The sequence below is a fragment of the Podarcis cretensis genome (genome assembly GCF_951804945.1).
Source record: "Podarcis cretensis genome assembly, chromosome: 16".
Classification (NCBI taxonomy): Eukaryota; Metazoa; Chordata; class Lepidosauria; order Squamata; family Lacertidae; genus Podarcis; species Podarcis cretensis.
The window spans coordinates 13,074,431-14,217,387 of NC_137186.1; the positions used below are offsets into that span (position 1 = coordinate 13,074,431).

At 46.9% G+C, this 1,142,957-nt stretch overlaps 28 protein-coding genes and 7 long non-coding RNA genes across 87 annotated transcripts; 16 read left to right on the forward strand and 19 right to left on the reverse strand.

Annotated features, from left to right (window-relative positions):
• Positions 1–5,708: 5,708 nt before the first annotated feature.
• On the forward strand, positions 5,709–38,075 carry LOC307205521 (sodium/calcium exchanger 1-like). Of its 4 annotated transcripts, none has more exons than XM_079957974.1 (7): positions 5,709–6,467; positions 16,983–18,753; positions 23,977–24,083; positions 25,905–26,026; positions 27,448–27,547; positions 29,204–29,476; positions 33,537–38,075. In XM_079957974.1, exons 2-7 carry the CDS (start codon positions 17,000–17,002, stop codon positions 33,911–33,913), a joined length of 2,733 nt encoding a protein of 910 aa, XP_079814100.1. In that variant the 5' UTR covers positions 5,709–6,467; positions 16,983–16,999; the 3' UTR covers positions 33,914–38,075. The 4 variants fall into 4 exon arrangements, with proteins under 4 accessions (XP_079814100.1, XP_079814099.1, XP_079814101.1 ...); XM_079957973.1 differs by lacking the exon at positions 5,709–6,467 and adding an exon at positions 15,568–15,622; XM_079957975.1 differs by lacking the exon at positions 5,709–6,467 and adding an exon at positions 15,634–16,417.
• PLCB3 (phospholipase C beta 3) lies at positions 36,920–105,669 on the reverse strand. 2 transcript variants are annotated; one of them, XM_079957931.1, is made up of 33 exons: positions 105,536–105,669; positions 91,122–91,199; positions 85,406–85,474; positions 83,448–83,591; positions 80,376–80,455; positions 79,668–79,721; positions 78,031–78,106; positions 77,675–77,775; positions 76,179–76,345; positions 74,733–74,879; positions 74,099–74,256; positions 72,684–72,766; positions 72,464–72,548; positions 71,355–71,538; positions 66,213–66,320; positions 64,922–64,986; positions 64,097–64,193; positions 62,402–62,486; positions 60,852–60,976; positions 59,894–60,048; positions 59,244–59,405; positions 58,080–58,179; positions 54,877–54,981; positions 53,531–53,622; positions 52,123–52,258; positions 50,509–50,544; positions 49,125–49,308; positions 47,617–47,728; positions 45,875–45,951; positions 45,144–45,236; positions 43,159–43,216; positions 41,381–41,467; positions 36,920–38,449 (listed from the first exon to the last, which is right to left on the reverse strand). In XM_079957931.1, the coding sequence occupies exons 1-33, from the start codon at positions 105,632–105,634 to the stop codon at positions 38,285–38,287; spliced, it is 3,567 nt and encodes a 1,188-aa protein (XP_079814057.1). In that variant the 5' UTR covers positions 105,635–105,669; the 3' UTR covers positions 36,920–38,284. The 2 variants fall into 2 exon arrangements, with proteins under 2 accessions (XP_079814057.1, XP_079814056.1); XM_079957930.1 differs by having other exon boundaries at positions 52,123–52,261.
• Positions 105,670–121,927: 16,258 nt separating this feature from the next.
• PPP1R14B (protein phosphatase 1 regulatory inhibitor subunit 14B) lies at positions 121,928–131,915 on the forward strand. Its single transcript, XM_079957503.1, has 4 exons — positions 121,928–122,829; positions 128,108–128,191; positions 128,967–128,999; positions 131,426–131,915. The coding sequence occupies exons 1-4, from the start codon at positions 122,602–122,604 to the stop codon at positions 131,492–131,494; spliced, it is 414 nt and encodes a 137-aa protein (XP_079813629.1). The 5' UTR covers positions 121,928–122,601; the 3' UTR covers positions 131,495–131,915.
• A 2,790-nt stretch (positions 131,916–134,705) lies between these two features.
• Positions 134,706–142,861, reverse strand: LOC307205693 (peptidyl-prolyl cis-trans isomerase FKBP2-like). 4 transcript variants are annotated; one of them, XM_079958431.1, is made up of 6 exons: positions 142,715–142,861; positions 140,335–140,513; positions 137,668–137,780; positions 136,942–136,988; positions 136,671–136,706; positions 134,706–136,339 (listed from the first exon to the last, which is right to left on the reverse strand). In XM_079958431.1, the coding sequence occupies exons 2-6, from the start codon at positions 140,500–140,502 to the stop codon at positions 136,278–136,280; spliced, it is 426 nt and encodes a 141-aa protein (XP_079814557.1). In that variant the 5' UTR covers positions 140,503–140,513; positions 142,715–142,861; the 3' UTR covers positions 134,706–136,277. The 4 variants fall into 4 exon arrangements, with proteins under 4 accessions (XP_079814557.1, XP_079814556.1, XP_079814554.1 ...); XM_079958430.1 differs by lacking the exon at positions 142,715–142,861 and adding an exon at positions 142,134–142,637; XM_079958428.1 differs by lacking the exon at positions 142,715–142,861 and adding an exon at positions 141,569–142,046.
• A 7,687-nt stretch (positions 142,862–150,548) lies between these two features.
• On the reverse strand, positions 150,549–168,816 carry VEGFB (vascular endothelial growth factor B). The gene is made up of 7 exons (XM_079958485.1): positions 168,211–168,816; positions 164,231–164,285; positions 161,658–161,857; positions 159,995–160,071; positions 158,503–158,535; positions 152,829–152,954; positions 150,549–151,151 (listed from the first exon to the last, which is right to left on the reverse strand). The coding sequence occupies exons 1-7, from the start codon at positions 168,283–168,285 to the stop codon at positions 151,106–151,108; spliced, it is 612 nt and encodes a 203-aa protein (XP_079814611.1). The 5' UTR covers positions 168,286–168,816; the 3' UTR covers positions 150,549–151,105.
• A 5,676-nt stretch (positions 168,817–174,492) lies between these two features.
• DNAJC4 (DnaJ heat shock protein family (Hsp40) member C4) lies at positions 174,493–215,892 on the reverse strand. Its single transcript, XM_079958365.1, is given in 8 exon segments — positions 174,493–174,792; positions 176,773–176,859; positions 184,182–184,355; positions 186,053–186,267; positions 201,294–201,393; positions 204,262–204,403; positions 215,755–215,784; positions 215,787–215,892. Coding segments are annotated over 8 exon segments (987 nt in total). The 5' UTR covers positions 215,878–215,892; the 3' UTR covers positions 174,493–174,644.
• Positions 215,893–218,576: 2,684 nt separating this feature from the next.
• On the forward strand, positions 218,577–227,963 carry NUDT22 (nudix hydrolase 22). 2 transcript variants are annotated; one of them, XM_079957848.1, is made up of 7 exons: positions 218,577–218,684; positions 222,398–222,551; positions 225,165–225,662; positions 226,011–226,121; positions 226,232–226,329; positions 226,983–227,076; positions 227,587–227,963. In XM_079957848.1, exons 1-7 carry the CDS (start codon positions 218,581–218,583, stop codon positions 227,689–227,691), a joined length of 1,164 nt encoding a protein of 387 aa, XP_079813974.1. In that variant the 5' UTR covers positions 218,577–218,580; the 3' UTR covers positions 227,692–227,963. The 2 variants fall into 2 exon arrangements, with proteins under 2 accessions (XP_079813974.1, XP_079813975.1); XM_079957849.1 differs by having other exon boundaries at positions 226,983–227,004.
• Positions 227,964–229,978: 2,015 nt separating this feature from the next.
• Positions 229,979–238,279, reverse strand: LOC307205619 (rho guanine nucleotide exchange factor 11-like). 6 transcript variants are annotated; one of them, XM_079958248.1, is made up of 12 exons: positions 237,764–238,279; positions 236,886–237,091; positions 236,023–236,198; positions 234,858–235,004; positions 234,028–234,107; positions 233,583–233,708; positions 232,734–232,851; positions 232,069–232,247; positions 231,895–231,970; positions 231,007–231,174; positions 230,814–230,901; positions 229,979–230,101 (listed from the first exon to the last, which is right to left on the reverse strand). In XM_079958248.1, the coding sequence occupies exons 2-12, from the start codon at positions 236,915–236,917 to the stop codon at positions 230,026–230,028; spliced, it is 1,266 nt and encodes a 421-aa protein (XP_079814374.1). In that variant the 5' UTR covers positions 236,918–237,091; positions 237,764–238,279; the 3' UTR covers positions 229,979–230,025. The 6 variants fall into 6 exon arrangements, with proteins under 6 accessions (XP_079814374.1, XP_079814376.1, XP_079814371.1 ...); XM_079958250.1 differs by having other exon boundaries at positions 234,858–234,939; positions 237,731–238,279; XM_079958245.1 differs by having other exon boundaries at positions 237,731–238,279.
• A 793-nt stretch (positions 238,280–239,072) lies between these two features.
• LOC307205908 lies at positions 239,073–252,918 on the reverse strand. The gene is made up of 2 exons (XR_013834181.1): positions 252,634–252,918; positions 239,073–239,566 (listed from the first exon to the last, which is right to left on the reverse strand). It is a non-coding gene; the product is annotated as an uncharacterized lncRNA (long non-coding RNA).
• Positions 242,535–256,001, forward strand: LRRC71 (leucine rich repeat containing 71). Of its 7 annotated transcripts, none has more exons than XM_079958143.1 (16): positions 242,535–243,329; positions 247,398–247,516; positions 247,784–247,903; positions 249,096–249,236; positions 249,367–249,442; positions 249,574–249,648; positions 250,319–250,387; positions 250,788–250,947; positions 251,962–252,045; positions 252,258–252,347; positions 252,925–253,053; positions 254,181–254,286; positions 254,395–254,483; positions 254,994–255,102; positions 255,405–255,520; positions 255,709–256,001. In XM_079958143.1, the coding sequence occupies exons 2-16, from the start codon at positions 247,423–247,425 to the stop codon at positions 255,832–255,834; spliced, it is 1,584 nt and encodes a 527-aa protein (XP_079814269.1). In that variant the 5' UTR covers positions 242,535–243,329; positions 247,398–247,422; the 3' UTR covers positions 255,835–256,001. The 7 variants fall into 7 exon arrangements, with proteins under 7 accessions (XP_079814269.1, XP_079814266.1, XP_079814264.1 ...); XM_079958138.1 differs by lacking the exon at positions 242,535–243,329 and adding an exon at positions 246,424–246,607; XM_079958139.1 differs by lacking the exon at positions 242,535–243,329 and adding an exon at positions 246,424–246,607 and having other exon boundaries at positions 250,788–250,923.
• Positions 256,002–256,287: 286 nt separating this feature from the next.
• TRPT1 (tRNA phosphotransferase 1) lies at positions 256,288–265,023 on the forward strand. Of its 2 annotated transcripts, XM_079958421.1 has the most exons (7): positions 257,768–259,039; positions 259,542–259,623; positions 260,601–260,770; positions 261,277–261,451; positions 262,539–262,595; positions 263,412–263,522; positions 264,516–265,023. In XM_079958421.1, the coding sequence occupies exons 1-7, from the start codon at positions 258,947–258,949 to the stop codon at positions 264,575–264,577; spliced, it is 750 nt and encodes a 249-aa protein (XP_079814547.1). In that variant the 5' UTR covers positions 257,768–258,946; the 3' UTR covers positions 264,578–265,023. The 2 variants fall into 2 exon arrangements, with proteins under 2 accessions (XP_079814546.1, XP_079814547.1); XM_079958420.1 differs by lacking the exon at positions 264,516–265,023 and having other exon boundaries at positions 256,288–259,039; positions 263,412–264,507.
• Positions 265,024–265,101: 78 nt separating this feature from the next.
• On the reverse strand, positions 265,102–284,800 carry FERMT3 (FERM domain containing kindlin 3). Of its 2 annotated transcripts, XM_079958069.1 has the most exons (15): positions 284,653–284,800; positions 278,649–278,818; positions 277,681–277,914; positions 276,041–276,166; positions 275,242–275,410; positions 274,819–274,921; positions 273,662–273,769; positions 272,248–272,382; positions 271,393–271,442; positions 270,964–271,088; positions 270,227–270,333; positions 269,341–269,550; positions 268,464–268,588; positions 266,288–266,429; positions 265,102–265,827 (listed from the first exon to the last, which is right to left on the reverse strand). In XM_079958069.1, the coding sequence occupies exons 2-15, from the start codon at positions 278,806–278,808 to the stop codon at positions 265,648–265,650; spliced, it is 1,974 nt and encodes a 657-aa protein (XP_079814195.1). In that variant the 5' UTR covers positions 278,809–278,818; positions 284,653–284,800; the 3' UTR covers positions 265,102–265,647. The 2 variants fall into 2 exon arrangements, with proteins under 2 accessions (XP_079814195.1, XP_079814196.1); XM_079958070.1 differs by lacking the exons at positions 277,681–277,914; positions 278,649–278,818; positions 284,653–284,800 and adding an exon at positions 276,968–277,087.
• A 7,930-nt stretch (positions 284,801–292,730) lies between these two features.
• STIP1 (stress induced phosphoprotein 1) lies at positions 292,731–313,719 on the reverse strand. The gene is made up of 14 exons (XM_079958152.1): positions 313,568–313,719; positions 308,327–308,536; positions 307,215–307,356; positions 304,998–305,139; positions 303,939–304,107; positions 302,663–302,789; positions 302,048–302,150; positions 300,676–300,796; positions 299,013–299,109; positions 297,790–297,914; positions 296,562–296,598; positions 296,090–296,193; positions 294,696–294,868; positions 292,731–293,237 (listed from the first exon to the last, which is right to left on the reverse strand). Exons 1-14 carry the CDS (start codon positions 313,574–313,576, stop codon positions 293,165–293,167), a joined length of 1,632 nt encoding a protein of 543 aa, XP_079814278.1. The 5' UTR covers positions 313,577–313,719; the 3' UTR covers positions 292,731–293,164.
• A 6,891-nt stretch (positions 313,720–320,610) lies between these two features.
• Positions 320,611–642,088, forward strand: MACROD1 (mono-ADP ribosylhydrolase 1). Of its 3 annotated transcripts, XM_079958371.1 has the most exons (11): positions 320,616–320,963; positions 325,884–325,985; positions 327,156–327,275; positions 553,085–553,114; positions 612,698–612,814; positions 637,177–637,298; positions 638,647–638,677; positions 638,791–638,864; positions 640,279–640,360; positions 640,519–640,550; positions 641,907–642,088. In XM_079958371.1, exons 1-10 carry the CDS (start codon positions 320,702–320,704, stop codon positions 640,521–640,523), a joined length of 945 nt encoding a protein of 314 aa, XP_079814497.1. In that variant the 5' UTR covers positions 320,616–320,701; the 3' UTR covers positions 640,524–640,550; positions 641,907–642,088. The 3 variants fall into 3 exon arrangements, with proteins under 3 accessions (XP_079814498.1, XP_079814496.1, XP_079814497.1); XM_079958370.1 differs by lacking the exon at positions 640,519–640,550 and having other exon boundaries at positions 320,615–320,963; XM_079958372.1 differs by lacking the exons at positions 553,085–553,114; positions 640,519–640,550 and having other exon boundaries at positions 320,611–320,963.
• On the forward strand, positions 357,578–362,899 carry LOC307205845. The gene is made up of 2 exons (XR_013834109.1): positions 357,578–360,809; positions 360,860–362,899. It is a non-coding gene; the product is annotated as an uncharacterized lncRNA (long non-coding RNA).
• Positions 368,164–527,624, reverse strand: FLRT1 (fibronectin leucine rich transmembrane protein 1). Of its 3 annotated transcripts, XM_079958067.1 has the most exons (4): positions 527,319–527,624; positions 411,442–412,260; positions 371,661–372,018; positions 368,164–370,416 (listed from the first exon to the last, which is right to left on the reverse strand). In XM_079958067.1, the coding sequence occupies exons 3-4, from the start codon at positions 371,964–371,966 to the stop codon at positions 368,731–368,733; spliced, it is 1,992 nt and encodes a 663-aa protein (XP_079814193.1). In that variant the 5' UTR covers positions 371,967–372,018; positions 411,442–412,260; positions 527,319–527,624; the 3' UTR covers positions 368,164–368,730. The 3 variants fall into 3 exon arrangements, with proteins under 3 accessions (XP_079814193.1, XP_079814194.1, XP_079814192.1); XM_079958068.1 differs by lacking the exon at positions 411,442–412,260; XM_079958066.1 differs by lacking the exons at positions 411,442–412,260; positions 527,319–527,624 and adding an exon at positions 393,271–393,732.
• A 2,508-nt stretch (positions 642,089–644,596) lies between the features above and the next one.
• On the reverse strand, positions 644,597–657,901 carry OTUB1 (OTU deubiquitinase, ubiquitin aldehyde binding 1). Its single transcript, XM_079958437.1, has 7 exons — positions 657,746–657,901; positions 651,689–651,750; positions 649,514–649,612; positions 648,982–649,100; positions 647,861–647,945; positions 646,115–646,309; positions 644,597–645,041 (listed from the first exon to the last, which is right to left on the reverse strand). The coding sequence occupies exons 1-7, from the start codon at positions 657,798–657,800 to the stop codon at positions 644,844–644,846; spliced, it is 813 nt and encodes a 270-aa protein (XP_079814563.1). The 5' UTR covers positions 657,801–657,901; the 3' UTR covers positions 644,597–644,843.
• A 1,610-nt stretch (positions 657,902–659,511) lies between these two features.
• LOC307205244 lies at positions 659,512–668,563 on the reverse strand. The gene is made up of 3 exons (XR_013833947.1): positions 668,480–668,563; positions 665,912–666,183; positions 659,512–659,833 (listed from the first exon to the last, which is right to left on the reverse strand). It is a non-coding gene; the product is annotated as an uncharacterized lncRNA (long non-coding RNA).
• Positions 668,564–672,241: 3,678 nt separating this feature from the next.
• LOC307205299 lies at positions 672,242–673,882 on the reverse strand. Its single transcript, XR_013833974.1, has 2 exons — positions 673,503–673,882; positions 672,242–672,572 (listed from the first exon to the last, which is right to left on the reverse strand). It is a non-coding gene; the product is annotated as an uncharacterized lncRNA (long non-coding RNA).
• A 2,780-nt stretch (positions 673,883–676,662) lies between these two features.
• LOC307205647 (actin, alpha cardiac muscle 1-like) lies at positions 676,663–694,636 on the forward strand. 3 transcript variants are annotated; one of them, XM_079958305.1, is made up of 7 exons: positions 676,663–676,678; positions 679,961–680,101; positions 683,656–683,980; positions 685,337–685,498; positions 686,887–687,078; positions 689,171–689,352; positions 690,071–694,636. In XM_079958305.1, the coding sequence occupies exons 2-7, from the start codon at positions 679,973–679,975 to the stop codon at positions 690,212–690,214; spliced, it is 1,134 nt and encodes a 377-aa protein (XP_079814431.1). In that variant the 5' UTR covers positions 676,663–676,678; positions 679,961–679,972; the 3' UTR covers positions 690,215–694,636. The 3 variants fall into 3 exon arrangements, with proteins under 3 accessions (XP_079814431.1, XP_079814430.1, XP_079814432.1); XM_079958304.1 differs by lacking the exon at positions 676,663–676,678 and adding an exon at positions 677,765–677,868; XM_079958306.1 differs by lacking the exons at positions 676,663–676,678; positions 679,961–680,101 and adding an exon at positions 683,539–683,560.
• NAA40 (N-alpha-acetyltransferase 40, NatD catalytic subunit) lies at positions 691,878–710,227 on the reverse strand. The gene is made up of 8 exons (XM_079958470.1): positions 710,075–710,227; positions 706,242–706,337; positions 705,186–705,238; positions 704,846–704,941; positions 704,032–704,190; positions 698,722–698,805; positions 697,110–697,187; positions 691,878–695,789 (listed from the first exon to the last, which is right to left on the reverse strand). Exons 1-8 carry the CDS (start codon positions 710,078–710,080, stop codon positions 695,648–695,650), a joined length of 714 nt encoding a protein of 237 aa, XP_079814596.1. The 5' UTR covers positions 710,081–710,227; the 3' UTR covers positions 691,878–695,647.
• Positions 710,228–720,247: 10,020 nt separating this feature from the next.
• Positions 720,248–744,662, forward strand: RCOR2 (REST corepressor 2). Of its 8 annotated transcripts, none has more exons than XM_079957565.1 (14): positions 720,248–720,833; positions 721,637–721,703; positions 733,017–734,459; positions 735,040–735,136; positions 737,062–737,118; positions 737,890–737,970; positions 739,224–739,276; positions 739,898–740,059; positions 740,745–740,869; positions 741,581–741,650; positions 742,228–742,443; positions 742,635–742,712; positions 742,837–742,894; positions 743,213–744,662. In XM_079957565.1, exons 3-14 carry the CDS (start codon positions 734,430–734,432, stop codon positions 743,890–743,892), a joined length of 1,707 nt encoding a protein of 568 aa, XP_079813691.1. In that variant the 5' UTR covers positions 720,248–720,833; positions 721,637–721,703; positions 733,017–734,429; the 3' UTR covers positions 743,893–744,662. The 8 variants fall into 8 exon arrangements, with proteins under 8 accessions (XP_079813691.1, XP_079813692.1, XP_079813693.1 ...); XM_079957566.1 differs by having other exon boundaries at positions 733,231–734,459; XM_079957567.1 differs by having other exon boundaries at positions 733,851–734,459.
• Positions 744,663–744,855: 193 nt separating this feature from the next.
• MARK2 (microtubule affinity regulating kinase 2) lies at positions 744,856–864,809 on the reverse strand. 11 transcript variants are annotated; one of them, XM_079957531.1, is made up of 19 exons: positions 864,216–864,809; positions 781,365–781,544; positions 776,486–776,539; positions 769,247–769,295; positions 768,795–768,860; positions 766,338–766,408; positions 765,973–766,029; positions 765,595–765,831; positions 765,041–765,160; positions 762,470–762,569; positions 762,137–762,249; positions 760,469–760,601; positions 759,405–759,583; positions 758,365–758,462; positions 754,737–754,895; positions 753,122–753,373; positions 751,431–751,457; positions 748,289–748,333; positions 744,856–747,969 (listed from the first exon to the last, which is right to left on the reverse strand). In XM_079957531.1, exons 1-19 carry the CDS (start codon positions 864,270–864,272, stop codon positions 747,612–747,614), a joined length of 2,355 nt encoding a protein of 784 aa, XP_079813657.1. In that variant the 5' UTR covers positions 864,273–864,809; the 3' UTR covers positions 744,856–747,611. The 11 variants fall into 11 exon arrangements, with proteins under 11 accessions (XP_079813657.1, XP_079813661.1, XP_079813662.1 ...); XM_079957535.1 differs by lacking the exon at positions 864,216–864,809 and adding an exon at positions 856,874–857,027; XM_079957536.1 differs by lacking the exon at positions 864,216–864,809 and adding an exon at positions 824,979–825,122.
• Positions 864,810–892,352: 27,543 nt separating this feature from the next.
• On the forward strand, positions 892,353–912,281 carry LOC307205321 (dual specificity protein phosphatase 10-like). 2 transcript variants are annotated; one of them, XM_079957559.1, is made up of 4 exons: positions 892,353–892,677; positions 904,538–905,769; positions 908,505–908,804; positions 909,223–912,281. In XM_079957559.1, exons 2-4 carry the CDS (start codon positions 904,551–904,553, stop codon positions 909,486–909,488), a joined length of 1,785 nt encoding a protein of 594 aa, XP_079813685.1. In that variant the 5' UTR covers positions 892,353–892,677; positions 904,538–904,550; the 3' UTR covers positions 909,489–912,281. The 2 variants fall into 2 exon arrangements, with proteins under 2 accessions (XP_079813685.1, XP_079813686.1); XM_079957560.1 differs by lacking the exon at positions 892,353–892,677 and adding an exon at positions 896,417–896,545.
• A 1,782-nt stretch (positions 912,282–914,063) lies between these two features.
• SPINDOC (spindlin interactor and repressor of chromatin binding) lies at positions 914,064–926,623 on the reverse strand. Of its 3 annotated transcripts, none has more exons than XM_079957456.1 (9): positions 926,419–926,623; positions 923,904–924,000; positions 922,184–922,376; positions 921,133–921,417; positions 919,492–919,596; positions 918,613–918,699; positions 917,503–917,622; positions 916,681–916,731; positions 914,064–915,305 (listed from the first exon to the last, which is right to left on the reverse strand). In XM_079957456.1, the coding sequence occupies exons 3-9, from the start codon at positions 922,338–922,340 to the stop codon at positions 914,881–914,883; spliced, it is 1,230 nt and encodes a 409-aa protein (XP_079813582.1). In that variant the 5' UTR covers positions 922,341–922,376; positions 923,904–924,000; positions 926,419–926,623; the 3' UTR covers positions 914,064–914,880. The 3 variants fall into 3 exon arrangements, with proteins under 3 accessions (XP_079813582.1, XP_079813581.1, XP_079813583.1); XM_079957455.1 differs by having other exon boundaries at positions 926,398–926,623; XM_079957457.1 differs by lacking the exon at positions 919,492–919,596 and having other exon boundaries at positions 926,398–926,623.
• Positions 926,624–931,838: 5,215 nt separating this feature from the next.
• On the forward strand, positions 931,839–944,275 carry ZFTA (zinc finger translocation associated). Its single transcript, XM_079957553.1, has 5 exons — positions 931,839–932,341; positions 933,635–934,126; positions 935,864–936,253; positions 938,365–938,790; positions 939,937–944,275. The coding sequence occupies exons 1-5, from the start codon at positions 932,293–932,295 to the stop codon at positions 940,461–940,463; spliced, it is 1,884 nt and encodes a 627-aa protein (XP_079813679.1). The 5' UTR covers positions 931,839–932,292; the 3' UTR covers positions 940,464–944,275.
• Positions 944,276–945,719: 1,444 nt separating this feature from the next.
• Positions 945,720–986,821, reverse strand: RTN3 (reticulon 3). Its single transcript, XM_079957528.1, has 9 exons — positions 986,283–986,821; positions 972,980–973,030; positions 961,685–963,688; positions 954,042–954,249; positions 952,232–952,370; positions 950,900–950,969; positions 950,029–950,075; positions 949,339–949,397; positions 945,720–948,252 (listed from the first exon to the last, which is right to left on the reverse strand). The coding sequence occupies exons 1-9, from the start codon at positions 986,392–986,394 to the stop codon at positions 948,207–948,209; spliced, it is 2,736 nt and encodes a 911-aa protein (XP_079813654.1). The 5' UTR covers positions 986,395–986,821; the 3' UTR covers positions 945,720–948,206.
• LOC307205373 lies at positions 954,258–961,674 on the reverse strand. Its single transcript, XR_013833985.1, has 3 exons — positions 957,310–961,674; positions 955,411–956,928; positions 954,258–954,861 (listed from the first exon to the last, which is right to left on the reverse strand). It is a non-coding gene; the product is annotated as an uncharacterized lncRNA (long non-coding RNA).
• Positions 986,822–990,967: 4,146 nt separating the features above from the next.
• On the forward strand, positions 990,968–1,019,038 carry ATL3 (atlastin GTPase 3). 2 transcript variants are annotated; one of them, XM_079957555.1, is made up of 13 exons: positions 990,968–991,063; positions 998,368–998,585; positions 999,414–999,557; positions 1,000,493–1,000,597; positions 1,001,669–1,001,719; positions 1,002,422–1,002,478; positions 1,007,657–1,007,749; positions 1,008,062–1,008,200; positions 1,010,153–1,010,280; positions 1,011,907–1,011,963; positions 1,013,489–1,013,560; positions 1,014,199–1,014,630; positions 1,015,860–1,019,038. In XM_079957555.1, exons 2-13 carry the CDS (start codon positions 998,379–998,381, stop codon positions 1,015,968–1,015,970), a joined length of 1,596 nt encoding a protein of 531 aa, XP_079813681.1. In that variant the 5' UTR covers positions 990,968–991,063; positions 998,368–998,378; the 3' UTR covers positions 1,015,971–1,019,038. The 2 variants fall into 2 exon arrangements, with proteins under 2 accessions (XP_079813681.1, XP_079813680.1); XM_079957554.1 differs by lacking the exon at positions 990,968–991,063 and adding an exon at positions 996,075–996,402.
• Positions 1,019,039–1,021,858: 2,820 nt separating this feature from the next.
• On the forward strand, positions 1,021,859–1,040,095 carry LOC307205343 (phospholipase A and acyltransferase 3-like). Of its 3 annotated transcripts, none has more exons than XM_079957626.1 (5): positions 1,021,859–1,022,007; positions 1,028,849–1,028,934; positions 1,035,561–1,035,663; positions 1,036,932–1,037,200; positions 1,038,200–1,040,095. In XM_079957626.1, exons 2-5 carry the CDS (start codon positions 1,028,878–1,028,880, stop codon positions 1,038,302–1,038,304), a joined length of 534 nt encoding a protein of 177 aa, XP_079813752.1. In that variant the 5' UTR covers positions 1,021,859–1,022,007; positions 1,028,849–1,028,877; the 3' UTR covers positions 1,038,305–1,040,095. The 3 variants fall into 3 exon arrangements, with proteins under 3 accessions (XP_079813752.1, XP_079813751.1, XP_079813753.1); XM_079957625.1 differs by lacking the exon at positions 1,021,859–1,022,007 and adding an exon at positions 1,026,612–1,027,304; XM_079957627.1 differs by lacking the exons at positions 1,021,859–1,022,007; positions 1,028,849–1,028,934 and adding an exon at positions 1,029,424–1,029,797.
• Positions 1,040,096–1,043,042: 2,947 nt separating this feature from the next.
• On the forward strand, positions 1,043,043–1,069,186 carry LOC307205338 (uncharacterized protein). Its single transcript, XM_079957614.1, has 9 exons — positions 1,043,043–1,043,198; positions 1,045,780–1,045,882; positions 1,048,173–1,048,441; positions 1,058,109–1,058,222; positions 1,062,138–1,062,243; positions 1,064,369–1,064,637; positions 1,065,282–1,065,384; positions 1,066,728–1,066,996; positions 1,068,896–1,069,186. Exons 1-9 carry the CDS (start codon positions 1,043,187–1,043,189, stop codon positions 1,068,992–1,068,994), a joined length of 1,344 nt encoding a protein of 447 aa, XP_079813740.1. The 5' UTR covers positions 1,043,043–1,043,186; the 3' UTR covers positions 1,068,995–1,069,186.
• Positions 1,043,763–1,045,270, forward strand: LOC307205378. Its single transcript, XR_013833991.1, has 2 exons — positions 1,043,763–1,043,827; positions 1,044,193–1,045,270. It is a non-coding gene; the product is annotated as an uncharacterized lncRNA (long non-coding RNA).
• A 2,143-nt stretch (positions 1,069,187–1,071,329) lies between the features above and the next one.
• On the forward strand, positions 1,071,330–1,077,125 carry LOC307204626. Of its 3 annotated transcripts, none has more exons than XR_013833762.1 (2): positions 1,071,330–1,071,463; positions 1,076,419–1,077,125. It is a non-coding gene; the product is annotated as an uncharacterized lncRNA (long non-coding RNA). The 3 variants fall into 3 exon arrangements; XR_013833763.1 differs by lacking the exon at positions 1,071,330–1,071,463 and adding an exon at positions 1,073,746–1,074,067; XR_013833764.1 differs by lacking the exon at positions 1,071,330–1,071,463 and adding an exon at positions 1,074,531–1,074,591.
• Positions 1,077,126–1,080,472: 3,347 nt separating this feature from the next.
• Positions 1,080,473–1,081,426, reverse strand: LOC307205237 (olfactory receptor 6N1-like; the record flags this gene model as incomplete). Its single annotated transcript, XM_079957432.1, has 1 exon — positions 1,080,473–1,081,426. One exon carries the CDS (start codon positions 1,081,424–1,081,426, stop codon positions 1,080,473–1,080,475), a length of 954 nt encoding a protein of 317 aa, XP_079813558.1.
• A 5,056-nt stretch (positions 1,081,427–1,086,482) lies between these two features.
• Positions 1,086,483–1,087,697, reverse strand: LOC307205301 (olfactory receptor 6N2-like; the record flags this gene model as incomplete). The annotated part of the gene is made up of 1 exon (XM_079957504.1): positions 1,086,483–1,087,697. One exon carries the CDS (start codon positions 1,087,695–1,087,697, stop codon positions 1,086,717–1,086,719), a length of 981 nt encoding a protein of 326 aa, XP_079813630.1. The 3' UTR covers positions 1,086,483–1,086,716.
• Between the last annotated feature and the right edge of the window lie 55,260 nt (positions 1,087,698–1,142,957).

Consider the following 1,142,957-nt stretch of genomic DNA (forward strand, 5'->3'; position numbering starts at 1 on the left):
GAGGTGGTGCAATGGAAAGCAGAGCAATATGTTTGGCTCCAGCTTGGCTGCAGGAGTTGCTGGAAGGCATACATCATCATCATCATTATTACTATTATTATCCTTTCACATACTCAGGCATCTGGTTGGCCACTGTGAGAACAGGATTCTGGACTAGATAGGCCATTGGTCTAATCCACCCAGGAGCTCCTTATATTCTTAAGTTACCAAATGTTGGTGCATTGGGTGGGTGGGTGGAATCCCTGGGCTGAGCCCCAGTTCAACTCCCTGGCTTGATCATTCAAAGGCTAGGTTCAAATCTCTGCTGAGCCAAAATAACTTGCTGGCCTCTGGCCAATCCCCATCTCTCAGCTTAATGTTGCAGGAACAATTTATTCTCTATTGGCAATAGGCTGTAACACACACAAAAATATGTGTAATTATATAAGAAGTCCAAGAGTTATAAATAAATAACCTGGAGGAAAATTGTGGACTTCCCTATGTTGTTGGACTCCGAATCCCATAAGCCCCAACCAACCATGGCCAATGGTCAGGGATGATGAGAGTTGTAGTCCAACAACATTTGGAAGGCCACAGGTTGCCTAATATCCACAAAAACATTCACTACCCTTTTCCAGTCAGTGCACAGCTTCAATCTAAAACCAATTCCATGAGTGTCAACGTAAAGCCAGCTACTAATCTAGTGATGACCCTCTGGGAGCTAGCCAGCATAGAATTGATTTTTTGTACATCCAACCAATATCATCACCCCTCTTGTAACTCATTAAGAAACTTAAGACGAGCTTCCTCCAGAACTGTATACATCGCTATGTGTCACGAGGAATGCCTTCCACAATTATTTCCCATCATTCTCTGCCCACATAACCAAAAATGGAGCAGCCTTCTTAGCTGGGCATTGGGTGTCCTCCCTAAGTTCCAGAAAACAAGTCCATTATGGGCATGCACGTAGGAATTTGTTTATGGGCACCAGAGTTTAAGAAGCTAGAATGTGTGCAGAGGAAGGAGACCAAGGGTTTATCCACACTTCTGCTTGTCCCCTGCACAGGCCGAAGCAGTTTTCCCCTCCCCCCCAGGGAAAACCTGCTCTTTAGTGCTAAATCAGAGCAAACGTCAATCTGGAGAAACCCCGAATTGCCATTTGCTCTGATTGAGCATTAAAGAATGGTTTTCCCCAGGGAAAGCAATGGGCAAGAGGATGAGCCCCAAAACGAAGGACAGCCTGGAAACCAAGTTTAGGAATGGTTGAGGGAGTTGGGTTTGTTTAGCTCGGAGAGGAAAAGACAGGGCTTCTCATCTTGCTGCCTTGTCCTGCCCCTTTCCCCTGGGGACAACCTGCTCTTTGCTGCTGAATTGGAGCAAACAGTCGGGTTTTCCACTGATTGACATTTGCTCTGATTTTGTAAAAAGGAGCGGGTTTCCCCAGGGAAAGTGGCACTGCAAACAGGAAATCTCTCGGACCCATGTTTTCTAGGCGTGCAACAAGCAAAGGGTTGATGAAATCTAAAAGGGCTGAAAAGTGGAAGATGGCGCAAGCTTGTTTTTTGTGGCACCCGAGGATAGGACCCAAATTGATAAATTCAAATTACAAGAAAGAGGATTTCAATGAAGCAGTACAAAGAGCTTTCTGAGGGTAAGAGCTGTTTGACAGTGGAACAGACTGCCTCAGGCATGCAAGGGGAAATGGAAAGGGAGGGAAGAGGAAAAAATAAAACACAGCCAGCAGTTCTTAAATGGTTCTTCTTCATAAGGTACAGTGGTACCTCAGGTTAAGTACTTAATTTGTTCCGGAGGTCTGTTCTTAACCTGAAACTGTTCTTGACCTGAAGCACCACTTTAGCTAATGGGGCCTCCTGCTGCTGCCAGAGCACGATTTCTGTTCTCATCCTGAAGCAAAGTTCTTAACCTGAAGCACTATTTCTGGGTTAGCAAAGTTTGTAACCTGAAGCGTATGTAACCCGAGGTACCACTGTAATTGAAATCAACAGTAAGCAAAAAAAGTTTAAAACGAATGTCAGTATTTTTCATGCCTGGACAGGCTTCCCTTAACAAAAATGTTTTAAGCAGGTGCTGAAAGAGTCCACTGCAGGCACTTGGCTGATATCAATGGGCAAGGAGTTCCAAGGTGTAGTTGCTGCCACACTAAAAGTTCCATTTCTTACAATTACAGAACAAGTATTTTGTGGCACCCGAAGCAGTGCTACTTCTGCAGATTGAAGCAGCCAAGATCGATTCCTTACAAGTGCTGTAAGATTCTGTTGACAACTTTATTGAACTACCCCCAACAATATCACAAGGGGGTTTGTTGATAGTGTCTAACCCGTTATTTCCTTTGTACAGTCTAATATAATTCATACATTTTTTTAAAAAAAACAACTGACTTATAGCTCTGCCAGAAGGCCTTGGCAATGTTCACCAAAGTTGTCCTTCCAATAAAATATCATTGGACGCAAATTTGACGGATACTGGGAGATGTTGTGTAAATTTAATACTTTTGGCAAAACTTCAATTATATTTCCCCCCCTGCCAAAAAGTGTGGGGGGGGGGTGGAACACAAAAATTGGAGAGTTGGTAGCAGTAGCAGAAAATAGCCAGCAGAGAGCACCACACACCACATGGTACTTTGAGGGTGGGGAGAGAGAGAGAGAGAGAGAGAGAGAGAGAGAGAAATCACATACTGCACACCTTTCCTTATGGGGATGGAGAAGCTATAAGGAAATACTATCCCAGAGTCCTTTTTTAAAGAATTGCAACATCTCCTCTGTAGATCCAACACCTGAAACATCCAGATCCACCTCTTGCTGTGGGGTTTTTCCCGCATGCCTGACTCAAGCCACACCCCAGCAGCTTAAATATCCCTCCTGATGACTTCCCCAAAACCTTTCTCAACAGGCTGCAAATTGGGGTGATGGGTGGAGCTGTGGGTTAAACTACAGAGCCTAGGACTTGCCAATCAAAAGGTTGGCGGTTCGAATCCCTGCGACGGGGTGAGCTCCCGTTGCTCGGTCCCTGCTCCTGACAACCTAGCAGTTTGAAAGCACCTCAAAGTGCAAGTAGATAAATAGGTACTGCTCCGGTGGGAAGGTAAACGGTGTTTCTGTGTGCTGCTTTGGTTCGCCAGAAGCAGCTTAGTCATGCTGGCCACATGACCTGGAAGCTGTACATCGGCTCCCTCGGCCAATAAAGCGAGATGAGCGCCGCAACCCCAGAGTCAGCCACGACTGGACCTAACAGTCAGGGGTCCCTTTACCTTTACCTTTACTATAGGAATGCCGGAAATTGCCCGATACTGACTCAGGCTCTTGGCCTATCTAGATCAGTGTTGTCTACACTGACTGGCAGCAACTCTCCAGGGTTTCAGGCAGGGTTCTCTCACATCTCTACCCAGAGATGCCAGGGATTGAACCTGGGACTTTCTTCCGCATGCCACGCAGATGCTCTGCCACTGAGCTAACAACAACCTTCCTGCTAAGAAGAAAGGTTCTAGTCCTCATGATTCAGGATGCAGAGCTGCTTCAAAGAGAAACATAGGAAGCTGCCTGGTACTGAGTCAGACCACTGGTCCAGCTGGCTTGGTATTGTCCACACTGACTGGCAGCAGCTGTTCAGGGTTTCAGGCAGGGGTGTCTCCCAGCCCCTAACTGGAGATGCCAGGAATTGAACACAGGACCCTGTGCATGAAAAGCAGGTGATACATCCCTTCCCCAAATTTACCAGCTGACAGCTATTTCCCTTTCTCTACCTGACTGCTGAAGTGGGGGATCCTGGGGAAACCCGCCTCCCCTCCTTCTCTTCCTCCCCCAGATCAGACAGATAAGTGGCAGTCCCTGCTGCTTTGAGTAGGGGAATTCCTTCTTCCCACTCAAGTTGTTCCAGCAAAACACACACACACACACACACACACACACACACACACACACACACAAACTTGTGCTCTGTAATAACCTGCAGGTTTTTGAATAAAGATATCTACTGGAGGAGCGGAGACGTTTGCGGCTCTGCAAACTGGGCAGGGGTTAGGAGAAGGAAAGCTCCTGTAGGCGAAGGGACAGGGAGCAGTTCAGGACGCAGCTGGCACCAGCGCCACCCTTTCCCTTTCTTCCTTCCAGCCCCCACATCTTGGCCGAGGGAGCCAGCAGAAAGTAAGGGACCGCAGCCAGAGGAATAACACCGCGTGCCCAGAATACAGAGCCAGCCAGGCAGCCGAACGGGCGGAGGCAGAGAGAGATGGGAGGACCTGTCCTGCATAGCGCCTCCTGGCGGCAGACGCTGGAACTGCTCTGCTTATTGGGCTGGGTGTTTATTGAGTACCCCTTCCTCTCTGCTCTGCGACCCCACAGCCCCGCCCTTCTTCCAAAAAGCGGGAGGAAAAAAGCACCCCACATTCCCGTGCTTCAAAAAAGACACTCTCGCCCTGCAGCGCCTCCTGCTGGAAGCGGAGAGGATTGGCAGTGACAGGGAGTTCCGCTGGCGCCCCTGCTTTTACGACCACCACCACCACTTAGTTGCTGGGGTTTTCTGCTTTGTGGTGAAATCCCTTATCTTTGGGGTGGTGAATCTCGACCAGGCACGGATTAGCCTGCCTTCCTGCAGCTTTTATACATTGCTGTGCAATCTTGGGGCCGGGGCGGGGCGCGGGGGGGGATGGGAGAAGAAAGGGACTGCGTGATGGTAGGGAGGGAGGAGAGTGTATATCTGGCTTGGGGGTGTAAGAAATTGGGTTTTCCTATATGTCAGAAATGGGGAACCTGTGGTCCCCCAGATGCTGGCCGTGATGGGAGCAAAATCTGGAAAGAAGAACGGCAATTGGGGAGGAATTAGGATTTTCCTGGGAGTCCCCTGGGGAAATAAAGTCCTTTTTTAGCCAGGGGAGGGGATTTAGAGAATTTCTTATAGATGACTGGGAGGATAGTGGATTACAGTTCTCTCTTGGTCATTGGAGTTGAGGATGGTACACGGACTTCCTTGAACACTGGAAAGATCGCATCAGATTTGGGGCTGTGTGGGGAGAATTAGGTTCTCGTTCCTGGATAATTGGGAGGGATTAGGTTTTTTGGGGAGGGGATTAGGGTCTTTCCCACCGCCTCAGTTGACTGGACTTCAATAAGAGTGGGTGAGTTACTTCCCTGTAAATGTACCCCCCCCCCCGCAGGATCTCATCGTTGGTCCCGGTGGGGGAGCAGGTAGGGTCCTGTTGGTAAGCGATGGGAACATAGAAGCCACCTCGGAACACAGGAAGCTGCCTGATCCCGACGCATGTAGCTCAGTGTTGTCAACACTGGCTGGCAGCGGCTCCCGGGCGTTGGAGGCAGGATTCTCTTTCCTACCTGCAGATGCCGGGGGATCGAACCAGGGACCTTTCTGCATGCAGAGCAGATGCTCCACCGCTGAGCTACGGCCCTCTCCAGGATTTCAGACGGCAGACATCCCCATCCCTACCTGCAGGTGCCGGGGGAACCGAACCTGAGAGCCTTCTGCACGCCGAGCAGATGCTCCAGCACGGAGTTACAGCTCTGCCCCAAAGGGGAGGCAAAAACTGATGGAGTAGAAATGGGATCTTCTCATTAGGATGGGAGGAAACCTCTAGGACATCTTTCACTCCCCCTAGGAAGCCCCTTCTAGCCTCCTCGCACCCACACCAGCCAGATTTTCCTTGCTTATCTCCCCCCCCCCCCGCCCGCCTGGCTGTGATCTGCATCCCCAAACAACCGACCCTCCTCCCAGGACAAAATCGATCGGGCTGGCTGATGGATGCTGCCAATATGGTCCCTTCTGGTGTCTGTGGGTTTGATGGAGAGGATGTGGTACCCTGGTGGGATCCGTGGTGGGAAGCAGGAGGAGGAGAAAGGGGAAGAAGATGATCCGGGGAAGAATAAAAAAAAAGACAGCAGGTTTTTTTTTGGAGCAGCGACATCTCTCTCTCCCCCCCCCCACTGCTCCATTGCAGAAGCTGCGCGCGGTCCTCTCCGCTCCCCCCACCCCACCACTCCGCCCGCCCCACCAAGACTCTCTCCAGGGTGGAGCAAAGAGGAGGAGGAGGAGGATGCTGGTCGCATAAACTGAGCATCTTCTCCGTGCCAGGGACCGGGGGAATCTGCTGGGGAAGAAGGGGGGCGAAGAGAGAGCTGTTTTGCTGGCACCCCAAAGCCTCACATTGGCGGCGCCCTCCCCTCAGCCTGGTCTAATAGATCCGCTCTTGCTTTGTAAGCAAAAGGGGCAGAGCAGGCTGGGGGGGGGGCACAGAGGAGGAGAGGGGAGCGGGAGACACCCGCTCGCTTGCAACATGGACAAGTGATTGAAGGCGACAAGTCAGCTCTCCGTCCCAGCCTCTCCCCCAACATAGACACCTGCCCCCCCCCCCCGCCCGGCTGGTGGATCTGCACGGATCTGAAGGGAGGAGGGGGCAAGGAGTCGCCCCCTCCCATCCGATTGACTTCTGCCTTTGGCTGTAAAGACCTTCGGACAACCAGGTGAGGAGCTGTGTTGTGGGGGGGGGGAGTGGGGGAGAATATACCTGGGCTGGGGTATTAGAGCGGGAGGGAGGGGGACCTTTTGCGAGGTGGATGCAATTCAGGAAGTAAGGAATTGTGATTATTTTCTGCAACGAATTCTGCAGAGGTCTTGCCCAGTCCCATCTTTATATATAAAAAAGTTAAATGTGGCAATGGAATGGGTTTGTTTGTTTTTTGCGGAGGGTATTTAAAAAAATCTGTCTATATGTGCCCCCAAAATATGTCATGTTGCGTGCCCCCCCTGGGTAGAGGTGGGCTTTGTGGGGCAAACATGTATTCCTAAGATGTTTGCTCTGAGAAGGATGGGGTTCAGACACGGTGTGCTGGGGAGGGAGGCAGAGAACAAGGCAGGGAGATTGTAGCCAATTGAGCTCTACTTAGAGTAGACCCAGCGGAACCCATGGACCTAAGTTAGTGGTGTCCATTTGCTTGTATTATAGTGTCTGGGAAGGGAATGGGTGACTGGTCGTTTGGGGAAGTGAGGATGGGATCAGAGAAAACTGCGGGAGGACAAAATAATAATAATAATAATAATAATAATAATAATAATAATAATAATAATAGAAATCCGGGATGGTTAAAAGGAGGGAGGAGTATTTTCGGCTCAAGGACCAAGAGGTCTCTCCCATTATTTCCCAGCTCTGTACCTCCCCAGACTTGGGAAGAATACACCCCATGCATTTTAACTGTAACACACACATACATATGCAGAGAAGTTTTAAGGTTCAGTGATCCCAGTCAAATCCCCCCTCCACTTTTCCCCCAAACACAGACAGAGTGCAGATTTCTCGGCTCATCTCATTGCTGATTCTCTCCCATACCTCTTTTCCCCACCACCCACCGCTGTCCAGGAATCACTTTTAACACAAACACAACAAGAAACAGAGAGCCCCGGCTGAATCTTGGCTCCTGGCTGGGACTGCCAGTGCCAAGGATTTAACCAGGGGGATTCCCTCCCCCCCCCCTGCCCGCCTCCACACACTTCCTTTTCCTCCTCCCCATCCACTCCGTGTGAAAAGAGGTTGCAGGGGGAGGAGGGTGGCTCCTGCCTTCAAATCAATGGGAAACCAGCAACAGGAACTGCACCAAGGCAGAAATTGGGGGGGGGGGGGGTTTGAGGAGGGAAGCACGTGGGTGCCTAGCCTGGCACCAGCCTGGGCACATTTGCACCGCCTTGCACGAGGGCATCCGCTGAGTTTTGTGCTGAGCGGCAGCAGCATGCACACTCGAGGGGTCTCCCCCCCCCGCCCCCCCCATATGCATGAGGTCAAGCTGTGCAAAGACTTTTAAAACGCTTTATTTTTTTTGCTGGGAAGCCTCTTGCAGAGCAATCACAACAGGGTCTGATGCTCATGGAACTCTGATTTTCCTTGCATCTTAAATGTGGCACAATTCTGGAGAAAGGCTCCATGGTACAGCATGCCAGCATCTGCTTCGCACACAGAAGAAGGTTCCATGTTCAACCCCCAGTGTCATCTGCAGGGAGGGACCCTTGCCTGATAGCCTAGAAAGATGCTGCCAGTCAGTGTGGACAGTACTGGCCTAGATGGACCAACAGTCTGGCTTGGTGTATTGCAGTTTTGTAGGGACAGGCACGAACCTGTGCAGAAAGGGGATTCGGTTGGGTGTGAGTGTGCACAGTGGCGTAGCGTGGGGGGTGAAGGGGGGGCCGGCCGCACCGGGCACAACATCTGGGGGTTAGGGTTAGGGGGCGCAAATCCACGGGTTAGGGGGCGCAAATTGCTTGCCTTGCCCTGGGTTCTGACAACCCACGCTGCGCCACTGAGTGTGCAAACGTGCCAAGGTGGTTTTGGAGGGCCACGCATATAAGGGAGGGCCCGGCAGAGGCTGAATTGTTCAAGGCAGAAATAATTGCAAGCGGGAAAAGGCACATGAAATGGCGAGAGGTCAAAAGGGCTTGCAAACAGAGGACACCGCTGGTTACTCTGGTTGCCACAGGTGTCTTGGGGGCAGGCCCCACAGAGCCTGGTGTTGGACGGACACAACTTGACTGGCTGCATCCCAGCGGGTAGCTCCTCCTGCCAGAGTGCCCCTGTTCTGCCAAGGAGCCCTGGGCATATGTCGCTTTCCCCGCCTCCCCCAGGGGATTCTTGGGATGTCCTCCTGGAGCCAAGGCCTGGCACAGCATTGCCTGCTCATGCCCCCTTGGCAGTGCCAGTTGCTGCTGCCAGTGAACTCGGATGGGAGCTGGCACCTGCTTAGGGTTGGCCCCTTAACGCTGCGGAGGAGGTGATGGCAAACACATTACAACACACATACACACAGAGAGAGGACATTATAAGAGGAAGGAAATGGAAAAGCCTACTTGGATACGTGTAACCTCAAACCCAGAGCAAACGCCTCTGTCACATCCCGCCCAGGCTGCAAATTTCTATACGGGCAGGGCTTTTTTCCAGCCGGAACTCAGTTCCCGCACCTCTCAGGTGGGCACCATTGCCATTCTAAGAAAACGAGGGAGGTGCTCATGGCGAGATTCGGAAACCCTTTCCCTAGAAAAACAGCTCTGTATACAGGCATAGATAAAGTGTGGTTCAGCCCTTAGGGAAGGGGCAGAGCTCAGTGGCAGAACATCTGCTCTGCATGCAGAAGGTGGCGGGTGCAATCTCTGGCATCTCCAGGTGGGGCGAGGAATGTCCCTTACCTGAAACCCTGGAGAGCAGCAAGACTGAGCGAGGTGGACCAATGGTTTGACTTGGGATAAGGCAGCTACTCCACAGCTTGGCCTCTGGGCCCGATTCCAATGCTGGAACTATAAAAGGAGACCGTATCTGAGCATGTGTAAAGTACCTGCTCATCTTTGCCCCACAAGGCCTGACCCTTGTAAGATGAAGGATGTATGTAGGGGCCCATTCTGTCCAGCATCCTGTTCTCACAGTGGCAAACTGGAAACCCTAATGGGAAACTCCCCTGCTGCCATTCAGAAACATTACCAGTTCCTACAGTGGGGGCAGTGGGCTTCTGAAGCCCAGGGTACAATTTCCAGGCTGACATATCCATCAGTTTGGTTTTTCCTGATTTGTAGAAATACTGCCCTTTGCGCCCATGCATCAGCCGCGCAAAGAGGCGCATGTCAAGCTCCTTCACATAATCTGTGTGTCATCTTGCCCGCTTGCTTGCCTTTGCCTGGCAAATGTGCCCCTTCCATGCGCTCCTGGTTCGCCGTCTATTGAATATATTCTCATCCACAATGGACATTTTTCGCAGGCTGTGGGCTGCCCATTTCAGTAGCCTTTCACCTGCCTGTCTGCTCTTTTTTTGCTTCGGGACATTGCCTGGGATCATGCACTCCTCCCTCCGCACAAATGCATGTGCAATTAATGCCATTATCTTTTGCCTCGCATGACAGGGCCCTAGCTACCACTTTCCTCTCCTGATCTGACCAGTTCACACTTGGCTACTTCCCTACTATGAGCTGTGCAGGAAACTAAATGCTCACTGCACCACTGATAAAGAGACCACATGTGCGTTTTGCTGCGCATACAATGCCATGGGAAGCCCCGGCAAGCAGCTATCAGATGCATTTTCCCAAAACGGGTATGTGTTTGGAGAATCAGAGGCTAGAGGAGCAAGCAAGGCACCCTCCTCAGTGCTTTACCACCTTAAAACCAGAAGGTCGGTGTGGGGAAAGCACACTGTGTTTGCATCACGTATAGTATTTTCTACAGAGCCGTAACCTCTGCTGGGAGAAAGAGAGGAGGACAGGCTGGCCCTGGCCGACCCCTCCAGGGAGAGGGCAAGCAGAAGGGGAATAATGGGGGATCACCCGTCCTCGGTGCCCCCCCCCATGCACAACCCAGCACAGAAAGCAGCGGTGGATTAATGGCAGGGATTACAATGCCAGATTGCCCAGCCAAATGGGCACAGGGACCGATTTAGGACAGAGACGTATGGGAGGGAGGAGGGATGAGACACTGAGACAATGGGAAAGAAGGAAGGATGCCATGGCAGGGGGTGCAAGCTCCCCTGCTGCCTCCTGCTTTAAGGTCCCACACAGCTCCTTTGACTTGCACAGGAGCTGTGCAGAAGCTTCCTGAGCTGGGGGGGGGTGAGTTACATCTGCAGAAGGAAATTCCCTGCCTTTCCTCTTCTCCTGATCTAATCATAGGAACACGCAAAGTCGTTTTATACTGAATCAGAACAGTGTTGTCTACTCTGACTGGCAGTGGCTCTCCATGGTTTCAGACTGGGAGCCTTTACTACCTTTCCTGGAGATACCAGGGACTGAACCTTCTGCATGCAAAGTGAATGCTTTACCGCTGAGCTACAGCCCTTCCCTAATCAAAGATGCCCCTCCGCCCTTGGATTCAACAATCCCCCTCTGCAGTCTTCATCAGTGGGAGAGCAAGTGGCTAGGAGGGCAAGTGATGAAAGAAAACACCTGGTTTGAATCTCGCCACAAATTCACTAGGTGACCTTATTCTCTCAACTTCCAACACCTGCAGTGTGTCAGGAAGCAGGGGAAAAACAATAGTACAGTGGTACCTCGGTTTAAGAACAGCCCTGTTTATGAACGATTCGGTTTACGAACTCCACAAAACCGGAAGTAGGGTCCCGGTTTGTGAACTTTACCTCAGTCTATGAATGAAAGCCAAATGGTGGAAGGGCACCGGTGGTGGGAGGCTTCATTAGGGAAAGCACGCCTCGGTTTAAGAACGGTTTTGGTTTAAGAACGGACTTCCAGAACGGATTAAGTTCGTAAACCGAGGTACCACTGTACTGCCTACCTCTTTTCAGGGTTATTGTAACTCAGGGTGGAAGGCTCTGTCGATTTCAGTTCTCTCAATTTCTCATTTGTCAGATGAGAACAGTTAGATGTAAGTAAGAATGCAGGCAGGTGAGCTCAGACTGAGAAGTTTGTTTGTTTGTTTGTTTAATAAATTTGTATCCTACCTTCCCTACAAGGAGCTCATACGTGGTTCTCTCACTTCACATTTTATTCTCACAACAACCCTGTGAGGTAGGTTAGGCTGAGAGACAGTGAATATCCCAAAGTCACCGAGCGAGCTTCATGGCCAAGTCGGGATTTGAACCCTGGTCTCCGAGGTCTTAGTCCCACTCTTGCCACACCACACCACACTGGCTCTCTGTTTGATGGGGCAGTGCTCCATTTGCCTCAATGGGTCAGTCCCCCACTGAATTCCTGTCAGGTATTTCCTTCCTCCACCCCCATCCTCCATAGCTTTGGGGAAGGATTGCTCAAATCTCTCTCCTCTTCCTTAGCTGGGAATGGGTCCAGAAACTGGTTGATCTCCCAAGAGTCCATTTCCCACAACTAGAAATCAAATATAATCAGCCCAAAGGCTGGTTAATCGGAATAATAATAATAATATTTAGTATTCCTAAAGCATCCCGGCACCTGGCACCACACAGCCATCAAGTTAAAAAGTAACAAGCCTGCAGACTTACGACCCGGCGACGCTTGATTTTTACAATGCCGGTTTTGATTTCTCTTTTCCACTTTCCATACCTAATGAGCAGCGTTCAACAGTCGCAAAGTCCAAATGAAAAGGTGCTTATTGACACTGCAACAGCCTCTTATCTGGTGCCGGCTTCTGAAGCGGAATGCATTAGCAAACGGGCCCATCATAATTTCCTTTAAAACACACACACATAGTACACAGAATGGAACACATTAAGAATTTAAATGGAATACTTAATCTGGTTCTGGTCACACTTATTATGGAGCTGAAATGCATTCCGTGTCTCTGCTGTTATGGGGAGGGGAGAGGTGGAGGGAAGGAAAGATGTGTTGGCATTTTGCGTCAGTGTGAACGCATTTAAGAGCTTGTGCACCCAGAGGCAAACTGCCCCCACCGCTTAAGTTCTCAAGACTCAGGAAAGGAGTCTGAAATCCGAAAATCACATCTGCGGGGATGCACAAACAACATTAAAAAAAAAAAATCTCCAGCACGGTAGCTGTGTTAGGCTGTGTACATATTATTGGCTAAAAATAAAAATAAAAATTGCAGCTAACTCGTTCTTTTTCTCAATTTGGATCGAAGCTGGTTTGGGGTAGGGGAATACATCAAAGTGTACTCTTTCATAAGCAATGGCAGGAGGGATATGGATTTTGGGTAATGTCATGTATACGCCGCTTCCTAAACCAGTGGTGGAAGCCAATGGTCGCAAATGGGAGTGCGTACACACAGCCTTAGCGTCTTGCAGTAAAAACGACTGCGAGTCTTAGGGAACCGTAAAGCAAATGTTGTTCCCAACATGGTGCTGGAAAGGCAGGCCAGGGACTTCTAGGGATGCAAGAACAGCTCAGACCAACAGTTCATGTAGCCCATCATTTTGGTTCCCCTCAGGGGCCAGTCAGATGCCAGCGGGACCCACAACCGGAACAAAACGTAATGCGGAGTGCTCCTGCCCAGGGTTTCAGCCTGCTGTGCCTTCTCCCAGGATACTCCATTCCAATCAGACAGCCGTGCCCTCTCATGGATACTCCATTCCAACGCCCCCTTCTCCCCACACCCACCCAGTTTTCTGTTTATCCTCTCAATAGACATTCAGTGTTCTGTGGCCGTGGAATACTCAGTTCTCAGCCAGGACCTGAAGACGACAAACTTCCCCTCAGTGTTTTTACCTCAGTAACTGATATTCAGAGGTAGACTGCCTCTGGATGTGGAGGTGCCATTGCTAACTATCGTGGCTAATAAGGGAAGCTCTGCTGGATCAGGCCCAAGTTCTGTCTGTTTTCCTGCTGGGGCTACCTGGGAGCTTCAAAAAAAAAAAAAAGCTCACAAGCTGGGTGAGAAGGCAACTGCTCATTCCCATACTGTACTGTTTATTTCCCGTAGGCCGGAATTTGGGGCTTCTAGCCTCCAAACACAGCCATTCTAGGCAGCCATGCAGAAGCCATCAACAAACCTATGGTTTGTATGTAGAAATAGTAGCAGCAGTAATAATAATAGAATATATCAAATATTAGTCCTACTTAGAGCATACCTATTGAAAACAATAGACATGACTACATGAGTTCTATTCATTTCAATGGGTCTGCTCTAAATATGGTTTAGTTGGATACAGGCCAACAATTCTTTTTTAAAAAATATATATAGATAATTTATGAAATTATCTAAGCTGCCTATAAAGGGAAACAAACATAACACTTTTCTTTTTAAATGCAAAGCACAAAAATCAAATCAACACAAATCAAGAGGAATTAACAGCACAAAGCTTTCTAGCAAAGGCAGAAGAGTAGTTGTAGTAATTCTTTCTTAAATTTCTACAGCCAGCCGTCAGGAAGATTCCTTAAGGCTGTTCACGAAGTGAAATAAGCATAATTAAAGAAACACCGCCAACACCCTAATAATTAAAACAAAACTAGTATAAATAACAGCACAGAATTGAAACAATTTGTGGCTCAGCGTAAAACTGCAGTGGAAGAGCGAAACCATAAGGTTTGTTTAAAAACACATTAAAACGGCCGAGGCGGAGGCCCATCTAATCTGCTTTTAAAGCTTTCTAAGCCAGAGTGAGTGATGTAAGTCAATTACGCACCGTGTGAAAAAGTGCTTTCTTGTGTCTGCCCTGAATCTCTTGCCCAATCAATCAATTTCACTGGGATTATGATGCCCCCTGTTGCCCCAGCTTGGTCCAGTATGTTGAGAGAATAACAAAAACTCCCTAGCCAGTCTCCAAACCCAGCAGCTTCATTTTATAAACCTCTCATAGGTAAACAACAAGAAGTAGCAAGAGCCACATAATAACATAGTCCATCATCCTTTTCTCACAGTGGCCAACCAGATGCCTGTGGGAAGCCTCCAAGCAGGGTCCAAGCACCAGAAACTCTGACCTCCTGTGCCTTCCAGAAATTGGTACTCAGAAGCATTACTGCAGCAACCTTTTTCAGCCGTGGGCCAGTCCACCGTCCCTCAGACCATGTGGTGGGCCGGACTATATTTTGAAAAAAAAATATGAACAAATTCCTACACCCCACAAATAACCCAGAGATGCATTTTAAATAAAAGCACACATTCTACTCATGTAAAAACACCAGGCAGGCCCCACAAATTATCCAGAGATGCATTTTAAATAAGAGAACACATTCTACTCATATAAAAACACACTGATTCTTGGACCGTCTGCAGGCCGGATTGAGAAGGCCTTAGGTTGCCTACCCCTGCATAACTGCCTCCAGCTGAGCAGAGCATGACCATCAAGGTTAGTGGCCATTGAGAGATAGCTTTTTCCTCCACAAAGCTGCCCAATCCTCTTTTCAAGCCATCCATGTTGGTGGCCGATACTGCCTCTTGTGGGCGTGAGTTCCACATGCCGTGCAACTATCCTGTTTTAAGTGGGACATGCCGGAATTACAGAAGCCACCCCAGCTTCTGATTCCATCCCGGCATGTGCTGTTTTGGATCCCATACTTCCAGAAGCACTGTGGTGGCAGATGGGTGACCAGTGGCGGTTGCAAGCAAAGATGCGTATCACCAGGATTGTGCAGGGCAGGGAGTAATGGACCCCAAGGGAGAGAGCTGAGAGAGGGGGCCCCATCGAGGTTGTGTCCCGATTTGCCTCACTGGGATGTTGGAGGGTACGGTTCCATAATTTAACTCTGTGCTGTGTTGAAGAAGGACTTTCTTTGTCCTGATTCTTCCCACATTCAGCGTACCTGATTTTTAGCATCAAATGAGAGGGAGAACAACTTTTCTAGCCGCTTTCTCCACACAATGCATAATTTTATAAACCTCTGTCGTGTCACCTCTTAAGTGCCTCTTTCCTTGAAACTAAAAAATCCTAAACCTTTCTTTGTAGAAAAAGGATGGGAGAAATTCATGGAGGACAGGTCTATTCGTGACTACTAGCCACAATGGCTAAGTTCTCCCTCCGATTTTTGAGGCAGTGTGAATCTGGATACCAGCTGTTGTGAACAGGGCTGTCCCATGGGGCAGACTTGAGGCAGTAGCCTCAGGTGGTGAAATCTCACGGGGCAGTGCCCTCAAGGGCGTCTCGCTCACCAACCACCAGGCAAGCGAGGGGAAACAGTGCTGAGGGCTTCCAGTGAGATCTCACAAGATTTCACAGAGCTCACAAGAGTTCCAGAATGTCTTGCCAGAAGCTGTTGCTGCTGCTACGCAACCCTGGTAAGCGAGGCTTCAGCAGAGGGGCAGCAGCAACAGTGAGGCTGGTGGCATCTTCTGTTTCGCCTCAGGCAGCGAAATGCTAGCTGTGAATCACAAGTGGGCGGGGGGGGGGACGAAAGTGTTCTTCTGCTCAGTCCTCCTTTGGGGAACCCCATGAGGGCATCTGGCTGGGCATTGGGAGAATGGGGTGCTGGAGGATATGGGCCTTTGGCAGGCAGCCCTTTCTTACACCCATATGCCTTACATCAGAAAACTGGAATTGCGGAAGCTCATGAGAAGTAGGGTAGTGAAAGGCAGACCCTCCCTCCTTCCTTTCACCAAATGTTTATGGGGTTTAAATCCGTGTTAGCGACTGCACGTATTCCAACAGGGATTGGTAGTTATTCTGGATTGATGAATGAGGGAACAAAGGCGTGGTTGTGCTCTGTGTCATCGGTGCGGACGGGTGTCTAGAGGAAAAGGCATATAATAGCTCCCGCAATTCTATTCTTGGGGCTGGGGCTGGAATCTATTTTTCAGCATCAGTAGGCGGTGGTGTACATGGGAAGGGGGGAGGGAAAGGGATGTTGCTGTCTCCCCTCTTGCAGAAAAGGAGTGAACAAGGAAGTGATGGGGAGGACAGAGAGAGCTCCTTTTGGAAACATGTTAGCCCAGAATTCTGGAAGTGAGAAGCTTGGGACACAGAAGTGACAACGTTTCTGGAATATCCTAGTACCAAAACAGGGCCCTGTGCCTTTAGACTGACAGCAATGGACTCCAGATTCCCATAAACTCTGTGGACAAAATAAAAGCATGGTTAATCTAATTTATGTACATAATTTTTTATTTCCGTCTCTTCTTTGAGTTCCTGATACATGCACTCTGCTTCTGCCACCAAGTCCGAACCTTCATTATCTTGTCTAGTCAATGCCTTTAATACACTGGCTCTGAGCATAATTCATAGTGTTGGTGCTGACCTTTAAAACCCGAAACGGCCTTGGGTCAGCCCTGAATACCTGAACGAGTGTCTCCATCCCATATCATTAAGCCAGGACACTGAGGTCTAGGTCCGAGGACCTTCTGGCAGTTCCCTCACTGTGAGAAGTGAAGTTACAGGGAACCAGACAGAGGGCCTTCTCAGTAGTGGTGCCTGCCCTGTGGAACGCCCTCCCACCAGATGTCAAGGAGATAAACAACTATACAAGTTTTAGAATACATCTGAAGGCAGCCCTGTATTTGACGTTTTATTATGTTTTTCTTTGTGTTGGAAGCTGTCCAAAGTGCCTGAGGCAACCCAGCCAGATGGACGGAGTATTATTATTATTATTATTATTATTATTATTATTATTATTTCACTAACACTCTCTGCCCTACCTTACAGGTATCGTCTTCCTCGCCATGTCACTCCTGTCTCAACTGAAGGCTTCAGCCTTGCTGCTGGCCTTATTCCTCCCTTCACCACTGGCGACGGTGGGCGGCCATGGCGGCACGCACGGCGTTGAGACAGCGTCCCCGGACGGCGGCAACCACACCACCAAGTGCCAAGAGGCCACGGAGTGCCAGGAAGGTGTGATCTTGCCAGTGTGGTTCCCACAGAACCCCTCTGTGGGGGACAAGGTGGCAAGGGCCATTGTTTACTTTGTGGCTCTGATCTACATGTTCCTGGGCATGTCCATCATTGCCGACCGCTTCATGGCCTCCATAGAAGTCATCACCTCACAGGAGAAAGAGATCACCATCAAGAAGCCCAACGGGGAGACCACCACCACCACCATCCGCATCTGGAATGAGACCGTCTCCAACTTGACCCTGATGGCATTGGGTTCCTCAGCCCCTGAGATCCTGCTCTCCATCATTGAGATTGTGGGCCACGGCTTCACCGCAGGAGACATGGGGCCCAGCACCATTGTCGGCAGTGCAGCCTTCAATATGTTTGTCATTATCGCCGTCTGCATCCATGTGGTTCCTGAGGGCGAGGTACGGCGCATCAAACACTTGCGGGTCTTCTTTGTCACCGCCGCCTGGAGCATCTTCGCCTATATCTGGCTATACCTCATCCTGGCCTGGTTCTCTCCCGGCATAGTGGAATTGTGGGAAGGGCTCCTCACCTTCCTCTTCTTCCCACTCTGTGTGCTCCAGGCTTGGGTGGCTGACAGAAGGCTCCTCTTCTACAAATACGTCCACAAGAAATACCGAGCGGACAAGGCCCGAGGCCTGATCATTGAGACTGAGGGTGATACTGGCTATCCAAAGTTGGACATGGAGATGGACAACTCGCTAAAGGAAGGATCCGAAGGTCTTGTGGAAGCAGGGAAGGACCAGGATGATGAAGCTCGCAGGGATATGGCCCGCACCTTGAGGGACCTCAAGCAGAAACATCCAGAAAAGGACATGGAGCAGCTTATTGAGATGGCCAACTATCACGTGCTAGTCCAACAGCAGAAGAGCCGGGCTTTCTACCGCATCCAGGCCACACGCATGATGATCGGAGCAGGGAATATCCTCAAGAAACATGCGGCGGACCAGGCCCGCAAAGCCATTAGCATGCAGGAGGTGCGTGCGGAAGAAGATGAGTCCGTGACCAAAGTTGGCTTTGAGCCAGCACACTACCAGTGCTTTGAGAACTGCGGCTCGGTGGTGCTGACTGTGGCCCGGCGGGGAGGGGACCCAGCCTGCGTCACACTGCGGGTGGATTTCCGCACAGAGGACGGGACAGCCAACGCTGGCTCAGACTACGAGTTTGCGGAGGGCACCTTGCTTTTTAAGCCAGGGGAAACCCACAAGGAAGTGCGGGTCGGAATCATTGATGACGATATTTTCGAGGAAGATGAGTATTTCTATGTCCACCTCAGTAACGTGCGGGCAGCCTGGGCCGAACCGGGCCCTGAGCCTCCTCCCAAAGCATGCCTCGGGCCTTCTAAGATGGCCACTGTCACGATCTTCGACGACGACCATGCCGGCATCTTCACCTTCGACGGGGCCTCCATGCGTGTGAGCGAGAGCGTGGGGGCTGTGCGCATCAAGGTGCTGAGGACCTCGGGGGCACGCGGGAGAGTGGCCATCCCCTTCCGCACCATTGAGGGGACCGCTAAGGCCGGAGAGGATTATGAGGAGGTAGCTGGCAAAGTGGAGTTCCAGAATGATGAGACCATGTAAGAGACCAGGGAAGGTGGTTTGTTTTTGTCTTTGAAAATATTGGTGTGGGCACTGTGTACTGAAAACACGAGCAGGAATGCTGTGACCCACACAAGAGGGCCACCAAACTGGATGGCTTTTAAAGAGGATGTGGGAGGGAGGAATAATAGAGCATGAGTCTACCAATGGCTGGTTAACCATGATGGCTATGGGGAGGCTGCCAGGAATTACAAGTGGGAAGTGGGTAGGTGCCGCCACACTAAAAGCCCCATTCCACTGTGTGGAATGGTCCTCCTGATAGGATGCCATCTGTAGGACGCCCTCTCCCGCAAGACACAGCAACTGATTGGGTATATAATGTGTGAGACCAGGGCCGGTTCACCCATGAGGCAAGGTGAGGTGACCGCCTCAGGCCACAGGATCCACAGAGGCAGGAGAGAGGGCCTCCAAGGAATTCATCACCCATTGCCTCTGTAGCAGTGGCAGTGACGGCTGTGGCAAACTCCTTGGCGGCCAAATCTGCCTCCTCCTCTGCAGCCATGCTGCCTCTGCAGCGGCCTTTCAACAAAAAGGAGGTGCTGCTTGGCTTCCCCCCGTCCCTAAGGAAGAAATGGTGGGGGCTGCCCTCTGCACCCACCCGGCATGATTCAGCCCCCTCCCCAACTACGGCAGCCTTTGATTCCCACTTCAACCATAGGGGGAAGGTAGATTTATCCCCCCCCCACCCTTTTCCTGATGTGGATCTTCGTTCACCCTTTCTTCCCTAGCCGGGAAGCACCATTTTGCAGTTTGCCTCAGGTGGCAAAATATATTGGACTGGCCTTGGGCAAAACAATATTTTTGGTATCCTGGCCCCAGACTACATTCAGTAATTTGTGGCTGTTACTGTTGTTTTAATGGTGTAAGTTTTATTTCCTGTTCCACTGGGTTGTTATCAAGCAAAATTGAGCCTTGACTGGAGTCCAATGAATGTTAGTGATTTTTTAACATGTATAGCTAGGGCTCTGCAGCCCAATACCAGCACCTTGAACCTAGTCTAGTATAGGGTTGCCATATTTCAAAAATACTGTAAAGTTGTTGAGCTTTTTTTTTAGGAAGACCACAAAATTGTTGAGCTATGGCAGCCCTAGTAGCTAAGTGGCAGTCAGAGATTGCTTTCCCGTTCCTCCCATCACACCTCCTCTCTGGAAAATGTCAACACAGCTCATTTCCCTCTTCTCAACCCCCCAACCCATTCTCCTCTAGCTCCTGAGATACAGTGGTTTGACGCAAGCAGAAATTCAGCTGCGGAGCGTTGCTTGGCTAGAGCTAAGAAATGGGAAACAGATTTATTTATTTTTTTAAGGGTGCAGAGCCTGAGGACCCCCAGTTGTTGATAGATTACAACTCCCATTATCCGTGCCTGAGCATGCTGGCTGGTCCAACCACACCTGGAGGACAGCAGATTCCCCACCCTGATTTAAGAAATGGGAATAGTATGTTGAACGTTGCACATACCAGGTTTATGTTAAAAGGGATGATGCTGGGGCAGGAGTGGCAAAGCTTGATAAAGGTGCTCTGTACATGCTCAGTGGCACCATTCCTTCATGATGCAACATGAAAGAAAGACAAGAAAGAAAGGCACACACTGCCATAGGTCAGTGGTAGAGCATCTGAAATGCTCTTTTGAAAATGAAGTGCTGCCTTTATTAGAGTCTCTCTCTCTCTCTGCCTGTGATGCCTGCTTTAACTGGCAGCCAATCCCCGAGGTCTTGAGTAGACAAAAGTCTTTTCCCGTCACCTGCAATCTGAGCCTGTTAACCTGGATAACCCACCTTCCAAGTGTCCTGGGGTAAAAGGGACATTCCGTTTTTTTCATGCAAGATCTCAGCGGCCATTTTGAGTGCCACGATCTTGTGCACTCTCAACCCGAAAAAGTGCATTTTTTTCACAGCAAGAGCAAGGTGCGGGTCACGTGACTTTCCTGGGTGCGCCTCCTGGAAGGCGTACGTCCCGGTTTTGCATCAGAAAAAGTTTGATGGTGCGGAAGGGCTCCATGGTTTGATGCTAGAGCTTCTGCTTTGCACACAGAAGAAGGTCCCAGGGTTCAACCCCTGGCATCTCCAGCTAGTCCTGAGAGACACTTCCTGTCTGAAACCTTGGAGAGTCACTGCCAGTCAGTGCAGGCAGTTCTGAGCTAGATGAACCAGTGGTCCGACTCAGTAGAAGACTCTTTCTTAAGGACATTTGCTATGAGTGGCAGGAGGTCCCAGGCTCCATCCCTCAGGAGCAGGCAGCATCCTGTGCTCACACATCCATCTCAGAAAATTATCTCCTCATAATTGCTGCTTGGCTGCCTTGTCGCCAGCCTCCAACCAACACCAACACTCACCCCCAGCATCCCTCCGGCTCCGTCAGACACATGGAATTAATTTCTTGAAATCTTAATCTTTCACCCGTCAAGCTGTGCTGCAGCAACCTCCAGCTCCCAATTTGACAGGCTCTGACCTAATTGCACGAGAAGGGGGAAGTGGGGTGGCGGGGGGAAGGAGCGGGACGTTTGGCCGACGGCACACGCGGGAGAGAGCGTGAAAGCACCCGTGCGTGGGGGCGAGCGGCTGGCAGGCCGTAAGCCGACGTGCGACGGAAATGGTGCAAGTGCAAGCAGATAAAAATGGGTGCTGTGTGCCAATAGAGAGGAACATGCAGGAGTTTGTGTGTGTGAGGGGAGGGTGGTGGCAGACAAAAGTGAGTGTGAGTGAAAATTTATGGGATGCGCATTTATGTGCTCCTATGTGAACTAGCGGAGAACAACGTTTCTTCCAGAGGAAAGCGGGTAGAAATTACCTCACGGCAGTTGCTCTTCAAAATGGGGGTGTGGAACCACAAGCCCTTGAGGCCTCTCTCTGGCCCTTGAATCTGTCCCTAAAATACACCCTTCCCTGACCCCTTTGCACCCCACACCCTTGAGTGTTTTTGTCTGATTGGGATGTGTCCTTGAACTCTGCAATAATGTTTCTTACTTGTCTGGATGGAGAATAGAGAGAGGCATCTGTGAGTGTATGTGTGGAAACTAGCCTCCTATAAAAATATAATATTGACATTCGTTGCTCCGCCCACTTTTGCCCTTGGCTCCACCCACCACTAACATGTGGCCCTTGGAAAGTTGTCCAGAATGGAATACGGCCCCTGGGCTGAAAAAGCTACCCTGCTCTACAAACACTCTCCCTCGCTCCCTCCCTCTCCCTCTCTCTCTCTTTCTCAAAAGCACATGTCATTTGTCCTGTTAGTTTTAAAGGGTATGGCTTTTCCGTCTTTTCGTGACAGCCTCACTCACAGAAATGGAAGCAGGCAAAGTTTTTATTCCACATAAAGTTTGGGCCCTCCAGGTGTTACTGAACCACAACTCCCATCAGCCCCAGCAATGACAGGAGTTGTAGTTCAGCAACATCCGGAGCGCCAAGACTCTCCACATGCCTGTTTCATTAGAGTAAGAATTACTGGTAGACCTGCTTAGTTTACGTGTGCCAGGCAGCTTCTGTAAAAAGTGCAGGAGCCATCCCTGTAAAGGAGGTGGCAACTTTACCTCAGGTTTTTGAGGTATCAGTCAACTGGGCATTAAAGAAAATGCTATATCTATATCTATATCATCTATATCTATCTATATCTATATCTATATCTATATCTATATCTATATCTATATCTATATCTATATCTATATCTATATCTATATCTGTATACAAAGCCACAGCCTCAGAAGAATAAAGGTGACATGTGGAACTAACAAGCATAGCCGTTCCAGGGATATTACAACATTTTGCTATATTGCCACCTGTTCAAGTGATGGGTTTATGAGACCCCCTGAAGGAAGATTCTCAGAAGCGCCTCTAAGGATCGAGCCAGGAAACCAGCTCATAAGAGGATAAATTATGTGTTCTCTATCCCCTTAATAAAATCTACAGTAGAGAAACAGACACGAGGCTGTTTCAAGCTCAACATGATCACAAGGGCGACAGCACCTGTCACTGAAGGGAACTTCAGCAAATCTGTTACTGAGGATCTTGGGAAGGCAAGAGGTTAAGACAGCCCAGCAAAAAAACAAAACCGGTCTTCTGTACTTACGTACCGCTAGAAAATATAGCTGTGGCATGCATTTGATCAGATTTGTTGTTCTGACGCAAATGCGGCAGAGTTTGGGGATATGTCTCCGTGTCAGTGAGACCTGAATCTTAAGAGCCTAAAGGGTGGCAAGGGCTTCCACCCCCTTGGCAGCCCTATAGCGTTGACGTACCCACATATATTCCCATCCCATTAGTACCAAGCCGTCTCTTTGTGTTTGTAATTAGGGAACTAAAAACAGATGGCATCAAGCGAGGCTCCGGCTGCCAGACTCGGCTTAGCGTACCCGGAGTGTGTGCATGTGTGTGCGTTGTGCCACAGCTTGGCGAGAGCGAAGCCATGGGGTCATGCATAAGCAGAGATAAACTCGAAGGAGCAGGAGGTGGCTATGGGGAGGGTTGCTGGCTTCTCCCTGCTGGCCCCGCTTCTCTGTGCGGAGGGAGCCGGTTCTGGGGCAGAAGACAGGGGCCCCAATGGCAGGTGGAGCCCGAACGGATGACAGGCAGGGCCTGGGAGTGAGTTCTGCACACCCAGATCTGGAGCTAAGATTTGGGTGGGGGTGGTCCAAGCTTTCCTCCCTCTCTCTTAACATAATTGACCAGTGGTTGCTGGGGCCCATTAAGGCTGTTAGGGCAGAAGTGAGGGAGCCCACCAGTAGGTGGCACCAGAGCCAATGGCAGAAGTAGCCAAATAATTCTAAGTTTGTCCCCATCCTCCTCTTTCTCCCTGCTGATTTCTACAAGGGGCAACACTGAGACTACAGAAGACGAAGCTGCCAGGCAGGGCCATCCACTGGACTGGGTGCAAGGAAGAGGGCAGGCAGGCCAGGGCTGGCTGGCTGGCTGGCAGCAATATGAGGTTGGCGACGCAATGCCTCATTTGCCCTAAAGCACCGGTCTCTGCTGTGTGACTTTTCATGGCTGCCTGCTATGCCGATATTAAGCCAAGGAGTGCTTTCCCTGTTGCGTCACTTCCGTGCCAAAGAAGTATGGGCTTACTAAATTTCCATTTGCTGGGCTATGAGCAAGGCCAAGGCCAGGCCCAGGACGGGGGGGAGGGGAAAGCGGGGCAGTACCTTGGAAAGATGGTTTCCTGTATTGGTCTGCCTGCTCCAAAGAACCCATTATTTTCTTCGTCCCCAGGCGATACATCGAAATTAAAATTATTGACGATGAGGAGTACGAGAAAAACAAGAACTTCCACCTGGAGCTGGGGCCACCAGAACTGCTGGACACAGGTCCACGGCATGGTAAGGAAAAAGTGGATAAACCTGGGGGGGGGGTGTTGTTATTGTTGTTTTAGTTTGTATTATGTGATGTATTTTTGTGTTGTTATATTGTAAACCGCCCTGTGATCCTTGGATGAAGGGGGGCCTAGAAATTGAATAAATAATAATAATATGATTTGCAGGAGAGACTTCCTATGATACTTGAGGGGCAGAGTGGGATGTGGGGTGGGCTACAACAGGGATGAGGAACCTTGGACTTGGGGGGGGGGGGCGCAAATATGGTCCTCCAGGTCTTGTAAGCTTGCTGTACAAAGGTCAGGTTCACATTCATTGCTCCGCCCACTTTTGCCTGTGGCCCCACCCACCACTGGCTTGTGGCCCCTGGAAAGTTGCCCAGAAGGGAATGCGGCCCTCAGGCTGAAGGAGGTTCCCTTCCCCTGAGCTTATGGCAGAAAGACGTAAGGAAGACATGGTACTAGAGGAGCCCTTTATTGGTAGGGTTGTGTAATCTAAGGTAAGTTTAAAGATAAGGAACCCTCAGAAGAGAGAGAAGTTGTCCACCCGCAGGGAGTGAGCAGCAGACTAAGCAGGGACGCAGATCATCAGCTCACACTCTTCCCTAGAATCATAGAATTGTAGAGTTGGAAGGAACCCTGAGGATCATCCAGTCCAGCCCCCTGCAGAAATGAAAAGTGTTGTTGTTTTTTTCAAATTATAGTCACCCTGTCTAAATTCGCATTGTCCACATCATACATCTAGAACACACTGTCGTTGTCCCCTGAATAGTCCTGGGAACTGTAGTTTGCTCCCCACAGAGCTGCATTTCCCAGCACCAAGCTCCAGTTCCCAGGACTCTTAGCGGGAAGTCATGTCCTTTAAATGTATGGCGTGCACACAGTTGAAATTAACACAGTCCTAATTAACGCAAGATCAGGACGCAGGTGGCGCTGTGGGTTAAAGCCTCAGCGCCTAGGGCTTGCCGATCGAAAGGTCGGCGGTTCGAATCCCTGCGGCGGGGTGCGCTCCCGCTGCTCGGTCCCAGCGCCTGCCAACCTAGCAGTTCGAAAGCACCTCCGGGTGCAAGTAGATAAATAGGGACCGCTTACCAGCGGGAAGGTAAACGGCGTTTCCGTGTGCGACTCTGGCTCGCCAGAGCAGCGATGTCATGCTGGCCACGTGACCCGGAAGTGTCTCTGGACAGCGCTGGCCCCTGGCCTCTTAAGTGAGATGGGCGCACAACCCCAGAGTCTGTCAAGACTGGCCCGTACGGGCAGGGGTACCTTTACCTTTACCTTTAATTAACGCAAAGCTGTGTCCTCTTTTTTGGGGGGTCACTCAAACGATTGCAGGATGATGTCTCGGAGTTGTCTCGGTTGTTTCAAGTCCAAGAGCAACATTTAACCGACTTTCCGAATTGGTGGGGAAAAGGCTTTGCCTCCAGGGTTCTATGATCTTTGCTTTTTAAAAAAAGAAAGGAGGGGAGCACAAAGAGAGATGGCCAAGTCCTTTTCCTACCTCTGTTCCCCAGCTTTTAAACAGTAGGCTGGCAGGTAGAAGTTTAGCAGGTGATGGTTTTCATGAAAGGGAGATAAAGTGATAATAGAAGCTTCACTTTCTGCATGCTGGGCTGCTGTTTGAAAGGCAGAGGGGCCAAATTGTTAGGAAAGCAGGCAACCTTGGGCCATTAAGGAGATGGATTGAGGCAACTGGGAAGGGGACTGAGGACGGTGGGTGACGGAGGAGGTTAGAGAGTTGGAAAGAGGATTCTGGAGGCTGGCAGAGAGGGGATGTTGGGTTCCAGCCTCTCCCTATGTGCCCGTTTTCTCCCCAATCTCACCCCAGGTGACTCCAATGAAAACCGCCTGCCTAACGGAGAAGAGGAAGCAATTGCCAAGATGGGGTGTCCTAGCCTTGGAGAGAACGCCAAACTTGAAGTTGTTATTGAGGAATCCTACGAATTCAAGGTAAGAAGACACTCTCTCACCTGGCACTCCCTAGCAAGAAAGACTCTTCAGTCACAACCCCCCTCCTCACACCTCAGCATCCACCACCCCCTCCAAGTGGTGGCTGGTGCCCATTGGGACTGGTTGGGTGGAAGGCAGGGAGCCCACCAGTAGGTGGCACCAGAGCCAATGACAGGCAGAACCAAATAATTCTAGCTTTGCCCCCATCCTCCTCCTCCCTACTGAGTTCTACAAACACTGAGACTACGGAGGAGGAAGCTGCCAGCAAATGCCATCCCTTGGACTGATTGTAAGTAAAGAGAAAGACAAGTGTGGGTGGACTGAACTTGGTGGGGCAGTGACCCATTTGTCCTAGTGTGCCAACCTCCAATTTCCCCCATCCACTGATTTTTTTAAACAAACAAGACTATTTGCAGTTTGGAAAGTGACAGAGAAATGCGATGAAAAGTGTGGGATGAACGAATGACTAACAGGAAGATGTTTAAACATTCCGCAAGCAAATCAGAATATAGCAAGGTGGATGCCCATTGTCGTATAACTATCCAATTAACAAATCAGAACAAACGCTCAGCAAAGACCGGACATAGTCTGGCCACTGAGCAAGCAAACCAGGATGAACGCTTAATAAAAAGGCTGTCTTGAAAGAACCCGTGGGCTTTTGAATAAGGAACCAAATCAGGAACCAGCTCCTTGCCCATCAACCGAGGCTGAGAATCCCCCAGAATAAGGAGCTGAAGTTTAAACATTTCTGTTTCCTCACCCGCTCGACCCCTGCCATGGACTTTTGGGCCACCACAAAACATCCAACCCTGCCAAATGTGAATCTGCCGCCTACAAAGTGCCCTCGCATCTTGTTCAGCCTCCAAGCCTTATCTGTTTTTCACAATCTGTTACTGAGGTGTCCCTGTGTCAGTTATCATCTCATCCTTATGCACTCAATGGATCACTGTCCTCTGCAGGTGAGGGCTTCCTGCAGATATCACCTTGTCTGGACGTCCATTCCACACAATGTAGGAATTGTGCCTTTGGTATCGTGGCACTTTACTTGCCTTTTGGAATTCCCTCTCTTTGAATATATAAGTTAATAATAACAAATTTGTTTCTGAGATGGGCAAACGTCCATCCTGGTTCTTTATTAAAAACAGATTTGTTTCCTTTGAATCTGTCTCCCGGTTTCTCACGCCACCTTTTGCTCCAGTGCCCTTGTCATCATGGCTGGTTAGGCAGATGGCAGGGTGGCAGGGTGCCCAAAGATGCAATGACATTTCCCACGCCATCCCTGACCACGGGCACTGAAGAGCCAAGAGGAGGAGGATAGAAATACTGGCAGTGGTGGAAAGGGGCACGCAGGAGAAGTTTCATAGGGACTAGCCCCTTCTGCCCACTTAAAGTTCTCACCTCCCCACACCCCTCTTTTCCAGAGCACTGTGGACAAATTAATAAAAAAGACCAACTTGGCCCTTGTCGTCGGCAGCAGCAGCTGGAGGGAGCAGTTTGTTAGCGCCGTAACCGTCAGTGCTGGTAAGAAAGAATATGGACCTTTTTTGGAGGGGTATACCGTAGGTAGGAATGTTGGGACAGAGGGTGTAGCCAACTTCTGAATACCACAGACAGCTGCTTCCAGTCACCAGCCACAACACACTCAGACGTAGCCTCATCCCTGTGGGAGACACTTCAATGAGAAAAATAAGAAAAGGAAAAAAAGGCAGCAGGTCTCTGCCCCAAGGAACTTCTGGTTTAAATATTCCACAGTGGAAGAGAGAACCCACTAGAGGGGCCATGGGGTGAATGCAAGAAAATGCAGTTACATGACAGGGATGGGTGAAGCTGTCAATTTTGTTTTCTCCCAGTTACTCCTTTCTTTTTCATTCTTAAAATTCAGTTCTCCCCATCCCCATTCCACTTTGTGATTATTATTTTTTAAGGTCTTCCTAACAATTCTCAAGGGACGCGGGTGGCGCTGTGGGTTAAACCACATAGCCTGGGCCTTGCCGATCAGAAGGTCGGCGGTTCGAATCCCCGCGATGGGGTGAGCTCCCGTTGCTCAGTCCCTGCTCCTGCCAACGTAGCAGTTTGAAAGCACGTCAAAGTGCAAGTAGATAAATAGGTACCGCTCTGGCAGGAAGGTAAATGGCGTTTCCGTGCGCTGCTCTGGTTGGCCAGAAGCGGCTTAGTCGTGCTGGTCACATGACCCGGAAGCTGTACACCAGCTCCCTCGGCCAGTAAAGCGAGATGAGTGCCGCAACCCCAGAGTCAGCCACGGCTCGACCTAATGGTCAGGGGTCCCTTTACCTTTAACTTTAACAATTCTCAGGAAGCTTAACAAGCTACAGTTCCTGGGATTCTTTGGGAGAAGCCATGAACTTTAAATGTATGGGCTTGATGGGACCTTTGGGTAACTTAAAATGGCAGCGAGCCACTGGGGATGGGATCAGAGCTTGGCTCTCACGTGAAAGCGGCACAGCCACTTGCCACTGAAAAGCATCCATGGGCCTGGTAGGGAAGATGGTAAATGGCAGTGCAGCTGGGTCAGGCCCCCAAGGGCCCCCACACCTGGCCCCTGGGGCCCTCGGCAATTGTCTAACTTGGCTAGCCACTGTTGCTGGGCCTGCTCTCCCCACCACCATAAGAGATTTTGTTGCCCCATTGGAATTTACTTAATTGCCTCCCTGCTCCCTACGCTCACATGAGGTAAGCAAAAGAGAGGCTGGATGAAATATACTCAGAGTCGCAAAGTGATTTCATGCTCTTTATTCAGCTCATAGTGGTGAGGAGGAATGAATGCAAGTCCCCTCAAAGTATCTGCTTTATATACATTATTTACACAATGGGCTGCACATGATTGGCTAATTCCGGAATTCTACTGTAAGCCAATCAGGTTGTGGATTCACTTCTATCTGGAGCATGATTGGGTGGTTCCTGCCAACCAATCATACTGCTGCATTGTTCTAGGACCAATCAGACTGCTGCATTCTGAATCCTATTGTTCTAGGACCAATCAGACTGCTGCCTTTTGGATCCTATTGTTCTAGGACCAATCAGACTGCTGCAGTTTGGATCCTATTCAACTCAGTACATAACACTAGAAGAAAGACTAGGAGCTGTGGGGGGCTGGCTAAGGTTGACTGATGGTGTCCTTATTAATTTAAGGTGCCTCTCTGTGCTCCCTCCCTCCAGGTGATGACGAGGACGACGACTCTGGCGAGGAGCGCCTCCCCTCTTGCTTCGACTACATCATGCACTTCCTGACGGTTTTCTGGAAAGTTCTGTTTGCCTTTGTGCCACCAACCGAATACTGGTGCGGCTGGGCCTGCTTCTTTGTCTCCATCTGCCTCATCGGAGTGCTCACCGCCCTCACCGGAGACCTGGCCGCCCACTTTGGCTGCACCATCGGCCTCAAAGACTCTGTCACAGCCGTGGTGTTCGTGGCCCTGGGCACCTCCGTGCCTGGTCAGTGAGGGGCGGCAAGCGGGGCAGATCATATCAGGGTCAGGAGTGACCTCAGTGAGGGGAAGGGTGGAACCGCCACAGGGCAAATTGTATTTTATGGATTCTCTTGGCCCCGATCAGCTGGGAGGAATCCAGGTTTCTTGCTTCTGAAAAGCTTTGCCTCTTAAAAACTGCTGTAAAGGCACACTAGCCAGGCCAGTTATCAGCAAAACAAGCTTAATGTACATTGCTTAATGTAATTTGAGTATCTGAAAGGTTGGCTCACTCCCCACAGACCACCCCTGGGGAGAAATCGGCAGAGGGGCCTTCTTGGGAGCTCCCTTGCCCTCAGATGTTCGAGGAGGAAAGTAGGGGAAGGTCCCAGAGAAGGGCTTTCTCTGTGGTAGCCCCCAAACTGTGGCATTCCCTCCCCAGAGGTAAATCCCTCATTGTGCAGCTTCTGTCATGTGCTGAGGAAATACTTGAACACACAGTCTTGGCCTTTGGCATAGGACCAAATTATAGTAACAGTAATTATTATAATCATTATAGTAACAGTAGCGATAATTGCTGCTACCATGGGCTCATTCAGGAGGAGGGGCAGGATATAAATTGACTAAATAAAATGAAATAAAAGATTGATTTGGTGCTTGAAGAGACCTTTGGCCTATCCTAAGGCAACAGGGATATTATTATTATTATTATTATTATTATTATTATTATTATCCTTTGTTGTCTTGGGTTAGACCAAAGGTCTCTACAAACACACACACAACTTATATCTCTAACAAGTCCAGGGCAGGGCAGACAAAAGACTTCAATCATTTTAAAAATACAACATTAAAATCAGCTAAAAGAGATCCCAGTCAAGAAAGCAGTTTATCTGCCATCCAGTCTCTCCTTTAACAATTTTTTTTATTGATTTTCAAAAAAAATTTTTTTTTTAATAAAAAAAATGTATTAAAGAAGCCTTTTGGTGGTGGATAGACTTTTCCGCTTTCCTGACTGCAATCAAAGAAGCAGGGAGGTCTATTCGCCATCCATACACTTAACAGCATAAGCAGAGTGTGACAAGGCAATGACTTTCCAGGATGGTTTGTCTCACAGCACCTGGGATTTAGAGGCAAACTCCCTCTTTACATAGACTTTGCATTTTTAACTGTCAACAGCTAATAGCCATCGATAGCCTTAATTTGCCTAATTCTACAATAAATCACACACACACAAACAGACTGTGAGCCTCTCTTAGTTACCTGGGAATAAGCCCCATTGAACTCAGCAAGACATACATCAAGATAGACACGTATAGGATTGCACTGTAGGGCACGAATATGCTTTAATCATAAACTGGAGCAATCCTATAAATCATAGTGGGGTACCGTTTGCCAGCCCGAGGGCCGCATTCCCCTTTGGGCAGCCTTCTGAGGGCCACATACCAGTGGTGGGTGGAGCCAGAGGCAAAAGTGGGTGTTACCACCTTCACCCTCTCTGTCCCTGCCCAAAGTTAAGTATTTTATTTTCTCTTCTAGTTTATTAGGTAGTAGAAACCCATATAATTCCATCAACCCAGAATAAAAGGGCATAGAGGGGAGAGGGAAAAGGCACTTATGCCTCAAGGAAGAAAATCACTGTTTTTAGCTCTGCAGTCTTGCAGACAGATCAGAGCTCTTTCTCCAGATCTCCAGATCCAGCCCACCTTTTCTACTGCAGAGGTAGGGAACCCACAAACCTTATTTTAATTTGCCCCCAGAGGAGCTGCTTTTGCAAAGTGCTTCCCCTCTGTTGTAAACAAAATCTGCCCTTTTCCCTTATGGGATATCCAAGAGCCCATTATAGAGTCTTTACATAGGTTCCCTATTGATAGGAGTAAATTATTGGGAGGTAAGTCATAGAATAGGGACGCGGGTGGCGCTGTGGGTAAAAGCCTCAGTGCCTAGGGCTTGCCGATCGAAAGGTCAGCGGTTCGAATCCCCGTGGCGGGGTGCGCTCCCGCTGCTCGGTCCCAGCGCCTGCCAACCTAGCAGTTCGAAAGCACCCCCGGGTGCAAGTAGATAAATAGGGACCGCTTACTAGCGGGAAGGTAAACGGCGTTTCCGTGTGCGGCTCTGGCTCGCCAGAGCAGCGATGTCACGCTGGCCACGTGACCCGGAAGTGTCTCCGGACAGCGCTGGCCCCTGGCCTCTTAAGTGAGATGGGCGCACAACCCCAGAGTTTGTCAAGACTGGCCCGTACGGGCAGGGGTACCTTTACCTTTACCTTAAGTCATAGAATAAGGGACACGGGTGGCGCTGTGGCTTAAACCACAGAGCCTAGGACTTGCCGATCAGAAAGTCGGCGGTTCGAATCCCCGCGACGGGGTGAGCTCCCGTTGCTCGGTCCCTGCTCCTGCCAACCTAGCAGTTCGAAAGCACGTCAAAGTGCAAGTAGATAAATAGGTACTGCTCTGGCGGGAAGGTAAACGGCGTTTCCATGCGTTGCTCTGGTTCTCCAGAAGCGGCTTAGTCATGCTGACCATATGACCTGGAAGCTGTACGCCAGCTCCCTCGGCCAATAAAGCGAGATGAGCACCGCAACCCCAGAGTCGGTCACGACTGGACCTAATGGTCAGGGGCCCCTTTACCCTTTACCTTTAAGTCATAGAATCATAGAGCTGGAAGGGACCTTGAGGATTATCCAGTCCAACCCACTGCAGTGCAGGAATCTTTTGCCAAATGTGGGGCTTGAACCCATGGCTCTGAGATTAGGAGTCTTGTGAGCTACCCCATTGCTTTAATTTGTTAATATTGGCAGCTAGGAACCTCAATCAGTTGTCCCAAATGAAGGCCGTTAGGGCTGATGGGGAACTTTTGGCCCTCCACTTCCCATCACTGGATTTCTGACATGCACACACACCAGGGGCTCTAACAAATCCTAAGCCTGCTCTTGCTATTTAGGGTGAGCAGAGCGGGGGCGAGCCTTGGGTTCATATTAATGGCTCGGGATGAAAGAGCAGGAGACTCTCACGTCTCAGAACATGTGGCCGACAAAGCCAGAGGCGACGGCAAGAGGATTGTCGGGGAAGAGAGGCGGCTGTATTTAACAGGCAGTCTGGAGAACAGGATTAGAAAGGAGAAAACTTGCTGTCTTGATGAGCTGGTGGAGAAATGATGATAAGGCTAAATCTCATATTGAGAGAGGGAGAGTGGGAAGCTAACCCTGCAAAGTGCTTAAATGCCCAAATATATATTACGTCGCAAAGAATGAAGGGTTCTGGAGAGGATTGGAAGTACGATTGCACAGCAGTGTAATACAGATTTTTACTTTATTTTATTTTGCAGACTTTTTTTTTTAGGCTTAGCAAGGGGGAAAATGGAGACATTCGTTTGGGAGATTTGCCTCCTGCTCGAACAATTTATTCTGATTTCACAGTGTCCTGAGAAGGCGTAGGGTGCTGCACCCGTGGCAGTGCCGGATTTAGGATAGTGTGGGCGGTTAGCCGAGGGGGCGCAAAATGATGATGTTGATAATGATAAAACCTACAATAATATGGGAGGGGCACCAAATCTTGCCCTTGCTTGGGGCACTAGGGTGCCATGTTACAAAAGTCCGCCCTGCCCTTAGCTTCCCAAAATTCCGACAGACTTACTCACCCCTTAGATGAGAAATGGAGAATCCTAGTATCGAAACGTGGCCCTCCAAGCTCTGTTTGGCCCTCCAGTTGCCCCAGGTCGCACCCCACTCACCAGCCCTGATCTGCACTTTCCTTTAGGACTTTTGCCTGCCTTGAATGGGTCCTCGTATGGCAGGAACATAGGAAACTATCTTCTACCAAGTCGAAATATTGGTTTGCCTAGCTCTGGGTTTCCCAAACTTGAGTCTCCAGCTGTTTTTGGGCTACAATTCCCATCATCCCTGACCACTGGTCCTGCTAGCTAGGGATGATGGGAGTTGTAGTCCAAAAACAGCTGGAGACCCATGTTTGGGAAACCCTGGATTAGACGATACCCTGGGTGAGCCTCAATGTGGTTGGAAGGAAGCATGGCCGTAGCTCAGTGTGAGAGTATCTGTTTTGCAACCGCCTTCTGCCCTTTTGTCTCTGCAGATACCTTTGCCAGCAAAGTTGCCGCCATCCAAGACCAGCACGCCGACGCCTCCATTGGGAATGTGACAGGCAGCAACGCAGTCAACGTCTTCCTGGGCATTGGGGTGGCCTGGACTATCGCAGCCGGGTACTGGGCCAGCAAAGGCCAGCCCTTTCACGTGAAGCCCGGCAACCTGGCCTTCTCGGTCACCCTCTTCACCATCTTCGCCTTCTTCAGCATTGCGGTGTTGCTGTACCGGCGCCGTGCACCCATCGGCGGAGAACTGGGCGGTCCCCGAAGCCCCAAAATCCTGGCGACCCTCCTCTTCCTGAGCCTATGGCTGGTCTACATCCTCCTGGCTGCCCTGGAAGCCTACTGCCACATTCAGGGCTTCTGAGAGACAAGCGCAGACTGGGAGATTCGCTTTCGGGTTTGGCCTGGGGGAGGCCCCTGTCCAAACCTTGGGAAACTGATCCCTGGATGACTTGGGGGTGGAGGGGAGAAAGGAAAAGCCAAACCCTCCCTCCCCAAGCTGGGAGACCCCTTTTTTCTCAAGCACATGAGAACACCTTCACTTCCGCAACGGTTCAGTGAAGACTTTGGCCAACGCCAGCCACGCGGTCTAGTAATGACTAAGGTGGTAACAAAAACGGGACAAAGTTACAGGGTCGAATTCTGGCCAAGGCTTCTGCGATGGACTGATGGCAGAGTTGCCCGTCTCTGTTTGGAGAGAGAAAATGCCAAGCTATTAAGAACCCTGATTTTAGACACATCTTAGGGGTGCAACAGATTCAAGGGAAGCTGAGCCAGGGCATAGGCCACCCCCTTCCACACTGACCTGGGTGAATTAGTAGCCTCAGAAAACAGTGGGATGGGAGAGGGATACTGACCAGCCCTGCCAATTATTCTTATCCTTGCAAGTATTGGAGGGCCAGTTAGTTGGACACACTGTCCTTCCCCTTGCAAGCCTGGCCAGTTTCTTGCAGCGACAGAGATGGGGGCACTCTTTGCATCCCAGTGGATGGTAACGTAATGATGTCAGCAAAACTGGAATTTTAGATGCAAGTCGAGGTTTGTGCTATCTTCCTCCTGTTCCTGGCCAAATGATCCAAAGAAGGGTGGGGGCAGGGAGAGAGAGAGAGGAAGGGAGAGAAAGGTGGAAAAAGCAAGCGAGAATAGATAGGAGAAGGGAAGAAGGATCCTAATCAGCCAGTTTACCTTGTTCCAAGCACAGTCGATACCCTCCGGAAAACCTGCACTCTTTACAAACTCCCCAGAACAGCACAAAAATCTCAAAACAGCAAAAAACAGAAATATAGCTAGATCTAGGATAGCTGCTTCCCCCCCCTTCCTCTTCCACGGCACAGCACTCCCCCTTCCCAAATTAACAACTCCCCCCATATTAGTATTCGACTCCCCTTTTCTGTACAGAACTCAGATTTCTATTTAGTTGAGTTTATTTTACTTACAAGGTGGGGAAGCCCCCCACAGAAATTATTTTATTTTTATTTAAAAAGAAGAAAACCCACAAACCTCCGGCACCCATGCAATTGTCTGCCCCTTCCTTGTCCCTTAATGTGGACACTCCCCCCTCCTGTCCAGACGCCACGGCCGCTGCGCATGGTGCTTCCCTCCTCTCTGGGGCGGGGGGCCCCCGACATTGGTACATCCCATGCCTCAGTTTGCATGGTGGCCCCTGTGACCCCGACCCATACAATCTTGTGTCTCTGTAAGTCACTCTGGTGTCCATGCTTGCCCGTTCGTCTTTTGCCCCAGTGCCTGCCTGTTGCTCGTGCCTGCTGTCTGGTTTTCCCAAAAAAAACAAAAAATGTGCCCTTCCTCTTACGTCCTGTTGCCTGCGCTACCTTGGATTTGTGTTGTGTTGTGTGTGCGTGTGTTTTCTAAAAAACAAAACAAAAAACTATTTAAAACTTATTCAAGAAAGCTGTGCATTTTTTAATATATATATATATATATATATAGGTTTATCATCTTATTTAGAAAAAAAATAGCATTTCCCAAACTTGGGCCTAAGGTTCCCTGCAAGCCGGAAAAATGGTCTTATCCAAAGGATGGCAGGCTTCACAATCTTTATGGAGTTCCAACAGGCAAGAGGATGGTCACAGAGGAAACAGTGGACTAACCCAGCTGGACTTTGCTTATCCCACTTTTCTGCTGTGGGATTTACAGGATACCGAAAGCAAGTCATGTTTAAGGCACTCCTGTTGTTGTGACTCAAGGAGGTGTGGCTTGGTTTCTGACCAGGTGTTTTGGACAGGTGCATGTCCGTCACTTTCTCCCCTCCCCCAAAGTGTTCCAGGTGCAGTGCAAATTATACTAAGGCTACATGGCTTGAAACACAGCAAGGTTGCTCCCTGCTATGTTTCAAGTCACTTTCTTACTCAGCTGTACGACGAGAGAGTGGGGGATGTCTTTGCCCCACATCCATTGTCTGGTTTGTTTCCCTGCACCAAACTCCAATGTTCTCATCTGCATACGTGCAAAGGCTGCCTGAATGCTACACACCTCAGCTTAATGGTTTTCTAACTGGACATAAACCAGTTTGAGGAACGGGAGTATTTCTCAGGAAGCCACAGGATACAGGTGAATTGTGCTTAACATCATGAGTACTTGGCTTCAAACAGAGGGGTGGGGTCACCCTAGAACTGGAGCAAGCGGTCATGTGGACATAGCCTAAGATATTCCCAAACTTGGGTATCCGGCTGTTTTTGGACTACAATTCCCATCATCCCTGACCAACTAGAGATGATGAAAGTTGTAGTCCAAAAACAGCTGGAGACCCAAGTTTGGGAAACAAGCCTAGGCCATCACAGGCGCCTTCCCCTAAGCAACTCCACAGGACTTGCCCAGTCCAGGAAGTACACCTGAATGGAAACTAGAGAATTGAAGGCCTGTCTTCAGGCAGACAGCTGGCCCAAAGGGGTGGAGTGTGAGAGAAGTTGGCCTGAGGGGAGGGGCTTAAAAAGGCTCAGCCTGCTTTCCACCTTTGGCCACACCCACACCATACATTTAAAGGGCTATGATACCACTCTAAACAGTCACGGCTTCCCCCAAAGAATTCTGGGAACTGTGGTTTGTCAAGGATGCTGAGAGTTGTTAGGACACCCCTTATTCCCCTCACAGAGCTCCAATTGCCAGCATTCACTGTGGAGAGGGACTGCTTGTTAAATCACTCTGGGAATGGTAACTCTGCGAAGGGAAGTGAGCTGGGAAAAGTCTGGACTTTTACAAGGATGAGACGTCGGCCAAGCGTTCCTACGATAGTAATAAAGCCACAAAGCTGGCTTAATAAGGAAAAAGAAGAGCGGGGCAGGGGGGGCTATCTATTCCATCTATTCCACTACCACCCTATTCCTTCTCTGAGCCAAGGAAGAAACAGAAGGCAACTGAATTACACGTTTATTACATATGTTAAAAAAAAAGTTAAGGCAAGAAAGAAAATTACATCCACAGGAAGGAAATAAGAAATAAAAAGAGAGGGGCTCTAGGTTGTCTTCCTGCCACAACCTCACATGGGCAGAAAAAAAGGCCCCCTTCCCCTTTTGCTCTTTGCACCCATCTCCCAAAGCAGCGAAGGACCTGCCTCCCAGGATTTTTTTAATTAGCCCTTTTGTTGCATTGCCTTCCCAAATCTGTCCACCGCTTCCCTGTCCCCCAAGCTCCTCACCCCATAGAAAGGGGGGAAGGATGAGAGGGAGAAACATACACAGGCTGTGTACATACCGTAAGATCTAAACTGCACGACTTCCCCAAGAGAACCCTGGGAACTATAGTTTGTTAAGGGTGCCGGGAATTGGAGCTTAGAGAGGGGTAAACTACCATTCCCAGGATTCCCGGAGGCGAGGGAGTCATGCTCTAAATGTACAGTGTGTATGGAGGCCTGGCTCTCCTTTGGGGAGAAAAGCCCTGGTGGATCAGTCCCACGTATCCAAACGGTAAAGTGCACAACATCCACCAAAGAATCCTGGGAGCTATAGTTTGCCCTCTCACAGAGGAATAGTTCCCTGCACCTTCAGCAATCAACAGTACCCAGAATTCTTTGGGGAAGTCATGTGCTTTACATATGCAGGCAGCCGCGCTCCTCTGGGGGAGAGTGGAGGTGTTTTCCCACAGGTTTTTCCCTCACGTGTTCCATCGTTTTTATTTTTTTAAAGAGGAGGATCTTATATTTAAAATAGCCCTTTTTGCTTCCTTCGCCTTTGCGGGGAGAAAAGTATTGGCGAGCAGGGAGTATGGGAGATCCCACCCTCCCTAGATAGTGCATTAAAAGGAAAAAAAAAACACAAAAGAGGCCGCCATCAGCTGCCATCCTCCCCGTCTCGCCCCCACAAAGTGTGAGGTGCGCATGAATGCATGTTGGTGGTGCCAGGGTTGCCTGATACTTTAGCCCTCACCAGTCACTCCTCCTCCCGCAAGTCTTTTTCCCAGTTTCAAAAAGCACAGACCGAGAGGTTGGGAGAAGACAAGTTACACTTAGTTAATGAATTAAAAAAAATTAGTTTAAAAAAATAAAACATTTGCTCTTTTTGCTTCTTTTTTTTTTTTTTTTTAAGGAAAGGGGGTGGGGGAAGCCAAGTGCCTTTAGTGTGTGTTTTTCTTTCATAGGCTCTGCCCCGCGACACACTTTTTAACAAGCCCTGGGATGGCGGGAGATGCCCCAAAGATGCCTCCCGTTTCTCTCTCGCGCGCATGTGTGCGCATGTGCACATCAGCACTGCGGCCACTGCCGGGTGTCCTCCTCCAAGTCTCACAAGACGGTCAGGTCTTCTTCGGGAGGGGTGGGGCCGAGGGGAGACCCAGGGGGGTGCCCGTTGCTGACGCTGCCATCCAGCTCTTCCTGCAGGTAACGGCGGATCTCCTGAGGCAGGGTGAGGCCCTCCAGCTCGCACTCGCGTTCCAACTGGGCTGCCAACTGGGGAGGGATGGGGAAAGGGAGAAAGGAGAGAAGCAGGAGGGGAGAGAAATGAACATGCTCTGATCTCTGCTATGAGCTGTTTCTAATGTCTCACAAAACTCAAGGGGTGGTGCTACGCCCGCCCGCTCCACCGCTTCCATCAGTGGCAGAGAGGCTTTCTCACACATGGCACCGCTGCTCGCCTTCCCCGTCCCCAGAAGTCAAGTGAATGGCAAGACTTGAAAGAGCACGCTAGGTTCGCACTGGGATTTGTGAGAATCAGGGTGCAGTGGTGGTAGCGGAAGTGGGGCACGGTGGGCAGGCACAGGAGGCGGCAATTCCTATTTTGCCTCTGGTGGCAAAACGGGATGGGCCACCCTTCTCTCTCTCTCTCTCTCTCTCTCTCTCACACACACACACACACACACACACACACAGAGTGAGAACGAAGGCTGCTGAAAATTTGCATCTCAGGTCTCTACACGGGGTGATAATTAGGCTGCCATCCCTTTGGCAGGTGGGCAGCTCCTACAGCATGGAGAAGGGCCCTAAGCTCGGTGCTAGCACATCTGCTCTGTGTGCAGAAGGTCCCAGGTGCAATCCCTTGCCAACTCCAAGTAGGGCTGGGAAAGACTTCCTGTCTAAAACCCCAAAGAGCTGCTGCCAGTCAGTGTAGACAGTACAGAGCTAGATGGACCAATGGTTTGGCTCAATATAAGGCAGCTTCCTATGTTCCTATTGGCAAAGGGGCATTGCTCAGTGGTACAGCATCTGCCCTGCATGCAGAAAGCCTGAGATTTGATCCCTGGCATTTCCAGGTAAGGCTGGTAGAGACGTCGTTCCTGAAACCCTGGACAGCCACTGCTGATCAGTGTTGACTTGGCTAAAAGGACTCAGCTCCTGATATTTTTAAACTTCCTCTGGCAGCCCATTTCTGCTTGTGAACACATGCAAAAATGGGAACGCTCCCGAGGCCCGAGAACTTATAGCCAGAACGAACATACAACTCGAATTCATAGAAGAAAAGCAACGGTTAGCAAACACAACTACGTACACAACAGAAACCAATCCTAAACGCTCTGTAACACCATCCATTATTAAAACCCTAGAAACAGAAGATTTGGAGCCTAAAACACAACCAAAGAGAGAGAGAAGGATCCACACTCTCAAGAGCTGCTGGAGTCAGTGGGAAGGCTCTTCACGCTGTTCAGCAGATTGCAAACGCTTTACAGCTTGGGTAGGAAGCAAGGCCACTTGGAAGCGCTTCCTCGATGGCCTCAGCCCGCAGGCTGCCTGTGTGTTAACACTTTAAATTGGCTCAACAATGGGAGGTCTTTGGCGCTGGCAAACGCAGAAAGTGCTCTCCGGCTGGGTGGCTGCCAGGTGACGGGAAGACGCAGCCGCTTTATGACTTGGCAACCAGCCCTAGAAGGTGGAAGCAGCAGCCTTAAGCCTGCCTTTTTTGTTTTCCAGAGGCCACAGGGCAGTGGTGGCTGGGGCAAGAGGCAAAAGGAGGCACAGCAACTAACACAGATTTTCACCTTTGAGCAGGAGGTTCGTCTCCACACAAAAACACACATTCATACGCTGCCCTCTATCCTCCATCCACACAAACAAGAGGCATTATCAGAGGCCAAGAGCTCATTCCAGGCAGGAAAAGCCCTGAAGGAGGGTGTGAAGCCTGGGGAGACTTCTAAGGGACAGAAATAGAGGCTTGGAGGGGCGTATTTGGCCCCTGGGTTCCCCATTCCCTGCCCCTACGGCCATTCTTGCAAAAGAAAAGGTCTTCTCCCATGTTTGCCTGAGAAAACAACGCAATAAAAAGCTGCGCAGGATCAGGCGAATGGCCCATCCAGTCCAGCATCTTTTTCTCAGAGTGTCCAACCAGATGCTTACAGGAACCCAAGAGGAGGACCCGAGTTCAAGAGCAACTCTCCCTGCTTGCGATTCATAGCAGGAGATATTCAGGAGCACATTACCGCCCTCAACAGGGGAGGGGGAACATAGTCATCATGGCTAGTAGCCACTGATAGCATCACCATGAATTTTTCTAACCAGTCTTTCAAGCTGGTGACCGTTGCTGCATCTTCTGGAACAGTGAATTCCAGAGGTTACATATGTGCTGTATGGAGGACTTCTTTTTTGCCTGTCCTGGATCTTTTAGCTTCGTTGCATGACTCCCAAGTTCTCCATTCTGAGAGGAGGAGAAAAGTTTCTTCCAACCTACTCCCTTCACAGGGAACTACATTTCCCAGAGTTCCCTGGGAAGAGGGATTGATTGTTAAACCATCCTAGAGATTGTAGCACCGTGAAGGGGGAAGAGTGAGCCTCCTAACAATTCTCATCACCCTGAACAAACTACACTTCCCAGGATTCCTCTAACCAGGCAAGCAAGAGACATTATCACAGCTCAAGTAAGCATTCGACCCAGACAAAAGCATTTGTAGAGGTTATTGAGCAGAGCCAATGGATGAGGGGATTATGGCCTAGGGAGGAGGCGTAGGGAGTCGCACAGGCCCCAGTTGCCCCCAATAACCCCCTTCCCTGCCCAAATATATACAGTGGTACCTCGGGTTACATACGCCTCAGGTTACAGACTCTTCAGGTTACAGACTCCACTAACCCAGAAATAGTGCTTCAGGTTAAGAACTTTGCTTCAGGATCAGAACAGAAATCATGCTCCGGCGGCGCGGCGGCAGCAGGAGGCCCCATTAGCTAAAGTGGTGCTTCTGGTTAAGAACAGTTTCAGGTTAAGAACGGACCTCTGGAACAAATTAAGTACTTAACCCGAGGTACCACTGTGTTCTAGAATTTTTCCAATGGACAACTTGAAAAATAAAAATCCAGGCTCCGTGTTGGTTGAAAGATTCCTGCATTGGACTAGATGACGCTTGTGGTTCCTCCCAACTCTACAATTCTGTGACTCCCAGAAGCATTTGCCGCACTCACCCGTGGCTCTTCGTCCTCAATCAGCTGTAGTATCCCCTGGTGTCCTGCCAGTAGCTTCTCTTGGCGCCGTTTCTGGGCTTCCTCAAGCTTTGGGATGGAAGGAAGAGCAGAGTCAGTGAAGCAGGGATAACGTTAACATAGCTCTTTTTTCACCAGTTCGCTCAGACTTGCAAGCTACAGTGTTTCCTGAGGAATATAAGGCCTACCCCTCCTTGGTCATTCCTGCCTTTGATGCTTCCAGGTCGGACCCCTCTAATGCACCTACACTTGGAGATGGTCCAGAAACTTTAATGAGCTGAGGAAGCAGCGGCCAGAACTTGTGTGTCTAGGGCTGGCAGGACAAACCATTCTTAGGTCATAATTGGATTGCAATTTGTTTCTAGGCTCATTTTTATATATATAAATAATAAATGCCAGTTTTGAATGTTCTAAATTTACAACCTGGGAATCAGGGTTATCGCAGGAATTGTTTCTTTTTCTACATACACGTGTGGGATTTGTGCTCAATGTGAAGCTCTCCTTGCTTTTGCTTTGCCAAGAGTAACGCTGTTTATAGAGCTGAGCCTTTTTGGTGGTGATGCCTACTCTATGGAACAGCTTCCCAAGAAAGGCATGCTGGGGTCTCTCTTTTGCCTGCTTATAAATTGACCCTTAAGATTTTGTTACAACTGGTTTTAACTGGGGTGGGTTGTGTGGTTTTTATGTTGCTGAACAGATCACCCTCAGATTTTTTTTATGAGATAGCAGTTGTTGTTCTTGTTGTTTAGTCGTTTAGTCGTGTCCGACTCTTCGTGACCCCCTGGACCAGAGCATGCCAGGCACTCCTGTCTTCCACTGCCTCCCACAGCTTGGTCATGTTCGTAGCTTCGAGAACGCTGTCCAAAAGTGTTTATATACTGCTACCCACTGAGATAGTAGTATATAAACACTTTTATGAAAACACACACAATCAAAATAGCAATAAACACAATGTTTTTTAAAAAAATAAAACATCCGTTAAAAATGTTTTCAGGTTATGTACAATGTGTGTGTGTGTGTGTGTGTGTGTGTGTGTGTGTGTGTGTGTGTGTTAGCAATAACACTTTCTTATGTGAAAACAAATTAATGTGAAAAGTTCCCAAGCAATAAAAAAAAATTCTAACCAACACAACTGTTGTATGTTACTTGCTGTGCATGTTGAAGATGACAATAAAGGCTTACAAAAGAAACACAAACACACAAATTCACATGTAAAACAATTTCAAATCCAATATAGTACTGCACAGATAAAGAATGGGATAAAATTTTCTCCACTTAAAAGGGTCATTGAAAAATGAAGTTCTTCCCAAAGCGAGGGAGTTGCAAAGTGCAGGTGAGATTTCAAGAGTGCCATCTCGACTCAAAAGCCAGTGTGGTGTAGTGGTTAGAGTGTTGGTCTAGGACCTGGGAGATTATGGTTCAAATCCCCTACTAGACATAGCTTTGAAGTTTGGGGAAACCCAGCCAGATGGGCAGGGTATAAATAATACATTATTATTATTATTTCTATAACCAAGTGGTGTGTGTGTGTATATATAAAAATAAAATTCATTTTATTTTAATGTCCAATTTATAAAAGTAAACGGACACTGTATGCCCTTGGGCCAGTCACTGCCTCTCAGCCTAACTTACCTCACAGAGTTGTGGTAACTCCTGGTTTTACCCTCACAACATGTGGCGCCTTGAGCTCCTTGGAGGAAGGTGGGATAGAAATATAATAATAATTGAAAAATGAATAAAACTGGGAATGGGAAACTCACCCTGCGAATGGAGTTCACCGACTCGGTGATATGTCTCCTGTTTATCTCCGTCAGTTCCCTGAGGGAAGACAAAGAACCTTTTCAGGACGAGAAGATAAGGCCCTGTTTCCAAGTAAAAAAACCCCCGTCCTCTCCACACAAACAAGCACAAGACACTAGTCGTAAACCAAAGCAGAACCGGCAACCCCACCACCTCTCCAAGCAACCCAGACGGGCCTTCAAAAATGTGGCCCGACGCTTGAGGCCCAGCAGCTCCCATGCCCTTAAGGGTTTGCCCCTTAAAAATTGTGCGCTTCTGCAAACCGTAGCCAGGGGAGGCAGGTGTCCATTGGGGCTGCAATGGCAGAAGGCAGGAAGACCAATGATAAGTGGAGCCAGAGCCAATGATAGATACAGCCTAATCATCCTGGCTTTGCATCCTTTTTCCTCCCTTCTGAGGGGAGCAATGCCAAGACTAAGGAGGAGAACACAGAAAACCAATGTCACCCACTGGACTGGTCTGTAATGAAGAAGGCATGCAATGCATACAACATGGGTAGGCAAACTAAGGCCCGGGGGCCAGATCCGGCCCAATCACCTTCTAAATCTGGCCCATGGATGGTCTGGGAATCAGCGTGTTTTTACATGAGTAGAATGTGTCCTTTTATTTAAAACGCATCTCTGGGTTATTTGTGGGGCCTGCCTGGTGTTTTTACATGAGTAGAATGTGTGCTTTTATTTAAAATGCATCTCTGGGTTATTTGTGGGGATAGGAATTCGTTCATTTCCCCCCTCAAAATACAGTCCGGCCCCCCACAAGGTCTGAGGGACAGTGGACCGGCCCCCTGCTGAAAAAGTTTGCTGACCTCTGGCGTACAACATGGGGCTATCTTTGAAGGTGACTCAGAAACTACAACTAACCTAGAATGTGGCAGCTGGACTGGTGAGTGGGAGCGGCAGGGAAGATTCTTTGTTTTTTGTTTTATAATTTTTATTGGGTTTTTGATAATTTTATACATATAAAACATAACCATTTCAGACACTGAAATACAAGGTTCTTTTGAACCTTCAGACCTCCTTCCCTCCCTCCATGGCTTCCATGTTTAAGTTTAAATTTGCTGCATCTTTTACCATTATACATCTATTATATAACCATAATTGCCATAAATAATTCCACATTACAAGTGTCACTACATCCCTGCCAAAGATTTTAACTGTTTGCAGTGGTCTTTTAAATAAATTACAAATTTACTCCAGTCTTTAGAAAATTCTTTGAGATAAAGGTGCTTCGGACATATGGTTAAGATGGTGATCTAAGACAACACTAGCAGGGTTGTAAGAAGACTTGTAACGATAACTGATCTTACCTTTTTATATTTATTTAAAAACTGTGACATTTTGAATGAGTGAAACGTAAATTGGAAAATGTATAAATGCTATGATATAAAGATTAATTTTGAAAACCAAGGGGCGGGAGGGAGGGAAGTTGATAAGCTCTTAAGAGCAAAAGAAGTACAGTGGTACCTCAGGTTACATATGCTTCAGGTTACATACGCTTCAGGTTACAGACTCTACTAACCCAGAAATAGTGCTTCAGGTTAAGAACTTTGCTTCAGGATGAGAACAGAAATCGGGCTCTGGCAGCGCGGCGGCAGCAGGAGGCCCCATTAGCTAAAGTGGTGCTTCAGGTTAAGAACAGTTTCACGTTAAGAATGGACCTCTGGAATGAATTAAGTACTTAACTCGAGGTACCACTGTAAAGTGGATAATGAGGATGTGTTTAAATATTATAAAATGGAAACTGAATATTTTTTTTTTAAGATGTGATCTAAGACACCACTATGAACTTGAGGATACTGTTTCTCTCCATTTATCTCAGTTTAGGTTTAATTTTGGTTTAGATTTTTTCAAAAAAGAAGATCACGCCTGCTTTGATCTTACAGGAAAAGCAGCCCCTAGAAAGCAATCGACGGAAACCAACCCATCCCCGAGCCAATTCAACTCACACGTCCTTTTTGCTCTTCCTCTCCCGGGATTTGGCTTCTGTGATGCTGTTGTGTCGTTTCCGGTCCAGGATTTTCTGAAGCTCCTTCTTCTCTCTAACCAAAGGTTTGGGGGTGCAGGGAAGGAAAGAATGGGCCTGGGCTCAGTGGCAAAGCAGAAGGTCCCAGCTTTAATCACCGCTACTTCGAGGTAGGTCCAGAAGAGACTCCTGTCTAAAAGCCTGGAGAACCACTGCCAGTCTGTGTAGACAACACTGAGCAAGATAGACCGATGGCCTGACTTGATATAAGGCAGCTTCCTAAGTTACTGTTTGATTAGGTATTTCATTCAGAACAATGAGGACTAGAATCTTACTTTAGCAGAGCAGCAGTGAAGCACTTGCTTTGCAAGCAGAAAGCTGCAAACCCTCCGCTGGGAAAGACTCCAGTTTGAAACCCTGAACTGCTGCTGCCACTTAGCATAGACCAGAGATGGGGAGCCTTGACTCCAACTCCCATCAGCCTCAGCATGCATGTCCAGAGGTCAGGCATGATGGGAGCGGCAGTCCAACAACCTCAGGAGGATGAGAAGGTCCCCACAAGCACAGAGCTAGGTGGGACCTCAGTTTGACTCTGTCTTAAGGCAGCTTCTTATCAAAAAGGCAGGCAGCATCTGGTGGAGGCGGAACAGCCCCTGAGAGTCCCCAAGAGAGGCTGCTGCTTCCTCTCACATTTCGCCTCACGCCAGTACTCACTTTTCACTCATCTCCTTCAACTTCTTCAGCTGGGCAGCCTGGCAATCCCGGGCAATCTCTCTCAAGCGCTGCTGGGCCTGAGGCAAGGACGGGGGCAGCGGGGTGGGAGAGAAATGGGGGCAGGAATTAATATTCCTCTAAAATGGGCCCAGTGTGTGTCTGTTGTTATTATCTTCTAAAAATTGATCTACTGGTTGATTGTAAACAAAAAAACAAATCCCAGAGTGGTTGACAAAAGTAATAAAACAATGCAAGAATTAAAAACAACTGTTTTTGCTTGTTTACTTGCTTGCTTGACTTACTTACTTACATATTGCACTAGCCAAAGGCCATGGCAACATCCAAAGAAGGGTAAAAGGGGGGGGGGGGGACCAGCAGTCGCTTTATATGCAGTAAAACCATAGTCAAATCCATCCAAATTTCTTATTACACAGAATAAAAAGTAATTCTCAAAAAAAAAAAAATTTTTTTTAATGTGCAAATTAGACTCCCCATTTCAATTGGCTGCTAGCCCATCTAGTTCTTTCTTCCTAATCTTCCTAGCTGCCAGGGCATCAAGGGCCACCTTATAAGTCACAGTCATCAGTATCACTCAGCAGCCATTTCACCCTCTCTGCCCAGGTTAGATTTATTTCTTTCATGAAAAGAGATATTATTATTATTATTATTATTAGTATTAACATTTTTATACTCCCTTTATGGTACGCGGGTGGCGCTGTGGGTTAAACCACAGAGCCTAGGACTTGCTGATCAGAAGGTCGGTGGTTCAAATCCCCGCGACGGGGTGAGCTCCCGTTGCTCGGTCCCTACTCCTGCCAACCTAGCAGTACAAAAGCACATCAAAGTGCATGAAGATAAATAGGTACCGCTCCGGTGGGAAGGTAAACGGCGTTTCCATGCGCTGCTCTGGTTCGCCAGAAGCGGCTGTCATGCTGGCCACATGACCCGGAAGCTGTACGGCGGCTCCCTTGGCCAATAAAACAAGATGAGCACCGCAACCCCACAGTTGCCCACGACTGGACCTAATGGTCAGGGGTCCCTTTACCTTTACACTCCCTTCAGTGTAGGATCACAGAGCAGATTACAGCATAAAAACACAACCCTTAAAACAAAAACAATAGCTCTCACCTATGGTTTAAAAGGCCATAGACTGTTTAATTAGAAGACGAATGTTTTCACTGCCACCTAAGGATATACATATAATGAAAGGTACCAGAGGAGCATCCCTGGGGAGAGCAAACCACAAGTGGGGAGTCACAGCAGAAAAGGCCCCGTTCTCATGTTACCACTCTTCGAACCTCTTGTGGAGGAGGCACACAAAGAAGGGAGTTTTTAATGTATGACATTTATTGTGCTTTCAATATTCTGTTGGGTACGAGCAGAACCACAGGAGCACAGATTTTGACATGAGGACAAAACTTGGAATCGTTTCTTTCTTTCTTTTTTTAAAAAGGCCGAAACTAGAGCTCAGCACTACAAGACACAGAACCACCCGCTCAGACATCTCAAGGTCTTTGTGCAATTTACCTTTGTGCGCACACACAAACTTTCCCAGCAGGGACATGGTGGTTTGGGAACAGGGATGCTGAATCTCAGGGCCGCCAGGTGCTGTTGTGCTTCAGCTCCCATCATCCTCAGCCATGCTAGCTTGGGCTGAGAAGAGCCTAACAACAACACATGGACACCCACAGCACCTCCGGCTTAGAGCCCACTATTTGAAGCCCCGCCCTGCCTTTAAACACCTGGCGCAGGTGCTCTCGCTTGCAGTCCCTCTCCAGCTGGTGCTGAACCTCCCGCAGCTGCAGCAGACCTTGCATCTGGCTCTCCTGATCCAGCTCCAAAGAACTTTGAGACCTACAGGGGGAAGGAAAAGAGCCGCACGTCAGGAGGCGCAAGTTGGCAAGAAAGGGTAAAGACTGCCGAGCACAAGCTCAAGCAGAACGGGAAGCATACAGTAAAAGTCAACAGGGAATGAATAATAATAATAATAATAATAATAATAATAATAATAATAATAGATACCCCGCCCATCTCACTGAGTTTCCCCAGCCACTCTGGGCACCTCCCAATCGAGTGTTAAAAACAATACAGCATTAAATATTAAAAACTTCCCTAAACAGGGCTGCCTTCAGATGTCTTTTAAAAATAAGATAGCTGCTTATTTCCTTAACATCTGATGGGAGGGTGTTCCACAGGGTAGGCGCCACTACGGAGAAGGCCCTCTGTCTGGTTCCTTGTAACCTCGCTTCTCGCAATGGGGGAACCGCCAAAAGGCCCTTGGCGCTGGATCTCAGCGTCCAGGCTGAACAATGGGGGTGGAGATGCTCCTTCAGGTATACAGGACCGAGGCCATTTAGGGCTTTAAAGGTCAGCACCAACACTTTGAATTGTGCTTGGAAACGTACTGGGAGCCAATGCAGATCTCTCAAAACCGGTGTTATGTGGTCCCGGCGGCCACTCCCAGTCACCAGTCTAGCTGCCGCATTCTGGATTAATTGCAGTTTCCTGGTCACCTTCAAAGGTAGCCCCACGCATGCACCACTCTGCCAAGTAACCAAGCAGGTGGAAGAGAGTCGTGTGTGTGTGTGTGTGTGTGTGTGTGTGTGTGTGTGTGTGTGTGTCATATACCATCCCTCTTTTCCCTCCCAGTAAAATCCTGCCTCTTGGGTAAATTCAACAGCGGCTGCTACCTATCTAGGCAAGGGTGTGTGTGGGAGCCCTACAAGTAGGCAGAGCCAATCACAGACAGAGCAAACACATACTTCTGATTGTCCCAGGCCCAGAAAAGCACGGCTCTGAGCAGTTTTCTGCTTTTCTCATGCTTTCTAGGCAGGGGTCCAAGCAGTTTTGCCTCTGCCCTGCCGCTTTGTCCTACCCATCGACTTGTCCATTCCTCTTCTAAAGCCATCCCCAAACCAGCCTGCACTCTGCTTATTCCAATCCCCATCCCTGGACAGGGATCTGGCTGGCTCTAGCTGCACAGAGCGATAGGACTGTAGAATTGCAAGAGACCCCCGAGAAATGCCCTGCTGCTTTCCTCTGAGAAAAGTCATAGTTTATCACTGAATTGGACTAAACAGCAATTCTGCAGATTTCTGTTTTTTTTCTGTGGGGAAAGCTACAGAAAACCTCTCGGACAAGTGAAGTATGGCTGAGCCCTCTGTTAGTGTGCTGCAGCAAGACTTTCCCATAAAGGCAACTCTCCCGCTTCTAGCCACGGACGCATTAGCCCAAGCCAGTCCCTTCTCACCCTTCCTGGCTACGCAACCGGCTTTTTTCCCCCTGGGAGAACTGGGTGCTCTGCTTCTTGTTTTGGCTGCAGATCTTCTTCATGTGCTTCCGCCGGAGCTCCTTCAGCTCACGATACTGCTTCTTCAGCAGCTTCACAAAGGACTTGTGCTGGCGCAGCTCCTCCAGGGACTGGGGGGACACTTCTGGAAGATACCCCCCAAAACACCCACCCAGGCACAACAGGTTACAGAATATTGTAATCCCCGTCCAACAACAAGCTGATGAGAGAGAGCACGTGCAGCGCAAGGCAGTTCCCACCTGCCCCTGTCCACACGTTTTCAAGTTTCTCTCTGGAGTCAAAAGGACTAGGAACTTGATTCCAGAGAAAACTAAAAATGACTGTCTGTGGTTCCACCATAAGGCAGGTTTATTTTTGAAATCCACAGTAGCAGTTCAAGACTTTTCCTTCCCCCACTTGAAAATTGATGAGGGTCTTGGAAGATGGGTTAATTACCGTATTTTTCTGTGTATAAAACTAGGGGGTTTTTAAACTAAAAAATTAGGTTTGAAATTGGGGCTCATTTTATACATGGATAGTGCTGAGGGGTGTTTCCTTAATTTGGAGTCCTCAAAAATAGTCCTCTTATACATGGGGGCATCTTATACACGGAAAAATATGGCATTATACAAATAAAAAACATTCACAACTTATATTTTCACGACAATTTGTTTTCCAGCACTGGCATCAAAACCAGCATCACATTATGAGAATCTCAGATTCTAGGACAGGGTCTTGTTAGCCTGTGTGATAATTTATTTATTTGTATTTATAATTAGATTTATATTCTGCCTTTCCTCCAAGGAGCTCAAGACAGCACACACTGTTCTCCCCTTCCCTATTTTATCCTCACAATGACCCTGTGAAGTAGGTTAGGCTGAGAGAGCATGACTGGCCCAAGGTCACCCCATGAGCTTCATGGCCAAGTGGGGATTTGAAGCTGGGTCTCCCCAGTCCTAGTCCAACACTCTAACCATTATGCCACACTGGCCCTGCCTGGGCAAAATGGCCTCGGTCTCCATTAGCCGAAGAAGTAAGTCAAGCACAAGAGTCAAGGACAGAAAAAGTTCAACTGGGCTGCAACAGACAACCCTGAACGGGGCTTGTGGGCCCACAGTTTAAGAAATCAGTGATCTAGAGCAGCTGTTCCCAGTTATGGGTCCCTAGATGTTGCTGCACTACAATTCACAGTGGCCCCAACCAGCACAGAGGAATGATGGGAAATGTAGTCTAACAGATGGGAATGATGGGAAATGTAGTCTGGGGATTCAAGATTGGGAAAGGCTGGTCTAGAGGACCTTTGGATTCTATCTTCAAGGGTGTTGGCACAACAGTGTCTTCTTACCTGCAAGGATGCTGGCAATCAGATCGTCCCTTTGCACTACAGGGTTGAGAGAAGGCGAGAGAGAAAGAAATGAGAAACAGGAGTTAAAACAACGAAAGGGGCATGAGGGTATCCTTTTAGAAGTTTGTTCTTAAAACACGGGTCCAGGAAAGTATGGGGAGGTAGTGGGGCACATTCCCAGAAAATGTACCCACTGCAAGGACAGCAATTGTGGCGGCAGTAACCCCAACTGCATAAACCCCAATTGTGTTTTCCTAGAACTTATTTATTGCTAGAAGGCTGCTACTGGCAGTTTTTGGGAGCGGACAGATCAATAATATTAATATTAGTAAGAGTTTAATAATGAATATGCCGCTTACTTGCCAAAATGCCTTCTAAATGCTTTACAAGTATAAAATAGATTATAAAAGTATAGCCACACGTGATTCGTTGAACTGAGTTAATTGGCACCATGAAGAAAGCAATGGGAAGATAAGCATTATAAAGACCGTAAAAGTAAATAAATACAGAATAAATCACTTCCATCAAAACACTGAAGAGAAGCATCCACAATTAAATTGTACAACAACCCACCCAGCCTTAAAACAGTCAAAAGAGCAGGTTTAACTCAGGAGATCCAGAGAATGCTTTTCTAAGCAGGTGTGCCTTCAAGAGCCGGCGGCACGCCAATACTGATGGGACCTATTACAGCAAGGAGAGCATTTCGTGACACTGGTGCCACCGGTGGAAAAGCCCATCCCTGCATTATGACAAACCGGTGATCACCAGGCCACAGCAACACAGGGGATCTTCCCAGCATAGTTCAGGGGAATGTGTCTCCATTGTTTGTGGGGTGGGGAGGAAGCGGGGGGGGGGGAGAGAAATAAGATGCCCTGTTGCTATAAGGCTATAGGCAAAATAAAAAGAGGTAGGCAAAAAAGAAAGAAAAAAAACCCCCAGCCATTTGCAAGGAAAACCTGAAAAAATAGAGGAGGAAATATAGCTCAGTTGGTGGAGCATGAGATTTCAGAATTGTGGGCTCAAGCCCCACATTAGGCCAAAAAAAAAAATGCCTGCATGTAAACTTGTCTGTACACTAGACTAGCATATCCGAGTTCAAGGACATATTCAAGGCAAAAAGAGGGAGCACAGCAGGGCTGTTGAGGGGCGAGGCCTAGGGAGAGTTTTGCAGGACATACATAAAGGCCTAAAGGTAAAGGTAAAGGGACCCCTGACCATTAGGTCCAGTCGTGACTGACTCTGGGGTTGCGGCGCTCATCTCGCTTTATTGGCCGAGGGAGCCAGCGTACAGCTTCTGGATCATGTGGCCAGCATGACTAAGCCGCTTCTGGCGAACCAGAGCAGCGCACGGAAATGCCGTTTACCTTCCCGCCGGAGCGGTACCTATTTATCTATTTGCACTTTGACGTGCTCTCGAACTGCTAGGCTGGCAGGAGCAGGGACCAAGCAACAGGAGCTCACTCCGTAGCGTGGTTTCGAACCGTCAACCTTCTGATCAGCAAGTCCTAGGCTCTGTGATTTAATCCACAGCGCCACCCGCGTCCACATAGAGGCCTGGAGGGCTGCAATTGGCCCCTGGGGCCTGAAGTGCCCTGTGCTTGCTTTAGATCTTACCTTGACTGGGAACTACGCTGGGGCTCCGGGTTGGGGGGAGCAGGGGAGGTGGGGGCTTGTGTGCCTCTTCAGTGGGGCCAGTGGTCACGCCAGAGGAACTTCTTGACACCAACGTCCGTGGCTTCTCTGCATTCTCCTGCTGGCGAGGAGAAGTAGCACAGTGGCAAATTCAGAAGTGCGGGGTCCCTTCAGAACAGTCACACCCTCACCCTTCTAAGATTGTACAATAATCTTGCAATTACACAACTGTAATATGAAGAGTGTACGTTGCAGTTATTGGTGCCATTTGTTGCCTTTCAGCTAGATCTGCTATTTTCTGTGCATGTACAGTCATACCTCAGGTTGAATGTGCTTCGGGTTGAGCACGTTCGAGTTGCGCTCCGTGGCAACCCAGAAGTAACGGAGCGCGTTATTTCTGGGTTTTGCCGCTAGCGCAGACGCTCAAAATGACATCACATGCATGCACAGAAGCGGCGAAAAGCGGCGTGCACGTGCGCAGACGTGCTGTCCCTAGTTACGTTTGCTTCTGTATACAAACAGGGCTCCGGAACGGATCCCGTTCGTATGCAGAAGTACCACTGTACATGATTTGGAGTGCTCCAATATCTTCTCTCAGAGGGTCTTGTGTTTGGCCTGAAGCTTCGTTGTACGTAACAGAACTTGCACACCGTTCTCTTGACAACGAAGCGACCCTAAATGCTTAGCTTTGGCACATGCAGTGGCTTAAAAGATCCCCTTTCATGCTGATTGGGCGGCTGTAGGATGCTGGAGACAGAGACCCTGCTGCAGAAATAGTAAGGAGTCCTTGACCCTGGACCGTTCCATCACTGGCAAGGAGGAAATTGCCTGCACTTCCATAGGTTTCATCCCTTGGTCCCGCCTTCTTAGCGGCAGGTGAATCTGTCTCTTCCCAGTTTCACACAGGGTTCTTTCATAAATCCATTTTCTGTCTTAACCTGTAACTTTTTAAAATCCCCATTCTTCATTCAACTTTTAAACCCACCCTTCACCACAAAATGCCAGGGTGGATTACAGCCATTTAAAAAAAAAAAAAAAATAGTTTAAAAGAAACACTATTATTTCCTCTGAAAAATAAATATGTATTTTTAAAAAATACACTCGTAAACATGCCAGGCTGTATCCAAGTCAGTTTTATTCTGAGGAGACTCACTGACATTAATGAACCCAAGTTAGCAGTGTCCATTTTTTATTACACATTATGCCCTTCTAATACATATTTTTTTTAAAAAAAGTAGAGGATTCTATGGCAGAATTCAGAGAAGTATGAAACCTGGGAGGTAACTGCGATCCAACCCTCATGGGAAGGTGCAGATCAGGTCCAACGAAAACGAAAACCTTCCAGCCCCACATCCTCTTCCCTCCCTCTGTGTGCCATGGCTGCCCTCACCTCACTCTCTCCTATCAAAGCCACAAGCTGCTTGGCTCGCTGGTCCATTAAGCTGACGTGTTTAATGGGGTTGATCAGAGCCTCTGCATAATCTGAGGGGAAAAGAAGATCCATTAGTTTTAACACATGCGGAAGCCTGTTTGTCTGTGTGCGCATGCTTGCACCAACTGAAGTAGACCCAATGAAATTAATGGACCTTAGTTCATCACCGTGAGACACACACAAAAAATTAGAATATGCACATCCCAGTCTCCAAAGCTGGACTTTAGACACAGATTCCTTAAGACATACTAGCCCTGCTAAAAATATTTTTGTTTACACAAGCCTATCCAGACACGTGGACTGTTCACATGTGTTTTAAATCTTTTTTTTAGCTTATCATTGATTTTAATTATTTTTTTTCTGCACTTGCTTCAGCAGCACATATACTGATTTTAATTATTATTTTTTCAATCATTTTAGATAGCCAATTTAAACATTTTTTTAAACTGCTAATTTTATTATTGGTTATTCTCATTTGTAAGCCACTTTTAAAGTTTTATTACAATCCAGAGGTATATAACTCTTGTGAAATAAACAGTCCTACTCAGAGTAGATCTACTCAGAGTTAGCAAGTTAATGCACGTGGCCAACTAGGTCCCTTAATTTCAGCAGGGCTATTGAGAGCACAACTGTGCTTGATACAAGGAATGTAATAAATGAAAAAATGTAATAGAACACAACCCAAAATTGGGTAAGAGGCCCCCCCCCCAAAGAAAAACCATATGTAAAGTGCTACTAAAATGTATCCAAGAATAAAACACAACTATAATTTCAGAAATTTTTTTTGAAACATATAACAAAGAGGTGGATAAAATTACACAAAAATACAGCCGGCTGATACAGCGTTGTAGCAGCAGTCTGATGTGACTAAGAATGAACAGATCTATATACTGTAGACGAAACGTGTTTCAAACCCCAAGGGCTCTTCCTCAATAGTCAAGGTGAGCAGGGCTCAAAACACATGATCAAGCACAAGCAGAAAGGTAGCACCTTTTCACATCAGCTCATATATCTTCGTATTCTCCTGGTGTGCACAGTAGCCTTCTAGATACGATAGGTCAAGCTAATCTTATCATTGATACAGATCAGCCCTAGTGGCTAACTTTCAGCGACAAATCATGTGTCCCCATCTGCACTTTATAAAGCGATATCATATCACTTTAAACAAGCATGGCTTTTCCTTGGTTTGGCACGGAGAGTTGCTAAGAGAAGCTGTTCCCCTCACAGAGCTACTACAATTCCCCAGAGTTCCCTGGGAAGAGGGATTGATCGTGAAAGGCCTCCCACCACAAGCATTCAATTACTTTGGTGATCGTCTGGGATGTAGTCGTAGGCTTCAGTGTAGACCAGCAAGGCCGGGAGGCAGAGGGGCTGGTTGCTTTCGCTGCGCAGGCAAATGTAGTGGTAGCCTGTGGGACAAAGGGAAGGGAAAACACAGGGAAAAAACAATAAGAACCGAGAGGTGGACATTCAGGGGCAGCAAGCACAGGTATTAGGAAAGGCCAATTCTTGGAAATGGAGAGGGAACGGTCATTAGGGGAAAGGACCAGAGCTTATTGGTAAAGCATTGCTCTGCAGGCAGAAGGTGCCAGATTCTGACACGAGGATTCCAGATGTTGCCAGACTCCAATGCCACAACCACACCATGTAATTAAAACTGAGACTTTAGTGTCACCGGCCCAGTCCGGTGAAATAATCTGCCCTAGGACTTGCCGATCAGAAGGTCGGCGGTTTGAATCCCCGTGACGGGGTGAGCTCCCGTTGCTCGGTCCCTGCTCCTGCCAACCTAGCAGTTCGAAAGCACCCTTAAGTGCAGCAAGTAGATAAATAGGTACCACTCCAGTGGGAAGGTAAATGGTGTTTCCGTGTGCTGCTCTGGTTTGCCAGAAGCTGCTTCGTCATGCTGGCCACATGACCCGGAAGCTGTATGCCGGCTCCCTCGGCCAATAAAGCGAGATGAGCGCCGCAACCCCAGAGTCGGCCACGACTGGACCTAATGGTCAGCGGTCCCTTTACCCTTTAGAAATTCAGCAGGTTCTTCCTGCGCCCCCTTTTAAACACCTGCTGAAAACCTTTGTGTTTTGCCAAGCCTATGCAAGCACTATGCATCCTTCCTCAATGGTTAATTGGTGTCTGTTTTTAAGTTTTTTATATGGTTTTTCTTGTACGGTTTCATGTTTTATTGCAGTAAATCGCTTTGATCTTCTTTTTTAGACATGGGGGTATACACATTTGGTTTTTTAAAAATAAATCAGTAAATATAAATAAGCAAAATACTATAATACCACTTTATGCAGTCATGGCTTCCCCCAAAGTGTCCTGGAAACTGTAGCCCATTAAGGCTTCTGAGCAAGGGCGCCAGTTCCAAGGGGCTGAGCTCTTTTGTTCCCCCCTATATATCTAGGGCCAAGGGACGCAGGTGGCGCTGTGGGTTAAAGCCTCAGCGCCTAGGACTTGCCGATCGAAAGGTCGGCGGTTCGAATCCCCGCGGCGGGGTGCGCTCCCGCTGCTCGGTCCCAGCGCCTGCCAACCTAGCAGTTCGAAAGCACCTCCGGGTGCAAGTAGATAAATAGGGACCGCTTACCGGCGGGAAGGTAAACGGCGTTTCCGTGTGCGGCTCTGGCTCTGGCCAGAGCAGCGATGTCACGCTGGCCACGTGACCCGGAAGTGTCTCCGGACAGCGCTGGCCCCTGGCCTCTTAAGTGAGATGGGCGCACAACCCCAGAGTCTGTCAAGACTGGCCCGTACGGGCAGGGGTATCTTTACCTTTACCTTTATATATCTAGGGTAGGTTCTGCCCCTCCTATGCTCAAAAAGCCTGGAGGCAAAGCAGCTCCAATGACTGGCTTCTTCCCCTCCTGCCACAACACTGGCCTCCCCACTTGCCCTCACAAAATGGTGCCTGTCTCTGGTGCTGAGAACTCTTAGGAGATCCCTATTCACCTCACACAATTCTCAGAGTTCCCTGGGAAGAGTGGCTGTTAAACCACTCTGGGAGCTGTAGCTTTGTGAGGGGAACTCGGGTCTCTTAGCAATTCTTTAGCGCCCCTAACGGACTACAGTTCCCAGAATTCTTTGGGAGAAGCCATGATGCTAAAAACTGGTATATGCAGCTTTAAATGTTTGGTGCAGATGCGCCCTAACCTCCATGAGCCTCTGCCAAGGATAGCCGCTCAGCTAGTGACAGGGGTTGTAGCCCAACAACATCTCAAAGAGTCAAAGGTCCCCCATCCCTGACTTCAACAATCTCAAGCGTTGTGGGAAGACTTTGGAGTATCAGGCACCTTCACAGCTTCATGCACTAGCCAATCATCCCAGTGCCTTTTCATTCAATTGGTGTATTTTTGGGAGAAGGGCTGCAGTTCATTGGCAGAGCAGATGCTTTGCATGCAGAAGGTATCGGGTTCGATTCAGTTAAAAACGATCCAGTAGCAGATTGTGGCAAGAGCTCCCTCTCTGCCCCAGACCCTGGAGAGCAGCTGCCAGTCAGAGTGGACAATACTAAGCTAAACAAACAAATAAGCTGAGCTGATATAAAGCGGCTTCCTGTGTTTATGGTCCTTGTCTGGCAAATTACAGTGGTACCTCAGGTTACATACGCTTCAGGTTACAGACTCTGCTAACCAAGAAATAGTGCTTCAGGTTAAGAACTTTGCTTCAGGTTGAGAACAGAAATCGTGCTCCGGCGGCGCGGCAGCAGCAGGAGGCCCCATTAGCTAAAGTGGTGCTTCAGGTTAAGAACAGTTTCAGGTTAAGTATGGACCTCCAGAACGAATTAAGTACTTAACCGGAGGTACCACTGTATACTGTACACACATTGTGTGTGTGTGTGTGTGTGTGTGTGTGTGTATACACGTAGAGGTACAAAAAGGAAAATGATTTAGTAAACAGTGAGGCCAGAAGGCCATTAATGCAAAGCAGCGGGTTTCTGACATTTCTGTGCAAAGCACAAATGTATACAAGATAAGGACCACATTTCCGGTGATAAATGAGCCCAGCTAATCTAGTAATCTAGACGGCTGCCCTTATTTTGCACGCACTTGGCTCTCCACAGAAACACTGCGTATCCACTCTTTACACTTCAAGGCCTTTCGGCTCTGCTGTTTAAAATGCACGTGCATATATGTAATTAATAAAATCTGCTCCCTAAGGATAAACACTTCTAATTTCCGATAAAGCAGGTGATAGGCTGGGCATAGATAACCTTTGGCCTGTCGAGGGCTGCAATCTCTTGGAGGTGACCCCTGAGGCACTGCATGCTGGCTGCGGGTGGGGCAGCGGAGGGCAGCGCCTGAGCAAAAAGGCTGCTGTGGGGAGAGACACATAAGCTTACTGAGGGCCACAGGACTGTTCAGGATAATCACCGATGCTCTAATGCACAAAAGATGGCGCCAGATTAAGTATTTTACAGTGCTGTCATGTCTAACCTCAGAAATAAGCCCCGCTGAGTTGAACGGCAGTATCTCAGTAAACGGGTATGGGGAGGGGAAGGGGAAGGGGGTGTCACCTGAACGGATGGCAGAGACGGGCAGTATCCGATGCCCCACAAATTTGCCCCCCTCTTCAAAGACAGCTATACGCAGCGAGGCTAATGTAGGAAGCACCACCTGAGGGGACAGACAAGACCGGTGTATTATTAGGGGAAAGGCAGAAACACAAAGACACAACACCTTCCATTGTGATTTTTAGAATAGGAATTTGAAGGGTCTGTGGGTTAAACCACAGAGCCTAGGACTTGCCGATCAGAAGGTCAGCAGTTCGAATCCCCGTGACGGGGTGAGCTTCCGTGAATCAGTCCCTGCTCCTGCCAACCTAGCAGTTCGAAAGCACATCAAAGTGTAAGTAGATAAATAGGAACCGCTCCGGCGGGAAGGTAAATGGCATTTCCGTGCACTGCTCTGGTTCGCCAGTAGTGGCATAGTCATGCTGGCCACATGACCTGGAAGCTGTCTGCAGACAAACGCCGGCTCCCTCGGCCTATAGAGCAAGATGAGCGCCGCAACCCCAGAGTCGGCCACGACTGGAACTAATGGTCAGGGGTCCCTTTACCTTTATAGGTCAGCTAGTACAACCCACTGGCTGATGGAGAAAATTCAGAACACCACTGATGGATGGCTGCCCAAACCTCTACTTGGAGGGCTCCACGTTTAGCATGCCAAAAATCAAAACAGTTGGAACAGTCCCACTTGCTTAACTTACAGAATCTCCATCTACATTTCGTAAGACCCCCTCCACACTACAAGTATGCAGCTGTTTCATACTATTTTCAAAAGAAAGCTGGAAGTTGTAGTTTGATAGCCCCCACCCAGAGTGGCTGGGGAAACTCAGCCAGATGAGCGGGGTATAAATAAATTATTATTATTATTATTATTATTATTATTATTATTATTATTATTATTGACAGGGGTACGAAAAACTGTTTATGACAGGTCTAGCTCTCCCTTAAAGGACTACAATTCCCAAGGTTGTTTGGGTAAGGGAGGCAGCAAATATTCAACCACTTGATGGCATTGATCTGTCCCTACACAGGCAAGTACAATTAAGAAAATGCGCTCTGCATAAGCTCAGAAGCATTCTTATTTTAGGGAGCTCAGATACCAAATTCAAATTAGATGTTATTATGGCTTCTTCAAGAGCCAAGTCCTTGTGCTAGAACTGCATTCACCCATACCTTGTGGAACAAAAAAGGTTCCTCATCCCACACTGGGTTGAAAGAATTCCCCTGCGATGTCCGCGTCCGGAATTTGCGCTTGGTGTCCACCGGAAGCCCAAACATGTCCACCTCAACGTAGATGCCCACCCGCTTATCCGAAAGAAATTGTCCTGAGATTATCTGGGAGTGGGATGGGGGGGGGGGGAGAGAGAGAGAGAGAGAGAGAGAGAGAGAGAGAGAGAGAGAGAGAGAGAAAGAGAGATATGGGACCAAATGAGGTGGGACCAAATGTTTACTGTTTATAAAGTGAGAAGTGTTAACTCTTCTCTATATTTTTCGTTGGGAGGACAGCATTGTTCAAATCCTTGTTTTAAATCAGTGTGAGGAACCTGCCTCTAGCAGCTGCCCAATCAGGTACAAGCAGGGTGTGGAACAAAGAGCTCCCCCTCTTTATTTAAATCTCCCAGTAATACATTAAGCTAGCAACTTGTCATAGCAACAGCCCAAGGGTGAGGAACCTGTAGCCCTTCAGAAACTACTGAAAAACAGCTCCCATCACCGCTGACCACTGGCTATGCTGCTGGGAGCTGGAGTCTAGCAATATCTGGAGGGGAGGGCCACAAGTTCATCATCCCTGCAACAGCCCTGCAAACCACCACCCTTCGAACCTTCACTTTGACGGTATTAGCCACGATGCCATCAATGATATCTTCGGTGAAGGGGTCAAAGAGCTTGTCCTGGCGCCGCATGAACTCTGGCTTGAGCAGGTATCCACTCCGGCGATTGTACTCAAAGGTGCCCAGATTCAGCTGCATTGGCAAGTCTGGGCAAACAGAGATTCAAGCACAAGTGTTGATACATCATACAAGCGAGAACAACCAATATTCTATCCTTCCTCCTCCCCCGCCTCTTGAAACCTCCATCTCTGAACAGCACAGAGACTCTACAGCAGGGATGCAGGGAAGCTGTAACCCTCCAAATGTTGTTGGCCTACATCTCCCATCATCCTTCACCACTGGCCATGCTGGCTGGGGCAGATGGGAGTTGGAGTTCAGCAATGTATGGAGGACCACAGGCTCCCCATTACTGCCTTATGCATACATGAAAGTGAACTGTGTGTGTTTAAATCCCTCCCTCTTTAATTTGGTAGGAAAATAAGTCAAGAGAGTTGCCACGGGTCTTTCCTGCTTCTGGCTAGCTTAAACCAAAACACAGACCACCAGCTATGTCTGGCAACCCACCAGAGGCTTAAAAAGCTCCCCCTTCCTGCCTGGGACTGACCAAAAAAAAAATGCAACCCAGAGGATGGGAAGGCTGTTCCTTTCTTTCATATGAAGGCAGTCTCAGCGCTGTGGGCCCCAAAATGTGGAGTTTCCTTTGGGCTGAGCTTAGACATGCACCCTCCTTGTGGAGTGTAAGACACACGACAAGGATTTTCTTATTCCAGAAGCCATTTAGTTTGGTTTTACTGTCGTATTCTCTGAATTGTTTATTTTTCATGCACCCTCCTTAGAAATGCTAATGATTAAGCAGTATATAAATGCCGTAGATAAAATAAAACACATGAAATAAGTTTCTAGCCCTCATTGTTAGCAAGCATAGGGAGAAAAAGAGGATGGCACTTACCAAGCGACTGAAAATTGAGTGCCACCATCTGGCAGCCAGCATTCCAGAAGACTTGAGGCATGTAGTTGGAGGAATCCACTCGGGTCCCTTTGGGGTATATCCGGCTCAGCTGCTGCTTGTTGTATCTGGGCAAGGGGTGCTTGTCAAGGCAACAGCCAACGAGGGCACCTCAACTCTACCGTGGCCATCAATGATCATGGATCAGCTGGGAGCACTCAACGTGCCCTTGAAGGCATTCCGTTTTCTCAGGCTCTCCGTCCCTCTTTCTAACATTAGTCATCAATTACTTACACACACACACACACACACACACACACACACACACAAACACACATATCAAGACGTAACCGAAGGGTGGGAAACCTTGTCAGCTCAAGGGCCATGTTCTCTTCTGGGCCATGTCCCAGGGGCCACATGCCAGGGATGAAGGCAAAAGTGGACAGAGCAATTGATACAAATTTTACCTTTGCACGATAGGCTAGCTTCTACACACACTGCTGGAGAAATTCTGGAGCGCTGAAGAGTGTAGACACTGGCCAGGATTGGAGCCTATTGTACAAAATGCAAGAATCCTATACATTGCTCCACCCACTTCTGCATCTGGCTCCACCCACCATTGGTATGTCACACACACACACACACGCACGCACTTGCTCACAAGGGAACGAGGTCCTCCAAACTGAAACCGGATTCCTCATTCTTGGCCTAAGAGAGACCAATGGTCCAATCCAATAAAACTGATGTCATCCCTTTGCCCATGGAGAGGCTTAGACTACCTGATTTTACCACTGAGCATTTGCAGTTACTCCCCCAACTCCTACTAATGCCTGGGTCTACAGAATGAGCCCCACATACATAACCTCCTATCTTGGATTTTCTTTCCCACAGTTCCCATGAGCAGGACATGCAGGAGCCAGTGCCAACTGGTGCCCATTGGGACTAGTAGGGCAGAAGGCAAGGAGCCCAACAGAAGGTGGTGCCAGAGCCTATGATGGGCAGAGCCACTCCTGGACTGCTTATAAGAAAGAAGGCAGAATGAGCTTGGTGGCCCCATTTGCCCTAACGGATCAGTCTCTACTAACAGAAGTGGTTCCAAGCACTCAAAACAGTCGTACCATTCACTGTTGTAGGAAAAATGGTGCTGCCACAGGGATTCAACTAGGGCCTCATCTACACTAGACATTTAAAGCAGTACCATACCCCTTTCAACGGTCACCGCTTTCCCCAAAGGATCCTGGGAACTGTGGGTTGGTGCTTACAGGAGACCCCTATTTTCCTCACAGAGCTAAGGAGTTCTCTGGGAAGAGGGGCTGACTTGCTAAACCACTCTGGGAACAAAAGTTCTGTGAGGGGGAATAGCGTGTGTGTGTCTCCTAGCGAGACTCAGCACCCTTCTCGAACTACTGTTCCCATGATTCCAAGGGGGAAGCCATGACTGGTTGAAGCGGTAGGATAACTGCTTTAAAGGTACAGCACAGATGAGGCCTAGGGGCTGCTCAGCAGTGAGGCCAACTCTGCTTCAACCCACCCTACATCACCAAACAGGATACTCAACGAACTCCATGGGGCTGTTGGTCAGCTGCTCCAAACCTTTGGTCTCCACGAAGGAAGACATCTCGTAAGATTTGTTGCGTTCTTGGGAAGAGAGAAGTAAAAAAGGCACCGTGTTAATGCTCCACGTTACGCAGACAGCCTTGCGCACACACCTCTCCCAGTCTGCCTACTGCTGCTTCTTCCCTATCAGGGGAATATTTACACACTGGGGCGAATGTCAATAGGGAGAGGGTCATAGTTCAGTGGTAGAGAGCACGCACTTCAAACGCAGGTGGTCCCAGGTTCAAGTCCCTGGCGTCTCCAGTTATAAAGGAATCAGAAAAAGACCCTTTTCTGTCAGAGACCCTTGAAAGCTGATGTCAGAATAGAGAGTGCTAGTCAGACATCTTGTCCAACCATAGGCTGCATGTGCACCATTTAAAGCTGTGGATGCGACTGGAATCCAAGGCCACATCCACACTGCACGTTTAAAACAGTATCTTACCACTTTAAACAGCAATAGCTCCCCTGCCCAAAGAATCCTGGGAACTGCAGTTTGTTAAGGATGCTTAGAGTTGATAGGAGACGTTTTATTCCCCTCACAGTTACAATTCCCAGAATTCTCTGTGACAAGAGGTTGACTGTTAAACCACTCTAGGATAATGGAGGTAGAACATAGCCATGTTGGCTAGTAGCCACTGCTAGCATGAGCCTGTATAAATTTTTCTAATTGTATTCTGAAGCCATCCATTTGGGTGTCCCTCACCATGCCCACGTTCACACCATACATTTAAAGCAGTGTGATGCCACTTTGAACAGTCATTGCTTCCCCAAAAGAATTCTGGAAGCTGTAGTTTGTTAAGGGTGCTGTTAGGAGACCCCTGTTCCCCTCACAGAGATAGAATTTCCAGTGTGTTTTAACAATCAATCCCTCTTCACAGGGATCTCCGGGAATTGTCGCTTTGTGAGGGAAATAAGAGTCACCTAGCAATTCTAAAAAGTAGAGACATGACCTTGCTAACAAAGGTCCATATAGTTGTTAAAGCTATGGTTTTCCCAGTAGTGATGTATGGAAGTGAGGGCTGGACCATAAAGAAGGCTGATCGCCGAAGAATGGATGCTTTTGAATTATGGTGTTGGAGGAGACTCTTGAGAGTCCCATGGACTGCAAGAAGATCAAACCTATCCATTCTGAAGGAAATCAGCCCTGAGTGCTCACTGGAAGGACAGATCCTGAAGCTGAGACTCCAATATTTTGGCCACCTCATGAGAAGAGGAGACTCCCTGGAAAAGACCCTGATGTTGGGAAAGATGGAGGGCACAAGGAGAAGGGGATGACAGAGGACGAGGAGATGGTTGGACAGTGTTCTTGAAGCTACCAGCATGAGTTTGACCAAACTGTGGGAGGCAATGGAGGACAGAAGTGCCTGGCGTGCTCTGGTCCATGGGGTTACGAAGAGTCGGACACGACTAAACAACTGAACAACAACAACAATTCTCAGTACCCTTCACAAACTAAAGCTCCCAGAATTCTTTTGGGGAACCCATGACTGTTTAAACCGGTATCACACTGCTTTAAATGTATGCTGTGAATGTGGCCTACATCTGGATGGGGAGTCTGACAATGCCTGGAGGGCCACAGATTGCCTGCTCCTAAACTTACACCCAACACCTTACTGCCAGCGTCCATCCCCCTCCCCGCTCTCACTCACTCCTGGCCACCTCGAAGCATTTGAACTTGACAGGTTCGATGTAGTTCACCAGTGTAGACATCTCTTCTGTGGCATTGACTTCGCTGCTTGCGGTGCCCTGTCACAAGGGGGAGAGGGGAGGACAAGCGGAGATGGAAATAGTTTTTTTTAAAAATAGTTTAAGATCACATCCGCACCTTATGTTGAAAAGCACTCTTTAAACATGTGTGTACACACACACAAATATATACACACATTTGTGTATGCATGCAGCTTAATGCATGAAGTGATGCCATAATGTCATATTCCTGTTACTACAATTTATGGGGAGAAATGATGGCCAAATGTGATGAAGCATTTAAAGTTTTTTGGCATCGGCCCACCTGCCGTTTGTAGCATCAAATTCTATTATCACTATTACTACATTTCAATCCCACCTTTCTTCTGAAGAGTTTAAGGTGGCATCCGCCACTCTCCCCTTCACCCTTTTCTCCTCACAGCAACCCTATGAGTTAAATTAGGCCTAGAGTTGCCAAAGGACCCTCTAGGCCACCCAGTGATCTTCATGGCCAAGTAGGGATTTGAGTGATGGCCTCCCAGACCCTCCCAGTCTGACACACCCTTAACGGCTAAACCACATTCGCTCTCCACCCAGAAGTCTGCTTAAAATACAGTGTACACAACACTCAAAGCCGTCCCCTTGACACCGGTGATGGGGACCCCTCTGTTGTCAGCCTACAACATCTCCCATCATCATCCTGGACAACAATGGCTGAGGCTGATGGGAGTTGAAATCCATCAACATCTAGAGGGGCCACGGGTTTCAGATCCCTGCTTTGCATGCACCTCATCTGTCGTGGGCTTTTTGGGGTCCGGCTGCTCTTCCTCCTCTTCGCTCTCAGCTTCACGGTCTGGACATGGAAGGAAGGAAAGGGGTTAGAAGCTCAAGGCCAAAATGTAGTTAAGGTGGGGGGAGATGATTCCTGAACCCTGAAGGGCAATGAACTGAGGACACATTTACAATATACTACAAACTTAAAAATAATAATGGATTAATGTATTCCCACTCCCCATAGAATGGGTGTGCGTGAGAGAGAATCACTGATGCAAGATTGTGTTCTGACCTGCTGCTGCTCCTTCCTTCCTCAGAAGCAAAAGTAGCTAGCTTGCTCCAATGTAAAGTCTTGCTCAAACTTTTAACAGCCCCAAGTGGGCTATGAGCTGCTGAATCAGAGGATCACAAAATATGGTATTCTTTTATTGACTTTGTTAAGACAAACATATTGACTTATGGAACCTTATGGAGAGACACTTTCATTAGATTGTCTTTCCTGAAATGTCTAAAACTGCAACCATGAGCTGCTCTTTCACTTTTCTTTCTGTACAACTTATAAGCCCCATTTTCCTTGTATGTGTATGTTTTGTTACTTGAAATTAAAAATCAATTAAATTTTAAAAAAATCCAAAAAACAGCAGCAACAGTGAATACCAATCCCATTCCCTGAATTGACTTCTGTTCCAGACATGGCAAGAATAAGCGAACATTGGCCAGCCATTTCCTATACTGATTTTTTTTCTTTAAATTTTTAATACTTTACTGTTCAAACCAAACCATTAAAATCATTAAAATAAGGGATTCTAACAAGTAATATTCAACAAAATAAAGATGTCTGTATTCAAATAGTATCAGTGTTACAGCAAACTGAAAGCAGCATAATGTTGAACATTATCATTAAACTTGTTATTCCAAAGCATTGTAAAAAGTAGCCCTTTTACCATCAACATGTTAGGCTTTTTATATGTATTCTTGTATAATAAGTTAACTTAATCATTCTTACTGTAGACCAAATTTTGTCAAACTATCTACATACAGTCGGAGACATACCTTCCCTCAATTTTTAGGCTGCAGTTATACTATTTCTCAGTCTTTTCAGAGACAGCATCCTTCAAATAACCGAGTAGACATATTTTGGGTTCTAAGGAAACATGGTATCCTAACATGTCCGGAATACTAATCTGTATGGATTTCCAATTTCCCATCCAATTTTCATTTGAATTTTCTGGCAACTCAACTGACAACACAATTGGTACTTCAGGTACCTCAGACAGTCTCCTGTCTTCCCCGAAGGATACTCACCAATAGACTTGCGGGGTTCAACCAGCTTCGCTATTCTGTCAGAAGACTTCTCCTCACCGTTGGTCATGACTGGTGACAATATCTCAGCCTGCTCTGCAAAAGGAGAGCCTTTTTTTTGTGGGGGGGGGGGGAGGTCAGGAAACGAGGGAGGAAAACAATAAAAAAATTGTGAGCGGCAAGAAAACATAGAGCTTACGCAATACAAGGGATAATTGAGAAGGGGGATGCATATATGCCATGTATTTAAAGCCCTCAAAAGCACCCTCAGAACTGTGGCTTACTCATACAGCTACAATTTTCAGCACCTTTAACAAACTACAGTTCCCAGGATTCTTTGGGGTAAAACATGTGGATGGTGTGTACGCAGCCTATTTTCCAAAAGGGAAAAACAAACAGAGAAAGAAATCTTAATTCTTGCACCTTTGAACCAGTGAGACAAGATCAGGTGTGTTCTTCCACCTAACTGGACGAAGACCTGGAAAACCAGAGTCTTTCCCAATTTTTATCCTATAATTTATCTTAATATAATGTAACTTTACCTTTCCTCCTTTCATCCATTAACAATCTATTTTTACTTAATCCTTTATAATATTTCTGCTAAAGCCACATAACTTTATTCCAGCCTCCATCTAACATTCCTTAATTTTACAATGTTTCTGTAAATAAACTTTAAATTTCTTCCAATCTTCTTCCACCGACTCTTCTCCCTGGTCTAAGTTTCCTCCATCTTCTATGAGATAGGCCCTCAAATATGAGAGCAGTACATAGGAAGATCTGGCCTGGACCCCAAATAAAGGGAGGGGGATAAAGCTCCAAAGGCATTGAAATCCCAGCTTGGGAGGAAGGTGGGATATAAAGACATTAAATAATGATGATTAAAGACCTCTCCCCTCTCCTTGGAGGGAGCGGCCCTGGCTCTTTCTGACCAACGAGAGCCATAGCCATGGTTGTCAGGTAGGAGGAGAGCTGACGTCCTGTCTCCCAGGTAGGCATCTTAAGCTACCCTTCTGCATTTCAATAAAACTGGTGGGAGATATGCGACCCTTGGCTCGAGGGGAAATGGCGTGGAAAAGAGTCCAGGGCTTTTTCTCTACAGCCCTAATGAATCCGTGCCAAGTATTGTCAACGTACTCATCAATGCCAGGCTAAAAGAGCTGGAGAGCAGCTGTATTAAACATTGATGAATCATATTCTGAGGTTTCCTACGCTGTGCTCTTTCCTGTGCCTGCAGTAGCTATACATGTGTGGGGAGATACGTAGCGTATAACACTGAAAGATTGCATCTCCCTTTACCTGGCTGCAAAGATTCTCGGGCGAGCACCTCCTCTCGCTCCATTTAACATCAGAGGCACAGTTGGTGTCAAAAGGAGAGAGAGAGAGAGAGAGAGAGAGAGAGAGAGAGAGAGAGAGAGAGAGACTTTTCTGTGGCTGCTCCCAGACTGAGGAACTCCCTCCTAGGGGAAGTTTGATTGCCTCCCTCTTTGTTGCCCTTCCGCCAGAAGGCTAAGACCTTCCTGTTCAGACAGACCTTTGGAAACTAAGGTGCAGACAAAGCTGGCCGGTGGGACGCTGTGCTTGAATGGCTGGCTCTACGTGTGTTTTATTGTGTTTTAACTTTTGATTTCAAATCGTTTGTTTTTATTACTTCATATTTCATAACAATGTGTTTTCTTTTAAAAAAATGTTCTAAGCCACCTTAATTCCCAACTCAGGAGAAAGGCAGGATACAAAGACATTGAACAATAACAGCAATTCTGCCACTTTGATGCAGAGGTTTCCCATGTACCACCTCTAGTTAAACGGAGCAAGGTTCTCAACGATCGCTACTGCGTCAAGGCAGACAGCGCTGGGCTAGAGGGAGCGCCGCTCTGACTGTTGACAGCTAAGCTCAGATGTTTCAAGGAGGAAGCAAAAGCAGGGGGATTTGATTTGCACTTACTCTGCCCCTGCTTCTGGGTCTGATGCAAAGAAGGAAGGAAATGTGTGCTGTGCCTCGCATCAGCCTCCAGTATAGTTTTCTGGCTTCGTAAGAAGGCATAAGAAGTGCCTGCTGAACCAGGCCAAAGGCCCATCTGGTGCAGCATCCTGGCCAACCAAAAGCCTGTGGGGAACCAGCAAGCAGGATTCGAACACAAGAGCACTCTCCCCTGCTGTGGCTTCCACCAACTGGTATTCAGAAGCATTGCTGTGAAGGCAGAGCAGAGCTTTCATGGCCAGAAGCCATCAATAGCCCTCTCCTCCATGAATTTGCCTGATCCTCTTTTAAAACCATCCAAGCTGGTGGCCAGCACTGCCTCCTGCGGAAGCGAGTTCCATAGTTTTAACAGCACTGCATGAAGAAGTTCTTTAGGGTTGCCCTGTGTCCTCTTTTTCCAGGACACATCCTCTTTTTCAGGGGTAAAATTTCTGTCCGGGTGGATTTTCTAAATTTGCCAAAATGTCTCTGGCTATACTTTCTGGATGAGACATAGCCATAGCTGCATTTTTAATTGCATTTTAACCTGTATTTTAAATTGGGTTGTTGTTTTTTCCCCTCTCCCCCTCTCTTTCCCCCCCTACAGTGGTACCTCGGGTTAAGTACTTAATTTGTTCCAGAGGTCCGTTCTTAACCTGAAACTGTTCTTAACCTGAAGCACCACTTTAGCTAATGGGGCCTCCCGCTGCTGCCATGCCACCGGAGCCCGATTTCTGTTCTTATCCTGAAGCAAAGTTCTTAACCTGAAGCACTATTTCTGGGTTAGCGGAGTCTGTAACCTGAAGCGTATGTAACCCGAGGTACCACTGTATTATGTTTTTACTGTGATTTTATTGGTGTTAGCCGCCCTGAGCCCAGCTCTGGCCAGGGAGGGCGGGGTATAAATAAAATTTATTATTATTATTATTATTATTATATTATTATTATTAGTGGCTGAAGACTTGCTTTCCTCTTCTCTTCTCCTGCCCCCTTCAGCAATAGGTCACAGCTTCTATAGCCTACGTATAGTACAGGTATTTAAAATGAGAATCGCCACAGCGTCCCCTTTCTTTGCTCTTCAAAATATGCCAACCCTATCCGCCCTGAACACCCCAAGGCACAAAAAGAAAAGGAGTTGGGAGGGAGGAGGAAAAGAGAAAACCCTGGCGCTCTTTTTTAGTTGCTGAGTTTTCGCAATGACCAGCTGGAATTGAAAGATTTCAGGGAGGGGAGCCAAAAACCGCTGGTATTTCACATCAGAATGGATGGAGAGGCCCTGTAGCCCCTGCTCTCCCCCTTCCCTTTAAGCCTGACAGACCGACTGCTGCCAGATGCCAGCTGAGGGAAGAGTCTGATGGAGATGCTCTTTCAGGAGAACAGATGGGGATACCAGTGACTGAACCTGGTACATGAAGAACATACACTCCACTACTGAGCTATTCTGAGCCCCTCACCCCACCCGCCATCTCCGTGCTCAGTGGGGCAATAACGTTGCAGAACTCTTTTGTCTTTCCCTGGCTAGCCAAAAGCAGAGCAGTAACAATAATAAGAAAGATAAAACAGTCGCTTCGGCTTACACATCATAGATTCTAGTTGAAGAATGAGTTAGCTGCTCAGGCAAGCCTGGACTCATCTTTTGCCAGCTACAGATGAAAACAGATGCTCATCTGAAAAGGTGGGGACAGACTACAACCAGTACATCACCGCGGTGCTTAAACGTTGGGCACTGTGCCAAATTCAAGGTTCTGATATGAATTTACAAGGCCCTTAACAACTTGTGGCAGGGATACCTTAAGGGAGTTCCCAATTCTTCACACCCCTGCCCAATCACAGAGTTTTGCAGGGGGGTGGTCTTTGTTCGTGCCCCCCCCCAATGGCTCAGAAGCATGGCTTACTTCTTCCTGGAGCCATGCAATCCGTATTGTGGGCCCAATTCTGAGATCAGACAGGCCTCTCTCCCTGTTGAACTTCAGGTGCTCAACAAAGACCTTTCTATTCTAGCAGGCATTTAAATAAGTCGTATAAGAACAAGCACGAAGGAGGTTCCCAGCCTGCTCTTAGGTCCTTATAATATCAGTGGAAACAGTTGGTCTTGGAGAGTATTAACCGCTTCCGATTTTAACCTGAAGATTGCCAGCTGGGGAGGGTAGGATACAAATAAATATTATTATTATTATTATTATTATTATTATTATTATTATGCCTATTTATAGAACCTTAATCTCCCCCCCCCCACATCACAATCCTTTATAATAATAAAAATTTCAATACTTGGTACAGATATGACATCCAAAATAATAAATTCCCACAACTGAGACAGAATGTGCATTGTAAAATAAAGCAGGTATAAGTTATTTTGTTATCAAACCAGTGACCAGAAATGCTTAAGAACTGCATCTGACCAAAAGAGTCTTTTGCAAAATCAGAGGCAGTAATTTACCATTTTGTGTGTTAAAATATAAACAATGAAGTAATGGAGAAAAATTTCCACATTTTATCTCCTCTAACCTCTCTATTGCACTCTGTCGCTTTCTCCTCCACAGCTAATCACCAAATTCTACTCCCATCGAGTAAAATGCATGCAGCATCCCCTTTGTGAAGCAACTTCCATGCATGTAACTACAAGTAAGAACCTGCTTAGATCTGATGTTTGTTAGCCCGTGAGTTTTGTTCTAGATGGGACACAGGTGGCACTGTGGGTTAAATCACAGAGCCTAGGACTTGCTGATCAGAAGGTCAGCGGTTTGAATCCCTGTGACGGGGTGAGCTCCTGTTGCTCGGTCCCAGCTCCTGCCAACCTAGCAGTTCAAAAGCACATCAAAGTGCAAGTAGATAAATAGGTACCACTCCGGTGGGAAGGTAAACAGTGTTTCCGTGCGCTGCTCTGGTTCGCCAGAAGTGGCTTAGTCATGCTGGCCACATGACCCGGAAGCTGTATGCCGGCTCCCTTGGCCAACAAAGCGAGATGAGCACCGCAACCCCAGAGTCGGCCATGACTGGACCTAATGGTCAGGGCTCCCTTTACCTTTGTTCTAAATACCGTATCATTTTGGACCGACAGGTTCTTTTATTGACTGTGGTGAAAAACTGCCTTGTGACCATATGCGGTTAAAAAATGGTCTATAAATATTGGAAATAAATAAATGCACACAGCTATGTCCGGGTCTGCAAATAATTAAGACGCATACCTAGCGCAGGGGAGCCTGGCTCACCCACTCCGGATGAATCGCTGTAGGAGCTGGGTGTCTGCTCCAGGAGCCTTTTCCGAATGCTGCCTTCAGATCCCTTGCCATGCACACGGCGCTTCTTATTTTTCACCAGGATCCGGCCCAGCAACTCCTGGGGACTTGGCAAAGCTATGCCAGGCTGAAGCTGCGGGGGGTGGAGCGAAATGGGAAATGTTAAGATGTTAGCAAGAGCAGGAGATCTTCACAGACTAGGAGACAAGGCGGATGCTGATGCCCTCAAAAGATAAATCTATTCACAGAAGGGAAGGAGGTGTAGCTCAGTGTCAGAGCTGTTTTGCATGCAAAAGCCCACAGGTTCACTACCTGGCAGCTCCAAATAAGATCTTGGTCTGAAATCCTGGAGCGGTGCTGCTTATGAGTGTGGACAACAGTGAACTAGATCAGGGTGGCCCAACTGGCTGCACAATGCCTTGTCGAGCGGGGAGTGAGGCCAAAATTTGACACCCCAGCCCTCACGCTGCCTTCCCAAAGTCAGGTAAACAAGGTGCTGGGCTTTGGGAAGAAGGTGCGATGCTCTGGCCGGGGCCTGACGCTCTCCCACCTCCTTCCCAAAGCTGGGAAAACACTAATTAGGCTTTGGGAAGGAGGCAGGAGGACTCTAGGACCGTGTCAGAGCCTCACACCTCCTTCCCAAAGCCCAGCGTCTCTGAGTGCTGCATACAGCCCTTGGGACTACCCTGAGCTAGATAAACCAAGAGGATGCATTCACCAGATGCCCATTACTTGATTTGTTTCTCCAGGCTGAACTCTAATTCTCTGAAGCTGTCAACTGAGCATGTGCAATGGCTGCCCGAGCCGTACACACCTCAGCTTCACCACAACTTCCGTTTTCAAATTGGATGGAGGCTGGTTTGAGGCAAAGGACATCAAACAGAAGCTACAGGGTACCTGTGGATTGTGGCTAACATCAGGCGTACTCGGTTTCAGAAACCAGCAGTGCGAGCAAACTGGAGTGGTCATCTGAACACAACCTAAGTAAGGACCACAGCCGCTCCCAACCAACCCGCCCACATGTCATTCCCCTGGTTGATCTCGCTCCCAGAACACACCGGATATTTATCCAAAGGATCAATAAGGAGAGCATCCCCAAATATGCTGCGGCAATACTCTGCCATCTTCGCCTGCTGCTTTGCTCTGCGGAAGGAAAACAAGAAACACAGAGGAAAGGTTACCAGTCACACAGGCCTCTCTGATCATATAGCGCTGTAAGAAGGAGAGGGACGAGGATGACAGTCTCAGACAAGCCATTGCGGCACTACAACTACTCACGAGTCAACGTGGTTCTCAAATGAGAGGATAACAGGGAAAGGTGAAGTCTTGAAGGCACTTTCAGCAATGGCCTCTATGACTTCCTGTAACAGAGTGAGGCAGAGAAAGGGGTTAAGGCAGAAGTGGGGGGTGTTTTTCAGCCTGAGGGCCACACTCCCTTCTGGGCAACCTTCTGGGGACCACATGCCAGTGGTGGGAGGGGCCTGAGGCAAAAGTGAGCAGAGCAACCTTTGCAAATTTTACTTTTCCACAGTAGGCTGGTGTCTTTGCACACACAAGCCCTTCTAGCCTCCATTCTGACAATCAAGAGGCACATTCGAGTTCAAGAAAGTGCAGAAAAAGTGAGGTGCGAAGCAAGGCCAGTGAAGGATGTGGCCTGAGGAGAGGGGGTGTGGTATGTGGAGAGTACTGAGGGCCTGGGGAGGAGCACATTGAGCCCCCAGGCCTGAAGTTCCCCACCACTGGCTTAAGAGGTCAAGAGCACTTATTTGCTTACAGTGGGAGAGTTTGGGGTGGGTGGGGAGAGGTTGCTACAATGGACAATAAACATAAGAGAAAGTTTCCCATCAATGTTCCGACATGTTTCAGGAGGATTCTGCTCCCACACCCAGGCCTTGAACAAAAGGGTGAACACATGGATGGGGAGCCTCGCAGCCTCTAAACACATTGATGGACTACAACTCCCATCATTCCTCGCCATTGGGTCATGCTGGCTGCAGCTGATGGGAGCTGGAGTCCCACAGCAGCAACTGGGAGAGCCACAGATTCTGCTTCCATGACTAAAACGATATCAAGCAGTGACTGGACCTCTGAGTTCTCACCCTTGTTGGATAACTGGTGCTTCCATGATCAGAGGCAGTCCAGATCTCCACCTGACTATGCCAACCTCGGTCTCACTGGTTGCAAATAAGCCTTTTAAGGTAATATTCCAAGCTTACCTCAGGAACAGGTGTGGGGAACTGTTGGCCCTCCAGATGCTGCTGAACTACAACTCCCATCAGGCCCAGCATGCATGATCAGTGGCCATGCCTGAAGGGAGTTGTGGTTCAGCAACATCTGGAGGGCCAACGGTTTCCCCAGACTTGTTTAAAAAGGACCCTCCAGCTACAGATTTGGGATGTTTCCTCCTCCCAGTTTAAAGCGTGAGGAGAAAACACTCCCTTCCAAATAAGTTGTGGGCAAGGAAGGATATCATCACCTTCACTGCCAAGGAACAGTACTCATTTCAGGAGTCTCTCAGTGTCCCACCCTCAATGGGACCCCTGCTAACTTGGAAGGGGCGCAACAGGCCAAGTAGACTGCCACTGATCACATGCTGAAAAACTGGAAATGGCAAACACAGGTAGGAGGGTGGGCACCCCTCTGTTGGCCTTGGGGACTCTTGCAAACAGCCAACCGGGCTGGGTGCCAGTTACCTTGAAAGGGATTTCAGTCGTCATGGTGAATCCGTGTGTGATGAAGGGCTCCTCGTCTTGGGGGCGCCCCTTCCAGCAGTCCAGCTCAATGCAACGGCAGCCACTCAGCAACACCTGCCGGTACATCTCCACTGAGGAATTGCCTGTCAGCTGCCCAGCTTTTTTGAAGGGAGAGGGAGAAGATGTTGGGGAAATGTTAGATGCCTGGGGAGAGGAGAGACAACCAAGCAACGATACCAGACCTCAAATCCTTAGAAGAGGCAAAATAAAACATGAAATAAAGAAGGCCAGTAACTCTGAGCACAGAGGAAGACACTTGATCTCCAACAGGGATGCATTTTCTGCACAGCCGGCCTCTCACAAAACAATTTCACCTCAGGATATAATGAGGAAGAATTGCTCTGCCACAAAAAAAGGCAATCATCTTTCTCAACCCCTATTTTCCTACACCTCCCAGAGCTCCCTGGGACTGATTGTGAGACGCCTCTGAGAACTGCAGCGCTGGGGGGAGAACAGAGGGTCTCCTGAAAACTATTGGCTCCCTTAACAAACTACAGCTCCCAGAAGACTTTGGGGGTAGCGCAGGCGGCAGGCACCCACATTCAGGGCAAGTGTCTCTGTTCGGTGCACGTACCTGTGAGGTAGGTATTATGTGAAGAGTTAATAAAGTAGCTGCTTAACGGCTGGGTCATGTCGTCACTTAAATCCAGCTTTTCGGGGGGCACAATGGTGTTCTCTTCTCCCCCCAGGTAGCGGCCAAACCCTTCCATTGACATCTGGTCTGCGGAAGGACAGACAGGGAAAGAAAAGCAGGTTTATAGAGGTAGGCAAGAGAAGAGGCATACTGAAATAAGTGGGGGCAGGACTGTGTTTATCTGTGCCCCACTTTTATTTATTTAATACATCTACACACACACACACACACACACACACACACACACGACTAGGGGTTGCTCCCCCTACCCACCAAGCCCTTTGCCAACCCTCCTTTTCCAACACCTAACCAAACTGCCCCCCTCTTTGCACCTCATTCACCCCTTTGCCTAACCCCCAAGTCCATCCCCACTCCCCTCAGTTTGCTGCAGCCCCCTTTTTTTGGTCTTCTTTCTATGCATATTTTTTAAAAAAAATTTTTTATTGATTTTCCAAAATTTATAAACAAACAAACATAAATCCTAACTGTAATTATTCCACTCTTAATAACATTGTTACGTGACTTCCTCAAATCCCCCTGGCTGAATTTCAATATATATCATTGTAACAGTTTTCCAAAACAAATTTCTCATAAAATTTACCTAATCGATTAACGTCTTTCTTTCTTTTCATTTTAAATTTAAACATATTATTCTATAACATCACATATTTAAATCCTAAGCCTATCTGGTATTTGCAAGTATTTCTATTTATGCTGCAGCCCCTTTTAAAGGAGGGGGGGGAGGCTCTTCACAAAGCTGTTTGCCAAACCGCTCTAATAACAATAATATTATTATTTGCACCCCACCCATCTGACTGGGTCGCCCCAGCCACTCTGGGCGGCTTCCAACATATACAGAAACACAATAGAACATCAAACATTAAGCACCTTCTCCCTTCTCTTAAACAGCTTGCCTGGGCTGTCTGCCACCCACACTGCTTGCTTGCTCGCTTGCCTGCCATTATACTGGGATTTATTTCTTGCCATTATTATTTATTATCTTTATATCATCTCAGAGCGGTTCACGAGATAAAAATACAGGATAAAAGCACAAAATAAATAGTTAAAATGAAAACTAAACGAAAGAATAACCCCCCCCCCCCCCACATACACACCAAACCTCACAAAAACATTTAAAAGGCTGTAGAATATTAATCAGCCAAAGGCCCGGTTGAAGAGGAACGTTTAGTTTGGTGCCTAAAGGTATATAATGAGGGCTTCAGCTGAACCTCCCTGGGGAGAACATTCCAGAAATGGGGAGCCACTACAGAAAACACATTTTAAAAACATCCGCCACCACCTCCACCCGCTCTGTATTTCTCCATCATCACCACCACCACAACCTGCATCTCCCAGCCCAAATTCTGGAGAGGGGGGCAGGCTCACCACGCTGCTGGAACTGTTGGTTGGGCTCATACTTGTTGATTAGCTGGCGCACCTGCTCCCGAGTCAGTGGCGGGTAGAGGATCTCGTTGAGACGGGGGTCTCTTTGCTTCTGGTTGATAAAGTCCATCAGCTGGTCCAGACTGAGGTAAGGCTTCCCCTTGGCTCCGCTGTTTGCAAAGGAACAATCAGAGGGAAGGCAGAACAATGGCGCTTTGGCCGGTTCCAAAATTTGCAACTGATAAAGGAGGCACCCCCGCCCCTTAGAATTAACAGAACAGAACAATTCGTTATTGCCCAAGCCAATTCATGTAGTCACCTGAGAGACTTCAAAAACGCAAGCCAAACTGTTCGTGCAGAAAACAGGAAGTTTGCTTGTTACTGGAATAAAATGGTCGGACAGGACAACACCAGGTCGGGAATTTTGGCCGCACTGAAAGGGCACCAAGAACTAACAACCCAGAACTACCTAGAGCAGTGTTCTTCAACCTTGGGTCCGCAGGTGCTGTTGGACTACAACTCCCATCATCCAGAGCTACCTCAGCCAATGGTCAGAGACGATGGGATTTGCAGCCCCAAACCATCTGGGAACCCAAAGTTGAAGGAAAGTGGCCTAGAGGAGAAATGGGGATTTGTGGTCCAAAAACATCTCAAAGGCCACAGCTCCCATCAGTCATAGCCAGCACAACCAACAGTCATGAAAGATGGGCATTGCAGTAGCCCTACATGAGCAGGGGCTCATGTCTCCCCTCACCCCAATATACGGCACATTTAGACTGGTGCTTTTTTGTGAGTGTATTCTGCAGCATGTCATTGACGCAACAACAGTATGTTCGCGGTAGATTTATACTGGACTGTCCACACATCATTCCCTTTTATTAGTCCTTCTGTGATGCTTCCCATCTCGAACGACACTCTTGCATCATAGCGCAACAAAAGCAGGGTGAAACCTCCCCCCAGAATGTCTGCAGAGTGTATAAAGTTACAGGATCTCAGCAGGAAGTGAAGGGATTGGAAATGAAGCAGTGTGTCCCCCCTAAAATGGTACAAAAAGGCACAAACGGTACTGAAAGTGGGATTGCATATAACCACTCTGATCCCATCATCACGAATTATCATCGACGCACAATGAAAAGATGGTACAAAAAGGCACAAACGGTACTGAAAGTGGGATTGCATATAACCACTCTGATCCCATCATCACGAATTATCATCGACGCACAATGAAAAGGACACTTGGAGAGGCCCCACAGAACACAAACATGAGCATTGCTTATTCAGAATGGCATCTTGTTTAATCAGGATTATATTGGTTTTTGTGTAAATGTTTTTGCTAACATTTGCATAATCTGTTATCAAACAGAGGAAATACAAAGATACGCTGTACTCTTTTCCACAGTAATCCTCAAAACAAGAGACCAAGTCGGTTTCCTCGCTTCAGATATCCTGTCCTTCCACACCACTGTCCGTCCCCCGTCCCCGACTCTCCTTTTACTCACATTTCCAGCAAGATCTTGTCTATGTCTGGACGAAGGCAAAGCTTGTTCAGGAAGCGTTCAAAGATCTCCAGGGTGAACTCTTCAGGTTTGATAGATTCGCTCTAGGGAGCCAGAGAGGAATAAATAAATAAAAGACAGTGTACCCCACACTACAGTTCTGGGGAGGCCAGGTAAGGGTCAGGGAGGAGAAGGAAGAAGAGAAGGAAGAAATCAGAGATAAGAATAGAGTCAGGGAGTTAGGCTGGCTTTGTGGCAGCAAGACCAAGATCCAGGAGGGAGGGATGAGGAATGCGGGGAAGGGAGGAGAAGGTGAGCAGCAGGCAAGAAATCAATACATTTTTTAAAAAAAGACATACCCTGTTAAAATTAAGACCGCAGGACTCCAGGGCCGTCTCCACCCGCTTTTTGTCAGCTGAGAACATTTTCAGGATGCTACAAAAGGAGGGAAATGGGAAGCTCTTTATCAGACTTGCAGAGCTAATGAAGGTGGAAGCAACAAGCCAGACATGTCGGAAGGAGACCAGCAAAACAGAAATAGGCCAAAAAAGGGAGAAGAACGTACACGATACAAAAGGAAGGGTAGCCAAGGCAGTGCCTTCCAGATGTTGTTGGACTACATGTCCCATCATCCCCAGCCGCTGAACATGCTGGCTGGAGCTGCTGGGGCTTGGAGTCCAACCATTTGTGAAGTATACCATGTTGACTATCCTGGAGCTAAGCTTTTTTTAAAAGAGAGAGAGAAGCAAAAGGCATCCTGACTGCAGTATTCAAAGAGATACAGTGGTACCTCGGGTTAAGAACTTAATTTGTTCTGGAGGTCCGTTCTTAACCTGAAACTGTTCTTAACCTGAGGTACCACTTTAGCTAATGGGGCCTCCCACTGCCGCCGCAGCACGATTTCTGCTCTCATCCTGAAGCAAAGTTCTTAACCCGAGGTACTATTTCTGGGTTAGCGGAATCTGTAACCTGAAGCGTCTGTAACCTGAAGCGTCTGTAACCCGAGGTACCACTGTACAGGTCAAAGGCCACCTGGGGCCAAAGGGCAGGGGGAAGGAAATTAAGCTTCAATGGAGCTGATGGGCATGGGGTGGAGAATTTACTTATCAGGTTGTCGCCTACTGGTGTGCACTCTCCAGTTTCCCTCTGTGTATTTCGCAGACTGCACATGCAAAGAGCGAAAGCAGCTGCTATTCACAAGGAAGCAGGCCTTCCTGCTGGGGCACCCACTAGGGAGACAGACAGCTGCTTCAAGGAGCCATCTGGAGTGCCAGCCCCTCAGCAGGTCTCCAAAAGTAAACCCTGCCCAACCACGCACCCCTGGGCACTGTTTCAAACTGGTAAATCTTCAGGAGGGGCAGCTGCCCTTGCAATTAGGGATGTAAGAAGGCACCATTTTCAGTTCCATCCTGCATTTGTTGGATGTTTCCGTTCTGCTGCAGTTCACTTCCTCTACAAGCAACATTATTTGTCTTGCCGACTGCTATGGCAAAATTACGCACTTTACATAATTAATTATGTGATTATGTAATTACAAAATTAATTACATAATCAAATTATTGCTGTCATTACAGTATTCCACCTTATTCATTGCAACACAAAGGAAATGCAATGCAAATCAGGAGGGGGGCGGGGATGGCGAGAACGTAATCAATTACGTATCATTTACAGACTGAAAGCAGAAATGGCGAATACGGATCATAATTGCCAATTTGATTTCCATATCAGACATGGGACACATAAGGGGACACCTGCAGCTTCTGCTACCATTTCCATTGGAATTCTCTGACATCGCTGTTTGCAATGCCCACTTGGAGTTGAAGGGTGGCTATAAATAGAAATAATCTCTCTTTGGAGTGACACCTCTCTCTGAGCAACAGATCCTAGAAGCCGAAGCTTCATCAGGGGCACCACACAGAACATGGGCCTCAGGACAGAAGAGGGAGGTGGGGATAAAGCAAGCACAGCGGTTTTGTGGGTGAAAATATAACCTTACTTCTTGACAGGGATCCTTGCATCCTGATTGACCTGGATCTTGAGCCGAGTGTACCTGTGAGGTTATAATTGAGAGTCAGCTGTATGGCACAAATTTGCCTTCCCTCCTACTAACCTATGCAAGGCAGCATAGACAGGGCTGTCCAGCTCAGTCGAGAGAGCAAAGGATCACTGTGTCCCTCCCACAACTGCGATAAGATATTTTAATTCCTTATGACTGTCCCCTTTCAAGCAACGGAGCCCCACCAGCCCTTACAGCAGGCACGGAAGATATTTGGCCCTCCAGATGTTACCAAAATACAACCCCCCCATCCACCCCAGCAAGCATGGTCAACAGCCAGGGATGATAACACATATCTTACAGGTAAATAGGTAGAACATCCTATACTTCGGCCTGAGCCACCAACAAGAAGGCAGCAAAACAAACCACAAAGACCAACAGCCCCAGAGGACACAAATCCAGAGGGACATGGGAAGCTGCCTCATACGAAGTCAAATCACTGGTCCATCTGAGCTCAGTATTGTCCCCATTGCCTGGCAGTTGCTCTCTTGGGTTTCAGACAGGGGTCTCTCCCAGGCCTTCCTGGAGGGGATGATAGCAGGGACTGAACCCACAACCTTCTGCATGCAAGGCAGACGCTTTGTCACTGAGCTGTGGCCCTTTCCCAGGAGTCTCTACCCTGTTTAAAACGGAAGAAAGTCGACTCACGCTTTTTGCAGGAAGGTGTTCCGCGAGGCGTTCTGAGCCAGGATGTTTGTGGATAGTTTGAACAGCTCCTCGGTCCACAACTAGATAGGAGAGGAGAGGCAGAACAGGGTGAGGCCAGCCGCTCTCATCTGCCCTTCCCCATCCCATTGGCACCCTCGGGCCTAACGCTCCAGCCCATACCCTCGAATTCGGATCATTAAGCAGGACAGCCATACAACACATGCTGTCCAAGTTTGGCATGGTTAAAAAGGAAAAAGCTGAATCATTTGGAACTTTTTGAAGTTACAGAAGTTACAGAAGAACGGCTATATTTATATTCATTACAGTAGCGGCATTTTTTTACCCGTGCCTCTAAGCAACTTATAAAAAGAAAACAATGACAACATTAAAATAAGATAAAAGCAGCTATAAACAAAAACTGAAATACTCAACCAACAATATATTTAAAAGGAACAAGTCCTACCCACCCCACTTAAAAGAAGAGCACAGGAAAGGTCACAAACATAATTATCCTCCCAATTAGAAACCATTAAGTCTGGGTAAATAAGAATGCTTTTTGCCTGGTGCCTAAAAACAGAGAGTGATGGCACCAGGTGTGCCTCCCTGGAGAGAGCATTCCACAAACAGGGAGCCACCCTTGAAAAGACCCGGTCTTTCATCTCCCATGCCTCTCTTGGGAGGGACGCAGATGAAGAACACAGCGTCTGAACTGATACTCAGAGTAGACCCACTGAGTATTATGGACATGGCTAAGGTCATGTACACACTTCAGATTACTCTGCATCAAGTGCACCTCAAGGGCTACATTCAATCCATATATATCTTAGGAAACACAGTACTGGGTTTTGATGAGTCCCCCGCCCCATTAAAAAAAACAGCTTCAAATTGAGCAGGGGGGTGAAAACAACCTAGCTGCATTTTAAGCCAGTAATGTATACACAGCCCAACTTAGGCCCACCAATTTCAACAGGTTTTCTCGGAGTGAAATTTAGCTGGCTATGATTCAAGGAAAGATGCAAGAGAGAGGCTTATAAATTGTGCACAGTACTGTTATTTAAGTAGATATTCTCATCAGTCCTAGCAAGTGTGGCCAATAGCCTGGGATGATGTAAGTTTTAGATAAGCAACACCTGCAGCCTCCGAGCGGTTTACAAGGTCAGTTTGCTTCAAAACACACACTTAAATTACGCAACCATCTCTAAGGGAAGTGGCTACTACTGACATACACCCCCCCCCCCAAAAGTGCACTATTAATGTTATTATTGAATATTTCAGTTTTTTATTCTCTCTGCTCCTCCATAAATTGATTTTAGAAACCAGGACTGGGTTAGTGCGGGGAAAATACAGGTATTGACAAAGGAACAGGAACAGCAGCCAAAAACCAGAAAGAATACGGACACCTATCCTTACAGCATCAGTGACAAAGCTGTAAATTGTGACAAATTTACAAAGCTGTGACATCAGTGACAAAGCTGTAAATTAAAGCCAATTCTAAACCAAGATTGATTAAGCAATAGAACTGTAAGTGCATTAGAGGAACAAGGTCAAAGCCTCAAAACTGGGGATGGCCATTCATCACAAGACACTAGTGGAGGGAGGTTGCGATCATTTGTGACCTGTGAAAATATCTAGAAGGTTCAAACAACTGGATTCTGGGTTAGTTCTTCTCTGGGGGTGGAAAGTCTGGGTCTCTCCGGATGTTGCTGAACACCAGCTCCCATCACCCCTGACCATTGGCCAGGCTGGGTGGGGCTGATGGGGGTTGGAGTCCAATCCCACAGGTTCTTCCTGGGGCTGCTCTGTGCATACACTCCCAAGTGCACAGTTTGCAAGGAGTGTGAAAATGAAGTGTCAGGCAGCTGTCCTGCAGTACCCCACAAAATAAAAAAAAATGACAAGGCAGTTTCTGGAACCTGGAAGATCAGCATAATTTATCACAACATGGTCTTTATTTGCAGATTAATTCATACAGATTTATCATATACATTTACCTTATTTGTCCCACGCGCTGGTTGCCAGTCTGGGCCCAGTTCAAGTTGTTGATGCTAGCATACCAAGCCCTAAATGGCTTGGTATCCAAATACCAAGATGGACTCACACAGTATCAGCCATCTCAGATCCTGTGACTCACAGGTGAGGCCTTGGTGGTGGTACTGCCACCAACTGGCAGCTGCCCAGATAGCACACCCCTATGAAAGGGTCTTCTTGGTGGTGGCCCCCTGCTTGCGGAATGCCTACCTTGGTGTGCAGAGTCTGTCTCCTTCCATATCAACATTTGTGAGGCATTTAGAGACATTCCTGTTCACTCAGGCCAAAAGATACATTTCCTGGCAACCCTGAAATCATTGGCTGAGATTTTTTTTTTTTTTACTGCTTTTAATGATATTGTTTTAATGATGCATTTGCTGCCCTGGGCTCCTTTGGGAGGAAGGGGAGGTTATAAATTGAATAAATAGCGGTAAGCAACAATGGAGGCAGCCACAATGCTGGAACTGGGATGCTAAGGCACTTATATGAAGATGAATAATCCATCTCGAACAGAAGAACCGGCCTCATTATTTAATGGAAGGTTACTGTGTGGCGAAACCTTCCAGATACTAGCTCCATTTGCATTGTACATTGACAGCAGCCTCATGCCATTTTAAACAATCATGGCTTCCCCCCAAAGAATCCTGGGAATTGTAGTTTAAAACTGCTGAGAGGTGTTCGAAGACTCCTATTCCCCTCACAATTCCCAGAGTTCCCTGGGAAGAGGGGCCGATTGTTAAACCACCCTGGGAACTGTAGTTCTGTGAGGGGAATGGGGGAGGGTCTCCGAACTACAGCTCCCAGGATTCTTTGGGAGAAACCATGATTGCTTACAGTGTTATGCATAGTGCACATGGAGCCACTGTTGGGATTCCACCTCTCAGGTACTCTAACCACCAACCATGCTGGCTGGGACTGATGGGCACTGAAGTCCCAACATCATCATCTCGCAGGGCCATAGGTTCATCCTTGTATTAAAGAACTGTTGCTTTCTTTAAAAAAGAAAAAGAAAAAGAAGAGTTCAGTGTGACATTCCTGCCCTACCTTGGCCGTATCATCCGGAACAACTGCCATGAAGTTGAGGAAGCTGACGTTGACAAAGTCTGGACCGTGCACGACCGTCACCAGCATCTCCTCGGGCCGTTGCTCTGGCCCCCCAAAGCCAAGAATCTCCCGGATCTTCGGGTCCTACAGAAATCAGAGTGCAGAGGAGAGAAGTTAGCCTGACTGGCACCAATGGCATTCCCAACCCTAGATGCCTAGTGAATGCCGTTAAACATGCACTTTTTGTGTTATGCAAATAGCAGCCTGGGACCTGGCAAGTTAACTCTCTTCCCTCTGCCAGGGTGCCAACAAAAACTACCTCTCTGGAGCTGTTCTTTGCATTTCACGGAAAGCTCCCATTTCAAGCTTCCCTTGAAATGCAAATACAGTGGTGCCCCGCAAGACGAATGCCTCGCAAGACGGAAAACTCGCTAGACAAAAGAGTTTTCCGTTTTGGAGGTGCTTCGCAAAACGAATTTCCTATGGGCTTGCTTCGCAAGACGAAAATGTCTAGCGAGTTCCTGCGGGTTTTTTTTCCTTCCCCCCCCCTTTTTCTAAGCCGCTAAGCCGCTTATCTGCTTATCCGCTAAGCCGATAAGCCGCTAAAAGCCGCTAATAGCACTAATAGTGCTAATCCGCTAAGCCGTCAATGGGCTTGCTTCGCAAGACGAAAAAACCGCTAGACGAAGAGAGTCGCGGAACGGATTCTTTTCGTCTTGCGAGGCACCACTGTAGCAGTTTCAGAGGAGGAAGGGACAAGGAAAATCTTTCCATTTCGCTTTCTCTTGGTTTCTCATTTTTCCCATCTTAAGTGCAGTTCTGCACATCACTTACTTTTCCAAAAGCCCTCTTGAAAGTAATTCAGCATTTTAGTGCACGTTCCTCCTAATAAGACACATTTCTGTATGCAGTTCTGCCTAATATGCATATTTTTTACAAAGCAGTTTCCGCTAGTATTGTGCAATTTTGTATGTTACTTTCACTAATATTTGTACTTCAATGCACAATTTACCCCAGTTTAAGCAGTTTTTGTACTGCTTGGCTGGAAAGTGGTGCTGCAAAATCTGGAGATGTGCTAAGGTTAAAGGACAGCTGTGTTGTCAGTTTTCACATTGCTTCAGAAAGTGTGAATTGGGTGAAGTTTGCCGTTCAATGCAAACTGAACCAAATTGCTCCTTGATCCCTGTTCCACAGAGGAGTTTTTAAGGTTTCACTCAGTGGGGACACAGTGGTCACTGTGATTTGTGCCTAGATGGTCCCAGTAAAAAAGAATTTCAGAAAGTATCCTGCGGCACAATGGGGTTAGTGTGTGTCTGGCCATTAACCAGAAGGTTGGTGGTTTGAGCCCATCCAGGGATGGCTGTGGGCAGGATTCCTGCACAGCAGAGGGTTGGAGGAGTAAATGGCACTTGGGGTCTTTTCCAACCCTACAACTCTATGATTTTATGATTCTACCTATTAGAGATCCCAGAGAGTTACTGGCAGAAAAACAGGCAATACGGTGGCCCAGGGCCACATTCACACCATACATTTAAATCAGTATCATACTACTTTAGATTGTCACGGCTTCACCCCCAAAGAATTCTGGGAGCTGTTTGTTTGTTAAGGGTGCTGAGAGTTGTGAGGAGACCACAGTTCCCTTCACAGAGCTACAATTCCCTGTGAATACATTTTGATTGTTAAAGAACTCTGGTAATTTTAAGTACTGGGAGTGGAAAAGGGATCAGCCAGCAACTACAGCTTCCAGATTTTTTTTGGAAGAAGCCATGGCTGTTTAAAGTGGCATAACACAGCTCTGTGTGTGGCAGAAATCTGCAGCTCTTCAATGTTGCTTGAACTGCAGCTCTCATCATCCTTCACCGCTGACCATGCTGGCTAGGGCTGAGGGGATTTGGAGTCCAACTACCTCTGCAGGGCCACAGGCTTCCCCATCCCTGGTGGAAGGGAATCACCATTACCTTTGGTAGCTTGGCATAGCGCCCGGTCCGAGTGTCACGGATACAGCTGATGTCCAAAACGTCAACTTCCTGAGAGGGGAAAGAGATAGAGAAAGAGAGACAAAGAGAGAGCGAGAGAGAAAGAGAAAGAGAGAGTTCTTGTCACTTAGTGCTCTTTATTAGCAGAGACTACATATTTCCAACAGCCTTCTCCGCTAACGAGAACTGCGAAACATGTTAATTAGGTTAGATAATGAGGTCTCTTCCCTCCGCGGCAAGTAATGTATTAATTTTAGCTCCTTTTTTGCCAGTTGCCATATTTCATACAACAGACGCTTACTTTTGCATAATTAGTTTAAGGAGAATGTGGCCGGGGGAGGGGGGACAAGACGCCAAAACAACAACAACAACACACATTTGTATCCATTATATTTTGCTTGCAGATACCCATTAGAACAATTTGCCGCTTTGTGTTCAGGAGTCATAATGCAAAAACCTCCTTTCCTGCTCTCTCTGTAATGGAACCAGAAGGAAACAAATTTTAATTTTATTGTACTAGATTTCCATTAATTACCACTGTTAGTTTGTGGCTTTTTGTGAAGTCCTTAAAACTTTAAGAACATAAGAGGAGTCTGGCTGGATCGAGCCGGAGGCCAATCTCTCTCTCAGGGGCCCTCAAGATGCTCATGTGGAGCACACAAGCAAGACCTGAGTGAAACAGCTCTCTCCCCAACTTGGGATTCCCAGCAGCTGATACCCAGAGGCATATTTCCTCTGACAGTGGAGAGAGAACACAACCATCATGGCTAGTTCTGGGTAAAGGTAAAGGTAAAGGGACCCCTGACCATTAGATCCAGTCGTGGCTGACTCTGGGGTTGCGGCGCTCATCTCGCTTTACTGGCCGAGGGAGCCGGCGTACAGCTTCCGGGTCATGTGGCCAGCATGACTAAGCCGCTTTTGGCGAACCAGAGCAGCACACGGAAACGCCATTTTACCTTCCCGCCGGAGCAGTACCTATTTATCTACTTGCACTTTGACGTGCTTTCGAACTGCTAGGTTGGCAGGAGCAGGGACCAAGGAATGGGAGCTCACCCCATCACGGGGATTCAAACGGCCGACCTTCTGATCGGCAAATCCTAGGCTCTGTGGTTTAACCACAGCACCACCCACATCCCTGTTCTGGGTACCTTTCCTCAATTATGAGCTCTCTTTAAAAAAAACACAACACTAGCCTTTTGACTTGTAGATATAAGAGAGCAGATGCACACGAGTTATTCAACCCAATTCCTTAGCTTAATACTCAATAAACCATTCCTTTCTAAAAAGTTTTTTGTCCTGATTTCTTATATTCCATTAGTTTCTGTATCAATTCTTCTTTCGTCAGGACCTCTTCAACCTTCAGGGCAAATAACATTCTTTTGGGCAAATAACATTCTTGCAGCTTTAGTCACATAAATAAATTCCTATACTGTTTGGGTAGTTCTAATCCCATAATTCCCAAGAGAAAAGCTTCTGGGGTTTTCTTACGAATGTTATCTTAAACATCTTCTTCAATTCATTATGTATCATTTCCCATTAAGCTTTAACCTTATTACAAGACCACCACATGTGAAAAAAGCTGCATTCTTTCGCTTTACATTTCCAACGCAGATTCCATTTTTATTTATACATTTTTGCCAATCTACTAGGTGATAGGTACCATCTATATAGCATTTTATATATAGCTGCAGTTAAGTAAAGGAGGCTGCAGCAAGGTTGCTGGCAAGAGTGAGACTTTGTCATCATATGACACCTCAGCTCAGAGATCTGCACAGGTTGCCCATTTACTACCGGGCCAAGTTCAAGGTGTTGATGTTAGCACAAAGTCCTTAACATTTACTTGCAGGATCGTCTTACTCCATATATTATACCCATCCGACTGCTTCCTTCTGTGAAATTGGCACTGCTACAGGTGCCACGTAATACTCATTCTGCAGTTGTAAGAAATCAATCTTTTGCGTGTGGCAGCAGCACCTACACTTTGGAACTCCCTGCTTATTGACACCAGGCAGGTGTTTTCGCTACTGTCCTTTCAACACTTGCTTAAAACGTTTTTGTTTAGGCAAGCCTATTCTAACATGCAGGATACTGAAATGCATTTTAAACTCTTTTGCTTAAACAATATATAGAGGATTGTATTATATATACTGTCTTTTCTCTATTTTATTTCATTGTCTTTAATTTTAAGTCATAACTCAGAGGCTTTATTACAATCAAGTGATATAAATGTTGTGAAATATAAAAATAAAGTAAAGTAAAGTAAAATAAAATACACTGACTTTGCAAAAGCTCTCCAGGATTTCAGGCAGGGAGGTGGTACTCTCCTTCATTGGGGGTTACTAAACAGAGTGTGGGTGGGCATCTGCCAGGGATTCATTATCTGTGATTCCTGCATTGCAGGGGGGTTGGACTAGATGGCCCTTAAGGTCCCTTCCACCTCTACAGTTCTGTGATTCTGCCGTTCTATGACGCTCTCCCAGCCCTGCTTGGAGATGCAGGGGAATGAACCTGGAACCTTCTGCATGCAAAGCAGATTCTACAGTCCTTTTCCCATATACTGCAATCCTAACGCTGGGGGGGGGGTGTCAGGCGAGCTGGCATTTCCTGCACGCCCCCAACAGACAACAGAGTGCTTTGATTATCCTTCCTCGCCTTTCTCCAAGCCATTCTGCTAGGCACGGCCTCTCTCTTTTTCTCCCCCCTTCAGTTCCCTTTTTGCCATTCAAGCAGCTCGGGCTGTATATATAGCTACTTAAGCTAACTGTTTTGTCCTGGGCAGCTGCCAGATGCAAAAGAGCTTTAACCACAGGGAAATTGTGTGGTAGCAGTAAGAGGAGGAGAGGTGGGGGGCGGGGGTGGCAGGAAACAGGGCTTCCCTCCAACCAAAAGGAAATTGCTACTAGGCGTCGGAGTGGGTAGGAAGACCGGATCAAAAGAGCTCATCCAAAGAGGAAGGGCTTGGGGGTGCAGGAGGTGGGGGGGGGAGATAATTTCTCCTGGGGCTCAGGCGTCCCATGTGAGCCATAAACCCTTGAAAGACATTGCCATTGCTTCTCTTGTAGCAGGACGGAGAGGGAAATGCATCCATAGAGGGGCTTATCTTTTAAATCAGGAATTCAATGGCTACCAACTTAGATGGTTTCAAAACAGCACTAAACAAATTCACAGAGACAACTACAGTATAAATACTGCTTCCAGTGCGGTAGGCAGATAGAAGGCCTTGGGACGCCAGTTGCTGGGAATCACAAGTGCTGGGAGTGTCCTGTCCGTGGGCTTCCCAGAGCCATCTGCCACATCCCCACTATTATACCTCTTTGATAGCCATGGTTCCTCGCCTCCCCCCCAAAGAACCCTGGGGAATTTGTTATGGGTGCCGAGAGTTGCTAGGAAACTCTATAACTCCCCTCACAGCACTACAATTTGTAGAGTTCAATGAAAGAAGGGTTGGTTGTGTAACCCGCTCTGGGAATTATAACTCTATGGGCGGTTTCTGTGGCGGACACCCAGCTCTTTAAATGTGCTTGAAATGTATGGCATGTATGGAACCTTGAGAGCACAGAGACCCAGGTTCACATCTGGCCACAAAGATCATTGGATGGAGCAGAGGTCAGCTGTCAACTTTCAGATTTGGAAATAAGGGATCAGCAGCCTCACCTGTCCCAGGGACAGTCTATGGGATATCTAACAAACCAGGATAGCAGCAGGAAGCAGCAGGAAACAGGTCTGGAATAAGGGAATTTCCCTCAAAAAAAGGGAAGGTTGACAGCTATGGGTCAGCCACTTCCTGCACTACCGAGCAGGGATGTTAGGATGTTAGGAGGATTACAGGTAGCGTTAGAAATTGAGATGTGAATGCTAGGAGCTAAATGGGACCTTAAACTTAGGTTATGGGTGCAACAATGGAATGTCTAGATGCGCTTTTTTATAACAAGAACACACAAGCTTGCTGCTAAAATGTTATGTTCATTTTTCACATGGTTTAGTCCTTCCCCTGCCTGTCCCCTAATACTCTTTAAGAGGGTCTCTTCTCCAGTCTTCAGAGAGTAGCTCGAAGTGGGGAGGCAGAAAAAGGTCTTCTTTTCCTTCCACTCTGCAGTTTTAATCTGAAATCTTAGACACAGTACTGCATCCCCAGAGCTCAGGAACTTCTCGCGCTGATGAAATTCCCTGTCGCAAAATGGGCCTGGAACAATGGGAGTTTCGAACACTGATTACAGGGGAGGCGATTGTATACTCCACCATTAAACTGCTGGGAAGGTTTGGGAGTCTTTTTGAGAAAAATGTTAGGGCCACTTCAGAAAAAGCCACAGTCAAGTCACAACGTGCCTTACTGATGTCAATGCACACGATGAACTCTGGGCCTTTACTGTCTGTTACAAGTATTGAGGTACAACGGCCAAGTTTTGGGGTGCAGGTCTCCGGAGGATTCATTACGAAGCCGGAAAAACAAAGGAAGCAATTGGGACAGGAAAGAGAGCAGCAGCCACTGTTTCAATCAGTTTTTTTTACTTTTTTAAAAACCCGCTCCCTCCCTTTCCGCCTCTCTCCCTCTCTTTGGCTCCCACCCCAGAATTCTTGCCAAACCAGCTTAACGACTCAAAAGGCATTGACAAGAGAGTGGAATGAACAGCCTGGGCCTCTGCACAAATCACTCCTTCCCCTGGGGCCAGTGAACTGCACGCAACCCCAAAGGCAGGGCCCTGGACAAGCCGGGTGCCCTGTACTTTCAACACCTTCCAGCAAGGGGCGCTTGGAGAACTCCACTCTCCAGCCACCCAGCAGCATCCCCAAGTCACAGGCAAGCAACCACATGTAAGCCCATCGAAAGCACTTTGTTGTTGTTGTTGTTTAGTTGTGTCCAGCTCTTCATGACCCCATGGACCAGAGCACGCCAGGCACTCCTGTCTTCCACTGCCTCCCGCAGTTTGGTCAAACTCATGCTGGTAGCTTCAAGAACACTGTCCAACCATCTCGTCCTCTGTCGTCCCTTTCTCCTTGTGCCCTCCATCTTTCCCAGCATCAGGGTCTTTTCCAGGGAGTCTTCTCTTCTCATGAGGTGGCCAAAGTATTGGAGCCTCAGCTTCAGGATCTGTCCTTCCAGTGAGCACTCAGGGCTGATTTCCTTAAGAATGGAGAGGTTTAATCTTCTTGCAGTCCATGGGACTCTCAAGAGTCTCCTCCAGCACCAGAATTCAAAAGCATCAATTCTTTGGCGATCAGCCTTCTTTACGGTCCAGCTTTCACTTCCATACATCACTACTGGGAAAACCATAGCTTTTACTATATAGACCTGGCTTCCCCCAAAGAATCCTGGGAACTGTATTTTGTTGCGAGTGCTGGGAATGCTGCTGCTGCTGCTGCTGCTGCTGCTGCAAGTGACAGACTACAGTTCTCAAGATTTGGGGGCAGGGATGTGCTTCAGAGGTACAGAATGCACACAGATAGACACAGACATGCACACATCCTCGCAATGTCGCTGACCTCAAAAGATAAAGGACATGCTCGTAAGCGCCCAAGAGTTTCCGGGCTTGGTCACCCGTCACAAGTGATAAGAAGCTTTACTTTTAAAAAACGAAATGCATATAAATAAAAATGCAGTTTGAAGAGGCTGGGGAGAGAGGGAGAGAGAGAGAGAGAGAGAGAGAAAGAGAGAAGAGACAAACAGAAAGACTTCTAAAAGCAGAGTGCATATATCTACCATATTTGGGCCAGTCCAGTAGAGGAAAAATCCTTTAGGGTCAACCCGTAAGGTCACCAGAGCCCGGCTTGTTGGTTCCTAGGAATGGGGGGGGGGGGGAGAGAGAGAGAGAGAACAGTCAATACTCTTCCACCAAGCCATAGATGACAGCTTTCCCAAAACTGTTTATTATATGTTGATCTCCTCTGTTTTGTGCAACTCACAGGGGTCTCCCACTCAAGGGACAGGTCCAGTACACAACTGCCAGCTTCGGAGATTTGCCAGCTGTGTGCCAGGAGCCATCAGGCAGTAGTTTTAAACAACAGCAACCTATTGCTTGTGAAATTTATATAATCCACCTGGCCCCAGGATGGCAGACAATAAAGAAAAACCCTCCAACTTTAACATCTTGAAAATCATCTTTAAAACAATTCAGAAACGGTCGCAAACAGGGAAAGATCTTTACATAAAAGGCTTGTTGGATGAGGAAGGTCTTCAGGAGGCACCAGCAAAACCACCTGCCCAATATTTAGCAGGAGGGAATTCCAAAGGGTAGGTACCAAAACCCTAAAGGCCCAATTCCTACATTCTGTGGAATGGGCCTCCTAATGAGATGGCATTTGCAAGGCATAATGATCAACCAGGTTTGTAAGGGATGGAAGCTCAGCAACAGTGGTCCACAGTGGCGTAGCGTGGGTTATCAGCACCCGGGGCAAGGCAAGTAATTTGCGCCCCCTAAACCATGGATTTGCGCCCCCTAACCCGTGGATTTCCCTAACCCCCAGATGTTGCGCCCGGTGCGGCTGGCCCCCCCTGCACTCCCCACGCTACGCCACTGGTGGTCCATACACTGATAACCTTCAGGCCTGATTGCTGTAATGTGCTTTACCTGGGGCTGCCCTTGAATTCAGTCCGGAAGCCGCAGCCGGTGTCAAAGGGCCAACACACAGTTCATTTAATTTTATTGAACAGAATCTATATATTGCTTAATCAACAAAACGTCTAAGCAGCTTGCATACAATATGAATATACCATGAAAATCACTGATAAAAACCAAGTATTAAAAACAAGTTCACCTTAAACCACTTTTTGAAAAACAGACGGTTTAAAAATACGTATTATTAAATAATGATGATGATGTAGTGAAACAGATGTCTACATGTCTGGGGAGGCTTTCTTGAACAAAAAAGGCTTTTAGCAAGTGCCAACAAATTGTATAGGCAACGACTAATTTACATGCGTCCAATGGATGCTGACTGCGCACACATGCATTGCGCCAAACACAGAAGTGACATTTAAAATGGCAAAACTGGGACGAAAAAGGCACAAAACCAGCACTTAGCTATCCCACAAGCCTTTGCACCGACCGTTGAGGCCTGTGGAGAGTTGGGAGTTTGAGCAAGTAGGTTTGGAGGGAGTGCTGCTGTTTTTTAAAGGGCGTTTCAACAGTTTCCAGAGGTTTAGAAGGTGTCTGCAGGCTTTTCCAATGGCGTTTCAAATATAGGCGATTTCATGTAAATGAGCAATGCCTTGGAACGTAACCGCCACATAAACTGGTAGTTGCCTGCACAGCGAGGGCAGTTGCTTTTGGGGGTAACCCACAGATAATGCCTTTGCTGAAAGTGTTGCAGTGGCTGCCAATTTGCTTCTGAGCTGGATTCAGAATTTGACTACTGGTACCGATATGGATCTGAACCAAACTGCCTCACCCACTACACCCCACCCCAGTCTGGTAAAGATGTTCATTGTCGGAGGCACTAGGCCCCTGAATACCACATGAGGCGAGTATGCTGCACTTTGGGGCATCCCATAGGGGACATCTGGCTGGTCACTGTGAGGGAAGCCTTTGGTCTGATCCAGCAGCCGGGTTCCTCCTCCTCTTCTTCTTTGAATTTATATACCGCCCTATCCTGGGGGAGGGGGGGGAATCCTCAGGGCGGTTCACAGAATAAAATCAAGATACAAAACCACAAAACACATAATAAAAATTAAAACAACCCAATAGCCCCCCCCCCAAAAAAAACACATTTTAAAAGGGCATAGGATGTAAATCAGATCAACCAAAGGCCTGGTTAAAAAGGAATGTTTTTGCCTGGTGCCTAAGGGTGTATAATGAATGCACCAGGCGAACTTCCCTGGGGAGAGCATTCCACAGATGGGGGGCGACTGCAGAAAAGGCGTGTTATTGTGCTGCCACCCTACGGACCTCTCTAGGAGGCGGCACACGAAGAAGGGCCTCCGAAGATGATCTGGGTAGGTTCATATATAAAGAGGTGGTCCTTGAGGTATTGCGGTCCTGAGCCGTTTAAGGCTTTATAGGTCAAAACGAGCACTTTGAATTGGGCCAGCTAACTAATTGGTATCCAATGCAGTCGGACCAGGATCGGTGTAATATGCTCAAACCGTCTTGCTCTGGTGAGCAACCTGGCCGCTGAATTCTGCACCAGCTGAAGTTTCTGAACCATCTTCAGAGGAGTTCCTAATGTTCTTAAGATGTGCTGATGGCGCCATACACCCCTGCAAGAAAGCATGTTGCGACTCGAACATGTGCCTTGCACTCCCAGTTCTCTGGAATTCTCTTCCCTTAGAAGTCAGGCAAGCCCCAACACTGCACAGTTTTCAATGGTGGTTGAAAACTCTTCTCTCCAGCCTTCTCAATTTAGTCATTTTTAAATGATCATTGATTCATTAATTGCCTTCTAAACAATTGCCTTCTAAACAATTATTGCAAAGCGACGTACAATTTTTTAAAAAGCATGCAAACAGCAGATGCGGGTTTGGGGTTTTTTAAATAAAAACTAAAAACTAAAACCATATAAAATTGCCGTGTCTAAGATCCATTTATTCAGCTGGGAAAGCGAGCCGCAACAAAAATTACTTCAATTGTTTCCGGAAAGTGCAGAAAGTGCCTCAAGAGGAATGCTATTCCACAGAGCAGAGGCTGTCCCAATGAAAGCCTTATATAGAGTCATATAATTAAAGAACTGGAAGGGACACCAAGGGTCATCTAGTCCAACTCCCCAGCAATGCAGGAATCACAGCTGAGGAATCCCTGACAGATGGCCATCCAAGCTCTGTTCGGAAACCTCCAATGAAAGAGGGTCCACCACTTTCCAAGAGAGTCCTTTCCATCGTCAAACGGCTCTTACTGTCAGAAAGAGGCAGAAATTCAACATGTGTAGCTTTTCCTGGCACAGGGGTGCAGATGCTGAACACCTGCCCGTTGTTGCAACTGTTACAGGCACAGGATCTGTGTCAGGTGGGAGTAAGGCAAAAACCCTACCGATACAATCCCCACCAACTCTCCCCGCCATGGGTAACTCCATTCCAAAACAATCTGAGTTGGAATCATAAAGTATCTACCTGTAGAGCAGTTTTATACAAGCGTAAGATTTCATGCCCCAAGGAATCCTGGGAACGGTTGAGGCCTTAGCGGTTTTTGTATGAGAGGCCCAAGCCCTCTCACCTGAGACACGAAAAACTTCCGACGGAAACGTCACTCACATGGCGTTGAGATGTCGAGAGGAGCCAGTGGCAGAGCCAAACGCAGTGGCAGCACGGGTTCAATGGCCAGCAGCTCCATCTCCTGCTGCTGCTGCTGCTGCCGCCACTGACTGCGGTCTGCTTCCCCACTCCTTCCCCTCTGTGGCAGGAGGAAGAGAAGGAGCTGGCCACAGAATCTGGGCCATGTTTGGCTCCACTCTTGGCCTCCTTTGCTTCCTTTGAACATGGGGGGGGGGGTCCAGCCTTTCCCCCCAAATATTGGGGCCCCCAAAAGGGCTTGGTCCCTAGGAGTTGGAGGCCCTGCCTCTCACGGTAGTGCCCAGTGTGCAGCAGTAGCTGTGAAAAAGGCAAATTCCATGCTAAGAATCATTAGGAAAGGAGCTGAAAATATAAATTGCCAGTTTCATAATGCCATCATACAAATCTATGGCACAGCCACATTTGGGAGTACCATTCTAGTCACCTCAACTGAAAAAATGGATATGGCAGGTTCAGGAACAGGAAACTGAAACTGGTCTTTATACAACTTTATTTCTTTGGTTGTCCCAGAGAATCCTGGGAAATAAGAAAATGATCAGGGGGGTTGTAGCAACTCCCCTGTGAAGGAAAGGTTACAATATTGGGGGCTTTTCAATTTAGAAAAAAAAGGCAAGGAGACATGATTGAGGTGTATACAGTGTAATGCACAGTGTAGAGAAAGCGGACAAGGAAAAAATGTTCTCCCTCTCATGTAACACTCGAAGGAAGCTTTATTCACACAGTTAAAATTATGGAATTTGCTCCCACCTGAGGTAGTGATGGCCAACAACTCAAAAAGGCTTTAAAGGGGGATTTAAACAGTTTCCTCATTGAGAGGCTTGAAGCTACAAGAAACCAGGCAGAGGGCTTTCTTCGTATTGGTGCCCACCCTGTGGAATGTCTGTCTGTCAGATGTCAAAGAGATAAACAACTATACCTAGGACTTTCCAGAGACATCTGAAGGCAGTCCTGTATTGGGAAGGTTTTAATATTTGGTGTCTCATTATACAGTGGTACCTCGGTTTAAGAACAGTCCGGTTTAAGAATGTTCAGTTTACAACTCTGCAAAACTGGAAATAGTGTCCTGGTTTGAGAACTTTACCTTGGTCTAAGAACGGAACCCGAATGGTGAACGGGCACCGGTGGCGGGAGGCTTCATTAGGGAAGGCATGCCTCGGTTTAAGAACAGTTTTGGTTTAAGAATGGACTTCAGGAACGGATTAAGTTCATAAACCAAGGTACCACTGTATTTTTAAATTCTGTTGGAAGCCACCTAGAGTGACTGGGGCAACCCAGTCAGATTGGTGGGGTACAAATAAATAATTATTATTATTATTATTATTATTATTATTATTATTATTATTATATAAATTAATGAAGGCTAAGGGAATGCTCTGCCTTTGTTGCATTCATTGTCAAAGGCAGCATGTCTCTGAAAACAGACTTCTGGAAATCCCAAGTAAGAAAAGTGCTGTTGAACCCAGTGGCGAGGCTGGGAGGGAGTTTCATTTGTTGATGTTAATTCGTTAATTCTGTTTCTGTCTGAAAAACCAATAAAATGTGTGTGTTTTTGAAAAAGACAGAGGTCACCAGCAGGCTTGAGGAAACCCTGTGGTGTGCTAGAGTACAAAAAAACCCTTACAGAAAAACAAACAAACAAACCTAGAGATGGAAAGCCCCCAAACATCTTAGTGATGACTGACCATGTTCAGTGGCCACAGAATAGTGACTGACTTCAGGGGGTGAGAGAAGAGGAAACCAGACCTGGAGGCTGCCTATAACAAGAGAAACCCACAATAGGAACATCTGAAGCTGCCTTATACTAGGTCAGATGGCTGGTCTATCAAGCTCAGTCTTGTCTTCACACTGACTGGAAGCATCTCTCCAGGTTTTTCAGGCAAGGGGTCTTTGCCAGCCATACCCAGGACTGAACCTGGGACCTTGTGCATGGAATGCAGGTGCTCAACAGCCAAACTATGGTTGCTCCCCTAAAAATAGAGATTCTAGTCCTCATGGTTCTCAACGAACGGCCGTTTTAAATAGGAACATAGGCAGCTGCCTCATGCAGAGTCAGGCCACTGGGTCTGTCTAGCACAGACTGGCAACAGCTCTCCAAGATTTCAGACAGGGGACTCACCCAGCCCTACCTGAAGATGCCAAGGATTTCACCTGAGACCGTTGGCATGCAAGGAAAGTGCTCTACCACTGAGGTATGGCCTTTGCCAAACATTTAACTGTGACATGTTATCGTAGGCCCCACTTGTGACTATTAAATTCAGCCTGTAAATCTTTCAGTCTTTAACTTAGACCCACCCAGCTTGGGGGGAAAGCTTCTCTCACTACCATCATCCAAGCTCTTTAGGGACTCCATCCTCACCCCCACTTGCCCTCAGTCCTTTTAATACCTTTTCTCAACACACAGCTCACATCACCACTCAATACCTGAAATTAGCCTCGGAAGCGGAGGTGTGTACGGGACAGCTTAGGAAATGGAGGAGAAAGAGCTACCACTCATCTGCAAAAACGCTTAATAGGGTTCATTAGGATCTGCACAATAAGCTCAGGTCTCCAGCCAAACAGCAGGAAAGAGCCCACGCCCAGATCCGATGGCTTTCAAAGCAGGAACGCTCCAAAGGAGACCCCCTAAGTCTTGCACAGGAAAGTACGTGGCCTGGGAAAAGTGGAGAGAATCAGGCTTGGTGTCAGCACCAGGCATTTTCTGGCAGCTGCCAAGAGCCCCCAGGACCCCCTCTGCCCCCTCCTCCTCTAGTTTACAATTTGTCTTGGGCTGTATCCATGTTAGCCCTCCTCAGAGTAGAGCTATTGAAATCAATGACCATGACTAAGCTCAAGTCCATTCATTCCAATGGGTCTTCTCCAAGTAGGACTTAGTTGGATACCATGCACCACAGGGGTAGCGGATGTAGTGCCCTCCAATTTAGTTGTTGAACAACAACATTCTCCCCTAATTATAGGCCAAACTGAGTGGGGCTGATGGGAGTTTGAGTCCGACAACCTCTAGGAGAGCATTGTGCTGGCTTCCCCTGATCCACGTGAGGCAGGCAGCTGCCATTTTAGATGCGTAGCATGGCATTGTGGGAAACCTAAAGTAGCAGGTACCTCGCCATCAGGCTTTCCCTCCAACATCAATTTATTTAAGTTCCCGGGGTGGGGGATATGAATTCTATAAACAAACAACAAATAAATAAATCCCCCTTAGGTACTGGCCATCACAGTATCCTGCAGCAGCTAATTCCATAGGTTAACAATGCGCAACTCCTGTATCCACACCACCATATAGTGAAAGCCCAATTATACCACTTAAGGCTTAAGCAGTCATGTCTTCCCCCAGAGAACCCTGGGAACTGTAGGTTGCCCCTCAGAGAGCTAAAATTTCCACCCCCCCTTAACAAAGGACAGTTCCCAGGGTGCTTTAGGGGAAGCCATGTGCTTTACATGTATGGTGCGAATGTGACCTATGTGAAGAAACACTTCCTTGCGTCTTTGCTCATTCAGCTTCCTTACACAACCCACGGTTCTGAGGGAAAGTGAAGGGACCTCTCTCTCTCACTCACTCACTCACTCTCTTCACACCATGTATAACGTTATAAGTCTTAATTACGTTGATTATGTCTCCCTAGACTAGATTAGGAAACCTGTAGCCTTCCAGATGTTGATAAGACCCCTCTTATCATCCCTGGGCGTTAGCTACGCTGACTGGGGCTGACGGGAGTTGGGAGCCCATCTGGAAGCTTACAGCTGAAGTTCTAAGCAGTGGCGTAGCGTGGGTTGTCAGCACCCGAGGCAAGGCAAGTAATTTGCGCCCCCTAACCCATGGATTTTAGTAGGGGCAGAGAGCTGCGAGTGCGAGCGCCCCCCCCCAGATGTTGCGCCCGGTGCGGCCGGCCCCCCCTGCACTACGCCACTGGTTCTAAGCTAAAAAGTTCAAACATCTCTCAAACTTTCCTAATATAGAGGAGTTGCTTCAGCCCCCCTGATCATTTCAACTGCACTCTCTGCTACTTTCTGCAGCTCTGTGATATCCTTTTTTGAGACTGGTTAGTCAGAACCATACATAGTATTCAAACAGTCTTGCGCCATATATTTATTGCGAAGCTTTACGAAACTGGCAGGTCTGCTTTCAGATAGCTTGCCTAAGAATCTCCAGCAAGGAATCTCTCCTTGTTGGTGCTGACACACAAAGCAGGTTGATGTTTTCATAGAGTTATCCAGCACAACCCCAGGATCTCCCTTTTCTAGTTAGCCTCTACCAGTTCGGAACAAACCGGTTTATATGTTTATATATGAAACCCTTTACGCTTACTTACACTAAACCCCAATTGCCGTTTTTGTTGGCTGTTCGTCCAGTGGAGATATTTGTAGTCTGCTCAGATTGTCACCATCCTGAATAGTTTGCTGTCACTCACAAACTTGGCTAGCTCACTGCTCACCCCTGACTCAAGATCACTTATGAATGTTAAACAGCACCAGACCCAAACAATACAGATCCAGCTCCCTCCCCACGACCGTGAGAAATGTATACTTATCCTTACAATTTGTTCTTTAAGCAAATAACAATCCATTAAGGCAATGCACAAAAGTTTACTAAAAATTCTTTGGCCAGAGATTCTGTCAAAAGGTTTTTGGAAATCTAGGGAAGTTAGTACAGTACAAGGTTGCCAAGAATGGCTTTCTCTTTGCAAAAGCCGTGCTGATTCTTCCTCAGCAAGGCTTATCGTTCAACATTCTTTATCATTCTAGCTTTAATCATGCTTTCTACCAATTCTCATGGGACAGACATTAAGCTAAGAGGCATCATTTCTGCATCCCTTTTCAAAAAAATAGTGTCGTGCTCAGCTATGCCCTACTCATCCAGTAAAAAACATTATTTTTGTTAGACCAGCAATTTCACATTTGAGTTCTTAAATAAGTCTTGGGCAGACCACTGACTCATAAACCTCGAGCCCTGGATTCAAATCCCGCTACTCAGCCATGAAGTTCAGTGGGAGATTTGACTTAACCTACCTCACAGGGTTCTTGCAATAATAAAGTGGTAAAGGGAGAAAAACCCCAACCCTGTACTGTATATGCTCTGAGCTCTTTGCAGGGTAGAATGATAATCTAATAAAAACATATTGAATCAAGGTTCCACACACACACACCACCAAGCCTCCTCCATTTTTTAAAGACTGCTTACACACCATACATTTAAAGCCCACCCTCCCCCACCCCCAATAATCCTGGGAACTGTATTTCACCTCTCACAGAGCTATGGTTCTTAGCACCCTTAGCCAACTACAGTTCCCAATAATCCTGCAGGCCAAAAATGTGCGTTAAATGTACAGTAAGAATGCGGCCCAACTGTATAAATACAAACAGGGTAACCTGCATTTTGCTGTGCCAGCTTGCAAAGTTTTGATTAAAATTAGAATGCACACAAAATCCTATTTACCCTGTCAAAGATTTTATTTCACTGCATTGTGCTCCACACTACACAGCAGCAACTATGAAGTTCCTACCCACCACCCCACACTTTGCCTTTGTCATCTGAAAGGATTTGGCTGTTCTCAATGCACCCTCTCAAACTCACCCCCCCCCCATCCATGGCATCACAGGACTGTGGGAATCCCCCTTAGGCCCTGTATTAGTGGGGTGGGGGGGAGCTCACAAGACAGGAATTTTAATAGAGACCATATGCACTCCCATTGGTCAGCACGCTAAATACCCAGAGACCCTGAAACTCTGTCTGGAGATGAAAAGGAAATGGGGGTGGGCACTGGAGGCCGGGAGCTGGTTCCGGACACTGCAAAGGACTCCAGAGCGGGGGGCCATTTCCAAGCAGCTCTGTAACAGCATGCCCCCACCCCGCAAATCTTACATCACCCACCCACACAGAGAGCCCTTCCCTCATCAGCTGCCCTCTGGACTGTTATCGCTGTGGGAACATTGAACGGGAATCATTGTTCCAGGCTCTCCCACTTATGATAAGGAAACCGCTGTAAAAATGAGAACCTGGGCGGAGGCGAAGTCAGTCAGGGATCGTATCTAATGCTCACACATTGATATTTCTGGGGCAGGGTGAGGAGAGATAGAGGGTGGAAAGGCAAAACACAAGGCATCCCCCCCAAAATAACCCAAAACGTTTAAATGTCAATATCGCCATCACATGCCAGCGGCGATTTCAAGGGTACTTAAGAGAAGCAAAGGGCACCCTGATATCAGGATAATGCAGGAGGAAGAATGAGGGGTACCTCAAGATGAGCTCTTCATTTGCTGGAAAGTGGAAGCACACAAAACCCCGTTCAGATTGCCCTGTCTAATCCTACAAGCCCCAGTGAAGCCACCCATCTGTATGAATCTGTTGCACCCCTCAGGATATGTCAGTCAGGAGAGCAAGAAGCTCTTGAACTCAAGGTCATGGGTTCGAATCCCATGTTGGACAAAATAATCCTGCATTGCAGGAGTTGGACTAGATTACTCGCATGGTCCTTTCCAACTCTACAATTCTATGATTCTTTTAAACTACAGGTTGTCTCCAATACGTTACTCCTATTCAGAGTAGACCCACTAAATTCAATCCACATAATTAACTGGGAACCATTAATTTCAATGGCTCTACTCTTAAGTAGAATGACTTTCTTCCTCTTTCCTAGCAAACATGGAGATTCCCTCCACAACGTAGACACCTGCCCCCCCCCCCCATTTTATCCTCACAATAGCCCTATGAGGCAGGCTCAGCTGACAAAGATCAAAGAGAGATTGAGGCAATTGCTACCACTCTCCCCCCAGGGAAATTAACTGACCTGGGAAATTATCCGTTTTTGAGAACTGTTTTGAAAGGAAACGGATGGGAAGGGGGAAATTAGCCGCAATTTGCTGCTTGACATTCTGGCCCCGCAGATCTGGGCTGGGATGCTGGAGAATGAGGAGAATTAAGATCAGAACCAGACAGGGGAGGAAAGAAGGGAAAGTATTCCTTGTTTCCCCATGTTGTTTGCAGTGTTGGCTGGGCAGATGAGCTCTCCATCTTCGACTATTCCAGGCAAGAAACAGGATTCCCCCGAGAAAGGATTTGTCCTCACAGCTGTTTGAGAAGCATTTCTGAGGCGAAAGGAGGAGGGGAAGAGGGCCATTGGGGGTGTCATTTGGCAGACACCTCAGAAACATGTTTCCTCAGGCTGTGCAAATAGTCATTAGATTCACATCCTTGGGTAAAAAAAGGCGGGGAGAGAAAGTAGCAAACAATCAGAGTGAGGGGAAAAGAAGAAATATGGGCAGTTGAAGGTTGCAAAATCCCTTGCTTTCTCTCACCCCCAGACACATGTACACGCATGCACCTCTCTCAAACCAGGCCCACGTGACACCTGTCTTGCCTCCAAAACAGCCTGCCACCCTCCCAGCACCAATGTGGCCTGGCACAGGATGCCACAAATCACTAGGCCCACATACCCCACCCCCCCCACACTCCATGAATTCGCCACATTTTAGAAGAGATCTTCTGGGCGGGAGTGCAGAGAATCGGTGAGATTGTGGGTGTTTGCAGGAATTTTTCCAGCAAGGAAGAGTAAAACGCTGAAAGCGGGAAGCAGGCTGATTCCTCAGCCCAAAATGAAAATATTGTCTGTATATTTTGCCTCCTATCTCAGGTTCTACGAATGCTAAAAACCTGACTCTTTGGTAAAAAGAAAAGAAAACTGAGACTATGGTTCCTCCCCAGGAGGGAACTTCCCCCTTCCCCACCCCAGAGTGAACACCTACAGATAAGACACAAAACTGTGAGCGTGTTTACACACAAACCACAAACCAGTGTCAGAGATTTCTTGTTAACACCAAACTTTCGCCCAGTTTTCCTCTAACAGAAGGAGACAGACTTCCCTATCCATGCTCACCCTCCCCATAATATCCTGACACAGGAGTCTGGGTTGTGTATACAAAACACACACACATGTGCACAAAGAGAAAATATCCCTTTGTGTGTACTGGAGCTTCCCTTAGCATTTTTCCTTAACAGTTTCAATCAGGACAAGTCCTGAATTCCTTCCCTTAAGTCCTGAATCTTCTCTACTAAGGGGTGATTGCCTGCCCCCCACTATCTTCCCCCCCTCTCCCTGACACAAAAACCCCCTTTGATCAATGAGAGGGGCCCAGGCCCATTGATCTAGCTTGTATGTCTTTTTTTTCTTGCCTAAGGCTCTGGGCTTCCTTTTTTGGGGTTGGATAGAGCAAAAGGAAGGAAGGCCAAGAGGGCTGTTGTCATAGTGCTTAGATTGTGAAACCCCCAGCAGGGCCGAAGGAGGGAAAGTAAGGGGGGGCAGAAGTCAGAAGAAACTTGTTCCTGCCCCCCAGTAACCAAGGCCCCAAGGGAATGGAGGAAATAATCAAGGATTTCTTATTTCTGCCCCACAATCACTGGGCCCCACTGAAGTGATCCAGAGGGTCCCTTCGCTGTAAACACCCAAAGCCCCATTCAGGCTGATCTGCCAAATCCACCCCCACAATTCAAATGCCACCCATCTACTCATTCTAGGTCCCACATATAATATTTATTGGTTTTTAACCTCACTCTTCCACCAAGGGCCTCAGGCCTCTACCTCCCTTCCAGTTCTTCCTAAGCAACTACACTCTATTCTGAACTTAAAAATGGAAAGCGTAATGCTGGTGGTCAACAAAAGAGGTTCAAAGACTGTCTCAAGGCAAATCTTTTAAAATGTAGTATAAACACCAACAATTGGGAAACCCTTGCCTGCGAGCGCTCCAGTGGAAAACAGCCTTTACCAAAGGTGTCATGGGCTTTGAAGACACTCGAACTCAGGACGCAAGGGAGAAACATGCTAAGAGGAAGGTACGCTTGGCAAATCCACACCGTGATCAACTCCCACCTGGAAACCAATGTCCCCACTGTGGAAGGATGTGTGGATCCAGAATTGGCCTCCACAGTCACTTATGGACTCATTGTTAAAACCGTGTTTATGGAAGACAATCTTACTCGGCTACGAGTGATCGCCAAAGAAGAAGATGATAAACTCTCCCCACACCCGACACCATCCGCCCATCTCCAAGACAGACCCAAACTCATAGAGCTTCAGAGACTGCCTTTGCTTCAATTTTGGGTCTAAGTAGCTCAGTGGGGCAGGCCTGTATGCATCTGCCGCAAGAATGCACCCCACTGAGAGCACCCCATGAGCATACACACACTCCAAAGGCTTGGCCAGTCCCCTTGCAGGCAGATTCCCCTATAGAGAACACCCATGTCCCATAGAGAGCCCCTTTGAATTGCAGTACAGTACACAACCTCTTTTTATAATAAAAAACACTTCATGTTCATGTACACACACCAAAATCAACATTCGGGGCACATGGGAGTATAAATGCACCGGAAACTAAATGGAAGCGGGTGGGCTGGGGGAGAGACAGGGGTAGGGGGCTGGCAGTCAACAGAGGATTCAACAAAGCCTCCCTCTTTTTACAAACACTGAGAAAAAGTTGGAAATGTTGGAAGGGGGGGGGCGGAAATGCTTCTTGTCTCCCTAGATACCACCCAGCGCATTGCACATTTAAAGAAAAAAAATCCTTCCGGCGCAAGGAAGGCAAAAAGATAGCTTGATTTGAAGACTTCGGGAGGTTAAAGTTCCTGAAAAAGGAAAAAAAGGCAAGGAGGGGTCTGTCTCCAGAAAGAGTCAGGCTAACAGGAGAGAAAGAGAGAAAGCAGGAAGAGTGGGAGGGAGAAGGTATCAACTCCACCCAGTGCGTTGACAGCTCAGGGCAAGGGAGCCTTGGAGAGGTCACACTTGGGGGCAAGGGGAACAGGGAAGCGAGACAGGGGAGGGTCAGGCTGAAGTTTGCAAGTGGAAGTTGGAGGATTGTGTTGGAGATATGTTATAAGGGGGCTTAAAGGAGAGGAAAAGGCAGCTTTGGGGCCCGCTGAGAAGGTCTTTTCCAAGGAAAAGTGGCTCTACTAAAGGAAGAGATAGGGCGGGGTGAAACAAACAAGTCAGAGGGGACCCCCGTCTTTTCTCCAACCCCTTCCCAGGTTGTTGCTCTGCTGCGAATTGTGGGTATACGTGTGTCAAGAAATAGAAGCCAAAAAGAAATAAATAGCAGAATTAGGGACTGGGAAGGGGGCTTCCCAAGACTGATGGAGAAAAGAAATACTCTTTCAAGGAAGTGGGGGGGGGGGGCCACTTAATAAAGAGACCTTTTTTCTCTCCTTTGGGAAGGGGCGCCTATGCAAACCATGGGGGAGCTGCAGATAAGTGAAAGGGGGGATTTGTTTCTGCAACAGAGTTTGCACGAAGCCGCCAAAAAAATAAATGAATAAAATAAAACTCAAATGTAAAGAATTGGGGAGTTGCAAAGGAATGGAATTTAGGAGTGTCATAGGAGATAAGGGGGGAAGGAGGAGGAGAGTAATCTAGAGAGGGAGTCAAAAAGGAGGTCTAAAGTGTAGGAGGATAGAGGAATAATATATTTCTCTCTACAAGAAGGGAACCCCCAGTAAATAAAACAGCGGGGTGTAAAGATACAGATAGGGGACAAGATTGCTTCCCAGAAAGGATCCACCACCCCACAAAAAAACCCAGAGGCAGCAGCAGAATAAGAGAAGGGGGAAAGCAGGGGAAATGGGCAAACTACCAAATCTTTACTTTTGGAAGTCAGCGGGTTCCCCCAAAAGTAAACCAATGGGGTACGCGGGCATGGAAACACACTGTTGCGCAGGAAAGACCGACAATCTGAAGCGAGGGGACAAGTGAGGGAATGGGGGCTTCTGGGGCCCACGCACCCACCCCTCTGAAAAGGGGGGTCCTCTCTAAGATCAAAGCAAGCCTGCAGAAGGGAGGGTGGCTATTTTGCAAGAAAAGTTTGCAACGCGAGGAAGGGGGAGATGTGGGCTCGTCCCGCCCTCCGAGACTCACCTCGTCCCATTTGATGAACTTGCTGCCTTTCATCAGGGTCTCCGGGACCTTCAGGGGCTCCAGCTGGAGCGCGTGGACCTCCGGGCGCGCCCCGGCCATGGCTGCGGCGCTCCTGGCCCGGGACCCCCGCTGCCCGTGCCGAACCGCCGCCGCTGCCTCTCCCTGGGCGGGGACTGCGCGCAGGGGTGGGACCGGCCCGGGAGAAGGCGCTTAAAGAGACCGCCCGGCTCCTTCTTGGAGGGAAGCGGAGGAAGGAGGAGCTGCGTGGCGGGGCTGGGAGCGAGGACTCCGGCGCGCAGTGCTCCGAGCGCGCGTAAGCCCCGCGGGGATGGTGGCGAGGGTTTACTTCTGGAGAAACCTGCCCGGGATTGTAGACCGTGCGGTGCAGTGGTTAGAGAAGCTCCAGATGTTGTTAAGACTCCAACTCCCATCATCCCTGGCCAGTGTCCATGCTGGCAGTGGGCTGATGGGAGTTGGAGTCCCAACAACATTAACTTATGGTCTGTGTATGTGGTTTGGGAGCTGCAGGGTCAGGGGGAAAGCAATGCTGTCCAAGGGTGTAAAGACTGCGGAGAGAATAATTGGGTGCACTCTTCCCACCTTGGATCAAATCTATGCTTCCAGGCGCCATAAGAAAGTTGCAGAGATAGTGCAGGATAGTGCGCACCCCAGAAATGATCTCTTTCAGCTTCTGCCTTCTGGAAGAAGGTACAGGGTTATAAAGACTAGGACTAGCCGCCTGAGAAACAGTTTCTATTCAAATGCGATTTTGGTTTTAAACGCAGTGTAAGGTAGTCTCTAGGGCGCTGTGGGTTAAACCACAGAGCCTAGGACTTGCCAATCAGAAGGTCGGTGGTTCGAATCCCGGTGACGAGGTGAGCTCCCGTTGCTCGGTCCCTGCTCCTGCCAACCTAGCAGTTCAAAAGCACAGCAAAGTGCAAGTAGATAAATAGGTACCGCTACAGCAGGAAGGTAAACAGCGTTTCCATGCGCTGCTCTGGTTCGCCAGAAGCGGCTTCGTCATGCTGGCCACCCGGAAGCTGTACGCTGGATCCCTCGGCCAATAAAGCGAGATGAGCGCCGCAACCCCAGAGTCGGTCACGACTGGACCTAATGGTCAGGGGTCCCTTTACCTTTACCTTTAAGGTAGTCTCTATGTGAGTATATTGTATTCAGTTATGGGGTATCAAAGTTTTTAGGGGCTAACCAGGCTGGGATAGCTGGCTTGTTGGTTTTTGAATGTCTGATGTAGATTTTTCAGTTTCGCTGTTCTGTATGGGACATGACAATAAAGATTATCGTATCGTAAGGGAGCCCACCCGCTCCCCCACTTCTAGGTTTAGGGTGTCGGATTCAGATCGGGGGAGACCCGGGTTCAGTTTGTGCGTCCCACCAGCCACAAACAGTAGAGGAGAGTGTCCCCACAGGCACCTGGATGGCCACTGTGAATACAGGAAGCTGGACTAGATGAGCCATTGGCCTGATCTAGTAGGTTCATTTTCTCTTCTCATGTTCTTACGTTGAGGCCAAACAGCTTCTTCTGGAAAGCTCACATTTTTTCCCCACCTAGAAGCAAATTGGTCCTCTGAGGTAGACTGCCCCTATGGCTGGAGGCTCTACTTAGCTTCCACTGCTAATAGTAGACAGATTCTATCCATCCTATGATCAGTCCAATGTGGAGGTGTGGACCTGGAGGAGACCAGAGTTCAAATCCCCACTTGGCCATAAACCACACTGGATGGGCATGGGGACAGTCACTGCCTCTCGGCCCAGGGTTGTTGTGTGGGGATTGAATGAGGAGGGGGAGAAGCATGCAAGCCACCTTGAGCTCCTTGGAGAAAAGACGACAGGATATTAATTCAATCTATTATTATTATTATTATTATTATTATTATTATCTCTTTTGCTCTCAGCCAAGCCTACCTCATAGGGTTGTTGAGAGGATAAAATCCACACATGTGTTCTGAGAACATTTAAATTCCATCTAGGGCCATGCTGCCAAAACAGTAGATACTTAATCCATCAACCACTTTTCAGGATTTCTGAAATCCCAGACCTGTGATACGGGTCTCTCTTGAGGAACTGTATCTTTGTCCTGCAAAGATGGTTCCCTACTTCTGTTTTAAAGGTTGCAGAAAAGATTGGGGGAAGTCTTGCACCCATTTTATAGATTATGGGAGAGGGAGAGTCCTGGGATGGCAGTTATTATGCTGCCGGATGTTGGGTGGTGGTAGTCAAGGAACAGCAAATGCGGAAAGTGCTTTAAGGCACTGAGGCTGGCTGTATATACATTTAAAGCACACCCTCAGAAAAAAAGGATACGTTTGTTCAGAGAAACTTCCTCAGTGATACCCCTTTGTCCCCATCTGCACTATTTCAAGCCGTTTCATTGCACTTTAAGCAGCCATGGCTTCCCTCACCAAATCTGGGAACTGTAGTTTGTTACCGGGAGTTGTTAAGAGAGAGCCCCAGTCCCCTCACAGAGCTACAATTCCCAAAGTTCCCTGAGAAGAAGGATTGAGTATTAAACCACTCTGGGAATTGTAACCCATTCAGGGGAAATAGGGTTCTAATAATAATTCTCAGCACCCTTAATGAACTACAGTTCCCAGAATTCTCTGGGGGGAGCAATGACTGTTTAAAGTGCAATGAAACTGCTTGAAATAGTGCAGATGGGGCTATTGTTGCTGTTCAGAAGGGCTATAGTACCAACAAACAAACAAAAGTGGGAGAAAAATATGCCAGAACTTTTGTGGTGTAAAACATTCCTGAATTTCAGCAGGATATGCACTCCTTGGAAGGGAAGCGGTGTGGGGGACCCTCCCCACCCCAAAAAAAACCTTTGCAGGTACAAACGGTATTGAACGTGGGAACCTGTGTGACTGCTCTGATAGCACCAGGAACGCAAATCATCACGAGTATGAAATAAAAAAGAAGTCTGGAGGGGTCCTCAGTGTATGGTGTGTACATAGCTACAGATGTCAGTGAGGGGCTTGTTTGTTGAGAGGGCAGCATGCTATGCAAGCCTAGGCAAAATGAAATCTAACTGCAAGCTGCTTTTGAGATTTAAGGTTGTGGGCCCTTTAAGGAGGCAGAAGAGTGCTGTGGCACTGGGTCATAAACATCATTAAATGTTGCTCATCGCTGATCTTAGAGTGGGATGGGAATTTCCCCAGCTTACAGCTCCTAGCCTGAGTCACTCACAACAACTACGCCATCTCCAGGGAAGAAAGGCCTAACTAGGAAAGGGAGGTTATGGCCTTTGATATCTGGGTTGTGGTCCTGGCCTTTTCCTGCGAGTCTCCTTTTCCACAGATGTGATGTTCAAACTGCTGAACAAGGCTGCGTACACACCATAAAGCACATTATAAAGCACACCCCCCCCCCAAGAATCCTGGGAATTGTAGTTTGTTAACGGTTCTGGGAATTGTTACTTTGTGAGGAGCAAACTACCGTTCCCATGATTCTTCAGGGTTAAATCATAGAATTGTAGAGTTGGAAGGGGTCACAATGGTCATCTAGTCCAAGCCCCTGCAATACAGGAATCTTTCACCCAATGTGGCGCTCGAACCCACAACCCTGGGATTAAGAGTCTCAAGCTCTACCGACTAAGCTATCCAGCCATACTCTTTCAAGGTACAACCATCTCCCTAGTCCAAAATGCAGGCCACTACACCAGACAGTCTCCATGGCCTGTGGTTGCATACTCACCATACACTGAAAGCACATATTTCCCCGCAAAGAATACTAGCAACTATAGTTTACCCCTCACAGTGCTACAATTCCCAGCACCCTTAACAAACTGCGGTTCCCAGGATTCTTGTGGGGAAGGGGGGGAAGCCATGTGCTTTTAAAATTATGGTGTGTCCACAGCCCAAGGCATCAGATCTCAAGCTAAAACTGTCTTCGCAGGGCCGCCGTGGGAAAGGAGGACGTCACCAGCTGTAATTTAGTGGCCAGAAAGGTCAGATGTGCACCAGGAAAACCTAGAGAGAATAAAATGCTGTTGTTTTGTTCCAGGCTGGAGGGCTTCCCCTGTACAGAGAGCGATCTCAGCCGCACCCTGCTTTCAAGAAAGTTATTTAACAGGATCATAGCGCTAAGCCAACTTGGCCGTAGTCCACGGAGGAAAGCAACCTTCACTTTTGAACTTCCAGGGAGTTGGGAGAGAATGTAAACACAGAGAAAAGGAAGAAAACAGGTCCTGACCCCACAGACTCTCTTCCTCGTCTGCGGAAGGGAAAACTGAATCACAGCCACCAAGTCACAGCGCAGAGGCGATGCTTACATCTGAGCGAACTCTGAGCGTATGTGTTTGCATAATCAGGGTGGGAAGGTTGCAAGATAAATTTAAAAACAAGAATAAGTCATTATTATTTTGATGTTGCACTGGATAATGCTTATTCCACTTCCTCCCCCACTCCCCCCATTTTCCTGCCAGGGTTGTGGGCGGCCTGGAAACATACCTGAGAAAGAGAGCTTTGCATTTTTCTACAAACACAGACATGGATATATATATATATATACATATATATATATATATATATATATATATATATATATATGAGGGCCAGACAAAAGCCCATTGGCTTCCTTATATCACCTGACATCCGCTGAGTCTGGAAGCTGTAGTACCTCCTTCGAGCCAGCTGTATTGGTGGCGCCCAAGTGCAAGAAAGAGAGCAAGGAGCAAGCCAGTGGCTCCCTCTACTGGTGAACTGCCACGGCAGCACAAGCTTAGATCAGGCTTGGTCTCTGGTTCGAGACCCAAACCCTCTACATCGTCAAGGAATGCATGGCTGCTTACAACAGAGTAGCAAATACAGTGGTATCTTGGTTCTGGAACGTAATCCGTTCCAGAAGTCCGTTCGACTTCCGAAACGTTAAAAAAACCAAGGCACGGCTTCCGATTGGTGCAGGCGCCCCGGAAACAATAGCCGACAGCCACATTGGACGTTCAGCTTCCAAAAAACATTCGAAAACTGGAACACTTATGTCAGAGCTGCCTCTAGGTCCCAGCTCACAGAGGACCAACGCTAGGCTGTAGTAATGTACAAAAGTCTTTCTTGAAGTTCAGTTTCCATTTCAAAGCCACAGCGTGCAGCCCTACGTCTTAAACCCTAGATCGGCAAAGTCCCGTCTGAGTCTCCTCCCCTATGACACCAGCTTAAGATCCTAGCCCTGCTCCACCTTTTACGCTGCTCTCTCCTCCTCTGGGTCCTCCTGCCCGCTGGGGCATTGCCCTTTCTGGACTCTTCCGACACTGAGTCGCTTAGCTCCTCCCCCTCCCTCCGGCGGGCTTTAGGACCCGGTTCCCAATCCTCATTCTCTGCTGTCCCGCGCTCCTATACATTTGAACTTGCCTCTTGCGCCAGCCCAGTGACCTTTCTCCTAACCGTTACACTACTTCGGTCACTGCTTCCCTCTTCCGGGACCCTGGCCGGATCTGACCTCTCCTCCGTTGTCCGACTTTCTGATGGAGGCGTGGTCAGCCCTGCCTTATCTTCTCTCCCTGGTGGGGAATGCACTGGCCCCGATCCTTGGGACTCTTCCCCCCCACTCTGCTCTGGTGGGGAAGCTGGTCCTGATTTCCAGCTACTGCTCTGGGAGTCCCTGCTGCCCCCTTGCTCCTGGGGCGTTCCCCTTGGGAACCCCCTACCCCTGGCCACTGGCGCCCCCTTCTGTGAATCTTCCGATTCGCTGGAGAGGCTCATGGAATCCCTCGGTCCACTGTCCTCTTCTCCTACGCTCCCCTCGGATTCTTCCCCTTCGCTCTCCATCTCCTCTCTTCCCTGTGCCTCTGCTCCTGAGCCCCTGACAACTTACTTCTGGGTTTTCGGTGTTCAGGAGCCGAAATGTTCGAGTACCAAGGCATGCAAGAATCAAGGTTCCACTGTAATACAATAATTCATGTTTCCAAATTATCAAAAGAGTTCTCCTTGACTGTAACAGCCTTGGCACATGTACATAAATGCCTGCTAAATGCCTTTAGACATGTAATGAATATTTTATTTTAGCAGCCTAAAAGTGCATTACTGGGGCTGTCACATAAATGTGAAACTCACACCTGTCACCTGCAGGAGGTATAATAAAAATAAGAATAATATTATTTGTACTCCACCCATCTGACTGGGTTGCCCCAACCACTCTGGACGGCTCCCAACAGATATAAAAAAAATTAAGCATCAAACATTTAAAACTTCCACATATGATGGTTCTGAGTGCAACAAAGCCACTTTTTAAAAGAATTTTTGCAGTTAGGAAAGTGATGAGGAAATGCATAAAAAAATGTTGGATGAACAAATGATGAGTGGGAATCATATCAGGATCGATGTTCAGTAAAGATAATGCACGGTCCGACGTCCACATAGGCATCCTACAAGCAAATCAGGATGAAGGCTCAATAAACGGGTGCCCAGATGAGCCCTGCGACCCTCCAGACATTTCTGGACTACAAATCCCATCGTCCCTGACCATTGGCTGTGCTAGCTGGGGCTGGTGGGAGTCACAGCAACATCTGGAAGGCTATCGGTTCCCAATTCCAGGGCTAAATTGCACATTCTGGTTCAAATGATGTCTCTCTTCAGCTCTCGGTTGCCCATCAACAACACGCAGACCTTCCCACAAATAGCACAGGGGTCAAAAGGTGCTTTAGGGTCATGTAGGGCAGCAGGGAAGTTGTATATATAGACCCCAGGATGAGTTACACACAGACACACACCCCATTCCTTTTTTTTAATACAAACAATTTCTTTACTCCCACGATGGTTCCAGGGGCAATAATTTTAGCGTTCAGCTCCTTTTATGGCGAAAAGCTCTCTTCCAATCCCCAACCTCGTTTATTAACGGGGAGTTTATTTTAGTCTTGACAAGATGGCAACGTTTACTCCCGCAACGCCTAGTTCATCTTCCTCCGTTTGACACTTTCTGTGCAAGAGGGGCTGGGTGCCGAAACCAATTCCATCGACTAGACACACGCACCCCAGGGCCACAATCCACGGGAGACGGTCTTCAGGGGGAAAACCTCGAATAAATGAGCAGAGGATTCTGGTGGCGCAGTATCTGAAGAATTTCATCAGGGATCTTCAGCTGTCCAAGCCAAATGAATAGAGAAATAAAAATAATAATACCCCCGTCATTCAGTGAAGTTTGATTCATTCGCTTAAAACAATGAATCATGTCAGATTACGAGGCTGAATGTAAACATCTGACCAGAGGCAGCGCCCAAAGGAGACATTCGTTTGACTGTCTGCCAAGGTGCCACACCTAGGAACAGGAAGAGAAATTTGATTCGGTTCATATCTAAAGGCAAATGTACCTGATTTACACTTTATAAAACAATACAAGAACAGAAACACAGCCATCCCTCGAAATTTGCACTTCTCTGAATTTCACAACACAGATCCGGACAAGTAATGTGTACAAAATTCACATACTAAAGTGTGCATGTAAATGCATAAATTTGTGAAAATAACGTACAAACATTGTATTGCATTAGGCAAAATTGCATATAAAAAGTGTATATTAAGAGGAAATTGCCTTCAAATTTTGATGAATCTTCATGAGGACTTAAAAAAATATGTATCCCAAACCGAACTTTAGACTGGAAAAGGGAGAAACTGAGAAGAACCAAAATTGATATATTTGCCCATCCCTACTTACACCCAATTTAGAAACTTCCCTATACAGGGCTGCCTTCAGATGGCTCAGGGCTTAGAGAACTCCATAACCTTCAACATTTCCCAGACAAAAATAGGGACATCCTACCATACCCTCCAACATTTCACCAATGAAATTAGGGACGCCCTAAGGAAAAGTGGGGTGTTTTGAGATCAAATCAGAAACCAGGACAGCTTCTGTGAATCCAGGACTGTCTCTGGAAAACAGGGTCTGGCAGGGTCAGTGGTTGCTGGCCGAGTAGGGTAAATGAGGCCTTGCCCCACCAACCTCTGCCGGCCCCCACTGGGCTGCCTCCTTACTTACAATCAGTACAGGGGTAGAGTTGGCTGCCAGTTTCCTCCACCTGCATCTCAGTGTTGCCCCTTGTAGAACTCATCATGGAAGAGGAGGAGGATGGGGACAAAACTAGAGTGACCGTCTCTGCCTGCCATTGCCTCTGGCTCCATCTACTGGCGGCTCCCTGTCTTCTGCCCTCCGTGACCTAATGGGTACCAGCCACCCATGGTAAGGGGCATGGCTGGGGAAGGGGTCTGGCCTAAGGAGAGGGCCAAACAGAGAGCAGGTAGCCTCAGGTCATCCACCACCGATGTACTATAAAATCTAAATAATAAAACACAAGAGCAATAATTGCAAAAATCAAATGAAACGATCTGTTAGAAGGCGACATTACACTGGCTGTATTTCTGTTTATTTTCTATGCTTCAGATGCAAATCCTGGGCTGTATCTAACCTAACTTGCACTCTGAGTAGACCCAATGGAAATAATGAACCTAAGCCATGCCTATTAACTTCAGCAGGCCTACTCTGTGTAGGTCTAGCATTGGCTACAACCCCTTATATTTAACCTGATCAGATCGGAGAGAATAAATGTTTCACCTCCTGGCTCATAATCTGATATCCTAGAATCAGGCAGACCAGGCAAAAATCTAGTTTGGGTCTAATACCTAAGAAAGGTATACGATTTACAAATTATTATTGTAACTAGGAGTAGCATGGATATCACTACAAACATATTAATGCAATATACCCAACAATGATAGGGTCTGAATTTATTTTTTCTTGTACACCCCTTTTCATAGAATTGTAGAGTTGGAAGAGACACTGAGGCTCATATGGTCTAGTTCAACACCCTGCAATGGGGTGCAATGGGGTCTAGTCCAACACCCTGCAATCTGGAGCAGCAGAAAACAAGCTTCCTCTGCCTTCCGTGAGACAGATATTTGAAGATGGCTCTCATATAATAAATAATATAATAATAAATTTTTATTTGTACCCCGCCCTCCCCAGTCAGAGCCAGGCTCAGGGCGGCTAACACCAGTAAAATTACAATAAAAAAAAAATCAATTTAAAATACAGGTTAAAATATAATTTAAAATGCAGCCTCATTTTAATAGTAGATCAAAACCATAAGGGGAGGGAAACATAAGGGTCAGACAGTCCAAACCAAAGGCCAGGTAGAACAGCTCTGTCTTTCAAGCCCTGCGGAAAGATGTCAATTCCCGCAGGGCCCTGATCTCTTGTGACAGAGCATTCCACCAAGTCAGGGCCATTACTGAAAAGGCCCTGGCCCTAGTTGAGACCAATCTAACCACCTTGCGACTTGGGACCTCCAAAATGTTGTCATTTGTGGACCTTAAGGTCCTCCGCGGGGCATACCAGGAGAGGCGGTTCTGTAGGTCACCTCTAAGCCTCCTCTTCTCTAGGCTTAATGCACTTAATGGTGTGTTTTTTACTGTTTTATAACTTTAGTGAGTATATTATTAAAATTTTATTTAAAAGGGGGGGGATATAGCTTGAATAACTTTATACAGAGGGCAATGCAGCAAATATTGAACAAACTTCTATTTGTCCATAACACAAAAATGTGCTGACCCCAAAGGCACCTTAGCAAAACCTCCCAGTAGTTCCATGTCCAGACCTAGGACCTCTACACATCCTTTGCAAGGAAAGCTTTAAGAGGCGATCACAGAAATGCTTTAAAAGGAGACAATGAACTGCGCTTAGAATATGTGAATTTTTTAAATTACTGTTATTATTTTAGAACCGACATGGGCTGAGCTGCACAGGGGAAGAGATCACTGAACTTGGGCTCTGACATACCATGCATTACCATAGGGTTGTGGAAAGAAACCCTGGAGAAAGCAAGATAAAGGCCAAAGTGAATGTGCCGTTTTTGGAGTCTTGCTTCAACACCTGTGGATATCTGTTGTCCTGGGGAGACCTTGCCATCTAGTGGCAGGTGTGGAGAGCTGCAGGCAAAAAGCCCGTTGAAGCAATTTTCTCCTCTCCAAGCCAAATTACGAGAATGAAGGAAGGACGACTTGAGGGAAGAAAAAAGGAGAAGTGGGCGTTGCATTTTTAAATGGGCATTTCTGTGCAACTGTAGAAAAGCAAGGAATTTGATACCGGATGCAGAATTCAACACATACACATACCCAAATTCCACCTCTGGTTTTTTGTTTTAAGTTTCTAGACCTTATGTTTATCAAGATTTACCTGAACGAAACTGCCCTGGGAACATGACTGGAGAGTAGTGCAAAAAGACATAAGAAAATACTTGTGGACAATGTTAGGTAAAATTTCTGCTTGGGGTTGACGAACTCTACAATATGCTGAACTCATTCCCCCCCCCCAATATTTTTTCTTGTTTTTCATTGCTGAATGGATGTTTGCTGTGTAAGCCTGTATAGATCCATATAGGTCCATTTGCTGAATTTGCATAAGGGATGCAGGCCACAGACTAGGCCTAATGATTAGAGATAGATAGATATCGACAGATAGCGCAGAACACAACAGTGCCCACTAGAGGTTAACTATTGTATTGTTTTTCTGAGTCACATCATAGCTGTCTTGCCCCATCAATCATCATCATAGCCAGGGTTCTCTGCGTGAACTAATGATTAACAGGGAGATGTATAAATAAATCAGAAGATGTACGCTCAAGATTCAGGTCAAACAATACGAAGGACTTCTTCAAAGAGCACCTACAGTAGTTAAGCTGTGAAATTTGCTCCACCAAGAGGAATACGAGTATGGGTAGCTTTAAAAGGGGGGTTGACAAATTCATGGCTGATCAAGCTGACAGGGGCCACCGGCTGGGATGGCTCCATTCTGCATCCATTGCTTCTGAAGATCAGTTGCTAGGAATGACAAGCAAGGAAAGTTGCTGTCGCTCTCAGGTCCAAGGAGCTCAGAGTGGTGTATGTGGGTCTCCCCTTTCTTATTTATTCCCCACAACAACTCTGTGAGGTAGGTTAGGTTGATTTGGGGGGCATTTGACAACTTTTTAAAAATGTGCCGCCAGACCAAAATACAAGATGCTCCTCATTTAGAGCTGTGAATTTAAGTAAATAAGAGATCTGATAAAAGACAAGTGTGGCTTTGTTTGCTTTTAGTTAACTGATACAGATTTTCTCCTATTAGAGAGTTTTAGAGTGTTAACAAATATTTATCGAAATATATTGGTTCTGATGATGGCCCAAGATTAGGAGCGCCTCCTATCAGAACAGCTGATTATGTCACCAAACTACTCACGCTTTGGGGGCAGGGGCGGGGGGAGCTTTATTTTCTTTTTGAATGTCATCATCATCATCATCATCATGTTATTGCTAACATAGGGACCTCAAATGCCGGACTCTGGACTTCTCTGGACTCTAAACCCCTGGCTGTACAAAGGGTTAATTACGTAGTTCATAGTTAGGCCTCCTGGCAAGCAAATAAGGGATTTGTTCTTTTGTTCTGCCAGAAAGACTTTGCCCCCACCCTCCCATCCTACAGATGCGGAGTGCCTCTTTAAAGTCTCCCCACAAGGTGACTAATTCCAGAGTGTAAGTAGAGTGTTTGTTATGGGAGGGGGAATAAAGAAAAAGAAAGGAGTGCAAGCATCTCATAGCTCACTTGGTAGAGTGCGAGGCTCTTAATTTCAGAGCCATGGGTCCGAGTCCCATGGGCAAAAGATTCCTGCCTTGCAAAGGGTTGGACTAGATGACCCCCGTGGTCCCTTCCAACTCTACAATTCCATCAATCTATGATAGAACATTCAAGGCTTTACTGGTGGTACAAACTGCAGCCTAATAGGTAAGGTAAAGGGACCCCCTGACCGTTAGGTCCAGTCGCGGACGACTCTGGGGTTGCGGCACTCATCTCGCTTTACAGGCCGAGGGAGCCGGCGTACAGATTCCGGGTCATGTGGCCAGCATGACTAAGCCGCTTCTGGCAAACCAGAGCAGCGCACGGAAACGCCGTTTACCTTCCCTATTTATCTACTTGAGGTGCTTTCAAACTGCTAGGTTGGCAGGAGCAGGGACCGAGCAACGGGAGCTCACCCCTTCGCGGGGATTCAAACCGCCAACCTTCTGATCGGCAAGTCCCAGGCTCTGTGGTTTAACCCACAGTGCTACCCACGTCCCAGCCCAACAGGTGGGTGTGCCCAAATCAACCTCTTTGTCTTATCCTGTACCACACAGCGCATTTTCCCTTCCAAGCTGGGCAACCTAGAATGCTGCTTCAGACAATTCTGGGTGCCACATCAAATAATAATATATATATATATTTTAAATGATATTGTTGAGATGGAGAAGGTGCAGAAAATGGGCAATCAGGATGCTATTGAAGCATCTCCCATATTTGCGGGGGGGGGGGGTGGCGGCTTACAATTTGTGGGTCTCTGAGGGAGCAAGACGCGTAAGGGGAGACACTATTGAAGTGCCTATGTGATGGAGAAATTGGACTGAGTTTTTCCCTTTTCCTGTTGAATGGAGGCTGGTTCATTTGGCAAATGGGGCACTGCCCCACCAACCTCAGTCTGCCCTCAGCCAGCCCCACCTGCTTTCCGTCTTTCTTGCAACCAGTCCAGGAAAGTGGCCCTACCTGCTTCAGTCTCAGTGTTGTCCCTTGTAGAATTCAGCAGGAAGGAGGATGGGGACAAATGTAGCATCAGCTCTGCCTGCCATTGTCTCTGGCGCCACCTACTGTTGGGCTCCATGCTGTCTGCCCCATCAGACCCAATGGGCACCAGCCACCACTTTCCGTATTTCATCCAATGGAGCTGAAAGGAGCTGATTCACTGCGGACAAGAGGAAAGACTCCCTCCTGCACAGCACATTGTTAACCCTGCCAGCCATCAGTTTAGGGGGCTTTAAAAGGGGATTAGACAAATTCACAGAGGATAAGGAACAATGGCTACTAATCATGACGGCTATATTACCTCCAGGATTAGAGGGGGGCCGAGCCTTTGAATTACGAGTTGCTGGGGATCACAAGCGAGAGAGGGTTATGGCTCCCATGTTCTGCTTGCATGGAAACAGAACTGTGGAAGGGACCCTGAGGGTCATCTAGTCCAATCCCCTGCAATGGAGGGATCTCAGCTAAAGCATCCACAACAGATGACCACCCAACCTCTGCTTAAAGACCTTCAAGGAAGGCAGGCCACAGATGCTGATCTTTTCAAAATGCAACCTCTCATTCTGGAGAAGATTTAGGTTCCAAGGAAGGAAGCCACACGGGTCACACGGAGGATCAGCCTGCAGAGGAAATGGGGAGCAATTGTAAAATGTGCAGAAATGTAATTTGAATTTGCATCCAGGAGCACATAAAGGTAAAGGTAAAGGTACCCCTGCCCGTACGGGCCAGTCTTGACAGACTCTGGGGTTGTGCGCCCATCTCACTTAAGAGGCCAGGGGCCAGCGCTGTCCGGAGACACTTCCGGGTCGCGTGGCCAGCGTGACATCGCTGCTCTGGCCAGAGCCAGAGCCGCACACGGAAACGCCGTTTACCTTCCCGCTGGTAAGCGGTCCCTATTTATCTACTTGCACCCGGAGGTGCTTTCGAACTGCTAGGTTGGCAGGCGCTGGGACCGAGCAGCGGGAGCGCACCCCGCCGCAGGGATTCGGGTCGGCAAGCCCTAGGCGCTGAGGCTTTAACCCACAGCGCCACCTGCGTCCCTAGGAGCACATAATGCAGTATAAAAAATGGCCTCAGTTTCCCGGGGTCCTAGGTTCTTCAATTTAAAAGATCTCGAAAAACAAGTGGTGGGGGCAGGAATCTCTGTCCAAAATGCCAAAGAGCTGCTGCCAATCTAGCCTATACTAGCCAACGATCTGACTCAAACTTCCTATGTTCAGAAGTGTGCCTTGCAGCTGCTGCTGCTGCTTCCCCCAACTCTGGCAGGAAGTGGCTGAATTAAGCTTCTGTTGGGGCCCAAACCACGTGGTCCAACTCCCCCCCCCCCCCCGCCAAGAGTCTTGTATCTTAAAGCCACAGAGGTCTTTTTAAAACAAATTTGGCATTCGATCACACGGTATAAGCTTGTTTCCAGACTCCTGTTTACACAGTGCTGGGACCATGAGGATTAAAACTCAGATCCAGCACTGGCTGAGAGTCTGCCTTTCATTTGTGCATTTCACTGTGCAGAGAGGAGAAAGCCCTGTGGGGTGTTGGTAGCAGAGATTATGCCCTTCCAAATCCCAGTTTCTCCCAATCCACTGTGAGCAGGGTCTCTGATTTTTTATTTATTAAAAAAGCTACAAAGAAACCGATCAACCGTCTCTTATTCCAGGATAAGATGTGATGCAGTGAAAAGCATGCTGTATTTTTTGCAGTTTGTGTTTTTATGTTGTAACCGCCCTGAGACCTGCGGGGATAGGGCAGTACAAATACATAATTAATTAATTAATTGGATTATAGGTGCCCCTGCAGAACAAAAAAGGGGCATCTTTCTCAAGAATAAATGCAGATATAGTTGAGATAAGCAATTGTTGCTTTGGGGCATTGCTCTAATCTTCATTTTTAAACCACAATCTGCTTAGAGTTGAAATCCGAGTACCTTGTTAGCTGATAGTGAAGGGGATTAAGGGAAGTTTATCCGGAGTCAATAATCAGGATTAAAAACAATACCATGATGTGTATCCAAACCAAGGCAAAGGGTGACAACATCCCAAACACAACAAAGCCCCTCCCCAGAACCAGATGAATCACAGTACTGGAAGCGCCAGGGTTACATGCTGACCCTTCCCCCTTTAAAAAATAAGTATCTCACTTCCTCCTCACCACCCTGGAGTTTTGCCCTCTTCAGATCTGGAAATCATATTTAAATAGGACAAATATGCCTGTTGCAGAATGGCAGAAGCAGGAAGCAATGAGACTTTGCAATTGGATTGGGGTAGAAGTGGGGAGGGGTGTTTGTTTGTTTGCTTTGCAGAAATAGCCCCCCACCCCACTTAACTGGAAAGCTCCACGAGACTCCTCCTTTAACCAAAGTGGCTTCAGTTTTGTGTGTATACGTCACATATACACAGACAGACAAAATTTGTGTATACATTAGAAAGCATACGCTCTTCCAAAATGTCTATACACAGACAAAATGATTCAGCACATATCATTACCATCACCAACACACACACACAATTCATATATATACATGATGCAGTTGACGCAATGAAAAATGTATCCATCTGCCTGATATGACATCCATATTTGTGCCTATCTGGACTAGCATATTTGTATACATGCATATATTTTATCGAGTGAAATAAGCAAGCATGCGTCTGTGTACAGAGACTCACAGTGCATTTTTGGGCCGTAGTAAACTGAGTTTCATTCATGGTTATTGAAATTTCATACATACTTTTATCAATATATTACATCATAAATAATGGCTTGCACCAACTAAGTTCTACTTTGAGTAAACCCATGGAAATCAATGGACGCAAGTGAATCATGCCTCTTTATCTTAATGGGTTTACTCTGAGTAGGACTGACATGGGATACAAACATCGGATCACACGCACTTGCACTTCTTTATTCCATTTTTGTTCCAACAGGCTTTTCCAGCTGGCTAAATGAGCCTTTGCCCATGAGTGCCTGTTTTGTATCCTTATTTTGTTTTAATATTATTAACATCTATTTATATGGCTCTGTGCACAATAAAAAAGCAATTCCTCTCCAAATCTCGTATAATCTAACACTATTTAAACGCATCTGCTTTTCCCCTGCTGTTTCTGTTCTTTATTGCCTTGAGACAATTGTGTAGAAGGCTATGAATAGATTAATAATAATAATATTAAATCTTTTGATATGTAAGAAAAAATTATGTTTCTGTGTCTAAATCTCTTTCTCTCACACAAACACATACAATTTGTGGTTCAGAACTACCCCTGCTGCTATTGATGTCCTGACATTCACGTGGACGCCTTAACAGCATCCATACGATGCCAGTCAGGTCACAAGCATTAACCTAATAAACAAATGAAGCCATTAAACTAAGATTAACCTGATGGAAGCTAATCCACCCGCCCCTCCTCTCTTCCAACAAGGCGCGCGGAGAGATAGTGATCAAAGCGACTGACAAAGCGGAATTTTCAAACCATTGTGGCAAAGCAGACAGAAATTGGTGCGTGTGTGTGTGACAGCCGGGCACACCCTTTTGATAAGAGAATAGATTGAGGAGTGGGCGGAGGGGGGTGGGGGAGAAAACATGTCTCCAGACAGGAGATCTGAAAGGGGGGGTGCATTGGGGTGGGGTGGGGCAAGCTGGGGGGGGGATGGATGTGGTATCAAAGAGAGAGGCGGGCGCCCAGCCGGCCAGCCCTGGGGGTGGTCAGGCAGGGCAGCTGGGCAAGCGCTGGCTGGAGAGGGAGAGCGACGTGCTGGCCCTTTAAGGGGGCGGGGTGGGGTGCGGGGGGGGGAGCGGGGAGACGGAGCCAGCGCAGCAGCAGCAGCAGCCCCAGGAGCAGCAGCGGGACAAAGGGCCGAGGCGAAAGCGGATCGGAACCCGGACTGGACCTGCTTGACTTAAGGAACTCCTGAAGCGGAGTGAAGCAATCGCGCCCGGAGGGTGGATCGGGTGGGCGGAGGGAGGGGGAGAGTCGAAACCGGTTTCTAGTTTTGCAAACAAAGAGGAGGAGGAGAGAAAGAAAGGCGGAGTTCGGGATTCCGGTTCTGGTTCGGCGCCGAGTTACTGCCCTTGTGTGTGCAAGAAGAGGCCAGATCCAGACCCCATCGCACGTGGCGCAGGGAACAAGGAGCAGCGATCCATCATACCAAACCAAATAAAAGACCCCCCGGTTCCTTCCCTGGGTTCGGACTGCACGTGGCGCTAGTCCTCTTGAGGCTCGGTTCTGGGCAGGCTTCGCCTCGAGCTCTCTCTCTGCCTGCCTGCCCCTCTCTCTCGGTTTTTGGTTCAGCCGAGTGGGGTTTGGGTGGGGAAGCCCAGTCCGGTGCTGGGGCTACTTCTGCCCTCTGGATCCAACCCGGGGGTCCCCACCACGTGGCGTCGGGGAAGGAAAAGAAGACAAAAGGAAGGAAGCGGAGTCAGCGATTCCGTGTGTGTGTGTGCGGTTGATCCGCGCTCTTTTTCCTTCTCGCGCTCCGGTTCCGATCCGGTTCGGATGGCGGCGCCTTGCAGCCCAGAGAGCGGCCCCCCGGCGGCTGCGGGGACGGGGCCCCGGGTGTATTTCCAAAGCCCCCCGGCGGGAGAACCGGCCGCAGAGGAAGAGGAGGGCCCGGTCCGGCGCCAGGGGCGGGTGACGGTGAAATACGATCGCAAAGAGCTCCGAAAGAGGCTCCACTTGGAAGAATGGATCTTGGAACAGCTGACGGTCCTCTATGACTGCCAGGTAAAAACTCCGAAATCCTCTCCTCGCGCAGGTTTCCCTACAATCCCTTATAATTTAGGCTCCTTACATCATTCAGGTGCTAGATCGCGGCCCCTATAACCCAGACCCACTTTATGGCGTCCCCTTAATGTGTGTGGAGCCTGTACGTGCATTTCAACTGCTCACTCAATGAATCTTGTTCTTACAGTTGCAAGGCTTTGTGCTACTCCCACCCCACAAAAATTACTTGTAATAATTTCTTTTTTAAGGTCTCTGCCCCCAGGAGCTTGTTCAGTCTTGAGGAAGGAAGAGGTTTATGGACCCCAAAGTATACCCTATGCCCCAATGCCATCTTGATCTGGAGGGCAGGCCTCCTGGTCACATAAACATAACCTTTACAATAATATTATTTACCATCACAGCAGTACAAAGAAAGTGGTGGATAACAAAGAATGAATGAGACGCTGTCTAGAAATGCAGGCTTGACTTTCAACTTGATGCCCCTGCCACCTCCCAAAAAAGTCCCTGGAAATCCTGACCCTTTTATGTTGGTATCCCCCAAACTCACTCTTCCGGAGACTTTAATGTCTCCAGCTCCTCCACCCTGTTACATCCTCCGTAAAACCCAACTTAGATCCTAGATCAGCTCATGCAGCCCCCTCCCACCCCACCTTGTCTCCCCATATATGCTGCCCCATTACCCTCCAATGCAGCCCGGGTTCAGGGAGTGGCTACCCAGGCACTCCCACCCCCGTTACCTGGTTCTTTTGTCGTCAGGTATTGTGCAGGCTCTGAAAAGGGACATTGAGGACTAGTGACCCGCAGAGTGGGGGTCTCGCTCCTTGGCAAATTCCACCCACTGAATCTGGGGACTGTTTCTAACCCAACTTACACCCCATATGCAGCCCCTGCCCCGTCCCAAGCTTCAGGCCTTCCCCCTCTCTGCAGCCCCAAGAACAAACGCCCTTAGTTTCTGGAAGGCCCCCCATTTCCACTGAGTGGGTGTGATGCCACCCCTCCCATTTTTTATTCCTCCCCAAGCCCACACTTGGGTGCTTGTTCCCACCTTCAGAATCACAAATTTGTAGTTTCAAGGCCTGTGCCTCTCCAGAGAAAATGGTTTCCACAGACCAGAAAAAACTCTTGCCCCAGCCGCCCAAACCCAACTTTTATTCATTTATATTTTTAATTTAAAAGGGCATTATCTAGCGATTTTTGGCTCATCAGGGCATCTTGTGTTCACTCAACCACCCACCTCCCTTTATCTCCACTGGGCATTTGACCCCGTGCCAGTTTTCCTCTTTCTGCTTGCCAAATTTTGGAGCGTACGCTTCAGAAGTGACCACATGCCCAGCAAAATGCTTCACCCTCTCCCTCCCGCCCCAAGATTCTCCTGTTCTTCTTCCCTGCCCTGGAGGGGCACTATCCCTGGATAGATGGTGATGCCAGGATCCCTGCTTTTATTCCCCACCCCCTCCAACTAATGGTGAAGGTCACTTAAGGTCACAAGTGCTCAAAGGCCTTCATGGGGCCTGTGTTCGAATCCTCCTTTCCCCCAGCACCTCTTAAAAAAGAGCAAGGGGGGAGGGAATTATCCTCTCCTGATTTTGCAGCATTGTGGGTGGGTGGAGGGATTGTGCCGTGGGGAGTGGCGTTCCCCACCCTCTCTGCTGTGCATGCTATGCTGTTCTGGGTTTGGAAGTGTGGCCTTAGGCCGCAAATGCAGCTGTCTCTTGAGAGGAGCAGCTGTCATTTAAGATACGGTTTTTCTTTTTCTTTCTTTAACGCTGCAAGATGCTTGTTGCCAGAAACCTTAAGGGTAAAATGGGTGGGTGAGATTGAAACCAAGCAGGGGTGGGCAGTTGATGGCGCTAACCCTGCCGCCCCCCCCCCGAACTTGCAGCCAAGGTAGCATTCGAATACGAGACCAGTGTCTAATTTTTTTTACTGTCCAGGCCGCAGCAGCAGGATCAACTTTCTGTCTGCCCTCTCCTTGTGTGTGTGCGCCTGCACACACGCCCCCCGCCTGCCAAATGTCATCTGGCAGCTGGCCAGCCCGCATACTGGGGTGGGGGGGATTTAGCTGGCCATATGGGGCTTGCGTCTGAGTAGGCTAATGGGGCAGTAAGTAGCTAGTCAAGGGGGTCGGAAGATGAGCCGCTGGGTCTTTGCAAAACAAAACACACACTAGTTGATTCACAAATGCCAGGGGGAGTGTGTGCGTGACCCAGTTACCTTTGGCCTTGTTCTGCAGCTGAGAATGTACCTCAGCTGTTTGAATTCTCCTTTGCATCCCTCAATGACTCCCTTGTTACCAGGCTGCGCCTTTCGGCTGGAGGTACCAGTCAGGGCAAGTCCTGCGTGGATTTAGCAGGGAGCTTAAAGGAGCTTAGGATTGCAGCCAACGCAGCCCTGCTCAGAGTAGACTCGCTGAAATTACTATTTATTAGATTTATATACCGCCCTGCATCAGAAGGTCTCAGGGCGCTTCACAATATTAACATGAATGGACTTGCATTGCTCAGTGCCTTTTATCTGTTTCAATAGGTCTGTTCTATAGTAGGATTAAGGGACGCTGGTGGCACTGTGGGTTAAACCACAGAGCCTAGGGCTTGCCGATCAGAAGGTCAGTGGTTCGAATCCCCACGATGGGGTGAGCTCCTGTTGCTCGGTCCCTGCTCCTGCCCACCTAGCAGTTCAAAAGCACGTCAAAGTGCAAGTAGATAAATAGGTACCGCTCCGGCGGGAAGATAAACAGCATTTCCATGCGCTGCTCTGGTTCGCCAGAAGCGTCTTAGTCATGCTGGCCACATGACGCTGGTTCCCTCGGCCAATAAAGCGAGATGAGCGCCGCAACCCCAGAGTCGGTCACAACTGGACCTAATAATCAGGGGTCCCTTTACCTTTACTATAGTAGGATTATCCCCATTTACAACCCTTAATCTGCAACCCCTAGCCCCACTTACGTGGGAGAAAGCCCCACTGAATTATTAGTAGTAGTAGTACTATTATTATTAATCAATTAAATTCGTATACCACCCTGTACTCAGGTCTCAGGGCGGTTACAATGTAAAATTACAATATATAAACACAAAATAAATAATAAAAACAAACAAACCCCTTTATTGGGGTTGTTCCCCAACACATTTTAAAAGGGCATTGGATATCAATCAGCCAAAGGCCTGGTTAAAGTGGAACATTTTCGATGGCCGCCTAAAAGTGTAAAATGAAGGTGCCAGTGGGGCTTGCTTCTGAGTAGACTTGGTTAGGAGCTGGCTGCTGGGGTCTCCAGCTGTGTTTGGACTACAGTTCCCATCATCCCTGGCCACTGGTCCTGCTAGCTAAGGATAATGGGAGTTGTAGTCCAAAAACAGCTGGAGACCCCCATTTGGGAAACCCAGGACTAGATGATCCTCAGGGTCCCTTCCCACTCTCTGATGCTATGAGTAGCATGTACGGGAAACATTTCAAGCACAAGAATCCTGGGAACTGTAGTTTGTTACTGGTACTGGGAATTTCAGCTCTCTGGCAGGGGAAACTACATTTCCCAGGATTCTTTGGAGGAAACCATGACAGTTAAAGTGATACAAACATGCTTTAAAGGTGTGGTTGCGGATGCCAAACTCTTTTAAGACAGTACCTACCATCCATATTTTGTTTTCCTCCAAAAGTGACTTCTAAAACTTTCAAAACTGCTGTCCAATAAATAAATGCTTTACACAACAGGTTGTGGATTCCCCCCCCCCCCATTTACTCTAACTGATGAACTGACTAAACGTCCTCTCAGGAAGGCCTCTCTGCTACCCTAAAGCCTAGGGAATTAAGGTCTGCCTCCAGTTTCCCACAGATTGCCTATAACTCCCTCTAATAACAAACTCTGGCTAGTGAGGAAAAAACATGAGGCTTTTGGGGGAACCCCAAGGTTTCCAAAAGTACAAAGAAAAATTGTGGGGAACCTAAGACTGCACCCCACCCACCTCCTGTTGGCATGGGGTATCCTGAAAAGGGCATGCCTGGGTGGATGGCTGGCCATGTTTTGTTACCACTCTTGAGTACCTCTTGAGTACTAAAGCACTGTACACAGGACCAAAGCCTGGTATATAAGTGCAGCAGAATTAGGTGGTTTGAGAACATTTTCTGCCTTGATGACGTGCATTGAAAGGCATATGTGGAGGTGGGCACTGAAATGATCCACTCTTTCCCACCTCCTTTTTCAGTGCCAGTGTGGAATTAGGCCACAAACCGGCATCCTCCTGACCTAGAAGATTCAACTGTTCAGCTTTTAAAACAGTTGAATCCAGGAAAGGAGAGAATGACAATGATTAATCAGGTGCCCACCCACCCACCCCCAGCACAACCGTCACAGTTGGGGACTAGGGTTGGAAGCCTTAACATTGTAGCTGCTTGAGGGGGTGTGGGAATGCCTGCCCCCAAATGAGCTGAACACAGACAAAACTTGTAGCAGATGAGTGTGGCAGGATTCCAGTCCTGGGAAGTCTGGAAACAAAATCCTCGATGACATCCCTCTTTGAGAAGGCAAAAAGTAAACAACAACTTACACCCAACTGGTCTTTGAATTGCCTCCATCTATGGGGCAGGGAGATTCCCTTTTACTAACACCTTAAAAAGGTAAAGGGACACCGACCATTAGGTCCAGTCATGGCCGACTCTGGGGTTGTGGCCCTCATCTCGCTTTATTGGCCAAGGGAGCCAGCGTACAGCTTCCGGGTCATGTGGCCAGCATGACTAAGCAACTTCTGGCAAGCCAGAGCAGCACACGGAAATGCCGTTTACCTTCCCGCCGGAGCAGTACCTATTTATCTACTTGCACTTTGACGTGCTTTCAACCTGCTAGGTTGGCAGGAGCAGGGACCGAGCAACGGGCTCACCCCGTTGCAGGGATTTGAACCGCCGACCTTCTGATTGGCAAGTCCTAGGCTCTGTGGTTTAACCCACAGCACCACCCGCGTCCCTACTAGACACCTTACCACTGCTGAAATTATATGGAGAGGTAGGTAGAGGGTGAAGTACCCCCCCCCACAGCATCCTAAAAGGGGTTGTGTTGTTCCTGTAATCTGAACACTGCAACTCTGCCCTTTATTATACAATTTGAGTTCATTTGAAGAGTTCATTTGAATCTTGCACTCTCAGCCTCCCCCCCCCCCCCCGCCGCCAATCCACTGCCCTGGGTAAGGTTTTTACATGCAGAACTCCTTTCATGCTCCAGCTACACACACACACACACCTTCAAACAAAATGAGTGGATTCCTGGCAGGTTCTTCTCTTTGTCTTCTTATAGGAAGAGGAGATTCCGGAGTTAGAAATAGATGTTGACGAACTCCTGGACATGGAGAGTGATGAGTCTCGGAGCGCCCGAGTGAAGGTAGGAGCTGGGTTGGAAAGGGGGAGGGTGTCCCTTCCTTTTCCACAGCCCACCCCCCCTAAAAAAGGAGGGGTTGAGAGGAGGGGGGGCCCCCCATGCGCTGCCTGGGAAGACCAGATGCTGTTTTCGCACAATGGCAGCCAAGCAGTGGGTGGGCTGTTCTGGTCAGCAATCTGGAGACCATACTATCTGCCAATATTTCTTTATATATAAATAAAAAGAGTGGCCTTCTGTTGCTGCCATAAACACTCGGGATTTGGCTAGAGATTAAGGGCGAGTTTTAGACTGGGATTTCTATTTTCGGAATGTATCAGAAATGGGGAACCTACAGATGTCACCAGGCTCCCATTAGCCCTGCTTAGCGTCACCAGTGGGTTTGGGGGTGATGGCAGTACAGCGACTTATCTGGGGGGGGGCACGGGTCCTCCCATACCTGCTCCACCACCAAGCTGTGGGTCTTCCCCTAAAAATTTAAGATCCAAGTCCTCATGGTTCTCAAAATAGGAACACGGGAATCTGGTTCATGTGGAGTCAGACTTTTAGTCTATCTAGGTCAGTACAGCCAACACTGGCTGGCAGCTGCTCTTCAGGGTTTCAGATGGGGTTCTCTCCCAGCCCTGCCATTAGGGATTGAACCTGGGACCTTCCGCATGGAACAGAGATGCTCTGCCATGGAGCTGTGGCCTGTCCCTCAATGAGATCTGGGCGGACAGGGCTTCCCGCTTGTCCAAACCTTTGGCATCTAAATTTATCTTTTCTTTTTCCAAAAAAACAGGAGCTCCTGGTTGACTGTTACAAGCCCACAGAGGTGAGTGCTTGCCTGCCTACCCTGAGTCCACCCCATCCCGCTTTTCCCATGACCCCTTAAATGCTCCCACATCCTTCCCTTCGAGAAGCCCCCCATGTCCCGGCCCTCCTCCCTTCACAGCTGCATTCTTGGCAGATCAGGAGAGCAGCAGCAGCTGCCTCTGCCCAGCACCAGCTCCCAATCTTCTCCTGTTCCTTCCTTCTCTCACAGCAGGGAAGAGAGTCCCCTCCCATTCCGGCACCTGTTAGGGGAGGGGCTGCTCAGCTGTCTCCCCTCCTCACACTCCCTTTTCCCCTGGCAGAGAGATTTCAGGGAAGGATCTCAACTGCCACAGAAAGCTGCTGGTTTCATCACAGAACGGGAGGCGTTGCTTGCGTTTGTCATTTCTGCCCCCAGGGTAGAAGTAGGCAAGAACTGTCTTGCTGGATCAGGCAGCTCAAGGGTGGGCAACTGCAGGCCGTGCTGCCTGGCCCGCCGAGGCCTCTTTGTCTGGCCCTTGGGACGCTCCCCAGGCCCTGCATTGGCTTGGCTCCCCCTTCCAGCTCTTCCGCCTGGCTGAAACAGGGATCATGCCTCTTGCTTGCCTGGCCGCAGTGAGCTGTCCTGGTAGGAGGCTCTGAGTTTTGTGGGGCTGGGCTCTGCAAAGATAGAGAGTCTGTTGCCCCATCCACCCATGGGCATGTGGCCCTCAGAAGGCGGCTCCCTAGGAAATCGGCCTTAGGGCTGGGAAAGTTTTCCCCATCCCTGGCCTAGATTCCAGTGCAGTTCCTAGATTTCCAGCAAGTTAAGAAGCGGGCAAGCCAGGGCATGAAGGCAGTGCTCTCCCTGCCCATTTGTTGCCTGAGTTTGTAACACTCCAGTGTACTGCATCTGAAGCTGGAGGCTCTAGAGCCTTTAAAGCGAACAGCAATGAGCAAAGAATCACTTTGCTGTGAATTATAGTGGTGCAGCAATGAAACTGCCGGCACATTTGCAAAGCTAACCAGGGGCCAGTATGGTTTCAAATTGGATGGGGGAGCGTGTGTAGTGATTGCTGCATTGGAGGGGGTTGGACTGGATGACCCTCGGGGTCCCAACCCTACAACTCCCCTCCCTGCTAGTTTTTATCAGTCAAGGGAGGCACGGGTCCAGGGCGCAAGTGGTTGCCCTGACCGACCCAAACGCCTTGTCTACATCTGAGCCTTACTGACGGAAACTCCTCCGACACAACAGGACCAGGCAGCGCTCTGGGCACCCCATGAGATTTCATCTGCTTTAAGATCTCGTGGATGCCATTGATTTTATTTTCAAAATGCTTTGCCAACAAGTCTGGCCAGACTGTAAGAGTCCCCTGCACCACCTGGAAAAGTTCTGCCGGATGGCACAATGAGGATGCAATGGAAGCAGCCAAGTATGCCTTCTTTGTTGCCTCCACTGCCACTAAGCAGGCTCAAGTATGAGCCCTCACCAGTGTTTGATCTGAATCCTTCCATGCAGATACCCCTAGAAGTTCACCAGCAGGATGCAAAGATGCCTGCCAGACTTTGTTCATCCCCGGTGCCTGCATTTCAGGGGTAGACTGCCTCTGTTTGTGGAGGTTCTGCTTGGATGTAATAACACATTTAAAGCAGAGGAGAGGAACTTCTCTTTTTTAATCTGAGGGCCACATTGCAGGCTGTACCTCAGGTTAAGAACTTTGCTTTAGGATGAGAACAGAAATCACGCGGCGGCAGCTGGAGGCCTCAGATTAAGAACAGTTTCAGGTTAAGAACAGACCTCCAGAACAAATTAAGTTCTTAACCTGAAGCACCACTTTAGCTAGTGGGGCCTCCTGCTGCCACCGCGCTGCCGGAGCACGATTTCTGTTCTCATCCTGAAGCAGAGTTCTTAACCAGAGGTACTATTTCTGGGTTAGCGGAGTCTGTAACCTGAAGCATATGTAACCCAGGGTACCACTGTATAAGCAGAGCCAGAAGCAAAAATGGACAGGGCAACAGATGTGTACATTCCAGCCACATAAGACCAAGAAAGCAAGAAGCATTATCACAGTTCCAAGTTTCCTCACCCGCATTAAAACCTTCTGGGCTAATGGGTATCATGTGATGCAAGTTCCAAAAGTTAATGATGCACTGAACTATTGGGGGGCGGAGTTAAAATACGCAGCCAGCTCGAGTCTACAGTTGTGTACACACTGTATGTTTAAAGCACCCAATTCCTCCCCCCACCCAAAAAAAGGAACTCTGGGCACTGTAGTTTACCCCCCATTGAGCTACAATTCCCAGCACCCTAAACAAACTAGAGTTCCCAAAATTCTTTCTCCCCCCTGTATGTACGCAACCTAAAAGGGCAGATTAGAGATCCGGTGCCTATGCCTTCTACGTTGACTCTGGGTTCCTTGCTAACGCCCCACCCTTTCCTCCTCTCCCCGGCCTCCTGTCGCCCACCAGGTTTTCGTTGCCGACTTGTTAGACAAGATCCGTGGGATGCAGAAGCTCAGCACTCCACAGAAGAAGTGACTTGCCACTGGTGTGATGATCTCCCATCGCTGCCCTCCTTCCTCTTTGGAGAGTTTGTCATTGAGACTCTGGCTGCTGGCTGGGTTGGAGAGGGAGAAGGGAGCTTTTCAGGGGTCCAGTGGAGAACCAGCTACTGCCCTTATAAGAGAAGACCTTCCCTTTTCGGTGGGATTGCCTTGATAATCAAAACCATCTGGACACCTTTTTAGCAATACCAAGCTGTTCCTTCCTGTCCGTCACCCTCCTCCACCCGTGAGCATCAGAGGAGGGAAAGAGGAACGTCTGTTTTCCAGGGGAAGAGAAAGAGGGGTAGGATCCTGATAAATCTTTTTTTTTTTTTTTTTAGAACGTTTGGGTTGGTTTTTTTTTTTTTAATTATTTGCGTTTTTATATAAATTTAATAAAAATGCTTTGAGAACAAGGGTCTGGTTTCTGCTTTAGGGGACGGAAGTGTGCGCCAGGGCAGACAAGTGTTTGTGTACGTGTATTTTAACAAAACCTTTTCACTTTTAAAAAGAAGAGAAAGCAGTGTTATGCAAGCAAGTAGTGTGGCAGGCCTTGGGGGTGAGAACTTGGGTTCAGATACTTACTTGACCAGGAAAATTAACGTGCCACCGTGGGCAAATTATTTCACCTTAGCCTACAGCAGGTATATGCAAACTTGGCCCTCCAGATGTTTTGGGGCTACAACTCCCATCATCCCTAGCTAACAGGACCAGTGGTCAGGGATGATGGGAGATGTAGTCCCAAAATATCTGGAGGGCCGAGTTTGCTTATGCCTGGCCTACAGTCTACCTCGCAGGGTGGCTTTTATGATGAAATAGAAGGGTGAGGAGGGGAGAGAAAAGAGGGCCGCAGCCACTGTCTTTAGTAAAATAGGCTATAAAACTGAATACCTGCTTCTCGCTTATTACCAGTACTAGTAAAAACTGAAGAGTTTTGGAGATTTTTGGTTTGCTGGTGAATTGGGAGGACATTTGTGTCACTTCCTGGCCAAGTATGTAGGACTGGAGTGGGGAGAATCCAGGTTCAACTCCCTTCTTGGCCAGAAAACATAATAGGTGACCATGGGCAAGTCGCTTTCTCGGCTTATAACCTATCTTGCAAGGCAATTGTTGGGCGAGGGCAGGGTGGAGAGTGCTATGGATGCTGCCTTTTGCTCACTGAATGTGAATGAAATAATATGCACTTCTGGCTTATCATTGTCACCCATACTGAAAAACAGTAAAAAACAGAAGTGTTTTGGAGATTTTTGGACCAGCTAGGCTGGTGAATTGGAAGTGAAGAGGAAATTCTGCTCCCTGCTCCCCAGTGGACCATCTTCCCCTTCCTCACCGCCTGCAGCAAGTATTTTCAACCAAGTGCATCTGCAGGCCAGGCCAAGTGCAGAGTTACAGGTCCCCCAGTTAGCAACGCTGTCCCTGGTGGGGACGCAGGCAGAGCCTCCCCCTCCCCTTCACTTGTGGCGGGGCTGAACTCAGCAAGGAAAGAATGTCTTCTGGGGCCTGGAACTAATCGGGCTTCGTGTTTCCTGCCTGAAGTCACCAGGCAAGTTTTGTGTGTGTGTGTGTGTTTTGCGAAATGGCCTGCCCTGGCCTCTGGAGTTGGCCCCGGCCTGATTTTTCCACGTGGCTCTTCTTTCCAAACCAAGATGCCTAAGGGGGGTTGGCACTGGCCCCAGAGGGGAGGGAAAGGAACAGGGAAACCAGGCTCCAGAGCCACAGCCTTGCCACAAAACACTACGTGGTTCCCAGACTGGGCAGGGCAGGGCAGGGCGAGAGAGATGCTGTCTCGAGGGTGGAGCAGTCCTCCTGGCTGCTGCGCCCGCAAGCTGCATCTTGCAAGGCTCCCTTTGGCTCTCTGCCGCAAAGGGCGTGGCTGCCTTTAAAGCAGGTGCCTCATTTCCTGCAGCTGGAAGAAAGCCAGAGTTCGCTTTCTGCCAGCAAGCACAACCTCCCCAGTTTGAAGAAAGAGGCTAAGCCAGGGGTGGGGGGAGCTGTGGTCCCCCAGCTCTCCTTGGGCCCCAACAACCCCATGGCCAGGGATGATGGGAAAGATCCAAGAACATCTGGAGGATCCGGCAGGTTCCTCACCCACAAGCAAACCCAATTTCTCACTGTGGCCTTGGCAGAATTTGTTTTTATGAAGGAGGGGTGGTTTAGTTCTCTCCCGCACACATACTTTTTCCTGCTTTCCCTCCTTGGTTGATGCAAGGAAGTAGTTCGCTTGCAAAGCCGCTTCTGCTGCTCTGTGCCAAGAAACCATAAAGATTCACTCACGTGCCAAGGGATTCTGCTGCAGCAACTCACAGTGGGTATAAGCCACCAACCTAGATGGCTTTAAAAAGGATTTGACAAATTCAGAGGGTTAGGCTACCTGGCCATGTTCTCCACTGTTGGAGGCCATACGCCCATGAATGCCACCTGCAGGAAACCTCAAGAAGGAAGAGTTGCTGTTACACTCTGATGCTGCTTGTGGGTGTCCCATTGGGGCATTTGGTTCGCCACGGAGAACAGAATGCTGCGTGCTAGATAAGCCCCCGGCCTAATCAGACAGGTTCGTATGTTCCTAACATCCTAGGTTGATTTAATTTTATTTTGGGCATGGGGGCGGGAAGCAACTTTCTAACCCTTATGGCCAAAGGATGAGTCTTGAAAGTTATGTGGTGAGAATCACACTGAAATCAGGGTGTGGGAAATGGCAATGCTTTCTAAAGGTGGGGAGGGGGAGTTGTGCCTTGCTAAATAGGATTTTTTTGTTTGTTTCTCCACAGCCCTGACAGGAACAATTAATTATACCACACATGAAAATCACTTCACTGGCATTAATTCTTGGAGGTTGCAAAATTAGGCACAAATGCGATTTGTAGGGGTTGGTGTTTTTTTTTAAGTACAGTGTGCGCACACTGTCTCAACTGTTCTTCATACTGAACAAGGGAGGCTGGAGAATGGTCTCTTTGCAAAAGGCATTCTGGAGCTAGTCCCTCTCTGTCAGGGATGATAAGTGAGTTCCTCACAGCAACCCATCCTGCCCCTTCACTATAGCCTTCTGCAGCAATGCTCACAACTGTTCACTTTCACAGTAGACAATACTGGCAGGGTCCCAGCAGCTTTCACACTGGTGGTTTCACTGGGGGGGAACACCCCCGCGCAGTTTTCTGCTCTGCAGTGCAAACTTATCTGTTATATCATGTTCTCGCCCTGCTTCACTGTTCACAACTTTCACGGCTCGTTTATTCAGTACAGGTTGTCCTGAAACAAACCCAAATTGCACTACAAAGTCGGCACATGCTTCAATTAATTAATTACACAGGTTGTTGGGAACGTGGCTTCACAAATCCCCATATGCCTCTTGCGGAGGTCCAATGCCACAAGCACAGAAAAGGCCCCCAGAATCCCTTGAAGTCTATGGCAAGGGGATTCTGGGATGTGCCGCCTACAGCAAAGCACACGATATTCTCCAGAGCTTGCTTTCCCTTGGCAGGTGGGCAGGACCAGACTGTGGGCAGCACAAGGCCCCACGTTAAGCCAGACCAAAGACAGAAAGGTTGGCTTTGGACAGCCAGGCGAACATGACTGCCCAATCCTGCTGCCAGCCACACACAAAGCACAAGACTTGCCTGCTCTGCAAGTCTTTTATTGGGCTTCCAATTCCCCAATACTCTGGGAACGGAGAATCTGCAGCCTTCTAGATGTACGTAAACTAAAACCCATACCCTCTCAGGCCACTGCCCAGGCTGGTCGGAAGCGACATACCCTACAATCCAACGCCATCTGGATTCTGGAAAGACACAGGCTGCCGGTCCCTGGCAAGCTATCTGTGAAATTTCATGTATAGGGAGCTGCCTTGCTTAGGAGCCCAGCCCTTAGTCAATCTAGCTCAGTATTGTCTACACCTGTGTTCTTCAAGCTTGGGGCACAAAATACTGCTGGATAGGGCTGGGAATATCTGGTTTTCTACATCACAATAGATCACCAGCTAAACTTATTGATATACCGATATATCACAATGTCTGAAATAAGGATAGAGCATTGGCTGGCTTCACGGTTTTCCCCACATAGTGATTTTAGTATAGCAAACACACACACACACCCAAAATATTGCCAGGTCAAAAATTATGAAACTCGTATCACAATATGGACTTCAAACTGGTTTTGGATGATAGATTGCCCAGCCCTACTGCTGGATTACAACTCCCATCATCCATCTGCTTAGCAAATGGTCAGGGATGATGGGAGTTGTAGTCCAACAACATCTGATGAGGCCCAGACACCACTCAAAACCGACAGGCAGTGGCTCTCCCAGCCCCACCTGGAGGTGATGGGATCAGGCCAGAGACCAGACACCCACAAGGACTTGAACCCCTGAGGCTGCCTTACACAGTCAGGCCAGCAGGGCACCCAGCCTAGTAATGTCTGCTGCAACTGGCAGCCTCTCTCCAAGCCTCCAGGCAAAGGCCTTTCCTAGTCCTCATACCTTAAGTTTGAGGACTATTTGCTGAAGATGGCAGGGGTTGACCCTGGGGCTTTCTGCACCCAAATATTTGGGGCTTCCCCACCCCCACCCCCCGCCACAGAGGTCAGACTGGCCCAAATCTTGAGCCCAAAGAACCCTCCACCTCTTTGGACCAGCATTGCCCCTTCTCCTGCCACCAGGCCACCCGCTGCAGTCACAATACAACTCTGGTCTGTGCTTTTATTTGGCCCATCGGTATCAACAAATCCTGAGTCGTGTCTGGAGATTACCTCCCCTCCCCGCGTGCCCCTCCCCCGAAGAGATGTCGCTAAAATTCCTGCCTTCGCTCAATCTTCAGCAGCTCAACTTCAAAGATTAAGGTTGCGCCACCTGGGGGGGAAAAAGAAAGGGAAATCACAAGTGCAGGCTGGAGGGAGCGGTGCTGCGAAGAAGCACTACCCATCCCAGCCCCTAGAACAGGTGCCAGAGGGCCCCTGGAAGCTTTGAGGGCCCCACAGCTGACTGCCTGGAACTCGAGCGGGGCCACTAGGTTTTGATCCCTTCCATTCTCATCTCCTGGTTTTCAGAAGGCCAGTAGGGAGAAGGCAGCTTAAGAGCATGGTATCAACACTTCGCTTGGAGTGGGGAGGGAGCCCCCGCCCATCTGTTCAGAATCCATAGCAGGACTGATTCCAAGGGGGAAAGGGCATGCACGATTTACCTGGGATTTTGGGTGGTGCTCCCCGGTCCCCATAACCTGTGAGCAAAGGGAGAAAAATGGCAAAGTTACCCAAGAGATCAAAGAGTTCCCATAGTGCAGGGATGGAGCGATCTGTGGGATTGTTGTGGGATTTCAACTCCCACTGAGCCCTGCCCAAAAATGATGATGGCAACTCCTTAGAACATCCTGCCACTGCCACCTCCCTGGGGCAGGTTCTGAACCCAGGAGCCCGATTTCTTCCCCCTCCCCCTCCCACGTTCCAGCTCCTCACCCAGCTCAGAGGGGATGACCAGCTTTCTCTTCTCACCTTCACACATCCTAGAAAGACCAAAGGAACAGTATAAATTCAGTTACCAACCAAATACAGTACATGGCTTTGCTGCTGTATAAAAGCAACACGAAACAGGAGGGCTGGAATCTGACTCGAAAATAATTACTTCATTCATATCACTTAACCTTCCCTTCTAACGTTGCCTAGGGGCAGCTATCAATATAAAAATTACATACAAATGAAAAAGAAGCACACTAAATGTAGTTAACACTGGAGAGAAACACAGGATAGATGAACTGTCCTGATTAACAAGACACTTTAATAAATAAAATGAGCCGGGACAGATGGATTTTCAAAAGATGGCAAAAGGTCATTAGAAGATGCCAGCCAGATCTCCTGGGTGTAATTGCACAGAGTGCTCTCCCCCAACATTCCCGCCAAAGGTGCCTCAGATGCAGTTGGAATACAGCAGAGGCCCTTCCTTGAGGTCATGCCCAGATTATGGAATTCTCTGCTCTTTATAATAAAAAAAAAAGTTCCAGGAGACCCAAATAAATAAAGTTTTAGGAGCTTTCCAGCATCCTTTGAGAAGGGAGAGTCAAAATCTGTGCTTCTGACTTGCCACTGGAGAAATTGCTTCGTTTCCCCGTTCGGGTGCTTGAAAACCAGCAACCGCAACACAGCGGTCACTGCCACACCTGATCCCTGCTGGGAGGAAAAATTTACCCAAGCAAGCCCTGGTCCCAGCCTTTAATGACTTGTCCAGTCCCCAAGGAGAAGATAAACGGCTGATCACGAGTCAGGCTGCTGTCGAACTCTGTCCCATCCTCCAGCTTGCCCTATGAGAGAGTGCGGAAGTTAAAAGGGGTGTGAGCCAGCCAGGGTTTCTTCTTAAAACATCCAAGATGCCGTGCTTATTATCCCAAAAGAAGAAGAGCCCTGTGAAGTAAGCCCAAAGAGAGCCCATCTAGTCCAGCACCCTGTTCTCACAGTGACCAACTGGATGCCTCGACGGGAAGGCCGCAAGCAGGACCCAAGCGCAACTCTTGAGAGCCAGTGTGGTGCAGTGGTTAAGAGCGGTAGTCTCGTAATCTGGGGAACCGGGTTCGCGTCTCCGCTCCTCCACATGCAGCTGCTGGGTGACCTTGGGCTAGTCACACTTCTCTGAAGTCTCTCAGCCCCACTCACCTCACAGAGTGTTTGTTGCGGGGGAGGAAGGGAAAGGAGAATGTTAGCCGCTTTGAGACTCCTTAAAGGGAGTGAAAGGCGGGCTATCAAATCCAAACTCTTCTTCTCTCCCCACTTGTGATTCCCAGCAACAGACATTCAGAGACATACAGACAAGGGAGCCAGTGTGGCTAGCAGACACTGATAGCCTGGTTCCTCATGGATTTGTCCACTCTTTTAAAAGTCATCACTACATCTTAATAAAGTGAATTCCATAGCTTTAACTATGTGCAGTTTTAACTAAGCACATGTATACAAACACCCTCCACAGAAGGATGGCCCTCCTGTGGCCCTCCGGAGTCCAGTCATCGCTGGACTACAACTCCTATCATGCTGGCTGGGCTGATGGGAGTTCAACAACATCTGGAGGGCTGAAAGTTCCCCATCCCTGCTCCACCCTAGTAAAGAAACCCCAGGGTGTTTCAGCCTTGCTCTCTCACTGACTGACTAACTCAGGGCACATTCACACATGAGCGTCTATCACTCAGTGTGATTCACTGCTCCACTGCAGAAAGTGACTCATAAGAACCTGAGAGGCGGAAGCCCTGCTGGGTCAGAGCAAAGGTGAGTCAGGTCGAGGGCCCTGTTTCCTAACAAGGGTTAATGAAACGCCTGTTGAGAAGGCCACAAGCAGGACATGAAATTAATACACCCACCCTCTTTTCCCCTGCTGCTCAGATGACCAGGGGCCCTCAACTCTGGAATCCTGCCACCATACAGAGCAGGGATAACTGCCAAATTGAGATGGTTTTAAAAGGGGATTATTTATTTACTTGGTACATTTCTGACCCACCCTTCATGATTCAATCCCAGGTCCACTTACACATAAATTTTTAATTTATAAAACAAACACATCCCTTTAAAAAAAACAAATTTAAAAAGGGAGGACAAGACTATCAGTGGCTACCAGACACTAATCTCATGATGCAACCCCCAGGATTGTTTTTGAGTCCCATTAGCTGGGGGAAAATAGTCCCATTAGCTGGGGGAAAATAGTGCATAAAAGAGAGCTCTGCTGCATGAAGCCAGTGGCCCATCTAGTCTAGCACTCTGTTCTCAATGGGAAGCATGCGAGCAGAACCAGAGGGCAATGCTGCTCTCCCTAACTGTGATTCCCAGCAACACAGAATTCAGTAGCATACTGGCTGGCTGCTATGGGAAAGAGGAAACTGAACTAGGTAGCCTTTGGTTTGATCCAGAGGGGCTCTGCTTATGTTTTCTGGCCAAACAGAGGTCTGGAAATTGCAGAAAGGAACGAGGTAGAGTAACCTCATGTTCATATGGTTGGAATCAAAGGGGGGTAAAAGCTCCACCCCCTTCTCCTCCTCACACAGGTAACACAGTATTTTTCTCTGGTTGTCCATTTCCTGCATTCAAATTGCCACATAACACAGCAGTCATTGTGCGAGTCAGCAATGATGCATGGCTGAAAAAAGCAGCTGAGCCAAGCATATGCTGCAATGGCAGCATTTAGTAGTGGGTGCAGAATTCAGTTGCTTCAAGAATTCCTTTTTTAAAAAAGCTAAGCATCTAGTCCTTATGGTCACAAAAATTTCCATCAAAGCCTTGGAGATACTCCTAGTGAAATCTCAGAGGGGTTGCTGAATTCAGATGTCAAGGAGTAGACAGTTCCATGAGACACAAGACACGTGTGCCTAATTTACAGTAGGATTCTTTTTTTCTTTTATTTCTTTCTGTTGAAGCTCTGAACTTGGGTCACCCACAGATGTCTGCCTTCCTAAACAAACCCAACCCCACCAACTTAGCAACCACACACACACCAATTTTGGCAGGAGTTGCTGACTCTCACTGCTTCAGGTCAGGGATGGGGAACCTGCAGGCCCTCCCGGCTGTTGGGCTCCAGCGCCCATCAACCACAGTGAGCATGGCCAACAGTCAGGGATGATGGGAGCTGAAGTTTTGCAATACCTGGAGGCAGGCAGGCAGGTCCCCCAGCCCTTCCCAAAGAGCCACAACTCTGTGATGAGAGAGCAGGGGCTGGAGTCTAGAAATGCATGGAGGGCCCGACAGGTTCTCCACTGGATTACAATTCACCCTTTGACAATTATGTCTCTCCCCCGTGGCTTCTGGAAAAGACGCCGCAAAACCTTAAGGTGCTCAGCTAACCACTGACCTGCCCTTCCACATCACGCCTGCAGCACTCACCGTATAATGCATGTGGAGCACATCACCCTTGCGGGACTTGATGGGGCAGTTGTCCACCCGCTTCTTGACCCCAATCTGGAGCTTCCGTTTGCCTTCCGTGCCCAGACCTAGCGAGAAGACTGCACACAGCGCCAGAGCGAGTAATGTTGCTCCGTGCCTCACCTGCATCGCATAAGCTCCTGGAAGGGCAGAAACTGGTTAGCTGGGGAGAGCTCTCTGTGGCTAAAAGTCTACTGTCACCACTATCTCTTGCTTTGTTGATCACAATGTTACAGGAAGGCGGAAATGGAGCTGGCTTCCTGGCAGTGGTGTCGCTGCCTTTTATCAGGAGGCAGGGGGAAGTTGGAGCTGTCTATGTGCACCAATGGGAGTACTTGAATGGCTCCACCAGGGTGCCCACACAGCCCTGATTTCCCCAACACTTCACCCCTCCCTATAAGCAGCAGTGACATTGCTGCTGGCAAGCAGGCGCGGCAGGCCCGCCCCACACTGGGCAAGCCACTTCTGCGGAAAGGAATCCATTCAGCAGCTGCCAGACATAGGGTTCAGTTCACTGTCCTTGTACATACAGGAAAAGGAATAATGGGGAAGAGCTCCAGTCCTTCCATGCCGACACATACCAAGACATGAGTTCTATTTGGGAAGGTCCACAACACAGTCATAAACACCTGCCTTGCATGCAGAAGGTCCCAGGTTCAACTGTCAGGTAGGGCCCTGCCCCGTTTTTCACATGGTGCCCCAATGAACAGAACAGAAGCCTCCTCCCCATGAAGGCCCATCCTTGAATTACAGTAATTCATGCAAATTCAACACTCCCGCCCCAGTCGCCGGCACCCCCAGCTCCTACCCTGGCATGCAACAGCATGCGGTCCATTCAGGTCCCCCCGGGAGCCTCCGGACCCCGACTTACCCGTGCGGCCGGAGGCGCCTTGGACTCTGCTCCCTCCCCTGGTGGCAGCCGCCGCCACCCCACTCCAGATTCTCTCAAGGATACTGGGTTGTAGCCACCCCAGGAATAATCCAGCAAGGTCTCTCTGCTCCACCCTCCCTCCTCTACTCCCTAGTCCTCTAGACAGGATCTCCCCATATGAAATCATCCTTATTTCTAACCCTTTCCCTCAGGTATGAGCCTAGCATTTCCTCCCCCCTCCCTCCCAGGTGCAGTATCTCCCTCCCCCAACCCATGCCCCCCAAATAGCACCCCCGCCCTAAGATACCCCATATCCACCCTCACCTTGCCCCCCTTTCCTAGGGCCCTCCTTACGGAAGGTCCAAACCCTGGTCTCCTCTGCTTCATCTTCTTCATTACAATTTGTCACCTTGGCCCAGACCCACATGATCCCAGCCCCAGAGGGATCCCTCACCTTGTGAATCCAGACATCCCCAGGACCCCCACCCGCAGGAACTGGCTTCTCTCGGGGGATCCAGACCTGGCTACGTTCTGGGGAACAACCGACACCCCTAGATTCGGGCTTCCACTCTCTCTGCTTCCCCTGGGGACTGGCTTCCCGTTGCAGCCACGGCAGCCCCATCCTATCAGAGGCCCTGGCTGGCTTGCGGGGCACCCAGACCTGCCCAGAAGCCTCCGCAGGGTCCCGGTACCACTCCTTCTGGACCCACATCCCAGCTCCCCTTACAGGATCCCTCTGGGGACCCACATGCCCCAAGATCCCCCCGGAGTGGCTGCGGCTGACGCCCCGCGCCGGGAACTCTGGTTCCTCGCCGCCTCTTCCCCTGACCACCCCGGGGCCCCCCGCACCCAACTCCCAATCCTCCCTGTGGGAGAGCTGGGTCCCCACCTCTTTGGGGGCGCCCTTTCCTTTCACGGCCACAGCCACGCAGGACTCGCAGACCCCCACGCACCACGAGGCTCTCTTCTCCTGCCTCGCTGCTTGGCTGCTCCTCCCTGAGCCGGGCGGAGGGCGGCCCAGGCTCTCCAGGCTCCCGCTGCCTGGGGGGCCCCCAAACCCACGAGGCCCCCATCTGCTCATCGTGACTCTCCTCGGGCCACCCTGTCCCTGCGGGGCCTTCCCCACGGCTGGGGCCTGGATCCCCCCATTGTCAAGGACCCCCACGCCTGGACTCCAGGACACCTGGGTCCCTACGTCCCTCCGCTCCAGCTTCCGTGGCTCCTGCGTTGCCGCCGGCCCTGCGAGGCCCTCCTCGCTACCAGCCACCCCCCACTTGGGTGCGCCGGACGCCTGGGTCCCTTCGGGCCCGCTGGAGCCTCCCCGCTCCCTCCAGCCCGCCTCTTGGGGCTGCCCCATATCTAGGTCCCCAGGCTGCTGCTGCCGACCCTCGCTCGGTCCAAGGCTCCTGGGCGCCCCCCTTCCCTGTCCCCCCGTCTCCTCAGGACCCCCCATCCGCCCCCCCTCCTCACCTCTCCTTTCCTCAACGGATACCACCCCCCTCTGCGCATGCGCGCCTCGTAACGCTGATTTGCCTAACAACAAGGGAAGCAGCCGTGGGGTCCGCCATGTTCCTTCGCCCGCCCCGAGGCAGGTTGGCCGCCGTCACGTGATCAGCGCGGCGCCATGTGACAGGCGCTCGGCTAGCTATTCTATAAAAATCAATGACCGACATTACGATTCTGGTTCTCTTCACTCGGGACATGGGAGAACTAATCAGAGAAATAAAGGCATGCCCCCCCCCCTCAAAATACAAAAATTATAACGGCCCCGGCTTGCACGTGACAAGGGCAAGGCGTCACTTCCGTTCTGGGCTGAGGCATATGAGCTACAGTAGGCGCACTGACGTGTGAGAGCGCCCCCTGCTGTTGGAGTGGAGAAAGGGGGCTCCCCGGCCTCTCCGAAAGTGGCCTCGTATTCATCACGTGGCTCCGATGATGATGATGATTACCCCGCCCATCTGACTAGGAGGGCCCTAGGCACTCTGGGCGGCTTCCAACAAATAAGCCTGTTGTGAAATGAGCCTCTTGGTGAAATACAATTTTTTGGAACATATTTCCCCAATGCGATTTTATTAATTGTTTATTAAATTTATTTTTCTTTCTCCCCACGCATTGTAAAACCTACATTTCAGCCAGCTCCCAAGTGGTTAACAATAAAATTTGATTTTAATTTTTTTAAAAAATCATTGGGTAAAATCTTCCTTGGCACGCACTTTATTTTTAATGTATTTATTGATTTAATAGTTTTCATTTATTTCAGCAGTCCCAACGCACGCTGACGTTGGAGCACATCTCACTGATGGGAAATGGGGCTTACTCCCCAGTAGACATTCATAAGTTATTTACTACCCCGCCCCCGCCCCCGCAGTCAGGTGAATTTAGGAACACAAGAACCTGCATCAGATCTTGGATCTATCTAGCTCTCAGTCTACATTGACTGGTAGTGGCTGTCCAGGATTTCAGTCAGGGGTCTTTGCCAGGGATACGTGGAGATGCCAGGGATTGAACCTGGAACTTTGTGCATGCAAAGCAGATGCTCTACCGCTGAGCTATGGCCCTTCCCCAAATGTGCTGCACCCACTGCATTGCAGCCTCTCCTTGTATGATGCAAACCAAATGAGCAAGAGGAGAGGGTCATTCACCCCTGATGCTCTAGTATTTTTGTGCGCCAACACCCATCCTCCCTTCCTAGCTTTTAGTAGTGGCCTTGGGAAAAGTGGCTGCGGAGAGAGATTTCTCCCCCCAACTCAACATTCAGGCCTCCAACTGGACTCTGTAAATATTGACTCTTCCAAGGTTAGGGCCAAAGTCTGCTTGGAAACTCCACAGGGCAGCTTTTCCAAATGCCCATTCCTGGGAAAGACATGGCCATGTGTCCCAGGCTGCCCATAGGACATGAACCCAAGTTAGGAGGCCCCACAGGTCCCCGCCACTTCCAAGAATCTTGTTTCTGAATGTGGCCAAAGGTCACTCTCATCCGATGCCCTGTTTCCAAGGCCGGCCAGTCAGATGTTTTTCGAGAAGACCACAAGCAAAGGGATGGAGGAAACAGTCCTCCCCTGTAATTGGCTTCCCTGTTCTCTGGGTATTTTGCCTCTGAACATGGAAGTTCTATTTTAGCTGTGGCAGTAAGGTTGGTTCCAGAAGGTTGGCAGCGCTTGGTATTTACCAGGGCCCCAAGACCCATGGCACTGCAACGTCTTCTTCAGACAAAACACCCAGGAAGATCAGGAGTAGCCTGGGAGAAGTCTCAGTTTGCACATCATAGGTATTCCAAATTATGGGGGCCCAATGAGAGTTCAGTGCCTGAGCCCACTCCCAAATCCTGGAGCCATCGATTTTCCTCCATGGATGTGTCCTATCCCATTTCAAAGCCAGGGAAAGCAGTTGCTATCACCACCACCTCCTGAGGCAGCCAATTCAATAAATTAACAATGTACTATGTGATGAATTAAATTTATTTTGGCTGTCCTGGATGTCTTGCCAGTCAGTTTTGTTGGCTAGCCCCAAGTTCCATTACTACAAGAGAGGGTGGGTAAATCGCCTTCCTCCCCACTTTCTTCATGCAACACATGCTTTTATCATCCTCTGTCGTGCTTCTCTTGGGCGTCTTTGATTCTTAACCCAGGGATGGGGGACCTCAGCCCCAGAGGACACATATGGACCTCCACAGCCCTCCATCTGGCCCTTGGGACCCTCCCCAGGCCACACCCCCTCCAGGGACCAGCTCTGCAACCTCCTTGAAGGTTTTGCCTGGCTGGAATCTGTCCTTGAACTGTGATAATGCTCTTGCTTATCTGGATGGGGAATAGAATGTGCATATAGAAACCAACCAATTGCACAAAGGTAAGATTTACATTTGTTACCCCACCCACTTTTGCCTTTGGCCCCGCCCACCCCTGACATGTGGCCCCCAGGAACTTGTCAAGAATAGAATGTGGCTCTCAAGCTGAAAAAATGTTCCCCACTCCCGTTTTAACTGAAAAGTCTGAACTAGAGTTGTTAGGAGACTGCTATTCCCCTCCCACAGCTACAATTCCCTGGGAAAAGGGATTGGTGGCTAAATCACTCAGGGTATTCTTTTGGTACTGACATGTTTGCCACCCTGGAATCCTTTGGCGGAATTACAGGGCTGTACAGTAAGCCCACAACCTGCGTGCATGTATCTTGTGCACATTCAGCCTTATGGACTTGGGAAAGATTAAAAAATATACAGTATATATTAAGGGGGCAGATAGGGGAAAAAAGACTTCTGCAATCCCAACTGCCATTGCACCCAATGTGTTTTGACTATGTGCAATTTTGGCTTTAGGTGCAATCCCTGGAACATAACCCCTGTGTAAGTTGCTGGCTTAATTTATAAATTTAGCAAAATAATAATAATTAGGGTTGGCCCAGGTCAGGAGCACCCCAGACCCTGAGATTTCGGGGCCCAAACCTGAGACCTGGGGAGGCCACTGGTGACATCATCAAGGGCGGCCCATCCATTAGGCAAGATGAAGCCACTTGCTTCAGGCAGCAGATCTGCCTCCCTGCACCAGCAGGCTTTCACCCGTGGCTCACATAACCCCACTGCCCTTGCTACAGCATCAGGGCAAGATCGTTGGCAGGGTGTAGGCAAAACACCTCGGGCCAGCCCTGGGGGTCATAGGGAGACAAGCCCTGGTGTTGTGATGGGGGTGGGCCCTGGTGATTCTTCCTTTGTACTCCCTCCCACCACTGAGCCCTGGAGACGAGGTTAATTGGGAGAGGGGAGGGGAGGAGGGCAGATCCCTCAGAGAGTCAGTGCAATAATTTGGAGCTGGCTCCCGCTGGACTAAAGCTTGCAAGCTGCATGCGTAGTCTTCTTGATCAATTTTTTTCCAGGCACTCTCTCCCACGTGGAGATTTGAGCCCTCCCCCTGCCAGCTGGTAGGGGCCAAGCAAACCTGGAGGCTTCAGGGCAGCCCTGGAGGTCTGGCAGCCCTAGGAATAATAGATAGCGGAGTATGGTATGTGACCTGGTCAAGAGAGAGGGGGAGGCAGGAAGCTCCCGGGCACAAGTCAGCCAAAGAAGGGGAAGGGTGAAATATTGTGCAGAGGCCCAGGCGCCAGAGCCGAGGCTGTGAACACACTCAATGCAACCCCTTCCAAAGAGACCACCACAATATATTAGACATATATGGTCTGGAGACTAGCCGATAGTGAAATATGTAAATACTTGTAAGTGTGACAAAATGAGCAGAAAGGAGAGAAGACCACGGACACGTCATCTCAAGGCCAATCAGCCATTCTAAAGACAAGACCTTCAAAGGCAGCCGTGCTGCCAGCTCAATGTAGTTTTGCGATGCGATTTAGCCATATATGTCAAAGAGCAACTGTCTGTTTCCCAGCCTCTGTTTTGGTGGACGATTTTGGCCAGATGTTAGAACTGACATCCCGCCACCCCAGCACCCTTGGCTCTGTCCCTGGTCCAGGAACCAGACTCACAGAGATGTGAAAAGCAATGCTTTTCTTGCCATGCCACAAAGGGAAACCTAGTCAGGGGTTCAGGGGTCAACGGGCCAAATCTAATTCACAGGCCAAACATTAGACTACAAACATGTGTCCCTCCATGCCATTTTTCTGCACCCATGGCCAACTGCCCCACACCCTGATGTCATTTCATGGGGAACTGGCTGGTGTACCTGAACCCTGCGGTAAGTAGGATTGACACATCCTGTTCAGGAAGTCTGGTCCTGCTCAGGCCACTCCCAAGGGCCAACTTGGACAAATGGGTGGGAAAGCCCACCTGCCAATCACCTTACATCAGTGTAACATCAGATGATTGGCATGTGGGCAGTCCCACCTACCTGTTAAAAGTCAGCCTTCTGGGGAGGTGGGTGGAACATTCAGAGAGCTGTAGATCTTTGCGAAGTGCTGGGGAACCTGCCTCCTTCCAGATATTGCTGGACTACAATTCCCATCATTCCTGGCCACGCTGGCTGAGTCGTGAGTCCAGTAACTTTTGGAGTGCCCGCATGTAATTATCTGTATGGCAGGCTTTGCCCAGTGATATGCGTACAAAGGAAGAAATGACAAGCCTTCCCCTGAGCACATGAGGAGTGCATACGCACACACAGTTTCTAGGATTCAAAGGCTTCCAGGTTGAAGAACCTGTGGCTTCCGCAATTGGAAAGCCTTTAGAGTCCTCGCACGTCCCCATTTAGGATCAATCTGCTTGTTGTTATGGAGCCAGCTCCTTATTCTTCTAGTTATGTGAAACTCACACAGCCAGGATCCCCCGACACACACACACACACACTGACACACACAGCCGGCATGGCCTGGGGAATCCATGCAGAGAAGCACGTCTCCGCCTGGCACTGCCAACGCTGGGCATGGCTGGGCCCATTCAGCCAGCCTGGGAAAGAAAGGAGCGAGGGACTCAGTCATTCACGGGCCCTGAAAAGAGGAGTCGAGTTCCACGGGGCTGGGGAGGGCCAGAGGGAGGGCGCTGTGCTAACAACGGCAGCCCAACTGGAGCTGCAGGAAAAGCCTGGCACTGCTTCACCCTGGCCAAAATACCTTGCCAATTTATAAACTGCTACCCATTAGCCATAATAACTAAATGGGAGCGGTGGAGCAGCAAGTAGACATGGAGCCAAATAGAGCCTCCACAAGCAGAGGCAGTCTGCTCCATACCAGATGCTGGCAGTGGGAGATGGCTATTGTCTCCATGCCATGCTTTGTGGGCTTCCCAGGGGCGTCTGGCTGCTGACCACTGATGGAAGCAGGATGCTGGGGCAGGTAGAGGGTAGACTCTGGATTTTTACATCTCTGTGGCCTGGCAGAAGACTTGCTTGTCTCTTCCAGAAATGCAAAGAATGCCCTTCTCAGAATGAGGCAGCCTCCTCTAGGGTGTAACAGGGATCCCTTGTAGATACTTTCTCATCCATTCATAGCACCCGCTTTTTTCCCTTTTGCAAAACCTTTGGCAGAAAGTCTGCTTCCATGTATTCAGCAGCAGCTGGGGCTAAATATGTTTCACTGAAATATTCCACCAGCACTCCTTTACCCCGTCTGCATTTCCTTCCTCTGCCCTGAGGCAATTTCTAATGTGTAAGCTTGCCCCCTTTTACTCTGTCAAACACCACTGAGATCTATAAGGTGTGGGGGACCTTTGGCTCTGCAAATGTTGGTTAATTATAAATCCCCTGGCACCTGCCCATGCTTGATGGAGCTGATGGGAGTTGTAGTTCATCAACATCTGCAGGGCCAAAGGTTCTCCACATCTGCTGTAGATGAATAGAGATTAAGGTTTTAATGCCACAGTAAACATGCATGTGCCCAGGATGTTTTCCACTGTGGGCTAATAGCAACTTAGCGGAGTGTGGGAGGGGAAGTGGGAAGGGTTTTGATTCAGGAAATGGCACAGGAGAAAGTGTGAAATACACATTTCCTCTTTTCCTTGAGGTTTTCCAGATAAGCTGGCCTCTAGAAGTACCTGTAATTAAGAACGTGCACCTGAGTTTGATTATTTCCTCCTTCCTCCCCACCCATTTTCCTTTTGTGCTATGTCTTTTTAGAATGTAAGCCTGAGAGCAGCCATAAATGTCTCATTTACGGTTGCCCATATGCTGCTCTAGAAGTCTTTATTTGGCTGAAGAGCAAAATAAAAATTATTTAAATAAATACATAAAATAAAGCCTATCTTCCCTGAGCAGCATTGCCCTGGCCAAAATTAGAGTCCCTTCTGGCTGCCATTAGGTAAATTGGGGGGGGGGGGGGATATGGGAAGTCTGCTCACAAATCTCCTGCACAAATAGCATTGCATTTGCTCATGCTTATTCCTAGTGACGCGGGCTTGCCGATCAGGTGGTCGGCAGTTCAAATCCCCACGACGGGATGAGCTTGCGACGGGATGAGCTCCCGTTGCTCGGTCCCTGCTGCCCACCTAGCAGTTTGAAAGCACGTCAAAGTGCAAGTAGATAAATAGGTACCGCTCCAGCGGGAAGGTAAACGGCGCTTCCGTGCGCTGCTCTGGTTCGCCAGAAGCGGCTTAGTCATGCTGGCCACATGACCTGGAAGCTGTACGCCAGCTCCCTCGGCCAGTAAAGCGAGATGAGGGCCGCAACCCCAGAGTCGGTCACGTCTGGACCTAATGGTCAGGGGTCCCTTTACCCTTTACCTATTCCTTATTCCTCCAAATGCTTTCATTAACTCCAGATTCGACATTTGAATTGACCGCTCCTAGGGGCAGGCGTCTTACCTAACATCTGCTCTAACCTGTGAAGCATCATATATATTGCTAGCCTGTTAATTGTTAAGTTGGAGCTGCAACAAGATGCTGCAGCACAGCAAGATGTTGTTTGAGAATCCAGCTAGCTGTACCCTATTCCAGAACACTCCATTCTATATCCACCTAATAGTCAACCACCTTTCTGTGGCCATTGAGTATGCTCAGTCCTTATTGGAGTGTTTTGGGGTTTCCCCCAACTTAGGATTCTTTTCCTAAACCTTGTGTGTGTGTGCGTGCGCAAGGGGGAAATAGCTGCTCTGTCTGGTGTTTGTGTATGTCAGTACATGCATTCATTTGTTTGAGTGAGCAGGCTTATCAACGGTCACTCATTAGATGAAGTGCCCTGGGCTTCATAAACATTTAAGTAAAGCCCAATTTCCCCAGATGTTTAACCCAGGAAGCTATTATGAACGGTAACACTTTCACTGTAAAATCTAAAATACCTTTGAAAATACAGCTGAACTCACCCCACCCATTGCCTCCTTCTCCCCACCCTGTCCTAATCTAAATTTAGGAGCATGGGCATCTGCCTTCTACTGAGTCAGACCATTGGCCCATCCACCTCAGTATTGTTTACTCTGACTGGCAGCTGCCCTCTGAGGTTTCAGGCAGGCAGTCTCTTCTAGCTCTTCCTGGAGACGCCATGAGGGACTGAGCCTGGCACGTTCTGTTTGAAATTTAGATGCTCCATCACTGAGCTACCACGAGGCTTGCCCTTTGCCGCTATGACTCTGTCAAGCAGGGTTGCAAACATGGCACCCTTGGGTGCACAGGTAACCCACAGAAGCCTTTCCTGGTGCCCACAAGGTCCCCTGCTGAAATCAGGCTAGCTCATAAACTAGACGGCAGTCTGTGCTTGATCTGCAGTGTGTGTGTGTGTGTGTGTGTGTGTGTGTGTTTTGCCCACAACAACTTCTCTGGTTTGTAAATGTGCCCACTAAAATGGGCGAACCCCACGCAAACTACCCACGATGAAGAAGAACGGCATTGTGGGATGGCGTTCTGGAAGGCACGCAAGGCAGAGAGGTCGCGGCTCCCAGGAGCTGTGTCTTAGTGGCAGATCTTTATGTTAAGAGTAATATTCCCTCTCATAAAAGAGCGGCTCTTTGTGACTCTTCTCCTTCGGCCTGGAAGAGGGTGGGATGCCGGAAGCTTCCCCAACGCACCGCAAAAGGTGGGAAGAAAGCGAGTGAGGGGCGGGTGGGAAAAGAAAAGAAAGCTACCTCAGAGGAGAGACAGTTATAAATTAGAAGCAGCCCAGGGGAGGCCCAGGACAAACAGATGACCAGTTTAGCGGTTGTTGTTTTTAAATATGAGTGGGACTGATCTCAGTGTCCTGACACTGAGGAGATGCTCCTTCAGTCTGCCTTCCATGGGAGTGTGGTACGGCTCTTGCGTGTGGTACAGCCTCCTTCCGCTGTGAAGAGAGGTAATCCGGTATGGTGTTGCAATGGTAGATAAAGAAGACTGCTTTTCCTTCCCCAGCGACCATTGGACGTCTCCTTGGCAAGTCCCGTGCTTCATTCCCACCAGAGAAAAGTCATCCCCGACCGAGAAAGGTCCGAGATCCAAACTCCTCCAAGTCCTGGCTTCCCGTGCAGCTACGCTTTTGCTTTCCTGCCGGATCGCCTGCGGTGTTTCACACACCTGCAGTAAGAATAAACCCTCCTTTAAAAATGTCCTCGGGTTTCTTTATACCTGTGGGGACTGGCTCCCACTGGGGCTGGCAGGGCGGAAGTCAGAGAGCCCAGCAATAGGTGGGAGCCAAGGCAATGACAGTTGTAAGGAGAAAGCAGGCAGGCATAGACTGAATATTCAAACAAACCACTGTGTTGCAAAGAGAATGTCAACAGTCTAGGCAACACGATGACCTTATACATACGTAACAGACAATCTTGATAAAATTCCTTCAAACCATAAAATGTTAAAAATGAAACCGTTAGTCTCAAAGTCTCTGAAAATCTTTAAATGAAGCGAGGTACCAAACTTTGTACGATGAAAGACAAGCTGTGAAGCTTTGTGTATTCAACAAATATGATGTCCAACACTGAACAGTGATTCCGGATATTGACTACTGTTTCGTAGAATTCTTTGTCAGCGTGGTGGGAGGATAAAGAATGCTTCATAAACCCATCTTATTTTGAATGAATGCATGTAAATGAAAATATCAAATGCTGTGGAACAGTGCTCATGTAATAATGTAGTCACCATGCTGACAAAGAATTCTATGAAACAGTAGTCAATATCCGGAATCACTGTTCAGTGTTGGACATCATATTTGTTGAATACACAAAGCTTCACAGCTTGTCTTTCATCGTACAAAGTTTGGTACCTCGCTTCATTTAAAGATTTTCAGAGACTTTGAGACTAAAGATTTCATTTTGAACTTTTTATGGTTTGAAAGAATTCTATAAAGATTGTCTATTACGTATGTATATGGTCATCGTGTTGCCTACACATTGTTGGCATTGACTGAGGGTAGCCTGAGGGTGGTGGGGAAGGACCCCCTTTGCCCAAACAGAGTAACCATCTCTGCTTGCGTCCCTTCAAGGGGTCACAGGAGGTAGAAATATTTTCTGGGGTGCATTCAGAAAACTAGCCCCACCCCCTCCGTCTGGCACCTGCATTCCGAAAAGGGTGACTTTCATAACAGGGAACCAAAGTTTAAAAACTTGAAGCCGTTGGTTTGAGTTCTACCCCCATAGCAGGAGAAAACTTGCTTGTTCCACATGGAAGATGTAGCCAGCATGTTTTCTCCTGCTCTTGAGGGTAGGACTCAAACCAATGGCTTCAAGTTACAAGAAAGGAGATTCTGACTAAACACCAGGAAAAACTTTCTGATGGCAAGAGCTGTTTGACAAGTGGAATAGTCTCCCTCTGTGGGTTGTGGATTTTTTCCTTCATTGGAGGTTTTTAAGCAGAGGCTGTGTCATGGACACTTTAGTTGAGATGTCTGCATTGCAGGGTGTTGGACGAGATGATCATTGGGGTCCCTTCAAACTCTACGATTCTATGAAATGAAATAAGCCATGTTGTTGGCTTGGATCCAGGTACCTTAAGAGGTAACATTTCCCATAATGCCCTGGGAGTTGTGGGCAATTAAAATGGTGGCCCTAAGCCACAGATCTGACGTCGTTGCTACTGGCTGGAGCTGCTGCCCGTTAAAGCCTGCCAGGGCCCACCAAAAGATTGGGGGGGGTGCCACTAGCACGCACTTGGCCCGAGACTCCCTCAGGCCCAATAGTATCTGGAAGGTACTACACTGGCGGTCCCTGGCCTGAAAACCCACCATCAGAGTTGGGGGGGAAGGGAGGTGAACCCCACCTGCAAGTGGCCTTGTTGAATTCCCAGCCACGCTGCTGACAACGGACGGAATCACGCTTGCATACGCATTCACATGTCAGTGGGTTGACCCGCTTCTTCCTGTCCGGACAGGGCGCGCAGGACGGGCTGTTGGGAGAGGAGGATCCCAGATGAAGCAACATCTTGGAGGAGTGCCTTCCAAATGTGTGGGGTTACAAGCTCACCCCACATTTCCCCTCTTTTTAATTGTTTTCAGACAGCGTCCCTCCTGTGCCTTTTAGCATATGGAGGGTATGTGTCCCCTTTTTACAAAGGACATTCCTCGATTTGGAGCTTTGGGGCTACTTTTGGTTGCAACATTATTGGATTTTTTTAAAAAAACAAGTTTACCTATTGGTGAGCTTTGTGTTCATTTAAATTTGGATGTACGTTACATGAACCGTTGATTGTTCTTCCCCCCCCCCCACTATTGGTATTATTATGTATTCTCACTGTACTACCTTGTCAATTAAGCAGTGTTAAGAGGTATATATAGAAATTAATTGTATGTATTAAGCAGGATATAAATGAATTATTGTTATGGCTAATACAGTTTTGGATTGCTTTTATGTGAACTGCTTTGAACACAGATGTATTTGCAGAAAATGCGATTGATAAATAAACTGAATATGACTAGAGTGAGTCCTCTGTTTGAAAGGTTATCTGGTCCAAGTACTTATGGCTCTGGGTTGCATCCATTGTTTGTTAAGGGTGCTGAGAGTTGTCAGAAGACACCTATTCCTCTCACAGAACTACAATTCCCAGAGTTCCCACCACTTGCTCCACCACTGCTAATATTGGATGCAACCCAAAGAACCATAAGATGGCAAGGGGAAAAACTGATAATTATTGGAGTATATGCACCGAATGGAAATAAAACAGAGTTTTTTAAAGGTCTGGAAGAAAAATTGTTTGAATACATGGATCAAAAAATTATAATCATGGGGGACATGAATGGGGTGGTATCAATGGAAATGGATAGACTGCGAGTGAAAAGCAGAATGAAAGAGGGGAAACTACCAAAGACTTTTTTTGATATGGTAGAAAACTGTAACCTGATCGATATATGGAGGTTGAAACACCCATTAGAAAAACAATTTACTTTTCACTCGGAAGGAAATCAATCACTGTCGCGAATAGATCAGATATGGATATCTAATGAATTATCTTTGAGATTAACAAAAGTAGAGATTCAACCAAAAGTTTTATCAGACCACAATCCGATCAAAGGTATATTAAAATGTTATGAAGAGAAATCCTTCCAGTGGAGATTAAATGAGAATCTTTTTAATGATCAGAAAATTGTGGAAAAAGCACACCAATGTCTAACTGATTATTTTCTAAATAATGTAAATAAAGGAACTAAGATGAGTACGGTCTGGGATGCTAGTAAAGCAGTAATGAGAGGCTTCTTTATACAACAAAATGCTATTAAAAACAGAATTAGAGAAAAAGGGAAAAAAGAAGTCCTGAAACAAATTATGGAGAATGAATGAAAATTGATTACCAGACCTGGAGATGTAAAAGTGAAACAAAGCATAAAATTGCTCCAAACACAATTTGCAATGATGATCAACAAGGAAGTGGAATGGAATATAAAAAGAATGAAACAAAAGAACTTTGAATGGGCAAATAAATCAGGGAAATGGTTAGCATGGCAAATTAAAAAAAGGAAGGAACAAAATATGATATATAAGATAAAAATAGAAGATCAAGAGATTGTTAATCCAAAAGAAATAAGAAAAAGATTTGTGGACTTTTATAGAGATTTATATAAGAAAAAGGAGAGATGCAACAAAAAGAAAATAGAAGAGTATCTAAAGAAGAAAGAAGTGCAGAAAATAACTGATAGCGACAGACTTAAATTGAATGAACCGATTGAAATAGAGGAAATTAATATGGCTATAAAAGAATTGAAAAGTGGGAAGACACCAGGCCCAGATGGATTCAGCGCAAGATATTATAAAGAGATGAAACATATACTGCTTGCACCAATAAAAGAAGTGATGAATAATATACTAATAAGGGCTGAAATTCCGGAAACATGGAAAGAAGCTTATATAACTTTTATCCCAAAACAGGATTCGGATTTGACTCAAGTTAAGAATTATAGGCCGATTTCATTGTTGAATAATGACTATAAAATATTTGCAAGCATCCTAGCAAGTACTGTAGACTGAAAAAGATTTTAAATAAGATGATACACAAAGATCAGGCAGGTTTCCTTCCTGGTAGACAGATGAAAGATAACATAAGAAATATAATTAATATTATGGAGTATCTGAACAACAGGAAGGATAAACAGGCGATGTTGATATTTGTGGATGCAGAAAAGGCCTTTGATAATGTTTATTGGGAATTTATGTTAGAGAATTTTGAATTAATGGAAATGGGCCAATCTTTCCTAAATGGTGTAAAGTCAATCTATTCGGAACAAAGAGCAAGATTAATCGTTAATAATGTATTGACAGAGAAAATTGCTATAACTAAAGGTACAAGGCAGGGATGTCCATTGTCACCGCTGTTATTCATCTCAGTATTGGAGGTCTTCTTAAGATCAATAAGGAATAATGAGAATATCAAAGGAGTGTCAGTAGGGCAAAATCAATACAAAGTCAAAGCTTTTGCGGATGATTTAGTTATTACAATAGAAGATCCTACGAAGAGTGTAGATGAAGTGTTGGAAGAGGTAGAACAATTTGGAGAGGTGGCCGGCTTTAAGTTAAACAGAAAGAAAACCAAAATAATTACGAAAAACATTGAACAGGATGTAATTGAAAGATTGCAGCAACAATTAGGGATTGAAATGGTGAAAAAAGTTAAATATTTAGGGATTACACTAACCACTAGAGGTATTGATTTATTTCACGATAATTATGTACCAGTATGGAATAAGATAGGGACGCAGGTGGCGCTGTGGGTTAAAGCCTCAGCGCCTAGGGCTTGCCGATCGAAAGGTTGGCGGTTCGAATCCCTGCGGCGGGGTGTGCTCCCGCTGCTCGGTCCCAGCGCCTGCCAACCTAGCAGTTCGAAAGCACCTCCGGGTGCAAGTAGATAAATAGGGACCGCTTACCAGCGGGAAGGTAAACGGCGTTTCCGTGTGCGGCTCTGGCTCTGGCTCTGGCCAGAGCAGCGATGTCACGCTGGCCACGTGACCCGGAAGTGTCTCCGGACAGCGCTGGCCCCTGGCCTCTTAAGTGAGATGGGCGCACAACCCCAGAGTCTGTCAAGACTGGCCTGTACGGGCAGGGGTACCTTTACCTTTACCTATGGAATAAGATAAAAAGGACCTGGAGGTGTGGGGTAGAATGAAATTCTCATTTTGGGGAAGGATTGCAACGATAAAGATGAATGTGCTACCGAAAATGTTATTTTTATTTCAAACAATACCAATAATAAAAGGAGCGACAATATTTAAAGAATGGCAAATAATATTATCAAGATATATTTGGCAGGGCAAGAAACCAAGAATTAAATTTAAGATACTAACTGATGCAAGAGAAAGAGGAGGTTTCGCCCTGCCAGACTTGAGGTTATATTATGAAGCGTCATGTCTTTGTTGGTTGAAAGAATGGATGAAGTTAGAAAATAATGAACTATTGGATTTAGAAGGTTATGATAATAGATTCGGTTGGCACACGTATTTATGGTATGATAAAAAAAGAATACATAAAGGGTTTGAGAACCACATCTTTAGAGGATCTTTGCTTGGAGTTTGGAATAGGTATAAAAATGTATTAGAACCAAAGATTCCACATTGGTTAACACCATTAGAGGTTATGAGTATTAAAAAGATAAATATGAGCGGGAGATGCATAACATATGAGAAACTATTAAAAAAAGGAAGGAAATAAGTGGAAATTGAAACCATATGAAGAAGTAAAAGAATATGTTAAGGATTGACTGCATTATTTTCAGTTAAATGAAATGTTTACAAAAGAGGTTTTAGAGACGGGATATTCTGAAAAAGAATCTAGATTTCAACAAGAAATCTTAAACAATGAAGTGAAAATTTTATCTAAAATGTATAAAATATTGTTGGAATGGAATACTGTGGACGAAGAGGTTAAATCTGTTATGATTAGTTGGGCTAGAGATTTCGGATATAATATTGAATTTGAGAAATGGACTAAATTATGGAAGGATGGGTTAAAGTTTACAGCTTGTACAACAATTAAGGAAAATGTTATGAAGATGGTATATAGATGGTATATAACACCAGTAAAACTGGGTAAAATGTATAAAGTGTGTAATAAATGTTGGAAGTGTAAGGAGACATTTTACCATATGTGGTGGGAATGTAAGAAGGTAAAAAGCTTCTGGGAGATGATCTATAATGAGTTAAAGAAAATGTTGAAATATACTTTTGTTAAAAAACCAGAAGCTCTCTTGTTGGGAATACTGGATAATGAAATTAGTAAAAAAGATGTGAAATTAGTTTTGTATGCAGTAACAGCAGCCAGAATTTTGCTGGCACAGAAATGGAAACAGGAAGATATGCCCACGAAAGAAGAATGGAGGATGAAACTGATGGAATACGCAGAAATGGACAGATTGACGGGGAGAATAAGGAACCAACGTGACCAGAGATCCTCCGAGGACTGGAAGAAATTTACAGAGTATATCAAAAATTTCTGTGATGAGCAAATAACGTTCGTTGGCTTTCAAGAAGCTCTGTGAAATTACTGTTAGAAATATTGTTTAAAAAATATGATGTGATTAAGAGTATTTGAGTGCAATATAATATTGGGAAATGTGAGACAAGGATAAAAAATAAACGGAAAATTATCTGACAAGCTGAGGGAAGTTCTGGAAAAAAGGGTTTAAGTTAAAAATGGATGTATAATTTTGTAAAAATGTTTTTTTTATGGAAAATTTAATAAAAAATATTTATTTTAAAAAAAGAACCATAAGATGTGTTTTAATGCAGGGAGTTGGACTAGGTGACCCTAGATGACCTTTGTAACTCTAAAATTTTATGACTCTATTGATGCTCCCCCAACATCATCATCACCATCATTATTATTACAATATTATAATTATTAATTACCCACCTTTTACCCTAAATTCCAAGAGCAGGTAACAACAATTACAGCAATTAAACTATTAAAAACCAGTTTAAAACCTACAACCACAGAAATAAGGTGGGTCGTAAAAATATACAGTGGTACCTCGGGTTACATACGCTTCAGGTTACATACGCTTCAGGTTACAGACTCCGCTAACCCAGAAATAGTGCTTCAGGTTAAGAACTTTGCTTCAGGATGAGAACAGAAATCGTGCTCCGGCGGCACGGCGGCAGCAGCAGGAGGCCCCATTAGCTAAAGTGGTCTTCAGGTTAATAATAATAATTAATAATAATAATTTATTATTTGTACCCCGCCCATCTGGCTGGGTTGGATCCCGAGGTTTCCTGAACCTGAGGACTGCTTCTGCGCATGCACAGACCGTGCGGCGAAAGCCAGTAAAATACTTCCGATTTTGCCATGCACGCATCCCGAAGTTTACGTAACCAGAGGGTAACGTAAATGGAGGTTTTGACTGTAATGTTTGTATATTGGTACAGGGGGCTTGAGGGGAATTAAAACCTACACACACACACACACATACACACACACACACAATAGAGGCCTATAAGAGGGAGAAATTTTTTTACCTGTGCGTGGGCAATCTATAAACTTCCTTTGGTCTGAAAAGCAGAAGAATAAGGTTAGTATTTGGTGCTTGTTTGGCACTCATGGCTCCCAGCACTACCTAATCATTGCTCTTCCCCTGCAAGCCTGCGAGCAGAATTATAACTGGCTTAATAATATAATAAGAGTCTGGCTGCTGGATCAGACCAAAGGGCCATCTAGTCCAGCATCCTGTTCTCACAGAAACTTATGGGGAGCCCGCAAGCAGGACCTAAACACGAGCGATCTCCCCTCCTGAGGCTCTCTGGCACTGGCATTTGGGATCATACTGCTTCTGAAAGAGAAGGGTGAACCTAGTCATCCTGGCTCATAGCCACTGGCTAGTAACCTTCTCCTCCATGAATTTGTCTAATCCTCCTTTGAAGCCATCCAGGTTGGTGGCTATCACGGAATGGTCCCAATCACCTGGAGAAGAGTGACTAGTGGGTGCCACAGGGTTCTGTCTTGGGCCCGGTCTTATTCAACATCTTTATCAACGACTTGGATGATGGACTCAAGGGCATCCTGATCAAATTTGCAGATGATACCAAACTGGGAGGGGTGGCTAACACCCCAGAGGACAGGATCACACATCAAAATGACCTTGACAGATTAGAGAACTGGGCCAAAACAAACAAGATGAATTTTAACAGGGAAAAATGTAAAGTATTGCACTTGGGCAAAAAAAATGAGAGGCACAAATACAAGATGGGTGACACCTGGCTTGAGAGCAGTACATGTGAAAAGGATCTAGGAGTCTTGGTTGACCACAAACTTGACATGAGCCAACAGTGTGACGCGGCAGCTAAAAAAGCCAATGCAATTCTGGGCTGCATCAATAGGAGTATAGCATCTAGATCAAGGGAAGTAATAGTGCCACTGTATTCTGCTCTGGTCAGACCTCACCTGGAGTACTGTGTCCAGTTCTGGGCACCACAGTTCAAGAAGGACACTGACAATCTGGAACGTGTCCAGAGGAGGGCAACCAAAATGGTCAAAGGCCTGGAAACGATGCCTTATGAGGAACAGCTAAGGGAGCTGGCCATGTTTAGCCTGGAGAAGAGGAGGTTAAGGGGTGATATGATAGCCATATTCAAATATATAAAAGGATGTCACATAGAGGAGGGAGAAAGGTTGTTTTCTGCTGCTCCAGAGAAGCGGACACGGAGCAATGGTTCCAAACTACAAGAAAGAAGATTCCACCTAAACATTAGGAAGAACTTCCTGACAGTAAGAGCTGTTTGACAGTGGAATTTGCTGCCAAGGAGTGTGGTGGAGTCTCCTTCTTTGGAGGTCTTTAAGCAGAGGCTTGACAACCATATGTCAGGAGTGCTCTGATGGTGTTTCCTGCTTGGCAGGGGGTTGGACTCAATGACCCTTGTGGTCTCTTCCAACTCTATGATTCTATGATTCTATGATTCTATGATTCTATCACCTGTCTCTTCTTCAGCAGCCCCCCACCCTTCTGACTCTCACCTGCATTCACAGGTAGCGTGCTCCTCAAAAGTCAGCTGCTGCAAGTGGCTGCGTTGGAACTTGCTCAACAATAACACCTGGAGAATGGGAGAAAGGATTTGATATCCCACTTTATCACTACCCGAAGGAGTCTCAAAGCGGCTAACATTCTCCTTTCCCTTCCTCCCCCACAACAAACACTCTGTGAGGTGAGTGAGGCTGAGAGACTTCAGAGAAGCGTGACTAGCCCAAGGTCACCCAGTAGCTGCATGTAGAGGAGCAGGGAATCAAACCCGGTTCACCAGATTACGAGTCTACCGCTCTTAACCACTACACCACACTGAGCCTCTTGGGCTTGCCAATCAGAAGGTTGGCAGTTTGAATCTGCACGATGGAGTGAACTCCCATTGCTCTGTCCCAGCTTCAGCCAACCTAGCAGTTTGAAAGCATACCAGCCACGAGTAGATAAATAGGTACCGCTGTGACGGGAAGGTAAATGGCATTTCTGTGTGCTTTGGCATTTGTCACGGTGTCCCGTTCCACCAGAAGCGGTTTAGTCATGCTGGCTACATGACCCGGAAAGCTGTCTGAGGACAAACACCAGATCCCTTGGCCTGAAAGTGAGATAAGCGACGCAAACCCATAGCCAGCTTGCACTGGACTTAACCGTCCAGGGGTCCTTTACCTTACCTTACCCTTCAGATGTGGGGCAAGTGGGCATGGCTTAGGGAGAAGCAGCCTCACAGGCCAAATTTTGCCCATCATGGGGTCCAAATTTGGCCTGGGAGGCTGTTTCTCCCCAAACCAGAGGTTCCTCACTCTGCAAAATGCAGACTTTAGGGGCCTAAAAAAGGAGCTCCCACCTTATAAAATAAAAATAACCAAGTATCTGAATAACTAACTAATCAAAGGACAGTATATGTGTATGTAACTTGTTAAGATACTTTTACTCACCTTGTAGGGCTACATTTTCCAGAGCTCTCTGTGGAGAGGGATTGGTTGTTAAACCACTCTGGGAACTGTAACTCTGCAAGTGGAATTGGGGTTTTCTAGCAACCCTCGGCCCCCTTAACAAATAATTATTTGTCAGGAAGCCATGACTGTTTAAAGTGGTATCATAGTGCTTTCCGTTTGTGGTATGAATGTAGCCAATATGTCTAAAAATATTGTGAAGCTTTTTATTTTTATAATGATATTGAGAACAAACCAGAGCAAGTATTCTGGGGGAAAAAACAACCCCAGATTTTGTGGCTGTGGTTCACTTATTTACTTTTTCATTTTTGAGGGTGGGGGCAAGTTAACCTCACATGTAACCAAGAACTGGCCTATCAACTTTGCAGGATCCTTCCCTCTTCTTGAAGGGTGCTAGGTGTCCAGGAAATATCCTGAGCCATGAAGGCTAGCCCTTTAGGATGAAAGGGGCACTGCCCACCTGCCTCAGTCTGCCCCCACCCAGAATATAAAAAGAGCTTTGCTGGATCAGGCCTGTGGCCAACAGTGGCCAACCAGATGTCTCTGAGAAACCCACAACGGCTGTCTCTGAGGGCAACTCTCCCCACATGAATTTGCAGGCATCCTGCCTCCACAGGGAGAACATAGCTGTTGGCTGCCACCACCACCACCACTCTGGAGGGCAAAAGGTTCCCTGTCCTGGCCTTCCCCTATTCTTGCCCCAGTTCGTTACCTCCATGGTCACTGTATACGTCCGGGACGGCATACACTGTGCCGATTCATCAGCGCAGCAGCCGACACAGCGCTTTAGAGCCACGCAGGAGGGCACAATGAGGTGGCTGATGACTAAGTCCGGGTACTCCTTGTCCAGAGATACCATTGTCTCCTTGGCTTGGCAGGCGCTGCGGCTGAACACCTCCAGGAACCTCACCACTAGAAGAAGAAGAATCATTGTCAGAGGGCTATCTCTGAGGAGGTAGGAGGAGGTATCCATTTCAAACAGATTTAAACACTTAATTTGGTGGCTCTGACTAGGGGTGGGCAAATCCGCCAATCTCCGTTTCTCATTTTTCCTGGCTTAAATTCAGTTCTCATTTCCGCATTTGCAATTGGGTGTTGTTCTTTGTTTTTAAAGTGCTCATCAATTTTTGTCAGCGTTAGTGTGTATTTATCCCAATATATACATAAGAAGAGCCTGCTGGATCAGGCCAGTGGCTACTGTGAGAGCATCCTGTTCTCACAGTAGCCAACCAGATGCCCGTGGGGAACCCACCGCATGCAAGATTTGGACACAAGAACTCTCTCCCCTCTTGTGTTTTTCAGCAACAGGGAAATCAGGAGCTTTACTGCCTCCAGCTGTGAGGGCAGAGCATAATCATCATGGCTAGGAGGCACAGATAGCCCTCTCCCCCATGAATTTATCTAATCTTCTTTCAAAGCCATGTAGGTTGGTGGCTGTCACTGCCTGCAGTGGGAGGGAGTTCCACAACTTAACTGTGTGCTGAGTGAAGAAGTACTTTTTTATATATAGCTGTCCTGATTCCTCCAACATTCAGCTCCATTGGATAGCCATGAGTTCTAGTGTTATAAAGAGGGAGGAAAAAATTCTCTCCACATATATATATATTCTTTCTACACACCATGCATAATTCTATAAACTTCTGTCGTGTCAGCTCTTGTTGAGATTTTTACTAAGCCAAAAAAGTCCCAAGGCTGGAACCTTTTCTCACAGTGGTTGTCGCTTCATCCCATGGGTAGGCAGCTTAAGGCCCGGGGGCCGGATGCGGCCCAATCGCCTTCTAAATCCGGTCCGCGGACAGTCCAGGAATCAGAGTAGAATGTGTGCTTTTTTAAAAAATGCATCTCTGGGTTATTTGTGGGGCATAGGAATTCGGTCATTCCCCCCCCCCAAAAAAAATGGTCCAGCTCCCCACAAGGTCTGAGGGACAGTGGACCAGCCCACAGCTGAAAAAGTTTGCTGACCCCTGCTCCATCCCCTTGACAATTTTAGGTTGAGCTTTTCGGAAACTTTTCCAGCTATACGATATCCTTTTTGAGGTGAGGTGACATATTGGTACAGTGGTACATACACTTCAGGTTACAGACTCCACTAACCCAGAAATAGTACCTCGAGTTAAGAACTTTGCTTCAGGATGAGAACAGAAATTGTGTGGCGGCGGCAGCGGGAGGCCCTATTAGCTAAAGTGGTGCTTCAGGTTAAGAACAGTTTCAGGTTAAGAACGGACCTCCGGAACGAATTATGTACTTAACCTGAGGTACCACTGTACTCAACTTTGCCTTACATGCGCATCGTTTGGCAAAGCAATTTCCCCTGACGTAATCCATTTCTGTCCGTCATTTTCAGGAATATATGCATTTTTAGACACCCTTTCTAGTAGTATATACATTTCTAGACACATTGGCTAGAGAATGGCATTGCAAAATTAGGAATTTCGAAGGGCAGCTGTTTTGGTTTGTGTATCATTTCAGAAAGTTTCTGTTTGTTAGTTCAGGCTTTCAGTGCAAACTGAGCCAAATTTCTTCCCCACTCCCAGAGAGAGCCCCTTGGAGTGTGATACAAATAGAAGAAATAGCTAATAAAGCTCACACATAATTATCAATGGGCATGGTGCTGTAAACCATCAGTAGGAATAAAAATAAACCAGAGCCCTGGTTAAGAAGTCTAAAAATTTGAGAGTGAGCAAAGGGGGAGGTAGCAAGTTTATTGAGACTCGGGCAGGAAGGGAATGGCAATATTGTCCAACAATAGTTAGATCCTATCATCCTATCAACAATAGTTCAAGATCCTATCCTGCTAATTAGTTTCTTTCCCCATTCAGTGAGGGAAAATGTCTATATTAAGGAAAACTGCAAACAAACCTGGGCATGTTAGGAGAAATCCACCCTAAAATGCCAATAAACTTTTGTGGGGATATTTCTTTTTAATTGCAGACTGGTGTGGAAATTTAGAGAGCTGAACTTACAACTGGGGGGAAATGAGAAACTGAGAGAACCCAAAATGGGGAGATTTAACCTGCTCTTTCCTTTCATTTTATCATCACAACAGTTCTGTGAGGTAGGGCCAGGCTGTGAAGAGAGTCACCAACCCAAGATTAGGTCCCGCAGTGGGCTGCATTTGAACCCAGGTCGCCGCAGTCCTAGACAAACACATGTGAGCTCAATATCTGGGGCTGGAGGAAGATGTGTTTTGGGGTGTTTTTTCTAACAGTCCCTCTCTCTCTCCGTCCAGGAGTAATGCGCATCCCCACCCTCAAAACCACTGTCCTCAAACTCCGTCGCTCTTACCTTCTGTAACTGGCTCCACAACTGGTTCCATCTCATTAGTTGGATGCGGCAGAATCTGCAGATAGATCAGAAACAGCAGCGGATCAGAAATAGGGAGGGCACTTTGAGGAGTCTGCTTCAAGCTATCTGGGCCACAGGGATCCATGCACTGGGAACCTCTGGGCTTGATCACTGCCATGCGCCCTGCATGGAGCCTGGTCCAGAGACTCCAGATCCTGCAAAACACTCCCACTAGTCTGTTGGTGGGGACAGACCACAGCCAGCACACAACACCGGCGCTTAAAAACATGCGCTGTTGTGGGGGACATGTCTGCACCATTTTATGGTCCCATCTCTCCCCCCCCCCCCACAGCTCTGTTACGTGTAGCAGCTTTTTTGAGCTATGCCACACATACACACAAACACGGCAGCCATTTTGTGACTGGCGCTAATGGCACTTCCTGAGGATCCCAAATGTGCCTGCCCAAGAGGTAGATTGCCTCTGAACATGGAGGTTCTGTTTACATGTCATGGCTGAACAACCACCTCCACAAATTTGTCCAGTCCTCCCTTTTAAGGCCGTCTTTAAGGCAGCCACCACCGCATCCTGTGGCAGTGAGTTCCACAAGTGAATTACGTCATGTGGTGTGAAGGAGCAGCCCTCTCTGCCAACAAGAACATCATTAGAGCCCTGATGCAGGATGAGGCAAAAAGGCCGATGGAGACCAGCATCCTGTTCTCACGGTGGCCAACAACTGTCTATGAGAAGCCTGCAGGCAATGTTCCCCTTGTTCGTTCCCAGGATTTTCCTCAATTCCACTTGGTTCTCTAAGCCTTCCTTCCATGGCATCGTCATCAGTGCATCAGTGGTAGCAAATTCCAGAAGCAGGTCACACACACATAGTAATCTTCTTTCTTTCTTTCTTTCTTTCTTTCTTTCTTTCTTTCTTTCTTTCTCTCTCTCTCTCTCTCTCTCTTTCTACCACTGAAAGATCCCAAGGGGGGCAGAAGACATGAAGGCTGTAAATGTGCTATAGGAATTATAATCTGCAACTGTGTGTACTTACTATACATTGAAAGCACACCCAAAGCACACTCTTTCCCTCAAAGAATTCTGGGTGCTGTAGTTCACCCCTCACAGAGTTGCAATTCCCAGCAACCCTTAACAAACTACAGCACCCGTAATCCTTTGAGGGAAAGAATGAGTTTTAAAGGCATGCTGTGGTATACACAGCCTGGATCCCTGGAGCAAATGGATTTTTATATGATTTTATTTAGAATATTTATATTGTCTGCTCATAGAGATGCCTGTCACTGAGCCAATTCCCAGTGTGTGCATAGTGGTGTAATGGTTAGGCTGTTAGACTGGGACCTGAGAGGCCAGGGATTCAAATCCCCACTAGGCCATGAGTGGCCTTGAGCCAGTCACAGCCTCTCAGCCTCACCTACCTCACATGGTTGTTGTGAGAATTAAATGAGGAGGGGGAGAACCACATATGCCACCTTGAGCTCTTTGGAGGAAAAAACTTGGGATATAAACACAACAAATTATTATTATTATTATTATTATTATTATTATTATTATTATTTTGCATACCATCGTACACCCACAGATCTCAGGGAAATTTACAATACAAAACTACAAAATAAAAATATTTATAATAAAAATAAGAACAAACCAATCCAAAAATCCCGCTAGCAGCAGCACCACTGAGAAATGGCTGTATTCACACTGTATTTCCCCAAGAATTCTGGGAACTGTAGTGGCTTAAAGGTGCTTGGATTTGCAGCTCTATGAGGGGTAAACTACACTTCCCAGAATGGTGCTGGAGAGGGGCAGGCCCAGTGCCAGTGGGGCATTGTCTGAAGGCCCCAGGGGCCTGGAAAAGTCCCTCGGCAGCTTGAGCCGGCTGCCCCACCACCCACCACCCTCCCTGCCAGGCTCCTGGGTGCTTTTTGGGCGGCTGTGTTGCTTTTAAACAAGAGCAAAGCTCAGCTCTGCCACCACCAGTGGCTGCCCGCTGTCTTATGTAGCTCAAAGTTCACGTCCACACCATACATAAAAAGCACATGCTTTCCCTCAGACAACCCTGGGAACTATAGTTTGTTAAGGGTTCTGGGAACTGTAGCTCTGTGAGGGGTAAATCCCAGTTTCAAATGTTATTTGGGGGGAAGCCATGTGCTTTAAATGTGTGGTGCGCTTTTACAGAAGTTCCGCGTAGGATGACAGCCTGATCGGTGGCTGGACACATGCATCATTAAATTACCCATATGGTGGGCAGAAAATGGAAGTGCACATGGGGCCATGCCAGGAAGGAAGGGAGGGAGAGAGGGAGGGAATTTATTTGTCAGAAGCCATGTGGCAAGAACCCACAACTCTTGAATAGCCAACATCCAAGTAGCCAAATTTGCCTATCTTCTGATTGGTGCACGGTGACTCTGTTTCTAAGCTTTGACCCACAAAATGCCCTTCTCTGTAGCGTGAGGTGGGGGGGGGGAGCAGTGGTTTGTAATGTTGCTGTAAGGATCCTTCCATGTGCAATGCTTTGAACATTTGAAAACTCAATACAGGTGTTATCTAATTTGTAACCTTTATTATTATTTACTGTTATTTTGCAAATCCTGCCTTTAAAAGTGGCATGCAAATTATGAATAAGGTCCAAGGTGGGTTATTGCTGGTTTTTGCTTTTTTTAAAGAAAAAGCTAACAGTGCAATCCTAAAGAACTTTACTCAGAAGTGAGTCCCACTGAGCTTACTGTTACTCCAAGGTAAGCGTTGCATAGGACGGCAGCCGAAATCCTGATATTCTCTCTGGCTATCATTTAGACACAGCTGGGGATTTTTACCTCTGTGACTGGCTAATGTGAAAGGATTGTTTATGTGTCTCAAGGTTTAGCTCCGTGATCCCTTTTTGATTTTTAATAACTAAGGCTGAATCTTGGAAACCCCTGCGAAGCAAAGAGCCTCTGAGCATTTGCCCCTCTTTACCGCCTTCCCTCCCCAAACCAAAGTTAATACAAGATGTGTGGTAAAGGACACGAAGGGGCCCCTAATCTCTGGCAAGCAAAGTCCTTACATAGACCCACTTGCTCTCTCTTTTACAGCTGTGACCCTGGAGGGAATGCTCACTGACTGCATGCAAACCATGCATTTAAAGCATATTCTCCCCGCCTCCCGCAAATAATCTATCTATCTATCTATCTATCTATCTATCTATCTATCTATCTATCTATCTATCTATCTATCTATCTATCATCTGTTATTTAAGGGTACTGGGAACTGTAACTCTACGAGGACTAAACTACAATTCCCAGAGGGTTTTTTTTGGGGGGGGGGATGCACTTTGAATTTGTACACAGTTCGAGTGGGGCACCCAAAGCAAAGCATCAGGATTTGAGTGAAACGGCAAAAAGTGTGTGTGTGGGGGGGGGGAGAGATAGAAATGCCAAAAAACTTAACAGTCCAACCAGCACCACAGCTTTGACAATCAACGCATAATCGATCACATGACACAGTGCACACACACTATTTGAATGGCAATGCCCATCAACTGGGGGGCACCCCTCTAGTATTTTATTGGGGGAAGGCAAAGGGACCTCGGCCCCTAGTAGTTGTGGCTCCTATGTCCTATACCATCTGGGCACACCAGTTTGGGCTATGAACTTCTCCTCGCGCCCCTTCAAAAAAAAGCATCGCCCCTGCCTGCAGTCCTGACAGCACCCCATAACCTCACCCCCTTCTGACACACCTCTCTGTCTTCCTCCGCGTTGGATGCCCATCTGAAACCCACCCAGCCTTCTCTGCCAGCCCCCATTAGTGCCAGCTCGCTATCCCATGCCTCTGGGGAGTTATTTAAAAAACGAAACAAAACAAAAAACCCCAAACTTGCTTGCCATCTCTCTCTCCTCTCACCCCGCTTCTTGCTCAATGCCAGGGGCTTTTGGGTGCCCACTCCCAGCCACGCTCTCCGTGCGCCCCCCAACGTCCTGTGCCCACCTACCGTCGTGGCGGCGCAGTAGTGCAGCTGCAAGGTGGTAGCCAAGAGGAGCTGAAGGGCACCGCAGGGGGCGTTCATGGTGGTGCCAAGGCTGCCGCTGCCGCTGCTCCTGCCGGGCAAGGGGGCACACGCGCCCGCCTCGGGCTCCTCTTGGAGACTTTTCTCCAAAGTTTGCTGGCTCGGCGGCAGCTTCTGGGGCTGCTCTCCAGTCGATTGGGGAAGGAGGTCGTCCAGGATTCCCGCCCCCCCCCCGCGCCCCTCCTCCAGGATTTGCCACTCAGACAAAATGCCCAGCCGACGGGCAGCCGCCACTCAGGAACTGGGCATTGCCCCTGCACCTGGGCATGGCTCAGATCAGCCTGGTGCCCGGCGCAGCCGCTCGCTTCTCTCTCGGTGCCATCCTACTCCCAGCACCTGGGCGCAAGGAGAGCCAGGGGTGGGTACAGGTGCATCTCCGCAGCTGCCGCCGCCGCTGCTGCCCAGGGAGGAGGTGGCGACGGCGGTGTCGTCGTGCCAGGCGGCCGCAGAAGTAACTGGGCTCCAAGTCGAGGGGAGAGAGAGAGAGAGGGAGGGAGACAGAAGCTGCTGGCACAGCGAGGAGAGGGAAGGAGGCAAGCGAGCTCTCATGTGACTGTTCAATCCCACCCTAAGGGAGGGAGGGAGGCTGAGCCTGGCTGCTGGCGCAGGTCAGAGAAAGAGAGACCGGTGGGGGGATAGGCACCCCCTATCCCAAGAAAAACCTTGAACCATACAGGTCAAGGAGGGTCTGCTTCACCCAGCATCCTGCACCCCATCACACCTTAAAGCAGCCACAGCTGGATGCTTTGGAGAGGTTTCCTCTAGAATTGGTGAGGGCAGCACGCTTCAGGTCCCTTCAAACTCTACAATGTTGTGAGTCAGATGGTTAGACTATCCAGCTGTTTTCTGAAAACTGATGGGCAGCCGCTCTCCAGAGATTGAAGCAGGCAGTATTTCTTCTATACCTGAGTATCTCATTGAGGGATGAACCACTCTGCCACTATGGTCCTTCTCTAAAAAATGAAACATGATTCCAGTCCTCATTGTCTGCTCTATCGCTGAGTGATGTGTGTGGGTTTTGGGGAGGGCAGTTATCTTCTGCAACATGACATGGCGGGTTTATATTGGGCCATCCACACTGCCCTTTCGCTCTGTTGTTTTGCGAGGCTCCCCCAGGGTTAGCGCACTCTTGCTATTCAGAGGGGCGCTCTTGCGCAACGGAAGCAGGACAAAGCGACAGCAGCCCTGGAATATTTGCGGTATGAAAAGTTGCAGAATTTCAGCTGGAAGTTACAAGACTTGCACTGATTGGAAGTGACGCAGTCTGTCCCAAAACCTTTGCAGCCGGTGAACAAGAAGATTGAAAGCAGGATTGTGTATATTCGCCACCAAGCCATCATGAACACAAATCATCATGTAGGAGAGCCTTCTGGAAGCTCAGAACCAGGAATGGAGGTGACACTGCCATCTCTTGCTGTTTGTCCACACAGCACTTTGGCATTCAAAGGTAGACTACCTCTGGAGTTGGAGGTTCCATCAGACACTCTGCTGGGCTAAAAGTTGGCAGGGTAGATTTTTCATATGCTCCTCCTCCTCCTCCTTGGGAAGAGCCACAGAAGTCCAAGGGGCCATCGTACCTGGCCCATATTTTGTGGCCAATGTTAATCATGCAATTTTATAATATTGTTGCAACCCGCCCTGGGTCCTTACGGTGATAGGTGGGCGAGAGATCAGAATCTGATACGCCAGTGTGACGTAATGGTTAGAGCAGGCATAGGCAAACTCAGCCCTCCAGATGTTTTGGGACTACAATTCCCATCATCCCTGACCACTGGTCCTGTTAGCTAGGGATCATGGAAGTTGTAGTCCCAAAACATCTGGAGGGCCAAGTTTGCCTATGCCTGGGTTAGAGTGTCAGACTATAGGACCTGGCAGAGCAGGTTCGAATCCCCACACAGCCATTAATCTCACTGGGTTACCTTGGGCCAGTCACCATCTCTAACCTACCTCACAGGGTTGTTGTGGGGATGAAATGGGGATGAGATGAACCATGTACACCACCTTGGGATCTTTGGAAGATAACAGTGATATTATATATATAAATAAATGAATAAATAAATATTTTAGGTGGTCGATGCTGTGACTTGCAGTTTGTTCTACCCCAGAATGGGTAAAATAAATACACAGGGTTGGAGGGCACGCTCTGTCCAGTGTTGGCAAGGTCTCCTGCAGACTTTGCCAACCTGGTGCCCTCCAGGGTTTTGGATGGCAGCTCCCATCAGCCCCTCCAACTGGCAGGACCAATTGTGCCCCCTGTAATCTAACAACTGTTGTTACCCTCCCTAGCACTTATATTTTACAGCAAACTTTGCCAGCCTGGTCCATTTCCCCCCGTGTTTTGGACTGAGCTATATTAGAAAACATTGGGAGGGCACCAGGTTGGCAAACTTCCCCTCAAATGTGAACTAACAAACTAAACCACATCCTTTACCTAACTCTCCTAGAGAGTCCTTACAGAAGAGGGGACCCAGGAACACAGAAAGCTGCCTTCTGCTGAGTCATACCATTGGTCCATCTTTCTCAGCATTGTCTACACTGACTGGCAGCAGCTCTCCAGGGTTTCAGGCATAGAGTCTCTGTCGGCCCCACTTGGGGATTGAACCAGGGACCTTCTGCATGCCAAGCAGATGCTCTTGACCACTTGGCTACGGCTCGTCCTCCATGAAGCAGACTTGCTAAGCAGACTTAAAACCCTGGTACCTCTTAGTTCACCAATTAAGACACAGATTACGCTGCTTTGCTTGCTAAAGGAATCCAGCGACTGGGGAAATGCCTGGATTAGCCATGGGGTAGATGGGGAGGGGGAGATGTGCCGGGTCAGAATGGGAGGGGAGGGGCATGAATTCCACCCAGATTAGAGGGGGCCAATGCCTCTTCCTATCATTGCAAGGCTTTTCGTGCCTGAATTCCTTCAGTCCCGCTTTCCACGTTTTCCCTCCTCCAATATATGTTAGAAGTAGCTCTGGCATGGCACACAACAGGGATGTGCAAAGGCCATATCATCTCCTGGAATAAGTGAAGTTGGCTATATCCCTGTCCCCTGCTGCAAAAACCTGGGTCATTTATGGGCAATTTCTGTTGGAAAACTAGGTGCTTCCTGAACCAGCCAGCAGGGGGTGGTAGCTGTATAACACACACCCCTGCAGAGATACCGCATGTGAATCTATGTGCAAGGACACATGAACGCACATGCAAGAGGCACACTTCTATTTCATTATTTTGGTTACGGATGTTTATGTCCTAACGTCCTAAGTGTCACTAACTTAACACCCTGCCTGCGAGATTTGCAGCGGCTGCCAGTTTGCTGCCGGGTCAAGTTCAATGTGTTGGTACACATAAGACCATATACAGCTCAGGGTCAGGGTTAGCTGAGAGACCGCCTTATCCTTTATGCACTCAGTAGATCCCTGTGATCTGCGAGGGAGTTTCTCCTGCAAGTTCCAAAGATCTGGGAAGCCCACTTCACAGTAGCTCAGAGCAGGGCTTCTAGGATGGCTGCCTGTTGAGAAACAACAGGCACCCATCGGAAATAACGGAAGTAATTATTGTTCCAGCAGGTTTTCTCAGCTGGATAAATGGGTCTTGACCACAAGCATCTATTTTACTGTGTTTTGCTTTAAGCAGATGGGCAGGTTTAAATTTTTTAAAAACCTGCTCGCTGATTTCATTGTACATTGCCTGGTGATGATTGTGTGGAAGGCAATTAATAAAATACTGTAATGATAATAACGAATGCTTTGCCATTACCCAACTTCGTAAGCTCCCACATGCCGCATCCTTTGCGTGAACATGTGCACACACAGGCCCTCCCAGGTGCTGGGGACATACATGTACAAACCCTTGGGCATGCCCCAGCAGTTGAGGGCTGCTCCTTTATCCCCCTATCGCCTCCCTCCTGAGAGCAGGAAGCTTTGTAGTTCAGGCTCCTGCGCACAATGAGATTAAACCAGCATTTCACACATAGTTCCCCTTGCAAGCCGTGGTCTTGCTAATCCTCCCTGCACGTCACTCTGAGCTACCTCCAAAGGTTCATTTTCTCCTACGCTCCCCCACCCTCTATTTGCTGGAAATAACAGGCTCCAAAGGGGGCAAGGGGGCACAACCTTCCTTTCAATACTTGAGTTTCCCTCTACATAGTCCCTGGCTGAATACACACCATAGATTTTAAGCACATGGTTCCCCCCCCCCCAAAAAAAAAAAATCCCGGGAACTGTTGCTTACCCCTCACAGAACTACATTTCCCACCATCCTTAAGACACTATGGTTCCCAGAATTCTTTGAGGGAAGGCAAATGCTTTAAATGCATGGTGTCTGCGCAGCTCCTCTTTATTGTGCCCCGGCACAAAACATTTAAAGCCACTGAGGCATTAAGCCCAGAGAAGGCTGCCTGTGGTATCTCTGCATGAATCACTGATCTAGGCCTTTTGTCAATCAGCCACTGCCCAAGGCGGGGTAATATTGCCATGCCTTTGCACTGAGCACGACTGAATTGCTTCCACTGTGGAAATGCAGAATTACTAGCCTTCAGAAGAAGTTACCCATTTCATCTCTGAGTGAGTAACAGCCCTAAGCAATCTCCTTCCAATCACACTCAGAACAGTGAAAAAGAGGGTAGATGAGCTGTTCTGAGGTCCCATCTCGATTATGCGTTTAAGGCAATGCCATAGCACTTTGAACAATCACAGCTTTCCCCAAAAGCCTGTAGTTTTTCTCAAGGGTGCCAAGATCCATCTTCCACCTTCAAAGAGCTTTAATACAGTGGTGCCTCGCAAGACGAAAAGAATCCGTTCCGCGAGTCTCTTCGTCTAGCGGTTTTTTCGTCTTGCGAAGCAAGCCCATTGATGGCTTAGCGGCTTTTAGCGGCTTATCGGCTTAGAAAAAGGGGGGGAGGGGAAAAAACCCGCAGGAACTCGCAATACATTTTCGTCTTGCGAAGCAAGCCCATAGGAAATTCGTTTTGCGAAGCACCTCCAAAACGGAAAACTCTTTCATCTAGCGAGTTTTCCGTCTTGCAAGGCATTCGTCTTGCGGGGCACCACTGTATTTAGAGTGGATTTAACAGCCAATCCCTCTTCCCAAGGAGCTCTGGGAATTGTAGCTCTGTGAGGGGAATAGGACTCTCCTTACTTTGCCTTCGCAAACAACAATTTCTAGGATTTTTTGAGGAGAAAGCTCTGTTTAAAGTGGCATGATAGTGATTCAAACATATAGTGAAGATGGGACCTGGGTGTGGGTGGGTGTTTAATTCTTGCTCTTACAAACCTCTCATGTTTCGAAAATGCTGCTTCAGACAACACACAGCGGCAAAGCAAGAGGAATGAGTGGCGTGCTGTTTGGTTACCTGGAGGCTCTGCTCGTCTGTGCTGCCCACATCAAGACTGCAGGTTTCCACTTTCCAGGATGGGCTGCAACACTGAGTTGGAGGATGAGGGAAAAGCTGTGTGTCCCCCTTCCATATTTGAGGTGTCACAGGCCCAGCTGTGCTGGCTGATGGAGCCTGAAGCCCACAGGGCAGAGGAATAGACTGGGCCAGTTCCAACTGCTGAAATATTCAGCAGCCAGCTTGGGAGGACACCCTAGACCTGAGGTGGGAAATATTTTTCAAACTGAGGGCCACATTCCCTTCTGTGCCACACTCTGGGGGCCGCATGCCAGTGGTGGGTGGGCCCAGAGCCAAAAGTGGGTGGAGCGACCCATGCAAATTTTACCTTTGTACAGTAGACTAGTTTCTACACACACTCCCACAGCACTCTCTGTCTTCCCATCCAGGAAAGCAGTGTCAAAGTTCAGGGAAGCATCCCAGCCAGGCCGAAAGAAGGATGTGAAGCAGGACCAGTGAGGGGTGTGGCCTGAGGAAGTGAGGTGTGCTGTGGGGACAGTCCTGAGGGCCAGGCATTTGGCTCCCACACCTGAGCTGCCCCACCCCTGCCATAGACCAAGAGCTGGCTATGCAGGCCGTTGCCAATCCTGGCTCCTAGGCCCTGCTTCCAATTAAACTCCTGGGTGGAGAAACATGCTTTAAGCCAAGCCAGACCATCGGCTCCATCTAAGCTCAGTAATGTCTGCACCTGTCCAGGGTTTCAAGGCAGGGGGTCTCTCCCAGTCCTACCTGGAGAGGCCATAACAGGTTGGAGTGGAGGAAGGGCAGAGGGCGTATTTCTGTGTGGCGAGAGAGGTAGGCCAAGGAAAACAACAACAGAGGCCCAGTTTTCACTGTACAGCGATGTTTCTATTAGGAAGGAGGACAAGCGGAGAAATGGGTAGTGGAGGCTCAGAAATGCCCCTTCCTCAGCAGCTGGCCACAACCAAAGGCAGTGAACCCAGGCTTGAGGATTTCAGGTCCAACTCAGTTTTTCTTTTCATTTGGCAGTGGAGATGGGGGGAGCCGTTTCCCTCCCAGAGTCCAAGGCTCCTCCCGGAACCTGCTTGGAGATAGCGCTGTTTCGCTGGGCGAATTCGGCATGCTTCTGCCGCAGTAGCTCCTGCTGCTTCTGGAAGCCGATGGACCTGGGGGTGGGGGAAGCACAAGCACCGTGGGTGAGAACCAACCAGGCTTCCTCCAGGCAAGCAAACTCAGTGTTGCAGAGTGCTAAAACAAGCAGCCACCTTTATCAGCCCAAGGGGCACACTGACATTGTGGGAACCTTCCAAGGAGCCAGTGATGGTCAAAAGAGGGCAGAGCAATGGATGGGATTCTCACCCATGCACAGGAAGCCCCATTGCAGTCATGCAGAAATCAGTGGTACACACACAGAAAGAAGACACACACACACACACACACACACACAGAGAGAGAGAGAGAGAGAGAGAGAGAGAGAGAGAGAGATGTCTCTCTCCGTATCCAGGCAAGCAAGAAACATCATCAGAGTTCAAGGACACATTCCAGCCAGGCAAAAGCATTCAAGGAGGGTGCAAAGCAGGGACAATGAGAGGCATGGCCTAGGGAGGAGGTGTGGCCTGGGGAGACTTCCAAGGGCCAGACAGAGGGATCTGGAGGGCCACATTTGCAGCTTGGGCCTGAGGTTCCCCACCCCTACAGTAAATCAAGAGCCTACTCAAAAGCGCTGCAAAACCTTATTACTGTGTCCCACATAAGCACACGTTGCACTGCAATGAATTCTTATCCCAGTTTTCAATGATACCAACTTCTTAAGTGCAGCCTTATTATGAGCTGGGCAGGGACTTATAGTTTTGTTGCTTCTAGTTTAACTATTTATTTGTGCTTTTATACTGTATTTTTATCTTGCGAATCGCAAGATATTTTGATAAAGGGTGGTTTGTTGATTTGTTTGTGTATCACATTTGTTAGTCATTTTAGCTTGCCCAAGCCAAACCAGAGTGGCTTACAACCAAACCAACCAACAGCCCCACATTAAAACCAAGGATGGGTGGGAAATAGAGTATCTGGGTTTACAGTTAACATTAATTTGTCTGCCTGCTAATCGTTCGCTCACCCCGCACTTTCCAGTGCATCTCCCCGTAACTATTGTAACTGAAAGAAGTTGGCATTTGTTGTTGTTTTTTGAAGTAGATTTGTTGCGCTAGGACGACAGAGCCCTTTAATCCGCTTTAAACACCCAAACCTAAAGTTCTGATAAGCGCATGAATCCCTTGTGCAAAAGACAGACCATCTGGAGACATCCTAAGAGAGAATCCCAGGATACCTTGGGAGAAGAAGCCACTGTCCCTTCCAGAATGTTTTACAGGAAGGATTCAATTGCGTACTGGAAATTTAGGTTTGCACAATTAAAGGAGATCAAACAGCTCTGGTGCAACGAATCCACGTTAAAAACAACAGGCAGACCTTTTTGAAGTTAGGAAAACAAAGTTAGGAAATGTACTAAGGAGTGTGGGATAAAGGACTGACTAGTGGAAAGACATGCAACCACCACGCAAGAAAATCAGAATGGAATGACAATGAGTGCTTGTTATTATATAACCTCCCTGCAAAGAAATCAGAACAAATTAAAAATAAGGTACTGGGGGCAGAAATCCGCATCTCAAGGATCTCAGCTTTCAATTTATTTATTTACTTTTAAGAGGCAAGTTTCTAGTCCTCATAGCCTCATGGGTTTCACCTGTTGGGGGTGGCAATTGCCCAGTAAAGTCACTTAAAAAAAATAGGAAGGGAAAAAAGACTTCCAGTGGTCACACCATACATTTAAAGTACTTTTATACCACTTTAACGGGCTTCCTCCAAAGGATCCTGGGAACTGTGGTTTGTTAATGGTGCAGTACAATTCTCAGCACCCTTAATGAAGTACAGTTCTCTGGATTCTCCATAACTGCTTAAATGGTATAATAGTGCTTTAAATTCACAATGTGGACAACTTGTAGGGTTCAGTGCTACCCAGAGCTTTGACTGTACTTATCAAAACTTAAAAATAAATTATGGAAATTAAGGAAAATACAGTCATGTTGTAGAAAGAATACAGTTCACACTGAGGGTCATTTATGTGGGGTTAAAAAAAATGAGAATATATGTACCTAGCCCGTTCCTTGCTCTCATTATATATCTGGGTTATGACCCGGTCCTTCTCATCCATGAAGTTGTTGTGAACTTTCTCCAGCTTCCTGCAAAAAAGGAAGAGAAAAAAGGTGTTTGGGTAGGTTTAGAAGTGGAACAGAAGCAGTAAAGCATTACTGGTTAGCGTTGGTAATGCATTTAACAGAAACTAAGCAAGCTGAAGCGGGACGCAGGTGGCGCTGTGGGTTAAAGCCTCAGCGCCTAGGGCTTGCCGATCGAAAGGTCGGCGGTTCGAATCCCTGCGGCGGGGTGCGCTCCTGCTGCTCGGTCCCAGCGCCTGCCAACCTAGCAGTTCGAAAGCACCTCCGGGTGCAAGTAGATAAATAGGGACCGCTTACTAGCGGGAAGGTAAACGGCGTTTCCGTGTGCGGCTCTGGCTCGCCAGAGCAGCGATGTCACGCTGGCCACGTGACCCGGAAGTGTCTCCGGACAGCGCTGGCCCCTGGCCTCTTAAGTGAGATGGGCGCACAACCCCAGAGTCTGTCAAGACTGGCCCGTACGGGCAGGGGTACCTTTACCTTTACCTTTAAGCAAGCTGAACTGCAGCAGAATGGAAACAGTGCTGATTGCGAAGGACCCAGGGAGGGCAGAAATCATTGTGCCTCCTTATAGCCCTAGCTCAAGACAGAGGCCTTCCCTGGGGTGGGAGTGCAAGGAAACAAGAGATGGTGTAAGACCAAATATCCTGTTCCCTTGCAGGTGGGGGAAGCAGTCAGATATATTTTCTGCCCTGGTCCGTGACTTTTTTTTACAATCAGGGTGGGAGGGTTTGGGGAGACAGATGTGGAAGAGGATGAGATGGACTCTTTGGGTTCGGAATTCCAAGTGGACAATGAGGTCCATCTAGCTCAGTGTTGTCTACACTGAATGGCAGCAGATCTCCAAGGTTTCAGGCAGGGATCTCTCCCAACCCCACCTGGAGATGCCATCAGGGATTGACCCTGGCACCTTCTGTATGCTAAGCAGTTGCCCTGTCAACAAACAACAGCCACGCCCCCCCCCCCCCCAAATGTTCCCTGCATTCTATGTTTCAGTTGCACACAAATGCTGTTGGTGCTGGATGTTTCCTTCCATTTGGCAGACTGCCTTTCCCTCTCCCTGAATGTCTGACAACATTATATTCACAGCATGTCAAAGAGACTGCTACTGCTTATTCCACTAGCGCCTCACCTCCTGAAACAATGGCAGGGGTGCCGCGGTTCTAATAAATACAAGTCCTATCGATGCGCAGGGAAGAAGAGCTAATGAAGGACTCAACCCACCCACCTTGTTTCCATCTTCCCAAATTTCCATGAGAAAATGTCTTGCCACTTAATAGCCTTTTCGTGTGTTTACCCTGGGCTCCGCAAAACTGGGCTTGTGTGGTTGTGTGTGTGTGAGTGTGTGTAAAGCAGGGAGGGTGGCAGAATTTGCTATGAGCAAACTGAACTGGCCCTCAGACTGCTTGTCCGCTCTTTGCAAGCCAACCTTCCTTGCAGATTTCCCCTAATACTGTTTTGCTTTTAGCATTTTTCTAATATGACAACTTGTTCGCACATAATTTACGGCTCGTCCAGACTCCTCCCCCCCCCCCCCACTTTCCACCAGGGAAAACCTGCTACTTATCACAGAACTGGTGCAAACAGCAATTGGGTTTTCTGCAAGTGGGCATTTGCTCCAATTCAGTGATACAGAGCAGGTTTTCCCAGGCAAAAAGCTCTCAGACCCATGCTTCCTAGGCATGGGACAAACCCAAGTGTGGACACCATCACCAAATTTGTCCTCAACTGTCTGCTCACTGGGTATTGCAGAAATGTGTATTTACTTTAACATCACAGGTGAAGTGTTGACGTGATTATGTTAGCCATTAACCACCATTAACATTCATTGTTTTATCGTTAACCTTTCTCTCGCCTTTTGCCCCTGTGGCTTAGCCAAATGCACAGAGAAAGCACAGCCACTGTCTTACATCTTAATGTGAATCCATGACATCTGTTGATGCAACCCAAAATGGGCTTTGTGTGTATTTTGTGAGAGTTCAAGGGCAAGTCTGATGCACGTATTTTTTTCTAACAACGTCATAGTAATGGGTTAATTTTCCTATCATCTTTCTACTTATTAATCCATGCAAAAAGACAATTTGCAGTTTTTGTTCTTTTTTTCCTGGGCAAAGTGGGGGGGGGGAGGTTGAGGGGGAATTATCAGCACTCCCTGAGAGCTATGCCTTGGCCCTTGACCAATTATGAACTGAGCTTTTGGGGGTGTGGTGAGTCACTCATTTGCTTGGCAATATATGTGAAAATGCTAGTCGGCTGACAAGAAAAGAAATGGCAAAGAGCTGTAACTCCAGTGAGTGGCTGGGTGTGGGGAAGAGATCCATCACGCCTCATCATCCTCACTTGAACAGACAGTAACCCTGCAGCAAGATGCATGCTTCAATGGGCAATCATCGGCTCATTGAGTTTTCAGTCAGCTCTGAAATCGTCATAAAAAAGTTGAACAGCAACGCAATTTCCGAAAAGCTGAAGGACCGGATCAGGAACAGTTAAAAATAGCGAAGTGAGAACTGAAACGAAACGGTACGGGTGACGAGTCTGTCGAATTGGATTAGATCCCGAGTGTAGAGTGTTTAGCTTCTTGAGCAGGCAGACGGCATTGCCCGTCCCAGAATCCTTTGCAAACGCCGCCTTTCGTTCTTAGCCAGCAAAATAAAATGAAAGGAATGTTTGTGGACTGACTGACAAGTGCATCCTTCAGTTCCCAAGTCTTTATCTGTGGGGAGATCACTCAAAGGTTCTGGAAGCGGGATTAAAAAGCAGGCTGGCAACCGCCTGAGGAAAATGCCAGCTGAAATCTATCCATGGGTGGCCTCCACTGGGCATTTTTTGGTGGGGCAGGGTTGTGTCTTAAGCTCCACCAGCTTCGACAGCTGAAGGTGCCCTCTCTTGACAACCTGGGAAGAAGCAGGAAGTGGCAAAGCCAAGGCTCCCTCGCCCCAGCACTGTTCATACTGGGTGCATACCACCTCCTTCTCCTCCACCACCACCACCACCACCCCAGACATGTTCACTGCTCTGCAGAAAGATCCTCTGACCGCCGCCCAATACTGCTGCATGAATGAAAAGTGAGTGGATGCATTAATTATTTTATGAATGAAGAAGAACGTAAGAAGAGCCTTTATGGATCAGGGCAAAGGCCCATCTAGTCTAGCTGCCGGTTCTCACAGTGGCCAATCAGATGCTTTTGGCATGTGGCGGCTCTCCAAGATTTCAGATGCGGTCTCCCCCAGCCCTACCTGGAGATGGAACCAGGGGCCTTCTACATGTAAATCAGATGCTCTGCCCCACACCCCCTGAGCCACAGCCCTTCCACAAACTTGGGGGAATGAGAAGCATGGAAGGAGAGGCAGTTGATGGCAAGACGCCCTGCAAAAGCGGGAGGGGCATTCTTCCCCTGTTGCTCATCTCCCCACATGGGTGTGGAATTTGATTCACCCATGTGCCCTGCCCCCCCTTTTCAGGCCCCTTTAAATGCCCCTCCCCGTTCAAGCATAAGCAGGCATGTTTAATTGCATTAGGCTTGATTAAAGGCTGCTCACGATTAATCTCTCCCTGGTCATGGCCGGCTAATTAGGCAATGGATTAGAATTAGAATTGGCTGGCTGGCTGGCAGCCGGGGTTGGCAGGCTGCATTGCTGGGAGGGGGGCGGCAAAGCAAGCCAGGGAAAAAAAGAAAGGGAAAGAACCAGCCCAGCACCAGCAACTGCACAAGGGTCCGCCGTACCAACAAGATAGGCCAAAAGGATGCAAAGGCAGTTGTCTCCAGAACCATGAGGGCTTGCGTCCCTTTCTGGGTTCAAAAGGAGGGACTTCCCCTACATGAAATCTGTGTGAAAGTAAACCAGCACCGGCTTCTGCTAAAGAGCCCATGGCCTACAAGTGTCTGATGTGGGCTCCTTCTATCTGCCATGCATGTTGCAATTATCCATGAAGCTCCCTTATAAAAGGACATACAGGCAACTCCCCTATTTACCTGTGTTCAAGGCACAAGCGACCACGACCTCACGCATCGCTGTGAAGCCGGAAGTGGCATGAAAAGGGTCAAAAACGGCCTCAAAATAGTACAGAAACAGCAAAAATTGCACACAAACAGCATCTAAGAATCCCACGAACCTTTGCAAGTGCAATCCCAGGAGCCCTTGCACCTACCTTTGGAGGCTGTGAAGAGCTGGAGTTTGAGGTTTGGAGGGAATGGTTTTGGTGAAGTTTGGTGGGGTTTGTTTTTTAAAAGGTTTTTCAAGGGCTTCCAGAGGTTTAGAGCATGGGTAGGCAACCTAAGGCCCGGGGGCTGGAGTTGGCCCAATCGCCTTCTAAATCTGGCCCACGGATGGTCTGGGAATCAGCATGTTTTTACATGAGTAGAATGTGTCCTTTTACTTAAAATGCATCTCTGGGTTATTTGTGGGGCATAGGAATTCGTTCATTTCCCCACCCCCAAAAAATATAATCCGGCCCCCAACAAGGTCTGAGGGACAGTGGACTGGCTCCCTGCTGAAAAAGTTTGCTGACCCCTGGTTTAGAGGGTGTTCACAGGCTTTTTTCAATGGTGTTCCCAATACTGTATACACATTTTCACTTAAACGTGCACATATCCCCCACACAGAAATAGGAAGTTGCCCGTACTTTTTCATGCAGCACGTAGTTAAACTCGCTTGCATAGGAGGCAGAGAAGGCCACCAACCTAGATGGCTTTAAAAGAGGATTACAGTGGTACCTCGGGTTACACTGAGAGCCAGTGTGGTGTAGTGGTTAAGAGCGGTAGTCTCGTAATCCTGGGGAACCAGGTTCGCGTCTCCGCTCCTCCACATGCAGCTGCTGGGTGACCTTGGGCCAGTCACACTTCTTTGAAGTCTCTCAGCCCCACTCACCTCACAGAGTGTTTGTTGTGGGGGAGGAAGGGAAAGGAGAATGTTAGCCGCTTTGAGACTCCTTAAAGGGAGTGAAAGGCGGGATATCAAATCCAAACTCTTCTTCTTCTTCTTCTACATACGCTTCAGGTTACAGACTCCGCTAACCCAGAAATAGTACCTCGGGTTAAGAACTTTGCTTCAGGATGAGAACAGAAATCGTGCTTCTGCGGTGCGGCGGCAGCAGGAGGCCCCATTAGCTAAAGTGGTGCTTCAGGTTAAGAACAGTTTCAGGTTAAGAATGGACCTCCGGAACGAATTAAGTACTTAACCCGAGGTACCACTGTAAATAAATTCATGGAGGAAGACAGCTATGAAAGGCTACTAGCCATGATGGCTAAGCTCTGCCTCCACAGCGGGAGGCAGCCATGCTTCTGAATACCAGCTGCTGGAAGCCACAGGAGGGGAAAGGGCTCTTTTGCCCGAATCCTGCTTGTGGGTTCCCCACAGGCATCTGGTGAGAACAGGATGCAGGATGAGATGGGCCACTGACCTGATCCAGCAGGCTCTTAGCTCATTATTGCCTCCACCAACTGGCAGTGGCCCTGCAGGGGTCCAGGCAAGAGATTCTCTCCCAGCCCTATGCTGGCGGGGATGGAACCTGGGAACTTCTTCATGCAAAGCAACGATGGCTTCAGCTATGATGGGGCTGATGTCAGCATTTAGAGGGCACTGGGTTGGCAAAGGGAATTCATGGAGAGAAGACAGCTGTGATCAATAAGTGGAACCTCCATGAGCAGGGGCAGTATACCTCTAAACAACAGCTGGGCTGTGAAGAAACCAGGAAAGGGAAAATCTTGCTTTTGCGTCCTGACTGTGGGCTTCCCCTAAGCACCCAGGTTGGAAAGAGGTTGGTGGAATACAGTGGTGCCCCACAAGACGAATGCCTCGCAAGACGGAACACCCGCTAGACGAAAGGGTTTTCCGTTTTGGAAGTGCTTCGCAAAACGAATTTCCTATGGGCTTGCTTCGCAAGACGAAAATGTCTTGCGAGTTCCTGCGGGGTTTTTTTCCTTCCCCCCTTTTTTCTAAGCCGCTAAGCCGCTTATCAGCCGATCCGCTAAGCCGCTAATGGGCTTGCTTCGCAAGACGAAAAAACCGCAAGACAAAGAGACTCGCGGAACGGATTCTTTTCGTCTTGCGAGGCACCACTGTAGTTTGGTTTGATCTAGCAGGGCTCTTTCTGTGTTCTTATTCTCTCCATGTTGCATGGGGAGGGGAATGTGAGTGTGGCTTAAGGCCACCTGGAAAGTTCACAGCTGGGGCAAAATTTGAACCGAGGACTTCCTCATTTGTAGCTCAAGTGTCTTAGCTACTAAATTGGAAGGATCATCGCTCTGTGGCAGAGGGAGGGACACCTCCTGCCTGCAGAAGGTCTCAGGTTCACTCACTGGCCCCTCTGACGAAAAGGATTTCAAGCAGCAGGCGAAGGGAAAGGCCCGTCTCTGTCCAAGACCCTGCCTGTCAGAGAAGGCAATATTAGGGAGGATGGGCAAATGGCCCAGCCTGGGAGAAGGCAGCTTATAATGTTCCAGTGCTCCTGCTTTGCATCCATAATCCCAAATGCTGCCTTGAGCTCCTTAGAGAAAAAGATGGGATATAAATGCAAAATAAATAATGATCAGCAAAGCACTGCAGTGGGTTGGACTAGACGACCCTTGGGGTTCCCTTCAACTCTACAATTCACACACACGCTCCACCAAAGAAGGGAGGGGAGTTGGCTCCCAGTATCAAGGAACAAGAGTGGCTTGCAAATCACACAGCCTCCTCAGAACTTTTGGGGCCGCCCACTTTCCCACGCAGCTTGTCTTCATGATGGTAAAGCAGGGTGGTGTGGGCAGGATACCTTTGGAGGCGGTCCAGGGGTGAGGAGGCAGCAGGACGTGCTGCCAGAGAAGATTCCCAATGCCCTACTTAGCTCTTTGCCCCTGCATTGGCTCAGCAAACTATGCGGAAGAAACTAACGCAGCTAAATCTGTGCGATGCATTGTCAAGCTTCACCAGGGCAGCGATGGGGAAGCTGTTATAGCCCGATGGCATATTCCCTTCTGGGCAACCTTTGGGAGGGGGCGGAGAGAAGGGCAAAAGTTGGTGGAGCCAAGGATGCAATTTTTTACCTTAGTATAGTAGGCTAGTTTCTATACCCACACTCACACACACCCCTCTCTCTCCTTCCTCCAGGCCAGCAGGAGGCGCTATCAGAGTTCAAGGACACATCCCAGCCAGGCAAAAGCACTCAAGGAGGGTGTGGAGCAGGGCTGGTGAGGGGTGTGGCCTGCTGAGAGTTCTGAGGGCCAGATACAGAGGCCTAGAGGGCCACTTTCAATCCCCTGAGCTTCCCCACCCCAGAACTTTAAACCTGGAACCTTCTCATCTGGTTTGGGGTGGTGGGCAGGGACGGAGGAAAAGGGAGCAGCCCCATACCTGAATCCTATGTAGTGGGCAGTTAAGCCGCCCACTATGACGAGCAAACAGTACACAAAGATGTATCTGTTCTGGCGACGCTTCCTCTCGAACTCGGGGCCTGAGAATGACTCTGAAGGAGAGTGGTGGAACTGTTGCCAATACCGTACGTCCTCGTTGGGCTCTGGTGTGCTCCTGCAGGGAAAAGCAAGAAAGTTAGCACAGGGCTGGCACAGAGACCGCTGCACTCTGGTTGGCTGGCTGCTTACAGAACTGGGCAGGTGCAAGATTTTTTGGTGCCCTCTACAGTTGGGGGGCGAGCAGGGGGCTGTAGAGCCTGAAGGAGGAAGTTCTGGCCTTCCAGGTGGGGTTGGCCTCCATCTCCCATCAGCCCCCAGCCAGCATGGCCAATGGCAAGAGATGATGGGCAGCTGTAGCTCCAAAACACCTGGCAGCCCAAGCTTGAAGAGCCCTGGCCAATGGTGGTGCAATGTAATTTTGTTATGTACTGAGTTGAATAGGATCCAAAATGCAGCAGTCTGATTGGTCCTAGAACAATGCAGCAGTATGATTGGTCCGCAGGAGCCACCCAATCCAGCTCCAGGTGGAAGTGAATCTGCAACCTGATTGGCCTACAAGAGAATCCTGGAATTAGCCAATCACGTGCGGCCCATTGTGTAAATAATGTATATAAAGGAGGTATTTGGAACTTTCATTCCTCACTACTATAAGCTGAATAAAGAGCATGAAATCCACACTCGACTTCGAGTATATTTCAAATTGCTTAAGGCAGAGGACAAAGAAGGATGGCGATCAATGGCTACTAGCCAACGGCAGGGTTGCCTCTGAGTGCCATTTGCCAGGGATCACAAGCGAGGAGAGCCTTCAGGTCCTGCTTGTGAGCTTCCCATGTGGTCGGCCCCTGCCAGAACAGGATGCTGAACCAGATGAGCCATTGGTCTGACCCGCCAGATGGGCGGGGTATGAACAATAAAATTATCATCCTCATGATTATTATTATTATTATTATTACTGCATACCCTCCAACCTTCCTGCGGATGCGTCTTTCTGTACCAAGCTCTCAAAGGAGCCGGCTGACTCGCACAAGAGTACAGCACCTCTGCAAGTGTTGGTTCATCCTCCTCCACGAGCTCAGCACTGGAGGGAGAAAACGGGACATTCCGGGATTCAAACCAGAAGCTGGGATGGCTTCTGCAATTCCAGGATGTCCAGGGGAAATCAGGACACTTCAGGGTACGCTGGGAATCGCAAATGTGATTTTATATGGCGACCCGCCCTGAGATCTATGGATGAAGGGCTGTATAGAAATTTAATAAATGATAATAATAATATTGATTGGGACGCGGGTGGCGCTGTGGGTTAAACCACAGAGCCTAGGACTTGCCAATCAGAAGGTCGACGGTTCAAATCCCCGCAACAGGGTGAGCTCCCGTTGCTCGGTCCCTGCTCCTGCCAACCTAGCAGTTCGAAAGCACGTCAAAGTGCAAGTAGATAAATAGGTACCGCTCCGGTGGGAAGGTAAATGGCGTTTCCGTGCGCTGCTCTGGTTCGCCAGAAGCGGCTTAGTCATGCTAGCTACATGACCCGGAAGCTGTAAGCGAGATGAGTGCCGCAACCCCAGAGTTGGTCATGACTGGACCTAATGGTCAGGGGTCCCTTTACCTTTACCTTAATAATAATATTAAGTGGGGAGAGTTGCTGTTGTGCTCAGGTCCTGCTTATCAAGTTCCCATAACAGGCACAAGGAGGTGAGAACAAGATGACGGACTGGATCTTTTACCCTTATGTGTGGTAGTCAGGAGCTGTTGGCGTGAAGCTCGCAGGACAGGAAGCTTTGTTCCCAGAGGTGGGGGGCATCTCTCGTTCCGTACCTTTTCCCGAAGTTGCCCAAATCAAAAGGGTTCCTCCAGGCACCACTGCTGGTGCTACTGCCATGGCTGCCTGGGGGAGGCCGAGCTTCTCGCGCTGCTTGTGTGCTGTCGTAGCGCCTCCGGCTACTGGCCTTGCTGAGCACCCGGTAGGCCTCGTTGAGCTTCACAAACTGGCTGTGGAGCTCAGGGTTGCCTGGGTCGCTGTCGGGGTGGAGCTGTGGAGAGGAGAGGAGCGCAGGTGGTTAGAGCGCAGTGCTGATAAAGCCAAGGTGGCAGGTTCGATCCCTGCATGGGACAGCGGCATATTCCTGCAACGCAGGGGGCTGGACTAGGTGAACCTCAGGGTCCCTTCAAACCCTATGAGAAAAGGCTGGCCTCATACGTGCCCCTCCTGCACCCCCCCCCATCCCAAAGATTTCCCAAAGAGGATTTGCTGCAACTTCTGCTTCTCTGGTGATTCACAGGTCATGGTGGAGACCTGACTTAAAACACTGAGCCAACTGGCTTAATATTCATTATTATTATTATTATTATTATTATTATTATTATTACTATTCGCATTTATAGCCAACCTTTTTTTTCTCTCCAAGGAGCTCAAGGTGGCATACATGGTTCTCCCGTCCTCATTTAATCCCCACATCATCCCTGCAAGGTAGGTCAAGTTGAGAGGCAGCGACTGGCCCAAGGCCTCCCAGTGAGCTTCACTGGTGAGTGGGGATTTGAGGTTCTCTTCCGACACTCTAACCACTACACCACACCGGCCAGCACAAAGCTTATGCAAAGGTCAGGCTGCATCCAGATTTTTATCTGAGCATTTGTTTTCCTTTTTTTACTACAGCGAGCATTCACCCTGCATTTATTTTATTTGATCAAGCAATTTATGTACCACTTAACTGCAACAATCTCTAAGCGGTTTACAGAGAATAAAAATGAAAACTATAAAATCAGACTTCAATTAAAATGCCTGCTGGGAGAAAAGAAAGGTATTCCATAGGCGCTGGCAGTTCAGCAGGGAGGCGGCTCGTCTGACCTCAACTGGAAAGGAGGCCCCTAAGATTCTTCCTGATTTGCAAGCAGGGCATTTGCAGGTCTTGCCTTTAACCAGCTGTCCAACCCACACTTTTCAGCACATTTCCCTATCACCTTCTTAACCACAATGGTGAATTTGTAGCCCTAGGGCAACGGAGCACTTTAATTCACCTTTAATTGTTCAAACCTAAATTTCCCACTGAATCAGAGCAACTGCCAATGGGGTTTTCTGCAGACCAATGTTTGTTCCTGAGCAAGGGGGCAGGTCTTCGCTGCCTGAGGAATATAACATCCACCTGGGAACATCAACCAAGCCTGTTCGCAGTCCCCTGTCAAACAGTTCATCTGCTTTGAAGATCAGGGGACTAGGCAGACTGGAACTTGTTTCTGGTTGCGAATCCTCTCAGAAGGCCAAGAAGAGAGGACCTTCTCTTCTCCCTCTGTATATCTGTAACACACAAGCCGCCTGAGAGCCTGACTACAGCAAACCAGCTGGATTCGACTTGCCAGAACTGGCATTCTGAGTCTTGAGAGCATTTGGCACTTCTTCCTGTATGCACTTTCTTGCAAGCGTATCGTTGCTTCAGAAGGACTAGAAACTTGCTGCTTTGAGTTTTTGTGACTGAAAATGGAGATCCTCAGAAACCGGCCTCCAACACTTCTGCAGAATGACAGCATAGGTACAGCTTCCCAGAACCACCTTAGCCTTCCTTATCAGATGTTTTGGCTAACATTTAAACAGTCACTGCATCGCCCTCCCAACGCCCTCTCCGCCTCCTGCAGTCCTAGTCTCACCTGCTCTAGTCTCTTCTCTTTTTGGTACAGCATCTAACACACTGTTGGATCTGAATAGGAGCATAAGAAGCTGCTTTTTCCTTAATCAGACCATCGGGTTCATCTAACCAGTGGCCTCTCCGGACATCCTTTCTATTGTGCATTCATGGTTATTTGAGCTCATGGTGATACCAGGGCATTAATTTGCACATGACCCCACTTTCAATACCGCAAAAGTATTGGGCCTGCATTTCCAATCGGCGCACAACCCATAACTCCCCATGAAAACTTGCAGCTTTTTATATTACTGAATGATCTACGGCTGTTGTTTTCAATCACGCTTTGCTTCCACAATAGCACAAGAGTGCCTCCTCCAAACGACAAGAATGCGCTAACGCTGGAGAAGCACCACAGAACAAATATTAAAGCAGAACAATGTCTGTATGGTCCAGTATAAATCCGCCACTAATGGACTATGCATATTGCAGAGTACACAATAAAATAGATGGCTGGAGGGGTCCAAAGACACTCGGGTCAGCCCAGGCTGGCACCCTCCTCTGTAAGCTCCTGCTGTCTCTTGGCTGCCAGGGAGGTGAGGCATTGGACTCAAAATCTCTAATTCCATCTTGCTAAGCTGTAGTTGTCTCCTAGCAGAGCTTTTGCAAAAAGCTGACTACCAGCAAAGGGGAGAAGGGCCTTGCTGGCTTGTTCCAAAAACAATATGTTGGGACAGAGACCCTGGCCTGAGGCTGCTGCTGCCTCTGCACTGGCTGCCCCTGTATTCCCACAAGACCATCCATCACAGAGCCGTGCGCGGTGGGTGGCAACAAAGAGACGTTCCGAGCCAACATGCTGAGACCAGGAGCTCCTCTGCTTCCCGGACCGGAGGAGAGGCAGGCGAAAAGAGTTCAAGGCTGCAGCCTGAAAAGTCTCTTCCTGAGGAAGCTCCCAGCAAAGACTGCATTCCAGGCTGTCCTCACAAACTGTTAGCAAGGAAGGCATGGGGGTGAAGCTGGGTGAGAATTTGTACTCAAGGGTGTTCATGGGTGGGTGGGGGGGGGGGGAGGACAGTCTGATCCCATAGCCTGGTCCTGGTAAGAGCCAGGAAACCTTATATGTGCATCTGCACCAGTCCAAGAGGAAGGTCCTTGAGGACTTCCTGTGTAGCTCAGAGCTTTGTGGGCCCGATTGCTGTGTTTTTTCCTAGCCCATGGGCTGAATATGACCATGCAGGTATCTTTATCCAGGCCCCAGGACTCTTCCAGCCTCCATCTCACCTCATCATGCCCTGCTCTGAGCCCTCCTTGAGTGCTTTTTGCCATGGACGATGGAGAGGTGGGAGTTTATTGGGTGTAGAATGAATTTGTTTGTTTGTTACATTATTACAGTTGTAATCTCATAATGCAGAAATCTCTGGCTTTCACATAGATGGAACATGGCCTATCGTACAAAGCTCTGTCCACTTTCCCCTCTGGCCTTGCCCACTGCTGGTATGTGCCCCATCCCTCAGTAGGTGACCCATAAAGAAATGTGGCCATGGGGCTTAAAAATCCCGCCACTTCTGGTCTGTAGTTGTAACCCACCCTGGGATTTATATGAGGTGCAGGAGGACTTGGCCTCAAATATCTAGATGAAAGATGGCCACCTCCTTCCCTATAGACCCTCTCGGGTGTAGTCATCAGCAATGGGAGGGTGGCGCTCTTGGTAATTCCACTACAGGGTGGGGCCATTCATGCGGCAGCCCCTAAATTGTGGAACTCTCTCCTCACAGAGGTGGCCCGGACACCTTCGTCAGATAGCTTTTATAATATGCTGAAGACCCTTGTGAGAGAGATGTTCCTGTGACTGTCATTTGTTTTAAACTGTATTTAATACTGAATTTTAAAAAATTGGGACCTTAGGGTGAAGGGCAGGTAAGAAACCAAAATAATGAGAATCTTTAATAATGCTATCTTTCTGTGGGTTGTATCTGACTAAGTTCTTTTCAGAAGTCGGTGAACTTAAGTGAGTCATGTCTATTAACTTCAGTAGGTCTACTATGAGTAGCACTTGCATTGGATACAACCCTTTTTTCCTTTCTAACTATAAATGCACAAACACAACAGCACTCTCTCTTTCTCCCTCTCATACACAGTTACACACTTGCCCATCTTCAGCCTCACTTTTTAAGGATCTCAAGGAAGTATAAATGGTTCACTTTCTCATTTTTATCTTCACAAGAAATATCTGAGGTAGGCTAGTCTGAGAGAGCAAAGGGCTGAGGGGAGATATATATATATATTTGAACCAGTACCTCCTCAGTCCTAGACTTGCCGCTCTAACCACTACACCACCCGGCCTCTCCTAATGTCCTTTCCCTGCTAAATGAGGGCACAGTACGAGCACCTAAAAGGCCCCCGGGGAACAAAAGTGGGGTACAGAGCACCAAGGAAAAACCACCAGGGCGAAGTTGCCGGCAAGAGAATCTCACACTCGCCGCGCCATTCAGCTTGTCATCTTGACACGCTCCTCTGATTTAGCGTTGAACACAAGCAATTAAAACAGCCCTGCAGTTAAAACCATGGAGGCAAGAAGGGGGTGGGTGGGATTTTGGCTGGTGGAGAAAGAAATGAGGGGAATTTAGAATGGGGCACTTGTTCTCCCTGGAGGTAATCCTTCGGGTGAAATGAGTTCCCACAGACAACTCAAATGCGGGCTTGGCGGCGGGTGGGAAGGGGGAGAGGGGCCTGGAAATAACAGGGACCTCTCTCCTCATCCGACTGCAAATCGTGTCAAGTTTGTAGAAAACAAAGCGGCCTTCCTCCTCTTCCTCCTTCCAGGAGCTGGTTGAAGTATTTCAGTGCTCCCATTCAATTCTTAAACGCCTGTTAACTACCATGAAGCCACACGACAAATCTCTCTTTTGCTGTCTCCACCACAAAATCTTAAACTTTCAGGTTGGTTCTGGCTGCTTCCTGGCAACCAGTTAATTGACCAGTTCATCCTAATTTGTTTGAACAAAGTTTGAAAGGAGGTCAGAGACCATTCTGGCTTGATTTCATGGAGGTTGAATTGCATTGTTGTGTCAAGCAATTGTTATTCCCCGCTACACACATAGACACCTTGCAGTGAATTTACCTCTCACTTTCCTTATCATAAATATCAGGCTTTTTTGGGGGGGGGGCTGAGAGATGTTTGCTGCACAAGAGCACCAAACTCACTTTAACTGTGCAACCTGAATTTGAACGCAGCACCTTTAGACGTTTTTTTTAAAATTGCGCATTCATGATGTTTTGGGATCACAGTGATATTGAGGCAGTTATACGTGACCCTGTTTGCTGCTTCATTCCCCACTGGTGCAAGTCTTAAAATTTCCTGCCAAACTCTTGCTAACATTTCGCACCAGAAGCGTTCAGAGGGTTCTGTGTATTTCTTGTGCTACAGAGCAGGAGTGCCCCCCCCCCCGGACACAATAAGGGCGATAACGTTGAACGAGCATCACAAAATAACTAATCACTCAGAACAATGTATTGGCGTTCTCGTATGAATCTGCCACTGATGCACTATTATTGAACCAATAAATATACTTGGGGGGACCCAGCAGTCTGGAGAAGGCCCCTTGTAGCATTTTCTCAAAGGACGATGATTCCTAATCAAGTAATTCAGCTCCTGAAAAGCATATTCCTTTACTGTTCTTTTTTTTAAAAAAATCTGTTTATTTCATCAACACTTGGTGGCTGCAAAAAGCCTCTCACTCACTTTGGTTCCAAAACACATGGCACTTGCCCTCGTCAGCTGAAGGCAAATACAGCCTCCCGGGACTGTAATATGTTTCATGACCACAGAAGAGCAAACATCCCTTATTGCCTCTCCCCCGTCTTCCGGCCCCCCACCCCCGGCTGGCTCCCCACAATGCAAAGCTGGCATCACTCAGCGGAGGCCAGAGCAGTGGACAACAAAGATGTTCTGGAGCGATAAGGGGGTTGTTTCAGTTGGAGGCTGCGTGCAGATTTTCCCCTTACATGGGGAAGTGGCGGGGGGTGGGGGGGAGGAAGCCCAGCACAACATCCTGCTCCTTTCAGGCCCTTTAGCCAGTATTAGGGACAGGGCAAGTATGTCAACTTCAGTTTCTCCTTTTTCCCATTCTTAAATCCAGTTCTCCGCATGTACACGTCAGCATGCAAACTTACGAAAATTCATCAAGATTTTAGTGCGATGTTTTCTTCTAACACATAGCGCAACTCTGCCTAATTTTTTGCAAGCAATTTCCCCCAATATAACGTGGGCTTTTTGTACATTATTTTCAGCAACAAACGCATTTTACACATTCCTCACCATAGCATGTTTGTGGACATCACTTTTGGCTGCAGAAATGCATTGCAAAATTCAGAGAAGTAGGGCTCTCGACGGATGGCTGTGTTTTGGTTCGTGAATTGTTTGGGGAACTGTGAACTTGGTAGGTTCGTCTGGACTGTGAAATGAACCAATTTTCTCCCCCTCTCCGCCCCCGTTCCCTAGCCAAGATGCCCGGCAGTTAAATAGATGTTCAGAATGTTAAAAAGTTACGGATAGCCTGCCGGTCCCTCACCCAGCCCCGCCGTCAATCCTCCCCAGCTAAAAAGGAAGCGCAAAGCTCAATGTCCTTGCAAAAGAAAAACGCTTGCTATGCTGGGCAAACCAATAAATCCTCCCTAATGGTTAATTAAGAGATTTGACGCAGGAAAACAAGCGAGCTGGAGGGGGAGGCAATTGTTTTAAAGCAGCAGGTCAAACGCACACAGGCAGACCTTATTCTCCACTGGTTTAAAATACCAGGGTAGAAAGAGAGGGACAGAGGGCGATGTGGAGGGGGGGCAGGGGCAGGAATGTGCCAAGCAAAGGAAGAGTCCCAGCTGTGATCTGTCTTTTTTGGAAGAGCCCGGCTGGGACAAGGTTGTGGGTTCCCAAAGTGTGTCCCCATTCCCAGCGCCTCCAGCCTTTTGAACCCCTGTGCAAGCCCTTCCTCTGCCAAGCCGCCATTGGGCAGCTGCTTTGAGTTAAGGTCCCTCCAAACTGGTTTTGTGTGGGTAGGTGCGTTCTGCAACACGCCACTGATAGCGTAACAGTGCATTAGTAGTGGGTTGATAGAGGGCTGCCTGCAGATCATTCTGCTTTATGAGTAGTTCGTAGAATCCTAGAGTTGGAAGGGACCCCAAGGGGCAACCCCTGCAACGCAGGAATTACAGGTAAAAAATCCCTGACAGATGGCCAACCAATTTCTCTTCAAAAACCTCTTATGAAGGAGAGCCCACCACCTTCCCACATAGTCCATTCCACTGCTGAACAGCTCTAACCGTAAGAAAGTGATTCCTATGTTTAGTCAGAATCTCCTTTCTCATAATATGAATCCAGTGGTTTGGGTTGTACCTTCTGGAGCAGCAGAAAACAAGCTTGCTCCGCCTTCCATGGGACAGCCCTTTAGATGGTTGAAGATGGCTCTCATATCAAGCATTCTGAAATGCTTGATAATAATAATATTTTATTATTATTTATTGTGGGAAGCTGAATGTGCATAGATTAAATGCGTGCATGTTGCAAGTTACAAGTAGTAGTTGTAGTTATAGTAGTAGTAGTAACAACAACAACAATAAATGTGTGCAAAAATACATTAGGGAACATTTGCAACAATATACGTATTAGGGGAAATTGCATATGGGGGGGGGGAAATGTGTACATTAGAAGAAATGCATACTGAAACACTGGTGAATTTTCATGAGGATTAAAAAACAAATGTATGTGTAATGGGAATTATGGTTGCTTCTGCATAAGTAGCCATTGCTCCAGACAGCGTTGTCCGGCTAACCCTTCCCTGGCTGCACAGCCCTTACTCCATGGCTGTGTCAGTCGCTGGCAGAATCCGTCAGTGGGCGTTTCCTGAACTTCTTCCAACATAAAAGCTCCTTGACCCCAAGTCTCCGCCTGGCTTCTCTGCGCGGAAGCTTTCTGCGCAGAGTGGGCGTGCCTAGTGGAGGTCCTGCGCTCTCCCCGCTGGTCTCGGTGGAAGAGTCTCGGACCCCTTCCTCCGAAGCCCTCTCAGGCTTCCTGGTGTGGCTCTGATTTCCTTCCCCAGAGGAAGTGCTCTCTCTCTCTCTCTCCCTCTACTGGGTCCTTCCCCTGCATCGCTGGGGAGCCTTACCTCCACCCTTGGCTCCGATGGCAGTTCCCTGACAGTATGTATGTATATTTGCAAACCGACGTGGAAATGTGAAAACCTGAAATTAAGAGTGGAAAAATAAGAAACTGAAAGTGATCGGCTTGTTTATCCCTCCCTGCAACCAAGGATGGCTGATTTTGTCCTCGTGTGCACTTGGGACGCTCCTCTTTGGCCCCAGGCACAGGTCTCCTCTCTATTTACCTTGCAAGTGGTAGCTTTCGGGAATGGCGCTAGACAGCAAACACTGGCCACTGAGCTGCTGCTTACAGGAAGAACTGCATGAAGTGAGGTGGGGGAGAGGGGATGTGCGTACAGCAGGGCTGACTCTACCTCCTTCAGCAAAAGAGAGTGGTGAGCTACCAACTAGGCCCGGTGGGGGGTTGTTCTCTTCTGATGCCCAGGCATTGCCAAATCCCTCCTGCCCAATAAAGAGCTTCAGTCTTGAGAAACCCTCCTTCGTTTCCACTGCAACCAAAGCCAACCAAACATTGCCATTTCTACCTCAACGGTCCGCAAGCGAACTTGAAGGTATGCAAGACCCATCTCTCCGCTCGACCCCTGGCAGACAGATTACGATAACACTCTGCAAGGCTGGGGTGGTGGAGGAGACATTTATATTGCATAGATGGGGCAAGGATGGGGAGGGGGAAGATGTTAACCAATCGCAGGCAGGCGGATTCTAAAGCCTTAGAGGCATCTTGCCCCTTTGCACCCAGCCAGCTCCAAAACTTTTGCAAGAGTGCCTGGAACGCCCCCGAATTGTACAATGTTTGGTCTGACTTGATCCTTTCCCCCAGTATGATCTCCCCTCTCTCCTGCAGGCCTGGCTCACTCTCCTCTAGCAGGAGAGGGCTGCATGAGGGTGGAAGGGAGAAGGAGGGAGTGGAGCTGGCGAAAGGGACAGAACGTGCCCCTAGCGGACCACCTCATGTTAAAAATCTACTTGGGTGAGGGGATGAGGCAAGCCACAGACGAAAGAAAAGAAAGGGAAAGAGCCCCAGTTAAAGATTGATGGGAAGTGCTACTAGCTACGTGGGGCCTTTCGACATCGCCACCGCCGCTCTCACTCCAGCCCCAGTTTTAATTCCCGCCCGGGTTAGAGAAACAAGCAAACGTGTTCCACATTGGCCCAGACCTAGAGGCCCTTCCGCCTGGCCAAAAGAGATAAAAAGATTCCCAATGCTAAGATTCCTGGGCAGCCCTCCAAGGCAGCGGAGGCCAGAGGCGGGTGAAGGAGGGAGCCAGCCAAAGCGGCCACAACTGGGAGAGACGGTTTCACCATGGAACAAGGGCAGGGGTTTTCCCAGAAGGGATTCTGGAAGAGAGAGATTGTACAGTGGAGCAGCAGGGGGACTTTCACGTGCATGGCTTAAATCAGCCTTGCATTTGACAACTTGTCCCTGGTAGCCATGGGCGACCGGAAATCCCACATAGGCGAGTGACTGAGCTGACGGAGAAGGGATGGATCCGTTCCATCAGTGGAGGGAGGTTTGCTTGTTATGCTTTTACAGGAGGGGAAAACTGATCATGAAGTGGCACAGTCCACTTCTGCCATCTCAGGACTCTGCTGCCTTATGCTATGTGTGTAAAATCAGGACTTGGTAAGAGAATACAGGAAGATATGTGAAGTTATTTGTCCAACATGTTCAGTATTGTTTCCTCTGCATGGCAGCAGCTCTCAAAGAGTCTCACACAAAGGAGACTCCTTTCTGTCACCTGCCATCTCAGGGGTGGGGAACCATTTTCAATTGGGGGGCCGCACTCCCTTCTGGACAGCTGTCTGAGGGCCACATGCCAGAGGCAAAAGTGAGTGGACCATCAAAGATATATTCTACCTTTGTACTGTAAGCTACATTTTCCACACACTCTCTCTATTTTTTTTAATGCATTTGTACGTGATATACCACCCTCTGCACAAGTCACAGGGCAGTTTATAACTGAAGCATGCAGATAAAAATCTGAAAGAATAATGCGACCCTTTAAAAACACAAACAACAAATCAAGGAAAGCCAGTTAATCTGTCCTCCACTGAAACAAGCAAGAGGCATTATCAGAGTTCAAGTTACACATTCCAGCCAGGGAAAATCACTCAGGGTGCAAAGCAGGGCCAGCAAAGGATTGCGGCCAGCAGAGGGTTCCAAGGTCCATACAAAGAGGCTCAAAGGGCCGCATCATCCAGGCAAAAACGTTAGTCACAATCAGTGGTGTTTCCACTGAGCTGCAGTTCAGTTTCTGTCAAATGCTCACTGTCTGTAACTATGTAACTCTTTAAGTAACATATATTCATTTCAATGTAAAGGAAGCATCAAAACAATGTAAAAAAAACCAAACACCTCATCAATTGTGCAGTGTTTGTGGATTTAGAAGCAACAATGATGTGGAAAAATACCAATCAAATTCATTTGACTGGTTTTCATTCGCAACCACAAACAAACATGCAAACTCCTGCAATTCCCACTTCCTTTTCCATTGGAACTCTCTGGTATTATTATTTATTACTATCTGGTATTACTATTTATTTGTCGCATTTATACCCCACCTTTTTCTCTAAGGGGCTCAAGGCAGGGTATATGTTTCTCTTCCTCCTCCTCCTTCCCCTTGAATCACCACAGCAAACCTGTGAGGTGGCTTAGGCTGAGAGGTAGTGACAGGTCCAAGTTCACCCAGTGAGCTTCAGAGCCAAGTGGGGATTTGAACCCTGGTCTCCCAGGTCTTAGTCCATTCCTGTTTGAGGATTTAATGCCTGTTTTTATAAAATGCAGTATGGCTACCAATGGGGACAAAATATGCAAGAGGAGGACTGGCCACAGACCACAGGCTCGGCCTACAAATAAAGCAGTTTCCCTCCACCCCACCTTACACCTCTGAATAAATTGCCTCCACTTCTGATTTGTCACACCCTCCACCCCAATCATCCGTACGGGAGTTGGGTCGAATGTTCTCTTCCTCACTGGTGCAAGGGCTTGGTCTCAAAATAGCTCCTCATTCTCCCATCCCTGATGTAGCTACTAACTGGGGACATTGAGCCCAACCAGAAGCAAAGGGCAAACAGTCGCTTCCCCCTACCCCCCCCCCCCCAGAGGTCCAAGTACCACTTGGAAGCGATCAGTTAAATAGCCGGGGTGGGGAGGGAACAGATGCAAAGCTGCTTTCTGAGCGGTGGGGGGGAAAGGATGGCGGCAGGTCTGGAAGATGTCACTTTTTGCAGGGGCAGAGGGACAAAAAACAGCTGCGCGCAGATGGCGAGAGAGGCTATAAAACACTTGGCACAGGGCTACCTCTGCTGAAAGTGATATAGTGGGTTGTTGTTGTTTTGTAATGGCTAAAGAATAAAAACAAAACGGGACACACAGCAAGAGCTGCTACTGCACAGCTGGGAATCCCACCCCACACAAATTCCACGCAGAGGGAGCCCAGATTTGCAGCTCTGAAATTCTAACAGTCTTTAAAAGCACAAGTGACCTGCTTGCACAATGTAATCCATTTTGCAACTGCTGGGGGCCCCTCCAGACTGCTGGGGTTTGGGGGTAGGCATACTCTGCAACATGGCACTGATGCAATAACAGCAGTGGGCTTATATCGGACTGTCCAAACATCGTTCCATTGTTAGTGGATCGGTGATACTTTTTCAACTTTACAGAGTTCTTGTGGCATTCTTACTCTATAGTATGACAAAAGCAGGGCAGAAACTAATAAACCCTGGAATATTTGTGACATAAAAAGTTATAGGATGTCAGAAAGAAACCACAGGACATTCATTGGTTAGAAATGAAGCAGTCTGTCTGCCCCAAGACATTTGCAGCAACAAACAATGCTGAAAGCGGAATAGTGTATAACCACCCTGGTACCATCGTGAGAACAAATATGCACAATAAAAGGGACATCTACTATAACTCACTATAATAATCTCAATAATAAAAAAGGGACATCTGAAGGGGCCTTGGATGTTTTCAAATTTCTTAATGTTTGGGGCTGGAAGGCAAAGGACGGGAGATCTGGCCCACAGCAGTGAAAGATGGGAGAATTATGTGGTCTATAGAAGCTTATTTCCAGTCCCACTTTTGCTACTCTAAAAAGCCCTGGAAAAAGGCATGGCTTCCAAACAACATCCTTTGCAGTCATAAGGCCTAGAAACTATTTTCTTTTTCTTTTTCTTTAGAACGAAGGCGGAGATTTTCAGGATTCCACACAATTAAATCCAACGTTTGCATACTGTGCGACTGTGCACATTTGAAGTGCACAATACCTGGAAACTTGCGTACGGTTTCTGCGAAGATAGATGGTAGTACTGCCTTAACGAGCTTAGGTCTGAGCAGAGCAGGTTTAAACACATTTTGCCCCAGAAACCCAGCAGTCTTGACCTTCGGGGGGGGGGGGAACCTAATTGCTGGAGACGCAACTGTCCCGAGTTCATCCACGCTGGAAGTTAAAAGCACCAAGCAGAGGGATTACTAACTGCTCTGTGGAAGATTTTGCAACCACATCAAAAGGGTCTGAACGCCTCCTCTGGCACTGAGGGGGGTCTGCTTCCTCCTTAGTGGCGCCTAGCCAAGCTGAGAGAAATATCCACTGGAGCCACTCTAATCATGGGCCCCTCCAGACTGGTGCCCTATTGAGGGTGTGTTCTGCAGCATATTTTTGACACGATACTTGAGCATTAGTGGCAGATTTATTCTTGTTTCATGATGCTTCCCTGATGTTCCCATGTGTCAGCAGCGGATGTCAACTCACACAGCATCTGTGAAGTTAACAATTTGTTCGAAGAATCAAGAAAGCTCAGGAGGCCTAGTGAGCACAGCATCTCGTCCTGTTAGATCTTGCCCCACTGAGGCAGTTGAGGGGACTGAAGGTCCCCACGTTCCCACACTTCTCTAAGTCTCCTCCTTCTCTGAGTCCTTCCCAAGCAATCTGAGACTTCGCTGCCTTGCTTGCCTTTGCTCTGCCCTCTTCATACCTCTTCTGGTTCTGGGAGACCAGGGGGAAGGGGAGGTGGTCACAGCAGGAGAGGCAGACCCTCTGGCTTCATCTCTGCTTCTTGGCCTCTCTGCTTCTGCCTCTGATTCTGGGCTGCTCTCTGCCACAGACTCTCCCTCCTCATTAAACCCTGCTACCTCTACAGCTTCCAACACCTCCTCCTCCCAGTCTGCTCCCTTCTCCCTCTGACCACCCATCCTCATCCCACCACCAATCTCCTGGCTCTGAGTCTTCTTCCCTCGGGGGTTCCCCAGCTGGTGCCTCCCACCACTCCTCTGCATGCATCGTCATCCAGTAATGACACATTACTGCCGTCTAGAAGGGATGTAGCACCACAAAAGCGGGACAAAAAAAGGAACCAGAACATTTGTGTATAAAAAGTTTCAGCAGGACATTACAGAATATGCACTGATTGGGAATGAAGCAGTGTAACCAGCCCAAAGAATTTGCAGGTACAAACCATGGAAAGTGGGATCACGTGTGACCGCCATAATAGCATCGTGAGCACAAATTGTCACGAATGCACAATGGAACAGACATCTGGAAAGGCCCTGCCTCACAGCAGGAGCTGCAAATAGGTTCTCCAGCTTGCAAATGTGTCCATGGGCTCCAAAAAGGGTGGGTTACCCTACGATGCTTCCTGCAAGGCCAACTAACCATGCACACTGAAAGTGCACCAGAGGGAAGGGGCTATTGCTGAGTGGTAGGGCATCAGCGATGCCATGCAGAAGGTCCCGGGTTCAATCCTGAGCATCTCCAAATAGGGTTGAGAGACACTCCCTGTCTGAAAACCTGGGAGAGCTGCTGCCAGTCAGATTAGACAATACTGAACTCAATGGACCTATGAGGTGACTCAGTATAAGGCAGCCTCCTACCTTCTGCCCAGGGATGCTCTGCCAGCATGATGCTACAGTGCAATAATCATTTTGGCTTGACACATTCAAAAGCAGAGTCAGTCACTGCAAATATGCCTGCTCTTTGCAGTATGGTGAGTGCCGTTTGAGGTCTACCACCTTAAGTGGCTCCCTTGGCTCTCTATATGGTAGAGACAGCTCTGGGGTACCTTTGGGCTGAAAGAACAGGAGACTCTTTAATTTTAAAAAGCCAGGTTGTCTCTTTCTAAAGCAGAAGAGGAATTCACAGGAGCACCCTCCTGCAAAAACAAACACTGTGCTGGTTTTCCTTCGGGAAGTGGATCCAGGGCTCTTTCAGCTCAACACTGCCCTCTTCAGGGAAGAAGGGAGAGGAGAAGATCCAGGACACACCTGACTGTACGCAAAGGATGTTTTCGATAGCTTTAGAGATGTCTTTAATGACAGCCATGGGTGTAAGAAAATTTTGCTTCAGTTCACATTCAAAGGCAAACCTACCAAATCTGCATTCAAAATAATGGGCAAAGCGAAACACAGCCCTCCTCTGAAATGTGTGCTTCTTTGAATTTTGCAATGCAGCTCTTCAGCCAAGCAACGCATACAAAAAAAATTGCACAGAGTGGCTAAAGTGTGCGTTAAATACAAACATTAGTAAAAATAGCATGTAAAAAAAAGGCATCATATTAGAGGAAATTGGTTTGCAAAAATATATGGATTAGGCAAAAGTGCATATAAAAATACGTACGTGCTGATGCATTTTTATGCAAACTGATGTGGAAATGTGGGGGACAGAATTTAAGATGGGGGAAATGAGAAACTGAAAGTGACAGGTCAATCCATCCCAAGTTACAGCACACACAAAGCTTAATTGCCCTTCTCCCATCCAACGTAATCCACAGTGGTCACTTCCCAACAGCCTCTTTCATCCTATTTTTTCCACACAAAGTTTGTGGGAAGGTTAAATGATGTCGGCTATTTACTGTGCATATGCTTCCAAGAAGGGTTACCCCACACCTTCCGGCACATCTTCCCATCCACTTCTGACGGACTGACTGTTGTCTATGCTGGCTGAGGGTGACGAGAGCCGGAGTCCAAGAACATCTGGGTGGCCAAAGGTTCTCCATCTCTGGCCTAGCAGGTAGCCTCTCATAGCATCCTAATGGAGAGGTTCAGCCACCCTTGTGTACATAACATACGATGAAAGCACATGGCTTCCCCCAAAGAACCCTGGGATCTGTAGGTTGTTAGGATGCTGGGAACTGTAGCTCTCTGGGGGTGAGCTATAGTTCCCAGGATTCCTTGGAGGTCAGGGTGTGTGTTAAATGTAGGGTGTGTATGCTCACCAAGTCAGCTTCAGGGGGTGCTGTTTCCTCCTGCAAATGTATATCCCTCTGTCCCTCCCACCCATTTTATAACACACCTTCTGTGACTTGCTGAAGAAAGCCTGCTTGATCTCCTCCAGGGTGGCATCCTGCTTGATCCCTAGCAGGTCATAGTAGCTGCTGTTCCTGGCTGGCGACCTACAAGGAGGAGGAATTGGTTATGCTGACGTCATCGCCCATGTCTCCTCCCCACCCATAAATCTCTCAGTGTTGACATTTGTTTATTCATCACATTCATGTACTTCCTTTCATCCAAGCTCAAGGCGGCATGCATAGTTCTCCTCCTCCCCTTTTCATCCTCACAACAACCCTGTGAGGCAGGTTAGGCTGAGAGACAGTGACTGCCGAATGGGGACTTGGATCCTAGTCTCCCAGGTCTTAGTCCCACCGCTACACCACATTGGCTCTGACATGTGCCACCAAGCACTAGTGTGGCCATTTTAAGTCTTTACCATTCCTAGAAAGAAAGGAGAGGATTGGAGTATCTGCGTATCTCTCGTTGGAAACAGAATGTATGATCTATTGCTGTAGCAGAGGGAAAAAAATAACAAAGAGATTACATGCATCAAATGATATGAATGATGCAAATTATTTTGTTGACGTACGGCATCCTTTTATGAAACACTTTGCTGATAATCCTGAAGAATGGCAACTACCAAAATCACAGAATGGATTTTGACAAACAACCAAATTGATGAGTTCGGGGGGTGGGGGGGAGTTGGGATTTTGGTTTTGTATTCTTTTCTTTCTTTTTTTGGTCATTGTTATGTATTGGAAATAAATAAAACAATATTTTAATAAAATAAAGAAAATTATGAGGCTAAATGTGCTGGTACCTTTTAAGTGATTCTGTGAAATGAAAGGGAATGTGGCTACCTTGGATACTTTTTCTGGTACCTAGGAATGCTCCTTGTTGCTGATGGACAGCAACATCATAGGTGTGTGTGAGAGAGAGAGAGAGAAAGAGAGACAGAGACAGAGATGCTATTGTGTTGTGTCAGTGGCGCTCTCTTAAAATTTGAAGTCTGGTCCAAAAAGGTTGACAACTCGTGGTCCACACATGCTCACACTCCCTTTCCTGTCCTCCATCCAAGCAAGCAAAAGGCATTTTTAGAGTTCAAGGGCACATTTCATCCCAGGCAAGAAACACTGAAAAAAGTTGCTAGGCTTGGGTGTGGCTTGGAAAGGGGTGGCGGTGGCCTAGGGCAGGATTCCTCAACCTTGGCCCTCCAGATGTTTTTGGCCTACAACTCCCATGATCCCTAGCTAGCAGGACCAGTGGTCAGGGATGATGGGAATTGTAGTCTCAAAACTTCTGGAGGGCTGAGGTTGAGGAAGCAGAGAGTCTTGGGGGCCAGAGAGGCTTTGAGGGGTGCGTTTGACTTCCAAGCATGAGGTTCCTGATCTACACAGAATAGCAACAGCTCTCCAGTGTTACAGAGAGGAGTTTTTCTCCTACCTGGAGATGAGAGGATTGAACCTGGGAGACTTCTGCATGCAGTGCAGACACTCTCCCACTGAGCTGTGGTTTTTACTAAACAACAACACAGGACATTAGTCTAGAGGATGCTCAGAAAAGCAAACAGGCTGAGGGTGGCACTGGGAGCTGACATACAGGGCTCTTTCCCTCCTTCCCCTGGGTACACAAAATTCAAGAATCACTGTGAAGAGTGCTTGGTAAACAATATGCAAGAAATAAGTCTCACCTCCCCCCCCCCCCACATATGCATACAGAGAGAGAGGAAATAAAAGAACAGGCGGTTCATTACAAACTCAAGAGGACAAGACTGAAAAGAATATGCATAACATCCACCAGCTGTGTATATAATATCCTCCGTAATCCACCAACCAAAATACTCTGTTATCGGTAAGGACCAGAATGGGAGCAGCTTGCCAATAGAAGGGGATGCAATTCTCCCACTTCCTGTGATTCCTTTTTTTGTTTTGGGAATAAATCTTGATAATTCAACCAGAGTAAATAGTTAAAGGAAAGGAGAGAGAGAATTAAACAGGTGCGGGCCTGCAAAATGGGTGGGCTGTTACGCTTCGTGGCTCCTTGCCACTGGAGACAAAAGAAGAACAAGGGAGATTTCATACGCTGGGCAAATACAATGGGGTGATCCCCTGAGTGCAGCGTGGGGGAGCCTGTGGGCACCCTCTTCTGAATCCAGAGTACTCCAGAGAGCAGTAGAAGGGACCTGGAAGCACAGAAGATATATTTGGGGTGGGTAAGAGCTGCCTTGTATCATTGCTCTGCCCTGCTCAGTTCTGTGTCCTCACTGGCAGTAGTTCTCCAGGATTTCAGACGGAGGACATTTCCAGCCCCACAGAGAGATGCCAGGGATCGAACCCGGGACCTTCTGCATACAAAGCAGTTGCTCTACCACTGAGCTATGGCCCTTCCCTTCTCTTACCAGCCTTATGGTATTTATCCCAGGCACAGTCACTCCAGAGGCCTTATTCCGCCTGCCTGGTATTGCAAACACCCCTAAGCCCTTTTCTGTGACTGACAGGGGCTCTGAGGACTGAGAACACACACACGTCCTGGACAGCACACCAGGCTTAAGTCCCAGCCTAAGGCCACGAGGTCCTGGGTTCATGTCCCCAACATCCTGTCATGACCTTGGGACTGTTTCCCTTTTCTTCAGGTGAGAAGACTGAGGAGCCAGAAGGGGAAATGGAAGAGAAACATCTTTGGCAGAAGCCAAGAGACACTAGATTCAGACTTAGGTTGCATAGACACTACACATTTAAATCACACGGCTTCCCGCCAAAGAATCCTGGGAACTGCATCTTGTTAAGGGTGCTGGGAATTGTAGTTCTGGGAGGGGGTGAACTACAGTTGCCAGGATTCTTTGTGGGAGGAAGTTATGTGCTTTCAGTGTATGGCGGGCACACTATTGCCAATGCATCATCAGAAGTCTGCTCTCATAGTGTTCATCCCGAGCTTTGTTCAAGGCCCTGCATTGTAATACATCCCAAATAAGCCAGGAGGAGAGCACTCACCGGCTGCAGAACGTGGTAGAAAACACACGGTGCCTGGCACTTTGGCACAGCCAGCAGCAACGGCACATGGAAAAGGGAACAGCTAAGTTCATATTCAGACCTCTCGAAGAGCGCCACACCCTGGTCCTGGGAAGATGCCGACCTAGGAAAGAGAGAGAAAGGGAAGGCCTCTGGGATTTGAACAGTTGATGGATGGTGTGTCTGTGTGGTGCTTTAAGGTCTTAAAAGCATTTCACGGGCATAGATTGACTCAGTAATCCGTACAACGGTCTTGTAAGCTAGGCCAGCATAATGAACACCTCCCATGCTGCACTTGGGAGAGTGAAACCCAAATTTAAAAGTGGCTCAGGTAAGGTGACCTCGAGAGCCTTGCTGCCAGGCCAAGATTATTTTATTTAAAAGATGTGCATCAGGAAGCACTGGCAAAGTCGCCTGAAAGGATTTTTCCTTCAGGTGGCAGGTTTGAAAACAAGTTGATCCTCTCAAACTGTCCCATTCAGTCCTGAAACATCTAGAGGGCACCATGTCACCAACTGGCACCTCTCTCATGAATGCCTTGTGTACTTTGTACTGGGGACCCCAATGGGGGGGGGGATTATTTAAAAACTTGGAAACAGCATAAGGGCTGTTGTGCTAGGATTGCCCAGGCCCTTGACCTTGCCATGCTGGGTTTGTGAGGGTCTTCAAAGTCAGGATAGGCAGGGACAGGGGGCTGCTGGTCAACGACTGATTTAAGCCTCACCCGCCCCAACTGGAAGAACCAGCAGGCTAGGAGCCTCTGGTCATATTTCCACGATCTGCTGAACTCTGGCCAGGAACTCACAGGTGGTTGTGCTTTGCTTGGCTTCTTTCAGTTGTGGCAGCCCTTCCTTCTCCCATACAGCTGCACTGGCTTCCAATTCATTTCCAAGGACAATCTAAGGTGTTCCTATTAGCATTTAAGCCCTTGAAAACCTTAGGCCCCAACTATCTGAAAGGTCACCACCCTTGGAAGTTCGGTGGGGATGGGGAGACACACAAACACACACAAACAAAATACAAGTATAATTTCAATCCCTTTTTTAAAAAAACCTTATTTCCCCGACCTCCTCACACCTCCCCCTTCTGTATTATAATTTCATTATTATCCGCTCAACAAGTTCTTATCTTATTTCTCAACCTTAACTTAATAATTTGTTTTGATCGTGCTATTATTTTCCTTTTCTTCTTTCTTCCGTTCCTCAATTTATTTTTTAAAAACCTTATAACTATTTGATTTTAAAAGCCCAATTTTAACTTAATCTTAAACCTTTTTCCTAAAGTCGACCCAAGTTTCCCTTCCACGATTTTCCCACATTCCATAAAATTGCAAAAAAATATATATAAAAAAGAACTTAACAAATTATATTTTAACACCCTTTGGATTCTCAAATCCCACCCTCCCTTTCCCAGTTTTGATCCCCAAACCAATGTCCAAATTTAATACTGTATTTTTTAAACTGCTGCAACCCAGTATGGGATCTTACACTAAAGCACAGGTAAGAAAACATGTAAGTAAATTATTATGATTGCATTATCCGTCAGCTGCTTCAGGTGTCTATTTATGCCTGGACTTTCTCTGACCCATAAGATTGGATCATGCTTATAAATATTGTTTTCCTGTTTTTTATGGTGCACCTTTATTGTTGTTGTTATTTATAAGACTTGTTACCTGGAGACCTCCGAGTACTTAAGAATACATTTTAAACATCAATGCATTATACCATAAAAACAGAACAAGACAACCCCGTAACAGCCGTAGGAAGCATTGGGAGATAACATCATCGTAGTTCATCTTAGGACACACTTGCATTATTTTTATGCTGTATTTTTTGTATACCACTTAGAGAATTTTAATTATTAAGTAGTTTAGGGCTGCTTTTAAATTAACTAAAACACACATATCAGATGCTGCCGTTGAGTAGGAAAGTGGACTAGATGATCGCCAGATTTCACCCACCCAGAAAATGCTATTGATTGTTCATTTCTGCACAGTGCTGGCACAAGACTCCATGTTTGAATTTTCTCCCAGGGAAGTAGGAGGAATCCTTATTTCCTTGCTTCTAGAAAAATAGTACATCAGGCAGAAGGGCTATACTGGCTGAACCCTTGACCTTTTAACATGTCAAATTTGGCCCGTTGCCTGACAGCTGCCTCTGGTGTTCCCAGTGTTAATCCAGAGCCAAACAATTATCAGAATCCACAGCAAACCTTTGGAAAACATGTCCCCCTCCAGACATCCTTTTTATTCTGTATTTAATCATAGAATCATCGAACTGTAGATTTGGAAGGGACCACAAGTGTAATCTAGTTCACCCTCCTGCAATGCAGGAATCTTTTGCCCATCGTGGGGCTTGTGATTGTTACTGGGACAATTCTACACAATCCCACTTTCCATAATTGTGCCTGAAAAGGGTTTTGTGGTGGACGGACCGCTATGTTTCCAAACAGTGCGTGCCTTGTAACTTCCTGCTAAAATCCTGCAACTTTTTGTGCTGCAAATGCTCTTGTGTTTGGCTGGCTGGTTTGTCCCCCTTTCGTTGCTCTGCGGCGCAAGAGTGCCCCCCTCTGGACAGCAATACTACGGTAAACATTGGGAAAGCATTGCAGAGCAGCTAATAGAATGGAATTATGTGTGGACAGTCCAGTATAAATCCAGCACCAATGCACTATTATTGTGTCAATGGCATGTTCCAGAATAGACTATCACACACACACACACACAACCCCACCAGTCTGGAGGAGCCCCATGGCTGTTATCTCCCGCTGACCTTGAAGTGGCCAGGGGACACCGGTCGCTTCCTGGCTTCAGTCAGGCACTCCTTTAATCAGGAGCCAAAAATTATAAAGATGCAGTTCTCCATCTGCATCCCTGTCACTCGGCTGAGTTGTTGCTATGGCAACTACCCTGTGACCCCCCCCTTTCTCTGTCACGTCCCATCGCCACAAAACCATCAACGTGCCTCCCTTTGCCCTTTCTCAGCAACAACAAAATAATCATTATGATTTCTCGCTGTCTCCTCCAGGTCCAGGCCGCACTGACGGCTAGCTTGCTCCTGAGCTGATGGGGATGAGGAAATCAGCAAGCCCCCCCCACAAAATTCATGCCTGGCCAGCCGCCAGCCCCCACCCTGACAGCTGAAGTGCTGAAGCAAACATTAACCAAGCAGAGGAAAACCATCTCAGTGGGAGGCAGGCCTGTTAAAAGGGGGGAGCGGGTTTGCGATGTTACGGCTACGCTGTCATTTTCCTGCCGTTTTTTACAGATAAAAAGAAGGATTTGCCACCTGTTTGGCTTCCCAAAGCGCCTTACACTGGCTCAAATCCTCTCTCTGCAACCTCTCCCCACCGCTCACAGGATAACAGTCTTGCGAAGTTAAAAATATAACACGACAGACATAGGAGGCTGCCTTGAACTGAGCGTCACACACCATTGGTCCATCTAGCCCAGTATTGTCTTCGCTGACTGGCGGCAGCTCTCCAGGGTTTCAGGCAGGGGGTCTCTACTAGCCCCACCTGCAGATGTGGGGAATTGCATGGGATGTCCTGCATGCAAAGCAGACACTCTGCCCCTGAGCTCTGCCCCTTCCCACACCCACTGGAGATGCTGGGACGCCTGAGATCCAAGAGAAGAGAACACAATTTTAGAGAAAACGTCTGCTTGCAGGAATCATATTTCCCCCAAATATCGTCACCCCCTCTAACTTCGCCATCCCTTGGTTTCTCAATGCAGGAAGAAGAGAGGAGGCAAAGGGGAGTTGGGGGGGGATACATGCAAAGGTAAAAGAGAACACTTTTTAAACAAACACCTTGGAAGGCGGTGGACTATTCCTCATGGGAGGTTTTTAAACAGAGGTTGGGTGACCACCTGTCAGGGACTCTTTAGCTGTGATTCCTGCGTCGCAGGGGGCTGGATCAAAAGCCCCTTGGGGGTCCCTTTCAGCTCTACAGTCCTGTGGTTCCATGAAGTGATTGCATCTCCTTGACTGAGCAAACTGCCCCGAGAGAAAGGGCACCGACTGGCTGCCTGGATGACTAGCCGTGTATTTTTAGCAAACTGTTTTGTTGGCCCGAGTCAGAGCCCAGTCAGCTGGGCCCCCACCACATAAGGCTAAACTCATTTCAGATTAATTCAGTGGACCCAGAGCATTGCAATTCTTCCTCTGTTTACAGTGGTACCTTGGTTTTTTAATGTCTCGGAAGTCGAACATTTCAGTTTTCGAACTTCGAAAACCCAGAAATAAATGCTTCCGTTTTCGAACACGGCTTGGAAGTCCAACAGCTTCCGCTGAGTGTATAGGTTATCTTTTTCAATTTTCTCTATTAAAAAATTGGCAGACCAATTTTTGCGCAGCTGTTTCCAAATGTTTTTCCGAATGGTCTTCCGGAACAGATTACATTCGAAAACTGAGGTACCACTGTATTTATTTCCATTTCAGAGGTAGGCCAGGTACTTCTACACACACACACACACACACACAGAGAGAGAGAGAGAGAGAGAGAGAGAGAGATAGTTTCCACCACCATCTCTTCCTTTCTACCAACTCAGCAGTATTAAGTGTTTATTTCTCCTTGTTTCAGAGTTTGCAGAAACACCATCTGGCTCATTACAATGTAGAGCACATGGAAATAAATTCTACACCATTAATCAGGACAAAACAAACAAACAATCAGATAGAAAGAGTCCAAGCCAAGCATCCCAAAAGGGCAGTTGTAGGTGCTTTGTAGGCACCAGCAGCTAACACTTGGGGAAGGGCCGAGGATCAGTGGGAGAGCATCTGCTTTGAATGCAGAAGGTGCCGGGTTCAATCCCTGGCTTCTCCAGAAAGGGCTGGGACAGTTTACCAGCAGGTTAATCACATACAGAACCTTATTCCAAAAAATAACTTAATAGCACTTTCTTCTAGCAGTGTTCATAAAATGGAATACTGATCGAGGAACAGCAATCTTTTCTCATCAGCGAATGATAAGAGCCAGCTGGCCTTCCATTAACATGACTGTATGGTCTGGTAGACCCAGGAGAGCTCAATTTAGTCCCTTTGGATGAAAACCCGTGTCCTTCAAGCAGAGGGCACAGCCCAATCAGATTTAGATAAGGGACAGTGAAACCTTCTGACCCATTTGTCAGAGCAACCAGGGCTTCTGTCTCAAAGCAGGTAGAAAGGCAATGGAGCAAGGAGACTAGGGATTCAGTCCTTGCTCTCTTAGGTCCCCTCCCAGGCATCCTTTTTATTGTGCCCTCCTGACGATTTGCGCTTGTGGTAATGGTTATACCCAACCCCTCTTTCAATACTGTTTCATGGAAGCATAGAATTGTAGAGTTGGAAGGGATTCCAAAGGTCATCTGGTCCAATTCCCTGCAATACAGGAATCTCAACTAAAGCATCAATGACAGACAGCCATCCAACCTCTGCTTAAAAACCTCCAAGGAAGGAGAGTCCACAACCTACCGAGGGAGACCGTCAAACAACTCTTACTGTCAGAAAGCTCTTCCTGATGTTTAGTCAGAATCTCCTTTCTTATAACTCGAAGCTATTGGTTCGAGTCCTTCCCTCTGGAGCAGGGGAAAACAAGCTAGCTTCCATGTGACAGCCCTTTTAGGTATTTGAAGATGGCTATAGTATCTCCTCTTTTGACGATTTGTGGCAAACCACAGTTTGCTATTTTGTTCATGCAAGGTAAACAATGGTTTGGGCAAACCATAGTTCTACAAACCACAACACTGAGGTCACAACTGTGGCTGACGTAAGCCACAATTTGCAAAGCTCACTTTGCACCTCCATTCATAAAGTGTTAAGGTGTGCGTGTGTGATGTTCACATCACTGCTGACTCATTTTTCTAGTCGGATTGAAGCTGGTTTGAGAAAATAATGCATCAAACAGCAGTATTTGTCAAGAAACTACAGGATCAGCATGGATGGTGGCTAATGTTGTGCAGATTAGGGTTGAAAAGCTAGCAATAGGGGTGAACCGGATGCAGAACAAGCAGCAACATGAACATACTCTGAAGTTTGCATATTAGAAAAAGCAAAAAGGTTTGGAAAGAACTTGCTCATCATATCCCCAAGGAGAAATTTCAACTGTAACGGCACAGTGTCTGCGACTCCCAGTCCCTGCAGCAACTTTCACCATACTAATCAAACCAAATGCTAATTAGAACAGCTCATGCACACTGAGGCTTAGGCTGCAACTCACTTTTAAAACCTCACTGCTCCTTTCAGCCAGTGTAGCAAATGGGAGCCAATCCAGCTTTATTGCTAGTATCATTTCTGCCCCCCCCCCTTTTTAAATTAACTTTTTTTTTTTAAGACAAGTAAACAAAGCAGCCGGGACCCACAGGCCATTTGTTTTCACAGTAATCCGGTCGCTTACCAGCAAGCACTACCTATTAAACTAGGCCAGGTTAGTTGCGCCCCAGGGAGAACTTCAAGAAGAAGTGCAGACTGGAGGAATTTAGGACCGAAGAAGTTCAAGCAACAATTGCTTAAAAGAAAACAGAAATAAAGGCACAGGGTGCAGGGGTGAAGGAAAGGAATATTTTGAAGCGTCTGACAGCTGCTTAAAATGCGCAGGCTTGGAGCCCCCTGCGGGGTATTACAGCTGCACACAAAACGACCTTGAAGCTGTCGGTTGCATGCTGTGCTTAAACCCCCACAGGAAATACCGAAGGCACAGAGTGTTGCTTCAGTCCAGTGTAGCCTATTCAAGGGGAAGGGGGTCTTGGGTTAACCCAGGGGAGCACACTGTAACCTGGCAGACAAGTCTGAGCTAACAGCTAAGCCACAAGAATTTTACCAGCTGAATTTAAACCTTGAGAGGCTATCGCTGGCCTGGCAATTGTGCACAAACGCAGGAAGTCAGTCCATCTGCCTCAATATTGTCTACACCAAGAATGAGAAATCTGGGACCCCCCAGATGTTCACAGAATCATAGAACTGTAGAGTTGGAAGGGATCCCAAGGGTCATCAAGTCCAACCGCTAAAGCATTCATGACATATGGCCACCCAAGGAGCTTCCACTATCCCTGGCCATTGGCGACACTGGCTGGAGTTGGAGTCCGAAAAACATTTGGAGGGCCTCACAGGTCCCTCAATCCACTGATAGGATGGAAGCAGCTCTCCAGAGTCTCAGAGAACAGTCTTTCCTGGGCCTGCCTATACATGGCTTGACTACTGAGCCATGGCTGTTCCCTAAACGATGGTCTGCTCTGTTGAATGAGCAAGGTCAAAAGGCCAAGCTCCTAATATTTAGACCTGGCTTGGCCAATCTCATACTGTCTCCTGCTGCCTTCATGGCACTGATGCTGTGCTGACACAGTGCAACCTTTCCCAATCTGGGGATCTCTAGATGTTGCTGAACTCCATCAGCATGGCCAGTAGTTAAGGATGAATGAAGTTGAGGCCCAGCCATATCTGGAGGGCCACAGGTACCCCACCACTATGCTAGATGGACTTCTGATGTCCTGATGCCACATAACAGCCACTGGCCCTCAGAAGACAAGCTCTACCTCCAACCTTTATTGGCTGAGCAGCTCTGGTGTTACAGACTATCTATGGACATTCCAACTTCTCAAGAAGAGTTCTCAGTCCAGCTCCAGCCAGCATGGCCAGTGGTCAGGGATGATGGGAACTGCAGTCCTGCAACGTTGAGAGGGCCACAGGTTAGGGAAGGCTGACCCAATGGCTTTGGTGCCCAAAAAGGACTCTTACCTCACACTGTCTCACACTGTCTCAAGTAACCTATAAGAGAGCTGGGGTTAACAAGACACACAAGAGTACCTACTTTTTCAGTGGGTACAACTGGAATCCTAGTGGGCTGTGGTATTTTAAATTAAAGGAGAATAGCCAGAATGTTTTACATAGTATGATTTGTGCAACTGGAAGAAAAGTTAAATGGGGTGGCCACAGAACTGTGCCTGCAGATGCTTATCAATATGAATTGTTTTACACAGACGTAACTCGATGAATGTAGTAAGTAAAATAAGGATTATCTTCAAACACAATTTTTAAATGCCACAAACCTTCAAGAATGTCTTTGGTTTTTCTTCATGGTCTGTCTCACATGTCAAACTCCACTTGACCTAACATCCATTTCCATGCTGTTTTAAGCCCAAATTTAGCCTTCATCAGGCAATGGGGCGGTGGGGGAACTATACTCCCCAATGGAGCTGGGGGTGGGGAGCAAGGCAAGATGAACTCCTGGCATTCCTTAAGCGCAGCAGCAGAACAAACAGCAATTAGGTCACTAAAACAGGTTTAACTCTCTGACTTCTTACACGCCTTTTTTTGCTTCCTCATCCCACAAGGATTGCTATAAAGTTGAAAGGTATCTGCTAATCTGTGCTATACAGAGGGTGGAGGAGAGTTTTGGATATCATCTTTTCCCTTCAGCTAATGCTCACACTCACCCCTACATAGCCAGGCCACTCCTTTCACAACAAAGACAGTAAACTTTTGTAAAATAAAATAAAATATTTTTTAAAATCCCCCAAAACAACCAAATCTATTATTTCTTTCAGGTATTTATTTACCACTTGAGAAAATTTCTAAGCAGTGATGGGCCTGGTTGTAAGGCACACCAGACCATTGCCTGAAGCTAAGCAAGTCTGAGTCTGATCAGCGTCTGAATTGGTGGCCACCACATGGGCACTGTTTTAAGCTGCATGATAAAATATATTCACATATTCACACACACATACACACACACACCACAAAAAAAGCCCAAGCCTCTGCTGCAGAACGTGGTAACTAAGGGCTGGTAATCTTTGGGGCACTTCTGGACGACTTGTTTATTGAGCATTGGTCCCAATTTGTTTCAGGGGAAGTCTTCAGGGGAAGACACTGCACCAAGCAAGCAAGCAATCCCACACTTTCCAATGGATTTCCACCCCACTTTCCTGTTTTCAGGAAGTCTGGGTTTTGAAAGTAATCAGGCTTACTGTGCAAGACGTCCAACTGTGCAACCACAATGTGAGTGAATCCCACCCCAAAACAGGAACGGTATGGAAGCACCCTTGGAAATCTTGTGCTCTTGCACACTTCCTGTGACCTTTTCACACAGAGGTACAGAAATATCATTCCAGGAATGCGAAAACAGAGTGGAGGGCAGGGGTGGGAGTGGTAGCAATTGAGGGGTGGGGCCTGAATGGCGGGGAGCTGGACCACACAACCTTTGGAGTCCCTTCCAACTCTACAATTCTATGAACACACAACATGGGGAAATTGTATCACTGGTGTGGACCAGAAACAGCGGTATAGCTATGAAAAGAAGACTTAAACCATGCATTGTGTGAAGCCTGGTGGGCCAATTATTCATTTATTAATGTATATCCTGCTTATATGCCCAAATGACTTCTAAGTAGTTTAGAATTAATCAAGAACACAGCAGGTTGGTGGGGAGGCGCTCAGCTACTTGTCTGCAAGATAGTGCCTTATACAGAAGCATTGTAACAGCATAATCCTAATCACACTGTGTTTGGGATAGGGCTGTAGCTTGGTGATAAGAACATCTGCTTTGCATGCAGAAGGTCCCAGGTTCAAAACCCCGGCATCCCCTGGGGGAGTCTCCCTGCCTCAAACCCAGGAGAGCTTCTGCCAGTCAGTGTGCAGACAACACTGAGTTAGATGGGCCAAAGCTTATGTTCCTATGTCTGCTCAGAAGTAAGTCCTAGTGAATTTAATGGGACTTACTCCCAAGTAAGAGAGGTTAAGACTGCAGTCAAAGTTAGCTGCATTTATCCCCCACAGCACTGAAACTACTGAGACAAGTTACTAAAAACATAAATCCAACTGATGTTCATCTAACTTAGCATGGATTGTGCCCACTATGTCATAGTAAAGGTAAAGGTAAAGGTGAAGGGACCCCTGACCATTAGGTCCAGTCGTGGCCGACTCTGGGGTCGCGGTGCTCATCTCGCTTTATTGGCCGAGGGAGCCGGCGTACAGCTTCCAGGTCATGTGGCCAGCATGAATAAGCCGCTTCTGGTGAACCAGAGCAGCGCAAGGAAACGCCGTTTACCTTCCCGCTGGAGCGGTACCTATTTATCCACTTGCACTTTGACGTGCTTTTGAACTGCTAGGTGGGCAGGAGCAGGGACCAAGCAATGGGAGCTCACCCTGTCGCGGGGATTCATAGAATCATAGAATCATAGAGTTGGAAGAGACCACAAGGGCCATCGAGTCCAACCCCCTGCCAAGCAGGAAACACCATCAGAGCACTCCTGACATATGGTTGTCAAGCCTCTGCTTAAAGACCTCCAAAGAAGGAGACTCCACCACACTCCTTGGCAGCAAATTCCACTGTCGAACAGCTCTTACTGTCAGGAAGTTCTTCCTAATGTTTAGGTGGAATCTTCTTTCTTGTAGTTTGGATCCATTGCTCCGTGTCCGCTTCCCTGGAGCAGCAGAAAACAACCTTTCTCCCTCCTCTATGTGACATCCTTTTATATATTTGAACATCACCCCTTAACCTCCTCTTCTCCAGGCTAAACATGCCCAGCTCCCTTAGCCGTTCTTCATAAGGCATCGTTTCCAGGGCTTTGACCATTTTGGTTGCCCTCCTCTGGACACGTTCCAGTTTGTCAGTGTCCTTCTTGAACTGTGGTGCCCAGAACTGGACACAGTACTCCAGGTGAGGTCAGACCAGAGCAGAATACAGTGGCACTATTACTTCCCTTGATCTAGATGCTATACTCCTATTGATGCAGCCCAGAATTGCATTGGCTTTTTTAGCTGCCGCGTCACACTGTTGGCTCATGTCAAGTATTCAAACTGCCGACCTTCTGATCGGCAAGTCCTAGGCTCTGTAGTTTAACCCACAGTCCTTTTTTTATTATTACATTTTCTGTTTTACAATTTAAAATACTCATTTTACATCCTTAAGTTATCAATGACTTCCCTTCTTCTCTTTCCATGGTTCATTTTACATATCATGAATCCCTGCCTATTTCACAGAAACTATACCGATCAGTATTCCATTACTGCATCCATCAAAACTTATTTACACTGTTGAATTTATCCTAATGCTGCCAGCGTTTTCAGCTGTACACAATTATTTCCCATATATTCAATAAACATTACCATTATAGTTATGTATAACACAAATCTGTAATATTGGTATTTATAGACTGACTATTTGCACGAAAATCATTAACATCCCAAATATGATCACCCCATAATTAATCGGGTGGGGGTGCCCAAAACCCGAAGGGCGGAACCATACAAATGCAGGCAGATTTTTCCCGGGGTAGGAAACGGGAAGGCACTAACGTCAAAACCAACAGATAATGAAGAAGTCAGATACTGTTGCAAGGAGCGGGGTTTGAAGGACCAATAGTTTTGAACAGTGTGGAAACGGAAGGCGCGCTGCTATTAAACGAGCAGTTAAATCAATACCGGCCACCCAAGGCCGAAGGGGGAGGGAAGGATAACGCAAGGAGGAAAGGGGGAGTGGTAATGGTGGGGACACGGCGGTTACCATAGAAACTCACAGTCAGCCCTCGGGTCGGACCGCCATTTTGATGCCGCCGCTGCCTCTTCCAACTCGCCGGCTGCATTTGGGCCCGCCCCTTTCGAAAACGGAGGAGGGGTGGAGCGACATCCGGGCACTTCCCAATCACCTTGGGCTAACCTAGTTAGGAGTCAAGTTGACTTTTAACCTAAAACCTTTTGTTAACATTAAAAGCAAATCCCATTGAATGCAATGGGGCTTACACACAGGTGCAATCGCAGCCGCAATATAAACTGATAGCATTTGTATACTGTAGTTCCTTTTCCTGGAATATATAAATATGAAAATACATAAATTTGCCCAATGGTTGCATTAGCAGTTGTATACATTGCATGCACTGCCTTTTACAACAGGCGTGTCATGTGAGATGCAAAAATTGGGCAGATCTCCTTACTGTCACTGGGAACCTGGGTTTCAATTTGCAGTGGAGAGAGGAAAACTTTACATGCATCACGTATATGTGTCCACAGTTAATAGTTAATATGTTAAAATTGTTTTTCTTTTTCATGTTTCTGGGAGTTGCTCCTGAAAACAGTTGTGAGGCGCTTCCATGGGCATGATTATGTGTTTTTAATCCACTAGAAGGAAGGGGAAAGGGATTCACTGAGACCAGATAGATAGGTGCCCCACCCACATCTTAGAAACTGGGCAAAGTCTCTGACATGATAGGGCCCTTTGGTAACCAGTCTTCACTGCTGATCGCTTAAGGATCAGGGGCCAGTTCAAATGTTGGCCACCAGAGGTCTGTGGTATCAAGTGCCTCTCTCTCCTCCAAAAGAACGGCTGTCCACAACTTGTTTGCATTGAACATTGTTTTCCTGATAGTAGCCCACAAATGTCTGAGGTCAACACACAGCCTCTGATCCAGACAGGTCAACAGCTACTGACGCAGACTATGCTAATGCTGCTTTGCTTTTTTTTTAAAAAAAATGCAAATGAAATACAAGCTAAATCCAGGGGGTTTAAAGGGCAGGAAATGCCAGGGCCTCAGCCAAACCTGCTTGCCTTGGCTTGAAAAGGAGATCCACAGCAAGCAGTGCTGTCTCTAAATGAAGGCTGGGGACAGATCACAAGTCCTCCGTTACAAAGGTTGTGGGAATGGTGCCAACAGCCAAGGGAAGAGGGTGCAGGAGGGGCTCTTGCCAACAAAACCCACTTTTGTCAAAATTGCTACAGTGACTTCACCCTTTCACTGGGGAAGGGAAGGGGAGGGATAATGGTCCCTTTTCTCTTGCCTGGGGTTCCCCCTACAATGGCTCCAGTCAGGGCTGCTTAGTGGAAGTGTCAGAAAGGGGATGCTGTTGCCAAGGGAGCAGGGACTGTCATGAGGGGCAGGACCCCCACATGGTGTCAAGGTGAGGTTATAGTATAGAGAGAGACGGAATGGTGAAATGTTCAAGAGGCTGTACAACTTGGAGATTCAGTTTTATCTGAAGAAAAAAGGAAGACAAGAGACTTAATGGTGTTTTTCTAATATTTGGTTTATTTGCAAATGCATAAGCATAAACAGAGACAAGCTGCATACACGCCCCACAGAACATAAGAAGAGCCTAGCTGCATCCTGTTCTTACACTGGCAAAGCCAAATGCCCCAATGGGAAGCCCACAAGCAGGACCTGAATACAACAGCACTCTCCAAACTTGCAGCTCCCTAACAACTGGTATTCAGAGGCATATTGCCTCCAATAATGGAGGCAGAACATAACCACCATGGCTAGTAACCATGGATAACCTTCCCCTCCGTTGATCTGTCTATTCCTCTTTTAAAGCGATCTGTGTTAGTGGCCATCGTATGTGAGCAAACCTCATAACTGAAATATGTGCGGTGTGTTTTTCAACCCTTTAGGTAGAAAAATCCCCTGTAGAGTATTTGTTTCATGAAGCCAGATGTTCCCCAGTAGGCAATAAATTAAAAAGCAAGCAAGACTTTTACCATGACAGGCACCATCTTGAATCCAGCCAGGCTGTGTTTGGTTTCCATTTATGCTGACATAACTGGAGAAATACTTCAAGAAAGAAGCCCAGAAACATTTCTCTCATTTCCTTTTCGGACAGACACTCCTCTTATTTATCTACTTTGTGGCCTTCATTGTGTTCTGTTATCTATTTCACAGCCAGGCTTGAGGAAAATGAAAGTTACCAGTTGATTTTGGTAGGTCTACTCTAAGTTGGAGTTACTTGGACACAACCCTTAAAATTTCTAGATGAACACAAACAACTGAAACAACTCTGGGACAGCAGACATCAGATGCCAGCTTTGTGTAGCAAATAAATAAAGTATAAAAACTGCCTTTGGGATTAGATAAACTTCTGTAGTCTGCATTTTTTAGATTGTGTTGATTTTTCCATGGAGTATCTGGAAAAAGGACCAGCCACCCCAGAAGCAGAGGTTTGAGGCAAAATACCTTGAGGTCTTTAGTGCTGGTCAGCAAGGAAAAATTAGTCATATAAAAGGAGAATCCCTGGATGCCAGGATCCAAGATTGTGGCAAGTACTCTTTGGTGAGAGAACACCAGCAGAGATTTAAAACCACAAAACATGCAGCAAAGTAAAACATAGAAATATAGGCTGTTAGACCTTTATAACAGTCCAAAGTAGTCCACTCTTCCCCCAACACAGAAAAAGACAAGGTTGGTAAGTTAAAAATTGTTTCTTTACAAACATGCCAAAGGTCAGGTTCATGTGCTTTTCCATACATCAGTCAGAAAACACAGGCAGTACAACTTGGCTTAGTTACAGTGGTGAAAGTTCCTAAATTATTGGTATAGGAACTCAACAACAACTTGTAAGAGCCATGCAGTCTGAGCTGCAGCAGCCAACTCAAAACCCCTTCACGTGCCAAATTTCTCAGGCAGACTGGAAGGAGAACAAAGACTTGATTACCTGTTCCCACTCAAAGTGAGCTAAGCCTGGTATTAATTAGACCTAAGCATGATGGTTATATGAGGCTGATTATCCCACATCTACCTTGCTTTGTATTCACGTTGATGAATGAATCAATAAAATTTCATTTGCTTTAGCTGTTAATCAGGCAGGGAGTGTCTCAGGCTTAGCAGGTTGTTTTAGAAAGATAATAAAAGAGACTCCATGGCATACACAATACAATGGAACAACCCAGTTTCAAATGTAAATGAATTTAACTGAAAATTTGCTGTCATTTAACTAGTGGTGGCTGGTGCCCATTGGAATTGATAGAGGGGAAGGTAGGGAGTCCTCACAGTAAGTGGATCCAGAACCAATAATAGGCTGAGCCAACTAATTCCAGTTTTGTTCTGCAAGGGACAACACAGAGATGCAGGTGCCGGAAGTTGGCAGGCAGGGTCAGCCTCCGGACCAGTTGCAAATAAGACAGGCAGGTAGGGTTGGGGGGGATGCCTGAGGGCTTCTTCTTCTTTCTTTGGCGATCACTCGTAGCTGAGTAAGATTGTCTTCCTTAAACACGGCTTTAACAGTGAGTCCGTAAGTGACTGTGGAGGCCAATTCTGGATCCACACATCCTTCCACAGTGGGGACATTGGTTTCCGGGCAGGAGTTGATCACAGTGTGGATTTGCCAAGCATGCCTTCCTCTTAGCACGTTTCTGCCTTGCGTCCGGAGTTTGAGTGTCTTCAAAGCCTTCGAAACCTTTGGTAAAGGCTGTTCTCCAACTGGAGCGCTCGCAGGCCAGTGTTTCTCAGTTGTCAGTGTTTATACTACATTTTTTTAGATTTGCCTTGAGACAGTCTTTAAACCTCTTTTGTTGACCACCAGCATTACGCTTTCCATTTTTAAGTTCGGAATAGAGTAGTTGCTTTGGAAGATGATCATCAGGCATCCGCACAACATGACCAGTCCAACAAAGTTGATGTTGAAGAATCATTGCTTCAACACTGGTGATCTTTGCTTCTTCCAGTACACTGATATTAGTTCACCGACTGAAGTTGGTAGGCAGAGCTCCATTTATCTTAACAGAGCAGTCTCCACTGCATTTAAAGGTAAAGGTAAAGGGACCCCTGACCATTAGGTCCAGTTGTGACCAACTCTGGGGTTGCGGCGCTCATCTCACTTTATTGACGGAGGGAGCCGGCGTACAGCTTCCAGGTCATGTGGCCAGCATGACTAATCCGCTTCTGGTGAACCAGAGCAGTGCATAGAAACACCGTTTACCTTCCTGGTAGAGCATTTAGTAGTGCCCAAAATCTGCGCTCTGGACAAAACATGGTTCAAAAGTTGGCACCCTCCTCCGGCCTTTGGCTTTTCACAGAGTCCCATTCTGCTTCCATCAATCTGGGATGAGCAAGGAAGTGGGATATAGGGAGTTCAGAGCAATAGGGTTGTTATGTTTATTTTATTTTCTTCTGGCAGGATTCATTGCTATGGGACGCATTGTTGTGTCAGTTGCCTTGAAAAGATTAGTCTGCATAAAATGCTGCATCCGTTTAAAGGCAATTTCAGGGCACAAACTAGTTGGCCTTAAGGTTGCCAACTGAGCAGGGAGGGAAATGCCCAGCCTGTTGCTAGTCAGTTTTGCGCTACAGAATAATCAGTTGAATCTTTTCCCACAGCACTGAGAAGTTTCCCCGAGATTATTTCCCAAATAACTGTCTGCAGACTGAAATGGCAGAAGAGCAGGGGCAAAATGAAAAATTGGCCGCTCCAGTTTTGGCCTATAAATATACCAGCGTCCTTTATGGATACAGCAAGGAACTGAATGTATACCTTTCCTTTCCCTCCCCCAGTTATTATCAGCCCCACCCCCTGTGAAGTGTTCCCACTGAGATTAAAATTAATTAGTGCCAATTACAAATCAGATTACACATATCCTCTTGGGGGTCAAAGCTCTTACTGAATGAAGCTATTGCCAGAGGGGGCGTGCGGATATTTAGCACAAACGAAATGGGGGCTGGAAAGTAATGTTAATTTCCACACATGCCAAACCATCAAAATGCCTTTCTGTGAGACTGAATGGTAAGGAGCTAGGGGGAGATAGGCTTTTCAGCATTCTCTGCTATAACCATTGGACACACGTCAGGAATCATGGCTTGTCATGGGCTGTCTGTTGCTGTGTTCGGTCACACTTAGGAATGAGAGAGGAATTTCATTCAGTTCTCATTTAAAGGCAAATAATCTATCTAATTTGCATTTTCTGAAACAGCATGTGAAGCAAAACACAACCACCCTTCAAAATTTGAACTTATCTGAATTCTGAGATACAGTTCTCCAAACCATGTTTACAAAAAGTAAGATAGACTGTATTAGGGGAAATGGCTGCATTAGTTAAAATAGCATACAAAAAGGCATTAAGAGGGAATCAATTGCAAAAATGTGCCCATCAGTAAAAAAATAAAAGCATACAAAAATGTGTTTATTAGGAGAAACTCTCAATAGAATGGTGATGAAGTTTCATAAGGATTTATTTTTTTAAATCACAAATTGTTGTAGAAATGTGAATTTCATTTAAGATGGGAAAATGAAAAACTGAGAAACTCAAAGTTGGCAGATCCTTCTATCATTTTCAGAGTGACAAAATACATTAGGAACTAGCATTTATAAGGACAGCTATTGTTCCAGAGCATATAGCAATAAAAGAAAGCAGGGAAGGGTGTACTTTAGTGGCACAGAGCAACAAGCCCTCATAAAAGGATAAAACTCTCATATACACACTTTAGTTGCAAGGTGGCATTGGGCCAGTTCCTCTGGTGTTTTTGCCTCAAAGGATTTCTTCCTTTATCTATTTTGACGGTTTCATCTATCTTCCTTGTTGCTGCTGTCAGGATCCTAATCAGATTCATCAGTCTCTTTTTCTTCTCTCCGTCTCAATCCCAAATGAAACTCTTCATTCGGCAATTTTCTTCTCCCGTATTAAACTGTGACATAACCAGCAGCTCCCCAGCTCATGGAGGCTGTCAATCAGCTTGCTTGCGTTTATTACACACTGGTGTCAGAATGGGATTAGCGCAAACCAATTTGTGCTCTGCGGAGGCAGGGGAGACAGGGAGAGGACTAGGGAAGGCGCTTGATCTGAAAGCGGGGGAAGGGGACAGCCACAAGCCCCTAGCTGGTTAAATGTAGGAGTTTTTAATCGATTAAATCTACATGTGTTCACATTCTAATTATAAAATTATTCCAGGTAGGAAAAAGCCTACTTTGCTTTTACGTGTCACGGTAGGCCCTAGTGAACATTTGAACATGAGCTGTATCAGGCCAGTGGCTCATTCAGTCTAGCATCCTGTTCTTGCAGTAGCTAACCAGATACCCACTATGGGAAAATCAGTAAATGGATTATGTTTAGTGGTCACAAAATGCAGGGCAGGGATGAGAGGATGAGAATGGAATGGCATACCTTCCAAACAAGCATGGCTGGCTTAGATTGGCATCCTGAACCGGAACACTGCGCTAATAAGTAGAATCATAGAATTGTGGAGTTAGAAGGGACCCCAGGGTCATCTAGTCCAACCCCCTAAAATGAAGATATTTTGCCCAACGTGGGGCTCAAACCCACCACCCTAAGATTAAGTGTCTCATGCTCTAGCGACTGAGTTCTTACTAATATTATTACTCCTCTCGTAGTAGTAATAATAATAATAATAAGTTAAAGGCATAAGGATTGGATTCACTGATTTTTCCGGCAGCCTAATCCTGGAAAAGAAGCGTGTCGGCATCAGAAAAGGGGGCAGGCTGATAAAGCAACCGGTTCGGGAGCTGCCCGGAGCCGAGGAGAGACACAGCAGCAGGCAGTGCCGCTTTGCAAAAGCAGACTTCCTTCCGGGAGGCGGCGGCAGAGAGGTAAGGAGCCTGGCTCGCTAGCTAGGCCCCCGATTTCGGTCCTTTCCAGACACACACACCCCTTTCCGATCTCGCTGTAGCGCAGCGGAGAATGAAATCGAGACGCCTGCCCGGGCGGGCGCACACCAGCGCGCGTGGGCACCTTGCAAACGCGGCGCGCGCGTAGTTTGCAGGCTTCCCTGCCGGTGGCGCGGGGCGCCGAGGGTTAATCCGGATCGAACCGACGTGGCGTCGCCGTCACTTGCATAATAGGCGACTTTAATTAGGCAGCCCGGAATGTGCCCGGTTAGCAAATGCGCAGATTAAACGCTGATTGTCTTGGCTAGGCGCGCGCGCACGCAAGCACACGGTTAACAAATAACACCAATAAAGCATACGAAGCGAGCTCCATTGTGACGTCCGGAGCATAACAGGCATGTGTTTTAATTGGTATGCTAATTCAGCCCTCTTGGCTTCACGTCGCTTTCAACAGCTGGGGGGAAAGTGGCAAGCGAACCCATCTGTTCCCCCCTGGGTAGTAACAGTTTCTGTCTTGCTTCCTCCCAACCTACCAGAGAGAAAGGGATATTGTTTTGTATTTGTTGGGAAAACGAGCAATAAAATCATACAGATCGAGACAAGATTACAGTGCAGGCATGATTATATTCAAATAGAGCTTCCGAGTATACAGATAGTCTACCTTTGATTACTTTATACCAGGCAAGCCTGTGAGATTCTCAGAAATGTCTAGCCGGCTTGTGATGGTAGATCTGGGATAGGGAACCTGTGGTCTTTCAGATGTGAAAGCTTCACTCTGCTGGATGGACCTCTGGGGTTCTGATGTCATGTAGCAGCCATTGGTACACAAGCAGACAGAGCTGTGGAACAGACGACCTCAGAAGGTGGTGGACTAATTCATCGGAGGTTTTAAAACAGGTTGAATGGCCATCCATCAGGGATTGTTGATTCCTGCATTCCAAGGGATTGGACTAAATTATGCTTTTCATCCTTTCAAACTCTACAGCTCTATGATTCTATGAAGTCTAGACACGCTTGACTTCTAATCTGTATTGGCTGAGCTGCTGTGATATTCTGAACTATCTATGACTATTCCAGCTGCTCAAGGAGAGTTCGTAGTCCAGTTACTGTGAGGAAGGATGCTTGTCAGTTTGCCTGGGATTAAACCTTCATATGGACTTGATGGAAGGGAATGCTGCTTGGGAGGAAGTCTGTTTCAAAGTACCCTTAAAGTCCAGATTATTCTATAAGAATGGTAACCTGCACCTGGGAAGGGAGGTTTTGTTCTGGCCCACAGAGGAAACAAAACAGCTTATATTATTGTAACTCAGGGGCCGTAGGTCGGTGGTAGAACATTTGATCTGCGTGCAGAAACTGCTAGCTTCTCCAGGTAAGGCGTGGGATCTTCCCTGTCTGAAACTGTGGACAACCACTGCCAGTCAGTGTAGACAATACTGAACTGGATGGACCAATGGCATGGTATGAGGCAGCTGCCTGTGTTTCCCAGCAAGCTGAGCTTCAACACCTCATAGTGCTGTCTCTTTTACTGTAAATACTTAGTTGTACATTCTCTCTTACTCCTTGTAAATTTAAAATTAAACTAAAGTGTATCGGACACCTTCTGGAAGTGTGAAGCCAAGATACAATCACCTAAAATCCCACACCTTCCTTCTTAACTCTCACCCTTCCTACAATAACTAAATCAACTGTGTACACACTGTACCTTTAAAGCACATTATTTTCCTGAAAGACCTCTGGGCCCTGTAATTTTCCCTTCACCGAGTAACAATTCCCAGCAAGCCTTAACAGGCCACAATTCCCAGGATTCTTTTGGGGAAGTCATGTGCTTTAAATCTATGGTGTAGGCACAGCCTGACTCAGTCAAAGATAAGGTAGGTTCCTCCGTTTGGACTCTTTTATTGATTTCTAACTCTTTCAGACTTGGCTTATTGTTAATTCAGTGTCTGTGCCAATTAACACTTGCTAGTGTATTTTTAATGAGCATGCTAATTCCCTTTTGGATAAGGATGACATTGATTTAGATTTATATTTGTGGTCCTTGTTAACCCTTAGGGTACCAAGTTTCCGAGTGCGTTCAAATCTCAAAAGTCAAAAGAACCCCAAAGCAGAGTCAGGGTTGCATGTGAGAACTGCAGGCTTCTGTGCAAAGTGCACACTTCATGTCACACCCTCCTGGGCGATAGGGAGCCAAGAGGTCCTTGCTCTAACCCATAGTCACTACTTCCTATCGGTGCTATTTTTTAATGACTTGGGCACAACTTCTTCTGCGGGGGTGGGAGAAAGCTGCACAGATCTGAATATTAAAACAAAGGAGTCAGGATTTTTATTGGCTCTGCTCCTGTGCCTTTAACAGCAGCCTGACATACCAGGAAATGATTTAACAGTTTAAGTGTGTTGAGCTGCTTTAGAGAGGCGGGGAGCTGGGCCTATACAAAAAGTTGGCAACCTTGCTCTTGGGACTTTTTAAATTTTTGATTTCTGTGCATCAGGCAGCTGCAAAAGGCACAGGAGCAGAGCCAGAAAGCTACAATAGCAATCCTACTGTGGCAAAGACACCGGGGATATGGGTGGATAACTTTTATTCTTATCTTCCAGGTGCCCTTAGATGGACAGAGCAGGCAGAAGATGGATCCTGATATCTCTCTCCTCTTCCAGTGCCCATCTCCCAAGGGCATCACAGAGGCTCAGGTCCGAGCTGAGCTCTCCCCACTGTATGACCGGCGCCCACTCCCTGGCGACAGGGCCCGGATCGAGACAGCTTGGGTGGCACGTCGCCAGCAGAGCCCGTGGCTCTTTGACGGAGCCAAATTCCGTCTCCACTCAGTCCAGCTGGAGGGGGACATCTTGACCTTCTGCCTCGGTCTCACCTGCTACAAGGACTTTGTGGGCACCAACTTGGCAGACGCAGCCGGGCAGCTCCAGGAGCGTGGGCGTGAGGACTTGGGGAACAGCCAGGCCTACCTCGCCGAGCCCCTGGGGGTGGGCGCCATGCTGCACACAGCAGATGACAAGTTTGTCTTTTTGCGGCGGAGTCAGTGCGTAGGGGAGGCGCCTGGGAAGATCGACATTCCTGGAGGCCACCCTGAACCGCAGGTTGATGGAGTGCCTGGTTTTAAGTCTTGGGGGTGTTGCTGTTAACAAATGGGTCAAATTTCAGTGCTGTAAGAAGTGATAGGACAGGCATCAGCTTTGCAGCTTATCCCAAGGGTTCCCCTGAGTCCATCTCCTTAAGGTGGACCACAGCTTGGAAGTTCTCCTGCCACTTTAGCTTGGAGGCAGAGCATCTGCTTTGCATGCAGAAGGTCCCAGGTTCTATCCCCGGCATCTCCAGGTAGGGCAGAGAGCCTCCTTGCCCGAAACCCTGGAGAGCCATATGGGCCATAGAGAATGGAGCTGTGTTCCTTGAATGGGCCTGTGTTCTTCCTGTGCCTCGCTTTGCAGGTTGTCATGGGAGATGCCGCCTTGGAGGGGCCTGTCCGTCACCAGGACCTCCCAGGAGAATCTGTGGTCAAGGAGTTGTTCTGTTCTGTGCTGCGAGAGATCCAGGATGAGGTGAGGAAAGGGCAGGGAAAGGGGAGCGGCCAACGACTAGGCTGCCCTCCCCCCGTCTCTGAACCAGCTTTTGAGAGTGACTCTGAACCAGCTCCCCCTTCCCTTCCCAGGTGAACCTTCCACTGCCCACCCTCAGCAGCCCAATGTTGCTCGGAATAGCCCGGAACGAGACCAGTGCAGGCCGCTGCAGTGCTGAATTCTACATCAGGTAATGTGCTGAATCCTGATCTGAAAAGTAGGCCTCCCTCATCACTATCATCCTGGTACCAAGCTGTGGTTAGTTATGAAGGGTGCATTGATTTTCCCCCCTGCTTACAAATGTTTTCGTTTTATGCATTATATAAAAATGATTCCATGAGCTGATGGGGCAGCACTGTAGGAAACAACCCTAAAGAAAGATCTTTGCCAGGCTCTGAAAGGAGAATAAGGTAGCTGTGCCAGCCAAATCACCCTGGAGTTAGCGTCCCACAACTGGGGTGCCACCGCTAAGAAGGCCCTCTCTCTGGTATACATCTGCCTCATCTTTGATGGTGGTCGCAGCCACAGAAAGCCCTCTGTAGAAGATCGCAACGCATTGGTACATACATATGTATGGAGACAGCTTGCCCTTCAATAGAAACTCTTCTAGTGAGCCCTACCCAATAGAGGCTCATCCATTCTTTGTCCAGCAGCTCAGCTGCCCCATCAGGGTACAGCCTCAGCTTCTCCCTCCTTTACCCCACAGTGTGGGCCCTGCCATGGACACCTCTTTCTCCAGGCCCAAAGTCTCCCCAGTTTAGTCTTCAGCTCCTAGTCCCTACACCCACCCTCAGCTTTGCTGGTTGCTTTCTTCTCAACTTTGCTATTCATTAATTAATTCAGGTGCAGTCTCAGCTCTGAGCAGGTGAGGCGCCATTATGCTATCGGGGGCCCTGAGGCCCAAGAGTCAACTAGCATCATCTTTGTTGACAGAGAGGTAAGTGCTGGAGCTGGAGGCAAAAGTGTAGCTCAAGGGTGGGCAGCCTTAGACCTGGGTGTCAAATATGGCCCTCCAAGCCTCTCTGCCTGGCCCTTAGGCTTCTTCCCAAGCCACACCCCCTCACCGGCCCTGCCTTACACACCCTCCTTGAGTATTTTTTGCCTGGCTGTCCTTGAACTCTGATTATGCACATAATTATTGGGACCCAATTCCTAGTTTATATTGGTAGGATTGGACAGCCAGCCATCTAAGCCTACAGGAACCTCCTAGTTTCCCCATTGGCAAATGCTAAGGCCCCTTTAAAGAAACATATGCCTCCTCTGGAGTCAGTTTAGAGTTAATTAGAATACATTAAAATGAAGTTCATTGTCCCCCTTTTTGCATGCCAAGGCACTGTGACCCTGTCACCCCCAATATAGTAAAATAACTAGACAGGACAAAAAGTATAAGTGTCAACCCCATTTTCTGCATCTCTTTTAACATATGGCTGCCTTTTTCTCTGTGCAGGATGTCCTGACAATGGAGCAGAGCGGGGACTTTTGGAAGGAACTGTGCCCATCAGCCAAAGGGGCCATAGAGCTCTACAGAGGGGTCATGGGCACTTGCCAATGATGAGCCCATTGGGAAGAGGTACTTCGAGGAAGTGAACTACTCTCTCAGGGACTATTCAGAATTACTTTACAGCATCCGGTTACCCCAAAATCACCAGCAGTCCTTTGGCAAAGCAGGAATATTATGCCATGGATACGGATAGTGGGATTATTCTCACCTCCCAAACCTCCCTTGAAACTGCACTGGCTGAGACCCACCTTAGCGCCTTGTGAGCCCTGTCGCTGTGCCTGTTTGTGCAACCTGTTTCTCAATAAAGTAGTATTATTTTTTAAGTATTAGTTTTCTCACCTATGATGTGATTTCAGGTTTCCTAGCATGCACTGGGCCTTTCTCTGCACCTCCAATATCCTCTTCTCATCTCAGTTACTAAGAGCTTCCTCTTCCCCCTATATCAGATTCCCCAATATATCTAGGTGTGGTGCACCCTGTTTGTACAAATTATTTGCCAAGAGAAGTGAATTCTGCAAGCAATGTTGCAGGGTGGAGTGCTCAGTCTTCCAGCCATGCCCTTTCCCAGGATACTCCATTCCACTGTTGGGCACAGCAAATGCCTCTAAGTACCAGTTGCTGGAAACCATTGGAAAGGAGAATTGTTGTTGTGCTTGGTTCCAGCTTGCCGTCTTCCCAGAGGCAACTGGCTGGCCACTGTGAGAATAGTATGCTAGACTAGATGGGCCACTGGCCTGATCCAGTGCGTCTGGCCTGATCTGGAGCGTCTTTAAGAGGAGAAAAAACAGTTAAAATTAGGAGCCACTGTAAAATGTCCATCAACCTAAAAAAGAAAGAAAGCAAGAAACCAGAACTGCAGTAAAACTCACCACGCAATCTCATGGGAGGCTTTTTAACAGAGGTTGGATGGGCATCTGTCAGGGAATCTTCAGCTGTGATTCTTGCACTGTGATTCTATTTTCATAGTTATTTCTGTTTCTTTTGCACATGCAAACCACAAATGTGCAAAGAACTGCAGTAAAAAGGGCCCAAGATGAGAAGGGCTCCCAAACCGCTCAGTGAACAAAGTTTGCCTCCTCCCAGGAAGAAAAGGGGCAGTGAGGCCGGACCCTCTGTTTGTGTGCTACATTTGCACATGGTCACCCTACAGCTATGGAGTGTCTCCAGAGTTGTGCAAGAGCCTCAGAAGACTGAGGAATTGGGGGAGGGGGAGCAGGGTGGCGTGAGAGCAGTTGCATTTCAGGGATTTAGCTGATCTTCCCCCAGAGCGTTGCTTATCTGGATTACTAGCAGCTTGGAGGCAATTAACAAATGGGGATCTGGGTCCCCCCACAATCCCACTAGTCTTTCACCCACCGCCTGAAGCGGATTAGTGTCTGAGCTGTGACCCGAGGTGCTCAGGTGCTGCATTTACTTGGCTATTTCTGCTTTATACAGGGGACATCCCTCCCCAGCCCCCATTACACAACGGACATGGCTTCAATCCATGGTGGGTTGCCAACTGTTGAGAGTGAAGTGCCCTAGTCTGCTCTTGTGCATTTTAACAGCTGCTTCATCTGTCTAAAGCAGTGTTGGCCAAACTTGGTTCTCCAGCTGTTTTGGGACTACAATTCCCATCATCCCTGACCACTGGTCCTGTTAGCTAGGGGTGATGGGAGTTGTAGTCCAAAAACAGCTGGAGACCCAAGTTTGGCCAACACTGGTCTAAAGGAATTGAGAGGGAATCCCCCCCCCCTCCAATGACATGAAAGGTTAGCTCGAACACCTTGCTAACGCCAGCAGATCAAGCTGCGGTTGAAAGCATAGGTGCACGGGCAAATAATAAAAGCTGGCAACCTGTAATCCATGTAAAACTCCAATCTGTCAGACTCCAAAAGGGTGTGAGATTAGGGACAGCTTCATACACATTGTGTTTTTCTTAACTCTTCATGCTTTTTAAAAAGGTTATTATTTATGAAGCATAGTTAATGTGCCCTACACTTTACAGAGGCAAATAGTTCTCTGCCTCAAAAAGTTACAATTGGTAAAAGGAGGCAACTCTCCACACAGCCAGAACTTCTCATGCAGTAATTTGAGGCATGGGGGATGCTGCTTAGGTGCAAGAAAGAACAACTTCCTTTATTTTCTTGTTACCATCTGCAGAATTCTCTGTTTTGATAACCTCAGTTGGCCCAGAAAAGCTAGTATGAAAAAACGGCTCTTGACAACCCATTGGCCTTAACTAGTAGCAGGAACAGTGTTTGAGGAGCAGGGTAATTGGTGATGGTACAACAGAAAGATCCCCCCAGCCTGCTGCTGTCGCCATTTTATAAAGTCTGTGGAATAATGCAAAAGGGTCTTCTAATAAAGCTCTGTGATTTTAATTTATTACATGTGAAGTTAATATTATCTCAGATTCCCTGAGGGCAAGGTGGCATTTCCCTTGGCGCGCCTTACTGCCTCTTCCAGAAGTTCTATCCACCTGCCAGGAAAAGAGGGGAGGGGAGAGAAAGACTCACTAAAAGCCCCCAAAAGGAATGGAATAGCTGTGATTTGTCATTAGAAAGGCAGACATTAAAGAGAGGCTCCATATTAATCTCAGTGGCATCTTTGTCTGAGGGAGGGGGTACCAATATCTATATATTTTAAACATTTATATTTACATTTATATTTATATCTGTGTCTGTGTCTGTCTGCCTGGATATTTTTGGGACCCACCTAATTTGTGTGACTGTAAATTGTTTTAAACCACTATTAATATTGTGCTCTATTGTAGCACACACCCTAGGACCTTAGGGTGAAGGGCAGGTAATAAAATATAACATTAACAATTACACACACACACACACACACACACACACACACACACACACTTTTTTAACACAACAACCACAGGTGTGTGTGCACATGTACAGAAATAGCTGGACACCTGCCCAGAATGGAAAAAGGCAGCAGGAAACAGGGCAGGGCAAGGCAGAGAGAGGAGCAATTAAGGGCTGGTTAGTAAAAACAACTCCAAAACACATCCTGGATACATTCCATCAAGCTCTGCCTGTAACTGGACAGCAAACAGTGGAACAGAAACAAATATCCATGACTGAAAAAGCAGGAAAGTGGGAAAGGTAAATGTGCCACACCCACAAAGAAATGTCTGTTCCAGAATTGTGGGGGAAACAACAGGTAAAAAATCTTACATATTCTTTTCTGAAGGTGTTGAGGCAACGAGCTCATACAGATGGGGTACCAATTCCAATGTGCAAATGACAAAGAAAGCTCGCGGATCTGGACAGACAGGAGAGACAAGATGGAGAAAGAGGCAACACGCCAGGGCTGGTCTGCCTAGCTTACAACCTTTAAATGAGGAAACATGGTTTTATCCCATTTTACCTGTGGCCACAGAGCGGATCAGCACCACATTCAGCTTGAGGACGGGGCTGATCGTTTGCCAAGCGCCTGAGGAGCCCCACACCCTCTTCCTGTGGCACTTGAGAACGAGTCTCTCATCCTTCCTTTGCAGGAGCAGCAGGAGATTTTCCAGCAGCAACACGTGCAAGTCTAAGAGAGAGGCAGAGAGTTTGGAGTGGCTAACCTGCTCTGTGTATCCAGATAAGAACACCAGGAAAGTTTGGCTGCAGATCAGGCCAAAGGCCCAACTAGTCAGAATAACTAGTTATAGCCTATACCAGTTCAGGCCACTGGGGTCCATCTAGCTCAGTAATGTCCACACTGACTGGCAGCAATGGCACTCCAAGATCTCAGGCAGGAAGTCTTTCCCCCAGATTGACCTGGAGATGCTGTTAGGGATTGAACCCGGGACTTTCTCCATGCAAATCAGGTGCTCTGAAGGCAGCCTGTCTGGGAGTTTTTTAATCTGTGGCCAGTTGCTTTAGAATTTCAAACACCATTGGAAGTTTTGATGTTTCAATAGCTGATGCTTTAGTTGTTTTTCGGGGTCTTGCTTAAAATTGCTTTTTTCTGTCAAACTTTCTGCAAGCTGCTTGGTTCATCTAGCTCAGAAACCCAGCCAGATGGGTGGGGTATAAATAATAAAACTATTACTATTACTATTACTCATCTGACTGGCAGCAATGGCTTTCGTGAGGGTTTGGGGCTCAAGAATCTTTCTACCACCAAGCCACAGGGCTGACCCACTTGGATTACTATTAAAAGTGGGATATAAACAAAGTCAGTGAGAGAGGAACTGCAGAAACCTCCACTTTGAGAGGCCTGCGCCACATTTGTCTGTTCGTTGAGGTGAAGTTGACAGCCACGTACCCACAGTCTTGTCTTTGCGCAGGCGCCAGCGCAAGGGGCCCTCGTGGATCAGGCAATGACTCCGGAGGTCAATATTCTGGACAGACGGGACAGAAAAAGGCAGCGTTTTGAAGAGCAGGGAAGTAATATAAAAGCAGGAACTCAGGCAGAGGGCGATGATGGGGAGAACCATACCTTGAACTCCGCTGCCAGTGCGTTGGTGGTCCACTGCAGTGAGGTGGCGTCCAAACACATTTGATAGGTCTCCAGGCGATGATGGTTTTCGGCCTTCTTCACAATCTCTTTCACACACTGAAGGATTTCCCGGCATTGGTCCCGAGCCTGGCACAGCTTCTGGTGCTCTGAAGACTGCCCTAAGCAAAGAAGGTGCAGAGAGAGAGAGAGAGAGAGAGAGAGAGAGAGAGGCTGTCACACTGCTGTTAAAGTTTGTTTCTATTTACCAAAAACTTGGAGGCTGCTTTGGAAACACAGGGGTGGTCCCTAAGTGGTTCCCAACACAAAACAGACACAACACTGCATTTAAAGGAAAAACGACCTTGGACAGATGAGCAGCACTGCAGTAGGAATACATACTCCCAAGCAATCCTTGTTTTCTCATAAGAAAGTTGGCCTCTGAACAACCCTTGCAACCCTGCAGCCCCACCATCTGCTAATACTAGCAATGGAGAGGTGTGTATACTGTACCATCATCACTGATGTGTGTATTTACTTTCCACAATAGGCTACGCTCCATGTAGCCCACAACATCCAAAGGTCACAAAGCATAACATTCAAATTATAGGAGATACGACTCTCCTCCCTCTCCCAGCACACACATAAATATGGAGAGACCGAGATACCATCAGTGTGTTTGATAATATTATCCAGCAGCAAAGGGTAGTTTGTCAGCTGCTGCATTTCGGAGAGGATGAGATCTTTCAGTTGATGGTGGCGGCACTGGTAGTTGCTCTCTGCTTCCTGGGAAGGGGAGACAGACAGACAGATAATATGCTTCTGTGACCATATGGAGACTGGAGACATGTCCTGTCTGTGGGCTTCACTTTGGGGCATCCGGCTGGCAACTGTGAGAATAGGATGCCGATGGCCTGATCCATCTGCAGGGCTCTTCTTAGGTTCTTATTCTTATGGTGGGGGTGTAGGTTTGCAAAAGACCCATCCAGGGGACAGTTAGTGAACCACCTTCCTGATGGAGAAGAAGTGCAGAGCTTTCAGGAGCCTTGAGATCTGGGTCTATGGCAGGAAGAACAACAACATGCCCCAGGAAAAGAAGGAAAGCAGGAGGGGGAGACGTGAGTCGATGGTGGAGCTGTTTTGTCACTGTAAAAACTGAGGCTGGAAGTATGTGTATGTCGAAGGGGAGAACAACATAAGATGAGCCTGCTGAATCAGGCCAATGTCCCATCTAGTCCACCACCCTGTTCTCACAGTGGCCAACCAGATTTCTGTGGGAAGCCCACAAGCAGGATTCAAGCACAAGAGCACTCTACCTACCTGTGGATTCAAGCATTATTCAGAAGCACTACCGCATTCAGGGTGGGTAGCAGAGAGAGGAGGACAGGCCTCTGGCCCTCCAGAATGGAGAAAGAGCCCTCTGGGGACTTCCTCTTGCACTCGGCACTGAAAGCGCAGACCCAGCATCTGAGACAGTCCCTCCCTCCCCCTTCCTTAGCGTATGAACACAAAGATACCTGAATGATGAGCCGGAATCGAGTGTCTTTCTGCAGCTTGGTCTCGATCAGCTCCAGGGCCTTGGACTGGTTCACGCAGAAGTCAGAGACTGCTTGTTGGATCTCTTCACGTGCAGGCCCACCAAACTGGGGGAAAGGAATTATTATTATTATTATTATTATTATTATTATTATTATTATTATTATTTATACCTCGCCCATCTGGCTGGGGTTCCCCAGCCACTCTGGGCAGCTCCCAACAGAATATTAAAAATACAATAAAACATCAAACATTAAAAACTTTCCTAGATGGAAGGGGGCAAAGGGGGCAAGGGAAAGGAAACACTTCCTGGTTAGAATCAGGCAGGTCAGGAAACCAAGGGGCCAAACTCAACTGGAGCCCCAAACACTGCCTACACACACAGCTGCATCACCACCAGCAGCCCAGCCACTCAGAGATTGTTACCTGGGAAAGCATGAAGTGCCCAATTTCATGGATGATGGGCCCTTGTTCTTGAAGTGTTTTCATCGATTCTGACAGAGAACCTGGAGAAAGGACAGGAGGAGGGAACGGTGAGAAAAGGGGCCTGGGGAAATAGCCACAGCAGAGATGGGAGGGGGAGAAGGACAGACATGGTCTCTATCTCTTTTTTTTTATAATCATGCCCCCGGTGATGGGCCTCAAAGCTGGCCATTACAGAGTGGCAGACCCTCCAAGTGTCCCTATTTTCCAGGGACAGTCCTGGGTTTACAGAAGCCATTCCAGTTTCTGATTTGTTCCCAGAATGTCCCGCTTCTCCTTAGGACGTTCCTCTTTCCATTGGTGAAATGTTGGAGGTATGGAGTTATATGACCCCTAAGCCAAGGAGATAAGACATCTGAAGGCAACCCTGTATAGGAAAGTTTTTATTATGCTTTTATATACGTTGGAAGCTGCCAAGCATGGCTGGGGCATCCCAGTCAGATGGGCAGGGTATTATTATTATTATTATTATTATTATTATTATTATTATTGAATAGGATGTCCCTATTTTTATCTGAGAAATGTTGGAATTCCTGGGGAGCACTGCTGTTGCGCTCAGGTCTAGATGAGGCCCCCTTTGGCCTTATCTAGCTGCCTCCGGCAGGGCTCTTCTAATCTTCTGCTCCAATGGTCCTCCTGAGCGAGGGCCTTTGATAGAGGCGACCCTCTCCCTCTACCCCTGACCCGCCCGTGAGCAAGCAACGATCTGTGCGAGACACAGAATGGGGGCCTAGTCCAAAGGGGCTCCGACTGAATAAGAGAGGCAGCCTTACTGTGAATCTTCAGCAGCTCTGGGAGGTTGGGGAAGAGGAGGGCCAGCTCCTCCTGCGAAAGAAGTTTCTCCCTAAACATGCGCTGATAGAAGAAGACAGTCAGGACACGCAAAAGCCGCAGGTGAGAGGCTTCTGTCACAAACAGTTCTGTGCAAAGAGGGGGGAAGAATGTCAGCTAGAGGTCAAATCCCAGCAGGATCCAGGAATGAGGCAGCTAAAGCAAGTTCCTTGAAAAAAGCCTTGGGTTCTGCCTTTCAAGAGGAGACTGATCATGTTCTCTTCCTGGAGTTGCTATGGAGTTGCTATTGGTGGAGCATTAAGAAGCTGCCTTCTTCAGTCAGACCCTGGTCCACCTGGCCCAATGCCTACTCGTCTCTGACTGGCAGGTGGCTCTCCAAGGTTTCTGGGGTCTTTCCTTCTCATTCCTACCTGGAAATGCCATCGGATATTGAACCTAGGGCCTTCTATATGCAGAGCATGTGTTCCACCAAGGGGCTGTGGCCCGTTCACTGAAGATAAAACAAGATTCCAGTTCTCACAGTCCCGGATAAAGGGCGCTGATTTAAATAAGAATGCATGAAGCTGAGTGAAATACCATTGGGCTCTCTGGCTCAGTGTTGTCTATAGTGCTTGGCAGAAAGTGCTCCTCTAGAGGGGTTCAGAAAGGGGACATTCCCAGCTCTACCTGAAGATGCCATCGGGGATCAAGCATGGGAGCTTCTGCAGGGAAAACATGGTCTCCACCACTGAGCTATAAGTCCCTTCCCCAGCATGGGCACCAATATGCAGCTGATAGCTCTGGTTACCAGCGCAACACACACAAACACCATTCATCTATGGATTTCCCTTCCTCCTCAGAGACATTACAGCACACTTCAGGGCCAATAAGCCTTCTTCCCACCCTGCTCTCCTGGCCCTGTGTCAGAACTTTACAGAAGTCCATCTTTACTGACCCATGTGGGTCTTGCCTGGAGGGAATTTCACTAATGGCCATTTTTAAGAACTAAAAAGTTCCAAGCTACATGTACAGCCAAGGACCCAATTCCCAGGAGAGATCTCACTAGGCACTTCTTCCACTTTTGCTTAAAGTAAGTTGAGATCCTTCTAGAGCCCCATTACTTTCTGAGGGTAACCCAAAGTATGAGCCACAGAATGACCTCCTCACCATTGATGGCTTCCTGGTGGTCAACCTCCCGCTGTGGCAGGGAAGACGCAACATGGCGGCCGACAGTGTCTTTCCACTTCTGTGAGCTCAGGTCTGACACATAGAAGAGATCATCCCCCAGCAAGGAGGGGAGGGAGGGGTCTGAGGTGGACCACAAGTTTGGGGTCTCGATGTTCCTGTGGGGGATTGAGGAAATGGGAGAGGCAGGATGTCAAAAGAGGGTCTGCTAAAGGTCCTCTGGCCTCATAGATTGATTTTGGACCTTTCTTGGGGCTCAATGTTTTACATATCATTAAGGAAGGAGACACGGATTTCCGTTATCACATTCTTGGTGGACAGACATTTTGCATATTATGTATACTTTACCGTTTGATTTTATTGTATTTTGTATTTTAAGTTGTTTTGAGACACTTTAGTAACAAGTGATTAATAAATAACAATGATACCTCAGTGGGACCCAAGGGAGTGTTTTTATATGAAAGGCTTTCAAGCTGCATTTAAGCCCCTCTGGGGCTTCTTCCATGACTTTGGCCAGCAGCGAACATTGTGGATGTGGAAGAGAGGGAATAAATGACAGGAAGCATGTTGAATGCAAACGAGGAGTGTCTCTTCCTCCTCCACCACCACCCTCCTACTGTCTGACAGGAGGGCGTTTGTGTTCCTCGTGTTCCTTGTGTTCCTGACCACTCCATATAAATGGCCTCCCTCAACCAGGTGCCCTCCAGATGTTGTCAGACTACAACTCCCATCAGCCCCCAGCCAGCATGGGAGTTACAAGGGTCTAATAACCGATGAGCATATTCAAAAACTGGCCACAAGGGACCACCCAGCTTCAAGATCTCTCCCCTACCCCCCAACTTTACCTTCTGTGAAAAGAGGACAAACAGCCCCCCATTGTGCAACGGTTAATGACAAATTGCCTGCACTTTCAACTGTACTGAGGAACACAGATGTCTACGCTTTCAGCGGATCCAAAGGCAGATGTCTGCACTTTCAACGGAGCCAAGGAAGACCAGTGTCTGTACTTTCAGCTGATCCAAGGCTCAAAGCAGACTCCTCACCAGGCCTCCTGGGAAACAAATATGAAGGATCCCAATGTCGGTTGTGAAGTCAGAGTCTGGCCTATCCCTTAATTTACCACCCATCCTGCCCTCTCAGTTGGGCCAGCCACCCTTATAGTTAGTTCCCCTAAATACCCCCAGCCTCACATGCCTCTGGGACATCAAGGGAAATAAGGCAAGCCTTTTAATTTTAGTGTGTGGGCTTCATTGTATTATGGAACCAACTTCTCTTTCAACTCGGGTACACACCTGCATTCACAACATCTAGGCATCTTTTATAAGACACACCTGTGCTCCCAGGGACCTTTCTTGGTGCTTAATTTTATGATTACATGGGAAAATCCTAACTTTCCTCCAAATAACTCAAGGAGTTGTATGTGGCGCTCTCCCCCCCAAAAAAAAATTATCTGCACAATAGCCCTGTCAGGTAGGCTAGGCAGAGACTTGGCCCAAGGTCACCCAGTGAGCATCACGGCCGAGTGTGGATTTGAACCCTGGTCCGGAACGAACCGCTACACTCCAGTATATTATAATTTTAACTACCCTTCCTCATTTGCTATTTCCAGGGAGAGAGATGTGGGAATCCCTTTCTCCTCCCTGACAGACCCTCTGAACAAGGGGCTGAGACAGGTGCTCCTTGTGTTTACCTGGCTCGTTCGTATAGAATAATGCATGTCCACCTGTATTAGTAATTGAGATGACATTGCATAAATAGGTGGGTATATTAGAAGACGTAAGGTAATGTTCAATAGGAAGGGGGAGGTGGACTGTTAGTGGTGAGTGATGATTGGCTGAGCTGGCATTTGAAAAGTGGTTTGAATGCTGGGAGGGAGTCAGCTGAGAGTCAGTTAGAGCCTGGAGATCAGAGAGGGAAGAGCTGGGGGTGGATGTGAAGCAGGGTTGGTTAGATGAGTGGCATAAGAATAGAATAATGGCCTGGTTAGAGCTGTAATAAAGGGACAGATAAGATACTCGGACATTTGAAACAATAAGCTTATGTAGTCAAAGGCATCTTGAAGCCCTCATTTAGTGTTTTTTCATTTGATCTTTCATAAATCTGTTTTATTCCGTCACTTGCCTCTTCCTAGTCTATATAAGGGCTACTGATGGCTCCTAGTCACAATGTCTGTGCTTTGTCTCCACAGTCAGTGGGAGTAATGCTTCTGAATACCAGTTGCTGGAGACTGGGGCAGTGGCAGAGGATCCTGTATTGAGGGTTTCCCTCAGGCATCTGGCTGGCCACTGTGAGAACAGGCTGCTGGACTAGACGGGCCACTGGCTTGATCCAGCAGAGGTCTTACGTTCTTCTGTTCCGATCCAAGTGATGTGGGGGTGGGGAGGGGTATTTGGTAGGAAACCCAGGAAAGACCCAGCTCATAGTACAATTTGAAGTGAAAAGGTGGCACAGGGAAGAGTGAGCAGTGCTAGAAGACCTCAGAGCAAGGGGGTTGGCACAACACCCATCCCTTCCACCCGTCTGTCCCCCTGCAGCTTCACAGGAAAGGAAGTAAATTTATACAGTATGAAGGACAATTGCAAGCAATTAACAAGACTGGCAGGACTTATTTAGGAAGACTTGTAATGTTGATTATATATACCTTTATACATATTGGTTAAATTTTTTGACAATGGAAAGGACATAAATGTAAAGAGGAAGAAGTATATAATGCTATGATATAAAAAAAGAATTACGGTAACCATGAGATGGGAGGGAGGGAGGTTGACAGTTTATTTGAACAAACTGTAGAAAAATATGAATGTATTTTAATAGTATAAAATGGAAATTTAATAAATATTATATTTTTAAAAAAGGAAAGGAAGCTCATAGGAGGTGGCCCTAGGTCATCGCCTGTCAGGCATGGGGCAAGCAATCATGGCAAAAGCTTCCCTTTGCAAACAGCCTCCAACTAGGCCATCACCACCATGCCTGCTTCCCAGAAATTACTCAAGCTCAGCCACAGATTTCTGACACAATGAAAAAGCTACACAGATGGGAGATTTCATTTCATTTTCTTAAAACGCACATAGACCTTTACAACTGAACATCAGAAAACACCTCCCAGCTTCCTCTGGCCGGACAACACCAACAAGGGCCCTGTTTCCAAGGCAGGGACAAGATCCTCCTAAAGTCCAGCGGCCTGTCTTTTTATTTTTTTATTTTTATTTTTATTTCAAAATGCCCATGGTTGGTCTTGAAGCCACCACAACTCCTGGGAGAGGTGGGGGGGGGGGAGGAATGTTTGCAGGGTGGTGGTGTGTCACCAGCTCCTCCTCTTGGCCAGAGATGCTCTGGCAGGGGAATGGGATGTGTGGAACAGGGGTGGTGGTGAAAGTGGCTCCTCTTGGGGGGTGGGAGCGGCTTCTCTTGGTGGGCCAGGGTGGGAACAGTTTGAGTGGGGCAGAGGGAGCTCTGAGGGGTGGCTTGGACCAGAAGAATCTCCGTTCTGTCCCAGTGTAAAATTTCTTCAGGACTGCCTTCTGGCCTAGAAAAGAGAGAAGGAAGGTACTTTACAACTGCCAAGTACAGCACAGCCACCAGTCTGACTCACAATGGGAGTATCTCCCCACCCCACACCCCACAGGCTCCAGCTCCTGAAGGTATTTTTGAAGGTGGGGGGGGGGGGCTGCCTGATGTGCCTGCCTGCTCACCTTTTTGTCACAGCACTTGAGGTGAAAGCTCTCAATATTGGGGGGTGGTAGTGGTGGTCAAGGATTTTTCAAAGACCTCTCCATTTGCTCTTCTCCAGCTTTGGCCCCTCAGCCACTTCTCTCTTTAGAGGAGCATACCTGACACTCTAGGCTTGGATGCACCCCACTTATTTGCTTTTGAGTCTAGCTGAACAGAGGGGGGCAGTCTTGAACAGCACATGGGGATCAGGGTGAGGTGAGGACTTGCAATACTTACACAATGAAAATGAAAGTGGAAACCTCTTCAGTTTTCTCATCCTACATGAATGACTTGCTCTGGAAGAGCAGCTAGGAGATTGGCACCACTGGAGACCACCCTCTGTGCCTTCTTGAACTCATTTGTTTGATTCTTTCCCCCAACACACATAGGCAGCTTCCACCAATTTGTTCTCTGGCTCTAGAGTCACATGATTCATACTCCCCCTCCATTTCAACCCATTAACCTGCCTTTCACAACTGAGGCCAAGTGCAGATGGGTCAGAACTTTCATAAGAGGAAGTGGAATGGAATACCAAGTCTCCCACATCCCCGTTCCTTTGGCCTGCTAGAGCACCGTCCCACCCCTCAACTCCTTGCTTTCAGCCTGCTGAGCTTTCATGAGAGCTGCTTGATGGTCTGGAAGATAATCTTGGGTGAGACATCTAGGGCCACTGCTGAACCTTTGAGGGAGGTGGGCAAAGCATCCTTCATACCCTCCACCTCTTCTGAGCAAGAGGAGACATCGGTGGGGGGTGGGGAGGAGAAAGAGAATTGTGAAGGGAAAAAAACCTGAATTACAGGAATCACATTATATGCCCAGCACCTCAGAGAACGCCCAGGAAGTACCAAGATGGGAGGGCAGAAAAAAGGGAGATATATCTAGGAGTCAAGCACTTGCAGATTAAATCTAAAAAGGTTTTAAGCAAGAACAATCTGCTTCCAGAAGGATCCACAGAGTCCCCTGCTCCTGTCCCATCATCCTCTTGTGATGTGTTCCCTTGCACTGTTGGATCAGGATCAGGAAGGTGGGTTAGTCTGCAGTTGCAGCTTGTCACAATACAAAAGGGTTGGTTTTTTTTGCAGATGGGAAGCCATTGACAAGGATGGCTGAGATGGCACAAGCTAACTGTGTCCTCTGTCCCCCCCCCCCCCAAAAAAAAAAAAATCCCAATGGGGAGCTCTCACAGGGACAGGCTTGCCTCCGGCATCTTGATACCACCCTTGGCCCTATTCCCCCGGCAAAAATGCCCATCACCTATCTGCTTCAACTCTACCAGAGGGAGGGCAATCCGAGGGCAATCTCAGAGAAGATACACCTCCCCCATTAGCTATGGCCTCAACCGGCAGTCACAGGCCCACCTTTCTGTGCCATTTTGTGGTGGCTGCCATCCCCTTCCAGGGGGAGGAGAACCCCCTGCATGTTTGCCAGCACCTCAAGGTAGCTCCTTGGAAGGAAGCACCTGCATCTCTGTGGGTGGGTGGGGAGGTGTATGGAAGATAACAAAACAGGACAGAGGGCTTCCTCCCGGATTTTGACCTCCAGCTCAATAACATTGGGACCTTCTTCTTAGGCAGGGTGGTGATTGGGAAACATTTTGCTGTGGGGGGGGGGAGGGGAAAAAAGAAAGGCATTGGAGAGTCTAAACCAAAACAGCCACCCCATTGATGTCCAAAATGGGAAGAAGCCAATAGTGGGGAGGAGGGGTGCCAACAGAGAAGACCTTCCCTCTCTCCCTGGTCTTTTCAAAGGGAGAGGCAGGAAATGAGCAGGATACTCCCAGAATGCCTTGCAACCCTGTTGGATCTTCACTGCTTACGGGTGTGGGTGTGGGTGACTATCAGCCACTCACCAGAAGTTCCTAATCTCCTGCTTATCTTGCTTCTCTGCTCCAGGGTAGGGGAGACTGCACCATCCACCCATCAAGCTTCACCCACACCTCAGCAGCAAGCAGCAGAATAGCAACAAACACGCAATACTGAAAAAGCAGGAAAATGTGGAAGATAAATATGCCACACCCGCAGACAGAAAAGTCTGGTTCAAAATCTGATCGGTTTGTGACATAAGCCATGGCCGCCATCTGGAAGCCCGCTTGAAGTCCTGGGCTGTTCTCCCAAGACCCCTCAACCCTCTCCTTCCACCTCAGCAGTTTGACCATGAAGGGTACCCTTCGCTGCCATCTTCTTCATCTACTCCCTCCTACCGAAAGGGGAAATGGGGTGGTTGGAAACAGCAGGTAAAAACCTTACATCTTCTTTTCAGAATATGTTGAAGCCACCAGCTCATAAATCTGAGGTCCTGGTTCAAAGGTGGAAATGATGAAGAGGACTCACACATTTGAATGGAGAAAAGAAACAAGATGGAGGAAGAGGCAACACGCCAGGGCTGCCTTGTTTAGCTCACAACCTTTAAACAAGGAAACATGGTTTTATGGTCTCCCTTTTCATCTGTCATGGTCCGGTTCACAGGTGATCAAAGTCCTAGCTGAGGACGTCGGGACCGGGGGCAAGATGGTGGGGTGGGAGCCGGAACGGGAGTCCAGGAGTCCGGAAGCCAAGAGGCCGAGGATCAGAGAGCTGGGAGTCAAGAAGCCAAGGGTCCGAGGGTCAGGAAGTAAGGAGTCATGGTCAAGGGTCTGAGGAGTCAAGGAACCAAACGCAGCAAGGTAGGGAACATGTTGCTGCGGCAAAGAGCTGAAGGGAAATGCTGACCTTATATTCCTTCCCAGCTCTTGCTACCAGGTGCTGTGAGTTACCAATCAGCCTCTTCAGAACAAACTTAGGAAGGCCCCAGTCCTGTTCACAGGGCCTGGCTCCTGCACGCACACCTGACATCATCCATGAGCAGGGCTGAACAACTACTTGTTGTCTGAAGAGCCCAGCACCCTCTTGCTGTGGCATTTTAGTACCGGCCTCACACCCTTTTGCTTCAGGAACACTAGCAGATCCTTGTACAGCAACGTATGCAGGTCTAACAGAAGCACAGATAGTGAGAGAGGTTGTTGTTAACCTGCTTCATGTATCCTGATGAGAACATTGAGTGTGTTTGGCTGCAGAATCAGGCCAAAGGCCCACCTAAGTCAGAGGAACAAAGGAAGCTGCCTATACCACATCAGGCCATTGGCATCCATCTAGTTCAGTACTGTTGACACTGAATGGCAGCATTTATAAGTGCAATCGGTCTGTATGAGTGAGTTCACTTTTGTGAAATCTTTTTCTGGCTTCAAAATAGGGTTAATTAACATTTTCCATGTTTGTGGGACTGACCCCCCCAGATGTATAATAATGTATAAACTGAATAATTTTGCAAACCATGGGGAGAGCTCAGTTTGAAACACTTGGTAATATTTGCCGGAGAATCCATCTGGTCCCAGTGATTTACCTGTCCTAAGGTGCTTAATAACATTAGTAACCACTTCCTAAGAATTTGAAGTGACCCTGCAATGCTCAAACCGGATCACAAGGTCCCTTGGGAATTCACCTGCTCTGCTTTTCCCAGTTGGGACTCTATGAGCCCCCTCTAAATCCACTGAGGGCAGTGGATTATAAATGGAACCATATCCGCCCCTTCTGCTTTTTCAGGTAAACCACAATATTTAAGGTTTTCTGTCTGTCTCTGTCTGATTTTTCTTCTAGCTTAAGTGCTAGATCGTCAGTTGCCTTTTGAAGCAGCTGAATTTCAGATTGATTTTCAAGGGCTGTATTCATAGCTTCATTAGATGTTTTGAAGATTTCCTTAAGGTCTCCCAATAGTGAGTCAAATCTTCTTTCAGAGAAGACTAGAGCAATTGCCCAGTCTGAGGCTAACGCTTGTCGGATTCAGTTTATGTAAGCGCCTATGACACCCTGTCGCCCTCCATATTGAGAGCAGATTTCCCACCTTTTTGTTGCCCCAGGCCTCCCTTTGCCATTATAGAGTAGGCCTTGCATGAGGCCTCAGAACAGATACTATTTTCTCCCTTAAATCAAGTTTTACAGTTTTGCTTTTTGGACCTTGAGCATTACCTTACTGGAGTTGTAAATTTCTGGGTGCCAAACCACTTTTTAAAGACCACTTGATGCATTTATTGTCCTGTGGCAATCAGAGACATTTTGATTCTTGGCTACCCATGCCCCTGCATTTCATTTCTATCCCACCATTTTCTAAGCAGCTCAAGGTGGTTATATGGTCCTCTGTCTCAACTGTTTATGTGGATGTGCAAACGCAGGGGGGTCCTCATGAATCATGCGACAGCTTTGGAAGTCAAGGGGCAGAAAAAGGCAGCATTTAAAAGAGGGGAAGAGTAGTATAAAGCCAGGAACTCGGGCAGAGGGGGAAAGGGAGGCCATTTGAACTCTGCCACTGGTGGGTTGCTGATCTGTTCCAGAGAGGTGGTGTCCAGGTACTTCAAATAGTTGTCAGGCACTGCTTGTTTTCTACCTGCTTCACTGCCTCTTTTGCATACCAGAGAATCTCTTGGCATTTGTCCCAGACCGGGCAAAACCTCTTGTGATCCAAGGCCTACCCTCAGCAAAGAAGGTGCAGCGTGAGAGAGATGGGCTGACAGCTACTAGTGGTTTATTTTTATTTACCAAAAATCTGCAATCTGCTTTTGAAAAACGGGTGGTCCCAAAGCGATTCACCACACAAAGCAGAAAAGTTGCATTTAAAAGCTCACATTTAGAACAAACTGGTATTGTAAAATCAGATTTAGAAGCAGGCACAGGAGCCAGACATAATGCAAAAAGATCCTTGTTTGCCGATACAAGAGTTGGTTCCTGAACAACACTTGCACACTACAGGCACAGACCCACAGTGTGCTAATGCAAATGTGTGTGCATATTACATAAACACACAGCATCACCTACTTGCGTGCTGACATTTCACAGTAAGCCATGCTCAAAGCAGGTCACAACATTCAAAAGTTATTTACATAATAACAGTGCACAGTTCATTCAGCCAAGTGGATACTTTGGGGGTGGGGTGTCTGTATGTCTCTTTTCTCTGCATTGCTTTAAGAGACCCCCCCCAAAAAAAAAACCATTATAACTGATTTCATGGAATAAGACCATTAGGTCTGACACTCAGCCATGTCTGTGAAGATTGTGTTTTTGCTAATAAAGAGTTAACTTCAACTTTGAACGGTGTGATTTACTGACTGGCAGGCTTTCTGACAATAGGTCTGGCCACCTCTCAATATATTTTGGCCAAACTCGGCATGAGGGTTCCTGAGGTGGGACTGGCAGTTGTCATTGATGTTTGGACACCAGCCATCATTTTAACTCAATATGGCAGACTGATAAGTCACTTTGGTATGACTTCACCTGTTTTATGGCATAGGTTAGGCCTCGTAAGGGGACGCAGGTGGCGCTGTGGGTTAAAGCCTCAGCGCCTAGGACTTGCTGATCGAAAGGTCGGCGGTTCGAATCCCTGCGGCGGGGTGCACTCCCGCTGCTCGGTCCCAGCGCCTGCCAACCTAGCAGTTCGAAAGCACCTCCGGGTGCAAGTAGATAAATAGGGACCGCTTACCAGCGGGAAGGTAAACGGCGTTTCCGTGTGCGGCTCTGGCTCTGGCTCTGGCTCTGGCTCTGGCCAGAGCAGCGATGTCACGCTGGCCACGTGACCCGGAAGTGTCTCCGGACAGCGCTGGCCCCTGGCCTCTTAAGTGAGATGGGCGCACAACCCCAGAGTCTGTCAAGACTGGCCCGTACGGGCAGGGGTACCTTTACCTTTACCTTTAGGCCTCGTAAGATATCGTTGCTCAGCATAAGGGTTCCCAAGGATGCAGGCCAGTAGTTTTCATTGATGTTTGGATGCTGGGTGCCATTTTGATTCAAGATGACAGACCCAAACATGACTTTAGCCCTCTTGGGGCATAGGTTCAGCCACCAATCAAGACAGCATCACCAAATTCAGGATAAAGGTTGCTAAGGTGGGGTGGCAGTCTTCATTGACATTTGGATGTTGAGTACCATTTTGATTCAAAATGGCAGACTGAAATATGACTTTGGCATGACTTCCCTTGGTTTTTGGCATGATGAGTCCACACTCACAAATAACACTACTCATTTTAAAAACACTTTTTTGTTTTTGTTCCTACAAATCTGTGGATGGCACTAGGCACTCCCTGCTAGTGTGTGTATGTGTGTAGGCTTCTAAGCAGAGTCAAATGGAAAGGATGGCCGGGGGGGGGGGGGAGAGAAGATTTTAGGGAGAAAGTGTGGGTCTATCTCAGGGGTTAGCAAACGTTTTCAGCAGGGGGCTGGTCCACTGTCCCTCAGACCTTGTGGGGGGCCGGACTATATATTTTTTTGGAGGGGGGAATGAACTAATTCCTATGTCCCACAAATAACCCAGAGATGCATTTTAAATAAAAGCACACATTCTACTCATGTAAAAACATGCTGATTCCTGGACCATCTGCAGGCCAGATTTGGAAGGCGATTGGGCCGGATCCAGGACCCCGGGCCTTAGTTTGCCTAGCCATGGTCTATCTCCTTATTTATTCTCCCTCCACCCCATTCAGCTTGTATGAACATGGGAGATGGGGGGACCTGTACTCTTGTCAGGCTCTTTGGGGAAGGGTTGGGAAGTGGGGGTCTCCTGCTCCGCCCCCCATGCCAAAAGTCTCCTCCCCCAACCACCTCTCCCCAGACCATAGCAAGCAGCACCCAGCAAGCAGTGGCCATAGCAAGCAGCACCCAGATCAAGCCCTTTTGGTGATAGAGGAGGTCAGGGAAAGCGGGAAAGGGAATATGCCTCTTTCTAGCTCTCTTCTCCCCACTGCAGGGGCCACAGGGCCCCGAAAGACCCTGGGGGAGCTTCACACGTGCCCGTTCCGCAGGCGTGGCGGCGGCGCCCTTTGGCGAGCAGGTGACAGGTGGATGGAGGGGGATGCCTTGACTTTGGCCATCAGCGCTGCTCCTGCGCCCTCTAGTGGCAACGGGGCTTACTGCGGCCGCTTCGGCCCTGCCTCTTTCCCCGCCTAGCTGCTGCCGGGTTTTGGTTGCCACGGCGACCGCGGCCTACACAGCCGTGCGAGGCCTGAGCTGAGTTGAGGGAGGGGGCTGACCTCGATACTGATATACCGCTGTTACCTCTGAGGCGCGGGGCGGGGTGAGGTGGGGGGTGGGAAGAGGGTTCGGCACGTGGCCTTGGCAGGGAGACTCACCTTCTCCAATAAAAGTGGGCGCAGCCTCGCCTTAGAGAGCTTCAGCCCCCCTCTCAAATCCTGCCCCATCTCCCTTAGGGTCCTTCTTAATAAGTCGCCAGCACCCACTTTGAGGCCCCTCCTGCCCGTTAGGACTCCACCCCACGTATCCCCATGGCTGACCGTCAATTGCTCCCTCTTTGTCCTGTTTCCAGACCCTCATAGGGACCCCCAACCCACTGCTACAGAAACCCCCTCCCCCGTTCAGCCAAGGAGAGAGCCTTCTGACAGAATTTTGAATCTAACAGATTCCCCCCTCCAGGGATCTCCAACATCTCAAAAAAATCAGTCATAATCTAAGGGCCTTGAAGCTCCCCCCCCCCCCCAGTCTGTGCTGCTTCTCCCAGAATTCATTAATTCCCCCCCCCCCAGCCCTCACATCTTTCAGCTCTTGTCCCCATTCAGGGACCTTCACCCTCCACTTCCTACAATCTCATGATTCGTTTCTTTGTCTTCACAGAGTCCTTTCCAGAGGGAGGGGCGCCATGGGGAAAAAAGGAGAGCGGGGGGCCAAGGACAAGGCTGCAGCCTTGGAAGAAGAAGCCAGGAATGCTGCCAGAAGGGCTGAACATGGGGAAGGTAGGAAGATCTACTCTGCCCCCCCCCCATCTCTCAGTCTGCTTTGAGTCAGCCACGCTCTAGGGAAGTTTTCAATCTCATGACGATCCTGCGTGGCTGATATATGGTGGCTTGCTGTGTTGAGTTCCACAGTTGAGCATGGATTGCATCCCAGCTCCACTCTACTCTAGCCACTAGCTGCCACCACCCACATACAATCTTAGGATCTGAATCCCAGCTGCTTGGTCTCTCTAAAGCCCTCCCGGGGCTTCTCCCCTTTCTTCACAGAGGAATACCAGTGCACAGGGATCCTGGAGCAGGATTTCTTGGAGCTCTGCACCCGGGCTGGATTCCAAGAGATCCCAAAAGTTACACTGAGGCCACACCCCAATTCTTTCGCTGTCCAGGGTGAGTGGTGCTCGTTCCTCTCAATAAATTCATTGGGCTTTACATCCTCTGTAATATTTCCCCACTTCACAATGAGGCACATGAGTTACAAATACTGGGGTTGGGGGTCAAGAGTTTAAGGCAGTTCTCGGTGCTATCTCCGCCGTCCCCTTGGATGTTGCTACTTCTCTGCGGCGCAATCCTGACAACAAACGAGTGCGTCTTTGCTCAAATGCTGAACCTGGTAGCATTTTTCTTACAGTGCCTCAGTTACCAGCATGAGGGCAATCAACTCCATAAAGTATTATAAACATCTCAGGCATCTCCAAGTTGAGCTTGGAAAGATTCCTGAGAGCTGCTGACAGTCAGTAATTGCTAGAGGGACCGATGATCTGAGGCACTTTAAGGCAGCTTCCTATGTTCCTGTTTAACTCAATCAGAACCATGAGGACTGGAGTTTATTTTTAGAAGAAAAGGAGTATCTCAGTGGCAGAGCATCTGCCTTGCAGAAAGGAAGCCACAGATTCAATCCCCAGTGGCCCTTCCATGAAGGGCTGGGAAAGTCTTCTGGTCTGAAACCCTGGAGAGAACCATTATTGGTCAGTGAAGCCTGGATTGGGTTAGATGGACCTCAAAGGTCTGACTCAATACAGTTCAGCTTCTTGTGTAAAGATGGCCATCTCTTGAAGCTATCTATACCTCCAAAATCCATTTTCACAGAAGATGAGGCATGCACTTGATCAGCCTTCCCCCGCATGGTGGCCTCCAGATCATGTTGGACTACAAATCCCATCAGCCTCAGCCAGCACACCCTGTGCCTGTCAGCCCCAGCATTGTATGGACATGCTGGCTAGAGCTGATAGAAGTTTAACATATGGAGGGCACCACGTTGGCAGCAGTCACCTTTCCACTTTGTGGGTGGGTGCAGACAGATGGGAGAGCAAAATTCTACCCTCTTGGGAATGGCCAGACCAAAGAGGCAGCTGCTCGATGGAGAGACATCAGATAAGGTGGAAGAGGCCAGGTAAGATTATCACTGAGCAGAGAGGAGGCCATGTCTGGTCAATGAATCCAGAAGGGTTTGTTGCTCTGTAGGGTGCCAGCTTAGCTTCCCTCCTGGAACCATGTCTTGTTCCTTACGGACCCACGAGAGAAGCTGCCAGGCTCTTTCCTCCTTGTTGCTACCCTGGTGAGCTCTGACTTGTCTCCACAGAGGAGCCTGACCCACTGGCCGAGAGGGAGGGTCCCTACATCATTGCACAGATCCAGTGCAAGTATGCCTTCTTCCGCCCCACCATCCAGGTGGATTTGGAACATGAGGACCCCAAAACCACTAAGGAGATCTTCATCCGGAGTGAGTGAGGTGCTGTCCCTCTCCCTGGTCCACACAGACCTTCCGTCTCCCCTCTTTGTGCCCCCCTGAGCAGGGTGGGCTGGGGGCTTCAAGGCCAACGAAAGCCCCACCTGCTTTTCTCTGTCAGCAGACTGGAAAATCGAAGACAAGATGCTGGGTATCTTTGCCAAGTGCCTGCCAGCTCTTTCCCACCTCCAATCAATTCGGTGAGTGGCCCGAAGTCCTGGGGCAGGGGGCATGGCTTTCAGGCTAGTGGTTCACCCAACATCCTCCTGCAAGCTAAAGGGGAATACTTCTCCTGAATTCCCAAGTTTCATCCACTCTGCTCTCCTTTCAGACTCTGGAAGGTTGGCCTGACAGATGTCACCTTCCTCTCTCTCCTCTCTATTGTGCCAACCTGCTCCACACTCAAGTAAGTCTTGGCTCAGGGCCTGTCAGGCCTCAGCCAGGGTGGGTCTCCTCCCCTCTGTCAAGTGATGAGGCAACAGCCTGGGAGTCCAGAGGCAGACAGGGTGGTCACTCGCAGCAGGCAGGAGCAAGGGCTGAGGCCCAGGCAAGGAGGAGGGCAACACATTTCTCGGACGGATGAACTGGCTGGAAGGCTGGGCTTTTAGGGGCCCAAGTGAGCCAGAATTGTAGGAATGGGGGCCAAGGCTGAGGTGGACCCCTTGGCACTAGGGAGCTTTGGGCAGCCTGATGCCCTGAGATGCTGTTGGGGCCCCCACCATCCATGATCCTTGACTGACCATTGGCCATGCTGGCTGCTGGGGCTGCTAGGAGTTGGAGTCCAACAACAACTGGAGGGCCACAGTTTGAGAAGAGATGGCTTAGCCAGCCAAGGTCACGGGAGATGGCAAATGCTGCTGGCATAGACAGGAAGGTGTTCAGTCTTGACACCTACTTCCCGCCTGCAGAAATGCCCTGGTTACTTGATCCCACAAGCACCATCTTGATTTTTCTTTTTAAAAATAAGATCAACAGTAGAATAACGGAAAGGGGCAAATGCTTGACAGTGGCTCATGTGCATTGGGTGGGCAGAGAAGGAGAGCATATCCACACCCCTCTTTTCCTTCTGCTTGCAGGACACTGGCCGTGGAGGGAAACCCTATGCGTGAGCGATTGTACCACAAGCTGGTTGCTGAAGAGACCAAGTGAGAACTGAGGGGATGCCTGGGGGGAGATTGGGGGTGAAAGACTGAGCTCTGGGTGAGGGCGTGTGCATGCATGTGTGCATGGAGGTCTCTTGCCTCTAGCATACACAGAGCCCAAAGGAAGGGAAGGACCACAGCTCAGCGGCATAGAATGTCCAAGGCCCAGTCCCCGGGGATGAGAAAAGATTCCTGCCTAAAACTCTGTAGAGCCACTCTGCCAGTCAGTCTTTACAATACCGAGCTAGATGGACCAGTGGTTTGACTTGGCATAAGGCAAGACAGGAGCCATAAAAATATGTGTCCGGTGCAATTGCAGTAATCCAGGCCCTTTCTAGGGCAGCTGGGTGCCCAGTCCTGCTGAGAAGTGGCCTCTCCTTTCTTTCTTTTCCTCTCCTCTCAGCTTGGCCCACATTTCCCTCCGGAACAACGAGATCGATGACGAGGCGGCCTTACTGATTGGGCAGGCGCTTTCTTCTCTCAAGGGCTCAAACAAGAACCTTGCCTCCATCAACCTCAGCTATAACCACATCACAGATGTGGGTGCCGGCTACATCGCCGATGTGAGGAGGCCTGAGGCAGCTCTGCACCTAGGCAGAGGCCGAAGGATTCAGGGCCTACATTCTGCGCTTGGAGGTTCAGGGGAGGGAGGGTGACTTTCTCCGAAGAAAGCCAGGAGTGGGAGCTTCTGGCAAGAGTGCTGTAGGGACAGACTGGGAGGTGGTTTAGAAATAGCATCCCAAGACTGAAGAGATGGGAGAGAGCGGTTTGTCAGGATGGAGGAAAGGCTCTGTGGGAGTGCAGTTCCTCTGTCAGTTTACAGCTGACCACTGGCTCTTTGGTGATCCAGTAGCAGTTTGCCCTTTTTCCTTGGTGTGGCTGGAAAAGTCTCTGTTTGTAATTTTGGCGTAGTGAAAGCTCTTTGGTTCTGCTAGCCAGGCATGGCCAAACTTGGCCCCCCAGCTGTTTTGGGACTACAATTCCCATCATCCCTGACCACTGGTCCTGTTAAGCTAGGGGTGATGGGAGTTGTAGTCCCAAAACAGCTTGAGGGCCAAGTTTGGCCATGCCTGTGACCTAGACAGAAGATGCCATTGGCTAGGGTGCCCCTTTTCCAAGGTAGCTTCCTTTGGCAAAAGGCAACTCACATATTGGATTGGAATGCAGGAAAACAGGATCAGCAGTTGCTGACTCCCCATTGAAACAGACATGCAACTGTTATAGAAGGGCAGCCCTTGTGAGGCAGATGCTGTTTTGAAAACTCCAGTGGGAAGGCATCCTTGCTTTTCACAACCCATTTGGACTGGCAGTGCTGCCTAGAATCACACTGGTGTACGTAGACACATCCAACAGTGCTCACAGAACAAATTGGGAGTTTGCCCATCAGTATTTGGAAGCCTCAGAGAGTTGCATCCTCGACTTGGCCAGGGTGGTTGCAGTCCTGGGACTGCTCAGCACCCAGGGCCTTCTCTCCCTGAGAATGTGACCTTGCTCTCCTTCCAGTCCCTTGGCCTCCAGCCACTTAATCCACCCCCCCATGCATTTCCTTCCATGTCTTTCTGGCCCCTCCTGCACAGGGCCTGCGGCTCAATCGTTCGCTGCTTTCCTTGTCACTGGCGCACAACCAGATCAAAGATGAAGGAGCCCTGAAGCTCGCAGAGGTCAGTCTGGCTGTGGCCCTTCAAGCGGTTCAGGAGGTTCCCCTTTTTGGGAATGGGATGCGTGGGACAGGAGCCCTAATTGACAACATTGCTGCCTCCCTCCCTTCTGTAGCAGGCAGGCCTCTGCAGCCAGGGCAAGGAGAACAGCAAGTGGGTCCAGGGAGGGAGGAATATCTCACCATCCCAACAGCCTTGCCCTGCTCACTCCACAGGTTCTCGGCCCGTTTGCCCTCACACACATGGAGGTGGTAGAGAGGAGGCGGCTTCTGCTGGAGAAGGAGGTCCAGGAAAGATGCCGCTTGGTAAGCAGGAAGGAGAGAAGTGCCAGAGGAAGGGGTGGTGGATGAGTGGGCTCCAGAACCCCCCTCTCTAGGGCCTGAAAGTTTGCAGCAGAAGCTGGCTGTGCCCAGAGCTATTTGGCTTGCCTCTGCCATGGCCTCATAGAGAAACTGCCCACCAGCCCTAAATCTCTGGAACTGTTTCTTCTTGTTCTTGCACTTTTCGTTGCTTATTTTAGGATGAACCACAGTTGCTCATGTAGTGTTTATTATTATTATTAGATAAATTTTAAAAAGCTGTAAAACTTACCAGAAGTATGGGTGGAGAGGGACCACAAATGGCTGAACCAGCGTTCAGTTTGCTAGGATGCACGTCGGTCCTTCCATTTCCAAAGCCAGGCTCCCTCTATGGCTGCACCGCACATTGCAACTCTATCTCCCTTGCCCTCTGAGTCTCCTGCAATAAGTAACAGAGCTTGCGTAGTAGGAGACTACCCTGATCCATCTCTGCTGCCACTGGGCTGGGGAATCAGCACAGGGCCATTTCTGCCAAGAGGCTGCTATTCTTCTGAGCCGACTCTTTCCACTCCTCTCTCTCAAGCCACAGAGACATGCGGAACTGAAAAACGAGCGCCCCTCCAGCCACATGAGCAGCATAGCCCTCGATAAGCTGCAGACAGCCAAGACCACCAAAGCCACCACTAAGAAGAAGGAGAAGGAGAAGGAGAAAGTGAGAGCCCTGGAGCAAGCCAGGAGACCGTCTGAAATGAGGGGACCCTAGGAATGCTGTTTTGAAAGGCCTTGCCCTCACTGTGGTTGAGGGAGGCAGGGGGTAGTGGAGAGATGGGGTTTCCTTCTTGCCGGGAGGCTCATTCTCCTCCTCTTGTTTCTCTCCCATGGCTTCTGCCTCTGCTTCCAGAGGCTAGGCTGGGGACTGTTGGGTGCAAGGACTTTTCTGTGGTGGCACCCCATTTGCACAGATAGCATCTCAGAGCCAGGGGAAGAGCCTTTGATCCTCCCTAGCCTTGACTGCTGCTTTTCACTTTTGCTTCCACTGACTCTTCATGTGCTTTGCCAACCTCATTTTCTGCTCTGCTGCTAATTGGTGTGGAAGCCATTTAGCCTGAAAGCCCCCTTGAGGCAGGATACAAATGAACCTATACTCCTCCTCCTGAATGCTGCACCGTTTCCTCTGCCAGGAGAGGGCCTGCATCCCCCCGCCCCTGGTCCTTCCCTTCTAATGTCCCAGCCTCTAAATATAACCCCCTGACAACCCCCCACCCCACCCATATAAAACCTTTTCTACTTTCTTACTATCTCTCATTGGTTTTGTTTACTGCTTTGTGTCACCCCTTCTAGTTGTGGAATTCACTTAGTAAGTGAAGGATGGAGGGAGCAGCAAGGCTGGGTTCCCAGTCTGGGATACATCCCCTTCCCCCTCCCCAATTATCTCAGCCCTGACCCCTTCTTCTTTCCCTTCCCACCAGTGCATTTGGCTGAGGTGTGATTCTGGATGTGGGGTTGGATTTGAATAGGGTTGCCATATTTCAAAAAGTAAAAACCAGGACACGCCGAACTTTCTTGAGCTTTTTTTTTTAGTAAAACCCAAAATTTGTTAAGCATTTTTTTTCCCAAAAGCGCTTTTTTGATTGACTCGCCTAAGATCCAAGACCAAGTGCCGCCTTTCTGAAATTCCCCCCGGATGTCAATTCCACCTTTGAAATCCCAGTAATGTTCGGGAAAATCCGAACAAATAGCAGCCCTAGATTTGAGCCATTTTTAGAGGGGTGGGGGAAGGGATTACTCACTACCTATTTATTAAAAAAAACAACAACCCAAACCTTCCCTTCTTTCTAGGAACTTCCTAAGAAGGATGACAAGGGCCAGGCCAGTGCAGCAACGGCTGCAGCAGCAACACCAGCAGCTCAGTCCAAGAAGGAGGACTCCAAGCAGGCCAAGAAAGGTGCCCTCTTTACTGCCATTTCCTCCCCCTCCCTATGGACTGTTTTCAGGCCTTCACTGGCACTCGCAAGGGCTGCTTGACCACAGCCTTCTTGATTTCCCCCCACAGCGGCTCCTCCTGCCGAACAGAAAGCTGCCCGCGGCAAAGGAGCAAAATCAGGCACCAAAGACAAACGGGCTCAAGTCATAGAAGTGGAGGTGAGGCTCATTCGAGCATCGTCCAGCTCAGCTCTTGACCTGGCTTAGTTCTTCAAGGAGGAAACTGGTAGCCCCAGCCCCTCACCCTTCCTTGACACCAAACAGCCAAACCTCAAGGCAAGGATCCTTCCCCTCCTCCTTCACACAGGGACCATCTGTGGCCCTCCAGATTGTGTGTTTGGAGCCCAAGAGCAATAATGGCCAGTAGCCAGGGGTGGTGGGAGTTTCTTCTCTGCCCCATCCACACACCAGCCCTTCCAGCCTCACATGTCCGCACATTCACAGAGTGTAGGAGAGGGCTGGGAAACATATATGGCCTTCCCAGTGTTGCTGGACTATAGCTCCCATCACTGTCGTCATCCTTGACCGTCGGCCATGCCAGTTCCTGCCAGGAAGCATTGATGATCCCCCCATTACTCTAGAGTCAAGGACTTCAACAAGCTGTTGAATGGCTGCCATCTTTCCTACATGGTGGCTTCGCCTCACCAGCCTTTCTGTTTTCCTGGGCAGGTGATAGAGCCCACTGAGATGGTGAATCCGCTGCTGGAGCCAGCAGAGCACAGGGATGGGCAAGTCTTCCTGCCAGGCAACCGGGTCCTCATCTACTTGAACCTCATCTGTACGTCTCCCCTGGAGCAGCAGGGCCGGGCTGGGCCAGGCGGGGAGAAGAGAGTGACTCACCTAGCGGCTTTTTGTTGGGAGTCAAGGCCTTTCATGGGGCTCCTGACCAGCCGACCCAGCTGCTGTTGTTTCCTGATTTGTAGATGACTTTAAGCAGAGCCAAGTGCTTGGCCAGCTGTGCCGGCTCCATTCAGTTCCCAAGATGGGCTTGGAGAGGGTGGGGACGGGAGGAAGCACCTTCCGAATGGGGAGGGAGATCCTGAGCTTAATTCTCTTCTTTTGCTTCGTGCCCAAACTCAGGTAACCAAATCACAGAGAAGGGCTTGCAGGCCTTTCTGGTCGCCTTGGAGCAGCAGAGTGTTAGGGTGGCTCCTGGAGGCAAAGGGCCGATGGGCCTCCTGCGGCTGTCACTGGCGGTGAGTTTGGGGATGGGGATGAGGAAAATAGCTGAGCCTTTGGGGCCTGGTTCTCTTTCCATCTGAAACTTGCACCCTCCCTCCTTTATGGGATTGAGGATGAGCTGGGGAAGCCTTACTGGTACTGCAAGCTTTGCAGGTACCTGCCTCCCTCAATCCCTCACCTGGATCATTTAAAACTGTTTCAGAAAAACAACTATCCAGTGGACAGCAAGACCTATGCCAGGATCCAAGAGCTCATGTGGACACGTGACCCCATTCCCAGGTCAGGGACAGCGGCCAGGGTGGCAGAAGAGGAGGCGGGGGCGGCGTAGAGCTTTAGCTGGAGAGCACACAAAAAATCCAGGATGATCCCACTGGCCTCCTCACAGTGCTCCTTGGATTCAAGCATCACTTGTCATTTGAACGCAGGGAGAGGGAGGAAACTGCTTCCCAACCCAATTCAAGAGAAGTGCAAATAAACCTGATGCTCATCTCCTCACTTAAGGGTGCAGGATCCTGTACTAATTTAGGGAAGGATTTCAGGGGGAGGAGTCACTCTGTGGATGAGAGGCAGAGAATTGACATAATGGGACTGCCAAGTCAGAGGGTCGTAGCAATATTTATCCTGCTGATAATGGAATTAGAGAACTCCAAATCCACCATCCCTGCCTGATAATATGCATAAAATCCAGGTTATGGAGTAAATAAGAGGCCTGACCTGCTAGGTTGACAACAGTTGGACTTGGGGACACCTAGGAGAGACCCCCTCCCCCCAAAATCATTGCCACTAAGACCATGGTAATACCCACCCCAGCCTGCTGCACCCCATCCAACACACTCCACTCATCGCAATATTTTCCCCCTCGCTTGCTGGACACACAGACTCCTCACACACAATGAGACCCCCAAAGCCCCCTCTCCCTTTGGGAAAGGGGAGGCTCTCAGAAGAAAACTGCCCCTTAGAGGAGTTTGCTCCAAAGAGGCTCACCGTCCCCTGTTGGCGAGACCCATCCAGCCCTCACTTCCCTCTACAGCATGTGCAGAAACCGCCTGCTTGACTGTTGGACCCCGTATTAGTCAATGTGCTAAAGTTGAGACCCATCAGCTACCTTTGCCTGGTTTAGCCGAACAGTGGAAGCTGTTTCCCGGGTTGTGGATCCTGTTGCCTGCAGACGTCTTCTGGGAGCCACAGGGGAGAGCTGAGTGCAGGGTGCAGACCAAAGGTGGACAGACTATCTCAGAAAGAACACAGTGTGTCCTCCACCAGAGTGAATGGTGAGCAATGATTGGCTGAGAGTTTGAAGAGTGGTTTGAATGCTGGGAGGGAGTCGGTTGAGAGTCAGTTAGAGCCTGGAGATCAGAGAGGGAAGAGCTGGGGGTGGATGTGAAGCAGGGTTGGTTAGATGAGTGGCATAAGAATAGAATAATAGCCATGGTTAGAACTGTAATAAAGGGACAGATAAGATACTCGGACATTTGAAACTATATACTTGTGAACTCAGGCATCTGGAAGTCCTCATTCAGCTTTCTTTCATAAATCAGTTGTATTTTGCCACATGCCTCTTCCTTGGCTACGTGAGGGTTGTTGACTTGTTCAGATAAAAAATTACCTATGGTGGCAGTGCAGTAGTAGAATACACAGAAAAGGCCCAGCTCACCTTTAAAAATTGAAAAGGTGGCACAGTGCCAGAGCAACTCAGAGCAAGGAGGGTTGGCACAACACCAGCCCCCTGCAGTCTCACAGGAAAGGAAGCTCATTTGGAAGAGGGGCGGTGGCACCCCCAGATCCCCCCCTGCCGGGCCTGTGGCAACCAATCATGGCAGCAGCTTCATTTCACAAAGAGACGCCAACACCACAGCTGCTTCCCACAAGTTGATCAAACTTGGGCATTAATTTATGACAAAAGGAAAAAGCTACACAGACAGGAGAGCAAATTAATTAATATTGATTAATGAATGAAAACCCATTGAAAGGAAGAAAATGATCATTGGCTTTTAGCAGATCGAACAGCAGAAAAGTGCACATGCATACCCAGCAGCTGGTAAAGTTTCTTCCACTTTGTTGGCATCCCCCTGCAAACGAGCTCCCCCCCCCCCCACAGTCTTGGGCTCCTTTACCCTTGGAATGACCTTCCATAGGCCAGTAGTAAAAAGCAGGATAAAGCACACAAAAGGAGCCTCAAAAGGAAGGTGGACAGTGCCACCTCATGGTTGCCCAGCACCTTTATTCCTGGACTGAGTTGTGCATGCTTACTCATTGCACACAAGTGCACACGCGCGCGCACACACACACACTACAATCTCATTGGAGAAGTGAAATCTTACAAAAACAGTTCTTTATTGCAACTTTCAGTAGCTTGGGAGTGCTCCTGGATCCGACAGTGTCACTTGAAGCTCAGGTGGCCTCAGAGGCTCGAGGGACTGTTTCCAAACTATGGCTGGTTCGTGTGACTTGGCCACAGGACTCCATGCTCTGATAACTTCCAGGATGGATTACTGTAAAGTGTTGTGCGTGGGACTGCCCTTGAAGACACTTCAGACTGCGCCCAGGGATGTTTTGCTGCTGGAGGCAAAACCCCCTGTGCCTGCCCCACCTCGGCCCTCACCACTGCCAGGCGCTCACTGTTGCCAGCAAGTTTGCCACCTCCTGTGCCTTGACCCTGATGGTACGCCCATGAATGGCAGCGCACTCCTCCACTCGCCCCTGAGCTACCCCAAAAAAGTTGAGCAGGACAAAGATGGCAGCAAGTAGAGGAGCATGCCGCTAGGGTCAAGGAGGTGATGGTAAACACCTGGCAGTGGTGGGATGGGTCAGTGCATCTGGCTGTTAAAACCAGAAGGTTAGTAGTTCAAGCCCACCCAGGGATGGCTGTGGGCAAGATTCCTGCTTTGCAGGGGGTTGGACTAGATGACCCTCGGGGTCCCTTCCAACTCTACAATTCTAAGCTGCCTTATACCAAGTCCGACCCCTTGGTCCATCTTGCTCCCACATCGCCTGCACTGGCTGGCAGCGTTTCAGACAGGGAATTGCCAGGGATTGAACCTGGGACCTGCCGCATGCAAAACAGATGCTCTACCACTGAGCTGCGTCTCTTGCCTGTAGAAAAAGAGACCATATAAGTAACAGCTTTTAGGTGGGGAGTAGGAACTACAACTCCCAGAAGTCTGTGCGGTCCGTCGTGCTCGCTGACTCTTAAGGACGTCAAGGTTTCCTCCTGAGCGCCGCTCGCACTTCGGGAGCGTGTCGTTTGGGGAACTGGGGAGGGAGGCGGTGTTGAGATCCGAAGTGGAGTCCTGGGAAAGACAGGGGAGAAGAGAGAAAACTGGGAAAGCTGCAGTAAGTAACTGGCATGGGGAAATAAGGATTTTGGAAACAGGTACAGTAGTTTCAACGCCCCCAGCCAACTACCCGTGGGGTTTCTGGATTTTTGAGTCATCATCATTATGGATGGAGAAGCAGCAGATGCTGGGGAGCGTCTGCAAAATCCTCCCAGAAGAGGCAGAAAACACGGAAACCGGAGGAGTCACAGAGATCAGGTAAAAATACAATAGCCTTGTTAGTTGTAGCCCATCTTGGGAGGATACCATTTTCCTGTACTCCTTTTAAAAAATAAAATGAAAGAGCTGCTTAGAAGGGAGAATTCTAAGACTGGCAACTTCTCCCATTTCCTTGCAACCTCTAGTGAATTTTTTGCACCTGTGCCAACTTTTTAAGATACTCCAGCCCTGGAAAAGGAGGGTCTCTGGAGGACAGGATTGGCCCTGCCCTCCATCTCTCCTATAACTGCAGCCTGCAACAGTGTCTGAGGCCAACAGCATCTGCAGGGCACAGTATTGGTTCCCGCCTGCCCCAGGCTAGGGCTGAGGAGACCCAGGAACAATTCCTTCCTCAACCATGAAATTCACTTTACTGGGTTGTTGGGGGAATCCGCACAATGTATGTTTCCTTGTGCTCTCTGCAGAAAATTGGGAGCATAAAATGTAAAAAAAAAAATTGAATACGCGCCCTCTCACTGTTTGTCTCCAAACTTTGTTTCAGGATGCAGGTATTCGCCTCTCCAAGGCTCTTTCTTATGTGCTGCGCCATGGGGCAGAGAAGTTGGGGCTACAGATGGGGCTTGGTGAGTGTTCCTGCCCTTCCACTCCCCACAACACTGCCTGGGAAAAAGAAAAGAAAAAAAACCTTCACCTGCTCCTGTTCTGCCAGCCACAGGACAGTTAAAGGCAGAAGAACCCTGCCAAAAGGAAAAGCTGGCAACCCTCAAATGTGTCATTTTTTAAAAAAACTGGAAGCCATTTATTGGTGGAGCAGCTTCTAAAGAAAACCTTGCCCAAAGCCCTGTTCAGATGAACCACCCACCCACTCACCAGCCAGGCTGGAATCAATTTGGGACAAACCCTGGCCCTCTGAGCAGGGAAGAAATTTTTGTGATGATTTCCCTGCAGAGCACAGGTTAACTGAGCAGTAGAGTCAAGTTGCAGGGGAAGAGAATTTAATTAAATCTGGAGTGGGGAATCTGGTTCATCCCAAGGGCCGCTTTTCCTTTTGGGAAACCTTCCGAGGGCCACATGCCAATGGTGGGCGGGGCCAGAGGCACATGTGGGCGGAGCAATAAATGCACATTTTGCTCTTGTACATGGGGCTCTACACATTTCTACACATACACTCAACCCCACCACTATTTTCTGTCTTCTATCCAGACAAGCGAGAGGCATTATCAGAGTTCAAGGACACATTTCAGTCAGCCCCAAAAAGAGAGAGGCGGGGGTGGCCTGGGGAGAGTTCTGAGGGCCACATAGAAAGACCTGCAGGGCCACATTCAGGCCCTGGGCCTGAGGTTACCCACTCTTGAATTAAACTTTTAAAAATGGATTTACCTTTGGTTTCTTGAGCTGCTATAGCATTTGGCACCGCCCTGAATTAAAATTGCACCTGTTGCTCCGTTATGCTCCATTCTCACTAGTAACGTTGTGGGGAATTTATTTAAAAGCTTTCTACATTTTTAGCCATGCTTTTCTCACCTCAGTCCAGCTAGCTGGCTTGACAGCGCTGTCAAAGAAGGGAGTTCTTAAACGTTTTGTTCTTCCCAAACTGCAGATGGCTTCGTGGATGTGGCGGAGGTTCTTCATCTGCCACAATTTAAGGCTTGGACCCTGGAAGACGTGCAGCGCATTGTGGAGACAAATGAAAAGCAGCGCTTTGCTCTACGCCCCCACCCTTCCAGCGGGCAGCTCCAGATCCGTGCCAATCAAGGGCACTCGCTGCAGGTGGGGAAAAGGGTGAAGGAGTTGTCATATATGGGAACAAAAACGGGAATGAGCTCCAATTGCATGCTAAATGCCAATGTGGTATTAGCCTGAGTTTCTAGCCATTATGAGTTGTGGAGTGAGGAACCTTGGGCCTTCCAGGCCTCTGTATCTGGCCCTTGAAACTTTAGACAGCCCTGTTTTATATTTTTGAATGTTTTTGCCTGATTGGAATGTGCCTGTGAACTATTGAGTTCCTGAATATAGAGGGGTGTTTGTAAGGGTGCATAGGAACTAGCCTACCATGCCAGGATATAATTTATATTTGTTGCTCTGCTCACTTTCACCTCTAACCCAGCCCATCACTGGCATGTGGCCCCCAGAAGGTTGCCCTAAAAGGAATGTGGCCCCTGGGCTGAAAAGGGCTCACCGCTAGCCCCTTCCTTATGGCAGCAAACTTGAAAGTATGTGGGCTCCCTCAGGTAAAACCTCATAAACTGACCATTAATGTTCCATGAACACACCAGGTGTCTGAACTGGAGTTGATACCACTCCTGGACCTACGGGATTTCCCAGAGGTTGTGGCCCATGGCACCTATCTGCGCCACTGGCCAGGAATTCGCCGCAGTGGCCTCTCACGGATGGGAAGGACGCACATCCATTTAGCGCCAGGGTTGCCGGGGGATGGAGCTGTCCGGAGTGGTGAGCATACTGTTCCTCGTGTTGCAAATCTGTGGCCTGCAGTGCCCCAACTCCCATCCCAAAGTAGAGAAAGAAAAATACCTGGCTGTGAATTGAGATTTTTGCCTAAGGACCTTCTCTGGCCGGTTGGGTTGGGGGACTTCTCTGCCCAGGAAGCTCCCTTAAACCACACCAGACCATTGGTCAATCCGGAACAATATTGTCTAACCAGCAGTGGGGAAGCTCTGACCCACAAGCCACATCAGGTCTGCCAGGCCTTTGGATTTGGCCTGCATCCTAGAACTCATTTGTACTACACATTTAAAGCAGTACAGTGGTATAATAATAATTTATTATTTGTACCCCGCCCATCTGGCTGGGTTTCCCCAGCCACTCTGGGCGGCTTCCATAAAAAATTAAGTACCTCGGGTTAAGTACTTAATTCGTTCCGGAGGTCCGTACTTAACCTGAAACTGTTCTTAACCTGAAGCACCACTTTAGCTAATGGGGCCTCCTGCTGCTGCTGCGCCGCCGGAGCCCGGTTTCTGTTCTTATCCTGAAGCAAAGTTCTTAACCTGAAGCACTATTTCTGGGTTAGCAGAGTGTGTAACCTGAAGCGTATGCAACCTGAAGCGTATGTAACCCGAGGTACCACTGTACTGCACCGCTTTCAACAGTCACGGCTTCTCCCAAAGAATTCTGGGAAATGTGGTTTCATAGAATCATAGAATCATAGAGTTGGAAGAGACCACAAGGGCCATCGAGTCCAACCCCCTGCCAAGCAGGAAACACCATCAGAGCACTCCTGACATAAGGTTGTCAAGCCTCTGCTTAAAGACCTCCAAAGAAGGAGACTCCACCACACACCTTGGCAGCAAATTCCACTGTCGAACAGTTTGTTATAGCTGTTGCATGCTGCTAGAAGCCCCGTTCCGCTCACAGAGCTCCAATTCCCAGAGCGCCCCCCAGGAAAAAAGATTGATTGTTTAACCATTCTGAGAATTGTAGCTCTGCGGCAAAGATCAGAAAAAGAGGGACTGTCTCCAGTAAAGAGACATGATGGGAGTGGATAACAGAGGCCCTTAAATGTGTTGTTTTTCCTTTCTAGGAATGAGAAGCAACTGTGACGTGGCTATAGTCATTGATGTCGCCAGGGCTCTGGCCGGTAAGTGTGGGTTGTACGCATTCTCTCCCTATGGTGCTAGACTCTGGCTCCAAGCATCCATGCCCGTTGGCCAGCCTGGTGGGGCTGATGGGAGCTGCAGATTCCCCTACCTCTCCTGTAGGTCAAAGGAGGAATAGGACAAGCAACCCTCTAACACAATCCCCCACCCCTTTGCTTGCCGCCTGCTCAAAAGGAGGGTTTGTAATGGGGCTGGCACCATAGGGCAGCTCCCTGGGAGGGACCACTGCTGACCTCACACAGAGACCCAGTGGGCACCCTCCTCATCAGATGAACACTGTCCTTTAGAGAAGCAATTAGTTAACTGACATTTCCCATAGCCCCGTAGTCTGCTGCCGTGCTGGCTGTTCTTGTCATAACACTTTGTTGTTAAGAAACGGGACTGGGTTGCTGAAGGGTGTCACACTGGGGCCAGGGACACTGGGAGACTGATCTCACTGCTTGCTAGGATGAATGACATGGGAAGGGGGAGACCAGCCTGGCTGCCACCCATCATACAGCGAAAGTGTAGCTGCACTTGCCCTCAGGCTTACAATCTTGCTCTTTATCATTGTAAGCAAGTTTGCTGCTCTGGGTGCCCCCTTTTTTTTATCCAACAAGTGGTATAAAACTACCTTGAATAAATGAATGGAATCCAAGCATCCTAAATCGTAGGGGGCCTTCGTCCCAGCCAGCAAAGCCCTCTCTGGAATGGACTCCAGACTTGCCTGTCATTCATCTCGCACCACGCTATAGGGCAGGGTGAGGAAGTGGTTCTGGGCTGAACTGTCTCACACCTGTGAAATGTCTTCTCTGCAGATGGAATCAAGTTTTACCGCTCGGCTAATGAAGTGATCCTCACTCCTGGCGATGCCAATGGGCTGCTGCTCCCCTGCTACTTCATGGAGGCCCTACAGCTCAAGCCTAGGCGTGAGTTGGGCAGCCTGCCTCTTGCCACTCTGGCCCGGGAGTGCTTGGGCAGCTTGTCATTCACGCTGCTGCAAAACCCAGAACTTTTGAGGCGTGCTGGGTGGGCTTGGGGGAGAATGAATGAATTTTACACAAATCTCGTGAAGGATTTAGTTGCAGCTGCATTGAATTAGCACTTCAAGGTCCAGCTTGATCTAACCCACAAGCCCTGCAGTGCTGCCTTTCTGGGCTGAGGTCACAACCAGAGTCCTGCACATGTTGTTCTCTAAACCCACAACCCTTGCCAATCCAAACCTCCCTGGAAGCCCTGGCAATCGCAAGTACTTGTGCATGACATAGTTGCTATCTCACAAGATTGTCAAGGGGGTTGCCCTGTCCATCTGTCAAAATTCCAAATTCCTGCACTCTGCTGCTGAGGTGGGCAGTGGCGGTGGCAGCACCAGAGTAGGATGGTTTCTGAGGAGCCGCTGTGGCCTGTTGTGACTGTTCTGCCGCAGCTTGTTTGGGCCTCCAATGCAGCTGCGATGGGCCAGCAGCTCTTGGAAGGCTAGCATCACTCTGCAGGCTACAGCACCACCTGTTGGCAGCCAAGCAAACAGTTGCATGACAACAACCCTAAGCAGATACAAAATTGGAGAAGATTCCCACCCTTCCCCAAGTAGCTCAGGGCAGCATGCATCGTTCTCTCCCCTCGCCCACTCTTGTCTTCACAATCTTGTGACATAGGTCAGCCTGAGAGAGAGAGAGAGAACACAAATGAACATGACTGGCCAAAAATCCCCCAGTGAACTTCATGGCTGGGATTGAATCTGGATGTCCCTAGCACTATAGCTACTAAGCCCAATTGCCTTTGTACATCCTCAGGACCACTTTTGTTTCATGTTCCTGCAACATGCCTTGCAACTAAAAATCAGGAGTGGAGGCTGCAATCTCTATAATGGGCGCTCAATGCTTTTATGGGGAGTCACACCATGTGCTTTTTTTGTCCCCCAGGGTGTGTGTTGTCCCTCAACTGTCCTGATCCTGAGCCACTGGATGCATCTACCTCTACGTAATTTATGTCACTTACATTCATTTCAATGTAAAGCCCTTATGCAAACACTTAAAAAGAAAAGCAACTGATTACATATTGTTTGAAGTGATGATGTGAACAAAATACTGATTGTATTCGCGCAACTGATTTCCATGCCAGACCACAGAGGAACTGTAGCAATTTCTGCTTTTCTATTTCCATTGTACTTCTTTGGCATCCCTTTTCCTTGTTGGCAATTTTATTTTATTTTTTGCTTTTTTTGGCTTTTCTCCAGCCTGCTGCTACCTCTCCATTATGTCTGGGTGGTGCTGTTTTGGCAGCGTAAGCATCAGTACTCAAATCTGAACACAGAGAGCAGAATGAATTATTCTCATCATCCACCTGGAAAGCAAGAAACAGAACAAAACAAAAGAGAAAAACCAAGGATAGACTACCCATAAATGAGGCAGATATTGTTTTTCAGGTGAACAGTGAGATGATATGTTTATTTCACGGAGACAAAACAAGACATTGTGGGAAAATGTGGGGAAAGGACAATGAGAAGCGTTTCCAAGTATGTATTTATTTATATATTTTTATAGCTCCTTGGGATAGATAATGAAAACAAAGAAAGCAAATCCCCCAGCAAAATAGACAACAATATAATTTTGTGACATCGAAATATCCTTAAATGCCCCCCACAACAATTGCTGACTTAACGCTGAGCACACACACTCCCCCCAAGTGAACTGCAGACTAGGAAGGCTCTGCAGGCTATAGACATCCTAACATAATGCAAAAGGGCAGATAATGGATTTGGGGTGCGTAGGCTGGTTCCAGGAATTTGCGCATCCCCTCCCAAGAAAAAGGCATGACAAGACATCCCTCCCTCTCTACAACAAGCACGCCAATTTCCACACTCCTTAGAATACAATTCCTGCAGATCTCTGCTCCTATGCTCATATTGGGAAATATTTATCATGCCCAGTAAGTACTCCCAAGCGATTATAGGGCACAATTGACCCCGGTTAAGAGTCTCTGCTTAGACGCCTCCACAAAGAGACTGGCCTAGTGTGCGCAGTTTCTGGGGGAGCCCTAAGGTGTGGAAGAAGGTCAGAGAGCTTCATGGCCTCCCGTCAGCTTGTGGAAGAGTTCTTCATCCAGCGTCTGGCTCCTGTCATTTGCGCGGGTGGACAAGAAGATGTACCCGCCAATGTACTCGTGCACGATCTTGCAGCCAGCAGAAATGCAGCTGAAGGCCACGTTGATGTGCTCATCAAACTCTATGGCCACCTGGGGAAAGAAGGTTAAAAGCTGAGCTTGCGGACGTCTCTTTGGGTGGTCACCTATGGTGCGTATAAATCTTGTACAGGCGAATAAGCAAAAAAGTTTAAAGGGTTGTTCTCTTTAGGCCAAAACTGCAGTGGGGGACGGGGAGGAAGACATGTCCTTTTACTTGTGCATTTGTCTCAATCAAATCTAATGCAAGGATAGGCAGCGTTGGTGCCCTCCAAATGTTGCTCAACTCACAACTTCCATCATCCACAGCCAATGGTCGGGGACGATGGAGCATGGAGGTAGGGGCAGCCTGTCCTGTTTTGCCACTTAAGGGGAAACGGGAAGGGCTGTGCCGTCACCCGCACTTCCTGCCCTCTCACCTGCACTGCTACTTTGTTAGTAAGAGTCAGGGACTGGCTACGAGAAATGCATATTCAGAGAACTCTAATCCCATGCTCCCCACCCCACCGCTGACCTGCCGGATATCCCAGTTGACGTTCCACTGACGCATATTGCTGAATCGCCAGGTCTTCACCACGTCTCCAACGGCCAGGTCAATGCGGATCAAGCGGTTGTTGGCGATGCCCAAGATTTCGTCCTTCCGGCTGCCCTTGAACCTGCACACAAAGATGGCAAGGCTCTGCGTTTTTGCTTGCATTTATAAGGTTCCTCTACTTCTAATCTAGAGGGAGTGTGTGATTGAAGAGCTAAAGGCTGCGTCGTCACCATCACTGCAGGGAGCTGCTACAAATTTAATAAATAATAGCAATAATAATTATGGGGGGGTGGCTGGTTGCCTCTAAGAGCTACTACAGCCCCCTTCTCTACATTTTCAATCTTCAGTTTAAAAAGGAAAGTGAATCGCTAGTCAGTCCTCATGTTTTCAGTACAGGCAACTCCCCATTTATGCGCTCCGAGGCACTGTGTGCATCAGCGGGACACAGGTAAGCCTGTCCCTGCCCTGTTATGCCACACACCCCTTCCTAGTGTCCAAAACTGCATATGCCAGCAATTGCGCGCATGTTGAATGTGCGCAAATGAGGAGTTATCTGTCATAGAAGCATTGCAGGTATGCAGTGTTGATACCTACTAGCCCAATAGGAAGGAATCTGCACTTCGTTAGGGGAATGAATGCAAGTTCTGGGATGGTAAGTGTTTTTACCTTTTTTGTGGTTTTTGAAAATAATAGCAACAAAGTTTTGCACTATGGAAAAGTTAAGACATTAAATAAAGTAAGGGCTGGACATCCCTATACATTTTATAGTAAACCACTTTGAGGTTTTCTACAATCAAACGGTGCATAAATCGCATGAATTAAATAAATAAAAATGGTGTTGTGGCATTACAAAGACTAAAATTTATAGTGGCTTAAGGTTTGGTAGGCTAGAGTCCCCTTCATCAGAGGCAGTTAAGCCGCAAAAGTTTATGCAGCAATAAATTTGTTAGACTCTAAGGTGCCACAAAATACTTTGTTGGGTTTGCTGCAATATAATAGCTGAGCTACACCTCCAGAATTTTTTATCCCAAATTATAAAACATTTATGCAGCTTAACATTGTAAAGACATGATCCAGCCATGAACTGCGCAATTTTTAACTTCATGAATTTCAGTAAGAAAGTTATCCAAAGGAATTCCTATTCAGGAGACAGGAGGAAGATAGCATCAGGAGACTCTGCCTAGCAATGGGTTGTATCTAAGCACAGTCTTACTCAGAGTAGACCCACTGAAATTAATTGGCATGACTAACCTGGCTTCATTATTTTCAGTAGGTCTGCTCTCAGCAGAATTTAGTTTGATACAACCCGGTGTGTTTTAACATGGGCTCAACTCTTTGGTGCTGAAAACCAACAGGATTTTAAATCTGCATTTGGTTGACCTTGATCATTATAAAAAAAAACCCAAAATAACCAGCAGAGGTTGCTCTGATGCCAAGTCCAACATCCTGCCTTCCACAGTGGCCAACCAGATGCCTCCAGCCAGCCAGGATGGCAGTGGTTCGCTCCTTTCATTGCTCCTCAGCAACTGATATTCAGTGATATCTGTGCTTCTGAATCTGGAAGTTCCATTTTGCCATAATGACCAACAGCCCTAGATAGACCTCTCTGGATATTTTGCATGTCTTCTTAGATGGTTTTAACAAAGCATCTGTCACCCTGTCAGACCAATCCAGCACCCTGTTCTCACAATGACAAGCCAATGTTTGTGGGGAGCCTGCAAGCAGGCTCTGAATGCAAGAGAGACTCTCCTAATCCCCGCAGCCAATCTGTTATTCTCAGCAACTGGTATTCAGAGGTAAACTGCCTCTGACTCTGGAGGTAGAACATAGCTATGTTCTATGCATCAGATGAAGGGCTCCCTCTTGTCTGCCTTCTCTGGTTTCACTGGTTGCCCAAAAATTCTACTATTATCAGAGGTGTGTGGGGTGTTGTGTGTTACACATCAATTTATTTCAATTAAACACCTATCATGAGAAAGGGAGAAAGAAAGACTTCAGACATGCAAATAACTTCCAGAAGTTGCCTTTCAGAATAAAATAAAATAAATAACGCTGAAAGATTTTTCATTCGTGCTGTCGACACCAGCGGCAGTTCATGAAAAGGTACTTCAGTTCCCCCCAAATGGTTTTCAGGGAAGCTCAGCAGTTTCTTTACCTGACTACAAAATAAGAGATGCCAAAATCGGGAAGTGACTGCCAAACTTGAATAAACTTCATCTTGGCATCAGGGAGCGACAGCTGGGCCACGTTCTGGTATGCCTCCAGGATGCGAGGGGTTAACTGTGAGAGTTGCAAAGGGAGAGATTAGTGCAAACCACCTCCTTGGCCTCACAACCATAGTGCAAAAGAATTTAGTCAAGGTATCTCAGGAGGTGTGTGAATGCATAGTGAATCAACAAAGCAGCTTTGAAAAACCTAAGGCAGATTTTAATTATGTGTATTTTTTTTTAAGGGACGCTGGGTTAAACCACAGAGCCTAGGACTTGCCAATCAGAAGGCTGGTGGTTCGAATCCCTGCGACGGGTGAGCTCCCGTTGCTCGGTCCCTACTCCGGCCAAACTAGCAGTTCAAAAGCACCTCAAAGTGCAAGTAGATAAATAGGTACCGCTCTGGGGGGAAGGTAAACAGCATTTCCGTGCGCTGCTCTGGTTCACCAGAAGCGCTTAGTCATGCTGGCCACGTGACCCGGAAGCTGTACACCGGCTCCCTCGGCCAATAAAGCGAGATGAGTGCCACAACCCCAGAGTCGGTCACGACTGGACCTAATGGTCAGGGGTCCCTTTACCTTTACCTATTTTTCTTTAAAAAAAGAAATTGGTTTGATGTTTGTAAACTGCTTAGAAGCTACTTTGGCAACTGAGAGGTATATAATGAATTAATACTAATAATGTGACCATGATGGGAGTTGTAGTCTTGAGGGCCAAAAGTTCCCCACTCCCAATCTATAGGAATTGACTTTTTCTCCTGGCAACTGCTGCCAAAGCAATCAGTCAGTGGTCAGGGTGGTTTGGGGCCGTGCAGCCCAAAATTACCTGCTTTGGTTTGAATTTCTTCTGGTAGCGAGGAGACACGAGCCACTGGGCTCCCTCGGCCTGCTGGGCAAGACGGGCATCCGGGTTGGTTTGCTGCAGCTTCAGAAAGGACAGGATGTTCTCCACCTCGGCCTGGTAGGATGAGTCTGCCATGGTCTTCCCCTTCGCTGCCAACCTACAACCTGCCATCCAACGGGCATATTGCTGCTCCTGGTGAGGGAGAGGAGGAAGACACTTGCCTTACACTGAGTTCGCTCTAGCCCCTCACCCATCCTTATACAAGGCTGTTTGGAGGAAGTCAACTGGGATGGCGTTAGATCCAAGGTCCAGGCTTTGTGGGGGCATTCTTTGTACTCGGCCTGGAAACTGCAGTTAGTGCAGAATACTGCAGCACAGACTATTGAGAAAACCAAGACCCTGGCCGCGTTCTTGCCATACATTTAAAGTGCTATGATACCACTGTAAGTAGCCATGGTTTCCCCCCAAAAAATTATGTAGTTTGTTAAGGGTGCTGAGTGTTGTTCAGAGACTCCTGTTTCGCCTCAAAGAGCTATTGTTTCTTTATTGATTTATCAAGCTTATTAGATTTATAGAAAATCTCAGGATGGTTCACAAAACCCGCTTCCAGAGTTCCCTGGGGAGAGGCACTGATGGTTAAACCACTGGGAATTGTAAGCTCTGGGAGGGGAACGGCGGCCCACCTGACAGAGATGCTGTGCTGCAGTTGCACTGATTTTAGATGGTAGGGTTTCCGTAGTTCAAAAAGTAAAAACCAGGATGCCCCGAAAAGTTGTTGAGCTTTCTTTTTAGGAAGGCCCCAAGATTGTTGACGTATGGCAGCCCTAAACTGTGGTTCTAAACCGGGCTTCCCCACCACTCCACTCACATCTGAACATCGCAAATGTACTTCGCTCATCCCATCGGGGGAAGGTACCAAGAGCTTGATGCAAAATTTCTGGCCTGAGATGTTGACGTCCGGCACAACCTCACAGCCTGGAGTGGGTCAGAAACAGGGTTAGGAACAGTTAGAAGTTGGCATACAATGCTGTCTTATGCAGAGAATTGGGACCACTGGTCTATCCCTACACTCATGGAGCTGCACTTTCTCTTTGAGGAAAAGGGCCGGAGGCTCAGGGATAGAGCAATTTTTTTGCAAAAGGACGCGGGTTCAATTCCTGACATCTCCAGATAGTTCTGACGGACTCTTGGTCTGAAACACTCGAGAGCCTCTGCCAGTCAGTGTAGATGATACTAAACTGGAAGGACCCAATGGTTTGATGCAGTATAAGGCAGGTTTCATATACAGTGGTACCTTGGTTTACGAACTTAATCTGTTCCAGAAGTCCATTCTTAAACCAAAGCATTCTTAAACCAAGGCATGCTTTCCCATAGCAGCGGGGGACTCAATTTACAAATGGAACACACTCAACATGTCCTGCTTCCAAGGCAAAGTTCACAAACCAAAACACCTACTCCCGGGTTTGCAGCGTTCTTAATCCAAGTTGTTCATAAACTAAGCTGTTCTTAAACCAAGGTACTCATATTTGGAGACGTGCTCCATCCTTTGTAGGCCGTACTAATGCCGGATTGGGAAAGAGGCGTTGGCAAGATGGCTGGACTCACCTTTGAGGCTGAGTTGCTGCACAGGTTCTCCCAGAGCTTCTTCAGGACTCTTGTAGTAGGAGATGGAGGTCTCTTTGAAGATCACCCAGTACTGCTTGTAGCCCTTCAGAGTCAGTTTACGGGGCCTGTAGAGCAAAAAGGGTGACTGACAGAAGGACATGAGCTTCATCTCCTCTTCTCCCAGCTAAACACACCCAGCTCTTTCATTTGTTCCCCATAAAGCCTTGTGTTCCAAACCCTTAAACATCCTGGTCAATTCCACCCATTTTGCTAATGTTTTTAGTTGATCATAATATCCCAGCCCTTCCTGGAGATGACAGGGATTGAACCTGGGACCTTCTGCATGGAAAGCAGGTGATCTAACCACTGAGCGCCACTGCCCTTCTCCAGGATCCATTCCCTCATGAAACATACGGTTTGATAGCTCACCTGAATATTCGGAGATAATCCTTTAACTCTGGGATAACTGTGAGACTGTCCTATTTTGGAAATGACAAATAGGTGTTGTTGTGGTGGTGGTTTTACATATTTCCTGTATTTATAGACTGCCTTTCAGTCTCATGGTCAAAGAAATAATAATAATAATAATAATAATAATAATAATAATAATAATAATACAAATAGCAGAAATAAAACAATGCAACATTTTGGGTTGTCTCCATCTAGGTTCTACTCCAAGTAGACCCCGTTGCAATTAATGAATGTAAATTAAGTCTATCTATCAACTTGGGTCTACTCTGAGAAGGCCTAGCACGGAATACAATCTTTTGGAACTCCATTCTGGTACCTATCAGAGAAATACCACCCCTCTTGTTTTCTGGACCCTGGTGGAAAGACTTTCCTTTTCTAACAAGCCTCTTAAGTGGAGATCTTTACTGCCATCTGTACTAGATTTGAAATTGCTTTTTTTTTTTTTTTACATATGAAATCAATTGTATTATACACAGGGCGTTTTTAGCTGTTTACTGATGAACATTTGTTTCTCCTTTCAAAAATTGCTTTTATATAGATAATGTGTTTATTTATTTTACATACGGAATTGTTCAATTGTTTGCTTGTATTGTGAAACTGCTTCGAGATATTTCATGGGAGGGGATTTGTAAATGAAAATAAAATAAATAGCCCATTTCAGAAAACCCCAAAGGAAAAAGGGAACTAAATAGCAACAGAAGCAGAAGCAGCAGCTGATAGTAACCTTGCTCACAACAACATTCAGATCAAGAGAGGGAGGCTCCAGTCAGAATGCCTCAGCATAAGGGAAGGCAGGCCCTGTTGGGAACTTACCAGAACATTGGGAGCTGCTGACGAACCTTCCAGTTTGACCTCCAAGGTGGCGAGGGCCTTGTCCAGGTCGTCAAGGCCAGAGTCTCCAGACTGCTCCACGGGATTGGTGTTCAAAGACAATTCGTTGATATGATACTGGAAGGAGTGAAAGCTCTGAATTAGCTTTGTGCAATACTGACACTCGAGTCTCAAAACAAAGCTCTGAACACTTATTTCCTTATTTATAGAACAATTTCTTCACACTTCCTAATGCAGGGGCAGGGAAACTTTTTGAGCTCGAGGGCCTCATTCCCTTCTGAGCAACTTCCCGAGGGTCAAATGCAAGCAGTGGGCAGAGCCAGAGGCAAAAGTGTGGGATAACCAACCTCATATAACCAAAGTGCTTAATAATAATATAATAATTTATTATTTGTACCCCACCCATCTGGCTGGGTTTCCCCAGCCACTCTTGGCGGCTTCCAACAAAGATTAAAAATACATTAAAATGTCACACATTAAAAACTTCCCTGAACAGGGCTGCCTTCAGATGTCTTTTTCAGTCTAATTAATGCACTAAGGGGTTAATACCATAGAGTAAGCTGTCCTGCCAGGCTTAGCAAGGTCACATCCCCTTACCTTGGGAGGAAATGGGTAATCAGGCCTATTTGTTCAACCTTTGGTCTACCAGAGAAGCTCAAGGTGTGAGGAGGTCTGAGCTGGTTGCTGCAGCTCAGAGCACACGGCTCTTACAAGCCACTGTGGAGTACCTATACCACTAATTTAGGAACTTTCAGCACTGTAACTAAGCCAAGTTTTACTTCCTGTGTAACTTTTTCTGAATGCTGTATGAAAAAGCACATGAATCTGGCCTTTGGAGAGTTTGTAAGTAAATCATTTTTTATTTTTGTTACTTACCAAGCATGTAGTCTTTTTCTATACCTAGGGGGAAACTTTGAAAAGGCTAATTTTAAAGGTCCAGCAATCTATGTTTCCATGCTTTACTTTGCTGCATGTTTTGTGATTTTAAATCTCTGCTGAGGTTCTCTCACCAAAGAGAACCCCAGAACCGGGATCTTGGTGTCCAGGGAATTATCCTTATATCCCATATATATCTATTTTTCCATAAACCAACAAAGCAAGCAGAGCAATTACTGTAAGTTTTCCTTTTTTGCAGTAGGCTAATTTATATACACGCTCCTGTCTCTGTCCTTCGTCCAGACAACAGAGAAGCACCATCAGCATTCAAGGACTAATTCCAGCTCAGTTGGCAGAGCAAGAGACTCTTAAGCTCGGATCATGGGTTTGAGCCCCTCGTTGGGCAAAAGCTACCTGCATTGCAGGGGGTTGGACTAAATGACCCTTGTGGTCCCTTCCAACTCTGCAAGTCTATGATTCTAACACTCAGAAAACTTTTTGTCCAGGGGGAAAAGGTTACCTGCAGAGCCGCAAACACCACCATCTCTTCCTCGGTGCAATCTGTCTCCTCTAGTAGCACGGCCCAACGCGCCTGTTCATACAGCTGGTTGATCCTCACGGCATCGTACTACATGGGAGGTAACAAGCAACAGCAGAGGCTGAGTGCCAAACCAGGGTTCAAATTTCACCTCCTCCAGGAAGTTAAGTGCATTTTTAACCCACCTGTCTGCCTGTCTAGGTGGAATACAAGATCCTCCCTTACATCAGGGATGGGGAACTTGTGGTCCTCCAGATGTTGGGACTCCAACTCCCATCAGGCCCCAACCAGTATGGCCAATGGTCAGAGATGATGGAAGCTGGGAAACCAGCAATACCTGGAGGGCCACAGTTCCCCCCTGCTCTGCCTTACACATTAAAAAGCAAAGGGTGGGGACTTGCTCTGCAAGAAACCCTCTACATATTGGTAGTTCCCTGTGGCACACACTCCAAGGCAAATATATCTTTTAAAATGCTAAATATGTCACATACGAAACATGTCACAGACGATGGGCAGAGCAACCCTACATCTTCAGCAAGGTTTAAGGTAAAGGTACCCCTGCCCGTACGGGCCAGTCTTGACAGACTCTGGGGTTGTGCGCCCATCTCACTTAAGAGGCCAGGGGCCAGCGCTGTCCGGAGACACTTCCGGGTCACGTGGCCAGCGTGACATCGCTGCTCTGGCGAGCCAGAGCCGCACACGGAAACGCCGTTTACCTTCCCGCTGGTAAGCGGTCCCTATTTATCTACTTGCACCCGGAGGTGCTTTCGAACTGCTAGGTTGGCAGGCGCTGGGACCGAGCAGCGGGAGCGCACCCCGCCGCAGGGATTCGAACCGCCGACCTTTCGATCGGCAAGCCCTAGGCACTTGAGGCTTTAACCCACAGCGCCACCTGTGTCCCCAATTCAGCAAGGTTTACCGACACTTTAAAAAAAGCCTGTTTATATGTTTTGCTCCCTGGTCATTAGGACCAGAAGCTCCCCAAGTCGCGAGGAGTAGAAACGCACCTACACACACACAAAGACAACTGAGATCTTCAGAAGGATTTTGGAGCAGCCACCAGCTTAGGGGATGCATATTATTTTTTACAGAAACAAGTGGGGTAAGGCTGAAGGCCCAGATCCCAGGGGAGCACTGACCTTGGGCTCCAGGTCAAAGAAGCTGTAGTATTTGAAACGTAGCCACAAACAATCGTTTTCTTTCACTTCTTGCTGCAGCAAAGTCCGCGACGAGTCCAGCCACCTGGGAGAGAAATCCACTCTTAATTACAAACATGGAATTCCAACCAGCGCTTGAATCTCTCCTGCAAAATACTGTGTTTCGTTTTGTCCAATTGTTAGATCAATTGACACAGGTTCCCCATTTGCATAGTAGATAAGCAGATACCACTCTCTATCTAGCAAAGTATCTCAAACTCTTGCATTCAAGACAGTGGTGGACCTTGGGGTCTCAAATTACAGCCCTGTGCAACACCAAAATTCAGGGGTCACGCCTTTCGCCTTCCCTTCTACAACATAGTAGTCCTACAGTTTGCCCAAGCTAACTAGCCCTCTTCTCCTTACCTGCTGTTGATCTGTGTCTTCTCGGAGAGGGAGCCTGGCCGGTGCATCTGCAAGATCTGATCGGGTGTCAGTCCAGTCTGACTGACCGACAGCATCCTGTAGCAGGCCTCGGTTTCAGCACTGTCCGAGAAGTGAGCTGGCATGCCGCGGAACAGCTGCTGCTCTGCACCTGGTGACAGAACAGAATGGCGGGGGGGGGGTCATGGCTGCGGAATTGGGCAGCCTGTATAATTTGTCTTCTTGAGAAGGATCATCGTATGACCTTTGGCTTGTTCAAGTAAGTGCAGCTGAACTTCTGGGCTCCATGTGGCGAGAATAAATTCCCTGGGAAGAGACCCAGATCTAAAGAGAGAAGTGCCTCCCATGGAATCACAGAATTTTACAGCTGAATTGAGACCTTGGAGGTCATTCCTGCTCAGTGTAGGAATCTTGCAATAGCAGCATCCCTGAAAGCCTCTACTTAAACACCTCCAGTGCCTACCACCTCTTGAGGCAGACGCTTCCATGGTGAAAACAGCTCTTGCCATCAGGATGCTTCTCCTAATGCAGAGGTAGCCTTCCAGAGTTGTGGCTCCTCATCTGTTGAATGCTCTCTCCAGTGAGGTCCACCTGGTGCCTTCAGTGACATCTTACCATTTTTTCCAGGTTTTTCATAGACTGAGATAATGTTGCTTTATCCTATTTCCAGTGAATCCTGAAGCTACACACTTTTGCACAGGCAGGTGCATGTACACACACACACACACACACACACACACACACACACAGTCAGTCATTTGGACACCCCTAAGTTCCTTACTTGCTGGCAAGCGCACCCCAGTCAGGTCATGGCTTGCTACAGAGCTCCTCTCTTTGTCCTTCTGCTTCCGCTTCTCCTTCTCCTCGGGCGCACGCAGTAACGACAGCTCTTCGTAGTGACGGATACCTGCAGAGGGGCACTGCATGAGTCCTTTATTCAGGCTAATCATAGCCAGATAATTTCAGTTCAGTTTGCATTTAAAGGCAAACTTCCCCAATTCTCACTTTCCAAAAGAATATGAGGACCGAAACACAGCCATCTTCAAAATTTAAACTTCTATGAACAGACCCTCCAAGTGTCCCTATTTTCCAGGGACAGTCCCAGATTTATAGAAGTTGTTCCGGTTTCTGATTTAATCCTGGAATGTCTCACTTTTCCTTAGGATGTCCTTATTTTCATTGCATAAATGTTGGAGTTATGCAACCCTGAGCCAAAGAGGTAAGTAACTATACAACCCTTAGGAGACATCTGAAGGCAGCCCTATGTAGGGAAGTTTTTTAAAATGTTTATTATGTTTTTATATATGTTGGAAGCTGCCTAGATTGGGGCAAACCAATCAGATGAGTGGGGTATAAATATTATTATTATTGAATAGGGTGTCCCTATTTTCATTGGATAAATGTTGGCAGGTATGTATAAATAGTTGCAAATAAAAGTGCAAACTCTACAATTCTATTATTCTAAGGGTGATCAGCTGCATAGGAGGGCAGGGAGCAGGATTAATTGTGCAGAGGAGAAAGTTCCAGCCGTTGTAGCTTTCTCTGCCCCTGCACAATGAATAAAAATGCAGTTGCCCTGCCTGCATTTGGGGCCATGCACCCTATCCTCCTCTGATGTCTAGACCATAGGGTTTGGAAACACAGCATCAGAAAGCCCAGTCTCTGAAACAGAACCAGCTGGGCAGGCACTAAGCAAAGGGTCACCAACCTTTTGGGGACAGTGAGCCCCATTGCAACATTCAGAAAGTACTGTGGGTGCCACTCACAAAGTGTATGTGCGATAAGACAAAATGGCTGCCGGGAGGAAGTGGAACAGCACAAAATGGCTGCCACACCGAAATTATCACAGAAACAGATACAAACACAACATAATGTGGGTATGCCCCACGCCCCATTTCCATTGCTATGCTTCCTCACAAAGAGAAGCTCTTTATACCTCTCTCTCCTCTGTTCAAAACAGAAGGGAGAGCAGGGGCATCCTGTTAAATGTGGGCACGTTTAAAGGGCCATGGTCAAGCCGGTGCAAACAGCATACTGTCCAACTTTTATGCAGCCCAAACTGGGATGCATATCTTCCTGGATCTGCTCCCAGGTGAGTCACATGACCCGCACAGTGCTCTCAACCTGAAAAGTGTTTTCCCCCCCAGGGTGAGATTTTGCACAGTGCCCAAAAACGCGCGAGATCGTGACACCCAAAATGGCCACTGCGATCTCATGTGAAAAAATGGGATTCCCCTTATTTTTCTGGGGTACTTGGGAGGTATGAAACAGGAATTGAGCTGGAAGAGCAAACAGTCTCTAGCATATTTTGGGTTTTTGAGGAGATACTGGGTGCCCATAGGCCTCGCACTGGCAACCCTTGCACTAAATAACATTTCAGAGCTTTGGAGACAAGCGCTCTGAGCTTCTTGTGGTGCTCACCAAGTATCTTGCAGAGGTCAGCAACTGTGCGGAAGACTGGCTGAGCAAAGTTTGCCCGGATCCTGACTTTGCAGCGATTCGGTAGGGAAAGGAGTATAGGCTTGTGCTGGGGAGTGAACTGAAGTTTGGCATCAGCCAAGATCCCGTATTTATCCAGGCTCCAGTTGGTCTTCAGCAGCCAAAGTTTCTTCTGCTCCCACCACAGGGCATGATCTGACCAGTCCCTCTGAAGCTCTGGAAGCAGGAAAGTTGAGGCAGGGAACACCCTTTAGCGTTAGCATCAAGACACAGGCCCAGAGAATACAGAACTGAAAATAATAAATAATCCAGGGTGGCTTGATTTAAATGAGCGTTGGGAAACCTTTTTCCACCCGAGGGCCGCATTCCCTTCTACACAACCTTCTGGAGTCCACCTGGTTTTTAACGGCTCCATTTCCCCCATTTTCTCTGTGCTCCCTGCATTAAGTTGACATGGTACAGCCCTTTGCTAGGACTGTGCCACCTCAGAAACAGCTGTCAAAATGGCCCTAGCCCTGTTCAGCTAAGAATAGCTTGGTTAGTTCTGGGCCTACTTATCACATCACCCTCCAAGTGGGTTGTAAGGGGAACTAGCACCAGTTCCCCTGAAAATGACAGGCTCTAAGCTTATACATACTGCTTATCTAAGCAGTGCCAGAAACCCACACAGGAAAAGGATCCGACCACAATTCCCCCACCCCCACTGAGTCACAATTATTCTCCCAAACACACACAAATGGGTCCAGGAGTATCCTTTGTACACACCATAGAAGAATCCTGGGAACTGTAGTTTGTTAAGGGTGCTGGGCATTCTACCCCTGTGGGAGGAAACTACAGTTCCCAGGATTCGGGGTGTGTGCTTTAAATATATGTTGTATACGCAAGCTGAGTTGGATATCACCCTCTTTCAACAAGAAAAGCGGTGAGGGAAAACATCTTGGAAGACGTACTTAATTTATCCACAATCTGCAGCATTATGCCGCCGATATGCATGTTGCCGGTGACCCGGAGGGTGACTGGGTCAGCTTCGGGTCCCAGATCTTCCACAAAGGCTCTGAGCTCCCAAGAGTCATCAATGTATTCCCCACTGGCTGTTTTCAGCCCAGCCATGGTGAGAGCCCTAGAGAGGAGAGGATAGAAGGGTTGAGAGAAAGAAAAAGCACCGACAGTTCATTTCCAGGCTCAATTCAAGAAGCTCCTGCTACCGTTCCAAGCCTTAAACCTGTGGCAGAAAACCATTTTCATATTGGGGGCCACATTCTCTTCTGGGCAACCTTCCGAGGGCCACATGCAGGGGTACCAAGTCCAGGGGGCCTGGGCACCCACAAATGTGTTTCTGTGGGTGCTCAGCCTCCATTCCCCCCACCCCACACTGCTGCCTGCCGCCACAGTAGGTGGTGTTCCTTGGGAAGAGGGACTGAGTCTGAGAATTGTAGTTCTGGTAGGGGAATCAGGGGGGGGGGTGTCTCCTAACAACTCCCAGCACCCATAACAGATTACATTTCCCAGGATTATTGGGGGGGGGAGCCATGAGGGCCTTCTCGGTAGTGGCACCCTCCCTGTGGAATGCCCTCCCACCAGATGTCAAAGAGAACAACAACTACCAGACTTTTAGAAGACATCTGAAGGCAGCCCTGTTTAGGGAGGCTTTTAATGTTTGATGTAGTACAGTATTTTAATATTTCTTTTTGGAAGCCGCCCAGAGTGGCTGGGGAAGCCCAGCCAGATGGGCGGGGTATAAATAATAAATTATTATTATTATTATTATTATTATTATTATTATTATTATTACAGTGGAATGATTCTGCTTTAAACATATAGAGTAGATGAGGTCTACAGGGGAAGGAATAGCATAGTTGAATACTTTTGTGTCAAAACAAAAGACAAAACCACTCCTGGAAATTTTCTTTTTTAAAACCGAACCCTAGCATATTGCAGGGAGAGGCCCAGCACTGTGCAATGCACTCTCCATATTTACAACCTGCAAGCCAAGTTTGACAAGTAACCCATTTCTTCCTGTGTGGTTTGAAATCAAGCAGTATCATCTTCTATGCGCCCAGAGCAAGGCTCACTATTGCCAGCAGGATGGAACAGAACTGGGTAAGACGCTTCCTGTCAAAGGCCTTGTCTAGACTGCTATAATCTCCAGATTCTTGTCTTCCTTCCTTTCTTGGTACTATGATCTCCCCTCTCCAGTTGTGCTAAATTTGTCTTTTGCTCATGTTACAATGAGTCATGATGGCCCCAAAGCCTCGTCTATGAGCTGCATGGAACTCTGCCCTTCAAGCTTCCAGTCCTCTATGAACTCTCCAAACTAAGTGCATTGTCCTCCATGCCCCAAAGGTGGCAGAACAAGGCCACCAATAGATTATTCAGGGGCAGGTGTGGGGAACCTTTGGCCAAACAGATGCTGCTGAACTCCAGTCCCATAATGCACAGCCATTGCCCATGCTTTCTGGGGCTGACGACAGTTGTACAGTGGTACCTCGGGTCACAGACGCTTCAGGTTACAGACTCCGCTAACCCAGAAATAGTACCTTGGGCTAAGAACTTTACCTCAGTATGAGAACAGAAATCGTGCGGCAGTGGAAGGCCCCATTAGCTAAAAAGGGTACCTCAGGTTAAGAACAGTTTCAGGATAAGAACGGACCTCCAGAACAAATTAAGTTCTTAACCCGAGGTACCACTGTAGTTCAGCAATATCTGGAGGGCCAGGGATTCCCCACACCTGCTGAATGGGTTAATACCAAGGAATGCAACATGACAGGAGGCGGTGATCACATCCGCACCATATATTTAAAGCACATGGGTTTCCCCAATGAATCCTGGGAATTGTAGTTCGTTAAGACTGCTGGGAATTGTAGCTCTACAGTTCCCAGGATTCTTTGGGGGGGAAGCCATGACTTTCAAAGTGGTATTCTCATTGTGCATTAAATGTACAGTGTGGATATCACTAGTGTTTAAAAGGGGGATGCAGCCAGAGGGGGCACCTCCAAATGCTGTCGGACTACAACTCCCACAATCCCTGACCATTGGGCCAAGCTAGCTGGGGCTGATGGGAGTTGGAGTCAAAGAACATCAGGAAGGCCACAGACATTCCCCATTCCTGCTTCACAGCAAAAACATAGCAACAAACCCACTCACAGTAAATAAATTCATGACATTGCATGGGTCACAGCCCTGTGACTATCACGCCCAGAATCAGGTGAAATATCTGTTCATTTTGCTACAGTAGTCAAGGGCGATTCTTCCTAATCTTACTTGGCAACCCTGACCAGGGCTACCAAACATTTCATGCTCACATTGAAACGTGTGAAACATCATTTTAAAGAACAGCCAGTTAGCAAGTTTCTTTTTGCCCCTCTAAATTTATAGCTTTGTTCCAAGAGATCCAAAACATGCACAACCCCATTAGGTTAGGTTTAGTCCAGCATCCTGTTCTGACAGTGGCCAACCAGCTGCCTCAGTGGGAGGGAAGCTCACAAGCAAGACCTGAGCATGACAGCAACTCTTGGGTAGCTCAGAACATGAGACTCTAAATCTCAGGGTTGTGGGTTTGAGCCCCATGTTGAGCAAAATATTCCTGCATTGCAGGCGGTTAAACAAGATGACCCTCATGGTCCCTTCCAGTACATTTCCATGATTCCCACCTGCACTTCCCAGAAACTGGCATTCAGAGGCAGAACCGGCTGGTGATCCTGATCCAGGCCGAGAGCAAGTTTGGTTTCTGCGCAGTCTACCGTGAGTGGGAGGCAGGAGTGTTTAGAACGAATATTGACCAACCAGCATTGTGCTTCCTATTACTGGTCCTTCAATTATCATCTTTAGCCCTATTGTTTGTGCTGCATGTGGCTTTCCTTTTGGGGTGATGGTAACGTGTGCCTGGGTGGCAAGGGGTTACCATTATACTGTCCCAATTTTGACATCCATTCCAGTAGTCATGGGCAGGGAGATTCTTATTTGTGGGGTAAGACTCCTCATCACTGTTTCCAGCCTCCCCACTTCACAAGAAATCGCTGGATACCTTTCTACCGAGCCCTCTGTTGTGGCAGTGCTAATACTGAATGGCAGGTCAGTCCAAAGCAAGACCATAGTCATCATAATGTGATTGCAGATGAAGGGGCAGATCTGACATGGACCACTAAAACCTGGGGGTGCGGGGTGAGCTTGGTGGGTCTAACCTAACTGTATTGTGCCTTCCTGGGTATATGGTGCAGCATCAGGCCCAACTGGAAGTTTGGAGATGGAGCTGCCCATAAGAGCTCCCATCTCCTCCATTAGGAAATGTCTTGATCTCAGGGCAAGCATACAGCATCTGTGTCTAGTGTTGGAGCAGAGATACAAACTGGGGATGCTGCGGACTGAACTGGCCCAGGTGGATTTTAACCTGATGTTGGAGGGTGCCAGGACATTTGTGATTTTAACATCCACCCGGAGGCTTTGGGGGCAGCTCAGGGCTTGATGGCCTTCACAGCCACCTTGAAGGAGTCTGAAACGATCAATGACACAACACGCCAAGCAGAGCATATGCTTGATGTAGCCTTTGCCTTGAGTGATGTTGTGGGTGGTCTGAAGTGGTGTCTGTGTGCTCTGCTCCCCTCTAATTAAGTCTGGCTTGGTGGTGGCAATTTGGCCCTGCAGGGGTGGTGGACCTGTGCAGATGGTCTGCCCTTGGAGAGAGGGATGGGTTCCTGGGAGATCTTCCAGCAGAGAAACCAGAGGATCCTGTCAAAGCCCTGGTCTTGTTGGGGAATGGTGAGATGCGACGGACAGGAGTCAGGATCATCCTTGAGCTTGTTTTCCAGTATTACATAGCCCAGCTGGCTCCCTGGTACTTTTGGGAGCTAAGGGCTATGAAGCAAACTGGATGAAGAGTAGAGTGGCTAAAAAGGAAGGGCAGCTGGGCCAAAATCAGGGGAATTGGGACTGAGTAGCTTGTTCCTGTCCAGTTCCAGTATTGTTGCTGCTTAGGTTACATACACACCAATTCCTGGGAACTGTAGTTTAAGGATCCTGGATCCTATAGCTCTTTGGGGGATAAACTAGAGTTCCCAGAATTATTTAGGGGAAACCATGTGCTTTAACTATATGGTGTGTATGCAAGCCAACGTCATAGGTTTGTTCCATCCCATTTTGTTCAGACTTTTTGAAAGAACTCACAGAAAGCTCGCATTTAAGTTTTATGCGTCTCGTACACGCTTTACATAAAATACACATTTCCCCTCCAAATCTTTTCAGTTCATTTTACTGTAAAGTACACATTTTGTACACTTATTTTTCCATTAGATGTATTTCTGTGCACGCATCAAAACAGTATTGCAAAATTCAGAGGAGTGTGCAATCTGACTGGGAATTGCGCTACAGTCCACAGACAAGTTGAGTAGCATTGGATTGGGTCAGTCCACTGGAAAAAGGTAGAGCAAGTTTCTCCTTCTTTGCCTTCATTTTTAAAGCATGTATTTTTACATTTTGCTTATGGGGAAGCAAAGTACAAGTGCTGGTAAGACCTCCACCATCCATCATCTTAATTTGACTCAGTGGCAAACAAACCTATAAATTAGCAGTGCCCAAAGTAATTTGAAGTCATTTTAAGCAACACCCCCTCCTAGACACATACAATCCACCATGATCAAGTGTCAGTTATTATTACAACCGTTTCCAGGAAAACCCACAAGCCCTTTAGCATATTATCAAGAGCAAAGGTGACCCTCCTCTTCTTTACAAGTGGGCACAGTAAGAAGTGGGATCCTAATTTCTCTCTCTTGTTATGTGGGTGGTGCCATTTTGGCCAAACAGGGATTGGCGCTCACACCCTGAGCATCAGAAATAGAAGGAAGTAGAGGCATTTCACTTCCTCCAGGGCAAGCGACTGGGTATTTTACAGGGGATGTTCCCTTTGTCCTGGATTAAATAACCTAGAGAATAAAATAGCACAAGTACGATAATGCTCCCTAAGAGAAATTGGGTGCTTATGAACTGGAGATGAAGAGGTCTCCTAGCATTTTTTAATGTGCTTAATTTATCTTGGGTCAGCTTGCTGTTAAATGCACAGGAGGCAGGGTCGGTACAGCCAACCTGCCAAAATGCTTAAACTGTAGAAGGATCCTCAGAGATATGCAGAGTAAGGCAGGCCAGCATTTAAATCCCATGTGAAGTCCTGCTGTAGTCAACAGTTTTAACCAAACAATAGAGAAATAGTTGAACTAGAATTTATCACCAAATTTGATTCCAATTTATTCGGGGCTCATTCGTAGCCAATGCTCTCCCACCCACCCTGCAACACGAGATTTAAAGTCAGGAGGATTTGTATTATTGCCAATCCCTTCCAATGTGAAAGGTCACTGTGCTTACAGTGGTCATTAGACTTTTGCGCAGAATTACCACAGGCTTGAATAAGCTCTTCCCTTCCAGAGTTTCTTTCCCCTTACTGTTTGCTACTTTACTCTCTGTGCCAAGTACAAGAATTGGAGAACCTGTGGCCTGCTGCATGTTTGCTGGACTCCAGCTCCTATCATCCTTGACCATTGGTCATGCTGGTTGGGACTAATGGGAGATGGAGTCTAACCATGCCAGGAACGGTGGCAGAATCTCCATCCCTGCTGAGGAGAACATGTGAGGAAGTGTGCTCTGACCTACATAGGATTCTCCCACAAAATAAAGAACAGCCCTGTTGGAGGAGATCAGTGGTCTATCCAATTCAGCATTCTGCTTCCCACAGTGGAAAACCAGATACTTCCAGGAAGTCCACGAGGAGGGCTGGAAAGCAATCACTCTCTCCTGTTGTGGGGCACCTAGTTCAAGTGATGGCCCCACCGTTGTTGGACTTCGGTGGAGAGGCCCCATGGGTTTGTGCACAAGTGAGCCTGTCTAGGAATAGTTGAGAGGAGGAGGAGGTTCCTCTTCTTAATCTGTCAAAAGTAAACCTGTAAGCCATAAACCAGATAAGAACCCTACCTTGAGGCTGCGGTCTCTACGCAAAGAGCTCTTTGGACACCAGCGTGGACCAGGAAGAGGGTTTGGGGATTTCTGTGGACTGCTCAGTTGACTTGTTGGCGTCTCCACAGGGCCCCTCAGCTTAGGGCGTTTCTCTGCACTCCCCCACCTCTTATCAACTTCCTCCCTGCCTGTGTGACACACACACACCGGAACTGCCACTTGCTCAAAAGTGGAAGTCATTTTTGCAACCTCGTGTTTGCTCTGAGCAGGAAGCTTTTATAGCTCTGTGAGTGGGTCAGGCACTCGGCCAAGCACGGACTTGCCAGGATTGTTTAAAGCTGTATTTCAAACACACACCCCTCAACACATATACGTACCTGCGACCAGGTCCCGGCTTCCGTTTTAACAAGACGTGCAAGCAGGGGACAGCAGCCTGCCCCCTGTTGGCTACAAGGAGTAAGAGCACCCAATCTTGGTGCTATTTAAAAAACAAAAAACCATTAAGGGAATGCTTTTTACACACACACAAAGGTAGATGGGCTGGATGAACATCTGCAGCAGAATGATTGTGCACAATGGTCAATATTAGTTCAAGACTGCAGCTGGGGGGAATTGTTTTTGAGTGTGGCCATGTAAAACACACACACACACACACAGCTCCTTGCAAACGGAAAATCAGCACATCAGTCAAAGGGCTGATGTGCTACTTTTATACACACAGTGGAATTTTCTTGACACAGGGAAGTACAGTGGTAACTCAGTTTACGAACTTAATTTGTTCCAGAAGTCCGTTCTTAAACCAAAACCGTTCCTAAACCGAGGCGCACTTTCCTTAATGAGGCCTCCCGCCGCCGGTGCCCTTCCACCATTTGGATTCCATTCTTAGGTAAAGTTCGCAAACCAGGACACTACTTCCAGTTTTGCGGAGTTCGTAAACCGAATTGTTCGTAAACAGGACTGTTCTGAAACCGAGGTACCACTGTATTGAAAATAGTGTCTCCTCCCTCCTCAGCTGCCACATTTTGCCCCACATGTTCATTGAGGCTGCAATAGCATGAAGGTGTCACGTGAAGTTTTGGGGACAACTCATGAACACAACTGTGGCCAGAACTGTGCATAGTTTCCTAGCAAAACAGTGGTAAATTCTGGGCCACAGCAACCACAAATTCGGTTACCAGGAAACCGATAAAACACAAATAATGGAGATAAGTGAGCATGACTCCCTTCCATTTCCACTCTCCATCCCAGGAGTCAGCCAGCCACTCACCCCCCGCAAATGTTAGAAAGAGAAGGCATGATATTAATGAAGTTTACAGGCATTTATTTATTATTATTATTTGCTTATTGCACATACTTTATTCCACTGATAGCATTCAGGGCAAGGGACAAAGTTACTTTATTTATTAATTTACCACTTTTGATCAAAAGATCTCGGGGCAATAAAGCCTTACTATTGAAATGATAGCTCACTCTCCTCTTTCCTCCCATCAAGCAGCCAAATTTATCAGCAAATAGCCATTTCTGAACTGCTCCACAGTTAAAAAGGAATAAAGAAAGCTTAGACCTGACCTTATATTGTAGACTGCACTAGAAAGTCTTTCAAGAGTGCATTCCGTATCAACAAGCCTTCTAAATGGAGCTCTTAACCCAGGTGGCATCTGCATTGAATTTTAATTAACGCATGCACCATGATTGTCTTTTTAAAAAATTATGTACATAAACATGGGGTTTTTTGAAAGAAAAACATTTTATATGTGCAATTGCTTTAACTGTTTTGATATATTTAACTGTCATATCTGTTTTTATTATGATATAAATTGTTTGGGATACCTCATAGGAAGCAATTAATAAATTAAATTAAAAAATGGTTTGTACAACTAACCTTGTTTTCTTTAAAACTCACCCCAGCATTTCTAGATAGCCTTTATCTAGAAATTTGTAGTTCTTTGACAAGATGGTAGTGGAAGTGTACAGCTGGTATATAAAACTCTAGATAAACACAGTGCTTCCCCTGGAGGTACTCAAGGGTACACAGTACCAGCACCCCCCAATGTTAAAAGTGGGACGCCTCTGTAATGACTTCATGGTGAGCCCTGGCACCTTTTTCTTCTTAAAAACCTTCCACTGAAAGGTCTTTTACCAGTGACACAATGGTGACCTTGATAGTCTTTGGAACTGGCATGTAGGCTAGAAGCAAATTTTTTGACAGAAGGAAAACCACCAAATCTGATCTTGGGTCAGAATTTTTAAACCCACCCCGAATTTCTAGCCATTGTGGCCACAAAGGCACACTTGAAAGCAGATGGGTCGGGTCAGGTCAGTCCCAGGGAATTTTCAGAAGCTCAAGGGGTTTGTGAGAAAGCATTGTCCCTTGTATAACTGGCACACTTTTCACAACCAGCAAGAAGCAGAATTAAAATCTCCCAGAGCCAGATGTTGCAGAATCCTATCGTGCAAAATTTGGCATCTTACATGATGGACCCAAGTAGATGGATTTGTTTTTCTTGTTGCAACGTTTGGATTCTTCAATCGCACCCGTTTGTTATTTGGCTTGTGAAATGAAACACTTCCGCTTCCGAAGTAAATGCCAGTAGGAGGAGGTTGGTACCGGTTAGAGAGAGCAACCCCCGCCTTCCACTCTTGGAACGTTTTCTACTCTCTCCATTGCTGCTTTGGCTGATGACACAGAGGCTCATGTGTTTCAGTTGCACAAGCTCAAGACAGGAGCCATGAGGTGGCAGTGATGAAAGTAACAGCTAGGGCTGCGGTTCCCCTTCTGAAGGAAGAGCTTCCAGCAAGGCTTCCTCATGCAGCAAGCAGAATGCAGGCTTTCTATTTATAAGCCCTGTTTGGGTTCCTTAAAGGCAGGGAGGGGGGTCAAGCAGAAAGCAGATCAGCATCTACGGGAAGAGGTGGGTGATTTGCAGCAGCTCAGCAAGAGTTTTGAACTGGCAACGTCTTAACACCAGATGGGGAGCCTTTCTCATAGCCATATTCCCTTCTGGGGGCTACATGCCAGTGGTGGACAGGGCCAGAGGGAACAATGCATATTAATCCAGGGTTGCCCCCCCCCTGCATAACCAGCTGTTCTAGGGCACAGTCATTCAGGGTCTCCAAAGTGGTGGGGTTTTTTTTGTCCTGGGAAAACCCGCATTTTCTTGCTGAATTGGAGTAAACAGTAATCCACAGAAACTTGGTTGCCAATTGCTCTGACTCAACGGTAAAAACATGAGTTTTCTTGGGGAAAGCAACAGGACCAAAAAAACACACAAAAACAACACCCAAAAACCCTATTTGGATATGGAGCTTTAAAGCCTGCACCTGCACCTAGAAAGATAGCACAAAAGGAAGGCCGGTTAACCCTAAATTTGGCTTTCAGAACCTCACGATCTGATAATTTCAATACATATTGGTTTGCATATAGCAACAGGAGGGATCTTCCCATATCCCTCCACCTTCTCATTCTTTGTTATGGCAGGGGTATTTAAATGCCGATAGTAAAGCATGACTGGAATTTGGTACACTGGCTTGCCATTATTTTATTCTGCAACACTACTTTTTCTCAGTTACTTGTAATTTTTATGCCTACATATTCTTGTACAGTGGTGCCCCGCAAGACGAACGCCTCGCAAGACGGAAAACCCGCTAGACGAAAGGGTTTTCCGTTTTGGAGGCGCTTCGCAAAACAAATTTCCCTATGGGCTTGCTTCGCAAGACGAAAATGTCTTGCGAGTTCCTGCGGGGTTTTTTCCCTTTCCCCCCCTTTTTCTAAGCCGCTAAGCCGCTTATCAGCTGATCCGCTAAACCGCTAAAAGCCGCTAAGCCGCTAATAGCGCTAATCCATCAATGGGCTTGCTTCGCAAGACGAAAAAACCGCTAGACAAAGAGAATCGCGGAACGGATTCTTTTCGTCTTGCGAGGCACCACTGTATAATAATAATAAACAACCCAGTACATTTCCCCATGTCATTGGTGCCAATACGCACTACTGCCATCGACTCCTCTCCAGCACTATCTACAAGGCTACTGAGGCAATATCCAACACCCGCAACCTTTGTACTAGGCAGGCAATTCACCTTGTGGTCTCTATGCCCACTACAGACCCAGCTATCTATGTTCCTAATGATTCAATTGTCCGCTACCATGATCTCTCCATCCCTCAGTGATGTGTCCTCAGCACAGGATAGCTGTGCTCCTCCAAGGAGCTGGGTCTATTCTAAGAGAACCATGCTCTTTGTCCTAGGCGCTCTTCTACCTGACAGCAGGGGGGCTATGAGAGTGGAAGTGGGACACAGCTATAACTTCCCTAAAGGTCTCACCCACCAACTTCTCTGCCTCTCTTAGCTTTCCCAAGTCCATCACCTTGGCATCAAAGGAAGGAACTTGCTCCCAGAGCCAGAAGCTCATTGTATCCCGGACACACGCCTAACTGCTGTGCAAGAGGGAGATAAGCATGCATGCTACCAACAGTGGAAACACTGGAAAGCCCCTACACATTTTACCTGCAGAACTGTTTTGTAGTTTGACATTTCTCAAAAATCAACATCAAATGCCTAGATATGGCTGTGATTTTTCAGTTCTGCTTGTATTAAGAGACATAGACTGAAAAGATTCCATGGTGGTGTCTCTCAATGATACGAAACTTATGAATACAATTGTGAGGGACAGAAACACTTCAGGCCTATAGCTTTAGATTTGGGGGTGCAGAAAAAGATAAAGGCAGGGTTTTGCCCCACCTTATCAGAGTAACCAGCCTTCCCTGACTTTAAGTAAACCATTGGCATTTTCCCCAAACATGGGTAAATATTTGCAGTTATTTTCATTATCTATGCAGGTAACCCTTCAGAATTTCTTTAAAAGCTTTTTTTTAAAAAAGGCAAAGGAGATGCAGCCCATCTTACTGGTTGCTTCCAAATATGGCTCCTTCAAAGGTATCTGCCTTTTGGGCTACAAAAGGCATAAATCAACATTTATGGTCAATTCCGGGCAGGGGGTGTAGATGTAGGACAAAGCAGCAACTGTATGCTTGCCTGCCCTACTACAGGGCAGTTGAACTCTTGCACTGTTGCAATAAGAACTCCTACAGCAGAATTTAACAAGAAGCATGTAAGAAATAAAAGGGGAAGCCTCCAAATGAATCATCCCGAGTCTGGAAAACATGAGCTGCTGGTGCAAGAAAGTTGTTGACAATCGAATACACCCCCACCCCCATCAGACACAGTGACTCACGTTCTGCATTTCACCCCATTTCACCCTCTTTTGAGCATCAGGGAGCCTGTTGGTTTAACGGGTGGCAATCCAAGCTAAGCAAACCTTTGATGCTGTTGGAGATCAATTCCCATCATCCTAGACCATGGGCTAAGCTGGCAAGGAATGATGGGAGTTGCAGTCCAGCAACACCCAGGGAACCAAGGTTGAACAACACAGGTGTAAAGCGTTTGTTGTCTCTAGTCAAATAGTTAAGAACTCAGCCTATAGCTGCTCACAGAAATGTTTAGCTCAGGGACAGGAAACCTACAATCCTTCAGATGTTGCTGGACTCCCAGTTCCCACCATCCCTGACCACTGGTCATGTTGGCTGGGGCTGATGGGAGCTGGAGCCCCACATTTAGAAGGCTGCAGCTTCCCCATCTGTTTTTAGTTCAAATGTGGGGGTCTAGTGCGTGCTGCCCTCTAGATGCTGCAATTAAGGGGGAACAGAACAGGAGAGGCTACCCTCCTGGGCCCAGGGAATTGATCAGATCCATTAAAGGGTTTTTTTTCTTTGTCCCCCGCAAGACCCCACTGCTTTTGGAGGTGGTGACAAAAAGAGAAAACAAATGAGGGCAGAGAGGCTTAAATCTTTGTGCAGTCCAGTCCAGTCCCCCCGCCCCCATCATCACATCCATCATTTGATGAGTAAGGAGGGGGTGAAAACCTGCCTCCTCTGCATGCAGCTGTGGAGGGGTGGGTAGTTTTAGAAGCCACACCTTTCTGCGTAAGCAAACAGTTCAAACTTGGAAGTCCCCAATTAAAGTATGGCTGGAATGGGGAACCTCTGGCCCTTCAGAAGCTGTTGGACTACAACTCCCATCATCCATGACCAATAGGCCACGTTGACTGGCATTCATGGGAATTGGGAGTCCAACAATACGTCAAGGGCCACAGGATCCTTATCCGTGAAGTATGCCATTAGACAAATCCACAGAATGGTCATAGGGAAGTCAAGTCTTCTCTCATCCTCAGGCTCATTATGCCCCTAACCAAAGAATACAAACAGGCAGCCTACAGCTGGGCAATGAAAACTGGAGGAATTTAGAAAGGAAAGCACATCAGTCCCCCTTAAAGACCTGGCAGGCTGGAGAACACCCAGACCACCTAGACAGATAAATTGCTACAGTGTTATTGGGTGTTTGGCCATCCTTCAAGATTCCTGGAAGATTAGGCACCCCCGCGAGCCCCAGAGGTCCTTTAAGGTGTCTTAAAAATCAAGCTACTATTTTCCTTATGCAGAGTCTAGCAAAGGGCAAGGAACATGTCCTTGCTTAATGCAAGAGTAAGGCCAAAGTTGACACTATTTCCTGGCTCATGTCAACATTTCTACAGCCCTTAATATTAAGTACTTAGGTAACACTTCAGTGAAATCTCAGAAGTCAAAGAGTTGAGATTTCCACTAATTGAGACATGCATTTCAGCGCCATATAGGACTAAGGGGTGACTCATGCCCTTTTCCTGGATACTCCACTGTCACTCACCACCCCAGACATGCACCATTCTGTGGTCACTGAGCACACTCATCTAGCTGAGGATATTTTTCAATTTTTGGTCCCTTTACAAACCTGCATTTTCCAAGCCTGCCTTCCCTTCGTGTATGGACAGTACTTTTTTTCTAAAAAAATGTTTCGGGGTACTCTCATTTTGACTCAAGAAAACCACCATTTTATAGTTCAAATCAGGAAAAATAAAGACAGTAAATGGACAAAAGTACAAAGATTCACAACATGTTTAGGTGTATGCGTACCCCTGCATACCCCCAGAAAAAAAGCACTGTGTGTGGATGGTATTGTTTTGGTCAAGTTTGGAGAATGAGCTTGCAATAAAACATCCTATGGACTTTACACCGAGTACACACAGACCTAACTGCTATTAGTATAGTCAAGATGGGGAGCCCGTGGTCTGCCATTGTTAGCCTTCCCACTCCAATTAGTCCCAGCCAGCGTGGACAATCGCCAGGAATGTTTGTTTGCTCCCACAAAAGGCAGTGATGGCCACCAACTTGGGGGGTGTTTAAAACAAGGGTTAGACAAAATCACGGGACGCGTGATTTTGGGATGCGGGTGGCGCTGTGGGTAAAACCTCAGCGCCTAGGGCTTGCCGATCACATGGTCGGCGGTTCGAATCCCCGCGGCGGGGTAAGCTCCTGCCTTCCGGTCCCATCTCCTGCCCACCTAGCAGGAAGTTCGAAAGCACCCCTAAGTGCAAGTAGATAAATAGGTACCGCTTAATAGCGGGAAGGTAAACGGCGTTTCCGTGTACTGCGCTGGTGCCGGCTCGCCAGAGCAGCTTCGTCACGCTGGCCACGTGACCCGGAAGTGTCTCCGGACAGCGCTGGCCCCCGGCCTCTTAAGTGTGATGGGCGCACAACCCTAGAGTCGGACACAACTGGCCCGTACGGGCAGGGGTACCTTTACCTTACCTAGACAAAATCACAGAGGGAAAAGTGACTGATGGCTACTAGCCACGATGGCTATATTCTTCCTCTACTGCTGGAGGCAGCATGCCTCTGAATGCCAGTTGCTAGAAACTGCAAATGGGGAGAGCTGATGCCATACTCGGGTTCTGCTGGTGGGCTGCGCATTGGAACAACTGGCTGGCTATTGTGGGAACAGAACCCTAGACAAGATCAAATTAGTGATCTGGTTTGAAGAAGAATTAAGATGTCCACAGGAAGGTATCGAAGAAATCATGCTACCAGAGACCATCTATGCTTGGAAAAGCCAAAGGCCTTGTGCAGACATGACTGCAAAAGCCACCTTTGATTGCCTGCTACCAGTGAGAGTGCCAGCATGCACATGCTCAGACCAGAACCTTGACATGAACGGAGGCGACTCGGGAAGCCAAGGCCACTAACTTTGCTTTTTTATTGGATGTGCAGCAGACGACAAAAAAAATGCAGCCTCACAGCCAAAAGAAACCAGACAAATGAACAAGTGATGCGCTTTCTCCACGCCACAGCCATCGGCAAAGATAATTAAAAACTTGGGAGGGGGGAGCGGGGAGGGAAAGAAGAGAGCAGCTCACAAATGGGAATAACTGCTGAGTGGCAGAGCGATGGGGCCACAATGACTGAGAGGCCACGCCCTGTGCTGGCAGGGTGCTTGATGTGAGCACACACGCATGTATATGTGCGAGACTAACACACCGCTCAACTGTACAAGTCTCTGCCTCTGACAGAGGGGGTGGGAGCGCCCTTGGACTGCGTTGCCAGCATCCAGAAGTCCCAGCTGCCCTTTTCAACAGGGGAAGGAGGGAGGGCGCAGAGTCAAAATCATCACCGAATTGCGATCAAACCAACATCCATGAGCTTCTGGATTTTCTGAGCAATGACGGGATTCTTCAAGTGTCTGTGAGAAACGAAAAGAGGAGAGTTGTGTCAAGTCAGGACCTTTGTCCCTACCGTGAGGCCGAACCATGGGATGGGAGAAACTGGCAGGTGTTGCTGGACTTCAACTCCCATCAGCCCCAGCCAGCATGGCCAAATGTCAGGAGCGACGGGAGTTATAGTCCTGCCACACCTGGCTCCCTCTCCCTGGCATAGTGGGATCCTTTTATCAGCATCAAGGCAAGGTTTCACTGCAAGCAACTGACCAGAGGGTTTCAGAGGCCACAGGGCAGCAAGGTGTAACTGGGCACTGCACTGTCAAAGCCAACACACGCCTAGTCCAGTGTTTCACAAACTTGGGTCTCCAGCTGTTTTTGGACTACAATTCCCATCATCCCTGACCACTGGTCCTGCTAGCTAGGGATGATGGATGGGAGCTGTAGTCCCAAATCAACTGGAGTCCCAAGTTCAGGAAACCTTGATCTAGTCTTTATGGATGCGTTCTTCAAAGCTTACCTCCACATCATTTTTTATGCTGAAAAAGCCCCCCTCGGCTTATACTCAAGTGAGGGTCCTTTCGCGCTGCTCCTTCCTCCTCCTCCAACTTTGCCGCTGGGGGCGGCGGAAGACCAAGCAGCCCAGAAGCACCCAGGTTTGTGGTGTGGTAACCTGGCTTATACTTGAGTCAAAAGTTTTCCCAGTTTTTTGTGGTAAAATTAGGTGCCTCGGCTTATATTCAGGTTGGCTTATACTGGAGTATATACGGGTATAACATTTATATCTCAACTCCACCCCCCGCAATGCCAAAGGACCTCAAAGTGGTGTACATAGATTTCCCCTCCCCATTTTATCCCCAGTGTCTCCCTGTGAGTTAGATTGAGAGACAGTGACTGGCCCTGAGTGACACAGCAAGCTTCATGGATACACAGGGATTTGAAGCCAGGTTTTAATCTGACACATTAGCCCAGGGTTGGTTAACTTGTTGCCCTGCAGATACTGCTGAACTACAAAAGTCCCATGAGCATCTGGCCAGCATGGCCAATGGCTGGGGATGATGGGAGCTTTTGTTCAGAAGCATCTGGAGGGTCAAAGGTCAGCCACCCCAGCAAGACACTGTCTTGCACATCTCTCTCTCTCAACCTCTCATGTCTCTCATAGCACCACACTCCAAATTTCAGAAACCTTTAACATTTCTGAACGTTTAAGAAGTTCTCAGCTGAATCCAGAACAGAAGCATGCAAAATCAGAATAAATGCAAAACAATTGGCCTACATGCTGATCTGTGCTTATTGCTAAACTGCTAAGTGCTCTGTGTCTTTAGTGGCCTTCAACGTCAAACATTCCACTTATAAACTAGAACTTCACTGCCTGTGAAGACAACATGAGGTGGACCAGCACATCATCTGAGCCACCACACAGGCTGTGTTAAGAGCCATCACACTACCGTCCACACTGGTGCTTTCTCCCTGCCCTCACTTACTCGCTTAGGGCTTGTGGGTCTTTCTGCATCTGTTCAAGGATCAGCCTCATGGCAGGGTCACTCATGATCTGCTGCACCTCTGGGTCGGCCATGGCACGGCGCTTCACGTCCTCAGGGTTGTCATTGCGGTTGTACTGGGACATGAGGCATCGCTGGTAGCCCTCTGTAGCTTCCTGTAGGAAATAGGTAGGACCATGAGGGCACGCCAAGATGGGTGTTTCCCCGCCCTCCTCCCTTGAATATTTTCACCACACCAGCAAAATTCTTATTTCTCTGCATTGGTTTTGACCACAAGGCTTCAAGGCCAGATGGAGGGCCTTGAAAATTGTAAAGACAGATTCTGCGTAAGAATTGCAACAACCTTCCTGGTGCCCCCTAGAGGCTGCTGGACCACAACTCCCTTTATCCCTTTACCACTGGGACCACGCTGGCTGGGGATGATGGGAGTTCAACACCAGCTGAAGGGCACCAGGTTGTGGGAGGCAGAAATAGAATCCCCTCTATCCCCAAATTATACCTGAACATCTCTGAATCACCCAATGAGATTGATGGACAGTAGATTTAGGATACAAGAAAATACTTCATAGAATGCATTATTAATTTGTACGATTCACTGCCACCTGATGCAGTGATAGCCCTTGTCTTAAAATAGGATTTTTAAAAATCAGGGAGGCCAATTAACAGCTATTAGTCACGATGGCTAAATGGAAACTTCATGTTCTGAGACACTGTATCTCTGAATACTACTTTGGGGGGGGGGGCAGGGAGAAACAGTGTGTGCCCTGCTTGTGGATCTCCCAGAACATCTGGTTGGCCCCTGTAGGAAACAAGAAGCTGGACCACATGAATCTTTGCTGTGTTCTAGAAGGCCTGTTACGTTCTTAGCAAAAAAAGATGGACAGACGAAGTGTGTACAGGTAGGAGAAGAAGAGGAGTTTGGATTTGTTATCCTGCCTTTCACTCCCTTTAAGGAGTCTCAAAGCGGCTAACATTCTCCTTTCCCTTCCTCCCCCACAACAAACCCTCTGTGAGGTGAGTGGGGCTGAGAGACTTCAAAGAAGTGTGACTGGCCCAAGGTCACCCAGCAGCTGCATGTGGAGGAGCGGAGATGCGAACCCGGTTCCCCAGATTACGAGACTACCGCTCTTAACCACTACACCACACTGGCTCTCAGAGGAAAGAAATAAGCCAATTCGCTGAAAGTTCAGGAACACCCCATTCCCAAGAGAACTGATACCACACACCCCCTTGAAGGCTGGACTTCACTGGAAAGTCCCTTCCATCATGACCATGACGAGGCTCAGTTTTAATTCCTCCCCACTTGCTATTACCTGCGTTTAAGGGAAGCTCTTTCCCATTTCTCTGCCACAGCTGTATATCCAGCAAGTGCTCACCTTGCAGTTGGAGTCCAGCTCAAGGGCTTTCTGGTATACATCCATGGCTTTGGTATAATCTTTCATTGCTTCCAGTGCTGCTGCCTTGCGTGTGTAGCCTTTGACTGCAAGCCAAGAGCAAAAGCCATCAAACTTTTGAACTTATTTGCATCTTTTACCCTATTCCTTCATATATCTCAGTTTGAGTCACCCCACCCCCTTTGTTGATTCAAGCACCTTGTCCCAATTAAGTGCTCTTTAAGGTAACTGGCTGAAAGCTTGCCCCTCTCAGCCCAGATAATGCCTGGTGTTATCTTGAAACAAGGTGCACCCCCCATCACAGTGGGATTTTACAGATAACTGGCTGCTAAACCTAAACCCACTCTCCAACCATCCCTTAAGCTGCATAACCCCAAGCCCTTGCCTGACGACCTGTTCTTGCCTTTAACCTTCCCAAATCACTTCCTTCCAATTGACTTATTAATGTACTTACTGAATGTGGGTTCCAGGCAGATACATTCTTCACAGTCCTGTGGAAGGAAGAGAAGCTGCTTTAAAAATTGATTTTTTAGGAACGAGCGCAAGGCTCATCTGTTCCTTCTCCGGCCATTCCCAGTCAGAAAAGCCTTCCCTCCATTTGCACCCCTGGATGCTTATGCCTCTGCTATCAGACTGCCAAGTTTGGGAATGGGAAGGTGGGCAGATGGGATGGAGGTAAGAACAATCCATCTCTACCACTCCTAACCATGGAACCACACTGGGGGCCTAATTAGTCTGCCTAAGTGTGGGATTACCTTCAATTCCAGCAGGCTAGTGGTACCAAAGAATCAGAGATCACCTTCAGAACACCTCCCTGGAGAGGACTATAAAGCTACCAGTTCAGGATTATCCTGAACTACTTATGGGTGTTTGTGGGTAGATTACAGGCACAATGTTAGCTAGGCCTTCTGCCAAGACACCTGAGCTTATTTCAAGCAGTTGCTTGCAAAGCAGGGATAGGGAACCTGCGGCCTTCCACGAATTGCTGGATTCAAACTCCTATAAGTCACAGGGAGAATGCTCAGGGATGATGGGAGTTCTAGTCCATGACCATCTGGGGGACTAGTGATTCCCTAACCCTGCTCCTAAGCCTAGTTCACATAAGTGGCAGATGAGGTGGCAAATTTGGGTCTGAACTTCAGATTGCAAAGGTCCTTCTTATAAAATAGCTCCCTGCAAAGAGAAAAGAAGCTGGACACCAACAAGGTGGTTTCTTCCATGGCCAGATGACCTCAGCAGCTGGAGTGTCTCTTGCCAGTTTCAGCTGGTCCACCAGCTATGGCTATTGCTGAATAGGAATAGCCTTATCATTGGTGACCTGCCCCCCTGTCAAAAGTTGGCCTGTGGCGGGTAAGAATCTGGCTCACCAACTGAATTCAATCCCCCAGTTCTGGTGAAGACAATACTAAGCTTGATGGGCCAATGGTTTGGCTCCATACCAAGGCAGCCTCCTATGCCTACACCTAAAGTTTCTCTTAACTTCTGCATTGAATTGTCTGCCACAGAGCTCCCAGCCTTGTAGAGGATTTGGGGTCACATTTAAAGGGGCACATGTGCTGTGCACAGGGAGTGTGTTGTCAGACACAACCAACACTTCCCTATATTTGGCAGAGGAAGGAAAATACAGGCAGAAAAGCCCTTTCCAAGAAGTGTGCCCACCAAAACTGGCCTAGGATCCAGACCTTTACTGCTAACTGGAACTCCAGCAATTTGGTGTAACAGGCAGCTCTGTTGCTGTACAGTTTGGCATCGTTGGGGTTGCGTTTGATGGCTTCTGTGTAGTGTTTCATTGCTTGTGGATAGTCCCCTGCGAGGGAAGGAGAGTCATTAGCTCATATAGAGGTTTTTTGAAGGATCCAAATTCTCCACACGTTATTTCAATAATCCTTACGAAGGACTGATTAGGCACAGCTAAGTGTGAACTCCATGCTGAGAGGCAGTTGACATTCCCTTCGTATCCAACGTTTAGGCAGTGTGTGCAATTTCATGCCTAGCCAAAGAATAGCACCACCCACAGAAAAGAGGGAGCTATTGGCAGGCTTGGCAGAACCAACAAGTTTGCAGAAGAACAAAAACATTCTAAATGTTTGTACTGATAATAATGTTAACTATAACCTAAAGAAGGGAAATCCCCAAAGGCAGCCTAATAAAGACTGGCCATACCATGGAATTCTGAATGGCTGGGGAACCAAAATGGAAAGGCAGGTGGGGCAAGGAATGGAATAGAGGTCCTGATTGATTGCTCCTGTTCACTTCTCTAGCTAGGAAGGGATGCTGCTTTCCAGCTGTGCTTCCTGGAGGCAATGGGTTAGCTACTGTGGGGAAGCAGGATGCAGGACTAGATGCAGCAAGGCTTTTCTTGTGTCAATAACCATGTTACGGTAGGCTAGCACTATCAGCCCCTTATTGTAGATTGGAGAGGGGGCAGTGTTGGGAGAAAGGAGGCTTATCTAAGCCCACCTTGCGAGTTTATGGCCAGATGTGACTTGGGGATCTTGCAAAGTCTGCACACTCTTTACCAAAACATCAACAACTAAGGGAGATCTGGTTCATCAAATAAGAATTTTATACCATTCTAACTGGGATGGTTTTACTTGCTTTTATAGCTGTTTTTATTGATTGTTATACCTGTACATTATATGAAATAAATTTTATAAAGTGACGGGCAAACTACATTAGTTACATGGCTATGCTCCCAGTTCAACACATGCCCTTCAGAAACTCGTCACTATGGACAGGATAGTTAGGCATCTAGGCCTATTTCTTCTGCAAATATCGATCACTCAGCTACTCTTGCCAGTACTTCCAAGACAGTCTCTGCAATTAACAAGGAGCCCCCTGCTCTTTGCAGTGGCTACTTCTCAGCACAGTGAACAACAATGGACTCGCAAGCACAATCCCTTACCTTTCTGGAAACACTCATTGCCTTTGTTTTTCTCTTCCAGGGCAAGATCAGGATTTATATAGGCGACTCTTTCTTGCTCTTTCAAGATTTTCTCAGCCTGAAACAGAAAGTGAGCTTGAACAGTCCTGTCAGATCTGAGGTGGCAGATTTATGGAGCAGCTAAGCCTTATTGCATGGATTCAAGGTGTCAGTTCTATTAGAAAATTTGGAGAGAGGGTCCCTATCCTTTCCCTGCAACCCTAACCTAAGAAGACTGACAGCCAACCTTTCAACTGTAAGCAACAGCACACCATATTATCATGCCAGCTTACACACCACCTAACTAAATGAAACAACTTTTGACTAAGTCAGAAGACTGCATATAAAGAGGGCAGGGGCAAATGAGTCTCCTGAGAGTTCAGTAATTCAGTAACATCAATCCTGTTATGGCCATAGTTCAGGGGATGTGCAGAAGAGCCTCCTCATCAAATCTCAAAGAAGTAAAGGAGAACGTGTTCTTAAGTAACTGGCACCAAAGCCACATAGGGCTTTAAAATGGTCACAATCACCCTGGATGTGAATGAATAGCCAGTGTTAACACTCAGGGTCATAGCCAACTATGTTATATTCAAAGTAGAACCACTGAAATTAATAGGTCAGTCAGGGTAGACCAAGGGTTCCCAAATGCTGGTCTGTGGACCACCAGTGGCCCACAAGCTCCAGTCAGATAGTCCACAGCATGTCTATGGGTTCGATTTTGAAGATGGGAGGCAGCACATTCACTGCATTAAGTACAGTATTTATATTGAGTATTGTAAAATTTTTTGCTACTTTTTATTATTATGTTGTATTTTATTGTATTACGATTTTAATTCTATGAAATTCAAACTGCAATACTGTAAAATACTGCAAAAAAAACTATACAAAGACAATCAAACAGCATTTAGCACAGCACATTACAACAGGCAAAGAAAGCATTGCACAGCCCACCAAAGCTATTAGCAGTTTTCAAATGGATAGTGGGATAAAAAGTTTGGGAATCACTGGCGTTGACAATACTGAACTAGATGGACCAAGCCACCTGATTTTAGCATAAGGAAGCACCAGCAGAGACTACGGAGAGGGGTCGCAGTTTGGTTGTAGAAGACATACTGTGTGTGTTGCAGGTCCTAGGTTCAATCCCTGGCATCTCCATTTAAAAGGACCAGCTAGGAGGTGACACGACAGATATGTGCCTGGCGAGCCACTGTCACAGTAAACACTGAGCCAGCTGAACAAATAGTCATAACCGATAGAAGGCAACTTCCTAAACGTCAAACGTGGTGCCACAGCATCTTCAGTCAAAAAGGAGCAGATAGCAGGAGATGGGAGAGACCCCTCTCTGTGCTCAAGACACTGGGGAGAGCTGCTGCCAATCAGAGTAGACAATTTCTGAACAAGACAGACCAATGCATGGCTGGGAAAAACGGGAGGGCCAGAACTGCATGGGGGAGCCAGAGTTTGCAGGTTCGGCTGGAGTATCTAGGGGGTGAGGAGGGTGGATGCTGCTGGACTCCCAACTCTCATCAACCCCAGCCAGCAGGGGTTGGTCAGGGGTAATGGGATTTGTAGGCCAGCCACATCAGGAGTGGGAGAGGTTTCCCAACTCTGAGCTATAGCAAAGCTCTTGCAAACAAACACTTGCCTGTTGACACTTTTTCAGTACATCCGGAGTCCGGTGTTCAGCCAGAGACTTGTTGTAAAACTGAATGGCTTCCTTGTACTTTTCCTCCTTGAAGTAGGAATTGCCAATCCGGGCATAAGCTCTATGTTCAAGAGAACAAGCCATGGAATGAGCTGCTGGAAAGCATCCAATAGGTGAAGAACCCTGACCCATGATTCCCAGGAGGCTTTGTTGCAGGGGAAGGGCAGGGGCATGCAGGACAAAGACAAATCCCATGCTAAGGGATGCTAGGAGAAATAATCTTTATATACATCTATGCTGCGAGCACATTTGGAATACTGTGTACAGTTCTTGCTACTGCTTCTTAAGAAGGATACTGTAAACACAAAAAGAAAAGAGAAAGGAAGAAAAGAAAAGAAAAGAGAAAAGAAAGAAAGCAACCAAAATGGATCAGAGGGATGGATCAGGTGTATAAAATTCTGCACTATGTGGAAGAAGTAGATAGAAAGTGTTCTCCCTCTCATAATACTAAAGACCCAGGGTGGATTATCCAGTGAAAGTTATTGGAAGGAGATTCAGCATAGGCAAAAAGAAGTACGTCTTAGAATCATAGAATTTCAGAGCAATGTAGAACTCTTTTGCTTAACATGGGGCTCAAACCCATGACCCTGATATTAAGAGTCTCATGCTCTACCAACTGAGCTATCCCTCATCATGTCTTCACATACGTTAAATGATGGAGTTTGGCTATGACAAGATGTGGTGAGCGCTGCCAACTTGGATGCCTTTGAAAGGGGATGAGACAAATTCAAGGAAGGAATTAAGCTATCAAGGGCTACCAGTGGCTGAGAGGGCTATTGCACTCAGCTCTGCTTGGGGGCCTTCTGGTTGGCCATTGTGGAAAACAGGCTCCTGCTGGGTCAGGCCAAACGTCTATCTAGTCCAGCCATCTTCTTACAATTATGTTAGGCAGGCTAGGCAGGGTAGTGATTTTATAGCCCAGCAGAATCTAGGTCACACAGCACCATGCAATAGAGTACATTTCAAGCCGTCATGACTCAAGTTTCCATTCAGCTCATGCATAAAGCTTTATTCAGTCAGCAGTCAGGTCTCATTAGTTCTGTGGTGGGAGACCTGTTGCCCTCCAGATACTCTTAGACCACAATTGCCATCATCCCTAACCTGTGGTCACACCGGCTGGGGCTGAAACAAGTCGGAGTCCAACAACTTCTAGAGGGTCACAGGTTCTCCACATCTCTCACCCCTGCATTAGCTCAACGTCTTAAATTAAGCAACCATGTTTTTAAAAAATCAAATGCTCTACCACATGGCTCAGTGGTGGGTGGAGCCAGAAGGGAAAGTGGGCAGAGCAAAAAATGTGAATGCCACTCACTTGGCAATCTGCCGGTAATCCTCCCGGTTCTCGCGTCCCACTTCAATGGCCTGCTCACACAGTTCCCGGCACTTGTTGTAGTCCCCCTTCTCAAAATACACCGCTACAGGAAAAGGAAGGGGAAAGACACAGTCGTGAACCCCTGATTTCCCAAGACTGGGTGAGCTACAAACGAAGACCTCTGGCTGGGAAATCCATAGCTTCCGTCTAGTTTTATTTATTATGAAAATAAAATTTATGCGGCGTTTGGCCTGCTTTCAAGCTATCAGTTCAGGCCTCTGGCAAGAGCAAGCCATCTCTTCAACATTTCGCTCCTAATCTTTGTCAGAGCAAGTTGCTCATTCCGAGCTATCCATGGTCCCACAACCTTCAACCAGCCTTAACTCAAGCCTCACTGCTTTCTCTGTTAGTACCCAGGAATGGACCAGTGCACGACAATGACCAAACATATGGGGGGACACAGGGTTCCCACCCCTGGTTTAAAGGAACCTTACTGACCTGGTTCAACTCCAGCCCACGCTAAGCTTTGTTTTTTGCCATTTTAAACCTACCATGAGGCTGTTCATGCACCTCAGCTCTGCCTGGGATGGGAAGAATGATGCCCCACAATCTCACCTGCTTGGTTAGTGATGTATGTCATATTGGTTGGATCCAGTTCCTTTGCCTTGTCATAATGCTTCAGGGCTACCTCAAAATCTTTCTTCTTATAAGCCTCATTCCCCAGTTCTTTTTCCTTAAGAGCCTGAAAGGCAACAGACACTCAACTTAATAACTGGTATTGCAGAACGGCAAGACATAATTCAGCCAAAAAAATCTCCACCTTGCCAGAGACAGCATTTCTTACGTGTAAGTGTAAGTGGATGGCCATTTGAACCTGCCCAGTGTTTGAGATCAGTTGAGACCCTGAAAAACCGCACCCCTCACCCCAACTTCAGGTGTTAGGTGTGCAGCTACCAGAGAGCTTTATGGTTCTGGCATCCCAGCTGTGGAATACCCCCCATAACAGATCTGCTTGTTACAGACATCAATATATTTTGTGGGCCTGGTGAAAGCTGCAGCATTCCTTTAATGAGGATATTTTGATACTGCCACATTTTTCTGATAATGGATTTCTGATGTATTTTAGTACCATTATTTATCAATTACATTCCCATTCCATCCAGTGGCTGACATTCTGGGCAGTTCACCAAAACAGCATAGGGTTCTTTTGAACCAAGTTATACTCAGAGTAGGCCCACTGAAGTTCATGGACCTAAATTTGCCATGTTGATTAATTTCACTGGGTCACGTTAGACCTAATCTGTAAGATATAAGAGTAAAGGTAAAAAAAAGGTAAAGGACGCCTGGACAGTTAAGTCCAGTCAAACTATAGGGTTGCTGTGCTCATCTCACTTTCAGGCCAAGGGAACCGGCATTTGTCCACAGCCAGCTTTCTGGGTCATTGGCCAGCATGACTAAAGTGCTTCTGGCGCAACGGAACACAGTGACGGAAACCAGAGCGTATAGAAACGCCGTTTACCTTCCCACTGCAGCAGTACCTATTTATCTATTTTCACTGGAGTGCTTTCAAACTGCTAGGCTGGCAGGAGCTGGGACAGAGCAACAGGAGCTCACCCTGTTGTGGTGATCGGCAAGCCCAAGAGGCTCAGTGGTTTAGACCGCAGCACCACCCACTCCCTTAAGTAGGAGTTTTTGATTACTGTGTATTAATTTTGATTTTATGTACCCTTGGTATTTTGTATGGTATGTTTAATAAGACCTGTGATAAGATGACAGCTATAAAAAAGCTTTTAAGAAAAGGTAGCCAGTCAATATATCTTCTGAATAAGGTACATAGTGCTGAGACTGAGCACTCTACTGTTGCAGCCAAGTCTCCTGGGCCAGCCAGTACCTGCTTCTTATTCTCCGGCAGATCTTCCTCCATGGGTTCTGGCTTGGGCTCCTTCTTGGGGGGTGGCGGAGGGGGTGGAGACATCGCTTCGTCCTCATCATCTGCACTGGCCAAGTCAACTCCAAGTAGCACCCCAAGGGTTGTCATCACCCGCGGGTCCTTTAGTTTCCTGTCACGAAGGCAGGCCACAAAATGGGTCATGAAGAAATGCAGCTTGGTGGATTAAGTGCTTGAGACCCGAGGTTGCAACCAATGTTGGTCTGGCTCAGAACAGACCCACTGAAATCAATGACTGATGCAGGTCCATTCATTTTAATTAGATTACTCTGAATAAGATATAGGTGGATGTAGCCCCCAGGATCTAGTTCTGCGCAAGTCAGTGTCAGACTCCATTTTCTAACTGTAAGACTATTGAATACTCCAGCAGCTTTGAGGGGCAGCTATGTTACTGTGATTTTTCTGAAATGGACCAAGTCCATCAATTTTATGAAAGACTGTCTTAAAAGACACCCTGTTTAAGGCTCTTTGAGGTTTTTGCTACAAACTTCCTATGAAACTGAAGATCCTTGTGCTGAACACCACCCACATTAACTCAATTTCCAATACTATGCATGAAGCAGGTTTTTTTCCTAGTTGCTGCCGGACTTCAAGCACATTAAAAAAGTATGAACCCTTAAGTTAGAAATTTAGAGGTGCTGCTGGATCTAGCTCTCTCATTCGAACTACTACACCATCCATCCTGGAATTCATTTTAATGGTGTTCCCTTCAAGCGGTACAGCTGCCATGACAACCTCAAACTGCCCTTCTGTCAAGTTCACAAAATTATTAACTGTGATAGTTAAATTATATCCACACATACAAAAGCAATGTTATCTGTGAATGCCAAAATACTGGTGATGAGAAGCAGGATAAGACAATCACCACCAAGCTCCACTTATGAGCTCCCAGGAACATTTAGCAAGCTGTGAGATAGAATTCTGGGCCCGATGAGTCTTGGGCATGACTCGGAAAGACAATCCTACAGCATACAATTCCCAACTCCCACTCCAGGCACTTACGCCCCCAGGTCTGAAGGCTTGTTGCGGAGCTGCTCGATCAGTTCTCTGTAGCTCGGATCACTGAGCAAGCCTCTTGTGCGGGGATCACTCTCCAGCTTCTGATAAAGGTTGGGCAAGTTGAAAGGGTTCATGAGATTCCTTTCTGAAGGATGACCAGGGCAGGGAAGAGAAGAAAGGCAATATCAGATTTGAGTGACACACAGCAGCATTCTTGACAACAGGGCCTTCCCTGCCCTCCACCATCTGTAAGCTCTGGGAAAACCCAGGGGGAAGATTACGTCATGGAAGGTGTGAGGTTCCTGCTGCCACATGCCCACATTATTCACATCTTTCAACAGCTAGACTGTGTGGAAACAGCAGCGCTGCTCAATACCTGTGGTCCCCAAGCTAAGGAAACACAGAAAGCCCAGTCCTACAGTTCTGACTCACACTAATGCGACTGAAGCCCAGCTATCTGCAAGATCTAAATTCCTTCTGGAATAGGTGCCTGCACCCACCGCAGGTCTTGGAGATAGCCTGTAGCTATCTTATCCATGCAATCTAGGGAAGTCTTTGCCAACCTGGTGTCCTCCATGACAGTGTTGGCTAGGGCTGATGGAAGCTGTAGTCCAAAACATCTGGAGGGCACCAGGTTAAAGAAGGCTTTGATAAGGAAACAGAAGCACTCCCTCTTTCCTTCATCTTGAGTGAGTTCAGCTGGTGGAGCAAATGCACCAGGTGTTCTCACAGCATCAGGCACTGAAGACCTGTAGTTTCATGATTTTCTGTCAAGTAAAAGGGTATTGGGGTGTTTGGTTGTGCTACAGATGCACCATGATGTTTCTTCTCTGCGCTCCTCCTAGCAGTCATTCCTCCTCTGGTCACTGCTATGGATGCCCTACCTGTCGGTCTCCAGAAATTCTGTGTCACTCAAGAGCTCTCTCCCTTTCTGTGGTTCCCAGAAACTGGTATTCAGAAATGTTACTGTCTCCAACTGTGCAGGCAGAACCCAGCCATCATGGCTAGAAGCCTTGGATAGCCCTCTCTGCCATGAATTTGTCCAATTCACTTTTAAACCCACCATCACTGCCTCCTATGATAATGCGTTCCATAGTTTAACTACACACAACATAGTACTTTCTATTATCTGTCCTGAATCTTCCAACATTCAGCTTCAAGGGATTTCCACAAATTCTAGTTCTGAGGGAGAAAAACTTTTCTCTAGCCAATTTCTCCATGCCATGCATAATTTGATAAACTTCTATCATGCCGCCTCTTGTCTTTAAACTAGGAAGTCCCAACACTACAACTTTTCTTCATGGAGGAGTTGCTCCATCCCCTTATTTGGGGATGTCCTTTTGTAACTCTACATTATCCTTTTTGAGGCGAAGCCACCAGAATGGTACACAGTAGTTATGCTCTTATGCTGAGCATTTGAAAAGCTACATTTTAAATTCTATTTTAACCTGTATTTTAATTAACTGGTATTTTTTGTTTTTGTTCCCCCCACCCCAATTATGTTTTATTGTAATTTTATTGGTGTTAGCCGCCCTGAGCCCGGTTCTGGCTGGGGAGGGCGGGGTATAAATAATTTATCATTATTATTTATTAAATCAAATCATTTTAAGATCCAACAGTCTTCAAAGCTCAGCTGTGTCGCTTAAGCTCTCCCAACGCAGATCTGTTTCCAGACAGATGTCAAGTGGGGCTCTCACAACTGACAAGCAACCACCAAGAAAACCTTCATGACTTCACTGGAAAAGCATGTGCCATCACGACATGGCCCTCTTATCAACAGTCAAATCCAGCTATATGTGTATTTGATTTCTCTTCAATTTTATTATTGAAATCTGCATCACAACCCCTGTAACAAAGCCATTTCCCTTTGTGGTACAGGGTAGAGGCAGAGAAGGTTACTGAAATCAGTTGTCCAGTAGTTATGAAGCTTCATCAGCATGGATCCCCTTACGCCAGCTTTCCCCAATCTGCTGCCCTCTAGATGTCAGGGGACTCCAACTCCCATCAGCCTCAGCCAGCATGGCCAGTGAGAGCTGCAGTCCAATAAAACCTGGAGGGCAGCAAGGATGGGGAACACTGCCTTTCCTAGGCCAATTTATCCAATTCTTTGTCATGGGATAATTTCTCAAACTTCCATGACACGTTAGCCACAGAACTAGTTCATGTAGGCAAGTCTTAAGAGATAAGGAAGGAAGCAGATCTGGGTGTGACTTCCATCACCTGCATGCCTGGACTCCATGTTTTGCAGCCCTTCCTTCAACTGTGCGTTGCCTGGCTCATGTTTCAGCCCTTCTGCATAGGTCTTCTTGGCCTCTTCAAAGCGGTTCAGAAATTCCAAGGCAGCTGCCTTTCGGGAATAGCCCTGAGAAGAGAAGAGCAGCCAGGTCAGCAAATACGGTATGAGACAAGGCAGAGCAGCCAATATATCAGTTTTCCAAAACTGACATGAAGGACTATACAAAACTCTAATTCACCCATGCTTGAAGGCAGCTACTTGCCTAATTGACTATGCCAACTACCAGTTGTTGTAAACCAATGCAACAGTTGTAAGGAAGAACCTTCTTTAGCCTGCAGACCTTGCATATGCAACAGTGGTGCATGACACACTTTGGGCCAAGTATCTGCAGTGTGGTGCAGTAGGTTAGACCTGGGTTCAAATCCCTACTCAGCCATGGAATTTACTGGGTGACATCAAGCCAGTTACTTATCTCTCAGTCTGACCTACCTCAGGATAGGGGTGGGGGAGAGCAATTTATGCTACCCCAAGTGCCTTAAAAGGATAAAAATGTAGTAGGAACTTCAATAATGAATTTTTTTTCTTTTGTTATTGTCTACACTGACCGATAGTGGCTCCCCCAAATTCCATTCAAATGAGAATCTTACCCAACCCTGCCTGAAGATGCTGAGGACTGGACCTATTACATGCAGAGGACATGCTTTACCACTGAGCTACACAGTGCTTCCCCAGCGCGCACACACAGCTGGAAGAAAATGCCACGCCTGAACTGCAGTGACTTCATTGCCAGGCATTTAATGCCCACTTCTCTCTTGTTCCTTGTGAAGTGAGGGGGGGCAAAGCCTTGGGGCTCTCATTCTGGAATCACAAGTCCATCAAACAGAATAATGGTATATGGCAAGGATGGGGAAACCTTCACCCTCCATACGTTGCTGAACTACAACTCCCATTGCCCTTGGCCTTGCTTGCTGGGGCTGATGGGAGTTGACAATTCAGTAACGTCTGAAGAGCCAAAAGGTTTCTCACACCTGGTGTATGGAATGGGCATTTCTCCACAGCTGTGTCATATCTCCTTGGCTAGAAGGGGGTTCCCCACCTTGCCCCACTCTGGCTTCAGTTCAATTGTCTTGCAAGCGTCTTCCAGGGCTTTCTGATATTCGCCTTTCTTGGCATAAGCAGCAGACCGATTGCTGTACAGCACATGATTGGCAGAATCCAATTTGATGGCCTCCGAGTAGTGCTTGATAGCTTCTGCTGTGTTGCCTGAGCTCAGGGCTTTGTTACCCTTCTCTTTCAATTCATTCACCTGGTGGGAATTAAAAAAAGAAGTCAAAAGCTTGCTGAGGATTCCATGCACTAGTAACCCAGAAAAAGAACCTATTGCTCCAGTGAACTACTTCTTACCAAACTCTGAGCATCCCAGATGAGTAAACACCTGATTCTAACTCCCACTATTGCTATAGCTTTGAATTGAGGCATTTTTGCTAAAAATTGGAGTTTGATGGTCAGCAAGCAAAAGGCCCTCCTCTCTTCAGCAGACTTTTTTCAGTTTTTTTTTTTTTTTGGGGGGGGGGGGAGAAAGTAAGTTTCTGGCCTCTGAAAGTTTATTGCACACCCATTTTCAGCTACTTACCCAAGGCAAAACACACAACTTATAGTAATAATACATGAATGCAATTTTTACATCTCTAGTTGCAATCCTAGCAAAAGCGCCAAAAGGTATGTCATCATTACTTATCCCCCTCTCAAACTTTCCAGCTCCTTGAGTGGGATACAGGGTTAGCAAAAGCACCTGACTTTGGAATGGCTTGCCTCTTGCACTCCCATGGTGTGATTTTGCCTTTTTACATTTGATTGATGCTTTATGGCATTTTTGTACAGTGGTACCTTGGGTTAAGAACTTAATTCGTTCTGGAGGTCCATTCTTAACCTGAAACTGTTTTTAACCTGAGACACCACTTTAGCTAATGGGGCCTCCCGCTGCCGCCGCACATTTTCTGTTCTCATCTTGAAGCAAAGTTCTTAACCTGAGGTACTGGGTTAGCGGAATCTGTAACCTGAAGTACCACTGTATTTTGTTTTAATATGCTGTTCACCACTTTGGCAGCCTTTTAACCAGAAAGCAGCATATAAAGAGTTGGGGGGGAATTGCAGATGGAGGGGCTGAGGGTGGCTTGTGAGTTAAGGGCAGATGCAAGATGTGAACGAATGAATTCGACATTTTGTAGCTCAGTCTCTTAACCTCTTAGCCACTAAGCAGGGACAGGGAGAAAATGGGTCATGATTAACTGGCCGAGTTTCCCATTCCCAACTGCTTAACAATAGCAACAAAAAATGACTATCCCACCTAAATTAGGTTGCTGAAATTAAGAAAGTACTGAACACAAATCCCAAGACTTGGAATATGTTCAGAGGCACCCTGCTCCTTAACTCTTACTCTATCTTTTGTACTTGACCAGGCATGGGAAAACCTGGCCCTCCAGCTGTTTTGAGACTACAATTCCCATCATCCCTGACCGCTGGTCCTGTTAGCTAGGGATGGTGTGAGTTGTAGTCGTAAAACATCTGGAGGGTTGAGTTTGCCTATGCCTGTACTTGACTTTCATTGGTAGATCTTAGGAATGCGCTTTTGTTTTGTTTTTTAAAAAAGACCTCCAAGTCTGCCTACCTCAGACTATAGCAACTGTAAGAAATAAACAGACTTCAGCTAATGAAATCTGTACAGTGTGGCAACAGTTGTTAAGTGGTTCAGGTTTAGGTTTCTTGTACTCTAAATATCTGCAATAAGACACCAATTCTTAACCATCACTGCCAGATAGAAGTCAGTTGTTGGGCATTCCATTTTACAAGGCTCCACAATCCACCTGCCAGGGCTTATGTTGCACAGGATTGCATTCAAATAGGCATCTCTATAGGGAATAATATGTTGCACTTCTTTGCAGTTTCATATGACACAGAAAGTGTTGAACCCTCTATTGCTTACAAGTGGGCGCACTTTTCTTCTTACGAGTGACAGATGTGAGACACTTCTTTCCCACCTGAAGGTGAGTAAGTTGGCCAAAGCTGCTGCAAGATATTCCCAGCGACTGTTTCCCTCTAGAAAGAAATGACGCAAGCCTGAGGGACAGGCTCCCAGGTATGAGTCACCGCCTCCACAGGTAGCCAAGGGAGTTGAAACTGCAGCATCCGCAGCCCAAATGAATTAGCAGCCCACCATCTGCTGATGCAAATAGAATGTTGTCCCTGCTGTGTCCAAGGCTGCTCCTAAGGGGGACAGGAAGCTGGAGGCAGTTCCCTCTGAATCACGGCTCTATTCAGATAGGGGTTGCTTGCTGAAATTACAGACAGCCAAGGGGAAAACAATCTCCACTTAGTTGCATTAATTTGGGACAAAACGTTCAGGCTACACATGTAAGGATTTTAGAGCCCTTTCAGTCTTAGAGGGAGACACAGCTGTACAATAAAACACAGCAAGATGTCACATGCAGAAAGGGCACAAATTGGCAGGCAAGGCATGGAGGTGGTAAACTTTCTCTAGAAGAAGAATATTACCCTACAGCCACACACCAAACATTTAGGAGGGCCAGTGGGGAGAGAAAGAAAGTTGAGGCCAGTATTGTGAAGTGATGCAGGTGGACTGCAGCCAGGTTGCCATGGTATAACCTTGGCAGATTCACCTAAACACTCAGCGCAACGGGCTCTGTTTTTCACTTGACGGTGTGGAATCACCACCTTGCTAAGCTTGAGGCCTGTTTTGTTGAAGATTACTTTCTTCCTACACCCATTTTCACATACAAAAGACACACTTAACAATTTGGAATGGGGAGGCAGCTCCTATGTCAGGAAGTGAGCTGGCACCATAGCTCAGTGGTATACCACATGCTTTGCAAGCAAAATGCTTTAGGTTTACAGTAGTTCCAATTTAAAAGGCTCTTTGCTAAGAAGACTGGGAAAGACCTTAGTGCAACAGTTGCTAGTCACAGGAACTGCCTTACGAAGAATCAGGTTGTTGGTCCATCTAACTCAGGACTGTCTACACTGTCTAGCAGTGCCTCTCCAGGGTCCCAGGTAAAAGCCATTCCCTACTGGGAGATGTGAGGGTCTGAACCTAGGAGCTTTTGGATACAAAGAACGGGTCTCTACTGTTGACCACGGCCATCACTCCCAAGTGTGACAGCAATTGCTACCTCAAAAGTTTCCTTCTAGTAGGTGCCGAACATGCTGCAACATGCAGGCTGAGATCGGCTCAGAAGGCTCCTTTGGAAAACAAACAGGCTTTTTAAAAGCTGCAATGCCCCACTGAGCCTTGCTCAGCCTACCTTTTTGCTTCATCTCACAAGGGTTATAAAGCTGCATCCGCACCTAAAGCACTTCACTCAGAAAACTGCCATCAACTTGCTCATGCTACCAAAACTATACAATTCTCCTAGAAATATAGGAAGCTGCCTTTACTGGATCAGAACATTGGTCCATCTAGCTCAGCACTGTCTACACAGACTGGAAGGTCTCCAGCTTTACACCATTCCAACTTCCAAGTCCTACCTAGAGATACCAGGAATTACAGCTGGGATCTTGTACCAACAGAGTAAGAGCTACATTAAGCTACAGTCCTTTGCCTAGTTCCAACGGTTCCACACATACTGTCACCATGTGGCCCTAAAGCTACTCTACAGATCTTCCTGCAAGATTATTCCTGCCGCAATCCAGGCCTTAGGAATCACAACCCCTAGTGGAGCTTGCATAAATATTAAAGATCATAAATATTAAAGATCAAATATTATGCATAAATATTAAAGATCAAATTTCCAAAATGAGGTAGAGCTTTTGGCATTTGTGCTATTTTCACTGCATGCTCCATAACAGGCTACCCTATCAACCAAAATCCATCAGGTTGCTACATCTTATTCAAGATGTCTGTCAGACACCGCTTCCCTCATGGGCTCCACCTCAAAGACTATGTCCCAGGAATGAGGAGGAAGGTGAGGATTTCAGCTTGGGAGGGGAATACTGTGGTGAGGAACAGTGCAGAGTAGGAAATGGGGATTACCTGAGAAGCAGTACTAGCTGCACTGGTGTGGAGCATAGCTTGAGGGGTAGGTTTTAGAAATAAACTTATGCACATAAATTACCTGTGGTGGTTCAAGAGTCCTCTCACAGTAGATCCTCACCATACATTTAAAGCACACCCAATGCACATTTAAAACTCACGACTTCCCCCAAAGAATCCTGGGAATTGTAGTTTGTTAGAGATGCTGCGAACTGTAGTTCTGTGAAGGGAAAAGCTACAGTTCCCGGAATTCTTTGGAGAAAGTCATTAAGTTTTGAACGTATGGTATGGCACCATCTTCAAACCATCACAGATTACTTATTAATGTAAGTTTTTTCCTACAAAACTGAGCTCGCAAACCATGCCGCAAGGAGCCTCGCCTCAAGCTCTAACTCTGTAGCCACCTTTTTAATGGTCTATCATTCTCATGACCTTTTTGATGATACAGTCCTTAATTCCCATCCTCCAATGACATTATTGGTTCAATGACCCCTGCAATCAAGGGCTATATACATTTTATGAAATTAATAAATCAAGCTTGTTGTGATCCCTCACAGAAATCTAGTTCCTCTGCCCCACACACTATTGAATCCACCAGCCCCACAAAGCCTGCCATTCAGCCCTCCAATTTATATGCCACAGCCCCTTCCACCTACACTCCTAGCCCTGTCATGATACCCCAGGACCCCTAATTCGGATGTAGCCCCATCACACTACAGTATGTATTTGCTGAAAACCCCTCCATGATGTCTGGCACAGAGCCCATAAACCTTCCCCACTTAAGACCTTACAAGCCTAGCCTCCCCCCCCCACCCCATCTCAGATCTTCACACGAGGCCTTACAGAGCCCTTTATTTCTTTATCCCTTCAGGACCGTCGCAGTTCAGCCACTCCCCCCCCCCCCCCGCCGAAGGCCCCTTATGAGGAGGTAGTCTTGTTCCCTTCAAGATCCCCTCATGACCTGACCCACGAAGGCTTCCCATAATGCTTTGCACAGGTATAGCCGCCCCCTCGTCGCAACCATCCCGTCAAAAACTACCCGAGACCCCCTTCCCATTCCTAACACCCCCCTCAGTCCTTCCCATGATCCTTTGCCCCGACCACCTTTTCAAAAAAAACCCCTTTCCCGTCAGACCCCCTTTTCCCCCAGAATGCCTTGCAAAAAATAATCTCAGCAGCACCTCACACCACATTTTCTCCCCCTCTTTCCCCTTCCCGAGACCCCCTCTAGGACCGCCACCTTCCCATGAGCCTTTGCGGTTGCTAAAAAGCTCCAGCCACTTCGCCCACCTTCTCCATGGCGCCGGCCAAGTCTCCCGCGCCACCGCTGCCGCTTCTAGTTAAGCCTTTCCTCCTTCCTGCGCCCGCCTTTCCTTTTTCCCACCAGCCTTCTGGAACCTGCTAGAACCCTCCAGTCCCCGCCCCTGCCTTCTTATTGGATCCCGCCTGGCGCGAGGCCGCGCCCGCTACCCCCCTCATAGGGCGAAGGGGGAAAGGCGGGGTCTCTCCCTGATAGAATATCCGTCCTCGGCACGCGCTATTGGCCCCAACGCTTGACAGGCCCGAGCGGGGCGGGGCTTGATAACGGCAATTGGTGTGCGTCGCTGTGTCATTTGCCAAGCGGCGGCCTCGTTCCTCTGGAACGTCCCGCCTTCGGGTTTCATTGATCAAAGCTGCGCTGCGCTCCTATTGGGTAGACTGTGAGTTGGAACGTCACCACAGACTGCGCCCATTGGCTGGAGCTTTGTTCGGATTTCTCCGCCTCCCCATCTTTCTTATTTCCAGATTTTTCCTCGTGGGACGTCCTTGAACGCTTAGAGAAAAGTGGCATACAGTAATGCCTCCCCCCCCAATGGTGAACGGAAGTCTCTCTCACTGTGTTTCTATAATTTCTATTATCATATCATACATGCAACGCAGCTATAAACAAAATTAAAAATGTTTGTCTTGAGTAGTATTTTTAATTACAAATTTAGTTTACAATTTTTTATTTGGGCACTTCCATTAAACAGAGACATCCACAGTTAACAATAAAATAAAGTACATTAAATAAATAAACAATGACTTTAGGCTTCCTATTAATCAGTCCCTTAAATAAGACATGGAGAGGAATGGCAGTGGTCATATAATAAACCTAAGTTGGGTTCATTTACTGCAGGGGTGGGAAGTCTGTTCTGGCCTGTAGGCCAGATCCTTCTCCCACTTAACCTTCCAGGGCCAAATTTGACAGGTAGGTGGGGTTGTGCACCTGGCAAGCACCTAGCATTGCTGGTCAGGACTTCAAAGCACCATGTGAGGCTTGCAAAGAGCCCCACATGGTGCTTTGAAGGGCTGCTGATCAACTTGCTCTCTGCAGGAATTGGCTGTATGATTGAGTTCCCGACAAGGAACTGTGTCATGCCACCACACCTGATGTCACATTTTGTCATATGTGGGGCAGGTGTATGTGGTATAGGAAAAGATTAGGGCCCTTGTCAAAGCAAATTTGGCCAGTGGGCTAGAGGTTCCCCAGCCCTGCTTTAATGTATGGAGTCTCAGTACATGGTGGGCTTTTTATGCTGATTAGATTTCTCAGCTGAAAGGAAAATTAAATGGGAAAATAATAGTGGATGGTAGTTCAATGACAGCATTGCATGGATGCTGTGAAAAACTTGCATGCATCAGCGGCACTGAAGTATACAAAAAACTCCCACATAGAGGTATGGATCTGGCAAGTAACTGGATGTGCGACTGCCTGGGAGTGACATGGACACAATTTGGGATTCCATGATGGAAGAAAAGTGGGACAGAAATATAAGAAAACAAATAAATCCCAAGGTTCTTCGGAAGCAGCTTGTGTGTGAAACTGGTAACCTATGCTAGTTATCTATGATTAAACTAAAGACAGGAAGACATGATAAAGAAGTCAGTGCAGGGGAAAAGTGAGCACAGGTGAGATAAAGACAATGTAAGGCTTAACATTCAGTGGGGATTGAGGGATCTGGGAGAGAACTAACAGAAAATCGTGGAGATTTTAAATACACAAAGGCTTAAGTAGGATAAAATTTGAGTCTGTTTTTAAGGATATGGAGTTACAGAGGAGACAGTCCTGAACTAAAGTAACCAGAAGATTTTAATTACATTCAGTGATGGCTAGTGCCCATTTGGACTGCATGGGTAAAAGGCAGGGAGCCCAGCAGTAGGCAGAACCAGAGCTAGAGCCAATGACTGCTGGAGCCAACTAATTCTGGTTTGTTCCCACCCTCCTCCCTGTTGAATTCTACAAGGCATGGGTCTGAGCAGTTTTGCCCTTGCTCCACAACTTCCCCTAGGTCAACCCACTCTTTAGCACTAAATCAGAACAAGCAGCAATCCGCAGAAAACCCGAATGCTGTTTGTTCCGATTCAGTGCTAAAGAACAGGTTTCCCCAGGTAAAAGTGGCGAGGGAAATGGGGGCATGGATAAGACCTAAGGAAAAGAGAGCTGGCAAGCAGTGCCACCCCCTGGCCTGGTTGTCAGTAGGAAGAAAGCCAGGTGAGGGTTGTCTGAGGTTGGTATCGCAGTGTCCCATTTGCCCTAATTGACCAGCTGCCACTGATAATATTAAAATCTCTTGATTTTACAATAGCACAGTATGCCTGACTTGAGAATCCTGGGGTACAATATAAATTAAAAACCGAGTCTGTTTTGTCCACATTGTAGCTGCTGGTGCTCTGGGCTGCAGCTGCTGGTGCTCTGGGCTGCAGAGGGAAAGCAAAAAGATTAGTTTCTCGGCTATAATTAGAAGCTTGGCTTCTGACTTCGCCTGGTGGTGCCTTGGCAACCCACCTAAAATTAGCCTAGCAGCCACTGATGCCAAGTGGCAAAGAAAGGAAAAAATGGGACTATCAAGGGAAAGTAAGATTGTGCCTCTTTCTCCCCTTCTAAAGTTATTCTCGGACTGAACCTTTGAGGCTGGACAGTGCACCTGTTTAACCATAATGTGGTATTCCTTTTCACAGCCTTGACACAACAACTGTTCACTGATATAATGACCCGCTGACAACTCATTGAACTGCACTCTCATTTCCCCCTGCTTTTGGTCTTATATTGCCTAAGGTGACATCCACACCATAAGTTTAAAGCACATGGCTTCCTCCAAATAACCATGGGAACTACAGTTTACTCCCTCAGAGAGTTGTGGTTCCCACAACTTAACAAATGACAGTTCCAGGATTCTTTCGGGGAATCTCTGTGCTTTAAGCATATGGTGTGAACGTGACTTAAAGCTCTTCATTTATTTTTAAGCTGGACTTCATCCAGACAGCTCTTCAAATACAGGCATCCCCCACTTACGCATGATTGACCTGCGTGCAAACATGAATACTTGAGGTGCCGGGAAATAAATAAATAAATTCAATTCAAACCTGGAAATGGAGAGAGAGAGCCAGAAAGTCTTCATGGCTTATGAGGAGACCATCCATAGAGCCTGAAGAGAACGCCAGTGAGCCAAAAGTCCAGAAACAACGCTTTGAAAACCAACTTATGGGCTCCAAAACAGTGCATGGGAGCTCTCACTGCTGCTGCACTACCCTGTTGAACAGCTGTTGGGGAAGCTGGATTGCAGTGTTTCCTGACCTTTCTGGTGATTCGGAGGCAAAGGTACTGTATAAAATAAAACGAGCATGGAGAGCAGGTAAAAATAGGCATTTAGAAGCTTTTTAGAGACTGCTCCCCACTTACACACATTTTGCTAATGCGTGCAGGGGCCTGGAACATAACCCCCACTTACTGTACAGGGCTTATATAGATAGAGGTGTGAGTGGGAGACAAGGGATTCAAGCACATACTGGAAATTTAGGTTTGCACAATTAATGTGGGTCAAAGTGCTTTGTTGCCATAGCACAACGAATATACTTTTAAAAAATGCTGTTTTGTGGTTAGGAAAGTGATGGGGAAGCACACTGAGAAGTGTTCAGAGATTTCCAAACTTTTCATGTTGGTGACACACTTTTAGACATGCATCATTTTGCAACACAGTAATTCAGTTTTACTAGCAAATTTAATGAACCCATTTCCAGCCCTGGGAGGAGAGTGGGGAGCGTTCGCGCAACACACCTCCATACTGCATGTTATGTAGTGAAGTTTCACCCTGGGCCAGCAGGGGGATACTGTATATAGTTTTCACTCAGGTCTGTAGATAGTTTTCACTCAGGTCCACGTCGGTTATTTTAGGTGGGAAACTCTGGGCTGTTGTTGCTACAATGTTGACAGCCGGCTGCCTATAAAAGCAGGCCGGCTGAGCTGTTTGCAGTCAGTTCTATTCCAGCTTACAAAATAAAGAGCTACTTGGAGAAATCGCTGTGTCGTCTGCTATGTCAACCCACAACTTAACACTGCAGCTGACACACTAAGTGTCGAGACACAGTTTGGAAAGCTCTATGTTAGATAAACAATTGGCCAATGGGAAGATGTATAAGCACCGCAAAAGGACAAGGGCTGATTGTCATATACTGCCCTGCCAACAAATCAGAATTAATGCTCAATAAAGACCAAACGTGGTCTAAGCTCTGCATAAGCTTTTTGCAAGCAGATCAGGATGAAGACTCAATAAACAGGTTGTCTGGAGGGAGAGAATATATGATGCATATTCAGATACAGAGGTACTGGTAGGGCAGGATTTTCAGGCAGGTGTCCATGGCCCTAACCCATTAGAATGCTGGAGGGCCCTCAAACTTATCAGGGCCAACCATGGGCATACCCAGGATTTTTGTTAGGGGGGCACCTTTTGCTAGGAGGGGGCAGGTTTTGTTGGGGGGGAGGCAATCAATTGTATTGATTTTGATTTATTTAGCGGGGCAGCTGCCAAAAGGTCCACTTGCCCATTTTTGGGCAAGGTGATTGAGCGAGTGGTTGCTGAACAACTCCAGGCACGCCTGGAAGAAGCGGACCATTTGGATCCCTTCCAGTCGGGATTCAGGCCTCATCATGGGACTGAAACTGCCTTGGTCGCACTGGTTGATGATCTCCAGCGGGCTAGGGACAAAGGTGAGAGCTGTTTCCTAGTTCTGCTGGATCTCTCAGCGGCGTTTGATACCATCGACCATAACATCCTTCTGGACCATCTTGAGGGGCTGGGAGCTGGGGGCACTGTCATACAGTGGTTCCGCTCCTTCCTCCTGGGCCGTGTTCAGAAAGTGGTGGTGGGGGATGAGTGTTCAGACCCCTGGGCTCTCACTTGTGGGGTGCCTCAGGGTTCTGTCCTCTCCCCCATGCTTTTCAACATTTACATGCAGCCACTGGGAGAGATCATCAGGAGGTTTGGGCTGGGTGTTCATCAGTATGCGGATGATACCCAGCTCTACCTCTCTTTTAAATCAGAACCAGTGAAGGCGGTGAAGGTCCTGTGTGAGTGTCTGGAGGCGGTTGTAGGATGGATGGCGGCTAACAGATTGAGGTTGAATCCTGACAAGACAGAAGTACTGTTTTGGGGGGACAGGAGGTGGGCAGGTGTGGAGGACTCCCTGGTCCTGAATGGGGTAACTGTGCCCCTGAAGGACCAGGTGCGCAGCCTGGGAGTCATTTTGGACTCACAGCTGTCCATGGAGGCACAGGTCAAATCTGTATCCAGGACAGCTGTTTACCAGCTCCATCTGGTACGTAGGCTGAGACCCTATGTCTCGCCAGAGTGGTGCATGCTCTGGTTATCTCCCGCTTGGACTACTGCAATGCGCTCTACGTGGGGCTACCTTTGAAGGTGACCCGGAAACTACAACTAATCCTGAATGCGACAGCTAGACTGGTGACTGGGAGCGGCCGCCGAGACCATATAACACCGGTCTTAAAAGACCTACATTGGCTCCCAGTACATTTCCGAGCACAATTCAAAGTGTTGGTGCTGACATTTAAAGCCCTAAACGGCCTCGGTCCAGTATATCTGAAGGAGCGTCTCCTCCCCCATCGTTCTGCCCGGACGTTGAGGTCCAGCTCCGAGGGCCTTCTGGCGGTTCCCTCACTGCGAGAGGCCAAGTTACAGGGAACCAGGCAGAGGGCCTTCTCGGTAGTGGCGCCCGCCCTGTGGAACGCCCTCCCATCAGATGTCAAAGCGATAAACAACTACCTGACATTCAGAAGACATCTGAAGACAGCCCTGTTCAGGGAAGTTTTTAATATGTGACATTTTAGTGTATTTTTCATCTTTGTTGGAAGCCGCCCAGAGTGGCTGGGGAAACCCAGGGGTACAAATTATTATTATTATTATTATTATTACTTAGTCCAGCATCCTGTTCTTACAGCAACCAAGCACTGAAGTAATATGCCATATATACACATTACTGTACCATCAAAAGCAATTGGTTGCCAGTTTGTTTCCAGGCCCAATTCAAGGCGCTCACTCACATCAGCATTTAAAGCTCGAAATAACTTAGGACCGAAATATCTGAAAGAACGCCTCCTCCCCTATAGAACATCTCAGGCGTTAAGATCAACAGAGGGGGTGCTCTTTGTTGTTCTAGTGCTCAGAAACTTGGGGTCACGGTGTCAGCCTGGGAGAGGGCATTTTTTGGGGCAGCTCCTAAGTTGTGGGATTTCCTCCCCAAAGAGGTGAATCTAGCACCTTAACTATGTCATTTTCATTATATGCTGAAGAGAAGTTTTAAATGTTTGATGTTTTGCTGTGTTTTTTATATTCTGTTGGAAGCCGTCTCAAGTGGCTAAGGCAACCCAGTCAGATGGGCGGGGTACAAGTAATAAATAATCATCATCATCATCATCATCATCATCATCACCAGCCTGCCTACAGTATATTATATATACAACATTTTAGGACCCACCCTAATTTTGCAACTGTATTTTTAAAAATCGGTTTTTAGTATTATACATTTAAAACAGTTTTAATCTGCCCTGGGACCTGATGATGAAGAATGGGTAAAAACTGTAACAAGAAGAAGAGGAATTCCCTAGAATCGTTACAGTCCAGAGTCTAAAATGTGCACCACTGTTGAGATAATATATTCCCAGCAAAACAAACACATTTCTAAAGATATCAACAATCGCTTGCTCTTCTTTCCTCATCAGTGAAACTATTATGAGCTGATATTCTTGTTTTTGATTTTGTTTTTCACTGTGAAGGCTCGTGCCGCTGCGTTGCAGTTGCAGAAACGCACCAGGGAAGGAGCCTTTGTGGAACTACATTGCCCAGAAGCCCTTGCGCCCGAGGAGGGCGGGGCCAGAGGGAAGAGGCTTGAAAGTCAAAGGCCTGCCTCCATGTGTGCTGCTGGGGTAGCAGTAGCAACAACAGCAGCAGCTGCAGCTGCAGCTGCAGCTAGCAATCTGATTCCACTCTGCCACCTAAATACCAGGTGTTATAAATAAGGGAGAAGAATTTCTCTCGCCCGCTGAGTGACCAACCAGGGCAGCAGGCTGAGAGCCCAGTGAACCCCCCTTCCTGCCCTTTTCTTGAAGCCATGCCAGGCTTCTTCATGTTCCTGGGAAACAAGAGCTTTCTTGGAGCCTTTGGGAGGTTGTGGAGGGTCTGGGGCAGCTGCCCTATAGTGCTGCACAGTAGTAGAAGGAAGGGCCCGTGGAGTGGAGGCAGGGCCCCTGTCTGCAGGGTGCCAGAGCACTGGGTGTTTGCAAGGGGCATCCGGAGCTGGTTGGCTGCTCCCCCATTGGCCATGGCAGCCAAAGTGGATTTGACCACCTCCACTGACTGGAAGGAGGCTAAATGTAAGTGATGTGGAGGCAAAAGTGTGTTGTGTATGTGTGTGTGTGTTTCTGTGGTGTCCTGGTTCTCTGGAGCAAATTTGTGGCCTCCCACAGTGTTGGGCCCCTTGTTGCCTGCTGGCAGTCCCTGGCACAGTTTTCGTCTCCTGGGCTACTCCCCCTGAGCACATGATCCTCATGTTCGCTGTGATTGTTGAAATCCACAATGCCCCTTATTTGTAATGGCACTGCAGCTCTGGCTCTGAGTTTTTCACTACTGTGATAGGCCAAAGGGGTGGCATTTTGAGGACGGTCGGCTTGTAGTTACTGAACCAAGAACTCTTCTTGTGTCTGTGTGCACTGTGAACCATGGGTATGTATCTCACCGGTTGAGCTTGCTCTGTTTGGGAGTGGGGAAAGGCTTTTTGCAGTGCATCATGGGAAATCTAAATGGTCTCCTAGGAGACTGGCTATGGTAGCCGCCATATGTTTCCCAGAGGCCTAGAGAAGGGGGGGAACCCCTCCCCTCACTTTTGATAAGCTATGGTTCTTGTACCAAACAGGTGCTGGGATGCAGCTGGTAGACTGTATGCTGGTGGTTATGTTTTGGAATGGTCCCCTAAATAAGGTTGCCAACTTAAAAAAGAAAGCGAGAAAACTTTGGCTATGCTCCTGGGCCTACAATAACAGCTTGACTGCTAAGAATTGATGGATGCTTATCCATGCCTGGATAAGTGGTAGGGCAAGCTTTGCCGTTAAATTTCTACATGTCACCCTACTTTTTAAAAGCACAGGAGCAGAGCTAACAGTGAAAGGTGGCAACCATGCCAATGACCAGGACTGCCTCCCAAGCCTTCCTGTTTCTGTCAGTCAGAAAGGACGTGTTAATCTATATGTGCCCCAAATTCAACTTTAAACCAGTGAATTGTTTTGTTTTTGTTTCCAAACTCCTGAAACACTTTTTTGGAAGCGGGAGCCCGCGAATACTTTCTATACAAATTATCTGTGGAGGCACCTGTATATCAAGCTGTGGAAATTGTGTGCCTTGTAGTGCAGTGGGCTGGAGCCTGCTATGGGCCACCTCACTTGGAAGAAGTGAATGTAAAACGGCTGGGAAGGAGGGATGAAAGAAACTGGTGGTTTAGAGGAGGGGGGTGGGGTGGGATAAGGTACAAGTTGAATGTGAAAGGAAAATGGGAGAAGACATTACAGGAGATGGGTAAAAATGCTTAAGTCACATGAGAATATAAAGGCAAAAATATGTTTAAAAAGGCCTTCTCCACTTAGAGCCTCTGGATCAGCAAATTCTGCCTTAACATTGGGAAGGCTGAGTTGCAATACCACCCGAGCTATGCTCAACTTGAGGAAAGCCGACTTAAATAACTACTTGCCACAAGGAAAGCGCTGTGGCAAATAATTTTATCAATTTCCAAAGATGGGTTACATATTGGCAGAATGTAATGTAAGTAATTGTCAACTGATTATGCCAAACGTTTCCTCCACCTCCCATTTTGTGACTGGGGCTGCGTACAAGCTATGCTTTTAAACCACATTCAAAGAACATTTCCCTTCTCCAAAGAATTCTGGGCACTGTAATATGTTAGAGACTGCTGGGATTGGAATTGTAACTCTGTGAGGGGTGAACTTCAATGCCTGGAATCCTTTGAGGGGGAAATGTGCTTCGAATGTGCTTTTGTGACTGGGTGCGCCTCAGTAATTTTCAAGCGATCTCAAGTGGGGCCTGGGAGTTGAAAGTAGCCGCTGATGTAGAGGTTTTGGGAATATGTTCCAAGGGCTTCTCAAACCTTCATTTGCATAGGCACAATTTAGGCATATTTGGCTTAGCTGTTGCCCTAGCATAAGTGGAAAACATGCTTTGGAACAGGGATGTGAGGAATTTGTGGCTCTTCAGAGGTTGTTGGAACTCCAGCTCCCATCCAGCGCTAGCCAGGATAGCCATTGGTCGGGGATAATGGGCTTTGTAGTCCAACTATATCTGGAGGCCCCATCCCTTCTCTAGAAGCGTGCCTAGCGCTACACTTTTGTCTTGGGCAGGCTTTATGCCATGAATGTTGTATTGAGGAACACAGCACCCAATATGCTCATGACGAACTGTATGTTTCCCAACAATATGGTTTGAAAGCCACTACATATATTGCTTGGATTTGCAAATCTCTGCAGAGGGGTGTTGAAGTTCCTAAGGGGTTGAGCATAAGTAATCTTCCAGGAGGCTGATGAAGCTGTAATAGAGTTGCCAAACTCTTTTTTAAAAAAAACCCTGCCACCTCATCTTAATTAAAAGAAAAAAGAAACATTAATAAATGTCAAGGACAAAGTGTGCCTGAGTGGAGAAGGGCCTCTTTGGTGTGAAGGGAGTCAGCTTCTGTTTGCTGAAAAGGGACTGTACTGTTAAGCACCTGTCAGAGGCAGTGTGTTTCTGAAGGCCAGTTGCTGTGACAGCCCCCCCCTTTCCCCCTCTTTTTAAAAAATCATTTTATAATATACATAAAGCAGAGCTATAATGCATATAACAAAAGGCAAAAATTAAAAGATGAAAAACAACACTATAAAGTAGGCACATAGAATGAGTAGTTGTTCATGAGTTAAAATAACAAAGTCCAAGTAAAGACTATTAACGTTCTCAGATCAAGTATAGTTCCAGATTTGCCAGTCTTATGATGAGTATCTTGAAAATGATGGTTCCATTGTATATGCCACAGAGAGATGCAATATCTTACAAAAAGTGTCTGGGGGTTCTAGGCCTTGTCAAAATCTAAAATTATTTGTGATTCCCCCCCCCCCCATTATAGCTATATTCCAGAGTGAGCAATACTAAGCGTTTAGTGTAAGATTTTGGGCTGTTTTCCACTGAACTGCAGTTGCTGTTCATGCTGCCAATATAATATATGAGACCAATTATTCTCACAATATATTTACAGTGGTATAAAAAATATTCAGGAATATTTATTTTGGACAACACACAATGTTGTAATGTTTATCATTTCTACCAAAATTAAATTCCTAAAATCTTGCACCAATTGACCCCACCATAAATGAGGATATGTACCAACTTTATTGCTACCCCGAGGTAATATAAAAGAAAACATTTTTGACATTTGCAAAGGATCTTTCCTGTTTTAATATTTCTTCTTTCTTAGAAGAGTTTCAGTTGTAAAAATGAAGTGATAAAGAGAAATAAAGAGAAAAAAGTGCAAAAAATACAGTAAAAATAAAATTGTAATGTGATACAATCTTATGGAAATTAGGAAATCAAAATGAAAGCCTTGACAATGCCTTTTCTGCTCTGCCATGGTTTTTCTTTTATTTTCTTCCCCACCTCCTTTTTCTTTTAGCAGGATGTGATTCTAGCAGGGCTGAGACAATTTGAATTGGTTGGCAACCATATTTCAGAGACCTTGCTGGTTTCCATATGGGTTTTTACGTGACACAACAATATGAAATTGCTGGCCCTGTAAACTCCCCGAGTTCCATGTGAATAATAGAAGAGGGACTGGCTGTTTGATCACTCTGAAATTCTAACTCTGTGAGGGGAATAGGGGCCTCCTAATAACTCTCAGCACCCTTAACAAACAAGAGCTCCCAGAATTATCTAGGGGAAGCCAAGATTCTTTAAAATTGTATAGTGTTTTCAACGTATGGTGTGAATATAAGACCCATTCAACTCACATCAAAATGGCTGCTGACAAAATGGCAATATGTCGACAAGTGGTGGTGAGAGGTGGCATTCATTTGAGGGGAGGAGAACTGGAGTGGCTGCCGTTTTGTTATTCCTCAGAAAGCGCTCTCCTGAGGTTCTTTTTGAATTTTTGGGAAATTCAAAATGGCCACCTCCATATAAGATAGAAGCCTTCTTCATTACTTGCTGCGGGTTGCTATAGTAGTGGAGTGCAGTTCAGTATTTTAAGGGGGGAAAGGATCTTAGCAGTAATCAATTTCATTTGGTGAGGCCAACGTTTATACCTCTCCAAAGAAAGTTGGACTGCAGTGGAGGAGGGGATTTAATGACTTTTTCACATTTTTTCACAAGTAATATTTTAGAAATGTTTGGATTTCTCCTCAAATTATTTGGGTCAATTTTTCCAAGGGATTTTTTTGTGTTTGTGTGTGTGGAATAATGGTCTGTGACAGCGTTGGGGAACCTGTGGTGGTGGATTTAATCTCCTGTTGGGTCCAGCCACCATGACCAACAGTAAGAGATGATGGGAGTTGTAGTCCAACCATGTATGGTGGGCCACAGGTTCCCTCTCCCTGCTCTACATGTGACACAGTAGAGTGATGCCTTAGCTTGGGCATAGGCAAACTCAGCCCTCCAGATGTTTTGGGACTACAACTCCCACCATCCCTAGCTAACAGGACCAGTGGTCAGGGATGATGGGAATTGTAGTCTCAAAACATCTGGAGGGCCGAGTTTGCCTATGCCTGCCTTGGCTGCATACACACAATGCATTTAAAGCACATTTCCTCACTCACAAAGAATCGTAGAAACTGTAGTTTGCCCTTCACAGAGCTACACTTCCAGCACCCTCAACAAGCTACACTTCCCATGATTCCTTGGTGCAAAAATGTGCTTTAAATGTATGGTGTGTGTGCAGTTACGTTTATTCTTTGTACTTGACTTAGGACTCAGTTATACATTTTATATAAATAAAACGTTTTAATATACAATGTGACCCTAGAACGGTTTTTATATGTGTGTAGTTTCCACCACAAAGCAGACTTTCCGAAAGGGTTTTGCCATCATTCTGGAGAATGAAGGTTTCCATTGAGCATCCACGAGGCAAAAATATAATGGTTGCATCACTGCTCTGAAAGTCCTTCTCCCAGAATTTTTGCGAGTCCTTTCCCCTCAGACTTTGTGCCAATATTTGTCTTTATCCTACTAACCCGTCTTTATTTCTCCTGCTCCTTTTATTTGCTGTTCAGCATTTCTGAAAGGCTTGAATAACAAGCAGAGGCGAGAGCATTATTTCACCAGGGATTTCATCAAACTGAAGCAAATACCAAGCTGGAAAGAAATGGCCAAAAGTGAGATTTTATTTTGTTTTAAAGCTCTTTCTTCTTAAGTATAATTGCACGGGCATGTTTTTTCTCCCCGCCCCCCGCAACCTCCCATGGAGAAGCTCAAGGCAAGGATAATGTGGACTTTGGTTGAGGAAAAGGGGTGTTGTAGAGCTGCTAACATAGAAAGCTGACAGACACAGGTTCAGCTCTGAGGGCCTCCTGACAGTTCCCTCACTGCAAGAAGTGAAGTTACAGGGAACCAGGCAGAGGACCTTTTCGGTAGTGACACCGTCCCTGTGGAACACCCTCCCATCAAGGAGATAAATAACCTTTAGAAGACATCTGGAAGCAGCCCTGTATCTGGAAGTTTTTAATGTTTGATGTGATATTATGTTTTTATATGTGTTGGAACCCGCCCAGAGTGGCTGTGGCAATCCAGCCAGATGGGTGGGGGGTTGTTGTTGTTGATTATACCATGTCAGGCTGCTGGCTCATTTAGCTCATTTAGTCTATGGCAGGGGTGGGGAACTGGGTCCGACTTGCAGGCCAGATCCTTTTCTTCCCCTGAAACAGGTCAGGTTTGGCAGGTGAGTGGGGTTGCCTACCTGTCCATCACCTGACATCACAATGACTCATTTTTGCATGGCACTGCGCACAGAAGCCCTGATGATTAGCTAATTGCCAGTGCTTGCAATGGGCTTTTTTTTGCAGGGGGTGGGGGATCATCATCAGCTAACTGGTGGTGTCTGCAAACCCACTTTGGCCCAGCCCATACCTTTTTTGCTTTCCACACACTTGGCATCAGGTGTTGGACAGGTGGTTGTTGTGGAGAGGCCTGCAGGCCAGTGGTCTTCCCTGACTGGCAGCAGCTTTCTAAGACTTCAAACAGTGCATATTCTTTGCAGTACACAAGGTCCCAGGTTCAGTACCCAGCTTCTCCAGGCAGGATTGGAGAGCCTTGAGAGGTAGCCATTGCAGCCCCTTTTAGATGTTGCTGGACTACAGCTCCCATAATCCATGACTATTGGTCATTCTGGCTGGGGCTGATGGGAGCTTGGGGTGCTAACACCCGAGGGCACAATGTTTCCTACCCCTGTTGTAGGCCATGCTGAGTTAGATGGACTAATAGTCCAATTTGACATAAAGGCAGCCTTTAAAATGTGCAGTCTCTCCTCCTTGTCTTCTTGATGCCAGGCGCCCGGGTTAAGCAGCCTGAAGAGTCTTTGTTCCCCAAGGATAACCATCTGAATGAGAAGATATCTCTCTTCCGTGGTGACATCACCAAGCTGGAGGTAGATGCAATTGTCAACGCTGGTGAGTGAGTTTGGCTCTTTTGTTGACTGTGGTTGAGATTGGTTTTGGCTTATTGGTAGCCTTTTATAACTCACATGCCAGGCACTGTCTGTTGGTCTTCTGGGGTAGCCTTGCTGCTCCAATTTGTGAAAACTGAAAATGGCAGAGAGATCACACAAGCCTTGCCGGTTTTGCAGTGCTTCTCATTCCTGCTTGATGGTGGAATGTAAGAAATGAATGTGTAGACCAGGACGGCCCTCTAGGTGTTGATAGACTGCAACTCCCATCAGCTCCAACCTCCGTGGCCAGTGGCAAGGGGGATGTGAGTTGTGTTCCAACAACATCTAAAAGGCCACTCATTCCCGCATTCCTCGTGTACTTTGCTGGCAACAAGGCTTCCAGTCGTACCATCCTCTTAACCTCAAAAATGGCCAGTCTCCAATCCTCATAGCTGATTTACAGAACAGCTAATACTTTGGGGATTGCAGAAAGACATTAGAGTTGAAGGTCGTTTGAAAGATGTACTGTTTGTGATGTGTGCGCTCATCTCATTTTTGTCTCTGGTTAAACAGGTTTGGTAGGTTTTTTGTTCTTTTGAAACTTGTTTGACTGGATAGGAAACAAAAAGAAATACTGTTAGGGGTGTACGTAATGGGAAACAATGCCTTTCACAGCCCTGCTTTAAAACGCTCTAGAAGTTTGTCCTCGGTTTTAAAGTTACCAGCTAAGGTTAACAAACACTAAGTGTGAACTCCCAAGTTTTGTACAGAACCCCTTTTCAAGTGTAGGAAACAGTGCTGGATGAGAATAATGTGTGGAAGAATTTAGGAGAAAGAAGCTGCTTCTCTAGATTGGTACTGGCTTAGTTAAACAGAACATTTTGTGAAGCAAAAGAGGAAGTGGACTTGAATTGGCCCCTACTTATATTAGACTGCAGTATCTGGCTGCACTGGATGAGCTGAATTATATACACAACAGGCAACAAATGAGGAAGGGAAGTAATATTTACAAGGGGTCTGTGTGTAGCTCTTAGATGTTCATTAACATGCATTATGCTCTAGTAAAACTGGTAGTGGTACTTGGCTGTGCATAGTGCCGATTGGTTTTTCAACTAAAAAAATGTGTGGTGTTATAAAAATGAGTCAATGAAATGGGTATTGGGTTTAATAAAAGTTAAAATAGGTGTTTTAAAATTATATAGAATACGTATGTATAAAAATATTATGTGTGAGCTATGTATAATAGCCAGTTCACCTGAATAAGGGGTTAAAGAGATTACAAGACACATGACTGAATCAGCATTTGAATTACTGGCAAGTATGGCTGTTGTTATTTGTGGATGTAGCACCATCAGTGTACGTGGTGCTTTACAGAGTAGAGGAGGACAGGCCCCTGCCCTGAGGAGCTTACAGTCAAAAATTCAGCACAGGGAATGCAGGAAGGGGAAAAGCAGGAAAAGAAAATTCGGTGGTTTTAATTACACATGCTTAGACTCAGTTATGGGCTCAGTTGCTGTAGCTTGTGGGGAAGGAAGGTATTTTTGAGCCTCCGCAAACGTTAAGCTCAGAAATATTTGAGGTTTGCATGGCTTGGTTGTCATTCCCAGCAACTTACACAAGAGGGCGCCAAAGCTCCATGGTTTGTGGGGCTGCCCCCAGTATTAATTTCCCTACCTCAATAAATCAAGCTGTTTATTAGTGGAATAAAAGTCTTTGCTAACAAGGGGTTTTGTTGGCGCTTCATAAATCCTGCCTCTGTGCATCATGAAGCCCATATGTGCTTAATTCATATGTAAAGTCGCAAGTGGGACTATAATACGTGTCCATTAAATTCTAGGAGGCCCGATAATTATCATTAGCTGCACGGATCGAGGCCAGGAACTGCTTGCTGCTGTTGTAGCCACTCAGTTCATGCTAGGAAGGTTTGGGGTGGGGGGAGATGAGCGATGCTGAATCTTGGGAAAGGCAGGGTGGTCTGTGTCGTGCAGGCAAGAGAATCAGGCGGAGTTTTTATTTCTTGTTAACCTTGGTTCCCTGAAAGGAATCAAGTGTGTCCAAGGCAGCTCTTGGCGGATGTGATTTGTAGTGGTTTAATGTCTTCAACAGACAGCAAGGCTGTGGGTGGATGGTGGGACTCCGTGAGAAGAGGTCCAAGTGGGGAGTGGAGGGACACTCCAGGTGCTGGTGGGAGATGTAGTTCAACGCCCCTGACCATTGGCCATGCTGGCTGGGGCTGGAGTTCCCACAACATCTGGGAGGGCTGCAGGTTTTTCATCCCAGGTTCAGGTGCAGCACTCCATCCAGGGCAGGTGCGAGAATTCAAGGCCCTCTCAGCACACATCCACATGTCCTCATGTGGTCACACCATGTTTTGTTTCTGTCATTGCCACAGCAGCAGCCCATTACTTCCTGCTCTCCTTGCTGTGCCCCTGAATGGTGTTGCAGCAGCAGATGGGGAACCCCACTGCCTTTCAATGAAAGCCAAGCTAAGCTCCCAATCCCTTGTGGCTGCCTGCTTTCTTAATTGTACCCAATGTGCAATGCTCTGGTCTATAGATTAAAGCTTCTGTCCAGACCATGGATCCATGAAGAGATTTTACAGATCTGTGAAGGGCATTGCATTTTGGGTAAATTAAAATGGCAGGTGGCCACCGCAGATGGGAGCCAAGGTTGGTTCCTGGTCAAAAATGGCAATGCTGTCCGGTGTCCATTGCAGAGTGTTAAGTGGCTGTGTGGCCAGTGAGGGGCCCTTTTGACCTACTGGAGCCCTCAGCTTGTGCCCAATCTTACTGTCTGCTGGCACTGGACCTGGCTTGGTCCCAAAGTGCCTGTTGGGGCTAGATTTGACGGCTGGTTTTGTGCTGGGCTTGGTGGGACTATGCGTGAAATAATTTTTTATAAACAGTTCACCTTTGTCTCTAAAGCTGGCGATGCTGATCTGCTTGGCGATGATTGCTTTTGCATTAGTCTTTTTTTAAAATTGTTCTTTGTTGGCAATGGCATTGGTGCCTATTTAACACATGGTCTGTATGTGAGTTAATTGCGATCAGATCCATGCAGGCAGGTTTAATTGTCTTTATATGACAGGGATAAATCAGGCATGAAGATTGTGCACCCAAGTCATGAAATGAGCAATAAATGCAATTTTTAAAAATGTGCTCAAAAGGAGAGGGGTGCCAAAGAGACTTCTTAGCCTGGGTCACCATTTGGTCTTGGACTGGCTCTCTGGCACCTACAGTGTCAAACAGATACCCTGAAGCAGAAGGTGGCGAGAAGGCGGCTTGATTATTTATTTAGCAAAGAGCCTCGTAAGTCCCCACTGTTGCATGGGAATGATAAGCTATAGAAGACCAGGCTAGGGACATTTTTGCTGATAGGCTAGTTTTCTGCATACAGGGGTTTGTATTTTATATGTGGGAATGTCGTTTACGCAGCCATTTGGCTGTTAAATTGGATCATAGTGTTCACTTTCGGCCTGTTTTTATAGTGTTAATCTTGTGGTGGAGTAGGTAGAATCCATCTTTTTTATACTTATTTATGGATGGGTATTCTTGTAGTTTGTTCTGGCTGTTGTTTTAAATAGTTGGTTTTTAATGTTTATTATACTGTGTAAGTTGCTTTGAGGCATCTTTTTGTGAAAAGTAGTAAAGATAAAATAAGGGTGCAAAGTGCTGTACATAACCAAAAGTTCCTTCTGTATAGCTAGCCTGGCACTTTTGCTAGAGGCTGTGAAACTCCTGCCTGCTTTGCTGCCTCCTCTGCTCCTATGCCCCGGGAGTGATCTCCTTTCAGTTGGGAGTGGAGAATCCCAGAACCGGCTAGGAACCGATGAAACTACTGTGGGGAGTTCTGGTTCTGGGATGGAGATGTCTGAATCCTACAGCTCCTCAGTGTCTCTGGTGGTGCAGAGATATGCTAGGGGTGGGGCCTACTCCTCCAAGGAAGGAGACCCAGGTTTCAACTCTGGGCAGGGCTGCACCCTGACATCAGCTTCCCCACAGAGTAAGGCCTCTGCAGAAGGTATTCATGGTTCAGGATTGGCAAATATGTCAGTTTTAGTTTCTCATTTTTTCCAGTCTTAAATTCAGTTTTCCATATTTCCATTTCTGTTTCCAATTTTTTTTTTTAATGTCCTAGTTCATCAGCAGTTTAGCGCACATTTTCCCTAACACACACATCTTTCCATGCAGTTTTGATTAATATAATGTGTATTTGTATGTTATTTTCCCTAATATATGCATTTTAATGCATATTTTGCCTGAATACAATTTTTTTGTACGCATTGTTTGACTGGAGAGCTGCACTGCAAAATTCAGAGAAGTGTGAATTTTGAAGGGTAATTTTGTTTCAGTTTTTGCATTGCTTGGGAAAGTGCGTATTAGATATTAAAATGTTCATGTAATTAAATTTCTTCCCCATCCCTAATAGCAATAGACCAACCTTTTGCAGCCTGATGCCTTTATATGTCAGGAGTGCTCTGATGGTGTTTCCTGCTTGGCAGGGGGTTGGACTCGATGGCCCTTGTGGTCTCTTCCAACTCTATGATTCTATATGCCTTCAGATGGCTTGGACACAAACTCCCATTAACTCCGGCCAGGATGACCAATGGTTAGGGGTGATGGGAGTTGTAGTCCAAAACTTGTAGACACAAGGTTGGGGAAGGCTCTGTCTGTTCTGGGTGCGGTTTCAGTAATTTGTTGCTTTTGTGCAGGAGTGGATATGCGTGTGTGTGCGCACATGTAGACATACCACATAACAATACATGAAAAGTCGGCTCTCAAGTTCTGGAACTTCTTGGCTTACGTTAGCCTTCTTCTTTGGAGGGATGGTGTTTCCCACACTTCCCTCATAAGCCACAGACAGGGAGTGGGAATAAAGACTTTCTGCCTTACACAGAGTTAATTTAGCTTAGTATTGCCCACCCCAGTGGTTCCCAATTAGCTAGTACTACGGAGCCCCTGTTTTTCAAAAGCCAAGCCATGGACCCCCTACTTTTGAAAATTTTGATGTCTCTATAGTAGTTTTCATTAAATGAATGGTGCCATGGACCCCCTGGGTGGGTTATGTGGACACCTTGGGGTCCACAGACCACTAGTTGAGAACCACTGGCCTTGAACACCGATTACGAGCCCCTTGGCAGTGGCTTCCCAGGATTTTAGGCAGGACTCTTTTCTGGTCCTACCTGGAGATGTTGGGGATTGAACCTGGGACTTTCTGCATGTAAATCAGATTCCCTGCCATGGAGCTATAGCTGTTCCCTGTGCATACATAGCCAGCTGCCTTACATGAAATCAGGTCATTGGTCTGTCTAGGTCGGTATTGTCTATACTGATATGGCAGTGGCTCTCCAGGGTTTCAGGCAGCTGGCATTCCCGGTCATGCCTGGAGACGCTACAGGGAGTTGGGCCCTGGGACCTTCTGCATGCAAAACAGATGCTCTGCCACTGAACTGTGGCACTTCCCCAGACTCACCTGGTGGCACATCCAGCTCCTTTGCTTTTATGTGGGTATTCCTGGGACCATGGCGACATTCCTTCTAATATATATATATAGATTCTGCAGGCAAGCAGCTGGTAGAATGATCAGAGCCTTCCTCTCCCAACTGAGTACTTTACGAGTAGATGAATGGATCGAGCCGCCGTGTATCCTTGGTATTATGAATGGCCGCCTTATAACGACAATAGTTATGGGACTGCAAAGTGCAGGAGACAAAGCTCCAGGCAGATATTACGATGCCGAACTGTCAGTGTAAATCGCTTCACCTGTCACTTTGGCAGTCCAGTTTGCTTGCAAACGCTTTGCTTCTGCTCAGGCAGCAGGAAAGGAGGCCGGAGCTGAGCCAGCACCAGCCTTGGGGAAGCTTGTATGTGTTTTGTTTTGTTAAACCTTCCAAGCTACCTGAGCTGGAGCCAGTAAATGGGAGTGGTTGCATTGCAAGTGTGGAGAACCTCTGGTCTGGAGGGCAAATGTGGCCCTGCAGACCTCTGTTTGGCCCTTGAGACACCCTCTACAGGCCACACACCCCTGAGCTGTTTTGCTTGGATAGAATATGTCCTTGAACTGTGATAATGTTCATAAGGGCGAGCACTGTGCAGTGGTTAGAAATTTGGATTAGGACCTGGGAGACCAGGATTCAAATTCCCATTTGGCCAAGATGTTCACTAGGTGACCTTGCCCTACTTCACAGGGTTGTTGTGGGGATTAAATGGGGAGGAGAAACATGTGTGCCACCTTGAACTCCTTGGATGGAAAAGGTGGAATATAAATGCAATAAGTAATGCCTCTTGCTTTGCTGGAGAGGTGTGGTGTGGTGCTGGTGTGCGTAGAAGCCTCTGTGTTTTTGCATGGCTGGAATGTAACCTATGAAGGTAAATCACATCTACTGCTCTGTCCACTTTTGCCTCTGGCCCTGCCCACCACTGGTATGTGGCCCCCAGAAGGTTGCTCCTGAGGGAATGGGGCCCTCGGTCTGAAAAATATTCACCACCCCTGTTGCATACTGAGAATTTGACACACACAGCGATCCTGACAGCTGCCCTCCAACTAGTATCTTTATCACCCTGGAGAAAAGTGAAAGTTAAATGTGAGATTCCAAAGGCAGGGCATTAGGCTAGCCTGTAAGGTACTGCAAGACTTGGTGGGTGTGACTTAGGGAGGGAAATCTATTGCTTGCCCTAGGAGGGATGATGGAACCTGAAAAGAACAGGTCTGAGGGATAAGCTTGGCCCAAGCTCTAAACCAGGGTTGGGAATCTTGAGGGGCCACATTCCCTTCTGGAGAACCACATGCTGGTGGTGGGCTGAGCCAGAGGCAAAAGTGGGCAGAACAAGAGTTTTTGTTTTTGTTTTGCTTTGTACAGGACACTAGTTTCTGCACACCTTCCATCCTGACAAGAAAGAAAACTTATCAGAGTTCAAGGGTAAATTCCAGCTAGGCAAAAAAACCCTCAAAGAGGATACTCTCCTCTTCTGTAGTTGCTCTCTTGGTGTGGATGCAGCTAAATCCATCACTAGAGCTGGAGTATCATTTTTTTCTTCCCCGTTAAGCACTCTGATCATACATATGTCTTGAGACTTCTTGACCTTTAGCACTCTCCCACCCACAGAACTAACTGGGGACTGCCTCACCTCCCTCATTCCTTGCTGCATGAACAGGAGGAAGAACTGATACAAAGCTGCCCCCTAGGTGCTAACTTTCCCTTAGGTCTCGTGGTAGGGAACCTTTTTTCGGACTGAGAGCCACAATGCTTTGTGGGCAACCTTCCAGGGACTGCTTGTTGAGGGGGGCAGGGGCAAATGTGGGCAGAAAATGGTATGTGGGACCTGCATAAACACTCACACATCCTTCATCCAGGCAAGCAAGAGGCATTAACACAGTTCAAGGACGCTTTTCATCCAGGCAAAAGCTTTCATCAAAGGACAAACAGAGCAGTGTGTGGCCTGGGGAGAGGCCTGAGGGCCAGATGGCGTGGCCTGCGCTGTATAGGGACTATTTTAAAAACGCATCTCATGGTTTTCTAAAAGCAGATCTGGCGACAATTGGACTCACAGTGCCTGGTAGTTCCTTCTAGCCTGGCACTTCACTTCTGACGATTCCTGCTTAATAAAGCAGGAATCTACCCATCGGCGTCTGTTATGGGTCTTTTTCTTTTTTTGTTCTGTACTGTTCTTTTTAGAGACTCTCTCCCCTTCCTTGGAGCAGTTCTTGAGTTGGGCGACTTGCTCAGTCTACGTTGAGAAGAGACTGTTATATAAAGTACCAATCTGATGGCGCGAGTCAAGGGGTGGGAGTGGGGGGAGCTCTCCAGCGCGGAGTTTTAATGGACAATTTTTATCTCCCTTTTTATGGCATTGAATAATTTTAACCGGCTTTCTGACTTGGCAAATAAAACCACTAGCTCTTTATGCTCCCATGGCGCTCGCAAGACCCTGCTCCCTGGACCCTGCTGGCTTTGCAGCCAAGGTCAAAAAGGCCAGTTTCTGAATGAGCACATGAGCTACTCTGTGTGTGTGTGTGTGTGTGTGTGTGTGTGTGTGTGTGTGTTTGGTCTGGCTTTCTGCTCTTATTACATTCTCAGATCTTGCTTTCCACTGGGGGAAGAAATATTTGTTACTTAACTTCGTCTTTCAAACCTGCCTACTGTCAACTCTTTTAAAAAGAGAGAGAGATCTTAACAGATTAACTGTCTTGCTTTTCTGAATTTGATTAATTAAATGTACTTATTGCAGTACCTCCGAGGGTCCTGAATGAAGATGACAAATAGTCATATATTTTTTAAGAGGGATGGAGTTCTGACTGGGCATAGCTGAGGGGCCCATCTCTGAAAGAGAAAGGAACCTAGCCTAATGAAGGGTTTTAAGAAATTTGCCACAATTTTGCATCACAACCCATAAGACGCAAGCAATAAGGACCAATCCTGTGAGCAGATTATTGTTTTGCCCTGTGCAGCATTCACTGCCTGTGCTAGCCCAAGACTGGTGCATTTTTTAACACTGCAAAAGAGGAATCCAATGGAAAAGCTATGCTAGTACAAACTTGTGCAACAGATTGTGCACCTCAGTGTTATCCCTGATAACATGCTGATAGCTCATTCTTTCTTCTCTTTCTCTTTCTTCTCTTTACTACCTGAGTTCACCATTAGAGGGAGCTCTGCATGTGGTTTGTATCCAGTGTTAATCTTAGGGCTGGTCTACCCTTCCACTTGTCCTGTGCCTACAAAGAACAGGTACAAGTGGTTTTCCCCTGCCCCCTGCTCCTTTCCCAGGGAATACTCACTTTTTAGTGCTAAATCGGAGCAAACGCCAATCCACAGAAAACCCGAATTGCTGTTTGCTGTGCTACAGAGCCGTTTTCTCAGGGGGAGAGGAGCAAAACAAGATGAAGTGTGAATAAGTCCTTACTCGGCATAGACCCACTGAAACCAATGATCATGACTTGACTTGGGCTCTTTCATTTCAGTGGGTCTACTCTGAACAAGTGGTGTGGATAAAGTGTTTGGAGAGATGTTTTTTTTTTTTTGTCCCTCTCTTTGTAGTACAAGAGCTTGAGGGAAGCCAGTGAAAGTCAATTCAGGACAGACAAAATAAAAAATACTTTCTCGCAACAATGCATAACTAACATGTGAAGTTCACTGCCCCAGGATGTGTTGCTAGCTGCCACTCTAGATGGCTTTAAAATGAGATTTGATAGACCCAGCCTTCCTATGCAAGCCTCTCAGTTGCTTTCAGCCTCCATGGTCTGGGGTAGTCTACCTCCGAATTCCAGTTGCTGGAGATCAGTGACAAAAGAGGGCTCTTGCCTTTGGGATCTGCTTGTGGGCTTCATGGAGGTGTCTGGTTGGCCACTGTGGGATATAAGATGCTAGACTAGATGGGCCCTTTGTCATCTTGCAGCATTACATTTTGCTGGGCATGAGCTGAGGACATGTGATACAGGAGTGGCCAGGAACTCCTGGCCTACAGACCTGATTAGGCCCACCAAGCCTTCCTGTTTGGCCAAGTCCCACCTACCTGCCCAACTCCTGCAATATAGCCATTTTGCAGAAGTTAAGCTGGTCATGTAAGATGTCAGGTTAAAGGTGCCGCTGGGCCAAAAGGGAACTTGCAGGTACCACCTATCAACTGATTGACAGCACCTGCAAAGCCCCTTGGACAGCCCCAGACACTGTGCTTTGCAAGCCCAGAGGCAATCAGCTGATTGCCAGGAGTTGCACTGTGTGATGACTTTGCCTGTACAGTTTGAGTTCAAATAGGGCAAAAACAGACCACCGGACACCATTGTAACATCAGGTGATTGACAGCTGTCAAACCTTACCTGCAGGGGATGGGAGAAAATAAGGATCCAGCCACCAGTGGTACAAACTCTTTCTTTCTTTCTTTGTTAGTTCCTCACAGAGTGACCCCCAATGACTCATGTTAAAACCAATTAATATTAAAAAATATTAGAAGCACAGCTACACTGATAAAAGGCAAGACTTAACAAATCTAACTCCACTAAAAGAAGCCACAATGCCACCCTTCAACTTAAGGGCCAAACGCCTGTGTAAAGAGAAAAATCGTAGGGAAAGATAAGCCAAGCATTCTTCCCTGGGGAGAGCACTTCACAAGCAAGGGGGCCACCACTGAAAAGGCCTGGGTGGGAGACCGCCAGGGAAGAAAGCTGAGCTATGAAGCATACTTAAATAAATGCAAAAGTGAGGCTTCCCTGTAAAAGGCTTCCCTGTAAAAGGATCAGTGATGAGTCCAGGACTACTCAGCACACACAGACAGATAGCTCAAGTGAAATCATTTCCGAGTTGGGTTCCTGAGCTGCCTCTTTATCTTCCCATCCCTTCTTCCCTTCTCTGTTTTCATGAAGTGGTAAGTAACAGTGGTGGTTGCTTCCCTCCCCCTCTTTGGAGAGCGGGTGTCGTGTCAGCAACCTTGGTGGCATTTGAGCCTTTGTTCCATTTTAATGAGTGCTGTTAACAAGAGAGCAAGCTGGGCGCTGTGCCTGGCAGGAAGAGGAAAGAAGGGTTTCAGTGCTGCGGAAGAGGATGTGCTACAGACAACTCTGCGCTTGGCTTGGGGGGATTGCAAGAGGGAGAGGTGGTATTACAAGGAACTGGATGGATGGAAGCTACGCTTCCTGCTCCCACCCCATCCCTGGCCATGGCCAGCTGTTGTTTCAGGAAGTGTGCCAGATGTACCATGGTGAAAAAAACCCAACCTGCTGAGGTTTGGTCTCACAGCAGCTATGCTCCCTTGCATGGGCAGATGACTTATCAATATGGACTTGTTTTGCAGAGAATTAAGGAAATTGCATGGATAACTGAATGCTCTGGGATGTGGCAGGGAATCTTGGGCCCCTCTCCACTAGAGCCTTGCTCCCTTCCCAGGGATTCCCTATCCAGGTTTTGGGCTTCACTTTCCAACCTCTAGGCAAGCTGCAACAAGTGTGGCTGGGCTGCACTATTTCCTATTCCACCCCCCTCTCCTCCTCCCCTCCTGTCTCTCTCCACCTTTTGGCTATAAAAATTGCCATAAAAGCAGAGATTTGCAGCAGCTTTCTGCATGGCTAAGTCGGGAGCACTTCCCCATCAGATGGCTCTTGTCTCAGCTCCCTTTTATTGTCACCGCTGGGCTATATTTCACAGGGACATTTTAAATATCGTTAAAACCACCTCCTCGTGGCTGCTTTCTGGAGGGGTGGCTGCTGCAAGGAGGAATTCTGTTGAAGTTTTTTTGGACAGGAGGAGGCCGAGCAAACGGTCAGCAGGCTCTTGCGTGACCTGCTTTGCATAATTGGTGAGTGTTGGGAGAAGCCAGCTTCCGTGTACAAACGGGTACACATTGCGTTCTTTCCCGTCATTCGAAGTGTGTGCTGTTATTTGGGACATCCCTGATGTGAATCTAATTTAGGGCACCCCTCTGTTCCTTGGACAAAGTCCCTGCCTGTTACTGTAGAAACCAAGTCAGAAGAGAACACTGATCCATTCTAGAGATGTCACTGAATTTCACCTAAAGAAAAAAAAAATGGGGTGAATTTGGAGAATAAGATTATAAGAAAAAGTCTTCTTGGGTCAGGCCAAAGGCCCATCTGGTTCAGCAACCTGTTCTCACAGTGGCTAACATGATGCCTCTGGGAAGCCTGCAAGCAGAATCTGAAAGCAGTAGTACTCTCTGTACTTGCAATTCCCAGCAACTGGTACTCAGACACACACTGCCTCTGACAATGGAGGGAGAACACAGACAGCTGTATCTGTCAGGGGGAAAGGTGGGGCATAAATAAATATATAGTAGTAATAGCAATAGTACCCACTTTTTCCTGCTAGGGGAATAGGAGGAGAGAATTTGTTCACATTCCACACATTAAGGTTGAGCCTGCCTAATTTGCACTTCACAAACCGATAGGTGAAAGAAAATACAGCTATCCTTCAGAATTCACACTTATTTAAATTTTGTGATGCAGTTCTCCAACCAAAAGACTTGTACAAAAATGGGTGAATTGGTGGGAGTGCACACAGAAACGAGTACATTAGTGAAAATAAACATACCCAAGTGCATTCTTGTGCAAACATAGAAGAGTAATCTAAAACTTATGTGGAAACAAGACAAGCTGAAGTTAAGATAGGAAAAATGAGAAACTGAAAATGGCTGATGAAATGGATAGGTTCATCCATCTCTAATTCTTGAGTTTGCTTTACTCCTCCCTGATGGTTCTTTTGCAGTGGTACATTGAGCTAAGCCGTAAGTACAGGGGTGGGGTACCTTTGGTCTACCAGGTACTGCTGAACTACAACTCCCATCATGCCTTCTGGGGCTGACGGGAGTTGCAGTTCAGCAGCATCTGGAGGGCTAAAGCGTTCCCACACCTGATGCAGTGCATCATCTGAACCTGGACCCGTGAATTAGGTCTCTTCAGACTAACCATGAGCTGGTACCAAATTTTGTCCTATGTCTAACGGCTCGTGGTTTGTCTGGGAGGGCTAAAGGCAAATGGCAAGCCTGGTTTCAGCACAACAGCAGAATGACTGGGGAGGAGCAAAGATGCTTTGATCTCCTTTCACGGAGCCCACACGCTCCTGCATTTATGCTAAGTCTTGGTTTGGCTTAGCATGATGTGCAAAGTAGGCCTGCACTATTTTGGTTCTCTTATTTTATTCCCTAAAGGTGGAAAGAGTTCAAGAGTGTCCAATCAAGCTCAACAAATATATCATTTGAAAACAAATCTTGGCACTTGAAAACAGCAACAAGATTCTTTATGAATTTCAATACATTTTGCTTATTTAAAGTCTTTTGTTTGCTGGGGCGTCAACCTCTCTTCTCTCCATCTCCCACATTTTAACCTTCACCTGGCCTCTGACTCACGCCTTTGTATGCGTCCCAACACAATGTGGCCGACATGCTGGCACCCATTTCTAAAAATAAGAGCCCACCTTCCTCCTTTTGCTTTGCACCAAAGAACTGTTTTGAGAATTTTTGGTTTTCTACCCAGTTCTTGCGCAAAAGATTTGGTTTGGGGCGAGGGGGAGAAGAGAATTGTTCCTCCTCCACGGATGTGACAAAGACTTCCCTTGCCTTATGGAAGGGATCTTCGAGGGATGGATCTGCAAAACATACCTGGCGGCCGCGTGCAAGTGTCTCAGTCTGAGGAGACTGAAGGAACAGCCAGGCTTAAAAAAAAATAATAAAAATCAACACTTCCCTTGCCAGATATCCTTGGAGACAGGCACCGTATGCGAGGCCTCCTTGCAAAAACAGCAGGGCCTTTCTGTCTGTACACCAGCCTGCTGCAGTCTGGCGGCTACAAAATGCATCTGAAAAGCCCCTGTCAAGCCTGCTTCGGTGGTGCTAAACGGAACCACGCCTGACAGCTGGCTTAACACTCCCCGAGCCTCGCTTAGCGGCTCCTTGTTTGCAGCTGGTGGCCACGTGACCATCTGATGGCGGGGAAGGTGGGGGGAGCCTCTAAACTGTTAGGCTTTATGCCAAACCGTAGCATGGTGGTCATGTGGGGAACCCTGTGAGTTGGTGGCTCCTGAATTGGGTCCCCCTGCCAAAACCCAGTCCTTGTGAGGGGCCAGCTCTGTCTATGCTACAGTCCTTGTGCTTCTCAGTGTCCGGTTAGAAGCACAGGCAAAGCTCAAGGTGTGCAAGCTGGTTCAGAGGCAGTGGAGTGCTCTACTCCAGGCCATAGCTTATGAAGCTGCCTTGCAGTAGGTCAGATAATTTGTCCAGTATAGTCTTCTTGACTGATAGTGGCTGTCCAGGATCTTTGGCAGAAAAGAGTCTTTCCTGTCACCTGATGAACTGGAGATGCTAGGGATTTAATTTGAGACCTTCTACATGCAGAGCAGGTGCTCTGTGACTGAGTTACACACTGCTGCCGCCACCATGCAGATTTCAGCTTTTGTTGGTACATACACGGGTTTGGTTATTTTTTGTGGGGAAGGGCTGGAGAGAGCCAACATGCTGGACTAGCTCCCATCAGCCTCAGCCAGCATAGCCAATGGTCAGGGATGATGGGAGTTGTAGTCCCACAACAGCTTAAGGCAACCATATTGGCAACCTCTGGCTTAGTGGTAGAGTACACAAGACTTTCTCGGCTTCAAAATCTGGTGTCTCCAGGTAGGGCTTGGGAGAGAACTTTGTTGGAAACTCTGGAGAGGCACTACCAGCCAGCATAGACTGTCATGAGCAAGATGGTCTGATCTTAGTATATGTAGTTCAGTAGTAGGGACTCTGAGGGTCATCTAGTCTAATCCCCTGCAAGGTAGGAATCTCAAATAAAGCATCCATGATAGATGGCTATCCAACCTCTGCTTAAAAACTTCCCATGAAGAATCCACACCTTCTGAGGGAGTCTGTTCCATAGTCAAACAGTTCTTACTGTCAGAAAGTTATTCCTGATGTTTAGTTGGAATCTCCCTTCTTGTAACTTAAATCTGTGGGTTCAGGTCCTAGCCTCTGGAGCAGGAAAAAAGCAAGCTTGCTGCATCTTCCATGTGACAGCCCTTTAGATATTTGAAGATGGCTATCATATCTCGGTCTCTTATGCAGGCTAAGCATACCCAACTCCCTCAACACCTCCTCATAAGGCTTGGTTTCCAGATTCTTGATCATCTTAGCTCCCCTCCTCTGCACAGGTTCTAGCTTATTAGTATCCTTCTTAAATTGTGGTGCTCAGAAGGCACAGTACTCCAGGTGTGGTCTGACCAAGGCAGTAGAGCTTTTGCTATTCTTGATTGGGACACTATATTTCTCTTTATGCAGTACAGAATAGCATTAACTTTTTTCACTGTTGCATCACACTGTTGACTCATGTTAAGCCCTATATCCTTTCCATGTGTACTACAGTAGAACCTTGGTTCTCAAACGGCTTAGTTGTCGAGCAAATCGGCTCCCAAATGCCGAAAACCCAGAAGTAAGTGTTCCGGTTTTTGAACGTTTTTCAGAAGCCTGACATCCGACACAGCTTCTGCTTGAGTGCAGGAAGCTCCTGCAGCCAATTGGAAGCTGCGCCTTGGTTTTTGAATAGTTTCAGGAGTCGAATGGGCTTCCAGAACGGATTAAGTTTGAGAACCAAGGTATGACTGTACTGGCAAACCAGGTGTCCCCAATGTTATATTTTGCAGCTGGTTCTTCCTAAGACCTGATGTTTGTCCCTATTGAAATTCATTTTGTTAGTTTTGGCCCAGTTAAGGTCATCTTGAATCCCAATTTTGTCTTCTGTGGCATTAGCTACCCTTCCCAGTTTGGTGTCATCTGCAGATTTGATGAGCATCTGCTCAATTCCTTCATCCTAGTTGTTTATAAAGATGTTGATCAACAGGGTCGAGGGACTTCCGGGTTGGCGCCTCCGACAATGGCTGAGCTCCTCCGATCGGGAGGAACTTACTCCGTGAAAAACAAGGTCTGACCGCCATGGCGAAGGCGGAGACCCATTGAAATCACAAGCGGGAGAAGCTTGTGAACCTGGGATTCAGCTGGCACCTTTTGCGCCTCCCCTACTCGCGGGGAAACCCTGTTTTGGGGATCCGGAGTGACATGGGGTGAGTGGCGCGGTACTTTGAATCGACTGCTTCTTTCACGGAGTGAAGCCGCATTGCTGTTGCTGGAGAGCGCTGACTTTTTCCTGTGGACAATTGGATTTTAAACAACTACCCGTGAGTAGAACGGAAAATTGGATCTTTAAATATCTTAATTTGGCACCGAAGCGGGAAGGTCATAAACAGGAAGCCCACCTTCCGCTTTTGTAAATAGACTGAAGCAAAGACGTTACAAGCTAAAGTCTTTGAAAGCTTTTGACAAAGGATTAAATCTCCATCGGTTAAAAATACAAAACCCCCCTTGGAAGCAGGTGAAGAGGGGGGAAATTTTGAACTTAGTAAGCCTGCAGGAGTGAGGGGAAGATCAAATTACCACAGCTCTGAACCTGGGAACGGGCTGCCAGATGACGTTTGGGGAAAGTTCATTGACAGAAAGGATTTGACAGCCAGCTAAAATAAGAGTAAGATACTGTTTCCATTGTCCTCTTCTGCATTTAAAATGGAGGAAAAGTAACTGAAAATCGAAACTATGTTTATTGCTGAGTTGTGCTTGAAAGAACTGATACAAGTGGAGACTGTTTCCCTCTAGAGGGAGCTTTTGAAACTGTTATAGGAGTGTAACTGGGAGATCTCCAGCTGCAAGATAAGGATTCTGAGAACCAGAGATTGACCTTGGACCATTCAAAATGTTGATAGGAGAAGTTATTGTGTCTGCATTATGTAAGATAAGCAATTCGCTGGAAGAGCTTCATAAAAAGATGGATGACATGACTTTTAAAATTGACAATTCGGAACAGAAAGTGACTAATTTGAGACAAAAAGCAAGTACCAACACAGAAATAATTCAGGACCTGGCACAGGAACCTACTTTGGCAGAACAAATGGTGGAGGAAAAGGAGAAAGTTGTTGTTTTTGAACCTAAAATAACACAAGCGGGACCCTTAGTTTTACAGAAGCAAATTGAGGACTATAAATTGAGGCCTTTTATGATTGAATCTAGAAAAAGTCAGATTTTGAGGATTGGATCCCGGCTTGGACTGAAGAAGGAAAGTTGGAAAGATCCCTCTATCCAGGGATTAATTGACATGGGACATGGACTTGGATTTGGAGGAGATTGAAGTTTTGGGGGCCTTTGGGTTTGGAGGAATCTTGAAATACATCCTGAAACACTTTATAGACCCTAGCTTCAACTATGGAAATTTGGCTGAACTGTCCAGAAGGAATAAAAATATTGTTAGGATGGAGTTTTCTCGAGATTTGCTCTCTAGCATTAAAGAATATGAAGAAGATCTGCAGAAGGGACCTGGAAAAGAGTTAAGAGCCTCGGACATAAGATCTCCAGGTTGATGGACTATATGGAATTGACGGATAGGACTGGCAGAATCCGAAACCAGGGAGAGGAGTTGATGGAAGAAGATTGGAAAATTTAAAGTTTATATATAGAAATATCGCAAAAAAAGTGGCGCTGTGGGTTAAAGCCTCAGCGCCTAGGGCTTGCCGATCGAAAGGTCGGCGGTTCGAATCCCTGCGGCGGGGTGCGCTCCCGCTGCTCGGTCCCAGCGCCTGCCAACCTAGCAGTTCGAAAGCACCTCCGGGTGCAAGTAGATAAATAGGGACCGCTTACCAGCAGGAAGGTAAACGGCGTTTCCGTGTGCGGCTCTGGCTCTGGCTCTGGCTCTGGCCAGAGCAGCGATGTCACGCTGGCCACGTGACCCGGAAGTGTCTCCGGACAGCGCTGGCCCCTGGCCTCTTAAGTGAGATGGGCGCACAACCCCAGAGTCTGTCAAGACTGGCCCGTACGGGCAGGGGTACCTTTACCTTTACCTTTACTAGAAAAATGGTGGATTGATATTTTATGGATTTAGCAGAAATGTTATAAGGAGTTAAGTATATATAAGTATTTTAGTTTTAATGTTAAAATAAGGTTAAAAAAATATGTTATTTATAGTATGATAGAGAATAGAGAAAGATGGAAAGGATTTGCTGAAATAACTAGTAGAAGTGGAATACAAAAAGGAAGGTGAGAGGAGGTCGAGGAAACAAGGGAATGAAAGAAAGAGTATAGAAAAGGGGAGATGTATTTTTTATATTTTTTTTGTTTTGTTTTATTTAGGGTTAGGGTTAGGGAGTGGGTTTTGTTTAGTTTAGTTTGGTGTGTTTGGTTTGATGGGTTTGGGTTGTGATTTGTATTGTTTGTGTATTGTGTTGTGTTGTCTTCTTTTTCTTTCTTTTGTTTTTTCTCTTCTGTCTTCTTTCCTTTAAAAAGTAATAAATATTTTTTTTTTTAAAAGATGTTGATCAACAACAGGCCCAGGACAGAACCACACTTGTCCCTTTGGCATTTTAAGATGTGCCCCCTTTTTGGAGTTTGGAGCAATACTAGCTAAATTATGTGGCCCCCATTTACCCCCACCCCCTGCAATTCATACGGAATTCTCAGCCATATGCTGAGCATATGGCTTGCTGGATCTGTGCATGGGTTGTATATGTGTGTGATATTTCATACCACGGGGGTAGAAATAAGCCAATTTGGGTTTTTTGGGAAAAAGGAAGAAGACAAAGGAAGCAGCTGGTTTGGAAATTTATTACAACTTCGATACGAGCCACCTGTGTAGGGACCACTTATATCTTGAGAGGGCTGTTTAGGGTAATGTAGTGTTTGCAGTGATTCTTAAAAAGGTGAGACAGGCATCCCTAGGGCCACATGCAGCTGCCCTGGGACAGATGGCTGTGCCAGTGTTGAGGTGCTACGCAAATAACATAGGACTGGTAGGTCTTGGGGTTTTAGCTTCCTTTGCAAAGTCTCCAGGAGGAGGCATAAAATCTGTAGGGGAAGGAAGCTGTTTTGTGTTTAGTTTGAGTATGTATTGCATTTATGGCCTTTCCTTTCCACCAGTGAGTTGAATACCATGTACGTGGTCTCTCTCACCCATTCCTCAGTCGTTTTGTTCTCTCTGCATTCCTGCAAATTAGACTATGCTGAGAGGTAGTGACTGGCCCAAGCTCACCCAGTCAATGCCATGACTGTGTGGCAGTTTGAACTTTGGTCTCCAGGACTGGAAAACTTCAGCCCCAGGGGCCAAATTCAGCCCTCCAGGCCTCTGTGTCTGGCTCTCATTCTTTCCAGTATGTAGCCCTTGAGGTCTTTTATCTGGCTGCAATGTGTTCTTGAGAACAGATGATGCCTCTAGCTTTCATGGATGGAGTATAGAGGGGTGTGTGAGAGTATGTGTGTAGAAACTAAAGGTAAAGGGACCCCTGACCATTAGGTCCAGTCGTGGCCGACTCTGGGGTTGCGGCGCTCATCTCGCTTTATTGGCCGAGGGAGCCGGCATACAGTTTCCGGGTCATGTGGCCAGCATGACTAAGCCGTTTCTGGCAAACCAGAGCAGCGCACGGAAACGCCATTTACCTTCCCGCCAGAGCGGTACCTATTTATCTACTTGCACTTTGATGTGCTTTTGAACTGCTAGATTGGCTGGAGCAGGGACCGAGCAACGGGAGCTCACCCCGTTGCGGGGATTCGAACCTCTGACCTTCTGATCAGCAAGTCCTAGGCTCTGTGGTTTAACCCACAGCGCCACCCGCGTCCCTTTTGTGTAGAAACTAGCCTCGTGCATAAAGGTGAAATTTGCATTCATTGCTCTACCTCCTTTTGCCTCTGGCCCTGCCCACCACTGGCATGTGGCTTCCCAAAAAGATGTCCAGAAGGCCCCTGGGTTGTAGAAGGTTATCCATCTCTTTCCTGTGTGTTGACCTCGGGGTATGGCCACTTTACAGACTTACTTTGGTCTTATAACAGTTTGGTGATTGTGGCTTTTCCTCAAAGAATTCGGGAATCACATTTTGGTGAAAGTGATAAGAATCAGAGAGCATTTTGTGTGTGTGTGTGCGTGCGCGCGTGCGCGTGCGTGGAGTTAATGTGGGCATATACCCACAACTGTTTGAAAAAGCAAGTCTGAATGTAGTGGTGGGAACAATTCAGGCTTGAAGTGGAGTTAAGTGGCAGGGCAAGGACTTTAGCGCCATGGTAGAACATCTGCCTAGCTGGCATCTCCAGGTAGGGCTGAAAAAGACCCCTGGCCAAAACTCTGGAAAGCCACTGCCAGTCAGTGTAGACAATATTGGCCCCCTGTTCTCTGATTCATTATAAGGCAGCTTCTTATGTTACTAGAAAAAGCAGTTTACCAAAGTGCAAATTAAACACAACCACAATTCAGTTGTAGCTGGAACTGAAGCTGACTTGGCCTTTAGTGCTCTGGCTTTAAACTGGTTTATCAATTGATTGACCGTGTGTGCCTGTGTGTCTTTCATGCTCACTGTAGCCAGTACGCTTCCTCCTTGAAGGGATCTTTCCAGCACTTCCACTGGTTAACTTTTGCCCTTTCCCGCTCCCCGAGCAGCCTGCGCATTCATCTTTTAAGAAGACATTTGCCATCTATCCTAGTGGCACAGGGTGCCCTGAAGCTTTCCTCAGCTGTGCTTTAATGTGGGACGAGTCCATCTTCTCGTAGACCTTGAGAGCTGGCATTTGATTTTCCAGGGTTATTAACAGAGCTATGCATGCTCCTGTTCTCTCTCTCTCTCTCTCTGTGTGTGTATGTATGTGTGTTTTTAATTTTTTCAAGTTGAGATTTAGGTTCGGGGAATCCAGATTTTTGCACACCAAATGGGTGGAGCAAACATGCATTTGTTTACTTCCTTTTATGTTAATAGTTATCTTCCCTCCAGTTTACCCTCTTGTTTCATATCAGATAAGCATTGTCTAGGGATGTGGAACAAATTTAATTCAGTTCAGATTTAAAGGCAAATCTACCTTATTCATACTTTTCCAAAACAATAATTGGCCAAAAGAAATAAGTTCTTTGAAATTTGTCTGCCTCTGATTTTTGCAATGGAGTTCTCCAGCCAAGTACGGTAATATGTATGAAAATGCACGTACACGAGGGTAGTGTGAATAAAAATGCACATATTGATGAAAATAACAAATAAAAATGCAGTGTTTTACGGGAAAGTGCAGTGCAAAAATGTGCATATCAGTCAAGATTACATACAAAAATGTATACATTAAGAGAAATTCACAGCAAAATGCTGCTGATGTAGAACTCTTGAGAACTGAATTTAAGATTGGAAAAATGAGAAACTGAAATGGACTGATCTGCCCACCCTGAGCTCCATCTTTATTCAATTGGAGACCTTTTTTCAACAAGCTTCTTAATTGGAGATTCTAAGTTTGCATCTATATTTGATTTGAAATTATAGATCTAGCTATATATCTCTATATATCTGTATCTATCTATTATTGTTGGTATTTTTATGGAAGTTTTTAATTAATAATCACACGATTATTTCACAATAAGCAATTCATTAATGAAATAACATAAGGAAAATAAATATGTATGTTTAGAAGTTGCATTTCACAAAACGTTCCCAGTCCCTCCATCCCTCCTGCAAAGGGTGGTGATGTAGGTCAATAAATATGGGTTTAGTGATGTTGCTCGATAAAGGCAAGGTTTATAAAAAGCAAACGGGGAAGTGTTTACCCAGAGGCAAGGAAAATCGGTGAACACAGAAGGAGAAAGGAGTTTGCAAGGAGGGGATGATGAGGTATTATTGGCCTGGTGTTAAAAGTGCCATGAAGCCTTTGAATAGAACCTGGGCCATAATGTATATTTATGTGTTTTGCTGCCGCAAGAAATTCACCTGCCATCTTGGATGTTATGAATAGATGGATTGCGCTAGAAGGGTTAGGGTTAAGAAAGTTTCGCTCCACTTGGCACTGATAGAGCCTTTTCTGAAGTATTGTATCCTTCTTTGGGGCCAGTGCTGCTTGAGAAAATTCATCTTAATAAATTGATGGGCAGGGGAGTTAGAAGAGAGAGGAAAGAAAAATGAAGAGCCGGTGAGGCCTGTCTAGATTCCAGAAATTATCCCGGAACCCAAATGATTCCTTCCAGCATTTGTAAATGGGTGGGGCATAAATAATAAATTATTAATATTATAAATGCTGTGTCCTATCATTAGGCACAGAAGGAGCCATAGATGGGTGGCAGAGAACATGCTTTGTGTGCAGAAATGTCATAGAATTGTAGAGTTGGAAGGCACCCTGAGGATGATCTAGTCTAGTCCAACCCCTTGCGATGCAGGAATATGCAGCTGTCTCATGCGAGAATCGAACCTGCAACCTTAGCGTTATCAACACCGTACTCTAACCAACTGAGCTATCCAGGCTCATAACGTCTCCGCTTCAGTCCCGGGAATCTCAATTTAAAAGTGGTGTGTGTGTGTGTGTGTGTTTGTATGTTTGTTTGTTTGTTTCACCTTAAAGGCCATATTCTCTTCTAAGCAGCCTTCTGGGATTCACGTGTCAGTGGTGAGTGGGGTCAGAGGTCAAAGTGAGCAGAGCAAAAAAATGTGAATTATACTTAGGTCTAGTTTAAGGACCCACTCCAGCTAGGCAAAACCCTCAAAGAGAATGTGAGGCAGGGCCAGTGAGGGGGAGTATGAACTGGAGAGAGTCCCGAGGGCCAGTTAAGAAAAACTTGGAGAGCCATTTCTGGCCCCTGGACCTGAGGTTCCCTATGCTTTTAGTACTAGATGATGGGGCTGTCCCATTCTGCCTGGGAGGCTGGACAGCCAGTGCCAATAGGAGTGCATAATACTGAGCTAGGTAGACAAGCAGTCTCACCTGAATTAAGGCTTCTGGCTGTATACTGTAAAAGCAACAGAGAGGGTGGGGAGAACCATGTTATAAGGAGACCCTGTTTGCAGCCTTGTTTAATGAGTGCTTATATGCTGGACAGATGCCTTCTGGGAAGCCCCAGGGCAGAGCAGGGCATGAATGTGCTGGCCAAACCCGTTTTTTGAATATTGCCAGCAGAGGTGCTGCTTCGAGAAGCAAATGTAAAAGGAAGCAATCCAGTTGCACCATAGATTTATATAAAGGTGTTATGATATTGATAGTATTCATTTCAGTTCCTTTCCTAATGATTCCTGACATAGAATTTCTCCCCCCCCCCACCCCTACCCATAGCAATCACGCAGAGGGTCAATGTTTTCATTAAGCTATCCCCCACCCCCACCCCAAAATTCTCTTTCCTTGGTAAATCACTGCCAGCTCAGACCCCCCATCACTGTATAACACACTTTATGTGATGCTTCCCTTTTATCTGGCATGGAAGCTGCAAGTAGAGCTTAATGCAGTGCCAGGAACAGGCTACTGGCAAAGTGCTATCCCTCTCCTCAGAGAGCTGCACTGGTTGCCAGTTTGCTACAGGGCCAGGTTCAGGGTTCTTGTTAATTCACAAAGAACCATAAACTACTTGGGGTCAAAGTATGTTAAGGACCCTCTGAACCCCTATGTCCCTCCTCAGTCACTGAGTCAGAAGAGGGACACTTCTTGTGATACCCCATACGCCCAACGTTCGGCCTTTATTAGGGATTGAGCCTTTAGTGCGGCAGGCCCTGCCCTGTGGAACTCCCTGCCAGTAGAAGTTCAGAATAAATCATTCCTGCCTTAGATGTCTCCTAAAAACGGTGTTATTCGCCCTTTGAAATGTGAGTTTCTTTTAATCTCATTGGTATTTATTAATGTTTTCACTGGTGTTTCTATTGCTCTTATTGTAATTGTGCGTGCCACCTTGCATTTTTATGAAAGTGTGGTTTATAAATAAATACGTCAGCGTGATCCACCCACCCACAGAAGTCTCACTGAAATGAATGTGAAGAGCTGGGGGGAAGAGTTGCCTCTTAACAAGCAGTTGAAATCCAGCTTCTGGGTTTGTCACCTTCCCTTTCTTCCTGACTCTTGTTTTTTTGTTTTGTTCCCCCCCCCCGACCCGCCCAAGCCCCATCTGAACCTGAGGAAGAGACACCCCAAGATAGTATTTGTGATCCTTGGATCTGGCAGTGACATTGATCGATCGCAGTTGCTGCGCCACACTCTTGTTCACTGCGTGAATCTGTACATCTTCCGCAGCAGGATGAGACGGCTGGGTTGATGAATGTGAGCAAAGGGCTGCTTGCTCGCTGCGCATGCCTGACTTACTGAAGCATGCCTATGTGTGAGTGTGTCTTTCCTCCCAGGCTTGAATGTTTGGTGGGTGGAGGGGAGCTTTGATCCTTCCCCCCCATATCTCTCTCGCTAGTTCCTTTTTTTTTAACCCTAGCTGTGCCTTCTGGCCTTGTTGGGGACCTCACAAGTTTCCAAACCCCAGACCTGCCTTTACAAGGCCAACACTTTACTGCCTGCCACCCTGTCGTAACCGCTGGCTGAAAAATGGCACCTCTATCCCCAGGAGAAATCCATTAACCTGCAGGCAGACGCCGGAGCCCGTCTAATGCAGAAGTAATGAGCTCTGGTTTTATGTTAAATTTAGCAGAAACCACTATTACAAGTGACAGAAAATAATTTCCCCTCCCCCAGGGAGTATGATAGGCCGGCAGGCAAGCAGACTAGCCTGGGGGTGACTGTGGAGTGTGCAAGGGAGGGCGTTTGTGTTGTAGGAGGGAAAGAGGAGGGGTGGATGAATCTATCAATTTCGGTTTCTCTCATTTAACTCATTTTTCCCCCAGTCTTATACGTAGAGTTCAACCCATTGCTGCATTGGTTTGTGAATCTTTTTCCTTTTTTAAGTCCATGGACAAATTTATATATGTCTTAAGTGTGCATTTCTCCTTCTGTATGCATTTCTGCAAGGTATCTTCCCTAGTTTACTTTTTTGTACATTAGTTTTCCAAGTGCATGCATTTTTGTGTGCATGTCATTTCCCCTAAGATACACCTTTTTGGTATGTATTTTGCAAAATGTAGGGGAAGTGTGAATTTTAAACTATAATTGCCCTGCAGTTCATGTGGTGGTTCAAGAAGTACAGATTAGGTAGGTTTGCAGTATCATGCAAGCCAAACAAATCTCATCCCCTTTGTCTCCATTTCATCAGGAGAACATGATGCAGTCCATATGGTGCGAGAGCTGGGCTAAGCCACTCAGTTACGGATCAGCAAGCCCCCAGTTTCCATCTCCCCTCTGTCTTGAACTCTTCAGATCAGGCATGGGCAGACTTGACACATAGAATCTCCTGTTTTTGTATTCAGAGGCATCCTGCCTCTAACAGTGGAGGTGGAAAATAGCCACGAACTACCCCCAACGACTATCGCTGCCTCTTGTGGGAATACCATAGTTTAAATTTGTACCGTATTTTAATAGGTATACCCTTGCCAGTCTATTGCAGATCATTCAGCAATTTATCAATCTTTTGTCAGCTCAGCCCCAGCTCTAGATGGCCTAAGGCACATACAGTGGTACCTCAGGTTAAGTATTTAATTCATTCCAGAGGGCTGTTCTTAACCTGAAACTGTTCTTAACCTGAAGCACCACTTTAGCTAATAGAGCCTCCTGCTGCTGCCGCGCCACCGGAGCACGATTTCTGTTCTCATCCTGAAGCAATGTTCTTAACCTGAGGTACTATTTCTGGGTTAGCGGAGTCTGTAACCTGAAGCATAGGTAACCTGAAGCTTATGTAACCCGAGGTACTACTGTATTCTCAGAAACCTTAGCCCCTGCACCTGCAGCTCGGGGATAATATTACTGATCTACCCAGCATGCTTGTTGTAATGAATACAATATAATGGCACATGAAACACTTAAAACACTCAAAAGCCCAGTGTAAGTGCTACTTCCAGAGGGGCGACCCTGTTTTAGCAAAAACAGCAAAGAGTATTGTTGTACTTTAGAAGACTGACAAATTTATTATGGCCTAAGTAATTTATTTTGAAAGCTTGTGCCATAATCAATTTGGTTAGTCATTAAGGAGCCACAAGACACTTTGTTAAATAAATACTAAGCATTATTAATATATACATCAAAACAGGGCTCAAAAAGGAGCCTGATTTGTACTGTTAGCTGTTCTCCAAAAGGATGCCTTATAGCAAGCCAGACTACTGGTTTCTGTCTACACCTGGGTAAGGAAAAGGTTCTGACCAGTGGGATTCCCCAATCCCCATGAATCAACTTTTCCCCCTTGTTCAATCTCCAGGCATCATAATGACATCAACTGCTAAAGTTCAAAGGAGGTCTCTGTAGTGACTGAACACCTCATCAGTAGTTACAGCTCTCTGCTTTGAAGATGGGCTGATTTGTGCTGAAAGTGTGCCTTCAAAATGGCTCTGGAGTCAAACCACAGATGGAGTATGTGGTTTGAATCCAAGCAGCAGCAGCAGCAGCAGCAGCAGCAGCAGCAGCAGCAGCAGCCAAGCTTGCATTTCTGCACCCCAGCTTTAGGCCATTAGAACCCCTGATCCATAGTGACTCAGAGGTAGATTTGCATGCATATTGGCAGGCCAGTATGTGGCTCATGCAGTGCAGAAGTAGGCAATTGGCTCTTTCCCCTGAGTGAGTTCATTCAAGCTGCCGTAGCTCATTTTGCGCCATGACCTGGCTCTGGTTGGTGGGCCTTTGCGTTCGAGTAACAAAAGAAGTACATTCTGCTAGCCTGACACCTACCTGTCCATTCCTACTGCAGAGGTTTGACGATAGCCAACAGGATAACAGAACAAAACAATGGTGTCTGTGTGCATCAAAGGCAATGGTGGCTTTGTCCACCCTATTCCATTTTATATCAATCTTTGGTTTGTCTTTAGCCTAAGTCAATGTGGGGAACCTCAGGCCTGGGGACAAACACCTGTCTATCTGGTTCTTGGATCTGTCTCCAAGCCACACCCTTTCCTCTGTCTGCTTCATATCCTGAGCGTTTTTTCCTGGCTGGAATGTATTTTTGAACACTGCCTCCTACTTTCCTAATAGGGTTGCCATACGTCCGGAATTTCCCGGCCATACCCAGAATACTGCAGTCGGAAGCAGCATCTGGATGGAAATTGTGGAGATGTTCGGGAAAATGCGGACATATGGCAACCCATGTCAGAAGTATTGTTTTTCCCCCTGAATTTCCTGAAAAATAGCCCCAAAACATTTTTTGTTGTTGTCATTTTGCGAAGAAAGCTCAACAACTTTTGTGTCCGGATTTTCACTTTTTGAAACATGGCAACTCTGGAATGGAGGAAAGAGGGGGGTGTATGAGTAGGTGTAGATACTGTACAAAAGTGAAATGCACGTGTGTTGCTCCTTACAGGCTGGCCTCTGGTCTTGTCCATCAGTGGCATGCAGCCCCTGGAAGCTTGCCCAGAGAGGGTGAGGCCCTCATCTCTGGCCTAAGATATCTTTGAGAAAAAGAAAGGTTAAGCAGCTCTGCCCTTTGGTGAACTATTCTGCAGGCCGCAATGTTGTGACCTGGACGGAGCCAAATTTCATCGCTACTTCTGGAGAATCAAGTTCCCTCATTATTGTTTTGCTCATTTATCTAAAAATGTCTTCAGTATGAGTTTACTTTGTGCCTCAGACTTCTCTTTTCATCCTGTAAAAACAGGAGGGAAGAATGAGATGAAGCCTGCTACCAGCCACTAACTTTCCGCCATGCCAGGCGTGAGGAACCTTTTTCAGCCTGAGGGCTGCAGTGCCTTCTGGGCAGCCTTCTGGGGCTCACATGCCAGGGGCGGGCAGAACCAGAGGCAAACGTGGGCAGAGCAAATAATGTAAATGTTCCCTTTGTAAAACAGGCTAATTTCAACACAGGCAAAGATGAGTCATTATCAGAGGTCAAGGGCACATTCCAGCCAGGCAAAAAGAATGGTGTGAAATGGAGGCAGTGGGGGGGGGGTCGCCTGGGGAGAGTCCCAAGGGCCAGATGGAGAGGCCTGAAAAGTCACACTTGGCCCCCTGGCCAGAGATTCCTCACTGTGCACTAGGCCTTGTGGTGGATACTTCCTGCATTACTAGGAGAGCTCTGGCTAGAATGTTTGATTTGGAACAGAGAGACCCAGGTACAGTTCCACCCCCAGCCATGAAGCTCACTGGATGATGCTGAGCCAAGTCACCACCTCTCTGCCTAACCCACCTCATGGGGTTAAGGGGAAAGACCTCTTTTAAGGTGGTGACTGCTGTTTGCAGTTTTGGGAAGCACTTGTGTTAAAAATAATTCGCCTCCCCCCCCCCAATAACTGTTTTTCCTGATTAATTGAGGATGACTGTATTTATGAATTTTTGTAGATTGATGGATTTTAAAATATTTTGTGTCTGTAATTTTATGCATGCTAAGCTTTCCCAAGAGTTTCTGGAAGCCTTCAGCAATGGTAGGCTGTATCATAAATAAAAAGTTTGAAATTCACAAGATGACAGAGGCTAGCCGAGCTTTTGCTTGCTTTCAGTGGTGGTAAACAAGGACTGCTACAGCAAATCTGCTTTGCGCAATTTTTTTCCTTACAGTCAAGCGGTATATAAATTTAATGCAAATAGATAAATAAATTTAAGGCTTCTTTTCCTTTTTGTTATATTTGCAAATAAAAAATCCTTTGAAGAAAATATGCATTCTAACAATTGCTGCTTTTGATGGTGTGCTTTACTGCTGATGTCTTTGCTGATGCTTGTTTTACAGGTTATTGTAAGGCTTTTATTGTACTGTATTATTTTTCCTGAATTTATGCCATGATTTATGTTTTCAAATTTTGTAAATCGCATGGGGGCTCCATACATGTCAAGCAACTCATAAACTGAAATAATACCGTTAATAATAATGGGTTTTTAAGGTTGCAACCCTAAAATTGTCATCTGAAGCTGTTACTGGGTCATGACCTGAATTATATTTATATCTGTATGTGACTCACACCCACCCCTGTCCTTCTCCTCCTCCTATCATTTTCTTACTCATGTTTTCAGTTGAAAACAATATTGCTTAAATAATTGTTGTAGTTGGGTGTCTTATATAAAAGTCTTTTGTAAATTAAAAGTGTTTTTAAAAGTGATTTTTTAAAAAATAAATAAATCCCTATGTCTGACACCCTGGGTTTGTTGGAGAAAAGGTGATATATAAATGTGAGAAATCAATCAATCAATCAATCAATCAATCAATCAATCAATCACTTGCCCCCAATTTCCTGCTTGGATTGTTTTAGCACAGTGGGTCTAATTCAGCCAAGCTAGTCCCTCCAGTTTAACTTTCTTCTCCATTCTGTCAATTTGCCCTGCAAGGTTGTTTCCCACAAGCCACACTATATGTGATATCAGGTAAGGGCATGAGTCTGAAAAAGCGCAGTCATACTGCCAAATGTTAGTGTGAATGCTTAAGGAAATGTTTGAGTCAAGTGGAAACAGACCCATGTTTGTTGAACTACATGCAAGGATAGGAGAGTAATGTTACAGTACACCAATTACAGATTTGTATATATTGTAACATTGCAAAGACACTGAATGCTGTCCTCCTCCCCTCCAAAGTTGAACTACCGGTAATTAGGAAAAATATGGGAGTAATTGGAGATTATAAAATTAATGGCAGTGGTATGTCCCTACAAAACAACAAGAGGAGAAATGGGCAAATGGGTCCAAGTTGTAATGTATTAAAAAAGAATCGGACCAAAAGGGAATGAGTCTAAAGGAACAGTTGGGAACTTCAGGTGAGCTCCTGCTTTTCCTTTGAGATTGGGGCTTCCTGACAGTTAGGATTGGCTGCATTTAGGGAGTCTGCAATTGGGAGAAGGCAGAGGGCTTTGCAAACAACAAAAACAACAGATGATGGTTCCTTCAAAGCCCGACACTTTTCATGCACCACCAATCAGCTGACCATCAGCACTTGCAAAGTGTGCCATCAGGTGACTGAGAGGTGGAGAGCCACAACACTTGTCAAAGTTGGCCCAGGAGTGGGTGGGAGAAAATAAGGTTTGGACCTGCCAGTCAGATTCAGTTCCTTACCCTTGCTCTAAGGCAGAGGTTTTCAACCTTTTTAAGTCTACTGCTTCCTTAACCAACTACATACTTTCTGCGGCACTCTTGTGGGGCTCAGGAGCCCAGTTACGTCACCCCTTGCCTGCAGAGCGGGCAGCCTCTCACCCTTTTTCAAACACCCTCCCTTGTGGAGTGTTCCGTCAGCTTCCTCTCCTCTTCCCTCTCCTTGGGAGTCCTCTGGGTAGCAACTGCCGCCACCTCTGGTCTCTGAGCTGCCCCTGCCCCAAAGAGAAGTGCCTTCCAAAGGCACCATTCGCCTGTGGAGCTTTTAGCCAGGGCTGCTGCAATAAACAGCTGTGCCAGCCTTTGGGAGGCAGAGACATGAGGGCATCAGAGGAGGGAGGGAAGGAAAGAGGGACAGAGGCCAGTGTTGCCCATGGCACTGTTGACCATCATTCAAGGCACCCCAAGGTGCTACGGCACACTGGTTGAAAACCACTTCTCTAGGGAAACAGGAAGGAAGACTGGCAGAATCAGATCTGATTTAGCCATGAGATTTAATTAGAGATTTAATTGAGTTCAATGGAACTTACTTCCAGGGAAGTGTGCACAATATATGATTTGCTCTCTAACTGGATTCAAAATTATAACTAGTGAAAAAGGTGTCCCCGTTAATTGGGCAGCAGATTTCTTTTTCTTTTTTTGAAAAAAAAAATGCACATTTTTCATATTTGTTGTTGTTTAGTCGTTTAGTCGTGTCCGACTCTTCGTGACCCCATGGACCAGAGCACGCCAGGCACTCCTGTCTTCCACTGCCTCCCGCCATTTGGTCAGACTCATGTTTGTAGCTTCAAGAACACTGTCCAACCATCTTGTCCTCTGTCGTCCCCTTCGCCTTGTGCCCTCAATCTTTCCCAGTCTTTCCCAAATTTTTCATATAAGCACTTATAAAAATCACAGTTAGGAAGCACCGTTCTACGAGGTAGATTCTCTCCTGTAACCCATACAGGCTATGATACCTTGTAAGATGATGACTGTTGTGGCATAATTGTGTTAATCATCTAAAAAACCAGAAAACATGCTTGCTTGCTTTGGAAATAACTGTGCTTACTCACACACAAATTTCAATCAACAAATATCCATGTGATTACTTGAACCAAGTTGTAGGCTTCATTTTTTTAAATTTCAGAGTTAACCCTGGGCAATCAATTTCTGAACCTTGATTTGTGTAGATAAACCTTGCCCATTGTTGCTGATTTCTGCAGTTTCTTTAGAAGAATAAGTACATTCATTTGCTTTCGATATACCTGGCTGACACTCTGCTTCTAGGAACTATCAGCTCCCCCTTTTCTATCCCACATGATCTGTCCATCCTCCCAAATTTCCCTTTACATTTGTGTCTAGTGTGTTTCATGAGTCCACCACCAGCACCAGCACCAAGTGACACCACCAAGACTGCTATCAAAGTTAAATCTTTTCTATTTTATTCCAAGAAAGGGCAAGGAAAGATTTTTTTTTGTTTTTATAATTATCATTTTTTTAAACTTGTACTTTTAAAATGCTTTTGTTTTTCTATGAAAAACAAAAAACAAAAAAGGGACTAAGGGAACTTGCGACACATTCATTTTTTGAAACATTTTGAAAATTTTTCAAGGCACCTAAAACGAGAAGGAGGCCAAAGGAGTGCACTTTGGTTTCTCTGAAGACGAAAAAGGGGGAAACGGGGGGAGGAGAAACACCCTTATTATTTTGGCGGAGAGTCTAGGGTGGGGATTCGCCCACAAGCAGCTCAGCAGAAGCAAAGGAACGGGTGTAGCAGGTAGTTGGACCAAAAGAAGTGGCTGATGAGCAGAAAGATGCTTGTCTTGTTTGACATTGTCTTTCAACCAACATAGACCAGCTTGATCCTAGCCAGTTTTTGCAAAGGTCTTCCTTAACAGTTGGGGGAAATTGCAGTGCAATGAGTTTTTTTTCTCTCCACACCCCCAGTGCTCATTGTAGGACCATGGCCAATGGTGTATCTCCTCTCCTACCTTGGCCTTTCACCCCCGGCACTGATCGATGATTTCAATCCTACCACATAATCCATTACTGGCAGACATTTTTGCCATTCTATTTAAAAAACAAAACAAAAAGCCACACACATACATGTGGGCAACAGGAACAGTGGAAGCAGGTCATTTTCTTTCCAGTTTGTTGGAGGCCGCCTGGTGTTTTTGCTTGTTGTTAAAGAGAGCTCAGTTGCCCTCTGGCAAGATGGTGGGAGGGAGCTGTTGGCCTGGAACCCAGCCATTGTTAAGACAAAATTAAGAAGAAAGCAGGTTGGGGACACACCATCTCAGAGATTCAGATTTCACAGTTAGCCTTGTCTTCTGCTTGTGCGCACGTGCAAGCTTTCAGAACTGGCTGGTGATGCTTGAATGCTGTCAGATGCCAGCATCATCTGTAGATCCAGATTGTGGGATTTTTTCCAGCTTAGACCAGGCAGCCAAAGAAGAGGGAGGAGGAGGCATGGAACTGTCCCTCTTTCCTCTGTTGCACCAAGTTTTCCCTGGCTCCAGATAACAACCAGCCTGGCCTTCTGATAAGAGAGCAATCCCATAGTCTATACACCTTCTTCCATATCAGACCAACTGCGACCTGTTGCGAGGAAGCCAGGATCATTGCGCGTAAACACTTGCTTTCCACTTCTATCCTGCCTTAGCCACCAGGAACCCAGCACTGGGCTTCTATCTCTCTAAAATCAACACAGGTGTTGAGTTCCTTCAAGCCAATCCAGCTTCCAGATCCCTGTTGGTTGGGTTCCTTCCACTAAGGTCCTGACCTCTTCCTCATTGCCTCCTCCCCTCAGGGAAATGATTTTAGCACCCATCGGACATGTATAGAATATGTCCGAGGATGTCATAGATGTTGCAGATTGGAATGATCAGGGCTGGGCTGTGTGTGCACCTTGGGAAATGTTGAACCAGGCCTAGTTCCTTTCCCAGGGAAGCTAGAGAACACACCCAGTGCCTGAATATTCACACTGCTATAATTTTCCCAACCTGACAAAATGGCAAGAGCAGGCAAATGTTTAACACTGTCGGCTCTCAGTGTACCCCAGTACCACCTGCCTCTTGAGGGTGACCCCAAAACATTTGTGGGTAGCATATAATGAACTTGTACATTAATTCTGAATGTAAAGCAAATAACAAGCCAGGGAAACAAAAGTGCGAGGCCTCTTTGACCCAGGAAAAACAAAATCCCACAATGCATTGCACCAACTCCCCACCTTCTGCCATGTTGCCATTTGAAACTATTCCAGTATTATGATCAGTTTCCCACTTTTACCTTTAAAGAAACGGTAACATTTTTGTCTCTAGGCGATACTGGGATAGATGGAGCAGTGATCTGACTTGATGTATCAAATAGGTTGCACATGAATTCCTTCTGTTTTCAGCCTACACACCAAAGTAGAATGGTGGCTGGTACCCATCAGAACTGATAGGGCATGAGGTGGGGAGCCCAACAGTAGGGGGAGCCAGAGCCAATGACAGGCAGAACCCACTAAGTCTAGTTTTGCCCCCATTCTCTTCCCTGCTGAGTTCTGCAAGGGCAATACTGAGGCTGAGGAGGAGGAATATGGCAGGTGAGGGCTGCCCCCTGGGCTGGTTGTAAGTAAATATGCAGACATGTAGATAGGAGTGCAAACTGAGGTTAGTGGAGCACTGCCACTTTTGTTCTAATGGAGAAGCTTCCACTGGTGCTACCTCTTGTTAGCAGTGTGTTTGACATGCCAACTTAGTGACAGATGCATGCAATTGCAAGGATTATCTTAGGGGTGGCAGGTTGGTACCTGTCTCATGTTTGCCAATATTAACTGGATTAATCTTGAGACATGTCTGCCTATTCAAAGCACTCAGGATTGGAGGATGGTCACTTCAAATATACACACTCCTGCAAAGTGGAAATCTTGTGTTACAAAGGATTAGAAAAAGTCACAGGATGGACTAGAAATGGCAATTCTTTATACCAGGTCAAAGTTTAGGGAGCCCCTTTGCTCTACTTCTTAGGTTAGGTGGGATTCTTAAGATTGTTGTGATTGCATGCCTGTAGGATATCATATGGTGGATCTCAGGCAAAATCTGTTACTTGGCAACACTTCCTACATACCCTTTTACAAAGGGTGGGAGGCGAGTCTTTAGTCCTTTGTGCATCCCTGTCATATCAAGAATCTTTCCTCTTTCTGTTTAAAAAGACTTTGGAGGGAAAATATGGACGTAGAGAAAAGGAGAAAAAAGGCGGGTCCTGTGATGCATATTGAGACTAGATATAGGCCTGAAATACTGAAGGTTAGACTAGGAGTGGCCAGTAAATGGAGAGCAAAATTGCTTTTGGAGGAAAGGAAAAATGGAGGCCAAAAAGAACATAGCTTCCTTCAGATTCAGTGATTTCCAAAACATGTCTGGATTAGGAATGTGGAAGAAAACATGATTCGGTTCATATTTAAAAGTAAACCATGTTGAATTCACACTTTTTGAAAAACAGTGCAAACCAAACACAGCCATCCTTTGAAATTCATACTTCTCTGAATTTGATGATGCAGTTCTCCAGCCAAGTACAAAAATGCATATACAGGGGTAAAATGTACATAAAAATTCATATATTAGTGAAAATAACATACAAAATGCATTATATTAAGGAACATTTCTTTGCAAAAATGTGTAAGTCAAAACTGCACACAAAAATAGGAAAAAATAGAAAAAAATCACAATATAACGCTGATGAATTCTCACGAGGACTTAAAAAAATAAATCCAGAAATTTTGATGGAAATGTGGACTGAATTTAAAATTGGAAAAGTAAGAAACTTGGAGAACTGAAAGTGACAGATTTGTCTATTTCTATCTGGGATAGGAGAGCAGTAGAATAAAGAGGGAAGTGGAATTAAGAGCAAGGGTTTTCAGGACAAAAGCTCTCTCTGTGTGTATATGTGTGTACGCACACACACCTCACTTGCAGAATAGTTAAGTGTTCTTCCACTGAGGAAGTGGAGAGCCCAAGGCAGCTGTCAAGTTAGATGGGATGGACAGAACAAATAGCTGAGTCTGCTTGATGGGTAATGCTGCCTTGCAGGGACGATGGATTGGAAGTTGTGCCATGGGCCCCCTTGACCAGACTGGCTTTCTCAGCCTCTTTTGTGTGCTGCTGTCAGCTTTAACTATTTTCCCTCTGCAGACAGAATGCCTTGGTTTTACTTAAGGGACAGCAAAACCTCTCTTATTTCCAAAGACAGTTTTATCCAATTGTTGTCTGACTCACAGTAGACCCCCTGAAGTCGCTGAACATGGCTAACGTAGGTTTATTAATCTCATTGGGCCTACTCTAAGTAAAACTTAGTTGGATACACCCCAGAGTTTCCCCCTTTTCTTCTGCATGCTCTATGGAAGGTCTGTGATTTGTTTCTGATACCGCTTTGCTTTTCTGAGCAACTTATGTGCATGCAGGGTTCTTAGGTTTTCTCTCAGTGACAAAGCAGATATCCAAATGAATGCTTATTATTGTGATGGGGGACATGCATGCTAATTTATTGCAGATGGGAACATGCATCGGAATGCATCCCACACTGGTGGCAAAAAAACAGTGCTGGTGGATCAATGCGCTTGCATTCGCTTTCAGATTATTTTTTCAGTCTCCATTTCCCAGATATCTGCCCTGCCCAACAAAAAGCAAATGGGCTAGAATCTAATATACAGTAGGCATTAGTGGATCAGCCAGTATAGTAGTGCTTTCTATTATTTTCTCGTTTCCAATCTTAACTTCAGTTCTCCTAATTTCCACATCATGTTTGTGGTTCTTTTTTTCCTTTTAAATAGCCCTAATGAAAATTCATCAACACTTCTCTTAATATCATCATTTGGGTGTGCAATTTCCCCTAATATTCAGAGTTTTACAAAGCGATTCCCCCTAACATAATGCATTTTAGCATGTTTTCACTAATACATACTGTACATCTTTAGGCACACAGTGGGCCTTTTTGTACACATTACTTGGCTGGAGAACTGCATTGCAAATTTTTTGGAGAAGTGCACATTCTGAAGTATGCCTATTTTTCAGTTCACATATTGTTTCAGAAAAGTGCTAATTAGGTAGGTTTGCCTTTAGATGCAAACTGAATCAAGTTCAGGTTCCAGCCGCAACATCCCTGAGGAACCCTCTTTGAAAATCTGAGACCTCCCATCCTCATGTCCTTAAGACCTATCTGTTGCCACATTCCGGGGAGTGGGTAGGTTGGGTTGGGAAGCCAAACTTGAGTGCTGCTTTCTTTTCTTGTTTCCCACCCCTGCCCTCTCTTGCTCACTCTCTTTTTTCTTTCTTTTTTAAAAAGCTCGCTCTCCTAAATGAAAACTTTGCAAGCTGAGCTGCAAATTGCTTGTTACTGTAAACTCTGCATGAGTGCCAGCAATGGCGCACACCAAACAACCCTCGAATCACCTGAATTAATGAGCAGCAGGGAGAGGCAGGTTTTTAAGGTGGTTTTTTTTTTTTTTTTGCATTGTGCTAAATGCATCCTCCCCAAGAGCCTGCTCACATTAGCTCTGTTTGTTAAGTACTGTATATAGAGTTAAACACTTAATAAAATTACACTTCACGGGAGGCGAGACTGACACGTTGGGTCCAAGGCCCGGATTGTGTAAAGTGATGTTTAGCATATAAACATTAGCTGGCCTGGAGCACTCTTTTGTAATTTTTGTTGTTTGCGTTTTCCTTGTTGATGGTGTTTAATAGGAAAGAAACAAGCTACCCACCCACCCACTGCTTCTTTCCAAAATGACTTCCGTGGACGGCTTGTTCCCCCCCACTGGTTATTTCAGTGTGCTGCTAATGAGCTGCATAAATTTGCATACTGAGAACCAAGGGTTGGGATATATAGCTAGAGAGAGAGGTGTGCATGCATTTTATGCAGAGTATCTGTGATTACAGAATTGGAGCTGTGAGCACCTGTCTCTTTGGACTACAGATAGTGAAACCATGGCCCTCCAGATGCTGCTGGATTCCCACCATCCCTGACCACTAGGTCATTCTGGGTGGGGCTGATAGGATTTGGAGTCTTAACAGCATTTTTTTTTCCTTACAGGGGGAAGGGCACAGGTTCCCCTCTCTTGGGGCACTTGATCTGTTCCAGAATTGTGACTTCTCCCACCTAGCCTTTATTACTGCCCGCCTGTGCTCTCCATTAGGTCCTGCCTGAGTTGCCTGACATTTTGCTGTTTTCCAAGAGATTAATGGTGTCGTCCTTGTTTCTTGTTGCATTCCTTTTCTCTCTCTCCCTTTTTTTATTTTGCATCACTTCCCCTTCTTCAATCTAGGACAGTTCCTCTTTGCTTCTGTGCTGATCTTGGCACAACTGCCTTGTGCAAAGCTCTGCACAGGAATAGTGAGGTTACCTGAGGGGCAGGGTACCACTCTGTTGCTTGGAAATACATGACAAGGTGTCCCCTTGTTAACTAGGCTTACTCGTGGGCAGGCAAACCAGTGGCAGACTTGGGGCTGCCAAATTTCAGCAATGCCCTGTGTGATGCTAAAATTCAGCCTCTCCCACTCCATTCTACAGCATTGTTCCTGCAACACAGTGCCCAGCGTGACCACACCAGACGCACTACACTAAAACCAACTTTGGGCACACCAGCTTTCCATTTCAATCAGAAAGCTAAGAAGACAGTGCTCCGTTGCAGTTGGTTTATTTGCTTTAAAGAGACTGATGGAAGGCACGCTCTAATTTTACACCCAAGAAGAACTGTGGGAGGTTTTTTTAGTACACGTCTAGCTTGGCATGGTGAAATCCCTTGCCTGTGTTTCCACAACACTTCATCTAGTTCTTTCTCCCAGTTAAGGTATCCACCCTATTTAAAATATTTTCAAGGCACCTTACACAGATTAAGATGGAACAATACACTATCTGGGGTTGCTAGACTGCAACCTAGGTTGCTTCCAGATGTGGTCTTAATTTGCAAACTGATCATTTGCAAGTTTTTTAAATAAAAAAAACACTTAATATTTTCCCTGGAAAGAGTAAATCCAGATTAAATGGGGGTGGGGTGGGGTAAAATGATCTGGGATTTTGAGGCAAATTACACTGTACAGATGCTGCAAGGGGAAAAAAACTTCTGCATGTGTGAGGAGCACCAACGTCACAATAAACACGTCTGGAAATACCCCTAGAGAAGCAGTATTTGCCTTGAACTTTTACCATGTACATCATACATAGATCTGCAGTATATATAAAAAAAGTCCGGATTCTTCTAAATTTGAGCTCCCAACACAGATAAGCACTAGAGCTTTATGAAACTGAAAAAAACCCCCACAGGCTTCCTTGGACGTATTAGGAAAGTGCCTTATCTCACTCTATTTCCTAACCTGTGACATGTATATTGCTATACATAGCAATAGATGGGGACTAGAATCTTGCACCGCTGGAACATCTGGTATTAAATGTAAGCCTGCTATAGGCCATTATGATAGGAGCACACCTCTATCCCTGGTTTTCTGTGCATAGCACTGGCAGTTTTAGAGCAGAAAACAATTTCAATGTGATACAGGAAGTGCCAATAAGGACTGTGTTAGAAGACGGTGCAAAAGTCCGTTAAGCCAAAGGCACTGTGGGATAAATTGGTAAATCTAGAGGGGAACTGCAACCTAGAGAGGGATGCGTTGCTCATTGCGGGAGTTGATGGACACAAATGCCATTCTGCTAATTGGCCAGGCTTTTAATGTTTTCCCTTTTCTGAGTGTTCATTGCCCACCCTGCTTCCTCAGTCACTTTGTTTTGTCACAAGCCCCTTCAAATGCATTTTTTCCTCCCCTGAACAGTTATTGTTGCTATTAAGGAATGCCGGGCTGTCAGAGAGCCCCGCTGGCCAGGAGAAGGAATCCCACTGAAAGATACCTCTAATGGCGTGTTTATTGCCTTGCTCTCCAGTTAGCCAGCTAATCCCATTTATTGCCATTTGCAGAAATTAAGGGGTTGAAACACTGCACATTCTTGTACACAGCAGAAGGCGTGCAAAAAGAGAGAAGCTGCATGTCGAATGACACCTAAAGTGACTTCTAATTACTTTCCTCCATGAGTTTGTTTTGCTTGTCAAGATCAGGATCTTGGAGTGGGGGAATGCTTTAAATTCTACCCAAACCTAACTAGAGGTCAGGCCCGCACAACTTGCAACCCAGCAAGTCAAACAGTGGCAACTGGTCACTGCTGGATCTGGGGGGCGGGGGGGGGGGGAGGGGCAAGAGGCCCACCAGAGGTGGATCCAACTGGTTATGTCCCCCTCACATTCTCTTGCCTTCCAAAGGTACTGTACTGTGGGTGCTTAAGTAACACAATGCAGTTACTTGAAACACAGTCTCCTGGCTGTTTATGGTGGCCCACAAGGAACTTTTAAATTATCATTTTTGCTGCCTACTTTGGACTATAAAAATGGGTGCGAAGGTGGTGTTGGGTTCAAGACCCTGGCAGGTCACTTTATGTAACTGCTGGGCGACATTTGGTATGAAGTTGTTCCAACCCTGGCCTAGGGCTTATGTTGGGGGCTTTTCTTTCCTGGAGTGAATTTATTGAGGAGGGAAGTATATCCCCTTTGCCTGGTGCTACAGAATTGCCCATCCAGTGATATGTGGGGAGAGTATTTTCTCTCAGGACTTGAAGAAATACTTAAATATTAATGGCAAGATGTAAATTAAGATGTAAATATTAATGGCAAGATGTAAATTAAAAGGGCTCCCATAAGGGGGAAACTTCTTCAATGGGGCCCTATTTCCAAAAATCTTTGCTGAACCAGAGCTAAGGTTCATCTCACTCAGCATCCTCATTCAAATGGTGGCCAGCCCAATGCTTTTGAGAAGCACATTTTGTGCTTAGCCTCTGGCGCTCATAAGATATGCTACCTTTACAAATGGAGGTTCCACACAACTATCATGCTTAATAGTTCTTGATGGACTTATCCTCCATCTGTTTCCCCCTCCCCTTCCTTGCTTTGTGACACTTTCCAGCTAAGTAACGGGTTGTATCCACCTAAGTCATTCTTTGAGTGGACCCACTCTACTGTTAGTTGGGACTTAGATGGATGTGACCCAGTTCCTCACCACACCCATCCATCCCAAAAGTCTTGTGAGCCTCTTTAATCTACATCTGCACTTTTGGGGGGACAAACATGTGCAAACCTGACCATCATGTGGAACAGCAAAGCTCTCTCCTATGAATTCAGACCAGTGGTCCATCAACCAGATTCAAAGATGCACCTCCCCAAGTTTCTCCAAACTTTCCCAGCCCTTTTCCTGAAAGTGCACCACCAGCAATACTGGGGATCAGATCCAGGAGCCTCACACAGACTCGGGATACGTGCATTACTGCTCATTTCACAGCCCCTTTCTTGTCTCTCATCCTCCCAGCAATTCACAAGATCTGAAAAACTCAGTCAGGCAGACATGCAGGTTGTCATACTGGCTCAACTATAGCAAGTGGCAAAACTTTAGGTGTTCAAACACAGGGTGGATGTGGGTTTGAATTTCCTTTAAGCCTCCTGATTTGAGCAGGAGAATCTCTTATACTAACACCTCTGCAACTTTTGAATCTGCTCTTGGGCAGGGGAAGAACCAAATTCCAACATGGGGCTGTTCAGATATCCACATTGGCCAACGTGAAGGCAGGCCACCAACCACATGTGGTGGCCATTTGCCAGGGGCTCAGTACTCCACCTGCTTTTGCCCCTTGCTTTGGATTGCCAAATAATCATAAACACCTGGCAGGGAATTGGATGTGGCCTCAAGGGCCTGCCACTGTGCCCAACACCTGCAAAAATTTATAGATTGTCAGTTGGACGCTCAAACCTTATCCCATCAGGGAGGAGGCAAAAAATAATTGCATACAGTAGGAGACCAACAGAAACCCTCAACCATCTTAGTGATGAGCTGTTGAAAAAGGCCTAGCTGGTCATTTTCTGAGTTGATGCAAAAGAAAAGGACTTGAACCAAAATCCTGCTTTTCTCGTCTTTCCTTAACATCTCAAAAACCATTCACACTCTAAATGTGAACCTGAGATTCATTTAGGATTTCCAGAGCCCCCACCTTGGAAGGAACATCTTGCGAGTTGGAAGACGCTGGCCCATCTCCCATTTCCATGTCAGTTTCTTTCTTTCTATTTTCTTTCTTTTTGCTAAAAAGACAAAGAGCTACGAGTTGCAGTTATTCCTACAAAGAGAATATTCTTGAATGATTGTCCCAAAGGATAGATGGGTGAGGAGGTAACCAAACAGAGATTTCTCTTATGATCAGTCTGTGTTGAGCAGAAGAACAAAGTTCATGGATTCTGAGTCTTGCAGAAAGGGGCTGAGGGGAAACTTGAGTCAGGTGTGGAAGGGGCAGGTTTGGGGTTAGGGTCTTGTTTCAGAACTCCAGAAAGATATATATATATTGCCAATGCTTATTTTGTTGTGGTAGTGGCTGTTGCTCAACTTTGCATGACAAATTTGGAACCTGTAAGGAAAGCAGAGTTATGGAATGCAAAAGGAGAAATGGAAGCAGATTCACACGGGCCCCCTCCCCCCCTATGCAGTCAACAGTTTAGCCGCCAGGAAAGACATTTTGATGTTTTTTTATAATCTAACTCCTGAACAAAATAGAGGATTTATACAGGAAGAAAGATAAAACAGGTAGCATTTTTGTTTTTCATTTTCACTTTCCCCCTTCCCTTCTTCCAGGTCTTCCCCCTGCCCCCTCAGGGGGAGGGGTGGGACCCAACAACAACCCAATGTTCCTTGATGGTCTGAGTTGTATGTTTATGTATTTTTTTAATCTGGTATATTAAATATAAATTATGTCTTTGCTCCACTCCATGTCTACTTTTTTAAAAACTTTTGTGTGTGTTTTTGTTGGTTTTCTACAAAATAGGCTTTGTTTTTGTTTGCTTTTTCTTTTTTCTTTTTTTTGTAAAACTTTCTTCCCCTCCCCTTTTGTTCCACCTGGTTCTGCTTGGAAAATAGTTTTTGTGTTTTGCCTTTTTTTTCCACATTGGCAAAAAAAAACAAAACCTTGGTGTACGTGTTTGTGTGTGTGGATAGGGAGGGGGGGGTAAAAACAGAGAAGTGGTTGGGCAGTTGAGGGGATCAGGAGGGATGTATGTGGGAGGAGGGAGGGGATTCTACATCATGTATACGAGTAGTCTATGTCTGGAATTCCACCGTCTCTGTACCCACGGGTTGTGCCGTAGCCGATGGTGTGGGTGCTTTTGTAAAGACTGGTTCCATTGGATGGGAATATGGTATGGATGACGTACTCCTCCTTTGCCCGGTGCGGGTTGATTGGAAGCATCTGCAACCCGGGGCCTCTGATTTCCAGGATGGAGTTGTCCTTCTTGGTGCCCGACTCCACATAGTCATCTTTCTTCCGACTGCCTCGCTCCCGTGTCAGCAGCTCTCCCGTCCGGTGGACATACCAGCAGATGGCAGCCAAGACTAGGAAGAGGAAGACCAAGGACACCGCCCCGCCAATGATCCCTGCCAATGGCAGCCCAGCCATTGGGTCCATGTTTTGCTCATGGTTGAGGGTGGTGGTGGGGCTGTACATGTCTGCCGTCTCGGCCTTGGCACACACTGGGGTCTCATCAGGCACATAGGTGCTGCCCGTCTCCATGGTGACCATGCAGATGATATAGGTGGACTTGGGCTCCAGGGCTGTCAACAAGTACTCTGTCTTGTCGCCTTGTACCAGGGTCTCTGTGATGGAGCCCACGGCTGGGCTGTGGCCCAGGCGCAACCAGCTCAGGCGGAAAGAGGCTGCCGGGAGCATTGCCTTCCAGCTGATGCGGATGCTGTCAGCGGTTAGCGGCTTGACGTTCAGAATCAGTGCTTTGGCTCCAGCGCCGGTGGCCATTGGGTAGTCAACATTGGAATCTGGCAGTTGGATGCCAGGCCTCTTGGCCTTGAGGGTGAAAAGGGAGCCCTGTGGGGTTGTGACAGCAGCATTGCTGGCAGTCGTCTTGGCTGCCACCACCACTCCCGAATTGCTCTGCGGGCCCACGTCAAAGCACTCATCCATCTCATTGGTGATGTCCTTGATGGCCATGCCTCTGACCTTATCGGGGCCTTGGCACATCAGCCCTCTCACATTCACCACAGCAGCCCGGGCCTTGACCCAGTCCCTCAACCACATGAGGTTACAGCCACAGTACCAGGGGTTGTTCCTCAGCAGGAGCTGGGAGAGACTGTCAAGGTCATCAAAGAGACCCTTGGGCAGAGTGGTCAGGTTGTTGTTGGACAGGTCCAGCTTCTCCAGTTCCCTCATCTTGGAAAGGGTGTTGTAGGGGATGTGGCTGATGGCATTGTCTTGGAGGTACAGCTTTTGCAGATGAGCACTGGGCAGGTTAAGAGGTGGGGCTGCCAGAGAGTTGCGCACCAGCGAGAGCTCGCTGAGGTTCTGGAGGCGGCTGAAGGTGTCGTCTGCAATGCGCTGGTTGGCCAAGAGGTTGCCATCTAGCACCAGGCGCCGCAAGCTGATCAGCCCCTTGAAGGCATGGAGGGGGATGGTGGATATGCGGTTGTCGTCCAGCCTCAGTTCCTCCAGGGTGCGGGGCAGGCCAGAGGGGATGCTGCTGAGGTGGTTGCGAGAGAGGAAGAGCAACTTGAGGCGTGTGCTGTCCGCAAAGGCATCGTCTTCGATGCTGACAGTGGAGACGGAGTTGTCGTCCAGGTGCAGCTTCTCCAGGAGAGGGATGCGCGCCAGGGAGTCTCGGGCGATGGTTCGGACGTTGTTGTCCTGAAGGTGAAGTTCCCGCAACGAACGGGGCAGATTGATGGGGAACTCATCCAGGTCATTTTCATAGAGGTAGATGACCTGATGGGAATTGAATTAAGAGGAAATTCAACAGGGCAGAAGTAGAGAATGGAAATGGTGTGCAAGTTTTTGTTTTTTTAAAAGCTGCATTTAACACTTCCTCAAACCTGAGCAATTTGGGTTCCAGTTAGTCCATATTAAAATGCCTGTCATCAGCCTAGAAATCATGAACTTACCACAAGGAAAAGGTATTTAAATTATTACATTTTTTAAAAAATAGGACTTGGCATTAAACAGGCGAGGGAACTTGAGCTTCAAACCTAGTGTGTAAATTCCAACCCTGTGCTAAAAATCAAAGTATGCTGCTAAACATACCCCAGAACCCTTCTCAAAACCAAAAATCCACATGGAATCTAAAATGTGAACATATTTTGAATTCCAACATGGATTTGGGTGTATCTACTCAAAATAAAAAAGAAAAAGAAAAAGTTTAATCTCTAGCCCCACACATTTTCTCCAAAGTCTAGGGACCTGGACCAATTGGGCACTGTGGGAACCTGCCTTTCATGGGGTCAGACCACTGGTGCATCTAGCCCAACATTACATAATTTAGGAGCGGGGAACCTGTGACCTTCCTGATATTTCTGGAATACAACTGCCATCAACCCTAACCATTTTGGCTGGGGCTGATGGGAGTCCAACAACTCCCAATTCTGGTGTATTCCTGTTAGCAGTGGCACTTTAAGGCCTTGGACAAATTAGAGGTATTTATTGGCCTCTGCTCCTTGATATCCGTTTAACTGAAGATGAAAAACATTGAACCAGAGCCATTTTTTAAATAAAAAAATACATTTAAAAATAATTAAAAACAATAAAATTTAAAAACAGATGCAATCAAATCACTTCAGGATAGGCCAGTCAAAACACAAACATTTTCAGCAGGCATCTATAAGTCTGCTATTAATATTTCATGGGCTGGGCCTCACCTTTAGGAACATAGGAAGCTGCCTTTTATGAGGCCAGATCATTGGCCCACCAAGTGCAATATTGTCTATATTGACTGGCAGCAGCTGATGAGGGTTGGAGACAGGAGTCTCTCCTAGCCCTACTGGAGATTCCACTGTGGACCTTCTGCATGCAAAGCTGATGGTCTACCACTGAGTTTCATAAACCAAAGATTTCTACAGCTACTATTTAAGAATTCTGAAGGGGAGAAAAAGTTGGGTCAAGCCACATTCAGCCTCAGCTCATTAATGAAGATCAGCCACCCTCTTTCCAAAAATAAAGTTCCCCGGTTGTACAACCTGAACATTTAGCTTTTTCTTCAAGGTGGAGGGGATGCCGGCATTGTTGATCTGATTGTTCTGCAAGTATAGGGTGGTGGCATCATCCGGGATGTCAGCTGGGATGGAGGTCAGGCCCCGGTCATTGCAATAAATGAAGCCGTTGTCGCAGCGGCAAACAGATGGGCAGGTGGTGCTGTCAATCACTTCGCTCAGGAAGGCAACCAGGCCGTAGCAGAGGAACAGCCAGTCACGCAAGTCCATGGCAGCTGCTGTTGTCACCACGGTGGCTGTCACCACAGCGGCTGTGGGTGAGGTGGTCGCCATGGTTCGCAGGGGTGGTTGGTGCTAGGCTGTCCTGCGGTTAGGCTTTTGGAACCTGCAGATGGAATGTTTTAATTTTATTTATAGTCTTGTTTTTTTGTTTTGGTCTCAAGGTGAAAAGATGCAGGGGGAGCCTAGCACCCCTGCCATGCAGTTAGTTTCCCTCCCTCCCTCCCTGACTACCAAGTTAGCATTTAATTCAAAACCAGGGCTTAGCTCCGGAATATGTCTTCAAATCCAGGGTTTCAACCCTAGGGTATATAAAGTGCAAACTCATTTATATATGGAAAGCCAGCATGGTATAGCAGATGTGGGATGTTGCAAAGTTCTAATCCCCACTCAGCAAGCGATCTTGGACCAATTCACTCTGTCTTAGCTCGGCCTGCCTCCACAGGGTTCTTGTAATACTAGAGTAGGGGCAAAGGTAGCCAACGTAGTGCCCTCCTGATGTTCTGGAGTACAATTCCCATATTTCCTGACTGGCCATGCTGTCTGTGGCCGATGAGAGTTGTAGTCCAAAATGTCTGGAGGGCACCACCTTGAGTCCCTTAAGAACCAATGTTTTATTAAGTGACGATAAGCATTTGCAGAGCGCCTTTTCCCCTCAATGCAGCATCAACCACAAACAGCACCCACATGACTTTGATTAGACTGGACTGAGTTTACTGCACAGACAGTATGTTGTACTGCCTGCCCCATACTATGCCACTTCTGACTGCAGGTGTGTCCCCATCACCCCATCATCAAATGTTCCCTGCTTGAAAAAAGCCAGCACTGGTTGGAGATGGCAAGGCTGAAACCCTTCTCCTTGATGCACTTGATTTCTATGGGCATTGGAAGGTTTCATTTCATGCAGGAGGAGAACTCCTTCATAAAGTTTTCCCCAAGCCATGATCTGAAGTGATAAAAAGTCCAGGAAGAGTTACTGTTTGCATGCCTAAATTGTCTCCATTAGGGCCTTGAATCTGGTGCCAACATCTAGCAGGATAAATAAGCTTGGAAGAAAGGCCCCACTAAAGGTGTAAATAACTGGCACATGCTAACAACTTGTGTGAGTCAATAGACACAGTGGGGAAGCTGTGTGTTAACCTTGTTAGGAAATGCCAAAGTCTGATAGCTAAGTACCTGAAAGGCTTTGAATGCCTTTTAAAACAAGAACTTTAATTGGTGTGAAACCATTGATTGGATTTTTAATTGGATTTTAATCAGAGTCATGCCTTTCCCCATGAAAGGATTTCAGTGTTGATGGTGACATGGGCATTTGTTTTAAAGTCCCAGGATCAGAAGGGTACCAGTGGACATCATCTAGACCAGGTGCTGCGGAACTATAGCTCCCATCATCCCCTGCTGTTGGCTGTGCTTACTAGGGCTGATGGGAGTTATAATGCCGCAATATCTGGGAAAGTCAATGGTTTTCCACCCTGATCTTGACTGACTACAAAGCAGGAGGAAAAGACCATAAGAGAAGGCTGCAAGAATCTCAGCTTGGCCTGTGTGTTCATTTTGCTGGAACAACTACAGTTCTCAAATGCACAATGAGTCTTACCCAGATCCCTGCTCTGAATTTAGTCAAAGTCCTGGGTTGGCCTACAAGCTTTATTCAGGTTCCTCAGCTCTACTGGCCTGCTGTGTCTTGTTCAAGACTATCTGGATAATGGAGAATGAGTTACTGACTAAGGAATCCTCCTGCATTTGGAACAAGACCAGTGTGTGGAAATCTGCCATTTTGCCATAAACTTCAATATGCCTCCTTCCCTGCAAATCCCCTCCACCCCGAAAGACAGCATGTAATAGAACAGGGGTGATGGCATTGCACATGCTGCTTCTTTGCCACCTCTGACAAAAGGGTGAAACTATCTTGGTCTGTCATCTTTACAGTGCATGGTCTCTCCCCTTTTGGAGACAAAGCTTAGTTTAAGTTCTATATGGTCCTTGACACACCTTGTACATAGATTTTTTTGTATGTGTGATTGGGATAGACCTGTCAGAGTGCTGGGCATGTCATTTGCTTGGAGATGTTAGTTGCTGAGAGCCACACTAGCAGCCAAGCACATGGTGTTGCAATGCTGGAAGTTGCCTATTGGTCTTGAGGCTGAGCAATCGGTCACACACATGTTGGCTCAAACAGCGAAGGGTGGTGGTGGTATAGACTAAAAGTTGTATCCAGTGTTAGTACTACACAGAGTGGACTCATTGCCATTAATGAATGCAGCCTAACAGGTCTGCTAATTTCCAGTCTTTGTTGAATACAACCCTTAATAAAATATTGAGAAGTTTCAAGTAATTTGGCAGGTCTGCTTGGGCTTTTTCAGAGACTGGCAGTCTGATTCTCTCTGTATCAACACTGTCAGTCCTTTAAGTCTTCTGTATCCACTTTCTCTCCTTTTTCCCATTTAACTTTTTCTTGGGGTTGTGAGTTAAGTGGGATGGGAGTAGGACTGGGTTTTGGTAGAAAGGAAAAGGGGGTTATTAACAATCAGAGCAATTGTTTATATTCAAAACACACACACCAGACAAACACCCTAACAAGGGGAAGCAGTTCGGTATTTTAAAAAATGTAGCAGGTGAATGTACTTTTTCCTTTTTCTTTTGAAGTACAGTGGTACCTCGGGTTAAGTACTTAATTCGTTCCGGAGATCCGTTCTTAACCTGAAACTGTTCTTAACCTGAAGTACCACTTTAGCTAATGGGGCCTCCTGCTGCTGCTGCGCCGCTGGAGCCCGATTTCTGTTCTCATCCTGAATCAAAGTTCTTACCCTGAAGCACTATTTCTGGGTTAGCGGAGTCTGTAACCTGAAGCGTACGTAACCTGAAGCGTATGTAACCCGAGGTACCACTGTATCCTCTTTCCTCCAATCCTCCCCCCCCCAAAAAAAGAAAAAGAAAACAAGGGACAAAGTCAACTTGGATCCATGTTCTCTTTGTGGACATCTTAGTGTAAACAGCACAGAAATAGCCAAATTTATATCCTGGTGGTTTGATACATATAGGCCAGGCCTCTGTACTTCTACCACCAGATTGAAAGAAAGGGAGCAGCCCTGTCACTCAATCTATAGGCACGGCTCCCAGTGCTAAACCCTTTTGGTAGCATCTGTCAGGTCAGACTGGAGAAGCGGCTTGCAGTGGCATTATAAATCCCTCTTAAGACGACCATATAGAGTGGGAAAACTGACATGCAACAATCACAACCTCTGGGAAGCCTCAATCTTGCATACATTAAGGCCCCATTTACACCATACATTTTGAAAAGTATTGTACCATTTTTTATAGTCACGACTTCCCCCAAATAATCCTGTGAAGTGTAGTTTGCTAACTACACCAAAGGATTCATGTGTTGCCTCCTGCCACTTTGCTTTCAAGTGGGGGACTTCTAAAGTACTTCTTCACCTAGTAGTTCAGCTATAGAATCTGCACTCACAAATAACTTTTGTCCAGACAAATAGCTGGAGGATACAAGGCTATCAGTTGCCATTAATAGCCATGGTGGCTCCGTTCCTCCTCTATTGGAGGCACTTAAGCTTCTGAATACCAGTTGCTAGAGAATCACAAGTGGGGAAAGCGCTGTAATGCGCAGAGGTCCTGCTTGTGGACTTCTCACAGGCATTAGGTTGGCCTTTGTGAGAACAGGATGCTGGACTAGATGGGCCACTGGCATGATCTTCTTAGATGATGAGGTTCACATCAGAAAATATAAGCCGGCGTGGGCCGCCTGTGGCTCTCCGGATGTTGCTGACCACAGCTCTCACAGCCAGCATGGCCAGTGTCGGGGATGATGGGAGCTGCAGTCCAAAGAATAGAGGGCCAGAGTTTCCTCATCCCTCTAATTAGATCTATCTATCTCCTCATGCGGACGCAGGTGGCGCTGTGGGTTAAAGCCTCAGCGCCTAGGACTTGCCGATCGAAAGGTCGGCGGTTCGAATCCCTGCGGCGGGGTGCGCTCCCGCTGCTCGGTCCCAGCGCCTGCCAACCTAGCAGTTCGAAAGCACCTCCGGGTGCAAGTAGATAAATAGGGACCGCTTACCAGCGGGAAGGTAAACGGCGTTTCCGTGTGCGGCTCTGGCTCGCCAGAGCAGCGATGTCACGCTGGCCACGTGACCCGGAAGTGTCTCTGGACAGCGCTGGCCCCTGGCCTCTTAAGTGAGATGGGCGCACAACCCCAGAGTCTGTCAAGACTGGCCCGTACGGGCAGGGGTACCTTTACCTTTACCTATCTCCTCATGCAGCTGTGTTGCATCTGCAGGTTTTTGGGGTTTTTTTGTAACCGTGCATAATATTTCTAAGGACTTGCAGAATCAACTCAGAATTTGGGCACACCAAATCTGGTGGAGTTCCTTTTGGCGGGAGGAGGTACATAGAGGCTTGGCTATTTGACCAAAGTTGTTAGATGGCCTGAAGTGCTCTTCCCCTTCTGCTGAAAACGGAAATAGCAGCGTTTCAGGAGTTGGATGGGGGGCTGGGCGGGGGAATGAGTGCCCTTGCAGCTTCCTCACTGCTGCTCATCAGATTCCCAATTACATTGCATAAAAGACCTTTGGAGAGCGAGGGAGAAAAGGCCTGGCTTCGGAGATGGAGGCCTGAAAGGCGCCTGTCGCTTTAACCACCTCTTTTGGCTGCTCCTTTATGCCCCTGTTGTTTATATTACACGGTTTATGTAGCCTATCAAATTAAGGCCAGTAAATCGCTTTGCTTTATGGCCTCGGTTTTTATTCTCTTGGATCTCTCCCCGAGAGTGGGAAGAAAGCAAAGGAAGCAACAAAAGAGGGGGTAAGGAGTGGCGGAAGGAACAAATGGAAGCTTGGCAGGGCAAAGGGATAATAGAATCATAGACCTGTAGAGTTTGAAGGGACAATGGGGATCATCTAGTCCAACTCCCTACAATACAGGAATCTTTTGCCAAATGTGGGGCTCAAACCCACAACCCTGAGATCTGTATTCTAGGGCTGTCGCTCTTTTATAGAAGGGATTCACATGTCAGGAATGTAGGTATAGTGGATGAAAGGGCCTTGGCCCAACAAATCCACTTTAACAACAGCAGAGTTTTTGCAGTTAGAAAAGAGATGGGGAAACACAAAGAAAAGTGTGGGATGACAACAGAATGACAGGAAAACCTATAACCTCCCTTCAAACAAAGAAGAATGACTGTTTATTAGTTGTATAACCTCAGTGCAAATAAACCATTAGCGAAGAGGAAGCACTGTATAAACTCCACAAAAGCTTTGTGCAAGCAAATCAGGATGAATGCTGAATAAACAGGTTATCTAGGAAGAGGAGGATTTCAGCTCAGTAGCTGAGCATCTGCTTTGCATGCAGAAGAGTCCCCTGCAGAAAAAAAACCCCCAATAGGATCTACAGGTATGGCTGGGGCAAGACCCCTGCCTAAAACCCTTGGATGCTGCTCCCAGTCAGCGTAGCCAATACTGAGCTAGATGGACCAGTAGTCTGACTTGATATAACGCAGCTTCCTAGAGGAGACTGGCCTATTCCTCTTGCAATAGCCATAGCATTCAGTGGTGATGATGTTAGAGTGCTTCAGAGTCTTAAAGGACCTGAGTTAAGATGGGACGGCGATAAAAGGATAGTGCTTAATAAAAGAAAAAGGAAGAATAAAATCCCGTGGTTGGGGGCTGTTTATACACTCTCCTGCACCTCCCTACAAGAAGATACTCAAACGTCTGTGCTAAGGGAAGCTGAATTCCACATCTGTAAAAACACAGCATTGCAGCAGTGTGTAGATCAGTGGCAGAGCACCTGCTTTGCATTTAGAAGGTCCCAGATTTGATTCCTGGTATTATTGGTTGAACAAATTGGGCATCAGGTGACAGGAAGGACCCATCTTTGTCCAATACCTTGGACAGCCAGTCAAGAGCAAGCTACACTGGACAAATAGTTTGACCTGGTAGAAGGCATCTTCCTAGGCTCCGCATATGCAAATAACTAACGGTCTGCATTTATCTATCTTTGAGTGCCGAGAGACAGATGTCTGCCAAATGAAAACTTATATTTTCTTGTGCTGGGTGATTGAAACAAAAGATGCTATTGGCTCCTAAAAGGTTAGATTTTTAATTTTGTTTTGCATTTTGCTGTTGGGGAGTTCTGCCAGGGCCATGGCTCTGTGGCTGTAGAAGATTCCCAGTTCAATGCCTCTTCAAGTAGGGCTGGGAACATCCCGTCTGTAACCCTGGATAGCCTCTGCCAGTCAGTGTGGACAATACTGAGCAAGGTGGACCAATGGGTCTGACTCAGTACAAAGCAGATTCACATGTACAAACTTCCTTCTGGTCCTGTTCCACCCATTTCTATGCAATTCTTGCAAGAACAGCTCCTCTTTGTAGCAAATAAAATACATTAAAAAGGGATGGGGAAATGAACTCAGAGCAGAATCACTTTTTTAAAAAAATATGTAAACAGATTCATCTGTTCTCTCTCCCTGTTAATTCACTCCTTCAGTCGCTAATCCATTGCCCCAGCCTCCGTGCTCATCAAGCTGTTCTCCCAGCCCCACACCCCACCACATATGCTCCATCCATCCTCTGTCCTTCCAGCTTTGACTTTTCATCCCTGCTTCCCCCAAGCTGGGCACTCACTCATGCGGGACACTGGCAGCTTCCGCTACAGGAGGCGACACTTTACAGGGCTCCTGCGCATCCCTTTTAACCTCGGCTGAGTTAAACTCCTTCCAATGTTATTTTTTACAAGGCCCTTTTCATGGAAGATTTGAGTCGGCAAGGTGTCTTGCTGGGCCAGTGCCCATTAAATCACTAGAAACCACTCACTTGCCTTGACTTCATTATGCATTCAATTCCTCTATAAATTTTACATTTCCTTTTTCTTTCTCCCACCACCTTCTTCCACCCCCCCCCCCCCACTTTTCTATCTCCCTCTGGCTTATTCTTACTTTGGCCATATTCTCTCCATTATGGAACATAAAATCCTTTATAGCCCAATATTTCATGGTGTCAGATAAGAGAGACCAACTGGACACGGTTTCCAGTCTTTTTGCAAAAAGCGGTGCAGATCCCACTAAAATAAAGTCACCGTGGGATTTCCCTTCATCCCTCCCCCATTCAAAACTTCCCAAATTGCTGTAGACAATGTTTTTAACCTTTCAGGAGTGGCTCTGAGCCCCACAGCATGATACTGCTGCTAAGCGGGCTAATGCAATCAATCTCTGGCTGTATTAAGGGATGAGATTACTGGGAAGGGAGACAGGACTGGCTACGGATGAAGCAGGAAATATGGAGGAGAGGACAGCTACAATCCTCTTCCAACACTGTAGTAATCTCACCCAGCATCGGCTCAAATATTTGGGTAGTGGGATGGTCTCTTCAGGCAAAGCCTCCTCATGGGGCGCCATCGCTTTTGACTTGGAAGAGGCAGAACATGCAGTCCAATCATTTTATCAACCTGCCTTCAGCCTTCTCAAGTGCCCCAGGCAAAGGGGATAGAGCAGCCCTGTTGGGGCATCAGGCCATTACAGTACTAGGTTTGGGGCCCTCCCAACAAATGCTTCAAACAATCTGTGGAAGACAGCTCTCTATTAGTGCCTATTAGGCACAACTGCTAAATAGAACCTTGCATGTGCTATGGCAGTATGCTTCTGAAAGCAATGTGCTGAAGATTGCATGGCAGGGAAGGGCTCTTGCCTTCCTGTCCAGCTTGTGGAGTTCCCAAGACACATCTGATTGGTCAGTGCTTGGAAATAGAAGGCTGGCTAGATGGACTTCTGGTCTGACCTAGCAAGGCTTTCAAGAACGCAAGGAGGGCTTGCTGGATCAGGCCACAGGCTCATCTAATCCAGCTTCCTGTTCTCACAGTGGCCACCCAGATGCCTGTAGTAAACCTCAAGCACAACCTGAGCACAAGAGCACTCTCCTCTCCTGTGGTTTCCAGGAAGTGTGAAAGCAGAGCCGAGCCATTGTGACTGGTAGCCATCAAAATCCCTCTACTCCCTGAATTTGTCTAATCCTCTTTTACAGCCATCTATGTTGGTGGCCATCACTGCCTCCTATGGGGAATAGTACTTTCTTTCATCTTTCTTGAATTTTCAGCGTTCAACCATTTTCCATGGTTGCTTCCACATGACCTGATTATTGAGCACTCTTTTTTGATCCGTTTGCACAAAATTTGAACATTAATTTTAATGAGCCTACCCTGAGTAAGACTAACCTTGAATACCACTTCACTGGTCTGTGTAGCTCAGTATTGTCGACACAGATTGGCAATAGCTCACCTGGATTTCAAGCAGGAAGGCTTTCCCAGCCCTATTTAGAGATGCCGCAGACTGAACCAGATATCTTCTGAATTCAGAGCATGTGCTCTACCACTGAGCTATTGCCACTTTCTCTAACCAGAGCAATGTGGACCTAAATCACCGTTGGACAACTGACTTAACTGTAAACACCTTCACAGCACCAGTTGCTGCTTTCTCCCCTATGTTACTTCTTTCGCAAATCCAGTGATAGCTATCTATAATGTTAAATAATGCAGGGGGGGAGGGTGGTTGTATCAGATGCATTCCTGGCCTAAAATAAAATTCTGCAATTTGGTTACTGTTGTGGCATGGGTTCTGCTAGGATTAGGCTGTGGTTCACAAATGGATTAGCTCCTACCATAATGTCACGCCTCCACCTGTATTATTGAGGTGGTTAAAGAGCTTTAAAAGATTAGGCTCCTTCCACTCTTCTGAAGAGCTTTTTAAAAGAGGGGAACAGAGGCGATTCTAATCTGCCCTGGCGATTGTGAAAGCCTGTCAGGATAGGTGGATGTGGAATAAAAACAGAACACAGGAGTGTAAACGCTTCCATGAAAGTGAGCTTAAAAAATGGGGAGAGAAATCCGCCATTTAATCCAACCACACTGGATATGCATAACAATGTTTCATGGCAGCCAGGGGCGGGGAGCTAATCTGTATTAAGTGATCTTAAATATGGGTGCCAATTTATGCAGTGCTGATTGAGACCTGGTTAAAAGTGAGCAAAATGCCTGTTGTTATGAGAGGGTAAATGTGTTATGTGGTGGGAGGAGGCCTGCATATTGGGGCTGGGTGATATATGGTTTTCAATATCCTGATATATCACCAGCTAAACATCGCGATATCTGAAGTAAAATGGAGCTATGTAGAGGTGAACATGGTTATGTCCTGGCAACTGCTACTAGGTTACAGGTCTAAATCACCACACTGATGAAATCATCACTTTCTTCAGCAGGCAAGCCATCCAAACAGGACTTTGGTTTGGGGCTTGGATACCAAATAGTGGTATTCAGGTCCAGGACAATCTAAAATACAGTGATGAGACATATTGAATACAAATAATCTGGGAAAATATTGAACAACAACAACAAAAATCTAAATTTGATGCATATAATCATATGACAATTACCTCAATGATAGCATGCTTCAACTAAACCATTAAAGATTTCTGGAGAATATATTAATGTTCTATGCAGTTTTAGGGGCAAATTTAAAATTTACAAAAGTAGCGGATATAGTAAAAATATTAATTAAACTTGCATATGATTAACAATTTAGTCTGTTTTCTACTAATTTAAGAATAATTTATGTAATTTACTAGTGTCAAGTTGCATCTCCTTCGCTACTCTGAGGGCCAACTGCAATTGTATGCATGAGTAAGCCCCACTCAGTTCAGCTACTCACTTCTACTTTCCTGGAAATAAGCACCATTGAATTCACTAGGGCCTGCTTCTGAGTAGACAGGTAAGGAAGGGGCAAAGGGGAGAAGGGGGCTCCCAGCAAGAAGCCCCGAGCCAGCTCAGACCAGTATCTCTGTAAATCACACCTTCAGACCACTACTAGCCTGCTGAGCCGGGGCTTGCTGCAAAATCAAAAGAAGCTGTTGTTTTCCCAGCTACGTACTTTCATAATCGACACCTGCTCTTGCAGAGGCAGCTGAGCTGAGCTGGGGCTCGAAAGAAACATTGGGCTGGCTGCTACCTCTGCTCTTGTGAGTCGCTTGCTGCTCCTGCAGGAGGCAGAGGAAGCACTAAAAAGCACTTGCTGGCTACATGGTTTTCTCAAAATCGCGATGTTTGCCAAATAACATTTTATGAAACTGTTATGGTGTTGTGGACTTCATAACTGACTTTGAACGATATATTGAAAAATCTCCCAGGTCTGCTGCATACTGCAGTGACCTTGGTCACCTCCATACCATCAGGTGTTTTGAGGCAAGGATTCAAATGCACACCAGAAATTTTAGGCTTGCACAGTTAAAGTGGATTAAAGGGCTCTCTTGTAGTGAGAAAAATATGCTTTGTAAAAACATGGCCTTTTTGTGGTTAAGGAAGTGTTCGGGAAATGTGCTGAAAAGTGCGGGATGAATCAATGATTACCAGGAAGACATTGCACTAACAAATAGGGATGGATACTTTTTGTCGTATAACCTCCCTGCAAACAAGTAAACAGATGCTCCCTAGAGACTGAATATAATTTAACTTCTGCATAAACTTTGTGCAAGCAAATCAGGATGTATGCTCAATAAACAGGTCACCTGGAGGACACCCTAGTGTGGTTTTATAGCCTTCCTCAGCCTGGTGTCCTCTTGATGTCTGACTACAATGTCATGACCGTTTGTCAGGGATGATGGAAGTTTTAGTTTCAACAGCATCTGGAAAGCACCCAGTTGGGGGAAGTGTAGACAGGGGGTATGATTTTTACTTAGGGTGTTGGGTTCAAACACCTGAAAAGCCCTGCCAGGTGACTGCCAGCTGGGGTAGACAACACTGGGTTACATGGCCAAATAGCTCGAGCTCCTTTAAGGCAGTTTCTTATGGTCCTGTTGTACCATTTCCCTGGGAGGGAGGCAGAAAGACAGATCTCAGTGGTAATAATTTACATGCCAAAGGTTAGAGGTTCAACTGGCTTCTACCAGTCAGAGTAGACAATATTGGGCTGAATGCCTTATACCAAGCCAGGATATATTCCAACAGAGAGATCATGGTTCAGTAGCTGAGCACATGCTTTTCATGTAGAAGGTTGCAGCTTCAATCTCCCAGAGTCTCCGGTTAAAAGAGGGATGAGGAACCTGTAAACTAATCCATGAATGTTACTGTAGAAGCAGCAGCTTATGTTTTGTTTTTATCATTTTACCAGCAGACTTGTACCTGGCACTGCTCAGGAACTCCCAAAAATCTGGCCAGTTTTGAAACTAGCTATTGCAGCAGTGCATCTTTGAAAGGTTCAAACCACCATCTTGATTCAAAATAGTGTCCAATGATATTCAAACATAGGAACCCGAATGTCTGATGCAGCTTCCACTTGAGTGCAGGAAGCTCTTGCAACCAACCGGAAGCTGCGCCTTGGTTGTCGAACGTTTCAGAAGTCGAACGGTCTTCCGAAACGGATTACATTTGACAACCGAGGTTTGACTGTATCTTAATAATTGTCCAAATGCACAGTGAACAAACAAACAACTTTCAAAAAAATATGGTGCCATTTGTTAGTACAGTGGTACCTCGGGTTAAGAACTTAATTCATTCTGGAGGTCTGTTCTTAAGCTGAAACTGTTCTTAACCTGAAGCACCACTTTAGCTAATGGGGCCTCCCGCTGCTGCCGTGCCGCCGTCGTGTGATTTCTGTTCTCATCCTGAAGCAAAGTTTTTAACTCGAGGTACTATTTCTGGGTTAGCGGAGTCTGTAACCAGAAACGTTTGTAACTCAAGGTACCACTGTAATGGAGGTTTATCCCCTCGCGCTGCATACGTCAAGAGTAAACCTAAACCCTGTGATTTAAGTATTTGTGAGGTGGAAAAGGTCAGATATCCCCTTTCTGATCTTTGTTCCACATCACACGGGCTTGTTTCCCATGGGAAACACTCCAGAGCAGAGCTGGCCTGCTTCTGCATAGCTCCTCCCCTTTAGTCTGCTTATCTCCGCCTTGGGTTCTATTTCTTGGTGTGATCGCAGAGTGACTGGCAGATAGACAGATGCTTCTTAGCACAGAATTTGAGGGGTGGGGGGAAGAGAGGATATGTATCAGATGAATCTATTTTGAAATGTTTAAAATAACACGTTTTCTGGCAAGTATCCCCTTGGGTACCAATTGGTATGCATTAATTCACTTCTATCTGCCATCCGGCTATTTTTGCATTCTGCAGAATGCTCTTGTTATCTGGCCATTTGCTTGCCTCTCTCAGCATTCCTGTATTAGAAACGCATTCTGCATCCTCACTTTGGTGAGTAACTCCACATCAACAGTTTCCCTTGCTTTTGAAATCCAATCACCAGATTTCTGCCTTTTGTTTCCAACTTCCTTTTCACTTTCTTTCAAGTTTGCTTTACAAAGTTATTGTAATTGAGATATCTGAGAGCCTGATACCTTACTAGGTTAAAAAACAAAACAGTAATATGCGATCAGCACCTTTGCAAGATAATTAACATCCACTTTGCAACCCTTCCCTTAGCTTCTCTGCACACAAAGTGCCTTGCTTTCACCTAGCAAACTTGAAGCCTTAGAAAGCTTTGCTGAACCTGAGTGATTCATATGAAAGTAGGTGAGTCCTAAGTTCACTCTAAGCCAGTGGCTGGATGCTGGAGATAAAGAGGGAAGGGCTGTAGCTTTCATGGCATGGTTTGTGAATTGCCCATGCTCCTCCAGCTGCCCACTGTCAGAAACAGGATGCTGGACTTCACATTTCATAGATTTTTCACACAGCACATAGTTAAACTATGGAATTCACCCTCACAAGACAGAGTGGTGGCCAGAAACTTACAGCTCTAAAATAGGGTTATACAAATTCAGTGGCTATGATCTACCTCCATTGTCAGCAGCAGTCTGTCTCTGAATACTTGTGAATCACAAGTGAGGAGGGTTGCTGTTACACTCAAGTCCTGTTTGTGGGCTTCCTATTAAGGCATCTGGTTGGCCACTGTGAGAACAGAGTGCTGCACTAGAGGGGCCACCACAGACCTGATCCAGCAGCCAGGCTCTCCATATGTTCATATGGCCCTTGGGGCTGATCCAGAAGGGTGGTTCTTCAAGTTAACATAAAACTTTGCTAACTCTGAGCTGCTCTGAGATTTAAGAACTTGCAAGCACACGTTTGGGCAGATACCTTGCTCACTTGACAAATGGAGAAGAAAAGGCGTTATGCGTGTGGGAATGGGGGAAAAGATTTAAATCTTATACTGAGCCAGAAAACATGTCTCTGCAAAGCGATCCATGCTTTTGCTTGTATCCGGTGATGAAAATGGGCACAAAGTTTCGTGGAAGTATGTGAAGTAGTACTCTAAAGATCTTACTTTTAAAAGGTAAGTTAAATACACACAAAAAGGTGTTCTCAGGGTGTTGTCAAGGGAGGCTTGGTGTATGGTTTAATTTCCTGATGGGGACTCAGGGGTTGGAGAAGCATTCCTCCTTAGAATCATAGAACTGTAGTGTTGGAAGGGACCTTAAGAGTCATCTAGCCTGACCCTCGTGCAATGCTGGAATCTTTTGCTCAACATGCAGCTTGAACCCACGACCCTGAGATTAAAAGTCTCTACCATTCTAAGTATGTGGGACATGCTGCTTTTGCTTATGACTGAGAAAAAAGGCAGTCTGTTTATGATCAGGGGCACTCCTGTTTAAATTACAATATTACTTCAAATCAAATTTGTCAGAGATGGTATTGGTAGGCCATCTGCTTTGCATGCCTAAGGCGTTGGGTTCAAGCCATGGTGGCGTTCCCTGGTGAGCTGTACAGGTGAGCAGGAATTCAAACAGGGTGAGATCCAGATTTCAAGTCCAACATGACAGACACTACATCACACCACACCCCAGTCTCATCTTTCTGGATGTCTGTGTTGGCAGATACAGTATTCTGAGATAGCTGGGTTGGTCGAGGCAAATGAATGATGCAACATAGATCTAACTCTTATATTTTTGCCCAGTCTTTCTTTGAAGGAGCTCAGGGTGGCCTTTGTGGTTTCCTCTTGCCCATTTTTATCCTCACTACAAACCTTTGAAGTAGGTGAAATAATTTTAAAATAAAATAATAATAATAATAGTCTAGTAGCACCTCAGAGATCAACTAAGTTTGTTCTAGGTATGAGCTTTCGTGTGCATGCACACTTTTTCAGATACGAAGAAGTGTGCATGCACACAAAAGCTCATACCTAGGACAAGCTTAGTTGGTCTCTAAGGTGCTACTAGACTATTTTGCTTTTTTTTTTTTTTTAATTCTTTTGACTGCGTCAGACCAACACAGCTACCTACCTGAATCTTTGAGGCAGGTGAATCTGAAAAAGAATACCTAACTGGCCCAAGGCCACCAGGTGAATTTAATGGCTGAGCGGGAATTTAAACTGGGTGAAACCCAGATTCAAAGTCCCAATGCTATGGCCACTCTGTCACACTGGCCTCCACGTATGCCAACTTGCTGTTATACTGAAAGACTGTTAGCTGTGAACATTTTAAAACAGCAAACCCATTCAGTGCAAGAACATGCACAGTCACACACAAACACTGAAACTCCTCAAGTGACATGGGGACCAAGGGTGGCCCAGGTGCCAAATGCAGCCCTCAGAATCTCACTGCCTGGTCCTTGGGACCCTCCCCACACCACTCCCCTTCCCCAGCCACGCCCCCTCTCCCCTGGCCATGTTCCTTACTGCCCCTGCTTTGCGTCCTTGGCTGGAGGATTTTAACCTTACAATTCTTGATTAAAGGCCCCTCCCTAACCTTTTCTTTAGTACTCAGATGCCAAACCCTAGGGCTACACAACCTGTTCTGTGACATCAGAGCAGCTCAGCCAATGGCGAAAAGAGGGTGTGTATGAGACACAGACACCTCTGTTTGTTTAGTCACATACTTCTTTCTAACAGGCCATGGGCATAACAGTCTGCTAAATAATTGACACCCCCCTCCCTTCACTGTTTGTACTTGGTGTGGGAATGCATTATAGAAAGGGCAGGGAACAAAAAGAGTTGACAAGGATGCAACAGGCTCATCCCAGAGGCAACAATCCAGTTATTGGGATTTCCCATCTACACACACGTCTCTTTTTTGTCTTTTTTTTAAAAAGTAAGGTAAATTAGGATGATGAAATCTACCTCTCTCTAACCTGACAGCAATTTTTCAGCATGGGAAAACTGTGCTGTACTGATGCCCAGATGTTGTCGCTGCAGATGAGGTTGATCAGATGTAAACTACTAATGTTATTTTCCCCAGAAGGAATCAGTATCCATCTGCTTTGTGTGTGTGTGTGATGTTGTTCTGCGTAGCTAGAATTTTAGCATTTGGCATCAACACCAAGTCTCCCCACCACCGCACCTGAATATTTTTAAGGGGTATGTGAGCCAAGTGGCCTAGGTTTTCACAGAATGTCCACCACCTGCTGATTTGAGAGAAGGATGGGGAACCTGCGGCCCCAGGTTGCCTACCTATGTCTCAGGTCACACCCACACCATACATTTAAAGCACATGGCTTTCCCCAAAGATTTCTGAGAACTGAGGTTTAAGAGTGCTGGGAATTTTAGCTCTGTGAAGCATCGACTGCAGTTCCCAGGATTCCATGGGGGAAGCCACTTATTTTAAATACTTGTGAAAGCTCTGCAAATGTATGGTGTGGAACCGCCTTGTTTTCATGAACAGTGGCATAGTGAAGCAGGAAGGGAGTGCAGGCGCTTATTTCACAGCAGGGATGTTGATGTTGCCTCCTAGGGTTTTATTTGCCAATCAATAAGCTTTTCTCAGAGAGAAACCAACCAAATAAGCCAAGCAGAAGAACAGGTAACTTACATGAGCATGCATGCTAAGAGTTAAACTGACACTTTTTTTGGGGGGGGGGAATGATGACATCAAAATCCTTTTATTATGACCAAAGTGATCCAAAATGGTGGGCAAGCTTTTGAGTCCACCAGAACTTATTACCAGGCCAGATATTAAGTTTGAGGCAGGGGAAGCCAACTTTGTATTCAAGCTATATAACATCCATATTGGTCAAAAAATCATGTCTGTTGAATAGTTTTAGGGTGCTTCCAGATAAGCTGTTCATTGTGCATTTATCCTTATTTGATTGCAGGGAAGTTAGACAATGTTGGCTATTTGTGTGTGGGGGGGAGCAGTCTGTGGGGAAGAGAGTTTGTTGTGAGTGGGCTCCCAAATCAACTTTTAATTGTGCAACCAGAATTTGCCAGCATGTGATGGAATATCACCCCAAAATAGTGCTAGCCTGCACGTGACCTTAGAACCATGACAATGAGAGCCTTCATATCAGAATTTAGCACTACAACACTGCTTATGAATCTTGTCGTGATGCTAAGTCTCTGAACAACAGAGCTGGCAACATTTGGGAGCTGAACCCCTTGGCAGCTATTATATAGATCTGATCTGGCAGTGCGTGGGACAGGATGGATGGAGCTGGGTGTGTGTTGCGATGCTTCCGAGTAAATTCAGCTTCCATTCACCACATAACCAGAAAAGAAAAGAAAAAGAAAAATAGCCCAATTCCTGGAGGAGTCTTTAATCTGCCTAATAATTCATATCACTGCTAAATCCCTGCCCATAGCCCCCAAGTTCATACACCCTCTTCTTCCCAAACCCCTTGCCTGAAGCAACACATGTTTAAATATTAAAATCGGCTCTTGCGTCTTTAAAGTTTCCATCAGGCTTGAATGCATTCAAAGCAAAGAATATTAGCTAGGCAGAAGAAGTAAGAGTAAACTTGGGATGTTGACTCTTCCTACAAAGCTCTAACTCTCTCCCCTTTTATTAATAGAAAGGGCCAGACCTTACATTGGTATAAAGATCTGCGAAAGAGCCATTTCTTTATTTCTTTTTTTGGTCAACACCACCCAGCATTCCAGCTCCAAAGCTGCAACCGTGTTTTTGCACCGGGGGCAATGCAACACATTTGGTGAAAGGGTTTGAGGAGAAAGATCTGCAACTTCTGCCACATCTACACTATACATTTAAAGCACATGGCTTTCCCCAGAGAGTTCTAGGGAATGTAGATCTTCCCTCGCAGACCTACAATTCCCAACACCCTTAACCAAACTATTATTTATTTAAAACATTTACATACCACTTAATTATTCACATTTCTAAGCAGCATACATAAAAGCAATCCACAAAAAATGGGACGCTCAAACAATACAATTTTACCATAAAACCAAACACTACCTTAAACTGCCTGCTGGAACAAGAAAGTCTTTTGTCATGTGCCCGAAGTTCCGCAAGGAGGGGTGGCCTTTCATTTGGGAGAGAGTTACCCAAGCTTGGGCCCACAGACTGAATGTATGGTTCCAGGATCCTTTTCAATGTGTGGTGTTGATGTTAATGGGACCAAAGTCATTTCCAAGGACTGATGGGAATCTATCCTAGGGATGGGGAACCTGTGCCCTCCGGCTTCTGTTGGACTACTGCTCACCTCCGCACCAGCCAGTGTGGCCAGTGGTCAGGGATGATGGGACTGGTAGGCGAGCAACATCTCAAGGGCCAGAGGTTCCCCCATCCCTGAACTGTGAGCTTATTCCAATAACTCAAAGCTAATTGGAAACAGTAGGGAACCAGGTTATATTGTTTCTAGCAGATGTTAGCTAATGCATACCAAGTGGGAATCTGGGCTTTTGACTCCCTTAGTTTGAGGTACAACTGAGGCTGGTTTAAAGGCTGTGGATCTGGTCCTCTTAACACCAGTGGATCAGCTGTTTCCCAACGTATATCAGCTGGATATCCATTCCTACAGTTCCCAGGATTCTTTGGGGGGAAAGCCATGTACTTCAAATGTATGGTGGCTGTGACCACTGTCTCCAGTGTTTTAAGGTAGACCTGCACCTAGTTGTGATCTGGCTTGACTCCAGTGGATTAAGGCTGATCCTCAACACGCCACGGCTCTGATCCCATTTGTTTCCAAAGAACTACTGCTATTACAACAAATGACAATTAGTTACATTAATTCCAATGGAATGAGGCTGATCAGCAACAAGTTGGGATTTAGCATCGACTCAAGAGGGTAGCGGCTTGGAAATATAGGAAGCTGGCTTGTAATGAATCAGACCATCTAGCTCAGTACTATCTTCAGGATGTGTGGCCCTCCAGATGTTGCTGAACTACAACTCCCATCCTGCCTGCCCATTGACCATGCTTGCTGTGGCTGATGTGAGTTGCAATTCAGCAACATCTGGAGGACCAAAGGTTCCCCACACCTGGTCTGCACTAGCTGGCAGTGGCTCTCTAGGGTTTCATAAAGAACATTGCCAGTCTGTGATCTTCTGCATGCAAAGCAGATGCTCTACCACCAAACTACAGCCCCCCTCTCCTTTATATATTTAGGGACCTGGCTTAGACCATTGGCCCATCTAGTTCAGTATTGTCTACCAGTGTTTCCCAGACTTGGGTCTCCAACTGTTTTTTGACTACATCTCCCATCATCCCTAGCTAGTACAACCTGTGGTCTGGGATGATGGGAATTATAGTCAGCTGGAGAAACATTGGTAAGCTGACAATTGACTGGCAGCAGCTTTCCAGGGTTACAGGCAGGGGTCTTTCTTCACCCTTCCAGGAGATGCTGGGGCTTAAACCTGGGACCCTCTAAAATGCAAAACACATGCTCTACCAGTGAGCTTTAGCAGTTCTCACAGCTTATCCATAGTAAGTGTGGAATCTAACTCTCAACTGCAGTGGATTAAATCAAGTAGGTTTGGGAGCTGGTTTCATCTGCTCAAGATGGTGCAAGACTAACCTACTGCATGTGAGGAATTTGGGCACATTTGTTTTTGGGAGACAGACTATGTAGTAATTGTTGTAATTTTATTGTTACTAGCTGCATTGAGGTCTACTGAGGAAAGCTAGGGTACAAAGGTTTTAAAATAATAGCCAATTACCTTAAGAGAATATTTTTTTCCTCAGAGTAAGCTTGGGGATTTGAACCAGTTTAAAAGGGATCAGTCCACTGGTGGTCATGTATTTTTACAGCTTTCTTACTAATGGGAAGAACAAGCAGGAGGTTAATCAGCAGCAGCAGCTTTCATGCATATGCTAATCGCAAAACTGAAAAACAAATTAGATAATGCCATTGTTTCCCAATAACAGGTAACTTTAATAACAATGGTAATGAATTATTAATTTTATTACTTTTTTCCCATTCAACCCGTCCTCCCAGGGATGCATATATAGCCCTTCCTGCCTTTCTTTTATTCTTATAACCCTACAAATTGGTAGGTCTTAAAAATGTTTGAATGGCACAGTGTCATCTAATCAGTCTCATGGATGATTAAAGATTTGAACTTGAGTTTCCTTGGTCTGCTCAGCTACTGATGACAGCTTGTGTTCCTGTCTGGAGATGCGAGCAGTATTTACATTTGTATCTCACCTTTATTCCAAGGAGTTCGAGGAAGTATATCTCCTTCCCCTTGCTCCCCATTTTGCCCTTACAACAGCCCTGACAATTAGATTAGACTGAGATATATTGACTGGCCTAAGGTCACAGAGTGGGCCACATTGCTGAGTAGGGATTTGAACCCCCGTCTCCCAGATCCTTGTCCAAGACTCTAGCCACTAAACTAGACTGGCAGCCACAGCAGCTCTGCCATACCAGGGGACAAGTTGCCCATATGCCTCCATTGCTAACAAACAGCACCATAAAATTATAAAAGCAAGACAAGCTGCTGTCTATACAGTAGCAGTTTTGGATTAGTTTTCTATATCTGACCAAAACCCACTGACAGTATTTGACTGGTCAAATGAAGAGGCCTGCCACACCTAATCAAACTCATCATGTCTGTTGTACAAGGCTAGGGAACATGTGGCTCTCCAGATGTTGGTGAGCTCCAGCTCCCATCAGCCTCAGCCAGCATAGTCAAGGCTCAAGGATGGAGGAAACCTATCCAATGACATCCCTGGCTTAGGGGGTGTCTCTAATTCCATCATGCAGTTGAGGATTCTAGCCACATTTTACACCCAAGCTAAGCTGCAACAATATTTTTACTAGAGTTGGGATGTCTCTGGTTATTATATTTGCACCCCATTTGCACATGTGCCAAGGTGCTCAGAACAATTTTTTTTTCAAAGACTCACAACAACCCTGTATGGTAGGTTAGATTGAGTGCTAGCAACTTGCTAAGGCCACCAAAATATATTGGCAGTTGAACAGGTTTCTCAAATTCAGTCCCAGTATTCAACATTTTACACACACACACACACACACACACACACACACACACACACACACACCCTTAATAGGAAGAGGAGAGGGGTGTGTGAGTCACTTCCTCCATTGTCTCCATACACTCTACTTGCTTCTGGAGGCCTTTCCAAACTATCCCTATATGTAGGCACGAGTCATGCACAAAATCATGTTGCACAATTAAAGTTGATCTGCCATTCTTGAGTAACCCCCCCCCAAAAAAAACTTATTGTGACAAGAAAATGCACTGGAAAAGGTGAAATTAACACACGCTCAACACATCTAACCTCCATGCAGGAATGCTCAATAAACAACCTCTGCTTCAAACTTCGTGCAAACAAATCAGGATGAATGCTCAATAAATGGGTATTTGGGGATCAAACCACAATGGAAACATCTCTCCCCTCCCCAAACCCCCTGATGGTCTCTTCTATGAGGTGGAGGGGGGGGGCCGTGGCCCTCCAAATAGGCTTAAACTCTAGTCAGCGTGGCCAATGGCCAATTCCCATCATCCCTGACCATTGGCCAGGCTGCCTGGGGCTGATGGGAGTTGTAGTACAGCAACCCCTGAAGGGCCACAGGTTCTCTCAGCCCTCGGACAAGAAGAGCCCTGCTGCATCCCCCACAGGGTCCATCTCATCCAGCATCTGTTGTTTGTGCTGGTAACCAGCATGGTGTTTCTGCGTAAAACCCGAATACAACGGTCCTCGTCTGCTCTCCTGCATTTAGAAAATGCACACCCGCCCTTTCATTGCACTCACAGCACTCTAGACGGCTTAGAATGGTTTGAGAAATTAAAAAAACAAACATAAACACCGTCGGAACCTTAAAAACCAGGGATGGGCTAGCTCTCGGGGGGACCAGTCAGTGTGTGTTGACAGGTCTCTCCTCCATGCGAACCGCTCCGTTGCCGCCTCAGACCTACGGCTTGCCCAGTGTCCAGTTTCCAACGGTGGGCAGCTAGAAGATGCCTTTGTAAAGCGGGGTAGAGGCGGCGGCGGGGAGATGTGGTCCAAGGGCCGATCTCCATCGCCAAGGCTGATCACCAAGCGGGAGACCTCACCCCTACCTACTACACGCAGACACCGAGCCAGCCACGGATCTCTGCTGCCAGGCGCCCCGGGCAATTCAATCCCTGCCTCGCAAACTTTTTCTCCCCCTGCCTCGCCTCGAAGCTACTCACCGCGCCTTGGCATCCCCGGCGACACTCCTCCTGCCGGCTCCCCTTTTGGCAACGCGTGTTGAGTTTGTATGGCGCGTGTGGATAGCTAGGTCCTGCTTTCCCCCCTTCCCGGTCTGGGGACTGGGGGTGGGGAGAGAGCTTTCTCCAAATCCGGGCGCGCTCGCCTCCCCTTCTGCAACCAAGGCGGCAGCGGAGCGATCTCCAGCGGGCACCTAAAAACCCTCTTCCCGGCATTGCGGTGCCATATTCCGCTGCTGCCGTTGCGCCCGAATCGCGACCCTCCTCTCCTTTATTTGTGCTCGCCCCCCCCTTTTTTTTGCTTTCACTGCCTCCGCCGCTCCGGATTCATCCCTCTCTGGGGGCCCATTTGAAGCAACCGTGCAAACGGGAGAGCCGGGAGTGATGGCTGCGTGCAGCTGCGTGTGTGTGTTGTGCAAAAGGCCCGTTGCAGGGAGAGGAGGAGGAGGAGGGGGGAAAGAGAGGTTGGAAGGGGGAGGAGGATTTAGGACTAGGAGGCGGTGCTACGAAGCAATTCCTGGCGGGTGGTGGGGAAGGAGAGATTCAGTTGCAAAGACACCCCCCCCACCCCGCGTCTCAATGTTTTACAATCTGATCAGGACCCTCCCCCAAATCACATCTGTCTCCCATCCTTTTCACTAGTTCAGATGCAAATAAGCTAACAGACTACATCACTGGGTGGAGGATAGTGTACACGGGTGGAGCTTCACTGGGGGCAAAGGTTAGACTGCCCCTCCCCCACCATCCCTCTCTTCCATTCACAAAAAGCAGCCCCGAGATTTGTGACTGAATTCTACAGGGCATATTCCCTGAGTTAGGGTGTATAACTGGCAGACCCTGAGAGACAAACCTTCCTCCTGTGCAGGTTAACTCCAAAGTAACCCCATCTGAGTGCAGTTGAGACTTACACATCCCAAGTGATACGTTGTGCAGATTGCAGGACTACAAATCCACATCCCCATGCCCCTTCCTCAGGAGCTTAGTCCGAAAGGTCACGCTCCTACTCAGAGCCATAGCTGGGGGTGGGGGGCTAGCGAGGGTTTTTGCCCGGTGAAGCCTCTAGAGGGGCACAATTGAGGAGGGGAAGCGCCAAACTGGGTCTTCACCCAGGTGAAATAAAGCTCAGTTTCACCCCTGTCCTACCCAAAAGTACGCTTGTAATTTTTCTGTGAAGCAAGCTTTGTTGAAATCAGAGTCTCTTCCATGTGTAGGATCAGGCCACATGTGTGAAGGACAGGGTTGGCACCTCTACTTCCAAGTAAGCATGCAGCCAGAATCACAGCCTGTTGCGTGTTTCCTTCAAAATAAAGACCTACTGAGCTCAGTGGGGCTTAGTCCGGTGTAGGATTGCAGCCTAATCCTGTGCATTTTTACTCAGAAGTGAGCCACACTCCCTTAGGACTCAGCTATACAGCTGCAAATAAAACGTTTTAAGTGTGTCTTAAGTGCAATATGCAATGTGACATTAGATGGCAATTGTGAGCCTTATGGAAAATTCAATGTATTTTTTTAAAAAAGCTTTAAAAAAGCATTCTCAGAACGGCTTTTATATGTGAGTAGATTGCACCTTAAATGAAAGGTAATTCTCAAGTAAATGTGTATAGGATTGCAGCCTTAGAGCCCTGAGCTCAGGGGTAAAATTCTAACACAAGAAGAAGAAGATAGCCACCACCCCTACCCTACATCATATAGGAAGCATCCAGCACATTGCATCATGTCATGGCTCTCCACAGACCCTGAAGTGCCCAGGCCAGCAGACAGAAAAAAGAATATGGAAAAAAACTCAGTGGAAATGAACAAAACTCAACTACCACTAGAGCATTCTGAGGACTGCTAAAGTATATTTAATAGGGCATGTTATATACAGTGAACTCTTCTGATTAAGAAATAACTTATTTTTCTAAAGATTTTTTGTTTTCTGCTAACCTAACACAAAAGGTCAAGTTCTAAAGCCCTGAGTTTATTTGTTTATTAATATTGCTTATTTTTTTTAGTTTTCCAAAGGAGCCCAGGGCAGCAAACGCTTCTGTGGTTTTTAAAAAGACCAACAATTTAAAAAAGCATTTTTTAAAAAAACTCTTAAAAACAATAAAACCAATTTAGGAACATACATAACCAAATCATGTGCCTGGATAGGCCAGCCAAAACAAACAAGCAGGTATCTAAAAGACTACTGCGCCTTCCCTCTAGGAAAATAGTAGGCTGATTCTGAGATGTCAATCTCAGATTCCATTCATTGAGGGGGTGTTGAAATATCTCTGGGCTTCCATCACAACAGATGGGTGCAGCCTACCTGATTTTAACAGGAGGGGTATAAATGGTGCAACTGGCTGGGAGTCAGAAGAGAGTCTTGTTTTTCTCCCCACCCTTTCCTGGGCAGAATAAGTTGTATGGTTCCATTTTGTCTCAGGGCCCAGACCAAAATACGCAAGTATGGGCACTTCCCTCTGTTGCTTCCCACCCTCAGCAGTGTGATTCAGTCGCATACCCAGCAAATTCATGCAACTAAAGATGTTGTGCTCTTGCATAACAAACCTGCTTCCCCCTAAAATGAGACCTTTCCCCCCAATATGGAAAGTGACAGTGAAATGCTCTGGAAAAAGGTGGAATAATGTTTGCTTGATGTAACCTTGTCTAAAGCTCCCCATAAACAAATCAGAATGAATTCTCAATAAAATACCTGATGTTATCTAACCTCCTTGTAATCCCCACAAAGAAATCAGGATGAGTGCTCAATAAACAGGTCATCTGGAAGCAACTCATGTACGATCCTTTGCAAAAATAAATAAATATAACTTCCGTAACTGTAAGGTCATAGAAACAGAGTATGTATGCCATGGTTGAATCACCTCCCCCTTTTTTTTACTCCCTCACTTATTTATTGTTTTCAGAAGGGTATGGGTTGGGGAGTTGTTTGGCAAAAACCTCACAGAGTAGGGCTTGTGGATTTAATTAAAGGCTCCCACCTACCCTTTTCTTCAAAATTCCATCATGTGCTTGACCCTGGACCAAAATGACATACCTGCCAACAAGTTTCCTTTCCTTCTTTGTCTGCCTTTCTTATGCTTGGGGAGAGCTAAGGTCCCAGGTTCAATTCCTGGGATCTCCTGGTACGGCTGGGAGTGTCCCCTGGCTGAAACCTTGGAGAGCTGCTGCCAGTCAGTGTGTACAATAATGAGTTAGCCGGACCAATGGTTTCTAACTTGTTATTAGGCAGCTTCCTCTGTAAGGGTCGGGTTCAATCACTGGCACCTCCCCAAAATCCTAGAGAGCTGCTGCCAGTCAGTGTAGACAATACTAGATGAAACAATGGTCTGACTTGGTATAAAACACCTCCCTATGTTCCTATGTTCACTTAAGCGCTAGCTTTCTATAAGCAAAGAACTTCTGGCGTGGGGGAGATCAGCCAAATCTGCAAACCTACGTGATGGTACCATGCAATTTACTTAAAAATAAAATAAAAAATATTTCAGTTCGCACTGATGGCTGATTTAGGTTTCCCTCCTCGAATATCCACGGGACGCAGGTGGCCCTGTGGGTTAAAGCCTCAGCGCCTAGGGCTTGCCGATCGAAAGGTCAGCGGTTCGAATCCCTGCGGCGGGGTGCGCTCCCGCTGCTCGGTCCCAGCGCCTGCCAACCTAGCAGTTCGAAAGCACCTCCGGGTGCAAGTAGATAAATAGGGACCGCTTACCAGCGGGAAGGTAAACGGCGTTTCCGTGTGCGGCTCTGGCTCTGGCTCTGGCCAGAGCAGCGATGTCACGCTGGCCACGTGACCCGGAAGTGTCTCCGGACAGCGCTGGCCCCTGGCCTCTTAAGTGAGATGGGCGCACAACCCCAGAGTCTGTCAAGACTGGCCCGTACGGGCAGGGGTACCTTTACCTTTACCTTTACCTCGAATATCCAGCTTTCGTTTAAAAAGTGGGGGGAAATCTGTAACCCTTTTTCCTTGCAGAGATGCAAGGAAATGTATGCAGGCAGCATTCCACCCAATTGTTCAGCAAGGAGCATGCTGCCTCTTGCCTTTCCAGCACTCCTGGAGGGATGACACTTAAAAAACAAACCCATTTAAGTTGCCTTTATTGAAACTGTTCAATGAATGTAACAGGGCGGCTGGGTCTGTCCAGGTCTGAGCACTCTTGGGCTGAATCAGCCATCTGTCAGACCCGTGGGCTGTGCCACAGAGCACGGGAATGAGCTCCAGACAAATGAGCCCCGAGCCCGGCTGGGTGGGTGGCACCTCACAGCCCCTGGCAGAGTCTGAAAGGAGCTAGTCATTTTCTTAATTCCCTGGCAACGAGGGCGGGGGGGAGAAGTATTACAATATACTTTTTCTTTAATTAAAACATGTTCGTTTGGTACACCAAAGTGCCTTAAGTGAGATGAATAAACATGTCAGAGAAAGCACACAGCTTTGGCCCTTGGGGATGGCACCAATGGCATCTTCAGCTCCCTGATTTTGCCGTACACTCCCCTTGCGGCTGGGCAAGTCCCTGGATTATCCCTACATCTGCCCTCTGTGGTGTCTTCTTGGCAGACAGGACTTGAGTCTCACACGTTAGCTACATATGCCTCTGCCAACAGGGCCCTCCCTGACTTCACCAAAATGAAAGGGAGGGGTTTTGTCTGAGTCCTCCTGCTGTGTATGCATGTGTTTCAAAGCTCAAATTAAATCCATTATTTATAGACAAATATAAGAGCTAGAGATTGAATCGCCGTACATGTTGGCTTTTCCTGCTCAGTGCCTAGAGATGTTGGGAAATGCGAGCTAATAGTAATTGGGTGTACAATGTGTGTGGCCTCATCCTAGGCATATTCGGAGGCAAAGCCCCACTAGAGCTGGTGTTTTGCTCTCAGCTAAAGGTGTGCATGGTTACAGCAGCTCAAGCTGATTCATCACTTAGATGAACTGATTAAAAACATTTTGGTAAATTAGAAAAAAGATGCCTCTGATTAATTAAGACAGATTTCTTTTTAAAATGGTTAATTATTTTCAATACACACTTATAAGGAAAAGCATGTGTTAGTGACATCTTAGAAGAGGCATTTCACCTTTTCTAGCACGGGAGAGAACACCTTTTCTAAGATGGTGCCTATCACATTGTACTCATTAGCTAAAAGCAGAGTTCCTCCTCCCCTTTCTATTGTTTTATCAGTTTACAAATTTATGTAGATTTATTTGACCAAGGTTGCTTGCTTCCAGATGACCAGTTTATTGAGCATTCATTCTGATCTGTTTGCATAGAGCTCAGACAACATTGTGGCAAACAACGGTTATCCCACACTTACCAGTATGTTTTCCCATCACTTTACCTGTAGCAAAAAGTCTAATGTTGGGTAGGAAGTGAGTTTGTTGCAAAAGAGCACCTTGTGTTTGGCTTCCGTCTGTCTCTAGAAACAAAGAAGTGTCCCCCTGAAGGTGAAGCCAAACTGCTGGAGAATGACAGCTCCCCTCCCCTAACATCCCATACACCAAACCAATGTTGATTGTGCAACCTAAATTGTCCAGTATGTGTTGAATCCCACCCAAAAATAGTAACAGTCTGGGGACACCCCAAAATTCACATGATTAAGAGAGAGCACTTGCTTTAGTTAACATAGTATTCACAGATAGCATCTAAAATGTTTCTTATTACAACAATTCTGTATTGTTATCTCCAAATTAAAAATTTGGGTGGGGAATGGGGAGGCTGAGAAATGATAGTTCCTCCTAAAGCACCTGTGGAACAGGAACCAAAACCCCGTGACCTAATGTGGGTTGCAGCAGTAGCAATGTTCTGCCTCCCCCAAGCATGCTGCCTCCAACAGTGTAGGTCGAGCATAATCATTATGGTTAGCCACCATTGATATCTTTCTCCTCCATGAATTTGTCTAATCCTCTTTAGACCATCCAAGTTGAGGCCATCACTGCCTCTTGTGGGAGCAAATTCCATAGTTTAACTATATGCTATGTGAACTGTGTGTGTGTGTGTGTGTGTCTTTAAACAGGCATGCCGGCAGCCCAAGTTCTGTCTTCTGCACAGGAGCAGGGTATCAGGTGGGGATATGAAGCAATGCTTAAATCACTGTTGGGCTCTTTATGAAATCCACAAGCCCCAACCCTGATTCTCCCCAACTGTAGCCAAATGCATGGACCTTTGAGCTAAAATCTGCAGCTAAGAGGGCCAGGTCCCCTTTGTAATTCAGGCACTAATTTGGAGTCTAGAGGCTGGGCAGCTGAAGCCCAATTTGCTACAGACCTTTCTTTGGAGTGGAGATTCTCCCTCTTCCCTCTGTGACACTTCGCACCACCCTCCCCCCAAAACACACACACTGAAGTAGTTAAGAAGCATAATTCTCCCCGGCAGAGGTGCCAAGCCTCCATTAAGTTAATATCTATGGAACTGTTTGAAGTAAATAATAAGTTTTTCTTCCTTTCTCTTTTTGGGTTGCCCCTTTCATCTTTCCAGAGCAGGCCGGATGGCAGACCATAATTACCCTCACTGTGGCTTGCTCGGGGCTTTTATGCTGCAGTTGTTATTAAAAGGGCCAATGGCTCTGGGGAGCAAAGGAGGCTTGTGCTGAGTCTTTCTTTAATCCAGAAACTCAGGTGCCCCTTCATCCCCCTCCAGGGTAGCCATACTCAGCCCTTGTCAAACTGACAGACGGGAGCAGACCTTGCTGGCTGAGGAGCTGAGGCTGACGTATGGCAGTTTCTGTCTTGAGCTGCTTTGTGCAGGATGCACATCTGGAAGAGAAGCTGACCCAGGCTTTGCCTTCAGCTGCTTTGTTCTGCTCTTTTTCTTCCCCTTAGAAAACAAAAAAGGGAAGAGAAGAGCAAGGTTCTAGGCCTCATAAGTCCACACACTGCTGGAAAATGTGCAAATAGGTTTGTTCTTTTAAATGTAAGACAGTCTGTCTTACTCCATCAACCGCAGGCTTGCAAGCAAAACAGACTTGTTCAGTGCACAGAATGGAAAACTTGACTTACAGCACAGATCACCTATGTGGTACACCCCTGGGGATTCCCAGTACCCACAAAACCTCTGAGCTCCTGCAATTCACCATCTACTTGGTGATGAGGTAGTGAGAGTGGCTACCTTTTTTCTCCCTTGAGAAGGACACAGAGTTGAAAGAGGAAGTTGGAAGACTGATCCTCCCAACCCCACTTCCTCTTTTAGCTCTGTGTGCTTTTCAAGGTTTATATTAAATCTGCTGGCTCTGACTTTTATCCAGATACCTTGGAAAAGCAACATTTTGACATGTACCTCTGAGGGAGTAGGGAAGTTGATCCCCAGGGGAGAAGTGGCTAAAAAAGGTGGCACTCCCCAGCACTTCCTCAAGAATAATGTTCATGGGCCTAAAAAGGATGACAGGCTCTAACTTACAGGAATTTGAAACATGTTTCATTGTTCACGATGTGTACGTTTTTCCTACTGCTGCCTCTGGGTTAAACAAGTTTGGTAGGTTTTTGTATTGTTTCAAAAACCCTGCAGGCCCTGTTTGAGCAGAAGCATCAAAAGAATTACAGTGGTACTTCGGGATGTGAACAGGATCCGTTCTGGAGCCCCGTTCGCATTCCGAACGGAACGTAAGACGTGACGGCGCGTCTGCGTGTGCGCGGGTTGCATTTCGCCGCTTCCGCGCATGCGGATGACATCATGTTGAGTGTCTGCACATGTGCGAGTGGCGAAACCCGGAAGTAGCATGCTCCGTTACTTCCGGGTTGCCGCGGAGCACAACCCGAACACGCTCAACCTGAAGCACATTCAACTTGAGGTATGACTGTATCTCCACATTTGTGTGGGAAGTGATGTCTCTATCATACCACCTTCGACCCTTTTAAAAACTATTGTTGGTCTCCATCTCTATCCTAAGAGTGCAATTCTGTCCATACTCCCCACCAAGTAAGTATGGATGGGATTGTGGTTTTAGGATGGAGGTGGAGATCAACAAGCCCCATTGAACACAGGAAGGCTCACTTTTACTCAGTGCACAGGATAGGGCTCAACATCATAATATGCTTTAGTACGCAAGGCTTGTATCTTCCTGCTCTAGTGCATTTATTTAAAAAAACAACCCACAAGAACCCACACTTGTGAGCTTGGATAACAAGTCATGTAATGTGGAAAACTGCCATGTTTCATTTGATTGATAGTCTCTATAAAGGTAGCTGTTTAGTTCTGCTCCCTAAATTCAGGTTTACATAGAATTTCAAGTGTTTGGCAGGAACCAGAAGTTGATGGAGGGGAACCAGAGGAAGGCCTGGAAATTGAGCTTAATTCCCTCTTTCCAGTCTCCCTCTGTCTACTCATTCCTTCACTGAAAGCCTTAAAAAACAAATAAATCCTGTTTTAATTTTGCAATATAATTGCAAACAAACAAACAAACAACCAGTAAAAAGAAAATAAAAGCATAAAGATTATGAGTTCATTACATACCTGGTGTGAAATCTTACTCCAATAACATAAAAAAACAAATAAATCAGTTTTGTAGACTGACCGTCTCATATTTCAAATAACCAGGGCATCTTACATTCTCTTTCTTTTCTATTATTTTAAGGAAAGTTATATCCCTTATGAGAGATGAGAAGCAGCAATTTTCAGAAGAGACCTGAAGTTTTGTACCCTGGCCCTCAAAACCTGGGCTTACACTTCCTCTTGTCCCACTGCTTTCCCCCAAGGAAAGCCACTCTTTAGCGCTGAATAGGAGCAAACGGCAATATCTGTAGATTGAAGTTTGCTCTGATTTAGCAATATTACCTGGGAAAGGAGCAGGGCAAGGGAAAAACCACTCAGACCTGTGCTTCCTAGGCATGGGACAAGCAGAAGTGTGGATGAGCATCCTATCTGGATTCTGAGCCAGATTCCGCCTCCTATCTTCCTTAGTTCTTCTCTATGCTGATAACAGCTACTAAACAGCTTCGGCCCAGTATAGCTGAAGGAGCATCTCCACCCCCATCGTCCAGCCCGGACACCAAGGTCCGGCTCCGAGGGCCTTCTGGCGGTTCCCTCACTGTGAGAAGTGAGGCTATAGGGAACCAGGCAGAGAGCCTTCTCGGTTGTGGAGCCCACCCTGTGCAATGCCCTCCCATCAGATGTCAAGGAAATAAAAAACTATCTGACTTTTAGAAGACATCTGAAAGCAGACCTGTTCAGGGAAGTTTTTAATGTCTGATGTTTTACTATTTTTTTAATGTTCTGTAAGTTGCCCAGATGGGTGGGGAATAATAATGATAATGATAATGATAATGATAATGATAATGATAATGATAATGATAATGATAATGATAATAATAATAATAATAATAATAAATTAAACTGCCACTTGCCTTTTAAAAGGGATACCAAATCCTGTGGCATAGATTCTGAAGTCACTTTGCATGCCTGCTGATGAGTAAACTGCACGTTACAAAACTCATGCAGCTGCGCTATAAAAGTTCATACATTCTGCAAGTAGTCATACCTTGGAAGCCGAACGCCTTGGCACTCCTACATTTTGGCTCCTGAACGCCGCAAACCCAGAAGTGAGTCTTCCGGTTTGCGAGCGTTCTTTGGAACCTGAATGTCCGGTGCGGCTTCTGATTGGCTGCAGGAGCTTCCTGCAGCCAATCAGAAGACTCACCTTGGTTTCCAAACGTTTTGGAAGTCAAACAGACTTCCAGAACGGATTCCATTCAACTTCCGAGGTACGATTGAACCTAGAAACATAGGAATGGAGTCAGAACATTGGTCCATCTAACTAAGTATTGTCCACACTGACTGGCAGCAGCTCTCCAGTGTTTCAGACATGGGACGTTCCCACCCTTACATGGAGATGCTGGGGATTGAACCTGGGACCTTCTGCATACCAAAGCAGACCCCCCCCGCCACTGAGCTATGGCTCTTGCTGTTCCTGACTTTCCTTGCAACAAAATCTGAGATAATTCCACATATAGGAGGGAAAACCCCCACACTGGTGTTAGAGAGGTAAAACTCCACCATAATCCCCAGTCTCATTGCAGTGGCTCCCAACACAGGAAGCAGAAAGTTTCTATCTCCTAATAAAGGCAAGCACAAAATTGCAGCTTTCGATTCCTTTATTTCCCTATCCTCCTCTTCCCAGCAAAAATATTTTCATATCAGATGTTACTATCAATATAATTAACCTCCCAAGACACAAGTTTGAAATCCTTTCTTGTTCACCAGCGTTTTCTATTAACTCTGCTAGTTTTTCAACGTGGCGGGGGAAGAGGCACCCCACCTTCGTTTTTAAAGCATTTAAAGCATTTTTAAAGAGATATATAACATTTACATACCTGCCTACAATTACAGGAGAGATAAGGCAAGATGCATAATGCATGCAGCATGAAATTGGCAAAATAATTAACTTTAGGCTTCTTTTATTTGGGGGGCGGGGGCGGGGTAGGAAAAGAGAATCGCAAGGGCTGCCATTTCTATAAAAAGACACCTCCAGATAAATATCAGACAGATGCTTAGTTGGTCCTGGTTCTAGCTGGCTCGAGGCTCACATCATGATACTATCTTTCCCTGGCAAATTCTTGCAAGCCAAGCAGGATAGAATACTGTCTTGATCCTTTAAGGAGCACCTTGGTCCCTGCAGCTCAGAATTGGGACAGACAGCTCTGCTCTGTCAGCAAGATTGAGAACTTGTAAGTAGAGAACTGGTGGAACCCAGTTCAGATCTCACCCTTGTTATGCACCCAGCAAAGTATAAGTCTCAGGCCTCAGCTTCTGCAAAATGGGTGTAATGATACTAGCCTTCTCACCTTACTGGGTTGTTATAAAGAATAAGATTACTGACACTTGGAGTGCCCTGCAGTACTGGTCCTCAACTGGAGGATGCACAAGTAAGGTTAAAAATAGACACTTGCTTATTGTGTAGCAGGCAGTGAAGGCTGGTATATTAAGGCAAATGGGAGACTCCCCCACCAAACTCAGTCATTGTGCCTTCTTACTTACATCCAGTTCAGTGGGTGGCACTGCCTATCAGCTTCTTAGTCTCCGAATGTCTCTGTAGAATTCAGCCAGGAGGAGGATGGGGACAAACCTAGAATCGGTTGACTCTGCCTATATTTTGCTCTAGCGCCACCTACTGTCAGGCTCCTTCTGCCTTACCAGTTTCCATGGACACCAGCCACTACTGGTAGCAGGGAGCTACGTGATTGTTTTTCCTAAAACAATTACAGGTACAAGGAACCTGACCAGCACCCCAACATCCAATAGCAATCTTTTATTTTTCTTCCACTTTCCTAATTTTATCTTCTGAGCAAGGTAGATTTGGTTGTCACAGGTTTGCCACGTACAAGTTTACGAACTCTGGAAAGTCAGTTTTGTGCATAATGCAGATAGTTTATACTAACGATGGAAATCATGTGGTGGGATAGAAAAGGGTTAAGTGATCCACTCCACCTTCTACTTTCCCACTTTCACTCATCCCCTTCAAAGTTGTTTTATAAAGGAAAAGATTACTGGGCAAAACATGTACCCAAAAGATAAATAAAATTTAAGAATTTTTTAAAGCCAACTAAGTTCTACTCAGGGGAGGGTTGGGTAAATCTGTAAATTTTGGCTCCTCTAAGTTGCTCATTTTTTCATTCATAAGTTCAGTTCTCCACATTTCCACATCGGCTTGCAATCTTTTTTTAAGAAAGGCTTCATGAAAATTCATTAGCATTTTAGAACTATTTTCTTATAATATACACAGGTATGTATGTAGTACACATTTTTGTGAATCAATTTCCCCTAATAACATGCATTTTTTACATGTTGCTTGCTTGCCTTGCAAAATTTGGAGAAGTGAAAACTTCAAAGGTTGTGTTTCAATTCTCATATTGTTTCAGGAAGTGCTAATTCAGTAGATTTGCCTTTAAATGTGAACTAAATCAAATTTCATCCCCATCCCTAACTCAGAGCAGTCCCTTTGATATTAGTGGACATAGGTTTGTCATACACAGTAATTTTAATGGGTCTACTCTATGTGGGATTCAACTGCAATCCTATGCACACTTTCCTTGGAGTAAGTCCCACTGAGCACGCAGAAGGGTCATCATTTAGTGATAGAGCATCTGCTTTGCATGCAGAAGGTCCCAATAGGGCTGAAAAAAGAGCCCCTGTCAGAGGCACTGCCAATCAGTGCAGACAATATTGAGCTAAATGGATCAAGAATCTGACTAGGCTGCATCCTACATTCCTTGATATCACTGCTAAAGTAGCCTTCAGCTGTTTGCTTAGACAGTAGTAGTCTTCATTAACTGCCCTTTCTTCTCTCATGTGTGGTATTTTCTTACTATATCCCTTCCAGCATGTAGTTTGGTGCTTTTGTTTCTTGTCAGTTTTAACACCTTTAGGTGACATTTTTCTCTCACACTCTGATACTGATACAACTGTAAAAGAAAAGCAAAAACCTGTTTTTGCTAAGCTTTGTGCAAACTTTCCCCTAACCCACACAAGCGGCAATTCTTCCTTGTACACAGTATTTTAGGGTTGGCACTTAGGCGCACTGGAGAGGGGAGAGATATGGGGTAAGGAGGAAGAGGGGAGGTGGAACATGTGAGGTTGGTGTAGCTGAGGCTTCTGAAACACTGGACCAGGGGAAGCCAATGCAGTACCCTGCACATGGGGTGGACTGCAGCTTCCGTCATCCCTGACAACTGGAAGTCCACAACATCTGGAAGGCACCACTTTGGCTATCCTTGAACTGATTTGAAAAATCCACATTAAAAATGCCTTTATTAGATCAGCCAAAATGTTATGAAATAGTGTGCAAGCTTTTGAGGTCTCCAGAATTATTTGTCTGGCTTGATGTCAAACTAAACTCGAAAGCTTGTATGTTATTATATTACATTTTGATTGGCTTAACAAATGGACCAACACATCCATACTTTTATATGAGCCAGCATGTTCACGTTTTCCTTACGGCTCCCTTTGCTTTTTGTGGACTAATTTGGAAATTAGAAGATGCAGGCTGGATCTAGAAAGCCTAGATTCTTCCAACGGAAACCCCAGACCCAAAGGTTAAGTTGCATATTCATAGGGCCTTTCCTGTGAAATTGATAGCAGCATCATGACCTGCCTTGGGATATTAGGTTGGGGTGAAACAACGGCCAACAATTAATAAAGACCATGCACTCTCTCCCCCAAGAAAGCAGGTTGGAGGGCTGTTTGGAACAAAGGTCAGGAACAGGCTTCCAGACAAGACACGGCAATTTCTATCTTTTAACTGGCTGAATCCCGCACTCTGTGTCAGAAAGAAAACAGATCATCATCTCTATTGGGGGCGGGCCGCAGTTCAGTGGTAGAGCATCTGCTTTGCATGCAGAAAGTCTTGGTTTAATCCCCTGCATCTCCAGGTAGGACTGGGGAAAGACTCCTGGTCTAAAACTTTGGAGGGCCACTGCCAGTCAGTGTAGACATTGCTGAGCTAGATGGCGCAATGGGCTGATTCAGTATAAGGCAGCTTCCTATTTAGTGAAAGGCAAAGCTGACAGACTGAAGCCCCAAGGATGGTGTTGGACTCTGACAAACCATGTTAGCAGCTCACACAGAGAGCAGTTCCCCCACAAAAGGCAAATACAGGAGAGCAGTGATATACAAGGGGCAGTTTACTGGAAAATAGGGGTTATTCTTGACTGTGATGGGTTTTATTTTCGCAGCACACCCAAATGTTGGCTTACAGAGACACTGCGAATGTGTGGGCTTCCAGAGAGAAGCTCATGCCTGCTCTGCCCCTCCCTGGTCCTTTTTGCCGTCGCACCATGCTAAGGTTTGTTGCTGGCTACAGCTTTTGGTTAGTGAGCAGAGAGCTCAACTACAAGTCTTGGTTCAGATGAGGTGCTGCAGCAAAAAGAACAAGGGAGGAACAAAGTGGCTGAAACCTATTATCCTGGAGTGAACATTTATACAATCTTGCTAAGCCTTTTTCTGACTGACCAGCAAAATCCTTCTCTCCTTATTCCCGCCGGACTAAATTTAACAGGTGGGGAGGGGCCGCCCAGCTGCCAATATCCTGATGTCACTATGACATCAGGTAACACAGTGCTTTGAAGCCTTGATTGTTGGGACTTCAGAGCGCAGCTCAGGGCTGTTTGAAAGCCTTTTTGGAAACAGCCCAAGGCTGCTGTTTCAACCTCTGAAACCTGGAGTTCCAAAGAGCAGCAAGGGGCTGTTTACAAAAGAGATTTCAAACAGCCCCACACTGCTGTTTGAATCTTTGGTTTTTCTAGTTTCAAGGAGCAGTGTGGGAGGGAGAAATGAAACCACTGAAACCGCTGCTAAATTGGAAATAATTTTTCTAGTCCATTTTAACATCCCCTCCAAAACAGTACTTCTGTCTTGTCAAGATTCAACCTGAATCCATATAATCCTTATAAGCAGTAGTAAGGCCCTCACACACATCAATGCTAACTGACCACAGCTGGACTGCCATCTGTAGAGGGTCTCCCTTCCTTGTAAGACCTGTAGCCTCCAAAGTCTATTGCCTAACTGTACTACATGCTCAGAACCAGCTGGTAAACTTAGGGGTGTACAGATTGTTTTGTGCAGATTCTCTCAGTTATGCATCCACCAACCCACCATTTCATACTGCTGGGTTGAGAGAATGGCCGCTTGCCACCTCTGAGGAGTTCATGAGCTGATGGGAGGCTTGAATTGGGGACATTTTGTGGCACGCCAGTGGCATTCTTGGCCTCTGGGCTATGCCAGCTCTCTTCAGGACCCTTTTTGGGGTTTTCTGCTGCTGGCAGGTATATGTGTGTGTGTGAGAGAGAGAGAGAGAGGGAGAAAGAAAGAAAGCAAGCAAGAAAGAAAGAAAGACAAGGGAAGTTAGTTAATAAACTGGTAATCAATGGTGGGAGGGGGCAGGGGGCGGATCAGACGCACTAGCAGCCGATTCATTACAACGCCCGAAAATGAGGCTGAGAGATTAATAAGCCTTTGATTTATTGGTGCTTTGAGCCCTTGAGCATTACTCACGGTGTGGCATTGACAGGCCCTCTGTTCCCACTGTGGCCTCTGAGAGCGGGGGTGGGAGGGGGCTGATGCCAGGACCCATCCGGATGAAGCCCTAAATGCCTGACTTGTCAAGGCATTAATGGCTTTGTTGTAAGCCCCACGGCCATGAAAGATTCCCTCTGGATGGGGTAATTGTTATTGATTATGAAAGCAGATAAATCCAGCAGGAGGGCAGAGCCTGTCGCTGGCGGAAAATCCGCCGATGAGGTTGCAAAGAGCTGCCTTGGCTGGTCTCTTGGTTGTAGGCTCCATGGGAAGGGCTATAGCTTAGAGCATCTGCTTTGAATGCAGAAGATCTGAGGTTCAGTCTCTGGCATCTCCAGGTCTGGCTGGGAGAGACTGCTTGTTGGATACCCTGGAGAGTGGCTGCCAGTAGGTGTGGACAATACTAAGCTAGATGGGCCAATGGACTGGCTCAGTATAAGCAGCTTCGTATGTTCCCAGTTTCTTACTTGACGGTGTAGGTGACTTGGAGTGGTTGTGTGTCAAAGCAGGTATGCAATTGTTCTTATTTTGCCCCCATTTTTCTCTTTTAGTGGATGCCTTATTGAAATTTTGTTAGTGATTTGCTAAGTGTTGTTTTCAGGATTCAGCTGCAATCCTGGAGTTGCTTGTATTTTGTGTCTCTAAGACACATGCATGTAAATGCACACACATGATCACTAAGGCACCATGTAGTACACAGCCTGCCAATCTCTCTCTCTCTCTCTCTCTCTCTCTCTCTCTCTCTCTCTCTCTCTCTGTGTGTGTGTGTGTGTGTGTGTGTGAGAGAGAGAGAGAGAGAGAGAGAGAGAGAGAAAAGCTGTTGCTCTGAAGTCTGTTTTGATCTGTTGATAACAGATTGTAGGACAGTTTTGTTCTCCAATAAGTATATCTTTTTTTAAAAAAGAACAAACATCCTGCTAGTACAAAATCAGTGTTGGGTTGGGAGTAAATTAATACGGCAAGTAGAGTAGAGCTTCATGTAATATTAGGTAGTGGCTTGGGGCTCCACCAGACAACCTGTTTATTGAGCATTCATTTTGATTTGCTTGCAGAAAGTTTTTTTTTGCAGAGGTTAGCTTATGTCTGGTCTTTACTGAACATTCCTTTTGCTTTGTTTGCAGGGTGGTTATGTGACAAGGAACATTCATTTTGATCTGTTTGTGGGGTGTTCCCGTTAGTTATTTGTTTACCCCACACTTTGCAATGCCATTCCTGCAAAAATTTATTTGTTTTTGAAAGTGGATTTGTCGCCCTAGGGCAACAGAGCATTCTGGGCATTGTCATTTACACCTCAGAGAATTACAATTTCCAGCAACCCTGAGTGGTTTGACAATAAATCCCTATTTCCAGGGAACTCTGGGAATTTTAGGTCTGCGAGGGGGACTGTAACTTGAAGAATTTGTCCTTGGGTTTGCTTTTTCCTTCTCCCTCCCCTATTTCCTTTTCCTCATGTGTCATGTCTTTTTTTATTGTGACCCTGATGCCAGGGAGTGACCCATCTTAGAAATGTAAGCCACATAAATGCTGTAAGTAAAGAAATTAATAAATCTAGTTGCCTGTTTTGAGAAACAGGATACTGAACTGGCCTAATCCAGCAGACGTTTTATTCCATTATTATGTTCTTAAGAGATGGGCAGGTGAGCCAAGGAAGTGTGATGGGTGGCTGCCTTTCACACAGTGGCTGCAGTTGCACATCACAGTGCACTCATAGTTTACTGTGAAGACACAGGTGGCCTGCTTTGCTTTCCCCTTACTGTGTAAAGGAACAATAATCCACAATCAATGTTTTAGTGTTATGTCTGGACCAGGGATTGTGGTTTGTTTTGCTCCAAAACTTCATAAAGTAAGGCCAAGGTTTGTTCTTAGCTTCTTGAACCTTGGCCTCTGGTTCAGAATGCAACACTAAATCAAGGATCAAGGTCTGGAACTTTTCTGAGGAAAGCAGTAAAGTGTGAGCCATCTCCACTGTCACAGTAAACCGTGGTGGCAAGGCTACACGTCTTGCCTTTGCTCTGGCACATTATTTCATGGAATCATAGAATCATGAAATTGTAGAGTTGGAAGGGACCTTGAGGGTTGTCAAGTCCAACCCCTGCAATACAGAAGTCTCTTGCCCAACGTGGGGCTTAAACCATAACCCTGAGATTAAGAGTCTCATGCTCTACTAACTAAGCTACTTTATATGCTTAGTTCCCAACTGCAACCAGCTTGGCGGTAACCTTCATACATGCAGTTCTGTAGTGTACCTGCAGCATGAAATGGGCCAGTCTCATAAAAGCCTTCCTTCTGGAGTCCATGGGTGGTACACAGTGGTGCTGTGCTACAGAACCTAGAAGCGCCACTTTAATTATCATTTGCTGTAATTTAGGGATAGAGACGGGCAAATCTATTTGTTTCCGTTTTTCTCAATTTCTCATTTTTCCAGTCTTCAGTTTTCCACATCAGTATGCAATTTTTTAAAAAGTCCTTTATAATTTATTGGCATTTTATTGCAAATGTATCATAACTTTGAAAAAAAATGCATGCAGTTTTACCTATGTACATGGATCTTTGCAGAGCAATTCCCCCCAATAGAATGCATTTGTATATGGTGTTTTCACTAATATAAGCATTACCATGCACATTCTACCCTTGTCTGTGCATTTTTAACACTTTCCTTGACTCGAGAACTGCATTGCAAATTTCAAAGTGCGAATTGCAGAGAATGGCAGAGAAGAATTTGTGTATTGACTTGGATGTGCACATTAGATAGATTTGCCTCTAAACACTAACAAAATCAAATTTCTTTCCCATCCCTACAACGGGTTGGGGAAGCTGTAAGTGGACTACAGTTCCCATCATCCTTGATTGCTGGCTAAGGCTGATGGGAGTTGGAGTCCAGTAACATCTGGAGGACCACAGGCTCCTAATCCCTGCCATAACTGCTCTTTCTCTCCAAGAGCTGCAATCGGAACTCAGCGATCTCTCGCCTGCTGCCTTTGCTTCCTATTCAGCCTACTTTAGCTCTTGTTTTTTTCTCAGCTCTTTCCAGAATGGCTATCCTTCCATTTCCCATTCAGTGCTGTCTGCCTTTATTTAAAGGATGGATTAGATTCATAGAGCTTTGCAACAGCTGATGGAAGACCAGCACACTGGTTTAGGGCACAGCTGTGAGTTCAGTGTTTCAATGAATAATCTTTACCTGTCTCTTAGATTCAGAGAAGTGGCCGGCGGAGGTTAGGGTTCTCGGATCTTGCCTTTTAACGTTGATTTCCTCCTCCTCTTTTTCCCATCGACCTTCCTGAAGGCTTCAAGACCACTTGCTAGTTGAAAGGAGCTATTTTACATGCTGTGGGTTGCCTGCCAGTCTCCTCTCCTTTGCAGATAAATTCCAAGGACGCCTTCGGGCCCACCATAGGCCACGCCAAAGTGGCTCGGAAAAATGCCCTTTTGCGGGAAAGGGAACGCTTTCCTGCTCCCCAACAGTTCTTCCACCTGCTTTTCTCTTCCTTTGCTTACTCGCCTTCAGATCCGGTGGTCTGAGCTGGTGCCAATTTGAGATCCCATCATAATGGTGAATCGGTGTCTTCCCTTGAATTTGAACATTTGGGACAGCGTGGTTCGAAAAAGAGTTCTGGTTTAGCCTTTCCCAGACCCACCGCTTAAGCTTTCTTCCCTCCTTTTCCCTGCTTTCTCCAAAACTTACATCCAGCAATTCTCAAGCAGATCTCAGAGGGATGCTTCTTTAGAGCTGGGCTAAGACGGGGGAGCAAGCAGTGGCCACCAGCCTGGTTGACCCGCAAAGCTGACTTGTCACAGGCAGGTGGAGGGGGCCGATTTGTTATGCTGAGAATAAAGGTTATTTTCACCCCCACAAAAAAAGTACAGGTGGGACTCCAAATCATCAAAGTATTCCTTCTATGATCTGGCAGTGGAGTGCATCCTCCCAGCGACGGCAAAATGCTGATGGAATCAGGTTGGCGAGGCAAAGGCCGCAGGACCAGACAGCAGCTTCTAAAACCTGCAAAAAAGTCATTTGAGAAGGCCATTAAAGTCTGCAAAAGCAGGAGAAGGCTGCAAAAGCAGGGGAGCTGCTTCCCATTGCCCAACAGAACCTTGCATGCTGTGGTGTCTGCATGCAGCCCTGCCGAGCCTGACGGATCAAAGGCAGGCACTGACTGGCAAATGCTCAGACCGCTGAGCTGCAAAGGGCACGACAAGGGCTGCTTTACTCCACACGCACATACACCAACTCTAGGCTTTAGCAGGGCATTTGTTTTTCAACACTCTGCCTTTAGGGTCCAGGGTCCACATCATTCTTATTTTTAATATTATTTTTAGGTCCAAGTTACCCATGTGGCAGAATGAGGAGGTGGTAGCCTGCTGAGTTTGGGTAGCACTGGCTGAACCACTTTGGATAGCAGGGAGTTGGGGAGTGTCACAGTATTGAACAGTTCTCTGTGTTTAAAAACTCTGTAAGTGGAAAGGCAACACAGCGGGCAGAAGTTCTGGGCAAGAGCCTTTCCATGCGACATGCTTATTTTTTATTTACAGAGAGTTGTGTGTGTCTCAACACTGTAGATCATTCAAAAGTGATATGTCTAGAGGTGGTACAGTATCTACCCATCTCCTTCTGCTAAATGTGTGGTCCCACCCTCTGTTTTAACTAACTTTTTTTTAAAAAAGAAGGTTGTAAAATTGTTGTGCATATACCAACAATCACCATTTTAATTTTTCCTTCCCTCCCCCAAACTCTTACTTTATATAGATTTTAAAAATATAAATTAAAAAATGGTTCCATACTACTCAATAACCTGAGTGGATTGTTTAGAATAAAGGCAAAAACCATAAAACAGAAATGTACATAAAATCTAAAATAGCACAATACTTAAAATAATTATAATTTTATATACATAGATGGAAACCTTTTATTTGATCTCAGGAACTTTTCTGTAAAATTTGGTTACAATATCTTAAGAGGTGTCCAAATGCATAGCAAAGAAACAACTTTCTTGAATATATAGTAGCTGGTCCCAAGAATTCATATCAGTGATCAATGGTGCTCATGCCCAGAGCATAGAAGTGAGTAGGATAGACCTGACCTTTGTTTGCCACAGAACCACTGCACAGTGCGAAGTATTCTGGGATCTGTTCTAGGGCACAGAGATCACATCAGGCACCAGCCAGGCCTGTTGGCATCACTCATTGCTTTGTGTGAACTGAATGCGGCAGAATTCCACCAATGCCTCTTTTCACCTGTGCACTCCAAGGGAAAACTGGGAAGTGCAAGCAAACCGTCTGCCAGGGAATCTTGGTGCGTTTATATTTCTCACTTCCCTTATTTCTCAGTGATGAATCCCCAAGACAACCTGTTTCCTGAGAATGCATCCTGATTTTCTTGCATGAAGCTTACATGGAGGTTAGACCGTGTCTGGTGTTTATTGAGCAGTCGTTCTGATTTGTTTGTGGGTAGGTTACACAACAGGGAACATTAATCTTGAGTTGCTTGCGTGATATTTTATCGGTTGTTCATCCCACACTTTTTAATGCATTTCCCAATCACTTTCCAAAATGCAAAGTCATGTTGTTTTTAGGTGGATTTGTGGCTCCAGAGTGCTTTAATCCACTTTAAATTGCACAAGCCTAATTTTTTTTGTATGCACCCGAATCTGAAGGCAACCTGATAAACCTGAGCAGAGGTGATTTTAGGTTAGCACGGCTGGGTCAGCTGCACTGGGTGCCAGCACCGCAGGAGGCACCGCAGCTATGATGTGGAATCCCTGCAAGAGGTGGGGGGGGGGGGACAGCAAATTTTAGCATTGCACAGGGTGCTGCTGAAATCTAAGAGCCCAAAGTCCACCACTGTTCTGAGGAACACTAAAGCCAAGTCTGAAAACAGCTGCTGTAGAGGATTTGAGGCTCCATGCCTTTCTTTCACGTGGTTGGTGCTATTTAGATTCCAGAGTACATATTCCCCCTATAGGGCATTTTCACATGTGAAGCCTAAATTGGTTTCTGCAATTAAATGAATATAAAGAAACCTTGAATGTTGTTTTAATGGAAAGGCAGGGTGCAACTTCTCCAAATATGGAATGCAAGCACAACACTGACTAGAATGTCCTTTATGTGAATGTACATTTCATATACTCATATAATACTCAGATGCAATATTAAATGGACAGTGTCAATTCCCAGACCATCAATCCCTCTTTCCAGGGAACACTGGGAATTGTAGCATCATTATCAAATTGCAGTTCCCAATATTCAAGGGAAGCCATGGCATTTAAAAGTGGTATGATAGTGATTTAAATGTAAAGTGCACATGGAGCATGTGATTTGACACATTATGTGGAAGGTGGAGCTGCTGCTGAAAATGACATCTCCGTGTAGAGTTCCCGCTCCACACCATTGTCTGCCACTGGCAGAAGTGGGAAAACATAGCAGCTAGGCCAAATGAGATGTTATGGAGTGAGGCAAGGGAAATGGGTACAGGGCTGAAATGGGTACAGTGACGGCCTGTTGCTCTGCATCACAGGTAGTCTGCCCCTTCCTCTTGAGCTGCCATACAAAATAGAGAGAGAGAGAAACTCAGCTCCCACAATTTCTCTTAATTTCTGCTCTAATGGATGGCACTTCACGTAAGCCTAAGATGACGCCGTCACCAAGATACCTTTCTTTCACGCCATGGCACAAATCCACCTTCAGGTTAATTTGCGAGAGGGGCGGGGAGAGGAAAGAGAGAGTGGGGCTGGAAGACAAAGGAGGGTGGGGTTCCGTTCAGGACTGCACAGTGGTGGCCTGCAAAAATCCCCTCTTTTTCCGGGAATTAATTGGAAGCCCCGACTTCCGGCTCTTACATTTCCATAACACAAATGCTCCTTGCTGCTGCGGACAAAGATGCTGGGCGAGGGAGGCCGGCCCTCTGCACCTCCCGTTGCACAAGCACTCGGGAGACTTCAAGCCAATTTGTAAGAACCCCATGCTACTGAGAAGCGGTTTCTTAAAACCCTGCAGACATTAGATTGCCTTTCATTCTGAGCATTGGAAAGCTGGTTAGCCCAGCTGCAGGCCCTTTTGCTTTCTGCCTCCCTCCTTTTTTTGCTTCCCTCTTTTCCTTCCCGTCTCCTTTTGGAGAGGGAAGGGTTGTAGCTCAGTGGCAGAGCATCTGCTTTGCACACAGAAGGTCCCAGGTTCAGTCCCTGACATCTCCAGAGCCCCCTGCCTGAAACCCTGGAGAATGGCTGCCAATCAGTGTAGAGAACCCTGAGCTAGATGGACCTGACTTGTTGGTCTGACTTGGTATGAAGCAGCTTCCTGTGCTGACATGGGTGACTGGGACCAGCATAGCTGGTGCTGCTGAGGAACACAGAAGGGGCAGGGTTGCCAGCCTTTTAAATTTCAGATATATTGGCCCCTTGCTAGTGGGGTTGGTGGGTGGAGAGGTAGAACTAAACTTGGAGCCTGGAAGGAGAGCAGAAGAATAAAATTTAAATGGCAGGCTGTCTGAAATTTCACAGCTTGTTTTGGGAAGAGCTGTGGCTCAGTGGTGGAGCATCTGCTCTGCATGTAGAAGGTTCCAGGTTCAACCTGCGGCATCTCCTGGTAGGGCTGGGAATGCCTGCTGTCTGAAACCCCAGAGTGCAGATAATACTGAGCTATTGATGGCCCAGTTATCTGATTTAGTATGACAGCTTTTTTACATTCCTATGTAAAGACCTCAGTCTGCATTACCTTCCAGCAGCATAAGGGGAACTGGTAAGTAATAAGAACTTTGGAGGGAAGAAAAAGGTAAATTTCCCATTAGATGGATGGCCCAGGGAGATTTTGGAGGGCCAGCTAGGAAGGCCTAGAGGGCCACATTTGTCTGCCAGGTCTGAGGTTCCTCACCCCTGCTCTACACACTCCCCAGGGAGTAAGTTAAAGGAACTTCTGAGTTGGCATGCACAGGATTGCACTATAAACCTACTCTTTATTGTTTTCCTTGCAAAGCTCTGGCAGAAGATCAAAGCCAAGCTGGATGAAGCTCCCAAACAATGGGAGTTTTCTTTTCTTATCTCCCTCTTTGCTCACTAGGCTAGCCTTGAACACAACTGTTTAAAAGGCTGCTCCCCCCTCCCCCCCAGTTTGTGTCTGAGGACCCTGGAGACTATAGGGGCTGGAAAGTATGATGTCATGTTGTGACATCATTCTGAAGTTGCACATAATGGAAACACTAGACTCTGCTTGCATCATCCCTCGAAAACACCCTCAGGCTGCATCCTTTGTCTTTCTCCCACAGTGGCACATCCATGAACTCCTGTCTTGTTTTGCTGCTGCAGTGTGCAGCTGGGGCCCAAGGCGCTTGGCACAGTAGTGCATATATATTGGTCAGCTGTGCATGAACTCCAGCAGTAAACCTGCTAGCGCAGGGCAAGCCCCAAGGCTGGCTCTGGCAGGTGGCAAGGAGGGTGGATGCTGGGGCCCTGAGTCTGCTTGACAAAAATTTCAAGCCAGTAGCAAATCTCAAATCTCAAATCTCAAACTAGGGCTCTCACAAGGGAGGCATGTTACCACCTGCCAATGCCAATGCTGTTTCTATGACAAGGCTGGCAGACTGACTTGGTACTTGCAGGGGGCCATCTAGGCAGCAGTACCAGGCTGCCTGAGCATTCTGTCAGCTGACTTCCAACGTCCAATCCTTGAGTATCATCCCCTATAAAGCTCCAGCCTCACAGCTTGCTTCTCAGTCTGAACAACTTTCCTCTGGTGTGGGGACACTGCCCAAGCCCCTGCTTCTCTTTCCTGATTGCTGCTTGACACTTGACTGGTAAATGTTTTAGACTAGGCACTTGCTTCTGGCCCATTTGGACTGTCAGTCACCTCTCCCCAGGATCCCAGAACCTGCCTGCTTTTACAGGGCCTAGTAACCCCTAAATCCAGGGATGAGGAAACTGAAAGTGACATTTTTTTAAAAAAAACGGCATCTAACTTGGCTCACTCATACAAATCACCTGGCTGTGCCCTCAGTTTGCCATGACTGATCCCTGCTCCTGCTTGCTAGTTAAGAAGGCATACTGATGGTCTCTTCTCCATCTCCCCCCACTGAATCCTGGTGCCAATCCTTGATAGGTCTAAGTAGCAGCACTTTCAAAGTGCTTCCTTATTAATTAATCTGCTAATGGTTCATTTCAGAGCTGCAAGGCGATCTGCTTAATGAACAGAGAAGCGGCCATCGCATGGGGCCCAAAGAACAAACAGGGAGCATAATTCCTTCCTTCCTGTGAGATTAGATATGGAAATATATGTTTAAAAATAAAAAGTGTGCATGCATATGTTATGTGTGATTTTGCTCCTCCTCTGCCAAGCTCAGAGACAGTTTAATTCCTCGCCTTTGATGTTCTGATTGGAGCTTTCTTCTCATTTAATAGCAAAGAAATGGAGAGGTGCTTTGATTACTCTTTTGAATCTTGCACGCTGCTAAATAGCCTTGCAAAACCCTCCTAATCCATTCTGAGGCAAGGTTTGGGGCTGGCATATATATATATATATATATATATATATATATATATATATATATAAAAAATGTGGGGCATTCTGTAGGGTTCAACATAACACTGTGGTGGAGGCCCGGGTGTTCTGGAAATGGCAGCATTTGTTATGTTCACTGGGCCTTGGATATTCTGATATGAACATCCTCCTAGAATACTTTAATTCCCACTTTGAACAGGCAGGTTAGAGATTTGGAGTGGGGAGGGGACATCACTTTCTCATGGTGCTTGTGTTTGTGTGTGTGGTTTGCTTACAATTGTAAATTTCCTTGCATTTTATTTCACTCTTTTTTCCAAATTGCTCAAAGCAGTGTACATTGTCCCGGCTTTATCTTCACAATAGCTAATTGTCAGAGATTGGGGCCGAGCAGAGATTTGAGCTCAGCACTCCTCTTTGAGCTCAACCCCTCTGACCAGAGCACCATGTGTAAAGCACTTTACACCCATTATTTTAATATTTCTTACATCAACCCTGCAAGGTGAGCCAGTATTATGCACATATTGCAGATTGGCAGGCATGATGGTGGCAGTAGATGAGCTCAGCAGCTCTGAGGTCCACCGAGCATAAATAGCAAACTGGGCACAGAGGGCCTAAACCCTCTGCGCCTTTGCTGAGCTGGTAGTAATTTGAAAGATCAGAGAGTTGGGAGTTGTGTTGCCTGGTGTTGACTGGACAATTAGTTCTCTTTCAGGAATTCACTGGGGAGTTTGGCAGCTGAACCTACAATGGCAGAGCTGTGGAACCTTGATCCTCATTTGGGGTCTGACCCTCAGGCCTATACAGCAGCACTGGCCTATGATTCCTTTCCTTCTAGGTGTTCCATAAGTGCACACTCTCAGACTGGACCTCAGACCTGCTTGGGGGGCTGTGGTAGAAATTGGCAAATCTGGCCATTTCGGTTTCTCTCCATTTCTTATTTTTCCTCTTGTAAGTTTTGTTCTATACATTTCCACATCAGTTTGTGATTTATTTATTTTTTAATCTTAATGGAAATTCAGTAGCATTCCAGTGTGAATTTCTCCTAACACACATATTTTTGTGTGCAGTTTTGCCTGATATACACTTCTTTGCACAACAAATATTTTGGTATGTTATTTTCACTGATACATGCATTTTTAGACATCCATTTCTGTACACAATACTTGGTTGGAGAACAGCACTGCAAAATTTGGACAAGTGGGAATTTTGAGGGATGGCTGTTTCGGTTATGGTATTGTTTCTGACAGTATGAATTAGGGAGGTTCTCCTTTGAATGTGAACGGAATCAAATTTCTCTCCAACCCACTCCCTGATCCCCAGTCTATGGCATCCCTGATGGCAGACGCTTGCAGAACCACAGCTGCAGAATCCAGCTTTGCCTCAGAGTTATTATTTGATGTGTTTGGAGACTGGAAGGTGATGGCAACCTGTGGATGAAATGTCATCATGCTAAAGGCAGGCGAAATCTTGGTATTATTATTATTATGCACCACCCATCTATGTGGTGCTGTACAAAGAATACGAGGGCAGATCCCTGCCCCAAGGGGCTCACCATCTTGGCAACAGACACAGGGGAGACTACAGAGGAAGGAGGAGGAAGTAGAGACAGAGGTAAACAGGGGAAGAACCTGCAATTATTGCCATTACATGTATTTTGGCTTAGTTGCAGGAGGGCAGCCTCCCCCAGCCTCAGGATGTTGGACTGCAGTTTCTATCAGCCCTAGCCAGGATGGCTAGTGGCCGGGGATGATGGGAGTTATAGTCCAACAACATCTGGAGGGCACCAGGTTGGGGAAGGCTATGCTAGGATGTGCATGATGTCGATAAAGTGAACAGGGAGCAGTTTTTTTCTGCCTCTCTCGTAACAAGGGAACTCAGGAAACACCCAACACAACCGAAAGATTCAGGACAGACAAAAATAAGGACTTTACAAACAGTGTAGTTAAACTGTAGGATTTGCTCCCAAAAGAGGCAGTGATGACCACCAACTTGGACGACTCTAAAAGAGTAGACAGATTCATGGAGGATAAGGCTACTAACCCTGATGGCTATGTTCTGCCTACACAGTTGGATGCAGTATGCTTCTGAATGCCGTTTGCTGGAAACTGCAGGGGGGGGGGGAGTGTGCTGTTATGCTCTACATGCCTATATATCTACATGCCTCTAGCTACCATCCCAAACATACCAAACAGTCCATTGTATATAGCCAGGCACTACGTTACAGCCGCATCTGTTCCAATTCTACAGACAGAGATTCTCACCTAAGAGATCTACAGCAAACCTTTTTAGAACTAAAATACCCAGCAGATGAAGTTAGACAACAGATCAACAGAGCCAGACTGATACCCAGAGAGAACTTGCTGCAAGACAGACCCAAAAAAGAAAATAACAGAACACCTCTAGTCATCACATACAGCTCCCAAGTTAAAACAGTACAACGCATCATCAGAGATCTACAACCTCTCCTGGACAATGACAGTTCTCTTTCTCAAGCTCTGGGAGGAAGACCTTTCATTGCCTACAGACAGCCACCCAATCTTAAACAACTCCTAACCCACAATAATAATACTACCAGACTTAACACGGACACTGGCACCAGAGCCTGCAATAAACCCAGATGCCAACTTTGCTGCCACATACACCCGGACAACATCATTACTGGCCCCAACAACATCACACATACCATCTCGGGACTATTTAATTGCTCATCGTCTAACATTGTGTATGCCATCAAATGCCAACAGTGTCCTTCAGCTCTCTATATTGGACAAACAGGCCAAACCTTACACCAAAGGATAAACGGACATAAATCCGACATCAGGAATCACAAGACAGAGAAACCAGTAGGAGAACACTTCAATCTCCCAGGACATTCTATACAAGATCTCAAAGTAGCTGTTCTATTACAAAGGAATTTCAGAAATAGACTGGAAAGAGAAGCTGCTGAATTGCAACTTACTACCAAACTTAAATCCATGGAGAGACCTGGTCTTAACAAAGACATTGGATTCTTATCTCATTATACATGACAAAGCCATTTTTCACCTTCTCACCCCTTGCTTTTTCCTGTAAGACCTATTGCAGTCGTTAAGAGTCGTCAACAGGCTCATCACAGCTATCTGCCAATCACCCATTCCCACCACCCTTCTGAGTAATACCCCTCCCCACCTTCTCACTATATAGAAGGGTCTGGTGACTTCTGTTTCAGTGTATCTGAAGAAGTGTGCATGCACACGAAAGCTCATACCTAGAACTAACTTAGTTGGTCTTTAAGGTGCTACTGGAAGGAATTTTTTTTCTTTTATTTTGTTCTGTTATGCTCAGGTCCTGCTTGTAGGCATCCCGTGCACATCTGCTTGGCCGCTGTGAGAACAGAATGCTGGACTAGATGGGTCCCCCTATTGGGAGTGGGGGCTAGACCTCACTGAAGAGCTGGGCTTCAAGGAGGGATTTGAAAAGGCTAAGAGGGCCTCCTGGGAATTCTAAGAGGGCATTCTGGGCGTGAGGTCCAGGAAGGGAGGAAGAATGGAAGAGCAAAATAAATTTTGATGGTTGAGGAGGTGGAGTTTGAGTCAGAAAAGCGAAGGTCATGGGCATGTTTGCACAGCTACAAGCTCTCATCTAGTTTTCCTGCTGCGGTGTGCAACCAGGAATCCTAGGCAAGGTCATTGTGGTGCCTTAATGTTGGGCACATGTATCCGGTCTGGTTTTGTTAACCTCCACCTCGCTCTGGATACTCACAGTTTTTCCTTCTGGGGGTGCTTTGAAACCTTTCATATTTTGGCGAAAGGAAAAAGTGCTTCAGGAGGGGAACGAGGCAGCTCCCTCTGTTTTTGGGGGGAAGCATAACTTTTCTCAGTGCGGTGCCCGTCAGATGTTTTGGACTAGAACTCCCATAAACTCCAGTCAGCACTAGCTGGGGTTGATGGGAGTCATAGTCCAAAACATCTGAAGGGCACCACGTTGGCGAAAGCTGCTGTAGTCCCCTGCTGCTGCTGGGATCTGGGAATCCACCCTGAGCTGACGCAGGATTCTCTTTCAGGCTCCCGTCCTGCCTCTCAACCTGCTGTCATGTGAAAAAGAGACACACAGAGAGAAAGACAATGTCCACAGCCAAACCTGCCTCTTTTTCCAGCCTTGTGCACAAATTGGACAGGGTGTGTGTGTGTCTGCCACAAGAATAGTTGTAAGCAGGAGTTCCATTAATTATGAATGGGCAACAAGAGATTCCCTGTTGTTTGTAAATTAGCTGCTGCTTTCCTTCTCCCCCTCCTTTCTTCCTTTTTCTAAATTTATGTTTCTTAGAAATGAGTTTGCTCAGAGGGTGGGGAGTGTAGGAATGGAGGAAGTTGCCTGCTGAAAATGCAGAGCTGACTGGAATACCCCTCAGGACCAATTGAAAGTCTTTTTCTTTTATTTTTTAAGAACATGGTAACGTAACTTTAGGATGCATGTAAGGGGAATGGAGGTTTGACTGCTCCCTCTCTCCCTCCCCCGGCCAGAATCTCCTTGTCTATGGAAAACTAGGGTTGTATCCGACACTCAGAGCAAACCCATTGGCATTCATTATTCATTTCAAGGGGGCTGTTCTGAGTAGGACTAACATTGGATATGTCTCTATTGGAAGGCACTGCTTGAGCATCAGATGATTAGTTTGTCTAATATTGTCTACACTGACTGGCTGTAGCTCTCCAGGGTTTTCCAACAAATTATTTCCCAGCCTTCTTGGAGATGTCTGGGATTGAACCTGTGCTTTTCTGAATGCAGAGCAGTTGCTCTGCCACCGAGAAAGCTGACTAATAAGTTAAGAGACCATTGGCCCATCTAGCTGACCAGCTGTGGCTCTCCAGGATTTTGGGCAGGAATCTTTTCCCACCCCTACCTGGAGATGCAACTGGGAACTGAACCTGGGACCTTCTGCAAAGCTCTATTACGGTCCATCTGTATACATTATGAGAAACATCACAGTTTGCATTGTATCACCTTGGGAAAAGGTTTTGCTTCTGAGAAACATCTGACTGGCCACCATGGGAACTAGGTACAGTACAAGGCAAGTCCCTGGTCTGATCCAGTGAGAATGTCATCATGTTTGCCTCTGCCTAGTCTGGCACTTTTTTGTTCCTGACCGTCCACAAATTTGCTTTAAGCGCCACCATCAGTGCTCCTCCTTTAAGCAAAACATATTGAGGTTGTTTAAGTGGGGATGTGCTAATTTGAATCCCTGGCTGCTCGAAGTGGTTGTTTTTCAAGCCCTTCTTAATGGGAGAAGAAAGCCGTTAAAAATAATGGGAGTCATTCCAGGCCTTCTGCGAGTGGCACTGGAGAGAGTACATGGGAGAAGGGAGGGCTGCTGGTGGTGCCAGTGATGCTGGTGGTGGAATAATTCACTTTCTAGATCTGAGGTCATCCTGCGAAACTGATATACAGTGGCCTGAAGCGAAGTGGAAGGGAGCATAAACAGCAGGGTCCTGTTGCACCTTAAAGACTAACACATTGATTGTGGCATTGAGCTTTGGTGGCTTAGACACTGTTTCAGCAGATGGATGAACTGTCAAAGGGGAGTTGGTAGGTTTACAAAAAAAAAGTATCTATTCTCTCCAGATCAGAGGTGTATTGTGCTGGGGTTATGGGGTGGGGTGTTAAAAACCCATGACTATTTCTGCAATAGGATCCCAGCAGGGTTCCTGTTCCCAAGAGTCCTAGCGCCGTCCAGTATGAAACGGCTTTTTTTTTTTTTTAAAGCCACATAAGTCTTCTCACTCTTTGTGATGATTGTAGCCGCTGAGGATTGGCTCCTAGGGTCACTTTGGATAAAGCATGCAGAGAAAAACACCAAAAAGATGTTGTTCCATACCCTCCAAAGCTAAGAATTTAGGAACACTGAAAACACAAGGTACAGTACTTCAGTTTCAAGAGAATGGAGTGCAAGTTCTGTTAGGTACAGTGGAACTTAAAGGAAGACACAACTTAAGTATGATAAAATGCACGGAGTAGTGTATGATAAAATGCACTGAAATATGTTTATATTGAGATAAAGTATGTGCTTAAATAAATAATAAAATGCTATTTAAATACAAATTGCTATTTAAATACAATTTTTCATGTAGTTTGGTGGGGGTTTTTTGGACAGAATAATGTAGAAACAGGTTGGAAGGGACTTATGAAGGAACATGTGTGAAATTGGCATGGGTCCCAAAATATATCGATCCAGAAATAGAGGCCTCCCATCAGCAGTATCACACCATTTTAAATAGTCAAGGTTTCCCCCAAAGAATAATGGAAACTGTAGTTTGTTAAGGGTACTGAGATTTCTTAAGAGACCCCTATCTCCTTCGCAGAGCTACAATTCCCAGAGTCCCCTGAACAGAGGGATTGACTGTTAAACCACTCCTGGGGCAGATTAATAAGAGTCCAGCCGCCCTAAGCCATTTTTCCTCTCTCCTCATTCTGTGCCCTTTTAGTTCTGTCATCTTTAGAAAAATATTCCAGCATAGGGTTTTTATTTATTTATTTTTGGGGGAAGGTAGCAAATTTTGGAACTAGAATGGAGCGCATCAATGACATGCATTAATTTTTAAGCACATGATTCCCCCTCCCCACCACATTGGCCATAGCTTCATGGACAAGGTACCAGGCCACAAAGAGTCAGCCCAACTTGTGTTTTGAAATCTGAAAGCTGCCAGGATTTTCAGCCTGGTGATTAAACTCTCTCTCTCACTCCCCCGGAGAGTGAGGAAGGTAATAAATCCACATTGTGCCATTGCAGCGAACAGCTTGGGATAATTGCATTGGTGAAATAAAGCGAGGCGTTGCATATTTGGATGTCCTAACTCCTCTCCCCACCACACCACCTCCTGATAATACCCTCCGGGACTTGGAACTCCATATTGTTGCTTCCAGACAAACAAGAACCTCATTGAGAATTTCTTTCTGCTTTTCTTACACCTATACAGGAAGAGGGTTGGGATTGCGTATGTATATCCCGCCGGCCATTCTCAGTCATTGGCATTCAGAATCATTTGTCTGCATTGCTAGAAAGGATGTGGAAGATCATCTAATCAAGGGCCAACCAGAGGCTGAGCATTAAGAATTTTTTGACTCTGGGAGTTATATATTAAAATAGCACTCCCCCCACCCCAAATCAGGTTGTCCTTCTTGTCTGTTGTGTCCCTCTAACCTAGAGCTGAGGCTGATGGGTTTTAAATACTCTGCCTTCCCATTGTGCTTTTCCTTCCTGCCTATATTGCCTTTGCCTCCTAGGGCTCCTTCAGACAGTTCTGTTTTTGCAGGTATCCTGCACCATGTCAGTGATGGTGCAAAAGTGGTGGATTCATACTGGACTATCCACACACCTTTCCACATTACCAGTTGTTCTGCAGTGCTTCCCCCTAAGTTTTCCTATTATTGTTGTCTGGAAGCGAGCTCCTGCTTTATAGTGCAACAAAAGTGGGGCAAAAACAAACAAACTCCCAAACCTGGAACATTTGCATTATAAAAAGTTGCAGGATTTTAGCAGGAAGTTACAGGGCTGATTGGAAACAAAGCAGTATGCCCACTCGGAAACTTGAAGTATTGATAGCAGGATTGCATATAATTGTCCTGATACCATTATGAACACTGGTCATGATGAGTGCTTAAGAAAAATGAAATCCTGCACGACTTCATTGAGAATGCTGTGCCTGCCAACCCCAATTTACAAAAAGAAAATAAATGCCATGTCCCCAGGTATCCCTAACACTGCCTCAGTTTCATGTTCTTTAGGATGCAATCCTTTACTGAAGATCCACTGGCAGAGGGGTTATACAGGATCTGGTGGAAGCCACAGGACTCTGGTGGAATGTCCCAAATATCTCACCCCAGACATGCTGAAGGAATGGCTGGAATGGGGTGGAGATGGGTGGGGGACGGACATGAGTGACACAGGGAAGGAGCTTTTCATCCACGGCCGCAGCTGTTTAATGGGCAGTTCCAGACAACCTGTTTACTGAGCATCCATCCTGATTTATTGCACAGATTTGTAGGAAAATTAGGCAACATAAGCTATATGTCGAGCATTCCTTCTGGTTTGTTTGTGGGGAGCTTAAATGACACTGGGCGAAAGCAAGTGTTATCCCACACTTCCGAGTGTGTTCCCCCATCATTTTCCTGATTACAAAACGTGCCACATTTTTAATTTTTATTTTAGTGGGAGGGAGGGAGCGTGTTTCTCACACAAGAGGGGCAGTCTCTCCTCTCCCAATAGCAACAGTCTGGAAGTGCCCAGCAGTGCAACTTTGCACCAGTCCCGGACATAGCACAGGAAATTTGGTAAGGGGGCGGCAGTACCCGCCCCAAGTAGTTGACTGTCCTGCCTTCGTTTCCACCAGAGAGCATAAGGTTTTATATAATAGCATCCAATTACAGCACAGCACAGCAGCAGCAGCAGCATGCAAAACCCCTCACAGGTGCAAACCGCACTTGCAGATGATAGGGTATGGGGCTTTGTCTCTCCGGCATAAAACCGTGCACACACCCTCTATGTCTGTTGAGCTAGCGACTGCTGTAAAGGGATTCAAAGCCCTCCCAGTAGGGATGCGTGGGGTCTGGCTGTAGCAGGGTCATCAGTGGTTGTGCCGCTGAAGCTGAGTGGAGTGGGGTCTGTTGTACTTGCACTTTGTGTATGTTGTGATGCACAGGGGTGTGTACTGGAAAGCAGCTTTCAAAACACCAAATGGTTTTTTGACAACTTGCTTTTGTCCCACCAGTTTTGATCAGGGGTGTCATGTAAGGGGCCTGTTACAGATAGGTAGCCGTGTCGGTCTGCCATAGTCAAAACAAAATAAAAGAAAAATTTTTTTCCCCTTCCAGTAGCACCTTAAAGACCAACTAAGTTAGTTCTAGGTATGAGCTTTCGTGTGCATGCACACTTCTTCAGATACGATGGACTTCCATTTCATGTGGCTCAATGTGGTGCCTTCCATAGTTCCAGTTACAGATAGGTAGCCGTGTTGGTCTGCCATAGTCAAAACAAAATAAAAGAAATTTTTTTTCCCCTTCCAGTAGCACCTTAAAGACCAACTAAGTTAGTTCTAGGTATGAGCTTTCGTGTGCATGCACACTTCTTTAGTATCTGAAGAAGTGTGCATGCACACGAAAGCTCATACCTAGAACTAACTTAGTTGGTCTTTAAGGTGCTACTGGAAGGAAATTTTTTTTTTTCTTTTATTTTGATGTAAGGGGCCTGTAGCACCTCCCCCCACTCCAAAGAAATGATAGAACCATCTTCAGAACTAGCAAGCAGGGTGCTTTCAACCATAAGAAGTGCTCTCTCTCTCTCTCTCTCTCTCTCTCTCTCTCCTTTCTCTCTCTGGACTGTCCTTGCCTCCCGCAGCAAAACAATATATATTCTGTATATGCCTTATACCTTTTTGCTATCGTTTTCCTGCTATAAATGTTTGAAAGCAAGTGATGCGCCAATGCTCCTGCCACCATTTCTCTTTGTCCAAATTGCACTGTCTGACTGAGGTGTAATTGATAGTTTGGGGTCGGATTCAGGTGGAGTTGACATTTGTTCAGTGAAAAATTATAGGCGTCTCCCCACTCCGGGGCATGTGAGGGGCAGGGAAGTTGATCCCCTTAGCTCACTTACACATAGACAGACAGACACAAGCGCACACTTACATCTTGAATCCTTTTTGCAGTTCAGGACAGAAATTATATCTATATATGTCTGTGTGTAAAATGAGATACTTAAAGGAGTAAAATAAAACAGGGTTTTTATCACCTTGTGTGCTGCTGGGCGAGTTTCCAGCCGCTCTGGTTGGTATGGAGAGAGGTGGAGAAGTGTGGTGTGGGAGGGAGGGAGGACATCACTTTCAAAATGCAAATGACATGGCAAATCTTAACATCTGGGATAATTTATTTTAAGTGCCTCCTTGGGCATTGTTTCAGCTACTCTTCTCCCCTTCCCCCATTAAACCTGACATAGGCAGGGCATTGCTGTCATGTCCTAATCACACACTGCCAGATGAGGGAGCAGGCCAGCGTTGGATGGTTGGCACATGGTAATGTTGGCGCCTTTGGTGGCTGATGATGTGTCTTCAGAGGCCGACGGGGAGAGGAAGAGAACCTCATAAAGGTATATTAATGGGACAGTAGGCAATGGGGAGACCTCGGTGGGAGGAGGAACAGACCTGTGGAGTGCTGGAAACTGCCATTCTGGATCCACACAGGGGTCCATAAGTACTGTATCCTCTCCTTGATAGCGGGAGGCCAGATGTGGCCGAGACCAGTTCTTACCCTCATGAGAGCTCTGTTGGGCTGTCTGTTTCGAAGGTCATGCCAACCCATGTCCTTCTTCCCCAACATCCACACATTCTACCACAACTTTGGGTTGGAGGACGCATCTGCCTTTAGTTGTGAGTTCTTAATTATTTGTTACACAGTCAGGGGAATCCACTTGGAACAAAGTCAAGCAAGCTTTTCCAGCCCAAGAGTTGCATCCCTTTTTGAGTAGTGGTGGACAGAAAGGAATAAGTGTAAAGTTTGGCTTTGTTCGATAGGCTAGTTTCTACACACACTTACATGCCCCACCTCCATCCAGACAAGCAAAAAGGCACAGTCAGAGTTCAAGGACACATTCCAGCCAGGCAAAAATACTTGAGGTGCGGAGCAGGGCCAGTGAGGCGTGTGGCCTAGAGAGAGAAGTGCAGCGTGGGGAAGGTCTGAGAGCCAGTTGGAAAGTGTTTTTCAGATTACTAAAATGCAAGAAGACTGGATTGAACCTCTTTTCATTTGCTTTCTGTGTTTAAAAGCCAGGCTAAGCGAGGTCTTGCAGCACAAGTTCTCAGGTTTAACTCTGGAGCCGAACCAAGCTTTAAATCTCCCTTTCCCCTAACTTAAGAAACTTCTTCCTGGGCCCCATTGAAATGAATGGGAGTTATGCAGGTGCACGTGCATTAATTTCAGTAGAGTTTGTACTACCGAACTAGATTGTGCCCCTTTCATTTAACAAAAAAGAGGGAGAGAGCACTTAATTAAGTATGCATATTCATTTAAAATTATTTCTCTCTTCTTTCTTTCTAATGAAGTAGATTGGATGATGCAAAGCTCTGTCCCTTGAGATTCAGGGAGCAGCTGTTGTTGGCCTTACACTATAATTTCTGGATGCTGTTGTCCATATTTTTATTGACCAGCTGATTTCATTTATAACCTCCCCTACCACTTTAGGATCAAAGCAGGTAATTGTAATTTAAAATACAAGTATCGGTTTTTTAAAAAAAACATTTAAAAACTACGGTAAATGTTGCTACTACCATGCCTCTACCAGAGCTTGAAAATATGTCTGAACAGGAGGAGGATCCCACCCCCTATAAACCCCAGCACTTCATCCACCAACCAAGGTCCCAGGTCTGAAAGGTTGCAAATAATTCTCTGTTCTGTTTGTTAAATAACTAACAAAAACTAAAGGCTGGGCTTAATGTGTGCAGCTGGAGGAAAATGTAGAATTCTGAGCTGGACAAATGGATGGTACCAATACAGAATTCAGGTGCAGGGTTTTTACATTTTTTACTGGGGGGGGGGGGCTTTTCACAGACAGAAATGTTCCATAACGGGAGAGTGCTAGGCTATTTTCCTTAAAGTCCTTTTTCTTCTTCACAGGAAATGTTTTTCTTTTAATTGTGGGGGAGCGGTCAAAAAAGTTATCTCCCTGGGGCGGGGGAAGAATTTGATTTTGTTTGCTGATATATTTTCAGGAGGACGTTATCCAAAATGCATACGTATAAAATACTTTGTTATAAAATGATAACTGTTTGATGCGTGCTTTGATTGGTGTTCTTAAAGTCCACTTTGCTACCTCAGGACCTCAGTTCTGTTGCTTGTATAGATTCAACTGGAGAAGTAAGGGAGGAGAGAAAGAACTCCCTAGTTCATAGTCTTGATCTTATGATCTTTTGTTTGGGGGGTTGTTGTTGCCTTCTAATTGTTGGTACTCCAACTCCCATCAGAAGTGCCCAGCATGGCCAATAGTCAGGGATGATAGGTGTTCAGCAACATCTGCAGGGCCTGAACATCTCTACCCACAACCCAGGGCGTCAAATATCTTGAAAAATGTGTGTTGCAGAGGCAGGAGAGGCAGCAAAAGCCAAGCCTCCTTCTCCCTTCCCTTCCTCTACGTATTACAGCAAGAAGGAGACACAATTGGAACAGACAGAGTCACAGCTGGAGCCCTCTGGGTCCTTTCCTCCTGATCCGGTTCTAAGCTGTCGGCCTGGTCACAACCTTGGCAACCTCCACAGGGCCTCTGTCTCCACACCCTTTCATGTGCTGCCTGGGAACCACTGTAAACATTTTCGTAGAGCAGATCACATCTTTCTTCCTCCGCCCCTGTTTCTCACTTTCCCTTTTAGCCCCCTTGCCTTTTGCCATCTGTTGGTTCTGAATGTTACTCCGTGCTCCTGGGCAAGCCCCAGATGCCTCCTACTTTGTTTTATTTCAAAGGCCATGAAATGTCTCTGGCATGAATGGCTCGTGATCCTGCTCCCTCCATTACCCGACCCACAATCCTGATGCCAGGGTTGTGGCTCAGGCGACTGTCTACACCTTCAACCAAAACATGGGATTCTATGACATTGTAGTGCAGGTGGCGGATGGTGGTTTGTTTTTTAAAAATTCCTCATGTAGAAGGCTGACACATCAGGGATAAAAGGTTAGGCTTGAACAGATGCAGAACCTCAAGCCCAGGGACCAATTGCAATGCTTTAAGGCTCTCTTACTGACCCCTGGGACTCTTTATGTGCAAAATAGTGCTCTGTGCATTGGTAACCTCAGGACTGGATTACTGTAGCATGCTTTATGTGGAACTGCCCTTGTATGCAATTTGGAAGCTGCAGCTAATGCTGCAGATTACTGGCAATATGTTGCCCTTCTGCTAAGAGAGTTGCCTATTTGCTCTCAGGCCAGGTCCAAGGTTCTTGGGTTAATCCACAAAGCCCTAAACAATTTGGCCCCAAAGTACATTAAGGACCTCTTGATGCCTTATGTGCCAACTTGATCACTGAGACTCTCTGATGAGGCATTTCTGGTGGTTCCCTATGCCCCCGGGGTTTAGTTAGCCTTCAGCAGGGACCAATCCTTTAGCGTGGCAGGCCCTGTGCTTTGGAACTCCCTGCCAGTAGAGGCTCGGCAGGAATCATCCCTGACTACTTTCAGACACCTATTGAAAACAGTGTCGCCTTTGAAATGCGAATTTATTATTCCCCAACCAGCTCTTACTGAAGCTTTTATTGATGACTTAACAAAGTTGCTGTTATTTTGTATGTTGTATAGTGGTACCTTGGTTTACAACCATAATCCGTTCTGGAGGTCCGGTTGCAAACCAAAACAGGTTGTAACCCAAGGCACGCTTTTGCCAATGGGGCCTCCCCCCAAAAACGGGTTGTAATCCAAGAAAAGGGACACACACTTCCAGGTTTGACGTGGTTGTAATCCAAAACGGATGCAAACCAAGGTACCACTGTATACTGCATTTTTATGAAAAATGTGGTCTGAAAATATTTAATATTTAAATAAGCAAATAAACACCCCTTCCCCAGCCGCAACCACTCTTCCCACACCACAGCCGCTTCCTAGCCACCGCCCTCCCTTTCCGCAGGCCACAATCCTCACTGGCCTTTGAATGGAGGGACTCTCCAGTCTGAGCATGTTGTCTCATTGAAGCACAGATTGTACAGCTGGCTGGCTACCTGCCCTCCTTGTCCACCTGCCCCAGGCCTACGTGGCCTCGCCCTCCTCATCTGCTCTGTTACAACTTGCTCCCCGATGACTTTGTGCTTAGTCTGCGAGCCTTGACATGCCAACTCGGAAGGCAGGGGAGTGTCAATGAGACTCCTGGCTTTAGCCAGCTTCCTAGTACCACGGGTAGTGCGGCTTTTAATTTCAAAGGACCGGAGTCCATCACAACGCAAACACACCATTGCTGACTGCACAATCTATGACTGCAGGAGTGGGAAACATTTTTCTGCCTGAGGGCCGCATTCTCACCTGGGCAGCCTTCCCTGGGGGCCGCATGACAGCAGCAGGCATGCCCAGAGGCAATAATGGAGGAAGGAGCAGCCGTGTGCTGTCCTGCCTTTGTACAGCAGGCTATGTTCAAGCCATGCAAAACCCAGAGGCTTCTGCTAGGGATGGGGAGGAAATTTGAGTTGTTTCGCAGGTAAAAGTGGATCCACCTAATTTGTACCTTCTGAATCAATAAGAGAACTGAAACATGGCCGAGATATGCTGTTCTCCAGCCAAGCACTGTGTTAAAAATGCATATATTAGTCAAAACAACACACACAAAATGCAAGGAAGTGGGAGCTGAAGCCATTTCCTTATGCCAGGGACAACTTACGCAGACAACTTACTTCTCCAACTCAGGCTTTATAGGGACATAGAAAGCTGCCTTTATGCTGAATCAGACCATTGGCCCATCTAGTTCAGTATTGTCCACATTTACTGCCAGTGGCTCTCCTGGGTCTCAGGAAGGGGAGACTCCCAGCCCTTCCTGGAGATGCTGGGGATTGAACTTGGAGACCTTTTGTATGCAAAGCCAGTGCTTTACCATTGAGCCATGGGCTGGTGGGCCCTTTGGGAGGCCCAATGATCTGCAGGTTGGTACTGCAGCTTTGGTGGTGCCCTCAACAGCCCAGAATTCAGTCTGCTGGCCTTGCAGATGAAACATGGCACTGGTAGAGCAGATGGGAAGGAGCCTGGCTGCTGGGAACTCGAGTTTGATACACACCAGCAGCTTATGCTAACTTATTTGACTAGCTTGTTGTGGAGATAGCGCATCTTGTATGCACCACCCTGAGCAACTTGGAGGAAGGGTGGGACACAGATGTGACACGAGTGGCCTACACAGACAGGTCACTCTTGGACTACAGCAGCTGCTTAGACAGCAATTCTTGTTTCAGGGATTGAGTCTGATTTTAGAGCAACAGTAGTGTGTGAGTGTGTGTGTGTTGTGTGTACAAGGGCCCTGTGTTTGAACACCCACCCACCCCACCACTGCCCTTAGATGCAGCTGCCTCTGGGGTGGAGTGAAAGTTTTAAACTCCTGACTTGCTAAGAGGATATGTGCCTCTGGAGCAGGGGCACATTGGCGGTGTGTTTACACCTGAGCGCTGGATGCATGCATTTGCAATGAGCAGCGGAGCTGAAAGGAGCCAGGATTTTAATTACTTGAGCTGGATAAAATCCAGGGCACCAGGAGCAGGAATCTTAAGCTCTGCCAAAAAGGGCTGGTGGTTCTTTTAACGATTACAGCAAGGTTGCCGTCCCCAGATTCTCCAACACGTTAATGCCGTCCCTGTAGCAGCCGCACTGTTCTGCTCGCCCCGCAGCCTGCTGCCTTGAATCAGGGCATGTGGGGGTGGGAGGGGCTGGGAGGACCAGGGAGCCAAGCTCTATTTCGAATCTGCTGGTCCCCCGAGTTTCAAGGACATTTCCAGCCCGTCTGCCAGTGCAGCTGGTCATGAGAAGGAGAGTTTAAAGGGAAGATTTATGAGACAAGTTAAAATTTAATTTGGGTGGCAGGGCTCATGTGGCTGCGATGCTCCTGAATAAGATTAATTGCTCCCTTTCTCTGAGCAGTTTATATTGCCCTCACCCTCCCACCCCCCAACCACTTGGCATCCGGCAAAGGGAAATTCAAACGGGGGATAATAGAACAGGGAGCTGCCAGGCAAGCGGGTCCCAGGATTGTCAGATGGAAGCACTTAGAAACAACACTGAGCTGAAGACGGAAACTTTATTAAATTGCAATCCCCATCCCTTCTAAATCGATTAGCTAATCCTGCCATGCAAGTAAGACCACCAAGTTTCTAGACCTCTTTCCCACCACCCTTCCTAGCTTTCTTACCTTGCAGCAGCCTTCCTCAACCTGGTGCTCTCCAGGTGAGTGTCAAGCACGTGGTTTGACACTGAGCAAGAGGTTGCCCTTGTGTATGCATGTAACCATCCTCACTTTGTTCCTGTTGGCCTTTGTGAACCTATGCCAGTGCTGTAGCTGAGCAACAGGATAGGGCCCCTGCTTTGCACCAGAAGGTCCCAGGCTCAATTCTTGGCATCTCTGGGTTGGACTGGGAGAGACTCCTGCCAGTCAGTGCTGGGCTGAATGGCCCAGTGGTCTGATTCAGTATAAGGCAGTTGAAACATATATATATATGGGGTTTTTCTTCTTCTACCCCCCTGAGAAAAACCCCACCCCACCCCACCCTCCCACTATATATAAGGGTCTGATGACTTCTTTTTCAGTATATCTGAAGAAGTGTGCATGCACACAAAAGCTTATAACAAGAACAAACTTAGTTGGTCTCTAAGGTGCTACTGGACATTTTTTTAAAAAAAATCTGTTTCGACTGTGTCAGACCAACATGGCTACCTACCTGAATCAATATAAGCCAGTTTCCTATGTTTCAGTCCCTTCTTCTTCCATCTGTTTCCTGCTTCTGATTCCTTTCCATTCCTTCCCCTGGATTGATGGGCATATTAGATGTTGATGCAAGGACCAGTCTCCTGGCATTTTAAAAAAAAACATGAAAAGCAGTCTTGGAGGCTGCCTTTGGAAGCAGAGGAGCAGAATTGGAGAGGGACTACTTAATCCTTTCCCTCCCTGCCATCTTTCCACTAAAAATTGCGCTCACTCACCCAATCTGCTTTTCCAACTGCATGGGAAATGATGCTGGGACCGACAGTGGTGTAGGTCGGTAATTTTTAAGAATCTGGACTTAATGGTCTTGAGCACCCCTTCCTCTTTTATATGGTAATGTGTGTATTACTTCACTTACTTCAAAATGCAGTGAGCCTGCAGTCTTGTTGTATTTGGGGACCCTCCTGTTCCTTCTACTGAACCCTAAATTGCACTAAATAAGATAAAGAGATGGGGAAATGCCCTGGCATGTGTTGTATAACAATTGGCTGATGCAGCAGCATCTAAACTCCTCACAAATAAAAACAAATGCTTAATAAATAGCTGACCATCCTGACCCCACTTTAACCTCCCCGCAAACTTTGTGCAAACAAATCAGGAGGAATGCCTTCAGACAACCTCCTTTATTCAGCAATCTGATTTAACTGGTCACTCTTTAACTGTGGCTCTTGCCTCACTGTCCCCAACTGTTTTTATGTTCTTAAAGAATTTCCTTATCATTGTACTTCTGGTCATCCCTGACTCCTCTTCACCTCTTGTCCTTGCAGTGGCAGTTAACCTCCAGTAATCCCATGCTGGGCTATGTTCTTCCTCCCAGATTTCAGCCCTGACCTTTCAGCCACAAACAGCTGTCGATGCTAGACAGAGGCCACCTTTGCCATCCTCTGTCTCCACTGTTGGAGGTAGTGTGCCCTGGAATATCCATTGCTGTAAATCACAATTGGGGGGAATTGCTGCTACACTCAAATCCTGCTTGCGGGCTTCCCAGAGACAATGGGTTGGCCACTGTGGGAACAGGATGCTGGACTAGATGGGCCATTGGCCTGACCCAGAAGGACTCTCCTTATGTTCTTATAGGATTAGACAAATTCATAGATGATAATGCTTTGTATGGCCACTAGTCACAATGGCCATGTTGTCCTCCACTGTCAGAGCCAGTATTGCCTCTGAATACCAGCTGCTGAGAATCACAAGTAGGGGGGTGGGATGCTGTTGCGCTCAGTTTCTGCTTGCAGACATCTTGCAGGCATCTGTTTGGCCACTGTGAGAACAGACTGCAGGGCTAGATGGGCCTTTGGGTTGACCCAGCAGCTAGGTTCTTCTCATGTTCTTATGCGGAGGCTTGGGATGGCACTTAGCACTCTTCCCCCCTCCCCTTTGCCTTCCGCTAGTTAATTCTCCATAGGTCTCTGTCCGAGCAGTTCTGAATCACAAAGCCAAATGTACTCCCAGGCTTCTTCCAGGGCTATCAATCTCACTTACGTTGCCAGCTAACACTGTTCGCTGCAGGAGCGCTCCAGCTGGGAGTGCCCTCCCATTAATCTAGCCCCGTCCCAGCCTCCCTCCCCATTAGACTCCCGCCAGTTAGTAGGATAAAAATATTTAGTATCCGGGTGGCATCAAATGGCGCGACAAACCAGATGTTCAACTGGTGGAAGCACAGTGTGATTTGCACGTTTCTCCTTCCCAAGCTCAGGAATTGTTTCTGCCTCTCACCTATCATGGTAATTTATTCTAAACTCCCACCACCACCATGCTGATACAGCCCTTCCACTTTGCAAGCACAGTCTGCTCTGCTGGACGATGGAGGATGTTCCATTTGGGAAACAGAGCCACCAACCTCAGTCTGCCCTCAGCTACCCTCCACCTGCCAGCCTTCTTATTACAAGCAGCCCAGGGGGTGGCACTGGCTGCCAGCTTCCTCCTCCTTAGGGTCTATGTTTCCTTTGTACAGCGCAGCCACGAGGGAGATGGAGGACAAAACTAGAATGAGTTCCTCCTGCCTGTCATTGACTGTGGTTGTGCCTGTCATAGGCTCTGGCTCCACCTACTGCTGGCCTCCAGCCTTACGTCTTGTCAGTCTCAACTGGCATCAGGCAGCAGTGCCATGGAACTACTGCTACTTTTAGAAGAAAGGAGAAGCAGAGCCAGACCTAGCTCCTTAATGAAAACCCCTATGTTCCAAATCCAAAAAAGAAAAGAAAAAGGTTCCACCACACAAAATGTGTTCAGATGCAAGTTAGGATAAACTCCACCTAGGATCTTCCGTGTGTACAGCAGGTGCTCTGCTGCAGGTGCTCTGCTGCTGAGCTAGTCCCATCCCAGTCCAGCTGGCACCTGCAGAAAACAGCATGCGGCCCAGCAAGGTGTGTTCATGTGTTGCAGTTCCAGAAGTTACATGGACACACTTTGGAAGAAAACAGGCCCGGTATGCGCCAGATTGGCATTCCCTGGAAGACTGTAGCTCAAAGGGAAAGCATTTGCCTTGTGCACAGAAGGTCCCAGGTTCACTTCCTGGTGTCTGGGGGAAACCCTCCATCTGCAAACCTCCAGAGTTGCTGCGAGTCAGAGCGGATGGTGCTGAGCTAGATTGATCAGTGGTCTGACATGGTATAAGTCAGCTTCCTATCTTCATAGGCTCTGAGCTGTCAGCAAGACAGACCAACCCTCTCTGGCTTCTCAGTGTGGAATCTGCAAAGGCATCGCCCTATAATGCAGCACAAGACTCCAAGAATCCTTCCTACGCTATCTCCAGATTAGATTTAGAGCATATCTGATAGATAAAGTAAAAGAAGAACATGAAAGAAACAGGAGGGGATGGACCTCTCCAGGAGCCAGGCAGATGGATTAGATAAGGGCCAAGCCTTATTGGGAGCTTCCAAACTCCTGCTTTTTGCTGTTTTTAAGACAAAAGGAATTATGGTTGCCACCCAGAGGAAACCACCTTGGCCTGCTCTTCTGCCTTTTAAGAATGGAGAAATGCCTCTGAATACCAGTTGCTTTGAATCACTTTTAGCCCACTGCCACATAATGCCTCGCTTTGCCCTGGGCTCTTCCAGCCCCCAACTGTTTTTATGTTCTTATAGAGCTTCCCTATCACTTGACTTTAGCTCAACCCTGACTTTTCTATACCTCTCATATCTGCCATGCTCTGCTGGTTGCTAATCTCCAACCATCCTATGCTGGGCTAGGTTCCTTCTCTAAGATTTCAGACCCGACCTTGCAGCCAGAAACAGCTGCAGATGTCAGACAGGGACCACCATTGTTATGCTGTATCTCCACTGCTGGGAATCACAAGTGGAGAGTGTGCTGTTGCATCTCTGTCCTGCTTGCAATGGGTATCTGGTTGGGTACTGTGAGAACAAGATGCTAGATTAGATGGACCACTGTCTTAATCCATCAGGGCTCTTGTTGTACCCTTAAGGTTAGGGCACCTTCCTTTACCAGCAGGGAAGAGGCAGGAGCCTTGGATTGTATCGCCCTCTGTATCACTCCATTCCAGGAGAATTTCCATTCTAGTGGAAGAGCAGAGCGGTTCATGGCCAAGAGATCTTGGCACAGAACTGCAGATGCTGGGCTGGATGGGTCTGTGGGCATTTCTTACACTCTTAGATGACTTCCCCCTGCCCACTCTACACACTCCCAGAATTGCAGAGGTATGCAGGCACATAGCCAGACATTTTTCTGATGTGTTCTAAGGTTTAAAGAGCCCTTTGCCTAGTTCTCGCTGAGGCAGTAAAGCTCTGTGTGTGGGCTGCACCACTTCACTCATAGAATGCTCCTCCATGCAAACAAGAATTCCCTGCACATAGAACAAAATGGAGACTTATCTACCTCCTGGGCAGAGCTCAGTCCAGAGGCGGCAGCAGCACCGCCACACCTGGGAGAGTGAGATGTGTTACCCACACACACACCCGGCCAGCCCAGCCCACTTTGCAGAGCACCTCTTTAACAGACATAAACTTAGCAGATGAATTTGTTTTAATATTTTTCTTTGCAGCAAGTTTTTTTTTTTTATGTGAGGGCAGACAAACCGGTCTATTTCCAGTTTTTGTTCCTATGAAAATGTGTTCTCCCTGAAGCCTATTCCATCCCGTTACCACATGACTCTGCGATGGGGGAAAACAGCAACACATAAACACATAGACTGGCATTTCAAAAGGTATTTAAAACATATGCTCTCTCAAAATACACATTGCTAAAATATATTTTCTCCTTGAAAACACACACTTCTAAAATACACACTTTTTGTGCTGAGAACCACATTGGAATATTTGGGAACTGTGAAAGCCAAAAATGAGGGCTAGGGAGGATTCTTGTTCACTCTGCATTTTGCAGCATGGTCCTACCCCCAGACCCTTGCACAGATTGGAAAGTACACCTACAGCTTAAGCTGCTTAATCAATGAAATGAACAATAAGTGGGTCAGTACTGAACTTACAAGATGGTCCGAGAGCTTCCTCTTTCTTTCTTAAACTTTTTAAGCTGCTTAGAAAAGCTCTGTGGCCATATGATTTTTTAAAAAAAGGTTTTTTAACACGCCCTGAGGAAGCAAGTGTACATCATAATGTGCAATCCCTTCCTGGGAAATTCTGTGGAGAAAGAGATTGCTGCACGACCTTTAGGGATGCAAGGAGGCAGCAATTTCTGTCCTGCCCTGTGCTTGACGTAATCAGCATTGTTTCTGATCCACTACATTTCGGTTTCTGTGGGAAACCTTGTCACTGATAGCATATGAGCGATGTCTCCTCTGCCAGGGAGGTGATGTCACCCCTTGTCTGTGAGGTGCTTGGTGGAAAGGGGTGGGGCCCCACTTTCCACCTGGGGGCCCTTCCAGCACCACAACACTTTATTCGATGTTTGAGCTGGCTGTTGAGTGGCAGAATCCTACTAAACCCTGGCAGAATCTGCAATCTGGAAGCACCAGCCCTCCCACCTGTGTTTCACATCTTGTTGCGTGCGCAATAGAGGCGAAGCTCCTGGCTGCTTTATCCACTCTCCTTACCTCCCCACCCACAACCCCGCTGCTCCTGTTCCTCCTACACCTTCTCACCGAAGCCTAGACCAAAGGGTGGGTGTTTTAATAAGCATTTACTCTACTGGGGCTGCCACATTTCAGGTGTTGGGGGGCAGAGTAACCAAATTACTGTAAACGGCTTGTCTTGTTTGCAGATGTAATTGGATTGATTTTGTGTGAGGCATTCATTCTAGATATGTGCCTCTGTAGTTGCATCAAACTATACAGAGAGAAAGAAAGAGGGGAGGAGGGGTGTTATTGAGTTGTCACGCAAACAGGAAAGGCTTAGTCATTTGCATTATACAAAAATGGCTTCCAGGGCTGCATATGAGATTGGAACAAAAAATCAGGCCCAGAATCGGAGGGAGGGGATGCAACCATGTTCCTCATTTCACTAGGGTTGGCCTATTAGGGCAAATGGACGCAGCCCCACCAACCTCCACCTGTCCTCATTCGGCTGGATCTGCCTGCTCCCACCTACATGCAGAACAGTCCAGGATGTGGACTTGCCTGTTAGCTTCTTCTTCCTTAGTGTTGTCCTTGTAGAACTCAGCAGGGAGGAGGATGGAGACAGAACTAGAAGGAGTTGCCTTTGCTCCGTCACCTGCTTTGCCTCTGCCTCTCATGGGCTGTGCCTCCATCTACTGTTTGGTCTCCCTGCCTTCTGCCCTGTCAGTCCCAATAGTCAGCAGCCACCACTGAGCCCTTACTGAGCCATGGTACAGCCCTTCCAAATCGGTGTGCCTGGGTGCTCAGTTATGGTGAATGCAGCAGCCTGGAGGAGATGGCGTCTCTTCCCTGCATGCCTTGGTGCGTCATCCTTGTTGTGCTGCAAGTGAAAGAGGTGCACAAAATGCAGGGATGAGTAGATCTTGCTTGAATCTCCACATTTCTGCATCAGTTTCCAATTTTCTGAAGTCCTCATGAAAATTCATCAGCATTTCAGTGCTAATTAAGTCCTAATATATACATTTTCCTATGCCTAATGCACACATTCTTGCAAAACAATTTCTCCTAATATAATGCATTTTGGGGGTACTTTTTACCCTGTGCACATTTTACCCTGTGCACATTTTATTTGATTGGAGAATTGCACTGGCTGGCAGGGAATCTTGTTAGAATAAAGTTATGATCTCAAACAAAAAAGCAGCAGGTCCCTAATGAGCCCTGCTCCAGCCGGCTTAGCCCCCTGATATCCAGTGCAAGTGTACCAGGCTGCTCCCCGCCCTGCATGGGCCTGCTGGCTGGAGAACTGCATTCTTCTTGCATTGTTTCAGAAAGTGCAGATTTGGTAGGTTTGCCTTAAAATATGAACTGAATCAAATTTCTCTCCCATCCCTACTTGGCATAACAACCTTCCAGTCCTCTTAAGTTTTAGAAATCAAGCAGCCAGCTTCTATGTTCTCTCCCTCAGCTCAAGGTGGCTTGCTTCAAGCTACTGCAAGTGCCTGGACTCGATGCCTTATCTGTCTCTTTCCAGCCTGATTGCTGTGTTGGGAAAGAAAATATGACGGAGTCTTAACAGACAGCCATTCTGACCCCACCACCAAGTACGCAATTGAAATCCAAGAGACAGGGCTTGGACAAGCCTTTTCTTGAAAACAAGGCACTACAGACTTCTGTGCTTCCTTTGTAGGCCACAAAAGCAGCTGGAGTAGCCCGTTCTCCTCTGGCGCTGCCTCGTTACGATTCCCACAGCATCGTCAGCAAACATCAAGGCGAGGAACCGATAGCATCTCTCGGAAAGAGAGACTCCACGGCAGGAAAGAGAGAATGACTTGTCAGGCGGAACGGCGGCCTTCAAAATGGCCCCTCGGCTCCCTTGAGAGATCCACTTTGCTGAGCGCAGGCGGGTGTAACTGTGAAGTGAACTCCAGCCACCTGAGACAGTGGGTTTAGGGATCTGGGTTTTTTTGGTGGGAGGGGAATGGCAGGGTGGAAAATGGGCAGGTCTGATCGACAAGGGATAGTACCCACTCACCCCCAAAAGAAGTGTCTCTGCCCTGGTATGTTAAAGCGTGCCTTTTGGGCCTCATGGGGTTTGCGCAGAATAATTTTCCTGAGGGTTGTATTCCCTGTTAATTAGCTAAGGAGATCAGGGTGTGTTTGGGGATCTTCTGCCGAGATTTCTCAGGCCTGCCTTAGGCTGATGATGGGACCCAGTTGAGCTTCCTTGTGCCTCTTAGCACCTTAAGCACTGCCGTCGGCTAGGCTTGGCAAGGCTACAGCACCAGGGAATTGTGTCCTTAGAACCTCTGAGGGCACCATGGCAAAGCAGGTCTCTGCCATGGACAGGGACAGCCCAGGCGAGGCTACCATCGCCAGCCAGTGCCAGGTGGGGAGGTGAAGGGAAGGCCATCTCCTGCCTCATACAGAGAACAGATTAACACACATCTGGAAGATGCTGTGAGGGGATAAACAGCACGAGCAGCAGCAGCGTGTAGGTCAGCCACACAGCTTCCTCGCTGAGAGACAGAGGGGGAAAGAACACACACACAGCAATTGATGAAGAGGCGCAAAAGCAGGGGAGGAGAGTGTCCTTGCTGTGTTGATCTGATTCATCCCCACCAGCACCTGCCTGACTTTGGGTGGGGGGGTTGCAAGCCTACTAATTAAAAGGAAGTTGGGAGTCTGGCTTCCTGAGGTTCATTTCCCAGCTGAGGGAGGTATTTTGTTGGACTAGACTAGGTGTGGGGAACCTCAGGTCTGTGGGCCGTGACCCATGAGGCCTCTCCCTCCAGCCCTCAGGTGTCTTCCAAGGCCACAGCCCTCACTGGCCCTCCTTCATGCCCTCCTTTAGTACTTTTGCCTGGCTGAAACATGTCCTTGAAATCCTCCATCTCATCCCAGCCGCAGTTTGGTTAGCGTTCAACCAAAGCCAGCTGAACCAGCTGGGGTAAGTTCTGGAAAGGGGGTGTTCCCGGGGAGTGGGGCGAGACAGGGCAGGGGGAGCCATACCCCTATTCCAAACTCTGCTCAGCTCGGCCACATGCTCTAGGTACCCCAGCACAAGTTACACTGGCAAAAAGTATGGCGTAATCCAAACTCTACTTTGAAGATTGCATTTCCTCTGCCAGGCTCAGGCCAACTCAGTTTGGAATGGGGGTACATTACACTGATAAATTATGCTGGCTTCCTATAGTTTGGATAGATCTGTAAGCAGCCAACCACTACTGCCTCTGTCCATACCCACAGTGATCCTGTCCTCCTACCTTACAGAGCCGCTGTAAGGATTGCCTAGACAATGTACACGTCTGTGTAGTGCTTTGAAATGTGCTGCAGAAATGCTAGATATGATTATTTAAATGGTCTAGAGAGGTATGGTCACTGCGGTTTAGCTTTCATTTTGGTTTTTAAAGCTTTTGCCTTGTAAAAGCGACAGCTGGTATCAGTGGGCTCCAGGAGCATATAGTCTGAGTTTGGAAGCCAACCTAACCAAGTGGGCTACACAGGACAGTGTGTGCTCATGCCTGCTTGAATCCCATTAGAGCGCTGAAATGAGAAAGGGGCTGCATAACATCCGCTGTTGCTATTGGTAGGCATAAATGGGTAGGCGCCTGAGCTTTTTGTTAAGCCTGTTGGTGACTACTAGCCACGACGGCTGTGTTCTACTTCCACTGTTGGAGGCCTCTGAGTAACAGTTTATGGGAACCACACATGCAAAAGAATGTTGTTGCACTCAGGTCTAGACTTACTTTGGGGGCAATTCGCTGGCCACAATGAAAACAGGATGCTGGACTGGATGGGCCTTTGGCCTGATCACGGGGGGGGCCTCTTTTGTTCGTATGACAACAGAGCAGAAATCTTGGGCATACCTTTCTAGCCTTCCACAGATGTAAATATGGATATACCTGCCACATTCTTTTTCTTGCACCTACAGTAGGATTCCTTTGCAAGCCACAGACCTTCCACACTACAACCTTCTGCCGAAGGGTCTTTGCCACCTGCTGTTTCATGTACTCTGCTACAACTACATGATCTCCCCTGTTTGTTTGTTTTTTTAAAAAAAGACACAAGGCATCAATTGTTCTTTGGGACCACCTCATGTGTGTTGAGGATAGAGGAGATCACCCAGAAGGTTGGAGCAAAGTGGAAAACTTTGGTTTAAAAATGTGCTAGAACAACATAATTGCCCAATAATATCTTGTCATCAGTTTGAAACATACCTTGGCAAGTATGCATGAAATGGCAAGCTGTGCCCCGAATGGCACCTTAGTGTTCATGAACATTTATTTACTTATTTTAGAAAAGTTTATAGATCGTAGAGATATAAGAAGAGCCTGGCCAAAAGTTCGTCAGAGTCCAACATCATATTCTTGCAGTGGTCAACCTGATTCCTATGGGTATTAATCATAGAACTCTCTAAGCCATGTATACTATAAAATTATCAATAAAGCTCAGCTAAATGTACACAATTTGAGAGACTCATGGACCAACCATCATAAGCTGCAGTGTTGTCTCACGCTAGACAACATATAAACAGCTTAGCAGCTTTTCTCTTTTTTATTAAGCTGTATACAAATAAACAAACAGGCTTATTTTAATTATGAATGGTTTGTTTATGTTTGTATCATAGTTTTTAAAATAATATGGTCATATTTAGTTTAATAATAGTAGTAACAGAGAGCTAATAAAACATATACGGTAAATGTTCAGATATGTCCCAAATTTACACACACACGCACACACCCCACTGGCTAGATTAGACACACTCCCCTGAACCAAGATGCCAGTGCAGTGTGGCTTCTTATTCTCACCAGCTCTGGAACATGCCAATTAAACTGGGACCACCTCATATGTGTTGAGGATAGAGGAGATCACCCAGAAGGTTGGAGCAAAGTGGAAAACTTTGTTCGCTTTATATAAACACCAATTAATAGTCACATTTGTTTGAAAAACAATGCCTAATTAATCCCCTTGATGGTGGCATACTGCTTTGTTTTCTGCTCTTGGTGCAAAGTTACTAATGGTGAGATGGAAGAAAATAAAAGAAAGCCAGAGCCTTGGCTTCTAGACTCACCCCTGCCTTAACTTTCCTGCTACCTCTTGACCTTGCAGAATAGAGACTAAAATCCAGGTGTTCTGGGATGAAGCTCCTTGGCCTGGCCCAAGGGACACATGCATCCCTTCAAGCCTCTCTAACCAACTCTTGGCACTCTTCCCATGCCACGATTCCACCACAGCCCCTCTCCCCGGACCTCACTGCTCCTGCTTTACATCCTCCATGTGTATTTTTGTCTGGCTGAAATGTGTCCCTGAACTCTGATAACGCACCTTGCTTGCCTTGAATAGCTAGAGGTTTGTGATAGCACATCTAGAAACTAGCCTTCCATAGGAAGATAGTATTTGCATTTGTTGCTCTGCCCACTTTTACATTTTGACCCACCCACTGCTGCCATGTAGCCCCACCCCCAAAGGGTTGCCCAGAAGGAAATGTGGTCCTTGGGCTGCAAAAAGTTTCCCACCCTGGCCTAACTGAAGACGAGGACTCTCTGCTGACACCATTAAGCCCCACTTCCTTCCTAGAGATGAGGTAGGAACCCAAAAATCTTGGTTCTTCGGCTGTACATAGGGGAAACAAGGGAACCTTAACTTTCCCCTATGTATGCACCTCAGCCACTGGGGTCTCAACCCCCCATTTTCCAGAGACAGGGAACGGAGTTCTGCCATCCTTTCCCTCGACTGTTAGCTGCTTCTTCCTGATCCACAGCAGTTGCCCCCAGCGGCTCCATTCTTTGTGCCATCATTGAAATGATGACAGTGTGGATTAAAGATCCACCGGTCCTTTGAATGCCTCTCCCCACCACACCCCCCACCCTGCCCTATACACTCTCCTCCCCACAAGGTGGTTAACACTTGTTCTCAATAAAAGAAATGGCTTGTAATATCTCCAGGGTTGCAAGGCGGCTATAAGAGAGCACACAAAGGGCCTTTTCCATTTGTGTCCACTGACAGGGCTATTCTTGTCCCGTTATCTCCACATCACAGGGCCCAGCACTCTGCGTGCATTCGCTTGCCGGGGCTGGCCTCGCTGCTCTAGAGGAGAAAAGGGACTCGCTGCCTGTGATTTATTTACTCCTCTGTTTATTTGCCCTGAGCAGCTTATAGAGAGCGTTAATACACTCCCAGCCCAATGTCATCTCTGAACAGCCGAGAGAGCCAGAAAGCAGGCTGGGAACGCCAAGAGGACCTTGGGGTCTGAAAGGACATTTACTTAACCACGCCTGGTCTCTCTCTACCTACGGCACAGCTGAAAATGGGAAGCCATGGGGGTGGGTGTCCTGTGGCCCTCATATAGGGCAGCAACTTACAAATAGCCAGCCCCAGCCCCAAGAAGGAAATGCATCATCAAAAAAGAGAACTGCATAAAATTTGCATGCAGTGATTTAGACATATAGCTGTATATTTAGAAACAATTAGCACCTCACCATACTAGGGAGGGAATAATATTGTGACCAGGTCACCTGTGTGTGCCCATTCAGTCTGCCATCTGGGTGCCAATTGTTGAAGGGCAAATTCAAGACTTTTCCTTCCCTCCCTTCCTAAGGTGAACCAGGCGGCCCTTCAAATAGAGGGGCATCTTCAAGTAGGATATCCTCTGAAAAGTAGGAAATATGACTCCCTCACTCTTATACCCCCCCAACTTTATGACTGGTGTCCCTCTACTTCATATAGCCATCTTCAACATTTTTAGAATTGCTGCACCCTACCTTGTAGCAAAATCAGTTTTCACTTTGGACAGCAGCACCCAAAGGGGTGAATGGCATTAAAATAAAAGGTAAAACAGGACCTAGAAGCCGCCAAATGTCATTTAAACCTGCCTTCTTCAAACAATATGACAGAGCAGATCAGTAACAACACCAATAAAGCATTTACTATTTTTTTATTCTTCCCATGTCTGCTTCAACAAGGAATGGCTTATAAAAATATGCATGGTACAGAGAAAGTGGGGAAAGGCTATTTTAAAAACAACCTGTGATTCTAGCATTCAGGAACCAGGAGAGGTAAATGGCCTAATCTGTCAGTTTCAGTTTTTCTCACTTTCCTCTTTTTTCCACTGTTAAGTTTAGTTCTTGTGCAATTTTACAGTTTTTTAAAGTCCTCATGGAAATTCACCAGCAGTTTTGTGCAAATTTATCTCAGTGTGCACATTTTTGTATGCCATTGCCCCAGTCTACATATTTTTGCAAAGCACTTTCCCCAATACATGCATTTTTATGCACACTTTACTCTTGCGTATGTATGCATTCTTAAGCACGTTACTTGGCTGGATAACTGCATTGTAAAATTTGGAGAAATGTGAATTTTGAAAGATGGCTACGTTTCGGCCTGCAGATTATTTCAGAAAAAGTGAATTAGCTTGGTTTACCCTTAAATGTAAACTGAATCAAATTTCTCTCCCATCCTTTCTTCCCCCAATGCATCTTTTGGAACCCACTGCCACAAGATGGTAGGCACAAGTTTAGATAGCTTTATAAGGATTCAGTGGCAGGATTTGAATAAACTTTCACAATTTCATTTGAGTAACAGATATTTCAGAGAAATGATCAGGAATTTTATTTTTGTGTAGGAAAAGCTTGATACAATAAATAAAACTGAATAACCCAGCAGAGGGGGCGTTGAGGGAAGTCCAGAGGTGGGGAGGGAGAATAATTGTAAATAACATGATGAATGAAAATTGTATCATTATTTGTTATAAAATTTAAATAATAATAATAATAATAATAATAATAATAATAATAATAATAAAGTTTTATAAGAAAATCAGGCCATTCGTTGAAGGAGCCGAGGTCCACCAACTATTCCATGATAGTGAAATGCATAGTTGGGCAAGCTGCAGTCTGGAAATTGCCCCCTGAAGCTGCCCCATTCTTCCATCCCATCAGAGTCTGTTCCTTCCTGTTAGTTTCCTTCTCATTTTTCTTGGCTTTTAAAAATGTTCTCTCTCTCTCTCTCTCTCTCTCTCTCTCTCTCTCTCTCATTCAGAATAGCTGGAAGTAAATGTGTGTGATGTGATAAAAAATTAATAGCTTTTAAAACAACTTTCCCCCTGGTTGGGTAACTTGGGGGAAAGAATCCCTTTCTCCAGCCACCTGAGAGTAAACTGGGAGGCTTTTCCTGTGCATGTGCAGCACACTAAAATCAGAAAGGATTTGCTTTTGCTTGCTTTCCAGAACAGTTGGCTGCCTTGGTCTACTGTACTAAAAAATTATCCTCTGTATACTTGTTTGAGAGTGGCCCCCTTAAACCCACCGGGGCTTAATTCTTGAGCAGACCTGTAGAAGATTGGGAATTCTAACCTGAGGTGATGTTCGATGCAGGGCAGTCTTTATTCTGGATTGGTTAATCCAGTTCAAGTTTGTCTGTGGATACACCCCCATGCCAACATGACCTTCTCCATGCAGAGCAGACCACTGAGCTACAGGCGTCTCCACATTTAACACCTGTACAGCCCTTCCCCAGTTAACTCCAGTTCTGGGCAGCAAAAGCTGCTGCCTACATGCTATGCTTGGGCAAGGTGGGATATAGTCTGGCCTGATCCAGCAGGTTTTTATTTTTCTTACCACATCAATCCTTTCTGTGAAGCTATCACACACCAAAACATGTCATTATCACCTGATTGCATTATTATTAACATAGCAAGGCATGGCGCTCTCTCTCTCTCTCTCTCTCTCTCTCTCTCTCTCTCTCTCTCTCCTTGTTTTGCCTTTTAGTTGCCTGATTAGCTTCTCTGGCATGGCAGGCTGGCGAATTTAATCAGATCAAAAAGGCATAATAGCTGCCGCGGTGGTGTCAGTGGGCTTATTCCACAAGCATGAGGTTAATGGGGAGTATAAATGTTCACTTCACTATTATTACCGTTAATATTAGTATTATTTTGTTATTTGGCTGTGCTGGAAAATACATTATAAAGCAAACAACACACACACATTTCTGGAGAATTAGCTGGTAGCAGTTCTGAGTCTGCTAATGGTCACATCCTCCCGCCAAAAAAATAGAGTATTATTAAATCTTGCTTCCTGCTGGTGTAGCATTATTTCAGAGACATAAACTGTAGCATTGCCTGGAAATAGGAGGAGCCCTATTAAAACAATAGCAGGCTGGTGTCAGGAAAGGTACATATGCACAAATATTTGAGGGGCAAGTTACCTTTCCTAAAGGGAGTGGAATTCCTGTACCTGACCAGGAGAGGACAGCTTGAGTTGCCGCTGAAAAGCAACAGCGTGCTATCGAGCCAGCATGGGAGTTAAGATGTTGGATTTGGGCATTGCAGGAGAGGGGCAGGGGGAAGAGAGTGTATTGATCTTTGGATTTCTTTAAATGGCAGAGGGGAATAAAGAGAAGGATGATCTCCAGGATGGCTGTGTGCTCATACGTTGCAATTTGTGGAGCTCTGTTAAATAGAGGGTACGTGTTTGTTTAATGTCATACCAGAATGGAAGAGAATTTCACCTGGTATGAACCAACCTCATTAGCACCTCCTAGACCAGTGCATAGAAAAAGGTAATTATTCAATGGGTTCTGCACTTCTCCAAATGTTGTGTTACAGTTTATTGGTCAAAAACCATACCAAAATTTGTTTTTAAAATGTATTTTAGGATAAGTGTGTCCACAGGGATGAAATACATTAACATATAGTTATTATTTAAAATGTGTTTAAATACAATTTTCCATACTTTTTAATTTAAAAAAACCACACATTGATGTAAAATTGAGCAGTAAGGATTTATGAATGGATATATGATAATGACATTGTCGTGGACGAGACGCAGACTGGTCTGTCCATCCCTATTTCATACTAAGGAACTTATTTATTTACAGTATTTATAATCCACTCTTTGTTTAGTATTTTCAGTCTCAGACTGGGAAACAAAAGTACAGTAATAAAGGTAAACAAATAAGAGGCAACAATTTACAAAATTTACTAAATCATACAAATAGGTCCAAAAAGCAGGACGCTAACCATTCTGCATAAGAAAAACAAGCAGTGGAGTCTGTTCACACAACCAGCTATTTTAAGGGCCAACAACATGTAATGCATTTGGATTTTTGAGTGAGTGCTGTCAGCATTACCCCCTCTGGCCACTTCTCTCCCTCCTCCCTGTTATCAGCTGCTGCCTCAACCCTCCCCCCGCCCCCCGTACACTGCATGGACACTTTAATTTTCCAAGTGATATAGATAAATGTCACATCCAAACCTTGAAAAGCACCTAGAACCAAGAGAGGAAGTGGGAAATCAATGTCTTTCTTCCAGCTTCCTTTTTCAGTTCTGTGTACTTTCCAAGGGAGAAAAGGGTAAATGCACATACAACCTCACAACCACACTGTCAGAAGTGTGAAGGGCGCCATTGTGCACATGGGCATCATGTTGGCAGCCCCTGGGTAAGCCATCCATAAAGTGTTAACATAAATTCATGAAAAACCAAGCTATGGGCCCACCTGTTTAAGCAACCCCTCAGATGAAATACCTGGTTCCATAACATTCCAAGGGGAGGGTGTGTGTGTGAGAGAGGGGGGGGGGGTAAAAGCAGGCCCTGGGTGGTGTGGAAGTAGTTATAGATAGCATAGGTTATACAGTGGTGCCTCGCAAGACGAAAAGAATCCGTTCCGCGAGTCTCTTCGTCTTGCGGTTTTTTCATCTTGCGAAGCAACGCTATTAGCGGCTTAGCAGATTAGCGCTATTAGCGGCTTAGCGGCTATTAGCGGCTTAGCAGCAAAGCGGCTATTAGCGGCTTAGCGGCTTAGAAAAAGGGGGGGGAGCGAAAAAAATCGCAAGACTCGCAAGACGTTTTCGTCTTGCGAAGCAAGCCCATAGAGAAATTCGTCTTGCGAAGCGCCTCAAAAAACGGAAAACCCTTTCGTCTAGCGGGTTTTTCGTCTTGCGAGGCATTCGTCTTGTGGGGCACCACTGTACTGGTGAGAGCAGATGTCGGTGCCAAACAGCCAGAAACTAAATACAAGTAAACTAATAAGTTTCATGTTGTTTAGTCAAATGTGAATCTTACAACCAAGTTAAACCTGGTTGTAACCATGGTTGTAACCAGCCTAGTAAGTGCCAGACATCCCCAGTGCCTTTGCCATCAGTGGCCAGAACTGTGGCATTTGGGAGCAAGTTGATTTGATTTATTATATTTATTATAAGTCCATGGCGCTGTTCATTCAAATGAATCCCAAAGCGGCTTGCAAACCACAATAACATGATAGAACATAGCAGAACATCACAAATGCAGCATAAATCATATAGAATAATAGACTTTTGCGTTGGTGGGGCATTTGGGTAGAATCCAGCCTGCCTGCAGGATCCCCACAAGCAAAACAGCTAGAACAGGCCTGAGGCAGTGCCGGATTAAACCCTGTGGAGGCCCCTAGGCATTCAAAATCTTGATGCCCCCTCTTGCAAATTATCTCCTGATATGTTTTTCATTTTGCCAACCAACAATTTTAATAAACCAATCTTATTACACAAAACGAACAGTATTTATTTTGATCTGTTGTCGTGAGGCCCCTAAAAGGCTTGGGGCCCATAGGGCAGTGCCTACTCTGCCTATCAGCCCCTGCCAGCCTGGCCACTGACCAAAGATAATAGGAATTGGTATTCAATGACATCTTGGGGACAGTCAATTCACCACCCCCTGGGCTGGATAATCCCCCCCTCCCATTTAATGAAAGCTTAAAATTCAGGGAAGGAGCAGTTAATATCCCTCAGGGAACCCAGTTGTGTTTCTGAGCACCACACTTTTCTTCTGATTTTGTCTGAGGCTGGCAGTCCTACACACAGAGTCATCAGGGAGTCAACCCCATTGCATTCCTTGAGACTTATTTCCAAGTAGACACGCACAGGATCTCGCTACACAGAACTCACAGCACAACTCTGTGTGTTTCTACGCAGCAGCAAGTCCCACGGCCACTCAGTGGAAAATGTGCAAAAAATTGCAGCCTCAGTCTCAGACATTTGCTCCATGGCTATTCTCTCATGCACAGCCCCCCTCCCCCTTTCCCCACATTTTAAGATCCTACAAGCTCATCCATCTATGTATTACCAAGCAGGGCCCTTCAAGGCTCACACACTACAATAGTTATTCAATTTCCAGGAAGGAAAATAAATCCATTTTTATCGCAGCCGTGGAAGAGTGTGTTGTGAATGCGCATTTGCCTGTTTGTGTGTGTATGCTGCTTTTGCCGTGTTTTATTTATTCCTATCATGTCCCCTATTGCTTAAACCAGCAGTGAAATCTCCTTCTGGGGAGTGCCTGGAATACTTTACGGCATTTTCCCATCACCAGACAGCTGTAATATACCAGCTGAAAGATCTCTCTCCTCCCCCAGTGAAATAGAGGTTGTTTGCAGCATAGCCTGGTGTTGGGGAGGATTGGAATGAAAAGCCTATTAAATTATGCCCGAATCTTGCACAGTTGGGAATCTGATTAAGAGTGAAGTAGCCAAAGGCAATCCCACCATACTCTTGACGATGCACTGAGTACAGCAGGGGTGCAGAACCTTTTTCAGACCGGGGGCCGCATTCAGGGGTGCGTGGGGCTGGAGGCAACAGCAGATAGAGCAATGAATGTAAATTTTACCATTGTACAATAGGCTAGCTGCTGCACACACTCACATACTCCTCTCTGCCCTCCAACCAGAGAAGCAAGAGGCTTTTTCGGAGTTCAAGGACTGCTATAGCCTTCAGAAATGCCCAGGATCTGAAGCAGGACCAGAGGGGCATCGCCTGGGGAGAATTCTGACACCAAGATAGTGAGGCTGCATTTTGTCACCTAGGCCAGAGGTTCCCCACCCCTGGAATACAGAAATGTCACTGAGGAATCCTGGCCCATTACCTGCCACCCAAAACCTGCTGCATTTCCATGATCGCCATGGATATTGTGGCCCCCCCGCCCAACCAAGAATCCTCCTTGTCATTTTCTGCTGTGTAGGTTCTAATTTCCCCTATTTTATGTCACTTGCCCTTTGTCCATAACTGTCCTTGTTTTCACTTTTTTTTTTTAAAAAAAGGGATCTTGTGTTAATTTCTTGACCTGTTTTGCTGCAATTCAGCTTCTGCTCAACCCCCCCCCCCCCATGATATTCATCTTGTTATCTGCTATGGCGAGAACTAAGGTTTTTAATGCAATTGATCTGAATGCATTTCAAAAAACAGTGTAGAAAATAGTGCAATTGTTTGCATAATGTTCGTGGATAAAAAATAACCAGATGGCAAATACTGCTTGCTACATTTTGATTTCCATTTCTGACCTTGGTGAACATGCAAGTTGTGGCAATTTCTACTCCTGTTTCTATTTCCAATGGAGTTATCCCACATCTCTACCCATGAATGCAGAGGGGCACTTATTTTGGACTTGGCCTTAAGCAGTGTAGGACAATGATACCCCCACCCCACCCCCTTTAAAAGAATCTAGCATATCTTCAACCAAACAATCGTCCTGGCATTAAAAAACATGATGCGGAAAAAAGCAGATTAAATTAATACAGTGTACAGCAAGCAAAGTGGAGCCTCCAACAATATGCAGTCTTGAGGAGGAGCGAGGCTTAGGCAGTGGAAGTTGGGGCCTTAGCATTCATGCACATACAGCTTAGCTACCTTTACGCACAGTAAAGAGAAGATGCATCTATTCCCTGCTCAGCGACTGAACTCCTGAAGACCCTGGGAGGAGACTGAGCCTTGAAGGTATGACAGCCCAGCAATCCTCATTAGCAACAACTCAGCAAGGCATTCCTCAAAGGCACAAGTCATTTTTTTTCAGGGACCCCACAGATGAGGCTGTCCCTGGTAAACAGGGACATTCAATGGAGCATACACATCAGAACCACTCCTGCCAGGGGTAGGAGGTTGCTGTTTGAGCAATAGCACAAGTGAGCAGACAGAGCCACCTTGCAACATTTGGTAGAGTGGTTAGGCAGTTGGATGAGGACTGGGATGACCCAGGCTCAACCCCACTTCAGCCAGATCTCCCTCCCTCCCTCCCTCCCTCCCTCCCTCTAACATACCTCACAGGATTGTTGTGAAGATAAAATGGCAGAGGGAGAGGCAGAACCTTTGTACACTTGAGCTCCTTGCAGGAAGGGCCGGTTAAAAACCTAATCATTAGATAACCAAATGTATTGTTTGGTTGTTCGCCCAGAGGCAATTTTTGTTCGCTTCTGGCAACCAACACAGCAAAAAAGGCATCAGCAACTTGAACCAGGCCCACCTGACTCAAGATTAACAGAGTCCTCCTTTTCTGCTGTGGTCTGCTATATGTATGTTGGCCCCCATAAGCTGTATTTGCAGCAGTAAGCCAGGAGGAGAAAATGCAAGACTCACTGAGCCTTTGTCCACCTAGTGACAGGCAGCTGCTTGCATGCTATGGAGCTTTTCCTACTCCATAGATGCTGACAGAAGATTTGGGGGATGGAAACGGGGAGCCCTTGGTGTGCAAAGCATGTGCTCTGTTACTAGGGATGGATGACTCTATCAATATCAGTTTCCACCTCTTTCTCATTTTTCCAGTCCCAAGTTGTTTACACATCACTTTGCAACTGTTTTCTTTAAAAAGTCCCCATGAAAATTCACCAGCATTTCAGTGCAAATTCTCCTAGCATACACATTTTCCTATGCAATTTTACCTAATGAACACTCCTCTCTTTTTTTGCAAATAAACTTTCCAGAACAGAAAGTATTTTTTTGCATATTATTTTCACTAATAAATACATTTTAAGGCACAATTTCCCACAGTATATGCATTATTGTACCCATTACGTGACTGGAGAACTGCATTGCAAATGTATGCATTGTGAAGGATGGCTGTTCGGGTTAACGTATTGTTTGGAAAAGTGCAAATTAGGCAAGTTTCCCTTTACAAACAGAAACACAAGAAGACACCTACAATGGTGTAAAGAGAAAATGGAGATGCTTGGAAGGATGAATGTTTGCTATTAAGTGAGTCTGATATGTTTTGGCTTAAGTGAGCCTTTTTTCAAGAGCTTATCTCACCAATTTCATTATAGGCTGCTCAAAGACCATGCATTTTAAGGGATCTTGCAGGGCAAACAAGGCTCACTTGAGCCAAAAGTATTTTGGTTATCATTAATTAATTTATATACCACCTATATTCCAAGCTGGCATCTCAACACGTAATTAAAATATACAGTTATAAATGTGTTAGTATAACATAATAATAAGCTCCTTTTCAGGAGCTCTGATGTACACTTTTCCCTTTTTTGTTGAACTGTTGCTACTATTTCACTCTCTCAGGGACAGATGAATAACTGTCTTTCCATTCTGTAAATTGTATTCAACTAAGGGCTTATCCGCACTTGCCTTTTCTCTGCTCTTTCCAGGCACAGTCCGTGCTTTAAAACTCCATGGCCAAGTGCCCCCCCCCTTTATTGCTCTGAGCTTTCCCCGTGAAAACCTGCTCTTTAAAGCTCAGTTGGAGCAAACGTCAATTCACGGAAAACCTGAATTGACATTTGCTGTGATTCAGCTTCAAAGAGCGGGCTTTCACAGGGAAAGTTCACAATTTTTTTTAAAATGCTTGGACATTGAGTGTTAAAGTGTGGTCCTCTGCCTGGAAAGAGCAGGAAAAGGGTAAGTGTGGATATGCCCCAAATCCTACTCAGAGTAGACCTGTTGAAGTCAATGGACTAAAAGCTTGTCATGGCTATTGCTTTTGTTGGGTCTACTCCAAGTAAGACAACCCTGTATCAATTTTGTCCCATGTCTGCATTAATTTGAATTTATTCATTTTAAAAATCTTTATGAACATTCACATTAGAAATGTGTTTGAATACGTATCTTATCACAAAGTATGTATTTAACTGTGTAATTTATCTCAGTGCACAGATTTCTAAACTCTGGGCTGTGTCCAACATTAGTCATACTCGGAATAAACCGACGGTGGTCAATGCTTTCTGGGGTTGATGGGAGTTGTAGTCCAAACCTTCTGCAGGGCACCATGTTGGATTCCTCTGGAACAGACCCAATGAAATTAATGAACATAATTCACCAGTTAGGTGGAGTGGCACCGCACTCTACAGGCTATCATAGGGTAGTGACCTGAAAAATGGGGTGTTCTCTACTGTTGCAGAATGCCCTTTACCAGAAGTCAGCAAACTTTTTCAGCAGGGGGCCAGTCCACTGTCCCTCAGACCTTGTGGGGGGCTGGACTATATTTTGAAAAAAATAAATAAATGAACGAATTCCTATGCCCCACAAATAACCCAGAGATGCACACATTCTACTCATGTAAAAACACCAGGCAGGCTACACAAATCCAGAGATGCATTTTAAACAAAAGGACACATTCTACTCATGTAAAAACACGCTGATTCCCAGACCGTCCGTGAGCTGGATTTAGAAGGTGATTGGGCCGGATCCAGCCTTTGGGCCTTAGGTTGCCTACCCATGCCCTTTACTTTGCCATTCATGAAGCAGCATAGGTCAGTTGGTCCAGGGGTCTTGTGAAGACCTATCTTTTGTGCTCAGGTTTCCTTGACCCCTAAGATCGGACCCTATTTTTTGTGCTTGACTCCCCTGATTCTCTGTTTTCTTTTATGTTTTTATAATGTTTTGTTGATTTTCAAGCTGTATTTTTGTTTTATTGGATAGTGTTTCTATATTGCAAAAAGTGCACAGTGCTTACATTTTTTTTAATGTGCAGTTTAGAAAGCTGATTTTTAAAAACTTGGGTCCCCCAAATTTCAGCAGGGATACTCTGAGTGTAATTTAGTTGGCTTCAGGAACCCATACTTTATCCTCAAATGCGAAAAAATAAATAATAATAAAGAGCTGAAAACCGTATGCGAAAATTCAGAGAAGTGCAAATCCAAAAGGATATTATGTTCTGATCTGCCTATTAATCTGAGAGGTGCGAATTAGGTTGGTTTACTTAAGAAAAGCAGACCAAACAAAATTCTCCTCCATTCCTATTCTCTCGCCTTTGAATGGCATTGAAGTTGTCTCATCCTTTCCTCTGGACGCAGTGAAACTTCCGTTTTAAGATTAAAATTGGGGGAACCGCCACAGGCTTCACTTTTTGGAACATATTGTCCTAGGAACACATCCCCCCCATCCACTGCCATCCCCCCAGGAAAAAGACACAAAGTCTACCTATTTCTTCTTGCTAGGGATTTACAACAAAAGGAGATGACAGTGGAGAAATAGATTTGGAAAAGAAACATCACCCCCCTCCAAAAAAAGGTGGCATCTGTTCTGCCACCCCCCCTTTAGAAAACACAATGGCAATTATTTTTAGCGTTCATCTGAAGGCTTAACGAAAGCCGCTAATGAGAAGAGCAAGGGCAGGCTGCTCTGAGCGCTGGCTCACACATGGGCCCTGGAGGGCCTCATGGAAGGGGAAAAAACTAATAAGGGACGCCCTAACAAGGTGAACCCGACCTACTCATTAATCCTGCCGCTTTGGTGGAGATCTTTGGGTAGACTGCCCTGCTCTGAGGTCGGCACTGGGCACGGCTCAGCCCATCCGCCTTACAAACAGAGCGCCTGCTTTGGTTCCTGTGTCATCCAGAGATTCATAAATATCCACCCTGGGGGAGCAGAGACAAAATGGACGTGATGGTGGCTGGTAGTGTTTTGTTTAGAGCATTTGCCCTATTTATTTACAACAACAACAACAACAACAACAACAACAACAACAACAACAACAACAACAACAACTTATTGGCTTCCCTCAGCCACGCTGGGTGGCTTCTGACAAATTAAAACAACAACATTAAAAACTTCCCTACACAGGGATGTCTTCTAAAGATCAGGTAGTTGTTTATTTTCTTGACATCTGATGGGAGGGCATTCCTCAGGGTGGGCACTACTACCGAGAAGGCCCACTGCCTGTTTGCTGTAGCTTCACTTCTCGCAGTGAGGGAACCGCCAGAAGGCCCTCGGAGCTGGACTTCAGTGTCTGGGCTGAACAAAGGGGGTGGAAGTGCTCCTTCAGGTATACAGGGCCAAAGCCGTTTAGGGCTTTAAATTCATTATGCTCAGGAAACTACTGGGAGCCAATTTAGATTTTTTAGGATCGGTGTTCTATGGTCCCGCCGGCTTCTACTAGTCTAGCTGCTGCATTCTGGGTTAGTTGTAGATGCTAGAAAAGGAGCCTTATTTTTTAAGAGTAAAAGAAGTGCATAGGTGAGGACTTAACTTCCTCTGTTGCTCTATCTGTTTTTCTCCATTATTATTATTAGCCACTGCTGTCCCTTTTTCAATTAATTAGATATAAAAAAAAATAACATGAAAGATACCTAATTTGTATACACCTTTTCAATAATTCCCTCCCTTCTTAGTGGTTTATATACTACGCTAATATGCCAAGTCCTTCTGGCATTTAAATTGTCTGAATTTTCTGCTGTAATGGTGTGGACAGGTTTTATATGTACCGTATTTTTCGCCCTATAGGACACACTTTCCCCCCTCCAAAAATGAAGGGGAAATGTGTGTGCGTCCTATAGGGTGAATGCAGGCTTTCGCTGAAGCCTGGAGAGTGAGAGGGGTCGGTGCGCACCGACCCCTCTCGCTCTCCAGGCTTCAGGAAGCTATCCCCCTAGCCCCGCAAGCTCCGAGAGCCGTTCTGGGGGCTGGGGTTGGGGGAAGCTCGGGCTTCCCCCGCCCCCTGCCCCGCAAGCTCCAGGAGTGATGGCGAGGTTGCGCAACATCGCCTTCGCTCCCGGACCCCCAGCCCCGAGGCTAAAAACGAAGCCAGGACAGCGAGCAGGATCCATCCCACTCGCTGTCTTGGCTTCTTTGCTCTTTAGGGCTTGGGGGGGAATATTTTTTTTCCCCTTTATTCCCCCCCCCCCCAAATATAAGTGCGTCCTGTGGGCCGGTGCGCCCTATAGGGCGAAAAATACGTGTGTGTGATTTTGGTTCCTCTTGGTTTCTTGTTTTTAAGGATCTTCAGTACCTTCACATTTCCATGCCAGTTTGTGACTTTTCCATGCTCAAGCCACAAACTGGGGCAACCCAGTCAGAAGGGCAGCATGTAAATAATAAATTGTTGTTGTTGTTTTGTGGTTGTTGTTAAAACAACCCTTAATGAAAATTCATCAACATCTTAGTGTGAATATAATGCATTTCTGTATGATAATTTTCTGCAATGTATTCATTTTATGCATTCATTTATATTTCATTTTCATTGGCATTTTTGTACACACTACTCCACTAGTATATGCATTTTTGTGTTCTCATTACTTGCATTGCAAAATTTCGAGAAGTGTGTTTCGGTTCGTGCATTGTTTCAGAAAAGCACAAATTAGGTAGGTTTGCCTTTAAATCCCTAGCAGAGTGGTGATGAGGAGGAGGGAAAGGGAAAGCACCCTCCCCCACCAGTGTGATTTCCTTGCTGCCCCTCTGGGCCTCACCTATCCAATTGTGTTCCCCTGCTTTTAATGTAAGGCCACAAGAACCTCATAAACGCCCTGCTGGATCAGGTCAAAGACCCACCTAGTCCAGCATCCTATTCTCTCAGTGGCCAACAAATGCGTCAGTGAGAAGCCTTCAAGCAGGACCTGAGCTGAGACATTTCCCTCTCATCCCACCTCACCTTAATGTAGAACATGAGCACATTTCTCCACCCGGCAGTGTATGAAATGTCCCCCAAGACTCCAGAACTCGGGTTTGTTTTCCTTAAATTTTATTTTATTGTGAGCCTACTTAACATTAAACGAGTTTGCTCTATTCCTGACGCCAGTCGTAACAGGGGAGTCGTTTCCCCCCTAATTCCACTTCTGCACACGCCACCCAAGCCCACAGTAAAAACTGGAGCAAGCAATTTCTGAATCCCTGAGGCTTCCAGAGCACTGAGGAAGTTGCCTGTTCCCATGTGTGCTTCAAGGAGCATTGGCGCATGAAAAAGTCTCTTTGTGGAGCCCTTTCAGGACAATTAGGAACATAGGAAGCTGCCTTGTACTGAAACAGACGGATGATCCAGGCAGCTCAGAATTGTCAACACCGACTGACAGTAGCTGCCCAGAAATTCAGGAAGGGAGTCTCTCCCAGCCACACCTGAAGATGCCAAGGGTCAAATCTGAGACCTTCTGCATGCAAAGCAGGTGCTCGACTCCTTCCCTAAAAGTAAAGCAAAAGATTCTAGTCCTCAAGGTTCTGCACAAAATAGGAGCACAGGAAGCTGCCTTATACAGAGTCAGACCATTCATCCACCTAGCTCAGAATTGTCTACACTGACTGGCAGAGGCTATCTAGGGTTTCAGACAGCCGGGACATTCCCAGCCCTATGTGGAGATGCCAGGGATTGATCCTGGGACCTTCTGCATACCAAGCAGATGTGCTACCACCAAGCTATGGCCATAGGTGCCATCTAGTGGGGGCCGAGGGCCCCCCAAATTTTCAAGCAGGGGTCACCCCCCCAAAAAAAAAATCTGCAGTGGCAGTGTACATGAGCCACACAATGTGCTTGTCTTAATTGTGCAGCCTGCCTGGTATGCTTGCTGTGTGTGCAGACACCCTGCAGCGTGCATGTGACACGTCAGCACATCATGTGACGTGTGCACATGACACGATGTCACTCACACATATCGTGCGGTTCCAGCCCCCTCAATTGTGGGGGTAAGGCAGTGCACTTGGCTACAGCCCTCCCTGCTATGTTATGGCAGAGTAAATGAACACAGCTCAGAGCAGATGGAGAGGAATCCCCCCCCCACCAACACACACATATTTTATCCTCACAACAACCCTGCAAGGTAGGCTAGGCAGAAAGGGTCTGCCCAATAGGCTTCATGACTGGCTGAGCGAGGCTTTGAATCCAGGCCTTCCTGGTTCAATCTATCACATCACACAGTGCCTTGCCCTTAGTCCCATAAAGGGTTTTATTTCAACGCATGAGGTTTGCAAGTGCAGTGGGTAATCAGATAGCGGTCTTTGGGATGAGAGCAGGATATTCCCAGCATGTCCCAGTTTCCACTTGTTAACGGCCAAAGACTACAAAGGCCTGGTTTTGACCCACTGGTGTGTGATGTTTCTGTACCTGCTGGCCTAGCAAACAGCTGGAACGAGATCTGTCACACTGGGGGGGGGGGGACACGCGTCTCGGGACAGTGCAGAATCTCAGGCCTTTAATTCCCCCCTTCTAAGCCGCCTGTTGCTGGTGTGAAGAAATTCTGACCGGGGGTGGGGGGGATGAGAGAGAGATGGAAAAGGCTCCATCTAATTCATGGCCTGCTGCTTCCCAGGAGAATAAAAACCCTGTTATCAAGGATATTGATGCGAAAATGAGTTATGGACATAAACAGCTGGGGTCTCTCAGCGACGTGCCGGGGAGAAGGAGCAGGTTGGTTGGCAGGGACAGAGAAAGCCGTTTTTCGAGAGCAGGAGTGAGGGAAAGGGGCGGATGGGTTAAAGAGGCTACCTTTTAAAGGGGTTTTAGAGGGATTTTCTGTTCCAGGGAGGGAGCAAGGGGGCAATGGTTAGAGTGCAGAGGACTGGAATATTAAGTCCTCTTTGCGCTGCTTCTGGGAGAGGATTGAGTTGTGTTTAAAAGAAAGCATTCAAGGGCTGGGGACACAGGAGGTGGGGTGCAAACTGGGAGTGGTGGGTGCAGAGTGGGGGAAGGCATAAAGTTGCCTGGAGTAGGCAGGAGGAATCTGTACATAGTACATTATTGCTAGGGATGTTGGAAAATTCCAATGAAAACAGGAATGGAAATTGTCAATGATCCCTTATTTGCCCTATATCCAGAATGGAACATAATCCAGTGAATACAACTGTCCACAAATGATACATAATTGGTCATGCCACCCCTTCTTCCCATTTTCACGTTGTTTCCTTTGCATTGTAATGAATGGAGTGAAATGACATCACAGCAACATAATTTATGTAATTAATTCTGTAAATCAGGTCAGTTATGTAATTTTGCCATAGCAGACAGAGATATGAATATGGCAGAAGACTAATTGCAGCAGAAGGGAAACAGCGCAGCATGCAAGAAACATAATATAGTATCATCATCATAATTTATCATTTCTACCCCACCCATCTGGCTGGGTTTCCCCAGCCACTCTGGGCGGCTTTCAACAGAACATTAAAAACAGAATAAAACTTCAAACATTAAAAACTTCCCTTAACAGGGCTGCCTTCAGATGTCTTCTAAAAGTCATATAATGTTTATTTCTTTGACATCTGATGGGAGGGTGTTCCACAGGGTGGGCACCACTACTGAGAAGGCCCTCTGCCTGGTTCCCTGTAACCTCACTTCTCGCAGTGAGGAAACTGCGAGAAGACCATCGGAGCAGGACGTCAGTGTCCAGGGCTGAGTGATGGGGGTGGAGGTGCTCCTTCGGGTATACTGGGCCAAGGCCATTTAGGGCTTTAAAGGTCAGCACCAACACTTTGGATAGAATGGGTCAGAAAACAATGCCTCATTACACCCCTGATATTTACCCCATGTTTCCCCCAAGAAACTCGGGATACGTTCCACCCCAATCTCGCCCCACATTTTATTCCTGCGACAACTCTTCAGGGTAGATTAGGCGGAGAGGGTGCCATGGCTGTCTCAGAGTCAACCCAGCAGCCTTCATGGCTGACTGAGTAAGGCTGTGAGTCCAGGCATTCTTGGTGTGAGTCTATCTATCACATTACATGGTGCCCGGTCCTTGGCCCCGGAAAGGATTTCAGTTCAAGCTGACATCATTTTCTTTTATCGCGAGAAAAATAAATAAATAAATGGCTGAGCAGAGATCAAGCGCATGCTGATCAATAGCAATTTTGAGGACAAATAAAAGTGAGTTAAAGAAGTCTCCCTCTGCTCACCTCCCTCCCTCCTGCTTTGCTCAACGGGAGCTGGGCTAGCAGTAAGTAAGCAGGGATGAATGACAGAGGGGCAGGACCCAAGGGAGAGGCAGCATGGGATAATAATTAGAGGTGCAGATTCATGCCGTACAAGGAAAGTGTGGGCTTGGCAAAGAGGGTAGAGAGGCAGCGGTTGTGAAATATACCAGTGCCCCCCAGGTGGGAGTGGAATTGCCAGCTCTCGAAACAAGTTTCACTCCTCTGCCTTTAACAACAGCTCACTCTGCAGGAATGAGCAGGCGATCATGCCTAAGTGACCTCAGTGCCTAAGAACATTTCGCTGGCTGGTTTCTGCAGGTCAAGCTGCTGCTAAAAGTATAGGAGCAAACCAGGCCTTCCCCCACCCCCCACCCCTGAGAAGTTGGCACCCTAGCAGGGGAAAAGGCTCAGTAGAACCTAACAAATCAGGGGTGGAGCTTGGAGGAATACAGATCAGTCAGGCCAAAGCCTGGCTTTCCAGGTGAGCAATGCTAGCTGCCTGGTTGAGCAACCTGTAGCAACTGGTTGTGCTTTGCTGGAAAATAAAAAATGCCTTACCAAAAAAATTTGCATAGCATTTGCATATGCTAATTTGCATACATTGATGTAATTTTAGAAATGATTACTATAGTTTAAATAGAAATCTCACAATGGCGGGGGAAGACTGTGCCAGGTCACTCATATGCCTGCTCACTCCAGGCACTTCCTCTGGGATGGGCAAGTTCAAGGCTCCTTCTGCTCACCCTTCATGTACCTTTTAAAAAAATCTTTCAGTCAGACTTGGGCTTTCAAACAGAGAGGATGCCTTCAAAAGAAGGGCTGTCCTCTGTGAAGTAGGACACTTGGGCATCCTTGAAGGAGCAAGGAGGGACTCTGGGGGCCAGATTCAACTAATGGGGCCCCTAGTGGGAGCCTGCACAAGGATTTCCACTAGCATAATGGGGCTTTCCTCCCTGCAAATTGGCTCAAGGAGGGTCTTTTTTTGGGGGGGGGGAGAACCCACAGAACAGCCTACAGGGGTGGGGTAGGGAGAGATGGTTCCCTCAAGTAAGCGGAAATCTCGTGCTGATGGTGCAGTCTCCTTAATGCTATGTTGCATTCCTCCTAGGCTATGACACTGGTGTATGACAAGGGACCATTGCAGAACAGCAAGGGAGGTGCTCTAATATGCTTGGTTAGCTGAGTTAAACAACAATAAAATAAGCTTCAGTGTTATAAAAGTTCAAAGTAAAAAATCCTAGAGCTGACCAATTATTCCAGTGCTTCTGCAGCCATTGCACAGAACACAATAAAGCCAGGGAAGCCCGTCTCCATAGTGACCCATGGGATAGCATCCTGTCTATAACCTTCTTCCACAAGTAAGAGGGATTAGAGACTTGCTTTTTTAGTCTATGGGTCTCTGTGACTGTCTTATAGGGGTGGGGACCAGTACGGCTAACAGCATGGGATGATGAGAGCTACTGATGTCCAACAAGATGTTCACCACCTTTGGACAAGAACCCGCAGTTCTGCCTCTGAATCTCATAAGGAGTGCAAAACGTTAATGTCACGATAGTTTATAAAAAGGCTTTTCAATGTACAGAGCATTTTAAAGTATTGTTCAGTGCTCAGAGAATGGGACAAAAGGTGTGTGTGAGGGTTCATAATGAAATCTGCACACCCCAATCACAGAACAAACATCCCCATTTTAGCTTAAGCAAGTCTGCACGTCCCACCCATAACCTTCTGAAAACAGCAGCTACATTTATTTTAATTTACAGAATGTATATACCGGTCAAATAACATTTTTTTTTGTTAGTTTACACACACGCGAAAAGGTCAATAAAATATAAACATATCATAAAGCATAAGCATAAAATCTAAAGTGGAATGGAGCCAGCAGCAGAATAAATCCTGTTTTAAAACCAGCAGCCAGGAACAGCAATAGTACTTAAAAAAAAAATCTTTATAAAGGACTAAAGAAAGATGGAAGCGTCAGGATGGAATTGTTAGAACTTCAGAAGGGCCTGGTTTCAAGGGCCATCTATTCCAGCATCCTGTTCTCACAGCAGCCAACTTGATGTCCTGATGGGAAGGCACAAGCAGAACCTGAGTGCATAGGCTGGGTGGGAAAGGTCATCACCAGGTACTGATAAAGCCGCACTATAAGCACCAGGCAAGACTCTATGGGGAGGGAATTCCAAAATTAGGGCACCACTACTGAAAAGTCCCTATCTCTGGTAACCACCAACCGAATGTCATTCAGTGTGTGTGTGTGTGTGGAGTACCTAGAGAGGAACTTCAGAAGGTCCAAACAAACATATATGAGAGGAAGCAATCCTTCCAGGAACCTGGCCCCAAGCCATTAAAGCTTAAAACAAGCAGATACAAAAGGTAAGGAGGTTGTGTCCCCTCTATTCCACTCGCAACCCAAGTCCTCAGCAGTACTTCAGAAGTGCTAGCAGTGCATCCCGCCTGTTTGGATGTGCAGGAGCTTGTTGCGGCCTACTCACTCACACAAGAACACTCAGAAGCACTTGGGTACCTCTTTAGAAAACTGGGCCATGGCCACGGTAATGGCACAGTCAAATGAGAATGAGAGATCCCTCAAGTCTCACTTCCAAGGTTCTCTAACAGCTAGTCCTTACTCTCTGCTAGGGCCACAAGCCCCAAAATATGAGGTCAGTTGCAAAGTTGCAGGGGGCAGAGCTTAGGATAAACCAACTGAGGTGCAACTTTGGAAGGTCAGGACAGAAACAGGGTGGAAGGGCCGTAGCTCACTGTTTTGCGTGCAGGAGGTGCCAGGTTCAATCTCTGGCTTCTCCAGGTAGAACTGAGAAAGACTCCTGCCTGAAGCCCTGGACTGTGGGGGCGGAATGACATCCTCTCTGTTTGGCCCATGGGACTCTCCCCAGCAACAATTCTGTCCAGGTCACACCCTTGTTCAGCCCTGTGTTGCATCATACTTGACTGGAATGTGTCCTTGAACACTCGTAATGCTTCTTGCTTGCTTGAATGGATGGATTGAGGACAGAGTGGGGTGTGTGAGTGTACAGAAACTAGACTGATGTTCAAAATTAATATCCATACTAATTGCTCTGCCCATTTTTACTTCTGCCCACCCCTGTAAGTTGCTCAGGGGGGAATGTGACTGGAAAGGGTTTTCTGCCCCGGTTGTAGACAATACTTGGCTAGACAGATTCAGTATTGGGCAGGTCCTGGGTTCCCTCTGTGTTGCATGGAACCTTCTGAATGAGGGGCAAAGTTAGGATGGAATCCGGCAGGTCAGAGGCGGAGCCAGAAGGGAAGCTAGTGGGATTATAGCCTAGGGGAACACGGAGCTCTTTTTAGACCCCAGTTCCAGCTCCCTGAAAGAAGGCAATGAAATGCAGGCCTGTCGCGAGCCTTCCTCTGCTCCCTGCAGAGGCGACATTTAGGACTCCAACCAGCCCGCGGTGCAGATGTGTCTACAGCGCAGCCAGCTCTCCGAAGTCACCTTGACCCAGCTCAGCTGCTACGTTCTGCCGTGGGGGGTTCCAGCTTCCCTGATTAGCAGCAGCTGCCCCCGTTCTTCCTTTGCAGGGGGAAGGGAAGGGAGGGGCCCCCGCAGAGCCATTAACCGGAGCTGCTGCACAGTCAGCCGGGCGGGGAGGTCAGGCACGGAGGAAGGGCCTTCTGGCCTCTGCCATTTCCCGCTTGAACGGCGCTCCCCCCCCCCCCCCGCGCGCTGCAGTAATGTAGTTAAGGACACGCTTGGATTCTTAATAGAGGGGAAGGATTGAAGGGAAATATTAATCAGGGAGCGCTGGGCTGCAGAGACCGAGCGGCTGGGGAGAGGAGGCAAAGGAAACCAGAGGAGTGGGGGGCATTTGTCATCATGGGAGGCTGGTGGATTTCCCTGAGAGCGTGCAGCCTCCCTGATCGCCATGAGTAGGGGTGGGGGAGAAATTGGATTCAGCGTGCGCAGAAAAGCCAACTTACCCAATTTACACTTTCTGAAACATAATGCAACCAAACCTCAGCCATCCTTCACAATTTTGCATGTCTCCGAACTTTGTAATGCAGTTCTCCGGCCAAGCGATGTGTACAGAAATGCATACACTGGGGTAAAACACACATATTAATGCGTGTATTAGTGAAACTGTTGTAAAAAATGTGTTATATTAAGGAAAATAGTTTCGCAAAAAATGTGTATGTTAGGGGAAACTGCATACAAAAAATATGTGTACTTTTTACCAAGATACTAATGGATTTTCCCGTGGACTTAAAAAAAAAAAAAGAATTGTGAAGAACTTAACTTAAGACTGGAAAAAGCAGAAACTGGAAGGAACAAAAATTTACATATTCACCCTTTCCTAATCATGAGACACCACTCCCCTCCTGCAAGCAAGAAGTCCAAATTCCCAGCTCCTAAGCTTGAACTTGAATTACAGTGGGGGAGGGAAGGGGGTGCCTGAATGAAATTCACGAGGCCTATCCTATAATGTCTACCAAGTTTTAGCCAAATCACACCTTCCTGTGTGGTCTCCAACAACAGTAGTTGTGGGGTGGGCTTGCAAAAGGTGACTGGTGCTCTCCTACTGCCTCCTTCGGTAATTTGAAAAGTAGCCTTTCCTTCCATTCATCCTGGAGATGTAAAAAGGCATCCAAGGTCTCTTCCAGACTGTCACAATTTTGGGGTGGGACCTAGACCATGTGCACCCTATGCATTTGAAGCATATGGCTTCCCCTAAAGAATCATGAGAATTGTGGTTTTCCTTTTGCGGAGCTGTAATTCCCAGCACCCTTAACAAGCTACAGTTCCCAGGATGCTTTTGTGTGTGTGTGTGTGTGTGTGTGTGTGTGTGTGCTTTAATGTATGAAGCATACGCAGCTTCGGTCACATACTGGCAAACTGAGGTGTGTGCCAATTAAAGTTGATTTGGCACTCTTTTGCAACAAATCCACCCCTCGCCCCAAAAAAGAATTATCAAAATTATTTAGATAGCAGTGTGAATTAATTCAAAATGTGGCAAGTCAGCTGTTTTGTATGTTGGGACTCCCCCTCTTTTTTCCCCCCAATAGATTTTTATTGAGATTTTAAAGGTTACAAAAAAAAAGAACATATTTAAACAGAAAAAATAAAAATAAAAATACAGAACAATACAAGAGCAAAGGGAAAAAAATGAAAAAAAGATGCAGATAATTAAAAAACAACAACAAATCAATCCTTTACATAACTTTCTTTCCTTTGCTTATTTCCTTGACCTCCTCACACCTCCCTTTTTTGTATTCTAATTCAATTAGATATTTCAGCAAATCCTTTCCATCTTTATTTTTATCCTAATAATTTATCTTAATATACTATAATTTTGCATTCTGTTCTTTCACCAGTTAACAATCCATTTTTACTTAATCCTTTATATCATTTCTGCTAAAACTACATTACTTCATTCCAACATCCTTCTAACATTCCTTAATTTTACAATGTTTCTGTAGATAAACTTTAAATTTCTTCCAATCTTCCTCCACCGACTCTTCTCCCTGGTCTCGGATTCTGCCAGTCATTTCCGCCAGTTCCATATAGTCCATCATCTTCATCTGCCATTCTTCCCAGGTGGGTAAATCTTGTGTCTTCCAGTACTTTGCAATAAGTATTCTTGCTGCTGTTGTTGTTGGGACTCCCCCTCATCCTGCTCAGTGGGGGCCCTGGGCATCTGCCCCCAAGTCCTGCCCTGATGGTGCTTCTGCCTTTACTCCTCTGTAGCCCATTTATTGAAACAAGGTGAATGGCCCCACAAATGAAGAGGGGCTCATTGCTACTAAGGGACAAGATAGGGCTACACAGGGTCAACCATTTTTATTTTGATCTTTACCCTACGTACATACATCTTTGTGTATATCATACACACACAGAGAGAGAGAGGCATGTGGGCGCGTGCGGGCATACACACACACACACACACACACACACTCATAATTCATATGCTGGTAGGCACACAAATGCATCCACGTTTTTTGCGGGAGATTCTTTTCCAGGAACCGGCACAAAGCTTTGTACAAACATCGCAATACACCCCCCCCCCAGCTCCCTCATCATTTGCAACAAACAAATCTATTGCCAGTGATCTGCCAATCTCCCCTGGGCTTATTCTCTTGCATGCATACCCCCTCCCTTATTACTACTACTACTACTATTATTATTATTCCAAATCAGATGAAGGCCTTTTTTAGAAGAGGAGGAGAGAATGGGGGGGGGGGGGTTGCGTGCGCAAAGCGGGTAGCATGGAGGCATTGTCTGTAATAATTGCATTGTTAGGCCAAAGAGATTCCTTGTTCTGCTATCTAATTTCTGCGCCTTTATTAAACGTGATTGCCGGCTTGACAGCTGCGGGGAAATGAGCAGCGCAGTGGCGTGTCAGCGGGAGAGCCCGTCGCTTTACAAATTGTTGCGCGTGACAAGAAAACCTTATTGTAGGGAGGGGGGAGGGAGGGAGGGAGGGAGGGAGGAAGAGAGAGACCTCCAGCCCATCTGCAAAAGCAGCAGAAATGCAGCTACAGCGCAAGGTTTTGTGTTTCCCCTTTCCTCTTCCTTGGGGAAGGGCTGCAGCCCAATGATATCGCATCAGCTTTGCATGCAGAAGGTCCAAGGGTCAAAACACAATGGCAACTCCAGGTGGGAGTGGGAGAGACTCCCTGTCTGAAACCCTGGAGAGCTACCGTATTGGCCTGAATATAAGCCGCACCTTTAAAATTGGAGGGAGGGGGGAGAAAAAAAAGAAAAAATAACGGAATATAAGCCACTCCATTCCTCGCTGCATACTGGGTGGGGGGTGGGGAGCCGTGCTGCGTTGCTGGCGGCTGGGGCGGGTGCTGCTTTGCCGCGCTTCTGGCGCTGTTTGCCCCACGCTCCTGGCTGCATACCGTAGGGTCGCAAATATAAGCCATACTTTAACTTTTCATAGTTGGAATTTGTGAAAAAAGTGAGGCTTATTTTCAGGTCAATATGGTACTTCCAGTCAGTGTAGACCAGTGTTGGCCAAACTTGGCCCTCCAGTTGTTGTTGGACTACAACTCCCATCATCCCTAGCTAACAGGACCAATGGTCTTGGATGATGGGAATTGTAGTCCCAAAACAGCCGGAGGGCCAAGTTTGGCCAACACTTGTGTAGACAATAGTGAGCAGTCTTTTATTTAGAACCATGAGGACTAGGACCTTCAATTTACTTTTAGAGAAGGGTTGTAGCTTACTGGTAAAATCTCTCATCAAGATTCAACCTCAATCTGTTGACCGCCATCTACCTTCCAACTGCCTCCAGATGCTCACACAGGATGCTTGCTGCCTTCGCTGGTTCCGATTTAAATGAGAACTTGCCAATTTATTTGACTTTCTGCTGATCATGGGGAAGGTCAATGTCTAATGAAGTCCCGTCCAATAGCTGGGAAAGGTGTTCTGCAGCTCCTCTATTCTGAAGCCTCTGAGACTTCTCCCAGTGGTACAGTTAGGGAATTTTAAACTCTGGATGTAATGGGGTTCTTTAGGTGGTAATGTGTATTATTTCACTGCTGCTGTATTTGCTGTGGCACAACCACCCCACCCCACCCCCCGCCTATGCATTCTGCAGAGTGGGGCCTGGACTTGTACCTCAAAGCCCTGCCTTGAGGGTACCATTGACTCCACCAGGCATTATCACACATGTTTTGAAGCTGAATCTTGGCGCTAATGAGGGCTAGAAGCTTGTTTTCAAAAGAAAGACTGCAGAGACTATTCTAAAATCAAATGGTGTACCGAGCGCAGCACAGCATTTCCCAAAAAGCTGTTCGGTGCAAGAGATATAAATATGCCAGCTATCTCCCGGTTTTCTCAATTTGCGTACTTTTTAATGCTATCTGTCTATTGATTAATCTGTTGGTTTGGCTATATATCTTGCCGCGCAGGGCATTTCTGTTGCTGCTCACCAAGAAACCTCAAATTCTGCCTTCAAAATGCATTATGCAAATGGTGCTGGCTTTGCATACAACTTCCCCTGCCTTGCACTGGGTGCTCCCTTCCTTCTCTATCCAACTATTTATTTATTTATTTTGCGCGGGGCTGTTCATAATTCTCTGCCGAGAAGGCTTCTCGATTTCAGTGCTCACAATAAGTGACGCAATCAATACATTGTTATGCAAATACCTTGGTTTTTGCATAACGACTTCCCGTTTGCATGCCTAATTTGAAACCCGATGCCTGATGATTGGCACGGCACTGAGTAGTTGCGGGAGCAGCAGAGTAGGAACAGAAAGTGCAGCAAATTTACTTATTCATGATGAATATGAATCGGCACCTGCAAGAGGGCAAGAGGTCTCTGCCCCTAGGAGCTGGCGCCTGGGAAATTTAACCCAGCGGAGACAAAGGAGAGTGGAAGGGAAATTGAGAGGCGAGGGGTAAGAATGGAGAGGGAAAGGTGGGTTTTGGTGAGGGATTTGAACAAAGTAAGGCAAGGGAGGCACCTATGGTATGTGTGTGTCTCTTGGCAGAGTCAGATTTAGGATCGTTCAAGTGGGGCACTGGGCACTGAGCTGAAGGGGTGACAACTCAAAGCCCAGTAAGCAAGGGTCTGGGCTTTGGGAAGGAGGCATGAGGGCATTGACAGGGGTCCTAAAGTCCTCCTGCATTTTCCCCAAAGCCAAATTAGTGCTTTCCCAGCTTTGGGAAGGAGGAAGGAGGACTCTAGAACCAAGCCAGAGCCTTGCGCCTCCTTCTAAATCCAAGTGTCTTCTTAATAGCCTTTGGGAAGGTAGCAAGAGGACTGGGTGTGTTTGTGTGCCAAATGTTGGTCTTACACAGGGTGCCATAGTAGTAGTAGTAGTAGTAGTAGTAGTAGTAGTAGTAGTAATACAGCCTACAGTAGAGAATGAAGCCCTGAGGCTGAAAAAATTTCCCACCCCTGAAGCCATTTGTTCTGGGGCACTTCCAGGTATAAGAGAACAAGTTCCCTAGCACAATTGTCAATGTTTTTCCAGGTTGATGTGGTACTTAATTAGCCAATGATGCAGCTGTTTCTGGGGCAGCACAGTAGTTTATAGCAGCCCTTGCACCTGATGCTCACTGAATGATAGGGTGGCCACCTATGCATCGGGAAAAACAAGGACCAGAGATCTTATGTCCTTAGTGAGGTTTCCACAGGAGAACCTCCCAGTAGATATGTTCCCTATGGGAATCACCACTGCATCTTCCCCTGTCTTGCCTTTAATGGTGGTACCCCAAACCCACAGCCTCGCCATGACTTGTGGTGGGGCCTTGCCTGCCCTGGATGCCTGGGTTTCCCCGCCTTGCCACAGATTGAAGACCACCAGGCAGGTTGGATGGATTCCGGAGGGAGGCAAGGAGTGATTGTCTCGCTCGGGTGGCTGTGCCAAGCACGAGCCTTCTAGGACAGGGTGTGTGTCTTTGTGTGTGTGTGTGTGTGTGAGAGAGAGATTGGAGACAGGGCAGGAAAGGAATCACAGCGTGAAGGAAGGGCACGGCGGCAGCAAAGTCAGGGCCCGCCGCATCAATTTGGGCTGACAGCTAGCAATTACACTGTGCGATAGCCAGATTACTGCAAATGCATTTATTACAGGGCTGAGGAGCAAGGGACTTATTTACTGGCAAATCCATACTCATTACAAGACTCACCCTACCCTGGCCACAAAACAGCTCAAGTGAAACAAACAATTATCGAAGGCCTTGTGGGACCACAACCATTTCTCGGGGCTTGGAGGGTGGGGCGGGGCAGGGACACAAGGAGAGAGGCAGGACAGGAAGATGTCTGCCTCTCTTCTCGACCTCCTTTCCTCACTGCTTCTATCTATCTCTTACAGTCCTTACCACACTATATACCACGAGGGTATATAGTGTCCCCCCGTGTGGTGCCCGTGTGGTGTGGTAAAAATGACTCCCATCGGCCCTAGTCTGAACAGCCAGTCATCAGGGATGATGGGAGTTGTAGTCCAACAACATCAGTTCTAGCCAACCTATAGAGGGCACTTGGTTGGGAAAAGCTGGGCTGGAGTGTGCCTCAGGAAATACATTGTTGTAGGTAATTGAAACGCTCTTCCTCAGGAACCCCAAAGCATTTCCACCCACAGAGGAGTCTGCTCACTGCATCTCTGCAAGAGTGACTGTTCTAGCTGCATGGCCTTTCAATCCACCTCTATTAGGGGATGGTATTTCTGCCCTGTATTTGCCTCAGGGTGGGTGCTGCTGATTGAATCGTTCAGTGACTCAGGATAAGGCAGCTTCCTTTGTTCCTCTGTATTCACCAGCAAGGAAGCTCACCCAAGACTCAATGGCAAAAGAGTGGGCTCATCAGGGAGTACTGTCAAACCCAGAGCCAGCCTGGTCAACAGGTTCAGGGAGTTTCTCCATTCCCACTATTTGGCAAATGGGCACAGTGGGGAAAGGGTTTTCAAAAATCCTCTTTGTGCCAGGACTCTGAAATGAAATGCTTCAACTCCTCTATGGATACCAATGACACTTTAAAACAATGTGGGAAACCTATTAGATCACCTGTGCCTGTTGTCAGAAGATAAGGCTATCAATGGTGGGAATGAAGGAGGAATTTGATTCAGTTAGCAATTAAAACTGAATCTGTAGCATTCACATTTTATGAAAAAATATGAGAAGGGAAACCAAGCAATCCTTTAAAATTCACACTTTTCTGAATTTTCCAATGTAATTCTCCAACTAATGTTTACAAAAATGCATATATTAAGGGAAAGTGCACACGAACATGAATATATTCAGTGAAAATTGCATACAAAATGCATTACAGTAGGATAAATTGCATGCAAAACTGTGTACGTTTTCAAAACCAAATACAAAAATGAGCTTATTGGGAGAAAGTGGCACTAAAATGCTAAAGAATTTTCCTGAGGATTTAAAAAAATAAATAATAAAATCGCAAATTGCTGTGGGAATGTGGAAAACTGAAACTTAAATTGGAATAACAAAAAACTGGGAAAACTGACATGGACATATCCTCCCATCCCTGATCAAGGGCTACTAGCTTGGGAATGTGCTTCTGAATACCAATCACTGGGGCTCACAAGCAGACAAGTGATATAACACTCAGTTCCTGCTTGAATGTGAAAGTGTTGTGTGACCTCAAGGCCAGTGTGGCTTAGTGGTTATGATGTCAGGCTAGAGTCTGGGAGACCAGAGTTCAAATCCCCACTCAGCCATGAAGCTCACTGGCCCTTAAGGCCAGTCACTGTCTCTTAGCCTAATTCACCTCACAGTGTTGCTGTAAGGATAAAATGGGGAGGGAAAGAACCATGTGTACCAGCTTGTGCTCCTTGAGGGAGAAAGGTGGGGTCTTAACGGGATAATAAATGAAATAAAATTTCAAAACCAGCAAGGTATCTGAGTCCGGGTCTGCCACTGGCCCCTGCGGCCTTCCTGCCCTCACAGCCTCTGTGGCCCAGCATCTCCGATGGCCTAATTGCCCACGATCAATACTGCCTCATCGAGGGGAAGCTGTCAGTTTAATTGAAATGTGGCCGCAGGCTTGCCAAGCGCTCTTATTGCATTTGCCTGCCTGCCTGCTGGGGGCCAGCCCTGGCACAGGGCTCCATGGCGCTCATCTTAAATATTCATTCACTTGACAGAACACTAATTAAACAAAGTAAGGTGCATTATTACTTGATTAAATTTTTTATTGGCAGTTTAATTGGTCTGTTAGTCGCCCCGCAGGGAGCCGTGAGGAAGCGATCCCCCCTCTACCCTTCCCCACCCCCACCCCGCACACATTTAATGGATCAGTCGCCAAGAAACGTCCTTTGTGACTCCATGCATCTTCTCGCATGGAAGATTCCATGGTGGGACAGAGGGGTGAGGGTGGAGGACCACGGTTGTCTCTGTGCTCCCAGCCTGCTCCTTGGCTTTTCCGCCATAGACAGAGTATGGCTGCAAGTGTGCCTTTTCAATTCCTTCTCTAGATTCCTATGCCCTTTGATTATAATCCACAGCCCTGCGCTCTTCCTGACATGTGTTTGGTATGCAAGCTCCTCTGGTGATGACCTGTGCTTTGGACCGGCAGCCAGTTAATACACACCTGGCTATCCCACCCTCCTGCTTCCTGCCTTTGAAACCCAACGGGCAGAGATGTTAAGCACAGCAAAAGGAAGCTCTCTGTTTACAGTGTAAATTTTACACAAGGCACCCTTAACAATGCCACAATTTTTTTGTTTTGTTTTGTCATTCGCCTGCACATTTATAGAAAGTTGCAGTTGTCGCCTTGAAAACAAGGCTGCTAGCTCCGAATTTTAGGGAACCCACTTACTACACCATGCTGTCCCAGGGCTGGCTTTCTGTGAACAAGGCTGATGAATAAGCCCCATTGCGGCTTCAAAGCCATAAAAACAGAGATGTACAACCAGGGCCATAGCTAGGGTGTGGTGAGGTGGGCCCCTGCCAGGGGCGCAGGCAAGAGGGCCCCTTGCAAAGTTGACTGCTGAGACCCTCCGCTGGGCGCAGCCCAGGAAGGGTGGGGAAGAGGGTGCGCTGGGCGGCAGCTGCTCCCGGCTGCCCTCCTTGCTCCTTGGCCCTCCTGGTGTTGGAGGAGAGGCAGAAAGAAGAGCTAGGGGGAGCAATCTGGACAGTTTTGCCAGGGGCGCAAAATCACCTAGCTACAGCTCTGGGTACAACCTATCCCAATGCAGTCCTTACAGCACTTCCAGTCTAAAATTGGTTTCTTATTCTAATTTCCAGTGCAAGGCATTGCAAAACAAGATAGAGATTCCAAGGGATGTGGACTTTGGTTGCCTCCAGGCGGTCTGTATTCCGCGGGAGGGATTAAAGCGTAATTCAGGTTTGTGCAATTAAAGTGGATTAAAGTGTTCTGCTGTCCCAGTGCAACAGTTCTATGGTATAAAAAAAAGAACATTTCACAATTTGGAAAGTGGTGTAGAAATACACTGAAAAGTGTGGGATGAATGAAGGATTACTAGGAAGACATATAAAATTCCTGGAAGCAAGTAAGAACAAATGCTGATTGTCATATAACCTTACCACAAGCAAATTGGTGAATGCCCAGTAAAGACCAGCTATAGTCTAATATTTGCATAAGCTTTCTGCAAGCAATGAGGATGAATGCACAACAAATAGGATTTCTGGAGAAGCCCTCTGTGTCTATAGGGAATCATTTACAGTATTATTATTATTATTATTATTATTATTATTATTATTATTATTATTTTAATGAGCTTTTATATAGAATATATTTCAGGCCAGTGGAGCTGGTCCATTACGCCAAAGGGGCAGTCCCCCACCAACCTTTGTCTGTCTTCAACCACCTGCCCTACCTTCTTAGTTATAACCAGTCCAGGGGGTTTCCCTGCCTGTCCATTTTCTCTTCCTGTATCTCAGTGTTGTCCCTTGTGGAACTCAGCAGGAAGCAGGAGGATCAGGGCAAAACTAGAATTAGTTGGCTCCACCTACTGTTGGGCTCTCTGCTTTCCATCCTACCAGTTCCAATGGGCACCAGGAGCCACTGTTTTTAGCACTCACTCTTTTTTAAAACCCATATGGGTCAACAAAGCAGCTCACCCAAAAAGCAACAATGATAACATGAAATAATGCAAGCCAAGGGAGGGTCTCTAGCTTGGTGTCAGGGCACTTGTTTTGGTCATTGGTTCAGTCCTCTCTGTCTCCAGTTTAAAAACAGTGTCAGGTAACAATGAATGGGAAAGACCCTCCTGTGCCTCAGACCCTGGCAAGCCACTGCTGGAAAAAAGCAGACAAAGCAGAGCTTGATGGGCAAAAGAATCTAAGCTGTATAAGGTAGCTTACTATCTATCCTCCCTGTGTACTAAATACATCACTAACCAAAGCCACAGCAGCTAAACAGAAAAAAAAGATGCTCCAAAGAACTTCAGTGAGCTCTGAAATAAAACTTTTGTTACTCGGTGCCCGAAAAAGGCTGATAGACTCCATGTGTTGGGAATTGTAGTTCAACCAAATACATAGGGACTTAAGGTTGAAGAGCGCTGCTACAGACAGCCCACAGGTTGGTTGGTTGGCTGCATGCCAGCCGCTGCATGATTGCACACAGGGTGACTACAGAGTCCAACGAAAACAGGGAATGATGGAGGCCCCTGTAAGCTCAGTAGCACATATATAGATCCCTGCTGGGTCAGACCAAAGATCTATCTAGTCCACAATTCTGCTTCCCACCATGGCTAGTCAGATGTCTCCAGGAAGACCACAAGTAGGGACTGGAGGCAAAAGACCTTCCCCACTTTGTTGTGTCCTAATGGTTGGCATTCAGTGATAGGCTGTCTCTGAACATAGGTTTCTATTTCCACTTACCAGGAGTGCTGCCAAATCAGATTCCAGCAACCCACAGTTTCCCGATTCCCCGCAGTAGCCAACCAGATGCCTCTGAGAGGCCCACAAACCATTCATGAGAGCAACGGCTCTTCCCTGTGCCAGCAGTTGGTCTTTAGTGGAGGCTCCATTCCAATTTCACAACTAATAGTGGTTGATAGGCCTCTTCCTCTTCCATAAATTTGCTTAATCTCCATTTTAAAGCCATCCAAATCAGTGACCATAACTACATTTTGTGGCAGCAAATTCCATCTATTAGTAAGGCAGTTTGTGAGGCTTTCATCTGTTCTGAATGTACTGTCAGTCACTTTCATTGGGTGGCTCCCGTGTTCCAGTGTTATGGGAGCAGAAGAAAAGAAGTTCTCTCTCCCAGCTTTCTCTTCACCGTGTATAAATTTATTAAGCTTCTTATCGTGTTTCCAGCATCTAAACTAAAGGTGCAGAGGTATAATACAGGGACTCAGGAATTCTTTCCTCATCACTGGTGTGAGAGAGTTATGAAATGGTGTGTGGGTGTGTGTGGGTGTGTGTAGGCTCCTAAGTATCCTCCAGACTAGGGATGTACGAAGTCATTGTTTTCCATTATGCCCCTTATTCATTGCATGCAGTGTGGGTTCTGTTCTGCTGCAGTTCATCATCCACCAAGTTCTTCGTCTCACATCTGCTGTGGCAAAATTATATAACTTACACAATTACTTATGTAACACATGTAAGTTATGTTGCTATTATATTATCCCACTGCAATCATTTCAGTGCAAAAGAAATGCAGTGCAATGTGTGTGTGTGTGTGTGTGTGTGTGTTATCAATCACATATCATTTACAGACCAACAACAACAACAGTGAATATCAATTGTGTCCCTTGGATTGATTTCTGTTCCAGACATGGGACGAATAAACGAACACCAGCAATTTCCTCTCCCGTTTCTGTTTTCATCTGAATTCTCTGATATCCCTACTCCAGACAACCTGTTTATTGAGCCTTCATCCACATTTGCTTGCACAAGGTTTATGCAGCAGTTACACTATGTCTGATCTTTACTGAGCATTTGTTCTGATTTGTTTGTCGGGAGGTTATATGACAATGAGCATTTATCCTGATTTGCCTCTACAGTGTCTATACATCAAACTGTTAATCTTTCGTTCACCCTACACTTTTCAATGCATTTCCCTGTCAACCCATAAAAATCCCTTTTTAAAAAGCGGCTTTCTTGTACCAGGTCCTTTAATCTACTTTCATTGGGCAAACCTAAAATTCCAGCATGCACTCATATCCCTGTCACAAAATACTGTCAGCCCAGAGGCAACCTTGGCTTTTGTTTGTGCTGATAGTTCTGGGAATGTTCCTGGCATTGGTACAGTAAGTGCTGAAACCAGCTCAACGTGCCCCTGGTCACTCCCCACCAGTAATTAAGCATATCAAGGTCCAGCTGCAGGGGAAGAGAGGTGCAAGGATAAGCGGATTACACTGCTAAATCCTTCCCTCTATCAGATAAAGAGAGAAAGGGGGGGGACACCTTTTGTCTCAATAACAGGAGGACTAGGAATGAGCAGGGGCTGCAGGGGGTGGGTTTTTCAAGTGGAAAGGGCAGGAGGAGCCTTGAAAGGGATTTGATGCTTATAGGGTGCCAGAATTTGACCAGCACAGAATCTCCAGCCTGCTGTAACTTTGATCCACACACCCACACTGCCTTATCACTGGACAGACAAGGGCAAATCTGTCAATTTTGGTTTCTCTCAGTTCCCCATTTCTCCACTCTTAAATTCAGTTCTCCACACTTCCAGATCAGTTTGTGGTTTTAATTTATTCGTTATGTCCTCATGAAAATTCATCGGCATTTGGGTGCGAATTCCTCTTAATTTACACACTTCTTCATGCAATTTTGCCCAATATGTACATTTTTACAAAGCAATGTAAAGAGTACATCCCCTCCCATGCGAGTCAAGAGGGAATGCCTCTGCTAATATGGCCCCTTCTGTGACAGATGCACACATCATCTACAAACAAAAATATCTGGATTTCCTCCCCTTCAGTAATACCGTTATTTCTCATGCAAACTTAGTTAACTGATTGAGATTTTTGTTAAACCAAGTGACAGCCCTGGCAAATGATGCATCCTGGGAAGAAGTATGCCACACCAGTCCCGCTAAGTCTTTTAACACCCGCCCCCTGAACCTTTTGCTTCTTCCTAACCAGTCCCTTCCTCCATCCACTGCCATCACTTGCCACATCCTCCTGTGCTGCTTGTGGGTTACCTGTGCTGCAGCCACCGTGTTTCCTTCTAGTAGTTTACGTGCCCACACAGCCACAGCCTCATAAGCAGGTGTGGTGCACCAGGCCTGGCACACTGTGTGGAACTGTTGCCTGAGATGGCAGGGCAGAGAGTGGGTTGGTCAGTCTTGTAGCTGAATTGTGTGCAGTGGCTCTGACAGATTTTATCTGCTGTACAGAAGGAATAACCAGCACATCCATGTTCTACCCTCTAAACTCTTCCTTCAGAAACAGAACCCATGTGTCTGGTTCCATGGAATCAGATGACAGAGATCTATGGTGGTGTGGCAAAAAACTGGCCTGTTACTGGCCACCCCATCGACTCTTGTCCTCCCTGCTTCCTATCATTTTCTGTCCTGGGCCACATGGCTAGCACAAGTATAGCCAAAAGGATGCGCTCCAAATGTTGTTGCGCTCCAACTCCCAGCGTTTCTCTGCTGGCTGGCACTGGTGAGAATTGTAGCACAACAGCATTTGGAAGGCACCATGTTGACTCTGTGGGCCAGCGTTTGCACAGACGCCCCTCCAACCTTTCCCTTTGCTGCATCGTCGTCTCCCTGCTTTACTTGCAACAACTTGGGCAGAGCTCAAGCGTTTAATTTATACGCTCCTCCCACCTCACCCCCCACTCCCAAGCCCTGATGGAGGCCACAGTGAAATTTACAGAGCACATAATTAACGCGAGGTCCCTGGCAGTGCAAGGTCACCAGTTAGGTCAGGCCTTGCATGTGGTGGATCAGAAACTGAATGGCAAGGGCAGGACACCAAGGAAGGCAGCTGGTCAGCTGGGTGGGAAGTTGGGTTTGTACTAGGGAGGATCAGAGGAGAGCAAGGCTCCAGTATGAAATACGGCCACACTCATCTCTCTCTTCCTTGCCTCCTCTTCTCTCCCAGGATTGTGGCCACATTGTTTTTGAAGGCATGCTTTTACCTAGTCGAGCAGCCTTTCCCAATCTGATGTGTTGGGCCACATGTCTCAGCCACGGTGGCTGTGCTGGCTGGGACGAATGGGAGTTTTAGTCCTAAACATCTGGAAGACACTAGGTAGGGCTTTAACAGATGACAGTAGGTCTGCCAATTGTTTGGTTTCCGCTCTGCAATCGGAGGCAGCCTCTGAAGAGCAGCTGCTGGGCATCGCAAGCAGAGAACGTTGCTGTTGTGCTCAGGTCCTGGTTGTGGGCTCCTTATGTGACAACAGTCTGCTGGACTAAATGGGCTCCTGCCTTTATCCAGCCAGGCTCATCTTTCATTCTTAGTAAAAGTGGAGAAAGTGGATGCAGAGAAGTTTTTATCCCTCTCTGATAGTACTAGAACTACAAAGCATTTGATGAAGATGAACGTTGGAAGATTCCAGACAAAGTCTTTCTTCACACAGTGTGTAGTTAAACTATGGAATTAGCTCCCACGGGGGTGGCTGCCATCTTGGATTAGACAAATTCACAGAGAAGAAGGTTACTAGCCACAATGCCTCTGTTCTCCCTACACCAGAACATTCCAAACTTTTCCTGTTGGTGACACACTTTTTAGACATGCATCATTTCGTGACGCAGTGATTCAGTTTTACTAACAAATCAGAGGTTAAACTAACCCCTTTTGAGCCCCCGGAGGAGCGCGGGCAACGTTTGCGTGACACACATACACACTGCAGCCGACACACGAATGTGTTGCAACACACAGTTTGGAAAGCTCTGTCCTACACTGTTAGAAGCCGTATGCCCCTGAATTCCAGTTGCTGGGAATCACAAGTGGGGAGTGTTGCCGCTGTTGTGCTCAGCTCCTGCTTGCAGGCTTGCCATGGGTCTCAGCATGACCACTGTGAAAACAGGATGCTCAACTAGATGCGCCTTTAGAATACATTATGCGGAAGGTGGGAGTAGAGAAAAACGAAGAGCCAAATCTGAAGCATCTCTCTCACAACACACTGCAGGCGAGTTCCCACAACACGGCAGCTGGATGGTGTTGACTGAATTTGCACCTCCTCGCACAGAAGCACTGGCTCACGCTCTTTGTGAGCTGTTAAATGCGTTTTCACGCAAGAGACTTAAAGCGCGTTTGAGCCTCTGGCATGGTATTTGTTCAAGCGGGAGAGAATGTGGAAGAGGCAGTGGGCTTCACAGTTGGGTTACAGAAAGCTGCAGCAAAGCATTTGAAAGTCTGACTTAGGCACTGCAGAATCCGTGGAGGGTTTGTGTGCACGCACATGTGTGTCCACACACAAATCCAAACACAAAAGGATCCTCTCTTGATCTCAGGATCTGGGAGCATAGCTCTTCCCGCTGATTGTGAGGCAGACAACAAGGTGTGTGTATTTCTTTTCCAGATAGATTGAAGGCAGCACAGCAAAGGAATCATAGTGTGTTGCACACTCATTTATTTTCTACCCTCTGAATTGTTGTCTGCCATTGGGATTTTTTTCTTCTAGGTTTCTGAAGCACCACACACACACACAGATATGCACACAGGTCCACAAGGCCTGTGAATGGGAATAACAGCAAGATAATGCACACTAAACCTATGCAGAATGTTTCTTCCATGTTTTTTACCAACTATTCTTCATCAATTAATGAGAAATTCCAGTGAAATTCTTATGGGCAGGGTATAGGTTTTCCTCACATACCTTATTTTTGGGGTGGCTAAGGGGTCTTGTGGATGTCCTCTCTTTCAACCCACAAGTCATTTCTCCAGTGGTCTGAATTCTGTAGCCTTCCGAAATGGCTGCACTTTTTTCAAAACCTATGGTATGCTTGGCTAGGCTTTTCTGTAAGTGTGGAAAGTCAGGGAGGCTGCTTTCTATATACCTAACAGCTGTTTTTTTCTTTCTAGAAAACACTATGGGCATACTATTATTTTTACGGTAAAAGGGATAACTTCCCTATAAAACAAAATCAGTGAGCCCACCCATTTTGGGGTTGTATACAATGTGAATCATACTCAGAGTAGCCCCATTGAATTTGATCAGTGTGATTAGGTTCCCATCTGTGCTCTCTATACCACTTTAAACGTTCACGGCTTCCCCCAAAGAATCCTGGGAGGGGCAGCTTGTTTAGGGTGCTGAGAGTTGTTCGAGGACCACTATTCTTCCAGAATAATTATTAGAGTTGTTTAACAACCAGTCCCTCATCCCAGGGAACTCTGGGAATTCTAGCTCTGGGAGAGGAATAACAGCAGAAAACTGTTTCTTGTTTTTCTTAAGTCTTTTATTTTTAATTGCTGCTGCAAGTGGCAACAACAGCAACTGTCTCAGCAGCCTGGCCAATATTTTGCATCCTGCACAATGCCCCAGATTTAACATCTTTAAGAGGAACTGAGTGTGTGTTTGTGCAGGGGACTCACAGCCGCCCACCCTCCACACACACAATGGTGAAGAGTATTTGGAGAAAATTCAGCAAATTGGGTTTCTTTTTCTGGGGTGGGGAGTTGAGAAAAGAAAATTCCCAGATCTCCCCCCCCCCCCCGAAAAACAACAACACTGAAATATTTTCACTCAAGTCTAGTCTTAACTGTGCGATTTTCAAGCTTCTTGGGGGGGGGACCTCACTCTGTTTCGACATTTCTTGTGGTTTAAATTCTCACAGGTACACACACGCCACATATGTGCACAGAGATAGATTGATCAGCAAGTGGATAACTAGATGTAGACTGATCACTGGCATGTGGGATCACTTCTGAGGTCTGCCATTGACCTTCCCAGTGGCACTTGACCCTCAGTGACCCTTCCTCTCTGTAGGCCTCTGTATATGTATATATTCTGCATCCCTTTCTTTGTGTCTTTGAGTTCCCTCGCTATGCACACCCACTGCCCCAGGGTAGGATCCCACCATAATGCACCCTTTTGTAAACCACTGAGATGCCTTTCCCAAGGCACAGCTCTTATATATGTAAATGTGAGAGGGCTGAAGAGAGCTGCATGCTATCCTCCTCCTCCTCCTCTGTTTATATGCAACTTTCAATGTACATTGCACTGAACAAAGTAACATAAGCAAAAAAGAGCAAGCCAAATAATTTAAGAACATAAGAGCCTGACTGCTGGATCAGGCCAAAGACCCATCCAGCATTCTGTTCTCACAGTGGCCAACCAGAAACCTCAGTGGGGAGCCTGCAAACAGGACCTGAGCGATCCCAACCCATGGAGTGCTCCAAATAACAGTATTTATTTACATGCAGCATTATCCAGGTGATATCAAGCTTGCAATCTATTTATCCATCTATCTTTTGAGAAATGCAGAGCGGAGGAAGATTGTAGAGGGCAGAGAAGGGCCGACAAGGGGAGAAAACATTAAGAAGGCAGTTACAGTTGAAACACTTCTAGATCTGCATATTTAAGAATGCTGTACAGGGGGCTCCTCGTTTCCTCGTGCATTTGCTGCTGTGAACTTTGTAGAATTTTGAACACTCAGGAATTTGGAGCATGAAGTGGAGAAACATAAACTCTTCCTTCTGTGCAACTCTTATATAGCAGTAAAATGGTTTCCTTGTTTCTCTTGGTGTTACATGGTGTCCCCTAGAACTGCTTCCCTCCGTAAAGCACTGCATGGAATACTTTGGTTCCCACTTGGTGTTGTCAGTGCTATGCGAGTGATATGAAAGTCCCCAAATCAGGCTGGGGTGGGCTGAACTGAAAGGGAAGATCTTTCAGTCTTCAGTGCCTGGATGACTTCCATATCTCAAAAGGTGCCCCTCTCCTTATATACACCACAGGCAGGGTGGCCTTTTACTGTTAGAATAGTGATGATGCAACATTTTAAATGTACTTTTAAGGGGCCTGTAATGGAAAGTTTGGTTTTCCTCTGATGCTTGCCTGGTTTGATTTTGCTCCAGTGGGTGTGGCTCTTATTTGTTCTACTAATCCTGCCACCTGTCCTGTATAATATACAGTGGTACCTCGCAAGATGAAATTAATTCGTTCTGCGAGTTTTTTCGTCTTGCAATTTTTTCGTCTTGCGAAGCACGGATTTTGGAAAAGCTTCAAAAATCACCAAAGTCTTCAAAAACCTCAAAAAAGGCTACCACACCGCATGCTATGAGTTGCTCCTCGAAGTCAAGTCGCAACTGCACCCCCTGAATGCACGGTTTTAAGAAAAAGGAAACAAACTTGCAAGACAAAGGAAACAAACTTGCAAGACGTTTTTGTCTTGCAAAGCAAGCCCATAGGGAAATTTGTCTTGCGAAGCAACTCAAAAAAGGAAAAAACTCTTTCGTCTTGCGAGTTTTTTGTCTTACGAGGCATTCGTCTTGCGAGGTACCACTGTAGTTTTGTCCCCTATTTCAGGTCCCCCCCCCTCTCTCTCTCTCTGTCTCTCTGCCAAGTTTGGGATCCTCTCCAAATGCATGTGCTTGAAAGGGCATGTGAAAGGCATGTATTTAAGCTCTGGGTAGCCAAAAACAGACAGATTTCCAAATTCATGTATGTGTGTGCATGTGTGACAAATTTCAGAGGGGGTATCCTGATAGGCCCCAATAGATTGAAATGGATTACTCTGAAGTCACTTCAGCACCAGATTGGGGGAGGGGGGAAATGGCCCCCTTACCCCCGACCTCTATTTTGCCAGAACAAAGGTGATGTCTATGTTCTACCTCCACTTGTTGAGTCGTGATGCCTCTGAACACCAGCTACTGGAGATCGCAGGCAGAGGGATTTGCTGTTGGGCTCAGATCTTGCTTGTGGGCTTCCCACATGCACCTGGTGGGCCACAGTGAGAGCAGGATGCTGGGCGAGATGAGCCCACCGGGTGCTATCCAGCAAGACTCTTCTCATGTTCTGTGGGTGTGCCAGCAGGAGTGCAGAGAACGCTCTACGAGCTGCTTCGCTTCGCTGCAAGATATCTCTGCATCTGTAGGTGGTTTCTAGTGAACGGAAAGGCCATTTATGAACCCACTCGTCTTTGTTGGCTGCAAACCTGAAAGTGAAGCCCATCAGGGCACAGAAACACTAAGGGAGGTCTCTGCCCTCGGAACCCACAGACGAAGAAGAGGAAATACTATAGATGGGATGGAGCTGAGTGTTTAATTATTTAAATATTTATTAAACCACACTTCCACATAAAGTATCATAGGGAAGGATAGAGGTTTGAAAACCACGGTACAACTATCAAAACATTACATGCATCAAACAACTGGCAAATAATCTCAGGCTCGGCACGCCTGTCTGAATAATGCGGTTTTTAGAAGATGTCTGAAATGTGGGAATTAGATTCTAGTTCCCATAAGTATCACCTGCCTGTCTTGTATGTTTAATCTAACAAGTGCAAGTATGCCTAGGAAAAGTTATCTGTTATTTAAACTTTGAGAGAAGAGTGTCTTGCGTAATTTTTATAGGAGGGAAAAGGGAACTAATTATAGGGTTAAACAGTCCGGTCTCTTCCTTTTGCTTACCTCTGTAAATGGGAACTGGAATCTTAATTCCCACATTTAAGACAATGTCTAAAAGCACGCTGCAGTGGCTCCACTATTGGCCAGGAATTCCACAGGGCAGGGGCTGCCGCAGCAAAGGCTCGAGCCCTGGTAGAGGCCAGCCAGACCTCAGGGGGATGTGGGGAAGCATCAGGAGTGCCCCATCAGATGGCCCCAGCAATCAAGGAAGAGCAGAGAGAATCAGGCAACCCTTAAGGTACTCTAGGTACCCTTAAGATTAATGTCCTTGCGACTTTGGGCATTAATACAATAAACCTGAACCTGAGGTTATGGAATTTGCTTCCCAGTGAGGACGCTCTCCATAATGCCTGCATTTTCTCTTGAAGTTAAGCAGAGACGTGATAGTCACCTTTGGGAGATGCTGTAGTCACAGGTTTAATGCACTAGCAGGGAGGGGCTTAGACTAGATGACTGTTGGAGCACCTCACAGCTATGGTTTGGTTGTGCCTTATATATTCAGAAAGTTGGACAGTTTTATGCTCAAGTGAGCATTTCAGGATATTTCGCTGACAGCAATAAAAAGGGGGGATGTATCCTGCTAAGTTCTGCTCAATAGACCAAGTGAAAATAATGCATCTCAGCAATGTCCATTAGTTTCAATGGGTCTACTCTGAGTAGGACTAACATTGGGTACAACCCAGTGTCTTTTTGTCATTGATAAATTATCCTAATGGGTCTGGATTAGAATGAAAAGGGGGGGGGGAGATAGGGAGTAGAACGGGAGAAAAAAACAATTTCAGAGGATGCTGCTTTCAATGCAAGATCCAGCGAGCTCTATTTACCAGGAACAGCCCTTATTTTCTGGTACATGTCCCTGGGAGCTCACCAAAGGTTAATAGGAAAATCATTTATTTTGTCCACATTTTTGCCTTTTGTGGATGGCTCTATTAAATGTTTGAGTGTGAAACTGCTTGTATTGTCATCCTTCTGGGTTTGGCCCCCACCTTAAACTCTATAGAAATTAAATCCCTAGGTGGGGTACATCTTGTGTTTGGCACATCCATGTATTTAAATGTTAGCAAATGACCACTAAAGTACCACACAGTGCACAGACTTCCATTTCATACACTGCGGCTGCCGAGAGAGATGTTTTGAGCTGTTGATAGCAGCACATTACATGACAATTGCGTTTTTCATCCATATCTTTAACCAAAAGAACAAGCACTCTTGGCTTTGAAAGTGAGTGGCAGGCAGGCTAGCAGCAGAGTAAATGAAGGCAGCACCCAGCCATTCTCCGAAGAGCCTTAAACAAATCTTCCCAGTGGGAGGAGAATCTAAGAATCCAGCCTGTTGAACCAGGCACAAACCGTGGCTTTATTTTTGACTGCTTTTCTATTGTCTGTGTCTTAGTCCATCCACAGCCAAATCTTATTTTTTCCTCTCATTGCAACTTGGCAAAAACAGCAGCCCTTACTGTCATAAGAAAATAAGAAGAGCCTTGCTGGATCAGGCCAGTAGCCCAACTAGTCCAGCATCCTGTTTTCACCAGCCAGATGCCTCTGGAAAACCTGCAGTCAGGACCTGAGCAAAAGACCACTCTCCCCAGAGCATGGCCAGCTCAAGACGTTTTGCTGCCTGAGACGAAGGACAAAATGGTACCCTCTCCCAAGGCACATGCAGAAGCCAGTTTGACTGGTAGCTGAATTTTACCCTAAAGCTAGTGAAAGGACAATGTCTTCCACTGCACTTGAGGGCAGCAGGCTAGTGTAGGGGTACAGGGCAGGCCTCACTGTACTCACAGCTCTGTCAGGTCCCCGCATCTCAGTATCTGCCACCTGAGGCAACTGCCTCACTCTGCCTCATCATAGGGCTGGCCTTGAGGCACTTCATAGCCCTTATTTGTCTGTCTCTTTTAAAGCCATCCGAGTTGGTGGTCATATCACTGCCTCTTGTGAGAGTGAATTTCATTGTTTAAAAATGCACTCTCTGCAAAAAGCCTTGGCCGTTTCTCGACCTAGACTACTGCAATATTCTTGTCTTTTATCATCTCGTTTCTGCCATCACTATCCAGCACTCTACTGCCAACAACAGCAAAAATGGGTGTGTACACCATAGGTAGAAAAGCATCACTTAAAAACAATAACGATAGTGTTGGTCCATCTTTGCTCAATGTCTTCTACACGGGCTGGAAGCAGCTCTCTAGGGCTTGAGAGACAAGTCTTTCCCCCAGCCCCACCTGGAGATGCCGTGGATTGAACCTGGACCTTTCTGTATACAAAGAGGTGCTTAACTACTGAGCTAGGGCCATTTACCTAAAGAAAGTAACATTCTAGTCCCCATGTTTTGGAATAGGGGGGTTATTTAAATAGAAGAATCAGAAGCTTCCTCATGCTGTTGGATCATTGATCCATCTAGCCCAGTATTGTTTACACTGATTGGCAGCAGTTCTCTGGTTTCACAGCAGGTCATCTCCCAGCCCTAACTGGAAATGCCAGGAATTGAACCTGAGACCTTCTGCATACAAAGCATGACCTCACTGAGCTGAACTGAGCTGTAAAAACAAAGTCTCTTCCTTTTTGTCCAGTCTTCTCCTTGCCCCGTAGTATGGTTAAGATTTTTGACGAGTGAAATCACGGTGTATAAATATCTGCTTTTCAACAATGCAGGGCTTTTGCTGCTACTAGCAGTCGAGCCATGACCTTTGCGGGGACAATGCGGGTGTAACAGGAGCGTCCCCCAAGGCCCCCCAGATGGCAGGCGCCCTTCTGGTGCAGAGTAAAGGGATTCCCTAGAAGTGATTTGCTGGTGAAACTGAATCCGCTGGCCTGGCGGTGCACGATTCAAAGCCTGGCCTTTCTCCAGGCTCCTATAAACCAAAGTGGAGGAGGGGAATAGTGCATGTGTGGGAGTAGGCAGTTGTCTATGCTATAGGTCTTATGAGAGGGAGCAGCAACAAGCAGAAAAGGTGTCGCACTGATGCCACTGTCAGTTATCAACTTTGCTCCTGACACCCAAATTGCTGTCTTCTTTCTGCAAGCGGGTCTTGTCTGTCAGGGGAAGTGCAAATTTAGGCAGAGCAAACAGCTGTCGGTCCCCTCCTTTGCATCCTAGTTCCTCCTTCTCCCCACTCCCCCCATACCTACAGAGAAACACACCATGTATTAACCACGCAGCAGCTAAAGGCATCTGCTTAAGAAGCGAACTATTAAGCTCCAGGAGCATCTGTTGGAAGACTAGCATTTGCATGCATGCTCAAGGCTAGGTGCATTCTATCGCCGACAGCTCCAAGCAAGAGTATAATATGCTTGTGGGCGATACCATTCAGCCTCCTGAAAAATCTCAGCTTTCGTTGCACACTACCTAGCAAACAAGAGCTCAGATGTTACTAGCACATGCACACTGAGCTAGGTAAGGTTGCACCCAGAAGACCTGTTTATCGAACATTTATTGTTTTATGATTTAGCACCGGGTTCCCCACGAACGTGCGGTGCGCCAAGGGCGAGAGGCGGCCCCCTTCCGGCCGCGCTCCGCTCCCCGGGCGGACGGCTCTCCGCACTGGGAGGCCGCGCGGGCGCGGGGCAAACCGGCTATCCGAGGCCAACCGAGGCTCCGCGGCACTGCGGTATCGTTACGTTTAGGGGGGATTCTGACTTAGAGGCGTTCAGTCATAATCCCACAGATGGTAGCTTCGCCCCATTGGCTCCTCAGCCAAGCACATACACCAAAGGTCTGAACCTGCGGTTCCTCTCGTACTGAGCTATTTGCAATTCATCCTGATTTGTTTGGGGAGGTTAAACAATACTGACTTATCGAGTATTTGTTCTGATTTGTTTGCGGGGACGTTAGATGATACATCAAGCAATAGTTCTCTCAAACTTTCCAGTACATTTTCCTGTCACAAAATGAACGATTCCGGGCATAAGTGGCTTTGTTGTGAGAGAGCATCCAATCAGCTGTAATAATTCAAGCCAAATAATTCAATATGTGATGGAATGTCATCCAAAAATAGTGACAGTCTGGAACTGCCCCCACTCAATTGTGACCCAAAAGAAGACAGGCAGGGGAGAAGCAGCTTCCCTTCCTTGTCAACCAAAGATAATTCTGGGCTCACCATTGGCGATCAGGCAACTGATTACTTCAACACTTTGATTTTTTTTAAGCAAGCGCCTGGATCCTTAGGTTGCAGCTAGTTTTAAGTAGTGAGCCAGTCTGCAATGTAGCGCAGAAGCGAGCAGACAACCCCTCCCCTGCCCCTCCAGTCACCAAATGAATTGTTGGTGTTGCTCCTTCTCACACGGTCTCCTCTTGCTTGCATGGTCCAGTCTGGTTGGCCTCCTGCCCGCCTTTGCAAGACGAGTGGGAAACCAGACTGAGGTTGGTTGTTCTGGTGAGAAAACACATGAGCATGGTCTCTCCCTGCTGGGTTCCTGTTTCCCTTTGAAAGGTGAGTGGCAAGCTGGGTGTGCATGCCGTCTAGTGCTCTAGTGCATGCATTTATGGCACATTTGTTCCTTGTACCACCAGAGGAGCTAGAAGTGAACAACATGCATAGGCAGGCGCACACACATGTGAGAGAGAAAGAGAGAGAGAGAGAGAGAGAGAGAGAGAGAGAGAGAGAGAGAGAGGTGCTTTATGGATACTGCTTCAGGTCACTGTAAGTGCTATAGTATGGCCCTGATTGTGTGCTTTCATTTTGTTTCGATTTCAGGATTAATTGATTGATTCCAGTTTAAAATGCAAGTCCTGCTGACGGCCCAGCAGGCAATGCAATTTCCCCGTGTTGCACATAGAGATGTAAGAGTATTCTGATGAAAACGGAAACAGAAGTGGAAATTGCCAATGCTTGCTTATTTATCCCATGTCCAGAATGGAAATCAACACTGTTGTTGTTTTCAGTCTACAAATGACATGTAATTGATGGCGGCTTATCCCCATTTAAATCCTTTGCATTGAAGTGAATGGCCTTTGCATTGGAACGAATGGTGTAGAAGTAATTACATCCTTAACTACGTTAAATTCACAGCCTACATAAATCACGTAAATAATACAGTAACATTAAATAGCAGTTAGTGAGACAAATAGCGTAGTTATTGGTAGAAACTGAACTGCTGTGGACTGGAAACAGCACTGATTGTGATGAAGACAAGTCAGAATGGAAATCAATGCCTCTGTGCATCTCTGGTTTGTCCCCCCCCCGAGTATTTTTAGACTCCCCTCCCCCCCAAAAACCTGAATAAAATAAAGCACAAATGGTTGAAACACTGAGCAGAAACTGAAGACCCCCCCCCCCCCAATATTTCCTTTGGGGTGGACCTTTTGTTACCACTGTGCAAAGCTAGGGATCAAGATCCGGCATGGTTGGGCATAGGGATGCCAGAGAATTTCAACAAAAGCATCAAAATGGTAGTGGAAGTTGTAGCTGCTGCTTCCAGCCTGCCACCAATATGTAATTGATTAGCCCCTCCCCTTGATTTGCATTGGGGTTCCTTTGCATTGAAATGAATGTGTTCATTATGGAAGTTACATAGTTCTGCCATAGCAGACAGCATGGTGGTGAATATTGTAATTTTTGGCAGAAGGTGAACTGCAGTGGAACGGAAACGGTGCTACGTGTAATGTATATAGGTTGGAAAGGAAAACAGTGCCATCTTACATCCCTAGCTGGCCACCTGCCAACGGTTCACACACCCTCAGGGGGCTCCCTGGCAGGAGTACCCCTGGACCTGCTCCTCCTCTTCACCCTTGCAACTTGCTTGTTCACCTGCCTCTCAATATGGTCCAGAAGAGCAGGAGTTGCAACCTCCTGCTTCCTCATTGGCTGTGTTTGGCAAGGAAGCAGGTGGTACCAACAAGGAAGCAGAAGAGCAGCATCAGCAACTGGTGATTCTGGCAGTGAGGAGGTGGACTTGCTAAGGGTGGAGAGCCCATGGAGGGGGTCTTGTCTTAAGGCCCCTCCAAAACCTGGAGCTGGCACTGCTGCTGCGGTTAATCTATTACAGGGTCAAGCAGCTTCCTATGGTCCTCTGTCTCATGCAGAGAGCAACCCAGCTCTCCACGTGTCTCTTTTAGCCCCTGTATCAGCTGCCAGTCACAGAGGAACATAGTAAGTTGACTGCGACTGAGTCAGGCCATTGGCCCATCTAAATCAGTATTGTCTACACTGTTGGGCAGCACCTCTCCAGGGTTTCAGACCAGGAGTCTCTCCCAGCCCTACCTGGAAGTGCCAGGGTTGGAACCTGGGACCTTCGGCATGCAAATCAGATGCGTTCCCAAATAGGAATATAGGAAACTGGCTTACAGAGGATTGTGTTAAGTTAAGCCCTACTCAGTAGATGCATTACAATTAATAAATCTAAGCCATGTCCATTAACATCAGTTAGTCTACTCTGAGTAGGACCAGCATTGATTACCACCCACCGAGACAGACCCTTGTTCCATGTAGCTCAGTATTGTCTGCACAGACTGACAGCAGCTCTCCAGGATTTTAGGCAGGATTCCTTTCTCAGCCCTACCTGGAGATGCTGAGAACTGAACCTGTGACCTTTCGCATGAAAAGCACATGCTCTAGCACTGAGGCACTGCCCTTCCTCAAATAAGATGAGCCCATTGTCCAACTGGGAAGACCGAGGAGGGAGGTAACCTCCCCCTCCTGACACCACTATTTTTTTCCCCAGAAGGGTCTCCAGCCATTAACTCCTATGGCAAGAAATTGCTTGTATTGGGCCAACTATTTTACATAACTAAGCCAAACCTATTTGGCAGGCTTGATCGCTCCAGCAGGCCTTCTGTTGTCCAGATACCAACCTGAGAGAAGCATAGAATCCCTGAGCTAGGGGCGCGGGGGGGGGGGGGATGGAATACTTGACCTCTCTCATTGCAAATAAATCTAACAGCTTTAGAAAAGGCCTTGCAAGTCTGTGGTGGCCCCAGGGCTTCCTTTGCATCTAATATTCTATTTGCCTGATTTAATTACTGTTATTTGATTTATTTTTTACAGAGCAAATGCACTTGTAGGAATTTACCTCCCACCCAGATTCTATCTATTCCTTGGTCACTCTCAGTTGTCCATACCTACCTGCCTTTGCCTGTTCATTTCCTGCTTTTCCCACCCTTTGGCAACCACAGCCCCACCAGAGTCAGACAAACCCTCCTGAAAAGCGGGGCCTTTGTAAATGTTTGCCCTGCACTCTGGACATACAGCATTCACCCCCTTAGCATGAAGTAGAACAATGGTTTGTCATTATCCCCCTTTTCCTGTTTTCTATCAGATTGCTGGGTGGTGGTTTTTTCTTCGAGTTTTTTTCTCTTGTTTGCTCTGGATCCCAAACCTCTTAGCAATAATATTGCATGATTGCTGAAAGGGTTGTTATTTTTCTAGCGTTCCCAAGGAGCTACTGCGCAGGCAGAAGTCTCCCAGTGGAACTCCCAAGAGCTTGGCAAGTGATTGGGCTTGCGCAGCTTCTGGCTAATTATTACGAGGCGGCAGCTTGTATGTGTGTCTCTGGGTTTTAAGACCCCCTCAACCAAGATCAGAAACCACTTGAAGCATAAGCACAGTTAGACTTGTGCTAAAATAGCCTCCTCCAACTGGCCTTCCTCCAGATGTTTTGGACTGCAGCTTCCATCAGTCGCAGTCAGCCCCACTTAAGAACATGTTGAGCATGAGAATATTAATCTCAGGGTCATGGGTTCGAGCCGCACATTGAGCAAAAGATGCCCTCATTGCAGGGAGTTGGACTAGATGACCCTCATGGTCCCTTCCAATTCTACAATTCTTTGGTTCAATGATTCCATATGAGTGTGAGTAGAAAATAGCCTACTGTACAAAGGTAACAAAGGGGGACGCGGGTGGCGCTGTGGGTTAAACCACAGTGCCTAGGGCTTGCCGATCAGAAGGTCGGCGGTTCATATCCCTGCGACAGGGTGAGCTCCCGTTGCTCAGTCCCTGCTCCTGCCCACCTAGCAGTTCGAAAGCACGTCAAAGTGCAAGTAGATAAATAGGTACCGCTCAGGCGGGAAGATAAACGGCGTTTCCATGCGCTGCTCTGGTTCGCCAGAAGCGGCTTAGTCATGCTGGCCACATGACCCGGAAGCTGTACGCTGGCTCCCTTGGCCAATAAAATGAGATGAGCACCGCAACCCCAGAGTCGGTCACGACTGGACCTAATGGTCAGTGGTACCTTTACCTTTACCTTTACAAAGGTAACATGCTCTTTCATTGCTCCACCCACTTTGCCTCTGGCCCTGCCCACCACTAGTATGCCCCCCCCAAAGGTTGCTAAGAAGGGAATGTGCCCCTCAGACTAAAAAAGCTTTTCCACCCCTGTTCTACTCTTTATGAAGAGCATGGTGGGATAGTTGGGAGGGGAAGGAATTTTTGTTGTGACCACAACAGGAGAGAAAAGAGTTAAATCTCCCAGCATGCTACAGGCCCAATGAAAATGGTCCCCCACTGCACTTCCAAATTAAGACAAGAACAACAAAGTGATTTGGAAGGACACGCTGAGCGTCCCATCCAGTTCCCCACCCCCCTGGAAGAGAAAGGAAGCTGAGAGAATGGACAAAGAGTCCAGATAGCGAGGAGCAGCGGTGGTGAAGAATCACATATCGATTTGAAATAAGCAGCTAAAAATCTGTGGCTGCAAACCCCAGGAAAAAATAAATGACTGCTTGAGGAAGAGTCGGGAAGAGTTTGTGAGGCCATTTAAGATGGAGGCACTCAGACTGCAGGAAACGAAGTGTCAGCAGCATGAACAGGAAGAAGAAGCACTTAACGGTCCTATGCAGGGCTTAAGTCAGGAGTGAGGAAACTTTGGCCCTCCAGATGTTGCTGAACTACAACTCCCATCATCCCGAGCCTTTCTCTTCTTCTGGTGCAGCCACCAAGAGGAATATGGAAGCTTTCCCTTCTGGTCTAGATGAACTGCCCATGTCCAAATCCAACACACTGTGGTTAATGTGAACTACGGCATGTTAAAACAAGCCAACCTCACATAATAGTTTAAGAAGCTGGCTTGTTTCCACAAACCATAGTTAGGATTAGTCACCGTTAATCTCCACTGAAGGCTCTCTGTGGCTCATCCTCAGGAGGCTAAATCATAGTTAGTGTTAAGATGTGAACTGGGTCCCTGTGTTCAAGAGAGATTGATAACGGTCCTGGATAAATGCACATGGGAGATGGAGCTTTTCAGAGTTTCCAAAAAGTAAGCATTGCTGAACTTAAAGGGACTTATTTCTGAGGGTTGTGCTCTCAGGCTATACATTTTACACCAGAAATTCCTAGTTTGAGATATTTATTTAGTTTCATTGAGAAAAGCGGGGTTTTAAAAAAAACCTTCGCAGTAAAAATCTTCCAAATTTGATATGCAAAATAAAGTTTGTGAGAGGTGATCAGTCTGGTCATAACAGAGTCTCTTCTGAGTCTTGGAGGGGGTGGGGGTTGTTTTAAAAATGCCTTTAAACATGCTATAGGAAGTGCCCCTCCCCTCCCTGAACTCTCTCAGTAGCAGCTGTAGTTCTCATAATGTAACTTCACTGTATGATGTAGAGCCTGTGGTGCTCCAATGTTATTAGACTACAGCGCCCACCAGCCCCTGCCAGCATCAGCAATGGGCAGAGTGGCAGAAGTTGCAGTCCAGCAACATCTGGAGGTGCACAGATGCCCTAGGGATGGGCAAATCTGATAGCTTCCGTTTCTCTGTCTCTCTTTTTTCCAGTTTTATGCTCAGTTCTCCACATTTACACATCAGGTTTTTTTTATAAATATTTTATAAATTTTTTTATAAAAATCCTCCTGAAAATTCATCAGCAGGTTAGAGTGATTCCCCCCTAATTTACACATTTTTGCATGCAGTTTTGTCTTATATACAAATTTCAGCAAAGCAAATTTCCCTTAAAAAGTGCATTTTACCATATTATTTTCAACATTATATGCATTTATATGCATACTTTGCCCTAGTGTATGCATTTTTGGTACACATTAATTGCATTGCAAAATTCACAGAAGTGCAAATTTCAAAGGATGGTTGTCTTTCAGTTTATGTGCTGTTTCTGGAGAATGGGAATTTGGGAGTTTCAAGTGTAAGCTGAGTTGAATTTCTGTGGCATCCCTGGTATATAAGAACGAAAAGGCTGGTGATACCTTTGAATCTGCTTATTTTCCTCTTCCGTTCCACCTCCCTCCTGCCTTTTGAATCCAATCTCTTTGCTTCCACTTGCAGCAGACTATGAGCCATTTGCTTAAATTGCAAATTGTCTTTTGGCACTTTGGAAGAAAAGTGGAGTATAAATATAGTAAAAAAGAATTTTTTTTTAAGGCTACAGGAGGCCTGCTAGGGAAAAATAAAACAGTAGGAAAGAGCAACCTTCTTTCCAACTAGAGGTATATATCGGTTGGATCAAGCAAGAGGAAAGACCAGTGATAAAGGAAGAGAGATGGGGCAGGGAATGGTCACTGTGGCAACCTGCTTGAGCCACTGCTAGCCCCCCTACCACAGCCGCCTCCTCAGCCACCCTCTGCCGTTCTCTATCTCTGGGACGCAGTTTCTCACCTGCTGGGAACAGTGCCTGCGATTCTTGCCATTTGAAATACGTCACGTCTTCCTGGCGCTGCCGGGATAAATCAGGCAGAGTAAGGCTGCTAATGAGCTGCTTCTGCAATTTCTTGCAAAAATTGACACGTCTGAAGGAGGGGAGGGGGGTGGTGGTGGAGGGGGAATGGGGGGGGGACCTTAATTGGGGAAGAGCTGAACCAGTTAATTAAGAGCCAGGAACAAACAGGATGTTGGTATCGGGCCATATTCCTGCACAGTTGCATCTGTCTGGTAGGATCTCTGCTGTTTTCGGGTGGGGCTGCTGGTGGTTCAGACCTAAGGCCTATCTACTCCATATTCCTGCTTCCCACAGTGGCTTCTGGGGAACCAGACTCCAGGACTTGAAGGCAACTTAGCCCTCCCCTTGCTGTCTATTCCTAAGCAACTGGAATCCAGAAACTCCTCTGAACTGGGAGTTTCTTGAGACCAAGTGCCACCAGTGCAGCCTCCTCCTGCGTGAATTTGTCTAAGCTCCACTTAAAGCCATTCTAAGATCAGTGGCCGTTACTGCATCTTGCAGTAAAGAATTCACTCGTTGACTTCTGTGGGGCATCAGCAGTTTGTTTCATGAGGACTATGCTCTTAGGAAGACCCGTTAGTGCTGGGGTGGGTGATCTCAGGACCACCACCCCCCCAAGCCACATACCTGACACATCCTCTCCTAGTGATATTATCTGGCTGGAATGTGCCCTTGGTTTGCAATCATGAATCGTGTTTCCCTAGGAAAGAAGCATGCATCTGGCCACACCCAGTTTTGCCACACCTCTCTTTGGCATGTGGCCCTTGAGCTGAAAAAGGCTCCCCACCCTTCAGTGTTGGAAAGCAAGATGTGCACATTGTGGTAGAATGCTGCCACTTCTGTCTTCCGGTCACAGGATCTAAGTGCCTTTGGGGCACGCAGAAATTGGACAGGGGACATTCTCTGTACCCCACGCCAGGAATAGCTTTGTCTCCTGGAAAGCAAAATGTACACTTCAGGGGACATGGAGGCGAGAATGAGCACCGCCATCTTTTTCTCCTCTCCTTGTTAGCATGCCGAAATTCAACAAGTGAAGCTTTCCCTTCTTTCCGTGGCTCAAACAGATTCACCTTCCGAATTCCTGCCTGATGCACTTCTGTTAAAGGCACAGAAAATGGGAGCAAAATAGCACTAACACTAATAATACTTAACGTTTTAAATTTACAGCTGAGAACTGAACTATTTAATACTAAAATCACAATAAAAATATTACAGAGACACAACAAGGCCCACCTCGCATGCATTATTTAATGAACTTGCAGTGGGAAAGTTTTGTATCCTTTCACTGCCATGTTCCAATTATTAATAAAAGGCTTCCATGTTTTCCTCCACTGCAAAGAGTTAAGTTTCCATCTCATTTTAATAACACCCTATTCATAAATGTCATTTTTCAAGATCACCGCAGCTATTCTCTTGCTAAAAAGACTCCTAGTTTATTTTATTTTATTTATCTTGCTGTATACATATTCTAGCAGTTGTTATTAAATTCTCAACACGACTGATGCATCTTGAACACACATTATCTTTAAGAAAGCCAATAAGTAACACATTGGAGACTGTGATGGAGGATGCCCTGGCTGTCTTAGCAATAACTCCCAATATCGATTTTCAGTAGCTCTTTGTTTTATTTTTTCATAGTCCCAACTCTGGGTGTATCGAGTTAACTCCTACCGTAACTGTCGCACCATTGCACATACATTTAATCTGTCAGACACATAACACAAACTGCCACTGCTTAGTATTGTTTGCATGCATCTGAAACAAGGCAAGTTACTTACAGCTTTGTATGCTGCCTAATCATCACCATTTGTTTAGCACTCTCTTCAAATCTCTTCACATGCATGTAGTCCTTGCACAACAACCCTGTAAGGTTGCCTTCCCCAATATAATACCATCCACATGGAGATGTTGGAGAATTCCAACAAAAAATGGAAGGGAGAGCAGAAATTGGTGATGGCCACTTATTCATCTCATGTCCAGAACAGAGATCAGTCCAGTAAGTACAACTGCTATCTGCTGCTGTTGCTTTCAGTCCACCAACAATACACAACTGATCAAATTTCCTCCCTGTTTGCATTGTGTTTCCTTTGCACAGAAATGAATGGGGTGGAATAATGTAGTGACAACTTGTGTAATTTATGTAGTAAATACCACAAGCCTTGTAATTTTGCCACAGCGGACAACAAGAACAACAACAACAGAGGTTTGGTTGGAGGATGTACTGTAGCAGAATAGAAACAGTGGATGTGATGATTGATGGGAGAACTGTGCCTTCTTACATCACTGGACTACAACACCCATCAGTCCCAGTCGGTATCCCAGAGAGCCAGTGTACGTTAGTGAAGGCAGTACTGAGCTGGATAGACACATGGTATGACTTGGCCATCTTCCTAGGTTTAAATCAGCCCTTTATTCAAGAACCATGAGGACTAGAATTTTGCTTTATTCTTAGGGGACGGGCTATCGCAGGAGCAAGAAAGTCTCCACTTTGAATCTCAGTGTAGCCACTAACTCAATACGTTCGTTCTAAAGTTGATTAGGGGCAGGGTGGGAGGAATCTGTCCTGCTCTGCTCTTCTGCCTTTAACAGCATATTGGTCTGCAGAAACCTATAGAGGAGGCTTTTCACAACATGGAGACACATGTTTTTAAATAGGGGTTTGATGGGCCATCTCTCAGCTGTGTTTTCTGCATTGCAGGGTGTTGGGCTAGACAGTTCCATTATTCTATGTGATAACATGCTAATGCCTGCACATCATAGGCACAACAACAGTAGCTGGCTGAAAAGTTGGCAACCCTACCAAACCTCACCATCTGCAATAGGGTGATTTAAAAACCTTACTGAGAGTGCTTTGAACAATCCAGGGAAAGTGCTACTTAATTGCTAAGTAAAATGTTGATTGATGTCTGCTTATCGCTTTCGAAGGTAAACGGTTGAAGGCTACACTGCTTTGCCCTGGCCAGAAGGTGGCACTGCAGACTCGTCACACACTGTGCAGTGGGACACAGGTGTATGAGCACAACCCTGCCTTTGCAGAGCCAAAAAGGGTGGGTGGGTGGGGGAATGGGCAAAATCATTGACTGGAGTTGTCTCCCACTTACCATTTTTTTGCATGCAGACAGCCATCCTCATGGGTGCAATGGGACAACAAGATCCATGATCTCTCTTTCCCTCTTTCCCTCTCTCTCTCTCTCTCTCTCTCTCTCTGTGTGTGTGTGTGTACTGGCTTCCTCTCCTGTCCTTCCAACCCAAGCAGCCAAAAACTGCTTCAGAAGTTTGCTCACAAGCAAGGCAACAGCCACACACAAAGCAAGGTCAGCATTAGTGATCACTGGATATTTTCTTCTTTATCCAGTCCATCAAGCAAAAACACCATCCTCCCTCATTTCCCCAACAGTGGCGGCACTGCCTATTGATTCCAGCAAGCCAGGCGGTCAGGCAGGCGGCCAGGACTCCTGGGTTCTAAGGCCAGCCTGGAGTGTGTTTGTGTAAGTTCCAGCAGCTAAAGGAAAACAGCAAGCAAGAGGGGAGAGAAAGGGAGGGGAGGGGGGCTGCGAATGAGGACTTCAGGGTTCTTGGAACGCAATGACTCCTACGATCACTACCCAGCTCTAGGAAGGAGACAGGGTCTAGTATAGAATGGCCAATTACTGTGTGGACAATTTATCTTTGGCACAAAAGAAGTGATAGCTTTTCTCCCCAAGAGCAGGTTTGGAGAACCTGTAGCCCTCCAGATGTTGCTGAACTACAGTTCCCATCAGCCCCAGCAATGTCTAGAAGGCCAAAAGTTCCCCACACCTCCCCAGGAGTATTGATGTAGGTCCACATATTTGCCTGCTACATTGCACACCCATCCCTGCTCTGGGCTCTGGTTGTGCACAGGTACTGTTGTGGAAAACCTGAAGAACCTATTTGATCAGAGGTGACTGCTGGACTAACAAAACAAGTGTGTTCGCCGTGGGTGACAAAGCCTCCAGTCGTTTAAGAGTTGCTTAGAAATTCTTTGTTTGGTATCTTGTCATGCCAAAGCAGGTGACGCAGGTGGCGCTGTGGGTTAAAGCCTCAGCGCCTAGGGCTTGCCGATCGAAAGGTCGGCGGTTCGAATCCCTGCGGCGGGGTGCGCTCCCGCTGCTCGGTCCCAGCGCCTGCCAACCTAGCAGTTCGAAAGCACCTCCGGGTGCAAGTAGATAAATAGGGACCGCTTACCAGCGGGAAGGTAAACGGCATTTCCGTGTGCTACTCTGGTTGGCCAGAAGCGGCTTAGTCATGCTGGCCACATGACCCGGAAGCTGTACGCCGGCTCCCTCGGCCAATAAAGCGAGATGAGCACCGCAACCCCAGAGTCAGCCACAACTGGACCTAATGGTCAGGGGTCCCTTTGCCTTTAATATATATGTTATTTTGATTATTATATGCATTTCTGTGTGCACTTTAGCCTAGTATTTGCAGGTTTGCACACATTACTTCACTGGAGAATGGCATTGCAATTTTTGGATGAGTGCGAATTTCAAAAGATGGCTGTGCTTTCCATTTATGTATTGGTTCAGAAAGCTTAGATAAGGTAGAGTCACCTTTAAATAAAAACTGGATCAAATTTATATCCCATCTCTGTGCAGATATTCCCTCTTTTATGTGATGGTCAAAGGCCTTCTGGCACCAGTTTAGTCTTGTTAGGTTTTCAGAGAAGCTGGGATTCTCCTGTGTTTCCAGATTATTTATGAGTCTAGCTCAACGTTGTAGCCGATGATGATGTGTGTGTGCATGTGTGAGCTGTGAGGGTCTTGCCCTGTGGGGGACATTCCTGGTCCTTTTCTGGAATGTACAGGATAGGGTCCATCTAAGCTCAAGTTTTGGGGGAGGGGCAGTCAATATGTCTTTTTTGTGGTCAGGGTGTCATTGACCAAACAATAGTGCATTAGTGGCAGATTTATACAGGATTGTCCCCATATCATTCCGCTTTATTAGTTCCTCTGTGATACCTCCTCCATGTTTACTGTAATGCTGCGTTCTGGAGGGGCATTTTTTGTAACAGTGCAATGAAAGTGAGACAACCCACCCAACACTAGAACATTTGTGGCATGAAAAGCTACAGGATTCCAGCAGAAAGTTAGAGGACATTCTCAGATTGGAAATGGAGCATGATGTCAGCTCTGAACCTTTGCAGGCGTGGACACTGAAAGTAGGACTGCCTATATAACTGCCCTGATAGCAGCATGAGCACAAATCATCACAAATGGACGTCAGGAGAGACTCTTACTTTTTTCTTTTTAAGTCTCTGGTTTATTTTACTTGTGGAGATCGAAGGAAAAGTATTCTACCCGATTGCACATTGGGAAGAAATAGAATTAAATAACTTTATAAACATATTAGGCTGCTTCTATTTTTGTTCAGCCTGTTCTGCAATGATTTCCCAATCCTTTTACCAGGAGATCTTTGGCCACAAGCCTGGTCTGGCTCTCTGTGGCTGTAATTCTCTTGCCATTTCTGTGAAGGGAATGGGTCCCAGGGGTTAAAACAGTGTCCGTGGGGGGGGGGCAGAGAAAAGCTGGGACCCATAACATCTGGGCTCTTCTGTATGAAGGTGGGGATACTTTTGCAGGGGCACATTCCCTTATGGGGGACTTTTGGGGGGCCAGACGTTTCACCTTCAAACATCTATTGAAAATTTTAATATTTTGCAATAGTTATGCAGGAAATTGAGAAAATATATTTCCATGAGAGTTGATCTCTGATTTTAAATATTTACGTGTGTGTGTGTGTGTGTGTGTGTGTGTGTGTGGTTGCTGTAAGCTGCTTTGATTGTTTTGTAAATAGTGCTATACAAATTCTTGTATAAATGAAAGAGGGTGGAGCTATGGCAGTGATTTTGTACATTTGGCTAAATTTCAATCACAGAAACGTCACTGGGTTGTGTGTGTGTGTGTGTGAGAGAGAGAGAGAGAGAGAGAGAGAGAGAGAGAGAGAGAGAGACCCCTCTCTAGCTTCCATCTGGTCAGAGAGGAGGCAATATTACACTTCAAGGACACATTTGAGGCAGGCATAAGCACTCGAATAGGGGGTGGAGCAGACTTGGTGTGGGGTTTTGCCTGGGAAGAGGTGTATAGCCTGGCAAGAGAGGCATAGAGGGCTGCATTCAACCCCTATGCCTGTGGGTTCTCCACCGCTGTTCTGTGCCCATACCCAGTAAAAGAGATGGCAGATATATAAGCCTATAAGGACATGCCTTATACTAGGAGTAGCCCATGCTAGCTGGGGCTGATGGGTTGCAGTCCAACGGCATGTGGAGAGTACCACATGGGCTACCCCTGCCTTATGCTTTGGCTAGCTGTTGGTCCCTTTTACCCTGCATTGCCCATTCTAAATGGACATGTGGTCTGTGTTGGTGTAAGGCAGCCCCCTATGTCCCTGTTACCATGTCCCCGGTCAGTAGACAGAAAAGCTGACATCAGTGGTGGAATGCCTGTTTTGCAGAGTCCTGAGTTCAAATCCTGACACTATTCAGAGCTCAGGTGATGAGAGACACTCTTTTCTGCCTGAGTTCCTTCTGCCAGCCGAATATGGCAATACTGGGCGAAGTGCAGAAATAGGCTCTCCTGATTTACGTCATCTTCTGATATTCCTATGCTAGGGAATGAGGCTTGCAAAACAACACACACACACACACACACACACACACACACACACACACACAAACAGGTGCACTCTTGCTGAGGATGCCCAGTGAAAGGGGCCAGCGAGAGTGGGTGAACAGGGGAGAGAGTGCCTGCCGTAAATCCATCTACACATGCACACACACACAACCCCCGTCTGAATCGGGTGGGCCTTGCGTTCCTGACCACAATGAAGGCTTTGAGGTTGGGGAAAAAGAGCTCCCATTAATGAGCGAGTGTCTCACGGTCTGGCCTTGCTTGCAAAGAGCTGCTTCCTGAGCCACCCCCCTCCCAGGCACCCAGCTGCAGAGCCTCTGGCATAGAAAGGGGGGCAGGTTCCCTTCTCGCCCCTTCCCCACCTTCAGTCGGAAGCTCTTCGGGACTCCTCTGTTCTCCAGGATAGGCATTGCAGGATGTTTTCCAAGGACGCATCCACTCCAGAGCAGGTATACAGAAGGGAGAAGTGGTGTGTGTGTGTGTGTGTGTGTGTGTGTGTGTGTGTAATAGAACATGCCCCTACTCCCCAGCTGTACTGAGCCCAAAACAGCCTCTTACTTATCTAAGCCTGCAAGTCCCCAACTCACTACATTAGACTGTAGGGTCCTGGATCACTGCTACCTTTTGACTCCAGGTGAGGTAGCTTCCAGTTGCCCAATGTTAAGCTGTAGATCTCGGATCTAGTTCTCAGTGATGTGGTTCACCCTTGTTGGGGCTAGAGATGGGCAAATCTGTCCATTTCACTTCCCTAAGTTATTTTGCCAATCTTAAATTCAGTTTTCTGCATCTTTACAGCAATTTGCAATAAATTTCTTCCATCTTTATGAGAATTCATCAGCGTTTTAAACACATTTCTATATGCGGTTTTGATCAACACACACGTTTTTGCAAGCAAGTTCCCCTTATATAAGGCGTTTTCATGTGTTATTTCATGAATATATGCACTTTTATGCACATTTCCGCATAATGTAAGGAGTTTTCATACATATTGATTGGTTAGAGAACTGCATCACCAAATATTTTGAAATATTGGCTTTTGAAATATTGCAGTATATTGTTTAAAGAAGCATGAATTAGGTAGTTTCTCATAAAAATTGAATTTAGGTTTGACTAAACTAACATGTTTTAAGCTGGTACTGGAAAAAGTACCATGAAGATGCCTGCCTGATGTCAATATAGAGTGAAAGCGCTGCCACACTAAACCATTGATTTCTTACAAGCGTGGAATGAGTATTATGTGGTACCCAGTGCTATTTTTCTAGAAAAAGAGGTGCTGGAACTCACCATGAATGCCTCCTCTTAAAATGGCAATGGCGCCCACCTGAGAGGTGCTGGAGCTGAGTTCCGGTGAGTTCCGGCTGGGGGGGAGGGGAGCCCTGGTGGTACCTGTAACAGTGCCAGTTCCACTGAGCAAAGCAGTTGAGTGGGCACATATGGAGAAAGGTGATCCCACATCATCCCAGGAAATGCCACCACTGCTTACAAATCAGAAACTGTGCTGGCAATTACAGCCCCGTGCTGCCCACAGACAGAGCAGCCACCAATAAACTAATAAGAAGAATAAGAATAAATTTATTATATGCTGCCCATCTGTCTGGGTTTCCCCCACCTGCAGCACACACCTCTGCATCACAACACACATGACAAAACCTGCCTTATTTGGGCTCCTTACTAGCATTGTTTTATGAGCAAAATGGAGAGCAGGAGTAGGAAACAGAGAAGATGCAAAATATCCCCAAACCTGCACACAGCCTTCCTAAGACAAGAGAGTGCAGGACACCCACCAGGCAGGGAAGCACTCTTTCGCTAGGAAACCAAGGGAAGGACATAGCTCAGTTGCAGAGTTTCTGATTTGCACACAGAACATCCCAGGTTCAATCCCTGGCATCTCCAGGAAGTGCTGGGAAAAGACTCCCTGCTCAAAGCACTAGAGAGCAACTGCTTGTCAGCAGAGACATACTGAGCTAGCCAGACCGAGGGTCTGATTCAGGATAAGGAAGTTTCATCTGTTTCTGCGATATACAACAAGGGCAGCCAGAGACTGACAGCAGCAGCCTCCAGTGGCTAACCCCCGAGCACACTGGAGTTAGGAAGCAGGAGAGGAGGGTTCGAGTTCCAAGAGGAGAAAGCAGGGGGAATATGCTCTTGCTCACTTTTTGCATGCCTTGGGGGGAAATGTCATGTCAGAGGCAAAAGTGAGGGAGCCCATGGGACTCAAACTCATGCTGCAAACGCCACCGAGCAGCTCTCAGCCACAGCAGCCGACAGGAATTAGACACCTTGCAGGTCTTTCTTCAGCTCCAATACCCAGCCATAGATGCCGGGAACACAGAGGCTGCAAGTAAACTGCCTTAAACTAAGTCGGTCTAATTCTGTATTATCTATACTGACTGGCTCTCCAGGCCAAGGTTTCATTTCACCCCAGCCTTACCTGGAGATGCTGGGGGGACTGAACCTGGGACCTTCTGCATGCAAAGTAGATGTTGCATCATTGAGCTATGTGCTTATGTTCCACGGTAAAACCCTACCTGCATTAGGAAAGGTGTGCATTCTCCCCACCTACCCACTAAGATGCAGCTGAGTCAGTGAGGAGGAATGCAGTATAGACAAGCAGCCAGGCTGCTGCATGGGCCCTTTGGGTCGCTACCCACAGCAACCCACAGGACCAATCCGCTCTCTGCATTTGCTTGATAGCCACCAGGTAGCATCCCAGAAGGCCTCACTGCCTCTCCCCTTCCTCATTGCTGGCTGCCTCAGTCAGCCTGACAGCAGTGTGCATCCTGAGAGGGCCTGCTCCCTCACAGTCCAGAGAACCAGAAGGTGTGAGAGGCCCTTGCTCCAGAGTCCCAGATCCTGGATCCACAGGCAGCGTTTAGAAAGGAGTCAGAGAAGGAGGAGTGGTGTCACTCAAGTGCCCAGGAGGGGTGGGCAAATTTGTCAGCTTCGGCATCTCTCATTTTCTCAGTCTTAAGTTCTGTTCTCCACATTACTACATCAGTTTGTGATTTTTTTTAAAAAATAAAAATGCAAATTCACTGTCATTTTAGTGCAAATTTCTCCCAATGTGCACATTTTTGTACGCAATTTTCCTGAATACAATGCATTGTTGTATGTTGTTTTCACTGATACTGTGTATTTTTATGCACACTTTATCCCAATATATGCATTTTCCTACACATTACTTGATTGGAGAATTTCACTGCAAAATTCAGAAGTGTGAATTTTGTACAGCAATGGTGTTTCAGTTTGCACTATGTTTCGGAAAGTGCGAATTAAGAGAGTTCATCTTTAAATGTGAACTGATTCAAATTTCTCCCCTGCCTTGCTGTAAATTAAGCAATTTGCAATGGGAATGCCAGCCAGTTGCCAAATCTAGGAATTTTTCCAATTATACACAGTGTTTCTTGCAATACAGTATTAAAACAATTTTTAAAGAAAATTTAGCTAATAACATATACCTACAATCAATTACTGCTACTATTATGCCTGTTTGTTCTGTCACTTACACTAACCTATTGTATTTATGCAAACCTTTTCCTAGTATGGGACGCAGGTGGCACTGTGGGTAAAACCTCAGCGCCTAGGACTTGCCGATCACATGGTCGGTGGTTTGAATCCCCGCGGCGGGGTGCGCTCCTGTCGTTCGTTCCCAGTGCCTGCCAACCTAGCAGTTCGAAAGCACCCCCGGGTTCAAGTAGATAAATAGGGACCGCTTACCAGCGGGAAGGTAAAAGGCGTTCCGTGTGCTGCGCTGGCTCGCCAGCTGCAGCTTCGTCACGCTGGCCACGTGACCCGGAAGTGTCTGCGGACAGCGCTGGCTCCCGGCCTATAGAGTGAGATGAGCGCACAACCCTAGAGTCTGTCAAGACTGGCCCGTACGGGCAGGGGTACCTTTCCTAGTATATTCATTTTTATACACATTACTTGGTTGGAGAACCACACTGCAAGTTTCGGAGGAGTGCAAATTTTGAAAGATGGCTGGGTTTCAGTTTGCCTTTTGTTTTAGAAAGTCTGTATGGTGGTTAAAGGGATAGAACCCCTGTCTCTCCTGGCACCTGCTTAGTTTTGTTCAGTGCTTGAATTTAGTACTTTGAGCACCTTTCCTTCTGCACTGAGCTCTAGCTTGCATCCAGTGCTTTGTGTGGCAGTATTCAACTAAATAGATAGGCTAGTTCAAGGTTTTCCACTTGTGCATCCCCTCTCCTGCCCTCATGCCATCCCCAAATCTGCTTCAGAGGGTTGGGGGGAAACCCCAGAACAGGTTTAGGGGGCACAGGGAGATGAGAGGGAGAGGTTCCTTTGCACAATCAAAAGTACTTGCATCAGTGGATATGTTTTGCTGGGTTCCACCTCCTAGGCACTCTCTCTCTCTCTCTCTCTCTCTCTCTCTCTCTGATGTAAGCCACCTTGAAGGGCTTGGCATTAAAAGGTGCTCTGACTATGCAGTGATGGGGCTGTATGAGGGCCAGTGAACCAAATCTGAATGCTAGCAAGATGGAGGAGGTCCTGTGGGTGAGTGGCTCCCAGGTTTGGGAAATGGGTGAGTCACCTGTTCTGGATGGGTTCGCCTCCCTCTCAAGCATCACTCTGCAGGCACATGTGAAGGCTGCTCTAGATTTATAAGCTGGCCAACTAAGTGTTACACACATGCAGGCCTATGTCACAGAGTCACTTCAGAAGCGGGGGGCGGGGCGGTTAGAATGGAGAAGTAGCAATGGGAATTGATGCTTGAAAGTATTACTATTTATTAAGTTTCTATACCACCCTTCATCCAAAGATTGCAAGGCGGTTTACAATACAGTGGTACTTTGGGTTACATACGCTTCAGGTTACATATGCTTCAGGTTACAGACTCCGCTAACCCAGAAATAGTACCTTGGGTTAAGAGCTTTGCTTCAGGATGAGAACAGAAATCGTGCTCCCTTCTCCAGTTCTGTAGCTGCTTCTCCATAGCACAAAAATAGAAACAAAAACATGGGAGTCTGTGTTTCGGGCCTCCTATGCTGTCCAATCGCTAATAGGCCCTTCAATGCCTCAACTAAGAGCAGAGCCCATTGCTCTCTCACTTCCTCCTTCTCTCCCCTCCCCAAATCCACTGATTTATTCAAATCACGGTGTTCTCAGAGGGTGGGGGGAAGACCACAGATCCTCTCTGCATTGCAAACCCTTGTCTCTGGAGAAAGACTTGTCAGTATTTCCGCTGGGTAAATACTATCATCCCAATATTTTCTGACCGCCATTAGCCACTTGGGGAAGGGGGCTGCGTGGGCTAATGGTGAAGCGCCGTCTCCTGTGACCAACCAAGCAGGCTAATAATGAAGGGCACGAATCGCAGCTAATGAGACATGCAATCTGTACACAGCAGCAAGGCAGCATGGCTGGGGGGTGGGGGCTGTCGCCTACTTTTGTCCTTCCCAGGCTTTTACTGCCTGGAGAATTCACTTTGGTGGGGTGGGTGGGATCTAAGGTTTGGTCCTTTGAAATATCCAAAATGGGTAGCCAGTATTTCCTACACAAAATGCTTACTTTATGGCAATGAGATAGGGGAGAAATCAGATTCAGTTTGCATTTAAAGGCAAACCTACCTAATCTGCTTTCTATGGTTTTTTAAAGGTACAAATCAAAACACAGCCATCCATCAAATTTCTCACTTCTCCAAATTTTGCAGCGCAGTCCTCCAGCTAAGCAATGTGTCCAAAAATATGTTTATAAAGGGAAAGTCTGCATTAGTGGGAACAACGTACAAGAACGCATTATATATGGGGAACTTGCTTTGCAAAAATGTGTACAGCGGGGGAAGTTCACACATTTTCATGAGAACTTTTTTAAAAAATTGCAAACTGGTGAAGAAATGTGGACAACAGAATTTAAGAGTGGAAAAATGAGAAACCGAGAGACTCAAAATTGAAAGTTTCATCTATCCTTATAAATTACAGCTTATACCTGTGATCAGCAATATGGCCTGTGAAGCATCCTAGCAGTTGGGGATGGGGGCGGGGCGTGCACGACACCAAGACTTAATTTGTGGAAGTATATGTGTGGAGTGTGTAATAATCCAGGAACTGTTCTCAGAAGAACTAGGGCTCAGTCCTGGTATGTGAGAAGAAATAGTTTTTTAAAAGAGTGCCCTTGATAATCTGTTCAGTACTTAGCACCCCATCCAACCACAGTCATAGTTGGGTTGTCATTCATTCATTCATAGATAGATAGATAGATGGGTTGTCATTCATTCATAGATAGATAGATAGATAGATAGATAGATAGATAGATAGATAGATATAAGCATTTTATTCTGCATTTCTCCTAATGCACATTTTGCAAAAACAAAACAAAACAAAACAAACAATGAAAACCACCAATACACTTAAAGAGAAAAGCAAACATTAAAAGAAACCTAACTAATAGAAGTTCAGCACAAGTAGCTTTTGATAGTCAAAGTCAAAAGAAAAACAAGAAAAATCAGGAGTGCATAAAATGTATACAATTATTAAATTTTAAATGGGGCATTAAAACACAACATATTGTACGATGAAAGAAATAGGAAGGAAGAAAACAGTCTTGCTTGTTTGTAGATGCCACCAATGAAATCATACATCAAAGGGATTTGCCACCTGTGTGACTGCAATGTCATATATTTCATAAATAACTCACAGATAGAGATGGAATCAGAAGGATCAATGTCACCCCTAGCTGCTTAAATATTACATGTCAATTTATCTGAAATAGCAATAAACATAACTTTCTAGAACCAGTTATCTAGGGTATATCATGAAGTGTCTTTCCAGCCCAAAGCAGTTACTAATCCCTAATATACATATTTTTGTATGCAATTTTGCCTAATACAGACACTCTTGCAAGCCATTTCCTCTAATATAATGTGTTTTTGTATATTATTTTCAAAACTATATACATTAGGTTGTATCCAGTTAAGTCCTACTTTGACTAGGTCCATGGAAATTTCTATTTTTATTTTTGTTTATTGATTTGTTTATTAAATTTGTATACCACCCTTCATTAGAAGACCGCAGGGCGGTTCGCAGTGTAAAAATACAAAATGAAAACACAAAATACTTTATAAAACAAAAATAAGCCAATAAACACCCCCCACACACACATATTTAAAGGCCACAGAATGTTAATCAGCCAAAGGCTGGGTTATACTGAACTGTTTCCTCTTGGTGCCTAATGATATGTAATTAAGGTGTCAGACGGGCCTCCCTTGGGAGAGCATTCCACAAATGGAGCCACTGCAGAAAAGGCCTGTTCTTGTGTTGTCACTCTCTGGACTTGTCATGGAGGAGGCACATGAAGACAAGCCTCAAATGATGATGACAAGGTCCAAATTGGTTCATATGAGGAGAGGTGGTCCTTGAGGTATTGCAATCCTGAGCTGTTTAGTAGACCACAGCCATGTCCTTCAATCTCAGTGAGTCTATTCTGAATAGGACCTTTGTACACATATTTTGATAGGAGAGCCACATAGCAAAAATGGAGAAGTGTGAATTTCAAAGAATAGTTGTGCTTTGGTTCACTTGTCATTTCAGGAAGTGCAAATCATGTATGTTCTCATTGAAATATGAAGCTAAATAAATTTCCACTCCATCCCTAGTCAAAACTGGGGGATCACAGTTAGCCTTCATGTATGTGAATGTGAACTGAGTGAATATTTCAGGTCAGGCAGCGTGACTTTAAGGTTGAATTAAGTTGCAGCACTTACAAATGAATTCCAGGGTTCTTTATCATCCCAGTATGATTTTTGCTAAGATTCTTTTTCTCATTGTGGCGGATATTGGTTTGAAAATGTGACTGGCTAAAATTAAAATGTGAAAAGGCTAGAAATAAGGAAACAAATAAGACAAAGACTGGATTTATTGACTCCTGTGACTTTTAAGTGTCTACAGTACTTTTCCTTTACTTGCTTACTGTTCTACTCCTGAGTGATGTGCTTCCTTTCTGTAGCTAGCATCACCAGGAAACCAGATTCCATTCTGAAAAAATCAGGAAATGGCGTGGGCAAAGCGGGGAGGGAACAGAATGCCTGTGTTACTACTCATTGTTATCGATGTCATGGATGTGAACCAATCAGGGGGACGAGTTGCATCCCCTGCTCTGCCTACATTTCTCCTCTGGTCCAGCTCACCACTCAATGTGGCCCCCAGGAGGTTATTCACAAATAGAATGCAACCCCCAGTCTGAAAGAGTTCCCCCATAGTTCAGGCTGGTGTCCTTTCGATACTGGTAGGGTGGAAATCAGGGAGGCCAACAGTAGGGGGCACCAGAGAACATGGCTGGTAGAGCCAGAGCCCATGACAGGCAGAGCCAATTAATTCTAGTTTTGCCCCCATCCCTGCTGAGTTCCACAGGGTCAACACTGAGACAGGGGAGGCTGGCAGGCAGTGCCACCCCACCGGACTGAAGGAGAAACCAAGTAGGTGGGGGCTGGCTGAGGGCAGACCGAGGTTAGTGGGTGTCGAGGCTCCACTTGCCCTAATGGACTCCCCTCCATTCCCCACCCTCTGCAATATCTGGAGAATTCCCTTAACTTGCTTCCATCACCTTGAGCAAAGGTACTGGGGGTTGGCGATGACCCTCAGCCCTAAGAACCATGGTGGGAAGTGGATGATTCATGGTTTATCATGGGTGTCTTTTGCTAAAGAATGTGTGTAGGCCAGACCAGGGAAAATATGGTAGGAAGGGTAGGGGGGGGGGTGAGCAGGAGCAGGTCTGATGTGAGGGAGTTGGAATCGAGAATCAGCAGCAGGCAAAAGCCTGCTTAGCGTCTGCTTTTTATTATTCCGAGTCTGAGTCCAGAGTCAGCGATTCCTTTTACAGCTGTTAACATGAAAAATCTACTTCTCTGGATCGTGATGAAGGGAACCGGGAGGGAGGGAGGAGGGTGGGTGGGGGTGGGGGGAGAGAAGGAAGAGCTGATCATATTTAATGGCCCCGTTAACACAGCAGCGGATGCGCAAGCCAGCGATAGCCATTAGGAATGACTCGCTGGGCTGGATCCGGGAGCAGAAGCCTTTAAAGATTTATTAGGTGGAAACAGGCAGCCATTGATGGGGTGGGTAATGTCACTGTCAGTAGGTAAGTGGGCCACAAACGGCCACGAAGGGAGTTGTGTGGTTGGCCCAGGTGGCGATGTGTAGGCCCCAATCAAAAAGTCTGCTTCCAATCAACACTCCGGGGGAAGCGAAGGAAGCAGGGTTCTTCTTGATTCTAGACCAGCCTTTGCCAACCTGGTTCTCTCTCAGTGGTTTGGACCATGACTTTCCCAATGGTTTGGACCACAGCTCTACCTGGGGCAGGCAGGAGTTGTAGTTCAAAGCGTCAGGAGGACACCAGTTGTCTTCGCATAGTAATCACACAACAACCATAGCCAGGCGATCCTCAAGAGCAAACTTCCCATCGCACCCCTTAAAAGGAGCAGCACAACTTTCATCAAGATGTAAGAATGAGTAAGATTCAGGCTGAGCTAAATGAGAAGAAGAGGAAGAAAAAGGAACAGCAGATTGTTCACACACCTTGTCCTCTCTTTCTTGGTTAGTGTGATAGTAGCAAATGAGGAGGAGGATACACCCAGTAGAGCAGGATCCCCTAGGATTTTGGAACAAAGATTGTGATCCCTATGTTAAGCCAGCATTGGGCTGAGCCCAGTACTTACCTTGGACACAAGCTTTGGCTGTTCGCACACCATACATGTAAAACACATAGGAAGCACGTGACTTCCCTCCAAGAATCCTGGGAACGATAGTCTGCTAAAGGTGCTGACATCCTGTGAACTACATTTTCCAGACTTCTTTTGAGGGAAGCCACGTATAGCGGAAGCTCGGTTTTCAAACATAATCCGTTCCAGAAGTCTGTTCGACTTCTGGAACGTTCAAAAGCCGAAAATCATAGGGCTGTCAGCAAAGTGAATGGTGAAAATGGAAAAATGCGCCCTGGAAGCTGTTTGACTTCTGAAGTGCTTTCAGAAATGGAAGCATTCATTTACGGGTTTTTGGGGTCAGCATCTGAAACGTTTGGCAGCCAAGGCGTTTGAAAACTGAGGTTCCACTGTACTTTAAATGTATAATGCGTAGACAGCCACTGTGGAATGAAGGAGGCGCCCTCTCCCCACAATCCAAAATGCTTCAAAATAAGGAGGAACAGGGTAGGGCTGGGGCTGTGCATGCTCCCAGTGGGCTCCCCCAACCCTGGAGACCATACAGATCTCCTCTCCTCTCCACCCCACTCCATTTGGTCCTGGTCTCTGCCACTTCAGTTTTGTCTGCTGTATGATACTGACTTGGAATCATCGAGTTGTAGAGTTGGAAGGGACTATGAGGGTCCTCTAGTCCAACCCCCATAATGCAGAAATCTTTTGCCCAACATGGGACTCAAACCTGTGACCCTGAGATTAAGAGTCTCATGCTCTACCAAGTGAGCTGTCCCATATTCTCATGCTCCAGGGCGACTCTGTCCCTTCTTCTTGGTCATTATCCTTGACCACACATAGATGACAGAGCCCTCCCTTTCTTCCAGCCCACCCAAATAATGATCATTCCAGAGCTCAGAAGTGCAGACTCCACGCACTTGCTGCTCGCTGCGACAATTTATGCAAAGTGTGCACATTATGCAAATGTTATTAGGATTATTTGATCTCGCAAATCTCGCCGTCTGATTTATTAGACACAAATTGCGTTCAGTGTCAGCAGACGTCGTTACGGTGTATCCAAGGCAGTTCTTTCCACACTGGCGAAGGGAGGGGGGAAGAAGGCAGGAAGCAGCAGTACTGAGTATCTCCGATTTGGGCATGTGTACCCACTTGTGCTTTTAATATCACATTGTAGAACACTGGGAGGGAACAGAGCTCAGAAACAGAGGCACCTGCTTTGCATGGAGAAGTCCCTGTTTCCATCTTCGGTTGAAATGACCATATAGCAGGTAGTGGGGAAAGACCTTCCTTTGGCCGGGACTCTAATTTAGAGCTGCTGCCAATCAGAGTAGAGAATGCTGGGCTAGATATAGGAATAGCCTGATCTGGAATTAGGCAGCTTCCTATGCTCCAGGGAAGGGACCGGACCTCCATGCAGAAAGTCCCAGGTTCAACCCCTGATATTCCCAATTTAGCAAGATAAGGTATCAGGTGTTGGGATCTTCCTCTGCCCGGGACTCTTTAGAGCTGCTGCCAGCCAGAGTAGACAATACTGGGCTATATGGACAAGCCGACTCGGTCTAAGGCAGCTTCCACACCTTCTCCCAGCAGTAAATGTGTGTATAGGTATATACCCAGCACCATTGCTGTTCGCTTTCTGCATCAAGCTGTTTGCCTATGAAAGTACACATGCTACCATCTAGGTTCAAAGGGAAAGGCTCCCAGCACAGCAGTTGACAGCTGCTCGCACTGGTGCAGTTCAGTAATGGAAGACTCTGGACTTAACAGTCTGGAGGATTGCTGGATGGTAATGTGTCTTACTTCAAATGTATGTAATCTGCCCTGCTCCATTTGGGAGCTCTCTTGCTCATTCAGCTGCGGGGGGTGGGGTGGACGCTTGCCCCAAAGTCCTTCCCTCATGGCACCACTGACTACTAGGCAGCTTTAACTAGAAGAACTGCTTTACTGGATCAGATCAAAGGTCCATCTAACCCAGCCAGACACCTCTGGGAAGCCCCATCGCAGAACCTGTAGGCAAGGTCCTTCCCTGTTGTTCCCAGCCTCTGGCATTCAGAAGTATACTGCTGCTGAAGGTGAAGGTTCCATTTCACCACCAGGCCTGACACTCTTTGGTTGACTTGTATTGGCCTTTGCCAACCTGGTGTGCTCACTGGGGCTGATGGGAGTTGTAGCTTGACAACAACTGGAGGGCACCAGGTTGATGAAGTCTGGTTTGTATAATTCAGAAATGTTCCTGATCATGAAACACACACATGTACAGAAATCTAAGCCACTGGCCCTCAAAATCATTTCGTCATGGTACATTCCAGTAGTGCTATCCTAAGACAGAATGAAAAGGCCTCCACGTTCCCCAACACAGCCAGGATGCTCGCTCACCACATTTTGAAGTGAACTGAAGTAATGCATTAGCACAGGGAAGAGGGTCCTCAGTCTCAGGGGCCAAATGTAGCCCTGCAGGCCACTCCCCAGGCCACACCCCTCTCCAGCCCTGCCTGGCCTCCTTCTTGATATTGTCTTGCCTGGTTGAATTCTGTCCTTAAGCTCCAGTAATGATTCTTGCTTGCCTGGATGGAAGATAGGAAGGTGGGTGTGGGAGTGTTGGTGCGTAGACAGTTGTCTGCTGTACAAGGGTAAAAATCCTGTTCATGGTCCTGCTTTTGACTATGCCCACTTTTGCATGTGGCCCCTGGAAAGCTTCCCAAAAGGGAAGGTGGCCTTTGGGGTAGAAAAGGTTCCCCACCTCTGCATTAGTATCTAACGAGAGGAGAGCCCCCAAAAGACTATTAAATCCAGAGTCTAGAGCTGCTGAGCTGCATCACTGGCCAGTTCCATTAAGTCCATTTCAAGTTAAGCGAAGAAGTACTTTATTATTGCCCATCGGTGAATAGAATTTATTGAGTTAGTCCACAGACCATATCAAAAGATATTTTTTGTTTTGCCTGTCCTGAACTATCCTGTCAATCAATTCCTGGGGTGATCCCTGAATTCTACTGCTACCACGAGAGGCAGGAACGTAATTCTATCCCCTCTCTTTTTCTGCTCTGGCACCTCTCATTTTTTAAAAAAGATTGGCATCCCCCCCCCCTCCAGTCTGCACTTCCTGTGTTGTTAGCATTCTGATGGACTCAAAATACACAGCTTGGCCTATTAATCATTGGAAGGCTATTGGCATAAGCTAAATGGCTGAGCCGCAGCGTTAATAAAGATGCCTGAATCCGCCGACCTTGTGGGTTTTCTTGTTGGGATTGGCAAAACATTCCCACTTCTGCCTTCTCTGCTGGATGAATACCCTTGGTGGCGCGCAGCAGCAGCCAGGAGTTGGCTCAGGGCAGGGGAAATCAAACTCCCAACCTGCTTATTAGCCGCTGTCACACTGCAGCAGGAGTGGGACTTGAGCAGCGCAGAGGGGTTGACGCCACCCCACCCAACCGTTACATCAGCCACCAAGTCCCGAGCGGCCTGGGCAGGGAAGGGAACGAGAAGTAAACATGCTCGTGCCACTGCCTGTGGGCACACATGGCTAACATGCTGTCTTTCTCACCTCCACCCATCAGAAAGCTTTCTTTGGCCACAGAACTCATCCCCAAGGCTAGAGATGGAACAATCTCATCCCATTTCAGTTCTCCCAGTTTCTCCTTTTTCCAATCTTAAATTAGTTCTCCACATTTCTGCAGCAATTTGTATGTTGTTGTTTTTAAAATCCTCATGAAAGTTCATCAGCGTCTGGGTGTGAATTTGTCCTCCAACAGACACAATTTTGCATGCAGTTTTGAGTAATGGAGACAATTCTGCAAGCAACATTGTCATTTTTATGCAGCCTTTCTGCTAATATATGCATTTTTTGTCAATGCTGGTTGGTCAGAGAGCTGCATTGCAAAATTCGGATAAGTGTGGATTTCGAGAGATGCCTGTGTTTTGGGAAAGCGAGATTTGGCAGATCGCCTTTAAAAGTGAACTGAACTGAATTTATTCTCCATCCTTGCCCAATGGCCTTTCTACTATTGCAGTATTAGGGACCCATTTGCGCATTCAGTAGAATCCAGTGATTCAGCTTTCTCTGGACCACATGGCTGCCTCGATGGAAGATATGTGAATGTGTGTGTACAAAATAGTCAGAGGTAAAATTCATGTTCACAGCTCTGCCTCAGACTGGGCCACCCCCATTTGTGCGCCACCCCCATCACCAGCCCTCTCTAGCTGGTTCTCAGAGTTCTCAACCACCACCACACTCCTCACCGGCCCTGCTCTCCACCCCAAGTGTATTTGCTTGGCTGGAATGTGTCCTTAGACTCATAGAATTGTAGAATTGGATGGGACCCAAAGGGTCATCTAGTCCAACACCCTGCAATCCAGGGCCTTGACCTCTGACAATGCCTCTTGCTTGTCTGGATGGAGGATGGAGGTGTGTGTTTGTGTGTAGATGCTAGCCTCCTGTAAAAAGGTAAAACCCACATTCATTGCTCTGCCAGTTTCTGCATCTGGCCCCACCTGGCACAGACATGTGGCTCCTGCAAGCTCGCTCAAAGGGGTTCTCCATCTCTTCATTAGCTTATTCATTGTTAAGGAGAGCATTTTCCCCTTCCCACCTTAAGAACATGAAGTCAGCATGAAGTATACATGAAAGGGAGGTGAGGCGAATGCTTCGCCCATGTTAAAACACTTACCAACATACAAAACATTTTCTTTCTCTCTTAAACCCAGTGACTGTCATGTCTCCGTCTCACAGCAAACTCAGGTGGTGCAATTCTTAGTGGGCTGCTTGGAAAGAAGAGGGGTTATCTGCATGCTTGGGAGAACCCGGGGTTTGCAGAAGTAAAGGTAAAGGGACCCCTGATCATTTGGTCCAGTTGTGACCGACTCTGGGGTTGCGGCGCTCATCTCGCTTTATTGGCCGAGGGAGCCGGCATACAGCTTCTGGGTCATGTGGCCAGCATGACTAAGCCACTTCTGGCGAACCAGAGCAGCGCACGGAAACGCCGTTTACCTTCCCGCCAGAGTGGTACCTATTTATCTACTTGCACTTTGACGTGCTTTTGAACTGCTAGGTGGGCAGGAGCTGGGACCAAACAACGGGAACTCACCCCGTTGCGGGGATTCGAACCGTCAACCTTCTGATCGGCAAGTCCTAGGCTCTGTGATTTAACCCACAGCGCTATGGGGGGGGGGTGGAATCCAATGGGCAATTTATACCCTCCCCCAAAATTAGTGTAATGTGGATTAAGTAGCCATGGAATGTTGACTACCAATCTTTTTAAAAAAACTGGGAGGGGAGCTGGTACAGGCTTCTGGAGGACTGGCATAACTGGCTGGCTGACTAGAACCCAGGACAGGACTGATCCTGCTAGGAGATGAGCAAGCACAGCAGCATCGTATTGCAGATTCCACATGTTCCTTTTAATAGGTAGTTCAAGTGGCTAGTTCAGAAGCAAAACTGAGTGCTACAAACAAACAAAAAATATTTATTAAGGCAGCAGTTTCAACATGCTTTGGGGACTCCCTAGGCACGCAGAAGTACGGACAATTGTAAATAAAAGGAAAGTGTTTTGTGTCACTTTAAAAACAACCAAACCAAAATGACTAGACAAATGGCTCTTAACAGAAATATTGATAGAGATACTTGTTAATCTATTAATTTTGTCTGTGGTTGAGACACAAGGAAATAGGCCGAGGGAGAGAAGAAATTGGCTTTATTTCGATTTGATGTTTGCATTTGTAACCTGCCTTTCTTCTATGAAGCTCAAGGAGGCATACATTGTTCTCCCCTTCCCAATCTTATCCTTCCAACAACCCTGTGAAATTGGTTAGGCCAAGAGGCAGTGATTGGCCCAGTGTACTTCATAGCTGAGCGGTGATTTGAACCTTGCTCTCCCAGGTCTTAGTCCAGCCCACCAACCACTACAACCATCACTGATTCTCTCACACTGACTTGCTCAAGGCCCAAACATCTCCTAGTGAGTATCCTAAAGAGGAGATGTACTGTGCAATTTTTTTCCTCAGAGATGTCTGGCTGTCCCAGGTTGGGAACAGGACGCTAGGGTAAGTGGGCTTTTTCCTGGCCCCTTTATTCCTCTCCAGCACCTTGTGTGCCAAGGCCCCGTGCCCTGTAGTTCCCCATTGATTAATAAACACACCAACACGAGTGTTTTGGATTATGGGCTAAACAGGCCACAACTTTATTGCTTACAGATGTGAGCAGTTTGGCTTAGGCATTGGGTGAAACCAGGCGTGGAGGCAAGAGGGAAGCCCCCAGCTGCACCGCGATTTAAATTACCTGCGGCCACACTTCCCACTGGCATAGATTGGCCGGGCGGGGCTGACATGGCTGAGATTGACACAGAGGGGGGGGGGCGTTAATCTCCCACCCCCTAGCCGGGTCACTAAAAGGGCCCGGATGCCTGCTGCATTGCTGCCCACCCCAGAAGATGAGCGGGCTTGCTAAGTCCTTCTCTGTTCAAAAGAAAATAACACACAAACGCACATACTGCCCCAAACAATACTCTTAATAAAGTTGCTTTTTCTCCCAGAAAGTCAGGAGGAAAGGGCCTTTGTTCTCTGGTACTTTTCCACACACAGGATACCATTACTAACTTTATGAAATTCACTGTCAGGAGATATACTTTGTAGTGACGATGGAGGCCACAGAAAGCTTTCAAAAGAAACTGGCCAAATTTGCAGAGGAGGAGGTCTGTCGTTGGTCGCTAAACCATGATCATGAAAAGGAAGCCCCAGCTTCAAAACACAGCTGAGTATCGGCTGCTGGGGGGCAATAGCAGAAAAGGCTCTCACCTTCCATTTCTTTAGATAAAATATAAATAAATAAATATTTTATATTAAATAACATAATAATATTTAATAATAAATAAATAAATATATAATAATATAATATAATTAATATAATATAATATAATATAATATAATATAATATAATATAATATAATATAATATAATAATCAGAGCTGTCTAGTCATTTTGGCTTGGTTGTTTGGGGTTGTCTGTCTGACCACTGTTGAAAACAAGATGATAAACTAATCCAGGGATAGGAAGCCTCACTTCCAGGGACCAAATGCAAACCTCTCTGTCTGTCCCTTGGGAAACCAGCCATGTCACACACCCTGTTCCAGCCCTGCCATGCACACACACACACACACACCTTGAGAGTTTTTGCTTGGCTGGAATGTGTTATAGAACTCTGATCACATTTCTTGCTTACCTGGATGTAGGCTAGAGAGGTGTGTTTGTGTATGGAAATAAGCCTACTTTACAAAGGTAACATTTACATTTGTTGCTCCGCCTGCTTTGCCTCTGGCCCCACCTGCCACTGGCATGAAGGTTGCACCAAAGGGAACAGGGACTTCCAGCTGAGAAAAGTTCCCCACCCATGACACAGAATCACAGAATTGCTCCAGGGCCCTTCAAAAACTGCAGCCAGCACTGAGGTGGGTCTTTGGGCTGATCCAGTAAAACCTTTTGCTTACGTTCCAGGGCAAGCAACCATTAATATGAAACATCTCAGAAATTCAAAGCACCCGTTTGCCAACAACAACACACCCAGATCCCCTCTTGCAAAAGGAGCGGCATGTGGTACATTGTGGCCTTGTGGCCACAGTGCCATGGTCATCGACATACCTACATACATCTTTCCCCGAAACAGCAGCAACAAAGCAGAAGGCACTGACCCAGGAGCAGAGCTCTTCCAATCTTGTTGGGAGAGGCTCCTGGCTTTCTGTGCTGGCTGCTTGGCATGCGCTGCTTTACTGTCAAAAGCAGGGAAGGGACCCGCCTGGCACCGGCCTGACAGCTTGCCAGGCCCCCTTCACCCGCGGGTGGCAGAGTCCATCTCCCAGAGCCCAGGAAGGTGATTAGAGATGACAATGTCAGAAGCCTTGCGCTCTGCCGGGAGCCTGTGGGACGGACGCAGCGGGGAGAGTGGATCTGTAGGGCAGACATCCAACCTCCGCACGTATGCACACACACACACACACACACACACACACACACACACACATGTGCCTGACCTCTCGGTGGCCTTGCTGTTCAGCGACCCGAAGCACAGGCAGTTCAGACAATCAGTAAGCAGTGAAGCAGCACTGGGTCTTGGATTTGGGGTGGGGGAGCACCCTCCTTAATATCCCCAAAGTGGGACATGCAAAAACAGACTGGACCTTCTTAGGAGGTCCGTGCAGAGTGGCAATCTCTGCCATCTCCAGGTCAATCTCTGCCATCTCCAGGTAGGGCTGGAAAAGACACCCTGATCGAAAACAAGAGCCACTGCCTGTCAGTGTAGACAGTACTGCACTAGATAGACCAGTATAAGGGAGTTTTCTATGTTCCTATGACTCCACACCTTCAAGGGGTGGCTAGCCTACTTAGGTTTTCTGTAGAAGGGCCATGGCTCAGTGGCAGGGAGAGAGAAAGGAAAGGGGGTGGTTCTTCCCACTTTTAGTTCTGGACTAATCCATCACTGGCTTCCGCCCCTACCCAAAGTTGTCCTCTGTCTAATTCCCATTTAAAGCTATAGAAGCTACCAACCCTCATTACATCTTGTGGCAGTGAGTTCCATTATTCAGTTATGCATTTGTGCAAAGAAAACTTTCCCTTTGCCAATTCTAGATCTTGTGCTGATTGGATAACCCAGATTCTAGTGTTAAAGAAGAATGAGAAAATGATATATATTTTTCTTACTTTATGGGGGGCAGGGGGCAGTAGCTCCTGATTATTAACTTGTCACTGTATCATGTCCTACATTTTAATATCTAAAAAACAAAAAAGGAGTAACTACAGAGAGAGTTTGCTAATTATTACATTTAAAATAATCAATTAATCAAAAAGTTGGTTTAAAAGCAGACAATTAATCAGCTACCTATTCTTCCATAGGTGCTCAGCAGTCCTAAATAATGAACCATCATCTTAAATGCTAAGATAGTGATAGGATGAACAATACCACAGTGTGTGTCTCCATGTCATTTCTAGAGCAAACTGTGCTTCCAGTCCTGCAGACCATGCCCACCCCCATGAAGGCTAGAAACCTGATTTTAAATAAAACACAAAAAACCATGCAGCCTGCTGGCCCACAGTGCATTATCAGGGCCACTTCCCTTATATTCACATCTCTGCCACCTCACTTCCTACACTGGACGAATAAGAATCATTGTATTGTCTATTTTCACTTTCATGGCTGCAGCATGCCTAACAACCACACTTAGAGCCTAAACGTCCAAGCCCCGCCTGGCTAGCGAATTTAGCAGCTGATTGTCTCAACAGCCCCACCCATCCTGCCCAGCCCTGTTTGCCACTCCTAGCCAACTGAGCAGCCTCAGACATCCTCATCATGGACGACCTTCTCCTGTGTCTCCAGCTGATTGGTGCACTGGCATCAGCCTCCAGGCACCCGCCTCAAGTCTCCCGCCCTCCAGTAGCTCTTCAGACAGTCTCCTTCCGTAGGCTGCTGTACCAAGCCCTGCAAAGGCAAAGACCAGCCCTGGCTCAGGATGGAGAAAGGTAGCACTGGAACTAGATGCAGGCGGGATCAGCTGGTTGGCAGTTACAGTGAGCCTCTTCGAAAGACACACTGTCAGTGCCAATCAGGGCGTCTTCTTCAGTAGCAATTCTGTCTCTGCCATCTCACCCAAATATGCTCACAGACATCTCAGATGTGCTTTGGCAGACTCAAACCCAGCCTGTAGTCTTTTATTCCACACACACGTTCATAAATAGGGAAGCCAAAGGTGCACAGTTTAGCTATTTGGTTCCAGTCTTGGGGATCCTCCTCTAACAGGGTGTTGCCCATCACTGCCTTTGCAAACTGTGATGGGAAAAGGCCATGTTGCTCGTTCCCCATTTCTGTCGCATAGTCAAATAGGCACAACAGCCCCATTTCCGGAGACTGAAGGAACAGTGCTGGGAGGAAATGGTACAGGTGGTTGATACCTGCTCTCAAATCATAGCATAGTACCTGCGCAATAGGGAGGCTTCCCAGGTAGGGATGTGTAAACCTGCCAGTTTTGGTTTTTCCACGTTTCTCATTTTAAAGTCAGGTATCCACGTTCCTGTATCAACTTGCAAATTCTCATATTTTTAAAGTCACTGATGAAAATTCACCAGCATTTTGCTGCAAAATTCACTCAGCGTACATATTTTTGTAAGCGATTTCCCCTAGTATAATGCATTTTTGTATGTTATTTTTACTAATCTAGGCATTTTCATACATACTTTGCCCTAATGTGTGCATTTTTTAACCCACTATTTTGTTGGAAAACTGCATTGCAAAATTAAGAGAAGTGCAAATTTCAACAGATGGCTGCGTTTTTTGGTTTGCATAGTTTCAGCAAGAATGAATTAGGTAGATTTCCCTTTAAATGCAAACTGAACCAGATTTTCCCCCATGCCCCTAGTTGATGCCCATTCTCATGCCACAGCAAAAGGAACGATGAGATCCCTGTGCAACCAGGAAGATGGCTACCTTGCCCTACCAATGCAGAAAGTAAGGAGAGATATGTTTGGACCCATTTTGATGCTGTCCATCTGTCTTTATGAACAACACAGTAATTGTACAGGCATAACTTGGTCAGTTCCAGACCACCTCAATAAAGTGAGTCACACACACACACACACCGCAGTGTATATAAAAGATATGTTTACACTATGCTATACAGTAAAACCTCGGTTGTTGAACGTAATCCATTCCGGAAGCCTGTTCAGCTTCTGAAATGTTCAACAACCAAGGTGCGGCTTCCAATTGGTTGCAGGAGCTTCCTGCATGCAAGTAAAAGCTGTGCTGGATGTTCAGCTTCTGAAAAACGTTTGAAAACTGGAGCATTTACTTCCGGGTTTTCAGCATTCGGGAGCCAAAACGTTCCAAAATGGAGGCGTTCGGGAGCCGAGGTTTGACTGTAGTCCATTAAGCCAGGCCTCCTGACTCCAGGGGTGGGAGGGGAAAATCCCACTTCCATTCCATGCCAGCTCCACTCCCATGGCCAGAAGAAGGGCAGTGGGGAGCTTCCTTCTCCTGGAAGTGGCCGGGCTGCCCGCAGCTGCACCCTCATCCTTGTAAGGAGCAATATTTGCCAAGTGCAATAAAATGAGGTATGCCTGTACTCGCAAGTGGAACATTTGCCATTGAAATACTTCATTCACCCACCGTCTCCTGTGTTTTCTGGGGATACAGATCAAGGTGGGAGGGGGGGCATATAGCATGGCTTTATTCCCACCCGCCCGAAATCCACACAAAAATGCTTCCCAGTCTTTATTTACTTATCACAGGTGCTAATTTGTTAAATCATTACCACCTGTTGTAGACAACTTGATGGATGGTTTCCACCTTTCTGGCCTAAGTTTTATTTGTTAGAAATGAAGCCCCGGGTTCAAAATCATATCTCTCTATAAAGTTATGCCTCTCCGTATCCAGAATGTCTGTGGGTCTGACTGTCATTCCTTAGAAGGAGGCAATGATAATCTGTACATGTTCAAAACATTCTGTGAATATTCAAAATTTGATAAAACATTAATTGGTAGTCAAAATCAGCTAAAACTTTAGTCTTATTGCCATCTGACTGTCTTGGGAGACCTTCATAGAGTCATTGATAAAGGGCCAGTTTTAATTGGTTGGCTAGTGTTTCTGCGACGATTTTGGTAATTGTTGTAGAGAGCAAAAGAAAAAGGAACATTGCAGATGGCCTTCTACATATGAGTGCCTGCTTTTGTTTATATCCTCTTGGACACCATCAAACCGCTGCCCTCCAAGGCACTCAGGGTTTAGCAGATTCAGTAACATACTTAAATCTAACTGATTAATTAAGTTAGAAAATAAATAGATGATAAATCGGCTCTTTAGGATGTAACCCTATACCCACTTACCTGGGAGCAAGCCCACCTGAACTCAGTGGGACTTACTTCCAAGCAGACATGTATAGGATTGCACTGTTAATCAATTAATAGAACACAAACCTCTTTAATCAATCAGCAGCCCTAATTGCTACCTGGTGTTGCAGAATTGAGTCCCAAGCTCTGGGGGCTGCATCTGAGCAACCATCTGCTCAAACCAGCACCCCCTCTCCCGGCTTTTACACAACACACCTTCATATCCTTATGTGATTGCACTTTTCTCCCTGTTTCTTGGAAGTTCCCTCGAGGTGTGCTGCTTGATGATGACAGATGATGAAACACCCCAGAGCAGAATAGGACGCCCCCCCACCTCTGCAAACACACACACACACGCATGGGGATTTCTTCACCTCTGATTTTTTACTCTGTGGTTGCTGTGTTTATTTCTGAACACTTGCAAGACTACTTCTAGGCACAGGGGGCTAAAGAGCTGATTTGCCAAGAACTGTGAAAATTAATGCTGTGTGAATAAAAATTATTACAGAAAGAAAGAAAGAAAAAAAGAAAGAAAGAAAGAAAGATCTGTGTGTGTTTGTGTGGTTGTAACATCAGCTACAACCCCTTGTTAAATGCTTCGGAATGAGCATTTGGGGGGACTGTTTGCACAAGTCCCCCCCCCCCAAAATGATGCACACATAGGTTCCATCCCACACGCAGTCTGGGAGAAAACTTAGAAGAAGCTCAGAGGCTTTTTCTGGGCCTGACATCTCTTCCATTAGATGATCAGGACCATGTTTGCAGGGACATGGCTCTTACTATATTAAAATAAAAAGAATACTCCCTTCTTGGAGATACGGTAAATAGATAGACTATAGCTTTGTAAAATGGGTACCCTCTTTGGGGGGAAATGTCCCCGGTTTGGAATTGTACACACACACACCATGCCAGGGTAATAAGTAAATGGCACACCTATTGAGAATAGCCATTAAAGGTTAAAGTTCTGCAAACTTTGACATTCTCCTATGCAAGCCCTCTTTTGAGACTGGTAGCACATTTGCACGACCCATCCACCTCCAAGAGGTCCACACAGGGTGACTTCCTGGTCAATCACATGCTTGTTTCTCACTTGTTTCTCTTCTCCACGTTTAAACCCTCTGCAAGGCCAGGGGCCCTTCCCCGGAACATCACACACTGCAGGGCATGAAACAGCCGCCACTACTACTACTACTACTACTACTACTACTACTACTATTGCATTCAACTAAAGATTGCAGTGTTAGTTCTAGCACGTACACACCCATGTGGAACCCAACCCCCCAAAAAACTCCACACCCTTTCTTCTCCCATTCCCAGATAAGCAAAACACGTAGTAGAGATTAGATGCTGTCCAACTGAAAACACAAAGGCAGACTTTAAGGGGTGGGTGGGTGTGAAACAGGCACAGAATAAAAGATTGAAAAATGGGGTCATAAGTAAAGCCACAAGCCTAACTTTGAAAAGTGCGTAAGACTCTTAAAAGCTGCATAGGCCGAGGAATAAACAAACCCAAACATTAATGCACTTAGTAAAATCAAACTGAAAAGCAGCCACAAAATCCATGAAAGCAAATTGACCGGTGGGGGGGGGGGACAAACGTCTGCTCCTTTTCCTCTCTCCAATTGTCATCCACTGGAAAAGCCCAGGTTCAAGGGAGCACAGAGAGGGGGAGGGGGAGCCTGTGCAAAGCTTAATTAAGATATTGGGAGAAACTTAATTCCGAATAAGCCCAAAGTTTGGAAGTTTACAATCTTATATCCTTTAGGGAAACACTCAAACATACTGTAATAAGCGGTGCCTCGGGTCTGGGCATGATGCAACTTTCCCCACCAAGCCGTCTTAGTCTAGGACAGAGGCTGCTCTTAGCTCTTCTGATATATCGTGCTTTGTTTACTTAAAATCAATGCTCTGCCTCATGGAAAAAGAAGGGGTGGGGGAGAAAGATGGGATGGCTTGACAATATGAGATTAAAAGCTTTACTAATATAATAATCTCCCTTTTGCCCTTCTCTATCACCTGCCACCTAAGCTCCTTGCAAACATCCATTAATTAAAGCTTCCCAACTTTCACATTCACTGTGTCGCCATTTTTAAAAATGAAATAAATCTCAAAATCTTTGAAAGTTGCAAGGGGAGGAGGGGGAAAACATGTAGGGTACCCCCCCCTTTCTAACTAGTAGACTCCGAAAATAGATCTATACACCTCGGTATAAACTGTAGATCATAATGCCAACTCAGAGCCGGGAAAATGAAGAGTTTGCAAATCAAATCCACATATTCGTTTTCTTTGGGTGGGTGGGGGAATGCTCTCTATTTGGGCTGCACAAATCATCAGTAAATCAGAAAACAAATCTTGCTGAAGGCTTGTTTTAAAACCTTGGAGAAGAAGAGTGCAGAAGAGAGCACTCTGTTGTCAACAGCTGGGACCCAGACCCAGAATATCGGTTTCCATTTGCTTTGCTACAATTTGGATTTCAGCGCAATTTAAATAAAAAAACACAAATTACTATCATTTTAAAATTTGGCTTTTATATGTGACAATTGCCAGCCTACTGAGACAGCTGGTTTCCTTTCGATGCCAGTTTTGTGGGGTGGGGAGAAAGGGAGATGCAAGACATGTCATATATATGGTAAGATGTATCTATATTGCCAAACTGTTCTCCTGCGCCACTCTCCAGAGCTGCCAGTCAGCCCTCTTTGCCACTCCTGGTGAGAAATCAAATATTTTGCCATTTTGGGGGAAAGATGGCAAAGTGTTAGGAGTGCCGTTCCCATGCCTTGTCCATGGAAAATACCTTCGAATGTCTCTATTTGTGTACTGGGATGTGCGGCTCTGCTATGCATGAGAAACCCACCAGACAAAAACGCAACCCAAAACACGCGTGCAAAAGACGAACACAGAAGAAGAAAAATATATTTCCCATGGCTAATCAACAACCCCCTGCTTCCATTCAGGTGTTGTTAACACAGTCTCAAAAGCATCAACATTCCACACTTGCAAATGACCGTCAGTACTTCGCACAGTGTTGCTAAACTGTAATTTCCCCCTCCCCATATCAAATGTCCAAATCACAAACATCAGAAAAACAGCAGCAGCAGCAAACACTTTAAAAGTGCCACTGGGCATCATCGCCATCATTTATGTTCCATTGTTTAAAAAAGAAAGGGGGGGATAGAGAAGAAAGATTATCCTTTTCATCTCCCTTAGAAATTCTGGTGGCTTTTTTTTTTTTTAATCCACTACATATTTGCCAAACCCACCAGCAATTTCATTAAAAATAAACAGAACGAAAGTAGCAAAATGCCTAATGGGAAGACAGGATCAAAACCTGCCGCAAATATCCTGGTGAATTACCCTTTCTCTTTTCCTATGTTTGAACTGCTGTGTTGTTTGGGCATTTGTTTGTTTCGGGTTCCTTAATAAATCTACAGACACACAGTCCAATTCAGGCACTTGAACCCCCCAGCTCCATCTCATCAGCTCTCCTTGGCTGATCAGTTCTGCAGGGCAAATCCTTTCCTCTTTTGGTAGCCAGGTATCCTTGACTCTTCAAAATGCAACATTTGTAGATATAGAAATATAAGGGATAAAACGACATTGCCTTACCTGATCGGAGGAGGAGGGTTTGTGCTGTATGGTTGGGGATGGGCAGAGAAGCCCTCTCTCTCCCCTTTGCAAAGTTTATCACGACAGCCAGCCGCTTATTCCAGTAGCAGGAGCAAAATAACCGATGGAGAAGAGAATAGGAGATGGCATGGTGGGGGTGCAGAGCAGGGGATACAGCATTGAGAGGTGGTGGGGACGTGAGAGAGAGAGAGAGAGGGATAGAAATGAAAGGGATTAGGCCAGGGGTATTGTTCCTGTAAGGAGCAGAAGGCAGTGAGATGTCGAGATCCCTGTGTGTGTGTGTGTGTGCCTGTGTGCCACACGCTCCGGAAAGGGAGGATGCTGTGACACACACACGCCAGATGAGATCAAGAGCGCTGTTGGTTTGTACTAAGCGTTACCGCTGCTGCTGCCGCCGCCGCTGGTAATTTGGTCCAGGCTGAGGAATAGGGAGCCGTGATGCCTTTAGCATCCTTGCAAGTTTTCTTTGATCTGCATCCTCCAATCTGGACTATGCTGCACAAACATAACATTGCAAGCAGCTGCAAATGACAACTGGGTGGCTGAAATGTCAGGGGTGTAGTGGCGGGGAAAGGCTTCTCAAGCAGGAGAAGCTGCAGCTTATAGAGACAGAGAGTAGGGTTTGAATGATGGAGCCAGGTCTGAAAGGGGCCTAAGTGCTCTCCCCACCCCCTTCCTCTCTCCCTCCCTCTCTGCTGCAAAACTTGACCTTTGCCTCCTTCTTAAGATCCACTGGGCCAGACCCACTTATGGTGTAAACATGGAAGTACCTGATTTAAACTGGCCAGAGAAGAGGGGAAAATTCCCCAGTGATGTAAAGGACATAAGAATAAATAAGAGATGGTGCGATTTTAAAGTCTCGTGGCATTAAATAAATTGAGCCACACCTTCATTGGGTGCAGAGCCTGGAAAGTTCATTAAAAAAAGGAACTAGTTCAAGATTAAGATGTCCAAAAAGGAACAAATTCCAATTTACCTTTGTCCCTATTCAAAAAGAACTTGTTTGGTTCATGTTCAGTTCACAGTTCAATTCCAGTTCATCCAAATGATCCTTGGCTATCCCCACCCCCCAGTAATTCAGAAGGTTGCAAGCTGCTATGCCGAAATGTAAAATATACTTAAGAAAACTAAAACAACAACAACAACTATGGAAAAATCAAAACACGCAGATGGTGGAATATGATTTTTAAAATTTATTTTCCCCAGCAATTATGATCTTTAAGCTCGAAGAGTCTAATGAATAAAAACCACAGGTATGAGAATGAAAATTGTTCCAAGTTCTACCCAAAAATGAAATTACACCTTTCCATCTGCAGGTGAGGCAGTGGATGTGCTGGACTGTTGTCTTGCCACAGTAATGAACTGGATGAGAGCCAACAAACTGAAGCTCAATCCAAATAAGACTGAGGCACTGTTAGTGGGTGGTTCCCTAGACTGGATGGATGGGAGGTTGCCTGCTTTTGATGGGGTTACACTCCCTCTAAAGGAGCAAGTATGTACCGTAGCTTGCAGATACTTCTGGATCCTTTGCTGTCGCTTTAGGCTCAAGTGGCCTCAGTGGCGTGGAGTGCCTTCCATCAGCTTTGGTTGGTGGTCCAGCTGTGCTCCTATATGGACAGGAATAGCCTAACTTCTGTCATTTATGCTCTGGTAATCTCTAGGCTAGCTTAATGCAGCTCATTACATGTAGGGCTGCCTCTGAATACAGTTTGGAAACTTCAGCTGGTGCAGAATTCAGTGGCCAGGTTGCTCACCGCAGCAAGATGGTTTGAGCATATTACACTGATCCTGGCCTGACTGCAATGACTGCCAGTTAGTTTCCAGGCTCAATTCAAAGACTTAAATAGCTCGGGACCGCAGTACCTCAAGGACGGTCTTTCCCCATTTGAAGCAATCTGGACCCTGCAATCATCATCTGAGACCCTTCTTCATGTGCCTCTTTCATGAGAAGTCCGGAGGGTGGCAACATGAGAACTGGCCTTTTCTGTGGTGGCTCCTAGTTTATAGAATGCTCTCCCCTGGGAAGTTCGCCTGGTGCCTTCATTTTTCTATAACCAGGTCTTTGTCTGATTAACATTCTATGGCCTTTTAAATGTATTTGTGGGAGGGAGTGTTATTGGTTTGTTTTTGTTTATTTGCTTATTTTTTGTTCTCAGTTTCTATTTTTATGCTGTGGTCTGTGATCTTCGGAGGAATTGTTTTTTTTATTAAAAACAATTTTAATAAAAAATAATAACAATAAATAATTTAATCACATTTGGTTCACCTGACAATTATGGGAACTACTTTCAGGTGTTGTTCAGAGATTATTGAACCAATTCAGTGAATTAGTTAAATTGAATCAGTTCATACAAATCACCGGTTGGGCATACAATTTAGTCCTGTTACTGTACAGTGTGATGTGAGCATATCTCCATATTAGATTGTCTGGGAGGGTACAGAACGGGGGCGGGGGACCTGTAGCTTCTCCCGACTCCATCTCCAATCAGCCCCTGCCAGTATGGCTAATGGTCAGGGAGTTGCAGTCCAGCAATATCTGAAGGGCCACAGTTTTTCCGATGCCAGATATAAAAAGAATTCTGTCTAAAGTCATTGAGAACAAATTCCCGGTTGTACACTTGTTAGCATATCGTACCAAATGCTTTTCAAAGGAATACTTCTTAAAGTAGGGTACCCCCTCCAATTGTTCCCATTTTAGAGATGGAGCAACTGGGGCCAAGATCTAGGAGGTTTGAAGCCAAAGTTCAGAGGTGATCAACTGATGTGCTCACCATTGAACCACACACACATAAAGAGGGCCCGTGACTCAAATGGCAAAACAACATGCTCTCTGTGCCTCTCCAGCTAGAAAGGTGTCAAGGAGCAGAACTGGGAAAGACCTCGTTCTGCCAAAGAGAGGTTGTCATCAACGCCAAAGCATGAGGCAGCAGATACAATCAATTGTGTGTGTGTGTGTGTGTGTGTGAGAGAGAGAGAGAGAGAGAGAGAGAGAGAGGGAAGGCCTGTCTTTCTCTGACTTGAATATCTACCTCATTGCTTTCGTTAGGTGGCCTGGGGTTGTATCCAACAAAGTCTTACTCAGAGAAGATCTGTTGAAATTAATGGACCTAAATTAGCCGTGTCTATGCAGCTTTGTCACGCTGGCCACGTGACCCAGAAGTGTCTCCGGACAGCGCTGGCCCCCGGCCTCTTGAGTGAGATGGGCGCACAACCCCAGAGTCTGTCAAGACTGGCCCGTACGGGCAGGGGTACCTTTACCTTTATTAACTTCAGTATGTCTACTCTGAGCAGAACTAGCATTGGCTACAACCTCTGGATTATTATACTGTACTGTGAAACAAGGGAACAGAAAATGCTCTCACTCAGTACTATGCATAATTTTATAAACTTCTCTCATGGGTTCCCTTGCTGCTGCTGCTGCTACCACTGCTGCTTGTAGTTGCTGTTAATAATAATTAAATTTATATACTGCCCTTCCTCCCAAAGGATCCCAATGCAGCAGCTGTATTCTTTCTAAACCAGGAACAGGGAATCTGTGGATCTGTTAGAGCCCAGCAGTAAGGGGGGGGGGATTCAATTCGCATTTAATGGCAGACCTTCCTAACTTGTACTTTCCAAAGCAATTCAAGAACTGAAACACAGCCATCCTCTGAAATTCATACTTCTCTGAATTTTGCAATGCAGCTCTCCGGCCAAGTAGTGTGTACAAAACTGCATATAGTAAGACTGCAACCTACATGCATTTAATGTGCACATTCAGCTTTATGTGCTTGGCAATTAATTTTTTTAAAAAAGGGGGATAGGAAGGGGCAGGTGTTTGGGGGAAAAAGACACTGGCAATCCCACCTGCCATTGAACCAATGTGTTTTGACTATACGTGATTTTGTCTATAGGTTATGTTCCTCAGAATGTAACCTCTGCGGAAGTTGTGGGCTTACTGTAAACTAGGCTAATGTGTGCATACAAAAGAACATACCAAAAGAACATATTAGGGAAAATTGCTTTGCCAGATGAGTATAATAGCAAAACTGTATAAAAAAAATTTGTATACAGTATTAGGATAACCTTGGCATGGAAAAGCAACTGAATTTAAAAGAAAAAATCCTCAAACCAATGTTGAAATGTGGAGAACGTAAGATTTGAAAAATGAGAAACTTAAGAGAACTTTAAATTGACAAATTTCCCCATCCCTACCTGTCCTCCTTTGGGCTGTGAAGCCGTTTTGCTGAAGCCACGCCACCTGCCATCAGGTGTGTATTCAAATGGATAGTTTTAGATTGATCTTAAGCTGCTTTCGGCATCTGGGTGGACAGAAAAGGCAGGGTATGTCAGTATTTTAAACAAACAGAATTCTGTCCCATTGCAATGACAAGTCTCTTGCACTTTGCACACAAACACACACACACACACACACACACAGCGCAAAAAAGGAAACCCTTCTGCTTTGCCTCGCCTAATGAATCCAGGAGGAACGATGGCAAACGTCATAAATATTTATTCATCCCTTGTCATTTCCCTGTTCTGCGGCACTAATGAAGTGCCCTTATTAGTCTCTGATTTTCTCTGCCAAATTTTTGCATTTCACCAAACAGCTATTTCTGCCTGCAGAATCCATTCTGTTGTACACACACACACACACACACACAGAGAGAGAGAGAGAGAGAGAGAGAGAGAGAGAGAGAGAGAGAGAGAAATCTTTGGCCCAGAACAGCTTAATCCCTCACACAAGAGATGCCAGCACTTGAGGAATCCTGCTTGCAGGAGGGGGAGAGAGAGGGCGGATCCTCAGAGCCTTCACATCCTGGCACCCCTTCTTCCTTGATCCCAGATTGCACCTGTTGGTTTGAGGTTATTTCCTTGACGTGAGAAAAGTGGGCCACAGACAAGTAAAGGATTGTTGCTTATATCAAGAGCGGAGAACATTTTTCAGTCCGACAACTTCATTCCCTTCTGGGCAGCCTCCTTGGGGGATGTGGGCACGGGCCGATGGTGGGCACGGCTATAGGGAGAATAAGGTGGAGCAACACATGTAAATGTTACTTTTGTACAGTGGGCTGTTTTCTCAACACAGCGCTCTCTGTCTTCCATCCAGGAAAGCAAATGGCATTATGAGGGTTTGAGGACATATTCTAGCTAGGCAAAAACATTCACGGAGGGTGAAAACAAGGAGGGCAAGGGGCGTGGCCCAATAGAATGATCTGAAGTTCCCCACCCCTGATGTCTAGGATCCCATAGCCATTCTGCTGGTGCAGAAGCTGCACATCTCGACCAGCTTGCATAGTACGAGTACAATTCACCTGTTGGTGGTTTCACATGGGCAAAGGTGGTGGTGGGAGATGGTTGCAACCGTCCTACTTCACAGCAAATGTTTCTGTTTCGGTTGCTTGCTTGTTTGGGGTGCCCAGAGTTGTTAGGAGAATCCTATTCCCCTCACAGAGCTACACAGAATCATGTAATTGTAGAGTTGGAAGGGAACCCCAAGGGTCATCTAGTCCAACCCCCTGCAATGCAGGAATCTTAGCTAAAACATCCATGACAGATGGCCATCTAACCTCTGCTTAAAAACCTCCAAGGAAGGAGAGTCCATAACCTCCTGGGGAAGATTGTTCAACTACAGTTCCCAGAGTTCCCTGGGAAGGGATGTATTGATATACCACTCAGAGAATTGTAGCTCTGTTGAGGGATTAGGAGTCTCCTAACAACTCTTGGCATCCTTAACAGACTATAGTTCCTGGAATACTGGTCATTGACCGTAATAAAGGGATTGATTGATTGATTGATTGATTGATTACAGTTCCCAGGAGTCTTTGCAGGGGAAGCCATGATCTTTTAAAGTAGCATGATGCTGCTTTAAATGGATGGTGGAGATATGGCCTAAGATTACTCTGTTAGCCATTATGCTATGTCAGCCTTTATGTATAAGAAAGTTCATTAGATTAGATATCCGTAGGCCACATTCCCAGTAAGAAATTTGAGCTCAAAACAACTCTCAACAATGGCAAAGCAGTAGAATGCACTAACAGATATTACTCTATCTGCGTAATATCCAAATCTCAATCACCTATCAATAATGCAAAAACCACGAACAAATCAAATTGGCCTGAATTTGAAGGTATAGCAATCAATAATGCAAAAATTGCTTATCACAGAAATCAATACTTAATATCAACATTTCCAATTAAATAAGCCAATGAAACAAAATAAAGCCAATAAATCAGCAGCAAAATAACAATATGAATGTTCTGGTTTTTTTATACAAAGAATACAAAGTGGAAATTCATGTAGATGGATAGGAACAAGATTTAAATGTTGAGAAATAGAGTAAATGAATATTCACATAACTCTGCCTAAGAGAAGCATGTCAAGCATACCCTTCTCTCGCCAGGTGTCACCCAAAGTTGGCAGCAGCTAGGGAGGCTCAGAGGGCAGCGTTCAGGCATTCCCCAATTCCTGTTATATGTGAGCTGTGGACTTGCTCTAGGACACACCCAACATGCCCTGTAGCTTCATTTTCCAGGTTCTGCCGGTGAATTTGCACCGCACTGACCATCCTGCTGCCTTGTCCCTCCCAGTAAGCAAAAAAGAAGCTGGCTCTGCCCCACCCAGAGAGGCACTTCTGTTAGTGGTAGGCAACCTGTCTTTCAGCGTCAGTTGAACATCATGACTGATCTTCTCTTTGGAGCTTCTGATGAAGGAAGGAATCTAGGGTATAGTCTGAAAATCCCTGCCATAACCGATGGTGTCATGAAATTGGCTAGACCAGAGTAGATGTAGTTTATGGTCAAGACAATTTTATTCCTAAAGAAAACCTTGTTTTACAAGGGTGTTTTTAAATGATGGTGGAATTCTTTTAGGCTACATAGTTTCTTTTTAAAGAATCACAGATATGGGCATACTAAAAATGCACAATAAGATTGTCTTATTGTTCTTATAATTCGCCAAGCATTGGGGAAAGTGTTGGAAAGGCATTTCTCATTGAGCATCCATGACAATCAGTTCAAAACGTACATATGTCTTAATTTGTAGCAGTCTTGGTTACGCTACTAGGGGCTTGTTTGGGCTTTTCGGTGGTACAGCTCGAACAGCCACAAAACGCTGCAAAATCGATTTAATCTGAGACTCTGGAAGAACACACCGAGTAAGCATGTGTACCACGAGCAATGACAGCTGTACTATAATGCTTCCAAGTTTCTGGAAAGCTCTCATGTTCAGAGACAGCTTGCCTCTGAAAACCCCCATACCCAGCTTCTTAAATTGGTCACATAGGGTATCCCACCCAGTCAAGGATCCTGTCAATAGAAGGATGGCATCTCCCTGCTTTGTCTGGGTATAACAATGTCACTGGGTGTCATTAAACAAAAATCATAGCCAGTCATGCTTACCTGTGTGATGACCTCATAGAATCAGAGTTGGAAGGGCCTATGCTCAACATCAAAAAAACTAAGATCATGGCCACTGGTCCAATCACCTCCTGGCAAATAGAAGGGGAAGAAATGGAGGCAGTGAGAGATTTTACTTTCTTGGGCTTCATGATCACTGCAGATGGTGACACCAGTCACGAAATTAAAAAACGCCTGCTCCTTGGGAGATAAGCAATGACAAACCTAGACAGCATCTTAAAAAGCAGAGACATCACCTTGCCAACAAAGGTCCGTATAGTTAAAGCTGTGGTTTTCCCAGTAGTGATGTATGGAAGTGAGAGCTGGACCATAAAGAAGGCTGATCGCTGAAGAATTGATGCTTTTGAATTATGGTGCTGGAGGAGACACGAGAGTCCCATGGACTGCAAGAAGATCAGACCTATCCATTCTTAAGGAAATCAGCCCTGAGTGCTCACTGGAAGGAAAGAACCTGAAGCTGAGGCTCCAATACTTTGGCCTCCTCATGAGAAGAGAAGACTTCCTGGAAAAGACCCTGATGCTGGGAAAGATGGAGGGCACAAGGAGAAGGAGACGACAGAGGACGAGATGGTTGAACAGTGTTCTTGAAGCTACCAACATGAGTTTGACCAAACTGTGGGAGGCAGTGGAAGACAAGGGTGCCTGACGTGCTTTGGTCCATAGGTCACGAAGAGTCGGACACGACTAAATGACTAAACAAAAAAAATCTTAACAGCCTGCACAGAGCAGGAAAGTCAGGGCTAGAGCATGTCTGCCTAACCTGTGCTGAATGACTTCGAGCCACAGAGAGACCACCATCACCTCCCCTCTCCAGGCCACTGGTTCCGGTGTCAAACTCCTCAACACTCTCCTAATGTTCAACTGAAATCAAGTTAAGGCCATTAGGGCCACAGTCACACCAAACATTTAAAGAATTATGAAACCTTTTTAAGTAGTCATGGCTTCTCCCCAAGAATCCTGAGAACTATAGTTTGTTAAGGGTGCTGAGAGTTGTTAGGAGCCACTATTCCCCTCACAGAACTACAGTTCACAGAGTGGTTTAGCGATCCATTCCTCTTCCCAGGACACTCTGGGAACTGTAGCTCTGTGAAGCCAACAAACCTCAGCACCCTTAACAAACTATGGCTCCCAGAATTCTTTGGGGGAAGCCATGGCTGTTTTGAGCAGCATCGCAGTGCTTTAAATGTGTGGTGTGAATGTGGCCCAGGTCTAGTCCTGCTTGGTGGGGTTCCATTCTCTGTGACAGCCCTTGAAGGCAATTTTGAGATAGCTTGTACTTTAAACAAATAAGGAAGCAGAGGCAATGCGAAGAAGCGTTTTTCAGCGCTGCTTATCACCATTTGGTTGCGTGGGGGTGCAGCAATTAGTTTTTTGTTCAGCCCTCATTTCAACCTTGATTGCAAAATGCCCTTTAGAGGTGCTCCTCTCTGGTCACTCTTACAGTGCACTCCTCCTGCTCACTGCAGGCAAAAGCCACCTTTAATTCCTGCTCCACTGGTGCGGGAAGCTTTCGCAGTTTGCAATTTAGGCACTGCATTTTTAATTGGCCAAGGGCCGTGCCAGTTTTACGGATGACCCTCTCAGCAGTTTGCCATCTCGTAGGCAGCTGGCACTGAGCACTGCTGCCCTCTGCTGGTAATATAGCCAGGTACCCAGATGTGTTACTAGGGCATCTATATTGTACCAACTGCTGGGTGAAGACTTTGAGCCTGGGACCAGATTTCATTGCCAGGTCTTAGCTCTGGATTATGCAAAGTGGGGCATTTGCTCATTTACATTACTATCATTTGCTAAAGGAGGACAGCCTTTCGCTCCTTGCCAGCAGTTCCTCCCCCACCCACCCAGTGCTGCTCTTCCTGGGAAACCAGCAGAGCCTGAGAAACTCAGATTTCCTTGAATGAAATAAAGACGAATAAGTTTCTAGTCCTCATCACTCTGAATCAGCAGAGGAGGTCAGTGGACAGGCAGGGTACGGGGAGCTAAGCAAGGCTTTCGGTGAATCAGGAAATGGGACTTTGGTGCTTTGTGTAGCACCATGTCATTCCTTGTGCATATCGGAAGAAAATTAACTTACACAATTGTGGGGAAGAGAGGTGGGTCATGCCATGAAGGTTAAGGACCACAGGTCGGTGATGGAGCACCTGCTTTGCATGCTGAAGTTCCCAGGTTCTATACCCATCCAGGATCTCCAGGTATGGCTGGGAGAGACCCTGCCTGAAACCCTGGAGAGTCACTGCCAGTCAGTGCAGACAATTCTGAGCTAAATGGATCAATGATCTGACTCAGTATGAGCAACAGGGGATTATTCCCACCCGGTTCCTCTACAGCAGTGGTTTCCAACTTTTTTTTGGCCATGCCCCATCTATGACATATAATTCTTATTATCCAAAAAGTGAACTCCTGTTCACATGGAGGAAGCCTAAAAGGCCATTAACTTGCTCTAAACAAGCTTCCAAATTGCCCCCCTGTGGGGTGTGTGCCCCATTTTGGGAACCACGGCTCTGCAGCAAAGCCTGTTTCCTGCCTCCTTCCATTGCCTTTATTGTGTGCAAATCTTTACTCACGAGCAGGCTGTTTACTCACAAGAAGGCCTCCCTAAGAGACAAGGGACTGACTACTGCCTGCACTGCAGGGAAACCAGTTGCTGGGAATGGGAAGTGCAAAAAGTGCTGCTGGTACTTTCCCCAAAGAATCTTGTTGACCATTGTGAGAACAGGATGCTGGACTAGATGGGCCTTTGGCCTGATCTAGCAGGCTCTCCGTAAGTTCTTACGTTAGTGTAACACACACTCCGGTGCTTCCCATTTATTAATAGATGACACTGGTATAATTATTGGAATGCTATTCAACAATAGTAGTTCAATTACGCTCCTGCAAGTTGCAGCGGTGGTCACCAGCTTGGACGGCTTCCAATGGCTACTGCCCATGATGGAGATGTTTTCCTTCCAAAGTCAGAGACAGTAGTCTTCTGAATCCCAGCTGCACGAGGCGAGAGTTGCCTCTGCACTCAGGGGCTTCTTGTGGGCTCCCCGTAGGCACTGGGAGGTTGTGCATTGGGAGAGCAAGATGCCAGAATAGATGGCCCTTTGGCCTGATGCAACAGGAATCTTCTTTTTAGGTTCTCCCTGCCAAAAGGGCCACTTCCTCTCCTCTTGCTCTTCCACCTCTTGCATGCTGTGCAATTCACATGTATTGAATGAGTGCATCACATTTGCTTCTTCAGAACATTGCATAGACTCTTTCACGTTGATTGGGGGCCCCATATTCACAGTCCCCACCTACAGTCTTTCCTCTTGGTGGAGTAGGGCGGTCACTGGAGTTGGCAGGGCTGTTGGGAGGGCCAGTGTTCACAACCCGGCTCCCCCTCAGCAAGTTCCTTGATTGCCTGGGGGAATCATTTCTGCATAAGGCTTATGGTTGCTACCGGATGACCTTTTCGTTGAGCATTCCATCCTGGCTTGTTTGCCCACAAAGTTTGTCAGGGGGTTAGATGCCCTTGGCTGTTTGTTGAGCATTCATTCTGATTTGCTTGCTGGCAGGGGCAGTTAGATGGCATTGCTATCCAACACTTTTCAGGGCATTTTCCAATCACAAAAAAATGATGCATTTATTGTGCATTATCATCAAATCATGATTAGTTGAACAACCTAAGTTTGCCAGCAACTGGCTGAATCTCACCCCCAAAACAGTGGTAGCTAGGAATGGGTGGATCTGTCAGTTCTGGTTTCTCATTTATCCAGACGTGCAGTTCTCCACATTTCCACATCAGTCTGATACTTGCTTTTTAAATAATGAAGCATCTTAGTGTAATTTTCTCCCTATATGCATATTTTTGTATGCAATTTAGCCTAATATGCACATTTTTCAAAAACAATTCCTCCTCGTATACTGCAATTGTGATATGATATTTTCACTAATGTATGCATGTATATGTACATTTTGCCCTCGTATATGTATTTTTGTATGTGTTACTTGGCTGGAGTACTGCACTGCAAAATTTGGAAAAGTATGGATTTAGGATGGCTGCGTTTTGATTCATGTGTTTTTTCAGAAGGTACGAATTAGGTAGGTTTGCCTTGAAACACAAATCAAAATGAATTCCACCTCCCACCCTGCACCATCCCTAATGGCAGTCTGTAAGTGCCCTTGGTCTTCAAATTCCACATCACCTTCTGTGACCTCTATTCAGATACTTAGTGAGAGCCTGCCTTTAGTTTTGTGCATCTCACTATGACAGGCTAGACCAGCTGTTCTGCGTGAACTTCTCTCGTGAACCAGTAGGTTGCTGCCTTCCTGGCTGCTGCTGCTGCTTAAACCTTGCGTACCCTGCTTGTTTGTGTGTGCAGGGCAGGCGGGGACTTTGCAACAGGTTGCATCCTCTCGGCATGTGCCCTCCAGACAGGGTGGAGCAAAGACTGCCGGGAGCAGGTGAGCCGCGGTCTGAGCAAACGTCTGCTGAAATTGAGTGGGCACTAGAGTGATGACAAGGAAAGCCTTGCTGCACGGCGGTTGCCCGGCAACAGAAACGCCTGATGCCAGAGAATTGGGAGAAGGAGGAGGGTGCCAGGGAGATGGATGGGTTTTTCTAATACAACCGCCAGAGCGTAAACTGTGCGGTTTGGGAAGGAAAAAGAGAGGCGCTGGTCTACATATCAATAACAACTCTGGTACAGGAAGCCTGAGCTTGTCGGGCTCGGTGTGGGTTTCCCTGATGGGTTGAGCCGCAGGCTGTGAGGGGCTCCCTGATTGCCAGGCTTCTTTTATGGCGGCTTATTTTTGACAGTCACTGTTAATCATTATTGGTGCCGATAAACAGCAACACCACAATCAGAGCCAGGCCTGCCTTGGGCAGCAGATTTGGGGAAGCCGTGAGAGGCCACCAGAATGCCCATTATTTCATTTATTTTACCCTGCAGTGGGTGTCAGGGGAAGGAAGCAGTTTTGGGTTTTCTGCCCCCAGGCTCCAAAATGCTACTGAGCAAAATTGCAAAGTGAGAGACTGTGTAGTGTTGTGGTTAGAGCGTCCTTCCCCACCACCCGGTGCCCTCCAGATGGGGGTGGGAGAGATCGTCAGGTCGCATTTAAAGTCATATCTACCTAATTTCCACTTTCTGGGTACCCCCACCCCAAAGAACGCCATCCTTTGACATTTGCATTTCTCCAAATTTTGCAGTGCTCTTCTCCAGCCAAGTGATGTGTACAGAAAGGCTGGAGAATAAGGTATGCACAAGAATGCATATATTCTTGATGACAGCATACAAAAAAAAAAAAAAAAAGCATTAGGGAAAACCACATTGAAAAATGTATACATTAGGAAAAAGCACACTAAAATGTTGATGAATTTTCATGAGGATCAAAAGAAAAACACAAGCAAACATTTATGGAGATGTGGGGAACTGAATTTAAGACTGGAAAGGAGATAAACTGAAGTGGACAGATCCTTCCACCCCCATTTCCCATTATTGTTGGACTGCGACCCCACCCTCTCTGAGCATTGACTATTCTGGCTGGGGCTGATGGGAATTGCGAGTCCAACAATATTGGGAGGCCAGCAGGTTAGGAAGGCTGGTGCAGCACCTTCATTGACATGTAACAGGTGGGCATCCTAAAAAGCAGAGACATCACCTTGCCAACAAAGGTCCGTATAGTTAAAGCTATGGTTTTCCCAGTAGTGATGTATGGAAGTGAGAGCTGGACCCTAAAGAAGGCTGATCGCCGAAGAATTGATGCTTTTGAATTATGGTGCTGCAGGAGACTCTTGAGAGTCCCATGGACAAGAAGATCAAACCTATCCATTCTTAAGGAAATCAGCCCTGAGTGCTCACTAGAAGGACAGATCGTGAAGCTCAGGCTCCAATACTTTGGCCACCTCTTGAGAAGAGAAGACTCCCTGGAAAAGACCCTGCTGTTGGGAAAGATGGAGGGCACAAGGAGAAGGGGACAGCAGAGGACGAGATGGTTGGTTAGTGTTCTCGAAGCTACCAGCATGAGTTTGACCAAACTGTGGGAGGCAATGGAAGACAGGAGTGCCTGGCGTGCTCTGGTCCATGGGGTCACGAAGAGTCGGACACAACTAAACGACTAAACAACAACCACAGTAGGTGGGAAAGGGAGCTCATAGGAACATGTTATTTGGTGGTTGTGGGGAGGGGTTAATTCAGAGCCACTGAATAGCCATTGCTGGAGACGGCTTCTAGTGTGACTTCACAGGGCCGTGGTCATGCTGTTAGAGCAGGAATGGAAAATCTGTGTCCTTTCAGATGTTTGCTGGACTACAACTCCCATAATTCCTTGACGTTGAGCATGCTGATTGGGTCTTATGGGAACTGGTGTCCAGCAATGCCATTGAACTACAACTCCCATCATTCCTGGCTGTTGGGCATGCTTGGCTAGGGCTGATGGGAATTGCAGTGCAACAATATCTGGAGGCCACTGTGTTGGGTTAGAGTCCCAGACTAGGGCTGAAGAGACTCAGCTTTCAAATCCCCATACAGACATGAAGGCCACAGGATAACTTTGGGCCTATGGATACATCGCAACTTTACCTACCTCTCAGGGTTGTTGTGAAAATATTAAAAGGGGGAAGGGGTAAGAGAGAGTGTGGGCAGGATTGCAGCCCAAGTAAGGCAGCGATGTATAGTGGCTAGCGTAGACTAGGGCCAGGAAGACCCAGATTCAAATCTCCTCTTTGCTGTGAAGTGCACTAGCTAGGTATCTGCTTGGGCCGGTCATTACCTCTCAGCCTAATCTACCTCATAGGATTGTTGTGAAGCTGAAATAGAGGGAGGAGAACCATACACACTCCTTGAGCTGCTCGGCAAGCGTGTGGAATACTAATGTAATAAGCAATCCAAGCCATCTGACAGCTAGGGAGCAGGAGTAGGGTCAGCCCTTCGACAGAAGCAAAATTATTGCATTGATTTCCTACTCATCCTCCTATGAGCTTTGGGGCAAGTGAACGTTATCCCTCACTTTATCCCTGCCTTTCAATCAAATGATTCTCAAGGCAGTTTACAAGCAAATGGTTGCAATAATACAGATGGGAGGTCAGGATTCAAATTTCCACTCAGCCGAGAAGCTCACTGGGTGACCTTAAGCCAGACACTGCCTCTCAGCCTAACCTACCTCACAAGATTATGGATTAAATGGGGAGGGGGAGAAGTATGTGTGCCACCTTCAGCTCCTTGAAGGAAAGGCGAGATGTTGTCATTGTCGTCATCCCTGGCTAATGGATGGGGCCAGAGCCCTTTAGTTCTGCAGTGACAGGGCAACAGGCAGTGGTTTCTGGTGGTGTTTGGGGATGGGGCGCCAGCTCCCTGCAGCTGCTCCTTCTCTGACTGCTGGTTGGCACCAGGGTGGGCTTCCCTTCCTGCCATGATGTTCCTCCTGGGGCCCTGGGGACGCAGCTTCTCAGTGGCCCTGGCCCCACAGCCAATGATTAAGGCCAACATGTGCGTCCCTTCTGCTTTCCAGTCCCCAGGGCTATGGGTTGTTGCAGCCACATATGTCTTTTCTGGCAAGGAGGTGGGGAAGTAAGCAACACCAGCTTGTGGGAGGAAACCTAGCTTTTCCTGATCTGTGTTGAAAGGCGCCTAGTGCCCCAAACCGGGGCTGGGGTCATGGCATCTTCAAAACCTCTGAGCCAGCACCAGGCCTGGTGGGCACAGATGCCTTTCCCATCTGTTGCCAGCTAAACCGCAGTGTCCTTAATTAGCAAAAAAGAATGGTAGGAAGGTGGGTGGGGGGACTATACCGATCAACAAGAGTGCTTGGAGTGGATGTAGGGGAGCTGCCCCAAAGCCACCACAAAGATAAGAGGGACCGCCCACATATGTGATTTATCTGTAGCCCTTTGCTAGGGGTGGCTGGTTCAGCAACCCCCTCGCTCACTCCCATTGCGCTTCCCTCTTTGCAGTTTGGGAGCAGCACATTCTGTCTTAATTAGCTGCTCATATTAATCTGGCAAATAAAAGCAGCCCCCGCGCTTTCAGGCTGCTAGATTAATTATTCCCCAAGTGCAGGACTGTCAAAGGGGGGGGGGAGGCAGAGAGAGAGAGATGGAGGGGGGAGGAAGTTGGGTTTGTGCAGAGGGGGGCAAAAAAGTCGAGGGCTTGATAGTGCACAACTCTGTGTTGGCTTGCCGTGTGGCTGAATGAAGGGCAGAGTGTGCAAGGGACAGGGGACAAATCTGTTCCAGTTTACATTCCGAAGTGAATCTGTCTTAATTTTCACTTTCCAAAGCAACGGGTGAACCGAAACACAGCTAGCCTTGGAAATTCACACCTCTCTGGATTTTGCAATGCAGTTCCCCAACCAAAAAACTGTGTACATTGGAGGAAAGAGTATATAAAAATGTGTGTGTGTGTGTATCAGTGAAAATAAGCCACTCAGATGTATCATACTACAGGAAATTGGTTGCAGAAATGTGCCTAGGAGGAGAAACACACACTAAAATGCTGGCGAATTTTGTGATAATTTTTTTTTAAATTGCAAACTGATGTGGAAATGTGGCAAACATAACTTAAGGTTGGAAAAATGAGAAAAGGAAAGGAACAGATAGTGACAGGTCTGTCCATCCTTAGTGAGTGTACAGACAACTGCTGCGAAGTTTTTACATCTTATAGGACTGGGCTGTGGAACCCCAAGTCACTAGGCTGGTTGTGGCCCATGGCACATTTCTGTCTGTCCCATGCTCTCACTACCTCAGCCATAATCTGCTATATTTCCGTGCTGGGAAGGGAGGAAGAGAATCCTTAGGGGGTCAGCAGGTGAGCAGCCATGGGTCAAATCTGGCCTAAAAAGGCAGGCATGGGGAACATTTTTCAACTTGAGGGCTGCATTATCTTCAGGGAAAACCTTCTGAGGGCCAGGGGAGAAAGTGGGTTGAATAATGGATGTGAATGTTGTGTGTATAAACAACAACAGCAACAATATAATCTACGAGCGGGAGTGCCTGGCTCTGCCTAGGAATTTGTAGAAACTAAAAAAAATTGTGATTTCTAAATGGATAGTACAAGTTGGGAGTTTGGACCCGTCACGTTGAAAGCTGGGCAAAGTCACACCAAAGTGTGCCACAAGTAAAAATAATGTTTTCCTTCCTATTTTTTGTACAGGTTGTGCTGCTGTTTATTACTGTCTTTATCTATTTTTGCACAACAGTTTTCTTCAAGTTCTGCTGCTTGGGGGAAGCAGGAGGAGGAGGTATTCAGCTCAGAGATTCCACACAAACGTTGCGTCATATACACTTTCCAGCATACATCTGCAACAATACGGGCTAGAAACTTAAAATTATTTTCTTTCTTTGTAGAAAGGAAAGGAAAGAATGACCATTGCGATTCACAGGGAGCTGAGCATCACAGCCACTCCTGTGCTTGCCTTGAACTGCTGTATACAGAACTATTTTTACCTGGGTCTAGCCATTCATCTGGTCCTCACTCCTCCCTGTAGGCTCCAGTCTCCTTCCCTCCCTTCCCTGTATCGTCAGTCCCATCTCTTCCTATCTATTTAATCTGTCTATCTGTGTAGCCTTCCTTCCCAAGAGCCTACCACACGGCCTTCTGCTGTTCTGCCTGTCCAATCCCATTTACTCTCCCCGTATTTCTGCAAATCTCCTTTCAGTTTGTCCCAGGTGGTTTCCTTGATCTGGGCAGACACGGAGCAGGCCAGCTCACACATGGCTGCTGTACCTTGGCATAAACCCACGGGCAGTTCCTGACTCACACACGCACATGTGCCCCTGCTTATAAATATACCCTTCAACATGTGGACTCTGGTAAGTTTGTACACACACAGTGCTCTGCGTGCACGTATAGAGCTGCTCCAGGTTTTGTGCTTTTTCTTACACAATCCTTGATATATCGAAAGCCCTGATCAAGTCTGGAATTGTAGAATCCAGTCCAGCATCCTCTTCTACCAGTGGCCAACCTTTAGACCTATGCACAGCACCAATTCTCCCTGCTTGTGACTCTCAACAACTGGAATTCAGACACCCACTGGCTCTAATACGGAGGTGGTATATACTCATCATGACTAGTAGTAATTGATAGCCATATCTGCCATGAATTAGTCTAACTCCTTTCAAACCATCCAAGTTGGTAGCATACTGCCTCTGATACTGCAGGAGAGCAGGTGGTCTCCTGGCAAGCAAACAAGGTTATAATAAGTATTTTAGGTTTGACTACAGACAACGACTGATTTATTGATGTGTGACTATGTACCTGGGCATCACAGTGACCTGGAAGAGGCTGCGAAAAGGGGCAGGACAGGGCGGGGTTGGGTGGAAGAGGGCAGAGTGGGCTTGTGTGCATTCTGCTGTTGCACACGCTGGCCCAGAACGTGCCCCCCCTGCAAATCGGGGGTTGTCTGTTTGTGACATTGTAGCATAGAGCAACCTTTGCCAATCTGATGCTCCCCCCCCCCCCATGTTTTGGACCATTGCTCTCATCAGTCCTAGCCAGTGCTGAGGCTAGATACTTGCCTGTTCTTCAGTGGGGTTCCAACTTCACGCTAGCAGTTTAAATGGCAACATTTCTTTGCAAGATTTCTAGTGAAAAGCTGAAGATTGCATTTCAGCTGACTATTTTTTTAAAAAATTTTTTTTGTTAAAGCTCAAAGATAAATATATGCAGTCAGAAGACAGCAGCACTGAATTCAGTATAATTTACTCCTTGGAGCCTATAACCTTAATGAATTGGGTATTGTGTTATGTAATGCTGCTCTTTGATTTAGGAATTTATTATTGCATTTATATCCCACTTTTCCTGTATGCAACTCATTATGACCCCTGGGCTCCCTTCCAGCTCTATGATTCTATGTGGCATACATGGGGTTGCATCCAACTAGTTTTTACTCAGAGAAGACCCACTACAATTAATGGACCTAAGTACTACGTAGCCATTAATGTCAATGGGTTGTGGTCTGAGAGTCCCAACTCTTCCTTGTCCCCAGTTCTAGTCACATTCTGGGCTTTCCTAAGTCACAGGGACTCCAGGTCGTCCTTGGAGGAGGAATCCTTCAGCGGAGACAGAACACAGGGTAGTTACCAACAACAGCAGCCTGGCAGCTGCCTGGTGATTCCTCTTATTGGCGCCAGCCCTCGTGATAAGTTGGGGCAGAAGGAGAGGAACAGCCCTCAGAAGAGAAATTATTTATTCTTTTTCATGTGACGCTCACCTAAACCGAACACAACAAAAATTAATCCCTTTCGGAAGGCGCTCTTCCGCCCCTCGAAAAGCGACAAGCTTTTTTCCGGGCCGCTGTCCACCTGGATGCGGTCTAGCTAGGGAAAGACTGACAACCTCAATTAGCTTCACAACTCGGGAGCCAGTGGATTAAGTGTTTGCTGGGGTGATTGACAGGAGCTGGTGGAAGCGCAGGCGTCCGTGGAGAGATGGGCTGTCTGGATGCCTGACGGAGGGGTCAGATGCTGACCCAGGGAGAGGCAGCGCGGGTGGGCCTCACAAAGTGGTGTGTGTGTGTGTGTGTGTGTGTGTGTGTGTAATATGGTTGTTGAGGCCACTTGTGTGGCACTGGCAGCTCGACTGAGAGACTGACAACTCAGTTAGCAGAACTAAAATAGGGTTTTCTTCCCACCCCAAACTGCAGCCTCACCATATTTTACTTTTGGGGGTGCAGTAAATACAAAATCAGTTAACCCCATACAGGCAGAAAGGGGATCACCCTAAGGTGACCCGTTTATCGTGATTATTCATCCTGATTTGCTTGCACAAGGTTTTCACTGAGGTTAGGTTATACAGTGGTACCTCTGGTTAAGAACTTAATTCGTTCCGGAGGTCTGTTCTTAACCGTTCTTAACCTGAGGTACCACTTTAGCTAATGGGGCCTCCTGCTGCTGCCATGCCGCCACTGCACAATTTCTGTTCTCATCCTGAAGCAAAGTTCTTAACCCGAGGTACTACTTCCAGGTTAGCGGAGTCTGTAACCCGAAGTGTTTGTAACCCGAGGTACCACTGTATCTGGTCTTTGCTGAGCATTTGTTCTGATTCACTTACAAGGAGGATATATAAAACAATGAGCATCCATCTTGATTTGATTCACGGGGTGTTTACATGTCTTCCCATTAAACATTCATCCATCCCTCACTTTTCGGTGTATTTCCCAGTCACTTTCTAAACTGTAAGAAGTCCAGTTCTTTTTAAAGGGGATTTTTAAAGGGGGTAGGGAGCCTCCGGACAGTCGGCCAGTATTCACGTTGACCCAGGAGGCCATTTCCCCCAAAGTACATCCACTGTCCATTGGCTGACATCACTAGCAACATCTTCTGAAGGACAAGAGGCCAGGCTTACATCCTGAATTGGCTGCACCCAGTGCTTTTTTCTGGGGGGGATGCAGGGGTACACATACCCCTAAACATTTTGTGAATATTTGTACTTTTGTCCATTTACTGTATTTATTTTCCCCGATTTGAACTATAAAATGGTGATTTTCTTGAGTCAGAATGAGAGTACCCCTAAACATTTTTTTTAGAATAAAAAGCACTGGCTGCTGCACCCAGCAGCAGAGATTAAATCCTGTTCAATTCAAAAAGATTCATTCCAACTCCTCCCTGATTCAAGAAAAGGGTTTCATTGGAATCCCTTGTTCGAACAACATGGAGTGGGGGGAGCTTTTGTTTTAGCAGTGTTTTGCAAGGTGGTTTGAAGTCCCGACTTCAGTGCAGCTTGTAGGTGACTGACAGGCAGCCACATAGCATGGGTTCTTGACAATGGTTCCTCTGGTTTTCAGACAGAGAGTCTTTCCCAGCCCTACCTGGAGATGCAATACCTTCTGTATGCCTTCGCCTTGCTTCAGTTGCTGCTAAATCACAGGCAACGGGATCAAGCAGGGCTGTCCAGTAGCTCTGTGCTAAGCTGTGGGCATAGGCAAGTGCCCAACCATGCTGACCACTGACGCCAGCCCCAAATGTGCACATTCGTCACTTTTTGTCGTGTTTTTCATCCTTCAAAGTGCAGCAGCCAGGAATGGGAACTGGCTCCCATCAAAAAGCATTTCCTTTCGTGGGCTCTGCAGGGGCAGGCAGATGTTCTCTCCTCGTGAGCTGGATCCGTGGCAGGTCACATCTTTTTTTAAGGCACCCTTGGATGTTTCATGCACCAAGTGAGGGGCACAAGCATGTAAATTTCCTCAGCAAATGAAATGCAACTTTTATGCCCCGGCATGAAATCAATGTGCCGTTTGCATATTGATTTTATTGTTGCCGTTTTCATTCCCACCCCCACCCGCCGTGCCCTCCCCACTCTTATTTAATAAGCTGTTTGGAGCACATGTTGGAAAATACAGTGTGTATGTTTTAAAAGCAAATGAAATGAAACAAAATCTGGTCGTGCTCTCTTGTCCAGTTGTTTTCAGACTTCTTTTAAATTGAAAATTCCTATCTTTAATTCATCCTTTTCCCATCAGCTTGTCTTCTGGAAATGCCAGTGATTGAACCTGGGACCTGCTGCACGGAAGGCAGATGCAAAACCATTGAGCTATGGTTTTGAGCAGACTTTTGAATAACTACATGCAGAAACGATACAGAATTAAACTGATCTATTCATGGCTAGTATAGTACTTGGTTTCAAGGCTGCTCACCATCCTATCTGCTTTCCTCTGGATGAGATGCAGTTTGTCAATGTGTCGCCCCGAACTACACAGAGTACTCCAGAGGATGCTGGGACATTTTCTATGGGATACTCTCAGGCTGGAGGAAGTCGAATATGATTTCAAAGTGCCATTGCTGCTCAGAGAGAATGCGTTTGTGCCATTGTTGCTTTTGGTCAAACAGGTTATGCAGGTCCTGAATTCTTAATAATAATCTTGCACAACGTGTTTGAGCAGAAGCGAGGAAAGCTTTCAAACCACTCTGAAGAATTTGTTTCTTTTCATGAACTGAAGGTACACCCTGGAACACACACATTCCCCCCCCCCATCAACTGCAAATTCCAAGAGAAGATTGGTGGTGGGTGGAAAAGCCATTCTGCCCCCTCCCCAGTGTAAGCTGGTGAAACGTGCTTGCAACACCCCAATTCTCATACAAAAGATTGCTTCTCTCCCTCCCCACACTATGACGCATTGCCAGCAATTCTACTCCAGCTGCGGTCTTCGTTTACTCTACCGCAGCCTGTCCTCCTCTGATGTAAAAGTCAAGTTATTTTTAAAATATTTTTGTTAAGGATATATTTGCAAAAAAAATAAACAGACAAAAAACTGGTGTGATGCATGCAAGCACTGCTCCCAACACCCCTTTCCTGCCTGTTCCGCCCCAAGGTTCCTGTTCTAACCCAAATGCAATTGAGATGTGGGGAAGGGCTGTAGCTGGGTTGTAGAACTTCTGTTCTGCATGTAGAAAGTCACAGGTTCAGTCCCCTGCATCACTAAGTAGGGCTGGGAGAGACCACTGCCTGAAGTCCTGAAGAGCCACTACAAGTCAGTGTAGACAATACTGAGCTATATGGACCAAATGGACTGGTTCACTATAAGGCACATGCCTATGTTCTAGGAGGCAAGAGCAAGCCAGAAGTCTGTTTGAGGACAGACTGCAGCTGCAGCTCAGCAGTATCCAGCCCCTAGAAGCCCCGTCAGCACAATGATGTCTGCCTGTGCAACAGGGCTTTCCTCCCACTATGGAGGGCTGGGAAAACGCACAGAGCAGATTTAGGAGGACTCAAGAGAGGAGAGGGGGCAGCCCCATGTTGCCAGGGGAAATCCTTGCACTGAGAGGCTTACTTACTGCTACTTCTGCTTTGCATGCAGAAGGTCCCAGGTTCAATCCTGAGCATCTCCAGGTAGGGTTGCTCGAACACACTCAAACAAGGCTCCCATTTCTCCACAATGGGTTTTCCAGAGTTCTAAATCACACCTCATCAGTTGCAGCACTGGCAACTTAGCGTTCATGCGTGAGCTGTGTGCATATCTGCGCTAGAGGCAAGGTGCACTACCCACCCTGCCCGGCTGAGAGATTTGATTTCTAAAGACCCTGGGGAGGGAGCTGAATCTTGAAGAATAACCATACCAGCAGCTCAGTCACGAGAAAATTTTTAACAAGAGTATTCCCAGAAGCCCTGAGCAGTGATTCACCAGGGACAGGTTCCAGAAAATAGGGATCACCTCTTGTAAAGAGGAGTGCAGTCAGAGTACACGTGAGCTGTCTTTTCTAAGAAGGCTTTTCAGCCCTCCTGATGGTCTCCTTGGGGAGTCCTCTGATCAGCTCCCAAGGAGCCCATAGCTGAGTAGTTGAGAACGTGTTTTGCCTTCAGAAGGTGCCATGTTCCAGCTGTCTCCAGCTAGGAGAAAGGAGCAGGAAACAGGTAACCCCGAGGAGATGCTGCCTGTCTGTGTTGTAGGCAGCTCTGGGTTAGGTGTGCAGCCAATCAAATCTGGTATATGTGTCAAGAAAAGGCTAATTCTGAAAGACCTGATAAGCAGTTTTCCTTCTCTTGGCATTCTCTTGATGTGCTTCTTTCCTAGCTATTTTGAGACCCCCTCTCTCCATATGAGATGCAGCCCGTTGGCTGTTTACACACATACTGCGGTGTGGGGAGACTGACCTGAAGTTTCCATGCGTGCCCCTCCCAACCCGCATTACACACCTCACTTCTCCCAGCTCCAACCACAGCGGCGCGGATCTCCTGGCTAGGCTCCCTGGGAACAGGGGCTTATTCTGTACTGGGTGTTTCCGAGGTGACAGCAATCGTATGCGATGCTCCCGTTGCCAAGGTAACTTCTCGGTAACAGGTGCTAAACCTTCAGCAAACTGCTAGGGCATGAATGAAGTCTGGAACGGCATTTATTTCCAGCTGTAACTGGGGACAGGGGTGTGAGGGGAAAAACAGTGAGGAGATTTTGTCTACAAGCTGATTTGAAGCATAAACACGGCTTATCCTACAGGTTGCCCCCAGTAGCGAAAGCCCAGGGAAATACAGGACTGTATCTAATGCTAGTTCTACTCAGAGGACACCCATTGAAATTAATGGGCATGACTTACTCTGAGAAGGAGAAGCACTGGATACAGCCCATAAGTAGTGTCCAACTTCAACATAGGCTTATGTAAGCAGATCCCTTTCAACCCAGGGGTCTCCCAGTGAATCAGGTTTAGAGTATAAAGTAAAGCAGGGATGTAGGATGTGGAACTCACTTCCACAAGATGTGCTGCTACCTTTTATTTATTTGGCAGATTAATATATCCACGATGTGGTGATGGGTGCTAGCTTGTGTTGGTTTCTTTGCTTGTTTACTTCTTTATTTTGTGTATTTGCTTAGCACCCTTTGGCCAATTGGCTCACAGTCCTGAGGACAGCATGATAGACAATGAAGGGGGCTGCTGCTGGACAGAGGCTCCAGCTCCTGGGGGCGGCTGAGCACTTTTGGGCCCGCTGAATATTTTTGGGGTAGGATCAGTATAGCCAGGTGCCTGTAGGGAGCTCACAACAGCCACATGTGATTCTCAGTTATTCAGAGGCACATGCAACCTCTGACAGTGGAGGTAGAACACAGCCATTGCGGATAAGAAGAAGAAGAGTTTGGATTTGATATCCCGCTTTATCACTACCCTAAGGAGTCTCAAAGCAGCTAACAATATCCTTTCCCTTCCTCCCCCACAACAAACACCCTGTGAGGTGAGTGAGGCTGAGAGACTTCAGAGAAGTGTGACTAGCCCAAGGTCACTCAGCAGCTGCATGTAGAGGAGCGGGGAATCAAACCCGGTTCACCAGATTACGAGACTACCGCTCTTAACCACTACACCACACTGGCATTGACAGCCTTACCCTCCAAGAAAACAATAAAAACAATATGAAGTCAGAATAAAAAACAAACACTAAAAGGGCAATCAATAAGACCAACAATAAAAGCAGGTGGTTAAAACAATGAATTAAACTTGGAATGATTTTCAAAATGGATTGAAGAGATTCAGGGAGGGAGAGGCCGTCAGCTGCAAACCTCCCATTATGAGGTGATCAGAATGCCGGGGGCAGCCAGCACGGGGAGGGATTTTGCCTTCATGCCCTGTTGGGAATCGAAGAGAAATATGGTTTGGTAACTTGCACTTTCTGGAGCAGTAAATGAACTGAAATGCAGCCATCCTTTGAAACCCAGACTTCTACGAATCTTGCAGTGCAGTTCTTCAGCCAATTAAAATGGACAAGAATGCATAAAGTGCACATTAAAATGCATATATTAATCAAAATAAAGGGGGAAAATGCATTGTACATGGGGAAATTGATTTGGGAAATGTGCCTATTAAGACAATTCTGCACTAAGATGCTTAATTTACACAAGGGCTTTCTGGAAAAAAATGCAAACTTATGTGGAAATGTGGAAAACCGAACTTCAGACTGAAAAGATAAGAAGCTGAGAAAAAGTGAAATTCAAGGTTCACCCATCCCTTCCTCTAAGCATCCTCTAAGCCAGGGGTAGGCAACCTAAGGCCCGTGGGCTAGATGCGGCCCAATCAACTTCTTAATCCGGCCCATGGACGGTCTGGGAATCAGTGTGTTTTTACATGAGTAGAATGTGTCCTTTTATTTAAAATGCCTCTCTGGGTTATTTGTGGGGCATAGGAATTCATTCATTTATTTATTTTTCAAAATATAGTCCGGCCCACCACATGGTCTGAGGGACGGTGGACCGGCCCACAGCTGAAAAAGGTTGCTGACCCCTGCTCTAAGCATTTCTCACCAGAGTGTCCACAAGTATGGTCCTGATGTCAATAGCTGTCATATTGCCCACCTGTCAAAGATGGCCCAGAGGAGTGGGGGAGATAAAGACCAGGCCTGCGAGGCCAAAAGATTCCCGCCTCCTGGTCTATTTGTATATAAAGCCATCAGCAGGCATGGCCTTTTGCCGAGTGCAGAAGGACAGGTCTCTGCCCCAAGTGACTTTGCAGTCACTAAATTGACACAGAGGAGATTACAGAGTGAAATGCAGTTGCACAAATAGCTCAGCTGGTAGAGCATGAGACTCTTGAGCTCATGGTCATGGGGTTGATCCCCACATTGAGGAAAATATTCCTGTATTGCAGGGGGTTGGACTAGATCACCCTTGTGGTCCCTTCCAACTCTACGACCCTATGATTCAGACAAAGGGATGAAGATGTTTTGACTTTCGGTACCCGAGTTCCCACAAGGAAATGGGCCTGGTAAGAGAAGCAGCTTGGTGCAAAGTGGGGGTGGAGGGGACTCAAAGGGTTGGGACGAGGGCTGGAGGGAAGAAGGAGCTTTCCAAAAAGCCAAATGAGTTACTATTGTAATGCTTCCCCCTGCTTTTTTTGTGAATGAACTAAAGTGAAATGGTTCCTGAGCAGGCAGCGATTTAATAACATCATCTTTCTCTGTGTTTTCTTTGTAGCTAACAGTTCCCTGCTGGGAGGAGGCGGTGGTGAGTCTCCTAATTGATACCTTTTTCTTCTTCACAGCATTCAAATTAATATCTCTACTGGTTTGAAAGGGAGGGGGAAAGAAGCACAGGGTGCTGGGAGTTGGGTACTGCCTGTGGCTGTTCAGAATACATGAGATGCCCAGCTGGCTGAATCCCTGGAGAGCTGCTGCCAATCAGTGGTGGACTAGATAGACAAGAAGCTGGACATAGTATAAAGCAGAAGGTTGTGATCTTAAGTTCAAGAATGGCACAATATTAAATAAGTATGTCTTCCACAGTACATAACTAACAGCATTTCATTACCAGGTGAGATAGCTTTTTAATTTTTTTTTTTTTTTAAGGAAAAACAGAAATACTTGGAGAATAGGTCTATGAATCACCACTCAACATGATGGCAAAATAGAACCTCCATCTGCAGGGGTACTCCATCTTTTGGTGACAGCTGATGGGGTCAAGCAGTACAAGAAGGGGTAACCAACATGGTGCTCCTCCATGTGTCGTTGTCCTACAACATGTTGTGTTATGCCACACCTCCACAGTATCCATTTTGTGACTGGCAACCCCAAAACTCTCTCAAAATTAAAAATGTGCCCCTTGGTCAAAAAAGGTTGGTCTACTCTAACTGGCAGCAGCTCTCCAGGGATTCAGGCAGAGAAAGGTGTTTTTTTGTCACCTGGCTGGGCAGAACAAAACAACATTTGGAAAGAATATTAAGATAATTTTGACTCTTGGTGTGTTGTTTATTTGATTGTTTAATATTGTGCTACCTAGGGAGAGGACAGAAATCCCATTTTGTTTGCATTTCAATGTGGAGCTGCCAAATTTGTACTTCTCAAAATGTTATGCAAACCAAAACACACATTCACTTTTCTGAATTTTGCAGTGCAATTCTCCAACCAAATAATATGCACAAAAATGCACATATTGGGGGGAAATGCGGTTCAAAATGAGCACACTGATTAAAATAACATACAAAAATGCATTATAGTAGGATAATTTGCCTACAAAATTGTGCATATTAGACAAAACTTCATATAAAATATTGATTTTTTTATCATTTTAAAAAAACAATCAATGTGTAAATTGCTGGGGAAATGGAAAACATTGAGAAACCAAAACAGATCCAGACATCCTGAGTGCTACCCTCAGGATTTATTGTTGTTAGCCGCCCTGAGCCCAGCTTCGGCTGGGGAGGGCGGGATATAAATAATAATAATAATAATAATAATAATAATTATTATTATTATTATTATTATTATTATTACCCCACCTTTCAGAGTGAGCCCTCACAAGGCAGTTTACAATCAAACAATTGAACAAACATGCAACAAAAACAGCATCTGATAAAACCATACATACAGGGAGCTGGCAAAATAAATAAAAGCCTGGCCTAGATGTTCTTTAAAAGCTGAGTGTAGAGAGGCCAGACAGGGCCATTCAAAGGCTAGTGGGCTGTAGGGGATATGACAGAGGCAGGCAGACTGGGTGTTCAGAAAAAAGTGGGGCTAAACATCTATTGCTCCCCCTGCCCTCTGGGTCTTTCTGCCAATGAGAAAGTTCTGAGTTCTTTTGTGATGACTTCCTGGCTTGACATTGTGCTATAGAATATTCAAAGGGGGAGGGGGGAACCTGTGGACCACACTGAATTTGGATGAGTAAGGACCCTCCCACCCCACCCCCCACTTATGTGTCCTTTCCTTTGCCCTTTTCCAAAATGGTGGGCATTGTCAGCATACTATGTGCTCTGAATAAGAAGCCGCCCGCACTCCCCAGGGCTCTTCTGCAAAGGCTGCTCTCCATGCAAGTAGCAGGTTGTGCTTGGCTTTTGACATGGCACCTGGGAGGGCTAGCGACTCCCAGGATTGATCTGTAAAGCAGGGAGTGGAGGTCACGCTTGGTCAGTGGCAGCACATAGCTCTCCAAGATGCTCACGGCTCTCCAGGTGTTAGGTAGGCAGGTGTCCCCTGGTGCAGGTTGAGGTTGGCTTAGTTTTTGCTCACATATGGTACACAGACAGACACACACAGAGAGAGATGCACTTTCAGGAGGAGGACAGCTATGCGCCCTGTCAGCTGACATGCCTGGGATCACTGTAGCTAGTATTTCTGTGTGGTGTGTACACAGCCTTAAAACAAGAAATTAACCATCTTAATAAACAAACAAGTAAATAAATTCGGAAACAGTTTGACACCAGCAGAAGCACAAATAATGTAGCCATGAAATATTATAAAGCAACAGGGGGAAAACATATTTAAAACACAGCCACCATAAAAAATGTGGGATAATTATGGGATAATCCTATGCCTTTCTACTCAGGTGTGAGTCCTACTGAGTTGATTGGAACTTACTCTCAGGTAAGTTGAAGTTAGCTTTAACTACAACAGTTATGCCACTTCAGAAGGGAATAACCATTTACCCATGAGCCCCAGCAAGTATGGCCAATGTCCAGGGGTGATGGGAGTTGTAGTTCAGCAAACAACTGGAGGGCCAAAGGCTCCCCCACACCCGATGAGCCTTCTTGAGGATTGGTACATTCTGTTAATTCTCCAGTTCAAGTGATCACATGGTGGAGACACCCTCTATGCAGATGCATGGTAGAATTATTCTTCCCCTGTCCTCCCCTCCTCCCAAGAAGGTTCACTGGATGGAGGCAAGCCGAGAACAGTCACTCATGCAGAGAAGCAACAAACAGCCTCCTCTGGGGGCAGGGAATTTTGCTGCAGGCATGGACTAATCCAACCATGCATGAGGCAGAGGTGCAGCAAAATTGCCTCCCTCTACCCCACCCCACCCACAAAAGGAGACTTTGGAAAGAGGCAAGTCCAGGGCAGTTACTCACGCAGAGAGACGGCAGGCATCCTTCTCTGTGGGTGGGCGATTTGGAGTTCACAGCAGCCTGCAGTTACTTGATTCATTCATTTACCTGGACTGCTAGCAATTCTCTTCACGAACTTGCAGACTGGTTTAAAGAAAGAGCGGCTTTCTAGGGACTCCCAACACTGCAGAGATACAAGAGTGTGAGGAGGGGCTCCTCTCGAGTTGAAATGGCCCCCTGGCCAAGCCTGCTCTAACCTGCAGCACAGTGCCCCCCCAGAGGCAAGGCTGCCCTTTACCGGTCTCTGCCACTACAGCCCCCTCATCTGTATCCCATCCATGCCACGCAGCGTAGGCCTCGCTGAGCCAAGATTTCACAAAGTCAAAGCCCAAGGTGGCAGGAGTCTGGAAGCCGAGCCAGCCAGCAGAAGAAAATTGCAAGGAAATGAAGGAGTCAGGCAAACAAACAAGCCCCATCCTGAGGCCACTCGCTCCCAGCGGCATCACTGCCAATGTTAATGGGTCCTTTATTTATGCCTGACCCGAAGTGATCCCATTTTATTTCCACTCTTTAAAGTCCTGGACCTGTCGCCAGTGTGCGTGGGGCTTTTTTCGTACGGTGATAAACAAGAACCAACCGGGATTTATCCTCCCGTCCATTAACCTGTGATCTCACAGCTCGCAAATAAACGCTGAAGCTGCAGGCTGCCTAACGACCCACCCACCCACTCGCTCGCCCAACCTCTTCCTCAGCTTACCAGTCCTGCAGACGCAGCAGCAAAGTGGGGGACAGGGATTAGCCGGGGGGGGCATAGCACAGCACAGCCAGCCTGGACAAAGAGGCTCCTTCTGTTCTGCAGCAGGGGAACCTAACAAGATTAGAATAATTTGGCTTTCCAAGCATCTGGACCTCATGGTCTGAAAGAAAATGTGCCGCTCCCAAGAATCGAGTGTACAGTGGTACCTCGGGTTACATACTCTTCAGGTTACATACGCTTCAGGTTACAGACTCCGCTAACCCAGAAATAGTGCTTCAGGTTAAGAACTTCGTGCTCTAGTGGCGCGGCAGCAGCAGGAGGCCCCATTAGCTAAAGTGGTGCTTCAGGTTAAGAACAGTTTCAGGTTAAGTACGGACCTCCGGAACAAATGAAGTACTTAACCTGAGGTACCACTGTACAAGGTGTGAGACAAAACATGCAGATTCTGAGAATCTAGTCCACAAGGACTGAGAGAAAACATGAAGCTGCTAAGAATCCAGCCTGCAAGGTCTGAGAGAATATATGCCGATCTAAGGATCTAGTCCACATGGTTTGAGAAATATATGTTGGTAGTATACCAGGAACCTAGGCCTTGAAACAAGAGCTTTGGTATTAGCCTGGTGAGCTAGTTGCTGGTCACCAAGGAGTCGCAATCTCTTTGCCCTCTCCTCTTGTGCATGGAGAGTTGTGCAAAAAAGATTTAAGAGATTCATGGCTTTCCCTCTCCCACCTCTCCCACTGTATTGGTCATAGGATGCTGCTCTTTTCTGAGTCAGACTACTTGGTCCAGTGCGCTCAGTGTTGTCTGCAGTGACTGGCAGCTAGGGACGTCAGGAGGCAGCAATTTCCATCCCATCCAACTCCAGCGGGTGCAGAATACTGCAGCGAGGCTCCTCATGGGGTCCCTGCCATGGGAGCATATTCACCCAGTGCTTTTCAAGCTGCACTGGCTCCCGGTGGAGTACAGGGTCAGATTTAAGGTGCTGCTTTTGACCTTTAAAGCCCTTCACGGCCTAGGACCCTCGTACCTACGGGACCGCCTCTCCCAGTATGCCCCACGGAGAGCCTCAAGGTCCATAAATAGCAACACCCTAGTGGTCCCGGGCCCTAAGGAAGTTAGATAGGCTTCAACCAGAGCCAGGGCCTTTTCAACTCTGGCTCCGGCCTGGTGGAACGCTCTGCCTCATGAGACCAGGGCCCTGCAGGATCTGATTTCTTTCCGCAGGGCCTGTAAGACAGAGTTGTTCCGCCTGGCCTTTGGCTTGGAGCCAATTTGATTCCCTCCCTCCCTCTCTCTCTCTCTTTTTTTCTTTTCCTTCTCCTCCTGCGATGAGGCTACATTTTAATATTTTAATTGTTCCATTATTTTAATGTTGTATTTTATTTTTGTTTTTAAGTTGTAATCATTCTTCTTGTTTTTATTATTGTTTGTAAGCCGCTCTGAACCCGGCCTTGGCTGGGGAGGGCGGGGTATAAATAAAAAATTATTATTATTATTATTATTATTATTATCCTGTGTTCGTCACAATCAGTTCTGTTTCTGTTCCACTGCAGTTCGGCTGTCCCACTTAGGTCATTAATTTCAATGCATTTTGATGGAAGGGAAATGCCATGAACATAATGTTTTCAGACTAAAGCAAAAACAAAAAACCCTGCAACAGCAAACACCACTTGTATTTGCTTGTGCGATTTCTGGTCCTGTTGAACATGCAAATTGTGTCAAATTCCTCTCCCGTTTCCAACAGAATTCTCTTACATCCTTACTGGCAGCTGCTCTCCAGGGTTTCAGGCAGTGGGCATTCTCAGCACTACCTGGGGGTGTCGGGGATTGAACCTGGGACCTTTTGCACATCAAGCAGATGCTCTACTACTGAGCTTCAGTATTTGAGGCTTGAGCTTATTTAGCAGAGGAGTAATTCATGACTGGCTGTGGCCCAGACTGTGTCCTTCCCCCATTTCTGTCGCAGAATGCATCTCACTTAGCAAGCACACCTGCTGTGCAGTGTTGCTGGAATGTCAATCAACTTCCTACCTTTTGCAACTACAGAAATTCCCCACCAACAATGGGCAGTGCTGAGTGGGTGAGAGCAACAAATGAACACAGGAAGCTGCCTTGTCAAGTCATTGGCCCACCCAGCTCAGGACTCTCTACAACAACTGGCAAATTCTCTCCAAGGTTTCATGCAAGGGTATGTCTACCTGGGCCTGCCAGGGATTAATGCTCTACCACTAAGCTAGGCAGGTGCAAGAAAGCATGCAGGTAGAATCCCTCCAGGCAGCTCCCACCTATGCTTCCAAGTCTTAGCTCTCTGCTTGGAGCAACAAAAGGCATCCTAGGGAAATAAATAAAAAAATTGTCCAGTATCACCTTAGAGACCAACTAAGTAGTTCTGGGTATAAGCTTTCATGGGCATGCACACTTCTTCAGATACCTGCATGCACATGAAAGCTTATACCCAGAACTACTTAGTTGGTCTCTAAGGTGCTACTGGAGAATTTATTTATTTATTTATTTTGACTGTGTCAAACCAACATGGCTACCTACCTGAATCTAGAATCCTAGGGAAAGGTAGCTTTCCTTCCCCACCACCACATCCCTGGCCACGCCATTGCACTCGCTCTGCAGGGAGCCTACTGTGTAGACCACACACCTGGTTGCTTGGGGTGGAGAAGATGCTGAAACATTGTGCCCAATCTCCAGAGCTGGAGCTCATCCAGGTATGCTTCTCTATCTGACTGCATGTTTTCCTCTGCCAGTACAGAGGATGCTGGATTGCATGTACAGTACTTTGCATGGAAAGAACCTGCGGTTCAATCCCAGCATCTCCAGGTTGGGCAGTGGGGCAGCAGGGCACATTGTCTGAAACTTTGTAGAAGCTGCTGCCAGTCTGTGTGGACAGTAATAAGCTGGGTGGATACCAGGAGCTGAGCTAGACAGTTTCCTGTGTTTCCAAATTTGCGTTTAGACATATGAATTAGCATCAGAATATTTTATGCAAATCCAGTTCTTCATTTGTTTTCCCCTCTCTCTTTTTGGTGATGCATTTCCTCTTTGTGATGGTGGTTAAGTGTAGACCACTTGACAAATGTAGTTTGGCCCTTACACGTGGATAGCCAGTAAGATGGGGAGATCAAGAAAATGCCTTTGTCAAAAGCTACATCTGCGGGACTAGTCCAGGACATTTTTACACTTGAAGTGGATAAATCCAAATTATTCTCCTCCCACCTCTTCCTCCTCCCTCTCCCCATCCTCTGTGGGAGCCAACTCCTAGGGGATGAGGTCCCTTTGGGCCCCCCAATAAATTATTTGATGGGGCTGGGCCCCTCAAAGGTTGATGGGCATTGCCACTCAAATGGTGTGTGTGTGCTACGTCATGTGATTGTTTATATGGGGTGGGGCTTACCCGGGTCCCCCAAAAGTTTATTCAAGTTGGCACCTTTGCCCTCCCCCCCCCCCCAGTGAGTGCCCTGCCCTCCACCCCCATGAGCCCAGGAAGGCAAACACCAATGTGGTAAAACAATTAAATTAAAAATAATATAAAAGCTTTTTTAACAATCTCAAACCTTAATGCCTGAATATTTCAAGGTGGCCAGCGGCAGTAGATTTCAGCCATCAAATGTCTGGGAGTAAACAGGGATGTTTTTAACTTCTTCCTGAAAGTTAGTAATGAGGGGAACAGTTGCACCTCACCAAGGAGGGCATTCCGCAGCTAGGGAGCCACCATCAATAAGTCCCTGTAACGAGTCAACACCACCAGGCATCAGTCAGCAGTGGCACCAGCAACAGGGCCTTCCTGCTAACTGTAGGATCCAAGGTAGTTGATAATGCTGTCACCCCTCCCACAAATTAAAACGGAGTGGTATCCAAGATTCTACTTAAACTAGGCCCATTGAAATGAATGGAGCTAAGTGAATCACACTCGTTAATTTCAGTGGGTCTGTTCTGATTAGGCAGGGCCTCAGACGTTGCATAGGTTCTTACACCTAGCATTGCTGCCTGAATCACTGCAGTTCAGCCCCTGCTTATCTCCCCTCACACGATTGCACTTGAGTGTTGTGCTAGCAAACCAACCGCAACTGCTTTCTTTCTTTAAATAAATAAATAAAATCAACTTCAGAAGCTTTAATCTTACGATGAATCTGAGCTGTTGTTATTTCAGGGTAGCGGCAACTCACAATGCATTCAGCAACATTTATTATCTGAACTGGCATCCTCTGCCCTTCAGAGATCTAACCTCTGGAGAGAGAGAGAAAGAGAGAGGGGAGAGGGAGGGAGAAAGCAGGAGACAGTGGAGGGGAGGCAATGGGGCATAATCTTCAAAACTGCAAAAATAATTTTATGTACGATGTTCATTTTTGTATAGTAAAAAAATATACTATTCATGAGCTTTTAACACTCTTCTTCTCTTTCTCCTAAGGCTCATAGAATTATGTGCAAATAATTAACACCGTTCGGGATTGCACTCATAAGTTCCTCTACCCCCAGCCCCTCACTAGCTCCCCCTTTCTCTCCTGGTTTTAAAAGGCACACACATACCCTGGGCAAAACAGGGGCGATTAGACTAGGAGACAGAAGGCTTTGTTGTTACCATCTGGAATGGGGAAAAAGGTGGCCTTTTTTATATATAGCCCATGACCATAGTAATTTATCAACCCTGAGTAGCTTTCAACGAAAAACATACCTTAATCATGTAAACAAATAGTCAAAAATACACAATATCCATATGGGGGTTTCACAGCTTTTACCCAATTATATACCAACATTTTGGCATGTTATATACCAAAACTTTCCTCATTTAGTCTGCTATCTTACACTGATCAGTGATTAATAATCTTTCTGCTAGGCTGGTATAAAGCAATACTCACCCATTCTTATCTGCCAGCATGGTTCCTCCCAATTACTTGTGTGTCTTAAAATAGGTTGGACGGTACCATCCTGAGGGATTAAACTAAGTACTCCCCCCCCCCAAAAAAAGAATATGACCTAGTAAAATTATTAGCCATGGTGGCTGTCAGTTCTGAGTTGCTTTCACTCAAAAAAAAAAAATATTTAGCTGTATAAATAATGATAATAATTGCCAGAAATAAGTAGTAATCCAATATGAGCAAGAAAATGACAAAAGAACTTGTCAAATGCAATATATATTTTATGTGAAGTAAAAAAATCAGAGAGAAGAAAGCGAAAGAGAACAATACATTGTCACGAATATTTTTAGTATTACGCTACTGCGTTGCTACTATACCTTCATTCACAAATCCGCAAAGAAGAAAAAGTTAGGTACAAGGTTTCCTCCAAAGTTTTAACGCCTCGTAAAAGTCATTGTCATCATTCTCTACTACTTCAAGGACAGATTCAGAGGCATCTTTGTCACCTTGGTTGTCGCAACATTGTATATGGCATCTTGCCATGTGCATCAAACCATTCTTCATGCAGGTAGGCAACTCTCCTGGACAGTTGTGGATACATTGTCTGTGGTGGTCCAAAGCTTATTTTGGGGTGCACACCCTATCGTCTTCTACATATTTTGGCTCTGACTAGATTATCTGCTATAAAACAAATGGGTTTGTATCCAACATTAGTTCTATTGACAGTGGTAGCTGGTGCCTACTGGGGGCTGGTGAGACGGAAGGCAGGAGGGCCAACAGTAGGTGGAGCCAGTGAGCCAATGGTAGGCAGAGCCAACTAATTCCAGTTTTGTCGCCATCCTCCTCTCTCAACAAGGGTCAACACTGAGACCAAGCAGGAGGAAGCTGAGAGCCAGTTCTGCCCCCTGGACTGAATCTAAGAAAGAAGGCAAGTAGGTGGGCACTGGTTGAGGGCAGACTGAAGTTGGTGGAGCAGTGCCCCCTTTGCCCAAATGAACATACCTCCACTTCCTATTGAACTGAAATTAATGGGCATAGCTAACATGGGTTCATTAATATCAGTGGGTCTACTGTCAGTAGAACTTAATTTAATACAGCCCTAGGACTGAGTTGAATTGACCCCATTCTAAGGTCCATGTAACTGGAGAGGAATTGGGTTAACAGATGAAGCTTTTCACCAGGTGTGCTACCTCAGCAGATACATGATTCATCGCTGATCAATGTCAGGTAGCAGGCTAAATTAAGAAAATGTTGACATATAATATGTAGAAGCTCCTCAGCCTTCATAAATAATTTTATCCAAAAGTGAAATCTGAAAAATAAGATCTTAATGTACACTAGGGTAGTTTCTCCCCACAAATCCTCCCTATTCTTCATCCAGGCACTCAAGGATGAGCCAGCTGAAAACACTGTAGTGGGAACAGTGAGAGGCGTGGCCTGGGGAGAAGGGGTGTGGCCAAGTAAGGGCATAGCATGCGGAAAGTCCCCAGGCTTGGAAGGCCACATCTGGCTCCCAGGCCTGAGGATTCCCACCCCAGTGTAGACAAAACTGAGATGAATGGACCAATGGTCTGATTGGAAGGAGGTGGCTCCCTATACTCCTTTGTAGGCCCAGATGAAATAAGTACAGCATGCATACAAATGTTATCTCTGAGCTGTGGGGCTATAGACATGTGCCTAGTTGGTGGAGAAGAGGCTAAGTGCATTCATTGTTCCTGCCATTAAAGTCACTTTGCCAAATGCTGTGCGATCTTTTTCCCTGGATAGCCAAAAGATATTCGGCCCACCAGAGCGGGGGGCGAAATTAAACTCCTAATCAGCAAAATAGCTCGATGCTTTAAAAAGAGAAAGAGAGAGAGAGAGAACAAAATCAATTTCTCCATCTCCAGAAGGATATGCGTATATCTCCCCCTAAATGGGAAGTGACAGCGCTCACTTAAAACCACGGTAAGATTGATGCCACAGAGAGCAATCCTCCTGACAACTGGGGACGCTTTTTGCTGCTACTGGAGGGGCTAAAAATAGCTCTTGCAAAATGCTTCTGTGAGGGCACACCTGCGAGTGTGTTCATCCAGATGTTCCTCCAACACCTGGAAGCAGAATGGGCTTGAATATTTGTGGATACAGACAGATATAGATATATATGAATGGTGGGAAAACACACGGTTGGGAAAACTGCAGGATGAACCACTTGAAAACAAAAATGGATTGCGCAGGCACATAAATGTACTCCCTAAAAAGTAAATCCAGCCCCCCCCCAAAAAAAAATCTGGGTGAAAGGTGATAAAAACAAAGAGTAGAAAAATAGATGTATAGATAATACGTTTCAGTTGCACAAAGCTTAAAGATGGCCATTCCTTTTGAGCTTTTGTACAGCTGAAGACCCCTTGGGCTTTTGGTCACTCGCAAAAGCTTGCTGAAATGAGCACTGATAGCTTCTGGTGACAGGTGGCTGTTAGGAAGTGCACCCACCCAATGATTAATGCAGTGGCTATTATGGCTACAACCCCAATGGCTGTGTTCTGCCTCCACAGTCAGAGGGAGCAATGCTTCTGAATGCCAGCTGCTGGGAACCACAGGAGGGAGAGCGCTGCTGCGTTGGGTCCTGCTTGCAGGGTTCCCATTGGAGCAACTGTTGGGCCACAGTGAGAACGGGACGCAGGGCTAGATCCAGAAAGTTCTTTGTACGTCTCTGCGTAAATACAGTGCTCTGAACATTAAATAATGCAAAGTACATACCCAAAGTACATACATTTGAAAATAGGGACGTCCTATTCCATAAGAACAACAGCAATAATAATTTTATTATTCATACCCCAGCCACTCTGGGTGGCTTCCAACATATATAAAAACATAACAAAGCATTAAACATTTAAAAACTTCCCTATACTGCCTTCAGATGTCTTCTAAAGGTTGTTTAGTTTAGTTACTTATCTACCTTTGCTCCAGGGTCGCATAAATCCATACCCTCCCAACATTTCTCTGATGAAAATAGGGGTGAAAAGCAGAGGCGGAGCTGGCTGCTCCAGCACCTGGAGCAGCATGCACCCAGGGGGCAGGGCTAGCCGCCCGCGGGGGCAGGGCGAGTGTCCCAGGGGTGCACTGCCTGCTGCAAGCCTCCCGGGGGCACCGCCCACGGCGAGCATCCGGGGGTGGTGGTGCAGCAATGTCACCCCCCTCAGGGATGGCACCCCGGGCAGTCTGCACCCACCCACCCCCTTCCTACGCCCCTGGTTGTAAGGAAAAGCAGGACATAAAGGTAAAGGTAAAGGTACCCCTGACCATTAGGTCCAGTCGTGGCCGACTCTAGGGTTGTGACACTCATCTCGCTTTATTGGCCAAGGGAGCCGGCGTACAGCTTCCGGGTCATGCGGCCAGCATGACTAAGCCACTTCTGGCAAACCACAGCAGCACACGGAAATGCCGTTTACCTTCCCGCTGGAGCAGTACCTATTTATCTTTGACGTGCTTTCGAACTGCTAGGTTGGCAGGAGCAGGGACTGAGCAACGGGAGCTCAACCCGTTGCGGGGATTCTAACCGCCGACCTTCTGATCGGCAAGTCCTAATTTGGGATTGTCTCTGGAAAATAGGGGTGCTTGGAAGGTCTGTAAGCTACTTGAATTCTCTCTCTCTCTCTCTCTCTCTCTCTCTCTCTCTCTCACACACACACACACACACACACACCCAAATACCACAAATTATCATGGTAAGCACGCTTGAGCCTTTTCAAAGCAGGAAATAGCTTTTATTCCAGTTAGGTGAGTTCATGGTACACTGTGGCCTCCACAAAGACATACTTCCCGAAGATTTATTTGCACAGAAGAGTCTTGTAATATCTTAACAAGACCCTCTTGGGTTGCGCTGCTTCCTATACCGGACTCACAACCCATCCCCAGAGTTTATCAGTTTTAAGGTTGAGGGAGATGAGCTGCTAACATTCTTCAGCTCTGCAGAAGACACAGCTCTTCACCCTGGCCTGTCAAGCTTCCTTTGACACCTGAGAGATAGATTTTCAGATCCCATCCTATTCCTGGAAGTGTAATTTGTTTTAAACTGTTTTTCCTGCTCAATTTTAAATTCCTGTAGCCTGTTCTATGGTGAAGGGCAGGTAAGAAATTGAATCAATAGCAATAATCCTATTAATTTCTGAATTTAACAAGAAAGAAAAGGGGAAATGGGGGGGAAAACAGGAAAAGATGAAACAAAATTAAAGAACAAAAAGAGGCGGGGGGAGGATAACAATAAATCATAACAATGACCTGTGAGCAATTTTATTTATCAGTGGCACAATGGTCATTACAAAACATGGGAGTAGTCCATATACTGCACTACTACAGATTGGTTGTGGCAAATCTAAACTGCTACGACAAACACCAGGCAAACAGATGTAAAAGGTAATATACAAATAATACTTCTAATAGACCACCATCAGTTCACATTGCAGATAATAATTTTATAAATCCAGCGATGACGGATTGACTTAGAATTGGCTACTTCAAGATGAGATGGGCTGGGAGTTGGGGTTTTTAACTTGCAGCTGTGTCATTGGTAACATTGTTTTTGGTTCTTTTACTTATCCCCAGAAATATCCCCAGAAAGGGTAAACCCAGATTAATGAGAAGAAAGCCACAGAATTGTCACCAAGTTCAAGTCAGAGAACCTAAGTTAGACGTGTCTATTAACACCAGTGGGTTTCCTCTGAGTCGGACTGGTACTGGAGGCGACCCTTGGGGTGGACTTTTGATGCCGACGGGGTCATACAGATGCTGCAGACAGCGTAATATGGGTGTTTGGGACCAATCCCACAATAACTCCCAACGCCCTTTAACTTAAGCACACCCTTCATCCACGCATCCCGGCTCTTCTCTCTCTTCCCCCCTCCCTTCCCATCCATTGCACTCTAGTGTCACTCCCCAGACGTCCTTGTCCAGAAGTACAATTAAGCCCATTACCTTGGATTTTATTTTCCTGCCTTTAAAAGTTGTTTTGCAATCAAATTAAAAAGAGAGGAAGAAAGATGGGGAGCGGGGCGGGCGGGGGAATTGGGGGAAGGAAAGCTGCCCTTCCGTTAATGCACTCTCGCGCTGCTAAGTGCCATAAATCTCGCCGTGGCGTTAAAAAGCTGGACCTCGGAACTCGGCTATTTCACAAAAATCTGCCATAAATCTCTGTCAAGCCAAGCTAATGAAGAGAACAACAAACTGTCAATAGGGGAAGCTTCCAGAGGGGCCCCTCCCTGCTGTCCCTTATATCTTCTCACACCGGACGTCAAGCTGGTGCTTTTTAGAAAAGAAAAGAAGAAAAAACAGTGTTTAAGGCAAGGGGCCAATTGCTTCCACTACCCCATTAACAGATGCATTACGGTAGAAGCATGTGGGGGGCTGCCTTTAGCACCAAAGACAGCGAAAGGGCTGGATTTTAAACTCCCACGAATCTGCAGCAGCCTCTACTTCAGCTCTGCAAGAAATGAGATGATGCTCAAGGAAACAGCTATGGATGGACCGCTGGGCATTGCCTGTCCAACTGCTTTCCATGCCAGGCATGCTCCAAGGCACCACAGGCCTGTGGCCAGGGATTTTGTGCGGAGGGGGTGCCTGAAGCAGGCGAGGAATCGTTGCAGTGCAGCCAGAACAGAAATACAGGTAGCCTGATATGTTAACGTTACTGAACAAGCTTCAGTATTCACCCAATTGAAGTATCCTAGAATTTAAAAACTAAGGCCCTAGTGCCTGTCAGTCATCCTCCTAGTTTGCATTCATTGGCCAGAACGCTGGAAGGGGTGAGAAAGTTGACTCCTTGGAGCTCCTCCATACGGCCTGTTTATTGAGCGTTCACCCTGTTTGCTTACACACAGGTTAGGCTATAGCCAGTCTTTGCTGAGCATTCCTTCAGATTTGTTTGTGGGGAGTTTATATGACAATCAGCATTCATTGGCTTGCACAGTGTTTATACACCTTCCCATGAATCATCTGTTCATCCCACACTTTTCACTGCATTTTCCCACCATCACATCCCCTATCCACAAAAAGCCCATTGTTTTTGGTTAATCAGTCGTCTACTGTTTATTTTTTAAAGTGGGTTTCTTGCAGTGAGTTGACAGAGTGCTTTAATCCACTTTAATTGTGCAGGTCTAAATTTCTGGTATGTGATTGAATTCTTTCCTGCACAATGCTGACAGGCTAAAGGTGACCTTAGTGGGCCGTTTCGGAGAATGCTGTCTGCACACCCTTTTCTTTTATCTGCGCAAGGCAATTATTTGCTTGCTGGTTTGTTTATAGAGCACCACCGTGTCCTGGTTGTGGGCTTCTTACAGGCATTTTGTGGGCCTAAGGTGACCACGTGGCCTACTTTATAGAGGACAGACCTTTATTTGAAGATATTGTACGTATTTTGAAGAGCTGGCTGGTCTAAGTCTGGTTTAAATAGAGAAAACTATAAGAAGGAAAGGCAGGAGGGACCCTGAAGTTGACTATAGGCTGAGCTGGCACGCAGATCATCTGGTCTTCCCCACTACGGCAATACAGTGGTACCTCGGGTTAAGTACTTAATTCGTTCCGGAGGTCCGTACTTAACCTGAAACTGTTCTTAACCTGAAGCACCACTTTAGCTAATGGGGCCTCCTGCTACTGCCGCCCCACCGGAGCACAATTTCTGTTCTCATCTTGAAGCAAAGTTCTTAACTTGAAGCACTATTTCTGGGTTAGCGGAATCTGTAACCTCAAGCGTATGTAACCCGAGGTACCACTGTATGTATTTTACTTCTACATCTATGCATATATATTAGCATAAGCAGATTTTATGCAAATCTGTCTCCTCTGCTGATGGAATCATAGAATTGTAGAGTTGGGTCATCTTGTCCAACCCCCTGCAATGCAGGAATATGCAGCTGTCCCAAGAGGGGATCGAACCAGCAACCTTGGCATTATTAGCACCATGCTTTAACCAACCAAGCTATCCAGGCAAGGCAATGCATTCCCTACTTTTTGATGATGCATAAGCAACCTCCTGAGGTTGGCCACTGGTCGTATGGTGCTTTGTGGCCTAAAACTAGGCTTAAATAAATAGATATCTAAGCTGGATGGTGAACTACATGTTGTTGTTTAGTCGTTTAGTCGTGTCTGACTCTTCGTAACCCCATGGACCAGAGCACGCCAGGCACTCCTGTCTTCCACTGCCTCCCGCAGTTTGGTCAGACTCATGTTTGTAGCTTCGAGAACACTGTCCAGAACTACATAGGGCTCTTCTTATATTCATTGGTTTAGCCCAGGGGTGGTGAATCTGTGGGCCTTCCAGTACTTGTTGGGGCCATCTTTCCCATCAGCCTCAGCAAGCATAGCCAACAATCAGGGATAATGGGAGCTGTAGTCCAATGGCCACGCGCTCCCACCCCCTCATTTAACCAGAAGAACAAATTCCTTCCTAGCTTTTAACATAGAGCAAGGCAAGCTGTTGCAGTGTGAATGAATATCAGATGCAGAAGACAGAGAAGAGCATTCATCAATATGAAAGGTGCGCCCTGTGGTGAGAAACTAGGCAATCGCCTTTGATATGAGGTTACGGACGTCCCTACTTTCATCTGTGAAATGTAGGGGGCTATGTTGGCTATAGAGATGGGCAGATCCTTCACTTTTGTTTTTGCTCTGGTTCTCAATCCCCCCCCCCCAATCTTCAGTTCTCCACATTTGTATATAAGTTTGTGACTTACTTAATTTTTAAACGTTCTCATGAAAACTCATCAGTATTTCTGTGCAAATTTCTCCTAATATCTGTGTGTGTGCAACTGTGCCTGACATAAACATTTTTGCAAAAGCATTTTTTCTATAATATAATGCATTTTTGTATGTTATTGTCACTAATACATGCATTTTAAATGCTCACTTCACCCTAGAATACATTATTTTTGGTTGGAGGACTTCACTGCAAAATTCACAAATTTGGGAGGGATGGCTGTGCTTCGGTTTGTGCATTGTTGGAATAGCGTGAAATTTGCTATATTTGCCTTTTAAGTGTGAAATTAATTGAATTCCTCCCCCATCCCTAGTCCAATACCATGTTCCTTATTCATCCTGGACTTGTGGTTTGGGTAAAATATATGTGGAAAGGTGGTTTATAAATGAGATAAATAAAAATGAATGAATGACCAAATCAGTGGTTAGGTATGAGGCTGATGGCATCTTTACATCATGGACTCTTAATTGTTAGAATATCCCTGCTCCCCAGGAATCCCTGGAAACTCTAATTCTGTAAGACAGTGGCTCCCAAGCTTTTTGCCCACAGACTACTTGAAAATCATTAATTTTTATGCCTCTTGTGTCAATTATAATATGTGGTCTAGATACTGTGTTTTTAATTGCATTTCTATTGCTGCTTTTATTTCTTCTATATTGTATTTTATTGTATTGCAGTTTGAATTGCAATGCGGTTGGACACAATATAAGCAATAAAAGTACAATTAAAAATCAATATGAATATTTCTTAAGCAGCAAATCCACAGGTGCCTGGGGCACATGAATTACCTTTGTGGCCACTGATGGTCCACAGGCCACAATTTGGGAACCCCCTGCTGTAAAGGATGGATGTGTTGAGGACAAGCGTTTTGTCATTTTATAAGCTTTGTGACTTTGCTGCTCAGTTAATTTTTTGGAAAAAAAAACAAACAAACACGGGCTGCAGTGTATTTTATGTGTTGTGACTTTGCTGTTATTTTTATTGATTAAAATCCAGTAATGATTTATTGTAATTGGTGGGAATGGTTTTCTGCTTATCATTTGCTGGTTTTGAGAGTTGCTTTTTATCGTGCAATACTATATTTCAAATGGATTATTGAATATGACTACAATTGATTTAAGTTGTTTCTTTTCATAGACACGTTTTTCATTATGGCATTCGCGTTGGATCTGATTTTTGCAGGATGTGTGATCTTTGTTATATATTTTGTCACTTCTGTGGCTTAAAAACTGTCCCGTGTTGTAGCAAAGTGGATTAAATGAAGTGAAATATGGGGAAAGAATCCTTCTGAGCACCCTCACTAAACCACAGTTCCCAAGCCATGATAGGCGGAGTAATATAAAACCAGCCTAAGTTTGCAGTAGGGATCTAAACAGACAATAGGGGTTTGGGGAAAGAGGAGAAGGTCAAGGTGGTATGATACCATTGCTGACAATTGTATGCACACCTTTGCAGGTTTTTTGTGCCGTTTCAAAAGCCTGTTTTAAGAGCAGCCATAGCTGGGGTGAGGACCGAAGCACACTCCTTTAAAATGGTTGTCTGTTTAGATCTACAGTTGATTGTGTTTACTGGTCTTGTATAACTTTGGCCACCATGACTTCCCAAGGAAGGAAGAAATTGGATTGTGGTGGGTATGGAAGAACAGAGGTGGAGAACAGAGAAAGGGAAAATGTAGGATGAAGAAATCAGAATGAGAAGAGAGGAGAAAGTGGGTTGACTTATATTGCTCCCTCTAATAACAAACTATGGTGATGAGTGCCGATGGAAATTGAGCTGTAACAGGGCCTTTGAGAAACAATATAAACAGCGTGTTCTGGGGAACCTTGAGGTTTACAGAAGTAGAACTCTCTTTTTTTAAGCCTTAGAGTGCAAAACAACAACAGCCTAGTGAAGACTAAACATGCTTCAATAGGTAAGGAATGCAGTGTGTCAGTTCAGTGGCGTAGCGTGGGTTGTCAGCACCCGGGGCAAGGCAAGTAATTTGCGCCTCCTAACCCATGGATTTGCGCCCCCTAACCCGTGGGTTTGCGCCCCCTAACCCTAACCCCCAGATGTTGCGCCCGGTGCAGCCGGGCCCCCCTGCACCCCCCACGCTACGCCACTGTGTCAGTTTGAAAGAGGAGGGAAGGAAAATCCAGGGGAGGGGAGAGTCGGATGCCCTGCACAAAAGGAATAACTGGCCAGAAGTCTGAACAGGAATACTGTGTGAGGATATACACTGCAACTATTTGTTGTAGGTCTTAGGTGTGCTTACATGTAAAAAAATTGGTTACTTCACCTCCTTTGTATATTTTTAAGTGAAAACTTAAGAAGATTAAAAGCTATTCAAGAGCATTCTTTATATGCAGTTTGACATCCCCTGCCTTTTGTAGGTTTTGTGGACCTTTACAGTAAAGTGAAACGTTATAAGCATGTAAAAATGGAACACCAGAAAATTAATTATTTTTTAAAATGCACCAGTGAAGGATATGAAAACTTAAAATGGGAAAGATTCAAAGACTGGGTTGTAGCCAGTGTTAGTCCTACTCAGAATAGACCTGTTGAAATCAATAAATCAGTTAGTTATGTCCATTAATTTCAGCAGATCTACTTAGCTGGATACAACTCAGTTCCTCCCGTTTAAGCAAATGATTGCCATAGATTCCTGCATGGAAATGTAAAAGCCTGCCATAGGGGACAGTGCTGTGGACCAACCGAGCCTTTTCCCGCTGATGTGGGATGCCCTGTTGGTCTTCAAGAGATACCTGAACGTCAAAAGTGGGGGTGCCTGCCGACTCTCTCCTGGAAGAGCGTTCCACATCATGTGATTGGCAGCACTCAATGTCCAACTTGTACTTGGGGTCATTCAGGCCTCTGTAACATGTGGAACAACTAGCAGAGATCCCTTGAATGCAGAAGCCAAGCCCAGATGTTATTGAGTGTGCGTGTGCGTGTGCGCGCACACACACACACACATTCCGCCTATGGGCTCCTCCAGATGACCTGATTACTGAGAGCATTCATCCTGATTTGTTTGCACAAAACTTGTGTGAAGGTTAACATCTGATCCTTATTAAGCATTTGCTCTGATTTGTTTACATGGTGATAATGAGCTTGCATTCTGATTTACTTGTTCGGTGGTTGCACTTGTTCCCACTAATCAGTTATTTATCCCATAGTTTTTAGTGCATTTCCCCATAACCCCTAACTGCAGAAAGTTCATTTTTTAAAACAGTGGATTTGTTGTGCCAGAGCATTTTCATCCACTTTAATTCTGCAAACCTAAATTTCCACTATGCAATTAAATACGGTCCACAACATGATGACAGTCTGGAGGTAAGGATGGCGAAGGAAATTGATTCCTTTCACATGTAAAATTTAATCTACCTAATTCACGCTTTCTGGGGGAGAAATACGCAAAATGAAACAGAACCATCCTTCAAAATTCACACATTTGAATTATGCAGGGCAGTTCTCCAGCCAAATAATGTGTACAAAAATACATTATATTAGGGGAAACTGCCTTGCAAAAAATGCATGCAAACGTGTGGATAGTAGGCGAAATTCACACTAAAGTGCTGATTGATTTTTCACGAGGATTTAAAAATAATAGTAACTTGCAAACTGATTTGGAAATGTGGAGAGCTGAACTTTAAGATTGGGGAAAATGAAAAGTGGAGAAAAATTGAAATTGACAGATTTGTCCTTCTGCAGATGACCTAAATTCACCCACCCCCAACCAATACAGTCCTGAACTTCTCGGCACCTTCCACACTAGCTCTGCTCTCCAAACTACAGGTTGTATCATCTGTGTCCTGCTCAGAGTAGACCCATTAAAATTAATGAACCTAAGTTAGTCATGTCTTTTCAATTAAGTGCGTCTACACACTGAGTAGGATTAGCTTTAGATACAACCCTGTGCGCCTATAGGGACCACCCAGAGAGGCAAGGCCTCAGGCCTACCTTGGCTCTCTTGCCCTGTGGCTGTCCATCCTCACCAGCATTTAGTTATCTAACAAAGGTGTTTGTTTGTTTGTTTGTTTGTGTGTTTGCTGCCAAGTAAATCCCCTTTTTAAAATGGCAATAGAGGCAGGGCGGGGCAGCAGCATCCGGGTGGCTTTGTGCGTGCGTGCGTGTGTATGTGTCTTTTCAATTTCATATTTTGCGTTTGCTGTTTGTTTTCTCGTTCCTGCCAACAACAACAGTGAGGCGTAAACAAGCCAGCGAATGTGCAGGCTGGTCCTCCAGCTCCCCGGAGGGACTTGGCGTCTCTGCCGCCGTAGCTAGAAAGGCATTCCTGCCCTCTTTTCTGCTACCACTTCACAAGAAGCCAGCCTTTTAAGCCTCCCCACTCCCCATCCCCTGCCCGGGGGTGGAGGGAAAGAGAATAATCAGTTTCTTTAAGAATTTCTGCTCCATTGCTTTCCCTTGGGTTGGGGTTGGAGAGGGGGAAGAGACTGACTAGAAGCGGGAGATGGGGGGGGGGAGGGAAAGAGGGAAGAGAGAGAGGCTAATTTTTCTGAAGCAAAAAATGCTTCCCTCAGAAGATGTGCGTAGACGATGCTCATGGTTTCAAAGCAGAGCTGCAGAGAGGCCTGTGCATCTGCTAAAGCCCCACCCCCCACCTCAGGGGACTCCCACCCCCTTGAGATTACAGGGATACTGGGCCAAGTTTATTTACTTACTGGGGGTACGTTAAGGTTGCTTTGTGCCCCCCCACCCCAGTCTCAGTCTTCTCCTGTTAAAGCTAAGCTACTTCATTATGTGTTGAGGGATGAATATATCTGGTATGATGGTTCTGACTGCCGACTTATAATGAGACAAGGCCTTGGAAGATTTGATTTTCTTAATATCAAGTGATTATTAAGTTGGGGGCTGTGGGAAAGGGGGAGCAGCTTGTTGGGGGATATGATTCAAATTTAGCAAGATCCTAGCGGGGATATTGTTGCAGGGGTAGAGATAGGGTGCATTCCAGTCGTTTTAGTTCCTTTATGACTAAGGAAGTCATAAACCAGAACCCCCTGGCCAGCCCCAGAGGCACCATTAGCCTGGGGAGCTTTTAGCCAGGGCTGCTGAAACAAACAGCCATGCAAGCCTTGGGGAGGCAGAGGCGCAAGGGGGCATCAGAGGAGGAAGGGAAGGGAAGAGAGACAGAGGCCAGTGTTGCCCGTGGCACCCCTGACCATCATTTAAGGCACCCCAGGGTGCCATGGCACACTGGTTGAAAACCACTATTTTAAACCATTAATGTGAATGTACCCTTAGACCCTGAATTTAATAATGTTACTCATTTCCCTTCTTCCCCTTTGCCCTCCCCTCCCTCATGCATACACATTCCATGCTTTACAACGGGTTCTATGTGCCTGACATGTCAGAGCAACAAAGAAACAAACAAGTCTCCTCCCTCCCCCGATTTTAAAAGGAGAAAGAAATTCTCTGAGCATGTGCAGTTTTGCATTTTAAACCCTCTGAAATCATCACACCATCGCCACTACAGGGATAACATTTGCTTGTACTGCAGAAACAGGAAAATGTGTTTCCAATGCTAAACACATTTCCTTGGGAATAAAGCGGCATTTTGTTGTAGAAAATGATTTTTGCTTAAAGTACAAATAATAAAACAAGCATTGTTAACTATGTACGTGCCTGGCTGGCCACCCCCCAACTATAAAATTGAGGGGGGGGACTGGAAGAGAGAATGCTGCTGAAACCAATGCTGCCCCCAGTGGAACCCCTGGCCCAAGGGCTAAGGCAGGGTCTCTTGGTAGCTGCTCCCATGGTCTGCTGAGAGCCGCTGTCAAAAGTGCACTAGTGTAGACAATATCAACCACTGCCCTGGTTCAATATAACACAGCTTCCTATGTCCCTATATGTTGAATCAGGTGTCTGCCTGAACCGAGAGGCTTTGGTGGCTTACAGCACAGGCACTGTGGGTTAAACCACAGAGCCTAGGACTTGTCGATCAGAAGGTTGGCGGTTCGAATCCCCACGAAGAGGTGAGCTCCCATTGCTCGGTCCCAGCTCTTGCCAACCTAGCAGTTCGAAAGCACGTCAAATTGCAAGTAGATAAATAGGTACCGCTCTGGCAGGAAGGTAAATGACATTTCCGTGCACTGCTCTGGTTTGCCAGAAGCAGCTTCGTCATGCTGCCCACATAACCTGGAAGCTGTACGCCGGCTCCCTCGGCCAATAAAGCGAGATGAGCGCCGCAACCCCAGAGATGGCCACAACTGGACCTAATGGTCAGGTCAACCTTTACCATGTCTACTCAGAAGTAAATCCTACTGAATTCAGTGGGGCTTACTCCCAGTCAAGTGAGTTTAGGATGTCAGCATTACTGCCAGGTGCTATGGGAGGTTCTGAGTAATTAAAGCTACAGTCCTGTGTCAACTTCCCTGGGGGTAATCTCCATTAAGCACTGTAGCATTTACTGTAAGTGGTACCTTGGTTGTCGAATGCCTTGGCTCCCGAACAAATCAACTCCCGAACACCACAAACCCAGAAGTAAGTGTTCTGGTTTGCGAACGTTTTTTGGAAGCCATCCTTCTGACGTGGCTTCCGCTTCTTCCGCTTGAGTGCAGAAAGCTCCTGCAGCCAATCGGAAGCCGTGTCTTGGTTTTCGAACTGTTCCGGGAGTCGAACGGACTCCCAGAATGCATTAAGTTCGACAACCAAGGTACCACTGTACTTCTGCATACACATGCATTTAAGCATACAGAACCAAAAGGAATTTAAAACTGCAGAGACAAAATAGACTCATTAGTATTTGTGTTCAGTCAGTGGTAGCTAAGTTACTACTCTTTGGATTGTACATAGTTCAGTGGTAAAGGACCTGCGCTGCAAGTGGAAGGTAGTCTCAGGTTTGATCCTCAGCATCTCCCAGTAGGGCTGGGAGAGACCTCTGCCTGAATAGCTGCTGCCAGTCAGTGTGTAAGTAACACTAAGGTAGGTGGACCAGTTGTCTGACTCAGCATAAGGCAGCTTCCTATGCTCCTGTATTCCTAATCAGCGCTTTAGGTTGAGCCTGGAAACAGATGGGAGCCAAGCACAGCTGGTAATGCACTGGCAGAATGTGATCAAGCCGTCCATGCCTTGTCTCTCTTTGGGGGATGGGTTGTAGCTCAGTGGTAGAGCAACGGCCTTGCATGCAGAATGTCCCAGAAGGACACCTATCTGAAATCCTGGAGAGCAGCTGCCAGTCAGAGTAGACAATACTGAACTAGATGGACCATTGTAGTAATGCAGCTTCCCATGTTCTTATGATTTTGACCCCTCCAAAACCAGCTGTGGCTTCATCACTTCTTCTACATGCTCAGAGATATTGTCTCCTGTTTTTGCTTGCCAAGGGGCAGCCCTGTGATAGGGGCCATTGCCAGGGGGCTTCAGATTGTGCTAGCTTTAGCTGCTGTTTATTAAAAATTGCACGTAAATCTTTTCTGGTAGCTGATGCTGGCTACCCCCAAAGACAGCAAAATCCAAAACTACAGAATTCACTCTCAGGGGACATACCCTCCAAGCTCTGTCTCTCTCCTTGTGTTTTTAAGTGTGCTATGAATATTTATTTTAATCTCATAATGCTTTTTAAGAATTTAATATCTGTTGTCCCCTGACCTGTTTGTTTTAAAATGTGCTTATTATGTGCACTTTTGAATTGTGTGTTTTTCTTTTAAAAAGCATGTTTTTGAGCCACTTTGTGAAAACAGCTTTTTTTAAGGCAAAGCATAAGTTTGTCAAAGGCACATTATATAGATATGTATTTATATAAATATATTAAGTAACAGAGAGAGATGGATCTGGTTCATGGATCACAAGCCACAGCTCGGCACAGCCTCTTTGACTTTCAATAAGGTGTGTGTGCACCATGTGAATGCATTAAACCACATATATTATTGAACAAAACAATAATATTAGGGGGGGGAGTGCATCCAAAAATGTGCATACAGTATTAGGAAAGATGTGCACTATAATGCTGATAAATTTTCATTTTTAAAAGACGCAGCAAACTTAAGTGATAATGGGGAGAACCCAAACCGGGAACCGAAAATGCGCTCTTCCCTTGTACTCATGGAATCCATTTCACTTCCCCACGTGCAGAGAGGGCTCTGGACCTCGCCCCTGGCATTCGCAGTGATTTTGGGTCGCGACGCAGCCCTGCCGGTTCCTCTGCCCTCTTTCCTCCATGTGGGGCGAGCTCAGAGGCACCATCGCCCTCCTGACCAGCGCGGTCGGCATCAAGGAGAGGGGAGCGCACTTCTCGCTGAGCCAGCACCCAGCTCGCCCTTGCGCCCCAAGGAGGCACCTACCAGGCCCGCCGAGCCCCTTCGCGTTGTTCGCCTCCCGTCCAGCCTGCAAAGCCGGCTGCGCCCTGCCGAGCTGACGGCCTGGGACAGAGGTGTGCCTGGCGCCGGCGGAGCCCGGCGGTGCCAAGGTTGCCGCGGGTCCGCAGCGTGGGCACTGCCAAGAGCGTCAGGCTGAGCGGCGCTCTTCCAGGGCCAACTGTAAAAGGCTTTTTACTAGGTCGATAAAAGCGTGCACGGAGAGGTGGGGGTGGGGAGGAAAAGGCCCTTTTCTTTTTTATTAGTCTTATTATGATTATAACCCCCACACCCCCAGAACCATAAAAACGACACGGGCCCCTTTTCTCATCGCCAAACGCGCGCGCGCAAAAACGCCCACCGGGGGGGCAGGAGGGGCTTGAAATCATCCCCTAAATCAACGCGCGCGCCCCAACTCGCGTCTCGCTCTTGTTTATTAGGCCTGACATGTTTACTCTGCGATAAGAAACGGCGCTTTCACCGGGAGATTTGTGTTCTGTTTTTCAATTACCACTCGTCTTTCTCTGCCACTTTTGCACTAAAGGGATAATAAATGTATCGGAGCGTTTCAATTATTCATCTAAATCACGGACGCGCCATGGCCGAGGCTGCTGCTGCCGCCGCTGCCGCCGCGCACCATTGACAGTTTAATTCAAGAGACTCTCTTCGTTTCCTCTCCTCCTTTCTTTCTTTCTTTTCTTTCTTTCCTTCGCTCCATTCTCCCCCCCCCCGCACCCCCAGCTTCCCTTTCCTTTCCATTTAGCTGTGATCCCCGCCCTCCCCCGGCCCCTTGGAAGACCCGGAGCATGTTAGCTTTGTGGATACAATCCAGGCAGAAGTCACCCCGCGGTCAACAACTTAGCTCTTAAAATGTTTTGAGGGTAGACAAGAAAGGCCCTTCCGAACATCCTTTTTATGGTGCATTCGGGCTTAGTTGTGACCCTGATGGTAGCAGGGCAGTCACACCTGATTCCACTTTCCATGTCCTTCATGCCCGCAAAAGTTTCAGGGCGATCACACTGTTTCATTTCCAGGCGGCACATCCTGTAATTTCCCACTGAAATCCTGCAACATTAAAAATAGTAATAATAATAAAAGCCTGCACATGGGCCCGGGAGAGAAACAAGCACATTAGGAAAGAGTGCCCTGCCCATTCCTTTTGGCATCTGTTTTCTACATAAGGAGGCACTCAAAAATGGCTTCCCCACCTGCAGTCTAAACCAGCACAGTCCCTTCCGCCATCTTATACCTCTGTTGCATAGACCAGCCTTTATTTGCTCAGTCTCAGAAATTGGCAGGTCATGAGCAGAGTCACAACAGAACCTAGTGGCTTGGGAGTGGTGCCAGGGTGGATTGTGGGTCTGGGCAGAGCCAGGGCAGAATCTGGATATGAAAGGTAACCAGCATGACACTGGCTGTTTGGCAGTCCTTGCTAAGGCGTATGTTTTAGGCTGGAACAAGGTGCAAAGCCCATCATTTTTAAGGGCCCAAGAAATCCAAAGATCACCTGCCACTCCTTGTTTATTATTACAAACAAATGGAACATGAAGTTTTATATCTTGTGCTTTCAGTGGTATTTGAAATGCCTTTTAACGGTGTTTTTATCCACTGTTTTGTTTTGTTGTTTAAATCTTTTATCCTCTTCTGCTTTTGCTGTTTTATTTTTTATGTTGCTAGATGCGTCAGGATTGTGTTTTGTCAACTCATTGCATTTTACTGTTTTTACAACTTTAAACCTCCTTGTGTAGCAGTGGAAAGTGGGGGGGGGGATATTTTCCAAACAAACAAATGATTTCCCACTTCTCCAGAGCTGAAACCTAGACTTATCGTTTTCTCCCCCCCCCAATCCCCCCCAAAAAGCTCAGCTTGGCTGCTTCCATGCAAACCATCCAAAGGCCTGCCGCATAACACTCTCCCCTAGAAAAAGGTGTGGGAGACAGAGCTGGCAGAGAAGGGAAGCAGGCAAAATTTGGGAGTGTGCATGAGAGATTGTGTATGCTTTTAACTATCTGGGTACCATCTTTCCCCCTTTTCATTTTCTTTCCCCTGCCCTCTGCCCCTGGCTGCCCTGTGGTTGCAGAGGTCCTTTCTCTCAATCAGCATTAACCTGCCTAAGAGACCCTATTGGTTTTCCAAGGGATTTGGAAACTACTCAGTTTGAGATTAGCATGTTGAAAGGGTTTGGAGAGCAGAGAGAGAGAGAGGATGGAATTACGGTAGCAGCAGCAGCAAAGCTAAGAGAACTCACTTTGGGCAGGGGAGGGATTACTTATTTGACTAATAAAGCAGCCCCATGAACCCACAGAGGGGCTAATCCCCTCCTCTCACTGGGAGCTCTCTGAGGTCATGCTCCCCAATACTGGATAATAATCCCCCTCCCTCTTTACCTGGGGCACTTGCTCTTTTGTTGGCTAAATTTGTTATTCAGTTCCACTAGAATAGTACAAGATCTGCCGGAGTATTTTCTTTTTTCCTATTTTTTTCCTAAAATATAAATTTGATTGTCTTTTATTCTTTTTGTTTTTGCTTGATTTATTGCTAGCAGCCTATTGCTGGTCGTAACATTTTTACTGGACGATGTGGCTGATATATACAAGAATATATACCTCTGCCCAGTTTTATTTCCCTTTCCATCAAAGGTACCTTACGGAAAGCATTACAGCTGCAACCGATATAGAACACAACTAGCTGTGATTCCTACATTTCAGGGGCCTGGATGAGATTATCCTTTGGGTCCCTTCCATCTCTACAATTCTATGGAAAGTGAACTAATAGTGGGGTATGAGAGAGACACCATAGAAGTTCATAAACTTATGAATGGAGAAGAGGAAGGTTGGGGGACCTTGGGCCCAAATGCAGCCCTCCATTAACTCTCCCCACACCATTACGCACACCGCCCCTGCTTTGCACCCTCCATGAGTGCCTGGGCAGGAGTGAAACAGAAGCAGCTGGATAGCACGCACAGCACAAGGCCTATTCTCAATAAACCAAGCTAAGCAAACTCAACCAGTGCTAGATTAGAGCCATAGATTCATATATTCTTAAAGGAGCAGCATGCTCACGCTATGCAGTGTGTTCCAGCCTTGCTTAGTCACACCCTGGAATAATTTGGCAACTCCCTGCACAGACCCAAAGCAGGCGCTCAGTCCTCTGCGTTGCCCTGCCCTGCAGGGGGTGCCAAAGTGTGCAAAGGAAACAGGTCCTGTCTGTCTGTGAGATGTTTCTCTGCGGCTGCCTCGGCCAGCGCCCCAGCTGGGTACAAGGGAAGGATTCATCACCCCTTTAAATAATAACCTTCCATGCACTTTGGGAATGGCGCCTACGCCAGTTTGGGGGCATGAATGGGGGGCATTCATAGCTGGCCTGTTTATGTTTCTGTCAGACAGCAAAGCCCTCCTTTACTCCGTCTCCCCAGAAAGAAAAAGGAGGGGATTGTGCCAAAGTTCGAAGTGGCATGGGAACCTCTTGGAGAGGATGCTGGCAGGGTCTTTGGGGATGGATCTCTTGGTTTAGGAGGGGAGGAATTGAATGGAGGGGGGAGCAGACTTTGGAATCAGGACTCCTGTTGTTTCTCACCCTTTTTATGGAAGGGGTCTAATTTGGGGCCAGGAGCCATGGATTCTGTCTCCAGACTAAGGTTCCCATTTAATTTAGTTTTATTACTGCCATCGCTCCTGGGTCATTTTAAGCATCCTGGTAAAGGCAGAAGTTCAACAAGTGAAACACCCCACTTTTATTTCCATGTTAGGAAAAGCTTTGCCTGCTGAATTTCTGCCTGCTCTGTGCTACTGTTAAATCAAAGGAAAAAGACTTTACAATGCTTCTCAGCCTTGTTGGTACACATTTTCCAGTCATCCTGTAAGCTCAGGAAGGAGGCAAGTTATCCTCCATATCAAATATATCTCTATGTATCTATGCGCAAGCCACACCTAAAGGCCCAGTGCCTCTAGACCTCTCTCTCAACTAGTTCACACATTTGTCACTCAGTGTCTGTGATAACCTGTGACAAGAAGCCACTATGGATATAGCACACCACAGGTTAGGATTTCCACATCTCACATGCAACACACGTTGCATGTTAATCCACAGTGCCAACCCAGCATCAGGGGTAGAGACATTCCTGTGGTTTTAATTTTTTGGTAGGAAATCTTAGGCCAGGGGATCAAATGCAGCCCTCCAGGCCCTTGGAACACTTCTCAGGCCACACTGTCTCCACTTCACACCACAAAGGTTCTATTGCCAGTCTGGAATGTGAAACGTGAACTCTGATAAGGAAATTAGGCCCTCAGGCTGAAAAAGGCCCCCATCCCTGGTTTAAATGCACTGCCCTCACTTAGGCACACTGAACACTCTCAGATGAGTTAGCTGCAGTTGAACCAAAACACAGGCAGTGGGGAAATGGCTTACCCCGGGCTGGAGATTTGTGGGGACCATTAAAAACCACCCTATTGTCAATTATTTAGTTTATTACTTATGCTCCAGTGGGCCTTCTTTTCTGGTAGCTGTCCATGTCCCCCATTCTTTCCTTTTGTGAATGCCTTGTGAAAACGATGTTAATGTGTGCTTCACTCATGTTATCACCCCTCAAGGTTCAGCTCTTCTCCCAAGGTCTCTAGAAAGCATAATATCTGAGTGGGGAATGGATGGGAGTTCCCCACACCTGGTATATCAGGCCCTGCTCCCAACACTTTCAATAGATCAAACAGGTAATGAATGCAACTGATGTAAAATTGCTCCCAGATCCTTTTATCTGGGACATGCCAGGCATTGATTTTGGGAACTTCCGCATGCTGAGATTCTGCTCTGACACTGAACCAGGGTCCCTTGGGTGTTGCTTCTTGGTATGTGCATTGAAGCATTGCAGGCATGTCACTGTTTCCACCTGGAAATCCTCAGAGGGCACATTGCAGCCATATACATCCCAGGACAAATATGCCTAAAAGATCACCTCACCCCCTACATACCTGCCCAACCACTGCATTCTGCAGAAGGCAGTGTCCTGCAGATCCCATCCTGTTCAGGAGACCCATTCTGCATAATGTCAGAATAGGGCCTTTAGCATGGTGACAACTATTCTTTGGAAATTCCTCTTGCTGCAATAACAGGGTGGGTGAGTGTGTTTGTGTTTGTGTGTGTGTGTGTGTTTTTGCACCTGCTTAATACATTCCTCTTTCAACCAGGTGTCTAAAATCTTTGTCTCAGTTGGGACCTGCCTTGGATTTGAATTGATTTTATTTATGTGCTGTTGTTGTTTTAAATTGTTTTTATGTTTTAAATTGGTTTTATACATATGCAATCATTTATTTATTTTTATATATGTAACTGCATTATATGTGCTGTTACAGTGTAAATTGCTTTGGGATGCCTCATGGGAAGCTATCTACAAATGACATAAATAACAAAACAACAACAACAACAACAGTGGCAGAGGGATGGTGGGTGGGTGACATTTATTTTGTAGAATTTATTTTGTAGAAACCTTTGGTCATCACAAGAATACAAGCTATATAAAAAGTACATTTCAGCACAGGCGGTCCCTAGTACACGGAGCCCCATGTTGTACAGTAAAATTCTGTCTGATCTGTTGAGCTGCTAAAGTGAATATTTATCCCCCTCCCATCAACAAATAACAGACTTTCTCCTTCTGAGTCAAACAGAAAACTCGCTGGAGAATTCCTTCATGTAGCTCTTGGGTGTGTGGGCCTTAGGAAGTCTTTGTTTTGTCCCCCAGGAAAGTCCTTGCTTTCTTACATGAAGCAAATTCCCAAGCACACACGCACATGCACATTCACATGCACATACACCCACAGATTCCAGGAAGACTGCCGATTGGGCCATTGCTTCTCCCCCTGACCCCAAACAAGCCCTCCATGCCCTGCCATAACTCACTATGCCCCCCACCCCCTCCAAGAGCTGTTTGTTGTACATAATGAATGGGACAGTCTTTCTGTGGTTGGGAATGGGGGCCACCTGATTGGTGGCAATGCCGCAGGAGTATGACGGGGTTTTTTAATAAAGGAAATTATTGTATGCAGTGATGAATGCAGAGCCGTCGCTTGTGCACCCATTATGAAAGCTTAATGTTTTCAAATATCAATTGAGGAAGCTGATCAGTCTTAATAATGGCCGCAGAATTGCATCTTGACGAATGGCAGCGTTTAGCCGTCTTCCGCTTTGGATTTCAGGGTGCTGCTGTGGTCTTGGCAAGACCCCACATATTTGTGGCTTCGGAACCTACCCCCACCCCCACCCCCACCCCACCCATGATATTTATTCAGATCCTGAGAAAGAAAACCAACTTTGCTTGAAGTCCACTCTGCTCCAATTCAGTCAAATTGTTCTAACCCAGCCACATCCAGTCATTGGATAAGGAATGACCAACTGCTCATAATAAACAGTTTGGAGTATTTTTGGGTCAGAAAGGAAACTGCAGTATGTCCATCTGAGTCCATATTGTCGATGGTGACTGGCAGTAGCTCTCCTGGGACCTCCTGCAAGCTGAGCATGCTCTCTAGCAGTGAGCTACGTCCCTCATGACTTTGAATAAAGGGCCGAGTTAAATAGGATCTTATGAACAGGCCATTGGTACATCTAGCTCAGTATTACACCAAGAGTGGGGAAACCTTTTCCTCCCAAGGGTCTCATTCCCTTCTGGGTCAACTTCTGGAGGTCATATGCCAATGGTGGGTGGAGCCAGAGGCAAAAGTGGCCTGACACTTCCTTTTATACAATAGGCTACATTCCAGCCACAAAGAAAAGAGAGGTTTGCATGTGCCCCCCACATAAGTCCATCCTCTCGTGTCTAATCAAGCAGGAGGCAGTATTGCTGCTCAGGGACATATTCCACCCAGGCAAAACCACTTGGCATGGGTGCAGAGCAGGCCTGGGAAGGGGCATGGTCTGAGATTCCCATTGGCCAGAGAGAGGGGAGCACTTCGCCTGTGGGTTGGGAGCCAAGCAACAACGTTTGCAATAAGTTACCTGAACCAGCAGGGACACAGTAGACAGGAAACCAACCTATTCTTCCCTTACTGATACCTTTTAACTAACTATCTGTCGGTTGTTTTTTTCTCAGGTTTTACTTGCTTTCTTCTCCTTATTCAGTCAGTAAGTGCTAGACATTCGTTTATGGTAACCTCATGACTCCATGAGGGCCACTTGTAAGCCTGTACTCAGAACGGCTTTGTTCGTCAGGAGTAATAAACCCAAAGCTTATTTTTCTTTCAACCAGAGGTCCTACCAGACACACACACACACACACACACACACCAAATGCCCAATGATCCCTGGCATCTCTATAGTTAACAGGATATCGGAAAGATCTTTCACTCCCAAAGGGCATATTATGGGGTGGTGCACCACAAGTAAATTAAACATCCATATGGCCAAATCTCTGAATTTTAAATAGTTTGCAGAGTGATTCTGCCCCCCTCAAAAACCTATTGCTCTAGGGAATTGTCAAAGATGAGTAGCAACACCAGCAACTCACACTTGGCAACCTCGTGTGAGTGCTGGGCCGGAGCAGGGCTTCTCCCCTTGCATGCGTGCATATGCAATCGATACTGAGCCCGTTAATTTCCATCAGAGCCTGGCTCTCTCTCTTTCTCTCTTTCTGCTGATATAGTGCAGCTACAAGAGCTGACATGTGGTAGTGATTCATGGACTCGAAACTGCCGAGCCTGGCATTTAGGACACGTTTCCTAGAACAAAACAAACAGCGCTTGGAGAGCCAAGGCGGAAAAGAGGGGAGGCCAGCGGGGAGGGGGCGTCAGGGGTGGCAGCACCAGGAGCCAAGTGGAAGGGGGAGGGGTGTCAGGGGCTTTCCGCGGCAACTGCTCCCTGTCATTATAAAAGTGTGTTTTCAATAACACGCGCCGAGCTGGAGTGGTGATGAATAAATGCGTGTGGCAAGGTGTCCTTTTCACTGAACTTGGCAAACCCCAGTCTTCTTTCCCCCTGAGCCCTTTCAGCCCAATGCGGGGGGGGGGGGACTTTTTCAGCCAACGACCAGAGGCAAAAGTGGGGCACAGTCGGAAGCAGAAAGTAGACAAAGCAACAAACTTGAATTTTACTTTTGTAACCTAGGCAGATTTCTACACACTCCTACACATTCCTCTTTTTCCTCCCGCTGGAAAAGCAAGAAGCATTTGAGGGGCTGTTTGACGATGGATTCTAGCCAGGCAAAAACACTCAAGAAGGATGCCAAGCAGGACTGGTACTGGGCATGGCTTATGAGAATGTGTGTCCTGGGGAGAGTCCCAAGGGCCAGATGAAGAGGTCTGGAGGGCCACAGTGGGTTTTTCATCTCTGGAAAGGGCCCGTTAGGGTTTGTCAACTCTTGAATTCAGAAATGGTGACTGTCCTGGGGAGCTGGGGGGCGAAGCTCAGTACAAAATGTGGCAAGTTGTGAGAGGTGTTAGAGTGGAACCTGGTGGATTGTGGGAGGGGCCATAGAATATTCTGGCAGGCTGTAGGAGGGGCCATTGTGGAAGCTGGTGGAAGGTATTTGTTCTTCGTTGTTGTCAAAGCCAAACTTGAAAAGTATAATTTACTACACTGTGCTGTCAACCATTCAAAACAAACCTCAGCAAGTTTTTGGTGCCTTGGTGTTCATGTGCAGTAGAGTTCAGGGATGGGCAAATCTGTCAAATTTCATCTTTTTTCAGTTTCCCATTCTCCCAAAAACACTTTAGTTCTCCATATTTCCACATGAGTTTGCAATTATTTTTATATTACCTCATGATCCATCACCTTTTTAATGCAAATTTCTCCTAATATACACATATTCAGTATGCAGTTTTGCCTAACTTACATGTTTTTGCAAAGCAATTTCCCATGATGTTAACACAGTTTTTTAAGATTTTATTTCCTAGGGCATACCTTTTAATGTACGTTTTACCCTCAGTGTATGCATTTTTGTACACACTGCTTGGATGGAGAACTGCATTGCAAAATTCAGAGAAGTGCAAATTTCAAAAGTATGGCTGTGTTTCACTTCATGTTTTGCAAAGTGCAAATTTGGTAGGTTATCCTTTAAATGCATAATGAGCCAAATTCCTCCTACATCCCTAGATAGACACCCACCTAAGTTCCTGGGAGCTGCACCTTAAAGAATGGCAACGCTGTTGAATGGATTGGTCTATTCCCAATTTCTGGTGGTTTCGCATGTGTTGGCTTCAGAGTCTGCCCCATCCTGTTTCCAATTTACTTACAAAATACACATTTCTAAATGTATATTCTCTATCTAATCACATTTGATAATACAATATATATTTTTATAAACATTTCTTTTGAGCCAGTAATAGGGCTGCCATACGTCCGGAATTTCCCAGACATAGCCAGGATTCGGCAACTCCAACAATTGCATTGGAATATTCAGGGAGAATCATTGGGTGACAATTGTGCCTTCAAACATACATTTAACCCAAGAGAACAAACACAGGCTTGGCTTTTAAATCAGTAGAAAGACATGCTGACACAATGCAAACCAGTCCTTGCCAGCCTGGTGCCCTCCAGATCTGCAGGTCACCTAAGCCCTAGATAGCATGCTGGCTGGGACTTATGGCAATTGTAGTCCAAAACTTCCAAAAGGCACCAAATTGGTGAAGGATGACGTAAACGAATGTGGCACATATGGGTAATGAAACCTTCAGCAATGTGGAATTTGGGGTGGATGAGTGTCATCGGTTTGCAAATTGGGGTGTTTCTGGCATGTGCCTGCTTTAACTGAGAAAGGTTGAAGGTTATGCGATTTAAAAAAACAAACAAACCACATATTCAATAACTGGATATCCCTGCAATCAAAATCAGTGGGGTTAATACCAATTCACATCAGACAGAGTAAAAATGTACCTTTCCGCCGCGCCCCGGCCCTAGATCTAAGTGCACTTATTGATGAGTAAATCTTATTGAAAATCCATGGGATTTACTCACTTGTAAGTGCATTTGAGGTCACCACCTTAATCTACTATAACTGGGAGTGTGGGTTTAATAAGAGCAAGACCGTACTGATTAACTCTACCCTCCCCTCCCCGTCTTCTCCCCCCCCCCCCAAACCACAAGCCTCGGGCACTCTTAATACATGTTAAATCCCTTTTCTGAGTTAAACTTAATCCCTTTGCAAACCGGGTTAATCTTAATTGGGGAGGGAGAAATCCATTTAATCCACATGAGTTAAGTCCCCATGGCTATGTAATAGGAGCCAACTAACCCATATGAAATGCAGGCCTCTAATGGGGAATTGATTAACGGGAAAGATATTCTCCCGCCCGCCGCTGCCCCGCTCCCCTGCCCAAGTTATTCTGGCCGCCGTTTCCCATCGCTTCCCACACCACAGTGCAGTGAGGTGCATGTGGGAATCAGGCTTTCATTGGTCGCTGGATTTGTCCCATAGCTCAGCATGCTAGCAAGGAGTCCTGTTGATTGTAGTTCTGTAAAAAGGGTCAGGGATGGAGACAGTAGCGGCCACCAACTTGGACAGCTTTAAAAGAGGACTGGACAAATTCATGGAGGATAAGGTTGTCAGTGGCTGTGTTCCCCCTCCACTGTCAGAGGCCATGTACCTCTGTATACGAGGTGCAGGGCATCACAAGTGGGGGAGAGTTGCTGTTGTGCTCAGTTCCTGCTTGTGGACTTCCCACAGGCATCTGACTGGCCGCTGTGAGAACAGGATGTTCGGTCTTTGGCCTGATCCTGCAGCCAGACTGTTCTGATATTCATAGGGATGGGGGAGAAGTTGATTCATCTCGGCAGTTAAAGGCGAACCTACCCGATTCATGCTTTCCAGAATAATAAATTAACCAGAACACAACCATCCTTCAAAATTCTCATTTCTCTGAATATCGCAGCCCAGTTATCCAGCTCAGTAAAGTGTACAAAAAAAGCATATACTAGGGTAGAGCGTGCATAAAAATTGTACATAGTAGGGGAAATTTATTTGCAAAACTGATTGTATACAAATATATGGGAGAAAATTGCAGGACAATCACTGATGTAGACATCAGGCCTGGGAACCAAATGTGGCCCTCTCGGCTTCTGTATCTGGCCCTCAGAACTTTTCCTAGGCCCCACCCCTCACTTGTCCTGGCTGGAATGTGCCCCTGATGCTTGATAATGCCTCTCACTTCACTGGATGGAGGATAAAGAGGATGGAGAAGCTAGCCTACTATACAAAGGTGAATTTGCATTCGTTGCTCCACCCACTTTTGCCTTTGGCCCCACCCACCACTGGCCCCCAAAAGGTTGTGCGGCAGGGAATGCAACCACCAGGCTGAAAAAAAAGTTCAATCTTACGGTGTTAGGCTGATTTACCAAAGCTGGAGAATCGCTCCATCAGAAACCAGATAAGCCTGTGATTTGTTCCTCCTTCATTTTGTCTCTTACTATTAAGAGGGTTTTTTAAAAAAGGCTCCTGTAAATTATTAACGACCAAGCATGCCAATGTGCTTCTTTAGCATAAACTGACGTGCAAGTCTTCACACCCTGCCTCTCCCGCTTCTTCATTTGTTTAATTTTTTTTTATTATCGGCATAAATTTCAATATTTAATCTCCCCTTCATGAATATTACAGGGACCCTAAATATCTCTGGAACAGATTGTTAAAACAGGTTTTTATTAAAATTGCTCCCGCCGGAGACTTCCAGACTACGAGGGTGTTTTAAAATTCCTTTATGACTGAGAAGTGGGTAGGCTTGGGCGGGGTGTGTGCTTGCGTTAATCTGTTAGCACTGGGGAGTGCCCAGAGTGCGGCTGCAGAGCGCATGCCTGTTTATTTATTATTTATATTTACTAGCCGCCTCGTTTCTCTGGGTGATGTGCAGTAAATTAAATGCAAAAGCAGGATAAAGAAAACGTGACAGCGGTACAGTCAAATTCATCAACTAAAACCCAGCACCAAAGAGTAAAACAAGTACCAGACAGAAGACAGATATATAGCTTTTCTGCTGGGGGGAAACCCAAGGCAGTTTGCAACTTTGCAACGCTAAAACAAATGCATTTTATAAAACAAAGACTTACAGAGTCTCTCTGGCCAACTGAGAGCTGATAGTAATTGTGCTTCTTTGCCTGAGCTCCTTGGCTTCTGCCTGCCCTTAGGGCACACAGGCCCTTAGCAGCTCCGGGGAAAGAAGGATGCCACTGAGCATGTACAGAGAGAGCATGTGCAGCTAGCTTTACCCACCCTCCCCATGGACCTACTGCCATGCCTTTTAATGCAAACCTGTTGTGCACTGCAGATATACGCATTTCTTATTTATTAAATGTGAAGTTTTGTACTTAAAAAAAATCACAGATGCCTGTGGAAATGGAATGGAAAATATTTATCAATGAACACATATGAAACTGATATGGATGATGATGATGATGATGATGATGATGATGATGATTATACTGCCCTATACCCGGAGGTCTCAGGACGGTTCACATAAAAGGATCACAGTATATTAAATAAAAATAAAAGCAATAACCCAATAATTCCCCCCCAAAAGAACCATATTTTAAAAGGGTATGGATGGGAAATAAGGCAATAGATAGAGAAGTATCTGAGCAGGAAAGCAAAGCCTTCCTCTCAGGTTGTAGAGCGCAGGGTTGTTTTGTAGGTCCTCTGATTCCCCAGGGCGCCCCAGCCTTTCCTTCCTGTCTCCTGAGGGGCTAAGCAGAAACTGCAGATAAACAAGCTTTAATTAAGCTGTGGCCGAGATAACGAGCCCCTAACTAGGCTGGGTTGAGTTAGCTGTGGAAGGGGGTGGGATGGAAGTGGATAAATTATATGCGGGAAGGGGCGCAGGACTTTTGGAGGTGAGGCAGAAACATAAGAGAAGCGGTTTTAAAAAGCTGGAATTGGGGAAAAACCAATGTTTAAAAAAGGAAACGTATCAAAAACACAGAATAAGTTGAAGTTCTGTGCACACTTACCTGGGTGTGAGACTCCTTGACTGTAGTGGGATTTAATATCTGAGTAGACACATGTAGGATTGTGCTACATGAGAGTGAGCTAGGAACCAGGAGGTTTCTTTTTTTAATATATAAATTTATTTATTTGGTTTTTCGGATTAAAATTTTGCAGTCACATATCCAACATACAACATAAAAACAAGATTCCAAGGCATCTCTTGGACGTCCCTCCTCCCTGTGGGTCCTATTGTTAGTCATTTCCTCCTGCATCTTTTATGATAATCCAAAACTTTTACCTCCCTGTTGTGTCCAAAATTCACCATTAAACTACAAGTGATATTCAAATCCTACAGGAACCAGGAGGTTCCTGGTTGGAATCATGTCTGTGCATGGCTCTCATACAGTGGAATCATATCATATAACAATAAGAGTTATTATCAGAGATTTAGTGAATGAAAGAAGAACCCTGCTGGATCAGACCAATGGCTCCTCTAGTCCAGGATCCTGTTCTCACAGTGGACAATCAGGTGCCTTTGGGGAGCCTAGAACAGGGGTCAGCAAACTTTCTCAGCAGGGGGCCGGTCCACTGTCCCTCAGACCTTGTGGGGGGCCGAACTATATTTTGGGGGGGGAGGGAGGAATGAACGAATTCCTATGCCCCACAAATAACCCAGAGATGCATTTTAAATAAAAGCACACATTCTACTCATGTAAAAACATGCTGATTCCCAGACTGTCCACAGGCTGGATTTAGAAGGCGATTGGGCCGGATCCGGCCCCCGGGCCTTAGGTTGCCTACCCATGACCTAGAAGCAGGGACCTGAGTGCAACAGCCACTCTCCTCTAACTTGTGTCCCCAAGCAACTGGTTTTCAGAGTAAGGAATCCTGGTTTGGTTCAAGTGGACTTGCCTCATTTGTGGTCCCCCCTCAAAAAAAGAAAGAAAGAAAGAAAGAAAGAAAGAAAGAAAGAGAACCAAAATGTAGCTATCTTTCAAGATCCACACTTCTCCAAATTTTGCACCATAAGATTGCTGCAGTATTGCTTCAAAAGCCTCCTCAACATTTTCGATCGGAAAAAATAATGGAGAAAATAAATCTGTGTAGACACACCGCATGCCTCTCAAACATCTTAAAAACAGTTGTCTGTATCCAGTGTTTGGATCATTTTAAAGAGGCTTGCTAAGGGCAAATTCCTGGTGGATGTTGATTAGTAAAGAGGGGGTTGCTATTTGGGTGCTCCACCTCTTGAGATCATAGAGGTGGAAGGTACCTCATAGTTCCTCTCGTCCAATCTCCTCCTTGGTGCAGCACCTAACTATGCAGGCTGAAACTGAAAAATCTCTGACAAATGGCTGTCCAGGATACCTTCAGCAAAGAAGTGCTGCTGCCACCATCACCTCCAAAGCAGGGGTGGGCAAAAATGAGAGTTTTGGTTTCTCTCATTTTCTCATTTATGCAACCTTAAGCTCTGTTCTCCACACAAAAAATGCCCTAATAAAAATTCTTCAGCATTTTATTGCAAATTTCTCCTAATACACACATTTCTGTATGCAACTTTGCCTAATATATCCTTTTTTTGAAAAGCAATTTCTCCCAATACAATGCATTTTTGTAGGTTAATTTTCACTCATACATACATTTATATGCAGACGTTTCTCGTGTATATGCATTTTTTGACTGGAGAACTGCGTTGCAAAATTTAGAGACGTGCAAATTTCAAAGGACGGCTGTGTTTTGCATGCTTGCATGTGTTTGCAAATTTGCATGTTGCTTCAGAAAGTGCAAATTAGGTAACTCTGCCCCCCCCTTCAAATGCACTGAACTGAATTTCCTCCCCTATTCCCTCCTCCTGAGGTATTCTGCTCCACTGTCAAATTGCTCAAACCATTAGGAAGTTTCTCCTAACGTTTTTGCCAAAATCTCCTTGTTTGTAATTTCTACCCATTGATTTCCAGTTGTGCCCTCTGGAGCAACAGATAACTCATCTGCTCCATTTCCTGCCTGACAGCCCTTCAGATATCTGAAGACAGCTCTCCTGTCTCCCAGTCTGACCTTGCGTTCTGTAACTCTCTTATATATATATATTTATATTTATGTTTATATATATATTTGCATTCTGTAACTCTCTTTTACCCACAGCTGCCCATGCGCACACGCGTGCGCACACACCCTTCCTGCCCCCCCTCCCTTGCCTCATCCCTGACACCAGATTTGTGTTGTAGCAAAGAGTCAATTTGCACTTTGAAATTGATTTTGCGGAGGGCTTTGCAGAAGTGTGAATGCAAAGCTGGTGCAAGCAGGGATCAGCCGAGGAAAGGGGTGCCAGGGAGACAGCTTCTTGCACTAAAGAGATCCCCCCTCCCCAACCCCAGTTAGGCCCTGTCTTGTCCTGGGATGTGTAAGGCAAGCCCCTCAAGGCCACATCCCATAAACAGCTGCCCTAGCCTGCTTCCTGGGATTGTGTTGGCAGGCCCTTCCGAGTCAACCTGTTTAATAGGTACTTGTTATGGGTTAAGGGGCTGCTTGTGCGTAAATGGTTGAGTTCTCAACTCATGCAATCAGTTTCTAAAGACTCTCCCAGACCGTGGAGCCATGGGTGCATGGCTGCCTCAATCGCTGGCAGAATCCGTCAGTGGGCGCTTCCGGAATTTACGCCAACATAAGAGTTCCTTAACGGAAACTCTCCTTCTGGATTCTCTGCGTGACAGTTTCCTGCGCGGAGTAGGCGTCCCCAGCAGAGGTCCTGAGACCTCTCCGCTGTTCTCACTGGAAGTATCTTGGAGCCATCCCTCCGACTGAGTTTCTGCGGGAACTCTCTCTCTCCCCCTGCTGGTTCCTTCCTCAGCATCCGAGGGTCTCCTAGTTTCTGCGGGAACTCTCTCTCTCCCCCTGCTGGTTCCTTCCTCAGCATCCGAGGGTCTCCTAGCCTCCTGGAGCCCTCCCACCACCTGACTCTCTGATGGCAGTTCCCTGACATCCACCTCCCCTCCAGGACCCCCCTCACCCCCCGTTTCCCCCTCTTCTCTGGGTGGTGAGGCTGGGAACCCCCTGAAAGAATCCTCCTCATCTTCAGATGACTCGAAAACCGCCCTCCACCTACTACTGTCCCTTCTTCCCGAATACTCTTCCCCATCTGATTCTTCTTCCTCTTCTTGTCCTGATTCTGGGAACCCCTCGAACTCCCCTTCCTCGTCAGTGGTGCCGAAGTGTTCCTCCCAGAACCTAGCCAAGGGCTGAGGTTTCCTTGGGTACCGGAGATGAAACGTTCCTACTAAAACCTCATCATCAACCGTTTCTGCCGGTATCCAGGTATTTTCGGACTCCGGTTCCCCTTCCCATGCCACTAAGTACTCCACCTGTTTACCCTTCCACCGAGAGTCGAGTATTTCTGCTACATGACTGCTGCTCTCCCTCTCTTCTACTTCCGGTGCCGCGGGAACCTCACCTTCACGTCCCAAAAATTCCCGCCCCTCCCGGTATGGTGACAGTAATGACCTATGGAATACTGGATGCAGTTTCATGTTGTCTGGCAACCTGAGTCTGAAGGCCACCGGATTGACCTGTTGTATAACTTCGAAGGGTCCCAGTCGTTTCGGCCTCAATTTCTTGCACCCGCCCTTGAATGGCAACCCTTGTGTTGACAACCACACCCGGTCCCCCACCCTTATGGTCTCTCCTTCCCTTCTGCTCCTATCTGCCTGCTTCTTGTATTCTTCCTTGGCCCTATGCAAATTCATCTTGAGCTGTTGATGTATGGCTTCCATTTCTTCCACGAAATGTTCCGCTGCCGGTACGCTCCATCTTTCCCCTCCTTCCCCTGGAAAGGCCCTAGGGTGACACCCGTAATTGGCCATAAATGGACTCATGCCCGTGGACACATTTTCCGCGTTATTGTAGGCGAATTCGGCCAGGGCCAATTTCTCTACCCAATCATTCTCTCTGTCATTTACATAACACCTCAGATATTGTTGCAGAATACTGTTTGCCCTTTCCACCTGCCCATTAGTTTCTGGGTGTCTGGCGGTCGAGAAATTGACCTCTACGTGCAGTAAGCTCATGAGCTTCCTCCAGAACCTGGACGTAAATTGTTTCCCTCTGTCTGAGACCACCCTCAAGGGGGCGCCATGCAACCTAAAAATGTGTTCTATAAACAACCTGGCGGTTTCTTCTGCCGTCACCGCATGTGAGCAAGCTATAAAGTGGCACATCTTGGTTAACAGGTCTACCACTACCATTACCGCAGTCTTTCCCTTGGATTTTGGTAAATCCGTCATAAAATCTATGGAAACTGCCTCCCATGGCCGTTCGGGTGTGGGTAATGGTTCCAGCAACCCCGCCGGTGCCGTCCTCTCCCCCTTTGCTCGCTGGGAGCGGTCGCACCCCCTTACATAATCTCGTACATCTTCCCTCACCTTGGGCCACCAGAACTGCCTGGTAACTAACCACATGGTTTTGTGTTGCCCAAAGTGCCCTGCGGTGGGGCTGTCGTGTAGTTGTTTGAGTACTCTACCCCTCAATTCCCCTTCTGGTATGTACAATGCCCCTTTGTAATACAACGCCCCGTTCCTTTCTTCAAACCCCCCTGTGTTCTCCCCGGCTCTCCTGAGCCCTCTGAGCTTATCTTGGGCGTATTCATCATTCTCTGTCCCTTCTACCAGTTCCCTTTGCCCCACCAATGCTGCTCCACAAACCCAGTGGTCCTCTGGGATAATATGCCTTTCCTCGGGCGCTCCCTCCCCCTCCATATACTCTGGCTTTCGAGAGAGAGCGTCCGCTCTGACGTTCTCTGGTCCCGGTACGTAGCGAATCTCAAAATGGAATTTGGAGAACTCCTGTGCCCATCTCACTTGTCTCTGGTTCAGTACTCGGGCCGTTCTCCAATATTCCAGATTTTTGTGGTCCGTGCACACCTGGACCTTGTGCTGCGCTCCAATCAGCAGGTGTCGCCACCGCCGAAACGCTTCATGAATGGCGAGCAGTTCCCGGTCGTATACTGTGTAGTTCCTTTCGGATTTATTCAACTTACTTGAGAAGAAGGCACACGGTCTCCAGTCTGACACATCTTTTCCCGGCTGGAGAAGCACTGCCCCTACCGCTCGATCAGATGCGTCCGTCTCTACCCTCATCGGCTTCTGTAGATCTACGTGCAAGAGCTGTTCCTCTGACGCAAACGCTTTCTTTAGCTGTTCAAACGCTCGCTGCGCTTCTTCCGTCCAGGCGAATTTCTTCTTACTACTGAGACAATCGGTGATGGGCGCCGTTAAGTGGGCAAAGTTTTTGATGAACTTCCGATAGAAGTTTCCAAACCCCAGGAATCTCTGCACGTCCTTCCTGGTTCTGGGTGTCTTCCATTCCAGTACCGCTTGGACTTTACTGGGATCCATGGCCAATCCCTTGTCTGACAAACGGTACCCCAGGAATTCCACCTCTCTGGTATGGAACTGGCACTTCTCCAGTTTTACCCACAGCTGGTTTGCTTGCAGCCTGCTTAGGACCTCCCGGACATCTCGGACATGCTGCTCCTCGTCCTCTGAGTAGACTAACACATCATCTAAGAAGGCCACACAGTTCTTATAGAGCAGAGGTCCCAGGACGTGATGCATGAAGGATTGGAAGCATGCTGAGCCCGCCTGTAATCCGAAGGGCATAACGAGATACTCAAAGGTCCCCAAGGGGGTGAACATGGTGGTCTTCCATTCATCCCCCTTCCTCATCCGTATCAGGTTATACGCCCCCCTCAGGTCCAGCTTGGTAAAAATCTTTCCCTTCCTCACCCTGGTCAGAATGTCGTCAATCCTGGGCATGGGAAAGGCCACTGGTTCTGACACCGAATTGACGGCCCGGAAGTCCACGACCAGCCTGGGTTTATTCGAGTTCTTTTTGTCCACAAAAAACACTGGGCTGCCCCCCACCGCTCTTGACTCCCTGATGAACCCTCGTTTCAGGTTCTTGTCTATGAACTCCCTTAACTCCTGCATCTCCCTGTCCGACATAGTGTACAGTTTGCCCACTGGTAGCTGGGCTCCCGGGAGTAGGTTAATTGGACAGTCAAAGGGTCTATGCGGGGGCAGTCTATCCGCTTCCTTCTCGCTGAAAACATCACTCAGGTCTGTGTATTGTGGTGGTATTTCTCCCTTTTCTCCCACCACCGTCCCTGCCAGACTTGCCCTAGCCAACCCCTGAGTTTCTCTTCCCTTGCAGTGTTCTAGGCAATGAGCTGACCCAAAAGAGACTGTCCGCTGGTGCCATCCCACTAGCGGGTCATGTAACGCCAGCCAGCTCATTCCTAATATGATGGGCGGCCCCGCCAGGGTGGCTACGTGAAATGCAATGACTTCCGTGTGCCTTGCCACCCTCATTGTCATGGGGATCGTTTGTTGGCTCACTTCCCCTCCCAGAAGTTCCCTCCCATCAATCGTGGTCACCTGCAAGGAATTACTTAAGGGCAGCGTCTGTATCTGGTGCTCTGATGCAAACTCCTTACTCATGAAATTGCAGGAGCTGCCTGAGTCTAACAGGGCTTTTATCGTCAGTGGATGTCCATTGGGTAGCTCTAGCAGCACCTCTATGACTAGAGCTGCTCTTGGGGGTTCAGGCTTGGGCACGTTCACTGATCCTTGGCCTGGCTGCTGTGCCCTGTCGCTGGCAGCCAGGCGTTGGCTTTTACCTGCTCCTTAATCCCCTCCTCCTCACTCCCAACAGCCCCCACCATTCCTTGCCATCCCTTCCTTTGTGGGCACACTCTGGCAAAATGTCCTGGCTGCTGACAGAGGAAGCATTTTTTGGCGCTCTTCCCCTACTTCTTCCGCCCTTCGTTGACGTTTGAAATTCCGCGCACGCGCGCAGTCCCAATCTCCATTGGTTCCACTGGCGGGGAAGGTTGCTCAGGCATCTCAGGAATGCGGAAATCACTCCAACGCTCTCCTCTCCCTTCCCGCTTCTCCAGAGCCCTTGCCTCTTGGCGCGCTCCAATCGCAAGCGCCGATTTGGTCAGCTGATCCATGGACTCCGGACGGGGCGCGCGTGAAAGTTCATCTTTCACCGCCGGGGCTAGCCCTTCTTCAAACAGCATTTGAATCGGGTCCGAAGACAGGTCCCACCCCAATTTATGTATGAGCATGGTAAACTGTGTCCAATACTCTCGGACGGACTGATTCCCCTGTTTGCATGCCATTAACTGTCTGCGTACCACGCCATGTTCAATCTGGCTGGAAAACATCAAGTCCATCGCGATAAAGAATTTCCTCAAGTCTTTTAGGGCATCATTATTCGATGCCATCAGGGGTCTCACCCATTCTCTAGCTCCCCCCTCGAGGTGCCCAATCACAAAAGCCACTCTCGATTCCTCATCTGCAAAGTCATCAAACTGCAGGTTCAGTGCGTACTGCATTTCTGTCTTAAAGGCTTGGTAGCTTCTTGGGTCACCCCCGAATTTCTGCACCAACCCCGGTACCTTCCTTGCGATGGGGGTGGGCTTCCCCTGTGCATCCTGAGCTCTCCTCTCCTCGAGATGCGCCGTTAGCAGCGCCAGCTGGTGTTCCAACGCTCTGTTTCTCTCCTCCAGAGTTGGTCCCGCTCCAGCTCCTCCCGCTGCTCCGTCTCCAGTTGGGTTGCTCATGATGCCTCTCTTTCGCACACGCAGCGTCGAAGACTGACGGATTGCTGTTATGGGTTAAGGGGCTGCTTGTGCGTAAATGGTTGAGTTCTCAACTCATGCAATCAGTTTCTAAAGACTCTCCCAGACCGCGGAGCCATGGGTGCATGGCTGCCTCAATCGCTGGCAGAATCCGTCAGTGGGCGCTTCCGGAATTTATGCCAACATAAGAGTTCCTTAACGGAAACTCTCCTTCTGGATTCTCTGCGTGACAGTTTCCTGCGCGGAGTAGGCGTCCCCAGCAGAGGTCCTGAGACCTCTCCGCTGTTCTCACTGGAAGTATCTTGGAGCCATCCCTCCGACTGAGTTTCTGCGGGAACTCTCTCTCTCCCCCTGCTGGTTCCTTCCTCAGCATCCGAGGGTCTCCTAGCCTCCTGGAGCCCTCCCACCACCTGACTCTCTGATGGCAGTTCCCTGACAGTACTGTAGGCGTTTTTTCTCACCTGCGCACATGTTCTGAATTTGTGTGCCTAATACTGGTGCTTCCCTTCACAGATAAGCCTAGCTAGCTAGCCCAAACAATGGTCTCCGTCTGTTACAAATTAGATGTTGCTGCTTTAGTGGCGCATGGTAAATTTTGAAACCCTGAAGCTTTGAGGATTTGAAGAGTGGGGCTTCTGCCCCCTAATAACGGATTTGGGTGGCTTTGAAAGCAGTTTAGACAAATTCATGGAGGGTTAAGGCTATCAATGGCTCCTAAACCTGATGGCTATGTTCTACCTCCACCCTTTCTCTATGGACTCTCTCCGAATATAAAGAATTACTTGTGGCCTTTTTGAGTGAAGTTATTGATGGACTTCTCCTAGTCCTCCTCCGGGAATTTGTCTGGTCTCGCTTTTTTAATATCATCCAAGACAGGGGACCTCCCTCCTGTGACAGCCAATTCCACACATTTAATTATGCATTTTGAAGAGAAGGACTCTCTCTTGGTCTGTCTTGGATTTACTGTCAGTCCATTTGATCAGGTGATCCCTTGTTCTGCTGTAATGGGGGAGAGGACAGAAAAGTGTTTTGCGCAGCCTGACAGCCTGTCAGTATTTTGCAGGAAGAAGGGATTCAAGGCACACTGGGAAATTTAGGTGCGCACAATTAAATTGGATTAATGTACTCTTGTTATCCTGGCGCAGCAAATCCACCTTCAAGAAAGAAGCAGACTTCTGTGCAGTTAGGAAGGTGACGGGGAAGTGTCCTGAGAAGTGTGCGATGAACGAAGGACTAAAAGGGAGATGCATAAACACTCCACTTGCAAATCAGGATAAATGCAGGATGAAAGCTCATCGCCATATAACCACCCCGGAAGCAAAACAGAACTAATGTTCAGTAAAAGCTGGATATACTGTGGTACCTTGGGTTAAGAACTTAATTTGTTCTGGAAGTCCGTTCTTAACCTGAAACTGTTCTTAACCTGAGGTACCTCTTTAGCTAAAAGGGTCTCACGCCGCGGTGGCGCAATTTCTGTTCTCATCCTGAAGCAAAGTTCTTAACCCGAAGTACTATTTATGAGTTAGTGGAGTCTGTAACCTGAAGCGTCTGTAACCCGAGGTACCACTGTAGTCTAACCTCTTCGTAAGCTTTGTGGAAGCAAATCAAGATGAATGCTCAGTAGACAGGTTATCTGGGGGAGCTATCTCTGCCGACTTCTCTCGCACACTACTTTGTCGTCCCCCCTTTTTAAAGGAATCTTTATTCTGAGAAAAGACATGCTCAGGTGCAAGGACTAGCACACTAGGTGGTGACCCTCTCCATGTATTTGCAAAGGCATTGGTGCACTATTGCCCACTCCCCATCTTTAATGTCTCACACTCATATCTGTGCATCAGTACCCCCTAAAGGTGCCCACCACTCCGATAGCCTGAGAAACCACTTTTCCTTCCCGGCTCACCTTCTTTTTCCTTTCCTTTTGTGTCACAAAGAGCATTATGTAAGCCTCAGCCTGATCTATTATTTATTAACTATTATTTATTATCTATTATTTAGCTCGCTTATGTAACCTGGGACTTGTATATAATTCATGCCTCTCCACTGTGGCTCCGGGGTGAACAGAAATGGCTTGACTCCTGTTGCAGGAAAACTTCTTTCCAGTAGGGGGAGTGATCCAATTCCAACCAGAAAATACCGTGTTCCCCAAGTACCATATTGTTGGGCATCTGTTTTCACTGCATAAGAAACGTCATTGCAGCAAAATCTTACGTTTCAAATTTTTCCTGTGCCAAATATGAATTAAAACGTGCACACTTTTCAGTTTTATTTCTTTTAATGTCACTGAAAATATTGCATGCCAGTAATGCTTTTGAAAGCTGGCTTTTTAGTTGCTCATGTGATGCAGCTAGTGACAGCTGGTGACATCACTATGCCATGGTTAGAGATGGAGGACAGCATTCCTTCCCCCTTTGCCATATTAAAAACCTGGGATACCATTTTAATTTTCTTCTTTTAAAGTGGTTGTTTGGAGGCTGCACACCTGTGTACATCTTTTCCTGCTCCGAAGAGCATAGCTTATCAGTTTGTTTTATTTTCTTAAGGTGGAGGAAGCGTGGCACAGTGAGTGTGGTACAATGCAACGAGACTACAGTGGTGCCTCGCAAGACAAAAAGAATCCGTTCCACGAGTCTCTTCGTCTAGCGGTTTTTTCGTCTTGCGAAGCAAGCCCATTGACAGCTTAGCGGATTAGCGCTATTAGCAGTTTAGCGGCTTTTAGCGGCTTATCAGATAAGCGGCTTAGCTGCTTAGAAAAAGGGGGGGAAAGGAAAAAACCCCAGCAGGAACTCGCAGGACATTTTCGTCTTGCGAAGCAAGCCCATAGGAAATTCGTTTTGCGAAGCACCTCCAAAACGGAAAACTCTTTCGTCTAGCGAGTTTTCCGTCTTGCAAGGCATTCGTCTTGCGGGGCACCACTGTATTGGATTTCAGAAGTGGGGACAGGTTCAAATTTATTTCCAAGAGAGTGAACTGTGAACTAGGGATCAGGGGTGTCAACTTCAATAAAATATGGGAGGGGCGCTGCCCTGCTTAGCCAGTCACAAGATGCGGCACACAAACACCATTTGAATGGCAATGTCCATCAACTTTGGGGACCCACGGCACCCTCAAATACTTTATTGCCGGGGTGAAGGGTCCTTGGCCCCTAGGAGTTGGCTCCTATGCTAGGAATAGGGGAGAACCTCAAGTAAATTCAAATTTAAAGTGAACCTACCAAATCCATAATTTCCAAAATAATATGCAAACCAAGACATGCTGAGTCTTCAAAATTTGCAGTTCTCTGAATTTTGCAACGCTGCATGTACTAGAGTACAGTGTGCATTAAAATGCATATATCAGCGAAAATATTATGGGAATGGCTTTGCAAAATTGTGTACATTGGGCAAAATTGCATAGAAAATTATTTATTAGGAAAAATTCACATTAGAATGCTGATGAATTTTGATGAACCTTTTTTAAAAAGGAGAATGGCTGAAGAAATGTGGAGAACCAAATTTATGCTTGTAAACATAAGAAACTGAGAGAACCATAACTGACAGATCCATCCAGCCCTGCTATGGCCTGCAGCCCAACAGTGTATTCTTATACATCAAGTAAAATGGGACTAGCTACTATACTGGTAAGATGATGTGGGGTACAGCTTAAATCTATTGGGTGTGTGCTATGTTTAGGGGTGGGGAACTGGATCCAGCCAGTGAGTCAGATTCCGCTTTCCACCAGCCCCACCACAGGCCAACTTTGACAGGTGGGCAGGGCCACCTTCCTGTCAATCACCTGACATCATTATGGCATCAGGTAACAACTTAAAAGGAGCTCACCTTTGAAGTACCTTTGGAAGAGGTTTCAACATGAACTGCTTGGAAACAGACTTCAAAAGCAGATGTCTCTCCACTGATCAATGGTATTATTTAGAAGTCTGTTTCCAAATGGGAGCCCCTTTCCAGTTTTCGCATGACATCATAATGATATCAGGTGATTGACAGGAGGGCATGGTTTGCCAGAAATGCCTTTGTGGGCCAAATTTTACCTTTTCCTAATGAGGCCTATGGGCTAAAGGCTTCCCAGCCCTGGTTTAGATGTTCACTAAAAAGTATGTAAAATGTTGATTTCCACAATTTTGTAAAAATGCAGGGTGAGAATTTCCGCTTTCTAGCCATTGTGATTGTAAACATACATCCAGTTGCCTCAAAAGTGAGAATGCCAGGTAAACAGCTATCTCCTGGAAGCCTTCCCCAACTTGGTGCCTTTCAGCTGTTTGGGATTATAATTCCCATCATCCCTGACCAGTGGCTAGGATGGGTGGGGCTGATGGGAGTTGTAGTCCAAAACATCTGGAGAGCGCCAGGTTGGTCAGGAGGGGTGTAGAATTATGCTTTCGAGAAATGTGGGATTGCATTAGCACAAACACTTTGCTAACTCTTTCAGCTCCATTGAAACTTCCATCCTTGCTCATTGTAGCTGGGAGAGCTTTATTGACTGTGCCCTAGATCTGCGCTGAGGCTGCATGGTGGATGAATGAAGCCTCCGAGACTTAATTAATGCGTAGGAAAAAAAGGAGGCTGTCTTGGCGGGCTGATTAGCAACTGCCTTTGCCGCAGATGGGCCTAACCATCAGTTGCTGCTGCCGTTCTCGTTCTCCATCCTCCCCCCCCCCCCCGCCTCCCTCCAGCCCTTACCTAGAGACTCTGCTGCTAACTGCTTTTGCCTCCAGCCTATATGTGGCTATTAGGAGATACAAACTTGTGAGCCTCATTGGGGAATGCCCACGCTTAACACGCAGGCTTTGATCTGTATAATTAGCGTTCTGGTGAGGAGGATGGGAAGGCAGGAAGGAAAGGGTCAAAGCAAAATATACACTGCAACTGTACCTTGCATTTTTTAAACGTTTTGTTATTATTACTATTATTATTATTATTATTGCTGCACATTTTGGTGCATATGCTTTGGAACTGAGCATCTGCCAAAATGTTTACTGAAGGTGCAAGATTGCATGCCCTTGTTCGTTGTCGTCCGAAGCCCCAAAGTCTTGTTGAATGCGGTGGCACCTTCTTCCATGAAAACCTGGGTAGAACCAAAGCTGAAAGCAGCTTTGGGGAAGCTGATGTGCCAGAAGCTGTCACAGACTGGAGCATTGTGCGGTGGTGGTGGGGATTCAATTCAGTTCTTATTTAAAGGTGAACCTACTGTACCTAATCCGCACTTTCTGAAACTATACGCCACCTAAAACACGTTCACACTTCTCCAACTTTTGCAATGCAATTCTCCAGCCAGGGAATGTGATCCAAAAGGCATGTACTAGACTAAGTGTGTGTAAAAATTCATATATATATATATATATATATATATATATATATATATATATATATAAAATTTCAAAAATGTGTTATATGGGGAAATTGTTTTGCAAATATTGGTCTATTAGGCAACATTGCATACAAACAGGTGTATATTAGGAGAATGTTGTTTGTTTGTTTGTTGCATTTATATCCCACCTTTTTCTCACAGGAATGTGAGAAAAAGGTGAGGTAGGTTAGGTTGAGAGAGGCAGTGACTGGCCCAAGCTCAGCTAGTCAGTTCATGGCTATGTGGGGATACGAACCCTGGTGTCCCAGGTCTCCCAGGTCTTTGTCCAACACGATTTCTACAGTTCCCAGTAAAGAGGGATTGATTGTTGAACAACTCTAAGATTTGTAGCTCCAGGAGGGGAATAGAGGAGTCTCTTAATAACTCTCAGGAACCTTAACAAACCACAGCACCCAGAATTCTTTGGGGGAAGCCATGACTGTTTAAAGAGGCACTCCAGTGGTTTAAACGTATGGTGTGAATGTGGCTCACGATTCCATCCCACCTTCAAGGCTTTGAGGGGGAAAGCTCTTGTCTGTTTCCCACCCCTGTGGCATCATCCATGAAGGAAACATCAGCCCATTGCCTTTTTGATGCCAAGAGGCGAAACCACCTGCTGGGAGGATTTTTCCACTTGGGGGTTGAAGGCTTGGTTTGAGAACCCTGATCCTGGCTGCGTGTCATGACAGCCGGCCGCCGCTCCTCTTCCTTGAGCTACAAGGCCTCAGAGATGCCCAGCAGCCAGTGGGGAAAGAGGAATGAAATGGGCCCTGATGAGATCTGAGGGGATAATTCTCAGACCTGACAGATGGGCCTGGCGGGCGCCCACCCCCTTCTTTATGTAAGGAGATCTCGGGGAAAGTGGATTACGGAGCGATCCCATTGATTTGCCCTTGAGGGGGGATTAGAGGCCTACACACAGGAAGGGCAGCTGGCGGGAGGGGGAGAAGAACTGGTTGCTTTCATCAGGCTTGTTTAGGATGGGCTGTGGTGGATGCCAGGACTAGGCCTTTTGTGTGTCTGTATGGAAGAGGGATAAGAAATGCCAGTCAGGAAAACAAGGGGGAACACTATCAGAGAGCTAAGGCGTTTTATGTAAGGTGGCTGGGCGACCCCTCTCCCAGAACATGGGAGCATAAGAGTGCAATCTTTCACATACATATTAATTTTTATGGAGGTCTCATTATGTTCAGTGGGGTTTACCCCCTCACCAATTAAAAATCTTTCGGGGGGATTTATGGATTACGTTCATGCTTTGGGTCTGATTGCCATATCATGGGTTAGGAAGGAATCTCGGGTTTTCCATGTATGTATATTTTCCTTAGCCAGTTTAGGTTGCCATATGAAAGGGGTCTAGTTTCATTATGGGGTGGAAATTCAGCAGTTGAATCATATGGTGTCTCTCCCCTGCTTCCCTCTCCTGCCCCACATACCCGAAGCCCACAAACCTCTGCATCTCCAAAGCTGAATCTATTGGATGCTTTTAGTCATGGCTCATTGTGTCATGGTGAAAAGTTTCATGACCGGTTTCAACACTCCTGTAAATTATATTTCCCTTTTGTAAATATTATGTTCAATTCTTCCATTTTGTTTTTATGAGTCTAATAAAAAAGAAAGAAAAAGAAAGAAAAATAAAAAGGCACCAGGAGCGGTTGCTGAATTGCTGCTGGGGGGGGCACACACACTCATCCCCCCCACACGCACACACCCCTCTCTGTGGTGTGGCTTGGTCCTCTTATTAAAGGCATCTGGTGCTGTTTGCTCTGCAAAGACCTTCTGTGAGACATCTGTTCTCTAACTGTGACTGCTCTGGATTGCATAAAGCTGATCTTTGGGGAAGGAAAAGAGGGCATGGGAGGGGCTGATCCTGCTCGCGGCAGGGTGGGGCTTATAACATGTTGGTGACTTCTATGGCTGGACAAATCTGGCAACTTTGGTTCTTGAAGTTTCTTATTTTTCCAGTCTGAAATTTAGATTTCTGCAGCAATTACTGATTTATTTATTTTTAATCCTCATGAAAATTCACCAGTATTTTAGCATTACTCCTGAGAAGTACATTTTTGTATGCAGTTTTGACTAACATACACTTCCCCCCTGCAAGCAATTTCTCCTCATATAATGCTTTTTTTGTATGTAATCTTCAATAATATGCATTTTTATGGACAGTTCTCCCTAACATATGCATCTTTGCACATACAGTGGTGTTCAACTTTTACTCAGAGTAGACCCATTGAAATTAATGGACCTAATGGGCATAGCAATCCTAACTATGGGAAACCACCATAAATTACTCTGGCCTAAGTTAACTTTCCTGCCAACCTAGCAGTTCGAAAGCACTTCAAAGTGCAAGTAGATACTGTAAATAGGTACCGCTCCGGCGGGAAGGTAAATGGCGTTTCCGTGCACTGCTCTGGTTCGCCAGAAGCGGCTTAGTCATGCTGGCCACATGACCCGGAAGCTGTACGCCGGCTCCCTTGGCCAATAAAACGAGATGAGCACCGCAACCCCAGAGTCGGCCACGACTGGACCTAATGGTCAGAGGTCCCTTTACCTTTACTAAGTTAACTTGGTCTAAAGCATGCCACATCCAAACCTGCCCAGGAGCCCCTGAGAAGGGCAAATGCGAAATGAATTGGCTCCCACCTGGCAGAGAGAACAGAAGCCAGCCAGACACAGAGAGCCAGTTCAGCTGGCATTGTCGCAGGAGCAGGGCCCACCTCTTGACACACAGGGGAAGGTTCCCAAGCACCCTTTGCATGTGTGTGCAGAAGCAGCTCAATCTAACAAACAAGGGACAGGGTGCAGATGACATCCCTGGCAAAGTTCAGCATGGTGGCCGATCAGCACACACTGCACACCCCAGGGATGCCCGCCACATGCTCTGCTGGTCACCAGTCAGACAGCCACATGCCGCAACCGCACAACACAGCCTGATCAGGGAAACAAATGCATGTGGTTCTCACCAGCACACTCCACAACACACATAGGCTGTGCCCCCGCCAAGAATGTGCAAAGGACAGATTATGAAAAGCACCTTATGAGATACCTATGCACAGCATAGATAGCAGGCGGGCAGGAAAAACACATGCACCCTGCTCCAAACAGCCCAGAAGAAGCACTCAGGGTGGCTGCGGTGGGGACCAGCGGGGGTGGCAAGCCCTTCTCTGGACAATGGGATGGGGCTCACCCTGTTCAGGGGAGTCATGAATGAGGTTGGGGTTGGGGGTGAGGGAAGAGGAACGCTTGTCCTGTTTTCCTCACTCTCTGCACTGCAGCGCCTCCTGGCGCTTTTGCGGGGGCATTCCATATTTTTTTCAGAAGAGGGTATGGGAAAGCTATTGATGCCCCAGTGATATGCATGTTCATTTTTTCTGCCCCCACTAACCTCCTCCATTTCCTTTGGACCCCACGGCAGTCCTCCCACATCTCTCAAGAGTCTCTGTGAGTCCAGTGCAACAGTCCATGCTGGTTTCCTCTCTCACCCTCAGCACCTCATCTATAAAATTGGAATGCCAGTGGCTAGAAATCAAGTATTGATAGGAGGGGAATAAGAGTTGGGTTGTCACGTCTGCTAAATGTTATATACAAATCACTAGTAATAACAAGGGCTTCAATGCTTAGTCAGTCAAAAACATTCTGATCAACTAAAAAGGTGGCTCTAATTAATCAGGGGGCAGCTTTTCAACATATTTGGGTTTCTTTCTTTTTAAAAAATCAATATAAATACAAATCACAACTGGTAAAGGCTTCCTTAAAAAAAGGCATTCCCTCCTGTGTGTGATAATGTGGGGGTGTCTCTTCTAATGACAGTGCCCCCGCAATCTGTTTGTGCATCATCTAAACACAAAGGAAGCATGGGTTGTATACAGTGCTAGTCCCACTCAGAGTAGACCCATTGACGTTAATAGATGGGACTAAGTTAAGTTCATTTATTTGAGTGGGTCTACTCTGAGTAGAACTTAGTTGGCTACAACCAGTAAGCTTTTCAGTCAAGATATACTCCTCCCTCTTTCCTCATATGCAAATTTATACAGATTTAGTCAACATAAACTAATACAAGTCATTGGATGTGGGTCTCTGTAGTGGCAATGGCTGAAGGGTTCCATTGGTGCTAAGATGACCTGGATGTCCCACTTTCTAACCTCTGTCTTCTTGCTTCCTTTAAGTTGGGACCCTCTTGACTGGCGCCACCCCCCACCCCCCTTATCCTCTGCCCTCTCTAGGTCTCCTTGAAATATGTCACTTTTGGTCTCCATCTCAGAGCATCTCTGTGTGGGAGTATCGGCGCGCGGAAGAGATGGGGAACCATGCGCGATGGCAAAACTCATTCGCATTAACAAGCTGGGTGTCAGGGCGGAAAAACAGCTGATTCAAGGACTGAGGGCAGGCCAGGGGGAGGGAAGAGAGAGCAGTCCATCAAGTGACCACAGGGGAGAAAGGGGGTCATCTTCCTTGCTGGGGGGGCATAATGAATGGAGCATTTGTCCCAGATGAGGGACCCTTTAGCCATCAGAGCTCCATCCCTGGTCCAGGTAGGCCCAAAGTCTCTCAGATGCAGTTGCTAGGCAACCATATGCGTTCCTCCACATCCACTGCTGAGAGGAGGCATGCAGGCAAGCGCTGCCATGGTCTAGGAAGAGAGGCGGGTACAGAGCTATATCCATGTGCCTGTGGCAAACTTGAGAACAGACCCTATGTGCACCTGGCGAAACAGACATATGCAGTCATCACCCATACATGCAGGATACATTAAAATTTCTACTTGGAAATAGAGCCTGAAATTTGTTCAGGTGCCTCTGAGCACATGCATGGTGCCTTTCATTGAGCAGTACTAATATATTTTATTTGAAGGGTTTTAAGAGTGAACTTCTTGATAATTCAAAGTATCTTGCCTTTCAAAATGCATAGCTGTCAAGTGTCCCTTATTTGAAGGGACAGTCCCTTATTCCAGCGCCATGTCCCACTGCTGTCCCTTATTGATGGATGTCCCTTAAATGTCCCTTAAAGGATGTCCCTTAAATTTCAAAGGAAGCAGGTCCTTATTTTGGCTGCTGGTCCCTTATTTTCAAGGCTGCTGGTCCCTTATTTTCAAATCTGTAAGTTGACAGCTATGAAAATATCTTTTCAAGACAGTGTTATTGAGCATGTGTAGAGTGCCCTCTCTGAAGGAGATTGGCTCCTTCCTTCCTTCTTTCCTTTTTCTAAAATAAAAATGCACCATATAGAGAGCAGGAAAATCACATGCACACAAATTCTCTCTCTCTCTCTCTCTCTCTCTCTCTCTCTCTCTCTCTCACACACACACACACACACACCTGGGTTTTACATCCTTGTGTTCTGATAACTGGCCAGCAGAAGGAGATTTTGGCTGGGCCAGTCAAAATCCTCCTCTGCAATTATAATTGTGGGGATTAGCTACAGATAGAGCCTTCCAGGTTGTCTCGATCCAGAGCTGGCAAGGGGAAGGGGCTTATGGTTGCCGAGGGTAGGCAAGGCTGTATTAAGTGTGGGAATTTCTGCTTGGCTGCTGCCTGGGTTCCCCGCTGTATAGGCCTCAGGCCTCAGGCCTGTCAAACACAGCACAAGAATAAGCTTGGAAGAACGGGAGTTGGAGTGGCGGGGGGGTGGCGGGGAGAGAGAGAGATGGGGGGGAGCTGCTAACCTTGGGCACAATCTCCTTTGTGGTGAACGGAGATGACAGGCGCCTCCCCGGAGGCCCCCTGCTTTGTACGCTGCCAGAAATAGCCCAGATGCCAACAAGCGCACACACACCCCGCCTGCCTCCCACCATTATTGGGAGCGTCAGGACAGTTGGGCTTGAAAGCATCCTTGTCTCCTCTCACCCCATCAGTTCCATTTCAAGCTGCAGAACTGGCACCAATGCGCATTGGTCACAGCAATACCCTCTAGCTGCCCCTAGTCCTCGTCTCCCCATCCCAGGTCATCCCCCGACATAATAGGCATAAATAGTGGACTCTTGAAAAATTCACAGGCAAGAACAGAGACAAGCTTGTAACACTGCAATCCTCATACCTAATAAGGTTAAGAACATAAGAAGAGCCATTACAGCTAGTAGCCATAATGACTAGTAGCCATTTTGTGGCAGGGAGTTCCACCATTAAGCTGTGCACTGTGTAATGAAGTCAATTTGTTTTCTCTGTCCTGAAACTTTCACCATTCAGAGTTCTAGCATTATGAGAGAGGAACAAAAACTTCTCACTCTCCGCTTTCTTCACACCTTGCATACATAATCTTATTCGCCTCTGCCCAGAGAGATTCCCTGATTCTGTGCGCACACACAAAGCACCAGCCACACGCTCAGTCTTGTACATTTTGGAAGGTTCTGCTTCACCTGTTTGCTTCCTGTGTTCATTCCTTCTGCAGCAGCCCGTCTTCCGCCAGTTTAGAAGCCAAGAGGGCGGTTAAGAATATGCTAGGATAATCAGAGCTGAACAACAGTGGGTTATCAACATTTCAAAATCCACCTCAGCAACTGCATTAAGGTGCACAAGGACCAAGGACATGATGCTTCTCCACTCTGAGATTTTATTGGCAGGAGGGAGGTGGGAAATGGTGACTCCTAACACCTGAACCCCAAAATGCAAACATTCCCCAAAAGCAAAAGCAGTGACAACTACACAGGGCCTGGAGTTTACCAAGGTCAAGTCCCAGAAAACAGTGACTGTCCCTGTTAGGGGCAGTTGGGGCATATGAAATAATCCGCCTGCATTATTGCTCAGTGGACATGTATCTATTGAATTTATATCTGTTCTGCTTCTTCAGATGGGGAAATAACAGCTAGTTTGGTTTGCTGCTGGGTCTGCTCTGGGGTTTAAAACTTTATGTGTAGGGCTGGGTGGGGGGTTATGGTGTTTGGAAAAATTGGTTTAGCAACCCTAGTTGATGTACAGGTTGACTCTAGACTGTCGCTATTTTGCAGGAGGGATGCAGTCATGTGCAGGAAATTTAGATTTGCACAATTGAGGTGGATTAAAGTGCTGTGTTGCCCTACAGCAACAAATCCACTTAAAAACAATCCACTGACTTCTAACAGTTTGGAAAGCAATGGAGAAATGCATTGGAAAGTGTAGGATAACCACTGATGGACAGGAAGACAAATCAGAGCAAATGCACAAACAAATCAAAATAAATGTTCAATAAAGAGCTGGGCATCACATAACCTCCATGGAAGCTTAGTGCAAGTGAATCTGGAGGAAATATTAGTAAACAGGCCACGTGGAGGAGCCCACCATCTGGAAAAAGCAGCAAAGACAAATGGGCTTGCAACAAATGTGTGTTGAGTGCTGGTGTATTCCAGCCAACCCCATTAGACCAAGCATTCTCTCTCAACTTCCAGTCTCTCTTTTCAGAAGTTAGTACGGTGGTACTTTGGGTTACATACGCTTCAGGTTACACATATGCTTCAGGTTACAGACTCTGCTAACCCAGAAATATTACCTCGGGTTAAGAACTTTGCTTCAGGATGAGAACAGAAATCGTGCAGTAGTGGTGCAGTGGCAGCAGGAGGCCCCATTAGCTAAAGTGGTGCTTCAGGTTAAGGACAGACCTCCAGAACGAATTAAGTTCTTAACCCGAGGTACCACTGTAGTAGTATTACATTTATATCCCACCTTTCCACCAATTAGCTCAAGGTGGCATATTCCATTTTACCCTCACAACACCCCTGTTTGGCTGAGAGGCAGCGATTGGTCTAAGGTCGTCCAGTGAGCTTCATAGCTGAGTGAGGATTTGAACTCTGGTCTCCCAAGTCCTAACCTGACACACTAACCGTTACAACACACGTGCTGTGTATATCCCCTGCCGCCCATCACACTGGGTTACTTACCTGGCTACACTTGTCTGATTCCTACGGTCAATGTGTGTATTTATATCTCTTCCTCTCATCTGCGCCCACATAGAGAGCCAGGCTAACGGGGGTTGGGGGAGGGGACAGCTTTGTACGATCAAAAAATTGCCCATTGCCTCTGTGGTTTTTATCGACTCCCCTTAGAGTACAGCTGATAAAATATTGTTTTATGGATTAGGAGATGGACTGTGAATGAGCTAATAATGGACCCTCCTGATCAATGCTTCTCTCTAATGTACTCGAGAGTGGACAGCAAATCACCCATCCCCTTTAGGCCTTGGAACACCAGGCCATGCTCTCCTTCTCTCTCCCCGCCCCCCAAATGCTTATAACCTAAAAAATGCTGGAGAAGGCTAACGATCCATCAGGTCCTGCATCCTCTTTCTACAAACAGCCAATCTCTGGGAAGCTCACAAAGCCAGGTGTAAAAGGCAATGGCCCTTCCCCATTGTTTGACTTCAGCAAGTTGTATTCTAGGTATACTGCCTCTTCACATGGAGGGTCCATGTAGTAAGAGAATAAGCAGAGCCCTGCAGGATTAGGCCAGAGGCCCATCTAGTCTAGTTTCCTGTTAGCTCAGTGGCCAGCCAGATGTTTCGGTGGGAAGCCCACGAGGAGGGCTTCACGACAGCAGCACTCTCCACATTTGTGATTCCCAGCAATGGTACATACACCCTTAACATACTACAGTTCCCAGAATTCTTTGGGGGAAGCAATGTGCTTTAAGTCTCTGGTGTGGCTGTGACCCAAGTCGAGGAAAATGCACTACAGGAAAGGAGCAGTGGAAAGGAAACTTGAAAGGAGCAGTATTTCGAAACTGCAGTTACTATATCAGTCAGAACAGAGATTTCACAGGAGTGTTTTGCAGGGAAGAAGCCATATTTTAGTAGCAGAACATCTGATTTACATGCAGGAAGTCCCAGGTTCGATCTAGTTTAAAAGATGGGAGTGGTGTTGGGAAGGATGACGTTAACAGGCAATGAGAAAGGCTGGTAACATCCACACCATCCATTTAAAGCAGCTGTATATCACTTTGACAGTCATGGCTTCCCTCAAAGAATTCTGGGAAGTGTAGTTTGTTAAGCAAATCTAAGAGCTGTTAGGAGACTCCTCAGGGAGCTACAATTCCCAGTGCTCTTAACAAACTACATTTCCCAGCATTCTTTGCAAGACTGTTAAAATGGAACATATGTGCTTTGAATAGATGGTGTTGGATGTGACTAATTCTTTCTACTGGAGAGCTGTTTCCAATCAAGGCAGGTAAGACTGTGCTGGGATGAACGAGTTTCCTGTCCTGATACAAGGTGTGTGCAGTGCTGCCCATATCTTTATGCCCGAGTCTGATTCTTACATTGACAAGGTGTTTTTTTTTTCATTCCTTTGCTAGTGGATGGCTGCATCCATCGTGCTGCGGGGCCTTTGCTCAAAGAGGAATGCCGGACCCTGAGTGGCTGCGAGACTGGAAAAGCCAAGATTAGCTGTGGGTATCGCCTCCCAGCCAAATGTAAGTGTTAATAAGTGTTATTTTAAGTTTCATTGAAAAACTGAGCTTGTGTATTTCTTATTGGATTGAGAGAATGCAAGATAAAGTAAACCTATATGTGACATTGAGAGATATTTTAACTAAATAACTTTTTAAAAAGTTTTATTTTTGTACACATAATGTTTCTTCTCTGTAGGTTTACTAGCATTAACACACACACACACACATCTCTGACCTTAATAAGAAAGAAAGAAATGTGGCTTATAATTTATCCTTTTTTGACTGGAAAGCATGAGTTTGATCAGAAAACGTAATAAAAGCAAAACGAAACAACTTATTAGTCACTTGTTACTGAGAGGTCTCCAAGTGACTTACAACAAATTTTAAAAACGTAAATATAAATAGTGAATAACATCAACAATGTCACAGAAAACATTAACAAATGTATACAAATGCAGAAATAAGATACACACAAACCCAATAACAGACACAGAAAGCTTTGGCAACACACTAACAGAAAAACAACTGCTCAATCCATCAAAAGCTTGGTGGGGGGGAGTAAATTTTTACCTAGCACTGAAAAGCTGTAAGAAACAGCAGTGTAGCTAGCTGCTTGGGCGCCCGGGGCAGTGCCCACTCCCCCAGCTATAACTCTGGTCATGAAGGCACCAGGCAAACTTCTCCAGGAATAGCATTCAATACATGGGGAGCCACCACTGAAAAGACCCCCCTCACCTGTCACACCCTCTGAGTCTCCCTCAATGGGGACCTGGAGAAGGGCTCCCATAGAAGAACTAAGAGTATGGGTGTGTTCATATCAGGAGAGGCATTCCAGAAGATACTGGGGTCCTGAATCGTAGAGAGCTTTACAGGTCAAAACCAGCGCTTTGAACCAGGCTCGGAAGCATACAGGCAGCCAATGTCTTAGAATCATAGAATCATAGAGTTGGAAGAGACCACAAGGGCCATCGAGTCCAACCCCCTGCCAAGCAGGAAACACCATCAGAGCACTCCTGACATATGGTTGTCAAGCCTCTGCTTAAAGAGCTCCAAAGAAGGAGACTCCACCACACTCCTTGGCAGCACTTGGCAGTCTTGAACCCGGCCATAGTTGGGCAGCCACGTTCTGCGCTAATAGAAGCTTCCAGTTGGTGTACAAAGGCAGCCCCACTTGTCTTAATTATGCAACACAGGATTGGGGTGCGGGTGAGTGTGTCTGCTCCAAAGTCAGTGAAAATGGTGCACCCCACGGCAGAGGGAGGTGGTGCTTGTTGTGACTGGTCGAGTGGAAACTAGGGAGCTGGAGCCGGTGACCATCAAAGCCCCCATCTTCTTCCCTGTTGAGTTCTACAAGGAGCAATACTGAGACTAAGGAGACACTGGCTGAGGTTGATGGAGCAACATGCCATTTGCCCTAATGGATGACCTCCCATTGCCTGGTGTAATCCTTATTGTTATTGGTATGAATTAGTCTCCAAAACCAACTTTGAATGTGCATTCCTTCTGCCTTCCCACACCCCGTCCAAAAATACCTGCTTCCCCCTCTCCCACTGCCTTTCCTTCTTATTTGCCTCTCTTCAGCCTACATTCCACCTCCCCGCCCCTCCAATATGCTTGCCTGTCTGAGAGGGAGTAGAGTCTGTTAATTAAAGCTGCTCTGCGACACAGTCTTTGCTCTCACACATTCAGACTGATAATTCGGCAGCAGAGGGTGCGTTGAGAGAACAATAACGTGCAAATGTGACACTTAGAGGAGCGGAGGGAAGGAGTGGGAGACACACCTTGCGCTCCTCAACAAGGACTGATAAGATGCAGGAGGAGTAGCAGCGTGATACTTTTTGCTGGGGTGGGTGAGGGTCTAGGTCAGCTGCTCTTTTGTGTGCAACCTCCATTCAAATGTCACCATGCATGTGGGGAATCTTGTACCGGGCAAAGGTTTTAGCATCTTGAGAATCCTCAGCCAACCTGAGAGCTTCGGATGAAGGGCGGTATACAAATTTAATTAATAATAATAATAATAAATTTGCTTTAGAAGAGCAATTTTTTAGACCTTATTGTCGCAAAGACAGACTTGGAGGTGTGCAAGCAATGGCTTGTTAAAAGGCACTGAAAGTGGGAGAAGTCTGCCCCCAATCCGAGACCAAGGCTGTGTACACATTAAAGCAGATTCAGAACATTCCTTCCTTCAAAGGATTCTGGCCATGGTAGTTTGCCCCTCACAGAGTTACAATTCCCAGGTGTACTTAACAAACTACAGTGCCCAGAATGCTTTTAGGAAACGAATGTATTTCGAATGTGATTTGAATGTCCGGAGCGGTACCTATTTATCTACTTGCACTTTGCTGTGCTTTTGAACTGCTAGGTGGGCAGGAGCAGGGACCGAACAATGGGCACTCACCACGTCGTGGGGATTCGAACTGCCGACCTTCTGATCGGCAAGCTCTAGGCTCAGTGGTTTAGACCACAGCGCCACCTGCGTCCCTCAATGTTATTTCCTGGTGGGGTTCAATCACATACTGGCAAAATTCAGGTTGTGCAATTATAGCTAATTGGGAGGCCTTGCACCACAAACCCAGTACCCAAAATGATCAGACTTTTTGCGATAAGGAAAGTAATGGGAAAATGCACTGGGAAAAGTATAGGATAACACTTGCTTTGACCTCCCCACAAACAAATCGGAATGAATTCTCACGAAATAGTCAAGGTCATCTAATCTCCCTCTAAGCAAATCTGGAGGAACACCAGATTAGTCTGGAAGTGCCCCCTGGGTTCACACCTGCTGCTTAAAGAGCTTTTTAGCCTTTTTGCTCCTCTTGATGTGTATTGTTAACCCTTTACCCTCCATTCTTGTGTAGAGCTGCAAATAGCTCCTCAAATCTATGTGCATATGTTAACTTCTTCCAGTATGGAAACTTGGTGTGCAAACTTTGTCAGTTTCTAGTTCATTTTCTGTCCGGTTTTCCTTATTACAAAAGGTCTGATTTGTGGGGTTGGGGGAGTTGTTGTGCAAGATCACCAAGCCAACTTCAACTGTGCAACCTGAATTTGTGTGCGGCTGAATCCCACCCCAAATACTGACAGTCTGGAAGTCCCCTGCGTATGTTTTTAGCTGGAGAAAGGCTGCCCAGGAGGCAGGGGGACTTTATCGTACCCTTTATATATAACTGAAGGGCTGTGGCCCTATCTGCAGTATACATTTAAAGCAGTATCATTCCTCAAAGATTCCTGGGAACTGTAGTTTATTAAGTGTCCTAAGAGTTCTTTGGAGGCTCCTATTCCCTATGCCAGGCATAGGCAAACTCGGCCCTCCAGATGTTTTGGGACTACAACTCCCATCATCCCTGACCACTGGTCCTGTTAGCTAGGGATGATGGGAGTTGTAATCCCAAAACATCTGGAGGGCCGAGTTTGCCTATGGCTGCCCTATGCAGAACTATAATTTTCAGAGTGGTTAACAGCCAATAACTCTGCTCAGGTATCTCTGGGAACTGCAGCTCTCAGGGGGAATAGGGATCTCCTTCCGGTTCTTTGCACTGTTAACAAACTACAGTTCCCAGGATTCTTTGGGGGAGGCGTGGCGATTTGAAGTGGTATGATACTGCTTTAAATGTATAGCGCAGATGTCCCTCCATGTGTTGCTGGATTCCAACTCCCATCATCCCTGACCATTGGCCATGCTGTCTGGTGCTGATGGGAGTTGGAGTCCCAACAACGTCTGCAGGGCCACAGGTTCCCCAGCCCTAGTGTAGAGGGATAGTGAGCTCTGCCTCTCTAGAGGCCTCCAAGAAGATGATGCTGTCATTTTCTGGGGAGGCTGTTGACCTGAATCTTCCACAGGAAGTTCAGCTGAACGGCCTACAGAGCCTTCCCTGCCCCCCCCCACTCCCCGCTATATGCTTCTGTTTTCTAGGCAGTCAGCGTGTGTGTGTGTTTGCATGTGCCTTTTCCCACTCTAGCTGGAGAGAGTGTGCTGACATTTAACACAGGAACAGCGTAACTTTCGAACTGTGGTAATGTGTGCATTAACTGAAGCGGGATAGGGAGGGGAGATTTCCGGAGTGATAATTAAAGTGCTTTAAAATGCATGTTTGATTTCTGCCTGACTGTGGCTCTCCTCATTCCATTTGCAAATGCGGCCCCCACCATCTGGAGAGCTGAGTGGCTCCGGAGAATACAGAATCTGGCTGCTCCTCGCTTCCTTTGCTTGGGTTGCAGGCGACATTTATTGTTCTGCCTGAAGACCTTGGAACAGCATTGTGGCCTCACAGCAGCCCTGCGAAGTGGGTTAAGGATGGGAGAGGCCATGTTTTTCCAAGTCTAACGGGTGACAGTTCATAAGAGAGATGAGAGTGGCTTGAGGGAGGCATTTGTCCCTTCTACTCAAGCAGACTTGGTAGGGTTTTTAAACCAATACCAAAAACCCACCCTACCTGTTTAACCAAAGATAGAAGTGGGGTGATGCAAAAACTTACCATCCCTGCTTAATCAGAGGCACAAGCACTTTTAACCATCCCTGCTTAATCAGAAGGACAAGCACTTGTGACGGGGGGACGGGGACGGGGAAGCTTATCATCTGCTTCCAACCATTGCGGGGGGGGGAGGGAAGAGGAGACCGGGAAATACAGTTAAGTTTCATAAATGGTAATTTGTCATACCAAAACATCTAAATGTTACTGCAGAACCTCAGGCTTTTCTTCTAATAATTTCAGTAATCTGTAATATAAAACAGGCATGGGGAATCTCAGCCTCCAGGGGGTGAATATGCCTGCCCCCTACCCAGGACTTAAAAACTCCACCTGGGTCACATCCATGGGTTTAACCAGGGGGGCAGCTACCCCCCCATCAAGTAAATAATTAAAATAAAATAAAAATACTTAACTAAGTGGCCAATTGCATGACAGTTAAGTCAGTCGTCGTCCCCCCATAAAGCCAGCCCTCCCAATAAATCTTGGCTACCCCACCCATGGCGACATCCCTCACCAGCCTTGCTTTGCACCCTCTCTGAGAGTGTTTTCCTGGCTGGGATGTGTCCTTAAACTCTGAAAAAGCCTTTTGCTTGTCTGGATAGAGGACAGAGAGGGCTGTGTGAGTGAGTGTAAAAAAATACCCTACTGCACAAAGCTAATATTTATGTTCATTGCTCCACCAACCTTTGCCCTTTGCCTCCCCTCTGCTGGCATGTGGCCCTAAGGCTGAAAAGAAGTAGACAGGCAGGCAGACAAACAGACAGACAGACAGACTTGTTGAGTTGGAAGGGACCACGAGGGTCATCTAGTCCAACCCACTGCAGTGTTTTAAAATGTTCCTGCTGTGTCAAAGGACCTTTGTTATCTTCCTCCACACAACCTCCAGTCATCACCTGAAGTCCTGCTCTGAGCCTCATGAGCCACAGGTGGCAGTGACCAAGGCCAGAGGGCTTTTTCCGTAGTGGGTCCCTCTTTACTGAAGCAGAAATAATACTGAAGCAGAAAAAAATAGAATCATAGAAATGTAGAGTTGGAAGGAACTCAAGGGTCATCTAGCCCCACCCCCCTGGGATGCAGAGATCACACTCAATGCAGGAGCAGTTAACTTGTGGACTTCCATATGTGGTTGGACTCCAACTCCCGTCAGCTCCAACCATCATGGCCAATGGGTCAGGGATGATGGGAGCTGAAGTCCAGTGATATCTGGAGGGCACCCCATCTGCTATCCCAGTCATGACCCCAAAGATCAAGGCTCTGAGTTGGAGGCTGTGGATTCTCCAGCGGCGGAATCCGATTCAAGGCCTGCCCCTGGAGATCAGTAGACCACCGAGCTTGAGGTTGACAGACAGGATCTGCCAGAGCAACCTCCCTATACCACTAGGAGATGTGGAGCCAGGACCTTCATAGGCACCTTCTCCCCCCACCCCAAGGAGCCAAAGGCACTGCACAGTACCTTGCTGGTTCAGTGGTACGGATCTCGCCAGGTGGGAGGTTTGGGGGTGGAGGAGGCACTCCAGTCTTCAAGTTAGTCCTCTAAGAATCAAAAGTTGTCTACAAGTGGGTGGAGCCTGGGAGAGGTAATCTGGAAGCAAGGGCTTGAAAGAATGCCTGCTCTCTCAAACTTGTCCCCTTGGAGCTATCCGTGGTCCTGCAACTCCTGGCTGTTGCCATCCATCTTTCCCCAAGGATTGGATTGGATTGATCTTTATTACAGCCATTGGCCCGTTACACGACAGTTTCCCATACCAACATATTATACTTAAACCTCCAAATTTAAAATCGCCAAAACTTACAAAAGACAAACAGGAACCGAAGCAAAACAAAAACAAGGACCACCATCATACATTACAATCTTTCCCCAAGGGATTTGACATCAAAACAGGACGACCCCTGATTTATGTGCTGCCTAGCAGCTTACAAACCAAACTGCAAGCAAAAAGAAATACCAACGTGCCATGTCAAACCATTGGTCCATTTAGTTCAGCATTGACTACATGAAGCAGCAGCTGCTCTCCGGGGGACATTCCCAGTCCTGTCTGGAGATATTGGGTACTGAACTTGATGCCTTCTTCATCCATAGCAGGCGCTCTCCCATTGAGCAATGACAATTGCATCCAAATTCTGTCTCTTATTTACACTATCTGTTCCAGTTTCAACAAATTACAAGAGGCAAGCCTTCGCGCAATCTCTCCTTTTAAAAAATTCCTCTGCTCAAAATCAGCCCTTCTTAATAATCTTTTTAAAAAAGAATTAAGTGAATGAGGCAGTGGCATATTAATCAAAGGCTCATAAATACAGCTCTTAGCTCATCAATCGCTAAGTGAGGAAACAGAGAATGGCTTAGCTTGTTGGAGAAACAGCAGATCCCAGATGAATGAATGACAGTGGCTGGGCTTACTTCATGTTTGCCTGATTTCTAAACTGATTAAATACTGCTGTAAATACCATCTGCTGTGAGCCACGAAGTAGCCATTTCCCTTCTCCCTAAGGAGGGAGGGCAGGCGCCTTTCCCTCTTCCTTTGATCTCTTCTCTGCTGTCCAAACTGCACTTCATGCTTTGGTAAGTAGAAAGCCCTTTTGCAGAGAAGATGAGAAGTTCTCTATCCAAATATCGCCCCCATTCTCTAAACTCACCGGGAGGCAATCAGTAAGGATTGATAATGGTTTTCAAGTCTCTTAAGCTTCTCATTTTTCCATTCAGAAAGTCGCATCCATCTAAGTTCTGCTGATAGCAGACCCATTGAAACTAATGAACCTAAGTTAGCCGTGTCTTTTACTATAAAAGTAAGATCCATCCTCTCTCTACATATGTGAATGAAAAGAAGCTACCACCATCTTGTCCCTTACGAGAGCCTCAGGGCCCTTCCAGACGGGTGGGTTTTTTGGCAGGCGTATTCTGCAACAGGTTCTTGACGCAATATCAACGTATTTGTGGTAGAATTATACTAGACCATTTCCAGAACAGCGTCCGAGCACTGAGCCACTGGTATATCACAAGTGGATTCTTTATTATTGCAAGCGGGCCCTAAATCAACAGCTTTGGGGTTTTTCAAACATTGGTAAAGGATATTTTACCTGTCCCACCCAGACTGAATATTGGAGTGAATTGCTGCTGCTCTTGGAGGGGCAAGAACTTTGCTCCCCACCACCACCACGAGGGTCTCTCTGCCTCAACAGCTGGGCCCATGTGGGGCATGCCAGGAATGCTGAGCTCAGGGAGAGTGTGCCTGGCACACGTCCGTCTCCCCTGCCCTCCCCTCCAGATGTGGTATTCAAGTCACATCCTAAGCAGGTGGTTAGTATTCAGCACGGGCAGTTTCCTCCAACAGTAGCTTCAAGAAGTTGCCGCGGCTGCCTTGTGGGCAAGGGAAAGAGCGATACTGAGGGGCTGGGGGCTGGAGGGGGGAATCATCAGGATGTCTCTCCAAACTGGAAATCACTCCTCAGGTGGTGACTGCTTCAGGATTGTACCAGAACTGCTAAATAGAAGGCTTGCGAACCCTGAGGTTGACGGAAATACAAATTTCCCTCCCTCCCTGCCTCTCTAGCTACTTACTTAAGTGGGCACAGACACCTGTATGAAACAGCCCCTTGTGGACTGAGTGGCCATAGAATGGGGAGTTACTGAGGGGGTTGAGGAGTAGGAAGAAAGCAGGGGAAAGGAAAGGAATCCACACCATACATTTAAAGCGCATGGTTTCCCCCAGAGAATCTTGGGATCATAGTTTGGCAAGGGTGCTGGAAATTGTAGCTCTGCTAGGGCTACAGCTCGCAGGATTCTTTAGGGTGGGGGAACCGTGACTGTCAAAGTGGCATAAATGTGCTTTAAATATATGGTATGGATGTGGCAACAGTAATGTTTCTTTGACTGTTTCAAGTTCCTCTTGTCCAGTGATCAGAATTTCAGATTCCTGAAAGGTGTTTGGTGTGTGTTTTTTAACAATTGCCACCTAACTGACTCATCCTGCAGCCCTCTGGGGTGAGCTTAAACTCTTTCGTTTTCCCAGGCAAAATGAACTTTCCCCCCACCTACAAAACTCCCCATTCTATGGCCACTCAGTCCACATGGGGCTGTTTCATACAGGTGTGTGTGTCCACTTAGGTAAGTAGCTAGAGAGGCAGGTTGGGAGGGAAGTTTTTATTTCTGTAAACCTCACGGTTTGCAAGCCTTCTATTTAGCAGTTTGGGTACAATCCAGAAGCAGTCACCACCTGAGAAGTGATTTCCAGTTTGGAGAGACATCCTAGAATCATAGAATCATAGAGTTGGAAGAGACCACAAGGGCCATCGAGTCCAACCCCCTGCCAAGCAGGAAACACCATCAGAGCACTCCTGACATATGGTTGTCAAGCCTCTGCTTAAAGACCTCCAAAGAAGGAGACTCCACCACACTCCTTGGCAGCAAATTCCACTGTCAAACAGCTCTTACTGTCAGGAAGTTCTTCCTAATGTTTAGGTGGAATCTTTTTTCTTGTAGTTTGGAGCCATTGCTCCGTGTCCGCTTCTCTGGAGCAGCAGAAAACAACCTTTCTCCCTCCTCTATGTGACATCCTTTTATATATTTGAACATGGCTATCATATCACCCCTTAACCTCCTCTTCTCCAGGCTAAACATGCCCAGCTCCCTTAGCCGTTCCTCATAAGGCATCGTTTCCAGGCCTTTGACCATTTTGGTTGCCCTCCTCTGGACACGTTCCAGTTTGTCAGTGTCCTTCTTGAACTGTGGTGCCCAGAACTGGACACAGTACTCCAGGTGAGGTCTGACCAGAGCAGATGATTCCTTGATTGTGTATGACCACCCTGATACCATCGTGGGCACAAATCATCATGAATGCAAAATAAAAAGGACATCTGGAGGGGCCCTCTGTCATACTTTCTGGTGCCAACCCTGCCAGGCTCTGGCAAATGTCAACCTCTCCCCTCACAAGGTGTGACCAAAGTGACCTCTGGAGGGGCAGACCAGCCACAGTTTGGTGGAGCCACTACCCCTGGCGTGGACTGGAACAATGGGGACACCCAGCCTGCCACTTCGTCCCCCTATGGGGCCTAGCTCACAGGCATAGCCAAACTGTGTGTTCAGGGGCTGCCGTTTATCATGCCAATATTATAGACTCAGACAGCAAATGCAAAGCGCTATTGATTGGGCTGTCACAGGAGACGGACGGCACGGGGCAGGCGTCAATAAGAGCTGCAGGATGCCAGGGCCCGGTCCCTCGGTAAATCACATCCACAGGAGTCGATTCTTCCCCCCGCCTGGCGCTAATAGAGAAACCACCTCTTTAACGGCAAATGCCAGCTGCCTCTAAATCATCCAGCAGAGGGCAGGGATGGAGGCGCGTCCACTATCGACAGCCCGTGAGAAAATCGGACACGGAGCAGTGATAATGGCCAGCCTGGCAGCCATAAATCACCCGGACAGAGAGCAGTCGGGCGGCTCAGTTTTGCCATGTAGTAGCAACATAAACACAAACTTTGGGTGAGGTTGTTGTTGTTGCTTTAAACTATCCCGGTGGCCTTCAGGATTGCCCCCTGTTCTCTTGGGCTAACTGTCCTTTCTTGTAGTTAACGTATTTACAAGACGATGACGCAGATTCGTCACAATGAATTTCAGTCACTCTTTTGTACTCAGTTGGATCCAGTGGTTTTTATCTACTTGACACATATGCATGTTTTGGAAGGGCATTAGAATTACTGAGCAACACTGGGCACTTTCCACTAGTCCTACTTACTTTTTAAAACTTTTTTTTAAAAAGCATTTTGATGCATTTATACTGCCATGAACTACATTACAACTTTCTGGCAAATGTGAAACTCTCTTGGATACTTAAGTTCCCATCTGCATGTTAGTCTAGACCTGTAGTCTTCAACTTTTTCACATCTAGAATCAAGCATGCATTTGGGGACACATTTCTTAATTAATTATGTTTTTTACCATATATTTATCTGGTGGTAGTGTTGCTATTGCAACTTACCTTAGATGAAGCTGTGACCCAGTTGTAGTTTATGTGACCCACCCTCTGAAGTCCAGAGGTCTAGAGGAAGTGGCTAGGGAGGAGCTTTTTCTCTTCACAAAATACTGAAAGTTGGAGGCCCCCCAACACAGCTGAAGGTTGGAAGATTTGGGACAGACAATTAAGTCCTTCACACAGTGCATAGTTAAACTGCAGTGGACGCTCGGGTTGTGAACGTGATCCATGCGGGATGCACATTCACAACCCACAGCATTTGCAACCCGTGTTTGCGCAACTGCGGCTTGCGATCCGGCGCTTCTGCGCATCCGCAAAGCGCGATTTAGCACTTCTACGCATGCACCACCGCCAAAACCCGGAAGTAACCCATTCTGGTACTTCAGGGTTTCGGCAGTCCGTAACCCGAAAAAACACAACCTGAAGTGGCTGTAACCCGAGGTATGACTATGGCCTTTATTCCTGCAAGCTGTGCAAGGCTTTAAAGAAAAGGCAAATTCATGGAGGATAAAGCTACCAATGTGTGAGGAGTCTCTACAGTCATACCTTATGTTGCGTTCCGCTCTTGTTATGGACTTTCAGCTTACGAACGCGGCAAACCTAAAAGTGTTTACTTCTGGGTTCGCTGTCCGCGCATGTGCAGAAGCGATCTGCGCACTTTGCACACACACAGAAGCACTTGATCATGCCGCGCACATGTGCAGAAGAGGCGCTCTAGTTGTGGACTTTTCGGGGTGCAAAAGGCACCCTGAAACGGATTAAGTTTGCAACTAGAGGTACCACTGTACTTACATTCAGGCATTTCCTGAGTTAAAGCAACACTTGGGAGGGGGAGGAGTTGAATATACACCCGTATACATCCCCCTTTTCACAGGTCTGCTCTTCTCTGCTCCCAAAGGCTCCCTGCAAGTTTTAGAATCCCTCTTTTTTAAATTCCGGGTAGACCAGGCTACCTGCTGCAGGCAGTCACTCTCCGACTCCTCACAGCGACAGGTGGGATGGAGCTTGTCCCCACTTTCCCCCCTTGCATGTTGCTCTAACCCAGAAGATGAACACTTGAATACGGCTGAGGGAGATGCACTCTGCATGTGCTCAGAGGCAGTTTCATCTAATTTGTAACGTTGCCACTTTTGACTTTTCTTTTGTTATACGGATTGTTGGTTAAATACCCTGGAATCGCTGGCTGATTGGAGCTTATGGTTGCTAGAGAGATGGGAATCTTTGCGCTTTTAAATGAGGTGCCCATCGGAGCCTGGGGACACTTCCCCACACACATGTCAACTAAAGGAGGGCTTGTGCACACGCATGCGTGTGTTCTGTGTCAGGGATGGGAAACTTGTGAACCTCCAGGTATAGCAGGATTCCCAACTCCCATGAGCCTCAGGCAGCATGGCCAGGAGTGAGGAAGGGTGGGAGTTGAAGTGTGGCAACATCTGGAGGGCCAGAGGTTCACCATCCCTGTTGTAAGTGTACCTTTGTAAACAAAGCAAACATTAGAAATACGCCATATAGGTCTCCAGTACCATCTCAACCAAAGAAAACCGAAAGCTGATAGGAAAGTGCTGCCCCTGGAATTTCTCACCGCTCTTGCAATGAAGACTAGACCTCGGTCTGACCCCAGCCACCTCTGCCTGCCTGCCTGCCCTTTTTCTTACAGCCAGTACAGCGCATGGCCCTGGCTGCCAGCTTCCTCCTCCTGCATCTTAGTTTTGCCCCTTGTAGAACTCAGCAGGGAGGAGGAGGAGGAGGAGGAGGAGGAGGATGGGGACAAAATTCGAGTTGGTTGGCTCTGGCTTCCAACATCTCTGGCTTCACCTACTGCCTGGGCTTCCTGCCGTCCTCCCAACCATTCCCAGCAAGCACCAGGTGCTGCCACCACATTCAAGGAAGTGAGGAAAACACCGTTGTATCATTTCCCTGATCCCAGGATGGATGGGGACTTTCTCTCCCCGCTTTCTCTCTGCTTATTCTGTGGGGTGAGGAATTCGCACTCTGCACTCACTCAGAGGGGCTGTCATTTTTTCTTACGTGGCATATTTCTTGGCTAAACCCTAGGACTGAAAACACAGTGGGGACAAAGTAAGCCCCAGTTTTGCTCCCTAAATCTTGTATATTTTTTGGATACTGAGGCAGGGGCCTTCTCCATCTGAAGCAGAGGGTTAATTTTAACTCGCTGCTAGATCTGTTTCGTAGCTGCATTTCTGCCTTCCTGGGGGCCCTTGTATTTCCACCTACCTGCCTAGTAATTGAATTTCACGCCAGGCTGGGTGCCCGCCTCTGACTAACATTTTGGCTGCGAATTTCTTTTCTCCCTTTCTCCCTCTCTCCCTGCAAGACAGCAATTTCTTTTTCTCTTTTGTTTTTGCTTCCATCTTGTGCTCTTCTGTGGAAGGCAGCGCCGCGTTGTTGGCAACAGCAATCTGCGTGATTAAATCGATTCGCTCGCAAAAGGCAGATCAACATGAGAGATTTTTTAATTGGGATTTCCTTCCTTCCTTCCTTCCTTAAATCATAGTCCTCCAAGGGCAATAAGCATAGTCGAGGGCGTCATTCTGAACATTTCTCTCTCTCCATTTGGGGGCTGCCTCGAAGTCACGTTCTCTCGAGGGGAGAATAAATACCGTGCTGAAAAGAATGGCGAGGTCGTCGAGTCCAACTTTATCTGTACAAAATATGTCCACGCTAACAGCCATGGCTACTCACTGTGGCGGTCGTGACAAGAGCAGTGGAAGTGGAATTAAAACTGAGATTCCACACAAGTGCTTAATATTTGGGGGGCCTCCAAGCTTTTGGGGTCAGTGGGCACATTTTCGGTGGTGCCTGTCTCAGAACGGCTGCTGTGGGGTGTGTGGCATAATGCGAAATTCCTGCTATGGAGCGGGAGCCAGAGAATTGGTGTGACACAAAATGGCTGCCACATGTGAAAAAGCAGAAACAGAGCCAAGGCCGCAAAATAGTACTGGCGTGACCCCACCCCACCCCGTCAGCCTCCCACTGATGTGAAGAAAAACATATAACCCACTGCTCACAGGCAGAAGCTCTTTGCACCTCTCCTCTGTTCAGAATGGGTGGGTATCAAATCCTGGCATCCCATGAAATATGGGCAGGTATGTGTGTGTGCAGTGTAGGAGAGGCTGCCCCAGGGCAGGCAGGAACTGAGCAGGAAGAGCAAGTGGCCCTTTGTGGATTGTAGATTTTTGAGAGGATATTTACTGCTATATTTGGTGGACATCGTAAGAGGTGCTGGCAAGCACACTGGCGCCCATGGGTTCTGCGTTGGGGACTCGTGTCATGGCTGAGATGGTTATATAACATTTGCTTATGAGTTCCTTCAGCAAAGGAGATTTCCAGTGTTAATTAAATCTTCCCTGACCCGCCCCCCAGGAGCCCCCACTTTCCCACTTAATCCCAGAGCTTGATCCCGCTCTCACTTTCCTCCCATATTATAATCACTCGCTCCTTGCCTGTCTTACTTTTTGGAGTCCTCATCGTTGCGATCTGGACCTGCTCCCATAACTGGAAGAAGCAGGGTGGGGGAGCTTTTTACAAGCAACTTCCCATAGGAAAATAGTGCCTGAGCAGCAAGTCTTGCAGATCCTTGAAATAGTGTGGAAGCACCTAGACAATCAGGGCACAGTTATTTGCTGCAATTTGCAGATAGTGGTTAACTCCAGACTGATGCCCAGAACCAGTCCCTTGTAAGACCTTCAAAAATTTCCACCCCAAAACAGACTTATTAGAAAAACTAACCAATAAACTGAAACTGTAAAGGTAAAGGTAAAGGTACCCCTGCCCGTACGGGCCAGTCTTGACAGACTCTGGGGTTGTGCGCCCATCTCACTTAAGAGGCCAGGGGCCAGCGCTGTCCGGAGACACTTCCGGGTCACGTGGCCAGCATGTCATCGCTGCTCTGGCGAGCCAGAGCCGCACACGGAAACGCCGTTTACCTTCCCGCTGGTAAGCGGTCCCTATTTATCTACTTGCACCCAGAGGTGCTTTCGAACTGCTAGGTTGGCAGGCGCTGGGACCGAGCAGTGGGAGCGCACCCCGCCGCAGGGATTCGAACCGCCGACCTTTCGATCGGCAAGTCCTAGGCGCTGAGGCTTTAACCCACAGCGCCACCTGCATCCCTAAACTGAAACTGACATAGGGACAAATAGCAGAAGACGCCTTCAACCCAGTATGGTTCCCCTTTATCACATACGCAGCCCAACAAGACAACAAGAATCTGCCGACAGCATACGAATCAATCTGGCTAACCAGATCCAAAAACACACGCCCCACTCAGACACGAAAACAAATCTCACTACAGCGAACCAAAGACAACCAACCACACCCTAGGCCACCCCCAACCTCTCTCACCACCAAGGAAATAGAACAAGCGAATAGTAGGAGAACCCACACAAAAACTGACACAAAACCCCACACATACACTAAGTAGAAGAATAGAATCACTGCCACCCGACCCCACCCTACTCTCCCTCCCCTTTCCCCCTCTTTTCTTCCTAACCTAACACTGTATATAACACTGATGTCTCACAACAAATGAAACTGATCAGTAGAAAACGCAATTTGAAAAAAGAGACGATGCACATATTTTTGTAAACTAAGAAATCTTTAATAAAAATATATTAAAAAAAAAAAATCCAGCCCACCTTTTTACTCTGATGGGTGTCCTGGACCAGCCAAAATTCACCCAGGTTGCTTTTAACTCATCACACTACTGCTTCTCCTGCGTATCCGTCCAGGGAGAGAGGCCACTAGCCAATATGCCACGTTGGCAACGGGGGGACTGAGTGGAAGCAGGAGGCCGCTTGTCTTTCCTTGGCTTAAAGCAGAATCAGGGAACCATGAGAAAGGTCATTTGGTTTCTGTGCTGCGTTGGAAGAAGAGGACTTTCCGTCAGCAGAGAAAAGCTGTCTCCGCTCTCCCCCTTTGCCTCTCTTTTCTTCCCCTTCCATCCCCTAGCCTTGCTCTTTCTTTCCCCCACGCATTAACCTTTTTCTCCTCGCTCTCAGCCTCACCATTCATTTCCCCTCCATCCCTTAACTTTTCTGTCTTGCCCCCATCCCTACCACCTAAACTTGCTTTTTCTTAAACCCCCTGTGGTCACTTCCAGGCATCCTGCTACTTGAGCACCCATCCTGATGGGTTGGGTTGGCTTGCGTCAAGGCACACTTCCCCATCACTTTCCAGTCTTCGCTTCTCAAGATCTCTAAATCAACTTTCATTGCACAACCTGAATTTGTCTGTGTGTGATGGTCAGTGGTTCCCAATTAGCTGTGGGCCCTCTTTTCAAAAGCCGATCCATGGGCCCCCTACTTTTGAAAACGTTGATAACTTTGTGGTAGTTTTTGTTATGTGAACCTTCCAATGTGTCCCAGCGCAAAACTGGGGTGTAGTCTTCCGGGCTGTGCTCATGTGTTAGTCACCTGATCTGTGTGAGAGCACAACCCCCCAACATGGGATGTTTCGGACAGTTAATGGGTATGTGCCACAGACCCTCTGGGTGGGTTTGGCAGACCCCCTGGGGTCTGCCAACCACCAATTGGGGACCGCTGGGCTGGGTGAACCTTGGGCCATTAACTGAGATTTCTTTGATGAAGTGATAGCCCTACTTTCTAACCACACTAGCTAATGGAACCTTCAGCTCCAGGAACACTGCACTTGTGAATCTCAGATGATGCAAAAACAAAAAAAAAATTCCTTCCAGTAGCACCTTAAAGACCAACTAAGTTAGTTCTTGGTATGAGCTTTCATGTGCATGCACACTTCTTCAGATACCATCAGATGATGCAGTTGTTGTTGTTGTTGTTGTTGTAGTTGTACATCATTATAAATCTATTTATACGCCTCCTTTTCCCCTGATGGGACTCCAGGTGGCTTACAGATTAAAAAGAAAGAAAAAAGAACTGCTATTTTATTTTATTTTATTTTTAGAAAAAGCTATCATTAAAAATCAATTAAACAATTGCTAGAATTAAAACTATATACATATATAAAATATGTTAAAGCACATAAGCAATAAAAAACAGCACAGCACAGCACCAGTGTCCAAAAGCACAACAGTCTTTTGGAAGACATCTCCCCCTGCCTGTCTTTTGGGCTTTCTGGAAGCTCCTGGCTGAGGCTGGTGTCCAAAACAGGATGCTGGACTAAACTGCCTTTGGTTCCCTCTCCTTTTTTTCTGCCTGAGGTAACCCCACTCTACCCCATGATAGGGCTGGACCTACAGGGGGAAATGACCATTCATGCTGGGCATGTGGGGTGAGGAGGGCCGCAAACACCCAGTGGCCCCAGGGTGGGGGTTGAGCTGATGTCCCTCAATGCAGGTTACCAGAGAAGCTGATTTATCGCCGGCATCTCCATGGAGTCTGCACGGGCAATTTGTCTTTATTATCAGGGGCAATGCTGGTGTGTCAGTGGGAGATTTGCATTTTGATTGCATTTCCCCAGACAGGACGCAGAACCTCCTCTTGCTTCCATGCTCAGGCAAAGAGGAGCCCAAGGAAAGGACAGAATCCCATGACTGTGCTTTTCCTTCCTTTTTTCTTTTGCCTGGGACCAGCTGTTGTTCCATTAGTGGGTATTGGGTCATTATTGCTATTTTTTTTAAAAAAATTAACTGTGTTTTTCATTTGAATTTTTGTGTTTTTAGGGTTTTTTATTGTTGTTTCCCATTGGTTTTGACATAAATTGCTTTGAGTTACCTTTGTAAGAAAAGCAGTTGACAAATACAACAAACAAAACAGAGCCAACGCTGTGTCCTCGAGACGTTGGACTACGTCTCCCATCTTCCCATGCTGATTGAGCCTGATGGGAGTTGGAGCCCAACAACATTTTGACAGCAACCACCCTGTGACTGAAGTTCCTTCCCCAGTCCTGCCGCTGTGAATCCTTTGCCCCTCTAAAGCTTAAATCCATGGCTTTCTTCAGCAGTGGTGGATATGCTCTCTTGGGTATCAATTTCCCTTTCCAAACACATGTCCCTGACATGGGGAGTGGTAGATAAGGGAAGCCACAAAAGGCCAACCTCAAGTCCTGAAACATGGGGATTAACTCCCGTGTTTACTGGGGTAAAAAATCAGAGCACATTGCTTCTAAATCTTCAGCCCAGGAGCCGGGCTGTAAGCACAGCAGCAAACCTGTGAGCCACCTCTGGGCACTGCAAGGAAGCCAGGCCACCCTCCTTGGGTCAGTAAATCACTCGCAGAGCTAAGGCTGCATGTGGCCACTCAAGAAGCCGAAGCAGCAGTTTGCCAGCAGCATTTGAGTGCTGAAGGCTGGAGTGCCTAGGCAGGACTCCTGGGTCCTTTGGGCGAGGGCTGGTAGCTTGACAACATCACACACACACATGCACAAAGTCTGGTTTACTTATGCTGCAATAAACATCACCTGCTAGATTTCACAACCACTGCTTTGGCTTGAAATTTCTTTTCTGGATAGCACTCTTCAAATCACTGCAAGGTAGCCCCGCAGAAGAGGGCAAAGGCTCATTCTCTGCTGCTGCCTCAGAGGACAAGACTAGTTTTCAAGGGCTTAAGTGACAGAAGGGCAGATGGGTGTTCAAGGTTAGGAGAAAATTCTGGATGGCTAGAGTAGTTAAAACAGTGGTAGCAATGGCCCAGAACAGCGGGTGAAGACCCTTAAGCAGAGGCCGGACAGTCACTTGTGGGGATGCTGTGGATCTGGATTTCCTGCAGCAAGGGGGGGGGCAGACCAGATCACCTCACAAGATCAATTCTGCAGCTTCACTACCAAAATTTAGCAGGGGGAAATGTGCAGGTGATAGGAGCAAGCCAACAATAAATCATACCCTGAAAGTTGGCGTTAACTCTTTATTAGCAAGAACACGATCTGCGCAGACTTGGCAGAGTGTCAGGCCTAATGAGCACAGCAGCTCATCCCCAGTGGGTCTTGTCCCATGGATCAGTTGCCAAGACTGAAAGCCCCTGCCTCACCACAGCCGTCCAAGTCCCCTCCTCTCCAAGACTTTTTCCAAACAATTGGAGACTGTGCCTGTGTGAAGCCAACCTCTCCTCTGCCCTTTTCATGCCTCTTCTGGTTTTGGGAAACCAGCAGGGAGGGACACATGTTGCAGCAGAAAGGGGAGACACCTCTGTCTCTTCACCTCCCTCCTCCCCTGCTTCAGCTTCTTCCTCTGATGCTGGACTTCTCTCTGCCACAGACTCCCCCTGCTCACTAAGCCCTGTTACCTCTTCAGCTTCCACCTCCAGTCCATGGGCTCTGAGCCCTCTTCCCTTGGAGGTTCCCCAGCTGGTTCCTCCTTCCATTCCTCTGCATCCAACCAGTGCATGGCAGCAGGCAAGAGTCTGCCAAGTTGCTTAGCAAGGGCAAAGCTTGTTAAGATGCACAGACCTGTTTCCCCCAACTGGGGCGTATGTGGGCAATTAAGACTGGGAAACTGGTGCAAGGGATCCAAGTTGCCCCTGCCCCACTCATGGCTGCTCAGAAAGGGAAAACAGTGAATGCACTGAGAGGTCTGGTCATGTCATGTCCTGCACCAGTTCCACCCTAAGAAGTCAACTTGCTCTCGCCTCCTGGTGGCTGATTGACAAGTGTGCTGGCACTCCATCTATTTTTTGTGGGTTTGTGGTTTTTTTTGGCAAATTCTGTTTTAATTTTATCAGAATTAAATGTTTACTAATTGATAGCACGTGTAATCATTTTGATTTGTTAAAACGCAGTGTTTTTTACACTGAGACACACATACATACACCTCTGTGCCGGCTGACGCCACTGAGACTTTACTACCGCAGCAGGGCAGGTGGTGGCAGTTGTGAGGTCAACCGTCCTTTAAGGAGAAAGCTTTTTAATCTGCAAAATTGAATTGCTTATTTGTTTTAATCATTTGAGCTGGTTTTAATGGAGCTGGGTGTCGGTGCCTGTATGTGTGTTCCCATGCATTGTGCATTATCATTGCCCTTTAAATTGGACAACACTTCTGAGAATTTGTACGGAAAGCAAATTGTAAATGTATCCCTCATAAAAGAGGCTAAGTAGACCCTGAATAGTTTTTTGTAGTTATCCAGTGGTGGGGTGCCCCCATGTATGCTACTTTACGTAGGACAGCCTTCCACTTGAAGAAGCCCTATCAGTTTGAAGGGCTATAAATATTAGTAGTAGTAGTAATTCACAAGTGGCCGCTTGTTTGTGGTGGAGTTCCTGGGCAAAATACATTTTTGTGGAGGCCTTGCCTCCTCCAGCCTGATCACCTCCAGCTGTTTTTGCATTCCCATCAGCCTCAGCCAGCATGACCAATGGTCAGGGGCGTTGGCAGCTGGAGTCCAGCGACATCTGCAGGGCAACAGGTTGGGGAAGGGTGGCTTGCGCACTCCCCCTCCTGCCTCTGAGTCCACTTCTCATGCGTGGCTGGAAGAAGAGAACAGGCAAGGGGATGTGAACAGGTGGCGGAGGGGTGGGCAGGAGCCTGTCGGGGCGGCAGCTGTGCTTTCTCTTATTGCTGGCTTGGAGAATATAGCAACAAGCAGGCAGTGAGGAGCAGCAGGGCCCAGGGGTTCTCTGCTGGTTGGCAGTGGGCTTGACAGATGCCTGGCTGTGCTGATCCCTGCAAAACAAAGCAAAATCGGAGGGAGCATGATGAAGGCAGTGTTTTAGCAGGGGCTGGAAGATTACCTTCCAGTGCTTGCACACTCCTCTCTACAAAATGACTCCTTCTTCATGAGCTCAAACACTGGACACTCATAGCAGGGCAAGGGCAGGCTCAGATGAAGTCCTACCTCACATAAATCACACACACACACAAATACAAATACGAAAAGCAGTCTTCCAACCTTAGTGGGCAATGATTGCTGGCTCAACAGCACCCCCTGCTGACCATAGCTACTCTTCCTGATTTGTACGCTTGGATCCTTAATTTTACGTAGCAGGCAGAACAACTTGATTCAGCTGAAAATGAAGAGGGAGGAGGCCTCTGGTATTCTCGGCAGGCCCGAGCCCCCAGACCTCCTCACTCCACTCATCTTCCTGCTCCCTTAACTACCATCTACAAATTCACCACTGCCTCCTCCTGCAGGAGACGCTGAGGCCAATAAATCTGCGCCTGGTATTTTAATATTTGCACACTTCCTCCTTTATTTAACTAAACCCAGCTGTTGGCTGAGCTTTGACTCACCCCACTCGATTCAGAAACTAATTCATTGGGTCCAGCTCACCTTCAGTCTCTTTCCCCCCGGTAAATAAGTCACTGTCCCTCGTTTATCTCCGCATTTGCCTTGGCGACTGGTGCCTTGTTAAAACATTGGTATGTTTTGCTGCAAACATCATCACTCTTTGGGGTTCCACTTTCTCCCAGGGATCACTAGCAGATTTTAGAGTAGGGAATGGGTGCGTGCACAGGGACACCAGGGGCCCAATTGGATACTTACCATAAGGCTGGCTGTATGTCCTCAACTGGATAGCTCAGTTGGTTAGAGCGTGGTGCTGATAATGCCAAGGTTGCAGGTTCAATCCCCATCTGGGACAGCTGCATATTTCTGCATCGCAGGGGGTTGGACTTGATGATCCTCAGGGTCCCTTCCAACTCTCTGATTCTGTTCTGTTCTGGATGCGTAGTAGGTGCCACCGCAGTGGCAGAGGCAGGAGTATGCGGCAGGGGTATCCTTACACCACTGGGTGCTTGGCAGAAGCTTTGTGCCAAATGCAAGGCGCCAGCTTGGAACTCAACACCCACACCCCTCCCAATACCAACCCAAGCCCTGTGTCCCAAGACCTTCAGAGACTTCTCTCCTCTGCATTCCTATTGGCAGCAAACATGCTGTGTGTGTAGATTGAGGAAAGAGGCTGCTGTGTGGTGGCCCCTGCTTCTGGGATGACCTCACCTTGAAGCACCTCTGACACAGACACTTCTATCGTTCTGGTGACTCGTAAAGACCTGCTGGCTTGCCCGGGTACTAAAGCATCCCTGCTTGAGAGCGAGTAACCCACTCTGTAGTTTTTCAGGTTGCTTTTGTAGTTTTAATGTATCTTTATTTGTAAATACAAGTGTAATGCATTTTAGCTGCTTTATTATTATGCCCACTTATAAGCTTTTTTTTGGGGGGGGGGGTTAGTAGTTCATGCATTTGTATATTCTACTCTGCCCTGGGACAGATTATGATGCAGGGTGGGCTAGAAATATGCCTAATAAATAGACAATGAATTTTTAAAAATGCAGATTGTCAGAGCTGCCCGAGGTCCCAGCTCACAAAGGACCAACGCCAGTCCGTTGTTATATATAAAAGTCTTTATTGAAGTGCAGTTTCGATTTCAAAGCCGCGGCGCGCAGCTCTACGTCTTAAACTCTAGACCGCTGAAGCTCCGTCTGAATCTCCTCCCCCCCAGACACCAGTTTAAGACTCTAGCCTTGCTCCACCTCTTCCTTTGCTCTTTCCTCCTCTGGGTCCACCTGTCCGCTGGGGTCTTGCCCTTTCTAGACTCTTCTGACGCTGAGTCCCCTGAGTCTTCCCCCTGCCTCCGGCGGGCTTTAGGACCTGGTTCCCAATCCGGGTTTTCTGCTGTGCCACGCGCCTGTACATTTGAACTTGGCGCGCGCGCCCAGCCGGCAACCTTCCTCCTGACCGTTACACTGCTCCTGTCACTGCTTCCCCCTTCAGAGAGGCTAGCTGGACCTGACTTCCCCTCCATTCCCTCACTCTGCGATGGAGGCGTGGTCAGCCCTGACTCATCTTCTCTCCCTACTGGAGGGGACGCTGGCCCTGATACATGGGACTCTTCCCCCCCACTACGCTCTGGTGGAGGAGCTGGTCCTGATCTCCCGCTGCTGCTTTGGGAGTCCCCGCTGGCCCCTTGCTTCTGGTGTGTCCCCCCTGGGACCCCCCTTGCCCTGGCCATCGGCGCCCCCCTCTGGGAATCTTCTGATTCGCTGGAGAAGCTCATGGAATCTCTCAGGCCACTTTCATACTCCCATACGCTGCCCTCAGATTCTTCCCCTTCGCTCTCCATTTCCTCTCTCCCCTGTGCCTCTGCTCCTGAGCCCCTGACACAGATAGATAAAACCCTTGAGATGTGGGGCTAGGGTAGGGGATGCTTCTAAAGTTGTCCAAGCCATGAGGATATTTATTTAAAATACATTTATAGCCTCTTATGGGACCAAACCTTCACCAGGCAGTTCCTGTTGTGCAGATATAGGATTATAATACCAAGTAAAAGCAAGAGCAGCACAAATGAGAAACGTATCTATATATAGCTATGTAGATATCTGCAGAATAAAAGGCAGCAATAAGATTCGGCAACAGTAAAATAGCAGCAAGACAATGAGACCAATAAATAGTAACATCCAGCTTCAGTCCAAGAAAATTAAAACAAATAAAATAATTCAGCACCACTTCAGTTAATAGCAGCAAAACGATATCAAGAAAAGGCCGTTTGAAACAGGCAATTCTTTAATGCTTATTTGAAGGTTGCAGCGATGAGGTTGTCTGAGCCTCTTTTGGGAGACAGATCCATGAAAGTGGGGTCACTGCAGGTGGGTCCCCCGTTTGCCATATTTGAAATGAGGTCTTGGTTATTCTCAGGAGCTGCTGTTCATTTATTTCGTAAAGGCCAAAAAAAAAAAGTCAGGAGTGTAAGTGATATAAAAATGCTAACATGAATCATGCAGAGTATATGTTCTTGTAGAAGTGTCTAACCTCACTATAATAAAAGAGAACATTAAAGAATATGTTGCTACTCAGTGAGGGCATTACTAACTGCGTGTTTTACTTTTTATATAAAAAAAATGAGAACGCTCCATATACTGCTGCTTTAAGCCTGAGTAATAACTTCAGAACTACCCAGGGAGCCTAAATGTAGCCAAAGGGCTGTATGTATGTATAAAGCAAATAAAGGAAAATAAGTAATTGTCACTTAATAATTTATCTAAATGCCTAAGGGATACTTGAGAAATAATCTTTATTCTTCAGAAGGAATAGGCTTGCAGTAAGCTTGTTTTAGAGAAGTAATGTGGTTCTCTCCAGAAGTTGCTGGACTCTCAACACCCATCAATCCTGAACAGCAGGACTACTGGGTGGAATGATGGGCATTGTAGTCTAGAAATATCTGCAGTGCCCAGGGGCATAGCATTGGTGGGGCTGCCAGGGCAAGTGCCCTGGGCACATTTTTCATGTGTGTATGTGCGCGCTACTCACGGCACCTTCTCCGAACCAGCCCTGCACTGCTTTGCGAAGCTAGGATTTGATCAGCGGCTCGGGGAGGGTGGCATGAGAAAGATGCAATAGCCATGCGCCCTTTGATCCCAGCCTCCTGAGGGATCATTGCGGCCTTGCAAAGTGGGTTGGGGCTGGTATCGCTCGGGTGGCATTGGCGGTTAGGCCTGGGCTGGCACGTGTCAGGCTCCGTTTGTCCTCCATGCCCCACACTCTGCTCCCCGGGCACGCGTGGGAGCACACCCCAGGCACCACGAGAACACGCTCTGCTGCTGTGAGTGCCAGAGACTCACCACCCACAAAAACTTGCAAAAACCTCTGCTGGATCGGACCAGTGGCCCATCAGCATCCTGTTCTCAGAAGAGCCATCCAAATGCCGCTGGGAAGTGAACAATAAGGACTTGAGCACAACAGCACTCTCCCCACTTGTGATTCCCAACAACTAGTACTCAGAAGCATTACAGCCTCTGACCTCCAATTAGAATTTGTCTAATCTTCTTTTAAAACCATCCGAGTTGATGGCGATCACTGCTTGCCTCTTGTGGAAGCGAGTTCCATTGTTCAGCCGTGCACTACGTGAAGAAATGCTTTGTCCCTCGGTGGTTTAGAGAATTGGAAGGAGCAATAGCAATGCGCTCTTGATTAAGTCCAGCAGCTCAGTTCTTGTAAGCATCTCTCAATCAAATTGCAGAGGAAGGAACTGAGCAAGAGGGGCTCTGCTAGGCTCAGCGATGACCCTCATCTGTCTCTCTCTCTTTTCTCAGTCGTCATTCACACGGTAGGACCCATCGCCCAGGGGCAACCCAGTGCTGCGCAAGCGACCGAACTCAGCGACTGCTACAAGAACAGCCTGAAATTAACCGTAGAGAACAAGCTGCGGACTGTGGTGAGCAGACATGGAAGAGGCTTAAGGTGTTGGATAGAGCAGGTGGCAAGGCTTGGTGCAAATCTGCATGGCTCAGCCTTGGGACTTGCTCTGTAAGTGATGAAAGAATTTACACAGGTAGTTCTTGATATTCTTTCTTTCTTTTTTAAAAAAAATGGGGGTATTTCTCTACCAAAGCCAGCCAGCACTTTTCCCAAGCACAGCTACTCTCCTAGAGCTGCTGACAGTGTAATTTCCCCTTTCATTCACCAAGGGTACTTTGAAATTAAATCTGATCGGAATGGAAGGCACAGGAAAAAATCCAGACATCAGATACAAGGACTGTGGACACACATTTAAAGCACACCCACCCCACAAAGAATCATTGGAGCTGTAGTTTATCCCTCACAGATGCAATTCCCAGCACCCTTAATAAACTACAGTTCCCAGGAATTTTGCAAGGGTGCTTTAAATGTATGCTGTGTATGCAGCCAAGATCTCTGGTGCCTGCTTATGCCTTCAGAAGGTGCAGCCCTGCAGCCCAGTTCATTGTGTCTGCTCCCCTTGGCTGGACTACTGTTCCTTTCCCTCCTTACAAAAAACCATCACCCCCAAGTCTTCTGCCTCTGCCAGTGGTCAGCTCAATGTCCCAGGAGAGCTCACAACAGCAGAGATATTTCTAGCTACCATCCCCCTTTCGTCTGCTCTTCTGATACTGCACTGGAGCGTGCAAGTTGAATGCTTCGCTATTATGGCTGATAGATAAGACAGATAATTAAATTAATTAGGTTTAACCACAGGTCTAAATGATGATGACAGATATATATTTGTAATACAATTAGAAAGCAGGGGCTCACAATTGAAATATAAAATCATTGAATTCAAGCGCTGTTAAATTGAGTTAGCCTTTTATAAACCCAAGCTTTCAGAAGAGAGCAAAAGCCTCCAGCTCTGTGGTTTATCTGCAGCACATGGGACAGCACTGTAGGACAGCCATGCTGGCTGGGGCAGCTGGGAGTTGTAGGCCAAACCCTCTGGAGGGCACCAGGTTGACAAAGGCTATTTTAGAATATATAAGCTCTTGTTCTTCGCTGCTGGGAATGGCAGGCCCTTGCAGGTTCACCGTCCATGCATTGGGCCTATTTTATGGCTTTCTGCCGAATTTACATGGGAGGCAAGGAGGAGGTCTTTGGCTGCCAGCCACTGCTGTCGTGAGGTGCATCAGGTTGTAAGCCCCTCTTCAACCTTCAGCTCCACACCTGGAACCAGGGAGTGGGATGGAGCTCCTGTGCTGCAGATTAAGCACCCAGAGATAAGAGTGCTCATGCGCATGCAGAATCTCTCTCACACACAGCCTTTCTCCCCACAGGCCTTCCCCTGCATTTCCACAGGTGTGTTTGGTAAGTATCGCATGGGAAAGTGGGAGCACAGGGACCCGTCCTTCCCTAGGCCAAGAGACAGGACGGAGGTTGTTCCGCAGCATTACAGCTCTTCCTTCTCCCTTTCTCAATAGGCTATCCAAACGATGCCGCTGCTGAGGTGGTGCTCAACACGCTGCGCAAGTGGCTAGAAGAGAATAAGGAGAAGGTGAGGGAAGAGGAGGAAGATGCGTCGGGCTGGGGAAGGTGTGGAGGAGCAGGTTTGGGCACTAGCAGGTGCCTCCTCGTTTGAGACCCAGAATTCTTTCTTCCATGTTTTGACTTTGGGAGCAGAGCTCAGTCTAACCATCCCTCCTGATCCAGTTTCAGAGCCCCCTTGCTCTTTAAGGCACGGGTGGGTTCAGCTCAAAGGCCACACGCTTTCCAATGAGGGTGGGTGTGTTGCATGCCAATGATGGCAGGGCTATGCTACATTCCAGCCACATTAAAAAGGTTTCCCTCAGTCAGTAGACTCTTAATCTCAGGGTAGTGGGCTCAATCCCCATGTTGGGCAAACGATTCCTGCGTTGCAGGGGGGTTGGACTAGATGACCCTTGTGGTCCCTCCAACTCTACAATTCTACGATTCTACACATGTACCCCCACCTTCCTCATCCAGCCAGGCAATTGAGAGGCAATATTACACTTCACGTGGGACGCAGGTGGCGCTGTGGGTTAAAGCCTCAGCGCCTAGGGCTTGCCGATCGAAAGGTCGGCGGTTCGAATCCCTGCGGCGGGGTGCGCTCCCGCTGCTCGGTCCCAGCGCCTGCCAACCTAGCAGTTCGAAAGCACCTCCGGGTGCAAGTAGATAAATAGGGACCGCTTACCAGCGGGAAGGTAAACGGCGTTTCCGTGTGCGGCTCTGGCTCTGGCTCTGGCCAGAGCAGCTTCGTCACGCTGGCCACGTGACCTGGAAGTGTCTCCGGACAGCGCTGGCCCCTGGCCTCTTAAGTGAGATGGGCGCACAACCCCAGAGTCTGTCAAGACTGGCCCGTACGGGCAGGGGTACCTTTACCTTTACCTTTTATTACACTTCACAGGCCCAATTCCAGCAAGCAAGAGCGCTTGAGGGCAGAAAGGCGGGCCAGTGAAGGGTGAAGCCTGAGGGCGATTCTCAAGGGCCAGACAAAAGCAGCCTGAGTAAAACAGGCAGGCATGTGCAAATGTTTTCTAATTTTAAATACATAATTTTTGGAGATGGGTGAATAGATGTGTGCACCATCAGCCCTGAAGAACTAAAAAAACAAACCCAAGGTATTTATCTAAAACACCAATATAAATGGCAGAGGAGGAACAGAGCAAAGAGCAAGATGGAAGGAAAGCTAAAAAAATACCCAGCAGTGGAAGACAAAGCAGAGACGCATGGTTACGCATGGTGGATCACACCAGCTGCAGGCAGCTCAGAGCAGCAGGAGACTCCAACTCCCATCAGCCCCTGTTGGGGTGACCAATGGTCAGTGATGTTGGGAGTCCAGCAACACCTGGGGGGGGGCAGGCTTCCCAGCCCTGTCCTGGAGGAGCAAATGGCACAGAATGCAAAGGTGCAGCTCTCACTCCCCCCTCCAATTCCTCTTCCTCCGGCAGGTTGACAGGCTCATCATCTGTGTCTTCCTCGAGAAGGATGACGAGATCTACAAGGAGATGCTGCCCCGCTTCTTCCCCGTGGGTGAGTTGGCGGCAGCAGCAGCAGGCCTTTTCAGAAAAGGAGGATGCTTCCGATAAGCTGCTGGTGGGCCTTCCACAAAAGCTCCAGCTCTTCGAGGGAGGGCGAGAGGGAAAAGCCCTTTGTGGGAGATTCTCACCTCTCCCTCCGTTTGTTTCCAGCTTGACCACACTCCTCACGCTCTCCAATGGGGGTAAGAGCTTTCCAGCACAGATTGCAGTGCGGAAACAGGCACAGGGGAGTCTGCATGCGCCGCTTCCCCGGCAGCCAACACGGACTAACAACCTCTTACTCGTTTGCTGGATTCCCATTTCACTTAGGGAATCCTGAGATACGAGAGACCTGTGGCTGGTTCTCCTGGTGTTTCAGTTTACAAGCAGCTATAAAAGGTTCCCCAGCAGAGCAGTGGCTTGGAGGAGGGGGCAGGGCCTTTTTCTAAATCTCTCCGCCTCCACCACTTTCTCTCTCACAGAAGTTAATATTAGCCTGACTTGGGGGAGGTGGGGGCATCAAAGTTGTCCTATAGGTCATTGTTCATGTCTCCCCAAACAAGCCAAATACCAACTGCGGCCACTTTAGATTTAGTGGGGGCAACACCCATCCCGTTACTGCTCCTTAAGAAAAATAAAAACAGACACCCCTTCCCATCATCTTTTAAGCAGAAATAGAAGTAGTGGATCAGTCAACGACAGGTCTCCTGTGACACATGTGCCCTTTAGCCCTTACGTGCATGCACACACACACACAGGCACTGCTGCTGGCCTCCAGGGTTAAGAACCGCAGTCACAGCCAGGACTTATGGGGTCCTTTTTGATCCTGGGAAGGAAGCACAGAGCAGCTATCCAAAAGTTCCCCACAACAGCCTCAGAATCGGGGTTTGAGTCTATGAGGTTGACAGAGAGGAAGGAGCCAGTAACCCAGGACCCCCTCCCTCACAGAAGGCACGGAGGATTTAGAGCCCTGGAAGATTGAGAAGGGTTTAAAATGCTTTTGGCTTGGGGAGGAGGCATTTTGGGGCATACTTGGTTACGGCATTTGTGGGGATGGGGAAGAGAAGAACTCCTTAGGGAGTAATGTGGCACACAGGGGTCACAACAGCTGCAGAAATTGCAAATTCGGGGGAAAACAAGACTAGAAATTGCTGCACACAGCAAAGAACACACAAACTGAAGCGGCAGCAACACTAGGAATCCAGGAGGTAGCTGGTGGGGCTGAGGGCCAACCTAACACCTGCAGCACTAACAAAAAGCTTGTTGAGTTGAGGGTTTGGTGCTTGTCTAACTGATCACTCAGTCTCTCTCCGCCCCCCTCCCCGCTTTATTGTTGAGGAATGGAAACATTTGCTCCTGCATCCTTCTCTTTTTCCTTCCTCCCCGCTCCCAAAGCTGCAATACTTACTCTGCCAGCCAGCATGTACATCCCTTGCTTCGAGCCCTGCCCTTTGCATACCCATTGGGCAACTCAGGTCATGCTGATGAAATATGCTGGGCAGAGGGGAGGCAGCCCCCAGCCAGCAGGCCTGACCTTTGCCTCTTTCTCTTCTCGCCAGATGCCTCGGGGGTCCTGCCCTCCCGCCTCTGAGCTCGCTTTGCATTGACTATCCTACCCCTGCGAAGCACCCCGCTGCAGAATACACCGTGGCTTGGAGGAGGCGCAGTGGTGGTGGGAGAGAATGCCCAGACAAGCGCAACATCCAGGAACTGCTGTTGGAATAAAACCATGCGAAACACACTCCAGTTGCATGCCTTGTGAAATTGGAAAGGGGGGGGGGGTGGCGTCAGAAGAGTGAGGACTCGGCCTTGCAGAGAAGCACAAGCATAACAAAAGGTAGCAGCTCACCTGCTCCTCCCCGCCTGAACCTCCAGGGCAGGAGGCAAGCTGGAGCGACATGTTGCTTGTCTGGAAGGAGCTGGCACTCGCTTCTCACAAGGCTCTCCCCATAAGAATGTCAGCAGCAACAGCAGGAGGCAGAACAGAGTTTTGTGGGAGTAGGAGGCCATGGGCTTGGGGAGGTGGGTGATAGTCATGGCATGACTAAGTCTAGTCACTTTTTAAAAAGCCCTGCTCTGTATCTCCATTTTAAAAAAACAAAAGCAAAACCCAAACTTTTCTTTAAGAACAAGGATGAGGAAGCCTATGAGGCCCCTTTCAGCTCCTCTGGGGACTACAGCTCCCATCATCCTTCAGTAACCATGTTGGCTGGGGCTGATGAGAGGTGGAGTCCCCAGACTTAACAGAAAACTGCTTATAATGCTTATAATGCCTTTGGCCTTCTGCTCCCAGGAAGCAGGTGGAGGACACCATATTCTTCACTTGCGCGCTCTCTCTCTCTCTCTCTCTCTCTCTCTCACACACACACACACACACACACACACACACACACACACAGCCACTGCCCAATTTCAAGATGAACTTTTGTGCTCCAGCCTTTGAATGCACGTCAGAACAAGACACACGGAGAGAGTTGGGAGCTTTCTAGGACCCAGACCCACCTCCAGATCCTGCTGGCAACCAGTCAAATGAGGGCACCAGGGGAATGATGCAAGAGTGACTGTGAGTCTGTCTGGGCAGCATCTCCACAGCAGGGAAAAGGCAAATCACATGTGTACACCGCACCTCCACCCCCCGCAAACTGCCTCTGAGCAGGGTTGGATTAATTAATTGCTCTATTATCTATTCAGGAGAATCCAAACAGCAATTCCTCTCTCACACACATGGAGCTCCATAGAGACGACAGCAGTTGGAAGAGACATGGGTAGATTATGGATCAGCCTAAGAGTGTGTGTGTGTGTGTGTGTGTGTGTGTGAGAGAGAGAGAGAGAGAGAGAGAGAGAGAGAGAGAGAGAGAGAGAACGAGAACACACTACAGGGAGCGTCTGCCAGCAGGATTAGAGGCACCTGCTGCAAGGTGGCAAAGCAGAGAACATGGAGGGTCTGGGCAAAAGCAGTGCCATGCTCCATGCTGTCTGGTCGGAAGCTAGAAACACTCTTTTTTTAAGAAGGCTACACTTCCTCACGTGAGGGGGGAAATGCATCCAATCCAATACATCGCCACATACCCCCCTCAGATTTAAATTGGTACAATTCAGGAAGTCCTTTACCACAAGTAAGGGATTTTCTGAATGTGTAGGATACACACAAGCACAATGGCTCATACAAATGTGTGTGCCCATCACACCAAGAGGCACACAAACAGACTCTTCACAAAGCAAGGAGACTCTTCCAGTGAAGCAACACAACACTGGCGACAAAGACAGGGACCCCCTTTCCCGGTCCTGCAATTAGAGGCTTCCTGTTTGAAGAGACAGTTGCTAACCAAGCACTGAGTCAGCTGCTGAGGTGCCTCCCCCCAAGTCCCATAGCAACAGTGGCACAGCCACCATTCTGGGTCATGTGCCTAGCCAGGTTCCCATTCCACGTCTCCCAGGAAAAACCTTCTCTTGGCTCAGCTCTACCAACGAACCTCACTCTCCACTTTAAAAAAATAACACAGTGGATGATTGCATTCCGAGGGAAGCCAAATTCTCTGCTGATAGAAAAACTGGTGATTTACTAAAGTTCTTAAAAAAAACAAAAACCCTGCAGATTCATTATACATTCCAAGAAAAAAAGTGGCAATGAGTCTGGTGACAGGTTGTGAGGCAGGAAAATATGCAAGATTACAGTTAAGATAGGTGGAAGACAGGTCACTGTGAATACACTAAACTATTGGTCCCTGAACATCTGGAATCACTAACCATCCCTCCTCTGCTTTCCAGGACTTTACCAGATGCTATATACTTATTTCTGTTTTAAAAAAAAAATATTTGCAGCCTTCAGGAGTAGAATCTCTCCACTTAAGTGATTCAACATGCTGGCAACCAGAATCTGCACTGGCACACACTGAACCCTCATGATGATCCTTTAGAAAAACCATCACTTGCTCACTCGCTTTTTAGGGGTGGGGCTTTGTACCAAAGCAAATCAATCATTGCTCACTCTATGAGGACAGAAAAGAGGAGGAAGAGAAAGGTTCCACCCAGTGCTTTTTTTCTGGGTGACGCAGAGGTACGCATACCCCTAAACATTTTGTGAATCTTTGTACTTTTGGCCATTTACTGTATTTATTTTCCCCGATTTGAACTATAAAATGGTGATTTTCTTGAGTCAAAATGAGAGTACCCCTAAACATTTTTTTAGGAAAAAAAGCACTGGTTCCACCCCATAAAAGCCCTAGAGAGAAGCTACAGGCAAGGTAGATTGTTTCACCGGCATCCCCTTTAATAAAACACAGAAGAGTGTGAGTGTAACAACAAAAAAAGGAAAAATATAATAATAACAAACCAAGTGAGCGAGATGGCAGCAAGAGCGATCACCATTTACAACCACAGACGATGCTGCCCGGCGGATGGGCAGGGAAACACGGGCGAGAAAGACAATGCGAGGCAGAGAGGAAGAAGAGGGGGGGCATGGTGCACCGGCCAGACTGCCTCCCCCCGCCTCTCCTCTATTTATACAGGATGTCGTAGTGTCCCGGTCTGTACAGTAGATACACTTTGGGCTCCGAGCCCTCAGGGAAGATGTGGGGGTTGGTGGTGCCGCCCTCACCCCGGTCCATGTATTCCACCTGAATGGAGACGTTGAGGGCCTGGGCCAGCGCAATGATGTGGATGTGGTCGCTTTCCTTGCACATGGGCTCCACCTCCTGGAAAAGAGAGGAAAGGCACACAGAGCTGTTTACGCCCCTTGTCAGTACCCACTTGAGAAAGATTAAGGCGCCTTGCAAGGCTCTGAAATCCCCACCTGACTTGCCCTGCCCAGACCAGCCCCTCTCAGATTCCATGCACCCAAGCTATTCTGTGATCATGAGTCCTAGAAACCTAACTTTAATACTCAAGAAAAGCAACCAGGATATTTCAAAGTTGCCAAGCAAGACACTAGATGCTAAGCTCTGTACTCGATGCAGTGATGTCACCCAGGTGGACTATCCACGCTGCATCTTGTAGGCCACGGGCCAGATAGAGAACTGCACTGAACGCATGCAGATACCAGAATCCTCACCTCAGCAAAGGCTGGATACACACGGCACTAAACACCCCAACTGCTCCTGTGTTTGAATACCCAGAAGTCCATGGGTTAGCTGCTGCCACCCCTTGCTTAAAATAAGCTATCTTTGCTTGGGGGAGGGGGCTCATTCCTGCCACACTTGTGGTACTGTAGAACATTCTCTAATTATTTAACCTGAGGGAGTTGGCAGGCCTCCAGGGAGCCAAGGGGCTAATGCTCTTTCCCCTGAGATACATATTATGGTAGGGCCCACCCTATTCTTGGGGCTGCAGTTTTGTCCTGGGACCCCTCAGGGTGAAGGGCAAGTAATAAACTGAATGACTGGTGAGAACAACAGAATGAGGGAAAGAGCCTGATTACAAGACTTGTGCATTCTGCCACTACTGGGCCCCCTCAATGGCCAGTTTTAAGCAGACTCTACCTAGATGTTCCTCCCTTTTTCAATGTGTGCTAGAACTAGGATTCCCAGAAAAAGAAAGCAGAAATGTTTAAAAGCTTCATAGGGAAACTACAGCTATGCAGACTCGCAGATCCTGCCAGGAAAGGTCTGTATGGCCAAAGCAGAATGGTCACCTCAAGAGGAAAGGAAGGGCAAGGGGAGTGAATGGAAAGTGAGTGTGTGTGTGTGTGTGTGTGTGTGTGTGTGTGTGTGTGTAAAATCTTGTCTCGTCCTGGTCAGAGATGTCCTTCCCCTGCCTCCACGCTCCTGACCTGCTGGCAAAACTCTTTTATGCTGCGTCCTCCCTCGATGAAGTGCTCAAAGAACTTGTTCTCGCGTTGCAGGTACCCGGAAGTGAGCAGCCGCAGGTACACAACAAGGTAATCCGAGGTGCTCTGGTCGTTGAAAGAGGCCAGCAGGTCTGAAACCGTGGTTTGCTTCTCCACTTGTTCTATCAGATCCATAAACTACAGGGATTAAAGAGAGAGAAAGAAAAGGTCAAAAAAAAGCGCCCACAGCTGGCTGTGTAAGCCAGTGATGAGGAAACAGTGGGGAAGGGCTTTAACTTGGTGGCACAACATCAGACTCATTTATTAATATTTCAAAACTCTCTGAACGGTGCGCCATCTAAAACAAACATCGTATCATTAAAACAAAAAGCCTAAAACCACTAAGAGAGCAATACAAAAACACGCAATAGCAAGCAAAACAAGTTCAGAGGCCTCAAACACATGAAATCTTATAGGTCTGGGAAAGCCTGGGCAGAAAGACCCATTTTCACAAGATGTACAGAAGGTCCCAGGTTCAAGCTCTAGCAGCACCAGGAAGGACCGGGAAAGGCTCCTGGTCTGAATCCCTGGAGAGTTGCTGTCAGTCAGTGTAGACAACACAGAGCTAGAAGAACCAAGGGCTTCCTATGTTCCTCCAGATGTCCAGATGCCCATCTTCCCTTCAACAACATCTGGAGGGCCTGACGGTCTCCCCACCCCTGGTATCTTAGCAGGTATGGCTGGCACCAGGGTCTCCCTGGCAAAGTACTGCTTGCTGCCCCAACAGGGGAGGGGCCCCTGTGGTGACGCTGGAGCCGCGATTTACGGCAGCCACTTGTGAGCCATCCATCCTTTTGATTTTCCCAGAATGCCCCACTGTAGCGGCATAAAACAGAAGACACCTGGGAGCCACCTGCTGCCAAAGACAAAGAGGATCCGGGAGGCTGGACGGGCACTTGGGAGGCCCGCGGGTGTTTTAAGCACCAATACTACTTGCACTTGGAAAGACGCAGAAGGGGGCAACTGAAGTGGACAATGGAGTGGACCACCATGCCAACAAAGAAAGGTTGATGTTTGTGACTACTGAAACACAGACAGTGAAGTCCCTTTATTCCCAAATTCTTCCAATCTCAAACTATCGCTCAAGTGTCCTGTCCCCACCCCTCCCCTTCATGGCCTTAGCACAGGTGTCGGGGATATTTTCCAGCCCGAGAGCTGCAATCCTTTCTAAACAATCTTCCATGGGACTCCTGCCTGTGGTGGGCGGGGCCAGAGGCAAAAGTGGACAGAGCAACGAATGTGAATAAAGGTAACTGGCAAGTTATGCTTTCAGCGTTATGCGCTCAGCAATCTATCAACAATTAATCAATCAAAAAAATGGAGCAAAAAGGGGGTGGGTGTTGGGGGGGGCAAGGAACTTTGGCAATCGAACCTGCCATTGCATCCAGTGTGTTTTTACTATACTTGATTTTGGCTTTATGCACTCCCCGTAACATAACCCCTGTGTAAGCTAAGAGTCACCTGCATTGCTTTTGTACAGTAGGCTGGTTTTACACACAAACCCCTCTCTACCCAGGAGACTAAGGGCCATTATCTGAGTTCAAGGACATATTCCAGACAGGCAAAAAAAATTACAGAGGGCAAAAACTTCCAAGAAGGGTGTGAAGTGTGGCCTGAGCAAAGTCCCAAGGGCCAGGCAGAGAGGACCGGAAGGCTGCATTTGGCCTGAGGTTTCCCACCCTGGCTTACCGTGTTGTGGAAGTCCTCAATGGTGAATTCCGTGAAGCCCTGCGAAACCAACACTTCCTTGCTTTTGGCAGCCACCTCTTTGAAGCTGTGCACAGCAAAATAAACAAGTACAGAATAAGTAATTCTAGTAAAGCAAGAATCTTTGCACTGCAAATTCCAATGACCCAACGTTCAGTAATGGGCTGAGAACTGCCAGGTATACTTTCATTGACAGCGCTGACCACCCCCCTGCATCCCAAGAGACTCCCTTATCCAAGATGTAGCCAGTAGGTCACTTTGGTTTGCAGAGAAGCTTCTCCTTCCAGTTCCAGAAGGATCAGAAGCCCCCTCTCTGCAGTAACTCAGAGCAGGACTTTCCGTGTGGCTGCCCCTGTTCTGCGGAACGGCATCCCTGTGGAGATGCACTCTCTGGAAACAACGGAAGACATCTTTGTTCCGCCAGCTGGATGAATGTCTCTCTGTTGTGGGTGTCTACTTGGTAATGTTTTTATATTTATCTGATCTTACTTCCTGTGTTGCTTTTAAGGTTTAGCTGTTTTTACTGAGATGTGTGGAAGGCGATAAATAAGTAGGAGCATCCCAGAGACAAAGCAGAGACATCACCTTGCCAACAAAGGTCCGTATAGTTAAAGCTATGGTTTTCCCAGTAGTGATGTATGGAAGTGAGAGCTGGACCATAAAGAAGGCTGATCGCCGAAGAATTGATGCTTTTGAATTGTGGTGCTGGAGGAGACTCTTGAGAGTCCCATGGACTGCAAGATCAAACCTATCCATTCTTAAGGAAATCAGCCCTGAGTGCTCACTGGAAGGACAGATCCTGAAGCTGAGACTCCAATACTTTGGCCACCTCATGAGAAGAGAAGACTCCCTGGAAAAGACCCTGATGCTGGGAAAGATGGAGGGCACAAGGAGAAGGGGACGTCAGAGGACGAGATGGTTGGACAGTGTTCTCGAAGCTACCGGCATGAGTTTGACTAAACTGCGGGAGGCAGTGGAAGACAGGAGTGCCTGGCGTGCTCTGGTAGATGGGGTCATGAAGAGTTGGACATGACTAAACGACTAAATAACAACAACAAATCCCAGAGACACATCTCACACACACACCCCGCCGCACTTCCTACCGTTGGAGCTCCTTGCCATCCTCCAAGAGTGCCTCAAGATGGGAGAAGCCAAATGCCCGATAGAAACAGTTGCCATCTGGCCTCGTCTTCCGAATGAATGCATACTTCTGCAGCAGATCCTGTGCAGGGAGAATGGAGGAGGTGGGTTAGCATCCGACTGACTTGGTGGCCTAGAGACAGAAACAGAATAAATGCCCTGTCTTCTAAAAGCAGACCTCAGGGTACTTTCCCCTCTTGAACCCCAATGACGCAGGAAGCTGCCTTGTACCAAGTCACACCACTGGTACATCTAGCTCAGCATTGTCTACACTGACAGGCAGCAGCTCCCCAGGGCTTCAGGCAGGGAATCTCCCCCAGCCCTACCTGGAGAGGCCACTGGGGATTGAACCTGGAATTGCCTGCATGCAAAGCAGTGCTCTGTCCCTGAGCGACGGCTGTTCCCCTTTCCTCATGGAGGAAGGGCTCCACCCCATTCCTCCATTTCAGCTGCCCTCCACAGCCCATGCGCTGGAATGGTTGTGGTCCTTGTTACCTTGATCTTCTGCTGGTAGACGTGGTCATCATCAGCGTATTCCTTGTACAGGACAGACAACTCCATCCTTTCTGAGACGAGAGGGTTCTGGACGGCTATCTGCAGAGAAGCAGGTTGGCACGTGAGAGGTGCAGAACAGGAAGGAGAGCACAGAAACACATATTTTCATAGGGGGGAGGTGGGCAGCTTAAAAAGGACCAGCCTTTTATTTAAAGCACCAGCTTGGTTGCCACGGGCCATCAGGAGTGGTATGCAGGCAAGTGAGTGGGCTGGCAGAGGAGGATGGAATGAACTGGCTCTCCTCTGTACTCCAAGTAGAAACCAAGTCCAGAAGAGGGAAGCTCCGCTCTCAGCATTCAGCATAGAAATGGAGGATTGTTTAGAAGTTCCAACAGTAAGCAAAATTTCCCTCTTGAGCTGCAGGGGCTACGTGGGCTTCATAACCAGATGTTCTGAATTATGGTCCCGGGGGTATAAAGGCTTGCTTTTATTGCAAGTAGACACAGTTCTGTTGTTGCAGCAACCCAATTCTGTCTATGCCGATGTAGGGGTAACGCTCCATATTGCAAAGGCAAACCTCGCACAAAGATATGCCACAGCATGTCTGGGAGCACTTGCTTTCTCTGACCTTTTGCCTTCTTGGCTGGAAGATAGGGTTTTCCCCTTGACCTTTTGTCCTTTCGCAAACTGCTTGCTTAGACATATCACTTGGCTGGAGCATGACGAGTAAAGCAGACGTTATCAAGTATCAGGGGAGCTTTTGCGGGGAGCACCTGTTGACACGTGTATTGCTAAGGCTGGAAATGTGCTTTGCTGGAAATATGTTAAAGTTCAGAGTGGTTTCACTACTGCTTTCCAACTGTTGATTTTTGCCAATAAAAGAGGCTCTGCAAAGCTAGCTGATAGCTTGCTTCAGCACAGCTCACTCGCATCATCAACCCTTATTTCTACAGCCTCTTTGCAAAATACATTAATCAGGAAGCTGGAAACTTCCATTTAAAGCAGGGGCCCAGGACCTCCCTATCTGGCGCTCAGGACTGTGAGGGGGCCACACCGCCCTCACCCAAGCCCTCCTCCAATGCAGCATCCTTGAACTGTGAGAATGGTTCTTGCTTGCTTTGATGTTCACAAGCAAAGAGAGACCATTGCCTTCTCCATGACTAGAAGGTCCTTCTACTCAAGAGTCACATCCATTGCTCTGTTCACCTCTGCCTTTGGGATCGCCCACCTCTTTGTCTCCAGCCCTGCTCACCACTGGCCTCCCCCACCCCCCACCAATTTAAAAACAAGAACTTCCCCTTAGGACAGGTGTGGGGAATTTTTGGACCTGAGCTACAATTCTCATCAGGCCCACAAGCGTAGCTTAGGAACAGGGGTGGTGGGGGTTATAGCTCAGCAGTATCTAGAGGGCCAAAGGGTCCCCAAACCTGCCTTAGCTATTTGAAAATTGGGCCTGCATAGCATGGTACTGATGATGCCCAGGTTGCAGGTTCGATCCCCCATAAAGGACAGCTGCATGGTCCAGCATTGCAGGGGGTTGGACTAGATGAATTCCAACTTTACAATTCAATGAAAATCAACTAGCTTGCCCTGACTGGAATGTGTGAAGCGGCCATCCCAGGCGCAACACCACAGAAAAGAATGCAATGGATCGTAAGAGCCTGGCTGCAGGATCAAGCCATCAGGGTTAGCAGCCATTATAGCCTTATCCTCCATGAACCTGCGTAGTCCTCTTTTAAAGTAATCCGAAGTGGTGGCCATCGCTTCTTCTTATGGGGAGTGAATCCCAGAGTTTCACTCTGCTTAACGCAGAGCTTTAAGGGAGCCAGCACCACAGAGCCAGCTCCAGTTATCAAGCACGGAGAAATCAAGAAGGAATGTAGGTGCATTTGTGAACCAGCCCTTAGTTTCACGCATGTTGCGATTACTTGAGAATCACGGGGTTAGTCACATCAGGCTGCTACTGAGCTTTCCGGAGAGATTCTAGGATGTGACAACGGAAGGAGTACAATGTTAAGTCCAGCACATCTGTACACAGTTGGAATCTATAAGACGGGATGGGCTGTGAATCTGAATGAATGGGTACAATTTTTTGTGGTTGCTTGCTGCTCATGCAGCCGAACACAAAGCAGGCAGGACCACACAGGCCAACCTCTTATGTTCACAAGGGCTCACCTCCTGCTGAATTCGATCCTGCTGTGCCATTATGGCTTCATCATAGGCCAAGCAATTCACTCCTGCGGGCAGGAAAAAAAAGAGAGAAGATAATAATGAAGTTGAGAAAGGTCCCTTTGCACCAGTGCAGTCTTGACAGCATTAACAATGATCTTCTGGCACACACACACACAAAAAGATAAAATTTGCTTTTTCACAGTATGGCTCAAGACAAAAACGATGCCTAAGTTCCTAGTCCTCAGGGCTTGAAAATACAATAATGACAACAAAGTCAAAGGATCAGAAGCAAGACAGCAATTAGAGAAAGAGCTAAGCCTGTTACAATTTTCAGCTGCAATTGATTTTGACATCTCTAGAGGAGACAAGGGTCAATTAATTAATTCTTATCATTCAGCACATCTCTTCTTGTACAATACAGGGTACTTTATGGTCCTGATCGCAACATCTCATCACACTTTAAAACCTCTGCAGGGCAGTGTTTCAGAACTGCAGGAAGCACACAGCTTTAAACCGCCAAATCTAAAGCTTAGCCTCATCAAATACAAAACGGAAAAAAGAAGACACTCTTGCAAACGAAGCTATGCCGGTTTATGTTCAAGGACATGCAATGCCATCGCACCTTCACCGCAGCTCTTGTGCCCGCAACCACGCTTCCGACACAGAGCCCCCAGAGCTGAGCAAGTGGCCCATCCCCGCCTTATTAGCATGACAAGCTGCATTGGGTACCATGTTTTTGCAACAACAGACGCTGACGCTGCCTCCCTTTTACAGCCAGGCTCCAGCGGGGTATCCATTTGAAAAGGCAGAGAGAGAGAGAGCAAGAGAGAGGCCCAGTTGCTGCAGAAACCCAAGCAGCTGCACACCACTACAAAAAAAAAAGGAAAATAGTAACACCGCAGCCTGCTGTGCAGAAGTTTTTATCTGCTTTGTAAGACAGGCAGTGCAGGTTCTCAGCTGCTTCCTCCAGCAGCATCAATTGCTCACAGCAGCTGCCAACGCTGCAGAAAAATCAGGAAACCTGATCTGGGCCAGTTCCATATCATACATCATCCAGAGAGGTGTCCCAGCTCCCAGCCTGCTAGGATGCTACCGCAGTGAGGCTGAGACTCACAACTGCAACTCTTTCTCATGCAGTTGGTTTTGCAGGCTTCCCCTCCCTGCCTACTCCCCCCCCCCCCCCGAACCTCTTCCCTCCCAGGCCACAGAAAGGTAGTGGAATTGGACACAATTTACTTCAGACTTCCTTCCAAAACTGGATCAGCCAACACTCAGGCCAGATTTTCTTGGCAAAAGATGAGTTAATGAATCCTCAAAGGGCAGGAGCTACGTGCAGGACTTGTTTAAGAAAGGGGGGGACACAATGTATATTACCGTGCAATCTGGGTCAAATGGTTGACACACAACTCCAAAGGGGCGAGTGTGATTCAAGAGAGCAGCAAGGAAGAGAGCAGCTATTTTCAGGGTCTGGAAATAGTATCCCATTATTAAGTAGGAGCTTGCGAGCACCAACAGGAATGAATTTGGGGATCAGGGGCTCTTCCGGTTGCCAACACAGGCAGGCGGCTATAGCAAGCAAAATTCATGCTCTGATTTACAATCAGCAAGGTACAAGATGAAGGGTAAAAGAACACAACAGCCCACACCACGGGCATGTCCACCCCTTCCCTGCCTAGAGTTGCCAACTTTATTGGCCCTTCTCAGGTGCCTTTGACGCAGAGACTGAGCTTTTCTTGGGATGGAGTAAAGCAGTGGAGAAAGCTCAAGATGCTTAATTTTCTTTGTGTGAGTCCACTTAAAAGCCCATGTCCAGGGCTACTTAACATGTTGGCAACCTGGCCCTGAACCAACTGCGACTTCAGGCACTTCTTACACAATATATATTAAGATGAACTCAATCAAGATTCCATTTTAAAGGGGGACATGCTGTCAGAAGGGCGGAACTGTCAGAAGAAACTGTCAAAGCAGATGAGCAATAATAAAACAAAGTTCATTCCAGGGCAAGAGTGTCTCATTCTGGGAGGGATTATCACATCAACCAAAATGGGGTTCCCAGGCACCTGGAGGGGGTGGAGTCTGAATGCAGGCACCTTCTGGAGAAGCTGTGGCCCTGCTCTTGTTGTTGGACTCCAGCTCTCCAGCGGCCAAGAACAAGGGAAGTTTCAGCCCAACATTTGGGAAACTGTAGCTCAGTGCTTGAGGCTCTGAGGCGCAATCCCTAGCATCTCCAGGTAGGGCTGGAAACATCTCCAGAACAACACCCACTAGAGCTACTTCCAGTCAGCGTAAACAATACGGAGCTGGTTAAACCAATGGCAGCTTCCTATGTTCACATCAGGTTCCCCACCAGAGCAATAGATGCTCTCAAACACAGACAAGGGTCCGCGGTTGGTTTTTTTTGAGAATGTGGATTCTCTCACCATGGCAGATGAGGCCTGGATTCCAAAGGGAAGCTGACTTGGCACAGACTGTTCATTAGGCAGAGATCCTATCCCTCTGCATCCCTTACCGGTTCCCCAACATGACAATGCACAAATATTATTTTCATACTGCACAGGAATTCAACGTATGCAAACTGGGCAGCACTGCCTAAGGGACAATAGATGTGCATGTTAAGAGTGCTTTGGTGCAGATGGATTGTACACACAGAGTAAAAGTATACAGAAATCTCAAAGTGTCGCCAATGGGGCAGTTTCTCAACAGGGAAAGGGATATTTCCAACCCAGTGTCAAGAGGAGTAATTGTTTCTTTAAAATAGCAAAGGAGAAGTCTACGGAGAGGAAGGATGTTTAGAAGAGGAACAAAGTATGTATACGGACATAAGGGGATCAGCTTTGTTTGGGGCTCTTAACTGGAGCTGTCCCCTGGATCATTTTGGGAGAAAGGCAGAAGGAGAGTTCAAAGCAGGAATGGCTAAGCCGCCAGATGTTGTCAGAACTCCAGCTCCCTTCATCCCTGACCATCAACCATGTTGACAGGGGTTGACACCATCTGGAAAGCCACAAGTCCCCTCACCCCTGTCTTATTTCAGAAGAGGGGCAGTTGTGGGTTTAATCCCTAAAGTTTGGACATGCAAGATCCATGGAGGAGTGTGAAGTGGGAGGTCAAATGAATGAATGTTTGGGGTGGGTATTTTCATGGTGTGTGTGCATGGAGGAGGAAGGCAGCAAGCACAAGTGAGGCAGGAAAGTGGGGAGGTACATCTTATGGAGATGTGGAATGTTTTACCCTATCTTAGGCATGTCCAAAGTTCATTTTGGGGGCCTAATCCAACTCAACAACTTTGGTTGGCTCTCATGCATGTACACTCCATCAAATCTGGCCCTCTTTGAAAAAAGTTTGGGCACCCCTGCCCTAGCTGGTGCTAAAGAAGGCAGTTCTTCTCCTGGAAAGGAGCTAACATGTGTGGCTGGGTGTATGTGTGAAATTCTACCCCTACATTTCTGCCTGTGTTAAGCTGCTGTTGAAAGATCAGTAGAGATGGGAAGAGAGAAACTGCAATACTATTGGACCAAAAGTGAATTCTACCATCCGGAAAGATCTCTGTTAAAACACATCTCTGCCCATTTTCCTTTGCTACCTCATATGCTGATTACTCCCTTCCTAAACATATATTAGATCTCCCATCCTATCTCCTCTCAAAACTCAGAATTTCTATTAAACCTTTGGTTTAATGCCATAATATTCGTTCCCAATTCTGATCCGCTTAAGAACATATAACTGCATTGCTCCTATTTCATTCCAGACTACATTCCTCTCTCCTTCCCCACTGACAGATTGTAAACATATTGGGAATGTAGACCTGTATTCTGTTGACAAAAAAAAATGTATTGCACCATGCACACATAGGTAATGTAAGGCTTTTGGTGTTAGTCTCCATTATTATTATTATTAAGGTCCAGTTGCAGCTTTACTGTTTAGAATGATTTTATTAAAAGAGCAGGAACTTTCAGATATGATTCCTTACTATGTCAACAGCTGGAATTCTCAATCAGCATCTGATGAACTACGCAAGTTGTTATGTTTCTTCAATTTTAAGGGGTAACAGTATTTTTTAAAATGTGTAAATGTTAGAATGAGGGAGAGGAAGTGTCCTGTGTGGCGACTTAAAGATGAGCAGGTTTACTGTGGCATAAATTTTTGAAGCACTTCACTGGGTGCATCAAGTGGGCTCCAGTTTATGAACACTTCTCCAACAATAAATACATTCATCTTTAAGGTGTCACTAGGCTCTTGTCAGTAAGTTTGATCCTATTCTTTTTGGACTCAGCCAAAATGAGGATTCTCTTACTACCTGTCCTAAATAGGCAAAGCAAGAAATGTTAATTATCATGCAGCTCCTACGGTTATGAATGGTCCTCACATACACATCTTTAGCTTTGAACAGAATATTACAGGCAATGCCTCGTGCTTCTTGTTGCCTTTTGATCCCAGATTACCATTTTTGCCCATTCATTCATCATGTATACCCATCGGCCAACTGAGCATAGAATTTCATGTGTTTAATAAATTGGCCTTCTGCTGTGGCATCTGCCACAATAAATCTAGTTAATCATTGATGTACTATGCTGGTGTTGCTAAAATTGACATGGCTGCTCCTCTATAATCGGTCACTCTAGCAAACATCAAAGGAAGTCCCTGCTTCTTCAATTATTTTTAGAACTCAATGCTTGCACATGTTTACTAAGAAAGCAGTCCCAGGTCAGTGTCTTTAGGATTGCGGTCTCAATGTGTACGCTAAGGGGTAGGAGGGCTGTGGCCCTCCATAAGTCCCTGGACAACAACTCACCTCATTCCCGACTCATCTGTAATGCTGGCTGGCCCTGAGGAGTTGTGAGTGCAATAACACCTGAAGAGTCATGGGTTTCTCAGCCCTAATTGAAGCCCCAAGCAATCCTTGGAACATACAAAGGTCACTTATAGTGAGTCGACCCTTTGGTCTATCTAGCTTAGTATTGTCTACAATGACAGGCAGGTTTCAGGCAGGAATCTCTCCCGGCCCCACCTGGAGAGACTGGGAGTTGGACCTGGGATTTCTGCATGCAATGCAGCAGACGCTCTACCACTGAGTTACAGCCATTCCTTGCAGCATGAACTTACACTTGCTTCCTCAAAATTAACCTCCGCTACCTTCAGAAGGGTGGGTGGTTGTGGGTGGTTGTGACTATTAGGGAAGTGTGCAGAGAAGTCCAACCCTTTTATCAATTTTGATTCATTCCAACAGGTACGTTGACAGCACACTAACAGGAATAATTGTTCTAGATTCAGGTAGGTAGCCGTGTTGGTCTGACACAGTCGAAATATATATAAAAAAATTATATAGTAATAATTGTTTTTAGGCAAGAGCGGAGATGGGCTTGAGCAGCTCATTCGGTAGAGCATGAGACCCTTAATCTCAGAGTCGTGGGTTCGAGCCCCACTTTGGGCAAAATATTCTTTAATTGCTGGGGGTTGGACAGGATGACCCTCGTGGCCCCTTCCTACTTTACAATTCCGTACATATAAGGATTGAGGAATTCTGCGTGGGGAGAGGATAATAATAAAGCCCTTAAGTGCAAAAATGCTCCCTTTCCCTCCAGGTGTTTTCTTCCCTGGAGGCCAGAGGAGCGTTTCTATGGAAGCCCATGTGGGAGTGAGAAGCCTGGCCTTGGACGATGTGCCTCCCCCGTCCTGCTCAGAGTTGGGGGGGGGAGAGAGAGTAGAGGCGGGGCCACAGAGGACGGAGGGGGCGCCGTTGTCATGGCGACCGGAGGCGGAAGGACGGGGTCCACTCGGCGGCGGCGGCAGCGCGCGGGCGCCGTTGCCCAAGAGACCGCGAGGCCTCCTCGGGAGGAGAGCGCGGAGGGGGCGGCCAAGCACGTTTCTGCTCTGGGCCAGGCAGGGAAGGAGGGAGGGAGGGAGGGAAGGAGGCGCTGCTGCTGCTGCTGCTGGAATGAAAGAGCTTCTCCCTCAGAGGCGGGAAGCGACGCTGCCACAGAGGGAAAGGAGGCCGCGCCTGCGCACTCCCCGTCCCGCCGCCGGCGACCCCGAGGGAGGCTCCCCCACCCCGCCCGCCATTACCGTCCGTGTCCCCGCCGAGGGGCTCCGGCTGCTGCTGAGGCTCCTCCGCCGCCATCTTCGCGCTTGCAACCCCGCAGAGAAGCGCTTCCGGGTTGCTTTCGGGGGGACACCGGAAGCACTTCTCTCTCGCGCGCCCTCTCTTTCCTAGCAACCGCTACTCGCTTCTCACATCCATGGACACACGCTAATTGGGAAGCTCCGCCTTCTCTCAAATCCACCCACCTTATCTTCTTCTTCCCCAGCTAGGAAATCTTTTAAAAAAAAAATTAAAAATCACGCTGCTGCTGTGACGTCATCACAACAATCCGCAGCACGTGCGCCCGACTATGACGTCACCCGTGTGCCGCGACTCCTCCTCCTCCCCGTGTGAATGGATCGCAAAATGACTTCACAAAGCATCGCTGTTTCTCTTTCTTTTTTAAAAACGACAAATCAATATGCACAGCTGTGTCTATCGATTAGTTTAAAAGGTGGGGTAGGAAATAACGGGTTGTAGTAATGTTTCCCTGCTAGGAGTAGACTTATTTGGGAATAATGGGCATGGCTACTTTCCAGTCAAAACCGCCTGGAATAATAGAACTGTAGAGTTGGAAGGGACCACGAGGGCCATCTAGTCCAACCCTCTGCAATGCAAGAATCTTGGCCAAGGGGGTGGGGACATCAAACCCATGACCTGGAGGTGAGTCTTATGGATAGTGTGGTGCTGATAAGCCAAGGTTGCAGGTTCCATCCCCATATGGGGACAGTTGCATATTCCTGCATTTCAGGAGGGCAGACTAGATGATCCTCAAGTTCCCTTCCAACTCTACAATTCTATTATTCAATGACTGGTTCTACCAGCTGAGCTATCCCAGGTGTGGCCCTACCTTAGGCCTGCTTATTTCAATGAGTCTACTCTGCATATAATTTAGTTAAGATAAAACTTCATACTTTTGTAATAGGGTTGCGGAAACTTTTTCAGCCCAAGGACCATATTCCCTTTGGGACAACTTTATGAGGCCACATTGCAGTGGTGATTAGGGTCAGAAGCAAAAGTGAGTGAAGCAGCAAGTGTAAATTTTAGCATTGTGAAAGCAGGGTACTTTTTACACACACATTCTTGTCCTCTATCCAGGGAAGCAAGAGACATGATCAGAACTCAATGACACATTCCAGCAGGCAAAAATATTCAAGGAGAGTGCAAAGCAGGGCTACTGATGGGTGTGGCCTAGGGAGAGTTCTGAGGGCCTGCTAGAGAGGCCTGGAGGGCCACATTTGGCCCACAGCTCTGAGGTTCACCACCCCGCTTCATATGGGCCAGCTGCCTCCCACCGCCATAAAGCTCTGTCACAAGGAAGCGTGCAAAAATATTATTTCATGTTTGAGTTACATTGTTTTCCAAGGTTTTTCTTTTCCCCCACTCCCCCAAAATTATTCTTTTACTCTCATCATCACTTATAATGTGATTCTCATTCTGCAAATGCCTGGCCATGTTTTATCAGGGTGAAATGGGTCCTTGTACCTGTTACCTTTTCACACCCTCACTTTCAATGTGTTATATGTTAGTACCAATTTTAGTATACATTTACTCCTGTTTTTATTTTGCGATCTGGTTCATCATATACTATCCTGATAATTCAGCAAATACTGGTGTATGAAGATAGAAGGTAGCACTCATTTCAACGCAGCAAAGAAATAGAAAGCTTTTCATCTTAAGTGTACCTAAAAGCCTGAAGAGGTTTCAAATCTTTTTATTACAAAATGATAATAATGAAATAACGGTGAAACCTAATGAGAAACAGAGAAGAATCATTTTGTACAGCAGAAGTTATATACATATTCAGTGCCCCAACTTAATCCTTCTAACATGGAAGTGTTTGCCTTACGAATATTCTTTAGCATTGAAAGCTTCAAGGTTTGTAAAAAGAAGAATGCAGAGGGCAAGGAGGAGGAAGAGACCGGAGCAACCTTGCTAGAGACAAGAGCAAAATGCAGTTCATATTGGTGCTTGTGAATGTGTATGGAATTTCATACGGCAGGTTGTTGTGGCTCTTAACTTATCCAAAGAGATGTTTGCTTCATGGATACACCAGAATCCTGGTAACAGAACTGTAAGAAAGAAGGAGGAGAAAATAGTTTAGCAGAAAGAAAACACTGTAGATCTTTAAAAAAACAAAACTGCACATTGAGATCAAAGGCATATGCCTCACAGTGACCCTTTCGAGGAGGCGAAACTGTAGTAGGACTAGTCTTCCTCTCTTGTTTTAGTTAATCTTATTTCTCTCATAGCATTTTAGGTTCCTTCTAAGAAGGTTCACTTAACATGGAATTTACCACTGCAGGATGCAACATGACCATTTCAATGCCTGTAAAAAGCAGCAGGTTAACAAAAGGGCACCTCCAGTTGACCTGTTTAGCAAGCGTTCATCTCGATATGTTTGCACAAAGCTTATGCAGAAGTTAGATTATATCCAGTCTTTATTGAGCATTTGCTCCAATTTCTCCGTGGGAAGAATAAAGGGTAACAAGTATTCTTCCTGCATCTGTCCTTATTTGCTTGCACGGTGGTCAGACATCTTCTCATTAATCATTTATTCTTCCTACACTTTCCAGTACATTTCACTGTCACTTTCCTAACCACAAAACATCCATTTCTTTCCTTTTTTTTAAGCGGGATTGTCGAGCTAGGGCGACTAAGTGCTTTAATTACACAAACCTAACTTTCTCAATGTCTGCTTGAATTCCTTCTACACAATGCCGACAGTCTAGAGGCAGCCAAATTTGTGGAGAAAGGTATATTTATGACCCATGGCATCTAAATGGAACTTCCATGTACAAGTGAAATGTACCTGTGAACAGCTGCTGCTGAGGCAAATGCCATGGAGGGCGGGGGAGGCTGTTGCTTTCACAGTAGGACATAGATTGTAGAAAAGGAGGAGGTGCTCATAAGTATGGTTATGGAAACTCCCAGTTTTAAAACAATACATCCAAATAAAAGACGTGTCCAGCTTCCTAGCTGACCTACGGGTCACAGCACATAGCTGTCACACATTCATATATTTGTAGAGTTGGAAGGGATCCTGAGGATCATGTAGTCCAACCCCCTGCAGCTGTCCCATACGGGGATTGAACCTGCAGCCTCCTCGGCGGTTTCAGCACCGTGCTCTAACTGACTGAGCTATCCAGTCATGATCTTCCCAGTTGCTTGTTTCAGTATTAATCATTCGCAGCTTGGCCTTTTGATTTAGTGATGCTACTTCATAAAGAATAGCCAAGTCAATTACAATTCATCCCAACCTCTCACCCCTTTCAATAATTTGACACACAAAAAATCCAGTTCTGTGGGAGATAACTTACACATCTTCTCATTATCTGCCATTTTGCAAAAAAGGTACAAAGCCCCATATGTATTCCACAAGACAGATAAGGAAGCTCATTTATTTTATTTTATTTTTAAAAAATGGATTTTAACAACGTTCCAATCTGCGTTAATTGGTTTTGCAACAGATCGGCACCGTCATTAGCACTCATTAATCTGCTCGTTCACAGCTATCTCGAAGCCCAACGGAATGTTGTTTCCCATATTAACCAGGAGGTCAGATGAGATTAATGCAGGGTTACCTGTAATTAGTAAACATTTATTCAGATTGTAAAAGGTAAAAGCTTGACAAACCCCCCCCCCAGGCACTCTATGTAGTAATTGGTCGTTTTATGATTACTTTGAAGAAACACTTGGATGGAAACAGAAGCCAAATTAAAATAAGACATATGAATACAGCATTTAAATGCCGTTAAAGTCAAATACTGATTTACCTGCATTAGCTCATGCAGATTTATTTATTTTTAAAGATCCTGCCAGTTTAGTAGAGCAGCAAAAGTGAAACCAGATGATAATTATGTAGCAGGAAAATTCTTTAGAAGGACAGTTGGAGAAACTTGACATTTCCAGACAAAGATCAATACAGCAATTACTTGACGGTTGCGGAACAATTTAAAATGGAGAAAAGTCAAAGTACTTGTTAACAGCGGCAAAAGAAGTGTACGAAGGTATCTGAGAAATGATAAGATCTGAAGGGAATGGATGACCAGAAATAAAAGAATAAAGTCTTAAAAAGCACAAATTTCCAATAGAAACTTGTAGATGGCGTCAGATTAGCTAAGACAGGGGTGGGGAATCAGCAGCCATAGGCCCTTGGCTATGCCCACTAAGCCTCCCCATTGGGTCCCACAAGGCCATTTTGCCCAAGCTACGCCCACCTGTGGGTGTTATGTACTGAAGTTCCCCCTGGGCCAGCAGGGGGATACTGTAGATAGTTATGCAAATGAAGGATCGAAAAGTGACGTTCAGTGATTGGATAGTTTTGTATGCAAATGAAGGATCGAAAAGTGACGTTCAGTGATTGGATAGTTTTAGAAAATGGCAACAGTTGCATTGTTCTGGAGCTCTATATAAGCAGGCTGACTGAGCTCCTCAGCCTAGTTCTGTTCTGGCATCTGAATAAAGAAGAGCTGTTTAAAGAATCGCTGTGTCGTCTGACATGTTTGCCCACAACTTAACAGTGGGGCAGGTAATGGCGCAGCTGGACCAGAAGTGGGGAAGCAAAGCCCCATGTAGTGTGTGTGTGTGTGTGTGTGTGTGTGTAAGCATCAACTAATTTTCAAGGCTTGCAAAGTGTTCTGTCATGATAACAAATATAATGAATTGATTTGACAATTGTTTCAGGTCGCATCCACACCATACATTTAAAAGCACATGGCTTCCTTCCTACTCCAAGAATCCTGGGAACTGTCATTTACCCCTCACAAAGCTACAGTTCCCAGCACCCTTAAACTACAGTTCCCATTCTTCAAGGGGTAAGCTACAGCGCTTATAATTCTTTGAAGGAAAGAATGTGCTTTAAAGGTACGGCACATACGCAATCTCAGGGGACGTAAAAACATACCTCCGGCATTTCAGAGGGGGAAAGGGTTGTGAGCCTCAGCTTCGCCTCTTATTCCACACTGCTGAGGACAGGAGGGGGTCCCCCCCCCGAGCTTGTTTTCATTTAGCTCTGCAGCAGTCTGTTCAACACAGATTTAAAAGCCAGAACTGTTTGTTCTTTTGGGTTAAATATATATTAGAAAAACAACAGCGCACAGTTGTCTGACAGTATGTCACCAACAGTTCAAAACATACTTTGGCTCTTGCAATGTGGGAGATGCAGGCTGTGGATAAAGGACACATTCATTTCTCCTCAAGAGTTGGCTTCTAAGGGAGGAACAGGACCCAAAGAGGATGAGAATGGGAGTAGTTTTATTACTTACAGAATTGCTCCATTGATAGCCCACCTTTCCTGCAAGGAGCTAAAGGTGGCCTGCTCTCCATATTTCCCTCACAACAACCCCACGAGGTAGGCTAGGCTGAGAGACAGATGGTCTCCCAACATTACCCAGTGAGCATCAAGGTTGAGTGGGGATTTGAATATTGGTCTCCCAAATCCTAGTCCAACAGCATAACAGGAGGACTTTTTCGAACCAAGTGGCCATGTCTAGGGCTGTGCAATAAATTGTCATATAGTCAAACCTCGGTTCCCGAATGCCTCTGTTATCGTACATTTCGGCTCCCGAAAGCTGAAAACCTGGAAGTAAATGCTCCAGTTTTCGAACGTTTCTCCGAACCCAAACGTCCGACGCGGCTTCCGCTAGAAGAAGAAGAAGAAGAAGAAGAAGAAGAAGAAGAAGAAGAAGAAGAAGAAGAAGAAGAAGAAGAAGAGTTTGGATTTGATATCATGCCTTTCACTCTCTTTAAGGAGTCTCAAAGCGGCTAACATTCTCCTTTCCCTTCCTCCCCCACAACAAACACTGTGAGGTGAGTGGGGCTGAGAGACTTCAGAGAAGTGTGACTAGCCCAAGGTCACCCAGCAGCTGCAGGTGGAGGAGCGGAGACCCGAACCCGGTTCCCCAGATTACGAGACTACCGCTCTTAACCACTACACCTCACTGGCTCTGAGTGCAAGAAGCTCTTCCAACCAATCAAAAGCTGCGCCTCGGTTGCCGAACGTTTCAAAAGTCGAACGGTCTTCCAGAACAGATTACAACCGAGGTTTGGCTCTACTGTTGAATACCTTGATTACCAGTATATAAGTGGTAAGTATTTCAAAATGGCAATATACCAGTGAACAAAAGGTGGACACTTAACAGCTTCCCAGGGGTAATCTCAGCTGAACCCATACTGTGCTTTAGTTACTTTGCAGATAATTTGCAGGCACTGTGTGTCCAGCTTTGTTTCCTCTCTCCCTCCTCCCTCCTAAGAAATGAAGATAAACCCTCACACAAACCAGCAAACTCTTTCAGTTTCACTGGTATCTTCCCACTTAAAGGTAAAGGTAAAGGTACCCCTGCCCGTACGGGCCAGTCTTGACAGACTCTGGGGTTGTGCGCCCATCTCACTCAAGAGGCCAGGGGCCAGCGCTGTCCGGAGACACTTCCGGGTCACGTGGCCAGCGTGACATCGCTGCTCTGGCGAGCCAGAGCAGCACACGGAAACGCCGTTTACCTTCCCGCTGGTAAGCGGTCCCTATTTATTTACTTGCACCCGGAGGTGCTTTCGAACTGCTAGGTTGGCAGGCGCTGGGACCGAGCAGCGGGAGCGCACCCCGCCGCAGGGATTCGAACCGCCGACCTTTCGATCGGCAAGCCCTAGGCGCTGAGGCTTTAACCCACAGCGCCACCTGCGTCCTGCTATCTTCCCACTTAGAGATCAGCTATTTATGCAGAGTCTGCTAACAATCCAGGAGGAACCCCTCATGACTGGACTTCTTTCTTTTTTCTATTAGGAAAAATAGAGGCAGAATAGTTATTGTTTTTGTTTTCTGGTGGTGTTTATGTTGTTGTTTTCCCCTAAACAGCTTTCCTCCATATCAAAAAGGAAGGTTTTTTATTATTATTATTTAAGGTTCGAATCCCTGCGGCGGGGTGCGCTCCCGCTGCTCGGTCCCAGCGCCTGCCAACCTAGCAGTTCGAAAGCACCTCCGGGTGCAAGTAGATAAATAGGGACCGCTTACTGGCGGGAAGGTAAACGGCGTTTCCGTGTGCGGCTCTGGCTCGCCAGATGCAGCTTCGTCACGCTGGCCACGTGACCCGGAAGTGTCTCCGGACAGCGCTGGCCCCCGGCCTCTTGAGTGAGATGGGCGCACCAACCCCAGAGTCTGTCAAGACTGGCCCGTATGGGCAGGGGTACCTTTACCTTTAAAGGAGACTGTCTTTTTGCTTGCCCTTCCTCCCTTTGATAAAAAAAGGAGATTGGTGGGAGGAAGGCTTTTTTGGGGGGACAGAATGGAGGGGAGGTTTAGCTGGCAGCCTTATGCTGAAATGGGAGGTTGGGTACCATGTGAGAATGATGGGGAGGGTGTTTGTCGGTAAGCAGTGCAAGCAGATGTGTGTCTACTCACAAGCAAGCCCTACTGAATTCAGTGAATCCCAGGAAAACAGAAGTAAGTTTAGTTGAGCTCACTGGGGCTCCCCTTAGACCCCTGAGTCAGGAAGCAGATGCAACTTGACTAGTAAATCACTTAGCCTGATTGTTTATTCCCCTTTCTTCCTTCCCCCTCCCCTTTTTATGAAGATTACCCGCTCTGGGATCCCACAGCTAATTCTCCCCTGGTCTCCTCGCTGGCCCAAATAGGACTAATTTAGCCAGCTAGCCCTGGTGATCATCTAATGTTTATTGGATGGATTTCCCCCCTAAATTGATTTTTGAATTCTGAATTTATTGTTATTCACGTTTTATACTGTATTTTATGCTGTTTTTTGTTGCATGAATTAAGTGTTTTAAATTTGTTGTTAGCCACCTTGAGCCCGGTTTTCTGAACCAGGAAGGGCGGGGCATAAATAAAAATTTGTTATTATTATTATTATTAAACTACTCTTAAATTAGTTGAAAAGATATAAAATATGAACGTTTATTGAATATTTTTATGATAGCAACAACCCACCTGAGATGGCCTCATGACCTAGCTATGGGTTGAAGACCCGTGGTCTCTACTGGTTGGCAGGCAGGGCATCAAATAGAGAGTCTTCCGCAGTTCCACCTGGAGATGCTGGGGACTGATCCTGCCACCTGGGACCTTCTGCAGGCAAAGCAGATACCCTGCCCCTGAGGTTTTGCCCTTACCCATACTTGGGAGGCTGGGAGAAGGGAAGACTTACCAAAGGACTGGGGGAAGATCCAGCCATGGCAGGCCTACAAGGGCTTCTTCAGTCGGAAGGAGTCTACTTTGGACAAGATGGGCCTGCCCTTATAGAAGCCAATGCGTTCACGTCTCTTGGGCAGGGTGTGGTACAATCCCAACCTCTCTTCTATACTCCTCTTCTCCTGCTGGCTCCTCAGAGGGGTCTGGACCGCTCTGGGAGCTTCTGGGATTTCTTGAACGGAAGCCTCCGTGTCATCAGGTGTGGCGTTGGCTTCCAACATGGTGTCCCTGGGAGGAAAAGGAACATAGTGGAAGGAAGCAAAAAACCAGCCAACCCAGAAGTGAGATTTAACCCTCAGGCTGAAAAAGGTTGTCCAGCCATGTTTTAGGTACTTGCCTCCCCTGTAAATGGAGCATGAAACTGAAATGCTATATGCAAATCATTTTTTTAAAAAAGGAAGTTGCCAACACAGAGCATTGCTCGGACCAAGGAAATAGGACTTGCCTGTGATATAGCACCCTGTATTCCAGGATGTTGCTGGACTACAACTCCCATCATCCCTGACTGGTTAAAAATAGCTAGGGAAGATGGTATTTGTAGTCCAACATTTGGGGACCCAAGAACACCAATATAACTAATGAAACAGGAGCTAGCTAAACCATGACACTAAAGCCATCAGCAGGAGAGTAACTTATCGTATTGATTTATGTGCCAAGAGTCTGTCACCGCTCCCTGTTGCTTGAAAAAGATGGGAAGGAGTGAAAGCTGGGCTTTCTGAAACTTTTCACAAAATTTTTACTATACCAGGCAAAAAAGTGAACCATCGGTGGAGCTACCATCTTGCTATATAAGAGCTAGTTTGTTTTCCTGTGAGGAGGCTCCTAAGGCATCCTCAATTCACATGAAAAACCCAAGAACATTTCTGCCTCAAGAAGAGCTCTGCTGGATCAAGCCACATGCCCACCTAGTCATAGAACTGTAGAGTTGGAAGGGACCCCAAGGGTCATCTAGTCCAACCCCCTGCAAGGCAAGAATCTCTCCTGCCTCTTGTTCTCATTATGGACAACCAGATGACCTATGGGAATTCCCACAGGGAATCCCACCTGAGTGCAACCACAATCTTTCCACTATACTATACTGCTGCTAAGAGGCTAGATCAGGGGTCAGCAAACTTTTTCAGCAGGGGGCCGGTCTACTGTCCCTCAGATCTTGTTGGGGGCCGGACTATATGGGGGGGGGGGATGAACGAATTCCTATGCCCCACAAATCACCCAGAGATGCATTTTAAATGAAAGGGCACATTCTACTCATGTAAAAACACGCTGATTCCAGGACTGTTCGCAAGCTGGATTTAGAAGGCGATTGGGCCGGATCCGGGCCTTAGTTTGCCTACCGATGGGCTAGATTCCCAGATGTTCCTAAAAACACATGATCAGTCTAGCAAGCTTGCTAATGCAAAGTTTGTCTTTGTCCTGGTACCTCCAGGATGGAAGACTGGAAGCCCCACATACACCGTCTTGAGCTACATCTTGGGCAGAAGGCAAAATATAAAATGTAATGAATCACAACCAAGCAAAGCTGGATGTCTCTTTAACTAGAGAATAACCTTAGAACCACACAACTGCGCCACCTACTGCCAATGAGAGGCAACACACTTCCAATGCATTTTAATTAATCCCAATATGACGGGAACTCGAAACTCGTTTTGAATGAAAAAGAAACTGCTGCTGAAAAGCTTGCAGGGCACAGTCTTTTTTCCTTTCTTTCTTTTTGCCAAACTTTAAAACTTCCAAATAAAAGAGTGTGCTCTAAACAATCATTAGATTCAGAACAGCAGAAGGAAAGTAACATGCCATCATAAAAAACACACTATCCTGTTTTTGAAAACTAAAAAAACAGGGAGTGGGGGCTGATTCGTTTCTTGATGAGTAGTTATGTCAGTCTATTACAAGACACTCAAAAGTTTCATTGCAACTTAGAAATGAAAAATTTACTTACATATATTTGTTTATCATCTTTCAATATTTTCCCAAAGCAGAATACAATACAGTGGTACCTCGGGTTACATACGCTTCAGGTTACATACGTTTCAGGTTACAGACTCCGCTAACCCAGAAATAGTGCTTCAGGTTAAGAACAGAAATCGTGCTCCAGCAGCGCGGCAGCAGCGGGAGGCCCCATTAGTTAAACTTCAGGTTAAGAACAGTTTCAGGTTAAGTACGGACCTCCAGAACGAATTAAGTACTTTACCCGAGGTACCACTGTACTGGAGGAGAAAATAAGCCTGGGGAAAATCAGCCAAAAACATGTACAACTTTAACAATATACTATACTGTATAATAATTGTAAGAAACCATAAGAAGCAAGTACCGTAATTACTAAGCAAGAAACCATAAAACCATCATATCTATTTTAGCAAGCCAACCAAGTCATGAGAGGAAGGCTACAATGCTAACCCTATTTACCTGGGAATAAACCCCTACTGCAAATCAGTAAAACGTAGCTTCTGACACAGACAAGTTAGCATTGTAACTTATATTAGATATGCACACATCTCTAAAGTGTTGAACACAAACTACCTACATAAAAATGTCTTTAGAAACTGCACTGCTTGAATGAAGTTGCAAGAAAACACCCAACAACACTTGTATAAAGAGCATTTAGGTTGAACGCCCCCCTGCTTCCCGCCCCCTTACTAACTGGCCAGCCAGTCAGATCCAGTCCTGCTTTCCTACAAATTGGAAGGAAGTCAGCCAGTTTTTTCATTAGCCTGCTTGATTCCTGCCTTTCTCCACGTGGCTATGGATGCCTCTTGGCAAGAGCTGGGGGATTAAATGATTTATTGAGCCATTAAAAGGCCAGGATGGAGCAGCTGTAGTAGCTCTTTTAAAGAGATTGTGGATTGAATCCTATGCTGGCCGTACTCAGAGTAAGGTTACCAGACATCCCCATATTCCGGAGACAGTCCCTGGATTTACAAATCAGCCCCCATACAAAATCCATTGAAGTTGAAAAGTGTCCCCAGATTCATTGAAAGAAATCTGGTAACATTCACTCAGAGTAGACCCATTGAATTTAATGAGCATGACTACCTTGAGTTCATTAATTGCAACTGATCAAGTCTGTGCAAGACTAGCATTGGATAAAACCCTACATTGACCATTGTCCGGGGAGGGGTTGGTTCTACCTTCCTTATTCCACTCTCCAGCTCTGAGAGAGGGCTTTTGGGCGTGTAAATACTGACACTGTCAGCTTTGGGTACTACTTTTGGATGTGGAAGTTATTACCGTATTTTTCTCTCCATAACACTCACTTTTTTCCTCCTAGAAAGTAAGGGGAAATGTCTGTGCGTGTTATGGAGCGAATGCCTATGGATGGCGGGGGGATCTGCTGCAGTCGTGAGCAGAGGATCCATGGTTCCCCTTCCTTCCCTCCTCCGTGGCTCACTTTGAAACAGCAAAGCGGGAGAAGAGCCGCTGAGTGGGGAGGAGAGAGGGACAGAGAGCCTGCTTGCTTTAAAGGAGCACAGCGGGAGAGGAGAGGAGCTGCTTACACGAGTGTAAGCGGCTCCTGTCCGGTTGGCCCCTTTAAAGCAAGCAGGCTCTCTGTCCCTCTCTCCTCCCCACTCAGCTTGCTAAATAGCAGCAAAGTTTTTCAGCGAGCCGGGGAGGAGGGAGAGAAGCAGAGCCTGCTTGCTTTAAAGGAGCTAAGCGGAAGAGGAGAGGAGCCTTCTCCTCTTATACCCCTCTTCTGCATTATTAGCAGCGTCCTTCTCCACCCACCCCACGCGTACTTCTTGTCCCTTGAGTGCTTTTCCTTCTCTCCCCACTTAAAACGTGGTTACAAAGCACGGATCCACATGGATCCTCAGGATTTTTGAACTGGGTCACCCCAAATTCACCATCAGATCACATAGCATGTCCATGGTTACAGCTTGCACCAAAAAAATCACGCACCCACTGTTGCCTGGGGCCGCAGTGGTGCAAAAATGTGGTTACAAAGCATGGATCCACATGGATCCTCAGGATTTTTGCATTGGGCTACCCCAAACTCACCGTCAGATCACATGTCTGTGGCCACAGCATAAACCACAAAAATCATACATCCACTGTTTCGTTTAGAATATTTTTTTTCTTGTTTTCCTCCTCTAAAAACTATGTGCGTGTTATGGTCGGGTGCGTGTTATAGAGCGAAAAATACGGTAGATAGCTTTACTTGACCTTTGGGTGATCTTTATGCTCACTTACAATATGGCCTACAAGCTTTACTTGACCTTTGGGTGATCTTTATGCTCACTTACAATATGGCCTACATTAAACTGTTAATTGTTGGTGGGGGGGTTTCTAGTGTTAATGCTGTAGTCATATTATTTTACTTTTTTATTATGGATTGTCACTGTATGACTATTTAGCCTTTTTTTAAAAAAAAAATGTGAACGACAAATACATTTGTGGAAAATAGGGTATATAAATAAATTGACTATGACATTATTCATTCTGTTACTGCTAGCCATTTTACTCCTAAGTATCCACACTATTCAATTATCAATATTCTAAATGGGGGGTCACTAACTGTGTGTCTGTAAAGACCTTCATTAGTGCCTCAGACCCTGAGCTTTCATTATTATCATTTTTAAAGTACTGTATTGGCCCGAATATAAGCAGCACCCGAATATAAGCCACATGTTTAAAATTCAAGGGGGGGGATAGAAAAGACAATACCCAAATAAATGTGTCCCTAAGTCAATCCTGGGAAATGTAGTTTCTCCCAAGAGGCGTTTCAATAGTTTCCCTGTGGGCTTCTTGGATGTGGCACCAGCAGGAGGTGGTAAGAGACCTTTCTCTTTCCTGTTTTTCCCCAAATTAAGTGTGTCAGCAGCAGTACTCAGGCATGTGGGGCAGGAAAAAGGGGTTTGGGGGGTTGGGTGAGTGGGTGGGAAGGAAGGGGGTATTGGATGAGCAGGCAGGGAGGCTTATGGGGAGATAAGGGAGGGAAGCTTGGGGATTAGGGCTGCAGCTGGTGGCCTCCAGTCCAAATTCAGATTGGCTCAAAAACAAGCAAAGTTATTTTTCACTTTTGCACAGGATGGGAAATAGCATGGCTTATTTCTGATCCAACCGTTTGAGGAGGTGGGGGTCACCCATCACTGCTTTGCAAACTTAGGGCTACGTTCACATGGAACAGATCTCTGTGCCTTTGAAACATGAAAAAACGTTGTGCTTAAAATACTTGTATTGGCTTCAGGGCAAGTCCCATGGTCTGCAACTGACCTGTGCTCAGGGGAGCAGTGGGTGGGCTTCGTGCCATGGCCCAAGCTCCAGGGCTCTTTCCTTGGTGGTGGGGTGGGAGCCACTCCGCTTTGCTGGCAGTGTAAGGTCATGAATATAAGCCCCACTTTAACTTTTCACTGTCAGAATTTGGGGGGAAAAGTGTGGCTTATATTTGGGCCAATACGGTAAGTTCAGCCCTCCTAGGAAGATACAAAGCAGAATGTGCAGGCCCCCTTCTAAGCAATTTCTGTGAAATAAGGCGCATGGCTGCTCCCACCTGTCAGTGTTTTTAGCCAATGAGTGAAGGCAGATCCGTAATTGATTTGTTTGGACACCTGGCAAAAGGAATCTCTGGGGTCCTAAAGAGCTTGTTTTCCCTTTCCAAAATGTTCTGAAACCAAAGCACAGCTTCTGATTGGCTGCATGAAGCTCCTGTAGCCAATCGGAAGCTGCAGAAACCCCGTCGGAAGTAGAACTTTTGCAAACTGGAACACTCACTTCCGGGTTTGCAGAGTTCGGGAGCCAAAACATCCGAGTACCAAGGCGTTTGACAACCAAGGTACGACTGTATTTTATGAATGTATATAGTTCGAATTCTATCAATGTTTAATTGCTTTTTAAAATTATTCCTCCCCCCATGTTTTTAGTGATTCTTATTTTCAATTGTAAGCTGCTTTGATTCCCATCGGGGGAAAAGGCAGAGTATCAATAAATTAATAATAACAAGAGATGCAAGTTTGATTGCACTCCTCAGAAGAAGCACAAACAGTGGTACCTTGGGTTATGAATTTAATTTGTTCCGGAGGTCCGTTCTTAACCCGAAACAGTTCTTAACCTGAGGTATGCTTTCACTAATGGGGCTTCCCGCTGCCACCAGTGCGCGATTTCCATTCTCATCCTGGGGCAAAGTTCTCAACCCGTGGGACTACTTCCGGGTTAGTGGCGTTCATAACCCAAAGTGTTTGTAACTTAAGGTAGCACTGTAGATAACTGTGCATCAATTTATTTGGGATGTTTCAAAGTATAATTCTATGTGTTCTGCCAACAGTTAACAAGAGATAAAAGAGGACACAAGTACAGGAATGTAACAGGATTTATTGTAACAGATTTAAGTCTCCGGAGTGCTGCCATCTTGAACTACATCCTCTGTGACGGCTGGGAAGCAGCAGAGAGTCTATTTCTGGACATTGGTCCCCATGGAAGATTGGCCTTGGAGAGAACTCTTCCCTGGAATGGAGGAAGCCATGCAACTGGGGAGGAAGTAGCACCTGTGTTTCAGGGCTGATGAGGGTTGGTCCACTCCTCCTTCCTCATTCTCTGGTCTTGTAGCTTTCCAAGTTCTTCAGGATCCAGCCTGATGGGACCAGGAATGCTATGAAGAAGGTGGTCAGGCCAATAACCGTCTCCTGTACAAGAGAAGACAAAAGCAGCAGCGCTCAGCTCTAAGACTTGAGGAAAGGAAGGATCAGCGGCAAGCAGATGCCCCAGGGCTAGATCCAATCCTCTAAATGCCAGCGCTAGAGAGAAGAGTATCTAGTGACGATTTGCATAATCAAAGAAACAACCACAGCTGAAGCTACTACATGTGAAAACACTACTCTATAATGCTTAAAAATAAAATTTAAAAAATCAGACATGGCTGTTCACATCTCCAGCTACAAGACACTACTGAGAGCTGACAGAGAACATCAGCTAAGCACAGGAAGCAAGAGATTAATGGATTACTTGGTAGGCCCAAAAGGCTCTCTGTAACAAATGACATCTATAAAAGCTCTGTTATATGCATTATGCAAACATTCCCACCAGAAGCCCTCTCCTCACACCATCCATCATTTAGGTGCCCAGGGACTCACAACCTACCTGCACTGCAGTCCACAAGGGACGTCTGTCCTCACTCACCCTTAATCTCTTGCCCAACTTCAACTCCTTCCTAGCAGCAAGCTTGATTGATACACATCATACCACCCAACCAAACACCTTTCAATGACCAATCTTTCAATGACCACGACTGTTTAAAGGGGCACGATAACTGCTTTAGATGTGCAGCACAGGAAGGGCCTACGCTGAATACTAGTCACACGTCTAACGTGTCTGTATCCCCCCCACCCACCTCGTTTTTTGAACAGCACAAGATCAGCTCCCCAACTGTACACTAATCCAAATATCATTTTATTTGGAATAATTTATGATTTACGTCACCCATTTCCATGAGCAACGGCGGTGGTCCGCGCCACCTTTTTTCTTTTCCTCCTGGTTCTGTATTTTCTCGTCTCCAATCAAAATATTTTAAAACGGAATCCTCCTCCTCCCCATAACCCTCCCCGGTGCCTCCTTACCGCGGGCCCTATAGGATCCTTGGGGGCCTTAGCAGTGATGCCTCTGACAGGCTGGGGAGCCAGGCTGGGCAGCCTGAGCGCCGCTCTTCTCAGCAACTGCAGGGACATGATGAGGCCGAGAGATGCAACCTTCCTCCTCTCCTCCGGTACGAAGCAAGAACAAGATGGCGGCTGACCATAGAGCTCTAACAGGAGCCGGGACTTCCGTTATAAACGAGATCGGCAGCCGCCATTGGCCAACGTAATGATTCTATAGAGGAAAAAATAGAGCGGCTCATAGAGTCAGAGACCCAAACTTCCGGGAGGGGAGGAACGCCGCCATCTTGGCTTATATGGAATGGCGACGCTCTATTCCTTAGCACCTCTGTGGTGAAATGCGCCCCCCCATGTGCTTTGGAATCTGAAAAATTCCGGCGGTATCACTCTAGACCTATACATCTCTATGGGAAACCCTCCCCTCCCAGTATACCGGAAGTTCCGTTAGCACCGCGTTAGTATTGCGCCCTCTTGCAGACATGATAGAAGGGGCGGAGAAGTGGCTTCAGAAAAGGGCAGTTAGAAAGGCGCCGTCACGTTACGTAGGAAGTGGCGCGAGATCTACGAAGCAGAGGGCTTTGCTAAGAGTACTGTACAGTACAGTAGTTGTGTCTTAGCCGATCTCCTGCGGTGGTCGCTTGCTTTCCATGTCTTCCCACAATGCACTGCTTCGGTTGCCATTCGCCTAGCCATGCCTACAATACACTTAATTGCATATTCCTATTCGTTTATTTTATCAAATATATATCCCTGGTTTTAGTTGATATTCCTTCATTGCAGGGAGATGGACTAGATGGTCCTTGGGGTCCCTTTCAACTCTATGATTCAGGGGCAGAGCACTTGCTTTGTACAAAAAAACTCCAGACTGAGCCTCTGTCGTTTCCTGCTCGGACGAGGAGAGACCCTGGGGGCGCAGCTGCTGCCAGTCAGTGTGGACGCTGCTGAACTGGATGGAGCATTTATTTGATTCACTTTAAGACAGTTTCCTTAATGCAGTCCTTCATTCAGAACCATGAGGAATGGACTCTTAGTTTTTCTTTTCAGGGGAACGACGGCAGCTCAGTGGTTTGCATACTGGGCATCTCAAGGCAGGGGTTGGGAAAGTTATCTGCTCTATGACTCTAGTGAGTTACAGCCACTTGTCAGCAATACAGAGCTAGCAGTGCCAAAGTGACCTCCTTAGGGTACCAAGCCTGGGCAGTGTGTATGGAGGGCCTGGGCTGCCCAGACGACAAGACAACCCCTCAGCCTCAATTATGTGATCCAAAGGAAAGGAAAGCAATACATTTGGCAGCTTAGCTGCAGGAGTTGCCGGAAGGAGGCATCCAAGATGCCATCCAACCATCCTAGGGGCTCCAGATTTGTGTAGGGTTTTCCCTCTTAGCCTTTTCTTCTCCTGAATATACCCTGCAAGCCTGCAGAGGTTTAGGATCAGAGTATTCCTTCTCCTAGATGGGCTTCTTTCCCAGGTTGATGAGCCCCATCTGCCTCTCACTTCCCTCTGCAGCACATGCAGAAACCGCCTTATTGACCGTGGGACCCACCTTTGGCCTCGCCCACTCAATCTGCCAATGCCTGTCTTCACATGCCAGGGAAGTCCCTAACTTTGTGACCCACTAGCTACCCTCACCGGGTTTAGCCAGCCAGTCGAAGCTGTTCCGGGGTGTGGCCACTGTTGCATGCTGACAGCTTCTAGGAGCCACAGGTGAGAGCTGAGTGCAGGGTGGGGACCAAAGGTGGACAAAGTGCCCCAGAAAGAGCATGATGTGTTCCCCCCCCCCCCCACCAGAGGCACCACTCCTCCCCTAACACCCCATACACCTCTAGGACAATGCATTACTCTTAACAGACGGTGGTGCTTCAGCTTGGTGGTGGAGCCTTACATGCAGGAGATTCCCCAGGGTCTCCAGGAAAGACTGGGAATGTCTCAAGCCTCAAACCTTGGAGAGCTGCTGCCAGTCAGCGTAGACAATACAGATCAAGATGGACCAGTTCTCACCTGAGCAGGCTCCCAGCCCATGCACACATCAGGTTAGGATTTTGCACTGAGCACAATTTGCCGAAAGCCTGACCTTGCTTAGTGCTGTTTCACAAAGCAAGCGTGGAGGTTCCCTTCTTTGACTGGCCCCCACCCAGACCCTGTCCCATCCTTCCCAGCCATAGATGGGAATCAAGGTGCCACTTTCCCACACAACCTTTCCCACATAAGGGCTGGATGGATCTCACTTAGCTATTCCTGGCTCATCCTCCACAGTCGGTTTCATCAGGATGCTCCAGGCAGCTCCTTGACTTTTCGCCCTCGGCCACTTGCTCTCTGTCCGTCTCCCACCTCCCTCTCTACCTTATGCTGGAAGCACTGTGGGAGGGACTTGATTCGCTTCAACCCCTTTATGTGAGGACAAACAAGGAGGACCCTGTGGCTAGGAATGGGTGGATCTGTTAACTCTGGATTCTGTTTCTCATTTCTCCACTCTCGAGTCCTGTTCTCCACATTTCCTCATCAGTTTGTGTGTTTCTTAAAGACAAGTCCTTGTGAAAACTTGGCAGCATTTTAGTGTGAATTTCTCCTCTCTTGCTATGACGTTTTGCCCAATATATATCTTTATGGCAAAGCAATTTCCGCTTTTAATGCACTTTCCACTAATATATTCACCTGGCTGGGCTGCAGAAGTGCATTGCAAAATTTTGGGAAATGCAGATTTCGGAGTATTTCGGGAGCAGAGAGGGCAACCAGATTCACTGCATCCCCTTTCCTTGGGGGTCAATGGAGGACCCTGAGGCCAAGAACACACGTTCCTTGGCACTGCCCAGCGGACGTGGTACTGGAACTTATCCATGTAAACACAGCTTGCATCATGAGTCCTAGGCTTCTGGTGGTGGCATCTCTTGGGCTGCCTTCTCACTCGCACCCCCCCCCCCATTTGCTCTTTTAAAAAATGCTGGAGCAGCAGAAGCCCAGGCCAGCTGACTAGCAGAGGCCTCCCTTGGTGAAAGGAGGAGGATTAGCAGCTTTGTAGAGGCCTCCGGTTAGCCTCAGTCAATGCCACTCAAACGCAGGAGGAGAGAGCTTTGCATCATGATCCACCTCTGTAGTCTGGAGCGAAGGAGTTCAGAGGATGCATTCAGCATTAGGCATGCAGGTAGGAACATAGGAATCTACCTTATACTGAGTCAGACCAGTCTAGCTCAGAATTATCTGTACTCATGGATTGGGAGTTTCAGGCAGCCCAACCTGGATATGTCATTGTGGAATGAACCCCTATTCTCCGCACAGAGCTACAATTCCCCAAGTTTCCTATGAAGACGGATTGATTGCTCAAGCACTCTGGGAATTATATCTTTCTGTGAATAGGAATACAGTGGTACCTCGGGTTAAGAACTTAGTTCATTCTGGAGGTCCATTCTTAACCTGAAACTGTTCTTAACCCGAGGTACCACTTTAGCTAATGAGGCCTCCTGCTGCTGCCGTGCCACTGCCGCACGATTTCTGTTCTCATCTTGAAGCAAAGTTCTTAACCCGAGGTACTATTTCTGGGTTAGTGGAGTCTGTAACCTGAAGCGTCTGTAACCTGAAGCGTATGTAACCTGAGGTACCACTGTAGGGAGCCTTCTCTAACTACTTTCAGCACTCCTAACAAACTACAGTTCCCAGAATTATCGGGGGGACGGGACGGACCAGATTGTTTAAAGTGCTTTAAAACCTTTAAAGAAAAAACCTTCCCCCCTCTCTTTGGAGAGGAGGTAGAGAGCTGCTTCTGGCCCACAGGCCATGGGCTGCCCACTTGCATCTAAAAATAAGACCCCTGAGCAAAGTGCCTCCATCTCTCGCAATCCGAAGGCAGCAAATGGATCTTTACAGACTGCTCTGGATGCAAATGATTTCCCAGGTCTCTGTGTCACAGCCGTAAATGGCTGGGGAATGGTTTTGCCATGGTTACTGCAAGCAGGGGGTCTGGACCGTCCCCCCTCCCCGTCCCCCCACTCTTGGCCTTGCAAGTGTCTGCAAAACAGAGATGGGAGAAGGAGGGAGGCCAGACTGGTGAGGGGTGGGAGGTAAGCAGGTGGGGTCTGGCTTCCCCCAGCAGCTGAGCCATAAATGCCCATGAAAGGCACAAGTGACAGGTGGCCTGGAATGTGTCCAAATATGGAATGTATGAAACGTCCCTTTCAACCCTTGCGGGGGAAGGAGGCAGAGGGTGAGAGAGGCCGCCAGGAGCAGAGGGGAGGGGAGGAGTAAGGCCAGTGGGAGTTTAGGGGTATAAAGGACTGGACCCTGCGAGCCAAGCCTGACTGCTCTTTGCTTCCTTTCTCTGGGCTGCTGCAGGAACTGGTGAGTACCCCCAGAGCAGCCGATGCCGACTGTAAGTACTTTGGGGCAGAGACTCCGGCTGTGTACACAGCATACATTTAAAGCGTGTTCCCGCCTTGCAAAGAATCCTGGGAATTGTTGTCTACCCCTTCACAGAGCGACAATTCCCAGCACCCTTAACAAACCACAGTTCCCAGGCTTATTGGAGGTGTGGAGAAACATGCTTTGAATGTATGGTGTGTATGCAGGGCTGGGTGAGACAGAACTGTTTGTAGGAAGATCAGAAGCTGCCTTATGTTGAGTCTATTTGTCTCAGAAGTGTCCATACTGCCTGGCAGTGGCTCTCCAGGGTTTCAGACAAGGGTCTCCCCCTGCCTTACCTGGATATGCTGGGGATTGGACGTGAGACCTTCTACATGCAAGGCAGATGCTCTGTGACGGAACTAAGGGCCTTGCTCCCCTGGAAAGCCACTGCCAGTCATAGTGAAAAGGAATAGCAGGCCAGGTATGGTCACCTCTACAAAGGATAATGCGGACCTGGGAAAATGGCAACTAAAAGGTCAAAAACGGCGAGCATCTTTCCCCGTGATCATTTTTTAGTTTTTTTTTTTTTTGGGGGGGGGGATGCAAGTTAAGGGAGGATACGACTGAGAGGTGTATACGATTATGCATAGTGGGCAGAAGTTGTAGAGGGGGATGTTTTTCTGCCTCTCTTAAGACACACAACTCGTGGGCATCCCATAATTGCCACACCATGACTCTGAATGTTGGCAGATTTGGGGCAGGCAAAAGGAAGGACTTATTCACACGCTGCACAGTTCAACTTTGGAATTTGCCCCCCCCCCCCCCAGGGACAGTGATGGCCACCATCTTGGCTGGCTTAAAAAGGGGATTAGACCAATGACTGGAGAAGGATGCCAATGGCCTCTGAATACCAACTCCTGGGAATTGCAAGCTGGGAGAGAGAGCTTGGGTCCTCTTTGTGAGTTTCCCAAAGGCATCTGCTTTGGCTGCGAGAATAGAATGCTGGACTTTGTGGGTCTTTGGCCTGATCCAGCATCCAGGCTCTTCTGTTCTTCACATTCAATGCATTGCATCTCCCGTTGAAAGGATCCCAGCGGAAAACCTCTGCCCATGGCCGTGGTGAGCTGCCAGCAGCAGGAATAGGCAGCATTGCTCTAGTCTAGAATTTGGAACCAACTTTCTCCCGCCGCCACCAGTGATTGCAGCTACAGCTGTCTGGCGTGTACGCTTAAAATGTTTGCTTTCTGCCAAGCGGAAAGCTGAGGAAGCTTTCTATTTGGAAATGCAAGCTGCTTGCGTTCCGGACTGGAAAGTATCCAGATCGATTCTAGCTTTTCTGGGTTTTACCATTGTAGGGGAAACTCTATGGGCTGTCTCCAATGTTAGTCCTACTCAGAGTAGACCCATTGAAATTCATCAGCATGGTTAAGGGCTTATCCGCACTTCCTCTTGCCCTGCTGCTCCTCCCTGCCCACCCACCCACAAAGCTGCAATTCGGATTTCCCCTAGATTGCTATTTTCCCCAATACACTAAAGGTCAGCTTTTCCCTTGGAAAGGAGTGGGGCTGGGGGACCCGTGCTTTCTAGGCAGGGCACCGGCAGAAGTATGGATGAGCTCTAACTTAGGTCCATTGATTTCAATAGGTATACTCAAAGTAGAATTTAGTTGATTCACACCTTACGAGTTTATTCTACAAGAGGGAGGAAAACCAGGGCAAACAACCCCTTCCCCCTTCCTGAATCCTAAAATTCACGCAGGAGAAAAGGAATCAGATGGAATCTGGGAGGGATTTCCAACCAGTGATGTATTCGCTAATTTGCTAGACCTTGCAATTTTTAAAAATATTTGAATTACGTGTTCTCAGCGACCATGTTTCATGTTTCATGTGCTGTGTTTAATGGTCCGCCATTAGGTCTCAAGTTTGGGACCTGAAATTTCAGGGTATGGGATGCTCTAGACCTGGCAGCACTTGCCCCACATAGATATGGCACAGAAGGACTGCTGTCAGGGGGAAATAAAAGGAACAGATGAGGTCAGTGTGGGTCACTTCCAAAATGTAACCCTCACCACCCATATCTCATCCCTTAGTGAGCCAGCGCCATGTGTGATGACGAGGAGACAACTGCCTTGGTGTGTGACAATGGCTCTGGCTTGGTGAAGGCCGGCTTTGCCGGGGACGATGCTCCCCGCGCTGTCTTCCCCTCCATCGTTGGGCGCCCAAGACACCAGGTAAGGAAGCGGCGGCTGCAAGGCTCTGTTTGGTCCCCACTTGCACTATTCATTTAAAGCAGAGCCCTACCACTTCAAAAAGTCACAACTTCCCCACAATATCCCAGGGAGTTCAGTTTATGAAGGGTGCTGAGAATTGTTAGGAGAGACCCTCTTCCCCCTTGCAGAACTACAATTCCCAGAGCTCCCTGTGAGGAGGGATTGGCTGCTAAACCGCTCTGGGAATGGTAGCTTATTGTGGCATTCATGGTGATTTGTGCTTATGGTGTTATCAGGGCGGTTATACAAACAATCTTGCTTTCAATCGTATTTGTGCCTGCCAAAGTTTTGAGGAAGCCACGCTGCTTCGTTTCCAATCAATACACGTCCCATAACTTCCCCCTGCAATCCTGTATCTTTTTGTATTACTAAATGTACTACGGGGAATTGTTGTTTTCCTCTTTCCTTTTGTTGTGCTTCTCCATACAGCAATAGCGCGTTATCGTTGGCCAGGGTGGTTTAACAACCAATCCTCCTTTTCCAGGGAGCTCTGGGAATTGTAGCACTGGGTGGAGATTAGAGGCTCTTCTAAGAATTCTAGAACTCCCAGGTTTCTTTGGGGCTCGAAGCCGTGACCGTTGAAAGTGATGTGGTGCAGTCTCTGCTGCTCCCTAGGGCAGGAGTGAAGTTTCCAGACAGAAAAAGAAGTGTTGTTTCACACGCCACAGAGGAGGCAGCGATAGCCCACAATTTAGCTGGCTTTGAAAGGCGGCTAGGCAAATTCATGGAGGATAGCACAAGCGATGGCTCCTAACCACAATGGCTATGTTCTCCCTCCACGGTTAGGGGTCTCCTTAGCACCCTTAAGAACATGGGTAGGCAAACTAAAGCCCATGGGCCAGATCCGGCCCAATCACCTTCTCAATCCAGCCTGCGGACGGTCCAGGAATCAGCGTGTTTTTACATGAGTAGAATGTATGCTTTTATTTAAATTGCATCTCTGGGTTATTTGTGGGGCCTGCCTGGTGTTTTTACATGAGTAGAATGTGTGCTTTTATTTAAAATGCATCTCTGGGTTATTTGTGGGACATAGGAATGTGTTCATTTATCTATTTTCAAAATATAATCCGCCCCCCCCCAAAGTCTGAGGGACAGTGGACCGGCCCCCTGCTGGAAAAGTTTGCTGACCCCTGTTTAAGAAGCTGCAGCTCCCAAGGTTCTTTGGAGGAAGCCATGACTCTTAACTTGGTATCTTACTGCCTTAAATATACATGTGAATGTGGCCCTTGAGGAAACATTGCAGACCAACTAATAAACGCCGAATTATGTGCGGGTGGTTGAGTAGGAAAAAACACCACCACCAGTTTTAGAAAGCTTCAGAATGCACCTGCAAACTCTCCCACCCCACACTGGTCTGGAGGGGGTCGCCCTGAGGAGAGAGCAAGGATGCGGGTGGCCTTCCCTTTGGAGTCCTCCACCTCCAGCTTACCTCCACCTTACAGGCGGCCTGCCGGAGATCACCCCCAGAACAGCAGGGGTCTCCCTGACAAATTCCAACCCAGGCAATTAAGAGATCATTTGCCTCTTGGCTTTCCAATGGGATCCTGTTTCCTCCTGGGGTGAAGTTATGCTCTTAAACAGCTGCTAGGCCACAGCTTAGAAGGCAAAGAGCATTTGGGAGCCAGGGCATAAGGGTCAATGGCAAGGGGAGAAAGAGAGCCTGTCATGCCCTCCAACATTTCTCCAATGGAAATAGGGATGTCCTAGTCGGCGGTTCGAATCCCCGCGGCGGGGTGAGCTCCTGTCGTTCGGTCCCAGCTCCTGCCCACCTAGCAGTTCGAAAGCACCCCCAAGTGCAAGTAGATAAATAGGTACCGCTTTATAGCGGGAAGTTTACGGCGTTTCCATGCACTGTGCTGGTGCCGGCTCTCCAGAGCAGCTTCGTCAGACTGGCCACGTGAGCCGGAAGTGTCTTCAGACAGCGCTGGCTCCCGGCCTCTTAAGCAAGATGAGCACGCAACCCCAGAGTCGGACACGACTGGCCCGTACGGGCAGGGGTACCTTTATCTTTTTTAGTCAACAACAACAACAACTTTATTATTTATACCCCTCCTGTCTGACAGGGTTGCCCCAGCCACTCTGGTGGCATCCCATATATATAAAAAACAAAATAAAACATTAAACATCTTTTTAAAAACCTTCCCTATGCAGGGCTGCCTTCAGATGTCTTCTAAAGGTTGTATAGTTACTTATCTCCTTGGCTCGGGGGTCGCATAACTCCATCCCCTCCAACATTTATCCAATGAAAATAGGGACATCCTAAGGAAAAGCTGGACATTCCGGGATCAAATCAGAAACCAGGACAGCTTCTGTAAATCCAAGACTGTCCCTGGAAAATAGGGACACTTGGAGAGTCTGTGCTCGCGTGCGCGCGCGCCCTCTCTCTCTCTCTTTCTCTCTCTCTCACACACACACACGGAGAGAGAGAGGATGCTTCAAGTTTCAGACACTATGTTTATTGAGCCTACATCCTGATTTGCTTTGTACAAAGTTCCGTGGGGAGATGTATTTTGGTAGAAAGCTGCGGTATAAATTCCAACAATAATAACAATAACTAACAATAATAATTTCAATATTTTAGTTATCATCGAGTAACAAGGAGTTACTCAGCTGAATATGAGTGTAAGAAAAAGGACAAGAAATTATCAGTTATTTAACTTTCACTGTCATTCTAATCTTAGCTGTATAATTAATTGCTATTGCAGTAGGAACATAGAGACAAAATAAGTTGCCTTCTACAGAGCCAGACAGTTGGCCTATATAAACAGTTGTCTACACTGGCTGGTAGCAACTTTCCAGAGTTTTAGGCATGTAGTCTCTCCCGGCCCTGCCTAGAGATGCCACAGGGGAGTGAACCTGGGACCTTCTGCATGCCGAGCAGGTGTTCTGCCACTGAGCTACAGCCCTTATTATTGCCCAAGGCACCCAAATGACTTGCCGGCCTTGAATGCTCTGTACCCTTTTGGGCAGGAGGAAGCACCATTCCCTGCTCCCTTTAAGGAGATGATTGGGAGAAGAGTATCCAGATTGGAGGGCAGTGTTTCTACCCCCCCCCCCCCAAAAAAACCCCTGTGTCTATTTTGCTTGAAATTAAGCACCAGAAAGCCTAGGGAGGATTAGCTGTGGTGACCAGCACCCCCTGGGGCTGGAGGGCAGGGAGCCCAACATTGGCTGGAGCCAGAGCCAATAATAATAATAATAATAATAATAATAATAATAATAATAATTTATTTATACCCCACCCATCTGGCTGAGTTTCCCCAGCCACTCTGGGCGGCTGAGCCAATGGCAGATGGAGCCAATTAATTCTGGTTTTGCCCCCATCCTTCTCCCCACTGCTGCATTCTACAAGGGCCACACAGGGCCACACAAGGGCCACACAGAGACTAAGGAGGCAGAGCCACCCCCTGGACAGGACAGGTGAGGGCTGGACTGAAGGCAGGCTGGTTTGGCAACAGTCTAGCTCTCCCTAAAGGACCACCCTCTCCTGAGTCCCTGCTCTCGCTTGCTTCCAGGGCGTCATGGTGGGCATGGGTCAGAAAGACTCCTATGTGGGAGACGAGGCCCAGAGCAAGAGAGGCATCCTGACCCTGAAATACCCCATCGAGCACGGCATCATCACCAACTGGGACGACATGGAGAAGATATGGCACCACACTTTCTACAACGAGCTGCGTGTGGCCCCCGAGGAGCACCCCACCCTGCTCACCGAGGCCCCCCTCAACCCCAAAGCCAACCGGGAGAAGATGACCCAGATTATGTTTGAAACCTTCAACGTGCCTGCCATGTATGTGGCCATTCAGGCAGTGCTCTCTCTCTATGCTTCTGGCCGTACCACTGGTAAGTGTGTGTGTGTTTGCGTGCGTGCGCATGTGCTGTGGGGGGCCGAAATCAGCAAAATTGTTGATTGAACCCCCTTGGGACCAAGAGGCAGGGATAAACATGTTTTCAATGGATTAACAAATGGCATGAACTTGCCAGCTGCTTCCAAACCAGCTGTTTATTAAGCATTGGGTAGCTTAAGTGGATAGGTTAGAGCATGGGTAGGCAAACTAAGGCCCGGGGGGCCAGATCTGGCCCAATCACCTTCTAAATCTGGCCCACGGACAGTCCGGGAATCAGTGTGTTTTTACATGAGTAGAATGTGTCCTTTTATTTAAAATGCATCTCTGGGTTATTTGTGGGGTAAAGGAATTCGTTCATTTTTCTTCTTCAAAATATAGTCCAGCCCCCCACAAGGTCTGAGGGACAGTGGACCGGCCCCCTGCTGAAAAAGTTTACTGGCCCCTGGGTTAGAGTGTGGTGCTGATAATGCCAAGGTTGCAGGTTCGATCTCCGTATGGGACAGCTGCATATTCATGTATTAGAGAGGGCTGGATGAGATGACCCTCCAGGCCCCTTCCAACTCTATGATTAATTCACCCTGACTTGTTTGCAGGGAGATTGTGGGCTGTTTAATGAGCAATTTACATTTGTTGCTCCTCTTGCTTTCTTCTCACATTCATTCCTTGCTCCGGCTACTTTTGCCTCTGGCCCCAAGACCTGCAGAAAGGAACGTGGTCCTTAGACTAAAAATGGTTCCCCACCTCTATGCTAGGGCAGGGGTCGCCAAACTTTTAGGACCAGCGGGTACATTTCGTTTGTGCCAGTCACAAAACAGTAGCTACTATGTGGGGGTGGGGCACAACACAAAATGGCTGCCATGGAGAGTGTGCCATAACACAAAATTAGAGAGACCGCCATGCCTGGCAACCATGAGAAGTCAGCTATGCCCTGCTGGTCCTGATTCTGGAAATCACGGAGTATTGATTTTACACACAAAAACACGCACAATGCTGTTGTTTCTGTCTAACAGGAACATGGAGCATTCCTCAATACCAGGGAAAATATACAAGGTGACCCCACCACTCTTGTTCCTTATAAATTGCTTAGAAGGCACATTTGACCCCTTTCTTTCTAGGAGGGCAAGAAAGCTCAGAGTCTGGAGCACCATGGTACTGGTGTGGGTGCTGGGTTGGCAACCCCTGCTCTAAAGTATTGTGGCAAATGTTAACTGGCAGCTATCTGGCATGCATTCACCACGTAAGGCCAGCCAGGCTAAAAGCCCTCTCCCCCAGCCAAAAGGCTGTCTTGTGGGACACCTAGCAGCTTCCTCTCTCTCCAGCTCCCTACCAACTCAGGTCTCCTCTTCTGTAGGAATTGTACTGGATTCTGGAGATGGCGTTACCCACAACGTCCCCATCTATGAGGGCTACGCCTTGCCCCATGCCATACAGCGCTTGGATCTGGCTGGCCGCGACCTCACCGACTACCTGATGAAGATCCTAACCGAGCGTGGCTATTCCTTTGTCACCACTGGTAAGAGAACTGCTACGTGGTTCCGCTTTAATTCTGCAGCCAATGTCTGCTTGAGTCTACTCCCTGCACCAGCCAAGAGCATTGTTCATGCCATCTGAAAACAAACACTGAATGCCTTAACTCTGACCCCATGTGCGCTATACATTTAGAGCAGTATCATACCACTTTGAACAATCATGGTTTCACCCAAAGAATCCTGGGAGGTGTAGTTTGTTAAGGATGCTGAGAGTTATTAGGAGACCCCTATCGTCCTCACAGAGCTCCAGTTTCCAGAGTGGTTTAAACAGTCAATCCCTCCTCCCAGGGAACCCTGGGAATTGTACAGTGGTGCCCCGCAAGACGAATGCCTCGCAAGACGAAAAACCCACTAGACGAAAGGGTTTTCCATTTTTCGAGGCGCTTCGCAAGACGAATTTCCCTATGGGCTTGCTTTGCAAGACGAAAACGTCTTGCGAGTCTTGCGATTTTTTTTGCTCCCCCCCTTTTTCTAAGCCACTAATCCGCTAATAGACGCTTTGCCGCTAATAGCCGCTAAGCCGCTAATAGCGCTAATCCGCTAAGCCGCTAATAGGGTTGCTTCGCAAGACGAAAAAACCGCAAGACGAAGAGACTTGCGGAATGGATTCTTTTCGTCTTGTGAGGCACCACTGTAGCTCTCTGAGAGGAACAGAAATATAATGAATTGAAAAAGATGTTTAAAATAACGTTTGTAAAAAAACCAACCCAGAACTTTTCCTTTTTTGGGAACTATAGAGACAGAACTACGCAAACTGTATAGAAATTTATTCATGTATGCGACTATGGCGGCAAGAATGTTACTTGCCCAAAAATGGAAAGAATTCATCCCAGCAAATGAAGAATGGATACGGAATATGCAGAAATGGCGAAACTTACTAGGAAAAAAAAAGTTAACAAACTTTTTATAAAAGAGTGGAAATGGTTTATGGAATATTTACAAACAAACTGTAAACAGATAAGAACATTGGCAGGATTATTGTAATAACCTGCAGTTTTATCAGAGTATATCTTTAAAGTACATGAATAAATGAGCAAATTAAGTTAATTTGGATATGCCGAAAATATTAAAAATAAATTTAAGGAACCACAGGAAGAGGGGGAAGGAAGTCAAGCTTTGAAATGTTAAAATGATTGTAAAATTATTGAAATGTATAAACTGAAAATCATAAAAAAGGAATCTCCTGGCGGTTCTCAGCTCCCTAACAAACTGCACCTCCCGGGGTTCTTTGTGGTGGGGCCACACTGTTCAAAGCGGTATGATAGTGCTTTCAATCTTGAGTGCAGATGGAGCCTTCAGCTGAGTGACAGAACCAGTTCTTCCAAGCTGTGGGCTTCCTCTAACGGACCAAATCCTTCCTGCCTCCCTGCAGCTGAACGGGAGATTGTGCGCGACATCAAGGAGAAGCTGGGCTACGTGGCTTTGGACTTTGAGAACGAGATGGCCACCGCCGCTTCCTCCTCCTCCCTGGAGAAGAGCTACGAACTGCCTGATGGGCAAGTCATCACCATTGGCAACGAGCGTTTCCGGTGCCCAGAGACCCTCTTCCAACCCTCGTTTATTGGTGAGAAACAGTGGGAGCACAGGAGACCTCTCTAGCAGAGACTTCTGCCCCACAGCTCCTATTATGCCAGACCATTGGCTCTGGTGGCTGTGGCTGAAGGGCCCACAGACTGACCCAACCATGGGGCTTGTTCTGGAAGAGTGAGGGGTTTGGAGTACCTGAGAAGTCAGCTGCGGCCATAGGTGAGGGATGGGGAGCTTCTGCAAATGTCATCAAGCAGAGGCTTGCTGGCTGGGGCGGCAATTGAGAGATGTGTGAGGGGTTAAGGCATGTCAGTGGCAAAAAGGTCAGTCTTCTCCTTTGAGACCGCTCAGAAATGTCACACTGGTTTTACTGATGGCGAAAACGTTTACTGACACACGTCAGGAAGTGCAGGGAGCCCAGGGTGGGCGTCTCGATGATACGAGCCTTGACCAGAGAGAAGGGTATCAGGTAGACACATTCCACTTATGGATTAGGGCCGAGGCTTTGGCAGCGGGTGGAGAGGAACAGCTGATCGCGCCAGGACAGGGCTCTTCGATGCTCTTTTTTCTACCCCAAAAATAGGCAGGGAAGCGGCAAAATTCCAGGATAGTATCCTCCTTCTCCTAAATGGAGGGGGAAGCATGACCTCCTGCTAAGCAGCTGCTGTAACTTGAGGCCATCACAAAATCCTTTGACTTTTGCCCTTGGCGAAGGATTCTTCTCTGTGGGTCTCCTCGCTTTCAAAGATCTCCCAGCCCTTCTTTCTTCAAACTCCTTCCGGCCTTGCAGCACCAGGTGCAGAAGAGATTGCAGGCTGTACCCGGGACTAGCATGACAAAGCAGCAGTATGGGCTGTTTCACCTTATTAAAATCAGATCTGGAAGATACTGTGTTCTATCTCTAGCCCTAATGGGAGCTCACAAGGCCCAGAGGAGCCGGAAAAAAAAAAACTTGCTTAAAACTAGGCAACTTAGCAATTGCCCTAATAAAGGCACTTCCTGGGAGGTCTTTGAGTGTTGTTGTTTTTAGTAGCCTCTTGGCAATTGCTTTTTCCTGTTTGTTTTCTACTAGGCTAGCTCTCTCTGCTTCTCGTCTGCTGACAGCCTCCACGGTTTCTGTTCTGGCTGTGGAGGCCAGGCTGATCCATCCCTCCTCCACTAGCCTGTTCGCTTGCACAGAATTACTTGTCGCCTGTGGTGACCAGGCATGGTGGTTAAATGCAAGGCTGAGCAAGATTGGCTCTCAGAATGAATACAACCCACACCTGTCACGTGCAGAATTATCATTAAATTGCCAGCCCTTCACCCTGAGGTCCCAGGGCAGTTTACAGCAATTAAAACGCAACATTGTTTTGTTGTTTAGTCGTTTAGTCGTGTCTGACTCTTCATGACCCCATGGATCAGAGCACGCCAGGCACTCCTGTCTTCCACTGCCTCCCGCAGTTTGGTCAAACTCATGCTGGTTGCTTCAAGAACACTATCCAACCATCTCATCTTCTGTTGTCCCCTTCTCCTTGTGCCCTCCATCTTTCCCAACATCAGGGTCTTTTCCAGGGAGTCTTCTCTTCTCATGAGGTAGCCAAAGTATTGGAGCCTCAACTTCAGGATCTGTCCTTCCAGTGAGCACTCAGGGCTGATTTCCTTCAGAATGGAGAGGTTTGATCTTCTTGCAGTCCATGGGACTCTCGTGTCTCCTCCAGCACCATAATTCAAAAGCATCAATTCTTTGGCGATCAGCCTTCTTTATGGTCCAGCTCTCACTTCCATACATCACTACTGATGTATGGCACATACAGGGCACCCAAGATGGACAGGTCATAGTGGAGAGTTTTGACCAAACGTGATCCACCTGGAGCAGGAACCGACAAGCCACTCCAGTATCCCTGCCAAGAAAACTCCATGGACAAAGACAAAAACGCAACATTAAAAACAGTTTAAGGCAACTTGGTATCACAAAAAACAAGGTGGTTCCTGAAAATACACACCTCAGGTGTCAAAGGTCAGGGTAAAGATGCACCTCTGTTTAAGGATACATCCTTTTGTGCCAAATATAGTCAATTAGCATTAAATTAGCCATATACCCTGCTCACCAGATTTTGCAATCTTGCTCCTTTTTTTTTTTAACCCAGGCATGGAGTCTGCAGGCATCCACGAAACCACCTACAACTCCATCATGAAGTGTGACATCGACATCCGTAAGGACCTGTATGCCAACAACGTGCTCTCTGGCGGCACCACCATGTACCCTGGCATCGCTGACCGTATGCAGAAGGAAATCACCGCCTTGGCACCCAGCACCATGAAGATCAAGGTGAGACTGGCAAATAGACAGCAGAATTATTAACATTTGGCATCCCATTCCAACAGATAGGTAAGAGGAAAGCTGTGATAGATTCAGAAGTTACTGGGGTGTTTGTGTGTGTGTGTGTGTGTGTGTGTGTGGACAACCAAGATGATCAAGGGTCTGGAAACTAAGCCTATGAGGAGCACTTGAAGGAGCTGGGTATGTTTAGCCTGGAAAAGAAGAGACTGAGAGGAGATATGATAGCTATCTTCAAATATCTTAAGGGCTGTCGCATGGAGGAGGGAGCATGCTTCTTTTCTCCCTGTATTTAGAAACCTCCAAGGAAGGAGAGTCCACCACCTCTCGTAGGAGTCTGTTCCACTGCTGAGCAGCTCTTACTGTCAGAACGTTTTTCCAAATGCTTAGTCGGAATCTCCTTTCTTGCAACTTGAAGCTATTGGTTCAAGTCTACCCTCCTCTGCACACCTTCCAGCTTGTCAACATCCTTCTTAAATTGTAGTGCCCAGATGATCCCCTTGTTGGTTCTCACACCTTTTGGGAAATTGTCAGCGATGCAATGGAGGAATTTCTCAGACCTTACACTCTTGGCAAAGTTTGAGTCCCAACAGATAATGGGGAAGTTGGAATCCCCCCATTACTATTTCTCTCCTTTTTGAATGTTTGGTAATCTGCTCTAGTAAGGCATCATCCACCCCTGGTTAACTTTCTCACTTGCTCCCTTTAGATCATTGCTCCTCCGGAGCGGAAGTACTCTGTGTGGATCGGCGGCTCCATTTTGGCTTCCCTCTCCACCTTCCAGCAGATGTGGATCAGCAAGCAAGAGTATGATGAAGCCGGGCCATCCATTGTCCACAGGAAGTGCTTCTAAAACGTCTCTTCCTTACCCTCCCTGGCTTCTCCATTTCAGGTTCCAGCTGCTGTCCCTTCCTCCCAGATTTCATGGTGGTGCTTATGCCATTGGCTCACGCTGCAAGAGCCATTCCTCCTCTTGACTGCCCACCTAGCCCCAGCGCTGAGAGGTCTACTCATGAGTATAATGGAAAAAAAATATTTGCAGAAGGCTCTTCTGCTCCTCAGGGTCTTATTTCCATGGAATCATCCCTTCTGCAACACCACATATGGTGCTAGTGTCTCAAGTTTGAGTATTTGCCATTACTCCGTCTTTTCTCTCTCCTTCCTGAAACCTTAAAGAATAAAGCAGTTTTACAGTAGAATACCGTGGCTCAGAGTCTTCTGGGGCATTCACAAGACTGGCCCAAGATGTTTTCCTACTTGAGGTGAAGCAGCAAATGGGCTGGTCCTGTCAAGGCGCATAGTACCAAAGGTCAGTCATAAGAAGGGCGCTGCTGGATCAGGCCAATGGCCTATCTATTCCAGCAATGAGCTTTATGGCTGACCAGGAATTAGAACCTTTGGCTTCCAGCTCCAACACTTGAACCACTACGCCAGGGATTCCCAAACTGTGGTCTGTGTGCTTCATTCAGGAGGTCTGTGGCATTGCTGTGGCCTTGTGGTTGAAGAAAGGAGATAGCACATCCATCGCATTCAATATGTATACAGTACTGATTTGCAAAGGTATTTTTATTGCTCCTCTTCTTACTTATATTACGTTTTACTGCATTACGTGGAATACGTGTATTACATTCTATGGAATTCAAACTGCAATACACTAAAAGACAAGAAAGAAAGGAAGCAATGAAACTGCAGTTGAGAATCGTACAGTATCTAGCACAGCACATGAAACTTGATGTAACAGGCAGAAAACCATTTAAGTGGTGCCTAGAACTGGACGCAGTACACCAGATGGGGTTCTGGCCAAGGCAGAATAAAGTGTACTATTGCACCCCTTGATCCGGACACTATACTTCTGTTGATGCAGCCTAGAATTGCATTAGCTTTTTTTGCTGCGGCACCACACTGTTGACTCGCGTTCAGCTTCTGGTCTGCTAAGGCCTGTCTCATCTCAGCTGAGAGTTCCACAGAGTTGGGACCAGAATACTGAATGCACAGCTTCTGAGCTGGGCATCTGAGCCACTAACAGTCTTCCCTGAATATCACAGTGACCAAGGGGGAATATAAAGGAATCAAGTGGTCTTTAATGGCCTTTCATCCTTGGGAAAGGATGGAAACTGCTCAGATGGTTGAATTAATGAGCGCTTATTAAAAAACTGTAGGGGGAAGGGCCAGGTTGCTTCCAAACATCCCAGGATCCCACACTTGAGACATTTGAGAAACACACACAGCTAGAGACTGAAGAAAATGTTTATTTTCAAACATATGAATAAAACAAATACCAAAATTAAAAAGTCAGTTTGTTCCCTTTGATTCTGGTGAAAATATTTGCCAAGAAATGTAATTACCATAGAAAATTATTCTAAAAACTTTTGGGGGGGACAACCCCCCCAAAAAACCCACAAAATAAAGAGGGCAAATGAAGAGGGCAAAAAGGACACTAGATACATAGAAGTATACAGTGCAGAGTTTACAACTTAATATTACAAAGCATGCCAGATTTTTTTGGGGGGGGGGCAGGGGGGAAAATAAAAATACAAGTGAGAGTTAGCCACACTCAACCACCTTTTCTTGATACTTTGGAATACGGAAAGAGATTCATGTATAAGGTAACAAAAACAAAAGGTTAATATAGCAAACTGCAATTATCAATGGATTTTTGCTATAGGGAGGTAATATCCAGAGAACGGTTAGCTTATCTACTGTTCAAAAAGTCCAAAAGAGCTAGAAGCTTCGTAGACTGTCCCTAGCATATCAAACAAAACAAAAATGAACACGATAGCAACTTTCCCATGTTAATAATTTAAAAAAAAGCAACAGGGGGGCTTATCTTAGGAACATGGTTGTTTTTTAAACAAAAAAGGGGATTGTTTTGTGTTAAATGAGGCCCATTTGTTTCTACATCCTGCTACAGGCAATTAAGTGAGACCAGGATGACATGGTCATGCGAAAGAGTGAAGTTGACTCCACAAACTTTCAGGGGGAACAGTGCTAAGATGAGTAGATGCCCCATGCAAGAGAGGGGAGAATAGCTCTCTTTGCCTTGGTCCTGCTCACAATGGAACAGATTAAAGACAGCCATGCAAGGCTGAATTCTGCGTCTCTTGTTGCCCTAGGCCAGGGCGGCATGTTCCTGCACAAACAGGAGAGTGCATTAAAGAGCCTCCTACTGCCACATGGGAGAAAGACATGCTAAACCCATGCAGGGGAGCAAAGTGTTCTGGAAGCAGCAAGTGCTCAAAATTGTGTGCTACCCCCAGCAAAGTGAGCGCCCCTTCAGTTAGGGCACCCAGCCTGCCTGAGTAGTCTATCCGCCCCCACAGGCGGCATTTGGACCCCCTACCACAACTTCACTTTTTCATCACTTTGTATCTAGAAGGCACACATTTCCTGGGAGGTGAGAAGTGGCTGTGCCACATCCCAAAACCGCTGCACAGCAGGACTAGAGGTCCTCCATGTGTTACTGGACTACAACTCCCACTAGCCCTGACCAGTGACCTCGCATACCTGGGGCTGTTGGGAGTTGGAGTCCAACCAAATCCAGAGGGCCACATGCTCCTCATCCCTGCCATAGTGTCTGTGGCACACTGCTGCCTATTCTGTAGCTGTATCTGCCCCTTGATAAATGAGAGGTTGCAGAACAGGCACCAAGCTCATGAAGAGGTCTCCTGGCTGAGTCTCCATCACTTCCAGAAAGGGATAGGGAGATGCCTGTTAGACTGACTGAAAGCAGTGCTTGCAATGCTCTCAAGTTATCACTGGTCCATGAGCCTTTCCCCAGTGCTGACAACTGAAAGCAAAGCGAGTTTCTCAAGGGGGAAGGGGTGCAAACTAAGAAACAGTCTGAGACTTGCAGCTTGCCTGTCTGTCTCACCATGCAGGCACTCTTGTCCCTGTCAATTCTGCAGCCAGGAGTGAGAAGACACAGTGATGAGATCCACTTGTACCCCGCCTGCGGATCAATCTTGGAAAATCTGATCCCCAGATGCTCACAATGTTGGCCATCGCTGCTCCAGCCCTGAATGATCCACATGCACACACAAAAGCCTGCATGCAACTCACTCCTTGGCTGTAGACAATGCATTTCTACAAAAATCTAAGTATGAACTTGTGGAGTTACGATCCAATTTCCAAGAGAGGAAAAACCACTAGCAATCTATCTATTTGGTAAGATGCAATTCAAGTAGCAGGGCAATTTTTAATTCTTAAAAAAGAGGCTTGGGGCCAGAGAAAGCCAGCATGGTGTTCTCCAGATGTTGCTGAATGATCCTCCCTGATTGTAGGTCATGCTGGCTGTGGCTGATGGGAGGTGGAGTCCAGCAACATCTGGGGGAGGGGCACTCACACTGGTCACCCCGAGTTCAGGCATTTAAAGGCTGAAGAGTAGGAGCACCCATTTTGCATCCCTTCAGAGGGAACCAGAAAAAGGCAAAGAGGCACACCCTGAGACAGAAGTGAGGTCCTGAGGTTGTGCGGCTGGTGCGAGAGGCTCCATTTTGGGCAAAGGGGAGTTATGGGATGGATCACTTGCGCCACCAGCATTGCTACAGCAGAGGACGACCAACACTGGGAAATACTACCCAGGCAGTTGTCAGCAGGGCCTGGTAGAGCATGCAACGACAGAACTTGGGACGCACGAAAGCTATTGGCGGTTGCCTGGCAACCATCAGCCACTCTCCTCCCAAAACTGCTGCTATGTTGCAGCCTAGATCACTAAGGAAGCCTGGTGGGAAGAGCAGGGCCAGGCCAGTGATTGATAGTTGCAGCAAGAGGACCTGGCTGGTCAATTCTTAACACCTCAAATGAAGCTTGTACACACCAACACACCTCACTGAGGCAAGAAGGGAGTAAGATGTCATTTCTGCACAGCATGTCATAAAGATGGGAAAATGACACTACACTGTGTTAAAAAGCTGCAACTTAAGATAATTAACTGAAGGCAAAGGCTGTCCCTTCTGATGATGAAGCATCAATGCAAAGCCAAGGCATTCAAGAACATCTTTAGAGAAAAACCCAAACCAGAACATCCTCGCTTCATAATATACAGCAGGGATGAGGAACCTATAGTTTTCAAGATGGGTGTTTGGGCTCCAGTTCTCATCCTCCCCAACCACTGCCCATGCTGGCTGGGGCTGATGGGAGCTGGAAACCAATAGCAGCTGGAGGGGCACAGGTTACTCACCCCGCTACACAGGATTCAGAAATGCCAGAGCTGCCTGTTTCCCAAAGACTCAAAAGGGTGAAGGGCCCTGAACAACCAAAAATGTTAATAGCATTTTGGGGGGGGGGGGAATCTCCTGCACGCTTCCTTCAACTCAGCCTTTTGGACACAGGATTAGCAAATTCAGTTATCATTGCTTCGAACTCTTGCAAGTTTTCTCCAGGTGGTGTGTCTGTGCGCAGAAAGTCACCTGTGTAGGTCACTGATAGCTTGATTTGGCTTCTAAGGTCCTCTAAGGACACAGCCATACGGGACTCGCCAGCAGCAAACTGCACAAGCAGTACATCTGCATCAATATTTTCCCCACCCCCCACGTATAAACAAAAGGGAAGTGCTCCAGGCATGATCAATGCAGAACATTAATCAGGGTATGATTCTAAAACCTGTACAAATCTTTTCTCCTCCCCTCCCCTCTCCCCCCATCAACTAAAAAACAACAGGTGGCTGCAACATACACCCAGGAGAAATCCAAGCAACAGGATGGAGTCAGGCAAGGTTTCCCCAGGTAGCCCATGCAGGGGACCACATCCAATTAGATACACATTGCAGTTTTGTGGCAAAACAGCAGTCCAATGTAACAACCGAAGAAAGGAGAGGCACAGATCAATGCAGGTGAGGAAAGGTCACGTTTCTAGATCTGCTACTCCAATAAGGATTCTGTAAAACTCACTCCCTGCACCTCTTCAGCTTGGAGGGAGAGCGCTATCCCCACCATTCACTTGGGGAATTAACTATTTCTTCATTGCAGCAGCATGGGCTTAACAAATAAGCAAGCAAACCCTGCTGCCCAGATTCATGCCTTCGGATCAAGACTGTAAGTATGCAAGATCTAGCACTAGGTCTGAGACTTAGGCATGACTTTGGTTCCCAGAGCCTCCCGTACGGAGGAAGATCTTCCATCCTGGGATTCAGGATGCAATAAAGGAGTCTTGTTTGTCCTGGCTTGGGGGTGTACCAAGAAATGGAGGAAGTGGGGAGGTGGGGGGCAGGATCAGGCAATGGAAACCAAAGAGAAAGGCAGGGTTGTGTGGAGAGAGCCGGGTTCTTTCTCAGGAGTGAAGGACAACCTCAATGGCAGCAGCCTCCGCAGTGACCACCCAGGTGAGAGTGCTGGCTCTCGCCAAACTTTGTTCTCCGGCTGAGGATCTCGTAAGAGCAGTCATCCCCGCAGCAGCCAGACATGCTGGGTGAGGTATCATCGATTTCAAACCTGCAGGGGCAGAAGTAGTTGTAGTGAAGGAGGAGGAGAGGAGATAGAGGATAGAGGAAAGTGTCAGGCATTTGCATCAATGCTTAAAATGCAGCCACATCTGTGCAACTGGAGCTGGCCTGGCCCCTTGGCGTGGTCTCCACAAGCAACTGATTGCATGAAGAGTCTGTTTGTAGAAACAGGGCAGAATCAGAAGAAAAGAAAATATGTGAGGAAAGCCCTGCTGACCAGACCAAAGGCCCAGGTTCCTTGTTTTACAGTAACCAAGCAGATGTCCCAAAGGGGAGCCTGTGATCAGGATCAGAGAACAACAGCAACTCTCCCCACTTGCGGTCCCCAACAAAAGATTTTCATAGGCATACTGCCTCTGACAGTGGAGGGAAGACTGTGACTAATAGCCTTATATTCCATGAATTGCTCTAGTCCCGTTTCAAAGCTTTCCAAGTTGGTCCAGGCCATCAGAGTATCTTGTGGGAAGCTGTAGTTATTTGGTAGCTTGTGCTATTGTTGGAACAGTGCCTGCTGCCCTTGGCCTAAGAAATAATAATAATAATAATAATAATAATAATAATAATAATAATAATTTATTATTTGTACCCCGCCCATCTGGCTGGGTTTCCCCAGCCACTCTGGGCGGCTTCCAACAAAGATAAAAAATACACTAAAATGTCACATATTAAAAACTTCCCTGAACAGGGCTGCCTTCAGATGTCTTCTGAATGTCAGGTAGTTGTTTATCGCTTTGACAGAAAGGTGTGGGGAACCTCGGACCTGCAAGGCCTCCTCTCCTGGCCTCATCTCCACCCAGCAATTAGACTGGTGGAGGGGGGAGCCTTCTACTGGAACCAGTGGGAGCTTTCTTTCCATTGTTGAAGGGGGAAAGGAAGCAGGAAAAATGGATGATCTGCCTGGAGATTATAGCTGGGAAGGGAAGGACTAGGTGTGTGGATGTATAGGATATATATGGGCGCACCCACTTTGCTGTGGCCCCACCCACCTCTGGCATGTGGTCTCCCAGAAGGTTAGCCATCAAGGAATATTGTTCTGAAAAGGGCTCTGTGCCCTTTGCTCAGAGAGGGACAGGGAACCACTGGCCCTCTACATTTTGTTGGACTCCAACTCCCATCAACCCCAGCCAGCATGGCCAGAGATCAGGGATGATGAGTCCAGGAACATCTGAAGGACCACATGCTCCCTATCCCTGGCCAAAGAGAGTCAAATAGCCAACTATCACAAGGGTAGGAGAGGGGCATCTCCCCAAACCAATCTTCTTCTGGTCTCTACTTCAGGTGAGCAAAAAAGAAGTAAATGAAGTCTTACTGTAACGCTTCTCTGAAGAACTGGTAGGCCCCATGATTGTGTTTAAATACTGTTAACATGACTTTCTTCATCTGTGTACTAAGAGCCAGGGAGAAGACAAGGTCAGCTTGGTATGAGGTCACAAGAAAGAAAGCAAAAGCCAAACAAAGCTCCTTGCACTTTCACAGTAGTCTAATTTAAATTAGTTCCAATCCCATGTAAAAATTGAAATTAGCAAATAAATACACACACGTGTCTGTTTATTTGGGGATGGCCATCTTATCTTAACCCAAAGTTTGAAAGTGTATTTGGTATAGAATTGGATCCTCCACACAACTGCCAAGTTTTAGCAGAGCTAACACAGTACTACTTAAAACAGAGAGCATAATCTAATGACTGTACCCAATGATGGTCTACTCTGAGTAGGGCTCATTCAAAAGAATGGACTTGATCAACTTTGGTTTACTCATTTCAGTGTGCCTACTCACAGTAGGACTTCACTGGATACAACCCTAGGTTTTAAAATCCAGACATTTTCAAAGAGCACAGCAAGCTAGCTAGCACGACAGCAGTTTATAGCTGCATGTTCATCTGGGAGCAATTATCTTGCGTGCTCACACACCTGTTATGTGCAAATCAGATGATGCCGATGATTATATTAAAGCAAGATTGGAGCCTAGGGATGGGAAATCTGTGGTCCTGCAGATGTTTTTGAACTCCAACTCCCATAATCTCTGATGGGGCTGATGGGAGCTGGAGTCCAGCAACATTTGGAGGGCCACAGGTTTCCCTATCCCAACACTAGTCTTTACAACTACCAAAGGAAGCTCAAAAAGGTGTCAGAAGGGATTGTTGAAGATTTAGGGAAGGGTGCTGCTCAGAAATTTCTCTCTTCACCCAAGGTCTTCAGAAGGCTCCAGTTCTGGTCCACGCTAAATTCTTTGCAGTGTGCTTTTTATTTTATTTTAATGCAAGCAAAATAAAAATGCCTAACTTGATACACAAAACCTGCAGAGGGTTGTATACAATGCTAGTTCTACACAGAGTAGATCCACTGAAGTTAATAGACAGGAGTAATTTAGGATCATGAATTTCAGCTGGGTAGAATTTAGTTGGATATGGTTAAGAAGTTAAAAACAGAACCATCTGAATTCACACTGGCCTGGTTCATACAACAGCACAGCAAGTTCAAACCATGACTTACCAGGAACAGTGCAGGCTCCCAGAGCAGTGCTCACAGCTGCTTTTCTTCTCCCCAGTTGTTTTGAGCACAAACCCTGGCAACAGCTCAAGGTTAAGCTCTCTCCTCTCACTAAGCTTGAGTCCCAGTTCAGATAACACACTAAGCCAAACCTTGGAGTGGCAGTAAAAAAAGAGCAGGGACAAGCAAAGCAGCAGCAAGCTTATGTCTGGAAACCTGCATGCTTGCATGAACCTGGTAATCCATAGTTAGGGTGGCCATGCAACCCAGGCCATTCTATGTCAATCCTTGGTATCAAGATATTCAGGGTTTGTTAGGGCTTTTTTTAATGGGGAGAGATTAGTGACTCCAAGTGGGCATGTTTAGGACTGCAGCTTCAGACAGCTAGAGAGAATTGTAATTCAGAGGAAGAGGAAAAAATAGTGCACTTACCTGTTCGCCACGAGCTGTAGGATCTGTATGAGAAATTTGCCAAGACCTTTCCTTCTCACTTTGCTTTCCAGCTGTACTTCGTAGCTGAGGAGTTGAGGAAAGGGTGAGCTTCAACATGCTATTAAAGAACATCCAGGCCTTGAAATCCTTCCACAAACATCGCTGCCCTGAGCTGCAAAATTCCACCCCCACCCCCATTCAGTCTTTCCCCACAGCTTCAGATGACATAATGGATGCAAATGGCTTTCAAACTCTCAGAGGAAAAGGAAAATAGAACTATATAAGCACTAAACAATGATTATTTAAGCCACAACTGATTTGTAATGTTGCATTCACCCCTTCTCTTCCACCACTTTGGCAGCTGCAAGAACACAGCCCTTCAGATTTTGCACCTGGAATAAACACAGCAGTTTACACACATAAATCAAACAACAAATCTGTGCGGATTTTCATGGAAGATAAGGCTTTGAAGGCCATGCTTCATAGTTGGAGGCAATGTCTTTCTGAATACCAGTTTCGGGAAACCACAGGGCAGAAAGGTGCTCTTGCACTTGAGTCTTGCTTGTGGGCTTCCCATGGAAATAGTTGGCCACTGTGAGAGCAGGAAGCTGGACTAGACGGACCACTGACTTGATTCAGCAGGACTGTTCTTTATGTGCTTCTGTTCAGAACATAGGAAGCTGTCTTATACCAGGCAAGGCTACACCAGAAGCTGTCCAAGGCAGAGAAAGGTGTCTCCCGTCACCTGCTACCTGACCTTGAAGCTGGAAGATGCTGGGGACTGAATGCATCATATGGTCATCCACAACCAGATGACCGCCAGGCATTTTTTAATACAACTCTCACTAGGCCCAACCAGTGTGACAAGTGATGTAGGGTGATAGGAGCTGTAGTCCAACAACATCTAAAGGGAAGCAGCATGGAGAAGGATGGTATATATCAAGCTTGGAGTTATTAGCATCCTCAGGGAAACCCAATGTTTTTTTAGGAGTCTTTAGGGACAAGTTTAAGAGACTAAAATGAATAAATCCCCAAACAGCTGAATGAGGATCAAGTAGCCAAGGAACATAGGAATGCTGGATGGATGGGTGCAGAATGGAAAGGAACAACCTGAAAAAGGGCATGGCTGGCCTGCACACTGAACAAGAGCACTCCACACTTTAACTTTTTTTGTGTGGGACATTACTGCAGTCAACCCAACAATTTGTGCTTTGCCAGATGGGAACGTGAAGGAGCTGAGGCTCACAGGGCTTTCCTGTAAAATTTGCTACAGAAAACTCTGAGATTTCAGGACTTCTGGGTTAGCGCCATCGGCAATGGCGGAATTCCTCTGATCCAGAGGAACCCACTCCGCGAAAATCGGGTCTTGCCGCGGCGGCGAAGGCGGAGACCCTCTAAAAATCCCAGGCGGAGGAAGCCTGGGAACGTGGGATTCGGCTGACACCAGGAGCGCCCCCCCTACACGCAAGGAAATCCCTCTTTCGGGGATCCGAAGCGATGTGGGGTGAGCGGCGCGGTGTTTTGAATCGACCGCTATTTTTACGGAGTGAAGCCGCACAGCCGTTGCCGGAGAGCGCTGACTTTTTCCTGTGGACAATTGGACTCTAAACAAGTACCCGTGAGTAGAACGGAAAATTGAACCAAGAAACATCTTAATTTGGCATCAAAGCGGGAAGGTTCTAAACAGGAAGTCCACCTTCCGCTTTTGTAAATAGACTGAAGAAAAAATTGTGCAAGCTAAAGTCTGGAAAGTCGTATATAAAGGTCTAAATTTCCTTCATTTTTAACCACCAAAACCCCTCTTGGAAGCAGGAGAAAAGAGGGGGGAATTTTGACTGTTCAAGCCTGCAGGAGAGAGAGTAAAGAAAGATAAATTTCCACTGTCTCAAACCTGGGAACGGGGTGTCAGAGACAGAAATTTCTGGGGAAGTTCATTGACTGTGAATGGAACGTCTTTTGACAGATAGTTAAAGAAGAGAAACAAATTAATTCCAATGTTGCCTTTTGCATTTAAAAGAAACAAAAAATTTGAAAAATGAAAGTAACTTTTTTTTGTTTTGTTGGACTTGCTTTTAAAAGATGGATGCAAATAGAAATTGTCTCCTCTAGAGGGAGCCTGTTAAATTGTTGCTGGAGTTGATCTGGGGATTTCACAGCTGTGAAGATTAGGATCGTGGGACCAGACTCTGACCTTGAACAAAAATGTGTTTAGAAGAAGCTTTAGTGCTTGCTCTTTGCAAGACAAGTGCCTTGCTGGAGCAGTTGCATGAGAAGATGGATTTGCTGATTGTTGCAATCAAAAATTTTGGACAAACAGCGAATACTCTTACAGAAACTATTCAGGAACCAACCCAGGAACCTGTTTTGATAGGGCAAGCGCAAACGCAGAAGATAATGGAGGAGGTTGTTGCTCAACCTCAAGCAACACAAATGGAGAGACCCGAGGCCCTGCAGGAGCATAAGCCACTGTTCTTGAAGATTGAATCTGGAGCGGGCCGGGGGGGGGTCTAGAGTTGTGGGGGCCCTTAATTCTGGAGGGACTTTGAAACATACTTTTAAATACTTTTTGGATTACATTGCTGAATGTGGGGAATGGGACTGTGGGGAATGGGCTGATTTGCTGAGAGGAGATGGGGTTGTTTTTGGGTTGGAGTTTCCCCGAGACCTACTCCTCAATGAGAAAGGAAAGAAATTAAGGAAAAGATCAACAAAAGATAAGGTCAAGTGCAGGTATAAACAAGAAGAAGATCTGCAGAAGGGACATGGAAGAGACTTAAGAGCCTCGGACATAAGATTACCAGGTTGATGGACTAGAAGGAATGGACAGTAAGGACTGACATAACCCGAGACCCGGAAAAAGAGACGCTGGATGAAGATTGGAAGAAAGTTTTTTAAAGATTTATTTGGGAATTAGTGTAAAATTAATATTAGGAAAAATGTTGGAATGAAACTATTTGGCTTTAGTAGAAATGAGATAAGGAGTTATGTATAAATAAGTATTAAGTTTTAAGCTTTAAGGTATTTTATGGTAAGATAAGGTTAAAATAAATTAAGGCAAACTGAATGACAGAATATAGTGAAAGATGGAAAGTATTTCTTGAGTTAATTAATAGGTTAGACCACGGGTGTCAAACACAAGGCCCGCGGGCCAAATCCGGCCCGCCAGACCTCGTCATGTGGCCCGTGTAGCCGCTAGCCCGGCCTGCCCGCTTCCCCCTGCGAGGCGGCGCGCTGTGGGCGGGGATGGGGGGCTGGAAGGCGGGCGGTGGAGAAAGTGAAGGCGCTTCCTTCCCGTGCTGTTACTCGGCCGGCCTGAGAGAAAATTTCTGAGGTGGCGGCGGCCTTCGTCCAGGGTCGGGGGGCCATGGCGGGACTTTGCCCTCCCGGCGGCCTGGAGCATCTGGGGCTGGGGCGGCTGCGGGACCCACTGGGCAGCAGCGGAGTCGTCGTCACTTCTCCTCCTCCTCCTCCTTCGTCTTGCTTGCCGTCACCGCCGCTCTCGTCTTGCTCGAGGCAGGCCTGGAGCCGGGATAACTCGGGCTTTGAGCCCGAGGAGGAGGTGGGCGAAGCGGCCAGGGCGGCAGGCGGGAGCGCGGCGGCGGGGCCCGTGCTGCAGATGGGCGTGGTGGAGTGGGGCCGAGGAGGGGCGCCTTCGCCCTCAGAGCCCGACAGGGCCCGCCGAGAGCGGGAGGCAGCGGAGGCGCAGGCGGCGCGGCGAAAAGGAGGAAGACGAAGGCGAAGGCCAGTGGCCTTGCTCCGCCGGAGGCGCCCCGACGCTGACGCCACGTTTCCCTCACGAGGAGACGGGCGAGGTCGCCGAGCAGCCGCCGCCACCGCCTCGCCGCCTCGCCTGGGCCAAAGGGATGGCGCACCGCCTGCGAGGTGAGTCGCCGCCTGGCCAGGCCCTTCTGTCACCCTTCCCAGCTCGCATCTCTCCTGTTTCACCTTATTACTTTTATGTTACTCGCGAGTCTTTTGCTCTGAAGACAGATGCAAATAATCCGTTCAGCTCCTCTATAATCTCCTTTCCCACCTTTAGCACACCTTTGATTCCCTTGTTGGCCAAAGGCTCTACCACAGACATGTCCAAAGTCCGTTTCGGGGGCGTAATCCGGCCCCTTCGGCAGTTTATGGGGTAAAATCCTCAAAAAAAAAACTCAACAACCCTAAAAAAAAAAAGCTCAACAATTGCAATCCTAAAAAAAGTGCAACAACTTTGGTTGGCCCTCACGGCCCTTCACTTCATCAAATCTGGCCCTCCTTGAAAAAAGTTTGGGCACCACTGGGTTAGACTGTTAAGATAAATTACCCAATAAAAGTTGAGAAAGATGGAAAGAATTTGCTGAAACAAATAATTAAACTAGAATACAAAAAGGGAGGTGTGAGGAGGTCGATGAAACAAGTAATCGGAAGATTAAGATATGGAATATTGGTTGTGTGTTTTTTTCTGTTTTTTATTGTTATCGTTGTATTGGTTTTTTTTCTTTCTTTTTTTCCCCTTTTATGTATTGTAATGTATGTTTTGTTAAATTTTTTTGTTGTTTTCTTCGCTTCTTTTTTCTGTAACTTTTAAACTTTTAATAAATATCATTTAAAAAAAGAAAAAGAAAAAACTGTGAGATTTCTTCCTTTGTCTGCCTTTGACAGGAAGCTGTAACACTATGTACTTCCTTCCTCCTTGGGGCGCCATTTTTGAACTTACATTTTGTGCTTTTGTAACTCAGATGGTAGTTTTGCTGATGATCTTGCTACTGTCACTGATGATTCAAAACCTAGATTATGTAACTAATTACTACATTCATTTCTTCACAAAACAATGTGTGTGTGATTGTGATTTTAAGAGGGGGCAAAAGGGTAGGTAATTCCAGGGAAAATACAGCCCGCCTTAAAGCATTCTGGATTATTGTTTCAAGAAGTTAAATCAATCTTGTCTTAGCTTCCAAGTTTAAGCTGCAAAGGATGGTACTGTGCTGATCTCACTAATGGGAGCAAGGAAGCAGTAATAACTAAACAATATATTCCCTCCTAGTGTCTAAATCCATTCTTACATTTTGTGTGTTAGTTATCGAAACAGCAGTGATTTACACAATAAAGGAAGCTTTCTGTCCCCAATTATATAGCTGGGCTGATACAGGATATCAATAAGCTTCCACTTCCCACATCCTCCTTCCTGTACCCTGCAAAATGTTGTAGCAGGTTTGACTTATGTGCATCCTTCCACTCTGCTATGATCCACCTGGCCCTCCCCAAGTGCAGAATCTGAGGGCAGATTCTGAAAATAAATATGAACGTGCCTAGCAGGAGACGTACCAATAGAGGACCTCATCCCCGCACTCCACATCAAAGCGGAAGTGTGAGAAAGCCACGGGAAGGGAGCCGTCATCCAGAGCGATTAGGTACCAAGCTCGGTCATCTGACATCTCATCTCGTTTCTCCCGGTCTTTCCAGCCCCACTCGCTCTGCTCATACCTGCAGAGAGGAAGAGAGCATAAAAACCAATCGCTTCACACCCTCTCCTTAGGGGAGAGCTCAGCTACCTGGAGATAGTACTCACCATAAGAAGCAGCCTGCATTGCTGCCTAGGAGAGGGAGGGAATCTCTTGGGTACCGGAGCATGTTCGGGACCCGTTCCCCTTCTCCACCTGGGCTTTGAGCAGCACCTCTGGATGGCTACCTAACAAACTCTGCAAAGCGGACCCAACTCTATTAGCCATCAGAGGGGGCAAGAAGCTGGTTTGCAAGACAATTGCAAGGTCTTTGTGACAGCTAGCAACGCAATTGCCTGATAGGTTCTGCAATCCGTTCTACTTTCTTCCTTCCTCGAATCCCTTACAGAGAAAAAGTTGTGAAAAACTGTTCATCCTTACTAACAAAACAGCAGCCTCTGTTGGGAATCTCTGAAACACAGAATACTGATCCATCTACCCCAGGATTGCCTATTCTGACTTGCAGTAGCTCTCTAATATCTGGAGCACAATGCTTTTCTTTTTTTTAGCGGAGATATGACTTTTGGGGGACAGGAAAGAAAGGGAGTCATTCCCCCTGCTCTTGCACATCCCCACTACAGCTGGCAATTGCTCTCCACCGCCACCCACTACCCCCGAGTGTCCCCCTTGGGCCTTACAAGGTCTGCATGTTTGTTTTGGTTAGTTCAAAAGCCCAGTCGAGTGTGGTCGGGTCCAAGCTGGAAACTCGTTTGCAGTCAATGGAGACATTTAACCTGCAAAGAGAGAAAGGAAACGGAAGCCATTAGGTTTCAATATATATAAATAGAAGTCCACTTTGTAGCTGAGTCCCAGGAGCAAGAAGCATGCAATACCAGACGGAGCAGCAGCGTTTCATGGCTTTACACACACACACACACACACACACACACACAGTCTCAAAGCCTGTGCTAAGGCTTTGACCAAGAAGACCTGGGTTCAAATCCCTCTAGCCTCAACGAGCAGAGAACTTCTACTCACCCATTTCTGTCATATTTCTTGAACACTGGGAAGGCTTCTAAGGGGTCTCCCAACTATGGAAAAAAAGAGAGTATACTAAAGATAGGAAGAGATAGATGTCTGCAGTGCAGTCAAGCAAAGAGATACTTTTTCAGGGGCTTTTAACATTTAAAGTGTTCACTTTGGGAAAAGTGCTCTCTCTCTCGCTTTTAGGTAAAGGTAAAGGTAAAGGTACCCCTGCCCGTACGGGCCAGTCTTGACAGACTCTGGGGTTGTGCGCCCATCTCACTTAAGAGGCCAGGGGCCAGCACTGTCCGGAGACACTTCCGGGTCACGTGGCCAGCGTGACATCGCTGCTCTGGCGAGCCAGAGCCGCACACGGAAACGCCGTTTACCTTCCCGCTGGTAAGCGGTCCCTATTTATCTACTTGCACCCGGAGGTGCTTTCGAACTGCTAGGTTGGCAGGCGCTGGGACCGAGCAGCGGGAGTGCACCCCGCCGCAGGGATTCGAACCGCCGACCTTTCGATCGGCAAGCCCTAGGCGCTGAGGCTTTAACCCACAGCGCCACCTGCGTCCCTCATCTCTCTCGCTTTTAGCCCACCATAAATTCCAAGTGGGGAGGAGAGAAAGTGTTTAGAGTTGGGGGGTTTTAAACCACTTCTTTCTGTTTATTTGCATATACTGTCCAAGAAATTTTGGAACAGCAAACAGCGGATAAGTTATGAGTGGTCTCTGACATTCAGCAGCAACATCTTGGCAGCAGTGACAGACAGTGTTAACTGGCTGGCGCTGCACAGAAACAAGCAAACTGGGTCCAGGCCACTGAGGGAACTTCCACAACCAAGTGGAAATTTGAACCTGGGTCTCTTTAACCCGAATCTAACCTTTGAATCCAGACTTCCCCAACTGGTGGACTCCTAATGTTTTGGACAACTCCCATCAGCCCTGGCCAGCATTACCAATGGTCAAGCAAGATGGTAGCTGCAGTCCAAACTATCTGGAGGGCACTGCTGCTCTACTGCCACTATATCAGGCTCAGTCTCCATGTCGAGGGGAAAGAGAAAACAAAGCTCACTTTATTTGCAGCTTCCACCTTGGCACAGATGGCATCCCTTGCTGCTCGCTCCTCCAGTCGTTTCTGTTTCTTCTCCTTGCCTTTACTTGATTTCCTCTGAAAGAAGAAGGGCTGAGATGTTAGAACAAGGCACAACATGTAAATGCAGCCGAGTTGTACTCAGTATATAGCCTTAAGCGTGGCTTCCCCTACATGGACTACGAAAGTTCACTCCACAGCATCTCCAGGTATCTCCCAGCATCTGCTCTCCAGGGCTGGGAGAGACTCCTGCCTGTAATCCTAGAGCCACACTGTCAGTCAGTGTAGAGCAGTGGTTCCCAACTTTATTGGTGGCAATAAAAATACAATAAAAAATCATACAGCATCTAGCACAGTGTATTTTTAACTGCTTCTTTTATTTCTTATATATTGTTTTATTGTATTCCACAGAATCCGAATTGTAAAACAATGCAAGATATAAAAAGCTATTGAAATACTATTACAAAGCAATGTGAATATGTAACACAATGCACATGTGGTTTCGGTCATTGACTACAAATCCACAGACACTCCACAGACCACCTAAATGAAGCTCGTGGACCAGTTTGAGAACTCCTGGTGCAGACAATACTAAGTGAGACAGGCAGAATGGCCTGGCTCAGTTTAAGGCAGCTACCTCAGCTCCTATGTTCTATGAAACACTGGCAACCTAAGGATTATGCCAAACCAAATGATGCTGCCAAACAGGGAAAGCTATTTCTAGTAGAGCAATAAAGCAACATAAAAACGGGGAGCTTACTCTCAAATTTGCAGCTCCACTGATTAATATTGCCCCTCACTGCTTCAACTAAACCTTGTGGATTAATTGACCACTTCAGCCAATTAAAGCTTGCAGGTTTGAATACACACACACACACACACACACACACAAACAAAAACAGCCTTTTGGCAAGAGCAGTGCTAGGGAACACAGGGAAATGCTAAGAACTTGCAGCTCATGGGTGACAGAGGGTTTTTTCATTTGTTACATTTCTCCTCTCATATCACGATTTTTCCTGTCCAGGGTGTGGGTGAGTGTAAGGAGGTTATGATGCAGGCTTTGAGAGCAACAGGGAATATCAAATCCTAGAAGAAGTGTAGCCAGTGGGGTACCTTCTAGAGGTTTTGAAATAGAACTTCCATCAGCCCCAACTAGGATAGCCAGTGGTCAGAGATGATGGGAGTTGTAGCTAAGCAAAACCTGGAGGGCATGCAGCCTACTTTTGTGCTAAAGAGACAGGACCCAGGCTTCCTAGAGAAACAGCTTTCTATCCTACATTCGTTTTTCCACCTACAGTCCCAAGAGCCAGTTCATATCTGACTTGGAAATACCAAGTTGTGTCCAGTGCTAGTCCAGCTCAGAATAGATCCACTGAAGTTAACAAACATGACTTACCTTATATTCATTAATTTTAATAGGTCTACTCTAAATAGGACTAACACTGGATACAATCACCATTTTATGTAAAAAGGGAAAAAAAGAAACACTCACGAAGTGTTGTTAAGTTTTGCCAGGCTGGTGAGTCAGTGAATACCAGAGGTTCTGAGCCAAAAAACACGTGCCTGACCTCAATGCAACCCTTCCACCCTTGCTAAAGTTCAAGCAAGGACATCCTTCTCCCCCCACCCCCTACGTGAAATTGGCTGGGAAGCTAGTTCAGTCGGAGCAGGGAGAATGTGGGGCAGGAAGACTGCCAGCAGATGGGAGCAGAATGCTGCGTCTGCATCTTCCTGGCACAAGCAAGACCTGAAGCAACTTCCAAAACAATAAAAAAGGATAGATGGTGTGTATCTCCTGGCCTGAACTGGCATGCACCTGCAATAAATATGTATTTTTTCCTTGCAGGTGTTACTCTGTTATGTTGGAAGATGGGGTTCTTTAGCTTGCTTGGAAGAGATAATTTTATGAACCCTTCTTTGCCTGCTTCTGCTTTGCAGTCTAAGTATGTGAATGACATATTGTTAAATGTTATTTGTGGCACATCTACAGCAAGAAAGGTAAATAGGCTTCTTCCAGTTTATGGAAGTGTTTGTGTCAAGCTGTCTGAAGGCAGTTCTTGCGCACCCCTGGGAAACAGGCAAGTGGTGACTGACAAGCTTGACCTATGACACGTTTTGAGAGAAGGTGCTTGTACCTTTAAGGGCTGAGCAGGCTAGCAGAATTCCAATAACTGCAGCTTCTCCCACAATGACAAAGTACACCTGCCAACACTTGGCATCTAAAAAACTGATTTAGATTTCTAAAAATCATACTGATGCTTCATGGCTTAACATGAAGTTCCAGACACCTAGGACCATCCAGTTATAGAAAGGGAAAGAAAAACCCTTCCTATCAGCAAGGCAAACAAATGTCAAAGCTGCTTCAATTTGCTAACTTGAAGCACCTCCAATGCCATCTAGATTTTAGAAGTACGCAAAGGTGTGAGGACTGAACTGGGTTAAAAAGGAAACCCTTTTTATTAGCATGGGTGCTCTCTTCAGATCTCCATGGAGAATGATGTATGTTAACAAAACACAGGTCTTTAATTATTTGTTCTGCTTTAAACATAAAAACCTCTTCAAATAAAAAGTAAATGTGATTTAAAAGAATGTGGGCATTGTCATAGGGCTGAACTGCCTGACAACCCCCACTATTGTTCTTCCATCCCAAATATTTCTGCCCATGACAATTGATCCTAACCTTCCAAATATTTAACCTTTTCAGTTCTGCGATTATCCATTACTTCTACCCTGTAAATTGAACCCACCAAGGCCACATATCTCTGCCCCCCATCCTAAACCCTACTTCAAACCAGTCTTCCCCCTCTGTTTTGGACTCTCAAGTGCTATCAGTCAAGCCAGCATGTTTGATGGGTGTTGTAATCCAAAACAGTTGGAAGGCACCAGGTTGAGAAAGTGGCCTAAAACACACCCATCCACCACAGCCACAACCCCATTCACACCTCCTTCCAATACAAAACTTTTTATCTCCCCTTATATCTTCCCATTTCAAAACCCAACAACCTGACCCCACGCCTTCACATCCCATCATCATTATCTTAACACCCCCTGTCTCCTCCTCCTCTCTGCTGCACCCTGGATTTCCCTCTTACTTTTTCATTTTCCTGCCCACATCAAACTTTCCTTTCTCCCCACTACCCCACTCCTCCAAATATTCCCCTGCATAGTACATGTTTTTCCAACTTGCTTTCACCTCTCCAAGCCAGTCTTTCCCTCCCTGATTTACCCCCCAGCCTGTGTTAGGCTGTCATTAACTCAAAGCGCCCCCCTAATTCCTGCCCCTCCCAAATTACTTTAATACCACCAATACCGTCAATTTATCCCACTTTCCACTGTCTATTTTAATCCTCGCCCCCCCTTAAACCTAACTTCTCCCTGCTTAGTTGCCTTATTACACCCCTACAGGTGTCCCCCATTAACTTTCCTTCCTCTAAACTTGGCGCCCCCCTCCCCAAGTCTCCTAATCCTACCACTACCAACCTGCCTGTAGGGGGGGGTCAGGAACCCCCGCCCCATTCATTTTTCCATGAACTACTTTAATATCTGAAATACCAATCCCTAAGCCTTTGCCCCACTTCTTCCAGCAGCAAACTTCCCATTAACGCCCCCAGCTCTCCCCCCGTTATTACTCCTTTGGTACCCCCACACTGACCCCCCCTCCTCCGGATTTCCCCTTTATTTTTTTCTCCCTACCCAACACAAAACTTTCCACCCACAGAATAGCGCCCCCCCATTTCACCCCCCCCAAAAAAATCTTGACCCCCCCTTCCCTTCCCGCTCCCCCCCACCCCGGGAGGAATCTAGGCCTTACTCACTCCCATGGCGATGACGACAACGAGCCCCCCTACAGTCTCCTCAAGATATCCGTAAAGCCGGGGGGGGCGAATGTGATGAGAGGCGGGGGGTGTTATTCCCCTACTGCGCCTGCGCAGTGCCCCAAACGGCGGGGAAGAAAGAGACAACCAAACGGCACCTGACGCACAGCGTGGAGGTGGGAAGCATCTAAAGGAGAGAGGGGAGGGGCGTGGCCGCGCACGCGTGGCTCGGAATGTGGGTAGTGAAGAGGGCGGAAGGTAGGGGTAAAGGGGCTTCCGGAGCGCGTGCGCCGAAGAGGGGTTGGTGGCCTAAGCTTCAGAAGGCGGGGAGGGAAGAGTAGAATTTAAAGCGAAGGAAAGGCGGGAAAGTGTGGAAGACCTTGATTATGATGAGAGGGAGAGGATGGCGCGTGCGCGGTGTAGCCCTCAGAGTGCCCCGGTTCAATCTTCGGTCGCCGGTCTCGCGCTTTGGGGGGACCGCAGAGGCGAAGTTTCTTCCGGCCTGATTGGCTATTGGGAGAGACGGCTGTTTTACCTCAGTGAGAGGAGAGATGGATGACTTTGCTGTGCCTCAACAAATTTCTCCTCATAATAGCCCTTGCTTTTAAGCTCTAACTACGTTTCCTTTCCCTTTTTTTTTTTTTTTTAAAAAAAGAACAATTAAAAATCCAAATCCGTATATTGAAAGGCCACCGCCAGTCATCGTGACTAGCACAATAAAAAGCGGGACACCATTCTGAATAGGATTAAAACATTAGCTAATTATTTAAATCTCCAATATGTACTTTAAAAAGAGCCTATACTTTTAAAAGTACCAAATAATGAGCTGTGTGTCTCAGTTAAATGATTAAATAATCCAATTGATTTAAAATATACCCCACTTTTCCAGTACTGTATGCGTTCAAAGCAGCTTAAACTAACATGGAGAGGGGGAGAATAAAATTACAGCAATATACAACAAAAATACCGGTAGATGTAAAAACATAGTGAAGAACATAGGTCAGCCATTAAAAATGCTATGTTAAATGTGGAAATACTTATTTAGGCATTTTTATACTGCCCAATCAACCCATAGTGGTTCATAATTTAAAAACAATAAAGAACAAACAGTAATTGGTATGCAAAGGCAACACACACATGGGAAATTAGGCAGCAGTCCTATTCGCAACAGGGTTTTTCCTTCTGAATAAGACATGCCATTTTGAATCAAGATAGTGGACTGAACTTTTCAAAACCACTGATTCCAACAACCATTTAAAAAACTTCACTGATTTTTTGGTTTCTTAGAATTCCTGAGCAGTGCCAGATACAGAGCTGCTAGTATCCCATAAAATAACTTTTGTAATGCTCCCTGCCGCCAGCTTATCCATCTTTAAATATTTGGCATGATTAAGTGCTTAAAATGACTGCTCCTGACATTTTCAACTTAATTTTTATTTATGGTATATCCTAGAAGCAGATACTGTACAGGCAGTGCTTTTTTTCTAAAAAAATGTTTAGGGGTACTCTCATTTTCCTACTTACTGTATATTGAAATACTGCCCCTCAGTGAGACCAAGGGACGTGGGTGGCGCTGTGGGTTAAACCACAGAGCCTAGGGCCTGCCGATCAGAAGGTCAGTGGTTCAAATCCCCATGACGGGGTGAGCTCCCGTTGCTCGGTCCCTGCTCCTGCCAACCTAGCAGTTCGAAAGCACGTCAAAGTGCAAGCAGGAAGGTAAAAGGGGTTTCCGTGTGCTGCTCTGGTTCGCCAGAAGTGGCTTAGTCCTGCTGGCCACATGACCCGGAAGCTGTACGCTGGCTCCCTCGGCCAGTAAAGCGAGATGAGCACCACAACTCCAGAGTCGGCCACGACTGGACCTAATGGTCAGGGGTCCCTTTACCTTTAATGAGACCAATCTTAGATTCACAAAATGTTTAGGGGTATGCATACCCCTGTGTCTCCCCAGAAAAAAAGCACTGGATACAGGTTATTATACTACAAATGCACAAAGAAGTAATTAAACTCTTATCAATATATATCCTATATGCAAATTGAATTTCTTACCTAAATATTACTAATGGGAAAGGGCTTTATCCAATATATACAAGGATTTCAATTGTGCAGTGAGACTGTCACAGTTCCCCAACTCCCTCAAAGTCTGCTCTTTGGAGTTGGGGGACCCTCCAGAGTGGATTTGAGAGGGAAGAGTGTGGGGGAGGAAAGCAATAGGAAATCTAGTCATGCAATGCAGGATTTTCAGTTAATATTTTCAGTTTCTCATCAGATGGAATGTCTGGCAATAGATTCAGCAGAGATGAAATAAAGCGCATCACAATGATTCATAATTAACATATGGAATTCACTGCCATAATATGTGCTGCTGGTCGTTGCCTACAAATGGGAATTGGCCATGATGGCTAAATTGAATCTCTGTTTAGAGGCAGTATATAATACCTTTAAATAAGGAGCTTCTGCTGGGAGGTATGAATGGGATAGAAAGGCAATGTTGCCTTCATGTCCTGGTGGGCTGCCCAGAGGCATCTCATTGGCCACTGTAGAAACAGATTCTGGACTTGATGGGCCTTTAGTCTGATCCAGCAAGACTCTTATATTCAGCCTGTGAATTTCTTGCAACTTAACCCTTTGCCCTTTCCCTGCACTCTTCTGCAGAAAAATGAAGTTTGCCGTTCTTGCTCAGTTTGGGATTTATTTTTTAGAGTTTGAAACTAATTATTTTATTAACATTTTTATTAGCATTTTTAAATTCACAGTCTAAAGTTCATGGTTGTTTCAGCTTTACTTGGAACAACCTAAGAAATTCTCCCTTGTTTTTCAAATTCTAAATCACATGTCCCCATTCAGATATCAATGTGTCCCTTTAGAGCTGCTTTTTTTGGTAGAACCTTATGTGCAGCTGGCAATAAGACTGGAGGGAAATACAATTGTAGTCATATAAAGCCAATAAAAATATAATTTTTAAAGAACATAAAAATGTGTGACCCATTTTTTTTAGAAAAAGAATCATATGTTCAGTGTGGAATTCTTTTCTGATAAATTTCAGCTTAGTTCTAGAGGGTACGCACACTCTGCAGGTCCTCATGATGGTGTTAACCTCTTGGTTTAATCTTCTGTGCTCCAACTTTCCTAATCACTCTACCTACACCTTCTATGACTCCTAAAATGTTTCCCTACCTATTCCTGATCTTTCACTAAAGGAGAGATAGTCCAGTAAAATCAGACCAAAAGGTGATCAACTCTTGTTATAAACTCACACAATCTTTTATGTCACTTTCTTTGCGGCAGGGCTAAGATGAGTTCTTCTTCAGTAGGATTTAATCTGAGCCAAGGCTCACCAGAGTTTGAAACACAGGGCTCAGCTCTGACATGGCTGAGGGCTTTTGAACATGTGCAGAGTGCTTCTCCTCCTCTTGCACAACTGAAAAATCACCATCAGCACGAAAACATCTGGGATTGCAGATATGGACTTGTAGAGGAGAAGGTGTGGCTTCCTGGTTGATTTGTAAGGCTTGTTGTAGTTTTGAAGTCACAACAGGACATCGGACTCTCCTTGGGAAAAGGTAAAGTTCCAGAAACCTCTTTTTTGTTGTGTGTGTCTCCTTAAAGCCAGAACATCCCAGCCCCACAGAACACATCAGCTGCAGCACCCTAGATATTCAAAAGTATTAATTTGGCAAGTACACAAGCCCATTTCTTATAGGGATCAGCTCCAATAGATTGAGGACTTTTGCTTTTTGTAAACTGCCCTAAGGCAGGCTGAACTTTTGTCACATCCCAGGAAATAGGCTCCTGTCAGCCCATTTTGACCTCTATCCAACCAGTGTTGTTGAATATGTGAGAGGAATGAACGAGGGGGTGGGGGAAGAGGAAAGAGAGTAAATGTTGGGAGAAGGAACAAGAAATAAGGAGAAGGCCATTGGGGAGGCTATGGTTGGCTTTGCCATGTACGGTTTGCTCTTTCATCATCAAACAACAAATTGATCCTGGAGAGTCTAGCTGGGGATGAGAATCTTTTACTTTGAAACACAAAGACACAAAGCCTTTGGATCTTTTATCTGCGCCCCCCTCTCCATGCAGTCCCTACAGATGCTTCTTCCTATTCCTGTAGCTGGAGGGGATGGCTTCTTTGCCTGAGGCTACAATCCACATACCACACTTAATCTGGTTTAGTCTCACTGCAGTCAATGTGGCTAAACATGGTTTTATTGCAAGAAGAAACTTTTTAGCGACTTCCGGTCGGCGCCAGCGCTTAATGGCGGTCCGAGCCTCGAGCTCCGAGGCAGGACTGCTCCGTTAGTTCGGGTCTCACCCGCTACGGCAAGCGGGGGACCCCTAAAATCACAGGCGCGAAGCCTGTGAACAAAGGAGATTCGGTGGGCACCCTTTGCGCCCCCCGGTACTGTGAGGGAGCCTTTTTAAAGGCTTCTGAGCGGCATCGGGGTAAGCGCGGTGCTGAGAGTCGTCACCCAGCTAGCGGAGTGAAGCCGCGTCGCCATGAGCGGAGAGCGCCGATTCCTTCCTGCAATTGGAATTTGACTATAACACCCGTGAGTAAGATTGAAAAAGTAACGGGACATTAAAAAAAAAAAAAAATTGGCTGAAAACGGGAAAGGCAAAAATTAAGGAAGTCTGCCTCCCCGGAACTGCAGAAGAGATAAAGCAACGAAAATCAAGCTGCACTTAAAGGGAATCTTTCTAATTTTTTTAAGCTGTCAAACTGACATCGGACTTAAAACCTCCCCCCAGATTGGCAGGAGAAGGGGGGAAGGGACTGGAACGTTGTTAACCTGCTGGAAAATTAATGGAAAATTAAGACCTTCCATTGCCAAATCCCCCGGGGTCGGGCTGCCCAAACAAGACACCGGGACGTGGACTGTCAAACTTTGAGAAGTGGGGACTTGTTTGTAACAAAGTTACCGGACCTTAGACGTACTTTGTTGCATTTTGGCCACATAGAAAATAGAGACATTACAATTTGGATATTGGAAACTTCTGGCTACTGTTATATTTCCTTGCCTCTTTGTTTTCTTCTATCTTTGCCATTTGGATACAATTGAATGCTCCCTCTAGAGGGTTCTATGTGAAACTGTTGCACTTGGAAAAGTAACAGTGGGATTTTCCACTTGGGAATCAACTCTGTGAAAACGACCTTGAGGATATGAGTGCCCCTACAGAAGAGATAGTAACAAGGCAGAAAGCAAAACAATCTCACAAGAAAAGGGCCTCTATATCAGGAACTGCAGCTGTGCAGGAAAAAACACCAGCTTCTATGGATCCTATGACTCAGGCACTACTTAAAATAAATCAATCCCTGGAAGCATTGACAAAGCTATCGACAGAGAATTCAAAAAAATTAACAGAGTTGACAACAAGGTTGGATGTGAATACAGCTAGTGTTACATCGAACACAGATTCTATAAATAGATTAATTCAGGAAAGTTCAGAAACACGAAAGATTGCAGAAAGTGCAAAAACAACGGCTGAAGAGACAAGGGAAAAATTTGGGCCTATTATTAAAAAAGTGAATGAGCATGATGCAGCCCTCTCCTTACTGGAACTTCAACGTAAAGAGAAGAATTTAAAATTTAGATTGGTGCCTGAAGGGGAAGGGGACAACCTTGTGAAATTTCTTACAGAGAACATCATAACTTTTTGGCAGGAGGAATGGGAGGAAGATGAGGAACTTGAGATAATATCAGCCTTTCGACTGGGTAGAAGGCAGGATAAAAAACCAAGGGACTGTCTAATTACATTGAGATCAAAAGAAGAAAGAGATAGAATATTGAATTTGCATTATCAAAAGGCATTGGTGATCCAAAATTGTCAGATACAGATTTTCAAGGACATTCCTAAATACATTTTAGAGGTGAGAACATATTACAAAAGCTTAGTAGACCTGCTGAAGAAAAACATTATACCATTCAGATGGGAGTTTCCACAAGGATTGTCCTTTAACTTCAAAGGAAGGAAGATTAAAATAAAAACAATTCAGGACAAAGAACAATTTCTGGAGAAGTACCTGGAGGATCTGCAGAAAGGAACCGTGGAGGAGAGGGAACCACCTGATATAGCAAATTTGTCATTTGGACTTTCACTACCACCATCGGAGGAAGAGCAGAAGCTTGGAGCAGTTGGAGGAACAGCTACCTAAATACAAAATGTCTCTGCAACTCCTTAGTTGGAACTGTAACGGTTTGAACCTTCCTCGGAAAAGACGACAGGTTTTTCACATTTTGAAGAAAGAACAATTAGACATAATATGTTTGCAAGAAACCCATATTGCCAGGATACATAGGAAATTACTGATAAATAAGAGACTTGGTCAAGAATTTATCTCATCAGACAAAGTAAAGAAAAGAGGTGTGGTGATCTATGCAAAGGAAAAGTTGGCTCCAAAATTGATATTTAAAGATGAACAAGGAAGATACCTGGCAATTGAAATACAAATTCAAGGAGAAAAGATATTAATTGTGGGAGTTTATGCCCCAAATGAAGGGAAGGCCGAATTCTTTAGGAAGTTGCATGAGACATTAGTTGACTTTTTAGACTATAAAATCTTAATGATGGGAGATATGAATGGAGTTGTCTCAACAAACATGGATAAAGCACAGAGACAAGTGATTTCAAAAGAAGGGAGACTACCAAAGATCTTTTTCGAAATGACTGAAACAATGGACTTGATTGATATTTGGAGAATAAAGAATCCTCTAGAGAGAGAGGGAACCTTCTTCTCTGAAGCAAAAATGACATGGACAAGAATAGACCAAATCTGGATTTCTAGTAGTCTGGCGCCAAGAACAAAAAAAGTAGAAATATGTCCAAAAACGTGCTCCGACCATAATGCGGTGAAGATGGAGATGAAACTAACAACAACTGGATCCTTTAGATGGAGAATGAATGACACCCTATTTAAGGATGAAGAGATCCACAAGAAGGCCCTTAAAACATTAAAAGATTACTTTGAGATCAACAGGAAAACAGATGTGGAAAAAAGAATAATTTGGGACGCAAGTAAAGCCGTGATGCGAGGTTTCCTAATTCAACAAAATTCTATTAAGAGGAAGCAACAAAATGAGAAGAAGGAAAAATTTTTAGAAAAAATAAAAGAAGGAGAGAAGAAGTTGAGGTCTAAACCAAAATCCCATGAGATTTTGAGAGAAATAAAGTTCTATCAGATGCAGTACATGGAGCTTATGAACCAACAAATAGAGTGGAAGATAAGGCAAATGAGACAAAGAACTTTTGAATCAGCGGATAAATGTGGGAAACTTCTGTCATGGCAATTGAAAAAAAGGCAGAAAATGAACACTGTAACAAGTTTAGAAATGGATGGAAAAATTATCCATAAACCCAATGAGATCAACAATTGTTTTCAAAGCTTTTTTAAGAAATTGTATGCACAAGGGCCAATCAACGAGCAAGAAATAGAAGAATTCATCAGAAAATACGGTTTACCAAAAATCTCAGAACAAAGTAAAAGGATCTTAAATGAGGAAATAACAGAACAAGAAATAGAGGGTGCCATTCAAAATATGAAATTGGGAAAATCACCAGGACCAGATGGCCTGACGGCCAAATACTACAAAATGTTGAAAGAATGGCTGACACAACCATTGAAGGAAGTTTGCAATGAAATTTTGAAGGGGAAAAAGGCACCTGAATCGTGGAAAGAGGCTTTCATCTCACTTATACCGAAAACAGAGACTGAGAAGAACCAGGTTAAAAACTACCGCCCTATATCTTTACTCAGTGTGGATTACAAAATTTTTGCAGACATTTTGGCAAAAAGATTGAAAAGAGTTTTAGCAGAAGAGATTCATAAGGACCAAACAGGCTTTCTCCCAGGTAGACATATGTCAGACAATGTGAGAAACATTATAGATATTTTGGAGCTGCTGGATGTTGACATTAATAGGAAAGCAGTTTTGATTTTTGTGGATGCGGAGAAAGCCTTTGACAACATTTGTTGGACTTTTATGAAAAAGAATCTCCAAGGGATGGGGGTAGGCCAAGGTTTTGAAAACGGTATAGGTGCAATATATTCTCAACAAAAGGCCAAATTAATTGTAAATAATGTGGTAACAGAAGAAATACCTATAGAAAAAGGTACACGACAGGGTTGCCCAATATCCCCTTTGCTTTTTATATCAGTCCTGGAGGTATTGTTAAACATGATTAGAAAGGACCAGTTGGTTAAAGGAGTTCAGGTCGGAGTTAGACATTATAAATTAAGAGCATTTGCAGATGATCTAGTATTGACTTTGCAACAGCCAGATACTAGTACTAAAAGAGTATTAGAATTAATTGATATATTTGGTCGAGTAGCAGGTTTTAAATTGAATAGACAAAAAACGAAAGTGTTGGAAAAAAATTTAACAATGGAAGAAAGAGAGAGTTTTCAGAATGAAACAGGCTTGGAGATAACAAAAAGGGTAAAATACCTGGGGGTAAACTTAACATCCAAGAATGTGAACTTATTTAAGGACAATTATGAAAAATGTTGGTCAGAAGTTAAAAAAGATCTGGAAATATGGTCAAGGCTGAAACTTTCCTTGTTAGGCCGAATCGCTACTATTAAGATGAATGTACTGCCTAGAATGTTGTTTTTATTCCAGACGTTGCAGATTGTGGACAAGATGGAATGCTTCAAGAAGTGGCAGAAAGATATATCAAAATTTGTCTGGCAGGGCAAAAAGCCCAGAATTAAATTTAAGATTTTAACTGACGCAAAGGATAGAGGGGGGTTTGCCCTGCCGGACTTAAGACTTTATTATGAATCAGCAGCTTTCTGCTGGTTGAAACACTGGCTACTTCTTGAGAACACTGACATTTTGGATCTGGAAGGGTACGATAATAGTTTTGGTTGGCATGCATACTTATGGTACGACAAGGTAAAGGTGTATAAAAGCTTTAAAAACCATATTGTAAGGAAAGCATTGTATAACGTTTGGATTAGATACAAAGATTTGTTGGAAAGTAAAACCCCTAGGTGGGTGTCACCAATGGAAGCTAGGGAAGTAAAAAAGCTTAATATGGATTCTAAATGGCCAAAATATCATGAGATTTTAGAATACGATGGTGAAAGGGTGAAACTTCAGAGTTATGAGAAACTAAAGCCTAAGGTCCGAGATTGGTTGCATTACCATCAAATAAATGAGACGTTTAAACAGGACAGGAAAATAGGATTTCAGAAAGAGAAGTCAAAATTAGAAACAGAATTGTTGGAACCCAATACTAAGAACTTATCAAAAATGTATAACTTGCTGCTAAAATGGAATACACAGGATGAAACGGTGAAATCAGCTATGATTAAATGGGCACAAGATATCGGTCATGATATTATGTTTGCTGACTGGGAACAGTTATGGACCACCGGTATTAAATTTACTGCATGTAATGCATTAAGAGAAAATATTATGAAAATGATCTACCGGTGGTACATGACCCCAGTCAAGCTTGCAAAAATTTATCATTTGCCTAATAATAAGTGTTGGAAATGTAATGAGACTGAAGGCACTTTCTACCACCTTTGGTGGACCTGCCCAAAGGTTAAAGCTTTCTGGGAAATGATCTATAATGAAATTAAGAAGGTCCTTAAGTGGACTTTTCCTAAGAAACCAGAGGCTTTCCTCTTGGGCATGGTGGGCCAAGCGGTGTCAAGGAAGGATAGGACTTTCTTTATGTATGCCACTACAGCAGCAAGAATTCTACTGGCAAAGTATTGGAAGACGCAAGAATTACCTACTCTGGAAGAATGGCAAACAAAGGTGATTGACTTTATGGGACTGGCCGAGATGACGGGCAGAATCCGGGACCAGGGGAAAGAGACAATGGAAGAGGACTGGAAGAACTTCAAAATATATCTTAAAAATAATTGCAAAATTGAGGAATGTTAGGATGTCAGGGGGTAAGAAGTAAAGAATTGCAGCAGTAAACAAAAAAACTTAAGAAACTTTTACGAAAGGGAACTAAGACAATGGACTTAAGGGTTGCTAAAGAATTATTAAACAAGGATGCAGGGATGGGGAGGTATGGGGAAGTCAAAGAAAGAAGGGTAAGAACCGATGAGTATGATGTGATACTGTTTTATATTGTTCTTTATTATATTTGTGGAAATTAATAAAAATTATTATAAAAAAAAAATAAAAATATAATTTTTAAAGAACATAAAAATGTGTGACCCATTTTTTTTAGAAAAAGAATCATATGTTCAGTGTGGAATTCTTTTCTGATAAATTTCAGCTTAGTTCTAGAGGGTACGCACACTCTGCAGGTCCTCATGATGGTGTTAACTTCTTGGTTTAATCTTCTGTGCTCCAACTTTCCTAATCACTCTACCTACACCTTCTATGACTCCTAAAATGTTTCCCTACCTATTCCTGATCTTTCACTAAAGGAGAGATAGTCCAGTAAAATCAGACCAAAAGGTGATCAACTCTTGTTATAAACTCACACAATCTTTTATGTCACTTTCTTTGCGGCAGGGCTAAGATGAGTTCTTCTTCAGTAGGATTTAATCTGAGCCAAGGCTCACCAGAGTTTGAAACACAGGGCTCAGCTCTGACATGGCTGAGGGCTTTTGAACATGTGCAGAGTGCTTCTCCTCCTCTTGCACAACTGAAAAATCACCATCAGCACGAAAACATCTGGGATTGCAGATATGGACTTGTAGAGGAGAAGGTGTGGCTTCCTGGTTGATTTGTAAGGCTTGTTGTAGTTTTGAAGTCACAACAGGACATCGGACTCTCCTTGGGAAAAGGTAAAGTTCCAGAAACCTCTTTTTTGTTGTGTGTGTCTCCTTAAAGCCAGAACATCCCAGCCCCACAGAACACATCAGCTGCAGCACCCTAGATATTCAAAAGTATTAATTTGGCAAGTACACAAGCCCATTTCTTATAGGGATCAGCTCCAATAGATTGAGGACTTTTGCTTTTTGTAAACTGCCCTAAGGCAGGCTGAACTTTTGTCACATCCCAGGAAATAGGCTCCTGTCAGCCCATTTTGACCTCTATCCAACCAGTGTTGTTGAATATGTGAGAGGAATGAACGAGGGGGTGGGGGAAGAGGAAAGAGAGTAAATGTTGGGAGAAGGAACAAGAAATAAGGAGAAGGCCATTGGGGAGGCTATGGTTGGCTTTGCCATGTACGGTTTGCTCTTTCATCATCAAACAACAAATTGATCCTGGAGAGTCTAGCTGGGGATGAGAATCTTTTACTTTGAAACACAAAGACACAAAGCCTTTGGATCTTTTATCTGCGCCCCCCTCTCCATGCAGTCCCTACAGATGCTTCTTCCTATTCCTGTAGCTGGAGGGGATGGCTTCTTTGCCTGAGGCTACAATCCACATACCACACTTAATCTGGTTTAGTCTCACTGCAGTCAATGTGGCTAAACATGGTTTTATTGCAAGAAGAAACTTGGTTTTTATAGGTGGGTTTTGCCTCACAATAATGCTTTAAATATTAATATTGCACATTTCAGATATTAAAAGGATTTGACTTAAACTCAGGAAATCTTACAACAGCCCTGTAATGTAGGTTACTATTATTCCTATATTGCAGATAGAGAGCTGAGACCAGGAGAACTGTAGTTTATCTAAGAAGACCACCTACTGAGTTCATGGCAAAGGTAAGCTTTGATCTAGATCTCTCCAGGCTCACAGCTTATATACTACACTTGGTTTTACCAGTCATTTGGTCTGGAATAGACATCCTTTGTTCACTGCAATTTTATAGAAAACCCGGGAGGTGTCATTGCCACCTAATAATAATAATAATAATAATAATAATAATAATAATAATAATTTATTTATACCCTGCCCATCTGGCTGGGTTTCTCCAGCTACTTTATTATTTCATTTGAGAATATTCTGTGTTGCCTACCCATCTCAGAACTGATCTGTGGTGATTTCTTTTTATTCAAATGGTATTTCAGTCCAGTATGGAGTGATAACTGGGAAGGTTTTTCTGGGGTGGTCTCCCTTTAATTATTAGCTTCCTCTTTGTCTCTTTCCTTAAAATCAAGTGTTTTATTCCTCTTCCCTCAATATCAATTTCCAGATGTGAATTTTTCACAGTTCAGTACTGTTAAAATACAATACCAAAAAATAAAATATATAAAGTTCATGAACCATCTTGATAATACCTTGTGGAGGGAACAGGAACTGACTAAGGAACATCCTACCTATTTTAGAGAGGGCATGCCTGATGATACTGGGCAGGGCACATGTGAAGATTAAAACCAGATGTATTGTTAAAAAAAAACCCTATTTTGTTTATGCAACCTGTCAGGCACCAGAGGGCGCTTGTGCTGTAAGTTTCCCCCCTCAAAACTAGACGGAAAAGGGGGAGGTTCAACCGCTTCCTCCTTCCATGCTATGATGGGGTGGGGGCAGGAGATGAATTAAACTAGGAGGTGGTACTGAGTTGCCTCCAGGTCACTTGGGATGTTGCTGCTTGCTTTTTCACTGGGTCATATGACCCTGGATTCAGGTTGTGTGCCAGAGACCCAGTGTCACCTTTGGAGGAAATGTCCCTGAGACTGGAATTAGAGTCAAAGAAGAATGAGATCACAAGTTAGAGGGCACTCTCTCACTCAGCACCCCCACCATCCTGTACTGCTTGCTGCTCTCCCTGCTGTAGTATCTTACAACAATATGTAAGATTCTCAGCACTAACCTTTTAACATATATGACCTTTTAACATGCATTTTTACCCCTTTAACTCCACACATTTCTCTCTCATTATTAAGCTTGCGTCATCACCATCTCCTCCTTTTGAAAGCACAAGGACCTAGTGAGATCATGTGATTTACCTAGGTCACACAGATTAAACCTGTGTTTAATTCTGCTTTGTGACTCAGCTTTCTTCCTCTGAATATTACCTGTATCCTTGTTTTGAATGTATTATATAGCACAAAACATCATGGTTCCCTGTTAGCCTGCTGGAACCGAAACCCATTCAGAGAAGCATCAGAAGCAGTTAGTGGCTCCAGAGGCCCACAGAGGGGAAGGTGATAAAAACACAAAATTTAACATCAAAGGTGGGAAACTGCAACCTTCCATATATTGTTGCACTCCGACTTCCATCATTTCTGACCATTGGCCATGCTGACTGGAGCTGATAAGAACTGGAGTCCATCAACATCTGGAGGGCCACAGGTTCCCTACTGCTGCTTTTCACAACCTTGATAATTCATTGTGTGTTTTTTGCCTGAGTTCTGTAAGTGCAGCAGCTTTGCTCAGATTAACACAGTGGTACCTCAGGTTACAGATGCTTCAGGTTACAGACGCTTCAGGTTACAGACTCCACTAACCCAGAAATAGTACCTCGGGTTAAGAATTTTGCTTCAGGATGAGAACGGCTGCACGGCGGCAGCGGGAGGCCCCATTAGCTAAAGTGGTACCTCAGGTTAAGAACAGTTTCAGGTTAAGAATGAACCTCCAGAACAAATTAAGTTCTTAACCCGAGGTACCACTGTAGTGTCCTTGGTTCGCATTATCTCTCTATCAGTTTATCTCATACACTGGAAGTATGCATTAATCTTTATAAAGATGGGAATACTACATTTTTATATATTTGCAAATAGTATTTTCCTGAACTTGTGAATATGATCAGAGCAAAATGCTTCATTTCTGAATGATTGCTGCCAGAGTCCTTAATGCAGTTTCATGTCTTTGTCTGCATGAACAGCCACAGCCTGCTTTTCAGTCCAAAACTGTGGCCTTTTGATTCTCCTGGCCTTGGATTTTTGTGACAAAAGTTTTGAGGGTGCTCTTCAGCTCTCATTCCTTGGGTGTTATTTCACACATGGAAGCAGTTTCCCTGCAGCTAGGCACAAGTGCCTCAACCCTTCAGGCCCTTGTCTCCCTCCTTTTATGTTAAACAGCTCTTTGACCCAGCCTTCTGCCATTCTATACTCTGCCTTCCACCATTGGGCCCCAAACCACATCCCCCCCCCATCTCCTTTTCCAAGAATTGACCTTCAGTCCAGCTGCTTCCCCTCATTCTGCTCTTCCAAACCTGGAACTACATATTACATTTATAGCTGCAACAGTTCTTTTCTGTTGAGAAGTACAGGTCCTCTTGCACTTCTTACGGCTGTGCCAGTTGTAGATCAAGTTGCTAACTGTAATATATGAGCACAGAAAGTATGGAGTGTGAACAACAGGCTGTTTCTCTCCTCTCTGTTTGCAAACTGAATATTGTTGGCTGATATTCAAAAAGCATTCTGGCCTAACTGATCCACACCACCACCAGGTTTCTTGTCCAGCATCTTTCCTTGAGTAGCATCCGCAGTCATGGCTTTTATTTTGTAGTTCTTTTTGCAGAGGAGCTGGTGGTACTATTTCCATTTCCAGCCTATTGTACCTTTTGCTTTGTGAATGACAAAGCAGCTCAGGAAATGCAGGTATTCCTTCTCTTACTGCTGGGGGGGGGGTGAGGGAGGAGGGAGAGAGTGAGCTTCCTTGCATAGCCAGCTCATGTATCCAGTCTCCAGGGGAAAGGCCAAGGTGATGGCAGGAGGAGGGGAGGCTGCATTTCACCACATTGGCTCCTTTCCCAGGCTGCTAGAGACAAGCTCCTGTGTCCTCCTTCCGGAGGGGAGGCATCATCACCCTCCTAGTTGAGAGAGAGAAATAGACAAGCTCAGGCAAGAGGGACTAGTGGTTAATCCAAGAAGAACAATATTGCTCTCTACCCTGTGCCTCTTCACCAACACTCCCCAGGGAGCAGATTGCTTCTTGCTGTCCAATTCCGCCACCCCCCTCCCATCTTTCTTTTCTGTCTGGCATCATCCGTGGCAGCCTCCTACTTTCCCTTCAGGCCTCTCCAGGTTTGGGGTTTCTGCCAGTCAAATTCTATATCCTCTCTTGGCCAGCATGAATGGACATGGCCAGAGGGACAGGCAGCTTGGATCATATCTCTTGTTGCCCCCCCACTCCTCCTCCTGATGAGTAGAGCTGCAAGAGGATGGCTTGGCACAGCTTGACTGAAGGCGCAGCTGCCACTGCTGAAAGCTTAACCCCTCAAGCACCAGGGCATGGGGCTTCATCTCCATCTCCACCCTAAGGGAACAAAAGGGCAGACATTGTGCTTCTTGTGACAGTGGGGTGCTGTAGGTATGGGTGTTTGCAGGCGGCTAACTGACACCATGAAATCCATTTGCCTGAGCAGGCAATTTTTCCTACTCTTTCTTGTTGCCACTGCTATAGTTCTGCCACACAAACATGCAGGTTAATAACCTAAACTGGTGTCACTGGTGCTTGGGACTTAGCTGGCTCCTTCCCCATCACATTGTGCGAACAAACATTCTTCACCCAGATAGGTTTAGGATTTGGGGTGAAAAGGGAAACTTGCACTTCTCCATCCTCCCTGCCACCAAACACTAGCAACCCTCCCCCCACTCACCCCTCGCTCTCCTGGCAGAGGGGGAGGGGGAAGTGTCTGTCTCTTTAAGACTGTCAGGTTGCAGGGAGCAGATGGCATCTGCTTCCAGTCCTTGTTCTTTGTGTGGCTGCACAAAAGAGGGAGCCTGTCTCTCCTGAATTTACCCCCCCCCCTTTGTGTTGGGGTGGAGCTGGGTGCAGGGAGAATGCAGCTGGGGGAGGTCTGAAGAAGGGAAGGAACCATATTGGGAGGGGGTGGAGCAGATTTATTGCAAAAGTAAACTTGAATTTTCCAGGCCTTTGTGCACTGGAAAAGAGGGAAGCCAGGGACTTATTTTATTGTGGATGCAGCCCCCCACTGCACTGCACAAATGCAACCTCAAACCTTCCCTTTCTTAGCCTCTAAACGATGGGGAGGTGCTGAAGTGGGAAGGTTTGCTGTAGCTGGAAAGCTGGGGACCATGATGAGGAAGGCAGAATCAGCAAAAGAAGAACTAAGTCATTCAGCAAACCCTAGAAATAGTGGGCAGAAGGCTTAAGTGGGTGGGAAAAGATGGGTCTGTGTATCAGGAGTGGGAATGCTATATGAACGGTAAAGCAGTGGTTATGGGTTCTACATTTCTATAGAGGTGGATCTCTTGTCACAGAGAAGGAGCACTGGGGAGGGATGCATAGGCATTGTGGATTGTTAGTACATGTGGAATGGACACCTGAGTACAGGGTATACATGCAGAATACTAAATCTAGAGACATGAGAAGTAGTTCAGAGAAATCCATACATAGGTGTGTGTGTGTGTGTGTGTGTGTGAGAGAGAGAGAGAGAGAGAGAGATATTGCTGTAAAGTATGTGGAATGCTTGGGTAGGAAACAGCTGTAGGCACTGGAGAGGGAGCATATAAATTGGGAACAGCATAGTCTTGTGTGGTGTGTGACTCTCTGTATTCAAGGTGGGGAGTGACACAGTTTGTGGTTTATGAGCAGGAAGGGTATGACTCTTTGTGTAAGGATGGAGTTTATGGAGCAGCAGCTGTGGAATGAGTGTAGCTTTGCAGCAGCAGAGTGAGGGAGGAAGTATGTGATGGCAGGCAGTGGGGAAATGTGATGGTATATGCATAGAGTGATGAAGTAGTAGCAACAGCATGTGACAATAGAAGGAGTGTGTGTGTGGCTCTTTGTGTGCCTAGAGAAGGGAATGCAGGATGTGGAGTGTGACTAGACTTGAGGGAGCATGGCTGTGCTTCTGGATATAGGTGGGAGAGTAGAGTTGTGTATCTGTGTGCCGATGGGGGGGGGAGTGTGTACGTGACCCCAATCAAGCCCTTCCTCTTCCCTCTGCTCTGGGCAGTGCTACAGGCCAGGCACGCTCCCTGGAGGGCAATCAGATCCTTTAATCTTCAGCAGGATGGAAAGCGGCTGGGTCTGTTCAGAGCTCTCACTCTCCCTTGCATCAGTTCCCCCCACCCCTTGTGCTTTGGCTTTGATGTTCAGCTTCTCCATGTTGAAGCAGACAGACTTGGGCATTCACATCCTTGGGCTGCATCTGAGCATGCATGTGCAATGCGCGCGCGCACACACACACATGCATTATTGGCACATGTTCTCCCATACATGTCCTATTATTCTGTAAATGCCGCAGGGGGAGCAGCTTGTGCACTGAGAAGACTGGAGAGTTTGCAACACTAGTCAGCATCTACTCTAGGCTCCCTAGCCTGCGGGTTCCTCATCCCACAGCCCCAGTGGAGGGAGGGCTGGCGGAGGGAGGAAGGGTAGGCGGACTCATGAACTCTGGGATCCCTGCTGACAGCAGGAGGTTTGAATGGCCTCATATGCGGTGAAGGGACCAAGCAGGCTACTCATTGGTATCTTCTAAATTTAGGAGCCTGATTATAGTTTGGGGCTTGGAAAGAAGAGAGGAAAATACCCACCAAATAGAAATTCAGCTTGGGAGGAGGAGAGCGAAAAGCACATGCTTGCATGAATCTGCATCATGAGAATGCATTCATGATGTGTGAAAGGCACCTGTGCTCCTTCTTTCTCTCTCACTCTCTCACACTCTCAAACACATTATTTTTTCTTGTGCACTCACAGTAACTCCATATGACAGCTGCTCCTGGATCAATCCCAAAAAAGAGAAATGCAATACAGACAAGGTGTTGTATTTTAATGCAGTAACGTTTATTGGTGTCAAGTTGGAGCATGCAAGCTTTTGAGCTGCACAGAGCTGTTCTATCAAAGCAGAATTAATGCGGGCCAGAGTAAAATGTTCCCCTGTAATTCCAAAGCCACTGAAGCAATCTTTCTAATCCTGCATGTAAATTCTGTGTGTCTATGTGCACACATGCATGAACACACACACAGAGTGTCTCTCCTTCTCACTTGAAGTCTCTGCCCTCAGTCAAACAAGGCAGCCGTGCTGGATTAACTGTTGGAACAGAAACACACAGTTTTGCTTTTCCTGTAGGAGCAATTTTCCATTGATTGTGTGGTAATTCATCCCATTTGAAATCAAGAGTTAGACACTCGAGTATTTGCTTTTCTGACTGTTGCAGTAGCAGGACAGTATCCCACTTTTCATTCATGTCAGTCCAGTTCTTATGGGTGCACTGTGGCAGGGGCAGCATCTTCCTGGCTGAGAGAAAAACAGTGGCCAGATTGTGATAATGGTGGAAGTTGCCAGATCTCAGACCCCTATCAACAGTGCTACCCTGAGAGGGGAGTTGGTGTCTCTTATTTTTGAGCCAATATGGAAGCTAAACCCCAAGCAGGGCATTGAGCCAGCAGGGCTGTGCTGCTGCAGAGAGATACAAGCCACCCCACTGCTCCCATAAGCAAAGATTGTGGTCCTCTTGTCTTAGCCTTGTTGGCTTCCCCTCCAAATCCTGTGTCCTCCTGACCCCACTGCAAACAGAGTGGGTGGCAGGAACAGTGAGCTATAGCTGTATCTTTCTACTGTTCGAAAGCACAGGGGCTCGCATTAGCTTTATCCATTGTCTAATCATAACCATGGCACGTAATCATTGCAAACCTCTTAATACACACAGATAGTCATCTCCAGCAAATCAACCATTTTGGGGCCTTGTCCTGACCCACTCAATTTACCCTGGTTGTATGATACGAGCAATAAAGGGGTGGTGGTAAAAAATAAAGCACTTCTTGCCTGGTTCACTCCGCAGCTTGGCAACTGTCTCCTTCCTGGGACAGTATCCTGGGCTCCTGCTCTCAACCCCACCCCCAGCATGTCACTCAAATAAAGCAAAGGGGGTGGGAGAGGCAGAAGTCCAGCAGGGAGTCAGCAAATCTGTGTTGTGTGGGAAGTGGGCAGACTGGCCCTTTGCTTTTGTGTTTGCAGCTGCTGCTATTGCCACCCAGCCTGGCATTCACATTCTGGTCTTCCTTGCACCACTCCCCCTGCAAAGAGAAATGAGCAGTAGTCAGAAGGAAAAAGCTCCCCCATAACTTATAACTCCTTCTTACTCCCCAACAGTCTCCCTCATGCAGCCATTTTTATAGATCTGTTGCTGTGTGTGTGTGTGTGTGTGTGTGTGTGTGCGCGCGTGTGTGCGTGCATATGCATGGTACACACACACACATAGAGCGAGCAAAGGAGCAGGTGTCTGTTTAGACAATGCAGTTGCTTTGTCGTGCTCCAGTGGGAGGGCAGGATGGGGGTGGGGTGAAGTAGGGAAAGGGAATGGGGAAGAATAAATGTAAGAGCAGGATTTCCCCTGTGTGACTGTGACAGTGGTAGACGGGTCTGTGTGCATGACTCCTGCATAGGCTGCTATAGCTTTTTTGCGGAGGGGATTAGTGTGCATGTGTGAATAGATATTTGAATGACTGACTGACAAGAGGATGTGATTTAAGAGACATCACTTACATGTGGAGTGAGAGTAGAGGTAGTGAACTTTCTGCTGTCTTTGTTATGCATTGTTCTAAGGGTGTAGCTCATAGCTCTTGAAATTTTGGGATGAAGGCAGAGTGAGAGAATAGAATGCTGGTGTGGTGTTTGGGGTTGAGGGGGAAAATGGTTTGGTTAGTGACCGCTGGGAATGTTTGTTTTTCCATTTCAGTTTCTCCCTTGATCCATTTACCTTACCCAGGCCTGCTCTGTTTTTCATGCCTTTTGTGACAGCATGTCATGCCGTTAGAGTACTGTGTTTGTCCGGTCCTTGCTGCAGGAAGCAGACTCCCTTCCATAGCTGCCTGTACTGAATGGATTTAGCCCTTGTCTGACTAAAACACTGTGTCCTCCTAGCGTGGCTAAGGCCTAAATAAAATGGTTTTTCCTCTGTTATGCAGCTGCTCATGCCAGCAGATCTAAACTGCCACAAAGGCTGAAGGGGCTTGTGGTGTTAGGTTTGCCGTGCTGCAAGAGGTATCAGTTTCATCATGTGTGTATTACACTGGTCTAGGTGTGTGTACAAATGTGTGCATATGCTTTACAGTTTTACATGCTTCCATGTTCCTTATTTTCATTGTTAGCCACTTGGGTTCAAATCTAGCCCAGCCACATATATTGTAAACACACACACACACACACACACAGAGAGAGAGAGAGAGAGAGAGAGGGAGAGAAAGGAGACACATTTGCTTACAGTCCAGGAGCCATCTAGATTCACAAAGTACACTTAGGAAAATCTGTTTCTCGGTCTCTAATCTCCAGCTAGGAATAACAACAATGTGCCTCAGCGAGCTTTGAGATTTTGTTGCTGTAGAAAGCAGAAGTTGTGTGCTTCCACATCCTCTTCACTACAGCTCTCCAATGCCACAAATCCCCCGCCTTTGTGTAGGGAAGAGAGAAGCCTGTAATGCTTCCTGGATGATGGACTACAGCTCCATACACCATAATCAATCAGGCACAAACTGCCCCCCCTTCTACACATGGCTGTCCCCTCTTATTCTGTCCTCTCATGGACTCTATAAAATACAAATTAAAACCAGGTTCCACAATTGAGCTGAAGATGGGATGATAGCCCATCTCAGGACACAAAACCAGAGTAACTGCTCTCCTTTGCAGAAGCAGCCGAGATAGAAAACCCTGACCCCTGCATTCCATTCCAGCTAATTGACCAGGAAACAAACAAGACTCCAGAGACAGGGTGGATGGCCTCAGCTCCCAGAGTCCTCCCTCCCTTCCTGCCAGCTCAATCCCCTCTCCCCCCACTGCGCTCCTCACCACCTCCACCGTACAGGGCTGGAAGGCAGCCTAGGACCTGAGCTCCTTTGACACATCAAAGAGCTGCTACAAAGAGTCTGTGAACAAACAATTCCCTACTAAAATTCTCCCCTTTGCTTCCTCCCGCTTCCAAGCAGCAGGGTTGGGGAAGAAGCTATTGTTCCTCCTCTGCTCTCTCCTTCCAGCAAGGAATTTCTCTGTCATGTTGACAGTGCCATGCCTCTTTGCACCCAGGCGCAGTTTTGTCACCTTGCTTCTCTCCGCCACCCACCACAGTCCTCCTCAACCAGCCATTATTTTATGGCCCTGTATAGCCATGCTCTTTCAGATTTCCACAATATTTTTTAGCCCTCCTGAATCATTAGTCTGGCTGCCTTGGAGGCTGGTAGTCTATTCCCACAGTGAATCCTATTGCGAGTAAAATGACAGGAAATAAGAGAGGCTGATATTTATGAAATGGAAGAAGAGAGAATGCCTGAAACAACCAAAAAGGGAAAGCAGGGGGGCATCACCACATGAATTTCCGTAGAAATCACCGAAAGTTCTAGCAGGCTGACGGGAAATGTGGGGAAAAGACCTAATGTTAAGCAGGCTGGGGTAGACAGAGAAAGGATGAATAGAGGAAAGCATGGTAGAGTTTTTTGGGTTAGCAGCTGGTAATTGGATGGACAATTTACCTGGAGTCCTGGATCACCATGCGAAGAAGGGGTAAAGTTAGGTAAACCCAGGTCTTAAAAGTTAGGCAGCGTACACCCCACACATTAAAAACACACCCCTCCCCCCAAACTCATGAGAAGGGTGCTGGGAATTGTAGCTGTGAGGTGTAAATTAAAGTTCCCAGCACTATGAGTCGGGAGTGCTTAAGTGCTTGGTGTGTAAAGAGCCTAAATCTGTGGCTCCCTTTAAGGACCCTTTTCATACCTTATGCAATTCTTCCTCAGGAACTCTTACTCACTCTGGCCAACTCACACTGAGTGCCTATTGCTAGAAACAATTAAATGGACCTCCTCTCTCCTAGATACACATTGCCAAATACTTAAATCAGTTTGCTTCAAGTGGGGGATGGGAGAGGAGGTAGGGAAAAGATTGTCTTTGATTGGGAACATGGACACAGGACTAGCAAGGGGTGTGGCATGAGGAGAGTCCCATGGACCTTAGTTTCTCCACGCAATGTTAAATGCACAACCACCATTCAGTTTAATCTTGAATGTAGCCAGGAAGTGGCTTAAATCCCCCACCCCCAACACTGACATTTGCAGTGTCACTTCTGCAAGACATCCCACAGGAAGATTGGTTTGAATCCAAGTGGCTACCTGATATGTTGTATTTTCCTTGTAAATCAGTTTATTATTACTAGAATAATATTTTTAACTTGCGTGTAATGGGGTTTTTAAGAACATTTGCTTTTTGTTTCTTCACTATGGTTTATATTCATAGACACAGATGTGCAGGGCTGGCCCAAGACATTTTGTCACTGCAGGCAAAATGCCCTGCTCCCCCCCCCCCCAGCAGATCCAGGTCCCTGCGCTCACCCAGTCCCTGCAGTCTAGCACTGCAACTGTACCCTCACCTGTGGCTGTGCCCATGCTGCCACCATGACACAGTGGCAAGGGTGCAGCTGCAAGGGCAATGCTGCTGTAATGGTGGTGCAGGAAGCCCTGGTGGGGCTAGCAGGCACACAACAATGAGGGAGGGGAGGGTTGGATCCGCTACCTGAAGCAAATGGCTTCACCTCGCTTTGTGCATGGGCTGCTCCTGTGTGCAGTAAACCTTGTGTAAGGGCTACCATTTTATCCTTCTCCATGAGTGAGACCACCAAAGAGAATTTAGACAGAAGCAGCCCAACCATGAGGAAAGGTTAATTGGCTGCCTTAGGCAGCTGATTGTGGTGTGGCAGAGGAGAAAAGGGTCTGATCTGATGAATAGGACTCACAACCATTGGTAATTCTCTTACATAGGCTCCCCTGAAATGAATGCGAACTGCGCAAGAACATCATAGTGTTTTGCTCGTGTTCATTTCAATGAGTCTAGTAAAGGGCTACTTCCTTCTCAACTAATTGTGCCCCTCTGTGTAGAGGGTGGGGTGAGTGGGTTCATTTGGGTTTTCCTAGTTCTGTTCTGCAGAACTGCAGAGCTATCCAGATTGAAGCTGTCTTCTAAAAAGCAGTGTGGTGGAGATAGTGATGCCAAGGGAATAGGTCAATCTGATATAGGGGTGTGGACTTGTTTTCTCTCACTTTGGAACTCTCCCATACACAGCAGCCAAAGCTCTACATAGTGAGCATAAAATGACAGCTAAGTGAAATTTTGAGAGTGTTAGATGACTTCACAGTTATGTGTCTTATAAAGATGCTACTGTTCTGCTGCTACCAAACAGTGCCTTTCTCCTGGATAAGGAGAAAGTGAGAGAAGCCAGATTAGAGCAGAAGCAATGGAGGGGGAAGAGAGACTTTCCCACGTGTCTCCTGCTGGGAATTGAATATCAGCATCTCACAGCACCTTCTCCTCATTCGCTACAAGGGGAACAGACTTCCTCCATCCTTCACCCCTTTGAAGAAATGGGAATTCTTTTCTTTTCTCTCTTTTTTAAGACAGAGCAGCTTGTGCTTTCAGAGGACTGATGTGCTCCCTCCCCGCTCCTGACCTTTCCCTCCCCATTCTGCACATCTGGCCTCCACCCTCCCCTTTCTGCGTGCCTCTTGCCCCTGCGTGCCTCCTCTGGCCAGATGTGCAGGCAGGCGGAAGAGTCTGAGGGTAGGTGCTAAGGCAGAGAACTGGAACTACTTTCTCACAGCAGCAGCAGGAGCAGCAGCAGCAGCAGCAGCAGGAGCAAGAGCAAGAGCAAAGCAGCCACAGACTCATTGTGTGAGAGGGAGGGAAAAAGAGATGGTGGCGGCAGCAGTAGGAGACGGCAGCGCCTGCAAATAATCCTCCTCATGCAACTTTTCCTTTAAGTGCCTCACACGCACGAGGGAGGCTTTCCTCCTGATCCTTCTTCTCTTTCCTGGTGATAAAAACTGGGACTCTGGAGAGGATATTCCCTTTTTGTACAAGTTACTGCAGCTCTGAAGAAGAAAAGAAAAGGACTGATCTTTTTTTGAGGGGGGGGGGCTTAGGTAGACTTTTAGGGACCAAAGGACTTCTCCCCCTTTTACGTTTACCTAGGATTTTTAAGGTGATATTTCCTCCCTCCCCCTTCTTCTTTTTGCAGATTGGAGGATCTTAGCTGGAGAAGCAGCTTATTTTAGAAGTTATCTTTTTTAGGTTGCTGCTCCCCCAAACACACATCCTATCCCAGGTGTTAAGCTCCCCACTTTCTCAGAGCATCTCCTACATAACTTCAGCAGTACCGAGTTTCCCCTCATGGTTCATACCCATTACAAGGAAGTTTACAGTAACTTTGGAATGAGAGACAAAATTTCAGAGTGGGAAAGGAAAACCTGAACTCTGATCTTTCCTCCCTTTGCACAGAATTTACATTTAACTCCTACCTTCACTGCAATGGATTTTTACAAGGGGCATTAATTTCCTCCTCTTAATGTTTTAAAGTTGGAAGTTGCAGCAAAGGGGGAGAAGAAACGGCGGAACTTCAATTTTTTAAAATTTAAATAACACACAAGTATTTCAGTTTCCTGAAAGAGGTACGAAGACTGGAAGGGGAAAATATATCCTTTCCCAGCCCGGTGGTCTGCTGGGACTTGGAAGATGCCTTCCGTAATGGAAAAATCAGGGATCCTGTCCAGAAGCCGGTCCAAGTCAGCCACCAACGGCAACCACCAGAACTCAGAAGATGACAGCAGTGAAGAGGAACACTCCCACGGTAAGCCAAGCATGCTATGCTCACACAAGGAGTTATTAAAAGTGGCTGTTTCTCAAGACTTCATTGTACTCAAGGGGGTGGGAGGATTTGAACCAATGGATGCGTGGGTTGAAGGTCTAAGATGCCCCAGTTAAAAAGAGGGCTGAGAGAATCCACTGTGCTGTGCTGCGGTGGAACAAAGAGTTTGGTATCAGGGACCCTTTTGGAGCTGGACTTCAGGCCACTGAGCTCATGACACCAATGGCTTTAGTTTGGCTCTTTCCAATAGAGGGGAAAGGCCTTTATTAGGCTCACCTTGCCCTCTACTGGCCACAGAGTGAGAGTGGGCGTGGGAGAGCTGGTAACACAAATGGCGGGGGGGGGGGGGTGCAGAGAGAAATCTGGCTCCATGAGGGCTGTGGGGTGAGGTTGTGGGGGCACAGCTGATGGATAATATATCTAAGAAAGTGTTTGTTTTGGGGTGCATATGACAGCATGTGAGAAACATGTAACTTGGAAAACTGTAGTTTGTAAAGCAACAGAGATGGTGCAGGGAGAGGGCTAGGAGTGTGCAAAAGAGAGAGTCTTACCCTGATTGCAGGAAGCAGATGATGAGCTCCTTCAGTGTTGTGACATGAGGCTTCAAAAGAAGAAAGGGGGACGCACAGGTGTTAGTCTGGCTCAAGGTGTTCCAAAAGGTGAGGTGCTGTTAGTGAAGTGCATCTTCCCAAATGTCAGCCCAAGCATGTGTTATGCTGCTGCTTGGGATCCTTGAATAAAACAGTGTGATAGTTGCCAGGTCACTGTGGTTGGAAGAGACACTTCTTTCCCTTAATCCTTTCCAGTTGCTTCACACTTTAGTGATCACCCACCTATCTTACCTCTGACATTTGATCCATTTTTGCCTGTGTGGTCAGACCCAGAAGCATGATGAGGGTGGGGATCCTCTGCAACTGCCCCTTTCCTTTTTTCCACCTTCACCCATTGGCCAGGTTAACAAAGGAGCCAGCTGGGGGCTAGAATTAGAAAGTTGGTTTGGGTTTGAGCTCATAGCTTTATTGTCCCCAGAGCCCTCCCGTCATCTCTCTCCCCACCCTCTCACCCGAACTCTGTTATGATTTCCTGTACACCTCTGGCTTTGTTAGGCTTCCTCTTCCACCTCCCTCCATTCTCTGTGGGATGTGGTGGTGGAGGGACAACCCCCCGCCCAGTACTCCACATGTCCACTGGTGCACCTGCAGCTGAACATCTGCTCTAGGAGATATACAGTGCTGTTGATAGGGCTGGATGGGGAGAGACTTTTGTCCATCTGCCACAGGCTATAGATACACAACACAAGTAAAACCACTCTAGTAAGATTTCATTCTCAAAACAAATTTTGGACAGAAGCTACCTCAGTGTGTCACCTGCATTTCAAGGTGTGTGTATGTGTGTGTTTACCCTGATAGTATAACCATGACCATCCATCCACCAGCAGGTTTTGCTTTAGCTCTCTTGAACTGTTGGATGGGACTGCTGCCTTCTCTAGTTCTCTCTCTTCACCTTGAATATTGGATCATGCTCTAGTGAGCCGGGTGGTGATGGTGCATGGCCCTAAGGTGGTGTCATTTGTCTTTGCCAGCTGACATGCACCCCTCACCCCACCCTGCCCAACACCACCCTAGAGCTGCCAGATGCACTCTTGGGGGAGGTGCAGGTGGTGCCCCCAAGATATATCAGGAGAACCATGCCCCTTCCTGCACATGGCCACATGAGGATCCCATCACTGCCATCCCAGAAACTGCTCTGTAGGGCACAGTGTGGGTGTTTCCCAGAATGGATATGGAGCCCTTTCAGCAGACACTCGGCCCCCAGCCCAGCATGTGTTTCTTGGCCCCTCTGCCAGAAAGTGAAAGCTCAGGAGCTCCTTGGCATGACGTTGGCTAAATGTTTCCAGATCTTGCCTGCCGTTCAGCAGCTGCTTGGTAGCTTGGGGTTTTTTGTTTTTTTTTAAGGAACAGGAGTTTGCAGAGGGTGGTGGTGAAAATACTAGGCTATCCAAAGTTATGGTGAAAATGGTGCATTTGCTGCCTGGGAAGGTTTCTCAGCAGTAGCCTTTCTCTTGAGGTTTCCCTGGAGGGCTCCCAAGGGTCCTTGCTTCTCAAGTGCCAAAGTGCTTCGGGTGGTGGAGGGTATGTGCACTGAGTGTTTGTACCAAGATCCTCCTTATTCATTTGGAAGGCTGCTATGGCTTGCTCAGCCATTTATACTGTTGCCCCCTTGGCCATACCGCCATCACCTTTGAGAATGGAGCAAGGCAGTGATAGAAGGAACACACAAACACCCCACTGCAATATCTCGAGTAGAACCAGGACTCCTCCCAACCAACACATGCAATTGCCCCTTCATATACAGTAGAAGTCTCCCCCAAATACTATGCTGGACCACTGAACTTAAAAGCAGTGGAGCGTCTCATTCTGCTTCCTGCACTCTCCACATCCCTTGGGAATGTCTCTGGGCATTTGAGGCTATTCAATGATCCGACTCCTCTCTTGAGGGCTTGTATCGCTGTCTCAGCCAGCCTTTGCCCTCTCTCCCTTGCAGCAGCAGGTCCTTCAAGCTTGTCTTTCTTGTTCCCTTACAGACAGCATGATCCGTGTGGGAGCAGATTACCAAGCTGTGATTCCAGAGTGCAAACCAGGTAAAGGGAGGGGGGGCACATATAAGCATTACAGATTACAGGAGAGGGTTAAGCAAGAAGGCAGTCATGTTCCCGGCTCCTTCAAATAAAGGCTCTGGCTTAACAGTCCTGGTGGGTCATTGCATTCTGAGTCCTCCTTCTTCCTAAGTGGAACCTGAGCATTTCCCCCTAAGGTGAACAAGGGCAACGGGTCCCACCCCCACCCTGCTGCACCAGATGGCTTCTCTCTGACCATCCCCCTCCTGCACCTGGCAGCAGCCCGAAGCTCTAATGCAGTCACACTCTCTTCCAGTGCCAAATCTTTGGCGCCTCCTGCTTACAACCACCCTGGCAACGCGTAGCTGCTAGTTTCTGGACCTGGAGGCTCCACCTGTCTTTGCTCTTGGTTCCGGGGTGAGTGGGGTGAAATTATATGTACCTCCTCCCCACATGCTGTCCAAGAGTGAAGAGAGGGGTCCACCAAAGTGTTGGATAATGTGTAATACAGGTGGGGACTGAAGACATGAGCAGACTGAGTGGGTGTGATGGAGGGGGGGGGCGGTCAACTACCAGGAAAACACAGTGAAAGCTGACTGAGCTGGGATAGCCCGCACTGCTGGCTAGGATACCGGAGAGAGGTTGTATTTGTGTGGACACCAAGCCATCCACTGCTTGCTTCAGCACAACTGCATTCCTCTCTCACCACATTGATTTTTAGCAGCAGATGAACCTATCAGGAGATCCTGTCCAGAGTGCTTAAAGCTTTCTCTTCCCTCTGTCTTTGTAATTCAGAGAGCCCAGCTCGCTACAGCAACAAGGAGTTGAAAGGGATGCTCGTTTGGTCTCCAAATCATTGCGTCTCTGATGCCAAATGTGAGTTGCTCCTCCCTCTTTATTGTGTAAAAAGTGGAAAGGCCAGGTCAGATCAATGGCTGGGGCTGGGCCCTGTGCACTCCTGTAGAGCTCTCCTCCCTTCAGGCCATGTTGGATGTTCCAACAGCCTTTGCTCCCTGGCCTGGATTCTGAACCAGTTCCAGAATCAACCAAGAACCAGCCTGGCTAAAATAGGGGTGGGGGTGGGGAAATGCATTCCATCTTCAGCTGGTAACAGAGCCTCTGATTGACAGCTCCCCCTTCCCCCCCTCCTGGGACTCCTAGAAGCAATTACCGAGCGGCTGGTGCGCTGCCTCCGGCTCCTGGGTTATTAATCTGGCTGGTGCAGGCAGCTGGGGGGGGGGGGGCGGAGAGAAATGGTGTCGCTGCCTATGCTGAAGCAGAGAGGCCCAAAGTTGGGGTTCCGCTTGCCCAGGTAGTGCTGTCACTTTTGAAGAGGGCGGCAAAAGATTGATGCATGGCCAATTGTCACCCCAATGGCTTTGCCATTAAGGGTTTGTGTGAGAATACAGTGGTGCCCCGCAAGACGAATGCCTCGCCAGACGGAAAACTCGCTAGACGAAAGAGTTTTCCGTTTTGGAGGTGCTTCGCAAAACGAATTTCCTATGGGCTTGCACCGCAAGACGAAAATGTCTTGCGAGTTCCTGCGGTTTTTCCCCCCCTTTCCCCCCCTTTTTCTAAGCCGCTAAACCGCTAATAGCGCTAATCCGCTAAGCCGTCAATGGGCTTGCTTCGCAAGACGAAAAAACCGCTAGACGAAGAGAATCACGGAACGGATTCTTTTCGTCTTGCGAGGCACCACTGTATATCACATGTACATAATATATTTTACAGCCACACTTTCCACTTCTATGGGGGATGCTTCTCCCCTCCTTCCCAAACATGAATTCACATGGGACCGGCAGACACATCTCTTGGGCAGTGCTCTTGTAACACCGATCTAGTGTGTGCTGGACCCTCTGGCCACATGCCTGCTTTTATGTTCCTCTAGAGGGCGCACTGCAACATAGCACTTCAATATTCTCCCCTCTTTGCTAGCAGGAGGGGCTCCTCACCGGAAGCCCCAAAAGTGGTTGTGGATGTCATGGAAGAGGAGATGATCACTGCCATCCCCACCGGGCAGGCAGGCAGGCTAGTCAACCACCGAGGGAAAGAGATGTCAGAGGACGAAGCATCTACATCTTCTCTGTTTCCCTCCCCCAGCACTGACGGTTGCCTCTTTCTCCCTCTAGTGGACAAATATATTGCCATGGCCAAGGAGAAGCACGGATACAACATAGAGCAGGTAGGAAAACCAGAACAAACTGGATTCCCTGGGTGGTGCTTCAACAAGTTTTACTTGGAGTAGACTCATTAAAATTACTGGACCTAACTTAGTGGTGGTCATTAATTTCAGTGTAAATCTTAAGTTGAATACAACCCCTTGTTTCTTGACCCTAACTCAACATTTCTGATATCCTACAAATTCTATAAGAGCAGAACAGATTCCACAAAATTAGACATTGTTTGATCGGGTTAACCAAATTAGATTTATTGGACACTTCATTCCATTTAGCATCAACTTGTAAGCCAGTAAAAGCTTATTGGAAACAATGCTACCCAGTCTTAAGATAGGCTTTTCTCATAGCAAAAATGTGATACCACAGGACCAGGTGAGAGGTTGAGAGATACATTTAAGAGGGATCCCTCCCCCAAGAGCTGACAAACATGCCATTCCATGGCCAAAGGTAACCCTTCCTAGGCCATCTCTCTTTCACTGACCTGCTTGCCATCACTATCTTAATCTTCAGAATTGCCAGAAACTTAGGTATCGCCAGACTTTCAGGAGCCACATTTTCAGGAGTGACATTCCATTGCTGGGACAGTCACTCCTCTCTCTTACCCATTGCCTTCTTTCCCCCAACAGGCTCTGGGGATGCTGCTGTGGCACAAACACGATGTGGAGAAGTCCCTGGCTGACTTGGCCAATTTCACACCATTCCCTGATGAGTGGACGGTGGAGGACAAAGTCCTGTTTGAGCAAGCCTTCAGCTTCCATGGCAAGAGTTTTGCTCGAATCCAGCAGATGGTATGCGTTCCCCTATTGCTGGTGTAAGTGGCAGGGTGGCTGGGGTCCAAAGAACAATCTTCTTCTCACGAGTGTCCAGTGCCAGGTTGGCCTCGTCAGGCCCCTTCCGCAGCCCCACTGCCACCTCCTGGCTGTTCTCTGGGTGAGCAGTGATGCAAGTGAAGGAGGGGAGCAGCCTTTCCTCACCCTCTTGGCCCTGGTTCAGTTGGCCAAGAAGAAGAGGGCAAGGAATGGGAAATAGGGACAGCAGCAAGGTGGAGGTAAGGCTGAGGGTATCTTGCATAAGTCCCCCTCCAAAACTTGCAACCAGATATGTGCCTATATTGACAATTTACAAAACTGTTTTAAGGCCTGTTCTTTGAAATCCTGGGCTGGCTGCACCATGATTTTCCCCTGTTCTGTATCCCCTTTTTACTCTGTATAGGGAGCCAGCTTGTGCAACTATATGGGCTGATGGTTGTTTCTGGACCAGATTCCCCATTTCACTAGTCCCATTCTGGCACCTCCTGTCTCTCACACACAATATACGAATGACCCAGTGCCACAGCTCTACTCGTTAACTCTGTATTTGAGCATCACTCCATGGCCTAATTACATGCCTATTAGAATTACCTTGTGCCACACAGTAATTCAGGTTTTGGCTGCCCTCTTCTACTCACCGTTCCTCCTGCGACTCCTTGCTTAGCTTCCTGATAAGATGATTCCCAGCCTGGTGAAGTATTACTACTCCTGGAAGAAAACCCGGAGCAGGACTAGCGTGATGGATCGGCAGGCCCGCAAGCTGCTCAGCAAGAAGGAAAAGGATGACAGGTCAGAGACCAAGAGTGCATGTACGTGGGGTGGATGGGCTTAGCAGGCTCGTGAAGGAAAGGGTTTGTAGCAGAGGTACCTGGGTGGCTGGGCCTGTCACAGAGCCAATAACTTTGCCTTCAACCCCAAAGCAATTTCATTAGTGGGACCCCACCAATTAATGGAACACTACAAATCAGTTTCTGAGGCAGGGAGCTGGCCCAAACTCACGTTAAGCTGAGTATAATGTCAAGATTTGCCCATAAAACCAATTGCAATCTAGCAAGGACAGAACCAGGCAAAACATTGATGGCTTGGAAGTGACTACCTTGTACGCAATTCTTGGGTGGACACAACCTGGACTTCTAAAACTCCAAGACCCCTGCTTGTGCTAACCACTGCATCACTGTAAATTTGTTTGTTTGTTTTTTAAAAAAGTACGTGACAGAATTCCAAACTTTTCTCCTGCAATTTAAGTCTCTCCCACTGCTTGGGAAAAAGTGGGGGCACAAGCAGAGATGGCCAGAAGTTCGTTTTCTCCAGTGAAGCTGAGCCAGGATGCACTGAACAGCAGTAATTCCTGCCTCCCAGAAGAGCTCAAAGCAAGGATGGCAATAGCCCAGTAGGGGGAAGAGACCTATTTGGAGAAACCAGAAAAAGACTGCTGGAGAGGCAAGTCATATTCTGGAGCAAGCAGAATAACTTCTAATGTCTGCTGCATTTCCCCTACAGTAATGATGAACTGGAGGAAGGACGGCAGGCTAGTGAGGGTGAATTTGATGCCATGGATCCCAAGAAGGAGGTAAGGGGAATGGCCACTAACAGGTCTAAACTAAGGGTAGCTAAGATAAACAAGGGTCAACATGGTTCCAGTACCTTCAGCGGCAAGAAAACAGGCACTTTGCCATGAAAATGGTTTTTTGTGTGTGTTTTTTTAAGTACAGGGCACACAAAGTCCTGAATTTATCAGGATGGAGATGTCATGTGCCAAGGAACATTAAACCGCTTAAAAGAGCTATAACTGAATGACAACTGTATGTCAAAAGGAACTGTGTGGTAGAGGACTGGCTGATACATTAACCTAAGGAAGATGAACCAGTGAAGTAACCAGTGAAGTTCTACCTGGGGGGTCGACCCACTGAAATTAACGAACCTAAGTTAGCCATGTCTATTAACTTCAGTGGATCTGTACTGAGTACAACTAGCACTGGATACAACCCAAGGAGTTACCCCTGCCAAGACAGATTACAATCCAGCTCCTCAAGGAAGCAGCATTAAAGGGTATGGGAGGAAGAGCTGCAGTGGGGCAGTAAAAACCATGGTAAATTTGAAGGGAGGTCCTGTTCAATTTTCTCTCACTCTCATTCTCTCCTCTCCAGCCTAGTTACCAGAAGCCCCTGAACAGCAAGCCAGGGCCTGTGAAGAAGGAGGTGCAACTGTCCCAGTATCGGCACCACCCACTACGCACTCGCCGGCGTCCTCCCAAGGGCATGTACCTGAGCCAGGAGGACATTACGGGCCTGTCTGCCAGCCCAGACATGGCTGTTCTCACCCTGCGCCACCTGGACTCCCAGCTGGTTTCCCTCAAGCGCCAGGTAGCAAAATCCTAAGTGTGTACACGTGGTCACAACTTGCTGCCTGCCTGCCTCCCTCCCAATGAGCATGCACCGCCCCTTACGGAAAACCTGTTCTCCTTTTCATCTTCCAAAGAATTTGGGCTCTTCAGACTATGGGGGTGGGCAAGGGAGCTGTTGCCTCCTGACCTTCCAGTCTCTGTCCATACTAGGTACAGAGCATCAAGCAGATCAATAGCAGTATGAAGCAGGTGCTAGAAGGTGGAATAGACAAACTACGGCCACCCGAGGTGAGTGTGCATGCGCAGGCAAGCTGCCCTTTTTCTGTAATGGTAGTTTCCAGATTTCTCTGTTCGGGGGAGGCATAAGAGGGAGGGAGGCAAAGCTCAGACACGCTCCTTTTCTCCCTTGCAGACAAACATCAAGTTCAATTCACGCTGGACAACAGATGAACAGCTGCTGGCTGTACAGGGTGAGCCTTCAAGGTCCAGCAGGTGGGAGCCCATGCAGCAGAGAGGTGACAGGCTGCCTCCTCTTAGCAATGCAGGGCTGAACTAGGAGAGGATGGATGGGTTATTCCCCCCTGTTGTATCAGAGAAGGCTATTGGTCTTTGGGATTTGAGGGCCAGAGTGCAGGTTATGATCACCCTAAAGTGGCACCCTCTATACCAAACTTCTCTACCATGGATTGGGGGCCTGGAGACACAACAGTAGGTAGCTGGCTTCCCAAATGGTGGCATTTGGTTATGTTGCGGGACGGTGCAAAAATCACCTCTCTTTTCCTGCTCAGCCATCCGAAAATACGGCAAAGATTTCCAGGCCATCGCAGAGGTGATTGGCAACAAGACAGTTGCCCAGGTGAAGACTTTCTTTGTCAGCTACCGGCGCCGGTTCAACTTGGAAGAGGTGCTGCAGGAATGGGAGGCTGAGCAGGAGGGTGTGGGGCCGGCTGCCCCCCAAGGTAGCTCCCCTTCTCAGGACCAAAAGAGCTCTAGCGCTTCGTTAGCAAGCAGTGAGGAAGAAGATGAGGTGAGGAGAGGGGCTGCCCCCAAGTACCAACACCGCACAGACCTCTTGAGCTTCTCCAGCACTGAAAGCTCTCCTTCTGCCCTTTTGCAGGTACAGATCACTGCGGTGTCCCGTTCCCTGCAGCAGCAGCAGCAGCAGCAGCAACCGCCGCCACTGCCCCCTCCGCCGCCACTCCCAGCGTCTCCCAGGCCACCACCTGCTGCCCTCTCACAGCCACCCCCTTTACTGAGGCCCACACTTCCAACAGCACCCACGCTGCACCGCCAACCCCCACCACTGCAGCAAGGCCGCTTCCTGCAGCCCAGACTGTCGCTCAACCAGCCGCCACCCCCGCTCATTCGGCCAGCCACCTCGCGACAAGCGCCCCGCAGTGGCCAGCACCCCCCATCACTCCTTGGTGGGATAGGAGAGCCCCCTCCCCCCTCCTCCAGCTCCCTCTGAGGAGGGGTTTCAAAGTGCTTCCTTTGACACCTGTGAGCCTGGCTCTACAACAGTCACAGCTGGGATTGGTACAGTCCTCCTCTCCCCCCACAAGGTGTGCATCGGCTGTGGTGGTCATGAAAAGGGAACAGGGGAAGGAGGGGCTTCGGGGTCCCAACTGTCATCTGACCCAGTTCAGGTAGCATCCAGAAAGCTGGCAAGGAATCCCAATCCCATGTACATTGGGGTGGGGTGGGTTTTTTTTTTCTTGGGAGGGGAGGGAAGAGAAAGGAAGTGATAGGACTAGTAGCTTGGGGTGGGTTTGGATTATGTTTACACTTTTGCAGGATCAGTTGCGTCAGTGCCTGTGTGAATCGGGGATTGGGGGGAGGGCAAGGGGAGGTATGTCAGAGTTGACACAGGTGGAAGTTTGGGGGGAGGGGGAGGAAGGAGCGGAGATTTACACCTGATCAGACTGGATGCAGAGGCAAGAGTGCTCCCAAGTAAAGATGCCCCTCTCTCTGTAACAGCAATTTCCCTTCCTCTCCAGTTTCTACATGGAGATTTGGAAGGGGGTGGGAGGGAATGAGTGGCAGCTTGCTTTGCTCTGTACTTGCCTGTCCACCTTGCCAGGCAGGAGTCCCTGGCAGCAAAGATGTAACGACTCCCTAAAGAGTAGGATTGGGCAGTCTTCTGTGTACGATTCCCCTCCAAGGCCCCACCCATTGCTGGGAGTCTTTTGTTGTTGTTGTCGTCCATGGAGCATTTTCAATAAAGGTATTTTGTTACAACTGGCTGGTCTTTCCACCCTGTGTCTAGCTCGGGAGGCAATGGAGCATGGGGAAAGTGTGTGGCATTCACAATTGCCCAAATCAAGGCAGAAGATAAATTCTGTGCTCTAGCAAAGGGCTGTCATGTCTCAAGATGCATGTCGGAGATAAGGCTTCCCCCTCCCCTTCTGAAAAACAGGTCTGGAGCTTATGATTTTTCTTCTTTGGCTTTTAATAAGAATGGAAAGGGGAGAATCAGGCAAGCTACTTGGTCACAAGCAAGAGGAAGGAGGTCTTTGCCCCGTCAGTCTCCTCCCAGGCATGGTCTTCCAAAAGGTGCTCTGATCCTGTCACAGAGATAGCTTTGCCCAGGATGAGTCCTGCCAGTCTCAGCAAGATGAACACAGCAAAGGCCAGAAGGAATTGCATACGCGGTGACAGCAAAATTGCCACTCCCAGAGCCTTTAGCAATTTGCCCTGCTGTAACAGGGACAGAGGGAGCCTCTTGTGGAACACTGCATCTCCTCAGAATACAAAAACAGTCCAGGGTATCACAGCAGGCCACAGCATTTTATGTTGTGAGTGCCACACTGCCCCTCTTAATCAGTTCCTTCACCAACTGTTGCCTGGTCAGGGCACAGAGCAAAAAGAAATCACGCAAAGGGGGCACAGAATCAGCATTCCACGTTCAAGGGGAACCACTGGGCATTTGGAACAGCTGCACCTAGGCCTTGCTTCCCATCACCACAACCCCATGGAGCCACCCCCACCCACTCTTGACAGGACGGTACCAAGGCTTGTAGCCTCCCAAGGAGTGGAAGCACATCTCCAGGCAAAGTGCTTGGGGAGGGAGGTGGGAACAGAGGAAGCCAAGGCCAGGCAGGTACTTTCTGGAAAGTTTTAATCTAGAACCTGTAAAACTACATCAAACGGCAGCGTCCCTAGAGGGGGGGGGGGGAGGGGGATGAACAAAAAAGGGACATGATTTTTTCTTTTTTTAAAAAAAGGCATTTTGTGATCAGAATAATAAAAAAAAAGTAACCACTCACAAAACCGAGGTATCAGTACAGTTATATACAAACCAGATTTGTGTGTGTGTGTGTGTGTGTGACAGTGGTGGGGTTGAAGGAGCTCAGTACAGACTGCCAGGGTGGGGAGCCCAACCACCCCAAAGAGGATTGAAAATACATTCTCAAGTGGTGATATGACAATGGAAGAAACCCATCTTGAGGGGTGGTGGGGTGAAGAGGAGGGAGGAACAAGAGAGGTAATTGCAGCCAGGGTCCCATTTTTCTCTTGTGCTTTGGAAAGAGGAGGGGAAAAGCCGGCTTGTCAAATGGGAAGGAAGGGCAGGCTGTGCTATCCTGCTTTTGTAGATGCAGGGAAGGAGGTAAATGGGAGGGGGAGCTCCCTTTATCTTCCACCATACTGGTAAGATACTGGTGGCCACTGCTGCAACCACTACCTGGGCAGGGAGAGCATTAACAGAGCCCCCCCCCCATATACCCCACCACAAAGCTCTTCCTCTTGCCCCCAAACATCAGCATGACCTGTGTATGTCGTCTACCGTAATGGAAAGACTGGGGCAAAAATAGCTGTTCCCCCAGCTAATGACGCTTCAGGCAACTCTCCCCACAGGCAGATGGTGCCACTTGCTTTAATAACAGCCAAAGCCACTCTTGGGCACAGAGGAAAAGAAGCCAAGTATGAACACGTGTGCAAAGTTGGTGGCCAAGGTCTGGTGTGTTCCAGAGCATCCTGGGTCAGGAAGAAACATGCTGAAAGTTATCTTAGCCTGGAAGTGCTGGAGAAGGGAGGGGGGTGGAGGCTCGGGATCAGAACCAACAAGCAAGGCACCAGCAAGACTGATGGGGCAGCAGTTCTAACCATGATGCTGTGCAAGCTGTCAAAAGCCCATAAAAGAAACTGGCTCGGGCTGAACAAAGGAATGCTCTGCTCCCAGAAGCCCTTGCTAGCTTTATGCTGTTGCTCCTGGAGCTTGCAGGGAAGAGAATTGCTGGGGAGGGAGGTGGTCAGAGGTGAAGAAACGGACCGCTGTGGCTTGGGACACTCCCCACCCTTTACTCTTCCAAGGTGGGAGACAACCATATGCATGGCTAGAATCTCCACCCTACTTTTTTTATAGGGGGTCTCAGGACCCCTGCCAGAAGAAGAGCACATTGGAGGACAGTGCTCCTTCCAACGGCCTTGCCAAAAACAGGCCCTGATCTCTGAGAACAGAACTGGCCGAGAGTAGGAAGGTGAGGAGAGGGCGACCGCAGAACCGTCCAAACCCACCACCGTCCATCACTGGCCTGACGGGGGAAACCCAGAGGGAGAACCACTGGCACCATTATGCCCTTAGGAAAGCCCAACTCTCCCAGGGCATGAGCAGGCACACGCTCGGCAGCTGAAAGCCCACCAAGAACACAAGGAGCGGGAGAGGAGGGTGCAAGTGAAAGGCATTGTGGGAGGTAAAAGGCATTGTGGGGGAGGGCGAGCTCTGGCAGTTGAGGGGGCGGGGTGTCCACTTATCTCCCCATCTTTGCTTTTTGCTGTGTTTGGTAAAAATTTAAAACCCTGTCTCATGTGCAACAACAAAAAAAAGAAATAAAAGGAAAGTACCATGGTCGCCACGGAGACCAAAAGGGATGCCCCCCAACACAGTCACTATAGAGACCAACAGCCCTTGGTACGCTCCCACTACTGTTGCCACGGAGACGGGCTGGGTGGCTGCCAGCCACTACCCCACGCACTCTGTCTCCATGGCGATCCAGCAGCGGGGGGGGGGGAGTGATGGAGAGGGGGGATGTCCCCAAACATCCAGCTGCCGCCCCCTTTCCCTGCCCCCCCAATCTCTGTCCTGCACCAGGGTATCGAAAAATAAACCCTTCCAGAGTTAAAATTGCAGCTTTTTACTCCTAACCCCCACCCCATGCGCGTGCAGGCTGGGCCCCCCCGGGGGGCCTGTTAAAGCTTCAGTTCGTTGGCGATTTTTGAGGCAATGTTCTTGAAGGCCATGGAGGTGCCCGATATCCGCTTGAAGCGGACACCGTTGAGGGAGAGGCGGGGAAGCTTGCACACCTCCATCTCCCACTGGACAAAGGCCTCGTGGCCCGGCGCTCCGTGCATGCACAGAAGCATGTACTTCTCCTGCAGCTCGCACTGGCAGTTGTTAGCGTCCAGCACTTTCCGGATCTCCTTCATCATCTCGTTGGGCTCCATGGAGCTCGTCGTCTTCATGCTCCAGGTGAAGCGCAGCGAGCGCGGCTTGGCCTCCCGGTTCTCGTCCCGCTCCTTGTCGCCGCTGCTGCCCACCATGTGAGGCCTGAGAGGGGAGAGCGAGACAGTGAGCGGAGAAGGGCGCCCTCCCCACTCGGCCCACTCGGCTGCCTCCAGAAGCCAAGCCTGGTCGGCAACCAAGAGCTGGAGAGGGGAGAGAGACACACACACACGCGCACACGCACACACACACAGAGAGACGCTAAGTAGTAGTTTGGGAGCAACAGAAGAGAGAGACAGGCACACGGAGGAGACGGAGAGGAGGTGCCAGGGAGCAGCCTGGCCCTGCTGGAGAAACAGACAGAGTGGAGCAAAGGCTTCCCCCAAAGGCTGGAGGAGGCCCCGTGACACTGGCTGCATCTCACCTGAGCGTCTCCACACGGTCTTTGCTTTCGGGCTCATGCAGGTTCCTCAAAAAACAGAGCAGGAGAACAAGGTATCAGGCACCCTCCAGTCAGCAGCTCCTACACCTGCTCTCCTTTTCTCCCAGGGGGCGGGGGGACGAGTGTGCATCTCTGGCAGGTGGGGCAGGGCGGGGGGGGGGGCAACTCAAGACACGGAAGGGGCTGGTGAGGGCGTCATGAGGGCTGATGCCAAGCCCACAGGCCCCTGGCATGCAACACTGCGCGGCATGCTGGGAAGTGCGTTTTGCCAACATGGTGGTGAGGAGGAGGGCATCTGGGCTGGCTGGTTGCAGGTGTGGGATGCGCAGTGGCACCTCTCTCCCTGGTCCCTCAGCACAAGCAGAAGCCACAGCCAGGGAAGGGAAGAGAAGAGAAGCTGGAGCTGGAGTGGCAGGGGAAGAGGCTGTGCTGTGATCACCAGCTCAAAGCATACCTCTGCCACAGACTTGCAAAATGAGCCATGATCTCTCTCGGCCTCCACCTGCAATACCACCACTAGCCTACCTTACAGGGTTGCTGCAAGGACCACGAAGAGAATGTACACATTAACACTCGAAAATCAGTATATAGGAAGCTGCCTTATACGGAGTCATACCACTGGTCCATCTAGCCCAGTACAGTCTACACTGGCTGGCAGCAGCTCTCCAGAGTTTCAGGCAGGGAGTCTCTCCTGGCCCTAACTGGAGTTGCTGCTGGGGATTGAACCTGGGACTTTCTGCATGCAAGGCAGATGAGCTACTATGGAATTACAGTCTTTTCCCCTGTGGGGGAAATCATGCTCTAGGAATTCTAGACATTATTGGAATATAAAGTAAATGGCTTGGGATGTGCTTCCCCTCTCATCTGAGCACCACTTCCAAGCCTAAAAATACACTGTGCCCAACTCTGCACCCGCTTCATAGAAACTTGCATCATAACCCACCTGCCCACTGAGACCAGCAAATGAGGAGAGCGTGCTGATGGCACCACCATGCAAGAGCAAAGGAAGAGCACAACCCTTGCCACGGTGGCTTCACAGTTTGCGGAATCCACTTACGAGTCTCAAGATGGCATACTAAAAACACTTTGGTTTCCATCAGGTTTTTAAGCAGCCCAATGGGCTGTCCTGGGAGAATGGTTTTGTGACATTGAGAGCCAATTTTATCAAAGCTGCAGCTTCACTGGATTCAGGCTCCGAACGTTTAGTAGCATGCACCCTTTTAATTTGGTTTTGGTTATACAAAGCACCACTTCTGGATTTATTTTTTAAAGCAACTCCTCAAAGCTCTTCCTGGCGTTGAGGCCAAGTGATGCTGGCCTTTTAAACTGCCCAGATTTTTTGTTTAAGCTCTGTCTCTTTCTTTGTTTTGTTTTTTGGTATTGCTGATATTTACTGCTTGCCATTCTGGGTACCCCTTTCTGGGGGATAAAGAGCCATATACACCGGGGGGGCGGTGTATGTCTAATCTTTGGCCTTCCAGATTTTGTGGAACTACTACAAGTCCCTCCATGCCTGACCACTGGCCATGCTGGCTGGGGAAGGCGGGAGCAAGCAGCTATTAACACCTGGAGTGCCACAGGCCCCCCACTCCTTGCTATCCTTAAATATTCCAGCCACATCCACCCATCACTAAGCCATGTGACTTGCAACAGCCAATGGAGCTCCCTCATGCCAGCTCAGATGAGGGAGGGGGCAAGCAAGCAACTTGCTTCCTGATCACCAGTGTGCTTCCTTCTCTGCTCATCCACCATCACCAGGCAGGAGGTGGGGTAGGGGCGGAGGATGGGGGGAATCAAACAATGGAGAAACCTTCACACACACCCCACACAAGCCTTTAATACAGCAGCTGCAGCTGCCTCTTATGGTCCACGGGATCAGAGAGCTGGGAGGAGGTCATTTCTAGCACAACCCTCTGCTCAACCACTCTGTTCTCCTCCCCATCCCTGGTCATCCATCTTATGGCAAGTAGCTCCACAATGCTAAGGTTTTAAAGCACTTGCTTGCTCCCCCAACCCCCACTTTTAGTCAATTTTACCCAGGAGAAAACGTTCCTTCCTGACCCCCCCCCCCAAAGAGAGAAATCTGTTAGATGTTCAGCATAACTTGAAACAATAAAAAAGGTGAAGTAGACTGAATGAGGAAGGCCAGGGTTTTTGGAACACGCCAGAACCAAAGAGGTATGTAGGGTTCACATCCTGCCCTGTGCCCTGGGATGTCCAAAGAAACAAGCAAAAACCCACAGTCTTTTAAAGTGGAATCTGCTGACACTTTCTGCAGATTTGTTCCCATGAGAACTAGCAACCTCCCCCTTTCTAAAAAAGAACAAGATAAAAAGGCTACCTACTACAATGGGGGGGGGAGGAGAAAGGAAGCCAACCCCCAACACACCGACTGCTAGTATCTTCCAGATTGTGCTCAAAACCTGCCACAGGATAATAATATCTGCTCTTTGGGGCCATGCAGATTCCGAGGCAACCGTCTCCCCACATGTCCGCCCTGAACCCTCAAGGCAGCTGCAAGCAATAGAGGCACAGCGACAGCCCAGCGCCTCCTAACCACCACCATGCAGGGAGAAAGGGGATTAGTTGGGTTGGGGGGGGGGGCGTGTGTGAAAGAGAAAGGCGGGGGGGGGGGGGGGGAGAGAGAAGGGTTTTGGTTAAAGATCAGAGGCCCAGCCTGGGGGACCAAGGAAGATGGCAGGCACCTTTAAAGAGACAGCATGCCCAAGTGGAGGAGGAGGCCCAGCACCCGGTGAGCAAGCAACCTCTGCGGCTTCCCCTGCCCACCCTCCTCCCCACCAAGTCCCAGGCCAGCTCATTTGCAGGCGGCTGAGAGGCAGGCCAGAGCCAATGGGGGTCTTTCTCCACCCCACATCCCAGAGGCAGGGAGTTAACAAGCCCCCCCCCCCCCCGTCCCTTTAAGCATGCTCTGTGCACACACACACACACACAGACACACACACAGACACACAGACACACGCACACACAGACACCATTAGCAGCCAGAAGGCACAGAAGGGGGGGGCGGGGAGAGGAGAGGAGAGGAAGAAGCCGGCAGGGAGGAGGTTAGTACTGCACAGGAGGAGGAGGAGGACAGAACAAAACCAGAGTGATGAACGCCTACCTTCTGGCAAACCTGAAAGACAGATTTCTAAAAGGAAAAAAAAAGGAGGGGAAACGGTGGGTGGGTGGGTGAGCGAGTGCGCAAATGACCGAGTGACAGGAGTGCCAGCCGCGCGGGAGCAGGCCAGGGCGCCCCAACCTCCCTCCCTAAAATAGTAATTGGCGGTGGGTGTCACAGCAAGGCCCCCACAACCTCGCCGCCTCACAACCCTCCTCGACCTTAGCTCCCTCCTCCCTGCAAACTTGGGAATCTGAAGAGCCTCCTTTGCTTCAGACAGAGACAGGCCGGAGGGAGGAGGGCTGAGCTGGGGCTCCCACTGCCCCCCTCCCATTGGTGCTGGAACCTTGCAGAGGGGGAGGGAGGGAGGGAGGGCAGGACCCCAGAGGCACTTGGCTGCCCCCCTCGTCCCCAGTGCTGCCACAGCCTAACTCTCCCCACAAAGCTGGGAACAGAAGCTGGGGGTGCGGTGGAGGGGCAGGTTAAACACTTACAGCAAAGAGGGAAAGGGGTTGGGGGCAGGAGGCGCTGGGCTGTACAGAATGGCTCCCCCGTCATGCACCATAAAACACCCCCTCCCCCCAATTGAGACAAAAGGCTTTGCCAGGAAACTGTGCCCCATCTCACAGCCCATCCCCTCTCAGGGCTGTACGGGAAAGAGAGAAGCCATTTTGAGACATATTCACACACACATATACACACACCACAAAAGAGCTGCCTTGAGGGACAGGTTTGAGCAGACCCCAGCTGCAAGACCTCCCTGTTTGGATCCTCACCACAGAAGGCAGCTGGTACTGACAGGGTCCAGAAGGCATCTCCTCCATCCTGTCGCTTGGAAGGGGATGGAGAAGCATCGGGGAACCCTGGAAATGAGCTTGGTTGCCACCCTCACCATCTGGGCTGCTCTGCTAAATCCTTGTCCACCCCCCACCCCTGGGATGGCTGGGCTGCAGGCGAGGCGGATCCCACCCACCCTCAGCTTTGCGGCCTTCGCAGCACCCCAGGTCACTGCAGGAACCACAACAGAAGCAGGGTGCCATCGGAGGGTGGGGGAGGCAGGCCTGGCTTGCTCTGCGGCTCAGCTGAGACTCTGCTGGTCTCCTTTCCTGAGCTGCAAGCAGAAATGGGAATTCCCGGGGAGGAGCGCATAAGGCAGCATGCGCATGCTCTTGGGGAGAGCGCAAGGTGGTTGAATGCTACAGGAAAAAACGAGCTGCCCCAAGCTTAATTAGGAGGCTAGTCCTCTCCAACCCCTTCCAAGCACAGTTTGGAAAAGATCCGGCCAAGGAAGGCAGCTGACACTCCTGCCCCTGCGCTGGTTCTGTGCAGCAATACGGTGGGGGCAGGGAGGAGAGATGCAAGGCGAAGAGGAGGTGGCTGGGGTCACAAGGACATCCTTGGTGTGGGGTGGGGAAGAGGGGTACTTATGAGGGTGGGCCTGGCTGTGCACAACACACACACATATATATACACACACACACATGAGGTAGTGAGCCTTCATGCTGCGCCCTGGGGGAGTGGGAGAGGATGGCTTGCATTCACCTCTCACCCCCAAACTGAACCCCCAAAGCACATATCTCAAGCAATCCTGGAGTTGTTTCCAATTGGCAGAGAATACCAGCTACGGATTTGGAAAGGGCTAAAAAAGGAGGATGGCTCCTCTTCCTCCCACCCCTGCCCACTTCCTTGCTCACCTGCGCACGAACTTGGAGGTGAACTTGCTGAAGATGCTCCCTGAGGCCCCCCTCCTGCCTTGGCTGTTCCCGGAGGGCGACGCGGGCGTGAGGCCGTAGGGGAGGTTCTGCTGGTCCCGGACCTGCCGGAGTTGCCCGGCATGGAAAGTGCTGCGGCTGGAGACGCCCCGCGGGAAGTTGGTGCGCTCCGGGAGGGCACTGCTGATGTTGTGGGCCGAGGGAGAGGCGACGGGGACCCTCTGGGGTGCAGTGCTGTGGGGAGGGGAGGGGGAAGAGCAGAGAAGACGACAGTCAGCGACCCCACTTGCTCACCATCCAGGAACACTCCTCTGCCTGGGCTGAACAGGAAAGTCTTTGGGGCAAGCCCAAGGGTTATGGCCTTTGCGTCCCAGAGGATTCTGGGAGGTGATGTTCCGCTTGTGAGGGTGGGAGGAAACACAAGGGGAGTTCTATGAAGAACCGCACAGCTGAGATTATATGAAGAGGTGCTCCTGAAATCCCAGGAGGAGTTCTTGAAAAATGGTGAGCCTGTTAAAATGGGTTTGCAGCCTAGTTTAAGACTGCAGAATAATTGCAGGCGGAATGTTGGCAGCTCCCCACAAGGCTGTGGTCGCTTAAACCCAACATGTGCAGCAGATACCTCGTTGGCAGCCAATGCTTAAAAATAAATGAATAAACAACCCATATTTTGAACTGAGCACAGGCTGAAGGGCCTGCAATCTCAAGTAAGGGCACCAGGTTGGGGGGAGGAGGATGGGGCCCCTACACCTTTAATTAAACCTCACCTGCTGAAATCCCCTCTTCTACACAATTGTGAAAGGTGCAGAAGCCCCGCCCCCTTTGCCATTTCTGGCCACTTCAAATCTCAGCTCGTTCTGCTGCTCACTCATGCACCAGCTTGGATAAAGGGAAAAGATTTCCAAAGCCCCTAGTCCTCAGTGTGAAGACTAGCTTTTTGCGCTGGCAGGGGGGGCACAACAACAACAAGCTGACAGGAATGAGTCTCCAGGAGAGGATACTTGCTAATAGCCTCTGCTGTTGCTGTTGACCCTGGAGATGAGGTTAAAGAGCTGCTTGCCTGAACCCCAGCTGGTGAAGTAGAGACAAACAGAGCTGAATAAAAAAAGAAGGGGAAGGGTTCAGAAGGCTCCAATTGTCCTTTTTCTGCCTGGAAAGGACAGGCAACTAACTGGAGGCTTCTGATCTCGTTCTCAGACTCCTTTCAAGCCATCCAACCTGCCATTACCTGAAGTTGGAAAGGATGTCTGTTCCACTTTCTACCAAGCAGCCCTGTCCCCCCTGCATTAGTGTTGTGCCTCCTTGGTTTTGTGGTGGTGGCGGGAGAATATTCCTGTCACATCCTACAAGCCAGCTTGTCCAAAAAACAGCTGCAGGGCACCAAGTTGCCCTCCAAGGCACCACAATCCTTCCAACCCCAAAACATTTGGCTGTCCCCCTCTACTTACCTCCAGGCCCTGAGCGAGCGCACTGGGGAAGGGCAAAAAAAGAGACATGGCTCCAGGGTGCGGAGCAGGCGGAAGACACAAAAATGTTGGAGAGCCCTAGGGGTGGGCAGGGGACGGAGGACACAAGGCACGCAGAGCTGCCCACTTGCCTGGGTCGCTGCGCCTCACAGTTATTGTCGGAGGGGGGCAGCGCGGGCTTGGAGGGGTGCACCGAGGCAGACATGGATTTCTGGTGCTGTCGCGGGCGCGCAGAGCTCACGGCGGCGGAAGCTGAAGCGGTAGAAGCCCTGGAGCCTGGAGTGGTTAGGCTAGGGGGGTGAGGGGAGGAAAGAAAACACAAGCAGGGGAGAAGCAGATGTTTAAAAAAGGAGGGGTGGGGTGGAGGGTGGAGGGAAAAATCAGGGAAGGCGGCTGGCTGTATCCGTAGCTGACCCAAACAGACTCCCAGTCTAGGAGGGAGGTGCCACCTTACCCACTGCGCCCAACATCTCGTTTGCCCCGTTTCAAGGAGAGTTCCTCGTTCTATGAGTCTCAGGTGGATTTATTCCCAAGCCCCCAGGAATAATAAAAAAAAGTCATGTTACAAGGAAAGGTACTTGGGACTGTGCACAAGATGGGGGTGGGCGGGCTCTGAACAGACTGCCAAAGTAGCAATGCACTGATTATTCCCCCTTATTCCCACCCAACGGGCATGGAAACGCAGAACTCCTCTCGCTAACTGATCTGCATTCTTTCATCAACAGCCACCTTTGTCGAATGACTGGATTTATATCCTGCTTTTTGACTGGAGTCCTTAAAGCGATTTAGGGCATTTGCAAAACGGAACCAATGCACGTTTATTAAAAAGAACCCTTTTATAACAAAACAGGCTGAAACAAAAAAGCAAAATGGAAGCCCAGCCAGAGGAGGCACCAGGAGTTCTTGTCTCCCACCCGGCTGTCTCTCTGCCAGTCATTTTCCTCCCAGGGAGGAGGGGCCACTCAAGGGCCTTGCAGCAAACCTTTCCTTTCCTTGCATGTGTCTGTCTCCGATGCTGTTCCCTTGCTTGACCCTAATGCTTTGTGCAAGAAAGGGGGAAGGGCCCCCTTATTCTCCAAAGGCCCTGACTCACCCCGGTAGGGCCATGCTGCAGCTGGGGCCTCATTGCAGGATTGTATGGCGGGGGGAGGAAAGGCAGCGGATCCTCCACCTTCAGCTTTGGATACGGCACGTGCTGTCAAATAATCAATCTGTCTGTTTGGCAGCTCAGACCACATCCACGTGCTTGCCCTTGCTCAATGAAACTGGGCTGCTTCTAATCATTTCAGCTGAAGGAAGAAGGCCCTGGATCTCCCCCTCCCCAACCCATCCCTTTCTCACCATGGATACAGCCACTACTAGGTACATGGATGTCCCGGGGAAGGGGAGGAAGAGCAAATATACAATATACAACCCGGTATATGTGTATATGTGTCAGGAACAACCTTGATGCAAGAGTGGGAATAGATGTGGAGGGAATCGTGCTGGGGTCGGGTGGGGGACAGGACACCATGGCAGTTAGACCCTAAAAAGAGAGAGCCAATGTTCTCAAGCAAAAAGAAAATGGGTTTTGCTTGTATGTATCTATGCATGTTATGCTATGTGCGTGTCCATAATGGATGAGAAATGAAGAGGTCAAGCAGGGCTGCTTCTTCTGAGCCGTATCGGAAGTAGGAGAAGTGGGGAGAGCTTAAGACCAGCTGTGGATTTAGCAACTCTTTTGGTAGACACAGGCGACCAGGATCCCGTCCAGGCGAGTGAGCTGGTTGGCAGAAAAAAATGGGTCCCTCCATTCTTCCCGTCAGTCCCCTTGGGTGGGTGGGGCTTCCTCTCCTCCACGGCCAGTGTGGAAACACAGGGTAGTAGCCTTTTCAGCTGATGAAATAAACCCTGCAGGCTAGTAGCTAGTAGCCTAAGACCCGGAGGTGCAAGGGTGGTGATGGGATCAACACGCACCGGACTGGCCTTAGCTGCAGAGGGTCCACAGTTCAAGATGCATCCGGCTCATTTAAAAAGGCTACGTTGTAGGGAAGGTCTAATATTTGCCTAGTTCTCTCTGAAGTGGCTCAAGCTGTGTTTGAGCTCCACCACTTCAGGCTGCCATGGGGGGGGGGGGAGCAGGCGAGAGAGTTCATAGGAGGAGATGCTCCTCCAATGCTGCAGAATTCTTTGGGGAGAAGGTGGGGCAGAGAAAGGAGAACTCTGCAGGGAGCAGATTGCTTGGTTGAGGAAGGGACCCTAGAGAGGAAGGCCGGTTTCCATTTGGCAGGGCTAACTATGGGCTGGAGGGTGAACATTGTTGCTCCAGATCCAGGACATGTGGTTCAGGCTACTGCTGCCGCTGCTGAACCAGACAGAAAGAAAGAACAGAAGCGCCCCCCCCCCCAGCAATACCCACAGCCATCTCCCCTCTCTCAATCAATTGGCAGAACAATGCTACAAATCATCTTTCAACACTTCTGAAGTATTCCAAACTAGCTCGTAATCCCACCTTGCCACAACCAGGATGCAGCTCCGTTCTTTGAGGACTATGTTTGGGGAGCAGGGGAGAAGAGAATGGACCACTGACAGAGAAGGCAGAGAACCCATGCAGTTTGGACCCACCGCCTCTGAGCCTGTGTAAATGCAATGGCTGCGCCACAAAAACCTAGGGAACCACAGCTTGGTGCAGTTGGGGAGAACTCTTTGAAACGTGAGCACTGCTTCCTCTGTCCCAGGAACTACTGTTAAAATCAGTTTTAAGTATGCAGCGCATTCCTAATATTCTTGAAACCACACGGGATTAGAACAGGGATGGGGAATCTGTGGCCCTCCAGGTGTTGTTGGACTCCAACTCCCATCAGTCCCAGGCAGCAGAGGCAATGGTCAGAGACGGTGGGAGCTGGAGTCCAGCAATATCTGAGAGGCCATAGGATCTCCATCCGTGACTTGGGAGGGGAAATAAGGGAACCAGAGGCAAAGGTTCATGCATGCGTGTGCAGGTCTGTTTGGTGGCTTTCAATCATGCAGTCCAGCCAGGCAGCAACTGTGGCTTTGCCCAGCTGAACAGAGAACGGACAAGGCAGGTCTGACCTTCCAGCTGAGGCTGCATAGTCAGCTGTTGATTTCCAGCACTGCGCTGGATGGCCTCACAATGACCTCTCCAATTTTAGGATTGCCCCTATTACAGACTGCTGGTGGAGGCAATCACTTGCCTCCTTTGCATTACAAAGGTGCCTGCAGACAGAAAAGTTGTCATGCCAAGGAGAAGGCTTTTGGCTGACTGTTGCCTCTTGATATGTTGGCTTTCTCAGTGCAGGAATTCCCACCCTTGAGGATTCAAACACATGCCTCGGCCACCATCTTGCAATCTCTAATGGTACATTCCAGGGATGGCTCTCTCTCTCTCCCTGCCACACACCCCGCATTAAGAAATGCATGACCCATCAGGGCTAGCCAAGACACATTGGCAGCTGAGATGGACCTCAAAATGGTGCCCTACTCCCCACCAGGGGTCGGGGAATATCAACACCAGGATCTGCAGCCTTGGTGGGCCCTGTTGCCTGAGGTGGTCGCCTCACCTTGCCTCATAGGTAGGCCGGCTCTGTGACCCATACACAAAACAGCCCTGTGCAGCCACCTGCATTTTGCTCCACCTGCAAAGCTGCCCCGAAACAGCTGGACTCCTCTCTACTACTGAAGTTTTCTCTTCCTAGTGCATCTTTATGTCTGCATCTGGCAAGCAACATGACGAAGTTGGCCTGGGCTCCAAGCCCTTACCTATCTTTGCCGTTCTGGATGGAGTTCTGGCCCAAACTGGCCCGGTCCAGCATGGGGGAGTTGCGGCTCCGGTTTGTGCTGGTTGAGAGGACGCTGTTCTGCAGAGGGGTAGAGACACTGAGTGAGCACAAGGCATTCACTGCCCACGCTTCAGAGAAAGAGAAAGGGAGTTAAGCGGCTCCAGCCTGCTGCTTCTGCAGAGACTACCTGAGCTAGGCTACCTGAGTCAGCACCCAGGTCTCCCAGAGAGTTATAACATAGGGATAGAGGAAGCTGCCTTATACATGAGAGACACGTAAGGGTCCATCAAGCTCAGTGTTTCCCAAACTTGGGTCTCTAGCTGTTTTTGGACTACAATTCCCATCATCCCTAGATAGCAGGACCAGTGGTCAGGGATGATGGGAATTGTAGTCCAAAGGCAGCTGGAGACCCAAGTTTGGAAAATACTGATCTAGCTCAGTATATTGTCTACCCTGTCAGCAGCTCTCAAGAGGCTGCAAGGAAGGCAGGGGATCTTTCTCAAGCCTACCTGGAGATACCAGGGATTCAACCTGGGACCTTCTGCATGCAGTACATATGTTCTACCACTGGCCCTTTCCTCCAAAACAGGAGGCTGCCTTATACTGAGAATGACCTACTGAGGTCCATCTAGCTCAGTATTGTCTAGAATTCTCCAGAGTTTCAGACCAGGAGTCATTCCCAGTTCTGCCCGGAGATGCTGTACTTTCCCCAAACTTTAATTCTGCACCACCTCTTTTTGTGGTCTTCCAATTCTCAAACTCCTCCTTTAAACTCTCAGAAGCATGCCCTGGTTCCCTTCACCCCCGCTGACAGCTGAACAGAACCTCTGTGTTCAGAGGCAGGATTCATTTGAGGGCCAGCTCCTGGGAAGCAGCTCCTCGTGTGCTGTAATGGCACATTCCTCCCCTGCTGCAGCAACCCTCTGACCCGGAAGCGCAGCTCCCTGCGTCATAAACATGAAGAGGCCACAACAAGACAAGAGTCCCTCCCCACCCACCCCAGAGCAAGAAATGACTAACTGTGGAAGGTGTGGGGGTGCTCTTCTTCCTCTCGAGGCTGGGCAGGGGGCTGGCAGGCACTTTCACCGTGCTGCTGGCCTTGTTGCGCCCAGCCTCCCGCTCCTCTTCAGGCCGCTTGTTCTCTGCGTTGGCTGCCTGTGTTTTCTTGGAGTACGAGGAGGATGTTGGGATGGTGGGTACTGTGGTGGGAAAAAGAGAGGGCCAGGGAGTGGGGGAAGAGAGAAGAAGAGTCAGCGTGGCGAGGTCTGGTTTGGGGAAGGGATACCCAGCAAGGGGAAGCTTGTGCTTTCTGGGCAGGACCCTGTTTCACAGGTGTGGGTGGAAGGAAGGAAGGAAGGAAGGAAGGAAGGAAGGAAGGAAGGAAGGAAGGACTCTCTCTTCTAAGGAGTCAATGCGCAACTGGGAAATTCCCTGCACCCCAATGCGGGGAGAGGGAGATTAAAAACCGTCAGGAGTTTTAAATAACCTGCATGGCTGCAGTCATGAGCTACATAAAGCAGAAGGGAAAATATAACCGTGTAATTAAAAACACACACACAAACATCCCAGTTTAGTTTTCCAGCTCTCCTTGCTGGATCTCAGAATCTTAGTCCCCGCAGTGCCTGGTGAATGTTGTAAAATAGCCCAAACGGATGCACATTCCCCATCTCACATAAAAAAAATTATGCCTCCTTGTTGAATAGGCAGACCCAGTCAGATGAGCAGAGTAGTAACAGGAGTAGTAGAAGTAGCAGTAGTAATAATTGTAATACAGTGGAACGTCAGGTTTTGAACATCTCTGTTGACGAACGTTTCGAAACTCGAACACCGAAAACCCGGAAGTAGCTGCTTCCGTATTCGAACATGCCTCAGAAGATGAACTTCTGAGGCAGCTTCCGTATTGATCTTTCCATTTTGAGGCTTCTGTTTTGAGTTTTCAAACGTTTCGGAATTCAAACGTTCTTCCGGAACCGATTACATTTAAAAACCGAGGTTCCACTGTAATGGCAGGGAACCCTCACTGTGGTCCCCACCCCACCCCCCCGAGCAAGAAATGTGGTGGTGGTGGTGGTGGGATGACTCACCCTGGTCACTTAAGCGGCGTTGCTTGGGGTTGGCTGATACACTGCGCTGTACCTTGTGCGACGGGGAGGGGGCGGTGCTGTTGGCAAGTTCGGGTTGGGTCCGTGGCTTCAGGGTAATGCTATCGTTGTCAAGCTGGAAGAGATCAGGCAGGAGCACGAGGGCGGGGGGAGAAGAGGCTCACTCAGTGGGTGAAGCTCTGACCCAGGCATTCCATTCATGTAATCATTTATTTATATCAGAGATGAAGAACACACACACATTATTTATATGATCTCTACTCTTGGCTGAGGAAGAGGAGAATAGGAGTTCTTAATAGTTGCTGCTGGAGGGTGAAAATAGAAATTGGGGTGTGCTTGTGAACATTCTGAGATACAAAGCGCAGCCCCTCCCCTAGCCAAACTGCAGTCTGCCCACCCCCCTGCCCTGCTCAACAGCCAAACGAATGTGGCAGAACAGATTATACCATTTCAGCTCAAGGAAGAGATACGTATTTTGGAGGCTCCTCTGTGCGCATGTGTATGTGTGTGTGTGTGTGTGTGTGTGTGTGTGTGTGTGTATTCCTAGGAGAAATATATTCCTAATCTGCTCACTTTGTGATACATTTTTTTTAAAAAAAACAACCAAAGATCACTGCAAGCAAAAATTTAAGGGGCATTTGAAAAAAGGTACCACCCAACTGCAGACTGAAATAGTGGAGTTCATTCTGCATCAGGTGTGGGGAACCTCTGGCCCTCCAGAGGTTGCTGAACTACAATTCTCGTCAGCCCTAGCCATTGGCCATGCTCGCTGGTGCTGAGGCAATTTGTAGTTCTGCAACCTCTGGAGGGCCAGAGGTTCCCCCAATCCGGTGTGTTCATGACAATATATCTAATTTCAGGTGGTCTCCAGTAGTATTAAGCTTGCTCTTAAATTCTGTTCAACTGGTAACACAAACAGCGCTACAATATAGGTTTCAGATGCAAAGCCACTGAAAGTCTGCACACCTCAACAAACAAGGGTGCCATAAACTCCAACAACAAGTCTCTTCGTGGTGCAATGGGTCAGGGCTTTTGGCTGTTAACCAGAAGGTTGGTGGTTTGAGCCCATCCAGGGATGGCTGTGGGCAGGGGGTTGGTTTAGATGACTCTCAGGGCCCCTTCCAATGCTACGATTCTATGATTCTAAGCAATCAACAGGGAAGGCAGGTGTCTAGTAGAGGCTGGTTTATCAGGGCGACTGGGGCACCACCCACCAACCTCAGCCTGCCCACAGCCAGCCTGCTCTTGGCTGCCTTCCTACCTACAACCAGTCCAGGTGGGGTCCCTGCCTGCTGACTTCTTCCTCCTTGGCCTGGATGCTGTCCTTGTGGGACTCGGCAGGGAGGAGGAGGATGATGACCAAAGTAGAATTTGACAGCTCCGCCAGTCACTGACTCCACCTCCACCTCCTGTTGACCTCTCTACCTTCCGCCCTGCCGGTCCCAGGGGGCACCAACCTCTGCCGCAGACACCCAAAGGGAAAGATTCAGAATTGTGCTTTTGCACTTGGGAGTTTCACGCCAGTGTGTTTCCACTGATGGAGCTTCAATGGGGAAGTGCTACCGCTGAAAACATGCAAACACCCAGATGTTTGCAGCTCAGTCCCTCAAACGGAAGCCACACACGCACACAAACGGACAAGGAACTCACCTCTGAATTTTTGTATCCTAGCAGCAGATATGTAGCCATGACTTCGTTATACTTCTGGCTGACTAAGGAGTCCTGGATTTCCTCCCGGGTATATCCCATGGAGATCATGAGCTCTGCAGGACAACGGAAGGGAGCACGCACACACAGGGAAAGGAGAGAGACGGTCAGAGCGCCTTGAAGGGTGAATAAATAAATAAAACTGTGTTTAAAAGATGCATGGAGGGAGGGAGGGAAATCTGTGGGTACGCCCTGCAGGGAAACGATAGCCAAGCGCTTGCCCGGAAAGATCCTGTGCAGGGCCACCCAATCACCCGCCCCGCCTCAGTGACACACCTGTCCGCCGGGGATCCTTGTAGTCGGGCAGAGGCTCCACGTAAGGCTTCAGTTCATCGTCCTCGTGACCCACATTCATCCAGCGGTCTTTCATGATTTGCTATGGAGAGGGGAAGGGGAAACGTTGGCTCAGTATGCGGGGGGTGGCGGTGGCAATAGCAGAGGAGTGCTTTCTTCCTTTTTAATGTTTTAGTGAGGATGGTCCCAGTTGCATAGCTGGGAGAGTTTCCTATTGGAAAACTGGAACCACTTGTGCAAAACGCAGGCTCTGCACACACCTCTCTCCCCAATGTTCACAGCAAGCTCCCAGCTGTGAGGAGATCTGGCCCACCTCTCCCTCTCTCCGCAAGTCTGGGTAATGCAATCCATGTCGCCACCCAAGCCCATGATTAATTTGTGAAAGACCATGGCATAATCAGCGAGCTCTCCCAGCTAGTGTACGTAATAAAACTGCAAATAACAAAAATCCGAATAAAAAATCTATGAAAACATGTAAGCATGAAATAATTATAATTAAAATACAAATAAAAATCAGATAGGCTTTTATGAATATAGGTAACTAAATTAGATGTCTGGTTAGGATTGCTAAAAAAAAAAAAAAGATTTCAGCAGGCAACTAAATATATATACAGCAAAGGTGTCTGCCTAATATCAGTCTTCCTTTCTCTGCTTGACAATGAATATTGCCCATTGTACATATACTCTATTGTTGCAAGTCACTCTTATTTGGGGGTGGGGTGGGGAAAGAGATTTTTATAATGAATGAATGAATGAGGTTATTTTATTCTATAAACAAGGTGTAGGCAAGCTTTGGCTCTCCATATGTCGCTGAACTACAACTCCCATTACCCTCAGTCACTGGCCAGGTTTGCTGGGGCTGGGTGGGAGTTGTAGTTCTGTAACATCTTGGGGCCCAGAGGTTCTCCACACCTGCTATGCCCAAACCAAACCAGGAAGAAAAACCATGCAATTTGCACCGCTGACTGGAAACCCCAGCTTGCTGCTGCAGTGATCTGCCAAGACCTTCTCCTTGCCTCTGGCATGAAATCAACACAGCACCCTCCCTCTGTGTATCACAGAGAACGGTGTGTGTGTGTGTGTGTGTGTGTGTGTGTGTGTGTGTGTATTCATGCGTGCGTGTGTGTGTCTTGCCTTGTCTCCGCCCACACCCGAGCACAAACCCAACTGCCCCCCTTAATGCACTCTTCCCTGCACTTCCCCTTCTGCATCCCTGAAGCCCACAGTTAAAATTGTTGCTTGCAGGCAGAGAGCAGCAGGGGCCATGGCATTCCAGCACCAGACAGCAAGGAACTTCCCTCTCCTATTCAAGAGAATGGCTGGCGGGGCTTCTTAATTACTTGCCTACGCAGAAAGGCAGTTTCGGATGGCAGGGGGCACTGCAGCCCAGCCAGACAAAGGCAGGAGCCAACCGCTGGGAAATGAACCAGGCCCTCTTCACGCTAGCACTGGAGGCAAGGAAAACCGCCTTTTGGAAAATAAAACTAAAAACAAACAAGACCGCGCACTGCTTGCAAGGATAGGGCTTTCCTACCAGCATGGACTTGGATACGCCTTCTAAAAACTGAGACAGCGCTGGCACAATTCTAAGACTTAAAAACCAAGGGCAAAACCTGGATGCAGAGTTGGTTAAGCAACTGCCCAAAATACACTTGCTTAACCAAATACTGTCAAAGGGTACATTCACACATTACGTTTTCTGTATACACCGAAAGTGGTATTGTTATCTTTGTTTCCAAGAGCGCAAACTGAAAAGCATTAACGGGTGAATGAAGCAGAAGTGTTTGGGAAAGGATCTCATCAGAGAGAGAAAGGGAGGGAATCTCTTAAAGGCATCCAAAGAAGGAAGTCTTCACATACTTCTCAGATTTTTTTTTATTTTTTTTTGGGGTGGGGTGGGGAGGGGAGGCAGGGCAGGAGGGAATGGGTTCCAAACTGAGGGGAGTCTAGCCAAAACTACTGATTTAAGACAATGACAGCACATGTTTTGCATTCAGTGAGTCCTCTCATGTCCCTGGCATCCACACCCCAGTGTCGCCCCAGGAGGACTGATTCAGATGGCTCACAAATCACCCCACTTGGGAGAGGGAGCCTTCAGAAGCCCACAACTGCACCATCTTGGATCTCCCATCACCCTCAAACTCTAGGGATGAATCCCTTGTAACATCTCTTGCCCAGCAGCTGCCCAGCAGCATGTGGCCCTTTGCTGAGGCAGCATCATCCATAGCTCAGTCAGCAGAGTCCACCAGGAGCTGCCCAGGGATCTGTCTTGCCCTGTATGGAAAACTGCTACCACTTCACCAGTGAGAACAAACTGGGTCTCAGGTTTCATCCCTGGCAACTCTGGACAGAACTGGGAAAGACTCCTAGTCTGAAACCTTGGGAGAGGTTCTGCCAGTCTGCAGAGACAATACTGAACTTGACGGCTCAATGGTCTGCTTTGGAAGAAGGCACCTTCCTATGACTAGATGGGTGGTGTGGTGTAGGATTCCACAAGCGGATGCCAGTCTCCCTCCTGCCCAGCCCACCTGGTCCCCGGTCCTATCTCCTCACCTCTAAAGTGCCTCTCTTGCTAGGGTTGAGGATGAGGAATTTTTTCAGCAGGTTCTCACAGTCCGTGGACATGTAGAAGGGGATCCGGTACTTCCCCCTCAAGACCCGTTCTCGCAGCTCCTGCAGAGGGAAAGGGGAGGGAATGAGCAGCAATTCCACATGTAACTCAACTGCAGGTGCAGGGGAGCCTTTGACCCTCCAGATGTTGCAGAACAATTCACATTGGCTACAGCAAGCATGGCCAGTGACCAAGAGAGTTAGCTTAGCAACATCTGGAGAGCAAAAGGCTCCCTATACCTATTCTAAGGGAAGATGCCCTGATCCTAACACACACATGCACAGAAGGGAGTGGAGATACTGGAAGGCCCTGAAGCTTTTGGGTGGCTCTGGTCCATTGCCGAGGCAACTTCTTCCACAGCTCAGTCTTACTGACACAGCTGGGAATCCACAGAGGTTGTTCCCTCAATACTGGGATAGCCAGCCTCAAGTCGCAATTGTGCTGCCAACCCCTTGAAGCTGTAAGCCATTCTCCTCGCCCTCCACAACTCCCTTACCTTGAGGTTCTGCCCATCAAAGGGCAGGGAGCCGCTGACCAGTGTGTAAAGGATAACCCCTAGGCTCCAGACGTCCACCTCGGGGCCGTCATACTTCTTGCCCTGGAAAAGCTCAGGGGCGGCATACGGGGGGCTCCCGCAGAAGGTGTCAAGCTTGTTGCCAAACGTGAACTCGTTGCTGAAACCGAAGTCTGCAATTTTAATGTTCATGTCGGCATCTAAGAGCAGGTTCTCTGCCTGTAAAGGGAGGCGAAAGGCAAGTCAGGCTGGGGAAGCCAACGGGCCAATAACACCACGTTTTACTTCCAACAGGAAATCCAGCATTTGCACAGGGTAAACACAGAGCTTTACAGGAGCATTTTCAGCATTTATACTCACCTTCAAGTCTCTATGTACAATGAATTTTTGGTGACAGTACTGCACAGCAGAAACTATCTGGAAGACAAGAGGACAGAGAGGTCGGGGGGAGAATTGTGTTGCTTCATAACACACACAATCCAGATGCATTGCCCTTTAATCACAGTCCCCAGAAGTGTAGGAATCGATTTTCTGCAATGTATCCCCATATGCCTGTGGGCTGTGTGTGAATAATAGAACTGCTTGGGGGAACGGGGCGGGGGGTGGAATTACATGGATCTTCACCACAGAAAGCATCAAGCCCCACTTTCATATTTGCTGGGCAGCTGCTGGGGCCCTATAAACACTGTTTGCTTCCCGCACTTCAAGAAGGGTGCCGCACCAACCTGTCGGAATTTTGCCCGTGCTTCTTTCTCTTTCATTCTTCCATGGGCTACTAAATAGTCGAACACCTCACCTGCAGGGGGCGCAAGAGGGAAGCATAATGTTACTTGGGAGTTCCGCTGAAAGTCTGATGCTGAGGTTGTGTGTGTGGGGGGGGGGGTGTCAGAGGAAAGGACTTAGAACATTGCCCTCCATCCTGTGCCTCCTCTACCCCCCACCCCCATTTTTTGCCATCACCGAGAATAACAAAACTCAGGAGCAGATTCCACTTGGGCCTGGAGGAGAGGAGCACACCAGTCCAGCTGTACTTTTCAGAAGTCTCAGCCACTTCTCTCACTATAGCTCAGTAGTAGAACACTTGCTTGACATGAACAAGACCCTGGATTCAATCCCAGTCATTGCCACTTTTGTGTGTGTTTTTTGAAGGATCAGAGAAGTGATGCGGAAGCTTCTTCTCTGTTACAGAGCCTAGAGCAGGCACCCCCAAACTTGGCCCTCCAGCTGTTTTGGGACTACAACTCCCATCATCTCTAGCTAACAGGACCAGTGGTCAGGGATGATGGGAACTGTAGTCCCAAAACAGCTTGAGGGCAGAGTTTGGGGATGCCCACCCTAGTGAAATGCTGTTCAGAGTACTGGGCTAGACAGATAAATACCAGGCCAAGGCTGTGTTCTAAGGAAGGGACAAGAGCTCAGTGGCAGGTTCAACCCTCATTATCTCCAATTAAATAGGAAGGCAGCAGGTGACGGGGAAGGACCTTTCTCTGCACGAGACAATGACCCTGAGCAATGGTTTGCACAATGGGGCTTCCCCCCCCATCTCCTCCCCCATGCACCCCTGAAATTGGCTCGGGGTTGGGGTCAGGCGAAACCCCAGACAAATAGCTTGGCATAGTATTGGGCAGTTGCCTATGTTCCAAAGAAGGAAGCAGCATTCACCGGTTTGGCATGCAGTAGATCCCAGGTTCAAAGTATCAGGTAAAGGGATAGACACCTTTTCTCTGCCAGGGACCCTGCATTGGACTAGACAGCCCCACATAGTCGAGGCTGGTATAAGGCGGCTTCCTATGTTACAATGAGTCTTTCCATAAGTCACTACAGCTTCATCTTGAAAGAGAGCCATGCCCCACGGACGGCTGTCTCCAGGCACTGCCTGCCTGGTGAGTAGGATGCGTTCCGTCCATCTCCTGCAATTGTCTAGGGCCCACCAGTAATGGCAATGGCATTTCTAAAGGCCTTTGTGTTTTCCGACAGACCGCGTGACATTCGCACAAAACTGGCAAGATTGCCTCCAGAGATTCAGAGCCTGCTTTAAAAAAAGGGCAGGCCTTAAACTGCTGTCAAGAGTCACCAGGGGGTGGGGGAAGAAAGAGAGGAGGGAGATAAAACTTACCTAAAGATAGGCACTTTCAAAAAAAAAACCTCTAGGATGTGGTATTTAGAACATTTACAGGCACACCTCGGAGATGTTGCAGGTTTGGTTCCAGACCGCCGTAATGAAGCAAATATCGCAATAAAGTGAGCCACACAATTTTGTTTCCCAAGGCATACAAAACTTATGATTACACTATACTGCAGTCTATTAAGCCAGGTCCACCTGAGTGCAGTGGCAGGACGGGGAAAACCCATCTCCAGCCCTAGCCAGCTCCACTCCCATGGCCAGGAGAGGGGTGACGGCGGCAGGGGGCTTCCTTCTCCTGGAAGCAGCCAAGCTGCCTGTAGCTGTGCCTGAAATAAGCTGCAATAAGTGCAATAAGATGAGGTGTGCCTGCATGTACTTACTGTTCAAACACTGTACGAAATGGCATACAACACTATCAGTGCACACCTTGCTGTCTATGGGGGAAAAGCCCCCTGGTGAGCCGCTGCCAGTTAAGCAGATGGTCCTGAGCTAAGATGGGTCACTGACCTGACTCAGTGCACCTTCCATTTTATAACTAGTATGTCACAGGATACATGTCTCACCTCCCAAATTATGTGATGAGGGAGAAGGTGAAGCTAGCTGTGACCCCACCCTGTGATTCTTCTTCTGTCTCTGGGCCGAAAGGGGAGAACTGGGAGAAGAATGTGACAGATCTAGGGATATATCTCATTCTTCATTTAAAGAGCTCAGGAGAAGCCCCTCCATTCTATCCTCCTGACAACCCTATGAGGTAGGTCAGAGAGAGTATGTGTGTGTGAGAAAGAGACTGGTCACCCAATGAGCTTCCTGGCAGAGTGAGGATTTGAACCTTGGTCACCCCAGTCCGACAATTGAAACCTGGGCCCCCAAATGCTGTTAACCTACAACTCCCATAATCCCTCTCCGCCGGGTTAAACTGGATGAGGACGATGGAAGCCGCAGTCCAGCACAATCTGGGGAAAGTAAGCTACGAATATATTGAAATACACCACATAGACTCTCGGAATAAGGTTCTCCACAACGTGTCTTTCAAAGAGGCTTCAGATCAAACACTCACCCCCACTGGCATACTCCATGACGAGGTACAGTGTCTTCTCTGTCTCTATTACTTCAAATAATTTAACTGCAAGACAAGAGGACAGAAGACTTTTAAGGGCGGGGAAGGCGGAGGCAGACTACAAAAAATTACAAAAGGCTCAGAGAGAAAGTGCTCTTCCTCTCTCCTGCGTGATGAAACGGCCTGGCAGTTCGTTCAGTGCAGACAAAGAGGAAGCACTCCTGAACATTAGAGGTAATTAATGTGTGGAATTCACTGCCGCATGACGAAGCAGCAACAGCCGCTCACTTAAAGGCTTTCAGAAGAATTGCCACAGAGGTAGGAAAGCCTCAGGGACTCTCTCTCAATTACCCTTTTGGAAATTAAGTGCCTTACAGGTCAGAATATACTGTTTAAGCACATCAAAATCCAGTGGCAAAAGGGAGGGGAAGGGGGAATGGAAGGGGGCTCACCTATATTAGGATGATTCAAAACCTTCATTATTCGCACTTCCCGGAAGAGCTGCAGAAACAGAAGAGCAGAGCAGAAACAGAAGGATCAATGCAGGTGGATTTACACAGGCACAAACAGTCCTATGCCCCTTAGCTTAAGTCTTTCCCAACCTGGCAGCTGCCTGATGCTGTGGAGTACAACTTGCATCAGCCCCAGATTGGGAAAAGCCTGGCTTAAAGACATCTGGGGCGACTGGCCGGAAGCTCCGACCTTGCAGGAAGTGGCTAAATGGGGTGGACTTTGGAGGTCTGTTCTACACTCCAAAAAACTGCCAAATATCACAATCTCCAAAACCTCAAGCTTGGTCAGAACCTGCCCTCCCTCCCACAACCTTGCCCCAATCTTTGATTCTCCTTGGATTAGACATTTTTTAAGGATAATGTGTTACAGTAATCTGTTAATTAAAAAAAGGCAATCCGATTGCCTGCAATGAGCCTGGGTAATAAGCCGCTAATAATTGAGCCGGAGGGATAGGTGGGGGTGGCGAACACACAGCTCTCCCCCACCCCCGCCCGGCATCGGCTTGAGACAGGAGATTGAAGGGGCCAGGTTCAAACTCAACACAGTTATGATAAATAAGGAGTGTAACTTCCCTATAATATTTCCTTTATTTATAAAAGGATGTGGCAGGGGGTGGGGAGAAAAGGGTTTTCTGCTCAGGATCTGGTTGGCGAACGTCAGGCAGTTGGCTCTGCAGCCCTAAAGGGCGGGTCTCCTGTGACACTTCATCTCCTTAGCGCAAGGAACAGATGCTTGGGCTGATGCAGGAGGGAAGACCCCCACCCTCCCAAGCCCAGGAGCAGCTGTTCAGGCAAATAAATCCCTTTGCTGCTGGGGAAAAACACCACTACCAGCTCACAGCTCAGATCCTGCCTTGGTCCAGAAGCTGGAGGCAGATGGATATTCCAGCTGCCGGCTTCCACCCCCGCCCCAGTTCCTAACCTGTGTGCCTAGATGTTGAGGACTCTGACATGTGAGGGGAGGACAAGATAGTGATAGGCTCTGAAGATGAAAAACCATCCCAATCTTGGGGAGGGGTCAGCACCCTGCTCTGCCCTGACTCCCAGTATAGCTCCACCTCCATCCTGCAACCTTGAGGGCTGCATTTTAGCTTCCGTGTTCTTGGATGGAGTTGCAGAGCTTATGCACACACAGGTAAAAAAAAAACACCAGCATAGTTGGGGGAAGGAGGAACCCTACAAGCACGCTGGCTGCATGAGTAGTTTCTGTAAGACCCTAGACACTGCCTGCCTGGCCCTGCTGGATTTCCAATAATTCAGTTCCCTCGGCTTTGAGTCCACAGCAATTAAGTAGCTGGTGAGATCCCCAATGACCGATCCTGGGAAGAGCTCTATAAATTACTTCTGAAACCAAGAAGGCGAGGAGGAGGCGTCTGGGAGATATGGCAAAGCTAGCAGCCCACTAGACAGGCAGATGTCTGCCCAGGCTGCCAGCAAGAAGGCTTCTGGGCCAGGCGCACCGGATGCCCAACCAATGTAAGCAGAAAGCACTTTTGGCTCAAGAGGGGGATGCAGCTGACAGGTGTTGTCAGAACATTGCACATACGAGACGTTTTCCTGATTGGCTGAAATCTGGCCGCTTGGGTGGGGCCTGTGGCACTGAGATAGAGGATTATGAGGAGAGGAACAGATGAAGACCCCTGCCGGACCAGGACAAAGACCCATCTCAGCACTCTGTTCTTAAAGCGGCCAACCACATGCAAGCAAGACCCTAGTGCAACAACAACTCTCCCCACTTATGATTCTCAGCAACCGGTTGCCTCTGAGAGTGGAGAGAGAGAGAACATAGCCGTTGTGGCCAGCAGCCACTGACAGAAGCCTTAGCCTCCAGGATTTTGTCTAACTTGAACAACACTTTGCCTAAGGCCCAGCATAAGCACCAGCTCTACACTCTTCCTCCGCCCACCTGGGCAGTTGCAATGATGCCTTTCAAGGCACCTCCCGGTCTGCAGAGCAGCACTGTGGGGGAATGACTGGCATGTTTGCAAGATGGTTGCTAACCAGCGAGAGGTTAACCACAGGAAGGCCTGAACTGTTTCAAGTGAGCCCACACCAGTGCAAACAGGAACTGCCCTCCTGGGCAGCCATCCTCTCTCAAGTACATTGAGCATGCTGGTCCCCATCCATCATCCTGAGGAAGAAAGCTATAAAGGGTTTCTTTCGGGGGAAGGGTTTTGAGAAAAACCCATTGCAGCTGACTGAGGGGAGAGAGAGAGAGAGAGAGAGAGAGAGAGAGAGAGAAGGGATTTATCTTTGCAGCAACATTCCTTCCTCTCGTGGAGGAGTCCATGTGCTTGTGACACCTACGCAGTCCAGGCGCCTGCGGTGGGAACAGCAGAAGGAACATTTGGGAAGCAACATGGGGACGGCTACCTTGCTACCAACAGAGCAGCATGCTTTATAGAAAGAAAGAAAGAAAGAAAGAAAGAAAGAAGGAAGGAAGGAAGGAAGGAAGGAAGGAAGGAAAGAAAGAGAAAGCTGCAATCTCCAGTCTTCAGTAATGCATCTCTCTCCTGTGCTGGCTGAGGGAGTGAGAGCAAACCATTCACCTGAAGCAGGTATGGGGAACCTGTGGCTCTCCAAATGTTGCTGACTGACAACTCCTGTCATTTCCAGACCACGCTGGCTGGGGCCGATAGGGAATGAGAGTCCAGCAATTTCTGAAGGGCTCCACAGGCCTTTCCATCACTGGCTTAAAGCAATGCCAGAGGTTTGGGCCTAGAAGCAGGCAAAATCCTGCAAAATTGAAAGGGCCGTCATGTTACCTTGCAGATCTCGATGGACGGCAGAGTAGATTATAAATATTTTAAAGGAACAAGTAAGAAGATATGCAACTTGATCTCTTTTTATTTTTCATTACGGAGTCTTATTACACAAAATGCCTTTTTCAGACAAAATATGGTATAGTTTGTCCCATCCTAGGCTGGGTGGTGGGTGGGACAGAGATCAAGACAAGAGCAGGGAAGAAATGGAGAGAGGGGGGTGTCTGCAATGTTTCAGGAATATAATCTTATTATTGATTTTATAATGTGAACCTCCATGATATTTTTTCTCAATGCTGGTGGTCTAGAAATTTTTGCAAGCAATTGTTAATAGCAACACAAGTGTCAGGATAAGGGGCAATGAACTATACTGAGTGAACTATACTGACCCACGGCCAAGCCACTAGCTTTGGGTGCACTCTGTGAACTAGAAGGGATAAACAACCTTTTTTTAAGAGGTAGGGAGAAGAGGGGAAGCAAAAAATCCTCAGACTTCCGGGGTTGGCGCCTCCAGCAATGGCGGAGGCTCCTCGGATCAGGAGGAACTTGCTCTGTGAAAAGTAGGGTCTGACCGCCACGGCGAAGGCGGAGACCCACAGAAATCACAGGCGGAGAAGCCTGTGAACTTGGGATTCGGCTGGCACCATTCGCGCCTCCCCTACTCGCGGGGAAACCCTGTTTTGGGGATCTGGAGCAACGTGGGGTGAGTGGCGCAGTGCTTTGAATCGACTTCTTTCACGGAGTGAAGCTGCATTGCTATTGTCGGAGAGCGCTGACCTTTTTCCTGTGGACAATTGGACTTTAAACTACAACCCATGAGTAGAATGGAAAATTGGATTTTTAAACACCTTAATTTGGCAACGAGCGGGGAAGGTTCAAAACAGGAAGTCCGCCTTCCCTTTTTGTAAATAGACTGAAGCAAAGCGGTTGCAAGCTAAGGTCTTGGAAAGCCTCATGTAAAGGATTAAACTTCCATCGATTGAAACCATTAAACCCCCCTTGGAAGCAGGGGAAAAGGGGGGAAATTGTGGACTGTGCATCCTGCAGGAGAGAGTGATAAAAATTAAATTATCACTGCTCTGAACTCCTGGGAACGGGCTGCCAACAGATTGACGTTTGGAAGAGTTCATTGACAGCGAAAAACAGTTAGTTAGTAAGAGAAATATATTGCTTTCACTGTCCGCTTCTGCGTTTTAAAAGGAAGAAAAAGCAATTGAAAAAGTAACTGAAAACTGAAACTATATTACTTTTGGAATTGTGTCGGAAAGGATTGATACAAGTGGAGATTGCTCCCCCCTAGAGGGAGTCTTTGAAACTGTTACAAGAGTTGAGCTGAAACTGTCAAAAGAGTCGAGCTGAGGAATCCAGCTGTACGATAAGAATTGTGAGAACTAGAGACTGACCTTGGACTAAAATGTCGGCAGATGAGATAATAGTGTCTGCATTTTGCAGGATAGATCATTTGCTGAAACAGCTTCACAAGAAGATAGATGCTATGGCTACTAAAATTGACATTTTGGGACTAAAAGTGAATATCAACACAGAAATAACTCAGGATCTGGCATAGGAATCTATTTCAACAGGGCAAATCGTTGAACAGGAGAAGGAGAAAGTTGCTGTTGTCAAACTTAAAGTAATACAAGGGGGAGCCTTAACCTCACAGAGGCAGGCTGGGGGTTACAGGTCGGGGCCCTCTGTGGCTGAAACTGGAAGAGGTCAGATTTGAGGATTGGAGCCTGGCCTGGATTGGAGGGGAAAGGTTGGAGAGATCCCCTTATGCAGGGGTCAATTGACATTTGGGACATGGATTTGGGTCGGGAGGGGATTGGAGCTTTGGGGGCCTTTGGAGTTGGAGGAACCTTGAAACAAGATTTGAAATATTTTATGGATTCTAGTTTTAACTATGGAAATCTGGTTGACCTGTCGAGATGGAATAAAAGTGCTGTTGGGTCGGAGCTTCCCCGAGATCTGCTTTCTAGAATTAAAGAATATGAAGAAGATTGGCGGAAGGGATGTGGAGATGAGTTAAGAGCCTCGGATATAAGATCTCCAGGTTGATGGACTATATGGAATTGATGGAAAGGACTGGCAGAGGCCGAGACCAGAAAGAGGAGACGGTGAAGAAGATTGGAAAATTTAAAGTCTATATAGGGAAATTTTGTAAAATTTAATGAGGGATAGAAAAATCTTGGAATGGAATTTTTTTTTTGGCCTTAGTGGAAATGTTTTAAGGGGTTAAGTGTAAATAGGTATATTAGATTTAATGGGGAATAAGATTAAAAATATTTTAAGATAAAGGATTTGCTGAGATAACGTACAGACGTGGAATACAAGGAGGGAGGTGAGAGGAGGTCAACGAAACAAGGGAATGAAAGATAGATTATGGTAAAGGTATGATGTGTGTTGAATTGTTTTTGTTTTGTTTTGTATAGTTTATGGTGTTTAGATGTTGAGGATGTGTTTTGTATTGTCTATATTGTGTTGTTTCTTTTGTTTCTTCTTTCTTTTTCTTTTTTCTTTTTTGTAAGCCTTAAAAGTAATAAATATCATTTAAAAAAAAATAAATCCTCAGAATAACAGCACTTCACATGGGGAGGCCATGCTCTGAAGTTTACAATACAGCTGCCACTAGAAACCAAAACCTCAACTAATACCCCAGAGCTATTCTCAGCAGGACACTTCCAAGCACTGGGATCGGCATGCAATGCCCATAAATTTGGTCACTGGTGAAGGCTGGGAGAAAAACCTTTGACCCTCCTGGAGTTTATTCTCCCTGCAATGTTTTTGCTGCTTCAAGTTTGCTCTCAATTGCAGTCACAGCATACGGGGTTGGTCACTTTGTGGCCTCTTTAAGCTGTTGTGAGGGCCAGCCTCTTGTGGATAGAACAGGCTTCTCTTGGCAAGCCAGCCACCACCACGAAGCCTCCAAAGCAGAACCAAACTGCTCAAGGGAAGCAATTCCATGCTGGTCTGCTGCTGGCTAAAGAGAGGTCAAGCCCCACCTTCAGCCACCAGCAAGCTGAATGGCAGTGCTGAAAGCTTCAGCAGGTGGGAAGGCAACGCAAAGCAATCTGGGCTGGAGAGGGAAGCTTCTGCTCTGAGATCCAGGGAGCTGCTGCAGAAACAGAAAACCCAGCTGGCTCGCTCAGCCTTTTGTTTACAAGGCCGCGTCAGCAGCTGCTGCTGCCACTGCCAAGCAGAGTCGCAGTGGGACTGGCTGGCTGTGCCAGGCCCGGAATCAAACAGGACCCAAAGTCCAACTGGCTCTGTGGTCATCACTTTAACCACTGGTTGCTGCTGCTACTGCTGACAGGTGCAATGTCTGCAGGCTGTGCGCACACCACTGTGGGGACACGGCAAGGCTAATATTGGGTCTCAGCCAGACACAAGCCCAACACTGATGAGAGGTGGGGGATTATATCAAAGGGCAGCCAAGTAGAGGAGGAGCAGCTAAGATGCTTCTCTGGGCTGACAAAGGGTGCAGATGGAGAGAAATGGGGAGGGGAGTTGGAGTCTGCGCTGAATTGCTTGCTCTCTGGCCTTACCTTTTATCAGGCTGAAGAGTTTTCCCCAATGCAGGGAGGAGGAGGAAAAAAGGTAAACAGTGCCTCTGCCATCTGTACAGGGTTAAATGTTTTGATATAGGGTGGAGATGTGTAACCCCTGCCCCCAATTAAACCCACCAGACAACCTTATATGGCCCACCAGGCTCTTTTGGCTAAGTCAGACTCACCTGGCCTAAGCATGACAACATATGTGATGCCAAGTGCAGGGCCAGCAAAGATGCGGGGTGATAAGGATCCAGCCCAGCAGATATAGGGCAATGCTGTCAGGGGGTGCCTAGTCTTGGGTGTGGGAGCTTCACTGCCCTGGGCAAAGAATCATGAAGGAGAGAGGGAGAGGATGCAGGAAGCATGCTGAAGGCAAGGGGAAAAAAGAGAACAAAGTGGGCCTGGACAGCTAGGAGAAGAGAAAGGGAATCCTAGGTTGTCAGCAGATCACCAGTTTCAAGACTGGACATTCCCCAGGGACAGGATGTTTATGCAGAGCTCCAAGCTTTGGACATTTTCCATGTATCTCTCATCTCTCCTCTATTTCTCCCTGGATTCTTCTACTCCAGCACTCCTTTCCAAAGCTGCCCAATAGCCAATGGCAGTCAGAGCCTCCAATGTTCGGCCACTCTGTGACATCATGGAAACCTCAGCCTATCACTGACAGAGACTTCATCAAACACCAAACCAGTATGAAATCTTTTCGTGCATTTACAAATAAATACAAAGTCCCTACTCTCTCAGTATGTGGAACAAGGAGTGAGCAGCTTCACAAGAGCAAACCCAATGAGATAGCAAAAGCATGCCACACAATCCTACAATGATCCTCAGTTTATAAAAATCAAAACTCCCCACACACTCCTTACCTTCTGTAAGCTGGAGGAGTTCAGCTGCGTCTTATCAATTATTTTCACAGCCACCTGGATGGAGGGACACAAAGAAAGGTAATGTTAGTCTGTCTTGTTAACTGATGTAAAGGATGCATAACAGGTGACCTGGGCATTTGCTAATTCTCGATGGTACAACACCATTGCCCCCCAGCCAGGTATGTGAGCTGTAACCGTGTATCTGAACACAGGGCTTCTTTGAAGCATCCCTAGCTTTTTAAAAAAGAATTTTAAGAACCCAAGTCACTCTGGAAGCTCATTTCTGGACACAGGTCAAGTATAACAGTACTGCTATCAGAGTGGGGCTAATCATTCAGGAGGCTGGCTATTAACCCTGATTGTAAATGTTTTCCACAATTTTGGGGTCTTAGTGCAGAATGTTGGTATCTGCTTCAGGACCAGGTCAGCACACTTCATGGCCACCTGGGCTTGGTTCAGAGATGGAATCAGTAAAGTGTTTGTTTGATTACTTATTCCTATTTATAACTTTTCTTATACCTCCTGCCCTCTCCAAGACTGATGGTCAGCTGCAAGGTTTTTTGCAGGCGGAGATTTAAACCCAAACCCTGTAGCTACAAGGACACAGTGCTTCTTCATATTTACACAGCATTTTCCCTGAGCATTCAAGAGTGCTTTCGCATGCAACATTGCATCAGCAACAGCACAATTGTGCCCATGATGCAGAGGATGCGGCTGACTTAAAGCCATCTCAGGGGTTTGTGGCCAAGGCAATATTTGATCCAGGTCCTCACACCCTCAGCCATGGCATCACATTGGCCCTTATATGGACAGTTCCATCTAGGAGGGGAAATCATTCGGCAATGTCTGTTTCAAGCCTAAAGCAGCCACACACACACACACACACACAGAGAGAGAGAGAGAGAGAGAGAGAGAGAGAGAGAGAGAGAGAGAGAGAGAAGGCTCATGGTGCATTCCGCTGCAGTTTCCCCAGACACTGTGCTAATAAGACACTCTGGGAGATGTATTGTCTTGAGTGGGTGGATGTTCAAAACACTCCCCATTACACCACTTGCTAAATGGCTGCCTGCACAGCTATTGCTCTCTAGGCAGGCTGTTACAAGGACGGGCAATTAAGACACAAGGCAGAATTTCAGTCTCCTAAACATCTTTCCACGGGTCACTGATCTAGAGACACTATCAAGGAACAGACTTGCATGTACAGAAAGGCAGCTCAGTTTCCAGAACCTGCTGCTGTCACCACTAGGGGTTTTGGGGTGTTAGAAGCTGGGCGGCAGCATACAAGCTATATCCTTCCATCTTGACGTCTCTCAAGTCCAGGGTCCTGCCCTGGATGTTCAAATAGCTGGGCCTTGCGTCAGCCAGCAAGGGCAATTCTTACATTTACAAAACAGAAATGCCTGCATCTCCAGGCAGACCTGGCAGACAACAATGTCTGAACCTGCTGCCAGTCAGTGTAGTCAGTACTGAGCTACATGGGCCAATGGTCTGACTCAGTACAAGGCAGCTTCCTATGGTGCTCATAGGTCAAACATGCCACAATCCTATGTAATTTCAATTAGTTGGGTTTGGGGATGGTGTGTGAGTGAGCATTAAGAGAAACATAGCCAGCAACCCGCAAAACAAGAGATGGAACCAGGCCAGCTGCAACTCCAGTCGATCGGAACAAGGCTGGTAATTGCAGCTCTTGTCAAGTGGCAGGGAATGATTGTAACGAGCACAGGGACTCAAAGCAATATCAGTGCTCCAGTTTCCCCTGGCAAGCTCACCCCCCTGCATTTAAAAGACTTCTGATTCCGCTTCATGGAATCCCTAATCATGCACCACACACACACACACACATCAAAATTAAAAATTAAAAACCCTGAAAGTCAATTAAAATGCATGTGCAAAGCTAGCTGATTAGGGATAGTTTACTCCAAAACACAACCTTTCACATTTTTAACAGAATTCTGTGCTCCTGTGACAAAACAGAGCAGTGGTGATGGGGGGGGGGTGTAAGCAGGAAGATGCAATGTGAAGGATGCACAGGAATAACAGACAGTCGTGCAAATTACAGAAATGACGGGCCCTTTACAACCACTGCCCTGCAGGCCTTTTAAACTACCTCCATAAATAGAGGACTAAAAGCCTGGTGTTTTGTTTTTGGTGTTTGTTTGTTTGTTTGTTTGTTTGTTTGTTTGTTTGTTTTTTGAGAGAGAGAGATATTCTGGCAAATGCTACACCTAGGAAAAAAATTCAGGAGGAACAGCATTCCATGACGCTAGGGCAAGAGGCGTGACAAAGTCACTAGTTAAGCCCTGTTAGGTACGAAACTAGGCGCCCCAGTGTAACTTCAGAGCTGTATCAGACATGACCAGTCAGTTGTGGAAAGCTCTGATCAGCAACTAGAATTTCTCAAAAGCTGCTTTAAGATGGGAATGAGGAAGCTGATGCACCTACAACTCACTCCCCCTTAAAGAAGTGGTGGGTGGGTGGATGGATGTTTGGCACCAGGAACTGCAGGAATCTAACTGGGAAGCACCAAAAGTCGAGTATCTGTGGTTTCACTCACCGCTAAGACTTTAAGCCAACAGAAAGCCTTTAGGGTTATAGCCAATGGAAATTAATTGATCTAAGTTCATCATGCCCATTAATCTCAATGGGTCTACTCTGAATACAACAAATACTGAATACAATCTTTAATGTGTAGGCCTAGTCTACACATGCAGCAGAATATGGAGTCAGACCACTGATTCATCTGGCTCAGAATCAAGCCATGGTGTTCCAGGGTTTTGGACAGGAATATTTACTAGCAATGCCAGGTACTGAATCTGGGACCTTCTGCATGAAAAGCATGTGCTCTATCACTGAGCTATGGCCCTTCCCTTAATAAGCAGGAGCAGCCAAACATCTCAGGCTTCCTCCTCTCCAAAGCTTGGGGCCTGGTGCTTAGTCTAAGCTACAATTCGCCTAATGAAGCCATTTGGCTTCTTCCTTATTTCCCTTCAGGCCTCCCGCAGCCTGCCCTTCCTGCCTGTTACATCACTGAGTGCCTGTCCTGGCAGGAAAGGTGCCAGTATGGCCCTTATCGCATGCTATGTGCGAAAACTCAGCCAGAAGGGGAAAGAACTGGCTAATCCTCACGCAGAGCCTTCCATATGTATGGCACCGAGTCGCCAGGGACCTCAGACAAGAATGCAGGATGTGATATAGTAGAGGAAGAACAAACAAGGCGGGCAGGTCGGCTTCAGCCAAGCCACTCTTGCTCTCTTCAGTGGAAGCAGGTATTTCCCTCAAGGATCCTCATCAGAGAATTGCCTGCAGCATGTGCTTACTAGCTTCCAGGAAGCTGAGTTCGGCTGCTTGGAAAAATAACCAAGCGTCCAGAAAACTGTCTGCCTCACAGGGCAGCAGATTCCATCTTGATGAGCAGTGGGCAGGGGGGACTGCAGATTCTCCCCACACTGGCTGAAATACTCAGGAGGAGAAGGTAGAGAGCATCTAAAAGCTTTGCAAATGGAAAAGCTGGCTTTTTTTCCAAGGCTGCATGTTAGTTCCTCAGAACTAGCCCTGGAAAAAGCTTGGGGTGTGTGGTATGTTCAAAGTGCTTCACTAACAGAAGGGAGTGTGGTACAGTAGACGCAGCATGCCAACGTCTCAAGAGGAAAACCAGTAAAGGCTATTTTGGTACAATGACTTTGGTGTGGTTCAGAGTGGAGTGGGGTTCTCATTTGGACAGGCACTTCAGTGGCCGGAGATAAAGATTTTATTTCAGTAGTATGTTTTTACTGCTAAAATGTGGTTTTAGAAACAAAACAAAATCCATACGCAGTGAGAGAGAATATTTGTTTTTTTAAGATGCAATGTACGGGCTTTAAACCTAAGAATGACAATGAGATTTTGACTTGTGCTATTGGGCTTTCCTGTCTCCTCTTACTGCTGCAGCAGCTACGAATGCCACCCCAACCCACCCAGCTGCTTCTGAAGGTTAGGGGACCTCTTCAGAGTTGAAGAATGGTGGAACAGAGACAGTGACAACTGACCCTGCTGACTAACTGCACCTTACGCTCGTTCAAGAGGCTCTTGGGGACCAAGCCGCAGTGCTTATAAAGGTCATCTACCCAGAGCCCTTGTGGATAGGAAGGATTATAAATCAATTTATACATGACTCAACAAGCAAAGGGCCCTTTACATATATTACTATGCAGTGAGTGCTGATGCAGCACAGCAGCTAAGGATGGGAGATATATCCATTTAAATCTCAACAAACTCACTAGGTGGCTCACTAGGCCACCCCCTCTCAGCCTCAACCATTCCATCTTTTTTCAGTTAATAACACTGTGCTACCTTACAGGCGTGTTCTGTGGACAATGTAAGGCAAGTTCTTTCAACACTCAAAAAGGCACCACAAAAGTGTTAAGTATTACTGCTGGTGCAGAACTAGCTCTCCTGAGAATCTTGGCTTTTGTTGTTGCTGTTACAAGAGAGGCTTATTTGTAAAGCAAGTTACTAGTCCTCAAGGTTATGGAGGTGTGACAAACACACATTTTGTGTGTGTCTCCCCACTTCCCTTCTTAACCTTTGTACCTCTTACCCATTCACTCCAGGTATTCATCGGCCTGTCCCTCTCCTACTTCTGCATCCCAGCTGAGCCTAGAAACTCCAAGCCCAACACTAAGATCTATGATAATCAGATCTGAATAAAATTGTGCTTTAACCTAAACCACCGAGACAGGACACAGAAGCCAGCTTTTCTGGTTGCAGAATTTGATTTCCCCACATCTCTCTTTTTAAAAGCATTGTTAGTTGGACAACTAGACTCTCATTCCCTCACACATCTTTGGAGGTTGCCTGCATACGCAAAAGACCCCCATTGCTCTTGCTTTCCCTCTCTCACCTCTTTCCCTGTCAGGACATGCCGTGCCAGTTTGACCTTGGCGAAGTTGCCCTTCCCAATCGTCTTCAACAAGCGGTAGTTCCCAATGTGTGGCTGCTCATCAGCGGAGGTAACTGGGCCGCGGCCTCGTAGCATGTTGGACTTTGTGTTGGGCTTGGACTCCGGATGTCCCAAGGCCGGCTGAGAAGAAATTAAAAAAAAAAAGTTTGATTTCTGCAATGTTTAAGCAGTTCTATTCAGTGTCAAAGTTCCCCATTTCCCACTTTCCATTCCCATTCTGGAATGAGAGAGAGACAGAATGTCACCCAGTACCTAGTAACAAATACTTATAAACAGCAGTCCTTCAAAAACACCATGAAAGTTACTAGTCTAGAAGAATGTGGAAAAATTGCTCAGTCTGTGCAATGTATATACTGCGTTGCAAAATTTATTAGGCACAGAATTTGTACTTTAAAAATCCATAAAGTAGACACAACCCTACCCTCTATCACCCTACAAAACCTCCCCCATTAACCAAAGCTGCCCACAGTATATTCAATGAGATGACCAGCTGGGCAGCTGAAAAGTAGCATCCAGGGGTGATACCCCAACTCAAAACTCTAGCTGGGAAAAGATCCAGGATGCTATCAGATCGAGGAAGGGAGCACAGCTGCTGTACAGGCTGACTCTTTGTGGATCACAGCTCAAAACAGCCATTTCCAACACACCCTCAGGCAGACACAGGCTGACTGAGGATCTAGGATCTTATTTGCAGGGTTTATAGAAAGCCAAAGAGCAGAGTATGCTCAGAAATTCAAGGGATGCCTCACCCAGTTGTTGTTTAAACATGCAGTTGAGGCCACATCCCCTAAGGAAATGACACTGCCCGCTTTACCTTGCTTATCACATTCACCCTGCCATAACCATCCCCAATTCACACATAGGGAAATAAAACTGAGAACATGCAAATTTGGTTCAGGCCATTCAAAGGCATAGCTGTGAACCAGAAGTATCTGAGCTGCGGCTCCATTTTCTAATATACCACAGATGGAGAAGCTGTGGCCATCCAGATGACGCTGAACTGCAACTCCCATCGGTCCCAGGCAGCATAGCCAATGGTGAGGGATGATAGGACCTGTAGTCCAGCAACACTGGGAGGGCCACAGGCTCCCTATCCCTAGGCTATTTTACTTTATATATTTGAAGGATTTATCAGCCCGTCCTTCATCAGTACAGATACCAGGGCAGAGTTCGCACAAAATTAATAACCACCATACAGAGATAAAACAACAGACCAAGCTCTGGTCCATGTACAGTCAGTACTGTCTACACTGATTGGCAGCAGCTTTCCAGGGTTTCAGGGAGGGGACACTCTCAGACCTACTTGGAGATCCCAGGGACTGAACCTTGGACCACTTGCCAGATGCTCTACCACTGAGCTATGACCCGCCCACAAAAGTAAACTAAGATTCTAGTCTTAGTTTGAATGGATCTGAATGGAGGGTCTGAATGGAGGACTGAATGGAGGACTGTAATTATACAGGAACCTAGGAAACTGACATATCCTGAGTCAGACCACTGTTCCACCAAGCTCAGCATCGCCTATGCTGACTGGCAAGAGGATCTTCAAAGTGTTAACTTGATGTCAAAATAACTATGTTGGCGTTTGCAAGAGGATGGTATTCCACAAGAGGCGCCACCACAAAGAAGGCTCTGTAAAGCAAGTTTTCCTAGGAGTGGAACATGGAGAAGTGCTCCACACACCCAATTAACAAAGCAAGAGAAGTAAAAAGAAAAGGAGAGATAGTCCTAAAGAGCTTGCAGTCAAAACAATCTTCGCTTCCATCTATTCCACCTACCAAACTCCTCCCCAATCCTATTTCCGAATCTGTCCTCAAAACTGAAATCTCCAGAGCTCCATCTCTGGATGGCCTTGCCAACCACACCTTTGGGTCCAGAGCCCCCCATCAAAGAACTTGCTTGCAACTTCTCCCAAGCTAATTTCATCTCACACAAGGGCAGAAGTTAGCTTTTTGGGGTGGGTGGGTTTTTTAGAACCACCACACTAAAAGAAGAGAGTTCAAAGACAATCAACAGAATTTCAAAATCAACAGTGCTTTATATGAGTGTGTTTGATTCCTTCCACTTTTTGTCATCCTATGTGAAGCCACTGGCACAGGGCATTTGTTTGCACTCTTCTTAGCAAGAGGAAACAGCACTCTGTTTGCACTCCAATGACTGCAAGAAGTATTCCTGACTTGACAGTGACTAGAGAGGACAGTCCTAGCTGCAGCAAGTAGCAGGGAGCACGAAGACTCACCCAGACTTGACAACATGCACGTTGACCGAGGACAGCATTTCACAACACTTCAGGGTGGGGTGTGTGTGTTGGTTTTTTTAAAGTGGTTACAGGATAATTGGACTATGACTTAAAAGTGCCTGATTGAGACCAGGCTGAACATGCCCACAACATTCCCATTGGCCAGATTTTCAACCCGTTTAAAAATCATGACCGCTGAAATGCAGCCATGCAAATCTCTGCACCTTGGAGCAGGTCTTGAATTTTGTGCAGTGAGCCTGCAGATGTGCAGAATGCAGACAGGCCTGGCAAAACGGAAAAATGATTTCTGCTCTGGCACTGCACCCCACATTTGGCTTGCTTTCCCAAGGACACTCTGGGCTGTTGCTCTCTTGGGCTCACTGCAACAGCTGAGCCACCATTCCAAAAGGCACCCTGGAGGAGCAGAATCAAACACTGCATCACTCATTTATAATTTACACTCACGTCTGGGTACGGAAGGAGGAAAAGGAACACAAAACATTGACAACAACCAAATCTCGACTCCTGAGAGCAGGACTAGAGGCATGGGGACTTCACGTGACTGCACCTTCAGGGGAACCTATTCCGTAGATATAAAAATGTGGGCTGCCACTAAACAAGCAGCATTCAAAACTCCCATTGTTCTGGGCACGTTTTGTGACAGGGAATTTCATAAACGCGAGCAGTTTCTGAGCTCTGGGCACAGTACTGCACCTAAGATTTCAGATTAAAATTGCCACTGTTACTTGGAAGTAAATCCCAACCAAGTTCAACGGGGCTTCCTCCCAAGTAAAACGTGCATAGATTGGGGACCTGAAAACTTTCTTTTCTTTTCTTTTCTACCCAACATGTTTTGTTTAGGTTTCAGATGCCTTGTTTAATGCACTTTTAATGTATGCTGTGCTTTTAATTTGAAATATACTAGCCAGTTAGTTGTGATGGTTTAAGAAATGCATGCTAAAGTGTTATCTACCTCAGACTCTCACAGTGATGCTTAAAATCAAAACCAATTTTGGAGTAGAATCACTGAAGACTTAGGTTTGCGAACTGGACACTCAAGGCGAGTGTCTCTGCCATCAGTTGTATAGGCCTTTAATATGTGCTAATTGTGGTGCCAAAAAGATACATTTATGTGAAGGAAAGGGGGTGCAGGGAGAATCCAGGGCTTGTATGCAGAGTGGAAGGAAAGGAGGACCTTTTTCTGCCTCCCCACTTCCAGCTACTCTCTGAATACTGGAGAAGAGACCCTCTTAAGAATATTAGGGGGGTGGGCAGGGGAAGGACTAGACCATGTGAAAAAGGAACGTAGTATTTTAGCTGCAGTTCATTCATTTTCAGCTTTGTATTCTTGTAATAAAAAAGTGTACCTTGACATTCCATTGTGGCGCCCATAACCTAGGTTTAAGGTGCCATTTAGCTCTTAGCTTTCATATCTAAGTTTCTAACACCGTAAAAAAGTTATCCTAAAGGGAATCTGGTGGAATAGGAAGCTGCCTTATACCAAGTCGGACCTTTGGTCAATCTAGCTCAATACTGTCTAGGCTGGCTGGCAGTGGCTCTTTGGGGTTTCAGACAGGAAGACTCTCCCAGCCCTGACTGGAGATGCTACTGGGGATTACATCTGGGGCCCTACCACTGGGGTTCCGCCCATTCCCAATCTCAAGCAAAATTATGGTTCTGTGCAGTGGGGGCCCCACAGGCAGAAAATGGAAAGCAAAGGCCACCTTAACTAAGTTAAAGCAAGGATGGGAAATGAAGATTGGCCATGCTGCCTGGGACTGATGGGATCTTTAGTCCAACATCACCTGGAGGTCACCAAGTTCCTCCATCCCTGCAAGAGAGCAGCAGAGCCATGTTGCGGGGTTGATGTTTTCCGATGGTAATAAATCTGCTCTCTCTCTCTCTCTCTCACTCATGCTAAAATGGATGCTTATACATTACCAAACCGAACTGAAAAGTGTTAACTTTCATGTATGACAACTTGGGATCCATATACTGTACATGAATGAGGCCCTCTCTCTGTATTAGCCTGCCTGTGCATTAAGATCACCAGGAAATGCCTTTCACGTAGTTCTGCTGATAAGACGTGGCTCAGTGTGTGGTTACATCACACGGGGCCTTCTCCATGACTGGCATTTCAGCCACAGAATTCCCTCCCTCCTGAGGTATAACAGGCATCCTCAGCTGGTCATCTTTTGATGTGGATTAAAAAGGTACCAATTCTCTCAGGCTTTTGCTGGAAACTGATGTGATGCTGAACTGAAGGCCATTTACTCTGAAGCTTCTGGGATTTTAATTTTTTTTGCATTTTAACTCTATTTTAAATGTTGTTGTGATTTTATTTTATAGGCATTTATCAGTTTTGTAAACATCATGAAATTGGTGGGTGGGATACAAGTGCAAGTATTAAGTATGTTTATAGCACCTGTTTATTACATTTCTCCCATCTTTCCTCCAAGAAACTCAAGGTGGCGCTGAACATGGTTCTTCCCTCCCTCCTTGCTTAGAAAAGCACAAACAAATACAGATCAAACAAACCAAACAATCCTAATTGATAAGGTACATTGGCTCAGTTAACAGTGCCTTTTAAAGCGTTAGTGAATAGTTTCCTTTGTTGCTTGCAGCTTTCCTTCCAAGTAAAAGAAGGTGGAGGGTTTGAAGCAGGTATTTCAATTTCCCTCCAAACACTTCTTTTAGCATGCTGAGGTAGTGCACTTTTTTTGTTTTGAGTCCAGGTGAGTTTAATCTTTGTCCCAATACATTTAAAACAGCTGCTTTTAAAAGAAAACTTTCCAAGGAAGTCTTTTTTCCCTACCTGTCCCCTTATTACTTCAATTATCCTCACAGCCCTGTGAGAGAATGTCACTACCCTCACACTGGCATTATGCAGCAGTGTAACGTTCCAAACCAGTTTCAAAGGCCGCCCCAGACACAACACATTGCAGTAACCCAAAGAGAAGGTTTACAGGGCGTGGAACACTGAAGCAAGGATCTCTTTTGGTCCCGGTACAGTCATGCCTGGCACAGCAACCTCAGCTAGAACAAGATACTCTGAGCCACGGAGGGCATTGTGACAAAGACGGAACAATGAGCACCTCAACTATGAACCGCTCCCCTTTTAGGGGAGAGTATAGCCTCCTGCTGAACAGGTTGAACACCATTCACCAGCGCAAAAGTGGACTAACAGTACCTCTGCCTTGTCTGGACTGAACATCAGTTTATTGGCCTTCATCCACCCCATTACCATGCCTAGGATTTAATTTAGCATATCCACCATCTCAGCCAATTAGATAAATAAGAGAAATAGAGTTAGGTGCCAGCTGCATTCCAAATCCCTAAATGATCTAATGTATTACAGGGTTGTGCATCAGGATTCAGGCAAATCCTGGGGATATGTCTGTATGGGGGGGGGGGTGTCCTTGGCTTGTCAGAGGCAAAATGAAATCCGTATGAGGTGACACAGGTTGAAGCAAGACCTCCTGTGATGCTTTGGTGATCCAAACAATAGCAAAAAGTTGCAGAGAAAGTGAAAGTAAGATCCCTAAGCTTTCCATAACATGAGGTGGGGTGTGGTGAAGGAACAGAGAGCAAACAATAGAGAGGAAAGAGAGTTGAGGGAGAGCTCCACCGTGACTGATATGTTTAGACATCAGAGGGAATAATTTTGTCTGAAAAATGAATCCCTTTTAGTTCTCTCCACCTTGAATCAACTTTAAAAATATGGCTAGTACAAAAGCCCCTTGAGCTATTTGCCTGCAATTTGGTAGCCTTTTTTCACTAAATATGGGCTAGTTTACCTGTAAATTCCATTGACTTTGGTCAAAAACAAAGAGAAGTTACAGCCTTTAAAAAACAAAAACCCAAATCCTATGAGTGAATGGGAGGTGATGGAATGAAATAGACTGATGGATCCTGAATCAAATTGGGCAGCCCACAAAGCATCACAAACTGGAGCAGACTATTTTCTCAAGTACTGACTTGAGGCCCAAATGTTATGATCAGTAAGAACACTTGGTGATTTGATGTTTATGTTACCTGAAGCCTGAATGCCACAGAGTTACAGAGATACCCACAGCACCACTTCTGTAAGCAGTTGCTACACAGATGAGTAAAACTACAGAAGAGCAGTGCCACCCACACCCAGTTTTGACAAGCTCTCCAGAATGATACCATGATTGATTGAGGGATCAAGAGAATCAGTAGGGTTGCACCTCCATCTCACTTTGAGCAAAAGTCATGCTACAGAGTGACCCAGGCAGTTTTATTGCTAAAACCAAGCCAAAACCTCAACTGAAATGGACCTAGAAAATGAGTTTCATCTAAGAGTGTCTGGAGACGGCTGGCAACTACTGCTTGAACACTATGTCCGGGAAGGGAGTGTTAGCAATTGGCCCACAGTTGTTCAGAACTTCTGGGCCCAATGAAACTTTTTAGGAATAGTAACACTATTGTCTGGGAATAAAGGAGGCTGGGAATAAACCCTCTGTTAACAAGGAATTTGCTACTTCCTGCACTCAACCAGTCACACCCCTCTCTGCTTGATGCAGTTAGCTAGGATAGGCAAGGGCCACATCCACAAGCCCTAAAAGGTAAAAGTTATCCAGCAAGACAATTGTGAGGTCCGAAAATTGGTGGATACAGGCAATTTTGTTCTCAAAGTCTCTTGCAAACACATCACAAAGAACTACAGTACTGGGATTCCACCAAATCTATCAAATCAGATTTCAAAAGACTCAAAACCATTTGGAAAAGCTCCACAGGATGGCTTTGTGAGAATGCAATTATGGTGTAGAAAAATGGCTACTTCACCATCACTACAGAGAAGGCTTGATAATTAGCTCTTGTGTTCCGTCGGACTCATCATGAAATCTTATCCAGATGTGTTCATGCAATCTTTCAACCTGCTTCAATGCCCTCAGCTCAGGTGTAGGGTTCAGCTTAGCTCGACAACCACTCGAGTAATCTCTGCATTCCACAGAGTAACCAGGAATTTGAAAGAGCTGCCAGTCAAACCAGCCAGAAAACTAACTAGATTCCATCAGAATTCATTAACCTCTAGTACCCACCCCTCTTGTAGAGGGGAACAGTTGCTATAAGCCATAAACCTCAACAGGGAGTGATCTGACTATGAAAAATACTGTATTTTTCGCTCTATAAGATGCACCTGACCATAAGACACACCTAGTTTTTAGAGGAGGAAAACAAGAAACAAGAAAGCAACGCAAAGCCTCTTGAGTGAAGAGGTAGGAGTGCTCCTGCTGCGCTCAAGAGGCTTTGCGTGGCTATCCCCGAATCCAGAAGAGCAAGATCCTTCTTGCTCTTCTGGCTTCTGGGATAGCTGCGCAGCCTCTTCAGGGCAGCAGGATGAAGGCTTCCCGCTGCCCTGAAGAGGCTACGCGCAGCTAAGCCAGAAGCTAGAACAGTGAGAGGGAGCGCTGCTTCTGGGATAGCTGCGCAGCCTGCATTTGCTCCATAAGACGCACACATATTTCTCCTTACCTTTTAGGAGGGAAAAAGTGCGTCTTATAGAGCGAAAAATACGGTGCGTTGATGTACAATCTTTCACTTTCAGATCACCATCCTCCTTTCCCATAGAAAGAAGAAAACTGAGCATCTGTCCTACTACATGGGTTGGTCATGGTCCTAATATATTAAGCAACTCCCAAATACTATGGAACCAGGACTCCATGGGCCACATTAGTTTAATTTTGATGAAACTTTGTGTACACCCTTCCCTTATGGTTGAAAGAAACCCCTTAAAAAAAAATTCCTCTATCGCGAACGGTTTTAATTTTATAGCACTTCAAAGTTTCGTGAAATCTGCATTTCATTCTTTGTCGAGAAAGAGCATGTCTTGCAATAATTTTCACCATCGAAACCTTTTGATTCCATCATGCCCACACACTGAAAATTTAGGTTTTCTAAACCTAGTTTTTCCACCCAAAAAACTACATTTATAATTTTTTAAGGCATTTATAAAATCTTTTGAGTGCTGGTGTATTTTCCCCTGAAATCCTCATCATGTTATTGAACTCTGTGTACAATTCCAAAGAGATCTGATCATTGGTTATGGTGAAAAAAATAAAATGTACACAAGGCCGAGGATCTCAAGAGGGACAGAAATGCAGATTTCACAAAACTTTGAAGTGAGATAGAAAAAAAAAATTAAGGAGGTTTCTTTCAACCATAAGGGAAGGGTATACACCAAGTTTCATCAAAAATCTGAGACGGTGGGGACGAAACCCCTGTTTTTCACATTGATTTGATGTGTGACTTAACCAAGAGCAGAGCATGGGTTGCCCATCCCTTTATCTCCTAAATTAGCAGCAAGAGGGGTTTCATCCCAATTCTCCTAGCTTTTTTAAGTCACAGAAAGCACAAGCAGGCTGCTCTCAAAGCAGAAAATGGATCCATGGAAACCCATGAATATCCTATTTCACTTGTTCCCAGTGTATGAGCTAAGTCTAAGCCACAAGAGCAAGGAGAGGCAAACACGACCATTCACTCTTGTTGACAAAGGTCTGCAGAAAACATGGAGAAGAGGAACCATTTCTGCTGTTGAGACATAGTGGTCTGGTGTGGGGAAAGTGGATAGGAAGAAGTTTTTCTCCCTCTTGTAACACCAGAACCTGGGCCCATTCAATGAAGCTGAACACTGGAAGATTCAGGATAAGAAAAAGTACTACTTCACACATTGTATAGTTAAACTATGGAATTTGCTCCCACAAGATGTAGTGATGCCTACAGACTTTAAAGGATTGGATACATTCATGGAAGAAACAGTAAGGCTAGCAATAGCTACTAGCCACAGTGGCTATCTTCCACCTCCACTGTTGGAGTGAGCCTCAGAATACCAGGTGCTAGGGAATCAAAACTGGTGAGAGCACAGTTGCACTTAGGTCTTGCTTGCTGGGCATTCTGAGAACAGGAAGTTGGACATGGGCCTTGGGCCCAATCCAGCAGCAAGGTTCTTCTTACCTTCAAAGTGCTTGCTCTGTGGAGAAGGCTCACCAGCGTCTCCAACCAGTGGCCTGATGCTAGCACCCCACGTTGTGCAAAGACCTATCTAGAAGAACCCACCTCTCAAAATCTGGAGTGGAGGATGGCAATGGCAGTCCTAATCGTTCCGGAAAGAAACAAGAGGTACTGTGGTAACTTGGGCAGAAAATGCAGCAGGGGATGTTTTCAGTCGGGCCGTAAGACTTCTGGATCAGGCCTAGAGACCAATCTAGTCCAACATCCTGTTCTCACAGTGGCTAACCAGATGCTTATGGGAAGACCACAAGCAATAGTCCAATAGCTTTTGTGATTCCTAGCACCTGCCCATCTCCTTACAAGTTAGTTTTCTATGTGCAGAGGTTTCCCCATTATATTATAATATGGAGGAGCCATGGCATCCCACGAGTCCCCAGTCTGAAGAGAGATACTCAATGTATAGCATTACCTAGCAAGAACTAGGCCATGATCAGGAAAGGAAGTTAAGAGCTTTATGATAATCTAACAGGTGGGACGCAGGTGGCGCTGTGGGTTAAAGCCTCAGCGCCTAGGACTTGCCGATTGAAAGGTCGGCGGTTCGAATCCCTGCGGCGGGGTGCGCTCCCGCTGCTCGGTCCCAGCGCCTGCCAACCTAGCAGTTCGAAAGCACCTCCGGGTGCAAGTAGATAAATAGGGACCGCTTACCAGCGGGAAGGTAAACGGCGTTTCCGTGTGCGGCTCTGGCTCGCCAGAGCAGCGATGTCACGCTGGCCACGTGACCCGGAAGTGTCTCCGGACAGCGCTGGCCCCTGGCCTCTTAAGTGAGATGGGCGCACAACCCCAGAGTCTGTCAAGACTGGCCCGTACGGGCAGGGGTACCTTTACTTTACCTAACAGGCTCAAGACCACGAGGAGCACAGAGGTCTAAATCAAACAGATTGTTCTAATTATCTCTTCTTGAACCAGCTCATCATTCAAACCTTTTTAAAATGCTGCTCTCCCTCTCCCAACTTAAAGAGATCATTCTTTGTAATATAACTTTTCATAGGAATATCAAGCCTAGTCCGTTGCAGCAAAACCAAGAATGCCCTTTGGCACCTTAACAAGACTAATAAAATTATGGTATAAGCTCTAGTACACATAAGCTTATGCCATATTACATTTGTTTAAGTTATTTAAGTTGCCACAAGACTCTTTGTTGTTTAAGCTTTAATCAACAGATTAAAAACAATTTTCCTTCTAAAATAAATAAATGACTGAGTGGCAGCCTTTGTTTATTAAATTGCACTTTACTCCTTAAACACTCCCTTTTGTTCGCTAGCTCTCAACAACACAGGTTGTGGTAACATCCAAATTAAATTATTTTATCAATTAAAAAACAGTTTAAAATCAACAAAAATGAGTTAACTGGCTCATAGCTCTTATTTAGAATCCCCTGCCTGTTGATATCATGCATGCACCTTCGCTGTACTCTTTTCGGTATCTGCTTAAAACATTTTTGTTTGAGCAAGCCTATCCGGACATGTTAATGATGGCATGTTTTAATATTAATTTACTGTTAATTGTCATTATTTTTAAATGCTTTTAATTAGTTTAAACATTTCTTGTAAATTGGAATATTTATTGTAAAATGGCTTAGAGGTTTTACTACAATAAAGCAGTATAGAAATTTTATTAAATAAATAAAATAAAAATTATTTTCAGAGTAAGATTTTTTAAAAAGTCAGATGCCTGAAGTCATGCAGTTAAGTCACTTACAGTATCCTGAAATAAACTGTGATCCGAGTTTACCCATTCTGTGAAAATCTGATGTATTTATTTTATCCAAAAATGTATATCCTGTTTTTTCCACCACAAACATATTGCTCAAAACAGTTGACGGGTATTTAAAAAATAAGGACAAAAATAAAAATAGGAAGAATAATCCATCAATAAATCCACGATACCAAAAAATACCAAGGCTAAGAGAAGTATCAAAAAACTAAGGGCACAAAGCTTAAGTCAATTTGGATAGCCGGACTGGATTCTAGCAATGAAACTCTACATAATATCACTGCTAACTCTTTTTCAGGCCTAATAGATGCCGCCAAATGCAAGGAGGGAAGGATATTTGCTGCCCCATAATATTTCAGGACATATCATGTTTTAATATTCTGTTAGGATTATTAGAGGAGCACGCTGCTAATTATTATTTATTTATTTATACCCTGCCCATCTAGCTGGGTTTCCCCAGCCACTTATGCCATGGGGCCTATCCAAGCCCAGCATCCCGTTTTCCACAGTGACCAACCAGATGCTGAGGGGAAACCCATAAGCAGGACAGAAGAGCACAATGGCCCTCTACTGCTGTTGTTCTCTAGCACACTGCCCCTTGTCGCTAGAGGCTATTAAAGTCACCATTTCTAAGATGGGTACTTTCAACCTGTGCAAGGGCCTTTGTTCATGAAGAATAAGTCTACAAATGCCTATTAAGCCTGATGGCTATGTTATACCTGCACTGCTATAGGCAGTATGCTTCTGAATACTGGCTACTGGAAACTGCAGGAAGGGAAAGTGCTGTTGTTGCACACAGGTCTTGTTCACAGACTTCCCACAGGCATCTAGTTGGCCACTGTGAGAACAGGATGCTGGACTGGATGGGCGGCTGGTCTGATTCAGAAGGTCTCTCCTGTTCTGATCCAGCAAAAGCCAGTTCTGATCCAGCAATATTCCCCTACCCTTCCAGGATAGTACTTGGGTAGAGAGAGATCAAGAATGAGGCATCAGCTTGAGTCTGCTTTCCTCGCTCACCATGGGCCAACCTGAAAGGACCGCATGCCCAAAATCTTACCAATCTGCATGGAATTAAAACTTGCTTCCTAGCCCTTAGGATTGGTGAATTTTACCTTTCTGAGGTCAAGGGAGTTTTTTTTATATGGGATCTCCCTGTTCAGTTACTCACTCTTGCAGTGAGAAGGAAGAGAGAGCATGTGAGTCTGAGGCCTGATCCGCATTTATCCCAGGGTGTAAAAGAAAGGTGAGTTGGGGGGGGGGGTCGCATTCTCTAAATAGAGCCCCTATTGGAAACTCAGTTTCCTACCTCCATCAGATCACCAGCCACAAAATACCAGTTTTTCCTCATATCAGATCTTAATCCACCACCTCATATAAGGATCCCATTTTGGACCCCAGGAACCATACCCAGTAAGTAATACAAGAGACTTACTACTCCCATTGTCATAGGCACAACGTATCTATGTCCTCCACTCATTAATCGTAGTCTTCTCTGCTACCTCACGCAGTAGTGCCTCTGCCAGTCAGAGGCAAGCTGTACCTCATCGATCCACTGCTGCTCCAAGAGAGGCCAAAGAAAAAATGAGAAAGAGAGGGAGAAAAGACTGGATCCAGTTGCCCGCTTTCTCGGCCGTGAAGAAACGGATAAGGCAGGTATCCCAAAATTACTGCGAACAAGTCTGAGCAAAGCAGCAGCTCGTGGAAATTCAAGAGGGAATAATCCTTTCCTGGGACGGTGCGTTTACCCCTTCATTTGTTGACCCAAAACTTTCCTGACGGAGCAAAGTACAGCAACAGAACTGAGGAAGTATGGAGCTTCCTCATCCAGCCGGTGCCCAAGTCTCCACCTCCGATACCTGAGAAAGGCAACACCTTTCGCAATTTCCCCACTTGCTGAGCCAGAGAGCACCTGGGTTGTTTGGCAAGTCCTCCAAGCCTCTTTTAAAGTCTGAGTGATGGTGGCGGGGAAATATCTTACACACACACCCCTCAAAAAACAACAACCCCAAAACCAAATAGTTAAATAGAGGTAACGGGTTATTCTAGAATCCAATCAAGGTTTACTCCAGAAGGAAGTCCAAATTGCTAGATCCTCCCCCCCCCCCAAGACAGAAGGTAGGAGGAAACCTGCGTCTCACTTGGGAGGAGAGAAAGTGTGAGAGAGAATGAGTTAGAGCAACGTCAGGTTCTCCCCCACAGGAAGCTGCCTGCCCCACCCATGCAATCGGCAGGCAGGGCTTTGGAGAGAACCAGGGAGGGGAAGAGAAAGCAAAGGAAAAAAGGATGACGTTACCCCTTTGACCTGCCGTCAGGTGATCTGGAGCTCTGACAGGCAACTCTGTTGACTGAGCCCTGCAGAGCCTACTAAGTTTGCAAGGCAGATTTTTTTTTTACTTTTTTTTAAAGGCTGCCAATTTGAAAGGAGTGGAAGGGAGAGAAAGCCTAGGAGAGATTGTACAGAGGTACGGCTGAGCAAACAGCTTCTAGGCAGGGCTGGGTGTACTCTGCACTTAGAGAGACAGAGTTCTGCAGTTAGGGAAGCTGAATTCTGCAACTGGTATAAATTCTACACCTCAGCATGAATTCTGCCCAATTTATCCTGCCCAAGCATCAAATCCTGCCCAATATATCCTGCCATTCTGCCCCCCACCTCCAAGCAACATAAAATGTATTCACTTTCTATGGTTCTCTGATCACTGGAAAGTTTATATACTTCGGCTTCAGTGGTTTCATGAGGCATTGCCCATATCCTTGCAAGCCATTAGGACCAGATAGCTTTAAAGAACACCATGAAACCTGAACATCTGAAACCTGCATCCAAGACTATATTCAATTTGTGTGTGTGTGTGTGTGTGTGTGTGTGTGTGTGTGTGTGTTCCCACAAAACCGCAGTTACAGGCTATCTACCTAGTTATAAGCAATCCCTTTCAGCTGTGTACAGGCACCAAGGACCATGGTTTTCTGTATACGTATAGCATTATGAAGCCCAAACCACTCCATACCATCCGTTCACCCACATCTGATCACCTGCAGCAATTAACAATTGCCTCCAGGCAACCAGCTCCACCTCTGTAGTGTGTGAATGCAGAACACAGATGCAGCAGCCAAAAGTATTCAGCTACACTGCAGATCCCCCTAGCAAAAAGGACAGAAAAAGGCCCATTTGCAGAGGTGCCAGAGCTGTTAAAATGAGCCACAATACCACAAGAGGGTATTACAACTCCCTAATAGGGATAGAAGCTCCAGACATGCTGCAATCTTTAAGCTCCATCTCCACCCCCACAACTGGGACAAACTTTTTACTCCAGGGAAAAACCTTTTTAGGTGCCAGCTTCTCAGCAGCCAGGAACACAGGTGCTGTGAACTGCTCCAATTCACTCAACACTGTGCTTACAAAATTCAGGAGGAGTGTGCACCTTAGAATTCAGATTTTTTTAAAGCACCCATGGTTCTGTACACAAAGCTGCCAGTGGTCTGACTCAGTGGCCACCTTCAACACAGCTCCAACTAGGATGTCTCTTTAACCATAGTTTATTATTTCATGATCATCAGGAAACTATAGTTGCCAACTTCAGAACAAGCTAGGTTCTTAAACCACAGTATGATGTTTGTTTAAGGCTTGTTTTGAAGCTGATAACCACAGTTTCCTTATTTTAGACACAAGTACAAAATGAAGTTTAATTAATTAGAGATTTCCTGGTTTAATCACAGGTCAAGGAAAGGTGCTCATAAGTATCTCAGTTTAGTAAGCGTGATCATCCAAAGAGGGCCAATATATTTAAGTATCGGCTGTGTCTGAGAACAGCTCTCTCAAGTTTCAGGCAGAAAGAAGTCTTCCCAGCTCTACTGTCAAAGATCCTTTGAATAACTGGAGATGCTGAAAATTGAATCTGGGACGATCTGCATGCAAAGTAAGTGTGCTAATACAGAGTTCCCCAACCTGCAATCAGGCCAAAATAGATTTGCATGAGGATTACAGAGCAGGGTGGGGGTGGGGGTGTTCTATGAGAGAACAATTCATTAGGAAACAGGAAGGTAACAAAGGCTCCCAGCAGCCAGGGAATGCTCACTTTCATTTGTCACAGTGCAGCTTACCAAAATATCAGCATATATACCCTATATGAAATACTGAAGGAAGTGCAAGGTAACTTGTAGTTCAAATTAAAACTACTGCCAGCAGCTGGATATTTGCTTCAGTGTCATTACGGCAACAGCCAAAACAAAACAGTAGTGAAACACCCCCATACAAGTGTTAATTGTCATCTGTTAAAGTATTAGTTTATCAATACACTGGATTAGAGCTTGCAGCACTACCCCCAACCCACAAAGTGGAACACATGCATAGCCAACACCCGCCCCCCCCCCAGAGTAGGTTCCTGCGAGTTACATTTTAGATTCTAGCATTAAATAAGTTTTAAAAACTAACGACAAAAAAGAAATACTAGTTCGCATCTTTACTGTTACTAGTTTACTTGGAAATCATGAGTGTTGAGGAGCATAATAAACATGGTGTTCTTTCTGCTTGTAGAAAGCAGAGGGGAGACCAACTTAATTATGTTTCCCAACTCTCATGATTTTGAAGTCGTTATCAGTTGTGTTTTTAAAGGTCTGCCTGAACTCTTAACGTTTGATGTAGGAATGAGAATAGTGCACAAGAGGAAATGTAGTCAGCAGTTCATTCAGCACCTTCCTGTCACATTCATGAAAATGCACAGGGATTAAATGTGCAAATTAGAGGAGAGTCCCTCCCAACCCTGATGCTGCTCCAAAGCAGATGCCTAGAGGGGGCTGACCCTTACTGGAGTATATGCAGGATGGAGCCTTTTGTTCAAGGCCCCTGAAGGCTGGGAATTTGCAACTGCAGCTGACTGGAGATGACTAGAGAAGCTTCCCGCAGGCATGACATGCACAGAGCCCTGGGCCAAATTGGGGCGGTGCTGCAGGGTCTAGCATTTTCTTTCTCCAGAGGCTTCCCTATATGGATAGAAAGAAGACAGCCAAATACTTCCCTCTGTAATTTAGTTGGTTGTTGAATTGCAGGTGTTGCAATACAAACCCTAATCTTCAACAGGCATACATTGTAGGAATATCGCAGCTGCTGCACACCAAGTCCCACCACCCATCCATCTAGGTTGGTATTGTCTTCATCAGTACTGCAGACCCCCTGTTTTTCAAAAGCCAAGCCATGGACCCCTGCTTTTGAAAAAAAAAAATGATGTCTCTATGGTGGTTTTCATTGTGTGAATGGTGCCATGGAGCCCCTGGGTGGACCACCAATTGAGGACACTGGCCTACATGACCATCAGGGTAGACTGTAAAATCTCTATCAAGTGTGATGTACAGCAACAGTGCAAATAATAACCCGACCCCTCCAAAAGCTTCACACATATGACCTGCATCCAGTTATGGTCATAGCAAACAAGATTCAAATTCACACCTTTCCCTTTGGTCTCGGAAGTGCTCTGCTGCATCCCATCAGGCCAACTCTGCAGTGTCACAGATAGCCAATCATGAACCTCTGCTTTGTTTAAAGTCTCTAGAATGGTCGGCAAGCACTGTCCCCATGAAAAACAACAGCAGCTGCCACATGCCATCCACTAAGATACCCCGTCACTGCTCCGTTTGCCCACTAGACTTGCAAATGGGCCTGGCAAAATTAATATGCTGCACCTTGGGTTTCCATTTTGGGAACCTGAGGTTTCCTACTTCAGAGTAAGTAGGATGTCATTTGGTTTAACCACCCCACTACTTAGCTCATTTCCACAGGCTTCCCTATGAAACTCTGATGCCGGAGAGTGGCATTGTGTGAACACTTTCTGATTGGAGAGCAACCTCAGTTCACCTTCTCCATTTTGACAGGATTCCAAAATACACATGCACATTGTCTGGTCGAACAAGCTTCTCCTGATATTAATAGGACAACAGCGAACAATTATTTAACCTATCTGAGACTGCTCTTCTATTAAAATTAAAGATACAAAGCAGCTTACAGAGAGGACAAACCCAAGCAAAAATGAAGGCAATAAATTATTAAGTTATTTCAAACCTAAGAGTGGAGATCAATAAAGCTTACATAAAATAAAAATCATAATAGCAGCAGCGAGACAATAAAAGCTATAAAAAGCCACTAAAAACCACTAAAAGCCTCAGAAAACAGATGAAAAGTACTAACCTCTGGAAAAGTCTAAAAAAGACACCCTTGTGCCAGTTGAGCCCACCCCAGTCATTTCTTGGCCTTCAGTTTCCAAAGTTCTCTTTGGGAAAACGAGGGCAAGATATCCACCTATTTGCATGGGTGGATGGATGGATGGATGGATGGATGGCACTGACAAGGTGCACTGTGACCTAGCCCTCATAAAACATAAGAGGAGAGGTTTAACACATCCACACCCCTACATACTATGTTATGCAATGGAGAAGGCTGGAGCAGCTGTCTGTATGTTTAAAGCAGGAGTGGGGAAACTCTGGCCCTCCAGTTGTTGCCAAACTACAGCTCCCATCAGCACCAGCATGCATGGCAAAAGGTTCCCCACACCTGGTCAAAGCAAGGAGATCCTTATGATCAAATTCTGCATCACATTATTATTTGTACAAATGTGCATTTAATGTGTCTGGCACTTCACTCAGCACAGGAGGGCTGGGTCCTACCTTGAGGAGCAGACAATTTAAAACCTGACATAGGCAAAAAAGAGGAAAGGTGTGTGTGGGAGAGTAACCCAAGGAAAGAATAAAGGCACCACTAAATCTCTTGGTCTCATCACTTGGTCTCTAAATCTATGGGCTCATAGAACAAAGCACACACACGCATGTTCTGGGCTTCAGATTCTTATGTGCTTCAAATTTATTCCACAATGTAAGCCTGCCTGAGTGGGGAAGACAGTCAGCAAGTGAATGTGCACTTGAGAAAGTCTCATCTGATTTTGTAGAGGCCCAGATTAAGTTCATTCTCTGGGTCATCCAATAATCTTTTCAAATTCTTAGTCTACATCAAGCCAATTTTTGTTCTGCTGAGCCAATACACAAGTTGCCTCAGAACCAAATTTTGTTTGGGTAAACAACAATCACCACAATATATCCTAGGAGTCATTAGCCTCATTCACCAATTAAAGGCAAACAACAGCCTGCAGACATCTGGAGGCGGAGATGGAGGGACACCCTAACACACAATTATCCCACACAGTGTAATGACCCTTCCTTGCATTTTATTTGGGCTAGAATGCAACATCAATTTGACATTCTTATCTAAGGTTTTGGAGTCACCTGAGGCTGAGGCTTGAAAAAAATTGCTGTATATTATTCACCATCAATTTGGTGTGCTTGTCTTAAAGCCACCAATATTTCAAAAGGCATAAAGGTTTTAACACATTTCATTTGTTGCAAAAGCAACAAACAAAGGAATACTGTAAGTGCATTGTGAGGGGACCATGTCCAACAATTGTTCAAAGTGTTGCATAGTGATGTGTGCACACAAAGATGTATTGCATTCCTGTGGGAACCCTGTCTAGGAAGGCTCAAGCCACATAAGTCTCCAGAGGAGAGCAGGCTAGACTTCTCTTCCTCTAAAAGGGTCCCCAAGTGCAATGCCTAACTTTGGCATGTATTAATTTAAGTGGGGATAACAGGTGTATTTGGGGAACACCACTTGTGTGTTAACCCTGCTCCCTCCCTATTACAAAAAAATAATAATCAAAAAATCAAGTTGCTTCTACCTGCACCATTCTGAGCTTGTTACCCAGGAACATGAAAAACCGTCTTGTAATGAGTCAGACCACGGGTGCATTTAGCTTAGGGACCATTCACAGACACTATCTGGTAGTGACTCTCCAGATTTCAGACATGGGCTTTTCCAGCCTTAATTGCAAACAATGTGATCGACCACTGAACTATGACCCTTCCCTAAAGGCATTTCACTCTTGGTCAAGCTGGAGTGTGACAAAAGTATGGGGTTGAGGAAAGAGAATGAAATGAATAGAAGAGCTGCCATCATTATTCATGTTATGCTATCTCAGGTGGGTATCTATCAAAATGGCTGCTACTTCACATCATCTGGCCAGTTTTATTCTGGCCACCATGTCATCCACCTCACTTCTGGCCCCAAAGAAGCTAGGAATGCATGTCATTACTGATTAGTATATTGATCCATATCTACTGCTCCAAAGCAATGAAACTGTACACTGGAAGAAAACTCAGCCTTTAAGCTTGGGAGCTTCAGACTATCATCTCAGCATACTGGCAGAGGAAATACAGATATGATGTGTATACACAGATCCTCCCCGGAAAAAAACCCAAGCAGATGTTCTGTGGAAAACACAGACCAGGCTTTACATAAAGTGTATTTCAAGAGCATTAAAAAAAGAAAGAAAAAGAGATTAAACCAGGGGGATTCATTTGGGGGGCCTGGTTCCTGACATCATTTATTCTGTGGCAACCAGAATTTAGACAGTGACAGAATTCTATCTTTCTTGGTGTGTATGTTTCTATCTATCTCATACAGAGCAGACCCTGGGCATAAAAACCTATGATATGCTTCAAGGCGGGGGATGGGGAAGAGCCTGTAGCCCTCCAGATGTTGTTGGACTCTGAACTGCTGTAAGTGCCAGCCAGTATGGCCAATGATCAGGAAAGATGGGAGCAATATCTGGGGAACCACAGGCTACCCACTCCTGCTTTAAAGGACCCCTGCATGAAAATATATCAGTGCAATTCTACTTGGGAATCCTCCCTCTAGTTCACCTCCCCATGAAACTCGTGAGGCGGATTAGGCAGAATGGGGAGCCAACTGGGACCAAGGCTGCACAGAAAAGCTTCCTGGCTCTGAAGGGATTTGAACAGCTCCCCAAAGAGAGCTCAATCTAGCCTCTAAAGTTTATCTAAATCTCCTTAAATGCCAAAAGGTTTTTTGAAGGAGAAAAAAAAACACAGAAAGGTAAAAGCAAATACGGGGTGGAATAAAGGATGCTTCCTCAGGCCACCAGCTTAAAAGTGCACCCACACCCCTAGAAAGCTGATTGGTAGATAGGCTGTTTCACCAACTTTGCTAACCTGTCGCCCTAGGAACTTCCTTCTCTCTCCCCCCCCCCAACTTCATTTTGAGCTAGGCAGCCATGGAGAAAGTTCCACCACCACCCCTTAGCGCAGCCCTTCCGGTTTCCTGCCAGAACTTGTTAGTCCGGTTACCCAGCAGAGCAACTCCAGTTACATTTGCATCTCCCCGCAGTATGTTTGTTCTGAATAAACACCCACTGAAGAGTTAACAAAAGGAGATAGAGCTATTTACCTCTGACAGAAGGAGGTCACCTAGGAAAAGATTATGCTTCATTTGAAGTCACTCCTTAGGAGTAAAAGGGGTGGGGGTTAAGAAAAACTATAAACCAGGTGTGGGGAACCTGTGGCCCTCCAGATGTTGCTGAATGTTAACTTCCAGTATTGCTGGGGCTGATAGAAGTTGTGGCTTAGCAACATCTGGAGGGCCACAGGTTCCCCGCACCTGGTATAAATCCACCAAGCCAAGAGCCAAAACATTTGAGGAGGAAGCCACATAGGGCGGTCAGCCAACTTACGTTAATGTTCACTCCGTAATTAAATATAAATCAATGCATATATGACCAAAATCTCTATTGATACAGGCAAGTAATTTGCAATAAAATTTAACAAAAATACTCACCAGTCAAAGAAAGCCATGTTACTTATTTCCCTTTTCATTTACAATCACAGCAACACTTTCTTGCTTGAAAAGGTCATAAGAACAGTACTGATGGATCAGGCCAGTGGCCTATCTTGTCCAGCATCCTATTCTTACTGTAGTCAAGCAGATGCCCATCCACAAGCAGGACCCATTAGTGTAGAAAGAATATAGTCTTATCCTCCACAAATCTGTCTAACCTCCTTTTAAAGCCATCAGAGTTGGTGACCATCACTATATCTTGTGGGAGCAAATGCCATAGTTTAACTATGCACTGGATGATGAAGGAGGAGGAGAACCATGTAAGCCGCCCCAAACCATTTGGAAACGCTCCATTCCATCTGAATCAGGAGATGCTGTGAAGAAAGTAGACTGGTGTCTGGAGGCAGTAAAAAGTTGGATGGGGGCCAACAAACTGAGGTTGAATTCTGATAAGATGGAGTTTCTGTGGATGAGTGGTTCCCATGCCCAGGAATTAGATGTAGAACCTGTTCTGGAAGGGTTGCACTCCCCCTGAAGGAACAGGTTCCTAGTCTGCGAGCATGCCTGGATTCCAACTTCTCAATGAAGTCTCAACTGAATTCTTTGGCCAGGAGTGTTTATGCCCAGGTTGGGCTGAACTGCCTACTACTTGGACAGCCTGTCATACTTGGACAGCCTGATCTCAACTGCCCAGACTCTAGTGAGCTCCCGCTTAAGACTACTGCAATGTGCTCTATGTGGAGATGCCCTTGAAGACAACCCAGAAACTGCAGCTAGTGCAGAATGTGGCTACTAGATTAGCAAGTGGGGCAGCCGGGTGGGACCATGCACCACCCTCAGGAGAGCTCTCCAGCAGCTGCCAGTGAGCTACTGAGTCCAATTTGAGGTGTTAGTACTAGCATACAATGTCCTAAATGGCTTGGGATCAAGTACCTGAGGATCCCCCACCACTAATAGGACCCAAAGATCAGCATGGGAGGCCATGTTGGTGGTGCTGCCTCTGGTTGGTGTTGACTTGAGACAAGTTCATCTCCCTCACTGACTTTCAGGAAAACGTACAAACATTCCTGCTAACCCAGGCATTTGATGACTGAAAAAATACTGGCCACGATGACAACCTTGAAATAAGCAACTGTGAGGGTGTGTGATCATTTTTAAACGTGTTTTGATGTTCTAAAATGTTTTATGTGCTTATTAATGTTACAGTGGTACCTCAGGATGCGAACAGGATCTGTTCCGGAACCCATTCACATCCTGAAGCGAATGTAACCTGCGTCCACGGGTCGTGATTCGCCGCTTCCACGCATGACGTCATTTTGAGCGTCTGCGCATGCGCGAGCGGCAAAACCCGGAAGTAACGCGCTCCGTTACTTCCGGGTCGCTGCGGAGCGCAACCCAAAAATATTCATTCCAAAGCTACTTCAACCCGAGGTATGACTGTATTTGTGTTTTTAAATTCAAAAACACAAAAGGTTTGCTGCTCTGTGCTCCTTTAGGAGGAAGGGCAGGGCAGAAATCTGAAAAATAAAGTAAGTACCGTATTTTTCGCTCTATAACATGCACCCGACTACAACACGCACATAGATTTTAGAGGAGGAAAATCCGTAGGCATGCCACCTATAGGCATTCCCTCCATAACACGCACAGGCATTTCCCCTTACTTTTTAGGAGGAAAAAAGTGAGTGTTATGGTGCAAAAAATACGGTAAATAAAATAACACAACTGACATGGAATCAAATATGCTCAAGCACATTACTTTGATGGCACTTAAAAAAAAAAAAAAAAGCACAAGGGCAAACCAGTCCCTGCCCTGAGAACCTTTCGATTAGAGAGAACCTTTTTCTTTCTTTTTGTAATCTTTAAACTCTTAATAAATATTATTTTTTTAAAAAAGAGAACCTTTCGATCAAAAACTCTAACACAGCAAATCAAATGCACCATCATCTTCATCATGATCACCACCACCAACTGCATGCTAGCCAAAGTCCACATAACTGAAGCAGAGGAATCTACATTTCATTTTGGCCATGTTAATCCTCAAAAGCACACAATTCTCCTAATACATATCTGCCCAGAACTTGAGAATAATTACTTGGGAGAGGGCCTTTTCAGTGGTGGGACTCTGCTTGGGAAATGCCCCCCTCAAAGAGGCTCCCCTTGTGCCTAAGAACGAGTGTTTTGGGGGTGCCAGGCAAATGCTTTCTTGTTCTCTTGGGCTTTTATATTACAATCCATTGGGAGCTTCTGTTTGTGCACCAAATTCATCCCTGCTAGGTTCTTAAGTCCAGTTTTAATTGTTTAAAAAAGGAAAATTCAACACTTCATTATGAAGCTAAAATAACAATATTTTTATTAAAAGGAACAAGTTCAGAGTTCTTAACAAAACAATGATGTGCCAGGTAGAAATCTAGACTTGCAAAGGGGGCAGTACTGAGCAGGACTTGTAAGAATACTAATCTAGCTTTGCCATCTCCCTCAAAGCAAGCCCTCAAAGATGGAACTTGGACTAGGAATATATCACATGAACTTTCCATCATCCTTAAAGGTAAAGGTAAAGAGACCACTGACCATTAGGTCCAGTCGTGGCCAACTCTGGGGTGGCAGCGCTCATCTCGCTTTATTGGCCGAGAGAGCCGGCGTACAGCTTCCGGGTCTTGTGGCTGGCATGACTAAGCCACTTCTGGCAAACCCGAGCAGCGCACGGAAATGCCGTTTACCTTCCCACTGGAGCAGTACCTATTTATCTACTTGCACCTATTTATACTACGTGCTTTCGAACTGCTAGGTTGGTAGGAGCTTACAGACACCATATTAGTAAGTCACCTAAGTTTCCCACATGAAGAAAGGTGGCTGTGAGACTAACATCGCCCAGCCCACTGGGTGAGGCAGAGCTGGAATTGAGCATTAGCCAATGAACCATATTAATCTTCAAGTTTTTTTCTTCTCCTTTCTGCTTAGAAGCTAGCTCCCTCTACTGCCAATAGGTGCATCAATACACCTTTGCAAGCTTCTGTAAATCTGGGATAACAAGCTAGCCTGTGGAAGATTAGACTGTATCTCCTTTTTAAGATATTCTCCAGTACTTATCAATATAGGTTCTAGCTGGCACAAGGCCAGGCCACAAGAGTCTGACACAGACACAGACACACACCCCCCCCAATATCATCAAGGACAACTGGCACTGTGCTTGAGCAACATGGTCACAAAGGAGCTCCAAACGAGAGTCCCAAAACATTTCGATCCAAATTTCTCATTTCCTACTGCGCATGGCCATCTGAAAGGCAACTAATGTCAAACAGCCAGCCCTGGAGTTACAGAGATAAGACGGTAGAATGAACCGGCTTCCCAAATGGCAGCTTTCAAACAGGAACAGGAAGTGAGGCCTGTTTGTCACTCAAGGCTCCTTTTAGCTTTATGGCTCCAATTTAATGCCAAGCTCAAACTGAACAGGCACCTGGCGACTGCCTCCTTGCAGTCTGGAGGAGGATTCAGGAGGCTACTGGGAACATAAATTGCCGTGGTGCTGCTGTTGTGAACTGACACAAACGCTGCTTCTCAGCAAAGGCTGCCACCTATCCTATTCATAACAGGCCAACAGGAGATGGGGTAGGGTGAGGACAAGCACTTGTAGCTCAGCTACCTTTGCAGTACCATATTTAAAATCAGCCTAAGTTTCAGCATCAGATTAACTTAAACGTCAACAATAAAACAAATCACTTCCTTATACAGAAAGTCCAGGTGGCTGCCCTTACATGTGCCAGTTTATTAGTCTGGCCCGGAAGTGAGGAACCTTTTGCAGCCCGGGAGTCATATTCCCCTCTGGGCAACCATTCAAGGGCCACATGCCAATGTTGAGCAGGGCTAGGGGTGGAAGTGGGTGCGGCAATATATGTGAATTTTAGCATTGTACAGTAGGCTGGCTTTTACACACCCACCCACGCCCTGAATCCTCAATCCAGAGGATGGCCTGGAAATAGTTCCAAGGGCTAGACAGTAAAGCCTGGAGGGTCTCATTTGGCCCCAAGACCCGAGGTCCCCCACCCCAGGTCTAGCCTGTTGACAACAAAGCCCTGTGCACTAGAGAAGGCCATCATTAAACAAGTTTAAAACTACTAACAAGATCATGCGAGTGCACACATATCCAGGGTGGCAGCTGAAGACCGGACTTCTTCTGCTTGCACATTTAACACAGTGCTGCTGCTAGCACCAAATTGGAACTGGGGTCTTGCAGGGGTTAGAGCACAGCACTTGCAAGAGTTGCATTAGGATGGTGATTTCATCAAGTCACAAACCAGCAGGCACTCTGATTCTGGCTAGTGCTGCTTTCCTCTTGTCACAGGAAGTGAGCCTATGACTATTCTCAGCCTTTCCCAATTGCGAACCCTGGGGCAAAAGCCCCAGCCAAAGCGGCCAGCTTTCTTGGGAGAGCCAGTTTCCCTTTACAAGATGAAGGCAATCATTTGGTGATCATCAGGGGCTGGTGGAGGAAGAAGTTAAAGAAACTGACTTGTGTAAAGCACAGCACAATTTTAAGTTGGAATGAAGTGGGCAGATTAAAAAATACTGATGTACACGCCCCAGTTGTGTGACTATGAAACAGAATGCAGTATGTGACAAATCTCTTCCTGTATTTAAAAAAGGAGACATTTGCTTGTCATTGCTTAAATTCTGGTGTGATGCACAAAACAACTTAACTCCAATTAAAAACTATTTCAAAATTCTTGCTGTAAGCTTAGTTGTTCAGAAAGCTAGTATTCCTGCTACTAGAAGCTGATGTTAATTCATTACATTTATATTCTGCCTTTCCTCCAAAGAGTTGAAGGTGGCTTCTTCTTCCCCTACATGGATCCTCCCCTATTCTTAGTCTCACAATAACCATGGCTCAAAATCACCCAGTGAGCTTAATGGGATGTTACAGAACAGATCTCTGCCAAATCCACCTAGTTCCATAAATATTGAACTGGGTTTTCAGATAATGCCTGTGTTCTCCCTCAAAACCTTCCTGTAAATCAAAAACAAGCTAAATTCAGAAAAACCTCCCAACTGTGGCTAGAAGATGGCAAACAACCCACTGACTACCAAGTTCCCTCTTTCTCTCAAATGGCTTCCCTCTCTAATTTCTGACTAGTGCTAAAGTCTACCTTGTTGTGACGTCCAAATCAACCACCCATGGCTAACGCATGCCTTCTGAAGTGGAATCAGAAGCCCATTTCAAACCCTAGTTTCTGATTCAGGTTGGGGAGAGGGGCAACATTAACTGCTGATTTGGACATCAGGTTCTCATTAAAGAGGAAAAAGAAAGTGAAACTACACAAGAGGGAAGGAAGGAGCAACTGAGCCCCACAGCGCTCACAATCGTTTGGAAGAGCATCTGAACTAAACCACAAACAGGCAGTAGCTACAAGTTAGATTTTTCACTATAATTTCCCAAGGAGGATAACAACTTGCAACATCCCCATGACTCACAGGGACTAGTACTCTTTCCTAATCCTACAATTATAAAAACAAAAGGTGGCTTCAGCTGATCTGAGGCAGAAAATACCAGTGGTTCAAGATAATCATGCACTAGGATCAAGCAACAGTGGACAACAGGGCAAGCACAGATATTAGGACTCAGATATCACCTTCCATCAGACTCTTTGGGTTGCATTCCATGCTAGTCCTACTCAGAGTAGACCAACTGATATTAATGGCAATGACTAACTTCATTGGGCCTACTCTGAGAAAGGCTTAGTTGGCTGCAAGTCTTTGAAACTCTTCTCCCTCTGTCCACTCATCTTCGTCCCACCACCAATTCCCTGGCTTTGAGCCTTCTTCCCTTGGGGGTCCCAAATTGATGGCTCCCATCACTCCCTGCATCCAGCCAGCCCATGACATCCTGCCTCCTTCCCAAAACCTAGTTAGCACTTTCCCAGCTTTGGGAAGGAGGTAGGAGGGCTCTAGGACCATTCCAGAGCCTCACACCTCCTGTGGGTTTCCTGTCAAAGTATTCTTGTAGCCCACTTGCTATGAAAAGCTGTGCCGCCCTGATGTAGAGAGTAGTCAGTAAGGGCTGGTATGGAACATGGAGGACAAAATTTGCAATGCCAACAATAAATCCACTCAACCTGATATTCTTGCTGGAAAGCAACCTGTGTATTATGCATGTAAATAGTATAGGCAGTGTTGTATCCCCTGAATAATCACTTCAGAAGTAACTAAGTGGATTGCTCTGGTAAGTCAACATTGCCTCAAATGGCAGGAGACTATGAGCACTGTGTGAAATCACTATGCTCCATCTTCCAGCCCCATAAACTAGCAGAAGGGCAATAGCTCAGTGGCAGAGCCTATGCCTTGCAAGCAAATGGTGACTGCCGCAATGCCATAGTCATCTTTGACTTGACTTAACAGTCCAGGGGTCCTTTACCCTTTACCCAGGTTCAATCCCTGGCATCTCCAGGTAGGCTTGGAAAAGACTCTTGCCTGAAATCATGGAGAGTGAGGCAACACTGAGCTAGATGGACCGATGTTCTGACTCTGTGCAAGGCAGCCTGTCGCCTATCCTATGTTCTAAAGCAGGCACAGGCAAACTCTGGCCCTCCAGATGATTGGGGCTACAATTCCCATCATCCCTAGCTAACAGGACCAGTTATCAGGGATGATGGGAATTGTAGTCCCAAACATCTGGAGGGCCGGAGTTTGCCTATGCCTGTTCTAAAGCCTAGCTACTGAACTCTTTGACACCCTCTCCCTTTCCCCCCTCACTCCCTAATATGGAAAGGTTCCAAAGGGGCCTAAAACCCTCTGGGTAAACGCTCCACGTCATCAGTTTAAGAACAGCAGCATCAGTTCCCTATTTTGCTTAATAAAGGACTGTGTTTGAATCACAGGGGATTCCATGCTACATCATTTGGGATTTTCCAAGGCAGAATACTTAGATCCCTGTCTGTGAGCAACTTAAATATTAAGCAACATGAGCAGGGGATCTGAGAGGGGGGTGGATGTCTGCAAAGAAAGAAGAGGAATCCTTAAGCCAGGCTTATACAACTATGACTTATCAAACTGAATGCAGCCACGTCTGTGTGCTTGACAGTGCTTTGTGCTTGTAGAGCTTGGCAGGCAGCTAAAAGAGGTGTTATCAAGCTCCTGGTGGGCTGCATTCAGCTTGGGAGTGTTGTAAGTTACAGAGGTCAACCAAGAATACTATCCATTTTTGGTATGAATCCACTCTGCAGGGAGTGGGGAAGAGACAATCAACCTATCTCTGGGCTGTACCACTTCAGAACTGCAGGTGAGACAAGAAGCTGGCAGATTCCAGCAAGGTCTCACCCTATAAGGCCAACAACTTGTCTACATTACAGCCACTTCCATAAAGGCTGGCTCACCAGGCTGCTTCTCAGGAGCCCAACAAGGACTGCTTTTGAATGGTGAGAAGACCCTCTCTCTCCCAGTTGGCTATTCTAAGAGCCTTATAACAGTAAGAACTTGGTGCCTCAGCAATCTTGTTTTCCTCTTTCCTTCTCATCCCCCTTTCCTTTTGTGTGGTGTGTTTCTAGACTATATGCTTAAGGGCAGGAACAATGTTATTTTTATTGATATATATATAAGCCGCTCTGGGAGCCTTCCAGGCTGAAGAGTGGGATATAAAATTTGGAACAAACAAACAAAGATAACAGAATAAACTGAATCGTCTGTATAAAAATAAAATAAATCCCTGCACTCAGAGAAGTAGCATGTCAAGGAAAACACTCAGCTAGGACCACCTTCCACCTTTCACCAGGGGAATTTCCCCCCCACAAAGAAAGTGTGAAGCAGAGAATGAAATAAGAGAGCGAGCGAGAGCAGAATGATTTTCCCATACAATGGTAATGATCTCTCATGGATAAATTTTCTAAATAGAATATATTCTGATTCAATTTTTTTATTATTTTATTGTATTCATGGCATTTTACAATTTTTGTAAACTACTTAGGTATTTTTGTCTAAACATAGAACTCTATATATTCTAAATAAATAAATACCGTAGACTCTAAAGTCCTGTGACTCACAGTTAAGCCTCCCTAGGGTGAAACACACGAAACCTTGGGGAGCAACTATAGTCACTGCAGGCAATACTAAGCTGAGTGGTGAGTCTGTTTAAGGTAGCTTCTTATATTCCTGTGTGGAATATTTGAAGTTACCGATTAACAGTTTTTTGTCTGATCAATGGATTGGCATTCCGAACTTCATGCTAAAATGCTGTCCTGTTTCAGAGCTCATTCTAATTGCAAAGGAAAAATCATGCAGGAATCTCACCCCTTTGACAACATCATGATCACCAGAGAGCACTAAGAACCACTGGTACAGTTTCCTTTCACAATTCACCTTCTTTCCTAAGTGAAAACACATCTCCTTGCTTATTCTATCTTTCCGACAATGCTTTAAAGAAGAAAATTAGTTTTTCCATTTTACCAATGGGAACCCAGATATAAGTTATTTTCTTGCTGCGGCTAGAATCTTAATTGCTCAACACTTAAAGGAGGCTAAGGCTCTACCAATTCAACAATAAGAGCTTAACTTATTTGAAATTCATGTATTTACTATGAAGTACAGAGGATAAAGTGAAACTGGTTGAGAATGTGACAGTAATTAATATGATTTTCTTGTTGTTACTAACAAAACAGCTAAAAGTTAAAATCAGGTCTAAAGTTATATTGCATTCATGGTGGTATGACAGCATATCAGTGATAATAGAACAGGAATAAGATGCTGTGATGCTTTGTGTACACACTTGTACTTTATGTGCTGCTTCTCAGCTGCGTGAGATTTTTTTGGTATGTACTTTTTTCTTTCAAATAAAATAAATCAATATATACATCATTTAATTTTTAAAAAATGGAGAGAGGGGGAAAGAAGACAAGACCTGTTCAAAGAAGTATGTCCCCCACTGGCCAAGTACGACATGAGACAATGGCTGGGCTAACATATCACAACAAGCCAGGGATGCTGGCTGATCAATGTTTGTTGTGGACAAGCAGTGCACTGATGCACAATGCTCTTCTGTTCCTGCTTCACTCCTCCCCTGGCACGAGTGGGAACACAAGAGGCTGCCTTATACTGAGTCATGGTCCATCTAGCTTGGTATTGTCTACACTGGCCGGCAATGACTCTCAAGGATTTCAGACAGGGAGCATTCCCAGCCCAACCGAGAGGTGCCACTGCTAACTGACCTTCTGTATCCAAAGCAGATGCCATACCACTGAGCCACCGCTTTTCACTAAATCAAAGCAAGAGGCCACAATTAAGCTGAATCCAGGATCCTGGTTTGTTGCCAGGATTGCTAGACAGCCTTAAACTGTGGTTTCTTGCTGGCTTATGAATTCTGGCTTAACTAACCAGGATCCCGGGTTCAGGTGTCCCAGGAAGCCAAGTGTTATACACATTCAGCCTTCATGGGCTCAGAGCCTTGGTGTGATTTTCGCCTTTCTGTCCTAAAACAGGATCCCTCAAGATTAGCAAATCATAATCAAACAAAAAACTGCCATCATGAAAACAAAACAGCAGCAACAACCATAAACAGAAAGAACACCCAATGCAACAATGTGTCCAAATAAATTTGGCTTCATTGGTGCCTATGGCCATAGAGAGCGTTGGCTGGCAGAATCTGCCACACAGCAGAGCATTCCACAGCCTGGACACCCACATTACAGTGGGCTAGTCTTGCATTCTCCGTTCACATGGGCAATTTCTCTTATATGAGCCAGGGAGCAAGTATTAGCATGGCATGGGAGATGCAGGCTGGGATGGCACCAGTCTCTGCAGCCTGTGATGCATGTGGGGGTAACCTGTGCTTCAGCTGAGGCACAGAACAGCCCTGAGATTTGAAAGTGTATCTAAGCCTACCACCCAGATGCCAACTCTCTCAACCTAAATAAGTGAGCATGTTCTTGTGGAAGGCTATTCTAGAAAGGAGAGCGCAGTGACCACACAGAAAAAACAAAGCCACTTTAGGGTTGGAGAGACAAAGCTGAAGGCTTCCTTCTGCTCACCACCTTCAATGGGCACTACCAAAGCACTAAAATATTCCCAGGAAAGGCTCCTGCATACCAGTCAACTGAAAAGATCCCTTTTTTGTCATCTACTGTAGCAAGTCACACATTAGTTTCTCTAAGCTAGTTGTGATGTCTTGTATATTTGAGATGCTTTCCGGTAAGGAAAAGGAGCAACATGGCTAAAACGTGCATTATTTTGCCTGCCTTTTTGTCCATGGCCCCCAATTACTGTTTTAAATAGGAAAGCAGGCAAGCAAAGACACTCACTGTGGGAGTGGAAGGAAGCTTTATCATCAGCAAACCTCACCTTCACTGCTAAGTCAGATGGTGATGGGTAAAGATTATCAAAGTGAGCTTGTGTCAGTTCAACAAAAGGTGACCCAGGAAAAGTTCTCCAAATCGTATGCTTAATATTGGAATATTTTCATGCAAATAGTATCCAAGAAACACTAATTTAACCTTTCCCAACCAGGTGCCCTCCAGATATTTTGGATAGCCCATCACCCGAAGCCAGCATAGCCAATGTTCAGGGATTGTTGTTGTTGTTAAAATCTGTATACCGCCCTTCATCCATACATCTCAGGGCAGTTTACATATTTAAAAGGATGATGGAAATCATAGTCTAAAGTCATCTGAAGGGCACTGAGGTGGGGAAGGCTGTGCTAACATGTTGCATCTCTCCAAAATGGAAGCAAATCCATAAACTCTTGAATGACAAGAGGCACAACCAACAAGACAGTAAAAAATGATCTGATGAGAATATTTGCAGAGGTGGGGCAAAAACACTTAACCTCCTTCATGTTGGGAGGATAAAAGGAAGGCCATTTATGCCACCATTAACACCTTGGAGAGAAAGGCAGGATAAAAAATGCAAGGAATAAAACAAAATGAAATCCGACCTCCTCCCTTAAATGGCTGGAGGAAGAGAATTGAATAAATTTAATGTGGCCAAAAGCAGGTAAATCCATGTCCAGAAAATGGAGGTCCTTCCGTACTGGAAAAATTGACGCAAACTGCCCCCATCTGCATCTGAGAAGAAAAGCTAAAAATAGGCAGCTAAGAATATGAACTTTTATTCGGCACTCACCCTAGCATTTGGCATATGTTCTCCCTCTCTATTCTCTCCACCCCCATTCCCTCCAAAACAACCTTCCACTTCTGTGGTTAGCTATAAGCTTCCTCTGGTAAGCTCCATTTCCCCTCCCACTGGGATTCCCTCCCCCCCGCATTAAGCAGCAATTCTTTGTAGCACCCACAGAGTGCGTGGAGCACTTCTCCTTCATCCCCATTGCTCACGTGAAGCCCAGAGGGATACACTCCTGATGAGGAAGAGAGACAGGAGGCGGTGAGGGGTGGAGAGGGGGGAAGTCAGCACACCGGCAACACAAATGACAAGGAAGACTGATTTGGTGGGAAGCAGGAAGGTTTGCTTCTGAGAGCAGTTTGATTCTATCCAGCTTTGCTGCCTTTAGAACAGGCATAGGCAAACTCGGCCCTCCAGATGTTCTGAGACTACAATTCCCATCATCCCTGATCACTGGTCCTGTTAGCTAGGGATGATGGGAGTAGTAGTCCCAAAACAGCTGGAGGGCAGAATTTGCCTATGCCTGCTTTAGAAGAAAGGGAATTCCTCCCTCTCCCCTCACCTCCCTGAACGTGCTGCTCTTCTTTCATTAATAGGTCCAAGCAAGAGTCAGGGCCAGGGAACACAATCCAAATCAACACCTTGCTCTTTTTATTTTATTAATATGCCGCATTCTGCACCACATATATCCATGCTGGAGGCGGCCTACACGCTGAACCACCACCACATACATTGAAATAAAGACTATAATGCCACCACCGAAACAATAAAGAAACAGCCTGATTTAAAAAAAAATAATCAGCATGGTGTTAATCAGAACCACAGAAGAAACTCTGCTCTTGAATTGAGTTGCCCATATTCCCTGGCTGCCCACCTCCCATGCTTGCAAATCCCTCCGCAAAACCCACGGCTTTGGCCATAGGAAGGTTCCTTATACCGGCAGTCTTTCCCAGCCCTACCTGGATTTGCCACTGGGAATTGAACCTAAGACCTTCTATATGCAAAACAGATGCTCTACCACTAAGCTGGAGCTTAAGGGTCACCTTGTTCTGGGTGTGTCCCTCTGTGTGCTCCATCCCACACCCAAGGTGTCATTACCAAATGAAGGTCAGCAGGCACTCACCTGTGTGGGACCTTCTCAGTAGTCACACCAACTGATCCAAGTCCTGACATTGGCCTCTCTTACAAAAGAAGTTTGGCAAAACAACCCCTCTCATTCAAAAAGAGCATGTAGCAAGCTCTCCTTTCTTACCAAGGATTCAATTGCTGCTGGTTGCTGTTCCTGAGACTGTAGCCATGTTTTTTGGTCTCTACTGAAAAGAAGATTATCTGTTCTAGTGCCATTGCTGTTGTATTACTGTTATTTATCGTGTCACTATGAATTTTAAGCCACTTCACATTCACTTTGGATAAATGAGAGGAGGGATACATTTGTGGGGGGGTTTTAATGCTCCAAATAAAGCAAATGCCCAGGCTCTCATGGCAGGGCAAAGAATGCTAACCCTTAACACTATTCCTGTTGAGGACAGAGTAATGAACTGAAGTCAGGTAAATCAAAGACTGGAATACCTGACTAAGCACAAGTCAAAACATTTCTCTAACAGCAAATATAAGTCTTGGCACTAGGCAATCAAAGAATTGTAGAGTTGGAAGGGACCACAAGGGTCATCTAGTGCAACCACCTGCAATGCAGGAATCAAACAAGCTCTCCTTCCAGTAGGCTGGCTTTGCAAAGCTTGTTTGCAATGACACTGCCAGTCCTTGGAGATGGGGGCGGAGTGAGAGCCAGCTTGGCATTAGACTCTCAGATGCGTTCCCAGAAAGGAGGATGTCCTCAATGGCTGGAGGCGGCTCCTTTGTAGGAGGCATTAGACTTGGGATATCCAGAGTCTTGTGGGCAGAACACTCTTCTAACAGTGTGTTCGGTCCCTCCCCAGGATCCAACTCTTCCCCTTCCAGCCCACTGGAGGCTTCCCCGGGCGGAACACTTTATGGGGTCCCAGCTCTTTTCCCCCAGTTCTCTAGGACCCTCTCCGGAGTCAACCAGCTCCAACTCCCTGATCTCCACCCATTCATTTTCTATGTCCCAACCATGGAACATATTCAAGGCCAGGTAATGTGGATTAAACACCATTTAAGCACTCTGCTGTACGAACTACCACAGCCGAATAAAGAGCTTGATCCCCCTTCAGCTAACTTGCACCTACTTTTCTGAGAACAGGTTGTAGTTCAAAAACAGGCAACACCCCCCCAATCCACACACATATGCGCACGCACACGTGAGGATTTTTTTTTTTTTTTGCATATGTTTTGAAGATGGCATCCACTCTTAGGCTAGTCAGTTCCTAGAGGGGACAGGAAGGGAACCTCTAAAATAAAAATATAACACCCCTGAGTGAAATCTGGCTGCAGGATACAGAATTCATAAGGACAGGTTACCTCAGGGACGGCAGGTTAAGCAGAGACAACTGTCTGGAATCTCTGTTGACTCACCCTGCATAATCAGTACCTCCTCGCCCAGGGCTCTGGTGCCAGAGGATAAGCAGCAAAGATATCCTCCCCAGCACTCCCCACCAGAGTGGCAACACCCTATTTGTGCAAAGCCCTCTTCCACTCCTTTGTGCACAATTACCGCCCCCCCAGGGAGAGAGAGCTTCAAAGGCAGTAGCATCTCCACATCAACATGGGAAGATTCAAGCCTATAACTGAACTCAAAAGCAACATCCAAGCTGGGAGTTTCCTAAAACAAACAAACACACACACACACACCTGAGAAACTGTGTTGCAGTTTAGAGCAAGGGGCAGGAAGTCCCTGTGTGAAAACCTCACTTGTCCACAGAATCATTGGCTCCATTTAGAGGTAATGCCAAACCAGTTTGGTGCTACTATGAGAACAAGCCTGGGAGGAGCCTCAGGATTGCTTAAACAGTTCCTTCCCAGTTACAGCTACGTCAGAGTACAGTATGCTGTTATAGCCAAACCAGCAAACTACAGCTTGCGTTTGCCCTGAAGGTCAGGATTCAAACCCTGGTTTGCAACAGAAGCACAAACCAGAGTTTATCAGTTTGAACACAACAGCAAATTGTGGTTTGAAGATTAAGCAAAAATGAATGAGAGCAGGCAAAGGGAGAAGGGAGGGTGAGAGCCTGAGGCTCTTTTCAGGTTCATTCTCATATCACCATACCATAATTTGTTATTATGTTCAAAACTATGGTCTCAGCCTCAGCCCTCCAACTGTATTACATATGGTATATATGCAATATACTGGTGCATGAGAAGCTTTATTAAATCAAGTTAGATCACTGGTTGCTCATTCTATCCCAATATTGCCTGATCTAATTGGCAGCAGTTCTCCAGGATCTTCTGCATAAGCTGGCCCCCAATCCTACCGAAAGTATGAGAACCTGCATGCCAAATGTCTCATGTTTAAAGCAGGTAAGTCTACCACAGAGCTAAGGCCCACCCCAAATAGTAAAACTGCTCTAGTGCTGAAAGGATCACTGAGAAACATATTAAGTGCTCTGAGCATTTGATGTGTGCTATATAACAAATGCCTGAAAGCATTCTGGTTGGAATTTTACAGATGGCCCCTGATATTTTTGGGTAAGTTGTTCCCAGGCTTTGCTGTCCTTCAGGACACTCCTGCTGCCCTTTTTTTGACCCAAAAACTGTTGGTGTTGTGACTTTATTCCCCCATCACCAGTAGCCTGGCAATATGCCCATAAGGCTCAGCCCCTTTGTTTGGGTACAGGCCTAGAGACCTCTGGTGTTTTCACACAAGGCCAAAAGGAATGAATGCTTCTAAGCTGGGGGCAGGGGGGAGCCCAACTAGGCACCAGTTCAAGCCATCATATTTATAGCTGTGCACACTGTTACTTCTGTGGTTAAGTGGTTCTACGTTTAAGCTGGCAAGACCCCAGTACTGAAGAAATTAACTGAGAAGAAAGAGGGGGGTGGGGGAGACATGGACAACTTCGTATGCGCCACAAGATTAACTGCACACCAGGCCGCTTGCCAGCTCTGCAGTTCTTCCTTGGATCGCAGCAAACAGAGACAGCAGCAAATCTGACTTTCTCTCTCTTTCTGGCACCTCCATGGATGCTGTGGGCCGCTAAAAGTAACTAGCCTTGCAAACAGGTCTGCAAAAGTGATTAGTCCACACATTTTCAGTAGAGTGCTTGTCCATACATGTGTGTCAGTCGTTTGTGCCTGTAAAGCAGGGACAGGGAACCTGTGGCCTTCCAGATCTTGCTGGACTACAAGTCCCATCATCCCCGACGGTTGGCTGTCTGGGACGGATGGGAGCTTAGGTCTAGAAACATCTGAAGGGCCACAGGTTTCCCACTTCTGTCCTAAACAGAATTTGCTTGTGAATGTTTATTTATTCTGTCCCAAATTCCATCTTACAATTTCCCAAGGGCTGGGGCAAGTTACAACAGTAATGAAAAGAGTCAGACTATACAGACCACCTCATTAAACTTAGTCCATACCTGCTTACTGCTGACTGTTTAATGCCAGCCCAAATAAGAAAGCTGCATAGTTTGCCATGGTTGACACAGTATTTATAGGCAGGCTTGTAGAAGGAGAAGGTTCTACAGTCATAGCTGTGGCCCACCAACTTTGCTTCTCAATGTGCCCTTGTTGTTTGAATGTGGGATAATCAAGGAGACGCTATTGAGCTAAAAATTAAATGTTGCAGAATAGAACAATCAAACAGCATGAAAGCAAGGCAGACACGCAGTGAAATTCAAGCAGACACCCTTGTAGCCCAGAAAGGAACCCAGCAATCCAGTAATCTAGGTTCCAAATGATTACCAGTGAGACAATATTGAGATCAACAATGAAATTGTACTAATTGACCTGATGAAAATCAAATTCAGCTGGTTAAACAGAAGACAGCTCAAGTGAGACTATCACTCCAAAGCTGGCTTAAGCTGTTCTCTCTAAGTGCTCAACAGTGCACTTAGAAGGAAAGAGTACTGGCAGAAGAACTGGGCCCTGAAATCAATGGGGAGCAATGACTGTCTGTGAAGGGCAACCGCCCTCATGATGCCCAAAGAGACGCTCTTTCCAGTTCCTCTCAAATGGCTGATTTCACCTTCTCTGTTGCAATGACAATGATTAGCGTGCATCTTTAAAAATGGATGGTGGAATTCTCCAGGAAGAGACTTGAAGTACAAGTGCAGTTACAAAACTGTTAGGAGTCAGAGTCTCTCTGTCTCTCTCTTAAGGCAGGCATCATCTGCCTACTAAACTCTGGGTTTTTAGCACCTTCAGCTCTTGAGTACCAGAACAAAGGATAGAACCCTAAAATAGTTGCTCTTGGAAATTCCTAGTAACTTCCATAACACCATGGCTCAGTGGCACATGACTTCTAGCATGTATGGACACAGGGTCACTCTCTAGCAACTCCACTGAAATGGGTCGGGGAGCAGGTAACGAAGAAGACCCCCCACATGATATGTTGTACAGCTGCTGCCAGTCAAAGAAGACAATGCTAGACTAGATGGACCACAGTTTCATTAAGTCTGAGCTAACCTTGGAGCACATGCCCAGCCTTACCCAGCTGTGCCTCCTAGCAGTTTCATGATAATGCATCTTGCAGACAGAAACATATTTGGTGCACTGCAGACACCACATACCTTGGGATGCTCCAAAAGTATCTCTGCTCACCATCTCACTGTGAAGCCAAGCCAAGCAGGGTTTATGCTGCAATTCCAGGGACTCTCCACAGAGCCAAGCACAATTAGGAAGCAGGCCAAAAAAAAAAAAAAAATCAAGTCCAAAAAAGAGAGTCACGCAGCAGGGTGTGCCAGAGAATAGATTCAGTGGCTTCCAGTTGTTTATAGCTCTCAGGAAAAGCAGCCTCATTATTCCCCATTAATGCTCCAAGGCATGGAACCACAACTGCCCCATCTGCCATCCAGACATGGACACAAACACACACACCATGGTATCTGGGACACAAGACGAGTGCTTTTCCATGCTGCACAGAACAGGAGCAACAAGGTGCTCTGCTAGAAGGTGCCTGCACAGTAATTAGTACCAATGAGACACAAGGAAATGAGACAGGCTGTGTACCACTGAGGTTTTCAACTGGTAGCACTGCTTTTTGCTACCAGCACAGGGCAGCATCTAAGAATCTAAGCCAGAGCATCCTGTGTTCAAATCCATCCTCTGACATAAATAGATTAGGCAGCTTGGGAAGCTGCTAGCTCTCAGTCCCACCAATGGGATGAGAAACAGGTTTCATCAGGTATGTGATGCTTTTTTAAAAAAGGTATTCACACACAACCCACTACAACAACACACATACACATATTATTAAAAGTTATATCAAATATGCATTCACTAACTTCAGCAGATAAGGCCTCTCATCTACACTGTCCACAGCCCCAAAGTCATCTGTGCTATTCAGTCACATTTCGGCAACAATCTCCAGCCTTCCGCCAGGAGGCCTTTAACTGGCCAAAAGATTTGCAGTATCTCAAAGTCTGACACCAGTACTCTACTTAAAGATAAGAGCCACTCATGAGCCAGAGTGAGCATGCTCTGGGGCAACTTGTTTACAAGGCAAAGGGGTGCCAAAAAAACCTCACTCTGGAGGCATCTGTGTAGGTGATGTAAAATGAGCCATGACCCTTCCTTAAACTCCATCTTATATGAAATACCCATATTTTCACCACCACGTCATGGTCATCACAGAATATGACACTGCCGCAGAGCTCTCCTGGTCAGCTTGAGCCTGTGACCTTCGAGTCCCTGCTAACAGCAGCAGCAAAAGTTGTTGAGAAGCAAAACATGTCACTGGAGATAATGTGGTCGGGAGTAAAGAATGCTAGCCAAGCAACAGAGAGAACTCAAGAGGCTTCAGAATTAACCCACTCATGATTTCTCCACTAAAAATAAAATAAAAGCTAATGCCATTTGACTCTCTTTTAAGGAGGACATCCCTGGTGCTTGTGGTTATGGAGAAAACATCGTCAGCCCCACATGAATATTTCAAATTCTTAAGTGCCAGCAACAATTTCTTTTAGATGCCCAGGCAACCATGAGCCTGGAAAGCTTCCAACCCTGGTCTCTGCCTTCAGTAGTCTGCACAGCTCATTGCTTCCCCTCTCTCACAGCTACCATTTCCACTTCACCCTATGTGCCATCAACTGTCCTTTCCATCCCAAATGGTCACACACGTCCTCTTTCTAGGCTCAGCCATATTGTCCTCTTCAACTCCATTTCAAACTGCTCCCTGGAAGGCTGCCAGGAGGAAAAAAATGTCCACCCCCCCAACTTTATACGGGCGATGAGCATGGGCAGATCAAACTTCAGTTTAACTCTCACGCAAACACACCACTCCTATGCCCTCAAGGGTATACAGATGGGCTCCTTCCTTCTCGGTCAAGCATGACAGCGTCACAGCAGCTGATGTGAAGCATTCGTGAGAGAGAACAGCTCTATTCCACCAGTTTTCAAGAAATTCTTACCTTTTCTGCACCAGGCAATCTGGAAACACACACCTCTGCACAGAGCAGCAGAAGATTCTGGGGCATGCTCTATGGCATTCCATTCCCTTCATGTGGGGCCTCCTTGTACAATCCTTGACTGAACACCCAACTCCTATACAACCCACGTTTGCACGCAACCCTAGACCAAGGCTTAGGGTTATGTAGATGAGACTCAACTAACACAAGCAATGCATAGCCCCAGAGTACTCCTCGCCTCCTCTCAGATGGCTGGAAGACTTCTGCTGAGTTTCCTTTCAGTTTTTAAAGAACCTCAAGCTTGGCCTTATGTTTGTACCAGGAATTTAAAACCCAAACCAGCTTCATAACCCATGGTTTGAAGTTGGCTTGTTATAGAAAAAAATCTTACTGGTGTTTGCTTTAAACCAGGGGTCAGCAACCTAGGGCACATGGGTCAGAAGAAGTCCGCAGAGGTCGTTTGACCGGCCCATGAGCCACCTCTGAACTCAGTTGCCAGCTCGCACGCTGTGCTAAACCTGCGCAGCGCGGGGACTCGCTTATGCAGCACTGAAAATCACGTCTTCACATGTGCAGATGCTGAAAATCACATCTGCACAGATGCAGACGCCGAAAATTGCATCTGTGCACGCACAGACACCGAAAATTGTGGGCCGAAGCGATCCAACCAAGGAGGGATCTCCGTGGGACCGAACCGGCCCAGGCAAGATAAACCTTGCTGACCCCTGCTTTAAACCTTGGAACCAAACATGACACCAATAATCTTTACATGACACCAATAAAAAGAAAAACAAAACTCAGCAGAAATCCTCCTCCTGAAGGAGGCAACACACAAGCCCAAGGCTTTGCTTGAGCTCATCCATGTAGCACCACCAAACCATGGTAACATGAGAATGCAGCCACTGCTGCTGGACTCCTGCAATGGTGGAAATGCTGTCTTTCAAAGAAGCTGACCATCTATTCCTGATTTTCTCACTGAGGATGCACAGTATCATGCAGAAGGCTACTGATGGCCACTAGCCATGATGACTATGCTCTGCTTCCATGGTTGGAGGCAGTTGCTGGAAACAGCAGGAGGGGAGAGGGCTTTCGTGCTCGGATCCTGCTTGCGGGTTTCCCATAGGCATCTGGTTGGCCACTGTGGGAACAGGATGCTGGACCAGATGGGCCACTGGCCATATTTGAGCAGGCTCTTCTTATGTTCATATGAATACTGCCACTTTCAACCACATTTAACATGGGGATGGCAAACAGCAGTACACGGCTATAACACATCCAAGATCAATATCAAAATATAACCTGGAACATAGGAAAGTACCTTACAGAGAGTTCATTGGTTCATCTAGCTCAGTACTGCCTGATTTACAATGATGGGCAGTGACTCTCCAGGGTTCAAGGCAAGAGCCATTTTCCATTCTTACCAAAGATGCTGGAGATTGGACTGGGATCTTTTGCATGTGACAAACATGCCGTGTTTGAAATTTCCATTGTTCTAGGTGCATTTTGCGACAGGGAATTTCATTAGCGCACGCAGTTTCTGAGCTCTGGGCACAGTACTGTGCCTAAGATATCAGATTAAAACTGCAGAGTGGAAGGAAAAAAGTGTTCCTAGACATTCCGTTGTAGCGCCCATAACCTAGGTCTAAGGTGCTATTTAGACGCAGGTGGCGCTGTGGGTTAAAGCCTCAGCGCCTAGGACTTGCCGATCGAAAGGTCGGCGGTTCGAATCCCTGCGGCGGGGTGCGCTCCCGCTGCTCGGTCCCAGCGCCTGCCAACCTAGCAGTTCGAAAGCACCTCCGGGTGCAAGTAGATAAATAGGGACCGCTTACCAGCGGGAAGGTAAACGGCGTTTCCGTGTGCGGCTCTGGCTCTGGCTCTGGCCAGAGCAGCGATGTCACGCTGGCCACATGACCCGGAAGTGTCTCCGGACAGCGCTGGCCCCTGGCCTCTTAAGTGAGATGGGCGCACAACCCCAGAGTCTGTCAAGACTGGCCCGTACGGGCAGGGGTACCTTTACCTTTACCTTAAGGTGCTATTTAGCTCCTAGCTTTCATATCTCAGTTTCTAACACTGCAAACATGTTCCATCACTGAGCCAATGGGATATGTTGTTCCCTATAGCAAATGATAAAGGAACTAAATAAGTACCTGAGGAGTATTTCTAAACTTTCTGGGCAGATAGCATGCAGTATCTGGGGCCTTGTGACACTTCGAAGTATTTTTTTTTAAATGAAGAACAGCATACACCAGACAGGAAGTCATGAAGAGTTCCTGAATCAAAGGCTTAAACGCTGAAACGAAAGTAACAACCAGGTAGCCAGACATAAAAAGGTAATTTGCTTATGATACACAGGCCAATGAGTTGTGCTATATTCGCCACTCACATACAAGGTAAGACAGGGATCCCACTAATATTTAAGAGCACCTGAATTTACAATTCAGCAATTGTACAAGCAAATTGTTCGAGCCCTCTGAACAAATTCTCTTCTTAAAGTTGTAAACTAAAATGTGGAAGAATTTTAGCTCTTAAATAATTTTTTAAAAAACTTTGTCATAGAATCAGAAATCCCAAGTGCCAAAACATCCACAAACAAGAGTGTGTGGTGCAACCAATGAGTTGGACCAAGAAAGCTGCCTTATACAGAGTCAGGCCACTGGTTTGTCTAGCTCAGTATTGTCTACACTAACTGGCAGCAGCTCTCCAGGGAGTGTTTCCCAACCGTATCTAGAGACTGCTCCTGGGGACTTTCTGCGTGGAAACATAGACTCAAGTTACATATTCTCAGCCTCAGTTCCCATCTCTAAACAGGGAATTCTGGCATACTACTCAGTAATGTTGAAGACAAACAACACCGGTTTTGTAAATTAAAAAGTGCTCATTTTAAAAATGTAGCAATTTGGGCTTCCTTTGCATCTGGTTCCATATTTGTGACCTTTTGGCATTCTGAGACAAATATGTGCTTGGAACCCTGAGGACTAGGGACACAATTTAAAAAAGAAATCAAGTAAGCTGGAAGCTTTCTAACAAGACCTCCTGCCAGCTAATGGAGCCATTTCAGGAATCACCAGTGGTCCAGAGATACCTCAGAACATTCTTTTTTAAAAAAAATTAAACAAGAGTACTTCTGCTCCCCCCACTCGTCAAAGTTTTCTACTATGCCAAGGAGGAAATGGGCGATGAAATGTTTGAAGATTATTCAGTGACACCAAAATAAACCCCAGGCACCTCTGTTTTGCTGGCCGGGCTGTAGTGCACATGCCATCAATAAAAATAGCTGAGGTATAAAAGGAACCATTAATAGCAGGACTGCCCAGACACACACATTAGATGGCTTCAGCTTCTTGATTTAGAGATCTGTGTACAAGATTCCAGGGTTCATTCAAGTTTTTCACCCAACAAGTCTGTATTCTACAATTCTGCCCTGGAGTATTGACTCCTGAGACCCCCAATTTCAATTGATTGTGAATTTTAACGCTTTTGCAAACAAACAAAAGCAGCAAGTTTATAGTCCTCAATGTTGCAGAGATACCTGAAAACAAAGAGTGTCAACCCCAGCCCCCAACCCCCCCGCAATGTTCAGAAGCAGTGTTTCTGTGCCCATTGCTACCTGTCCCCACCATTTATGACATGCAGGTGTGCCCCCACCCCTCCAAACACCACTATGGTCCCTGTCCACTTGTTTACACCCCTCTTTTGCCACGGGAATATTCACTAGTGTTTCAAAACTTGCAAGTCACACTCCAAATTTCAGGTTCTGAATAAGGTAATGTAAAATTGGCATGTTTTCTTGAACGGAAAAAGAAAGAAAACAAAGCCAAGTTGGATACATGTTCACTACTCCTCAAAGGGCTGCATAACCGTGCTTAAACAAATGACTTTCCCAGCAGAAAACCTGCCTCCAAGTGCAAATAGCCAATAAAAAAAAAAAAAAAAAGCAAGAGAGGGAGAAAAAGATGACTCTGTTTTTACTGGGCTTTCAAGTAAAAGCTTCAAATATCACTTATGGGAAGGTAAAGAGTTCCAACCGAACAACAGGAGTTAACATGATTTAAACAACAATTTAAAGAGAGAGAGGAAGAGAAACAGAACCACAAAGACTGTCTCTCCATCAAGCCTGGGTAATCATCACCATCATCAACTGTGCTCTCCCCCCAAAGAACAGAGGCTGGAGGCTCCCAAGGCACCTCCCTGCTTTCCCCCAAAGGCTCTCAAGAGTAGTTATGAGAGTGACAAGCGCAGCTTAAGATGCCACACATACACACACACCCCACCCAGAACACCGGGATTGTGGTTGGCTGCTCAGCTCCCTCCCCCTCCTGCCCGGTACTCACTAGCCCATTAATTCTCTTCCATATCGCAGCCGTCATGGGGAGCTGTTAGACAGGCTAGCTGCCACTTCTCATGGGCCAGCAATTCCTGTTTGTCCTACTCCTTGCAAGGGAACCGAAAGGTTACTTCCCTGTGTATGCCACTAGCCCCGCCTCTTCCTCCCTCCCAGACTAGCGGGAGGGAGGAGGGAGGGAGGTGCAGGGTGGATGGGGAGGGGAGAGATTTGTTGGCATTTTAGAGAAAGCTTCCTGCTGTTTGGCAGCACACATCTAACTCAGATGTGCTGTGAGATATCTGGGGAACATACAGAAAGCTACACACAGGAAAACCTGAAACCCCATAACAGTTATTTCCCCTCTGCACTCCAACCCGCCCCCCCCCACACACACACGAGAGGGGGAGGGAGGGGAAACTGGCTTGCTTCCAGAAACTTAACATACCTTGACACAAGTAATTCAGCGAGACAAAGACGCAGCTGGGAAATATCATGAGAAGGAGAGAGTTGATATTGCAGTGGTAAAACAGGATGCAGGAGAAGTTTAGCAGGGCCGGGAGTGCCACAGAAAAACAATTGTGCGAAGGAGGGGAAGTAATAGAGTATTTTTTCAAAGGGAAGAAAAACAAGCAGGTGGGGGGGAATCAAAGGATGTGGAAAGGTTCACTGGGACAAAATCCATTGCACTGATGGATTACTTTTATGGAGATGAGAACAGGGAAAGTGCAAACTGGTTATTCTTTACATGATCTCCAAGCAGCTTTTGCTGTCATTAACCATGTTATCCTTCTGAGTCGACTTAGTGGGATGGGTACTGGAGGCACTGTTCTATGGTGCTTCAGATTCTATATCCAGGGTTGGTTTCAGGTATTACCACTGAGTGATTGTCTCCCCGCCCCCCCCCGGGGGTGCCACAGGGTGGCATCTTGTCCCAAATCTACATGAAGCCTTTGGAAGTGGTCATCAGGAAATCTGGGGTGAGGTGTGAACACCTGGCTGATAATACTCAGCTCTGCAACATCTGGATCAGTAGAGGCCATGCAAGCTCTGAATCAGAATGGAGGGTCATTTTTCAGGGGTGTTGTAAGAATTACAACATTACTGTATATATGTGGAACAATAAAAAAATTAAAAAGCACATTGTAAACAAACTAAGGTTTTCTCCTCATCTATTCCACATGTGTAAATAGCCCACCATAAGTAATAGGTTGCTTCCCACATTGTCCTTGACTGCAACAATCAACCCCACTTTGAGGTGGGTAGCCAGATAGCAGGAGCAGGATTATTACAACAGCTGATCTAAAAACCAAATGTGGCTCAAGTTAAAAAGATGCCATTAAAAAAAGAGGGGGGAAATAGCTCATAAAGGTCTTCTCAAGTGAGGGAAGCCTACCTCCCTTGCTAATTGCATTCCAGCAAGTTGAAAAAAATACACTTGTTTCAGTGCTGCATAAACTAGCATTGTTTCTATTTTGAATTGCAATTTTAATTATTGTTTCAGGTTTTATTTGTAACCCAAAAGAGGGGAGTAAGGAAGGAGGTGCCAAGACTGAAATCCAGATAGAAATGTAGATAAAGCCACTCACCTGTGGTAAGTAAAAATTGCCCCCAGGGGAGCAGGGAGGAAAGTTTAAAATCAGGTGAGAATCGATTTCCCCCACTTTTCCTGCATAGCTTACCTACCCATGCAGACCCATTATTTCTGTTTTACTAAGCCATCTTTGTCTTGAGGCAGCCTTCTTCTCATAGAATCGAGGAGCTCTAGGGACCCCGAGGGTCCCCTAGCCCACCCTCCTGCGATGCAGGAATCTTTCTGCCCAACACAGAGCGCAAACCCACAACCCTGAGATTTAGAGTCTCATGCTCTACCAACTGAGCTAAAATCTATCTTTCATTATAGGAAAGCATATAAAAAGACATGAAAAAATAAATAAGTAAAAATGGTCAGTGTCATTTATATCCTCTCTTCAAGATTCAAAATAAATTTAAAGCAAATGACAATGTCTACAATTCCTGAGAAGTTAGAAAACATTCTGGACGCCTTCTCTAGCATTTCCATACAGTTAAAATGGAGTCCAGTATGTAACAAAAGGCTCTCAGTTTCCTAAAGGATTCTTTTCCTGTTTTTAATCTGTCCCATAATCTTTTCTAGTAAGTCATCTGTATATTAATACCCACAGCCATGGGGCACCTCCATTACAGGTAGCTTACACCCACATCCTAGCCTCTTTATATGGAGCACCATAATGTGAATGATATTTAAGGGAGGGGTAGTGAAAAGAAACAACTGCCATAGGGCAACAGACTTTGCCAGATCTCCCCCTACCCCTGCGCCCGCCATGCTACTTTTGCTGGATTGGAGAAAGCTGGTTAAAGAGCTGTATAATCCAAGCCTAGAAGCCAGAGAAAAGAGCATTCTTTACAGATCAGCTTAAACAGCTGGCAGCAGGGGGAAGGGTTGGGACCTAAAGAAAAGATTGCAGGCGAGTGGGGTGGGTTTGCATGACTCCAATTTAATTCCACTAAAGTTCCGGATGGTGGGAAAGAGCTCTCTGCATCCACAGAGGCTGTGTCAGTGACTTGCTACAGACACAAATCAAACTTATTTATTCATCTGATATTTTTATACACTGTCCCTTTCAGCAAATCTTCCAGGACGGCATGCAAAAGCAAGTCAAAAATACTAAATAAAAATTTATATTAAATTGTAGTGTGTCTAAATAACAACCTAAAAAGTCTGTGAGATTTATCTTTTTTAAATCCGTGCCTGATACCAAAAGACAATAATGCTGGTGCCAGGAATGCTTCTTCAGGGAGGGAATTCCATAAGCCAGGTTCTGTTTATTTTATTTTATTTAAACAACAATAATTCTTATTATTTAGGAAAAAATCTGAAAGTGGTTTACAACACATTAAAACATCAAATAAAACAATCCAGAATAAAACATTACTGAAGAAAGTCAAACATAAACTATACAATCAAAGCAACATAACCAACAGGAAACAAACATTTCAAAATAAAACATTATAGAGAAGTCAACGCAGCAAAGTTAACAACAAAAAACCCCTAAAAGATTTCAAAAGGAAACATTACCAAAGGAAGACAAATATAAAATGAACAGTTAAAACAGCATAATTAACAAGAGAATAAAATATTATTATAAACATAGAACACAGACTTTATTCCACTTTTCACCACATCAGGGTCTTAAAGCAGCTTCTAGGCCCCCATCCTTGAGAAGCCAACCTTGCCCCCAGTTTGCAGACAGAACAGGAGGACCTCTGCAAGACATATGGGGTAAGGAGGTGGGAGGTGTGGGTGTGTTCATAAACCCAAATATCTGCACACTTTCAAAGGAAACAGAGGCTGGGCAACCAAGTCTCCTGGACTGTAATGCAGCAACTGGAAGAAGATGAAGCAAGACAGTTTGACACTGCTTCCTTGGTCCAGACACACCAAACAAAACCTGAGGAGAGGCTGGAAAAGTATTTTTCCAACCTATCAAAATCAAGTCACTTTAGGATCTTGTGCATCCGAGCATCCAGGATGGTTACTGGAAGGGAGCATGAGGGAGGGGTCCTGCCTCTGCTTGTACATTTTGTTTTGGAGGGTATTGTGTTTTGACACACCTCCTTAGACCTAAGTTTCTGCAGGTATTCCATGAGGTCCCCCTCTCCCTCCAGCTGGCAACCATCCCTTAACCATGCTTGTTTCAATACAGGGCCTTTAAGAACACCTGGAAGTGGAGGATAAAGTGGATCCAAATACGGAAGCCTTTGGCAAAGGTCCTGGTGGGTGGATGCAGACACTTAGGTCTGTTGCTGGCCAGTCTTCAAAGCCTGTACCATGTAATGTGACACTGAACTCTGTGCCCTCTGCCTGTCGTCTTGTTTTGTATAAAGGGCTCAGCTGCACTTCCACTCCATTTCTGTCCTTCCCCTACCCCAACCAAGGAGAGAAAAAGGTCTCCAAATCAAGCAGGGAGAACATGCTGCTATGGTTCTCTTCCAAACAACAAAAATAACGCCCAAAACTATTTAGAAGCACCGGTCACATTGCCCCTCCTTCAGGAACCCTGAGTGAAAAGTTTCAACTCCCAGCTAGACAGCTGCTAACTAGAAGGGGGGGAAATCACTACTTTTGAAGAAAGAGAGATGTGGGTGGGGTGGAGGTGCAGAGACCAAATAAGTAATTGGTGAAGGGGAAATTTCAAGCTGCCCATCCAAGCATGCAAACAAAGTCGTAGGCTAAGGAAATACCTTCAAAACTGAGCCATGTCGTGTTAATCTCTGCTGATGGATCTAGATGGCTCAGGGCAAACAGGTAGCACAAATAACAAAGATTTTTTAAAAAGCAAGACGAAAGCACCCAATGGCTGGACTGACAGACAAGTTTTGAGATGTGTTCTCTGTTTATCAAGGGAAATTCTGCCACTGCTTCTAACATTTCCTAAAGAGCTAACTCACTCTATTCAAGGTGCAAGCAGCAGAAAGAGCACTAGATTCGGGTTCAGATCCATAGTCAGCCACAAAGCTCACTGGGTGACTTTGGGCCAGTCACTATCTCTCAACCCAGCCTACCTCAGAGGGCAGGAGCAGTATGCCACCCAGAGATCCTTCAAAAGAAAGTCAAAACAAAAACGGTAATATATAATAAATGGAAGTAGTGCTCAGCTTCAAAGGAGCTGAAGCTTCTGAGAAGCCCTACCATCTGCCCAGGGATTTTTAAAAAATGCAAGGTGTTTGCACAGTTCTCTGGAAGCAGCAGCTGCAACTGGCAACCCTTGTTTTGTACAAAGTCACGTTGCAGGATGCAAGAAAGGAGGGGGTTGAAAGTCTGGTTACAGCTACATTCTGTCCCCATTTTTAAGAGCACAGAGGGTTGGTTATTACTAGGGCTATCAGTCAATTAAGTTTCTTCTTTGTATTTTAAATTGGGAGGGAGCCCTGGCAATTAATTGGTAATTAGTCAACCAACCAACTGATACTAATATGAGCAATCCTTTAAAATCTGCATTTGAGGAAAAAGTAGTTCCGAGGGAAATTGTATGCCTTCTTGAGGCAGCCAACCCCAACCTGGTACCCTACATATGTTTAAGACAAATTCCACCATCCCCAACCACTGGCCAAACTACATGTAAATGATCAGTGGAGTGGAGGGTACCAGGCTGAAGCAGGCTGTTTCAAGTTGATGCACTCATACATCCTAGCCCACATCACTGTAGAGAAGGCAACAGAGAATAAAAAATGAAGAATCCTTCTAAGATGGTCTGTGCTATCTGCAGCTTTTCGAAGTACATATATTAAAAAATCTGCAAACCAGTTAACTAGGGCTCCTTTTTAGTAGCCATAAAGGATAATAATAGGAAAACAACTTGTGTGACCTGTGAGATGGTTTTCCATCTAAACCAGTATTACCTGCCCTGACTGGCAATGGCTCTCCAGGGTCTCAGGCAGAGAAGGGTCTTTCCCATCACCTACTACCTAAAATTATTTTAACTGCAGATGCTAGATTCCCCACTGAGAAAGGGGGCCTAATTTTATCTGCAGGAACCTCCAGAAGAATTTAGTTAACAAGTGTAGTAGCACAGGCCTGCACAGGTTTGGTGCAAAGCCAATGTGTGCATGCCCTGGTCATTGCCTGTACTACCTACTCTATCTGGTAGGGGCTCTCCAGAGTTCCAGTCCTGTCTGGAGATGCCAGATTGAAACTGGAGCCATCTGCATACAAAGGAAATAATTGTACAGACAACCCCCCATTTACACTGGAGTTACATTCACCAGCACCACACATTCTGCGTATATTTGAAATGCCACTGAAAAAGCCTACAAACACCCCCATTCCGCCCCACCCACTTTTGCAACGTGTGCACACATTGAACATGCATAAAGGGGGGGTTTGCCTCTACTACCAAGTCAGAGGTGGGCAACCTTTCAGTCCTGCTTGCAGTTCAGATTCTGTTTTCATTATTCCACTGGATTTCTTCATTGGCCAGTTATGAATGACCATCTGCAGAACATCTGGGGACCTCTTTTTAGAAGAATCATCACTGAAATTTGAACATTCTCCCTCATTCACTACTTTTCAAAGTGGGTTTATTAATTCATCGTTTTCTGCCTTTTCCTCTTGTCTGCGCTGTAGAGCAGGAAACTTGGGGATGATGACCTAAAGCATCTGGAGTTCCATTGAAAGATGCCAGACTGGGGCTTAAACAAATTAGATCAGGTGATGGGTTGAGATCATTTCCTTGGATGGTAGCAAGTAGGTTATCAGAATACTAATCCACTACCAGGAGGCTTGAATCTGAAAGGGTTGAGAATGGAAAACAACTCCCACAAATCCATTTCTTGAGCATTCATTTTGGTGTAAAAGCAGGTTTCTAAGGTCCGATCTTCGTAGATGTAATTTAACTGTTTGGTTACTGAATCTGATAGGGTCTCAGCAAATGCAGACCTATTCCCATCTTGATGTACCTTCAAACCACCACTAACTTCAGTTTCTTTGCTGGTAGGTCTTACCTGCAGGGCTACAGTCAGAATTCCTGTCTTCACTAACACAGCCAGTGCACCAATTATGGCATTCAAACCCAAAATTTCCTTTTCCAATGTGTCGATTCTGCTAAAGATTCCCTCTGCTGTTTGTTTAGACAGGAGACATCGGTGCCGTAAAAGTTCCCACAGTGAAGGAGTTTCAGTCTCTGTTGTGGTAGAGTCTGTTATGCCAAGATTGTTATTACGCTTAGTTGAGCTTTCATTATATGGAGGAAGCTGAGGTTACCTTGGAGCATATATATCAGCTCCTAGCAAGTCCAGATCAGTTGAACAGTTCGCTAAGCTTTCATTAGGAGTATGTAGCTTACCTGGGATAAGGCTTCTCCAGTCCCATACTTGCACACTCACAATGTAAAGTTCCAGGGCTCTCCATGTAAGATATATCAATTTAATCTTCCTGCAAGCGTTTTAAAGTTACATCTGCATCCCATGTGGGGCACAATATTATGATGGTGGATTGGGAGAAATTGTGGAAAAAAGAAATTAAACTTACAGCATGTAATGTATTAAGAGAAAATTTGATGAAAATGATGTACAGATGGTACTTAACACCAGTGAAGTTAGCAAAAATGTATCATACTCATGATAATAAATGTTGGAAATGTAAGGAAAAAGAAGGAACCTTTTACCACATGTGGTGGACATGCCCCAAGGTAAAAGACTTCTGGGAAAGAATTTATAATGAACTGAAAAAAGTGTTGAAAAACACATCTATTAAGAAACCAGAAGCTTTTTTACTTGGTATAGTGGGGGAGGGGGTGAAATCCCCAGAAAGGATGTTACTTTTTTTCTGTATGCCACAACAGCTGCGAGAATATTACTAGCGAAGAACTGGCAGAAACAAGATTTACCAACTATCAAACAATGGCAGATGAAGATGATGGACTATGTGGAACTTGCCAAACTGACTGGGAGACTCCGAGATCAGAGAAAAGAGACGGTGGAAGCAGATTGGAAGAAGTTGAAAGAATATCTGAAAAAATATGTTAATATTTAAATCTTAGAATAGCTTTGGAAGTGGATATAGGCTGTAGGGTTAGAAGTAGAAGATAGTGAATTTTAAAATAGTATTATTTGTAAGTGATAAAATGTGAAGGTTTTTATGGTAAAAGTAAGTGTGATAAAAAAATGGTTAAAAATTATTATATATGTAAACTGCTAAAGATGAGGTAAAACAAAAATCAGATGGGGGGACTTGGAGAAGCTCACCTAACAATGTTTGGAAAAATAAGGATAAGACAAGAATTTGTTTGTAATTGTTTGTTTTTTTCTTTTTTTGTTGCTTAGTTGTGTTATAAAATGAATAATTTTTTTTGGAGGGGGGGAATAAAGTTACATCTGCATCCCTTGCTAAGTCACAATAGTGCAGAATAGATTCCAGGACTAAATTTGGCAATGGACACTTCTGGAGTTCTGAAGTACTATAGGTCTGTACACATGTAATAACCATGTTAAAACTGTTAAAACTACAGAGTATCTTTTGGTCAAGAAAGGTATTTTAAGCATTTATCAGTTTAAAACTCTGAGCCAAAAGAGCTGCTCTCCAATCTCCTATCCTCCAATTAAAATAAATGGCTTTTAAGTCCACATAGAAGTAAAACAGATATGCTTCTTGACTGTATGTGGCAACCAACATCAACTGCCATCAAGATAAAGCAAATTAAAACTAGAACAGACCATGGAACTCAAGGACAAAGCAGCCTCAATCGTTGCCATCTTCACCTGGAAGTCTGGAAAGTATTTCAAATAGGAGTGCCACCCAACCACTTTTGCTTCCTCCAGCAGCAGCAGCAGCAGCAGCAGCAGCAGCAGCAGCAGCTCCCTTCCTTAGGTTGCTCTTCTCAGGTCCCATCCCACTCTAGTGGGGGGGGGGGGGGAGATAGGAAATGTGCGCACTCAAGAGAAAAAAATCACATGCTGCCCTGTATGAGGCTGCCTCAAAGAACACCAATGTGCATTATTTGGGGGAGTGGTTGATTAGTCTAGCAAGAAATTGGTCACCCACAGAAGGAAAGTGCTCCTCTCTACTTCAGCTAGTAGTTGAAACTAAATCCCAGGAATTGTGGGATCTCTCCCCTACCAGAGGTGCTAAACTAACACAGCAAAGCTAGGAAGACTGTATTAGCACCAATTACCACTGTTGAGGATATGCAGACCTACTGCGGCTCTTGCATTTCACGACCTTTGTGGCCTTGCTGGTTACAATTTCCCCCCTCTGTACATACAAAATTTCCTCTCTCTCTTTCAACTAGGGATAACAGGTCATGCATCAGATCAGGGGTCAGCAAACTTTTTCAGCAGTGGGCCGGTCCACTGTCCCTCAGACCTTATGTGGGGTCGGACTATATTGGGGGGGGGGTGGTGAACAAATTCCTATGCCCCACAAATAACCCAGAGATGCATTTTAAATAAAAGCACATTCTACTCATGTAAAAACATACTGATTCCCGGACCATCCGTGGGCCGGATTTAGAAGGCAATCGGGCCGGATAGAGCCCCCGGCCTTAGTTTGCCTACCCATGCATCAGATGAAATGGGCTCCAGTCCATGAAAGTTTCTACTACAGTACACTTTTATGGTGCCAAAGGACTTGTGATAGTTTCTATATGAACTCGAGCAACCATGTGCCCCTGTACCAGTAGTGGGGAACCTGTAGCACACCAGATGTTGTTAGACATCACGGACTTCCGGTCGGCGCCAGCGCTTAATGGTGGCTCTCTCCCCGATCTCCGGAGAGAGGGCTGCTTCACAAGTTCGGGTCTGACCGCTACGGCGAAGCGGGGACCCCTAAAATCACAGGCGCGGAAGCCTGTGAACAAGGAGACTCAGTGGGCACCATTTGCGCCCCCCTTTACTGCAAAAGAGCCTTTTTAAAGGCTCCGGAGGAGCATTGGGGGATCGTGCGGTGCTGAGAGTCGCTACCCAGCCCGTGAAGTGAAGTCGCGTCGCCATAGGCGGAGATCGCCGATTCCTTCCTGAAATCTAGACTGAAATTGAAATACCCGTAAGTAGGATTGGGAAACCTACTGGGATTATAAAAAAAAAGTTTGAAATTTGGCTGAAAATGGGGATGGTAAATAAAGGAATCTGCCCCCCCCCCGGACTGCATGGCTTTTAAAGCAACGGAACTGGAAAGCTGCAATTGAAGGAAAAGTAACTTTGAACTTTTGAATTATTTAACTTTGGCATTGAACTCTAACTACCCCTCCAGCAAGCAGGAGCAGGGGGGGAAGAAAAGGGAACTTGGCTTAACCTGCATGAGAGGAAATTTAAGTGATTAATTCCTGCTGTCTCTGACTCTGGGAACAGACTGCCTGGGCGAAGCGCTTTGACAGGAACTGTCTGACAGAACCTGCTGCAAAGCGGAGAGCTCAAATAGATACAATTTTTGGGACTTTACAGAAATAATATTGTTGCAATTGGAAGATTGAAAGTTTCTTTGTCAAAAAAAAAACAAATTTTCTCCAAGAGGGCTTTTGGTTTCTTTGTTTCTTCTGCTTATTGGACACAATGTACTGCTCCCTCTAGAGGGCTGAAAGGCTACAGTTGTAACATAGACTGTCAAATAAAAACAAGTCACTGGATTTTTCCACTCAAGAGCTGTTCCTGTGGGAACGACCTTGGGACATGAGTGGCTCTGCAGAAGATATAACAACAAGATCTAAGGCTAAAGCTGCACAAAAGAAAAGAGGCTCAATATCAGGCTTACTGCCAACAGGCACAGCTGGACAGGGGAAAGGAATAAACGTATTCATGGATTCAGTGACTCAAGCATTACTCAAAATAAATGAATCTTTAGAAAATTTGACTAAGCAGAGCACGGAGAACACCAAACAACTGACAGAACTTACAACAAAATTGGACTTAAATACCAAAAGCATTACATCTAATACAGAAACCATAAATAAATTGGTTCAAGAAAACGCCATAATTCGAAAAATTGCAGAAGCTAAATTTACTGCAGAAACCACACAGGAAAGTTTAATACCAGTCTGTAAGAAGTTGGACCAGCATGAGGCGGCCTTGTCTTTGTGGGAGATGCAGAGGAAAGAGAAGAATTTGAGACTTAGGTTGGTCCCTGAAAGTGAAGGGGACAACCTAGTGGACTTTCTCACAAAAGAATTATCAGAATTTTGGCAGGTAAATTCAGAGGAAGAAGAATTTAAGATAACAACTGCCTTCAGATTGGGCAGAAGGCAAGGCAGGAAGATCCCAAGGGATTGTCTGATAACTCTGAGATCTAAAGAGGAAAGAGATAAAATTTTAAATTTACATTACCAGAGAACCCTTCAGATTGGAAATGCTTCTGTTCAAATTTACAAGGACATCCCAAAATACATTCTGGAGGTAAGAACTTATTTTAAGAACCTGGTTGACCTGCTGAAGAAGAATAACATACCTTTTAGGTGGGAATTTCCACAAGGTTTGTCTTTTAACTTCAAAGGAAAGAAAGTCAAAATAAGAACAGTGCAAGATAAAGAACAATTCCTAGAAAGAAACGAGGAGGACCTTTTGAAAGGAGTGCTAGACTCGACCTCTGATACAGACCTTGGAAACTTGACATTTGGACTGAAGTCACCAACGGAAGAAGAACAGCTGCAGGGAGCAGCTGGAGGTAATTAATTAATGATGTCTCTGCAATTTTTAACCTGGAACTGTAATGGACTGAACCTTCCCAGAAAAAGGCGTGAGGTCTTTCACATCTTGAAAAGAGAACAATTGGATTTGATATGTCTACAAGAAACCCACGTGACAAGGGCACACAAAAGATTACTTATAAATAAAAGATTAGGACAGGAATTTATTTCATCAAAGTTAAGAAAAGAGGAGTGGTGATTTATGTAAAGGAAAAATTGGCTCCAAAATTGATTTTTAAAGATGAACATGGAAGAATTTTGGCAATTGAGATACAAATCCAAGGAGAAAAACTCCTGATAGTTGGCATCTACGCACCAAATGAAGGGAAGGCAGAATTCTACAAGAAATTGCATGAGACATTAATGGATTATTTGGATTATAAGGTGATCTTATTAGGAGATATGAATGGCGTGGTCTCTACAAATATGGATAAAGCACAGACAGGTGGTCTCTAAGGACGGGAGACTACCTAAGACCTTTTTTGAAATGACTGAAAACATGGACCTGATTGATATCTGGAGAACAAGAAACCCTCTTGAGAGAGAGGGAACATTCTTTTCAGAGGCACAAATGACATGGACAAGAATAGATCAAATATGGATTACTAGTGGAATGGCTCCAAGGATAAAAAAGGTGGAAATCTGCCCAAAGACATGCTCCGACCATAACGCAGTGAAGATGGAAATGAAACTAACAACAGCTGGATCCTTCAGATGGAGAATGAATGACACCCTATTAGGAGAGGTGGAGATTTACAAAAAGGCCCAAAAAACCTTGAAGGACTATTTTGAGATAAATCTGAGGACAGATGTTGAGAAAAGAGTGATTTGGGACGCAAGCAGGGCCGTGATGCGAGGTTTTCTGATACAACAGAACTCTTTAAAGAGAAAGAAACAAAATGAAAGGAAGGATAAGATTCTGGAAAAAATAAAAGAAGGAGAAAAGAAATTGAGGTCTAAACCAAAGTCTCATGAGATTTTGAGAGAAATTAAGTTTTATCAGATGCAATATATGGAATTGATGAACCAGGAGATAGAATGGAAAATCAAGCAAATGAGACAGAGGACATTTGAATCAGCGGACAAATGTGGGAAACTTCTAGCATGGCAATTGAAGAAGAGACAGAAACTAAATACAGTCACAAGCTTGGAGGTGGATGGAAAGAACATTTTTAAACCAAATGAGATCAGCAACTGCTTTCAGAGCTACTTCAGGAGATTATATGCACAAGGGCCGGAAAACGAAGGAGACATAGAAGATTTTCTTAAGAAATATGGATTACAAAAAATTTCGCAACAAAGTATGTTGATTTTAAATGAGAAAATAACAGATCAAGAAATGGAGGGTGCCATTCAAAACATGCAACTAGGGAAATCTCCAGGACCAGATGGACTAACCTCCAGATATTATAAAGCATTGAAAGAATGGTTAATACAGCCGCTTAAGGAGGTTTGTAACAAAATATTAGAGGGGAAAAAGGCACCTGAATCGTGGAAAGAAGCATTTATTACACTTATACCAAAGACTGAAACTGAAAAAAACCAGATCAAGAACTACCGCCCTATATCATTACTTAATGTGGATTACAAAATATTTGCTGATATTTTAGCAAAAAGACTGAAGAGGGTGTTAATGGAGGAGATTCATAAGGACCAGGCAGGCTTTCTCCCAGGAAGACACTTATCAGATAATGTAAGGAATATAATTGACATTATGGAAATGCTAACTGTAAATATTAATACAAAGGCAGTCCTAATCTTTGTGGACGCGGAGAAAGCCTTTGATAATATCTCTTGGAACTTCATGAAGAAGAATCTCCATGGGATGGGGGTAGGCCAAAGGTCTGAAAATGGTATAAGTGCAATATATTCTGAACAAAAGGCAAAGCTAATTGTAAATAACGTGGTTACTGATGAACTTTCCATAGAAAAAGGGACACGGCAGGGGTGCCCAATATCCCCGTTACTTTTTATATCAGTCCTGGAGGTTTTGTTGAATATGATCAGGGGGGACCAGCTGGTAAAAGGAGTTCAGGTCGGAGCTAAACATTACAAATTGAAGGCATTTGCAGATGACCTAGTATTGACTTTACAAGAGCCAGACACTAGTACAAAAAGAGTTTTAGAGTTAATTCAATTCTTTGGTCAGGTAGCAGGATTCAAGTTGAACAAACAAAAAACTAAAGTTTTGGAAAAAAATTTAACAAATGTTGAAAGAGAGAGATTCCAAAATGAAACTGGGTTAATGGTGGCAAAGAAAGTAAAATATTTGGGGATTAACATGACATCTAAAAATGTGAATTTATTTAAAGACAATTATGATAAATGCTGGACAGAGGTAAAGAAAGATCTAGAAATATGGTCGAATCTGAAGCTTTCCTTGTTAGGCCGAATCGCAGTGATCAAAATGAATGTATTGCCTAGAATGTTATTTCTGTTTCAGACATTACAAATTGTGGATAAACTAGATTGTTTCAAGAAGTGGCAGAAAGATATATCTAAATTTATCTGGCAGGGCAAAAAGCCTAGAATAAAATTTAAGATACTTACTGATGCAAAAGAAAGAGGGGGGTTTGCCCTGCCGGATTTAAGACTGTACTATGAATCGCAGGTGGCGCTGTGGGTTAAAGCCTCAGCGCCTAGGACTTGCCGATCGAAAGGTCGGCGGTTCGAATCCCTGCGGCGGGGTGCGCTCCCGCTGCTCGGTCCCAGCGCCTGCCAACCTAGCAGTTCGAAAGCACCTCCGGGTGCAAGTAGATAAATAGGGACCGCTTACCAGCGGGAAGGTAAACGGCGTTTCCGTGTGCGGCTCTGGCTTGCCAGAGCATCGATGTCACGCTGGCCACGTGACCCGGAAGTGTCTCCGGACAGCACTGGCCCCTGGCCTCTTAAGTGAGATGGGCGCACAACCCCAGAGTCTGTCAAGACTGGCCCGTACGGGCAGGGGTACCTTTACCTTTACCTTTACCTTTATGAATTGGCAGCTTTCTGCTGGTTGAAAGATTGGCTACTTCTTGAGAATGCAGACATTCTGGATTTGGAAGGGTTTGATAATAGGTTTGGCTGGAATGCATATTTATGGTATGACAAGGTTAAAGTTCACAAGGGTTTTAAAAACCATATTGTTAGGAAAGCACTATATAATGTTTGGATTCGATACAAGGATTTGTTGGAAAATAAAACTCCTAGGTGGTTATCACCTATGGAGGCTAAGGAGGTGAAGAAACTTAACATAGAATCCAAATGGCCAAAATACTCTGAAATTTTAGAACAAGAAAGTGGTGAATTTAAACTACAGAGTTTTGAGAAAATAAAGTCCAAGGTACGAGATTGGCTCCATTACTACCAAATAATGGAAACCTTCAAACAAGACAGGAAAATTGGCTTCCAGGTGGAGAAATCGAAATTGGAAACAGAATTGTTAGAACCCAATACTAAGAATGTATCAAGAATGTATAATTTGTTGCTGAAGTGGAATACAATAGATGAGACAGTTAAATCAGCCATGATTAAATGGGCACAGGATATTGGTCATGACATTATGTTTGCTGACTGGGAACAGTTATGGACCACCGGTATTAAATTCACGGCATGCAATGCCTTAAGAGAAAATATTATGAAAATGATTTATAGGTGGTACATGACCCCAGTCAAGCTTGCGAAGATTTATCATCTGCCCAATAATAAATGCTGGAAATGTAATGAGACTGAAGGTACCTTCTTTCACCTTTGGTGGACCTGCCCAAAGATTAAAGCCTTTTGGGAAATGATCTATAATGAAATTAAGAAGGTACTTAAATGTACCTTTCACAAGAAACCAGAGGCATTTCTCTTGGGCATGGTCGGCCAATTGGTGTCAAGGAAGGATAGGACTTTTTTTATGTACGCCACTACAGCAGCAAGGATCCTTCTAGCAAAGTATTGGAAGACACAAGAACTTCCCACACTGGAAGAATGGCAGACGAAAGTGATTGACTTTATGGGACTGGCGGAGATGACTGGCAGAATCTGTGACCAGGGGAGGGAGACGGTGGAGGAAGACTGGAAGAAGTTCAAAGCTTATCTTAAGAACTGTTACAATACTGATGAGTGCTAAAATGTCAAGGGAAAGGAAGATACAGAATTGCAGCGGAAATTGTTTGTTGAAATAAGATGAAATTGAGAAAGATAATAAGATAATAAGTTTTAATTAATTGGAGTAAAGGGTTGCTGAAAAACTGTAAAATAAGGATGCAAAAAGGGGGAGGTATGGGGAAGTCCGAGAAAGAAGGCTTATGAAAATGAGGTTATGAAATCATATCTGTGTGTTTGTTTTTGTTTGTCGATGTATGTTGTTTTGTCTTAAAATTGGAAAATTAATAAAAATTATATATATATATATAAAAAAAGAAGGGCAGTGCCAAAGAATGCTCCAACTATCGCACAATTGCACTAATTTCTCACGCTAGCAAGGTTATGCTTAAAATTCTACAAGGAAGGCTCAAGCAGTATGTGGACCGAGAACTCCCAGAAGTGCAAGCTGGATTTAGAAGAGGCAGAGGAACCAGAGACCAAATTGCAAACATGCGCTGGATTATGGAGAAAGCTAGAGAGTTCCAGAAAGACATTTACTTCTGCTTCATTGACTATGCAAAAGCCTTTGACTGTGTCGACCATGGCAAACTATGGCAAGTTCTTAAAGAAATGGGAGTGCCTGATCACCTCATCTGTCTCCTGAGAAATCTCTATGTGGGACAAGAAGCTACAGTTAGAACTGGATATGGAACAACTGACTGGTTCAAAATTGGGAAAGGAGTACGACAAGGCTGCATTTTGTCTCCCTGCTTATTAAACTTATATGCAGAATTCATCATGCGAAAGGCTGGGCTGGATGAATCCCTAGCCGGAATTAAGATTGCCGGAAGAAATATCAACAACCTCAGATATGCAGATGACACAACCTTGATGGCAGAAAGTGAGGAGGAATTAAAGAACCTTTTATTGAGGGTGAAAGAGGAGAGTGCAAAATATGGTCTGAAGCTCAACATCAAAAAAAACGAAGATCATGGCTACTGGTCCCATCACCTCCTGGCAAATAGAAGGGGAAGAAATGGAGGCAGTGAGAGATTTTACTTTCTTGGGCTCCATGATCACTGCAGATGGTGACAGCAGCCACGAAATTAAAAGACGCCTGCTTCTTGGGAGAAGGGCAATGACAGGCCTAGACAGCATCTTGAGAAGTAGAGACATCACCTTGCCAACAAAGGTCCGTATAGTTAAAGCTATGGTTTTCCCAGTAGTGATGTATGGAAGTGAGAGCTGGACCATAAAGAAGGCTGATCGCCGAAGAATTGATGCTTTTGAATTATGGTGCTGGAGGAGACTCTTGAGAGTCCCATTGACTGCAAGAAGATCAAACCTCTCCATTCTGAAGGAAATCAGCCCTGAGTGCTCACTGGAAGGACAGATTGTGAAGCTGAGGCTCCAGTACTTTGGCCACCTCATGAGAAGAGAAGACTCCCTGGAGAAGACCCTGATGTTGGGAAAGATGGAGGGCACAAGGAGAAGGGGGCGACAGAGGACGAGATGGTTGGATAGTGTTTTCGAGGTTACCAGCATGAGTCTGACCAAGCTGCGGGGGGCAGTGGAGGACAGGAGTGCCTGGCGTTCTCTGGTCCATGGGGTCACGAAGAGTCGGACACGACTAAACGACTAAACAACAACATATAAAAAAAACAACAGATGTTGTTAGACATCAACTCACACCAACCCATGACAGAATGGCTAATGGTCAGGGATAATGGTAGCAGCAGTGCACAACGTTGTAGAGGGCCGCAGATCCCCTGTCCCTGCTCTATTATTCAGGCATGCCCCAAACACACAGACCTATCAATTTCCCATGCCATCAAGAGAAACCACACTGCAATATTTGACTCCACACACATACTTTAAAAAGTTTGAGAGAGGTCTATCATTCCTGCCATGGGGCTAGAGTTGTCCTTTTTTATACCTGTTTCTGGATGAGCATGTTTATGCTTTTCTGCATTTCCCCCCTATATATATAGTTTTATATGATCAATAAGCTATTTGGGATTTTGGGATTTTATATATTTGTAAGTCGCTTTGACACTTTTTTGTAGAAAGCAGTGAATAAATAAATGTAATAAATAAAAAATACTGCTGCACTGGGGTGGGGGAGGGCAGCCACCAATATTTTGGAGTGAGCCCTGTGTGTTATATTTACTTAAATTCACTTTAAACAAATCTGATAACTGCTTGTTGTTGTTGTTTAGTTGTTTAGTCGTGTCCGACTCTTCGTGACCCCATGGACCAGAGCACGCCAGGCACTGCTTAGCCTATCCTTAAGTTTCCTCCACGATAACAACCAAAAAGAGCTGTTCACAGTTTCTTGAGAATGATTCATGTATGCTAATATCTGCAAACATAAGGAGTTGACCCATCACGTGCATGCTTAAACCATGGAGCAGGAGCAGGGGAGACTGCAGCACACCTAGAGAGGAGCACTGTGGCAGGCTTCGTCTTTCTCCATTCAGAGTTGACTTTGAATGTGGATTTTTAAAACCTACCAACACAAAATTAGGAGACTTTGAATGCTGTTACACCAACAGTCCTGTAACTTTGTCAACAAGGAGGACATAAGCCTACCGTGCTACTTAAAAAAGAGAGTGAATCACCCCCAAAGCAGACAAACTTTCTTTTGCCTTCACCTTCTATCAACTGGTTACACAACAAGAGCCTTAACTGAGCAAGCGCCAAAAACTGTATTCAACTTTGTGGTCGCTTATAGCAGGAGTCTGCAAACTTACCGCACCTCAGGCCAGTGTCTCCAGCGCCGATCGTGCAGTGGGCCGGAGGGTGGGGGAGCGCATGCCCATATGTGTGCGCACACACTATTTCTGGCGCACTTCCGGGTTGGAGGAGCACCGGAAATAGCTTGTGCGCATATGCACGGGCCTCCTCGGACCCGGATGTGCACCAGAAATAACGCATGGACATGCGCACAAGCTATTTCCGGTGCTCCTCCAACCCGGAAGTGGGCAGTCGCGCAGCGCCGGTAAGAGTGGGTGGCGGCAGCGGGCAGCAGGGGTCGCTGCTGGCCAGATAAACAAGTCCCTTGGGCCTTATCCAGCCCATGGACCTTAGTTTGGGGACACCTGACTTATAGCCTGCACTGTTCTCTGCCTGTGTTTAGAGCATGAGTGGGGAATCTCAGGCCTATGTACAGTGGTGCCTCGCAAGACGAAATTAATCCGTTCCGCGAGTCTCTTCGTCTTGCGGTTTTTTCGTCTTGCGAAGCACGGCTATTAGCGGCTTAGCGGCTATTAACGGCTTTAAGAAAAAGGAAACAAACTCGCAAGAACTCGCAAGACGTTTCGTCTTGCGAAGCAAGCCCATAGGGAAATTCGTCTTGCGGAACGACTCAAAAAACGGAAAACTCTTTCGTCTTGCGCGTTTTTCGTCTTGCGAGGTACCACTGTAGGCCAAATGGAACCTCTCAATCCTCTCTTTACCCAGTGATGAGAACTCTCCCCAGGCCACGTTCCCTCTTTCCCAGCCACACCCCACACCAACTCTGCTTCACACCCCAAGTCATAGAATCATGGAACTGCAGAGTTGGAAGCGACCATCTAGTCCAACCCCTTGCAATGAAAGAATATGCAGCTGTCCCATACCAGGATTGAACCTGCAACCTTGGTGTTATCAGCACCACGCTCTAACTCACTGAGCTATCCAGTGTGAAAAGGAACTCTGATTGTTCCTTTAGGTTGTTTGCATGGATTGACAGACATGTGTGAAGGAGTGGGGGGGGGGGTAAGACTGTGCACTAAGCAAAAGTAAGAATTGCCTTGGTTGCTCCAACAATTTTTGCCCCTGGCTCCACCTACCACTGGCTTGTGGCCCTTAAAAGTTTGCCCAGAGGAGAATGTGGCCCTCTGGCTGAAAGACATCCCTCACCCCTGGAATAAAGGATTAGCCTTGGCTCAGTAGACAAGTGACAGAACTATGGTGGGTGTGTAGAGGAGGGGAGAGAATGGCTGCATATGGAGATGCTACGTGTTCTAAAAAGTGGTTCAAGTACTTATTTTGAACGGAACTAGTGGTACACTTGCTGAGAAATGTTGGCCAGCACTGGTTTAAAAGGATTGTGTTTCTTTGTTTCATAGCTTGTACAGAAAAAAACCACAAGTCTCTCTGGTACAGTACTATGAAATCAATGCTGTAAAGTAATTGACCATATATAACCAGCCTGCTGGCCAAGTCTCCTCTCCCCACAACTCTTTTTGGACCAGTTAAATAGTAAACCTCCTGAAAAAAATCTTTTGTAAATATCCGCTCAACTCCCTCTGAACCTACGGTTCTTTTGAGCAGCTGTCTCCCCGCTGCCCCCCTTTTCGTTGTTGCTTAATCAGTTCCACTACAATGTCCCACTGTCCGGCACACAATGGAGTCAGCCCAAACAGTAGCTAAAGAGTTTGCTGCTCTATTTGACGCAAGCTCTGGTTTCCAGTGGACTGTGAAGCTACTCTTTTTTGGGGGGCGGGGGTGGGGGGGTTGGGGACACAGCTACGGCAATATAAGCTTCCAAAATGCTGAACAGGAAAAGCAGAAGAGCAAAGGGGGAGCAAAGTTAATAGGAGTTTACTGAACATGTAATGGTCAATGGGGTGGGGGAGAGAGACAGCTTATTTAAAATATTTCTCTCTCATCTTTCCAGGAGGAACAGGACTGCTCATAGTCAACCTCAGCACAATCCATCATGGTAAAGTTACACTTTCAGGGGTAGCCAATGTGGTTCCCTTCAAATGTTGCTACACTACAACCTCCATGATCCCCAACAACTAGCCGTGCTGGCTGGGGCTGATGGGAGTTGGAGCGCAATTACAGCTGGAGGAAACCACTTTGGCTACCCTTGTACTTATAATAATATAAGAAGGCTCTTTATACAAAGTCAGTCCAGAGGTTCTCTAGTCAAGCACTGCTTCTTCTGATTGACAGTGGTTTTCCAGTGTTTCAGGAACATAAAGGCCTTTCCCAGCTTTACCATCTTTTAACTGGACTGAGCCTGTGATAAAGGGTGGAAATCCCCACCCCCAATAAAACGTTCCATTTCATAGTTCAGTAGTAGCAATGAATGGGTGTCAACTGTGAATATAGTATTAGGAAAGTCTCGCCATTTCAAAACTGCAATTGTTTTTCAGTGGTTAACTCTCTGAAGTATGCAAGTCAGCATATTATGCATTATTTGGGTTGATAAAACGTATTTAGCACCTCTGTCTTTTTTTGTAAATTTAAATGTTAATGTTACAGAAATTCATGTCATTGTCTTTATACTTTTAAAAGTATCCCAATAAAAATGACCACATAGCATTACACTTCAACTTCATTAAGAGTGCTTTTATTTTCGCCCCTCCAATATTTCAGGTCAAATGTGGTACTGTATACTGGAATAAAAACTGTCATGTATACTATATGGTGTATCTTGCAGACGTACTCTTGTGCTGGCTGAGGCTGGTGGGAGCTGGAGGGCTGAGTCTTTAATCTCTCTAGTGAAGACAGTTTCAGAACTAGAAAACAAGAACTGGTCTCCTGATTCAGTAGAAGGCAGTGTCATATGCTCATATCCAAAAGGCAGAATGGCACCTCCCCTCTGGGCCTTCACGCCATTTCAAACAACACTGTATTTTAAGTCCCTCCTGCTCACTAAGGCCAAAGACACTACTGTGACAACAAGGCAGAGGCGTAGCTAGTCAGATGGTTTAACGCTACCAAGGAACAAGCTTCAAGAGCAATTGCTTCTGCAGTTAAAGAAAGAAACTTGACAGGGAACAGGTTATTAGGATAGTCATAAACTGAAGCAACAGACCACAAGAGGTTTCCTTTCCTCAGCTTATTTGCTAAGGGAGGGCCAGCCCAGAGCCTAATCAATTAGTATCCATCTCTCTATCTGACATGATCAGAGTAATTAAGGTAAAGATTCCCCCCTCCTGCCGCCACCTCCTGGGGAATTCATTTTGCACTGAAGTACTGCTAAGCAGAGCCTGTTAAAGGAAGCGTTCATAATCAACATCTAATGGGCCATCTCATAGGAACACAGGGAGCTGCTTTACACTGTCAGAGGCTTAGCCTATCTAAGCTCAGTATTGTCTGCACCAGGGGCCAGCAACTTTTTTCAGCCGCACCGTCCCTCAGACCATGTGGTGGGCTGGACTACCTTGGGGGGGGGGAAATGAACGAATTCCTATCCCCCACAAATAACCCAGAGATGCATTTTAAACAGAAGCACACATTCTAAAAACACGCTGATTCCCGGACTGTCCGCGGGCCGGAATGAGAAGGCGATTGGGCCACATCCGGCCCCTGGGCCTTACGTTGCCTACCCCTGGTCTACACTGACTAGTGGTGGTTCGCTAGGAATTCACGCAGGGACTTCTCCTAGTCTCACATGGAGATGCCATCAGGCATTAATCGGGGGCTTTGTGCATGGAAAAAGGATGCTCTACCAGTGAGCTGCAGCCCTTCCTTAAAGGGAAGTTGGAACCAGAAAAAAATTGCCAAGCTAACTGAATGAAACTCAGGTGCTTGTTTTTTTCCCCCCCAACCCTTTGCTGCTATTTGTGGAGGCAAGATTTCTACTTTTAAAAAAAATTACATTGCCAGTAGCAGATAGTGATAGGTAGCCCTTCCAAACTTGCCATGTAACACACCATAAATTATCTCTAGAGCCAACAGGCACCTCCAGATTGATGCAGAAGTACTTTTCATAGCAAGAGAGCTGCCCCTGGTTTGCACAGCCCTTCAGAATATTGCTAGCAAGCTAGCAGAATGCATGTGGTAGTTCTGGGGGTTGAAAGCAGGAGTTGGAGGAGGCTGAAGGCACAGAAGCTGTACTGGCTCCATTCCCCAAACCAGCTGACCTTCCTCCTTCCAGGTTCCCAAGTCTTAGGGTAGGAACAAAAGCATTAACACAGGCAGAAAGCATAGCTAGAAGTGAGAGGCAAAACTGGAGGAAGAGAAGGGGCTAAAGGCAGGCAAGATCCAGAGGCCAGATGTGAAGCAGATTCTGTTCGACTTCCAAGGTACGACTGTATAAGAATAGCATACTAATTAATTTAAAAGTTCTGAGTGCTGACAAAATATATTTTTCAATGCCTGAGCGTCTCAAATGGGTGGGGCAGCTGGCTCAGGAAGCCACATAACCTCACTTTGGGTTGACATGAAGAGTATCCTTGTAGCAATAAAGGAAACTGTATGTTGAAAGGGGATGTTGCTTAGCTTTTGCTAAAGCTCTTGTACCAATGCTATATTTGGATTTCTTCACACCTCTAGGATCTCTCAAATCTGAAGCTGTTTTTTTTGTACCAAGTTGGCATTTCTCTTAAACATTTATATACAACCATAGAGACGAATGGGGCCTTGTAGGCCATTAAATCTAACACGGTTTCACGCAGGAAATCCAGGAGACAACAAAAGGTCATTCATCCTTTAGCTGAGCCCACCCACCCCTGTAGGGAATCATTGTCAAACTGCTTTTACCATGAATAATGTTCTCTTAATGTTCAATCAAAATATACCCTCCTGCATCTTAAGCCTATTACATCTAGCCCTGTTTTCTGGAGCAGCAAGAACAAATCTTTTGCCCTCTTATACATGACAGCCCTTCAGCTATTTGAATAATACAATCATTTCCCAACCCACTCAGTTAGACTCTGGGGGGAATGTATAGATCTTGAAAGATATTAAGATGCCATCCTATATAATCCATAAACCCTACCAGATAAGGGTATTTCAGTGACCCTGTAGGTCATTTTACCACCAGTGGTCACCAGTCTATGCCTGCTTAAAAGTCAAGTCTTTGCAACTTGTCAAAAGGAAGCAGTGAAGAAGCTTAGCATGCTTCTCCAGCCTGCCTACTGCACAAAGGTGAACATGTACATATAGTGAACCAACCACTTTTGCTTCTGGCTCTACCTCACCACTGTCATATGGTGCCCCCAGGTTGTCCAGAAGGGAATGCAGCCTTTAGATTGGAAAAAGGTTCTCCATCCTAAACCACCTAAACAATGGGAAATTACTTCCTGTAGTGAATAGTACAGGAATAGTCAGCTTTAGTCTCATCTTACATAGAGATAGTACAGCTTGGCTTATGTAAGAGGCAGAAAGGCACTGTGGGCACATTTCATGTCAGAAGATGTGCAGGTGAAAGAATCCCCACTTGGCATCTGCTGTGATGTTGGTTTATGAATTGATGTCACTTCACAAGAAAGATTGTGTGAGTGAAACACACTCTGCTGGTCTGTTTATAAGGGCTGCTCTTCTGTCAGTATCTCAACATTTATAGTCAGGCCAGGAAGAGCCAACCAGATACAGACAGAGCCATGAAGAACTCCTAACACTATTCATTCATTTAATTTATACCCCATCCTTCCTCCCCAAAGTAGTCCGGGATGGCATCTTCTCCCATCCCCTTTGACGCCTCAAGAGGCTCACCAGCATACAGACTCAGTTTAAGTTACTGCTGATCCTGGCACAACTTTTGCCTGCCCTCTGTTCACTGTACAGGATTCTACAGTCATCTCAGTTTGGGCAGAGTCTATGGCTCAGTGGTAGAGTATCTGCTTTGCATTCAGAAGGCTCCAAGTTCAATCCCCAGAATCTTCAGCTAAATGAGTCAGGTAGCAGGTGTTGAGAAAGAACTGTCTCTGCCTGAGACGTTAGAGGGTTACAACCAGTCAGTATGGACCAGGGACAGCCAACCTAGTGCCCCTTCCAGATGTTACTGGACTGCCAACTCCCACCAGCCCCAGTCACTATGGCCAATGGGTATGGGCTGATGAGATAGTCCAGCAATGTCTGGAGAGCACCAAGTCAGCGACCCTTGTGGCTAATCTCTGGCATGCCAGTTGTTGCTGATCTACAGACAATCATCGACCTGGTCTATGGTAGCTTCCTGTCTCCTATGCATTCTCAAAAAGGCATCTCTTTCCCACAGCTACTAAAGACACTACTGGAAAGATGTGGTTCACCAGTCTAAAATAAATTTCTGTTAACATGCCAGTTCCGGCGAAAAGCCCTTCAAGTCTTACTACAACAAGATTAACACTCAGTTATCCAAGGACTGCAAGATGACCAGAAAGAAAAATCAGAAAGAGTTAAGAGAAAGTGAGTCATCTCACTCTAAGTTTGCCAAGCAGAGGTGAAGTGCAAGAAAGCGGGGTGGGGGGGAGCGCAACATGAATTGCTGCTCCCCACTTAAATGCTTAAAATTTTTGCAGCTTTAAACAAGTTGAGTACTGTAATGCCACTGATGAGTAAACTGTCCACCCAGAGCCAGAGCAGGTGAACCATTGGATCTGGGAAGGGAATTTGCCGACAGAGGTGTTCAAGACCCAGGCAGCTGTTCACCTAAGTACGTATCAGCAGGCAATTGACATGCTTTTACAGCCTCCACCATCAAACCAAGACACATATACCCCAAGCAGACCCTCTGCTAACCCCCTTCCACCTTAGACACTGACACCTCCCCTCAACAGAACTACAGTGGTACCTTGGGTTAAGAACTTAATTTGTTCCGGAGGTCCGTTCTTAACCTGAGCTACCACTTTAGCTAATGGGGCCTCCCACTGCCGCCGCACCACCGCCACACAATTTCTGTTCTCATCCTGAAGCAAAGTTCTTAACCTGAGGTACTATTTCTGGGTTAGTGGAGTCTGTAACCTGAAGCGTCTGTAATGGAACATGCAGAGAGAAGGAGTCTGTTCAACTCAAGGAATAGCTTAATAAAATGAGCCAAAAGGCTCAACCAATGAGTGTGACCACATCCTATACATACAGCACTGGGGGAGTGCATGAAGGTGAACTGTGACAGCTCTTCAGATATTCAAAGACCTTTTTGTGTCTCCCCTTTATCTCTTCTCCAGGTTAAAAAAACCCCAGCTCCCCACTACTGTTCCTCACAGGATGTTTCCAGGTGCTTCACCATCCTAGCTGCCCTCCTCTGGCTCCTGTTTGTGCAATCTCTCCTTTGACACTGGTAAACATTTAGAATTACATTCTGAAGAGAGCTGGTGTGGCATAGTGGCTTAGAGAACTAGCTGTAAACAGAGAAGGTCACCAGCTCAAATGTCATCTCTGCCAAGGACTTACCATGTGGTCTTGGGCAAGCCACCCCTCACCTGCCGTGAAACTGCAGCATGGGGAATAATACTAACCTATCTTAAATAGTTACGATAAGGAATAAACAAAATAGCAGGTAAAGTGCTTTTGAACACTTAAGTTATACACATGCTCAGTATTACCTTGCCTATAATCCTGACATGAGAAGCAAAATGGTTAGCTATTTTAGGCGGGGGTGGGGGTCACAAAAATGTGGCAAACTGGAAAACTGCAAAACTTACCACATTTTTGTGATTTCTTTAGTTGGCCCTAATAAAGGTGCTGCCCAACAGTGGACTATGGAATCCTGACACTGAAGCTGACTTTAGGATTAAAATTATGAATTATGCCTCAATACAGGTATATATTTGTAGAAGAAATAAATTAGAACCAAAAAAATCATCAAACCAATGTAAAAAGTAAGGGTAAAGGTACCCCTGACCATTAGGTCCAGTCGCAGACAACACTGGGGTTGCGCGCTCATCTCGCTCTATAGGCCAAGGGGAGCCGGCGTTTGTCCGCAGACAGCTTCTGGGTCATGTGGCTAGCATGACTAAGCCGCTTCTGGAGAACCAGAGCAGCGCACAGAAATGCCGTTTATCTTCCCGCTGGAGCGGTACCTATTTATCTACTTGCACTTGACATGCTTTTGAACTGCTTGGCAGGCAGGAGCTGGGACCGAACAACAGGCGCTCACCCCATTGCGGGGATTCGAACTGCCGACCTTCCAATTGGCAAGCCCTAGGCTCTGTGGTTTAGACCACAGCACCACCCGCATCCCTTTCCAAACCAATGTAACAGACGGTAATTACTTTTACATAAAATACAACAAGCCAAGTGTCTGACAGATACAGAATGACCGCAACTTACATGCGTTTAACTTGTGCAATTTCAGCCATGTGCATTTGAAGGCCAGCTGGTTGAAACTGCACAAATTAAATACACACAAGGTACAGACATTAAAAGCTCTTTTTTCATCAGGTTTTCCTTGCACAGATAGAGCTTTTAAGCTCTCTGGCTTACTTACTGGGCAAGGCCTGCTCAGTGCATGTGCTCCAGAAATATAAGGATGCATACACAGGGGTGGTTCGAGTATATGCACCAGAATGTAACACCCACGCAAGATGTGATCATACCGTATTGTAAATGTTCAACCCTCTCTGTATATAGATGAGGGCACTGGGGCTCAATGTAAATTGAATAAGAGATTTAAAAAACAAACTACACTAGCCACTGTTCCAATCTGGAATAAGATTCTTTACTACAAGAATGCTGAATCAAATTAATGACCAACAATCACAACAACTGAACCAAAGAGCATCCAGTCTGAATTTATTTTCGGCCAAGGGTGACCTTAGGCAGATTACTATCTCAACTCCCCATTTGAAACAACACCTGACCTACCTTACAAAGCTGTTGCAAGTGGCTGAGTGGCCACAATTTTAAATATCCCACAGTGCACCAGAGCACCCAAAGTTGTATTGCTCTGGGGAACTGAAGGAAATTGGTGGCTGCTCAGTTCCAAAACAGGTGTCAGCACCTATGAGCCCTAGGAACTGCCCAAGGCCAATATCAGCACTATTCAAAAAGATGCCATATAAATGATAGTTATTATTCACTACAACCCAACCCAATGGCAATTCAACAAACACCATTCACCATTTTCCTTTCTTATTCTCAGTCTGAGAGAACACCTGGTGGCTTAAACGTACAGTAAATCAAAATTGAGGAGTAACAGCCCTCAAATCATTCACCTTACTGTCCACAGGTCAAAGTGGACCACTAGGGGTGGGGAAACCTGCTGGATCCAATTCCCAATTCCTTGTTTAACTTAAATGAAAGTTGCTCTTGTTTTTCAAATATATAAGAAACTGCCTTTTGCTAAAGCTAGACCATTAGTATACCCAGTTCAGTACTGTCTACACTGACTGGCAGCAACTCTCCAAGGTTTCAGGCAGGAATTAATTCCCAGCCTTACTTGGAGATGCCAGGGAATGAATAATTCTACTACACACACACATATATATATATTTATTTTTTTAAATTGGAAGCTGTCATGTAGGATCAACATGGGTTAAAAAACAAACAGTAATAATTTCTACAATCCTCTTGTGCAATGGCAAGCCTAATTATACCAGGTTGACTGCAATTTTGGCTACTGCATGAACGCATAGACACTATGGCACAGGCCCCATCCCCAGCCACCTTACTTCTTAGGTGCGGCAGTTAGTAGTATTAAAGCAGAACCTATAACTTGGAGGCTTATCTCCAGGCGATAACTAATTTCCACATTGCAAAGAAAATGAGCTTTAATATTCAGAAAATTGAAGTAGTCTTAAGACAGCAACAGAGCCTGCTGCAATACATTGTACCTGAAGGCACGTGAATCCAAACACATGCCCTGGAAAAAAGTCAGCAGCTAGGGAAAACGAGTTTGCCGAACTGAAACTGTAACAGAACATTGTGTGCTCTGAGTAAACCTTATGACGGATAATATACAGAGGAGATTTCAGGATGGAAAGCCAGGGAAAAAAAGAGAGAACATTCAAGTCTCCCATTCAGGTAGTTTTAATTAAAAGTAGATTTATTCACAGAGGGAACTTTGACGCCGCTCTGCTCTCCTAACCCAGGTCCAGAATTGCTTAATGAGCATTTTTTTCCTCTGTGCATTTTGCACATTTGATTATTTTTTTAAGGCACTATCGGAAGGATAGCATTCATTCTTTTAATACATCTCTATCTACAAGTATAACACTGATCATTCCAGGTCACAGGAAACACCCCCCCCCCAAAAAAAATTCCACATTTCCTGCAAACTGCCTCCTGATTTGCAATGCTAGCTACAGAGCTTCTAATGGCCCATATAAGCATAGCCACACTGCTCTGCCTGTGTGGTGAAGGTGGGGGGAGCAAAGTACTCACCAGCTTACTACATTACTGGGGCCAAAAGTTGGGGTGTTTCTCCACACACTTAGAAATGGCAAATGGGATGTTCTTTTAAAAATAACCAAGTAATCGTGTCTCCTCCACCTCCTGAGAGCACCAGCTGGGAAGCCAATCAGACCAGAAGTTAGGAACATAATGAATCAGACCACTGCTCCTTCTAGCTTAGTATGGTCTGCACTTACTGACAGCCGCTCTTTTGGATTTCAGGCAGTGATCTGTCTCTCACCAGTGAGATGCGAGGACTGAACCTGGGACCTTCTGCATGGAATGCAGCCGCTCTACCACGGGGCTACAGTCCTTTCTCTTGACTGAACTGCTGAACCTTACTTCAGTACTAGAGATGGGACAGTGTTGGGGACAGCAGGCTAGCAAACAGAATGTGGGGCAGGCCAGATGGCATGCACAGCTCTGCCCACTAACATCTGAGTAGCAACCTCAGCATCTTCCAAGCCTGAGGCAGCTGCCTCACTCTGCCAGTGGTAGGGCTGGCCCTGTGGAATGGTATCAGACCCCTTCTTTGCAAGTGTTTACCCTCTCCTCCCCCAAACTAAATTACCTGAACACCTCTGCTGATAGAAACACTGGTCAGTGGAATACTGAGAGACCCAGTATTCCAAAACACACTGAGTAGCTCCAATACTACTGCAGACTACATGGCTTCAAGACACACAGCTCAACCAAAGCTGAAAAACTGGTCCCAAGTGCCACGTTAGCTATGGCAGACAGAAAAGGCTTCTGTTCAGATCTTTGCCATTTAGACATTGTCCAGGAAATGCATAGATCATGGAGAAGCTGCTATTTTGGAATTTGCCAGAAGGCCCAGGCAGCTATAGTACAAGAGTCAGCATTAAAGATGACATAGAGAGATTCACCAAAAGATCCATGTAGTTCAGCATCCTGATTCCTGCAGTGGCTGACCAGGTGCTTCCAGAAAGTTTTGTTTGAGATGTTTATTATACCTGTATGAAGTTAAAAAACTTGCTTAATGTTTATTTGCACTTGGCATCCATTTGTTGTTACAAATGAACTTACGAAACAGAAAATTACACATAGAAAAATTACACACTGAAAAATAATAATCTGGAAACGCTTCCACCCCGTATCACTGCCAATGACCCTTGAATCTGTGGCTGAGGTGAGATCTGAACCTCATTTGTGACTTAAGCTCCTATGCCACACCAACAAAGCACATTTGGTTTGTAACCCTACAATTTTTTTAAAAAGTTACACCAGCAGGGGCAGATGCTAGGAATTTACAGCAACAAATAAATCTGATAAAAATGCAGCAAACTATTACACACCACAGATGCAAGAGAGGAGATTCCTCCACCCGCGAATGAGATTTTAAGACTATGTGTGCTCTAGTCTAAGCAACTAAATTTGCAAAGCTGCATAGCATGTGCCTTGGATACTGGGTAATAAAGGATAACAAAATGTACTGTTACAGACCAAGCTTTCCACTCAGTATTAACTACAGTCTCTACTTGTTACAGAAAGTTCACCATCTATCAAGTGTAGCTTGCAAGACTGGCATACAGTATGTGTGTTTTTTTAAATCTCAATCTGTCCCGGAGCACCACAGAAAAAGAAAGAGAACACCAATCATTATCAGAACTGGCTTGACCAGTTTGGCAAGCGAGAAAACTTTGCCCTCCTCCTCATTCTCCACCCTCCCAATGGAAAGCAAAAGGTGGGTTAAGAACCCTCTTCTTACTCAGGCTGAATAAATGTGCTGCCAGGACACACATGATATCCAGTCACTGCATCTCACCCACCGCACATGCACAAGGGTCCTCAAGAAGCAGGAATAAAAAGAGAAAGGTGGGAGGAAGGGACACAAAAACAGCTGGCTGCAAAGTGATGCATAAGTCACCCCTATTGGTATTGGCCTCCACAGATTTCCAAAATTAATTGTCGGAGCAATGGGGGGGGGGGGTGGAGACAGAAATAACAAACAGAAGGACAGAGAGATCCAACCACGAATGCCGAAACTCAAAAGCTGAGATGCTTCAAGAGAAATATCCTGCTGTGGTTATGTATATGGGAGCCTGTGCTCCTAGACAGCAAGTGCAAACTGTCTCCATGTAAATCCTCACTTTGCTGCCACTGAGTTCATGACCCCTTTCTCCCTTTTTGGCCTTGTCAGTCATTCAGACATTCAGTTTCTAGGCTGGGAACTTGGATTAGGCCTGTTCAACCAGCACAACCCTTAGCTAGGAAGCCTGGATCCAAACAAAAGCATTCCCTTTTCAACTGTTTTCTACATTCGCTTTGACCCCCATCAAAAAAGATGGGAGCCAAGAATAGTGGGGGTTCACTTCTTCAGCAACAAAGGGCTGTGTCGTCCCCCACATGCTGCCTCTTCCGTAAGTTATACCTTCCCCGTGCCCCTTGGAAACAGCCCTCATGCCACATTGACAAGCTCTCACCAGGGAAGGGATGGGGCCCAGACCAGCAGCACAGTGGGACGGATGGAACAACTGTGAGGGTCCAGCTGGAAAGGGGAGCAGAAGCTCTCTAGCCGTGCTGCTACGTTTCACCAGCCAGGAGATGGAGCCAGCCACACAAGGTAGCACACAGACCTGTTTATCCGAAATGTTTCAGACACATCAAAAGAAACAGGATAATTGAGTGGACCAGCTCTCCCCTGGGGACAGGATTTCCAATAAAAAAGGAGTTTTGTATGATTAGATTATATAATAACAGGGTTTAAGTTGTGTGTATACAAGCATTCAATCAAGGCAAGGCCAAAGGGTGGGGGAAATCTCCCCTCACTTTACTTTTAAAGGGGATACTTGAATACTTAAGATTTACCAAAGAAAGATCTGCAAAAAGCAACAGAAATTTATTATAATGTTAAAACCAGGGTGGAAAGGGGGACAGGGAGAAAAGAGCAGCACACTTCTCAGGAAACAAAAAAAAATAAAATCAAAATTTCAGTTACTCAGTTAAGAAAGTGCAGCTGCCACAGGTAACCTGAGTCATATGGGCTCTCCCCCCTCCGCTTTCAACTAGTTTAAGCTGAAACTACAGAGGAAAGAATAGGTTGAAGGGAGGAGGGGAGAGAACTACTTTGATTCAGTCATGCTTAAATGTTGACTGAATTTGGTTATTTTGCTAAATAGATGTTCTTGCTTTATAAACCAAGGTGGAGGATGTGCTTTCCTTTCTCTGGACCCACATTTGTTTAAAAAACCCCCCACTGATGAGACCAAAGCTAGAAGGGCTCAAAAGAAAAGGTACCAGGCACCAGATTCAAACCTTCTTTTTTCTTTTCTTTCTTTTTTTTTTTCTTCTTCTGCCACCCCTAAGATAAAGGATGCTGGAGATATATTTAGTCCACTGTTATACTTGTCTCATTTCCATGCTAGCTGTCCTTTTCAGGCCCTGTTGCTAAGACACATGCATGCGCTTGCAGAGAAAGCAAGAAAGAGGAGAGCCCCAAAGACTCGAGTTAGAGGCTTCCCACCCCCTCCCCTCTGTAATACATAGGGAGGGCGACCACTCTCCCCTGGGAAAATAAGGAAAAGCACAATCAAGTGGAAGGCAGCTGTGGGAGCCAAAACTGAGGAGGCGGCACAACTGCTGACCCGCAGGGCCTGAGGAGACTCACCGGAGGAGGAGAGGACAGCAAAGCCAGTGGGTGAAGGCTCATTGAGAAGGAATTCAAGGCCTGCCAGGCCACTCTCCTGCAGCTGGTGTTTTCAAGTAACCACCCCTACCTACCCTTGCTACCTTTCCCCTGTAATCTGTTAAGCACGTCACAAGGTGCGCTCACAGTCTTTGCAGAACCGGAACAGTTGCTGCACCCTGTCTTGCCCCACCCTGCAACTACCTTCTGGAAAAGCACAACTCCCCCCCTTTTCAAAACACACACACACAAAACAGTGGAGAGTAAGTAATGCTCAGTACACCAATGAGTTGCCCTCATTGCTATTTAACCTGCTTGGATTAGAGAGTTGCAAGAATCTTCCCAAGGATGATCCAAAACGGATTTTAATTCTATTAATCAATTGTTGTTATCAATGCATTATGCATACGCTACCTTTCTAAGTAACTTTCCAAGACAGAATACAAATCAAAACCATACTAATAAAATCAACATTTTAACAAGGGCCATGTAAAACTGCATGATGAAGAAGCCAGAAGAAATCATGAATTATTATAATTACTGAAAGGCCTTATATTGAGGGTGGCTAACCTTTGGCCCTCCAGACATTGCTGGACTGAAGTTCCCATTATTCATGGCCATTAGCTGTGCTGGCGAAGGCTAACAGGGCCTGGAGCCACTCCCAGCAGATAACTGACTCTAAGGACATCTCTCAAAAGGTGTGGCTATGCTTTTGTTTTTAAAGATTTATTGCTTTATTGAACTGTATTGCAGCTTTGTTTAATATTGCATTGAATTCTTATTTACACTACACTTGATCTCAGTCAAAGGGCCAAGAAGCGATAATTCTTATTTATTATTACTTATTCGCTTCATACCTTACCCCTCCCCCCAAAGAGCCCATATTGTAGATGCACTGTACTTTCTTGGTTTCACTGCTACATATACTGTATTTATTATTATGTATTACAGTCATACCTCGGGTTAAAGTTGCTTCAGGTTGAGCGTTTTTGGGTTACGCTCCGCGGCGACCCGGAAATTACGGAACGTGCTACTTGCAGGTTTCGCCACTCGCGTGTGCACTCAAAATGACGTCACACACATGCGTATAAGTGGCATATTGCGACCCGCGCATGCGCAGGTTGAGTTTGCTTCAGGATGCGAACAGGGCTCCGGAACGGTACTTACAGGCTGCCTTAAGAGGCACATAAGTATGGTAAACAAACAAACAACATCCAGAGCACTGGATGAGAGGGCGGGCATGTCACAGGTTTCCCCAATCTATAGCACTGTGATGAGGAATGTGCAGTTCAACCAAAGGCTTTGTGGAGGGTGATTCTGAGAAGGGATCTGAAATGATGGAAACAGAAAATATGAGGAAGAGAGGTAGCACCACACAGGTGATCCAGCAGAGTACATAAGTTATTATGAACAGCAGATGCCAACTCTGTCCCCATGTCTACCCTGGCAACACTATCACAGGACCTAATAATGTCATCCACGACATCAAGTGTTCATTCACCTGCTCATATTCCAATGTGATATATGGCATCATTTGTCAGGAATGCCCTTCTAAATTCTATGTAGGACAAACAGACCAGTCTCTATCCAAAAGAATGATGGACACAAACCTGACATCAGAAAGGTCTATATTAAAAAGCTAGCAGGGGGGACATTTCACCCACCCAAAATATTCTCTTGTAGATGACCTTAAAGTAGCCATTCTGGAACATCACAAGTGAAATAGCAACACAGAAGTGCTGGATTTCAATACAGCAAGAGTTTTAATACCATCACCTGTGAATTAGCTCAAGACAAAGGATTTCAATGCAGTGTGTGTGTGTGTGTGTGTGTGTTAATTGGCATATCAATGCCAGGATGTCTTTATTATCAATAACTGTTTTGTGAATTACCATAGTTAATTATGTAATTATCACTCTCTGCATTTTATTTCCCTCTGACCTCACTGTTTACAGCCAGCCAGCCACCAAACCATGTGAATAAACTGTATACACCTGTGTAACTCAGGATAACAATTCATGTATCATCAGATGTGTCCAAAAAAGCTTATGCTGCAATAAATGTGCTAAGTCTTTCAGTTGCCACAAGACTCTTTGTTATTTTTGCTGCACCAGACTAACATGGCCCCACCTCTGGGAAGATCAGGAAGTGTCACCTTAGGAAGTTACTTTCTAAGGAGAAGGGAGAAATTTACTAGGGTAGGAGTTTCAAAGGAAGAGCACCCAGTGTGCTAGCAAAGGAAACAGCATCTCTTGGACATTGGATGTTGCCTTGCACAGACTCCATCTAGCTCACTGTCTACTCTGATGGTGGCTCTCCAGGGTTTCTAGCAGGGGACATTTCCAGCCCTATGCAAAAGTGCCAGGGGTCAAACCTGGAAACTTCTGCATGCAGAGCAGCAATACCATTGAACAATGGCCCTTCCCCAAAGAGGCAGCAGCAGTTATTTCCCAACCTTCTCATAAGGCCAAAAATATGTCAGAAAACAGAAAGAGCAAGCAACAGCATCACATAATAGGGCAGGGGATTCAAGGTGTCTCTAAATGGAAAGATGCAGAATAAGGAAGGGGCTCAGGATTACCCATCACCCTGGCAAAGACGGAACAGCGTGATGCATTATTATTACTACTAATACCACCATTAATAAGGAATGCGGGTGGCGCTGTGGGTTAAACCACAGAGCCTAGGACTTGCTGATCAGAAGGTCGGCAGTTTGAATCCCTGCGATGGGGTGAGCTCCCCTTGCTCAGTCCCAGTTCCTGCCAACCTAACAGTTCGAAAGCACGTCAAAGGGCAAGTAGATAAATAGGTACCGCTCTGGCGGGAAGGTAAACAGCGTTTCCGTGCGTTGATCTGGTTCGCCAGAAGCGGCTTAGTCATGCTGGCCACATGACCTGGAAGCTGTACGCCGGCTCCCTCGGCCAATAGCGAGATGAGCGCCACAACCCCAAAGTCTGCCACAACTGGACCTAATGGTCAGGGGTCCCTTTACCTTTACCACCATTAATTACCCACCCTTCACCCTAAAGTCATAGTGTTCAACTTCCAAAGTGAGGTGCAGCCACTGCAAGCTGAAATGGAGAAGTTTATAAATTGCTGGAAATGAGTCAGTACACACACTGCACAACCCCAAACAGCAAACTCTCATTGGAATATAGGAATCTGCCTTTGCAAAGTCAGACCATTGGGTCCATCAAGCTCAGTACTGTCTACAATGGCAGGCAGCAGCTCTCCAGGGTTTCCAACATGAGGGCTCTACAGCCCTTTCCCCATTCCACTACCCTCCACAACTCAATACTGTAATTTGGAGTACAATCCATCAGGATATTATCATAGACTCAAATAATTGTAGAGATGGAAAGTACACCCAAGGGTCATCTAGCCCAACCCCTGCAATTAAGGAATCACAACTAAAGACAAGGTGGCACTGTTAAAAAAAATGAACTGTGCTCTTGTACTTGCATTCTCATTCACTTTAATGAGGAATGTGCAGGAGAAATTATCAGTGGATTGTGCCACCTAAATCTATCTCTGTCTGCCACTGAGTCACCCCATTAATGGCACCCACAAGCTACTGCTCAACCATGCCTCCTCATAGGGCTGAACTACCAAGGGCAAGCCCACATCCGCACTAGACAATTAAAGTGGTAAAATAGTACTTTAAGAGCCATGGCTTCCCGCAAATGATCATGGGAACTGCAGGCTGTTAAAGGTACTGACAGGCGTTAGGACACCCCTATTCCCCTCACAGAGCTACAATTCCACTGGGAAGAGGGTTTGGTTGTTAAACCACTTTAGGAATTGTGGCTCTGAGGGGAATAGAGGACTCCTAACAACTCTCAGCATACCTAACAAACTATACTTCCTGGGAATCCTTGGGAGAAGTCACGATTGTTAATGTGGTTTCAAATGTATGGTGTGGATGTGGCCCAAGATACACGCATTGCATAACTACAGAGGAAATTTTTAACCATCAGCTACAGCTCACCTAATCCTTGATGCATTCCTCCACCCACCTGCCCCAGCCCAACCAAAGAAAGAATTGTCCCACCAACGCAATTAAGAGATTGCGGAAGCTGCAAAGAGCAGCCCACAAGAGCAAAAAGCTGTTGGAGAGAGAAATAGGCACGTAAGAGGGATGAATGAGACAAAAAGGGTGGGAAGCGGGTTTTTATCCTCTTCTCGGCTCTGAGGGGGTGCTGGTTCTGGGGGCAGTCAAGTGATGTAAGGAGGAAGGAGAGAGTACATATGATCACTCCTCATGTACAGTAGCAAAAAAATAAGCTATGGCAGGCAAGGAAAGGTTGTTGGAAGATTCAGGACAGATAAAAGAAAGAGGACATACGAAATAATGTACTTCCTTTGCACAGCACATAATCACACAGCACAGTTAAACTATGGAACTTGTACCAAGAGGAGGGTAGTGATGGCCACCACCTTAGAGGGTAAGGCTATCAATGTCAATGTTCTGTCCTCAGTGTCGGAAGCAGTATGCTTTGGAATACCAGTTGTTGAGAACTACAAATGGGGGGAGTTGCTGTTGCACTCAGGTCCTGTTTGCGTGCTTCCCTTTAGGGCAGAGCTTTCTAAACTTTTCATGTTGGTGACACACTTTTTAGACATGCATCATTTCGCGACACAGTAATTCAGTTTTACTAGCAAACTAGAGGTTAAACTAACCCATTTCCAGCCCCAGGAGGAATGCTGGGAGCGTTCGCACGACATACCTACACACTGTAGCCAACACACTAATATGTCATGACACATTTTGGAAAGCTCTGCTTTAGGGCATCTGCTTTGTCACTGTGAGAATAGGATGCAGCAGTAGATCGTCCTCTGGCCTGACCCAGCAATGCTCCTAGTTTGAAAGAAGGTAGCTTATAAAACTGAAATATTCTATGTGCATTCCACATGTAGAATAGCAGCTGAGAAGTCTCATGTCCAAACTGCACCTCACCACAAACTCAGTAGGTGGCCTTGGTGAAACCATACTTCTCTCAGTCTCCACCCTACACTTGAAACATAGGGACAATATTGCTCTACTTTAGATTACAAGGATTACCTGAACAACATGTATGGAGTGCTTTCAGCACTTGAACTGTGTCATCTACAAAATTGGCCACAGATAGATTAGGTAGGCACTCAGAAGTCACCCAAACAAGATGATGCCTCATCACTTGGAATCTCTAAGGGTTTGTCAGCTGGGGGGAACGCATGTTAAGGTGTTGCTTCAAACTCTTGGATGAAACCCCTTTTAAGGGCATGAAAATGGTATACCTTCATTGAGGAGATGCCCTTTGTCCACAGCACCTGGGCAATTCACTCATGCTATCACACATACATCATTTTCAGAGATAACCCCCATGGTAGTGCACTCCAGAATGGGGACTGAACCTAAGTGACAGAGTGTTCCTGACATATACCTCTCAGAACCAGACTTTGCAATCTTATCGGTGGTTTAAGGTATCATTTGAGCAACATCAAACCTCAAACTCAGTTGAGGTAGTTGACCTATCTACATGTCTAGAAAATGTGCTATCCTCTACCTGCTTCACTGACAAGCTTCCTCAATCCCAAATAATAATCCAAAGAGAAGCATGAAGGCAAGAGTGGTACTTAAGGGGGATGGGGGAATGGGAGAAGAAGAGTGATGTCTCCACATGGTGTTTCAACCTCCTGCAGCCTTCTAGATTGAGTTGGCTCCCCAGTGCATCCCACAACAGCACTCCCTGCCACAAAAGAGCAAAAAAGGGGAAGACTACTCAATGACTCAATCTCTCAGAATAAAATGCAAGATTACACACACACATGCAATTCCTGACAATTCAACCTCATCCTCTTATCCATTGCTCAATTGTCTTCTTCAGTCCAGCAAGCAAACCAATACAGCTCCTCTCAGTACCAGCACTGTTCACTATTAAGTACCATTCCCAAGTGTTCTTTCTGGATAAAAAGAGAAAAGATGCAAGAAAGATATTCTCTAACCACCTTTAGCTGCACCTTCCTGTGATTCATTCGTCCCAGTGGTGGCTGCTTGTTACCCAAACCATTCACCAAAGCAATACCTTTCACGATGTCCCAAACAAGTAACAGGTAGTAGTAACTCCACCCAAATAGCCGCTTCTTTCCCAGCTCCTGGTGTTTTTAACCTACCCTCCTGGATGTTACCCTGCATGTTATTCACTTCTGCCACCACTCCAATTACCCCACACATCCACCTTTACAAGAAGAAGGTAAGCATGAAGGTTTCCTTTCCCAGCCTCCTCCTAGCACTCAAGCCTTGTACAAAGTTTACAGGGCAGGGTTGCCATTCATTGAGTTGCTTTGTTAACCCTGCTCATGAAATCAAGAAAGGTAAGCTTCCCCCTGCATCCCCCACGTAAGAGATGAATCAGTGGTGGTGAGAGTTATGCCTGTTGAATTTCTCCACAACAACCTACTGTTGAAAAGCAGCATAGGAGCACAGTCACTTTAAAAAAAGGGGGAAAAAGCAGTAACAATATCCCTTCATGGGAAGCTGCTCCACGAAGAATGCTCCCCTTTAAACATTACAGTACATGGAATGGAAAATCAAGTCAGATGCAGCTCCTCCCCCACCTCCAAATCTTTGGAGCACAGAGGAGGTCAGGGTTGCCCCTTCTTTTCTATACCTTTTCAATCTTTCCCTGCACCTGCCTATCAAACAGGAAAATAAAAACAAGAGAAGCACACTCCCTGGAATTGCACAAATAGCTGAACAACGCTTCACCTGCTATATTTCTGCATGCCTCAAAATGCTTTTATAGGTTTTTTAAAAGGCACAGGAACACAGGCAGTTAAAAAGGAAAGTGGCAGCCTTAAGCTATTCCCATCACAGTGCTCCAGAGACTTAGACTGAGGAGGGGGAATGGGTGGGAGGTGAAGAACATCTCATCTGGCTAGATTCTCCCTACCACGCAACTCTTAAAGGGACAGCACTTATCCAGCTTCCCATGCAGGATTGCCACCCGTGTGGTGCTGTTTTTAAAAATATCTGTCTGCTTTCTGACAACAGCCTGGTGGGGGAGGGGGGAATACGTGGGAGGCTTCACATACCCACACAAACAGATGTACCACTACATTTCTGTGGCATGGGAAAAGAAGAAGATTCCCTCTGCTAAATTTCCCACATGTGCTGGGCTAACCGAACCAGGATCACTTTTATTTTTCCCTTTCAAAGAAGAACCTAGACATGCCTCCCCATCCACATTAACCCCAACAGAAGGCATATATGTGGGATCAAGGAACCCCCAGGTTTCCCTGTTGGATCCCACCCCCTCCCCAAATGAACACCCAGCCCTTTTACCTGCTCCGTGTCTCTCTCATTGAGGGTGGGCAGGGGACTCCGACCACTGTTCGACATGGCTCCCTTGGGCAGGGCCTGAGGGGAGAGTCCCCCCACTGCTGCTCAGCTGCTTCCCCTTCTCCTTCGCCCTGACCCAGCTGGAAGGGGTCGGGGTCTTCCTCCTCCTCCTCCGGCTCTTCCTCCTCCTCCTCCTCCTCACGGCGAGGGGGGCGGCCAAGCCACCAGCATGGGGGAAATGGGGCTCAATGGGTGGTCGGAAGGCACCAGCACCGCCTATACATAGGTGGGTCCCGCGCCCCGCCGGCTTTGAATGAGGGGTGCCCGGCTTGACAGTTCACGCGAGGCCGAGGATGAGGCGCGGGGACAAGGCCGCACCGGTCGAAAAAACCCGAAGTCGAAAAAACGCCGGGACCCAAAGCGAGCCTTTTTCTGGTCTGAGGCTTCCGAGCCCCGGCGCGCCTCCAGAACCGGGCCCGGACACCGTTTTCCCGTCACTGCCGGTGCCCGAGCTCCACTCGCCGCCCCTCAGCTTCACACAGCGGAGGCTCCCAACATGGCCGCCTCCGCCGGGCTTCGGGAAGTTCCGCCTGTTTTCCGGAAACACTCGAAAGCGGCCTCGACAACAACGGCGGCTTCGCACGCCTCGCTCTCGTCATCCGCTACCCTCCAGCGCTCTGGCGGAAAGTTCCGAACGCCAAGCCGATTCTACTTCCCACGGTGCACGGAAAAACACGAAGGCGCCGGTGGATAGTTGATTGGTTGGGCAAGGAAAGAAAGGCGGGGCTTCTTTGCGAAAAAGAGAGAGAGGGAGAGAGAGAGATAGAGGGAGGAAAAGGAGAGGGCGTGGCTAAAGCTTTCTATTGCGTTGGGGTGGGAGAGAAAGTCACTGGGAGAGGGAGGGGGGAAGGTAGAGGCAACATCCGGAAACCTGTGGAGAGAGAGAGAGAAGTTCGGAAATGGACGTAAACAGCCGAATAGGCTCTGGTTGGCAATGTCCGGAAATGCCCGAATTGTCTCCTGTTCGGGCTCCACGGAAATATCCGAATTAATTTCTCCTCCATCCTCTGGTCTAAAAGTGACGAGGCCTGATGGGCAGAAAAATAAATATATATTGTGTGTGTCTGTGTCTCTCTATTTATTTCATAAAATTTATATACCGCTTGACTGTAAAAAACAACAACCAACAACCTCAAAGTGGTTTACAATCATTTGAAAGTGAGAAAACTGAGAAACATACTGTATGCTTTAAAACATACAGAAGTTAAAATACTAAAACAGATCAAAATTCATACCCTCCACACGTTTCTCCGATGAAAATAGGGACGTCCTAAGGAAAAGCGGATGGGACGCAGGTGGCGCTGTGGGTTAAAGCCTCAGCGCCTAGGGCTTGCCGATCGAAAGGTCGGCGGTTCGAATCCCTGCGGCGGGGTGCGCTCCCGCTGCTCGGTCCCAGCGCCTGCCAACCTAGCAGTTCAAAAGCACCTCCGGGTGCAAGTAGATAAATAGGGACCGCTTACCAGCGGGAAGGTAAACGGCGTTTCCGTGTGCGGCTCTGGCTCGCCAGAGCAGCGATGTCACGCTGGCCACGTGACCCGGAAGTGTCTCCGGACAGCACTGGCCCCTGGCCTCTTAAGTGAGATGGGCGCACAACCCCAGAGTCTGTCAAGACTGGCCCGTACGGGCAGGGGTACCTTTACCTTTACCTTTAAGGAAAAGCGGGGCATTTCCGGGATCAAATAAGAAACCAGGACGGCTTCTGTAAATCTGGGATTGGACCTGGAAAATAGGGACACTTGGAGGGTCTGAAAATTGTCCCGGATTTCTAGGCATCTGGGGAGGCTTCTCTAAACAGGGATGTTTTTAGCAGGCGCCGCAAAGAGTACAGCGAAGTCGCCTGCTTTGATCTCAATAGGCAAGGAGTTCCAACAGTAGGCTCTGCCACGCTAAACAACCAAGTTTTTACAAACACAGAATAGGTATTAAGTGGCACCTGTAAAGGTAAAGGGACCCCTGACCATTAGGTCCAGTCGTGGCCGACTCTGGGGTTGCGGCGCTCATCTCGCTTTATTGGCCGAGGGAGCCGGCATACAGCTTCCGGGTCATGTGGCCAGCAGGACTAAGCCACTTCTGGCGAACCAGAGCAGCGCACAGAAATGCCATTTACCTTCCCACCGGAGCGGTACCTATTTATCTACTTGCACTTTGTGCTTTCGAACTGCTAGGTTGGCAGGAGCAGGGACCGAGCAACAGGAGCTCACCCTATCACTGGGGTTCGAACCTCCGACCTTCTGATCGGCAAGTCCTAGGCTCTGTGGTTTAACCCACAGCGTCACCCGCGTCCCAAGTGGCACCTGTAAGCAGCACCAAATATTTTAACTAATTAAGCAGACGTCTCAAGTTGCTGCCTGTATGAAACCTGAAATCCTTGTCAGGCTGACAAATGCCAGAAGGGCCGCCCCGTTAGCCTCTTGGATAATGATGGCAAAATTTATTTGGGACTAAACCAAGACTATGGATCACTTTCCTGCTGCAAGGGCTAAATTCATGTTGCAAAGCTAAAGGCCCATATAAGTGACCTTGGGGTCAGTCACTACCTCTTAGCCTAACCTCACAAGGTTGTTGTGGGGATTAAATGAGGAGCAGGAGAACCATGTTGCAAAACTCTGAGCTCCTTGGTGGGCTGGGGGGGGGGGAGAAGGCTGGATATAAATGCAATAAATAAATAACGGGATAGAAGCAAACTCGGGCGCTATTTATTAGTTAACAAATACGTTTCCTCTTTCCCTTGCCCTCTTTTTTAAAATAATGAGAGGTGTTCCAAAGCTTCCCCAGCTGTTCATCCACCCCCCTCCCACCTCCACACCTTATCCTTTCCCTTCCTGAAGAAGGATCTCTCACATAAGAACTGCTAACAAAGTGGGTGGGAAATTATGCAGCGAAAACCTTGCATGTGGCTGAGCACCAGCTATGAGGCTGCTGTTGAAAGGATGAAGACTGCACACTTCTCTTCAGAGGCAGAGCAGAACGGAACATGCACCAGTTGTTAGCATTTGTGTGTGTGTTTAAAGCCATGCCTGCCCTGCAGTGGTACAGTTCGGTTAATTTTAGGGCCCTTCCAGACAGTTGCTATTTTCAGGTGGGATTCAATCCTAAATTTAATTGGTGCAATTAGAGTTCATTGGAGGCTCTCGCACAACAAACCAGCTCCCTCACTGCCCCATTGGATGTCTGTGCAGTAAATAAAAGCGACAAGGAAACACACTGGAATAACACCTGTATGATGCAATGTCGTCTAACCTCCCTGTGAGCAAATTGAAATGAATGCTCAATGGATAGCCAGCATTGTCTAAATATAGGAATACAGGAAAATGCCTGCTGCTGAGTCTTTCTGGTGGTACTTGATGATGATGGCAAGAGCTGTTTCACAGTGAAATGGACTCGCCTTCATTGGAGGCTTTTCAGCAGAAGTTGGATGGCCGTCCGCCAGCGATTCCTTAGCTGATTTCTGCATTGGGGGGGTGGACTAGTTGACCACTGAGAATCCCTTCCAACTCCAAAATTCTATGTATCTGTGAGTCAGGCCATTCACTACACTGACTGGCAGTGGCTCCCTGCAAATTCAGACAGGGAGTTTCTTCTAGGCCTACCTGGAGGTGCCAGGGATTGAACCTGTGACCTTCTGCATGCAAAGCATATGCCCTGTCCGCTGAGCTACAGCCCTTCCACTAACTTCCTTGCAAACAAGCCAGGATGAATGCTCAACAAACAAGACGGTCAGGAACAGATACTGTCTACATATTCCTTCACTTTAAAAGAGCCTGGAGCTCTTATTGAGGACCCTCCTGCTCACTCTGCTCAGTGGGACCCCAGAATTCTGACCCCTGCGCCTGCTTCCAGCACTCATCCTGAACTGGCTGCACTGGTGCCCAAACCTTGAATGGAAAAAATATGCAGTTGTGCTCTGCCCCCTGGTGGTATTAGTGAGGCACTGCAGCTAATTTAGCACCGTTAGCCCCAGCGCACTCCTAGGCATATTTCATAGAATTCTAGAGTTGGAAGGGACCACAAGGGTCATCTAGTCCAACCCCTGCAATGCAGGACTCTTTTGCCTAATGCGGGACTCGAACCCATGACCCTAAGATTAATAGTCTCATGCTCTACTGACTGAGCTATCCCAGCTAAGTTCTGCTGAGTTGAAAACTTCTTACTCCCAAATGGATCTCACCCTGTAGGGTGGCATCCTCTGAGTTATTAATTGGCCCACTACACAACTAAAGAAATCTTAGCTGATTGCTTTAATAAATTTATGCATGAACAAAACCATGGATCTGCAGGAACACAGGAATCTGCTGTATACCAGACTATGGCTATGTACGCATTACTGGTTTAAAACACAGAACAGTCATTTCCCCCACCCCCCACGTTTCAAATTGCTTTTTAATGTTGCTGTATACACCAGGGACTGTGTGGGGTTGTCTTCACCCAATGCACATTACTGTACTCGATTTATTTCCCCGGGGCTGATATCTGATCTGGTGTTGCTGTCATCTGAGCATGTGCAGAACATGTCTCAAATGTACACACCTTGGCTTAACGGCGGCTTCTGCTTTCAAGTCAGATGGAAGCTGTTTTGATGGAAAGTGCATCAAACGGGAGCATTTCTCGAGAAACTATGGGATGCCTAAGGATTGGGCTAAAGTCATGTGCACTCAGCTTCAGACTTCAGCGGTGGGAAGACAGAGAAGACAGTAATGTGTGCACAGCTTAGAGGACATAATCATCAAATAGTTGCTTAAGCCTTGACAGGTTAGATGCCTGACCGAGAGGCTGGTGTCTCTTGGGGCTGGTGGGGTGGAAGGCAGGGAGGTGGAGCCAGAGCCAATGACAGGCAGAGCCTACAAGCTATAGTTTTGCCCTCCATCCTTCTCCTCCACCCGGCTGAATTTTCATAGAATCGTTGGAAAGGACCCCGAGGGTCATCTAGCAAGGCAGGAACCTCAACTAGACCATACATGGCAATATTGAGACTAAGGCGGAGGAGGAACCTAACAGGCAGAGAGCCACCAGCTCGACAAGATGCTAGTAAGAAGCAGGGCAGGGAAGGAAGCAATGATTCTTCAACATCAACTTCCTTGGGCTGGCCATGTTGTGCGGATGCCTGATGATCGTCTTCCAAAGCAACTACTCTATTCCGAACTTAAAAATGGAAAGCGTAATGCTTGGTCAACAAAAGAGGTTCAAAGACTGTCTCAAGGCAATTTTTTAAAAATGTAGAACAAACACCGACAACTGGGAAGCACTGGCTTGCGAGCCAGTGGAGAACGACCTTTACCAAAGGTGTCATGGGCTTTGAAGACACTCGAACTCAGGATGCAAGGGAGAAACATGCTAAGAGGAAGGCACACTTGGGAAATGCACATTGTGATCAACTCCCACCTGGAAACCAATGTCCCCACTGTGGAAGGACGTGTGGATCCAGAACTGGCCTCCACAGTCACTTACGGACTCATTGTTAAAACCGTGTTTATGGAAGACAATCTTACTCAGCTACGAGTGATTGCCAAAGAAGAAGAAGAAGAAGAAGAAGAAGGGCAGGGAGGGACCAGATGAGGGCAGGCTGAAGTTGGTGGGGCAGTGCCACAGGAGCTCCAATGTACCAGCCTCCCCCGGAGGCGCAAAAGCCGTCAGGGCTGCTAGTTCTTTGGAGGGCAGGCAAGGCAGAGTGGGGAGAGACAATCCCCAAATATCATTACCAACAGGAAGCAGGGCAGTCAAATGTCGAAAATTGACTATTGTTAATTGACATTTTTATCCCCCCCAAAAGTTTTTGATTGAGTTTCCACTGAAATGAGGCTGCATTTTAATGTTTGATGTTGTATTTCAATCTTGTTTTTTAAGCTGTATTTCAATCAATTGTTTTTATATTTGGTGTTAGCTGCCCTGAGCCCGGTCTTGACTGGGGAGGGCGGGGTATAAATAAAATTTATTATTATTATTATTATTATTAGTTAAGTAGAAATGGGCATTTCAGCAGGTATTGCTTGCCATGCATAGGAACGTAAGACAAGGCTGCTGGATCAGGCCAATGGCTCTCCTAGTTCAACATCCTGTTCTTGTCGCTCAGCAACACCTGGAGAGCCCACACCTGCCGTTAGGAAAAGAATCCCTCTCCCAACATGGCGAAGGTTAAGTACAAATCCGGTTCATCACCTGTCTCTAGCTGTGGCAGGTGGCTGTAGGATGAGCAAACAGACACAGATGGAAACTAGAACGTGCTCTACAAAACTATGGCACATGTGTGTTCCTCCTGCACATTGTAAACGGTGCCTTGCCTTGGCACCGATCTGATTTGCAAATAGAAGACTTTGGCAGAAGCTGTACTGGGAGTTTGAGCTCTTCATTCAACAGTGAGGGCCAAGGCAGCTCTTGCATGCCCTCCAACATTTCTCTGATGAAAATAGGGATGTCACATTCCATAATGATAATTTTGCTATTTATGCCCCACACATCTTACTGGGCTGTCCCAGCCCCCCGGGTGGCTTCCAACATATATAAAAACATAATAAACATTAAACATTAAAAAACCACACATTCCCTATACAGGATTGCCTTCAGACAGCTTGGGAGTCTGATAACTCCATACCCTCCAACATTTCTCCAATGGAAATAGGGACATCCTAAGTGGGACATTAAAAGGGACGCAGGTGGCGCTGTGGGTTAAAGCCTCAGCGCCTAGGGCTTGCCGATCGAAAGGTCGGCGGTTCGAATCCCTGCGGCGGGGTGCGCTCCCGCTGCTCGGTCCCAGCGCCTGCCAACCTAGCAGTTCGAAAGCACCTCCGGGTGCAAGTAGATAAATAGGGACCGCTTACCAGCGGGAAGGTAAACGACGTTTCCGTGTGCGGCTTTGGCTCGCCAGAGCAGCGATGTCACGCTGGCCACGTGACCCGGAAGTGTCTCCGGACAGCGCTGGCCCCTGGCCTCTTGAGTGAGATGGGCGCACAACCCCAGAGTCTGTCAAGACTGGCCCGTACGGGCAGGGGTACCTTTACCTTTACCTTTAAGTGGGACATTCCGAGAACAAATCAGAAACCGGGACAGCTTCTCTAAATCAGAGATGTCCCTGAAAATTAGGGACACTTTGAGGGTCTGCCCTTGAGCCTTTTAAATCAAAGGTGGGGGACCTTTGGGGCCCTCCAAATGTAGGTGGACTTCAAATCCCATCAGACCCAGCCAGGATGGCCCATGATCAGAAGGTGGAAGTTGCAGTCTAGCAATAGCTAGAGACAGGGCCAGTCGATCCCATGAGGTAGAGTGAGGCAGCTGCCTCAGGTGGCAGAATCCAAGGGGCCCATGCTCCTCCCACCACCACAGAAGCGAGGAAAGGCGGCTGTGGCAACTTCTGGGTTCTGGAGATTTCTGTCTCCAATCTACCCTTGTTTGGGATCCTGGCCTTATTGCATAGCCATTGCCAAGCAAATACCAGAATCTGTCTCTTGTTGCATAGCTTTTTTGCATCAAAAATTCAACAACTGGGGAAAGCCACTTTTCGAGTTTAAAGGAAGGACCAAAAGCTAAAGTTTAAAGAGGACCAAGGACTGTTGTGATGGGTGAGGAAACTTTCCTTTTGTCTAGGCTTGCAGTACTAATCTCTAATCTTCCTATGTGTGTTTTGTTGTTGGTATTTGATGATGTGAGGGTTTTTTTTGGGGGGGTGCTTTATATTTTTGTGTTTTTTTTATTTTAATAACTTGTTTTGTATTTTATTATGTTTCTCATACTAGCTAATACAGTAACAAAGATTAAAGTGTGCAATGCCACATGCTGACCACCAGGTGGCAGCGGTTTTTCTGAAAAGGTTATCCATCTCCAAAAAATAAACGAAAAATATGGCAATGTTTTCACGTGTTCCAAAAAAGATGTACTTGTACACACACAAATACACATCTTTATTGGAGCACATGAAAACATTGCAACATTTAAAAACCTACTGGAGTCCCTAGATTTCTCAAAAGATGACTTGCTCCTGTAATTCCCCTTACATTGTTCAGCTCCAGAGGAGTCCTTTGAAGTGTGTGTGTGTGTGTGTGTGTGTGTGTGTGTGTGTGTGTGTGTGTTTCAGTCCATGCAGGACCTGCAGGTCTGGGCACAAGGGCTGTGGAATCTGTGGTCCTCCAGCTCTTGATGGACTCCAACTGCCATTAGCCCCAGCTGTTATGGTGAGCCAGTGGGATGTAGTGAATCATAGAATCATAGAGTTGGAAGAGACCACAAGGGCCATCGAGTCCAACCCCCTGCCAAGCAGGAAACACCATCAGAGCACTCCTGACATATGGTTGTCAAGCCTCTGCTTAAAGACCTCCAAAGAAGGAGACTCCACCACACTCCTTGACCACTTAGGGTGTCAGACTAGGGCCTCCTCCCTTGGCCATTAAGCTCACTGGGTGACCTTGGGTCATTCACTGCCTCTCAGCCCACCCCACCTCGCAGGGTGGTTGTGAGCATAAAATGGGGAGGTGAAGTTTGTACACTGCCTTGAGCTTGCTGAAGGAAAGGTGGGGTATAAATGGAAATGGAATAAATAAATATGCCCGGGGAACCAGGGGAGATGGGAGCTGCAGTCCAGCTAACATCTGGAGAGCCCCACTGTAAGAATCATAGAATTGCAAAGTTGGAATGACCATGAGAGTCATCGAGTCCAACCCTCTGCTGTGCAGGAATCTTTTGCCCAACATGGGGTTCAAACCCATGACTCTTGAGATTAAGAGTCTCATGTTCTATTGACTGAGCGATCTCAGGTCCAAGGACTTCCCCCACATTGCAGTGGACCTGGGTTGGCGCAGGAGAGGCAGGAGATTAATTTCCTAAAGGGAAATTGCTGAGATGCTGCTGTCTTACTTGGGTGTGGCAGCAGCATAACAGAAATGCTAAAAGAGACAGAATCGAAATTCAGCAGCAATGCAAAACTCGTATCAAGGAATCCAATTTGGGTTTCAGGCAGGGGATGCCAGGGGAGGAGGGTTCTGAGTGCCAGTAAGATGCTCCAGCAGAAAACAGGCCTTTCGTCATGATTTTTGCTGCCCAAGCTCCCCTTACCCACACACATTTTGGGGGGTAGCAATGGAGGATATTCCAGATCACTTGACACCATTTGTACAAATGTGCTAAGACCTTTGCGGCTGAGCAGAGGTTTGAATCTGGGTCCCCTGGCCCGCAGCTCTAACCGCTACGCTACACTGCCTCCCGAGGAAACGCAAATCAAGTGAAAGCGCCAGGTAGCTGCCCTGGCTTGCCTGCTCTGCGTCCATCTCTCTCTCTCTCTCCCTCTCCCTCCCTCAAACCAGCTTGCTTTTGCTAATGGACTGAGCAGGCAAGCCGCCTGAAAGGCCCCCCTGGGGGAAGGTCAGGTGTCCGCTCCCTGGCCTCCCGCTCCCTCGCCTTGTCGATACCCATTAGAGGATAGAGGGTGGCAGCAGCGGGGTGCAGCTGGGCACACGGCTTCTCCAGAGCAGTCCACGTTGGGCACCTGAAGCAAAGTCAGCCTGTGTGTGTTCAAAGCAGGCAGGACACGGGCTGCAAAAACGCAGAGAGGCTCCCCAGACACTTTGGACTTCTCTGCTGGGCACCTGCACCCATTTCCCCCTTCACTTTCATGTGCCTCAGACGGAAGAATGCAAGGTAGGCAGCACTCAGCCTTTGCTATGATGCTGGTAAAGGGGAGGGGGGTCTGTTTGCGTCTGCGTCTAAAGTCGAGAAGCAAAGTCAAAAGTCAGGAGCCAGGATGGTGTGCCGAGTCGCCTAGACTTCGTTCGTGACTGCTAGCGCTCAGCGCTGCTCTCTGCAAAGTGCTTTGCTGCCTTTGTCGCCTTTATTGCACAGCAGTCCTGGAAGGTAGGTCGTTTTTTACCAACAGGTGACATTGGGACTTGTAGGGCAGAAGGCAGGGAGCCCAACAGTAGGTGGCGCCAGAGAAAGATCTACAATGGTACCTCGGCTTACGAACAGTCCTGTTTATGAACTATTCGGTTTATGAACTCCGCAAATTCAGAAATAGTGTTCTGGTTTGTGAACTTTACCTCGGTCTAAGAACGGAAGCCGAACAGTGGAAGGGCACCGGCAGCGGGAGGCCTCATTAGGGAAAGTATGCCTCGGTTTAAGAACGATTTCGGTTTAAGAACAGACATCAGGAATGGATTAAGTTCGTAAACCAAGGTATCACTGTATCTATATTTCTATCTATCTTAGGGTTGCCATATTTCAAAAAGTGAAATTCCCGACAGAAAAGTTGCTGAGCTTTTCTTTTTCTTTTTGCCAGTGTTGTTGTGGAAAGCCCTCCCCCCCAATCAGATGTCAAGGAGATAAATATTTATCTCTTCAGAAGACACCTGAAATTTTTAATGCTTGATATTTTATTATGTTTTCCAATATGCTGGAAGCTGAGGCAACCCAATCAGATGGGTCAAATTATTGTTATGATCTATAAGGGCAGTTTGTTGGGTAGGGAGGGCGCTACTAAAGTTATAGCACCACAGTTGCAGCTTTAAAAGGTACCGTTCTGTGGGCCATATCTGATGATAGTCCTTCTCAGAAAAGACCCATCGAAATCAGTGGACTTAAGTTGGATGATTCCAGCGCCCTCCATTATCTGAGCTTTTCTTTTCTTCCTTTACGCAGTCTGCCATTGCATCAACACTTCTGGTTTGGCCTAGAAAGCTGGAATTGGTGCATATATATACACCAATCAGTGGAGAAAACAGGGGAGGGGGGAAGAAAATAGGACATGTCTACATTTCCGGCTCAGGTCTCAGGATAGAACGCCTACATCATAAAAGCAATCAAAGCATTCAAAGAGAGAGAGAGAGAGATCAAACCAAATCTGCCACAGGAGTCTTCAACTCAGCAACTTCAACCAGCTTCAGGTGGGCAGGTGGAAATTGCAGGAGCACCCAGAGAGCCAATTTTATTTCAAGCATTTCTAAGGTGCATTTACAAAACGGGTATGGTATCACACACACAAAAGATGTAGGAAACCTTTTTCAGCCGGAGGGCCGCATTTCCTTCCTGGCAACATTCCGAGGGCCACATATCAGCGACAAGAAGGGCCAGAGGTGAAATATTTACCTTTGCAAACTTGGCTGGTTTCTTCCTTCTCTCTCTCTCTCTCTCTCTCTCTCCTTTTCTTACTGTCTTGTTTTTATTAAATTTCCAGAATTTCACAAATTTACTTCATATCAAATAATTACATAACAGCTTTGAGTTCCCAGCTACACTTCCACAGTATTTATGTTTGAACCCTTTTCTACTGTGTTGTATATCAGACACTCATCTATTACAAAAATCCCCCCAATGCAATTATTTTTATCATTTTTCTTCCACTGCTCATATCTCGAATCCTGCCAGCGATTTCATTTGACTCTGCTCTTCTTCTATAAAAAGTTTATCATTTGGGTCTCCTGGTTTTGCTGTCAGCTTTGCCGTTTCTACATAAAGGTAAAGGGTAAAGAGGACCCCTGACCATTAGGTCCAGTCGTGGCCAACTCTGGGGTTGCGACGCTCATCTCGCTTTATTGGCCGAGGGAGCCGGCGTACAGCTTCTGGGTCATGTGGCCAGCATGACTAAGCCACTTCTTGCGAACCAGAGCAGCACACAGAAACACTGTTTATCTTCCCGCCAGAGTGGTACCTATTTATCTACTTGCACTTTGAGGTGCTTTCGAACTGCTAGGTTGGCAGGAGCAGGGACTGAGCAACAGGAGCTCACCCCATCACGGGGATTCGAACCGCCGACCTTCTGATCAGCAAGTCCTAGGCTCTGTGGTTTAACCCACAGGACCACTGGCATCCCCCATTTCCACATAGTCCGTTGCTTTTGAAAGCCGTTCCGCCTTCATTTGAACCTTCTCTTTTTTCCATTTCTGTGCAGTTGGCTGCTTTCTTCACACACACAGAGACTCCTTCCATTCAAGCAAGCAAGTGGCATGATGCGAGGTTTAAGGATGCATTGCAGCCAGGCAGAAACATTCCAGGAAGGTGCAGATTATGTATAATATCCCATGAACGCAAGTCTCCAGCACTTACTGGCTCTGTAAATCTGCTTGGAGAAGAGAGCAAGCTGTGGCATAGTGGTTCACTGGCTGAACTAGGACTTGGGGGACCAGGGCTCAAATCTCCACTCAGCCCTCAAGCGCCTTGAGTGACTCTTTCTCTTTGTGAGGAGGGGGAGAAGCACACACTTCCTGGGATATGAACGCAAATGTAAAAATAATTTGGGGGTCACAAAAGGGATGCGTTCAGAACTGAAGCTATGTTGGCAGGCGTAAAACATCAGAGCGATGTCAGAATATAATTGTTTAGTCATTTAGTCGTGTCCGACTCTTCATGACCCCATGGACCAGAGCACGCCAGGTACTCCTGTCTTCCACTGCCTCCCACAGTTTGGTCAAATTCATGTTGATAGCTTCGAGAACACTGTCCAACCATCTCATCCTCTGTCGTCCCCTTCTTCTTGTGCCCTCCATCTTTCCCAACATCAGGGTCTTTTCCAGGGAGTCTTTTCTTCTCATGAGGTGGCCAAAGTATTGAAGCCTCAGCTTCAGGATCTGTCCTTCCAGTGAGCACTCAGGGCTGATTTCCTTCAGAATGGATAGGTTTGATCTTCTTGCAGTCCATGGGACTCTCAAGAGTCTCCTCCAGCACCATAATTCAAAAGCATCAATTCTTTGGTGATCAGCCTTCTTTATGGTCCAGCTGTCACTTCCATACATCACTACTGGGAAAACCATAGCTTTAACTATAAGGACCTTTGTTGGCAGGGTGATGTCTCTGCTTTCTGCTTTTTAAGATGCTGCAGAATATACCGTAATAGCGAGTGTTATAAGAAAAAACTGCTCCTTTATCCCTTATGGCAGGGGTCAGCAAACTTTTTCAGCAGGGGGCTGGTCCACTGTCCCTCACACCTTGGGGGAAAAAATGAACTAATTCCTATGCCCCACAAATAACCCAGAGATGCATTTTAAATAAAAGGACACATTCTACTCATATAAAAACACGCTGATTCCTGGACCATCCATGGGCCGGATTTAGAAGGTGATTGGGTCAGATCCGGCCCCCGGGCCTTAGTTTGCCTACCCCTGCCTTATGGGTATCCAAGAGGCCGTATAGAGCCCTTATGTAGGTTCTCTATCAGTGGGAGAAAATAACAGAGGCCAGCCAGAGAATATTGAGAAACAAAGGCTACTAAGCATGATCTTTATTAAACTGTTGCAACAGGGTCCCCCACTCCCCCCACACAGGGAGGGAGGAGAGGAACCCAGAATAATTGTGTGCAAGCTCTTCATATCTGAAGTGTGCATGCACACAAAAGCTTATACCCAGAACAAATTTAGTTCGTCTCTAAGGTGCTACTGGACATTTTTTTTTACTTTTTATTTATTTATTTCGACTGCGTCAGACCGACATGGCTACCTACCTGAATCAAACCTCTCATACAGTATAGACATTTGAAAATTGCCTCCCCTGTAGCTCAAGACCACCCCCCAAAACATCATACATACATCACTGAAGGGGCGGTCTACAGCAGAAAACCTGTCTGCCAGGATACCTGATAATGGTCATGGATTGCTTTTACCTGGGCATCCTGGCCATCCTTTTGTGATGGTAAATACTCAGTTCCTGAATCCAGGTCACAGGCTCACCCTATTCATTTGCCCTTAAGACAGGATTTGTGAGCAAAGAGACAATGAGGAGGCTTTCCCATTTCCTTCCTCCTTGCAGAGAAACATTTGAGGTCAGTTTGGGAGAGCCAAAATGGTTTCAGGATTGCTCTCCTGTACTATTTCAGACCCATAGTTTATATACTTATGTATGTGTTTGCCTTGCAAATTTGCGAACATATGAGATATATATGTGTGTGTGTGTGTGTGTGTGTGTGTGTGTGTGTATATATATATATATATATATATATATATATATATATATATATATGAGACCTTAGAATTCCTATAACACAAGCGTGAGCAAAAGGTTGGTGGTGCCATAACTATAACCAGCCTCAACTTGGCTGAACAACCCAGGGCACAGTATAGATTTTCCTCTTAGGCCTAGTCAGCTGCAGGGCGATCGGTGGCGTCAGACATCGACCGAGCCTATTGAGCCTGATACAACAAACCTTCTGATTCCCCTCCCTGCAGTGGCCTGAGACACGGTAAATGTTATAGAGAGAAAGACGACTATGTCAGCATATTGCATACCCTCCAACATTTATCCAATGAAAACAGGGACGTATTATTATTATTATTATTATTATTATTATTATTTTGTGCACCATCCATCGGACTGGATTGCCCCAGCCACTCTGAGCAGCTTCCAACATATATCAAAACATAATAAAACATTAAACATCTGAAGGGCTGCCTTCAGATATCTTCTAAAGGTTGTATAGTTACTTATCTCCTTGGCTCCATACCCTCCAACATTTCTTTGATAAAAATAGGGATGTCCTAAGGAAAAGTGGGACACTCCGGGATTGAATCAGAAACCGGGACGGCTTCTGTAAATCTGGGACTGTCCCTGGAAAATAGGGACACTTGGAGAGCTTGATATTTTTTTTGTGTGTTTGTGTGTCTTTCTTTTTACTTCCCACCCTGTTTTCCAAGGTGTTAATTCAAATGCTGCTTGTGAGTTCATCATACTGTAGCATTTCCTTAAGTAGTCCGAAAAGGGCTTCCATTCTTCCACAAAACAGTCATTGTTAGGTTCTCTTATTTTAGCTGTTAACTTTGCCATTCCAACATAGTCCTTACTTATCCATCCTTCTGTAAGTGGGAACGTCTTCTTCCTTCCATTTTTGTGCATAAAGAATCCTAGCTGCTGTTGTTACATACACAGACAGCATGTGTATCTCTGTATATATCAGGACTTAGCAGTACAGACAACCACAGTTTGAATTTTACTCTTCTGCCTTGGCATAAGGAAGTGACAACATGGTTTTGTTTCTAGGGTGTTGTTTTTTAAAAGAAGGGGACTCAGCTAGTAAAAGGTAAAGGGACCCTTGACCATTAGGTCCAGTCATGACCGACTCTGGGGTTGCGGTGCTCATCTCGCTTTATTGGCCAAGGGAGCCGGCGTACAGCTTCCAGGTCATGTGGCCAGCATGACTAAGTCGCTTCTGGTGAACCAGACCAGCGCACGGAAATGCCGTTTACCTTCCCACCAGAGCGTTACCTATTTATCTACTTGCACTTTGACGTGCTTTCAAACTGCTAGGTTGGCAGGAGCAGGGACCGAGCAATGGGAGCTCACCCCGTTGCGGGGATTCGAACCGCTGAACTTCTGATTGGCAAGTCCTAGGCTCTGTGGTTTAACCCACAGCACCACCCAGGGACTCAACTAAAGAAGGTAAAGGTAAAGGTACCCCTGCCCGTACGGGCCAGTCTTGACAGACTCTGGGGTTGTGCGCCCATCTCACTTAAGAGGCCAGGGGCCAGCGCTGTCCGGAGACACTTCCGGGTCATGTGGCCAGCGTGACAAAGCTGCATCTGGCGAGCCAGAGCCACACACGGAAACGCCGTTTACCTTCCCGCTGGTAAGCGGTCCCTATTTATCTACTTGCACCCGGAGGTGCTTTCGAACTGCTAGGTTGGCAGGCGCTGGGACCGAATGACGGGAGCGCACCCCGCCGCAGGGACTCAACTACACAGCTGCAAATAAAGCGTTTTAAATGTGTTGTAAAGCGCAACATACAAATGTGACACTAGGTGGCGACAGTGAGCTATGCAAAATTCAATGTATTTTTCAAAACTTTTCTTTAAAGCATTTTCACAGCGTTTTTTTATATGTGTGTAGATCCCACCATGGATTCCCCCAGAACCTGAGCTGCACAAATGCAGGTGTTAAAAATGTCAGAGTCAGTTTTCATTGCAGCTTTCAACATGAGGACTAGAATCTTACTTTAGTTTTAAATGAAGGACTGTAGCTCAGTAGCAAAGCACCTGTTCAGTGGCATCTACAGTTGGGGCCAGGAAAGAACCCCCCGCCTGCCCAAAACTCTGGAGAGCTGATGCCAGTACATGTGCCCATTCCTGAGCTGGAAAGACTGACTCAGTATAAGGCAGCTTCCAATGTTCCTAAAACCAAAAAAAGGGTCGTATACCTGCCTGGTTCAAGCCCCTTCCAGCCACCTCCTTCCTACTGAGCTGGGTCATGTATCTTACTTTACAGAAGACAGTCCTTCTCTACCTAAAGACGTCATCTGCTTGAAAAGCTGGCAAGATGGCTCGTGATGGAGAGCTCAGTCAATGAAGCCTGAGACTCCATCTTAAGGTCATGGATTCGAGTCCCATGTTGGGGAAAAGATTCCTGCATTGCTGGGCGTTGGAGTAGATGACCCTGGGGGTCTCTTTCAACTCTACAATTCTATTATTTACGTTTAGAAGGGGTGTTGGTGTTGAAATCATCCATCCGCCATGAGTTTTTATTTCTAAACCTGCAGCTCCATATGTTGAATTAGTAAAGGCAGATTTTGTGCAGCTCTTGATCTCATCTTTCTAGGTATCTCTCTCTCTCCTCCCCGCTGAAATCTTAAGCTGACTGCCAGGGTTCGTTTTTTGCCAGCTTCCTGTTGTGCTCCACTTGCTTCTGTACCGATTGCCTGTTTTGTTCATGCCCGTCAACATTACTCAGATGAAAAACTGGGTCGCTTCCCGGCTCGAGTGTTTTTAAATATATTTATATATATACCCCTCTTGCAGGAAGCGTTGCTGCCTTGGCGCCTTCCTGCCTCCCATCTGCAGACTGACATATGGCAGGGAAAGAGTTGGGGGGAGGCTGGTCCAGGAGGACAAATGGGGTGCTGCCCCACCAACCTCAATCTACCCTCAGCCAGACCCCTCTTTCACATCTTCTTACTCAACAACTCAACACATGCTGCCATCTTCCTGCCCCTTAGACTCAGTGCTGCACTGAGAACCCATTAAAATCGGTTGACTTGAAAGCTAATCGTGGCTATAGATTTCAATGGATCTTCTCTGAGTAGGACTAATTTTATGCAAGCTCAGAGCCTCCAAGGATCCCTCTTTTCCAGGGACAGTCCCAGATTTACAGAAGCCACCTTGGTTTCTCATTTGATCCCAGAATGTCACGCTGTTCCTTAGGACATCCCTATTTTCATCGAAAATATATTAGAAGGCAATGTGACCACTGAACCAAGGAGATATGCAGTGCTTTTTTCTGTGGGGATGCATACCCCTAAACATTTTGTGAATCGGTATACTTTTGTCCATTTACTGTATTTATTTTTCCCGATTTGAACTATAAAATGGTGATTTTCTTGAGTCAAAATGAGAGCTCCCCTAAACATTTTTTAAAGAAAAAAAAAAAAGCACCAAGTACCGGTAACTATACAACGTTTAGAAGACATGTGAAGTTTAGGGAAGGTTGCTTTTTAAAAAACTTTTAATGTTTTATTATGTTTTTGTATCTGTTGGAAGCCGCTGAGAGTGGCTGGGGCAACCCGGTCGAATGAGCGGGGTATAAATAATAAAATTATGATGATGATGGGGATGTTGCTGCTGCTGGAATAGGATGTCCCTATTTTCATCGGAGAAATTTTTTGGGTACGCAAGCTAAAGGAATTGAACAAGGATGGGGCCACACATGCCTTCCTTAGCAGGAAATAAATCAGATTATTTCAGGTGTTTTGGAGACTGAGAAAGGAGGCAATGGGGTGATTTGACAACTTGTAGTAACTCAGAGCAGGGCTTTTTGTGTGGCTGCCTCTGTTCTGTGGGAGACGTCTCCTAGGACAGGTGGCCTATGGCCTGCGCTTTCCAGAAACACCTGAAGACATTTGGGTTAAGACAGGCTTTCCTAGCTGAGTGAATGGGTCTCTGCCATGGGTGTATATTCTGCCTTGTTGTGTTGTGTTTCTTTTAAAGGAATACAGTGGTACCTCGGGTTGCAGATGCTTCAGGTTACAGACGCTTCAGGTTACAGACTCCGCTAACCCAGAAATAGTACCTCGGGTTAAGAACTTTGCTGCAGGATGAGAACAGAAATTGCGTGGCGGCGGCAGCGGGAAGCCCCATTAGCTAAAGTGGTATCTCAGGTTGAGAACAGTTTCAGGTTAAGAACGGACCTCCGGAACGAATTAAGTTCTTAATCCGAGGTATCACTGTATCTGGTGTGTGTGTATGTTTAGCTGCTTTTTGCTGTTTTTACATCGCCTTGAGATGTGTAAGGCGACTGAGGAAGCTTTTAAAAAAATCACAATGAAACAAATGAAACAAAGCAGCTCCATAATAGTCCCCAACCACCCAATTTTCAAAAGTAAAATGTAATAAATCATCTTCATCTTAATAGTCATAATGATGATGATTCCTAAGGATTCCCCAGCACTATTTAACAAAAATCTATAATCTATCTGCCGCTCCATTGCGGTTAACAATGAAACAAGCAGAGAGCTCTTATTTGCTAGACACACACACACACCACCCTCCTTTTACCCTTCTGCCCAATTAAAATAAATAAATAGGAAGATTTACAATCTGGGGTAAGCGGGATGCGTTCTGATTGGCCAGGAGTGACATCATTCCTTGAGTCCCTAGGGAAAATAGGTGGGGCAGCAGAGGGGGTGTGGGTGTGCTCTTTATTGTATATGGCCACAAGCTGCCAGCTGGGGTTGGAAGTCTCAAGAGAATAAAAACACACAAACACACCACGGCTGCTTTTAACCCCCCCCCCCCCGGAATAAAGGCTTTGTCATCAGACTTTGAGAATGCCAGAATATGGGTTATACAAAATGCACGTGCGACTTTCTCCAGCAAGGCAGGATTTTATAATACGTGGGCAGAATGAAATCTTCCATTGCTTTGACTTCTTGCTTCATTTACCAAAAAAACAAACAAACATATTGTATATTGATTAAATAAATGTGACGACAACGATTCTAGCTGCACGATGGTGATCTACTCAATTGCCTATTTAAAGAGAATGGTTTTTACAAGGTGTAGTAGTTTGTTGTGTATATGGAAGAACTTACACAGAGTTGGTGAAATTTAGAGATGGAAGACAGTGGGGAGGGGGGAGGCCATGTGAAAACGCACGCGTCCCCACTGTCAGTAATGGGAAGCAAATGTTTACATTGGAACTATTTGGCACAAGTTGCTGAGATAATCGATTATTAATATAAATGATATTTATATAGATTTTATCAAAGCGTTTGAGTAGGACCATAATTATAGTTTTGTGTTTGAATATACAAAATTATACACATATTTGGATGAGGTCCCTTTCAGGTGACCTGCTGAAAGAGCGTTCAGCTCAATTTGTTTGCAGAAAGATTAGATGATGTTAGGTATTTAGTCAGCATTTGGCATGATTGGCTTGCAGGGAGATTAGACTGAGAGTTGTGTCAAGCAAATGCTATCACACTCTCTCTAGCACATCTTCCCATCACTTTCCTTACTGCAAAAAGTCTAATATTTTTGGGAAAGCGGATTCGTAGCGTAAGAGCTCCAAATCAGCTGTAATTGTGCAGCCTAAATGTGCTGGGATGTATCTGAGCCAGACTTGCAAAATGGTGACAGTCTGGAAGTGACATTGGTGTACACACACCATTTGCCACCTACACTCATCCTGACCAACGAAAATTTGCACATTATCTGTAACCTGCACACCCAACAGCAAACTTGTCTGCCTCATTGCCGTCTTTAAGTCCGGCTTTTCTTTAGTGTAGTGGTTAAAGAGGTCGTTCCCAAATAAAATCTCACCTGTGCCGCAACCGCAGTCAGTGGGCTAGGTGTCTTAGTCACTACAAGCCCTTCAGCTTAATGAACTGGTTCACATATAATTCTAAGCCATGGTTAGCTTAGCCAAAGCATGGTTTGCTTGAACATGTGAACCCAGTGCAGCAGACTATCCATGGTCTGTTTTCCACCCACAAACCACAATGGAAAGCCATGGTTTGTTGTTGGCTTATAAACCACGGCTTGCTTAACAATGGTTTGTTATATCATTTTGTTTTATTTGATTGAATAATAAAACAGACAATACAAGCGACATTACAGACATTAACAATAAAAATTATAATATAAGTTAAGTTCCAGTTCAAATAAATTCAGCTTTAGTCTTCTCAGAATAATGATAATTTTATTATTTATATGCCACCCATCTAATAACAAAATATTAAAAACACAATAAAACCTCAACCATTAAAAACTTCCCTGTACAGGGCTGCCTTCATATATCTTCTAAAAGGCATGTAGTTATTTATCTGTTTGACACATACTGGGAGCCAGTGCAGATCCTTTAGGACCGGTGTTATTTGGTCTCAGCTGCTGCTCCCAGTCACTATTCTGGCTGCTGCATTCTGGATTAGTTGTCATTTCCGAGTCACCTTCAAAGGTGGCCCCACACAGAAGCGCATTGCAGTAGTCCAAGCAGGAGATAAGCAGAGAATGCACCACCCTAGCGAGACAATGCGCAGGCAGGCAGGCAGGGTCTCAGCCGTCATACCGGGTGAAACTGGGAGACTGATGCCCTGGACAGAGAATTAACCTGTGCTTCCATGGCTCGGCAGTGATTTTGCTCCTGCCAGCACACAGTAAACTAGGCCTCCTTGTGAGGACTTTGGAGCAGGTGTTTGCTGTAATTGCACCGAGTCTGTGTGCTGGGTGAGTCATCACCAGCTAACGCCCTTGTGTTTGGTTCAACCGGCTCATCTGGAACGAGGAAAAATTAAGGCTCAAAATCAACTGCTCCCATTTCCTTCGCCTTGAAGCGTCTCTCTCTCTCTCTCTCTCTCTCTCTCTCTCTCTCTCTCTGTGTGTGTGTGTGTGTGTGAGAGAGAGAGAGAGAGAGAGAGCTGTGTTCACCTATCATAGTAACCCAGCTGTAGGGAACCTCAGGTCTACAAGCCAATTGTGGCTCTCCAGACTTCGCTAAATGGCCCTCATAGCTCTCCCCACCCACACCCTTCCCTGGCTCTACTTTGTGTGCTTCTGGCTGGCTGGGATGAGTCCTTGAACTCCGAATAATGCCTCCTTTGCCCGGATGGAAGTTAAGAGAGCAGCAGGGCTGGCCCAAGACATTTTGGCCCATGAGGCAGACCCCAAAATGGCACCCCACCCCGGCCAGGGAAGAAGGGGTGAGGGACGATCTACATCAGGGACAAGGGGTGTGGGGAGAGAAAGATCAACATTGGGGTCTGCTGCCACAGTGAATCCTGCCACCTGAGGCATTCTCCTCACCTTGGCTCATGGAGCAAGCAGGAACAGCAAACCATGGCTTGGTGTTCTGTCTAAACCAGAAACGGTTTTGTTTCACTCAAAACAGGTAATTCTATGATAAAGTTCATGGGTTGGCTTGAGTGAAAAAGCCACAATCCCTGGTTCAGTTTGTAGTGCTTATCTAGAGAAGCAGAAGTGATTAACTATGGTTTGCCGCTGAATGTGGGCTGAATGTGGCTCTCAAAGTGTCTCTGTTTGGCCCTCAGAACTCTTCCAAGGCAACACCCTTGCTTCACACCCTGGTTGTAATATGGAATACCGAGGGCCTTCTCGGTAGTGGAAGAAGAAGAAAATAAACAACTATCTGACTTTTAGAAGACATCTGAAGGCAGCCCTGTTTAGGGAAGTTTTTAATGTTTGATGTTTTATTGTGTTTTTAATATTCTTTTGGGAGCTGTCCAGAGTGGCTGGGGAAACTCAGCCAGATGGGTGGGGTTAATAATAATAATATACCTCACCTATCTGGCTGGGTTTCCCCAGCCACTCTGAGCGGCTTCCAGGCAAATATTAACATACAATAAATTATGATGATGATGATGATGTCCTTGAACTCTGAAAATGCCTTCTGACTGTTTTGATGGTTGATAGAGGGTTTGTGGGTAAGTTTGGGTCTGTAAAATCCACTCTACTATAAGGTAATTTTAATTTTTTTATTTAATCCATTATTATTGGTAGTAGTGGTAGTATTTACCCATCCTTCACCCTATGGTCCCAGAGCAGGTTACACCCATTAAAACAGTGATTGACATGTTGCTCTGCCTACCACTGCCTGTGGCCCTCAGAAGGTTGCCCAAGAGGGTTAACTAGATTAACTCGTTCATGATTATGTGCAGACTAGGGCAGATAGATGTGGACAGAGCCCTAAAATCTGGGACTATCATAGTCCAATACAGCCTTTGCTGACTTGGTGCCCTTTTGAACTACAACTCCCATGAGCTCCAGCCGGCACATGGGAACTGTAGTCCAAAACACTAGGAGGGCGCCGGGTTGGCAAAGGCTGCCCCTGCGTATCTGACTCATGCTGAGGCTGGGCTGGGATTTGCCGGTGACTTGTCAGCGTGGGAAAAGGGATCCAGGCTGGATTTTCCCTTCGCCCACACAAGGAAGGTTGCCTGGCTGTTGATGATAATCCGGCAGCTGGGACAGCGGGCAGCGATGCAGCAGTGAGCAAGAGGGGATTTTGCGTGTGTCAAACAAAAGAAAACACACCCCTAGGTGATAGCGGGGAGAGTATGAGTAAGGAAGGGGGGAAGAGAGCGTTGCAGAGGCAAATTTCCACACTAGAGATGATTAGGAAAGAGATCAAAGAGAAAGACTGAATATATTGCTGTGCTCTTCAGCAAATCTGAGCTGCATCCCGGCTGAAATGCTGCCTGCAGTTCTGGGTCCTTGCATCTCACAAGAGATAAAACAGGGAAAGGGGTAGAGTAAAAGGACCCAGGGGCTGGAGCCAGTCTCCATCTGAAGGTGGAAGAAAGGAGCCTGCAAAGTTCACTTGGGGTTTTCGACAGGGAGGGAGACACTGTCATTGTCTTTTTTTACAGGTAGAATCGCAGTTGGAAGGTACTGAAGGCAGCCCTGTTTAGGGAAGCTTGTAATGTTTGATGCATTACTGTATTTTAATGTTTTGTTGGAAGCCGCCGAGAGTGGCTGGGGAAGCCCAGCCAGATGGGTGGAGTATAAATAATAATTTATTATTATTATTATTATTATTATTATTATTATTATTACTACTCCAAGGTCATCTACCCAACCCACTGAGATGCAGGAATCACTGCTAAATAATCCCTGACACTTGCCCCCCCAAACCCCTCTGTTTAAAAGCCTCCACTGAAGGAGAGCCCACCCGCTTCTGAGGTGCTTTGTTCCACTGTTGAACAGCTCTGAGCACCAGAAACTGCTTCCTGATGTTTAGTCAGTATCTCCTCTCTTGTCATTTGAATCCGCTGAACCCAAACAGACCTTGGTGATTAATCACTTGCTATTCAGTTTATATCCAGCCCAGAAACTCAGGAAGTGCTGTATGCAGTTCCACACGGGCCAAATTCGGCAGGTGGGTGGGGCCATCCAACCTGTCAATCACCTCACATCGCAATGACATGCAGTGAGAAATGTTTTGCCTGCCCAGTCAGCTGATCCTCGGAGGCCTACACAGCGCCATTGGGGGGGGGGATTGCGCAGGAATTTTCAAGGAGCAGCAATCAGCTGATTGGGGGCAGCTGCAAACCCTCTTTCTATCAGCCATATATTTACCTGCCCCACATCTGATGCCATCTGCAATGTCAGGCATAGGAACCAACTCCTAGGGGCCGAGCTCCCTTTGGCTTCCGCCAATAAAATGTTTGAGGGGGCTGGGACCCCCCCCCCAATTTGATGGGCATTGCCTGGGACCCCTGATGTCAAGTGCTGGGCAGGATGGGAAAGGTTTGGTCAAAGCGGCCTTCCAGCCTCCTTCCCCTCCATGGGATGAAGAGGAGAAGGAGCCACAGCCATTGAGACTCAGCTCCGTCCCTGGCCTCCTTTGGGGGTGAGGGGGCAAAGGACTCAGGCCTTAGGAAATGGTACCCCTGCTTGCAGGCCATGCTAGAAAACATTCCGGGCCTGGACTGCCCCTCAGCCCTGACTTTTTATTCAGTCTTGACTACAGACTATGTTGCTGTATACTGCTCTGATATTATGTGAGAGGATGGTACATTATTATTATTATTATTATTATTATTATTATTATTATTATACGGTTCATCAGAGAAATTCAGGGCAGTTCACAAGATAAAAAATGCAAGATATAAATACTTTTATAAATCAAAACATATTCATGACATTAATTGATTACATTTTTAGCCCACTTTTCCTTCAAGGAGCTCAGAGCAGCCTATGTCGTCCCCCCGCTCCGCATTTTATGCACACAAGAACACTGTGAGGTAGGTTAGGCTGAGCCTCATGACTTTGAACCCTGGTCTCCCAGGCCCCAGTCCAACTCTCTAACCATTACACCACAGCTGTCTCATGTGAATGGCATGTGGAGAGGGGATTTCCTTCCTCTCTTCTATAATACTAGGCCTCAAGTTCACAAATGGACTGGCAGTAAGTTCAGGACAGACCAGAGGAACAACTTCTTGACACAACACATAATTTACCGTACTTATTTGTCACTACAGGATGAGGTGATGAGAGCTACAACTGACCTCAAATGTGGATTGGACACATTCATGGAGTGCAGAGGGAAGTCAATGGCCACTAGCCATAGTGGTTATGTGGAGCAGCCACATCTAGAGGCAGTCTACCTTCAAATGCCAGTCACTGAGGGAGCAACAGCAGGTGGGGGCTGTTGTTTCATGACATGCTGGTGGGCTTCCCAGAGGTATCTAGATGGCCAGAGGATACTTAGATGGACCACTGACCTGAACTAGCAGGGAGAATTTATAAGAAAGGGAGCTGACTGCACAGAAAGTTTATTTCTACATTAGTTAACAGGTTTTTTTTTTAAAAAAAGGCTTCTATTGGGGGGGCTTCCTGCTTTTTTTGGCAGCCCTACTTAAAGACACTGGGAATTGAACCAGGGGCCTTCTGCATGAAAAGCAGATACTCTCTCACTGACCTATGGTCCTGAGTGGTGAGGCCCTGGACGTCTGCCCCAAAGTCCTATCTTCATGGCATCATTACCCAAGACCTTTTTTCTGCTCAGGGGCCCCACTAGAGACCCACCTCATGCAATAAAATCAAATGATGCCAAGAATACACACTCCTTACAATGGACAAAACACCTCCACCTGGCAGGAGAGAGCCAGCAGTAAATCACACTGAGCGAGTCAGAGTTAACTCTTTATTAGCAAAAACAGGATCTACACAGGAGTGTCAGGCCTAATGAGCACAGCAATTCATCTCTGGCAGGTCTTGCCCCCATGAAGCAGTTGCAGAGACTGAAGGTCCTTGCCTCCCCACAGCTGCCTAAGTCCCCTCCTCTCCAGGGTTTTCCCCCCTAAGCAATCAGAGACTGTTCCTGTGTGTGGCCAATCTATACTCTGTCCTTTTCATGCCGCTTTTGGTTCTGGAAGCCCAGAGGGGAAGTGAGCTTGTCGCAGCAGGAGGGGGAGACTCCCTGGCTTCTGCACCAGCCAGATGCATCCCTGCTTCTTGGCCTCCCCATCCCCTGCTTCAGCTTCTGCCTCTGATTCTGAACTGCTCTCTGCCACAGACTCCCCCTGCTCACTAAACCCTGTTACCCTGTCAGCTTCTGACACCTCTTCCCAGTCTTTTCCCTCTGACCACTCATCATCGTCCCACCACCAACCCTCGGGCTCTGAGCCTTCTTCCTTTGGCTGGTCCCTCCCACCATTCCGCTGTGCCCAACCAGTCTGTGACAACACCCTTAAAAAACTACAGGTCTTAGGATTCTTGGGGCGGGGGAGAACCAGCTTGCCTTAAATGTATAGTGTGGGTATGACTCCCTAAATGTATTTTACCTCTGAAAGGCTGGGGAGGGCAGGATAAAACCATTATATAGATGAGCTCAAATGGCTTAACAAGGTATCAGCTAGGTATCAACTAGACACTCTCTGGAGTGAGTACACAGGCACCAGAACAAAGGGCAGCTTGACAACTGAATGACACACGCCTTAGATGACACACACAATCCCAATGACCAACACACATACTCATCCCTGATTGCGGGCGGCTGCAGAGGAGCCTGTTCCTTGACTCAGCCCTCAAGTGATGTCTGTTGCATCACCAGGCAAGAGGCACCCAAACGACGGACAAAGGAAGTGTTCAGGAAAGGAGCAAAAGGCACTGTGGTTCATCCAACCCAGGGGTCAGCAAACTTTTTCAGCAGGGGGCCGGTCCACATGTTAAGAACAGTTTCAGGTTAAGAACGGACCTCCGGAACGAATTAAGTACTTAACCTGAGGTACCACTGTATTTTAATTTCTTTGGGGAAGAAAACCAGTTTGGTCTCACCATTTTGCACATGAGAGCATTTCTTCACATGGCAGCATAGCTAAACTATGGAATTTGCTCCCACAAATGTAACCGGAGCTATCCAGCTTGGAGGGCTTTAAAAGAGAATTAAACAAGTTCAGGGTAGTTGTCTTGGACATCATGGGAGGTCAGGGTTCAGATCCCACCCCCACCCCAGCTCTGAAGCGCTCTGGGGGACCTTGAACCAGTTACCATCTCTCAGCTTTACTACCTCACAGGGTTGTTGTGAGGATAAAGTGGCAAGCAGGAGAAGCGTGTCACCAGCTGGAACTCCTTAGAGGAAACGTGGGCAATTAATGTAATAATAACAGAATTTGAAAATGTGTTGTAGCTCTGTCTGGATTGTACCATTTCAGACAGCAGGGGAGCAGGATGAACCACGCAACACTGCCTTGTGAAAATACCTACTGCCCTTAGAAAACAGCATTCCAAAGGGGCTAGGTTTTACTCTTCTCCCTGACTTGCTAGCTTTCTACATACAAGGACATTTTCCCGCAGGGACACATGCATTCAGACATGCAAAACTCCCCCTGAAGGGGCACAGTCCAGGTGCTAGACACTGCACAATATATATTACTTCACTTACTTCAGAATGTGCTGTGCCCATCATGCAGCAACCCTGCTGAAAAAGCAGGTATAATGCATATTGCTTTGCTATTTTTTTTCATGGGAGGCCACTGAAATAGGGGTGAGGAGAGAGATGCTTCTTTCACACGATTGTTCCTCTGTTCCTCGGGATCTATGAATGTAAGAAGAGCTCTGCAGGATGGACCAATGAGGGTCCACCTAGGCCAGGATCCCATTTCCCACAGTGGCCAATCAGATGCCTTCTGGAAGCCCACCAGGACGGCACAAAAAGCCCTCCCTCTATGGGAAAGTTATTAATAAAGATACACTAGCTTTGCATCTGGAGGTTCAACCAGAGCTGCTGAGGGGTGGCATGACACTCTCTCTCTCTCTTCAATGTTTCTGCCTCATTCTCCAAAGAGGGGCTTTTCCTCAAGCTGTTGGGTGGTTACAACTGAGTTGCTGCAACCACAAGCTCTCATTTGTTGAATTGCAATTGAACTCCAAACAGGCCTTATAAGACCTGCTTGGCTTCCTCTCTCCCTGACTTCTCTCTCCTTGGGTGAACTGCCCCTCTGCACAAGGTTGGTTTTCCTGGCATGGAAATAGAAGGGAAAGCTAGCCAGCTGCTTAAAAATCTGGTGGGGAAGATGCTCAGTTGTTTTTGCAACAGAAAACAAGGTAGTGATCTATTTCTCTCTCTCCGTATTAACAACAACGATGGGCAGGTGAGGAAAATTAGTTGCTTACATTCCCCCCCCCCCACTTGCAAAAGAGGCACATTTAATTCTGATTGCTATTAAATGATAGTAATACGTTCGGACGTATGGTATTTGCATTGTTTATATTAATGTTTAAGTTTAAAACAAGATGGGCGAAGTAGTCTTATTGCCAGCTTGCAATGGATTTCTGTGGTTTTTAGTCGTTTTTATTAGAATTATTTCATTTCCCTCTTTTTTCTGTGACCATTGCAAATAAATTACTACTGATGGTGATAATCAATTATAATTAATAATAATGTCAGGTGACGTTTAAAACGCATAGGAAGGCCCACAGCCAAGCTTCCCTCCCCCCACCAACCAGCCTGTCCCTCCCCCCTCCCCATTTTCAACCCCCACCCCCTTTCTACGGGGCCGAAGTTGCTTAAGCTGATCAAGCCCGTTTCACAATGAATGTAAGCGCTTCCCCGAGTCACGTGCTGCCTTCCTGCGTCACCTTCGCCGGGAGAGCCGGGCCGGCGTCTCATTGGCTGCCGATGATGTCACCCTACAACCCTTCCTCCTCTCTCTCTGCCCCCTCCCATCCCGCTTCCCTCTCCTGCTCCCATCAAAAGCGTCCCCGGCACCAGAGCCAAGGAGGGGGAAAAACATAACAACAGGAAGGAAAGCAAGACAAAGCGGGCTGAGGGGGAAAGAGGGCTGGATGCGGGGTGATCAGCAGCAAGGCAGACCTAGGATAACCCGGAGGGTGCAAAGGTGTCAGAAGTCAAGGACCAACAAATCCAGATTCCTGCTGGGTTTCAAACGTCACCTTCTCTCCCCTATCCCAGCCTCACCAGAAAGGCATCTCCGCCCTCCCCCTCTTTTCACGACCTCCAAAAACATCCTCATGGATTTCAGGCTTAGACTGTAATGCAGGTGAGTGGATCTGCTTCTGAAACGGAAGGTTTTGTTTTTTATTTTTATTTTTGCAACAGGGGACTTACTGGGTGTCTTGCGATGGTTAAACACCTGGAAATCTCGACCTGCGTTAAGTTAATGGAGGGAGGGGGAATGGCTGTATTGGGGGGTTGAGAACAGAGGGACGATGTGGCAAACGAGCCTCCCTTTCCCGTCCTTGAAGGCAATGTTTGCAGGGGGTGTGCACGCACCTTTGCAACAAAAGAGGGGCAGCGTTTGCTGAAGGGATCGGGCGCCCCAGATTTCGACAACATGAAAGGCGAGAGAGAGAAAGAGAAAATGTGTTGTTTGTTTCTGGATGCGGGGGGGGGGGAGAGATGATGAGAAATAGAGGGTGATGAGTTCTTGTTTCCTCCGCCTCCCCCCCCCCCCAGGTGGCAATAAAAAGAGTGGGCGTTTGTTTGTGGTGGCTGTCGCCTCGGTTTGTTGTGACAGATCATTCTTTTGGGGGGTGCGTAGGAGGTGGGGAGAGGCTGGCAGGCTGATGCCGAGAGGGTGGAGGTGCCACCGGGAGCTGGAAAAGTGTGTTTGCTGTGCGGGGCGGGGGGGGGGGGAGGAGGTGGATGTCAAAGAGAGAAGACCAATGTTTTTTTCCTTGCAAGCATCAACACAAGAGGTTAAAAGAGGATCTGGTGTGTGTGTGTCTGTGTGCGCGCAGAGTTCTCCCCTTACAGGTACCCTTAACGTCTCCTGACTGCTAGGATGACATTCGGGGATATTTTAAGCCGGTGATGCCATGGTGGTTATGGGGACACCGGCGGGCTTTATATAGAGACGGGTGAAAGTGAGGCACGCGCCGACACGTGTGCTCGGGCTCACATGCAGAGGCAGACACGCAGACACAGTGCTTTCCTTTGTCGAAACACAAGGCGGTTAGAGAATCTGCTTTGCCTGCAGAAAATCCTAGGTTCAATTACGGTCAGCATTTCCAGGTCTGAAACCTGCCTGAAACCCTGGAGACCTGCTGCCTGCCAGTACAAAACAACATTGAGCTAGATGGACTTTCTGTGCTCCTATTTAATGAGGTCTTTTCCTCAGAACCATGAGGACTAGAATCCTGCTTGGGTTTTAAGGAAGGGCCGCAGCTCAGTGGTGGAGCATTTGCTTTGCAGGCAGAAAGTCCCCAGTTCATTGCTTGATGGCATTTCCAAGTGTGGCGAGGAGAGACTATCTGAAACCTTGGAGTGCCTGCTGCAGACAATATTGAGCTAGATGGAGCAAGGACTTTGTATAAGTCAGTTTCCCATGTTCCCAAGTATGTAGTAAGATATGCATCAGTGGGAAGGCCAGTGAGCCCAGAGACACGCGGGATGTATGCAAAGGTTAATTAAACACCCAGTTCATATAGTATAAATTGCAAACACAGAACTGAGGTGCATATCACATAGTGCTTAGGATCCACTGTGTGCCACCTGTGCAACACACCTGTGCAATACACCAACACCAGGTGAACAAACAGTATTGCACAGGAGATACCCATTTTTCATAGAATCGTAGAATTGGAAGGGACCACAAGGTTCATGCAGTCCAGTCTAACCCCTTGCAATTCAGGAATCTTCTGCCCGATGTGGGGCTCAAACCCACAGCCCTGAGATTAAGAATCTCATGCTGTACAAACTGAGCTATACCAGGCCTCCCCCCCCCCGTTGTTTCAACTAAAATGTATGTCCTCTTTAAAAAAAGAAATCTGAGCAGGCAAAGGGTCATGGCAAAGTCCTCAGGCCTCCTTTGCCATGAGACAGCAAGCCCTTCTCTCTCAGACCCAGTCCTCCTGTCTGCAGTATGGGGAGAATAACACTGACCTGCCTCACAAGGTTTTTGCAAAGGTTAGAATGGAATGTATGCAAATACTCAAAAACGACGTAGACGTTTTCTCATTGTCATTATCTAATAACAAGCGGAAAACTGGAAAAATACTACCTGCATAATTATTCCATATTAACTCCCTTCTTGGCAACATGAATATGTACCGTACTTTGTGTTCAGAATTACCTCCTAGGAGGGGTAGATTTAGGGCACTGGAGCCACAGGGCACTTTGTAGGACAAGGGGGATGGTTAGAGCAGCTGTCTTGCATGCAGAAGGTCTCAATCCTAAATGGCATCTTTTTCGAAACCCCAGAGGAGCCACTGCAGGCCCATATAGATATAGACCAGGGGCAACCTAAATGGGCCCCATCAACTCCCACCTGCCCCACCAGCATAGCCGGTGGTCTGGGATCATGGGAATTTTAGTCTGACAACAACTGGAGGGCACCAAGTTGGCTACCACTGGTATTAAAGCAGTGCCCACCCCCGCAGCCCTTGCGCTTTCTGACTCCCTTGTGTCCAAACTGTTGTAAAGAATCTCAACTTTCTTAGATATGCATAGCCAAAACTTGGTCATGCGCTGCCAAATCTGCAGTTGTGGCTGCAAAGAAGGTTTTCTCGTGGCCCGCAGATTAGGTTTTGCTGTTACTTCTAGTGAGTTGACTCCGAAAGCTACTTCACACGTGCCAGAGGAGGACAAGTGTCTGAAGATGCCTCTGCATGTGTGAATGAGCCACTAACAGAAGAAACTTGAGCATTGTGCTCTGTTGGACAGAATGCCAGTTTAAGTGTTTTGCTGCCAGTCTCCAACTCTTGGGAAGATATGAATGCATGCTGGTGAATGCATGCTGCCAACCAATATTGAAAGGTGTGCGGACAACCCTCACCTTGGGTGAATGGGGCTGATGTTCTGAATGGGTCACATGAAGGCCTTTGCTCCCTTCGGGAAGTAAACCAAGGCTGGATCCCAGCTGTAGCTGTGTTTGGCTTTTTGGATACAAGGCTGATGAAATGAAGCCAAAGGCAGAGGGTGTGAAGACAAATATCCATCAATGTGTCCATCAATGTGTTCCAGAAATCATGATGCAAGGAAAAAGGAGTTGTGTGCAGTTGGGGAGAGCTACCTGGTACTTGGGGGGTGGGGTGGGGAAGTGGGCCGTGGAAGCAATCTCAGTGCCCTCTGCATATTTGCTGGACTACAACTCCCATGAGTCTTCATCATGGACTGTGGTGGTGCTGACGAGAGTTGCCTTGCACGGCAGAGAGTTCAATCCCTGACTGCTCCACATAAAAAGAAGGCAAGGGGAAATATATTTCTCTGCCTTAGATCCTGGAGAGGTGCTGCCAGTCAGAGTGGGCTGCACTGGGCTGAATGGACAAATAGTCTGATACAAGATATAAGGCGGCTTATATCTTGTGGGAAAGTTTGCCTGTAGCTGTACATACACAGGCTGTTGAAAACGACAGCAACCGCCCATCACATCGATTGCAGCACAGCCTTGCAAGGTAGACCAGGATATTGCGCCCTTGCTGCAGATGGGAGGACTGCAAGAACCAGGGGGAAGTTCCCCAATGTGCCAAAATTGGAATCAAAGGCTTTGGGTGATTCATACGAATTAATCCCGGCCAGCCTCGCATCCTTTCCTGTTGTTACCAGATGAGACATTGCAAATGCCGATTGGAACTCTGCGTTCCGCCCATCAGCATGTTTTGGGAGGCGGCAGGGAGCACCCTCAGGGCCAGGGACATGTGGAATCCCCTCGAGGCCTCTCCCCCTCCTCGTCTCCCCCCCCCCCGCACACACCGCCCCCGACACTGCATATCTAGGGCCAAGTGGTGAGCTCATGGTGTGGGGTGAAACCCGAGGAGACAGATGCCCTCATTGGGCACTGCCAGGCTATGAGCTCAGGAGGGTATTTTTAGAGGCAGCACACAACTTCATTTGGTGGAGGAGAGAGCTGAACGACAGCCCAAAAGGAAGTGAACAGGCGCTGCAGGGGGACCACCAACCACGTCAGGGTGAGTGTTTGCGGGGGGGGGGGGACGACCTCGTCTTTCTTTCTTTCTTTCTTTCTTTCTTTCTTTCTTTCTTTCTTTCTTTCAAGTGCATTTGGAGAGTGTACACCGGCCCAAGCTGGAAAGGGAGATGCACACACTGCTGGGTGTGCAGATGTGTGTACACACACACACACACATGCAAACAGCCGTTTTGTGCGTCCACAAAGTGGCGGGCGCCCGACTGTGTGTGCAAATCCGATTCAGGCAGGAGGGAAGGAAGCGATGTGTCGGAGGGCTTTGGAATTCCTTGAACACAAAGCAGGCTGAGCTTCAGGGCTGAGCAGAGGGATGGAAATCCCCGCCGGTGTGTAGTGAGCATGGGTGTTGGTTGTGTAGAAAGCAATGCCAGGGGGAGGCGGTGTGCACAGACCAGAGAGGGTGCATGCTTGAATGGCTAGATTGTGCAATGGAGAGCCTGTGTGCAGCTAAATTGTTTGGTGTATGTGTGCGCATAAACTGCTTTGAGCACATGGTGTTTGCAGGAAATGTGGCGTGTTAATAAACTGACCATGACACTGTGTGTGTGTGTCCCAGTGTTAGAGCATCTGCCTTTCATGCCAAAGGTCCGTAGTTTAATTCCTGGCACTTCCAAGTACAGCTGAAACCCTGGACAGCTGCTGCCAGTCAGTGTAGGTGATACTGAACTGGATGGGCCGATGTTCTGACTCTTTGTGAAGCAGCTTCCTCTGTGTATATGCGGGTGAGAGAGAGACAGTGAGTGAGTGTGCAAGTGTACCGTATATGTGCCACGAAGCACGGAGGCACGTGCAGTACTTCGCACGAGGGAGTTTTCGCTGGCGAGGAGCGTTCTTTGGGGGATGCTTGCATTACTTATTCTTATAATGATTAATTACTGTAGCCCCATCAATGTCAAACACACTTTACATAGTTTCCCAGGAAAGAGAGAGGCAGAGGTCCCTGCCCTCAAGGAGACCACAGTGCAAATGCTTCCGGTGGGGGAAATCAGCATTCAGGCAATTTCTTAATGGGAGCATTACGTTATTGGGGTGGGCGAGCTATTTGTGGAGCAGAATTCCTCGCTACTTTGGTAGGGGGAGGCTGAGAAGGGAGAGCTACTTCCTAAGGCCCTCCCCACTGCAAGATCTCATGGGAGATGTTGGGGGTCTAGAATGACAGGCTGCGCCAGGATGGAATGGGGAAGCAGTGAGAGGAAAAAGCAGAGAGGTTTAAAAAGGTGAGGCAGCAGTTGATGGGAAAGGCTTCTGCTTGTCAGAGCAACTGTCCAGATCGGGTGTGGAGACTTCTGTATGTCACTAAACTACAACTCCCATCATCCCTTGCCATCAGCCATGCTGGCAGGGGCTGATGGGAGCTGTGGTTCAGCAACATCTGGAAGGCCAAAGGTTCCCCACACTTGAGCTACATGGATAAACAGTCTGGCTGGTTATAAGGCAGGCTTCGCCAACCTGGTGCCCCTTCCAGATGTTCTGAGCTGCGACTACTGGCTGCGTTGGCTGGGGCTGACGGGTGTTGCTTTCAAACAACAACATCTGGTTGGTGCCAGATCGGTGGAGATTGTCTTACAGATATCTGCCAGTGATAATCAGGGTATAAGGAGAAGCAAGAACAAAGTACAGTGGTACCTCAGGTTAAGTACTTAATTCGTTTCGGAGGTCCGTACTTAACCTGAAACTGTTCTTAACCTGAAGCACTACTTTAGCTAATGGGGCCTCCCGCTGCTGCCGCGCCGCCGGAGCACAATTTCTGTTCTCATCCTGAAGCAAAGTTCTTAACCTGAAGCACTATTTCTGGGTTAGCGGAGTCTGTAACCTGAAGCGTCTGTAACCTGAAGCGTATGTATACCGAGGTACTACTGTAGTGGAACAGGGCAGGGCTAACCCTTAGCCAGGAATTTTGCAGGAAGGAGGAGTTGTGATAATCCTTGCAAACCAGCCAGAGCATAAATACAGATTGTGCTACTCCAGCCGAAAAAGTTATTTCATTGTCTTGCTTCCTATGGACTAGAATCTTGCTTGCCCATTTTTGCTTATTATCTCTGCAACAGCTAGATAGAGACGGAATGTGTTTAGCTTTTTTTAGCAGCAGCTGAACAAAAGATCCAGGGTATAGTAAGGGTTAAGAGTGTCTGATCCACACTCTGACATGATGCTCACTGAGTGGCTGTGGGTCATTCCCTGGCTATGCACCCATCGTGCATTTAAAGGACCTGGTTTCCCCAAAAAGAACCCTGGGAACTGTAGTTTACCCCCTCACAGAGCTACTATTCCCAGCATCGTTAAGAAACTACAGTTCTCACGATCCTTTGCGTGCTTTAAATGTACGCTGTGTACGCAGTCACTGTCTCTCACCCTAACCCACCTCGCAGGGTTGTTGTGAGAATAAAAATGGGGAGGGGGAGAATCACCTGCATCACCTTGAGCTCCTCTGAAGAAAGGTGGGGTTGAAATGCAATGAATAAATAAGTCAGGGAGAGGGGATTAGAATATCCAATTGGTGGACAGTCTCCCCCCCCCCCAAATCATCCAAGGCAGTGTGGTGATGCAATTCCTTTTTCTGCAACCGAGGGCGGAGCTTTCTCCCCCTCTGCATCCCAAAGTGCTGCACTCGGCTGTCGCGCGCAATCGCCCCTCGCTTGCCGGGCACACGGTTGATGGAAATAACAGCGCTGTCGCCCCAGATTAGTGTCGCTGGGCTGTGTGGCTGTTCTGCAAAAAGAACCTCCGGGAGAAGGAGACTTTTGTGCTGGCTGAGTGTGTGGGCGGGGACGCAGGCAAGCCAAGATTATAATTCCTAGGTTTTTAAAAATTTTTATTTTAAAGGGGTGGCAGAAGATAGGAGCAGAACCACGGGGCTTTGGCTGCAGATGGGTATATATGGGTCACTAGGAAATAGGGGACTTTGGGACTGCGGGATGTGGAAGAGGGAGAGGCGAGGAGCAGGCAGAGGAAATCCGGGGTGTTTGCAAAGGGGGTGGGGATTTTGTTTTCTGCATGCACGTGTTACACGAATCAAACATGCACACAAAATTAAGCTGTGAGTCCTGTATCGCAGGGGTTTGGACTGTATGACCTTTGGTGATCCCTTGCAGGTGTTGGATGAAGGAGGGGGTAGAGATTTGGAGAGGGAGGGAGCCATAGATCTGGGGCAGATCTCGCTGCTTTCCACACAGAAGTGTCCAGTTTCAGTGTCTGCACCTACAGCTAAAACAGAGGTGGGGAAATTCATTCAGCCCAAGAGCCAGGAAGGTTTCTGGGGGCTGCATGCCAGTGGTGGGAGGGGCCAGAGGCAAAAGTGGGCGGGGCAACAAATGCACAGGTAACTTTTGTACAAATTTCTACACTCAGTCACGCATCCTCCATCCAAGCAACCAAAAGGCATGATCAGAGTTCAGGGACCAATCCCAGCCAGGCAGAAACACTTCAGGAGGGTGTGGAGCAGGCATTGGCCCTCCAGATGTTTCGGGACTACAACTCCCATCATCCCTAGCTAACAGGACCAGTGGTCAGGGATGATGGGAATTGTAGTCCCAAAACATCTGGAGGGCGAGTTTGCCTATGCCTGGTGTGGAGGGAGGGCCATTGAGGGGTGTGGCCTGGGGAGAGGGGGTGTGGCTTCAAGAAGGTGGGGGTAACCTGGCAAAATCATCCATTAGCATATAAGCTACTACAGTGTCAACCACACAGTGTTTCTCAAACTTCGGCCCCCAGCTGTTGTTGGACTACAACTCCCATCATCCCTGACCATTGGTCCTGCTAGCCAAGGATAAGCTGAGCCTGGCAGGTAAGCTAAGCCTGGCAGGAGAGCTTACTCTATGGTCTTAACCCTTTCATGCATTAATTAAACTTAAGCATGTTGGTTATATGAGGTTGGTTATTCCACAGTTTGGAGGTTGAGGGAGTGCAGCACAGCCATCAGGGCAGAGACAGCCTTCCCTAAGCTGGCACCCTCCAGATGCTGTTGGACTACAACTCCCAACAGCCCTGCCTGCAAGGCCAGAGGCTGGGAATGATGGGAGTTGTGGTCTGACAACATCTGGAGGGCTAAAGGTTGGGGAAGGCTGCTGTGCAGCAGCCACACACAAACCCAGAGAGAGAGAGAGTTCTTAATTTTTGTTTGTCTCTGTTTTAGTTTCTTCCTCCGCAGTCCCAGGCGCCTTGTTCCCCAGGCGGCACGCAGCGAAAGGGTTTCTTAGCAAGCCTGGCAAACATCACAAGGCTGCTGTGGTCCTTGGTGTCTCGATCAAATGCTCACACACACAAGCCACACACACAGAGCCCTTGAGCGGCTTCTGCCCTTCAGAACAGAGGCTGCCTCCCTCCATCCCAGAAGTGCGAAAAATGCTTGCAGAGGAGGGTGTTGCTGGGCACGTGCTCACACCCTCAATGCCCACAACCCCCAAAAAGCAGAGTGCTTTTCTTATTATTCTCCCTCTCTCTCTCTCTCTCTCTCTCTCTCTCTGTGTGTGTGTGTGTGTGTGTGTTGGAAGATGCGATTTTGGAAGAGGATGGCTAATCTCTCCTTGGCACGGAACCTAGCGCCTTTGAATCTTTTTCCAAGTCCCTGCAGGGAAATGTGGCAGGGAGCTGTATTTTTCTTGATAACACGGCTTTAATGGGGATTGGGGTGGGGTGGGGGTGGGGAGATGCATCAAGAAAGCTGGGGGGGGGGGGCGAGAAAGAGAAAGGAGGCTGATCCAGGATCTCCTCCTCCTGTTCCAGCAGCACATGAAGTGCTGGAAAGATCTGAGGGTGGGGGAGTTAACATGTTTGTCTCCCATCAGAAAGCCTTTTTGCTAAACCTGACCCAATTTATATCTACAGAGAGAGGATGTTTTTAAAAGGAAGAGGGGGAATAAGGAATTTAGTTAAGCGTTCCTTGGCTCTTAGTGGCATTCTCCTACCCCCACACCCACAGTTTTTAACCACAAATGAAATTAGATGCTACTTGATTGTAAAATCACCATCAACATCAAACTGTAGAATTGACAGAAGGGGCCCCAGGGTCATCTAGCCCAACCCCCTGCCGTTCATTATTATCATGAATGATCATGTAAAAGCAGGGTGAATATACCAAGTGAAAGGATTTAAACATAAACAGAGGGAGAAGGAGGTCATTAATTGACCGAAACCCACTTTCCACCAATTAATGACTACCTCTCAGTTTTCCCATGTGTAAAATTGGAATGAAATAGTGGGCAAGCTTCACCGCTTTGTGAGGGCAGATGCAGCAAGGATTTCGTCAGCACGTACAGCGTGGGTGTACCCCACGGTAAAAAGAAAAGGTGAAATGACGGAAGGAAGGAATATTAATTAAGATATACCAGGGATGATGGCTAGAGCTGGCCAAGCAAGTAGCATGTAGGGCTAACTCATAAGTCCACAATTCCAGACAAGTGCACAACACACAAGACACAGAATTTAGCAATCTAAGAATTATCAGTTTTCAAGGGTTTCTTTTTTCTTAAGACTCTAGTCCTTAAGGCTACGATAATCAGTCATAAAGAATTTATTCGTTTATTGCATTTATATCCCACCATTCCTCCAAGAAGATCAAGGCTGTGTACGTGGTTCTCCCCTTCTGATCCCCACAACAACCTTGTGAGGTAGGCTGAGAGACGGTGACTGGCCCAAGGTCCCTCAGTGGGCTTCATGACCAAGGGGGCATCTGAATCCTGGTCTCTCTCAAGTCCTAATCCGACAGCCTAACCACCACACCACACTGACTCTCAGTGTGAATAATGTCCGCTGGAACCTTTTAAATTAGAGGGGCACTCATTACAATTGCTAGCAATTCAGGAAACAGAGGTCTATTCCTTTCCCGTGATAAGCCGGCACTAGATAAGAATACGATGAAAATAAATCAGTAAATCTGACTAGAATCCCATTTCCCTCCTCCAAGGCAGAATTTGTCAATTATTATTTAAGTGCCAAATGTATGCATGCAGCAAGCTATCACAACACTAAAATACATGACCAAAAACCCCAACAAACCATACCGGGATTTTAGTCCAGAGGATTGGCTACCTGCTTAAGTCGGGACAAAATGATGACACCTGTCTGGGGAGGGTGAGCAAAGGAGCAAAATGCCACAGGTGAGGGAAGCAGCTGTGAAGATTTCTGGCACAAAGCCTCTGCCACAGGCGTGGGGAGCCTTTGACCCTCCAGATGTTGCCAGACCACATGCTTGCTAGGACTGATGGGAGTTGTAGTTCATCAACATCACTCTAGATCATTAGCCAATCAGGAAACCTGGAGTACAGCCAATCAGAGCCTGAGGAAAAACTCCCAGGCTTCTCAGGGTGCCTCTGGTGATGCATTAATGTAATTTGAGCCTGTGGCTCTGCAGACTGCCAGCTATGGCTACTGGGAGTTGTAACAGCTGAAGGGCCACAGGTTCCTCATCCATGGGCTTCGTCAGGTTTTGAATGTAAAGGAAAGCGCCCCCTGAGCATGTGCAGAGAGCTTTACTTCTTGGTGCTGAGTAACCCAAAGCCAGTTGCCTCGCCCATTATCTGGAGAAAGATGGGGGCGAGAAATACACGGAGAACGTCCAGCTGCCAAAGCGCGAGACTCTTAATCTTAGGGTCATGGGTTCAAACCCCTTGTTGGGCAAAATATTCCTGCATTACAGGGGGGTTGGGCTAGATGACCCTCATGGTCCCTTCTAACCCTATAATTCTATGATTGTATCTCAAAAGCTTGGTAGCCTTTGTCTGCTGTGGGGAAGACCAGTCAAGTTGGCGTTCCTGGCAAGTCCCCCTGGGGAGGGCATTCCACGACTGGTGTGCCAACTCCTAGAAGGCATTCTCTGGAAGACTTCGCTACCCATGGCAGCCTTCCCTGTTTAATGCAGGGATGGAGAACCTGCAGTCCTCTCTATGTTGCCGGGATACCAGCCAGCAGGGCCAATGGCGGGAGTTTTCACCCAGTGTCAGATCTGGAGGGCCACAGATTCCACTGCCACTCTCAAAGGCTACATGCACACTGGGACCTGCAGTCAGTGGCAGACCCACATTTTTGGGGCCCTGAAGAATGAACTGCTATGGGGTCCCCTTCGCAACCGACAACAAGGTCCGGGTAATCTTAGTTAAAAGGGTTGTTCCACAACAGTTCACTACAATTTTTTAAAATTAAAAAATAGCCACTACATTTCATATTTTGATTAAAATTGCTCTATTAGACTATTTCACATCTCAAAGTCACTTGTGTGAATTCAAGTTATTTGCGGGGTGTGTGTGAAAATTAGGGAAATGTTATTTACATTCATGATGCGTTATAAAATGATTGTGAGTTGTGCGATTCAAATTGGGTCTACTGGACCCAATTTTTTAAAAAGCAATGCAGACTAAAGTCATTTCTGGGGGGCCCCCTTGTATTAGAGACCCTGAAATTTAAGCTTCATTAGTTTCATAGTAGATCTGCCCCTAGCTGCAGTTTGTTAGAAGCTCTGGTAATTATATCTGTCTGAGGTGTAAACTAGAGTGCCCAGGATTATTTGAGGGGAAATAATGTGTTTGAGTGTGCGATTCCCACATTGTAATACAGTGGTACCTCGGGTTAAGTACTTAATTCGTTCCGGAGGTCCGTTCTTAACCTGAAACTGTTCTTAACCTGAAGCACCACTTTAGCTAATGGGGCCTCCTGCTGCTGCTGCTGCCACGCTGCCGGAGCCCAATTTCTGTTCTCATCCTGAAGCAAAGTTCTTAACCTGAGGTACTATTTCTGGGTTAGCGGAGTCTGTAACCTGAAGCATCTGTAACCTGAGGTACCACTGTATATGGATCGTGTGGGGTGGCAGAGCTCAATGAAACCTTAGACACCCCTGACAAAAGAAAGAAAACATGGGCGCCAACTTGCTGCATGCTCTTCTGAGCCCGGTTTTTTGAACCGGGAAGGGCAGGGTATAAATAAATAAATATTATTGTTATATATTATTATCTCTCTCTCCCTCCCTCTCTCTTTCCCCCTGCAGTTCACCTTTCCCAATGCCTCCCTCGCCTCTGGAAGAACGGATCGGCGTGCTGCAGCGACCCAAAACTTTGGCCTTGCGCCTCAACCACAGCTTTGCCAACGGGGGCACCCCAGGCGGTGGCGAGAAGCAGCCCCCGGCGGTCTCCAGAGCGCCTGGCCAGGCCGCCCCGGCTCCCGCGAAGGCGCCCTGCGACGAGGCCGCACGCCGGGGGACGCCGGGCGTCCTGCAGCCCAACCACTCTCACACCATTGACATCAAGCTGACGGTGGGAGGCGTGCAGAGCCTGTCGCCTGAGAGGAACGTCTCCCTGCAGCTGGACCTCAAGCAGGCCGAGCCTAAACCGAAAGGCCTCGCTGGGCCCCAGCTGAAGGTCTTCTTGCCCCAGGCGAAGCTCAAGAAGCGCTGCTTCAAGGAGAACTCCAAACCGGCGGTGCTGGACACATCCACCAGCTCCTCCTGCCTCTCCAGCCCCGCCATGCACCCCCTCAAATGCGGATGCCGCGGCTGCTGGCGCCTCATGCGCTGCGAGGACGCCGGACCCAAGGGCGGCTTGCTCTCCCTGGGCTGCTTCTCCTGCCGCTCCAGCCTGCGCTCCCTCAGCTGCTCCAGCTGCAGCCCGCCGTCCGTCAAGAAGCTGGGGTGCCTGCCCTGCACCCCCTCCTCGGCCCTGCACTCCCTGGCCTGCCTGGCTTGCAACCCCTCGGTCAAGTCGGGCAGCTCCTCCTGTAGCTTCTGCAGCAGCGACCCCATCGTGGCCTACGACCCCCGGGCGGGCTCGTCCCCGGCCCCCAGCTGCGGGGACGACGATGACTACAGCGTCCGCACCATCTGGCCCGACGAGCTGGCCAAGAAAATGACACGGTCCCGGGCGCAACAGCAGCAGCAGCAGCAGCATGTCTCCCCGCTCATCCTGGACTGCCGCAACCTGATGGAATACACCAAGAGCCAGCTTCAGGGCGCCATGCGCTTCGGAGCCGCCGACGCAGCGGGCCGGAGGCGGCTCCAGCAGGGGAAGATGGCCATGCTAGATTTCATCTCCTCGCGGGGAGGCTGCGACGCAAGGGACTCCTCGCTGCAGCGTCTCTGGGCCAAGGAGCCCGGCGGCCGCGCCAGTCCGGAGCCTCTCCCCGCCAGCCCCCCCAAGCCCCGCAAAACGCAGCCCTCCCAGAATCTCCACCTGGTGCTGGATTTGCTCAACAAAGATGGCGGGCAGGAAGGGGTCGGCCGGAGAGGTGAGCTGGGGGTTCTAGGTGCCGACCGCTGTGGTGGCAGCAGAAATTGCATTGGTGTGTCAAAAGTTCTTTCTCCTGGGGCCACCACTTCCCTAGTTGCCCTGAGCCTTCTGCTGGTCCGAGGGGAATGCGTTCTGGGCTAACACAATGTCTCCCCGCTTTAAAGAACTCCTGCCTCCAGACAAGAGGTTGATTATTTCTGCAAGGCTGTCGCTTATCCATCAGCCCTGAGTTTCCCTCGGGTCCTTCTCAGGCTTCCTGAGGTTATATTTTTCCTTATTACATTTTGTTCCACATTGAACTACCTGTTTCCCGGCTGGTAATAATAATAATAATAATTTATTATTTATAGGCCACCCATCTGACTGGGTTTCCCCAGCTACTCTGGGCGGCTCCCAACAGAATTAATGATAATAATAATAATAATAATAATAATAATAATAATATAAAAAGCAATAAAACATCAGACATTAAAAACTTCCCTGAACAGGGCTGCCTTCACATATCTTCTAAAAGTCAGATAGTTGTTTATTTCCTTGACATCCGATGGGAGGGTGTTCCACAGGGTGGGTGCCACTACTGAGAAGGCCCTCTGCCTGGTTCCCTGTAACCTCAATCTTGCAGGGAGGGAACCTCCAGAAGGCCCTCAGTGCTGGTCCTCAGTGTCTGGGCAGAACAATGGGGGTGGAGATGCTCCTTCAGGGCCAAGACCGTTTAGGGCTTTAAAGGTCAGCACCAACACTTTGAATCGTGCTCGGAAACAAACTGGGAGCCAATGTAGGATGTAGACTCCCCTTGAAAGCCACAGGGAGAAAGGAAGTTTGGAGGAGAACCATAGATGCTCCCTAGAGTTCATTGGGGGAGATATGGGAAATTAAACCACAAAACATTATCTTGATAGAATGAATACAGCAGGAAGACACAACAGGGCAGTTCTTTCCATGCATGTTTTCCCTATGCCAATTGGGTTAGGTTTAAGATTTGCACCACTCCACCATCTCTTTGGTGACCTCATCCCAGCTGCATGAGCTGATGGCAAGATGCGAAGGGGGGCTTCACACCCCCCCAGTCCCCCCCCCACCTCACTTTTAGCACCTGTTCAAAACCCCATTGAACCAGAATGAACTCTACCCAGCTGGTAGCATGACATCATTTCTTTGACCTTCTTTCACACTTGCCCCCTCCCTTCTCCCCAGCCCCTGCCAGCCCCCACCATGGAGGGTGGGGTGTCATTTTACATAGCAGATGTTTTAGGTCAGGAAGAAGAACAAGTCCCCTCCCTTTTCGCCCCCACCTTCCTCCCACAGAAAACTGCAAAGGGGAAGGGGGAAGCCACTCTCAAGTGGTTTGGTTAGCACCAATTTGGAGCATACGGAGTACCCTTATACGGAATTGGACCGCTGACCTATCTAGCTCAGGGGTGCCTGCTCTGACTGGCAGCAGCTCTTGGGGTTTCAGGCAGGGAGCTTTCCCATCCCTATCTAGAGATGTCACTGGGGGGGTTGAACCTGCATTTAAGCAGAGGGTCTCACACGACCTTTTTCAGGGGTTGTTTCTGTGAGGTGGGCACAGAAGAGATTCAGAAACTCACAACTTAGAATATTACTCTGCCACCAAATTCACCAGCTTTGGGTGTCACACAGAGCTCTTTTCCCGTGTTGTGCCTTTAGGTAATTTTATACATTGGACTTCAGCATCTGGCTGGGATGGGGGTGGCTGGAGAGGCTCTTTGGTGCCCCACTTGCCCACCAGTGGTGGCCAGTGGTCAGGGGTGATGGGAATTGTAGTGCAAAACATCTAGAGCAGGTGCAGCGGGCAAAGGGGGGGGGGAACCTTTGGCTCTCCAGATGCTGATGAACTACACATCCCATAAGTGCCAGCAAGGATAGCGTACGACCAGGGAAGATGTGAGCCGTAGCTCAACCACATCTGGAGGGCTAAAGGACCCCCACACCTGATCCAGAGCGCCTCACCCCCCCATTCACTTGCTTCAAAATTAGGGAGTGCCAGCCCTGCTGTGTTTCCAGCTCCCTGTCCCCAACACACCTTTTTCCGAGCAGGGCTCTGTGCCTACACCTCCATCCAAACCTCCCACCTTGGCAGCATGACTGGCAGGTCATTGGGAGGGCAGCTGCTTTGCAGGGGGAAAGTCCCTGGTTTCATCCACAGCATCTCCAGGTAAGGTTAGGGAGACCACGCCGCCCCAAAATCCTGGAGTGGTGCTGACTGTCAGTGCAGACAATACTGAGATAGGCAATTGTCCATCACAAGACTCCTTGAGGATCATTTGATGCCAACACTCCAACTAAATAAGGAAATGAGAGCAAAATGTTTTGCCTGTGCTCACATCCTTGGTTTCTAACTGCTCAGCCAAACCTACTGATCGATTAAAACTTCGCAGCCCTAATTAAAATTGAATTATTACAATTCATTTCTTTACTCACTTACTCAAAGCTTTTTATCCTGCCAGAAAAGGCTCCCAGATCAGCTTACAAATGTCAGTGGTAAAACAGTCCCTGCCCTCAGGCTTAATTTAAAGAAAGAGAGAAAGAAAGAAAGAAAGAAAGAAAGAAAGAAAGAAAGAAAGAAAGAAAGAAAGAGAGAGAGAGGGGGGGGGCACACACAAAAGGAAAACAGATTGGGAGGGAGGAGGAAAAAATAAAACTCAAGCACTTTTTCTGCACAATGCTTCCACTCCAGGGACTCAACCCCTTTGCTTTGTGTTTTGACCACAGGCAGTCTGATTGGGCCAGATGTTGCGGACGGCCCAGATGACTTGGGGCCCCCACTCACCCCTGACCTGGAGAATGCTGAGCTGAGCCCCATTCTGCCCTTCCTGTTCCTGGGCAACGAACGAGATGCGCAGGACCTCGAACGGATGCTGAGCCTCAACGTGGGGCACGTTCTCAACGTCACCACCCACCTGCCCCTGTACCACGCCGACAGCGGGCGCCTGCGCTACAAGCGCCTCCCCGCCACCGACAACAACCGCCAGGACCTGCGCCAATACTTCGAGGAAGCTTTTGAGTTCATTGGTGAGGTCTAGTCCTGCGGCGAAATAAAGGGGAGGGTGTAGCTCAGTAGTAGAGCATCCGTCTTGTATGCAGCAGGTCTCGGGTTCAATTCCTGGCATCTCCCTCTGGAATGGTCTTTTGTTTGAAACCCTGATGATTCAAAGCCAGCCAGGATAGACAATAGCTAGATGGATCAAGGGGTCTGACTCTGTACAGGGCAGCTTTCTATGTCCCTCATTTCTATTTTCCTCCCAATCTGTTTCCCTTTCTAAAAAAAACTTTGCTGCCTGTTTGCCTGGGGCCTATTCTTAACTCGCCGTAGGCGAACAGGCAAGGAGCTGTGTGTGAAATGGAATTTAGTCCAGGAAGCATTTGTGCACAACCCTTTCTCAGGTTAGCGTTGACGCTGTTTTTCCCCTCCCCCCTTCCCTTACTCCAGAGGAGGCACACCAGAGCGGCAAAGGAGTCCTCATCCACTGCCAGGCCGGTGTCTCCCGCTCGGCCACCATCGTCATCGCCTACCTGATGAAGCACACTCTCATGACCATGGGCGACGCCTACAAGTATGTCAAAGGCCGAAGGCCCATCATCTCGCCCAACCTCAACTTCATGGGGCAACTGCTGGAGTTCGAAGTGGACCTCAACGCCGGCGTCACACCCCGGATCCTCACCCCCAAGCTGGCCGGAGTGGAGACCGAAGTGTGAACAAGATGGGGGTGCAGGATGAGCTCCGTCAATCTCAGGGCTGGGAAGAAGAGGAAGGGGGGGCGGGAATGCAATAAGGGGACTGATAGATGGCAAGTGAGGGCTGAAGCAGTGAGCAGGAATTCGGGGGGGGGGGCTTCTCAACTACTTTATTACATCCCCCCCCCCACTTGAGGGAACTTTGCTTGGATACCTTTCTAAGTCCACCAACCTGGAAACGTTCAGCGTACAAGGCGACAGACAACGCCAAAGACTGATGGCGCTCCGTTCTTTAGGTACCGCTGCTGCTGCTGCTGCTGCCGCCATCGGAATTTCGGGGAACAGTTATTTCTACAATGACTTCTGAAAAAAAACTTTCTTACCTTCGTGGGGTGGGGAATGGGTGGTGTGTGTGTTTGTGTGTGTGTGTGATCATGCTGGTTTTTAATTTATTGGGGTGGGGAGTGTGTGTGTGTATAAATTGGGGGGGGGGGAGTTCTCTTTGTCTTCCCCCCAGTTTTTTTGATCCAGATGCTGATATTGCCTTGCTTTCCACCACGATGGACTAATTTGGGGCTGGGGTATCCTAAGCAATTTACACGTGTTTGTGTGTGTGTGTGTGTGTGCGTGCAGTAATGGAAGAGGGGGTGTCCATGGGGAACATTGCGGGTGTGAAACTCCTCTCCCCCCCCCCCCCCGCAATTCCCACCAGATTTTAATGCTCAGGATCACAGAATCTCTTCTGGATAAGAGTGTGGGTGGAAAGAAGGGGGGGGCAATTCACAATTAATCTCCCCCCCTCCTTTGCTTGGGGTGTATGTGTGTTTGTGTGTGGGGTGGGAGAAGAGCCCTCAATTCTGCCCTCTCATCTAGTTATTTATTTGAACTGTAATTGCTGCTTAGACTCTTTTGACCACCAACCTGTTATGTGGCTCTTAACAAGGGTTAATACTGTGGAACTGATGATATTATGGGATGGGGGCGGGGACTGGACCCTCCTTTTCCTCCTGCCCCTTCCCTCAAACATATTGTTAAGCACTTCTCCCCCCTTTCCCCTCCCCTTCTCAGGGTTATATGATGTAACTGGAACTTGTCTTCCATTAATTAAGGGGTTCGGGGTTTTTTGACAATGGGGAAGGGATGCTGAAACTGGGGGGGGGAGTCCCCCTAGGACTCTCTAGCTCCCCTAAGACTCTCTAGCTCCCCTAAATTTTATTTTAGGTTTCTTGGGGCTGGTATGGAGTGGGTGTCGTCGTCTCCCCCCAGCTAATTTATCTTACGATGCAATATATACACAAAAATTTTGGTTGTTAATGTTAGGTGCTTTAAAGTGTCCCTGCCCCCCACCTCCGGCTCCTCTTCCCGCACCGCACAAAGAGGAGACAGGGTGTGACATGCGTCCCTTCATGTCAGTGGTCTTTCAGCCGTTCCCCGTCTTTTCCCAAACAGAATTCGAACCCATCACCAGCAAGGAGCAAGAGGCGGGATAAACGTTATGGAGGCTATGGGCCCCATCTCTCCACCAGTGAACTCGCCAGTCATACAAAATGGAAAAGCCCAACATCCCAGTCCATAAAGCTGTGGCACAATATTTGTTTGTTCGGGGATGGGGTAATTTCCCTTGTAATCATCAACATCTCATCATTTCTGTAGATGTAAAAATACATTGTGGAAGACGTTGCTCTCATCCCCAGGTTCTCGCCAATGTAGTACCCTCTGGAAGTTGCTAGACTCCAGCTCCCATCATTCCTGACCATTGGGGCTGATGGGAGTTGGAGTCCAGCAACATCCAGAGTGTCATTCCCACCCATCCTCAAATACTCCCAGAATCCTAACCGGGATGGCATGGCACCCACTTGGAACTCGTAATTTTCTGGGTGGCTGGAAAAACACCCAATAGCCAAGAGGCCAGGAGATGCAGTAAGGTAGCCTGTTCAACCCTCAGCTTGATGATCAGAAATTACTGGTTCAAGGACCTATTACAAGATGCCATAGATGTGCCCCCCCTGCCCGCGATTAAGCAGGGGCCACATCTGACCAGACCAGCGCTCCAAACTGCCACTGAAATGTTTTTTAAATCAATGCCCCTGGCCCCACAAAAAAAAAATGTTTTAAAATCCTCCAGCCCCCAAATTTCACTTCAGCTATTGAGGTTGGGGTGATGGTGGTGGTCGCACCTAAACATGAAAGTGGGATCTGTGTCAGAATGATTGATGTTTGTGGCTGAGCTGCAGACAAATCTTCGCTCTCGCCTCTTCTGGAATGCAGGGATGCAGAAAGGCTTCTGTCTGGCTTTGGCGGCTAAGTGATGTTTGCCCAGCTGTGGAAGGGAGCGGTGCAGCTCAGTGCTTAGAGCCTTGCATGCAGAAGGTCCCGGGTTCAATCCCTGGCATCTCCAGGCAGGACTGGGACTGTCCCTTACCTGAAACCCTGGAGGGCTGCTGCCAGCTGGTGTAGACACTACTGAGCTGGATGGAGCAATGGGTCCAGTGCAGCATAAGGCTTGATGTTCCTAAGGAACAGCAAAGCACCCTTTGCTCCCCCCACCCCTCCCCTGCTGCAGATCCAGAGTGGCTGGTGAATGCAACAGTTCCTCCCCCCTTTTTTCCATTTAAAGAGTTTTGTAGTGAAACTAAAATGCCCCACCCCATCCACCCGCTGGACAGGAAGCTGATGTGGTCAAGACTATAAGGTTCCCCCCTTCCCTTCCCTGCTGTGTCTTTTTGGATCTCGTCTTTGTTATTTATTGGGCCCAAGTGTGAGGCCCCAGCGTCATAATTTATTAAACGTGGTCTTTCTCTTTTTTTGTAACAAGACCCTGTCTCTCTTGAGGGTGGGAGAGGTGGGGAGATCAAGCCAATGTCTACCCAAAGATTGAACTGAGCCCTGGTGTCCCTTTCAAAGCAGAAAGAAAACCCACCGAGTTTTGAGACCTCGGAAGTCAACAGTGGCAGAGTAATACATACTTCTCTTGTGTCACCCATTCATAATCCAAAAGGGAAGAACTGCCTCATTTCCCCCCACCAGTCTTCCCGTGTGGTCGGCTGTTGCTGAACCAACTCGCCCCAGGCGAGTAGCTGTTTGCAAGCTGCCACTGAAAGTCCGCAGTGCACAAAGTGGGTCCAGCAGGAATTCGACAGGTTGATCCCCAGCGCTGGGTACATTTTGCAGGATTTATCTCAGGTTAACTGAGCTGGTCACTGTCATTCTTACTTCACTGGAACGAAGGCCAGGGTGGTAGACTCTGCACTAGTCACATCTACCCACAGCAGGCTGAGGCTCCTGAATCTTAAGTTAGAACAGGGCTAGGCAACCTAAGGCCCATGTGCCACAAGCTGCCCACGGGGGTCGTTTAACTGGCCCACGAGCCACCCCCGAACCAAGCCACCCACTCGGTGAGTCCCCACGCACTGCGCTAAACCGGCACAGCGCAGCGCAGGGACTCGCTTCCACGGCACTGGAAATCGCATCTGTGCAGACACAGACGCTGAAAATCACGTCTGCACAGATGCAGATGCTGGAAATTGCTGGCGTGTGCACTCACATGTGCGCAGAATCCAGCCCACGGAGGGATCTCCCTGAGTTAGAACATTGTGGTTAGTCCGTCTGAGATCTAGCCTCCTCTCCTGCAGTGAAGGGCGCCTCCTAATGGCAGCTAGCAGGAACTGCATCAATATGCAAGCACCTGCAGAAGTGATATGCATTGTGCCCAAAAAATCCTAATTTCATGTACATGCTGATCGCTTCCTGAACCGGCAGTGATTGACCAGAAAAAGGGATATTGGGGTTGTGGCGGACAGCCCAGCACTTGCAGATGCTATGAGAGCTCCATGTTGGGAATTGCTAGGAAATGAATTGAACAGAAATCTGCCTTTGACCAATCTGTTGGTGTTAAAAGACTGAGGAACTGTCTCCCACTAGAGCCAACTTAGATAGCTTTAAGAGAGGATTAGCCAAGGCTATACATAGCTGCTCGCCACAATGGCTCTGCCTAGAGACAATGCTCATCGTGTAAGCTAAAGCAGGGTGATATTATTTAGCTTATCTTAACCTTGCAGGGTTGTTGGGAAGATAAAATGTGGCATGTTCTTAACCTGAGGTACCACTGTATATAGCAAGCTACATCTTGGTCACACAAGTAAGTCAGAGGTTTCTACAGCTACCTTTCCACTTCCTTCCAGGAAAGCAGGGGGCACAACCCAGTTAAAGGACACTTTGCAGGCAAACAAAAGCCCCATGACAAACATGGCCTTGGGATAGGAGGAGCCCCGACTCAGTGGGAGAAGCACATTGCAAGGGGAGGGAGTAGATGTTCCTTTGGCTCTCTTCTAGCTCCACAGTTCTAGGATTCTGTGTTTAGCATGGAAGAGGCCCCTGGATTGGCTCCAGTAAAAGGGCTTAGGTAGCACCAGGTGGGACAAAGAATCTGACCTATTGGAAGGCGCTTGGTTGGCTTCTGTGAGGATGCTACAGAAGATAGGACACTTTTGGCCAGACCCAGCGTGGCTGCTCTTAGGTTCTTCATGCCAGCCAAACACAGAAAACAAAATTAAGACAGAAAGAGGGAGGGAGGGAGGGAGAGAGAGAGCAGGAGGGTATCATAAAAATAATTTATTGTTCCTTTATATAACAACAACTCAGATTCCCTTTAATGTAACTCATCCCTGGGAAGGTGCTGGGCAATGGCGCTGCCCCCCCTCCCCGCTCGGGTGTGTGCCTATTAAAAGTCATATAACAGGGTGTGAAGCCTCATCCTGCCCTGCCATGGGTCCTATGTATTGTGCCCTGTTAGCTGGAGTGTCAGTGGGGGGGGGGGCAGAGAGGGGAAAACATTATTGCCGAGGAAGGAGCCAGAGGCATCCCTTGCCTGTTTCGCTGCTGTGGAAACTAAGCGATTAGGGGGGCGGGAGTCCCTGGTCAGGCAGAGCCCCACCTCCTGATATGCTCCACCACCCCTGCTCTCTCTGGGGAGACAGAGAGGCAAACTTTTGGGAACACATGGGGTGTATGTGGGGGTAGTTGCCACGTGAAGGGTCTCCCCCAAACCTTTGGAGGTGAGGCAGCAATCGCCATTTCCCTCTCCTGCCACACAGACACACAAAACATTCACCTTCCTCCCATCATCCTCTGTGGTAGTGATCAGGCGGACTGGTGGGGAACGGAGGGCAGGCACAAAGACGGAAGAGGCCGTGGCTGACCCCAGAACATGCTTGAGTAACGAAACGAGACAAGAATGAGGCGCCCTCTGGGTAGGGAGCCCAAGAGGGGAAAGAATGAACCCCACTTAGTAACTGGGTGCCTAACCTTTCTTCCACCCGCCCACCCCCCAGCTGCCATGGGTGGCGAGTCCAACGACTTACGTTGCCACATTGGCATATTGGAGGGGTGGGATGGGCGACGGCCAAGCTCCCCTTCACTTCCTGGGGGCGGCAGAGGGGGACTGGCCCCTGCTCTCCCAGACTTCACGGATGGTGCGGCGGACCTCCCGCGGGAGGTGGAGGGTCTCGGAGTGGCACTGGAGGATGTGCTGCTTGACGGTGGCCAGGCAGATGCGGCGCAGAGGGTACTCGCACACCATGCAGACCAGGTGATTGGCCGCGGCGTCAAAATCCACGAGGAAGCGGGCGCGCCAGGTGGGGTTGAAGCTCTTGGCCAGGAGTTGGGCGTCCTCGCTGCCCGCTGCCGCCCGCTGCCGGCGGGGCTTGGCGTCGCAATCTTTGGCGTTGCTGCCGGGGGAGTTGGCCAGGGCGCGAGGGGCAGGGTCCCGTGGTGGGCAGAGCTGGCGGGGAGGAGGATCCGTGGAGTGGAGCCGAAGTAGAGACACAGAGCATTTGCGATCTGGGGAGGAAGAGGCGGCGAATTGAAACAACAGGCCGTTCGCTCAGTCCACCTATCCCAGAGTTGGAAGGGACAACGGGGGTCAACTGACCCAACTCTCCGCAATGCAGAAATGTTCTACCCAATGTGGGGCTCGAACCCACAACCCTGATATTCAAGGGTCTCGTGCTCTATCAACTGAGCTGCTCTCACAACTAAAAGTGAGCATTTAGACAGCAACGAAAGAGCTCAGCTGGATCAAGCCAAAGGCTGACCATCTAGCCCAGCCTCCCATTCTCATGGTGGCCAACCAGATGCCCATTATGGGAAGCTGATCACAGAATCAGAGTTGGAGGGGACCCTGGGAATCATCTAGTCTAACCCCCTGAAATGCATATGGGTATCGAACCTGCGACCCTGGGATCATCAGCACCATGCTCTAACCAATCAAGCTATCCAGGCTGCTAAGCAGGACTTGAGGACAAAAGTGCTCTCTCCAGCCACCCAGATAGATCAGTCGGCAGAGCACGAGACTTAATCTCAGGGTTGTGGGTTCCAGCCTCACACTGGGCAAAAAGATTCCTGCACTGCAGGGGGTTGGACTAGATGACCCTCATGGTCCCTTCCAACTCTGTGATTCTGTGAATCCCCAGCAGCTGGTCCCCGGAGACATGTACTGCCTTCATTTACTGCTTCCACTCTGGAAGTAAAGCAGAGCAGCTGTGGCTTGTAGTCATGAATAGCCTTAAGCATCATGAATTTGTGTAATCCTCTTTTATAGCCATCCAAGTTGGCGGGCAGTACCTACGCCTCAGAAATGCCCCTGGGAAGTCCCCAAGCATAGCAGAAAGCTCAGGGGGCGGGCAGGGCTGAGAATGGGGATATATAAAGAGAAGAGATGTTGGTGTGCAAATCCTGCCTTGGGAGACGGAAGGAGTTCCAGTCCAGTTTTCAGCCGGGCTTCAGCCTTGGCTGAGCTTGGAGGGAATAAGCCAGTGATGTGAGGTTGCTCGTTTTGGTGACTTTTGATACACAGCCGGCAAGATTGGAGATAACATTCAGCCTCCCAATTAGCAGGGGGGAAACCATAACACAGCAAGGACAAGAAACATCGCTTGTTTGTGCTAAAACAGGGGCGGTGAGTTTCTGGCCTGCAGGCCAATCCTGGCCAGGCAGGGGGTCCAGTTTGGCCAGCCCTACCTACCCGTCTGTCAGCTGCCGTCACTCAGGAAAATGGGTTCAATTCTGCCTTGGCTGTGGAAACAGGCACTTGCAGCCAGAGCGGGATTTAGCACCCCTGGCAGTCAGCTGAAGAGTGGGTGGTGGGTGGGCCTAAATCCGACCCAGTTTTGCCCCTTGCGCCTGTTCCTTATTGGGAACAAGCAGCAAGACTTACCCACTGCTCTCTTCCTTGGGCCTGGCTTTGCTTCAGAGTCCTGGGGTGGTTCTGTAACAACAACATCGATAATACATTGTGGCCACCTGTAGGAACCCGTGCCATCAACATGCCCCCCAAATCCCAGAATAACAGAATTACGGAGTGGGAAGGAGCAGTGATCTGCAACATTCCAGGCAGAGGGCCGTCCCACCTCTCCTTAAGCCAACAGCTTCCAAGGAAGCCTGACTCCCTGCCATTTCCATCCCTTGGCTCTAGTTCTGCAGGTGGGGACGGGACTCAGATGTTGCTGGACTCAGTAACCCCTAGCCGTTGGCCGTGCTTGCAGGGGCTGATGGGAGTTGGAGTCTTCCAGACCTGCTTTAAGGGGTTAGAACATGGTGGCCAGTGTTCCGTTTTAAGGGTGGGGTGGGCAGCCTGTGGCCCTCCGGACATTGCTGGGAGCCCAACTTGCAACAGTCAAGGAGGGAGCTTTTCCCCCCAGCTTCCTGCCCCTGCCCTGCCCCTTCCACCACTGCCAGTTGCCAGGGTGGGAAAAGAGAAGTCGATGGGATGGGAGGCAGAGGGTGGGGAGAGGTCAGTACAAGTCCGAGCCTCCAGGACACCGACCCTCAAGCCTGACCGCGGCTCCGCCTCCACCTCCTCAGGGAGGCCATGTGACAGCCTGGCTGTGTGCATGTTGCATTTGACAGGTAACGTGCCTCTGGTTTGGGCCCGGGCGGCAGTGGTAGCAATGCACACATGTTTTACCTGCTCCCCCCTTCCTTCTCCTTTCCCTCACGCAGGGAGATTTTTAAGTATGACCGCCAAAGCACTAATCACCTGGTTGAGTCCGGCAGTACAGTTTCAAGGCAAAGCCAGCTGGAAAAGTGCCGTCCGTGAAGATACGGATTTCGGCAGGTGCCGAGCCTGGGACCCCACATTCCGAGAGCCATTCCTTTCCTGGGAAGAAAAGAGGCGGCGAGGAATTAAGCCAAGGATTGGGCAACTTTTCAAGCCCGAAGGCTGCATTCCCTTCTGGGCAGCCTTCTGGGGGCCGTGTGGAAGTGGCACTGGTTGTGGAAGAGGCCAGAGGTGAAAGAGGGCAAAGCATATTGGCTCTTTGTCAAATAGGATGGCTTACACACACGCTCACACTCCCCACACGCCTGCCCCACTTTCTCTCCTCCATCCAGACAGGCTAGAGGCATAATCTGAATTCAAGGACATATTCCGGCCAGACAAAAACACTCAAGGAGGGTGCAGAAGCAAGGCCATGGAGGCAAGTGGCCTGGGAAGAGTCCCGAATCTGCCACCACTGAAAGTGACTACTATAAACTCAAAGTTAGACCTATTTAAAGTGATGGGCATGGCTCCACTAGGTTCACTAGTTTAAATGGGTCTACTCTGAGGAAGAAACTTAAGTTGGATGTAACCCCCACAATCCTATTCTGTCCCCTCCCAAAACAACAGCACAAAAAAATATGTACTCTGTACCAAGCAGAGCCAAATTCTGCGATCTGTGTAAGTCAGGCACGTCAAACTACTCTGCACCCCCCCACCCACATTCTCACCCCACCTATTTTGCAAATTATTCTGACTGTGTTGGGGAAGGGGCACACAGCGACTTTTGCAAGAATGAAGGATGGTTTTGTTCAACCCACCAAATTCAGGTTTTCAGTATTACCAAAACCTTGATGGCATGCTGTCAAGCCCCTCTTTAAAGGTTAGAAACTTGACCTTCAAAGGAGCCAAGGAGGAAGGCAGATAAGATCCTACGAATGTTTGGCGCCTCTGCGGAGCGCTAGCCTGTGGGTGGACACACAAGGAGGCAGCTAGGCACGCAAAGGGAAGGAACGGTGGCGGCGACTGAACGGAAGACGCTTCCATTGCTTTGGGGAGGGAAAAACCTGCCCCCACTCTAAAAAGCAGCCTTACAGCAATGTTGCTAACCTGTGGTCTTGCTGGGATGCTTGCTCGTGTCTTTGATGGCGCTCAAGCTGTGCCACCTCTGCTGGCCTTGTGATCGCCGTTCAGGGTCTAAGCATACATAAAGGAAAAACAGTTCCACGGGTTAGGTCCATGGTCTTCAACTGGTGGCTGGAGTCAAGTCATATCCCACTCCAACGCTAAAGTGGAAGGCAGTGCCTGTGGCCATCAGGCTTCGCTCATCCTGCACACTTTGCAAAAGAAGGGATTTCCGGATGAGGCTCTTATCCCTACAAGAAGAGCCTACAGCCATAAAGACTCCTCCTTCTACCCAACAGCCAGAGGTAGAGAGATGCCCTCTTTGGCACCTGGGCAAGAGAAGGCTAAAGCCAGACACATGTGTTAAAAACAAACAAACATTGGAATGGGGTGTCGTCCTGCTGGTTGAGGGATTAAGGGCCATAGCTTGGTGCTTTGCACACAGAAGGTTCCAGGTTCAATCCCTGGCATCTCCAAGTAGGGCTGAAAAAACTAATTGAAACCCTGGAGAGCTGCTGCTAGTCAGTGTAGACAGCACTAAGTTAGATCCCTTGGCGTAAGGAAGCTTCCTATTTTCCAGTTTAAATTCAGAACCATGAGGACTAGAATCTCATTTCGTTTTTTAAGGGAGGGGCCACAGTTCACATGTTTCCTGCAGAAGGACCCAGGTTCAGCTTCCTGGAGGCATCTCCAGGTAGGGCTGCAGAGCGCCCCCTGCCTGAAATCCCTGCCGGTCCGTGTCGGCAGTGTTAGGCCAGACGGCAGCTCCCTATTTTTCTTACGAGTGGGTCCTGGGTCTGAGAACGATGACGATGACCCGTCTAAGCGACGACCACCACCACCACCTCCGGCCCCAGCACTCACCGCAGCGCGCTCTCAGGTGCCCACGCTTCCGACTCGCCGGCTGCCGCTCCTCCGAATCGAGGAGCACCTCTATCTCAGCCGGCTGCTTGCTCTTGCCGGGGTCGCCTGGCAGGGGATAGTTTCAGAAAGGGGAATCAAAAGCGGCACACAGCACTGCATGTTTGCTCCACGGCAAAGAGTGGAAATGGGCAGCAGCGGGCAGAGGACTTGGCCTCCCAAGGATCTCATCTTCCGTTTAGGGGGAGGGAGAAAGGAAAGAGACAAGTTTCTAGCCCTTATGGATGTGAATTGGTACTCCAAGGCAATGCCTGGAGGAATCTTGGTATCCAGGGTGGAGCTGAGAGAGAGAGAGGCTAAGTCAGTAGGCAATTGTCTAGGGCAGCCTTTGCATACCCAGAGCCCTCTGGGTGTTCTCAGCTACAACTCCCATCAGCCAACATGGCCAGGATGGCTGGGGCTGATGAGAGTTGTAGTTCCAAACACCCAGAAGGTGCTTTCGCCAGCTGTTTGCTTCTCCCAGTGACTAACAGGCACAAACATAGGCAGAGTGATTGCATTTCTATACATTCTTCATGCATAAATACACAACTTCCTGGTTGCGTTGTCCAACCTAAAGGCCAGTATCTTCCAACTTCTGTAGTCATTAAATGCCGCTAAAACCCACAATTCAAGTGCTATTTCACTGTCAGTCCTCAGCACCATCAGGCCTCCTCTTGATCCCTACACTCAACTTTTGCCCTGGGACTGCAAAGATGGAGGGCAGCATGTCTGGACCTCTGCCACCACCCGGGGGTCTAAGGAAGGCAGCGCCCCCTGCCTTCTAGGAGGAACATCACAGCAAGGAGGAGACCAGCCTGACCCAGTCCAGTGGCCAGAGAAGGAGCAGCTGCAGAGAGCTGGCTTCCCCTCTCCGTGCCAGGGAGAACATTTATGAAACACTATGTAAGCGAGAACAAGTCCACGAGTTTGCTTTTTCCCTCCCAATCCTTTTTTCTTTTGTGCTGTGTCTTTTTTCAAGTCTGTAAACCTGTGGGCAGGCTCCGCCTTATCACTGGTTGTCTGCAAACTGCCCTGGCTTTTTCAGCTAAAGAGCAGAGAAAAACACTTCCACTGAAATGTTTGCCAACATCCTGTTAGTGTAGTCAAACAATGACTTGAAATGATTCTTGAAAGATTTTGCCCTAGCAACAAGTCTGCCCCTTATCAACAGGTTTCTTTATAAGGCAAGGTCTGGATCAGAGAGAGAGAGAGAGAGAGAGAGAGTTGGAGGCTGTTGCTCTGGCCAGATGGCTGAAGAGCACAGTGAGACAGAATGATTATCTGAACGTAGTTTTACTTTACTTTACTAGACTAGTGGTTCTACAAGATGTAATGTTAATTTGACAATAAATGCATTCAGAAGAACCAAAATGTGAAGAAATGGATTCTGGAAGACTTTCTGGGCGACTCTGCTGACCGGAAAAGGAACCCCAAAGGATGGCAAACTGCACTGACACCCCCAGCCCCTTCTCCAGGAGGCACAGGGGAAATGGAAGAGGCAGACACAGAGGGCCACTTTATCTCAAAACCCAAAACCTTTTCCAGACACAACTGGAGATGGCACCATTTAATACAACACTGATCTGTGTTGGTGTGTGTTACCTGCAGGGGAAGGTTGTGGCTCTGGCTCAGGAAGCACCACCCCTTCGCTCCAGGCTTCCAGGATGTTGCGCTTCTCTTCGAAGCTGAAGTCCAAGGAGTGGGCGTGATGCTCCAGAATGTGTTTGCGGGCGGCCACAGGCCCCGAGGCACTCAGGTTGCCGCCGCACACCATGCACACTGGCTGCCTGCCCCCCGAGCTCTCGGCAATCAGGTACTCCTGACTCCAGGAGCTGCCTGCCTCTTCTGGGCCAACCTCGGCCACCGGGATTACAACCAGCCGCTCTCCTGGGGGTGAGAAAGGGGGCACGTTGGGATGGAGGAGGGGTCTGATGCCAGCCTTGGAGACAGTTCCCATCTCCCTGATTCCTTGTGCGCGCTCTGCCCCCTTCCTTTCTCTAACAGACGCTGCCGGACTACAAGTCCCATCACCCCCCCCCATGATCATGCTGGCTGAGACTGATGGGAGTTGGAGTCAGGGCAGGCAGAGAGAGCCCTTGGCTGCCCTATGGATGGCACTGGGAATGAACCTCCCATCAGCCACAGCCAGTGTGGCCTACCAGCAGGAATGGCGGTGGTTTTTGCCTAGAGAGTAGCCACAGGACCTCTACTCCTCTCTTCTAGGTCAGCCTCATTGGCTCAAGCTTTTTCCAACAAACAGCTCTTATTATTGTTTCACGGGCTAACTCAAGGCTGGAGGTCCTTTTCCATCCTAAGAACCCAATAAAAGCCCTGCAGGTTCAGGCCTGCAGCCCCTCCAGCACCTAATTCATGTAGTGGCCAGCAACAGACAGTGGAGGGAGAACATGGCCATTGAGGCTGGTAGCCATTGATCGCCTTGTCCTCCGTGAATTTGCCTAATCCTCTTTTAGGTTGGTGGACACCACCCCATCTTGCTGGAGGGAATCTCCCAGTTTAGCTATGTGCTGTGGGAAGAAGCATTTCCTTTTGCATGTCCTCAAGCATCGGACTTTGTTGGGCATCCCTGAGTTCTAGGATGATACGAGGGGAGGGACTTTCCCTGTCCTGCGCCCTGGAGGGGCACGTTCCCCACCTCTGTCCACGGGATCTGCGTGGGGCCCATCCAGCCTGACTGGGGGGCAGCTGGGGAGCAGATGCCCTGCGGCCACTTTCTCTTTCTCCTTCTCTGTTTTGCACTTCAAAGAGACCTTGAGGTAGTCCAAGAGGGGAGCTTCTGCCTTCAGTGCCATGAGTGTTTCGGTGGGGCTGGCACAACAAAAGCCCACCTGTAGAAAAAGAAGCAGCACCGTTCAGGTTGCAGAGGGGGTGGATGGAGATGGGAAAGAAACACTTCCAAGGTGACAACCTCAGTTCCCACACCTCTTTTTCTCCTGGCTAGGAAAAACCACACACACACACACACACACACACACACACACACACACACAGTGGTACCTTGGTTCTTGAACGGCTTGGCTCCTGAACAAATCGTCCGGCTCCTGAATGTCGCAAACCCGGAAGTAAGTGTTCCCGTTTGTGAAGTTTTTCAGAAGCTGAACATCTGACACAGCTTCCGCTTGAGTGCAGGAAGCTCCTGCAGCCAATCGGAAGCTGCGGCTTGGTTTTCAATCAGTTTCGGGTGTCAAACAGGCCTCCGGAATGGATTAAGTACAAGAACCAAGGTGCCACTGTATAGGAAGGCTCTGTCATTATTTATTTATTTAAGACATTTAAATAACACTTAATATTTAAATATTCTCGGTGGCTGCTCCCAGACATTGGGACTCCCTCCCTACAGAAATTGGACTGGCTCTCTCCTTGTTGTCCTTCCTCCGGCAGGTGAAGATTTTCTTGTTCCAACAGGCGTTTGGGAACTCACTGCTTTTAAGGAAAGGGCTGGTGCTGTGCTGTTTTTATTGTAATTATTGGTATGGTTTCAATACATCCTATGTATGTATACAGTTTTATTTTTATCAATGTTTAATTGTTTTTCAGTGATTGCTTTTTCTGTTTTTAACAGCTCTTATTTTTTACCTGTAAGCGGCTTTGCTTCCTATCAGGGGGAAAAGGTGGGGTATAAACAAGCAAGCAAGCAAACAAACAGAATCAGAATTTCTAAGCAGTGTAAACAAATTGTTAAAAACCATTCGAAAATAAGAACAAATAAAGCTCATCATAGAAACAGAACTTTACTGACTTCCTGCTGATGAAGCCAAAAAGGAAAAAGGGGAAGAGAAAATAAGCAGACTCAGACCATGACATGAAGCAATTCTGGGATACAGTTTCTGAGCAAGATGTGGGAAACATAGCTATTTGGGGACCTGAAGGCCATTGCTATAGTCACTCCTCCCCTCAATTATATTTGTTTATTTCCACTCACAAAAGTCTTCTTTGTCTTCAGGCCACGGGAACCAGGATGCGGGCGGGGATCCGAAGGCCATACAGGGGAGACATACAGAGCCAAACTGCACCCTCTGCTGTTCACTGTACATTTTAAAGTATTATTTGGATGAATGCAAGGATAAAGTTTGCCAGCCTGCTGGAATATAGGATACCCCCTTCCTCTTTGCTGAGTACATGTGCAAAACATCTTAAGAAACCTGCTCCCTGAGTTGTTGCTACCCCCAATCTTTTGTTTTCTTATTCAGGATTTTTTTAAAAAACAAACAAACAGGCACCATGTGTTCAAATTTACCTCCTACCACCTTGAGAACTAGAAACTTTGTTACTTTTAAAGCAAATACTGCCACACTGTGGGTGAAAGGAACTGCATAATGCACTGGGATGTGACATTAATTCCAAACCCTTCCTACCTGTGGCAGGGCGTCAATCCGGATCGTATCCAGAGGAAGGGCTTGGTATCTAGAATCCACGCAGTGCTGCCTGGTGATAGCAAAGTCGCTCGCTCTTCTGGAAACAAAAGTGGGGAATAGTAAATCCATTAGCCACAAGAGTCTTTGTTCCCTAGAAAAGAGGAGAACCCAAGGGGAAACATACTTGTGTTTTCTTTAAGAAAAACTTCACATGTAGAAAGTGCCATCATCTACGAAGAAGAGGGAAGCTGTGAACACAAACTCCATGCATTTAAAGCACATGGCTTCCCGCAAAGAATCATGGGAATTGTAGCGTGGTGGGAATTGTAGTTCTGGGAGCAGTAAGCTACAATTCCCAGGATTCTGTGGGCAGCCTTACTGTGTTCAAAGTGCATTCAGCATAAAGCATAACAACACAACCTAGAGGATGTTTGTTTAATACTTTTGTATTAACCCTCCTCTGCTCCTGCACATTCAGGGCCAATCTCTTTTTTTCCTGGTTTGAATATGTACGGTATTGTCTTTCTTGCTTTGACTGCTGGGTCTTTGCCCTGACACCAACCCCCCCCCCCTTTAAATTATAAAGGTGTACTCCATTCATGTCCGAAAAAGGAACAGTCTCAACATCCCGTGGAATTCTAATTTCCCTCCCCACAGTCACAAGGCCCTGTTCACATTTTTGCCATGTCCACAATTACTCCCACCAGAACCTCAAATCTCCTCCATCCTCTAAAGCAAACCCACAACTATTACTTTTATTATGAAATTGTCTACTCTGATCTCATTGTAATAAGCCACTTTGAGCATCATTTTGGGAGGGGTGGGGGGGAAAGATGGCCTACGAATAAAGTGATAATTATGAAATAATATCACTTTCCTTCAAGTCTTTATTTCTCCAGAATCTCATTTCTCCCACCAAACAATTTGCATTGTTGCACCTCCCTGTTCTGAACCTTCTACCCCAAAGTGTATCATCATCATCATCATCATCATCAAAAAAATCATTATTTGTACCCCACTCTGGGCGGCTTACAACAAATTATTGAAAATACAATAAAACAACTTTGCACCTCCTTCCCCCTCACCAGGCACCATTTTAATTCATTCCTGGATCTCAGCTAGCCAGCCAGCCACCAGCCTGACTTCTCCTTCTAGACCTCCCACCCTTCTCTACCTTGCCTCCACCCACAGATTTCTCCTCTGTTCTCCCTCTACATCCTGCCCCACACCATCCCCGCAGGGTAATACTCTTTTCAGGGTCTTTGTGTGTCTCATCTGCATCTTAAAAGAGGCAAAATGCCCCCATCTTTACCATTTTCACATCTCCTCCCTTAAGAGTCCATGGGTTGTCTCCAATGTTCAGAGTAGACCCATGGAAATGAAAGAACCTGGCTGTTCATTTCAGTGGGTCTGCTCTGAGTAGGACTTAGCTGGATACAACCCTAACACACTAAACCATAGCTGTCAACTTTCCCCTTTTCTTGCGAGGAATCCTATTCGGAATACGGGAATTTCCCTTTAAAAAAAGCGAAACGTTGACAGCTATGCACTAAACCGCCTTCCTACTACTGGCCATGCCATAGGCTCCCTCTTCTCTCCGCCCCCCCCCCATTAATATTCTTCTGACCTCCCCACATGCTCACCCTTCCTGAGCCAGGCAACCCCATTGAATATGCCTACCAGGCACTTGCCCTTGTGACCTGATCCTCCATCCTTACTTTCCCTCTTACAGTCGCACCTCAAAAAACCAGCCCCAGTCCCCACCACCATCCATCTTGGTGACCACCTAGCTCTTTGCCAGTCCCTCCCCTTCAACCTAAGTATCTGTGGGGGGACGGGGACAATAGTGACCTTGTAATACCATTAAACTGCAAGAAGAAAAATAAGTTCTCCCCCCCCCCACCAAACACCACCCCAGTTGTTTTTCGGGGGGGGGGGGGGGTGAGACACCAGGCCTTCTCCCATCCCACCTGGTGGTGACCATCTCTGTGTGTGCATGCACGCAATGAGCACATCAACCCACCACAGATGCATTTATGGCGGAGGATGGGCAGGGAGCACCAGCCTCTTCCCTCTTCCAGATGTGCCAAGCCAGCTGTGGAGGGCCCCACCAGCCCTTCCCCCCAACCCAGCTGTGTTTATGGGGGGGAGCAGCACCCCAGTTGTGGGGCCACCCTAGGTGTGTGGGAGGGGAAATACCACCATAACTGGGGTGGAGAAATATCACCATAGCTGAGGGGTCACCAACCCTTCCCACCCCCGCTGTGTTTTTGGGGGGACACCACCCCAGGTATGGAGGACGCCAGCTCCATCCTAGCTATGTTTATTGGGGAAGAAAGCCCCCACCAGCAACGTCTATGCGGGGGTTGAACAGCTCCCCAGCTGTGGGGGGCACCAGCCCCTCCCCCACCCAGGTTTGTATACAGCCCCCCCCATATTTGGGGGCCGACAGCACCTCTCCCCCCTCCGCACCTTGGCCCCCGCCCCTACCTACCCAGCGGGCCTCTCTCCCCACCTGGCCGCTCAGCTGCTTGAGGCCTCCCGAGCTCTCCCGTTGGAGCCCCCGCCACGCAGCATAGAGCTCTCCGGCTCCCAGCGAGGCAGAGCGGCCTCTCCTCCCCGCTCCCACTCTATGGTTTCATTGTCCGAAGGACCTTTCCCTCCTCCGCTCTGTTGTCAGAGATAGCCATAACTTCCGGCGGGAAAGAGAACGCCGCCATAGATACCTCGCCCCGGCGGCTGTTTTCTTATCTCTACGTTCCGCGTCGGAAGTTGCGTGCGGCAAGGAAAGGAACAGTCCGCTTTCAGGCCGGAAGTTCTCGCTCGGGAGCGCGACGACGGCGTATAGGTCTCTCTTTTCTTAGATCTGCGTTGCCTTCGCTACCCAGAGAATCCAATGGCCAGCGCGGCGTTCTCTTCTCTTCTCCGCCCCTCGGCAGGTTATAGACTACTCGGCGCAGGGGACAGACCGAGAGCATAGAGGCGGGTGGCTAGCGAGTCCGAGAAAGGTCGCCCCCTGGAGGGGAAGGGGTGGAGTTGCAGGAAATATAAGGGAGTGACAAAGGCGATTTAGAGCCTGCAGAAAGGAATCAAAGAGCCTAAGGAAAACGAAAAGTCCAACTCTGCCTACTTCCAAATAAGTGCCAACCAGACATGCCTGTAACAAAACCCCACAAGTCTTCTCCTGATGCCTCCCTGCCAGCATCCCTGAGATAGACTGACATTTGAAGGTAGACTGCCTCTGGCTGTGGAGGATCAGTTTAGCTGTCATTAGTACAGTGGTACCTCGGGTTACATACGCTTCAGGTTACATACGCTTCAGGTTACACACTCCGCTAACCTAGAAATAGTGCTTCAGGTTAAGAACTTTGCTTCAGGATGAGAACAGAAATTGGGCTCCGGCGGCACGGCAGCAGCAGCAGGCCCCATTAGCTAAAGTGGTGCTTCAGGTTAAGAACAGTTTCAGGTTAAGAATGGACCTCGGGAACGAATTAAGTACTTAACCCAAGGTACCACTGTAATATAGCTCTTCCTCTAGCTCCCTTCCTCCATGAGTAGGAAGCCATCAGAGCTAGTGGCCGGCCCTCACAACACATTGTAGCGTTGAGTTCCATGTGTTTGCTTGAAGAAGTGCTTTCCTTGACTTCTTCTCCACTAGCTCCCAGTCAGTTTTGTGAGAGGATACCCCCCTTTTGAATCATTGTGGGACAGTAAGAAATAGACTATCCATTTTCTTCTGTACATATAGTGTTACAAATGTCTATCAAGTCATATCTTGGTTTGCCACCCCACCCTGTAAACCCCCCAAATGTTTTAGCTTAGCTTTCTTTGCAGGGAAAGTTCTTCAATGATCCGATCCTCTGGAAAACAACAAGGAGTCTTGTGGCGTCTTTAAGGTGTTTGAAGGCTCTTTGTCCTTTTGGCGACAACAGTTTAGGAATCTGAGTAAACTTGAGGCCCCTTTCTCTATCTCCCGTTTTCTTAATCATTACAAATCAAATTATAATGAGGGGAAACAGCAAAACTTTGGAGGGCTACAAAGCTCTGAAACAAACAGAACATCCATATTGTCTCTCTAACCCTTACAAGAACCTTATAAGGTAGGACAGTATTATAACCCTTACATAGCAGACTGCAGGCTGAGGCTGAAAGAATTGCCTGCTGCCCAATTGCCTAAGCAAATTGATAGAGCTCCCCACCCCATGTGGGAAGAAAATAGATCTGACCCTTGTGTGTGTAATTAACAAAAGTATCATCTGGATGCCTAGCTTCAAAACACAGGGTTTTGCACTCCCTCCAGCAGAAGAGAGCCCCCAGCAAAGTTAAAAACAATAAAGTGGGGGAATATGGGCTGTTAGACCCATATTATCTGCTTTAAAGCTCTGCCCATCACTCTACCCTTCTTGCAATGAACAGACCACACACTATTAAGTAAGTTTAAAATGCTTTACTTACTAAATCTAAAGGTCTGGTTCATGAGTTGTTCCATGCAGCAGTAAGGAGAACACAGCTAACAAAATACAGAATGTACAGTGGTACCTCAGTTTAAGAACAGTCCTGTTTACGAACTATTCGGTTTACGAACTCCGAAAACCGGAAATAGTGTCCCGGTTTGCGAACTTTACCTCAGTCTAAGAATGGAAGCTGAACAGTGGAATGTTACCAACGGTGAGAGGCGTCATTAGGGAAAGCGCACCTCGGTTTAAGAATGGTTTCTGTTTAAGAACGGACTTCCGGAACGGATTAAGTTCATAAACCGAGGTACCACTGTAGTTTCAAACATGCATGTCCTGAGCTTGGAGAAAGTTCAGGCATGTCCATCTTGGTCGTTTACGTGGTGCAAAGAGAATGAGAGAAAAGAAAAGAAGCAGCTTCACATTCTCCCTCACGGAGTCTGAGTCTGAAAAGAGAACTCTGTGATCTTAACTCCTTTGGGCGCCAACTAGCACTCATGTGTAGTTATGTTTGAATGCAATTTCCTCCAGCCCACCCCACAACTCCCCTGTGAGGAAAGGTTACAACATTGAGACTTTTTAGGGGAGACATGACCACAGTGTATAAAATCATGCATTGTGTGGAGAAAGCAACAGAGAGATGTTTTTATCCCTCTCTCATGACACTAGGGTGGAATCTACACACACATAAAAACGATCTGAAAATGCTTTTTTAAAAAACATTTCCAAAATATATATTGAATTTGCCACTAGCTCACCATCGCCATCTAGTGTCACATTTGTATAATGCACTTAAAACACTTAAAACGTTATATTTGCAGCTGTATAGCTGAGTCCTAGAACTCATGGACATCCAGTTCAGCCAAATGTTGGAAAATTCATGACTGGGAAAAGTAAGGACTTCTCCACCCAGCACCAAGTTAAATTGTGGAATTTGCTACTGCAAGATGTAGTGATAGTCACCATTTCCTAGATACAGTAAATTGTGAAAATGCTGGACTAGATAGGCCTTTCGCCTGATCTGGCAGAAGTCGTATGTTTTTGCCCTTTGTGGTGCGCTTGGTCCAAATTTGGCCCCTCCTACAGCTTTGCAATCCGCTGTGTAAAGCTTGGCCCTTAGAACCCAGATGCCAACGTAATTTAAGCCTAAGGGGATATATTGGAGGAAATGCTATTATTGAGCTTTGTCAACTGCTGAGCACATCAGTGGCACTAAACTGGAAAATACGTAAATAATAATGGTAACAACTTAATGTCACATTTGTCTCTGTTAACAGTGACACAATGGCCAGAAGTGCAACAAATAAAGCCACCAATCCCGGCCAAACCCGTTGAATTCATACCCTAGGATAGGGGAGGCTGCCTTCCAAATGTTGCTAGACTCCCATCAGCCACTGCGGGCCAAGCCAATAGTCAGGGGTGATGGGAATTGGAGTCTACACCTGAAGGGTCACAGCTTAGCCACGCTTGTAGGCACAGGAGTCTTGCCACGTGAAAACTGACAACCCGGACCCAAACTCGACAGTTCACACAACCCAATGGGCAGCTTGTAAATGTGGTTTTCCTGCAAGTCTTTCAGCAAGGGTAAACCGCGTCTCTCTTCAACCATGCTCAGCTCCAAACTCAATCTACCTAAACAGGGATGAACTGATGTGTTGAGTTAGTGTTTTAATCTGTTTTTAGCTTGTTGATTTTAATAAAATTTTGAATTTTTTAAAATACCAGTTTTTAACTTTGTCTTTTATTGATATGTTTTCACAAGCCACTTTAGAGAGTCTAAAGGTAAAGGTAAAGGTACCCCTGCCCGTACGGGCCAGTCTTGACAGACTCTGGGGTTGTGCGCCCATCTCACTCAAGAGGCCAGGGGCCAGCGCTGTCCGGAGACACTTCCGGGTCACGTGGCCAGCGTGACAAAGCTGCATCTGGCGAGCCAGAGCCGCACACGGAAACGCCGTTTACCTTCCCGCTGGTAAGCGGTCCCTATTTATCTATTTGCACCCGGAGGTGCTTTCGAACTGCTAGGTTGGCAGGCGCTGGGACCGAGCAGCGGGAGCGCACCCCGCCGCAGGGATTCGAACCGCCGACCTTTCGATCGGCAAGTCCTAGGCGCTGAGGCTTTAACCCACAGCGCCACCTGCGTCCCTACTTACAATCAAATGACACAAGCTCTGTTAAATAAATCAATAAGCTCATTGCATCTTCTGCCTCAAGCTTCTTCAGCTCCCTGTCAACCCCATTAAAGTTGCCATCTTATTTACTGTCCCCTGCGCCTGTGCTCAGCTGGCACACGTTAGCCAATAACGCTGCTAATCTCTGCACAGCAAATCAGTGGTCATCTGAGGACTTCTGCAGATAAAACTGTTGCTAACAGCGCAAGAGCAGGCTGTGCCTGTTTCCCTCTCCCCTCCCTTCTGGTCAGTTGGCAACCCCAAAACCCCTTTGATTGTGTTGATCAGTCCTCTGTCTATCCCTTACAGCTAGGATAAAGAGTCTGTGGCCCTCTGGATTTTGCTGGACTCCAGCTCCCCTCAGCCCCAACCAGCATTACCAGTGCTTAGGGATGAAAGGAACTATAGTTCTACGGAATCTGTAGGGCCACAGGTTCCTCATCTCTGCCCTACAACATCCTGAAAATATGGGCCCCAAAGAGGGTTGATCTCTCCACATTTGTTGTTCCTAGCTAAGCTCCCATGTCTTCGAACCCTGCCAGGTAGGCAGAAATGCAACAAGGGAAGCTTTTCATAGCAGTGCATCTCTGTATGCTTCACCTGTTGGATTTCTGCATATTTCACACCTGCCACAGAGAGATGTGTCACAAGGGCGGAGAATGCTAACTCTCCAAAACTGCATCTAGGAATCTCCATGATGTATTGACCCATTTACCTGCTTGTGCATTCCTCTCTAGAATGTGCATTAGGGATATTGAGGATACATTTAAAGCACATGACTTCCCCACAAACAAATCTGAGAACTGTAGTTTGCCCCTTGTAGGGCCAAAAAATTCTCAGCACTTCTAAAAAGCTACAGTTCCCAGGATTTGTTGTTGGGGGGAAACGTGCTTTATTCCGGAGTCTTCACTTTAAAGCCTATTCACACACACGAGCTGTAGTTTGTTAAGGGTGCTGGGAACTGTAGCTCCGTGGGAGAGGGGTAAACTACAGTTCCCAGGATTCTTTGGTGGGCGGAATAATGTGCTTCAAATGCATGATGTATACCCAGAGGACCTGCAACAGCTAAAACACAATCGGAATGAACGGAAGGCTTGCTTGAAGGGCCAGGGACCACGGGGAAGCCCCTTCCTCTCGTCTCCCCAATTTTCCCCTCCCCCCACTTTCCAAAATCTCTCATCCCCTTGCGCCAGCAGCAGGGGGCCGCGTTAGGGACCTAGTTATGTAGGCTTTAAAAAAATACACCTTAAATACGGATATATGGCTATATATATATAGCTTAGGGGACAAAACAATACAACGAGGAAGAACCGGGTTAGGGATGCTTTGAGACACTTTTTTGGGGGAGGGGGTGTCCAGTGAATCACCCCCTCTCCTCCCCTCCCCTCTTTTTCTCTCTTCCCTCCCCCCTCAGCTGCAAAAATGGAGCACGTCCCCTTTAAATTTACCCAGGAGCCCTTAAAGGAGCCCCAGGGGCCCCGGGGGGAAAGGCATCCCCACCCTGCTAACCGGAGCCTGCCTGGCTCTGCTGCTGCTTCTTTTTCGGCCGTGGAAACGGAGCCTTGATGCAAGTCGATTAGAAGCGGAGAAAAAATTGCCATTTATCCATATATATATTTATTTTAAGAAATCGGGGTTGGGGGTGGGGAAAGGGGGGGATATTGCAACGGAACCGAGAGAATCCACAGCGAAGCCGGGAAGGTTATTTGTGTGCATCGAGGTGGGGGGTGGAGATGAATCCCTAGGCAGGGAGGGAGGGAGCCAAGCATGGAGGAGCCCCCCAGCCTGTGCATCAAGCTCGAGCCCCAGGATCCAGGTGAGTACAAAAGGCCCCCTCTTTTTTTTGGGGGGGGGAGAAATATATGCGCGCGCCCCCCACCTCTTTTCCACGCCACCTGCTGGTCGTGTGTGAGTTGGAGAGTGGCACCCCCCGGAAAAAAATACTGTACCTGGTCGGTGTTGGTAGGGGTGTGTTTGTTGTGGGGGGTGTTGCAAGTTTGCCCAGCTGGGCAGGGAGAAGGAAGTCGGGGGGGGGGCTGGTGGAGGAAGAGCGATGGCCCCTTTAAGATCCCCCCCTCCCCGCCTTCCTCCATCTTCCTGGGCACTTCAGTCCTGGACGGATTCCTGCCTCTCCCATTCAAAAAAATAGCGACGAGGGATTGAGCACAAAAGGAACCCGAGCTGCCAAGAATCAAATGACGTGGAAAGGGGGGAGCCCTCTCTCCCTGAAGGGGTGTTTGTGTGTGTGTGTGTGTGTGTCTTTGGACCTCACCCTTGAAGATCAGGAAGACTTCGGGGGAGTTTGGCTCCTCCTTTTGGGAAACCCCTCCCCCCCAGTTTGGACAAACCCCTCTCAGCCCCCAGCCCCCAGGTGTGGTTTTGTGGGCCTGTCTCTTTGACAGGTCCTGCTGCCCATTTGAAACCAGCCCCTTCCAATGTCGTATACAGCACCCCTCTCTTTTCCACCGTACCCCTGTAAAGTCTGTTACTGTTGCATTGCAGGGGGTTGGACTAGATGACCCTGGTGCCCCTTCCAACCCGATGCTTCCACTACTTCATCCTTGCTTTCACAAAGTGACACAACATCTCTGCTTCCGGGCCAGCAAGTCTTGCACCACCTCCCCCCGCCGCTGCCCCCGTTGTTGTTTTGCCTCCTGTCAAAAGAGTTACAGTGGTACCTCAGGTTACAGACGCTTCAGGTTACATACTCCGCTAACCCAGAAATAGTACCTTGGGTTAAGAACTTTGCTTCAGGATGAGAACAGAAATCGTGTGGCGGCGGCAGCGGGAGGCCCCATTACTTAAAGTGGTACCTCAGGCTAGGAACAGTTTCAGGTTAAGAATGGACCTCTGGAACGAATTAAGTACTTAACCCAAGGTACCACTGTACACTGTATCCTCCTTGCAGCTGGGAACCTATCTGTGTTGTTAATCCATTGTGCTAATCCTAACCGCCACCACCCTTACTCTCAGCAGCTCTTTAATTCTTTTTTTAAAACGTCAAATAGGAAGAGGTTTCGTCGTAGGCTCCACTCATCATCATTATTATTGTTATTGTTATTATTATTATTATTACTATTATTGAAGGCGAGTGTTTGTGTCTCCCCAGAAGAGTCGCTGTTCCCAGAAGAGGCGGCCGATTCGCAAAGCAGCGGCGAGCTGCGCTCCGGACACGCCCTGCGGCCCTCTGGGAACGGCCTTGTGCGAGGGACCGCCGTCAAGGACACCTCTGCCCTCCTCCCTGGAGGGCGCAAGTACTCGGATCACTGCGAGGAGCGGGCCTCGAGGCCCGGCAAGAGCCGCATCCCCGGGCGCGACCACCGGCGCTACTACCATGAGCACTGGAGGGCAGAGTACCTGATGGACTTCAACGCCGCCCGGCATGGCATGATTTGCATGGTCTGCGGCAGCTCCCTGGCCACCCTCAAACTCAGCACCATCAAAAGGCACATCCGCCAGAAGCACCCATACTCCCTGGCCTGGAGCGCCCACGAGAAGGAGGTCATCATGAACAGCTGGGACGCCCACCTGGGCCTCGAGGCAGAGAGCGACGGAGCCAGAGAGCACCCCAACGCGCCCGAGGCTCAGGAGGGGGGCCACGGTAGGGGGGCCTAAATTCGCGGGTTTGTGGATCATCTTAATCGTAGCCACGGATAGCCTTATCCGTTCATTTTTTAAATCATTTTTTATTGATTTTCCAATAAAGACAGCCAATCAACATGCCCACATCATAATCTAATTAAAAACAAAAAACTAAAATAAAAAAGGTCAAATTGTGATCCACATTTTAATTATTAATTTTTCCATGCTCCCCATAGTCTGGACCTCTGAAGCATATCTCCAAATCTTCAGTCTTGCCTCCTCTCGTTGTTTTCATATTTTCCACATCCCGATCTTAACGCTTTAAAGTTCTCCATCCCTGGCTCTGCGATTCTCAGTCATGTCAAAAATCATATATTTATGATTTATGATGCCTTATCTTCTGTTTGTTGGTCTAATCCCACCCCCCTTTTTTAATATTGTCAGAAATGGTATATTTTTCTTCCATAGTGGTAATTTTTCTTCAATGACTATATTTTTTGGCCATAAAAATTATTACTTGAACAGATGAAAAAACTTTCAAAAAAAAACCCTGGCAACTAAATTTTTATATAGGTTTCATTCAAAAAGAAAGAGAGCTATGTTTATAGTGTTTGTTGGACTTCAGATATGAGGCACCATTTTTTCATTAAATCTCAAAAAATATTCCAAAACATTTATCATCATATCCTCCCCCCCAAAAAAATTCAACATAGATTTCTTCTTGACTTCCCGCCCCCCCCTTTCCTGATGTTTGTTTTCCACTTCTTTTTCTTAGCTGTTTTACAGTACATGTGTTTTTATTAACTAAACTTTGCTATCCTTAGTTCTTTCAGTAATCCACTGCTTATATTTCAATTCCTGCCCGCAGCTTTATGTATGGATGAAACTTTGATAGATAATCCTGACAACTAAATTGCTTAACACAGTGAGAGGGTTGGACTTGCACTGTGGGGACCCATGCAACTTTTTTTACAGTTGGATATTCCTTTCACCCTTCCTTTTTATAAAAAGAATACGTTAAGTGGCCATCCCAAGCAGATAAGGAGGTTTTATTTTTATCTTTTTGTGAAGATTTTTAATTTAATTTTATAGTGTATATAAAAGTGAACAGATGAAAATTAAAAGATGAAAAGCAAAATGATAAAACAGGCATGTAGAATAAGTGCAGTTGTACACGGGTTAAAAAACACAAAGCCCAAGTAAATATTGTTGTGATCTGATTATCATAGTTCCAGATTTGCCAAGGTGGTGACGGGGGTTGTCTTGAAAATGACGGTTCCCTTGTATATGTCATAAAGGAATGCCAAATCATATGTCTGGAGGTTCTAGGCTTGTCAAAATCTCAAATTATGTGTGATTTTTTTCCATTATAGCTGTATTCCAGAGGGGATGGTACCAAGTGTTTAGCGTAATATTTTGGGCTTTCCCCCCCCCTGAGTTTCAATTACTATTCAAGCTGCCACAATCATATATATAAGACCAATTCTTTTTTTTCTTTTCTCAATTAATTTATTATTAATGTTGCAATACATATATAAAATCTTTACATATTGATACATATACATTATATTTGTAAATTTACATTTCACATGTGAAATATAAGACCAATTCTTCTGACATTGTAGATATCAGTAACATTAATTTTGGACAGCAGACAATAGTTTATTTAATAATGTTCATCATCTCTGATGAAATTAGATTCCGAAAAGCAGACAAGAAGGTTCACCTGCTCTCCACCTGCCTTGCTTCTGTACAGGTGGAGAATTTCCGCTGAGTAGCAGCCGCAGGAGGCGCCGTGGCCCAGGACCCCTCTCCTCTCGTGGGGGGCGACGACCCTCCGGCCTGGCCCTGAAAGCCTCCCCGGGAGTGGAAGAGCAGAACTTGGAGCGCTACCTGAAAGAGTCCCTGCAGAGCTGGTTCCAGTCTGAGTTCCTGATGGACTATGACCCTCAGGGCAACCGCCTCTTCTGCATGATGTGTGGCTCCTCACTGCCCAGCCTCAACTTGGACGACATCAAGAGGCACGTCATGGATGCCCACCCCAGCTCGCTTGGCTTCAGCCCCGCCGAGAAAGCCAGCATCCTGGAGACTTGGAACGCCCGGGCCGTGGTCCCGCCAGCTGAGGGCACAGGAGAGACACCAGTGGGTGAGGCAGGAAGTGGGCAGAAGGCGGGAGGGGAGGGCGGAAGCAGAGCGCCGGAATTAGAACGATATTTCAGCAGGCCTGCAAGTGACATGATCATGCAGGTGGCGGGAAAGTAGATAAATACAGTCGTGCCTTGGTTGACAAACGCCTTGCGACTTAAACATTTTGGCTCCCGAACGCTGCAAACCTGGAAGTGAGTGCTCCGGTTTGCGAACGTTCTTTGGAACCCAAATGTCCAACGCGGCTTCCTGCAGCCAATTGGAAGCTGCACCTTGGTTTCCAAACATTTTGAAAGTCGAACGGGCTTCCAGAACAGATTCCATTTGACTTCCGAGGTACCACTGTTAATGGAGAATGCGGAGGGTGAAGAAACTGGTGGAAGAGGCTGTCTGAGACCTTGCGAAGGCCACATGGGATTTTGCGTGACCTTCGCAGAGCCCAGTAAGCAAGGCAGAGGGCTTGGAAATCTCTTTCTGCACCAGTTTTTCCTGCTGTGGAAATAGTTTTTAAGCCGTCAGCCTTGCTTCCCGGGCTGCTGGAACCCTCAGGAAGGGTGTGGACTGCCCCAGAGCATTCCTGAGGCCCCTTCCCGGAGTCCAGGAAGGTAGGATTGGTTGTACAGAGGGGAGGTTCCAGGTATCTTCCTGACTTTGCATGATTCTGTATCTGCTCATGAATCCCTGGAGCGTAAGCCCCACATAAGTTTTGGGCCTGCTGTGTTGCTTCTCTGAATCAGGCACCGTACTTAAAATCGAGGAACTCCTGTCTCTAGCTTCTTCTTGAAGGAAATCCTGGGATACATGCTAGTGACCAAGGATAAGGGAACCTGGCGTTGTCCGTATGGTACAGAACTCCAGTTCCCAGCAGCCACAGCCAATGGTCGGGGGGAGGGCCAAACAGCAGGTGCAAACAGGAACCTCATTCCTCCGAAACCTTGTGTAACCAGAAAGTGAGGCATCCAGCAGTCTCTTGTGGGAGGGAGAGCGGAACCAAGAGTTGCGCAAGTACAAAACAGATAAGTGAGTGCGGACTGAGCATGCTCAGTGGGCACAGAATCCTGGTGAGTGGCAAAACCCGGAAAATCAAAGATAGGCGTGCGGAATGGAGTGTCCTCAAAACGGGGATGGCTTGCGAGTAGGAAACAAACTGCCTTGAACCTTTGGTGCATCTAGCTCAGTATTGTCTTCGCTATCTGTACTATACATTTGAAAGCAGTATCATGCCACTTTAAATAGCCATGGCTCCCCACCCCCCCACCCCAAATCCTGGGAGTTATAGTTTGCTAAAGGTACTGAGAGTTATTGAGTGAATCCCCTTGTCACAGAGCTACACTTTCTGTCTCTTCCCGGGGAATTCTGCGAATTGTAGCACTGTGAGAGGAATAAGGGTCTCCTAACAAATCTTAGCACCCTTAACGTGTCACTGTTCCCAGAACTACAAAGGGGTGATCGTTACTGCGGATGAATTGGATCAGAGCAGAGGATGCAAAGTGAGGCACATATAGAGGGCCAGACAAGAACCTTGGCAGTACTATGCATGGGTTCTGCTTTATGAATGAGAAACAGCGAACATTCACCTGTCCAAACATGAAGAATGGCTACCCAAACATCGCTAGACACATTGCAGATTCAGATACTTGAACAGAGAGCATCCTCTACTTCCTTGCTTGCCGTTTGCTGGCTGGTGGAGCAATGAAGTGAGAGAGTGAGAGATCAGACAAATCAGAGCATTTTTTCTGTTTTTCGGTGGGAGGTCAAAATTCTAAATTAGAATTTTTCAAAAATTAGGGGGGAAAAATCAAAATTGGAAATTTCCTCACAGGACTCAATGGAAATCATTGACTCCTTATGCAAACGCTTGGCTAACGATCAATTTGTAGGGAACACTGGGAGGTCAAAATTCAAAATTAGAATTTTTCAAAAATTAGGAACAAATTTCAAAGTTAGAAATTTCCCCACAGGACTCAATGGAAATCATTGACTCCTTATGCAAATGCTTGGCTAATGATCGATTTGCAGGGAACACTGTGTGTTCGGTAAGCAGGACCTTTGTGTAATTAAATCCGTCCTCTTGTCCCCCCGCTTTCCCACTCCTTCCTGGATCCACCCCAGAGGCAGAGTCTGAGCCGTCCCCTCAGGACCTGACCAAGAAGGAGGTGGACCCTCCCACGTCCCCAGACCAGCCTGCTGGCGAGGACGGCTCTGAGGAGGCCGGCGCTTGGGACTCGGAAGAGAGTGGCCTTCCTGCCCCGGCCCGGGGGAGGGACCACCGCCGCTACTTCCAGGAGCACTGGCGGGTGGAGTACTTGATGGACTACAACGGGTCGCGCCACGGCCTGGTGTGCATGGTGTGCGGGAGCTCCTTGGCCACGCTCAAGATGAGCACCATCAAGAGGCACATTCAGCAGAAGCACCCGGACTCCACCCAGCTGAGCCACCACGTCAAGGCCCTCATCGTGGAGGAGTGGAACCAGAAGGTGGCCCGCCTGGCGGACGCGGAAGACTCCTTGCCCGAAACAGACGGCGAGGCAGACAAAGGTAAGGGGCAGGCGGGGTTTGAACCCCCCCCCGGTGCATTTTGCTCCTGGTATATTATTAATAATAATAATAATAATAATAATAATAATAATAATAATACCTTTATTATTATTATTCAGCCAGCTAGCCTTGGTGATTATCTAATGCTTATTAGATGAATTTCCCCTAAATTGATTTCTGAACTTTGGATTTTATTGTTAATTCACGTTTTTATACTGTATTTTATGCTGCTTTTACAATTGTTTTAAATTTGTTGTTAGGCGCCTGAGCCCAGTTTTTGAACCAGGAAGGGCAGGGTATAAATAAATTATTATTATTATTTATTGGTATTGTACAACCTGTGTACAATGAAATTAAACGAGCCTCCCGCCCCCAAACACTCAATCTCTTATTGAACAACACACCACCTGGTGCAGGCCTCATTGTGACTACTTGGAGATTTCAGGCTGGAGAATTGAAAGAGATCACAAGGGTCATCTAGTGCTCCCCCTGCAATGCAGTAATCCTCCCCCCCCCCCGCATTGTGGGGCTCACACCCACGACCTTGAGATTAAGAGCTTGATGCTCTGCTGACTGAGCTATCCCAGCTGCTCCAAGATGTGCCAGGGGAAAGCATTCAAAATGTGCTTGTGCTCCTGCAGGCTGAAGCTGTACAGTTCCGCCTCTGGATCCTACTCCCCGATTTCTGCCTTGTTTTTCGGCAAACTAAACCCTCCAGATGTTTTGGGACTACAACTCCCATCATCCCTAGCTAACAGGACCAGTGGTCAGGGATGATGGGAATTGTATTCCCAAAACATCTGGAGGGCCGAGTTTACCTATGCTTGGGTTAGATTATCATAAAAAAATGGGTGGGGCTCTTTCACGGAGGGCAGTATAGTAGCAGGGCTGTTAACAGGAAAGCTGAAAGACATGGCACATAAGGAAAGGGGATTGAGGAGGGAGGAGGAAAAAGATAGCACTTGGACTCCCAGCTTGGTGGTTTCCCAGGTACTTTATTTCACAGTTCAGCATACGGTTTAATAATAGTAATAGTGATAATAATTAAATATAAATATATAAATACGACAGTACTAAGTTGCAGAGATATTTGATTACTCCTGGCTGGACTGTGATCTCCCCGCTGTTGTTCTTCTATTCCTCCAGTGGAATCTCAGCAGGCTTGCAACCCCCCTTTGTCCCCTGAGGAATCTCAGGAGGGCGGGACAATGCCTGCAGGAGAGGAAGAAGATGAGGAAGAGGCCCCCGCAGCTGGAAGACTAGCTCCCTCTCAGCAATCCTCGGAGGCTGCGTCTTCGCTGGCCAGTGCCCCGTCCCGGCGGGGTCAGCGCCGGAACTACCAGCCGCGCTGGCGGGTAGAGTACCTGATGGATTACGACGAGCAGCGGCACGGGCTGGTGTGTATGGTGTGCGGGGGCACATTGGCGACCCTTAAAGTCAGCACCATCAAGCGGCACATCCTTCAGGTCCACCGGTTCTCCCTGGAGTTCACGGCGCTGGAGAAACAGACCATCCTCGATGCTTACGCCGAAAACGGGCCAGCTCAGAATCCCAGGCACCTGGGCACAAAGACCTCCCCCAGCCCGGACTCTGAGCCTGCTGACGTTAAGCCAAGTGTCCAAGGTGCAGGGAAAATGGGGTTTGGTTACAATTTGCCGGTATGTACGGTGTAGCCCGTGGACGTGGACTGCCCTCGTGGTGGCAGGGTAGACTCCGTTGACCGACGAACTCAACTTGTTTGTTTCCTCCCCACCCCTTCCTCCTATGGATGGCGGAATTCCCTTTTGGAATTCTCAGGTTTCAGAATTCTGCGACTGGAATCGGATAGTGCAGAATTCTGCAACTAGAAGCGAATTATGCAGACGCCGGGGAAGTCTTGTTTTGCTTTGTCTTTGTTTCTCTCTCTGCACAGCATCCATTTTGATTTGCATGTTCTGTTCTAGTGACAAAGGGTTTCTTAAAGGTGTTTTCACCCCCCCCACCCCAAAGCCCCTTTTCTCTGCACCTGAATTTTTTGTGCTCCCAACTATTTTGGTAAGGTTTCGGAAAGGTTGGCGGGGGGGAAGCTTCGGTATTTTCTGAAGAGAGGAAGGTCTGTAAGAGTACTGTCACAGGGGGCAAGTGCACTTAATCGAGCCCCGAGGCCTGGAGGTTTCTGTGGGAAGCAAAGTTGCTGCTGCTGTAAGGTGGGGCACCTATTTTTTCAGCCTGAGGGCCGCCTTCCCTTGTAGGGGTGTTTGGCAGTAGTGGGCGGAGCCAGAGCCAAAAATGGGAGGAGCAACACAGGTAAATGCTTCCTGAGGTTCTCCCACCCTGCTCCAAGGTATTAAGGGCCAGGTGGTTTGATAGCTACGCCTCACCTTCTGGTCTGGGAGGCTGTTTGGGCCAGGCCTCAGCTGAGCCACATCCAGCTATCCTACGTGTGAAATAGATGACATGAGACGTGGTGGACGTAAATTTGTCATTCGGCCAGAGGAGGGTTTGCAGTTGCCAGAACCCTGCTGTGCCCTGGTTTGGTTTTTTTTGCAAGCCACCCACCCCAAGCAGGTAATCATTGGCACTTTGTGGCCTGTTCCTTTATCCACACGGTCACCTGACGCCATTGCGACACCAAGCGGTTGACGGGTAGCTGCCCACTGTGACCTGCCCGCAGGTAGGTGGGTGGTAAGATCCAGTTCCTCCCTCGCAAGCTGTGCCACGAATAATTCCCATGTCCTCCACAAGTGCCTAGGCCCCGAATTGTGGCTCTGCATCATATAGCCGAAGGGTGAACAAATTACGGCCCTTGCCCCCATCCCATCCCTAGAATATTGCAGAACTCCTAGTAAGAGGCCTTCCTGCTTGATGCAGCATAGGCCATACTTAATATACCATGTTAAAATATTTGAAACGAGGAGTTGGGCTTGTTGTGAGCATTTCCCCTGCGATTGCACTTAAGATGGCCATTTTGGACTCTCAGATGAATTGAGCAACTCAGCACTTCCTGGATTGTACTATGCCAGGTTCTGGGGCGGGGGTGGGAACCCTGCTACATAGGAAAATGCTAGGTTGAATCTGTCATGTGCTAACTTTCTACATGCGGGGAGGTCTCCCCCCCTCGATTCTACCTACAATGGAACAGTCCAGAAAAGTGTCACGTTGAGGATCTGCTGACGCCGTCCCTATATCCCAATTTGCATTTATAGCGTTCTGTCATTGGGTTTTAATTTTGACCCATGTCTTTCCAAGTCTCTACCCCTAAAAGCTCTTACTCTGGTGTAAGTGAATTAGGAGGACGTGGACTACTTTATTTGCTGTTGGTCTTCCTCGTAAAAAGATGTGAATTGATATAGGACACTTACCTTTTCCCGGTCTGTTTGCTCCCAGTGAACAGGTGCTGAGCAAGTTTCAGTAGCCAAGGACCCAAATTCAACCCCCAGCACCTGCAGGTAGGGCTGGGAGAGAACCCAGAACCCTGGAGAGCTGCTGCCAATCAGTGTAGACAGCACTGAGCTAGATGGACCCAAAGGTCTAACTCTGTATAAGGCAGCTTCCTGTGATCAAGGCGTATTTACCCCTTTCCAAATGCAATCCCACTTCAAAACAAACAGCTGCATCTGTAGGTCTCAAGAGGACGATGTATGCTCCACCCAAATTTATCTGTCTAAAAAGCTTAGAATTATGCAAGATGTGGGGTGTTTGCCATGCTTGGCCTACTCAGAAGAGACCCATTGAAGTTTACAGACTTAGTTACTTTGTTAATTTTGGTGGGTCTGCTCTGTGTAAGGACAACACTTGGGTTTTCCCAAAATGGATTTTATTTTTATTTTTAAAAAACAACAGCACTATTTGTAGCAGAACTGCCAGAACAGGGTTAGATCAGGGTTTCTCCAGCTGTTTTCGGACTACAATTCCCATCATCCCTGACCACTGGTCCTGCTAGCTAGAGATGATGGAAGCTGCAGTCCAAAAACAGCTGGAGACCCAAGTTTGGGAAACCCTAGGTTAGATGAGGGAACACGGGTGGTGCTGTGGGTTAAACCACAGAGCCTAGGACTTGCCATCAGAAGGTCGGCGGTTCAAATCCCTGCAACGGGGTGAGCTCCCGTTGCTGTCCCTGCTCCTGCCAACCTAGCAGTTCGAAAGCACGTCAAAGTGCAAGTAGATAAATAGGTACCACTCCGGCGGGAAGGTAAACGGTGTTTCCGTGCGCTGCTCTGGTTCGCCAGAAGCGGCTTAGTTATGCTAGCCACGACCCGGAAGCTGTACACCGGCTCCCTCGGCCAATAAAGCGAGATGAGCGCTGCAACCCCAGGGTCAGTCACGACTGGACCTAATGGTTAGAGGTCCTTTTATCTTTTTAGGTTAGATGGAATTAGACTAAAGAAATGGGGTTGGTAAACCTTTTGCACTTTGCCTTCCGGCAGCGGGGACCCTAGTTCAGTGGCAGAGAATCTGCTTGGCATGCAGAAAATCCCAGATTTAATCTCTGGAGTTTCCAGGCAGGGCTGAGAGACACCTTGCCCAAAAAACTTAACCGTTGCTTCCAGTCAATGTCGGGAATTCTGAGCAAGATAGACCAATGGTTTGATTTGGAGCTTCCAGTTTATCAATAGACCCTTTAACTCAAGAGGCACGAGGACTGGAATCTTCACTATCTTTTTAGGGAAATGCGGTTGCTCAGTGATGGAACACCTGCTTTCCATTTGGAATATTGCAGGTTCATTCTCCACCATAAAGGGGCTGGGAAAGATCTGTGCTCCAGACTGAAGAGGGTCTGTGGTTGAGATGGGCAGCTCTAGGCCAAAGGAACAGCCTGATTTCAGCTGTGTTATGCTGGTTGAGTTGCTGAGCCTCTGCCCTGCACAGGCCATGTGTCCAGAGTTAGTGGTGACCAGATGCGTTAGAAATAAATGAGGGCTAGAAACTGAATTTAAAAAGAGCCTACAGCCATATATCAAAAAAAGCAGGGACAAGAAAAGCCGCACTTACAATCCAATTTGCTGATCCTTGCTGGAAATTAGAGCCAGAGAATTGGAAGGGACCACGAGGATCATCTAGTCTAACCCTCTGCAATGCAGGAAACTTTTGCCCAATGTGGGGCTCGAACCCACGACCCTGAGATGAAGAGTCTCATGCTCTACTTTAATTCCATTTAAAGGAATGCCCCCCCCTTTGCAGAGTTCCTTCCCCCCACCCAAGGTGAAAGTAGGAGTCACATTTTTTGCACAGCTGTTCTCCTTCAATCCCATCTTTCTGAATCAATAGCTTGGTCCTTTTTGTAGCTATCCTTGTGAAACGTGAACTCCGAGGTAAAATTTCAATAATGCCCGTTATGACCTTGTGACTGTATTGGAACCTCATCTGTGTCTCTTGTGAAAAGGTGTTTTGCATTAATATGGAGGGTTTTTAAAAAATATTATATAAATATATATATATAAGCACTAAGTTTTGTAAAACAGGTTATGTCAATAAATCCTTAAAAAATGATGCTATTTTAAAATGCTACCTAAGGCTCTGGGCTGGCTGTTTGTTTTTAATTAAAACCTGGGATGCCTTTTAGATTTTAATATTTTCCTGGATTAAGAACAGGGGTTCCTAAACTGTGGTCTTTGGACCATCAGCAGTCTGCAAGATTTGTTCGGGTGGCCTGCATTGTCTGTACAACACAATTACAAATCGCAGAGCACATTACAGTGGCTGCAATAGGCAGGAAAAAAAAACATCTTTAAAGACAACCAGACATTTTCAAGTGGTCCATGGGAAAATAATGGGAACCAATGTAAAGCTTTTTTGGGGGGTGAGAGGGACCTGTGTACTTCTGCTTGTTGCCATCTCCTACTCTCATCAACCTCTGCCAGCACAGCCAATCTTCAGGGATGATGGGAGTTGGTGGCAGACAACAAGTGGCAGGCCCCAGCCCCCCACCGCCCCAAGCTTGGTTCAGGTACAGATTGTTCACCTTCTGGTAATACATTGAAATTAAAACACTGGGTTGGGAGATGGGAGTCCCTACCAGGGTGGGGAAGGCTGGGCTATGCAGTACAGGGGAACCTCGGTTGTCGAACGCAATCCGTTCCAGAAGACCGTTTGACTTCCAAAATGTTCGACAGCTGAGGCGCAAAGGGCTGTCAGCAATTTCCATTGAGGAAATTGAAAAACACGCAGTGGAAGCCGTTCGACTTCCGAGGCGCGTTTGAAAACGAAAGCAATTACTTCCGGGTTTTCGGCGTTCAGCTTCCAAGGTTCCACTGTACTGGCTGAGATGCAGCAGCGCATCCAAGTCCTTATGAGGCCACTTCAGGCGGTTCAAGCCTTCACAAGCCATTCTGTGCCGTTTCACTCATCGAATTGTAGAGTTGGAAGGGACCCTAAGGGTCCTCTAGTCCAACCCCCCTGCAAATGCAGGGATCTCAGTCATTGGAAGGATGCTGAAAGGCAGGTGGGTATGTGTGGCTCAGCATTGCCTGCTGATCATCCCAGGCCTATTAGCCATGCTTCCTAGGGCTGATAGGAGCTGCAGCTCAGGAACATCTCTAGAGGAACAACGGTTCCCCAACAAACCATCTAAAGCAGGCATAGGCAAACTCGGCCCTCCAGATGTTTTGGGACTACAACTCCCATCATCCCTGAGCACTGTTCCTGTTAGCTAGGGATGATGGGAATTGTAGTCCTAAGACATCTGGAGGGCTGAGTTTGCCTATCCCTGATCTAAAACAAGTATCCTTATTACTAATCAGAACAGACCCACTGCAATGAATGAACTTGCATTAGTTGTGGCCATCAATTTCAACGGATCGACACTCAGGAAGGACTTGGCTGTTGTTATGCTTACCCTGGAAATATAATGGGTGGCAGCCGACTGAATGTTACTCAGAGTAGAGCCATTGAAATTAATGGGACCCTGGTCACGTCCATTAATTTACCTGCAAGAACTTAAGACGACAAGGTTTCTTGGAGTTTGTACATGTTGTGCTCTTTTTATTAACACCACATCAAATTGCATTTATCCAGTCCTCTTCCGAACCTCACGCCAGGTTTCCTCCTGTACCCAAACTGGCACTACCATACTTTTAGAATGCTGCACACACTGTACACAATAAACGCACACAAACGCAAAAGAGCTTCATTAGTAGTTTTTGTCGTTTTCTCCACCTACGTACAACTTTCTCTTTTTTTTGTTTTGTTTTTTTAAAAAGCCTGCCGGGCACAAAGAGGTCGGTTCACGGTATTCAAACACAGCAGTTAACAGAACAGATGGAAGAGCTGAGCCAAAGGCTTCCAGTGCAAGGAAGAGGTCTTTGAAGGGGGTGGGAGTGGAGAGAAGAGGAGTCAGGACAAGACAGTGCAAGATGCCTACTCAGGCTGGGCTGGGGGGTGGGGAGTGCAGAAGCACATCAGACACTCATGCACCTCTCGCTAAGATCTGCTGCTCCTATTCCACCTAAAAGAGACACACACACACAGCTTAAATTGCTTGGGTCTTTAAAAAAAAAAGCCAATGAAACTATTTGTTGGATTGATTTATGGTCCTATCATCTCTTTGCCAGACTTGCGTACGGCAGGGCCCTGCGGGTGCATGCCCTCCAGGAGCTTTGCACCAAGGTCTGCAAAGCAAGGAAAGAGTGGGAACAGGCAATATGGGGCTGGGCGACAGCAGCCATTTTTGCGCGTCCAAAAAAACAGCAGCCTGATGCTCTGCTCACGCCTATTTTCAGCACCACCTTCCAGCTGTTCTGTTTACAACAGGAAAGGTAGCGGCTGAGGAAACGCAGCTGGACAAGGCGGAGGGATGACCAATCCTGGGAAGTTCCCTGGGGCCAAGGGCAGCACAGGCTCACCTTCTTTGGATTTGTTAAGAAATATGTTGCCCTTCCCCAACTACCTTCCACTTGAGATCCATCAGCCTAGTGGGGGGAAAGGTGGTCCCTTTCATTTTAGCTGCCAACTCGACTCTTTCCCCCCTCGCTCAGCCTTGGGCAGCAGGTGGGCTCCCTTTTGCCAACCTGAATTTCAAATTTATCCCCCACCTGTCCAGCTGTGCATGGTCCCATCTTTCATCCGAAAGCAGCTGCACCACCAATTTAGCAGTGCCCGCCGGGGGGAATGGGCTTAACTTGGTGCAGACCGCCAGAGGGGGGAGTCCAACCGCAGTTGGCAGCTGTGGGTGATAAACCATCACGGAATCATGGAAGATTTGCTTCCCAACAAGGAAACCTTTGAAAACCCAAAACAAAAAAATGCCTTTTAAAAAACTGTAAGACTCTTCAAAGACAATCCTCCAGTCCCAAACATCTTTCTAAAACTGTAAACACACATGACGTAGCTTGTGAGAGAGGGACCCCAAACTCTATAGCCCTGAAACTGCTGTCCTTGAAGACTGCAGCTCCTCGCCAGCCCAAAGGTGGGTGGGACGGAGGGGAGGGGAGGACAAAGATCAGGCTCAAGGTGTGTCAGTGCTCTGCAACTCAGCCCCTGCCCCCGGTCCTAGACTGGAAGTAAAGTGACTGGGGCATCACATGCAGAACTCTCGGTTTTTCGCCAGCTTGAGTTTTGCTTTTTACAGCAAAGTGTACAGCAGTTACAGACATTTTCATTTTAGAGTAAGGGGTAGGGGAAGTAATCTTAATCAGGGTGGGGTAAGGAACTGATTTCTGTGGCTGCGGGTGGTGGTAAGGAAGGCAGAAGATGAACCAGACTAAAAGAGAACTGATGTCATTAAGGGAGACGGGGGTGGAGAATTCCCCTTTCCATCAGTGAGGGTACACGCGCTGGGGGTGGGAGATAAGTACTGGCTGGGTACTTTTTGAAGCTTCCTTAAGCTTGCCCTCTTCATTCAGGCCAGTTAGTCCATGGCAGAAAGATGGGTGAGCCTGGTAAGAGACACTGCCTTAATGGAACTAGGGAACATTGCACTTGAAGCAAATCCTGCCATTTTAAGGAGGCCAGGCAAGGAGGGGGGGGGAAATAGAGAACAAGGAAGAAGAGAGGAACAGACTAGCTTCACCTTGCAGCTATTTCAGCCTACCAAAGCTGGTTTTAGAAATGCTAATGTCCCGCTGAGCAGAGAGCACATCTCTTAACATGAAAAGGAACACCCATTTTTGATGGCTTACTATAATGTTCCATCCAAGACAGGACACCAGAGCTGCTTTAGAGCCAAAGGGTGCCCCCTCCCCTCTTTTAAACTTCTGACACCAGTTCGTGTTTAGTCCAGTGCATTCTGATCCCAGTGTTTAGGCTTTGGGGAGGGGGTGGATTTTTAAAAATCTTTTTATATATATATATAAAAACATAATCAGTAAGCTTGGAATGCACACATCAAGCTGATTCGGCATGTTCCTTCATAGGTACAAGTAACAATGGTTATAACTATGACACAGGGGGTATTTTTTGTTTCATTTTAGTTAACAGCTGAGTCCTGGCTCCTTGCAAGGTTATTCTGCCTTTTTCTTCACAACTCCAGGAAGCTTTGCTTGAATCCTGTTGGGGGGGGGGGGAGAAAGAGAGAAGAGAGGGGATTAGGTGCTGGGGGCACAGGAATAACAATTATGTTTATGTCATTTTAAGTCCTGGTATTAGATAAAGTGACCAATGTCACACTTCTCAATATGGTATGAAATGACATGATGCTAACAGAAAGCAAATCTGGATCTGGTCAGGGCCTGGATGGGCGACAAATACAAGGCACGCCATCCTGAGTTTTACTGAATAAAGGTGAGGTATAAATAACAAAACACACTCAAATTCACATAAGTCATCTCTCAAAAATGGACAGAAGATAGACCTTGCCAGTTGCATCTATTTGATGATGAATCACGTGTTCTGGATTAGCTCCCATCCAGCCTTCGTGCCTTTGTTAGAGGGGCATCATGAGCACTAGAAGCATCCTCAGTGCCCCAAAATGGAATTCCTTGCTAGCCTTGCTAGGTTAAACATGACTACCACATGCAGGCAGCATTAAACTGATCTCGATGATGGCTGTCTAAATAATGCAAGCTGGTTGTGTGTACAGGGGCTTGTCCCTCTGGACTGGCAAAAGCCCTTTTATGTCTTGAAAGGTGAACTGTTCTGACTGCAAGACAGCCAAAAGAGGCTCAAAGATGAAAGCAAAGCGTAACACCACACCTGAAAGGAATTTCTTACTTAAGGCTGACCGGTAACCAGATGCCTACAATTTCTGACTGGCTTTGCTCTCCAAACTAATGTTCTCCTGCCATTAATTTGACTGGTTTTTAAAAGTGACAAATACAATAATAATTAAACAAACAATAACATAACCAAAGAACAAATAACACTGTCCAACACTGTCAAGGACCAAGCTAAGTCACCCTACAGTCTGATGAGCAGCAGCCAGGAAAGGGTGGGTGATTTGCTGCTTTGGCCCCAATTATTAATTATCTTTAATTGCCCCCCTCCAAGGTCCCAGGGCAGGTTACAACAAAGATGCCTCCCCCCCCCAGCCTTGCCCTCCCATCTGAAGTCTGGCTGCTCACCACACTTCCCAGAGGGCTGCACATGGCAAGAGTCAAAATACTGAAGCCTGCCAATAACTCTGATGGGACTTACTTTGTTACAACTGACTTGATCTGCTCCCGGGCAATCCCAACGTAATGGTCAATCTGAGTCTAGGAACAAAAAAACCAAAAGTAATTAGAAGAGGTGTATGGGAACCAACTTGCACAAGACCACTGTGAATTTCTAACCAGGGCTGCCATGTGCAACTGTGCTCTTACACAAAGGGCATCACACACCCACACCCACACCCCCAGCATAACCTCTCTCTCTCTCTTGCTTTGGATAGGTAACTGTACCTGCCCAGATGTTGCTAGAACAGCCTTTGCCAACCTGGTGTCCTCCAGATGTTGGAACTACAACTCCCACCAGCCCCTGCCTGTATGGCCTGTTGGGCAAAACATATTGAAGGCGCCAGGTTGACAGAGGCTCTGCTAGATTATATTGGATATAGTGCATAACTGTAATTGTGCTCGCTGAATGAACGTTTTTGTAGCTCCAAGTTCTATTATGGAAAACACTCAGGTCTTTTTTTATATAAATAGTATACAGGATAAATTCTGTTCATGCCTGCTCTGTGGAAAGCCCCTGACCAAAGAAACATGGCACCAAAATAAATATCATCCCTCATCCAAAGATGGGCCCACTGTTCCACACTGCCTAACCCCACCCCCGCCCCCTGAACACCAGTCAAGCAGCCCGCTGTGGACCAGACAACACAAGCTCACATTCCAGGTTACCCACCTTGTATTTCTCATAAACGACAGGGACGCTGAAAACCAGCAACTCCGCTGAAACGACACAAAGGCAAGTCACAGGTCACCAAGGCAGGCAAGATGGGTCACACAACTGGGGAAGGCTGATCAGATGGGCTGCATAGCGCAAGGTCAACCATGATGGAATCTGGAGGTTTCACTCTTTTGAGTTTCGCTGTGCCTGTGACCCTGGCTGACCCAGGCCTTAAAAATGGGACAGCGCATGAGTGACCAAGAACAACTGCAGCTCAGTGGTGGAGGAGCATCTGCTCTGTTTGCAGAAGGTGCCAGGTTCCACCTCTGGCATCTCCAGGTAGGGCTGGCAAAGAAAGACCCTGAGACCCTGGAGAGCCACTGCCAGCCAGTGTAGACAATACTGAGCTAGATGGGCCAAGGGTCTAACTCAGTTCACAGCACCTTCTTATGTTCTTCCTATGAGACATGCCTGTTCCTCAAGACACAGGCAGCCTTTGAAATCTGTATGAATTAGGTGGAATTATGGAACTTTCTGCCACAAGATATGTCAATGGCCACTGACAGACCTCTCCTCTCCTCCGTGAATTTGTCCAATCCTCTTTTAGAGCTAAGTTAGACTCTTTATCAGTCACAACCAGAGGGAATCTGCCAACGAAAACCAGTTGCTGGTGGGCAAATGGGAGGATATTGGCCCTCACATCCTGCCCCTGGGCTCCCTGGAAGCATCATGCTGTTCGCTGTATGAAACAAGATCCTGGATTGGCTGGACCTAGAGTATGACTCCACAGGGCAAATGCTTTAAGATTTCCCTGGTCAAATGTAACTGCAGATTGGCGAGGGGCCAGGCTGCCGATGCCACGGCATCTATCGTTACTGCGTCTTACCAAGGATAAGGAGGGTGATCCCGTTGAAGATGGCACCAACGTACGTCATCAGCCACATGACAACTGCCAGCTGCAGGCAAAACAGGATGGCACACTGTTAGCAAAAACCCGAGGCTGTTTATAGTATCAATGCATCAGTAAGGCCATGCTGGAGAACGGGCTCCTGTGAAGTTGTCCTCTTTGACCTCTCTGGACCAGCCTGCTTGCTGCGGTGCCCCATTTATTAGGACAGCTGCAGAAACTGATGTAGATGGCTGTGCCAACCTGAATTTCGGTGGTCATTCCCACAATGACTCCCCCTCTCTGCCCCTTAGCCTTCATCCCCATTCAAAGCGAAGCATTTGCTTATGCCAATCCCTTGTTACTTTTCCCTCTCTCATTTCACCCTACTCTTTCACTCTGCCTTTTCTTTCAAGGTTCAAAAAAGGTGGCCACTCGCCACAGGAGAGCGCATCTTTTTGCAAGAGGGCTGCGGCAGGGGGGGGTTCTACCATTTCCTGAGCCTAGAAAAGGACAGGAACTCTTCCAAAGTCTACACTGACCTCAGATTAACTACAAAAGCGGAATTCAGTCTCGCTGCATTCCAGTGGGTCCTGACTCAGCGTGGCATTGCTACCCATCTCTGGGCTCATGGTGAGGCCTTCCTGCTTTAAGTTTCAGGGAAAACAAGCACACGTCCTTCCTCCTCAGCTCAAAGCAACAGGCACTCCAATGACACTGTGGTGGGAGCTGTCCTCTGCTTGAGGCCCCTGCTCTGTAGCCAGTGTTAGAAACTCAAATATATATAAGCTAGCGCCCAATAGTTCCTTAAACCAAGGTTGGCTACAAAAACAGAATGTCTAGTTGCCATTTTTGAGCAAGATAGCTCTAAAGTCTTATTTTTCAAATGATGGACCGACTGTGATTGATTCTCAGCAAAACATCTGGTTAGTTCAGATGACAGCCTTGAGCTAGGTTAAGAACCATGAGAACTTAAAAGAAGAAAAGTCACTTGATCCAGGGACAGTCCACATATCTATTGGCCTGTTCCAACCTCTTTTTCTTAAGGGTGACTGCTCCTGTTCTGGCTGCACAGAAAAAGCATTTGGATTCCTGAAATTCATTCAGATTGTGCAGATAAAATATAACTGATAGAATTCTACAGGAATGGAGTATTAGTGTATGAAAACACTCCAGATCCTAAAGATCTCTAGGCATGCACCTCCAGATGGTGGGTGCCCAGGCATCTTCACTTGGGCACGAGTGGTTGAAAGCCAGGTGCAAAATGCGCCTGGCTAATTTCGAGCACTGTCTGTAGCACACTAAGTATGCTTAATCTGACCCTCCACTGACCTTCAGCGAATCCACCAAGTCTTCTACCAGGAAGAGGCGCATGATGAGTTTCAGGGCGTGGTTGATGTGTCCCATAGCAGCGCTGACGTAGTTGTGGAAAGCCTCAGAGGAGAGCGCAACGTCGACATCCAGGTAGGCTCTGGGAGGGGGAAAAGGGCAGAAAGCCACATTGTGGATAAAACTGAAGCACCAGATAGCAACAAACACTTCTGTACTGCCTGCCAGTCATGTTATGGCAGGTTCCTTCCTTCTGTAGAGTAGGCCAATTTTTTTATTAAACTCCATCATGGCTGTTGGGCTGATGCTGACTTCATTTCCCCACGAAGTCAAATAGGGAACAAGGCAGGGTCCTCTCTACCCTCAGGTGGCAAATGAAGGCCTGCCCTCCCAGCAGCAGCAAAGGACTAAGTCTGCAATTTGATGACTGAAGGAGAGAAATGGTTCACCAATAATTAGACTTCTCCAGTGGGCACTCCATACTTATGCGGCGCCATCAACGATGAGCCAATTTTAAATTAACAAGAGTGAGTCCTTAAGAAGAGCCCTGATGGACCTACTCCTGCCAATTTGAAAGTGGCTCATCGCTGCTGGCGGTGCATCAGTATACTAGAGGACAAACAAAGGATTCATTTTCAACTACGTGGCAAAAATGTATTTCTATAGAGACGACAATGCTCAAATGCTTCCTGTGAAACACACTACTATTTGGACTTTTCAACATCAAGTGAGAATATCGTATGACAACACCTTGATATTTATAAACATTTTTTTTTAATGGACATGCTATTTATCATACCAATAATAATCATTTCCCCCAGGGATTCTGAATGCAACAACTCGAATGTGTATTTCATTTTAATGCAATTGTATAGTTTCCTCTTCAGTTTTCATTTTAATACATTGTTGAATTATAAGCCTTTGATTAAGCAAAGGGGGGGGGGGAAATCTATTTTTAAAAAGGAGCCCAGTTGGATCAGAGGATCTTGTCAAGTCCTGCAAACTCCTTCCAACAGTGGCTAGAGCCAGATGCAGAGGGAATGCAGCTCAGTGACAAGAGCGTACACAGGAAAGGCCAGAGCGAATGAGAATATCCCGTTCAATCCCTGGCATCACAGGACAGGGCTAACTGGGCAGGGAAAGACTCCTGCCTAGAACTGTGGAGAACGACTGCTGCGCAGTGTGGGCAATGCGGAGTTGGATGGACCAGCGGTTAGACTTGGTTTAAGGCAGCTTCCCCTGTTCCTCTGGGTAGTTTCCCGCTTTGCATGCAGACTCTCCCAGGTTCAATCCCTGGTGTGTCCAGTTAGGGTTGGGGGAGACCCCCATCTGAAAGCCTGGGGAGTCCTTGCCAATCAGCAGACACAATGCTGAGCTTTCAATGTACCTACCTAAGGTCCAAGGTTCGATTCTCAGCATTTCCAGTTAAAACAACTGGGGACTTTGCAAAGCTGCTGCCGGCTGGAGTAGACGACACTAGATGAACAAATGCTCTGAACTTCCCATAAACTCTCATACTTTGCTTCTAGGCTACCTAGAAGCAAGAGCCCTCCTGTACTACATGCCTCTAGTATAATCATGTATGTAGTCACTGCTTCTGAACCTGGAGGCTCCATTTAGCTCTCACAGTTGACAGCTACCCAAAGAATTCTCCCCCTCCATGCAATTGTCTATGCTTCTTCACATCCAATATTAGCATTTACTACCTGATCTCATGGTCACGAGTTCATGCAGGCCATTTTTCAGAAAGGATAAGGGAGAATGGAAATCTACTTGGCCTAAACGGAACTTGGTGAGAACCAAGCCCACTCACTTGAATGGATGCCCCTCTTCAGACTTCTGCACAGCCTGAATGACAGACTTGTAGACCCTGAAGCTGATGGTGACGGAGAGGAGTGCCAGGATGAGGTACGAGATGACGCTGATGACGCTGAAAGCAGCCAGGGAGAGCAGCAAGATCAGCGTGGTGCTGAAGACAAGGCCCGTCTTCTTCACATCCCGCCAGAAGACCAGATCGCGCACTGCCAAAGAGAGAAATGAGCACAAGAGGTCACTGGAGAGGGTCGGAAACTGCTGCAAGAAGAGCACCCAGGCCGTGCAATTCTAAGGGCAATAACCAAGGACCTTCTCAGCATCCTCCCAGCAGCCAAGGCATCCATGAAGCCTCTCGGGCCCCTGCTCCCCTCACTGCCCCTTGGTCGTGAGATGGCGAGGACGGTTATCTTTTTCTCCCTTAGAGCATAGAGCTGGAGGAGGAAGTTGGAAGAGTGGCACTATCTCTCACTTCCTCTTTCAGCTCTATGCTTTTTCAAGGCTCAGATTTATTCTACTGGGTATGACTTCTACCCGGATTCCTTGGAAAAGCAAACATGCTCTCACACACGTGTTTTCTCTCCCAGGGCCGATCTAAAAGATGGGGAAAGAATTGTCCAGAGGGGTGGTACCCGTGGCACTTGCTCAAAAATCCAAATATGCCCATGGGGCCTAAAAAGGCTGGCAACCCCTGAACAAAGAGATGGCAGGTGGCTAACAGGAGAGGGCTTGGGTGATCACGGCACCACTGCTGTGGAATGCAGTTTTGAAAAAGGCCTGTTTGGCCCCATTCCTGCTACCCTTGGGCTGCTTTGCAACTTCTGTAAAAGGATAAAAGGTAAAAGGTAAAGGTACCCCTGCCCGTACGGGCCAGTCTTGACAGACTCTGGGGTTGTGCGCCCATCTCACTTAAGAGGCCAGGGGCCAGCGCTGTCCGGAGACACTTCCGGGTCACGTGGCCAGCGTGACATCGCTGCTCTGGCAAGCCAGAGCCGCACACGGAAACGCCGTTTACCTTCCCGCTGGTAAGCGGTCCCTATTTATCTACTTGCACCCGGAGGTGCTTTCGAACTGCTAGGTTGGCAGGCGCTGGGACCGAGCAGCGCGAGCGCACCCCGCCGCAGGGATTCGAACCGCCGACCTTTCGATCGGCAAGTCCTAGGCACTGAGGTTTTAACCCACAGCGCCACCTGCGTCAGCGGTCCCTATTTATCTACTTGCACCCGGAGGTGCTTTCGAACTGCTAGGTTGGCAGGCGCTGGGACCGAGCAGCAGGAGCGCACCCCGCCGCAGGGATTCGAACCGCCGACCTTTCAATCGGCAAGTCCTAGGCGCTGAGGCTTTAACCCACAGCGCCACCTGCGTCCCACCTGTAAAAGGATACTGTGGACCAAATGAACAGTTATTTATAACCTGGCTGTTTCTGAAAGCTTCTCATATACTTTAATTTATTGCAGCAAAACAAAACCAGATTTAGTAGGCACCTTGAGGATCTTTTCAAAAAGACAAAAGTGGGATATAAATCTGTTTTATGAATATAAATGCAATCTGCAGGCACATGAAGCTCTTGCAATCCTGTATGTCTACTCAGAAGCAAGCATCATCACCATCAAATTCAATGGGATGGAAGTTTGCAACCTGTGCACAGTCTTACCTGGAGGCAAGTCCCCTTGAACTCTGTGGGGATGGTGCTTACTCCCAAGTAGACACATCTAGGACTATCTTAACAAACCATCTCAATTGCTTGAACTACGCCTAAGGACCATCACTGAAAAATATGGTTCAGTGGTGGCCTCCATAGTGTGGGGGACTGCTAAGAGATTTTCCCTAGATCTCTAAGGAACGGTTTTTAAAATGGTAACTTGGTTTCAGCTAGTTGCAAGGGGGCTGGGAGACATTACTATACAGTGGTACCTCGGGTTAAGTACTTAATTCGTTCCAGAGGTCCGTGCTTAACCTGAAGCACCACTTTAGCTAATGGGGCCTCCTGCTGCCGTTGTGCCACCAGAGCACGATTTCTGTTCTCATCCTGAAGCAAAGTTCTTAACCTGAAGCACTATTTCTGGGTTAGCGGAGTCTGTAACCTGAAGCATATGTAACTTGAGGTACCACTGTATGTAAGAAACCACCCACTACATTGTTTGCGTTAGCATTTGTTGGCCTGCATGGCAGATCTGCAATACTATTTTATATGCTAAGTGAGGCTTAATTCATTGAAGCAGTCATCTACAACTGATAAAAATAGGTGTACATATATTTCAAACCCCCTGCAACAAATTTCTACCCTTTTCCAAACATACACCACCTTTCTGCATGGCTTCAAAATTTCTGAGTATTTTCTGTTTCTACCAAAGCTTTTTTTAAATACAAACATTCAGCCCTTCCCCTGCTCAAGATCCTAGAATCATAGCTTTGTAGAGTTGGAAGGGACCACGAGGGTCATCTAGTCCAGCCCCCTGCAATGCAGGAATTTTTCACCCAATGTGGGGCTCAAAACTTCAACCCTGAGATTAAGAGTCTCGTGTTCTACTGACCGAGCTCAGTCTTGTCCAAAGCACAGCCAAAACGATATATTTAATTTATTTACACATTTATAATCTGCACTTTCATAAAAAAAAGATACAGCAAGGCAGAGTACAACATATAAGGCTAAAACCCAAAAATGTAAAAGATAAGTTTTCAAAAGATGTCTAAAGGAAGGATGGTCCCTGCTGAACTTCTACTGGCAGGGAGTGAAAGCCAACCAACACTCAGGGGTGTGGGAAAATCACCAGAAGTGCCCCCATCAGAGGAGCTCAGCAACTGAGGTGGAGAATTAGGAATCAAGCCATTCTTAAGGTACTTTGGGCATAAGTCATTTAGGGCTTGGTGCATTAACACAAAAGTACCTTGCAGTTGTGGGACACGGGTGGCGCTGTGGGTAAAACCTCAGTGCCTAGCACTTGCTGATCGTAAGGTCGGCGGTTCGAATCCCCGCGGCAGGGTGAGCTCCCGTCGTTCGGTCCTAGCTCCTGCCCACCTAGCAGTTCGAAAGCACCCTTAAGTGCAAGTAGATAAATAGGTACCGCTTTATAGCGGGAAGGTAACGGCGTTTCCGTGTGAGGCGCTGGTGCTGGCTCGCCAGCTGCAGCTTCGTCACGCTGGCCATGTGACCTGGAAGTGTCTTCGGACGGCGCTGGCTCCTGGCCTCTTAAGCGAGATGAGCACGCAACCCCAAAGTCGGACACGACTGGCCCGTACGGGTAGGGGTACCTTTACCTTTACCTTACCTTGCAGTTAGTCTGGCAAGGCAAAGTCACAGCCCGACTCCCTGCCACAACTTACCTGGGATTAACCCCCTCCTTGTTCCTACAGGGTATTTCCCAAAAGCAAGTGCTGTGGAGACTTAGTTTCCTAAAGAATGACAGCCCAGCTGGGGAGCCTGTGGCCCTCCAGATGTCGCTGAACTCCACCTCCCATCAGCCCCAAGCCAGTCAAGGATGATGGGAGCTGTAGTCCAACACAGCCTCCCCACCTAGACGCTACAATATTTTAACGGCCCACCTTCCAAATCAGTTGGTTGTTGCAGCGAAATTAAACCGTCTTTTGGAAACAGATGCTCAGGTTCGATTGCTGCTGGTAGGATGAAGGAATCCAGTTCAGGATTAGGCACAGAAATCTCGTTGGATGTACCAGGTTTGAAAATGAGGGTCTCACCCACCCAGGTGGACGCCTGCGTCAAAGGTGGTAGAGATGGTCCCCCTACTGTGCGGTTCTGGCCTGTAACACCCAGCCGCCTCTAGGAAGGGGGCACTGTTGCCCCACACCGTGACGACAAGCCCCTAGTCCTTGGATCTGCAGCAAATGGCGTTAGGCCAGCCCCCTGCTGTTTGTTCTTCTAGAGAGAGAGGAGGGAGGCTGATGGGGGCTGAGGGAAAGAGGCCAGTTCCTCTCCTGATAGGCTGGCTGCAGGCCACACCGCTGAGCTCAAGACAAAGCCTGGCTCCCAGTCCCAGCCCAGGAGAGGATAAAGGAAGGTGGGTTTGCCTCAGACAAGACACTGCGCTTGGCTGCTCTCAGGATCACCCCCCCCCCCAATATCACACACACACTTGCACATCAGGGTTGTGGGTGGATTTGCAACTTTGGGAGAGAAGCCAGCACAGCCAGTTCCTGCCCTGCACCTTCCCACTGCAGCCTCAGGAAGACCAAAAGAGAGAGAGCAGGTAACTGGTTCAGGGCAGAACCCCATTGCTTCTGAGGGGGCAGGAGCAGAGGAGGGAGACTGGCTGCCCTCCTCCCAGCAAAAGCTCTTTCTGCTGCAACAGCTTGGCCGAGTTCCTTGCCCATCTCCCCCCCCCCCCCCAATGCATTAGCTGTCAAAACAGGCAGAAGTGGGAGGAGGTTGCAGGACAGAAAGAGGACAAAGGAACAGATCACAGGTCGCTTGCCCACAGCAAGGGCATGAAGGAAAAACAACAGCCCGCACATACACACACACAGCACAAGAGAGATGCTGGAAGTGTGGGTTGCTACAGCATCAACGCAGACATCTTGGCGATGATGCTTTCTGCAAATGCATCAAGAAGGGGAGGTGGATGGGGGGTGGTGGTGGTGCTGGGTAGATGATGGATGAGTAATCACAGCATCGAATAAGGCAGGAATGGAAGAGCGGAAAAGAAAAACGCCTGTCAGCGTCTCTCCCATTTCGCCGCTCTCTTTCTCGTGTTTACTAGTCGGCTGCAAGGGGCTGCTGGGAAGTCTTAAGCTCTGCTCGCCACCCTCTGGGACATTTAGTGTGCATTTTTCATGAGCCTGTGAAGAGCCAAGCAGGCAGCCAAATAGGGCTGTTTTCTACTGCAGCACTCTCAGAACCTTCGCGCTCATTTTTTTTTTTTTAAAAAAGAGATGTTGCTAGCTCTCATGACTCTGAGGCAAAGTGTGAAGACTGGGAGCAGGGGACGCCTATTTGAATCTTCCATGTGGGGTGGGGAGGCACAGCTCGAGGAAGGATTGCAGAAGGGCTGCAGTGCCCCCATTCTCAGGGGTTTTTTTTTTTGTACTTCCTCCATGTCATGACTACCAGAAAACAGAATTAGGCAGCCAGATCCCGTCCCCTGTGTGGTAAGTGAAGTGGGCTAAAGAAGTGCCCTTCAGCTCACCATTCCTGTTATTAGGCAGACTGCTGGCTAATAATAACAGTCCAGGAAGGCTGGTTGAGATTTTGCTAGTGGGAACCCGACGGTGGCAAGAAATGCTCTCCTCATAACAGAACTTGTGTGCTTTTTGAAACGAAGTTATCCATCAGGTTTGGGGGAATGCAATAAACACTCTTTGAGCGGAAGAGACAAGCAGAGACGACAGTTGCCTTGTAGATGTGCCTCTTTGCCTCTACTTGTATTATCTTTTTTTTTATTTAAACATGTCTATATTACTCTTGATCTAAAAGATTATCTGGGTGGTGTAAATATATGCAAAAACGAAATAAAAAGTAACAAAGTATGATATAAAATTAATCAGGACTGAGCAAAATACATCTTAGAAACGCCATAAGGAATGCCACCAGAAGCAGATACATAAATATCTGCCATTAAAAGCAAAAGGGAAAAGCAACAGTCTTTAAAAGCTCGCTGAATTGAAAGAACCAGTTGTGCCTTTGAAAGGGAATCCTATGGGGTAGGAGACAACTCTGAAAAGGCTCCCACCCTGTCTTATTCATATTTGGAAATAAAGCAAATATTATGAGTCTCCAGCGTTCTCTCTCATTTAAAATATATTAATCTCCGTACACCTGGAAATTGTGGTGTGGGTTGAGGTTCAATAAATTTGTATATGGCTTCCTAACTCAGAAGTCCTGAACTGGTTTACAAGCAAGGGAAAAAACACAATAATATTACAAGAACATGTTAAAAGCAGAGTTAACAATATAGTATCACTTGGTGCTGCCCTAATGCCCAAGCAAGTAAGACACACATAATATGACAACGTGAAGCTGCCTTGTATCAAGTCAGACCGGATTGGCTAGCCTAACTTAGTACTGCTTGCTCTGACTGGCAGCAGTTCCCAAGGATTCCAGCCCCGCAACCAGAGATCCTTTCCATTGGAGACTGTCAAACTGGGACGTTATGCAGCCAAAGCGTCTTGCTATCCCCTGAACTACCCCAGGGATTGAGCCTGGGACTTTACACATGCAAAGCATGTGGCCCACCATGGGGCAAGGGCCCCTCCTAGGAGCAGCAGCACAGAGGAGGCATTTAAAACTCAGCACAACACTCTCTCTGTTCAGACATGGGAGAGCCACTCCCTCTTTATGGGAGATGGGCGACTGGCAACTCGCCAAAGATGAAAGTTTATAAAAAACCCTTTTCAGGCTGCTTGCTCCTTGACCCACAGAGGAGGGGAAAATAAAAATAATGATGGGTTTTGCCTCTCGTTAACCCCCACCCCTCTGCTTGCAGTTCAGCTTGAAAATAAAAACAAAGAAAGGGAGAGAGGAAAAGCATCTGCAAGAATTGAAGCCTGCAGCCCAAACAGAGCAGAAGCCAAGAATCCCTCTGTTGTGCTTGTCTGGTATCAATCCCATAAAAGCCATGCTGGTGAACAAAGGAGAGCAGGGGGAATACAACATGCACTCCCCGGGGTTGTGATGGGCTGAGATTTCCCTCACTGGGAGGAAGTCTTCCTAGCAACAACTTCTCCCCACCCACAGCCACCTCCAAATGCAGAAAGATACTCTTACAGCATCTTTTCAAACAGGCAGAGAGGAAGGCCAATGCCCACCTTCCCTCCTTACTCTAGCAAAAGGTTATCTAAAAGTCTTGGGGATGTGCAAATGAATACACATGAGTTCTAGACATGCGTGTGAGTTCAGACACACACCTTGTAACATGGGAGTGATTCATACTGCAGAGCTATACATCCATCAGCTGCAGTGGAACAAAATCTGGAATTTACCCTGCAATCCTATACAGAATCTACCCAGAAGTAAGCCCCACTGAGGGCAATGGGGATTACTCCTAGGTAAGTGAGCGTAAGATGGGAGACTCTTGCACATACAAACTTAGGTACAACTTAGCTCAATTGAGCTCCCAAATTTCTCTGTCTGATATTCAGCAATTTGGAGGGGGGGGGGCAACATAATTTATGAACTACTTCATCCCCTCCACCAAAATCCTTGTTCTCTCTCATATGCAGATTAATGCAGATTTAAAGCAATTGCTTCATTCCCATTACTGCTCAGCATTTTGTGGTCTGTTTTAGGTAAGGTACCATGGTGTGGTTGTTACTGTTTTGGGTGTGGTGGGGGTAATATTTTGGTAATATTTTTTTCTACTACAATTTTGGGGAGTTAAGCAAGTCATATAAGCACAAGGTTACACACCTCCCCTCCCCTGAAGAAATATAGAGTTCTAATAGGGCCAGTAGCACTAGGAGGGACTGGACATATTTCAAGTTTGCAGATCCCTCACGTACTCCTGGAATCTCGTCCTTGATGAACGCAGAGCAGGTTGATGGCACTAAATTGCAGGGGCATGGCTGCTATAAAACTAGGGTATCTATCAGGGGCCCACTGCCACCCCTGTAGAGGTAAACTAACATAATACTGGTCTTTAGAGGGCCACACATGCAAGGCATAAAAAAGCAGCAACCAAAGAGTGTGTTTACCTGAAAATTCAGCCAGTAATTTTGCAATAGCATGTGGCATAGGAGGCTCGGGAAGAGGGGCCTGGGAAGATTTGTTGGGAATGTCGTGCCCGCCAAGGGCAGCAGGGGCAGAAGCCAGCTTCACGTCCACAGCTTGCTCAAGGCAGAGGGGTCTCTTCTCCAGGGCAGACTTCTGAACAGGACCTCGGGGGTCTGGGGGTACCTCACAGTACTGCCCAGGACGCTTCCCTCCGGAAACGGAGACCTTGCTTGGTGGAAGTGGCTGCTTCTCTGTCTCAGCCTTCCTGCCGACTTCTTTGAGGGCCTTGATGGTGAGGTGCTCTTGCTCAAAGTCTTGAGTCACCTTTGGTGGCTGCTGTGAATGGGGATCCGCCACCTCGGATCTTGCTGCTTTTAGCTCTGCTTCCGAGAAGGTCTCAACAGCGTCATCCGGAGATTCACTCCCTTTGGAATTCAAGCACTCCTTCATGAAGCCCATAAAGTTCTCCCCATTGAGGGAGTCTGGGCACACAGCCTCTTTTACATTGTCCAAGGGGAGGCCGTCCATCCTGGGCCTTTTCCCAAGTAGGTCCTGTCCATAAGTGCACAATTCCTGCCCCGCTTTAGGAGGTATGCCAGGAGAGGGCTGTTTAGGCGGCAGAGAAGCAGTGACTGGGCTTTCCCCATGAACATTTGTCTTGGTCTGGATAGCTTCAAAGTCATCAATGGATCCCCAATTGCATTCCAGGGCCTTGGGTGGAATTGCGCCTTCTGGGCTGGGTTTACGTGGCTTGCTCCCTTTGTCGTCTATATGTACAACCGCTGTCTTGACAGAGTCCAGTGCCTTGGGGAGTGGCTTGCTGCTCTCTGCAGCAGTCTCATTTTGGGAGGCTGGAATCACGGTAGCATCTTCTATGACGGTGTCGTCCGACTCCCCAGAGCTGTCAGCATCAGCCATTTCGGGTAGGCTGGAATTTGGCCAGCGGACATCTGCCTTCGGCTCTGCTGCAGCGGTGGGAATGACTTTCACAACAGATACCTCACGACCGACTATGGCCTGCTTCTCATCCTTCACCACTGGAGATGGGCTGTCTTTTTGGTGGATGCTGATTTTGAGGGGCTGGTGAGGGCTGGAAGCCTTGCTCGCTTCCACCTTGCCACCTACCGACCCAGCAGCGACACCATTTGAATCTCGGGTAGGTGATGGCAAGAAGCCCGAGCTGCCAAAGTCATCAGGCTTGTCCTCCAGATCCTTAGGAATCATATCCCAGTTGAGCAGCTCGCTCGTGAAGCTGTGCAAGTCACGGACACATTTGGACACTTCTTCCAGTGCTGCCGTTGTGCCTGAAGACTGGCGTGAGAGGCCAGGCCCCGGTGGAATTCGGCTCCCGCCCCGTGGCTTCACTTGAAACTCACACACGCTGTCTTCTGGGATGTCTGTGAGGAGCTCCCTTTCGCTGTGCATTACCCAGTTGCTACCAATATCATTGGAGTTGCTCGCAAGGACATCTTTGAATTCCTTATCAAATTCCAGTCTGTCAGCAATGACCTCGAATGGAGACTCAGGGGAATCTTTTTCCACAACGGCCTCACCAGCTACCACTGGGGATGTTGGGGAATGAGAGTAGGCAACTCTGGGTGGAGAGTGCTCGGGTTCGTCTTTTGGGTTGGTTAGCAAAGCTAATTTGGACTCTCCACTTGAAGCTGGTTTTTTGTGTTGGTCACATTTACTCAGCTCAACTTTTCCATCTAGGGCAACACCTCCCTTAAAGTCATTATGAGTCAAGGAAGAAGCTTGTACCACCGGGTCACAGATGTGAACTTTGGATCCAACAGAGAGAGACGACTCCTCTAGGCCAGTGGATCCTACAGAGACTGGCCCTGCTCCCAAACCTTCACTGGTCCCATAGATGTGGTCCTGACTTTGGCCATCTACGAATTCTTTTCCTACATCTGAGGGTGCAGATTTGCCATTTCTTTCCCTCTGGTTTCCTGAATATGCTAAAAAAGCAGCTTGAGCTCCAGCTGATCAAGAGAACACAGGGGAGGAAGGAAATTGCAACCTTGGAAGCCCAAGTTGTTGGGACACATGGGAGAAGAGACACAGACCCATCTAGGGGCCCCCATTTTACAAACGAGATAAAAGGGAAAGAGCAGCAGTCACAGATTTCACAGTCAAGCAGGCAACATGCTCTTAGAACTAGGGAGACAAGACTCTGAAACATCTGCCTTGGCAAACATGCAAGAGACTGTCACCCATAGGACTTCACAAGGGAGCCACTTCACAGGGGAATTATGATCCACAGGAACATAAAAGCCACCGACAGTTAAGTTCATAGCAGATGAAGAGCTCAGGTCAGCCAAAATAAAATAAAATAAAATAAAATATCTAAGTGTGCAATGGTGAGCATGCCGGGTGGATGAATAGAAGTAACCCAAATTAGTGCATGTAAACAGAATAATGCTGGTTGCTTACAGGGTGGCATGGCTGCAGGGAGATGCACCCCAGTTCTGATAAGCTGTCAATGTTTGGAGGGGCTTCTTGAGCAAAGTGTCTAGGAACTCTGAAGCTCTACAAGAATGGCATGTTTTACTAGTTTGCCACAGCCTGTGCTGCTTCCACAGGACAGAGCAAAAAGGCCCTTCCAACTACTGTCACACCAAGTAATGGAGCAAACTGGAGAGAGACTGTAGCTCAGCAGGAGACCACATGCTTTGCATGCAGAAGGTCTTGGGATCAACCCCAGGCATCATATCCTGAGGGACAGCTCAGCCTGTAGATCATGAGACACTTAATCTCATGGTTGTGGGTTTGAACCCCACGTTGGGTGAAAGATTCCTGCATTACAGGGGTTTGGACTAGATGATCCTCATGTTCCCTTCCAACTCTACAAATGTATAGCTGTGATAAATGAGGCTGTACTGGGAAAGACCCCTCCATGAAACTCAGGAGAGTATTAACACCACAAGGCTAGGTGCACCTAAGATCTGACTATCTCCTTCCTATGGATGTTGTGTGCCCTCTGCCTTGACTGAGCTATCCTGTCCTTTCTAGGTGTCAGAGAGCCCTAAGATGGGTAATTCTACCAATGCTTCTGGACTGGGTTGACACGACAGAGCAATACTGGGAACTACTCCCTAGGCTTGGGGCAATGGTTGAGAAAGGCACTGGAGGGGTGTGCCAAGAGCCTAAGGGCACCAGCCCACATATTGCAATAGAACCGAATTTCAGTTATTCAGTGGATTTTTCTTCTCAGTCACCCGACACTTAGAATGCCATGGGAAAATAAAGCTGGAACCGTGACAGGCTGTTTCTTGGACAAGTGCAATATTACAGCCAGAAGGCATCATCCACAAGTGAGCTTCTGAAAAACTGCATTCTGGACTAATGGTTGGAAGTCCACAGCAGAAATCTCCCCTTTGTGTACAGAATCTAGACGGAAAGGGTGTTCATTTCTCCTGCTCATTATCCTCATGGAGCCACCTTAAGTACCCTTAATGACAAAAAGGCAGGGAGGAAATCCTCATTAATGAACATGAACACGTCCCCTTCTTGCTTCACGAAACATATCACGGTTATGACTTCATCCATCCAGTCTCAAACCATGAAAGGTCAGGTGACAGTTGAAACTTTTCATGGTGCCTAAAGGGAGTGCTACTATACTGTATTCTGAATTTAGCCAGTGAGGACATGCGCTAGGAGGGAAGTCCTGATGACAGCTTGTTTTCTTGAAAGAGGACCATTTGAGCACAGGACTCTCTACTGAAACATTTTAGCCACTGCCTTGATTGCATCAAAGAAACACGCTCCTGAAACATGGAACGGCTATTCTCACATCTTCACCCCATCTCATTAATTTCAAAATAATTCGCTTTTATGCAAGACTACCCTGGGTCACAGGTATGCCGAGGAGTCCCTGTGATGATGCATAAGCCTGTTGGGTCTGTCAACTCACTATCTAGTGCAGGGGCAACCAACCTAAAGCTAATGAGTCCAGTGTTCAAAATTAGCCAGGTGCCAGGCACATTTTGTGACTGGAGATTGTCAGAATGCGAGCACTTTGAGAAGTCTTGTCACCATGCATGGTGACGGAGACTCAAGAATAAAATTGCTGCCGCTGATGCTGAGGGCATAGGAGGAGAAATTCCTTCCCAGCTGACTCCAAAGTAGGCTTGCTGCTGTGTAGTACAAGTCACCCTTGCAAAGGTGACTAGACTTGTTTTTGTGCCCATAACGTAGGTTCCAGAAGCCATGTGGGAAATAGCTTTTCTATCCTAGTTTCTAACACTGGAAGAGTCGTAGGTGGCCGTAGGTGGCAAGAAGGCAGGGGGAAATGGGGTGGCAGAAGAACAGAGAAAGAAATGGAATGGCTCCATTCACCTTTAGCTCTGACCCCGCCTACTTTCTGTCTATCATCCCCAATTCCAAGGGAGTGTGGCCCAGCAGAAAATAGGCTGCCCTACCCTGATCTATTGGGGTTGGTGGACAGACCCCATGGTGCATGTGTGCCGGTGGCAGCGCAACAATTTAAAACAGTAAGAAAGAGGAAGAATGAGGGTATGCCTATACCAGGGTTTCCCAAACTTGGGAAATCCTATCATTCCTAGCTACCAGAACCCATGGTATGATGGGTGTTGGAGTCCCACAACAGCTGATGACCCAAGTTTGGGAAACCTTGGCCAACACTACTAGTTCTATACTGCTGGCTAATCTATCAAAACTTCTTATCTGCCACCCCGTGATGGGAACTGTAGGGTGCTAAGGAGTGTTACAGACTTCCCACCCCACCAAATTGCAATTCCCAGGATTTCTAGAGAGGCAGAATGGCAAACCAGTGTGTCTGATGTGTAAGTATGCCAATGGGGAAGGGAGCGAGGGAGGGATATATACACCTTAAATTAAAGATGGACCCCCTGTTGCAGCTGAAGGCTTAAGCTGGGTCCCAGATTTGAAAAGGTTGAAAGTCACAAGCATACCTGCTGGGGAAGGTCAGTAGTAATAGGCTAGCTGTGCTTCAGGGAAGCCCAATGCCCAGTTCTGGTCTTGTTGAGGAACTGTCTGAAGATCATGCCATGGAGGAACAGAAGAAGGTTCCAATACAGCAGATGTGACGTAAAACTTTAATGTCACTTGCCTGAGACAGCTCAGCCTTAAAAACAACTGCATGCCTATAAGTGCTCCTCTTCACCTCCAACTACAAGCCTGGCAGGCACACCAGTTACAGCCAAGGAGAGCCTGAATAAGGTCTTAATGCTCAAGAGAAGCACACAGATTAGTCAGGTGAAATTTTGGTTTTAAGGCAACTACACTGAGCAGAAGCAGGGAATTTACTCACAAACTTGACGGAGCTCAAAACTCTTATTACCATCTACTTTTGAATAGTGTAAGTCTCAGTACCCTCAGAATGATGGCATTTAAATGCCCATCTCAGTGGTAATTTGCATTCTGCACACAGAAGAGCCTAGGTTAAATCCCAAGCATTTCCAGTTCCAAGGATTCTGGTAGCAAGGCCAAGAAGACCACTTCCTGAGGGTCTTGGAGAGCCACTGCCCATCCAAGTAGACAACACAGAATTAGGTAGACCAATAGGTAGACTTGGTATAAGACAACTTCATCGACATTCTTTAACTTGCAGGAGTGCCTACAACTCAGTAGCAGAATGCTCAATGTATGTAAAAGGTCCAAGATCAACCTCTGGCATTCTCCATGGAGTGAAGTAGGAACCTTGCTTGGACAGATGTCACAGTAGAGTGTACCAGGGTAGATGCACCAAGGGATCTGCTTCAATAAAGGCAACTGTCCCCAACCTGGTGCCCTCCATTAGTTTTGGGCCGTCCAACTCCTGTAATCTGCAACCATCCACTATATTCACTGGGTCTCCCCCATCCACTATAGTCACTGGTGGTGATGGGAGTTGGGAGTCCAGCAAAAGGAGTATATGAGGCTGGGAAAGGCTGCAATAAGGCAGTTTTCTAATTTTTTTGTGGGGGTTACCCCGTTAGTCAGTAGCCTTACGAAGAGTGGAATTATTCTCAGAGATCTCCTTCAGGCCATTCTGAAAAGAAAGACATCAGGAGTGTGGCATATATGTTACAATAGGATATGATCTATCTCCATTGTCCTGCTGGACCCAGCAAGACACACAATGAAAGAGACATGGATTGGCAAGACCAGGTAGCACAATGTATTTGCACCTCAAATTTTCAACACCAGCTTTAAGTCAGGCCCAGAGGACAGCAGCCTGCCTAACTTGGAAGCAAAACAAAAACCACCTGCAAATCATTTCAGTTTATTTCAATCTGCACTAATTAAGTCACCCAGCACCTGGACATAATCTCTGGCTAGAATTCAACTAACTTTTACTCAAAATAGACATGCTGCAACAGACCTTGGCTTAACAACAAGAGGGCTCCTTACATAAGGGTACAGTGCAGTAGTTTTTCCCTTGTATTAAAACAGAAATTCTCTACCTTTTCAGTTTTCAAACACACATTTCCAGCTCTTTCCCCCCTAGCTTTTAAATAAAAGCAGATCTTGTGATTGTGGGCACACTATCAAATTAAAGCAGTGGCTTTCCAACAGTGTGCCAGACAGCTGTGATACCCTCATTAGGGTATCCTTAATTAAGGGGTCCTTAATTAGGAACAAGCTTTTCCCACTGCAATACTCAGAGACGTGTTTGGACACATTCTAGGCCCAGTAGGTGCCATGAGTATACTGAGTGTGCTTTAGAATCTTTTGGAATATACAATGGTTCCTCAGTTGACTAATAAGGGTGCAGAGCCTTTGTGGAGGGTAGGGAGCCTGAAAATCATTGGGTTAAAGTTTCCAAAGCAGGAACAGATTTGAAAGGGGCTCGAAGCTGTCGAATCTCTTTACATTAGTCATGGCTATATCACAATTTAGTTGCCAGAGCTATGACCTGGGCTCACAAATTCCCTTCTGCAATCCTGATTCCCCCTCTGACTGTTCAATTTACAATAACCATGGTTTGCTGTTATGTCCAAAATGGAGTAAGCTACGGTCACCACCAAACCATAGCTTACCTGAAGGCCAGAAATCAGTTCAAACCAAGGTTTCCAATTCTAGTTTGGAGGCAAATTGCCCATAGCTTGTGCAAGTAAGATGTCATGGCAAATTAGTTGTTGTGAATCACAAAGCGAGAGTGCAAGGAATCTGGACATGTGGGAGTAGAGGAAGAGGGAAAGAGAGTGGGTGAACCTGAGGCATAGTCTGGCTATAACATCAGAATTTGCCATAATATCTGGTTATGTCACTGCAACCCTAACCACCTTACCTATCTTCCACATCAGCCCTTGGAAAAACAAAACCCAAATACTACCTTGATTCTACTAAGCAAGAATAAGCCCTCAGATTTTTTTTCCCAGTTTAATCAAATTTACATGAATTGTTTCCATTGCAGAATCAAGGAGGATTTTTGAATCAGAGTCAGGATTTCTTTACCAGCACATGCCCTAGAGCCCCTCCTGACTAAGCATCTTGCCCAGAAATTTTAGTTGCCTGCATGCTTTACTGCCATTGCCACCCCACACCTCCATTTTTTGCTTGCCAAATCAAACTGGCGAGTGCTTGGTTTCTTCAAAAAGTAAGTTTACACAGACAAAGGTGAAGCTCTTCAAGAGAGAGAGAGAGAGAAAGAAAGAAAAACACAGCGTGCAGAAGCAGCCATAGAAATAGCACGTGATAAGCCACAGCACCAAGATAAGGAAATCAGCCAGGACTTTGCAGCCAAGCTAGGTCTCGAGGGAACTTTAAGTATTAGAAAGGGGGGAGTGAGAAGAAAAATGTTTTTTGTTGTTGTTTACAAAAAAGGCTGTAACTGGTTTGCTGCTGTTTGCTCCAAATGTCTTTCATTGTAGCAGCTTCCTATTTCGGGGCTGAAAGCATTTCAGATGCCTAAATCGTTTCAGTCTACCCCCTGAATGCAAGGTGCTAAGGACAAACAAAAGGGCCCTCCAGATGTTGCTAGACTCCACTGCTGGCTATGCCAGCTGCGGCTGACTAGAGTTGGGAGACGAAGAACATCTGGAAGGCCATAGATTCCCTATTCCTGTTCTAGAATAGGCCAACATGGTGCCCACTGGATTTTGTTGGGACTCCCAACTTCTGGCAAGCCCAGCCACAATGACCAAAGGTCAGGGATGATGGGAGCTGTGGTCCAAAATCTGGAGAGTCACAGGTTGGCTACCCTTGTGGTAGTGACATCTAGCAGGACACTGTTTGGAAACAAGGGCAATTCCGAGGCCTGCTCCCGTCTCAACTGGGGTGGTTAGGCTATATCTCGACAGCCAACACTCCCTTTCAGCTGCATGACGCAGTGGACAATAATCCACAGTATCAGGTGTAGCTGTAACAGTGATGAAGTGGGTGCCAATGGGGTGATGCAAGGCAAAATGCTGGACTGACGACAACAACACCAGCAGTGTTGCTGATGTGGAATGAATTGCAACCTGATTCTCAAGATCACGCCTGGCTTGCACCTTGGCGTGTCAGCATGCTCATACGGTGCTTATAGCAAGTCACAACTGTGGGTGTTTTAGCAAAACAAAAAGCAGCCAACATTTCAAACCTGAACCCTCCATCAGCAAATACCTAGCTCTGGGGGCGGAAATGGCTACCACTTTTCACTGGGTCAACCTGTGCTGGCAGTAGGAGCAAACCTAAGTCAGCGTGAACTTCTAAGGCCTTGCCTGAAATGCTGTGTTGCTCGGGGTGGGTAACCTGTGGTCCCTACAGATGTTTTTACGCTCCAACACCCTTCAGCCCTCCACAGCATGGCCAAGAACCAAGAAAGATGGGAAGTGCAATGCAACAACTGCTGGAGGGCTGGAGATTCCACACTCCTGGATGCTGGTCCTAAGCTTCTACCTCTACTAATGGTCATGGGGAGTGGTTTTATCCAAATTGTGTTCTGGGGAGCCCTGGGGCTCCTCAGTGAGAAGATCAGGACTGGCAGACAAACTTTGTCAGATCAGATCATATGCTACTAGTAGTCTCCTCATGTAATGTAAAGTCACAGGTGAATGTGGGGTGTGTGTTTCTAGCACAGCTTTGTAAATAAGCTCCCTAAAATTATTAGCCTGCCATGAGACCTGCATTTTCATGCTGGCAGTGGAAGAGGGGTAGGCCCTTCCTGCATGGCCTGCATAGAAGCATGGCCTTCTGCCTCTTTGTAGACTGAAGAAGGAGGTAACCTTCTACCACACTGACTGGCTACCTAGCGAACTGTTCTTCTTTGCCAGCCCCCTCTGCATTTCTATACTGGTCATGAAGAAAGGAGCTTTTCTTCCTCTGCACTTAGCACAGAAACCGAACCGCCAAAATGGAATTCTTAGTTGCCTACTAGGCAAGCTATTCTAGGGCACAATTCTGTTTATGTGGGCCAACTTTCCTTCATCTGGAGCCCTCTTAAAACTACAACCCTAGGAGCCCCTGCCAGCATGGCCAATTAGTTGCAACTTGGGAGTCCTAAATATTTGGAGGGCACCAGGGAGGGGAAGGCTGACTATGGCCCAATGGTTAGGGGTCCATTAAGTTTGGCCAACACCCGGCATCCTCTGCGAGGTAACTTGGCATATAAAGAGTTCCATGGAGGTGAAAATTCACCTAATGGAAGGTAAGATGTGAGATTCTGAATCCTATTGAAGGCAGACATCAGCACCATTATTCATGTGACTTCTCTGAGAAACATTAAGGGTGGAAAACACAGAAATTTTGTTTCATTGCAATTGAAGCCTACTATTTGCATTGTCATGGAATAAGGTATGGGGAACTGGTGACTTTCCAGATGTTGCTGGACTACAACTGCCATCATCCTGATCATTGGCCATGATGGTTTGGGTTGAAGGGAAATGTAGTCCGCCAACCTCTGGAGAGCCACTGGTTTCCCATCTCTGGATCAAGTTATCTTCAAATTCCTTCTTACCTGGTCTTGTTATTTAAAGCTGCCATAGGAAATCTGACCATAGTCCGGTAATGTCCGGTAATGTCTACTCAAGTTGGCAACAGCTCTCCCAGATCCCTTCAACTGGAGATGCCAAGGATCAAATGTTAGATCTCTGGTATGCAAAGCATGAGCTTCACCATGGAGTTATGGGCCCTCCCTTATTACGTAACATACATAATATGTAAGCCTATCCATACCCTCCTCACCAACTGTATTAAAGAGCCAAGAAAATTATCACCTCTTCAGCACCTTCCCTACCAGCATCTTCCTGGTATATCACACACCTCCTTCCCAACAAAGGCAGGTCCCGCCATTCCTTCTAACTGACTTTGTATGACTGCGAAGGAAACCCACATCAACACTGCCAGCACCAAACTATCTGCTGCCAAAGGCATGCAAGCTGGAAAGAGTTTCCATTCATTCACTTTAGCAGAGAGTCCAGGACAGCAATTTTCCAAACTTTGTACCACTACAGGCCACCAACCTGTCTGCAAAGTACATACTGGAGAATCTTCTATGGGAGCCATTGTGCACTGTAAAGATTCTGGGGCATGATCTGTCAAGCGTACCATACTTACAGGGCACCGGGCAGGTCCGTTGGACCTCACTGCCCCCCTTGTGACATATGTAACCAAGTGCATGCTCAATTCTCCCTTACAGCCACACATCACATGGTAAGATTGTTAAGCACAGCCAAGCTGGACTTCAGGAAGTTGCCAACTACTATTGCTGACCACTCAGAGGTACCTCTTGAGTACCCTAGAGCAGAGTTTGAAAACCAGTAGCCTAGGATGCAATACTATCCAACAAGACAACTACATAAGGGTATGGCTGTTCTGTTGATTATCATTAACTTGAGCAAAGGAGATTTATTTTGTGAGACATGTCACAACGCCTTGGAGAGGCCTACTGGAGCCATACTGAGATTGTAGTTCCTTTCTAAACTTGAACTCCTGAAACTTCACGATCTGAAGAAGTTTTCGATCTAAACTTTTGCGCCTTCACAGATGGGGCAACCAAGCCCCCACTCTCCCTGAAAGATATATTGTTTCACTGAACAATAATCCATGTACTTTTAGCAAATATGGTGGTTTCAAGACTGCACCTTTAACACAGACAGGAGTTTAACGCTACAGCTTGCTAGAAATAGTAATGGGAAGGTAGACACTAAATACCGTATACTAGGCCATGAACAAAGCTCTGTTGACTATAACCAACAAGCTGTTATGGAGCTAGCTAGAGGATGTGTGGGATAATTGAAAGAGATGAACCTTATCCTGCTCCCAGTTACAGCCTCTTTTGCAACATTTTTCTTTTAGCAGGGGTACAAGAAAAATGACAGACTTGCCTTGTGAGGTCGAAAAGAGAGAGACAGGCTGAGAGGAAGAAACAAAGGAATCTGAAAGGAAAATACATAGGATGAGACTTGATGACCTTGGAAAGGAGGAAAAAACAAACATTACAGCAGCTTTGTAGTTCCAGATGTCTCAGCTGTACCTGGGCCACAGGAGAGGGGCTGAGGAAAGATCAGCAGCTACTCACTCACCTGGCTGCAAAGTTTTATGAAGTTTCTACGACAGCAAAGCCAAACTGAAGGATATTATCCATCTGCTTAAGAAGGGAAAAGGATAACCTCGTCACACGACAATACCTACAACACACTTTTTTCCTTCTGATTTTTCTTTTTCTTGCTTGAAATGCCAGGAAAATAACAGGTAAGTAACAACCAACTAACTAGACTTCAGGGTAATTGGAAGGCTTTTGGCAACTGCTTAAATGAGACTTTAGAGAGAAAACTGGTCAACCCCATTTTACACAGAGGCCACAGCCTCACATGTACAGAGCTAAGGGCAGCCAATGTGGCCCCTGTCCGAGTCTGTTTACTAGATCATTTCCTGCAGCTCCCAAAGTTGCGTACCTGGATGCAGCAGGAATGACAAAATTAGCTTCACCGTGCCAGCTTTCCTGCACTGGCTTTCAATGCAAAGTTAGTAAGAAATGAATTCAACTTCCTTATAAAAATAGGTAGAGGAATTTTGCCAGGCCACTGAAACCCATCTGAACCCTTACTCAAACTCTTTCTAAAACACACAATACATATCAAAACATACTATCAGTTATGCTACCAGAATCTGCAGTCAAGAGCCTCAAAACGCACCCCTCACTTACTGCTGATTCTTCTCTCTCCAATCATGTCACACCCTTTGCTGTCAGTTTGCTTTCTGTGCTTCTCACACCTCCACTCACAGCCAGCATCTAACCAGAAAACAGCTCCGTTGCCCAAGCCCAACATCCCCTTCTTGCTGGGAAAGACAGAAATGTTTACGTATTAGAGTTCTTTATGCCAAGCCATGATTCACATCTGCCTTCCCCAACCTAGTGCCCTCCAGATGTTCTGAACTCCCAACTCTTATTAACCCTAGCCATTGGCCATGTTGGCTGGACTGATGGGAGCTGGTGAGTTCAGAACATCTATGGGGCACCAGGTTGGGGAAGGCTGGTTTGTACTAACCATAGCTTAGCATCCAAACCATGGTTGAGCTCCACAATTTTACTTGCCAAGTCATGCATTCAGATAGCCCTTGGGCAAGCATAATGAGCGCCAGGCTTCCTAGCAACATCACTGCCAGTGGGGCAGAGGATTCCCACCTGCTCCCCCAGCCCAAAGTTCAGAGGGAGCATGGGATTTGATTTGGCAATATGAGCTTCCCTTTGTCCTTGAGCTCAGAGCTGGAACAGGGAGAGAGAGGCACACATGCATGTATGGGACAGCTGACAAATGCAACCAATCAAAGCAAGCCTCCGTCTTCCCTACTCCAGCTCCAAGCTGGCTTGGAACATGGACACAGACACTCACGAACACACCTGTTTCTGCATTGTGTGGCACTTCCCGCCCTTCTAACTGCAAACTGGGAGCTATAGAGAGGGGGCAGGGGCCTTGCGCCTTCTTTAATGCTTTCCATGTGCCTGGGCATGGCTGCTCCCCCCTCAAAGGTTTTCGCCTACCAAAACTGTTTAAATTTGTAGTTTTAGCACACACTATAATTAGCTGCTGCAACAAGTTTTTACAGGACATATGATTTTTGTATTATATATTTTTTTTACTAATTACATTAGCCTTTGTAAGCTTTTTCGTGAAAGGCAGGCTACATACATTTTAATAAATATAATCTATGGCCAACAAGGATATGTGTTACAAGGGTTGTATCCAAAGAAGCCGTTGAAATCCATGATCATCAATAACAAGTTCATTGATTTCAACTGGTTTACTCTGAGTAGGGTTTAATCGGATGCATCCCAAAGTATCTGAAAGTTCAGTTTCTAACACACATACATTTTAATAAATATAATCTATGGCCAACAAGGATATGTGTTACAAGGGTTGTATCCAAAGAAGCCGTTGAAATCCATGATCATCAATAACAAGTTCATTGATTTCAACTGGTTTACTCTGAGTAGGGTTTAATCGGATGCATCCCAAAGTATCTGAAAGTTCAGTTTCTAACACACATCTTTGAGAAGTGATTGTCTCTCATGGACTACAGTACATGAAACTTGAGGTTCAGTGTGGAATTGCCAAAAAGGATTGCAACCCATATCTAAGGAATCTCACATTCTGCAGTCTGCTTAAGGCTAGAACTATGGCCTGGAAACTCTACATGACAAAACCAGTTTATCCACTCTATCACAGACCTTGGTAGATGACTCATATTTTCCAGAGTAACTGTACAGAAAAGAGAGAGAACAAGCTTGAAAACCTGACATGCCAGGCTGGGAACTGGTATTGGCAATAATTCCTTAGGGGGAAAAAGAAAGGGAGGAGGCTCTCGCCAGTTGCTTCTCATGCTTATCCCTGCCCAAACACCCCTCTGCAAGGGGAAAATTTCAATACCGGAGCTTATTTAGCAACAATGAACAGCAGCTCTATGCAGACCATAGATGACAAGTTACAATTTGCACCAGGGGTCTCCCTCTTTTAAAAGAGATGCATTGTGAAGCAACTGGCAAATGCATTCCCTAGCTACAGCCCGATGTTGTGCAGGAGAGAACAAGGCTCAGGGTGGGGGAAGAGATGCACTGGTAGAATAAATGAATGAAAATCCCCTGGCCCCCCTTATCAATCACCCCTCCGTTCCCAGCTGTTCTGCCAATAGGGCTATTTAGTGTCATTTGCCCACAGGATTAAGCTTTCAAAGGAATCTTTATTTTGATTTATCAGACCTTGCAAGAGGCTTGCGTGCACAGCCAGAGCGTAATTGCAGAGTTCTAGATGGTTCTTTGTGGAGGCCTTTCTGAGGCAGCCTGAGCGGATCCCAAGCTGGGATTTGCATTGAGAAAAAGCAACTGTGCTGAAAAACCATGGAAACAATATCGTGTGTTTTTTTAAAAAAACACACCACAACACCAAAACAATGAACAAAGCATTTTTCTACCTATGACAAGACAGACCTTGACAGAGAACAGCGCAAGGCAAAACAGGTCAAGTTACAGACATATTCCTTATCATTCTTTCATATTTGTACCATGTCTTTCTACTCAGCGGAGGCCCCCCCCAAAAGAACTACAAAGATCTAAAGCATCTAATAAAACATTTAAATAATCCGAGCACAGACCAATGCAGTAAGCTTGAAAAGCACAAGCAACCCCAAGCTTTAACGCCATTCCCAAAGCATATGGTCAGTTTTTCTGAATGTCCAGGGCTGTGTTTAAAGACCACAAAATGGTCTGAAAACCATTTTAAGATTTATTGACTGTCATCAAGATATTAACCTCCTTAAAAAAAGGTTGAATCTTCATTAAAAGTGCAAATTACTACTAGTGGGCAGTAGTTAGCCTTTGTACAGCTATCAAGTCCAGCATTTATCTCATTAGTGTTCAAATTGCTTCTTACGTCGTCTCAGTAGTCTTTACAACCTCCACCAAGTAGACCAGGATTAAATCCTCACTGTAGACAGAGTCGGTGAGGAGGCTGAAAAAATAGCTTGTCAAGGTACATCTAGGGTATTTGTGGCTGCGGCATCACAACTCACACCTCTTGGCCACTAACTCTCCCCTCACCAATTTACAACCCCCCCCCCCAGCTTACTTTTGTTTCGTTTTCACATATTTATTTTCCTCCGGAATCTCATAACTAGTTTTTTCTGGTTTAAGAAACATTTGCTACTTGCAGAGTTCAAGTTAACAAACAGGACCACAATGCAATTGATTCCCTCCCAGAAAAAATATATCCCTTAGATGTAGTAGTAATAATACTAATGTAATACCACTTAATTGAAAGTAAAACAAAATTACGGAAAATAAGCACTGTAGCAGAACACATCTCAACGGACATAGCTCCCCAAAGGCATGGCAAAAGAGAAATGCCTTCACTTTCCACTGGGGGGAAAATGACAGGACAGGACAACCATAACAAATGACCATGACACACTGGAGCCACAACTGAGGAAGCCATGCTTCTTGTGGAAGCTGATCTGCCATTCATATGAGTCTGTACTTTTACCACAGCATCACTCAGAACTGGAGGAGATTCACATGGGAGAAGACATACCCCAAGGCCCAGCTGTAAAGGTAAAGGTAAAGGTACCCCTGCCCGTACGGGCCAGTCTTGACAGACTCTGGGGTTGTGCGCCCATCTCACTTAAGAGGCCAGGGGCCAGCGCTGTCCGGAGACACTTCCGGGTCACGTGGCCAGCGTGACATCGCTGCTCTGGCGAGCCAGAGCCGCACACGGAAACGCCGTTTACCTTCCCGCTGGTAAGCGGTCCCTATTTATCTACTTGCACCCGGAGGTGCTTTCGAACTGCTAGGTTGGCAGGCGCTGGGACCGAGCAGCGGGAGCGCACCCCGCCGCAGGGATTCGAACCGCCGACCTTTCGATCGGCAAGCCCTAGGCGCTGAGGCTTTAACCCACAGCACCACCTGCGTCCCATAGCAGATAGCTGTAGGCGCTATCTAAACAACAAAGCTGGGTTATAAACAAGAATCCTTAAACCATTGGTCTTCAAATAAATGGTGGCTCTGGATCTGCTGGTGAGTCATGCTAGGCCTCTCATGATCCTCACAAGTGGGCAGCAAATAGTCACAGCAGGCCTCTGAGGGTGTTAGCAAAGCCTGCACAACTCAGAATAGCTCTGCTGGACAGCTACTTGAGGATGTGATGGAGGCAGTAAATAGGGTGCATATAAATGTGTAAATAAGGCAAATCAATCACATGTTGGTGGTAAGATTCATGTAGTCTTATGACAAGGCTGCCACCAAAATAATAATGTCAGAGAAATGTACACCTATTATTTCAGGGGCCATCAATGTGGCAGAAGTCTTCTCTGCTACCCACAGAATCTTCTCTGCTTGATGAAATTAGGAAAATTTTACATCTCCTCCCTGAACATTCAACTTTAATTTTAAAGCAGTCTCTAGTTCTTTTGTTTGGGGAGGGGGGGGACCCTGCAGGCAGAATTCTACCCAAATGCTCAGTAAGAAGCTGCCCTGTTCCCACCCACCAGCGTTCTGGCCAACGGGTGTCGAGTTCTTGGGGTAATTGAGAAGCACCTGGAATTTACTGTTTATACAAATGCATAGCTATAAGCATAACAGGCTACCTATATTTAGTTTCCAGCTGTGCTGCACTGATACTTCCCCACCCCATTTCACTGCAACATTCCTGGCTAGAGGCCTGGCCGTAGGAAGTTTGTGCTTGGTACAGATTCACATCATGGAACGTATACCAAACCACCTCCCTCCCTTCATTTCACATCAATTGAAGATTGAGTAATGATGACCTTTAGAAGTACCACTCCCAGGTATATCACTGGGGATCACTTCATTAAGAAGCATGATTGTAGCTTTTCTTTTTAAAAAATAGAAATAAAGCTTGAAGCAGCTACAGAGAAGCAGCTCAGATTTTGATCTGAGCACTGTCTCTCACTTTTTTCTTTTTTTAAAAAAACCCCTTTCTTTTACTCTCCTAAAAATTATGCTGGACATGCTTTGGGTGGGGAGGAAGAGGGAGAAAGACAGGTACTAGTCTTAGACTTGCCTTCTTCCACTTCCCAGCTGACACAACAGCAGCTCATGCGTGTTGGAAAAGAGTACAAGAGCACCCCATCTCCCCAATGTGGCTTCTCCTATCAAAATCTATATGTGGTAGGAAAAGATGCTGCGAGATGGGATTGCACCATGTCTGTTTCATGAGCACCAGAGACCTGTTCAGTAAAAAAAAAAAAAAGAAGCGTTAAGGCCATCCCAGCTGAAGCAACAGCGGCCTGCACATAAGGGGTGGATCACAGGAAAGAGCTGCATGTTATGATGGCTGGTGTGGGTGCGTGTTGCTGGGACAAAGCTGGAAGGCTGCCTAGAGCTGCCTTTGTGCAGAAGCACAGTGTATTCCCAATGCAGAGAAAAAGAGAGAGAGAGAGAGAGAGAGAGATGGGAAAAGCAGGTTGTCAACTTTGCTTCTGTTTAGTGGAAATCACAATTAAGCTGCCTTGCGTAAGAGGAAATGCTTCCAAACAAGGGACATTTCCTAATTGCTTGAGGGACAGTACCCAGACTTCTGGCTAGGAGTGTCAGGCATCTAATGGAGCTGCTTGGAGTCCAGTATTTCTAACCAGTCTCGAATTTAGTTTTCGTAAGAGTCCATACAAACACAACATCAAGCCAAGGTTTTTCACATGGTGGGTTGATCCCAAGTTACCAGCTGCCTAACTGCCATGCAACAAAGTCCGGGCCATTGTGTCATCAAGTTTAAGAGCTTCATGACACATGGATTGCATCAGCTTCAAACCAGAGATGGTCCATATCAACCCCCAATTAAAATATGACTGGAACCAACACTTCCAGTTTCACTGGCCTGCTTTTCCAAGAAGTAGCATCTCTTAGCCCAGAATCACACCATGAATCATCACCTCACCCTAAAACATTAAAAAATTTATAAACTGACTCATGAGCTACCTGGAGCTTTCAAAAAATGATGATTTAGTCCCATAATTTCAGCCAGACAAGTGCTTTTTAAATTAAGGTTCTCAGCAAAATGCATCTCAGGACCACTCTACAAATGGAGCAGAATAAGGCGGTAGGATGGATCGACAAAAGCGCTGCAGGCGGGGATCATTCCTCCCCGCCATGTTCTCCTCTGTTGATTATTTTAAAAAGCAAAAGTGGCATGTCTCCATTAGGGAGCAGGAAGCCAACTGCAGTGGTTGTTGGACTCCAACTCCCATCAGCCCCAGCAAGCGTTGCCAATGGTCAAGGATGATATGAGTTGCAGTGCACCAACACCAGAAGGGCATCACTTGGCTATCTCTAAGAAACAGCATATGTTAGTCCCTAATTCCACTGCCATGGGCAGACGCAGCCCCCAAGCCACCAAATAATTCTGTTTGAGGCAGTTCAGTGTCCCAATGAAAGAATCAAGACAACAGACCAGTTTAAATATCACAGCCAAGCCATGGTTTTGTCATCATGCACAGACTTTGGGCTTTCGTTCTCCCTCCTCCACTCACCTGCCGAAATCCCCTCCCTCCCTTGAGCAACCAAAATCTGGAACTTGAGTTCAAACTGTGCTTTCTTTCTAATTCCAGTTCTGGAAGCAAACTATGATTGACTCAAAGCAAGAAGGAAAGAAGGCAAGTGGAGCATGCAAGGGAAGAAGACAGAGCCAAGGGGTCCACCGTTTGCTCACAAGGGCCTATCCGTGGCTTGGCTACATTGAACCCAGACCTCTGAAACCATAATCTCTCTCCTAATGAGGTCCACTAAGTTTGCAATCCAAAGCTGGGGGAAAAAAGATTCAAGTACAACAGTGTCCCAGGACCAAATTGCCTTGAAATGGGTAACTATGCAAGTATTTCAATTGTTCACCAGAACACACACGCAGAGATCAATATCTTATTCATAACTATCCCAAATGCAAAGCAAGTGTGCTGCATAATTTATTATTATTATTAGTTATGAAGGAGAATGGATGCAGCTCTCTGACTGCATCTCAGCCCAGCCAAATGCATCTCAGAGAGTAAATGGATGCATTTCTTTTTCTCTTGCAATATCCTTTGGGGCTCTGGCTCCACAACAGCAAAAGGATCCCAGGCTTTCTTAGCTATTCTGCAATGCAGCACCTGCAAGACTACTTTTTTTAATGCATTAGTGCACAATTCTCCAACCCGATGCCCTCCAGTTGCTGTTGCACTCCAACCCCCAACAGTCATAGCTAGCATGGCTTCCAGTCAGGTATGATGGGAGCTGAAATACAACAAAATGTACCATTTCAGGAAGGCAAAAAAGAAGAAGTACTGATCCAACAGGGAAGGGGTGCCATGATCCACATTAGGGTTTTAACCCAACATTCTAAGTACAATTTTCTTGCAGGGCAGAGAGGTATCAGATTGGGACCTGAGAGACCAAGATTCAAATCCCCACTCAGCCTTGAAATCACTGGGCAACCTTAGGCCAGGCACTCACCTTGAGCCCATGGAAGAAAGGTGAGATATGAATTAAACACACAAACAAACAATGGGCAAGAGTAAATGCTGCTGCACAAGACAAGCACAACAGCAGAACCATACACAGCCATGACCCTGGATGCCAAGCGGCCACCTCAATATTTTGGAAAGCAAATCCAAGGTTTCAAGAACAGGTTCTGTTAACTCAGCACACCACCCTCACAATTCTGAGATAGTGAGAATTAAGGAAATGAAATCACCATGATCTGGCCATTTTTTACCTTCTAGTCACAACTAAGGTAAGCATGTTAAAGTAGGGCTGCCATATGTCCGGATTCCAAAGGCGGAATTAATGTCAGGAGGGAATTTCTGAAAGGTGGCGCTTTGTCCTGGATCTCAGGCAAGTCAATCGAAAAAGTTCAACATTTGGGGTGTCCTGGTTTTTACTTTTTGAAATATGGCAACCCAAGTTAATGAGAGGAGCTCTCGGCCCTCCTGCAAGGTAGGACCATTCTGAGGGAGAGAGTGTTGTACCCTGTCATAGTGACTCAGCAGATGAATGTCTGAAGAGCCCAGTTCTTTTAGTCAGTTAAGTCTATTAAATTCCTTAAGATGCCTTTTTCTAAAAAAAAAAGATTGAAGACCATAATACAACCAATTTGGATCTGCAATTCTCTTGCTAGTGATTATAAATTAGCCATCCTCTTCAATATTGAGAGGCAGAAAATGGCTTTAGAAAGAGGTACAGGAAATCGTGTTTCCTTTTCTTCACTGCATCAAAACTACTCCATTATGGTTTGCAATGTTGTAAAATAAAGCCCACAAAGTTACTAGCCTGCTAAAAAATGTTTTACAAAAATAATAATCCTAGCCTGCTGATGCCTGGCAAAAGAGAAAGTGTGCCATTTCTATGCTGGGCCCAGAAGAGGGACAAAGAGCTTTATCCCTCCTCCACTAGCCCACTCACTCACCTGGGTGCAATTTCTGGTTCTGCTTAAATACAAGGCTGATGTATTGTCAAGCTAAAAGATGTGCCCAGTTCTTGTGTCCACATGACAGTGAAAGAACCACAAGCCACAGGCTAAAATGGAGGCCTGGTGGCCAATTTGTGTGTCGTAAACAGATGCAAACAGATTCTTATTTAGAATACTTTGCCCTGCTTCTGCTAGTCATGAAGAAGCACTGCTTAGGGTACTGAGGCATGTTCCTGGTCACTGAGAGTCCTCCCCCACGTGTGTACATGCACCCTTGCACACACAACTTGGCAAAAGCATTGATGACACACCCATCAACTCCATATTTACAGGGTTAGAAACTAGCTCTCTTAAACAGTTCGCAAGCTGTCAGTTTCTATGCCCAGCTCAAAATTAGGAACATAGGCCTTATATCATTGGTCAGTATTGCGTACACTGACCTGGCAGCAGCTCTCCCAGGTTTTGGAGACAGCTCTTTTCCAGCTCTCCCTGGAGATGCCAGGGATTGAATCTGGTGCTTTCTGCATGCATAGCAGGTGCTCTGACACCGAGCTATGGCCTTTCTTCAGTCAGGTCTTGCACAACATTTCTGTGGAACACATGCTGGGGCACTGCTAACAGAGTCAAAATTGAATAGTTTTGATTGTTGAATTTTAAAGTTACAATTAACTGGTTAAAATGGCTCTGCAGAGAGGTTTAAGAAGCTGACCTCTGGTTCAAGTACATTGGAACTTGCGAGTCCTCAGCAATAATACCACCTATCATTTATAGGGCTTTGTGTGTGTTCAAAGTGCTGCCCATTCATTGTGGTACAAGAGCATCTGCTGCGTGTCCGGCTGATAAGGCACAAAGACTACACAGAGATACACATTCACATGTACATATAGTTAACATTCTTCTTGTTTAACATGTTAAGCCTGAATCTTGTAAGACGATGCAGATAGCACTACTCTGCATCTGTGGGGGAGTCGGGCATGTGCACGGCAGCAGATGAAGTCCACACCTTGCTCTGTATTAAGTGAGGTGACCTTGAATCTCATACATGTCCTGAGCACCTTACAGCCTTATGCCTGTAGCCTCATCTCTACTAAAAAAGGCTCAGCTTCCATGATGGAGACTGATGCTCATTGATCTGGAGAAGGACTGGCGGTGAAAGGCCTGATTCTAGAGACAGCTGGTTTTGGTTTGCAGGAGCGGCGTCTGAGGAACTGTTAAACTTGAGTGGCACAAAGATCAGACCACGGACAAGGAAACAGTTATATGGTTGGCAAGGATCAACAACATCCCTTCCCCATCTGGCATTAAGTCATACATCATACGTGTTTGCCTAATGGTCAGTCACAAGACAATGGACTACTGGATGCAATATAGCTGCCATTTGACCTTGACTCTACAAGGAAGACTATGCATGAAAGGAACTGCTCTTTCCTGAGCAAGCAGCCACAATCCAGACATCTCAAGACAAGACTGACAGATTAGAGACGTAAAAATATACAGAGAATATATACAGAGAAAGACGGCATCTTGACTGAAACATTGGCACTACAAGAACTGCCGCATACCAGACGCTACTAATATGCCCATGCAAGGGAAGGAGCGTGGTCAGGAATTTCAAAACAAAACCCACAAAGGGGTGGTTTTTTTTTAAAGTCAGCTAACCCCCAGCTGGGCCACTTGATGAGGCAGAGCTATTGTTAGATGGGGTGCATTGTAAGACTCAGCCTTTTAAAGCATTGTCACTTGGGCCTGTGTTTTCCACCCTCAGTGAAGCATCTGCAGTGCAGTTTGTTGTGGTGGTGGTTTTTTTAAATGAGAATTCCCACCTTTATCTGAAAGCTGCCTTAGAAGATAAGAACCATTTACATCCCAGCCCTCTGAAGCTTATTAGGAGAGGGAGGAGAGGAGCGGTACATATTGCAAAATGTTTTCTGGGGTGCCTCCCTGCCCCCTCTCCAGTTGCCTAAAGCCATCACAAAAGGGAAGATCTGTCATCAAAGCTGCCTTCTCAAAGACAAATAATTAAATGTACACCTCCAAATGTCTCCCACCCACAAAAAACCCAAGGTTACAGTGATTTTTTTCTCAGGTAAGGTTTTAAAATAATTAAGACTGCTTTCCTGCTTCAAGTGGGAGCCAGCAATACAACAAGAGACCTTAGTCAAGACGATGACAGAGCAACTGTAAAGGAAAAAGGCAATGCACCCCCCCTTCAGTTCGATCACTTGCTTGAGGAAAGGGGAGGGGGCAGATTAAGGAAGCAACTAGCCTAGATCCAGAAAAACCCCAGCAAGCCCTCCCCAAAGAAGATAAAAAAGGTTGCTCAATTCTTGGAGCTATGAGACACATTTTGGAGTCTAATCTGACAAACATACAGCAGACAGAAGCTTCCCTCTCACCACCTTCCAGTTGAGACACCACTCCCTTCTCAGCCTCTAGCCCAGCTGGTGTTTTTCAAGTGCTTAGCAAGCAACCACATTTGGAAATGCACTGAAAAGGTACAAAAGCAACATTCAGCCAACCGTAAGTGTATCTGTTCCCCAGTTTGCTACGGAAGAGTGCCCTTAAAACCCAAGCTTTCCTTATCCCATTCAGAATCACCGCCAGTATCAGGGAATGGCCTCCCCAGAGTCTGAAATCCAAACCTTGCCATTGCATCATGCCTGGTAAGGCTGCAAGGCATATGAAATGGTGGATTAGGAAGCAGCAGGTTGCTGAATGGTGGAAGGAATACCACCATTATGTACAAAAGACTATTACATTCAGTTCTCTTTCAGTCACACCCCTATACACAATTACATACCACAAAGGACATACAATTATACAACTCCCAACACCCCATTACCAACCAGCATAACACTCTGGTGTTATGCCTTAGTCTCCTAAGGATTGTCCATAGCACCAACACCACACCCACAATCTTGCTTGCCTTCCACCCCATCCTACCATATTTCCCACACAGTCCTGTTTGCATAGCAATCTTCAGTAACCTCACATTAGCCACAACACATTTTGTATTTGGTGCACCTCTCTGCATTACACGTTCCCAATGGACATAATCCAAAATGGCATTTTCTTCCAGAACAGTTCCTCTTAAACCTTTCAGACACACCCTTGCTCTCCTTAAGTGTAGCCCACTTTGGAGTTCTATTTCAGCTCCATGCTTCATCTTCTACTCACTGATTCTTCTGCAGGGACCATCAAATACCTTTAGTAGGATCGCCATATGTTCACAATACAATATGCAAGCTGCTCTGTAACACAGTACTCTCACTCTCTCAGGCTAAATTTTAAAGGGAGATAAATATTTTTTAAAAAGAGGGAAGAAAAGTGTTTCCTATGCAGTTATAGTCAGTCAGCAGTAGCATCCCACCCCCAAAAACCCAACCATTTCCCACCTTTATAATTATACTTTAATCAGGCCCAATGAAGGGATCAGTGTAACCCACAAATCTATATGACACAATGTGGACTCTTGGCTTGACAAATGTTATTTGGTTCTAGTGAAATATGTTTTTCCAACACAGCTCTCCCCCTCCCCCAAAGCCCCACCTCCTGTCATATAGGCTGGCCATCTTTGTATCCCTCCTTTTAATACACACACACACACACACACACACACAATGAATGAAAATGAGTTAACCTTTGGAAGCCTTCTATGCAAAACACCCACATATTACCAATGGAAATATGCATTAGTCCTAACAGCAGCTGCAAAAAAATAAATGCAAATTTTGATGTCAATAAAGGGACGTTATCCTTACTGAATGCTCTCCTAATAGCAGTTACTTTATATATATAAATATGTATATGCTTATATACAGAAACACACACACACTGGTTTTGTGCAATGCTAAATCTTGTCTACCATATTTCAGACTTACTAAAAAAAATGGCATTCATGAAAGTCAGTACATTAGCCCTGCCTGCATGTTTTATGACAATAAAGTCTATTTTGCTTTCTTTTCTTTTTTCATTCCAGGCAAAGGACTCCCTGTAAGAGCCGATTTACCTGAGTTGGTCTTAATAATAAGAAAACAGGATTCGGAAATGCAATGATTTAAGCGTCTCAGGGAATCCTGGTGCCTTTCAGGGTTTCAAGTTTTTGCTACACCGCCTCCGCCCACCCCTTCCTCCTTCCTCGTGCCTGCAAACCACCCGGCACTTCCCTACGCCAAGCCCCCTCCCCCCCACCAGCTGTTCTTTTCCCCTGCCCACCTCCCTCCCCCCCCCCCCTACTCACCAGCGCAAGGCTGGGGGGAACCTGCCCCCTTGAGGTCTCGGCCTCCGGGCTCCGAGGAGCCACCCCCAGCAGAGGAAGAAATATACGGGGACTGGGTGGCGGGCTCAGCCATTTCGTCGATGGCGGCAGCGGCGAAAGCGACGGGGGGGAAAAGAAACCAGCGACGAGGACCTTAGTTATAAGCGACCGCCCCTCTCAACAGACAGGCGCTGACTGACAAGAACGAGGAGATCAGAACAGACTGCGCAGGTGCGGCAACTGGGCGGCGGGCCGGAGCGCCGCGCAGGCGTACTCCGGAGGGGCGGGTCTGGGAGGTTGCTCTCCGGCGCAGGCGCAGTGAGAAGTCTGGAAGGAAGAGTACTGTATACGATACAGTATATTGTGCCTCCTGCGTCCTCCCGCAGAGTATTTCTGCTCCTCCCTTACGTTGGTATTAGAAGCGGCGGGGAGGGGGCGGCGGATTTTTTTTGAGTGTGAGAGAAAATAGGCGGTTTTTGAGGCTGGTCACTGAACATGCGCATCACGCCCCCTCCCCATTCTCGCGAGCTTTCCAAGTCCGTTTATTACGTTTGTGTGTGAGCGCGCGCGGGGGTAAGACCGGCACTTACGCGTGCGCAGTAGCCATAGGAGCCTGAATAAACGGCCAAGAAACGCGGGCGGGGGCTTTTGTGTTTTAAGAATCTGCTTTTTTGAGTCGTGTTTCGAACCTTTAGGATAAGGGGGGAAACAGCTCAGAAGGGACGCTTTCTCCTCCTCCTCCTGAAAAATCTCTTTCCAAATGGCAATAGGGATACATTAAGTATTCCTGAAATTTGGAATTGGGAAAGGGCAGTAGCTCAGTCACACCTTGTGACCTGGCTCGGTACAGCGGTACCTCAGGTTACATACGCTTCAGGTTACAGACTCCGCTAACCCAGAAATAGTGCTTCAGGTTAAGAACTTTGCTTCAGGATGAGAACAGAAATTGTGCTGCGGTGGCGCGGCAGCAGCGGGAGGCCCCATTAGCTAAAGTGGTGCTTCAGGTTAAGAACAGTTTCAGGTTAAGAATGGACCTCCGGAATGAACTAAGTACTTAACCCGAGGTACCACTGTATAAGATGGCTTACCTATAAGGAAGGGCCATAGCTCAGTGGCAGAGCACCTGCCTTGCTTGCAGAAGGCCCCCGGTATCTCCCATGTAGGGCTGAGAACATTCCCTGCACAAAACCTTGGAGAGCCGCTGCCAGTTAGTGTAGACCAGCGTTTCTCAGATTTGGGTTTCAAACTTGTCTGGCTACAATTCTCATCATCCCTGACCACTAGTCCTGCTAGCTAGGGACGATGGGAATTGTAGTCCGACAACACCTGGGGAACCAAGTTTGAGAAACACTGGTGTAGATCAGAGCTTTCCAAACTGATATGACACGTTAGCTTTTTGGCTGCAGTGTGTAGGTGTGTCCCACGAACACTCCCCATTCTCCTGGGGCTGGAAAGGAGTTAGTTTAACTGCTAGTAAAACTGAATTACTGTGTTGCAAAATAATGCACATCTAAAACGTGTGTCATCAACATGAAAAGTTTGGAAAGCTCTGGTATAGATAGCCAATGACCTGACTCAGTGTAAGATAGCTTCCTATGTTCCTATGCTCCTCAAGGGAAATGGCCATACTTCATTGGTAGCGCTTCTGCTTTCATGTTTACTAAGAAACGGAGTTCACTGAGACTTATTTGCAAGTAGATTATTGTAGGGCAGACCCACACTGGGCAGATTACAGTAGTCTAATCTGAAAGTCACCACTGCATGAATGGCAGTACTATATTCAAATATTGTAATAGAATGATAAGAGTTGGAAGTGGGACCCTGAAGTTCATCTAGTCCAACCCCCTGTAACAACTGTCCCTCACAGGGATTGAACCTGCAACCTTGGCGTTATCAAGGTGATGGGGGTTTGTGTGAAGTATCGGTTCCAGTTTAATCAACAAAAGCTTCTACTTGCTGTTAGTTTGAGACAACAGTGTGAACATTTTCCTTTCCATTCCTGATTATGGTTCCACATCAGAATCAAAAGAGCACTAAATATATAAATAAATGTGTCTTTAACTTAAGAGTTCTAAATATACTTCTAATCCGTAATACAAACACCTTTGTAATCTTAAGGCCGATAAGCAGGAATGGTAGGTAAGATAACAATTGTTCCTTTATCTCTGTGAGCTTTTCTGCTTTCATTATTGTATGGGCTGTACTACATATATAGAAACTCAATTGCCAATGTTTAATTTTTTAAATAAATCCTGCTCCTGTGCTTTTAGCAGCCTAAAATGAAACAGGGAAAGATTCTGGCATTGGTTTATCTTCATGTTTGAACATATGCTGCAGATCAGGAGAAGTACCAGCAACGACAAGAGCAGCCAACAGAATACATTGCAGTACAGTATGTCTGTGGCACCCATAAGAGCTCCAATTTGCAAATGTGCCCACAGGCCCCCAAAGGCCTGAAGAGCGTGCAGTTGCACTCACGTCCTGTTTGCAGGCTTCCCAGAAGCATGTTATTGTACAGATGACAGTCCCTGATTTGAAGGGCTCAGGCATTGGCTCATGGGGAGGGGACAGAGGCAGCAGCAGTGAGGTTGGGGGAGATCTGGGTTGGTGGCAGAGGCCTGCAGGTGTGTACTGCTGCCAAAACAGAGCTCCCCAGTCTGGTTTAAAGATACAGAACTATAAGACGGGTGAGCAGAAACAGCCTTGAAAGTTGAACAGCTATGTTGTTTTATGTACTGTTTAGCTGATTTCAGTGCTTACCACTTCTTTCCATTCATATACAGTGGTACCTCTGGATGTGAACGGGATCAGTTCTGGAGCCCCGTTTGTATCCTGAGCAGAACGCAACCCGCGTCTGCGCGCGTGTGGGTCGCAATTCGCTGCTTCTGCGCATGATGTCATTTTAAGCGTCTGTGCATATGCGAGCAGTGAAACCTGGAAGTAATGTGTTCCGTTACTTCTGGGTTGCCATGGAGCGCAACCCGAAAACACTCAACCAGAAGCAACTTTAACCCGAGGTATGACTGTACAGTCTAACATTGTAACTCGAACGTAATCTGTTCCGGAAGGACATTCAAGTTCCAAAATGTTCAAGTTCTGAGACGCGGCTTCTGATTGGCTGACAGCTAGGTTTTTGCACAGCGGAAGCTGCATCGGATGTTCGTCTTCCAAGGAATGTTCAAAACCCAGAGCATTTATTTCTGGGTTTTTGAGCTGAAACGTTCAGCAACAGAGCGGATTGAGAACCGAGGTTTGACTGTACTGTGATCATGACACATGACAGACCTGTAACTCCTGTTTTATTATTGCTGTTATTTAATGTACCGTAATTTATCTATTTCCTGGACACCACACACACAGATTACCAGATCCTCTGACCGTTGCAATGTTTGTTAGCTTAACTTACCTCACAGGTTGTTGTGGGGATAAAATGGGGAGAGGGAAGAAGCATGTTTGTAACCTTCAGCTATTTGGAGGAAAGTGGAGATATACACGTTAATAATAATAATAATAAAAATAAAAATAGTACATCACATGTGGAATATTTTGTACAGTTCTGGTCACCTCATCTCAAAAAGGATAGAGTGGACAAAGAAAGGTTGCAACATTTGAGACTTTTTAGTTTAGAGAAAAAGTGAGAGGTTACAAGATAGAAGTTTATTACATTATGCATAGAGTGGAGCATGGGTGTAGCGAGAATCTATTTTTTTGGGGGGGGACAGAACCGAGCTATCTGTGAAGTGATTGGTGAGTTAATTAAGTTTTTTTTATTTATTTACGTGATGGGGGGGCATCTGCCCCCCTGCCTATGCCCATGGAGTGGAGTAAGTGGACAGGAAAAAGTTTTTTCTCCCTCTCTCATAACAATAGAACTCTGGGAAATCCAATGAAGCTGACATTTGGAAGATTCAGAACAGATAAAAGAAATTCAAGCAATGCATAGTTAAATCTATGGAACTCACTTCCGCAGGAGGCATTGATGGCCATGAACCTAGATGGCTTCAAGAGCTTTAGACAAATTCAGGAGGATAAGGTTATCAATACCCACTAGCCTGGACGGCTATGTTCTGCCTTTACAAGTTGCTGGTGCAGTGCTCTTGTGCTGGAATCCTGCTTGCAGGCTTCCCACAGGTTGGCCACTATGAGACCAGGATGCTGTCCTAGATGGGCCATTGGCCTGATCCAGCAGCTTCTGCCTATGTCCTGACTATTTCCATTTACAAATCATTATTTATAAAGTAAATATTTGTGATTATTTATAAAGTTGCATATAAATTAGCATCTTTTCCTGCAAATCTGCGCAGAAGCGGCCTGCTTTTTTTAAAAACAATGTTTTTAATTAAAGATTTAAAGGTACTGTATCCTCAAAAACAGGATGCCTTCCCCAGCACGCGCTTCCAAAGCTCCTCCCTGGCGACTCTGAAAGAAGCCCGACCTCTTCCGTCTGCTTCTCCCAAGATCCTCCCTTGGGGAGAAAGCGAGAGAGCGCGTCCTTTCTTGATTCTCCACCCCTTGGTCTCTTGGGAGTTGTAGTTCTCTTGGATTGTCCTTTCCCAGTTCCGTGGGTGAGAGACGGCGGCTGCTCGGACTCCAATTCCCAGCATGCACCCTTCCCCAAGGCTCCTTGCCCTGCTCCTTTCCCCGCTTCATGGCTGGCGGCAACCCCGCCTCTTGCCTACTCCGAGATGGGGCGGGAAGGAGGCGGCTCCGTGTCATTCCTTCGGCGGCGGTAGCTGCGAACGGTGTCAAGCTGGCGGCGGGCGGTAAGGGCCCTCTTTTCTTAATCGGATTTGGATCAACCAACTTTTTTTGGGGGGGGGCTTAATATCCTCTATGGGGAGAGTTAGGAATATATCCCTCTCCCCATGGAAGATAAAGCCTCTGTGGAGAAACTGTATGAACACCCCCCCCCCAAAGATGGGGCGGGGGAGCCTGGGTCCCCTATAGGGATGAGGTGCCTCTAGAGCAGATTGCAAAGAGCCCCATATAGTGACAGGGACCATTTGTGGAGGAAATGCATGGAGCCCCCCTCCCTTTCCAGGGAAAGTGGAAACTTACTTTCCTTCCCATCCTGATGCTCTCAAGATGCATCGGACTGCAACTTCCATCCGTGATAAATACTCATGGATAATGGGAATTGTAGTACTAGATGCAAACTCTGTGGTAGATCCAGAATGCCTCTGGAGGCCGAGTTGGGGGACTGGGGCATAGTAGCTTGTTTGGTAGAGCATGCGACTCTTAATCTCAGGGACTTGGGTTCGAGTCCCATGTCGGGCGATTCCTGCATTGCAGGGTGTTGGGCTAGATGACTCTCACGGTCCCTTCCAACTCTACTATTCTGTGGTTCCTGTTGTTGTTGGACTCGTGTCAGCCCCAGGCAGCATGGTCAACAGTCAAGGATGATGGGAGTTGTAGTACAACAAAATCTAGAGAGCCACACTGCCCCATGGATTGAGGTTAATATGGGGAGAATGCAGACACCCCATTGGAAGGGGGTAGTTTGGGTTGGCCCTGTAGGGATGGTATAAAACGTATAGAAGTACCTTCATAAGAATGCAGCATCTAGACAAAATTCTTCCTCTCTTGTCCCTCTGTGCACAACCTGAAGGTAGTGAGCCTTGCACAATTATTTATTTTGAACTTTTAACCACACGTGTTTCTGAAGTTAGGCACCACTGTTTTCAGTCGGGCTCACTTCTAAGAAAAGTGTGAGCAGGATTTCTTCTGTGGAAGCTCAACCGAGATAAAGTATGGAAAGGAGGATCTTATTTTCAATGCTATTTCCTTGTCTTCCTTCATTAAATCACCCGTGATTAGCATCCGCCTCAAACATGCATGCAATGCAGGGATGTTGCGCTTGGACAAGCCCCTCTTCCAGGTTTGACTGTATTTGGCAGGCAAATTCCTGGACCAGTATTTCAGCATATTTCTCAATTGTTCACTGCTCACGCTGCTGCCATGTTGGGCGAGATCACCGATCTAGGTGGTGTGGCAATTTTACCTTTCAGCAGAGTCCTGAAGAAGGTTGCTGCAATGGCAACTTCTTCACGCACAAAGCACGAGTCTTAAACTGCTTCAGATACTGGAAGGGTTGCATTATCTTGCTTAAGCCTTTCCATTCATGCAGGCCCACATGGGGGGGATCTTCTCTGCCACCCACTGCCATGGACGGAAGTTTGGTTGGTGAGTAAGTGGGAGAGGGCTTTCCCCACAGCAATGCCCCGAAAGCTGGAACTGGACATTTGCTGAGCTCCTTCCCTGATGACGTTTCAACTCCAGTTTAAAACTTTTATTTCAACGAGCCTCAGTGGAAGGGCTGCAGCTCAGTGGTAGAACACACACTTTCCATGCAGAACGCCTTAGGATCAGTCTCCAGTGGCATCTCTAGGTAGGGCTGGGAGACACCCCTGCCTGAAACCCAGGAGAGCTGCTGCTGGTCAGTGCAGACAGTCCTGAGCTAGATGGACCAATTGTCTTGACTCGGCGTAAGATAGCTTCCTATGCACCTTTTTAAATATTTGGTTATGCTCACTCACAATGTTTATTATGCGATTGTATCGGCTTTCTATATTTTTATGTGTTATAAGGGCATAAGAAGAGCCTGCTGGATCAGACCAGATGCCTGTGGGATGCTCACAAGCGGGACATGAGTGTAGCCACTCTCTGCCTGCCTGCAGTTCCCAGCAACAGGCATTCAGAGGCATAGAACATAGCCTTTGTGGGTATTAGCCATCAATACTGCTGGGGTAGCTCATATGGAAGAGCATGAGACTCTTAATCATGTTGGGCAAAAAGATTCCTGCATTCAAAGGGGCTGGAGCTGATGACCCATGTGGTCCTCCACTCCTCCATGAATTTGACTAATCCCCTTTTAAAGCCCTCCAAGCTGGTGGCCATCGCTACCTCCTGTTGTTTTAAGCATAAGACCAATTATGGATGTACACTGCTACCAGGATCAGAGGCACGATGCCATTGAATACTGGTTGCTAAGAGTTGCTTTCTCGCTTGTGGGTCACTGAGAAGCATCTGCTTGCCACATAGGACTTTGTTTTGGTCCAGTCTGAATGCTTCTGAAGCTCTTTCACCAGTTCCAAGTTGCCTTGGGTGCTGTTACGCCACTGGAAGGCACAATATCATTTAACGATCAATGACAGTAATTGAATTAAGGCGTTTGCTGCCACGAGGTGTAGCTAGCTGGCGGTTCTGTGGGCTCTGATGATATCAAAACGGGTTTGCACAATGACGTGGAACATGGGAAGCTGCCATATCCTGAGCCAAGCTATTTGTCCCTGTAGCTCAGTATTGTCTACACTGACTGGCAACAACTCCCCAGGGTTTCAGGTAGGGCCAGGACATTCCCACAGCTACCTGGGTTTGAACCTGGCCCTTTCTGCATGCAAGGGAGATGCTGTACTACTGAGCTGTGGTCCTTCCATAGAGGAGGAGAGGTTTATTGAGGGCTATTGCCTGTGATGGCTAAATGGAACCTCCCTGTTTAGAGGCAGCATATCTGTAAATGCCAGTTGTGACTTGGGGAGCGGGGAGGCAAGTGAAATGGTTGTTGCCTTAATGCTTTTCTTATGAGTTGAGTTTGCAGAAACAGGGGTTCTGCATTATTGAGGTGCTGGGAGACCACAGAAGATGCGATGGGTTGTGTAGAGATAGCACTTGCGTAGGCCTCTGCTTCATGGAGCAGAGGAGATGGTGGAGAGGCTTCCCTTCCAGACAAGTGGCAATGTCTGCTAAATGCAAAACAGGCGAGATTTCAAGGGAGCGGTTGAGGTTTCTGACTCACTGCAGGCAGCGGCTAGCTGGCAGAGCTCATGGTATGTGAGTGAATTGTATTCACACTCCCCCCCCCCCCCACTGGGTGTGTTCAGTGTTGCCTTTTTCCTTTCACGGAAGTTTTACGTTTCAGAGGAGTGTGGAAAACCCTCTTCCGAACTTGCGGCTTGTCAGAAGTAGCTTAGGGCATCTCTGATGAAGGTATTTTAGCAGCAGCAATCTTTGCAGGAGACATTTTAACTGGATTCTTCCCCCTGTTCCCTAGCTCCCCTGAAAATTGTCAAGCAGACACAGCCAATATGTTTGGACCCATAACCTGAAATGTTGCAATGAATAAAGTCTAAGGGTGCGGATTTGAACTTGGGTCCCCCCAGTTCTTGTCTGATGTTCTGGTAACTACTACACAATATTAGCTTTATCTCTGCTGTTCTTGAGCAACCTTTCTTACCTGCTAGCAGCTGCAACAGCGCCAGTCCTTGCACACAGCTGCTCTAGGCAGCAGCAGCCCACAGGGAAGGCCTAACAACAAATTCTGCATTATGCTGCTTCCGATTATCTGGGGTTGGCAGCTTAGATCTGGAAATAAGCTTAATAAGCAGGTGTGTGTGTGTGTGTGTGTGTGTGTGTTTGTGTGTATGGAACAATAGTTGTATTATTGTTATTATTATTAATTGCATATATTCATCGATTTTTCAAAAGATGCCAAAAGTGTTTTACAAAAACAAACATTTAAACTAACATAAACATTATAACAAATTAACCTCAGAAGATGGAATCAGGATGGCTTTAACAGTTTGGAGAACTGAGCCAAAATTAACCAAATGAATTTCAAAAGGGACAAATGTAAAGTTCTGCATTTAGGCAGCGATAATCAGATGCACAAATATAGGATGGGGGACACCTGGCTTGCCAGCAATACATGTGAAAAGCATCTAGGGTAGAGCACAAGCTAAGCATGAGTCAGAAGTGTGATGCAGCAGCAAAGTAAGCTAATGCAATTCTAGGCTGCTTCAACAAAGGTATAGGATCCAGATCTAGAGAACTTAAAGTACCACTCCATGCTGCATGAGAAGACTGAGAGGTGATATGATACTTGAAAAGCTGCCACATGGATGATGGAGCAAGCATGTTTTCTGCTGCTTTGGAGTGTAGGACCCAAACCAATAGATTCAAATTGCAAGAAAGGAGATTCTAACTCAACTTTAGCAACGTTCTGACAACAAGAGCTGTTTGACAGTGGAACCAAGTCTCTTGGAAGGTAGTGGACTCCCCTTCATTGGAGGTTTTTAAAGAGAGGTTGGATGGCCACCTGTCAGGGATTCTTGAGCTGTAATTCCTGCATAGCTGGGGGGTGGAATAGAAGCCCCTTGGGGCCCCTTCCAGCTCTGCAATTCCATGATTCTCTAAGCCCAAATACTGACTGGTGATGTCTTTTTTATTTGCTTTATGAATGCCATTTTATTTACCTTAATGTTGTTTGCTGCCGTAATATTTTTTCCTTAACGTTGGTTGGGTAGAATTTCCCCACGCAAATAAATAAAAAATAAAAGTTCCCTTGTGTTTAATTTCCTCCCAGCCTGTGCTCTTGCAGTGCTAAGAGCAGGTGGCCTATTGAATTACTTGGGCAGGAAAACAGAGGTTTTAAATGTGATGTTAATTTAATTGGCCTATTTTTCAACCAGGCAGATAAGATGATCAGAGAGGAGGCTGGTGTGGTCCTAACTCGACAGCTTGCAAACTGCTGAGTTCAGGGGAGAAAGAAAAAGGGTTCTTTTCGCGTAGCAAAAGCGTTTCATTGTGGGGGAACCTCAGGTTGAGTTGCCCATGTGGCCCTTCAGACCCCTCTTTCTGGCCCTCTCCTGAGGAGGGGGAAAGGAGGGTTAGAAAGGATAGAAACATGAGTGAAATTAATGGTCCTTCCTTGGAACTCGGCCTAGTGAGCCCTTGGGTGCTGTTGCCATGGAGACCGGATTGTTATGATCTCCTTGGGCCAGAGAGGATGGGTTTTGTCCTCTAGAAGCCCTGCTTCCTTTTAGCCTCCTGCTGCCCTTGTTGGTTTGAAAACTCATGAAAGCCCGGAAGAAGAAGAAGCCAGGCTTGCAACAGAAGCCGCGGCCCTCGAGGAGCTGCCCCAGTTTGCTGGATGCCACCCCCAGGCGGCCCATAATATCTCGCAGAGTCTGCCCGCACAGGTGGGCTCCTCTGACCCGGCCTCGCGGGGCAGTGAGTGGTCCCGGCCGGCGAGAGCCATGGAGGTGTGAACCCTCGCCTCAGGAAGTGCCTCTCCTGGATCGGTTCGGCTCCGTGCACATGGATGGTGAGAAGTCAACGAGTGGGGCTCCTGTTTGCTGCGCTAATAATGCACAGGTCAATCTGTGGGGCATCCGGTGTGTATGTATGTGGGGTTTCTAGCGTGCCAGAATTTCAGTAGTCCTGGCAAGAGTATTCCATCTGTGCCACTTAATACCAAGGTAGAAACACAAACACATATACACATGGGTGTATCTCTCTCTGTATCTGTGCATATATTGTGCATATATTACATTTATTTTGACATTTAAATCCTACCTTTCCTGTGAGGAGCTCAAGGTGGCCTAGATGGTTCTTCTCCCCATTTTATCTTCCCAACAACTCTGTGAGGTTGGTTCTTTCTTTTCTTTCTTTCTCTCTCTCTCTCTCTCTCTCTCTCTCTCTCTCTCTCTCTGTGGCCTAGGTGGTTCTTTTCCCCATTTTATCTCCACAACAACTCTGTGAGGTTATATTTCTCTCTCTCTCTCTCTCTCTCTCTCTCTGTGTGTGTGTGTGTGTGTGTGTGTTTGAATCTTAATCGCTCCAGGACTGGAGTGAGATTCTTGTGTGTCTCCTGCCACTTGTTGATGGACTATAGCTCCCATCATCCCTGACCATTGGCTATGCTTGCTAGGGCTCATGGGAGTTGGAGTCTAGGGCTAGGCGATATCAGGTTTTCGTGATGTATCACCAGCTAAACATCGCAATAAAGTGATACATCACGATCTTGAAAATGATGGAGCATCATCCACCGGCCCTGCGAGGCACCAGGGTGAAGCTGCTACCACCATGCCCTCCACTGCCAGCGCCCAGTGAAGGAAGAAAGGAGGTGGTCTGCCTGCTTGGCCAGAGAAGAAAGTTAAGACGCCAGCCAGCTGACAAGCCCCACTTGTAATATACCTCTGAGTCCAAACGCTGTTGTGATCTGGCCCTCAAACTGGTCCTGGACAATGTATTGATACATCGCCCAGGCCAATTGGAGTCCACCAACATCTGGAGGGCCACGGGTTTTTCACCCCTGCCCTAGACTGATTGAGGTCATAGAATCATAGAATTGTAAAGCTGGAAGGGACCCAAGGGTCATCTAGTCCAACCCCCTGGGACGCAGGAATCTCAACTGAAGCATCTAGTACAGATGGCCATCCAACCTCAGCCAAATATGTTAGATCTGATCTTCAGCTTAACAAAACTGAAGAGAGTATGCTTGGTTAATTTTACTCCTGCGTGATTCTCATTATCTTTCCCCCCCGTGACAAAAATTACTTGAGCTCAAATAACTAGATTATTGTGGGTGGGGGAATCAATGTGCACTTTATGTGGTTTAAATGCTATATCCAATCAAAGTTTTCCTTGGAAGCTGTTATGGCTGAAATACCTGTTAATGTCCTGAGACATGACAATTCAACAGCACAAATCATTTTACCTTATTTACACGCAAAGGTAAAAAAGCACTAGAAACTGCTGACATGCTAATCTTAGCATATCCAAAGAGTTGTGTGTTTATACCAGGGGTAGGCAACCTAAGGCCTGTGGGCTGGATGCGGCCCAATCGCCTTCTCAATCCGGCCTGCAGACAGTCTGGGAATCAGCGTATTTTTACATGAGTAGAATGTGCCCTTTTATTTAAAATGCATCTCTGGGTTATTTATGGGGCATAGGAATCCGTTCATTCCCCCCCCCCCCAAAAAAAAAAATATAGTCTGGCCCACCACATGGTCTGAGGGACGGTGGACTGAAAAAGGTTGCTGACCCCTGGTTTATACCATACCGTACAATTAAAGCACATGGAATCTTGGGAACTGTGGTTTGTTACGGTGTGTTGGGAATTGTAGTTCGATGAGGGATAAACTACAGTTCCTAGGATTCTTTGGGGGAAGCAATGACTGTTCAAATACTATAAACATGCTTTAAATGTATGGGGTGGGCAGGCCTTGCTAGCCTGGCTGTTGTTGTTGTGTATTGACACCCAGCCCCCTTTCTCTTCTTTGTACAGCTGGGGATGCCATGGGGGGAACAAAGCCTGGCCCAGTGCAGATTGTGCTGGTGCACAAAGACCAACACTCCTTTGAGCTGGATGAGAAGGCGCTGAGCCGTGTCCTCTTGGCTGATTCTATCCGGGACCTCGATGTGGTGGTGGTGTCCGTGGCCGGTGCCTTCCGCAAAGGCAAATCCTTCCTCTTGGACTTTCTGCTGCGTTATATGTACACACAGGTGAGCCATCCCCCTGTTCACTGGTTCATTGTCTGCTGCTATTGTTAAAGGTCCTTTATTAATTTACAAAGCCCAGAATGACCTAGGGCCAGTGTACCTCAGGGAACACCTGAATGAACCCTTACAGCCCATCTCAGTCCTCGAGATCATTTACAGGAGTGTTGTTGACTGTTCTCCAAATTGATGAGGGTCATTTAACAAGGAATCAAGCCTTTAGTGTCACCAGCTCAATCCTGTGGAATACTCTGCCAGCAGAGATTGAGCAGGTGCCTTCTGTGCCAACTTTTAAATGCCTGCTGAAAACTTTCCTAATCCCTCTGGCTTATGCAGGCAATTAAGAATTTTGACTTTTGATATGATTTTTATTGTGTGGTTTTATGTACAATTGTTGAACACTGCCTTGATTTTTTAAAAAACAAATAGTATATAAATATTTTTTTATAAATAAAAAAATAAGCATTATTTAAAACAATGCACCTGGAGCTTAGAGAATTTTCACAAGTAAAACGAAACGGACACAAGGGTCCTATTTGCAAAGAGCCTACATTCTGTTCATCTTCAGTCCCCAAACTTTTGGTGGAACCATGCAATCAGGTTTTGTTTGGGCTTTTTTGCATCATGATAGCAGACCACGTTTTGATTCTGGTTTGTTTTATTTAGAGATAGAATCAACCACGGTTCTGCAGATTTGTAATATGACTGGAAGCCTTTGTCAAAACTGAAAGCAGGAGCTGTTATTCTCTTAAGGGGACACATGGGAGCCTGATGGCTCATTCTTGTAATACTACACAGTTTCCTTATTTGTGCTGTTTCCCTGTTGCTCCGCAGAAAGAAGGGGGCAGCACCAATTGGCTGGGTGACAAGGATGAACCCCTGACAGGCTTTTCCTGGCGCGGTGGATCTGACCCGGACACCACAGGCATCCAAATCTGGAGTGAAGTTTTCATTGTGGAGAAACCAAGTGGAAAGAAGGTACGGGGGCAGTTGAGAAGGAGTTGGAATTTGATTAAAATGGAAAGCGAAAACATTTCTTCACCCCTCCATGGCCACAGTAGGAAACCTCAGGACTGAGGGTCAAATGTGGTCCTCTGCTGTGTTCTGGTCTGTTGCCGGAACCCATGGTGAAAGAGGCATGGCTGGTCAAAGGTTTCTGCACCATGGACAGCTCCAAGTGAGCAACTTTCTCCAGCAAAGACCTTCCTTGCCTCCTCCAAGCTCCACCCCTTGGGAGAACGTCAGAACCTTAAAGGGCCAACCCTGTGGTTTGAAGATAGGTGCTCCTCCTTCATGCCATCTCCTCTCTCCTGGTGCGCTTCTGACACTGCAGGACTTCTGGTTTGCAGTGGGAAACGTCTGGCTTTTTTTCTGGCTCAGGAGAAGGTGTCTGCGAGGGTCCAGGCTCTTTCCTTATAGCAGTTTTAGAAATTAGCCAGACTGTTTTCACACAATAATACCCCATCCTGTAGAATTCTATCAGTTATATTTTAGCTCCACAATCAGAATTTCAGGAACAAAAATGCTTTTTCTGTGCAGCCTGAGCAGTGCCTTAAAGGCCCTAATGGTCTGGGAAGTGTCTCTGGGAGCTCTTGCCCCATCACTTCAGACCCCATGCTCTCCCTAACTTCCACAGCCAGCTCTGAGCCCAGACCCAGCTCCCCATCTGGTACCCCTGCAGCCTCTGTGCCTATTTCACAACACCCTCCAGTCCTTGCTGTCAGGTCCTCTGGACTCTTCCCCAGGCCACATTGCTTCCCCAGCCACCCCCACCCTTAAAAAATAATAACCCAGCAAGGACTGAGTATGTTCAGAGACCACAGAATGCCAGGGGGTGGGGAGAGTGGGAAACTGTGGGGTGGAGAGAGCACTGGAGCATCTCTTGAGCCTGATGCTCTCACCTGTGCTTCCAGGTGGCGGTCGTGCTGATGGATACCCAGGGAGCTTTTGACAGCCAGTCAACAGTCAAGGACTGCGCCACCATCTTTGCTCTCAGCACCATGACGAGTTCTGTTCAGGTGAGTGTCCCCTGTTTTTTGGTCGTCGTTTGAATAAGGTGTGGCAAGGGCTTTCGCCATGGGTGTGTGATGGGACTCCTCATCGATTGGAGGGGAAGGCGGCTACAATCAAGACAGAAAAGCCAAAGCTGGGCTGTTTCTGGGAAGGCAGTCTGTGTTGCTAGGCCTCTCCTGGCCTTGGAAGTGTGTGTGTGTGTAAGTAAATATATACAGTGGTACATCGAGTTACAAACACCTCAGGTTACAAATGCTTCAGGTTACAAACTCCGCTAACCTGGAAGAGTTACCTCGAGTTGAGAACTTTGCCCCAGGATGAGAACTGAAATCATGTGTCAGCGGCGCAGTGGCAGCAAGAGGCCCCATTAGTGAAAGCACGCCTCTAGTAAAGAACAGTTTCAGGTTAAGAACGGACCTTTGGAACGAATTAAGTTTGTAACGAGAGGTACCACGGTATAGTCACCCATCCAATTAGGAGTCTGAGCTTGGGAGCGTGTTGGGGACCTGATAGGCTTATATTTAATTATGTGTATTTAAATCCCGTCCCAGAAAGTGAAAGCTGGCAAAACAGAACAAGATCTAAAAATTTGGTGGAATTTTGTCCTGTTGTTTCCCTATTCATCCCTGGGCCCTGAAGAAAGTCTGGTCCAAGGTTTCCCAAACTTGGGTCTTCAGCTGTTTTTAGACTACAACACCCATCATCCCTAGGTACCAGGACTAGCGGTCAGGGATGATAGGAGTTGTAGTTCAAAAATGGCTGGAGACCCAAGTTTGGGAAGCCCTGGGGTAGTCTAAGTGAAAGCATCTAGGAATGTAGGGAGCTGCCTTATGCTGAGTGAGGCCATTGGCTGAGTGTTGCCTCCACTGACTGGGAAGCGGCCGTCCTGAGTTTCAGCCGGGGGTCTCTTCCAGCCGCACTTGGAGATGCCAGGGATTGAGGCTGGGACCTTCTGCCAGATTAAATCAGTTAAGACAATTTTTATTGAGCCTTAAGAGTCTTTGTTGCAACAGGCTAAGGCGGCTGCCCTTCTGGATTTTTTTCACCATTGCAGCTGTCCCTTTCCCCCTTTTTAGATCTACAACTTGTCTCAGAACATCCAGGAAGATGATCTGCAGCAGCTACAGGTAGGTGATAAGAAAACCATTTCCCCTTGCAATGCTCATGGTGCTGTGCAGAACACAAAAGGGGATACAGTTGCTGTGGTGGTGGTGGTGGTGGTTGCTATAATTCCTATTTATACTTACTGCTTGATGCCAGGATAGGCTTCTAAGTGGTTTCCAAGTAGAACAAGCTCTAGTTCTGCTTGCAGGTTATTGTGATGATAATCTGGTCGGCCACTGTGAGAACAGGATGCTGGTCTGATCCAGCAGAGCTCTTTCTGTGTTCTTTATACTTTCTGAGCTCAAGCTGTGAGAGACCTGGAGTCAGGGGCACACCTGTTGCTGCCATTCCCTTATCAGGGGTTCTCAAAGGGAGTGTGGCAGGAGAGAATGGCAAGCGTGGCAGGAAGTTGAAGGACCATCAAAGAAACACTTAAAGATTTCAGTGTAGTGTAGTATGGTATAGTCCCAGTATAGGATAGTCCTGTATCAAAATAATTTTTATTTATTTGCAGAATATGGATATATTTTCAAAATGAGAGCAAGAGCATTGAGTGATATTGGTGTTGTTTCCTTTTGTTTTCCAATGCAATTCTTATCAGTAGAAAATTTGGTGTGGTGCAAGCAATTTCTTTTTCTGAGCGTGGCCTGGGTAATTTTTTTTTTGAGAACCGCTGCTTTAGATCTTTAAACAAAATTCAGCATGTTTTTGATTTCCTTTTGTAGCTCTTTACAGAGTATGGACGCCTGGCCATGGACGAGAGCTTCCTCAAACCATTCCAGGTATGCATCTGAACAGATGGGGCTGGGCCAGGAGGTGGGAGACACACATACAGTCTTGGCCGGTGGGCCCTCAATTCCCGCAGTCCATGCACACCCAAGATTTGCGCAGTCTGCAGATTTGTTACTCCACTGTACGGAAGCTTGATGCAGATTTCTAGGTTCAGTGGGGAGAAATGGGCAGGGGGTGGTTTTTTCAAATCCCTGCTCAATGACAAAGCTTATTGGGCAACCTTGGAGCACTCACTGTCCTTCAGCCTAACCTTCCTCACAGGGTGTTCTGAGAATTTTTTTTTCAGGGCGTGGGTTGGGAAAAGGACAATGCTCTGAGCTGTTTGCAAGGAACCGTGGAGTGCAATGAGAGGTGGATCAGTTTTGTAGAACTGAACTGAGTGGTGAAATTGGATTTTCTGTCTGTATATATTTAGAGTTGAGTTACTCTCACTTCCCTGACATATTTCCGGTCCCCTCCAAACATACTTTTTATGGTGCATTCATGGTTGGTTGTGTTCATGATGGTATCGGGGCAGTTAGATGCGGTCCTGCTTTCAATCCTTTGTGTTTGCAGAAAATTCTAGGTGGACGTATTGATTCATTTCCCATTGGTGACCATTAGGTCCGGTCGTGACCGACTCTGGGGTTGCGGTGCTCATCTTGCTTTATTGGCCGAGGGAGCCGGTGTACAGCTTCTGGGTCATGTGGCCAGCATGACTAAGCCGCTTCTGGCGAACCAGAGCAGCACACGGAAACGCCGTTTACCTTCCCGCCGGAGCGCTACCTATTTATCTACTTGCACTTTGACATGCTTTGGAACTGCTAGGTGGGCAGGAGCAGGGACCAAGCAACAGGAGCTCACCCCGTCGCAGGGATTCGAACCGCCGACCTTCTGATTGGCAAGTCCTAGGCTCTGTGGTTTAACCCATAGCGCCACCCGCATCCCGCCTGCCCTATTACTTCCCTGTAACTTTTCATACCGCAAATGACCCAGGGTGGGTGGTTGTTGTTTTTTTTTACTCACCTTCATTGCACTGCAAGGCACGCAGACAGCCAAACCAGGATGAATGCTCCTTGTTGTTTAACTGCCAACCCCCTTAAACAAATCAGAAGGAATGCTCAATAAAGATAATGTCACATGACCTCTTCAGGCATCCTTTCTATGGCACATTCGTGATGGTTTTTTGCTTCTGATGGTGTCGGGGTGGTTATGTGCAAAGAGTGCCTCCCTCCAGACAGCGGTAACACTGGGGAAGCCTCGCCGAACATCTGTTAAAATGGAACAATGCGTGGATGGCCCAGTATAAAACCCATCATGAAAGTACTATTATTGCTTAATGATATGTTGCAGAATACAGTGGTACCTCGGGTTACATACGCTTCAGGTTACAGACGCTTCAGGTTACAGACCCCGCTAACGCGGAAATAGTACCTCGGGTTAAGAACTTTGCTTCAGGATGAGAACAGTAATAGCACTGTGATAGCGGGAGGCCCCAATAGCTAAAGTGGTACCTCAGGTTAAAAACAGTTTCAGGTTAAGAACAGACCTCCAGAACGAATTAAGTTCTTAACCCAGGGTACCACTGTACTGTACATCCTTCCGCAAAATAAAACCCCCACCAGTCGGGGTGTGTGTGCTTCCCATTTCATTCAGGGGAAGCAGAGCTGCTCTCATGTAGGGAGGTCTGTTTCTCTCACGTCCTCTTCACAAGCTTCTCATTGGGGCATCTGGCTGTTCTTTGCATGAACAGGATGCTGGACTGTAGATGGACAGTGTCCCCACCCCTGGTTTACTGGGTTAGGTTCTCAAGGGGCCCTCCCAGCCACACCTGCCTCCCTGTCTTCCTGGCCCAGGGAGAGAGGGAAAAATAGTGGAAGTGAACAGCTGGCTTCGCAAATGGTGTAAACAGGAACGGTTTGGATTCTTAGATCACAGACTGCAGTTTCTTGAAGATGGACTTCTGGCAAGCGATTGGCTGCACCTCACAACGGTTGGGAGGAATGTTTTTGCCAAAAATCTCAGAAACCTCATCAGGAGGGCTTTAAACTGACTAATGTGGGGGAGGGAGATAGTACTCCTGAAGGTAGGAGTCTATCAATTGATGAAGATGATCATCCAAATGTCATAGACCAAATGGAGCAAACAGCACGCAGACCTAGTGGTGGGAGGAAAAAATCCTTAAATAAGAGACACGGGGGAATGATTAATGGACTTCAGTGTCTGTACACTAATGCGCAAAGCATGGGAAATAAACAAGATGAGCTTGAGCTCTTGGTACAGCAAACTAAATATGACATAATAGGCATCACTGAAACCTGGTGGGATAAGACCCATGATTGGAATGTAATAATGGAGGGATACAATCTATTTCAGAGAAACAGACCAGACAAGAAAGGAGGAGGAGTGGCGTTATATGTCAGGGATGTGTATACCTGTGAAGAGATCCAAGATTTAGAACCTCAAAGCCAAAGTGAGAGCATATGGGTCAAAATTAAGGGAGAGAAGAATAACAGGGACCTCATTGTGGGAGTTTACTATAGATCCCCAAGCCAAACGGAGGACATAGATGATGCCTTCCTGGAACAGATGGCCAAGCATGCAAAAGGAAGGGAGATAGTAGTAATGGGGGACTTCAATTACCCGGATATTTGTTGGATGTCAAACTCAGCCAAGAGCATAAGGTCAAACAGATTCCTCACTGGCCTTGCAGACAACTTCATTGTCCAGAAAGTGGGAGAAGCAACAAGAGGAACAGCCATTTTAGATCTGGTCCTAACCAATGTTGATGACCTGGTTAGTGGGGTAGAAGTGGAAGGATCATTAGGCGCGAGTGATCATGCTCTTCTGAAGTTTACTATACAGCGGAAAGGAGCAGCCAAGCATACTAGGACTCAATTTCTTGACTTTAAGAAAGCCGACTTCATAAAACTTAGGGAAGTGCTGGGTGAGATCCCATGGACAGTAATACTAAAAGGAAAGGGAGTTCATGATGGCTGGGAGTTTGTTAAGAGGGAGATAGTAAAAGCACAACTTCAGGCAATACCAATGAGACGGAAACATGGAAGGTGCCTAAAGAAGCCAGGGTGGCTATCTAAAGAACTTTTAACTGAGTTAAGATTAAAAAGGATGTGTACAAAAAATGGAAAAGGGGGGAAACCACCAAAGAGGAATTCAAACAAATAGCCAGCACGTGTAGACACAAAGTCAGAAAAGCTAAAGCACAGAATGAACTCAGGCTTGCTAGAGAGGTTAAAAGCAACAAAAAAGACTTTTATGGGTATGTTCGTAGCAAAAGGAAGAACAAAGAAACAGTGGGGTCACTCAGAGGAGAAGATGGTGAAATGCAAACAGGGGACACAGAAAGGGCTGAACTCCTCAATGCCTTCTTTGCCTCAGTCTTCTCCGATAAAGAAAACAATGCCCAACCTGAAGAATTTGGAGCAAATGATTCAGCAGAGGAAACACAGCCCAGAATAACTAAGGAGATAGTACAAGAATACTTGGCTAGTTTAGATGTATTCAAGTCTCCAGGGCCAGATGAACTGCATCCAAGAGTATTAAAAGAACTGGCAGATGTGATTTCAGAACCACTGGCAGTCATCTTTGAGAATTCCTGGAGAACAGGCGAAGTCCTGGCAGACTGGAGGAGGGCAAATGTTGTCCCTATTTTCAAAAAGGGGAAAAGAGAGGACCCAAATAATTACCGCCCAGTCAGTCTGACTTCAATACCAGGGAAGATTCTGGAGCAGATCATTAAGCAAACAGTCTGTGAGCACCTAGAAAGGAATGCTGTGATCACCAATAGTCAGCATGGATTTCTGAAAAATAAGTCATGTCAGACTAACCTGATTTCATTTTTTGACAGAATTACAAGCCTGGTAGATGAAGGGAATGCAGTGGATGTAGCCTACCTTGATTTCAGCAAGGCATTTGACAAGGTGCCCCATGATATTCTTGTAAAGAAGCTGGTAAAATGCGGTCTTGACTATGCTGCCACTCAGTGGATTTGTAACTGGCTGACTGACCGAACCCAAAGGGTGCTCATCAATGGTTCCTCTTCATCCTGGAGAAGAGTGACTAGTGGGGTGCCACAGGGTTCTGTCTTGGGCCCGGTCTTATTCAACATCTTTATCAACGACTTGGATGATGGACTCAAGGGCATCCTGATCAAATTTGCAGATGACACCAAACTGGGAGGGGTGGCTAACACCCCAGAGGACAGGATCACACTTCAAAATGACCTTGACAGATTAGAGAACTGGGCCAAAACAAACAAGATGAATTTTAACAGGGAGAAATGTAAAGTATTGCACTTGGGCAAAAAAAATGAGAGGCACAAATACAAGATGGGTGACACCTGGCTTGAGAGCAGTACATGTGAAAAGGATCTAGGAGTCTTGGTTGACCACAAACTTGACATGAGCCAACAGTGTGATGCGGCAGCTAAAAAAGCCAATGCAATTCTGGGCTGCATCAATAGGAGTATAGCATCTAGATCAAGAGAAGTAATAGTGCCACTGTATTCTGCTTTGGTCAGACCTCACTTGGAGTACTGTGTCCACTTCTGGGCACCACAGTTCAAGAAGGACACTGACAAACTGGAACGTGTCCAGAGGAAGGCAACCAAAATGGTCAAAGGCCTGGAAACGATGCCTTATGAGGAATGGCTAAGGGAGCTGGGCATGTTTAGCCTGGAGAAGAGGTTAAGGGGTGATATGATAGCCATGTTCAAATATATAAAAGGATGTCACATAGAGGAGGGAGAAAGGTTGTTTTCTGCTGCTCCGGAGAAGCGGACACGGAGCAATGGTTCCAAACTACAAGAAAGAAGATTCCACCTAAACATTAGGAAGAACTTCCTGACAGTAAGAGCTGTTCGACAGTGGAATTTGCTGCCAAGGAGTGTGGTGGAGTCTCCTTCTTTGGAGGTCTTTAAGCAGAGGCTTGACAACCATATGTCAGGAGTGCTCTGATGGTGTTTCCTGCTTGGCAGGGGGTTGGACTCGATGGCCCTTGTGGTCTCTTCCAACTCTATGATTCTATGATTCTGAGCCAAACCTTCTCCCCCCCCCTCTTTTCTCTCTTTTTCCTTTTTAAAAAAGTAATAAATATATATATTTTTTTTTAAAAAAAGATCTGTTTTTGAGGCCCTTTCTCAGTCCTCCCGCCTCTCTCGCCCCATGCAGACCCTGATGTTCCTGGTCCGTGACTGGAGCTTCCCATATGAGTACCACTACGGCTTGGAAGGTGGCATGCGTTTCTTGGACAAGCGTTTGCAGGTAAACAAACAAACCCAAAAGCAATTGAACCCGTTGGAAGAGACCTGGCGGAGAGGAGGTCGTCATGGCATGGAATTATTAGTAAAGGGACTAGAACCTTTGCTGGGTTTTTATTTTAAATGAAAGTTGACAAACTCAAGGATACTACCACGTTGCAGCATGCAACCATCCTTCTCTTTAACTTTGTCCATTTATATTTCCTCCAATTTGGAAATTAACATTGTTCTTAACTTGAAATTTTTGTGTGTGTATTCTCTCGGCGTTTAAAAAAAAGTAAAGTGTGAGATGACTTATGGTCCTTCCCACCACCAGGTGAAATCTCACCAGCACGAGGAGATCCAGCATGTCCGGAAACACATCCACTCCTGCTTCACCAACGTCAACTGTTTCCTCCTGCCCCATCCAGGCCTCAAAGTGGCCACCAGTCCGAATTTTGATGGGCGTCTGAAAGGTATGGGCCCCATGTTGTCCAATGGCAAACTCAGCAAGCCAGGATTAGAAACTCTGCTGTGTTCCTGGTTTGCAGGGCGTGGAAGCAGCAGGTGAAAAGGCAAAACTGTGATCTGGTGGGCGGGCATTGTTGTGCACGAGCCCGAGGGATCTGAAGGATCTGTTCACGTACCACCAAACCATGGTTTGGTGGGACTAGCCCTTATGTTGTCCCACAAACCAATGGCTAAGCTTCCTTAACCATGGTTTGGTGCGATGCAATGCTTTAGAGGTACCCAGGGGAGTGCTTGTATGTGCTTTTGTGGAGGGGAATGTTTTATATGTACAGTGGTATCTCAGGTTACATACGCTTCAGGTTACAGACTCCGCTAACCCAGAAATAGTATTTTATTTTGTCCAGAAATAGTACCTCGGGTTAAGAACTTTGCTTCAGGATGAGAACAGAAATCGTGCTACGGCGGTGTGGCAGCAGCAGGAGGCCCCATTAGCTAAAGTGGTGCTTCAGGTTAAGAACAGTTTCAGGTTAAGTACGGACCTCTGGAACGAATTAAGTACTTAACCTGAGGTATCACTGTATATGTAACTTTCCAACAAGGCTATTGAAATTCTGTGGCCTGTATGCCAATTGACGTGCTCTCTCAAATTTGCATAACTGATTTTGCACACTTCCTTACTTTGCATAATTGTTTTGACTTCCACTAGTTTGCTTTGGGGCTCAGTTCAAGACACTTGCTTTGACCTTTAAAAGCCCTAAAGCGTTTAGGACCGGAATATCTCCAGAATTGTTTTTGCCTATATAAATGTCTCAGAGGTCCTGCTTTCAAGGTTCGGTTCCTTCCACTTATCTGAGATAAGCCACAGGGGGTACCTGGGAGAAAAAGTCTCCTGGTCTGTATTTAGACAACCGCCTGAGAGAAATGTGCTTGATTTTGTTTAACTGGGTTTTTGGAAGATTCTCATTTGATTATTCTGCTTTCATTTTTAAATAGCTCAATTTTCCCTGCAATTGGTTGTCATTTTAGGTTTTTATCATGTTGATCTTTTTTTGTTGTGTACTTTTGTTTTGTTTTTGTTTTAAAAAACCCAGTATATTTATCTGAAATAATTGTGATTGGGAAGGTGAAGGAACTTTATTGCTTTTCAATTCAGCTGCTTCCCTGGCTTTGAACACAAATTTTCAAGAATAGCTTTGCCGACAGAATCTCTGTGGAGAGGATACTTGAACTGATGATGCATAAATAAATAATATTGATTGTGGTACTGTGTGCTGTACTGTGTGCTCTATATGATTGTGTACTGTGTACTGTATATGTGTGCCACTGGACAAGTTACTGTAGTTATATGTAGTTCTGGTATAATAATAATAATAATAATAATAACAATTTATTTATACCCCGCCTATCTGGCTGGGCTTCCCCAGCCACTCTGGGCGGCTTCCAACCAAATATTAAAATACAGTGGTACCTCGGGTTACATACGCTTCAGGTTACATATGCTTTAGGTTACAGACTCCGCTAACCCAGAAATAGTACCTCGGGTTAAGAACTATGCTTCAGGATGAGAACAGAAATCGTGCTCTGGCGGTGCGGCAGCAGCAGGAGGCCCCATTAGCTAAAGTGGTGCTTCAGGTTAAGAACAGTTTCAGATTAAGAACGGACCTCCGGAACGAATTAAGTACTTAACCCAAGGTACCACTGTACAGTAATATTTACATGAAAACCAATAGAAATTATTGGGAGGTCGAGAGAAAAAGAATAGCTTTGCCATCATGAGGAGTAGAATTGTCAATCTTCTTTTTTTAAAAAAAGAAAGTTGATGTGCTCAGCTGCCTTTTATGTACCTAGTGCTGTATTTGGTGTGTTTTTATGTGGAATCGCAGAATTCCGGCTATCCACCAATGAGAGCAGTTTCCTTCAATTTTCTCCTACCCCCTGTCTATCTCTTTCCTCACAGACATTGCAGATGAGTTTAAAGAACAGCTGCAGAAGCTCATTCCATTTGTGCTGGATCCCAGCCAGCTCTTGGAGAAGGAGATCAACGGTTCCAAAGTGACCTGCCGGGGCTTGCTGGAGTACTTCAGGGTATGCTTCGTTTCTTTTTCTTTCCCCCCCTTTAAGGCAGGGGGTGGGGATCTCTTGTGCCTTGGGATGTCGTGGGACCCCATCAGCTCCAGCCAACTCTGTGGTGCGGCCGCATTTGGAATTCTGTATACGGTTCTGGTCGCCTCACCTCAAAGAGGAGTTGGAAAAGGTTCAGAAAAGGGCAGCCAGAATGAAACAACTCCCTTATGAGGAAAGGTTCCTGCGTTTGGGACGTGAGAGGTAACATGAAGTTTGTAAAATGATGCACGGCACATTTAAACGCTAGAACTCGTGAGCATCCAGTGAAGCTGAATATTAATGGTAATTCAGGACAGGTAAATGAAAGGACTTCTTCACACAGTGCGTAGTTAAACTGTGGAACTCCCTGCCACAGGAGGCAGTGATGGCCATCAACTTGGACGACTTTAAAAGAGGATGAGACAAATTCATGAAGAGAAAGGGCTAGCGATGGCTACTAGCCACAATGGCTATGCTCTGCCTCCGCAGTTGGATGTGAGGACTGAGTGTGCTCTTGGGGCATAGAATGTTGACTGCCTGTTGATGGAAAGAAATAGAAAGCCAGAGGGGAAATGGAATGGAGTATCCTGGGAGAGGGCACGACTGGCTAGATCGCTGAGCAGGATCACTCTACAATGCAACATTTTGTTGTTGGTGTCACTTGTTTCTGGCAGCTAGTACTTTTACCACCTAGGGACGCAGGTGGCGCTGTGGGTTAAAGCCTCAGCGCCTAGGGCTTGCCGATCGAAAGGTCGGCGGTTCGAATCCCTGCGGCGGGGTGCGCTCCCGCTGCTCGGTCCCAGCGCCTGCCAACCTAGCAGTTCGAAAGCACCTCCGGGTGCAAGTAGATAAATAGGGACCGCTTACCAACGGGAAGGTAAACGGCGTTTCCGTGTGCGGCTCTGGCTCGCCAGAGCAGCGATGTCACGCTGGCCACGTGACCCGGAAGTGTCTCCGGACAGCGCTGGCCCCTGGCCTCTTAAGTGAGATGGGCGCACAACCCCAGAGTCTGTCAAGACTGGCCCGTACGGGCAGGGGTACCTTTACCTTTACCTTTACCTTTACCTTTACTTTTACCACCTAAGACTCTCTTGTTTTATTCTTAAATTACTGTATTGAATTGTTACTAGACATTCCAGTGGGAGAACAAAACAAGTTTGCCAGTCCCAGCTATAATAACTTTTCAGAGGTTGTATCGCAAATGTATCCGCTAAGTCTGATAGGTTTCTTTTTCTCAGAGCCTTTGGTCAGAAGACTGTCTACCTGTTCTTAACCATCCAAACAGAGGATCTGGCCATTTGAAGGAGGAGAGAAATATAGTCCCAGCCACAAAGCTAGAATTCACTATTAACTGCTCCATTTGGAAATACCCTCTGTTTAAGTGACTCAGACAGATGAAACACCACTCCTTCTCTGTTTGATAGCGGTTTCACTGGCATTGGGTATTCTGACATCCTCCCGTGACGCCTTAGTAGTCTCTTGTAATTCCAGCTTCAAGATTCAGTCTATTCTTTTGGATCTCAGTTTGTTTGTTAACTAATTGGTGTTGGTATTCTTGTTACTGGCAAAGGACTGTAGCTGAACACTGTTGACCTTTCCTCCCTCCAGGCTTATATCAAGATCTACCAGGGGGAAGACCTGCCTCATCCCAAGTCCATGTTGCTGGTGAGCTTTGCCTGGGGTAGCAAGATACACTATGTTCCTATTTGGGGAGTTGCCATCACTTGGCAGAAGGTCCCACCCAGTGGCACCCCCGAGGTAGGGCTGGGAGAGAGACTGCCTGAAATCCTGGAGAGCTGCTGCCAGTCAGTGTAGACACTGCTGGGCTAGGTGGACCATTGCATCTGTGGGAAGAAGGGCACACTGCTTTCTTCTTAAGAGGAAGGCCATGGCTCACTGGGAGAGCACATGCTCAGCATGCAGAAGGTCCCAGGTTCGATTCCCAGCGTCTCCGGGTAGAGCTGGGAATAACACCTCCTCTTTGAAACCCTGGAGAGCCACTTCTAGGCATTAGCAGTCTAAATGGATCCAGTGAGTTTCACTCAGCAGAAGGCAGTTTCCCGTGTTATTTCAGGGCTAGATAGATCCAGAGAAGCAAGCTGGGTAGAAGGCAGCTACACGAAGCATGCCAAGGGGAGAAACTTGCTCAAAGGTTTTGCGTGGAGCTCAGCTGCTCTCCACTGCCTCCCTCTGCGCCGCATGCCCCCTGTGGTCTTAAGCGCCCTCTGTTTGTGATGGGTGCTAGATTGACTGTCCCACAGCACTTGCTGACGCCAGTGTTTGAAATTTGTCAGACGCATTTTGCACCTGGCTATCAGTCACTTGTGACCAAATTACAGTGGTGCCTCGCAAGACGAAAAGAATCCGTTCTGCGAGTCTCTTCGTCTTGCGGTTTTTTCGTCTTGCGAAGCAACCCTGTTAGTGGCTTAGCGGCTTAGCGGCTGTTAGCGGCAAAGCGGCTATTAGCGGCTTAGCGGCTTAGAAAAAGGGGGGGAGCGAAAAAAATCGCAAGACTCGCAAGACATTTTCGTCTTGCGAAGCAAGCCCATAGGGAAATTCGTCTTGCGAAGCGCCTCGAAAAACGGAAAACCCTTTCGTCTAGCGGGTTTTTCGTCTTGCGAGGCATTTGTCTTGCAGGGCACCACTGTAAAGATGCCCAGGCACTAGGAGGCGCATGTCTGGGGATCCTTGGATCTTGCTTGACAACACATCCTGTAGAATTCTCTCCATGGTATTTTTTTCTGCACCACCAGAACGAATTTCAGGAACCCAAAAGTTGTATTGAAAAATACGACTTTAAAACTGTTTGGCCCTCAAATGGTAACTAAACATTCTGTTTTGGCAACTGCAACTTGGTTTAAGGAGCCATTTGACATCCAGCTTATATATCTGAGTTTCTAACACTGGCTGACGCTGGTGCCAGGGCACTTGGTCAAGTGGGTAGTTTGCAGTCTGGGACGTAGAACTCACCTGCAAACAACTCAGTTTTTCTTCACCCTTTTTTTCTTTTAAGCAATGGAGCTTCTGGTCCTTATGATTGCAAAGGCATGTTTGCTGAGCATGTACCCCAGTTTGCGGGGAGGGCATAAGATTGCAGGCGGGGGAAATAGCCTTGTTGGGGGGGTGGAGGGGGGCACAGACGGTGGAACTGATTACATCCCTGTGCTCATTTTATGATCTTTGCTCTCAGGCTACTGCCGAAGCCAACAACCTGGCTGCTGTTGCGTCGGCCAAGGACATGTATTACACCAATATGGAGAAGGTGAGAACGGAGTTGGGGTTGGGGCAATAAAACGGCAAGAAATTCACATTTTAAAGTGATGACACAGAACAGTTAGAGAAGCTCCTCTTTAAACACTTCTCTGAACTGAAACAGTTGAGACCACAGGCCCAAAGAACAGAAATACAACCAAGACAGCCCATCAAGTTTTAAGGTAGTGGCATTCACGTCTGATATTTCCTCCCCAAGGTAGGGCACAATGACACTCTCTCTACAAATGGAACTCCCTTATCTCACCAGTTCCAAGCTATAGTCTGACCTCTGATGGGGCAGCTTCCCAGGACTGAGTTAAAAAGGATGCTTATAGCCAGTGGAGGTTGGTCTATTAGGGTGAATAGGGCACTGCCCCATCTATTTTAGTCCACCCTCAGCCAATGCCAGGATGTGGCAGTTCCTGTTAAGTTTTCTCCTCCTTAGTTCAGCGATGCCCTTGCAGAATTCAGCAGCAAATAGGATGGCGAGATGCTAGAGTGAGTTGGTGCTGGCCGCCGTTGGCTCTGGCGCCACCTACTGTCAGGCTCCTTGCCTTCCACCCAGTGTGAGCACTAGCCAGCATTGTTCTTAGCCTGCTTTGGAAGGTTGGCAGTGTTAACACCTGTATCCCCTGTCCTGCCCCCCAGCTGTGTGGCGGCGACAAGCCATACGTCGCGCCGGATCTCCTGGAGGAGAAGCACCGCGTGCAGAGCGCCATGGCCTTGAAGCACTTCCAGACCATCAAAAAGATGGGGGGCAAGGAGTTCAGCCAGCGCTATGAGGAGGAGCTGGTGAGGGAGATGAACAGCATCTATGAGGACCTCTGCAAGCACAACCAGAGCAAGAACATCTTCAACACGTTTCGGACGCCTGCCGCCATCTTCAGCCTCATCATCTCCCTCTACATGGGCTCCAACTTCTCAAACTACATCGGCCTCGGCTTTGTTGCCCAGCTCTGCACCTTCCTCGTAGGGATCCTCCTCCTCTGCCTCCTGGCCTGGGGCTACATCCGCTATTCAGGCCAGTACCGCGAGCTGGGCGTCATCATCGACACTACGGCCGAGTTCCTGCTGGAAAGGGTGAGTGGCGGCCTACAAAGCACCAGGTGGATTAACTGTGGAAGCCCTAGGAAATAGCCCCACATGGACCTGCGCTTCCATATGTAGTATTCTGTATCGCATGGCATGCAGGGACCAACAGAAACACCCACCGTAATGAAACGGTGCGATGGCAGAGGCGATATGTCTCTGGATCAGAGGCGTAGCCTGGGGAGGGCTGGGGGGTCGTGGTCCCGGGCGCAGATTTTGGAAAGGGTGTGCAACCAGGCACCCCCCATGACAGGCTCCCTCATTCACTGAGGCCGGGCCTTTGGGGCTGGGGCAGCGGCACCTCCTCCTTGTGGCTGGTAAAGGGAGGCCCTTGCATGCCCCAACCCTAGGCTGGCTGAGGGCAAGGAAGGGGGAAGGGTGCTGCCACTGCTACCTACTGAGGCAAGAGGCTCTGGCAGCTGCCTCCTCCTTTGCGAACAGGATGCCACAGCCCTCAGGTCTGCCCTCCTCACGAGGTGGCTTCAAGTCTCTTTCTCCCTCCCCTCGCTTTGCCTCACTCATAGCAGGCTCAGAACGCTGCAGCTCAGTCGGCGATGAGGGCTTGGGCTTGTGCGGCTACCTTTCGCTTTCTGGGCGCCAACAACCCACATTACGCCACTGTTCTGGATCCCAGTTGCTGGAAAACATAGGCGGGGAGAGGAATGTTAGATCTGCCTCCTGTTTGTGAACTTCCCAGAGGTATCTGGATGGCCACTGTGCGAACAGGATGGTGGAGTGGATAGGGCAGTGGCCTGATGCAGCAGGACTGTTCTTATGTTACTAACAGAATAATATTATTTATATGCCGCCCATCGGACTGGGTTGCCGCAGCCACTCTGGGCAGCTCTCAACAAAATATTAAAAACACAATAAAGCACCAAATATTAAAAACTTCCCCATATGGGGCTGCCTTCAGGTGTCTTCTAAAAGTTTAATAGTTCATTTCTTTGCCGTCTGATGGGAGGTGGGGAAGAGGAGAGCTGTTCAAAAGTGGGATCTTGCTCTCAGTTCTGTTTTTTGCAGCACCTGGCCTCAAATAAATATGAAAAGAAAAAAATGGGGGAGGGAGGAGCAGGAATCTCAGTTCCTCAGAAGGCAGTTGTGTGACTGAATGCCACCTGTTACGTCTTTTGACGATTCAATGTTTTGAATGTTATTCCTGCATTGAAGGGGGTTGGACGCCGTGATCGTATGACCTAACCATTCTCCCCTCTCCCCAGGCCACCAACCGTACAAACAGTTCCACTCAGGTTGCGGAAACAAGCAGCTCGTCGTCGTCCTCCAGGCCTCCGTCGTCTAGGCCGAGACCCGAGGATAAGAAAAGCAAGTGAGGTCTTAGCAGGAAAGAGAAAGCTACAAACTTGTGGCCAAATCGACCGTCTCGCTGCAGCCTGCAAACCCGGGAATCGCTTGCAGGGCTTCTAGAGAGCAACTCAGCCTCTGGTTCCGGATATTATTTGCTCCCTTCACATTTAATATTTCTTTCTTTTTTAAAAAAGGAACTGCTTCCCTTGCTCCCCTCCCTTTTAATTTTTGTGCACTTTAAAAGAAAAATCAGCTTTAACGTTCTGTACCAGTTCGTGCCTTGCCTGGGAGCTTTGGGGGGGGGACACCCCCCCAAACGTCAGGTGCTGATCTTGTTCCTTCCACTACCCCCTTCTTATCTCTTTCTGCATATTCTTCTTGGGGATGGGAGGCAGCGGTTATCTCCCTCCCCCAAAGAACCAGCTGCACCACTACCGGCAGCGAAACCTCCAGTGCTTCAGCTCATTGCAGCCATCTTGCTGGCGGGGCTTCTCCTTTGGGCATCCTTTGCCCCAAAGTGGAAGATGCGGATTTTGTGGCCTGTGCCAGGGCCAATCCGAAGCAACTTGTGCCTTTGTGACGCTGAACAAGCACCCTTGTGCCTGTGGCAGCGAAGGGACCCCTCACTTAGTCCTGCTGTTGCCTTAGAAAACAGTATCCGTAGGCTTTTTTCAGGGAAGAACTGATTTATTTAGCATCCTGCAGGCGCTGAGACTGTGGTCTCTGCCCTTTTGCCCCCAGTTCCGATCCTGCTTTCGCTCTCGCGCAGCCGTGATGCATTGTGAGGGCTGGGGGACTGAGTGTGTCCCTATGCCAGGTTCCAGGCAGGCGTCTCTGTGGGAACAAATTAGCTGTGTGCACAGCCGTATACCCGTGGCAATGCTGAATCCTCTGTTCAGAGGGTTGCATCCAATGCTAGTCCCACGCAGGATAGACCCACAAGACATGACTAACATTTATTTCAGTAGGTCTACTCTTGAGTGGGTGTAGTAGGCTGCAACTCTCTGTGTACCGTAGAAGCTGGGGATAGCCACCAATGGTGCCTGCCAGATGTTGATGGACTACAACTCCCATAATCCCTGTCCATTTTTCTTGCTGCCTTGGGCTGATGCTGGTTGTACTTCTGTGATATCTGTACCCTGTTGGCTGCACTTGCTCTCGGCAGCGATCTGGGAATGTGCCTAGATCAGCAACCTGTGACCCATCAAGCCAAACAGCCATGTATGACAGCCTCTTATGGGGTCGGGGGGCAGGTTGCCTGTTTGGCACTTCGAAGAAAAAGTGTGTGTGTCAAGATGCAATCTCCAGTCTATGGGCTGGGTCAGGCTTGGTTGGACACAGATTGTGCAAGTCTCCTCTGGATATTGACCTGTGAGTCAGGTGAAATTTATTCCAAGAAGGCTGGGAGCAGGCCTAGGAGATCCATCGCCTGGACTAGGGAAAGGAGGATTGGCCAAGTGGGCTCACAGTCTTAAAGTCTTATTTGAGGGTGGTGGTGGGGGGAAGAGGAAGCAGACTCCCATTCTGCACAGTGCTCCAAACAAAGCCCTGAACCCCACTAGCTTTCTCTCCCCGCAAACAACGCCTGCCCCACCGTGTGACGGTTAGAAAGTTCCAAGTCTGCTTGGATGCCAGAAATGTCAGGTCAGAGGGTCTAGTTCTTGTTTCGGTTCCAATGTCTCTCCTTATTCCTGTGCCACACCAAAAAAAATTATTTTTTCTGCTCAAGGCTCCTAGTTACTCCCGCCTCTTCTCACATTCCTGGTTTCCTCCTTTCCTCACAGGTTCTAATAGCTTTAAAGGCCAGGGGTAGGAGCTCCCTTCTCGGCCTTGCCTTTTGCTGCTTTGCTGTCCCCTTTCCCCTTTGCAGCTGGAATAATATCCTGATCAAAAAGCACAAGACACTGACAGCTTCTAGGCCCACTGCATTGCAGAGGGGGAAAACTGGCACCACACGGCTTAATATTCATTTCTGCTCTGCTTGTTGGGGTGGCCTCCCTTGTGTGGTCCCACTGACCTTTCCATTCCATGGCTTGCTTGTGTTTTTGGTAAACCAGGTGTGAGGGAACTTTGGCGCTCCCATCATCCCTGGCTATTGACCGTGCTTGCAGGGGCTGATGGGAGATTTAGTTAAGCAACAAGGGTTCCCCCACACCTGTGGGACAGCTTTTCACGGTGCCCCTTTCCCAACGGCACATGTTTCGTGTTAACGGTTTACAGCATGTGTATGTGTGTATGTGCGCACACACGGGGCGGGAGCTGAAACATTTTTCCAAGGCTGTGGTGGCAGTGAAGTCATCTGGGCGACTTTAGCTGGAGCTCCAGGTGGCTGTAACATTCCACTTGTTCTATTGCTCGCTGACGGGTAACTTAACTCTTTTTCACTTGCGTATAGGGGCACATTTGCACGATAACCTGGTTGCGGGGAAGGGATGCATGAGTCGTTCTTGGCCTCATTGCTTGTAACCTTTTGAAGAAATGGGGTGTGGGCAACCTGCTTGCACCTATGTCTTTTTGAAGGGTTACGCCAGGAGCACAGAACAAGACGGTGCAACTCCTGTTATCTGCTTTCTGCAACCAGGCAATGAGTAGTGTCAGCCTGCATTTAACTCTCCCTCCTCGCACACTCTTTCCCCCTCTGTATTGGATGTATCGTATAGCAAGGGGATGCCCCTCTCTGTGTTGCCGCGTACCAGTTGAAATTGGCTTGCAGCTCAGATTGGTTAGGAAAGGAAGAAGCTCTTTTTGGCTCCCTTTGGAACACACAGGTTCTACACAGAAGGGAGGGGGGTGTTAAGTTCAAATCGGGGTTCTGCTACTCCCCTGCCCAAGAAATCATTCTGTTGATAACTGCCCATGTTATGTGCTCATACAGCCAGGTTGCGTGATCATTCCTTTCTCTTGTTGAGAGCACTTCCTTGCCTCCTCGTCTTAAGAACTCCCTCTGTGAGCTTGTTAGTCATTGTATTAGAACTTTCAGCCGGGGACCAACGCTGTGGGGGAGGGAATGTAGATGCCAAATCACATTTATAAAGCGCAAAAAAGAATTGCATTCCACTTTGCAACTGCAAAAATAAAGACCAAGATACTGAAACTGTGTTGTTTTGATGTGTGTTTGTTCCTCCCTCCCCATGTGTGTACACACACACACACACACACACACATTAATGTGAGTTGAATGGATGATGTGCACAACAACCGGCCATTATGCACATTCACCAGGCCTCATGGGCAGTATACATACCGGTAATCTGTCCGTGGGGAGGGAATTGTGCATAATCTCCATCAAACTTTGGGGAATGTGCACATCTTGAGTGCATTTTGAACATTCTCTGGGCAATATGCACATTCTCTGGTCAGCCTGCATAGTCACCCAGGAAACATGTCCATGATTTCTATCTCCAGTAGCATGCAATCTACCTACAGTATACCCTCCCACTGATCATCCATGGTTCGAACCAGATTCCCACTTGCTAAACTACAGCAACTCTGCAACATCAAGAATTCCCAAATCTGGGTTTGCTCTTTTTTTCTACACCCAGTTTGCAGTGTGTGTCCTTCCAGAGGCCCTCTTTAAATATACATATAAATACACTGGCAGCTGCGTTGTGTCAGGTGAGGCCGTTTGCCCAGCCTCCCCAGGATTGTCTGACTTTGACTTCAGCAGAGAATGGCCTCTTCTATCACTTGTGGTCTCATCCTCTTAGGAACTGAACCTGGGACCTTCTGCATGCAAATCAGGTACTCTGCACTGGGCTCCAGGAGTAACACATCACTTTGCATTTTAATTCCTGTTCAGTTCTCTCTGTGCCACAACTTACGTAGCCAAAACAGCAGCATCTTCCACAAAAGTGGGGCCTTTATTATTATTTGCTTGCTAGGGCTGATGGGAGTTGCAGCTCAATAACATAGTTCAAGCATATGAAGCCAAGGCAGCTGCCAAGATCCAAGTGTCACGCAGAAGAAAGGCAAATAGTGCCCCGGGTGAGAACATCATTGCCCTTGCACAATGAAGCAACAAGGCATTGCTTCATCAAGAGCTGGATTTAGGGGAGAGTGACCGGTTTGGTTGCACTGGGTGCAGAGCCTCGGGTGCATTGGTGGGGATGCTGCAACTATCATTTACAATGGGGCGCAAGAGGCGGAGGGGTGCCAAATTTGGGTGTTGTACAGGGTAGCACTGTGGGTTAAACCACAGAGCCTAGGACTTGCTGATCAGAAGGTCGGCGGTTCGAATCCCTGCGACGGGGTGAGCTCCCGTTGCTCAGTCCCTGCTCCTGCCCACCTAGGAGTTCGAAAGCATGCCAAAGTGCAAGTAGATAAATAGGTACTGTTCCGGCGGGAAGGTAAACGGTGTTTCTGTGCGCTGCTTTGGTTCGCCAGAAGTGGCTTAGTCATGGTGGCCACATGACCCGGAAGCTGTACGCCGGCTCCCTCGGCCAATGAAGCAAGATGAGCGCCGCAACCCCAGAGTCCTCCACGACTGGATCTAATGGTCAGGGGTCCCTTTACCTTTACCTTTTACAAGGGGCCAAGGTCCTCCAATGCTTCTTCGCTGCTCCAGTACACCACTGTTCACATCCAAAGGGGAGCACTTACTTTCTGGGGTGGCAAAGAGCCTTAGGATCTTTGCCAGCCTTTGTCCTGATTTGCTCGTGCAAACGTCTCGTGGTAGTTAGACAAAGGACCCTTCCAGGCTGGTGGTTTATTCTGCAGGTGTGTCCTGCAACATTTCATTAGTGCGGTGCAATAATAGTGCATCACTGGCAGGATTTATGCCGGATTGTCCATGCATCATTTTGCTTTATTAGTTGTTTGTGATGTTTCCGCAGTGTTACTGCATTACTGCCATCTGGAAGTGCCCTGATACCACCATGAACATAAACCATGGTGAATGCACATTAACAAGGAGGTCTGCAGGGCGCTGTGGATGATCTTCATTGGGCATTCATTCTGATTTGTTTATGGGGCTGTTATACTGCAATGTGCATTTATCCTGATTTGCTTGAGGCTGTTTACATGTCTCCCATTATCTCCCATTATCTTGTTCATACAATACTTCTCAGTTCATTTCCTTGTCACTTTCCAAACGACAAAAGTCTTTTTTTTTAATGGATTTGTTGTGGTAGGGCGACACAACTTTTCTTATTCCACCAGGCCTATGCAGGCAATTAAGAACACATCATTCCGCAATGGTTAATTGATGCCATTAACCCCCCCCCCCACTTTTTATGGTTTTGTGCAGTTTTATGGTTTTATTGCTGTGAATGATACAGCAGTAAATAAGTAATAAATAGTTATAAATAACTAATAAATAGTAAATAAATGTGCAAACCTATATTTCAAGTATACGCACGCAAATCCCTCCTGCAAAATACAGCCTAGAGCAGCCTTCCTCTCAGCTGGTTAGTGTAGTGCTGATAATGTCAAGGTTTCAGGTTTGATCCCTGTAAGGGACAGCTGCATTGCAGAGGGTTGGACTAGAATGATCCTCAGAGTTCCTTCCAACCTTCCTCAACCTTAGGGTTGCCATACACCCGATATTTCCCGGACAAAAACCCCTTGCAACCGGTTGGTGTTCGGAAAAATCCGGACGTATGACAGGTAGTGCCGGCACTGTTGCTGGGGCCGGTTTTCTTTAAGAATAGCTCAACAACCACCAACTTTCGTGTCCAGATCTTCACTCCTTGAAATACGGCAACCGTACTTGGGTTCCCATGTGCCATTGAACTACCACTCCCATCATCCATAGCCAGCTGAGGCAGCAATCAGGGATGATGGGGGTGGTAGTCCAAAACCAGGGAACCCAAGGTTGAGAGAGGCTCCTTTAAACTTGAATTAAGCCAGGAAATTAACATGATGCAGACAAACTTTCCTCCAGCAGGGGGCGGCAACCCCAGGCCTTAATCCCCCGCTTCCCCCTCCCCTTTTGCTCTTCCCCAGATGACAGAAGGAGGAGACAGAGCTAGCATGACGTCACTGTTTATTTGCAGCCTTCCTGGTTCTGCTCTTCTCTCCGCCCAGGACATTCTCAGCTGTTGCAGGACTGCCACCCGGCTAAAGGTTAGTTCTGCGTCTCTCTTTCTAGAATCTGACCACCGATCCTCTCTAGTTGAGGACTGGAGAACTCTGTAGCCGTCGAGGGGCTGTTGGACTCCAACTCCCATCAGCCCCAGCCAGCATGACCAATAGTCAGAGAGGGTGGGAATTGTAGTCCAGCACCGCCTGGTGGGCCGTATCTCCTCTCTCTCTGATTTAGCTCAGTTTAGCTAATTTAGACTGGTAGTAGTAGCTACCCGGGGACTTCCTACTTAGACTAGTCTTTCCCATCTCTGGAGATGTCGGGGATCGATGCTGCGTGCAAAGCACGTGCTTATTTTTTGAGGACCTGCCTTTCTACTTATTGGGGAAGTCACACAATTAAGATCTCCACTGTCTTCTGGATTATGCATTGTTATATATAAGGAAGGGCTGTCAATTTGGATGCTTTGTGCTGTAAAAAAACCCTGGACTGTTGCCTTAGTCTTACCTCAGGACAGCAGCACTCTTGACTTGCTCCTAGCAGGAATGCATGAAGTTCCTTCCTCCTTTATTTGCTGTTCCAAGTTTTAGCACCATTTTTTTAAAAAGTGAGGTGGTAGACAACAGAAACGGGAAAGCGCATTTCTGCAGGGTGGTAGTAGAATAAGTGTTTTTGGTGTGTCCTAGACAGTGAAATAACCATATATGTTACAGCGAGGTTTGCAAAGTGTGGATTGCATCCCTCTTATAATTTAGGAACATAGGAAAGCTGCCTTATGTAGAGTCAGGCCATTGGGCTATCCGTCTCAGTCCAGTCATTATACTGACCTGCAGCAGCTTTCCAGGATTTTAGATCGGGAACATTTCTAGCCCTCTTGGATAATTTGGAGGTTGAATGTGGGACCTTCTGTATGCAAGGCATCCAGCACCAGGGCCCTTCCCTATTTCAGCTCTATGATTCTCCATTTTCACTTTATAGAATCATAGAATATTAGAGTTGAAAGGGACCACAGGGGTCATCTAGCCCCTTGCAAAGGATGGATTATGGCTCTGATTCATGATTTTATGTGAAAACACTTTCCCTTTAAGTAACGTGATGGGCTGGGGAGTGAGCTAGCTAGCTATGTGAGATGCATGTGAACATTGGGCACATCTTTGACAAGGAGAGTGGTGTGATTGGCTCAGCTGATGTATGTACACACACACTACCTGAGAAGCTGTTGGATAGGACAGGGCAAAGACTTGCTCTAGGCTGCTGCTCTGTGCCTGCCTTGTATATTTCCACGTGGCTGAAATGTGTCCTCGAACTCTGATTATGCCTCTTGCTTGCCTGGAAGGCAGATAGTGAGGGTGTGTAGAAATTAGGTTACTGCACAAAGGTAGTATTTGCATTCACTGCTCCGCTCACTTTTGCCTCTGGCTTGTAAGGATGGGTGCTAGTCTGAACTTTGTACATGTCTTATTTCTATGGCTCATGGCATGAGTTTTGTATGTACTCCTCATGAACCACCTTTGATCCTGGTACAACAGCTTATCTCAAATGTGACCTGGAAAGAACGCTTAGCATCCTGACCCTGATAGCTGCATAAAAGATCAGAGCACTAATCCTTTGCCAGAAATATATCATGTGCAAGCAGGAATGAGGTTTCACACAGACAATGGAGATATCTTCAAGGTAAATTTGTGGTTCAGGAACTGCAAAGATAAATATGTGGCCCTCCCAAAATTAATGCTGTGTCCTCTTCACTTCAAACATAAATTACAAAACAGAATACGAAATGCACTAGAATGAATGAACAAGAAGTTATGGGGTGTTATGGAAGAGGTAGTACAGTGGTACCTCTGGTTGCGAACGGGATCCATTCCGGAGGCCCGTTTGCAACCTGAATAGAATGCAACCTGCTTCTGCATGTGCGCTGGTTGCGATTTGCCACTTCTGCGCATGTGCGTGACGTCATTTTGTGTGTCTGCGCATGCATGAGTGACGAAACCCAGAAGTAACCCATTCTGTTACTTCCGGGTCGCCGCAGGATGCAACCTGAAAACGCTCAACCTGAAGCAAACGTAACGAGGTATGACTGTACCTCTGGCGGGAGACACGTCTTACTCCTTCTAGGGTAGTTTGTCCACCTTTTGTCCTTATCCTGAACTCATCTCTCACCTGTGGCTCCCTGAAGCTGTCACCATGCGACAGCAGCCACACTACTGGAAAATGGCTTTGACTGGCCAGCTAAACCAGATGAGGGTAGCTGATGGGACTCAAATCCTCCGTGAGTGAGGGACTTGCCCTGCAGGCGAAGACAGGCTCTGATGGATTGAGCAGATTAGATTGATAGTGGGTCTAACGGTCATGAAGGTAGTTTCTGCACTTTCTTGAGAGCAGAGGTTCCCAAACTTTTTTTGGCCATGCCCCATCTAAGCATCTCTAAAATCCTGGTGCCTCCGCGCCCCCCGACATATAATTCTTATTATTCAAAAAGTGAACTCGTATTCACATGGAGGAAGCCTAAAAGGCCATTCACTGTTAATAACTCATTCTCAAATTGCCATCCTTAAAAATCAAATTGCCCCCCGTGGGGCATGTGCCCAACTTTGGGAACCACGGCTTTAGAGGGAAGTGAGGAGCAGATGGGACTCATCAACCTGGGAATGTAGCCTATCTAGGAGAAGGAAGACTCTGATCCCAAACCTCCTCTGCCCTGTGGGATATATTTGGGAAGAGAAAGGGCTAAGGAGTAAACCCTACAAAAATTCAGAGTGGAGTCTCTAAGATGGTTGGATAGCACCTCCTTCCAACAACTCCTGCATCCCAGCTGGTGCCAGATGTATTACTCTGCTTTCCTTTGGACCACATCAGTGAAGCCGAGGGGTATGTGTGTGTCATCATCTGCACAGCCTAGGACCCCACTACAGACTGCCCAGGTTTGCTCCCCTGGGGAAGTCACTTCAGCACTGCTAACACAGCGGTTTGACTTTATCCCCGGAGGCGCACTCCATTGTCCCTAGAGACAGATGGGTGCCAACAACCGTCCAGAGATATAGGCCACACGATTTGATTAGACCAGTGGGAGAAATTATGGAAATATGATGTCAAATTCACAGCCTGTGTCACAATCAGAGAAAATATAATGAAAATATAATGGTACTTAACCCCGGTCAAATCGGCAAAAAATTATAAATCAAAATCTCATTTGTGCTGGAGATGCAAAACAGAGATAGGAACCATGTATCATATGTGGTGGGAGTGTGTGTATATTAAACAATTTTGGAGTGACATTCAAGAGGAACTTAAAAGAAAAATGCTTAAAATATCATGTAAAAAGAAACCAGAGGCGTACCTCTTGGGAATTACCGTACATCGACTGACATTCCTGCCGCTAGGAAAAAAGTTTTCTTATATGCAACCGCTGCGGACAGAATGATTATAGCAAAAAATTGGAAGGGGGGAAAAACTCCCTTAATAAGAGAATGGCAAATAAGATTTTGTGAATATATAGAACCAGCAAGATTTACAGCAGTGGTAAGGGGCCAATCAGACTGTAGCCTTATGAGGCTTTGCCCTCGGGTGGGAAAAATATCGCGCCCGGGAAAGGGAAGTGGGAGTCAACAGACACTCAAGGAATAGTTTCGGAGAAAAGGCTTTTATTTCTACCATCCATGAACTGGTAGAAGGAGCAAGTGTGATAGTTCACAAAAAGCATGCACGAAGTTCACAGTCATGTGCACAAGCATATATACCCCTTTCCAGTTCCCTCCCCCTTTCCTCCTTTCCCAGGAGTCCTGCCCCATGAGTTCCTCTGAGCATGAACAGAAAGCTGTCTTGGGACCATTTTTTGACTTTTCCCAGAAAGGGGGTGAAAGGGTTTCAGAGTGTTCCCAGTTATGTTTCAATCTCTTGTTCTGGCATGGTTTCCGGACAGAAAGCAAGTTGCAATGTGGTTCTTTAGCAAGGCCAAAGGCTCTGAGAAAGGCCTGAGAAACAATGGACTGTTATCTACCTTTGTTGCAAAGGCCTGAGAAACAATGGACTGTTATCTACCTTTGTTGCAATCTTTTTTAGTTACAGCAAGCAGAATATGCTTAGCTAATGCTGCTTTTGCCTTAGAGGAAATGCAGTTTTTAATGCTTTAGGCGAGGCCTGGCTGGGGGGGGGGGATTCTCGAACAGTTTTAGTGTTTTTGGGGTGATCCTAACTGTTCCCCTACAAGACCAAAAACTGATAGAGGAGTGGACTTGCGTGAAGGAATACACCAAAAAACATTGTTCTGGTATTAATATATCAATATGCAATGAATGAAACTTATAGAGTAAAAAATTAAGAAGAAATGGGTATAAGATGAGATAGTCAAAAATAATATTGATAACACAGCGAAAAGAAGAAAAGAAAGAAAGGAAGCCGCATATAGGTGGAGGAAAGTCAAAATTTATGTCTGTATGTTTAGTTTGTATGTTTGTTTTCTTTTTTTGTTGAGAAGTATATGTATAATAAGTTTGTTTAGTGTTCTGGTTTGTGTTTGTAAGTATTGCATTTATCAATAAAAATTAAAACAACAACAACAACAGTCCAATCAGGAGCCCCTGGCAAAATGGAGTCACTATTGCTACTACTAGGCCCGTTGCCGGTGGTTACCAGGCTGTCATAATTCTTCAGGCCCTCAATGGGCACCTCCAGCTGTGCTGGAAAAAAAAACCCAATCAGACCAGTGACATGTCTGAAATTTTTTTGAGGATCTGTGACAGGGGCCCTTGCCACAAGGCCACCCAGAAGCCAAAGACCCTGATGGCTCGAGAAGGGGGCACCGCAGAAGCCATGACCTCAGTCCCACTCCAGCCTCTGCTCCGTGAGAACAGCGTGCTTGTGCTGACACCTCCAACCCAAAATTCAGCGAAAGCGGGACCTGAGAGAATGACAAAAGTCCTGAAGGAACCTTCAGTGCTGAGTCAGAAAGAATACCCACTGAATAAGGAAACTTCTGCCTCCACTCGGAAGGGTCTGAACCTAGTATGGAAGAGAGTGTGCTGTGGGGATGAATCAGAGAGGGGCCGAGTGATACGTCCGGAAAATAATGCGATGGGGAAAGCCAACCGTCCCTGGGGGACCATCCCCAAAGGCTTTGGGGGTTGTGTCCCCCAACCTCCTTGTTCTTGCGATAAGCAACTGGCAAGAATGTCTAAAAGCCTGGTGGCAAAGCCAGGGGGCCTACTTCATGCACCCCATATGCAAGCCAAAGGAGACCAAGTGGGGGTGCCCACCAAGGGCCCCCCTGGCACATTCAGGACAGGAGTTATAGGGTCGAGAAGAAGCAAAAAGCCGCCTCGCCAGACCTCCTTCTTCAAAGGTAGGGCGGCCCAACACCAACCTGTCTGGATCATAGTTAGCAATGACACAGGGAGTAAGTGCTTATGAAACAGGTAGCTCTAGCAATCAAGCCCAGCTGCGAAGCAGGCTGCAAATGCTAAAAGTCAGAACAAAGGTAAACAAAACCGTTCTAGAGCAGTCATCTTCAGTCCGACCAGACCCACGTTGGACTCCCAACCCAGGAACCTGGGACTTTTACATTTTCACTGTTCACCGCATATCACACACTGAGGTGTTGGCATACTGTCCATCCCGTCCCCCTATACAAGTGAACCAATATTGCATGTATTGTTGGTTAAACATTTGAACCCTTTTCATAGTTATGTCCTCGCTTTGATTTCCAGTGGTTTTCTTCTCAGTGAAGCTTGTGGTTGTGCAAGACAGCAAGTCTTCATTCCTATTTGTGAATGCATTTTGTTACCCCCAAAAGTCCTATCATTTCCTTTCTTTCTCTGTCACCTGCTGCTGCTGCCTTTTTCTTTCCCTGCCTTCCTGCACTTTTTGTCCCCCACCCTATTTTGCCTTTGTGTTCCTCTCTCATCTTCTGCCTTCTTTTTGCCTCCTCAGCCATTCATCTCCTGTCACTTCCATGTGTGTCACCTGCTTTCACAATCCTTTCTGTCACCAGCTGTCTATCTACCTGTTACCTCTTCCCTGCCACCCCTTCTTCTGGCACATTCTCTTTACCTTCTCAAACATTTCTACTCTTTTTCTAACCTCCTGCTTCCTTTCACCTGCTGCTATTGCCTTTCTGTCTCGTTTTCATTTTCCCTTTTTGACTCTGCTTGCTTTCTTCCACCTTGTGCTGCCTTCCCTCACACTTTAATTCACACCTCTCTGCTCCTGCTCCCTCCTGATGTCAACTTGTCTGAAATAAAAAAAGAAAGAAAACTGAACAGGATTTCTGGGAAAGATTCATCGCTCTCAGAACCTAACATTGGCAGCGACTGATCCTTGTTGCACTTTTGAAGTTTGAAGAAAATGCTCAGATTCTCCCACACTGAAGTAGCGTATAGCTGTAGGTTTTTTTAAATTAAAAAGTCCCCTTTTAGTTTGCCATTTTACAATTCTTTTTTTAAAAAAGGCAATTAAATAAAAGTTATTTTCATTCTAAATCAACACTGAAATATTAAAGCTGAAATTCTATGCATACTGACTTGAGAGTAAAGCCCCGCCCATAGTTCAGCCTTGGGAAACTTGCTCCCAAAAAAGAATACAAAAGATCAGGCTGCAGAATTGCCACAATCCTACCAGGGCACATGTTTACCGAGAAGTAAATGAAAAAAAGAGAATCCCTCCCATGGTTGAAGCTAAAAATCCCCTCTCCTCATTAAACCTCAGGGAATCCAGTCCTGCAACTGCGGCAATGGAAACCTTATATACCCTGCCCTTTAAGAAACCTACCAAACCTTAGGTAGGTTTGAGGGCCTACCTAAGAAATCAAAGTGAATCTATCTTCTCCAAAAAGCTCCAAAAAGCAGATCAGGAGCATTAAAAAGTAACTTGTCTGATTTGATTTCACAGGGACTGCCTTAGCTGTTGCACATGGAAACATGGATGTCAAAAGGAAGAGCAACCATAAATTTTCCAGGCCGCCATCTCCCAATCTGGTAAGGCACACTGAGCTTACTTATTTCACATCACCCTGAGCTCCCCTCTTTGTACCCAAGAGTGACACTATGCTGAGCACCCCAGGGCATTGTGGCAAATAAAAATGGATTAGCGCTGCTGCCATTATTGCCAGGCAGACCTGAAGAGGCCTGTCAATGTAATAGGACCTCCCAGAAGATGGCACTTTGCCCAGAGTCCCCTCAAACAAGGAGCTGGCGCTGCATTGGTTTATTTTAAACATTTATTTGATTTCTGGTTTTCCTCCAAGGAGCTCAGGAGGGCATATATATTGATCTTCCTTCACTTTTATTCTTGTAGCAACTCTTTCAGGTAGGACTGGCTGAGTGTGAGACTGGCAATACCGCCTTAAGTTTCAGTGGATGAAAATTTTCAGCAGATGTGTAAAGGTTAACAGGAAAGACGCCTGCTTAATCTCCCCTGAGGCTCCTCCTGCTCCTTCTGTTGAGCGGGTCCTGTTTGTTGTCTGCTTCTCAGCCCTGCCCTGCCTGGCACAGCGGACTTTTCCTTTTCCTTTTCAAAAAAGGATCCTGTTGTCATCATGGGTAATATCTGCCGTGAGCAATTAGGAATTTGGAGATAGTCCCTTACTGGACTGTCCAGTTATTTTGATGTGGCAGAGTCTGCTGTTTTTCCACTAGTGGCAGAGTTTCCTGTCCCTGCTTGTTCCCAGCTGTTTGTTAAGTCCTGGGCAGCAGTCAGGATCCTTCCTGCTTTCGCTCTGGTCAACTTTCCAGCCCTTTGCTCCTGGTTTTTTTTGCAAAGCTCCTACCCTGGTGACAAGGAGGAAGCGGCAGTCCTGGTGATCATGGCGACACACAGTAGGGTGCCAGAATTTGATGTGGTAAGTGAGCTGTGTTGGGAGGGGGGCACTGGATCATTATTTTAAGGTAACAAAGTGTGGCACAGAAGTGATCTGTTGCTTTGGCTGATTTTGGAGAAAACAGTGGTGTAGTTTGGCGATTTTGGGTTCTGGACTTAATGGTGCTTAGAGCAACCCCTTCCTCCCACCTTTTCCCAATGATAAAGTGCATGAGCTTTGAAATGTGGGAAGCCATCCCTGTGTTATACAAAAAATGAAGGCTTGACTTTTACAGCCCAACTCCTCATCGAGAGATCCAGTATCCCTTAAGTCTGAGAAAAATGAGTGTAGGCAGGAAGCAGTTGAGGAAAGCAAGGAAAATCTTTATTTTCTCTTGTAATGAGAGTCCCCTACCCACCTTGCAAGGGGGTGAGGGGACCCAGAACAAAGGTGTGTGACAACTTTTACAGACTTTAGAAATTGCCCAGCCCCTTAGCCAAAGACCACTCAAGCATCACAAACTTAAATTTGAGAGCATGACTTGTCTCTTGTGAGTCAAGGTACCTGACAATACCTGTTAGCTGCTTCTCCTGGCCCAATGAATCCATTGTCACAGATCTTCCCTGATTTATACACAGAAGATGCCCTTTTTTGACAGGTCTGCTCTGCTTTTAATAGACACTTGCCAGACCGGTTCTGCCTGTGCTCTGGCTCTGGTTGCGGATTCTGCTGTGTCCACTGAACATCTGCCCTCCTTCCTTCTCTGTGGGCCCAGCACATCATAGGATCATGGATTTGGAAGGGGAACACCAGGGTCATCTAGTCCAACCCCTGCAATGCATAGTGCAGTGCGCAAGAGGGAGCAGGTCTAACCTTGCCTACGACCAGCCCAGGGACATGGTGCATGCAGGCGTTCCTTCGCTGGCCAGGAGGAGAAGGAGGCTCTGACCCAGCCCCGAAGGCCTGGCTTGCCTCCCCCCAGCTCTGGAAGGTGGCAAGAGCTCAGCCACATGGCATCGATGAGAGAGCTTGTTGTGGGGGCGCCTGGTTGCACCCCTTCAGAATTTTGCACCCAGGGCAGTCGCCCCTGTGGTCCTCCCCCATGCTACACCACTGCTTGGGAGTAAAATACTTTGACCCTGTCGTGATGTTTGTGTTGGTGTGTGCCTGTCTCTGTGGCCTCTGACTAACCTGTGAAAGGTTAGTTTCTCTTTCCATTTTGGGACCTTGCAGCCAAAGCTGTGCAGCGTAGCTCTTCAGACCCCACCTGGAGTACTGTGTCCAGTTCTGGGCACCACAGTTCAAGAAGGACATGGACAAACTGGAACGTGTCCAGAGGAGGGCAACCAAAATGGTCAAAGGCCTGGAAACGATGCCTTATGAAGAACGGCTAAGGGAGCTGGGCATGTTTAGCCTGGAGAAGAGGTTAAGGGGTGATATGATAGCCATGTTCAAATATATAAAAGGATGTCACATAGAGGAGGGAGAAAGGTTGTTTTCTGCTGCTCCAGAGAAGCGGACACGGAGCAATGGTTCCAAACTACAAGAAAAAAGATTCCACCTAAACATTAGGAAGAACTTCCTGACAGTAAGAGCTGTTCGACAGTGGAATTTGCTGCCAAGGAGTGTGGTGGAGTCTCCTTCTTTGGAAGTCTTTAAGCAGAGGCTTGACAACCATATGTCAGGAGTGCTCTGATGGTGTTTCCTGCTTGGCAGGGGGTTGGACTCGATGGCCCTTGTGGTCTCTTCCAATTCTATGATTCTATGATTCTATAGGACTTAGTAGCCAATGATAGTCCTAGCAGAGTAGACCTAAATTAGTTATGTACATTAATTTCAGTGGGTCTGCTCTTATTTATTTATGCATTTATATCTCACTTTTCTGAGGAGCTCAAGGTGACATCTTCATTTAATCCCCGCAGCAACCCTTTGAAGTAGGTTAGCCTAAGAGAGGCATTGACTGGCCCAAGGTCACGCAGTGAGCGTCATGGCCAAGTGGGGATTTGAACCCTGGTCTCCCAGGTCCCAGTCGGACACTCTAACCACTGCTCCACTCTGGCTCTCAGTAGGACTAGAATAGGACTCCTGAGTAAGGTTAGAATTGGACACAAATGATGATGGGAGTTGTAGTCAAAAACTACAACATCAGGTTAGCAGAGTGGACTATGGTCACTACACAGGAGATTAGCTTTGTAGATTGGATCTTTTAATAGTGCAGGTAGCATCCTTTGTGGACGAAATTCGTTGATGTTCCCTTACTGAGTATACGAATCTAGAAAGGAGCCTCTTAGGGGGAAAGCACTTTCAGTTTTACTTTTTTACTCTGACTGATAGTGACTTGCATCCCTGCAGGATTCAGGAGAAGCCCTGCCTGGGTTCTAATAAAGTTTTCAGCCGTTTGTTTACTGAATATTTGTGGAATAAGGACAATAGCCGGGACTCTGTGTGTGGTTTCAAAGTGTTGTACCGAAGGAACTCAAATTCTGAATCTCATGCAGCTCAGAATGGGGTTGTATCCAACATACAGTAACCTCCAACATTTCTCAGATTAAAATAGGGACGTCCCATTCCATAATGATAATTTTACTATTTACTATTTTACTATATGTTGGAAGCTGCCCAAGCACTCTGGGCAGCTTCCAACATATATAAAAACATAATAAAACATTAAACAAACTTCCCTATACAGGATTGTCTTCAGACACCTCAGGGGTTGGATAACTCCATACCCTTCAACATATCTCCAATCCATTCTAATGAAAAGTGGGACATTCTGTGGTCAAATCAGAAAATGGGAGGGCTTCTCTAAACGAGGGATGTCTCTAGAAAATAGGGACACTTGGAGGGTCTGTATCCATTATTAGTTCTACTCAGAATTCGAATTAATGGGCACAACTTACTTAGCTCCATTTATTTCAATGGGTCTGTTCTGAGTAGTTGGAAAGAGCCCATGCATTTTAAAAAATATATATATGCATGTACCTTTGCTTATTTACCACAGTTATACTCTTCTCAGTTATGGAACAAGCAGCTATACAGAGGCCCCCACTGAATTTCTGATGATAAGAGCTGTTTGACAGCAGAACGGACTCCCTCAGAAGGTTGTGGACTCTCCTTCCTTGGAGGTTTTCAAGCAGAGGTTGGATGGCTGTCTGTCATTGATGCTTTAGTTGAGATTCCAGCGTTGCAGGGGGTTGGGCTAGATGACTCTTGGGGTCCCTTCCAGCTCTACAATTCTATGAATTAATGAAAGTCTTATTAAGCCAACCTTGTGGCTTCTGATATTTCAGGACTCATGTGCTTTCAAGTATTTACTGAAATCATAAGGGCTAGAAAGTTGCTCTTAAAAGAAAAGTGAAAGCCAGAATTAAGAACATAATGTGTGTGTGTGTGTGTGTGTGTGCGCGCGCGTGCACGTGCGCGTCCGTACATAACTTGTATCAAGGTGTAACTGTCAGAAATATAGATAGATACATAGGTAATTTGTTCCATACAAACCGTAGACTGTTGCAAACAAAGCTGTACAAATTTTCAAATCAAAGAAGGCAGCTGTGCAGAAAGTTAGAAAACCCCCCAAAAACCTTAAAAAAAAAATCAGCAGGAAATGAATGAGCTTGTATCCAATCTACAATTGATTGCAGAAGCATGTAAAAAATGTTGCCTGCATCTAAGATAAATCTAGTGCATTCCAATAATGCCCTCCTATGGATAGGCTGGGAAATAATCAATGATTTGAAAGTTTGAAAAATAGCCTCCAGAAACTGATGGAGCAACTTAACTGTGCTACATTTATTGAGCTTCCTCCAAAATAAATGGAACATACTTTCCACTGCGCGCTCTCAAGCAGAATTGGGAACTGAAATAAATATTCTATATTTCTGTCCTCAGCCATCAATGCTTGCATATTATTATTACATACCCTGCCAAAAGCCCCAACAAGAGTGCTCAGAGGTGCGCACAATGCGAAGACGTTAGAATAATGCAGGCATAAACACAATACAGATAAAAGCAGGTTTTTTTTTTTTTAAAAAAAAAAACAACACACACACCAAAGAATTGCTTACAATGGGATGATAGAATTAGAACGGCAGCAGAAACAATGGGATTCCAGCTGGCCTCCATCAGACCCAGAAACAGTCTGTGCCCTCTTTCATAGGGCTGCGTTTGTGACTGCTCTGGAATGCCCCTGCGATGCTCTGAGCTTTCCCGTGACTCGCTGGCTCTGACTTTTGCTTTGTTTGTGGGCTCTGTGTGCCTTTTCTTTAAAACTTCCCTAGCAGGGGCATTGCTAGGCATTTGAACGATTTGGAGCACGGGAGCCCATAGGAACAAGTTTGCCTAAGGTGTGCATTTGCAGGTAATACCTAGAGCAGCAGTGGCTGGTGTCCATGGAGAGCAGTAAGGCAGTAGGCAAAGAGGCTAGCAGGAAATGTGGCTGGGGACAGCTGGAGCCAGAACCAGGGCTGGGCGATACAGTCATACCTCATGTTACGTTTGCTTCATGTTATGTTTTTTCAGGTTACATCCTGCGGCGGCCCGGAAGTACTGGAAAGGGTTACTTCCTGGTGTCGCCGCTCGCGCATGCACATAAGTGCCAAATTACGGTGCTTCAGGATGCGCTCTTTTCATGTTGCGAATGGGCCTCCGGAATGGATCCCGTTCGCAACCAGAGGTACCACTGTATCTGGTTTTCAGCATCGTGATATATCACCCGCTAAACGTCACCATACACCGATGAATCACAATGTCTGAAATAAGGATGGAGCCGTGTGGATGCATTGGATGGTTTCATGGTTTTCCCCGCATCATAATTTTTGCATAGCAACCACACATAATGATTTGTGATGCATTGCCATGTCAAAAATTATGAAACCAGTATCACAATATGTACTTGGAACTGGTTTTGGATGATATCTCGATATATCACCCAGCCCTAGCCAAAACCAATAACAGGCAGACCCAGCTAATTCTAATGTTGTCCCCGTCCTCATCCTCCCAAGTGAGTTCTGCAAGGGCAGCACGAAATGACAGGGGAAACTTGTTGGGTTGAAATAAACGACAGACGAATGACAAGTGTCATATGGGAGGCATCTCTCGAGCATGTCTCGGGGAGTCCCTTTTATTGAATATTACAGCATTGCCACATATGTGCTTGCTGCTGATTGGTTAACACAAATACAATGCAAGGGTTGCATATAGGCATTAATCATCAATAGATTAAAGGTTGGGAAAGGGAACACAGAATTGGACAGGTATGAAAACCTCCTTATTAAACTATTACTAGTGATTGATATAGCAAGAATTAAAAGAACATAACTATCGCATTCCGTAGATGTGGTTAACCATGCATTGAGAACAGGTCAGGGTACGATGTTTCATGAACTCAATGTGAACTAAACATTCTAGGGTGGGTGAGGAAGGAACGCTTCAGCTTAGAGCGGATTGCCAGAGTCATGTGCAGAAGCAAAACTTCCCATCAGAAACTGGTAGGCAGTGGTGGTGGTCCTGGCCAAGGGCAGACTAAGGTTGGTGGAACTCTGTGCAATTCACTCTAATGGACCCACCCCACGTGGTATAGGTACAAATTTATGATTTACATGTCACAGAAAGCAAGCCAACTAATTTCCAACCCAAATCACTCCTGATACATCCTTCTCTTTCATTTTCACTCCAGCCCAGTCCAGACTTCAATTAAGGCTGCCTCCCGCAGTGCCCCTGTTTCCTATTTTCTTTCTTCCCGTTTCCATACGTGTTGCTGCCGAGTGTGGCTGACTAACACTTCCCTCTTGTCTCCTCTTCTTACAGGATGACTTGGAGCTTGGGGACTTGATTGAAATATTCCGCTTTGGATACCAGCACTGGGCTATCTACGTGGGGAATGGCTTTGTGATTCACCTGGCTCCACCATGTAAGGAATCATAAGATTAAGATGGCCAAGTGACCGGGTGGTGCTGTGGGTGGAGGAGGTGGTCTTCCCCTGTGCATCTTAAATGCAGCTTGATTCCTGTGTTGCAGGGGATTTTGGAATAGATGACCCTTGGGGGGGTCTCTTCCAACTCTACAGTTCTGTGAAAATGCTAGAGGTATGAAGCTTTTCACAGCGTGGAGAGCACTTGCTCATCTTTGCTAGTCAATCTGCAGTTAAAGGCACTGAATCAGGGGCCAGCAAGAACTATGGCAACCCTAGCCTCCATAGGCCTAGGGGAAGGTTTTCAGCATTTTATTTTATTACAGGGTATGTCAATAATAATAATAATAATAATTAATAATTAATAATTAATAATTAATAATTTATACCCCGCCCATCTGGCTGGGTTTCCCCAGCCACTTTGGGCAGCTCCCAACAGAATATTAAAAACGCGATAAAACATCAAACATTAAAAACTTCCCTAAACAGGGTTGCCTTCGGATGTCTTCTAAAAGTCAGGTAGTTGTTTATTTCCTTGACATATGATGGGAGGGCGTTCCATAGGGTGGGCGCCACTACTGAGAAGGCCCTCTGCCTGGCTGAAATTAGTGCTGCACCAAAAACGTATTCTGTGTCCCCACTACCACCTGAACATTCTCCATCAGTGAATGACATTTGAAAATGATCGAAGGGGAGAGAAAATGCCAGTGAAACCCTAATGGGTGTGGTACGGAGCTCCATTTGCAGGTATCTCAATTTTGAGGTGAGGAGGAGCAGGAGTTTGGATTTGATATCCTGCTTTATCACTACCCGAAGGAGTCTCAAAGCGGCTCACAATCTCCTTTCCCTTCCTCCCCCACAACAAACACTCTGTGAGGTGAGTGAGGCTAAGAGACTTCAGAGAAGTGTGACTAGCCCAAGGTCACCCAGCAGCTGCATGTGGAGGAGTGGGGAAGTGAACCCGGTTCACCAGATTACGAGTCCAGTGCTCTTAACCACTATACCACACTGGCTCTCAAGGTGTCCCAAGAGATACATCTACACCATATGTCTTAAAGCACACTGAATGCCCTTTGGAAGCACATGGCTTGCCCCTCAGAATTCATTTGTTAAGGGCTCTGTGAAGCGTTAACTACAGTTCCCAGGATTCTTTGGGGGGGGGGAAGGAATCTGTGTGCTTTAAATGTATGAGCAATGAAGGGACAGGGTAAAAGGTTTTTGTAGCCAGCTTTCCCCCATCACGGCCTCTCTCTCTCCCCCCGCCCCAGCTGAATATGCAGGAGCAGGCTGTGCTAGCATCATGTCCACCCTAACTGACAAGGCGCTGGTGAAAAAGGAGCTGCTACGGGAGGTGGCAGGGAAGCACCGCTACCGGGTGAATAACAAGCACGACACAAAGTTCCCGCCACTGCCCAGGACCAAGATCGTCCAGCGGGCCGAGGAGATGGTGGGCCAAGAGCTACAGTACAAAGTCACCAGCGAAAACTGCGAACACTTCGTCACCGAGCTGCGCTATGGTGTGCCCAGGAGTGATCAGGTACTATTATTATTGTTTATTTACTCAGTGGCATTTGTGCCCTGCTCTCAGAGCAGCTTGCAAAAAAGAAAAGAAAAGAAAGAAAAAACAGATCTAAGATGGCCCCTCCCTGCTCATGGTCTTCAAATAAAGACACGGCACACAAGGAAATAGGAAGGGGAGGAGGAGAAAGCAAGTTCATAATGCTAGAACTCAGGGCCACCCAACAGAATTTTTGAATATTTGGGGCAGACAAAAGGAAGTTATTCTTCACACAGCACATAATTAAACTATGGAAGTGGCTCCCACGAGATGGAGTGAGGGTCACCAACTTGGAAAGCTTCCAAAGGATAGCATCCTGCGTGAAACAGGATGCTTGGCCTTTGGCCTGATCCTGTAGTAGCAGGGCTCTTATATTGTGCAGCATGAAGCCATTGGATGCATAAAAACCAGATAGTTTTGGAATAAAAATTTTCCAGACCCATAAGTATTAGTCAAAGCTTTACAAACCAGAACTTATTCAAAACAGGTACAAAAACACCAATGAGACATGCAGATAATTCCATAAAGCACACGCTTATCCAAGCATAGGTTCTTCTTCTTAAATATATATAACACAGTTACTATCAGAGCAAAAAATCAATGCTCTTTCTCTCCCATAGCCTGCATTAGCCTGCATCCAGCTCCTTGAGATGCCCATTTATACACTGTTTGGCAACTCCCTTCTAGATGGAGCAACTCCCTTCTAGATGGACGGGCAACTCCCTTCTAGATGGAGATTTGCAATTGAATAAATCACATGCTCTAAGATTAAACACTCGCATCTAAGCTAGCAGTGAACAACAACAGTTCTTCTAAACTCAGTCAGAGCTCAGAGAGAGCTTCAATGGAAATTTCCAATGTTAAACCCTTTCCACAATATACATACAGGCATTCTCCATTTCAGTGTGCAATTAAACATTTATACTTAACATCCTTCTGGTGGTCTTTGCTGACTTGGCTCCCCCTTTGATCCTGCAGGTCCGAGATGCCCTGGTGGGGGTTGGCATCGCAGGGCTGGGCTTAGCCGCCCTGGGACTCTTTGGTGCTGCCGTGGTCAAGAGGAAGAAACAACAGAACCAATAACAGAACCAATAACAGAGACTCTGAGATTTCCGTGCTCCCTTGGTTTTTTTCTTTTTCAGGTTTTGTGTTATTTGAACAATTACCTCTTTGGGGAAACAAACAAACAAACAAGCAAAATAGTTGCTCCCATTTTGGGCCACAGCCTTGGACACCCTCTCCCGTTTCTTAACTCCTTGTTGAGAGTGACTTGCTTCTCTCTGAGTCCCAAGTCTAAAGCAATTCTCCACAGCCTCCCTGGAGCGGAAAATTGGAATGTCAGATGCTGCCTTTAGAGACCATTGGTCCATCTAGCTCCGCACTACCCATGCAGATGGGCTGCATCTCTCCAGGGTTTCGGACTGGAAACTAGGGGTGTAGGAGGGCATCCCTTCCTATATTTGTCAACTGCAGTGCTGTCTCTGTTCTGCCGCAGTTCGCCCTCTGCCCCAAACATCGTCATTCGTGCCGTCTGCCGTGGCAAAACCACATAATTTGCATCATTTACGTAATTAATTGTGTAAGTTACGTTGTCATTACGTTATCCCATTCCATTCATTTCAGTGCAAAGGAAACACAATCCAAATAGAGGGGAACAGTGTGATCCATTGGGTATTGATTACAGACTGAATGCAACAGCAAATGCCAATCATACTGATTTTCGTTCCGGACATGGAACGAATAAGCAAACACCGGCAATTTCTGCTTCTGCCTTCCGTTTTTGTTGGAATTCCCCGACATCCCTCCTGGATACATTTCCAGGCCTATCTGGAGATGCCTGGGATTGAACCTGAGACTTTCTACATGCCAAGCAGTTGCTCTACCACTGAGCTTCAACGGCCCTTCCCCAAAAGATGGCTGGGGGCTCTTCCTTTGGGGCATGAGCCTCCACAGGCTGTGTCCTGCTCCTGCTGTTCAATGGGCAGTGCCAGGGATTGATACCAGTTTGGGAAGGGCAAAGCCTCTTCCCTTCTCCCCCTGCAAACAGTGACGGGGTGGTCAGGGGAAGCAAGTTCTCTTGCTCTGCTGGACCCCTAGAGTCCCCACTTACCCGTGGGGTCTTTTCGGGGAGTCGGCTAGCCCTGGCATTTCTCCCTGGAGCCCTAGCAGCCCGAACCGTGTAGTCCTTTACTCCGACGACACGGAGCACGCCGCCATTCCCTCCGCAGCAGACTGGAAGTCTAAACAGAGGAGTTTTTAGTTGGTAGCTTAGGCCTGTAGCAGAAATGTAGCTAAACATGAACCACGAGGAGAGCATAGCTTAAACTGGCAGTGGTAGAGGTGATTTTCAGCACTCATTTCTTTTGTTTAACACTCCCTTTTGGGCTGAATTTCTGTATACCACTGCACGATAAAGCGCTCTGGATTTAGATGGGTGTGTGGTAAGGTGTAGGTTCTAAACAGCACACGTGGATTGTATCCAAATTTTATTTAGACTCATGGAAATGAATGGACCTAAGTTGGTCATGTCCATTAGTCTTGATTTTGTTCTGACTAATACAGTATTGGACACAACCCTGCCTATGCATGTATTTGCATATTTTGTTCTTATTCTGCATTTTAGTTTATTTATTTATTTTGAAAGATTCATAAATTGGATAAGGCAAGAGCTCTCTAAGTGCTATATGTAATAAACTTCTAGATAGAACACAGCTAAAATCCACAAAGCTACATTTAAAAAAACTAATATACATAAAATAATTATGATTAAAATTCTGAGGAAATCAGTAAGGTTGTTCAAACAAACATAGGTGAGATATATGTCTGGGTAGGCTTGCTGAAATAAAATTTGTTGTCAATAGGCATATAAAACAATTTAATGAGGGTGCCTGACTAATTTATTCCGTACTTTTTTTTTAGTGATTTGTGCTATCTGTGCTGGATTTGCTGGCAGTGGGAAAGGATAAGGAGCCTAATTCAGGATACCAAAGGCCTACTTCAAGGCTCTGGGCATCTTATTCAGCACCCACTCCAGCTTCCAAGCACACACACTTTCAAAGCATATATTCACAGTGATAAGGACTAGAAACTTGACTTTAAAAAATAACTGAAAGGTGAGGTGCTTAGGGTCTGAGCCCAACACCATTTTTTTTTTTTTGTGTGTGTGTGTGTTTGCTTCTCTAGCATCTCAGACATAGAAACTGCCCTGGCAACATCCCTGCAAAAATGAAGACCTTATAGCTGTAAGATGGATGTGGTGGCCAGCTTGATGATTTCCCCCCTCCTCAAGCCACTACTTTGGCTGAAATCCTTACCCTATGCCAGGCATGTCCAACAGGTAGATCGTGATCTACCAATAGATCACTGGACGTCTGTAGTAGATCACCAGTAGATCACTGCTCCCCACAAAGAAGCTAAAAAACTTTGGCTCCCCTAAAAAAAGCTCAACATCTTTGCCCTGCACCCCTAAAATGACCTGAACCACCAAAACAGGGCTTTCCTTCCTAAAAAAAAGCTCAATGTCGCTTTCCTCTTCCCTAAAGAAGCTCAGCAACTTTTACATGAACCCCCAAAAGGGGGTAGATCACTTCCAGCTTTTAACTCTGTGAGTAGATCGTAGTCTCTTGGAAGCTGGCCACCCCTGCCCTATGCTATGTCTCTTTATCTCTCCTTATAACATGCAGTTTCGGATGCCCATTGAAAGTGGCCTGCCTAACATCTTTTTAGGGAATCTTCCAGGAGCTGCCATTAGTCAGTTTTATTGTGTAGCTAATGATAATACGTTAGTAAAATCACAGTTGGGGTGGGGGCAACCTTTTTTCTCTGCCAAGGGCTGCATTTCCTTAGGGATAACCTGTCAGGGGCCACATACTGGCAGAGGGTGGAGCTGAAGCCAGCAACCAAAAATGGACATATCCAAGCTGGCTGCCTGGGAGAGAAATTACTTCTCCCAGTGGTCTGAATCAGTCGCTTGCAGAGGGCTTGTCTACTCTCCTTCCATTTCCCTGCCTCTTCCTCTCCCTTGGGACTCCTCCAGCTACATGAAATTCAGCTGAGAGTCACATAGGACTCTCTTGGCAGTGGAGTCTGCTCCATTTGGGCACATGAGGCACTGCCCCCCCCAACCCCAGCCTGCCCTCATCCAGCCCTCACCTGTCTGCCTTCTTCCTGACGACCAATCCAGAAAGTTGCCCAACTCCTCCTTCTTAGTGTTGCCCCTTGTCGAACTCAGCAGGGAGGAGGAAGATGGGGACAAAAGTAGAATTCGTTGGCTCTGGTGCCACCTTACTGTTGGGTTCCCTGCCTTCCACCCCACCAATCCCAGTGGGTACCAGCCACCACCACAAGTTGCCTGTCCCTGCAAGAGAGAATGATGGACTGCAGAGCAGAAGGAATGCCTCCCAAAAAGCACATCCAAGGAGAGGTCAGTCTGGCCTCCTCCACTGGTCCAGAGAATGAGCAGATGCAGGGAGGCATTAACTTTTCTGCCAGTTGTTCTGGGACTACAGAACAGAGCCATCCATCACCCAGAAGATGAAGGGTTGGGGAGGGGAGTCTTTTGGCATTTGTATTGTTGCAACCTGTAAAGCCACCTTGGGCACCTGTTGATTAGAGGCAAGAGTCTAAATCTTTAAAATGAATAACAACAAAAAAGTGATTTTTAAAATGCATGTTGCAATCTGTAACAGGGCAGCAAGCTTTCCCGTTGCTACACTAACAACAGCGATGTGGTGACTCTGCTCCTTTTTTACGGTACATTTTGTACCATCTGTTCTTCTAATGTTTTATAAGTGAGATCAGTAAAATAATTCCATGAATATAAAACGGGCTGGACTGATGGATTATTTATTTAGGAAATTTATTAACCGCTTGCTCAAAACACAACACACACAGACATCTCCATGCTGTGCACGTTTTCAGCTATATAGAGAACAAGTTGTGTGTGTGTGTGTGTGTGTGTGTAAATCCACCCTCGCACCCCTCCGTTATTAAAACATTTAAAATAAATGTACCTAAATCATGTGTCTACAGATATGCTTGATGAAACAAACAAGTTTTCAGCAGGCATCTAAAACAGTATAGTCAAGGTGTCTGCCTTTTGTGGGAGTTGGAGAGGGGGTCTTCAAGGCCTTATTTATGCCAGCATTCACAGATGTAGGCTATGTACACATCACCATTTATTCTGACTCCCATGAGCTGCCCACAACTGGTGTTTAGCCCAGCGCACGTTACACTGGCCAGTATTCATGTGGTTTTTTTTTTTGTGTGTGTGTGTGTGTGCTTTAAATGTATGGTGTGCATGTAGCCAGTATTTCAAAAGTATTTTCTCCGAAAAATATGTTACTTTGTGACTATGCCAAGGTCTGCATCCTTTTAAAAATTACTGATCGTTTGATTTTTAAACAGCAGCACAACTTGTGATACATCGATGTACACGCACACACCAAATCCCGGGAACTGCAGAGACCTGCAATTCCCAGCACCCTTAAAACTGCAGTTCCCACAATTCCTTTTGGTGGGTGAGAGGGAGGGCCGGCCTTTTCAATGCATGGCATGTAGGCAGCCAGAGATGGTTGCAAACAATGCCCGATTTACAAGCTTCTCTGTGTATGTTTTTGTACCTTTCATCTGCATGAGAAATCCAGGGGAAAGTTTTGCCCTTTCGGTGGCAGGGCCCACGTTCTGGCTAAACACAAATGTTGCACCTTTTGAAAAAATAAAAGAAAATTAATGAGAGGCTTCCTCCAGTTTCCTCGGCTTTGGCTTTTGGCAAGTCAGCTGGTCCCTCTGGGATGCCTGCCTCTGCCCATTTCAACACCCTCAGCCCAGGCCCCTTCCAGCGCAAAGGCGATTTAGAGCCTTCACCCCGCCCTGCCTGCAGCTGTCCACAATTGCTAAACTAAGCCACTGTCTGCTGGAGAGGGTGGAGTATCCTTCCGGGCCGGCCTGCCTGCAGCTCCTCAAGATGTCCGGCTATGTAAGTACCAACTGCGACTGCAGTTGACAGGGAAGCCGAATTGCCTCTGCTGTTGCACCGGCCATTTCTGTTGCTGCGCATTGTGGTGTGTCACAGAGCACGGCCGCTTCTAAAGCGTCTCTCTGTCATCGCTCGGCCAAGTTAAATATAGCCGTCTGTGGGTGCCCTCAGGGATTATGCTGCTCAAGGTTGGATTTCGACTCCCAGCAAAACGTCCAGATAGGCCTCTGGACATTCAAAGTGATTGCTGTTTTTGCTGTTAAATGAGAAGTTTCTAGTTCATAGGACTGTGGCAAAACACCCACCCACAAAGGCGCTGCTGTGTCTTAAATGACAGGGCTTTTCGATTTGACGCATGGAATCAAATTGGGATGTTTTTTGGATTATTGCGTCACGTTGTGAAATGGTTTAGTATGTGAGTGTTATTGTAATGATGCATTGTTCTGAATTTTAGCGGTTCTGTCGTGAGCTGGTTTGAGCATGTATTTATACGGAAAGCAGCATAAAAATGTTAATCATGACATCATGTTGTGGTGCGTGGCACTGAACACCCATGACGACACCTGTAATTCTGAGCCCCAGTTCAGACTCTGTATTTAAGCTAGACTTAGTATGTTTTTGGGACGTAGGTGGCGCTGTGGGTTAAACCACAGAGCCTAGGACTTGCCGATCAGAAGGTGGGCGGTTCAAATCCCCGCGACGGGGTGAGCTACCGTTGCTTGGTTCCTGCTCCTGCCAACCTAGCAGTTCGAAAGCACGTCAAAGTGCAAGTAGATCAATAGGTACCGCTCTGGCGGGAAGGTAAACGACGTTTCCGTGCACTGCTCTGATTCGCCAGAAGCGGCTGAGTCATGCTGACAACATGACCCGGAAGCTGTACGCCGGCTCCCTAGGCCAATAAAGCGAGATGAGCGCCACAACCCCAGAGTCGGTCATGACTGGACCTAATGGTCGGGGTCCCTTTACCTCTACCTGGTATGTTTTAGGAACTCAGTTGCCATTTTAAGCCTGCCTGCACCTAGCTGCTATCTCTGGTGTTCTTCAAGGCATATACTGAGTGAGAAAAAGTTATTTTTACATTTTGCAAAGCTGTTTGTTTGTGATTGTTATTTTAAGGGGGAGAAAAGGAGGTAATACTAGGAAAATCCAGTCTGCCTTAAAGCAACCTGGGTTACTAAAACAAAAAGGCTACAAGTAGCCTATCTGTATGGGGAAGTTTACAATGTTTTATGTTTTATGGTGTTTTTATATTTTTCTGGAAGCTGCCCAGAGTGGCTGGGGCAAAAAAGTCAGATGGGTGGCATATAAATAATAAAATTATTATTATTAAGATTCCTAATAATAATGATGATAACAACAACAACAACATATTACTTATACCCCGCCCATCTGGTTGGGTTTCCCCAGCCACTCTGGGCGGCTCCCAACAGATTAAAAACAGAATAAAACATCAAACATTAAAAACTCCCCTAAACAGGGCTGCAAAGGGATGGCACTCTGTTGAACACACGAACGTGAGGGAGGACGGATAATATCTAATAAATATATCCGCTCCTAGCATCTAATCAAATCCCAGCACAAAGCTTTCTTCAGCGTTTGCCCTCCTGCCACAGTCCTTTTTTATTTACAAAGTAATAATCATAAGTAAATAAGAATAAAAATGTGCACCCCACCACCAAGACCATTCTGTTGTAACTATTCAACCTCCCAAAATTTCAACATCTCTTGCGATGGTTTGACCCCTTTCCGTTTTAACAGTACAAATTCTACAAACACCTTCCATATCGCCTCAAAATCATTTCTCCTGCGTATTCCCTGCCTTACCTTAATGGCACATGTTAATTTACCATTAATAGCTGTATCCCACACTTCTTTATACCATTCTTCCAATTTATATTCTGCTTGCCCCTTCCACTTCCTGGCTATAATAATTCGTGCAGCTGTCAATAAATTTGTGAGCAAGCCCTTCATAGCCTGTGAACCTTCCACCCCACCGTAAATTGATAATAATGCTACCTCTGGACTTTCGGTCAGCTTTAACCCAGTGCTTTCTGTTATCTCCTTAAACACCCTTTACCCAAAAAATTGTACATATTTCCACCACATGTGAACATAATTCCTGGTTTTCTGGCATCCTCGGTTTCCTGCCACAGTCCTGCCTGCATTGTCACATTGCTGATTTACACTCAGCAAGCAGGTGGTGCTGTGGGTTAAATGACAGAGCCTAGGATTTGCTGATCAGAAGGTTGGCGGTTCGAATCCCCGCGATGGGGTGAGCTTCCGTTGCTTGGTCCCAGCTCCTGCCAACCTAGCAGTTCGAAAGCATGTCAAAGTGCAAGTAGATAAATAGGTACCGCTCCAGCGGGAAGGTAAAAGGCGTTTCCGTGCGCTGCTCTGGTTCGCCAGAGTTGGCCACATGACCTGGAAGCTGTACGCCGGCTCCCTCGGCCAATAAAGCGAGATGAGTGCCGCAACCCCAGAGTTGGTCACGACTGGACCTAATGGTCAGGGGTCCCTTTAGCTTTACCTTTATTACATCAGCTCCCTCCTGGCACTCGCTTCTCTGATTCTCTCTCGACAGATAGAGCCAAAGCCTGGAGACCTGATAGAGATTTCCCGTGTGGGCTACCAGCACTGGGCCATCTACGTGGGTTCCGGTTATGTGATCCACCTGGCTCCCTCAGGTAAGGTCCTTAGGCTTGTATCAGGTGCACAGCCAAGTCAGGCAGGGTTTACGGTTGCCGGCATTGCCAACTGGTCCTGTGCCTCTATGGTGGGCATTGCCAAGATGGAAATTATTAGCCACCTTTTCACAACACAGAAAGCTGTGGGGCTTTTCACGAGTGCTGGATTAGGACCCTGGGTTCGGAGGAGGCTGTTTCTAGAGAGATGTACATCATGGCAGTTTTCCCTGGATCACACCTTGCCACGCAATCGGGCCCAGACTCGCACACACCCCTCTCTCCCCTCCATCCAGGCAAACAGGGGGCATGAACAGAGCCGTAGCTAGGTGATCTTGCGCCCCCTACCCACGGACAAATTAGCTCTTCTTTCTGCCTCTCCTCCAACCCCACTCCACTCATTCAATTCACCCTCTATTTAAAACCATTTCTTATGAGGCAATAATCGATACAGTGGTATCTCTGGTTGCGAACAGGATCCATTCTTGAGGCCTGTTTGCAACATGAAAAGAGTGCAACCTGCAGCAGTGCGTCTTCACACGCGCGGGTTGTGATTCGCCACTTCTGTGCATGCGCGTGACATCCTTTTGTGTGTCTGCGCATGCGCGAGCAGCAAAGCCCAGAAGTAACCCTTTCCGGTACTTCTGGGTCACCGCGGGACATAACCTGAAAGAACGTAACATGAAGCCGACGTAACATGAGGTATGACTGTATATTTATAGACATATTTTTTAGCTGATTTTGCACCCTGCCCCATCGCATGCGCCCCTGGCAGGGGCCCACCTCGCCACCCCCTAGCTACAGCCCTGGGCATGAATAGAGTTCAAGGACACATTTAAGCCCAGAGAAAACACTCAAGGAGCAGGTGAAGCAAGAAGAGTTTGGATTTGATATCCCGTTTTATCATTACCCTAAGGAGTCTCAAAGCAGCTAATTGTTTCCCTTCCTCCCCCACAACAAACACTCTGTGAGGTGAGTGAGGTTGAGAGACTTCAGAGAAGTGTGACTAGCCCAAGGTTACCCAGCAGCTGCATGTGGAGGAGCGGGGAAGCGAACCCGGTTCCCCAGATTACGAGACTACTGCTCTTAACCACTGCACCACACTGGCCAGTGAGGGATGTGGCCCAGAGAGGGTAAAATTTACATTTGTTGCTCCACTTTTTTTTTTTTTTTTGCTACACCCTGTTTTTGCCTCTGGCTCCATCCACCTCTGCCATGTGGCCCCTGGAAAGTTGCCTAGAAGGGAATGTGGCCCTTGGGGTGAAACAGTATCTCCACTCTAGTCCTACCTTCAAAGTGCTGCATCCTCCAGACTTTCTTGTTTGGGATGATGAGGGTGAAGGAGGGCGGCTATTGGTCTTTTTATTTTTATTTTTTTTGCTGAGAAACCAGACCTATAGGATCACATTTCATAGAATCATAGAATCATAGAGTTGGAAGAGACCACAAGGGCCATCGAGTCCAACCCCCTGCCAAGCAGGAAACACCATCAGAGCACTCCCAGTCTTCTAGTTCTGGTTTTGTGTATTAAAAAGCACATCCTGTATAACTACATGGGTGATTTTGAATAATGAAGGTGGGCGAACAAAGTCAGGGAGCACAAGGACTGTCAATTCTGAAGAAGAGTGGACTTGAATTATCAATGGGCAGGATCCTTTCTTTAAATGATTCCTATTATATAAGATAAGGGACACGGGTGGCGCTGTGGGTTAAACCACAGAGCCTAGGGCTTGCCAATTAGAAGGTTGGTGGTTCGAATCCCCGCGACGGGGTGAACTCCTGTTGCTCGGTCCCTGCTCCTGCCGATCTAGCAGTTCAAAAGCACGTCAAAGTGCAAGTAGATAAATAGGTACCGCTCCGGTGGGAAGGTAAACCGTGCGCTGCTCTGGTTCGCCAGAAGCGGCTTCGTCATGCTGGCCACATGACCCAGAAGCTGAACGCCGGCTCCCTCGGCCAATAAAGCGAGATGAGCGCCGCAACCCCAGAGTCGGCCATGACTGGACCTAATGGTCAGGGGTCCCTTTACCTTTTTATTGTAAAAGATATTGGATATCACAATGGATTATGTTATTACAGGCTGGTGAAACTCAGATCCGGGAGGAGCAGGGCAAATGTGGCCCTCCAGTCCTCTTTACCTGGCCCTTAGCACCCCTCACCAGCCTTGCTCCACACCCTCCTGTCTGGAATGTGTCCTTTAACTCTGACCATGCCTCATGCTTGTCTGAATGGAGGCTAGAGAGGAGTATAAAAACAGGCCCACTGCATTACTGATGTTCCCTTTGTGTCTTCCAAGATGACTTATACCAGGCCAGCACCTCCAGCCTGATGTCTGCCCTGTCCGAAAAAGCCGTGGTGAAGAAGGAACTCCTGTGGAGCATTGTCGGGGACGACGCCTGCCGCATCAACAACAAATACGATCAGAAATATGAGCCGCTCCCGGCGAACAAAATCGTTCAGGAGGCGGAGGCGCTCCTGGGCAAAGAAATCCGCTACAGCTTGGCCAGCGAGAACTGCGAACATTTTGTCACCAGGCTGCGCTACGGCACGGCTAGGAGCGACCAGGTGTGTATCGATGGGCCACAGCTGTGTCTGCAGTGTGCCAGAGAAGCACAAGTCTCACTGCTTCGAAAGGGAAGAGCAATTTTGTGGCCTTCAGGGAAAAACGCTAATCTTATCAGCCCCTTTCTCCCAATGTATTGCTGTAAAAACTCTTCCTGGAGCAGCTGTAGTGAGAATGATGTTGCATGTTCCCCAATTGCCAAGCAGCTTAGGGACTCCAGAGTTTCCTTTCCTCTTGGAATGAAGGTCACTGCAGACTGTGATGCACCTAGGATACTGTATAGGATTTTATTTACATACACATACAGTGGTACCTCGGGTTAAGTACTTAATTCGTTCCGGAGGTCCGTTCTTAACCTGAAGCAGTTATTAACCTGAAGCACTACTTTAGCTAATGGGGCCTCCCGCTGCTGCCGCACCGCCGGAGCACGATTTCTGTTCTCATCCTGAAGCAAAGTTCTTAACCCGAGGTAATATTTCTGGGTTAGTGGAGTCTGTAACCTGAAGCGGATGTAACCTGAGGTACCACTGTACATATATATAACAGTGTTATTTTTCTAGAAAAAGAGGTGCCGGAACTCACCGTGAACACCTCCCTTGTTATCTTAGAATGGCAATGGCGCCACCTGAGAGGTGCTGGAACTGAGTTCCGGTGCATTCCATCTGAAAATAAAGCCACATACACACAGCAAAATGAAACTCTGAACCATCTAGATCTTGCTGAACTGTATCTTAACACGCTCATCAACCTAAGCAGACCCTCCAAGTGTCCCTATTTTCCAGTGACAGTCTTGGATTTACAGAAGCCGTCCCAGTTTCTGATTTGATCCTGGAATGTCCCTCTTTTCCTTAGGACGTCCTTGTTTGCATCGGAGGGTGTGGAGTTATGCAACCCCCGAGCCAAGGAGATAAGTAACTATTCAACCTTTAGCAGACATCTGAAGGCAGCCCTGTATAGGGAAGTTTTTAAATGTTTCAAATGTTTTTATATATGGTGGAAGCTGTCCAGAGTGGCTGGGGGAACCCTGTCAGATGGGCGCAGTATAAATTATTATTATTATTATTATTATTATTATTATTATTATTATTAACGACGGCCCTATTTCACTGGAGAAATGTTGGCAGGTAGCCCAGCAACATCTTAGAGGCCTATACAGCTTAACAGTTTCCCCTTCTGTGTTGTTTGCAGGTGAGAGACACCTTGGTTGCTGGCACAGTAGGGCTCTTCGGCGTAGGCCTTGTGGCCATTGCGGCGACAGTGGTCAGCAGCTTATTCCTGCCCAGAAGGCACAGAGAGGAATAAATGGCTGCGCACTCCTCCACCGATCCCCGTGGCAGGGAATGCTCTTCTGTTAGAAACTTAGCCTCTTTCCTAGTCTGTTTCAAATTCTGAAATCAGCGCAGTTCAGGAGACGACGCTTTCGTTTTTAAACGCAAGATTCTGCTCAGTGAAAGTTAAACATGTTGACTTTGTGCTGGGAATGTTTTCAAGGGCATCTTATAGAAACCTCACAGTTTCAGTGCCAAGGTTTTTTTTTGGGGGGGTGGGGGGTGGAGTGAGAGGTTGGGGGGTGTCCTGGGGCCACATGCCAGTGTCTTCTTCATTGCTGCCACCCACCTCTTGCTGTGGGCCCAATCTGCATGGATGCCCAGGGGAAGAGCGCATGTCATGTGGGGAGTGTGGGAAGTGTTCCCTGAAGGAGTAGAGATGCTTAACTCTGTATGTAATATTATCCCAGAAATCATGTTTGAACACTGACAAGGACCTGAACCATAGGGTTGTAGCCAATGGCAGCCCTACTGAGAGCTGGCCCATTTAAGTTAATAGGCATGTCTAAGCAAGGTTAAGGGGCGCTGGTGGCGCTGTGGTCTAAACCACCGAGCCTCTTGGGCTTGCCGATCAGAAGGTCAGTGGTTCGAATCCCTGCGACGGGTGAGCTTCCGTTGCTCGGCCTGTAAAGCGAGATGAGTGCTGCAACCCCAGAGTCGTTTGCGACTGGACTTAACTGTCAGGGGTCCTTTACCTTTTTTTAAAGCAAGGTTAATCAATTTCAATGGGTTTACTCTGAGCAGAACTTAGCTGCGTACAAGCCACAGAAACCAGTTCGCACATTCTATTCCTCAAAGGAGGCTGGTATGCCACATTTGCACTCCTTGTTTCCTCACCACCTGAAGTGTTCTTGGTGAGCATGACTGACACGGCCTTCTCAGTGGTGGCACCTGAGCTGTGGGAATCCCCTGCTGCAGGAGATTTAGCTAGCTCTCCTTTTTATGTCTTTTTGGACACTAGATAAAACAACTTCTTTTTTCTTTTAAAGGATGCCCCTTTTCTAGATAGCCACATTGAGAGACAAGCTTGCAACAGCCTGTTTTATGACTGCTGCTTGCTGTTTCTCTCCTTCTAGAATTTTGTCTTAGGTACCTTTTGTCTGTTGACTTTTGCAAAAAACAAAAACAAAACAAAAACCTTGTGGCTTCTGTTTTTAGAATAGAAAAGTGGATTTTATTTTTTTTAAAGTCTTAATAAAAATGTAAATAATTATTTTAAAAAAAGTCTCCCTCTCTGGTCTTTAAGCAATTGTAAATGTGGAATAGAATTCCTCCTTTGCCTCCTTAATGTCTCCAGAAGAATGGAGGGCTAACTTATTTCTCTGTAACACCTCAATTAGGAGAGGTGATGCAGTCCCTGGACACAGTGATTAGCTGTCAATTCTGTGTCCAGGGCATCTATCTACTGTCTCCATCTGGTATGCTGTCTCAGACCTTGCCTGCCTGCGCACTGTCTCGCCAAAGTGATACATCCTCTGGTTATCTCCTGCTTGGACTACTGCAATGTACTCTACGTGGGGCTACCTTTGAAGATGACTTGGAAAACTACAACTAATCCAGAATGTGGCAGCTAGACTGGTGACTGGGAGCAGATAAATAATAGCAGTTAAATTTGAAAACAATATAATGTAGACACCTGTGGCAGAGACCTGTTTATCCAGCTAGGATAGCTTGTTGATGCAACATGTTGTTTCCAGTTACAGGTAGGTAGCCGTGCTGGTCTGCCACAGTCAAAACAAAATAAGAAAAATCCCAGCAGCACCTTGGAGACCAACTAAGTTTGTTATTGGTATGAGCTTTCGTGTGCATACACACTTCAGATATTTGAGGTAGTGTGCATGCACATGAAAGCTCATACCAATAACAAACTTAGCTGGTCTCTAAGGTGCTACTGGAAGGAAATTTTTTATATTGTTTCCAGAAAGTGCAGGGGTGCCAACTTGAATAAAGTATTTGGGGGGCCCCAGGTCAGGGACCTCAGCCCTTTGGAGTTGGCTCCTATGGCTGTTGTATCTCAACAGGAACGCTGTTCCACAGAACAAGGGCAGCCACACTGAAAGCCCTGCTCTGTGAAGTGGGCTTGTGATATCTTTGGAACTTGCAGGGGAAATTCTACAGGAACCTCCGGCCCTCCAGAAGTTGCTGAACCCCCACTCCCAGCAGCCCCATGGCTGGGATGGGAACTGTAGTTCAGCGACACCCGGAGGGCCAAAGGTTCCCTAGCCCCAATGTAAGAGCTAAGGCAGTCTCTCGAGTGACTTTGTCCCCATGGATGAAGGAACTGAGAAAAAGTGAGTAAACACTTTCCTGAGTTGGTGGGGCAAATGGTATCATACTCCCCCACTTCACATATCCCCCCCTCCCAACAGTATTTAATGGTTACTTGGTAACAGGTGAGGTAGCGCTTTCCCTGTGATGTCACTCCAAGCATCAGGTAGAAAATGGGTGGTTAAATTCATTTGCCACAGGGAAAAATTGACAGCCCACTGCAGGTACACAAGGGTTTGTACATGGTTGGAAGGGGGGGTTTCTGCCTCTAGTTTTCTCTACTTTATCTGCGGTGGTTGCTGGGGTGTATTGAATTTGTACCTACCTCAAGCCCAACACTCACAGAAGGAGGCCCTGACGTGTAAGTAAGAAAAGAGATCTTCCATCAGGGAAGTTAAGGGTATAGGCTTGGTCCACAGACACCGAGCTCGGAATTCCGGAGTTCAGGAATGAGGCAAGATGTTCAGGACTGAGGGAAGAGGTCCCAGTGGTTTCTGTGCCCCTGGCCTCATTTCTAAGATGAAGCGCGATGGGCTCACCTGTTTTGCGGGACTGTGGAGATCCCAAATGAGTGTTCTCTTCCTCTTGAGTTGTCTCCCCATCACAGCCTCCTCCAGCCTCTGCAGAGACTTTCTGTTCTGCTTTGAGGAGGTGGGGAGGAGCCAGGACCCCTGATCCGACTTCTAAAGTGGCTGGTTGAGGCCCACCAGGGAGACCCCCACCTCCCATCAGTTAGCTCCTTCTCCTGGTTTCCTCCTGCTCTGGGCACTGCCAACACAAAGGCTTATGATGCTATCGGGAGAGCAGAGTCTCTCTCTCAGATTCATTTAGCTGTCAGAATATTGGTTTCCTTTGGGATCTGATGATCTGCCCATACTAAGCCAAGCTGCCAAGCTGCTACAGTATTTTTTATAGAGCAGCCTTTGCCAGCCTGGTGCCCTCCAGGTGGATAGCTCAGTTGGTTAGAGCAGGGTGCTGAAGACAACAAGGTTGCAGGTTCAATCCCCTTATGGGACAGCTGCATATTTCTGCATATTTCTGGACTAGATGATCCCTTCCAACGCTACAATTCCAGAATTCTATGTTTCTATTTTGGACTACAATTCCCATTAGCCTCACCAGCAGAGGGCAAATGGGATTGCAGTCAAAAAACATCTGGTTGGTGAGGACTGATATAGTCATCAGTGTACAGGACATTTGTTGATTTAGACAGGCCCCTGCTCCCAAGGGGTTTCCAATCTAAATTTTAGCCGAAGTTAAATAACAGAAGTGGCAGGGATGGGGAGGGCGGCAAATACAGGCAAAGGGGGGGCGGGCGATTAATGCATATTAATTTTGGTTGATTAATCATCTGTCTTTTAAAGTGATTAAATGGAAATGAATTTGCAAATGAGAAAACGCACCTTGGGGTGCTGGAGAAATCTCGTTGAATAAACAAGCCGTATCACTCATTGTCAGAAGGAAAGGACACCAGTATTTATTCGTTATATGTCCTATTATAGCAACAGGCTGGACCCAAAATAGCTTTTCTGAAACAGACACGGCTGCCCTTGACTTTCAGCCGCACTGATTAAAATTGGTATTAGTCGTAGCTGGAATGGCATTTAGGCAGCACCGTTTGAGCATTACAAGTCATCCTGACGATGGTCTTGCACAGTAGGCCATGATTGTTACCCACTGCTCCCTCATGTTGCAGCTGAGGCTGAGAGAATAATGGCTTAACTAAGGCCTCTTAGTGATTTCATGGATGAGGTAAGAGGATGGTCTTAGTCACTGCATGCACCAGCTGGTGTGTGTGTGTGTATACACAGAAACCAAAATATATTGGTATTTTCAGCGTTTTGTCCTGTTTGGTATGACATGGGTCCTGTGGGGAAGGCAGAGAGCTATGTGTGTGTAGAAAGGAACTGACATCTATTTTGCTGAACTATTGTCGATTCCCACCTAGAGGTTTTGAGTTAATAAATAAAAAAATAAATAAAAATAAAATTTATTACTTATACCCCGCCCATCTGGCTGGGCCTCCCCAGCCGCTCTGGGCAGCTTCCAACACAATATTAAAAACACAGTAAAACATCAAACATTAAATTTTTCCCTAAACAGGGCTGCCTTCAGATGTCTTCTAAAATTCAGATAGCTATTTATCTCCTTGACATCTGATGGGAGGGCACTCAATAGGGCGGGTGCCACTACTGAGAAGGCCCTCTGCTTGGTTCCCCGTAACCTCACTTCTTGCAGTGAGGGAACTGCCAGAAGGCCCTTGGAGCGGCACCTCAATGTTAAGGGAAGACTTTATGCTGGATGATGCTCCCGATTCAAGAAACCACAATAATCATAGATATTTATTATTATTATTATTATTATTATTATTATTATTATTATTAAGATTTATATACCGCCCTTCATCGAAATATCTTAGGGTGATTTGCTAGATAAAAACACAAGATAAAAGCACAAATAAATAGTTAAAACAGAAACAACAAAACAATAACTCATTGCTCAAGGCAGCTTACAACATGACAAGATTTACATAATTACGAAAGTCATCAATAAATAAACCACATCAAAAAAAATACACAACCAAATAGAAAACAATTTCCATATAAATCAAAATCTAAAACTAAGAATACAGCATTAATATCACAGTTTAAATGCCATAGGTAAAAAAAACCAGCAATTTAAAAAACAAACAAACAGAGCCCTCTCTGCCCAGCAGCAGCTCTTATATGGCCTGTCAGGCCCTGCCCGAGACCAGGTGGCAAGTGGCAGGACTGGGGCCCTCCTCTGATGTGAAGCTTTTCTCACAGTTCCCCACCTGCTGTGTTTGCCTACAATAAATTTCCCCCTTTTTTTGCAAAGGGAAAATATTTGGGGGGAACTAGTAGGGTTGCTGTCACCATCTGCGCCACGAAATTAAAAGACGCCTGCTTCTTGGGAGAAAAGCAATGACAAACCTAGACAGCATCTTAAAAAGCAGAGACATCACCTTGCCAACAAAGGTCCGTATAGTTAAAGCTATGGTTTTCCCAGTAGTGATGTATGGAAGTGAGAGCTGGACCATAAAGAAGGCTGATCGCCAAAGAATTTTGAATTATGGTGCTGGAGGAGACTCTTGAGAGTCCCATGGACTGCAAGAAGATCAGACCTACCCATTCTTAAGGAAATCAGCCCAGAGTGCTCACTGGAAGGACAGATCCTGAAGCTGAGACTCCAATACTTTGGCCACCTCATGAGAAGAGAAGACTCCCTGGAAAAGACCCTGATGTTGGGAAAGATGGAGGGCACAAGGAGAAGGGGATGACAGAGGACGAGATGGTTGGATAGTGTTCTCGAAGCTACCAGCATGAGTTTGACTAAACTGCGGGAGGCAGTGGAAGACAGGAGTGCCTGGCTTGCTCTGGTCCATGGGGTCACGAAGAGTCGGACACGACTAAACGACTAAACAACAACAGAGCAGGGTTGCTGGAAACCACCAGAGGGGACAGAGCGCTTTTGTGCTCAGGTCTTGCTTGTAAACTTCCCAGAGGCATCTGGGTGGGCATTGTGGAAACAGGAAGCTGGGCTGGATGGGCCTCTGGTCTGATCTAGGTCTTGTGTTTTCATTCGATGCTCATGGGATTATGGGAGCTGGAGTCCAGCTCTATCTGGAGGACCACAAATTCCCCACACATCCTCTAATAAGACGTAGAAAGTGAGCGTGCTTGGGCAATTCTCCCTTCCCCACTCTAGGCAATGGATCTCCTAGGTGTGTTCCCAGCTGCCAAGGCCTTCTTGGAATAAATTTTGCCTGACTGATGTGTCAATATCCAGAGCAGCCTCATGCAATCTGTGGCCAGCTCACACCCAGCCCAACAACTGGATGTTGTGCCTTGATTCTCCTTTTCTTTTCAGTACCAGTCAGGCAGTCACCCCTCTGAAAAATAGAGGCCATTACACAGGCCTGATGGGCTTGGTTACCTAGAACTGACCTAGGCACACTCCCAGGCTCTTGGATCAATGTTTAGAACAGGTGTTGGGAATTTTGACCCTCCAGAAATTGCTGAACTACAACTCCCATCATTCTTGGCCATGCTGCTTGGGGCTGATAGGAGCTGTAGTTCAGCAACATTTGGAGGACCAGTGGTTCCCCACATCCCTTTAGAGTAGGGTTCCCCAAACTTGGATCTCCAGCTGTTGTTGGACTACAACTCCCATCATCCCCAGCTAGCAGGATCAGTGGTCAGGGATGATGGGAACTGTAGTCCAAAAAGAGCTGAAGATCCAAGTTTAGGGAACTCTGCTTTAGAGGATGTTCTACTTGTGCTCTGAACCTCCCTCTCCCTCTCCGCCTTCTCTCACCCACCTCCTTTCAGACAATCCATGGCTGTTTCTTGTTTTTATAAGTACTTGTATGCCAAGTGGGCTGGGGTCGAGGGAGAGTATAGGCAGAGTTCAGCCAGAATCAGATTCTTTCAGGAACTTGAACCAGGTCTTTCAGGACCCTGGACAGCAGAGCCCAGGGAGCAAATTATTTGATCCCACTTGAGTGGGATGTGTGGGAGAACTTTAACTCCTCAGATATTCATCAGTCCCAGTCAGGATGACCAATGGTCCCAGGGATCACAGAACCATAGAACTGTAGGGTTGAAGGGACCACTAGGGTCATGCTCTACCAACTGAGCTATATGAGTTGCCGTCCAGCAGCCTCTGCAAGGCCCAAACTTTCCCATCCCTGAACCAGAGTTCGTGTTCTCAAGCCCTTCTCTGCATGCTGGGTGGGACCTCTCCTCCTCAGGTTCTGCCTCCTTGTTGAGGTGAGTAGAGTCTTAAAGGGGCAGCTGTCTATCCTGGAACCTGGCATTCCATTATGCTCTCTGCTGCCTCACACTGGGCAGGCTGCCTCTGTTAGTGAGCAGGTGCTGATGCAATGCAAGGGCCTCACAGAAGAGAAGTGGGAGCCCCTTTTCCAGCCCAGGTCTTGAGGGATGCAGTCTCTGAGGATCCAGGCTGAGCAGCAGGGCATCAGATGTAGGAGTCCCTGGTTTTGGACTACAGTTCTCATCATCCCTGACCACTGGCCCTGCTAGCTAAGGATGATGGGAGTTGTAGTCCAAAACCAGCTGGAGATCCAAGAATGTGCTGGATTATGCCCATTTAGTCCAGCATCCTGTCCTCATGGTGACCACCCAGAGGCTTCTGGGAAACCAGAATCTGAGCACAACAGCACTCCCTGCTGCCTGTGAGTCCCAGAAACTGGCATACTGCCTTCTATCGGACGAGGCAAAGCATAAGGAGGTAAAGCATGAGGTTGAATCCTGACAAGACAGAAGTACTGTTCTTAGGGGACAGGGGCGGGCTGGTGTGGAGGACTCCCTGGTCCTGAATGGGGTAACTGTGCCCCTGAAGGAGCAGGTGCGCAGCTTGGGAGTCATTTTGGATTCACAGCTGCCCATGGAGGCACAGGTCAGTTCTGTATCCAGGGCAGCTGTCTACCAGCTCCATCTGGTACACAGGCTTAGACCCTACCTGCCTGCGGACTGCCTCGCCAGAGTGGTGCATGCTCTAGTTATCTCCCGCTTGGACTACTGCAATGTGCTCTACGTGGGGCTACCTTTGAAGGTGACCCGGAAACTACAACTAATCCAGAATGCGGCAGCTAGACTGGTGACTGGGAGCAGCCGCTGAGACCACATAACACTGGTTTTGAAAGACCTACATTGGCTCCCAGTACATTTCCGAGCACAATTCAAAGTGTTGGTGTTGACCTTTAAAGCTCTAAACGGCCTCGGCCCAGTATACTACCCCCATCGTTCTGCCTGGATGCTGAGGTCCAGCGCCGAGGGCCTTCTGGTGGTTCCCTCACTGCGAGAAGCAAAGCTGCAGGGATTATTATTATTATTATTATTATTATTATTATTATTATTACCACTGTGGCTATTAACCACCAATAGCTTTATGCCAGGGTTCAAACCTGGGACACTTTGTATGCATTTATGCGACACTTCACCTTCATTGGCTGGCCCTTGATTTAGTAGATATGAGAGGAGGAGGAACACAAGCTATCTGTGCTTTACCCAAATGCTTTCCTTCCTAGCTATGCCCATTGGAAGTCGACACTGAGAATAACACACCAAGCCTAGTGAAGATGAACGACGAGGAGCAAAACCACTCAGCCTTCTTCATCAGGGTGAAGAACCCAGCTGAGCGGGTAAGTTGCCACCAGTGCACCACTTGAATCACAGAGCTGGAAGGGACACTCAGGGTCATCTAGCTCAACTCCCTCCAATGCAGGAGAGTTGCTTGCAGGCAAGGGAATTTGTGGTGACAGAGCAGGGTACTTTGTCGCTCCAGATGTTGGGATGAACCGATGCAGTGGAGGCTAGTGCCCGCTGGCAGCGAGGCCAACAGTAGGTGGAGCCAGAGCCAATGATAGGTGGAGCTGCAGTGGCGGAGGAAGGGGGGTGCAGTGGGTGTGGTCCACCTGGAATGTCATCCCTGGGGTGTGTGTGACATTGCTGCCCCGCCCCCCTGGGATGCTCGCCGAGGACAGCCTCTGTGGAGCTGATTCCTTTTCTTCCCCTCTGAATTCTACAAAGGCAACACTGAGAATTAGGAAGAGGAGGCCGGCATCTGGGGTCGCCCACTGGGCTGGTTGTAAGGAAAGAGGCATGCAGGTGGAGACTGGCTGAAGGCGGGCTGGACTTGGCAGAGCAACCTAATAAACCAGGGGTCAGCAACCTTTTTCAGTCCACCGTCCCTCAGCCCATGTGGTCGGCTGGACTATATTTTGAAATATATATATAAACGAATTCCTATGCCCCATAAATAACCCAGAGATGCATTTTAAATAAAAGCACACATTCTACTCATGTAAAAACACGCTGATTCCCAGACAGTCTGCGGGTCGGACTGAGAAGGCGATTGGGCTGCATCTGGCCCACGGGCCTTAGGTTGCCTACCCCTGTAATAAACCTAGAAGGCTGTGGACAGGGGTCCACATCCCCACTAAACCAGGAAGTGCATTGGGCGAGACTGAGCCAGGAGCCAGGCGAGACTGAGCCAGGAGCCAAATAATTTATCAGTGTAGCCTAGTTCACAGATTTGTTGTGAAGCTGAGGCAGGTTGGGAGGCAGGGGGAGAGATATAGCCTTGTAGGCTACCTTGAATTGTTTGGTGAAAGGGCAGAATATTAAAAGGAAAGGGAGATGATGAAGAAGAAATGTGTAATACATACAGTACTCATCTTCCTATTTCTCTTCTTTTCCTGCTGAGCACAAAACTGCCAGCAGAGGGAGCTTCGTCATAACTGGGGGTGGAGGGGGGGGGGCGGAGAACCACCACCTCTGAAATATCCGTGCTATGGTATTTGTTGACTTTTGAGAGGGCCCTCCCCCCCTACTTTTCATTGAAGATTTTCTTGTGTAACAAAAAGGAAATACTGTATAGCGCCTCCACTTTCATTTCATAGAGTCTTTCTCACAGTTCGTTTACATGCGGTAAGAGACACTATTGTCATAGACATTATGCGGAAAAAGAGAGGAGACAGAGGTGGGGAGAGATAATGTTCTTTCGTTCTAGTGCAGGGTTTTTTTAGGGTGTGTGTGTGTTGTCATATTTCAAACAGTGAAAATCCAGACAAAAAAGGGTGGGTTGTTTACCTTTTTTACATTTTGCCCAAAGGAGTTCTTTTGGGAAAAAATGCATTTTAAAAAATGTTTTGGAGCTTCTTTAAAGTAAAATTGCCGGAAACGGCACTGCCGACAAGGGTTGCCATACCTCTGGATTTTCCCAGAACTATTGCAGGCTGGTTGGCCAGTTTGTATGGGTCAGATTAGGCATATTCAGTGCTTTTTTTCTGGGGGTACACATACCCCTAAAAATTTTGTGAATCTCAGTTTGGCCACATTGAGGGGCAGTATTTCAATATGAGTAGGAATATGAGAGTACCCCATAACATTTGTTTTTTTTAAAGAAAAAAAAGTACTGGGCGTATTAATTCATATGCTGTGGTGGTGGTGGTGGTGGAATAGGTCAATTCTATTGTTGTGCTGTATATGTGATAAAGAGGGGACATGGGTGGTGCTGTGGGTTAAACCACAGAGCCTAGGGTTTGTTGATCAGAAGGTTGGGGGTTTGAATCCCCACAACGGGGTGAGCTCCCGTTGCTCGGTCCCTGCTCCTGCCCTCCTAGCAGTTCAAAAGCACAGCAAAGTGCATGTAGATAAATAAGTACCGCTCCGGCAGGAAGGTAAACGGTGTTTCCGTGCGCTACTCCGGTTCACCAGAAGCGGCTTAGTCATGCTGGCCACATGACCCAGAAGCTGTACGCTGGCTCCCTCGGCCAATAAAGCGAGATGAGCGCCGTAACCCCAGAGTCGTCCGTGACTGGACCTAATGGTCAGGGGTCCCTTTACCTTTATATGTGATAAAGGGGAGCCACACCGGGGTGAAGGCACCCCCCTCTGCTTGTCCCTGTGCTAGCTTAAGCTTATGTTTGCTGGTTAACTTTTCTAATAACAGGACATGGCGACAGATACAATCTGAAACACTCACCAGACTAGCGTAACCATTCCTCAAAAACAAACTAAAGAAATCTCCTGTCTCTTTAAGAGCAGCACAGCAGGGAGTAGTTTTGCCAGTGGCAGCTTCTCTGCTGCAGCCATGCAGTTAGCTGTGATAAGAAGGAAGTGGTGAAATTCCCCCCTACAGCACAGCTGTTTAAAAAGGCACAGGAGGTCTGGATCCAGCAACCCAGAAAAAGGATTTGCAAGGGTTTCGATTCCTCTGGGCAGCTCATGAGCAGAATTTGGCAGGCGGCGGCGGGGGGGCGGCGCGGCGCAGAGCCAGATAAGAACATGGCAATGGCCAGCTGCCTAGAGGGTTCTCAGAAGTTGTGCTTGTGGACGTATCTCCTTTCTGTAGCTAGCTGGGCAGACTGCCTCAAGGGCGCCATCTAGGCTGCAGTCCCGGCCTGCCTGTGCATTCGGTCAGTTAATGTGAATGGCCAATCCATTTCTGCTCAGCCATCTAGGTGTCGCTGTTGACAACATCGATTTAAAACAGCCTTTCTCAACCTGTGGGTCCCCAGATGTTGTTGAACTACAATTCCTATCACCCCTAGCTAGCAAGGCCAGAGCTCAGGGATGATGGGAGTGGTAGTCCAACATCATCTGGGGTCCAACACCATCAGGTTGAGAACTGCTGATTTAAAAGCAACCAAAGGTCTCTCCAAAGATGGACACGGTATGAGAACTCTTCTTATCTTCAACACCCGCAGAATTCCAGCCATAATCATGGAAAAGAAGGCTCACTTAGTGCAGAAAGACTTCTTTCCATACCAGCATTTTGTAGACACATCAACCTACCCCCCTGCTTGCACCGAAAAGTAATATTGTCTAGTCATCCAAAGTTGGCAGTTGTTCTACAGCTAAAGAAGCTCTCAGTCAATGGGGAGGATTTTTTCATCGCTTACTGCAGTACCAAATAATAATCGTGTCCCTGATGCACCAGACTGGGCAGTCCCAGAGGAAGCGGATTTGCTAAATAACTTTACTAAGCTAACAGACAAAAAACAAAGTATCATTCTTATCAAACTGAAGAATTTACACTCCAGGTTGCTACAAATAAAACAGCATGGAAAACAACATCCCCTGCAAGTGTCACAGAAAAAGCGGAACATCCTGTTTTTTATCGCAAGAGAATGGCAGCCATTTTGGTTGCCACGATCTCAGGCAATTTCATGGCACAAAATCCGCCCCCCCAAAGCGCTTTTTCAGGGTTGCAATCTTGTGTGGTGCCCCCAAATGCATATTTTGGGGTGCTGTGCCTTTAAAAAGCACTTTTGGGGCAGGAGAAACCATGGTGTTGTGGACCTCACATGGTGCTGTGAGATCTCACATAGTGCTGTGAGATCACAGCAACCAAAATGGCCGCCATGCTCTTATGATAAAAAATGGGAAGATGGTGTCCCAGATTTTGGCTTGGAGAATATGTAAATCTGCCCCCCCCTTTGTCTGGCCCTATGGACTCTCCCCATGCTCCCTGTGCCCTGCAGGCCACCCCCATCGTGGTATTGTGATGGTTTAGAGCAACAACTAAACTTTGTCATCCATTTTCCTTCTAGGATGAATTAAAACCTGGAGACCTCATTGAGATCTTCCGTTCTTCTTGTCAGCACTGGGCCCTCTATGTTGGGGATCGGAAGGTTGTCCACTTGGCAACTGAATGTGGTGAGCTCAGCAATACTTGTGGCCACTTATCTTGGTTCTGATGACCTATCCCTAGAGTTGTGGTGGGGAGACTTTGGCGCTCAAGATGGGGTTGTACTCTGGTTCCCAACCACCCCCGGCTAGCGTGGGCAACTGTAACGGGTGGTGGGAGTAGGAGGGTCCAAAGTTTCCCTTGTCTGAAGCCTGGGGGAGTTTCTCTTCTCAAACCACTGCAACGACTCCCCTTCTTACAATTGCACTGTTGCTGTGCCTTTTAAGCAGAAGATAAGCAGAGCAACAGCACCACCTACTGGCAGGCATAGAAGTACCCAACAATGCACTTCAGCACACTGCGGTACTCTCCAGTTAGCTCCAAGGGATTTAACACCAAGCTAGGAAGAGGGGGATGAGTTGTTTACGGTTCAATAAGAGATGCAAAGTTTACTGGTGTCAACATGTGGTTGACAAGTGGGTGCCCTGGCACAGTGGCTGAGCAAGTCGATCGGGCACCTGGGGCGGGGCAGGACGCTCCGCGGGGCCTCCGAGGAGTCTGCCTGCTTTCTCTCACTCAGCCATCCTACAGCTGAGGGGGAGGTGGCAAGCGGACCATTTGGGGCAGTGCGGAGCCTGTGGGCAGCCAAGTCACCGTGTTACTCCCAGGAGAGACATGTGGCTCGGGCGTGCTGCAGGCCCCGCACTGAGTGCCGCCTGGCATTTTGTCACTCCCCTCAGTGGAGACACCTGGGGTGGACTGCCCTCCCCCCCTCCCCCTGCCCTGGCTGTCGAAGTTGGGCCATGGGCCCATTTGGCCAAAGAGGGGGTGGGGAGCGAGAGGAGGAGAGAGGGAATGGGAGGGAGGGAGGGAGGGAGGGAGAAAGAAAGAAAGAAAGAAAGAAAGAAAGAAAGAAAGAAAGAAAGAGGTGAAGTAAATACTGCAAATTAATAGAGCCCCACAGGGCAGGTATGGGGAGATTCAGGCTTTTGTGTGTGGGGATACTAACTGCAGGCTCTTGTGTAGGGGGGATGCTAACTAGTATGAGGTATGCTAACTGGAGTCAAGGAAAAGATGGAGCTGGGGAGCAAGACAGAGCACAGGTGGGGACAAATATGCAGTCATCACAAAGGGACTTACTGGAATATTGAATCCACTTCAAAATAATCTTACAATAGCTCTTATATTATATTAGCTCTTATATAGCTCTTATATCTTTTTCAGTCAGGGCTATAAGACTTCTGATGCACCTGTTAACTTTGCATCTCCATGGCTGCCTCCAGTGGCTGCCTGGGCCTTGCGAACATATACCTGCAGCCTAGTCACTGGTGGTGTTCAGGAATTCTAAGAAACCTCAAAATAAATGCAGCTTTGAAAGTCCTCCACCTGCATTCAAAATGCCACCCAAATTGTATCCAAACACAGATGATAAACGAGTCCTTGAGCTTAACCTCCATGCCAAGTTTGGGTGGAATCTAGACACATATTTAAAAAACACTGAGAAAATGCTTCTTTAAAAAGCTTTTTGGAAAATATTGAATTTGCCATAAGCTCACCATCACCATCTAGTGTCGCATTTCAGGGGTCAGCAAACTTTTTCAGCAGGGGGCCGGTCCACTGTCCGTCAGACCTTGTGGGGGGCCAGACTATATTTTGAAAAAAATAAAAATGAACAAATTCCTATGCCCCACAAATAATCCAGAGATGCATTTTAAATAAAAGGACACATTCTACTCATGTAAAAACATGCTGATTCCCGGACTGTCCATAGGCCGGATTTAGAAGGTGATTGGGCCGGATTCGGCCCCCGGGCCTTAGTTTGCCTACCCATGGTATAATGCACTTAAAAACACACTTAAAACATTTCATTTGCAGCTGTATAGCTGAGTCCTTGGTTAAAGCCACTGCAGGTTTGAAAGGCACAGTTTGCCATCTTGATTAAAAATGGCATCCAATCACTACCGAGTGTAGATAAGACACCTGCTCCTTGATCTCAGGAACCATCATGGCCAACTTGGTTACGGGATCTTAAGAGGTGTCTGAATGCCCAGAGAACAGATGGGGAGATAGGCAAGCTTTCTGAGAGATAGAGAGATGTGCTGTTTTCGTCCCGTTCTCACTCTGTCTCTCCCCACTCTTCCTTCTCCTCCCCAGGTGACCATCTTCCGGATGGAACTCCGAATGCCTTGGCGGTCTTGCCCGACAGAGCTTACGTAAAGAAGGATTGGCTGGAAGACGTCGTGCGGAAGGACCGGTACCGGGTGAACAATAAACATGACGAGACGCAGCCGCCGCTCCCCCTGGCCAAGATACTCTGGCAGGCCGAGGAGCTGGTGGGCAAGGAGATGCCCTACACCTTCAACAGCCCCAACTGCGAGCATTTTGTTATGGAGCTACGATACGGAGCAGAAATGAACGAGCAGGTGCAGTGGGCAGGGTACCGTGTGCTTAGCATTCAAGGGAAGAAGGCCTGTCAGCATACATGGGAGTTGTAGTCCAGCCACATCCATTGACTATTGGCATTGGCTACCCCTGGGGTGATAGGGACTCGGATAGCGCTGTGGGTTAAACCACAGAGCCTAGGACTTGCCGATCAGAAGGTCGGTGGTTCGAATCCCTGTGACGGGGTGAGCTCCCGTTGCTCGGTCCCTGCTCCTGACAACCTAGCAGTTCGAAAGCACGTCAAAGTGCAAGTAGATAAATAGGTACCGCTCCAGCGGGAAGGCTAACGGCGTTTCCGTGCACTGCTCTGGTTCACCAGAAGTGGCTTAGTCAGGCTGGCCACATGACCCGGAAGCTGTACACCGGCTCCCTCGGCCAGTAAAGTGAGATGAGCACCGCAATCCCAGAGTTGGTCATGACTAGACCTAATGGTCAGGGGTCCCTTTACCTTTACCCCTGGGGTGAAGCACTGGGCATGGAACCAGAAACAGCAATCTTGGCCATAAAAGGAAATGCTACCTTTCTGCCTCATCTCTGGGAGATGGGCAAGCAGCAGCCTTTTAGCGCCACCAAAACCCCCCACTTCAATCTTTCTTTAATTTTCTTTTTCTTTTCTTACCTGTAGGATGAAATTAAACCTGGCGACCTTATTGAGATCTTCCGCTCTTGTTATCAGCACTGGGCCATCTATGTTGGGGAAGGCAAAGTTGTTCACTTAGCTCCTGAATGTAAGTTTCCATGGAAACCCATCAGCCCAGGGCAAAGCCCATGAAATATCTTGCTCCTACAAAGTCTTGGAGTGGAATGAAGCCTGTTATACCTTCAGGGACAGACCACACCCACTCAGGCCCCTCCCCTTCCTTGGGTTGCAGAAGGCCAGCTCCGTGGCTTGGATCCTAACACTCCTTCTTAAGAATTATTTCATGGCAAGAGCTGCTAGGACAGCTTATGGGCAGGGGCGAAACTAGGCTTTATTTCACTCAGGTCAAAGACCAAGTTTGGCACCCTCCCACACACATTTGCGCGCGCGCGCACACACACACACACACACACACACACACACAGGCTGGGAGTCTCAATGGCACTCCTCTGGAGGCTTCACCTGGGGCAAAACACCTGGCTAGCCCCCTGCCCTCCAGCCATGGCTCTTCTTGTGGGAGAGGTTCTGTTCAGGCTTTGTAACAGAATGACAGCAAGAACCATTTATAATAAGGTTACCAGATTTTTTCCCAATGAATCTGGCGATTTTGAATGGGGACTGATTTGTAAACCTGGGGTCTGTCCCCGGGGAACGGGGACATCTGGTAACCTCAATTTATAACACACACACACACACTTTAGAGCATTTCCTGATACTCTGTGCAGAACTCCAAGGATTGTACATGGCTTGTAGAAGGCACAAGTGCCGCCTGCAACAAAGCGTTGCAGCATGGAAGTGCTTTTGTTCAGGGTTCCAGACAGCCAGGCTCTTTCAAATACTCTGTTCAATTTGAAAGGCCTTTGGTCTGATCCAGCAGAACTCTTCTGAGGTTCTCGAAGGGCTGCTACAGGAAACTTTCATTCCACCAGATGATGCTGAACTCCCATCAACTCCCTTGGGCCATGATTGAGGGGGTCTCTGGGAGTTGTAGTTCACCAACATCTGGAAGGTCAAAGGTTCCCCATACCTGTTGCAGTGATCAGGAACCTGTGGTCCTCCAGACATTGCTGGACTACAGTTCCCATCATCCTTGGCTAGGCTGACTTAAGGGCCTGAGGGGAGCTGGAATCCAGCAACATCTGGAGAGACTTCACGTTTCTCTGTAGGAAGGCATTGTGGGAGCCAGAAGATGAAAGCAAGTTTCCTTTAAATAGAGTGTTCCACAGATGGTCTAGTAATAAAAAATAGTGGAAACAGCAGCAGCAGCAGCAGCAGCAACAACAACAACCATCTTAATGGCAGGAGGGTGATCAATGTGCTCCAAATTTTTGCTTCCCCAGATCCCCCTATTTTAATTTGTCCTTTCAGTTCTTCCTGCCGTTTGTAGATTCTGAGCCCCTGAGAGTCTCCCCACCTCCTTCCCTCCAACAGGCGACCGTCTTGCAAACGGTGCCGCCAGCGTACTGGCGGTCTTGTCTGACAGAGCTTACGTGAAGAAGGACTGGCTTGATGTTGTGGTGAGGAAAGACCAGTTCCGAGTGAACAACAAGCATGACCTCACGATTCCTGTGCTGCCACTTGCCAAGATCCTCCAGCGGGCAGAGGAGCTGGTTGGGAGGGAGATGCCCTACAATCTGACGAGCCACAACTGTGAACACTTTGTGATGGACCTGCGATATGGAGTTGCAATGAGTGACCAGGTAGAACTGCAAAATGTAGAGCTGGAAGGGGTCCAGTCTAGTTCAGTGCCCCCTGCATTTCAGAAATCACAGCAAATTCCGAGGATGTCTGCTCCACTGCAGAATAGCTCTTACCCTCGGAAAGTGATTCCTCATGTTTAGTTGGAATCTCCTTTCGTGAAGTGAGACAGCGTTAGTTCGGCCTCAATGTTTTCCCTTTCTACAACATGGAAATAAGGCTGGAGTCTGACATTTTTAAAAATAAAATAAAATAATAATAATAATAATAATAATAATAATAATAATAAAATACCCCACCCACCTGGCTGGGTTTCCCCAGCCACTCTGGGCAGCTTCCAACAAAATATTAAAATGCAGTAATGCATCAAACATTAAAAGCTTCCCTAAACAGGGCTGCTTTCAGATGTCTTCTAAAAGTCTGGTAGTTGTTGGTCTTTGACATCTGGTGGGAGGGTGTTCCACAGGGCGGGCGCCACTACCGAGAAGGCCCTCTGCCTGGTTCCCTGTAACCTCACTTCTTACAGTGAGAGAACCACCAGAAGGCCCTCGGTGCTGGACCTCAGTGTCCCGGCAGAACGATGGGGGTGGAGACACTCCTTCAGGTATACTGAAGAGAAAGAGGGAGGAAAGTAAAGGTGGTGTGAGGGAGGCTTCTTTCTTTCTGCTTTACATTTCCTTTGTTATGTTGTCATGTCTGGCTCAGACAAGTTTCGCAGGTTCCTGAAGCAAGGCCAAAAACCTGCAACACCTCTTTGACCAGAAAAGAGCATGTTCACTATGGCAGCAGTGATGTCCTTTTTTTTGTAGCACTTTCAACTCTCTGGAGCAAAAATCCCAGTACACCTGCTGCTTCCCTCTTACCCCAAAGCCTACCCTATTAGAGCTAATGCATTGCAGCGAGTAAACTGTAAACCAGGAAGTCTCTGGTTCAAGTGTGGCCTTAAATTAACTTGAAGTGAGGCAGTGTTCGTTCAGCCTCAGTGTTTTCCCCTTCTGCAAAGTAGGGATCACGACCCCACCCTACTTTGCATTTAAAGGTAAACACACTGAATCTGGGCTTTCCATAACAACACACAAACTGAAACACAGCTATCTTTTGAAATTCACAGTTCTCTGAATTTTGCAATGTTCTTCTCCAGGCAAGAAATGTGTAGGAAAAAATGCACATTTGGGGACAAAGTGTGCATAAAACAGCATAAATAGTAAAAAAATAACTTGGGGAAAAAAAGCATTATACTGGGGAAAACTGCATGGATAAAAAGTGCTCATTTTGCAAAATTGCATACGAAAACATGTGTATATATAGGAGGCATTCATACTGAAATGCCGATGAATTTGCAAACTGAGATGGAAATGTGGAGGAAAAATGAGAAACAGAGAGAAAGTGAAACAGATGGACCCACCTGCCCCACAGTTCCCAATGATCCCCGCAGAGAGGAATTGATGGTCAAACTACTCTGGGAATTGTAGCTTTGTGATGCGAATGGGGGACTCCTAACAACTCTCAGCACGCTCAGGATTTTTTTTTGGGGGGGTGAGCCACAACTGTTTAAAGTGGGTATAATACCTCTTTAATTGTAAGATGGGGTCAGATTCATCCAGCCTTACAAGTCTGTTTGTAACCATTTATTAAAAGAATGGATATGATGTGAAGACGGGGCTTCTCCACACTTCTGTTTGCCCACCCACTCCCTGCCAAGAAAACCAGGGGTTTGGCATTTGTGATGATTTAGCACTAAAAAGCGATTTATCCAAAATAAAACAGTGGGGGGAAAGGTAAAGGCGCTCAGACACACGACAAGCGGAAGTGTGTGTCGGGCGTGTGACATCAGCATGCGACTTCTGCAAATCTCTCTCTGACTCATAGCCCACCCACCATTCTCTCCCATTTTCTTATAGGTCACCGAGGCCATTGCTGTGGGGACAATTGGCATGATGGGTGTGGCAGCCGCCATGATCCGATCTGCGGCGAAGAGGCGCAAGCACCGCTACGAATAGCTCGTGGGGAGGGGCCAGGGGCCTCCATGGCGGGATTATTACCAGCTCTGGGGGTGTTTTTTGACTGCCCAGCGTCTTTTATTTGACAGATTGTTTTCAGACCACCAGACCAAAGATTAAATCAGATTTCGTGACAGAAGAAAACCACCCACCCACACCGTGCTTGGAGCCAATAAAACTCTCTTCAGGATATACGCTTGTGGCGGTATCTGTTTTGTTGACGACTCCGCTAAGCCCTACTTTGTCCGGTGTACGTTGCTAAGGCGACAAAGTGGTGATGGCACCGCCAGTCTCGAATGTGAATAGTTAAGCAACAGAAATGGTGGTACTAACCCTCTTGTAATGGTTGCTTGGCAACAAAGAGGCGGGGGCAAGGTTGGCCTTTTGCTGTGGTTGCTAGGCAACAGAGAGGGGGTGATGCTGCCCTGTGTGGTTGTTATTGGTTGGCACAAAGATGGCGGCAACAGAAGCCTCTCACGGTCTAGCTATGCAACAGCCGGGATGCTTTGCTAGGCCTCTTGTGATTGTTGCTAAGCAACATAGACCACTGGGACTACTGGATTCATTATGTTGGCTAGACCTTCTCCTGGAGCTACCTCCTACCATGCTGTGGCTGTAGCTTAGTGGTAGAGCAACCTCTTTGCATGTAGGACGTCCCAGGTTCAGTCTCCAACATCTCCATGTAGAGATGGGAATGTCCACTGCCTAAAATCCTGGAGAGTCACTGCCAGCCAGTGCATGCAGTACTGAGCTGGCTGAACCACTGGTCTGACTCAGTGCACAGCAGCTCATACCCTCCAACACCTTGAAGCCCAAATCGAGGATGCTACTTCCAGGACACCATCTTGCGATTCTTTATCGTCAGAGCACGGCAGCCATTTTGGTTGCTGTGATCTGGCTTGTTTTTGCGCTGCAGCCCCCACAACAAAAGTGATTTTTTTTCCAGGCACGACACAAAAAATGCGCATTTTGGGATGCTGTGCAAGGTCGTGCCCCCCCAAAAGCACTTTTCAGGGGGAAATTGCATTGGGAAATTGTGTCTGGAAATTGAGTGAGATCACAGCAACCAAAATGGTTGCCATTTTGTGGCAATAAAAAATGGGATGTTCTATTTTTTTCTGGTACACTTGTGGGGTATGGCAGCTTCCTATGTGGGTTGTGGTGGTGATGGGCAGAAGCACGACTCTGAATGAGCACAAGGCATCAGGAAGGTGCCATTTTAATTTTCCACAATGCTCCTGAGTGATGCAGGCATCACCAGTGGGCCCTGTCAGGGTCCTGGAGGACCCGGGCAGCTGGCCAAGATTGTTGTGTGTTGGCGCCATGCCCACTAGGGACTTGAAGGATGGACGGCCTTTCTCTTTATCTCAACATGTTCCCCATTTCCCACTCCTCTTTTTCTTGTTCTCTTCTGGCAACAACCCATGGGTCACCCCAAGGAGAGTAGGCCTCCTATTCGAACCCTGCTCTCTTCTCCTGGGGTTGCGAGATTCTTTCTCTGACCCTTTAATAGCAGCTAGCCACACAGAAACATGGTAGTTGACATGGAAAAGCAACACCTGCTAATTTTTTGTCTGCCTGGCTTCTGCTCAAGTCATAAGAACAGAGTCTGCCCCCAAAGATAGCAACTTTTTCTTTCTTCATTTTCGGTTCATTTGGCAACATGCCCCACATGAGTCTCTGGTTAAAAACACACACACACACACACACACACACACACACTTAGAAAGGCCCGTTTTAATTTTTGCAACAACAAAAAGAAGGCACCCATAGTTTGCAACAGGGGTGGGGAATTTTTTTTCAACTCAAGGGCCATGACATTCTGAGGGCCACATATTGGTGGTGGGTGGGGCAAGAGGCAAAAGTAGGCAGAGCTAGAAATGCAAATTTTGCCAACCAAGTCCATTTACCTGGGTGCTAACTGTGGACACTATTGAACCCGGTAAGAACACTTGGGTGTGAAGCAGGCCCAGTGAGGGGTTGTGGTCTGAGGAGAGTTTTGAGGGCCACTCAGAAAGGCCCAGACAGCCAGATTGAACCCCTTGAGCCGGATGAGTTTCTTGACCATCAGTTTACAAAACACCACAATATTCCCCCTCATCACCAACAGCGATGTTTAGGGAAGTTTTTAATGTTTGATGTTTTATTGGGTTTTTAATATTTTGTTGGGAGTCACCCAGAGTGGCTCGGGAAACCCAGCCAGATGGATGGGGTATATAATAATAATAATAATAATAATAATAATAATAATAATAATAATTTATTATTCATATACAGCTCAGCCCCCCCCCCCTCTTCTGAAGCAGCCTGTGAAGTCACTGGAGGATTCCTGAGGCCGACTGTGATAGGGATCCATTTCCCTGGATGTAAACGTAAATTGATGGAGCTATTCCTAGGCAGCTGGCAAAAGAGGAAGTCCTGAAAGATAAGCCCTTCCTGGGGCAAAGAGCTCTCTCTCTCCATAGATAGGTAGATAGATTCTCTCTCTTTTAATGGCCAAGGATAATGGGATTGTAAAGGTGGCAGAGCAGAAAGACTAGGAAGATTACCAAAGGGTGCTTTTAGAGTTTGGGAGCATGCTCCAGCTGGAGAGAGAGAGAGAGAGAGAGAGAGAGAGAGAGAGAGAGAGAGACAGAAGTCAGAGTGGGTGGTTGCAGAGAACAGAAATCCTCTCAGAAAGGGAATTGTGTCATCAAAGGCAGCCAACAAAGCATTGCTAAAAGAGAGAGAGAGTAAAAATAAAAGGGAATGTGGATTCGCACACTATTTGCATATTGCCATGTATTGGTACAACTTAAAAAAATAATGTCTATTTAACTCAACGAATCTCTTCCCGTAAAAATATCCCAAAGCGATTTCACAACAAAAACACCAGCCGTAAAAACAATTGCACCATTTCATACGGAAAAAAACAATTATAACTATTAAAAAACATACACACAAAATAAAAAAAATGCTCTCACATGTAAAAGCAATTAAAAAAACACCTCCATGTGCAAAAAACAATTTATGTTACTGCAAGATGAGCACTTCTAGTCAATTAGTGCTCTGGATGGAGAGAGGGCCATCTGAGAGGAGCGAGCCAGCAGTAAATTACCCTGAGCTAGTGGAGTTAACTCTTTATTAGCAAAAACAGGATCTGCACAGGAGTGTCAAGCCTAATGAGCACAGCAACTCATCTCTGGCAGGTCTTGCCCCCATGAAGCAGTTGCAGAGACTGAAGGTCCCTGCCTCTCCACAGCTGCCTGTCTCCTCCTCTCCAGGGTTTTCCTCAAGCAATCAGAGACTGTGCCGTCATGAAGCTATCTTTTCCCCTACCCTCTTCATGTTTCTCCTGGTTCTGGGAGACCAGGCAGGAGGGGAGCTTGTTGCAGCAGGAAGGGAAGACACCTGTGCCTCTTCACCAGTCAGACCCATCTCTATCTCTTGGCCTCCCTCCTCCTTCTCTCCTGCTTCCGTTTCTGCCTTTGCCTCTGATTCTGGACTTCTCTCTGCCACAGACTCCCCCTGCTCACTAAGCCCAGTTACCTCTTCAGCTTCTGACACTTCCTCTTCCCAGTCTTCTCCCTATTCTCCCTCGGACCACTCATTGTCGTCCAACCACCACTCCCCTGGCTCTGAGCCTTCTGCCCTTGGGGGGGGGGGTTCCCCAGCTGGTTGCTCCCACCATTCCTCTGTACCCAACCTGTCCATGAAACCATCTGACTTGTGAGTGTAGCTGGACAAAGATAAGAGCTGAATCCTTTGCCCCACCCAGCATGTGGCCTTTAGAAGGCTGCTGACTAAGGAACGCAGCCCTTGGATTGAAAGGGCTGCTTGGGTGTGTGGGGGCAAATTGGCTTCTTCTTTTTCTTCTTCTTTGGTGATCACTCATAGCCGAGTAATAAACACGGTTTTAACAGTGAGTCCGTAAGAGACTGTGGAGGCCAGTTCTGGGTCCACACATCCTTCCACAGTGGCGACTGAGGCTTCAGGGCAGGAGTTGATCACTGTGAGGGTTTGCCAAATGTGTCTTCCTCTTAGCACGTTTCTCTCTTTCATCCTGAGTCCGAGAGTCTTCAAAACCCATGACACCTTTGGTAAAGGCTGTTCTCCAACTGGAGCGCTCGTAGACCAGTGTTTCCCAGTTGTCGGTGTTTATACTACATTTTTAAAGATTTGCCTTGAGAGAGTCTTTGAACCTCTGTTGACCACCACCATTACGCTTTCCATTTTAAGTTCAGAATAGAGTAGTTGCTTTGGAAGATGATGATCAGACAGCCAAACAACATGACTAGTCCAACAAAGTTGATGTTGAAGAATCATTGCTTCAACACTGGTGATCTTTGCTTCTTCCAGTACACTGGCATTGTTTGCCTGTATTCCCAAGTGATGTGTAAAATTTTTCAGAGACACCGTTGATGGAATCTTTCGAGGAGATGGAGATGACGTTTATAAGTGGCCCATGTTTCACAAGCATACAGTAAGGTTGGTCGTACAATAGCAAACAAGCATTTTGGTTTCCCTGTGAATGTCACAGTCCTCAAAAAATTTGTCCAGGCCCCACTGCCCTAAGGAGACCGCTTTTCTCATTTTGCACAGAGAGTGAAGGAATCCTTTGTTTACCTGCCCCATTCACTTCCAGGCGGAAGGATGCTCTGCTATTGCTTTGCTTGCGATCTCCCCAGATCCCGGAGCATTCTGGGGAGCTAGAGGATCTGAGCATTCTCCAAGGAAAAGAGTCAATGGTTCTTGCTTTCATTCCTCCCTAACTGGAGTCGAGGCTCAGGCTGCGGATTGTCGGGAGAGCAGGCAGGCAGTAAAGCCTCTGAATGTTCAACTGGATTTAGCTTGCCTTAATCCCTTTCCTCAATCCTTTGCATCTGCTTCCGTGTCGCTGTCTGGGAAAACTCAGGGACCCTCATGTTGATGAGCTGATCGATCAAGCACCCCTCCTGTGGCCTGACAGTGCGGAAGGAGTCAAGGCCCCATCTTTACACAGACCCAGTTGCTTAGGTTGAGCGTCTTAAGCAGGAAAGCTGGACGGATTTTTCTCTTTCAACTCTTACTTCAGGCCTTCCTGCAGCCCAGCTGGTGAGTGAGCAGCTTTTCCTGAGGGGCAAGACCTGAGGTGTGTTGGGGGGCAGGGAAGAGAAGCCCATAGTGTGATGCCTTCTGCTTTATAGCCATAAACCGCCCCCCTCTCCTTGGTAGATGTCAATGTAGGGATGGAGGAGAATTATAATTTTGTTTGCATTTGAATGAGAAACGACCTGATTTGCACTTCTGAAATCAATATGTGAACCCAAACAAAGCTACCTTGTAAAATTCTCTGAATTTTACAGTGAAGTTCTCTAACCAGCTATGTCTGCCTGTCTTTCCACATGTCATACATTAGTGAAAATAGCATACAGAAACACATTTAGTTGGAGAGAATTCTTGTGCAAATGTATCAACCAAAGCTACCTAGAAAAAAAGTGCCCATGAGGAGAAATTCTCCTCACTAAAATACTGACAAACTTCCACTACGTTGCTTTTATTCAAAGAAAGAATCACACATCATTGCAGAAACATGAACAGATGTTTTCCTGAGAAACCGGGAATATCATAATTGACAGGTTCATTATTTTTTAATTATTGGTGCGAGTCTCTGAGTTACTTTTGTAAAAAAAGGGAACTAATATGCTTATTAATAATAATTATTATAATAATGTCACTCTAATTAAATCTGCTCTATGTGGGACTGCCTTTCAGCATCAGTTGGGAAATTCAACTGTTGCAGAATATGGCATATCTGTAGTTTACTGGACCACTCTTAAAGAGCCTTCCATGTCTTTTGGTTTCTTTCAAGTCAAAGAACTGACATTGTCTTATAAAAACTGAAACTGCCTCGGGCCTGAGGGAAGGGCTGGTTAGCTCAGTGGCAGGACACCTGCAAAAGGTTCTGGGTTCAATCCCTGGCATCTCAAGTTACAAAGACCTGAGAGCAAATTATGAGAACGACCCCTGTCAGATCCTGGAGATCTTCTTAGTTGGGAAGAGACAAAAGCACCGTGGAAGGGAGACACTTTGCATGTAGAAAGTATTAAGCTCAGTCTCCAGAATTTCTAGTTTAAAAAGTCAGGTGGCAGGATGGTGGGAGAGACTCTCTTTCTGCTTGAGGTCCTGGGGAGTGGTTGCTGGTCAGAGTAGACAATAGTGAACCTGTGCTGTTGTGGTATCAGTTTCAGGACAGGGACCATAGTTCAATCTGCTTTGAATACAGAAGGTCCCAGCTTCAATCTCAGCTGGCATCTCCTTTTAAAAGGATCAAGCAGCAGGAAGCTTCTCTCTGTCTAAGATCTTGGAGATCCGCAGCCAGTTCTGGACTAGTGGATTGCTTGCACTGATCTGCAGTGCAGTCTGGTCCATTAGGACAAGCGGGGCACTGCCCCACCAACATCAGCCTGTCCTCAGTAAACCCCATCTGCTTGCCTTCTTTCTTATAACCAAACCAAGCAATGGCCCTGCCTGCCAGATTCTTCCTCCTCCTTAGTCTCGGTGTTGCCCCTTGTAGAACTTGGCAGAGAGGAGCAGGATGGGGACAAAACTATAATTAGTGGCTCTGCCTGTCACTGGCTTTTGCTGAGAGTTGTTTACCAACCAACCCTTCTTCCCAGGGAACTCTGGGAATTGTAGTGTTGGTTTTTTTTTTTTTGGGGGGGGGGAGGAGGAAATAGAGGCCTCTTAACAACTCTCAGCATTCTTAACAGACCACGGCTCCCATAATTCTTTGTGGGAAGCCATGCCTCTTTAAAGTGGAATCATTGTGCTTTCAATGTATGGCAGGCTTCCTCAACCTCGGCCCTCCAGCTGTTTTGAGACTACAATTCCCATCATCCCTGACCACTGGTCCTGCTAGCTAGGGATCATGGGAGTTGTAGGCCAAAAACATCTGGAGGGCCGAGGCTGAGGAAACCTGATGTATGGTGTGTGAATGTATTCTAAGGAGGAAGGAGCTGACAGCCAGACCATCTGCAGCGACTGGTTGTTAGTACAGTGGTACCTCGGGTTATATATGCTTCAGGTTACATACGCTTCAGGTTACAGACTCTGCTAACCCAGAAATATTGCTTCAGGTTAAGAACTTTGCTTCAGGATGAGAACAGAAATTGTGCTTCAGTGGCACGGCAGCAGCAGGAGGCCTCATTAGCTAAAGTGGTGCTTCAGGTTAAGAACAGTTTCAGGTTAAGTATGGACCTCTGGAACGAATTAAGTACTTAACCCAAGGTACCACTGTATAAAGGCAGGAATATGGGGTCTGGCTGGCTGGCTGAGCTTTGGTAGGGCAGTGCCTCATTTGCTTTAATGGACCAGCCCAAACTGACTAGATGCCTCCTTGATCTGACCCAAGAGCTCCTCTTTCTAAAAGAATTAAGCGAAATATTCACGTTCCCCTTTTGCAGCGATGTCCAGGGAGCAGATTGAGTCCATGATCAAGACGGTGGAGACCTTGCTTGCTGAAGCAGAGCAGCTCAAGAACCGCTGCAGGCGGCAGAACCAGGACGTCACGTTGATCCTTGAGCAGCTGCAGCAGGAGAACCGGGAGCTGGCCCAGAACTACGAGCAGGCTGAGCAGGAGATGGAGGCAATACGCAAGGCTCTGGCCGAGCTGATGGATGCCAAGATAGCTTTCGAGGCCCGTGAGAGACAAGTGCGCAAACTCAGCAAGCAGCTCTGAGATACTGGAGTGGGTGGGTTTTTGTGCTTTCAACTTGGCCCTTGTCAAGGGGATTTCCTTTCCCCCTCCCATCGGTGGGATTCCCATTGCAATGGCTTTTCTCGCATGAATTGCCACCCATTACAATGATGTGGAAACATCTCCAGCCCCTTAGGAATCTAGGAAGCTGCATCAGACCGTTGACCTATCCAGCTCAGTATTGTCCACACTGACTGGCAGTGGCTGTCTGGGATTTCGGGCAGGAGTCCCTTTCAACCCAGCCTGAAGATGCCGGGGATGAGGGCCTTCTGGTGGTTCCCTCACTGCAAGATGTGACGCTACAGGGAACCAGGTAGAGGGTCTTCTCTGTATTGGCAGCCACCCTATGGAACGCCCTCCCGCCAGATGTCAACCAGATAAACAACTGTTTGACTTTTAGAAGACGTCTGAAGGCTGCCCTGTTCAGGGAAGTTTTTAATGGTTGATGTTTTATTGTGTTTTTAATATTTCCTGAAAACAAACACCTATTCATCACTGTGGAAGACCAATTATTTCATTCCATCTTCCATGAGGTAGTTATAGAGGCCTTATATGGTGACCCCCAGAGGAAGCTCCCTTGCAGCTTATCTCACATCACTTATGAGGTCTTGGAAACTTTGGCCAACACCCAGGGCTGGTGTGTCTGGTTTTCTCACTTGAGGAAAAATGGGAAAGGCTGCCCTGCCGCTGCTCCCACCATGCCCTACTTGCTCCTTCTGCTCTGTTGCCACTGTGTGCCCTGCTGTATCTGCCACCAGCGGAGAAGCAAGCACTACTGCCATTGGTGCAGATTCCAAGCAAGATGGCGCTGATTTGGGGAGATATCTCACCCCAAATAGACATGATCTTGCTCAAAATCAAAGCTGGCAGTGATGCTGCTTCTCTGCCACTGGCAGAAGCAGCTGGGCATCCAGGTCACCTGTGGGCATGCCAACTGGGGTGATTCCACCACCTGAGGAAGTGGCTTCACCCTGCCTAATGACTGGGATAGCTTGGCCAACATCCCATGAATCTCATCTGCAGCTGGTCAGTCTTATTAAAAACCCTCACCAATTTCACTGCTGCCTGTTTAGCAATCATTGGAGCTGAGCTCTGACTTGTCCTCCTTCTCCAGGGAGTTTATTTATTGCCTCTTCTTGTGGTCACAGAGAGCTCTGCTCAGAAAGTTTTGCTGTCATTACAGGGTCTTCACAGCAATCATCCTTGCTGTTGATCTGGACGTAAAGGGCTGGCCTCTGAGCAACTCTCACCCTTAGTGGTTTCATTATCAACATCTGCTTGCAGTATTCAATTTGACCTGTTATGTGGACATAGAGGACTGTCCTCTGGCCATTTCCTGATGATTCTGTTTCCTTAGCGGTACAAGGCTTCTTGAAGAGATGTGGGGATTTTTGTGATTCTTGTGTGGTTGTGGGGGGCTGGTTCCAGGGGTCGTACTCAGCTGATCCTTTTTCTGGGCAGCTGTGTCCTTCCAACACAACCCTGCGTTACTGACTGCTAGACTGCGGAAACCTAGGCTCTGTTCACCACACCCAAATCCATTCGCATTTGCTCTGCATTTAGATGCTCCAGGTATGGGAACTGATGTACACGTAAATGTGTTTTTCTTTAAAATGTTCAATAATATTGTTTCAAGCTAACATTTTATTAAAAATATATATATTTAAAACCAAACTGTTCATTTGTTTGTGAATGTGTCCTGTTCAAGGCTGAGACCACCAGAAAAGCCATTGACCAGAGGTGGAGAAGAGCTTCAATTCTTGAAAAGGGTTGACTGAAGTAATTTTAGAGAGGAAGCAGAAGTGGGCCGACAGTTCAAGATAGGAGTGGCATCAGGACCATGGACAGAGCTCCGGGGAGTCTTTGTAGGGTGTGTGTGTGTGTGGGGGGGGAGGTAGTAAAGATGGAAGATAATCTTGTTTGGACCACATTTTTAAGTGAACTGAACTAACTTGTGAATGCATAGATAAGAATGCAATTATTATTTGGTTTTTTTTTTAATAATAATTTTATTACATTTTCCACAAAAAAGAACAAAAAAGCATATTTTCACAAACATTACAAAAAGAAAAATTTTCACAAACATTACACAAAAAAGAAAAAAGAAGCAAAACATAGACAAAAAATAAGAAAAAAAAGAAAAAAGAAATTTTGACATAAAAATAAACTCACTTTCCAATTATACCCTTCAAAACCTTATTTTCCTTACTTCCACCCGCCTCCCGATCTTGTATTCTATGTAATAATTAGTTCAGCAAGCTCAATTTTGTTCATTTTGATTCTTGGTCCCTCCCTTTGTGCTCTTAATTAACTCAGTCACTAGAACCCCTTCTTTTCCTTTTCAATGTCCTCAACATTCAAAGATTTTACAGTGTTTTTGTAAATAGACTTTAAACTTCTTCCAGTCTTCTTCCACCTGCTCTTCTCCTTGATCTCGAATTCTGCCGGTCATTTCAGCCAGTTCCATATAGTCTATTACTTGCATCTGCCATTCTTCCAGAGTGGGTAGATCTTGTGTCTTCCAATACTTTGCGATGAGAATTCTTGCTGCTGCTGTAGCGTACATAAAGAAAGTTCTGTCCTTCTTTGACACCAATTGGCCGACCATGCCCAGAAGAAAGGCCTCTGGTTTCTTCAAGAAAGTATACTTAAATACCTTTTTCAGTTCATTATATATCATCTCCCAGAAAGCCTTGATCCTTGGGCACGTCCACCAAAGGTGAAAGAATGTCCCTTCAGTTTCTTTACATTTCCAACATTTATTATCGGGCAGATGGTAGATTTTTGCAAGTTTGACTGGGGTCATGTACCACCTATATATCATTTTCATAATATTCTCTCTTAAGGCATTACATGCCGTGAATTTCATACCGGTGGTCCACAACTGTTCCCAGTCAACAAACATAATGTTATGACCAACAAGAATGCAATTATTATTTGGATTCTGTGCTCAGATTATTATTATAATTAATTACCTGCCAGTCACACCCCAACCCCATCATCACTCCCAAGGATAGTCAGGGACTACCTTATAACCATGGACCCCATGATTTCTATGTTTTATTTCCTCAGGTAAGTACCCCACAATAAGGCTCCCACAACCTTCCCTTTGCAAAGGTTCCTTGTCTTATTGGAAACCCTGCTCCCTCAAGTCCACCATTGGAGGATTTCTGCCCCATCAACTTTCCTAACCACCCCCGATACTTCAATTCCTCCCCCTCTGGGTTGAAGCTTCTCACCAGCTTTCCCTGTTGCCCTTTCCTCACGCCAGTTACTCTCTCTCTTGTCTTTATTTCACCCCACTTCTCCCTCACAGCCCCCATATCCCTCCTACTGAGAGGGGAGCCTCCTAGGGGCTTGACTCACCCTAGAATTCCACCTGTTCCTCCACTTCCACAGACACGGGTGAAAGGTGGGACCTGCTGGCCATAAGTGAGGCTTGTGATTGGCTGTGCTGTGCATAGCTGTGATTGGCCTGCAGAAAATCCAGGGAATCCTTGGAAAATAGGAAACTGTGGATGTCGCACAGGACTGCTGGGCCAGAGCTTTGGCTTTTGGGGTGCAGAAAGATATATGGGCAGAGCTCTGCCCTGCTTTGCTCTCCTGACTAGCCTCCTCGGCCTACGCCGACTAGTTGATTCTAGATTTTCAGTGGGGCAATCATGGAACTGTTAAAGGCACACAGCCCTAGGATGTGTGTGTGTGAGCAAAGCCTTTGTGTTCTCCCTACGTATTTCAGCCTTACTTCCAGCCCCACTCCCTCAAGGCTGCTCCATTTCTCTCATTATTTTCTGGCAGTGGAACGTTCTCTTTAAGGCCGCCTTGATTTCTTTGTTCCGCAGGCTGTAGATAATCGGATTAAGGAAAGGGGTCAGGACAGCGTATACAACAGCCAGCGCTCTGTCATAATCCAAGGAGTAACTTTTCGTCAGTCGGACGTACATGAACAAGATGCTCCCGAAGAAGATCACAACCACAGTGAGGTGCGCGGCACACGTGGAAAAGGCTTTCTTCCGGCCGGTGGCCGAGCGGATCCGAAGGATGGCCCTGATGATCTGCAGGTAAGACGTCATAATCAGGAGGAAGGTTGCCAGGATCTTGCAAGCGTTGACTGTGAAATCAACCAGGACGTTGACCGAGGTGTCGGTGCAGGCTAAGCTGAGGAGCGGTGGGAAGTCGCAGAAGATGTGCTCGATCTTGTTGGGTCCGCAGAAAGGGAGCTTGGAAGCCAAGACGATTTCGGCGATGGGGCCTAGCAAGCCGCAGACCCAGCAGCTGGCAGCTAATCTGACGCACAGCTTGGACGTCATGACGGCTGGGTAGCGCAGGGGGCTGCAGATGGCCAGGTACCTGTCATAAGCCATGACAGTGAGCAGGTAGCATTCGGTGGCCCCCAACGAATGGAAGAAGTAGATCTGTAGGAGGCAGCCGGAGAACGAGATGCGCTTCCTCTCGCTGAGCAAGTTGGAGAGCATCTTTGGGATGGTGGCAGCTGTGTAGCAGATCTCCAAGAAGGACAAGACGCTGACGAAAAAGTACATGGGCGTGTGGAGCTTGGGGTCGGTACGGATGATGGTGAAAACGAGCAGGTTGCCGAAGATGGTGAAGAGGTAGACGAGGAGCAGCAAAAGGAAGAGGGGCTTGTGGAAGCGCTGGAGGCTGGGGAAGCCCATCATGATGAACTCTGTGACCTCGGTCTGGTTGAGGATTCCCATCTCCTCTAGAAGCTGATCTGGAGAAATGTGAGTTGTGGAAGTAGAGTTGTGCAAAAGAGACAGTGGCAACAGAATACCTGCACATCAAAAGGAGCCATTGAATATGGATTATTGCCGCAAGGCTGGGAAGATAGACTCCAAGGACTCCAGGATCTGAAGACTTCACTGCCCTTTCTACACTGATGAACACAAGACTAGGAACTTTATAAGCCCTTCATACCGGGGTTTAATATTTAATCACATTTTTAAAAAACTCTATATAGTTGGGCAGGGGGCAGGGAGAAGGAGAAAAAGTGTGTTTCTTTCCAGCTGCTATTGCTTTGCCAGCATGTTCCCTGCAGGGAATACAAAGGTGAAGCAGATCGCTGGAGCCTGCAGGATTGCACCCACTGCAGGCAATTCTTGTTCTTCTACACATACTCAGCTACTGCACCAGGTCTACTTGACCTCACCTTTCTGCCTTCCCCGTCCCTGCACTGTTGTGCCTAACATGTCCCAACTAGGTGTGATTAAGGCCCTAACCATCCCCAGTGGTGATGTCACCTCTTCCTACTCCATTGCTACCGCTTACACGGCTGCAGCCACCTGAGCCATGACCACCTCACTTTCCACACACACCCAACTCCCGCATCAGCTGTCGCCATGAGCACAGGGGCCACAACTGACTGTGATAAACGGACAGATCCCCAATGCTGGCCCAACATGGGGGCAGTAGCCAGTTCCTCTTTCCTGGTCCTGGACATAAGAAACTATTTCTTAAGCAATATAAATCAAAATAAAATAAACACCCAGCATAAAAACTCAGAGCAAATTAACCTAATTAGCTTTGCTTACTATAGATAGACAGACAGATAGATAGATAGGTGTGTGTGTGTGTGTGTGTGTGAGAGAGAGAGAGAGAGAGAGAGAGAGAGAGAAAGAATTTATTATTTTATTTTCCTGTGATAGTTTTCCATGGGGCTTGCTCAGCTGAGGTATGGCTTTCCCAAATGCCAGCTGTTAGCTGGGAGGCTGAAGAAGAAGAAGAAGAGTTTGGATTTGATATCCCACTTTATCACTACCCGAAGGAGTCTCAAAGCGGCTAACATTCTCCTTTCCCTTCCTCCCCCACAACAAACACTCTGTGAGGTGAGTGGGGCTGAGAGACTTCAGAGAAGTGTGACTAGCCCAAGGTCACCCAGCAGCTGCAGGTGGAGGAGCGGCAAAGCGAACCCGGTTCACCAGATTACAAGACTACCACTCTTAACCACTACACCACACTGGCTTCAGCAAAGCCCTGCTGTGCCCCCAACTCATGAGGAGATCCTCTCTGGAGTCTGTAGAGGACGTTTCCTTCGGGGAGGTGCAACAGGGCTTTGCGGAGGCTGGTCAGGTCTCTCCCTCCACTTCTGGGGTCCCTGATAGGTTCTGGAACACTGTACCAGCATGTTCTAGCTGGGGAAAAAAGTCCTGGCTCTGTCTCTTAGTCTACAGTGTTATACTTCAACAGGAAGACCCAGGATCGAATCCATGTTTGGCCACTGGGTGGTCTTGGGCCAACCACTCTTGTGTCTTGGCCTCATCTTCCTTGCAGGGTTGTTGTGAAGATAAAATGTGTGTGTGCTCTAAGGATGGGGGAGAAATTCCATTCCATTCACATTTAAAGGCAAGCTTACCCAATTTGTACTTTCTGAAACAATACAGGCAACTCCCAATTTACATGGGGGTTACGTTCCAAGGCACTGTGCATTTAAGTGAAATTGTGTATATTTGAAACACCACTGGAAAAGCCAGTAAAACCGTGTTCTGGGAGGGGGAAGCTGCAGAATTCCAGGTGTTGTTAGCTCCCCCCAGTCAGCAAGCTTAGAGATGATGGGAGCTGTGATCCGGAGGAACAGAGGTTCCCCATACCTGCTGCTGGTGAACCTTTAGTCCTGACCAACAGGGCTCTGTTTTCATAGCATCCTCCACTGCAGAAGCTTTCCCAATTAGAAACCCACAATAAATGCAAAATATGTCCCCCCCCCCCTTTTAGGAAAGCACACTCAGCACCAGAGAACTGACGTTTCCAAAGTAGGCACTTACTTGACTTCTCATTTCGTGCAAGGATTCCTGCAGCATTTAAAGGTTCATGGGAATAGCAAACCAGGAAGGCATCAAATGGGTCTCCAACCTGTGGCTTAAATGTGGACTTGGTTGGCTGCCTAATTCCAGGAGTTACCTGTGGATTACGTACGTATTTTGCATCTGGCCTTTGGGAGCTCATTGTTACAAACCTAATGGGCTGGATTGATACTATTTCTGGGAATCAGTCCCTATGCCAGGCTTAACCCCCTTGGCACCAGTTTGTGAAAATGCCCCCCCCCCTTACCAGGTCAGAAAGTGGCATCTTACAAAATAAAGCGATCAAGTGTGTGTGTGGGATTATTGTAAAGCAATCACTTTAATATTTTTCATGTTTACAAATGGAAGTGGGTGGGTGGGCTTTTGAAGGTTATGTGTGTTACCAGACAGGTTGCTTAAATTATGCCTATACGTCCCATGGAAGTAGCCAATTGAGAATATACCTCATGTTCTCTATTTTGAGAGAGACAGCCAAATATTTTCGTGAAACTAGTAATTGCAGCACCAGATAGGCAAATCGTATCAAGACATTTCAAGGCTAAAGGTAAAGGTAAAGGGACCCCTGACCATTAGGTCCAGTCGTGGCCGACTCTGGGGTTGCGGCGCTCATCTCGCTTTACTGGCCGAGGGAGCTGGCGTACAGCTTCCGGATCATGTGGCCAGCATGAATAAGCCGCTTCTGGTGAACCAGAGCAGCGCACGGAAACACCGTTTACCTTCCCGCTGGAGCAGTACCTATTTATCTATTTGCACTTTGATGTGCTTTCGAACTGCTAGGTTGGCAGGAGCAGGGACCGAGCAACGGGAGCTCACCCTGTTGCGGGGATTCGAACCGCTGACCTTCTGATCGGCAAGTCCTAGGCTCTGTGGTTTAACTCACAGCGCCACCCGTGTCCCTCATTTCAAGGCTACTGTGCCTTTAATTAGAAGTTTCCTCCTCCAGAAGGAAAAACACCCTGTATCTCCGATTGCTTCCTCTTCGTTCCAGCTAGCATTGCTGATGAATGATGGATATTTATTTTATTACATTTGTTAGTTGTTTTATCTTGCCCAGGGCAACACATTACAATTCAGCCTTTAACTGCCCTGTAATAAATTACAGAAAGCAAAACTGTTTTTACAGCAACCAGGATATATTGGAAGACATGGGTACCAAATTTTCCGTGGGTCCTAAATTTTACATGAGGCATGGATGATATTACAAAAGCACACAAGAGGAGCTCTGTTGGGTCAGGACAATGGCCCATCTAGTCCAGCATCCTGTTCCCACAGTGGCCAATGAGATGCTTATACAGTGGTACCTCGGGTTAAGTGCTTAATTCATTCTGGAGGTCCGTTCTTAACCTGAAACTGTTCTTAACCTGAAGACCACTTTAGCTAATGGGGCCTCCTGCTGCTGCTGCACTGCCGGAGCCCGATTTCTGTTCTCATCCTGAAGCAAAGCTCTTAACCTGAAGCACTATTTCTGGGTTAGCGGAGTCCGTAACCTGAAGCGTATGTAACCCGAGGTACCACTGTATGAAGCCTTCAAGCAGAACCCAACCACAAGAATACTATCCCCTCTGGTGGTTCCAACACATATAAAAACATAGAGGGCTGCCTTCAGGTGTCTTCTAAAAGTTGTATAGTTATTGATCTCCTTGACATCTGATTGGAGGGCATTCCACAGGGAGGGTGCCCCCGGCTGAGAAGTGTAATCTATATTTGTTTCTTGCCTTTCCACCCAGATGTTCAAGGCTGTGTATATTTTTCTTCCCTCCCCCCTTTTATAGAATAATAGAATTGTAGAGTTAGAAATGACCACCTGGTACAGCCCCCCTGCAATGCAGGAATCACAGCTAAGAATCCCTGAGAGGCGGCCATCCAACCTCCGTTTAAAAACCTCCAATGAAGGACAGTCCACCACCTTCTGAGGTGTCCTCAGAAAGATCTTCCTAACGTTTCATTGGAATCTCCTTTCTTATAATTTGAATCCTTTGCTTAAGGACCTCCCTTCTGGGGCAGCAGAAAACAGGCTTGCTCCATCTGAGGTCCAGTGCTGAGGGCCTTCTGGTGGTTCCCTCACTGCGAGAAGCCAAGTTACAGGGAACCAGGCAGAGGGCCTTCTCGGTAGTGGCACCCGCCCTGTGGAACGCCCTCCTACCAGATGTCAAAGAGAACAACAACTACCAGGCTTTTAGAAGACATCTGAAGGCAGCCCTGTTTAGGGAAGCTTTTAATGTTTGATGCATTACTGTATTTTAATATTTTGTTGGAAGCTGCCCAGAGTGGCTGGGGAAGCCCAGCCAGATGGGCGGGGTATAAATAATAAATTCTCCTCCTCCTCCTCCTCCTCCTCCTCCTCCTCCTCCTCCTCCTCCTCCTCCTCCCTCTTCTTCTTCTTCTTCTTCTTCTTCTTCTTCTTCTTCTTCTTCTTCTTCTTCTCCTCCTCCTCCTCCTCCTCCTCCTCCTCCTCCTCCTCCTCCTCTTCCATGTTACAGCCATTCAGATACTTGAAGCTGGCTATTGTATCAGCTCTCGGTCCACTCTTCTCCAGGCTAAACATACCCAGCTGCCTCAACCATTCCTCACAAGGCTTGGTTTCCAGAGCTTTGATTTTCTTGGTCCCAAGTGAAATCAGTTTTGTTAGTTTAGGCTCAGTTCTCCAATCTTCTAAGGAAGGTCATATTGGATCCTGATTCTATCTTCTGAAGTATAAGTCACTCCTCCCAGTTTGGCACCATCTGCAAATTTGATGAACATCCCCTCTATATCTATATTTGTAACAGCCTTATGAGGTAGACTAGGCTAAGTTAATATAGGTAAACAAGCAGCAGTTCTTGTCAATAAATTGTCGGGGTGGGGGTGGGATGCAGGGGCCCCAAACTTACATATAGCGTATATAGCCCAGGAAATCCTGTTGGCATGTATTATCATTACTCTACTGAGAATTATTATTGTTGCTCTACTAAGTTCTACTGCGAGTAGACCCATTGAAATTAATAGAACTAAGTTAGTCATGTCCAATAATTTCAATGGGGCCACTCTGAGCATGACTAGCATTTGGTACAGTGGATGTGGGAGTTGTGTGGCCTTGAGAAAGTTCTGAGGGCCAGAAAGAGAGGTGTGGAGGGCTGCATTTGGTCTTTGGGCTTCCCATCTCTTTTGTAGAGAATTGGGTTGGCTAATGGACTGAGGATGGTGAAGTTCATGATGGAAGCCCTGCCATATTCATCCTGATCCTCCTCTTTATCGCTCTTAGGATTTCTTGGTTTCGCAAGCTATAGATGATTGGGTTGACCAATGGGGTGAGGATGGCATAGATCACGGCGAATGCTCTGTCATATTCCAAAGAATAGCTTTTCTTCAGCCTGACGTACATAAAAATGATGCTTCCGAAAAAGAGCAGGACGACCGTCAGGTGGGAGGCGCAGGTGGAAAAAGCCTTCTCACGACTCTCAGCCACCTGGATCTTCAGGACGGACTGGATGATCTTCACATAGGAGACCATGATGAGCAGGAAGGTCACCAGGATGATGAAGGCATTGACCACAAAGTCAACCAAGACGTTGATGGAGGTGTCAGTGCAGGCCAGGGTGAGCAATGGTGGGAAGTCGCAGAAGATGTGCTCGATCTTGTTGGGGCCACAGAAAGGGAGCTTGGAGACTAAGATGACTTCAGTGACAGGGCACATGAAGCCACAGATCCAGCACCCAGCAGCCATTTGAACACACAGCTTGGTTGTCATGATGGATGGGTAGCGGAGAGGGTTGCATATGGCCAGGTACCGATCATACGCCATTGTTGTGAGCAGGTAGCACTCAGTGGCCCCCAGAGAGTGGAAGAAATAAGTTTGCAGGAGGCATCCGGCAAAGGAGATGCTCTTCTTTTCCCTGAGCAGGTTGGAGAGCATCTTTGGGATGGTGGTGGCTGTATACCAGATCTCCAAGAAGGACAAGATGCTGATGAAAAAGTACATGGGCGTGTGGAGCTTGGGGTCGGTGCGGATGATGGTGAAAATGAGCAGGTTGCCGAAGATGGTGAAGAGGTAGACAAGGAGGAGCAAAAGGAAGAGGGGCTTGTGGAAGCGCTGGAGGTTTGGGAAGCCCACCATGATGAACTCTGTGACCTCGGACTGGTTGAGGACTTCCATCTCCCCTAGATCAGGAGAAAATTGAAATATGGGCATAGAGAAAGAGACAGTGGCTGCAGAAGACCACATTAAAAGTAGCCCTTGCTTGTGAAGCATGTGTACTGTTTAATAATAATTAAATAATCATTAAAAAGTCAGTAAAACAAAAGTAGCTCTTGCATGCTGATCCCTAGGGTTGTAAAAGACCTGCACTCAGTAGCTGGAAGTATAGATACCAACCATCCCTTCCTCAATTACCTGTATATCTTAGTGGCCTGTCTACATTTAAATACACATCTTATAATTGCTGATCACATTTGGTTATCTGTTTGGACATGTAGACTGACTATATTAATATATATGTTTAAATCAGGGTTGATTGATCCTTCCTATTGTCAATGGGAGTTGACACTGCTTCTTTTTTCTTTCGGTTACATTTGCAATAAAAAACAGCCGACGATGGTAATAAATTGCTCTTGCCTAAGCTGGATTCCAACTATCCATCTTGAAGACTCCTCCAGAGACAGGCTGGAGGGCACCATGAGCTAACACACCAGGAAGCAGAAGCATCCCAACTCCCTTTTCCTGAAACTCTGCTGGTAACTCACTTTATCTTTCCTTCGCAGTGAATTGTCCCCAACCCTCCCTCTCAACCTTTTCCACTAAAAGAGAGTTAAGCAGAGATAAATGTTGGAGAGAGAAAGGTTCCCAGGAACTGATTCCTCTTCAGTTTTCACTGCCTGTCTCCAAAAGACTTCAAATTCTCAGCTATCAAAGTAAGTTTCATGCTTGACATGCAGTGCTATTTTTCTGAGAAGAAGAGGTGCCAGAACTCTCCATGAACGCTCCGCTCGTTCTCTTAGAACGGCAATGGCGCCCACCTGAGAGGTGCCGGAACTGAGTTCCGGTGAGTTCCAGCTGGAAAAAAGCTCTGTTGACATGAAGAATTAAATGTGTTAACTACTAACCAAGCTCTACAAATGTCAGGAGTTGGGAATCTCAGGCTTGAGAGTCAAATTTGGCCCTCCAGGCCTCTCTATTTGACTCTTGGAACTGTCCCCTGACCGTGCTCCTTTCCATGTTCCCATAGTCTCAGTCTGTGAAGAGTAGAAAGCAGATCTCTGCAGCACCTGTGAGCCAGATATCCCTGACCCAGGACCAGAGGCCACCACACCTGTTACTGGGGCTCTTGTCTGGCTCTCCAATTCTCCAAGGACCCCTGATACAGATAAGGTGATGAACCAGGCAGGAGTTTCAGAGCTGCATGTGAGGCTACTCAGGAGGATGGGGAAGTATGTGCAAGCCTGTGTTGGCTGGTCCATATGGGCAAATGGGCCACTGTCCCGCCAGCCCCAGTCTGCCTTTACTTGCCTGCTTTCTCACTTGCAACTGGTCCAGGGAATGGCACCATCTGTCAGCTACCCCCTCCTCATTCTCAGTGTCTTGTAGAAGTCAGCATGGAGGAGGATGGGGACAAAACTAGTATTAGTAGGCTCCACCGATCATTGGCTCTGCCCTGCCTGTCATTGGATCTGGCCCCATCTGTGGGTGGGCTTCCTGCCTTCTGCTCCACTAGTCCCAGTGGGCACCAGGGTATGATGGAGAGCCAGGGAGGAATGGAACCTTCCGCTCCTATTTGAAGTTTTCGGTCCAAGCTATTTCATTGCGGAAGTAACAGCTCCCTTATAGCTTACAAGAGCACCAGGGGGAAAAACCCTGCTGGATCAGGCCGATGGCCCATCTACTTCAAAATCCTGTGGTCAGCCTGAAAGCACAACCTGAGTGCCACAGCGCTCTTTCCACTTGTGGTCCCCAGTAACTGGTATTCAGTTGGAGGAATCTGTTGAAAAAAGGACTATCAAGCAAATTTCCTTCCATCTGTTCCTTTGACCCTTTGCTGTGAAGGCTCTTTCCCTTAGTTCTCTACCATCAAAATTTTAACTCTCTCTCTCAACAGATAACTAAATTGTTTAGCAATGCACATTATTTACATATTCATTGATGTATGCAACTTCCTCTTTGCTTTTCTTGTTTCTGAAGTGTTGTTCGTTGCCAAGGGCAGCCTATGTGCACCAATACTGCAATCCTAACCATGTCTACTCAGGTGTAAGACCCATTAAATCCAGTGATGATTACTCCCAGATAAGTGGGTTTAGCATTTCCACCTTAATCTGCTTCCTATTGTGATTTTTTTAAAAAATGAATGCACCACTCATTTTTGTTCTTTTCACATGGAAAGAAGTAGCATATTTGTTACCTGCAGCTTGTACCTGTTCTCCACAGTTGAAGTCCTAACATATTTGTCAAAATGGGGAGAATCAACTTGATTTGACTGCTGATTTTTGACTACCCATAACTCTTCTTTCTAGAAGTAAAATTAAATTAAAATTCATGTCCTTCCCCTCCATTTGAAGTTCTTTTCACTTGTCACAAAAAGAGAAAAAGGATGACAAGTTTATACTGAATTGAGAAAGCAAAGTTGCAGAAGTGGCTGGAATCCTAACCCCACATACCTCACCAAATTCAAAGGAATTTACTTCTGAGAAGACATGGTTAGGTTTGCAGCCATAGATGGCCCTAGCGACTTTGTTGTTATGGTGTTGTTTTTGCCGCAAAACTCCCCAACCCTAACAGGGCTACCCTTCTGGAAATTCATTAACTTTGAAAGGGAACAAGCAAGGAAGATTTGCAAATATTAGTTGATGGTTGAGATATGTGTGCCTGTTGTGTGCTGCATTAGAAAAGTTATAAATATGTGCATCTCTGCAGCAAAAGACAGTGAAGCGGTAGATTTGTGTAAAATAAAGCAATTACACCAGATCATAAAATACCAGATGAAAGTGCAAATGAATATTGGAAGAAAATGTTTGCACATCCCTGATTCAGAGGCACAATGTTCTCAGCAGTGGCGGGAGAACATACCCATCATGGTGAGTAGCCATTCCTTCCTACCTTATCTTCCACGGACCTGTCTAATCTTCTCTTAAAGTTGTCCAAGTTGGTGGCCATCATTACATTTTGTGGGAACTAATTCCATAGTTTAACTATGTGCTGTGTGAAGGAAATACTTTATGTCTGTCCTGAATCTTTAGCTTGACTGGATGTTGATGAATTCCAGTGTTGCTGTGCAGTGGAAAGAGATAATTTGGGTTGCACCATTCTTTAGACTATCCTTCTCCGCCCCAATGTATAGCTCATTAGCAATGGAATCCCCCATTCCAAATAGTTTAAAAATAAATGAAACAATAAACTTCTGGAGCAAATGAATGGGTGTAACTGCTTACCACCATGAAGGAAATCATATATTTCTCTGTCAAATAATTTTTTTGCAGGAGCTATGGAAAGGAGAGAGTGTTATTTGCCTACTCCAAATCTTGGTGGTTTCTGGCATGAAGCACCTTCATTTGTTGTTGTTTAGTCGTATGATCACTGCAGATGGTGACAGCAGTCACAAAATTAAAAGCACCTTCATAGGTGCATGCTATTCCTTCTGTTCAGTGATCTATCCTTTGTCTTAGGAACAGCACAGTAGGTGATGGACATTGCTTCCCTGTCTGTCTCCGGCTGCTTTTGAAGCTGTCTGTTCCTAACAGGTACTAGCTGTGATGGTTTATATGCTACCTCCAGGGTGAGGGGAATTTTGCCCCCAGCTGCTGAGAATTATGAGCAGGAGAGTGTTATCATCCTCATGCCCTATTTTTGGCTTCCCAGAGATATCTAATTGGCCACCGCTAGAATTGAATGCTTGACTAGATAGGACTTTGGTCTGCTCCAGAAGGGCTCATCCCTTTCCCCTACTCATCTCATCTCTCAAGAGAGAGGGGCTTTGTTCTTCGTTAGTTTGGTCCTTTGGGGTTGGAAGAGAAAACATGCCCTCCCTTGGCTGAAGATGGAGCTGGAGTGGTTCTTCTATCCCAGTTGGACAAATCAGCAAAACTCACTGGAAACCACTGCTCCAGAACCCTGTGTGTACTCAATTCATATGCATGCATGCACAAATGGAATACGTACCTATGAAACTGCTTTAGACTGTCAGGCTGTTTCTCCAAATGCACTAGTATTGGCTATTATGATTGCTCACTTGCTGGATCATCACCTTGTTGTGGTGAATGGGCTTGCACGTTCCTATGAGCCTTGTGAGTGAAGCCATCGGGAGTCTCGTACTCCCAGCAGGGTCACCCAAGGCTGTAAGGTCAAGGGGGAGGAGCTAGACAAAGAATGATCCAAGAAGTTCTCAATGGCAGAACAGGTGGAAGATACAACGGCTGTGAAGGCGGATGAAGGCTGCAGCAGATAAGAATCTACTGGTCATCGTGATACTCATGCCATTGGAATAGAGCCTTGCTGCGAACTGTGCATTGGTCAGTGTGCACTGATCTACACACATAAAACAAATTCACGCACAGGCGTCTTCCAAAAACCCATCCCAAACCCAAACCATAAAAAGTCCCACGGCGATTGGCAAATGCTAACAGGGGCAGGACTGTGAAATCTGGAAGCCCCTAGTCATGAACCAGCACATGAGCGGTGGATACAGATTCAGTCGCTCTGACTCAAGGAATTGAGTCAGTTGAGCAGCTTGGCAGCTGTATCCATGACTGAGCAGCCCTCTTAGGATCCACTCTGTGCACCCCGAAAAGGGATTGGCAGAGAATCTCAAAGGTCACAAGTCTTATTCAACTCTATCACTTGAGGCTGTTTTAACTGGAGATGGCAGGAAGGTTCTCTGTCTGTCTGTCTGTCTGTCTGTCTGTCTGTCTGTCTGTCTCATAATATTAGAACTTGGTAACCAAGAAGCTGAGTGATGGGAGATTTAGGACAGATGTAGGGCAGCACATCTTCACACAACACCGAGTTAAACTATGGAATTACTTCTCACATGACGCAAGGAAGCACACCAACATGGAGAGCTTCAAAATGGGATTAAACCAGTTCATGGAGATAAGGCTACTGATTGCAACTATGTTTACCTCCATTGCATTTTTAATATTTTATTGGGAGCCACCCATAATGTTTGGGGGCAACTCAGTAGGCTGCTGGCATAATAATAATAATAATAATAATAATAATAATAATAATAATAATAATTGTTGTTGTTATTGTTGGAAGCAGTATGCCTCTTAATACCACTTTCTGGGAATATCAGGGGAGGAGTGTGCTCTTGCACTCAGGTCCTCATGGTGGGCTTCTCCCCAGGGCATGTGGTTGCCCACCATGAGAACAGGATGCTAGAGTAGATGGGTCTGATCCAGGGCTCTTCTTATGTTCCAGAGCTTCTCTGCCATTGACTCTCAATTGCATTATATGAAGTCAGAGAGCCAGATCATCAACCCACCTTGCCTTCCCCAACATGGTGTCCTCCAGATGTTGCTGGACTACAGCTTCCATCATTCCTGACTGTTGGCTGTGCCAGCTGGGGCTGACGTTGAGATGTGTAGATGCCATGGGTTGTATCCAAGGCTAGCCCGACTTAGACTCATCACATATTTATTTATTTATAGAAAAATATTTATATACCACTACTTCATAAAAAATAGAAAAACTGATTAAACAAAAATATTTACAACTGTATAGTGAAAACGATATACAACCATATAGTGAAAACCATTAAAAAATGGTTTAAAACAGACATCATTGTGGAAAGGTGTGTTCTTAATTGCTTGCACAGACCTGGCAGAACAGAAATGTATTCAACAGGTATTTAAAAGTTGGCACAGAAGGTGCCTGCTAAATCTCCACTGGCAGGGTATTCTACGGGACAGGGCTTTATTTCTTGCCATTATCAAGCCAACTCGGCGAAGTAAACTGAAGGAAACTCAGGGAAACTCATTGAAGTATATAGACATGACTAGCTTAGATTTGCCAATTCCAGTGGGTTTTGTGTGAGTAGGACTTAGTTGTCTACAACGCCATGTCAACACCTGCTTTGGTTTTTTTTTTTAATGGATCTGTTTGACTGAGCTCTGGTCTCTTCCCTCCCCCCCATGGAATCTTTGGTTGTATCCCTAAAGTGTTACTTAACAAACAGTTCTGGGATTTCCTCCCTGAATGCGTTTGTTTTTGCTGCTTCCTCTTCTTCTCTGGGGGATGTGGGACTTTCATCATCAACACTTGGGAGTTGTGTGTCAAGTGGCTTGTTTGTGGGGAACAGGGGGATATGAAGTTAGTTTTCGTCAGGCTGGTATGAGGGATGTGTCCCATCACTGTTCCACTCGTTCCCTCTGGGGTAATTAACTAAAGGCAATTAGTGAGGCATAAGAAGGTAGGGGATAAACATTCAGAATGAAATTTGGCCAGAAGTTCTTGAAGAACTTTCATAGGTGCTGGTTGCATTGATCCACCTGTTATCACAAATCTTTCTGATGAGATCCATCTTTATCAACTTTATTATGCATATTTATTTCATTTTATTGGGGGCAATTTAAACCTTCTGTTGACATCTTATTGCTTGTCCATGGAACCTGTGGATTCTATATTTCAACAAAGCACATTCTATCATTCAAAATGGCAATTCCCTCCCAATAGTAATAATACTAACAATAATAATATTTGGACCTAAGAGGTTCATCTGGATGAACTTGAGCTAAACTAGTTTGTTTTGTGAAAGGACATACTTGAACTGGGACCAGTACATTTTGGGACAGGAGGAACATGAACCAGAGCGAATTTTTAGTGTTGCAGCTCTAGCAGTCTGGAATCAATTGCCAGGCGAAATCAGATAGGTGCTTGGATTGGAATAAAGAATTGGAGCTTTCAATATTTCCCAGACAGTGGGAAAGTGTTTTAGCCTCAATACCAATGGTATCAACGGACCTCAAATTAAGACTTACACAACAGAAAACAATATTCAATATCTATCTATCTATCATCTATCTATCTATCTATCTATCTATCTATCATCTGTCTATCATCTATCTATCTATCTATCATCTATCTATCTATCTATCTATCTATCTATCTATCTATCTATCTATCTATATCTATCATCTATCTATCTATCATCTATCTATCTATCTATCTATCATCTATCTATCATCTATCTATCTATCTATCTATCTATCTATCTATCTATCTATCATCTATCTATCTATCTATCTATCATCTATTTACCATCTCAGTGTGCTCATTAAAACTGCAACAAACTTTATTCTGACGCCAAACAAACTTTGTGGTCACGTTGGGGAAATCAGAGGCAGGCATGTAAACAAAGTCATTAGAAGATTGGAAGGAGAGCCTTGTGACCCCATCCACAGAGGAAGGAAAAATAGATTAGGAGTCTTTGGGTGAAGGTCTCATAAGGGGTTATTTTGCAGGTGTTATCTCTATAGACTTGGTAAGTGAGTGGGTGTGCTGAGCTGGTGTGATCTCAAAAGCGTTTGTGAAGATTTCAGAAATCAGGTGATGCATCTGTTGAGTTCAATGTCATTTTGTTGGTGCAATGTCTGTCATCAGGCTGTGGCCACAACAGTTGAATGTGGGTGATCTGGTAGCATAGCAGTGGAGGAGAAGCTTTGCTCTTTTGGGCTGGGAGAAGGGGAAGATATTAGAATCATATAATTAGAGAGTTGCAAGGGACCCCAAGGATCTTCTAGTCCAACTCCTGAAATGCAGGAATCACAACTCAATAGCCACCCAACCTCTGTTTAAAAACCTCCAGTGAAGGAGAGTCCACCACCTTCTGAGGTAGCTCATTCCACTGTCAAACAGCTCTCATCATCACTAAGTTCTTTCTAAAGTTTAGTTGGAATATCCTTTTTTTTTGTAATTTGAATCCATTAATTTGAGTGATACCTTTTAGAGGAGTGGGAAAAAACCAAGTTTTCTCCATCTTCCATGTGATATTTCAGAACTTCAGATATCTGAAGGTGGCTATCCTATCAGCTCTCAGTCTTCTCTTCTCCAAGCTAAACATGCCCAGTGCCCTCAATCCTTCCTCATAAGGCTTAGTTTCCAGACTGTTTATCATCTTGGGAGATGGAGAAAGCTTGTTTTCTGCTGCTCCAGAGGGTAGCACCTGAATCAATGGCTTCATATTACAAAAAATGAGATCCTGACTAGACATTGGGAAGAACTTTCTGAGGGTGCAAGTCAGTGGAAGAGACTTGTTCGGAAAGTGGTGGACTATCCTTCATCGGATGCTTTTAAACAGAGGTTGGATGGCCGTCTGTCATGGACGCTTTGGATTAGACGATGCTTGGGGGTACCTCCCAACCTGACAATTCTATGATTCGAAGGCCCTTTCATGATGTTAGATAAGGCAAGGTGGGACAAGGTTCAGTATTGATGTGGGATGCAGTTCAGGCTGTGCTCTGGGGGAACACATAACTCTGAAGTTGTTCTAGCAAGAAATAAGCTGAAGATAAGCCCTTATATAGCTGCAGTGGCAGCAGTGGAACTGCAACCTAACTTTTGCCACCACTTGTTCTGCGAGATGTTGTTTTGGTTAAAGGACTGGGCCTTCTCCAGTCACCTTCTGCAGTAACAAAGAGGGCAGCCTCAGGTCTCCCTGGCTCTTCAGCAGCAAAATCCTCTAAGGCAGAGGATGGCAGTGCAACATCCTCTGGTTTGGGTGGGGTGAGCACTGCCCCAGAAGCACACTGTGAGTGCTTCTGGGACTGACCCTGCATATCCTTCCCCATATGCTTCAGAGACCTCAGCCTCATCCCCCAAAGATGAGAACTTTGGCTGCAGGGTCATGACAGATGGGCACCAATGTTAAGAGGCAACGGACAAATTATTGGTGTGGATGAAGGTTACTGTGGTTTGTTTTATTGTCTGGAGTATTAACTGGGGCAGGGAATGAAAAACAAGAGACATGGCCCTCCACTGTTGGAAGCAGCATGCCTCTGAATGCCAATTGCTGGGAATCACAAGGGACAAGAGCTGTTGTTGTGTTCTGGTCCTGCTTGTGGGCATCTGGTTGGCGGCTGGGAGAATAGGATGCTGGACAAGACGGGCCACTGGCATGCTCAAGCCAAGCTCTTGTATTCTTATAATGAAATCCATAAAAATATTTTCGATCAGTTGATAGCCCTACTGTGATGGCCTGGGATTCAGACTCGGATGCTGAACCTGAGGGATCCCAGCCTGCACAGGATTCCCCACCTCCAGAACCAGCTGAGCCGGGGCTGGGGCATGAGCCTGAAGGGTCCTCACCTGTGCTGGATCCTCAGGTGCAGGCACCAGCTGAGTCTGCTCTGGCTCCTGAGGTGATGGAGGACCCATTGCCTGCAGGTCCTCCACTCTCAGCCCCATCAGGGGAAGTTGAGGTTGCCTCTGGGTCCGGTAACCCTCCAGCCTCTCCTGAGCTGCTGAGGCTCAGGGCAGAGAGGTGGAGGGAACTAAGTTCCCGCAGGAGGAGTGCTCACCTCCAGACCAGGAGAGGTGAGTCACCAGAGGATCGGAGCCGCCCTATGCCTCGGGGCAGATAAAAGCCAGCCAGTCCCAAGTTGTGGGAGCAACATTGTTGGTTGCTAGATCCTGCCTGAACCCTGTCCTGCTTTCCTGCCTGAGCTCCTGACCTGCCCTGGCTCCCTGCTTGCATGCCTGTTCCTGACTTCACCCGACTCCCTGCCCTGCACCCAGCTTCAGCTACTACGGACTGCCTCCATGTTGCACCTTTGACCACAGACCGGACTTGGACCTCGCCTCTCAGGTAACCCACGGGACCAGCACACCTACGATTAACCTGTCATGAGGAGGTCAAGGTCCTGGTTCCCTGCAGGTAGCAATCAATCTCTGTGAAAAAATGAGAAGCCAACATTAGAGAAGGAATGTATGATTGGGGACATTTCCTTTGGCAAGATGAGGGAAAACATTCTATCCATCTGTTTCTGCACATAAGTGTCCCTAGGGTTATGGGCTGGCTTCCATGCATCAGTGCTTGGGTAAGTGCAAGAGGATGATTCTCTTGCACCTGCTGTCCTCTGGATCATGGCTACAGGCTGATATTTTGAGCACACTATTTAGGAACATGAGCATCTTTGAACTAAGCCAACGGGGTATAAATCTCATGGATATGGTTGGGGTGCAGGGGATATTAGAGACTGAAGGATCTATGAACAGCCCAACTGGAGCTCATCTTGTCCAGCAGACTGTTCAGCAGTGTTGTGGAACCTGTGGCACCTGGGATGTTCTTAGACTCAACCCAAGAGTCCATGGTGTCATCCATGACCAATGGTGAAAGATGTGGGAGTTGTAGTCCAACAGCATATGGAAGGCCACAGCTTCCCCATCCCTGATGTAGACAGTGGTTGGTTTTGCCTTGTGTGAACTGCCTAAATACCCCTTGTTGGGTCCATGGCTCCCTTGACCAACTACATTCTTTCTGCAGCTCCCCTGTGGGGCTCAGGAGCCCAGTTACATCACCCCTTGCCTCCAGAGCCGGCAGCCCCTCAACCCTTTTCAAATACCCTCCCTTGTGGAGGGTTCCCTCAGCCTCCTCTCCTCTCCCCTTGGGAGTCCTCTGGGTAGCCGCAGCTGCCGCCCCTGGTCTCTGTGCTGCCTCACCCTGCCCCACAGAGAGGTGCCTGTTCACACTGCCCCACAGGGGCCAGGAAAGCACCCCCTGGCTAGCCCCAGAAACACCATTTACTGGGGGAGCTTGTAGCCAGAGCTGCTGCAGCAAACAAGTGTGAAAGCCTTGGGAGGCAGAGACGCAAGAGGGCATCAGAGGAGGGAGGGAAGGAAAGAGGGACAGAGGCCAGTGTTGCCCACAGCACCCCTGACCATCATTCAAGGCACCCAAGGGTGCCAGGACACACTGGTTGAAAACTACTGGTCTAAATCCTCATCTGCACCAGTTTCCAACAGTGGCAAGATTGAAGGCCTCCATAAAGTTTGCAAGAAGGGCCTAAAGGTGCCTGTTCTGAGCAACTGGTAGTCAGAGGTACACGACTTCTGAACCTTGACGTTCTATTTAGCTTGCTTTGAGCACGAGCCTCTGTGTGGCCCAACTGGAAGTAAACATGGCTGAGCTGGCAGCGGAATTGTAGGGTGATAGCAGTTCATCTGATGTTTTTGCCATGCTCACCACAGGGCCATAAAGGCCAGGGGCACAGTGAGGGAGCAGTGCTGATGTGGAGGGATGGGGAAGTAGGTAGGAGGCGGCTGAAAAGCAGAGCCCCTAGCAAGTACCCAGAAAAGTGAAACTGATAGTGTTTGTGTGTGTGTGTTGATGTTAGAACATAAGAAGAACCCTGCTGGATCAAGTAAAAGTCTACCATTCTTACTGCAGTAGCCGGTAAGGTGCCTCTAGGAAGTATAGAAGCAGGACGTGAAGGCAGTAGCTACTCTCCTCACTTGCAGTGGACAAGAACTGGTTTTCAGAAGCCCATTGCCTCTAATAGTTGAGGGAGACCACAGCCAATGTGGTTGATAGCCATCAATAGCCTGTTTTCTGGGGATGTAAATAAACAGTGACAAGGTAGTTCTGGAGAGTAGAGAATAAAATGGAAGAGTGGCTTTTATGTGCGTGTGTAACTTATGGATTTTATGTTTTGTCAGCTTTAATAATTTATGTGTCGAAATTCTGCTGCCGGGAAGCCTACTGATGAGAAGAGTGTTTGAGCTCTACTTGAAAGTAAAGCACCTATCAGACAGACCTGTTAATGAGTCTCTTCTGGGGTTCTGGGAAAACACATTTTTCACTGCAAAGAAAATATCTGTTCCCAAATACTGTACATTGCAAGGTTTATAGTATTAACAGGGAGGGTTTTTTTTTACCATAGGAAACAATAATATGGTAATAATAACATTAAATAATTGTGGCCTGTATTCCAAGACAGAAAGCTATAAATAAACAAATACAAAGGAAGGAGAGACCATGCATTTTGAATCTGGTGATAAGAGGACGAGACAGAAACAGAATGCATGACTCCAGGGATTTCAGGAACAGCCGTACATTTTCCGTTTGAAACCCTCTGGAGTGAAATATAATTAATTAGCATTCCTTACTCGAAGATGAGCGAAAAATTAAGACACCTGTCCTGGAGACCATCTCTGCCGGGACTCGAACCCGGAACCTCTGGATTAGAAGTCCAGCGCGCTCGTCCATTGCGCCACAGAGACCTCACCACGAGCTCAGCATCAGGACCAGAACTGAAAAAGCACGTACCTTCTGCATCACTGCCGAGCAATTCCAGCATCCTGCTATTTCTGTACAGCTTTGTCGAAGGGGGCAGAGTGAAAACGTGGAGCTGGGATTCCATTTCCTCTGCTGTTCAAATAGGTTCCTCTCAGCATCCCCCCACCCTCTGCTTTGGTGAGGGGGAAGGGGAGGAAAAATTCTATATATAATTCATCGGATATCTCTGTTCCTACCACAAAGGGAAGAGGAGACAGCAAAAACCTGGAGCTGGGATTGAAATATCTGTTTAGTTGACAGCGTCCATCTGAGCATCAGCACCACGGACAGCGCAAGATGCCTGAGCTTGAATGTAACAGCTGTATCCTGGGAGTATGTGCGTCTGCCAGCATTCCCCCCCCCCCCCGGTCTGGAAATAAGCTAATGCTGAAAAGCAGTTTCCACAGCGTTCTGGTTTTGTTAAAGAAGAGCAATGGTGTGTGTGTAAACTGGAAAACACAACCCACAGGTTTGCCACAATAGCTTTCGTCTACATCTTGCACTTCCAGGAGACTGGTTCTCATCTTTTTCTGCACATGAACTAAAATTATGCACAGCGTCAATACTTTGTTAACTCAGATGGGCAGTGAATTTGGGGCATGAATAGGCCTAGGGGCATGAATGATCTTGACCAGTGGTTCCCAGTTAGTTAAGGACCCCCTGTTTTTCAAAAGCCAAGCCATGCACCCCCTAACTTTTGAAAATTCTGATATGGTAGTTTTTCTTATGTGAATGTTGCTACAGACCCACCCGGGTGAGTTACATAGACCCCCTGGGGTCCACAGACCACCAATTGGGAATCACTGCTCTGAGACCGTGGTTCCTAATTAGCTAAGCATTGCAGACCCCCATTTTTCAAAAGTCAAGCTATGGACCCCCTATGTTTGAAAATTCGGATGTCTCTATGGTAGTTTTTGTTATGTGAATTTTGCCACGGACCCCCTAGGTGGGTAACTTGGACCCCCCTTGGGGTCCACAGATCACGAATTGGGAATCACTGATCTAGATAAAAAAGGGGTTTTGTTGTTGTTGTTGGGGGGGGGGGGTTCAGTCGTCATGCCATGATTCTGCAGCTTCTTTCTAGAGTGTGAGGAAACCTGGTCTAGAGTCTTCTTCATCAGATGCTGCAGAAGAGTTCAGAGGTCTGTGTGGAGTAAAGAACTGTAAATGGTGATGCTGGGTGGAACTGAATTCCAAAAGTATAATGTGCCACAACTGTGTTTAAGCTTACATTTATGCAAAGTGGCCATTGACAACAGCCATAACTGATAACTGAAAAATGCTAATATTGCTGTGTTAACTACGCGAGATGATCACCTCATTCTGGCTAATGTTAGGGCCAGCCCCAGTTTCACAATGAAGTCTCATTTTGAAGTTTCCTTTGATAAGGCTGTAATTGCAGGGGGGTGGATGAGAAGACCCCTGGGGTCTCTTCCAACTCCACAGTTCTAGGATTCTGTGATTCTTTCCTCCAGAGGGTCCCATGAGGATTTTCTAAACGAATTAGAAAGGCCACCTGCCTCCAATATGACAAATTTCTAATTCATCCTAATCTCTATGTGGTGGACTCAACCATCATTGGAGGTTTTTAAGCATAGGTTGGATGGCCATTTTTCAGGGATTCTTTAGTTGTGATCCTTGCACTGCAGGGGGGTTGGACGGCCCTTGGGGTTCCCTTTCAGCCCTACAATTCTAGGATGGGGCCTAAGAGGCCACATGTCAGCTGTAGACCTCACTGCAACCACGTCTCATTCCACGCTTTCGGGAAGTCCTCCCATACCCTCACTCATACCTGCAGTAGATCTGGAGCACTTCCTTCTAATGATGGCAGAGGTGTTCTCTCTTGCAAAAATATTTGCATGGTGAATCTGAGTCTTGGCACTCAGTGCCCCCACTGCTGCCAAATTCCGTAATCTCAAATATTGCAAGGGAGATTAGGTAGGCAGGGAACTCACCAGATTATATAGATTAACTCACTTTTAAAAACCATTCATTCCCCACCCCCTGCTGGGCTCTCATGAGTTGGTTCAGACTGTTGCTCACTGCCTGTTGATTGATGCAAGTCTAGTGATCTAGTGATGGATGGATCTACTTCCAGCCTCTGTCTCTTTCCATACGTCCTTTCATAACTCCATTCCATCCCGTTTCCACATTAATCTGTGGTTTAAAAATATCTGGGTGGAAATTCATAGGTTTAAATTCTCAACGATTAGGCATGTGCCTCAAATTCGAATAAATCCCAAATCCTAAGGGGAAGCAGGAGGCCTCTGAGATATTTTGAGCTTGTCAAACTTGAAATGAGATCTCCAGACAGTGGCATGAGTCAGTGCAGGACCTCTGAAGCACTTCATGGCACCCCGGTGATGCGGACATTTAAAAAATGACTACAGACAAGTATCTGCTGAAAGCGAAAGCAATATCTCTGACCTTAGCACAATGCTATACTGTCAGGCTGAGATTATAGGGGTAAGGAGGGCAAACCCAAGAATGTGAAGAAGGCACAGAGGATGAGCTCTTTTATGACTGATAGACCTAGCTTGTAATAAGAGGAAATGATTTACCTGTGCTAGGGTTGCCATATTCCCAAAACATGTTTTTGGCAGCTGGACTGGTGACTGGGAGCGGTCGTCAAGACCACATAACCCTGGTCTTGAAAGATCCACATTGGGTCCTAGTACGTTTCCAAGCACAACTCAAAGTGTTGGTGCTGACCTTTAAAGCCCTAAATGGCCTCAGTCCAGTATACCTGAAGGAGCGTCTCCACCCCCATCATTCTGCCCGGACACTAAAGTCCAGCTCTGAGGGCCTTCTGGCAGTTCCCTTGCTGTGAGAAGCCAAGTTACAGGGAACCAGGCAGAGGGGCTGCCCAGTAGTGGCAGTAGCCCTGTGGAACGCCCTCCCAGCAGATGTCAGAGAGAAAAAAGTAACAGACTTTTAGAAGACATCTGAAGGCAGCCCTGTTTAGGGAAGCTTTTAATGTTTAACAGACCATTGTATTTTAATATTTTGTTGGAAGCTGCCCAGAGTGGCTGGGGAAACCCAGCCAGATGGGCGGGGTATAAATTATTATTATTATTATTATTGGTCAAAATTGTTGAGCTTCTCTTGGAAAATCGCTCTATTTGACATATGTTTCCCTGGACATTTTGATGCAAAAATCCTCCCAGATGCCGTTTTGCTGCCCAATTCCCAGATGTATGGCAGTCCTACCTGTGCTCGCCAGTCCCAGTGCTTTGGGGGAGCTATGTCTCCTAGCTTAAGGAAGAAGCCAGAAAGTGCAGCAGGGGAAAGGGGGGCTCCTTTGTGACTGGTACACCTAGGTTGTAATCCGATGGAACGGTTTTATCCAAGAGGCAAATCCCTTTTAGTTCTTCCAGTGTCCATCTCTACTTGAACGGCGCCTAGTACAAAATCCCTTGGACCAATTTGTCTGCAATTTGGAACTTCTCTCGTGCCTGCAATTTTCACACCAATTTCCCACGAAACACTGAGGGAGATAAAGCGAATCTTTCTTTTTTCCTCTTTTACCCACCCCCAAATTGTAATGGCTGCCTTTGCAGGAAAAAAAAATACTGCACCTATCCTTCTAAAATGTGGAAGGCTTCATGAACTTTTGATTCAATCCAAGGTCGGCGGTTTGAATCCCCACGACGGGTTGAGCTCCCATTGCTCGGTCCCTGCTCCTGCCAACCTAGCAGTTTGAAATCACGTCAAAGTGCAAGTAGATAAATAGGTACCACTCCAGTGGGAAGGTAAATGGTGTTTCCGTGCGCTGCTCTGGTTCGCCAGAAGCGGCTTAGTCATGCTGGCCACATGACCCGGAAGCTGTATACCGGCTCCCTCGGCCAATAAAGTGAGATGAGTGCCGGAACCCCAGAGTCAGCCACGACTGGACCTAATGGTCAGGGGTCCCTTTACCTTTACCTAAATTCTACTCAGAAGAGACCAAGTGAAATTAATGGACCATCGTCATTAATATCAATGGGTCTACTCTGAATTACAGGACTGATGATAGCTGTCATGAATTCTTGAGCTGAGGGTTTGATTAGATCACCCTTGGGGTCCCATCCTATGCTGCAGCTCTATGAGTATAGGAATAATTTTATATTTTCAAACAGATACAGTAAAAATAAGGGTTGCATCTAATTTTAGTCCTACTTAAAGCAGAGCCATTAAAAATCAACCAATGTGGCAGACCCATTAATTTCAACAGGTCTGCTCTAAGGAGAACTTAGTTGGATACCAATCAAATAAGCAAGAAGTCAAGAATCATTACTACAGAAGTCAAATAAGCAGATCGAGTCTTGCATACATGGGCCCATGTAGCTGTTATATACGTATATTTTTCCTGAGTTTGAAGAGAAGTTCAGAACATCTCACCATATTTGACCCAGAGTTGAGAGTAGGGATGGAGGGGAAATTTAGTTCAGTTAGGATTTTAATGGGAACCTCCCTAATTCCTGCTTTCTGAAATAATAGGCAGACTGAAACACACTATCCTTAGAAATTCGCACTGCTCTGAATTTTGTGGTGTACTTTTCCCAGCCAGGTAATGCATACAAAAACATGCATATTAGGTGGAATGTGTGCACAAAACCCATGTATTAGGGAAAGTAACCTATAAAACACATTATGTTAGGGGAAACTGCTTGCAAAAAAAAGTGTCTATTTGCAGCGAGTTGTGCTGAAACGCTGATAAATTTTCATGAGGACTTGTGGGGAGGGAATTGTAAACTGATGAAGGAATGTGGAGCAATGAACCTAAGGTTGGAAAAGTGAGAAACCGAGAGAAACAGAAATAGACAGATTTGCCCATCTCTTGGTTTGGGTGTGTGAGCCATGCACGCTTCTACATCCATATACCTTGTTGGTTGCAAATCTAATAACAGGGTTCCAAACTGCAGGAATGGAATGGAATGAAATGAAATGAAATGAAACGGGCCAGCCTGTGTTCCTTTTCTCATAGCCTGCACAGAACATGGGAGTTTCTCCATTCTACCTCTACTGCCAGGAGCAATTTGCTTTTGCATTTCCAGTTGCTGGAAATCACAAGCGGGGAGAGTTGATGTAGCACTCAGGTCCTGCTGGCAAGCTTCTCAGAGGCCTCTCGCTGGCAACTGTGAGAAGTGGATGGTGGACTAAATAGACCGCTGTGAACCAGGCAGAGAGCCTTTTTGGTAGTGGCACCCTCCCATCCGATGTCAAGGAAATAAACAACTATCTGACTTTTAGAAGACATCTGAAGGCAGCCCTGTTTAGGGAAGTTTTTAATTTTTGGTATTTTATCACTTTAATACAGGGGTACCTCGGGTTACAAACACCTCAGGTTACAAACTCCACTAACCCGGAAGTAGTACCTCGGGTTACAAACTTTGCCCCAGGATGAGAACGGAAATCGTGCGCTGGTGGCGCGGCGGCAGCGGGAGGCCCCATTAGTGAAAGCGTGCCTCAGGTTAAGAACGGTTTTGGGTTAAGAAAGGACCTCTGGAACGAATTACGTTCGTAATCCAAGGTACCACTGTATTATTCATATTATTCATATTCATATTCATTTTATCAATATTATTAATATTCTGTTGGGAGCTGCCCAGAGTGGCTGGGGAAACCCAGCCAGATGGGTGGGGTATAAATATATTATTATTATTATTATTATTATTATTATTATTATTATTATCATCATCATCATCATCCAGCACTGCTATTCTTATCAGTGCTGACCTCCTTCTTGATACCGTCCAAAGGCGTTGAGTAGTGCCAAACATTGCAGCGGGGGGAGCATCACACACATTCTGTGATGTGCATCAGGAGGAGGCCAATAGTGGGAGGCTGCGGTGGCTGTGAGGCCTAGTGAGGCTGGCTGCCGCAAGGCCTGATGAGCACCTCCACTGTGAGCCCCGGTGAGGCCTGCCACCGCTGCCACAAGGTCTGGCCCCTCAGGATTGGAGGGCTTAGTCCCATCCAAACAGAAGACATCTCAGCCCTATAAGAGTTGGTGCCTAGGATATCGTCTGCTATTTATTTCATAAAATCTATAAACCATTTGTGTGTTAGCCCCCCCAAACGAACCTCAAAGCAGTTTATGAAAAAGATAAAACAATAATATCTTTGATAAGAAACAAGCAACCATAATTCCAAACTTTCAAAATGTTAAAATAACAATGGATAAAAAACAACAACTTCACATTGACTGGCTTGTCTAAACGAGGATGTTTTTTAGCAGGCGTCCAAAGAAGTACAGTGAAGGCACTTCTCTAATATCATGAAGCAGGGAGTTCCAAAGCATAGGTGCTGCCAACCCTAAAATATCAAGTGCTTACAAATGTGGAATGGTTTTTATGTGGCAGCTGCAATAGGGCCATTCTGCTGATCGAAGTGGTCGAGTGGGCATAAGTTTGTGCTTGCCCCCTTCCAATTTTTAGCCACCAGGAGCCTTGCCGCTCTTGAGTTATTTGTATCTCAGCTGGTCACACTTCGGGGCTTGTCCATCTCTCTCATTCCTCTCTCTCTCTACTTTCCCACACTGTGGGTGTTGAAGGGAGGCCTCTGCAGGCCAGCCTGCTCTCAGAGCATCACTATGGAGCCGTTGCCATGGGAACCAGAGGTGGGGGTGACTCCGGCCTGCTTATCTCCACTAAGGCACGGCTGCAATTAAAGCTTTTACAAGAGGGCAATGTCTGGGTGAAGTGTGGAAGCTTTTCTGCCCAAGCATGATAAATATAACCGCTTGCTTTTAAAGTATCTTTAAAACAAGAACAATAGCTGCAAAAAATGTTCTCATTAGTTGGTTTTCTTAACTCCCACCAGTGAAAGCCCGTCTAGCCCAGTTGGAGATGTGGGGAAAGCTGCCAAATTGGAGGGCTATTAAAGGGGTTTAGAAAAATTCATGGAAGACAAGGCTGTCAATGGTTACTAGCCATGGTGGCTGTTATTGTTGTTGTTACTACAGTGGTACCTCGGGTTAAGTACTTAATTCACTCCAGAGGTCCATTCTTAACCTGAAACTGTTCTTAAACAGAAGCACCACTTTAGTTAATGGGGCCTCCCACTGCTGCCGCTGTGCCGCCGGAGAACAATTTCTGTTCTCATCCTGAAGCAAAGTTCTTAACCTGAAGCACTATTTCTGGGTTAGCGGAGTCTGTAACCTGAAGCGTATGTAACCTGAAACGTATGTAACCCGAGGTTACCACTGCACTACTACTACTACTACCTTCAACAGAAGGCCCCAGGGTAGGCTACAGAAATATAAAATACAGCATTAAAAACAGCTCAAAACAAATTCCATTCATGAAAGCAACATGGGCCCATAGATAGGAATTGAGGTAAGACAATTCAAAGAGTTGGTGCTGACCTTTAAAGCCCTAAATGTCATTGGCCCTATATACTTGAAGGAGCGTCTCCACCCCCATCGTTCAGCCAGGACACTGAGGTCCAGCTCCGAGGGCCTTCTGGCGGTATCCTCACTGTGAGAAGTGAAGCTACAGGGAACCAAGGGCCTTTTCAGCCATGGCAGCCACCCTATGGAATGCCCTCCCGCCAGATGTCAGGGAGACAAGGAACTACCCAACTGTTAGAAGACACCTGAAGGCAGCCCTGTACATGGAAGTTTTTAATGTTTGGCATTTTATTATGTTTTCATGGATGCGGGTGGTGCTGTGGGTTATACCACAGATCCTAGGACTTGCCGATGAGAAGGTTGGCGGTTCGAATCCCCGCGACGGGGTGAGCTCCTGTTGCTTGGTCCCTGCTCCTGCCAACCTAGCAGTTTGAAAGCACGTCAAAGTGCAAGTAGATAAATAGGTACCGCTCCGGTGGGAAGGTAAATGGCGTTTCTGTGCGCTGCTCTGGTTCACCAGAAGCGGCTTAGTCATGCCGGCCACATGACCCAGAAGTTGTATGCTGGCTCCCTCGGCCAATAAAGCGAGATGAGCGCCACAACCCCAGAGTCATCCGCGACTGGACCTAACAGTCAGGGGTCCCTTTACCTTTATGTTTTTATATGTGTTGGAAGCCGCCCAGAGTGACTGGGGCAACTCAGCCAGATGGGCGGGGTATAAATTAAACAATTATTATAATAACAAAGATAATCCATCAGGGTGGTCAAGGTCAATTTTGGTGCCCTGAAGCTGGATTGAAATGAATCCAGATAGCTCAGTTTCATTTGAGTTATGAGCACTTTTGCAGGGTACTCTCACCAGTTCAGAATGGCGGCAGCAGCATGCGAAACTTCAGGGCACCTTAGTGTCCATGCACCTGCCTTTATACATGTGTGCATTGAAGACAACATGCACCTAGCCATCCCTCTGGAAATTCACCATCTAGGGTGGGGAACCTTTTTCAGCTGAAGAGACATTCTCCTCGGTTCTACTCTCCTCAGTTATACTCTGGTTTTGTTTTGTTTGCGCTGTCTGTATTATTTAAATTACTTTGCTAACAACGGGTGTGGTCCAGGGAGAATTCTGGGGGCAATGCATGACTGGTTGGCAGGCCAAGAAGCAAAAGTGAGTGAAGCAAAGATTGCGAATTTCACCTTTGTACAATAGGCTTGTTTTTACTCCTGCTCACAGACCTCCCTCGATCCTCCCTCTGGACCAGCAGTAGATGCTGTTAGAGTTCAAAGACACATTCCAGCCAGGCAAAAACACTCAAGGAGGGTGTGAAGCAGGAGTGGTGAGGACCGTGGCCTGTGGAGAGTCCTGAGGACTAGCTGGAGAAACCTGGAGGGGCAGATTTGTGCCCCTGGGCCTTAAGTTCCCCATCCTTTTTCCAGAGACCTGGGGAAGGAGCTGAACTCTGCAAGGCAACAACTTACACAGGAGCTCACCAAGACAGTAGCTAAGTTCCTCTATTTGATTTTTTTGGGCTGAAGTACGCTACAGGATCCTGCCCTTCCTGGAGACCCACAGAGATGAAATAGATTGCTCACCTCTTCTTCCCTTTGGCAAATGACTGTCCTGTTGAAATGGCAAGGAGATCACACTGGCCTATTTATTCTGAATGTATTCTGAATGTTTCTATGTGATGCCAATAAAGGTTTGATGATGATGAAACAACTTACCCAAAGAAGATGTTCTATCACTGAGCTACAGTCTCTCAGCTTGCACACACTTTCACACATATTATTCTGACTGCCTATTATTATTATTATTATTTATTGAATTTATACACCACCCTATACCTGGATGTCTCAGGGAGGTTCACATCTTGCTCTCAAGCTCTGCAGCTGTGCACAGATTTTATATCCGTTCCTCAAGCTGCCAGGCGTCCCTTTTTCCTTCTCAGGAGAAGCCCCGTTTCTCTCAGCAGCTGCATGCAAGGCAGAAACCCAACCGGCGCAGCTGCTCTGTCACCCCTGCATCTCCCCGCTGAGGAAAATCCAGGGTGTTTGCATTTCTGCCTATCATGCAGTTCCTAAAGGAACAGAACATCTGTCTCTGGGTGGGGTGGGGGGGATGGAGGAGGAAGTGGCAAACTTAATGTCTATTGCGGTCAGGTTCTCCTTCAATTCTCCACTCCGCCTCCCACCAAGTGCTTAAGCAGACGGCCTCAGGCTTTCTTGCCGGCTGTTCTAGAAACGGTTTGCTCCTCCTGCCGTGCCTACAAACCCTCACATTTCACGCAGCAGGCTCTGCAAAATGCTGAACCAGACTGTGACACTGGAGAGGGGAACACAAGGAAGTGAGAATCAATGTGCTGTATATATATATATATATATATAGAGAGAGAGAGAGAGAGAGAGAGAGAGAAGAGGAAGGCAGAGGAGGAGAGGGAAAAGGAGAGAGATAATTCATCCTCTTTCAGCGAAGGTAGAGGACTTCTCTGACCACTTGAAATGAAGTGGGCGATTAGAGAGGGCTGTGCTTGTGAGAGTTAGCGGGCAGTGGGCGGGCGGTGCAGGGAAGACGTGCCCTGATTTGTAAAGGTTAGGCTTGGCTAATCAGGAGACGGGGAAAGACAACGTGCAACGCATAGAGAACCCTGAGCGGCCAGGCTAGGACCCTTGAAGAATCACAGAACCAGATGAAATGAATGGACTATGCAGAATTAGACAAATTAACAGGAAGGATTCGAAACCTGTGGGACCAGAGATTCTTAGAAGACTGGAGTAAATATATGAACTATTTGAAAAATAACTGTAATGAACAGCATTATGCTAGTAGGATTGCAAGAAGTTTTGTAAGGAGGACTGTTTGAAATATTGCAAGAAAGACTATGAGGAGAATTATTAGTTAATGATAATGAAGAGTAATAGAGAAATTAAGAAATGCAGAATACGTGATAAAGAATGAAAAATCACCAGAGGTGTTGACGGAAGTTTAAAACACTGTATAAGATAAGAAGTTATGTTATATGATTGTTGGAACTGATATGTTACAAACCAATAAAAATGTGTGTGTGTGTGTGTGTATAAGAATCACAGAACCAGAATGGTTGAGCTGGAAGGGATCCCAGGGGCCAACCTCTAGTCCAACCTCCTGCAGTGAAGGAATCACAGCTAAAGAATCCCTGACAGATCCCCCCCCCCGCCCCAACTTCCAAGGAAGAAGAGAAAATTGCAAGACAGGAAGTTTGGACTAAACACTAGGAATAGCTTTCCGGCAGAGCGGTTCATCAGTGGAATGGACTCCCTCAGAAGGTGGTGGACTCTCCTTGGTTGGAGGTTTTGGTTGGCCACCTGCCAGGGATTCTTTCACTGTGAGTCCTGCCTTCCAGGGGGGTTGGACTAGATGATTCTTGAGGGCATCTACAAACTCTACAACTCTGTGGTTCTGAGATTCTACATTTGCACACAGATGCTTGATGATTTTCATGAGAACATCATCATCATCATCACAATCTGGAAATGTAGAGAACTGAACTTAAGAGGGGAGAAAGGTGAAACAGAATATTCAAAATAAAGATACTAACCAATCTCTAAGCTGCGTGTGGGCTGCGGAACGTAGCAGCCAAAGGTGAAAACTGAGTCGTGGTGTGATAAATAAGAGAACTGTCTCTGAATAGTCAAAACAAAATAAAAAAATTCCTTCCAGTAGCACCTTAAAGACCAACTAAGTTAGTTCTTGGTATGAGCTTTCGTGTGCATGCACACTTCTTCAGATACACTGAAACAGAAGTCACCAGACCCTTCTATATAGTGAGAAGGTGGGGAGGGGTATTACTCAGAAGGGTGGTGGGATTGGGTGATTGGCAGATAGCTGTGATGAGCCTGTTGACGACTCTTAACGACTGCAATAGGTCTTACAGGAAAAAGCAAGGGGTGAGAAGCTGCTGAATTGCAACTTATTACCAAACTTAAAACCATGGAGACACCTGGTCTGAACAAAGACATTGGATTCTTATCTCATTATACATGACAAAGCCATTTTTCACCTTCTCACCCCTTGCTTTTTCCTGTAAGACCTATTGCAGTCGTTAAGAGTCGTCAACAGGCTCATCACAGCTATCTGCCAATCACCCAATCCCACCACCCTTCTGAGTAATACCCCTCCCCACCTTCTCACTATATAGAAGGGTCTGGTGACTTCTGTTTCAGTGTATCTGAAGAAGTGTGCATGCACACGAAAGCTCATACCAAGAACTAACTTAGTTGGTCTTTAAGGTGCTACTGGAAGGAATGTTTTTATTTTGTTTTGACTATGGCAGACCAACACGGCTACCTATCTGTAACTGTCTCTGAATAGGTCTCTTCTTTATCACTACTGTTATGCCTGTTAAGCTACTGGGAATCACGAAATTTATCCAGCTGGTCCTCAAGACTCTCCGCAGGCCACACCCCTCATCGCTCCTGCTTCACACTCTCCTTAAGAGTTTTTGCCTGGCTGGAATGTGCCCTTGAACCCTAATAGCGCCCCCTGCTGGCCTGGAGGGAGGATCAAGGGACAAGCTATTGTTTGGTCCACTGACTTGAGTATTTCCCTATCTGACTTGAGTATTTCCCTATCTTCATTTTGACATTTCATTTGGAATTCAGGCCTGGTTCTGCCACAGAAATGTCCAGGGAAGTCCTGTATGATCTGTGCCAGAAGACAGGAGGAACGTGACCTTGTTGGTACTCCTTGATCTCTCAGCAACTTTTGATACCATCAGCCATGGTGGTCTTCTTGGGTGGCTGGATGAGCTCGGGATTGGGAGCACTGGGCCACAGTGATTCCACTCTTGCTTTGAAGGTGGAGTCCAGAAGCTGGTGCTTGGAGGATAGTGTTCAGTCCCTTGGGTTCCCCAGTAAGGGGTCCCGCAGGGGCCAATCTTCTATCTCCTCCATGCAGTTTTGAAGTGCATTGTCACCAGCATGGTGAAGAATGGCCACTAGATGGCAGCAGAGGGACGCCCCTAGCTTGCTTTGTTTCTTCCAGTGGAACCCAACCCAAAGTCTTCCTGATTCACAAAGAAATTTCGCCAAGGAACCATGTAGTTAACAAAGTAAACATTTTATTTGATTTATCTGGTTTTTTAAAAACAGAGTCAGATATAACCGAGAAGGAAATGAATCAAAAACAGGCCTGTGCATTTGAAATATGTACATAAATAAGGCTGCATGGATCTGGTGAGTGGGGGACAACATCAGAATGGCTAGGACAGGCATAGAGAATGGTGCCCTCCGGGTACTGCAGGACTCCAACTCCCATCAGCCCCAGCAAGCATAGCCAATGAATGGGGCTGAGGGTGATAGGAGTCCAACAAAACCTGGAGGCCATCCTGCTAGGGATGCCTGAATTAGGGGTGTTTCTGCAACAGATAGGAAGCTGAGATTTCGTAAGATATTCCTGGGATGTCTCCCCTGAAGGAGAATGCACTTCCAATTTTGCTTTAAGTCACTTCCCCGCCATGGGAAATCAGGGGTTGGGCAGAAGAAGTATTAAATCTCTGGGGGATTAGGAAGAAGATCCCCATTCAGTCTTGCTACATGAAGATGTCTTAATTAAGTTCCTCATAGTGCATTAGCGAGGTGATGGAGATGCTCTGATCCGCTTGGCAAGGCTAAAACCTGCAGTTTCCACCTCATTTATTCTCATTAATGGTGCTTTTTTAAAAAAATTAAAAAACAAATAGACAAGCTTTTCCATTCGAAATAAGTGTGTCAGGTCTGCGGAAGGCTAAACCCAGCAGGTCAAAGGGGTAAAAACTCTGAGGTTTTACCCAGCGGAAGTTGGTGCACATTGATATCAGTAAGGCAGAGGGTGATGATCCTAAAAAGAAACTGGAGCCAGAGCTGGCTTTGGCCATTCTCTGCCCTTTCCCTTGCCATTCGCTGTTGGGTTTTACAAGGGACAACAGAGAGGAGGAGAAGCTGATATTCAAGGCCACTCCCCAGGTGGGTCATATGTATGAAGACAGGCAGGTGGGGGCTGACAGAGGGTGCTGTCCCATTTGCCCCAATGGACCAGCCTCCTCTGGACATCCCATGAGGCCCTTTGTCCAAGCGTGGCTTCTGAGGGAGTCCATTCCACCATCAAACATCTCTAAGTCCTTCCTGGTGTTTAGCCAGAATCTCCTTTCTCATAATCTGAGGAGATGGAATAAGAACAATGCAATATATAGCCCTTTGCAAGCAGTTTCCCTTAACACGCACACGTCCTCCAACGGCACACATTTTTGTACGCTTCGTATGGCAGGAGAACTCGCATTGCAAAATTCGGAGGCGTGTGAATTCTGAAGGCCAACTACGTTTCGGTTCACGCTTTGCGTCAGGAGGCATAAATCGGAGAAGGTTCTTTAAAAATTCCTCTTCCCTCCCTGTCCCCCTTTCCTTGTGTGTCATGTCCGTCCACCCCAATTGTAAGCCTGTGGGTAATTTTTGCCTTGTTTTGGTTGTATGTAAGCCACCCTGGGAGATTGTTTCGGCTGAAGGGCCGGGTAAGTGCTCTAAGTAAATAAATAAGGTAAAAACAAGCTGCGAACCGAACCAAACTTCTCCCTGAGTCCCTAAGATCCTCCCAATCCATTTGCAATGTAGGCCGGACATGACTCCATGTCAGCCTGCGCAAGGACCGAGCTCAACGTTGGCCGTGACGCCAGGCCCTGCCTGTGCCAGAGACAAGCCTTAATTATTTCGGAACCGATTTCCACCAGCCGTACGGAAGAGCATCTTCCTGACGCAAGCATGCCGACAGGGAGGGCAAGGCCTTGGTTCCCAGCATTAAGGAATTGGGACATCTTCTCCTCCCGTTTGGAGTAAGGTCAGGGGAAGGCCTTCCTTAGATGTGATAATCACCAAGTATAGTGACAGCTCTATTTATCACACGGCGAGGAACCTCAGCCTTTCTCTTTCTCCCCCTCCCCCCTTCCATCTTCAGAAGCCCAATCCATATATATATATATATATATATATATATATATATATATATGCCTGCACCCATCTCCTGTCACTGCTGTGACTTCGCCTTACAATGAAACGTTAAAGAGAGAGAAAGGACTCGCTTTCTTTTGCATTCCCAGTGCACTCTCTGCACGGCGGGCAAAGTCAGTAAATAATTGAACAAGCGGCGTGTGCCTTGTGAGGTGCCCTGGGTGGGGTGGGGGGGCAGCATGGTTGGGGGTGGGGTGGGGGGCTTGTGTGAATCTGCTCTCCCTTTAGCAAATATTTAGCAAGATTATCCATCAGGAAAAAAGGGAGGGGAACGAATCGCTGTTTGGAGAAAAGAAAGGGCGGGGGAAGGCAAAGAGGAAAAAAAAAACCCTCTTTCTTCTTTGCCTCTTGCAAAGCACTGGCGTTGGCACTATTCCCTGCCCTTTCCCTTCCCATTCGCTCTTTTCTAAGGGTCTCGTAATCGCCAAACGAATGCACGGAAAAGGTTTAATTAGATACGGTTAATGCCGCTTAATAGCCTTTCCTCCGTCTTTTCTCTCTCTCTCCCTCCCTTCGCCTTTCTCCCCGGACGAGCTTGCTGTTGGCTTTTTCATCTGAGACTGATAAACAAAAAACGTTGACGGCGTCGGAATTTAGAGGGAAGTGGGGGGGCCGCGTGGCGTCTGTGCCCAGGCAGTGTGCGCCCACCCCCTCCTCCCCCTGCCAGGGAGCCAAAGTCTGCCCTCAGAAGGGATGGTGCCAATTAAGTCGAGTTGCACATGCTTGCTCTGCATGATTGAGCCTGTTTTGGAAAGCCAAGACCGTGGACTTTCCATGGGAAAGCATTGCCATTTGGTGTGGGTAGTCAAAGGGAGGCAGCAGACTCACCAAGCATCCCTCTTTTCCAGGGACAGTTCTGGAATTTTCAGAAGCCATCCCAGTTTTTGATTTGATCCCAGAACGTCCTGCTTTTCCTTAAAGGTAAAGGGACCCCTGACCGTTAGGTCCAGTCGCGGACGACTCTTGAGTTGCGGCCCTCATCTTGTTTTACTGGCCGAGGGAACCGGCATACAGCTTCTGGGTCATGTGGCCAACATGACTAAGCCACTTCTGGCGAAACCAGAGAAGCACACGGAAATGCTGTTTACCTTCCCGCCAGAGTGGTGGGCAGGAGCTGGGACTAAACAACGGGAGCTCACCCCGTCGTGGGGATTCGAACCGCTGACCTTCTGATCAGCAAGCCCTAGGCTCTGTGGTTTAACCTTAGGAAGTCCCTATTTTCACTGGAGAAATGTTGGAGGGTATGGAGTTATGCAGCCCCCGAGCCAAGGAGATAAATAGCTATACAACCTTTCGAAGACATCTGAAGGCAACCCTGTATAGGGGAGATTTTTAATGTTTAATGTTTTATTACGTTTTTATGCATAGGGACGCAGGTGGCGCTGTGGGTTAAAGCCTCAGCGCCTAGGACTTGCCGATCGAAAGGTCGGCGGTTCGAATCCCTGCGGCAGGGTGCGCTCCTGCTGCTCGGTCCCAGCGCCTGCCAACCTAGCAGTTCGAAAGCACCTCCGGGTGCAAGTAGATAAATAGGGACCGCTTACCAGCGGGAAGGTAAACGGCGTTTCCGTGTGCGGCTCTGGCTCGCCAGAGCAGCGATGTCACGCTGGCCACGTGACCCGGAAGTGTCTCCGGACAGCGCTGGCCCCTGGCCTCTTAAGTGAGATGGGCGCACAACCCCAGAGTCTGTCAAGACTGGCCCGTACGGGCAGGGGTACCTTTACCTTTACCTTTACCTATGCATGTTGGAAGCCACCCAGAGTGGCTGGGGAAAATCCAGTCAGATGGGTGGGGTATGAATAATAAAATCATCATCATCATCATCATCATCATCATTCTGGAATAAGATGTCTCTATTTTCATCAGAGAAATTTTGGGGGTGGGGGGTGGGGAAGTCTCCGTATGTGGAGTCATTTTTGGCATGAATTATGGTGCTGGAGGAGACTCTTGAGAGTCCCATGGACTGCAAGAAGATCAAACCTATCCATTCTTAAGGAAATCAGCCCTGAGTGCTAACTGGAAGGACAGATCCTGAAGCTGAGGCTCCAATACTTTGGCCATCTCATGAGAACAGAAGACTCCCTAGAAAAGACCCTGATGTTGGGAAAGATTGAGGGCACAAGGAGAAGGGGACGACAGAGGAGGAGATAGTTGGACACTGTTCTTGAAGCTACCAGCATGAGTTTGACCAAACTGCGGGAGGCAGTGGAAGACAGGAGTGCCTGGCATGCTCTGATCCATGGGGTCACGAAGAGTTGGACACAAGTAAATGGCTAAACAAGAACAAATCCACACATATGCAAGCCATCACTTGATGTTGCAGTCATCAGCTGATGGTTAAATTGGTTGACGTTGCAGTCGCCAGGTGGTGGTAAACCAGGTGGCCTAAGCCTTACTCCTTGACAGCTGCCCATTGGCTCATCCCTGACAGTCTGTGGTGCATCTATTCCAGTCTGAGATGGGAAGCCTTTTGGGATTGGGTCCTGCCTAAATTGCACAGCAGAGTCTCCCTTGCACTGATGGCGCCATAGAAATAATGAATAATTTAAAAATAATAATCCTCCGTTCTTCGGAGAGCCCTTGATCAAATTTGCCTAGACAAACTTTCCCCTCCCTTCCGCTGGCGGTGAGGCCTCTGGCCTTGGCTAATCCTCCTTCTCCCCTCGTCATTTCTCTGGGGTTGAGCAAAGATGCTTGCCTTCCCCTGTCTTCTGGGTCTTCGTTGTGTAATTGAAAACAGTAAGTTAAGAAAAGAAAGATGGCAGTGGCAGCAGCAGCAAAGGAACCCTTCAGACGCCAGCGATGAATCGAGAGCCAGCACTTCCCGAGGAATGACAGGTTTATTTCAGGGAGCTGGCAAAGTCACCGGCCCTCCCTGGCCAGCTCCCCCACAGGCACTGATTCATCTGGGATCCGGGGAACTGATTTATGTGGGCATGTTAAATAAATACACCAGGTAAGAGGGGCATTGGCGCTAGGGAAGATGTGGCCATTTCCCTAGGCCTTTGCGTGATCAAAATGATCTCCCCCTTCCTTGCACTCCTGATAGGATCTAGATTTCTTTTTCCAGGGTGGGGGGCTTTGGACAATGTAGCATAAAACAAAACAGAGATGTGGGCAGGGGTGGAAATGGGTAGGAAGGTGCACTACACTGAGCCAATCCATCTAGTTCTGTATTACCAACGTGGCGTAGTGCTTAGAGTGTTGGACTAGGACCTGGGAGACCAGGGTTCAAATCCCCCCTTGGGCATGAAGCTTGGGCCAGCCACTGCCTCTCAACCTAACCAACCTCACAGGGTTGTTGTGGGAATTAAATGAGGAGGGGGAGAACAATGCATGCCCCATTGAGCTCCTTGGAGAAAAAGGTGGGATACAAATACAATTCTTAGCAGTAGCAGCAGCAGCAACAACAACAACAACAATCATCATTTGCATTTGTCTGCCTTGGGAGATGGTAGTAGTAGTAGTAGTAATAATAATAATAGTAGTAGTAGTAGTAGTAGTAGTAGTGATAATAATACCTACATCAAAGAAAACCCAGCCATGGAACCTAACATGTGGCCTTCCAGCCTCTCTCCAGGCCACACCCCTTCCTGAGCCACATCCTTCCTCAGGCCCTGCCTTCCACTCTCCTTAAGTATTTTTGCCTGGCTAGGGTATGTCCTTGAACCCTGATCATGCCACTTTCTTGCCTGGATAGAGGACAGAGAGACGGGTCTCTAACTGGTACAAAACTCTTCTAACTGTACAAAGGCACAGTTTACATTTGTTGGTCTGCCCACCTTTCAGTATCTTAAGTGTTGCTTCTACTTTTTGCTTTCTAACTTTTTAATAGATTTCTGAGTGACATCTTTTTTTAAAAATGAAAGAGTCTGAGCCCCCCAGGTGGTTTGGGCCCCAGTACATGACCACCCCCTGTAACCCCCTGGCTCTGCCCAGCACTAGAACGTGGCCCTGGGAACATTGCCTAGAAGGTAATGTGGCCCTCAGGTTGGAAAAGCTCCCCACCCCTTTGCCAGACTTTGGGTCAATGTGGCATTTACTTCAGCAGAAGGACTGCACTGGCAGGCCTCCTTCTTTTCAAAGATTATCCAGGTAAAAGAAAAGAGAAGTTGCTTCAACCCTGAACAGCTGCACTTAGCATCTGTCTTGAAATGAACACCATAAAAGTTTAATTAAAATATTATATTATCCCGGCCAGTGGTGAGGGTACTTTGGATATTAATGCGCTTAATAAAAAAATGATAACATATTTCAGACTTGGAGATGTGTTAAAAATTCAGCCACGAAAGACTAAAGAAACCTGATTAATTTCTTTCAGGGAGAAAAAGACACAGTTTCCCCCTCCCTGCTGTAGGAAGGTTAGCTCCTTCTTTAAAAAGACGTCAGGGGTACTTCCACGGAAACTGACATTTGAGGGATTGGCATGGGAGCTGGTGGGAGATGCTCTGTGCACATCTGCTGCTAGTCCTGATAAAACAAGCAAGGTAATAATAATAATAATAATAATAATAATAATAAATTATTTGTACCCCGCCCATCTGGCTGGGTTTCCCCAGCCACTCTGGGCGGCTTCCACAGAAACCAAAAATACACTAAAATATCACACATTAAAAAGTTCCCTGAACAGGGCTGCCTTAAGATGTCTTCTGAATGTCAGGTAATTGTTTATCGCTTTGACATCTGATGGGAGGGCGTTCCACAGGGCGGGTGCCACTACCGAGAAGGCCCTCTGCCTGGTTCCCTGTAGCCTTGCTTCTCGCAATGAGAGAACCGCCAGAAGGCCCTTGGCGCTGGACCTCAGTGTCCGGTCAGAACGATGGGGGTGGAGACGCTCCTTCAGGTATACTAAATTGTCATGCAAGCTCCAAAGAGCAATGGTAGCTTTAAAGAACCCAGAACAGGAAGTCCCTGAGCAGGAAGTGCTTTAATGTTGAATTTCCGGTTGTGGTTCCTGTTTGTTTTCTGCCTTTGCTTAGGCATCGATAGCCATGAGTTGGTCGAATCATCTCTCAAAGTCATCCAAGTTGGCGGCCATCACTTTGAGAGCCAGATCCATAGTTGAACTATGAGCTTGATTCTGCTGAAACTAAGCCTCCTAGAGCAAAATAGGAGGCTTAGTTGGTCACAATTGGGTATACTCTTCCAAAGTTAATACTAAACAGATTACTTCTGGTAAATGAGCCACCATAGCCACTAGAGCCACTATTTTCAACTCTCCTACCCCCACTAGAATAGCCTTTAGCAGGAACAAAGCCTTTGCTCCCTGAGCACTGTCCAGGGTCCTGAAATAGGGGACTCAAATAACCCTTGTTTTCTCAGGCTCCTGACTGAACCTTACTGTACCTGCCCTCATCCCCAGCTTCAGTCACTGAGCTTGGCCTGCATCTTTCCTATCTGCCCAGAGCCTCTGCTTTACCAGGAATGGAAGGACAATGACCATCAGGTCTGAATGTTGGAAGATTCAGGATAGATAAAGGCAAGTGCTCCACACAGAGCAGTTAAATTGTGGAACTCGCCCCTGCAAGAGGCAGCGTTGGCCACCAGCTTGGGTAGCTTTAAAAGAGGATGAGACAAATTCATGGAAGGGAAGGCTATCTTAGAATTCCTGCTCCATGATTGCAGTCATGGGATTGTTGTCTTTCACATGACGGTATATGTTTTGACTCCACAGAGTGGGAAGTGACGGAGACAGGATGTTTGTGTTACTGTGTTCTGTGAAGTGGGATTATTGTCCTTTGTCCTTTTCCTCTTTGCTGTCTGATGCTAGAGAGAGAGGGAGCCGTGTTGTAGTGCTCCGTGTGTGTTTATATGTAAATAAAGTAGATTAGCCAAAATGCTGAGTTGCTGAGGTCTGTTACGCAAGTTGCACAAACTCTGCGGATCCCTAAGTGTGCCGGTGTCGGTTGGCATTGGTCGCTGTGATGTTTGGGCTGAAGAAAGCTTACGAAGCTCCCAAACGATCGACCAGGAGGGAGGGAACATGCCAGTCCCTGCCAGGGTCCTACTCAAGTGTAGGCTGAACTCCTTACAGGCTATTGATGGCTATGTGCCACAATGGCTATGTTTTGCCTCCATGGTCAGAGGCAGTAATGCAGGAAACCACAGGAGGGGAGGGTGCTTTTGTGCTTGGGTCCTGCTTGCAGACTTCCCACAGGCCCCTAGTTGGCCACTGTGAGAAGAGGATGCTGGAATAGGTGGGCCACTGGCCTCATCCAGCAGTCTCTTCTTGCGCTCTTTCGGTGCATGGAAATCAGGGCTACCAGAAACACTAGGACTCATGGAGGGCAGGAGTGAGGAACCTGCAGACCTCTATATGGTCCCTGGTGTTTTCCTCTGGCTGTATCCCTCATTGGCCTTGCTTTGCATCATCTCTGGTTTGGCTGGAGTGTGTCTTGGAACTGTGCGAATGCTTCTTGCTTGCCTGGATGGAGAAGGGTGTGTGGAAGTGAGTGTGTGTAGAGGCAATCCTACTGCACAAAGGTAACATGGTTGGTTGTTGCTCCTCCCATTTCTGTCCCTTGCCCTGCCCACCACTGGAATGAGAGTCCCCTGGAAGGCTGCTCAGAACGAAATGTGGCCCTGGGTTCCTCAACCCAGTCTTACAGAATGTGTTGGGGGTCCATTTGTCAACATCAGCCCCCCACTAGCTGCACAGATGCCTCTCCTGACACAAGAGGGCAGCAGATGGCTCCGTTTGAACTGAGAATGAAGGTGTGTGTGTGGGGGGGGGGGGGGAGAGAGAGAGAGAGAGAGAGAGAGAGAGCTTTCCATTTGCAGATGTGTGCTGTTTGCTATTATAAATCTAATCCAGAATCAATTTCTACTGCTCTGGCAGGAAGGGGAGATATATAGGGCTTACGATCTAGCAGCCTAAAATGAAAGACTTTAGAGAAGGTATTCGTGGAGTTTGCAGCTCAGCTTATAGGCAAAGAAGAAATGCAAAAAGAAAAAAAGAAAAGAAAAGAAAAAAGAATAAAGCCTCTGTGCTATAGAGGTGAGGGAAAATAATAATAATCTGTGTATACAGTCAGAAGACCTCAGTTAGGCACCAGAGGGAGACCAGTTACGGCGTGGACCATATTTATATATTATATATTATATTTAGCTTTAGGGATGGGTGAATTCCTCACAGCAGGATCCCCATTGAATCTGGTTCTTAGAATCATAGAATCATAAAACTGTAGAGTTGGAAGGGACCTCCAAGGGAATCTCAGCTAAAGCATGCATGACAAATGGCCATCTTATGGTCCTACTTTGATCATCTTAAGGTCCAGCTGCATGATGGCTGTTTTCATTAGTTGTGGTGTCAGCCCAGGGCTGGGGCAGAGAGGCTTTTCCTGCCCAAGGGCCACACTCTCATTCTGAGCAGACTTCCAGGGCCCACATGCCAGTGGTGGGTGGTGCCAGAGGGGGAAAGTGGGTGGAGCAACAGATGTAACCCTTTGCTACATTCTACCCCCAAAGAAGCAATAGATTCCTAGAACCCCTTCACCCCAGATCTCAAGCAAGACGCATGATCAGAGCTCAAGGACACACCCCATCCTCGGAAAAGCACTTGAGGAAGGTTGGAAGCAAAGCCAAGGAGGGTGTGACCTGGGGTGAGTTTTGAGGGCCAGGGAGAGAGACCTGAGTGGCCCCTGCCAGTTCCCCACGTTATGACCCTGAGATCAGGGGGTGGGACTAAAGAGTCAGAAGACGACTTGCACGCATCATCAACCCTGTAAGTGCATCCTTACAGGATGTGGTACCAGCACCACTCTGGCCCAAGGATGCTGCCTGGCCCTCCCCTAACTCAGAGGACTCCATTGCAGAAGCCCCAGTGCAGCCACAGTCTATTCCTCCACTGTTGGAGTAAAAGATCGCTGGAGCAGGCTGGGACTCTTTAACTGGAGAGCCACCTTGAGGTCAGTGGTGGCTTTTGGGACTAGGAGAGCGGGAGGCAGGGAGCCCAACAGTAGGTGGTGCCAGAGCTAATAGCTGGCAAGCCAACTCATTCTAGTTTTGCCCCCATCCTCCTCCTGCTGCTTCTCCTCCTCCTCCCCGCTGAGTTCTACAAGAGAAACACCGGGACTAAGGAGCAGGGGGCTGCCAGCCAGCAACACTCTCTGGGCTGGTTGCATGTAAGAAGGCACACAGATGAGGGCTGGCTATGGGCAGACTGAAGTTAGTGGCTGAGAGTGCCATTTGCCCCAATGGACCAGCCTCCACTCTCTCTCTCTCTCTCTGTGTGTACAAACTTGGCCCCTCCCTTGAAAGCAAAGCCCATTCACTTTGTCCCATTGAAGTGACTGGGAGCCCTTGACCCTGAAACCTGATGCTCTGGTGCAGATGGCGCCCCCTGCTCCTTCGAATAATTATAGTCCCGGCTTCTGCCTTTGCAACGGCATCATTGCCATCCCAGAGTCCTGTTTCTTGGTCACGCTTGACGGTGACGAGAAGAGAGAATGTTTGCAGCTGATCTATTGAGAGAAAGAGGGCTAGAGCATATATCTCCTAAGTCCCTAAAGACATCACATGCCAGCCCTGTGTGCACATGCTCTTCCTCTCTTAACGTTTCAGCCAGGAATTGGATCTAATGTTCGCTTGGAAGATGTTTCCATGTGATTGAAGGCCCAACCCCCTCCTCCCCCCCCTCTTTCTCCCTCTCTAGATTCCACCACCAGTTTGTTTTCCCGTTTTTGCATGAACTGTGGCAAACAGAACGGCTTGCGTTTAGACAGCCCTGTCAATTACTGGCGCTTTGTGCTGTGAGCTACAGAGGCATCTGCAGAATTCAACAGAGGTATGATTTCCTCCCTTCCTCTGAATGATATCTTGAGTTGTTTTCAGCTATTGCTGAGACGTCAGCCTGCTTTTTTCACCATTTCCCTGCCCTGTTACTGCCAGAGAACCAGGACCTCGTCTCTATAATTGCAGGCAGCAGAGCCTCACCTGCCTCGACAACCCCTTCAAATGTGGATGCTTCTTCGCTCTTAACTCAGCATGGTGTAGTGGTCAGCGTGTCAGAACTAGGAGTAGGAAGGCCCAGGTTCAACCCCACCCTGGTTGGGCCATGAAACTCATTGGGTGCCCCTGGGCCAGCATCCCTTTGCTGGGCCCGGGGGTAACCCGTGATACACGGTCCAGGCCAGGTCCCGAAGGTTCCGCTAGGAGTCAGTCCAACAGGGCCAAGGTAGAACATGAGGCAGGATACCAGGCAAGGACAGGTACAGGATCTCAAGCAGGATCTAGCATATAGCAATGTTGCTCCAACAACCTGGGGTGAGGTCTGACAGCCTTTTATCTTTGTCGGGGTAGTGGCCGGTCCTGATCCTCCAGCGACTCACCTCCCTGTTTCGCCCGAAGGTGAGCATTCTTCCTGTAAGTACTCAGGTCTCTCCTTCTCTCAGACCTTAGTCTCTGCAGCTCAGGAGATGTCAGTGGGTTACTAGACCCAGGGGCCGCCTCAGCCTCCCCTGACCCAACCGGTTGCGGAGCAGCTGTAAGTTGCCCAGCTGAAGGCAATGAGGTAATCCCCACATATGGAGCCAGGGCAGGCTCAGTCCCCTGACTCAGCCCAGCTGGTGCTTGTTCCAGGGGAACCTGTGCAGACTGGGACTCTTCAGGATCAGGCCTCAGACTTGGTTCAGATGATGCCTGAGGCAAAGGATCTGGTGCAGACTGAGATACCTCTGGTTCCGAGTCCAAGTCCGAGTCCGAGTCCCAGGCCATCGCAATCCCTGACAACTGGCCATGCTGGCTGGATCTGATAGGAGGTGGGGAAAGGAAGCTGCTCCACCTCTGACCTATTGCTGCTTCGTCTCCTTATTTGCAGCACAGGGAAGGAAACACCAGTTGACCCTACACGGTTGTTGTAAACACTGGATGAAGGATCCAGACTATGGTGTGCTTTGGAGTGTGTGTGCCTTTTCTGGCTGTACCTAGAGAAGCTGCGGATTGAACCCAAGGCCTTCTTCCTGCATGAGCTACAGCCCTTCCCCAAAGAGAGAAATGATTGGCTGAGCAAAGAAAGGGGCAGCCTATCCCACTTTGCCTCTGGCCCCACCCACTTCTGACTCCATCTCCACCCACTACTGGTACATGTCCTCTGACCACTCAACCCCTGGGGGAATGTAGCTCTCAGCACCAGAAAAAAAAAGGTCACTCGCCCTCTGCCTTAAATGCTTCCTCGTGTGTAGGTGCTCTTAATTTCAATGCTGCTTCCTCCTGAGCAAGCTTGTTTAGCATTGCAGCATCTGCTGGAGAGACGCTCTTCCCCCCGCCTCCTCCTCAATGAGATGCGTGTCATAACATTGTTACAGCTCGGCCCCAATTCAATTAATTTCTCTGGCATTTTCTTTTTAGTTAAGACTGATTCTTTTGATAAGATTATTACTGTTGTCACTGTGGTGGAATCCGCTCCCATCTGCCTTTCCCCCTCCCCTCCTATTTTTATCTCCTTATAAATAGCACATAGGTGTTGCTATGTTCTCTGTTCCCTCCTTCGTGCCAACCTTTTTTCTCTTTAATAACTTCTGTGCTGCTGCTTTATTTTAACACCTCTGCTAGGCACAAGGAGGGCTGGGCGGAGCGAGAGAAGCCTCCTTGGGAGACGCTGTTTCAGAACCAAAATTTGCAAGGCCAGTTCTCTCTGTTGAAGAAAAGGCATGGAGGTTGTTTGAAAAGGCATGGGGTGAGAGGCAGGGAGCCGGACAGTAGGTGGCGCCAGAGCCAATGGCAGGCAGAGCCAGCCAATCCTAGTTTGGCCATCCACCCTCCTCCTCACTGCTGAGTTCTACAAAGGGCAACAGTGAGACCAAGGAGAAGGAAGCTGGAAAGCAAGGCTACCCTCTGGACTGGCTGTAAGAAAGAAGGGAGGCAGGTGGGGGCCAGCTGAAGGTAGACTGAGATGGGACAGTGCCCCATATGCCCTAATGCAAGGTTGAGCTTTTTTAAGTTTTGCCCAAAGTTGCAGAGCCCGGACAGTGTTTCCGGTGACCAAATCCAAACAATGCCCGGGAAATTCCAGGTGTATGGCAACCCTTACCTAATGGACTAACCTGCACTGCATTATTAGGGCGTGATTAAGGGGACTTCAGTCCCAGGGCTTTTGTAGTGAGCCCCAAATCTCTTACCTAAAAGGTAAAGGTAAAAAGGTAAAGGACCCCTGGATGGTTACGTCCAGTCAAAGGCAACTATGGGGTTGCGGCGCTCATTTCACTTTTCAGGTCGAGGGAGTCAGCGTTTGTCCACAGACAGCTTTCTGGGTTGTGCCCAGCATGACAAAACCGCTTCTGGTGCAATGGAACACCGTGACTGAAGCCAGAGCGCACACAGAAACGCCGTTTAGCTTCCTGCCTCAGTGGTACCTATTTATCTCTTTGCATTGGTATGCTTCTGAACTGCTAGGTTGGCAGGAGCTGGGACAGAGCAATGGGAGCTCACTCCGTCATGGGGATTCAAATTGCTGACCTTCTGATCGACAAGCCCAAGACCCCAGAGCTACCTGTGTCCCTCTTTAGGTTACCTGAATGACTGCCTGTCCAACCTGCTAGCTCATCTGGGGATTTTCTGCTTGGGAACCCTACAGAATATCATGGGGTGGAGACTCAAAAAAATGGCATTTTTTGCTGTGGAATGCACTTCCCTGTGTTCTACTGGTTTGATGCATTTTTGTTTGAATGAAATTTATATTGTCTTTATCCAGTGCTTAAAGATTTTTGAAAATATTAAGTGATTCAATTATCCATCCATTTATCTATCATCTGTCTGTCTGTCTGTCTGTCTGTCTGTCTATCTGCCTATCTATCTATCTATCTATCTATCTATCTATGTATCTATACGATACAATACGATACGATATGATACGATACAATATCTTTATTGTCATTGTCCCTTGCGGAACAATGAAATTGAAAAACTACATAAAAACTACATAAAAACTACATAAAACTACCACAAAACTACATAAAACTACATAAAAACTACATAAAACTACATAAAACATTCAAAACCCCCTAAAAAACCTCTAAAACCCCATTTTAAAATACACTATACTACAGAGACTCCTTATGCTGTGTTTAGAACCAGAATTGCATTAGCATAGAAACTGTTTTTCAGGTGGCTAGTCCTGGCCTTTATAACCCTATACCTTCTTCCAGAAGGCAGAAGCTGAAAGAGATAATTTCCGGGGTGTGTACTATCATGTGCTATCTCTGCCGCTTTCTTATGGCACCTGGCAGCATAGATTTGATCTAAGGTGGGAAGAGTGCACCCAATAATTCTCTCTGCAGTCTTTACAACCCTGGATAGCATTGTTTTTTCCCTGGCTGTGCAGCTCCCAAACCACATGCACAGACTATAAGTTAGTACGCTCTCCACAGTGCAATGGTAGAATGCCATCAACAGGTCCTTTGAGAGATTGTTTTTCCGGAGGATTCTCAGAAAATATAACCTCTGCTGTGCTCTCTTCACCAGGTCTTTGCTGTTCTCTCCCCAGGTTAGGTCGTCTCTCAACTCCATTCCCAGAAATCGAAACACTGAGACCTGTTCCACGCACTTCCCTATCATCTTTCATCTATCTATCTAATAATAGCAGGAGTGGAGACACTTTTTCCAGCCTGAAGGCTGCATATGCAAGTGGACTACCTTCCAGGGGCCACAAGGTGTTGGTGAGATCCCAGCACAACCAACATGGGGACTGGGCCAACTGATTCTGAAGAAAGTGCCCCTCCTGCCCTCGTGGCAGGACTTGAATTTGCAGTTTGGAGCAGGGCATGAAGTGGACTGGGCCAGGGCCACAAGATAGACAAAGATGAAGAGGACTCCCAATGTGGCACTGAGAAACCAGGTTTGATCCCAGAATTGTGTCTCGAAGCCCTGTGTGTGGCTGCAGGAACTGTTTTGGGGCTGAAGTGTGTCTTTGATCCACAACTGGGGGTGGGGGGAGGGGGCAAAGCGAGAGAGAAGGCTTCCAGGAAGATTGAACTTGTGATTTTAGCTCCAAGGTAGCTGTTTGATCTACTTGAATGGAGAACTCTGTGAAACTCAAGGCAAAGGACCATGCAGGGGACTGCCTAATGGGGGGGCAGGTGCTTGTGTTTGTGTTTTTTTGGGACTATTTTCTCTTGCTACAGGAATCCTTCCTGCAAGCTTTAGAAATTGGTTTTTTTGTTTTTTGGTTTTTTTTTGAAATGCTGTTGAATTGTGCCTTTTACATGTTTCTGGTGGTGAGAGTGGGCAAATGATTTTTTTAAAGGATTCGCCCCCCTCCCGATAACTGTGTGTGTGTGTTTGAACACAAAGGGAAGAATGAGAAAAGCCTTTGAGGTGCACCAAAGAGAAAAGAAGGCCTGAAGAGTTCCTGAGGGGCTGGAACCTGGTTTGACAGGAATGAGATGTTACTGTGTTGGTGTTGGGCTAAAAGGCAATTTGTTTTATGCTCTGTTCTTGATGATGTGTGTTTTAATGCCTTTGCTAACTTTTTTGTTGTTTTTCTATAGGGGAGTACACATCTGGGTCAGATCTCTGATTTCTTAGAAGGGAGTGATGTTATAAGTTTGAGGGTGCCTTGACTCCCCTAAATTCCTGGGTCTGGTGGGTGTTGGAGTTTAATCAATGCTTGGGGTAAGGAAATGGACTGCCAGACACTGGATTTAGCAAAGTGCCAAGCCAGTTTTTCCGGGTTCCGGGAGAAGGACCTCGTGCTTGGGAGAAGAACCATCAAAGAGTTAAAATGCAGGTGAAGAACCATTGTGAAAGCCGTTAGGAAGGCATAGGCTGTGTCAGACAGCAAGGAAGTGGAGCCCCTCCTTCCATGGAGAAATGGTTAGCAGAGAAAAAGCAGGTTTCCGTTTCAGGATTGCAGTGGTGATGACGTGACCTAGGGAAAAGAGGTTGCAGTCTGTTAAATACGGCAAGCTGGAGAGGGGGAAACATAGCACAATGTGGGTTGTCTGTTTTGAATCAGAGGCTGCAGCAATGGGAGAGATGGGGCCCTCTTGAACCCCTCCATCGTAGGCTCAGGTTGTATATATGTGTAAATAAACCTTATCTCATAAAGACACCACAGTCTCTGCTGTCCCTCATTTCCAAAGGAAACATGAACCCTGGGGAAGCGCTTGGACTGCTGGAATCTCACACCATTCAGAGAGTAGATGGCATGTAATAATATATTATATGACTCCATCCCTTCCCATGCTTCTCTTTTTATCTGGTAAGACTCCACCTGCTTCTCCTCTACCTGGGCTAAATCTTTGATTCTGTGCCTTGGCCTTCATCGATCTTTTGCCATGACTGCTGTAACCTTTGTCTTTCCCCTGGACTTTTGCTTGTCACATCTCAGTCCTCTCACCTTTGTCCAAATCTCTCTGCTGTCAAAAGCATCTCCCACTCCCAGTGCTCCTGATGCCTGCTCCACAGATCCTTATTCTAGCTTCCTATCCACTTTCTGCCTCTTCGACAAATTCATTGTCACTATATTAAAGCATGCCATTTTATTTATTTACTACTTTTTTTTTTTAATAGACAGTGTTCCCGACAATGCACTCTAGGCAGTTTACTATGTAAATATAATGACATTCCATCTAATAGACACAATAGAAGCAGGGTGAGATACTGGTTGAAAAGGCGTGGGGAGGAGCAACACTTGTATTATTGTTATCATGGCTGGGCAAAATGACCAGTATTTCCTTTGCCAGGGGTGGGGAACAGGAAAGCCAAATGGCAGTTGGTCCCATATTATGTCTCATATTTCCCTCAGATAAAGTTGCTGTTGGAGAGAGTTCTGAGAAGGAAGAAACCACGTAGGTCCCAGCTGGGCCGATGGATTGGGCTGATCTGCTCCACCACTCCCTCAGATGCAGCCCATGGCCTTGATTCACCCTGTTTCAGGTCCTTATTTCCCATTAAGTCCTTCCCTGAATGGGGAAGGTTCTTTCTTCCACCAGTTTCTTCCTGGAGATTCTGGGACTAGTCATCTCCATCCCTTTTCCTGGTGCGAAAAGAAACTCTCCTGAATCCTTGGGAACTTCCACCAGCTCAGTCCCCACCTTCCCCTCTCCTGTCCTAAGGCCATTTTCCAGGAATTTGGGGGCAAGTGAGGTGGGTGGTGTTTACTTTTCAAGGGCCCGCTCGAAAAGGCGCTGACCCAAGAGTCGGCGGAAGAAGACTGGAAGAAGTTTAAAGATTATTTGCGGAAACACTGTAAAATTAATGAATGTGTCAGGGAACTGCCATCGGAGACAGGAGAGGAGGTAAGGCGCAGCAGCGATGCAGGAGAAGGACCCAGTAGGGAGAGAGAGCTCACTTCCGCTGGGGAAGGAGATAGGCGTTACGCTAGGAAGAAAGGGGAGGTGGAGGGAGCTTCGGAGGGAGGGCTCCGAGACTGTTCCAGCGAGACCAGCGGGGAGAGCACAGAGCCTCTGCTTGGGACGCCCACTCTGCGCAGAAAGCTTCCGCGCAGGGAGGCTAGGCGGAGACTTGGTGTCAAAGAGCTTTTATGTTGGAAAAAGTTCAGGAAATGCCCACTGACGGATTCTGCCAGTGATTGAGACAGCCATGGAGGAAGGGCTGTCCAGCCAGGGAAAAGTTTGACCAAACTACTCAGCTTGGAGCAGTTTGCGGCTTACGCACAAGCAACCCCACATCCCATTACAGAATGTTAAAATGATGTTAGACAAAAATTAAGTGGTTTCCAGCTGTAATGTTTAAGAGATATGAAAAATAAGGTTCAGAAATAAGTAAAAACTAATGGAGAGGATTTGCTGAATTAACAATTTGAATTGGAATATAAGAAAGGGAGGTATGAGGAGGTCTGGAAAATAAGTTAAAAGAAAATAAGTAAATGGAAATTCTATGTGTTTTTAAGTTGTTTTTATTTTTGTATTTTTGTATTTTTGTTGTTTCTTTCCCCCCTTTTTCTGTTTTACATTGTATCATTTTTGAAAATTTTAATAAATATTCTATATATATATATATAAAAGGCGCTGACCCAAATGCAATTGCCATTGATCCAGGGGCAACGTGATGTGTGCCAGTAGAGGCAGGCAGAAAGGTTCTGATTCAGGGGTGGTTAACCGATTGTGGTTGGCCTTCATCTTCCATCAGCCCCCATCAGTGTGGCCAATGGCAAGGATGATGGGAGCCGGAGTCCCACAACATCTGAAGGAGCACATGCTCCCCATCCACAACCTACATTGTGCTTTTATAGAATGAATGAAAATGGCCAGGTCTCTGCCCTCAAAGTGCTTCCAATTTCAAAAGTGCCAACGGTAACCCTTATTGCCAAGGACCATCTCTCTTTTCAGGCCTGCTATCTGCTGTAGTTCATTTTGACGATATAGAGATGGCGTTGTTAAAAGTTGCGAGCGTTGCTAGAGTTGCCAGCCTTCGGGGTTTAGGTGGTGTTTGGAGGAATGCCTGCAATTTGGTGGTAAAGTAATGTTTTCCATGCCAAAGGCTCTAGATTCAGTCCCTTGTATCTCCGGATGGGACCAGGATTGACTCCTGTCTGAGATCCTGGAGAACCAGTGCTGATCAGTGTAGACCAGTGGGGGAAACCTGTGGCCCTGTAGGGGATGCTGGTTTCTCAACTCACGTAACAATAGGGGGTGATTAGAAACATCGCAAGTTGCTTGAAGACCTTTTAGGTAGCAAGTGAAATAACAACAACAACAACAACAACAACAACAACAACAACAACAACAACAGTACAGTGGTACCTCTGGATGCGGGGACGCGGGTGGCGCTGTGGGTTAAACCACAAAGCCTAGGACTTGCCGATCAGAAGGTCGGTGGCTCGAATCCCCGCGACGGGGTGAGCTCCCGTTGCTTGGTCCCTGCTCCTGCCCACCTAGCAGTTCGAAAGCACGTCAAAGTGCAAGTAGATAAATAGGTACTGCTCCGGCAGGAAGGTAAATGGCGTTTCTGTGTGCTGCTCTGGTTTGCCAGAAGCAGCTTAGTCATGCTGGCCACAAGACCCAGAAGCTGTACGCCGGCTCCCTCGGCCAATAAAGCGAGATTGGTGCTGCAGCCCCAGAGTCGGTCACGACTGGACCTAATGGTCAGGGGTCCCTTTACCTTTACCTCTGGATGTGAACAGGATCTGTTCGAGAGTCCCGTTTGCATCCTGAGCAGAACACAACCTGTGCCTATGTGCCTGCGCATGTGCAGGTTGCGATTTGCCGTGTCTGTGCATGCGCATGATGCCAATTTGAGTGTCTGTGCACGCGCTAGCGGCGAAACCCGGAAGTAACCTGTTCTGTTACTTCTGGGTTGCGGTGGGACGCAACCTGAAAAGATTTAACCCAAAGCTACTTTAACCCGAGGTATGACTGCAATAATAATAATAAGAATAATAAGAATAGTAATAATAATAATAGGCAGTCAGAGGCATTGTGAGAAATGGCAGTGGTGGCCTGGCATTTGAAATGTACCTTGCTTAAGGTGGGGAGAGGAGGGAGAAGTGACAGCTGCCTAAAAATGGCTGATGTTCAGCTTGGAGAAGTATGATCCCTTCCAAGTCCGATCTTCTGCTTCCGATCAAGCCCTGCCGCTAATTGGGGCGGAGGCAGTGTGTGTGTGTGTGTGTGTGTGTGTGGCTTCCTGTTGCGCCCTCCACCCACTGCAGACTCTCTCCCTGTACTGCTCCTCTGATGAACAGAAGCCCTTTAATTCCATTTGCAAAATGAAATTGGCACGAAGGGCAGGTGCCGGGTCCCTCCTGCCCAGTTCCAAAGTGCTCCCCCTGAGAATGATGTCATTGCTCTCTGCAGGAGCCCAGCCGCTCTGCGGCCTCTGCCTCTCCCAGCCTCCCCTTCCTGAGTCCTCCTTTCTCTCTCTCTCTCTCTCTGGCATTTTTGGACACTGGGCAGCAAGATGACTTCATGTTCTTTAGACAGCTCCAAGTCTCTCCCCCCACCATTACTCTGCATGCCTTCCTTCCTTCCTTCCCTCCCTCCCTCCCTCCGTCTGCTTCACGGCTCCCTGCAAAGGCCTGTGCATGTGCTGTTGCTGCGGTTCTCTGGACAGGGAGGGAAGAGACAGGGTTTTTTAAAAGTAAAAAATATTGGCAACGCCTGAGCACAGGAGAGCATAAGGAGATGTAGATGCCCCAGGCAAAGTCGGATCCAGAGGGCTGTGGCATGGGATTGCTTCAAAAAGGAGGGCAAAACGAAAGTGTTTCTTCAACCTGACGCACCTGGGTTTTCCTTCTTATTGTCAGAAAAGCATCTTAACAAACTAACAAACATGCCTTGCTGGATCAGGGAAAACTGGCCATCAGCTTCCAGCCGCAGCCAGCCAAAAGGTTTCTGCATGGTCTAAATGTAGTTTCTGTGCCCAGCATTAAGTTACTCTGCCTTGGTACATGGAGGTTCCATAGCGTTAGAAGCCAACCAGGGCTAAAAGCAAGGGACGCAAGAGAAATTCACTTTAGGTCACATTGAGAGGCAAAATTCTGTAACTCAGATTTCCCGAAACAATACGCAGACTGAAAATGTAGCCATTCTTCAAAATTCACATTTTTCTGAATTTTGCAATGTAATTCTCGAGCCTGGTAATGTGTCCAGGCATGCATAGGTTAGGTACATTAAAATGCAGATAGGAGTGAAAATAAAGGCAAGAATGGGTTAAATTAGGGAAATTGCATCGAAAATAGTGAAGGAGAAACCTGTGCTATAATGCCGATGAATTTCTGTGTGGATTTTTGGGGGCCTGAAATTGCAGACTGGTGTGGAAATGTGGAGATGGGGAGACTGGGAAGAAAATTAAATTGACAGATTCGCTCACCCATAGCCAGAACTGGAGCCTGTGTATCTCCAGATATTGTTGGACTACGATTCCCATCCTCCCTGTTAGACTGACTGAAATAAGGATGCAGCTTTGTAAAGGCTTCATGGTTTGCCCTGCATTGTGATGTTTGCATAGTGTGCGCCGCCAGGATGCATGCCACGCCCCCAGGCACGCGCCAGCCCCGCCCCCACCTGCTCTCCACCCCCCCTCGGTGCAGGAGCATGAAGCTCCGCCACTGCCTGTAATGTGTTTTCAAAGTTGTTCACCGCTCTGGGATCTTCTGATAAAGGGCGGTACATGAATTGAATAATAAATAATAATAAATAATAATGGTATTATAAGCTTAAGGAAGAGGCATGAAGCCTTCCCTTTCAGACTCAGGACAGACAAGAGAAAGCACTTCACACAGTGCATAGTTAGAGACCATCGGCTGCAAGTATTGCTGGACCAAAAACCTGGAAGCTGCAGCTGTGCCACTCTGGTAAGTGAGGCTTCAGCAGGGGCGGCAATGAGGGTCTGGCAGCACCTTCCCATTTTGCCTCAGGTGGCAAAACAGGATGGGCTGCCCCTAACTGTGGGAAGCAGGATGCTGGACTAGATGAGACTTTGGTCTGATCCAGCAGAACTTATGTCTTTGCAGGCTGTTGCCTGGACAGTGATAGTTTTTGACTGTCTCTGGGCTCAGTCTCTGGATCTGCCCTCCTGGCTTCTACTCAGGGATGACTTATGGCTTAGCTCTGACATGCGGCTTCTACCTCTTGGTAGACCTCCTCCTCCACTGATCTGAGACGAATCCTTTATTGAGAACACCTAAGCTAGTCCTGACATCTTGCAGTGGTGCATGCCATACGTTTTCTGCCAGATCAAGGACTTCCTTTTGCCAACCATGTCAAGGGTGTTGGTTTCAAGCAGGGAGCTGAGAACATGGAGTCAAGCCAAGGGGTCAGAGCCAAGGACCGTACATGAACCAGGGAAAAGCTTGTTGCTCACAAAATCCCAGCCAGGGAGGATGTTGGGGTAGGATGGTTTGTGGAGAAAAGCTGTAGCTGTGTCACCACTTGGAGGTCCAAGGGGCAGTGGGTACTTGGGAGTCCTGAGGGTTCTACTGAGGTCCTCCAAAATCCCAGATGTGGGTCTGAGCAGAATGGCAGCTGGCCCTAGTCAGGCTGGCGGATGGGGCCTCGCTATCTCATCTCTTCCTCAGATGCATCTAGGTAAAATGGCCATTGGCTACTGGTGGAGGCGGTTCTGACGGGGAGGAGCCAAATGGCTGCTGGTTCCAGCCGAGTCAATGGGGCGGCCCATGCTATCTCTATCTGTTCCAGCCATTAATAGCGAGAGAGCACACTGTGCCAGGGGAAACTTCATTTTTTTGTTTTTATAAATATTTTATTAAATTTTCAAAAATACATAATAAAAAGAGAAAAATATAACCAACCATTCAATATAACTTTCCTTATATAACTAGTTGGACTTCCTCGCGTCTCCTTACCCTGCGTTATTTATAATCAATATGTCAGCAAATTATTACCTTATTTCATACCTTATTTTGTACTTTCCAAATATTATACTTCTAAATTTAAACTAATTTTTATCAATTGCTCATACCTTAAAATTAAACCAAATATTGCCTTAAATTTTTACCTTTTCTTACTTATAACTTAATTTTCTATTTTACAAAGCCTATTTGCTGGAGCTGGTATTTTCTAAATCGTGCAAATACTTAACATTCATACAACTTATAATATTTTTGTAGATAATCCTTAAACTTCTTCCAGTCCTCTTCCATTGTTTCTTCTCCCAAGTCTCGGATTCTGCCAGTCATTTCAGCCAGTTCCATATAGTCTATCAATTGCGTCTGCCACTCTTCCAGTGTGGGCAAGTCTTGTGTCTTCCAGTGCTTTGCAATGAGTATTCTTGCTGCTGTTGTCGCATACATAAAAAAGCTTCTATCCTTCTTTAACACTTTCTGGCCGACGATGCCCAAGAGGAAAGCCTCCGGTTTCTTAACAAAGGTATATTTAAATACCTTTTTTAGTTCATTATAGATCATTTCCCAGAAGGCTTTCACTTTAGGGCATGTCCACCAGAGGTGAAAGAATGTCCCCTCAGCCTCTCTACAGTTCCAACATTTATTGTCAGACAGGTGATATATTTTTGCAAGCTTGACTGGGGTCATGTACCACCTATATATCATTTTCATAATATTCTCCTTCAGAGCATTACATGCCGTGAATTTTATTCCGGTGGTCCATAACCTTTCCCAGTCCTCAAACATAATGTTATACCCTATATCCTGAGCCCATTTTATCATGGCTGATTTAACAGTCTCATCCTGTGTGTTCCATTTAAGCAGCAAGTTATACATTCTCGAAAGTACCTTAGTCTTTGGTTCCAACAGTTCTGTCTCTAATTTCGACTTCTCCACCTGGAATCCTATCTTTTTGTCCAGTTTAAAAACCTCTTGGATTTGGGCGTAATGTAACCAATCTTGCACCTTATTCTTTAATTTCTCCAAGCTCTGCAACCTCCATTTGTCTCCAATTTTTTCTATTAATTCCCAATATTTCGGCCAGCCGGCCTCCATATTGAGTCTCTTCCGGGCCTTAGCCTCCATTGGTGATAACCATCTCGGGGTCTTACTTTCTAATAAGTCTTTATATTTTGTCCAAACAATAAATATTGCTTTTCTGACAATATGGTTTTTGAACATTTTATGAATCTTTACCTTGTCGTACCACAAGTATGCATGCCAACCAAAAGCATTGTTAAACCCTTCCAGATCTAGGACATCAGTGTTCTCAAGAAGTAACCAATCTTTCATCCAGCAGAAAGCTGCAGCTTCATAATATAACTTTAAATCTGGCAGGGCAAACCCCCCTCTCTCTTTTGCATCCGTTAATATTTTAAATTTTATTCGGGGCTTTTTGCCCTGCCAGACAAACCTAGAGATATCTTTCTGCCATTTTCCAAAACATTCCACTCTGTCCACAATCTGTAGGGTTTGAAACAAAAACAACATCCTTGGCAATACATTCATCTTTATAGCTGCAATTCGACCCAGCAAGGAAAGTTTCAATCTTGACCAATGTGCCAGGGGAAACTTCAGCTGACTTGAAAGAATCCTATTGCAAGTTGATTAGGTTTTTAAAGCATTAGAAGGTGAACAAAAGTTATACTGCAAGGGCTGTTGCCAAATTTGCTCTTGCAGCCCGTAAGGATAAGGGGAAGTTGTGTAAATAAAAAATTGTATTGATTGTTTGTATGACTGCCTTGTTTGATACCATTTATTCTTGCTGTGCATGATGTAAGGCGTGTGCATAATCTTTGTTTCCTTTGTATGCTGCTGCTTTATGCTGAAATTGTAATGGCCTTGGAGGCTAGTCAATAAAAGACACACACCATTCATTCACCTAACGATGATGAGATATATAGGTGGGGCCCTGGAGTGTGTGTGGAGAGCTTCTGTTCAGGGTTTCAGCTACCCCATTCCACTTCCTCTGGTCAGCGGCGGAACATATGTCCACGCTGCCCAGGGTGGGCATGCTCCTGAGGGGGGCCTGGTGCGGAGGGTGCCCTCCCAGGTGCAGGATAGCGACTCCCCAAGCTGTCAAAATGAAGGGGGAAGGGGGAATGCAGCTGGCAAAGTGGCGCAGCTCCCCCCTTAATCTGATGGCTCAGGGTAGGCTTGGGAGTCACAGGCGGTGCACCGAATGAAACCCCCCTCAGTGAGGGCACCCAAGGCGGTCCACCCCCCTCCTACGCCCCTGCCTCTGTTTTTCTGTCCCCTGACCCTTACAGTTGCTCAACTTTCCATGTTCAGTTAGCATGCACACTCTTCACTGAGCTTCCCCGCCCCATGAAGGGAACGAGAACATGAGAATGCAACAACCTTGCAGGATCAGGCCCATGGGCCATCTAGTCTCGCACCCTGTTCTTGCAGTGGCTGACCAAATACCTGCGTTTCCGATCGGATACTGGTATCCATCCGATCCTTGCTATGTTAAAATGTTGGCTTTCTCTATTGATTATTATGGGCAGCTGTCCCTTCCACCCAGGGGACATTTAAAAATAGCTTCTCAGGGCAGACCAGGACATGAACAATCCAGGTAATGAGAGGTTTCTCTCTGGAGTTTTATATCGATGTCCCAGCTCCATCATCCCCCTTCAACAGTCACCTGGCAGCTGTCATTCCATCAGGCTGCCTCAGTGGGAGAGAGGAGGGCTCATTCCCTCCGCTTTGCTGAGAAACCAGCTCCATCAGGCACCCCCTACTCCTGAACAGTTTCTATGCCAGCTGGTCATGGTAAGATCCACTTACTGTATTTAAGAACTGGTGCCTGGGTGTGCTTTTTTCCTCTCCCCTCCCCATCCTGCTTCCCTTGTGTGCCATGTTCTTTTGACTGTGAGCCTGTCGGGCTGGGACCGCCTTGATTTTATTGATTGTACATAATCTGCTCTAGGAACCTTTTTGGCTGAAGAGTGACATTCATTTTTTAAAAAATTATTTTTTATTAGTAATTTCATCACATTTTATCAAAAAACATATCATCCTTAAATCCCCCCTCTGTTTTTTCCCTCCCCCTCCCCAGAAACATAACCCACCCACCCCTCCCCCCCAGACTTCCTTCAGCTCCTCTCTCTGGTTTATCAACCTTTGTTGTTTTCTGTAGGTTACAAAACTATACAGATCTTTAAATTATCTATCTGAATGTTATCAATAAAAAGTTTGTGAATGTTTATTCAAAGCCTGCCAAGGAGTCCAGTTCATTCTGTTGTTTCTTTAAATACTTTGTAAAGGGATCCCATTCATCTTTAAAATCACAGTCATCCTTGTCGTGTAGTTTGTGTGTCAATTTTGGTAATTCTGCGTAGTCCATCAATTTCTCTTGCCATAGTTCTTTAGTCGGGAGTTCCTCCAGGCTTCCATCCTTGTGCTATTAAGACTCTTCCATATTTGAAGAGTGACATTCAAACACCCAAAACCAGGGGTCGGCAAACTAAGGTCCGTGGGCCAGATCCGGCCCAATTGCCCTCTGGATTCTGCCCATGAATGGTTCTGCAATCGCCGGTTGGATTGGCACGATCAGCATTTTTTCTCTTTCCAAATTTTTTCCTGGGTGCTATTTTTTTGCGATCCCCGCACTCACTGCAGTGGCGCTCCTCCCTCCTCCCTCCCTCTTCCTGGCTTCTCCCCACCCTGCAGAGGAAGGGGGCTAGGCTTTGATAGGAAGCCTCGCCACCCACTCGCTGGCCTCTCCCCATGGCTGTGCTGTGGGCTGGAGCTTGGTGCGCCTGCTGGCCCTGCTGGCCCAAAAAGGAGAGGTGCCGCCGCCGACTCGCAACCGCAGGCAGAATGACAGCGGAGGTAGGCAGAGGGAGGGGAGAGGTTGGGGGAGAGAGGGGGAGAGATTGAAGCCCCCTCTGCCACATGCGCACGCGCACACACGCTCCTGCATGCGCAGTCCGGCCCACCACTAGGTCTGGGGGACGGTGAACTGACCCCCTCCCCAAAAAGTTTGCTGACCCCTGCCCTAAATAAATGAATGTGTCTCGCTCATCGTTTTCAAGGTTCTTTGCTTCCCTTCTCCTCCCCAGTTATTTTGTTTCCATTCCTGCAGCCACGGAAGGTGGCGTAGTCTCCTTTATCAGAGAGGTTTTTCCAAAAGAGGTGGGGAAGTCTCCTTCATCGGAGGTTTTCCCAACAGAGATTGGGTGGCCACTTGCCAGTGGTTCTTCAGCTGTAATTCCGGCATTGCATGGGGTTGGACTAGATGGCCCTTGAAGGTCCCTTCCAGTTTTTCAACTCTACAATTCAGTCTGTGGGCTCTGGGCACGCTCTGCCCTCCTTGGGTGGCTTCAGTGGGATGAGGGGTTGGAACTCGGAAAAGCATCAGGTGACTGGAATCTGTCACCTCCTCCCCAGTGTATATATTTATGTGCCCACTGGTGTACAGGTGTGGCTGCTCTTCGCTCTGCAGAGAGATTTAATTTCTAAAGATCCTGGGAGGAGGATGAGTGCACTGGAACCCTAAGACCTTTCCTGCACCAGCAGGTACATTAACAAGGTTTCGAAAAGCCACTTAGGTATAAAAAGAGAGAAAAGCCCTCTTGGATCAGACCAAAGGTAGGAAACTTTTTATTCTTGCAGCCTTTCGTTTTAGGAGGCAGACAACATTTCCATGATTTTTTTAAACTGCTGACTCTGTCTCTTTTCTTATCGTTTTGGACAAAGGCAGGAGGCCTCTGAAAAGCAGCTGCCAGGAACCGCAAGTGGGGAGAGTTGCTGTTGGCATTCCTGCTGCAGGATTCCCAGAGGCATTTGGTTGCTCACTGCAAGAACAAGATCCTGGACTAGGTGGGTCTCCTTTGGCCTGATCCACCAAGGGCTCTACTCGCACATATGTTACCAACAGCTACTAGTCTCCTTAGTTATATGCTGTCAGGGACCATGCTGAGGAGGGCTGCACAGATGAGGAATGGTGGGAGCCTTCCCCCCCGCCCCCCGCTCCTGATCAGGAGCCTGAATGTTCCCAGGAGCAGTGGGACAGTATAGATTTGGAAGAGTGGTTCGCAGAGGGACATAGTTCAGAAGACAAAAGTTGGGAAGAACTGGGTGGTGGGCAGCTAGGAGAAGGAGAACCGGGGGGGGGGGGGAGAGAGAGAGAGAGAGAGAGAGAGAGTAAACAGACTCCAGTTTGCTGGAAAGTGTCCAGCCAATCAGTCCAAGGTCAGTGAGGTTAGATAAGGTAGTGGCACAGAAGGCACAGTGGTTGCGAGATCAGGTTGCAAAACAAGCACCTTCACACCGAGAATGGACTCTTTGTTCTTTCTCTGTGATCATTAAAATCTCTTTAAATGGTAAGAGACTCTTTTTGCTTTGTTCTGCTTATCCACGGCCAAAGGGAGGGAGGAAGCTGCTTCCCCGAAGCCTGACATATGCTAACTTCAGGATCAGAGGCCATGTGACTCTTAAGGCCAGTTGTTGGGAAACACAAATGGAGAGGACTCACTTGCACTCAGTTCCTGCTTGTGGGCTTCCCAGAGGCATCTGGTTGGCTCCTGGGAGAATGAGATGCTGGCATCATGCATTACCCCATTATCATGAGGAGGAGGAGGAGGAGTAGGAGGAGTTTGGATTTGATATCCCGCTTTAGTACTACCCGAAGGAGTCTCAACACGACTAACATTCTCCTTTCCCTTCCTCCCCCACAACAAACACTCTGTGAGGTGAGTGGGGCTGAGAGACTTCAGAGAAGTGTGACTAGCCCAAGGTCACCCAGCAGCTGCATGTGGAGGAGCAGAGACGCGAACCCGGTTCACCAGATTACGAGTCCACTGCTCTTAACCACTACACCACACCAGCTCTTCACATAGGAGCCTGAGAGACGGGGGGAATACAGAGCATGCTGTCCCATACTTATAGAAGAGAAGAACAGAAACCAAACCTTCTCAACCAATCCTTTGCTTCTTACAAGAAGAAGAAAAGGAAACACCCCTTAATTTTTTTTATTTTGTGGAGAACTGAACTGAATTTGCAGCTGTGGTAGCTTCCTCTGAGGGTATGAACCACCCCACCAAATTTCGGGATAGATGCACGGGTTCTCCTGCAGAGGCGGACATTTGCAGTTTGTGGGGGGCAGTGTGTGAATCACTTAACCCCCAACCACTGGAGTTTGTGGACATTTGTATTGAAAATTGCTGATATGAGAGACAGGCCCCTGTGAAAGAAATCTGCCAAACCACAGACAAAATAGGTCCATCTATAGGCGTTTGTGCTGTGGTCCTTTAAATTTGATCTGGAGAGAAGTTAAGGATATATAAACCCTCAGGATACTCACACCCACCTATTCTATATCTAAGGAGTGGGGGGGGGGGGAAGAGAAACATTATATGCTAAGAAGTAAATATAAAAGTTAAAGGACCCCCGGATGGTTAAGTTCAGTTGAATTTGGCTATGGGGTGTTCTTTCAGGTCAAGGGAGCCGGCATTTGTCTACAGACAACTTTCCAGGTCATGTGCCCAGCATGACTAAACCGCTTCTGGAAGACAGGACACTGTGATGAATGCCAGAGCGCAAAGAAACGCCGTTTACCTTCCCGCCGCAGTGGTACCTGTTCATCTACTCGTACTGGTATGCTTTTGAACTGCTAGGTTGGCAGGAGCTGGGACAGGGCAATGGGAGCTCACCCCATCCTGCAGATTCGGACTGCCAACTTTATGGTCAGCAAGCCCAAGAGGCTCAGTGGTTTAGACCAGGCATAGGCAAACTTGGCCCTCCAGATGTTTTGGGGCTACAACTCCCATCATCCCTAGCTAACGGGACCAGTGGTCAGGGATGATGGGAGTTGTAGTCCCAAAAAATCTGGAGGGCTGAGTTTGCCTATGCCTGGTTTAGACCATAGAGCCACCCGTGTCTCTGATTATATGCTAAATACTATACTGTAAGCAGTGTGATGTAGCGGCTAGAGTCAGTCTAGGACCTGGGAGACCAGGGTTCTAATGCCCATTTGGCTATGAAGGTCATTGGGTGACCTTAGGCAAGTCACTACCCCTCTCAGCCTAACCTACATCACAGGGTTATTTTGGGGGCTAAATGAGGATGGGGAGAACCATGTTTGCCACCTTGGAGGAAAAAGGTGGGAGTATAAATGCAGTACACAGAGAAAAAATAAAAACAGCATTATACTCAACTCTCTTGCACTGAAGCTTGGCACAGGCACAAACCAGGAAAAAAACCAAGAGGAAAAGAAACAGAATTAAAAACGAAATAATTAAATTAGCTGCATTCTTTATTGGTAAATGGAAAGCAACAGAAAAAGGCAGGAGGGACACCAGCAGATCTACCATTCTGCAAAGCGTCGTGTTCCGAAAAGCGAAGAAGAAAAGCTGGCAAAAGAGCAACGAGTGAGCACATGAAACAAACTATTTCTGTCAACGTGTGATTGGAGAGGTAAAATAATCCCCTATGATTATAATCTAGACCTGTCCATCAAACTGAGCTATCCCTCTCCTTCTCTCCTGTTCTGTACCAGGGTGTTCCCCTTATAGACAGCTTTGCATTGGAGTTTAAGAAAAACAGAAATCTGCAGGAGTTTGGGGTGACTGGGTTGACAGAGCGAGAGTTGCTTGCTCCACTCGGGGCAAGGGGCTTGCTGACGTTGCAAGTAGAAACAGCTAACGCCCCAAGGCACCCTGGTTAGGCTTGTGCCCTTGATTCTGTACAGGCTCCATGTACACCTCCAGCATACAACCATCACAGGCAGCAGCTGCTTCCTTCCCTTTCTCACCCAGCAAAGTAGGGGATGTGTGTTACCAGGAAAAGGTAGGTGGAGACTTCTGAACTCAACTCATGTCGGACTGCTCACCAGTGCTCCTCTGATGAACCTTTGAGAGTGTCTGCACCATTTCATGTTTTCCCTCCAACTTTGAGACCTTCTTGTTGATCAGGACGCTTATAGGAGATAAGGATGCATGAAGAGCCCTGCTGAGGACTGTCGCATTTCCCACCATGGTCACTAGGAAGGCCAGAAAACAGGACATGAAGGCAGGAGCTCTCTCCCATGGTGGTCCTAGCGGCCACAAATATCCTTCTCCTATGCAGTCTTGTCTAATCCCCTTTTAGTTGGGGGGGGGGCACCATGACATCTTGCAACAGTGAGCTCCAAAGGTTAGCTAATGCCTCCGAAGAAGGGTTTCATCCTGCGTGTTCTAAATACGAGCACAAGAGGAGCCTGCTGGGTCAGGTTAATAATAATAATAATAATAATAATAATAATAATAATACAGTGGCACCTCGGGTTACATACGCTTCAGGTTACAGACTCCGCTAACCCAGAAATAGTACCTCGGGTTAAGAACTTTGCTTCAAGGTGAGAACAGAAATCGTGCTCCAGCGGCATGGCAGCAGCAGGAGGCCCCATTAGCTAAAGTGGTGCTTCAGGTTAAGAACAGTTTCAGGTTAAGAACGGCCCTCCGGAACGAATTAAGTACTTAACCCGAGGTAAAGGTAAAGGTAAAGGTACCCCTGCCCATACGGGCCAGTCGTGTCCGACTCTAGGGTTGTGCGCCCATCTCA

What these genes read in the sequence shown, in the direction of transcription:
- LOC307205521 (XM_079957972.1), top strand. Translation starts at nt 15,822, where the DNA reads ATGGGCCTTTGGCAGGCAGCCCTTTCTTACACCCATATGCCTTACATC. An exon ending in GGACACAGGTCCACGGCATG is followed by an intron (nt 24,084 to 25,904) that starts GTAAGGAAAAAG and finishes ATCTCACCCCAG; the next exon opens with GTGACTCCAATGAAAACCGC. An exon ending in CGCCGTAACCGTCAGTGCTG is followed by an intron (nt 27,548 to 29,203) that starts GTAAGAAAGAAT and finishes CCCTCCCTCCAG; the next exon opens with GTGATGACGAGGACGACGAC.
- PLCB3 (XM_079957930.1), bottom strand. Translation starts at nt 105,634, where the DNA reads ATGGCCGGGGCGCGCCCGGAGGTCCACGCGCTCCAGCTGGAGCCCCTG. An exon ending in CGACTGAAATCCCTTTCAAG is followed by an intron (nt 72,767 to 74,098) that starts GTAACTGGCACC and finishes ACTCTGTTACAG; the next exon opens with GAAGTCATAGAGGCCATTGC. An exon ending in AAAAGCCCACGACAGATGAG is followed by an intron (nt 64,194 to 64,921) that starts GTGCATGCAAAG and finishes CCCTTGTGACAG; the next exon opens with GGCACCGCAAGCAGCGAAGT.
- PPP1R14B (XM_079957503.1), top strand. Translation starts at nt 122,602, where the DNA reads ATGGCGGCGCCTTGCAGCCCAGAGAGCGGCCCCCCGGCGGCTGCGGGG. An exon ending in CTCGGAGCGCCCGAGTGAAG is followed by an intron (nt 128,192 to 128,966) that starts GTAGGAGCTGGG and finishes CCAAAAAAACAG; the next exon opens with GAGCTCCTGGTTGACTGTTA. An exon ending in ACTGTTACAAGCCCACAGAG is followed by an intron (nt 129,000 to 131,425) that starts GTGAGTGCTTGC and finishes GTCGCCCACCAG; the next exon opens with GTTTTCGTTGCCGACTTGTT.
- LOC307205693 (XM_079958428.1), bottom strand. Translation starts at nt 141,956, where the DNA reads ATGTGGGTCCAGAAGGAGTGGTACCGGGACCCTGCGGAGGCTTCTGGG. An exon ending in CCCTAGGAAAGGGGGGCAAG is followed by an intron (nt 140,514 to 141,568) that starts GTGAGGGTGGAT and finishes CTGCCCTTCCAG; the next exon opens with GAGCTTATGCGATGCAGGTG. An exon ending in TGGGACCAGGGCTTGCTTGG is followed by an intron (nt 136,989 to 137,667) that starts GTAAATTTTTCC and finishes TGGTCTTTCTAG; the next exon opens with GATGTGTGAAGGTGAGAAGA.
- VEGFB (XM_079958485.1), bottom strand. Translation starts at nt 168,285, where the DNA reads ATGAACGCCCCCTGCGGTGCCCTTCAGCTCCTCTTGGCTACCACCTTG. An exon ending in CGTATACAGTGACCATGGAG is followed by an intron (nt 160,072 to 161,657) that starts GTAACGAACTGG and finishes CCCATTCTCCAG; the next exon opens with GTGTTATTGTTGAGCAAGTT. An exon ending in TATAGATTGCCCACGCACAG is followed by an intron (nt 152,955 to 158,502) that starts GTAAAAAAATTT and finishes CTCTCCCAACAG; the next exon opens with CCCGTCCTGCGCGCCCTGTC.
- NUDT22 (XM_079957848.1), top strand. Translation starts at nt 218,581, where the DNA reads ATGCAGTCTGAGCTGCAGCAGCCAACTCAAAACCCCTTCACGTGCCAA. An exon ending in ATTACCTGTTCCCACTCAAA is followed by an intron (nt 218,685 to 222,397) that starts GTGAGCTAAGCC and finishes TTTTTCCGGCAG; the next exon opens with CCTAATCCTGGAAAAGAAGC. An exon ending in AGTGCTGAATTCTACATCAG is followed by an intron (nt 226,330 to 226,982) that starts GTAATGTGCTGA and finishes TAATTAATTCAG; the next exon opens with GTGCAGTCTCAGCTCTGAGC.
- LOC307205619 (XM_079958248.1), bottom strand. Translation starts at nt 236,917, where the DNA reads ATGGGGGGCTGTTTGTCCTCTTTTCACAGAAG. An exon ending in CACTGGCAGCGGAGTTCAAG is followed by an intron (nt 231,971 to 232,068) that starts GTATGGTTCTCC and finishes CCGTCTGTCCAG; the next exon opens with AATATTGACCTCCGGAGTCA. An exon ending in GATCCGCTCTGTGGCCACAG is followed by an intron (nt 230,902 to 231,006) that starts GTAAAATGGGAT and finishes CTGTCTGTCCAG; the next exon opens with ATCCGCGAGCTTTCTTTGTC.
- LRRC71 (XM_079958138.1), top strand. Translation starts at nt 246,483, where the DNA reads ATGCCTCTTTCTAGCTCTCTTCTCCCCACTGCAGGGGCCACAGGGCCC. An exon ending in CTTTGGCGAGCAGGTGACAG is followed by an intron (nt 246,608 to 247,397) that starts GTGGATGGAGGG and finishes TTGTCTTCACAG; the next exon opens with AGTCCTTTCCAGAGGGAGGG. An exon ending in CTGGTTGCTGAAGAGACCAA is followed by an intron (nt 250,388 to 250,787) that starts GTGAGAACTGAG and finishes CTCTCCTCTCAG; the next exon opens with CTTGGCCCACATTTCCCTCC.
- TRPT1 (XM_079958420.1), top strand. Translation starts at nt 258,947, where the DNA reads ATGGATGGAGAAGCAGCAGATGCTGGGGAGCGTCTGCAAAATCCTCCC. An exon ending in ATCAAGGGCACTCGCTGCAG is followed by an intron (nt 260,771 to 261,276) that starts GTGGGGAAAAGG and finishes TGAACACACCAG; the next exon opens with GTGTCTGAACTGGAGTTGAT. An exon ending in TGTCGCCAGGGCTCTGGCCG is followed by an intron (nt 262,596 to 263,411) that starts GTAAGTGTGGGT and finishes TCTTCTCTGCAG; the next exon opens with ATGGAATCAAGTTTTACCGC.
- FERMT3 (XM_079958069.1), bottom strand. Translation starts at nt 278,808, where the DNA reads ATGGCTGGGCTGAAAACAGCCAGTGGGGAATACATTGATGACTCTTGG. An exon ending in TCTTTGACCTGGAGCCCAAG is followed by an intron (nt 273,770 to 274,818) that starts GTCAGTGCTCCC and finishes CCTCCCATGTAG; the next exon opens with TACGATGCCGTGAGGATCAA. An exon ending in GCAGCAACTCAGCCTCAAAG is followed by an intron (nt 270,334 to 270,963) that starts GTGAGTCCAGCC and finishes GACCCACTCCAG; the next exon opens with GCTGTGAGGTTGTGCCGGAC.
- STIP1 (XM_079958152.1), bottom strand. An exon ending in CAATGAGTGTTTCCAGAAAG is followed by an intron (nt 297,915 to 299,012) that starts GTAAGGGATTGT and finishes CTTCCCTCGCAG; the next exon opens with GGGACTATCCACAAGCAATG. An exon ending in AGTTCCAGTTAGCAGTAAAG is followed by an intron (nt 296,599 to 297,789) that starts GTCTGGATCCTA and finishes TTCCTTCCACAG; the next exon opens with GACTGTGAAGAATGTATCTG.
- MACROD1 (XM_079958370.1), top strand. Translation starts at nt 320,702, where the DNA reads ATGCCAGGCTTCTTCATGTTCCTGGGAAACAAGAGCTTTCTTGGAGCC. An exon ending in AGAACAAGCTGCGGACTGTG is followed by an intron (nt 637,299 to 638,646) that starts GTGAGCAGACAT and finishes TTCTCCCCACAG; the next exon opens with GCCTTCCCCTGCATTTCCAC. An exon ending in CATTTCCACAGGTGTGTTTG is followed by an intron (nt 638,678 to 638,790) that starts GTAAGTATCGCA and finishes CTTTCTCAATAG; the next exon opens with GCTATCCAAACGATGCCGCT.
- FLRT1 (XM_079958068.1), bottom strand. Translation starts at nt 371,966, where the DNA reads ATGGCGACCACCTCACCCACAGCCGCTGTGGTGACAGCCACCGTGGTG. An exon ending in AGAAAAAGCTAAATGTTCAG is followed by an intron (nt 370,417 to 371,660) that starts GTTGTACAACCG and finishes AATTCCCATCAG; the next exon opens with GTCATCTACCTCTATGAAAA.
- OTUB1 (XM_079958437.1), bottom strand. Translation starts at nt 657,800, where the DNA reads ATGGCGGCGGAGGAGCCTCAGCAGCAGCCGGAGCCCCTCGGCGGGGAC. An exon ending in CCTCGGCGGGGACACGGACG is followed by an intron (nt 651,751 to 657,745) that starts GTAATGGCGGGC and finishes TCCTGCCCGCAG; the next exon opens with GAGTGAATTGCTTGGCCTAT. An exon ending in TCTACCAGCAGAAGATCAAG is followed by an intron (nt 649,101 to 649,513) that starts GTAACAAGGACC and finishes CTCCCTGCACAG; the next exon opens with GATCTGCTGCAGAAGTATGC.
- LOC307205647 (XM_079958305.1), top strand. Translation starts at nt 679,973, where the DNA reads ATGTGTGATGACGAGGAGACAACTGCCTTGGTGTGTGACAATGGCTCT. An exon ending in TTGGGCGCCCAAGACACCAG is followed by an intron (nt 680,102 to 683,655) that starts GTAAGGAAGCGG and finishes GCTTGCTTCCAG; the next exon opens with GGCGTCATGGTGGGCATGGG. An exon ending in CCAGCACCATGAAGATCAAG is followed by an intron (nt 689,353 to 690,070) that starts GTGAGACTGGCA and finishes TGCTCCCTTTAG; the next exon opens with ATCATTGCTCCTCCGGAGCG.
- NAA40 (XM_079958470.1), bottom strand. An exon ending in AAAACAAACATGCAGACCTT is followed by an intron (nt 704,191 to 704,845) that starts GTAAGGCCCAAG and finishes TCCTCTCTGCAG; the next exon opens with GTATGAGCAGAGCGAGTGGG. An exon ending in TTCTTCAGAGAAGCGTTACA is followed by an intron (nt 695,790 to 697,109) that starts GTAAGACTTCAT and finishes CTGCCCCTGCAG; the next exon opens with GTTTGAAATCGATGATACCT.
- RCOR2 (XM_079957565.1), top strand. Translation starts at nt 734,430, where the DNA reads ATGACAGCAGTGAAGAGGAACACTCCCACG. An exon ending in TGAAGAGGAACACTCCCACG is followed by an intron (nt 734,460 to 735,039) that starts GTAAGCCAAGCA and finishes CCCTGATTGCAG; the next exon opens with GAAGCAGATGATGAGCTCCT. An exon ending in ACAAACTACGGCCACCCGAG is followed by an intron (nt 742,713 to 742,836) that starts GTGAGTGTGCAT and finishes TCTCCCTTGCAG; the next exon opens with ACAAACATCAAGTTCAATTC.
- MARK2 (XM_079957531.1), bottom strand. Translation starts at nt 864,272, where the DNA reads ATGTCGAACAGTGGTCGGAGTCCCCTGCCCACCCTCAATGAGAGAGAC. An exon ending in ATGAGAGAGACACGGAGCAG is followed by an intron (nt 781,545 to 864,215) that starts GTAAAAGGGCTG and finishes ATTTCTTCTCAG; the next exon opens with CCGGCCTTGGGACATCCGGA. An exon ending in ACCTCCAAGTTCGTGCGCAG is followed by an intron (nt 751,458 to 753,121) that starts GTGAGCAAGGAA and finishes TTTTCCTTTTAG; the next exon opens with AAATCTGTCTTTCAGGTTTG.
- LOC307205321 (XM_079957559.1), top strand. Translation starts at nt 904,551, where the DNA reads ATGCCTCCCTCGCCTCTGGAAGAACGGATCGGCGTGCTGCAGCGACCC. An exon ending in GGAAGGGGTCGGCCGGAGAG is followed by an intron (nt 905,770 to 908,504) that starts GTGAGCTGGGGG and finishes TTTTGACCACAG; the next exon opens with GCAGTCTGATTGGGCCAGAT. An exon ending in GGAAGCTTTTGAGTTCATTG is followed by an intron (nt 908,805 to 909,222) that starts GTGAGGTCTAGT and finishes CCCTTACTCCAG; the next exon opens with AGGAGGCACACCAGAGCGGC.
- SPINDOC (XM_079957456.1), bottom strand. Translation starts at nt 922,340, where the DNA reads ATGGCACTGAAGGCAGAAGCTCCCCTCTTGGACTACCTCAAGGTCTCT. An exon ending in GCACCTGAGAGCGCGCTGCG is followed by an intron (nt 918,700 to 919,491) that starts GTGAGTGCTGGG and finishes ATGTATGCTTAG; the next exon opens with ACCCTGAACGGCGATCACAA. An exon ending in GTACTGCCGGACTCAACCAG is followed by an intron (nt 916,732 to 917,502) that starts GTGATTAGTGCT and finishes TTGTTGTTACAG; the next exon opens with AACCACCCCAGGACTCTGAA.
- ZFTA (XM_079957553.1), top strand. Translation starts at nt 932,293, where the DNA reads ATGGAGGAGCCCCCCAGCCTGTGCATCAAGCTCGAGCCCCAGGATCCA. An exon ending in GCTCGAGCCCCAGGATCCAG is followed by an intron (nt 932,342 to 933,634) that starts GTGAGTACAAAA and finishes GTGTCTCCCCAG; the next exon opens with AAGAGTCGCTGTTCCCAGAA. An exon ending in CACAGGAGAGACACCAGTGG is followed by an intron (nt 936,254 to 938,364) that starts GTGAGGCAGGAA and finishes GATCCACCCCAG; the next exon opens with AGGCAGAGTCTGAGCCGTCC.
- RTN3 (XM_079957528.1), bottom strand. Translation starts at nt 986,394, where the DNA reads ATGGCTGAGCCCGCCACCCAGTCCCCGTATATTTCTTCCTCTGCTGGG. An exon ending in TTCCCCCCAGCCTTGCGCTG is followed by an intron (nt 973,031 to 986,282) that starts GTGAGTAGGGGG and finishes TTTTCCTTTCAG; the next exon opens with ATTCCTTTGTTTCTTCCTCT. An exon ending in GATCACCCTCCTTATCCTTG is followed by an intron (nt 950,076 to 950,899) that starts GTAAGACGCAGT and finishes GTGTCGTTTCAG; the next exon opens with CGGAGTTGCTGGTTTTCAGC.
- ATL3 (XM_079957554.1), top strand. Translation starts at nt 996,153, where the DNA reads ATGAAAGCCCGGAAGAAGAAGAAGCCAGGCTTGCAACAGAAGCCGCGG. An exon ending in ATGATCTGCAGCAGCTACAG is followed by an intron (nt 1,001,720 to 1,002,421) that starts GTAGGTGATAAG and finishes TTCCTTTTGTAG; the next exon opens with CTCTTTACAGAGTATGGACG. An exon ending in GCTTGCTGGAGTACTTCAGG is followed by an intron (nt 1,010,281 to 1,011,906) that starts GTATGCTTCGTT and finishes TCCTCCCTCCAG; the next exon opens with GCTTATATCAAGATCTACCA.
- LOC307205343 (XM_079957625.1), top strand. Translation starts at nt 1,026,674, where the DNA reads ATGTCTGAAATTTTTTTGAGGATCTGTGACAGGGGCCCTTGCCACAAG. An exon ending in CCAGACCTCCTTCTTCAAAG is followed by an intron (nt 1,027,305 to 1,028,848) that starts GTAGGGCGGCCC and finishes TTGATTTCACAG; the next exon opens with GGACTGCCTTAGCTGTTGCA. An exon ending in GATTCACCTGGCTCCACCAT is followed by an intron (nt 1,035,664 to 1,036,931) that starts GTAAGGAATCAT and finishes CCCCCGCCCCAG; the next exon opens with CTGAATATGCAGGAGCAGGC.
- LOC307205338 (XM_079957614.1), top strand. An exon ending in TGAAGAACCCAGCTGAGCGG is followed by an intron (nt 1,058,223 to 1,062,137) that starts GTAAGTTGCCAC and finishes TTTTCCTTCTAG; the next exon opens with GATGAATTAAAACCTGGAGA. An exon ending in GAGCAGAAATGAACGAGCAG is followed by an intron (nt 1,064,638 to 1,065,281) that starts GTGCAGTGGGCA and finishes TCTTACCTGTAG; the next exon opens with GATGAAATTAAACCTGGCGA.